This window comes from Phalacrocorax aristotelis, chromosome 1 (assembly GCF_949628215.1).
Source record: "Phalacrocorax aristotelis chromosome 1, bGulAri2.1, whole genome shotgun sequence".
NCBI lineage: Eukaryota > Metazoa > Chordata > Aves > Suliformes > Phalacrocoracidae > Phalacrocorax > Phalacrocorax aristotelis.
Genome location: NC_134276.1, coordinates 132,761,127 through 133,904,423, shown reverse-complemented (window position 1 = coordinate 133,904,423; position 1,143,297 = coordinate 132,761,127). Strand labels below are relative to the sequence as shown.

At 46.6% G+C, this 1,143,297-nt stretch overlaps 30 protein-coding genes, 4 long non-coding RNA genes, 1 other non-coding gene, 1 pseudogene and 1 gene segment (V, D, J or C); 17 read left to right on the top strand and 20 right to left on the bottom strand.

The window, feature by feature from the left end:
• The first annotated feature begins 225,603 nt into the window (after window positions 1-225,603).
• Window positions 225,604-227,466, top strand: LOC142064596 (uncharacterized). The gene is made up of 2 exons (XR_012663162.1): window positions 225,604-225,799; window positions 226,584-227,466. It is a non-coding gene; the product is annotated as an uncharacterized LOC142064596 (long non-coding RNA).
• Window positions 227,467-240,017: 12,551 nt separating this feature from the next.
• LOC142052164 (trypsin I-P1-like) lies at window positions 240,018-243,576 on the bottom strand. The gene is made up of 5 exons (XM_075081967.1): window positions 243,448-243,576; window positions 242,815-242,983; window positions 241,955-242,208; window positions 241,001-241,137; window positions 240,018-240,265 (listed from the first exon to the last, which is right to left on the bottom strand). Exons 1-5 carry the CDS (start codon window positions 243,485-243,487, stop codon window positions 240,116-240,118), a joined length of 750 nt encoding a protein of 249 aa, XP_074938068.1. The 5' UTR covers window positions 243,488-243,576; the 3' UTR covers window positions 240,018-240,115.
• Window positions 243,577-277,564: 33,988 nt separating this feature from the next.
• Window positions 277,565-281,123, bottom strand: LOC142064581 (trypsin I-P1-like). The gene is made up of 5 exons (XM_075109718.1): window positions 280,995-281,123; window positions 280,362-280,530; window positions 279,502-279,755; window positions 278,548-278,684; window positions 277,565-277,812 (listed from the first exon to the last, which is right to left on the bottom strand). The coding sequence occupies exons 1-5, from the start codon at window positions 281,032-281,034 to the stop codon at window positions 277,663-277,665; spliced, it is 750 nt and encodes a 249-aa protein (XP_074965819.1). The 5' UTR covers window positions 281,035-281,123; the 3' UTR covers window positions 277,565-277,662.
• Window positions 281,124-293,954: 12,831 nt separating this feature from the next.
• On the top strand, window positions 293,955-302,930 carry LOC142064590 (T cell receptor beta constant 2-like). The segment is given in 5 exon segments: window positions 293,955-294,021; window positions 298,572-298,907; window positions 299,285-299,302; window positions 300,331-300,437; window positions 302,557-302,930. Coding segments are annotated over 5 exon segments (492 nt in total).
• Window positions 302,931-314,136: 11,206 nt separating this feature from the next.
• LOC142054308 (T-cell receptor beta-2 chain C region-like) lies at window positions 314,137-319,846 on the top strand (annotated as a pseudogene).
• A 20,475-nt stretch (window positions 319,847-340,321) lies between these two features.
• LOC142064168 (ephrin type-B receptor 5) lies at window positions 340,322-655,955 on the top strand. Of its 7 annotated transcripts, XM_075108816.1 has the most exons (18): window positions 340,731-341,038; window positions 347,109-347,186; window positions 357,867-358,082; window positions 368,155-368,219; window positions 372,291-372,987; window positions 385,696-385,851; window positions 388,231-388,569; window positions 403,378-403,502; window positions 404,627-404,789; window positions 405,618-405,732; window positions 408,522-408,577; window positions 408,693-408,812; window positions 409,227-409,474; window positions 410,419-410,634; window positions 411,668-411,817; window positions 411,966-412,159; window positions 413,425-413,580; window positions 414,555-415,233. In XM_075108816.1, the coding sequence occupies exons 3-18, from the start codon at window positions 357,992-357,994 to the stop codon at window positions 414,661-414,663; spliced, it is 3,000 nt and encodes a 999-aa protein (XP_074964917.1). In that variant the 5' UTR covers window positions 340,731-341,038; window positions 347,109-347,186; window positions 357,867-357,991; the 3' UTR covers window positions 414,664-415,233. The 7 variants fall into 7 exon arrangements, with proteins under 7 accessions (XP_074964909.1, XP_074964902.1, XP_074964942.1 ...); XM_075108808.1 differs by lacking the exons at window positions 340,731-341,038; window positions 357,867-358,082 and adding an exon at window positions 340,322-340,539 and having other exon boundaries at window positions 410,422-410,634; XM_075108801.1 differs by lacking the exons at window positions 340,731-341,038; window positions 357,867-358,082 and adding an exon at window positions 340,322-340,539.
• Window positions 416,721-419,346, top strand: LOC142064577 (uncharacterized). Its single transcript, XR_012663160.1, has 3 exons — window positions 416,721-416,810; window positions 417,588-417,637; window positions 419,265-419,346. It is a non-coding gene; the product is annotated as an uncharacterized LOC142064577 (long non-coding RNA).
• Window positions 472,772-504,266, bottom strand: LOC142064139 (transient receptor potential cation channel subfamily V member 6-like). Its single transcript, XM_075108758.1, has 15 exons — window positions 503,399-504,266; window positions 493,017-493,114; window positions 492,347-492,469; window positions 491,258-491,398; window positions 490,737-490,835; window positions 490,342-490,517; window positions 489,325-489,471; window positions 483,307-483,519; window positions 482,888-482,974; window positions 481,663-481,739; window positions 481,192-481,357; window positions 480,840-480,906; window positions 479,988-480,256; window positions 478,820-478,926; window positions 472,772-477,352 (listed from the first exon to the last, which is right to left on the bottom strand). Exons 1-15 carry the CDS (start codon window positions 503,527-503,529, stop codon window positions 477,079-477,081), a joined length of 2,175 nt encoding a protein of 724 aa, XP_074964859.1. The 5' UTR covers window positions 503,530-504,266; the 3' UTR covers window positions 472,772-477,078.
• KEL (Kell metallo-endopeptidase (Kell blood group)) lies at window positions 529,549-555,859 on the bottom strand. 11 transcript variants are annotated; one of them, XR_012663001.1, is made up of 19 exons: window positions 555,461-555,859; window positions 552,506-552,658; window positions 548,216-548,354; window positions 546,540-546,743; window positions 545,824-545,948; window positions 544,766-544,912; window positions 543,568-543,630; window positions 542,412-542,600; window positions 541,866-542,011; window positions 540,478-540,601; window positions 539,856-539,966; window positions 538,691-538,789; window positions 538,068-538,145; window positions 537,522-537,625; window positions 536,367-536,553; window positions 534,327-534,394; window positions 533,933-534,090; window positions 532,993-533,085; window positions 529,549-531,705 (listed from the first exon to the last, which is right to left on the bottom strand). XR_012663001.1 is itself a non-coding variant. In XM_075108671.1 (19 exons), the coding sequence occupies exons 2-19, from the start codon at window positions 552,521-552,523 to the stop codon at window positions 531,529-531,531; spliced, it is 2,172 nt and encodes a 723-aa protein (XP_074964772.1). In that variant the 5' UTR covers window positions 552,524-552,658; window positions 555,461-555,859; the 3' UTR covers window positions 529,549-531,528. The 11 variants fall into 11 exon arrangements, 9 of the variants coding, with proteins under 9 accessions (XP_074964772.1, XP_074964780.1, XP_074964790.1 ...); XM_075108671.1 differs by having other exon boundaries at window positions 533,933-534,108; window positions 536,443-536,553; XM_075108679.1 differs by having other exon boundaries at window positions 536,443-536,553.
• LOC142051994 (taste receptor type 2 member 40-like) lies at window positions 564,989-565,913 on the top strand. The gene is given in 3 exon segments (XM_075081857.1): window positions 564,989-565,052; window positions 565,055-565,108; window positions 565,111-565,913. Coding segments are annotated over 3 exon segments (921 nt in total).
• Window positions 584,275-606,774, top strand: LOC142051993 (antigen WC1.1-like). Its single transcript, XM_075081856.1, has 15 exons — window positions 584,275-585,115; window positions 589,550-589,864; window positions 591,411-591,719; window positions 593,188-593,502; window positions 594,301-594,612; window positions 595,036-595,353; window positions 596,098-596,412; window positions 600,953-601,267; window positions 602,067-602,129; window positions 602,216-602,530; window positions 602,725-602,760; window positions 603,061-603,202; window positions 603,498-603,586; window positions 604,141-604,224; window positions 606,467-606,774. The coding sequence occupies exons 1-15, from the start codon at window positions 585,046-585,048 to the stop codon at window positions 606,772-606,774; spliced, it is 3,306 nt and encodes a 1,101-aa protein (XP_074937957.1). The 5' UTR covers window positions 584,275-585,045.
• LOC142064237 (rap1 GTPase-activating protein 1-like) lies at window positions 610,236-704,985 on the bottom strand. Of its 45 annotated transcripts, none has more exons than XM_075108915.1 (23): window positions 704,870-704,982; window positions 673,697-673,790; window positions 673,212-673,247; window positions 667,505-667,552; window positions 666,373-666,411; window positions 666,084-666,275; window positions 658,726-658,829; window positions 657,189-657,267; window positions 656,854-656,907; window positions 656,681-656,764; window positions 649,839-649,939; window positions 649,068-649,197; window positions 648,662-648,817; window positions 645,873-645,944; window positions 645,569-645,655; window positions 644,798-644,932; window positions 643,075-643,221; window positions 641,698-641,843; window positions 639,418-639,531; window positions 634,088-634,214; window positions 633,900-634,002; window positions 628,567-628,646; window positions 610,236-610,970 (listed from the first exon to the last, which is right to left on the bottom strand). In XM_075108915.1, exons 1-23 carry the CDS (start codon window positions 704,926-704,928, stop codon window positions 610,866-610,868), a joined length of 2,292 nt encoding a protein of 763 aa, XP_074965016.1. In that variant the 5' UTR covers window positions 704,929-704,982; the 3' UTR covers window positions 610,236-610,865. The 45 variants fall into 45 exon arrangements, 40 of the variants coding, with proteins under 40 accessions (XP_074965016.1, XP_074965030.1, XP_074965023.1 ...); XM_075108929.1 differs by having other exon boundaries at window positions 641,740-641,843; window positions 704,870-704,981; XM_075108922.1 differs by lacking the exon at window positions 704,870-704,982 and adding an exon at window positions 677,839-677,968.
• On the top strand, window positions 616,760-625,349 carry GSTK1 (glutathione S-transferase kappa 1). Its single transcript, XM_075109671.1, has 8 exons — window positions 616,760-616,981; window positions 617,650-617,731; window positions 618,494-618,622; window positions 618,967-619,067; window positions 619,487-619,522; window positions 622,246-622,362; window positions 623,599-623,692; window positions 625,004-625,349. The coding sequence occupies exons 1-8, from the start codon at window positions 616,916-616,918 to the stop codon at window positions 625,051-625,053; spliced, it is 675 nt and encodes a 224-aa protein (XP_074965772.1). The 5' UTR covers window positions 616,760-616,915; the 3' UTR covers window positions 625,054-625,349.
• TMEM139 (transmembrane protein 139) lies at window positions 696,077-704,061 on the top strand. The gene is made up of 5 exons (XM_075081854.1): window positions 696,077-696,183; window positions 699,032-699,122; window positions 699,384-699,534; window positions 700,818-700,935; window positions 702,191-704,061. The coding sequence occupies exons 1-5, from the start codon at window positions 696,077-696,079 to the stop codon at window positions 702,597-702,599; spliced, it is 876 nt and encodes a 291-aa protein (XP_074937955.1). The 3' UTR covers window positions 702,600-704,061.
• A 154-nt stretch (window positions 704,986-705,139) lies between the features above and the next one.
• Window positions 705,140-723,933, top strand: CASP2 (caspase 2). Of its 7 annotated transcripts, XR_012663102.1 has the most exons (12): window positions 705,140-705,259; window positions 705,529-705,679; window positions 710,845-711,012; window positions 712,748-712,823; window positions 713,715-713,809; window positions 715,303-715,479; window positions 716,698-716,826; window positions 717,279-717,369; window positions 717,474-717,535; window positions 720,932-721,081; window positions 721,177-721,286; window positions 721,906-723,933. XR_012663102.1 is itself a non-coding variant. In XM_075109459.1 (11 exons), exons 2-11 carry the CDS (start codon window positions 705,530-705,532, stop codon window positions 722,038-722,040), a joined length of 1,281 nt encoding a protein of 426 aa, XP_074965560.1. In that variant the 5' UTR covers window positions 705,150-705,259; window position 705,529; the 3' UTR covers window positions 722,041-723,933. The 7 variants fall into 7 exon arrangements, 4 of the variants coding, with proteins under 4 accessions (XP_074965560.1, XP_074965531.1, XP_074965521.1 ...); XM_075109459.1 differs by lacking the exon at window positions 717,474-717,535 and having other exon boundaries at window positions 705,150-705,259; XR_012663100.1 differs by lacking the exon at window positions 705,140-705,259 and having other exon boundaries at window positions 705,262-705,679.
• Window positions 723,934-726,297: 2,364 nt separating this feature from the next.
• Window positions 726,298-798,027, top strand: CLCN1 (chloride voltage-gated channel 1). The gene is made up of 24 exons (XM_075108880.1): window positions 726,298-726,469; window positions 732,108-732,282; window positions 759,185-759,338; window positions 759,844-759,975; window positions 761,537-761,665; window positions 761,767-761,900; window positions 762,186-762,263; window positions 763,034-763,112; window positions 771,451-771,576; window positions 778,753-778,837; window positions 781,370-781,471; window positions 783,212-783,296; window positions 783,727-783,876; window positions 786,550-786,619; window positions 788,237-788,347; window positions 788,455-788,668; window positions 789,399-789,532; window positions 790,050-790,276; window positions 790,398-790,503; window positions 792,160-792,242; window positions 792,996-793,034; window positions 793,682-793,786; window positions 795,698-795,784; window positions 796,261-798,027. Exons 2-24 carry the CDS (start codon window positions 732,232-732,234, stop codon window positions 796,657-796,659), a joined length of 2,880 nt encoding a protein of 959 aa, XP_074964981.1. The 5' UTR covers window positions 726,298-726,469; window positions 732,108-732,231; the 3' UTR covers window positions 796,660-798,027.
• Window positions 798,028-809,459: 11,432 nt separating this feature from the next.
• Window positions 809,460-841,090, bottom strand: FAM131B (family with sequence similarity 131 member B). 3 transcript variants are annotated; one of them, XR_012663115.1, is made up of 8 exons: window positions 840,741-841,084; window positions 817,610-817,719; window positions 816,671-816,706; window positions 814,018-814,111; window positions 813,216-813,413; window positions 812,747-812,890; window positions 811,517-812,315; window positions 809,460-809,872 (listed from the first exon to the last, which is right to left on the bottom strand). XR_012663115.1 is itself a non-coding variant. In XM_075109473.1 (7 exons), the coding sequence occupies exons 1-7, from the start codon at window positions 840,766-840,768 to the stop codon at window positions 811,777-811,779; spliced, it is 1,149 nt and encodes a 382-aa protein (XP_074965574.1). In that variant the 5' UTR covers window positions 840,769-841,090; the 3' UTR covers window positions 810,215-811,776. The 3 variants fall into 3 exon arrangements, 2 of the variants coding, with proteins under 2 accessions (XP_074965574.1, XP_074965585.1); XM_075109473.1 differs by lacking the exon at window positions 809,460-809,872 and having other exon boundaries at window positions 810,215-812,315; window positions 840,741-841,090; XM_075109484.1 differs by lacking the exons at window positions 809,460-809,872; window positions 813,216-813,413 and having other exon boundaries at window positions 810,221-812,315.
• Window positions 841,091-850,261: 9,171 nt separating this feature from the next.
• Window positions 850,262-859,016, bottom strand: LOC142064569 (uncharacterized). Its single transcript, XR_012663156.1, has 4 exons — window positions 858,854-859,016; window positions 858,360-858,517; window positions 855,085-855,259; window positions 850,262-850,342 (listed from the first exon to the last, which is right to left on the bottom strand). It is a non-coding gene; the product is annotated as an uncharacterized LOC142064569 (long non-coding RNA).
• Window positions 858,950-871,101, top strand: ZYX (zyxin). The gene is made up of 10 exons (XM_075109379.1): window positions 858,950-859,116; window positions 862,726-862,986; window positions 865,962-866,149; window positions 867,159-867,251; window positions 867,542-868,048; window positions 868,373-868,514; window positions 868,599-868,768; window positions 868,929-869,107; window positions 869,389-869,509; window positions 869,916-871,101. The coding sequence occupies exons 2-10, from the start codon at window positions 862,737-862,739 to the stop codon at window positions 870,024-870,026; spliced, it is 1,761 nt and encodes a 586-aa protein (XP_074965480.1). The 5' UTR covers window positions 858,950-859,116; window positions 862,726-862,736; the 3' UTR covers window positions 870,027-871,101.
• Window positions 871,102-874,786: 3,685 nt separating this feature from the next.
• Window positions 874,787-908,518, bottom strand: EPHA1 (EPH receptor A1). 2 transcript variants are annotated; one of them, XM_075108860.1, is made up of 18 exons: window positions 908,246-908,518; window positions 904,999-905,066; window positions 894,437-894,712; window positions 892,335-892,725; window positions 886,985-887,140; window positions 885,753-886,085; window positions 884,379-884,503; window positions 884,116-884,275; window positions 881,501-881,597; window positions 880,697-880,752; window positions 880,298-880,420; window positions 880,009-880,194; window positions 879,503-879,564; window positions 878,907-879,116; window positions 878,086-878,235; window positions 877,189-877,382; window positions 876,689-876,844; window positions 874,787-875,810 (listed from the first exon to the last, which is right to left on the bottom strand). In XM_075108860.1, exons 1-18 carry the CDS (start codon window positions 908,337-908,339, stop codon window positions 875,732-875,734), a joined length of 2,916 nt encoding a protein of 971 aa, XP_074964961.1. In that variant the 5' UTR covers window positions 908,340-908,518; the 3' UTR covers window positions 874,787-875,731. The 2 variants fall into 2 exon arrangements, with proteins under 2 accessions (XP_074964961.1, XP_074964967.1); XM_075108866.1 differs by lacking the exon at window positions 885,753-886,085 and having other exon boundaries at window positions 908,246-908,510.
• Window positions 908,519-918,323: 9,805 nt separating this feature from the next.
• LOC142054260 (olfactory receptor 10AC1-like) lies at window positions 918,324-919,318 on the bottom strand. Its single transcript, XM_075086616.1, is given in 2 exon segments — window positions 918,324-918,829; window positions 918,832-919,318. Coding segments are annotated over 2 exon segments (993 nt in total).
• Window positions 919,319-952,496: 33,178 nt separating this feature from the next.
• On the bottom strand, window positions 952,497-955,527 carry LOC142064571 (uncharacterized). The gene is made up of 2 exons (XR_012663157.1): window positions 954,804-955,527; window positions 952,497-953,334 (listed from the first exon to the last, which is right to left on the bottom strand). It is a non-coding gene; the product is annotated as an uncharacterized LOC142064571 (long non-coding RNA).
• Window positions 955,528-961,349: 5,822 nt separating this feature from the next.
• PEX5 (peroxisomal biogenesis factor 5) lies at window positions 961,350-973,165 on the bottom strand. 6 transcript variants are annotated; one of them, XM_075109324.1, is made up of 16 exons: window positions 972,900-973,165; window positions 972,129-972,328; window positions 971,605-971,640; window positions 971,296-971,428; window positions 970,492-970,626; window positions 969,267-969,372; window positions 967,959-968,049; window positions 967,524-967,640; window positions 967,046-967,138; window positions 966,750-966,869; window positions 966,052-966,195; window positions 963,837-963,907; window positions 963,454-963,669; window positions 963,148-963,313; window positions 962,795-962,952; window positions 961,350-962,424 (listed from the first exon to the last, which is right to left on the bottom strand). In XM_075109324.1, the coding sequence occupies exons 2-16, from the start codon at window positions 972,276-972,278 to the stop codon at window positions 962,223-962,225; spliced, it is 1,938 nt and encodes a 645-aa protein (XP_074965425.1). In that variant the 5' UTR covers window positions 972,279-972,328; window positions 972,900-973,165; the 3' UTR covers window positions 961,350-962,222. The 6 variants fall into 6 exon arrangements, with proteins under 6 accessions (XP_074965425.1, XP_074965441.1, XP_074965449.1 ...); XM_075109340.1 differs by having other exon boundaries at window positions 972,129-972,332; window positions 972,900-973,029; XM_075109348.1 differs by lacking the exon at window positions 972,900-973,165 and adding an exon at window positions 972,704-972,883.
• Window positions 973,166-978,055: 4,890 nt separating this feature from the next.
• LOC142064502 (solute carrier family 25 member 36-like) lies at window positions 978,056-987,289 on the top strand. Its single transcript, XM_075109570.1, has 7 exons — window positions 978,056-978,206; window positions 983,476-983,652; window positions 984,099-984,176; window positions 984,497-984,597; window positions 985,226-985,292; window positions 985,492-985,775; window positions 985,874-987,289. The coding sequence occupies exons 1-7, from the start codon at window positions 978,166-978,168 to the stop codon at window positions 986,071-986,073; spliced, it is 948 nt and encodes a 315-aa protein (XP_074965671.1). The 5' UTR covers window positions 978,056-978,165; the 3' UTR covers window positions 986,074-987,289.
• A 63-nt stretch (window positions 987,290-987,352) lies between these two features.
• CLSTN3 (calsyntenin 3) lies at window positions 987,353-1,002,967 on the bottom strand. The gene is given in 19 exon segments (XM_075108790.1): window positions 987,353-988,062; window positions 988,147-988,364; window positions 989,856-989,991; window positions 990,121-990,266; window positions 990,834-991,004; window positions 992,087-992,313; window positions 992,769-992,917; window positions 993,100-993,257; window positions 994,036-994,092; window positions 995,188-995,350; window positions 995,430-995,542; window positions 995,832-996,101; window positions 996,546-996,731; window positions 997,394-997,543; window positions 997,869-998,077; window positions 998,523-998,718; window positions 999,653-999,775; window positions 1,002,482-1,002,725; window positions 1,002,728-1,002,967. Coding segments are annotated over 19 exon segments (3,312 nt in total). The 5' UTR covers window positions 1,002,953-1,002,967; the 3' UTR covers window positions 987,353-987,891.
• A 405-nt stretch (window positions 1,002,968-1,003,372) lies between these two features.
• On the top strand, window positions 1,003,373-1,005,171 carry RBP5 (retinol binding protein 5). The gene is made up of 4 exons (XM_075109643.1): window positions 1,003,373-1,003,610; window positions 1,003,867-1,004,045; window positions 1,004,519-1,004,620; window positions 1,005,021-1,005,171. The coding sequence occupies exons 1-4, from the start codon at window positions 1,003,538-1,003,540 to the stop codon at window positions 1,005,072-1,005,074; spliced, it is 408 nt and encodes a 135-aa protein (XP_074965744.1). The 5' UTR covers window positions 1,003,373-1,003,537; the 3' UTR covers window positions 1,005,075-1,005,171.
• Window positions 1,005,172-1,009,809: 4,638 nt separating this feature from the next.
• C1R (complement C1r) lies at window positions 1,009,810-1,017,191 on the top strand. The gene is made up of 11 exons (XM_075109392.1): window positions 1,009,810-1,009,903; window positions 1,010,704-1,010,932; window positions 1,011,168-1,011,360; window positions 1,011,537-1,011,680; window positions 1,011,820-1,012,016; window positions 1,012,504-1,012,651; window positions 1,012,736-1,012,857; window positions 1,013,342-1,013,420; window positions 1,013,845-1,013,985; window positions 1,015,611-1,015,685; window positions 1,015,915-1,017,191. Exons 1-11 carry the CDS (start codon window positions 1,009,896-1,009,898, stop codon window positions 1,016,715-1,016,717), a joined length of 2,139 nt encoding a protein of 712 aa, XP_074965493.1. The 5' UTR covers window positions 1,009,810-1,009,895; the 3' UTR covers window positions 1,016,718-1,017,191.
• A 2,736-nt stretch (window positions 1,017,192-1,019,927) lies between these two features.
• C1S (complement C1s) lies at window positions 1,019,928-1,029,320 on the bottom strand. The gene is made up of 12 exons (XM_075109293.1): window positions 1,029,095-1,029,320; window positions 1,028,562-1,028,626; window positions 1,027,924-1,028,128; window positions 1,026,479-1,026,656; window positions 1,026,088-1,026,213; window positions 1,025,228-1,025,427; window positions 1,024,855-1,025,008; window positions 1,024,505-1,024,620; window positions 1,024,194-1,024,272; window positions 1,023,802-1,023,939; window positions 1,023,226-1,023,300; window positions 1,019,928-1,021,158 (listed from the first exon to the last, which is right to left on the bottom strand). The coding sequence occupies exons 2-12, from the start codon at window positions 1,028,564-1,028,566 to the stop codon at window positions 1,020,365-1,020,367; spliced, it is 2,070 nt and encodes a 689-aa protein (XP_074965394.1). The 5' UTR covers window positions 1,028,567-1,028,626; window positions 1,029,095-1,029,320; the 3' UTR covers window positions 1,019,928-1,020,364.
• Window positions 1,029,321-1,040,692: 11,372 nt separating this feature from the next.
• On the top strand, window positions 1,040,693-1,055,677 carry LPCAT3 (lysophosphatidylcholine acyltransferase 3). The gene is given in 14 exon segments (XM_075109407.1): window positions 1,040,693-1,040,734; window positions 1,040,736-1,040,889; window positions 1,049,771-1,049,878; window positions 1,049,997-1,050,103; window positions 1,050,258-1,050,351; window positions 1,050,473-1,050,510; window positions 1,051,591-1,051,769; window positions 1,052,175-1,052,283; window positions 1,052,976-1,053,062; window positions 1,053,380-1,053,546; window positions 1,054,172-1,054,319; window positions 1,054,839-1,054,997; window positions 1,055,092-1,055,218; window positions 1,055,335-1,055,677. Coding segments are annotated over 13 exon segments (1,509 nt in total). The 3' UTR covers window positions 1,055,209-1,055,218; window positions 1,055,335-1,055,677.
• Window positions 1,055,678-1,055,892: 215 nt separating this feature from the next.
• Window positions 1,055,893-1,058,206, bottom strand: EMG1 (EMG1 N1-specific pseudouridine methyltransferase). The gene is made up of 6 exons (XM_075109597.1): window positions 1,057,951-1,058,206; window positions 1,057,767-1,057,868; window positions 1,057,307-1,057,448; window positions 1,056,867-1,056,925; window positions 1,056,558-1,056,707; window positions 1,055,893-1,056,217 (listed from the first exon to the last, which is right to left on the bottom strand). Exons 1-6 carry the CDS (start codon window positions 1,058,083-1,058,085, stop codon window positions 1,056,104-1,056,106), a joined length of 702 nt encoding a protein of 233 aa, XP_074965698.1. The 5' UTR covers window positions 1,058,086-1,058,206; the 3' UTR covers window positions 1,055,893-1,056,103.
• Window positions 1,058,207-1,058,228: 22 nt separating this feature from the next.
• PHB2 (prohibitin 2) lies at window positions 1,058,229-1,062,831 on the top strand. Its single transcript, XM_075109496.1, has 8 exons — window positions 1,058,229-1,058,492; window positions 1,058,564-1,058,648; window positions 1,058,751-1,058,830; window positions 1,058,945-1,059,129; window positions 1,060,985-1,061,114; window positions 1,061,600-1,061,703; window positions 1,062,114-1,062,191; window positions 1,062,751-1,062,831. Exons 1-8 carry the CDS (start codon window positions 1,058,366-1,058,368, stop codon window positions 1,062,829-1,062,831), a joined length of 870 nt encoding a protein of 289 aa, XP_074965597.1. The 5' UTR covers window positions 1,058,229-1,058,365.
• Window positions 1,062,832-1,067,999: 5,168 nt separating this feature from the next.
• PTPN6 (protein tyrosine phosphatase non-receptor type 6) lies at window positions 1,068,000-1,088,605 on the bottom strand. Of its 2 annotated transcripts, XM_075109357.1 has the most exons (16): window positions 1,088,481-1,088,605; window positions 1,088,204-1,088,305; window positions 1,080,737-1,080,859; window positions 1,080,234-1,080,428; window positions 1,076,840-1,077,062; window positions 1,075,982-1,076,098; window positions 1,075,699-1,075,812; window positions 1,072,033-1,072,129; window positions 1,071,490-1,071,569; window positions 1,071,249-1,071,398; window positions 1,070,998-1,071,129; window positions 1,070,562-1,070,716; window positions 1,070,198-1,070,265; window positions 1,069,680-1,069,831; window positions 1,068,838-1,068,935; window positions 1,068,000-1,068,717 (listed from the first exon to the last, which is right to left on the bottom strand). In XM_075109357.1, exons 2-16 carry the CDS (start codon window positions 1,088,215-1,088,217, stop codon window positions 1,068,609-1,068,611), a joined length of 1,827 nt encoding a protein of 608 aa, XP_074965458.1. In that variant the 5' UTR covers window positions 1,088,218-1,088,305; window positions 1,088,481-1,088,605; the 3' UTR covers window positions 1,068,000-1,068,608. The 2 variants fall into 2 exon arrangements, with proteins under 2 accessions (XP_074965458.1, XP_074965467.1); XM_075109366.1 differs by lacking the exons at window positions 1,088,204-1,088,305; window positions 1,088,481-1,088,605 and adding an exon at window positions 1,081,146-1,081,409.
• A 939-nt stretch (window positions 1,088,606-1,089,544) lies between these two features.
• Window positions 1,089,545-1,090,579, bottom strand: C1H12orf57 (chromosome 1 C12orf57 homolog). Of its 2 annotated transcripts, none has more exons than XM_075109627.1 (3): window positions 1,090,193-1,090,579; window positions 1,089,942-1,090,118; window positions 1,089,545-1,089,850 (listed from the first exon to the last, which is right to left on the bottom strand). In XM_075109627.1, exons 1-3 carry the CDS (start codon window positions 1,090,239-1,090,241, stop codon window positions 1,089,702-1,089,704), a joined length of 375 nt encoding a protein of 124 aa, XP_074965728.1. In that variant the 5' UTR covers window positions 1,090,242-1,090,579; the 3' UTR covers window positions 1,089,545-1,089,701. The 2 variants fall into 2 exon arrangements, with proteins under 2 accessions (XP_074965728.1, XP_074965718.1); XM_075109617.1 differs by having other exon boundaries at window positions 1,089,545-1,089,839.
• On the bottom strand, window positions 1,090,327-1,090,386 carry LOC142052182 (U7 small nuclear RNA). Its single transcript, XR_012658753.1, has one exon. It is a non-coding gene; the product is annotated as a U7 small nuclear RNA (small nuclear RNA).
• A 411-nt stretch (window positions 1,090,580-1,090,990) lies between the features above and the next one.
• ATN1 (atrophin 1) lies at window positions 1,090,991-1,119,029 on the bottom strand. 2 transcript variants are annotated; one of them, XM_075108658.1, is made up of 10 exons: window positions 1,118,871-1,119,029; window positions 1,101,355-1,101,537; window positions 1,101,037-1,101,174; window positions 1,100,537-1,100,650; window positions 1,096,001-1,097,970; window positions 1,095,537-1,095,759; window positions 1,094,711-1,095,428; window positions 1,093,279-1,093,422; window positions 1,092,816-1,092,996; window positions 1,090,991-1,092,246 (listed from the first exon to the last, which is right to left on the bottom strand). In XM_075108658.1, exons 2-10 carry the CDS (start codon window positions 1,101,430-1,101,432, stop codon window positions 1,092,213-1,092,215), a joined length of 3,600 nt encoding a protein of 1,199 aa, XP_074964759.1. In that variant the 5' UTR covers window positions 1,101,433-1,101,537; window positions 1,118,871-1,119,029; the 3' UTR covers window positions 1,090,991-1,092,212. The 2 variants fall into 2 exon arrangements, with proteins under 2 accessions (XP_074964759.1, XP_074964752.1); XM_075108651.1 differs by lacking the exon at window positions 1,118,871-1,119,029 and adding an exon at window positions 1,118,392-1,118,662.
• A 7,432-nt stretch (window positions 1,119,030-1,126,461) lies between these two features.
• On the bottom strand, window positions 1,126,462-1,136,201 carry ENO2 (enolase 2). Of its 2 annotated transcripts, XM_075108636.1 has the most exons (12): window positions 1,136,040-1,136,201; window positions 1,132,866-1,132,957; window positions 1,131,832-1,131,927; window positions 1,131,526-1,131,584; window positions 1,130,425-1,130,494; window positions 1,130,118-1,130,251; window positions 1,129,211-1,129,433; window positions 1,128,556-1,128,753; window positions 1,128,226-1,128,427; window positions 1,127,929-1,128,037; window positions 1,127,733-1,127,791; window positions 1,126,462-1,127,401 (listed from the first exon to the last, which is right to left on the bottom strand). In XM_075108636.1, the coding sequence occupies exons 2-12, from the start codon at window positions 1,132,948-1,132,950 to the stop codon at window positions 1,127,332-1,127,334; spliced, it is 1,305 nt and encodes a 434-aa protein (XP_074964737.1). In that variant the 5' UTR covers window positions 1,132,951-1,132,957; window positions 1,136,040-1,136,201; the 3' UTR covers window positions 1,126,462-1,127,331. The 2 variants fall into 2 exon arrangements, with proteins under 2 accessions (XP_074964737.1, XP_074964727.1); XM_075108626.1 differs by lacking the exon at window positions 1,131,526-1,131,584 and having other exon boundaries at window positions 1,136,040-1,136,184.
• A 183-nt stretch (window positions 1,136,202-1,136,384) lies between these two features.
• On the bottom strand, window positions 1,136,385-1,142,774 carry LRRC23 (leucine rich repeat containing 23). Its single transcript, XM_075109557.1, has 7 exons — window positions 1,142,562-1,142,774; window positions 1,142,373-1,142,485; window positions 1,141,245-1,141,498; window positions 1,141,019-1,141,149; window positions 1,137,799-1,137,935; window positions 1,137,005-1,137,227; window positions 1,136,385-1,136,744 (listed from the first exon to the last, which is right to left on the bottom strand). Exons 1-7 carry the CDS (start codon window positions 1,142,676-1,142,678, stop codon window positions 1,136,706-1,136,708), a joined length of 1,014 nt encoding a protein of 337 aa, XP_074965658.1. The 5' UTR covers window positions 1,142,679-1,142,774; the 3' UTR covers window positions 1,136,385-1,136,705.
• Between the last annotated feature and the right edge of the window lie 523 nt (window positions 1,142,775-1,143,297).

The following is a 1,143,297-nucleotide window of genomic DNA, read 5'->3' as shown; positions in this document are numbered from 1 at the left end:
CCTGCCCTGGTTTTAGCCCCGGTGCATTCCCATGGTGGGCCCGGCCCGGGTTTTAGCCCTGGTGCATTCCCATGTCGGGCCCGGCTCGGGTTTTAGCCCCGGTGCATTCCCATGGCGGGCCCGGCCCTGGTTTTAGCCCCAGTCCCTTGCCGGAGAGGGCCCGGCTCGGGTTTTAGCCCCGGTGCATTCCCACGGCGGGCCCGGCCCCAGTTTTATCCCCAGTCCATTGCCGGGGTGGACTCGGTCCAGGTTTTAGCCCCACTCTATTTCCAGGGCGGATCCGGTCCGCGTTTTACCTCCGGTCCATTCCATGGCGGTCCCGGTCCCGGTTTTAGCCCCAGTCTGTTGCTGAGGCGGACCAGGTCCGGGTTTTAGCCCCAGTCCTTTGCCTTGGCGGACCTGGTCCGGTTTTTAGCCCCAGTCCCTTGCCGGGGCGGACACGGTCCTGGTTTTAGTCCCAGTCCATTCCCAGGTTCAACCTGGTCCGGGTTTTACCGTCAGTCCATTCCCAGGGCGGCTCTGGTCCGGGTTTTAGCCCCAGTCCTTTCCCAGGGTGGATCCAATCCCGGTTTTAGCCCCAGTCCCTTGCCAGCACGGACCCGGTCCGGGTTTTAGCCCCAGTCCCTTGCCGGCGCGGACCCGGTCCGCATTGTAGCCCCACTCTATTTCCAGGGCGGATCTGGTCCGGGTTTTAGCCCCAGTCTCTTGCCGGGGCGGACCCGGTCCGGGTTTTAGCCCCAGTCACTTGCCGGGGCGGACCCGGTCCGGGTTTTAGGTCCAGTCCCTTGCCGGCGTGGACCCGGTCCCGGTTTTAGTCCCAGTCCCTTGCCGGGGCGGACCCGGTCCGGGTTTTAGCCCCACTCTATTTCCGGGGCGGACCCGGTCCACATTTTAGCCCCACTCTATTTCCTGGGCGGACCCGGTCCGGGTTTTAGCCCCAGTCCATTCCCAGGCCCAACCTCGTCCAGGTTTTAGCCCCAGTCCATTCCCACGGCGGCTCCGGTCCTGGTTTCACCCCCAGTCCTTTCCCAAGGTGGATCCAATCCGGGTTTTAGCCCCAGGTCCTTGCCAGCAGGGACCCGGTCCGGGTTTTAGCCCCAGTCCCTTGCTGGGGCGGTCCCGGTCCTGGTTTTAGTCCCAGTCCCTTGCCGGCCCGGACCCGGTTCGAATTGTAGCCCCACTCTATTTCCAGGGCGGATCTGGTCTGGGTTTTAGCCCCAGTCCCTTGCCGGGGCAGACTTGGTCCGGGTTTTAGCCCCAGTCTGTTGCCGTTGCAGACCCGCTCCCGGTTTTAGCCCCGGTCCCTTGCTCGTGCAGACCCGGTCCAGGTTTTAGGCCCAGTCCCTTGCCGGCGCGGACCCGGTCCCGGTTTTAGTCCCAGTCCCTTGCCGGGGCGGATCCGGTCCTGGTTTTAGTCCCAGTCCCTTGCCGGGGCGGACCCGGTCCGGGTTTTAGCCCCACTCTATTTCCAGCGTGGATCCGGTCCGGGTTTTACCTCCGGTCCATTCCCATGGCGGACCCGGTCCTTGTTTTAGCCCCAGTCCATTCCCAGGGCGGCTCCGGTCTGGGTTTTACCCCCAGTCCTTTCCCAGGGTGGATCCAATCCGGGTTTTAGCCCCAGTCGCTTCCTGGGGTGGAACCGGTCCGGTTTTTAGCCCCAGTCCATTCCAGGGCGGACCCGGTCTGGGTTTTACCGCCAGTCCATTCCCAGGTCCAACCTGGTCCAGGTTTTACCGCCGGTCCATTCCCATGGCGTACCCGGTCCTGGTTTTAACCCCGGTTCATTCCTAGGGCGGATCCTGTACTGGTTTTACTGCCAGTCCATTCCTAGGTTGGATCAGGTCCAGGTTTTACCCCCAGTCCATCCCAGGCCCAACCTCGTCCGGGTTTTACCTCCAGTCCATTCCCAGAGCGGCTCCGGTCCGGGTTTTACCCCCAGTCCATTCCCAGGGTGTATCCAGTCCGGGTTATACCTCAGTCCATTCCCAGGGCGGATGCGGTCAGGGTTCTACCTCCGGTCCATTCCCAAGGCGGACCCGGTCCGGGTTTTAGCCCCAGTCCCTTGCAAGCGGTGACCCTGTCCCGGTTTTAGCCCCAGTCCCTTGCCGGGGCGGACCCAGACCCGGTTTTAGATCCTGTCCATTTCCGGCACGGACCTGGTCCGGGTTTTAGCTCCAGTCCCTTGCCAGCGCGGACCCGGTCCTGGTTTTAGCCCCAGTCCCTTGCCGGGGCGGACCCGGTCTGGGTTTTAGCCCCAGTCCCTTGCCGTTGCGGACCTGGTCTGGGTTTTAGACCTAGTCCCTTGCTGGGGCGGGTTTTAGCCCCAGTCCTTTGCCGGGGCAGAACTGGTCCGCATTTTAGCCCCACTCTATTTCCAGGGCGGACCCAGTCCGGGTTTTACCTCCGGTCCATTCCCATGGCGGTCCCGGTCCGGGTTTTATCCCCAGTCCTTTGCCGGTGCAGACCCGGTCCGCATTTTAGCCCCACTCTATTTCCAGGGCGGATCCGGTCCGGGTTTTGGCCTTAGTCCCTTGGCGGGGCGGGCCCGGTCCGGGTTTTAGCCCCACTCTATTTCCAGGGCGGATCCGGTCCCGGTTTTAGCCTTAGTCCCTTGGCCGGGCGGGCCCGGTCTGGGTTTTAGCCCCAGTCCCTTGCCGGTGCCGACCCGGTCCCGGTGTTAGCCCCAGTCTCTTGCTGCGGAGGATCCGGTCGGGTTTTAGCCTCACTTCCTTGCTGGCGAAGACCCGGTCCCGGTTTAGCCCCAGTCCGTTGCCGGCACGGACCTGGTCCTGGTTTTAGCCCTAGTCCCTTGCCGGGGCAGACCCGGTCCGGGTTTTAGCCCCAGTCCCTTGCAGGGATGGACCCGGTCCCGGTTTTAGCCTCAGTCCATTGCTGGGGTGGACGCGGTACGCATTTTTGCCCAACTCTATTTCCAGGACGGATCCGGTCCAGGTGTTACCTCCGGTCCATTCCCATGGCGGATCCAGTCCGGGTTTTAGCCCCATTCCCATGGCGGGGCCCGGTCCCGCTTTTAGCCCCGGTGCATTCCCATGGCGGGCCTGGTCCCGCTTTTAGCCCCGGTGCATTCCCATGGCGGGTCCGGTCTGGGTTTTAGCCTGACTCCATTGCTGGGGCCAACCCAGCTGGGTTTTAGCCCCGGTGCATTCCCATGGCAGACCCAGTCTGCATTTTATCCGCACTCTATTTCCGGTGCAGGCCCGGTTCAGGTTTTAGCCCCGGTCCCTTGCCGGCACGGACTCGGTCCGGGTTTTAGCCCCGGTCCGGGTTTTAGCCTCGGTGCATTCCCGTGGCAGGCCCGGCCCGGGTTTTAGCCCCATTTACTTGCCGGGGCGGGCCCGGCCCCGGATTTAGCCCCGGTGCATTCCTACGGCGGTCCCGGCCCGGGTTTTAGCCCCAGTCCATTGCCGGGGCGGACACGGTCCGGGTTTTATCCCCAGTCCATTACCAGGGTGGATCCGGTCCGGGTTTTACCTCCGGTCCATTCCCGTTGCAGACACGGTCTGGATTTTAGCCCCGGTGAATTGCTGGGGTGGGCCCGGTCCGGGTTTTAGTCACGGTGCATTCCTGGGGCGGGCCAGGGCCCGGTTTTAGCCCCGGTGCATTGCTGTTGCGGACACGGTTCATGTTTTAGCCCCACTCTGTTTCTAGGGCAGATCCGGTCCGGGATTTGGCCCCGGTCGCTTGCTGGGGTGGACCCAGTCTGCATTTTATCCCCACTCTATTTCTGGGGCGAGCCCGGTCCTGCTTTCAGCCCCTGCCACTTGCCGGCGCGGACCCGGTCCCGGTTTTAGCCCCAGTCCCTTGCCGGGGCAGATCCCGTCTGCATTTTATCCCCACTCTATTGCCGGTGCGGGCCCGGTCCGGGTTTTAGCCCTAGTCCCTTGCCGGGGCAGACATAGTCCGGGTTTTAGCACCAGTCCATTGCCGTGGCGGACCCCGTTCAGGTTTTAGCCCCACTCTATTTCCAGGGCGGATCCGGTCCGGGTTTTACCTCCGGTCCATTCCCATGTCGGGCCCGGCTCGGGTTTTAGCCCCGGTGCATTCCCATGGCGGGCCCGGCCCGGGTTGTAGCCCCAGTCCCTTGCCGGAGAGGGCCCGGCTCAGGTTTTAGCCCTGGTGCATTCCCACGGCGGGCCCGGCCCCAGTTTTATCCCCAGTCCATTGCCGGGGCGGACTCGGTCCAGGTTTTAGCCCCACTCTATTTCCAGGGCGGATCCGCTCCGTGTTTTACCTCCGGTCCATTCCCATGGCGGTCCCCGTCCCACTTGTAGCCCCAGTCCCTTGCTGGGGTGGACCCGGTCCCACTTGTAGCCCCAGTCCCTTGCAGGGATGGACTCGGTCCCGATTTTAGCCCCAGTCTCTTGCCGGGGAGCACCCGGTCCCGGTTTTAGCCTCAGTCCATTGCTGGGGTGGACGCGGTACGCATTTTTGCCCAACTCTATTTCCAGGGTGGATGTGGTCCATGTGTTACCTCCAGTGCATTCCCATGGCGGATCCGGTCCTGGTTTTAGCCCCATTCCCATGGCGGGCCCGGTCCCGCTTTTAGCCCCATTCCCATGGCGGGCCCGGTCCCGCTTTTAGCCCCGGTGCATTCCCATGGCAGGTCCGGTCTGGGTTTTAGCCCGAGTCCATTGCTGGGGCCGACCCAGCTGGGTTTTAGCCCCGGTGCATTCCCATGGCAGACCCAGGCTGCATTTTATCCGCACTCTGTTTCCGGTGCAGGCCCGGTCCGGGTTTTAGCCCCGGTGCCTTGCCGGCGCGGACGCGGTCCGGGTTTTAGCCCCGGTCCCTTGCCGGTGCGGACCCGGTCCGGGTTTTAGCCCCGGTCCGGGTTTTAGCCTCGGTGCATTCCCGTGGCAGGCCCGGCCTGGGTTTTAGCCTCATTTACTTGCCGGGGCGGGCCCGGCCCCGGCTTTAGCCCCGGTGCATTCCTATGGCGGTCCCGGCCCGGGTTTTAGCCCCAGTCCATTGCTGGGGCGGACTCGGTCCAGGTTTTATCCCGAGTCCATTACCAGGGCGGATCCGGTCCGGGTTTTACCTCCGGTCCATTCCCATTGCGGACACGGTCTGGGTTTTAGCCCTGGTGAATTGCCGGGGCGGGCCCGGCCCGGGTTTTAGTCACGGTGCATTCCTGGGGCGGGCCAGGCCCCGGTTATAGCCCTGGTGCATGGCCGTTGTGGACACAGTTCAGGTTTTAGCCCCACTCTGTTTCCAGGGCAGATCCGGTCCGGGATTTGGCCCCGGTCCCTTGCTGGGGTGGACCCAGTCTGCATTTTATCCCCACTCTATTTCCGGGGCGAGCCCGGTCCTGCTTTCAGCCCCTGCCTCTTGCCGGCGCGGACCCGGTCCCGGTTGTAGCCCCGGTCCCTTGCCGGGGCAGATCCCGTCTGCATTTTATCCCCACTCTATTGCCGGGGCGGGCCCGGTCCGGGTTTTAGCCCTAGTCCCTTGCCGGTGCGGGCCCGGCCCCGGTTTTAGCCCCGGTGCATTCCCATGGCGGGCCCTGCCCTGGTTTTAGCCCCGGTGCATTCCCATGGTGGGCCCGGCCCGGGTTTTAGCCCTGGTGCATTCCCATGTCGGGCCCGGCTCGGGTTTTAGCCCCGGTGCATTCCCATGGCGGGCCCGGCCCTGGTTTTAGCCCCAGTCCCTTGCCGGAGAGGGCCCGGCTCAGCTTTTAGCCCCGGTGCATTCCCACGGCGGGCCCGGCCCCAGTTTTATCCCCAGTCCATTGCCGGGGTGGACTCGGTCCAGGTTTTAGCCCCACTCTATTTCCAGGGCGGATCCGGTCCGCGTTTTACCTCCGGTCCATTCCATGGCGGTCCCGGTCCCGGTTTTAGCCCCAGTCTGTTGCTGAGGCGGACCAGGTCCGGGTTTTAGCCCCAGTCCTTTGCCTTGGCGGACCTGGTCCGGTTTTTAGCCCCAGTCCCTTGCCGGGGCGGACACGGTCCTGGTTTTAGTCCCAGTCCATTCCCAGGTTCAACCTGGTCCGGGTTTTACCGTCAGTCCATTCCCAGGGCGGCTCTGGTCCGGGTTTTAGCCCCAGTCCTTTCCCAGGGTGGATCCAATCCCGGTTTTAGCCCCAGTCCCTTGCCAGCACGGACCCGGTCCGGGTTTTAGCCCCAGTCCCTTGCCGGCGCGGACCCGGTCCGCATTGTAGCCCCACTCTATTTCCAGGGCGGATCTGGTCCGGGTTTTAGCCCCAGTCTCTTGCCGGGGCGGACCCGGTCCGGGTTTTAGCCCCAGTCACTTGCCGGGGCGGACCCGGTCCGGGTTTTAGGTCCAGTCCCTTGCCGGCGTGGACCCGGTCCCGGTTTTAGTCCCAGTCCCTTGCCGGGGCGGACCCGGTCCGGGTTTTAGCCCCACTCTATTTCCGGGGCGGACCCGGTCCACATTTTAGCCCCACTCTATTTCCTGGGCGGACCCGGTCCGGGTTTTAGCCCCAGTCCATTCCCAGGCCCAACCTCGTCCAGGTTTTAGCCCCAGTCCATTCCCACGGCGGCTCCGGTCCTGGTTTCACCCCCAGTCCTTTCCCAAGGTGGATCCAATCCGGGTTTTAGCCCCAGGTCCTTGCCAGCAGGGACCCGGTCCGGGTTTTAGCCCCAGTCCCTTGCTGGGGCGGTCCCGGTCCTGGTTTTAGTCCCAGTCCCTTGCCGGCGCGGACCCGGTTCGAATTGTAGCCCCACTCTATTTCCAGGGCGGATCTGGTCTGGGTTTTAGCCCCAGTCCCTTGCCGGGGCAGACTTGGTCCGGGTTTTAGCCCCAGTCTGTTGCCGTTGCAGACCCGCTCCCGGTTTTAGCCCCGGTCCCTTGCTCGTGCAGACCCGGTCCAGGTTTTAGGCCCAGTGACTTGCCGGCGCGGATCCGGTCCTGGTTTTAGTCCCAGTCCCTTGCCGGGGCGGATCCGGTCCTGGTTTTAGTCCCAGTCCCTTGCCGGGGCGGACCCGGTCCGGGTTTTAGCCCCACTCTATTTCCAGCGTGGATCCGGTCCGGGTTTTACCTCCGGTCCATTCCCATGGCGGACCCGGTCCTTGTTTTAGCCCCAGTCCATTCCCAGGGCGGCTCCGGTCTGGGTTTTACCCCCAGTCCTTTCCCAGGGTGGATCCAATCCGGGTTTTAGCCCCAGTCGCTTCCTGGGGTGGAACCGGTCCGGTTTTTAGCCCCAGTCCATTCCAGGGCGGACCCGGTCTGGGTTTTACCGCCAGTCCATTCCCAGGTCCAACCTGGTCCAGGTTTTACCGCCGGTCCATTCCCATGGCGTACCCGGTCCTGGTTTTAACCCCGGTTCATTCCTAGGGCGGATCCTGTACTGGTTTTACTGCCAGTCCATTCCTAGGTTGGATCCGGTCCAGGTTTTACCCCCAGTCCATTCCCAGGCCCAACCTCGTCCGGGTTTTACCTCCAGTCCATTCCCAGAGCGGCTCCGGTCCGGGTTTTACCCCCAGTCCATTCCCAGGGTGTATCCAGTCCGGGTTATACCTCAGTCCATTCCCAGGGCGGATGCGGTCAGGGTTCTACCTCCGGTCCATTCCCAAGGCGGACCCGGTCCGGGTTTTAGCCCCAGTCCCTTGCAAGCGGTGACCCTGTCCCGGTTTTAGCCCCAGTCCCTTGCCGGGGCGGACCCAGACCCGGTTTTAGATCCTGTCCATTTCCGGCACGGACCTGGTCCGGGTTTTAGCTCCAGTCCCTTGCCAGCGCGGACCCGGTCCTGGTTTTAGCCCCAGTCCCTTGCCGGGGCGGACCCGGTCTGGGTTTTAGCCCCAGTCCCTTGCCGTTGCGGACCTGGTCTGGGTTTTAGACCTAGTCCCTTGCTGGGGCGGGTTTTAGCCCCAGTCCTTTGCCGGGGCAGAACTGGTCCGCATTTTAGCCCCACTCTATTTCCAGGGCGGACCCAGTCCGGGTTTTACCTCCGGTCCATTCCCATGGCGGTCCCGGTCCGGGTTTTATCCCCAGTCCTTTGCCGGTGCAGACCCGGTCCGCATTTTAGCCCCACTCTATTTCCAGGGCGGATCCGGTCCGGGTTTTGGCCTTAGTCCCTTGGCGGGGCGGGCCCGGTCCGGGTTTTAGCCCCACTCTATTTCCAGGGCGGATCCGGTCCCGGTTTTAGCCTTAGTCCCTTGGCCGGGCGGGCCCGGTCTGGGTTTTAGCCCCAGTCCCTTGCCGGTGCCGACCCGGTCCCGGTGTTAGCCCCAGTCTCTTGCTGCGGAGGATCCGGTCGGGTTTTAGCCTCACTTCCTTGCTGGCGAAGACCCGGTCCCGGTTTAGCCCCAGTCCGTTGCCGGCACGGACCTGGTCCTGGTTTTAGCCCTAGTCCCTTGCCGGGGCAGACCCGGTCCGGGTTTTAGCCCCAGTCCCTTGCAGGGATGGACCCGGTCCCGGTTTTAGCCTCAGTCCATTGCTGGGGTGGACGCGGTACGCATTTTTGCCCAACTCTATTTCCAGGGCGGATCCGGTCCAGGTGTTACCTCCGGTCCATTCCCATGGCGGATCCAGTCCGGGTTTTAGCCCCATTCCCATGGCGGGGCCCGGTCCCGCTTTTAGCCCCGGTGCATTCCCATGGCGGGCCTGGTCCCGCTTTTAGCCCCGGTGCATTCCCATGGCGGGTCCGGTCTGGGTTTTAGCCTGACTCCATTGCTGGGGCCAACCCAGCTGGGTTTTAGCCCCGGTGCATTCCCATGGCAGACCCAGTCTGCATTTTATCCGCACTCTATTTCCGGTGCAGGCCCGGTTCAGGTTTTAGCCCCGGTCCCTTGCCGGCACGGACTCGGTCCGGGTTTTAGCCCCGGTCCGGGTTTTAGCCTCGGTGCATTCCCGTGGCAGGCCCGGCCCGGGTTTTAGCCCCATTTACTTGCCGGGGCGGGCCCGGCCCCGGATTTAGCCCCGGTGCATTCCTACGGCGGTCCCGGCCCGGGTTTTAGCCCCAGTCCATTGCCGGGGCGGACACGGTCCGGGTTTTATCCCCAGTCCATTACCAGGGTGGATCCGGTCCGGGTTTTACCTCCGGTCCATTCCCGTTGCAGACACGGTCTGGATTTTAGCCCCGGTGAATTGCTGGGGTGGGCCCGGTCCGGGTTTTAGTCACGGTGCATTCCTGGGGCGGGCCAGGGCCCGGTTTTAGCCCCGGTGCATTGCTGTTGCGGACACGGTTCATGTTTTAGCCCCACTCTGTTTCTAGGGCAGATCCGGTCCGGGATTTGGCCCCGGTCGCTTGCTGGGGTGGACCCAGTCTGCATTTTATCCCCACTCTATTTCTGGGGCGAGCCCGGTCCTGCTTTCAGCCCCTGCCACTTGCCGGCGCGGACCCGGTCCCGGTTTTAGCCCCAGTCCCTTGCCGGGGCAGATCCCGTCTGCATTTTATCCCCACTCTATTGCCGGTGCGGGCCCGGTCCGGGTTTTAGCCCTAGTCCCTTGCCGGGGCAGACATAGTCCGGGTTTTAGCACCAGTCCATTGCCGTGGCGGACCCCGTTCAGGTTTTAGCCCCACTCTATTTCCAGGGCGGATCCGGTCCGGGTTTTACCTCCGGTCCATTCCCATGTCGGGCCCGGCTCGGGTTTTAGCCCCGGTGCATTCCCATGGCGGGCCCGGCCCGGGTTGTAGCCCCAGTCCCTTGCCGGAGAGGGCCCGGCTCAGGTTTTAGCCCTGGTGCATTCCCACGGCGGGCCCGGCCCCAGTTTTATCCCCAGTCCATTGCCGGGGCGGACTCGGTCCAGGTTTTAGCCCCACTCTATTTCCAGGGCGGATCCGCTCCGTGTTTTACCTCCGGTCCATTCCCATGGCGGTCCCCGTCCCACTTGTAGCCCCAGTCCCTTGCTGGGGTGGACCCGGTCCCACTTGTAGCCCCAGTCCCTTGCAGGGATGGACTCGGTCCCGATTTTAGCCCCAGTCTCTTGCCGGGGAGCACCCGGTCCCGGTTTTAGCCTCAGTCCATTGCTGGGGTGGACGCGGTACGCATTTTTGCCCAACTCTATTTCCAGGGTGGATGTGGTCCATGTGTTACCTCCAGTGCATTCCCATGGCGGATCCGGTCCTGGTTTTAGCCCCATTCCCATGGCGGGCCCGGTCCCGCTTTTAGCCCCATTCCCATGGCGGGCCCGGTCCCGCTTTTAGCCCCGGTGCATTCCCATGGCAGGTCCGGTCTGGGTTTTAGCCCGAGTCCATTGCTGGGGCCGACCCAGCTGGGTTTTAGCCCCGGTGCATTCCCATGGCAGACCCAGGCTGCATTTTATCCGCACTCTGTTTCCGGTGCAGGCCCGGTCCGGGTTTTAGCCCCGGTGCCTTGCCGGCGCGGACGCGGTCCGGGTTTTAGCCCCGGTCCCTTGCCGGTGCGGACCCGGTCCGGGTTTTAGCCCCGGTCCGGGTTTTAGCCTCGGTGCATTCCCGTGGCAGGCCCGGCCTGGGTTTTAGCCTCATTTACTTGCCGGGGCGGGCCCGGCCCCGGCTTTAGCCCCGGTGCATTCCTATGGCGGTCCCGGCCCGGGTTTTAGCCCCAGTCCATTGCTGGGGCGGACTCGGTCCAGGTTTTATCCCGAGTCCATTACCAGGGCGGATCCGGTCCGGGTTTTACCTCCGGTCCATTCCCATTGCGGACACGGTCTGGGTTTTAGCCCTGGTGAATTGCCGGGGCGGGCCCGGCCCGGGTTTTAGTCACGGTGCATTCCTGGGGCGGGCCAGGCCCCGGTTATAGCCCTGGTGCATGGCCGTTGTGGACACAGTTCAGGTTTTAGCCCCACTCTGTTTCCAGGGCAGATCCGGTCCGGGATTTGGCCCCGGTCCCTTGCTGGGGTGGACCCAGTCTGCATTTTATCCCCACTCTATTTCCGGGGCGAGCCCGGTCCTGCTTTCAGCCCCTGCCTCTTGCCGGCGCGGACCCGGTCCCGGTTGTAGCCCCGGTCCCTTGCCGGGGCAGATCCCGTCTGCATTTTATCCCCACTCTATTGCCGGGGCGGGCCCGGTCCGGGTTTTAGCCCTAGTCCCTTGCCGGTGCGGGCCCGGCCCCGGTTTTAGCCCCGGTGCATTCCCATGGCGGGCCCTGCCCTGGTTTTAGCCCCGGTGCATTCCCATGGTGGGCCCGGCCCGGGTTTTAGCCCTGGTGCATTCCCATGTCGGGCCCGGCTCGGGTTTTAGCCCCGGTGCATTCCCATGGCGGGCCCGGCCCTGGTTTTAGCCCCAGTCCCTTGCCGGAGAGGGCCCGGCTCAGCTTTTAGCCCCGGTGCATTCCCACGGCGGGCCCGGCCCCAGTTTTATCCCCAGTCCATTGCCGGGGTGGACTCGGTCCAGGTTTTAGCCCCACTCTATTTCCAGGGCGGATCCGGTCCGCGTTTTACCTCCGGTCCATTCCATGGCGGTCCCGGTCCCGGTTTTAGCCCCAGTCTGTTGCTGAGGCGGACCAGGTCCGGGTTTTAGCCCCAGTCCTTTGCCTTGGCGGACCTGGTCCGGTTTTTAGCCCCAGTCCCTTGCCGGGGCGGACACGGTCCTGGTTTTAGTCCCAGTCCATTCCCAGGTTCAACCTGGTCCGGGTTTTACCGTCAGTCCATTCCCAGGGCGGCTCTGGTCCGGGTTTTAGCCCCAGTCCTTTCCCAGGGTGGATCCAATCCCGGTTTTAGCCCCAGTCCCTTGCCAGCACGGACCCGGTCCGGGTTTTAGCCCCAGTCCCTTGCCGGCGCGGACCCGGTCCGCATTGTAGCCCCACTCTATTTCCAGGGCGGATCTGGTCCGGGTTTTAGCCCCAGTCTCTTGCCGGGGCGGACCCGGTCCGGGTTTTAGCCCCAGTCACTTGCCGGGGCGGACCCGGTCCGGGTTTTAGGTCCAGTCCCTTGCCGGCGTGGACCCGGTCCCGGTTTTAGTCCCAGTCCCTTGCCGGGGCGGACCCGGTCCGGGTTTTAGCCCCACTCTATTTCCGGGGCGGACCCGGTCCACATTTTAGCCCCACTCTATTTCCTGGGCGGACCCGGTCCGGGTTTTAGCCCCAGTCCATTCCCAGGCCCAACCTCGTCCAGGTTTTAGCCCCAGTCCATTCCCACGGCGGCTCCGGTCCTGGTTTCACCCCCAGTCCTTTCCCAAGGTGGATCCAATCCGGGTTTTAGCCCCAGGTCCTTGCCAGCAGGGACCCGGTCCGGGTTTTAGCCCCAGTCCCTTGCTGGGGCGGTCCCGGTCCTGGTTTTAGTCCCAGTCCCTTGCCGGCGCGGACCCGGTTCGAATTGTAGCCCCACTCTATTTCCAGGGCGGATCTGGTCTGGGTTTTAGCCCCAGTCCCTTGCCGGGGCAGACTTGGTCCGGGTTTTAGCCCCAGTCTGTTGCCGTTGCAGACCCGCTCCCGGTTTTAGCCCCGGTCCCTTGCTCGTGCAGACCCGGTCCAGGTTTTAGGCCCAGTCCCTTGCCGGCGCGGACCCGGTCCCGGTTTTAGTCCCAGTCCCTTGCCGGGGCGGATCCGGTCCTGGTTTTAGTCCCAGTCCCTTGCCGGGGCGGACCCGGTCCGGATTTTAGCCCCACTCTATTTCCAGCGTGGATCCGGTCCGGGTTTTACCTCCGGTCCATTCCCATGGCGGACCCGGTCCTTGTTTTAGCCCCAGTCCATTCCCAGGGCGGCTCCGGTCTGGGTTTTACCCCCAGTCCTTTCCCAGGGTGGATCCAATCCGGGTTTTAGCCCCAGTCGCTTCCTGGGGTGGAACCGGTCCGGTTTTTAGCCCCAGTCCATTCCAGGGCGGACCCGGTCTGGGTTTTACCGCCAGTCCATTCCCAGGTCCAACCTGGTCCAGGTTTTACCGCCGGTCCATTCCCATGGCGTACCCGGTCCTGGTTTTAACCCCGGTTCATTCCTAGGGCGGATCCTGTACTGGTTTTACTGCCAGTCCATTCCTAGGTTGGATCAGGTCCAGGTTTTACCCCCAGTCCATCCCAGGCCCAACCTCGTCCGGGTTTTACCTCCAGTCCATTCCCAGGGTGTATCCAGTCCGGGTTATACCTCAGTCCATTCCCAGGGCGGATGCGGTCAGGGTTCTACCTCCGGTCCATTCCCAAGGCGGACCCGGTCCGGGTTTTAGCCCCAGTCCCTTGCAAGCGGTGACCCTGTCCCGGTTTTAGCCCCAGTCCCTTGCCGGGGCGGACCCAGACCCGGTTTTAGATCCTGTCCATTTCCGGCACGGACCTGGTCCGGGTTTTAGCTCCAGTCCCTTGCCAGCGCGGACCCGGTCCTGGTTTTAGCCCCAGTCCCTTGCCGGGGCGGACCCGGTCTGGGTTTTAGCCCCAGTCCCTTGCCGTTGCGGACCTGGTCTGGGTTTTAGACCTAGTCCCTTGCTGGGGCGGGTTTTAGCCCCAGTCCTTTGCCGGGGCAGAACTGGTCCGCATTTTAGCCCCACTCTATTTCCAGGGCGGACCCAGTCCGGGTTTTACCTCCGGTCCATTCCCATGGCGGTCCCGGTCCGGGTTTTATCCCCAGTCCTTTGCCGGTGCAGACCCGGTCCGCATTTTAGCCCCACTCTATTTCCAGGGCGGATCCGGTCCGGGTTTTGGCCTTAGTCCCTTGGCGGGGCGGGCCCGGTCCGGGTTTTAGCCCCACTCTATTTCCAGGGCGGATCCGGTCCCGGTTTTAGCCTTAGTCCCTTGGCCGGGCGGGCCCGGTCTGGGTTTTAGCCCCAGTCCCTTGCCGGTGCCGACCCGGTCCCGGTGTTAGCCCCAGTCTCTTGCTGCGGAGGATCCGGTCGGGTTTTAGCCTCACTTCCTTGCTGGCGAAGACCCGGTCCCGGTTTAGCCCCAGTCCGTTGCCGGCACGGACCTGGTCCTGGTTTTAGCCCTAGTCCCTTGCCGGGGCAGACCCGGTCCGGGTTTTAGCCCCAGTCCCTTGCAGGGATGGACCCGGTCCCGGTTTTAGCCTCAGTCCATTGCTGGGGTGGACGCGGTACGCATTTTTGCCCAACTCTATTTCCAGGGCGGATCCGGTCCAGGTGTTACCTCCGGTCCATTCCCATGGCGGATCCAGTCCGGGTTTTAGCCCCATTCCCATGGCGGGGCCCGGTCCCGCTTTTAGCCCCGGTGCATTCCCATGGCGGGCCTGGTCCCGCTTTTAGCCCTGGTGCATTCCCATGGCGGGTCCGGTCTGGGTTTTAGCCTGACTCCATTGCTGGGGCCAACCCAGCTGGGTTTTAGCCCCGGTGCATTCCCATTGCAGACCCAGTCTGCATTTTATCCGCACTCTATTTCCGGTGCAGGCCCGGTTCAGGTTTTAGCCCCGGTCCCTTGCCGGCACGGACTCGGTCCGGGTTTTAGCCCCGGTCCGGGTTTTAGCCTCGGTGCATTCCCGTGGCAGGCCCGGCCCGGGTTTTAGCCCCATTTACTTGCCGGGGCGGGCCCGGCCCCGGATTTAGCCCCGGTGCATTCCTACGGCGGTCCCGGCCCGGGTTTTAGCCCCAGTCCATTGCCGGGGCGGACACGGTCCGGGTTTTATCCCCAGTCCATTACCAGGGTGGATCCGGTCCGGGTTTTACCTCCGGTCCATTCCCGTTGCAGACACGGTCTGGATTTTAGCCCCGGTGAATTGCTGGGGTGGGCCCGGTCCGGGTTTTAGTCACGGTGCATTCCTGGGGCGGGCCAGGGCCCGGTTTTAGCCCCGGTGCATTGCTGTTGCGGACACGGTTCATGTTTTAGCCCCACTCTGTTTCTAGGGCAGATCCGGTCCGGGATTTGGCCCCGGTCGCTTGCTGGGGTGGACCCAGTCTGCATTTTATCCCCACTCTATTTCTGGGGCGAGCCCGGTCCTGCTTTCAGCCCCTGCCACTTGCCGGCGCGGACCCGGTCCCGGTTTTAGCCCCAGTCCCTTGCCGGGGCAGATCCCGTCTGCATTTTATCCCCACTCTATTGCCGGGGCGGGCCCGGTCCGGGTTTTAGCCCTAGTCCCTTGCCGGGGCGGACATAGTCCGGGTTTTAGCACCAGTCCATTGCCGTGGCGGACCCCGTTCAGGTTTTAGCCCCACTCTATTTCCAGGGCGGATCCGGTCCGGGTTTTACCTCCGGTCCATTCCCATGTCGGGCCCGGCTCGGGTTTTAGCCCCGGTGCATTCCCATGGCGGGCCCGGCCCGGGTTGTAGCCCCAGTCCCTTGCCGGAGAGGGCCCGGCTCAGGTTTTAGCCCTGGTGCATTCCCACGGCGGGCCCGGCCCCAGTTTTATCCCCAGTCCATTGCCGGGGCGGACTCGGTCCAGGTTTTAGCCCCACTCTATTTCCAGGGCGGATCCGCTCCGTGTTTTACCTCCGGTCCATTCCCATGGCGGTCCCCGTCCCACTTGTAGCCCCAGTCCCTTGCTGGGGTGGACCCGGTCCCACTTGTAGCCCCAGTCCCTTGCAGGGATGGACTCGGTCCCGATTTTAGCCCCAGTCTCTTGCCGGGGAGCACCCGGTCCCGGTTTTAGCCTCAGTCCATTGCTGGGGTGGACGCGGTACGCATTTTTGCCCAACTCTATTTCCAGGGTGGATGTGGTCCATGTGTTACCTCCAGTGCATTCCCATGGCGGATCCGGTCCTGGTTTTAGCCCCATTCCCATGGCGGGCCCGGTCCCGCTTTTAGCCCCATTCCCATGGCGGGCCCGGTCCCGCTTTTAGCCCCGGTGCATTCCCATGGCAGGTCCGGTCTGGGTTTTAGCCCGAGTCCATTGCTGGGGCCGACCCAGCTGGGTTTTAGCCCCGGTGCATTCCCATGGCAGACCCAGGCTGCATTTTATCCGCACTCTGTTTCCGGTGCAGGCCCGGTCCGGGTTTTAGCCCCGGTGCCTTGCCGGCGCGGACGCGGTCCGGGTTTTAGCCCCGGTCCCTTGCCGGTGCGGACCCGGTCCGGGTTTTAGCCCCGGTCCGGGTTTTAGCCTCGGTGCATTCCCGTGGCAGGCCCGGCCTGGGTTTTAGCCTCATTTACTTGCCGGGGCGGGCCCGGCCCCGGATTTAGCCCCGGTGCATTCCTATGGCGGTCCCGGCCCGGGTTTTAGCCCCAGTCCATTGCTGGGGCGGACTCGGTCCAGGTTTTATCCCGAGTCCATTACCAGGGCGGATCCGGTCCGGGTTTTACCTCCGGTCCATTCCCATTGCGGACACGGTCTGGGTTTTAGCCCTGGTGAATTGCCGGGGCGGGCCCGGCCCGGGTTTTAGTCACGGTGCATTCCTGGGGCGGGCCAGGCCCCGGTTATAGCCCTGGTGCATGGCCGTTGCGGACACAGTTCATGTTTTAGCCCCACTCTGTTTCCAGGGCAGATCCGGTCCGGGATTTGGCCCCGGTCGCTTGCTGGGCTGGACCCAGTCTGCAATTTATCCCCACTCTATTTCCGGGGCGAGCCCGGTCCTGCTTTCAGCCCCTGCCTCTTGCCGGCGCGGACCCGGTCCCGGTTGTAGCCCCGGTCCCTTGCCGGGGCAGATCCCGTCTGCATTTTATCCCCACTCTATTGCCGGGGCGGGCCCGGTCCGGGTTTTAGCCCTAGTCCCTTGCCGGTGCGGGCCCGGCCCCGGTTTTAGCCCCGGTGCATTCCCATGGCGGGCCCTGCCCTGGTTTTAGCCCCGGTGCATTCCCATGGTGGGCCCGGCCCGGGTTTTAGCCCTGGTGCATTCCCATGTCGGGCCCGGCTCGGGTTTTAGCCCCGGTGCATTCCCATGGCGGGCCCGGCCCTGGTTTTAGCCCCAGTCCCTTGCCGGAGAGGGCCCGGCTCGGGTTTTAGCCCCGGTGCATTCCCACGGCGGGCCCGGCCCCAGTTTTATCCCCAGTCCATTGCCGGGGTGGACTCGGTCCAGGTTTTAGCCCCACTCTATTTCCAGGGCGGATCCGGTCCGCGTTTTACCTCCGGTCCATTCCATGGCGGTCCCGGTCCCGGTTTTAGCCCCAGTCTGTTGCTGAGGCGGACCAGGTCCGGGTTTTAGCCCCAGTCCTTTGCCTTGGCGGACCTGGTCCGGTTTTTAGCCCCAGTCCCTTGCCGGGGCGGACACGGTCCTGGTTTTAGTCCCAGTCCATTCCCAGGTTCAACCTGGTCCGGGTTTTACCGTCAGTCCATTCCCAGGGCGGCTCTGGTCCGGGTTTTAGCCCCAGTCCTTTCCCAGGGTGGATCCAATCCCGGTTTTAGCCCCAGTCCCTTGCCAGCACGGACCCGGTCCGGGTTTTAGCCCCAGTCCCTTGCCGGCGCGGACCCGGTCCGCATTGTAGCCCCACTCTATTTCCAGGGCGGATCTGGTCCGGGTTTTAGCCCCAGTCTCTTGCCGGGGCGGACCCGGTCCGGGTTTTAGCCCCAGTCACTTGCCGGGGCGGACCCGGTCCGGGTTTTAGGTCCAGTCCCTTGCCGGCGTGGACCCGGTCCCGGTTTTAGTCCCAGTCCCTTGCCGGGGCGGACCCGGTCCGGGTTTTAGCCCCACTCTATTTCCGGGGCGGACCCGGTCCACATTTTAGCCCCACTCTATTTCCTGGGCGGACCCGGTCCGGGTTTTAGCCCCAGTCCATTCCCAGGCCCAACCTCGTCCAGGTTTTAGCCCCAGTCCATTCCCACGGCGGCTCCGGTCCTGGTTTCACCCCCAGTCCTTTCCCAAGGTGGATCCAATCCGGGTTTTAGCCCCAGGTCCTTGCCAGCAGGGACCCGGTCCGGGTTTTAGCCCCAGTCCCTTGCTGGGGCGGTCCCGGTCCTGGTTTTAGTCCCAGTCCCTTGCCGGCGCGGACCCGGTTCGAATTGTAGCCCCACTCTATTTCCAGGGCGGATCTGGTCTGGGTTTTAGCCCCAGTCCCTTGCCGGGGCAGACTTGGTCCGGGTTTTAGCCCCAGTCTGTTGCCGTTGCAGACCCGCTCCCGGTTTTAGCCCCGGTCCCTTGCTCGTGCAGACCCGGTCCAGGTTTTAGGCCCAGTCCCTTGCCGGCGCGGACCCGGTCCCGGTTTTAGTCCCAGTCCCTTGCCGGGGCGGATCCGGTCCTGGTTTTAGTCCCAGTCCCTTGCCGGGGCGGACCCGGTCCGGATTTTAGCCCCACTCTATTTCCAGCGTGGATCCGGTCCGGGTTTTACCTCCGGTCCATTCTCATGGCGGACCCGGTCCTTGTTTTAGCCCCAGTCCATTCCCAGGGCGGCTCCGGTCTGGGTTTTACCCCCAGTCCTTTCCCAGGTCCAACCTGGTCCAGGTTTTACCGCCGGTCCATTCCCATGGCGTACCCGGTCCTGGTTTTAACCCCGGTTCATTCCTAGGGCGGATCCTGTACTGGTTTTACTGCCAGTCCATTCCTAGGTTGGATCAGGTCCAGGTTTTACCCCCAGTCCATCCCAGGCCCAACCTCGTCCGGGTTTTACCTCCAGTCCATTCCCAGAGCGGCTCCGGTCCGGGTTTTACCCCCAGTCCATTCCCAGGGTGTATCCAGTCCGGGTTATACCTCAGTCCATTCCCAGGGCGGATGCGGTCAGGGTTCTACCTCCGGTCCATTCCCAAGGCGGACCCGGTCCGGGTTTTAGCCCCAGTCCCTTGCAAGCGGTGACCCTGTCCCGGTTTTAGCCCCAGTCCCTTGCCGGGGCGGACCCAGACCCGGTTTTAGATCCTGTCCATTTCCGGCACGGACCTGGTCCGGGTTTTAGCTCCAGTCCCTTGCCAGCGCGGACCCGGTCCTGGTTTTAGCCCCAGTCCCTTGCCGGGGCGGACCCGGTCTGGGTTTTAGCCCCAGTCCCTTGCCGTTGCGGACCTGGTCTGGGTTTTAGACCTAGTCCCTTGCTGGGGCGGGTTTTAGCCCCAGTCCTTTGCCGGGGCAGAACTGGTCCGCATTTTAGCCCCACTCTATTTCCAGGGCGGACCCAGTCCGGGTTTTACCTCCGGTCCATTCCCATGGCGGTCCCGGTCCGGGTTTTATCCCCAGTCCTTTGCCGGTGCAGACCCGGTCCGCATTTTAGCCCCACTCTATTTCCAGGGCGGATCCGGTCCGGGTTTTGGCCTTAGTCCCTTGGCGGGGCGGGCCCGGTCCGGGTTTTAGCCCCACTCTATTTCCAGGGCGGATCCGGTCCCGGTTTTAGCCTTAGTCCCTTGGCCGGGCGGGCCCGGTCTGGGTTTTAGCCCCAGTCCCTTGCCGGTGCCGACCCGGTCCCGGTGTTAGCCCCAGTCTCTTGCTGCGGAGGATCCGGTCGGGTTTTAGCCTCACTTCCTTGCTGGCGAAGACCCGGTCCCGGTTTAGCCCCAGTCCGTTGCCGGCACGGACCTGGTCCTGGTTTTAGCCCTAGTCCCTTGCCGGGGCAGACCCGGTCCGGGTTTTAGCCCCAGTCCCTTGCAGGGATGGACCCGGTCCCGGTTTTAGCCTCAGTCCATTGCTGGGGTGGACGCGGTACGCATTTTTGCCCAACTCTATTTCCAGGGCGGATCCGGTCCAGGTGTTACCTCCGGTCCATTCCCATGGCGGATCCAGTCCGGGTTTTAGCCCCATTCCCATGGCGGGGCCCGGTCCCGCTTTTAGCCCCGGTGCATTCCCATGGCGGGCCTGGTCCCGCTTTTAGCCCCGGTGCATTCCCATGGCGGGTCCGGTCTGGGTTTTAGCCTGACTCCATTGCTGGGGCCAACCCAGCTGGGTTTTAGCCCCGGTGCATTCCCATGGCAGACCCAGTCTGCATTTTATCCGCACTCTATTTCCGGTGCAGGCCCGGTTCAGGTTTTAGCCCCGGTCCCTTGCCGGCACGGACTCGGTCCGGGTTTTAGCCCCGGTCCGGGTTTTAGCCTCGGTGCATTCCCGTGGCAGGCCCGGCCCGGGTTTTAGCCCCATTTACTTGCCGGGGCGGGCCCGGCCCCGGATTTAGCCCCGGTGCATTCCTACGGCGGTCCCGGCCCGGGTTTTAGCCCCAGTCCATTGCCGGGGCGGACACGGTCCGGGTTTTATCCCCAGTCCATTACCAGGGTGGATCCGGTCCGGGTTTTACCTCCGGTCCATTCCCGTTGCAGACACGGTCTGGATTTTAGCCCCGGTGAATTGCTGGGGTGGGCCCGGTCCGGGTTTTAGTCACGGTGCATTCCTGGGGCGGGCCAGGGCCCGGTTTTAGCCCCGGTGCATTGCTGTTGCGGACACGGTTCATGTTTTAGCCCCACTCTGTTTCTAGGGCAGATCCGGTCCGGGATTTGGCCCCGGTCGCTTGCTGGGGTGGACCCAGTCTGCATTTTATCCCCACTCTATTTCTGGGGCGAGCCCGGTCCTGCTTTCAGCCCCTGCCACTTGCCGGCGCGGACCCGGTCCCGGTTTTAGCCCCAGTCCCTTGCCGGGGCAGATCCCGTCTGCATTTTATCCCCACTCTATTGCCGGGGCGGGCCCGGTCCGGGTTTTAGCCCTAGTCCCTTGCCGGGGCGGACATAGTCCGGGTTTTAGCACCAGTCCATTGCCGTGGCGGACCCCGTTCAGGTTTTAGCCCCACTCTATTTCCAGGGCGGATCCGGTCCGGGTTTTACCTCCGGTCCATTCCCATGTCGGGCCCGGCTCGGGTTTTAGCCCCGGTGCATTCCCATGGCGGGCCCGGCCCGGGTTGTAGCCCCAGTCCCTTGCCGGAGAGGGCCCGGCTCAGGTTTTAGCCCTGGTGCATTCCCACGGCGGGCCCGGCCCCAGTTTTATCCCCAGTCCATTGCCGGGGCGGACTCGGTCCAGGTTTTAGCCCCACTCTATTTCCAGGGCGGATCCGCTCCGTGTTTTACCTCCGGTCCATTCCCATGGCGGTCCCCGTCCCACTTGTAGCCCCAGTCCCTTGCTGGGGTGGACCCGGTCCCACTTGTAGCCCCAGTCCCTTGCAGGGATGGACTCGGTCCCGATTTTAGCCCCAGTCTCTTGCCGGGGAGCACCCGGTCCCGGTTTTAGCCTCAGTCCATTGCTGGGGTGGACGCGGTACGCATTTTTGCCCAACTCTATTTCCAGGGTGGATGTGGTCCATGTGTTACCTCCAGTGCATTCCCATGGCGGATCCGGTCCTGGTTTTAGCCCCATTCCCATGGCGGGCCCGGTCCCGCTTTTAGCCCCATTCCCATGGCGGGCCCGGTCCCGCTTTTAGCCCCGGTGCATTCCCATGGCAGGTCCGGTCTGGGTTTTAGCCCGAGTCCATTGCTGGGGCCGACCCAGCTGGGTTTTAGCCCCGGTGCATTCCCATGGCAGACCCAGGCTGCATTTTATCCGCACTCTGTTTCCGGTGCAGGCCCGGTCCGGGTTTTAGCCCCGGTGCCTTGCCGGCGCGGACGCGGTCCGGGTTTTAGCCCCGGTCCCTTGCCGGTGCGGACCCGGTCCGGGTTTTAGCCCCGGTCCGGGTTTTAGCCTCGGTGCATTCCCGTGGCAGGCCCGGCCTGGGTTTTAGCCTCATTTACTTGCCGGGGCGGGCCCGGCCCCGGATTTAGCCCCGGTGCATTCCTATGGCGGTCCCGGCCCGGGTTTTAGCCCCAGTCCATTGCTGGGGCGGACTCGGTCCAGGTTTTATCCCGAGTCCATTACCAGGGCGGATCCGGTCCGGGTTTTACCTCCGGTCCATTCCCATTGCGGACACGGTCTGGGTTTTAGCCCTGGTGAATTGCCGGGGCGGGCCCGGCCCGGGTTTTAGTCACGGTGCATTCCTGGGGCGGGCCAGGCCCCGGTTATAGCCCTGGTGCATGGCCGTTGCGGACACAGTTCAGGTTTTAGCCCCACTCTGTTTCCAGGGCAGATCCGGTCCGGGATTTGGCCCCGGTCGCTTGCTGGGCTGGACCCAGTCTGCAATTTATCCCCACTCTATTTCCGGGGCGAGCCCGGTCCTGCTTTCAGCCCCTGCCTCTTGCCGGCGCGGACCCGGTCCCGGTTGTAGCCCCGGTCCCTTGCCGGGGCAGATCCCGTCTGCATTTTATCCCCACTCTATTGCCGGGGCGGGCCCGGTCCGGGTTTTAGCCCTAGTCCCTTGCCGGTGCGGGCCCGGCCCCGGTTTTAGCCCCGGTGCATTCCCATGGCGGGCCCTGCCCTGGTTTTAGCCCCGGTGCATTCCCATGGTGGGCCCGGCCCGGGTTTTAGCCCTGGTGCATTCCCATGTCGGGCCCGGCTCGGGTTTTAGCCCCGGTGCATTCCCATGGCGGGCCCGGCCCTGGTTTTAGCCCCAGTCCCTTGCCGGAGAGGGCCCGGCTCGGGTTTTAGCCCCGGTGCATTCCCACGGCGGGCCCGGCCCCAGTTTTATCCCCAGTCCATTGCCGGGGTGGACTCGGTCCAGGTTTTAGCCCCACTCTATTTCCAGGGCGGATCCGGTCCGCGTTTTACCTCCGGTCCATTCCATGGCGGTCCCGGTCCCGGTTTTAGCCCCAGTCTGTTGCTGAGGCGGACCAGGTCCGGGTTTTAGCCCCAGTCCTTTGCCTTGGCGGACCTGGTCCGGTTTTTAGCCCCAGTCCCTTGCCGGGGCGGACACGGTCCTGGTTTTAGTCCCAGTCCATTCCCAGGTTCAACCTGGTCCGGGTTTTACCGTCAGTCCATTCCCAGGGCGGCTCTGGTCCGGGTTTTAGCCCCAGTCCTTTCCCAGGGTGGATCCAATCCCGGTTTTAGCCCCAGTCCCTTGCCAGCACGGACCCGGTCCGGGTTTTAGCCCCAGTCCCTTGCCGGCGCGGACCCGGTCCGCATTGTAGCCCCACTCTATTTCCAGGGCGGATCTGGTCCGGGTTTTAGCCCCAGTCTCTTGCCGGGGCGGACCCGGTCCGGGTTTTAGCCCCAGTCACTTGCCGGGGCGGACCCGGTCCGGGTTTTAGGTCCAGTCCCTTGCCGGCGTGGACCCGGTCCCGGTTTTAGTCCCAGTCCCTTGCCGGGGCGGACCCGGTCCGGGTTTTAGCCCCACTCTATTTCCGGGGCGGACCCGGTCCACATTTTAGCCCCACTCTATTTCCTGGGCGGACCCGGTCCGGGTTTTAGCCCCAGTCCATTCCCAGGCCCAACCTCGTCCAGGTTTTAGCCCCAGTCCATTCCCACGGCGGCTCCGGTCCTGGTTTCACCCCCAGTCCTTTCCCAAGGTGGATCCAATCCGGGTTTTAGCCCCAGGTCCTTGCCAGCAGGGACCCGGTCCGGGTTTTAGCCCCAGTCCCTTGCTGGGGCGGTCCCGGTCCTGGTTTTAGTCCCAGTCCCTTGCCGGCCCGGACCCGGTTCGAATTGTAGCCCCACTCTATTTCCAGGGCGGATCTGGTCTGGGTTTTAGCCCCAGTCCCTTGCCGGGGCAGACTTGGTCCGGGTTTTAGCCCCAGTCTGTTGCCGTTGCAGACCCGCTCCCGGTTTTAGCCCCGGTCCCTTGCTCGTGCAGACCCGGTCCAGGTTTTAGGCCCAGTCCCTTGCCGGCGCGGACCCGGTCCCGGTTTTAGTCCCAGTCCCTTGCCGGGGCGGATCCGGTCCTGGTTTTAGTCCCAGTCCCTTGCCGGGGCGGACCCGGTCCGGATTTTAGCCCCACTCTATTTCCAGCGTGGATCCGGTCCGGGTTTTACCTCCGGTCCATTCCCATGGCGGACCCGGTCCTTGTTTTAGCCCCAGTCCATTCCCAGGGCGGCTCCGGTCTGGGTTTTACCCCCAGTCCTTTCCCAGGGTGGATCCAATCCGGGTTTTAGCCCCAGTCGCTTCCTGGGGTGGAACCGGTCCGGTTTTTAGCCCCAGTCCATTCCAGGGCGGACCCGGTCTGGGTTTTACCGCCAGTCCATTCCCAGGTCCAACCTGGTCCAGGTTTTACCGCCGGTCCATTCCCATGGCGTACCCGGTCCTGGTTTTAACCCCGGTTCATTCCTAGGGCGGATCCTGTACTGGTTTTACTGCCAGTCCATTCCTAGGTTGGATCAGGTCCAGGTTTTACCCCCAGTCCATCCCAGGCCCAACCTCGTCCGGGTTTTACCTCCAGTCCATTCCCAGAGCGGCTCCGGTCCGGGTTTTACCCCCAGTCCATTCCCAGGGTGTATCCAGTCCGGGTTATACCTCAGTCCATTCCCAGGGCGGATGCGGTCAGGGTTCTACCTCCGGTCCATTCCCAAGGCGGACCCGGTCCGGGTTTTAGCCCCAGTCCCTTGCAAGCGGTGACCCTGTCCCGGTTTTAGCCCCAGTCCCTTGCCGGGGCGGACCCAGACCCGGTTTTAGATCCTGTCCATTTCCGGCACGGACCTGGTCCGGGTTTTAGCTCCAGTCCCTTGCCAGCGCGGACCCGGTCCTGGTTTTAGCCCCAGTCCCTTGCCGGGGCGGACCCGGTCTGGGTTTTAGCCCCAGTCCCTTGCCGTTGCGGACCTGGTCTGGGTTTTAGACCTAGTCCCTTGCTGGGGCGGGTTTTAGCCCCAGTCCTTTGCCGGGGCAGAACTGGTCCGCATTTTAGCCCCACTCTATTTCCAGGGCGGACCCAGTCCGGGTTTTACCTCCGGTCCATTCCCATGGCGGTCCCGGTCCGGGTTTTATCCCCAGTCCTTTGCCGGTGCAGACCCGGTCCGCATTTTAGCCCCACTCTATTTCCAGGGCGGATCCGGTCCGGGTTTTGGCCTTAGTCCCTTGGCGGGGCGGGCCCGGTCCGGGTTTTAGCCCCACTCTATTTCCAGGGCGGATCCGGTCCCGGTTTTAGCCTTAGTCCCTTGGCCGGGCGGGCCCGGTCTGGGTTTTAGCCCCAGTCCCTTGCCGGTGCCGACCCGGTCCCGGTGTTAGCCCCAGTCTCTTGCTGCGGAGGATCCGGTCGGGTTTTAGCCTCACTTCCTTGCTGGCGAAGACCCGGTCCCGGTTTAGCCCCAGTCCGTTGCCGGCACGGACCTGGTCCTGGTTTTAGCCCTAGTCCCTTGCCGGGGCAGACCCGGTCCGGGTTTTAGCCCCAGTCCCTTGCAGGGATGGACCCGGTCCCGGTTTTAGCCTCAGTCCATTGCTGGGGTGGACGCGGTACGCATTTTTGCCCAACTCTATTTCCAGGGCGGATCCGGTCCAGGTGTTACCTCCGGTCCATTCCCATGGCGGATCCAGTCCGGGTTTTAGCCCCATTCCCATGGCGGGGCCCGGTCCCGCTTTTAGCCCCGGTGCATTCCCATGGCGGGCCTGGTCCCGCTTTTAGCCCCGGTGCATTCCCATGGCGGGTCCGGTCTGGGTTTTAGCCTGACTCCATTGCTGGGGCCAACCCAGCTGGGTTTTAGCCCCGGTGCATTCCCATGGCAGACCCAGTCTGCATTTTATCCGCACTCTATTTCCGGTGCAGGCCCGGTTCAGGTTTTAGCCCCGGTCCCTTGCCGGCACGGACTCGGTCCGGGTTTTAGCCCCGGTCCGGGTTTTAGCCTCGGTGCATTCCCGTGGCAGGCCCGGCCCGGGTTTTAGCCCCATTTACTTGCCGGGGCGGGCCCGGCCCCGGATTTAGCCCCGGTGCATTCCTACGGCGGTCCCGGCCCGGGTTTTAGCCCCAGTCCATTGCCGGGGCGGACACGGTCCGGGTTTTATCCCCAGTCCATTACCAGGGTGGATCCGGTCCGGGTTTTACCTCCGGTCCATTCCCGTTGCAGACACGGTCTGGATTTTAGCCCCGGTGAATTGCTGGGGTGGGCCCGGTCCGGGTTTTAGTCACGGTGCATTCCTGGGGCGGGCCAGGGCCCGGTTTTAGCCCCGGTGCATTGCTGTTGCGGACACGGTTCATGTTTTAGCCCCACTCTGTTTCTAGGGCAGATCCGGTCCGGGATTTGGCCCCGGTCGCTTGCTGGGGTGGACCCAGTCTGCATTTTATCCCCACTCTATTTCTGGGGCGAGCCCGGTCCTGCTTTCAGCCCCTGCCACTTGCCGGCGCGGACCCGGTCCCGGTTTTAGCCCCAGTCCCTTGCCGGGGCAGATCCCGTCTGCATTTTATCCCCACTCTATTGCCGGTGCGGGCCCGGTCCGGGTTTTAGCCCTAGTCCCTTGCCGGGGCAGACATAGTCCGGGTTTTAGCACCAGTCCATTGCCATGGCGGACCCCGTTCAGGTTTTAGCCCCACTCTATTTCCAGGGCGGATCCGGTCCGGGTTTTACCTCCGGTCCATTCCCATGTCGGGCCCGGCTCGGGTTTTAGCCCCGGTGCATTCCCATGGCGGGCCCGGCCCGGGTTGTAGCCCCAGTCCCTTGCCGGAGAGGGCCCGGCTCAGGTTTTAGCCCTGGTGCATTCCCACGGCGGGCCCGGCCCCAGTTTTATCCCCAGTCCATTGCCGGGGCGGACTCGGTCCAGGTTTTAGCCCCACTCTATTTCCAGGGCGGATCCGCTCCGTGTTTTACCTCCGGTCCATTCCCATGGCGGTCCCCGTCCCACTTGTAGCCCCAGTCCCTTGCTGGGGTGGACCCGGTCCCACTTGTAGCCCCAGTCCCTTGCAGGGATGGACTCGGTCCCGATTTTAGCCCCAGTCTCTTGCCGGGGAGCACCCGGTCCCGGTTTTAGCCTCAGTCCATTGCTGGGGTGGACGCGGTACGCATTTTTGCCCAACTCTATTTCCAGGGTGGATGTGGTCCATGTGTTACCTCCAGTGCATTCCCATGGCGGATCCGGTCCTGGTTTTAGCCCCATTCCCATGGCGGGCCCGGTCCCGCTTTTAGCCCCATTCCCATGGCGGGCCCGGTCCCGCTTTTAGCCCCGGTGCATTCCCATGGCAGGTCCGGTCTGGGTTTTAGCCCGAGTCCATTGCTGGGGCCGACCCAGCTGGGTTTTAGCCCCGGTGCATTCCCATGGCAGACCCAGGCTGCATTTTATCCGCACTCTGTTTCCGGTGCAGGCCCGGTCCGGGTTTTAGCCCCGGTGCCTTGCCGGCGCGGACGCGGTCCGGGTTTTAGCCCCGGTCCCTTGCCGGTGCGGACCCGGTCCGGGTTTTAGCCCCGGTCCGGGTTTTAGCCTCGGTGCATTCCCGTGGCAGGCCCGGCCTGGGTTTTAGCCTCATTTACTTGCCGGGGCGGGCCCGGCCCCGGATTTAGCCCCGGTGCATTCCTATGGCGGTCCCGGCCCGGGTTTTAGCCCCAGTCCATTGCTGGGGCGGACTCGGTCCAGGTTTTATCCCGAGTCCATTACCAGGGCGGATCCGGTCCGGGTTTTACCTCCGGTCCATTCCCATTGCGGACACGGTCTGGGTTTTAGCCCTGGTGAATTGCCGGGGCGGGCCCGGCCCGGGTTTTAGTCACGGTGCATTCCTGGGGCGGGCCAGGCCCCGGTTATAGCCCTGGTGCATGGCCGTTGCGGACACAGTTCAGGTTTTAGCCCCACTCTGTTTCCAGGGCAGATCCGGTCCGGGATTTGGCCCCGGTCGCTTGCTGGGCTGGACCCAGTCTGCAATTTATCCCCACTCTATTTCCGGGGCGAGCCCGGTCCTGCTTTCAGCCCCTGCCTCTTGCCGGCGCGGACCCGGTCCCGGTTGTAGCCCCGGTCCCTTGCCGGGGCAGATCCCGTCTGCATTTTATCCCCACTCTATTGCCGGGGCGGGCCCGGTCCGGGTTTTAGCCCTAGTCCCTTGCCGGTGCGGGCCCGGCCCCGGTTTTAGCCCCGGTGCATTCCCATGGCGGGCCCTGCCCTGGTTTTAGCCCCGGTGCATTCCCATGGTGGGCCCGGCCCGGGTTTTAGCCCTGGTGCATTCCCATGTCGGGCCCGGCTCGGGTTTTAGCCCCGGTGCATTCCCATGGCGGGCCCGGCCCTGGTTTTAGCCCCAGTCCCTTGCCGGAGAGGGCCCGGCTCGGGTTTTAGCCCCGGTGCATTCCCACGGCGGGCCCGGCCCCAGTTTTATCCCCAGTCCATTGCCGGGGTGGACTCGGTCCAGGTTTTAGCCCCACTCTATTTCCAGGGCGGATCCGGTCCGCGTTTTACCTCCGGTCCATTCCATGGCGGTCCCGGTCCCGGTTTTAGCCCCAGTCTGTTGCTGAGGCGGACCAGGTCCGGGTTTTAGCCCCAGTCCTTTGCCTTGGCGGACCTGGTCCGGTTTTTAGCCCCAGTCCCTTGCCGGGGCGGACACGGTCCTGGTTTTAGTCCCAGTCCATTCCCAGGTTCAACCTGGTCCGGGTTTTACCGTCAGTCCATTCCCAGGGCGGCTCTGGTCCGGGTTTTAGCCCCAGTCCTTTCCCAGGGTGGATCCAATCCCGGTTTTAGCCCCAGTCCCTTGCCAGCACGGACCCGGTCCGGGTTTTAGCCCCAGTCCCTTGCCGGCGCGGACCCGGTCCGCATTGTAGCCCCACTCTATTTCCAGGGCGGATCTGGTCCGGGTTTTAGCCCCAGTCTCTTGCCGGGGCGGACCCGGTCCGGGTTTTAGCCCCAGTCACTTGCCGGGGCGGACCCGGTCCGGGTTTTAGGTCCAGTCCCTTGCCGGCGTGGACCCGGTCCCGGTTTTAGTCCCAGTCCCTTGCCGGGGCGGACCCGGTCCGGGTTTTAGCCCCACTCTATTTCCGGGGCGGACCCGGTCCACATTTTAGCCCCACTCTATTTCCTGGGCGGACCCGGTCCGGGTTTTAGCCCCAGTCCATTCCCAGGCCCAACCTCGTCCAGGTTTTAGCCCCAGTCCATTCCCACGGCGGCTCCGGTCCTGGTTTCACCCCCAGTCCTTTCCCAAGGTGGATCCAATCCGGGTTTTAGCCCCAGGTCCTTGCCAGCAGGGACCCGGTCCGGGTTTTAGCCCCAGTCCCTTGCTGGGGCGGTCCCGGTCCTGGTTTTAGTCCCAGTCCCTTGCCGGCCCGGACCCGGTTCGAATTGTAGCCCCACTCTATTTCCAGGGCGGATCTGGTCTGGGTTTTAGCCCCAGTCCCTTGCCGGGGCAGACTTGGTCCGGGTTTTAGCCCCAGTCTGTTGCCGTTGCAGACCCGCTCCCGGTTTTAGCCCCGGTCCCTTGCTCGTGCAGACCCGGTCCAGGTTTTAGGCCCAGTCCCTTGCCGGCGCGGACCCGGTCCCGGTTTTAGTCCCAGTCCCTTGCCGGGGCGGATCCGGTCCTGGTTTTAGTCCCAGTCCCTTGCCGGGGCGGACCCGGTCCGGGTTTTAGCCCCACTCTATTTCCAGCGTGGATCCGGTCCGGGTTTTACCTCCGGTCCATTCCCATGGCGGACCCGGTCCTTGTTTTAGCCCCAGTCCATTCCCAGGGCGGCTCCGGTCTGGGTTTTACCCCCAGTCCTTTCCCAGGGTGGATCCAATCCGGGTTTTAGCCCCAGTCGCTTCCTGGGGTGGAACCGGTCCGGTTTTTAGCCCCAGTCCATTCCAGGGCGGACCCGGTCTGGGTTTTACCGCCAGTCCATTCCCAGGTCCAACCTGGTCCAGGTTTTACCGCCGGTCCATTCCCATGGCGTACCCGGTCCTGGTTTTAACCCCGGTTCATTCCTAGGGCGGATCCTGTACTGGTTTTACTGCCAGTCCATTCCTAGGTTGGATCAGGTCCAGGTTTTACCCCCAGTCCATCCCAGGCCCAACCTCGTCCGGGTTTTACCTCCAGTCCATTCCCAGAGCGGCTCCGGTCCGGGTTTTACCCCCAGTCCATTCCCAGGGTGTATCCAGTCCGGGTTATACCTCAGTCCATTCCCAGGGCGGATGCGGTCAGGGTTCTACCTCCGGTCCATTCCCAAGGCGGACCCGGTCCGGGTTTTAGCCCCAGTCCCTTGCAAGCGGTGACCCTGTCCCGGTTTTAGCCCCAGTCCCTTGCCGGGGCGGACCCAGACCCGGTTTTAGATCCTGTCCATTTCCGGCACGGACCTGGTCCGGGTTTTAGCTCCAGTCCCTTGCCAGCGCGGACCCGGTCCTGGTTTTAGCCCCAGTCCCTTGCCGGGGCGGACCCGGTCTGGGTTTTAGCCCCAGTCCCTTGCCGTTGCGGACCTGGTCTGGGTTTTAGACCTAGTCCCTTGCTGGGGCGGGTTTTAGCCCCAGTCCTTTGCCGGGGCAGAACTGGTCCGCATTTTAGCCCCACTCTATTTCCAGGGCGGACCCAGTCCGGGTTTTACCTCCGGTCCATTCCCATGGCGGTCCCGGTCCGGGTTTTATCCCCAGTCCTTTGCCGGTGCAGACCCGGTACGCATTTTTGCCCAACTCTATTTCCAGGGCGGATCCGGTCCAGGTGTTACCTCCGGTCCATTCCCATGGCGGATCCAGTCCGGGTTTTAGCCCCATTCCCATGGCGGGGCCCGGTCCCGCTTTTAGCCCCGGTGCATTCCCATGGCGGGCCTGGTCCCGCTTTTAGCCCCGGTGCATTCCCATGGCGGGTCCGGTCTGGGTTTTAGCCTGACTCCATTGCTGGGGCCAACCCAGCTGGGTTTTAGCCCCGGTGCATTCCCATGGCAGACCCAGTCTGCATTTTATCCGCACTCTATTTCCGGTGCAGGCCCGGTTCAGGTTTTAGCCCCGGTCCCTTGCCGGCACGGACTCGGTCCGGGTTTTAGCCCCGGTCCGGGTTTTAGCCTCGGTGCATTCCCGTGGCAGGCCCGGCCCGGGTTTTAGCCCCATTTACTTGCCGGGGCGGGCCCGGCCCCGGATTTAGCCCCGGTGCATTCCTACGGCGGTCCCGGCCCGGGTTTTAGCCCCAGTCCATTGCCGGGGCGGACACGGTCCGGGTTTTATCCCCAGTCCATTACCAGGGTGGATCCGGTCCGGGTTTTACCTCCGGTCCATTCCCGTTGCAGACACGGTCTGGATTTTAGCCCCGGTGAATTGCTGGGGTGGGCCCGGTCCGGGTTTTAGTCACGGTGCATTCCTGGGGCGGGCCAGGGCCCGGTTTTAGCCCCGGTGCATTGCTGTTGCGGACACGGTTCATGTTTTAGCCCCACTCTGTTTCTAGGGCAGATCCGGTCCGGGATTTGGCCCCGGTCGCTTGCTGGGGTGGACCCAGTCTGCATTTTATCCCCACTCTATTTCTGGGGCGAGCCCGGTCCTGCTTTCAGCCCCTGCCACTTGCCGGCGCGGACCCGGTCCCGGTTTTAGCCCCAGTCCCTTGCCGGGGCAGATCCCGTCTGCATTTTATCCCCACTCTATTGCCGGTGCGGGCCCGGTCCGGGTTTTAGCCCTAGTCCCTTGCCGGGGCAGACATAGTCCGGGTTTTAGCACCAGTCCATTGCCGTGGCGGACCCCGTTCAGGTTTTAGCCCCACTCTATTTCCAGGGCGGATCCGGTCCGGGTTTTACCTCCGGTCCATTCCCATGTCGGGCCCGGCTCGGGTTTTAGCCCCGGTGCATTCCCATGGCGGGCCCGGCCCGGGTTGTAGCCCCAGTCCCTTGCCGGAGAGGGCCCGGCTCAGGTTTTAGCCCTGGTGCATTCCCACGGCGGGCCCGGCCCCAGTTTTATCCCCAGTCCATTGCCGGGGCGGACTCGGTCCAGGTTTTAGCCCCACTCTATTTCCAGGGCGGATCCGCTCCGTGTTTTACCTCCGGTCCATTCCCATGGCGGTCCCGGTCCCACTTGTAGCCCCAGTCCCTTGCTGGGGTGGACCCGGTCCCACTTGTAGCCCCAGTCCCTTGCAGGGATGGACTCGGTCCCGATTTTAGCCCCAGTCTCTTGCCGGGGAGCACCCGGTCCCGGTTTTAGCCTCAGTCCATTGCTGGGGTGGACGCGGTACGCATTTTTGCCCAACTCTATTTCCAGGGTGGATGTGGTCCATGTGTTACCTCCAGTGCATTCCCATGGCGGATCCGGTCCTGGTTTTAGCCCCATTCCCATGGCGGGCCCGGTCCCGCTTTTAGCCCCATTCCCATGGCGGGCCCGGTCCCGCTTTTAGCCCCGGTGCATTCCCATGGCAGGTCCGGTCTGGGTTTTAGCCCGAGTCCATTGCTGGGGCCGACCCAGCTGGGTTTTAGCCCCGGTGCATTCCCATGGCAGACCCAGGCTGCATTTTATCCGCACTCTGTTTCCGGTGCAGGCCCGGTCCGGGTTTTAGCCCCGGTGCCTTGCCGGCGCGGACGCGGTCCGGGTTTTAGCCCCGGTCCCTTGCCGGTGCGGACCCGGTCCGGGTTTTAGCCCCGGTCCGGGTTTTAGCCTCGGTGCATTCCCGTGGCAGGCCCGGCCTGGGTTTTAGCCTCATTTACTTGCCGGGGCGGGCCCGGCCCCGGCTTTAGCCCCGGTGCATTCCTATGGCGGTCCCGGCCCGGGTTTTAGCCCCAGTCCATTGCTGGGGCGGACTCGGTCCAGGTTTTATCCCGAGTCCATTACCAGGGCGGATCCGGTCCGGGTTTTACCTCCGGTCCATTCCCATTGCGGACACGGTCTGGGTTTTAGCCCTGGTGAATTGCCGGGGCGGGCCCGGCCCGGGTTTTAGTCACGGTGCATTCCTGGGGCGGGCCAGGCCCCGGTTATAGCCCTGGTGCATGGCCGTTGTGGACACAGTTCAGGTTTTAGCCCCACTCTGTTTCCAGGGCAGATCCGGTCCGGGATTTGGCCCCGGTCCCTTGCTGGGGTGGACCCAGTCTGCATTTTATCCCCACTCTATTTCCGGGGCGAGCCCGGTCCTGCTTTCAGCCCCTGCCTCTTGCCGGCGCGGACCCGGTCCCGGTTGTAGCCCCGGTCCCTTGCCGGGGCAGATCCCGTCTGCATTTTATCCCCACTCTATTGCCGGGGCGGGCCCGGTCCGGGTTTTAGCCCTAGTCCCTTGCCGGTGCGGGCCCGGCCCCGGTTTTAGCCCCGGTGCATTCCCATGGCGGGCCCTGCCCTGGTTTTAGCCCCGGTGCATTCCCATGGTGGGCCCGGCCCGGGTTTTAGCCCTGGTGCATTCCCATGTCGGGCCCGGCTCGGGTTTTAGCCCCGGTGCATTCCCATGGCGGGCCCGGCCCTGGTTTTAGCCCCAGTCCCTTGCCGGAGAGGGCCCGGCTCAGCTTTTAGCCCCGGTGCATTCCCACGGCGGGCCCGGCCCCAGTTTTATCCCCAGTCCATTGCCGGGGTGGACTCGGTCCAGGTTTTAGCCCCACTCTATTTCCAGGGCGGATCCGGTCCGCGTTTTACCTCCGGTCCATTCCATGGCGGTCCCGGTCCCGGTTTTAGCCCCAGTCTGTTGCTGAGGCGGACCAGGTCCGGGTTTTAGCCCCAGTCCTTTGCCTTGGCGGACCTGGTCCGGTTTTTAGCCCCAGTCCCTTGCCGGGGCGGACACGGTCCTGGTTTTAGTCCCAGTCCATTCCCAGGTTCAACCTGGTCCGGGTTTTACCGTCAGTCCATTCCCAGGGCGGCTCTGGTCCGGGTTTTAGCCCCAGTCCTTTCCCAGGGTGGATCCAATCCCGGTTTTAGCCCCAGTCCCTTGCCAGCACGGACCCGGTCCGGGTTTTAGCCCCAGTCCCTTGCCGGCGCGGACCCGGTCCGCATTGTAGCCCCACTCTATTTCCAGGGCGGATCTGGTCCGGGTTTTAGCCCCAGTCTCTTGCCGGGGCGGACCCGGTCCGGGTTTTAGCCCCAGTCACTTGCCGGGGCGGACCCGGTCCGGGTTTTAGGTCCAGTCCCTTGCCGGCGTGGACCCGGTCCCGGTTTTAGTCCCAGTCCCTTGCCGGGGCGGACCCGGTCCGGGTTTTAGCCCCACTCTATTTCCGGGGCGGACCCGGTCCACATTTTAGCCCCACTCTATTTCCTGGGCGGACCCGGTCCGGGTTTTAGCCCCAGTCCATTCCCAGGCCCAACCTCGTCCAGGTTTTAGCCCCAGTCCATTCCCACGGCGGCTCCGGTCCTGGTTTCACCCCCAGTCCTTTCCCAAGGTGGATCCAATCCGGGTTTTAGCCCCAGGTCCTTGCCAGCAGGGACCCGGTCCGGGTTTTAGCCCCAGTCCCTTGCTGGGGCGGTCCCGGTCCTGGTTTTAGTCCCAGTCCCTTGCCGGCGCGGACCCGGTTCGAATTGTAGCCCCACTCTATTTCCAGGGCGGATCTGGTCTGGGTTTTAGCCCCAGTCCCTTGCCGGGGCAGACTTGGTCCGGGTTTTAGCCCCAGTCTGTTGCCGTTGCAGACCCGCTCCCGGTTTTAGCCCCGGTCCCTTGCTCGTGCAGACCCGGTCCAGGTTTTAGGCCCAGTCCCTTGCCGGCGCGGACCCGGTCCCGGTTTTAGTCCCAGTCCCTTGCCGGGGCGGATCCGGTCCTGGTTTTAGTCCCAGTCCCTTGCCGGGGCGGACCCGGTCCGGATTTTAGCCCCACTCTATTTCCAGCGTGGATCCGGTCCGGGTTTTACCTCCGGTCCATTCCCATGGCGGACCCGGTCCTTGTTTTAGCCCCAGTCCATTCCCAGGGCGGCTCCGGTCTGGGTTTTACCCCCAGTCCTTTCCCAGGGTGGATCCAATCCGGGTTTTAGCCCCAGTCGCTTCCTGGGGTGGAACCGGTCCGGTTTTTAGCCCCAGTCCATTCCAGGGCGGACCCGGTCTGGGTTTTACCGCCAGTCCATTCCCAGGTCCAACCTGGTCCAGGTTTTACCGCCGGTCCATTCCCATGGCGTACCCGGTCCTGGTTTTAACCCCGGTTCATTCCTAGGGCGGATCCTGTACTGGTTTTACTGCCAGTCCATTCCTAGGTTGGATCAGGTCCAGGTTTTACCCCCAGTCCATCCCAGGCCCAACCTCGTCCGGGTTTTACCTCCAGTCCATTCCCAGGGTGTATCCAGTCCGGGTTATACCTCAGTCCATTCCCAGGGCGGATGCGGTCAGGGTTCTACCTCCGGTCCATTCCCAAGGCGGACCCGGTCCGGGTTTTAGCCCCAGTCCCTTGCAAGCGGTGACCCTGTCCCGGTTTTAGCCCCAGTCCCTTGCCGGGGCGGACCCAGACCCGGTTTTAGATCCTGTCCATTTCCGGCACGGACCTGGTCCGGGTTTTAGCTCCAGTCCCTTGCCAGCGCGGACCCGGTCCTGGTTTTAGCCCCAGTCCCTTGCCGGGGCGGACCCGGTCTGGGTTTTAGCCCCAGTCCCTTGCCGTTGCGGACCTGGTCTGGGTTTTAGACCTAGTCCCTTGCTGGGGCGGGTTTTAGCCCCAGTCCTTTGCCGGGGCAGAACTGGTCCGCATTTTAGCCCCACTCTATTTCCAGGGCGGACCCAGTCCGGGTTTTACCTCCGGTCCATTCCCATGGCGGTCCCGGTCCGGGTTTTATCCCCAGTCCTTTGCCGGTGCAGACCCGGTCCGCATTTTAGCCCCACTCTATTTCCAGGGCGGATCCGGTCCGGGTTTTGGCCTTAGTCCCTTGGCGGGGCGGGCCCGGTCCGGGTTTTAGCCCCACTCTATTTCCAGGGCGGATCCGGTCCCGGTTTTAGCCTTAGTCCCTTGGCCGGGCGGGCCCGGTCTGGGTTTTAGCCCCAGTCCCTTGCCGGTGCCGACCCGGTCCCGGTGTTAGCCCCAGTCTCTTGCTGCGGAGGATCCGGTCGGGTTTTAGCCTCACTTCCTTGCTGGCGAAGACCCGGTCCCGGTTTAGCCCCAGTCCGTTGCCGGCACGGACCTGGTCCTGGTTTTAGCCCTAGTCCCTTGCCGGGGCAGACCCGGTCCGGGTTTTAGCCCCAGTCCCTTGCAGGGATGGACCCGGTCCCGGTTTTAGCCTCAGTCCATTGCTGGGGTGGACGCGGTACGCATTTTTGCCCAACTCTATTTCCAGGGCGGATCCGGTCCAGGTGTTACCTCCGGTCCATTCCCATGGCGGATCCAGTCCGGGTTTTAGCCCCATTCCCATGGCGGGGCCCGGTCCCGCTTTTAGCCCCGGTGCATTCCCATGGCGGGCCTGGTCCCGCTTTTAGCCCTGGTGCATTCCCATGGCGGGTCCGGTCTGGGTTTTAGCCTGACTCCATTGCTGGGGCCAACCCAGCTGGGTTTTAGCCCCGGTGCATTCCCATTGCAGACCCAGTCTGCATTTTATCCGCACTCTATTTCCGGTGCAGGCCCGGTTCAGGTTTTAGCCCCGGTCCCTTGCCGGCACGGACTCGGTCCGGGTTTTAGCCCCGGTCCGGGTTTTAGCCTCGGTGCATTCCCGTGGCAGGCCCGGCCCGGGTTTTAGCCCCATTTACTTGCCGGGGCGGGCCCGGCCCCGGATTTAGCCCCGGTGCATTCCTACGGCGGTCCCGGCCCGGGTTTTAGCCCCAGTCCATTGCCGGGGCGGACACGGTCCGGGTTTTATCCCCAGTCCATTACCAGGGTGGATCCGGTCCGGGTTTTACCTCCGGTCCATTCCCGTTGCAGACACGGTCTGGATTTTAGCCCCGGTGAATTGCTGGGGTGGGCCCGGTCCGGGTTTTAGTCACGGTGCATTCCTGGGGCGGGCCAGGGCCCGGTTTTAGCCCCGGTGCATTGCTGTTGCGGACACGGTTCATGTTTTAGCCCCACTCTGTTTCTAGGGCAGATCCGGTCCGGGATTTGGCCCCGGTCGCTTGCTGGGGTGGACCCAGTCTGCATTTTATCCCCACTCTATTTCTGGGGCGAGCCCGGTCCTGCTTTCAGCCCCTGCCACTTGCCGGCGCGGACCCGGTCCCGGTTTTAGCCCCAGTCCCTTGCCGGGGCAGATCCCGTCTGCATTTTATCCCCACTCTATTGCCGGGGCGGGCCCGGTCCGGGTTTTAGCCCTAGTCCCTTGCCGGGGCGGACATAGTCCGGGTTTTAGCACCAGTCCATTGCCGTGGCGGACCCCGTTCAGGTTTTAGCCCCACTCTATTTCCAGGGCGGATCCGGTCCGGGTTTTACCTCCGGTCCATTCCCATGTCGGGCCCGGCTCGGGTTTTAGCCCCGGTGCATTCCCATGGCGGGCCCGGCCCGGGTTGTAGCCCCAGTCCCTTGCCGGAGAGGGCCCGGCTCAGGTTTTAGCCCTGGTGCATTCCCACGGCGGGCCCGGCCCCAGTTTTATCCCCAGTCCATTGCCGGGGCGGACTCGGTCCAGGTTTTAGCCCCACTCTATTTCCAGGGCGGATCCGCTCCGTGTTTTACCTCCGGTCCATTCCCATGGCGGTCCCCGTCCCACTTGTAGCCCCAGTCCCTTGCTGGGGTGGACCCGGTCCCACTTGTAGCCCCAGTCCCTTGCAGGGATGGACTCGGTCCCGATTTTAGCCCCAGTCTCTTGCCGGGGAGCACCCGGTCCCGGTTTTAGCCTCAGTCCATTGCTGGGGTGGACGCGGTACGCATTTTTGCCCAACTCTATTTCCAGGGTGGATGTGGTCCATGTGTTACCTCCAGTGCATTCCCATGGCGGATCCGGTCCTGGTTTTAGCCCCATTCCCATGGCGGGCCCGGTCCCGCTTTTAGCCCCATTCCCATGGCGGGCCCGGTCCCGCTTTTAGCCCCGGTGCATTCCCATGGCAGGTCCGGTCTGGGTTTTAGCCCGAGTCCATTGCTGGGGCCGACCCAGCTGGGTTTTAGCCCCGGTGCATTCCCATGGCAGACCCAGGCTGCATTTTATCCGCACTCTGTTTCCGGTGCAGGCCCGGTCCGGGTTTTAGCCCCGGTGCCTTGCCGGCGCGGACGCGGTCCGGGTTTTAGCCCCGGTCCCTTGCCGGTGCGGACCCGGTCCGGGTTTTAGCCCCGGTCCGGGTTTTAGCCTCGGTGCATTCCCGTGGCAGGCCCGGCCTGGGTTTTAGCCTCATTTACTTGCCGGGGCGGGCCCGGCCCCGGATTTAGCCCCGGTGCATTCCTATGGCGGTCCCGGCCCGGGTTTTAGCCCCAGTCCATTGCTGGGGCGGACTCGGTCCAGGTTTTATCCCGAGTCCATTACCAGGGCGGATCCGGTCCGGGTTTTACCTCCGGTCCATTCCCATTGCGGACACGGTCTGGGTTTTAGCCCTGGTGAATTGCCGGGGCGGGCCCGGCCCGGGTTTTAGTCACGGTGCATTCCTGGGGCGGGCCAGGCCCCGGTTATAGCCCTGGTGCATGGCCGTTGCGGACACAGTTCATGTTTTAGCCCCACTCTGTTTCCAGGGCAGATCCGGTCCGGGATTTGGCCCCGGTCGCTTGCTGGGCTGGACCCAGTCTGCAATTTATCCCCACTCTATTTCCGGGGCGAGCCCGGTCCTGCTTTCAGCCCCTGCCTCTTGCCGGCGCGGACCCGGTCCCGGTTGTAGCCCCGGTCCCTTGCCGGGGCAGATCCCGTCTGCATTTTATCCCCACTCTATTGCCGGGGCGGGCCCGGTCCGGGTTTTAGCCCTAGTCCCTTGCCGGTGCGGGCCCGGCCCCGGTTTTAGCCCCGGTGCATTCCCATGGCGGGCCCTGCCCTGGTTTTAGCCCCGGTGCATTCCCATGGTGGGCCCGGCCCGGGTTTTAGCCCTGGTGCATTCCCATGTCGGGCCCGGCTCGGGTTTTAGCCCCGGTGCATTCCCATGGCGGGCCCGGCCCTGGTTTTAGCCCCAGTCCCTTGCCGGAGAGGGCCCGGCTCGGGTTTTAGCCCCGGTGCATTCCCACGGCGGGCCCGGCCCCAGTTTTATCCCCAGTCCATTGCCGGGGTGGACTCGGTCCAGGTTTTAGCCCCACTCTATTTCCAGGGCGGATCCGGTCCGCGTTTTACCTCCGGTCCATTCCATGGCGGTCCCGGTCCCGGTTTTAGCCCCAGTCTGTTGCTGAGGCGGACCAGGTCCGGGTTTTAGCCCCAGTCCTTTGCCTTGGCGGACCTGGTCCGGTTTTTAGCCCCAGTCCCTTGCCGGGGCGGACACGGTCCTGGTTTTAGTCCCAGTCCATTCCCAGGTTCAACCTGGTCCGGGTTTTACCGTCAGTCCATTCCCAGGGCGGCTCTGGTCCGGGTTTTAGCCCCAGTCCTTTCCCAGGGTGGATCCAATCCCGGTTTTAGCCCCAGTCCCTTGCCAGCACGGACCCGGTCCGGGTTTTAGCCCCAGTCCCTTGCCGGCGCGGACCCGGTCCGCATTGTAGCCCCACTCTATTTCCAGGGCGGATCTGGTCCGGGTTTTAGCCCCAGTCTCTTGCCGGGGCGGACCCGGTCCGGGTTTTAGCCCCAGTCACTTGCCGGGGCGGACCCGGTCCGGGTTTTAGGTCCAGTCCCTTGCCGGCGTGGACCCGGTCCCGGTTTTAGTCCCAGTCCCTTGCCGGGGCGGACCCGGTCCGGGTTTTAGCCCCACTCTATTTCCGGGGCGGACCCGGTCCACATTTTAGCCCCACTCTATTTCCTGGGCGGACCCGGTCCGGGTTTTAGCCCCAGTCCATTCCCAGGCCCAACCTCGTCCAGGTTTTAGCCCCAGTCCATTCCCACGGCGGCTCCGGTCCTGGTTTCACCCCCAGTCCTTTCCCAAGGTGGATCCAATCCGGGTTTTAGCCCCAGGTCCTTGCCAGCAGGGACCCGGTCCGGGTTTTAGCCCCAGTCCCTTGCTGGGGCGGTCCCGGTCCTGGTTTTAGTCCCAGTCCCTTGCCGGCGCGGACCCGGTTCGAATTGTAGCCCCACTCTATTTCCAGGGCGGATCTGGTCTGGGTTTTAGCCCCAGTCCCTTGCCGGGGCAGACTTGGTCCGGGTTTTAGCCCCAGTCTGTTGCCGTTGCAGACCCGCTCCCGGTTTTAGCCCCGGTCCCTTGCTCGTGCAGACCCGGTCCAGGTTTTAGGCCCAGTCCCTTGCCGGCGCGGACCCGGTCCCGGTTTTAGTCCCAGTCCCTTGCCGGGGCGGATCCGGTCCTGGTTTTAGTCCCAGTCCCTTGCCGGGGCGGACCCGGTCCGGATTTTAGCCCCACTCTATTTCCAGCGTGGATCCGGTCCGGGTTTTACCTCCGGTCCATTCTCATGGCGGACCCGGTCCTTGTTTTAGCCCCAGTCCATTCCCAGGGCGGCTCCGGTCTGGGTTTTACCCCCAGTCCTTTCCCAGGTCCAACCTGGTCCAGGTTTTACCGCCGGTCCATTCCCATGGCGTACCCGGTCCTGGTTTTAACCCCGGTTCATTCCTAGGGCGGATCCTGTACTGGTTTTACTGCCAGTCCATTCCTAGGTTGGATCAGGTCCAGGTTTTACCCCCAGTCCATCCCAGGCCCAACCTCGTCCGGGTTTTACCTCCAGTCCATTCCCAGAGCGGCTCCGGTCCGGGTTTTACCCCCAGTCCATTCCCAGGGTGTATCCAGTCCGGGTTATACCTCAGTCCATTCCCAGGGCGGATGCGGTCAGGGTTCTACCTCCGGTCCATTCCCAAGGCGGACCCGGTCCGGGTTTTAGCCCCAGTCCCTTGCAAGCGGTGACCCTGTCCCGGTTTTAGCCCCAGTCCCTTGCCGGGGCGGACCCAGACCCGGTTTTAGATCCTGTCCATTTCCGGCACGGACCTGGTCCGGGTTTTAGCTCCAGTCCCTTGCCAGCGCGGACCCGGTCCTGGTTTTAGCCCCAGTCCCTTGCCGGGGCGGACCCGGTCTGGGTTTTAGCCCCAGTCCCTTGCCGTTGCGGACCTGGTCTGGGTTTTAGACCTAGTCCCTTGCTGGGGCGGGTTTTAGCCCCAGTCCTTTGCCGGGGCAGAACTGGTCCGCATTTTAGCCCCACTCTATTTCCAGGGCGGACCCAGTCCGGGTTTTACCTCCGGTCCATTCCCATGGCGGTCCCGGTCCGGGTTTTATCCCCAGTCCTTTGCCGGTGCAGACCCGGTCCGCATTTTAGCCCCACTCTATTTCCAGGGCGGATCCGGTCCGGGTTTTGGCCTTAGTCCCTTGGCGGGGCGGGCCCGGTCCGGGTTTTAGCCCCACTCTATTTCCAGGGCGGATCCGGTCCCGGTTTTAGCCTTAGTCCCTTGGCCGGGCGGGCCCGGTCTGGGTTTTAGCCCCAGTCCCTTGCCGGTGCCGACCCGGTCCCGGTGTTAGCCCCAGTCTCTTGCTGCGGAGGATCCGGTCGGGTTTTAGCCTCACTTCCTTGCTGGCGAAGACCCGGTCCCGGTTTAGCCCCAGTCCGTTGCCGGCACGGACCTGGTCCTGGTTTTAGCCCTAGTCCCTTGCCGGGGCAGACCCGGTCCGGGTTTTAGCCCCAGTCCCTTGCAGGGATGGACCCGGTCCCGGTTTTAGCCTCAGTCCATTGCTGGGGTGGACGCGGTACGCATTTTTGCCCAACTCTATTTCCAGGGCGGATCCGGTCCAGGTGTTACCTCCGGTCCATTCCCATGGCGGATCCAGTCCGGGTTTTAGCCCCATTCCCATGGCGGGGCCCGGTCCCGCTTTTAGCCCCGGTGCATTCCCATGGCGGGCCTGGTCCCGCTTTTAGCCCCGGTGCATTCCCATGGCGGGTCCGGTCTGGGTTTTAGCCTGACTCCATTGCTGGGGCCAACCCAGCTGGGTTTTAGCCCCGGTGCATTCCCATGGCAGACCCAGTCTGCATTTTATCCGCACTCTATTTCCGGTGCAGGCCCGGTTCAGGTTTTAGCCCCGGTCCCTTGCCGGCACGGACTCGGTCCGGGTTTTAGCCCCGGTCCGGGTTTTAGCCTCGGTGCATTCCCGTGGCAGGCCCGGCCCGGGTTTTAGCCCCATTTACTTGCCGGGGCGGGCCCGGCCCCGGATTTAGCCCCGGTGCATTCCTACGGCGGTCCCGGCCCGGGTTTTAGCCCCAGTCCATTGCCGGGGCGGACACGGTCCGGGTTTTATCCCCAGTCCATTACCAGGGTGGATCCGGTCCGGGTTTTACCTCCGGTCCATTCCCGTTGCAGACACGGTCTGGATTTTAGCCCCGGTGAATTGCTGGGGTGGGCCCGGTCCGGGTTTTAGTCACGGTGCATTCCTGGGGCGGGCCAGGGCCCGGTTTTAGCCCCGGTGCATTGCTGTTGCGGACACGGTTCATGTTTTAGCCCCACTCTGTTTCTAGGGCAGATCCGGTCCGGGATTTGGCCCCGGTCGCTTGCTGGGGTGGACCCAGTCTGCATTTTATCCCCACTCTATTTCTGGGGCGAGCCCGGTCCTGCTTTCAGCCCCTGCCACTTGCCGGCGCGGACCCGGTCCCGGTTTTAGCCCCAGTCCCTTGCCGGGGCAGATCCCGTCTGCATTTTATCCCCACTCTATTGCCGGGGCGGGCCCGGTCCGGGTTTTAGCCCTAGTCCCTTGCCGGGGCGGACATAGTCCGGGTTTTAGCACCAGTCCATTGCCGTGGCGGACCCCGTTCAGGTTTTAGCCCCACTCTATTTCCAGGGCGGATCCGGTCCGGGTTTTACCTCCGGTCCATTCCCATGTCGGGCCCGGCTCGGGTTTTAGCCCCGGTGCATTCCCATGGCGGGCCCGGCCCGGGTTGTAGCCCCAGTCCCTTGCCGGAGAGGGCCCGGCTCAGGTTTTAGCCCTGGTGCATTCCCACGGCGGGCCCGGCCCCAGTTTTATCCCCAGTCCATTGCCGGGGCGGACTCGGTCCAGGTTTTAGCCCCACTCTATTTCCAGGGCGGATCCGCTCCGTGTTTTACCTCCGGTCCATTCCCATGGCGGTCCCGGTCCCACTTGTAGCCCCAGTCCCTTGCTGGGGTGGACCCGGTCCCACTTGTAGCCCCAGTCCCTTGCAGGGATGGACTCGGTCCCGATTTTAGCCCCAGTCTCTTGCCGGGGAGCACCCGGTCCCGGTTTTAGCCTCAGTCCATTGCTGGGGTGGACGCGGTACGCATTTTTGCCCAACTCTATTTCCAGGGTGGATGTGGTCCATGTGTTACCTCCAGTGCATTCCCATGGCGGATCCGGTCCTGGTTTTAGCCCCATTCCCATGGCAGGCCCGGTCCCGCTTTTAGCCCCATTCCCATGGCGGGCCCGGTCCCGCTTTTAGCCCCGGTGCATTCCCATGGCAGGTCCGGTCTGGGTTTTAGCCCGAGTCCATTGCTGGGGCCGACCCAGCTGGGTTTTAGCCCCGGTGCATTCCCATGGCAGACCCAGTCTGCATTTTATCCGCACTCTGTTTCCGGTGCAGGCCCGGTCCGGGTTTTAGCCCCGGTGCCTTGCCGGCGCGGACGCGGTCCGGGTTTTAGCCCCGGTCCCTTGCCGGTGCGGACCCGGTCCGGGTTTTAGCCCCGGTCCGGGTTTTAGCCTCGGTGCATTCCCGTGGCAGGCCCGGCCTGGGTTTTAGCCTCATTTACTTGCCGGGGCGGGCCCGGCCCCGGATTTAGCCCCGGTGCATTCCTATGGCGGTCCCGGCCCGGGTTTTAGCCCCAGTCCATTGCTGGGGCGGACTCGGTCCAGGTTTTATCCCGAGTCCATTACCAGGGCGGATCCGGTCCGGGTTTTACCTCCGGTCCATTCCCATTGCGGACACGGTCTGGGTTTTAGCCCTGGTGAATTGCCGGGGCGGGCCCGGCCCGGGTTTTAGTCACGGTGCATTCCTGGGGCGGGCCAGGCCCCGGTTATAGCCCTGGTGCATGGCCGTTGCGGACACAGTTCAGGTTTTAGCCCCACTCTGTTTCTAGGGCAGATCCGGTCCGGGATTTGGCCCCGGTCGCTTGCTGGGGTGGACCCAGTCTGCATTTTATCCCCACTCTATTTCTGGGGCGAGCCCGGTCCTGCTTTCAGCCCCTGCCACTTGCCGGCGCGGACCCGGTCCCGGTTTTAGCCCCAGTCCCTTGCCGGGGCAGATCCCGTCTGCATTTTATCCCCACTCTATTGCCGGTGCGGGCCCGGTCCGGGTTTTAGCCCTAGTCCCTTGCCGGGGCAGACATAGTCCGGGTTTTAGCACCAGTCCATTGCCGTGGCGGACCCCGTTCAGGTTTTAGCCCCACTCTATTTCCAGGGCGGATCCGGTCCGGGTTTTACCTCCGGTCCATTCCCATGTCGGGCCCGGCTCGGGTTTTAGCCCCGGTGCATTCCCATGGCGGGCCCGGCCCGGGTTGTAGCCCCAGTCCCTTGCCGGAGAGGGCCCGGCTCAGGTTTTAGCCCTGGTGCATTCCCACGGCGGGCCCGGCCCCAGTTTTATCCCCAGTCCATTGCCGGGGCGGACTCGGTCCAGGTTTTAGCCCCACTCTATTTCCAGGGCGGATCCGCTCCGTGTTTTACCTCCGGTCCATTCCCATGGCGGTCCCGGTCCCACTTGTAGCCCCAGTCCCTTGCTGGGGTGGACCCGGTCCCACTTGTAGCCCCAGTCCCTTGCAGGGATGGACTCGGTCCCGATTTTAGCCCCAGTCTCTTGCCGGGGAGCACCCGGTCCCGGTTTTAGCCTCAGTCCATTGCTGGGGTGGACGCGGTACGCATTTTTGCCCAACTCTATTTCCAGGGTGGATGTGGTCCATGTGTTACCTCCAGTGCATTCCCATGGCGGATCCGGTCCTGGTTTTAGCCCCATTCCCATGGCAGGCCCGGTCCCGCTTTTAGCCCCATTCCCATGGCGGGCCCGGTCCCGCTTTTAGCCCCGGTGCATTCCCATGGCAGGTCCGGTCTGGGTTTTAGCCCGAGTCCATTGCTGGGGCCGACCCAGCTGGGTTTTAGCCCCGGTGCATTCCCATGGCAGACCCAGTCTGCATTTTATCCGCACTCTGTTTCCGGTGCAGGCCCGGTCCGGGTTTTAGCCCCGGTGCCTTGCCGGCGCGGACGCGGTCCGGGTTTTAGCCCCGGTCCCTTGCCGGTGCGGACCCGGTCTGGGTTTTAGCCCCGGTCCGGGTTTTAGCCTCGGTGCATTCCCGTGGCAGGCCCGGCCTGGGTTTTAGCCTCATTTACTTGCCGGGGCGGGCCCGGCCCCGGATTTAGCCCCGGTGCATTCCTATGGCGGTCCCGGCCCGGGTTTTAGCCCCAGTCCATTGCTGGGGCGGACTCGGTCCAGGTTTTATCCCGAGTCCATTACCAGGGCGGATCCGGTCCGGGTTTTACCTCCGGTCCATTCCCATTGCGGACACGGTCTGGGTTTTAGCCCTGGTGAATTGCCGGGGCGGGCCCGGCCCGGGTTTTAGTCACGGTGCATTCCTGGGGCGGGCCAGGCCCCGGTTATAGCCCTGGTGCATGGCCGTTGCGGACACAGTTCAGGTTTTAGCCCCACTCTGTTTCCAGGGCAGATCCGGTCCGGGATTTGGCCCCGGTCGCTTGCTGGGCTGGACCCAGTCTGCAATTTATCCTCACTCTATTTCCGGGGCGAGCCCGGTCCTGCTTTCAGCCCCTGCCTCTTGCCGGCGCGGACCCGGTCCCGGTTGTAGCCCCGGTCCCTTGCCGGGGCAGATCCCGTCTGCATTTTATCCCCACTCTATTGCCGGGGCGGGCCCGGTCCGGGTTTTAGCCCTAGTCCCTTGCCGGTGCGGGCCCGGCCCCGGTTTTAGCCCCGGTGCATTCCCATGGCGGGCCCTGCCCTGGTTTTAGCCCCGGTGCATTCCCATGGTGGGCCCGGCCCGGGTTTTAGCCCTGGTGCATTCCCATGTCGGGCCCGGCTCGGGTTTTAGCCCCGGTGCATTCCCATGGCGGGCCCGGCCCTGGTTTTAGCCCCAGTCCCTTGCCGGAGAAGGCCCGGCTCGGGTTTTAGCCCCGGTGCATTCCCACGGCGGGCCCGGCCCCAGTTTTATCCCCAGTCCATTGCCGGGGTGGACTCGGTCCAGGTTTTAGCCCCACTCTATTTCCAGGGCGGATCCGGTCCGCGTTTTACCTCCGGTCCATTCCATGGCGGTCCCGGTCCCGGTTTTAGCCCCAGTCTGTTGCTGAGGCGGACCAGGTCCGGGTTTTAGCCCCAGTCCTTTGCCTTGGCGGACCTGGTCCGGTTTTTAGCCCCAGTCCCTTGCCGGGGCGGACACGGTCCTGGTTTTAGTCCCAGTCCATTCCCAGGTTCAACCTGGTCCGGGTTTTACCGTCAGTCCATTCCCAGGGCAGCTCTGGTCCGGGTTTTAGCCCCAGTCCTTTCCCAGGGTGGATCCAATCCCGGTTTTAGCCCCAGTCCCTTGCCAGCACGGACCCGGTCCGGGTATTAGCCCCAGTCCCTTGCCGGCGCGGACGCAGTCCGCATTGTAGCCCCTTCTATCTCCAGGGTGGATCTGGTCCGGGTTTTAGCCCCAGTCTCTTGCCGGGGCGGACCCGGTCCGGGTTTTAGTCCCAGTCACTTGCCGGGGCGGACCCGGTCCCGGTTTTAGGCCCAGTCCCTTGCCGGCGTGGACCCGGTCCCGGTTTTAGTCCCAGTCCCTTGCCGGGGCGGACCCGGTCCGGGTTTTAGCCCCACTCTATTTCCGGGGCGGATCCGGTCCAGGTTTTAGCTCTGGTCCCTTGCTGGGGCGGGCCCGGTCCGGGTTTTAGCCCTAGTCCCTTGCCGGGGCGGACATAGTCCGGGTTTTAGCACCAGTCCATTGCCGTGGCGGACCCCGTTCAGGTTTTAGCCCCACTCTATTTCCAGGGCGGATCCGGTCCGGGTTTTACCTCTGGTCCATTCCCATGTCGGGCCCGGCTCGGGTTTTAGCCCCTGTGCATTCCCATGGCGGGCCCGGCCCGGGTTTTAGCCCCAGTCCCTTGCCGGAGAGGGCCCGGCTCAGGTTTTAGCCCTGGTGCATTCCCACGGCAGGCCCAGCCCCAGTTTTATCCCCAGTCCATTGCCGGGGTGGACTCGGTCCGGGTTTTAGCCCCACTCTATTTCCAGGGCAGATCCGCTCCGTGTTTTACCTCCGGTCCATTCCCATGGCGGACCCGGTCCCACTTGTATCCCCAGTCCCTTGCCGGGGTGGACCCGGTCCGGGTTTTAGCCCCAGTCCCTTGCAGGGATGGACCCGGTCCCGGTTTTAGCCTCAGTCCATTGCTGGGGTGGACGCGGTACGCATTTTTGCCCAACTCTATTTCCAGGGCGGATCCGGTCCAGGTGTTACCTCCGGTCCATTCCCATGGCGGATCCAGTCCGGGTTTTAGCCCCATTCCCATGGCGGGCCCGGTCCCGCTTTCAGCCCCGGTGCATTCCCATGGCGGGCCCGGTCCCGCTTTTAGCCCCGGTGCATTCCCATGGCAGGTCCGGTCTGGGTTTTAGCCCGACTCCATTGCTGGGGCCGACCCAGCTGGGTTTTAGCCCCGGTGCATTCCCATTGCAGACCCAGTCTGCATTTTATCCGCACTCTATTTCCGGTGCAGGCCCGGTTCAGGTTTTAGCCCCGGTCCCTTGCCGGCACGGACTCGGTCCGGGTTTTAGCCCCGGTCCGGGTTTTAGCCTCGGTGCATTCCCGTGGCAGGCCCGGCCTGGGTTTTAGCCCCATTTACTTCCCGGGGCGGGCCCGGCCCCGGATTTAGCCCCGGTGCATTCCTATGGCGGTCCCGGCCCGGGTTTTAGCCCCAGTCCATTGCTGGGGCGGACCCGGTCCGGGTTTTATCCCCAGTCCATTACCAGGGTGGATCCGGTCCAGGTTTTACCTCCGGTCCATTCCCGTTGCGGACACGGTCTGGATTTTAGCCCCGGTGAATTGCTGGGGCGGGCCCGGCCCGGGTTTTAGTCACGGTGCATTCCTGGGGCGGGCCAGGCCCCGGTTATAGCCCCGGTGCATTGCCGTTGCGGACACGGTTCATGTTTTAGCCCCACTCTGTTTCTAGGGCAGATCCGGTCCGGGATTTGGCCCCGGTCACTTGCTGGGGTGGACCCAGTCTGCATTTTATCCCCACTCTATTTCTGGGGCGAGCCCGGTCCTGCTTTCAGCCCCTGCCACTTGCCGGCGCGGACCCGGTCCCGGTTTTAGCCCCAGTCCCTTGCCGGGGCAGATCCCGTCTGCATTTTATCCCCACTCTATTGCCGGTGCGGGCCCGGTCCGGGTTTTAGCCCTAGTCCCTTGCCGGGGCAGACATAGTCCGGGTTTTAGCACCAGTCCATTGCCGTGGCGGACCCCGTTCAGGTTTTAGCCCCACTCTATTTCCAGGGCGGATCCGGTCCGCGTTTTACCTCCGGTCCATTCCATGGCGGTCCCGGTCCCGGTTTTAGCCCCAGTCTGTTGCTGAGGCGGACCAGGTCCGGGTTTTAGCCCCAGTCCTTTGCCTTGGCGGACCTGGTCCGGTTTTTAGCCCCAGTCCCTTGCCGGGGCGGACACGGTCCTGGTTTTAGTCCCAGTCCATTCCCAGGTTCAACCTGGTCCGGGTTTTACCGTCAGTCCATTCCCAGGGCGGCTCTGGTCCGGGTTTTAGCCCCAGTCCTTTCCCAGGGTGGATCCAATCCCGGTTTTAGCCCCAGTCCCTTGCCAGCACGGACCCGGTCCGGGTATTAGCCCCAGTCCCTTGCCGGCGCGGACGCAGTCCGCATTGTAGCCCCTTCTATCTCCAGGGTGGATCTGGTCCGGGTTTTAGCCCCAGTCTCTTGCCGGGGCGGACCCGGTCCGGGTTTTAGTCCCAGTCACTTGCCGGGGCGGACCCGGTCCCGGTTTTAGGCCCAGTCCCTTGCCGGCGTGGACCCGGTCCCGGTTTTAGTCCCAGTCCCTTGCCGGGGCGGACCCGGTCCGGGTTTTAGCCCCACTCTATTTCCGGGGCGGATCCGGTCCAGGTTTTAGCTCTGGTCCCTTGCCGGGGCGGGCCCGGTCCGGGTTTTAGCCCTAGTCCCTTGCCGGGGCGGACATAGTCCGGGTTTTAGCACCAGTCCATTGCCGTGGCGGACCCCGTTCAGGTTTTAGCCCCACTCTATTTCCAGGGCGGATCCGGTCCGGGTTTTACCTCTGGTCCATTCCCATGTCGGGCCCGGCTCGGGTTTTAGCCCCTGTGCATTCCCATGGCGGGCCCGGCCCGGGTTTTAGCCCCAGTCCCTTGCCGGAGAGGGCCCGGCTCAGGTTTTAGCCCTGGTGCATTCCCACGGCAGGCCCAGCCCCAGTTTTATCCCCAGTCCATTGCCGGGGTGGACTCGGTCCGGGTTTTAGCCCCACTCTATTTCCAGGGCAGATCCGCTCCGTGTTTTACCTCCGGTCCATTCCCATGGCGGACCCGGTCCCACTTGTATCCCCAGTCCCTTGCCGGGGTGGACCCGGTCCGGGTTTTAGCCCCAGTCCCTTGCAGGGATGGACCCGGTCCCGGTTTTAGCCTCAGTCCATTGCTGGGGTGGACGCGGTACGCATTTTTGCCCAACTCTATTTCCAGGGCGGATCCGGTCCAGGTGTTACCTCCGGTCCATTCCCATGGCGGATCCAGTCCGGGTTTTAGCCCCATTCCCATGGCGGGCCCGGTCCCGCTTTCAGCCCCGGTGCATTCCCATGGCGGGCCCGGTCCCGCTTTTAGCCCCGGTGCATTCCCATGGCGGGTCCGGTCTGGGTTTTAGCCCGACTCCATTGCTGGGGCCGACCCAGCTGGGTTTTAGCCCCGGTGCATTCCCATTGCAGACCCAGTCTGCATTTTATCCGCACTCTATTTCCGGTGCAGGCCCGGTTCAGGTTTTAGCCCCGGTCCCTTGCCGGCACGGACTCGGTCCGGGTTTTAGCCCCGGTCCGGGTTTTAGCCTCGGTGCATTCCCGTGGCAGGCCCGGCCTGGGTTTTAGCCCCATTTACTTGCCGGGGCGGGCCCGGCCCCGGATTTAGCCCCGGTGCATTCCTATGGCGGTCCCGGCCCGGGTTTTAGCCCCAGTCCATTGCTGGGGCGGACCCGGTCCGGGTTTTATCCCCAGTCCATTACCAGGGTGGATCCGGTCCAGGTTTTACCTCCGGTCCATTCCCGTTGCGGACACGGTCTGGATTTTAGCCCCGGTGAATTGCTGGGGCGGGCCCGGCCCGGGTTTTAGTCACGGTGCATTCCTGGGGCGGGCCAGGGCCCGGTTATAGCCCTGGTGCATTGCCGTTGCGGACACGGTTCATGTTTTAGCCCCACTCTGTTTCTAGGGCAGATCCGGTCCGGGATTTGGCCCCGGTCACTTGCTGGGGTGGACCCAGTCTGCATTTTATCCCCACTCTATTTCTGGGGCGAGCCCGGTCCTGCTTTCAGCCCCTGCCACTTGCCGGCGCGGACCCGGTCCCGGTTTTAGCCCCAGTCCCTTGCCGGGGCAGATCCCGTCTGCATTTTATCCCCACTCTATTGCCGGTGCGGGCCCGGTCCGGGTTTTAGCCCTAGTCCCTTGCCGGGGCGGACATAGTCCGGGTTTTAGCACCAGTCCATTGCCGTGGCGGACCCCGTTCAGGTTTTAGCCCCACTCTATTTCCAGGGCGGATCCGGTCCGGGTTTTACCTCTGGTCCATTCCCATGTCGGGCCCGGCTCGGGTTTTAGCCCCGGTGCATTCCCATGGCGGGCCCGGCCCGGGTTGTAGCCCCAGTCCCTTGCCGGAGAGGGCCTGGCTCAGGTTTTAGCCCTGGTGCATTCCCACGGCGGGCCCGGCCCCAGTTTTATCCCCAGTCCATTGCCGGGGCGGACTCGGTCCAGGTTTTAGCCCCACTCTATTTCCAGGGCGGATCCGCTCCGTGTTTTACCTCCGGTCCATTCCCATGGCGGACCCGGTCCCACTTGTAGCCCCAGTCCCTTGCTGGGGTGGACCCGGTCCCACTTGTAGCCCCAGTCCCTTGCAGGGATGGACTCGGTCCCGATTTTAGCCCCAGTCTCTTGCCGGGGAGCACCCGGTCCCGGTTTTAGCCTCAGTCCATTGCTGGGGTGGACGCGGTACGCATTTTTGCCCAACTCTATTTCCAGGGTGGATGTGGTCCATGTGTTACCTCCAGTGCATTCCCATGGCGGATCCGGTCCTGGTTTTAGCCCCATTCCCATGGCGGGCCCGGTCCCGCTTTTAGCCCCGGTGCATTCCCATGGCAGGTCCGGTCTGGGTTTTAGCCCGAGTCCATTGCTGGGGCCGACCCAGCTGGGTTTTAGCCCCAGTGCATTCCCATGGCAGACCCAGGCTGCATTTTATCCGCACTCTGTTTCCGGTGCAGGCCCGGTCCGGGTTTTAGCCCCGGTGCCTTGCCGGCACGGACGCGGTCCGGGTTTTAGCCCCGGTCCCTTGCCGGTGCGGACCCGGTCCGGGTTTTAGCCCCGGTCCGGGTTTTAGCCTCGGTGCATTCCCGTGGCAGGCCCGGCCTGGGTTTTAGCCTCATTTACTTGCCGGGGCGGGCCCGGCCCCGGCTTTAGCCCCGGTGCATTCCTATGGCGGTCCCGGCCCGGGTTTTAGCCCCAGTCCATTGCTGGGGCGGACTCGGTCCAGGTTTTATCCCGAGTCCATTACCAGGGCGGATCCGGTCCGGTTTTTACCTCCGGTCCATTCCCATTGCGGACACGGTCTGGGTTTTAGCCCTGGTGAATTGCCGGGGCGGGCCCGGCCCGGGTTTTAGTCACGGTGCATTCCTGGGGCGGGCCAGGCCCCGGTTATAGCCCTGGTGCATGGCCGTTGCGGACACAGTTCAGGTTTTAGCCCCACTCTGTTTCCAGAGCAGATCCGGTCCGGGATTTGGCCCCGGTCCCTTGCTGGGGTGGACCCAGTCTGCAATTTATCCCCACTCTATTTCCGGGGCGAGCCCGGTCCTGCTTTCAGCCCCTGCCTCTTGCCGGCGCGGACCCGGTCCCGGTTGTAGCCCCGGTCCCTTGCCGGGGCAGATCCCGTCTGCATTTTATCCCCACTCTATTGCCGGGGCGGGCCCGGTCCGGGTTTTAGCCCTAGTCCCTTGCCGGGGCGGACATAGTCCGGGTTTTAGCACCAGTCCATTGCCGTGGCGGACCCCGTTCAGGTTTTAGCCCCACTCTATTTCCAGGGCGGATCCGGTCCGGGTTTTACCTCTGGTCCATTCCCATGTCGGGCCCGGCTCGGGTTTTAGCCCCTGTGCATTCCCATGGCGGGCCTGGCCCGGGTTTTAGCCCCAGTCCCTTGCCGGAGAGGGCCCGGCTCAGGTTTTAGCCCTGGTGCATTCCCACGGCAGGCCCAGCCCCAGTTTTATCCCCAGTCCATTGCCGGGGTGGACTCGGTCCGGGTTTTAGCCCCACTCTATTTCCAGGGCAGATCCGCTCCGTGTTTTACCTCCGGTCCATTCCCATGGCGGACCCGGTCCCACTTGTATCCCCAGTCCCTTGCCGGGGTGGACCCGGTCCGGGTTTTAGCCCCAGTCCCTTGCAGGGATGGACCCGGTCCCGGTTTTAGCCTCAGTCCATTGCTGGGGTGGACGCGGTACGCATTTTTGCCCAACTCTATTTCCAGGACGGATCCGGTCCAGGTGTTACCTCCGGTCCATTCCCATGGCGGATCCAGTCCGGGTTTTAGCCCCATTCCCATGGCGGGCCCGGTCCCGCTTTCAGCCCCGGTGCATTCCCATGGCGGGCCCGGTCCCGCTTTTAGCCCCGGTGCATTCCCATGGCAGGTCCGGTCTGGGTTTTAGCCCGACTCCATTGCTGGGGCCGACCCAGCTGGGTTTTAGCCCCGGTGCATTCCCATTGCAGACCCAGTCTGCATTTTATCCGCACTCTATTTCCGGTGCAGGCCCGGTTCAGGTTTTAGCCCCGGTCCCTTGCCGGCACGGACTCGGTCCGGGTTTTAGCCCCGGTCCGGGTTTTAGCCTCGGTGCATTCCCGTGGCAGGCCCGGCCTGGGTTTTAGCCCCATTTACTTCCCGGGGCGGGCCCGGCCCCGGATTTAGCCCCGGTGCATTCCTATGGCGGTCCCGGCCCGGGTTTTAGCCCCAGTCCATTGCTGGGGCGGACCCGGTCCGGGTTTTATCCCCAGTCCATTACCAGGGTGGATCCGGTCCAGGTTTTACCTCCGGTCCATTCCCGTTGCGGACACGGTCTGGATTTTAGCCCCGGTGAATTGCTGGGGCGGGCCCGGCCCGGGTTTTAGTCACGGTGCATTCCTGGGGCGGGCCAGGCCCCGGTTTTAGCCCCGGTGCATTGCCGTTGCGGACACGGTTCATGTTTTAGCCCCACTCTGTTTCTAGGGCAGATTCGGTCCGGGATTTGGCCCCGGTCACTTGCTGGGGTGGACCCAGTCTGCATTTTATCACCACTCTATTTCTGGGGCGAGCCCGGTCCTGCTTTCAGCCCCTGCCACTTGCCGGCGCGGACCCGGTCCCGGTTTTAGCCCCAGTCCCTTGCCGGGGCAGATCCCGTCTGCATTTTAACCCCACTCTATTGCCGGTGCGGGCCCGGTCCGGGTTTTAGCCCTAGTCCCTTGCCGGGGCGGACATAGTCCGGGTTTTAGCACCAGTCCATTGCCGTGGCGGACCCCGTTCAGGTTTTAGCCCCACTCTATTTCCAGGGCGGATCCGGTCCGGGTTTTACCTCCGGTCCATTCCCATGTCGGGCCCGGCTCAGGTTTTAGCCCTGGTGCATTCCCACGGCGGGCCCGGCCCCAGTTTTATCCCCAGTCCATTGCCGGGGCGGACTCGGTCCAGGTTTTAGCCCCACTCTATTTCCAGGGCGGATCCGCTCCGTGTTTTACCTCCGGTCCATTCCCATGGCGGTCCCGGTCCCACTTGTAGCCCCAGTCCCTTGCTGGGGTGGACCCGGTCCCACTTGTAGCCCCAGTCCCTTGCAGGGATGGACTCGGTCCCGATTTTAGCCCCAGTCTCTTGCCGGGGAGCACCCGGTCCCGGTTTTAGCCTCAGTCCATTGCTGGGGTGGACGCGGTACGCATTTTTGCCCAACTCTATTTCCAGGGTGGATGTGGTCCATGTGTTACCTCCAGTGCATTCCCATGGCGGATCCGGTCCTGGTTTTAGCCCCATTCCCATGGCGGGCCCGGTCCCGCTTTTAGCCCCGGTGCATTCCCATGGCAGGTCCGGTCTGGGTTTAAGCCCGAGTCCATTGCTGGGGCCGACCCAGCTGGGTTTTAGCCCCGGTGCATTCCCATGGCAGACCCAGGCTGCATTTTATCCGCACTCTGTTTCCGGTGCAGGCCCGGTCCGGGTTTTAGCCCCGGTGCCTTGCCGGCACGGACGCGGTCCGGGTTTTAGCCCCGGTCCCTTGCCGGTGCGGACCCGGTCCGGGTTTTAGCCCCGGTCCGGGTTTTAGCCTCGGTGCATTCCCGTGGCAGGCCCGGCCTGGGTTTTAGCCTCATTTACTTGCCGGGGCGGGCCCGGCCCCGGATTTAGCCCCGGTGCATTCCTATGGCGGTCCCGGCCCGGGTTTTAGCCCCAGTCCATTGCTGGGGCGGACTCGGTCCAGGTTTTATCCCGAGTCCATTACCAGGGCGGATCCGGTCCGAGTTTTACCTCCGGTCCGTTCCCATTGCGGACACGGTCTGGGTTTTAGCCCTGGTGAATTGCCGGGGCGGGCCCGGCCCGGGTTTTAGTCATGGTGCATTCCTGGGGCGGGCCAGGCCCCGGTTATAGCCCTGGTGCATGGCCGTTGCGGACACAGTTCAGGTTTTAGCCCCACTCTGTTTCCAGGGCAGATCCGGTCCGGGATTTGGCCCCGGTCCCTTGCTGGGGTGGACCCAGTCTGCAATTTATCCCCACTCTATTTCCGGGGCGAGCCCGGTCCTGCTTTCAGCCCCTGCCTCTTGCCGGCGCGGACCCGGTCCCGGTTGTAGCCCCGGTGCCTTGCCGGGGCAGATCCCGTCTGCATTTTATCCCCACTCTATTGCCGGGGCGGGCCCGGTCCGGGTTTTAGCCCTAGTCCCTTGCCGGTGCGGGCCCGGCCCCGGTTTTAGCCCCGGTGCATTCCCATGGCGGGCCCTGCCCTGGTTTTACCTCCGGTGCATTCCCATGGTGGGCCCGGCCCGGGTTTTAGCCCTGGTGCATTCCCATGTCGGGCCCGGCTCAGGTTTTAGCCCCGGTGCATTCCCATGGCGGGCCCGGCCCTGGTTTTAGCCCCAGTCCCTTGCCAGAGAGGGCCCGGCTCGGGTTTTAGCCCCGGTGCATTCCCACGGCGGGCCCGGCCCCAGTTTTATCCCCAGTCCATTGCCGGGGTGGACTCGGTCCAGGTTTTAGCCCCACTCTATTTCCAGGGCGGATCCGGTCCGCGTTTTACCTCCGGTCCATTCCATGGCGGTCCCGGTCCCGGTTTTAGCCCCAGTCTGTTGCTGAGGCGGACCAGGTCCGGGTTTTAGCCCCAGTCCTTTGCCTTGGCGGACCTGGTCCGGTTTTTAGCCCCAGTCCCTTGCCGGGGCGGACACGGTCCTGGTTTTAGTCCCAGTCCATTCCCAGGTTCAACCTGGTCTGGGTTTTACCGTCAGTCCATTCCCAGGTCGGCTCTGGTCCGGGTTTTAGCCCCAGTCCTTTCCCAGGGTGGATCCAATCCCGGTTTTAGCCCCAGTCCCTTGCCAGCACGGACCCGGTCCGGGTTTTAGCCCCAGTCCCTTGCTGGCGCGGACCCGGTCCGCATTGTAGCCCCACTCTATTTCCAGGGCGGACCAGGTCCGGGTTTTAGCCCCAGTCCTTTGCCTTGGCGGACCTGGTCCGGTTTTTAGCCCCAGTCCCTTGCCGGGGCGGACACGGTCCTGGTTTTAGTCCCAGTCCATTCCCAGGTTCAACCTGGTCCGGGTTTTACCGTCAGTCCATTCCCAGGGCGGCTCTGGTCCGGGTTTTAGCCCCAGTCCTTTCCCAGGGTGGATCCAATCCCGGTTTTAGCCCCAGTCCCTTGCCAGCACGGACCCGGTCCGGGTTTTAGCCCCAGTCCCTTGCCGGCGCGGACGCAGTCCGCATTGTAGCCCCTTCTATCTCCAGGGTGGATCTGGTCCGGGTTTTAGCCCCAGTCTCTTGCCGGGGCGGACCCGGTCCGGGTTTTAGTCCCAGTCACTTGCCGGGGCGGACCCGGTCCCGGTTTTTGGCCCAGTCCCTTGCCGGCGTGGACCCGGTCCCGGTTTTAGTCCCAGTCCCTTGCCGGGGCGGACCCGGTCCGGGTTTTAGCCCCACTCTATTTCCGGGGCGGATCCGGTCCAGGTTTTAGCTCTGGTCCCTTGCCGGGGCGGGCCCAGTCCGGGTTTTAGCCCTAGTCCCTTGCCGGGGCGGACATAGTCCGGGTTTTAGCACCAGTCCATTGCCGTGGCGGACCCCGTTCAGGTTTTAGCCCCACTCTATTTCCAGGGCGGATCCGGTCCGGGTTTTACCTCTGGTCCATTCCCATGTCGGGCCCGGCTCGGGTTTTAGCCCCTGTGCATTCCCATGGCGGGCCCGGCCTGGGTTTTAGCCCCAGTCCCTTGCCGGAGAGGGCCCGGCTCAGGTTTTAGCCCTGGTGCATTCCCACGGCAGGCCCAGCCCCAGTTTTATCCCCAGTCCATTGCCGGGGTGGACTCGGTCCGGGTTTTAGCCCCACTCTATTTCCAGGGCAGATCCGCTCCGTGTTTTACCTCCGGTCCATTCCCATGGCGGACCCGGTCCCACTTGTAGCCCCAGTCCCTTGCCGGGGTGGACCCGGTCCGGGTTTTAGCCCCAGTCCCTTGCAGGGATGGACCCGGTCCCGGTTTTAGCCTCAGTCCATTGCTGGGGTGGACGCGGTACGCATTTTTGCCCAACTCTATTTCCAGGGCGGATCCGGTCCAGGTGTTACCTCCGGTCCATTCCCATGGCGGATCCAGTCCGGGTTTTAGCCCCATTCCCATGGCGGGCCCGGTCCCGCTTTCAGCCCCGGTGCATTCCCATGGCGGGCCTGGTCCCGCTTTTAGCCCCGGTGCATTCCCATGGCAGGTCCGGTCTGGGTTTTAGCCCGACTCCATTGCTGGGGCCGACCCAGCTGGGTTTTAGCCCCGGTGCATTCCCATTGCAGACCCAGTCTGCATTTTATCCGCACTCTATTTCCGGTGCAGGCCCGGTTCAGGTTTTAGCCCCGGTCCCTTGCCGGCACGGACTCGGTCCGGGTTTTAGCCCCGGTCCGGGTTTTAGCCTCGGTGCATTCCCGTGGCAGGCCCGGCCTGGGTTTTAGCCCCATTTACTTGCCGGGGCGGGCCCGGCCCCGGATTTAGCCCCGGTGCATTCCTATGGCGGTCCCGGCCCGGGTTTTAGCCCCAGTCCATTGCTGGGGCGGACCCGGTCCGGGTTTTATCCCCAGTCCATTACCAGGGTGGATCCGGTCCAGGTTTTACCTCCGGTCCATTCCCGTTGCGGACACGGTCTGGATTTTAGCCCCGGTGAATTGCTGGGGCGGGCCCGGCCCGGGTTTTAGTCACGGTGCATTCCTGGGGCGGGCCAGGGCCCGGTTATAGCCCCGGTGCATTGCCGTTGCGGACACGGTTCATGTTTTAGCCCCACTCTGTTTCTAGGGCAGATCCGGTCCGGGATTTGGCCCCGGTCACTTGCTGGGGTGGACCCAGTCTGCATTTTATCCCCACTCTATTTCTGGGGCGAGCCCGGTCCTGCTTTCAGCCCCTGCCACTTGCCGGCGCGGACCCGGTCCCGGTTTTAGCCCCAGTCCCTTGCCGGGGCAGATCCCGTCTGCATTTTATCCCCACTCTATTGCCGGTGCGGGCCCGGTCCGGGTTTTAGCCCTAGTCCCTTGCCGGGGCGGACATAGTCCGGGTTTTAGCACCAGTCCATTGCCGTGGCGGACCCCGTTCAGGTTTTAGCCCCACTCTATTTCCAGGGCGGATCCGGTCCGGGTTTTACCTCTAGTCCATTCCCATGTCGGGCCCGGCTCGGGTTTTAGCCCCGGTGCATTCCCATGGCGGGCCCGGCCCGGGTTGTAGCCCCAGTCCCTTGCCGGAGAGGGCCCGGCTCAGGTTTTAGCCCTGGTGCATTCCCACGGCGGACCCGGCCCCAGTTTTATCCCCAGTCCATTGCCGGGGTGGACTCGGTCCAGGTTTTAGCCCCACTCTATTTCCAGGGCGGATCCGCTCCGTGTTTTACCTCCGGTCCATTCCCATGGCGGTCCCGGTCCCACTTGTAGCCCCAGTCCCTTGCTGGGGTGGACCCGGTCCCACTTGTAGCCCCAGTCCCTTGCAGGGATGGACTCGGTCCCGATTTTAGCCCCAGTCTCTTGCCGGGGAGCACCCGGTCCCGGTTTTAGCCTCAGTCCATTGCTGGGGTGGACGCGGTACGCATTTTTGCCCAACTCTATTTCCAGGGTGGATGTGGTCCATGTGTTACCTCCAGTGCATTCCCATGGCGGATCCGGTCCTGGTTTTAGCCCCATTCCCATGGCGGGCCCGGTCCCGCTTTTAGCCCCGGTGCATTCCCATGGCAGGTCCGGTCTGGGTTTTAGCCCGAGTCCATTGCTGGGGCCGACCCAGCTGGGTTTTAGCCCCGGTGCATTCCCATGGCAGACCCAGGCTGCATTTTATCCGCACTCTGTTTCCGGTGCAGGCCCGGTCCGGGTTTTAGCCCCGGTGCCTTGCCGGCGCGGACGCGGTCCGGGTTTTAGCCCCGGTCCCTTGCCGGTGCGGACCCGGTCCGGGTTTTAGCCCCGGTCCGGGTTTTAGCCTCGGTGCATTCCCGTGGCAGGCCCGGCCTGGGTTTTAGCCTCATTTACTTGCCGGGGCGGGCCCGGCCCCGGCTTTAGCCCCGGTGCATTCCTATGGCGGTCCCGGCCCGGGTTTTAGCCCCAGTCCATTGCTGGGGCGGACTCGGTCCAGGTTTTATCCCGAGTCCATTACCAGGGCGGATCCGGTCCGGGTTTTACCTCCGGTCCATTCCCATTGCGGACACGGTCTGGGTTTTAGCCCTGGTGAATTGCTGGGGCGGGCCCGGCCCGGGTTTTAGTCACGGTGCATTCCTGGGGCGGGCCAGGCCCCGGTTATAGCCCTGGTGCATGGCCGTTGCGGACACAGTTCAGGTTTTAGCCCCACTCTGTTTCCAGGGCAGATCCGGTCCGGGATTTGGCCCCGGTCCCTTGCTGGGGTGGACCCAGTCTGCAATTTATCCCCACTCTATTTCCGGGGCGAGCCCGGTCCTGCTTTCAGCCCCTGCCTCTTGCCGGCGCGGACCCGGTCCCGGTTGTAGCCCCGGTCCCTTGCCGGGGCAGATCCCGTCTGCATTTTATCCCCACTCTATTGCCGGGGCGGGCCCGGTCCGGGTTTTAGCCCTAGTCCCTTGCCGGTGCGGGCCCGGCCCCGGTTTTAGCCCCGGTGCATTCCCATGGCGGGCCCTGCCCTGGTTTTAGCCCCGGTGCATTCCCATGGTGGGCCCGGCCCGGGTTTTAGCCCTGGTGCATTCCCATGTCGGGCCCGGCTCAGGTTTTAGCCCCGGTGCATTCCCATGGCGGGCCCGGCCCTGGTTTTAGCCCCAGTCCCTTGCCGGAGAGGGCCCGGCTCGGGTTTTAGCCCCGGTGCATTCCCACGGTGGGCCCGGCCCCAGTTTTATCCCCAGTCCATTGCCGGGGTGGACTCGGTCCAGGTTTTAGCCCCACTCTATTTCCAGGGCGGATCCGGTCCGCGTTTTACCTCCGGTCCATTCCATGGCGGTCCCGGTCCCGGTTTTAGCCCCAGTCTGTTGCTGAGGCGGACCAGGTCCGGGTTTTAGCCCCAGTCCTTTGCCTTGGCGGACCTGGTCCGGTTTTTAGCCCCAGTCCCTTGCCGGGGCGGACACGGTCCTGGTTTTAGTCCCAGTCCATTCCCAGGTTCAACCTGGTCCGGGTTTTACCGTCAGTCCATTCCCAGGTCGGCTCTGGTCCGGGTTTTAGCCCCAGTCCTTTCCCAGGGTGGATCCAATCCCGGTTTTAGCCCCAGTCCCTTGCCAGCACGGACCCGGTCCGGGTTTTAGCCCCAGTCCCTTGCTGGCGCGGACCCGGTCCGCATTGTAGCCCCACTCTATTTCCAGGGCGGATCTGGTCCGGGTTTTAGCCCCAGTCTCTTGCCGGGGCGGACCCGGTCCGGGTTTTAGCCCCAGTCACTTGCCGGGGCGGACCCGGTCCGGGTTTTAGGCCCAGTCCCTTGCCGGCGTGGACCCGGTCCCGGTTTTAGTCCCAGTCCCTTGCCGGGGCGGACCCGGTCCGGGTTTTAGCCCCACTCTATTTCCGGGGCGGACCCGGTCCACATTTTAGCCCCACTCTATTTCCTGGGCGGACCCGGTCCGGGTTTTAGCCCCAGTCCATTCCCAGGCCCAACCTCGTCCAGGTTTTAGCCCCAGTCCATTCCCACGGCGGCTCCGGTCCTGGTTTCACCCCCAGTCCTTTCCCAAGGTGGATCCAATCCGGGTTTTAGCCCCAGGTCCTTGCCAGCAGGGACCCGGTCCGGGTTTTAGCCCCAGTCCCTTGCTGGGGCGGTCCCGGTCCTGGTTTTAGTCCCAGTCCCTTGCCGGCGCGGACCCGGTTCGAATTGTAGCCCCACTCTATTTCCAGGGCGGATCTGGTCTGGGTTTTAGCCCCAGTCCCTTGCCGGGGCAGACTTGGTCCGGGTTTTAGCCCCAGTCTGTTGCCGTTGCAGACCCGCTCCCGGTTTTAGCCCCGGTCCCTTGCTCGTGCAGACCCGGTCCAGGTTTTAGGCCCAGTCCCTTGCCGGCGCGGACCCGGTCCCGGTTTTAGTCCCAGTCCCTTGCCGGGGCGGATCCGGTCCTGGTTTTAGTCCCAGTCCCTTGCCGGGGCGGACCCGGTCCGGGTTTTAGCCCCACTCTATTTCCAGCGTGGATCCGGTCCGGGTTTTACCTCCGGTCCATTCCCATGGCGGACCCGGTCCTTGTTTTAGCCCCAGTCCATTCCCAGGGCGGCTCCGGTCTGGGTTTTACCCCCAGTCCTTTCCCAGGGTGGATCCAATCCGGGTTTTAGCCCCAGTCGCTTCCTGGGGTGGAACCGGTCCGGTTTTTAGCCCCAGTCCATTCCAGGGCGGACCCGGTCTGGGTTTTACCGCCAGTCCATTCCCAGGTCCAACCTGGTCCAGGTTTTACCGCCGGTCCATTCCCATGGCGTACCCGGTCCTGGTTTTAACCCCGGTTCATTCCTAGGGCGGATCCTGTACTGGTTTTACTGCCAGTCCATTCCTAGGTTGGATCCGGTCCAGGTTTTACCCCCAGTCCATTCCCAGGCCCAACCTCGTCCGGGTTTTACCTCCAGTCCATTCCCAGAGCGGCTCCGGTCCGGGTTTTACCCCCAGTCCATTCCCAGGGTGTATCCAGTCCGGGTTATACCTCAGTCCATTCCCAGGGCAGATGCGGTCAGGGTTCTACCTCCGGTCCATTCCCAAGGCGGACCCGGTCCGGGTTTTAGCCCCAGTCCCTTGCAAGCGGTGACCCTGTCCCGGTTTTAGCCCCAGTCCCTTGCCGGGGCGGACCCAGACCCGGTTTTAGATCCTGTCCATTTCCGGCACGGACCTGGTCCGGGTTTTAGCTCCAGTCCCTTGCCAGCGCGGACCCGGTCCTGGTTTTAGCCCCAGTCCCTTGCCGGGGCGGACCCGGTCTGGGTTTTAGCCCCAGTCCCTTGCCGGGGCGGACCTGGTCTGGGTTTTAGACCTAGTCCCTTGCTGGGGCGGGTTTTAGCCCCAGTCCTTTGCCGGGGCAGAACTGGTCCGCATTTTAGCCCCACTCTATTTCCAGGGCGGACCCAGTCCGGGTTTTACCTCCGGTCCATTCCCATGGCGGTCCCGGTCCGGGTTTTATCCCCAGTCCTTTGCCGGTGCAGACCCGGTCCGCATTTTAGCCCCACTCTATTTCCAGGGCGGATCCGGTCCGGGTTTTGGCCTTAGTCCCTTGGCGGGGCGGGCCCGGTCCGGGTTTTAGCCCCACTCTATTTCCAGGGCGGATCCGGTCCCGGTTTTAGCCTTAGTCCCTTGGCCGGGCGGGCCCGGTCTGGGTTTTAGCCCCAGTCCCTTGCCGGTGCCGACCCGGTCCCGGTGTTAGCCCCAGTCTCTTGCTGCGGAGGATCCGGTCGGGTTTTAGCCTCACTTCCTTGCTGGCGAAGACCCGGTCCCGGTTTAGCCCCAGTCCGTTGCCGGCACGGACCTGGTCCTGGTTTTAGCCCTAGTCCCTTGCCGGGGCAGACCCGGTCCGGGTTTTAGCCCCAGTCCCTTGCAGGGATGGACCCGGTCCCGGTTTTAGCCTCAGTCCATTGCTGGGGTGGACGCGGTACGCATTTTTGCCCAACTCTATTTCCAGGGCGGATCCGGTCCAGGTGTTACCTCCGGTCCATTCCCATGGCGGATCCAGTCCGGGTTTTAGCCCCATTCCCATGGCGGGCCCGGTCCCGCTTTTAGCCCCGGTGCATTCCCATGGCGGGCCCGGTCCCGCTTTTAGCCCCGGTGCATTCCCATGGCGGGTCCGGTCTGGGTTTTAGCCCGACTCCATTGCTGGGGCCGACCCAGCTGGGTTTTAGCCCCGGTGCATTCCCATTGCAGACCCAGTCTGCATTTTATCCGCACTCTATTTCCGGTGCAGGCCCGGTTCAGGTTTTAGCCCCGGTCCCTTGCCGGCACGGACTCGGTCCGGGTTTTAGCCCCGGTCCGGGTTTTAGCCTCGGTGCATTCCCGTGGCAGGCCCGGCCTGGGTTTTAGCCCCATTTACTTGCCGGGGCGGGCCCGGCCCCGGATTTAGCCCCAGTCCATTGCTGGGGCGGACCCGGTCCGGGTTTTATCCCCAGTCCATTACCAGGGTGGATCCGGTCCGGGTTTTACCTCCGGTCCATTCCCGTTGCGGACACGGTCTGGATTTTAGCCCCGGTGAATTGCTGGGGCGGGACCGGCCCGGGTTTTAGTCACGGTGCATTCCTGGGGCGGGCCAGGCCCCGGTTATAGCCCCGGTGCATTGCCGTTGCGGACACGGTTCAGGTTTTAGCCCCACTCTGTTTCTAGGGCAGATCCGGTCCGGGATTTGGCCCCGGTCGCTTGCTGGGGTGGACCCAGTCTGCATTTTATCCCCACTCTATTTCCGGGGCGAGCCCGGTCCTGCTTTCAGCCCCTGCCACTTGCCGGCGCGGACCCGGTCCCGGTTTTAGCCTCAGTCCCTTGCCGGGGCAGATCCCGTCTGCATTTTATCCCCACTCTATTGCCGGTGCGGGCCCGGTCCGGGTTTTAGCCCTAGTCCCTTGCCGGGGCGGACATAGTCCGGGTTTTAGCACCAGTCCATTGCCGTGGCGGACCCCGTTCAGGTTTTAGCCCCACTCTATTTCCAGGGCGGATCCGGTCCGGGTTTTACCTCCGGTCCATTCCCATGTCGGGCCCGGCTCGGGTTTTAGCCCCGGTGCATTCCCATGGCGGGCCCGGCCCGGGTTTTAGCCCCAGTCCCTTGCCGGAGAGGGCCCGGCTCAGGTTTTAGCCCTGGTGCATTCCCACGGCGGGCCCGGCCCCAGTTTTATCCCCAGTCCATTGCCGGGGCGGACTCGGTCCAGGTTTTAGCCCCACTCTATTTCCAGGGCGGATCCGCTCCGTGTTTTACCTCCGGTCCATTCCCATGGCGGTCCCGGTCCCACTTGTATCCCCAGTCCCTTGCCGGGGTGGACCCGGTCCGGGTTGTAGCCCCAGTCCCTTGCAGGGATGGACTCGGTCCCGATTTTAGCCCCAGTCTCTTGCCGGGGAGCACCCGGTCCCGGTTTTAGCCTCAGTCCATTGCTGGGGTGGACGCGGTACGCATTTTTGCCCAACTCTATTTCCAGGGTGGATGTGGTCCATGTGTTACCTCCAGTGCATTCCCATGGCGGATCCGGTCCTGGTTTTAGCCCCATTCCCATGGCGGGCCCGGTCCCGCTTTTAGCCCCGGTGCATTCCCATGGCAGGTCCGGTCTGGGTTTTAGCCCGAGTCCATTGCTGGGGCCGACCCAGCTGGGTTTTAGCCCCGGTGCATTCCCATTGCAGACCCAGGCTGCATTTTATCCGCACTCTGTTTCCGGTGCAGGCCCGGTCCGGGTTTTAGCCCCGGTGCCTTGCCGGCGCGGACGCGGTCCGGGTTTTAGCCCCGGTCCCTTGCCGGTGCGGACCCGGTCCGGGTTTTAGCCCCGGTCCGGGTTTTAGCCTCGATGCATTCCCGTGGCAGGCCCGGCCTGGGTTTTAGCCTCATTTACTTGCCGGGGCGGGCCCGGCCCCGGATTTAGCCCCGGTGCATTCCTATGGCGGTCCCGGCCCGGGTTTTAGCCCCAGTCCATTGCTGGGGCGGACTCGGTCCAGGTTTTATCCCGAGTCCATTACCAGGGCGGATCCGGTCCGGGTTTTACCTCCGGTCCATTCCCGTTGTGGACACGGTCTGGATTTTAGTCACGGTGCATTCCTGGGGCGGGCCAGGCCCCGGTTATAGCCCTGGTGCATGGCCGTTGCGGACACAGTTCAGGTTTTAGCCCCACTCTGTTTCCAGGGCAGATCCGGTCCGGGATTTGGCCCCGGTCCCTTGCTGGGGTGGACCCAGTCTGCAATTTATCCCCACTCTATTTCCGGGGCGAGCCCGGTCCTGCTTTCAGCCCCTGCCTCTTGCCGGCGCGGACCCGGTCCCGGTTGTAGCCCCGGTCCCTTGCCGGGGCAGATCCCGTCTGCATTTTATCCCCACTCTATTGCCGGGGCGGGCCCGGTCCGGGTTTTAGCCCTAGTCCCTTGCCGGTGCGGGCCCGGCCCCGGTTTTAGCCCCGGTGCATTCCCATGGTGGGCCCGGCCCAGGTTTTAGCCCTGGTGCATTCCCATGTCGGGCCCGGCTCAGGTTTTAGCCCCGGTGCATTCCCATGGCGGGCCCGGCCCTGGTTTTAGCCCCAGTCCCTTGCCAGAGAGGGCCCGGCTCGGGTTTTAGCCCCGGTGCATTCCCACGGCGGGCCCGGCCCCAGTTTTATCCCCAGTCCATTGCCGGGGTGGACTCGGTCCAGGTTTTAGCCCCACTCTATTTCCAGGGCGGATCCGGTCCGCGTTTTACCTCCGGTCCATTCCATGGCGGTCCCGGTCCCGGTTTTAGCCCCAGTCTGTTGCTGAGGCGGACCAGGTCCGGGTTTTAGCCCCAGTCCTTTGCCTTGGCGGACCTGGTCCGGTTTTTAGCCCCAGTCCCTTGCCGGGGCGGACACGGTCCTGGTTTTAGTCCCAGTCCATTCCCAGGTTCAACCTGGTCCGGGTTTTACCGTCAGTCCATTCCCAGGTCGGCTCTGGTCCGGGTTTTAGCCCCAGTCCTTTCCCAGGGTGGATCCAATCCCGGTTTTAGCCCCAGTCCCTTGCCAGCACGGACCCGGTCCGGGTTTTAGCCCCAGTCCCTTGCCGGCGCGGACCCGGTCCGCATTGTAGCCCCACTCTATTTCCAGGGCGGATCTGGTCCGGGTTTTAGCCCCAGTCTCTTGCCGGGGCGGACCCGGTCCGGGTTTTAGCCCCAGTCACTTGCCGGGGCGGACCCGGTCCGGGTTTTAGGCCCAGTCCCTTGCCGGCGTGGACCCGGTCCCGGTTTTAGTCCCAGTCCCTTGCCGGGGCGGACCCGGTCCGGGTTTTAGCCCCACTCTATTTCCGGGGCGGACCCGGTCCACATTTTAGCCCCACTCTATTTCCTGGGCGGACCCGGTCCGGGTTTTAGCCCCAGTCCATTCCCAGGCCCAACCTCGTCCAGGTTTTAGCCCCAGTCCATTCCCACGGCGGCTCCGGTCCTGGTTTCACCCCCAGTCCTTTCCCAAGGTGGATCCAATCCGGGTTTTAGCCCCAGGTCCTTGCCAGCAGGGACCCGGTCCGGGTTTTAGCCCCAGTCCCTTGCTGGGGCGGTCCCGGTCCTGGTTTTAGTCCCAGTCCCTTGCCGGCGCGGACCCGGTTCGAATTGTAGCCCCACTCTATTTCCAGGTCGTCTCTGGTCCGGGTTTTAGCCCCAGTCCTTTCCCAGGGTGGATCCAATCCCGGTTTTAGCCCCAGTCCCTTGCCAGCACGGACCCGGTCCGGGTTTTAGCCCCAGTCCCTTGCCGGCGCGGACCCGGTCCGCATTGTAGCCCCACTCTATTTCCAGGGCGGATCTGGTCCGGGTTTTAGCCCCAGTCTCTTGCCGGGGCGGACCCGGTCCGGGTTTTAGCCCCAGTCACTTGCCGGGGCGGACCCGGTCCGGGTTTTAGGCCCAGTCCCTTGCCGGCGTGGACCCGGTCCCGGTTTTAGTCCCAGTCCCTTGCCGGGGCGGACCCGGTCCGGGTTTTAGCCCCACTCTATTTCCGGGGCGGACCCGGTCCACATTTTAGCCCCACTCTATTTCCTGGGCGGACCCGGTCCGGGTTTTAGCCCCAGTCCATTCCCAGGCCCAACCTCGTCCAGGTTTTAGCCCCAGTCCATTCCCACGGCGGCTCCGGTCCTGGTTTCACCCCCAGTCCTTTCCCAAGGTGGATCCAATCCGGGTTTTAGCCCCAGGTCCTTGCCAGCAGGGACCCGGTCCGGGTTTTAGCCCCAGTCCCTTGCTGGGGCGGTCCCGGTCCTGGTTTTAGTCCCAGTCCCTTGCCGGCGCGGACCCGGTTCGAATTGTAGCCCCACTCTATTTCCAGGGCGGATCTGGTCTGGGTTTTAGCCCCAGTCCCTTGCCGGCGCGGACCCGGTTGGAATTGTAGCCCCACTCTATTTCCAGGGCGGATCTGGTCTGGGTTTTAGCCCCAGTCCCTTTCCGGGGCAGACTTGGTCCGGGTTTTAGCCCCAGTCTGTTGCCGTTGCAGACCCGCTCCCGGTTTTAGCCCCGGTCCCTTGCTCGTGCAGACCCGGTCCAGGTTTTAGGCCCAGTCCCTTGCCGGCGCGGACCCGGTCCCGGTTTTAGCCCCGGTCCGGGTTTTAGCCTCGGTGCCTTGCCGGCGCGGACGCGGTCCGGGTTTTAGCCCCGGTCCCTTGCCGGTGCGGACCCGGCCCCGGTTTTAGCCCCGGTGCATTCCCATGGTGGGCCCGGCCCGGGTTTTAGCCCTGGAGCATTCCCATGTCGGGCCCGGCTCGGGTTTTAGCCCCGGTGCATTCCCATGGCGGGCCCGGCCCGGGTTGTAGCCCCAGTCCCTTGCCGGAGAGGGCCCGGCTCAGGTTTTAGCCCTGGTGCATTCCCACGGCGGGCCCGGCCCCAGTTTTATCCCCAGTCCATTGCCGGGGCGGACTCGGTCCAGGTTTTAGCCCCACTCTATTTCCAGGGCGGATCCGCTCCGTGTTTTACCTCCGGTCCATTCCCATGGCGGTCCCGGTCCCACTTGTAGCCCCAGTCCCTTGCTGGGGTGGACCCGGTCCCACTTGTAGCCCCAGTCCCTTGCAGGGATGGACTCGGTCCCGATTTTAGCCCCAGTCTCTTGCCGGGGAGCACCCGGTCCCGGTTTTAGCCTCAGTCCATTGCTGGGGTGGACGCGGTACGCATTTTTGCCCAACTCTATTTCCAGGGTGGATGTGGTCCATGTGTTACCTCCAGTGCATTCCCATGGCGGATCCGGTCCTGGTTTTAGCCCCATTCCCATGGCGGGCCCGGTCCCGCTTTTAGCCCCGGTGCATTCCCATGGCAGGTCCGGTCTGGGTTTTAGCCCGAGTCCATTGCTGGGGCCGACCCAGCTGGGTTTTAGCCCCGGTGCATTCCCATGGCAGACCCAGGCTGCATTTTATCCGCACTCTGTTTCCGGTGCAGGCCCGGTCCGGGTTTTAGCCCCGGTGCCTTGCCGGCGCGGACGCGGTCCGGGTTTTAGCCCCGGTCCCTTGCCGGTGCGGACCCGGTCCGGGTTTTAGCCTCGGTGCATTCCCGTGGCAGGCCCGGCCTGGGTTTTAGCCTCATTTACTTGCCGGGGCGGGCCCGGCCCCGGCTTTAGCCCCGGTGCATTCCTATGGCGGTCCCGGCCCGGGTTTTAGCCCCAGTCCATTGCTGGGGCGGACTCGGTCCAGGTTTTATCCCGAGTCCATTACCAGGGCGGATCCGGTCCGGGTTTTACCTCCGGTCCATTCCCATTGCGGACACGGTCTGGGTTTTAGCCCTGGTGAATTGCCGGGGCGGGCCCGGCCCGGGTTTTAGTCACGGTGCATTCCTGGGGCGGGCCAGGCCCCGGTTATAGCCCTGGTGCATGGCCGTTGCGGACACAGTTCAGGTTTTAGCCCCACTCTGTTTCCAGGGCAGATCCGGTCCGGGATTTGGCCCCGGTCCCTTGCTGGGGTGGACCCAGTCTGCAATTTATCCCCACTCTATTTCCGGGGCGAGCCCGGTCCTGCTTTCAGCCCCTGCCTCTTGCCGGCGCGGACCCGGTCCCGGTTGTAGCCCCGGTCCCTTGCCGGGGCAGATCCCGTCTGCATTTTATCCCCACTCTATTGCCGGGGCGGGCCCGGTCCGGGTTTTAGCCCTAGTCCCTTGCCGGTGCGGGCCCGGCCCCGGTTTTAGCCCCGGTGCATTCCCATGGCGGGCCCTGCCCTGGTTTTAGCCCCGGTGCATTCCCATGGTGGGCCCGGCCCGGGTTTTAGCCCCGGTGCATTCCCATGGCGGGCCCTGCCCTGGTTTTAGCCCCGGTGCATTCCCATGGTGGGCCCGGCCCGGGTTTTAGCCCCAGTGCATTCCCACGGCGGGCCCGGCCCCAGTTTTATCCCCAGTCCATTGCCGGGGTGGACTCGGTCCAGGTTTTAGCCCCACTCTATTTCCAGGGCGGATCCGGTCCGCGTTTTACCTCCGGTCCATTCCATGGCGGTCCCGGTCCCGGTTTTAGCCCCAGTCTGTTGCTGAGGCGGACCAGGTCCGGGTTTTAGCCCCAGTCCTTTGCCTTGGCGGACCTGGTCCGGTTTTTAGCCCCAGTCCCTTGCCGGGGCGGACACGGTCCTGGTTTTAGTCCCAGTCCATTCCCAGGTTCAACCTGGTCCGGGTTTTACCGTCAGTCCATTCCCAGGTCGGCTCTGGTCCGGGTTTTAGCCCCAGTCCTTTCCCAGGGTGGATCCAATCCCGGTTTTAGCCCCAGTCCCTTGCCAGCACGGACCCGGTCCGGGTTTTAGCCCCAGTCCCTTGCCGGCGCGGACCCGGTCCGCATTGTAGCCCCACTCTATTTCCAGGGCGGATCTGGTCCGGGTTTTAGCCCCAGTCTCTTGCCGGGGCGGACCCGGTCCGGGTTTTAGCCCCAGTCACTTGCCGGGGCGGACCCGGTCCGGGTTTTAGGCCCAGTCCCTTGCCGGCGTGGACCCGGTCCCGGTTTTAGTCCCAGTCCCTTGCCGGGGCGGACCCGGTCCGGGTTTTAGCCCCACTCTATTTCCGGGGCGGACCCGGTCCACATTTTAGCCCCACTCTATTTCCTGGGCGGACCCGGTCCGGGTTTTAGCCCCAGTCCATTCCCAGGCCCAACCTCGTCCAGGTTTTAGCCCCAGTCCATTCCCACGGCGGCTCCGGTCCTGGTTTCACCCCCAGTCCTTTCCCAAGGTGGATCCAATCCGGGTTTTAGCCCCAGGTCCTTGCCAGCAGGGACCCGGTCCGGGTTTTAGCCCCAGTCCCTTGCTGGGGCGGTCCCGGTCCTGGTTTTAGTCCCAGTCCCTTGCCGGCGCGGACCCGGTTCGAATTGTAGCCCCACTCTATTTCCAGGGCGGATCTGGTCTGGGTTTTAGCCCCAGTCCCTTGCCGGGGCAGACTTGGTCCGGGTTTTAGCCCCAGTCTGTTGCCGTTGCAGACCCGCTCCCGGTTTTAGCCCCGGTCCCTTGCTCGTGCAGACCCGGTCCAGGTTTTAGGCCCAGTCCCTTGCCGGCGCGGACCCGGTCCCGGTTTTAGTCCCAGTTCCTTGCCGGGGCGGATCCGGTCCTGGTTTTAGTCCCAGTCCCTTGCCGGGGCGGACCCGGTCCGGGTTTTAGCCCCACTCTATTTCCAGCGTGGATCCGGTCCGGGTTTTACCTCCGGTCCATTCCCATGGCGGACCCGGTCCTTGTTTTAGCCCCAGTCCATTCCCAGGGCGGCTCCGGTCTGGGTTTTACCCCCAGTCCTTTCCCAGGGTGGATCCAATCCGGGTTTTAGCCCCAGTCGCTTCCTGGGGTGGAACCGGTCCGGTTTTTAGCCCCAGTCCATTCCAGGGCGGACCCGGTCTGGGTTTTACCGCCAGTCCATTCCCAGGTCCAACCTGGTCCAGGTTTTACCGCCGGTCCATTCCCATGGCGTACCCGGTCCTGGTTTTAACCCCGGTTCATTCCTAGGGCGGATCCTGTACTGGTTTTACTGCCAGTCCATTCCTAGGTTGGATCCGGTCCAGGTTTTACCCCCAGTCCATTCCCAGGCCCAACCTCGTCCGGGTTTTACCTCCAGTCCATTCCCAGAGCGGCTCCGGTCCGGGTTTTACCCCCAGTCCATTCCCAGGGTGTATCCAGTCCGGGTTATACCTCAGTCCATTCCCAAGGCGGACCCGGTCCGGGTTTTAGCCCCAGTCCCTTGCAAGCGGTGACCCTGTCTCGGTTTTAGCCCCAGTCCCTTGCCGGGGCGGACCCAGACCCGGTTTTAGATCCTGTCCATTTCCGGCACGGACCTGGTCCGGGTTTTAGCTCCAGTCCCTTGCCAGCGCGGACCCGGTCCTGGTTTTAGCCCCAGTCCCTTGCCGGGGCGGACCCAGTCTGGGTTTTAGCCCCAGTCCCTTGCCGTTGCGGACCTGGTCTGGGTTTTAGACCTAGTCCCTTGCTGGGGCGGGTTTTAGCCCCAGTCCTTTGCCGGGGCAGAACTGGTCCGCATTTTAGCCCCACTCTATTTCCAGGGCGGACCCAGTCCGGGTTTTACCTCCGGTCCATTCCCATGGCGGTCCCGGTCCGGGTTTTATCCCCAGTCCTTTGCCGGTGCACACCCGGTCCGCATTTTAGCCCCACTCTATTTCCAGGGCGGATCCGGTCCGGGTTTTGGCCTTAGTCCCTTGGCGGGGCGGGCCCGGTCCGGGTTTTAGCCCCACTCTATTTCCAGGGCGGATCCGGTCCCGGTTTTAGCCTTAGTCCCTTGGCCGGGCGGGCCCGGTCTGGGTTTTAGCCCCAGTCCCTTGCCGGTGCCGACCCGGTCCCGGTGTTAGCCCCAGTCTCTTGCTGCGGAGGATCCGGTCGGGTTTTAGCCTCACTTCCTTGCTGGCGAAGACCCGGTCCCGGTTTAGCCCCAGTCCGTTGCCGGCACGGACCTGGTCCTGGTTTTAGCCCTAGTCCCTTGCCGGGGCAGACCCGGTCCGGGTTTTAGCCCCAGTCCCTTGCAGGGATGGACCCGGTCCCGGTTTTAGCCTCAGTCCATTGCTGGGGTGGACGCGGTACGCATTTTTGCCCAACTCTATTTCCAGGGCGGATCCGGTCCAGGTGTTACCTCCGGTCCATTCCCATGGCGGATCCAGTCCGGGTTTTAGCCCCATTCCCATGGCGGGGCCCGGTCCCGCTTTTAGCCCCAGTGCATTCCCATGGCGGGCCTGGTCCCGCTTTTAGCCCCGGTGCATTCCCATGGCGGGTCCGGTCTGGGTTTTAGCCCCGGTGCATTCCTATGGCGGTCCCGGCCCGGGTTTTAGCCCCAGTCCATTGCTGGGGCGGACTCGGTCCAGGTTTTATCCCGAGTCCATTACCAGGGCGGATCCGGTCCGGGTTTTACCTCCAGTCCATTCCCATTGCGGACACGGTCTGGGTTTTAGCCCTGGTGAATTGCCGGGGCGGGCCCGGCCCGGGTTTTAGTCACGGTGCATTCCTGGGGCGGGCCAGGCCCCGGTTATAGCCCTGGTGCATGGCCGTTGCGGACACAGTTCAGGTTTTAGCCCCACTCTGTTTCCAGGGCAGATCCGGTCCGGGATTTGGCCCCGGTCGCTTGCTGGGCTGGACCCAGTCTGCAATTTATCCCCACTCTATTTCCGGGGCGAGCCCGGTCCTGCTTTCAGCCCCTGCCTCTTGCCGGCGCGGACCCGGTCCCGGTTGTAGCCCCGGTCCCTTGCCGGGGCAGATCCCGTCTGCATTTTATCCCCACTCTATTGCCGGGGCGGGCCCGGTCCGGGTTTTAGCCCTAGTCCCTTGCCGGTGCGGGCCCGGCCCCGGTTTTAGCCCCGGTGCATTCCCATGGCGGGCCCTGCCCTGGTTTTAGCCCCGGTGCATTCCCATGGTGGGCCCGGCCCTGGTTTTAGCCCTGGTGCATTCCCATGTCGGGCCCGGCTCGGGTTTTAGCCCCAGTGCATTCCCACGGCGGGCCCGGCCCCAGTTTTATCCCCAGTCCATTGCCGGGGTGGACTCGGTCCAGGTTTTAGCCCCACTCTATTTCCAGGGCGGATCCGGTCCGCGTTTTACCTCCGGTCCATTCCATGGCGGTCCCGGTCCCGGTTTTAGCCCCAGTCTGTTGCTGAGGCGGACCAGGTCCGGGTTTTAGCCCCAGTCCTTTGCCTTGGCGGACCTGGTCCGGTTTTTAGCCCCAGTCCCTTGCCGGGGCGGACACGGTCCTGGTTTTAGTCCCAGTCCATTCCCAGGTTCAACCTGGTCCGGGTTTTACCGTCAGTCCATTCCCAGGTCGGCTCTGGTCCGGGTTTTAGCCCCAGTCCTTTCCCAGGGTGGATCCAATCCCGGTTTTAGCCCCAGTCCCTTGCCAGCACGGACCCGGTCCGGGTTTTAGCCCCAGTCCCTTGCCGGCGCGGACCCGGTCCGCATTGTAGCCCCACTCTATTTCCAGGGCGGATCTGGTCCGGGTTTTAGCCCCAGTCTCTTGCCGGGGCGGACCCGGTCCGGGTTTTAGCCCCAGTCACTTGCCGGGGCGGACCCGGTCCGGGTTTTAGGTCCAGTCCCTTGCCGGCGTGGACCCGGTCCCGGTTTTAGTCCCAGTCCCTTGCCGGGGCGGACCCGGTCCGGGTTTTAGCCCCACTCTATTTCCGGGGCGGACCCGGTCCACATTTTAGCCCCACTCTATTTCCTGGGCGGACCCGGTCCGGGTTTTAGCCCCAGTCCATTCCCAGGCCCAACCTCGTCCAGGTTTTAGCCCCAGTCCATTCCCACGGCGGCTCCGGTCCTGGTTTCACCCCCAGTCCTTTCCCAAGGTGGATCCAATCCGGGTTTTAGCCCCAGGTCCTTGCCAGCAGGGACCCGGTCCGGGTTTTAGCCCCAGTCCCTTGCTGGGGCGGTCCCGGTCCTGGTTTTAGTCCCAGTCCCTTGCCGGCGCGGACCCGGTTCGAATTGTAGCCCCACTCTATTTCCAGGGCGGATCTGGTCTGGGTTTTAGCCCCAGTCCCTTGCCGGGGCAGACTTGGTCCGGGTTTTAGCCCCAGTCTGTTGCCGTTGCAGACCCGCTCCCGGTTTTAGCCCCGGTCCCTTGCTCGTGCAGACCCGGTCCAGGTTTTAGGCCCAGTGACTTGCCGGCGCGGATCCGGTCCTGGTTTTAGTCCCAGTCCCTTGCCGGGGCGGATCCGGTCCTGGTTTTAGTCCCAGTCCCTTGCCGGGGCGGACCCGGTCCGGGTTTTAGCCCCACTCTATTTCCAGCGTGGATCCGGTCCGGGTTTTACCTCCGGTCCATTCCCATGGCGGACCCGGTCCTTGTTTTAGCCCCAGTCCATTCCCAGGGCGGCTCCGGTCTGGGTTTTACCCCCAGTCCTTTCCCAGGGTGGATCCAATCCGGGTTTTACCCCCAGTCCATTCCCAGGGTGGCTCCAGTTTGGGTTTTACCTCAGTCCATTCCCAAGACAGACCCGGTCCTGGTTTTAGCCCCAGTCCCTTGCCAGTGCAGACACGGTCCCGGTTTTAGCCCCAGTCCATCCCAGGGGCGGACCCGGTCCGCATTTTAGCCCCACTCTATTTCCACGGTGGATCCGGTCTGGATTTTACCTCCGGTCCTTTCCCATGGTGGTCCCGGTCCAGGTTTTAGCCCCAGTCCCTTGCCAGGGCGGACCCGGTCCCAGTTTTAGCCCCAGTCCATTGCTGGGGAGGACCCGGTCGGGTTTTAGCCTCAGTCCCTTGCTGGCGCGGACCCGGTCCAGGTTTTAGCCCCAGTCCCTTGCCGGCGCGTACCCGGTCCGGGTTTTATCCCCACTGCATTGCCGGGGCGGACCCGGTCCGGGTTTTAGCCCCACTCCATTGCCGGGGCGGACCTGGTCCGCATTTTAGCCCCACTCTATTTCCAGGGCAGACCCGGTCTGGGTTTTACCTCCGGTCCATTCCCATGGCGGTCCGTGTCCGGGTTTTAGCCCCAGTCCCTTGCCGGTGTGGACCCGGTCCGGGTTTTAGCCCCAGTCCCGTGCCGGGGCGGATCTGGTCCTGGTTTTACCCCCAGTACATTCCCAGGGTGGATCCAGTCCGGGTTTTAGCCCCAGTCCCGTGCCGGGGCAGACCCAGTCAGGGTTTTAGAGCCAGTCCCATGCCGGCGCAGACCCGGTCCGGGTTTTAGGCCCTGTTCCTTGCCGGTGCGGACCCAGTCCCGGTTTTAGCCCCAGTCCCCTGCCGGCGCAGACCCGGTCCGGGTTTTAGAGCCAGTCCCATGCCGGGGCAGACCCGGTCCGGGTTTTAGACCCAGTCCCTTGCCGGCGCAGACCCGGTCCGTTTTTCAGCCCCAATCCATTCCCAGGGTGGATCCTGTCCGGGTTTTACCTCCAGTCCATTCCCAGGGCAGACCTGGTCCAGATTTTACCCGCGGTCCATTCCTAGGGCGGATCCTGTACTGGTTTTACTGCCAGTCCATTCCTGGGGTGGATCCTGTCCGAGTTTTACCTCCGGTCCATTCCCAGGCCCAACCTGGTCCGGGTTTTACCGCCAGTCCATTCCCAGGGTGGCTCCGGTCTGGGTTTTACACCAAGTCCATTCCCAGAGTCGATCCAGTCCAGGTTTTACCTCAGTGCATTTTAGGGCGGATCCAGTCCGGGATTTACTGCTGGTCCATTCCCAAGGCGGACCCGGTCCAGGTTTTAGTCCCAGTCCCTTGCCGGCGCGGACCCGGTCCCGGTATTAGCCCCAGTCCCTTGCCGAGGCGGACCCGGTCTGGGATTTACTGCCAGTCCCTTGCCGGCGCGGACCCGGTCCCGGTTTTAGCCCCAGTCCCATGCTTGGGCGGACCTGGTCCGGGTTTTAGCCCCAGTCCCTTGCCGGGGCGGACCCGGTCCGGGTTTAAGCCACAGTCTATTTCCAGGGCGCGGACCAGTCCGGGTTTTAGCCCCAATCCGTTGCCGGCGCGGACCCGGTCGGGTTTTAGCCCCAGTCCCTTCACGGGGTGGACCCGGTCCGGGTTTTAGCCCCAGTCCTTTGCCGGGGCGGACCTGGTCCGCATTTTAGCGCCACTCTATTTCCACGGAGGATCCAGTCTGGGTTTTACCTCCGGTCCATTACCATGGCGGACCCAGTCCGGGTTTTAGCCCCAGTCCCTTGCCGGCGCAGACCCGGTCCGTTTTTTATCCCCAGTCCCTTGCTGGCGTGGACCTGTTCCGGGTTTTAGCCCCAGTCCCTTGCCGGCGCAGACCCGGTCCGGGTTTACCCCAGTCCATCCCAGGGACAGACCCGGTCCGCATTTAACCCCACTGTTTTTCCAGGGCGGATCCGGTCTGGGTTTTACCTCCGGTCCATAACCCATGGTGGTCCTGGCCCCGGTTTTTGTCCCAGCCCCTTGCCATCATGGACCCGGTCCGGGTTTTAGCCCCAGTCCCTTGCCGTTGCAGACCCGGTCCCGGTTTTAGCCCCAGTCCCTTGCCGGTGCGGACCCGGTCTCGATTTTAGCCCAGTCCCTTGCTGGGGACTACCCGGTCGGGTTTTAGCGTCAGTCCCTTGCTGGCGCAGACCCGGTCCCGGTTTACCCCAGTCCCTTGCCAGCGCAGACCCGGTCCGGGTTTTATCCTCAGTCCATCTCAGGGGCGGACCCGGTCCGCATTTTAGCCCCACTGTATTTCCAGGACGGATCCGGTCCGGGTTTTACCTCCGGTCTATTCCCATGGCGGTCCCGGTCCCGGTTTTAGCCCCAGTCCCTTGCTGGGGCGGACCCGGCCCGGGTTTTAGCCCCAGTCTGTTGCCAGGGCGGAACCGGTCCCGGTTTTAGCCCCAGACCCTTCCTGGGGCGGAACCGGTCCGGGTTTTAGCCCCAGTCCATTCCAGGGTGGATCCTGTCCGGGTTTTACCTCCGGTCCATTCCCAGGGCGGACCTGGTCCGGGTTTTACCGCCAGTCCATTCCCAGGTCCAACCCGGTCCAGGTTTTACCGCCGGTCCATTCCCATGGCGGACCCGGTCCTGGTTTTACCCCCAGTTCATTCCTAGGGCGGATCCTGTACTGGTTTTACTGCCAGTCCATTCCTAGGTTGGATCCGGTCCAGGTTTTACCCCCAGTCCATTCCCAGGCCCAACCTCGTCCGGGTTTTACCGCCAGTCCGTTCCCAGAGCGGCTCCGGTCCGGGTTTTACCCCCAGTCCATTCCCAGGGTGGCTCCAGTTTGGGTTTTACCTCAGTCCATTCCCAAGACGGACCCGGTCCTGGTTTTAGCCCCAGTCTGTTGCCGGGGCGGAACCGGTCCCGGTTTTAGCCCCAGACCCTTCCTTGGGCGGAACTGGTCCGGGTTTTAGCCCCAGTCCATTCCAGGGTGGATCCTGTCCGGGTTTTACCTCCGGTCCATTCCCAGGGCGGACCTGGTCCGGGTTTTACCGCCAGTCCATTCCCAGGTCCAACCCGGTCCAGGTTTTACCGCCGGTCCATTCCCATGGCGGACCCGGTCCTGGTTTTACCCCCAGTTCATTCCTAGGGCGGATCCTGTACTGGTTTTACTGCCAGTCCATTCCTAGGTTGGATCCGGTCCAGGTTTTACCCCCAGTCCATTCCCAGGCCCAACCTCATCCGGGTTTTACCCCCAGTCCATTCCCAGGGTGGCTCCAGTTTGGGTTTTACCTCAGTCCATTCCCAAGACGGACCCGGTCCTGGTTTTAGCCCCAGTCCCTTGCCAGTGCAGACACGGTCCCGGTTTTAGCCCCAGTCCATCCCAGGGGCGGACCCGGTCCGCATTTTAGCCCCACTCTATTTCCACGGTGGATCCGGTCTGGATTTTACCTCCGGTCCTTTCCCATGGTGGTCCCGGTCCAGGTTTTAGCCCCAGTCCCTTGCCAGGGCGGACCCGGTCCCAGTTTTAGCCCCAGTCCATTGCTGGGGAGGACCCGGTCGGGTTTTAGCCTCAGTCCCTTGCTGGCGCGGACCCGGTCCAGGTTTTAGCCCCAGTCCCTTGCCGGCGCGTACCCGGTCCGGGTTTTATCCCCACTGCATTGCCGGGGCGGACCCGGTCCGGGTTTTAGCCCCACTCCATTGCCGGGGCGGACCTGGTCCGCATTTTAGCCCCACTCTATTTCCTGGGCGGATCCGGTCCCGGATTTAGCCCCAGTCCCTTGCTTGGGCGGACCCGGTCCGGGTTTTAGCCCCAGTCCCTTTCTGTCACATAGCTGGTCCCGGTTTAGCCCCAGTTGGTTGCCGGGGCGGGCCCGGTCCTGGTTTTAGCCCCGGTCCATTCCAAGGGTGGATGAAGTCCGGGTTTTACCTCAGTCCATTCCCAGAGCGGACACGGTGCCAGGTTCTACCTCCGGTCCATTCCCAAGGCGGACCCGTTGCGGGTTTTAGCACCAGTCTGTTGCCGTTGCGGACCCGTTCCCAGGGTGGACCCGGTCCGGGTTTTAGCCCCAGTCCCGTGCCGGGGCAGACCCAGTCAGGGTTTTAGAGCCAGTCCCATGCCGGCGCAGACCCGGTCCGGGTTTTAGGCCCTGTTCCTTGCCGGTGCGGACCCAGTCCTGGTTTTAGCCCCTGTCCCTTGCCGGCGCAGACCCGGTCCGGGTTTTAGAGCCAGTCCCATGCCGGGGCAGACCCGGTCCGGGTTTTAGACCCAGTCCCTTGCCGGCGCAGACCCGGTCCGTTTTTCAGCCCCAATCCATTCCCAGGGTGGATCCTGTCCGGGTTTTACCTCCAGTCCATTCCCAGGGCAGACCTGGTCCAGATTTTACCCGCGGTCCATTCCTAGGGCGGATCCTGTACTGGTTTTACTGCCAGTCCATTCCTGGGGTGGATCCTGTCCGAGTTTTACCTCCGGTCCATTCCCAGGCCCAACCTGGTCCGGGTTTTACCGCCAGTCCATTCCCAGGGTGGCTCCGGTCTGGGTTTTACACCAAGTCCATTCCCAGGGTCGATCCAGTCCAGGTTTTACCTCAGTGCATTTTAGGGCAGATCCAGTCCGGGATTTACTGCTGGTCCATTCCCAAGGCGGACCCGGTCCAGGTTTTAGCCCCAGTCCCTTGCCGGCGCGGACCCGGTCCCGGTATTAGCCCCAGTCCCTTGCCGAGGCGGACCCGGTCCGGGATTTACTGCCAGTCCCTTGCCGGCGCGGACCCGGTCCCGGTTTTAGCCCCAGTCCCATGCTTGGGCGGACCTGGTCCGGGTTTTAGCCCCAGTCCTTTGCCTGGGCGGACTTGGTCCGCATTTTAGCCCCACTCTCTTTCCAGGGCAGACCCGGTCTGGGTTTTACCTCCAGTCCATTCCTACGGCGGATCCTGTCCGGGTTTTAGACCCAGTCCCTTGCAGGTGCGGACCCAGTCCCAGTTTCAGCCCCAGTACCGTGCCGGTGCGGACCCGGTCCGGGTTTTAACCCCAGTCCATTCCCAGGGTGGATCCGGTCCGGATTTTACCTCCAGTCCATTCCTACGTTGGATCCGGTCCAGGTTTTAGACCCAGTCCTTTGCCGGTGCGGACCCAGTCCCGGTTTTAGCCCCAGTCCCTTGCCGGGGCAGACCCGGTCCAGGTTTTAGTCCTAGTCTCTTGCTGGGGCGGACCCGGTCCGGGTTTTTAGCCCCAGTCCCTTGCCGGGGCGGACCCGGTCCGGGTTTCAGCCCCAATCCATTCCCAGGGTGGATCCTGTCCGTGTTTTACCGCCGGTCCATTCCCAGGGCAGACCTGGTCCAGATTTTACCACCGGTCCATTCCTAGGGCGGATCCTGTAGTGGTTTTACTGCCAGTCCATTCCTGGGGTGGATCCGGTCCGGGTTTTACCTCTGGTCCATTCCCAGGCCCAACCTGGTCCGGGTTTTACCGCCAGTCCATTCCCAGGGTGGCTCCGGTCTGGGTTTTACCACCAGTCCATTCCCAGGGTTGATCCTGTCTGGGTTTTACCTCAGTGCATTCCCAGGGCGGATCCAGTCCGGGAATTACTGCTGGTCCATTCCCAAGGCGGACCCGGACCAGGTTTTAGCCCCAGTCCCTTGCCGGCGCGGACCCGGTCCCGGTATTAGCCCCAGTCCCTTGCTGAGGCGGACCCGGTCCGGGATTTACTGCCAGTCCCTTGCCGGCGCGGACCCGGTGCCGGTTTTAGCCCCAGTCCCATGCTTGGGCAGACCTGGTCTGGGTTTTAGCCCCAGTCCTTTGCCTGGGCGGACTTGGTCCGCATTTTAACCCCACTCTCTTTCCAGGGCGGACCCGGTCTGGGTTTTACCTCCGTTCCATTCCCATGGCGGTCCCGGTCCGGGTTTTAGCCCCAGTCTTTTGCCGGGGCAGACTCGGTCCGCATTTTAGCTCCACTCTATTTCCAGGGGGGATCTGGTGCGGGTTTTAGCCCCAGTCCGTTGCCGTTGCAGTCCCGGTCCCGGTTTTAGCCCCAGTCCCTTGCCGGCGTGGACCCGGGCCCGGTTTAGCCCCAGTCCGTTGCCGGCGCGGACCTGGTCCTGGTTTTAGCCCCAGTCCCTTGCCAGCGCGGACACGGTCCCGGTTTTAGCCCCAGTCCTTTGCCGGTGCAGACCCGGTCCGCATTTCAGCCCCACTCTATTTCCAGGGCAGGTCCGGTCCGGGTTTTACCTCCGGTCCATTCCCATGGCGGTCCTTGTCCGGGTTTTAGCCCCAGTCCGTTGCCGGCGCGGACCCGGTGCCGGTTTTAGCCACAGTCCAGGGGTGGACCTGGTCCGGGTTTTAGCCCCAGTCCTTTGCCTGGGCGGACTTGGTCCGCATTTTAGCCCCACTCTCTTTCCAGGGCGGACCTGGTCTGGGTTTTACCTCCGGTCCATTCCCATGGCGGTCCTGGTCCGGGTTTTAGCCCCAGTCCTTTGCCGGGGCAGACCCGGTCCGCATTTTAGCCCCACTCTATTTCCAGGGGGGATCTGGTGCGGGTTTTAGCCCCAGTCCCTTGCTGGGGCGGACCCGGTCCGCATTTTAGCCCCAGTCCTTTGCCGGGGCGGACCTGGTCCGGGTTTTAGCCCCAGTCCCTTGCCGGAGCGGACCTGGTCTGGGTTTTAGCCCCAGTCCTTTGCCGGTGCGGACCCGGTCCGGGTTTTAGCCCATTCCGTTCCCGGGGCAGATCTGGTCCTGGTTTTACCCCCAGTCCGTTCCCAGGGCAGATTAGGCCCGGGTTTTAGCTCCAGTCCATTCCCAGGGTGGATACGGTACGGGTTTTACACCCAGGCGGTTATCAGGATGGATCAGGTGCAGGTTTTACCCCCAGTCCATTCCCAAGGTGGATACTGTTTTAATTCCAGTCCTTTCTCAGGGCGGACCTGGTACGGGTTTTAGCCCCAGTCCTTTGCCTGGGCGGACTTGGTCCGCATTTTAGCGCCACTCTCTTTCCAGGGCAGACCCGGTCTGGGTTTTACCTCCGGTCCATTCCCATGGCGGTCCTTGTCCGGGTTTTAGCCCCAGTCCTTTGCCGGGGCAGACCCGGTCCGCATTTTAGCCCCACTCTATTTCCAGGGGGGATCTGGTGCGGGTTTTAGCCCCAGTCCCTTGCCGGGGCAGACTTGGTCCGGGTTTTAGCCCCAGTCTGTTGCCGTTGCAGACCCGCTCCCGGTTTTAGCCCCGGTCCCTTGCTCGTGCAGACCCGGTCCGGGTTTTAGGCCCAGTCCCTTGCCGTTGCAGACCTGGTCCCGGTTTTAGCCCCAGTCCCTTGCCGGCGTGGACCCGGTCCCGGTTTAGCCCCAGTCCCTTGCCAAGGCGGACCCGGTCAGGGTTTTAGCCCCAGTCCTTTGCCAGGCGGACCCGGTCCGGGTTTTAGACCCAGTCCCTTGCCGGCGCAGACCTGTTCCGGGTTTTAGCCCCAGTCCCTTGCCGGGGCGGACCCGGTCCGGGTTTTTAGCCCCAGTCCCTTGCCGGGGCGGACCCGGTCCGGGTTTCAGCCCCAATCCATTCCCAGGGTGGATCCTGTCCGTGTTTTACCTCCGGTCCATTCCCAGGGCAGACCTGGTCCAGATTTTACCCCCGGTCCATTCCTAGGGCGGATCCTGTAGTGGTTTTACTGCCAGTCCATTCCTAGGGTGGATCCTGTCCGGGTTTTACCTCCGGTCCATTCCCAGGCCCAACCTGGTCCGGGTTTTACCGCCAGTCCATTCCCAGGGTGGCTCCGGTCTGGGTTTTACCACCAGTCCATTCCCAGGGTTGATCCTGTCTGGGTTTTACCTCAGTGCATTCCCAGGGCGGAACCAGTACGGGAATTACTGCTGGTCCATTCCCAAGGCGGACCCGGTCCCAGTTTTAGCCCCAGTCCCATGCTTGGGCAGACCTGGTCCGGGTTTTAGCCCCAGTCCTTTGCCTGGGCGGACTTGGTCCGCATTTTAGCCCCACTCTCTTTCCAGGGCGGTCCCGGTCCGGGTTTTAGCCCCAGTCCTTTGCCGGGGCAGACCCGGTCCGCATTTTAGCTCCACTCTATTTCCAGGGCGGATCTGGTGCGGGTTTTAGCCCCAGTCCCTTGCTGGGGCGGACCCGGTCCGCATTTTAGCCCCAGTCCCTTGCCGTTGCAGACCCGGTCCCGGTTTTAGCCCCACTCCGTTGCCGGCGTGGACCCGGGCCCGGTTTAGCCCCAGTCCGTTGCCGGCGCGGACCTGGTCCTGGTTTTAGCCCCAGTCCCTCGCCAGCGCGGACACGGTCCCGGTTTTAGCCCCAGTCCTTTGCCGGTGCAGACCCGGTCCCGGTATTAGCCCCACTCTATTTCCAGGGCAGGTCCGGTCCGGGTTTTACCTCCGGTCCATTCCCATGGCGGTCCTTGTCCGGGTTTTTGCCCCAGTCCCTTGCCGGAGCGGACCTGGTCCGGGTTTTAGCCCCAGTCCTTTGCCTTGGCAGACTTGGTCCGCATTTTAGCCCCACTCTATTTCCAGGGCAGACCCGGTCTGGGTTTTACCTCCGGTCCATTCCCATGGCGGTCCGGGTCCGGGTTTTACACCCAGTCCCTTGCCAGTGTGGAACCGGTCCGGGTTTTAGCCCCAGTCCCGTGCCGGGGCGGATCTGGTCCTGGTTTTAGCCCCAGTACATTCCCAGGGTGGATCCGGTCTGAGTTTTAGACCCAGTCCCTTGCCGGTGCGGACCCAGTGCCGGTTTTAGCCCCAGTCCCTTGCCGGCGCAGACCCGGTCCGGGTTTTAGAGCCAGTCCCATGCCGGGGCAGACCCGGTCTGGGTTTCAGCCCCAATCCATTCCCAAGGTGGATCCTGTCCGGGTTTTACCTCCGGTCCATTCCCAGGCCCAACCTGGTCCGGGTTTTACCCCCAGTCCATTCCCAGGGTCGATCCAGTCCATGTTTTACCTCAGTGCATTTTAGGGCAGATCCAGTCCGGGATTTACTGCTGGTCCATTCCCAAGGCGGACCCGGTCCAGGTTTTAGCCCCAGTCCCTTGCCGAGGCGGACCCGGTCCGGGATTTACTGCCAGTCCCTTGCCGGCGCGGACCTGGTCCCGGTTTTAGCCCCAGTCCCATGCTTGGGCGGACCTGGTCCGGGTTTTAGCCCCAGTCCTTTGCCTGGGCGGACTTGGTCCGCATTTTAGCCCCACTCTCTTTCCAGGGCAGACCCGGTCTGGGTTTTACCTCCAGTCCATTCCTACGGCGGATCCTGTCCGGGTTTTAGACCCAGTCCCTTGCAGGTGCGGACCCAGTCCCAGTTTCAGCCCCAGTACCGTGCCGGTGCGGACCCGGTCCGGGTTTTAACCCCAGTCCATTCCCAGGGTGGATCCGGTCCGGATTTTACCTCCAGTCCATTCCTACGTTGGATCCGGTCCAGGCTTTAGACCCAGTCCCTTGCCGGGGCGGACCCAGTCCCTGTTTTAGCCCCAGTCCCTTGCCGGGGCAGACCCGGTCCAGGTTTTATCCCGAGTCCATTACCAGGGCGGATCCGGTCCGGGTTTTACCTCCGGTCCATTCCCATTGCGGACACGGTCTGGGTTTTAGCCCTGGTGAATTGCCGGGGCGGGCCCGGCCCGGGTTTTAGTCACGGTGCATTCCTGGGGCGGGCCAGGCCCCGGTTATAGCCCTGGTGCATGGCCGTTGCGGACACAGTTCAGGTTTTAGCCCCACTCTGTTTCCAGGGCAGATCCGGTCCGGGATTTGGCCCCGGTCGCTTGCTGGGGTGGACCCAGTCTGCAATTTATCCCCACTCTATTTCCGGGGCGAGCCCGGTCCTGCTTTCAGCCCCTGCCTCTTGCCGGCGCGGACCCGGTCCCGGTTGTAGCCCCGGTCCCTTGCCGGGGCAGATCCCGTCTGCATTTTATCCCCACTCCATTGCCGGGGCGGGCCCGGTCCGGGTTTTAGCCCTAGTCCCTTGCCGGTGCGGGCCCGGCCCCGGTTTTAGCCCCGGTGCATTCCCATGGCGGGCCCTGCCCTGGTTTTAGCCCCGGTGCATTCCCATGGTGGGCCCGGCCCGGGTTTTAGCCCTGGTGCATTCCCATGGTGGGCCCGGCTCGGGTTTTAGCCCCAGTGCATTCCCATGGCGGGCCCGGCCCTGGTTTTAGCCCCAGTCCCTTGCCAGAGAGGGCCCGGCTCGGGTTTTAGCCCCGGTGCATTCCCACGGCGGGCCCGGCCCCAGTTTTATCCCCAGTCCATTGCCGGGGTGGACTCGGTCCAGGTTTTAGCCCCACTCTATTTCCAGGGCGGATCCGGTCCGCGTTTTACCTCCGGTCCATTCCATGGCGGTCCCGGTCCCGGTTTTAGCCCCAGTCTGTTGCTGAGGCGGACCAGGTCCGGGTTTTAGCCCCAGTCCTTTGCCTTGGCGGACCTGGTCCGGTTTTTAGCCCCAGTCCCTTGCCGGGGCGGACACGGTCCTGGTTTTAGTCCCAGTCCATTCCCAGGTTCAACCTGGTCCGGGTTTTACCGTCAGTCCATTCCCAGGTCGGCTCTGGTCCGGGTTTTAGCCCCAGTCCTTTCCCAGGGTGGATCCAATCCCGGTTTTAGCCCCAGTCCCTTGCCAGCACGGACCCGGTCCGGGTTTTAGCCCCAGTCCCTTGCCGGCGCGGACCCGGTCCGCATTGTAGCCCCACTCTATTTCCAGGGCGGATCTGGTCCGGGTTTTAGCCCCAGTCTCTTGCCGGGGCGGACCCGGTCCGGGTTTTAGCCCCAGTCACTTGCCGGGGCGGACCCGGTCCGGGTTTTAGGTCCAGTCCCTTGCCGGCGTGGACCCGGTCCCGGTTTTAGTCCCAGTCCCTTGCCGGGGCGGACCCGGTCCGGGTTTTAGCCCCACTCTATTTCCGGGGCGGACCCGGTCCACATTTTAGCCCCACTCTATTTCCTGGGCGGACCCGGTCCGGGTTTTAGCCCCAGTCCATTCCCAGGCCCAACCTCGTCCAGGTTTTAGCCCCAGTCCATTCCCACGGCGGCTCCGGTCCTGGTTTCACCCCCAGTCCTTTCCCAAGGTGGATCCAATCCGGGTTTTAGCCCCAGGTCCTTGCCAGCAGGGACCCGGTCCGGGTTTTAGCCCCAGTCCCTTGCCGGCGCGGACCCGGTTGGAATTGTAGCCCCACTCTATTTCCAGGGCGGATCTGGTCTGGGTTTTAGCCCCAGTCCCTTGCCGGGGCAGACTTGGTCCGGGTTTTAGCCCCAGTCTATTGCCGTTGCAGACCCGCTCCCGGTTTTAGCCCCGGTCCCTTGCTCGTGCAGACCCGGTCCAGGTTTTAGGCCCAGTCCCTTGCCGGCGCGGACCCGGTCCCGGTTTTAGTCCCAGTCCCTTGCCGGGGCGGATCCGGTCCTGGTTTTAGTCCCAGTCCCTTGCCGGCGTGGACCCGGTTCGAATTGTAGCCCCACTCTATTTCCAGGGCGGATCTGGTCTGGGTTTTAGCCCCAGTCCCTTGCCGGGGCAGACTTGGTCCGGGTTTTAGCCCCAGTCTGTTGCTCGTGCAGACCCGGTCCAGGTTTTAGGCACAGTCCCTTGCCGGCGCGGACCCGGTCCTGGTTTTAGTCCCAGTCCCTTGCCGGGGCGGATCCGGTCCTGGTTTTAGTCCCAGTCCCTTGCCGGGGCGGACCCGGTCCAGGTTTTAGCCCCACTCTATTTCCAGCGTGGATCCGGTCCGGGTTTTACCTCCGGTCCATTCCCATGGCGGACCCGGTCCTTGTTTTAGCCCCAGTCCATTCCCAGGGCGGCTCCGGTCTGGGTTTTACCCCCAGTCCTTTCCCAGGGTGGATCCAATCCGGGTTTTAGCCCCAGTCGCTTCCTGGGGTGGAACCGGTCCGGTTTTTAGCCCCAGTCCATTCCAGGGCGGACCCGGTCTGGGTTTTACCGCCAGTCCATTCCCAGGTCCAACCTGGTCCAGGTTTTACCGCCGGTCCATTCCCATGGCGTACCCGGTCCTGGTTTTAACCCCGGTTCATTCCTAGGGCGGATCCTGTACTGGTTTTACTGCCAGTCCATTCCTAGGTTGGATCCGGTCCAGGTTTTACCCCCAGTCCATTCCCAGGCCCAACCTCGTCCGGGTTTTACCTCCAGTCCATTCCCAGAGCGGCTCCGGTCCGGGTTTTACCCCCAGTCCATTCCCAGGGTGTATCCAGTCCGGGTTATACCTCAGTCCATTCCTAGGGCGGATGCAGTCAGGGTTCTACCTCCGGTCCATTCCCAAGGCGGACCCGGTCCGGGTTTTAGCCCCAGTCCCTTGCAAGCGGTGACCCTGTCCCGGTTTTAGCCCCAGTCCCTTGCCGGGGCGGACCCAGACCCGGTTTTAGATCCTGTCCATTTCCGGCACGGACCTGGTCCGGGTTTTAGCTCCAGTCCCTTGCCAGCGCGGACCCGGTCCTGGTTTTAGCCCCAGTCCCTTGCCGGGGCGGACCCGGTCTGGGTTTTAGCCCCAGTCCCTTGCCGGGGCGGACCTGGTCTGGGTTTTAGACCTAGTCCCTTGCTGGGGCGGGTTTTAGCCCCAGTCCTTTGCCGGGGCAGAACTGGTCCGCATTTTAGCCCCACTCTATTTCCAGGGCGGACCCAGTCCGGGTTTTACCTCCGGTCCATTCCCATGGCGGTCCCGGTCCGGGTTTTATCCCCAGTCCTTTGCCGGTGCAGACCCGGTCCGCATTTTAGCCCCACTCTATTTCCAGGGCGGATCCGGTCCGGGTTTTGGCCTTAGTCCCTTGGCGGGGCGGACCTGGTCTGGGTTTTAGACCTAGTCCCTTGCTGGGGCGGGTTTTAGCCCCAGTCCTTTGCCGGGGCAGAACTGGTCCGCATTTTAGCCCCACTCTATTTCCAGGGCGGACCCAGTCCGGGTTTTACCTCCGGTCCATTCCCATGGCGGTCCCGGTCCGGGTTTTATCCCCAGTCCTTTGCCGGTGCAGACCCGGTCCGCATTTTAGCCCCACTCTATTTCCAGGGCGGATCCGGTCCGGGTTTTGGCCTTAGTCCCTTGGCGGGGCGGGCCCGGTCCGGGTTTTAGCCCCACTCTATTTCCAGGGCGGATCTGGTCCCGGTTTTAGCCTTAGTCCCTTGGCCGGGCGGGCCCGGTCTGGGTTTTAGCCCCAGTCCCTTGCCGGTGCCGACCCGGTCCCGGTGTTAGCCCCAGTCTCTTGCTGCGGAGGATCCGGTCGGGTTTTAGCCTCACTTCCTTGCTGGCGAAGACCCGGTCCCGGTTTAGCCCCAGTCCGTTGCCGGCACGGACCTGGTCCTGGTTTTAGCCCTAGTCCCTTGCCGGGGCAGACCCGGTCCGGGTTTTAGCCCCAGTCCCTTGCAGGGATGGACCCGGTCCCGGTTTTAGCCTCAGTCCATTGCTGGGGTGGACGCGGTACGCATTTTTGCCCAACTCTATTTCCAGGGCGGATCCGGTCCAGGTGTTACCTCCGGTCCATTCCCATGGCGGATCCAGTCCGGGTTTTAGCCCCATTCCCATGGCGGGCCCGGTCCCGCTTTTAGCCCTGGTGCATTCCCATGGCGGGCCCGGTCCCGCTTTTAGCCCCGGTGCATTCCCATGGCGGGTCCGGTCTGGGTTTTAGCCTGACTCCATTGCTGGGGCCGACCCAGCTGGGTTTTAGCCCCGGTGCATTCCCATTGCAGACCCAGTCTGCATTTTATCCGCACTCTATTTCCGGTGCAGGCCCGGTTCAGGTTTTAGCCCCGGTCCCTTGCCGGCACGGACTCGGTCCGGGTTTTAGCCCCGGTCCGGGTTTTAGCCTCGGTGCATTCCCGTGGCAGGCCCGGTCCGGGTTTTAGCCCCATTTACTTGCCGGGGCGGGCCCGGCCCCGGATTTAGCCCCGGTGCATTCCTATGGCGGTCCCGGCCCGGGTTTTAGCCCCAGTCCATTGCCGGGGCGGACACGGTCCGGGTTTTATCCCCAGTCCATTACCAGGGTGGATCTGGTCCGGGTTTTACCTCCGGTCCATTCCTGTTGCGGGCCCGGCCCGGGTTTTAGCCCCGGTGAATTGCTGGGGCGGGCCCGGCCCGGGTTTTAGTCACGGTGCATTCCTGGGGCGGGCCAGGGCCCGGTTTTAGCCCCGGTGCATTGCTGTTGCGGACACGGTTCATGTTTTAGCCCCACTCTGTTTCTAGGGCAGATCCGGTCCGGGATTTGGCCCCGGTCGCTTGCTGGGGTGGACCCAGTCTGCATTTTATCCCCACTCTATTTCTGGGGCGAGCCCGGTCCTGCTTTCAGCCCCTGCCACTTGCCGGCGCGGACCCGGTCCCGGTTTTAGCCCCAGTCCCTTGCCGGGGCAGATCCCGTCTGCATTTTATCCCCACTCTATTGCCGGGGCGGGCCCGGTCCGGGTTTTAGCCCTAGTCCCTTGCCGGGGCGGACATAGTCCGGGTTTTAGCACCAGTCCATTGCCGTGGCGGACCCCGTTCAGGTTTTAGCCCCACTCTATTTCCAGGGCGGATCCGGTCCGGGTTTTACCTCCGGTCCATTCCCATGTCGGGCCCGGCTCGGGTTTTAGCCCCGGTGCATTCCCATGGCGGGCCCGGCCCGGGTTGTAGCCCCAGTCCCTTGCCGGAGAGGGCCCGGCTCAGGTTTTAGCCCTGGTGCATTCCCACGGCGGGCCCGGCCCCAGTTTTATCCCCAGTCCATTGCCGGGGCGGACTCGGTCCAGGTTTTAGCCCCACTCTATTTCCAGGGCAGATCCGCTCCGTGTTTTACCTCCGGTCCATTCCCATGGCGGTCCCGGTCCCACTTGTAGCCCCAGTCCCTTGCTGGGGTGGACCCGGTCCCACTTGTAGCCCCAGTCCCTTGCAGGGATGGACTCGGTCCCGATTTTAGCCCCAGTCTCTTGCCGGGGAGCACCCGGTCCCGGTTTTAGCCTCAGTCCATTGCTGGGGTGGACGCGGTACGCATTTTTGCCCAACTCTATTTCCAGGGTGGATGTGGTCCATGTGTTACCTCCAGTCCATTCCCAGGGCGGATGCGGTCAGGGTTCTACCTCCGGTCCATTCCCAAGGCGGACCCGGTCCGGGTTTTAGCCCCAGTCCTTGCAAGCGGTGACCCTGTCCCGGTTTTAGCCCCAGTCCCTTGCCGGGGCGGACCCAGACCCGGTTTTAGATCCTGTCCATTTCCGGCACGGACCTGGTCCGGGTTTTAGCTCCAGTCCCTTGCCAGCGCGGACCCGGTCCTGGTTTTAGCCCCAGTCCCTTGCCGGGGCGGACCCGGTCTGGGTTTTAGCCCCAGTCCCTTGCCGTTGCGGACCTGGTCTGGGTTTTAGACCTAGTCCCTTGCTGGGGCGGGTTTTAGCCCCAGTCCTTTGCCGGGGCAGAACTGGTCCGCATTTTAGCCCCACTCTATTTCCAGGGCGGACCCAGTCCGGGTTTTACCTCCGGTCCATTCCCATGGCGGTCCCGGTCCGGGTTTTATCCCCAGTCCTTTGCCGGTGCAGACCCGGTCCGCATTTTAGCCCCACTCTATTTCCAGGGCGGATCCGGTCCGGGTTTTGGCCTTAGTCCCTTGGCGGGGCGGGCCCGGTCCGGGTTTTAGCCCCACTCTATTTCCAGGGCGGATCCGGTCCCGGTTTTAGCCTTAGTCCCTTGGCCGGGCGGGCCCGGTCTGGGTTTTAGCCCCAGTCCCTTGCCGGTGCCGACCCGGTCCCGGTGTTAGCCCCAGTCTCTTGCTGCGGAGGATCCGGTCGGGTTTTAGCCTCACTTCCTTGCTGGCGAAGACCCGGTCCCGGTTTAGCCCCAGTCCGTTGCCGGCACGGACCTGGTCCTGGTTTTAGCCCTAGTCCCTTGCCGGGGCAGACCCGGTCCGGGTTTTAGCCCCAGTCCCTTGCAGGGATGGACCCGGTCCCGGTTTTAGCCTCAGTCCATTGCTGGGGTGGACGCGGTACGCATTTTTGCCCAACTCTATTTCCAGGGCGGATCCGGTCCAGGTGTTACCTCCGGTCCATTCCCATGGCGGATCCAGTCCGGGTTTTAGCCCCATTCCCATGGCGGGCCTGGTCCCGCTTTTAGCCCCGGTGCATTCCCATGGCGGGTCCGGTCTGGGTTTTAGCCTGACTCCATTGCTGGGGCCAACCCAGCTGGGTTTTAGCCCCGGTGCATTCCCATTGCAGACCCAGTCTGCATTTTATCCGCACTCTATTTCCGGTGCAGGCCCGGTTCAGGTTTTAGCCCCGGTCCCTTGCCGGCACGGACTCGGTCCGGGTTTTAGCCCCGGTCCGGGTTTTAGCCTCGGTGCATTCCCGTGGCAGGCCCGGCCCGGGTTTTAGCCTCATTTACTTGCCGGGGCGGGCCCGGCCCCGGATTTAGCCCCGGTGCATTCCTACGGCGGTCCCGGCCCGGGTTTTAGCCCCAGTCCATTGCCGGGGCGGACACGGTCCGGGTTTTATCCCCAGTCCATTACCAGGGTGGATCCGGTCCGGGTTTTACCTCCGGTCCATTCCCGTTGCAGACACGGTCTGGATTTTAGCCCCGGTGAATTGCTGGGGTGGGCCCGGTCCGGGTTTTAGTCACGGTGCATTCCTGGGGCGGGCCAGGGCCCGGTTTTAGCCCCGGTGCATTGCTGTTGCGGACACGGTTCATGTTTTAGCCCCACTCTGTTTCTAGGGCAGATCCGGTCCGGGATTTGGCCCCGGTCGCTTGCTGGGGTGGACCCAGTCTGCATTTTATCCCCACTCTATTTCTGGGGCGAGCCCGGTCCTGCTTTCAGCCCCTGCCACTTGCCGGCGCGGACCCGGTCCCGGTTTTAGCCCCAGTCCCTTGCCGGGGCAGATCCCGTCTGCATTTTATCCCCACTCTATTGCCGGGGCGGGCCCGGTCCGGGTTTTAGCCCTAGTCCCTTGCCGGGGCGGACATAGTCCGGGTTTTAGCACCAGTCCATTGCCGTGGCGGACCCCGTTCAGGTTTTAGCCCCACTCTATTTCCAGGGCGGATCCGGTCCGGGTTTTACCTCCGGTCCATTCCCATGTCGGGCCCGGCTCGGGTTTTAGCCCCGGTGCATTCCCATGGCGGGCCCGGCCCGGGTTGTAGCCCCAGTCCCTTGCCGGAGAGGGCCCGGCTCAGGTTTTAGCCCTGGTGCATTCCCACGGCGGGCCCGGCCCCAGTTTTATCCCCAGTCCATTGCCGGGGCGGACTCGGTCCAGGTTTTAGCCCCACTCTATTTCCAGGGCGGATCCGCTCCGTGTTTTACCTCCGGTCCATTCCCATGGCGGTCCCCGTCCCACTTGTAGCCCCAGTCCCTTGCTGGGGTGGACCCGGTCCCACTTGTAGCCCCAGTCCCTTGCAGGGATGGACTCGGTCCCGATTTTAGCCCCAGTCTCTTGCCGGGGAGCACCCGGTCCCGGTTTTAGCCTCAGTCCATTGCTGGGGTGGACGCGGTACGCATTTTTGCCCAACTCTATTTCCAGGGTGGATGTGGTCCATGTGTTACCTCCAGTGCATTCCCATGGCGGATCCGGTCCTGGTTTTAGCCCCATTCCCATGGCGGGCCCGGTCCCGCTTTTAGCCCCATTCCCATGGCGGGCCCGGTCCCGCTTTTAGCCCCGGTGCATTCCCATGGCAGGTCCGGTCTGGGTTTTAGCCCGAGTCCATTGCTGGGGCCGACCCAGCTGGGTTTTAGCCCCGGTGCATTCCCATGGCAGACCCAGGCTGCATTTTATCCGCACTCTGTTTCCGGTGCAGGCCCGGTCCGGGTTTTAGCCCCGGTGCCTTGCCGGCGCGGACGCGGTCCGGGTTTTAGCCCCGGTCCCTTGCCGGTGCGGACCCGGTCCGGGTTTTAGCCCCGGTCCGGGTTTTAGCCTCGGTGCATTCCCGTGGCAGGCCCGGCCTGGGTTTTAGCCTCATTTACTTGCCGGGGCGGGCCCGGCCCCGGATTTAGCCCCGGTGCATTCCTATGGCGGTCCCGGCCCGGGTTTTAGCCCCAGTCCATTGCTGGGGCGGACTCGGTCCAGGTTTTATCCCGAGTCCATTACCAGGGCGGATCCGGTCCGGGTTTTACCTCCGGTCCATTCCCATTGCGGACACGGTCTGGGTTTTAGCCCTGGTGAATTGCCGGGGCGGGCCCGGCCCGGGTTTTAGTCACGGTGCATTCCTGGGGCGGGCCAGGCCCCGGTTATAGCCCTGGTGCATGGCCGTTGCGGACACAGTTCAGGTTTTAGCCCCACTCTGTTTCCAGGGCAGATCCGGTCCGGGATTTGGCCCCGGTCGCTTGCTGGGCTGGACCCAGTCTGCAATTTATCCCCACTCTATTTCCGGGGCGAGCCCGGTCCTGCTTTCAGCCCCTGCCTCTTGCCGGCGCGGACCCGGTCCCGGTTGTAGCCCCGGTCCCTTGCCGGGGCAGATCCCGTCTGCATTTTATCCCCACTCTATTGCCGGGGCGGGCCCGGTCCGGGTTTTAGCCCTAGTCCCTTGCCGGTGCGGGCCCGGCCCCGGTTTTAGCCCCGGTGCATTCCCATGGCGGGCCCTGCCCTGGTTTTAGCCCCGGTGCATTCCCATGGTGGGCCCGGCCCGGGTTTTAGCCCTGGTGCATTCCCATGTCGGGCCCGGCTCGGGTTTTAGCCCCGGTGCATTCCCATGGCGGGCCCGGCCCTGGTTTTAGCCCCAGTCCCTTGCCGGAGAGGGCCCGGCTCGGGTTTTAGCCCCGGTGCATTCCCACGGCGGGCCCGGCCCCAGTTTTATCCCCAGTCCATTGCCGGGGTGGACTCGGTCCAGGTTTTAGCCCCACTCTATTTCCAGGGCGGATCCGGTCCGCGTTTTACCTCCGGTCCATTCCATGGCGGTCCCGGTCCCGGTTTTAGCCCCAGTCTGTTGCTGAGGCGGACCAGGTCCGGGTTTTAGCCCCAGTCCTTTGCCTTGGCGGACCTGGTCCGGTTTTTAGCCCCAGTCCCTTGCCGGGGCGGACACGGTCCTGGTTTTAGTCCCAGTCCATTCCCAGGTTCAACCTGGTCCGGGTTTTACCGTCAGTCCATTCCCAGGGCGGCTCTGGTCCGGGTTTTAGCCCCAGTCCTTTCCCAGGGTGGATCCAATCCCGGTTTTAGCCCCAGTCCCTTGCCAGCACGGACCCGGTCCGGGTTTTAGCCCCAGTCCCTTGCCGGCGCGGACCCGGTCCGCATTGTAGCCCCACTCTATTTCCAGGGCGGATCTGGTCCGGGTTTTAGCCCCAGTCTCTTGCCGGGGCGGACCCGGTCCGGGTTTTAGCCCCAGTCACTTGCCGGGGCGGACCCGGTCCGGGTTTTAGGTCCAGTCCCTTGCCGGCGTGGACCCGGTCCCGGTTTTAGTCCCAGTCCCTTGCCGGGGCGGACCCGGTCCGGGTTTTAGCCCCACTCTATTTCCGGGGCGGACCCGGTCCACATTTTAGCCCCACTCTATTTCCTGGGCGGACCCGGTCCGGGTTTTAGCCCCAGTCCATTCCCAGGCCCAACCTCGTCCAGGTTTTAGCCCCAGTCCATTCCCACGGCGGCTCCGGTCCTGGTTTCACCCCCAGTCCTTTCCCAAGGTGGATCCAATCCGGGTTTTAGCCCCAGGTCCTTGCCAGCAGGGACCCGGTCCGGGTTTTAGCCCCAGTCCCTTGCTGGGGCGGTCCCGGTCCTGGTTTTAGTCCCAGTCCCTTGCCGGCCCGGACCCGGTTCGAATTGTAGCCCCACTCTATTTCCAGGGCGGATCTGGTCTGGGTTTTAGCCCCAGTCCCTTGCCGGGGCAGACTTGGTCCGGGTTTTAGCCCCAGTCTGTTGCCGTTGCAGACCCGCTCCCGGTTTTAGCCCCGGTCCCTTGCTCGTGCAGACCCGGTCCAGGTTTTAGGCCCAGTCCCTTGCCGGCGCGGACCCGGTCCCGGTTTTAGTCCCAGTCCCTTGCCGGGGCGGATCCGGTCCTGGTTTTAGTCCCAGTCCCTTGCCGGGGCGGACCCGGTCCGGGTTTTAGCCCCACTCTATTTCCAGCGTGGATCCGGTCCGGGTTTTACCTCCGGTCCATTCCCATGGCGGACCCGGTCCTTGTTTTAGCCCCAGTCCATTCCCAGGGCGGCTCCGGTCTGGGTTTTACCCCCAGTCCTTTCCCAGGGTGGATCCAATCCGGGTTTTAGCCCCAGTCGCTTCCTGGGGTGGAACCGGTCCGGTTTTTAGCCCCAGTCCATTCCAGGGCGGACCCGGTCTGGGTTTTACCGCCAGTCCATTCCCAGGTCCAACCTGGTCCAGGTTTTACCGCCGGTCCATTCCCATGGCGTACCCGGTCCTGGTTTTAACCCCGGTTCATTCCTAGGGCGGATCCTGTACTGGTTTTACTGCCAGTCCATTCCTAGGTTGGATCAGGTCCAGGTTTTACCCCCAGTCCATCCCAGGCCCAACCTCGTCCGGGTTTTACCTCCAGTCCATTCCCAGAGCGGCTCCGGTCCGGGTTTTACCCCCAGTCCATTCCCAGGGTGTATCCAGTCCGGGTTATACCTCAGTCCATTCCCAGGGCGGATGCGGTCAGGGTTCTACCTCCGGTCCATTCCCAAGGCGGACCCGGTCCGGGTTTTAGCCCCAGTCCCTTGCAAGCGGTGACCCTGTCCCGGTTTTAGCCCCAGTCCCTTGCCGGGGCGGACCCAGACCCGGTTTTAGATCCTGTCCATTTCCGGCACGGACCTGGTCCGGGTTTTAGCTCCAGTCCCTTGCCAGCGCGGACCCGGTCCTGGTTTTAGCCCCAGTCCCTTGCCGGGGCGGACCCGGTCTGGGTTTTAGCCCCAGTCCCTTGCCGTTGCGGACCTGGTCTGGGTTTTAGACCTAGTCCCTTGCTGGGGCGGGTTTTAGCCCCAGTCCTTTGCCGGGGCAGAACTGGTCCGCATTTTAGCCCCACTCTATTTCCAGGGCGGACCCAGTCCGGGTTTTACCTCCGGTCCATTCCCATGGCGGTCCCGGTCCGGGTTTTATCCCCAGTCCTTTGCCGGTGCAGACCCGGTCCGCATTTTAGCCCCACTCTATTTCCAGGGCGGATCCGGTCCGGGTTTTGGCCTTAGTCCCTTGGCGGGGCGGGCCCGGTCCGGGTTTTAGCCCCACTCTATTTCCAGGGCGGATCCGGTCCCGGTTTTAGCCTTAGTCCCTTGGCCGGGCGGGCCCGGTCTGGGTTTTAGCCCCAGTCCCTTGCCGGTGCCGACCCGGTCCCGGTGTTAGCCCCAGTCTCTTGCTGCGGAGGATCCGGTCGGGTTTTAGCCTCACTTCCTTGCTGGCGAAGACCCGGTCCCGGTTTAGCCCCAGTCCGTTGCCGGCACGGACCTGGTCCTGGTTTTAGCCCTAGTCCCTTGCCGGGGCAGACCCGGTCCGGGTTTTAGCCCCAGTCCCTTGCAGGGATGGACCCGGTCCCGGTTTTAGCCTCAGTCCATTGCTGGGGTGGACGCGGTACGCATTTTTGCCCAACTCTATTTCCAGGGCGGATCCGGTCCAGGTGTTACCTCCGGTCCATTCCCATGGCGGATCCAGTCCGGGTTTTAGCCCCATTCCCATGGCGGGGCCCGGTCCCGCTTTTAGCCCCGGTGCATTCCCATGGCGGGCCTGGTCCCGCTTTTAGCCCCGGTGCATTCCCATGGCGGGTCCGGTCTGGGTTTTAGCCTGACTCCATTGCTGGGGCCAACCCAGCTGGGTTTTAGCCCCGGTGCATTCCCATGGCAGACCCAGTCTGCATTTTATCCGCACTCTATTTCCGGTGCAGGCCCGGTTCAGGTTTTAGCCCCGGTCCCTTGCCGGCACGGACTCGGTCCGGGTTTTAGCCCCGGTCCGGGTTTTAGCCTCGGTGCATTCCCGTGGCAGGCCCGGCCCGGGTTTTAGCCCCATTTACTTGCCGGGGCGGGCCCGGCCCCGGATTTAGCCCCGGTGCATTCCTACGGCGGTCCCGGCCCGGGTTTTAGCCCCAGTCCATTGCCGGGGCGGACACGGTCCGGGTTTTATCCCCAGTCCATTACCAGGGTGGATCCGGTCCGGGTTTTACCTCCGGTCCATTCCCGTTGCAGACACGGTCTGGATTTTAGCCCCGGTGAATTGCTGGGGTGGGCCCGGTCCGGGTTTTAGTCACGGTGCATTCCTGGGGCGGGCCAGGGCCCGGTTTTAGCCCCGGTGCATTGCTGTTGCGGACACGGTTCATGTTTTAGCCCCACTCTGTTTCTAGGGCAGATCCGGTCCGGGATTTGGCCCCGGTCGCTTGCTGGGGTGGACCCAGTCTGCATTTTATCCCCACTCTATTTCTGGGGCGAGCCCGGTCCTGCTTTCAGCCCCTGCCACTTGCCGGCGCGGACCCGGTCCCGGTTTTAGCCCCAGTCCCTTGCCGGGGCAGATCCCGTCTGCATTTTATCCCCACTCTATTGCCGGTGCGGGCCCGGTCCGGGTTTTAGCCCTAGTCCCTTGCCGGGGCAGACATAGTCCGGGTTTTAGCACCAGTCCATTGCCGTGGCGGACCCCGTTCAGGTTTTAGCCCCACTCTATTTCCAGGGCGGATCCGGTCCGGGTTTTACCTCCGGTCCATTCCCATGTCGGGCCCGGCTCGGGTTTTAGCCCCGGTGCATTCCCATGGCGGGCCCGGCCCGGGTTGTAGCCCCAGTCCCTTGCCGGAGAGGGCCCGGCTCAGGTTTTAGCCCTGGTGCATTCCCACGGCGGGCCCGGCCCCAGTTTTATCCCCAGTCCATTGCCGGGGCGGACTCGGTCCAGGTTTTAGCCCCACTCTATTTCCAGGGCGGATCCGCTCCGTGTTTTACCTCCGGTCCATTCCCATGGCGGTCCCCGTCCCACTTGTAGCCCCAGTCCCTTGCTGGGGTGGACCCGGTCCCACTTGTAGCCCCAGTCCCTTGCAGGGATGGACTCGGTCCCGATTTTAGCCCCAGTCTCTTGCCGGGGAGCACCCGGTCCCGGTTTTAGCCTCAGTCCATTGCTGGGGTGGACGCGGTACGCATTTTTGCCCAACTCTATTTCCAGGGTGGATGTGGTCCATGTGTTACCTCCAGTGCATTCCCATGGCGGATCCGGTCCTGGTTTTAGCCCCATTCCCATGGCGGGCCCGGTCCCGCTTTTAGCCCCATTCCCATGGCGGGCCCGGTCCCGCTTTTAGCCCCGGTGCATTCCCATGGCAGGTCCGGTCTGGGTTTTAGCCCGAGTCCATTGCTGGGGCCGACCCAGCTGGGTTTTAGCCCCGGTGCATTCCCATGGCAGACCCAGGCTGCATTTTATCCGCACTCTGTTTCCGGTGCAGGCCCGGTCCGGGTTTTAGCCCCGGTGCCTTGCCGGCGCGGACGCGGTCCGGGTTTTAGCCCCGGTCCCTTGCCGGTGCGGACCCGGTCCGGGTTTTAGCCCCGGTCCGGGTTTTAGCCTCGGTGCATTCCCGTGGCAGGCCCGGCCTGGGTTTTAGCCTCATTTACTTGCCGGGGCGGGCCCGGCCCCGGATTTAGCCCCGGTGCATTCCTATGGCGGTCCCGGCCCGGGTTTTAGCCCCAGTCCATTGCTGGGGCGGACTCGGTCCAGGTTTTATCCCGAGTCCATTACCAGGGCGGATCCGGTCCGGGTTTTACCTCCGGTCCATTCCCATTGCGGACACGGTCTGGGTTTTAGCCCTGGTGAATTGCCGGGGCGGGCCCGGCCCGGGTTTTAGTCACGGTGCATTCCTGGGGCGGGCCAGGCCCCGGTTATAGCCCTGGTGCATGGCCGTTGCGGACACAGTTCAGGTTTTAGCCCCACTCTGTTTCCAGGGCAGATCCGGTCCGGGATTTGGCCCCGGTCGCTTGCTGGGCTGGACCCAGTCTGCAATTTATCCCCACTCTATTTCCGGGGCGAGCCCGGTCCTGCTTTCAGCCCCTGCCTCTTGCCGGCGCGGACCCGGTCCCGGTTGTAGCCCCGGTCCCTTGCCGGGGCAGATCCCGTCTGCATTTTATCCCCACTCTATTGCCGGGGCGGGCCCGGTCCGGGTTTTAGCCCTAGTCCCTTGCCGGTGCGGGCCCGGCCCCGGTTTTAGCCCCGGTGCATTCCCATGGCGGGCCCTGCCCTGGTTTTAGCCCCGGTGCATTCCCATGGTGGGCCCGGCCCGGGTTTTAGCCCTGGTGCATTCCCATGTCGGGCCCGGCTCGGGTTTTAGCCCCGGTGCATTCCCATGGCGGGCCCGGCCCTGGTTTTAGCCCCAGTCCCTTGCCGGAGAGGGCCCGGCTCGGGTTTTAGCCCCGGTGCATTCCCACGGCGGGCCCGGCCCCAGTTTTATCCCCAGTCCATTGCCGGGGTGGACTCGGTCCAGGTTTTAGCCCCACTCTATTTCCAGGGCGGATCCGGTCCGCGTTTTACCTCCGGTCCATTCCATGGCGGTCCCGGTCCCGGTTTTAGCCCCAGTCTGTTGCTGAGGCGGACCAGGTCCGGGTTTTAGCCCCAGTCCTTTGCCTTGGCGGACCTGGTCCGGTTTTTAGCCCCAGTCCCTTGCCGGGGCGGACACGGTCCTGGTTTTAGTCCCAGTCCATTCCCAGGTTCAACCTGGTCCGGGTTTTACCGTCAGTCCATTCCCAGGGCGGCTCTGGTCCGGGTTTTAGCCCCAGTCCTTTCCCAGGGTGGATCCAATCCCGGTTTTAGCCCCAGTCCCTTGCCAGCACGGACCCGGTCCGGGTTTTAGCCCCAGTCCCTTGCCGGCGCGGACCCGGTCCGCATTGTAGCCCCACTCTATTTCCAGGGCGGATCTGGTCCGGGTTTTAGCCCCAGTCTCTTGCCGGGGCGGACCCGGTCCGGGTTTTAGCCCCAGTCACTTGCCGGGGCGGACCCGGTCCGGGTTTTAGGTCCAGTCCCTTGCCGGCGTGGACCCGGTCCCGGTTTTAGTCCCAGTCCCTTGCCGGGGCGGACCCGGTCCGGGTTTTAGCCCCACTCTATTTCCGGGGCGGACCCGGTCCACATTTTAGCCCCACTCTATTTCCTGGGCGGACCCGGTCCGGGTTTTAGCCCCAGTCCATTCCCAGGCCCAACCTCGTCCAGGTTTTAGCCCCAGTCCATTCCCACGGCGGCTCCGGTCCTGGTTTCACCCCCAGTCCTTTCCCAAGGTGGATCCAATCCGGGTTTTAGCCCCAGGTCCTTGCCAGCAGGGACCCGGTCCGGGTTTTAGCCCCAGTCCCTTGCTGGGGCGGTCCCGGTCCTGGTTTTAGTCCCAGTCCCTTGCCGGCCCGGACCCGGTTCGAATTGTAGCCCCACTCTATTTCCAGGGCGGATCTGGTCTGGGTTTTAGCCCCAGTCCCTTGCTCGTGCAGACCCGGTCCAGGTTTTAGGCCCAGTCCCTTGCCGGCGCGGACCCGGTCCCGGTTTTAGTCCCAGTCCCTTGCCGGGGCGGATCCGGTCCTGGTTTTAGTCCCAGTCCCTTGCCGGGGCGGACCCGGTCCGGGTTTTAGCCCCACTCTATTTCCAGCGTGGATCCGGTCCGGGTTTTACCTCCGGTCCATTCCCATGGCGGACCCGGTCCTTGTTTTAGCCCCAGTCCATTCCCAGGGCGGCTCCGGTCTGGGTTTTACCCCCAGTCCTTTCCCAGGGTGGATCCAATCCGGGTTTTAGCCCCAGTCGCTTCCTGGGGTGGAACCGGTCCGGTTTTTAGCCCCAGTCCATTCCAGGGCGGACCCGGTCTGGGTTTTACCGCCAGTCCATTCCCAGGTCCAACCTGGTCCAGGTTTTACCGCCGGTCCATTCCCATGGCGTACCCGGTCCTGGTTTTAACCCCGGTTCATTCCTAGGGCGGATCCTGTACTGGTTTTACTGCCAGTCCATTCCTAGGTTGGATCAGGTCCAGGTTTTACCCCCAGTCCATCCCAGGCCCAACCTCGTCCGGGTTTTACCTCCAGTCCATTCCCAGAGCGGCTCCGGTCCGGGTTTTACCCCCAGTCCATTCCCAGGGTGTATCCAGTCCGGGTTATACCTCAGTCCATTCCCAGGGCGGATGCGGTCAGGGTTCTACCTCCGGTCCATTCCCAAGGCGGACCCGGTCCGGGTTTTAGCCCCAGTCCCTTGCAAGCGGTGACCCTGTCCCGGTTTTAGCCCCAGTCCCTTGCCGGGGCGGACCCAGACCCGGTTTTAGATCCTGTCCATTTCCGGCACGGACCTGGTCCGGGTTTTAGCTCCAGTCCCTTGCCAGCGCGGACCCGGTCCTGGTTTTAGCCCCAGTCCCTTGCCGGGGCGGACCCGGTCTGGGTTTTAGCCCCAGTCCCTTGCCGTTGCGGACCTGGTCTGGGTTTTAGACCTAGTCCCTTGCTGGGGCGGGTTTTAGCCCCAGTCCTTTGCCGGGGCAGAACTGGTCCGCATTTTAGCCCCACTCTATTTCCAGGGCGGACCCAGTCCGGGTTTTACCTCCGGTCCATTCCCATGGCGGTCCCGGTCCGGGTTTTATCCCCAGTCCTTTGCCGGTGCAGACCCGGTCCGCATTTTAGCCCCACTCTATTTCCAGGGCGGATCCGGTCCGGGTTTTGGCCTTAGTCCCTTGGCGGGGCGGGCCCGGTCCGGGTTTTAGCCCCACTCTATTTCCAGGGCGGATCCGGTCCCGGTTTTAGCCTTAGTCCCTTGGCCGGGCGGGCCCGGTCTGGGTTTTAGCCCCAGTCCCTTGCCGGTGCCGACCCGGTCCCGGTGTTAGCCCCAGTCTCTTGCTGCGGAGGATCCGGTCGGGTTTTAGCCTCACTTCCTTGCTGGCGAAGACCCGGTCCCGGTTTAGCCCCAGTCCGTTGCCGGCACGGACCTGGTCCTGGTTTTAGCCCTAGTCCCTTGCCGGGGCAGACCCGGTCCGGGTTTTAGCCCCAGTCCCTTGCAGGGATGGACCCGGTCCCGGTTTTAGCCTCAGTCCATTGCTGGGGTGGACGCGGTACGCATTTTTGCCCAACTCTATTTCCAGGGCGGATCCGGTCCAGGTGTTACCTCCGGTCCATTCCCATGGCGGATCCAGTCCGGGTTTTAGCCCCATTCCCATGGCGGGGCCCGGTCCCGCTTTTAGCCCCGGTGCATTCCCATGGCGGGCCTGGTCCCGCTTTTAGCCCCGGTGCATTCCCATGGCGGGTCCGGTCTGGGTTTTAGCCTGACTCCATTGCTGGGGCCAACCCAGCTGGGTTTTAGCCCCGGTGCATTCCCATGGCAGACCCAGTCTGCATTTTATCCGCACTCTATTTCCGGTGCAGGCCCGGTTCAGGTTTTAGCCCCGGTCCCTTGCCGGCACGGACTCGGTCCGGGTTTTAGCCCCGGTCCGGGTTTTAGCCTCGGTGCATTCCCGTGGCAGGCCCGGCCCGGGTTTTAGCCCCATTTACTTGCCGGGGCGGGCCCGGCCCCGGATTTAGCCCCGGTGCATTCCTACGGCGGTCCCGGCCCGGGTTTTAGCCCCAGTCCATTGCCGGGGCGGACACGGTCCGGGTTTTATCCCCAGTCCATTACCAGGGTGGATCCGGTCCGGGTTTTACCTCCGGTCCATTCCCGTTGCAGACACGGTCTGGATTTTAGCCCCGGTGAATTGCTGGGGTGGGCCCGGTCCGGGTTTTAGTCACGGTGCATTCCTGGGGCGGGCCAGGGCCCGGTTTTAGCCCCGGTGCATTGCTGTTGCGGACACGGTTCATGTTTTAGCCCCACTCTGTTTCTAGGGCAGATCCGGTCCGGGATTTGGCCCCGGTCGCTTGCTGGGGTGGACCCAGTCTGCATTTTATCCCCACTCTATTTCTGGGGCGAGCCCGGTCCTGCTTTCAGCCCCTGCCACTTGCCGGCGCGGACCCGGTCCCGGTTTTAGCCCCAGTCCCTTGCCGGGGCAGATCCCGTCTGCATTTTATCCCCACTCTATTGCCGGTGCGGGCCCGGTCCGGGTTTTAGCCCTAGTCCCTTGCCGGGGCAGACATAGTCCGGGTTTTAGCACCAGTCCATTGCCGTGGCGGACCCCGTTCAGGTTTTAGCCCCACTCTATTTCCAGGGCGGATCCGGTCCGGGTTTTACCTCCGGTCCATTCCCATGTCGGGCCCGGCTCGGGTTTTAGCCCCGGTGCATTCCCATGGCGGGCCCGGCCCGGGTTGTAGCCCCAGTCCCTTGCCGGAGAGGGCCCGGCTCAGGTTTTAGCCCTGGTGCATTCCCACGGCGGGCCCGGCCCCAGTTTTATCCCCAGTCCATTGCCGGGGCGGACTCGGTCCAGGTTTTAGCCCCACTCTATTTCCAGGGCGGATCCGCTCCGTGTTTTACCTCCGGTCCATTCCCATGGCGGTCCCGGTCCCACTTGTAGCCCCAGTCCCTTGCTGGGGTGGACCCGGTCCCACTTGTAGCCCCAGTCCCTTGCAGGGATGGACTCGGTCCCGATTTTAGCCCCAGTCTCTTGCCGGGGAGCACCCGGTCCCGGTTTTAGCCTCAGTCCATTGCTGGGGTGGACGCGGTACGCATTTTTGCCCAACTCTATTTCCAGGGTGGATGTGGTCCATGTGTTACCTCCAGTGCATTCCCATGGCGGATCCGGTCCTGGTTTTAGCCCCATTCCCATGGCGGGCCCGGTCCCGCTTTTAGCCCCATTCCCATGGCGGGCCCGGTCCCGCTTTTAGCCCCGGTGCATTCCCATGGCAGGTCCGGTCTGGGTTTTAGCCCGAGTCCATTGCTGGGGCCGACCCAGCTGGGTTTTAGCCCCGGTGCATTCCCATGGCAGACCCAGGCTGCATTTTATCCGCACTCTGTTTCCGGTGCAGGCCCGGTCCGGGTTTTAGCCCCGGTGCCTTGCCGGCGCGGACGCGGTCCGGGTTTTAGCCCCGGTCCCTTGCCGGTGCGGACCCGGTCCGGGTTTTAGCCCCGGTCCGGGTTTTAGCCTCGGTGCATTCCCGTGGCAGGCCCGGCCTGGGTTTTAGCCTCATTTACTTGCCGGGGCGGGCCCGGCCCCGGCTTTAGCCCCGGTGCATTCCTATGGCGGTCCCGGCCCGGGTTTTAGCCCCAGTCCATTGCTGGGGCGGACTCGGTCCAGGTTTTATCCCGAGTCCATTACCAGGGCGGATCCGGTCCGGGTTTTACCTCCGGTCCATTCCCATTGCGGACACGGTCTGGGTTTTAGCCCTGGTGAATTGCCGGGGCGGGCCCGGCCCGGGTTTTAGTCACGGTGCATTCCTGGGGCGGGCCAGGCCCCGGTTATAGCCCTGGTGCATGGCCGTTGTGGACACAGTTCAGGTTTTAGCCCCACTCTGTTTCCAGGGCAGATCCGGTCCGGGATTTGGCCCCGGTCCCTTGCTGGGGTGGACCCAGTCTGCATTTTATCCCCACTCTATTTCCGGGGCGAGCCCGGTCCTGCTTTCAGCCCCTGCCTCTTGCCGGCGCGGACCCGGTCCCGGTTGTAGCCCCGGTCCCTTGCCGGGGCAGATCCCGTCTGCATTTTATCCCCACTCTATTGCCGGGGCGGGCCCGGTCCGGGTTTTAGCCCTAGTCCCTTGCCGGTGCGGGCCCGGCCCCGGTTTTAGCCCCGGTGCATTCCCATGGCGGGCCCTGCCCTGGTTTTAGCCCCGGTGCATTCCCATGGTGGGCCCGGCCCGGGTTTTAGCCCTGGTGCATTCCCATGTCGGGCCCGGCTCGGGTTTTAGCCCCGGTGCATTCCCATGGCGGGCCCGGCCCTGGTTTTAGCCCCAGTCCCTTGCCGGAGAGGGCCCGGCTCAGCTTTTAGCCCCGGTGCATTCCCACGGCGGGCCCGGCCCCAGTTTTATCCCCAGTCCATTGCCGGGGTGGACTCGGTCCAGGTTTTAGCCCCACTCTATTTCCAGGGCGGATCCGGTCCGCGTTTTACCTCCGGTCCATTCCATGGCGGTCCCGGTCCCGGTTTTAGCCCCAGTCTGTTGCTGAGGCGGACCAGGTCCGGGTTTTAGCCCCAGTCCTTTGCCTTGGCGGACCTGGTCCGGTTTTTAGCCCCAGTCCCTTGCCGGGGCGGACACGGTCCTGGTTTTAGTCCCAGTCCATTCCCAGGTTCAACCTGGTCCGGGTTTTACCGTCAGTCCATTCCCAGGGCGGCTCTGGTCCGGGTTTTAGCCCCAGTCCTTTCCCAGGGTGGATCCAATCCCGGTTTTAGCCCCAGTCCCTTGCCAGCACGGACCCGGTCCGGGTTTTAGCCCCAGTCCCTTGCCGGCGCGGACCCGGTCCGCATTGTAGCCCCACTCTATTTCCAGGGCGGATCTGGTCCGGGTTTTAGCCCCAGTCTCTTGCCGGGGCGGACCCGGTCCGGGTTTTAGCCCCAGTCACTTGCCGGGGCGGACCCGGTCCGGGTTTTAGGTCCAGTCCCTTGCCGGCGTGGACCCGGTCCCGGTTTTAGTCCCAGTCCCTTGCCGGGGCGGACCCGGTCCGGGTTTTAGCCCCACTCTATTTCCGGGGCGGACCCGGTCCACATTTTAGCCCCACTCTATTTCCTGGGCGGACCCGGTCCGGGTTTTAGCCCCAGTCCATTCCCAGGCCCAACCTCGTCCAGGTTTTAGCCCCAGTCCATTCCCACGGCGGCTCCGGTCCTGGTTTCACCCCCAGTCCTTTCCCAAGGTGGATCCAATCCGGGTTTTAGCCCCAGGTCCTTGCCAGCAGGGACCCGGTCCGGGTTTTAGCCCCAGTCCCTTGCTGGGGCGGTCCCGGTCCTGGTTTTAGTCCCAGTCCCTTGCCGGCGCGGACCCGGTTCGAATTGTAGCCCCACTCTATTTCCAGGGCGGATCTGGTCTGGGTTTTAGCCCCAGTCCCTTGCCGGGGCAGACTTGGTCCGGGTTTTAGCCCCAGTCTGTTGCCGTTGCAGACCCGCTCCCGGTTTTAGCCCCGGTCCCTTGCTCGTGCAGACCCGGTCCAGGTTTTAGGCCCAGTCCCTTGCCGGCGCGGACCCGGTCCCGGTTTTAGTCCCAGTCCCTTGCCGGGGCGGATCCGGTCCTGGTTTTAGTCCCAGTCCCTTGCCGGGGCGGACCCGGTCCGGATTTTAGCCCCACTCTATTTCCAGCGTGGATCCGGTCCGGGTTTTACCTCCGGTCCATTCCCATGGCGGACCCGGTCCTTGTTTTAGCCCCAGTCCATTCCCAGGGCGGCTCCGGTCTGGGTTTTACCCCCAGTCCTTTCCCAGGGTGGATCCAATCCGGGTTTTAGCCCCAGTCGCTTCCTGGGGTGGAACCGGTCCGGTTTTTAGCCCCAGTCCATTCCAGGGCGGACCCGGTCTGGGTTTTACCGCCAGTCCATTCCCAGGTCCAACCTGGTCCAGGTTTTACCGCCGGTCCATTCCCATGGCGTACCCGGTCCTGGTTTTAACCCCGGTTCATTCCTAGGGCGGATCCTGTACTGGTTTTACTGCCAGTCCATTCCTAGGTTGGATCAGGTCCAGGTTTTACCCCCAGTCCATCCCAGGCCCAACCTCGTCCGGGTTTTACCTCCAGTCCATTCCCAGGGTGTATCCAGTCCGGGTTATACCTCAGTCCATTCCCAGGGCGGATGCGGTCAGGGTTCTACCTCCGGTCCATTCCCAAGGCGGACCCGGTCCGGGTTTTAGCCCCAGTCCCTTGCAAGCGGTGACCCTGTCCCGGTTTTAGCCCCAGTCCCTTGCCGGGGCGGACCCAGACCCGGTTTTAGATCCTGTCCATTTCCGGCACGGACCTGGTCCGGGTTTTAGCTCCAGTCCCTTGCCAGCGCGGACCCGGTCCTGGTTTTAGCCCCAGTCCCTTGCCGGGGCGGACCCGGTCTGGGTTTTAGCCCCAGTCCCTTGCCGTTGCGGACCTGGTCTGGGTTTTAGACCTAGTCCCTTGCTGGGGCGGGTTTTAGCCCCAGTCCTTTGCCGGGGCAGAACTGGTCCGCATTTTAGCCCCACTCTATTTCCAGGGCGGACCCAGTCCGGGTTTTACCTCCGGTCCATTCCCATGGCGGTCCCGGTCCGGGTTTTATCCCCAGTCCTTTGCCGGTGCAGACCCGGTCCGCATTTTAGCCCCACTCTATTTCCAGGGCGGATCCGGTCCGGGTTTTGGCCTTAGTCCCTTGGCGGGGCGGGCCCGGTCCGGGTTTTAGCCCCACTCTATTTCCAGGGCGGATCCGGTCCCGGTTTTAGCCTTAGTCCCTTGGCCGGGCGGGCCCGGTCTGGGTTTTAGCCCCAGTCCCTTGCCGGTGCCGACCCGGTCCCGGTGTTAGCCCCAGTCTCTTGCTGCGGAGGATCCGGTCGGGTTTTAGCCTCACTTCCTTGCTGGCGAAGACCCGGTCCCGGTTTAGCCCCAGTCCGTTGCCGGCACGGACCTGGTCCTGGTTTTAGCCCTAGTCCCTTGCCGGGGCAGACCCGGTCCGGGTTTTAGCCCCAGTCCCTTGCAGGGATGGACCCGGTCCCGGTTTTAGCCTCAGTCCATTGCTGGGGTGGACGCGGTACGCATTTTTGCCCAACTCTATTTCCAGGGCGGATCCGGTCCAGGTGTTACCTCCGGTCCATTCCCATGGCGGATCCAGTCCGGGTTTTAGCCCCATTCCCATGGCGGGGCCCGGTCCCGCTTTTAGCCCCGGTGCATTCCCATGGCGGGCCTGGTCCCGCTTTTAGCCCTGGTGCATTCCCATGGCGGGTCCGGTCTGGGTTTTAGCCTGACTCCATTGCTGGGGCCAACCCAGCTGGGTTTTAGCCCCGGTGCATTCCCATTGCAGACCCAGTCTGCATTTTATCCGCACTCTATTTCCGGTGCAGGCCCGGTTCAGGTTTTAGCCCCGGTCCCTTGCCGGCACGGACTCGGTCCGGGTTTTAGCCCCGGTCCGGGTTTTAGCCTCGGTGCATTCCCGTGGCAGGCCCGGCCCGGGTTTTAGCCCCATTTACTTGCCGGGGCGGGCCCGGCCCCGGATTTAGCCCCGGTGCATTCCTACGGCGGTCCCGGCCCGGGTTTTAGCCCCAGTCCATTGCCGGGGCGGACACGGTCCGGGTTTTATCCCCAGTCCATTACCAGGGTGGATCCGGTCCGGGTTTTACCTCCGGTCCATTCCCGTTGCAGACACGGTCTGGATTTTAGCCCCGGTGAATTGCTGGGGTGGGCCCGGTCCGGGTTTTAGTCACGGTGCATTCCTGGGGCGGGCCAGGGCCCGGTTTTAGCCCCGGTGCATTGCTGTTGCGGACACGGTTCATGTTTTAGCCCCACTCTGTTTCTAGGGCAGATCCGGTCCGGGATTTGGCCCCGGTCGCTTGCTGGGGTGGACCCAGTCTGCATTTTATCCCCACTCTATTTCTGGGGCGAGCCCGGTCCTGCTTTCAGCCCCTGCCACTTGCCGGCGCGGACCCGGTCCCGGTTTTAGCCCCAGTCCCTTGCCGGGGCAGATCCCGTCTGCATTTTATCCCCACTCTATTGCCGGGGCGGGCCCGGTCCGGGTTTTAGCCCTAGTCCCTTGCCGGGGCGGACATAGTCCGGGTTTTAGCACCAGTCCATTGCCGTGGCGGACCCCGTTCAGGTTTTAGCCCCACTCTATTTCCAGGGCGGATCCGGTCCGGGTTTTACCTCCGGTCCATTCCCATGTCGGGCCCGGCTCGGGTTTTAGCCCCGGTGCATTCCCATGGCGGGCCCGGCCCGGGTTGTAGCCCCAGTCCCTTGCCGGAGAGGGCCCGGCTCAGGTTTTAGCCCTGGTGCATTCCCACGGCGGGCCCGGCCCCAGTTTTATCCCCAGTCCATTGCCGGGGCGGACTCGGTCCAGGTTTTAGCCCCACTCTATTTCCAGGGCGGATCCGCTCCGTGTTTTACCTCCGGTCCATTCCCATGGCGGTCCCCGTCCCACTTGTAGCCCCAGTCCCTTGCTGGGGTGGACCCGGTCCCACTTGTAGCCCCAGTCCCTTGCAGGGATGGACTCGGTCCCGATTTTAGCCCCAGTCTCTTGCCGGGGAGCACCCGGTCCCGGTTTTAGCCTCAGTCCATTGCTGGGGTGGACGCGGTACGCATTTTTGCCCAACTCTATTTCCAGGGTGGATGTGGTCCATGTGTTACCTCCAGTGCATTCCCATGGCGGATCCGGTCCTGGTTTTAGCCCCATTCCCATGGCGGGCCCGGTCCCGCTTTTAGCCCCATTCCCATGGCGGGCCCGGTCCCGCTTTTAGCCCCGGTGCATTCCCATGGCAGGTCCGGTCTGGGTTTTAGCCCGAGTCCATTGCTGGGGCCGACCCAGCTGGGTTTTAGCCCCGGTGCATTCCCATGGCAGACCCAGGCTGCATTTTATCCGCACTCTGTTTCCGGTGCAGGCCCGGTCCGGGTTTTAGCCCCGGTGCCTTGCCGGCGCGGACGCGGTCCGGGTTTTAGCCCCGGTCCCTTGCCGGTGCGGACCCGGTCCGGGTTTTAGCCCCGGTCCGGGTTTTAGCCTCGGTGCATTCCCGTGGCAGGCCCGGCCTGGGTTTTAGCCTCATTTACTTGCCGGGGCGGGCCCGGCCCCGGATTTAGCCCCGGTGCATTCCTATGGCGGTCCCGGCCCGGGTTTTAGCCCCAGTCCATTGCTGGGGCGGACTCGGTCCAGGTTTTATCCCGAGTCCATTACCAGGGCGGATCCGGTCCGGGTTTTACCTCCGGTCCATTCCCATTGCGGACACGGTCTGGGTTTTAGCCCTGGTGAATTGCCGGGGCGGGCCCGGCCCGGGTTTTAGTCACGGTGCATTCCTGGGGCGGGCCAGGCCCCGGTTATAGCCCTGGTGCATGGCCGTTGCGGACACAGTTCATGTTTTAGCCCCACTCTGTTTCCAGGGCAGATCCGGTCCGGGATTTGGCCCCGGTCGCTTGCTGGGCTGGACCCAGTCTGCAATTTATCCCCACTCTATTTCCGGGGCGAGCCCGGTCCTGCTTTCAGCCCCTGCCTCTTGCCGGCGCGGACCCGGTCCCGGTTGTAGCCCCGGTCCCTTGCCGGGGCAGATCCCGTCTGCATTTTATCCCCACTCTATTGCCGGGGCGGGCCCGGTCCGGGTTTTAGCCCTAGTCCCTTGCCGGTGCGGGCCCGGCCCCGGTTTTAGCCCCGGTGCATTCCCATGGCGGGCCCTGCCCTGGTTTTAGCCCCGGTGCATTCCCATGGTGGGCCCGGCCCGGGTTTTAGCCCTGGTGCATTCCCATGTCGGGCCCGGCTCGGGTTTTAGCCCCGGTGCATTCCCATGGCGGGCCCGGCCCTGGTTTTAGCCCCAGTCCCTTGCCGGAGAGGGCCCGGCTCGGGTTTTAGCCCCGGTGCATTCCCACGGCGGGCCCGGCCCCAGTTTTATCCCCAGTCCATTGCCGGGGTGGACTCGGTCCAGGTTTTAGCCCCACTCTATTTCCAGGGCGGATCCGGTCCGCGTTTTACCTCCGGTCCATTCCATGGCGGTCCCGGTCCCGGTTTTAGCCCCAGTCTGTTGCTGAGGCGGACCAGGTCCGGGTTTTAGCCCCAGTCCTTTGCCTTGGCGGACCTGGTCCGGTTTTTAGCCCCAGTCCCTTGCCGGGGCGGACACGGTCCTGGTTTTAGTCCCAGTCCATTCCCAGGTTCAACCTGGTCCGGGTTTTACCGTCAGTCCATTCCCAGGGCGGCTCTGGTCCGGGTTTTAGCCCCAGTCCTTTCCCAGGGTGGATCCAATCCCGGTTTTAGCCCCAGTCCCTTGCCAGCACGGACCCGGTCCGGGTTTTAGCCCCAGTCCCTTGCCGGCGCGGACCCGGTCCGCATTGTAGCCCCACTCTATTTCCAGGGCGGATCTGGTCCGGGTTTTAGCCCCAGTCTCTTGCCGGGGCGGACCCGGTCCGGGTTTTAGCCCCAGTCACTTGCCGGGGCGGACCCGGTCCGGGTTTTAGGTCCAGTCCCTTGCCGGCGTGGACCCGGTCCCGGTTTTAGTCCCAGTCCCTTGCCGGGGCGGACCCGGTCCGGGTTTTAGCCCCACTCTATTTCCGGGGCGGACCCGGTCCACATTTTAGCCCCACTCTATTTCCTGGGCGGACCCGGTCCGGGTTTTAGCCCCAGTCCATTCCCAGGCCCAACCTCGTCCAGGTTTTAGCCCCAGTCCATTCCCACGGCGGCTCCGGTCCTGGTTTCACCCCCAGTCCTTTCCCAAGGTGGATCCAATCCGGGTTTTAGCCCCAGGTCCTTGCCAGCAGGGACCCGGTCCGGGTTTTAGCCCCAGTCCCTTGCTGGGGCGGTCCCGGTCCTGGTTTTAGTCCCAGTCCCTTGCCGGCGCGGACCCGGTTCGAATTGTAGCCCCACTCTATTTCCAGGGCGGATCTGGTCTGGGTTTTAGCCCCAGTCCCTTGCCGGGGCAGACTTGGTCCGGGTTTTAGCCCCAGTCTGTTGCCGTTGCAGACCCGCTCCCGGTTTTAGCCCCGGTCCCTTGCTCGTGCAGACCCGGTCCAGGTTTTAGGCCCAGTCCCTTGCCGGCGCGGACCCGGTCCCGGTTTTAGTCCCAGTCCCTTGCCGGGGCGGATCCGGTCCTGGTTTTAGTCCCAGTCCCTTGCCGGGGCGGACCCGGTCCGGATTTTAGCCCCACTCTATTTCCAGCGTGGATCCGGTCCGGGTTTTACCTCCGGTCCATTCTCATGGCGGACCCGGTCCTTGTTTTAGCCCCAGTCCATTCCCAGGGCGGCTCCGGTCTGGGTTTTACCCCCAGTCCTTTCCCAGGTCCAACCTGGTCCAGGTTTTACCGCCGGTCCATTCCCATGGCGTACCCGGTCCTGGTTTTAACCCCGGTTCATTCCTAGGGCGGATCCTGTACTGGTTTTACTGCCAGTCCATTCCTAGGTTGGATCAGGTCCAGGTTTTACCCCCAGTCCATCCCAGGCCCAACCTCGTCCGGGTTTTACCTCCAGTCCATTCCCAGAGCGGCTCCGGTCCGGGTTTTACCCCCAGTCCATTCCCAGGGTGTATCCAGTCCGGGTTATACCTCAGTCCATTCCCAGGGCGGATGCGGTCAGGGTTCTACCTCCGGTCCATTCCCAAGGCGGACCCGGTCCGGGTTTTAGCCCCAGTCCCTTGCAAGCGGTGACCCTGTCCCGGTTTTAGCCCCAGTCCCTTGCCGGGGCGGACCCAGACCCGGTTTTAGATCCTGTCCATTTCCGGCACGGACCTGGTCCGGGTTTTAGCTCCAGTCCCTTGCCAGCGCGGACCCGGTCCTGGTTTTAGCCCCAGTCCCTTGCCGGGGCGGACCCGGTCTGGGTTTTAGCCCCAGTCCCTTGCCGTTGCGGACCTGGTCTGGGTTTTAGACCTAGTCCCTTGCTGGGGCGGGTTTTAGCCCCAGTCCTTTGCCGGGGCAGAACTGGTCCGCATTTTAGCCCCACTCTATTTCCAGGGCGGACCCAGTCCGGGTTTTACCTCCGGTCCATTCCCATGGCGGTCCCGGTCCGGGTTTTATCCCCAGTCCTTTGCCGGTGCAGACCCGGTCCGCATTTTAGCCCCACTCTATTTCCAGGGCGGATCCGGTCCGGGTTTTGGCCTTAGTCCCTTGGCGGGGCGGGCCCGGTCCGGGTTTTAGCCCCACTCTATTTCCAGGGCGGATCCGGTCCCGGTTTTAGCCTTAGTCCCTTGGCCGGGCGGGCCCGGTCTGGGTTTTAGCCCCAGTCCCTTGCCGGTGCCGACCCGGTCCCGGTGTTAGCCCCAGTCTCTTGCTGCGGAGGATCCGGTCGGGTTTTAGCCTCACTTCCTTGCTGGCGAAGACCCGGTCCCGGTTTAGCCCCAGTCCGTTGCCGGCACGGACCTGGTCCTGGTTTTAGCCCTAGTCCCTTGCCGGGGCAGACCCGGTCCGGGTTTTAGCCCCAGTCCCTTGCAGGGATGGACCCGGTCCCGGTTTTAGCCTCAGTCCATTGCTGGGGTGGACGCGGTACGCATTTTTGCCCAACTCTATTTCCAGGGCGGATCCGGTCCAGGTGTTACCTCCGGTCCATTCCCATGGCGGATCCAGTCCGGGTTTTAGCCCCATTCCCATGGCGGGGCCCGGTCCCGCTTTTAGCCCCGGTGCATTCCCATGGCGGGCCTGGTCCCGCTTTTAGCCCCGGTGCATTCCCATGGCGGGTCCGGTCTGGGTTTTAGCCTGACTCCATTGCTGGGGCCAACCCAGCTGGGTTTTAGCCCCGGTGCATTCCCATGGCAGACCCAGTCTGCATTTTATCCGCACTCTATTTCCGGTGCAGGCCCGGTTCAGGTTTTAGCCCCGGTCCCTTGCCGGCACGGACTCGGTCCGGGTTTTAGCCCCGGTCCGGGTTTTAGCCTCGGTGCATTCCCGTGGCAGGCCCGGCCCGGGTTTTAGCCCCATTTACTTGCCGGGGCGGGCCCGGCCCCGGATTTAGCCCCGGTGCATTCCTACGGCGGTCCCGGCCCGGGTTTTAGCCCCAGTCCATTGCCGGGGCGGACACGGTCCGGGTTTTATCCCCAGTCCATTACCAGGGTGGATCCGGTCCGGGTTTTACCTCCGGTCCATTCCCGTTGCAGACACGGTCTGGATTTTAGCCCCGGTGAATTGCTGGGGTGGGCCCGGTCCGGGTTTTAGTCACGGTGCATTCCTGGGGCGGGCCAGGGCCCGGTTTTAGCCCCGGTGCATTGCTGTTGCGGACACGGTTCATGTTTTAGCCCCACTCTGTTTCTAGGGCAGATCCGGTCCGGGATTTGGCCCCGGTCGCTTGCTGGGGTGGACCCAGTCTGCATTTTATCCCCACTCTATTTCTGGGGCGAGCCCGGTCCTGCTTTCAGCCCCTGCCACTTGCCGGCGCGGACCCGGTCCCGGTTTTAGCCCCAGTCCCTTGCCGGGGCAGATCCCGTCTGCATTTTATCCCCACTCTATTGCCGGGGCGGGCCCGGTCCGGGTTTTAGCCCTAGTCCCTTGCCGGGGCGGACATAGTCCGGGTTTTAGCACCAGTCCATTGCCGTGGCGGACCCCGTTCAGGTTTTAGCCCCACTCTATTTCCAGGGCGGATCCGGTCCGGGTTTTACCTCCGGTCCATTCCCATGTCGGGCCCGGCTCGGGTTTTAGCCCCGGTGCATTCCCATGGCGGGCCCGGCCCGGGTTGTAGCCCCAGTCCCTTGCCGGAGAGGGCCCGGCTCAGGTTTTAGCCCTGGTGCATTCCCACGGCGGGCCCGGCCCCAGTTTTATCCCCAGTCCATTGCCGGGGCGGACTCGGTCCAGGTTTTAGCCCCACTCTATTTCCAGGGCGGATCCGCTCCGTGTTTTACCTCCGGTCCATTCCCATGGCGGTCCCGGTCCCACTTGTAGCCCCAGTCCCTTGCTGGGGTGGACCCGGTCCCACTTGTAGCCCCAGTCCCTTGCAGGGATGGACTCGGTCCCGATTTTAGCCCCAGTCTCTTGCCGGGGAGCACCCGGTCCCGGTTTTAGCCTCAGTCCATTGCTGGGGTGGACGCGGTACGCATTTTTGCCCAACTCTATTTCCAGGGTGGATGTGGTCCATGTGTTACCTCCAGTGCATTCCCATGGCGGATCCGGTCCTGGTTTTAGCCCCATTCCCATGGCAGGCCCGGTCCCGCTTTTAGCCCCATTCCCATGGCGGGCCCGGTCCCGCTTTTAGCCCCGGTGCATTCCCATGGCAGGTCCGGTCTGGGTTTTAGCCCGAGTCCATTGCTGGGGCCGACCCAGCTGGGTTTTAGCCCCGGTGCATTCCCATGGCAGACCCAGTCTGCATTTTATCCGCACTCTGTTTCCGGTGCAGGCCCGGTCCGGGTTTTAGCCCCGGTGCCTTGCCGGCGCGGACGCGGTCCGGGTTTTAGCCCCGGTCCCTTGCCGGTGCGGACCCGGTCCGGGTTTTAGCCCCGGTCCGGGTTTTAGCCTCGGTGCATTCCCGTGGCAGGCCCGGCCTGGGTTTTAGCCTCATTTACTTGCCGGGGCGGGCCCGGCCCCGGATTTAGCCCCGGTGCATTCCTATGGCGGTCCCGGCCCGGGTTTTAGCCCCAGTCCATTGCTGGGGCGGACTCGGTCCAGGTTTTATCCCGAGTCCATTACCAGGGCGGATCCGGTCCGGGTTTTACCTCCGGTCCATTCCCATTGCGGACACGGTCTGGGTTTTAGCCCTGGTGAATTGCCGGGGCGGGCCCGGCCCGGGTTTTAGTCACGGTGCATTCCTGGGGCGGGCCAGGCCCCGGTTATAGCCCTGGTGCATGGCCGTTGCGGACACAGTTCATGTTTTAGCCCCACTCTGTTTCTAGGGCAGATCCGGTCCGGGATTTGGCCCCGGTCGCTTGCTGGGGTGGACCCAGTCTGCATTTTATCCCCACTCTATTTCTGGGGCGAGCCCGGTCCTGCTTTCAGCCCCTGCCACTTGCCGGCGCGGACCCGGTCCCGGTTTTAGCCCCAGTCCCTTGCCGGGGCAGATCCCGTCTGCATTTTATCCCCACTCTATTGCCGGTGCGGGCCCGGTCCGGGTTTTAGCCCTAGTCCCTTGCCGGGGCAGACATAGTCCGGGTTTTAGCACCAGTCCATTGCCGTGGCGGACCCCGTTCAGGTTTTAGCCCCACTCTATTTCCAGGGCGGATCCGGTCCGGGTTTTACCTCCGGTCCATTCCCATGTCGGGCCCGGCTCGGGTTTTAGCCCCGGTGCATTCCCATGGCGGGCCCGGCCCGGGTTGTAGCCCCAGTCCCTTGCCGGAGAGGGCCCGGCTCAGGTTTTAGCCCTGGTGCATTCCCACGGCGGGCCCGGCCCCAGTTTTATCCCCAGTCCATTGCCGGGGCGGACTCGGTCCAGGTTTTAGCCCCACTCTATTTCCAGGGCGGATCCGCTCCGTGTTTTACCTCCGGTCCATTCCCATGGCGGTCCCGGTCCCACTTGTAGCCCCAGTCCCTTGCTGGGGTGGACCCGGTCCCACTTGTAGCCCCAGTCCCTTGCAGGGATGGACTCGGTCCCGATTTTAGCCCCAGTCTCTTGCCGGGGAGCACCCGGTCCCGGTTTTAGCCTCAGTCCATTGCTGGGGTGGACGCGGTACGCATTTTTGCCCAACTCTATTTCCAGGGTGGATGTGGTCCATGTGTTACCTCCAGTGCATTCCCATGGCGGATCCGGTCCTGGTTTTAGCCCCATTCCCATGGCAGGCCCGGTCCCGCTTTTAGCCCCATTCCCATGGCGGGCCCGGTCCCGCTTTTAGCCCCGGTGCATTCCCATGGCAGGTCCGGTCTGGGTTTTAGCCCGAGTCCATTGCTGGGGCCGACCCAGCTGGGTTTTAGCCCCGGTGCATTCCCATGGCAGACCCAGTCTGCATTTTATCCGCACTCTGTTTCCGGTGCAGGCCCGGTCCGGGTTTTAGCCCCGGTGCCTTGCCGGCGCGGACGCGGTCCGGGTTTTAGCCCCGGTCCCTTGCCGGTGCGGACCCGGTCTGGGTTTTAGCCCCGGTCCGGGTTTTAGCCTCGGTGCATTCCCGTGGCAGGCCCGGCCTGGGTTTTAGCCTCATTTACTTGCCGGGGCGGGCCCGGCCCCGGATTTAGCCCCGGTGCATTCCTATGGCGGTCCCGGCCCGGGTTTTAGCCCCAGTCCATTGCTGGGGCGGACTCGGTCCAGGTTTTATCCCGAGTCCATTACCAGGGCGGATCCGGTCCGGGTTTTACCTCCGGTCCATTCCCATTGCGGACACGGTCTGGGTTTTAGCCCTGGTGAATTGCCGGGGCGGGCCCGGCCCGGGTTTTAGTCACGGTGCATTCCTGGGGCGGGCCAGGCCCCGGTTATAGCCCTGGTGCATGGCCGTTGCGGACACAGTTCAGGTTTTAGCCCCACTCTGTTTCCAGGGCAGATCCGGTCCGGGATTTGGCCCCGGTCGCTTGCTGGGCTGGACCCAGTCTGCAATTTATCCTCACTCTATTTCCGGGGCGAGCCCGGTCCTGCTTTCAGCCCCTGCCTCTTGCCGGCGCGGACCCGGTCCCGGTTGTAGCCCCGGTCCCTTGCCGGGGCAGATCCCGTCTGCATTTTATCCCCACTCTATTGCCGGGGCGGGCCCGGTCCGGGTTTTAGCCCTAGTCCCTTGCCGGTGCGGGCCCGGCCCCGGTTTTAGCCCCGGTGCATTCCCATGGCGGGCCCTGCCCTGGTTTTAGCCCCGGTGCATTCCCATGGTGGGCCCGGCCCGGGTTTTAGCCCTGGTGCATTCCCATGTCGGGCCCGGCTCGGGTTTTAGCCCCGGTGCATTCCCATGGCGGGCCCGGCCCTGGTTTTAGCCCCAGTCCCTTGCCGGAGAAGGCCCGGCTCGGGTTTTAGCCCCGGTGCATTCCCACGGCGGGCCCGGCCCCAGTTTTATCCCCAGTCCATTGCCGGGGTGGACTCGGTCCAGGTTTTAGCCCCACTCTATTTCCAGGGCGGATCCGGTCCGCGTTTTACCTCCGGTCCATTCCATGGCGGTCCCGGTCCCGGTTTTAGCCCCAGTCTGTTGCTGAGGCGGACCAGGTCCGGGTTTTAGCCCCAGTCCTTTGCCTTGGCGGACCTGGTCCGGTTTTTAGCCCCAGTCCCTTGCCGGGGCGGACACGGTCCTGGTTTTAGTCCCAGTCCATTCCCAGGTTCAACCTGGTCCGGGTTTTACCGTCAGTCCATTCCCAGGGCAGCTCTGGTCCGGGTTTTAGCCCCAGTCCTTTCCCAGGGTGGATCCAATCCCGGTTTTAGCCCCAGTCCCTTGCCAGCACGGACCCGGTCCGGGTTTTAGCCCCAGTCCCTTGCCGGCGCGGACCCGGTCCGCATTGTAGCCCCACTCTATTTCCAGGGCGGATCTGGTCCGGGTTTTAGCCCCAGTCTCTTGCCGGGGCGGACCCGGTCCGGGTTTTAGCCCCAGTCACTTGCCGGGGCGGACCCGGTCCGGGTTTTAGGTCCAGTCCCTTGCCGGCGTGGACCCGGTCCCGGTTTTAGTCCCAGTCCCTTGCCGGGGCGGACCCGGTCCGGGTTTTAGCCCCACTCTATTTCCGGGGCGGACCCGGTCCACATTTTAGCCCCACTCTATTTCCTGGGCGGACCCGGTCCGGGTTTTAGACCCAGTCCATTCCCAGGCCCAACCTCGTCCAGGTTTTAGCCCCAGTCCATTCCCACGGCGGCTCCGGTCCTGGTTTCACCCCCAGTCCTTTCCCAAGGTGGATCCAATCCGGGTTTTAGCCCCAGGTCCTTGCCAGCAGGGACCCGGTCCGGGTTTTAGCCCCAGTCCCTTGCCGGCGCGGACCCGGTTCGAATTGTAGCCCCACTCTATTTCCAGGGTGGATCTGGTCTGGGTTTTAGCCCCAGTCCCTTGCCGGGGCAGACTTGGTCCGGGTTTTAGCCCCAGTCTGTTGCCGTTGCAGACCCGCTCCCGGTTTTAGCCCCGGTCCCTTGCTCGTGCAGACCCGGTCCAGGTTTTAGGCCCAGTCCCTTGCCGGCGCGGACCCGGTCCCGGTTTTAGTCCCAGTTCCTTGCCGGGGCGGATCCGGTCCTGGTTTTAGTCCCAGTCCCTTGCCGGGGCGGACCCGGTCCGGGTTTTAGCCCCAGTCCTTTCCCAGGGTGGATCCAATCCGGGTTTTAGCCCCAGTCGCTTCCTGGGGTGGAACCGGTCCGGTTTTTAGCCCCAGTCCATTCCAGGGCGGACCCGGTCTGGGTTTTACCGCCAGTCCATTCCCAGGTCCAACCTGGTCCAGGTTTTACCGCCGGTCCATTCCCATGGCGTACCCGGTCCTGGTTTTAACCCCGGTTCATTCCTAGGGCGGATCCTGTACTGGTTTTACTGCCAGTCCATTCCTAGGTTGGATCCGGTCCAGGTTTTACCCCCAGTCCATTCCCAGGCCCAACCTCGTCCGGGTTTTACCTCCAGTCCATTCCCAGAGCGGCTCCGGTCCGGGTTTTACCTCCAGTCCATTCCCAGGGTGTATCCAGTCCGGGTTATACCTCAGTCCATTCCCAGGGCGGATGCGGTCAGGGTTCTACCTCCGGTCCATTCCCAAGGCGGACCCGGTCCGGGTTTTAGCCCCAGTCCCTTGCAAGCGGTGACCCTGTCCCGGTTTTAGCCCCAGTCCCTTGCCGGGGCGGACCCAGACCCGGTTTTAGATCCTGTCCATTTCCGGCACGGACCTGGTCCGGGTTTTAGCTCCAGTCCCTTGCCAGCGCGGACCCGGTCCTGGTTTTAGCCCCAGTCCCTTGCCGGGGCGGACCCGGTCTGGGTTTTAGCCCTTACTCTCCTGCATCGCAATTGCCAGGCTTCTCAAAGAAGTTTCCTTGTCACGCTTCAGCTTTAGGGCTGAGAAACAAAAACTGCGATTACGGCTTGTACGTCATGGACCACGGCTTCAATCTGGCGATTAGCGTAATGTCCTTTTCCAGCCCGTCCTCCGCATGGTTTTTCTTCTCTAAAGCGTCGGCACCCTCTCAGCATTAGCGGACTCACGGTCCCTGACGCTTTTCATCGCTCCCGCTAAATTAAGAAGCCACGGCTGAGGTGAGGACGGATCCAGTATATGTTTTACCACCAGTCCATTCCAAGGCCGGATCCGCACTGGGCATTCCCACCAGTCCATCTCCGAGTGGATCCGCTCTGCAGTTTACCCCCAGCACGGATCCCATCCGGGTTTTACCCCCAGTCCATTCCAAGGGTGGATGCAGACCGGGTGTAAACCCCAGTCCATCCCCAGAGGAGATCCAGTCCGGGATTTTAGCCCCAGTCCTATCCGAGGTCGGGGACAGTCCAAGATTTACTGCCAGTCCATTCCCAGGGCAGATCCGGTCCAGGTTGAACCTGCAGTCCATTCCCAGGTCAGATCCGTTCTGGGTTTTACCCCCAGTCCATTCCCAGGGCAGATCCGTTCCGGGTTTTACCCCCAGTCCAATCCCAGGGCAGATGCAGTCAAGGTTTTACCCCCAGTGAATTCCCCAGGTGGATCCCGCCCTGGTTTTACTCCCAGTCCACTAAACCCTGACAGGATCTGCCCTGGAAATGAAGCGGTGGTATATATTGGACAGGATCCACCCTGGAAATGGACTGGGGTAAAACCCGGACCGGATAACCGTTGAATTCCCTTTTCTTCTTCTGATTGGCCTCTAAGTCCCTTGGCAGGCCTTTATATCAGCCAACATCTAGCCTGCCTTGAAACGGGCCCAACAGGGTGTAGAACTGGTTGCCAAAACTGGCCCAGCCTTGAGGACAGGCAATTCTTTCATTCACAGAGGCCTTCTAAGGCAAACAGACAAGGCTTTGCCCTCAACGTCCTTTGCCAAGCCTTTTCCAGCAAAATTTGCTCTTCTGTCTCCGCGTTGCCTGGCTTCCTAGCAGTCTCAAACAGAGGCCATTAAATTTTTTATCACCCGCTCTGAAAGGAGCAAGAAGGCGAGGATGGCTAGCAGAGCTTTAAGCTACTGGTCGACCGCCGCGCTCCTGACAGAATGGCTGTCTCACACGGCCATTACGGCCCTCCTCTTCTCAGGTATCCTGCTATACCCAACGGTGCCGCAAACAGATGCGCTCACGTGCTAGACACGTCCCAGCCATGAAAAGTATTGGAAGTCCTCAACGTCCATCGCCACCGCTTCCTCCCTGCCCTTACTCTCCTGCATGGCAATTGCCAGGCTTCTCAAAGAAGTTTCCTTGTCACGCTTCAGCTTTAGTGCTGAGAAACAAAAACTGCGATTACGGCTTGTACGTCATGGACCACGGCTTCAATCTGGCAATTAGCGTAACGTTCTTTTCCAGCCCGTCCTCCGCATGCTTTTTCTTCTCTAAAGCGTCGGCACCCTCTCTAGCATTAGCGGACTCACGGTCCCTGACGCTTTTCATCGCTCCCACCAAATTAAGAAGCCACGGCTGAGGTGAGGGCGGACCCAGTATATGTTTTACCACCAGTCCATTCCAAGGCCCGATCCGCACTAGCCATTACCACCAGTCCACCTCCGAGTGGATCCGCTCTGCAGTTTACCCCTAGCACGGATCCCGTCCGGGTTTTACCCCCAATCCGTTCCCAGGGCAGATCCAGTCCAAGTTTTAACCCCAATCCATTCCCAGAGGCGATCCTGTCCGGGTTTTACCTGCAGTCTACTCCCAGGTCGGATCCAGCCCGGCTTTTACCCCAGTCCATTCCCAAGGTTGATCCGGTCTGCAGTTTACCCCCAGCACGGATCCCATCCGGGTTTTACCCCCAGTCCATTCCAAGGGTGGATGCAGACCGGGTGTAAACCCCAGTCCATCCCCAGAGGAGATCCAGTCCGGGATTTTAGCCCCAGTCCTATCCGAGGTCGGGGACAGTCCAAGATTTACTGCCAGTCCATTCCCAGGGCAGATCCGGTCCAGGTTGAACCTGCAGTCCATTCCCAGGTCAGATCCGTTCTGGGTTTTACCCCCAGTCCAATCCCAGGGCAGATGCAGTCAAGGTTTTAGCCCCAGTGAATTCCCCAGGTGGATCCCGCCCTGGTTTTACTCCCAGTCCACTAAACCCTGACAGGATCTGCCCTGGAAATGAAGCGGTGGTATATATTGGACAGGATCCACCCTGGAAATGGACTGGGGTAAAACCCGGACCGGATAACCATTAAATTTCCTTTTCTTCTTCTGATTGGCCTCTAAGTCCCTTGGCAGGCCTTTATATCAGCCAACATCTAGCCTGCCTTGAAACGGGCCCAACAGGGTGTAGAACTGGTTGCCAAAACTGGCCCAGCCTTGAGGACAGGCAATTCTTTCATTCACAGAGGCCTTCTAAGGCAAACAGACAAGGCTTTGCCCTCAACGTCCTTTGCCAAGCCTTTTCCAGCAAAATTTGCTCTTCTGTCTCCGCGTTGCCTGGCTTCCTAGCAGTCTCAAACAGAGGCCATTAAATTTTTTATCACCCGCTCTGAAAGGAGCAAGAAGGAGAGGATGGCTAGCAGAGCTTTAAGCTACTGGTCGACCGCCGCGCTCCTGACAGAATGGCTGTCTCACACGGCCATTACGGCCCTCCTCTTCTCAGGTATCCTGCTATACCCAACGGTGCTGCGAACAGATGCGCTCACGTGCTAGACACGTTCCAGCCATGAAAAGTATTGGAAGTCCTCAACGTCCATCGCCACCGCTTCCTCCCTGCCCTTACTCTCCTGCATCGCAATTGCCAGGCTTCTCAAAGAAGTTTCCTTGTCACGCTTCAGCTTTAGTGCTGAGAAACAAAAACTGCGATTACGGCTTGTACGTCATGGACCACGGCTTCAATCTGGCGATTAGCGTAATGTCCTCTTCCAGCCCGTCCTCCGCATGGTTTTTCTTCTCTAAAGCGTCGGCACCCTCTCAGCATTAGCGGACTCACGGTCCCTGACGCTTTTCATCGCTCCCGCTAAATTAAGAAGCCACGGCTGAGGTGAGGACGGATCCAGTATATGTTTTACCACCAGTCCATTCCAAGGCCGGATCCGCACTGGGCATTCCCACCAGTCCATCTCCGAGTGGATCCGGTCTGCAGTTTACCCCCAGCACGGATCCCATCCGGGTTTTACCCCCAGTCCATTCCAAGGGTGGATGCAGACCGGGTGTAAACCCCAGTCCATCCCCAGAGGAGATCCAGTCCGGGATTTTAGCCCCAGTCCTATCCGAGGTCGGGGACAGTCCAAGATTTACTGCCAGTCCATTCCCAGGGCAGATCCGGTCCAGGTTGAACCTGCAGTCCATTCCCAGGTCAGATCCGTTCTGGGTTTTACCCCCAGTCCATTCCCAGGGCAGATCCGGTCCGGGTTTTACCCCCAGTCCAATCCCAGGGCAGATGCAGTCAAGGTTTTACCCCCAGTGAATTCCCCAGGTGGATCCCGCCCTGGTTTTACTCCCAGTCCACTAAACCCTGACAGGATCTGCCCTGGAAATGAAGCGGTGGTATATATTGGACAGGATCCACCCTGGAAATGGACTGGGGTAAAACCCGGACCGGATAACCGTTGAATTCCCTTTTCTTCTTCTGATTGGCCTCTAAGTCCCTTGGCAGGCCTTTATATCAGCCAACATCTAGCCTGCCTTGAAACGGGCCCAACAGGGTGTAGAACTGGTTGCCAAAACTGGCCCAGCCTTGAGGACAGGCAATTCTTTCATTCACAGAGGCCTTCTAAGGCAAACAGACAAGGCTTTGCCCTCAACGTCCTTTGCCAAGCCTTTTCCAGCAAAATTTGCTCTTCTGTCTCCGCGTTGCCTGGCTTCCTAGCAGTCTCAAACAGAGGCCATTAAATTTTTTATCACCCGCTCTGAAAGGAGCAAGAAGGCGAGGATGGCTAGCAGAGCTTTAAGCTACTGGTCGACCGCCGCGCTCCTGACAGAATGGCTGTCTCACACGGCCATTACGGCCCTCCTCTTCTCAGGTATCCTGCTATACCCAACGGTGCCGCAAACAGATGCGCTCACGTGCTAGACACGTCCCAGCCATGAAAAGTATTGGAAGTCCTCAACGTCCATCGCCACCGCTTCCTCCCTGCCCTTACTCTCCTGCATGGCAATTGCCAGGCTTCTCAAAGAAGTTTCCTTGTCACGCTTCAGCTTTAGTGCTGAGAAACAAAAACTGCGATTACGGCTTGTACGTCATGGACCACGGCTTCAATCTGGCAATTAGCGTAACGTTCTTTTCCAGCCCGTCCTCCGCATGCTTTTTCTTCTCTAAAGCGTCGGCACCCTCTCTAGCATTAGCGGACTCACGGTCCCTGACGCTTTTCATCGCTCCCACCAAATTAAGAAGCCACGGCTGAGGTGAGGGCGGACCCAGTATATGTTTTACCACCAGTCCATTCCAAGGCCGGATCCGCACTAGCCATTCCCACCAGTCCACCTCCGAGTGGATCCGCTCTGCAGTTTACCCCTAGCACGGATCCCGTCCGGGTTTTACCCCCACTCCGTTCCCAGGGCAGATCCAGTCCAAGTTTTAACCCCAATCCATTCCCAGAGGAGATCCTGTCCGGGTTTTACCTGCAGTCTACTCCCAGGTCGGATCCAGCCCGGCTTTTACCCCAGTCCATTCCCAAGGTTGATCCGGTCTGCAGTTTACCCCCAGCACGGATCCCATCCGGGTTTTACCCCCAGTCCATTCCAAGGGTGGATGCAGACCGGGTGTAAACCCCAGTCCATCCCCAGAGGAGATCCAGTCCGGGATTTTAGCCCCAGTCCTATCCGAGGTCGGAGACAGTCCAAGATTTACTGCCAGTCCATTCCCAGGGCAGATCCGGTCCAGGTTGAACCTGCAGTCCATTCCCAGGTCAGATCCGTTCTGGGTTTTACCCCCAGTCCATTCCCAGGGCAGATCCGTTCCGGGTTTTACCCCCAGTCCAATCCCAGGGCAGATGCAGTCAAGGTTTTACCCCCAGTGAATTCCCCAGGTGGATCCCGCCCTGGTTTTACTCCCAGTCCACTAAACCCTGACAGGATCTGCCCTGGAAATGAAGTGGTGGTATATATTGGACAGGATCCACCCTGGAAATGGACTGGGGTAAAACCCGGACCGGATAACCATTAAATTTCCTTTTCTTCTTCTGATTGGCCTCTAAGTCCCTTGGCAGGCCTTTATATCAGCCAACATCTAGCCTGCCTTGAAACGGGCCCAACAGGGTGTAGAACTGGTTGCCAAAACTGGCCCAGCCTTGAGGACAGGCAATTCTTTCATTCACAGAGGCCTTCTAAGGCAAACAGACAAGGCTTTGCCCTCAACGTCCTTTGCCAAGCCTTTTCCAGCAAAATTTGCTCTTCTGTCTCCGCGTTGCCTGGCTTCCTAGCAGTCTCAAACAGAGGCCATTAAATTTTTTATCACCCGCTCTGAAAGGAGCAAGAAGGAGAGGATGGCTAGCAGAGCTTTAAGCTACTGGTCGACCGCCGCGCTCCTGACAGAATGGCTGTCTCACACGGCCATTACGGCCCTCCTCTTCTCAGGTATCCTGCTATACCCAACGGTGCTGCGAACAGATGCGCTCACGTGCTAGACACGTCCCAGCCATGAAAAGTATTGGAAGTCCTCAACGTCCATCGCCACCGCTTCCTCCCTGCCCTTACTCTCCTGCATCGCAATTGCCAGGCTTCTCAAAGAAGTTTCCTTGTCACGCTTCAGCTTTAGTGCTGAGAAACAAAAACTGCGATTACGGCTTGTACGTCATGGACCACGGCTTCAATCTGGCAATTAGCGTAACGTTCTTTTCCAGCCCGTCCTCCGCATGCTTTTTCTTCTCTAAAGCGTCGGCACCCTCTCTAGCATTAGCGGACTCACGGTCCCTGACGCTTTTCATCGCTCCCACCAAATTAAGAAGCCACGGCTGAGGTGAGGGCGGACCCAGTATATGTTTTACCACCAGTCCATTCCAAGGCCGGATCCGCACTAGCCATTCCCACCAGTCCACCTCCGAGTGGATCCGCTCTGCAGTTTACCCCTAGCACGGATCCCGTCCGGGTTTTACCCCCACTCCGTTCCCAGGGCAGATCCAGTCCAAGTTTTAACCCCAATCCATTCCCAGAGGAGATCCTGTCCGGGTTTTACCTGCAGTCTACTCCCAGGTCGGATCCAGCCCGGCTTTTACCCCAGTCCATTCCCAAGGTTGATCCGGTCTGCAGTTTACCCCCAGCACGGATCCCATCCGGGTTTTACCCCCAGTCCATTCCAAGGGTGGATGCAGACCGGGTGTAAACCCCAGTCCATCCCCAGAGGAGATCCAGTCCGGGATTTTAGCCCCAGTCCTATCCGAGGTCGGAGACAGTCCAAGATTTACTGCCAGTCCATTCCCAGGGCAGATCCGGTCCAGGTTGAACCTGCAGTCCATTCCCAGGTCAGATCCGTTCTGGGTTTTACCCCCAGTCCATTCCCAGGGCAGATCCGTTCCGGGTTTTACCCCCAGTCCAATCCCAGGGCAGATGCAGTCAAGGTTTTACCCCCAGTGAATTCCCCAGGTGGATCCCGCCCTGGTTTTACTCCCAGTCCACTAAACCCTGACAGGATCTGCCCTGGAAATGAAGTGGTGGTATATATTGGACAGGATCCACCCTGGAAATGGACTGGGGTAAAACCCGGACCGGATAACCATTAAATTTCCTTTTCTTCTTCTGATTGGCCTCTAAGTCCCTTGGCAGGCCTTTATATCAGCCAACATCTAGCCTGCCTTGAAACGGGCCCAACAGGGTGTAGAACTGGTTGCCAAAACTGGCCCAGCCTTGAGGACAGGCAATTCTTTCATTCACAGAGGCCTTCTAAGGCAAACAGACAAGGCTTTGCCCTCAACGTCCTTTGCCAAGCCTTTTCCAGCAAAATTTGCTCTTCTGTCTCCGCGTTGCCTGGCTTCCTAGCAGTCTCAAACAGAGGCCATTAAATTTTTTATCACCCGCTCTGAAAGGAGCAAGAAGGAGAGGATGGCTAGCAGAGCTTTAAGCTACTGGTCGACCGCCGCGCTCCTGACAGAATGGCTGTCTCACACGGCCATTACGGCCCTCCTCTTCTCAGGTATCCTGCTATACCCAACGGTGCTGCGAACAGATGCGCTCACGTGCTAGACACGTTCCAGCCATGAAAAGTATTGGAAGTCCTCAACGTCCATCGCCACCGCTTCCTCCCTGCCCTTACTCTCCTGCATCGCAATTGCCAGGCTTCTCAAAGAAGTTTCCTTGTCACGCTTCAGCTTTAGTGCTGAGAAACAAAAACTGCGATTACGGCTTGTACGTCATGGACCACGGCTTCAATCTGGCGATTAGCGTAATGTCCTTTTCCAGCCCGTCCTCCGCATGGTTTTTCTTCTCTAAAGCGTCGGCACCCTCTCAGCATTAGCGGACTCACGGTCCCTGACGCTTTTCATCGCTCCCGCTAAATTAAGAAGCCACGGCTGAGGTGAGGACGGATCCAGTATATGTTTTACCACCAGTCCATTCCAAGGCCGGATCCGCACTGGGCATTCCCACCAGTCCATCTCCGAGTGGATCCGGTCTGCAGTTTACCCCCAGCACGGATCCCATCCGGGTTTTACCCCCACTCCATTCCAAGGGTGGATGCAGACCGGGTGTAAACCCCAGTCCATCCCCAGAGGAGATCCAGTCCGGGATTTTAGCCCCAGTCCTATCCGAGGTCGGGGACAGTCCAAGATTTACTGCCAGTCCATTCCCAGGGCAGATCCGGTCCAGGTTGAACCTGCAGTCCATTCCCAGGTCAGATCCGTTCTGGGTTTTACCCCCAGTCCATTCCCAGGGCAGATCCGGTCCAGATTTTACCCCCAGTCCAATCCCAGGGCAGATGCAGTCAAGGTTTTACCCCCAGTGAATTCCCCAGGTGGATCCCGCCCTGGTTTTACTCCCAGTCCACTAAACCCTGACAGGATCTGCCCTGGAAATGGAGTGGTGGTATATATTGGACAGGATCCACCCTGGAAATGGACTGGGGTAAAACCTGGACCGGATAACCGTTGAATTCCCTTTTCTTCTTCTGATTGGCCTCTAAGTCCCTTGGCAGGCCTTTATATCAGCCAACATCTAGCCTGCCTTGAAACGGGCCCAACAGGGTGTAGAACTGGTTGCCAAAACTGGCCCAGCCTTGAGGACAGGCAATTCTTTCATTCACAGAGGCCTTCTAAGGCAAACAGACAAGGCTTTGCCCTCAACGTCCTTTGCCAAGCCTTTTCCAGCAAAATTTGCTCTTCTGTCTCCGCGTTGCCTGCCTTCCTAGCAGTCTCAAACAGAGGCCATTAAATTTTTTATCACCCGCTCTGAAAGGAGCAAGAAGGCGAGGATGGCTAGCAGAGCTTTAAGCTACTGGTCGACCGCCGCGCTCCTGACAGAATGGCTGTCTCACACGGCCATTACGGCCCTCCTCTTCTCAGGTATCCTGCTATACCCAACGGTGCCGCAAACAGATGCGCTCACGTGCTAGACACGTCCCAGCCATGAAAAGTATTGGAAGTCCTCAACGTCCATCGCCACCGCTTCCTCCCTGCCCTTACTCTCCTGCATCGCAATTGCCAGGCTTCTCAAAGAAGTTTCCTTGTCACGCTTCAGCTTTAGTGCTGAGAAACAAAAACTGCGATTACGGCTTGTACGTCATGGACCACGGCTTCAATCTGGCAATTAGCGTAACGTCCTTTTCCAGCCCGTCCTCCGCATGCTTTTTCTTCTCTAAAGCGTCGGCACCCTCTCTAGCATTAGCGGACTCACGGTCCCTGACGCTTTTCATCACTCCCACCAAATTAAGAAGCCACGGCTGAGGTGAGGGCGGACCCAGTATATGTTTTACCACCAGTCCATTCCAAGGCCGGATCCGCACTAGCCATTACCACCAGTCCACCTCCGAGTGGATCCGCTCTGCAGTTTACCCCTAGCACGGATCCCGTCCGGGTTTTACCCCCACTCCGTTCCCAGGGCAGATCCAGTCCAAGTTTTAACCCCAATCCATTCCCAGAGGAGATCCTGTCCGGGTTTTACCTGCAGTCTACTCCCAGGTCGGATCCAGCCCGGCTTTTACCCCAGTCCATTCCCAAGGTTGATCCGGTCTGCAGTTTACCCCCAGCACGGATCCCATCCGGGTTTTACCCCCAGTCCATTCCAAGGGTGGATGCAGACCGGGTGTAAACCCCAGTCCATTCCCAGAGGAAATCCAGTCCGGGATTTTAGCCCCAGTCCTATCCGAGGTCGGAGACAGTCCAAGATTTACTGCCAGTCCATTCCCAGGGCAGATCCGGTCCAGGTTGAACCTGCAGTCCATTCCCAGGTCAAATCCGTTCTGGGTTTTACCCCCAGTCCATTCCCAGGGCAGATCCGGTCCAGATTTTACCCCCAGTCCAATCCCAGGGCAGATGCAGTCCAGGTTTTACCCCCAGTGAATTCCCCAGGTGGATCCCGCCCTGGTTTTACTCCCAGTCCACTAAACCCTGACAGGATCTGCCCTGGAAATGGAGTGGTGGTATATATTGGACAGGATCCACCCTGGAAATGGACTGGGGTAAAACCCGGACCGGATAACCATTAAATTTCCTTTTCTTCTTCTGATTGGCCTCTAAGTCCCTTGGCAGGCCTTTATATCAGCCAACATCTAGCCTGCCTTGAAACGGGCCCAACAGGGTGTAGAACTGGTTGCCAAAACTGGCCCAGCCTTGAGGACAGGCAATTCTTTCATTCACAGAGGCCTTCTAAGGCAAACAGACAAGGCTTTGCCCTCAACGTCCTTTGCCAAGCCTTTTCCAGCAAAATTTGCTCTTCTGTCTCCGCGTTGCCTGGCTTCCTAGCAGTCTCAAACAGAGGCCATTAAATTTTTTATCACCCGCTCTGAAAGGAGCAAGAAGGAGAGGATGGCTAGCAGAGCTTTAAGCTACTGGTCGACCGCCGCGCTCCTGGCAAAATGGCTGTCTCACACGGCCATTACGGCCCTCCTCTTCTCAGGTATCCTGCTATACCCAACGGTGCTGCGAACAGATGCGCTCACGTGCTAGACACGTCCCAGCCATGAAAAGTATTGGAAGTCCTCAACGTCCATCGCCACCGCTTCCTCCCTGCCCTTACTCTCCTGCATCGCAATTGCCAGGCTTCTCAAAGAAGTTTCCTTGTCACGCTTCAGCTTTAGTGCTGAGAAACAAAAACTGCGATTACGGCTTGTACGTCATGGATCACGGCTTCAATCTGGCAATTAGCGTAACGTTCTTTTCCAGCCCGTCCTCCGCATGCTTTTTCTTCTCTAAAGCGTCGGCACCCTCTCTAGCATTAGCGGACTCACGGTCCCTGACGCTTTTCATCGCTCCCACCAAATTAAGAAGCCACGGCTGAGGTGAGGGCGGACCCAGTATATGTTTTACCACCAGTCCATTCCAAGGCCGGATCCGCACTAGCCATTCCCACCAGTCCACCTCCGAGTGGATCCGCTCTGCAGTTTACCCCTAGCACGGATCCCGTCCGGGTTTTACCCCCACTCCGTTCCCAGGGCAGATCCAGTCCAAGTTTTAACCCCAATCCATTCCCAGAGGAGATCCTGTCCGGGTTTTACCTGCAGTCTACTCCCAGGTCGGATCCAGCCCGGCTTTTACCCCAGTCCATTCCCAAGGTTGATCCGGTCTGCAGTTTACCCCCAGCACGGATCCCATCCGGGTTTTACCCCCAGTCCATTCCAAGGGTGGATGCAGACCGGGTGTAAACCCCAGTCCATCCCCAGAGGAGATCCAGTCCGGGATTTTAGCCCCAGTCCTATCCGAGGTCGGAGACAGTCCAAGATTTACTGCCAGTCCATTCCCAGGGCAGATCCGGTCCAGGTTGAACCTGCAGTCCATTCCCAGGTCAGATCCGTTCTGGGTTTTACCCCCAGTCCATTCCCAGGGCAGATCCGTTCCGGGTTTTACCCCCAGTCCAATCCCAGGGCAGATGCAGTCAAGGTTTTACCCCCAGTGAATTCCCCAGGTGGATCCCGCCCTGGTTTTACTCCCAGTCCACTAAACCCTGACAGGATCTGCCCTGGAAATGAAGTGGTGGTATATATTGGACAGGATCCACCCTGGAAATGGACTGGGGTAAAACCCGGACCGGATAACCATTAAATTTCCTTTTCTTCTTCTGATTGGCCTCTAAGTCCCTTGGCAGGCCTTTATATCAGCCAACATCTAGCCTGCCTTGAAACGGGCCCAACAGGGTGTAGAACTGGTTGCCAAAACTGGCCCAGCCTTGAGGACAGGCAATTCTTTCATTCACAGAGGCCTTCTAAGGCAAACAGACAAGGCTTTGCCCTCAACGTCCTTTGCCAAGCCTTTTCCAGCAAAATTTGCTCTTCTGTCTCCGCGTTGCCTGGCTTCCTAGCAGTCTCAAACAGAGGCCATTAAATTTTTTATCACCCGCTCTGAAAGGAGCAAGAAGGAGAGGATGGCTAGCAGAGCTTTAAGCTACTGGTCGACCGCCGCGCTCCTGACAGAATGGCTGTCTCACACGGCCATTACGGCCCTCCTCTTCTCAGGTATCCTGCTATACCCAACGGTGCTGCGAACAGATGCGCTCATGTGCTAGACACGTTCCAGCCATGAAAAGTATTGGAAGTCCTCAACGTCCATCGCCACCGCTTCCTCCCTGCCCTTACTCTCCTGCATCGCAATTGCCAGGCTTCTCAAAGAAGTTTCCTTGTCACGCTTCAGCTTTAGTGCTGAGAAACAAAAACTGCGATTACGGCTTGTACGTCATGGACCACGGCTTCAATCTGGCGATTAGCGTAATGTCCTTTTCCAGCCCGTCCTCCGCATGGTTTTTCTTCTCTAAAGCGTCGGCACCCTCTCAGCATTAGCGGACTCACGGTCCCTGACGCTTTTCATCGCTCCCGCTAAATTAAGAAGCCACGGCTGAGGTGAGGACGGATCCAGTATATGTTTTACCACCAGTCCATTCCAAGGCCGGATCCGCACTGGGCATTCCCACCAGTCCATCTCCGAGTGGATCCGGTCTGCAGTTTACCCCCAGCACGGATCCCATCCGGGTTTTACCCCCAGTCCATTCCAAGGGTGGATGCAGACCGGGTGTAAACCCCAGTCCATCCCCAGAGGAGATCCAGTCCGGGATTTTAGCCCCAGTCCTATCCGAGGTCGGGGACAGTCCAAGATTTACTGCCAGTCCATTCCCAGGGCAGATCCGGTCCAGGTTGAACCTGCAGTCCATTCCCAGGTCAGATCCGTTCTGGGTTTTACCCCCAGTCCATTCCCAGGGCAGATCCGTTCCGGGTTTTACCCCCAGTCCAATCCCAGGGCAGATGCAGTCAAGGTTTTACCCCCAGTGAATTCCCCAGGTGGATCCCGCCCTGGTTTTACTCCCAGTCCACTAAACCCTGACAGGATCTGCCCTGGAAATGAAGTGGTGGTATATATTGGACAGGATCCACCCTGGAAATGGACTGGGGTAAAACCCGGACCGGATAACCATTAAATTTCCTTTTCTTCTTCTGATTGGCCTCTAAGTCCCTTGGCAGGCCTTTATATCAGCCAACATCTAGCCTGCCTTGAAACGGGCCCAACAGGGTGTAGAACTGGTTGCCAAAACTGGCCCAGCCTTGAGGACAGGCAATTCTTTCATTCACAGAGGCCTTCTAAGGCAAACAGACAAGGCTTTGCCCTCAACGTCCTTTGCCAAGCCTTTTCCAGCAAAATTTGCTCTTCTGTCTCCGCGTTGCCTGGCTTCCTAGCAGTCTCAAACAGAGGCCATTAAATTTTTTATCACCCGCTCTGAAAGGAGCAAGAAGGAGAGGATGGCTAGCAGAGCTTTAAGCTACTGGTCGACCGCCGCGCTCCTGACAGAATGGCTGTCTCACACGGCCATTACGGCCCTCCTCTTCTCAGGTATCCTGCTATACCCAACGGTGCTGCGAACAGATGCGCTCACGTGCTAGACACGTTCCAGCCATGAAAAGTATTGGAAGTCCTCAACGTCCATCGCCACCGCTTCCTCCCTGCCCTTACTCTCCTGCATCGCAATTGCCAGGCTTCTCAAAGAAGTTTCCTTGTCACGCTTCAGCTTTAGTGCTGAGAAACAAAAACTGCGATTACGGCTTGTACGTCATGGACCACGGCTTCAATCTGGCGATTAGCGTAATGTCCTTTTCCAGCCCGTCCTCCGCATGGTTTTTCTTCTCTAAAGCGTCGGCACCCTCTCAGCATTAGCGGACTCACGGTCCCTGACGCTTTTCATCGCTCCCGCTAAATTAAGAAGCCACGGCTGAGGTGAGGACGGATCCAGTATATGTTTTACCACCAGTCCATTCCAAGGCCGGATCCGCACTGGGCATTCCCACCAGTCCATCTCCGAGTGGATCCGGTCTGCAGTTTACCCCCAGCACGGATCCCATCCGGGTTTTACCCCCACTCCATTCCAAGGGTGGATGCAGACCGGGTGTAAACCCCAGTCCATCCCCAGAGGAGATCCAGTCCGGGATTTTAGCCCCAGTCCTATCCGAGGTCGGGGACAGTCCAAGATTTACTGCCAGTCCATTCCCAGGGCAGATCCGGTCCAGGTTGAACCTGCAGTCCATTCCCAGGTCAGATCCGTTCTGGGTTTTACCCCCAGTCCATTCCCAGGGCAGATCCGGTCCAGATTTTACCCCCAGTCCAATCCCAGGGCAGATGCAGTCCAGGTTTTACCCCCAGTGAATTCCCCAGGTGGATCCCGCCCTGGTTTTACTCCCAGTCCACTAAACCCTGACAGGATCTGCCCTGGAAATGGAGTGGTGGTATATATTGGACAGGATCTACCCTGGAAATGGACTGGGGTAAAACCTGGACCGGATAACCGTTGAATTCCCTTTTCTTCTTCTGATTGGCCTCTAAGTCCCTTGGCAGGCCTTTATATCAGCCAACATCTAGCCTGCCTTGAAACGGGCCCAACAGGGTGTAGAACTGGTTGCCAAAACTGGCCCAGCCTTGAGGACAGGCAATTCTTTCATTCACAGAGGCCTTCTAAGGCAAACAGACAAGGCTTTGCCCTCAACGTCCTTTGCCAAGCCTTTTCCAGCAAAATTTGCTCTTCTGTCTCCGCGTTGCCTGCCTTCCTAGCAGTCTCAAACAGAGGCCATTAAATTTTTTATCACCCGCTCTGAAAGGAGCAAGAAGGCGAGGATGGCTAGCAGAGCTTTAAGCTACTGGTCGACCGCCGCGCTCCTGACAGAATGGCTGTCTCACACGGCCATTACGGCCCTCCTCTTCTCAGGTATCCTGCTATACCCAACGGTGCCGCAAACAGATGCGCTCACGTGCTAGACACGTCCCAGCCATGAAAAGTATTGGAAGTCCTCAACGTCCATCGCCACCGCTTCCTCCCTGCCCTTACTCTCCTGCATCGCAATTGCCAGGCTTCTCAAAGAAGTTTCCTTGTCACGCTTCAGCTTTAGTGCTGAGAAACAAAAACTGCGATTACGGCTTGTACGTCATGGACCACGGCTTCAATCTGGCAATTAGCGTAACGTTCTTTTCCAGCCCGTCCTCCGCATGCTTTTTCTTCTCTAAAGCGTCGGCACCCTCTCTAGCATTAGCGGACTCACGGTCCCTGACGCTTTTCATCACTCCCACCAAATTAAGAAGCCACGGCTGAGGTGAGGGCGGACCCAGTATATGTTTTACCACCAGTCCATTCCAAGGCCGGATCCGCACTAGCCATTACCACCAGTCCACCTCCGAGTGGATCCGCTCTGCAGTTTACCCCTAGCACGGATCCCGTCCGGGTTTTACCCCCACTCCGTTCCCAGGGCAGATCCAGTCCAAGTTTTAACCCCAATCCATTCCCAGAGGAGATCCTGTCCGGGTTTTACCTGCAGTCTACTCCCAGGTCGGATCCAGCCCGGCTTTTACCCCAGTCCATTCCCAAGGTTGATCCGGTCTGCAGTTTACCCCCAGCACGGATCCCATCCGGGTTTTACCCCCAGTCCATTCCAAGGGTGGATGCAGACCGGGTGTAAACCCCAGTCCATTCCCAGAGGAAATCCAGTCCGGGATTTTAGCCCCAGTCCTATCCGAGGTCGGAGACAGTCCAAGATTTACTGCCAGTCCATTCCCAGGGCAGATCCGGTCCAGGTTGAACCTGCAGTCCATTCCCAGGTCAAATCCGTTCTGGGTTTTACCCCCAGTCCATTCCCAGGGCAGATCCGGTCCAGATTTTACCCCCAGTCCAATCCCAGGGCAGATGCAGTCCAGGTTTTACCCCCAGTGAATTCCCCAGGTGGATCCCGCCCTGGTTTTACTCCCAGTCCACTAAACCCTGACAGGATCTGCCCTGGAAATGGAGTGGTGGTATATATTGGACAGGATCCACCCTGGAAATGGACTGGGGTAAAACCCGGACCGGATAACCATTAAATTTCCTTTTCTTCTTCTGATTGGCCTCTAAGTCCCTTGGCAGGCCTTTATATCAGCCAACATCTAGCCTGCCTTGAAACGGGCCCAACAGGGTGTAGAACTGGTTGCCAAAACTGGCCCAGCCTTGAGGACAGGCAATTCTTTCATTCACAGAGGCCTTCTAAGGCAAACAGACAAGGCTTTGCCCTCAACGTCCTTTGCCAAGCCTTTTCCAGCAAAATTTGCTCTTCTGTCTCCGCGTTGCCTGCCTTCCTAGCAGTCTCAAACAGAGGCCATTAAATTTTTTATCACCCGCTCTGAAAGGAGCAAGAAGGCGAGGATGGCTAGCAGAGCTTTAAGCTACTGGTCGACCACCGCGCTCCTGACAGAATGGCTGTCTCACACGGCCATTACGGCCCTCCTCTTCTCAGGTATCCTGCTATACCCAACGGTGCCGCAAACAGATGCGCTCACGTGCTAGACACGTCCCAGCCATGAAAAGTATTGGAAGTCCTCAACGTCCATCGCCACCGCTTCCTCCCTGCCCTTACTCTCCTGCATCGCAATTGCCAGGCTTCTCAAAGAAGTTTCCTTGTCACGCTTCAGCTTTAGTGCTGAGAAACAAAAACTGCGATTACGGCTTGTACGTCATGGACCACGGCTTCAATCTGGCAATTAGCGTAACGTTCTTTTCCAGCCCGTCCTCCGCATGCTTTTTCTTCTCTAAAGCGTCGGCACCCTCTCTAGCATTAGCGGACTCACGGTCCCTGACGCTTTTCATCGCTCCCACCAAATTAAGAAGCCACGGCTGAGGTGAGGGCGGACCCAGTATATGTTTTACCACCAGTCCATTCCAAGGCCGGATCCGCACTAGCCATTCCCACCAGTCCACCTCCGAGTGGATCCGCTCTGCAGTTTACCCCTAGCACGGATCCCGTCCGGGTTTTACCCCCACTCCGTTCCCAGGGCAGATCCAGTCCAAGTTTTAACCCCAATCCATTCCCAGAGGAGATCCTGTCCGGGTTTTACCTGCAGTCTACTCCCAGGTCGGATCCAGCCCGGCTTTTACCCCAGTCCATTCCCAAGGTTGATCCGGTCTGCAGTTTACCCCCAGCACGGATCCCATCCGGGTTTTACCCCCAGTCCATTCCAAGGGTGGATGCAGACCGGGTGTAAACCCCAGTCCATCCCCAGAGGAGATCCAGTCCGGGATTTTAGCCCCAGTCCTATCCGAGGTCGGGGACAGTCCAAGATTTACTGCCAGTCCATTCCCAGGGCAGATCCGGTCCAGGTTGAACCTGCAGTCCATTCCCAGGTCAGATCCGTTCTGGGTTTTACCCCCAGTCCATTCCCAGGGCAGATCCGTTCCGGGTTTTACCCCCAGTCCAATCCCAGGGCAGATGCAGTCAAGGTTTTACCCCCAGTGAATTCCCCAGGTGGATCCCGCCCTGGTTTTACTCCCAGTCCACTAAACCCTGACAGGATCTGCCCTGGAAATGAAGCGGTGGTATATATTGGACAGGATCCACCCTGGAAATGGACTGGGGTAAAACCCGGACCGGATAACCGTTGAATTCCCTTTTCTTCTTCTGATTGGCCTCTAAGTCCCTTGGCAGGCCTTTATATCAGCCAACATCTAGCCTGCCTTGAAACGGGCCCAACAGGGTGTAGAACTGGTTGCCAAAACTGGCCCAGCCTTGAGGACAGGCAATTCTTTCATTCACAGAGGCCTTCTAAGGCAAACAGACAAGGCTTTGCCCTCAACGTCCTTTGCCAAGCCTTTTCCAGCAAAATTTGCTCTTCTGTCTCCGCGTTGCCTGGCTTCCTAGCAGTCTCAAACAGAGGCCATTAAATTTTTTATCACCCGCTCTGAAAGGAGCAAGAAGGCGAGGATGGCTAGCAGAGCTTTAAGCTACTGGTCGACCGCCGCGCTCCTGACAGAATGGCTGTCTCACACGGCCATTACGGCCCTCCTCTTCTCAGGTATCCTGCTATACCCAACGGTGCCGCAAACAGATGCGCTCACGTGCTAGACACGTTCCAGCCATGAAAAGTATTGGAAGTCCTCAACGTCCATCGCCACCGCTTCCTCCCTGCCCTTACTCTCCTGCATCGCAATTGCCAGGCTTCTCAAAGAAGTTTCCTTGTCACGCTTCAGCTTTAGTGCTGAGAAACAAAAACTGCGATTACGGCTTGTACGTCATGGACCACGGCTTCAATCTGGCAATTAGCGTAACGTTCTTTTCCAGCCCGTCCTCCGCATGCTTTTTCTTCTCTAAAGCGTCGGCACCCTCTCTAGCATTAGCGGACTCACGGTCCCTGACGCTTTTCATCGCTCCCACCAAATTAAGAAGCCACGGCTGAGGTGAGGGCGGACCCAGTATATGTTTTACCACCAGTCCATTCCAAGGCCGGATCCGCACTAGCCATTACCACCAGTCCACCTCCGAGTGGATCCGCTCTGCAGTTTACCCCTAGCACGGATCCCGTCCGGGTTTTACCCCCACTCCGTTCCCAGGGCAGATCCAGTCCAAGTTTTAACCCCAATCCATTCCCAGAGGAGATCCTGTCCGGGTTTTACCTGCAGTCTACTCCCAGGTCGGATCCAGCCCGGCTTTTACCCCAGTCCATTCCCAAGGTTGATCCGGTCTGCAGTTTACCCCCAGCACGGATCCCATCCGGGTTTTACCCCCACTCCATTCCAAGGGTGGATGCAGACCGGGTGTAAACCCCAGTCCATCCCCAGAGGAGATCCAGTCCGGGATTTTAGCCCCAGTCCTATCCGAGGTCGGGGACAGTCCAAGATTTACTGCCAGTCCATTCCCAGGGCAGATCCGGTCCAGGTTGAACCTGCAGTCCATTCCCAGGTCAGATCCGTTCTGGGTTTTACCCCCAGTCCATTCCCAGGGCAGATCCGTTCCGGGTTTTACCCCCAGTCCAATCCCAGGGCAGATGCAGTCAAGGTTTTACCCCCAGTGAATTCCCCAGGTGGATCCCGCCCTGGTTTTACTCCCAGTCCACTAAACCCTGACAGGATCTGCCCTGGAAATGAAGCGGTGGTATATATTGGACAGGATCCACCCTGGAAATGGACTGGGGTAAAACCCGGACCGGATAACCGTTGAATTCCCTTTTCTTCTTCTGATTGGCCTCTAAGTCCCTTGGCAGGCCTTTATATCAGCCAACATCTAGCCTGCCTTGAAACGGGCCCAACAGGGTGTAGAACTGGTTGCCAAAACTGGCCCAGCCTTGAGGACAGGCAATTCTTTCATTCACAGAGGCCTTCTAAGGCAAACAGACAAGGCTTTGCCCTCAACGTCCTTTGCCAAGCCTTTTCCAGCAAAATTTGCTCTTCTGTCTCCGCGTTGCCTGGCTTCCTAGCAGTCTCAAACAGAGGCCATTAAATTTTTTATCACCCGCTCTGAAAGGAGCAAGAAGGCGAGGATGGCTAGCAGAGCTTTAAGCTACTGGTCGACCGCCGCGCTCCTGACAGAATGGCTGTCTCACACGGCCATTACGGCCCTCCTCTTCTCAGGTATCCTGCTATACCCAACGGTGCCGCAAACAGATGCGCTCACGTGCTAGACACGTCCCAGCCATGAAAAGTATTGGAAGTCCTCAACGTCCATCGCCACCGCTTCCTCCCTGCCCTTACTCTCCTGCATCGCAATTGCCAGGCTTCTCAAAGAAGTTTCCTTGTCACGCTTCAGCTTTAGTGCTGAGAAACAAAAACTGCGATTACGGCTTGTACGTCATGGACCACGGCTTCAATCTGGCAATTAGCGTAACGTTCTTTTCCAGCCCGTCCTCCGCATGCTTTTTCTTCTCTAAAGCGTCGGCACCCTCTCTAGCATTAGCGGACTCACGGTCCCTGACGCTTTTCATCGCTCCCACCAAATTAAGAAGCCACGGCTGAGGTGAGGGCGGACCCAGTATATGTTTTACCACCAGTCCATTCCAAGGCCGGATCCGCACTAGCCATTCCCACCAGTCCACCTCCGAGTGGATCCGCTCTGCAGTTTACCCCTAGCACGGATCCCGTCCGGGTTTTACCCCCACTCCGTTCCCAGGGCAGATCCAGTCCAAGTTTTAACCCCAATCCATTCCCAGAGGAGATCCTGTCCGGGTTTTACCTGCAGTCTACTCCCAGGTCGGATCCAGCCCGGCTTTTACCCCAGTCCATTCCCAAGGTTGATCCGGTCTGCAGTTTACCCCCAGCACGGATCCCATCCGGGTTTTACCCCCAGTCCATTCCAAGGGTGGATGCAGACCGGGTGTAAACCCCAGTCCATCCCCAGAGGAGATCCAGTCCGGGATTTTAGCCCCAGTCCTATCCGAGGTCGGAGACAGTCCAAGATTTACTGCCAGTCCATTCCCAGGGCAGATCCGGTCCAGGTTGAACCTGCAGTCCATTCCCAGGTCAGATCCGTTCTGGGTTTTACCCCCAGTCCATTCCCAGGGCAGATCCGTTCCGGGTTTTACCCCCAGTCCAATCCCAGGGCAGATGCAGTCAAGGTTTTACCCCCAGTGAATTCCCCAGGTGGATCCCGCCCTGGTTTTACTCCCAGTCCACTAAACCCTGACAGGATCTGCCCTGGAAATGAAGTGGTGGTATATATTGGACAGGATCCACCCTGGAAATGGACTGGGGTAAAACCCGGACCGGATAACCATTAAATTTCCTTTTCTTCTTCTGATTGGCCTCTAAGTCCCTTGGCAGGCCTTTATATCAGCCAACATCTAGCCTGCCTTGAAACGGGCCCAACAGGGTGTAGAACTGGTTGCCAAAACTGGCCCAGCCTTGAGGACAGGCAATTCTTTCATTCACAGAGGCCTTCTAAGGCAAACAGACAAGGCTTTGCCCTCAACGTCCTTTGCCAAGCCTTTTCCAGCAAAATTTGCTCTTCTGTCTCCGCGTTGCCTGGCTTCCTAGCAGTCTCAAACAGAGGCCATTAAATTTTTTATCACCCGCTCTGAAAGGAGCAAGAAGGAGAGGATGGCTAGCAGAGCTTTAAGCTACTGGTCGACCGCCGCGCTCCTGACAGAATGGCTGTCTCACACGGCCATTACGGCCCTCCTCTTCTCAGGTATCCTGCTATACCCAACGGTGCTGCGAACAGATGCGCTCACGTGCTAGACACGTTCCAGCCATGAAAAGTATTGGAAGTCCTCAACGTCCATCGCCACCGCTTCCTCCCTGCCCTTACTCTCCTGCATCGCAATTGCCAGGCTTCTCAAAGAAGTTTCCTTGTCACGCTTCAGCTTTAGTGCTGAGAAACAAAAACTGCGATTACGGCTTGTACGTCATGGACCACGGCTTCAATCTGGCGATTAGCGTAATGTCCTTTTCCAGCCCGTCCTCCGCATGGTTTTTCTTCTCTAAAGCGTCGGCACCCTCTCAGCATTAGCGGACTCACGGTCCCTGACGCTTTTCATCGCTCCCGCTAAATTAAGAAGCCACGGCTGAGGTGAGGACGGATCCAGTATATGTTTTACCACCAGTCCATTCCAAGGCCGGATCCGCACTGGGCATTCCCACCAGTCCATCTCCGAGTGGATCCGGTCTGCAGTTTACCCCCAGCACGGATCCCATCCGGGTTTTACCCCCACTCCATTCCAAGGGTGGATGCAGACCGGGTGTAAACCCCAGTCCATTCCCAGAGGAAATCCAGTCCGGGATTTTAGCCCCAGTCCTATCCGAGGTCGGAGACAGTCCAAGATTTACTGCCAGTCCATTCCCAGGGCAGATCCGGTCCAGGTTGAACCTGCAGTCCATTCCCAGGTCAGATCCGTTCTGGGTTTTACCCCCAGTCCATTCCCAGGGCAGATCCGGTCCAGATTTTACCCCCAGTCCAATCCCAGGGCAGATGCAGTCCAGGTTTTACCCCCAGTGAATTCCCCAGGTGGATCCCGCCCTGGTTTTACTCCCAGTCCACTAAACCCTGACAGGATCTGCCCTGGAAATGGAGTGGTGGTATATATTGGACAGGATCCACCCTGGAAATGGACTGGGGTAAAACCCGGACCGGATAACCATTAAATTTCCTTTTCTTCTTCTGATTGGCCTCTAAGTCCCTTGGCAGGCCTTTATATCAGCCAACATCTAGCCTGCCTTGAAACGGGCCCAACAGGGTGTAGAACTGGTTGCCAAAACTGGCCCAGCCTTGAGGACAGGCAATTCTTTCATTCACAGAGGCCTTCTAAGGCAAACAGACAAGGCTTTGCCCTCAACGTCCTTTGCCAAGCCTTTTCCAGCAAAATTTGCTCTTCTGTCTCCGCGTTGCCTGGCTTCCTAGCAGTCTCAAACAGAGGCCATTAAATTTTTTATCACCCGCTCTGAAAGGAGCAAGAAGGAGAGGATGGCTAGCAGAGCTTTAAGCTACTGGTCGACCGCCGCGCTCCTGACAGAATGGCTGTCTCACACGGCCATTACGGCCCTCCTCTTCTCAGGTATCCTGCTATACCCAACGGTGCTGCGAACAGATGCGCTCACGTGCTAGACACGTTCCAGCCATGAAAAGTATTGGAAGTCCTCAACGTCCATCGCCACCGCTTCCTCCCTGCCCTTACTCTCCTGCATCGCAATTGCCAGGCTTCTCAAAGAAGTTTCCTTGTCACGCTTCAGCTTTAGTGCTGAGAAACAAAAACTGCGATTACGGCTTGTACGTCATGGACCACGGCTTCAATCTGGCGATTAGCGTAATGTCCTTTTCCAGCCCGTCCTCCGCATGGTTTTTCTTCTCTAAAGCGTCGGCACCCTCTCAGCATTAGCGGACTCACGGTCCCTGACGCTTTTCATCGCTCCCGCTAAATTAAGAAGCCACGGCTGAGGTGAGGGCGGACCCAGTATATGTTTTACCACCAGTCCATTCCAAGGCCGGATCCGCACTGGGCATTCCCACCAGTCCATCTCCGAGTGGATCCGGTCTGCAGTTTACCCCCAGCACGGATCCCATCCGGGTTTTACCCCCAGTCCATTCCAAGGGTGGATGCAGACCGGGTGTAAACCCCAGTCCATCCCCAGAGGAGATCCAGTCCGGGATTTTAGCCCCAGTCCTATCCGAGGTCGGGGACAGTCCAAGATTTACTGCCAGTCCATTCCCAGGGCAGATCCGGTCCAGGTTGAACCTGCAGTCCATTCCCAGGTCAGATCCGTTCTGGGTTTTACCCCCAGTCCATTCCCAGGGCAGATCCGTTCCGGGTTTTACCCCCAGTCCAATCCCAGGGCAGATGCAGTCAAGGTTTTACCCCCAGTGAATTCCCCAGGTGGATCCCGCCCTGGTTTTACTCCCAGTCCACTAAACCCTGACAGGATCTGCCCTGGAAATGAAGCGGTGGTATATATTGGACAGGATCCACCCTGGAAATGGACTGGGGTAAAACCCGGACCGGATAACCGTTGAATTCCCTTTTCTTCTTCTGATTGGCCTCTAAGTCCCTTGGCAGGCCTTTATATCAGCCAACATCTAGCCTGCCTTGAAACGGGCCCAACAGGGTGTAGAACTGGTTGCCAAAACTGGCCCAGCCTTGAGGACAGGCAATTCTTTCATTCACAGAGGCCTTCTAAGGCAAACAGACAAGGCTTTGCCCTCAACGTCCTTTGCCAAGCCTTTTCCAGCAAAATTTGCTCTTCTGTCTCCGCGTTGCCTGGCTTCCTAGCAGTCTCAAACAGAGGCCATTAAATTTTTTATCACCCGCTCTGAAAGGAGCAAGAAGGCGAGGATGGCTAGCAGAGCTTTAAGCTACTGGTCGACCGCCGCGCTCCTGACAGAATGGCTGTCTCACACGGCCATTACGGCCCTCCTCTTCTCAGGTATCCTGCTATACCCAACGGTGCCGCAAACAGATGCGCTCACGTGCTAGACACGTCCCAGCCATGAAAAGTATTGGAAGTCCTCAACGTCCATCGCCACCGCTTCCTCCCTGCCCTTACTCTCCTGCATCGCAATTGCCAGGCTTCTCAAAGAAGTTTCCTTGTCACGCTTCAGCTTTAGTGCTGAGAAACAAAAACTGCGATTACGGCTTGTACGTCATGGACCACGGCTTCAATCTGGCAATTAGCGTAACGTTCTTTTCCAGCCCGTCCTCCGCATGCTTTTTCTTCTCTAAAGCATCGGCACCCTCTCTAGCATTAGCGGACTCACGGTCCCTGACGCTTTTCATCGCTCCCACCAAATTAAGAAGCCACGGCTGAGGTGAGGGCGGACCCAGTATATGTTTTACCACCAGTCCATTCCAAGGCCGGATCCGCACTAGCCATTCCCACCAGTCCACCTCCGAGTGGATCCGCTCTGCAGTTTACCCCTAGCACGGATCCCGTCCGGGTTTTACCCCCACTCCGTTCCCAGGGCAGATCCAGTCCAAGTTTTAACCCCAATCCATTCCCAGAGGAGATCCTGTCCGGGTTTTACCTGCAGTCTACTCCCAGGTCGGATCCAGCCCGGCTTTTACCCCAGTGTGCTGGTTTTGGCTGAGAAGGGGTTAATTCTCCTCACTGTGGGGGTCAGCTACCTTTCCAGCTTCCCGCGCTCTGCCGCGTGGCGTGGCAGGGGGGGCTGGGAGGGGCAGGGCCATGGTGGGGGCGGCTGACCCCGACTGGCCAATGGCAGGTTCATTCCATACCATGTGACACCATGACCAGTATATTGAGGGGGGGCAGTGGCAGCGCGCGGAGGCGGCGCGGCGTCGGGTCGGCGGGCGGCGAGCGGCTGCGGCGCGTGCGGTTTGTTCCGGCGGTTCGTTCCCCCTCTCCCCTCCCCTCCCTTCCCCCCTCCCCCGGGGCTTTGCGCCTCTCGTTGTTCTCCTTCACATTGCATTTCTACTGTTGTTTCTTTTAATTTTCATTATTAAACTGTTCTTATCCCAACCCACGAGCGTTACCCTTCTGATTCTCTCCCCCATCTACCGGTGGGGGAGTGAGCGAGCGACTGTGTGGGGCTGAGCTGCCGCTAAACCACGACAGTCTTTTTGGCGCCCAACGTGGGGCACGAGGGTTGGAGATAACAACAGCTGCTGGTCACAGCACCATGTTGTCCTTTTTGCAGTGGGTGTTAAAAATCGGTGTTGGTTGTTTGAGTCTGCTGTGTTCTGCTGTGATTAGTAATGTTTTGCCTACGAGATTTGTTATACAAACACTCGTTTTCAGCTTTACCTGGTATTTGGGGTTTTTGCTGAAACCGTTACTGTACTTCGGATACCACCTTGTTGAGGCAATTAGCAATTATACCTCCTCCTCTGAGAGATTTTATATGGAGGAAATACAGAATAATACCTTTGCAACTTTGTTCTATGATGTCTGTGCCTTTGTTACAACAACGTTTTTGTATCTTGAACATCCTTGGGTGGTTAAGGTGCAGTCATTGTTAGTTTTTGGGCATGTTGTTTTGGTTTTGACTAAGCAACTTAAGAATATCACCCAGAAATCTGCCCCGAGGCTTGATAGTTACGAGTGGCAGGGCATGTGGGATAGCATGGGCAAATACCTAGGGCAGTGGGCACCCCCAGTGTTTTGGAGTTTCACCCCCGAGCAAGTGCAGAATCCTAAAAAACTAGTAGAATATTTGGAGAAAGTATGTTGTTACGCTGGGAACTCCAGAGAGACACAGATAACTGCAACGTGCTGGGGTCTGGCCCATGCATACCGAGCCCTGCTCAACAGTATTCAGTGCCCCCAGGGGGAAGAGAATGTCTCTGGATTGAAATGCAAAGTGACTGGCACTGTAGGCAATCCAGCCCTGACAACAGGCACTGCAGCCACTCAAACCCCCACAACAAGTACCGGAGCTAGCTCAGAAAATAAACCCGTACCAGTATCAGTTGCCCCCATACACAAGACGAAATATTGGAAGCGGACATCAACTCGTTTAGAACGGGATGATGAAGAACCAGGGCCATCGCGGGGAGAGGAGGGAGAAGTAATAAATGAAATAGAGACCACCCGATCCCTGTCCTTAAGCGAGTTGCGAGATATGCGAAAAGATTATAGCCGTCGTTCAGGTGAGCACATTGCCACCTGGCTGCTCCGATGCTGGGATAATGGGGCCAGTAGCCTGGAACTAGAGGGAAAAGAAGCCAAACAATTGGGATCCCTTTCTGGGGAAGGGGGCGTTGACAAAGCAATTGGAAAAAAACCACAAGCCCTCAGCCTCTGGAGGCGACTCCTGTCTGGAGTGAAGGAAAGGTATCCCTTTAAAGAAGATGTTACATATCGCCCAGGAAAATGGACAACTATGGAGAAAGGCATCCAGTATCTCAGGGAATTAGCTGTGTTTGAGGTGATTTATGGTGACCTGGATGATCAACGGTCATCCAAAGATCCAGATGAAGCCGAGTGCACACGACCCATGTGGCGGAAGTTTGTACGGAGCGCACCATCTTCGCATGCAAACTCATTGGCAGTGATGTCCTGGAAAGATGACGAGACACCAACGGTGGCAGAGGTGATAGATAGGCTCCGGGATTATGACACAAATATCTCTTCCTCGCTTGTCTCTGCTGTGGAGAAACTATCCCAAGAGGTCCAGCAACTCAAAGAAGATCTGTCCTACTCCCCACCTCGACAGAGCAGTGTCTCAGCTGTTAGGAATAAGCGTCCTTTGGCTCAAAGAAGGGGATACACACCACGGGCCACCCTATGGTTCTACCTGCGTGACCACGGAGAGGACATGATGAGGTGGGATGGCAAGCCTACTTCGACCCTACAGGCACGAGTACATGAACTGCAAGGAAGAACAGTCACTCAGGGAGGCTCTTCCAGGAAAGCTGCTGCTCCAGTTTCCAGCGAGCAAGTCCCCAGACAGAGGAGTAGAAGCGCAGATTTTATTTCTAAGTGTAATAGAGGGACTCCTGATTCACATTTACAGGAAGTGAGTTGTGACTGCCATGATCAGGACTAGAGGGGCCCTGCCTCCAGCCGGGTGGAGGAAAGGGATAACCGGGCTTACTGGACTGTGTGGATCCGATGGCCTGGCACGTCCGACCCACAGGAGTATAAAGCTTTAGTGGACACCGGCGCACAGTGCACCTTAATGCCATCAAACTATATAGGGGCAGAACCCATCAGCATTGCTGGAGTGACAGGGGGATCCCAAGAGCTAACTGTATTGGAGGCCGAAGTGAGCCTAACTGGCAATGAGTGGCAGAAGCACCCCATTGTGACTGGCCCAGAGGCTCCGTGCATCCTTGGTATAGACTACCTCAGGAGAGGGTATTTCAAGGACCCAAAAGGTTACAAGTGGGCTTTTGGTGTAGCTGCCTTGGAGACGGAGGAAACTGAACAGCTGTCTACCTTGCCCGGTCTCTCAAAGGACCCTTCTGTGGTGGGGTTGCTGAAGGTCAAAGAACAACAGGTGCCAATCGCCACCACAACAGTGCACCGGCGGCAATATCGCACCAACAGAGACTCTCTGATCCCCATCCATAAACTCATTCACCAACTGAGGAGCCAAGGAGTCATCAGTAAGACCCACTCACCCTTTAACAGTCCCATATGGCCAGTCCGGAAGTCTAATGGAGAGTGGAGACTAACAGTAGACTATCGTGGCCTGAATGAAGTCACTCCACCGTTGAGTGCTGCTGTGCCAGACATGCTAGAACTTCAATACGAACTGGAGTCAAAGGCGGCCAAGTGGTATGCCACAATTGATATTGCTAATGCATTCTTCTCAATCCCTCTGGCAGCAGAGTGCAGGCCACAGTTTGCTTTCACATGGAGGGGCGTCCAGTACACCTGGAATCGACTGCCCCAGGGGTGGAAACACAGTCCTACCATTTGCCATGGACTGATTCAGACTGTACTGGAACAGGGAGAAGCTCCAGAACACCTTCAATACATTGATGACATCATTGTGTGGGGCAGCACAGCAGAAGAAGTTTTTGAGAAAGGTGAGAAAATAGTCCAAATCCTTCTGAAAGCTGGTTTTGCCATAAAACAAAGTAAGGTGAAGGGACCTGCACGAGAAATCCAGTTCTTAGGAATTAAATGGCAAGACGGTCGTCGTCAGATTCCAATGGATGTGATCAACAAAATAGCAGCCATGTCTCCACCAACTAGCAAAAAGGAAACACAAGCTTTCTTGGGCGTTGTGGGTTTTTGGAGAATGCATATTCCAAATTACAGTCTGATCGTGAGCCCTCTCTATCAAGTGACCCGGAAAAAGAATGATTTCAAATGGGGCCCTGAGCAACGACAAGCCTTTGAACAGATTAAACGAGAAATAGTCCATGCAGTAGCTCTTGGGCCAGTCCGGGCAGGACAAGATGTAAAAAATGTGCTCTACACTGCAGCCGGGGAGAATGGCCCTACCTGGAGTCTCTGGCAGAAAGCACCTGGGGAGACCCGGGGTCGACCCCTAGGGTTTTGGAGTCGGGGATACAGAGGGTCTGAAGCCCGCTATACTCCAACTGAAAAAGAGATATTGGCAGCATATGAAGGGGTTCGAGCTGCTTCAGAAGTGGTTGGTACTGAAGCACAGTTGCTCCTGGCACCCCGACTGCCAGTGCTGGGCTGGATGTTCAAAGGAAACATCCCCTCTACACACCATGCAACTGATGCTACGTGGAGTAAATGGGTTGCACTGATCACCCAGCGGGCTCGAGTAGGAAACCCCAGTCGCCCAGGAATCTTGGAAGTGATTATGGACTGGCCAGAAGGCAAAGATTTTGGATTATCACCAGAGGAGGAGGTGACACGTGCTGAAGAAGCCCCACTGTATAACAAACTGCCAGCAGATGAGAAGCAATATGCCCTGTTCACTGATGGGTCCTGTCGCCTTGTGGGAAAGCACCGGAGATGGAAGGCTGCTGTATGGAGTCCTACACGACAAGTAGCAGAAACTGCTGAAGGAGAAGGTGAATCGAGCCAGTTTGCAGAGGTAAAGGCCATCCAGCTGGCCTTAGACATCGCTGAACGGGAAAAGTGGCCAGTGCTCTATCTCTATACTGACTCCTGGATGGTGGCAAATGCCCTGTGGGGCTGGCTGCAGCAATGGAAGCAAAGCAACTGGCAGCGCAGAGGCAAACCCATCTGGGCTGCCACATTGTGGCAAGATATTGCTGCCCGGGTAGAGAAACTGGTTGTAAAGGTACGGCATGTGGATGCTCACGTCCCCAAGAGTCGGGCCACTGAAGAACATCGAAACAACCAGCAGGTAGATCGGGCTGCCAAGATTGAAGTGGCTGAGGTGGATCTGGACTGGCAGCATAAGGGTGAACTATTTCTAGCTCGGTGGGCCCATGACACCTCAGGCCATCAAGGGAGAGATGCAACATACAGGTGGGCTCGTGATCGAGGGGTGGACTTGACCATGGGTATTATTGCACAGGTTATCCACGAATGTGACACATGCGCTGCAATCAAGCAAGCGAAGCGGGTAAAGCCTCTGTGGTATGGGGGACGATGGCTGAAATATAAATATGGGGAGGCCTGGCAAATTGACTATATCACACTCCCACAGACCCGCCAAGGCAAGCGCCATGTGCTTACAATGGTAGAAACAACGACTGGCTGGCTGGAAACATATCCTGTCCCCCATGCCACTGCCCGGAACACTATCCTGGGTCTTGAGAAACAAGTCCTGTGGCGACATGGCACCCCAGAGAGGATTGAGTCAGACAATGGGACTCATTTCCGAAATAGCCTCATAGACACCTGGGCCAAAGAGCACGGCATTGAGTGGGTGTATCACATCCCCTATCACGCACCAGCCTCTGGGAAAATTGAAAGGTACAATGGACTGTTAAAAACCACACTGAGAGCAATGGGGGGTGGGACATTCAAGCACTGGGATACACATTTAGCAAAAGCCACGTGGTTAGTCAACACGAGGGGATCTGCCAACCGAGCTGGCCCTGCCCAGTCAGAAATCCTACATACTGTGGAAGGGGATAGAGTCCCTGTAGTGCACACAAAAAGTATGCTGGGCAAAACAGTCTGGGTTCTTCCTGCCTCTGGCAAAGGCAAACCCATTCGTGGGATTGTTTTTGCTCGAGGACCTGGGTGCACTTGGTGGGTGATGCGGGAGGATGGAGAAATCCGATGTGTGCCTCAAGGGGATTTGATTTTGGGTGAAAACAGTCAATGAACTGAATGGCACAATGTGAACTGCTATATAATATTGTGTGTCACCTCTGTGTTGTATCAATGATATCAGAGTACGAGCCTCCCAACCCACGGAAGATCAACTATGAAACAAGCCGTGCAGCAGTGATGGAACGATGACTGACTCGGTATGCAGCAACCCAACGCCACACACCATCTCTCCCACCCGGAAAGACTGATACAACAGATGGAGCCCAGAGTCATGGACTGCGTGAACTCAATGGACATTTTAATGGACATTTTACAGGGAAGATCCATGAACTAAGGGAATGATGTCTGTGTATTATGTTAAAGGATGGGAAGGGGAGGGGTGGTGGTTGGTACGGTTGTATTGCATCATATGGGACCTGGGCATGGTGTAAGTGGTATGGAATAAGGGGTGGAGAATGTGCTGGTTTTGGCTGAGAAGGGGTTAATTCTCCTCACTGTGGGGGTCAGCTACCTTTCCAGCTTCCCGCGCTCTGCCGCGTGGCGTGGCAGGGGGGGCTGGGAGGGGCAGGGCCATGGTGGGGGCGGCTGACCCCGACTGGCCAATGGCAGGTTCATTCCATACCATGTGACACCATGACCAGTATATTGAGGGGGGGCAGTGGCAGCGCGCGGAGGCGGCGCGGCGTCGGGTCGGCGGGCGGCGAGCGGCTGCGGCGCGTGCGGTTTGTTCCGGCGGTTCGTTCCCCCTCTCCCCTCCCCTCCCTTCCCCCCTCCCCCGGGGCTTTGCGCCTCTCGTTGTTCTCCTTCACATTGCATTTCTACTGTTGTTTCTTTTAATTTTCATTATTAAACTGTTCTTATCCCAACCCACGAGCGTTACCCTTCTGATTCTCTCCCCCATCTACCGGTGGGGGAGTGAGCGAGCGACTGTGTGGGGCTGAGCTGCCGCTAAACCACGACACCCAGTCCATTCCCAAGGTTGATCCGGTCTGCAGTTTACCCCCAGCACGGATCCCATCCGGGTTTTACCCCCAGTCCATTCCAAGGGTGGATGCAGACCGGGTGTAAACCCCAGTCCATCCCCAGAGGAGATCCAGTCCGGGATTTTAGCCCCAGTCCTATCCGAGGTCGGAGACAGTCCAAGATTTACTGCCAGTCCATTCCCAGGGCAGATCCGGTCCAGGTTGAACCTGCAGTCCATTCCCAGGTCAGATCCGTTCTGGGTTTTACCCCCAGTCCATTCCCAGGGCAGATCCGTTCCGGGTTTTACCCCCAGTCCAATCCCAGGGCAGATGCAGTCAAGGTTTTACCCCCAGTGAATTCCCCAGGTGGATCCCGCCCTGGTTTTACTCCCAGTCCACTAAACCCTGACAGGATCTGCCCTGGAAATGGAGTGGTGGTATATATTGGACAGGATCCACCCTGGAAATGGACTGGGGTAAAACCCGGACCGGATAACCATTAAATTTCCTTTTCTTCTTCTGATTGGCCTCTAAGTCCCTTGGCAGGCCTTTATATCAGCCAACATCTAGCCTGCCTTGAAAGGGGCCCAACAGGGTGTAGAACTGGTTGCCAAAACTGGCCCAGCCTTGAGGACAGGCAATTCTTTCATTCACAGAGGCCTTCTAAGGCAAACAGACAAGGCTTTGCCCTCAACGTCCTTTGCCAAGCCTTTTCCAGCAAAATTTGCTCTTCTGTCTCCGCGTTGCCTGGCTTCCTAGCAGTCTCGAACAGAGGCCATTAAATTTTTTATCACCCGCTCTGAAAGGAGCAAGAAGGAGAGGATGGCTAGCAGAGCTTTAAGCTACTGGTCGACCGCCACGCTCCTGGCAAAATGGCTGTCTCACACGGCCATTACGGCCCTCCTCTTCTCAGGTATCCTGCTATACCCAACGGTGCCGCAAACAGGTGCGCTCACGTGCTAGACACGTTCCAGCCATGAAAAGTATTTGAAGTCCTCAACGTCCATCGCCACCGCTTCCTCCCTGCCCTTACTCTCCTGCATCGCAATTGCCAGGCTTCTCAAAGACGTTTCCTTGTCACGCTTCAGCTTTAGTGCTGAGAAACAAAAACTGCGATTACGGCTTGTACGTCATGGACCACGGCTTCAATCTGGCAATTAGCGTAACGTTCTTTTCCAGCCCGTCCTCCGCATGCTTTTTCTTCTCTAAAGCGTCGGCACCCTCTCTAGCATTAGCGGACTCACGGTCCCTGACGCTTTTCATCGCTCCCACCAAATTAAGAAGCCACGGCTGAGGTGAGGGCGGACCCAGTATATGTTTTACCACCAGTCCATTCCAAGGCCGGATCCGCACTGGGCGTTCCCACCAGTCCATCTCCGAGTGGATCCGCTCTGCAGTTTACCCCCAGCACGGATCCCATCCGGGTTTTACCCCCAGTCCATTCCAAGGGTGGATGCAGACCGGGTGTAAACCCCAGTCCATTCCCAGAGGAAATCCAGTCCGGGATTTTAGCCCCAGTCCTATCCGAGGTCGGAGACAGTCCAAGATTTACTGCCAGTCCATTCCCAGGGCAGATCCGGTCCAGGTTGAACCTGCAGTCCATTCCCAGGTCAGATCCGTTCTGGGTTTTACCCCCAGTCCATTCCCAGGGCAGATCCGTTCCGGGTTTTACCCCCAGTCCAATCCCAGGGCAGATGCAGTCAAGGTTTTACCCCCAGTGAATTCCCCAGGTGGATCCCGCCCTGGTTTTACTCCCAGTCCACTAAACCCTGACAGGATCTGCCCTGGAAATGAAGCGGTGGTATATATTGGACAGGATCCACCCTGGAAATGGACTGGGGTAAAACCCGGACCGGATAACCGTTGAATTCCCTTTTCTTCTTCTGATTGGCCTCTAAGTCCCTTGGCAGGCCTTTATATCAGCCAACATCTAGCCTGCCTTGAAACGGGCCCAACAGGGTGTAGAACTGGTTGCCAAAACTGGCCCAGCCTTGAGGACAGGCAATTCTTTCATTCACAGAGGCCTTCTAAGGCAAACAGACAAGGCTTTGCCCTCAACGTCCTTTGCCAAGCCTTTTCCAGCAAAATTTGCTCTTCTGTCTCCGCGTTGCCTGGCTTCCTAGCAGTCTCAAACAGAGGCCATTAAATTTTTTATCACCCGCTCTGAAAGGAGCAAGAAGGAGAGGATGGCTAGCAGAGCTTTAAGCTACTGGTCGACCGCCGCGCTCCTGACAGAATGGCTGTCTCACACGGCCATTACGGCCCTCCTCTTCTCAGGTATCCTGCTATACCCAACGGTGCTGCGAACAGATGCGCTCACGTGCTAGACACGTTCCAGCCATGAAAAGTATTTGAAGTCCTCAACGTCCATCGCCACCGCTTCCTCCCTGCCCTTACTCTCCTGCATCGCAATTGCCAGGCTTCTCAAAGAAGTTTCCTTGTCACGCTTCAGCTTTAGTGCTGAGAAACAAAAACTGCGATTACGGCTTGTACGTCATGGACCACGGCTTCAATCTGGCGATTAGCGTAATGTCCTTTTCCAGCCCGTCCTCCGCATGGTTTTTCTTCTCTAAAGCGTCGGCACCCTCTCAGCATTAGCGGACTCACGGTCCCTGACGCTTTTCATCGCTCCCGCTAAATTAAGAAGCCACGGCTGAGGTGAGGACGGATCCAGTATATGTTTTACCACCAGTCCATTCCAAGGCCGGATCCGCACTGGGCATTCCCACCAGTCCATCTCCGAGTGGATCCGCTCTGCAGTTTACCCCTAGCACGGATCCCGTCCGGGTTTTACCCCCACTCCGTTCCCAGGGCAGATCCAGTCCAAGTTTTACCCACAGTCCATTCCTAGGGTGGATACGGTCCGGGTTTTACCCCCAATCCATTCCCAGAGGAGATCCGGTCCGGGTTTTACCCACAGTCCATTCCCAGAGGGGATCCTGTCCAGGTTTTACCGCCAGCCCATTGCCAAAGGAGTTCCTCTCCGGGTTTTACCCGCAGTCCACTCCCAGGTCGGATCCAGCCCGGCTTTTACCCCAGTCCATTCCCAAGGTTGATCCGGTCTGCAGTTTACCCCCAGCACGGATCCCATCCGGGTTTTACCCCCAGTCCATTCCAAGGGTGGATGCAGACCGGGTGTAAACCCCAGTCCATTCCCAGAGGAAATCCAGTCCGGGATTTTAGCCCCAGTCCTATCCGAGGTCGGAGACAGTCCAAGATTTACTGCCAGTCCATTCCCAGGGCAGATCCGGTCCAGGTTGAACCTGCAGTCCATTCCCAGGTCAGATCCGTTCTGGGTTTTACCCCCAGTCCATTCCCAGGGCAGATCCGGTCCAGATTTTACCCCCAGTCCAATCCCAGGGCAGATGCAGTCCAGGTTTTACCCCCAGTGAATTCCCCAGGTGGATCCCGCCCTGGTTTTACTCCCAGTCCACTAAACCCTGACAGGATCTGCCCTGGAAATGGAGTGGTGGTATATATTGGACAGGATCCACCCTGGAAATGGACTGGGGTAAAACCCGGACCGGATAACCATTAAATTTCCTTTTCTTCTTCTGATTGGCCTCTAAGTCCCTTGGCAGGCCTTTATATCAGCCAACATCTAGCCTGCCTTGAAACGGGCCCAACAGGGTGTAGAACTGGTTGCCAAAACTGGCCCAGCCTTGAGGACAGGCAATTCTTTCATTCACAGAGGCCTTCTAAGGCAAACAGACAAGGCTTTGCCCTCAACGTCCTTTGCCAAGCCTTTTCCAGCAAAATTTGCTCTTCTGTCTCCGCGTTGCCTGGCTTCCTAGCAGTCTCGAACAGAGGCCATTAAATTTTTTATCACCCGCTCTGAAAGGAGCAAGAAGGAGAGGATGGCTAGCAGAGCTTTAAGCTACTGGTCGACCGCCGCGCTCCTGTCAAAATGGCTGTCTCACACGGCCATTACGGCCCTCCTCTTCTCAGGTATCCTGCTATACCCAACGGTGCCGCAAACAGGTGCGCTCACGTGCTAGACACGTTCCAGCCATGAAAAGTATTTGAAGTCCTCAACGTCCATCGCCACCGCTTCCTCCCTGCCCTTACTCTCCTGCATCGCAATTGCCAGGCTTCTCAAAGACGTTTCCTTGTCACGCTTCAGCTTTAGTGCTGAGAAACAAAAACTGCGATTACGGCTTGTACGTCATGGACCACGGCTTCAATCTGGCAATTAGCGTAACGTTCTTTTCCAGCCCGTCCTCCGCATGCTTTTTCTTCTCTAAAGCGTCGGCACCCTCTCTAGCATTAGCGGACTCACGGTCCCTGACGCTTTTCATCGCTCCCACCAAATTAAGAAGCCACGGCTGAGGTGAGGGCGGACCCAGTATATGTTTTACCACCAGTCCATTCCAAGGCCGGATCCGCACTGGGCGTTCCCACCAGTCCATCTCCGAGTGGATCCGCTCTGCAGTTTACCCCTAGCACGGATCCCGTCCGGGTTTTACCCCCACTCCGTTCCCAGGGCAGATCCAGTCCAAGTTTTACCCACAGTCCATTCCTAGGGTGGATACGGTCCGGGTTTTACCCCCAATCCATTCCCAGAGGAGATCCGGTCCGGGTTTTACCCACAGTCCATTCCCAGAGGGGATCCTGTCCAGGTTTTACCGCCAGCCCATTGCCAAAGGAGTTCCTCTCCGGGTTTTACCCGCAGTCCACTCCCAGGTCGGATCCAGCCCGGCTTTTACCCCAGTCCATTCCCAAGGTTGATCCGGTCTGCAGTTTACCCCCAGCACGGATCCCATCCGGGTTTTACCCCCAGTCCATTCCAAGGGTGGATGCAGACCGGGTGTAAACCCCAGTCCATTCCCAGAGGAAATCCAGTCCGGGATTTTAGCCCCAGTCCTATCCGAGGTCGGAGACAGTCCAAGATTTACTGCCAGTCCATTCCCAGGGCAGATCCGGTCCAGGTTGAACCTGCAGTCCATTCCCAGGTCAGATCCGTTCTGGGTTTTACCCCCAGTCCATTCCCAGGGCAGATCCGGTCCAGATTTTACCCCCAGTCCAATCCCAGGGCAGATGCAGTCCAGGTTTTACCCCCAGTGAATTCCCCAGGTGGATCCCGCCCTGGTTTTACTCCCAGTCCACTAAACCCTGACAGGATCTGCCCTGGAAATGGAGTGGTGGTATATATTGGACAGGATCCACCCTGGAAATGGACTGGGGTAAAACCCGGACCGGATAACCATTAAATTTCCTTTTCTTCTTCTGATTGGCCTCTAAGTCCCTTGGCAGGCCTTTATATCAGCCAACATCTAGCCTGCCTTGAAACGGGCCCAACAGGGTGTAGAACTGGTTGCCAAAACTGGCCCAGCCTTGAGGACAGGCAATTCTTTCATTCACAGAGGCCTTCTAAGGCAAACAGACAAGGCTTTGCCCTCAACGTCCTTTGCCAAGCCTTTTCCAGCAAAATTTGCTCTTCTGTCTCCGCGTTGCCTGGCTTCCTAGCAGTCTCGAACAGAGGCCATTAAATTTTTTATCACCCGCTCTGAAAGGAGCAAGAAGGAGAGGATGGCTAGCAGAGCTTTAAGCTACTGGTCGACCGCCGCGCTCCTGGCAAAATGGCTGTCTCACACGGCCATTACGGCCCTCCTCTTCTCAGGTATCCTGCTATACCCAACGGTGCCGCAAACAGGTGCGCTCACGTGCTAGACACGTCCCAGCCATGAAAAGTATTTGAAGTCCTCAACGTCCATCGCCACCGCTTCCTCCCTGCCCTTACTCTCCTGCATGGCAATTGCCAGGCTTCTCAAAGAAGTTTCCTTGTCACGCTTCAGCTTTAGTGCTGAGAAACAAAAACTGCGATTACGGCTTGTACGTCATGGACCACGGCTTCAATCTGGCAATTAGCGTAACGTTCTTTTCCAGCCCGTCCTCCGCATGCTTTTTCTTCTCTAAAGCGTCGGCACCCTCTCTAGCATTAGCGGACTCACGGTCCCTGACGCTTTTCATCGCTCCCACCAAATTAAGAAGCCACGGCTGAGGTGAGGGCGGACCCAGTATATGTTTTACCACCAGTCCATTCCAAGGCCGGATCCGCACTGGGCATTCCCACCAGTCCACCTCCGAGTGGATCCGCTCTGCAGTTTACCCCTAGCACGGATCCCGTCCGGGTTTTACCCCCACTCCGTTCCCAGGGCAGATCCAGTCCAAGTTTTAACCCCAATCCATTCCCAGAGGAGATCCTGTCCGGGTTTTACCTGCAGTCTACTCCCAGGTCGGATCCAGCCCGGCTTTTACCCCAGTCCATTCCCAAGGTTGATCCGGTCTGCAGTTTACCCCCAGCACGGATCCCATCCGGGTTTTACCCCCAGTCCATTCCAAGGGTGGATGCAGACCGGGTGTAAACCCCAGTCCATCCCCAGAGGAGATCCAGTCCGGGATTTTAGCCCCAGTCCTATCCGAGGTCGGAGACAGTCCAAGATTTACTGCCAGTCCATTCCCAGGGCAGATCCGGTCCAGGTTGAACCTGCAGTCCATTCCCAGGTCAGATCCGTTCTGGGTTTTACCCCCAGTCCATTCCCAGGGCAGATCCGTTCCGGGTTTTACCCCCAGTCCAATCCCAGGGCAGATGCAGTCAAGGTTTTACCCCCAGTGAATTCCCCAGGTGGATCCCGCCCTGGTTTTACTCCCAGTCCACTAAACCCTGACAGGATCTGCCCTGGAAATGAAGTGGTGGTATATATTGGACAGGATCCACCCTGGAAATGGACTGGGGTAAAACCCGGACCGGATAACCATTAAATTTCCTTTTCTTCTTCTGATTGGCCTCTAAGTCCCTTGGCAGGCCTTTATATCAGCCAACATCTAGCCTGCCTTGAAACGGGCCCAACAGGGTGTAGAACTGGTTGCCAAAACTGGCCCAGCCTTGAGGACAGGCAATTCTTTCATTCACAGAGGCCTTCTAAGGCAAACAGACAAGGCTTTGCCCTCAACGTCCTTTGCCAAGCCTTTTCCAGCAAAATTTGCTCTTCTGTCTCCGCGTTGCCTGGCTTCCTAGCAGTCTCAAACAGAGGCCATTAAATTTTTTATCACCCGCTCTGAAAGGAGCAAGAAGGAGAGGATGGCTAGCAGAGCTTTAAGCTACTGGTCGACCGCCGCGCTCCTGACAGAATGGCTGTCTCACACGGCCATTACGGCCCTCCTCTTCTCAGGTATCCTGCTATACCCAACGGTGCTGCGAACAGATGCGCTCACGTGCTAGACACGTTCCAGCCATGAAAAGTATTGGAAGTCCTCAACGTCCATCGCCACCGCTTCCTCCCTGCCCTTACTCTCCTGCATCGCAATTGCCAGGCTTCTCAAAGAAGTTTCCTTGTCACGCTTCAGCTTTAGTGCTGAGAAACAAAAACTGCGATTACGGCTTGTACGTCATGGACCACGGCTTCAATCTGGCGATTAGCGTAATGTCCTTTTCCAGCCCGTCCTCCGCATGGTTTTTCTTCTCTAAAGCGTCGGCACCCTCTCAGCATTAGCGGACTCACGGTCCCTGACGCTTTTCATCGCTCCCGCTAAATTAAGAAGCCACGGCTGAGGTGAGGACGGATCCAGTATATGTTTTACCACCAGTCCATTCCAAGGCCGGATCCGCACTGGGCATTCCCACCAGTCCATCTCCGAGTGGATCCGGTCTGCAGTTTACCCCCAGCACGGATCCCATCCGGGTTTTACCCCCACTCCATTCCAAGGGTGGATGCAGACCGGGTGTAAACCCCAGTCCATTCCCAGAGGAAATCCAGTCCGGGATTTTAGCCCCAGTCCTATCCGAGGTCGGAGACAGTCCAAGATTTACTGCCAGTCCATTCCCAGGGCAGATCCGGTCCAGGTTGAACCTGCAGTCCATTCCCAGGTCAGATCCGTTCTGGGTTTTACCCCCAGTCCATTCCCAGGGCAGATCCGGTCCAGATTTTACCCCCAGTCCAATCCCAGGGCAGATGCAGTCCAGGTTTTACCCCCAGTGAATTCCCCAGGTGGATCCCGCCCTGGTTTTACTCCCAGTCCACTAAACCCTGACAGGATCTGCCCTGGAAATGGAGTGGTGGTATATATTGGACAGGATCCACCCTGGAAATGGACTGGGGTAAAACCCGGACCGGATAACCATTAAATTTCCTTTTCTTCTTCTGATTGGCCTCTAAGTCCCTTGGCAGGCCTTTATATCAGCCAACATCTAGCCTGCCTTGAAACGGGCCCAACAGGGTGTAGAACTGGTTGCCAAAACTGGCCCAGCCTTGAGGACAGGCAATTCTTTCATTCACAGAGGCCTTCTAAGGCAAACAGACAAGGCTTTGCCCTCAACGTCCTTTGCCAAGCCTTTTCCAGCAAAATTTGCTCTTCTGTCTCCGCGTTGCCTGGCTTCCTAGCAGTCTCAAACAGAGGCCATTAAATTTTTTATCACCCGCTCTGAAAGGAGCAAGAAGGAGAGGATGGCTAGCAGAGCTTTAAGCTACTGGTCGACCGCCGCGCTCCTGACAGAATGGCTGTCTCACACGGCCATTACGGCCCTCCTCTTCTCAGGTATCCTGCTATACCCAACGGTGCTGCGAACAGATGCGCTCACGTGCTAGACACGTTCCAGCCATGAAAAGTATTGGAAGTCCTCAACGTCCATCGCCACCGCTTCCTCCCTGCCCTTACTCTCCTGCATCGCAATTGCCAGGCTTCTCAAAGAAGTTTCCTTGTCACGCTTCAGCTTTAGTGCTGAGAAACAAAAACTGCGATTACGGCTTGTACGTCATGGACCACGGCTTCAATCTGGCGATTAGCGTAATGTCCTTTTCCAGCCCGTCCTCCGCATGGTTTTTCTTCTCTAAAGCGTCGGCACCCTCTCAGCATTAGCGGACTCACGGTCCCTGACGCTTTTCATCGCTCCCGCTAAATTAAGAAGCCACGGCTGAGGTGAGGGCGGACCCAGTATATGTTTTACCACCAGTCCATTCCAAGGCCGGATCCGCACTGGGCATTCCCACCAGTCCATCTCCGAGTGGATCCGGTCTGCAGTTTACCCCCAGCACGGATCCCATCCGTGTTTTACCCCCAGTCCATTCCAAGGGTGGATGCAGACCGGGTGTAAACCCCAGTCCATCCCCAGAGGAGATCCAGTCCGGGATTTTAGCCCCAGTCCTATCCGAGGTCGGGGACAGTCCAAGATTTACTGCCAGTCCATTCCCAGGGCAGATCCGGTCCAGGTTGAACCTGCAGTCCATTCCCAGGTCAGATCCGTTCTGGGTTTTACCCCCAGTCCATTCCCAGGGCAGATCCGTTCCGGGTTTTACCCCCAGTCCAATCCCAGGGCAGATGCAGTCAAGGTTTTACCCCCAGTGAATTCCCCAGGTGGATCCCGCCCTGGTTTTACTCCCAGTCCACTAAACCCTGACAGGATCTGCCCTGGAAATGAAGCGGTGGTATATATTGGACAGGATCCACCCTGGAAATGGACTGGGGTAAAACCCGGACCGGATAACCGTTGAATTCCCTTTTCTTCTTCTGATTGGCCTCTAAGTCCCTTGGCAGGCCTTTATATCAGCCAACATCTAGCCTGCCTTGAAACGGGCCCAACAGGGTGTAGAACTGGTTGCCAAAACTGGCCCAGCCTTGAGGACAGGCAATTCTTTCATTCACAGAGGCCTTCTAAGGCAAACAGACAAGGCTTTGCCCTCAACGTCCTTTGCCAAGCCTTTTCCAGCAAAATTTGCTCTTCTGTCTCCGCGTTGCCTGGCTTCCTAGCAGTCTCAAACAGAGGCCATTAAATTTTTTATCACCCGCTCTGAAAGGAGCAAGAAGGCGAGGATGGCTAGCAGAGCTTTAAGCTACTGGTCGACCGCCGCGCTCCTGACAGAATGGCTGTCTCACACGGCCATTACGGCCCTCCTCTTCTCAGGTATCCTGCTATACCCAACGGTGCCGCAAACAGATGCGCTCACGTGCTAGACACGTCCCAGCCATGAAAAGTATTGGAAGTCCTCAACGTCCATCGCCACCGCTTCCTCCCTGCCCTTACTCTCCTGCATCGCAATTGCCAGGCTTCTCAAAGAAGTTTCCTTGTCACGCTTCAGCTTTAGTGCTGAGAAACAAAAACTGCGATTACGGCTTGTACGTCATGGACCACGGCTTCAATCTGGCAATTAGCGTAACGTTCTTTTCCAGCCCGTCCTCCGCATGCTTTTTCTTCTCTAAAGCATCGGCACCCTCTCTAGCATTAGCGGACTCACGGTCCCTGACGCTTTTCATCGCTCCCACCAAATTAAGAAGCCACGGCTGAGGTGAGGGCGGACCCAGTATATGTTTTACCACCAGTCCATTCCAAGGCCGGATCCGCACTAGCCATTCCCACCAGTCCACCTCCGAGTGGATCCGCTCTGCAGTTTACCCCTAGCACGGATCCCGTCCGGGTTTTACCCCCACTCCGTTCCCAGGGCAGATCCAGTCCAAGTTTTAACCCCAATCCATTCCCAGAGGAGATCCTGTCCGGGTTTTACCTGCAGTCTACTCCCAGGTCGGATCCAGCCCGGCTTTTACCCCAGTGTGCTGGTTTTGGCTGAGAAGGGGTTAATTCTCCTCACTGTGGGGGTCAGCTACCTTTCCAGCTTCCCGCGCTCTGCCGCGTGGCGTGGCAGGGGGGGCTGGGAGGGGCAGGGCCATGGTGGGGGCGGCTGACCCCGACTGGCCAATGGCAGGTTCATTCCATACCATGTGACACCATGACCAGTATATTGAGGGGGGGCAGTGGCAGCGCGCGGAGGCGGCGCGGCGTCGGGTCGGCGGGCGGCGAGCGGCTGCGGCGCGTGCGGTTTGTTCCAGCGGTTCGTTCCCCCTCTCCCCTCCCCTCCCTTCCCCCCTCCCCCGGGGCTTTGCGCCTCTCGTTGTTCTCCTTCACATTGCATTTCTACTGTTGTTTCTTTTAATTTTCATTATTAAACTGTTCTTATCCCAACCCACGAGCGTTACCCTTCTGATTCTCTCCCCCATCTACCGGTGGGGGAGTGAGCGAGCGACTGTGTGGGGCTGAGCTGCCGCTAAACCACGACAGTCTTTTTGGCGCCCAACGTGGGGCACGAGGGTTGGAGATAACAACAGCTGCTGGTCACAGCACCATGTTGTCCTTTTTGCAGTGGGTGTTAAAAATCGGTGTTGGTTGTTTGAGTCTGCTGTGTTCTGCTGTGATTAGTAATGTTTTGCCTACGAGATTTGTTATACAAACACTCGTTTTCAGCTTTACCTGGTATTTGGGGTTTTTGCTGAAACCGTTACTGTACTTCGGATACCACCTTGTTGAGGCAATTAGCAATTATACCTCCTCCTCTGAGAGATTTTATATGGAGGAAATACAGAATAATACCTTTGCAACTTTGTTCTATGATGTCTGTGCCTTTGTTACAACAACGTTTTTGTATCTTGAACATCCTTGGGTGGTTAAGGTGCAGTCATTGTTAGTTTTTGGGCATGTTGTTTTGGTTTTGACTAAGCAACTTAAGAATATCACCCAGAAATCTGCCCCGAGGCTTGATAGTTACGAGTGGCAGGGCATGTGGGATAGCATGGGCAAATACCTAGGGCAGTGGGCACCCCCAGTGTTTTGGAGTTTCACCCCCGAGCAAGTGCAGAATCCTAAAAAACTAGTAGAATATTTGGAGAAAGTATGTTGTTACGCTGGGAACTCCAGAGAGACACAGATAACTGCAACGTGCTGGGGTCTGGCCCATGCATACCGAGCCCTGCTCAACAGTATTCAGTGCCCCCAGGGGGAAGAGAATGTCTCTGGATTGAAATGCAAAGTGACTGGCACTGTAGGCAATCCAGCCCTGACAACAGGCACTGCAGCCACTCAAACCCCCACAACAAGTACCGGAGCTAGCTCAGAAAATAAACCCGTACCAGTATCAGTTGCCCCCATACACAAGACGAAATATTGGAAGCGGACATCAACTCGTTTAGAACGGGATGATGAAGAACCAGGGCCATCGCGGGGAGAGGAGGGAGAAGTAATAAATGAAATAGAGACCACCCGATCCCTGTCCTTAAGCGAGTTGCGAGATATGCGAAAAGATTATAGCCGTCGTTCAGGTGAGCACATTGCCACCTGGCTGCTCCGATGCTGGGATAATGGGGCCAGTAGCCTGGAACTAGAGGGAAAAGAAGCCAAACAATTGGGATCCCTTTCTGGGGAAGGGGGCGTTGACAAAGCAATTGGAAAAAAACCACAAGCCCTCAGCCTCTGGAGGCGACTCCTGTCTGGAGTGAAGGAAAGGTATCCCTTTAAAGAAGATGTTACATATCGCCCAGGAAAATGGACAACTATGGAGAAAGGCATCCAGTATCTCAGGGAATTAGCTGTGTTTGAGGTGATTTATGGTGACCTGGATGATCAACGGTCATCCAAAGATCCAGATGAAGCCGAGTGCACACGACCCATGTGGCGGAAGTTTGTACGGAGCGCACCATCTTCGCATGCAAACTCATTGGCAGTGATGTCCTGGAAAGATGACGAGACACCAACGGTGGCAGAGGTGATAGATAGGCTCCGGGATTATGACACAAATATCTCTTCCTCGCTTGTCTCTGCTGTGGAGAAACTATCCCAAGAGGTCCAGCAACTCAAAGAAGATCTGTCCTACTCCCCACCTCGACAGAGCAGTGTCTCAGCTGTTAGGAATAAGCGTCCTTTGGCTCAAAGAAGGGGATACACACCACGGGCCACCCTATGGTTCTACCTGCGTGACCACGGAGAGGACATGATGAGGTGGGATGGCAAGCCTACTTCGACCCTACAGGCACGAGTACATGAACTGCAAGGAAGAACAGTCACTCAGGGAGGCTCTTCCAGGAAAGCTGCTGCTCCAGTTTCCAGCGAGCAAGTCCCCAGACAGAGGAGTAGAAGCGCAGATTTTATTTCTAAGTGTAATAGAGGGACTCCTGATTCACATTTACAGGAAGTGAGTTGTGACTGCCATGATCAGGACTAGAGGGGCCCTGCCTCCAGCCGGGTGGAGGAAAGGGATAACCGGGCTTACTGGACTGTGTGGATCCGATGGCCTGGCACGTCCGACCCACAGGAGTATAAAGCTTTAGTGGACACCGGCGCACAGTGCACCTTAATGCCATCAAACTATATAGGGGCAGAACCCATCAGCATTGCTGGAGTGACAGGGGGATCCCAAGAGCTAACTGTATTGGAGGCCGAAGTGAGCCTAACTGGCAATGAGTGGCAGAAGCACCCCATTGTGACTGGCCCAGAGGCTCCGTGCATCCTTGGTATAGACTACCTCAGGAGAGGGTATTTCAAGGACCCAAAAGGTTACAAGTGGGCTTTTGGTGTAGCTGCCTTGGAGACGGAGGAAACTGAACAGCTGTCTACCTTGCCCGGTCTCTCAAAGGACCCTTCTGTGGTGGGGTTGCTGAAGGTCAAAGAACAACAGGTGCCAATCGCCACCACAACAGTGCACCGGCGGCAATATCGCACCAACAGAGACTCTCTGATCCCCATCCATAAACTCATTCACCAACTGAGGAGCCAAGGAGTCATCAGTAAGACCCACTCACCCTTTAACAGTCCCATATGGCCAGTCCGGAAGTCTAATGGAGAGTGGAGACTAACAGTAGACTATCGTGGCCTGAATGAAGTCACTCCACCGTTGAGTGCTGCTGTGCCAGACATGCTAGAACTTCAATACGAACTGGAGTCAAAGGCGGCCAAGTGGTATGCCACAATTGATATTGCTAATGCATTCTTCTCAATCCCTCTGGCAGCAGAGTGCAGGCCACAGTTTGCTTTCACATGGAGGGGCGTCCAGTACACCTGGAATCGACTGCCCCAGGGGTGGAAACACAGTCCTACCATTTGCCATGGACTGATTCAGACTGTACTGGAACAGGGAGAAGCTCCAGAACACCTTCAATACATTGATGACATCATTGTGTGGGGCAGCACAGCAGAAGAAGTTTTTGAGAAAGGTGAGAAAATAGTCCAAATCCTTCTGAAAGCTGGTTTTGCCATAAAACAAAGTAAGGTGAAGGGACCTGCACGAGAAATCCAGTTCTTAGGAATTAAATGGCAAGACGGTCGTCGTCAGATTCCAATGGATGTGATCAACAAAATAGCAGCCATGTCTCCACCAACTAGCAAAAAGGAAACACAAGCTTTCTTGGGCGTTGTGGGTTTTTGGAGAATGCATATTCCAAATTACAGTCTGATCGTGAGCCCTCTCTATCAAGTGACCCGGAAAAAGAATGATTTCAAATGGGGCCCTGAGCAACGACAAGCCTTTGAACAGATTAAACGAGAAATAGTCCATGCAGTAGCTCTTGGGCCAGTCCGGGCAGGACAAGATGTAAAAAATGTGCTCTACACTGCAGCCGGGGAGAATGGCCCTACCTGGAGTCTCTGGCAGAAAGCACCTGGGGAGACCCGGGGTCGACCCCTAGGGTTTTGGAGTCGGGGATACAGAGGGTCTGAAGCCCGCTATACTCCAACTGAAAAAGAGATATTGGCAGCATATGAAGGGGTTCGAGCTGCTTCAGAAGTGGTTGGTACTGAAGCACAGTTGCTCCTGGCACCCCGACTGCCAGTGCTGGGCTGGATGTTCAAAGGAAACATCCCCTCTACACACCATGCAACTGATGCTACGTGGAGTAAATGGGTTGCACTGATCACCCAGCGGGCTCGAGTAGGAAACCCCAGTCGCCCAGGAATCTTGGAAGTGATTATGGACTGGCCAGAAGGCAAAGATTTTGGATTATCACCAGAGGAGGAGGTGACACGTGCTGAAGAAGCCCCACTGTATAACAAACTGCCAGCAGATGAGAAGCAATATGCCCTGTTCACTGATGGGTCCTGTCGCCTTGTGGGAAAGCACCGGAGATGGAAGGCTGCTGTATGGAGTCCTACACGACAAGTAGCAGAAACTGCTGAAGGAGAAGGTGAATCGAGCCAGTTTGCAGAGGTAAAGGCCATCCAGCTGGCCTTAGACATCGCTGAACGGGAAAAGTGGCCAGTGCTCTATCTCTATACTGACTCCTGGATGGTGGCAAATGCCCTGTGGGGCTGGCTGCAGCAATGGAAGCAAAGCAACTGGCAGCGCAGAGGCAAACCCATCTGGGCTGCCACATTGTGGCAAGATATTGCTGCCCGGGTAGAGAAACTGGTTGTAAAGGTACGGCATGTGGATGCTCACGTCCCCAAGAGTCGGGCCACTGAAGAACATCGAAACAACCAGCAGGTAGATCGGGCTGCCAAGATTGAAGTGGCTGAGGTGGATCTGGACTGGCAGCATAAGGGTGAACTATTTCTAGCTCGGTGGGCCCATGACACCTCAGGCCATCAAGGGAGAGATGCAACATACAGGTGGGCTCGTGATCGAGGGGTGGACTTGACCATGGGTATTATTGCACAGGTTATCCACGAATGTGACACATGCGCTGCAATCAAGCAAGCGAAGCGGGTAAAGCCTCTGTGGTATGGGGGACGATGGCTGAAATATAAATATGGGGAGGCCTGGCAAATTGACTATATCACACTCCCACAGACCCGCCAAGGCAAGCGCCATGTGCTTACAATGGTAGAAACAACGACTGGCTGGCTGGAAACATATCCTGTCCCCCATGCCACTGCCCGGAACACTATCCTGGGTCTTGAGAAACAAGTCCTGTGGCGACATGGCACCCCAGAGAGGATTGAGTCAGACAATGGGACTCATTTCCGAAATAGCCTCATAGACACCTGGGCCAAAGAGCACGGCATTGAGTGGGTGTATCACATCCCCTATCACGCACCAGCCTCTGGGAAAATTGAAAGGTACAATGGACTGTTAAAAACCACACTGAGAGCAATGGGGGGTGGGACATTCAAGCACTGGGATACACATTTAGCAAAAGCCACGTGGTTAGTCAACACGAGGGGATCTGCCAACCGAGCTGGCCCTGCCCAGTCAGAAATCCTACATACTGTGGAAGGGGATAGAGTCCCTGTAGTGCACACAAAAAGTATGCTGGGCAAAACAGTCTGGGTTCTTCCTGCCTCTGGCAAAGGCAAACCCATTCGTGGGATTGTTTTTGCTCGAGGACCTGGGTGCACTTGGTGGGTGATGCGGGAGGATGGAGAAATCCGATGTGTGCCTCAAGGGGATTTGATTTTGGGTGAAAACAGTCAATGAACTGAATGGCACAATGTGAACTGCTATATAATATTGTGTGTCACCTCTGTGTTGTATCAATGATGTCAGAGTACGAGCCTCCCAACCCATGGAAGATCAACTATGAAACAAGCCGTGCAGCAGTGATGGAACGATGACTGACTCGGTATGCAGCAACCCAACGCCACACACCATCTCTCCCACCCGGAAAGACTGATACAACAGATGGAGCCCAGAGTCATGGACTGCGTGAACTCAATGGACATTTTAATGGACATTTTACAGGGAAGATCCATGAACTAAGGGAATGATGTCTGTGTATTATGTTAAAGGATGGGAAGGGGAGGGGTGGTGGTTGGTACGGTTGTATTGCATCATATGGGACCTGGGCATGGTGTAAGTGGTATGGAATAAGGGGTGGAGAATGTGCTGGTTTTGGCTGAGAAGGGGTTAATTCTCCTCACTGTGGGGGTCAGCTACCTTTCCAGCTTCCCGCGCTCTGCCGCGTGGCGTGGCAGGGGGGGCTGGGAGGGGCAGGGCCATGGTGGGGGCGGCTGACCCCGACTGGCCAATGGCAGGTTCATTCCATACCATGTGACACCATGACCAGTATATTGAGGGGGGGCAGTGGCAGCGCGCGGAGGCGGCGCGGCGTCGGGTCGGCGGGCGGCGAGCGGCTGCGGCGCGTGCGGTTTGTTCCGGCGGTTCGTTCCCCCTCTCCCCTCCCCTCCCTTCCCCCCTCCCCCGGGGCTTTGCGCCTCTCGTTGTTCTCCTTCACATTGCATTTCTACTGTTGTTTCTTTTAATTTTCATTATTAAACTGTTCTTATCCCAACCCACGAGCGTTACCCTTCTGATTCTCTCCCCCATCTACCGGTGGGGGAGTGAGCGAGCGACTGTGTGGGGCTGAGCTGCCGCTAAACCACGACACCCAGTCCATTCCCAAGGTTGATCCGGTCTGCAGTTTACCCCCAGCACGGATCCCATCCGGGTTTTACCCCCAGTCCATTCCAAGGGTGGATGCAGACCGGGTGTAAACCCCAGTCCATCCCCAGAGGAGATCCAGTCCGGGATTTTAGCCCCAGTCCTATCCGAGGTCGGAGACAGTCCAAGATTTACTGCCAGTCCATTCCCAGGGCAGATCCGGTCCAGGTTGAACCTGCAGTCCATTCCCAGGTCAGATCCGTTCTGGGTTTTACCCCCAGTCCATTCCCAGGGCAGATCCGTTCCGGGTTTTACCCCCAGTCCAATCCCAGGGCAGATGCAGTCAAGGTTTTACCCCCAGTGAATTCCCCAGGTGGATCCCGCCCTGGTTTTACTCCCAGTCCACTAAACCCTGACAGGATCTGCCCTGGAAATGGAGTGGTGGTATATATTGGACAGGATCCACCCTGGAAATGGACTGGGGTAAAACCCGGACCGGATAACCATTAAATTTCCTTTTCTTCTTCTGATTGGCCTCTAAGTCCCTTGGCAGGCCTTTATATCAGCCAACATCTAGCCTGCCTTGAAACGGGCCCAACAGGGTGTAGAACTGGTTGCCAAAACTGGCCCAGCCTTGAGGACAGGCAATTCTTTCATTCACAGAGGCCTTCTAAGGCAAACAGACAAGGCTTTGCCCTCAACGTCCTTTGCCAAGCCTTTTCCAGCAAAATTTGCTCTTCTGTCTCCGCGTTGCCTGGCTTCCTAGCAGTCTCGAACAGAGGCCATTAAATTTTTTATCACCCGCTCTGAAAGGAGCAAGAAGGAGAGGATGGCTAGCAGAGCTTTAAGCTACTGGTCGACCGCCACGCTCCTGGCAAAATGGCTGTCTCACACGGCCATTACGGCCCTCCTCTTCTCAGGTATCCTGCTATACCCAACGGTGCCGCAAACAGGTGCGCTCACGTGCTAGACACGTTCCAGCCATGAAAAGTATTTGAAGTCCTCAACGTCCATCGCCACCGCTTCCTCCCTGCCCTTACTCTCCTGCATCGCAATTGCCAGGCTTCTCAAAGACGTTTCCTTGTCACGCTTCAGCTTTAGTGCTGAGAAACAAAAACTGCGATTACGGCTTGTACGTCATGGACCACGGCTTCAATCTGGCAATTAGCGTAACGTTCTTTTCCAGCCCGTCCTCCGCATGCTTTTTCTTCTCTAAAGCGTCGGCACCCTCTCTAGCATTAGCGGACTCACGGTCCCTGACGCTTTTCATCGCTCCCACCAAATTAAGAAGCCACGGCTGAGGTGAGGGCGGACCCAGTATATGTTTTACCACCAGTCCATTCCAAGGCCGGATCCGCACTGGGCGTTCCCACCAGTCCATCTCCGAGTGGATCCGCTCTGCAGTTTACCCCCAGCACGGATCCCATCCGGGTTTTACCCCCAGTCCATTCCAAGGGTGGATGCAGACCGGGTGTAAACCCCAGTCCATTCCCAGAGGAAATCCAGTCCGGGATTTTAGCCCCAGTCCTATCCGAGGTCGGAGACAGTCCAAGATTTACTGCCAGTCCATTCCCAGGGCAGATCCGGTCCAGGTTGAACCTGCAGTCCATTCCCAGGTCAGATCCGTTCTGGGTTTTACCCCCAGTCCATTCCCAGGGCAGATCCGTTCCGGGTTTTACCCCCAGTCCAATCCCAGGGCAGATGCAGTCAAGGTTTTACCCCCAGTGAATTCCCCAGGTGGATCCCGCCCTGGTTTTACTCCCAGTCCACTAAACCCTGACAGGATCTGCCCTGGAAATGAAGCGGTGGTATATATTGGACAGGATCCACCCTGGAAATGGACTGGGGTAAAACCCGGACCGGATAACCGTTGAATTCCCTTTTCTTCTTCTGATTGGCCTCTAAGTCCCTTGGCAGGCCTTTATATCAGCCAACATCTAGCCTGCCTTGAAACGGGCCCAACAGGGTGTAGAACTGGTTGCCAAAACTGGCCCAGCCTTGAGGACAGGCAATTCTTTCATTCACAGAGGCCTTCTAAGGCAAACAGACAAGGCTTTGCCCTCAACGTCCTTTGCCAAGCCTTTTCCAGCAAAATTTGCTCTTCTGTCTCCGCGTTGCCTGGCTTCCTAGCAGTCTCAAACAGAGGCCATTAAATTTTTTATCACCCGCTCTGAAAGGAGCAAGAAGGAGAGGATGGCTAGCAGAGCTTTAAGCTACTGGTCGACCGCCGCGCTCCTGACAGAATGGCTGTCTCACACGGCCATTACGGCCCTCCTCTTCTCAGGTATCCTGCTATACCCAACGGTGCTGCGAACAGATGCGCTCACGTGCTAGACACGTTCCAGCCATGAAAAGTATTTGAAGTCCTCAACGTCCATCGCCACCGCTTCCTCCCTGCCCTTACTCTCCTGCATCGCAATTGCCAGGCTTCTCAAAGAAGTTTCCTTGTCACGCTTCAGCTTTAGTGCTGAGAAACAAAAACTGCGATTACGGCTTGTACGTCATGGACCACGGCTTCAATCTGGCGATTAGCGTAATGTCCTTTTCCAGCCCGTCCTCCGCATGGTTTTTCTTCTCTAAAGCGTCGGCACCCTCTCAGCATTAGCGGACTCACGGTCCCTGACGCTTTTCATCGCTCCCGCTAAATTAAGAAGCCACGGCTGAGGTGAGGACGGATCCAGTATATGTTTTACCACCAGTCCATTCCAAGGCCGGATCCGCACTGGGCATTCCCACCAGTCCATCTCCGAGTGGATCCGCTCTGCAGTTTACCCCTAGCACGGATCCCGTCCGGGTTTTACCCCCACTCCGTTCCCAGGGCAGATCCAGTCCAAGTTTTACCCACAGTCCATTCCTAGGGTGGATACGGTCCGGGTTTTACCCCCAATCCATTCCCAGAGGAGATCCGGTCCGGGTTTTACCCACAGTCCATTCCCAGAGGGGATCCTGTCCAGGTTTTACCGCCAGCCCATTGCCAAAGGAGTTCCTCTCCGGGTTTTACCCGCAGTCCACTCCCAGGTCGGATCCAGCCCGGCTTTTACCCCAGTCCATTCCCAAGGTTGATCCGGTCTGCAGTTTACCCCCAGCACGGATCCCATCCGGGTTTTACCCCCAGTCCATTCCAAGGGTGGATGCAGACCGGGTGTAAACCCCAGTCCATTCCCAGAGGAAATCCAGTCCGGGATTTTAGCCCCAGTCCTATCCGAGGTCGGAGACAGTCCAAGATTTACTGCCAGTCCATTCCCAGGGCAGATCCGGTCCAGGTTGAACCTGCAGTCCATTCCCAGGTCAGATCCGTTCTGGGTTTTACCCCCAGTCCATTCCCAGGGCAGATCCGGTCCAGATTTTACCCCCAGTCCAATCCCAGGGCAGATGCAGTCCAGGTTTTACCCCCAGTGAATTCCCCAGGTGGATCCCGCCCTGGTTTTACTCCCAGTCCACTAAACCCTGACAGGATCTGCCCTGGAAATGGAGTGGTGGTATATATTGGACAGGATCCACCCTGGAAATGGACTGGGGTAAAACCCGGACCGGATAACCATTAAATTTCCTTTTCTTCTTCTGATTGGCCTCTAAGTCCCTTGGCAGGCCTTTATATCAGCCAACATCTAGCCTGCCTTGAAACGGGCCCAACAGGGTGTAGAACTGGTTGCCAAAACTGGCCCAGCCTTGAGGACAGGCAATTCTTTCATTCACAGAGGCCTTCTAAGGCAAACAGACAAGGCTTTGCCCTCAACGTCCTTTGCCAAGCCTTTTCCAGCAAAATTTGCTCTTCTGTCTCCGCGTTGCCTGGCTTCCTAGCAGTCTCGAACAGAGGCCATTAAATTTTTTATCACCCGCTCTGAAAGGAGCAAGAAGGAGAGGATGGCTAGCAGAGCTTTAAGCTACTGGTCGACCGCCGCGCTCCTGTCAAAATGGCTGTCTCACACGGCCATTACGGCCCTCCTCTTCTCAGGTATCCTGCTATACCCAACGGTGCCGCAAACAGGTGCGCTCACGTGCTAGACACGTTCCAGCCATGAAAAGTATTTGAAGTCCTCAACGTCCATCGCCACCGCTTCCTCCCTGCCCTTACTCTCCTGCATCGCAATTGCCAGGCTTCTCAAAGACGTTTCCTTGTCACGCTTCAGCTTTAGTGCTGAGAAACAAAAACTGCGATTACGGCTTGTACGTCATGGACCACGGCTTCAATCTGGCAATTAGCGTAACGTTCTTTTCCAGCCCGTCCTCCGCATGCTTTTTCTTCTCTAAAGCGTCGGCACCCTCTCTAGCATTAGCGGACTCACGGTCCCTGACGCTTTTCATCGCTCCCACCAAATTAAGAAGCCACGGCTGAGGTGAGGGCGGACCCAGTATATGTTTTACCACCAGTCCATTCCAAGGCCGGATCCGCACTGGGCGTTCCCACCAGTCCATCTCCGAGTGGATCCGCTCTGCAGTTTACCCCTAGCACGGATCCCGTCCGGGTTTTACCCCCACTCCGTTCCCAGGGCAGATCCAGTCCAAGTTTTACCCACAGTCCATTCCTAGGGTGGATACGGTCCGGGTTTTACCCCCAATCCATTCCCAGAGGAGATCCGGTCCGGGTTTTACCCACAGTCCATTCCCAGAGGGGATCCTGTCCAGGTTTTACCGCCAGCCCATTGCCAAAGGAGTTCCTCTCCGGGTTTTACCCGCAGTCCACTCCCAGGTCGGATCCAGCCCGGCTTTTACCCCAGTCCATTCCCAAGGTTGATCCGGTCTGCAGTTTACCCCCAGCACGGATCCCATCCGGGTTTTACCCCCAGTCCATTCCAAGGGTGGATGCAGACCGGGTGTAAACCCCAGTCCATTCCCAGAGGAAATCCAGTCCGGGATTTTAGCCCCAGTCCTATCCGAGGTCGGAGACAGTCCAAGATTTACTGCCAGTCCATTCCCAGGGCAGATCCGGTCCAGGTTGAACCTGCAGTCCATTCCCAGGTCAGATCCGTTCTGGGTTTTACCCCCAGTCCATTCCCAGGGCAGATCCGGTCCAGATTTTACCCCCAGTCCAATCCCAGGGCAGATGCAGTCCAGGTTTTACCCCCAGTGAATTCCCCAGGTGGATCCCGCCCTGGTTTTACTCCCAGTCCACTAAACCCTGACAGGATCTGCCCTGGAAATGGAGTGGTGGTATATATTGGACAGGATCCACCCTGGAAATGGACTGGGGTAAAACCCGGACCGGATAACCATTAAATTTCCTTTTCTTCTTCTGATTGGCCTCTAAGTCCCTTGGCAGGCCTTTATATCAGCCAACATCTAGCCTGCCTTGAAACGGGCCCAACAGGGTGTAGAACTGGTTGCCAAAACTGGCCCAGCCTTGAGGACAGGCAATTCTTTCATTCACAGAGGCCTTCTAAGGCAAACAGACAAGGCTTTGCCCTCAACGTCCTTTGCCAAGCCTTTTCCAGCAAAATTTGCTCTTCTGTCTCCGCGTTGCCTGGCTTCCTAGCAGTCTCGAACAGAGGCCATTAAATTTTTTATCACCCGCTCTGAAAGGAGCAAGAAGGAGAGGATGGCTAGCAGAGCTTTAAGCTACTGGTCGACCGCCGCGCTCCTGGCAAAATGGCTGTCTCACACGGCCATTACGGCCCTCCTCTTCTCAGGTATCCTGCTATACCCAACGGTGCCGCAAACAGGTGCGCTCACGTGCTAGACACGTTCCAGCCATGAAAAGTATTTGAAGTCCTCAACGTCCATCGCCACCGCTTCCTCCCTGCCCTTACTCTCCTGCATGGCAATTGCCAGGCTTCTCAAAGAAGTTTCCTTGTCACGCTTCAGCTTTAGTGCTGAGAAACAAAAACTGCGATTACGGCTTGTACGTCATGGACCACGGCTTCAATCTGGCAATTAGCGTAACGTTCTTTTCCAGCCCGTCCTCCGCATGCTTTTTCTTCTCTAAAGCGTCGGCACCCTCTCTAGCATTAGCGGACTCACGGTCCCTGACGCTTTTCATCGCTCCCACCAAATTAAGAAGCCACGGCTGAGGTGAGGGCGGACCCAGTATATGTTTTACCACCAGTCCATTCCAAGGCCGGATCCGCACTGGGCATTCCCACCAGTCCATCTCCGAGTGGATCCGGTCTGCAGTTTACCCCCAGCACGGATCCCATCCGGGTTTTACCCCCAGTCCATTCCAAGGGTGGATGCAGACCGGGTGTAAACCCCAGTCCATTCCCAGAGGAAATCCAGTCCGGGATTTTAGCCCCAGTCCTATCCGAGGTCGGAGACAGTCCAAGATTTACTGCCAGTCCATTCCCAGGGCAGATCCGGTCCAGGTTGAACCTGCAGTCCATTCCCAGGTCAGATCCGTTCCGGGTTTTACCCCCAGTCCATTCCCAGGGCAGATCCGGTCCAGATTTTACCCCCAGTCCAATCCCAGGGCAGATGCAGTCCAGGTTTTACCCCCAGTGAATTCCCCAGGTGGATCCCGCCCTGGTTTTACTCCCAGTCCACTAAACCCTGACAGGATCTGCCCTGGAAATGGAGTGGTGGTATATATTGGACAGGATCCACCCTGGAAATGGACTGGGGTAAAACCCGGACCGGATAACCATTAAATTTCCTTTTCTTCTTCTGATTGGCCTCTAAGTCCCTTGGCAGGCCTTTATATCAGCCAACATCTAGCCTGCCTTGAAACGGGCCCAACAGGGTGTAGAACTGGTTGCCAAAACTGGCCCAGCCTTGAGGACAGGCAATTCTTTCATTCACAGAGGCCTTCTAAGGCAAACAGACAAGGCTTTGCCCTCAACGTCCTTTGCCAAGCCTTTTCCAGCAAAATTTGCTCTTCTGTCTCCGCGTTGCCTGGCTTCCTAGCAGTCTCGAACAGAGGCCATTAAATTTTTTATCACCCGCTCTGAAAGGAGCAAGAAGGAGAGGATGGCTAGCAGAGCTTTAAGCTACTGGTCGACCGCCGCGCTCCTGGCAAAATGGCTGTCTCACACGGCCATTACGGCCCTCCTCTTCTCAGGTATCCTGCTATACCCAACGGTGCCGCAAACAGGTGCGCTCACGTGCTAGACACGTTCCAGCCATGAAAAGTATTTGAAGTCCTCAACGTCCATCGCCACCGCTTCCTCCCTGCCCTTACTCTCCTGCATCGCAATTGCCAGGCTTCTCAAAGACGTTTCCTTGTCACGCTTCAGCTTTAGTGCTGAGAAACAAAAACTGCGATTACGGCTTGTACGTCATGGACCACGGCTTCAATCTGGCAATTAGCGTAACGTTCTTTTCCAGCCCGTCCTCCGCATGCTTTTTCTTCTCTAAAGCGTCGGCACCCTCTCTAGCATTAGCGGACTCACGGTCCCTGACGCTTTTCATCGCTCCCACCAAATTAAGAAGCCACGGCTGAGGTGAGGGCGGACCCAGTATATGTTTTACCACCAGTCCATTCCAAGGCCGGATCCGCACTGGGCATTCCCACCAGTCCATCTCCGAGTGGATCCGGTCTGCAGTTTACCCCCAGCACGGATCCCATCCGGGTTTTACCCCCAGTCCATTCCAAGGGTGGATGCAGACCGGGTGTAAACCCCAGTCCATTCCCAGAGGAAATCCAGTCCGGGATTTTAGCCCCAGTCCTATCCGAGGTCGGAGACAGTCCAAGATTTACTGCCAGTCCATTCCCAGGGCAGATCCGGTCCAGGTTGAACCTGCAGTCCATTCCCAGGTCAGATCCGTTCTGGGTTTTACCCCCAGTCCATTCCCAGGGCAGATCCGTTCCGGGTTTTACCCCCAGTCCAATCCCAGGGCAGATGCAGTCAAGGTTTTACCCCCAGTGAATTCCCCAGGTGGATCCTGCCCTGGTTTTACTCCCAGTCCACTAAACCCTGACAGGATCTGCCCTGGAAATGAAGCGGTGGTATATATTGGACAGGATCCACCCTGGAAATGGACTGGGGTAAAACCCGGACCGGATAACCGTTGAATTCCCTTTTCTTCTTCTGATTGGCCTCTAAGTCCCTTGGCAGGCCTTTATATCAGCCAACATCTAGCCTGCCTTGAAACGGGCCCAACAGGGTGTAGAACTGGTTGCCAAAACTGGCCCAGCCTTGAGGACAGGCAATTCTTTCATTCACAGAGGCCTTCTAAGGCAAACAGACAAGGCTTTGCCCTCAACGTCCTTTGCCAAGCCTTTTCCAGCAAAATTTGCTCTTCTGTCTCCGCGTTGCCTGGCTTCCTAGCAGTCTCAAACAGAGGCCATTAAATTTTTTATCACCCGCTCTGAAAGGAGCAAGAAGGAGAGGATGGCTAGCAGAGCTTTAAGCTACTGGTCGACCGCCGCGCTCCTGACAGAATGGCTGTCTCACACGGCCATTACGGCCCTCCTCTTCTCAGGTATCCTGCTATACCCAACGGTGCTGCGAACAGATGCGCTCACGTGCTAGACACGTTCCAGCCATGAAAAGTATTTGAAGTCCTCAACGTCCATCGCCACCGCTTCCTCCCTGCCCTTACTCTCCTGCATCGCAATTGCCAGGCTTCTCAAAGAAGTTTCCTTGTCACGCTTCAGCTTTAGTGCTGAGAAACAAAAACTGCGATTACGGCTTGTACGTCATGGACCACGGCTTCAATCTGGCGATTAGCGTAATGTCCTTTTCCAGCCCGTCCTCCGCATGGTTTTTCTTCTCTAAAGCATCGGCACCCTCTCAGCATTAGCGGACTCACGGTCCCTGACGCTTTTCATCGCTCCCGCTAAATTAAGACGCCACGGCTGAGGTGAGGACGGATCCAGTATATGTTTTACCACCAGTCCATTCCAAGGCCGGATCCGCACTGGGCATTCCCACCAGTCCATCTCCGAGTGGATCCGGTCTGCAGTTTACCCCCAGCACGGATCCCATCCGGGTTTTACCCCCACTCCATTCCAAGGGTGGATGCAGACCGGGTGTAAACCCCAGTCCATCCCCAGAGGAGATCCAGTCCGGGATTTTAGCCCCAGTCCTATCCGACGTCGGAGACAGTCCAAGATTTACTGCCAGTCCATTCCCAGGGCAGATCCGGTCCAGGTTGAACCTGCAGTCCATTCCCAGGTCAGATCCGTTCCGGGTTTTAACCCCAGTCCATTCCCAGAGGAGATCCGGTCCAGATTTTACCCCCAGTGAATTCCCCAGGTGGATCCCGCCCTGGTTTTACTCCCAGTCCACTAAACCCTGACAGGATCTGCCCTGGAAATGAAGCGGTGGTATATATTGGACAGGATCCACCTGGAAATGGACTGGGGTAAAACCCGGACCGGATAACCGTTGAATTCCCTTTTCTTCTTCTGATTGGCCTCTAAGTCCCTTGGCAGGCCTTTATATCAGCCAACATCTAGCCTGCCTTGAAACGGGCCCAACAGGGTGTAGAACTGGTTGCCAAAACTGGCCCAGCCTTGAGGACAGGCAATTCTTTCATTCACAGAGGCCTTCTAAGGCAAACAGACAAGGCTTTGCCCTCAACGTCCTTTGCCAAGCCTTTTCCAGCAAAATTTGCTCTTCTGTCTCCGCGTTGCCTGGCTTCCTAGCAGTCTCAAACAGAGGCCATTAAACCTTTTATCACCCACTCTGAAAGGAGCAAGAAGGAGAGGATGGCTAGCAGAGCTTTAAGCTACTGGTTGACCGCCACACTCCTGGCAGAATGGCTGTCTCACACGGCCATTACGGCCCTCCTCTTCTCAGGTATCCTGCTATACCCAACGGTGCCGCAAACAGATGCGCTCACGTGCTAGACACGTCCCAGCCATGACAAGTATTCGAAGTCCTCAACGTCCATCGCCACCGCTTCCTCCCTGCCCTTACTCTCCTGCATCGCAATTGCCAGGCTTCTCAAAGAAGTTTCCTTGTCACGCTTCAGCTTTAGTGCTGAGAAACAAAAACTGCGATTACGGCTTGTACGTCATGGACCACGGCTTCAATCTGGCAATTAGCGTAACGTCCTTTTCCAGCCCGTCCTCCGCATGCTTTTTCTTCTCTAAAGCGTCGGCACCCTCTCAGCATTAGCGGACTCACGGTCCCTGATGCTTTTCATCATCCCACCAAATTAAGAAGCCACGGCTGAGGTGAGGGCGGACCCAGTATATGTTTTACCACCAGTCCATTCCAAGGCCGGATCCGCACTGGGCATTCCCACCAGTCCATCTCCGAGTGGATCCGCTCTGCAGTTTACCCCTAGCACGGATCCCGTCCGGGTTTTACCCCCAGTCCATTCCCAGGGCAGATCCAGTCCAAGTTTTACCCACAGTCGATTCCTAGGGTGGATACGGTCCGGGTTTTACCCCCAATCCATTCCCAGAGGAGATCCGGTCCGGGTTTTACCCACAGTCCATTCCCAGAGGGGATCCTGTCCGGGTTTTACCGCCAGCCCATTGCCAAAGGAGTTCCTGTCTGGGTTTTACCCGCAGTCCACTCCCAGGTCGGATCCAGCCCGGCTTTTACCCCAGTCCATTCCCAAGGTTGATCCGGTCTGCAGTTTACCCCCAGCACGGATCCCATCCGGGTTTTACCCCCAGTCCATTCCAAGGGTGGATGCAGACTGGGTGTAAACCCCAGTCCATTCCCAGAGGAGATCCAGTCCGGGAATTTAGCCCCAGTCCTATCCGAGGTCGGAGACAGTCCAAGATTTACTGCCAGTCCATTCCCAGGGCAGATCCGGTACAGGTTGAACCTGCAGTCCATTCCCAGGTCAGATCCGTTCTGGGTTTTACCCCCAGTCCATTCCCAGAGGAGATCCGGTCCAGATTTTACCCCCAGTGAATTCCCCAGGTGGATCCCGCCCTGGTTTTACTCCCAGTCCACTAAACCCTGACAGGATCTGCCCTGGAAATGAAGCGGTGGTATATATTGGACAGGATCCACCTGGAAATGGACTGGAGTAAAACCCGGACCGGATAACCGTTGAATTCCCTTTTCTTCTTCTGATTGGCCTCTAAGTCCCTTGGCAGGCCTTTATATCAGCCAACATCTAGCCTGCCTTGAAACGGGCCCAACAGGGTGTAGAACTGGTTGCCAAAACTGGCCCAGCCTTGAGGACAGGCAATTCTTTCATTCACAGAGGCCTTCTAAGGCAAACAGACAAGGCTTTGCCCTCAACGTCCTTTGCCAAGCCTTTTCCAGCAAAATTTGCTCTTCTGTCTCTGCGTTGCCTGGCTTCCTAGCAGTCTCAAACAGAGGCCATTAAACCTTTTCTCACCCGCTCTGAAAGGAGCAAGAAGGAGAGGATGGCTAGCAGAGCTTTAAGCTAGTGTTCGACCGCCGCGCTCCTGGCAGAATGGCTGTCTCACACGGCCATTACGGCCCTCCTCTTCTCAGGTATCCTGCCATACCCAACGGTGCTGCAAACAGATGCGCTCACGTGCTAGACACGTCCCAGCCATGACAAGTATTCGAAGTCCTCAACGTCCATCGCCACCGCTTCCTCCCTGCCCTTACTCTCCTGCATGGCAATTGCCAGGCTTCTCAAAGACGTTTCCTTGTCATGCTTCAGCTTTAGTGCTGAGAAACAAAAACTGCGATTACGGCTTGTACGTCATGGACCACGGCTTCAATCTGGCAATTAGCGTAACGTTCTTTTCCAGCCCTTCCTCCGCATGCTTTTTCTTCTCTAAAGCGTCGGCACCCTCTCAGCATTAGCGGACTCACGGTCCCTGACGCTTTTCACCGCTCCCGCCAAATTAAGAAGCCACGGCTGAGGTGAGGGAGGATCCAGTATATGTTTTACCACCAGTCCATTCCAAGGCCGGATCCGCACTGGGCATTCCCACCAGTCCACCTCCGAGTGGATCCGCTCTGCAGTTTACCCCTAGCACGGATCCCGTCCGGGTTTTACCCCCAGTCCATTCCCAGGGCAGATCCAGTTTAAGTTTTACCCACAGTCCATTCCCAGGGTGGATACGGTCCGGGTTTTACCCCCAATCCATTCCCAGAGGAGATCCAGTCCAAGTTTTAACCCCAATCCATTCCCAGAGGAGATCCAGTCCGGGATTTTAGCCCCAGTCCTATCCGACGTCGGAGACAGTCCAAGATTTACTGCCAGTCCATTCCCAGGGCAGATCCGTTCTGGGTTTTACCCCCAGTCCATTCCCAGGTCAGATCCGTTCTGGGTTTTACCCCCAGTCCATTCCCAGGGCAGATCCGGTCCGGGTTTTACCCCCAGTCCTACCCCAGGGCAGATGCAGTCAAGGGTTTACCCCCAGTGAATTCCCCAGGTGGATCCCGCCCTGGTTTTACTCCCAGTCCACTAAACCCTGACAGGATCTGCCCTGGAAATGAAGCGGTGGTATATATTGGACAGGATCCACCCTGGAAATGGACTGGGGTAAAACCCGGACCGGATAACCGTTGAATTCCCTTTTCTTCTTCTGATTGGCCTCTAAGTCCCTTGGCAGGCCTTTATATCAGCCAACATCTAGCCTGCCTTGAAACGGGCCCAACAGGGTGTAGAACTGGTTGCCAAAACTGGCCCAGCCTTGAGGACAGGCAATTCTTTCATTCACAGAGGCCTTCTAAGGCAAACAGACAAGGCTTTGCCCTCAACGTCCTTTGCCAAGCCTTTTCCAGCAAAATTTGCTCTTCTGTCTCCGCGTTGCCTGGCTTCCTAGCAGTCTCAAACAGAGGCCATTAAACCTTTTCTCACCCGCTCTGAAAGGAGCAAGAAGGAGAGGATGGCTAGCAGAGTTTTAAGCTACTGGTCGACCGCCGCGCTCCTGTCAAAATGGCTGTCTCACACGGCCATTACGGCCCTCCTCTTCTCAGGTATCCTGCTATACCCAACGGTGCTGCGAACAGATGCGCTCACGTGCTAGACACGTCCCAGCCATGAAAAGTATTGGAAGTCCTCAACGTCCATCGCCACCGCTTCCTCCCTGCCCTTACTCTCCTGCATGGCAATTGCCAGGCTTCTCAAAGAAGTTTCCTTGTCACGCTTCAGCTTTAGTGCTGAGAAACAAAAACTGCGATTACGGCTTGTACGTCATGGACCACGGCTTCAATCTGGTGATTAGCGTAACGTCCTTTTCCAGCCCGACCTCCGCATGCTTTTTCTCCTCTAAAGCGTCGGCACCCTCTCAGCATTAGCGGACTCACGGTCCCTGACGCTTTTCATCGCTCCCGCTAAATTAAGAAGCCACGGCTGAGGTGAGGGCGGACCCAGTATATGTTTTACCACCAGTCCATTCCAAGGCCGGATCCGCACTGGCCATTACCACCAGTCCACCTCCGAGTGGATCCGCTCTGCAGTTTACCCCTAGCACGGATCCCGTCCGGGTTTTACCCCCAGTCCATTCCCAGGGCAGATCCAGTCCAAGTTTTACCCACAGTCCATTCCCAGGGTGGATACGGTCCGGGTTTTACCCCCAATCCATTCCCAGAGGAGATCCGGTCCGGGTTTTACCCACAGTCCATTCCCAGAGGAGATCCTGTCCGGGTTTTACCGCCAGCCCATTGCCAAAGGAGATCCTGTCCGGGTTTTACCCGCAGTCCACTCCCAGGTCGCATCCAGCCCGGCTTTTACCCCAGTCCATTCCCAAGGTTGATCCGGTCTGCAGTTGAATTCCCTTTTCTTCTTCTGATTGGCCTCTAAGTCCCTTGGCAGGCCTTTATATCAGCCAACATCTAGCCTGCCTTGAAACGGGCCCAACAGGGTGTAGAACTGGTTGCCAAAACTGGCCCAGCCTTGAGGACAGGCAATTCTTTCATTCACAGAGGCCTTCTAAGGCAAACAGACAAGGCTTTGCCCTCAACGTCCTTTGCCAAGCCTTTTCCAGCAAAATTTGCTCTTCTGTCTCCGCGTTGCCTGGCTTCCTAGCAGTCTCAAACAGAGGCCATTAAACCTTTTCTCACCCGCTCTGAAAGGAGCAAGAAGGAGAGGATGGCTAGCAGAGTTTTAAGCTACTGCTCGACTGCCGCGCTCCTGGCAGAATGGCTGTCTCACACGGCCGTTACGGCCCTCCCCTTCTCAGGTATCCTGCTATACCCAACGGTGCCGCAAACAGATGCGCTCACGTGCTAGACACGTTCCAGCCATGAAAACTATTTGAAGTCCTCAACGTCCATCGCCACCGCTTCCTCCCTGCCCTTACTCTCCTGCATGGCAATTGCCAGGCTTCTCAAAGAAGTTTCCTTGTCACGCTTCAGCTTTAGTGCTGAGAAACAAAAACTGCGATTACGGCTTGTACGTCATGGACCACGGCTTCAATCTGGCGATTAGCGTAACGTCCTTTTCCAGCCCGTCTTCTGCATGGCTTTTCTTCTCTAAAGCGTCGGCACCCTCTCAGCATTAGCGGACTCACGGTCCCTGACGCTTTTCATCGCTCCCGCTAAATTAAGAAGGCACGGCTGAGGTGAGGGCGGATCCAGAATATGTTTTACCACCAGTCCATTCCAAGGCCGGGTCCGCACTGGGCATTCCCAGCAGTCCACCTCCGAGTGGATCCGCTCTGCAGTTTACCCCTAGCACGGATCCCGTCCGGGTTTTACCCCCAGTCCATTCCAAGGGCAGATCCAGTCCAAGTTTTACCCACAGTCCATTCCCAGGGTGGATACGGTCCGGGTTTTACCCCCAATCCATTCCCAGAGGAGATCCGGTCCGGGTTTTACCCCCAGTCCATTCCCAGAGGAGATCCTGTCTGGGTTTTACCCACAGTCCATTCCCAGAGGAGATCCTGTCCGGGTTTTACCCGCAGTCCAGTCCCAGGTCGGATGCAGCCCGGCTTTTACCCCAGTCCATTCCCAAGGTTGATCCGGTCTGCAGTTGAATTCCCTTTTCTTCTTCTGATTGGCCTCTAAGTCCCTTGGCAGGCCTTTATATCAGCCAACATCTAGCCTGCCTTGAAACGGGCCCAACAGGGTGTAGAACTGGTTGCCAAAACTGGCCCAGCCTTGAGGACAGGCAATTCTTTCATTCACAGAGGCCTTCTAAGGCAAACAGACAAGGCTTTGCCCTCAACGTCCTTTGCCAAGCCTTTTCCAGCAAAATTTGCTCTTCTGTCTCCGCGTTGCCTGGCTTCCTAGCAGTCTCAAACAGAGGCCATTAAACCTTTTCTCACCCGCTCTGAAAGGAGCAAGAAGGAGAGGATGGCTAGCAGAGCTTTAAGCTACTGCTCGACCGCCGCGCTCCTGGCAGAATGGCTGTCTCACACGGCCGTTACGGCCCTCCCCTTCTCAGGTATCCTGCTATACCCAACGGTGCCGCAAACAGATGCGCTCACGTGCTAGACACGTTCCAGCCATGGAAACTATTCAAAGTCCTCAACGTCCATCGCCACCGCTTCCTCCCTGCCCTTACTCTCCTGCATGGCAATTGCCAGGCTTCTCAAAGAAGTTTCCTTGTCACGCTTCAGCTTTAGTGCTGAGAAACAAAACCTGCGATTACGGCTTGTACGTCATGGACCACGGCTTCAATCTGGCGATTAGCGTAACGTCCTTTTCCAGCCCGTCCTCCGCATGGTTTTTCTTCTCTAAAGCGTCGGCACCCTCTCAGCATTAGCGGACTCACGGTCCCTGATGATTTTCATCGCTCCCGCTAAATTAAGGAGCCGAGGCTGAGGTGAGGGCGGATCCAGTATATGTTTTACCACCAGTCCATTCCAAGGCCGGGTCTGCACTGGGCATTACCACCAGCCCATAACCGAGTGGATCCGCTCTGCAGTTTACCCCTAGCACGGATCCTGTCCGGGTTTTACCCCCACTCCGTTCCCAGGGCAGACCCAGTCCAAGTTTTACCCACAGTCAATTCCCAGGGTGGATACGGTCCGGGTTTTACCTCCACTCCGTTCCCAGGGCAGATCCAATCCAAGTTTTACCCACAGTCCATTCCCAGGGTGGATACGGTCCAGGTTTTACCCCCAGTCCATTCCCAGAGGAGATCCGGTCCGGGTTTTACCAACAGTCCTTTCCCAAAGGAGATCCGGTCTGCAGTTTACCTCCAGCACGGATCCCATCCGGGTTTTACCCGCAGTCCATTCCAAGGGTGAATGCAGACCGGGTGTAAACCCCAGTCCATTCCCAGAGGAGATCCAGTCCGGGATTTTAGCCCCAGTCCTATCCGAAGTCGGAGACAGTCCAAGATTTACTGCCAGTCCATTCCCAGGGCAGATCCGGTCCAGGTTGAACCTGCAGTCCATTCCCAGGTCAGATATGTTCTGCGTTTTACCCCCAGTCCATTCCCAGGGGAGATCCATACCAGGTTTTACCCACAGGCCATTCCCAGGGTGGATACAGTCCGGGTTTTACCCCCAATCCATTCCCAGAGGAGACCCGGTCCGGGTTTTACCGCCAACCCATTCCCAAAGGAGATCCTGTCCGGGTTTTACCCGCAGTCCACTCCCAGGGCAGATCCTGTCCAAGTTTTACCCACAGCCCATTCCCAGAGGAGATCCGGTCCGGGTTTTACCCACAGTCCATTCCCAAAGGAGATCCGGTCCAGGTTTTACCTGCCGTCAATTCCCAGAGGAGATCCGGTCCGGCTTTTACCCACAGTCCATTCCCAAAGGAGATCCGGTCTGGGTTTTACCGGCAGTCCAATCACAGAGGAGTTCCTGTCCGGGTTTTACCTGCAGTCCACTCCCAGGTTGGATCCAGCCCGGCTTTTACCCCAGTCCATTCCCAAGGTTGATCCGGTCTGCAGTTGAATTCCCTTTTCTTCTTCTGATTGGCCTCTAAGTCCCTTGGCAGGCCTTTATATCAGCCAACATCTAGCCTGCCTTGAAACGGGCCCAACAGGGTGTAGAACTGGTTGCCAAAACTGGCCCAGCCTTGAGGACAGGCAATTCTTTCATTCACAGAGGCCTTCTAAGGCAAACAGACAAGGCTTTGCCCTCAACGTCCTTTGCCAAGCCTTTTCCAGCAAAATTTGCTCTTCTGTCTCCGCGTTGCCTGGCTTCCTAGCAGTCTCAAACAGAGGCCATTAAACCTTTTCTCACCCGCTCTGAAAGGAGCAAGAAGGAGAGGATGGCTAGCAGAGCTTTAAGCTACTGCTCGACCGCCGCGCTCCTGGCAGAATGGCTGTCTCACACGGCCGTTACGGCCCTCCCCTTCTCAGGTATCCTGCTATACCCAACGGTGCCGCAAACAGATGCGCTCACGTGCTAGACACGTTCCAGCCATGGAAACTATTCAAAGTCCTCAACGTCCATCGCCACCGCTTCCTCCCTGCCCTTACTCTCCTGCATGGCAATTGCCAGGCTTCTCAAAGAAGTTTCCTTGTCACGCTTCAGCTTTAGTGCTGAGAAACAAAAACTGCGATTACGGCTTGTACGTCATGGACCACGGCTTCAATCTGGCGATTAGCGTAACGTCCTTTTCCAGCCCGTCCTCCGCATGGTTTTTCTTCTCTAAAGCGTCGGCACCCTCTCAGCATTAGCGGACTCACGGTCCCTGATGATTTTCATCGCTCCCGCTAAATTAAGGAGCCGAGGCTGAGGTGAGGGCGGATCCAGTATATGTTTTACCACCAGTCCATTCCAAGGCCGGGTCTGCACTGGGCATTACCACCAGCCCATAACCGAGTGGATCCGCTCTGCAGTTTACCCCTAGCACGGATCCTGTCCGGGTTTTACCCCCACTCCGTTCCCAGGGCAGACCCAGTCCAAGTTTTACCCACAGTCAATTCCCAGGGTGGATACGGTCCGGGTTTTACCTCCACTCCGTTCCCAGGGCAGATCCAATCCAAGTTTTACCCACAGTCCATTCCCAGGGTGGATACGGTCCAGGTTTTACCCCCAGTCCATTCCCAGAGGAGATCCGGTCCGGGTTTTACCAACAGTCCTTTCCCAAAGGAGATCCGGTCTGCAGTTTACCTCCAGCACGGATCCCATCCGGGTTTTACCCGCAGTCCATTCCAAGGGTGAATGCAGACCGGGTGTAAACCCCAGTCCATTCCCAGAGGAGATCCAGTCCGGGATTTTAGCCCCAGTCCTATCCGAAGTCGGAGACAGTCCAAGATTTACTGCCAGTCCATTCCCAGGGCAGATCCGGTCCTGGTTGAACCTGCAGTCCATTCCCAGGTCAGATATGTTCTGCGTTTTACCCCCAGTCCATTCCCAGGGGAGATCCATACCAGGTTTTACCCACAGGCCATTCCCAGGGTGGATACAGTCCGGGTTTTACCCCCAATCCATTCCCAGAGGAGACCCGGTCCGGGTTTTACCGCCAACCCATTCCCAAAGGAGATCCTGTCCGGGTTTTACCCGCAGTCCACTCCCAGGGCAGATCCTGTCCAAGTTTTACCCACAGCCCATTCCCAGAGGAGATCCGGTCCGGGTTTTACCCACAGTCCATTCCCAAAGGAGATCCGGTCCAGGTTTTACCTGCCGTCAATTCCCAGAGGAGATCCGGTCCGGCTTTTACCCACAGTCCATTCCCAAAGGAGATCCGGTCTGGGTTTTACCGGCAGTCCAATCACAGAGGAGTTCCTGTCCGGGTTTTACCTGCAGTCCACTCCCAGGTTGGATCCAGCCCGGCTTTTACCCCAGTCCATTCCCAAGGTTGATCCGGTCTGCAGTTGAATTCCCTTTTCTTCTTCTGATTGGCCTCTAAGTCCCTTGGCAGGCCTTTATATCAGCCAACATCTAGCCTGCCTTGAAACGGGCCCAACAGGGTGTAGAACTGGTTGCCAAAACTGGCCCAGCCTTGAGGACAGGCAATTCTTTCATTCACAGAGGCCTTCTAAGGCAAACAGACAAGGCTTTGCCCTCAACGTCCTTTGCCAAGCCTTTTCCAGCAAAATTTGCTCTTCTGTCTCCGCGTTGCCTGGCTTCCTAGCAGTCTCAAACAGAGGCCATTAAACCTTTTCTCACCCGCTCTGAAAGGAGCAAGAAGGAGAGGATGGCTAGCAGAGCTTTAAGCTACTGCTCGACCGCCGCGCTCCTGGCAGAATGGCTGTCTCACACGGCCGTTACGGCCCTCCCCTTCTCAGGTATCCTGCTATACCCAACGGTGCCGCAAACAGATGCGCTCACGTGCTAGACACGTTCCAGCCATGGAAACTATTCAAAGTCCTCAACGTCCATCGCCACCGCTTCCTCCCTGCCCTTACTCTCCTGCATGGCAATTGCCAGGCTTCTCAAAGAAGTTTCCTTGTCACGCTTCAGCTTTAGTGCTGAGAAACAAAAACTGCGATTACGGCTTGTACGTCATGGACCACGGCTTCAATCTGGCGATTAGCGTAACGTCCTTTTCCAGCCCGTCCTCCGCATGGTTTTTCTTCTCTAAAGCGTCGGCACCCTCTCAGCATTAGCGGACTCACGGTCCCTGATGATTTTCATCGCTCCCGCTAAATTAAGGAGCCACGGCTGAGGTGAGGGCGGATCCAGTATATGTTTTACCACCAGTCCATTCCAAGGCCGGGTCTGCACTGGGCATTACCACCAGCCCATAACCGAGTGGATCCGCTCTGCAGTTTACCCCTAGCACGGATCCTGTCCGGGTTTTACCCCCACTCCGTTCCCAGGGCAGACCCAGTCCAAGTTTTACCCACAGTCAATTCCCAGGGTGGATACGGTCCGGGTTTTACCTCCACTCCGTTCCCAGGGCAGATCCAATCCAAGTTTTACCCACAGTCCATTCCCAGGGTGGATACGGTCCAGGTTTTACCCCCAGTCCATTCCCAGAGGAGATCCGGTCCGGGTTTTACCAACAGTCCTTTCCCAAAGGAGATCCGGTCTGCAGTTTACCTCCAGCACGGATCCCATCCGGGTTTTACCCGCAGTCCATTCCAAGGGTGAATGCAGACCGGGTGTAAACCCCAGTCCATTCCCAGAGGAGATCCAGTCCGGGATTTTAGCCCCAGTCCTATCCGAAGTCGGAGACAGTCCAAGATTTACTGCCAGTCCATTCCCAGGGCAGATCCGGTCCAGGTTGAACCTGCAGTCCATTCCCAGGTCAGATATGTTCTGCGTTTTACCCCCAGTCCATTCCCAGGGGAGATCCATACCAGGTTTTACCCACAGGCCATTCCCAGGGTGGATACAGTCCGGGTTTTACCCCCAATCCATTCCCAGAGGAGACCCGGTCCGGGTTTTACCGCCAACCCATTCCCAAAGGAGATCCTGTCCGGGTTTTACCCGCAGTCCACTCCCAGGGCAGATCCTGTCCAAGTTTTACCCACAGCCCATTCCCAGAGGAGATCCGGTCCGGGTTTTACCCACAGTCCATTCCCAAAGGAGATCCGGTCCAGGTTTTACCTGCCGTCAATTCCCAGAGGAGATCCGGTCCGGCTTTTACCCACAGTCCATTCCCAAAGGAGATCCGGTCTGGGTTTTACCGGCAGTCCAATCACAGAGGAGTTCCTGTCCGGGTTTTACCTGCAGTCCACTCCCAGGTTGGATCCAGCCCGGCTTTTACCCCAGTCCATTCCCAAGGTTGATCCGGTCTGCAGTTGAATTCCCTTTTCTTCTTCTGATTGGCCTCTAAGTCCCTTGGCAGGCCTTTATATCAGCCAACATCTAGCCTGCCTTGAAACGGGCCCAACAGGGTGTAGAACTGGTTGCCAAAACTGGCCCAGCCTTGAGGACAGGCAATTCTTTCATTCACAGAGGCCTTCTAAGGCAAACAGACAAGGCTTTGCCCTCAACGTCCTTTGCCAAGCCTTTTCCAGCAAAATTTGCTCTTCTGTCTCCGCGTTGCCTGGCTTCCTAGCAGTCTCAAACAGAGGCCATTAAACCTTTTCTCACCCGCTCTGAAAGGAGCAAGAAGGAGAGGATGGCTAGCAGAGCTTTAAGCTACTGCTCGACCGCCGCGCTCCTGGCAGAATGGCTGTCTCACACGGCCGTTACGGCCCTCCCCTTCTCAGGTATCCTGCTATACCCAACGGTGCCGCAAACAGATGCGCTCACGTGCTAGACACGTTCCAGCCATGGAAACTATTCAAAGTCCTCAACGTCCATCGCCACCGCTTCCTCCCTGCCCTTACTCTCCTGCATGGCAATTGCCAGGCTTCTCAAAGAAGTTTCCTTGTCACGCTTCAGCTTTAGTGCTGAGAAACAAAAACTGCGATTACGGCTTGTACGTCATGGACCACGGCTTCAATCTGGCGATTAGCGTAACGTCCTTTTCCAGCCCGTCCTCCGCATGGTTTTTCTTCTCTAAAGCGTCGGCACCCTCTCAGCATTAGCGGACTCACGGTCCCTGATGATTTTCATCGCTCCCGCTAAATTAAGAAGCCACGGCTGAGGTGAGGGCGGATCCAGTATATGTTTTACCACCAGTCCATTCCAAGGCCGGGTCTGCACTGGGCATTACCACCAGCCCATAACCGAGTGGATCCGCTCTGCAGTTTACCCCTAGCACGGATCCCGTCCGGGTTTTACCCCCACTCCGTTCCCAGGGCAGATCCAGTCCAAGTTTTACCCACAGTCAATTCCCAGGGTGGATACGGTCCGGGTTTTACCCCCAATCCATTCCCAGAGGAGATCCGGTCCGGGTTTTACCCACAGTCCATTCCCAGAGGGGATCCTGTCCGGGTTTTACCGCCAGCCCATTGCCAAAGGAGATCCTGTCCGGGTTTTACCCGCAGTCCACTCCCAGGTCGGATCCAGCCTGGCTTTTACCCCAGTCCATTCCCAAGGTTGATCCGGTCTGCAGTTTACCCCCAGCACGGATCCCATCCGGGTTTTACCCCCAGTCCATTCCAAGGGTGGATGCAGACTGGGTGTAAACCCCAGTCCATTCCCAGAGGAGATCCAGTCCGGGATTTTAGCCCCAGTCCTATCCGAGGTCGGAGACAGTCCAAGATTTACTGCCAGTCCATTCCCAGGGCAGATCCGGTACAGGTTGAACCTGCAGTCCATTCCCAGGTCAGATCCGTTCCGGGTTTTAACCCCAGTCCATTCCCAGAGGAGATCCGGTCCAGATTTTACCCCCAGTGAATTCCCCAGGTGGATCCCGCCCTGGTTTTACTCCCAGTCCACTAAACCCTGACAGGATCTGCCCTGGAAATGAAGCGGTGGTATATATTGGACAGGATCCACCTGGAAATGGACTGGAGTAAAACCCGGACCGGATAACCGTTGAATTCCCTTTTCTTCTTCTGATTGGCCTCTAAGTCCCTTGGCAGGCCTTTATATCAGCCAACATCTAGCCTGCCTTGAAACGGGCCCAACAGGGTGTAGAACTGGTTGCCAAAACTGGCCCAGCCTTGAGGACAGGCAATTCTTTCATTCACAGAGGCCTTCTAAGGCAAACAGACAAGGCTTTGCCCTCAACGTCCTTTGCCAAGCCTTTTCCAGCAAAATTTGCTCTTCTGTCTCCGCGTTGCCTGGCTTCCTAGCAGTCTCAAACAGAGGCCATTAAACCTTTTATCACCCGCTCTGAAAGGAGCAAGAAGGAGAGGATGGCTAGCAGAGCTTTAAGCTAGTGTTCGACCGCCGCGCTCCTGGCAGAATGGCTGTCTCACACGGCCATTACGGCCCTCCTCTTCTCAGGTATCCTGCTATACCCAACGGTGCTGCAAACAGATGCGCTCACGTGCTAGACACGTCCCAGCCATGACAAGTATTCGAAGTCCTCAACGTCCATTGCCACCGCTTCCTCCCTGCCCTTACTCTCCTGCATGGCAATTGCCAGGCTTCTCAAAGACGTTTCCTTGTCATGCTTCAGCTTTAGTGCTGAGAAACAAAAACTGCGATTACGGCTTGTACGTCATGGACCACGGCTTCAATCTGGCAATTAGCGTAACGTTCTTTTCCAGCCCTTCCTCCGCATGCTTTTTCTTCTCTAAAGCGTCGGCACCCTCTCAGCATTAGCGGACTCACGGTCCCTGACGCTTTTCACCGCTCCCGCCAAATTAAGAAGCCACGGCTGAGGTGAGGGAGGATCCAGTATATGTTTTACCACCAGTCCATTCCAAGGCCGGATCCGCACTGGGCATTCCCACCAGTCCACCTCCGAGTGGATCCGCTCTGCAGTTTACCCCTAGCACGGATCCCGTCCGGGTTTTACCCCCAGTCCATTCCCAGGGCAGATCCAGTTTAAGTTTTACCCACAGTCCATTCCCAGGGTGGATACGGTCCGGGTTTTACCCCCAATCCATTCCCAGAGGAGATCCGGTCCGGGTTTTACCCACAGTCCATTCCCAGAGGAGATCCAGTCCGGGATTTTAGCCCCAGTCCTATCCGAGGTCGGGGACAGTCCAAGATTTACTGCCAGTCCATTCCCAGGGCAGATCCGGTCCAGGTTGAACTTGCAGTCCATTCCCAGGTCAGATCCGTTCTGGGTTTTACCCCCAGTCCATTCCCAGGGCAGATCCGGTCCGGGTTTTACCCCCAGTCCTACCCCAGGGCAGATGCAGTCAAGGGTTTACCCCCAGTGAATTCCCCAGGTGGATCCCGCCCTGGTTTTACCTCCAGTCCACTAAACCCTGACAGGATCTGCCCTGGAAATGAAGCGGTGGTATATATTGGACAGGATCCACCCTGGAAATGGACTGGGGTAAAACCCAGACCGGATAACCGTTGAATTCCCTTTTCTTCTTCTGATTGGCCTCTAAGTCCCTTGGCAGGCCTTTATATCAGCCAACATCTAGCCTGCCTTGAAACGGGCCCAACAGGGTGTAGAACTGGTTGCCAAAACTGGCCCAGCCTTGAGGACAGGCAATTCTTTCATTCACAGAGGCCTTCTAAGGCAAACAGACAAGGCTTTGCCCTCAACGTCCTTTGCCAAGCCTTTTCCAGCAAAATTTGCTCTTCTGTCTCCGCGTTGCCTGGCTTCCTAGCAGTCTCAAACAGAGGCCATTAAATTTTTTATCACCCGCTCTGAAAGGAGCAAGAAGGAGAGGATGGCTAGCAGAGCTTTAAGCTACTGGTCGACCGCCGCGCTCCTGGCAAAATGGCTGTCTCACACGGCCATTACGGCCCTCCTCTTCTCAGGTATCCTGCTATACCCAACGGTGCTGCAAACAGATGCGCTCACGTGCTAGACACGTCCCAGCCATGAAAAGTATTGGAAGTCCTCAACGTCCATCGCCACCGCTTCCTCCCTGCCCTTACTCTCCTGCATGGCAATTGCCAGGCTTCTCAAAGAAGTTTCCTTGTCACGCTTCAGCTTTAGTGCTGAGAAACAAAAACTGCGATTACGGCTTGTACGTCATGGACCACGGCTTCAATCTGGCAATTAGCGTAACGTTCTTTTCCAGCCCGTCCTCCGCATGGTTTTTCTTCTCTAAAGCGTCGGCACCCTCTCTAGCATTAGCGGACTCACGGTCCCTGACGCTTTTCATCGCTCCCACCAAATTAAGAAGCCACGGCTGAGGTGAGGGCGGATCCAGTATATGCTTTACCACCAGTCCATTCCAAGGCCGGATCCGCACTGGCCATTACCACCAGTCCACCTCCGAGTGGATCCGCTCTGCAGTTTACCCCTAGCACGGATCCCGTCCGGGTTTTACCCCCACTCCGTTCCCAGGGCAGATCCAGTCCAAGTTTTAACCCCAATCCATTCCCAGAGGAGATCCTGTCCGGGTTTTACCTGCAGTCTACTCCCAGGTCGGATCCAGCCCGGCTTTTACCCCAGTCCATTCCCAAGGTTGATCCGGTCTGCAGTTTACCCCCAGCACGGATCCCATCCGGGTTTTACCCCCAGTCCATTCCAAGGGTGGATGCAGAGCGGGTGTAAACCCTAGTCCATCCCCAGAGGAGATCCAGTCCGGGATTTTAGCCCCAGTCCTATCCGACGTCGGAGACAGTCCAAGATTTACTGCCAGTCCATTCCCAGGGCAGATCCGTTCTGGGTTTTACCCCCAGTCCATTCCCAGGTCAGATCCGTTCCGGGTTTTACCCCCAGTCCATTCCCAGGGCAGATCCGGTCCGGGTTTTACCCCCAGTCCTACCCCAGGGCAGATGCAGTCAAGGGTTTACCCCCAGTGAATTCCCCAGGTGGATCCCGCCCTGGTTTTACTCCCAGTCCACTAAACCCTGACAGGATCTGCCCTGGAAATGAAGCGGTGGTATATATTGGACAGGATCCACCCTGGAAATGGACTGGGGTAAAACCCGGACCGGATAACCGTTGAATTCCCTTTTCTTCTTCTGATTGGCCTCTAAGTCCCTTGGCAGGCCTTTATATCAGCCAACATCTAGCCTGCCTTGAAACGGGCCCAACAGGGTGTAGAACTGGTTGCCAAAACTGGCCCAGCCTTGAGGACAGGCAATTCTTTCATTCACAGAGGCCTTCTAAGGCAAACAGACAAGGCTTTGCCCTCAACGTCCTTTGCCAAGCCTTTTCCAGCAAAATTTGCTCTTCTGTCTCCGCGTTGCCTGGCTTCCTAGCAGTCTCAAACAGAGGCCATTAAACCTTTTCTCACCCGCTCTGAAAGGAGCAAGAAGGAGAGGATGGCTAGCAGAGTTTTAAGCTACTGGTCGACCGCCGCGCTCCTGTCAAAATGGCTGTCTCACACGGCCATTACGGCCCTCCTCTTCTCAGGTATCCTGCTATACCCAACGGTGCTGCGAACAGATGCGCTCACGTGCTAGACACGTCCCAGCCATGAAAAGTATTGGAAGTCCTCAACGTCCATCGCCACCGCTTCCTCCCTGCCCTTACTCTCCTGCATCGCAATTGCCAGGCTTCTCAAAGAAGTTTCCTTGTCACGCTTCAGCTTTAGTGCTGAGAAACAAAAACTGCGATTACGGCTTGTACGTCATGGACCACGGCTTCAATCTGGTGATTAGCGTAACGTCCTTTTCCAGCCCGACCTCCGCATGCTTTTTCTCCTCTAAAGCGTCGGCACCCTCTCAGCATTAGCGGACTCACGGTCCCTGACGCTTTTCATCGCTCCCGCTAAATTAAGAAGCCACGGCTGAGGTGAGGGCGGACCCAGTATATGTTTTACCACCAGTCCATTCCAAGGCCGGATCCGCACTGGCCATTACCACCAGTCCACCTCCGAGTGGATCCGCTCTGCAGTTTACCCCTAGCACGGATCCCGTCCGGGTTTTACCCCCACTCCGTTCCCAGGGCAGATCCAGTCCAAGTTTTAACCCCAATCCATTCCCAGAGGAGATCCTGCCCGGGTTTTACCTGCAGTCTACTCCCAGGTCGGATCCAGCCCGGCTTTTACCCCAGTCCATTCCCAAGGTTGATCCGGTCTGCAGTTTACCCCCAGCACGGATCCCATCCGGGTTTTACCCCCAGTCCATTCCAAGGGTGGATGCAGACCGGGTGTAAACCCCAGTCCATCCCCAGAGGAGATCCAGTCCGGGATTTTAGCCCCAGTCCTATCCGAGGTCGGGGACAGTCCAAGATTTACTGCCAGTCCATTCCCAGGGCAGATCCGGTCCAGGTTGAACCTGCAGTCCATTCCCAGGTCAGATCCGTTCTGGGTTTTACCCCCAGTCCATTCCCAGGGCAGATCCGGTCCGGGTTTTACCCCCAGTCCAATCCCAGGGCAGATGCAGTCAAGGTTTTACCCCCAGTGAATTCCCCAGGTGGATACCGCCCTGGTTTTACTCCCAGTCCACTAAACCCTGACAGGATCTGCCCTGGAAATGAAGCGGTGGTATATATTGGACAGGATCCACCCTGGAAATGGACTGGGGTAAAACCCGGACCGGACAACCGTTGAATTCCCTTTTCTTCTTCTGATTGGCCTCTAAGTCCCTTGGCAGGCCTTTATATCAGCCAACATCTAGCCTGCCTTGAAACGGGCCCAACAGGGTGTAGAACTGGTTGCCAAAACTGGCCCAGCCTTGAGGACAGGCAATTCTTTCATTCACAGAGGCCTTCTAAGGCAAACAGACAAGGCTTTGCCCTCAACGTCCTTTGCCAAGCCTTTTCCAGCAAAATTTGCTCTTCTGTCTCCGCGTTGCCTGGCTTCCTAGCAGTCTCGAACAGAGGCCATTAAATTTTTTATCACCCGCTCTGAAAGGAGCAAGAAGGAGAGGATGGCTAGCAGAGCTTTAAGCTACTGGTCGACCGCCGCGCTCCTGGCAAAATGGCTGTCTCACACGGCCATTACGGCCCTCCTCTTCTCAGGTATCCTGCTATACCCAACGGTGCTGCGAACAGATGCGCTCACGTGCTAGACACGTTCCAGCCATGAAAAGTATTTGAAGTCCTCAACGTCCATCGCCACCGCTTCCTCCCTGCCCTTACTCTCCTGCATCGCAATTGCCAGGCTTCTCAAAGAAGTTTCCTTGTCACGCTTCAGCTTTAGTGCTGAGAAACAAAAACTGCGATTACGGCTTGTACGTCATGGACCACGGCTTCAATCTGGCGATTAGCGTAACGTCCTTTTCCAGCCCGTCCTCCGCAAGCTTTTTCTCCTCTAAAGCGTCGGCACCCTCTCAGCATTAGCAGACTCATGGTCCCTGACGCTTTTCATCGCTCCCACCAAATTAAGAAGCCACGGCTGAGGTGAGGGCGGACCCAGTATATGTTTTACCACCAGTCCATTCCAAGGCCGGATCCGCACTGGCCATTACCACCAGTCCACCTCCGAGTGGATCCGCTCTGCAGTTTACCCCTAGCACGGATCCCGTCCGGGTTTTACCCCCACTCCGTTCCCAGGGCAGATCCAGTCCAAGTTTTAACCCCAATCCATTCCCAGAGGAGATCCTGTCCGGGTTTTACCTGCAGTCTACTCCCAGGTCGGATCCAGCCCGGCTTTTACCCCAGTCCATTCCCAAGGTTGATCCGGTCTGCAGTTTACCCCCAGCACGGATCCCATCCGGGTTTTACCCCCAGTCCATTCCAAGGGTGGATGCAGACCGGGTGTAAACCCCAGTCCATCCCCAGAGGAGATCCAGTCCGGGATTTTAGCCCCAGTCCTATCCGACGTCGGAGACAGTTCAAGATTTACTGCCAGTCCATTCCCAGGGCAGATCCGGTCCAGGTTGAACCTGCAGTCCATTCCCAGGTCAGATCCGTTCTGGGTTTTACCCCCAGTCCATTCCCAGGGCAGATCCGTTCCGGGTTTTACCCCCAGTCCAATCCCAGGGCAGATGCAGTCAAGGTTTTACCCCCAGTGAATTCCCCAGGTGGATCCCGCCCTGGTTTTACTCCCAGTCCACTAAACCCTGACAGGATCTGCCCTGGAAATGAAGCGGTGGTATATATTGGACAGGATCCACCCTGGAAATGGACTGGGGTAAAACCCGGACCGGATAACCGTTGAATTCCCTTTTCTTCTTCTGATTGGCCTCTAAGTCCCTTGGCAGGCCTTTATATCAGCCAACATCTAGCCTGCCTTGAAACGGGCCCAACAGGGTGTAGAACTGGTTGCCAAAACTGGCCCAGCCTTGAGGACAGGCAATTCTTTCATTCACAGAGGCCTTCTAAGGCAAACAGACAAGGCTTTGCCCTCAACGTCCTTTGCCAAGCCTTTTCCAGCAAAATTTGCTCTTCTGTCTCCGCGTTGCCTGGCTTCCTAGCAGTCTCAAACAGAGGCCATTAAACCTTTTCTCACCCGCTCTGAAAGGAGCAAGAAGGAGAGGATGGCTAGCAGAGTTTTAAGCTACTGGTCGACCGCCGCGCTCCTGTCAAAATGGCTGTCTCACACGGCCATTACGGCCCTCCTCTTCTCAGGTATCCTGCTATACCCAACGGTGCTGCGAACAGATGCGCTCACGTGCTAGACACGTCCCAGCCATGAAAAGTATTGGAAGTCCTCAACGTCCATCGCCACCGCTTCCTCCCTGCCCTTACTCTCCTGCATGGCAATTGCCAGGCTTCTCAAAGAAGTTTCCTTGTCACGCTTCAGCTTTAGTGCTGAGAAACAAAAACTGCGATTACGGCTTGTACGTCATGGACCACGGCTTCAATCTGGTGATTAGCGTAACGTCCTTTTCCAGCCCGACCTCCGCATGCTTTTTCTCCTCTAAAGCATCGGCACCCTCTCAGCATTAGCGGACTCACGGTCCCTGACGCTTTTCATCGCTCCCGCTAAATTAAGAAGCCACGGCTGAGGTGAGGGCGGACCCAGTATATGTTTTACCACCAGTCCATTCCAAGGCCGGATCCGCACTGGCCATTACCACCAGTCCACCTCCGAGTGGATCCGCTCTGCAGTTTACCCCTAGCACGGATCCCGTCCGGGTTTTACCCCCACTCCGTTCCCAGGGCAGATCCAGTCCAAGTTTTACCCACAGTCCATTCCCAGGGTGGATACGGTCCGGGTTTTACCCCCAATCCATTCCCAGAGGAGATCCGGTCCGGGTTTTACCCACAGTCCATTCCCAGAGGAGATCCTGTCCGGGTTTTACCGCCAGCCCATTGCCAAAGGAGATCCTGTCCGGGTTTTACCCGCAGTCCACTCCCAGGTCGCATCCAGCCCGGCTTTTACCCCAGTCCATTCCCAAGGTTGATCCGGTCTGCAGTTGAATTCCCTTTTCTTCTTCTGATTGGCCTCTAAGTCCCTTGGCAGGCCTTTATATCAGCCAACATCTAGCCTGCCTTGAAACGGGCCCAACAGGGTGTAGAACTGGTTGCCAAAACTGGCCCAGCCTTGAGGACAGGCAATTCTTTCATTCACAGAGGCCTTCTAAGGCAAACAGACAAGGCTTTGCCCTCAACGTCCTTTGCCAAGCCTTTTCCAGCAAAATTTGCTCTTCTGTCTCCGCGTTGCCTGGCTTCCTAGCAGTCTCAAACAGAGGCCATTAAACCTTTTCTCACCCGCTCTGAAAGGAGCAAGAAGGAGAGGATGGCTAGCAGAGTTTTAAGCTACTGCTCGACTGCCGCGCTCCTGGCAGAATGGCTGTCTCACACGGCCGTTACGGCCCTCCCCTTCTCAGGTATCCTGCTATACCCAACGGTGCCGCAAACAGATGCGCTCACGTGCTAGACACGTTCCAGCCATGGAAAGTATTCGAAGTCCTCAACGTCCATCGCCACCGCTTCCTCCCTGCCCTTACTCTCCTGCATGGCAATTGCCAGGCTTCTCAAAGAAGTTTCCTTGTCACGCTTCAGCTTTAGTGCTGAGAAACAAAAACTGCGATTACGGCTTGTACGTCATGGACCACGGCTTCAATCTGGCGATTAGCGTAACGTCCTTTTCCAGCCCGTCCTCCGCATGGTTTTTCTTCTCTAAAGCGTCGGCACCCTCTCAGCATTAGCGGACTCACGGTCCCTGATGATTTTCATCGCTCCCGCTAAATTAAGAAGCCACGGCTGAGGTGAGGGTGGATCCAGTATATGTTTTACCACCAGTCCATTCCAAGGCCGGGTCCGCACTGGGCATTCCCAGCAGTCCATCTCTGAGTGGATCCGCTCTGCAGTTTACCCCTAGCACGGATCCCGTCCGGGTTTTACCCCCACTCCGTTCCCAGGGCAGATCCAGTCCAAGTTTTACCCACAGTCCATTCCCAGGGTGGATACGGTCCGGGTTTTACCCCCAATCCATTCCCAGAGGAGATCCGGTCCGGGTTTTACCCACAGTCCATTCCCAGAGGAGATCCTGTCCGGGTTTTACCGCCAGCCCATTGCCAAAGGAGATCCTGTCCGGGTTTTACCCGCAGTCCACTCCCAGGTCGCATCCAGCCTGGCTTTTACCCCAGTCCATTCCCAAGGTTGATCCGGTCTGCAGTTGAATTCCCTTTTCTTCTTCTGATTGGCCTCTAAGTCCCTTGGCAGGCCTTTATATCAGCCAACATCTAGCCTGCCTTGAAACGGGCCCAACAGGGTGTAGAACTGGTTGCCAAAACTGGCCCAGCCTTGAGGACAGGCAATTCTTTCATTCACAGAGGCCTTCTAAGGCAAACAGACAAGGCTTTGCCCTCAACGTCCTTTGCCAAGCCTTTTCCAGCAAAATTTGCTCTTCTGTCTCCGCGTTGCCTGGCTTCCTAGCAGTCTCAAACAGAGGCCATTAAACCTTTTCTCACCCGCTCTGAAAGGAGCAAGAAGGAGAGGATGGCTAGCAGAGTTTTAAGCTACTGCTCGACTGCCGCGCTCCTGGCAGAATGGCTGTCTCACATGGCCATTACGGCCCTCCCCTTCTCAGGTATCCTGCTATACCCAACGGCGCCGCAAACAGATGCGCTCACGTGCTAGACACGTTCCAGCCATGGAAAGTATTCAAAGTCCTCAACGTCCATCGCCACCGCTTCCTCCCTGCCCTTACTCTCCTGCATGGCAATTGCCAGGCTTCTCAAAGAAGTTTCCTTGTCACGCTTCAGCTTTAGTGCTGAGAAACAAAAACTGCGATTACGGCTTGTACGTCATGGACCACGGCTTCAATCTGGTGATTAGCGTAACGTCCTTTTCCAGCCCGTCCTCCGCATGGTTTTTCTTCTCTAAAGCGTCGGCACCCTCTCAGCATTAGCGGACTCACGGTCCCTGACGCTTTTCATCGCTCCCGCTAAATTAAGAAGCCACGGCTGAGGTGAGGGCGGATCCAGTGTATGTTTTACCACCAGTCCATTCCAAGGCCGGGTCCGCACTGGGCATTCCCACCAGTCCATCTCCGAGTGGATCCGCTCTGCAGTTTACCCCTAGCACGGATCCCGTCCGGGTTTTACCCCCAATCCATTCTCAGGGCAGACCCAGTCCAAGTTTTACCCACAGTCTATTCCCAGAGTGGATACGGTCCGGGTTTTACCCCCACTCCGTTGCCAGGGCAGATCCAATCCAAGTTTTACCCACAGTCCATTCCCAGGGTGGATACGGTCCGGGTTCTACCCCCAATCCATTCCCAGATGAGATCTGGTCTGGGTTTTACCCCCAGTCCATTCCCAGAGGAGATCCTGTCTGGGTTTTACCCACAGTCCATTCCCAGAGGAGATCCTGTCCGGGTTTTACCCGCAGTCCAGTCCCAGGTCGGATCCAGCCCGGCTTTTACCCCAGTCCATTCCCAAGGTTGATCCGGTCTGCAGTTGAATTCCCTTTTCTTCTTCTGATTGGCCTCTAAGTCCCTTGGCAGGCCTTTATATCAGCCAACATCTAGCCTGCCTTGAAACGGGCCCAACAGGGTGTAGAACTGGTTGCCAAAACTGGCCCAGCCTTGAGGACAGGCAATTCTTTCATTCACAGAGGCCTTCTAAGGCAAACAGACAAGGCTTTGCCCTCAACGTCCTTTGCCAAGCCTTTTCCAGCAAAATTTGCTCTTCTGTCTCCGCGTTGCCTGGCTTCCTAGCAGTCTCAAACAGAGGCCATTAAACCTTTTCTCACCCGCTCTGAAAGGAGCAAGAAGGAGAGGATGGCTAGCAGAGCTTTAAGCTACTGCTCGACCGCCGCGCTCCTGGCAGAATGGCTGTCTCACACGGCCGTTACGGCCCTCCCCTTCTCAGGTATCCTGATATACCCAACGGTGCCGCAAACAGATGCGCTCACGTGCTAGACACGTTCCAGCCATGGAAACTATTCAAAGTCCTCAACGTCCATCGCCACCGCTTCCTCCCTGCCCTTACTCTCCTGCATGGCAATTGCCAGGCTTCTCAAAGAAGTTTCTTTGTCACGCTTCAGCTTTAGTGCTGAGAAACAAAAACTGCGATTACGGCTTGTACGTCATGGACCACGGCTTCAATCTGGCGATTAGCGTAACGTCCTTTTCCAGCCCGTCCTCCGCATGGTTTTTCTTCTCTAAAGCGTCGGCACCCTCTCAGCATTAGCGGACTCACGGTCCCTGATGATTTTCATCGCTCCCGCTAAATTAAGGAGCCACGGCTGAGGTGAGGGCGGATCCAGTATATGTTTTACCACCAGTCCATTCCAAGGCCGGGTCTGCACTGGGCATTACCACCAGCCCATAACCGAGTGGATCCGCTCTGCAGTTTACCCCTAGCACGGATCCTGTCCGGGTTTTACCCCCACTCCGTTCCCAGGGCAGACCCAGTCCAAGTTTTACCCACAGTCAATTCCCAGGGTGGATACGGTCCGGGTTTTACCTCCACTCCGTTCCCAGGGCAGATCCAATCCAAGTTTTACCCACAGTCCATTCCCAGGGTGGATACGGTCCAGGTTTTACCCCCAGTCCATTCCCAGAGGAGATCCGGTCCGGGTTTTACCAACAGTCCTTTCCCAAAGGAGATCCGGTCTGCAGTTTACCTCCAGCACGGATCCCATCCGGGTTTTACCCGCAGTCCATTCCAAGGGTGAATGCAGACCGGGTGTAAACCCCAGTCCATTCCCAGAGGAGATCCAGTCCGGGATTTTAGCCCCAGTCCTATCCGAAGTCGGAGACAGTCCAAGATTTACTGCCAGTCCATTCCCAGGGCAGATCCGGTCCAGGTTGAACCTGCAGTCCATTCCCAGGTCAGATATGTTCTGCGTTTTACCCCCAGTCCATTCCCAGGGGAGATCCATACCAGGTTTTACCCACAGGCCATTCCCAGGGTGGATACAGTCCGGGTTTTACCCCCAATCCATTCCCAGAGGAGACCCGGTCCGGGTTTTACCGCCAACCCATTCCCAAAGGAGATCCTGTCCGGGTTTTACCCGCAGTCCACTCCCAGGGCAGATCCTGTCCAAGTTTTACCCACAGCCCATTCCCAGAGGAGATCCGGTCCGGGTTTTACCCACAGTCCATTCCCAAAGGAGATCCGGTCCAGGTTTTACCTGCCGTCAATTCCCAGAGGAGATCCGGTCCGGCTTTTACCCACAGTCCATTCCCAAAGGAGATCCGGTCTGGGTTTTACCGGCAGTCCAATCACAGAGGAGTTCCTGTCCGGGTTTTACCTGCAGTCCACTCCCAGGTTGGATCCAGCCCGGCTTTTACCCCAGTCCATTCCCAAGGTTGATCCGGTCTGCAGTTGAATTCCCTTTTCTTCTTCTGATTGGCCTCTAAGTCCCTTGGCAGGCCTTTATATCAGCCAACATCTAGCCTGCCTTGAAACGGGCCCAACAGGGTGTAGAACTGGTTGCCAAAACTGGCCCAGCCTTGAGGACAGGCAATTCTTTCATTCACAGAGGCCTTCTAAGGCAAACAGACAAGGCTTTGCCCTCAACGTCCTTTGCCAAGCCTTTTCCAGCAAAATTTGCTCTTCTGTCTCCGCGTTGCCTGGCTTCCTAGCAGTCTCAAACAGAGGCCATTAAACCTTTTCTCACCCGCTCTGAAAGGAGCAAGAAGGAGAGGATGGCTAGCAGAGCTTTAAGCTACTGCTCGACCGCCGCGCTCCTGGCAGAATGGCTGTCTCACACGGCCGTTACGGCCCTCCCCTTCTCAGGTATCCTGCTATACCCAACGGTGCCGCAAACAGATGCGCTCACGTGCTAGACACGTTCCAGCCATGGAAACTATTCAAAGTCCTCAACGTCCATCGCCACCGCTTCCTCCCTGCCCTTACTCTCCTGCATGGCAATTGCCAGGCTTCTCAAAGAAGTTTCCTTGTCACGCTTCAGCTTTAGTGCTGAGAAACAAAAACTGCGATTACGGCTTGTACGTCATGGACCACGGCTTCAATCTGGCGATTAGCGTAACGTCCTTTTCCAGCCCGTCCTCCGCATGGTTTTTCTTCTCTAAAGCGTCGGCACCCTCTCAGCATTAGCGGACTCACGGTCCCTGATGATTTTCATCGCTCCCGCTAAATTAAGAAGCCACGGCTGAGGTGAGGGCGGATCCAGTATATGTTTTACCACCAGTCCATTCCAAGGCCGGGTCTGCACTGGGCATTACCACCAGCCCATATCCGAGTGGATCCGGTCTGCAGTTTACCCCTAGCACGGATCCCGTCCGGGTTTTACCCCCACTCCGTTCCCAGGGCAGATCCAGTCCAAGTTTTACCCACAGTCAATTCCCAGGGTGGATACGGTCCGGGTTTTACCTCCACTCCGTTCCCAGGGCAGATCCAATCCAAGTTTTACCCACAGTCCATTCCCAGGGTGGATACGGTCCAGGTTTTACCCCCAGTCCATTCCCAGAGGAGATCCGGTCCGGGTTTTACCAACAGTCCATTCCAAGGGTGAATGCAGACCGGGTGTAAACCCCAGTCCATTCCCAGAGGAGATCCAGTCCGGGATTTTAGCCCCAGTCCTATCCGAAGTCGGAGACAGTCCAAGATTTACTGCCAGTCCATTCCCAGGGCAGATCCGGTCCAGGTTGAACCTGCAGTCCATTCCCAGGTCAGATATGTTCTGCGTTTTACCCCCAGTCCATTCCCAGGGGAGATCCATACCAGGTTTTACCCACAGGCCATTCCCAGGGTGGATACAGTCCGGGTTTTACCCCCAATCCATTCCCAGAGGAGATCCGGTCCGGGTTTTACCCCCAGTCCATTCCCAAAGGAGATCCGGTCCGGGTTTTACCCCCAGTCCATTTCCAGGGTGGATCCTGTCCAGGTTTTACCCCCAGTCCCTTCCTAGCGCAAATCCGGTCCAGGATTTACCCCCAGTCCATTCCCAGAGGAGCACCGGTCCAGGATTTACCCCAGTCCATTCCTAGGGTGGATGCAGTCTGCGGTGTACCCCCAGCACGGATGCGCTCCCGGTGTTACCCCCAATCCATTCCCAGGGCAGAGACGTTCCGGGTTTTACCCCAAGTCCATTCCCAGAGGAGAACCGGTCCAAGCTTTACCCCAGTCCATTCTTATGGAGGATACGGTCCGGGTTTTACCCCCTGTCTACTCTCAAGGGAGACCGGTCCGGGTTTTACCCCCAGACACTTCTCAGGGCGGATCCAGTCTCCTTTTTACCCTCAGGGTCAGTTTTACCCCCAGGGTCAGTTTTGCCCCCTTCCCGTCGCAGTCGGATCCAGGCCTGGTTTTACACCTAGGTTACTTTCACCCTGCTCCCTTCCTTCCTCGATGCATGCTCGATTTTATCGCTTGTCCATTCACAAGGCCCTTCTGGGCCAGTTTTACCATGTACGTTATGTGCCAGGCTCTTGCTTTTTATCCATGCTCCTTTTCTCACAGACAAAAATGAGATTTTAAGATAGTCCCAACAGCGCACCTGAGCATTATTCAGAGATTCCAGCTAATGCTGTGTTGCATATAACAGCCCAGGGAGGGCAGTGAGTGTGCCTTAGCAACAGGCCCCACCCCCGTGAAGGATTAGTGGTTCTGTTGTGTCACCCTGGCTCCACCCCTTTAATGACATTCCTGTGGCAACAACCTCAGGAATTTGGTGTTCGTCACCCACCTTATTGCCAGTCTCCCCTCCTTGGTGTGGGCAACCAACCTGGTGGTAGCCTAATGAGTGCCGTGCCACGTGCCGCCGGCCTCACTACTTTATGTCCTGGCTACAAACCTGCCGAGGGCCTGGGAGATGTGATGGTCTCCCCTGGCACCATCCCACTTAGCCACCCACACTGTCCCCTTGTGACAGCCAACGGAAGGCAGTGCCACGTGTTCGTGTCCTCACCCCTTAACACCAGGCCCCACCCACTGATGGTGGCGTGTGGGATGTTTCTATAGTCACCTGGCCCAAACCCACAACAGAAGTGTCTGCGCCTTTGTGACAGCCACAGGAAGCACTTGCTACTTGCGTCAACCCCTTAACTCTGTGCCCCACCCCATGAGTCTGTGGCAGCTGTGCTGGGCTCCCCTGGCTAAACCCCTCTTAGCTCAAGTAGTTGCTTCCCCTCTATTTTTCTCTATGCTGTGTGCTTCAGGTGACTGATAAGGGTGCATACTAGTTTTATACTCTTTGAGGGTTTATACTCTTTATACTAGTTTTTATACTAGTTTTATACTCTTTGAGGTCCCTCCTTGTCACTGTCCCGATCCTTCTGAACAGAGCTCAGAAAATGCGGTGCTTCTCTGGCCGCAGCAGCTCTGGGGACACAACGGTCAGGAAGATGAAATGGGAGGGATAGGAACCAAAAAAGCAGTGAGGCCTGGAGGCGGGGGGAAGAACCCCATAAACCACCACCAACCCCTCTGAGACCAAAGCCCAGGGAGCTCCACATTGGTCCACACTGAGGGTGGGAACACATGATGAAAAGCATGGTGAAAAAGACCAACACAGGCTGCAGCCATCCGGACCTGTAACTCTAGCCCCATCATGCCCCAGCAGGCGGTTGGACACCTCAAGCACCTCACATGTAGTATTCTGGGTTGTGGGGGGGTGTATGACAGACCAGGAGCAGTGTTGCACATCTGTGGCAATGCTTGGCATGTCACAGATGGGGCTTGGGGGAAGCCCTGGGCATCACAATTGTAAAGGCAGCGAGAATAGCAGCAGGGACTTCTATCGCCTCCCTCAAGTTTTGAGCATGGAAGAAAACTTGGGGTAAAAACAAGGAATATTTCAGGGTGTTGCTAGGTGCTGGGGGCTGTCACTAAGGGGGTGGGGCCAGGGGACACCAGCACTGCCTCCTGGACCACAGCCAGTGGGGACAGGGCCTGTCACTATAGGGGTGGGGTCAGGGGAGCCTGGAACCACCTCCTGGGCATTCACCAGGGGCACAGCAGCAGGGGAGCACTGCACAACACCCCAGGCCACTGCCAGGGAACTGGGCTTGCAGTTACGGCAGGTGTGCAAGAGGGACCCAGCACCACCCTCCCCACGCTGCTGCTAGGGGGTGGGGCTTGTCACTAACAGGGTGGGCCAGGGGAAACCAGCACCACCCCCCAGTCCATCACCAGGAGATGGAGCCTGTTGCTAAGGGGGTGGGGCCAGCGGAGCCTAGAAACACATCCCCAGCCTTAGCCAAGGGGTGGGGCCCGTCACTAAGGGGGTGGGAGGGCAGGGACCCTGGAACACGCCCTGTCCTCCTACTAGGGGTTGCTACCTGTCCCTAAGGGAGGGATGATCCAGCACAAGAACAAAATGACAGTCACATGGATAAATATCCAAGCTGGACTGATGGCGAACCCTGGACCGGATCCGCCCTGGGAATGGACTGGGGATAAAACCCAGACCAGATCTGCCTGGGAATCGACTATGGGTAAAACCCGGACCAGATCTCCTCTGGGAATGAACTGGGGGCAAAACCCAGACCGGATCCGTCCTGGGAATGGATTGGGGTAAAACCCGGACCAGATCTGCCCTGGGAATGGACTGGGAATAAAGCCGGGACCGGATCCACCCAGGTAAATGACTAGCGGTAAAACGAGGACTGGATCCATGGTGGGGAATGGACTGGGGGTAAAACCCAGACCAGATCCGGCCTTGGAATGGACTGGGGGTAAAATCCAGACTGGATCCGTCCTGGGAATGGACTGGAAGTAAAACCCGGACCAGATCCGGCCTTGGAATGGACTGGGAGTAAAACCTGGACCAGATATGTCCTGGGAATGGACTGGTGGTAAAACCCGGACCAGATACGTCCTGGGAATGCACTGGGGGTAAAACCGGGACAGGATCTGCCCTGGGTATGGACTGGGGGTAAAATCTAGACTGGGTCCGCCCTAGGAGTGGACTAAAGGTAAAACCCGGACCGGATCCGCCCTGGGAATAGACTGGGGGTAAAGCCGGGACCGGATCCGCCCGGGGAAATGACTAGCGGTAAAACAAGGACTGAATCCGTGGTGGGGAATGGACTTGGGGTACAATCCGGACCAGATCCGGCCTTGGAATGGACTGGGGGTAAAACCCGGACCGGATCCGCCCTGGGAATGGACTGGGGGTAAAACCCGGACTGGATCTGCCCTGGGAGTGGACTCGGGTTAAAACCCGGACCGTATCCTCCCTGGGAATGGACTGGGGGTAAAGCCAGGACATGATCCGCCCAGGTAAATGACTAGCGGTAAACCTAGGTCTGGATCCGTGCTGGGGAATGGACTGGGGGTAAATGCTGGACCAGAACCGCCCTGGGAATGGACTGGCGGTTAAACCCGGACCGGATCCACCCTGGGAATGGACTGGTGGTTAAACCCGGACCAGATCTGCCTTGGGAGTGGACTGGGGGGAATACCTGGGCCGGATCCACCCTGGTAATTGACTGGGGGTAAAACCCGCACCAGATCCGCCCTCGGAATGGACTGGGGGTTAATCCTGGACCGGTTCCTCCCTGGGAATTGACGGGGGGTAAATCCTCGACCAGATCTGTTCTGGATATGGACTGCAGGTAAAACCCGGACCGGATCTGGCCTGGGAATTGACTGGGGGTAAAACCCGGAGTCGATCAACCCAGGGAAATGACTAGCAGTAAAACTAGGACTGGATCCGTGGTGGGGAATGGACTGGGGGTAAAACCTGGACCAGATCCTCCCTGGGAAATGACTGGGGGTAAACCCTGGACAGGATCCGCCCTGTGAATGGACTGGGGGTAAAACCCAGACCGGATCCATCTTGGGAATGGAGTGGGGGTAAAACCTGGACAGGATGTGCCCTGGGAATGGACTGGGGGTAAAACCCGGAACGGATCCGCCTTGGGAATGGACTGGTGGTAAAACCTGGACCGGATCCGTCCTGGGAATGAACGGGGGTAAACTCGGACCAGATATGACCTGGGAAATGACTGGGGGTAAATCCCATAACGGAACCGTCCTGTGAATGAACTGGGGGTAAAGCCTGGACCGGATCTGCCCTGGGAATGGACTGGGGGTAAAACCTGTACCGAATCCGCCCTATGAAAGGACTGGGGGTAAAACCCGGACCGGATGAGCCCTGGGAATGATCTGGGGGTAAACCCGAACCAGATCTGCCAGGGGAATGCACTGGGGATAAAACCCGGACCAGATCCGCCTTGGGAATGCACTGGCAGTAAAGCCGGGACTGGATCCGCCCGGGTAAATGACTAGCGGTAAAACTAGGACTGGATCCGTGGTCGGGAATGGACTGAGGGTAAAACCCGGACCGGATCTGCCCTGGGAATGGACTTGGGGTAAAACCTGGACAAGATGCGCCCTGGGAATGAACTGGGGGTAAAGCCCGGACTGGATACGTCCTGGATATGGAATGGGGGTAAAACCCGGACCGGATCCATCCTGGGAATGGACTGGGGGTAAAGCCAGGACCGGATACGCCTGGGTAAATGACTAGCGGTAAAACTAGGACTGGATCCTTGCTGGGGTATGAACTGGGGGTAAATCCTGGACCAAAACCGCTCTGGGAATGGACTGGGGGTAAATCCCGGACCAGAACCGCCCTGGGAATGGACTGGCGGTTAAACCCAGACCGGATCCACCCTGTGAAAGAACTGGGGCTAAAACCTGGACCGGATCCGCCCTGGGAATGGACTTGGGGTAAAACCTGGACAAGGTGCGCCCTGGGAATGAACTGGGGGTAAACGCCGGACTGGATACGTCCTGGATATGGACTGGGGGTAAAACTCGGACCGGATCTGCCCTGGGAATGGACTGGGAGTAAAGCTGGGACCGGATCCGCCCGGGTAAATGACTAGCGGTAAAACTAGGACTGGACCCATGGTGGGGAACGGACTGGGGGTAAAAGCCAGACCAGATCATCCTGGGAGTAGACTGGGGGTAAAACCCAGATCGGATCCGGCCTGGGAATGGACTTGTGGTAAAACCCAGACCAGATCCGCCCTGGGAATAGACGGCGGGTAAAACACGGAGTCGATCCAGCCAGGGAATAGACTTGAGGTAAAACCTAGACAGGATCCGCCCTGGGAATAGACGGCGGGTAAAACACGGAGTCGATCCAGCCAGGGAATAGACTTGAGGTAAAACCTAGACAGGATCCTCCCTGGGAATGGACTGGTGGTAAAAACTGGACCGGATACATCCTGGGAATGAACTGGCGGTAACACCCGGACCGTATCCGCCCTGTGAAAGAACTGGCAGTAAAACCTGGACCGGATCCACCCTGGGAATGGACTGGGGGTAAAACCTGGATCTGACCCACCCTGGGAATAGACTGGGGGTAAAACCCGGACAGCATCCGCCCTGGGAGTGGACTGGGGGTTAAACTGGGATCAGATCCATCCTGGGAATGGACTGCAGGTAAAACCCGAAATGGATCGGTCCTGCGAATGGACTGGCGGTAATACGCGGACCGGATCCGCCTTCGGAATGGACTTCGGGTAAAACCCAGACCGTATCCTCCCTGGGAATGAACTGGGGGTAAATTCGGACCGAATCCACCCTGGGAATTGACTGCGGGTAAATTCTGGACCGGATCCTCCCTTTTAATTGACTGGGGGTAAATCCTGGACTGGATCCGCCCTGGGAAAGGACTGGGGTAAAACCCGGACTAGATCGGCGCTGAAAATGAACTGTGGGTAAAACCTGGACCGAATCTCTCCTGGGAATGGACTGGCAGTAAAACCTGGACCAGATCCACCCTGGGAATGGACTGGGGTAAAACCCGGACTGGATCGGTGCTGAAAATGAACTGTGGGTAAAACCTGGACCGAATCTCTCCTGGGAATGGACTGGCAGTAAAACCTGGACCAGATCCACCCTGGGAATGGACTGGGGTAAAACCCGGACCGGATCTGCCTGGGGAGTGGACTTGGGGTAAAACCCGGACACAATCAGCCCTGGGAATGGACTGGGGGTAAAACCCAGACCGGATTCGTGATGGGAATGGACTGGGGGTAAAACCCGGACCTAATCCTCCCTGCGAATGAACTGGGGGTAAAACCGGACCGAATCTGCCCTCAGAATGGACTGCGCGTAAACCCCGGACCAGATCCGCCCTGGGAAAGGGCGTGGGGTAAAACCAGGACCAGATCCGCCCTGGGAATTGACTGGCAGTAAAACCTGGACCAGATCTGCCCTGGGAATGGACTGGGGGTAAAACCCGAACCGGATCCGCCTGGGAATGGACTGGGGTAAAACCCAGAGTCGATCCGGCCTGGGAATGGACTTGCGGTAAAACCTAGACCGAATCCGCCCTGGGAATGGACTGAAGGTAAAACCCGGACCGCATCCACCCTGGGAAAATGACTAGCAGTAAAGCTAGGGCTGGATCCGTGGAGAGGAATGGACTGGGGTAAAACCCAGACCGGATCCAGCCTTGGAATGGACTGGGGGTAAAAGCCAGACCAGATACGTCCTGGGAATGAACTGGGGGTAAACTCGGACCGGATCTGCCCTGGGAATTGACTGGGGGTAATTCCAGACCGGAACCGCCCTGTGAATGAACTGGGGGTAAGAACCAGACCGGATCCGTCCTGGGAATGTACTGTGGGTAAAACCTGGACTGGATCCAACCTGTGAATGGACTGGGGGTAAAACCCGTACCGGATCCGGCCTTGCAATGGACGTGGAGTAAAAACCAAACCATATCCGCCCTGGCAGTGGACTCGGGGTAAAACCCGTAGTGGATCCTCCTGGGGAATGGACTGGGGGTAAAACCCGGACAGGATCCATCATGGGAATGGACTGGGGTAAAACCCAGACCGGATCCGCCCTGGGAATGGACTGGGGGATAAAACCCGGACCGGACACGCCCTGGGAATGGCCTGGGGGTAAAACCCGGAGTCGATCCGCCCGGGGAAATGACTAGCTGTAAAACTAGGACTGGATCCGTGGTGGGGAATGGACTGGGGGTAAAACCCGGTGTAGGGGAATAGACAGGGATTGGCGACCGGAAGATCACGGGATGTGACAAAAAGATAGACTCCTCCCCATAGGAGTGGCAGGAACAGGAAGCGCAAGAGCTATATAAGCGTGTGACGCAGCTAAATAAACAGACATTTTGTATCCATCATATTGATATCTGTGCATCACTGTCCCCAGGGTGGGTAGAGCCCTGTGTCCCGGAGATATGCGGCCCAAGATAAGTTCTCCCGTAGAAGCGTACAGCTACAAGTGGTGACCCCGACGTGATTGGCGGGGCGGCTTGGCAAGTTCGCCGGGGGGAAAAGATAGCTTGAGGCACGCAGGGGCAGGACGGGGAGCCGCAGGTCGGCGGGCATGCCATGGATTCAGTCGTAAAGGTACTGAAGGGATTGGGGAAGGAATATGGTACTTCGATATCGAAGGCGCCTACCTCAAAGGCCATCCAATGGATGATTACGCAGGGGCTCATACGAAGTCCCGCAGACATATTTAATAAGGATAAGTGGGTGAGAATTAAAGAGGAGTTAGCCGAAAGGGCTATGATGGGAAAAACCCAGTACATACAGCTCTGGGGAAAGATACACCGATTACTATTGAAAGCTCCGGATGATCAGGAGACGTGGCGGCAGGCGCGGCGGTGCCTGCACGGTGCTACAGGCGACAGTAGCCCGGAAAGAGACCCGGGGGGCAGTGGGGACGGGGGCAAGCATCGCGGGGGATGGGAAAGAAGGGGAGAGTTCGGACGGAGTAGCCTGGCCAGCGACTCAGTCTGAGGCTCCCAAAGAGGTGGATCGGGAAGCGGCGGTGTTCCCTGTTGAGCCAGCAGGACCCTTGGAATGCCCCCCCCGCATACCCCTGGGATGATTTGGCACAGGCGCGGGCGCCTGCGCGCGAGGAGGGTGACGTGGCAGTGGACGCAGCGGGAGTGACGGAGCGGAAGGAGAAAGATGACCAGCGCCGGAAGCAGCGCCGGCAGCGGCACCGCCCTCTGCCCGACCCTCGAGACTGGCTCCCGGGGCAACCCTTGAGATGGGAATCGGACGAGGAGGGGGGTTGGGGTGCCTGGAGGGGAGGACGGGGGGGTATAGGACAACCTCGAGTAGCAGCGAATCAGACATTGGGGGAGAAACCGATGCCTACATGTGGGAAGAGGGGGCAGCTTGCCTGCAGCGCGCAAAAAAGAGGCATAAGGCAGCAGAGACTCGGAGGACCAATCAGAAGGAGGGAGGAGAGGGACCGCCAAAAGGGGAGGTCCGGGGCGCTGCAGCTCCGGAGGGGTCCGTGGAAGACGTGCTGCGGCAGCTGCAGCAGGTTATGCGCGCACTCGGGGAAGTAACTCGGCGGCAGACAGACTCTTAACGAAGGGGGCGCCCCAGCGACAGTCAGTCGAGTTACCTAACTGGCGGCTGATAGCTAGAGATTGTAGCCTCGATGGAGTAAGGATAGAGATGCCCGGGATCTTCCCTGTCCGACTAGCTCCAGGAGGAGGGGTGGAGTGGACGCCGATAGATGCCAAGCTAGTGCGAAGTTTATGGCGAGAAATTAGAGAAAAGGGGCTGAAAGACGAAGGAGTAGGATTGCTGCTGGACGCTGCGCATGCAGCGCCGTTGACCCCCTCTGATGCTAAGCAGTTGGCGAAAGCAATATTGGCTCCCACAATGTACATACTTTGGAAGGAGGCAATGCACAGTGCCTGCCATGCCCTAGTACAACAAGCGGCGGCAGTTCCGGGCCACCCGCTGAGAGGGACCACCCTTGACCGGCTCACTGGCAGAAGTCAAGGACTGGAAACCCCGCAGTTGCAAGCAGCAGAATTAAGGGGCAGGGAGCTGCAAGCGGTAACGGAGAGTTCCCGCAGAGCGTATAGCGAAGTGGGCAGGTATGAGAAAAAAGCAGAACCTTGGCAAAAGATACAGCAAGGACTAGCAGAGCCATTTACAACGTTTTGTGACAGGTTGCAGAAGGCTATTATAGAATCAGAATTGCCACCAGCAGCCAAGGAGGTAGTCCTTAAGGATTGCCTCCGAAATCAAGCAAATCTGCAAACACAAGATATCCTCCGCACCCTGGTGGTAGGGGCGCCGTTGGGTCAAACCATTAGGCATGTCTTGCGCCAGGAGGCGTTGAATCAGCATGGCGGTGCGGGAGCGCACGTCTGCCAGAACCCTGACTGTGGAAGCGAAGAAAGGGTGATGGTGCAAGCGGCCGGGGTGGGGCTGAGATGTCACTTGCATGGGCGGCAAGGGCACTTTAAAGCTGGGTGCCCGCTAGCGGAAAGGGGAGGACGTAATGGAGGAGGAGCGCGCCCAGTAGGGAGGTGCTGGGTGTGTGGGAAGCCAGGACACCTGGCAAGAGATTGTCCAACTACGAAGCCGGGAAACGGCCAAAGGAGGGCGAAGCGTGGGGGATTCGTGCCTCCTGTGAGTCAAATGGCCCCCATCATGGTGCCAGCGCCAGGAGCTTGGCCCACCATAGCGGACCAAGGGGGAGTGAAACTTCAGGCAGGGGAGCAGAACCAGCAAGATTTGCAGGTTACAGCCCCCGCGTGGCCTTGGTCATAGGCTGTGACGAGAGACCCATGGCAGCAGTGATGATTACCCCGCAAGAGCCGAGTTGCCCGGCACGGATATGCCTGGGAATGTTAGTGGATACCGGGGCAGATGTCACAGTGATGCCACTCGAACGGTGGCCACCAACTTGGCCCCTTGCCATGGGAAAACGTACAATAGGGGTAGGAGGAGAACAACAGACGAGAACTAGTACTTGCCCTGTAAAACTCGAAGTCATGGACGAGGAGGCAGGGAAGCTCCTCATGGCCGTAGTGACCATACTAGTAGCAGATGGGGTAGCAAGCCCCTTGTTGGGGCGAGACGCCCTTGCCCAGATGGGGATCGGGTTGAAAAATTTAGCATAAGGGCCACTGCCTCAGAGGGATTTCGTCACCACAAGTTAGTGTGGAAAACCGAACAGCCCGTCTGGGTGGAGCAGTGGCCCCTGACAACAGAGAAAACAGAGGCTGTAAGAGCTATAGTAAAACGAGAGCACGAAGCAGGGCACCTAGAGCCCTCGATGAGCCTGTGGAACACCCCTATATTTGCTATAAAAAAGAAAGATAAAAACCAATGGAGGATGCTGCATGACCTTAGAGCAGTAAATCAGCAAATGGAGGACATGGGGCCTCTCCAACCTGGCCTACCAGACCTGAGTGCTGTCCCGAAAGGATGGCGAGTCATTGTTTTAGATATCAAAGACTGCTTCTTCAGCATTCCGCTACATCCAGATGATAGAAAGAGATTTGCCTTTACTCTGCCCGCGGTGAACCGCGCAGAACCAGGTAGTAGATGGCAGTGGACAGTACTTCCGCAGGGGATGAAAAATTCTCCAGCGATCTGCCAGAGGTATGTGGCTTCTGCATTGCAGCAAGTAAGGCAACAGTATCAGGACAGAATCTACATGATCCACTACATGGATGATGTCCTCATAGCTGCGCCCACCGAGGTGTTGTGTGAACAAGTCTTTTCAGACACCCAAAGGGGCCTTGCGGGACAGGGCCTCAAGGTAGCTGAGGCAAAGGTACAGCGAGGACCAGTGTGTGGATTTCTGGGTGCTAGAATAGAAGGGGATTCCATACAAGCTCAGCCTATTAAACTTACACCTAAGGTTAAAAATTTACACGATGTACAGAAGCTGGTAGGAGCACTGCAGTGGTTGCGGACATTCGTGCGCGTCACCGGTGAGGAGATGCAACCTTTCTATGCATTGCTGAAAGGGCCCGACCCATGGGAGCCCAGGACTTTAGACGCTGAGGCAGTCCAGCAGTTGCAGATGATAGAACGTCGAATGCAAAAGGAAGGAGTATGGCGGTGGGACCCTCAGGAGGAATTAATTGCAGGTTGGATTCTGACCGCCAGTGGAGGGTTAGGATTGCTATATCAAATACGGGCGGGGGAAGAAAAACCACTGCGATGGGTATATCAGAAGGTTCCCAAGGATGCGTTCTCCACAAAAGTCAAGGTAGCCGGGGGAACGATTTGGCGTCTGCGACGGGAAAGCAAGGGAATCTTTGGGAAGGAGCCAGATAAGCTGACAGTGCTGTGGAATGGGAAGAAATGGCGGAAGGTGGTAGAGAGTGAAGAGGATATACAATTGGCAGTATACTCATACCCAGGGAAAATCGTCACAGGCACGGTACAGAGGTGGGCCGAGACAGCCAAAGTGGTGGATTTGAGTGTGGATAGTAGAGTTTTGGATACCCCTCACCCAGGACCAACATATTTCGCAGACGCTTCCTCGAAGACGAACAGAGCGGCAGTAGTGTGGAAACAAGAGAATAGTTGGATGCGCCAGACGTATGAGGAGCAGGGTAAAAGTGTGCCGTGGCTGGAGGCGAAAGCGCTAGAGATGGCCCTGCGAAAGGATATAGATCAGCATATAAATGTGTGCACAGACTCCTTATACGTGTATAAATTAGTCATGTCCATGAAACGAGAGGGTGTACCACACACGGAAATTGCCTTGATGCTAGAGATTGCTTTATCGCAGCGAGGAGCAACTGTGACAGTAATTGACATTCGCAGTCATCAGACAGGGCCTGGACCACTGATTGAGGGGAATCGCATGGCTGATGGGGCAGCCGCGGGAGTCTGGACATTGGCGGAGGCAAAGAAACTGCATGAACAGCTGCACCTGGGTGCTAAAGCCTTGGCAAAGGAGTGTGGCATCTCAATAAGAGCAGCAAGAGAAGTAGTAGCCACCTGTCCTTACTGTCAGCACTCGCCATTGTGGGAAGCAGGAGTCAACCCTCGAGGACTGGAAGCAAATGCTATCTGGCAGACTGACTTTACTGAATGTCCACAGTTGGCCCCCGGACGGCACCTGGCAATTACAATTGATACATATAGTGGAGTCATCATGGCTACTCAACATCGGAAGCAGACCGCAATGCATTTGACTGCGCATTGGACCACGGTAATGGCGTGGCTTGGAAAGCCTACCGAGATAAAAACAGATAATGGACCATGCTTTCGGGCTTGCAGTACCGAAGAATGGTGTAAAGCTTGGAATATTGTATTAAAACACGGCATTGATTACAATAGCACAGGGCAGGCAATAGCTGAACGCGCTCATCGCACCTTGAAAGCAAAAATAATACAGCTTGGGGAGGGGAGGGGTATAAGGGAGCTATACCCATAGCAGCTCAGCAAACTATTTTAATGCATGCATTATATTCGCTTAATCATTTTATACGCGGGCAGGAGCAAGTTACAGCAGTGGAGAAGCACTTTGGCAAAGCTCAAGCAGGCGAGCGCTATCCACAGGTACGAGTAAGGTTCCCAGGCAGTGAGCAATGGGAGAGAGGATGGAAACTGAGATGCCTGGGGAGGGGCTACGCTGCAGTTGAGAATGAAGGGCGCATAGAGTGGGTGCCTGCAAAGTGTGTGAAAGCAGAACTGTGCAAGGATGTACAATGAATAATCCCTTTCTGAGTTGTCTCTTTGCAGGGTCTGCTGACATGGATCCTCATGCTAGCCGTACCATTGGGAAAAGAAATGAGCTCCTTGACAAGATCGCAAGCAATATTGCAGCGAGAGCGACACTGGGAAAGGGCGGCAAAAGAGAGATATGAACTGGGACTGGATAGTAATAATTGGGGGGATCTTGTTGTGTGTAGTAACCATGGTTACTTGTGGGCTGCCATTGTTATGCTGTGTTATAAGACAAATCAAAGAGCGCCTGCGAGAGTTACATGAATATAGACCTGACCACAATATGTATCCGCTTACGCAAGTAGCTTTGTAGAATTTTTAGTAGCATGGGGAGGGGGAGATGTAGGGGAATAGACAGGGATCGGTGACCGGAAGATCACGGGATGTGACGGAAAGATAGACTCCTCCCCATAGGAGTGGCAGGAACAGGAGGCACAAGAGCTATATAAGCGTGTGACGCAGCTAAATAAACGGACATTTTGTGTCCGTCATATTGATCTCTGGGCATCACTGTCCCCAGGGTGGGTAGAGCCCTGTGTCCCGGAGATACGCAGCCCAAGATAAGTTCTCCCGTAGAAGCGTACAGCTACACCCGGACCTGATCCGCCCTGAGAATGGACTGGGGGTAAAACCCGGATCAGACCCACCCTGGGAATAGACTGGGGGTAAAACCCGGACCGGATCCGCCCTGGGAGTGGACTGGGGGTAAAACTGGGATCTGATCCATCCTGGGAATGGACTGCAGGTAAAACCCGGAATGGATCGGGCCTGCAAATGGACTGGCGGTAATACACGGATCGGATCCGCCCTCGGAATGGACTTCGGGTAAAACCCAGAGTCGATACAGCCAGGGAAATGACTTGTGGTAAAACCTAGACCGGATCGTCCCTGGGAATGGACTGGTGGTAAAACCCAGAGCAGATCAGGCCTTGGAATGGACATGGAGTAAAAACCAAACCGGATCCGCCCTGGCAGTGGACTCGGAGTAAAACCCGAAATGGATCCTCCCTGGGAATGGACTGGGGGTAAAACCCAGACAGGATCCGTCCTCGGAATGGACTGGGGTAAAACCCAGACCGGATCCACCCTGGGAATGGACTGGGGATAAAACCCAGACCGGACCCGCTCTGGGAATGGACTGGGGGTAAAACCCGGACAGCATCCGCCCTGGGAATGGACTGGGGGTAAAACCCGGAGTCAGTCTACCCGGGGAAATGACTAACTGTAAAACTAGGACTGGATCCGTGGTGGGGAATGGACTGGGGATAAAACCCGGATCGGACCCACCCTGGGAATAGACTGGGGGTAAAACCTGGACCGGATCCGGCCTGGGAATGAACTGGGGGTAAAGTTGGACCAGATCCACCCTGGGAATTGACTGCGGGTAAATCCTGGACCGTATCCTCCCTTTTAATTGACTGGGGGTAAATCCTGGACCGGATCCTCCCTGGGAATGGACTGGTGATAAACCCCAGTCCAGACCCGTCCTGGGAATGGACTGGGGTAAAACCCGGACTGGATCGGCACTGAAAATGAACTTGGGATAAAACCTGGACCGAATCTCTCCTGGGAATGGACTGGCGGTAAAACCTGGACCAGATCCACCCTGGGAATGGACTGGGGGTAAAACCCGGACCGGATCTGCCTGGGGAATGTACTTGGGGTAAAACCCGGGCCTGATCCGCCCAGGAAATGGACTGGGGGTAAAACCCGGACCGGATCCGCCCTGAGAATGGACGGGGGGTAAAACCTGGACCGGACCAGCCCTGGGAATGGACTGGGGGTAAAACCCAGACCGGATTCGTGATGGGAATGGACTGGGGGCAAAACCCGGACCTAATCCTCCCTGCGAATGAACTGGGGGTAAAACCGGACTGAATCTGCCCTCGGAATGGACTGCGCGTAAACCCTGGACCAGATCCGCCCTGGGAAAGGGCGTGGGGTAAAACCAGGACCAGATCTGGCCTGGGAATGGACTGGGGATAAAACCCAGACGGGATCCGCCCTGGGAATGGACTGGCGGTAAAACCCGGACCGGATCCGCCGTGGGAATGGACTGGGGGTAAAACCCAGAGTCGATCCGGCCTGGAGAATGGACTGGGGGTAAACCCCAGAGTCGATCCGGCCTGGGAATGGACTTGCGGTAAAACCTGGACTGGGTCCGCCCTGGGAGTGGACTGGGGGAAAAACCCGGACCGCATCCACCCTGGGAAAATGATTAGCAGTAAAGCTAGGGCTGGATCCGTGGAGAGGAATGGACTGGGGTAAAACCCAGACCTGATCCAGCCTTGGAATGGACTGGGGGTAAAAGCCAGACTGGATCCGTCCTGGGAATGGACTGGAAGTAAAACCTGGACCGTACCCTCCCTGGGAATGGACTGGGGGTAAAACCTGGACCGGATGTGCCCGGAAAATGGACTGGTAGTAAAATCCGGACCGGATCCGCCCTGGGAGTGGACTCAGGGTAAAACACGGAACGGATCCACCCTGGGAATGAACTGGGGGAAAACCCGGACAGGATCCACCCTGGGAATGGGCTGGGGGTAAAACCTGGACCGGATCTTTCCTGGGAATGGAGTGGGGGTAAAACCCGGAGTCGATCCGCCTGAGTAAATGATTAGTGGTAAAACTAGGACTGGATCCGCCCAGGGAATGCACTGGGGGTAAAACCTGGACCAGATCCGCTCGGGGAATGGACTGGGGATAAAACCCAGATGGGATCCGCCCTGTGAATGATCTTGGGGTAAAACCTGGACCGTATCAGTCCTGGGAATGGACTGGGGGTAAAACCCGGACCGGATGCACCCTGGGAATGGACTGGCGGTAAACCCGGACAGGAACCACCCTGGGAATGGACTTGCTTTAAAACATAGACCCGATCCGCCCGGGGAATGGACTTGCGGTAAAACCTAGACCGGATCCGCCCTAGGAGTGGACTCGCGGTAAAACGCGGGCCGGATCCGCCTGTGGAATGTATTGGGAGTAAATACCGGACCGTATCCTCCCTGGGAATGGACAGGGCATAAACTCGGAAAGGATCCGCCTCGGGAATTCACTGCGGGTAAATGTCGGACCGCAACCGCCCTGGGAGTATACTGTGGGTTAAACCCGGACCGGATCCGCCCTGGGAATGGACTGGCAGCAAAACCCGGACCGGATGTGCCCTGGGAATGGACTGGGGGTAAAACCCGGAGAGCATCCGCCCTGGGAATGGACTGAAGGTAAAACCCAGAGTCGATCTGGTCGGGGAAATGACTAGCTGTAAAACTAGGACTGGATGCGTGGTGGGGAATGGACTGGGGGTAAAACTGGGATCAGATCCATCCTGGGAATGGACTGCGGGTAAAACCCGGAATGGATCGGGCCTGCGAATGGACTGGCGATAATACACGGACCGGATCCCCCCTCAGAATGGACTGGGGGTAAAACCCAGACCGGGTCTGCCAGGGGAACGGACTTGGGGTAAAACCTGGGCCTGATCCGCCCAGGAAATGGACTGGGGGTAAAACGTGGACCGGATACGCCCTGGGAATGGACGGGGGGTTAAACCCAGACCGGACCCGCCCTGGGAATGGACTGGGGGTAAAACCCATACCGGATTTATCCTGGGAATGGAGAGGGGGTAAAACCTGGACGGTATCCTACCTGGGAATGAACTAGGGGTAAAACTGGACCGGTTCTGCCCTGGGAATGGACTGCGGTTAAACCCCGGACCAGATCCGCCCTGGGAAAGGGCGTGGGGTAAAACATAGACCGGATCCGCCCTGGGAGTGGACTGTGGGTAAAACCAAGAGGGTATCCAACCTTGGAATGGACTGGGGGTAAATCCCAGACCGGAATAGCCCTGGGAATGGACTGCCGGTAAAACCCGGACCGGATCCACCCTGGGAATGGACTGGAGGTAAAACCCGGACCGGATCCACCCTGGGAATTGACTGGGGGTAAAACCCTGACCGGATCCGACCTTGCAATCTACTGGGTGTAAAACCCTGACCAGATCCGACCTTGCAATGGACTGGGGGTAAAACCCAGAGCGCATCCTCCTGGGGAATGGACTGGGGGTAAAATCAGAGTCGATCCGGCCTGGGAATAGACTTGAAGTAAAACTTAGACTGGGTCCGCCCTGGGAGTGGACTGGGGGTAACATCCGGACCAGATCCACCCTGGGAATGGACTGGGAGTAAACCCGGAACAGACCAGCCCTGGGAATGGACTGGGGGTAAAACCCAGACCGGATTTGTCCTGGGTATCGACTGGGGGTAAAACGGGGACCTAATCCTCCATCGGAATGAACTGGGGGTAAAACCGGACCGGATCTGCCCGGGGAATGGACTGGGGGTAAAACCAGAACCAGATCCGCCCTGGGAAAGGACCAGTGGTAAAACTAGGACCGGATCCGCCCTGGGAATGGACTGTGGGTAGAAACCAGACCTGATCCGCCCTGGGAAAGGTCTTGGGGTAAAACCCAGACCTGATCCACCCTGGGAATGGGCTAGGGGTAAAACCTCGACCGGATACACCCGGGGAATGGACTGGTGGTAAAATCAAGACCGGATCCGCTGTGGGAATAGACGAGGGTAAAACCCGGAATGGATCCGTCCTGAGAATGGACTGGAAGTAAAACCCGGACCGGATGCACCCTGGGAATGAACTGGGGGTAAAACCCAGACCGGATCCACCCTGGGAATGGACTGGGGATAAAACCCAGAGTCGATCCAACCGGGGAAATGACTAGCTGCAAAACTAGGACTGGATCCGTGGTGGGGAATGGACTGGGGGTAAAACCCGGACCGGATCCTCCCTGGGAATGGACTGGGGGTAAACTTGGACTGGATCCACCCTGGGAATTGACTGGGGGTAAATCCCAGACCGGAATCGCCCTGGGAATTGACTGGGGGTAAAACTTGGACCGGATCTGCCCTCGAAACAGACTGGCGGTAAACCCCAGAGTCGATCCGGCCTGGGAATAGACTTGCGGTAAAAGCTAGACTGGGTCCGCCCTGGGAGTGGACTCAGGGTTAAACTCGGACCGGATCTGCCCTGGGAATGGACTGGGGGTAAAACCCGGACAGGATGCTCCCTGGGAATGGACTGGGGGTAAAACCCGGACTGGATCCGTCCTGGATATGGACTGGGCGTAAAACCCGGACCGGATCCGTCCTGGGAATGTACTGTGGGTAAAACCCGGACCGGATCTCCGCTGGGAATGGACTGGCGGTAAACCTTAGACCAGATCCTCCCTGGGATTGGACTGGGGGTAAAACCCGGACCAGATATGTCCTGGAATGAACGGGGTGTAAACTCGGATGGGATCTGCCCTGGGAATTGACTGGGGGTAAATCCCAGACCGGAACCGCCCTGTGAATGGACTGGGGGTAAGACCCAGATCTGATCTGTCCTGGGAATGGACTGGCGGTAAAACCTGGACCAAATCCGCCCTGGGAATGGACAGGGCATAAATTCTGACCAGATCCGCCCTGGGACTTGAGTGGGGGTAAATCCCGGACCAGAACTGCCCTGGGAGTGGACTAGCGGTAAAACCCAGACCGGATCCACCCTGGGAAAGAACGTGGGGTAAAACCCAGACCAGATCCGTCCTGGGACTGGACTGGGGGTAAAACCCGGACCGGATCCGCCCTGGGAGTGGACTGGGAGTAAAACCCGGATCGGATCCGGCTTGGAAAAGGACTTGGGGTAAACCCAGACCAGATTCGCCAGGGGAATGGACTGGCGGTAAAACTTGGATCGGGTCTGTCCTGGGAATGGTCTCCCGGTAAAACACGGAACAGATCAGCCCTGGGAATGGACTGGCGGTAATACACGGACCGGATCCGCCCTTGGAATGGACTTGCGGTAAAACCCAGACCGGATCCGCCCTGGGAATGAACTGGGGGTAAAACCTGGACCAGATCCGGCCGTGGAATGGACTGAGGGTAAAACCCGGACCGGATCCGCCGTGGGAATGGACTGGTGGTAAAACCCAGAGCAGATCTGGCCTGGGAATGGACGTGGAGTAAAAACCAAACCGGAACCTCCCGGGAAATGGACTGGGGGTAAAACATGGACAGGATCCATCCTGGGAATGGACTGGGGGTAAAACCCAGACCGGATCCGCCCGGTGAATGGACTGGCAGTAAAACCCAGACCGGATACGCCCGGGGAATGGACTGGCAGTAAAGCCGGGACCGGATCCGCCCTGGGAATTGACTGGGGGTAAATCCCGGACCAGAACCGCCCTGGGATTGGACTGGTGGTTAAACCCAGACCGGATCCGCCCTGGGAATGAACTGGGGATAAAACCCGGACCGGATCAGTCCTGGGAATGGACTGGGGGTAAAACCCGGACCAGACTAGCCCTTGAATGGATTGGGGGTAAAATCTGGACCGGATCCGCCTTGGGAATGGACTGGGGGTAAAACCCGGAGTCGATATGACCGGGGAATGGACTTGTGGTAAAACCTAGACCGGATCCGCCCTGAGAGTGGACTTGGGGTAAAACCTGGGTCGGATCCGCCCAGGGAATGGACTGGGCGTAAAACCCAGACCGGATCCACCCTGGGAATGGACAGGGCATAAATTCTGACCGGATCCGCCCTGGGACTTGAGTGGGGGTAAATCCCGGACCGGAACCGCCCTGGGAATGGATGGCGGTTAAACCCGGACCAGATCCGCCCTGTGAATGAACTGGGGGTAAAACCTGGACCGGATCAGTCCTGGGAATGGACTGGGGATAAAACCCGTGCAGCATGCGCCCTGGGAATGGGCTGGGGGTAAAACCCGGACCGGATCCGCCCTGGGAATGCAGTAGGGGTAAAACCCGGAGTCGATCAAGCTGGGGAATGGATGGCGGTAAAACGCGGGTCGGATCTGCCTGGGGAATGGACTGGGGGTAAAGCCCGGACCGTATCCTCCCTGGGAACGGACTGGGGGTAAAACCTGGACAGGATCCTTCGTGGGAATGGACTGCGGGTAAAACCCAGACCGGATGCGCCCTGGGAACGGACTGGCAGTAAAACCCGGACCGGATACGCCCTGGGAATGGATTGGGGGTAAAGCCGGGACCGGATCTGCCCGGGTAAATGACTAGCGGTAAAACTAGGACTGGATCCGTGGTGGGGAATGCAGTGGGGGTAAAACCCGGAGTCGATCAAACTGGGGAATGGACTTGCGGTTAAAGCTAGACCGGACCCACACTGGGAATGCACTGGGGGTAAAACCCGGACTGGATCTGCCCTGGGAATGGACTGGCAGCAAAACCCGGACCGGATCCGCCCAGGGAATGGACTGGGGGTAAAGCCGGGACCGGATCCGCCCTGGCAATGGAGTGAGGGTAAAACCCGGAGTCGATCCGGTCGGGGAATGGACTTGCGGTAAAACCTAGACTGGGTCCGCCCTGGGAGTGGACTCAGGGTAAAACCTGCACCGGATGTGCCCGGGGAATGGACTGGGCGTAAAACCCAGGCCGGATACGCCCTGGGACTTGAGTGGGGGTAAAACCCGGACCAGATCCGCCCTGGGAATGGACTAGGGGTAAAACCTGGACCAGATCCGCCCTTGGAATGGACTGGTGGTAAAACCCATTCCGGGTCTGCCCTGGGAATGGACTGGCGGTAAAACCCAGACCGGATCCACTCTGGGAATGGACTGTGGGTAAAACCCGGACCGGACCCACCCTGGGAATGGACTTGCGATAAAACCCAGGCCAGATCTGCCCTTGGAATGGACTGGGTGTAAATCTGGCCTGGATCCGGCTGGGAAGGGAGCAGGGTTAAACTGACATTGGGGGTAAACCCTGTCCTGGATTCAGCTGGGAATGGACTGGTGTATCCATTCCTGCCCTGTACCTCATACCTGTACTAAGTACCAGGTGAGTCAAGTAGTGACTTCTACATGAGCTACTGGTGTTGCTTCCGAAGCTCCTTGTGTCCCTGGGCTTCTGTGGTGTTGGTGCTGTTTTGTCCCTCTGGGTGACGGGCACATTTGAGCTCTCTCATCTCCTTGGGTAAGTGTGTTTTGATGTTGAGAGAAGCAGAGTTGTTTGTCTGAGGTGACGGTTTGAGAACTTGGCAATGTTTGGCAGCCTGTATATCAGAAAGTGCACTTGTGTCCTACTGTTCCTTTTTTTCTTGTCTGGTGGTGGTTTGGGTGGTCAGGGGTTGTAAGATTGTTTAATAGTAGGGTGTGTTGTTTTGTTTGTTTTTTCATTGTAAGTGCATTTCTTTATTGCTGGCATTCCTAACTGTACTGAAGATGGAAGCTCGTGTCTTTTCACTAGTATTGCAGTTGTGATTCAGCCCCAGGCGTCAACTAAACACCACACAGCCGCTCGCTCACTCCCCCCCACCGTGGGACGGGGGAGAGAATCGGAAGAGGAAAAGCACAAAAAAAACCCCAAAACCCCAAACTTGCAGGTTGAGATAAGAACAGTTTAATACTTACAATAAAAATAATGATTATAATAATAATGATGATAATAAAAATAACGATAATATAATGAAAAGGGAAAGCATAAAAAAAGAAAAAAACAGAAACAAACAATACAACTGCTCACCACCCACTGACCGACCCTGCCCATCCCCGAGCTGCAATTGCTGCCTCCCTGCCCCGGTCAGCTCCTCCCAGTTAACATACTGGGGATGGCGTCACGTGATATGGAATATCCCTTTGGCCACTTGGAACCCTCTCTCTTAGCTGCACCCCTTCCCCTCCTGGCTTCTTGTGCACCCAGCGGAGCATGGGAAGCTAGAAAAGTCCTTGACTAGTACAAGCACTACCCAGCAAAAACCAAAGCATGGGTGTGTTATCAACATTGTTGTGATACTAAGTCCAAAGCACAGCACTATGCCAGCTGCAGTGAAGAAAATTAACTCTATCCCAGGTAAAACCATGACAGCTGTTTACTGTTGAAGTTGTTGCCACTGTCTCCTAATTGGGGTGATAGTGAGTAGCTGTGGTGTAGGGGTTAGGGGCTGTTGGGAAGGTGTGGGGTTCCTTCCCTGGCAGTTCAGGAGGAGAAGAGAAGGGGTCCTAAGGTTTTAGGGACCAGAGGATGGTTGGGAAAGGGAGGTGGGTTCATCAGCTTTTCTCAGATGGGTTTTGCCATTGGATTTGGGTGTCTATGAGGTCTGTTCTGTTTTGGTCTCTTGTTTTGGCGACGAGAGGTCGTGACAAAGTGACGAGAGACGCGGCGTAAACTGAGCGGGTCTCACATTGCACCATGCGGGGCTGTGTGTCGGACGAGTCTCATCTCAGGACGCGTGAGGCACGAAGAAGAAAGGTGCACTCTGCAACTCTGAGGCCTCCGCTCCTCCGTGCCATTTCAGTACTTCATTTCCTGACCTAATTTTTGCATCCATCCCTTCACAGTCCAATTGGATGTTGCAGTCATCGTTAGTTAGAGGTATCAACTGAGTAAGAGCCAGAGTAAGTACTAGGTACTGGTACCCAGCTGCTGCTAGGGGGTGGGGCTTGTCACTAACAGGGTGGGCCAGGGGAAACCAGCACCACTCCCCAGTCCATCACCAGGAGATGGAGCCTGTTGCTAAGGGGGTGGGGCCAGGGGAGCCTAGCACCACCTCCCCTACCTTAGCCATGGGGGTGGGGCCCGTCACTAAGGGGGTGGGAGACAGGGACCCCGCACCACGCCCCCGCCCTCCTACTAGGGGTTGGGGCCTGTCCCTAAGGGAGGGACCAGCCAGCACAAGAAGAAAATGCCACTCCCATGGACAACTCCCCCGCTGCAGTACCCAATTTTGGTCACTTGGTGGCAGCAGAGCATCAGATTCAACATCAACCAGGTGCTTTCAACTGCAGAGCTGGCCTCTGAAAACAGGGAGACACACTGTTGGGAACAGAAGCAAGCCTGGCAAGAGAACAGCAGGAATGTCTGTGTGGCTGTGAAAGGGCTGCCAAGAAAAGGCAAGTACAAGCAGTAACTCCTAGTCTTGGCACCTCTGGTGTGGGAGAAAGCACCGTGTGTTTGCAAAGTTGGAGATGGGCTCTGAAAACAGCGAGAGATGCTCTAGGGAACATTAGGAAGCCTGGCAAGAGCACAGCTGCACTGACACTGTTGCGAGAAAGGGCTGCCAATCAGCCTGCGGTCCTAAAACCTTAGAAACCCCTTCGCTTCTCCCGAACTGTCACGGAAGGGAACCCACCCCTTCCCGACAGATCCTGCCCTGCATTTGCAGTCCTAAAGCCCCGGGCTCTGACCCTACTCTTCCAAAGCCTGCCCTGCGTTCTGAGAGCACCTCCTCTCTTCCATCTTCTCACAGGCGCCGTGCTCTGCTACAGGCCCACAACAGAAGCGCAGTCCTGACGCTTAGAATCTACGAGGGCCTGCTGCAGCTGCTGCAGAGCTTCTAGGGACAGCAATGGATACAGGGGGTGGCGATAAAGAAAAGCAATGGACTGCTCCCTACCCTGAAAGGCACTAGGCCTTATATCCCAGCTGCTTTCTTGAGGGAGGCTAAAATTCCATACACAGATGCGTGCCATATACTCACTGTAACCTGAACTGCAGGAGCTCACTATAGGCCCTATTAAGAAATCATGTCAACTTAAATACTAAAATACAAAACAGTAAACCGCATACCCAAATGTGCAAACAAGTATTGGTTTCTCCCACACCAATGTTGCGGGGACTCAGAGTTACTGCTTGTACTTGCCTTTTCTTGGCAGCCCTTTCACAGCCACACAGACATTCCTGCTGTTCTCTTGCCAGGCTTGCTTCTGTTCCCAACAGTGTGTCTCCCTGTTTTCAGAGGCCAGCTCTGCAGTTGAAAGCACCTGGTTGATGTTGAATCTGATGCTCTGCTGCCACCAAGTGACCGACATTGGGTACTGCAGCGGGGGAGTTGTCCATGGGAGTGGCATTTTCTTCTTGTGATGGCAGGTCCTTTCATTAGTGATAGGCTGTACCAACTCGTAACAGCGGGGGATTGCTCTGGTGCCTGTCTCTCCCACCCCCTTAGCAAGAGTCCCCACCCCCCAGCTAAGGCCTGAGACGTGGTGCTAGGCTTACCTTTCGTTACCTTTTAGCAACAGTTGTCACCTCCTGCTGTTGTCCTGGTGTCTCTGTTGGGCTTCCCTTTTCACTCCCCTCTTAGCAATTGTCCCCATGTCCTGGTGATATCCTGGCGGGCAGTGCTGTGCTTCCAATGCCCCACCACCTTAGTGATAGGCCCTGCACCCTGGCAACAGAGTGGTGAGGGCTGTGCCATGTGCCCGTTTCCTGGCCCACCTTAATGCCAGTTCCCATCCTCTGATGATGGCCTGTGGGGGCGGAGCAGGTCTTCTCTGGCCCTGCCTTCTGGTGACAGCTTAGGGATGGTTGTGCTGAGTCCCCCTTGCCCCACCCCCATAGTAACCCCCCTGCCTGCTCATGAATGCCCAGGGGTTGTTTCCAGGCTGTCCTGACAGCACCCCTCTGGCTAAGGCCCAGGAGGTTGTCCTAGGCCCCCCTGGCTCCACACCTTAGCAATAGGCCCTACCTTCTGGTGAAGGCCTGGGCATGGTTCTTTGCTCCCCTGACCCCACCCTCTTAGCAACAGTGGCCACCTTCTTGTGATACCCTGGGGGGTAGTTCTACGCTCCCCCCTCCCCATCCCCTTAGTGATAGGCCCCGACCCACCTTGATAGCCCAGTGATGGTGGTGCTTTCTGCCCATGACCACATCAGCCTTAGTGATAGGCCGTGTGCCTTGGTGAATGCCCAGGTGGCAGTTTGAGGCCCCTCTGGCCCCTTCCTTTAGGTACAGGGCCTGCCCCCCTATCTAAGGATGAGGGGTGTGCTAGGCCACACTGGCCCCGTGCCTTAGGAAAAGGCCCTACCTCCTCATGATGGCCTGGGCAGAGGTGGTTGGCTCCCCTGGCCCACCCCCTTAGTCACAGGCTGCACCCCTATTAATGACCCAAGGGTAGTGCTGGGTCCACTTGGCCCCACCCCCTTAGCAACAGCCCCTGCCTCCTGATGACAGCTCAGGGAGCATGGTGCTGTGTCCCCCTGGTGCCATCGCCCTTAGTGATAGGACCTGCCCCCTGGTGAATGCCATGTGGGTGGTTCCAGGCTCCCCTGGCCCCACCCTTTTAGCAACAAGCTCTGCCTTCCTGGATAAGGCCCTAGGGCGGTGCATGGCTCCCTTTAGCATCAGGCTGCATCTCCTGGTGATCAGCTGGGGGGTGGTGTGGGGCTACCCTGGCCCCTCCCCCCACAGCACTTGGCTTGCATCCTGGTGATGGGGGTGGTGCTGGGTCCCTCTGGCCCCACCCCCTTAATGACAGGCTGTGCACCCTGTAAGTGCCCAGGGAGGGTGGTTCCAGGCTCCCCTGGCCACACCCCTTAGCAACAGGCTGCAACCTCAGCAATGGTCAAGGGTGATGCTGGGTCACTTGCCCCACCCCCTAAATGACAAGCCCCACCCCATGCCAACAGCCCAGGGAGGGCAGTCCCATACGCCCCTTGCCTCACTCACCTTAATGCCAGGCTCTACTCCATGGCAATGGCCTGTCAGGGTGGAGCAGGGCTCCCCTGGCCCTGCCTCCTGGTGACAGCTCAGGGAGGGTGGTGCTGTGTACCCCTGGCCCCACCCTTTAGTGACAGGCCCCACCCCAAGCTAATGCCTTGGAGGTGGTGCTAGGCTCCCATGGCCCAACCCCTTACTAATAGCCCTTATCTCCTGGTAATGGTCTGGGTGGGGATGCTGCTTCCCCTGTCAGTTAATGAATGGCAGGAAGTTTGATGCATTAGTGCCCCTTCCCTCCACCCCTCCTCCACCCCTCCCCCACCCCCTGGCACATTTTTGTTGTTGGCGTTTGGCAGGCATCCCCAATACCTGGGATGAGGAAACTGAGGTACAACAGGGTTGAGGGAGGGAAGGAGCCACCTTGCATGCTTGGCTTGGGGGGGGCAGGGCTAAGTGGGCAGGGCTAAGCAATGCAAGGGGTGTGGTTAGGTGAAGGGGCATGGTTAAGTGGTTAGGTGGGGCATGGCAAAGCATGGGGGCGGGGCCAGGTGGGATCCAGTGTGTCACATCCAGCCCGCACCATTATTGGCCACTGCACCTGTTCAATCAGGAGAGCTCTTCCCATTGGGAAAGGCCTCAGGCTTCCCCCTCCCTCAAGAGCCAGATTCTGGTGGGTGGGTAGGTGGGAAGCAAAACAGGAGGGGGAAGGAGGGATTTAGGGGATCAGGGCCACCACGTGGCACGCTGGAAGCAGAGTCCTCCCAGCTCGGTGGACTCTGCTTCCCAAGAGGCCTCGGGTGCCCAGCGGTACACTGGGAGTTGTAGGTCACAGGCGCTGCCGCCCTCGGGTAGGCTGCCCTGCAGCGGACTACAAATCCTGTCATGCTTTGCACAGGACTCTCCGTCCCAGTGTGCATCGCGTGGCACTGCTCCTCCCTCGACTCCCCCCCGCTGGTGCCAGGTAAGCAAATCCGGGCTGGCTTAACCACGCCCACAAACCGCTCCTATTGGCTACCGTACGCACCGCACCGCCCGCTGCCCTGCCGCTATTGGTCACTGTCAGCACTGCTTAGGAGGGGGACGGGGCGGGATGGCCAGCAAGTTTCTATTCTCTCCCCATTGGCCATCGAGCCGCCTGTCGCACAGTTGTGAGCACTGATTGGACAGCGCCGCCATTTGATCCGCGTTTATTCGCCATTTTGTTGGTCTTGGAGTAAAAGGAGCTTCCGGTGGGACCCACGCGGCTGCTGAGGGGCACAGGTAGGGGCACCCCCAAAGCGGGGGTTGGGGCTGGGGGCCACGCCTGGGGGCAGGGAGGGTGGGAGGTGCATCTGGGATGGGGGTTATGATGTGTCACCCCTGGGCCTCCCCTCCCCTTAAAGTGCTGCCTCCTCCTTTGGGGTGTCCCCCTCCCCCTTTGGGGTGCTCCCCCTGCCTTAGGGTGCCCCCATTTTATGATGTCCCCCGCAATTTAGCATGCTTTCCCCGCTCCCCCGGGGGTGCTAGTGGGAGGGTTGTCATGCTGCACTGGGACACATACCCCACCCCCAAAGTGTCAACCCTAACCCATGGGTGTTGGTCCCCCTCCACACCCCCCCAGTGTCCTGCCCTTCACCGATGTGGGTCCTGGACCACCCCTCTTGGGGGCCAGAACCCAGGATTTGGGGTGTCACATGCCCCCCACCTCCCCCAGCTGAGTGTCACCCCCACCCATGAGTGCTCTCCACTCTCCCCAGGGGTGCTGCCCCTCCCCCCAGCATCCTACGCCCCCACCCACTGGGGTCCTGAGCCCCCCATTTGGTTGCTGGACCCCAGGATTTGGGGTTTCACATCCCCCCCCCAAGTGTCACCCCCCACAGGGGTCCGACCCCCCCACCCCCCTAGGCATTGCACCTTGCCCAGGATCCCAACCATCCCCCTCTGGGGTCCCATGCCCTTCCCCACAGTGTCCTGCCCCCACCCATGGAGTTGTTTTTAGGTGGGGTGTGTCTCTGTCACCCCAGAATTGGGGGGAGCCGTCCCCTCACCCCCTTCCTCCCCACAGGACTCGCCATGGTGGTGCCTAGGCCATCAGGAGGATGATGAAGCTGGTGAGGAAGGCAAACGGCTCCTCATTCTTCTCATCTTCCTCTTCTTTCATCTCTTTGTGGGGGTCCTGCTGCTCTCCACCTCCCCCCCCCAGCTGCCCCAAAGCCCCTAAACGCCATGAAGGAGGCAGTGGTGGCAGTGGTGAGGAAGACTCTGGTGAGGGCGGCAGCAATGCTGAAGGCTCTGTCACCCCCCTCCCTTCATCCAGCCCCTACCAAGGCCCTTCTCTCCCCAAAGACCCTCCCCTGAGCTGCAAAACCACCACCTTCAAATCCCAAGTGCCCCAAAAACACCCATGATGGCTGCCGAAACCAGCACTGAAATCAGCACCGGCACCAGTGGCAGCGGCTGTTACAGCACTGACACGGTGAGTGACCACTGATAAGGACAGAAACTAATGATTAGCAAGGAGGCCCGGAATCTCCCAGAAAAGGACAAGTTCTTGATAAGGACAGAAACTTGTCTCAAGAACCAGCTTAAACCGACCTTGTGGTCTGGACAAGAACCCAGAGTAACTGGGTCTGCACAAAAACAAGGGGTTACTAGTGGTGATGAAGAGGAATTGTTAGCCTTCATCCCCACGACCCCTTGCAGCCACCACCAGGAGGTACTGCACAAGTGCAGTTGGGAAAGATTTATTGAAATGACTCCTTTAGGCTAATTTTGATACGAAGTCGGGAATGGTCATGCATATATATAGGCATATTGGGAAACCTCATGTATATGTAGTGCTTTACTGTATAAATCAAGACAAGCTACTATGCTGACGGGCATGACTTTGGTGGAACTAACCCCCATGCTGCCCACTGCTGAATAAACATACCTACTTTACAACCTTATAGATTGTGGAGTCTGTTTTCCACACGTCAGTGTCACAGTGGTGACAGCAGAGCTGTGTCATGGGTCTGCCGTGACCTGGCAGCCCACCCTTCACGGTAATGTTGGGGGTCACCTCCCTGAGGGGGGAGATTTTGGGGTTTATGAGGCAATTTGGGGGCTCATGAGATGGTGAGGTCTGTGAAGGGGTTTTGTGGGGAGATGTTGGGGGTTTGACAGGATTTGGGGGGTTTTGTAGGAGATGTTGGGGCTTGTGAGGGGGATTGGGGGGATCTGTGAGGGATTGGGGGGGTTGTGAGGGGCTCTGTGGGGGGATTTGAGGGTTTATGAGGGATTAGGGGGGGTTTGTGAGGGGATTTCAGGTCCGTGTGGCGGTTTGGGGGTGCCTGGATGCCTGGGTCCCCCTGGGGGTTTGGGGAGGGGAGTTGTGAGGGTGTTTGGGGGGTTATTGAGGGATATTTGGTGGGGTCTGAAGGGATTTAAGGGATTGGTTAGGAAACAGGGGGTTGGGGTGGGTCTGAGGGGATTCAGGAGTGCCTGGAAGCCTGGGTCCCCATGGGGGTCAGCTTGGGGAAGGGGTCTATGATTGGATGGTGGGGGGTGTTAGGAGGGGATGGGGGACCTGGAAGCCTGGGTACTTCCCCTGGGGGCCACAGGGCATGGCCATGAGTCTCAGTTTCATGTCCCCCCCCATGCCTCCTCCTCACCAAACTGCACTCCATGGGGTGGCTGGAGTGGAGGAAGCTGCAAATCCAGCACCTCTTGTCAAAGGCAGCACCACCCAGGGGTGACTGCACACGTGTGTCATGGCAAGTCACGTGGCTGCTGGGGATCCTACGTGTTCACACATGTGTGGCAGGTCACGGGGATTCTCTGCATGTCACACGGTGATTGTGTGCCACACCTGTGAGGTGCTGCTCCTGGCATGTTGCATGGTCCCAGGACACGGCTGTGCCAACATTTCATGTTTCACAGGCGTGTAACGATGCTCCTGGCCTGCAGCAGCCCCCTGGGACACATGTGGTGATGCTTCATGTGTTATAGACGAGTGAAGATGACACTGGCACGTTATGTGCTTGTAGTGTAGCAGTGCTCTTGGCATGTCATGCGGCTCTACTACAGGCAATGTTACACATGTGTAGTGACGCTTGGCCTTAACCACATGTGATGCTACTTTACTCATCAACCATGACTCGTGATGCCAGGGCCTGCCCCAAGCCCCACCAAATGTGTGTAACAGTGCTCCTGGCATGTCACACACACCCCCCCAAGAACACACATGTGAGGTTGCTTGCTTGGGGTGCCCAACCCCTCCCCCCCAGGGCATGATGGGGGTGGAGTCACGGGGGGGGGAGGGCTCGGGGATCTGTTGCTCTGTGTCACCATGCATGTCACCGCATGTTCCCACCCACCGTGTGGACCAATGTGGAGCCCTGCTTGGTGGCTGTCTTCCCCTGGCACCTGCTGGCCCTTCCTGGCCCCCAGCCAACGCACCGCCTCCCCATGAGGGCCACATGCCTGTCAATCACCCCCCCCACTGACAATCAGAGCAAAGGTAAGCCCTGCCCCAGCCCCTTTTAGGGGAGCTTGATTCACTTCCAAATTTATTGCAAACCCCCTGCTGAATCAGAAACCTTCTCCCCTGAACTAGCAGGGGGACCCAAACCGGGGCATTGCAGGGGGGCTATGAGATCTGCAAGCACCACCTGCCCCACCCACCCACCCTGTGAGCAGTGCCGGTCCCCTCCCGGTCCCCAGTGAGGAACCCCTGGGCCCGCTCTGGCTGGACAGACCAAGAGAGGCCACAACAACAACCAAGTTTGGCTTGGGGGTGGGGGGTGTTAAGGGGCACATGGAGGGGATTTTGAGGGGGGCATTGGGGAGTGTCAGGGAGTTTTGGGGGGGAATCCTGAGGGAGTTTGGGGGTGTCTGTGAGGAGATGGGGGGATCTGAGGGGAGTCCGGGGTTGCTCAAATGCCTGGGTATCCCCTGGGAGGGGTCAGCTTCAGGGAGGGGTCCATGAACGTATAGTGGAGGGTGTTAGGAGGCGATGGGGGACCCTGACACCTGGGTCCCCTCCAGGGACCACAGAGCGTGGCCGGGCCTGGCCATGAGCCTTCAGTTTCCTGCTCCACCCCCCGCCCTGTGGGAGCCCCCAACACGCCTCCCCCCAACCAAATCACGCTCTGTGGGATGGCCAGAGAGGAGGAAGCCACAGATCTGGCGATCTGTGGAGAGCCAGCACCACCCAAGGGCTGCTGGGAATCCTACGCGTGTCACATGTGTGGTGCGTCACAGGCATTCTCTGCATGTCACACGTGTGTGGTGGCACTCCTGGCAGGTCACGTACCTGCAGAGATGCTTGTGGTGTCGCACATGTGTTGTGATGCTCAGGGTGTGTTGCACAGCCTGAGGACAACATGTAGAGAATAGATGTAGAGGTGCTGCTTATGTGTTACATGCGTGTAGGGATGCTACTTATCTGTAACACGCATATAGGGGTGCTACTTGTGTGTTCCACACTTTAGGAGTGCTGCTTATGTGTTACATATGTGTAGGGGTGCTCTGTGTGTGTTACGTGTATGTTGCCATGCTCCTTACATGTTGCAAAGCACCCCTACACGCATGTAACTGTCACATGTGTGTGGGGGCGCTGATTGCATGTTACACATCTGTAAGAGTGTTGTGTGCTTGGTACACACGTGTAGGAATGCCCCAGAGTGCAGGACGCACATGTAAGGGAGCTCCAGGTACGTCATGTGGTTCCAGAACACTCGTGGACAGCTGGTTGATGCATCACATGTGTAACAACAGGCGCCATGCTCTGCTACAGGGCCACAACAGAAGTGCAGTCCCGACGCTTAGAATATACAAGGGCCTGCTGCAGCTGCTGCAAAGCTTCTACGGACAACAACGGGCTCTGTGGGGAATAAAGAAAAGCCATGAACTGCTCCCTACCATGAAAGGCCCTAGGCCTTATATCCCAGCTGCTTTCTTGAGGAAGGCTACAACTCCATACACAGATGCGCACCATATACTCACCTTAACCCCAACCACAGCAGCTCACTATAGGCCCTATATAAGAGATCCTGTCGACTTCAACAGTAAACCACAAAACTAGCGAAAAGACCCGAGCTTCCATCTTCAGTAAAGCCAGGAATTCTGGCACTAGAAAATGCACTGACAATGAAAAAAACCAAACAAAACACCCTACTATTAAACCATTGTACCACCCCTAAAGCCCTAGAACACCACCCGATGAGAAAAAAAGAAGAGCAGGACAAAAGTGAACCTTCCAGTATACATGCTGCCAAACCTTACCAAGCTCCCCAGTCCTGACCTCAAACTAACACCTCCACTTCTCCTAACGTCAAAACACACTTACCCCAAGAGCTGAGACAGCTCCAAAGCTGCCATCACTCAAAGAAACAAGAGAGAACCAACACCACAGAAGCCCAGGAGCAGAAGCAGCTTCCTAGGCCAAGCCTGAGGCTCACATACCACGGACCCTGCCCACCCACCTTCCCACAATCCCCTGAAAACGGGTGTGACAAAACCTGAAAGGCTCTAAAGGCAGCCAGAATAGCACCAGGGACTTTTATCACCTCCCTCAAGTTCAGAGCATGGATGAAAATGGGGAGGACCAAAAAAAAACCCAAAACAAAATAATAGCTTAGGCTGTTGCTAGGGGTTGGGGCCTGTCACTAAGGGGGTGGGGCTAGGGGACCCCTTCTCTGACCCTGCAGGCCATCACCAGGTGGTGGGGCCTGGAATTAAGAGGAGTGAGGGCAGGGACACATGGCACTGCCCTCCCTGGGCTGTCACCAGTGGGTGGGGACTGTTGCTAAGGTGTGGGGTCAGGTGAGCCTACAACTACCCACCATGAAGGGGCGTGTGGCCAGGGGAGCAGAGCACCACCCTCTCTGGGCTGACACCAGGAGGCAGGGGCTGTTGCTAAGGGGGCAGTGTCAGGGGAGCCCTGCACTGTCCCAGGGCCATCATCAGGGGATGGTGCCTGGCATTAAGATGGTTGTGCAAGTGGGACCCAGCAACACTGTCCCCAGGCTGTTGCCAGTGGTGCAGGGCCTGCCACTATGGGGTTGGGGCCAGGGGTCGCAGCATCACTCCTGGGCCATTGCCGGGTACGGGGCCTGTCACTAAGAGTCAGGCAGCCACAAGTCATGAGGCTTGTTGGCTTGGCCCCTAATCTTTACCCATAAGCTCCCAATCTGTTCATGTCTGGTTTTCAAAGCTAGCTCTGTGCAGTCAATACATTCTTTTACAGGGAGGGCAACGTTCCTCCCCCATCCCTCCTTTCTTGCCTGTACCTTCTGAATAATTTATAGCCAGTGGTTGCAGTGCTCCAGTCACATGGTTTGTCCCACCACATTCCAGTGACTTTGATTAGATCACAGCTGTCTAGTGGTGCAGTTGCTTCCCAACTCCTCCAGTTTGTTACTCGTGCTGTGTACATTGGTATAGAGGAACTTCAGCTGGGATACCACTTGTGTCACCTTTTAAAGGAACATGCCTCTGAGGCATTTCAGAAGCATCTCCCTGTTAATTCCTGATACATCAGCAGCCCCTGTCGCTTTTTTGTTGCTCGAAATGCTATGCCCTTCCCCCGTAAATCTATGTTAAAGCTCTCCGTGTAAGGCTGGCCAGCTTGTGTGCAAAGACGCTCTTGCCTCACTTGGCTAAGTGAATCCCATCAGGTCCCAAGAAAGCTGTCTTCTCAAAAGTAGATCCATAATCACAGAAGCCAAAACCTTGAGCACAACACCAGCCACAGAGCCAGGCGTTCAGCTCCTGTTCAATTCGTCACCTCCTTCCTAAATTCCCTCCCCTGTCAGGAAGGCTAGAGGAGAGTGCCACCTGACCCTTTTATATTGCTTCAAGACATATAAGGTGTCTTTTGATGGTTCTAACTTGCCTTATCATTAGACTCTACAAAAGTGTTCTCACACCTAAGCATCAGTGTCACCAGAGCCTAGCAAGAATAACAGCCAGCTAGGGCTCCCGCACAGGAGCTGTTCATGGTGCCCAGCTGCCCTTTGCAGCTCATTCACAGCCCCACCAACAGCAGCATTTTGTGCTTGTTCTCAGACCTAACGAATCCCTCTTCTACGTCTTCACCCTACCCAGAGCTCAGGTCCAAAAGAGCAAACCTCCAGTGAGGGCTCCCACAAAGAAACAGGCAGAACTGAAGGAAGACTTTTCCTTGAGCTCAATTTTCCTTGGCAGCTCCACCAAGACTGGGGCTCTGCATTTGCTCTGCCACATAACTCTCACCCTCACCTACACCCCCTGACCCTCCATCCCTGCCTCCCCCGCCCAAGATTAACATCATAGAGTGTGTTGTGTCTGCTTTCACCAAAGGCACCTGGAGCACAGCTGCAAGCCCTCTTCCAGCCTTGTGCAGCAATGAAATGTACACAGATGCCCATCCCACCCTTCAGATTTCTCAGGGTTTTGCCTGAACACACCAAAGGCACTTGTAAGATCATGGTGCATGTCAGAGAGCCATCATAGACCACTGGAGGTGGGTTATTTTAGGGTTAGGTTTATGTATGGGCATTCAGTCAGCTGGAGACCAGGACACTGTGAGGTCCTCAGAGAGAAAAAAAAGGCACTCAGATGTTGCAGGTAACAGTGGATTGAGGAGGGGTCACTTGGTATCAGTGAAACACTCTCAAGACAATGCTTTACTGAATGGCACTCAGAGATGGTGGAATGCCTGAAAGGTAGTTAGATGCCCTACCTTCCCTCAAAGGGCACTTGGTCTCTCTTGGGCTGTTACTTTTCCCAATAACAGCAACGAGTATCACCTGAAGCACCCTGGCAAGTACCGTAGGCACTGGAATGTCCCACTGACAGGCACACAGAGAAAGCTGAACCACCCTGGGGGACACTCATTGTACCCCAGACAGCATATGCTGGCACTCAGTGGCCCCTGGACTTCGGCAGAAAAAACTGGCATGTTCCCCAGCTCTCACAAGAAGGCATCTGGAGGATGCGAAACCAACCCAGAAACCACTCAGAGGAGCCTGGCTAGCACACAAAGGCACTGGGAGATATATCAGCAGCACAGAATGGGAGCCGGAAAGTAATTGATGGCCCACTGACACCAGTGAAATGCACTGGGGAGCTTGCATGCTACATGAAAAGGCTACCGTTGGACCCTGGATTGCTCCAAAAGGTTCCGAGGGAAACTGACCTGCACCGAAATGCACTCAGAGGGTGCTGAAATGGAGAGAAAGGCACTCAGAGGCCACAACCTACACTGAAATGTCTGCAGGGGCCACTGCATTGCACAGAAAAGGCATTCAGCAGCACTTTTTGAGAACCAACAAGTACTTCAGGCCCCTGGAACACACAGAAAGGCACCTGGAGATTACAGAGCTGCTCGGGAGAACGCTTGAAGACCCCAGCGGTACAGGATGACAATCAGCAGCTCTGCAAAGCCAGCAAAGAGCAATTGAAGAGCATTTGACACACACAAAATTCATTCAGATGCTGCTGGTTACTTGACAAGGCACCTGGGTTAACCTGTACTATTCCAAAAGGTACCTGGAGAGCCTGGATAGCCCTACCAAATAAGTGTTCTGCACTATCCTAGGCTCCCAAGGGACCCAACGCTCTCTCTCACTATTGCTGGACACCAGCGCCAAGATTGAAAACATCTAACAAATTGTCCCACACAAAGGTTGCCAGGATTAAAAGTTATTGTTGCCCTTCACCTTCACTTGACAGCTATTTCACAGCCACACCAGCTCTGTCTGGGTCTCTCTGCTTGCGTATCTTCCTAAGTGTCCAGCCATGGACTCACTCTTGCTGGAGCACATCTCTGAAATGGAAAACGTCCAGGGATTGCTCCCACATGAAAGGTGCCAGGACTCAAAGATATTGCTGCTCTTACCATCCCTTGGCCACGCTTTCACAGCCACACCAACACTGGGGGTCTGCACTTGCCTAGGCTCCCAGCGGTCCCAAGACTCTCTCTCACTTTCTCTCAGACTTGCTAGAGCCCAGCTCTGAAACTGAAAATGTCCAGCGACTTCTCCCACATAAATGGTGACATGAAGAAAAGTTATTGCTTGGCTTCACCATGACAAAGACTTATTTACCAAGGAACAAAGTTGTGGGTAGAAGGAGTCTCATGCATACCTTTTCCAACGCATGTAATCTGACTATGTGCCAACAACTTTGTTCCATAAACATGACAGCCTAAACAAGTCTTCTTTTAGCTCTCCCTGCTATCCAGTTGTCTGCATGGTGGTGACTTCCCCTTGAGATGGGACATCTCTCAAAGCTGCTCCTCGAGGCGGAGAGACATTTTACCAGTGGCAGATTTTTGGTAAGCAACTGATATCACACATAACCTTGTAGTATGGTAACTTCGATTTGTGTCTTGGTAATTTTGAATCATTTTTCAAATGATCATGCCATACAGTAATAGAATGAGCCTTACGATAGAACTTTAAGTCACACTTTCACAACATCATATTAAAGCCACTTTTGCTAATACCTTTGATGGTGATTCTTTAAGTGATCTAAATCACCCATGTGACAAACTGGCATAGTCAGCAGAATCCTAAATCAGGATTTGTGGTAAGAAGCTAGGCACTGCAGAGCAATGAAGGCCAGCTGCACTTCCTGGAACCATACAGAACCATTGGAAAAGCTAAGGATGTTTTGTGGAGGGAAAGGACAGATGCACGTGAGGCAGTGAAACAGCTGATGCTGGAGCGAAAGATGGTAATGCAGCCACAAACCACCTATTGTACTTGGTGCAAAAGGTGTGGAAGACAAAGTTCAGCATGTTGGCCATGCCACAAACCTCAGTTCATTGGCAGCACTGACACCTTGCAGGTTGCAGGGTCCTTCCCTCAGTGCAAGGGGGGGAAGGGTGCAGAAAAAGATCCACGCCTGTTAATTTTATGAGGGTTGTGGAACCCAGCTTCTTCCAGCACCTCACCTGCTCACTGGAGGAAAGAAACCAGACACACACACTTCGTGTCTCTTTGTATATCAGCACAGATGTGCTGATAGTGCTAGTACCTCATATGTACATCATAATGCTCTCTGTTTCCTTTTTTTTGTTAAGCACCACATGATTGAGGAAGCTGTTAGCAATCATTGAGAAAAAGATAACTATTCCCACTTTTCTGGATAAAGATAGGAGGAAAACTTCAACATTAAGCATATAAGAGACTCAAGAGAGACCAAAACATTCTATTCAGCTAGGGATCTCCTTCTCCCTAACCGTCTTATAGGGGTGGATCAGCCACATGTCCTGTTGCAGGGATTGGATTGGCCGCAGGGCCTGTTGTGGGGACTGGAATGGCCATGGTGCCTGTCGCTGGAGTTGGAGTGGCTGTGGTACATGTCGCAGGAGTTGGAGTGGCCACAGTATGTGTCACCCGAGTTGGAGTAGCCAGGGAGCCTGTCGCTGGAGTTGGAGTAGCCTCAGTGCCTGTTGTTTTCCTTTTCTTTGTCTTCCCAGGTTCACAGGCCTTCTCTTCCCCTTGGGAATACTGTTGAACAGGGCTTGGTAGGCATGGGCCAGGCCTCAGCACATTGCACTGATCTGTGTCTCCCTAGAGTTGCCAGGGTGACAACATACTTCCTCCAAATACTCTACTAGTTTTTCAGGATTCTGCACTTGTTCAGGGGTGAAGTTCTAGAACAGTGGACGTGCCCACCATCCTAGGTATTTGCCCATACTATCCCACACACCCTGCCACTCATAACTATCAAGCCTTAGGGCAGGTCTCTGGATGATATTCTTAAACTGCTTATTAACCTTAGACAAAACCAAAACAATCTGCCAAAGCAATACCAACAGATGCATCTTAACTCCCCAAGGATGTTCAAGATACTTAAAAGTTGTTGTAATGAGGGAGGAGGCACTATAAAAGGCAGTAGCTAAGGTGCAATTCTCTATTTCCTCCATAAAAAAACTCTCAGAGGAGGAGGAGGTATAATTGTTGATAGTATCCATGAGGTGGTACCTGAAGTACAGTAATGGCTTCAATATAAACTTCAAATACCTAATAAAGCTCAAGGCCAGTGTTTTAAAAACAACTCTCCCAAGCAAAACATCACTAATCACTGCAGAGCACAGCAGACCACAAAACCCAACACCAATCTTTAACTGGCACAGCAAATACAAGAGCACAGTGCAGATTGGATCAACTAATATTGAGAACAGAGTCTATGCTATGACCAGTAACTGTTATTATCTCAAACCCTTCATGCCTCATGTTGGGCACCAAAAAGGACTGCTGTGGTTTAGCCCCAGTTGGCAACTAAACACCATACAGTGCTTGCTCACTCCTCCCACCCCTGTGGGATAGAGGAGAGAACTGAAAGAGCAAAAGCAAGAAAACTCACGGGTTGAGATAAGAACACTTTAATAATTAAAATAAAATAGTAATAGTCATAATGGTAATTATAATAATTATGATAATATAATAAAAAGGAAAATAAAAAGACAGATAAATGAATCCCAGAAAAAAAGTAAAAAATAAAATAACCACAAGCAATGCAACTGCTCACCACCCACTGACCGATGTTGCTGGTCCCCAAGCCACGATTGCTGCCTGCCCCTGGCCAGCTCCCCCCGGCCAGCTCCCCCGAGTTAATATACAGGGTGTGATGTCATATGATATGGAATATCCCTTTGGTCAGTTTGGATCTGTTCTCTTAGCTGTGCCCCCTCCCCTCCTGCCTTCTTGTGCACCTGGCAGAGCATGGGAAACTAGAAAAGTCCTTGATTAAGCACTACCTAGCAACAACTAAAACATCAGTATGTTATCAACATTATTTTCATACTAAGTCCAAAGCACAGCACTATAACAGCTACGGTGAAGAAAACTAACCCTATCCCAGCAAAAACCAGGACAGTATATCATGCAGCCAAGTTATACCTGCATAGCTATAGCATGCAGCTAACAGCCTGTGCAGTGAAGCCCTTCTAGTAACACGGACTGCAGTCATCCAAGCACAAACCCAGGTGGCCCCAAGAATGAGGTGTCTCAGGAGTCTATTATATCAAAGCTATTTTATCAGGCTAAAGATTCCCAACTACAGACATATGCCCACAGAATATGGGGCATATGCTCTGACTCCACTGATCGGTTCACACTAGCTGTCTGGTTTGCACACTAATGACCTTATTGCTCCTTTAGCGGGTTTCATCTTTCTGTGTAACTTTTTTTTCCTTCTGTTTCTTCTTTTCCTTTTTTTATTTCTTTTATTCTTAAGATGGTTTGCTCCCTTCTTCTGCTATTTATTTTCTCTCAGTAATTCTCCCTACTCTTTGCTGTGGTGTTTAGATTTATCTAGGATAATTTGAGATCTCCTCAGAAATCTTGTTACCTCCTTTTCCAAATACATCAAAGAGCAGACATCTCAGCTGTGACCCACAGGTTTACAAAGGTGTTGCAATACCCGCTTCTTGAAAACTGTTAATTTTTCTCACTTTCTTTTTTTTTTTCCCCCTGTCGTTTTGTCCTCCTTATTCTAGGACAATGTCATTTTTAAGTCACAGGTCCTCCCCTCCAGCCTTCCCCAAGAGATATGTTCACTTTTACACAAACCAGCATAGTTTGCTGCCCAGTTCTATTCTTAAAACTTCTTCCAAGTGTTGTGCCTCTTTGGAGAAGCTGGACTGAGTTTTAATTAAGTGCTGCTGCCACTTTGGTACTTCCCTTCCTGCCATGTGAGATTGGTCAAGGTTTTCATGCCTTCATATGTGCATGCAAATATATTGAATTTCATTACACTGCAGTTTTTCCTGAGAAAAATAGAGAAAGTACAGGGCACTTTGTCCTGTTGACCCTCACCTCCAATCAAGGGCTCAGAGCTCTCTAATCCTTTCACGCCTGCTGTGCAGGGCTGGGTGATAAAAGCATTATGTGGAAATGCCAGCAGAGAGAGAGAGTGGAAAAAAAATAGTGTCCTCACATCTGCAGAGCACTGACCACAAAGGAGGGAACAATTTTGTCAGTGACCTCTCCATGGCACTGTCCACCACAGGCATTGTGGTGTACAGGCATGTAAGGAGAGATCCCATAAGGATATTCCAAAAATTTGAAAATCAAGTATGGTCGATAATTTGGAAAGTGGAATTTCTTCCTTCTCCCACCGGACCTACCTTAACGCATAGGGTGGATAGTGTCAGAAGCCTGGGAATGTTTCCAGACTACTCTTCTCAACATACCTGTCTGTCATAATTGAGAATGCACTCTGCCTGATGATAGACTTATTTCTTCCCCACCATTACCATCTTGTCAACTTTCATCGCATCCTCTCCTCTCTCATCCAACTTTTCTTCCCCTTTCCCCTAACATACCCAGGCAAAGATACCAACCACCCTCCACTCACAGTGGTCAGGCCGGGAGACAGGGTCAGGGATCTGTGAATTTCAAATGCTTCCAGATAAGAACGCTGTCTCCAGGTGAAAACAGGGTGAGGGAAGGGTCCCAGGCTACAGCTCAGGGATTTTCTGGAAAAGGGCAGATGCTGAGAAGGAATTCAGCAAATGCTTCCAGAGCAAGGATGCAAAAAGCGATGGTCTGACCCTATTCATATATTGTGCTTATAATAATGACTCATGCACCTATTACTCTCCCAAGAAATATATCCCTGACAAAGCATCTGAGAGAGCCAGGCACAAACCTGTCTGTAGGCAAATGGCACTTGTTCCTTCATGCCCTGCTCTTCTCCTCTCCGGTCCCTTCCCTTCCTCTGAAAGGAAATCCGAAAGTGTTGGATTTCTTTTAAATTTCTCCCCATTTCACCTATCCTCTGCTCTTTCTACCCTGTTATTTTACTCAAACCCTCTATTTCCCTTTTCTTTTCTAGGAGACAAGTGACACAGCCCATAGGCAACTTTGGCAGCTTTTTCATGGACTTTCAACTCCAGTGCCATTTGGGGTTAGGAAGAGTTAAAACTGGGACCCAGGAACATCTCTGTCCAAAAGGACAGAGTCAAAAGACTCTTCCAGGAAAACTAAGCAAGCCCAGCATGGCCACTTAACTGAGCAAAAAGGTACAGACAACAGCCCCACCCCCACCCCCCACCCACCCCCACCCACCCCCACCCCCGGCACTGGGACGTGGAGAGAACAAGCCGTACAAAGGGGTTATTTCATTCCCCAAGTAGAGCTTTCAAGGAGGGAAGAGTTCAGTCATATTGGTGGGTGCGGGAGTGGGGGCAGTGGGGAAGGTTTGTGTTGCTGCCTGCTGTTTTCTACAGTAGGGGTATGCTGCCTGTAGGATTCAGCGCACTCTCTCAGCTGCTTTAGGCAGTTTGGTAGCACCTGAGTACATGCTGATAAACAGAAAAGATGTTCTGCTCCAGAAACGGCTGCCTGTAACTGACTGAAAGACTGCCGAAGATGAGGCTGCAAAATGTTCCAAGATCCTGGTAGCTGAGAGGCACCACAAATACTAAATATTTTCCCCAGAGTGACATTCCTTGCCTCTGCCCTCCATATCACAGCCTGTGGAAGTACCCAGAGAAACGATGCACAAAGAAGGGGTGCCTGAAAGTCTTTATTTGTTGATAATTTTTGTATGCCCAGTCCCAAAACAGAAGAAAATGATGAGGAGAAAAAGCAGGTCACATAGAACGAGTGTGTCTCAGTTGGCAGACATAGTTGCTTTGATCCAGGAGACGTAGTTACAAACCTTAGTGTAAACCCCAGGGTAGCCTTTCTGCGCACATCCAATACCCCAGGAAACGATGCCCTGGAGCTGCGCATTGCAGACCACTGGACCACCGGAATCCCCCTGTGCACACAAAGGGTACGGATATTCAGCAAACGGTATCAGCGTAAGTGATGAGCCAGAGATCCCAGAAATCGCTGACATTCAAACAAGCTCCATTGTGCTTTTTCTACATAGAAGTTCTACAAAGGTAATTTCTGATCACCACTCTACACCTCATGCTACTGTGCCTTCCTTTAGCTCCAATGGCACCACAGCTAAGGGTAAGCTGCCTATTTTAGATGGACGCAGTCCTTGGCAGACACTTAGGATATGTGTGTCTTAGACATTATTCTGCCAAATATTTCCATGGAGCTAGGCATGTGTAAAATGCCAGGTGTGTTAATTTGCCAGACCACCTGGATCTTGGCATAGTGGCTATTTCATCTTTGGTGAGTCCAAAACTAACATTTGTGTCCTAAGCTCTAAAGTCACCGTGCTTACTATTGACTCTCTGGTGCAGCACTCCTCCATTTTAACCAGCCTAAGGTGCAGGAGGTAGCATAGTCTGCTTGTGGAGATTTAGGGGAGAGGTATTCGCTGTCTCAGAAAGGGGACAATGACTAACCAAGTGGGAAAAAGCCTAGCCTCGCTCAATAAGCAGCTTTCACTCTAAGCCTCCACTTTTGCTCAAACAAACAACATTCAGAAATGTCAGTGCAGTGAGTATAGCAGGTTCTCTGGAGCAATGGCCTCTTCTACTAGCAAACGGCAGGAAAGAAACATATGGGAAAGGAGGGGCAGATGTAGATGTTTTACCTGGCAGGAGTCTTTCCCTCCCTCCATGAATCCTACACATATCATGTTCTTGGTAATTTTCCCAGGGTAGGCTTTGGTGCACTCGCTTGAGGAGAGTACAGGTGCCTTCAGGCACTGCAAGTTATCTGGGTACGGATCTACAAGAAAATAGGGAGAGATGGCTGATGAAATTGCTGAGTTCATTTTGGAGCCCAGAGAAGATCTTTCTCAGCAGAAAAGTAATCACTGAACATCCTCCTTTAGCAGTCATCATTTTCCCTCTGAACAGTAATCGCAGCATGGATTCCTGCTGTTTAGGTGGAACAGATTCTACCCATGGGTCCACTGTTCTACGCTGCAGCCATGTTAATTTTTCTGATACCTAGAAAATCATCAACTGGCAAGCACGGAGCTCAGAGCTACTCTTGTAGCACATATGCTGGGGGAAACATGGGCCTCAGGAAAACGACCTTCTCCTCTGGTGCAGGTGTAGTTGTCATCAATGGATTAGACACCAGTCACCCCTGACCACTGGTGTAAGAGAAAGGAGCTCTCTTGTAGTAATTTTAGATTCACAATCACAGATTTTGATCTTGTTCTCAGCGAACCGACAACTCCATTGACATTAGTTAAATTGCTAGTGCTTGGCACTGCACGGCTGATAGCACCAGGCCACAAAATTTATGGCAGCGTGAGCATCCTGGTGAATGGCACGTGGATGAGATGATTTAAGTGCCGTTTCATAATACATGTAACACATACATGTGTTCATAACACAGAACAAGAGGAAGGCCCTTATAAAGGCTTACCTTTAAAGCAGTTAAATGGATACTGTCCTGCACAGACTGATCACTCAAAAAGGCCTGTCCCACAGCACTGCTCTGTGCTGTACCCCGCACAGTTTGGAGTTAATTGTGAGGTCTTAGAGTGTCTCCTGGGCCCTCGTGATGCTGTACATTCCCACAGAGTACTCACTGTCATTGCTGAGTGTGTTGCCCCAGCCAGAGATTAGGCATGTGGTGCCTGTGGCCACACAGCTGGTAGGCAGAGGAATTGTTTGGACAGCTCGGTTGAGCTGGGCTGGTTCAGCAAGCTTGATGAGCATAATGTCATTGTCCAGTGTTGCGGAGCTGTAGCCAGAGTGGCGGATGACTTTAGCTGAATTAATCAGCTGCTGTGTCGACTCTGTGAGTGCCAGGTTTTGTTTCCCAAGCTGCACTTGGATGCGACTGGAAAAGACAAGGAATGGCGTATACTTTACTGCTACTGACAGGTTGTGAGGAACCTCCCATCACCGTACACACTTGCTTCAACATGGCTATCGTAATAGCTGTTTTCATTCAGGTTATCTTTCTTGTCCTGCAATAAGTCCCAGGGACCCACACTGAGATCTTACCCACTCCCAGTGCAGGTGGTGAATTTCTGCAGGTTTATTTTGTTGGCCGGGACAAGTTGAATATATAACAGTGCTTTATACAAACATTCTGGGAAAAGGCAAACTGCTATCACCCTGACTTCATTCCTCTTCCTGTTCTCCAGTGACTAAGTTGTAGGAAGGTTAGTGCAATTTGCAAGAAATCACAGCCCATAACTCATGGCTAGATTGTCGCACTGCCATTTCAGAAAGTGCTCTGCATTCACAGAAACATTTGCAGAAGTGGAAAGCCCCTCATGATGCCTCGGCCCAGCTTCCTGAATGAGCCACCCATTCCTTGGTTGTCTCCTGTCAGAATGGAGTCACTTACATATTTGGATCTCACAGCTCAGAATTCCTGCTGGAAGTGAACTGGAAGAAAGAAGTAGGTTACGGAAGAATGTATTTTTTTTCCACTCACGACTTGTAGCAGTGAGCAGCTGACAGGACCCACTGGCTGTTGATGAGGGAACCTCCACAGAAGTGATACCCAGAATTCAGGGACACCTGATAGGGGACAGAGTTCGCCGCACAGGTGTAGCCTCCCACGATCTTGTCATCATCATCATCAGCATTGATGGGGAAGGCAACTGGGAGATACGAAGTGGCATATGTCAACATCTGGCATAAGGAATCTTGTGCCCCTGTGCCTGACTGAAGCATCTCTCTCGTAGGCTCTACTTCCATAAAAACTCATGGTTACAGTGGTGGGCAAGCACTCGCTTCTAGTCCAAAAACTTACAGCAGATTTAGGACCTTCTGGGCCAGAGGTGTTATCTTCATAGTGTTTAAGAGACAGACAGTCTTTTTTTGAAGCTATGGACACATTTCAGTATTCCTGGGTCAAGAACCCCCATGTAGGCATTCATCCCCCATTTTGTGACACAAGCAATTATGAATAGACAGCAGTCAAAAGAAGTTGCAGTGCTCTGCCTTAGAACTTTTGCAAGTTGAAACTGAACTTCACGTTCCCACGCTGGACTACCTTGCAAATTTGCTCAGAAAACAAGCTACCTTATAAATTACAAAAATAGAAGTAAAAAAATGTACTCACCAGCCACACCAACAAATGTGACAAATAGTATGTATTTCATGATCTTGACACTGCCCCAAGCCCAGACTGGTGGACTGGAAGCGTGAGCTGCTAGAAATACATTTTCTGAAATGACCTTATCTCTAGTCCAAGGTTTTCTCCAGGCAAAAGGTACACAGTGGAAAATTTGAAGATCCAGACGTGGGCATTAACAGGCACTGGTAGAAAGTACAAACAACACATCAGTTAATCATAAACCTTTCCTAAGACAGAGAGCTATTTTAAATAATTTCAGAGGGCAGCCTTCAATTTAGAAATACATTCGAGCTTGGGAAGATGCATGATTATTTGCCTGTCTCATTCTTATACGCGGCACCTGTTGAGAGCAACTCTCAAACCCCTTTGAGACTCCTCTGCGTTGATGGCGTCATTCTTTAAAAAGCATATTTTTTTTACCAGAAGCTGAATATTGTCCCCCTGTACTCAGCACCGGTGAGGCCACACCTTGAATACCATGTTCAGTTTTGGACCCCTCAGTACAAGAAGGACATTGAGGTGCTGGAGCGTGTCCAGAGAAGGGCAACAAAGCTGGTGAAGGGTCTGGAGAACAAGTCTTATGAGGAGTGGCTGAGGGAGCTGGGATTGTTTAGTCTGGAGAAGAGGAGGCTGAGGGGAGATCTTATCACCCTCTACAACGACCTGAAAGGAGGTTGTAGTGAGGTCGGTGTTGGGCTCTTCCCCCAAGTTACTAGTGATAGGACGAGAGGAAATGGCCTCAAGTTGCGTCAGGGGAGGTTCAGGCTGGGTATTAGGAAAAATTTCTTTACTGAAAGAGTGGTCAGGCACTGGAAAAGGCTGCTGGGAGGTGGTGGAGTCACCACCCTGGAGGTGTTCAAAAAACATGTAGATGTGGCACTACAAGGCGCTGTTTAGGAGGCATGGTAGTGTCGGACTTGATGATCTTAGAGGTCTTTTCCAACCTTAATGATTCTATTCTATTCTATTCTGTTCTATTCTATGCTATCCCAGAATGTTGCTGAGTTTGCTAAAGCTTAATATGTTTTATGAATAATCATTTTCCAAGCAGCTGCCAACTTCACCGTGTTAGCTCCTGAAAGACATAGGATAACCTTGTGACTTTAAACAGAAGTCATATGCTTTGAGATGCTGAAATGGAATGAGAGACTAAACAGGAATAATCATTCTACTCCATTTTTTGATCAAATTTTGAGGTCCCTGGAGGACTGGTACACACAATGGCACTGTCCAGATGGAAATTTTCCTTCATGTTAAAGGACAAGTCCAAGGCCAGGCACTCCTCCAAGGAGCTGCATGACTTGTCTTGGGCTTTAAACTGGTATCAGTGCACAGTTTTCTTACAAACATGTTTTATCCCGAGAAACAAATAAGGATTAGAAGCTTCTTGTGGAAAAGGGAAAGATCCATAATAGAACTAAGCATGGCAAAAATTACCAAAGCTATCTAATCCCATCGTAACTAAGCAGAGCAAGAACAACTCTTAAACTACAATAGTGTATAATTTGATGTCTCTGTGGATTTATAACTTCTTTCTCCAAAACATGCCATTGGCATAGAGACAGACTGTCATCAGATATTTTAAAACAATATTTTTCCTGAGCTACAGCTCTAATAACCTATTAGGTAACACTTAGGCTATGAAGGGAAGCTTCCTTGTCCTTCTCCTCACAAGGTTTAATATTTGGTTTAGTATCCACCCAGATTTCAGGGAAATCCAGTAATTCAGCATCTGAATTGGGAAGCTCAACCATACCTGCCTTTATCTTCATACTTTTTTTGCCCTCCCCTGTTACTTATGTAATCTTTAACTGGCCAGTTATTCTTAGCAGCAGGAAAGGCATCATATACCTCACTCAAGTCCCTCACGTTCTCCCGTCTGCCTCTCAGGGGTCCTTTCTAGAGGCTCCTGTGAATCACAGAATGCATGCCAGCAGGGCAGCTCATGGAGCAAACTGGTGTCACATGAAGGCAAACAGGGGTGTTTGTGATGCACACCTCAGAAGTCATCCAGCAGACAGACTGCTTCAGAACAGTCCTTCACTTCAGGTCTTTCAGTGAGAGCTGTGAAGGATGAACAGACTCCTTTGCATTCAGGTTGAAATTGGAACACCTCTTCCTGCGCCCCTTGTCCTTTCTTTAAGATGACAAATCCCTACCCGAAATGTTCAATGCCGCTGAATGTTCCACAGACCCCTTGTAAGATTTTTTTCGGGGTCTTTCAAAACATACACTCCGGGGTTACGTCTCCAGGTGCAGACAAATCTCTCATTTAATACAGTGGTTCTCAGCAGAATGCTGGCAGCCTTCCAGGGGCACAGGAAGGAGGAGGAGTGGAGAATGGAGGGCAGCTGTGTTACGTATTATCAATGGACAAGCAATGGCAGCTTGCATTTCTAGAAATCCATGTTCCTAGTTCAACTATTTCAGTCAATTGGACCCAGTCACTGGACTCAGATAAAGTAAATACTTTTATTAGTCCAGGCTGATGCAAGATCCTGGGAAAGGGACACCTGGCAAGACCATGGGCTGACAGACATAAAGCTTCCCAGGAGCATAGAGCAGAGGCGTTTCTGAGGCGAGTCCTTGTACATCTCACAGAGCTTGGCAGTGGAGGCACCATTGAGTCTCTCTTCCCAAGTCTCTCCTGCCTGGGAGGCGCTGGTTGAAAGACACCCCGTCATCTGACCTAGGAACATCAGGTCCCCAGTTGCTGGAAGCCAGGAGGGTGTGTGGGGAATGGTTTTGCATCTTCTGCTCTTTGCGTCTCTAATTGACAGAGACAGGCTCCTGGTTTACAATGTTCCAGTGCAGTGGTCTCCAAAGTGGGGTGCATGCACCCCTGGGGGTGCGCAAGACAATCCACTGGGGTGTGGGAAGAAAGCACTAGAACTTCAGCATTATATGTATATATTTATCAATTACTAAACATACACACACTGGGGGTGCATGCTCAAAAATATTTTACCGGTAGGGGTGCGCGATCAAAAATGTTTGGAGACTACTGTTCTAGTGGTTTCAACAAATACTTGACATGTTCTTTCTTACATTCTGCCGTAACATCGGCCTTCATGGTCTCTCAGATTTCTTCACTACCAGGGCTTCCTTCCTCTCTTGATCACCCCTGCCTTCCCCCCAGCAAATTAAAATTCTGCTGACACTCTCAGCTGCATTTGCCGTTTTCCATTTCTCAGCCTACACAAATGTGCACCATGTGCTTTCCACCATGACACAGCTGTTGCATCCTCTTCCAAAGGTGCCATGGAAGAGAAGGTGCCAGTGTGAAGGCTGCACACGTTTCATTTGTGAAGTTCTTTGTCAGCTTCTGTTCTCTTCCTGACTCAGGGTGGTAAAGGCAAAGCCTCGCATTTCAGAGTACCGCAGGAAGAACTCAGGAGGATATTTCAGGACTTGCTGTGAAGACTTCTGAACTCTTTTGGCTCCTGCTATTTTCTCTGTGGCTCATTGGCTTCTCCTGCAGTTTAAGAGTGGATTCAGACCTGGTGCTGTGAAACTCAATCCTCTTTCTGGGGAAAAGGAAAGTCCCCCGTGTCTTCTTCTTCAGTGCATCTGTTACATTCTCCAAAGCTTCTGATCCTCCAGCTCTGCACATCTGAGCAAACTTTCTGTCACAGCCTCTTCCCTTGTCTCTCTGCCTGTGTTTCTCTTTCCCCAAGAGCACAGCATTCTGATTGTCTTCTATTTCCACCTCTGTCAGTCTCAGATTCTCTGTCTCCTAGAGAGTCAGAGGAGGTAGGACGTGACAGGGGTGTGCAAAATTTTCAGTGGGCTGGGGAGACTGGAGAAGGATAGATTGCTTGCTCTCTTTTCCTGTACAAGAATTAGGGGGTAGCAAGCAAAGCTAGGCGGTTTGGTAGGTTCAAAACAAGCAAAGGACAAATCATTCTCTTTTAGGAAAGCTGTGAAGCCCTTTCCACAAATTTTTGTGGATATAAAAGGTTTGCACGACCTCAAAAAACAACGGGATACATTTATGGAAGAAATCTCCATTGAGAGCTATGAGGTTAAAATACACCCCATCTGACCTCCCTTGTCCCCAGAAAGCCAATATGTTAGACAGTTCCCTGCTCCTATATCCCATTAGGAGACCAAAGTGAAGCACATAGCCCACTGGACTCTCACCCATCTGCTAGGGTCTTTCCTATGACCCAGAGAAGGATAGTCAGGGCTGCCTAAGTCCTGCAAAAAAAGTTTGAAGAGTTACCCAAACTCATCCCTTCATTTGCTGGAGCATAGAGGAGGTCCTGGGGGCAGCTCAGCCGCTGTTGAGCAGGATGGGAAGGGTCAGGTCAGGGCTGATCTGAAAAACATGTGCTAGAAGGTGGGTTTATCTGACAGCACTGCTGTGTTGTTCTTGTTCAGGCTGAGATGGGAAGCGAGGATGGGGTTTAAATCATGGTAACATTTGCCCTAATGGTCCCTAGCTCTGGAAGGGGCTTGCTTGGGGAGTAAAATACCTAGCTTTCTTGGGCAACATAAAGACTTCTCAGAGCAACTGTTTCCAGATGACGCTTCTTGTGTTCAGAGACTAGGATGTCTCAGAAAGTATTCCCCAGGTAGAGATCCCCTCTGCCTTCCTTCCCCTATAGCTGGTTCCTGTATTGCTTGGATAAATCTTTAAATCTGATCCAGAGAGCAACTGACCGTGTGCACGTTTCTTCTCCAGCCTTTGAGTGAAATTTCCCTGGGTCCTGGAAACTTTCCAGTTGCCTTGACAGATTTTTTTTTCCTGCCCTCCTCTTTATTCCTTGTCCAACTCTCAAAACCCAGGCATCTAGAGAGGAGTGTGGTGCCTAAGATATATCATCCAGTTTTGGTGGAGAAGGGACTGGGGTACTAGGAGAGGGAAGGGCAGAGGGAAGGACAGAGGGAAGGAGTGAGGATTTGGGGTGTTTGAAGACACTCTCCAGGGAGAGTGGAGGGATCTGAGACGGGTCATTGTAGCTCAGAGGGTCCAAGAAGAGCCAGCATCAACTCAAGAGACACCAGAGCTGAGTTATTCTGAGTGATGCAGCGAAAGGCAGGAGGCAAAAATCAGATGCCAGGGGATAAGATTGAAAAAAAGATACAATGACCCTGCTCTGAGACTGGACCTGCCAAGTATCCATTCCCAGCTGCATCTCTGACCACTCAGCTCTTCCCCAGTTTCAGAAGTGGGGTCCCCCACCAACTCCAAGTATGATCGAGCTGGCTGAAATCAGAGGGACAGATGGTCTTCAATATTCATAGAAATCTGGGCTTCTCCATAGCCATTCTGGGTGACAGAAAGATGTGTTATTGCTCTGAGGCCATGGGACACAGGGAATGAAAAGTCATGGGGCTTTTTTTAGACCACTCTGTTGGAAATGGCATATCCTGTCCATAGATCCCATGTTCCCAGGCAATATACCCCTGAATCCCATGGTCCTGGGATTCACATGTTCCTGGGTCCCCTCTCCAAGAGGCCTATGTCTCAGGCCCCTAGGGTCCCCAGACTTCAAATATCATTATTTTCAGGTGTCCAGTTCTGTAGTCCCATGTCTTCAGTCCCCTTCCACAAGAAACTCAGCTTCTGCATGGAATAGCTTCTCCAGGAGCTTTTTCCCATCCCCCCAAGAGGTGTGGAGGACTCAGCTGTATTCTCCAATCATTTTCTGGAACATGCCCATTTAAGCAGGTTGGCGTGTTGGAGCTGACTTGATCCAGCTATTCTGCATTCTTCCCCACTGCTTGGACACCCCTGGGCTTTGTTCTGTTTGTGAGGACACAGGCTAATATTAACCCAAGCAGAAACTCTGTTTTCAACTTACATTACTGCTGTAGAAACTGCCAGATCCTCTGATGTTGCCATTAAGGCTACTGACAGTCTGCTGGGGAAAGAGTATAGGTTTGGAGGAGGGGAACTAAAATCTCCAGAAAACACATAATCTGATGTGGGAGATCTGCAATCCCCCACTCCCAGGAATGCCAATGCACTGATGCTATGAAAAGCTGAAATCAGGAGTCAATAGTCTGAATGACTATTAAGCAGGTATTCTTTATTGCAGTGCTGGATGCACAGGGGATCACTCCTCCTAACGTGTGTACCCGACAAAGTTAGTTGCATAACTTATACAAGCTTTTCATACATATCCATTAGTTTTCTGAGAAAAGACATACATATTCATTCATTTTCCAAGAACTCATTCTCATATACAAATGTCCTTTGCGCATGCCTGTTGGTGTCTCCGGATGGTTGTCAGGGGTCTCTGGCTGAAGGATATACTCTTCCTCACTGTGTCCACTAGTTAACCTTTGCTTTTGCACAAACTCAGTTAGGGGATCATGTATATTCTGTCCCTGAGGGACAGTCTGTTCTGGTTTAGTATTTGCTCTGCAGTTCCTTATCTTTGTGGTTCTGTACATCTGCTTCTCTAAGGTCAAATGTTGTCATCGTAGATTTTTTTTAAGGAGCTTCTTGTCTTGAAGTCTTTCTGACTCCCCCAAAGCAACAAGTTTTAGTCACAACAGTTCTAACTTTATCAGCACTGACTGGACCTACCCCATGCTCAGTGCTTCCCTAGGGCATGGAGGATCTTGACTTTTACCCAGAGAGCTTCAGTCTCCCCATTATCCTCTGCCCTATTACCAGAGTCTCTTAAAATAGTCTTTAATCTCTTCTGGCACATTTTCTGCTCGTGCCCCTCATTGCTGTGGAGCTGTGACATCTGCCTCCAACTATGGAAGTCCCATCCAGCAGTCCCATCTTAGCCGTAAAGCCTCCCGTTCCTGAAAATTGTTGCCTCCCATTTTTTCAGGGACCTCATTTCCCTTTGAGCCAAGGGTATTGGAGGTCATTGCCACACAGAGGCCCCCGCTACTCACCCCATTGCCCCTGAAGCTGTCATGGACTAATAAACTCCTAATCAGCCCTGAACTTGTGCAGGACTTGCTGCTCCAGCTAGATCCCTATAAGTTGATGGGGCCTGATGGGATTCATCCAAGGGTACTTAAAGAACTGGCTGATGTCATAGCAAGACCTCTCTCAATTATTTTTCAATGGTCTTGGGAATCTGGAGAGGTCCCTGTTGACTGGAAGCTGGCAAATGTGGTCCCAATCTTCAAGAAGGGCAACAGGGATGACCCTGGTAACTACAGGCCCGACAGTCTCACCTCTGTGCCTGGTGAAATTATGGAGACGATTATTCTGGGAGTTATTGAAAAACACCTGAAAGACAATGCACTCATTGATCCTAGCCAGCATGGGTTCACAAGGGGAAAGTCCTGCCTAACAAATTTGATTTCCTTCTATGACAATGTCACCCACCTTGTTGATAAAGGAAAGCCAGTCCATGTGATCTTTTTGGATTCCAATAAAGCTTTCAGTACTGTCTCTCACAGTATCCTCCTGGACAAAATGTCCAGCATACAGCTGGATAAACACATAATGCAGTGGGTAAACAATTGGCGGATGGGTCAGGCTCAAAGGGTCATAGTAAATGGTGTTACATCGGGCTGGTGGCCAGTCACTAGCAGGGTTCCACTTGGATCCATCTTGAGGCCGGGACTCTCTAATCTCTTTGTTAATGACTTGGATGCAGGACTTGAAAGAATACTAATTAAGTTTGCTGATGACACAAAACTGGGAGGAGCTGTTGATGCTCTCAAGGGCAGGGAGGCCCTGCAGAGGGATCTGGACAGACTGGAGAGCTGGGCAATCACCAATCATATGAAATTTAACAAGGGCAAGTGCCAGATTTCACACTTGGGGCACAGCAACCCTGGATGTACATATAGACTGTGGAATGAGAGCCCGGAAAGCAGCTCTGCAGAGAGGGACCTGGGGGTTCTGGTCAATGGCAAGTTGAACATGAGCCAACAGGGAGCACTGGCAGCCCAGAAGTCCGACCATGTCATGGGGTGCATCAAGCACTGTATTGCTAGGTGGTCAAGTGAGGCGATTGTCCCGCTCTACTCTGCGCTGGTGCAGCCTCACCTTGACTACTGTGTGCAGGCTTGAGTGCCACAGTACATTAAGGATATAAAGCTAGTAAAGAATGTCCAGAGAAGGGCCACAATGTTGGTGAAGGGTTTAGAGGAGAAACCATATGAGGAGCAGCTCAAGTCACTTGGTTTGTTCATCCTGGAGAAAAGGAGACTAGACTGAGGGGAGATCTCATTGCAGTCTACAGCTTCCTCACAAGGGGAGGAGGAGGGACAGGTGCTGATCTCTTCTTTCTGGTGACCAATGATAGGAGGATGTGCCAGGGGAGGTTTAGGCTGGATATTAGGAAAAGGTTCCAGTGGTGGAGCACTGGAACAGGCTCCCCAGGGAGTTGGTCACAGCACCAAGCCTGACACTATTCAAGAAGCACTTGGACAATGCCCTCAGATATATGGTGTAAATTTGGGGTTATCCTGTGCAGGGACAGAAGTTGGACTTTATGATCCTTGTGGGTCCCTTCCAGCTCAAGACATTCTATGATTCTATGATTCTATGATCACCTTTGCTGTTGTTATTGATGCTTATCTCTCTCTCTCACTCCCTTTTGCCTCAGCTTTGGGGTTTTTTTGTCCACATTCTCCAGTTTCTCAGGTATGCAAGATGCATGGAAGATGAGGCGCATGCTTGCAGGCATGCAAGATGCCTGAGAACGCTTTGAAACTTCAAGGCCATGCCAATGAATTGCCACAGTCCCCAGTCAGTGGCTCATAAGTGAGGCTTTTCCTGTTGTCCTGCTATGGATCCTCCAGGGAAGGATTTATCTCTGTGCCCTAGTGGGATTTCCACTGTTCCAAATTGTGCACATAGGGAAACTGAGACCAGAGTAGGATCTTCCTAATGCAAGGATGTAGGGCCTCATAGTGTTTACCATGATTCAGCCCTGCCAGGCATAGATAGAGCTGCTGCAACCCTAGACAAGGCAAAACCATGGTGCATGAGACCATGAAGGAAGGGTTTCCTATTCCACGGGGCTTACTGTCCCTTCCCAGAGCTGAACTGAAGTCCCCCAGACAGTGAGGCATGGGAGCAGGACAAGTGTGAGAGCACCAACTCCTACCCTGTTCCATCTCTTAAGCCTCAACTTCTGTCACTTTTCTTGAAGCTGGGGTAAGAACTGAGGATTCCAAGTCCCTAAACCCACATGGAGAGAGAACCCAGGCATTCTGCCACTCCCATGACAGCTGTAATGAGTGATTAGAGCCAGCCAGTAATTCACCCTGCTGGGAAGACATAAAGAACTTTAGCTTTATTGTGATGATTAATAATCTTTGATTCCCTTTGTGATTCCCTATTTCCCAATGGAGGAATTCCACTGCCCTGATTCTCAGTGGAGGGGCCATGGCTGAGCCAGGGTCACTGGGGATGGGGTGTAGTGGTGTGCTGGTTTTGGCTGAGAAGGGGTTAATTCTCCTCACCTTGGTGGGTCGGCTACCTTTCCAGCTTCCTGCGCTCTGCCACATGGAGGGGGCTGGGAGGGGCGGGGCCATGGTGGGGGCGGCTGACCCCGACTGGCCAATGGCATGTTCGTTCCATACCATGTGACACCATGACTAGTATATTAAGGGGGGGCAGTTTGCGGCTTGTGGGGGGCGCGTCATCGGGTTGGTGGGCAGTGAGCGGCTGCTTCGCGTGCGGTTTGTTTTGGTCGTTAATTCCCCTCTCCCCTCTCTTACCCCCCCGGGTGTTGCGCCTTTCATTGTTCTCCTTTACATTGCATTTCTGTTGTTGTTTCTTTTAATTTTAATTATTTAACTGTTCTTATCTCAACCCATGAGCGTTACCCTTCTGATTCTCTCCCCCATCTACCAGTGGGGGAGTGAGTGAGTGACTGTGTGGGGCTGAGCTGCCGGCTAAACTGCGACAGTCTTTTTGGCACCCAATGTGGGGGCTCAAGGGTTGGAGATAATAACAGCTGCTGGTCACAGCACCATGTTGTCCTTTTTGCTGTTGTGTTAAAGATTGGTGTTGGTTTGTTTAGTCTGCTGTGTTCTGCTGTGATTAGTACGAGATTTGTTTTGCAAACACTCATTTTCAGCTTTATCTGGTATTTGGGGTTTTTGCTGAAACCGTTACTGTACTTTGGCTACCAGCTTGTTGAGGCAATTAACAATTATACCTCCTCCTCAGAGAGATTTTATATGGAGGAAATACAGAATAGTATCTTTGCAACTTTGTTCTATGATGTCTCCGCCTCTATTACAACAACCTTTTTGTATCTTGAACATCCTTGGGTGGTTAAGGTGCACTTATTGTTAGTTTTTGGGCATGTTGTTTTGGTTTTGACTAAGCAACTTCAGAATATTTCCCAGAAATCTGCCCCAAGGCTTGATAGTTACGAGTGGCAGGGCATGTGGGATAGCATGGGCAAATACCTAGGGCAGTGGGCACCCCCAGTGTTTTGGAGTTTCACCCCTGACAAAGTGCAGAATCCTGAAAACCTAGTAGAATATTTGGAGGAAGTATGTTGTTACGCTGGGAACTCCAGAGAGACACAGATGACTGCAATGTGCTGGGGCCTGGCCCATGCCTACCGAGCCCTGATCAACAGTATTCAGTGCTCCCAAGGGGAAGAGAAAGTCTCTGGATTGAAAGGCAAAGTGACAGGCACTGCGGCCACTCAAACCCCCACGAAGAGTACTGGAGCTGGCTCAGAGAATCAACCCATGCCAGTATCAGTCACCCCCATACACAAGACGAAATCTTGGAAGCGAACGTCAACTCGTTTAGAACGGGATGATGAAAAAGCAGGGACGTCATGAGGAGAAGAGGAAGTCATAAATGAAATAGAGACCACCCGATCCCTGTCCTTGAGTGAGTTGCAAGATATGTGCAAATATTTCAGCCATTGTTCAGGTGAGCACATTGTCACCTTGCTACTCCGATGCTGGGATAATGGGGCCAGTAGCCTGGAACTAGAGGGAAAAGAAGCCAAACAACTGGGTTCCCTTTCTGGGGAAGGGGATGTTGACGAAGCAATTGGGAAAAAAACACAAGCCCTCAGCCTCTGGAGGTGACTCCTGTCCGGAGTGAAGGAAAAGTATCCCTTTAAAGAAGATGTTACATATCGCCCAGGAAAGTGGACAACCATGGAGAAAGGCATCCAGTACCTAAGGGAATTAGCTGTGCTTGAGGTGATTTATGGTGACTTGGACGATCAACGGTCATCCAAAGATCCAGATGAAGCCGAGTGCACACGACCCATGTGGCGGAAGTTTGTACGGAGCGCACCATCTTTGCGTGCAAACTCATTGGCAGTAATGTCCCGGAAAGATGACGAGACACCAACGGTGGCGGAGGTGATTGATAGACTCCGGGATTACAAAACAGATATATCTTCCTCGTTCGTCTCTGCTGTGGAGAAACTATCCCAAGAGGTCCAGCAACTCAAAGAAGGTATGTCCTGCTCCCCACCTCTACAGAGTAGTGTCTCAGCTGTTAGGAATAAGCGTCCTTTGGCTCAAAGGAGGGGATACACACCACGGGCCACCCTATGGTTCTACCAGAAGTGGGATGGCAAGCCTACCTCGACCCTACAGGCATGAGTACATGAACTGCAAGGAAGAACAATCACTCAGGGAGGCTCTTCCAGGAAAGCTGCTGCTCCAATTTCCAGTGAGCAAGTCCCCAGACAGAGGGGTAGAATGCTGATTTTATTTCTAAGCGTAATAGAGAGGCTCTTGATTCACATTTACAGGAAGTGAGTTGTGAATGCCATGATCAAGACTAGAGGGGCCCTGCCTCCAGCCAGGTGGAGGAAAGGGATAACCGGGCTTACTAGACTGTGTGGATCCGATGGCCTGGCACGTCCGACCCACAGGAGTATAAAGCTTTAGTGGACACCGGCGCACAGTGCACCTTAACACCATCAAACTATATAGGGGCAGAACCCATCAGCATTGCTGAGTGACAGGGGAATCCCAAGAGCTAACTGTATTGGAGGCCGAAGTGAGCCTAACCGGGAATGAGTGGCAAAAGCACCCCATTGTGACTGGCCCAGAGTCCCCGTGCGTCCTTGGCATAGACTATCTCAGGAGAGGGTATTTCAAGGACCCAAAAGGGTACAGGTGGGCTTTTAGACTAGCTGCCTTGGAGACGGAGGACACTAAACAGCTGTCTATCTTGCCCGGCCTCTCCAAGTACCCTTCTGTTGTGGGGTTGCCGAAGGTCAAAGAATAACAGGTGCCACTCGCCACCACAACAGTGCACCAGCGTCAACATCGCACCAACGGAGACTCTCTGATCCCCATCCGTGAGCTTATTCACCAACTGGAGATCCAAGGAGTCATCAGTAAGACCCACTCACCCTTTAACAGTCCCATACGGCCAGTGTGGAAGTCTAATGGAGAGCGGAGACTAACAGTAGACTATCGTGGCTTGAATGAAGTCACTCCACCGTTGAGTGCTGCTGTGCCAGACATGCTAGAACTTCAATACGAACTGGAGTCAAAGGCAGCTAAGTGGTATGCCACAATTGATATTGCTAATGCATTCTTCTCAATCCCTCTGGCAGCAGAGTGCAGGCCACAGTTTGCTTTCACATGGAGGGGCATCCAGTACACCTGGAATCGACTGCCCCAGGGGTGGAAACACAGTCCTACCATTTGCCATGGACTGATTCAGACTGTACTGGAACAGGGAGAAGCTCCAGAACACCTTCAATACATTGATGACATCATTGTGTGGGGCAACACAGCAGAAGTTTTTGAGAAAGGAGAGAAGATAGTCCAAATCCTTCTGAAAGCTGGTTTTGCCATAAAACAAAGTAAGGTGAAGGGACCTGCACGAGAAATCCAGTTCTTAGGAATCAAATGGCAAGATGGTCGTCGTCAGATTCTAATGGATGTGATCAACAAAATAGCAGCCATGTCTCCACCAACTAGCAAAAAGGAAACACAAGCTTTCTTGGGCATTGTGGGTTTTTGGCGAATGCATATTCCAAATTACAGTGTGATCATAAGCTCTCTCTATCAAGTGACCCGGAAAAAGAATGATTTCAAATGGAGCCCTGAGCAACGACAAGCCTTTGAACAGATTAAATGAGAAATAGTTCATGCAGTAGGCCTTGGGCCAGTCTGGGCAGGACAAGATGTAAAAAATGTGCTCTACACCGCATCAGGGGAGAATGGCCCTACCCGGAGCCTCTGGCAGAAAGCCCCAGGGGAGACCCGAGGTCGACCCCTAGGGTTTTGGAGTCGGGGATACAGAGGGTCCGAAGCCTGCTATACTCCAACTGAAAAAGAGATATTGGCAGCATATGAAGGGGTTCGAGCTGCTTCAGAAGTGGTTGGTACTGAAGCACAGTTGCTCCTGGCACCCCGACTGCCAGTGCTGGGCTGGATGTTCAAAGGAAACATCCCCTCTACACACCATGCAACTGATGCTACGTGGAATAAATGGGTTGCACTGATCACCCAGCGGCCTCGAGTAGGAAACCCCAGTCACCCAGGAATCTTGGAAGTGATTATGGCATGGCCAGAAGGCAAAGATTTTGGATTATCACCAGAGGAGGAGGTGACACGTGCTGAAGAAGCCCCACTGTATAAGGTGTGACAGGTGGTCAGAAGGGGAGCTGCAGTGGTCTTGGAAACAGCCACCTTTTTTTCAAAGCACAGCCTGCAGTCCCAGTGGTGTCTTTCACAGCAGAACTAGCAGGATCAACAGCTTCTCAGCCTCCTCCAGGCTCCCTGCAGGTGAAAGACAGACATTGGTGATCCTCCAAGGAGGGAAGAACAGAAGAGGGAGCTGGGATAGGCCTGGGTGCCAGTACACCTGTGCTCTCACGTCAGTGCCAGGTAGGTAGTAGGAAAGGACTAGAAGGCCAAATGCCCAAAGGGCTGTGATTTGATCTGCTGGGCAACAACCCGCAAGCCCATAGGATGGGACATAGACTTAACCTCATACATACTGTTATTCACAGGCGTTTCCATGTTCCCTTACCACATGGGAGAGGTGTGCCCTCTGACCAGAGAAACAGGAGGAAGAGGAGGAAGAAGAGGACGAGGAAGAGGAGACACAGGGCCAAGAGTCTCCCTTCCATGGCTGGCTCTGAGTAGGGCTGATGGGAACCGGAACTTTGGTCAGATGGCTGCACTGGGCCCCTCCTCTCGACCCACAGGGAACAGCCTAACCTGAGCAGGGCCCTTGCCTAATGTGCTAGGCACTTCACGTAGGCCCAGCAGGCATTGTACATGTAAGCCGTAAAATTTGTTCATCTCCCTGTGTGTGTGCATGCGCATGCATGCACAAAGTATGTGAGACCATGGGATTGTGTGGCTGTGTCTATGTTTGTGAGAAATGGTGTGTGTAATGCTGTGTGATCACAACAGGGTATGTGTTTACAGAGAGAGTGCTCAGTGTGGTTTTTGGGTGGACACATGGAATAAGTGTGTATGAAGCTGTGTGAGTATATAGGAGTATGTGTGCATGTGCGTGCCATGGTGTGTACCCAGTGTGCATGCGCAGTGATGTGTGTGCATACACATCCATGTGGGTGTGCGTGACCATTTGTCCATGTTCCCCCCTACCCCCAAACATGATTTCCCTGAAACTGTTTTCCTCTCACTGGCCTGCTGCATCAGGTAGTGATTGGCAACATGTCCAGGGCATGGACTGAGATATATTTATCTGGAAACCAGCAATTCCAGAGATCTCAGGTAACAGGCAGTGGAAGGATAGGGGGAGAGAATCATCATCACTGGGAATAGACTTAATAGAGGCAGGTTGGAGGAAAATCTGCCTAGCTCTAAACGACCACATATGATGCCAGGGGAGAGCAGTGTCTCATTTCTGGTACTCTCTGGGGCACAGTTCACACCCTACAGGCAGAGCGGGCCAGAGGGGACTGAGTGCCTGAATGCTTGGGTCCTCTTCCCATCTGGAATAGGGAGATTCCAGAATTTAGTAGAATAGAAGTAAGGGAATGGGGGAGCAGCCCAGGTGCCCAAGCTGTACTGGAGGGATTAAAGGCCCATGGATGAGGAATTAGAGGTCTTGCTTTTGTGATAATTGTGCCTGTCTTATAAGTGGGCAGGGTGTTTTTCTGATGTCCAAAGACATCCCCTGGGGCAGAGCCCCCTGCCATGGACATCACCCTCATCCTGCACCTGTCATATCAAGGACAATAGTGATTAACAGCCAGGAATTAAATCTCTCCACGTGAAAGCAGAGAATGATCAAGTTGTCTGACTTCTCAGTACCTTCTTCCCTTTCTCTATTGCTGTGGTTATCTGCTCTATGCCCAGAGCCAGAAGGAATCCAGATGTTGGAGCTACTGTTCCTTTTATGCCCAGCCCCATACTTCCTTCGTGTTGGAGAGGCGATGCACCTGATTTGAGGTGAAGTGCAGACAACCTTCCCATTTAATATGCCAAGCAGTTTATTTGTCCCATAAATAAACCCCAGAAAAGAGGATGCATGGTTGGATGGGTGCAGTTAAGGTTTTGACCACAAGGTGGCACTGGTAACTGCTGAAAGAGCGGTAATTGCCGCATTGTGACACAACTGCCCTCACATCCCCCATCGGCACCTAGCTCCTCTGTCACCCCACTGAGACGTTCCAAAAGCTGAGTCCTAGGTGCGCTGCCCCACTACCCAGCAGTTGTCCCTGATTAACCCCCAGGTTCCCCAAACCCTCTGTACTCCTCACCTGACAACTTCCCCTGGCCAAAATGGAGATGAATGCTCACCTGCCACTTCAACACCATGGGTTAATTGGAAACCACCCACCATGGTTTCCTTAAAAGTGACTGTGGGAGACTTTTCCTTCATCTAACTGTAATCCCCCTCCTCCTCAGGGAATACAACATCCTGACATGCCCTGCTGTAATTTTCAAAACCCACTGCCCTCCAAGGAAAACAAGGTGTTTGGGCTCCTACCCCACCTCTAATCTGCTGGCACACCTGGCTTCCCAGAAGTAGGCTGAGAAAGCCAGCATGGAGTCAGTCCTTTCCACTCCCAGAACCACAAAATCCTCAGAGAAAAGAAGAAAAATAACTACTTCATTGCAGCATGAAGTAAATATGCTTGGAGGGCACTGGAGGCCAGTTCTCCCAGGGTCGATAGAAAGGACAGGTGGATGCAATCATAGAATCATAGAATTGTTAAGGTTGAAAAAGACCCTTAAGATCATTTAGTCCAACCGCTAACCTATCACTGCCCAGTCCACCACTAAACCATATCCTCAAGCACCACGTCTACCCTTCTTTAAATACCTCCAGGGATGGAGACTCAACCACTTCCCTGGGGAGCTTATTCCAATGCTTGACAACCCTTTCGGTGAAGAATTTTTTTCTAATGTCCAACCTAAGCTTCCCCTGGCACAGCTTGAGGCCATTTCCTCTCATCCTATCGCTTGTTACTAGGGAGAAGAGATCGACCGCCACCTCGCTACAACCTCCTTTCAGGTAGTTGTAGAGAGAGAGAGAAAGTCTCCCCTCAGCCTCCTCTTCTCCAGACTAAACAACCCCAGTTCCCTCAGCCGCTCCTCATAAGACTTGTTCTCTAGACCCTTCACCAGCTTCATTGCCCTTGTTTGGACACGCTCCAGCACCTCAATGTCCTTCTTGTAGTGAGGGGCCCAAAACTGAACACAGTATTCAAGGTGTGGCCTCACCAGTGCCGAGTACAGGGGCACTATCACCTCCCCGGTGCTGCTCGCCATGCTATTCCTGATACAAGCCAGGATGCCATTGGCCTTCTTGGCTGCCTGAGCACACTGCTGGCTCATGTTCAGATGGCTGCCAACCAACACACCCAGGTCCTTTTCCTCCATGCAGCTCTCCAGCCACTCCTCCCCAAGCCTGTAGCGTTGCATGGGGTTGTTGTGACCCAAGTGCAGGACCCGGCACTTAGCCTTGTTGAATCTCATACCGTTGGCTCCGGCCCAACGATCCAGCCTGGCCAGGTCCCTCTGTAGGGCCTTCCTGCCCTCCAGCAGGCCAACACTTCCACCCAGCTTGGTGTCATCTGCAAACTTACTGAGGGTGCACTCAAACCCCTCACCCAGATATTCAATGAAGATATTGAACAGGACCGGCCCCAACACTGAGCCCTGGGGAACACCACTCATGACCAGCTGCCGACTGGATTTGACTCCATTCACCACCACTCTCTGGGCTCAGCCATCCAGCCAGGTTTTAACCCAGTGCAGAGTACACTCGTCTAAGCCGTGAGCAGCCAGCTTATCCAGGAGAATGCTGTGGGAGACAATGTCAGGGGCCTTACTCAAGTCCAAGTAGACAACGTCCACAGCCTTCCACTCATCCACTAAGCGGGTGACCTTATCATAGAAGGAGACCAGGTTAGCGAGGCAGGACCTCCCTTTCATAAACCCATGCTGGCTGAGCCTGATCCCCTGGTTGTCCTGCATGTGCTGCGTAATGGCATTCAAGGTGATCTGCTCCATGACCTTTCCCAGCACCTAGGTCAGGCTGACAGGCCTGTAGTTCCCCGGATCCTCCTTCCGACCCTTCTTGTAGAGGGGCATCACATTCACTAGTTTCCAGTCATCTGGGACCTCCCCGGTTGACCAGGACTGCTGATAAATGATGGAGAGTGGCTTGGCGAACTCCTCTGCCAGCTCCCTCAGTATCCTCAGGTCAATCCCATCCGCCCCCATGGACTTGTGAACATCCAGGTGAAGGAGCAGGTCAGTGACTGCCACCTCTTCAACAACTGGGACTTCATTCTGCATACTATCTCCATCTCCCAGCAGAGGGGCCTGACAACCCTGAGGATGACCAGTCTGACTATTAAAGACTGAGGCAAAGAAAGCATTAAGTACCTCAGCCTTATCCTCATCTTTCGTGGCAAAGTTACCTTCCGCATCCAACAAAGGAGGGAGATTCTCCCTGGCCCTCTTTTTGTCACTGATGTATTTATAAAAACATTTTTTGTTATCATTAAAGATAACGATAAAGATAAGGTAAAGATAATGTGGCGGCCAGTTTAAGTTCCAGCTGGGCCTTTGCCTTCCTAATCTTCTCCCTGTGTAACCTCACAACATCCTTGTAGTCCTCCTGAGTCGCCTGCCCCTTCTTCCAAAGGCGGTAAACTCTCCTTTTTTTCTTGAGTTCCAGCCAAAGCTCCCTACTCAGCCAAGCTGGTCTTCTCCCCCACCTGCTTGACTTATGGCACATGGGGACAGCCTGTTCCTGTGCCTTTGAGACTTCCTTCATTAATAACATCCAGCCTTCCAGGACTCCTTTGCCCTTCAGCACTGCCTCCCTAGGGACTCTGTTAACCAGACTCCTTAACAATCCAAAGTCTGCCCTTCTGAAGTTCAGGGTAGTGGTTTAGCTGTCCCCCTTCCTTACTTCTCCAAAAATTGAAAACTCTATCATGTCATGGTCGCTGAGCCCAAGACAGCCTCCGACCACCACATCACCCACCAGACCTTCTCTGTTTGTAAACAGCAGGTCCAGCGGGGCACCTCCCCTGGTTGGCTCGCTTACCAGCTGCATCAGGAAGTTATCTCCCACACACTCCAGGAACCTCAGAGACTGCTTTCTCTCTGATGTGTTGTATTTCCAGCAGAATCTGCTAAGTTGAAGTCTCCCACGAGAACTAGGGCTAGAGATTGTGAGACTTCAGCCAACTGCTTGTAGAGTACTTCATCTGTGTCCTCATCCTGGTTGGGTGGTCTATAACAGACTCCCACCAGGATGTCTCCCTTACTGGCCTTCCCCCTGACCCTTACCCATAAGCACTCAACCTTATCATTACCGTCATTGAGTTCTAGACAGTCAAAACACTCTCTAACATACAAGGCTACCCCTCCAACATACAAGGCTACCCTTCCACCTCGCCTTCCTTGCCTGTCCCTTCTAAAGAGCTTGTAGCCATGCATTGCAGTGCTCCAGTTGTGCGGGTCATCCCACCATGTTTCTGTGATGGCGCCCACATCATAGCTTCCCTGGAACACAGTGGCTTCCAGCTCCTTCTATTTATTGCCCATGCTGCATGCATTGGTATAAATGCACTTCAATTGATCTATTGATCTCTTCTCCAACACAGGCATGCTACCCCCAGGCTCATTCCTAGCAAGCCTGGTTTTATCCCCTTCCCCCTTCATATCTAGTTTAAAGCTCTCTCAACGAGGCCTGCTAACTCCTGAGCCAGAATCCTTTTCCCCCTTTGTGACAGGTGAACCCCAGCTGTCTCCAGCAGGCCTGGGGCCATGTAAACTGCCCCATGATCAAAAAAACCAAAATTCCACTGCTGGCACCAGCCTCTGGGCCACATGTTAATGAGATGGGACTTCCTGTTCCTTTCTGTGTGTCTCCCGGCTACCAATGGGATGGAGGAAAACACTACCTGAGCTCCTGATCCTTCAAGCAATACATCTGAGGATGCTGAAACAGCCATGGCTCAAACAAGGATGTATTCCATTTATGTCAGTTCCTCCCCCATTTCTCATCCTCAGAAGAAAAACTCAGGCCTCCACCTCCTCCATGTGGAGCTCTCCACTCCCTTCAGTGTGGAACCACGGGACTCTGGGTTTGTGGAGAACAATAGATGGGAAACCAAGGCTTCAAATGGTGACCATAGAGATCAGAGCAATTTGAAGGTGAGGAAGGTTGATGTGCAATGTCTATATTTGAATTTGTTGGGAGCCTTGTAAGAGTCACAAGCTTGCAAACCACAACACTAGCTATCTAGGACATGGGCTTATCAAAGTCAGAAACCTCCAGGAGGAGGCAATCCAGGAACTACCTGGAGCCAAATGCATGGGCTATCTCCTCACCTGTCCTGTATTGGCAGGTAGTGGGGTCTATGGCTTAAAGGGGTGAGGAAGGCAACAGGAGCTGACTTGTGAGTTGCCCCTGCCCACAGCAGTATACAACCTGGGTGAGCCATAACACGGCCCGGCCCTTGTGACCAGGACAATGACCAGGATGAGAAAGTCCTGGAGAAGGTTCAGAAGGCATTGCTGGAACTTCTGCTGTTTCCTAGCATCTGGTCTGGCCCACCCACTGCATCCCCTGCTGCTTGCCAAAAGACAAAAGGGCTTCCCTGACTTGCCTACTCTTCTTTATCTCCAGTGCTGCTGAATAGCCACAAGAGAGTGGAAGTCCCCAGGAGAAGCTGATGCTCAGGTATATTTTCATAGTCCATCAAGGACAGAAGCTGAGAAATCCTTCATGGAGTGTGAGGCATAAGCCTAGTCAGGGGTGGTCCAGCTCATGCTGTAGCTGTGGGCAGGGGGAGATGCTGTGTGGCACACAAGTGAACTGTGCAACACCATGGTCTCCACCTGTTGATCCAGTGTCTCCTGCTTAGCAAATGCAGACAGTATTCCCCATGCCTTTCACTGAACTTTCTTCCTCAGAGAAACACTGAGTTGGGTGACACCCCATTAGCTTCTCTTCTTAGCATCATGAGGTGGAAGTACCACCAGGGATCCTAGCTCATTTCCACTTGTTTCTCCTTCCCTGTCACCAAGCAGAGCTCCAGGCACAGGGTCTGAGAGTTCCTATGAGGACAGAAAGGTGCTGCCAGCAGGGCTCAGCATAGTAAAGACCTCTGTGATTTGTTGCCTGGGTTCCTTTCACCCTTGCCACTCTCCCAGCTGTTCATCCCTGTGCTCATTGGGTTCCCCAGCCAGCCTATGATGTGCTGAGCATGCCCCATTCAGGACAGGCCATGTGCAAGTCCCTCTGACCAGAAACACCTGAGGGCGCTGTGGAGAGGATGCCAGTGGTCTGAATCTCGTGAGCCTGTGAGCAGAGCAGCAGACGGGTGTCACTGGTAGAGCATGAGTGAATGAAATTGCATTGTACAGCTGCTTTCAAGACCCTAGAGGTCTTGCCAGCTGCATCCCAGCAGCATGGCCCACACAATTCTGGAGCACAAGCTCAGTGCTGCCAGAAAAAGAATCCACCTTGGACAGATTGATTCACTGGGCAGAGGAGGCAATGACACAGATGGTCTGAGTCCCTGAGCACTCCTTGAATTTGCCAAACAAAGTATGCTCCTGAAGCAGAGCTGCCAGAAGCCCTTGCCCCAGAGGCAGCACCAAGCTGAGGCACCCCGGGAGTCCCCAGCTAGGCCCCAGGGAGAAACCATCTCTGGAGGAACTTGGGCTACTGCCTGTCAGCAAGGAAGGTGGAGGGAGAGGCCACCCTGGCCCCAATCCTCAGCACCTCTTCTCCCTTATGCCTCCCCCTTTGGGCCACACTCGATTCTTTCTTTCTTCCCATGCCAGCGCATTGACTGTCCCTGTGCTCTTCACAGGCTGGAGGAAACGCCTCTTACCAGCTCTACTGGGCCAGGGCTGGAGGGAGCCCTGTACATGTGCACACACGCATGCACACATACACATACATGTGTGCACACACGGACCCCTCCCATCCCCGTTACAGTCATCACTGCACCAGCCTGGAGCACTTCCAATACTCAAAGATGTTTGACCAGCCTGGCTGGAGTGGGCAAAGGCTCAGGACACTGAGCATCTCCTGTCCCTGCAGCCCCTCTATAGAAGAAAGAGCGTTGGAGAAAGCATCCAGGAAAGTGAGTCATAGTCTGCTTTGTTCCCTACCCCTGACAGGTATTACGGGTAGGGATAGTGTGGCACAGCTGAGCCCCCGTCTTTCCTTTGTGATATTCAGGAACATTTCCAACTCTGCTGCAGAAAGTAAGAGAAACTAACTGCAGTGGGAGTCACAGTTCCCTGCAGAAGAGCAGCTGGAAACTGCAGACATTGTTTTGCTCTTCAGAGAAAAGGGTGGGGGAAGTGCTTCACTGCAAAGCCCATGAGAGCCCTCAGCAAACAGAATGCTTGGGCTGTTGTGGTGTCTTTCCTGGTCCTGCCTCTCAGCCTCTCACTGACGTTAATTGCTGTGCTCACAGGAAAAAAAAAAAAAAAAGAAAAAGAAACATCCATGGCTGGGGGGAAGAGAAAAAATACATGGGAAAATGCAAGGGACCTATGTGTGTTCTTCATACCTCATTTCTCCAGCTCTCAAGGACTTCAGACAGAGAAGGGGAACTCTCAGCATTCCTCTGCCTTGCACACACTGACTCCCATGTAACCTCAGCATAGTTCTGTCCATGCAACCCCCTTCTTCCCTCCCCATCCCCCCCACATCTCTGCAGGGTTTATACTTTCCTGTGATTGTGCGTCATTCACCAGGGTCCCCAGCCAGCCAATCCTTTCTTGCATTTCATGTCCTGCCCAGCCCCAAAATGTCTCATCCTCACTCAGTTCTTCCTCTTCATATATCTCTGGGTAGCTACAAAAGGCAGGTCCCTGAAAGGACAGGGGCTTTTTCTCATGGTTCCCTGCTGGTTCTTTATGGCCATGCTGGCCCTTATGGGTAGGTGAATTCAACTCACCACTGAGCACCTACATTGATTCTACTGCTGCTGTCCCAGCTGTGTACCCAGTTGCTGGCAGTGCTCCATTCCCCAAAGCTTCCTGTGCTGAGGATAGGCAATGCATGCATGCATGCAGGTGGGCAGGAATCCCTGCATCTTCTGCAATGGCTGTCTATTTTTTCTTCTGTGTGCACCCTCCAATTGATTCCTTTTTTGGACACAAACTGTCCAGGAATGTTTCTTGCCTATCGGAGAGAGACTGGAAACTCACCTGCTGATCTGAAGAACTTCCCCATCCCTTCTGCTGCTCCCTAGCCTGCCCTGTTCCTTCTCACCCTTTTCTCTACCAACTCACAGTGCCTAGTTCATGTCTTTCCATTTTTGACTCCTTCTCAATGCTCGTCCTTTTCCTTTCCAGCATTGGCTCTGGAACAGTCCCCAGACACAGTGATACAAGAAGGCCAGTCCGTGAATCTGCGCTGTTCCAAGAAGAAATCCACCAGCACAGTTATGTACTGGTACAAGCAGCCTTTGGGGAAGGACTCCAGGCTGATCCTAGTGGCTTTTGCATTAGAAGGTGGCACAGCAAATGTTGAGGAGGAGTTCCGAAGGCATTTCAAGACCAGTGAGATACAAGGAGATGGGATGACCCTTTTGATAGAGCAAGTCTTTCTCAACGACTCTGGCACGTATTATTGTGCTGAGAGTGAAACACAGTGGCTAGGCTGCTAAGGGAGCTGAGCACAAACCTTCCCCTGCACAAAAGGGACCTGCTTTCCTCTGTGTTGGTGCTGCACAAAGCAGGATGATCCCTTTCCACTCCTTACCTCCTCTGCTTCCTAGCTTTCCCTTCCTTCTCTTCTCAGATTCTGTGAGTTTATTTGTCCTGCTTTCTCTCCTTGCTACCCTCACTCCTCCTTGCTTTCCTTTTTGTTTAACTCTCATTCACATTATATTCACTTCCATCAGCACTTCGTCCCTTCTCTGCCTCCCTTTCCCTCCCCACCTTCTTCTTTTTGTCCCACTGCAGTCTGCACTCTACAGACTTCCTCTCATTTAACTCCAGCCACCCCTGCTCATCATTCTCACTGTCAAACAGAAAGGATGTTCACATGAGAAGTTCTTGGTGCACCTTTAGATAAAGGCAAGGCCAGGCAAGTGGCATAATAGCCAGTACTAAGTGGGAGCTGTCTACTTACTCCTCCATTACAATGACCTTTATGCGGTTATCCTGTGGCCAAGGGATATGTGCACGACAGCACAGGCCTGAAGGCCGCATTGCACATGCAGTGCAGCACAGCACAGGCCTACTCAGGTTAACTCTTATGTGGATCACTAACTCTATAAGGGAACAATGCCCTCTTGGAAAGAAGACGTATTGTCTATGTTTAATTAACATGAATCTGAACTCCTTTTTGAACAAGCATTGCTTATGTAGTGTTTGATGTTTTAATATTTAACCTAAGCTTAAAGACAGAGTATCTTGGCCATCAGTGTTATCCATTTAATCGAGGACAAACATTCCTTTTGGAAGAAAATAAAGGAGAGCTGGCAAAATAAAAGAGCCTTGAATTGTCCTTAAGTGACATGCAACCACATATATGGATAAAAGGGTTAGGGTACTTCATCCATGAAGACCACCTGAGACCACCTGAGACCACGAAGGACACCCGAAGAGAGGAAGACATGCACAGAAGTATCTGAAGTGGAGCCAAGAGGAGTGACTTAATGCCATTATGCAACATATGTATATTAGAACAAATATGTGTTGGATAGGCAGAATATGTATTAGTTTATTGTATAACAAAGGAGCTGGCTTTGGTGTGCTTCATTTGTGGAAAACCACCGAGCATCCAGGCTTGCGCCACCCTGAAATAAATAAGCAATTTCTCTCCTGAGTGTGTTTATTAACTCATTGCACACCAGGCAATGAATATGCTTTTCAGACAACTCCTCCAGGTACAGTGGTCTCCAGGTCAGGACCACTACCTTCCATTCCTTGATCCACATACAATTTACCTTTTGCAAAGATATTATATCAATTACAGATTATGTTAGCAAACTGTGCAGCTAACAATGTTTCCTGACAGGTGAATACTCTTTCCCACAGTGAATACTCTTCTCAGAAATCCCTCTGTGGTGTAGTCTCCCAAGAGGGAGTGCAGGATGCCAGCACAGAGCCAAAGGCAGCCTTTTCTCTCCTTGAGATCTCCCTTCGGAGGAAGAGAAGAACAGTTACAGAACTCTTCTCTGTCACACTACAACAGACACCAGGATGACAGGTGAGCAGCCTTTCCATCTCTGTAACAAGATGAAAAGCATTGGGATAAGCAGAGAAAATTCCATGCTGCAGCTTGCAGGGTTGGGAATCTGTGACTGTAAGGGTGTCTAGAGAGGAGACCCAGCTGGGGGGCAGAGACACAAACATATGTTCCTGAGCTCTCTTTCTCCTCCCTTCATTTGGTGCGTCTTTGTGCATCTCTGTGCTGTGCAGACACTCAGGCTGCCACACAGCCCCATCATGCTCCTGTGACAACGCTTATCTGCCACCTACACATACACACAGCAGGAAGTCAGTGGACCAGGGTACTTGCATCTCATGCCTATGCGCAGGTGTCTTTCCCCACTGTACCCAGCCAGCCAACTGCCTTCTCACATTTCAAGCTCTCTCTCACTGCCCTGCCCACCTGCATAGCAACATGTCTCTTCCTCTCTCAACCTTTCCTCTTCACACACCTCTGTGCCTGTGCTGCCATCACAGGCAGGTTGCTGGAAGGAGGAGGCCTTTCTCCATGGTTCTCCACTGGTTCCTTGTGGCCATCCTGGCCCCTGTGGGTAAGTGAGCCTCCCTTCTACTTGAACAGCTGCACTGAAGACACTGCTGCTGCCTCGGCTGTGTGCCCAGTTTCTGGCAGTGCCCCATTCCCCAAGGCTTCCAGGGGGAGGATGGGCAATGAACAAGGTGAGCTTTTCCTCAACCTCTTAACTCAGAGAACCTTACAGATCTACAAATTTGTTTTTTCTGTCCTGTTTTGATACTTCAGTTGATAATACTGAAGTTATTTTTTTCAAAACAGATTTGGTTTGTGGGTTTTTTTCCTCCTATGTGTCTCTCAGAAACAGGACACTGTCCCATAGCTTCCTGACATCCTTATGCCACCTTATCCCATGTCATACTTCAAGGATGTGTTTTTGTGTCCCCTTCAATGCATTTCACTCCTCACATTTCTTCCCTTCTCTTTCTAGGCCAGGCCCTTCAGCAATCACCAGACACAGTTGTCCGAGTGGGAGACTCCGTGACTCTGAATTGTTCCGGAAAGGGGAATGCATTCTCATCCATGTACTGGTACAAGTTGCCCATGGGGAAGGATGCTACTCTGCAGTTGGTTGTATTCTCAGTGGAAGGTGGCACAGCAGACGTGGAGGAGGAATTCAGAAACCACTTCCAGAGTAGTGGGACTAAGGGCAACCACTTATCTTTGGAGATAGTTCATGCCCGACTCAATGATTCGGGCACATACTTCTGTGCTGAGCAAGACCCACAGTGGCACAAAAGTTGGAACAGTATAGCACAAACCTTTCCATGCAAACAGGGATCTGCCCCCAGCACACACAGAGCCCTGTATTTGACAGTACCTAATTTTCTCCTCTTGCCCTCCAGCTCTGTCTACTTAAGGAAAGTGCTAGTGTCATCTGTCTTCTGCCTGTTCTCTAATTTCTTTCCCATTTCTGAGTCACTTTTCTTCTTGTACTTGCTGCCTTCCCTCATTTCTCTGCCGCCTATAGACTGCCTCTCATTTTCCTCCTCTACTCTTTCTCTCTGTCCCCTTCCCTTTTCTTCTCTGTCTTCTCACACCTGTCCTGCTCCTATTTCCCAAATTCTCTTGCATTTCTTCTCCCTTTCAGCCTGTTACACCAAGTCATGGGTAAGCAGGATGTGGAATAGTTCACACAGCCATTTCTTTCTCTGCCAGCTGGAAAGTCAAGGCCAGCCTGGAGTTGAATCTGGCAATGGACCCTGGAACTGAGCACTCCTATATGTATTAATGTGTCCACAAGATTCTCCTGGGATTGCTCATTCTTCAGTTTCCAAGAGTACACGTGCCTCCGTTAGTAACCTGGGGCTCAGCACACCTCTGTGTGTGAGAGGCTCTGAGTTCCAGAGCACTGGCAGGACGATGCCACTGAGCACTTCTATGTGTGCATTGGTTCCTTGGCTCCACCAGTCTCCAGGGAATGGGCACACTGCTGTGCACCATGGTCCCCAGGTTGCACCACTACCCTGTAATCAGAACTCTGATGTATGTGAGGTAGCCCAAGTCTCAACAGTATCTGGGGACAGAGCACGGTGCTGTAGTTGAGAAACCCAAAGCTGCAAGATGCTCTGTGACAATAACTCACCACACCTTTGGCTCTGCTAGTCAGAATGGAGCTGTCAGGGCAAGGAGGGGGATTATTCCCCCACTCTGCTCCACACTGGGGAGGCCACAGCTGTGGACTGGAACCATCTTTTGTCCTCAGGACAAAGGGAGATGTCCGGGGTGTTGGGTGAGCACTGGAACACAGGGCAGGTGGCGAGAAGTTGAGGTTTCTGGGTTTGTTTAGCCAGAATATGAGAAAGCAGGGGAGCATTAGTTGCAGCCTCTCATTCCCTGGAGGGAGCTGAGGACAGGTTAGAGACAGACTTTTCCTGGAGGTGTCCAGGAAAGCACTGAAAGATGATGGCACAATCTGGGATAGGGAAATTCTGCCTTAGCAAAATTTCCTTTGCTGGAGGAGTGATACTGCCTTGGAACAGGACCTGGTACTCAGAGGAGTGATTTGCATCTGGGAAACTTTCCAAACTGTCCTGGTCCAGGCCCTGAGAGACTAGCTCCTGTTCTAGAAACAACCCTTACCTGAGTGGAGGGCAGACTGGAAACCCTTGGATACCACCCCCAAGTACCTCTGTGAGCCTTTGGTGTATTCTTCAGTGTAGTACAGCTTTCAAGAATAGGGGAATATTTGGATGAGAGGGTCTTTGTGGTACTCACATAGACCGCTGGATCTCCATTAAAGTCCTGCCAAGAAAGACAACTGTGTGTTAATCCTGCCTGGTGATGGGAAGAAGGGGATAGATGGTTACTCTCTGTGGAAGGAACATGCCCTCTGTCCCTTTTCTCTATGCAGACCACTTCATGGTTCAGGTGTTACAGATGAACACCTTTGCTGAAACCAGTTCTAACATTCTTAAATAAACCCTGTGATTTCAAAGAGATTGTAATGGGGTCCCATCACACAAGATTCTAGTCTTAGATCAGGACCCCAGGATTTGTCCAATACAAGTGTCCCCAGGCCTTTACTTACATCCAGTGCTCCCTACTCCATCACACAGAAAAGCTGAGCTCCCTTTCAGCTATTGGGGCTGCACTCTACTCTACCTGGACCTCTCTGGACCACACCAGTCCAGCCTGGCTGCACCCACCCCCACTTCCCTTTCTCTCTTAGTCAGGATAGGATGGGTGCCCTCTCTGTGCCCCTCAGGGCAGGAGGTGGAACCAAGGCCTGGGGTCTTTCCCACATGCCATTTACGTCCTGGCCATTCAAAGCATTGTTGACCATGAGCTTGCCATTGAACCTGCCTTTGACCTGGAAAAAGAAATGAATGTCACCCTTTGCCTAGTGTGAAGTAGGGTCCACTCTATACCCCTCCCCAGGGCCAATGTTCAGCTGTCAGCCCAAACAGCTCCAGCCTAGGAACTAACTGCTCCACACTCATGCCACCAGGTTATAGGGAACAGATAGCTTCCCCAGAGAAGGAGAGGTCATAATCCACTTGGGAATTAATCCCATAATCCCCCTGGGAAGTAATCTCATAATTGTTTTGGGATTAATCCTATTAGCCCAAAGAAAATAATTCTGTAATGCCCACCCCCAATGTCATGCATCTCTTCTTTCCTCAGCATTTCCTCCTCACACATCTCTGTGCCTGTGCTGCCTGTGCTGCTACCAGGGGCAGATTTCCATCACTGAGTGTTTGGGAGAGTATGGGTTTTCCTCACACTGTCACAAGATGCAGTCTTCTCTCTTTTTCTGTAGAGATCAGAGCGGGGACTGATGAGACAGGGTTATTTCCAAAGATGAATGAGAGCCTGTTCGTCAGGGATCTGCACTAGGTGTTGTCGCTGTGGAGAAGTGTGATGGATGCACTCAACCCCTTAACCAAACTAGCAGTAGTTTGGTACAGGCTCCAAAGGAGACAAAGGTCTAAGCTGTGACCGGGCCAAGAACTCCTCTAGTTCCAATCTGTTCCCTGAAAACCCACAAAGGAGCAGAGCGACACAGTGAGCATGGATGGATATGACCGATTAACACATGAATAATGGGTTGCTGTACCAAGGAACAAAGTTGTGGGTAGAAGGAGTCTCATGCATACCTTTTCCAACGCATGTAATCTGACTATGTGCCAACAACTTTGTTCCATAAACATGACAGCCTAAACAAGTCTTCTTTTAGCTCTCCCTGCTATCCAGTTGTCTGCATGGTGGTGACTTCCCCTTGAGATGGGACATCTCTCAAAGCTGCTCCTCGAGGCGGAGAGACATTTTACCAGTGGCAGATTTTTGGTAAGCAACTGATATCACACATAACCTTGTAGTATGGTAACTTCGATTTGTGTCTTGGTAATTTTGAATCATTTTTCAAATGATCATGCCATACAGTAATAGAATGAGCCTTACGATAGAACTTTAAGTCACACTTTCACAACATCATATTAAAGCCACTTTTGCTAATACCTTTGATGGTGATTCTTTAAGTGATCTAAATCACCCATGTGACAAACTGGCATAGTCAGCAGAATCCTAAATCAGGATTTGTGGTAAGAAGCTAGGCACTGCAGAGCAATGAAGGCCAGCTGCACTTCCTGGAACCATACAGAACCATTGGAAAAGCTAAGGACGTTTTGTGGAGGGAAAGGACAGATGCACGTGAGGCAGTGAAACAGCTGATGCTGGAGCGAAAGATGGTAATGCAGCCACAAACCACCTATTGTACTTGGTGCAAAAGGTGTGGAAGACAAAGTTCAGCATGTTGGCCATGCCACAAACCTCAGTTCATTGGCAGCACTGACACCTTGCAGGTTGCAGGGTCCTTCCCTCAGTGCAAGGGGGGGAAGGGTGCAGAAAAAGATCCACGCCTGTTAATTTTATGAGGGTTGTGGAACCCAGCTTCTTCCAGCACCTCACCTGCTCACTGGAGGAAAGAAACCAGACACACACACTTCGTGTCTCTTTGTATATCAGCACAGATGTGCTGATAGTGCTAGTACCTCATATGTACATCATAATGCTCTCTGTTTCCTTTTTTTTGTTAAGCACCACATGATTGAGGAAGCTGTTAGCAATCATTGAGAAAAAGATAACTATTCCCACTTTTCTGGATAAAGATAGGAGGAAAACTTCAACATTAAGCATATAAGAGACTCAAGAGAGACCAAAACATTCTATTCAGCTAGGGATCTCCTTCTCCCTAACCGTCTTATAGGGGTGGATCAGCCACATGTCCTGTTGCAGGGATTGGATTGGCCGCAGGGCCTGTTGTGGGGACTGGAATGGCCATGGTGCCTGTCGCTGGAGTTGGAGTGGCTGTGGTACATGTCGCAGGAGTTGGAGTGGCCACAGTATGTGTCACCCGAGTTGGAGTAGCCAGGGAGCCTGTCGCTGGAGTTGGAGTAGCCTCAGTGCCTGTTGTTTTCCTTTTCTTTGTCTTCCCAGGTTCACAGGCCTTCTCTTCCCCTTGGGAATACTGTTGAACAGGGCTTGGTAGGCATGGGCCAGGCCTCAGCACATTGCACTGATCTGTGTCTCCCTAGAGTTGCCAGGGTGACAACATACTTCCTCCAAATACTCTACTAGTTTTTCAGGATTCTGCACTTGTTCAGGGGTGAAGTTCTAGAACAGTGGACGTGCCCACCATCCTAGGTATTTGCCCATACTATCCCACACACCCTGCCACTCATAACTATCAAGCCTTAGGGCAGGTCTCTGGATGATATTCTTAAACTGCTTATTAACCTTAGACAAAACCAAAACAATCTGCCAAAGCAATACCAACAGATGCATCTTAACTCCCCAAGGATGTTCAAGATACTTAAAAGTTGTTGTAATGAGGGAGGAGGCACTATAAAAGGCAGTAGCTAAGGTGCAATTCTCTATTTCCTCCATAAAAAAACTCTCAGAGGAGGAGGAGGTATAATTGTTGATAGTATCCATGAGGTGGTACCTGAAGTACAGTAATGGCTTCAATATAAACTTCAAATACCTAATAAAGCTCAAGGCCAGTGTTTTAAAAACAACTCTCCCAAGCAAAACATCACTAATCACTGCAGAGCACAGCAGACCACAAAACCCAACACCAATCTTTAACTGGCACAGCAAATACAAGAGCACAGTGCAGATTGGATCAACTAATATTGAGAACAGAGTCTATGCTATGACCAGTAACTGTTATTATCTCAAACCCTTCATGCCTCATGTTGGGCACCAAAAAGGACTGCTGTGGTTTAGCCCCAGTTGGCAACTAAACACCATACAGTGCTTGCTCACTCCTCCCACCCCTGTGGGATAGAGGAGAGAACTGAAAGAGCAAAAGCAAGAAAACTCACGGGTTGAGATAAGAACACTTTAATAATTAAAATAAAATAGTAATAGTCATAATGGTAATTATAATAATTATGATAATATAATAAAAAGGAAAATAAAAAGACAGATAAATGAATCCCAGAAAAAAAGTAAAAAATAAAATAACCACAAGCAATGCAACTGCTCACCACCCACTGACCGATGTTGCTGGTCCCCAAGCCACGATTGCTGCCTGCCCCTGGCCAGCTCCCCCCGGCCAGCTCCCCCGAGTTAATATACAGGGTGTGATGTCATATGATATGGAATATCCCTTTGGTCAGTTTGGATCTGTTCTCTTAGCTGTGCCCCCTCCCCTCCTGCCTTCTTGTGCACCTGGCAGAGCATGGGAAACTAGAAAAGTCCTTGATTAAGCACTACCTAGCAACAACTAAAACATCAGTATGTTATCAACATTATTTTCATACTAAGTCCAAAGCACAGCACTATAACAGCTACGGTGAAGAAAACTAACCCTATCCCAGCAAAAACCAGGACAGTATATCATGCAGCCAAGTTATACCTGCATAGCTATAGCATGCAGCTAACAGCCTGTGCAGTGAAGCCCTTCTAGTAACACGGACTGCAGTCATCCAAGCACAAACCCAGGTGGCCCCAAGAATGAGGTGTCTCAGGAGTCTATTATATCAAAGCTATTTTATCAGGCTAAAGATTCCCAACTACAGACATATGCCCACAGAATATGGGGCATATGCTCTGACTCCACTGATCGGTTCACACTAGCTGTCTGGTTTGCACACTAATGACCTTATTGCTCCTTTAGCGGGTTTCATCTTTCTGTGTAACTTTTTTTTCCTTCTGTTTCTTCTTTTCCTTTTTTTATTTCTTTTATTCTTAAGATGGTTTGCTCCCTTCTTCTGCTATTTATTTTCTCTCAGTAATTCTCCCTACTCTTTGCTGTGGTGTTTAGATTTATCTAGGATAATTTGAGATCTCCTCAGAAATCTTGTTACCTCCTTTTCCAAATACATCAAAGAGCAGACATCTCAGCTGTGACCCACAGGTTTACAAAGGTGTTGCAATACCCGCTTCTTGAAAACTGTTAATTTTTCTCACTTTCTTTTTTTTTTTCCCCCTGTCGTTTTGTCCTCCTTATTCTAGGACAATGTCATTTTTAAGTCACAGGTCCTCCCCTCCAGCCTTCCCCAAGAGATATGTTCACTTTTACACAAACCAGCATAGTTTGCTGCCCAGTTCTATTCTTAAAACTTCTTCCAAGTGTTGTGCCTCTTTGGAGAAGCTGGACTGAGTTTTAATTAAGTGCTGCTGCCACTTTGGTACTTCCCTTCCTGCCATGTGAGATTGGTCAAGGTTTTCATGCCTTCATATGTGCATGCAAATATATTGAATTTCATTACACTGCAGTTTTTCCTGAGAAAAATAGAGAAAGTACAGGGCACTTTGTCCTGTTGACCCTCACCTCCAATCAAGGGCTCAGAGCTCTCTAATCCTTTCACGCCTGCTGTGCAGGGCTGGGTGATAAAAGCATTATGTGGAAATGCCAGCAGAGAGAGAGAGTGGAAAAAAAATAGTGTCCTCACATCTGCAGAGCACTGACCACAAAGGAGGGAACAATTTTGTCAGTGACCTCTCCATGGCACTGTCCACCACAGGCATTGTGGTGTACAGGCATGTAAGGAGAGATCCCATAAGGATATTCCAAAAATTTGAAAATCAAGTATGGTCGATAATTTGGAAAGTGGAATTTCTTCCTTCTCCCACCGGACCTACCTTAACGCATAGGGTGGATAGTGTCAGAAGCCTGGGAATGTTTCCAGACTACTCTTCTCAACATACCTGTCTGTCATAATTGAGAATGCACTCTGCCTGATGATAGACTTATTTCTTCCCCACCATTACCATCTTGTCAACTTTCATCGCATCCTCTCCTCTCTCATCCAACTTTTCTTCCCCTTTCCCCTAACATACCCAGGCAAAGATACCAACCACCCTCCACTCACAGTGGTCAGGCCGGGAGACAGGGTCAGGGATCTGTGAATTTCAAATGCTTCCAGATAAGAACGCTGTCTCCAGGTGAAAACAGGGTGAGGGAAGGGTCCCAGGCTACAGCTCAGGGATTTTCTGGAAAAGGGCAGATGCTGAGAAGGAATTCAGCAAATGCTTCCAGAGCAAGGATGCAAAAAGCGATGGTCTGACCCTATTCATATATTGTGCTTATAATAATGACTCATGCACCTATTACTCTCCCAAGAAATATATCCCTGACAAAGCATCTGAGAGAGCCAGGCACAAACCTGTCTGTAGGCAAATGGCACTTGTTCCTTCATGCCCTGCTCTTCTCCTCTCCGGTCCCTTCCCTTCCTCTGAAAGGAAATCCGAAAGTGTTGGATTTCTTTTAAATTTCTCCCCATTTCACCTATCCTCTGCTCTTTCTACCCTGTTATTTTACTCAAACCCTCTATTTCCCTTTTCTTTTCTAGGAGACAAGTGACACAGCCCATAGGCAACTTTGGCAGCTTTTTCATGGACTTTCAACTCCAGTGCCATTTGGAGTTAGGAAGAGTTAAAACTGGGACCCAGGAACATCTCTGTCCAAAAGGACAGAGTCAAAAGACTCTTCCAGGAAAACTAAGCAAGCCCAGCATGGCCACTTAACTGAGCAAAAAGGTACAGACAACAGCCCCACCCCCACCCCCCACCCACCCCCACCCACCCCCACCCCCGGCACTGGGACGTGGAGAGAACAAGCCGTACAAAGGGGTTATTTCATTCCCCAAGTAGAGCTTTCAAGGAGGGAAGAGTTCAGTCATATTGGTGGGTGCGGGAGTGGGGGCAGTGGGGAAGGTTTGTGTTGCTGCCTGCTGTTTTCTACAGTAGGGGTATGCTGCCTGTAGGATTCAGCGCACTCTCTCAGCTGCTTTAGGCAGTTTGGTAGCACCTGAGTACATGCTGATAAACAGAAAAGATGTTCTGCTCCAGAAACGGCTGCCTGTAACTGACTGAAAGACTGCCGAAGATGAGGCTGCAAAATGTTCCAAGATCCTGGTAGCTGAGAGGCACCACAAATACTAAATATTTTCCCCAGAGTGACATTCCTTGCCTCTGCCCTCCATATCACAGCCTGTGGAAGTACCCAGAGAAACGATGCACAAAGAAGGGGTGCCTGAAAGTCTTTATTTGTTGATAATTTTTGTATGCCCAGTCCCAAAACAGAAGAAAATGATGAGGAGAAAAAGCAGGTCACATAGAACGAGTGTGTCTCAGTTGGCAGACATAGTTGCTTTGATCCAGGAGACGTAGTTACAAACCTTAGTGTAAACCCCAGGGTAGCCTTTCTGCGCACATCCAATACCCCAGGAAACGATGCCCTGGAGCTGCGCATTGCAGACCACTGGACCACCGGAATCCCCCTGTGCACACAAAGGGTACGGATATTCAGCAAACGGTATCAGCGTAAGTGATGAGCCAGAGATCCCAGAAATCGCTGACATTCAAACAAGCTCCATTGTGCTTTTTCTACATAGAAGTTCTACAAAGGTAATTTCTGATCACCACTCTACACCTCATGCTACTGTGCCTTCCTTTAGCTCCAATGGCACCACAGCTAAGGGTAAGCTGCCTATTTTAGATGGACGCAGTCCTTGGCAGACACTTAGGATATGTGTGTCTTAGACATTATTCTGCCAAATATTTCCATGGAGCTAGGCATGTGTAAAATGCCAGGTGTGTTAATTTGCCAGACCACCTGGATCTTGGCATAGTGGCTATTTCATCTTTGGTGAGTCCAAAACTAACATTTGTGTCCTAAGCTCTAAAGTCACCGTGCTTACTATTGACTCTCTGGTGCAGCACTCCTCCATTTTAACCAGCCTAAGGTGCAGGAGGTAGCATAGTCTGCTTGTGGAGATTTAGGGGAGAGGTATTCGCTGTCTCAGAAAGGGGACAATGACTAACCAAGTGGGAAAAAGCCTAGCCTCGCTCAATAAGCAGCTTTCACTCTAAGCCTCCACTTTTGCTCAAACAAACAACATTCAGAAATGTCAGTGCAGTGAGTATAGCAGGTTCTCTGGAGCAATGGCCTCTTCTACTAGCAAACGGCAGGAAAGAAACATATGGGAAAGGAGGGGCAGATGTAGATGTTTTACCTGGCAGGAGTCTTTCCCTCCCTCCATGAATCCTACACATATCATGTTCTTGGTAATTTTCCCAGGGTAGGCTTTGGTGCACTCGCTTGAGGAGAGTACAGGTGCCTTCAGGCACTGCAAGTTATCTGGGTACGGATCTACAAGAAAATAGGGAGAGATGGCTGATGAAATTTCTGAGTTCATTTTGGAGCCCAGAGAAGATCTTTCTCAGCAGAAAAGTAATCACTGAACATCCTCCTTTAGCAGTCATCATTTTCCCTCTGAACAGTAATCGCAGCATGGATTCCTGCTGTTTAGGTGGAACAGATTCTACCCATGGGTCCACTGTTCTACGCTGCAGCCATGTTAATTTTTCTGATACCTAGAAAATCATCAACTGGCAAGCACGGAGCTCAGAGCTACTCTTGTAGCACATATGCTGGGGGAAACATGGGCCTCAGGAAAACGACCTTCTCCTCTGGTGCAGGTGTAGTTGTCATCAATGGATTAGACACCAGTCACCCCTGACCACTGGTGTAAGAGAAAGGAGCTCTCTTGTAGTAATTTTAGATTCACAATCACAGATTTTGATCTTGTTCTCAGCGAACCGACAACTCCATTGACATTAGTTAAATTGCTAGTGCTTGGCACTGCACGGCTGATAGCACCAGGCCACAAAATTTATGGCAGCGTGAGCATCCTGGTGAATGGCACGTGGATGAGATGATTTAAGTGCCGTTTCATAATACATGTAACACATACATGTGTTCATAACACAGAACAAGAGGAAGGCCCTTATAAAGGCTTACCTTTAAAGCAGTTAAATGGATACTGTCCTGCACAGACTGATCACTCAAAAAGGCCTGTCCCACAGCACTGCTCTGTGCTGTACCCCGCACAGTTTGGAGTTAATTGTGAGGTCTTAGAGTGTCTCCTGGGCCCTCGTGATGCTGTACATTCCCACAGAGTACTCACTGTCATTGCTGAGTGTGTTGCCCCAGCCAGAGATTAGGCATGTGGTGCCTGTGGCCACACAGCTGGTAGGCAGAGGAATTGTTTGGACAGCTCGGTTGAGCTGGGCTGGTTCAGCAAGCTTGATGAGCATAATGTCATTGTCCAGTGTTGCGGAGCTGTAGCCAGAGTGGCGGATGACTTTAGCTGAATTAATCAGCTGCTGTGTCGACTCTGTGAGTGCCAGGTTTTGTTTCCCAAGCTGCACTTGGATGCGACTGGAAAAGACAAGGAATGGCGTATACTTTACTGCTACTGACAGGTTGTGAGGAACCTCCCATCACCGTACACACTTGCTTCAACATGGCTATCGTAATAGCTGTTTTCATTCAGGTTATCTTTCTTGTCCTGCAATAAGTCCCAGGGACCCACACTGAGATCTTACCCACTCCCAGTGCAGGTGGTGAATTTCTGCAGGTTTATTTTGTTGGCCGGGACAAGTTGAATATATAACAGTGCTTTATACAAACATTCTGGGAAAAGGCAAACTGCTATCACCCTGACTTCATTCCTCTTCCTGTTCTCCAGTGACTAAGTTGTAGGAAGGTTAGTGCAATTTGCAAGAAATCACAGCCCATAACTCATGGCTAGATTGTCGCACTGCCATTTCAGAAAGTGCTCTGCATTCACAGAAACATTTGCAGAAGTGGAAAGCCCCTCATGATGCCTCGGCCCAGCTTCCTGAATGAGCCACCCATTCCTTGGTTGTCTCCTGTCAGAATGGAGTCACTTACATATTTGGATCTCACAGCTCAGAATTCCTGCTGGAAGTGAACTGGAAGAAAGAAGTAGGTTACGGAAGAATGTATTTTTTTTCCACTCACGACTTGTAGCAGTGAGCAGCTGACAGGACCCACTGGCTGTTGATGAGGGAACCTCCACAGAAGTGATACCCAGAATTCAGGGACACCTGATAGGGGACAGAGTTCGCCGCACAGGTGTAGCCTCCCACGATCTTGTCATCATCATCATCAGCATTGATGGGGAAGGCAACTGGGAGATACGAAGTGGCATATGTCAACATCTGGCATAAGGAATCTTGTGCCCCTGTGCCTGACTGAAGCATCTCTCTCGTAGGCTCTACTTCCATAAAAACTCATGGTTACAGTGGTGGGCAAGCACTCGCTTCTAGTCCAAAAACTTACAGCAGATTTAGGACCTTCTGGGCCAGAGGTGTTATCTTCATAGTGTTTAAGAGACAGACAGTCTTTTTTTGAAGCTATGGACACATTTCAGTATTCCTGGGTCAAGAACCCCCATGTAGGCATTCATCCCCCATTTTGTGACACAAGCAATTATGAATAGACAGCAGTCAAAAGAAGTTGCAGTGCTCTGCCTTAGAACTTTTGCAAGTTGAAACTGAACTTCACGTTCCCACGCTGGACTACCTTGCAAATTTGCTCAGAAAACAAGCTACCTTATAAATTACAAAAATAGAAGTAAAAAAATGTACTCACCAGCCACACCAACAAATGTGACAAATAGTATGTATTTCATGATCTTGACACTGCCCCAAGCCCAGACTGGTGGACTGGAAGCGTGAGCTGCTAGAAATACATTTTCTGAAATGACCTTATCTCTAGTCCAAGGTTTTCTCCAGGCAAAAGGTACACAGTGGAAAATTTGAAGATCCAGACGTGGGCATTAACAGGCACTGGTAGAAAGTACAAACAACACATCAGTTAATCATAAACCTTTCCTAAGACAGAGAGCTATTTTAAATAATTTCAGAGGGCAGCCTTCAATTTAGAAATACATTCAAGCTTGGGAAGATGCATGATTATTTGCCTGTCTCATTCTTATACGCGGCACCTGTTGAGAGCAACTCTCAAACCCCTTTGAGACTCCTCTGCGTTGATGGCGTCATTCTTTAAAAAGCATATTTTTTTTACCAGAAGCTGAATATTGTCCCCCTGTACTCAGCACCGGTGAGGCCACACCTTGAATACCATGTTCAGTTTTGGACCCCTCAGTACAAGAAGGACATTGAGGTGCTGGAGCGTGTCCAGAGAAGGGCAACAAAGCTGGTGAAGGGTCTGGAGAACAAGTCTTATGAGGAGTGGCTGAGGGAGCTGGGATTGTTTAGTCTGGAGAAGAGGAGGCTGAGGGGAGATCTTATCACCCTCTACAACGACCTGAAAGGAGGTTGTAGTGAGGTCGGTGTTGGGCTCTTCCCCCAAGTTACTAGTGATAGGACGAGAGGAAATGGCCTCAAGTTGCGTCAGGGGAGGTTCAGGCTGGGTATTAGGAAAAATTTCTTTACTGAAAGAGTGGTCAGGCACTGGAAAAGGCTGCTGGGAGGTGGTGGAGTCACCACCCTGGAGGTGTTCAAAAAACATGTAGATGTGGCACTACAAGGCGCTGTTTAGGAGGCATGGTAGTGTCGGACTTGATGATCTTAGAGGTCTTTTCCAACCTTAATGATTCTATTCTATTCTATTCTGTTCTATTCTATGCTATCCCAGAATGTTGCTGAGTTTGCTAAAGCTTAATATGTTTTATGAATAATCATTTTCCAAGCAGCTGCCAACTTCACCGTGTTAGCTCCTGAAAGACATAGGATAACCTTGTGACTTTAAACAGAAGTCATATGCTTTGAGATGCTGAAATGGAATGAGAGACTAAACAGGAATAATCATTCTACTCCATTTTTTGATCAAATTTTGAGGTCCCTGGAGGACTGGTACACACAATGGCACTGTCCAGATGGAAATTTTCCTTCATGTTAAAGGACAAGTCCAAGGCCAGGCACTCCTCCAAGGAGCTGCATGACTTGTCTTGGGCTTTAAACTGGTATCAGTGCACAGTTTTCTTACAAACATGTTTTATCCCGAGAAACAAATAAGGATTAGAAGCTTCTTGTGGAAAAGGGAAAGATCCATAATAGAACTAAGCATGGCAAAAATTACCAAAGCTATCTAATCCCATCGTAACTAAGCAGAGCAAGAACAACTCTTAAACTACAATAGTGTATAATTTGATGTCTCTGTGGATTTATAACTTCTTTCTCCAAAACATGCCATTGGCATAGAGACAGACTGTCATCAGATATTTTAAAACAATATTTTTCCTGAGCTACAGCTCTAATAACCTATTAGGTAACACTTAGGCTATGAAGGGAAGCTTCCTTGTCCTTCTCCTCACAAGGTTTAATATTTGGTTTAGTATCCACCCAGATTTCAGGGAAATCCAGTAATTCAGCATCTGAATTGGGAAGCTCAACCATACCTGCCTTTATCTTCATACTTTTTTTGCCCTCCCCTGTTACTTATGTAATCTTTAACTGGCCAGTTATTCTTAGCAGCAGGAAAGGCATCATATACCTCACTCAAGTCCCTCACGTTCTCCCGTCTGCCTCTCAGGGGTCCTTTCTAGAGGCTCCTGTGAATCACAGAATGCATGCCAGCAGGGCAGCTCATGGAGCAAACTGGTGTCACATGAAGGCAAACAGGGGTGTTTGTGATGCACACCTCAGAAGTCATCCAGCAGACAGACTGCTTCAGAACAGTCCTTCACTTCAGGTCTTTCAGTGAGAGCTGTGAAGGATGAACAGACTCCTTTGCATTCAGGTTGAAATTGGAACACCTCTTCCTGCGCCCCTTGTCCTTTCTTTAAGATGACAAATCCCTACCCGAAATGTTCAATGCCGCTGAATGTTCCACAGACCCCTTGTAAGATTTTTTTCGGGGTCTTTCAAAACATACACTCCGGGGTTACGTCTCCAGGTGCAGACAAATCTCTCATTTAATACAGTGGTTCTCAGCAGAATGCTGGCAGCCTTCCAGGGGCACAGGAAGGAGGAGGAGTGGAGAATGGAGGGCAGCTGTGTTACGTATTATCAATGGACAAGCAATGGCAGCTTGCATTTCTAGAAATCCATGTTCCTAGTTCAACTATTTCAGTCAATTGGACCCAGTCACTGGACTCAGATAAAGTAAATACTTTTATTAGTCCAGGCTGATGCAAGATCCTGGGAAAGGGACACCTGGCAAGACCATGGGCTGACAGACATAAAGCTTCCCAGGAGCATAGAGCAGAGGCGTTTCTGAGGCGAGTCCTTGTACATCTCACAGAGCTTGGCAGTGGAGGCACCATTGAGTCTCTCTTCCCAAGTCTCTCCTGCCTGGGAGGCGCTGGTTGAAAGACACCCCGTCATCTGACCTAGGAACATCAGGTCCCCAGTTGCTGGAAGCCAGGAGGGTGTGTGGGGAATGGTTTTGCATCTTCTGCTCTTTGCGTCTCTAATTGACAGAGACAGGCTCCTGGTTTACAATGTTCCAGTGCAGTGGTCTCCAAAGTGGGGTGCATGCACCCCTGGGGGTGCGCAAGACAATCCACTGGGGTGTGGGAAGAAAGCACTAGAACTTCAGCATTATATGTATATATTTATCAATTACTAAACATACACACACTGGGGGTGCATGCTCAAAAATATTTTACCGGTAGGGGTGCGCGATCAAAAATGTTTGGAGACTACTGTTCTAGTGGTTTCAACAAATACTTGACATGTTCTTTCTTACATTCTGCCGTAACATCGGCCTTCATGGTCTCTCAGATTTCTTCACTACCAGGGCTTCCTTCCTCTCTTGATCACCCCTGCCTTCCCCCCAGCAAATTAAAATTCTGCTGACACTCTCAGCTGCATTTGCCGTTTTCCATTTCTCAGCCTACACAAATGTGCACCATGTGCTTTCCACCATGACACAGCTGTTGCATCCTCTTCCAAAGGTGCCATGGAAGAGAAGGTGCCAGTGTGAAGGCTGCACACGTTTCATTTGTGAAGTTCTTTGTCAGCTTCTGTTCTCTTCCTGACTCAGGGTGGTAAAGGCAAAGCCTCGCATTTCAGAGTACCGCAGGAAGAACTCAGGAGGATATTTCAGGACTTGCTGTGAAGATTTCTGAACTCTTTTGGCTCCTGCTATTTTCTCTGTGGCTCATTGGCTTCTCCTGCAGTTTAAGAGTGGATTCAGACCTGGTGCTGTGAAACTCAATCCTCTTTCTGGGGAAAAGGAAAGTCCCCCGTGTCTTCTTCTTCAGTGCATCTGTTACATTCTCCAAAGCTTCTGATCCTCCAGCTCTGCACATCTGAGCAAACTTTCTGTCACAGCCTCTTCCCTTGTCTCTCTGCCTGTGTTTCTCTTTCCCCAAGAGCACAGCATTCTGATTGTCTTCTATTTCCACCTCTGTCAGTCTTAGATTCTCTGTTCTCTTCCATGCAGGCAGGGTACCTCAGCCATTTCTTCATTGTCACATCTCTTCTACAGTCTCTTTTTCCATTAAGGGGGGGAATCTCACTGCTTTCCTGAGGCTCACTGTTAGGCTTGGCTAAATCTGGCAGCCTGACAGGGGGGAGGCTGCCACAGCTCCATGCTCCCTGACTCAGCAGGCTGTGGATATATTCCCAGTAGAAACACATACATACGATACATATAAGCATAGGTACACGGCCGACCATGAAGATCAACTCAGACAGATGCACTTACTAAATAGAAACAGCGCATCACAAACAGGAACAGCACCAATAGGCTCATCTTGTGTCCCTTTCTGTCTGAATTGGATGAGGGTTCAGTACTCAGAAATAAATATCTACATATACACAACATGCATCCTTTCCATAGCTGGGCTTAGACACTGAGTCTGGCCAGTAGCTGCCCCTGGATCCCAGTCACCACATTTGCTGGCGCCTGGACTGATGAGTCCTCAAGTCCTGCAGCCCTACTCCAATTACTGGTATGCTCACATACACACACCCTACACACACCCCTCCCCAATAGGTGTCTGGGGCTTCCTCTGGTTGCTGCCTCCCACTGGTCTTGCCAGTGGGAACACGGGTCACTTCACTTACTTGCCAGCTAGTCTGACTTCATGTTCACTAGTGATCACACACACTCACATACCCTCCCTTGCCCTGGCTGCTGGCATGATGAGCACACAACCACTCTTACCTGTGGCCTTACTCCAGTTTCTGGCACTTAAGTTCACTCACTCTTGTCTCTCTAGTTTCTGGTACCTGTGGTCTGACTCCAGTACCTAGCACTTAGACCTCCATATACAAAACACATGTGCACAGAATAGACAGTCCCTCCCTCAGGGAAATACCTAAAAATGGAATTTAGTAAGAAATGGATACACTGAGCTAAGGAGGCATAAGGCATAACCAGAGGAGCATACCCACAAGCAACCTGTTTACCTGTGACTGGCCTCTTTATAACTTTATTCCTCTATTTTTCTACATCTATTCTTCCCCAAATCCAGTAGTTCAGGGTCTGATTTGGGAAGCTTGACCATACCTGCCTTTATGTTGGTACATTTCTGTTTTCCCTTGTTTCTTTAATCTTAAAAGAAAACAGACTGAAAGAATCAGACGTTTTGAACTGAAAAAGAAAAGGGCTGTCAATCTAGCTACTTTTCAGAAGGCAGCAACATGTTATGCAATTACTGAGAGATACACTAGAGGTCCTGAGTATCTTCCAGATACTTCCTTCTTTCAGAGAGTGTGCAATCATTTTTGGTTTCTTGAGACAGAAAAGTTACTCTGAATCTTCATCCTGGAATGAGTAATAAATTCTAACGCATGTGACTAGAGAAGAATGTACAGCTTAGCTGCACTGAAATTATTTTACCTGGTCTCAGAGTTCTTTAACACCATAATCTTAGAATTAATTCCCTCATTCTGCAGAGTCTGTTTCATTTCCCATCAAGTCTCTGAAATCGTTTCTCCTTCCAGAATTTGAGGTTTGATTACCACTGGAAGAAAAACAGATCTGACACAACAGTCAATAATCAAACTGAAAATCCTGTAGTGACTCCATGCACAAGACATGTAGGCATCATTTTAGGACATTATTCAAAACAGCAGTTTCCCATGGAAGTGTCTCAGGGTGTCCCATCTTAGCAGTAAGGTAAAAGGGCAAAATGTCAATAAATTCAGATGGAGAACAAGCAAAATCAAGACAAGACTTCCATGAAAGATGAAAAAGAAGTACAGGTTGGGGGGACTAAATGCTGAAAATATGCATCAAAGGATAATCTGTATCAAAACCATAAAAGAATATAAAGGCATATTAAAGTTGGTGAAACTCATTTGGTAACTTCTGTATTGACTCTGAAAGCAGCAGGAAAAAGATTTAAGAAAAATGTAAAAGATATGGAAGGTAACCTAAAAAAAATGTTCTGTGTTGTCTACAATTCCTTGACAAGTCACTGAAACTGTAATACATCCAGCACAGGGTTCAACCTCGCTGAAGCACAGGTAAGGAATAATTTCTCCTGAGAAAACCTGCGCTGGCAAGAACTGGCAGGGACTAAACAGGAGCCATGGTCAAAACCCTACTTCTCATGCGCTAAGTGTCCATGACACGGGCGATTATACAAAATTTTTATACATCATACAGAATACATATTATTTCCTGTCTGGGAAGAAGCTATAGTTTCTCAAGTAATTTCTGTGAACTTCTTAAAAAAGCAGGATTAAAAAAGTAAGACCGGGAACATTCTCTACCAAAATTTATGAAAGTCACACTGCTCTGAATCCTGGTATGACCCTAGAAACTCTACCTTAGGCCCGAAGAAAGTACAATATTGCCAGGCTCACAGACAAAACATGCCTTTTCTGCAAATATATAAAGGTCAAGAGAAGATATTACTATCTCTAGAGCTTCAGGCAAATAAGGGAGGGGGCATATCAACAAAATGGGAGGAAAAAGAGAAAATTTCAGTAATATTGCTTAGTGTTTGGAAGAGGCAATATCAGGATTAGTGAAGATCATTGAAACTAAATATGTATGTTTCAAAGTACTAGCGAGAAAAGAATCAGCTACTATAGCATAACTTTTTTTGAATCTTATATATTCAGAAAAGAATAGACAGTGGTCTAGGTTAAGGCAAGGCTAACCAGGATGTACTTGGCAAATTAGAAAAAACAGACTGTTAATAATGCTAATGTCTAACCACAGTTTTTCCTTTCAGAAAAAAAGGCTGGCAGAGATGCCTTGCTTTTTCTAATTAGGAAGTGAGCTCCCAGGAAGATTAAACTGCAGGGAATATGCTTCCCTGACTGGAAAACTGAAGAAACTAAGATGTGATTAAACATTATTTTTGTGCCTCTGCTATCTTGGTCTATCTTCTTTGCTTTTGCCTAACATAAGTTCTAAGTTCTGAGGTATCGTCTTTCAAGTATTGAGAATGTCTCTCTAGAATGAAACAATATGTTTACATTTACTGGAATAAGCTTTTCTGGAAAGGTGGCCCAAGTTATATGAACAGGTGTAAACGAGTCAAAAAATCATTTTTGAGGCCAATATTCCCAAGTTCATGGCTGACATATCCAATACACAGACATGCACAATGACGGAATGACAGTACAACACTCAGCCAGCAACTTGCTGGTCTGCAAGGAATCATCTCATATGTTTGTACCAAACACATTCATTCTGTTGCTGTTTGGAATTATTACTGGTGATTCAAATGCCCTGTGAAAGTTTTAGGAAAAGTTGTTTATGCAGGAATCATTATGGAATATAAATACCATGTTGGTGACTTTGGGAGTGACTTTTGGGTGATTTTTTTTCTTTAGATTTTTTTTATTGTCATTTAATAAATTACCAGTTCCTGAAAATCATATTCTTACAGTCCTAGCTCAGACCTCTTACATAAACACTGAAAACCAGCTTTACCAGCTCTGGGAACATAAGAGAAGGAGGATCCCTTTCTATTTCTCAAATCTTGAGCATCTTTAGTTTAGAGCAGCAAATGCAATTTCAAGGCTCTGTGGAAAGAAGCTTATCAGTAGCCTTCAACATTCAGCAAATTAATGAGCTGGTCACAGCTGTGCAGTTTCCAGGTGGTAGTAGAAAAAGTGGTCATTGCCATCTTGAAGTTCTGCACTCCATTTTTTACTTCTTTTGCCAGCTTGAAGTGGCACTGCACAAAAAGCAGCTATTCTAAGTAGTTTCTCATGAAAGAGATACTCTCCTCCTTGTCACACTCCCTGTCCTCATATTTATTCTCCTTCAACTCCTCTTGTAGGAGGTGGCAGGGGAGCTGTAGCTACAGAAACCAGTCAAAGGTACTTGTTTTAGATGCTCAGCAGTGACATCTCAGGCACATCTGTGTAAACTTAATCAATAATCAATAGAATTTTGTCAATAATAGCCTACCTGCAGTCTAGAGGTTATACTGGCTACTCAAAAGATAAGATGATGGAAGGAGAGAGGGTGTGTAAAGTCACATCTCTATGCAGATAACGATGCTATACCATGTGATGTAGTCATCCTGCAACTACTGGGAGGGTTTAGCAGAATCATAGAATCACAGAATGGTTGAGGTTGGAAGGAGCCTCTGATGGTCATCTTGTCCAACCTCCCTGCTCAAGCAGGGCCACCTAAAGCCAGTGACTCAGGACTGTGTCTAGGCAGCTTTTGGATATGTTTAAGCATGGAGACTCAACAACCTCACTAGGCCATCTATTCCAGTGCTCAGTCACCCTCACAGTAAGTGTTTCCTTGTGTTTAGAGGAAACCTCCTGTCTTTCAGTTTGTGCTCATTGCCTCTGGGGCTGTCACTGGGCACCACTGAAAAGAGCCTGTCTCTGTCCTCTTTGCATTCCTTTTAAGCATTTGTGCACATTGAGGAGATCCCTGCAAGCCTTTTCTTCTCCAGGCTAAACAGTCCCAGCTTTTTCAGCCTCTCCTCATATGAGAGATGCTCCAGTCCCTTAATCATCTTTGTGGCCCTTTGGTGGATGCTCTCCAGGTTGTCCACATCTCTCTTGTAGCGAAGAGCCCAGAACTGGACACAATACTCCCGTTGAGGCCTTAACAGTGCTGAATAAAGTGGAATGATCACCTCCCTCAACCTGCTGGCAACACTCCTCCTAATGCAGTCCAGGATACCATTCACCTTCTTTGCAGCAAGGGCACATTGCTGGCTGATGTTCAGCTTGGTGTCCAACAGGTCCTTTTCTGCCAAGCTTCTTCCCAGCTGTGTCGCCCCCAGATATATCGGTTCATGGGATTATTCCTCTCCAGGTGTGGCACTTCGCACTTCCCCTTGTTGAACTTAATGAGTTGGCCCATTTTTCCAGCCTGTTGAGGTCCCTCTGGATGGCAGCATGACCCTGTGGTGTATCAGCCACTCTGTCCAGTTTGGTGGTGTCTGCAAAGTTGGTGAGGATATATTCTGCCCCATCATCCAGATCATTAATGAATATGTTAAACAGAAGATGCTTCCCACCACAACTGCTGTTTCTCAGGCTTCCTGTGAGATAAGAACCGAGTCAGAACAGAAATAACAAGATAGATAACCTTGTATTAATCATCTAATACAGGTACTGGATTGGGAGCAGAAGACGAACATTTGGGAAGAAATATTGTTCTTTAGTGGTACAACTTGAGCACAAATCAATGGCCTCTGACAAGAAGCTTCAGTAGACACAGGCTGGAAGAGAAGGGAAACAAGGCAAGGAAACAAAGGAAATATACATACATAGGATGGTATATCACTGCCATCTGCACAGGGATGTGTGTTGGGTCTGGCTGTGATGGAGTTCACTTTCCCAGTAGCAGCCCTCATAGTGCTGTGCTTTGTATTTGTAGCTAGAAAGATGTTGAGAACACACCAGCATCAAGGCTGTTTCTCTAAACTGCCCCTGCTCCAAAGGCCAGTAGGCTGGGTGTGGGCAAGGAGTTGAGAGGGCACATAGCCGGAACAGCTTACTCAATCTGATCAAAGGGATATCCCATACCATACAATGTCATGCTCAGCAATAAAAAGCTAAGAGAAAGCAGGAGGAGAGGGGATGTTTTTTATTACGGCATTTGTCTTCCGGAGTAACCACTACGTGTACTGAGGCCCCATTTCCAAGGAAGTGGCTGAACATCGGCTGTTGATGGGAAATAGAGAATAAATCCTTTTGTTTTCCTTTGCTTCTGCACACAGCCTTTGCTTCTTCTTTATTAAACTGCCTTTATCTCTATCCACAAGTTGTTTTTCATTTTATTTTCTCTCCCACCCTGTCCTACTGAGAAGGGGCAGTGATAGTGGGGCTTGGTGGGCACCTGGCAGCCAGCCAACATCAACCCACCACAGGATGTGATATTACACATCTTATCCTTCTATTATCATATCTTTTCAGTATACAGCTATGCCCCAAAAAGGAGCTGTTGCTTAATTTTAGGAGTTTGTGCTCAAAAGTACAGATTTGTTTATGAAAATATCTTCCCAGTGTCCCTAAAACAAATCTGTAAAGCTCAGGGCATCTCTGTAGTTCTGCCTGCTTCTTTATGGCTGCTGCTTCTGTAAATCTAAAGGAGAATCCAGGAGTAAAGTAAGTGATATGATCATTACTTTCCTGTGAAATTCCCCCACTAAAATGATACCATTGTTAGAAAATATGGCCCTAAATGTCTCTTGATTGCATAGTCTCGCCTTTCCATGTTGTCTGGAAGTTTTACACAGCCTGGCCCATGAAGCCTTCTATGAGAGACATGGAAATAAAAATCAAGGAACTGCCTTTCCTCTCTTTCCTTCCTCTCACTCATTTGAAGTCATGGCCTACAAGGACTTTCCTTTTGACAGGTTACAGATTAACATTAAAGTGGGACAAGACTGGTCTCTGCTGGCATGTCTTGGAAATTGCCTTATGAGCATGCCCTGAAGAGATGTTAGGACCACATAGAAACAATCCTTCTAAATTAATGCAGGGTGCTTTGCTTGTTTTTAAATGAAAGACACCATATGGGAGAGAGTCTGCTAGTGACAGTAAGGACACTAATGGAGCTGTAGACTGGAGGAGGAGACAGAATGATCTTAAATGAATTTTAGTAGAATGGTTTTAGACCCTGAATAAACAGTGCTGAGATCAGAGGCACTAAGACCAAGGCAGACAAATAATATCCCACTATTTGTGCTGGTTAGGCAGAGCCAGACAAATAAAATCCTAAATATATTTTTAAAAAGAATTTGATCTAAACAAATACAAATGTCTGTGGTCATTCCCATAATTAGTGACTTAAACACACCGTTTTGCTGTTGTGGAAATGATAATACCTGAAATGACCTGTCCATCTTGCCTTCTATACTCATATGTCTTGGTCCTAAATGTTTCAGCTTAGTTTGTTTCTCACTCCCTTCCCTGGGACACTAAGAGCTGTTCCCAGTTGAATAGCCTATATTAGAAATTATGGGTTCTTCTGTGATATCTGAAAACAAGAGAAAAGAATTTGTGTTTTTCCTAGTAGAATTACCTTGTTTCAAAGGATTGTGCATTGTACTTACAGTTTACTTTTTATATCAAGACAGACTGAAGTGAAACCGTTAAAGACCAATATGAATAACATGGTTATTGCAGGTACTTGGTCATGTGTCTGATTATGTGATGACCTTTATGTAAGAAGACTAGGCCAGGATTGGCTGCCTATGTCCCAAATCTAAACTGGTTTGTCCATGTGCCTGTCTTTCTCTGTATTGTCTCAGTGTGTGCTTGTACACACAGTCTCACTGGCACAGATCTTTCCCTCCTGGGAGTTAAATCAAACCTGGACAAACAGATGGGGGAAAAAAATACAGGTTCATGTCTCCATTTAGCTATGTGTAAGGGAGAGAGATAAAAGTATCCTGTCACTGCCAGTACCCACCTGCTTCAGACAGTCTCCAAAATGAAGGCACGCTCTTACTCCTAGATGAAGCCTTTTCCTAGTCAAGGTTACAGGCACCTGGGAGAAGCTTGTACTTCTACTTCCTGTAACAGGGCGGTTTGAGGAATACAAACTTAAGAGCTCAGCATCCTACTTCCCTCCCTTTCAGAGTAACTGTGACAAATTCAGCATAGACCAAAGAGGATATTCACAATCAAGCCAGGCTACAAACAGTAGCACCAGTCTGTAGTAAGCAAATTGCTCTCAATGCAAACCAGTTACTGTGGGCTTGAGGTGTTTATCATCCTGGGGCAGAAGAAAAAAAGAGTGGGAAGGACAGCAGTATTAACACTGTCATGAAGTTACCAAGTGAAAAATAACTGCACTTAAAACCAGCTAATAGAAGAAAAAAAGTATTACTTTTTGTCTATAGGAAAAAATGTTGGGATTACAAAGTCAGGGATAATAGATACACTAAGAGGTAATTGGAAGCAGCAGTGGCAGAGGAAGGATTGCGGCCTGTGGTTCCCATGGCAATCTTTCATGGTGACTGGGTGACAAAAATTGGAGGGCGGAGCCATGGGTGGGATTGTTTTTGTATGAGGTTGTATCATTGTGGGGACAGGGGATCCACAATGATACATTCCCCACAAAGCCTTTACAAAAACCCATATGTGCCTTGTGGGAGAGTGTAAGAAAGAGAGCTGCAGAGAAGTCTGTAGCACAGCAGGCAGGTTTTGTCTTGGTTTTTCTTGACAGACCTAGTATGCTGGGACTTACTTTCACCATCTGAGAACTGAGCCTGCCCTCTCTGGAAAACAAACCAAGAGATTCTGAGACATTGAAATAATTTTCAGCAAACCAGATTGACTGCAGATGCACCTAAAACCTATCAGAGTATATGAAGCAGAGAATTAGGGTTTTCTTTTCTGGTGTGATAGTGTTTGCAATAGACCACAAAATGGTTCTTTCTTGATGTGATAAAAGTGTTAAACAAAAAATTCTGATATGTAGCAGGTATCTCAGAAGCACTATATAAAATGTATTGGGGTTTTCTCTCTTAAATAAATCTCCAGTGTCCACTGACTGACTCATGCCTCTCAGGACAAAACTTTTCTCTAATCATCTCCATGCTGCCTCACTGCAGTTCTTCCTAATGGATACCAAGGGTTTGCCTGAGACCAGCCAACTGATTCTTCTGGACTCTCCTTGCATGGATTACTTTTAACCTATCAGAAATTTGAATGGGATCCTGAAAGACTATTCAAGATGACTGGCCTGCCATTGAAGTGAAAATGAATGGATTTGTTTTAGTTCAGTGCCACAAAGGCGAACACCTACATGAAAGGCAGGCGATTATGACAACCACAGATCAAGTATTATTTGATTATTAACTCCACAAGTTACAGAAAGGAAGGCTTCACAGTGCTTAGAGTACAAGACTGACAGCAAGGAAGCTGTAGTTGTAGAGGTATTCTATTTCTAGACAATTACTTTTTGGGTACATCTGCATGGTTTCTACATCTGCTATAAAAAGGAGATTAAAGTAAGGTTGTAAACCATCTTGAGGTGAAATGTAGACAATAAAAATAAGTATCGAAGAACTCTGGGAAATGCTTTTGTAAAAGCTACAGATACACAATAGGATTTCAAACTGGTTTTCTGCCAAATCCCTTCAGACAGAGATTGAAGGATCGTTGGAATTCCAGATACAGTAAACATGGCTTAAGCTTCTGCTTGCTAAAGTCAACTGAAGTGCATCCCTTTTCTTAGCTTATGATACAACACTTTGTCACTGTGACCACCAATAACCTGGTTTTCGGCGATGGCACAAAACTTACAGTAATGGGTAAGAAATTTCTGTTTTCTCTTTTAAATCAGTTTAAATCCCAGGTCTTCTCTTTATAGACAACTTCCCTTCAACCTTCTCCTCCCTTTAGTTTTTAAACTGGTGTTTTCCTGATGTGCTAGTAACCCAATCTACTTTGGAGAATAGACTAAGTTTAGTACTCCAGGTAAGGACACATGATTCACTTTGGAGAACTGAATTAATGCATTTTTAATGAATAAAAAGCTGTCCATAAAAACAATTAGGATGAGGAATGGGTTAAAGAATATGTGCATATCATAAATATATTATCTTAATAAATCAACATCTGCAAAAATCATTATTCCTCAAAAATATAACTATTCTCCATAATGAGAGTTCTCCTAGGGCTACAGGTGAATAAGAACAAGTCAATGAAAGGCTATCTGTCTGGAAAGAACTGAGTTACAGCTACACTTTGGACAGGTCTAGAAAACAAAATCAAGACTCTACTAACTTCAACTACTTTGGATCTTCTCAGGGTAAACTAAAGCATGTCTCATTTCAGATATCTGGGAAAGACAAATGAGCGTACTAGCATTTTTAGCTGACAAAATAGAAGCCACAAATAAATACTCAACTTCATCATAAGCAATACTAACAGCTTTCTGCAGGTGTAACAAGTTGTTACAGAAAACAACTCTCCATAGCACAGCATAGTTCTCTCCACAAAACAGGCTTATCAGGATGGTGACAAAAAGATATCTTAGGACAATGCTCTTACTCTTCAGAGTAGATACTAAAAGGCCACAGAAACAGAATATGTTGTTCATTTCAAATAACAGTATCTCTCAGGGAATGCTTCTGTCTGGCCACACGTCTGGATTTGGACTTTCTCCAAATCCAGGGGAAAACAAGGTTGCTTCTAAGACTTTGATAAACAATGATGTCTCTTCTTGCTGTTGTATTGCTCCTAGAGTCAGAGAATTGATGCCTCAGGCTTTGGTACTGCACTGTTCACTGCAGAGTAAAATGATTACAAGTGACAAAATTCAATCTCCATAGGAAAAAGTCAGTGATCAGCACGTTTTTTGAAATCCACTGTGAATGTGAGGTGTCTGAGCTGATGAAAAACAGTATGCTGATCCCTCATTGACATAGTCAACTATGCAGCTAACTTGAATAATAATAGCTAAGAGAACAGAGAGAATAAAAGCAGAGACTTCCTTTTAGGGAAGGAGAAAGGGAAAGATGTTTAGGGATTGCTGTGATGGGGATAATGGACCAGGGTCCTGTGTTATATATTACAAGTTATTTTGTAAATTAAAAAAAAAAAGACAGACATTTATTTTAGAAGAGAAGAATTTTCATGATGTTGAAAGGAAATGAGGAAATTAAGGAAAGGAAATGAGGCTGTTTAGTTGAAAATAAGGAAAGAAAATTACTCTCTCTACATATGGGAAATAGTTTCTAATAGTACACCTAGATAAACAGAAAAATGTCCTCTAAAGAAACTGTGGAAGTTGCAACAACTGATTCACCTAAGCCTGAAAGAGATATTTCTGATCTCACCTGGTCAGACACACAGGTGTGGCAGTGTTTCCTTACAGACATTTCTTTTTTTTAGGGGACCATAAATTAATGTACTTTGTGTTTCTTCTTTTGCTGGTACCACTTGAGGGGAGGGTTAGACCATAGGTTTGGCTCAGGGGACTGAGCAGAGGAGAGATTTTCCTGCAGCTGCAAAACTATGTGAATAATGGAAGACTGTACTTTGGTAGTGGGACAAAACTCACAGTCCTAGGTAAGACAGAAGTCAGATCTCCATGCTCTATGTGATACTGGTTTAGGGGACAAGAGCATTCTTAATTAGCAGCAGAACAATGATCTTAATTCTTAATAATGTTCATAAAGCCATGAGGACAGGATTAATGCTTTATTGGTTGCTTATTAAAATGAGATGTACTAATATGGAAGTGTAGGTTTTGCAGGCACAAATTTTTAGATGCTTGTGTCCATTGGCTCAGTCTTCCCTTCCTGGGAACTTCATGAAGAAAGAAAGGAAGAAATGATTCTGTTTCCTCCTATTTTCCATGAAAACATAGAGGTTGGGAATGAAAAATCCTTCTTTGGTCTGCAAGCTTTTGCAATTCATCTATGTAACTGTCAAAAGCAACATTTCAGATGTAGAGTCCGGATTCTTTTGTCTGCTGAATCAGGCAGGGAAAGTAGTCTTGCTGGTACTTTGCTCCCCTCCTCCATAGATGGTGGGCAGGCTGCCTAAAGTTCCTTTAGGACACTGGCTTCCTCTAACAGTCCTTTTCATGACTTCTAATTCTCAAAAAGGTCTGTATTTTCTCTCAGTGCACTTCTCCTCTATTCTTTCTCTTTTTCACTATTTGCTTTGCTTGCCTTCTCCCCTGCTAGGAAAGGATTTAACATCACCTATATCAAGGCATTTTGGAATCACAGGGAAAAATAACTTTTTCCATCTGCCGCTGCCACATCTGATAGCAAACTGTAGAAATGCACATTGGTGCTTGCTCCTTTAAATAGTACCATTTTAAGGAACTAAGTGGTGGGCAAGAGGAGCATAACAACACTGATAGTTATAGTCTGTGTACAGCTGTGCTTTTTAAATTTGCTACTTATCTTTGGAGTTGGCACTGTGCTCAGAGTTATAGGTAAGTAGCTGTGATTAACCCAAGTGCTCAATGTGGAGGACACTTGAAAATTTCACTTGCATTAATGATATGTAACATATACACAGATCATTTTAAAATGAGAGTAGGACTGAAAGATAACAAGAAATCATGAAACTGACCTTGCCATGGTGGGAATGGAAGAACTGTGATACTTTTAGGTGAGTGAAGAATGCGTGACAAGAATGCTTGAGTTTATGCATGGATGTGATTAAGCATTGTGCCAGTGTCTGCCATGAACACTGTGGAAGATCAGAACTGAATGGGCTGTTGATAACACTTTTTTCTGTTTGTCTCTGCTCTTGCTTGTACCAGTCTCCTTATTCATTTTCAAGCATGCTCATTCTCTAGCTTTGGCATTCCAGGAGTTTTATTATTCTTTCTGCCTGCCTTTTTCACCTGCCTTCTTCTTTGTCTTTTTTTTTTGTTTTAGTCTGTTAAGTGCCTCTTATTTTTCTTTTGTGTCCTCCCTATCTGTTTCCATGCCTTCAGTCATTAGCCATTTAGGCTATGAACCAATGAACTTAGGTCAGAGATACTTTTAGGATAGGGAAAAAAAATCATAAAACCATGTAGCAGTAAAAGTGATCATCCTCTCCTCGTGTCCACTGGAAGGAAAGCAGAGCAGTGCAAAACCTTCTATGGAGTTATCTCCATTACTATCTAGTTACCTCTAAAGTCTGTACAAGATCATGTTTTCACAGAAGCACCCCAGGGATTTTTGTAGAGTAAGAACTGACAATGCTGATTAACACTAACAGCTGAAAGCAAACACTAGGGATTAGGGATCAAGATCTATGCAAGATATGTTTCTGCTAATTCTAATTCTCTCCACTCTAGAAAGGAGGGAGTGATCAGGAAGAACATCTACCATTTATAGTGCTTCACACTGAAAAAAAGTAAAAGTTTTTTCTTTGGCTCCATAGTTCTCTGCATTTCTGTTTCTATGTGCATTCTGCAGACCTGGTGGTTTTGTGATACTAGATGAGTAAAAAAGGCACTCTAATAGAATATATGTATGTGGGGGGGAAAAAAAGGTGGCTTTTGGGGTCACTGGCTACCTTCTGAATAATGTCTCATTGTTGCCTTGTACACTGTTTTGAGTGTAGAAGTCTATTGTCTTTAGTCTTATATGTAGGTATTAAACACTTTAGCACAGGGGACATCTTTTGGTTTCTGAGTGTATAGAATCTTGCATCATTTTGGGAAGATGTGTAGTCTAGGATGAGGGCTTCTCATACCTGGGATAACCTAAATAATAAAAAATATAAAGAGATATTTTATAGTCTTAAAATGGATGGGAAGTTAAGACCTAAAGCAAAGCTTGTCCCAGGCAGATTCAGATTACTTACCTAAAGTGAGTAATCTCACTTTAAAAAACTTGAGGCAGTGAAAAAAATGAGCTCCTTCCTTAGATGGGGGTGGGCAGGAGCATCCAAGTAGGGTATTACATGGTAGTATAATTTTGAACACTGCAGTAACCATCATGTCTTACTACACCTCCAGGAATGTAAGAGAGTCAGTTGAAGATTCTTGTGCCTTATAACACAGACTTTTATCTGTTAGTACAATATTACAAATACAGGCCTTTTCCACCCACCTGTTTGCTCAGCTTCTTTCAGCTTTCCTATTCTTCTGACATGAGACAATACTAGAAATTCAAGCACTCATGAATTTCTATAGCCAGACCTTTTATGTTTCTGTGTAATGAGTGAAGACAAGTGCTTTCAGTTTCCTGGTGTCTGCTTATCTAATAGATATTGTTTAATAGACAGCTGTTAAAAGGCCAGATATATCAGGAGTCACACAGCATAAATACAGTACAATTTTAAGGGGTTTCTGCTTGGAGACAGTAATGAAGGCTCAGGGCAACATTACTTTCTGTTTCAGGGAAAAACAATGAAATCATACCTCCAGCTGTGGCCATCTTTTCCCCATCAAAGCAAGAGATCCAACAGAAAAGCAAGGCCACGCTGGTATGCCTGGCCTCTGGTTTCTACCCCGACCACCTGAATCTGGTCTGGAAGGTGAATGGTGCTAAGAGGACAGAAGGTGTGGGGACTGATGAGTTTTCCACGCAGAATGGGAGTACCTACTCCTTGACCAGCCGACTGAGGATCTCAGCCCAGGAATGGTTCAACCCTTTGAATCGTTTTGAGTGTGTTGCCAATTTTTTAAATAATGAAACAAAGGAATCGATACACAAATTCATCTATGGTGATGCTGGTGCGTATAAAATGTGTATCACCATGCTGTACAAACTAGAAATCACAAATCAAAAGGGTGTGGATTATGATCCGAAACACATCTATATACAACTTCTATACATACAGGGTGTTGTTATGGCACAAATATATATGTAAATAGGTAGGTATTTGCATATGTGTCTTCATATTCCTGGGCCTCTGTATCTGCATTATCATTATACATCTATAGTTTTTCAAAGGCTTCTTCAGACTTTCACTGACAAATCTTTGTAATGTAGTAAAATTTGTAGTTTAGTAAAATGAATCAGGCAGTATATTGTAAACTGAAACTTCTAAAATTTACGTTCTGTTTGCATTGAAGAGAAACATGACATTCAGTTCATTTTTGTCTTTCAGGTTGTGCATTCACAGAAGGTATGTGTGTCTTCTCACAGGCGAATATCTGTATGTATTTTAATTCCAGTTTTACTGGTACTAAGTACAAGGTGTGTGAGATTTCTACTGCAAGAATAAATAACTTGTACTTCCTCATCTAAGTGGTTTGTATTTAGATTTAAAAAAAAAAAATTGTGGAACCTTCCTATAGAGTGTAATTGGCTCTTTTTATCATATCCTCCAGTTTTTAACACTGCCTTCTGCTGGGAAGCTGCTTGCTCAGCCATGAAAGAGAAAAATGATACTTAGCCAAGTCATTATGACACCAAGATTCAAAATCCGGAATTCTGAATATTTCTTAGTAAAAAATTCAGATTACTTCTCATTACAAGTCACATTGCCCTCAAAACTGGAGGATACTCATATTAAAAATTATGTTTCATTCCTTTATGTATACATATTTATACTCTTGTTTTCCACCAACGTCTTTAATGCTTCAGGAATCTTTAGGCTGAACCAAAATCAGACTGGTGTCTTAATAGTACTGTAATTTCTTAGGAGTGAAAAATCTATAAGAATAAAAGTTCTAGCTACCATGTTATTCTGGGCTATGTAGAAGTTCCTTGCTATATCAGCAGCACTCACAAGATCACCGACAATAACAAGTGAAAAAAATCATATCTTGTGATTCAGCTTAACTTGAGTTCCTATGAGAGGATTCACATGAACAACTTGGATTTTCAGTAGGTGTGGCAACAGAATGGTTAAACATTCCCAAATAGGACCTAGTTTCTTAGAATAAAGCCAACCTCTGCCTTCCCTAGACTCACTTTCTCTTTTTGTTCTTTTGTGTATTTTGTGAACAGTGTATTCAGAGTGTAAACACTATGAATCAGTGTTCTTTCCCATCCCCTGTGATGTTGTGTCAACAGAGCCATTCATTTGGCTCTAGTTCCTTTGTGTCACTTAGATAAAGATTTCAAGTGTTCTTATTTGATTCAAGCTACATTAGATCTAGTTGCTCATGATGATGATAATTCAATACAAAAATGATGTTTGATTTGCAGAGTCCTACTTGCGGTATGGAAATTCTCTGAAGCTCACTTACCTCATCCTCTTTGGCAAAGCCTTGCTTTATGCAGTTTTGGTGAGCACTCTGGTGTGGACAGCCAAGGTAGGCTAGTATGCCACTTGAAGATTGAGCTTACTCACTATTACAAGGATGAGTGGATACAGGCTAAATCTATTCTCAGCTGTGGGGTTGTTCTCCATGTGCTCTGCCATGCTTTGTGCAGGCTAGTTTGAAAAATCACAAGTGATGAGTTTTCTATTATTGTTTTTCCAGAACTCAGATAAAATCAATGCTATCTAGCAGAGCAATTCCTTGTCAAAATACTCTTTAAACATACAGGAAAATATTAGAATTAAGGACAACTTCTCCAGAAAGTAAAGAAGGGAAGTATCAGATATGTCATACTTTCATGTAAGCATTGAAAAAGGACTCAGGACTGAAGTGAAAGTAATAAGCAGGGTTTTTGAGGAGATAAGTGGAATAACTCTGAACAAAGATTTACAAAGATTATAAAGAACAATGGGATAAATCTGAATAAATGGGAGACATTTAACTAACTACCAGGAAATACTTTTTATCAGTAAATTTCTCATATGGCTGAAAGATATACCCAGTAAGAGTAGTGGAAGCCTCAGCAGGACAGGGAGATATATTTGAAAAGTGACCTGGTAGAGTTGACAGTGAGTATGAACACAATCTCAATTATGTTGTTCTGTCCTTTTTTCAAGGATACTAGAGGGAGTAGGTTTGTACTTTGGTGGATCAAAATAACGGAATCACAGAATGGTTTGGGTCAGAAGGGACCTTTAAAATCATCTGGTCCAACACCCCTGCCATGAACAGGGAAATCTCTCACTGCATCAGCTTGCCCAAAGGCCTGTCCAACCTTCCAGTTGAATACTTCCAGTGATAGGGCAGGCATCCACAACTTCTCTGGGCTACTTGTTCCAGTGTCTCACCACCCTTATTGTAAAAAATTTCTTCCTTATAGCCAGTCTAAACCTACCCTTTTCCAATTTAAAACCATTGTCCCTAGTCCTGTCACTAGAGGCCTTGGTAAAAAGTCTCTATCTTTCTTATAAGCCCCCTTGTATACTGAAAGGCTGCAAGACAGTTGCCCCAGAGACTTCTCTTCTCCAGGCTGAACAACACCAACTCTCTCAGCCTTTCTTCATAGGAGAGGTGTTCCATCCCTCTGAGCATTTTTGTGGCCCTCTTCTGGACCCAGTCCATCATGTTCATGTCATTCTTGTACTGGGTGCCCCAGAGCTGGAAGCAGTACTCCAGGTGAAGTCTCACCAGAGCAGAGGGGCAGAATCACCTCCCTGGACCTGCTGGCCACTCTTCTTTTTATGCAACCCAGGATACAATTGGCTGTCTGGGCTGGAAGTACACATGGCCAGCTGACACACAATTTTTCATCCACCAGTATATCCAAATCCTTCTCCACAGGTCTGCTCTCAGGCTGTTCATCCCCCAGTCTGTACTGATCCTGGTGATTGCCCCAATCCAGGTGTAGGACCTAGCACTTGTTGAACTTTATGATGTTCACATGGGCCCACTCCTCAGATCTGTCCAGGTCCCATCAAGCATATCAACTCTACCACTCAGGTTGGTGTCATCCACAAAATTGATGAGGATGCACTCAATCCCACTATCAATAACGCATTGATGAAGGTATTAAATGGTATTGGTCCGAGTATGGACCCTTGTGGGAAACCACTTGTTACTGGTTTCCACTTGGACATTGAGCCATTTGGGCACAGTCATCCAGCCAATTCCTTATCCCTCTAACAGTCCATCCATCAAAACCATATCTCTCTAATTTAGTGGTAAGAATATTGTGGGGGACCATAAAAAAGGCCTTACAAAAATCCAGGTAGATGATGTCCGTAGCTCTTCCCTTGTCCACTGATGCAGTCACTGATGCAGGCCTTCCATTACAGAAGGCCACCAGATTAGTCATCTAATACAAAAAGCTGTGTGTAAAGACATTAGTTCAATATGAAAGTAAATAATTTGTACAGGTTAAGATACTTCCCTGGTACAAAAAGAGGAGAAAGCATGGAGATACATGGTAATTTCCATTAACACTCTCAGGAGACACAACACCTGGGACACTGATAAACATGGTCAATTATTTCCTAGATTTGTATTTGTATTTGTGCCTTTTGCCTGTTTTTTTTTTTTAATTTGTTTATTCTGGGTTTTTTCCAATTAGGCTGGTGGCAAGTTGTATAGAGAATAAATGAACAGCCCTCTTCACATCAGCAGGAGCACAGCAAATCATGGTTTCTAACTTTTCATAGCAGAGGATCTACACTTCTGTCCAAGAACTTCTGAGTATTATTTCTTGGTGGCTCTCTGTCCCTCTCCTGTTCCTCCACTTTGTTATAATCACTGCTGGGTTTTCTCTGTACTTCCATATCATATTGTTTCATATTGTATTGTACTATATCGTATCATATCTTCAAGTTAACCCCTTAATGCTCAAGCTGACGACCCAGCTCCTTGAATTAGGAATAAAGTTTTAGCTTCTTTTCCATCGAAGAAGTATGAATCGTTGTGTTTTGATTTGTTCTTTTGCAGCAATAACGTCCTACAACACAAATTCCAGTAATGTATAGTATTATGAGGAATTCACATTAAAGAACATTCATTGACAATGCTTTTAGGAGCATCTTATCAGTTATAAGTACAGTAGAAGGTTCATCCAGTACTTACACTGTGTACCAACAACTGGAGTGGGCCTTCAGGCTTCAGAGGCTTGCACACTCCAGTACCAGTGACTGGGAGAGTGAGCATCCAGGGCCAGCTAGCAAGCCGACTGCATGTCCAAGGCTAGTTTCTGGAATATCCATAATGCATAAGCGTGGGTCCCAGTGAGCATGTGAGTGTGTGAAGTAAATGGAGGACTGGGGAGTTCAGGGCCAGTTACTGGGATGCAGCCTCTCTGTGTGTGCACATGTGTGTGCAAAGGAGTGCATTAGAGTTTTATCTGTGAAAGAAGGGGTCTGTACCAGGAAGTGGTATGGGACTGCAGGACTCAGGGGCTCATACAGCCAGGTCTGTTAGCGCCATCTGTGTTTGCATGAGTGTTTCTGTCGTATTGATTTGTGTGGGTGGCTGTGTGTATACATATATTTGTATTGTGTATGAGTTTGTATGTCTATTGGGAATACACACTCAGCCTTGCTGAGTGGGTGGACCTAGGGAAAGGGAGCTGCAGAAGCCTCACCACTATTGGGTTATTGGATTCAGTAACCCCAAATAAAATAGAACTTACCATTCACTTCTAGCCATCTTAGAGTATTTAGGACATCAGCCAACCCACACTCACTGCACAGCGTTATTTAGATGGAGAGTGGTACATTTTGTCAGCATTAGGAAAAATAGGCTTCCTGTGTTTCATCCTGATCCTATCAGTAGTTTTTGTGCCACAGCAGTTCAGACTCTAGGAAGATGGATCCAATCTTAGACTAAATGAACAAAAGAAGAATGGGGGTGGAGGGCAGAAGGGGTCATCCTCTGGTTTTACAGTCATAAATTTACTGGGGGCAGAGGAAGGAAAAAACTATAAGTCTTTAGTCTTTTTTGATATTGGATGCAATATCATGCATGTTGGAAGCTGGGAAGTACGGAAGCAGCTACGCACCAGTACAGCTCCCCCATTCATTAGGAACTGTAGTCCCTACTGCTGTTATAGAAGGGCCTCACTGCTGCCTTTCTCATCAAAGAAACCAAGTACTAAATAGGCCATAAAGGCTGAATTGCTCATTTGCCTATAGTACAGAAGTTAAAATAAGGGTAAGCACAAATAGATGAAGTTTAGACACTTATTTGGACAAAAGAGAATTTATATATTTCAGAGCGGGAATAAAAGAAAAATAGCAAACATATTTTTAAACTCCTATACAAAAAGAAACACTGGTAAGACATGTGTGAACAGCATTCTGCCTGTTGCATAATCCAGTTTAACAGTCATAAGGCTCTCCAGAATGTCCTCCTGTACCTTTGCTCACACCCACTCTGATAATGTGGTTGGGGTGATGCTGGTGGTTTTGTATTGCTAGAAGATAAACAGACTGTTCTACTGCATCCAGCACTGGAGAAGGATTTGGGATGTTGGTATCATGTTAGAGATGCAGGAAGGCTGTGAAAAGGAAAGTTTGACTACTATCAAAAATGTAACCCTGGGAAAAAGACTGAAAGGAACAGACCAGAGCTATTGCCAAACGGAGCTCAAAAAGCAAGGGAGGAAGAAGTATTCACATTGCCGAAGTATTCACATTGTCCATTCCCATCTTGTGATATATTTATAGTGACAATAAGGTTGTCCAGACTGGTGGATCTGGCCTGAAAAGAATTGCTTCAGTCCCTAGGTCATGTCAGAAACACTCCTGAGAAGAAGAATGACCACGTGAAGACAGCTGCTGACCTTTGACTATACCCTACGTTAATTGCTGAGAATGACCTGTACATAATTTAGGTCAGTCTTTGCAGTGTTGAAGATGACCCAACCACTACAGATTAGAGAATAGCTACACATGTATGAAAGTGCATCACTCCTTCATTCTTTCTAACCAATGGAGTCTTGCAAAAGAATAAACTGGATGAATGCCCCCTTTTCTTGGAAAAGATAAACCATGAGCCAGATGTCAGGCTGCCAGCAGCTGGCATCAACAAGCCAAGGCCTATAACAAAACCAGTTTGGAAAGTTTAAAGATACAATTTTCTTGATTTCATGCATCCATCAAAAGGCCAGAAGGGACCATTAAATTATCATCTTGATATCTTGCATATTGCATACCAAAATTTTCATATAATTAATTTTACTTTGCATTGAGATAATAAGTATATAAAGTTTGTATGCACCTAAAGCACGCAGTAATGATGGGGAAACTTCAAGAAGTGAAGAAACCACCTCCTTTCTTGGTAATTTTTTGCAGTAGTTGAGCACCTTTACCCTTGAGTAATTCTGCCTTATTTCAGTCAGGAGATATTTGATTTCAGCTTCCAGACATTAGTTCATGTTATGCTCTTCCCAGCTAGGTTACTGTGCTCTTGCACTGTAAAAGAACTTTCCTTGACTTAACACTCTTTTGCTTGATTTTGCATCCAAGGCCTGCATAAATCATTCTTGCTATAGATAATGCTTGAAGCTTATACTGAGTCACTTCTCCAGCATGCCTGCTAAGTGATCCTGATGGACTCCATTCCCTGCTGAAGCCACTCATCATTCTGTAGGTTTGGCTTCTATTTCTTTCACCTGAAGACTGCTATGGGGAGACACTGTATGAATGTCTAGGCATTATTGGTTATATATATACTGCTGAGAAACATGACAAGAAGCAGCAAGGGTCAGTGGGGAAGGCAAACCAGGAACCAAGGGTGACCACAGCTCAAGTACATTCACTAACCGTGGCACAGTCCCATAGCACCTGGACACAGCAGAGTAGGGTGCATGGTCCATCAACAGTCCCAAGGCAAGCAAGCAGTGAACTAGGTCCAGGATACATTTAGGAAGTCCAGTCAGGAGCAAAAGAATACTGGACCGGACTGTAGTCCAGAGACAGGAGTGGAAAGAAGACTACAATGTGGATTCACAGAATCACAGAATAGTTGAGATGCAACAGATCTCTGGAGGTCCTCTTGTCCACCCAACCTGCTTAAGCAGGTCCACCCAGAGCCAATTGCCCAGGAACCAGGTGGTTTTAATTATTGTCCTGGTTTCAGCTGAGGTAGAGTTAATTTTCTTCATAGTAGCTACTAGGGGGGTATGTTAGGATTTGTGCTGGAAAGGGTGGTGATAATGTGGAGATGTTTTAGTTGTTGCTAAGTAGCACTTACACTGGTCAAGGACTTTTTCAGCTCCCCATGCTCTACCGGGTGCACAAGAAAATGGGAGGGGACACAGCCAGGACAGCTGACCTAAACTGACCAAAGGGATATTCCATAGCATGACATTGTGATCGGTATATAAAGCTGGGAGAAGAAGAAGGAAGGGGGGGGACGTTTGGAGTTATGGCAATTGTCTTCCCGAGTAACCGTTATGCATGATGGAGCCCTGCTTTCCTGGGGATGGCTGAACGCCAGCCTGCCCATGGGAAGTAGGATTGAATTCCTTGTTTTGCTTTGCTTCTGTGTGCAACTTTTGCTTTACCTATTAAACTGTCTTTATCTCAACCCATGAGTTTCCTCACTTTTCCTTTTCTGATTCTCTCCCCCATCCCACCAGGGCGGGAGTGAGCGAGCGGCTGCCTGGTGCTTAGTTGCTGACTGGTGCTAAACCATGACTACAAGGATAGAGACTTCACAAGCTCTCTGGGTAACCTGCTCCAGTCCTTAGTCACCCCCATAGCAAAAAAGTGTTCCCTTGTGTTCACAGGGAACCTCCTGTTGTGTCAGTTTGCACTCATTGCCCCTTGCCTTGGCGCTGGGCAACACTGAAAAGAGCCTGTCTCTGTCCTCTCTGCATCTCCCCTTCAAGTATTTGTGCACACTGAGGAGATCCCTGCAAGCCTTCTCTTCTCCAGGCTAAACAGTCCCAGCTCTTTCAGCCTCTCCTCATATGAGGGATGCTCCAGTCCGTTAATCATCTTTGTGGCCCTTTGCTGGATTCTCTCCAGTATGTCCATAACTGTCTTGTACTGGGAAGCCCAGAACTGGACACAGGAATCCAGGTGTGACCCCACCAAAGCTAAGGAGAAGGGAAGGATCACCTCTCTGACCTGCTGGCAACACTCCTTCTAATGCAGCCCTGGACACCATTAGCTTTCTTTGCCACAAGGAGACATTGCTGGCACATGGACTCATGGTTCAGAGTCTTTCCAAGCTACAGGAGGGAAAGCTACAATCTGCATATGAGGAGTCCATCCAGAAGACAAGCTACCTATAACATAGGTACAAGGTCCATTCAGGAGGAAATAACAGAGACAGGGCTGGATACAGGTACACCTACAACATAGATCAGGGAAGAATGGAGGGTCTAGGTCTAAGCTTAAATGGAGATTCTGGGCCCATGGGCAGAGGGTGGAGGTCCCTGATGAGGGTGGCACACTCAGGCCCTGACAGAAAGTATCACAGTGTGCTCATTGCCTGAAAGTGCCACTCAGAATGAGACTTTCACTTCATCTGTCCTGTTGCCACTCAATTAGGCTATTCCAGGATGTGCTGAGTAACAAAGCACAGATGACTGTTATTGGGGACGCCTACCTGAGACTTTCAGTCTACATCCACCAAACTTTACATCCTTATTACATGCATAGTGGTAGGCTAGAATGTGATTTTCACCCAGGTAATAAAATTTAATTGGCTTCAGATATGAAGAAAGTCAGAGATCAGCCTGGTGTGGCATGACTAGGAAGGCCAATGTTGACTTATGACAACCATCTAAGATAGAGAAATTTCTGAGACAAGAGCTCCTCCAGACAAACACATTAATGAATGCCCAATACTGTAGAAGACTGAACCTGAGGTCCACATTAAAATCCAGGTGACCAGCCTGGACTTAGGCACCTCAACCAGTTGGAGTGAGTGTCCTTTTCACCTGAGTTCAGGGTGCTGGCCACAGCTGCCCTGGGGGCTTTGATTGATGTGTTCGCTGTACAAAGTGTGTGTGTTTGTGTGCACATGCCACAAATCTTAGAACAGAAATTGCTACCCATCCACTATACCCAGCCCACTCAGAAAATATATTTTAAATTCTATGTCATTGAATGGTGTTTTCTTCTTGTGACTACCTCACCCCTAAATCAACCCATGACAAAAACTCTGCACTCTCCCTTATTAGTGCACCTGTACTGTTTAGCCTTCTACTGGTATTTAGCATCTGTATTATGTGCTCATACCCATGTCAGTGTCTCTTTAGTTTTCAGCCTATCACAGCCATCTCCCCTTCCTGTTTCTTATCAGATATAAATACAAGATTGTCTTGGTGAGTGGTAGTGGGTCACAGGAGACAACACAGCACAACTCTGCATATAGAGGTACAGTATAGGAGCCCTTCTATTTTTCCAGATGTCTCTGCAATACGGAGACATGCAACATAGCCAAGACCATCTGTTTTCTAAAGTTCATTGTGTATAAGCACAGACTTTTGCATTTCCAAAAGTTTGTCTTCAGCCACTGGTGGCAGAGCTGAAGGAAGCATTGGCTTTGCATCAAGCTCAACCATTGTGGGAACACTGGTGAAACAGTGATGCATTCCTTTGGGAGACCTTTACAAAAAAACTCTCTGAAAAGGGATAAACTCTAAAGCTTTCTCTGAGTTCATACTTCTGAGGAGTATGCCCAGCATGAACAGGTGGACAAAACATAGAGAATCCTTTCCCTCCCAATACCAAGAAGTCACCCACATAAAAAAATCTTTTTGTCTTGTAACAAAATCCTGGCAGCATTCTTGTTTGTCTTCATATCAAGGGTTTCTAGTCTAGATTTCATTGCAGATTGTGCGTGTAGAAAAAACTTTTTGCTTAGCCCATTACCATTCTATATATATTTCCACCATTATGGGACAGTCTCAAGCAGGACATCCTCTGAACAGAAATCAGCAGGTTTGTAGTCATTAATAAGCAGCCACATGCCAACCATATTGCTTCATGCAATGTTTTTCTTCTCGCACATGTGGCCTTGGAAGACTCTGTCTGGTTGAGGGATCATAAGAAAAAATAGTAATTTCAACACGTTTACACTCTTCTTGCTAGGAGAAAGCACCCATCAGGTAAGTGACTTCTAGGAAGGAGGCTACAGGAAAGTTTACTGTATCTACCCTCCCACCCCACATTATCCTTTTGACACCATACCCAATAGGATACTCCTTAGGATGTTGTCCAGGCTAGTTTCGAGTTTGCTCTAAAACAGCATTTACATCACTTCTTTTTGGGAAGAGGATTCTGTGGCCTACTTGTTAGCAATAGTAGCATTCCTGCAGTGTCTTCTGTGAGCATCAGTCGCTGGGAATGTCTCTCAAGATGACACATTTCTTTCCTGAATTTTTCACATGGAATGTTCATATTGCTCCCTCCCATTTTTGTTATGGGGAGGGGTATATTTTGAGATAGTCTCTGTAGTACTGTGATATATATTCTGCAGTTTGGTTCTGGGAACCAGGTAACAATATTAGGTAAGGAAAGGAAGCCTACATTTTTAACAAATACATGACACTGGAAATTTTTTAAAGAAAAAAAGAAACCCTTTGTATGAAAACTGAGCAAGAGGGAAGTCAGGGGAAATAGGTGCAGGATGGGTGAGTTCCAGAAATTCAACTCTTATTTAGCACTGCGTAGTGATGGCGGAAAGGGAGGAGAGATACTGTTTCTGCTTTTGTTTACAGATGGTGTGTCAGATTGAATTCTGAAACAATGACTCAGAACAGGACAGATAGAGATAGAAAGAGCTATTTCCTAGGTAGGCTGGATACACTACATACACTACCTCTTGGAGGAATATGCTATCTGTTTCAGCATATTCTTCTGCAAAAGCACAGTATTTTCTAACACAGATAAGAGCATAAATGTTCCCTCTGTTTGTGACCTCATGAAAGGTAAGATACAGTATGATATTGAACAGGCTTTATGTGCAGTTGTGAGCTTCTAGTGGCAGACATTCTGCTAGTTCTTCAAAATATTGTGCAAACTCACCACTGTACGTTGGACAGGGCACCTAGCTGACAATACTTGGTGTGTTTCCTTAGGCATTTCTGTTTCTTACTGTAGAATATTAATTCATTACAGAATAAAATGCTGACACAACCAGTAAAATGTGCTAAAGGGTTGATTTAGGAAACAGTGTTAAAATGACTTATTATCTTGACAAAAGGCAGATTAGAATAATTGTTAAATCCATGCCTACTGATGTAAAGGAGGAAAAGAAGTCTCTATTACTAAACACATTTCTAAACTAGATGTTTATCTGGATTCAATCTGAGATCAGAAAAGTAGGACAAAACTATAAAGGATTCTTCAGTTTTACTGTGATCCCTGAACTTAAATGCATTGGAGATAAATGAATATTTTAGGAAAGTAACCACTACATGCCTTCATCAGTCTTGCAGTCTTTGCTTGGCATTCACTCTTCATATTCTGTTACTCCAGCAGCACCTTTCAGTATGACCAACACAGCTATTCTAACAATTTTGCATTCCTATTTAAAGTAAGTATAGCAAAATCAGGAAATGGTAAAGCTTTAGAACATATTCCATTATATTTACATGTGTGACTGATGAGAACAGCTCTCTTTCATTTCTGGTACCTGTCATCTAAGAAAATCCTCACATACCGACTAATAAAAAGTAGGCCAATTTCTAGCCAAAATAGATGCTGAGTTCAAGGGTGGTAGAGAAGGGAACAGAACACTAGCCAGATGAGAAGTTACACCCTTTCAGGAGTGGCATGGTAGCTGCTTTTTCCTCTCACTGTGTTCTTACCAAGATTAGCTTGGTGATGGCACCAGGCTCATAGTGGTAGTAAAGAAAAATTCAGTGAATAGATTAAGAGTCACCTGTCAGTTCATATATTTGTTTGTTTGAAAAGGATCTGGTGATAGATTTGACGGGAACCAGGCATTTAATTTTTAATGTTATTGTCAGAAAAAAGTATATCATAGTGCTAGAGGACAAATGGGTATAATCCCATAAAACTGAGTCATTTTTTCTTCTCTGTGCTTGTCACTTCTTTAATCTCCTCAAAACACTTCAGAACAGGATAAAATATCATATTGAACAAAGAGATTACAACTATTACTTATGTAGTCTCATGGCTGTTTCAAACAAAAAGAACTGTCTTCTGAAAGACTACTTTTTACAAAAATGCGGTTATGGTTCTCAAATTCACAAGGCATGAACACAGAAGGAGCACTTTTTGATATCCTTAACTAAACAGTGTAATGTCCCTCAATAATTTACATAAAGTCTTAGCATTTTCTTCCCCACTAAGGGAGGAAAGTTGAGTGGATTTCTCCTTTACCCAAACTCAGACATCCCAGAGTAACAGTCTTAGCCATTTGGACTTCTATCAGCAATATTTTGGTAATCTTAGCAATAATTTTTAGCTGAGCTTACAAAGAGCCACTACAGTTTGGAGGAGGAACCAAGATGACTGTTACAATTTAGAAAACGTTGTTTACAAAGTATGTTTGAAATAAAACAAAGGAAACCCAGAAAGAATTTTGTCTTTCAATTATTTCTTTTTATACCTATATTTTCTATTTTAGTCAAGTCATGTTTAAGCTACTCTGTGTATCAGTGAGAGACGTGATCTGTCCTACAGTTGTAATTGTTATTTTCATAAATAACTTTTGTCACATTTGCCCTGATCGTTGCAAAAGACCCTCTAGGTCATTTTCACTTTTGAAAGGTTCAAGGAATTAGACAAAGATACAGAAGGAGGAAAAAAAAAAACAAAAGAAACAAACAACAAAGAGAAACACAGAAAGTGCATGAGTAGGGGAGCTCCTAGAAGGAAGAAGATGATGTTTTGATTCTTGAAGTAGAACTCATAAGCTGAAGATAACTTGCAGCTCAAGGCACAAACACTGTTCAGAAATTGAAAGATAAGTTAAAAGGCAAACTAGAGCTCTAATTATGTATTTTAGGAGGAGGAGGAGGATTGATGACAAAGGACTGCTGGCTGAAAATCCAAGCAAAGGGCTAATATACTTGAGAAACAGCATTTGAAACAGAAAGCCAGGAGGACATAATCTGAAATGGAGGAAGCACAGAAGTCTGGTGAGCAGGTTCTGTCCAAAGTTGACATGGAATAGGGGACTATTATCTGTTGGCACAAGCCAGGGTCCCAGGGTCCTGAGAACAGAAAATAAACAGCTTCCCACTCCTCCCATTTGGTGATCTCCTGTGTCCAAAATTTCCTAGATCACAGGAGGTGGGGAGGGGACAGAGAGAAAACAGGAGTTGATGGAGGCTTCTTTGTCCTCGACTCTTCAAAACCGTAACACTGTTACAACAGATATGTACTGTTTTCTTACGGTTTTCCTCTCAAGTTCAGACAACAGACCTCAGTGACTACACTGAGTGACAAGTAGAGGCTGACAGCAAAACTGAGTGCATTTGTCAATTCTCTTTCACCCTCCTTGACAAGCGTTTGTGTTAGCACATGCCAGAGGTACTGACCTTCCTGTGGGAGCCAGCATTTTTATACCTGAAGCAATATCTCCCAAGAAATGTGTATAGTAGGGATTCTTTCTGGTGGTTATGATAAAACTTTACCTTGAAAAGGACATCTGGTTTTGGGTCTCTCATCACTTGAAGCAGGCAGAACATTAATTATGGGAGAGGAGAAAACAGATTTTGTGGGTTAAGCACCTTACCATTGTATGAATTACAGGAAGGATGGTACATGAGTAAGGGATTTCCAATTAGGTGATTCAGAATTCTGCAGAATTAAGTAAGGGGTAAGGGCAAATGTCAGGCTGTGTGATTACACTTCAGTCTGCTGGGCTGTGAAATGGTAGGATATATGACAACGAGTGGCCTGAAAAACAGTCATTGTCTGAGACACTTAACAGTCAGGATGCATGCCTGAAAGCAGTATTTGTAAGTTCATGGGCAAGAAGATGTTTAACGTCAAAACAGATTAAATGAAAATATTTTTTATTAAGCTTGAAAGGGAAGTAAAAAGAGTGTGGGACAGCAAGGGAAGGATAAATAGGATCTTCCCTGTGGTCCTGTTATTTCAATGCAGTAGACATTGCTTATGTAAAGAAGCATACTGCATCTCCAGGGGCTAGTACAGCTCTTTTAGCAGTGGAGAATCTTTCAGGAGTGGCTTTTTTGGGTATGGTAGATTAGGAAATAGAAATTTTGTGGCAATAAGGAAGAGGAAGAGAGAACAAACTCCTCAGAGAATTTTTATATGAAGTCAGCAGTAATACTGTATTTTTAAAAAGGAATGTGGCTCAATGTTCTAGGCAAGAAAAAAAAGGGCAGTGGAAGGGTCTGAGTCAGCTAAGCTTCACTAAGGCTAAAGACTGTGTTTCAGGAAAGACAGGTCAAAACAAAGGGAGATAGTAGGGACTGTGAAGAAGGGGACAAATTAACCAATTGAATTATTGTTATTAAATTTGCCCTGTGAATACAACAGTTTGGTGTTAATTTGTCAAATTAATAAAACTGTGGAGAAAGCTAATAAGCAAGCAAGCTTAATGGAATAAACTGAAGGGAGTGAGAAGGATGAGACAAGACCAAAGAAGAAGAGACCTCAAGTCAGATAAATGTATTGTGGAAGAATATATATGACCTCTACAGTGCAGAATTTCCAGAGACTCTACTCAGTGTTCGCTGATCTACTCGTTCTATTCTACCAGAAATTAACTGTGTGACTGACCAAGTCTTTTCCCCAGAATTAAGTTGCCTACAGAATGAACTAATTGTTATGATTCCCTCTTATTCACACTATATGCCACTGTCATATTCAAATGGAATGTGAGTCCATGAAAAAGAAAAAGGGAGAAGAAGTAGGACTGGGAAGGATGTACAGGTATTCATAAGGAATGGGCAAAAGATTTGGAAGCTGGAGGGAAAGAAAGCGAGAGTGTGTGCAAATGAAAGAGACTGGATCTTACAATATATATCATGACTCCTATATTGATGTCAAACTACGGCACCAGGCAATAAAGTGCTTTACTAACGACAGAGAAATGAAGTCTTTTTGCTGTGATCCAAATCATCATTAGAAAACAATGCAGATTATTTAATAACAAATTACCACTTAGATAAATTGATATACCTTCTTTTCAGCACACCTTTGGCTACTCTCTGCAAAAAAAAGGTATTTGAATGTTTAACATGGTTATCACTAGACAGCAGCCCAGGACAGGTGTGATAGTTTTGATTTTACACTCTGAGCTGTGCTCTGCCAATATCCAGTATTTTGGAGAAGGAACAAAAGTAGCGGTTCTGGGCAAGTGGGAATCATGAGAAGTGTATTAGGTTGTGCAAGGGGTGAGATTCTGGGAGTGTGACTAGGGTAAACATAGAGGGAAGTCTTTGGATTCAGGTGATGCGTTCTTTTCCCAAAATACCTCATTATTCATGCTCTATAGTAGACTAGACCACAGCAGAATGGAATATAAAAAATAATTCCAGATCTTTCTGGAGCACATTAAAATGAATATAATCTATAAGGATATTTGGTAAAAATGGCTGCATTTATCAAGCCTATCAAAAAAAATCCTGATCAGTCGTCTTCTCACACATAGCCTTTCAGAGTGGTTATGGCAGAGCTTGGTTAAAGTGAATGGGGGAGAGACTTTAGGATAGGTGTTTTGGAGGAGACAAACTACATTTTGGAGGAGTGACAAAACTAAACAGTTCTATGTAAGAAAGAAATACAGCAAATACCAGTGAGTTCCTTTAAGATTCTAGAATAAAAAGAAAGGGATTTTTTGATGGCACCTAAATCAGTAGAATCTGGTGATCCTCACTGGGATTCTCTAGGAGAAGATAGAGAGAAAAGTGGTAGGCACCACAGCATGATTAAAAACAGGTAAGTAAATGGAAATTGTAGTGCCAAAGTGCATTTGTGCATGAGTGAACAAACCTACTGTGATCCGGCTCTGGTGAAAACTGATATATTGCTGAAGAAAATCAGTTTGCAGTTGTAGATAGTGTAATATCATCTATGCATTTCCTAACTGACAGCATTTATGCTTTCAGAAGATAGGATCCAGATACCATTTTAAGAGAAAGAGAAACGACCTGCATGTCCAGCTACATGAAAACTGGGAAAACATAATTTTTCTCAAGTTAGGTGCAGACAACCTAGTGCTGACCCTGAACTAAAACACTGGATCCAGGATACAAAAATAGAAAACCAAATGTTAAAATGCTACTTTCATTGAAATGATTGATAAAGCTTCCACTAATTTCATTAGAGAGAAAATTTCACCCTACATTTTTAGTTTCAGTCTGGTTTCTTATGCAACTATTTAGAGTCATTAAGATTATTTTTACCATGACATCTCTAAGTTGTTTACCACACATTCAGATTTCAGGTGTATACACTGGATTCTTAGCAGACAGCTAGGGAAAAAGTGGAGAAGGAGATGGTCAAATGAGTCTGAGAAAGAAAATCAGGAAGAACTATAAATGCTGATATGGGAGATAATTCTGTAAAGTCATCCAATGAGGATGTAAGAAAAGCTAAATGGGAAGAATCTGAATTAAAGAGGATGTATCACAGAACATTTCTGTAGCAGGGGAAATAGTCATACATAATGCACACACAGAACCACAAAACTCAAGCATTCATATCTTTAGACACAGACAGACTTTTGGCAAGAGCAACTAGTGTCTAGCATTTAACTCTGTTTTTTTTCTAATCTCAATCCTTTCTGCATTGCTGTGAGTTTATGCAAGGAAAAAATAGGAGATAGTTTTAATAAAAATGATGGAGCTGACAAGTCCTGTGACACTGACATGAGAAACACTGTTGCAGTACCAGTTGCTTCTTTTCATAGTCTGATAAACTTGTACTTTGTGTCCTTTTTGGCACCAGGAGAAGACACCAAGGATCTAGTGTGCTTATTTTTCCTGAAGCAGAGTGGAAATGGTATTAGCAGTGCAGAATCAAACCTTCACAATTTAAATCCTTGTTTTGCTCAATAGATGTGTGGGGTGTGGGATTTATCACTCGATTAGCTCTTTGTGCCCTGGATATGAGCAATATTTTGTGACAGGAACTAAGTTTACTGACTTAGGTAAGAAAACAAGGCCTACTATTTCTTTGCTAAATAACAAAACTCATTCCCTCTTGGTTGTTTTAGGAAACTTTGTAGGTTAAAAAAATTTGCAGGTTACAGGTTGGGGGGGTCAATTAATTTGCTTGTTTATTTTTATCTCTAAAACTGTAAGATAAGGAGAAGGAGAGATTGAGGTGAAAAAAGCCAAGAAATTTCAGAAAAATCTTGACTCAGGTCCTGAGGAGACTGACATACAGAGAAAGAGATAAAGAAAATGGCGAATGAATGCAGAGGATCAGTTTGCCCTCTGCTCACTGTAGAGCTTAGCACAACAAACCAGAGAATTAAATTCTTTTCAGTTAGTATCTTAGCTTTAGTAAGCTCAGGTATTTGGTCAGTATCCAGAGAAAAAGTTTTGTACTTGCTCTGCACCTTTATATTTTAAATCCTGGAGCTACATTCTGTCCAAATAACCTATTTATTTTTATTTAAATGGCATAGACAGCACGGCATATTTAACACATACTATGTTGGAAAGACAATTAAAATTTAGTGTAAATATAATTGTCTCTTAGACTGAAGATTGTGATCCTGCATGCTCAGCAATATAGATCACACTAGATTTTGAATTCAGCATGCAGTCTACAACACACATATTTCTACAAAAAAAAGGCATGATCTGATATTTAGATGTATGAGTGTGAAGGCTCTAGGCCATATTGCTTTCTGTTTCAGGGAAAAACAATTAAATCATACCTCCAGCTGTGGCCATCTTTTCCCCATCAAAGCAAGAGATCCAACAGAAAAGCAAGGCCACGCTGGTATGCCTGGCCTCTGGTTTCTACCCCGACCACCTGAATCTGGTCTGGAAGGTGAATGGTGCTAAGAGGACAGAAGGTGTGGGGACTGATGAGTTTTCCACGCAGAATGGGAGTACCTACTCCTTGACCAGCTGACTGAGGATCTCAGCCCAGGAATGGTTCAACCCTTTGAATTGTTTTGAGTATGTTGCCAATTTTTAAAGAATGGAACCCTGGAATTGATACACAAATTCATCTACAGTGTTGCTGGTGAGCAAAATATATGTGGGTATGGGGGTCATCCTCTGTAGGCTCCTATATCTAGAATAAGCAGTCATTACTGTAGGCATGCTTCGTGCCAGTCTACTACACTTAACTCAGATCTGTCAGTACCCAGGAAATTGAGACCAAGCACAGGAATCCAATCCTGTTCTCCAAACATGCTACAAGCCATGTAATTCTCATTCCCACATCCACCCTCTATTATACAAGTGATTGCGCAAACAGAGCACTTTACAAGAGATGCTGGTTCGTATCTGGGCTCAAATATTATCCGTTTCTTTTCTTCTGTTTTTAGACTGTAGTATCTTTGAAGGTAACTTAAATCATTAATTTTCTCCTCACTTGACAGTAAGTTTATAAATAAAGATACATAGATATATCTAGACAGTAAGTCTATCTATACATACACCTGTGTATGCAAAAAAAAGATGTCTTGTGTGTATGTGTCTCAACATGTCCTGGGTTTCCACTTGTTGGCAGGCACAGCCATTCATGCCTCTATGCATGGGTGCAAGATCGTACATGTGCAGACACGCGCATTCATCTTCCTGTTGAATACACATGTATGGATGTGAACATCCAAATTCTGTCTACTGTCATGAAAACTTTCATGAGACTGGCTGCTAGAACGCAATATTTCATGATAAAAATACCACTTAAAGCAGCAGACCTAGCTGTAGCATAAAGACGTATGTTGATATTCTAGCAAGCAGTTAGTCACTGACTCCACATACTATAGTACATTACCTCCTTAATTATACTGCGGAATTAGAATAAATTATATTCCCATAAGAAAGACTCCAAATCCAGTTTCATGTGATGCCCCAACTTCTCATTCTTCAGCCCAATTCCTAATCAGTCATACCAATGTGAATGTGAAAAGTCTAATACAATTACTAGTTAACATATTCCAGCTAAGGGCAGCCAAGTTATAATTCATACAAATGAGCACTGAACACGTTCTCCTAATCAGCAGAATTAAAAAAAGCCCTTGTCTAGGAAAGTTTTCTAAAGAAATGTTTGGTTTTTTCTGTTGGTTTTTATCAATTGCTTTCTCCCTTACCATAGGTAACACCATCAGAGAAGTGCTACAGCTGGGAAGTTTGTATGCATCATGCTCATTTTCAAGAGCATTTTGTATGGGATATTTGTGATGGGGCTGGTCCAAGAAGAGGGAGAGAGTTCTATTCTATACACATTTGTCCTAGGTCATTCTATCTGTACAGGAGACCACTTTGCACAAAATTATGTTTTAAATGTCATATTTATAGAAATCCACTTCTCTACAGTTATATTGTGTCTTTCATAACTTTCAAGACAACAAGCTAGTGAGAATGAAGGGGAGGGTTTTAGACAAAAAAAGAGGGTAAGAACTCCAAGGAGATATTGCTCAAGACAATGAATGAAATATATTCAAAATGTGTGGTCTTTTTAAGGAAAAGAGTAAAAAGGAAAATTAGGAAGAATAAGAAAATAAGACAAAGAAAAGCGAAGGAAGAAAAAAAGGATGCAACTCAGAAAAAAGGAAAATAATCTAATCTGTGGGGGAGGAGTAAGGGGAATCAGGTAGTGGTTCTTTAAAGCTGTGTTTCTGGGCACCATTTCTGTGCAGCATAAACTGTAAAACTAAGCGGTTACTAATCCTGGAGAGTGTTTCTGGAGATCTTTTATCTACTTTGCATCTCATAACTTTTATGTATAGATGGTAAATAGAAGTAGGAGTAGCACAGGTCAAGACAGAGGAGTGCTGTGGCGTTTTGGAAGCAGAACATCTGGGAATGCAATAGCAAGGCAGAAGGAGTAGGAGGCATGGGGTGGAGAACCTGAAGGGAGCTTCTGTCTGCCATAACCAGAGCCTTCAACAGAAGCAGGAAATGGTACCTCAGAATCAGCGCAGATGATGTGCCAAAATGTGCTTGAAAATATGTCTTTAAGGGAACAGCAGTTGAATTTTAGCCAAAACAGGATGCGGTTTGACATTTACTCAAAAAACCCCTTTTGATAATGCATCAGCCTCTTACCACAACACCACCCCAGCCTCTCAGAATGAGGCACAGGGTGCAGCTCTCTGTTCACCATATTACAGTTGGACAGAAATAGTCACACATACAGGCCTTATGAAAGCTGGTGGGTTTTTTGCCTCATGTTATCACACGATCTTCTTGTTACTGAAGTCTGCAGATGGGTTTTACATGTACAGCTGCTGTTTCTGTTGTGCAACATACAAAAACCGAAAGACTTGTGGGTTTGGGGGAGATGTTGACCTGCTTTTACAAATTAAAAAACCCCCATGCTTTTTCTAGGTATTTAAAAACAGCAAAACAAGATGATAAAAATCATATACTGGTAGAAATATTTTGATGGGAGGGGACTTCTGGAGATCTCTCAACCCAAATTCCTGTTCAAAACAAGGCTAACTCCAAAGCTAGATCATGTTGGTCATCATTCTGAATATCATCAAGGACAGAGATTTTACAAGCTGTCTGAGAAATCTGTTCCAGTGCTGAAGCACCCTCAAGAGGAAGCATTTTTTTGTTACATCTAATCAGCATTTATCTTACTGCAGCTTGTTCCCACTGGCTTCCACTGTGCCACTCTGAGACTCCGACTCTGTTTAGGCGGTTGGAGTCATGCAAATAGCCATCCTTTAGCCTGCTCCTTTCCAAGAGGAACAAAATCAGTTCCCTCAGCCTCTCCTCTTATGTTCTTGTTCCAGTCTCCTGGTCATCTTAGCGACCCTCTGCTGGACTCTCTACAATTTGTTGATATCTCTGTTGTACTGACTCTGGGGCCTGGTGGAGGAATGTGTGGACAATAGAGGTAGTATTCCAAATATAGCCTCACAAGTGCTTCACCATGCTAACTGCATTCTTGCTAATGCAACCAAAAACGTAATTAGCCTTCACTGCTGAAAGGACTTGCTGCTTACTCATATTCAAATTGCTTTTCTGCAAAGCTGCTCCCTAGCCAGTCAGTTGATACTTAAATGACTCAGATAAAGGTTCTTTCACTTATTCCCCAGGATATGTGCCTCTAATCCAGTAACTGCTTTTCCAATGAAGAAGTGCTGCATAATAACTACAAACTGAATTTTTCCCTATAAATTCAGTATGCTTATCCTGCATATATGGTAATATGAATACTATTTTGCCCTACAGCATTTACAATATAATTTGACATAATTCAGATTGGGATAAGAATTATCTCAGAATGTGGGTGCAGTGTCTATAATTATGGAATGGTCCCATTCTACATGCTTTCTTTAAACCTTTCCGAAACTGTTTGGAAACAGATTATTATTCTTATTTATTTCAGAAGTAGAAAATTTTGCAGGTCACTTCTAGACATCACTAGACATCCTTAGTGCTTTCCTGCTGTAGGACAATTTAGGACAATTTGTTATGTTTGTCACAAATGCAGGTTTGTGGATATGGCTGACTACACCAAACTGTCACAAATACAACCTTGTGTATCCTGCCAGCTACACCAAATTGTCAGGAATATGATTTGTTACACAGCTTCAGTTAGCAATCTAAGATTTATTAATATTTTTGAGGTAGATCACAGATTTAGATTGTATAATTCTTAACAACATCAGCCAATTTTAAACAGCAATTTGATGGAAGGCTTTACAATCAACAGCGACTTAGTTAAAGATTTGAGAATGGCAAGGTTCACTCTATTACTTACAGAGAATAAGTGCACAAAGGAAAATTGATGTATACTCGAGTTAGAATGATTCAGAGGGATTGTGGATGCAGGGGATAAGGACGACCCTCCTGTTGAGTCACGAGGTTCAGAATAGACTCCCTTGCTTTCTAAACTTCTTTCAGAGAGAAGTCTAGGTGCAGCTAGGTCCGATCTTAGTCTCAGACTTGGCCAACGGTTTATGTGAATAGGAATAATATATATATAGAGAGATAAAATAGTCAAATTGCACACACACACCAAGGTTAAACCGTGAATAAAATTTCCTTTTTCGTGAGTTTCATAAATTACTCACTTTTTTGTGCTGGCCTTCGTCAGCGCACGGCCGGCAAACCTTGCAAAATCAGGCCTTTGAGTCATCGCGAAATCGTCAGCACATGATCTTTCAATCCTCGTGAAATCCATGCTGAGAGGCGTCCCAGCCCAGGGGGAGATACAGAGTCACACAGCCCGCTGCAGTCCTGGAGAGCTCAAAGGGTCCTCTTGGATCACTATTTATAGAATCGAGATGATTGGTTTTGGTCAATATTTTACATTTTCGCCACAATTCTGGTACACAAATCAGGGAGCAGATGGCCATGGGGTGGACAGAGGTTGCCTGGCACCCAAGTCGTTATAACCAAGATAACAGCAAGATAGGGCATATCCCGAGATCTCAGGGTGGTCCTGATATACCATTCAGGCAGCAGATGGCTCAAGTGTGGACAGAGACTGCCTGGCGCCCAAGTCCTGACTAAGATAACAACACAATAGGGCTCATTCTGGGACCCCGAGTGGCCTGGGGCAGGAGGCTGCACCACCACAATGTTATCATCATGAATGCTTACACCAAAGACTACCTCATGCTATGACTAATTCCACTGCATCAGTGACACTGCCTGAGAGAATGGTGGTGCTGGAAAGACCCTGGTAGGTCTTTGTGTGTGAGACGCAAGACTCTTCATGCCAAGTCTGAAATATTCCATCAGGGAGAGATTATATAGTAAATAAAATTACAGTCACATCCTGCTTGTTCATCCCTCTACATTTTTGTCTTCAAAATATGGATGGTCTCTGGAGCAGTGTTCATATTAGGGCTTAGCTCAAAGTCAGAGAGAACTACAATATTTTGAATGAGGAACATTATGAAGTTGCCTGGGAGAATAAAAAAAAACAAAAAAACAAACAAACTCAGAGCTCATCCACAGAAAGAAGGGATAAACCAGATTTATATAGACCGTGTTGCTGCTTATTAGGCTGTGAGAGAGGTGTGTGACACACATAGTGGCATTGAAAGGACTAAACCCCTGACAGTCCCTGACTCAGACCTAATTGTAAGCATCCTTGTTGTCTTGTGGTTTCCTCCCTTGCAAAGACAGTGTTAGGTATTTGAAGAATGCCACTTGGTGCCTGATAGGATTGAAAAGATCTTGAATAAGCTCGTAAATTCATTGTTAACATAGACTCGGGACATCAGCGCTGAGATAAGCATCAGCCTCTTGTGATAGTCCAAGGCCAAAGGACTGATGAGCTAATTCAATGACTATATATAGGCAAAGGAAACCCAAAATTCAACCATCGGACAGGTGAGGAAGACCATCGGAGACCACTGGAGGACCCCCGAAGACCACTAAAAAGGCAACTATGCATGCAGATTGAACTTTTACATATGTTAATGAATCCTCGGGAACCTTATGACTATGTATGACTTCATAGCATATAATCTTTGGAAGTTTACCGAATCACTGGAGCACTCATGGTGGAGCAATCCCCAGTGCCACCCGGCGCTGCAATAAAGAATGACTGCTTAATAGTGACTTTGTTGCTATTGAGTTTTATTTCAGGAACTTTCTGGATACTCTGCTTCCTCTTACGGGGAGGTTCGGACTTTGAAGGATAGTATCCGCGAATTTTTGTATCAGCATGTGCTTCGCTATGTAGCCAGAAGTAAACTGAATAGTCAGAACAATTTCTGAATAAATGGAATTCTACATGTTATTTTTCTTGAACGTTATTGAGATGCATACTACATTGTACTATCTCCCTTTTTTCTTTATATCCTCATACACATGTAACTTTTCAGGACTGTGTCTATATATTTGCAGACCATGGTAATGGCTGCTCTTTTTTCATTTTAATCCAGTCTGTGGCATGTTAGTTCTGTTTAGCTTCTATTATTATATCATCTTCTGTTCAGGCTCCTTATTTCTTTTGACAATCTTAGCTCTACAGATTTCTTGTGATTAGGGTAACCTTCCCAAGCACAGTGAAAAGCACTGGGGTTTTCACTGCTTGATAATATTCATAGAGGAATGAGAGTACACATACAGTTCACTATCTCTAAAGTATTTCAAACTTAAACATACGTATATTTCAAATAACTGTTCTGTGTCAGGTAAGAAAATGGCTTAGGGGACAGTAACTTGTGGCTGTGTGGACTGCAGTTTCCATTTCCTTTATTTTATGTCTGCATTTGATTAACAATCTTTACTGATTGTTCTGATGAGATAGAAAATAAATAGCTGATCAGGAAAGAGGAGTTCAGCAATTAACTTGCACTTCAAAGACCTCTTCTGTCTCTCTTTTTCCAACTCCTCAGCAACATCTGGTTTGTCAATAGGCCTACGTACCCTTTTCCTGTGCTGAGAGTGGCTCCCTTCTGAGGGAAGGTGCTGGAAAGGAGAGAAATTTATGTAAAGAAAGCAAGTGACTTTGAAGTGTTTTGTCCAAACTGCTGGCAAAGAAATAGACAGATGAATCATTCATCTTCACAGATAAAATATCCAAATAGAAGTCTTCCAGCTTTAACTGTTTAGCTTTGTATCGACTGCAAATGTCACCCGCTTGCTCCTGATTTTCACCAAAGGAATAATAAAGCAATTGCAGCCCCTTCCCTGGATGCTGCAGATACCAGAAGATAGAGTTTGATTATCATTTTGACTGCATGTCAGAGAAGCTTTCTTATCTTCTTTCAGTACAAGACTTGAGATTTGGATGATTTTAGCTCCTATAAGACAAACAAAACAAAAACACAGTAAAACAAGTAAGCTACATTGTCCCAGAACAGAGCAGGTATCATGGCTCTGCTGATGCCTTACTTGCTCCAAAGAAGTACATGGCCACACACCAAGCAGTTCACATCCTCATTTCTGCCTCAGTAGTCAGTGAACATGCTCTTATAGGGACTTATATAAGTCTGTTTCACGTGTTCCTCTTAAACCAATAGCAGAGATCTCTGTTACAGCTAAATCTATGTTGAAAACCAAGCTCTTTCCTGCAAGAAATTTCAAGCAAACACTTTTTTTGAGTGTACCTGTTGAAAATACATAGAAAGTTTCAAAATTATTCAGGTGGAAGTTTTTCAGATTTTATCAGACATGATACTGACATATATGACAATTGTCTTTTTATTTACCCTTGTATCTTTTCTTTTACCTCTTGATATTTTGTTTCCAGACTACAACAGAAAATGTTTAGTGTAACCAAGCAAAGTGGGGTGGGTTTGTATCTGTGACTGCTGGAATTTTTCTTTCTGGAAAAAATGCAAATATAATACATATGCTCAGACCTTAACTATTTTTCTTTCTTCACCTGTCAGAGCCAGCATTCATGATCTTGTTTTGGGAAAAGCTTTATATGGGACTCTGTTGTAGCCTTAGCACACACCAAAAGTGAAGGAAATGGGTTGTTCCTGAAGCAAACGTCTAACCACTTATTTTTCCCTTAGTTGTCCTAGTAGCACCTGTACTAATTATAAACCCAGCTTCCAGGATTCAGAGTGATATCACTGTCTCTGACACAGCCTTTTAACCTGTGTTAAGAAGACTGGTCACTGTCCTACCATGGTATTTTGGATGCATAGTGGGAACCATCACAGCAGTCATATTTGCCATTTATAGCTTTGAAATGAGGCCCCGGAGACCAACTTCAAAATCAAACAACCTAATTTGTGCTACTGAAACTATTCTTTCTTATTTAAGTGAAAGGGTACCATCTGGGCGAATCAATCAGTGTTTACAGTGATCCTTAGGGGCTGTATTTCCCACAGCTGTCTATTTTTGCATTGGCAGAACTGCATGGAAAGGGGACTGGAACTAATGCACCAGAGATATGTATGTCAGTCATTAAACTGGTGACTGTGGAAAACTGAATTGGAAGTGTTGACTCAGAAATACAAAAATTCTTCATGTTTAGGAGAAAGATCTCAGAGCTGATATTAAGAATGGGATTTCAGAAAGCCAACAAAATGCAGGTAAGGGAAGGAACTAATGTGTGAAGTAGCTGACAAGGTACCTAACTAGTGACATAGATATGCTGTAAAAGTTGTCCTAAGGTCCAGGTAAATGGCGTGGAAAGAGAAACCTGCTTTCACACAGAACACAGAGTTTTCCTCTGTAAACACATGGGATGGGGACAGAGGAGTGCTCAACAGCAATATAATAGGTAAACATTCAAGGGCAATATCTAGATTCAAATCCTTTGTTGTCATTGTTTCAAGCCAGTGTCTGAATCTAGGCAAACCAACTCTCTATTGTACTGTGTCGTAAGGTATCTCAAAGTGATTAATGTTCTTCGGCTGTATAAAAAAATACAAATTTATAGCCTAGACCTTTCACATGGGACAGATTCTGTCTGACCAATAAATATTTAATACAAAGCAAAATAATTTCAAGAGGAAAGAAAATCTGACCCACAACATCCTTTTATACACAAGTGGTTAAGTCAAGGCCAAAGCAAGCAAGTAGAGGGATAAAATCTAGTCTGCTAATTTCCAGCTGAGTATTTTACTTCTAGGACTTCTAAGTGTGGGAAGTTGGAGGGAGAGACTTCACCACCTAATCCTGGCAGTGGGTTTATTGGGAGGTTGGACTTCCTATGCACACCTGAGAAATTTGACTGGTAAACACCTACAGAACAAATCTAGTCAAGACTTTAGGCACCAAGCTGCTTATCATTCTTAAGGTTTAGACTATTCTGAACATGGATATTAGCAGAAACATATTTGTCAGGATCATCTTACCAGTAATAATGTGAAAGCACAAAGTTCTAAGCATCTTAATGATTGCTCAAATTTGCCTTGGGTACTTGAAAAATCAATTAAGCATTTATATCCCTTTGTGAATCTACCTCCTGTGAATCCACTCAGAAGCTATGACACCCAGTTTATTGTCTCTTCTTGACCTTACCTGGAGTGGAGATCTAGAAAGGGGATATCAAATGGAGACAAATATACTGATGTCACAGAAAAAGAAATATAAGATCCATGAGGGTGTATTGAGTCAGAAGGATCCTGATGAAGTTGTAAAAATAAAGGTATCAAAATGTCCTGCTGAGGCTTTGAGCATAATATGACCCAGGCAATCATCAGTTCACTGCTGTGATAGGCTTACTTTCTTCTCGGTGGGAATGATTATCTGTGACATGGGCTTCATGAGTTTGGTATCCAGGAACATATGAAAGCTACATCTGAGGGCGTATAAGGCAATTTTTTTGAAAAAATGCAGTACTACTATCTGTGAGACCAGACCATGGAGCATTGCTACATCCTAACAGGCTATTATACAAAGCTGGACCAGCATATTCAGATATTGTATGCCCTATGTACGTAGGAGACATACGAACACATTTACAGCCATATCCCATAACTGCACCATTCCCCACAAATGACATGAATATCCTTTTAGACAGCTATTTTGGGATTTGTGTTACTCTGAAATTGCAAAATGTGGAAAAAATATTATTAGCTAGGTTAATATTTACAATAACAAAACATGCTGAGAATTGCTTCAGTAAATACAAATATGTTTTTAAAGAAAAAAAAAGACAGTATTACACCTACAATAAAAAATGTTCAGCAAAAATATTGCTTTTTGTGAAAAAAAGTAAATTTGTTTGAATCCCCTAACTATCATCCTGTCAGGAAAAAAAGCCATGATGAAATGTAGAAAACATGACCTTTTTTTTGTCTAGATTTCTCCAATTTATTTAAAAATTAGTGACACATTTGCCAGCTTCCAGTCATAGGTATCAAGGACATTTTACATGAGAAGTTACATACTCTTGTCTGTAAGCCAGCTGTTACAGACTTGTGTTGTCATAGAATTTTTATTTGAAAAAGATCTGATAATGGCAGAGTATAGGATGCTGATACCCTGAACTGACTAGGTAGAGTTGTAGAGTTGTAGCTTCTTTAATAGTCAGCCATGAACCTCTTTGCATAAGGCAACTACCTCTCCTCTGAAAGGATTTGCTCAAAACAATTATTGATTTGGTGGTCTTGCTCAGGCAGTAACTCAAAGCCCAGGAAAATTTGGAATTTCAGCAGTTCACTGCTCACTAAAAGGCACTTTCAGATCAAGGGGATGACAGAAAGTCAGTAAATAGAATATTAGACTATCATAGACTTAATATCACTGTAAGGTCAGCAGATCGACACAGGCTGCCTTCTAGGATAAAGGTGAGGGCGAGAGAAGAAATGGATTTGTAGAAAGCAAAAGAAAGATAATTTGGGATTGAGGCCTGTCCCTAGGACACTGAGGTAGAAGGCAAGACATAAGACTCATTTATTTAGGGGGAAAAAAGCAAACCCACTTTACTGTGGACAAAATAGCTTTACTTTCCTTATACAGGCCACTGTCAAACAACCTTCATAGCTAGGACACAGAGATCAGTGCTCCCAGAGCCTCAATGCCCTGTAGTGATCCAGAAGCCACACAAGCCGGCAGGGAATAATCTTAGCCCACCTGGGAATAATCTGAAACTGAACACCCAATGGGAATAAAACCTAGGCTGCCAGGGTCTCAAAGAAAAGGCTCCAGAGGGGACAAAAATGTCAAGAGAAGCCTCCCTTCCTAGCCTCCTTTAGCCTTCCTAAGGTCAGACTCCTTAAGAGAAGCCACTGTACTCTGTTCCAGATGAAAAATATTAAAAAATAACCTGATAAGCAAGAATCTGGAGAAGTCAGTTCTTCACCAGAAGAGCAGGGAGCAAGGACACTTAATATAGAATAGAATTACCAAGGGAATTTATTCTCTCATATTAGCTGTCTGGTGCCTGCGTAAAGGACTTTTGATAGTCAGGAAAGCAGGGTTTATATATCTTACAATACAGTTGTTTAGAACAATCAAATTGCTCATGTTAAGGGGCAGGCAAATTGGTTACTATTGCTTGCATAATCAGTATGTGCTTGTCCCATGCAGGATCGATATGTGCTTGTCTAATGCAGGTGGTGTAGACATATGGTCAGTGGTGTGTGTTAATCTTCACTGTTCTAAACCAATGTTCCTGTGCAGGTAGAGTGGTTTTACACTGGATTCTGGTCAGTTTCTGTTCTGGCCATGGTTATATGCCTGGTTTCTTAGTAAAATCTACTATTTTATTGTTGGTATGGCATGTTCTTAGCTGGTAGGAGCTGGCTTGGGTTGGTTCTTCAGGTCATGTCAACACTGAAGTAAAAGCTCATAGTACCAGGTAGTGTTCATTCTTCTAAGCAAGTCATATTGTAGTTAGTGCCTTGCCTTTCACAAACCCCACCAAAGATCACAGTCTTTCCAGCCTGCCAGCTCCTCTCTCAAGGGCTGTCTGCTAAGATATACAAGGAACTGGCCTGGAGGGAAGCAACGCAGGGCAAGCTTGGCCTATAGCGGAAACAGCCAAGCACGCTCAAACACTTCTCTGGACTGATAGGCCTGTCACTGGTGACCAGGCCAGCAAGGTCTTCCCAAGATTCTGGTTTGCAGCCTAACTGGACTGCAAGGAAGGCTGGACTTTGGAGGAGCTAGCTTTGGAGATGGTCCAGGCAGGATCTGCAAAGACCATGTTCTCAGACTTAGAACATGCTGAGCATAAGGAACAGTGATTTCAGTTGTTACCAGACTCTCTGAACTCCAACACAAACCATAGACATGTAGAGTATTGCTGAGAACCACCACACTTAGTCCCAGCCTCTGGTTTCCTGTGCAAGTTTGGATTGCCTGGCGCACCATCCAACAAGAAAGGGAAGACTGCTGGTCCATCAGACTGACTCTCTGCTCATAACTGTGTGCATGATCATCCAGAATAGCTGTAGGAGAGCACTAGACAATGATGCAAAGGCCAGACCATGATGAAGTTTCTCCCAAGCACTCCTGGTAAGGGTTCACATAGCATAGCATCCCAAAGTGTGCTGATGAGCAGTCATCTGGCTCAGAGCCCACCACCAGGTAACATGGTAATGCAGACACAATATGTCTGAGGTAGAATGGACCACAGCAGAGACAAGGAGGCCAGGGCTGCCTGCAACATAGAGTTCCTATCAAGGCAGATTGCACAGAGTGACTGCCTATTAGCCTATCAGGCTAGGGACCATATATTAATCCGTTAGTTTGCATTGGTTGTGGAAAATGGTTTTGGAATTCTCACCTTTCTCTTTTGCTCCTGAGCTTGAAAACTCCCCAACAAGATAGAATTTTTCCCTCCATCATGGTATGTTTAATGAATTCATGTGCCATTCTTGCAGAAAGACCATTAAAATTGTCTCTGAGCATTCCATTATTATCACAAAAGCTTCATAGCTAGCCATGAGCACAACAAACACCTGTTCTGCTTACCATTGAGTGAGGTCTGAAAACCAACACCACTCCCTAGCCCAGAACCCAGCTTACTGCCTGCCTACAGAGGCCTTGGACTGTTCCTTAAAGAGGATTTATCTTGTTCTGGAACTCCTGTTTAGATACTCAAGACAGTTGCTAAGCTGTTCCACTACATAGTTAAATAGATCAAAGGTGCCATGTCAGCTTGGTCCTTGACCTCACCACAAGGTTTCTAAACTTTCACATTTGTCTCAAGAACAGTCTTGTGTTTATCTGAAGTTGCAGTTGAAGGTAGTTTTTCCTCTGAGCCAGAGAATACTCAGTCAAGGATGCAAACTGTTGCAGTTGCAGACAGAAATCTTTCAACCACATCCATGTTCATATTGTTGATTGTGAAACCAGAAAACACCTCACTGCAAGCAGGCTACATTAGCTACTGTAGGAGATGTATCCTTTCCCTCATCTGTATTTTGTGCACAGACAAGTGTCTGCTATGTCCTTCTCTCCAAGCAGCCACAAAATCAACTCTAAGGGTGCAACAGCTGTACCGTGTATTTTGCATGAACAAGTCATATACATATATAGACACACACATATATATTTGAGTGCCCTGTACAATCTTGCTGAGAAGTACAGGAACAAGTTCACCATTTTTGCTTCCTTTTCTACAGCTGTTTATTGTTCACTTAATTATACTTTGTGAAAACTGTTACTCCTTTTATGCAGGAAGTGAGCTGCAGTGCATGATTCTGTATCAGCAGCATTAGAGTTTCTTTCTTTGCTTTGCTGAGGTGTAAATAGAAGCTTAAACATAGTATTTTTATTAATAGATCAATGGCATTTTCAGAAGTAAATTAAATGAAAGTTGAAGACGGCATTAAAAGCTAGATTACAGCCATGCCAGTTGTTCTCTCTGCCTGGCACGTTGGAACCTAATGAACAGATGCAGGTGAGATCCAACTATGTACGGTCCTTAGAGGCATGCAAAGTCTATACCTTGCAGAAGTAGCTCAATGACATTTCCCATAAAATCTACTGTATTTCTAGGATGACATCTCCCTGCTCTTCTCTGTACAAGGACTGAATTATTGTCTTAGTAATGCTAATGGGATCTGAGAGGGGGTCCAATCAATGTCTGTATTTTGGCAAAGTAAGGTAGCCTTGTGTGATTGGCAAAGACCTTGAGCTGGCCTTTCCTGAATGACACTCTGCCTTTAAAATGCTCCCAAAAGCCTTTTTGCACCAATCCAGTACTCACTAAGTAGGAGAGAAAGCCTTTAGATGAGCTAGCAGGAGACTGTTGAAATGAGAACAATCAATTTGTAAATATGTTCCATGAAATATCACTAGCACTTTTTCTAACAACAAATGCAAAGCAGAATCTGCAGAGCAGTAGTGCATCTCACCCAGCAACACAACAAAAAGTACCTCCCAGGCAAGCAACTTGCACTGCCTCCCTAGTAACTGAATGAACACTGTCACTGCAAGGAGACTGCAATGTTGCCGATACAGACCTGTGCACTACAACTCACTCGAATAAAAATGCCTCACTCATTAATGCCTAGACTGAGCCGCATTTCACCCTAGTTTTGCTTCGGAATTCAGCATCGCCTTCCTTTTGCACACGTCATTATTATTTTTTTTTTAAAGGTGCCTCTCCTAACTAACTACTGGCTCTGGATGTGGAATCCCTGCTGCCCTCTGCTGCCCGTTTCGGCTTTTTTATTATCTGCAAAAAGACAATGTTACTAGCTGAAGGGTCTGTCTATCATGTGGCAGAGGCACATAACTTTGAATAGATTTCTAGTCCTATATCCCTTGTTTTTTAAAGTGCTTAGTCTAGGGTTCTCCACATCTTCCTGTATGCATTTGTACACCAGTTAGTTAGCACAAAAGGCAAAAAACTTATAGTATCATGTTGTTACATTTGTTTTCACCTGAAGTCGAATTCTCAAAATGAGCTTTGAGATTATTCTTTTCTATGGTTCTGACCGGCTGATCAAAACAAACTACATATTAATCAATAAAAGTCTTCTAAAAGGTTGGGGGTTGTTGCTCTGGTGGCATTTATGCAAGACCACCCTGACTTAGTCTAAACTCACCTTAGATAGTCCAGATGAAATTGATCAGGATGACATTTCTTTACAGCAACTTCATTCACTAAAGAAAAACTGGCTGTTGTGTTTTAATGTTCCGAGATTATTATTTGACCAGTTGCAGCCACAATTTTCCAGTGTGTAAAACCCACAGAGCTGTCCTAGGAAAGGAATTGCACTTACAGACAAAAATGTAGTTATTGTACCAGAATTTACCACCAATATTAGCTTTAAGAAAAAATATGACAACAACTTTAGAAACCTAGTGATAAGGACATTAATGTTGAGTTTTTCAGGGAGAAATAAGAGCAAGGGAGGAAGGCCATTTCTTCCCACATGAAAAGCAAAGTTAGTCCAAAAGACAGGCAGAATCCTCACTAATGAGGCCACAGTCCCACAGTACCCAAGCAGGGTTGGTGACAATGAGAGGTTCCATCAACTGATCATCAGATAAATAGAGTGACAAGTCAAGTCCATATTCCATCCATGAACCAAATCAACAAGCCAGAAACAACAGAGGTAAAGACTAGGCACTACCTACGAAATAGCTTAGACAGAGAATATGTGCCTAGGTTTGAGCTCAAATTTGAGCTTTAAAGCTCCTTGGGGCAATGGACAGGGACTGTGTTGTTGGAGTGTGCAGGTGAGGGTGTTCAGGGAAATTAAGGCTTACTGGTGCACTCAGGACCCTGACTGTCTTGGTGAAAAGAGTACAGCTTCAACAACCATCACAGAGGAAATCATAGACTCATAGAAAAAAAAGACTTTTTTGAAAACTAGCTTAATTTTTCACAGTGCAGCATCACACTGCATCACCAGGATAATGCTGACTTTAAACAGAGCGCACCATTGCTTCAAGATACATTCTGTAGCACAGAGAAGACCAGCAGGGTAGTAGTTAATGACTAATCACAGTCGCTTAGAATTCATGACTATCCCTGTAATGCTAGTGACATGAAAGGTAGTTTCAAAATCCTTTCTTTACTGAGTTCAGTTGGTTGAAGTAAATAAACCTACTCTGAACTGTGCAGTGCTACTAAGTACCCTTAATGAGAGAGGGTCAGTACTTTCCAAGCTTTTTTTTCTCCTAGACCTTCTACAATTTTTATACACAATGCTTTTATACCTAGTCTTCTAGTAAATGGTATTCATGTGAAGCATCAGCTGGGGGTCAGCGGTGGCTGACTCCCATACCGGCATGTTTGTGCTTTGGGATGCTTGGATGTTAAGCAGCATCCTGTTCTGTTAGTTAACAATACCACTTCTGTCTGCTGGGTGGTACTGTTCAATTACAGAAATGTAAAGTGGTGTCCTCTGGCCCCAGCATGTGTTTTTTGAAAGAGGCACTCCTAAATCACATGCTTTATGTGATTTTACACCCACAGCGAACTAAAATTCCGTGCTCTCTTGAAAGAAGTAGAGAAACGCTAGACCATCCACATGTTATCTTCAGCCTCTGAACCTGTAGGCAGGTTTCAGCTCAAATAAAATTTTATTACTCAAACACCTCTCTATTCTCTTGAGATCCAGTTCAAAAGTACACTCCCTTCTCCAAGTTCTTTTTCCTATCTTTTTCATAGATCTTATCCTCTCTGTTCACATCCTGGACTCTAAAACATACAAACTGGGGGACGAGAGGCTGGAGGACATCCCTGCAGAAAGAGATCTGTGGGTTCGGGCTGATGGAAAGTTGATTATGAGTCAACAGTGTGCCCTGGCAGGCAAAAGGCACAACTTTGTCCTGGGGTACCTCAAGCACAGCACACCTAGCCAGCTGAGGGAGGTGATTGTCCCAGTCTACACTGCACTGGTGTGGCCCCACCTCGAGTATTGTGTGCTGTTTTGGGTGCCTTTCTATAACATCAAACTCTTAGAGTGTGTCCAGAGAATGGCAACCAAGGTGGTGAAAGGTCTTGAGAACAAGAGGTCACTTGGTTTGTTCAGCTTAGAGAAGAGGCGGCTGAGGGGTGACCTCATTGAAGTTTATAACTTCCTTAAGGCGGGCAGTGGAGGGGGAAGTGCTGATCTCCTCTCTCTGGTGACCAGCAACAGGACATGAGGAAATGGAATGAAGCTGCATCAGCGGACATTCAGATTGGACATTTGGAAAAGGTTCTTCACTGAGAGGGTGGTCATTCACTGGAACAGGCTCCCCAGGGAAGTGGTCACGGCACCAAGCCTGTCAGCATTCAAGGAGCATCTGGGCAACACTCTTAGTCATATGATTTAGTTTCAGGTGGTCCTGCAAGAAGCACAGAGTTGGACTCAGTGACACTTACGGGTTCCTTCCAACTTGAGACATTCTATGATTCTATGATTCTAATAAACACTCAGGAAGATAAGCAAAAAAGCTGAGATGATTACAATAGATCATCCCCCAACATGACAAACAGAAGCCGTTGTTCATTGCTACTGTTACCTTCAAGGTGCTTACGCACCTTCCGCAGGAGTGCTGTCTAATACGTAGGAGTTATATGATTTTTGTGTTACGCTGTGGTTAAATCTGGGTGATTTCCCACCCCACACCCCCAGTGTCTAGCAGATTTACTGAACAACTGCATTTCAACAATTTCTGGAGGCATTTTCAAGTTTAGCTTTAGTTTCCTGCATAGTTTCTGAAGGATTTTCTTTCTTTTTCCACCTTTATGCTTGGTGAGAGAACAGCTTCAGTCACAGACTGCAAGAGCAAGGGTAGCAAAAACCCATCCCTACTATGGGATACTCATTGTTAAAGGCCTCATACTCTGGGGAATGGCATATGTCCACTTTTAACATACATCAGTTGGGTTGCTGCTAAAAGGGGAAGTCTTTCCTGTCCCTCCCCAGCCTGCACATCCTCTCCCTTCCCATCCGTCTTCCAGCTGTAGCATTTATACAGCTCCATAAAGTCCATAAAGTCTCTTACATGTACTCCAAAATTTTACATATAATTTTTGCTGAATTAGTTTTCAGCCCGATCAGTTCCTTGATCCAGGTCACTGCACAAATCTTTGTTGCCACTACAGGAAAGGTGATGAGGACATAAAACTCTGGGCAGAGAAAAAAGAGAGTAAAATTATCGATCCTGGTAGAGGTTTGTATCCCTGTGGGGTTCAAATGTTTGTGGCACCACAGCCTTAGAAACAGTTCCTATGTTGCACTACAGTGATTTTGAACTGTTTTCTACGACAAATATATTGTTACCACCAGGTTCCTCAGCATGCCAGTCTGTGCATGGGAGATGGAATGATTGAAAGGAGAAATAATGTTTCCTGTTGAGATGTCTTACAAGTAATTAAGCATTCCCTGGGGAAGAAACTGGCACCCAGGCTATAGACTGGGACCCAGGAACTACCAGGCTATAGACCTGTTCTGTTCATGAAACACTTCTTCTGCTACCAGCTTTATGTATCTAGCCATTCATTTCCTTCTCTGAAGAGCACATGAAATAATTAAGTGGAGTGTTTCACACTAAAAAAAATTGTTTTAACATTTCCCACGTTCTTCTTCTCTCAGAAAGAAAATAAGTAATTTTATTCTAATTCAAACTAAATTTGTAGGTTTCCTTTTCTACTCATTTTTCAGCTAAACTGAAACTTCAGTCATTTCTATAACCTCGAGCTCAGAGATACTGTACTTTGACATAAGGTGGCGCAAGCTGCCCAGTTTGGGAGCCAAAGAGAAACAGTCTTTTGGTACCCTACATTCTTCTACGGAATCTCAGCTCTATTCCCTTTCAGCTTCTTGAGGGTATTTAACCTTCACAGCTCTGCCTTTCAACTCGAGTCTTACTGTCCTTATTTTTCTGCTGGACTTTCTACTGGACAAGTTGTAGGTGTTGGGATCTTTTTAGCAGGGTAATTTTGCTTAAAACCCAGGGCACTTAGGAAATGTAACTTCTGCTCCCATATACATAACTATTGGCCTCTTTGCTCCGCCTGAGCGTAAGCATGCAACAGAAAATAAAGCTTTTTGAAATCTTATGCAGCTTTCTGGAGTCATTCTTCAGATGAGCACGCCACCTGAATATAGCACAGATCTGATCTAAGCATGGAATACTTCCACACACTCTTATTGAAGCAACAAAACACTGGGATAATTGCAGTTTATTGGAGGCCCTCTTCCTTCCAAGTCAAACAGACAATAGAGAAAAAAGTACAATAGCACTTTTCCTATATTGTTCCAACAAGAGTTTGCAGTTCCTGTTGTTCACAAATCCAGCAGAAGTTAGAAATCTCATGACATTCATACTTTCTAGGAAGTTCATAGGACTTTAGTAACAACATGCACAAGATAAATATACATCTCTCTCACTTATGGCTGTACACTTCTCTTCCTACGCCATGTCTGTGGGGCTCATGAATTTTATTTTCCATCTTTGGAACTTCAGAAACCCTATAGTGTCTCATGATCCAGTAAGCTTCAAATTAATTTACTAGTTCTGGGCATTCAGGCAAAAAGCTAGCAGCCAGTATTGAGCATAACCCAGCTGGACTACAGGTCTAAGCAGAATTGACTAAATATACCCAAAGTGCCCAGTCCTAGCATGGAACTAGGCTTATTGTAAAACCAGTCAAATTCCCAGACAGCACTTCTCCTTTCAAATATTTGCCAAATCCTGATCGACAGCACAAATGGCTGGTTTTCCTTCTGGGTGTTAACGTTATGAACACCAGAACTCAGTCTGTGTGATGAGTGTGTCAAAATGCTTGATTACATAGGTAGACTGCTAGCAAATGGATAGACAAACAGAGATTTAGATTGTAGCTCCAGTGAACTGGCACCAGCCTAGCTGTTTCTTCACCTTTGAGGCTGTCATGAAAATTTGCCCCTGGCCCATGCCAACTGAGCAGAGATGTTAGGATGCAAAGTATAGAATTACAAGGGTAAATATTTATTCATGTGCATGAGGTGTCACAGCCAAATTGGGGCAACCCGAATGTGGTTTTACACACAGTTCTTATACCCTTCAAACCTTCAGGTACTATACAATTTGACTAATCATAGTAAATCTCTGCAAAGCAACTATATTTTTTGCAGCATTCTTGCTGCTTGTCTATTGATCCAGACATCCCTGGAATCAGTCTTGCTCTAGTTACTTATCTATGATACCAGATGATGCTGGGAGAGTTTCAAAGACATGGGTTAGGATGCTGGATTTATCTTGGCTGTCCAGGTGTATCCTTTATGCTTCATGGACAGCTCTAAGCTCTCAAGAAGCAAAGTCTTTATTTCCAGGGCTGGGCTGTCCTTCAGTTTCTTTTACTTGAGCAGGAACAATACTAATGTTTCCAGTAAAATTTCACGATCTCATGACAATACAGTGTATAATGTGAACTAATATATATATTAAAGTTAATACAGTGTCATAATATAAAGACTGATAAGGAAGGGAATTTTCATAACAACTGATACACATACTTAACAATAATAGTCATTAGAAATACAGGTGGGTGCATATCCATCTAATGTAGATGGGGGTTTTCTCCTCTCTGGTTTAGATTTATTTCCATTAAAGCTCAGGGAACAAAGCTCTAAGCAGAAGTGAGTGATGGCAGAAAAGGAACATAGCAGAGAAGTCTGCTCTGTAAGCAGAAGCACACTGCTTATTTCAAGGGACAACTGACACCTCTAAGAAGCCCCCTTGCTTGTAGAAAAATCTCATTATTTGTAATAAAGATTAAAAAATAATAAAAAAATGCATGACTCTATACTAATGGCTGCCAAGAGCCAGTGTAGAGACTATGAAGCTGCAGGGTCTGGTATTTCACACTCCATCTTGGGCTGCCCCTCAGTCCTTTTGCACTTCTGAGCTTCCCTAAATTCTCTTCAGTTAACTCTTAGTAATTTTCTCTAAGCTTCTCCTCTTTCTATGCTGGGCTTTCTTAGGGAGAAAATACCTTTGTACTTCACTAAACACATCAACAAACAAAACAAGACCATACTATATGGTATCTAGAAGGTTATTATAAGGTTTTAATTCATTGATTTGTATGATTATTTTTCAGAAATCTGGGAAGGAAAAAGTGCTATTTTAGACTTTGAAAAGATAAATCTGCCCTTGAAAATTTTATTCACTGAAAATAGTTCTGCTTCAAAACTGCTTGTCAAACATGTTCTCTCACGTATAAATAGCACCCTTCTTACTCTTTCCTCTGCCTGCCATTCCATTTACTATTCCCAGCTCCTCCTTTTCTTCTTCGCTTCCCTTTCTTTCCTTTTCTGTCCTTTATAGTTGCTCTGTGTGTATCTTGCTTTCTCTACCTCTGTCTCCCACCTCACTCACTCTCACCCTTCTTTTTGTCTCTTTTCCTTTGAAACTATTCCCCTTGCCTTAGCCTCATCCCTCCTTTTTATTCTCCTCAGCTATTCTCTCATGGGTGGTTTTCTTCTCTTTGGTTTTTGTGGTCTGCCCTGCACATTCCAACTCTTTTTTTTCTTCAAGACCTAACATGTTTCACACAGTGAGGCGATTATTTATGAAAAGATTTACACTTTGCTATTCTGAACATTGTCTGCACCTTCTTCTTTAGCTTTAAATATTATGGGATTTGTTTGTATGTCTGGATATTTGCAACTCACTATTATATGGAATTCTGCGTCTACAAAATGAATGTCTATGTAAGTTGGAGCACATGACTGTATTTCAGTGGTCTCCAAACTTTTTTGATCATGCACCCCATCAGTAAAAAATTTTAGCATATACCCTGAATATATGTATATTTACTTTTTAATAAATTATATAAATATACTACTGAAGTTCTAATATTTTCTTCCTGCACCCCAATGGGTCATCTTGCACACCCCTTGGAGTGCATACACCCTACTTTGAAGATCACTGATCTATATCATGCAGCCACACTGTTGCATAAGGGATGCTGGCTTTGTCACATTTAAGATTGACCTGAGAATCTGATCCATTCATGGTAGTTAGGGATGGAGAGCTTTTGTTTCTCTGTTTCTGTCATGTCTGGGCTTTGATTGTTTACATTTTGAGAGAGGTGAGTTTTTCTGGTATGATGTGATAATCTGCCTAGTAAAGGCAGGTTTCAGAACGTGGAAAAGTTTTTTAAGACATAAATGCATGCATTGCAAAGTGCTGCAGCATTGAAGAAATAACATTTAAGCATTGTCTTAAAATAAATCCCTAGTAAAGGATTGACTGTTGCCTTGCCTTCCACCAAGGGAGACTATAAACAGGGTTTGGATGTTGCATGTCCAATTCAGAGAAGCAGCTCGCTCATGCTTGGCTTTCATTCCACAAGGAGGAGGGGGAAGAGGTTTTGGGGGGAATATTCCATTACTATAAAAGGGAGGAAGTGTTTCTGCAGCTGTTGAACAAAGCAGCTAGTTAACCTCTTTCCCAAACCCGGTGCAATGGTACAGTCCCACTGCTCCTTTCTAAGGGGCAGATGCTCCTCATAGTACTAAAACGACGAAGAAAGGAAAACAAATGTACAAAAATTTACCACCGAACTGAGTAAGGACCAGATTTGAAGAGGACCTGCGTACTTGCAGTTTCTCCTAAAGTCAATTTCTTTTGGAATCAGGCCGGCGGGAGGTGGGTGGGGAGTGGGGGGGGAAGGGCAGGAGGGAGTTGGAAGGAAAGACGTCTGTTGTAATTGCTGTCTAGAAACCCCCACAGAGAGGATTAAGAAAGAAACTATGTTGTCTGGGAAGATGCAGGTATTTGTGTTTTTCTGCATATATACAGAACTGCTAGAAAAGGCTGTGCTGTGTGGAAACTAGCCCTAGCTTTTTGAACTCTGAGATATGGCACTATCTGCTGGTACTACTTCTTTTAAGCAGAAGTTTATACATTTTATCATGCAGTGAGGTGTCTAATGTGCATTTGTGCTTTCAATGTAAACCACCGGTATGCATACCAGTGGTTTACATTGAAGGGAATCACAGTCACTTTATATTGTATGTAATGTGAAGCTCATACTTCAAACCAAAGGAAGTTTGGCAGCAGAAGCCCAGAATTCTGCTCTGTGTTATCACAGAAGTATTTGTGAATTGTAAGCCCTTGAATTTCTGTTCAGTCCTAAAGGGCACACTCTGCTTGCACCATAGCTCACAGCACCCTCATTTTCAGCCACTTGACTGTGTAACTCACTGAACGGTAGGTACAATCAGAGGGTTATGCAGCATGTTTCATCCTCCAGCATTTCTCTACGCTCAGCCCAGTGATGTTTGCAGATTGAGTAGGTAGCCTCTTGTTCTTGCACTAGCAGGAGACAGGAGCAACCCAGGAAGATGTTTCCAATCCTTTGTTTCTACACTGGAAGCTGAGGTTCTCCTTTGGGAGAACTGAGGAACCCCGGCTGATTCATCCACACCATTGCCAGTTGAGGTGAGCTTTTTTAGTACCTAGAATCAAGGGAGCACCCAGACTCTGTGACATTCGATCTTGAGCATTTGGGAGTGGAGTGCAAGTAAGCACATACATGCTAAGTTTAAGCTAGGTTGCCACAGAACAACAGCAGATGCCATACAGCAGCATGGATTTCAGCAACGTCAAGAGAGACTGACTATGGGAGTACTGTTACTCCTGTACTGCCACACTGTACCTTCTGGCATGGGGCACACACAGCTGCAGTCACACTAGGGCATCCCCACAGAAAGCCTGGCTGCAGCGAGACAGAGTGGCGGAAAAGACACAGGCCAGGCCCGCAGTTCTGATGCTGTGGCGAGGGAAGATACACTCGGAAAATCCCCTTCTGGAACACGCTGGGTAGGGGAAGTGGGAGAGAGCCTGAACACCAAAGACCTGAGTCGAGGACGGAAGCCGGTGCCTCCCAGTAGCCCGCCCAGTGGAGCAGCTATGAGGGGAGGAGGCGGCTCCGCGCCCCGCACCATGCCTGCCCCCCCCCTCGGCTGCGGCAGCCGGTAGAGCTGTCCGTGTCCGCGGCGGCGGGGGCCGAGGGAGCCGGCGCGGGGTGGTGGATGGAGGCGAGGGAGGATGGTGACCACCACGGAAGTGACAGGAGTGGCTGCCGCCGCCTCAGAGTGTGGGATCTCGCAGCGCCCCCATTCCCATTTGCCGTCGCGTTTCGCTGCGCTAGGCTGAGCCCTCTGTATAGGAAATCAGGTCGGGGGGGAGGGGGAGAAGGGGGGGGCTAGAGAGAGGAGGAGGGGCACAGCAAGGAGAGGAGGGAGGAGGGAGAGAGCGGGCGAAAGAGAAGAGCCCAGAGAAAGGGACAAGGCACATCCTAGGAAGCGGGTAGAAGAGAGACTCCTGTAGGAGAGGAACCGTGGGCGGGGAGAGGAGAGGAAGCGTTCGCAGAGAAGGGCCTGGAGAAAGAGCGCAGGGATCGAGACTGCTTCCAAGCATCCGACTTGTTGAAGAGATCGATCGAGGGCCCAAGGCTGTTCCCAGGTCTGGGGGACAAAGCGGCAGTGGGCACAGAGCGAGAGGGACCCGGCGCCAGCCCATCGAGATGGTGTAACTTAGAGCGTGAAAATGGTCTTTGTCCAACTTTTCTGATGCCGGGAAGCAGGTCGGCACGGCTCTAGCGGGAAGAGCTCCTGCGAAAGCTGCTTGAGTAATGCTGGGAAGTGAAGGGGCTGTTGCTGGAGTCCTAAAAAAGGTATTGTGGCGGGCGAGCGGGGGCCGGCGGGTAACGGCATTGTGAGCCTGGCCGAAGAGATCTGAGGAAGAGAGCCATGGTTGAGGCTATCCTCGGGTCTCTGCCATCCGGAGCAGGGGGAGGGGGAATGGGGGGTGAGGGTGTGAGACGGGGAGACACAGAACACACGAATACTACTTCTGAAAGGCATTAAAACTCCTAAGGTTGTGGGGTTTTTCTCCTTTCCTGCTGTCTGCTGTTTAAAGGCTGTTACTGGGACTCCGAGTGCCCGGAAAGACCCTCCCCTAAGCGCCCATCTCCTGTCAGATGCCGCATGGAGAGAAAAGCTGTATGAAATCGGGTCATGGTTTCTTTGCTCACAGAAATTACTATCAAAACTAGATATCTTCCAAACATGCATGGTGTGTTTGGCCTGCTCCTATGCGTGTTGTTTTTCTTTCTCTAGCTCATTGAAGCCGTAGTTAGATGCTGCTTTTGGAAGTCTCTGAAGCAGGAAGGCCGGGGTAAATATATGCTCGTATAGGTCCCTGAGCCTCGAGGAAGGATACAAGGAAGACTTTGTGGCCTTCTCTGTGGGTAGCGTTGTTTAATGCTCTTGTGGGGGGACACATGGCTGTATGAGTGCTTGTGGCAGAGAAGAGCCATGTTAACCTATTTTTCAAGGAGATGATGCAAGTTACTACTACTCATGCTAAATAAATACGTGATTGTGGGAGGGACTGTTGTGATGTGTAATTTTAAATTTGCCTTTCATGGATCCACTGAGATGATTTCACTTACTCTGAAGTTTCTCTTGCTATTACCACATTAATTTGGTTCGGGAGAAGAGTGAATATCACCTGCCTCCCCCACAAGTTCTGGATATAAGAGTAAAGATGGGAAAGCAAATCTTCCAGGGGACATCCTTCATTAGCAGTGATATAAAGTGGTGCAGACGGATGAAGAAGGAGAGAGGGCAAATGGAAACAACAAATTGAAGACAGTGGGAAAAGTAGCTGCTACCAGACACACCTGTTACAGAGACAGATCTGCAGCTTCATCTGGGATGAGCAAGGGAGGCTGCCACCTTCTTTATTATGTAGGTTCTAATCAGAAACATGGAAACTGGATGTGGGTGCACCTCTTGTTTAGTCACAGCTGATCTACCTGACCCGAGCCAGTAATACAAGATTTAGTGACTATTTTTGGGTCTTTCTTCATTCCCAGTTTGAAATAATTGCAATGCTGAGGTTCCTTTGGGAGCAGGAAAGGAAGAGATAATCCACAATCTAATCGTCCTTTTTCTTTGATGTTATCCCATCTATGTGCTTCTATGTACATCTATGTTCCTTTACTGCCTTTTGCATGTATGTCCTCTTAGCCAAATAGCACGTGCAATTTTTAATTCCTTGAAATGTATGTGTGCCCCTGTAGTCACTGAATGTTTTTTCTTGTCTTTTGAGTTCTCTCCTATCTGACTTTATTGCACTTACACTGAGGTGCATGGAATTGTTTGTATGACCATGTGTTTTGGTACTTGGCAATACCATTACTTTGGGGCATTGGAGCTTGTGTGAAGCAGGACTGTATCCTTTCTAATCACTGAAACCCTGCAGAAAGGTGTTTCTTGCTTTGTTCTGAAGTTCTCCTCTCTTCCAAGCTATTTATTTGTGGCAAGAACAGCTAGGGTTTTATAGAAACTGATTTTGGAGGGGGTTGGGGGAGAGATATCTCCTCTCTTTTCTTTTGCCCAAGGCTGCTACTGTCTTCACCGTCCGTATTTGACTTGCAGGCCGACCAATGACATGGTGTAAATGATTTTTGGGGGAAAGGCAGCTGGTGGCTCCAAGGAGACAGCTGCTTATTCTCCAGCATGCTCCCATAGGCTGTCAGCAGATGTGTCTGACAAGAGAGCTGATGCCTCAATCCATGAGAATTGTCTTCTTTATTCCTATACAAATTCACTGTGTACATTCTTCTTTGTGACCAGGTACAGATGGCTTCTCCTTCTCCCCTTTGATACTGCATGTGCTATATGCAGAGAATCATGTAAGAGATCAGTATAGTTTCTCACCCCTTACTTTTGTGCCTCCATTCAGATAGAGTTGCTTTGTGGTCAATTCTTTTTCCTTGGATACCTGTACTGTTATGAGATTTATGCATGCTTTTCCTCTTCAGGAATGCTTCCCTCTATAGGTCTGTTCCCCCTAAAACCTGCTTTTCCTCGTTATCCATATTATCCCTCAGCAGCCCCTGTGCAGAAGGTTCTACTAAAGTCCCTACAGGTGAGTGCATCTAAGTACTTTTAGAGCATATTTAAGGTTACAGGGTTTATTTCTCATTTCTGTGGCCATATTGTGTGCTTACTGCACACACTAACAGTAGAAGATGGAAGAAGTAGAAACTCATATGTATAGTCAAGCTAGATCTTTATGAAGTGGTTTAGCCACCAAAACAGGATGGCAGTGTCACCCAAAAAGAGCACTGTTGTGAAAAAGTCTTTGTTAAGAATATTCCAGATCGGCTGTTCTTGGACATAAACATATAATGATTTTTTTCAAAAAAGGTAAAAGACTGATTTCTGTGAAGAGAAAAGTTGATTAAAGCTTTAGGAGGAAACTGATGAGCCTCCTATAATTTTGTCATTATTTTCTCATATTTTTTCTTAAACCTCTTTTAATATTATATCACTATTATATTTTACTGTTTAAAAAAAACCAAAAAATTTGTATTTTGTTAGGAAGTTTTATATCATCTTACAGAAATACATTCAACATACTTCTTCCAGCTACTGACTCCACAAATCCATCAGTTTTCCAACTCTTTGCAACCATATAATTTAGCTTCTACCTGTTAAGTCTTGGGCTGGACATCCCTCTTCTCTCTATATTTGCTCTCTTTGGCAACCATGCAGTGTCATAGACTTCAGGGGGTGTTCACAAGTATAATTTAAGTGGATTTTGTAAATTTTTGGGATGTTGTACAGCAGCAAGCTAGCTCTCTGTCTCGAGTGGTGCCAACTGTGCTATGTAAACAGACCCCAAAAAGGATAAAAACTCCTTAATTACTCATGTCAATCACATTACTCTGACGTGTGAGCAGCAAATCTGCTCAGTAAGAAAATGCCATTTTGTGTTGTCACTCTTGCGTTTGATTTATACAAGGAGTTTTAAATGTAAAAAAGAGAAGAGCTACACTAGTATTTTCTACTCAGAAGCATGTGTTGTACTTTCAAGAAATATTCCTCTGCCACCGGGAGTAGTATTTCAAGTGTGCTATTAATATATGTGGTGTTTAAAAAAAATTTAAAAGTGCGTACTTTATGGAGGTACTGGCACAATGCTGTATACGGAAGGCACTATGTTGTCTCTTAAATGTCGCCGTGGAGCAGGCTGATGCTCGTGTCGCTGAAGTGCTACTTAAAGATCATTCTTGAGACTACTTCTGAGAAAAGCACCAACTTTGGAAGTCAAGCTCTTCTAGTCACTAGTTTCAAGTTTCCATGCCTTCAGAGGCCCCTGTGTATTCTGCTACTCAGGGCTTGCTTGTCAATGAAATTTTTGTTCAAATGTTTTACATACACACACACCCGCCCATATGCATGCATACATGCACACAACAACCGTTAAAGAGGAGAAAAAATGTGCTATCCTGGGAGTAGAGAAGGTGCTGTACACTATGAGAACACAGCCTATCCAGCCTGCAAACTACAGCCTTACAAATAAAGGCTGGATCCTTAAGGTCTTGGCTCACCTTAGGATGGAAATTGTTACCAGCCCAGACCTGCATATTGAAACATACATGACTTCATTTTCAGACAGGTTTGTTGTTTTTTTTTTTTTCTTCCCAAGCTTGCCAAGTAAACGATTCTTATGCTGATTCTGCAGTTTCCAAGTGCTTTTTTTTCCTCTGTGCCATGTCTGGAAAATATCCGATGTGTCTAAATCATGTAATTAAAACCTAGAAGCTAGAGACTGAGGACTACTGACTCTTTGTAACTTATTTCTGTTTTAGCGTACTGATGTTCCTCTAAGTTACTGTAAAGCTTTCAAAGCTCCCTAAATGACCTAATCTCTCTCCCACTTACTGTAAAACACTCACATGATACAAATCTATTTGGCAGAGCTGACCACTTCAGAGGCAGTGTGTAGGATACAGATGCCTGTGTGGAGGCCTTTAATATCAGGCTTACCACAGGTTCTCTCAGATCCTGAGGATGTCTACAAATTGGAGCAGGGTTCCTCAGCAGAAATCTCTTATCTTCCTAACTGTTCTTTAAGAAGAGGGTGGGATGTCACAAGAGGGATATTGTTGCAGAGATTTCTAGGCAGGTTTTGAATAATTTTGATTTGGAAATTCAAATTGGATTGTTTATAAACCGTTTGAATTTCTAAGTAGTAAGTTTCATTCACATTCATTTTGAGCCAGGAAGAAGCTGCTGGAAGCACAGCTGGACTGGGATGCTTGCCTGCAGTTGTCTCCCTGATGGTTCCTTCCCTTGCTGACGTCAGCAGGCTTTGAGCTGGTGCCAACAGCAATAGGAATGCAAATATGTACTGGCATTTTCACTTTTCAGTGAGTCTGCTAATCCCATTTGATGTGTGTGTTGTTCATAAAGGGGACACCATATCAGCAGTTATCACTGCCATCATATGGTATCAGGAATGGAATAGTTCTGTTGAGGGAAGTTCATTTAATTATTAGTGCAGAGTATGATCTCATTGGCCTTCTCCAGTATCTAAGCATGTTAGAAATTGGTAAACGTGCAAGACAACATGATTTGAGAACAGATTGCACTGACCTGAGTATAAATGTTAAAATCTAGAAGGAAGATAGAGGCTCACTGTAGCACCTTTTTGCTCAGGGCTCCAGGCTAAGCACCAGAAGGACATTTTGTGAAGTAATGTAATGCAAATGATGCATGACTTGTGCTCCTTGTTTCAGTCAAAGCCCTCCCAACACTGACTGGAAGAATTGCATGTTTCTCATGGATAATTTTACCTGTCTTGAATTAGAAGTGGCTCTGGATGGTCTCAGAGCTGCATGTTCCTGCAGCTAAGGAAATCAAATTAGTGACTAGATCACTAATAGAATGGCTTTAAAAGTTGTTTCCTAAATAGATTATTTTGATTCTGTCTAATGAATTGCTCCAAAACAGTGTGTATGTTGACAAGGTGTAAAGAAAAAAAATCAGTCTTTGGAAACAGAGTAAAAATAAAAATGTTCAATACTTTAAAAGAATTAAGCTAAAGCAAGTTTTACTCTCTTTGGTAAATAACACCTACTGGACAACTCTTTAATTGAAAGGATCAGAATAGGTTCATTAAATCGTTGTGCCTGTCTTGCTTCTCTTGACTGATAGTCTGTACCAGTCTACTATGTCTGTGTTACAAAAAGTTGTGTGGATAGAAGTCAGAGTGGGAAGGGAGAACTTGCCTTAAAACCTCAGAAAATTCTTTGAAAATTATTTTTAGATTATTCTTTTCAAAAAGGCTCTGCTTTCTTTTCCCCCCAGATCATAGCAGATCAGCCCAGTGTTTTCTACTGTATTTTCTCTTGTGCCTCTTGAACCTGTGGTGTTGAAATTGGACAGCCCCTGACTTCATGGCTCTAATGCAAATGCACATGGGCCATTTGTATTTGACTGTGTGAACTTCTCTGCCATGGCACTGGTGGTCTGGGAGCTCAGTGAAGAGCAACAGAAGTGATTAGGAGACTTTACAGAATTTTTTACATGCTATTAAAAAGAACTAGCTTAATGATGACTGAAAAAGCATTGCTCTGTAGTGTCTATAGTACCAGGAAGACTGTTGACAGGATCCTAGACAGTGTGGCTAAGGTAAAAGGGCTGGCTCAGACTGCTGAAAGTAGATGATTTCAGGTTCAGTATTAAGGCATGTTTTTTACCAGCAAGGGTCTAAGTAGTTTGTAGGAAGTCATAGAAGCCCCATTGCTTATGTAATGTAATAACATAACTAGGAAAGCTTAAAGGAATATATAGACAAAACTTCTGCAGTTGACTGGGAACTGTAGGCCAGATGTTGTCTAAATAAAGATGCCCATCCCCCTCTTTTCATTTCTATTATTACAGTCTCATCTGCAGCTGGGGGAGCGACTGCCTTCCTGACAGAAAATGCACCTTGGATCTGCTGTGTTAGAACGAAGACAGGTTGGTATCCAAGGAAAGGGTGTGTTGTACTTGCTCCATTTTAGGTGTAATCCTTTGGTTTTGAAGTTGGACATAGCAGTAACAAGAGCAGTGTGCCCCAGGATCTACGCTAAAACAAATGTAAATAAGCCTTTGAGACGCAGAGGAGGCGGGGTGAGCTCTGAGATTTATATGTTATTGCATTAATCTCTGCCACAAAAAACAATGCAAACATGCATTAGAAAGAGATGCTGTGAGCCTGAAATATCTTTCTCCTGTAACCTGCTTGGCCTTCCTTTTTCATCTTAAGACTTCTCTACTGCGGAAGTATTAGTGGCACATAATGTTCCTACTTCCTGAGGGTGGAAATAGCAAACTGGAAATGCAGGGTGGAGGAGGAGGAGGGAAGGACCTCAGAATGGAATTGGCTGCTCTGCAGGCTCTGCCAGTGGCAAATTAAAATTTTTGGTGGGGCTCTAACCGGCTTTCACTACACATAGCTCTCTATGATGCTTCACTGAACTCAGCTAATTGTTCCACCCAGTCATTCCCTTTCAGGTCATCTCTCTTCTTTGCAGCCTTGATCTCACATCTCTTCTTCAAGTTGCCATTTCTGCCTCATTGCTCCCTCAAATGTCTCCTAGACGAGCCAATTTTGGGCAGCCTGATTCCCAAAATCCAAGTGAGAACCTGGTCTAAACCTTGAACCAGCATGAATTATTAATGTTGTCCTAAATAAATATTTATATATCACTGACAAAAGGTAAAAGAAAATTAGCATTAAAGACCATGTCAGCTGTTTCTGAAGTTGAATAGGACCCTTATATTCTCTGTTCTTGTTGCTCTGTCCTGTCATTTTAACAATGAGACCAAGGTACTGTGAAGGAAGGAGGCTGATTCTGAATGAAGATTATGGATTTGGAGACTGGAACTTAAGAGGCAAAACTGGAGATATCATCTATTTTCTTAAAGTTTTCCCAGAATAAATTATAGGTGTCATAGTTCCTGTCTCTGTGTTCTTACTGTGCTGTGAGAGATTGCTACCAAGTGCAGTAACACCTCCTGCAAAAATGGTTATAGACAGACTGTAGTTAGTGTTGGTGTGCAGTTCTGTGGAGTATGATCAGTGCAGTGCAGGATTATTTTGTAGTGTTTTAGTGCCCAATGAGAATGTGATGTTCAAACTAATGGTGGAACAGACAGAATTCCCATCTAGGCAAATAGTGGTCATGTAAGGATGAAAACTGTGTGGTAGAACTCTTCTCTGAGCCATTTTCTCTCTCCCTCATAGCTTCCTAGTTTTGTGCATGTATTTCCACATCAAACACACTAATTTACATGCTGGATCTAAAGCTTGTGTATTGTATAGCCTGTTGGTGCAGTCAGCAAAATTTAAGGGAATTAACTTGACTGAAGATAATTTCTTATTCCCACTTCCATTCAGGGAATATGTTATGTTACAGGACTCTGTTAGGGCAACATTATGATTCTGAAATCTGATATTTGCAGTAGATGTGGTGGGTGTAATTGGATGGAAGCTAGTTGGTAATCAGCTGCATGGAGTGGGGCTGGGGAAGGAGGCTTGGGCAGCAAGATCAAGGCAATTAACAAGTCAGTAATGTGATTATGCTTCAGTGCTTTTCTGCCTTGTTTTACAAAGAAGCATTCTTTCCTTGCTTCTCTTAACAGGAATAAAACCAGATATTATAAATAATGCTAATAATTAATTTTAAAAATAAAAGTAGCCTCTATCTGCAAATGCATGCAGCCAGCAATTTGAGAACGAAACTCTATGACAGCCCAAGGCTGTGAAACTGATTAAAATGGAAAAAAGTAGTTATAATTAAAGCTTAAATAATGAAGCGCATTCTCTGAAAACCCAAGTTGCCTTCTTGAAGCCAGAAAGGAGGTTAATAAAAAAAGGAGCACTTAAATGAAGATGTTTTAATATTATTAGTTCTGTCTGTAGTCTGTTTCGAAATGTTAGTTTTTCTCATGGAATGAAAGGCAATTTCAAAATGCAGGGAATTCCCATAGAAGAGGAGCATTATCTTTTAACTGTCAGTGCTGCCACTGTCTCCTAATGGACAGCATAGGTTTGGGTACTGTGAATATGAATAGCATGCATTTTCTGCTTATGCTAAATATTCCTTACTGTAAAACCCTCATAAAGCAAAAGCAAAATCAGAGATGAAGACAGTAAGTATATTTTTACAAAAAAAATTAGCATTCTTCACTGCAGCTGAAGAAAATCTTGATCCTTACTAAAGGGCTTTGCAAACTTTTGTCCACAAAGAACATTTTAAGAAAAGTTTGGGGTTTGCCCTCCACTGTATCTTTTGAGTGTTTGTGCATAGATATCCATACATGTATTCCTAGACATGCCATGTAAGGCTACATTCTTCATTTGAAATGGGAAACGGCTTTAGTATAAAATATCCATTTTCTTAGGCTTATCCATATCTTACTTCTATAAGACACACTCACTTCCACCCCCCTCCCAACCCGTCAGGCCCTTGATTTCTTTTATAGTGTCTTAAGAGTGCCTTTAAGGCCCTTTTGCAGCTCTGTGATTGGTTTGTCCGTGCAGGTTTGCAGATGCTCTCACAGACTTGGTCAGCAAATGTTAAGGTTATTTGTCTGATTAATGGCATTGCTTGTCCAGCTGTTGCTAACACTGTGCTTGGCCTCTTTATCATTTCCCATCTATCAGCAATAAGAACTTGATATATAATAAAACTTTTATTTCAGATGAAAAAGAAGCAAGATCAGCATTGCTGAGTAGACAAGAACGTGATTTGAGGGAGATACCCTTTGTGTCCCACGTCCTTTGTTTAAATACTGTTTGTGAAAAAGTTTTATTTCTTTTCCCTTTTTTAATGCCAAAATAGTATGCATCTTTTTTCTCGTTGTTTTCAAACTTGTTCTATCATAAAATTACTGTGAAGTTTGAAGTGTTTACTTAAACTTAGCTATAGCCAGTTGTACTGGAGGAGGAAATATCAGTTTTCAAACGACTTTTACTACCACAGAATTTTTTCACCTGAAAGTTAAGAAAATGGCCAATTTAGGGGTACTTAAGTGGAATCTCCTAAACATAAAATTCTGTACTTAGTATTTTAGAAATACAACCTTTTACACAGTGCATGAGAAAGGTTTGCTGCTGTGCCCTAGAGCTTGTAAAGTACCTATTTTTTTCCTCTCTGAAGCCTTATGTCCTCCTTTTGTACAGATAAAAGTATACTTTTTAAAGGTAAATCACACCTGAAGTTGAAAATGTAATGTATATTTCCACATAGATAAAAGTGCATTGCAAGGATCTGTGCACAGTTGTAGTGAGAGAAGTTTCCTGAGAAATTAGAGTAAAATTGATAAGAGCACAGTGAAACCATACCCAATAGGTACAGCTGTTGTGTTCTCTTTCCATAAAAGGAGATAAATATTATAGGCAGCTGCTGATTCTTTTTCTTCCTCTTTCTTCTGCAGTCTCTTTTATTTACTGTATGAAAATTCAAAGGGAGTAATTTATATATCACTCCAATTCGTATTATTTTTTAGGAGAGTTTCTATCAGGCAAGTGATGGATAACGTATAGAACAATACATTTCTTAACATTTTTTCTTTCTATAAGGTTACTAATATTTTAGAGCTGAGTTTTTGCTTCCGGGTGTTAGTGTTAGAAACCTGAGTATAATTACCAATGTTTCTTTGAAAAGTACACAAACCACTATAAAAATTGTCAACTAAGTCAAATCTTGAGAGGTGGAGAGAGATTTTATTCAGGAGCTTTGTTGTACTTAATATGCATGTAATTCAAATACCTAATAAGCAAGTGGAAGAAAGAATCTGTCTCTCTAATTTAAAGAAAAAAATAATTGCATTAATTTCAAGACATCAGTGTCCATCTTCTTAGGCATAGCAGAAACATAATGAGGAAGCATCGAGAGAGTCTGTGGAAACACAGGGCAGCAATGACTGAATTTTGGCTAGGAAGATAAACTAGGGTCACAAGCAAAGCCAAGTATATGTGTCATGGCAGAGAACAGAGATTTAAAGGAAAGCACTGCGGTTATCTAAAGAAATGCTAACATGGCCACCTGTATGGGTTGGAACACAGGACAGAGGCTCAGAATCTCCCCAGATACCTTTAGGTTGCACCTAAAGAGTCATCTGGAGGGGGCTGTTCAGCTGTCCATAGCTCCCTTTTTAATCAGTGAAGATGTTAGGTAACTAATGAAGATAACTGAGCTCAATCTACTGACTGTAGAGGTTATTTGGGTGATTATGCTTTTAATTTGGGCACTCTATTCAAGCCTCAAGGGCTTAATAAAAATTCATGAAAATAAGCATCTCTTCCCTTTAAGGGCTATGGAAGTTCTTAACTTGGATCCCATTAGGAAGCGTATGAATAGAGTGTGGAAGATCAGCTTCAGGACTCCTGGTGTTTCCATGGTAAACAAGGAAATAAATCCCTTTGTTTGGATAGCATTCAGAATCATCCTTTGGATTGTTATTGTAAACTTAAAGAATTCCAGAAGACATGGCCACAACCCCATTTAGATCATCTGTAAGAAGCAAATGACAAAGCCAGCTAGAGGAAATCTTTCATGAAGTATGTTGTTGAGGAAGAATTTTTTTAAGCTTAGTTTTGCATTAGCACCTACACCCTTTCTCTGAAAATTAAATTAATAAACTGAACAGACTACAGAAAATCCACAGGGCTTTGTTACAAATTCCACTCTCCTCTCAGATTTATTTAAAGTATTTTGGAGTCATTCAAAATAATCTCAAATAGTAACAGAGGATAAAAGTATGTACAGTAACTATTGAAATGATGTATATATTTAACTAAACATGTCTCTATGCTGCTATATGTGCCCCAGTGTTAATTTTTTTGAAGAAAAATGTATTAATTTCACAATATTAAAAACTTGAGCCATAAATTATATGTTGCTCTCCCCCATTCACTTCCTGTTTGGCATGTAGAAAGATTTCTGTGAATAGCAGTTATTGTAATTATTGTCTAGAAAGAAGGTAGGCAGTATTATGTCATACTCAGTGTTGCACAAGCGACAGCTTTTTGTGACAGCATTGTGAGATTTATTGCAGTGAGATGCGTGACCATAGCTGAAAGGGCATGTCAGTGGCAAAAGAGCAATTATAGTAGGAGAGAAATGGTGGGAGAGAGGGGGGGAAGGCCTCTTGCTCGATTTATAACACTATCATGGCTCCCTATTTATCATGAATAAGAAGAAGTATTAATTCCACTTTTTGTACCCTGCCTAAATTTGATGGATCAGTGTGCAGCACAAATTAATTGGAACAGTAGTTTATTGGCTCTCCCAGATGTTGTGCTTATTTATCTCCTTAACACGTCTCACTGAGAGAAAATATTAAGCTGTTATAAGTCATAGTGCAAAACGTGCAAGAGGGAAGACTGCCTGCAAAGGTACAGCATTTTCTCTGCCCTGAAGAATTTTGAGGCGCATTTATTTTGCATCTACATGCTTTGTGTGAGGAAGAAGTATGATGAATATGAGGGAAATCTGTTGAATCAAGTGTAGCAGAGGGAAGCTATACCATTATAATGATTTCTACTGTGAAATAGGCTTAGAGGAGTCAGTTAACAATGAAGAAGGAAGAAATGTTTCTCCAGTGGGAGGAAACAAGATGATTTAGAAAAGTTCTTGAGACAGTTTAGAAGAATAGAAAGAGTAAAAATCTGGCATTGTTACAATTTCAGCTTCTATTACTAGAACAATTTAAAATACATGAAAGTACTTTGTTGCACAGGGATAGATATCTTTTCAAATCTGTTGCAAGTTCAAAACAGGGATTAGAAAAATTCATAAAGAGATACTAAAGAGAATGGATGGGGGTACACTCTTTAGCATCCCAAGTCTTGTGTTTGTGGATGCTGTCTCCAAATAGCACCTCTTCCTGGCACTAGAGACACAGAGAAAACTTGGATTAGATGGACATTGGTCTGCTTCAGTGTTCTTTATTGTGTTTTGAAATGTAGCTTGCACTAAAGCATGAAGAATTGTTATTCTCTTGACAGCACATTCAAAAACACAGGTGTTCTTCCAATAAGGAAGGCTGTCAAGAACTCTTGATTAAGAACTGACAGCTTTTATATTGGGTTGAAGCCCCATTGTTTCCATTTGCCTCTATGCATCCTGGGAATGAGATACTTTGACCAATATTAGAGTAGTGCAGTATGGAGCATCCTCTCTGCAGTGGATCAAGCTTCTGTCAGCTTTTAGGGAATAGAATATGGCAACTGATGTTAGATCTCATGTAGGAATTGGGGGCTATGGGACTAGCAGTTCTTCCTGCTGCCTCTGGTTTGCTCTAATTTCACAGGACTCAAAGAAGCATCTACATTCCATTCATGGAGAGGAAGAACCTGTCAGGCCCTCATTTCTCCAGGAGGCTTGTGCAGTGCCTGAACAATCCTAGTTTTTTTCTTAATCCTAAAGGCATGCCTAAATTACTCCTGCAGAACTCAGACAGACGCATGGTTGAGATGAATGCTTAACTGCTATTTGATACCAGGTTCTGCAAGTGATATTTGTCAGAGGGGAACAGGGTCAATGTGCATTACTTCCTGATCTGTGGCTACATATTGTCTGCATACTAAGCTAGAACATGCTTGAGCAAAGGTCTGTCTAAAGATTTATGGGTCTAATCAAAAGGTTTAGAAAGCAAGGGATTTTCTTTAAAGCTTAGGTCCAGCAGAACCTGTGGCCAGTGGAGAGTTAATACAGTTTATCTAGCTGTCATTGTTCTTGATCAGTCTCTGAGTGCCAGAAGAAAAAAAGCAGTCCATTCTAAGGAGATACCTCTTAGGTTTGTCATGTGTGTGACCACCTCCATCAAGACTCAAGATATATGCCATTGGAGTACTCTAAAATAAGTGACTACACAAACCTAGGAGCAAATCTGCTTGCCTTCTGATAAAAACACATGCACTGATAGAAGAGAATTTTGAATCAATGCTGGCTTGTTTAGTAACATTAGTGCCCTGTGGCTCTTCAGGTTTTGTCATTGACAATGCTTGAACTTTGAGGGAATCCTTTATTTGCATAAGGAAACTGATGCAGAGACACTGGCTGCATTTATTATTTCATGTTTGGCACAGTTTAGGTACAGGATGGGCACACAGCAGTCCCCGTTGGAGATCATTCCACTAGCCAAGGAAACGTATGCCCCAAAATGGTTTACAATCCTTTATGGAAGGGTTAGCATAAGGAGGATTGACAGCCGGTACTTGCGTGGCAAGTTCTATGTAGCTGGAAGAGAGAGAGGATGGGAAGGAGTATTTAAGGAGGTTTGTTGAAGGATCCTGTGCAGGGAAGTTGTATTACTTTGCAGTTGGATTTGGAGGAGAATGGAGGATAGTGTATTCTGTAGCAAGGAGAGGTAATCTGTCTGAAAGTGGTTTTGGAAGAAGTAACAAACTGAGAAGGCCATGGAAAAGTGCTTGTGTGGACAAGAGGAAAGGATGGTTTAAAAGTTGGGATGGTTTGAGGTTGCTGTTTAAGTAGTTTGGTGTAGGGAAGAAATAGTAGGAGAACTGAAGAATGAAAGATGAGTGCCTTTGGGTATAGTCAAATTCTGTGCGCATCAAGTGCTAGGGGAAAGGGCAGGGCAGTGGTTGGCAATTTAGGGGCTTGGTACTCTTTAATTCAGAGAGGCTAGTACTTCCCTCCTACTGTCACTCAAATGCTTCCATAATGTCCTCTACCCTTCATTGTGGAGTAGGCAATTTTCATTGAGGTGTGGAAGAGGCAGAATAAAATTAAAAAAAAAATCAGACTGACCTTTTTTTAACAGCTAAATCAAAATCAGCTTTTTGGTTTAGCCACAGTTTATTTCAGGGAAAAATAATTTTCCAGTCTAACCCAGACAAAGGCTGTATGATGCCTTATGAAGAGCAGTGCAACATTGCTGGGATACAGGGTCTACCAGGGTAAGCTGAACTAATGTTGTAAGAGAGATATGCAGGTAGGGTTGGTTGTCCTCCCTAGGGAAGGAGAGCAACTGGTTTCGTTCGAGCCAGAAATTATTTTGTGTCTGCTTCTTGGTAGCAGAGGTTTTTTTAGGTATAACTCTTTTGTAGGCAGCAAACTGATTTCCTCCTTACATATTACCTAGTAATTGCAAGGCTTTGGCCTGGGATCCAGCAGCATGAGATGCCAGAGCATATTTGGGCTCTCTTTCCTTCTCTGCCACTTGTAAGTTATGTGACATTGAGAAAGTCTGAATTGTGGGCTGTTTTCAAACATTCTGTAAATGAATGCAGTCCCATTGACTGAAATGAAAGTTTTCTTCAGTTTATTTGATGTCTGTTTCTGCATTTATTTGCCTTCAAAATGAATGTTTAAAAGTCCCCATCTCTCAGGAGTTGGCTGGCCTAAAAAAATGGCTTTTAGATGTTATAATGTTATAGATTGACTGGCAGTGCAAATGCTTAGTATTTATGTCTCCACGTAGCGCAGTCATGCAGGCTTGGTTCTGGTGTACCCAGTCTTGTTTTTGGTGGCTCAGGCTGTAGTCTTCAACTCTGTTCCTGGCAAACAGGGCTATGTGCTTGGATAGTTCTTTCTGTAAAGAAGGGTTTTCTGATCATTCAGCCTGGAATTGTCTCCTTTTTAGTTTCATCCAGTGATGTTTTTCTTCTGTGGTGTATGCATGCTTCATAAACTAATATGCAGTATTTGTGTTACATCCATCTTCCCAATTCATCTTCATTTTCTTCAGTTATACTTAAGTGATTTATTTTTCTCTTTCCTCATAAATAATGAATCAAAGTTTTTGCTTCTTCTTGAGGTCCCTTTAGTTTCCTTATGTTTTAGTGATGCCCTGGGTGCCTTTGGTTCATCTGTGTTTGGTACTTTATGTATTTTTATAATAAATAATATATTATATATAATATAATAGTATTTTATTTATTCATTATGTATAATATCTTATACATGAACATATTACTACACTTATAACATATTATATATAATATATTTATATTTATAACAATATATTTTATTAATTTTCAAATATATATAGATAAACATTATATAATATTGTATTGTATTATATATCTATACATTATTAGTAAAATGCTATTTATTTAAAATAAAATTTAATTTAAATTAACTTAATATACATTTAATTTAAAACAATATTTATATTTATATTATTTACATTTTAAAATACAAATTAATTTATATAAAAGAATATATTAAATACATACAAATTATATTTTAAGCATGCAAAATATATGTATATATTGAATTTTATAAACAAAATTTGTTTATTATTTTCATAAAAATACAATAAATATAACAATAATATATTAATTTATATATTCTATGTTGTATAAATATATATTTATTATGTATATATTATTATATATATTAATACACAGAACCAAACCTGTATTTGCTTCTTATCAGAGGCAGTGTGAGAGAGAACTATTCCATCCTATCTAGTAATTTCCTCCCTTCTTTAGTAAAGCAAATCAGATTGTACTACATTGCCTTTTCTCATACTCCCCAGGCTGCTTTTTTCTGTGCTATGCTGAACTTGCTCAAATCTCCCATTGCTAGGTTTCAGATAATTGAAGTGAGGCTGCCCCTTTTAATTACAACTTTTCTCTTCCCTATTTCAGCCAAGTTATTGAGCCATTTCTCTATATTGCCTGAGACATCTTTTCTCTCTTCTTAGCTACGCTTCACTGTCTCACTAAAGACATTGAAGTGTTTTCAATGTTCTGTGCAAAGAGCACTTAAAGAAACAAAACATACTGGCTTTTTCATGTAACCTACATATTACCATGACATTTCTCTGGTGGGCTGAGAATTGGGCAGGTGGAGCCAGAAATACCTTTTTTCGCAAAATTATTGTGCCGGATTAACTTAATGTAGTGCTGGATTAGGCTACATGCTGCTCTGTGACTGTGAGATAAGCCTTTATGTCAGATTCTTAATGGTGGTGGTGAAGTTCTGTTTGGGTTTGTTTGGATTTTTTCCCACTTAAAATAAATTTGGACTTGTGTGCTTTTCTTGGCTGTAACAAAGGGTCCCTATTTGAACTTAAATATCACAACGTTTCCATCCTCGCCTATGACATATTAATGGGAAAAATACTGTCCAGCTTCAGTAGTGTTATACAGTCATAGGCTTAAAGGGAAAAATGCCTGCATCTGAAATGCAGTTAAAAGTGTGTCAGCAGTGTAGATTTGTATTGTCATAAATGGCAAAAACTGTCCTGTCATGGCTACTGTCCTGCAAAGTCCTAAAAAGTCGAAGTGTAATTATAAGAGACAGAATTTGGAAAGCACACAGCAGAAATGGGATGGAGACCGTCCCAGGGACATTGTCAAAGATGCAGAGGGTCGGGACTTAAGTAAGCAGTATACAGCCTATATTGTGGGACAGATTAGCATTGACCTGGGAATCCCACTCTCACTGATGCCATGGATTTCTCAAAATCTATGTGTACTGTCAGTGCACAAAACAACCGGGACTGAAGTCTTGAGGAGTGGGAGGTATGAATATATGGTAAATACTGAGTCTTCTACTCTTTTTCACCTGTATCTCAGAAGCAGTAAATGATGCAGTGGGTGTATAAAAACTGCCAATTCTGTATTATTGTGACCTGATTTCTGTTTTCACCTTCTGTTTTTTTCTTAACCAGTACTTCTGTGTGAAGCCCTCTGTGCTTTGATTTGGGAAGATATTAAAACACTCCAAGAAATCCCTGACTAGTTCAAGGGAGTGGTGTGTGTTTTTTGAAGATGGTGGTATCTACAGAGAGTCTTAATGGATTCTAATGCTGGCATCAGTGCAAGAGTGGTGGGAATGGGTTGGCTCTGGATGGTCTGGTCCTTTCATCTAGTCACCTCGCTAGAAGGTAAGAACAGATTTTATATAATGCAACAACTTAACAAAGTTTTCTCTAGAGAAAAAGTGTGCTCTCCAGTATGCTTATCCTAGTCTGGATAAGCACTGAGCACATCTTTCTGTTTGATGGTTGATCACTATCTCATGAGTTGTAAAATGATATAGTATTGTTTCTAGTGGGACAGGCAAACCCTCTTATGAAGGACCATTAATGAATATTTCTACTAGCTATCTCAGAAGTGACAGTCTCAAAGAATATTTTTTTTTTTTGCCCTGGGAATAAGCTCCTTGTTTATGCTTTGCAGGTATTTGATTCTTGTGTTTCTGTTCTTGCACTGTGTTTGTTTTGTGAAACACTCTCTCCATGTTTATGCTGTTCTACAAGGCAGCATCCAGTGAGCTGAAATCAGGAATTTTAGTCTCTGCCATCTGAACAGCTTGCCTCATATAATAAACATGGAGAAAAATTAACAAGAAGAGGCAGTGTCTGTTGAGCTAGCAGAGTAGAGGAGGGAGAGAGCAGTGAAGACAGATAGAGAAAAGGTGGGAAGAGGAAAAGAGGTCAAGAAAGTGGAAGAAAGAACAGCTAATAGGAGGAAGAGTGATAAGAGCTATGGGAACGAGTTAGAGAAGGGCAGTGGTATTGTAAACAATCATCTTGTTTGTTCCAAGAAATACCTTTGTAGCTACATTTGGTCAATGAACTGAACTGCTTTATGCTGAATGTTCACCTCTTGCATATGTGAAAGCCTCTGATAAAGAAGAGGAGGGAGAGGGGGAATCAAAGGGAGATAAGGAAGGAAAGACCTAGAGTAAAGGAAAGGAGAATAGTGCAAGATGTAAGAAAAAGAGGATGCAGATTTAGAAGAAAAAAATATTGGGTTTTTTTCTTATTAATAATGAAGAGGAAAGCTTGTTAAAGCATCCCTTGTCTTAATAGGAGGGGAATGGATTGGGAGGGCATTCAGAGGGGAAATAATTAATTTAAGGTTATAATACAAATTCTTAAATCTCTGCAACTCTGTTAATTGCTGATTTAAAAATTATATTATTCCTTAGTGTAACTGGTAGAGGAACTGAGACAGAAAAGGGAGAGAAAATGTCCATCCTCTGCAAATAGGAAGTAATGCAGTGATGCCTGTAGGAGCTGACATTTTTGGAATTCAGTGATCACTCCTGTAAGTTTGTAGAGATAAAAGAATTTGCAAAACACTGCAAGATATGGGTTCACAGATCATGTGGTTGAATTGCCTGGATTAAAACAGAACAGTAAAATTCTGCCGGTGGAGGTGAAGTAGTAAAGGTGCCCTTGAGCTCAATTTCAACTCTCAATTCAGAGTCGGGGGGGTCAGCACCTTGCATTGTGACTATACTACACTAGGATTGCACTCCAAAGCTAATTTGCATCTCAGAGGTAAGTATTTTTTGTTGTGGTCAAAAGGCAAAGAATTATGCATTAGGGGAAGGAAGGTCAGATGGTAACTATGTAGAAAGATTTGCTTTACTACAGTTATCCATAAGGAAGAAAAAAGGCCCATGGCCATTTTGTTGACTCATTATTATATATAGTAGAAACTTGAATGTCAGGTTTCAGATTTAAGTTGAAAAATACAGGGAATATCTAGTTTGGTCTTTAGATTTTGTTATGTTTCTTAGAAGTTTTAGATGGTGTCTAAAATCTGTCTTACCTCTAACCGAAGAGGATTGACTGAGTGGGAAAATCAATCAAGATAGTTTTTCTTCGAAGTATTTCCCAGGCATTTGAGTTAGATTTAAACAGTCTGAAAGTAAATAAATTTTTGTCTCAAACTAAGCTTTGTTTGAAATTTTCTAATGGGGGAAAACCAATATTGATAAAACCTTAATGTAAATGGTTAAGAAAAGAAGGAGAAGCGGTAGAGAGGGCAAGAAAGTATTCAAACCATCTTTCTATGCATTATGAAGAGAGGAAATACTTTTCATGCAGAATGCTTTTCAGATATAAGGAAGGCAGTATCTTTTTATAGGACCTAATGGGCCTTTAAACCCCTTCATGATTCAGAAGTAAATAAGTTCTTGTAAACAATTGAAAGTGTTTTTGTGGTTATTATTGTTTTTAATGCATAAAAAGGAATCATTAGCTACATACATACAGATCTAGTTTTTGGACGCACTGGTTTCACTAGGAATGAGCATGTCTGTCCAAAATGTTCCAGACATGATTTTTAGACAGGAAAAAAACCTTTATGGGAAGCATGCGGGAAAACTCCTTTGGAAACAGAAGACATTTGTAAACTTATTATTTCAGCTTTATAATAAGAAACAAGATTGCACAAAAATTTTCATCAAGATTGGATTTCCCAATGTTTATGGCTCTGCAAGTGTTTTTGAGGTTTTAGTTTGAGGAACATTATTTTTGAGCTTCATGCTGAGTGAAAATAATATATTTTTTTTCCTTTTTCTCAGTAATACATAAGAAATACACAGAAATTTTATTCTATGAGTATCTATGTATGTAATTACTGCCTACAATTTATCATTTAACATTTTTATAGGTTAATCCTTCTGATTGTAAAAGTTAGTGAAGCGTATAATTTAAGAATGTCTGACGGGCTACAGTCAAAATAGCTGAGAGCAAGTGATAACTTGCTAATGAAACAGCTCTTACTAGGGCACAGAGTTGAATTTTCTGTAGAATTTTGGGTTTGGTTTGACTGAGTTATAAATGTTTACAGCCGTAAACACAAGCAGAGTTCATTTTGCAGAACTCATTAAATATGTTCCAAATGTGTTCTGCATGTGAGTGACTGCATTTATTTGACAATAAATTCTCCAGCCTGCAGAATCACTGGACAGCCTTTCTAAATATCTTCCAGAAGTTCAAGATAATTCTTCTTCTTTGGTAGAAACTATCTGCATTAAAAGTGTTGTCTTGACAAAAGGGAATATGCAAGAAAAAGGTTATGAGGTCAGGCATAATTATTGCATTTTTCCCCCTATCTTTTTTATTAACTGGTTGTCATCTTGGGTTATTGAAAATAATGTATTGATTGCTCAAATTGGCTTGACTTTGAAGTGGAGGAAAACTATACTTTCCTCAAAGGTAATCTTCAGAGTAAAAATACCATTGCCTTTTGTTTTATTATATACAAAGAAAGGTTTAAATAATGTTATTTGACTTCAGGACAAAAAAAAAAAAGTAAATTTAACTTTTTACTTCAGTTGCTTGTGATTCACATGAATTATTAAAATCCTAGCAAAGATTTTCTACTATGTTCTTCCCAGATCTTTACTGACATTTCCCTGCATGCCAAAATCTTTGCCACATGCTTAGAAAGCCCAAGGCAGACGAATCTCCTCTTGTAGACATTCAGAAGGTTAATGGGACTGGGCAATGTGCAGCTTGTTTGTAAGGGGAGGGCTGTTTGGGTTACCCCATTGGTCACTCTCAGCAGCTCCACTTGATTTGTTTTCTCCCATAGTAGATTACTCTGTAGTCCTTGTGCTAGGACATCCCCATTCCCAGGTATGTACCATAGCCCTGTGTTGAAACAGTTCACAAGGAGCAGGCTATCTCTTGCTGCTTGGAGGCCAGTAGGACAGTATAGGCTATTCATGCTGCAGTTAATACTGTCCATATTCAAAGCTAGTTAAAGCTTCAAAGAAAAGTGACAGCAGTCTTGTATTATGTGGTATCTAGGACTTTCAGTATATGCTTCAGTGACACTGTGGAAGACTCAAGCTGACTTTTTAATGATTATGAAACAAAAAATAAGCAGGAAAACATAGGTAAATTTTAAAAATCACACTGCACTGACGTCAAAAGTAGCCAGTTTGATGGCAGATGGATAAATTCTAGACTCAATAGCGGGTGTTTGCAGAATGAATCTCTTAAGCTGTGGAAGAATACTTATTATGTTGCATTACTAGGAAAGTTGTAGATAATTTATTTTGATTGCATTTGCAAACTTGAAACAAAGAATTTAATGTAATTTAAAAATTTTATTTCCTGATGTCTGCATTTCCTGACATCAGCAGAGGAATTAGTGCAACATGCTAATCCTGGCAGTTTCCCTAGAGCTTTAACAAAAGAATAGGGCAAGTAAAGAGAAAAATACACAGTCATTCATAAAGCATAAAAGTTGTGCTACCTTGCAAATAGCTGTGTATTTCCATATCCTAGACCATTTGGCTGTACCAGATGGTACATAACTCCTGATTGGGGTGTGATAATTTTTCCATGTGGATGACAACTTTGATGTTCTGATGGTGCCAGCATCTTCTCTGACATAGCAAGTAGTTAAAAAATATACTTCATGGAACTCATTAAATACATATCCCATTAGCTCCAAACAGCTTTTCTTATTAATTGCGTATGAATACAGAAGTAATACATGAACATTCATTGCAGGAATGATTTCACATTACAGATTTATCCAAGAAAAAGTGTAATTAATTTGTCTCATATAGATTGGTTTTGTATATATTCTCTTACATAAGGTGGCATATTTCATAACTCTATAGCTTGTTTTGTCTCAGCTGAACTGTAAAAAGGACATTGTTTAAAAAATAACAGCAATCTTTGTATTGAGTAGTCAGGAATAAGTGGGATTTTTGGGCTGTTTTTTGTTTGTTTCTTTACATGTTTCATCAACTCATTCTTGAAAAAGAAAATACTTGTTACAGTTGCATATGTCACTAGTCATAGATACATTATTTACTTCACCACAATAGCTGTTTAGTTTTGGAAGAAGGTCTAGTATATTTAAGGCTTCCCAAAGGTTTCACTGTATTCTGTCTCCAAGTGATAGCCCACTTTATATAAATGTATTTGTTCAGTTGGATGATCAAAGGGTCATCTCCCCACACTTAGAGGAGCACAGAAGAACAATGGAAGGCAGGGCAACCCAGATAACCTAATAGAGAGATAAGCACCTGGACCCAGCTTCTCCCAGGGCTATCACAGGAGTGTGATCAGCCCATTGAGCAAGAATGGAACATATTAAGATAGTGGAAGTGGTCTCTGGAATGCCTTGCAGATTGATGGGGGTTACTGCCAACAGGGGCATGGGACTTATTATGGTATGTAGGGAAGATCATGTGGGGCTTCTGCAAAACTTACTTTGGGTTGTTTAGGTGCAGAATGGGAGAGATCAAGGTTGTTTTGGGGAGGATCAAGTGTGAGAAAATAGAGAGATAAGGGGACGGTAAACAGGCTGCTGGTGATAACACCTGTCAGGCCTTGACCTCATCACCACAGTCTATCCTAGCTTCTTATTCAATTCAATTTTTCATTAGTTAGCTGAGTGAGGGTGCTTTATTTTGCGTGTATATGGATGTTTAAATGCCAGCAACTGGAGTTGGTCCACAGATCATAGGGGCCCATCTGTCAGTGCTGCCAGCAACTGGAGCATCTGGAATGGTTGAAAATTAAGTGCCAGGAACTCAAGTTGGACTACAGGTCGTAGGATCTGTGGATCTGTGATGCCAGATGGAGTGAGCAAGCTTATATGAGTGAGTCTGTGATCTTTAGTAAATACCAAGGCAGACTGGCTGGCTAGTATAGTAAGTGGGTTGAGAAGCCATGGAGAGACCAGAGAGCCTGCGGGACGGAGAAGACACCTGTTCATATGTATGTGTCTCTGTAAGTGAGCCAGCTGGGGGAGCTATCTGTTGAGGGGATCAGGAGGTCCAGGCCAGCTATTGGGGAGGTCATAAGTTCTGGGGTTTTTTTGAGTCCTGTCTGCATACTGTGTATTGCTGTGCAACTGGAGACAAGATAATCCAGTGGCCAGCTCCTGGGTAGGATGAGTGTCTAAGGACAGTTACTAGAGGAATCCACAGTGTGCATGCCTGCGCATGTGTTTATAGGTGTAAGTGAGGTTCTGTGGAGTGGTGCAGCACTACAGCAATGGGCTGTGGGCCTTGGGGGCTCACATATCTGGCTGCCAACAACCTAGGAGAACAACAATCCAGGGCCAGCTACTGGGTAGACTGCATTTCTAAGGCCAGTTAGTAGAGGATCCACAATGTGCCTCTGTGTATGTGTGAAGGGATGTATCAGTGGGTGAGGGTGTCTAAATACTAGGAACAGGGGTGGGGCTGCAAGCTTCAGGTACTTATGTGTGCAGGTGCCAGTAAATAGGGAGACCACAGATCCAGAGGTCACCTACTGGAGACTGAATGTTTAAGGGCAGTTATTGCAGGGATCCATATTGTATATAAATGCATATATATTTCCCACTAACAGATGTTCATCCTGACCAGCCAGAAAGGGGAACGGGATGAGGCCCGTTGGTGGTGCTGTTTCTGTTTGCATGACTGGTGAGTGTTTCTGTCTGCGTTGATCTTCGTGGCTGGCCGTGTGTATGTGCAGTGCCTACATGTGTTTGTGTGTGTGCCTATTGGGAATACCTGCTCAACCTGGCTATTGGTTGGATGTGGGGGACATGGAGCTGCAGCAGCCTTGCTTATATGAGGTTACTGGATTTGACAACCCCTAACAGTATTTTTGCGCAAGCCCAGAGAGTGCTTTCTTTTTCCACTCTCTTAGAGAGCATTTGCATTCTTCCTACTTGTTCATGTTCAAGGCATGATAATACAAGACAGAATAAGCCCGGTAACATTTCAGTTCTTTTCAAGAAGTCTGTTAAGCCAGAGGGCTTTGCTGCTTGGGGTGTTCAGCTACATAGCAAAGCAAATTTTCTGAATGTTACCTTTTACCCTAGTGCCCTTTGCCTTATCTACCAATGTACAGGTACATTTGGATATATTCCAAATTCAACTGGATAAGGCCTTGAGCAACCTACTGTAATTTAGCCTGGCCTTGAGAGGGATGTTTATCAAGAAGACCTCTATACTTCCCTTCCAGCTTGTTTCATTCTGTGATTCTACGATATGGTCATTCTTAGCACCAGCTTCTAATCCCACAGGTAAAGGGATTCTTTTGCTGTCTTCTCAGGATCAACTTTCTTCTCAGTGGCTATAGTTTGCCTAGACTTGCGTTGTGTAACTCCCTCTTGCACCACTCCACTGTTAAGACACCAAGGACAAGTGTTCTTTGATCCAGAAAGCTGTTAGGCCATCTCTGCCTTCATGAAGGTTGTCTAAGGGTCAAACATCCTTGGGTGAATTGTCATCTTCTTGCATAAGGGGAATGTTTTGCCTGTAACACAAGCTCTAAAGTGTTTTGCTTCAAAGTGTAGGCTAACCAAAATCTGAAAATCATTAACATGCCTATTCTGAACAGCCTCCTCTGTAAGAGCAACTTCCAACCTCTGCCCAACTGATCCTGATGTTGACGTAATATAGTGCAGCCCAAGAGATTGGTTTGTGGTGTGAGTATAGACTGGTACTAGAATAAGTCTCTGGATTGTTTTTTTACCATTTCTGGCCTGTAAGAACAGAGGACACTGAAATGAGAGTGTAGTTAATTCTGAATTTTGTTTTACAAAGACCGTAAAGAATCCATTTGACTCTGCTATGAAAGATGATGGGTTTTTTTAGTTTAGGGAAGAAAAATACAGGAGAATGTTTCATCAACTATTTTTCTCTTCTTTGAACTAAAATGACAGTCTTAAGAAATTGGAATCTTGTTCTTCCAAAACGTAAGATTAAAGCAGGAGTCAAAGAGGGAGGTATTGTCATAATTTCATGTGTTTAAAAGCCTCCAGATTGTTCAGATACCTTGATTATTCCTCATTTTTAATCCAGAGTGGAATATTGTTCTGTTGATACTCTGGGGTCACCTCCATAAGTGTTGTCTCTAGCAGCATCGTGGACCATTGGGGCCTGGGTCTGATCTGATGTTGCAAGACCCTTGATTTTGACACACATATGCAGCTAGTGTGACTGGGGATCTGATTCAAGGGGTACAGCCAGTAGGAGAGGGAGAAAAAGAAGAAAAACAGTGAGGGACTTCTGACCATAGGTCACCAAATGAGATTTGTGTACACAACATTTTCATGTACTTTTCATATTTTTCTAATGCTACCTGTGAGAGGGACAGTTCTGTCTGCATCAGTCTGCCTGTATCTGTCCACCTGTGAAATATCGATGTGCTTGGTAAAGACTACCTTGCTCACTGGTGAGAAACTGGAGAATGTGTTTCCTGATAACCATTTTTATCTGGCTTTCCATGCCATTAACTTTTCTCTATTTTATTTTCTCCTAGAGTTTCCACGGGGTAGTTGCATTATACTTCGGTAAATGGAAGACTCAGACCAGATTAGAAAAAGTTCTTTCTGTTTTTGAAAAATGATCTTGTATATTATTCCAGCATGTCAAAGCCATGTTTGGGAACCCAATGGCAAAGTACTGACACAACAGAGTGCAGCCCCTGTGCCAGACTGTGCAATTCAGACAGTAAAGTGCACGGGGGAATGCCAAGTCCCTCTGCTGCCAGGACAGCCTAGGGGAAGACTATTCCTCAAGGAGGCTTTGGCCTTTCACAGGTGTTTTGCTGCTCACAGGAGCCATCTGAGCTGTGTTATCCTTGAGTACTGAGCTGCTCAGCATTTCCTGAGGTCTTTTAGGTAATTTTAGTGGGGTTGTGCTTTAGCTGTAACCAGTAGCTCTTGCCAGTTCTGGCAAGCCAGCCCAGGTAGTTTTGCACTGCTTTTGAAACAAGGAACTGCATTGGCTCCTCAGGAAGATCTGAGAAATATATGATCTCCTTTAGGAATATTGGGAACATCGGTTTGGGGACATCAGTGAAGCCTGAGGTCTGGATGATCTTGCTCACTTGGTCATGTCTGCTTTAGGATGTCTAGTCTTTCCTTTCTGCTGATTAATGTGGAGTGAATCCCTGGGAGCACTGATAGGGATAGTGAAATCAGCAATCCATAATTTGGACATAGAAACTATTGAGGATCTCTCCTGTGTAAAATATGGTACGACCTTATCATTAAACCTTTGCAAAGGGAATAATAAATCCTGTTTGTAAACAAGCTGGATGTTGCTGTTGGGTTTGGTTTTTTGTTTATTTTGTTTTTTTTTTTTTAAACAAAGCAACAAGATAGAAAAATGAAAATTTGCTTATTTTAAGCAAACAGAAGAGATTGACTTTCCAGAATTTAAGAAAAAGCAGTTAGTTTGTACAGTATGTATGTTTACAGATGTAAATACCTATTTGACAGAGTCTTTTTCTTCCCCTATGTCCTCAGTATAAATGCACACAGAAGAGCACACATGCTTGCATAGTGGTAACTTCCAGGGGGGTCTCAGACCTTGACATTGACTCCTGGAGAATACTATGTGTATGGCTTGCACCATCACGATCTCTTCTGTATTTCTTTGTACCTGAACAGAGAATAACATCTCCAAGAGCAGTCAAGTCTTGTACCTGTCTCCAGTCATAGATTCAGCAACAATGGAAATGCAGGCTAGTTGTGGGCATACGCTAGGCCTGTGAAGTTCTGCATGTACCCTACTCCTGAGCAGTATAATGCAAAAGACTATTTAATACTGATTTTCTGATAAAACTGGGAGTCATACACAGGCTTGCAGCCTAATGCCCACCTCCAGAACAAAGTGAATCCATTACAGGATCAACTGGGTCATTATCCTAAACTCCCTCAGAAATTTGGTTCCAGAGCTGGAAACAAAAACGTCTTGGCCTTGTGTCCACATTTACACCTGCAAATAAAATGGGCAACTGTGGTCCTGAGGAGACTGGCATACATTTGTATAACTCATCTCTCTGTCCTTCCCTTTCCTTTCCAAAAAGAGGGTGGCTTCATCTGTACCGCTCATTATTGTAACTCTGCTCCATGCTGTCATTGTGCTTATAATTTGCCTGGCAAATTTTTCGTCTGACCAGAATATTGTCAAGCAACCTGCTAACCATGAGTTAGCATGATTATGTGCCTAGTGCCTCTGCCTCTGTCTTGGCCCTGCTTAATTTATTAGTACGTACATAGCCTGTCATATTTAATCTCAAAACATGAATGTATATTCTGGGTGTGTGGAAGCCCTCTACAAGACATGGTTTTGGTTTTTTTTTTCCCAGAGACGAACTTGTAAGGGAGAGATAAGATTTAGCCTGACTTGGAAAAGCACAAAATGCCTTTTTTTTTTTAATTTAATCTTTTAAAATAAAACAGAAATACTTCTGGATACAACTGGAGAGACCTCAGAGATTGGCTGGATCACCCACCCTTCTGATGGGGTAAGAATTTCCCTTGTCCTCTTCTTGACTGCACCTCTGCTGGGAAGGTATGCATGCAGCTGATGAAAAAGGGGAAACTGGAACCAATGAGATTTGTTTTATGAATTTTGTACATATGAATAATTTGAACCTGTCACAGGATACTGGGGAGAAGAGATCAGCACCTCCCTCTCCACTTCCCCTCTTCAGGAAGCTGTAGAGAGCAATGAGGTCGTCCCTCAGCCTCCTTTTCTCCAAACTAGACAGACCCAGGGTCCTTGGCCACTCCTCATGGGACATGCCTTCCAGCCCTTTCATCAGCATTGTTGCTGATGTTGCTGATGCAGGAGGCATTCCAGTACCTTAACACCCTTCTTAAATTGTGGGGCCCAGAACTGTACACGGTACTCAAGGGGAGGCCCCACCAATGCTCTATATAGTGGGATAATCACCTCTTTTGACCGGCTGGTTATGCTGTGTTTGATGCACCTCAGGATGCGGTTTGCCCTCTTGGCTGCTAGGGTACACTGCTAAGTCACATTAAGCTTACTGTCAACCAGCATCCCCAGATGCCTTTCTGCAGGGCTGCTCTCCAGCCACTCCTCTCCTAGTTTATACTTGTGTCCTGCATTCCTCTGTCCCAGATGCAGAATCCAGCATTTGCTTTTGTTAAATTTAAGTAGTTGATGATCTCCCCATGCTCCAGTCTATCTGGAGCCTTCTGGAAGGCCTCTTGTCCCTCAAGAGAGTCAATGGCACCTCCCGGTTTGGTATCAATAGCAAACTTGCTAATGGCGTATTCAACACCTTCATCTAGATCATTGATAAATGTATCAAACAGAACTGGCCCTAGAATTGAACCCTGAGGAGCACTGCTGATGATCATTTGCCAGCCAGATGTAGCCCCATTCACTACAGCCCTTTGAGTCCTGCCCTTTCTTCACCCAGCACAGCATGTACCTGCTCATCCCACAGTTAGACAACTTGTCCAGAAAGATACTGTGAGCAACAGTACTGAAAGCCTTACTAAAATCCAGAAATATTACATCTATTGCCTTCCCTTCAGCCACTAGGTGGGTGACCTTATCATAGAAGGATATCAAATTACCTAGACAGAACTTTCCTTTTGTGAACCCATGTTGGCTGTGCCTGATGATTGCATTGTCCTTTAAATGCCTTTCAGTAGCACACCTAGTATTATTTTCCCCACAATTTTTCCAGGAACTGAGGTTACACTAACAGGTCTGCATTTTCCTGGGTCTTCCTTCCCTCATGCCCTTCTTGTAAATGGGAATAACATTGGCTAGCTTCCAGTGAGTAGGGACCTCCCCAGACTCCCAAGACCTTTGGTACATGATCAAGATGGGTGCTGCCATAACATCCACTAGCTCCTTCAGTACTCTGGGATGAATCTCATCAGACCCCATGGTCTTTAGAACACAAAGAACAACTGGTCACTTACAATTTCAGTGTCCACAGATGGAAAGTCACTGTTCCTGCATTTCTGGTCCTCCAGCTCAGGAGATTGGGCAGCCCAAGGTCTATCAGTATCATTAAAGACTGAGGCAAAAAAAAAATATTGAATGCCTCCACTTTTTCGTCATCCTTATTAGTCAGATGGCCATCTTAAACAAGTATCTGCCAGTGTTTTCTTTAGAGCTCTTCGTGCTGTTAACGTACTTTAAAAAGCCTTTCTTATCTGACACAACACTGGCCAGTTTCAACTCTAAGTGAGCTTTGGCCTTTCATGTCTTTTGCCTGCATATACGAACCACAGTCCTGTACTCTTCCTGCAAAGCCTGACCTTGCTTCCAGAGATCATACAATTTCTTTTTTTCCTTTTGAGCTCCCCGAGGAGTTCCCTGTTCCACAAAGATGGTCTTCTGCCCCACTTCATTGACTTCTAACATGCAGGAATTGCCTGCTCCTGTGCTTCTAAAAGGTAGTTCTTAAAAACTGACCAGCACTCATGGACTTCTAAGCCCTTAAAAGCATATTCCCAGGGGACACTTCTCAGTAGCTCCCTGAATAGCTTAATAGTTGCACTCTTGAAGTCCAGGGTAGAAACTCTGCTGTCCCTTTTTCTCATTACACCAAAAACTTTAAATTCAACCATTTTGTGATCACTGTGGCCAAGACAGCCACCTACCATTACATCTTCCACAAGTCTTTCTCTATTTATAAATAGCAAGTCTAGGAGGGCATTTTTCCTAGTTGGCTTACTGAGTACTTGTGACAAGAATGTTTCTTCCCCGGACTTCAGGAATTTCCCAGACTTGCTCATCACAGTGGTATGGTATTCCCAGCTGATGTCTGGGAAGTTAAATTCTCCCATAAGGACAAGGGTTATCAGTCCAGAGATTTCTCCTAACTGCCTGTAACTCATCAGTGCTAACATCCTGGCTGAGCGATCAGTAGTAGACACCTACTAAAACATCTTTGTTTTTTATCTCCCTAATCCTCACACAGAGGATCTCAGCCACATCATCACTAACTGTAAGGGCTGTACAATCAAACCTCTCCCTTACATACAGTGCAACATCTCTACCTCCCCTGCCCTGCCTGTCCCTCCTGAACAGCCTGTAGCCCTCCTTCCTGGCACTCCAATTGTGGGTCTCATTCTACCAAGTCTCACTAATATCAATAATATCATAGCTCTGGGAACTGACCAACACTTCTAGTTCATCCTGTTTGTTTCTCATACTGTGTGCATCATTGTACAAGCATTTCAGATGTGCTCTTGAGCCCTGCACGCTCCTATGGGCAGCATAAATGCTCCCACTAGGATTGCCACCCTCAGCTAATGCAATGTCAACCCTTGGCTTACCTTCAGCTCTCCTGTTGGTATCCCCTTCCCCCACTGTTTTTAGATTAAAGCCGTCTCAATCAGTCCCACCAGCTTATGAGCAAAGATGCATTTCCCCCATTCAGACAGGTAGATCCCATCAGGCCCTAGCATATATTGTGCCTCAAAAACTCCCATGGATATAAACCCAAATGTTTTGGCAGAGACATCAGTCCTGAAGCCAGGTGTTGTTACCTTGGGATTGCCTGTTTCTTCCAAAGTCTCTACACATTAGTGGGGGATTGAGGAAAACGCTACCTGTGCTCCTGAATTTTTTAATATTCTTCCCAGGGTCCTTTGAAATCTCTCTTCATTGACCTTAGAGTTTTTGTTGCAACATCATTAGTACCCACATGAAAGAGCAGGAGTGGATAATAGTCTGAAGGCTGTACTAAGCTCTTCCATCTTCTGGTGACATCCCTAAACTGGGCCCCAGGGAGGCAGCAAACCTCCCTGAAAAGAGGGTGCAGCCTGCACATGGGTGCTTTCATTTCACACTGGAAGGAGTCACCAATGACCATAACTTGCTTTTATTTCTTCTTGGCACTGGTCTTAACACAGGTCTTCTTGTGAGGAGTTGGTCGATCTGACCTTGGCAAGAGTGCTTGCACACGTTCCTTCTCTCTCATTATGCACTTTGTCTGTTATACCCAGGGCCTCGTACGTAATCTGTAAAGCTAGTTGAGAGGGTAAGGAGGGGTTTCTCTTACATCTCCGTGCAGTAACCTGCTTACACACACACTCCTTCCCCCATGCCTCCCTTATGTCATTTTCCTGGCACAAAACAGATCCTGGACCTGTCCCCGTAGTGGCCATGCTGAGTTGGTTTGTGTGCACTGGGGGTGGCAGAGCACAGCTCCAGCCGTGATAAGGCAGAAGGGACTTCTGCTTTAATGTTTTCTCCAAAGAACACTGTCTTGTTTCTCTGTCTCATTTGTTTGTATTGTGAGTCTTGTCTCTGGAGATGAGAGATGGGGAAATAGGCGAGAAGAAAGTGTGACTCTGATTTTAAGATTCTCAATGCCATGTGACAGGTCTGCATGAATTTTGTTTTCTGTCACAACAGTTCTGACTTGCAGGCTTTAACAGCTCTCTTTACAGTGTCATACTTTCTCTCGTAATAGACACGGCAAGGAGAAGGGGAGAGGAAGAAGAAGGCTTGTCGTCTATTTTTGGTGCAGTTGAACACTGAATCAATAATTTTTTACTATTTCTTCTTCTTTTTCTTTCCCATATATCCATTATAGTGGGATGAGGTAAGTGTCCTGGATGACAAGAAACGCCTGATCCGAACCTTTGAAGTCTGTAATGTGGCTGAACCAGGTCAGAATAACTGGTTGCGTACTCACTTCATAGAGCGACGTGGAGCCCACCGAGTCCATGTCCGCCTCCGTTTCTCAGTGAGAGACTGTGCCAGCATGCGCACTGTGGCTTCTTCTTGCAAGGAGACTTTCACACTCTACTACCACCAGTCGGAGGCTGACATAGCGTCTCAGGAACTGCCAGAGTGGCGTGAGGGCCCCTGGACCAAAGTGGATACTATTGCAGCTGATGAGAGCTTTTCCCAGGTGGACAGCACTGGGAAGGTGGTAAAGATGAATGTTAAAGTACGTAGCTTTGGGCCACTCACCAAGACTGGCTTCTACCTGGCCTTCCAGGACTCAGGAGCCTGCATGTCCCTGGTGGCAGTCCAAGTGTTTTTCTACAAGTGCCCAGCTGTGGTGAAAGGATTTGCCTCCTTCCCTGAAACTTTTGCTGGAGGGGAGAGGACCTCACTGGTGGAGTCACCAGGGATATGTGTACCAAATGCTGAAGAGATAAGCATGACTGGGTCTTCAGGTGTTCGGTTGCACTGCAATGGAGAAGGGGAGTGGATGGTGGCCATTGGACGATGCACCTGCAAGGCTGGCTACCAGTCTGTTGATGGTGAACGAGCCTGCCAAGGTGAGAGATGCTTTTTCCCCACCCCTTAGGTAGCCACTTCTTTGTTGGATCTCTGCATTAGTAGTATTTGGCATTTGCCAAAAGTTCACAGAGCTAGGTGATTAAATAATTTCTCACAGAGAATGCTTACTAGCAGTCTCTTCTGACACTTCTAGCACCTCAGACTGAGGTTGGAGCGACCCCTTCTTGGTGCTAAGAACATGGTTGGAAACTCCACTCAGGCCTTAGTTTGAGCTGCCACCAGAGACAGCCTGTTAGGCTATGTATACAAAATTAGCAGGAGTTGTAACTGGCCAGCTCTAACACAGTTCCACTTCTTTACCAACAGCCAACAGTGTTAGAAGAGAGACACACATGGAGCAAAGCTGATCCCAGAACTAATACCCTCTACCATCCTAACTAGTTTGGGCCCTTTTGCTATTGCTGTTGGAACTAGTGATAAAAAAAAGAAAGGGGAAATGGCCGCAGCTTGGTCATGGGACAGGGAACATGCAGCAGGGATCTATGAACCTGGCTTGGTAAGAAAAAACAGGCTTAATGGTATTATAGTTACCTGTAATGTGCTCTCCGCCCTGGGGCCCATGGTATTTTCTGTGAAATGCTTGTAGGAGGAAGTAGAATAAATTATGCATCACCCAGTAATGGTATTGGGCCAAAATCTGGCCAAACCTGAACACCCAGTCTAATGTCATGACTGACTTCCTATCTCAAGCTTAAGGCAGGCCATTAGACCAAACTGCTTGTGTTGGTTATATAATTTTGTGTATAATGTTCTTCTGGTGCTGCCTTGGTCTTAATATGCATGTACTCAAGGTCTCTCAGTGATGTAGAATGTTGCTGCACCACACTTAGTACTCTAAAAAAATTAAATGTAATGTGGAACCCAGTTTTGGTTGCACACATAATTTTAAAGTTGGATTGTAATTTACTCAAATAAGAGTTCGACTGGGACATTGAGAGCCCAAATATTCTGGTTAACACCAAGTGCAAATGCAATGGATAGTTAATGGTTGTCAGTGTGCTGCCTTAGATTCCTGTTTCATGAAGTGATTGGGATCATGTAAAATAACTTTATTAAAACACAGTTCATTGTGCCGGGGACTTATAAAGCAATTGATATTGTTAAGTGCTTTTTATTTGTTTAAGCTTCGAGAGTGATTAAAATGTACACGCCTTTTTATCCTGCACATCCTGAAAGAAATGTAACTACATTCATATAGTGAGAAGGAAACCTCAGACAGACATAGAGCAGCTCTATATGGCACTAGCTTTTTTGTCTGCATCAGTAGCATGACTAGTTCACGATCCAGGTAAAGTGCCAGCCAATAATTTAGTATCAGGTAGTAGTCTTAAGCGCTCAGAAAATATGGAAATTAGACTTGGCAAATAGAAATAAGGATCTTTTAAAAATCTATCTTCCCTGTTTTGTAGTGCTCAATGAAAGCTGATACTCCCTTGCATCCCCATTACCACAGAAGCTGGAGATAGATAGATGAAAATGGTAAAAATGTTAAGGAATAACTGAAATAATTGCAGTCTATCCAACTACAAAATACTGTTCCCATCATTTACTTCCTGAGATTCCATGAGCAGCTTAGAAAAGCCAGAGACAACCAAATAATGAACCTTAATGTTAGAAGGTATTTTTTCTCCTCGTGTTTCTCGTAAACTCCTCTGGCTTGATCTCCATTCCTGATCTCTTCTGCTAATAATATGTTGCTGTCCTGTCTGAATGGAGCCACGTTCAGTTAGCGTAGTTTGTCCCCTTGCTTGGTGTTTCTTTGTGTGGAGTGCTTTCCAGGACTTCTCTGTGTTCTCCCTTCTTCCTAAGAAGAGTAGTACACTGTGATACAGAGTTGCTACAGTGTTCTGTGTGAAATACAGAACAAAAGCATAGCCCAAAGGCAGATTTCTACTGATAATCCTGCAGAGAGCTCTTCTTAATATGACTGAAGAATGAACCAGGGATAGGAAGGAGAAGTAAGTTTCCTTCTTATGTTAGTAGAAGAGTGTGTGGGTATTACCTTCCCTCTCACCATATGGAAGCCTGTGGAGTCCTTCCTGGGCCAGCTGTTACCTCTTTATTTAGAATAAAGAATCTGACAAGAACCATTCTGAGCAGATAGAATGTCCATTTTTTTTCCCCTGCCCTCTACCATAAGTTAAGATACTTTCTTCCATTAGTTTCATAAGACTGCCTGCTTTTTCTTACTATATGGCCAATTCCTCCAGCTAAATAAGAGTGGAACAATCCTTTAGTAAGCCCTTTTGACTTCATCCAAGTAGACTTCTTCTCATGCTGAACACTCAGAAAGGAGAAAGGCAGTTTACAGAGGAAAAAGGAAAGTTGTGACCTTAGCTGCTTTTCTTTCTGTAGATGTACACACACAGGGTGTCTTGCCTTGCAAGGCTTGCTGCAGCTCTAAGTGTTTTGCCACATAGAAGCCCAGCAATGGAAAATTCTGGGTGATCAGGCCATCCTAGGCTACTGGTTCCCAAAATTCTGGACTGACTGGCTGTTGTCCCATGTCTTCCCTCAGATCAACAGATTCATTACTGAAAACAGTTGTTCCGGGATTCTATCCCCACAAACCATTTTAAAATATAATTTGTTTCATGGGATTCACTGTCCATTCCTTATCATCACCTTTTAGCTAAAAGTCACATAGGGTTTAAGTTGCCAGATGCTTTTGAAAAGAATACTTAGAATTCATGACTGAGACATTTTAAAAAATATTTCAAAAATGGCAATGTGGAGAAAAAAGAGAAATGACTACTTGATAAAGTGCTAAGCTGACTTCCAAATGAAGAAGTAAGATGAGCTCTTAGCTTGAAAAATCACTCAAATAGAACTATTAATTTAATAAGGAGTTTATATTTTTTCTTTCAAGTCCAAATACAAATTAATTACAGATCAATTCTGCCAGTCAAGCTCCATGTCTATTTTTCTACTCAGTCCCGTAGCAGTATCCAATATGCTGTTCGTCCTACATCACTGAAAATGTGCTATTAGTGTATCATTATACCCCTACATCTGCAGTTACCCTCCAGCTACCCACCTGCTATTTCTGTAGCTCAGAACACTGACTTTTCTCCCTTTATCCAGCTTGGATGTCTGAGGGAGAAAAGATCATGGGACTACAGGAGAAAAACATAGATAGAACCATATTTAGAAAGCGATAGAGTGGGGGGATCTATTTCAGTCATGAGACTGGGGGCAGGTCTTCACATCCTTGTTGAAGTCCCCTTGTTAGACTTGGACTGCTGATCCCCTTGTTGGGTATCATAGTGTATTGAATTTAGGTGGCAAGGTTCTGGTAGTGGTGGGTGCTGACAGGGTGGCCCCTGTGGAGAGAGGGCAGGGGCTGTCCTGTGCCAGACATAGCTGTTTCCAGACAGCTCTGCAATGGACCCACCTCAAGACAGACCATTAGCCACATGTGTGGCACCTCTGTACAGACATATTTAAGAAGGGGCAGAAAACACCAACCAGAGAGAGGAGGAGGGAACAAAAAGAGTGAGAAACAGCAGAGGGAACACCAAGGACAGAGAAGGAGGAGGGGATGTACTCCAGGCACTGGAGCAGATATTCTCTGCAGCTTGTGGAGGATCCCACACTGGAGCAGATGGATATTTCCTGAAGGAACTGTGGCTCATGGAGAGCCCACACTGGGGCAGAGGAAAAGTGTGAATGCGAAGGAGTGACAGAGAGAAACTGCACACCCCATATCCTCCTACCCTGTGATGCTTGGGTGGAATAGAAGAGTTTGGAGTGAAAATAGAGTTAAGTTGAGCTTGGGAGAGGTAGGAGGACAGGTGTTTTAATGTTTGGGTTTTGTTTTCTCATTACCGATATCTATTTTGCTCAGCAGTAAATAAATTAATTTTCCCCAAGCCAAGCCTGTTTTGCCTGTGATAGTAATTGGTAAATCATCTCCCTGTCTTTATACCCACAAGCATTCTCATTGTATTTTCTCCCTATGTCTTGCTGAGGAAGGGGAGTGAGAGAGTGTCTGGGTGGGTATTTGGCTGTTTGCCAAGGTTAATCCATCACTTTCTCCTCTCCTGGGATGTTTCTGAGAGTATTGAGGAAGCAAAAGGTCTGCCTGTCTTCTGTAGTAATTGTAATTGACTCTCTGTAGGATGCAAGAATGTATGATGATGAAGTCAGACGGAGAAGAGGATTCCATAAAATTTCCCATGTCCTGTGACCATATGTAGTCCCTTTTGCAGAAGGAATCACATCTGTATTACTGATAACAGCAGGAGCTAGTAACTGTGCATACAGCTGTTTGAGGGCTCACCTGGGAAGAATAATTGCATTATTTTTGTGTTACTAAATGATGCCTTTCCTCACCAGCCTGGATAAGCTTTTTTCAGTGTGTGAGGCTAGGGAAATGTTAACACATAAGCTTCAGTAGTCTGCTAAAAATATGCGTACCCTATTCACAAAAAACCCCAAACCCACAATAAGCTCTTCTTAAATTTTAATCACTTAAAAGATGATTTAAAACCGTAGAACAATTTACATTGCAGAGACCTGTGGAACTCATCTGCTCCAATCCCATGCTCAAAGTAGGACCAAATTGGGTTAGGTCACTTGAGGCCAATTCTAGTCTGGTTTTCATTATTCCTAAAGGTGAAGATTCCACAGTGTCCTTGGGCAACTGTTTCAATGTTTGATGACACCCATGGTGAATTTTTTTTTCCTACATAAAAGGAGATTGTAATAAGATGTAATAAGAGATTATTATGACTTGTGCCTTTTGTCTCCTGTTCTACCACCTTGTGCCTACACCTCCTTTATATTCTCCCCTTAGGTGGCTGATACCAGCCATTAAGTTCCTCCCTACACCAGCCTTCTCTTCTTTAAAATGAACAAACCCAGTGTCTTCACCTCTCCTGAGTAAGAGCTTTAGCTTCAAGGTAAACTCACAGGTGATAATAATGTTTAGTGCCTTGTGCTAATTACCTGTTTATGATTTTTTTCTGCTTGTGTATTGTTCCTTTCATTAGCTTCTCCAGCCTTATTCTGCTACATGCACATGCATTTTGGTGCTTTTCCAGTAGTTTGCTACTTTTCCTATATACAACAGTTGCTCTCTACTTATATTCCATTCTTCCCCTCCCCAAATCTTTCTTCTCTTGTTTTGCCTTTTTTTCTTCACCCAGCCCATTCTCTGGCAGTCCTCCCAAAATATAAGTAGCTAATAATTGCTTCAGCTCCAACTCTTTTTACCTAAAAATCACTTACTCATCTGATATCCTCTTAACAGTTCAGCGGGAAACAGTTCTTAGTCACTTAATTTATCCAGTTGATTTGGTACTCTCCTTTTCTGTTTAAAAAAAAAACAAACCCAAAGCCACACTCTTCTCTCCTTATGCTTCTTTCATTTTCCACTATCTCTTCCCCACCTAAACAGTTGTAGCGACTCTGAAACTCTAGATCAATTTAGGGCCCTATTGCTTCAGCATGCCTTGCTTCTAACTCTGGCTGATTGCACCCTGTACAGAACAAAATGCAAGATACACAGTAACAGTCACTGTAGAATAGCCTGCCCCAGTGGGAAATCACTTCCTGTCACCATAAGCTAGTCATAGGCTTATTTCTAGGGAAAAAAAGGGTGGTTTATCTAAAAGTTGCTTAGATTTTTCATTTCTAGTGTGTCTTCTGCATGCTAATTATGCCATCTTTCTTGCATTATAAGAAAGTTATATCTAAATTGTATTTCTACAATTTTATCAATTATTAAATAATTTCCATCAGTTACAGCCTTCTGTAACTGCCAGACTCCTTCCCTCTTTCCAACTGATTCAGTTGACGGCTTATTCTAACAGTGCCTCCCATTATCTAGTTAAGTGGCATGGCCCATACCAGTTATCTTTTTTAAACTCCATGCTGATTCTGCTTTGCTCAGAGTCATTCTCATTTGAGGCCCTCTGTAGCTCTGCACATCCAGTTTTCCTTAGGCCTGAAATTCAGCTATGTCCATTCATCCCTCCCAGTTCAACTCCAGTGCCAGCTTTGACACTGTTCATTTTCAATACTTTCACGTCTAGTATTCATTCTTGCTGCCTCACAGTACACCTTGGAGCAGAACTCCCATATAAGAAACAGATCACTTGTCTCAATCAAGAAGAGAGCAATTCTGTGCCCTTCTAAATGTCTTCCTGTGTCCCAGCTCAGTTCCAAGTCTTATCTAGGTACAAAAAGACAGTGTCACCTGTATCACATTCCCTAAAAACACTGCTGGGGGTACAAAAAGTTCTGCTGAAGTTTCTGACTGCCTTCTTGGTCTTTCTCCCCTTGCTGTATTTCATTTTGCTCTTGGAGTATTTTCTCTCTGCCCTTATTGTCTAAGTGAGCTTTTCAGCGCCTCTTCCTTAACCTCTTTGGTTCTTGGTCTGTCCCCTCACCATTTTAATTTTCTTCATTCCCCTCCCCCCCACACTGCATGATTCCTGCACTTTTCTCTGCTGGTTTTGATACTACTTGTTCTTAGAAGTCTGTCAGAAGCTGCTTCTCTGACCTTCCAGGTGGTACTTGTTTCCAGCGAGGAGTCAGGCAAATACAGGGAACACAGGGGTGAGTATTGTAGGATAGAGCTGAGGAAAATTCGGTCAATGTCTCTGAGATGAGCTGTGCCCAGCTGAACTGTTATGGCATTCTGACACTGTGCCAAGATATGAAAAATGACTGAGACAAGCTGAGAGAAAAGTGCTTGTGCACTCTGAACTCTGCCATCTCCTCAACTTGATGGGAAGTGGCAGATTGCTCTGCCCCTGAGATGCTAGCTCTGCAACTCTCTGTCCTTGCATTGGATATTGTGAAGAAATGACAGCTAAATCTGTGTTTTCTTGGAAAGTACTGGTGCCTGGGGGATGATCAAGTCATACTATCTCCAGTGACAAGGCCTGTGGCTTAACTGCTGTTGGTGTTTTGTGTGAAGTTGTTCTCCAGGCACACAGTAGAGGTGTTTCAGGAGAAGCTGCTGTTGTTCAGGCTTTCTCTGTGATGGCCCTGAAATGGTAATGTTCACTAAAGCAAAACATGTTTGTCCTGGTGATGGTGGGTGTGCTTCTGCTTGGGCATTTGTTATGACTGTCTCCAGTGAGCACAGTAGTCATCTGCAGAGATTGTACGACCACGGCAAGTGGACATGATGCCATGATCTGCATTAAGAAGTGTAACGTACATGAAAACTGAAAAATCTCATGGTGTGAAAAAAGGAATCCTTCAAAAACAAATGAGAGGTGGATTCTGTCTGTGTGTGGAAAGACAGTCCTAGGCTCACTGTAACTGTTGGGATAGAAGGAAGTGGCTTTTCCCTATTTAGATTGCCTGGCGATTTTTCTTCTTTTTCCTCCCAGCTTGACCTTTGATATACTATTTATAGAGTGACTGGACTGAGGCAATGCCAGGAAAAGCTCCATGTCATGGGAAAAATTATTTTTGCCATCTGTGGGCCAAAGTCCTGAGTGCAGTGAGCTAGCATATCTTAGGCAATTTTGGAAAGGGATAAAGGTGCTGGTGAATGAAGACAGCTCTCTGACTGGATGCAGAGGTAGGGATCAAGGTTTAGGTGGAAGCAGGTGTGTGATAGCTGCAGTCACTGCCTGTGGAGGCCATTCTTTAGCTACATGGAGGCAAGTTAGTATCTACTGTAGTCAGTCCAGCCTTATTGGCCAAAATTGCAAATGTAAAATATGAGTAACTACAAATTTTAGGTTATAGTATTTTTTTCCAATTGTCTTTTCATTAGCAAGGCGGAGAAGATGTGAATCATGTTTAATCACTGCAAATCATCTTTGCTTGCAATATGCTGTATGAGTTCATTTTGCTCTTTTTCTTCTGGAAGTAGAAGTAGCATGGAGCAGAATGAGAGTTTCAAAGCATGATCCTTTCTCTGTATCTGCTGTCCCTCCTGGAAGTAACAGCATGAGATTATAGGTTTGTGTAGTCTTTAGTTTTTTCCATTAAACAATATAAAAATAATCATTGCAGAGAGATCTTTCCTCCTAAGTTACTATGGATTCCACTCCATAGTTCTTCGGCTGCCTTTTCTGTCATGTGAGTTGAACTGGGCAGGTGAGTCTCTTCCTTACTGGTTCTCATTACACTTTTCTCTGTCTCCTTTAAACTCTTTTCTCAGGTTTCTTCCTCAGAGGAAACCTGCCTATTCTCATTTCACTTCTGAACATCTCAAACAAGACATAGTCTAGTGTCAAGAACTTTCCATTCATTGTTCTCTGTATACCCACAATCCTGTATGTGGCAAAAGGTCTGGCAGTGGGGCAGCCAAAAACACAGGGATCGATCCAGATATTTTAATTTGCATATGTTTAAGGGAAATCACAGAATGGCTGAACTTGGAAGAGATCTCTGGAGGACATCTTCTCAAACACTCCCTGCTTAAGCAGGGTCACCTCCAGCAGGACTACATCCAGACCACTTTTTAATTTCTTCAAGGAGGGAGACTCCATAAGCCCTCTGGGTAAGCTGCTCCAGTGCTTGCTCGCCCCATGGTAAAAAGTGTTGTTTCCTTGTGTTCAGAGGGAATCTCCTGTGTTTCAATTTGTGCCCGTAGCCTCTGGGCCTGTCACTGGGCACCACTGAAAAGAGCCTGTCTCTGTCCTCTCTGCATCTCCCCTTCAAGTATTTGTGCACACTGAGGAGATCCCTGCAAGCCTTCTCTTCTCCAGGCTGAACAGTCCTAGCTCTTTCAGCCTCTCCTCCTATGAGATATGCTCCAGTGCCTTCATCATTTTTGTGGCCCTTTGCTGGATTCTCTCCAGTATGTCCATGACTCTCTTATACTGGGTAGCCCAGAACTGGACACAGGACTCCAGGTGTGACCTCACAGAGCTGAGTAATGGTGGGAAATGATATATCTCAATGGAGATTTTAACTTGCTGTTTGTACTGCTCTTTCATCTGTTTCTTTTGGTTACTGAGGAGGAACATTGATAGCCAAAATGAAAGAAATTCCACCTCTTCTGCCAGAAGGGAATGAACATGTGAGGACTGAAATCTGTTTTGTTGGTGGAACAGCTGCAGTGGAATTTTATTTGCCAGATCACTCAGCTTTAGTGGAGTGCTTATAAATGAGCCTATGTGGCTGCTTCACGCTCTGCTTATGTTAAATACAGGACAAGGGAGTATTGGACCTGGAGACATTTGGAAGGGGAGATATGTTTACATTAAGTCTGTTACTTCCCTCTCAACGGCAACTGTATCACAAAATCACTTCAGAAGCAGGCCAGGTTCCTTCTTAATTGTGGTAGGTTTTTTTTTTTGTCTGCTGCTTGTATTGGAAGTTTTTCTCAGAAGCCTACTGCTTTAGTTGGTGGAAGCATTCTTATTTAGTCCTGTAATTTAGCATGAAGTCACTTGTTTTCATGCTGACATTGCTCTTCAGCATAAATAAACAATTCTTCATTCACTGACTTTTACAGTTCTGGGATGACATTCAAGAATAGATGCTGCCTCAATGAGTGAGAGAGAGAATAGATAGCAAGAAAGCACCTAAATGTGACGGCACAAAAAGTGTAGCACACTGGGCAGTGCTAGGTGAGACAGCAGTAACCTGCCTTTGCATATGGTGCAGGCTGTTATGGCAGGCACAGTGCGGGGATGAAGAAATTAGATTTTGTGAGGCAAATACGAAAGAACAGCTGTAAGTATTTGATCTCTAGTATTTGTTATGAGTACCTTTTCCAAAGTGTTGTTTCTGTAGTACTGTACTATATCTGTGGTATGAGTAGATAACATTGTTATCCATCAGCAGACACCATGTCTCTATAAAATGATTTGTATTCTTGCTGTGTTGATTGGTTGGCTGGTTTTTGTAAGCAGCTCTTGAATGATTCTGGTCACTTGGAGTGACTGTCCACAGCATTAATGAAACCTTGCATGGCCTTTTAAGCAATAGACTTGCTTTGCCTTATAGAAACTGGCATTCTTTACTGAGGTGGCAGTGCTACTCGCATGTTCATTCCATTACATAAAACCTACAACACTGCACTTTTGCTTAATACCTTTGTCTAACTCATCAACAGTGTGCCATCCCTGCAGTTCTCATCCCTGCATCTCCAGGCTCAACAGCAAGCTGCCAATAGACCTCAAAGCACCATGTTAAAAATAAACGTTTATTTTTAACACAACCATGTTTATTTTAAAATAAATTCTATTTACTAAATAGCAGACAAATTCTTCTTCCCTCACAGCTTTGTCTAGCTTTCCATATGATTTGCAATTGGGCTAGAGATTAATCTACCTGAATTCTAATAACACTACCCTTGTAGGGTAAATATGTTCTTGCACTGCATGGGAAAAGTCTGTATCCTGTACAGATTTCCTTTAGCATCACATTGACTGCAGGCATTATCATTATCTGTTCATTTTCACTATTGTGACTAGCAGCAAGGTCAATGTCCCCCTTGATTTCAGGCCCTAGTACTAAATGAAGAAAAAGAACCATTCTCCAGTGTCTACTTTAACAAGTGGAATGAATGTCCATTAGTTCTAAGCCTTGACAAAAGCTTGAGAAGGGGTTTGATGCAAGAAAAAGTGGTTGAGATAAAATAACTTGTAAGAAAACAAAGATGTTCACATTTAGTCCAACCTTCTCGAATTTGAAACAAATAAAGGAAGATCCCTGAAAGTGGTAAATTTTGGTTGAATGACTATGCAGTGAGTTGGATTAGAACTTCTAATTCATAATACTTATAGTTTCAGTATAGGTGCATTTGCAAAGAAATGTGAAAATTATATTCTACATCTGTGGCTCTTAGCAGAGCCTTAAACTGAATGAAAGGGATATAATTCATAAAATGGACAAAATCTTACCTACTTTTTTGTCCAGGAGAACTTAGGGACAGATCTTTCCATATGAGTATAATTTGACTTTCTGCTGGATAAAGGCCTGAAGGCAAAGGCAGTTGCTCTTTTATTACCATCATCCATCATATGCAAAATTACAATCTCTTATTCCCCTTTCCTTTCCATATGGCAATGTATCACACACTGAATGTTGTAATTTTCTGAATGCTAGGAAGAATCGGTGTTCTCCTATCTAATAGATGTCATTCAGAGTTATTGAAGTCCCTTTTACGGTCTGACCTGTCCCAGGACTTACCACTCTTACCACAGTGCATTTGGAGGTTACTCTGCAGCCAGGACAGAGTAGATGAAGTAATGTAACAAGTTGAAAGCTGATGGGATTCCACAGATGTTATTGGCTGTTATGTCTGGACTGCAGCTATAACCTTTTCAGCTTTGTTAAGATGTGCATACCTGCAGTCCCACAGTATACATCAAAAATTCTACAAACTGGGTTCTGAAAACCCAAAGCAAAGCAAATTGAACACACATGAGAAGTAGATAAGCAAGCTACTCTGTTCTTCTGAAGTTATTTGTTGCATCATTTGATGCATCAGTGGCTACTCAGCACGCATTTGGGTTAAAAACATTTCCAAGTAATTGCTATTGGAGGTGGAAACCTGTAAGTGCAGTAAGTAATAACGAGATGGGCTAATTCTGCAGCTTCTGGTGTGGTGTTCCATTTTGGAACATTCATTAGATACCCTAATTAACAACTGTATACAATATGCTCATAAACATTTTTCTTTTTTTTTATATAACTTCTTGCTATCCACAATCCTTTGGATTGTTCTGCTTATGGTAATCACTAGGACAGTTCTTCTCTTGAGTGTGTCCCTTGTGCCTTTTGACATTCATCTGGGGTCTATCTGATAGTTTCCCATTCCCTGTAAATGTTCTTTATTGTGAAGTTAACTAACTAAATGTCAGTCCACAAATGAACTTTCATCTGAGCTTGTTAGTCCATAAAATCTAAAAGAGCTGTATCTATTTATGTAGAAAATTAGCTTTAGAAAACTTACATAAAGCTTACCTAAAGATTGTAAAAGCTTTATTCTAGCACTTCAATGTAAGATCCAAGCACCTTCTGTTAGGTAATTCAGCATAGCATCTTTGCCAAACCTAGAATGTGCTATACACCCATATTGTTAAGTTATTATCTTTTTATTTTCTTTCCCTTTAGGGTGGATTTCCATCCTTGTTTCAGTTTTCTGCCTAGGCGTGTTCCTATGCATTTGCAGATTAAATTTTACTAAATTAAGAGGCTTTTATCCATTATTGAGAAGTTTCCAGACCTACAGGAAAACAATAGGGCTGCCAATCTGAGTGCCGCCTTCTAATTTTGATGCAAAATCAGCCATGGTAGCTTATATTACTTTAAGCAATGAAACTGTTGAAAGCAACAGAAAAAAATCCATTTTTGTGGCTGTGTTGAGTGGGGAGAAGGAGGTGTGGATAATACCTGTAACTGTTATGGCTATTCCCAGTCAGATCACATGACAATGCTTTTTGGCTTTTCTAATGCTAAAGCTCTTTGAGTGAGAAATGAGAAGACAATTATTTCAGATGGCCAAAGCTGTCTCTGGACGGGTTTTCTTTCATTTGCCAGTGAATCAGTTTAAAAACCTATTGTATATAATAAACTGTTTTGAAATTGTAACTTTAACAATGCATGCTCCATAAAGCAACAAAACCAGTGGTAGTTACTCTATGTAATAACTTCTCCCTACAGCAGCAGCATGAGCTAATGTAAATAGCATTGCATTGTTTCTGGAATCTGAATTAATGAGTTTTCTGCTTTTGCCTCTCTCATTTTCCTCCTCTTAGCCTGTCCCCTTGGTTTCTTTAAAGTATCTGTGGGAGATGACCCCTGCCATCTATGCCCTGCCCACAGCCACGCTCCACTGCCAGGTTCCAGTGAATGTGCATGTCAGAACCACTACTATCGATCTGCTTTGGACAGTTCTGATGCTCCCTGCACTGGTAAGTATTCGGATGGAGTGTTTGAAAGCAAAAAGTGCAGTTAATGAGTCTGAATGATTCAGGGGAGTTGCAGTTCACCTCTTCTCATGCCTTCTGAAATAACTCAACACTTCCCTTTGCTCCTCCAGTTGGCTACAGGATATATTCCCTCACTGAATGTAGATGAGAAGGCAGAAGTGTTCCCACATGCTTTTTACAATGTTGATACATTGGTGAAACTGAGTTTTGAGAATACTGGAGTGTTGCAATACTAGATGCTCAGAAATGAAATTGTAAAATTTTAGATGACTCATGGAGCCTTAAATAAGTCCATTGCATGTATGCATAAGGTGCAATTTTTAATGAGAGAATAATATACTAATTTCCTGTGAAATGCTAAAGTCATTTCATACACAGGTAAACATTGTTCATTGAAGGAGTTAACCAATATTTTCTTCCCTTTATTACTGGAAGTGTGAAGACCATATTCACTGCACAGAATTAAAATTCTGCAAATTTTATGTATGGGAAAATAATTAATTTTTTCATTGGCTTATCTGTTGTTCTCATCGGTTATGACTTCTTAGAGTGATTGATTATGAACATTAATAGGTCAAGAAAAAATCATTAGAGGCAGAAAATGAAGTAGGGTTAGTGATTAGCATTAAAAAATTTAGTTTAAATAATATATGAAACATCACCCTTGAATTTTGTGGAAGCGACAGGGAAAAAAATTAACTTCCTAAAGTATCTTGGAAACACTTTATGGCTCTGAAGTTAAACACTCAGAAATTAGGAAATGTGATTGTGGTTTTTTTCTGTAATCCCTTGCTTCCTATACTGCACAGAGCCCATCTTCAGCAGCATCAAGCAATCTTTACTTCACAGGGATTATTTTTCCTGAGCAGTTGCCTATCCTTTGCATTGACTGTGATAACAGTCCTTAGGGGAAACTAGTATGTGGTCATGCAGTTAAATACTATACTACAATGCAAATGCTGAGTGGCCCAGTTAAGATCACAAAAGAAAATTCAATTCTGACGTTTCCTGATGTACAAATGCTTCATCTTGTCAGTAATACATTTTTGAACAGTCTTCTGTGTGCAATTTTTCAGCATAATTTATTTTTTTTAACAACACTGGAAATGTGAGTCCCCAAGGAAATAGAGCTATTGGAAATACTGAGATGGTCCAGCAACGAACTAGACTGCAGCCGGAGAGATCTCCCACAAAAACCTCATCCACCTGTACTAATAGAGGGTGTCATCCTTTATATTAAGCAGCATTAGACAGAGGCTAAGGCTTGCCCATAGTTTTCATCAATATTTGTTGACTATACAGTAATCATGAGAATGAGGATTCCTGGATTTCATTAAAGTCTTCAGAGGGAAATGTTCTGTAAGTCATGTTTCCCTTGCCCCTTCCTGTTACTAAGCTTAGCCTCTCTGTCCCTGCCCTTCCAGCCTTGCTTTGTGGCTATGCCTAGGTTTAGCAGTGCAACACTGCTACTTATTTTTCCCTGCCTGAGCTTTTCAGTGAGCTCCAGTGTCTTGTCCCATTCTCATTCCCATGCCATCTTCTCGCCCTCTGCATTTTCCTCCTTTTCTTCACTGTCTCTGTTCCAGCAGGGAAAGTGTTGGATGTATAGAATGAGCAATTTTTTCAGCTGTGAGAGTTTACTCCTGATGCCATTCAGGAATCTGGCTGGCAGCAGGAATAATCATAGGGAAAGTGGTGTTCAGTTCCTGCAATAGATGGAACAGGCTAACTGAAGACAGTTCAGAGATATGAGGTGCCAAAGGAGGGAATTAGAGGTCTCGGTAGAGACAAATCTTAATCTAAAAAGTTAAAATTTAATTTAGTTAATTTTTAAAAATATAACAATATTTCAATTATAAAATATATATAAGTAAATATTTTATATAATTATATGCAAATATAAATATACAGTTAATATAGTAAATAATATTTGTAGGAAATATATTAAAATAGATAATTTTTAAAAGTTAAAATAAAAAAGTTAAATCTAAAAAAACTTTAAAAAATATCTAAGCTGGTGCAAAATCTAAATTTCAAAGGCTTGGATTTTCCCTAAACACTGGCTGCTTTTTATGGAAAAGTAAAAGTCACACCCTTGAAACAAAGATCCTTCTTGTTAATTCTTGTTCATTTTCTTTCTCTAGAATGTGGTAGTACAGTTGCTCCTTCGTGTATATAAGTCTATGTTTGATGTGGCAAAGAATGTGTTTTTCTCTAGCCTTTTTCAGACAAAGAACCAGGGAAGAGTGAGAAGAAAAGGCAACTTGTTCTTCTGTTCTTTTCCCCCTGCTTTGTCTTCTCTCCTCTGCCACCTCTCTCCCATTCTTTCATGAGATTTTGATCTCTCATTATGTCTTCTAGGCATCCCCTCTGCTCCCCGTGACCTTAGCTATGAAATTGTTGGCTCCAATGTGCTCCTGACCTGGCGCCTCCCCAAGGACCTGGGTGGCCGCAAGGATGTTTTCTTCAACGTCATCTGCAAAGTATGCCCATCAGGGTCCTCAGGGCCATGTGTGCGCTGTGGGGACAGCATACAATTTGAACCACGCCAAGTAGGCCTGACAGAAAGCCGCGTGCAAGTCTCCAACCTCTTGACTCGTGTGCAGTACACCTTTGAGATCCAGGCTGTCAACTTGGTGACTGAATTGAGTTCAGAAACACCCCACTATGCCACCATCAATGTTAGCACCAGCCAGTCAGGTGAGGAGACCCCTGCATCTGAGTCTGAAAATTTACATTTATGTCTCTCATTTGATTTGCTTTCATCTTTTGAATCCTGGAGTTTCCTCTTCTTACTTGTGTGTTGTGCCTTTTTTTGTCTTGCCCTGCTAGTTCCATGATTTCACTTCTGCCCTTCTCATTCCTGCTTTGTCTGAATATGCTTTCCTTCATTCCCTCTTTGAAGAAAAACTGAGTTTAGCAGCTGATGTGGTTCTATATGGAGAAGTGTTGCTGGGGCAGAAGGTGCCCTGGAGATGGCAATGGGAGATACAGTTCTGTGGGTCAGACAAAGCATGTTGGTTCATTGAGCAAGACAGGGGACACAGTCAGGGTTTGATAGGGATTTTGTGAGCATCAGCTTGCCACAGCAGCTCTTAGAGAACATTTCTTCATTTCCTCTTCAACTTATCTCCTACTCTTCTGTTCATCTTCTTATACTTCAATCACTTTCTAGCATTTTTTACCTGTTCACTTTTCTTTTTTGTCTTTCTGTGTTTTGAGATACTCTGTTTTTCCATCCTTTCTTGTTCCTATACACCACCTCATTTCAGTTCATACTGCAGTGCACTTTAACAAGTGGTATTGAGTGTTTCATCAAATCTGTCCACCTTTGCCTTGCTGCATAGCAAACTAAGGAAGTGGAAAATAGAGAGACAGATACGCACTGTCTAAAGATGAAGATACGATTAAAGACACAGATAGGCGCTGTATGACAAGAAAGAATGTATACAATGATATTTACTCATCACCTAAATATACATGACCCTGGGATAGCATGTGTTAATCCTGTGCAGTCCTGTGTGTCATGAAAGTATATGAAAACTACAGTTTTTTACAATTCCGGGACAGGTATAAAACGGAATTTTGACAAAGGATCCAGAAGCAGAATCACCATTCCTATTTTACTGAAATTACTGTGGGTTCTTTCACATGCCATGTATTTTCTTCTGCCTTGTTCTTGCCTTTTCAACCTTGCTGTTCTGAAAAGTGGGCTTGGAATATTATTCTCCTGTCAATGGCAAGCAAAGATTATTTATTTTTGCCTTTTACATGGTGGAAATATTAAAATGTGTTGTACAGATGTATCAAAGGTGTTGTGGTCCTTGTAACTAAGAACTAAACCGCAGGGATGACTAAACTAAAGTACTAATGGCTTGCGTGGGCAGTCAAAGGAAAGAAGAGATTAAAGTGTTGAAGAGTGGTCAGACTGATGGATAGCATATGGAAGGCATATATACATGGAGGAAAATAGAGAGCAGCACCAAGCAAATTTTGATTTTCTGTAAATCACAGACTCACAGAATCACAGGTTAGAAGGGACCTCAGGGGTCATCTAGTCCAACCTTTCTAGGAAGAGCACAGTCCAGACAAGATGGCCCAGCACCCTGTCCAGACAACTCTAAAATATCATACACAAGAACTGGAGCTGGAGAGAGCCACATGCGTACAGACATACAGTTCTGCTAAATGTCAACAATAAGAGACTAGGCATATGTTGTTCTTTACAAGCATGTATAAGCTGGTATGGAGAGGAATTGTACTTGGCTTGTTTAAGAGGATAAAGTGAGGAGTAATGTGATGAAGAGGAGAAAGAGGGGGAACAATTTGAACTGAGTGACAGAAAATGTCTGTAAACATTCAGAGATGTGTAAATGGCAGACTCTAAGAAATCCCTAATGAGATTCCATAGTGTAGTTGTGGCAATCCCTGCAGAAACAGACTTTGGTAAAGCTCAAGACAAATGCCACAAAACCAGATGTGGCATCATGATCTTGGTTCAATCACATAATTTCTGCTTCTATTATGTGGAAAGAAAGGTAATATATATGCACCCCAAGCAATTTCCTGCTGTTAGCAGATGCCAGGGATTTGACAATGTCTGTTTCTTCCCTTTGAAACATTTTCTGACAGGCACTGAGTAGCAGAACGTGTATAGAATACCTGGTCCCCTTAAAAGGCTGGCTCCAAGTGGGTGATCAGTTTTTATTTACAGTAAAAGATAGTGCTGGGTAATTTGTGTGGTAATTCCAGGCAGCTCCTTTGGCTTCTGCTGGAGACAGGTGGCTGTTCTACTGACAAGAGAACTGAAGAGTTCTCTTTCTTTATGCTTCTCATCCTAGCCTTCTTCATCTATATCTGAGGTAATTTGAGTAGCTGCTTCCTTCTCCTGCCTGGAATCACCAAATCTATCCTCTTCTTTTGCTTATGTTTGACTTTTCTGACCATTCCTATTCCTCTAGGTGCCTTGATGTCTCTGAGTGTGTTGGCTATCTCGTATGTCTCTATCTGTGCCTCTTGTGCACTGAAGCAGTTTCAGGGGAGGCCAACTTTCTTAAACAGCAATGCATACTGAATGGCTTCTTTTTGTGTTTGGTTTTTTTTCCCTTGCTCTTCTTCAAGATCATTAGGAGTGAGCTTGAGATGAGCTGCCCTCGATTCATAGTGACAGCTCATACTAACAAGGCCCTGCTTCCTCCACCACGTGACCTGCCTCATCCATACCCCCTCCCTTTGATCCCTTCAGCAGCTTTTCACTTTAGCATGGCTTATTGTTGTTGTGTTATTGTAATGATTATATTATTACTATTACTATTATTATACAAGCAGAGATGGACAGTTCAGGATCTTATCCTCTGATAGAGACAAGGAAGGGACAGGAAGGCATGAAGGGTATTAAAAAAGCAAAGTGGAGAATGATTAGCTTTCAGAATAAATGGCCATAGCAAAAATTTTCTCTCCATTGAATTAAAGGTGAACAAAGAAAGACTCCAGCCCTGGCAGTTTCTGAATATTCTGCTTAGTCATACATCAGTCAGAGGTCCCTCGCTTCTTCCAGTTGCTGATCCAGAAAAATCCTCTTCCCCACCCTCTACTCCTTTGTCAGATGTATTTAGGCAATATTCTGTGCTAGTACAGCTCTACTTTTCTTTTTCTTTTTCCCCTGATGCCTATTTGCTCTTCATCTTTGCCTCCAGAACACTGTTCATCTGAGAGTTTGCTTATCCCTAACAGTCTGCTAGCCCTTCTTCAAAGTATGATAGGATCCTTTGGTTACACAGTCACATTTTTCTGTGGTAGCCTGATTATGATCCTACTCTTCATTGATTATGTGTTTGAAGACAGAATAAGAAGAGCCGACACTGAAAAACTTACTTTAATATACTAAGACTTCTATAGCAAAAAGCATCTGAAACCTTTTTGGATAGTAATAGTGTGACATGCAAATATGATATGCAAATTACCAGAAGGAAGAACTATTCAGAGATGAGACAGGAGAGAAGGGAGTTGCTTTCAGCTCAGGTTTGAAGCACTGAGGGTGCCTAAATACCTAGTGTCAAGATATATAGAAAGGTGTTGGGAGGCTCTTCCAGATAGCATTAACCGCATGAGGAAAGGCTGTTATGTAATTGTAGCAGAGTTATGCTTCTTTACAGAATCTGACACAAAGAAAGCAAAGAACTTAAATTCCAGCTATATTATTAAAAAAATTTAATCTGACTAAAGTTTTAATTATTATTTTAACACCTTCAGATGTACTTATCAGGGTAAACAAATATCTCTTCTCATGTCTCAGAACAGAAGTCAGGTTTTCATTTAAAGGATTGTAAAAAAAAATTTCTCTGTGCACATCTGTAACTACCTGTCCTTTTTTCCCCCCTGTACCTTCCATTGAAGCATGTAGTAATGTCTGTTGCCAGAGACACGCTACTGAACTTATTTATTCAGGCAGTTGTTACATTCCTGGAAAGAAGAGGAAGGGATAAAGAGAGCAGAGCCTCAAATGTTGGAGCAAATCTATGCAGACTTTTCAAAGCAATTAGATTTTTTTTAACTGAATCCAGACATTATGAGAGCTAATGGAGATATGTGACGGTAAAGGTTATGTGACCAGGTTGACTTGTACCTGTGAAAATATTTGTAGCAACCTTCTACATCAGTTGAATTTGGAGCAGTGGGACCTGGCAATACCAAAACTCTTGTAGAACTGCAGAAATGAAAGCTAGACAGTCTGAAGGCTTGTGTAAGAGGCTGAGTGGGGACAAGGACAGTTATGGGTAGTGCCAGGAAACTTAAGAGGACCTGACAGAAGATTTTCAGGTGAAATGATGTGAGAAGAGGAAAAGAATTAAATGCCAAGTATGATTATGAGATTATGAAGGGAAATGGATGAGTTGCTTGGAGTTGTTTGCTTTTCCAAAGAGAGGCAAAGGAGTCCAGTAGAGTTAGTTGGCAAGAGCAGGGATACAGGCAAGGCATTTTCTTGATCAAAACAGCAAAGGAATAAAAAGAGAGCTGTCAAAAGCTACATACTACTGTGTTTATCCAGCCTAAAACCAGCAGGTAAAGCAAGTGGAGTGTGAGCTCTGTGTTCATTGTCCTCTGAATGGACTACATTCATTTTCAAAGTAACAAGCCATTTGTTTGTTTATTTATGATATAATTGCCAACCCTGAGCACTCACCAAAGGTCCCTAAGAATTTAAATATATTGTTTTCTTCTTACATAAGACCAATTAAAATACTCTTAAGATTTAATTTTGCCCTTAGTGACATTTGTGAACTTGCTCTCTTCAGCAGATTGGCCCAGTTATGACTGGGACTTAATAAAAATTTCTATGGCTACTCCATAAAAAGAAACTATTTCAGTTTCTCTCTTTACTGTGCCCTATCTCTGCAGCATGAGCAGAGAATAAATGTGCTTGTTTTCACATTTCAGGTTTCAGCAACTGTTTAAATGAAGACAGCAACTTTTTGAGCAAGTAGAAATAGGAGGTGCATAGTAAAACATGGCACCTTGCGGCATAAAGGATTTTTTTCTGTTTATTACACATGACTGGAACCCATACACAAAAAGTAGTAATAATAGAGGAAGGGAAGTGAAAATAACAACTAATTTTCCTTTCTAAAGCATTCTTCATCACAGGAAGTAAAGTACAAGGTTATGACAGAAGACAACCCAATATACTTTTAAAGGATTTTCAGGTATTTAGAGAAAGGGTCAGAACAAAATTGAAGTCTATGAAAAAGACATAGGACATTTTCAAGCTAAAGGTATTAAACACAGTAAGAAGGGAAATTCTACACTGTATGCAGATTGATCTTCCATGAAGGTGATATGTGAGAAGATATGTGGAAAATTCTAGGGTCTTCATGACATTTGTCTAGAGTTTGAGGATAATAGGATACCTGAAGAGGTAACAAAGGAGAAACAAGAATGTGAGAGTGGTAGATTTGCGGCTAGCATTAGAGAATATAGAAGCATATTAGTGAACGTTAGAGGCATAGCTGAGGTTGATCAGACCATGTGAAATATAATGAGAGACACTGGATGCTTTCAGAAACTTTTGGGGTGAGACAGAAGTGGAAGAAAACCCAGAAATAACTAGAAAGAACACACAGGCCCTGGCAGGGTTTAATTTGAATCCCAGTTAAGTGATGACCTATGAGCAAGTTGTCTGAACACCAGTTGTAGTCCACAGATGTCTAGTCAGTACTGCTGAGTGATTCAACTGTCTGGTCAGAATCAGAAAATGGCTAACCTTAGAAGAGACTTCTGGTGGACATCTTCTCAAACCCCGTTGCTCGAGCAGGGTCACCTCGAGCAAGTTGCCTACTACCATGTCTAGACCACTTTTGAGTATCTCCAAGGGGGAGACTCAACAAGCCCTCTGGGTAAGCTGCTCCAGTGCTTGCTCGCCCTGATAGTAAAAAGTGTTGTTTCCTCGTGTTCAGAGGGAATCTCCTGTGTTTCAATTTGTGCCCATAGCTTCTGGGCCTGTCACTGGGCACCACTGAAAAGAGCCTGTCTCTGTCCTCTCTGCATCCCCCCTTCAAGTATTTGTGCACATTGAGAAGATCCCTGCAAGCCTTCTCTTCTCCAGGCTGAACAGTCCTAGCTATCTCAGGTACCCCTCCTATGAGAGTATGACTCTCTTGTACTGGGGAGCCCAGAACTGAACACAGGACTCCAAGTGTGGCCTCACAAGAGCTGAGTAATGGGGAAAGATCACCTCCCTCACCCTGCCGGCATAATTTCCTCCTAATGCAGCCAAGCATACCATTGGTCTTTGCTCCAAGGGCACATTGCGGGCTCCTGTTCAACTTGCATCCATCAGGACCCCAAAGACACTTCCTGCAATGTTCCTTTCCAGGTGGTCAGCTCCCAGCATATACTGTTTCATGGGATTATTCCTCCCCAGGTGCAGGGCTCTGCACTTCCCCTTGCTGAACTTCATGAGGCTCCTGTCTGCCTGTTTCTCTAGCCTGTTGAGGCACCTCTGGATGGCAGCAAAACCCACCGGTGTATTAGTGTCTCCTCCCAATTTTCTATCATCAGCAAACTTGCTGAGGGTACACTCTGACCCATCATCTATGTCACTAGTGAAGATGTTGAACAGTATTGGACCCAGTATTGACCCCTGGGGTACATCACTAGGTGCTGGCCTCTGTCTAGGCTTCATTCAACCGGTCACCACCCTCTGGGCTCAGTTGTTCAGGCAGTTTTCAATTAACCTCACTGTCTGCTCATCTGGCCTATACTTCATCAGGTTGTCTATGCAGATATTATGGGAGACAGCTGTTCTCCATGAGGATATTATGGGAGATGGTGTTGAAAGCCTTACTGAAGTCAAGGTGTTCAATATCCACTGCTCTCCCCTCATCCACCAAGCCAGTAATTTCATCATAGAAGGTTGGTCAAGCCTGAGTTCCCCTTTGAGAATCCATGCTGGCTACTCACAATTACCTTCTTGTCTTCCATGTGCATTGAAAAGGTTTCCAAGATTAGTTGTTACGCCATCTCCCAGGGATCAAGGTGAGGCTGAGCTGCCTGCATTTCCCTGGGTCCTTTTTCTTGCCCTTCATGAAGATGAGTGACATTTGGTTTCCTGTAGTCCTGAGGCACCTCTCTCAGTCACCACAATCATTCAAAGATTATCAAGAGTGGCATCAAAATGACATCAGTCAGCTCCCTCATGGGTGCATCCCATCAGGGCCCATGGAATTATGTAGGTCCAGTTTGCTTAAATATTCTCTCACCTGATCTTCTACCAGGAAGATCTTCCTTACTCCATAATTTCCCCCAGTCTCTGGGACCTGGAGTACCTAAAGGTCAGTCCTGGTAGTAAAGACTGATGTGAAGAAAATATTCAGTACCTCAGCCTTTTCCATGTCCTGTGTCACCAGGTCCCCTGTGCCACCCAGCAGTGGGCCCACATTTCCTCTAGTCTTTCATTAGCCACTTAGGTACTTAGAGAAGCCCTTCTTGCTTTTGACATCCCTTGCCAGATGTGATTCCAGGTAGACTTTGGCTTTCCTAACCTTGTCTCTGCATGATCGGACAGTGCCTCTATGTTCCTCCCACGTTACCTGTCCTTCTTTCCACCTTCTGTATACTTCCTTTTTATAGAATCATAGAATCATGAAGGTTGGAAAGGACTGCCAGGATCAAGTCCAGCCGTCAACCCAACATACACCATGCCCTGACATGCCACGTCTACATGTTTTTTGAACGCCTCCAGGATGGTGACTCCACCACCTCTCAGCAGACCTTTTCCAATGCTTGACCACTCTTTCAGTAAAGAAATTTTTCCTAATACCCAGCCTGAACCTCCCCTGACGCAACTTGAGGCCATTTCCTCTCGTCCTATCACTAGTAACTTGGGGGAAGAGCCCAACACCCACCTCACTACAACCTCCTTTCAGGTAGTTGTACAGAGAGATAAGGTCTCCCCTCAGCCTCCTCTTCTCCAGACTGAACAACCCCAGCTCCCTCAGCCACTCCTCATAAGACTTGTTCTCCAGACCCTTCACCAGCTTTGTTGCCCTTCTCTCCAGCACCTCAATGTCCTTCTTGTACTGAGGGGTCCAAAACTGAACACGGTATTCAAAGTGTGGCCTCACCAGTGCTGAGTGTGGGCACACAATCACTTCCCTACTCCTGCTGGCCACACTGTTCCTGATACAAGCCAGGATGCTGTTGGCCTTCTTGGTCACCTGGGCACACTGCCAGCTCATGTTCAGCTGTCTCAGCCAGCACCCTCACATCCTTCGCCGCTGCTCTTGGCATTATTTGCCTGAATTCCTGCTTCTTGGTATGGACCACTTTTGCATCTGGATGAGGTAATCTTTGCTCATTAACTAGTTTTTGGGGGGCCACTCTTCCCTCCAGGGCCTTATCCCATGGGGCTTCTCCAAGCAGATCCCCAAAAGGGATTCACATCTGCTCTCCTGAAGTCCGGTGTTGTGAGCTTGATTTTTGCCCTGCTCACTCCTCTCAGGATCTTAAACTCCACCATTTGCTGGTCACTGCAGCCAAGACTGCCTTCAGCCTTCACATCACCAGTGAACCCTTCCTTGTTTGTGAGCATGAGGTCCAGCAGGGCACCTCCCCTCATTGCCTTATCCATTGCTTGGGTCAGGAAGTAGTCACTGATGCTTTCCAGGAACTTCCTGGATTGCTTATGCCCTGCTGTGTTGCTCCTCAGCAAATACTAGGGTGGTTGAAGTCCCCCTTGAGGATCAGTGCCTCCAAACATGAGGCTACTTAGATCTGTCAGCTCTCAGCTCCATTCAGTTTTTCACATATAAGCATCTAAGGCCATCTGAGACAGCCTGGTGTAGCCAAGATGTCTACTCAGGGCTAACTGATATGACATTGGAACAGTAGAAGACCTAGCACCTACTGGAATGCCATCTGGAGAGAACGGATACCACGGGCTGCTCAAACATATGGGCAACTGAATTTCTTCTTGGATCTATGCTTTAGAGTGAGCCAAATTGCTCATTAGGTTCCACTGATTGTATTCACTGGGGATGGGTTTCAGCTGCCTATCATTGGTATCTGCACTGAATATGGGCTTAATGTCACATGCCGAAGGTGTTCATGTGAGAATGGCACTTGCCTGTGCTCTGCACAAGTGGGGCTCACCGTCTACTGTTAAACTAGTCTCTCTTGATATTTTTTATTTACAGGGAGTCTTCTTAGCTCCTTTCTGTCTGTGATGTGGTAACTTAACATTTTAGGGTCGTTTTTTTGCATAGAATACTAATCAGCCATCACAGTCGGTGGCTTTTTTTTTTTTTTGTACTTGAATCATCTTGTAAAAATGATACATCTTGGTCTAAGCAGATACTACAGTCAAGGACATCAGCTTTATTACAAAACAGCAGAAACCTACCAAACACTAGTAACTCAGAGAATGTAGCATTTTCAAGGTACTCAAAATATCTTAAATCCACCCATGTGCTACCAGAAAAAAAATTTTCCCACCATGTAGAAGAGTTGCAACTGACAGCCCACAAAAACTAGAATCCAGGAGCTTATTTGAACTGGTACTTGGACTGCTTTACAGTTTTAATTAGGTTTTATATGTGCAAGAATTTTCCATACATTTACTATTTTATAAATAGTATACTAAAAATACTAAAAGCAGTCCTTTTTCAGTCTTTCTTAGAGATCTGATCTCACAACACGTTGTTTGCACGCAGTGAATAATTAGAATAGGAATAGGAATAGGAGAGGAGAAGAAGAGAAGAGAAGAGAAGAGAAGAGAAGAGAAGAGAAGAGAAGAGAAGAGAAGAGAAGAGAAGAGAAGAGAAGAGAAGAGAAGAGAAGAGAAGAGAGTTCAGTTGGAAGGGACCTACAACTATCACCCAGTCCAGCTGCCCACATTGAATTGAACCAGACCGTATGATTTCAGCTGTCATTAGACATAGACCTAGCATGTCTCCATTTATAAACTCCATGTGAAAAGAGCAAAATGAATAAAAATGACAAAACAACATAGAACTGGACACTTGTATACATAAAATCTTTGAAAGCAATGTTCTGTTATAAACATTTTTAATAGTCAGCATGCATACAAAGGAAAATACTCATCTAGCACTTCTGTGGCAACAGAGGTAGGGTAGTTTGGGTGTAGTCTCAAGGCATAAAACCTTGAACTTTATATTTCCCAATTTATTAACACTGGGAGAGTGACTTTGTCATATGCTTCTGACAGGAAATATGTACTTATTCCACCCACAAATACGTTCACATTTCATATCACCTTAGTATGAAAATTTTCAAAGGAGAAATCTAGATATCTCTTTTACTTGAAGTAGTTGGAAAGCTCCCTGGCCAGTGTTTCCTAAGATTTGTCCTTAAAAGAGAGGCAAACACATGTATCAGAATCTGAACTCTGTCTCAGAGAGGTAGATTAAAGATAACCTGTCTTTTCTTGATTCATAGCTTTTTTATTACTGAGCATTTTTACTGGTTTAGGTTTTTGCATTAAGTAGTATCTGCTTATTAGGTACATATCACTGAAATGACTATTTTTAATACAGCAGACTGCATTATCCTGGGCACACCCCCCCCGCCGCCACCATCTGGTTACCCTGAGTGATAGACATATCTGGATAATAGGGACTTTCTAGAATGCTGTAGTGCATGGTCAAGAGATACCCACAGTGTAACTCTGGGTAAAGCCACTCCAGTGATTTTTTTTCTTATCTTTCCCAGTATTTCTAATTCCACTTGTAACTTGCTTATGCAAACTGCCCATCTGAGTAGAGTACCATTTATCATCATTGTTCTCATGCAGATTTTGCTGTGCCTAAATGCATTATGCACAGCGCGAGCTGAGGTCTTTGTACTGTTGGCAAAAGGTAACCCGTTGATGGGTAGCTGAAAATTGATAGTATATATTAACATTAGAATAGATAAGTTTTAACTAAAATACACATCGAATGTTGCTATTTGACTTTTAGTATTCCTTCCAGTTAGGGGAAAAATTGTGAATTGGAAAGAAAGGAAAAATGTGGGAAGAGTAACTATTGGGGTGGAAAGGAGAGGAATGAAAAGAGGTGGGGAATGGAGGGCCGATTTAACTCTGATCACTCTGAAAAATCTTCCAAACTAAAAGGAAGTGGACTCTTCCTGGCAGTGTAGCTTTGCATTTAGGTCTGTGCCTCTCCCTGTTTGTGCTTTATGTGCCATCAGAAGGAAGTTAACCTTTCACAACATCAAAATATAGTGGAATCTGTCTTGATCAAATGTTAACTGACCAGTTACCCCATAGTCCTCACGTTATCATTTGAATAGTGTTCTTCATTTGTGTCTGGAATGCTAAATATGGTCTTTCTTCATTGCTGCTGTCTTCCATCCTTGTCGCAATATAGTCATTAGCAGGTGAATTAGTTGTGCAGTCTTGTTTGAACGACAAACAATCGTAAGAAATTAATAAGGATGAGAGAAAAAAATGTTATTGTTTACATTTTTAAGTAGTTCCCTCTGGCCTGAGCTGTTCGGGGCCCATTTGAATTGTGTCTTTCAGAATAATTGTAACTTGTTCTTAAAAACAATCTTTTTATCTTTTTCACAATTATGAAGGAAGAAAATGGTATTCTGCAGTTTTTGATCATTTGCCTGATGTCTCTGTTCATTCCTCACATCAAGGAAATTTATATCTATTGTGTAAAACCAGTGGAGTTAGGTGGCAAATTTTCATTGATGTACTTTTTCTGGAAAATTTAAATGTGCTGAAAATGTTGCTTTCATTGGGTAAATGAGGGTTCCTTAGCTGCCTACCTTGAGGTTTCTTGGCATTCTGCTTGAAGAGAGAAAGCAAAACTTGAGAAGAGCTTTGTGGATAGACAGCTGGCAGGCTGGCTGAAAGATCATCCTCCTATTGAAGGAAAGGAAAACTATCCTGAAATTTTTGCCTGGAGTCTCTTCCTAAGAAGAAATGCATATTCTTTGAGCTTTTGCCTGAACTTGGAGTGTGTGTGTGTATTTGTGTACATGTTTGTAAATTCATTGATTTTGTTTGTAGAAGTCGATTTTCATTCTCCAGGAAGTTTCATGTGCAAGTGGCTTTAGCAACCATTCATCTCCCTTCATTCTCTGGGAACATTTTTAAGAACAAACTGGTTCAGGAAAGGGTCTGCTGTTAAAGAAGTTCTCTACTTCTGTTGTCTGCAGAACATGTGAATGGTGTCTCTAGGAGAACAAAAAATCAAAAGCAAAACTACCCCAAATAATAGCTTGGATCATTTCTCTTTGCAATCTAATTTTAGTTCAGTGAAGTGTTTGAAATCATTCATCATATTATCTTCAAGATAATATTTTGTTTCCTTGCTACTGATTTAATGAGTTGCAGGTTAGTGCGAAGCAATGGCAGTGACACAAGTCTCAAAGTCTTGAACTGAACTTCAGACTTTTAGAATAGCCCATGAAAAGATTTCTAAAATTGGTAGACACAAGTTCTTGCTTGATTTCTGGTTGAGATTCATGCACCCAAAGCCCTCCTTCATGTTTGATGTCCCGATCCTTGCTTTGTACATAAAGGGAAGTTGACATTTTCTCACAGTAATTAATATCTGACACAGACTATAAGTACTTAATACCATAATGGAATCAAGAGAGCTAACAGCTCTGCCAGGCTGGCCTGTTCACCAAAAGACAGAAATTTAGCAAGCCATGTAAGAACAAACAGAAAAACTGCATGTGAAGCTTCCAGACATACACACTTAATAGTGACCTTGAGGTGGTTGTTCCAGGCAGTAGTACTGGTTAGAAGCCCATTCAGACTGCTCTTCTATGGTTCAGTGGCCCACAGAGGGCCTGAGAGTCTCAAATACAGTGGTAGATTTGACATCTAGGCAACAGTCCTGATAGGAATTGGCCTGAGATCCAGGAGCTAGTCTGAACACCAGGCTGCTTTACAGAGGGATCTGGACAGGCTGGAGGCTGGATTGATGGGCTGAGCCCAGCTGCATGGGGTTCAACAAGGCTAAGTGACAGGTCACAACAACCCCATGCAATGCTAAAGGCCTGGGGAAGAGTGGCTGGAAAGCTGCCTGTCAGGAAAGGACCTGGGCGTCCTGGTTGACAGACAGCTGAATATGAGCCAGCAGTGTGCCCAGGTGGCCAAGAAGGCCAACAGCATCCTGGCTTGTATCAGAAATAGTGAGGCCAACACAACTAGGGAAGTGATTGTCCCTTTGTACTCAGCACTGGTGTGAGGCCGCACCTCTAGTGCTATGTTCAGTTTTGGGTCCCTCACTATGTTTTCCCAAAAAGCGGGTTCATTTGCCTGGTGTGCAAAATGCCAAACTACACACAGAGCAGAGGTATTTTGTTAATTTCATTTTTGCGCAAAGACAGGTGCTAGGTGGTAACTCCACAAATTTAGCACACTGCACCAAGAAACTACACGACACTTATCCAGTTAAATGTGTCAGTCACAGCTAATGTTCATGACTCCATTCTAATAATTGGATAATTTCTTTCTCATTTCAACTTAAAGGTACAGCTCTCTTTAAATATACCACACATGCTCACAGAGTAAGGGCCTTATTTGGGGGCAGGAGGGATATGTTCGTGGCCTATGGGCATGATTTTTAGTATTGTAATGAGGATAGGTAAGTTAAAAAACACTTATTTTAAGTTCTTATCAACATCCTGATTAGTTGTTCTCTTTGACTATATACTTTATCACCCTGTTCTCAGTGTCTTCTGAGGTGGGATGTTCCCTTCTATCAGTCTCTCAGCTCTCTTCAAGTTTATAGTTGGAAAACAAATACTTCCCTATCTCTCAGTTCTCCTCTCTGGCCGCCAAATTCTGTTTTGCAAGGGTCACATGGTTCATTGTTTTTACTTACAAGAAAATTCTATTTTCTTTGGGGTATCAACTACATGAAAGACATTGAAGTGCTGAAGTGTGTCCAAAGAAGGGTAACAAAGCTGGCGAAGTGTCTAGAGCACAAGTCTTCGGAGTAGCTGAGGGAACTGGAGTTATTTAGCCTGGAGAAGAGAAGGCTCAGGGGAGACCTTATCGCTCCCTACAACTACCTGAAAGGAGGTTGTAGCGAGGTGGGTGTTGGTCTCAAGTAGCAAGCAATAGGACAAGAGGAAATGGCCTCAAGTTGCACCAGGGGAGATTTAGGTTGGATATTAGGAAAAATTTCTTCACCAAAAGGATTGTCAAGCATTGGAACAGGATGCCCAGGAAAGTGGTTGAGTCACCATCCCTGGAGGTGTTTAGAAGACATTTAGATGTGGTACTTTGGGACATGGTTTAGTGGTGGTTTTGGCAGTGCTATGTTAATGGTTGGACTTGATGATCTTAAAGGTCTTTTCCAACTCAAACGATTCTATGATTCTATATCAGGCTATGAAAACGAGATACTTTCTATGATCTGCAACTGTACTGGGACCACTGAACTGAGGAATGCTTCAAAGTCTGTTCCGTAATGCATCAGTGTTCTCATCTGCCTCCATCTTCTGGTTTGCAACAGTGATCTGGTAGTGAAAGGCCTCGATTACGCTGATAGCCCGCGCTTGATTATTTTTGCCAGGCAAATAATTATAATCTGTGGGAGAAGCAGAAGAGAGGTAGTGTGCGCTGTTTTTGCTCTGACCACTATCACATATTTTGTCCAACTGTGATCCTTGAACAAGGCAGTGGCACTGAAAACCTTGTCATCTTGCATGTGAAAATTGCAAATTTGAAGATCAGAATAATGTTCCAGCTACAATGTGTATCATTTCATAATTCCTGTGCATGATCAGTTGGATGTGACTTTTTAAAGTTTCTTTCTGTCCAAGTCATCAGTGACTGTATCTCCTAGTATAGTAGAATTGTGCCTGGATTTATTCTGGTTATTTTATACAGTATTTCATAATGCAAATTAAAGGAAGAGTTGTCCTAACTTATTAATTCATCATAATGAATATTCAATTATAGTTAATTGTTAAGCTTATCTCTTTGCAATCTCTCCTTCTTCTCTTTTATTCCAGTCCCCTCTGCTGTCCCTATGATGCATCAGGTGAGTCGTACTACCAGTAGCATCACACTATCATGGCCTCAGCCAGATCAGCCCAATGGGATCATAATGGATTATCAGTTACGCTACTTTGACAAGGTGAGCAGAAAGTGATACAGTGGTGATTGTTGTATAGCTGTTACGCAAAAGAGAACAGGGAGATCTGCCTGAGAGATGCACCACTGGGTCAGGATGTATAAGGTGGAGAAAATGATTCAATTATGAGGGAAGAACAAACTGTAGCAAAACCAGAGGTTCATAATATACACTTCATCTAACATGAGTTCAACTGCATTTCCCAACTTGGAACCATCTAGGGATGATGCAGGCAAAAAAAGAGAAGACGCAGCTAAGGTAAAAAGTTATGGCTAACAACCTAATAAGTTTAGCACCAGCTGACACAGGTAACAGTGGAAGGAGCTAAAGTTTTCAAATGTGTATATGGGAATCGGGCTCACTGCAACATTCTGTCATGTGTTTGTGGAGGGAAGTCCTGTGTCCCTATTTATGCCTGGATGGACATCTCTAAGAAATTTTGGGAGGAGGAATGCACTCTTTCATTCACTAAGTGGCAGATATCAGTTACTATTTATGTGCTGGAATTATAGGGTGGCAAATATAAAGTTGTTGTCCGTTCACATCCTTCATGACTCCCAATCAAACTGATTTGAAGGGAAGAGGTACGCAGGGCTGTTCAGACAAGCTCCCATTCCATATTCTTGAGCTTTCACATAAATACTTTTCCAGGATCATGCAGGGCTACTGTTTTTCTAGCAGTAAAGGGGCCTGCTGTTTGTAATAACGTGTCTAGCAGCTCCCTGAATAAAGCATTTCAGGTGTTCTTGCTCTAATTCTCCTAGGAGAATACATGAGTTTGGACCTTGTAGAAAGCAAAATTTCAGGACAGGTTAGGGCTTTTTTTTATGGATGTGCTTAGCAAGAAACCACAGGGCAAAGTAGTTTTGTCTCTCACTTTTGTTTAGGTCAGGACTGAGGGTCTTTGGCAGAGCTTTGTGGGAAACCCAAGTGTAAGGGAATGAAAAGCAGCAATGAGCAGCAACAAGTAGTGTGCAAGGAAGTCAGATCTGGACTATCAGCCATGTTTGGGAGGCTCTGTAACAGAGTCAAAGAATATTGGGCTGACATGGAACTAGCATTCCTTGAGGAGAGCCAGTGGTGTGGGCAGAAGTCTCACATTCCTTTTTGGTCACTGACATTCACAGGCAGAAGATGAGGATAATTCATTTACCTTAACTAGTGAAACCAACATGGCCACTGTATCAAATCTGAGCCCAGGCAAGATCTATGCCTTCCAAGTACGAGCTAGAACAGCAGTGGGCTATGGCCCATACAGTGGAAAGATGTATTTCCAGGCTTTAATGGAAGGTAAGTGCTACCATTTTGTACTGAGATCCGCACGTGACCATCTTTCACCTGTGTGTATCCCTGAGTGTATTAGCTTATCCTCTGAGGACGCTATCCAACACTCCTACACAACTTGTATTTCTGTATATCATAATTTGCATATGCAGATTTGTTCACTCAAAGATGCTTCATGCTGTCAGAGTGTATTGTTTATACTCCCTTAGCCTTTGCTACTGCCATATTCCCCAGTCCCACTCCTTGTTGCCTCTGACCAGCAGGATAACATAACCAGCTCTTAAAATACATAACACTATACGCTGCTGTAGTTTGGTCTCCAGCTGTCACAGGATATCTTACAGTTGAATACTCTATGAAAGTTTTAAAGACAGGTGGGACAAGGGCATATACACAGAAGCTTGCCTTCCAGCAGTATCACCATCCATTCATGCAGAGTAACATATTATCATGTGATACTCTTTGGTCTGGATCAAAGAGTATATGTCATCTACAGTCTAAATTAATAGGGACAATGGGATCAAAGCCCAGATATAGAGCTAGCCTATACTTAAGTGGCTAGTCAGGTGTCAGTGGACCAGGGGAAGGAAAAGTGGATTCAGAGGGAGCACTGGCTTTTCAAAAGTAGGAAGGCAGGCACTGGAGGAGCACAGTGACTGAAGGGGTAAAGGGATAACCAAGTCAAGCATTTGTTGAACTGTCAGGACTAGCCTGGGAAGCAAAGGGCTGGTAGGAATGGAATTATGGGTGACACCTAGTTGAGTAGAAAGGAAACCCTTAACAGTTCCTGTCCTCTGCATTTGTGTGTGTGTATGCATGTGTCTTCCTTGCTAGGGGAGCGCTCGGAGATGGTGCAGGACCGACTGCCGCTTATCGTGGGCTCAGCGCTTGGTGGTCTAGCCTTCTTGGTAATTGCTGCCATTGCCATCCTTGCCATCATCTTCAAGAGGTGAATTCCTTGACCTGCTCATGTGCCAGTGCCTGCACTGCAGACAGTGGAACTTTCTTACCCCTGCTACATAACCCCATCCCAAGGGAAACAGCCTGATCTACATGTATCCACATGTCCTTGAGATGCCATTTTCTAATTAAGGAAAGATCTTGCCTCAGTGCTCCTACCTAAGAAGCCTCTCCTTTGGTAAACTGCTCAGATACTTAGCTGATATTTGGCTAGTTGGCAAGAAGAACACAAGAGAAGCATTTTAAAGCTGGTGCACAAAAGGTATTTAAATGCATCACTGTAAAGAAGGGACTGTAATTTGCATTTTAGGCAAGCAAGTGGAGTATTAAACAATGAGGTGAAGAAGGACTGGTGGAATAAATGTTTAGATCCACTGACTTAGAAGGTGCTAAATACCCTTTAATCAAGAACCAAAATACAATAGCTCATTTGCTGAAGAATAGAAGCTGTACAACCCCAATGGTTCCATGGAACATTGATTCATAAAATATAGGTTAAAGAAGGCAAATACCACTTCCCATTTTGGGAAGAAAAAAGGGCAGATAAGTCAATATAGAGATAATCTGTTATGGCAAAAAAGAAGGGCAGAAATTTTAAAAAGAAGAAGAGAGGAGTAAGGGTTGCTAGCAGAGCTGTGTAGAGGTACAAAAGTAAACAATGGGGGTTTGTTATTTGAGGAAAAGACACAGTCATTACCCACTTCTTGAATTTACTGGGGTCTGAAATTAATCCCTTAGATTGTCAGTAATGGTTTTCTGTATCTTTGCTCTACTCTGCCTCTGCACAAAAGGGACTTTTTAGCTTTTTCTGCAGATCTAAAAAATTGTATAAACTACTTAACTTGAAAAAGTGACATCTAGTTTTAGTTATTTCTTTTTTGTTCTCTTCTCTTTTCTACATTTGTGTTTTCCTTCTGTGTATATTCTCTTTTAATATTTTTCTTTCTGGAAAGAAAAGAATTATCAAACATTGTTACCTTTGCATTGTTCCTTCCTTTTGTAGCTTTGAACTGTTAAAAATAGAATTTCTTGTTACAGCTGGAAATGTGATATGATATGCACAACTGAATAAAGCGTATATTTTTCTAAAAAAATAAACCAAACCCAGAATAAATTAATATTACCAAAACTGTGTTGGGGAAAGACATTAATAGGTTTCTGTAAATGTATCTACATAAAAGGAAATGTCATAAGAAATAGATTAATTTATGCTTGAAGGCTCATGTGCAATTAATAGAGAGTGGTTCAGAAAAAGTGGAGGTACAAAATTTGTGTTTTAAATTTGTCCTTGGTAAGAAAAATAAGTTTGAAGATGTAGGAAATGAGGAACACTACATGAAATGAGGAGTTCTTTAAAGGGTTGAATATATGTTGAGTCAAATGCTATAATTTTGACTTGTTTTTGTACATTTTTGGTACACATTGTCCAGGCAGTATACGATGTGAAACACTTACCTATTTTAGCTAGTTGGTTTTTTTAATTATGGAAAACAGTTAGTATGTCAGATAACCTATAAAAAACATGAATGTAGACCTGACTTTCAGATGCAGTAGCAGAGTTAGAGAGAGCTCTTAGGTACAGATCCCCAGTAAAGCCAATTTCTTTCCACAGCAGAAAGAACAGATTTTGAAGGTAGAAATATCCATGATTTTGCAATCTTAGCAGAATTTAAAGAGATAAGCCTGACAGGTAAGAGTAATACACAAAGTTTCCCGTTAGAATGACAGAATTAGTCCTGTTAGTAAACAAAATTAATATAATGTTCCATGATACTCTGTCTTCAGATGCTAATTGAATCAGCAGCTAGAAGGTCTTGTGCTGAAATAGCAAAGCATATGAGTTGACACTAATCCATGCATAGAGCAGGAATACTACAGGATACCATAGGGTTTGATTTACAATCTGGTCTAATTAATATGATTTAGAAAAGATTGTAAACTATCATGAATTGTACGTTTTTGGAAAAAAGATGTGAACACTGTTGGGAGCAAAGGAAGTGGCTTGAAAATGGAATATAGAGCAAAACAAGAATAACAACTAGATCATGTGGGAAAAAAATTGCTTGAATCACACATATTTAAGGGGAGAATGAAATCTGAGAAACACCTATGCTCAGAAGGACCTAAGCTTACTGGAAATTAGATGCATATATGCAATTAATATTACAGTAATAAAGACCATACTTGTTTTGATCTGCACATGCAAAAATCACACCATGGAACAGATTTCTGTCCATCTGGTTCTGTGTGGGTTTTTCTGGGTGCCATACTTATGAAAAGAATAGTTGAAGTAAATGCTTTTAAGAGACCAGGAGGAATAAGAAAGAAAAATTAATCTTTGGGGGAAATTTATACAAATTAAGCATTAGAGTAAATGGCTCTTAGAATGATTTTGAAGAACTTTAAAGGCATCACAGTAGATGGCTTAGATTAGCATTGAAAAGAATAATTTGTAGTAATTAAATGAAATTAAAATGCAAATTTAGCCTGAAGAGCAAGAAAACTTCAAAGACAGTAATGTTAAACTGTAATTTTTTTTTCAGGATAGTGCTAGAGGCCTTATTTTTTGTCATATCTAAAGTGGGAATTCAAACACTGGTGTAAAAACTACCACACAGAAAACAAGCATGCACTGGTTACCAAGAGATGGGCAGGATCTTAACACCCATCTTCTATCTCTAAATTCAAGGATTCTCTGAGTCTGGCATTGATCTACACCAACATCCTATGAGAGACTCTTGTGTGTGTTTTGACTTTCCTTTCCTTTATGTCCTGCAGTAAAAGGCGAGAGACTCCATACACAGACCGCCTGCAGCAATATATCAGTGCACGAGGTAAGTATTCTTGAGCAATGGATGGCAAAGGCCTGTCTCTTTTCAGGACTCATTAACACCCATGTCTATCAGGATTTGATTCTCGTGATGTTCTGGGCTGTCTCTTCCACTGCAGGACTTGGAGTGAAGTATTACATTGATCCATCGACCTATGAAGATCCCAATGAAGCTATTCGAGAATTTGCCAAGGAGATTGATGTGTCCTTCATCAAGATTGAGGAGGTCATTGGATCAGGTAGTTTGAGAACCTGCAGATTTTAAAGTGTCTTCTTGATCACCTTGACACCTGACACACTACTGGCCTGAAATGGACCCAACCATTGTACCTCAAGTGTCTCAGGATAGCTAACCTTCATTTTTACCAAAATTTATCTTAACCTACTTATCCTTAGATGCTGGCGCCAAACAAGTTTAAAACACCCTTTGAAGACTCAGAGCTCCTCATTTGAACCCTGAAGATGTAGCCTCCAACATGACTGAATACAGAACCTTCATCAAGAACTTTACCTTAATCCAAACAGTCCTAGTAGCCCTACTTCCAAGCAGCACCTGGAGTCTTCCATAGTAGAATGTTGTAGAATGTAGAATGTTGAATAAAATTATTTGCTGTGTTTCCTTACTTGAGGTGTGTTTCTTCCCTCCCTGACAGGAGAGTTTGGAGAGGTGTGCTTTGGGCGCCTGAAACACCCAGGGAAGCGTGAGTACACAGTAGCTATTAAGACCCTGAAGTCAGGTTACACAGATGAGCAGCGGCGGGAGTTCCTGAGCGAGGCCAGCATCATGGGGCAATTCGAGCATCCCAATGTCATCCATCTGGAGGGTGTGGTGACCAAGAGCCGACCAGTCATGATTGTCACAGAGTTCATGGAGAATGGATCACTGGATTCCTTCCTCAGGGTACCACAACCACAGTTTCCCACAACCGTTACCTTTTCATCTTGCTGTGTGCCACTCTCAGATCTGATAATTTTGCCAGTCCTTCCTCTTCACCCCTGTCTCTATAAGTCCTCGGTTGCCCTCTTCAGGGGCAATAGAAATAATAGCAAATTACCAGAGTAAGTGGTTTTGGGCCAACATAATGAAAATATTCCAAAAACTTACCCATCGTATAAAATTTCTTCATTATTTTAGACATCTCTAGCTCAAATAATTGATGGTAAACAATACTAAATTGTTTATCTTTATACACAGCCTTCTAGTTCCTTATGTGCATGCTCCAAAGTTTGCCTTTCTAATAATGTTTTTTGGACTTTATTCCACTGAATATTTTCAAGCTTCAACATTGTAATGAAGTAATGAAACTTGTAGTCATTTTTGGACTCAGGTTTCCCAGTGTTTTTTCTAGTAATGAAACATAAATACAGACATTTTTGTAGTATAGATGCTTCACTTCTTTATTTACTGATTCAGATGCTAATTCAACCACAAATACTTTTGCAGGTATATTTTTGAAAAGCACATGAACACATTGTGTAGAACTGCATAGAACCCATTGTAAATATCTTAAAACAGTAAGAGCAGGTTTGTCTACTCCCATTCATTTAGCCATCTTAGTACGAATTGACGCTAGGCTTAGGATGCTAAAGGCCACAAGATGAGATTTGTCTTCAAAAAAAGATTACCAGTGTCTGACTTCATTTGAGATTCATTGCCGTAAGCCCACCCTCCTTTTTTATTTGCTTTTTTATTTGCTATCCCTGAACCTTCAGATTTTCCTGAATTTATGATATATATTCTCTAACTTCATAAATCAACCTTGTTACCTTTGCTCTTTGTTAGTCTTCCCTGTTGGCTTTATGCTCTGTGGCCACAAAAGTCTATGTTTGCCTCCTCACTTGCAGCAGAAGGAGGGACAGTTCAGTATGTTACAGCTGGTGGGGATGCTACGGGGGATAGCAGCTGGCATGCGCTACCTTTCAGACATGAACTATGTGCATCGTGACCTGGCAGCACGTAACATCTTAGTCAACAGTAACCTTGTGTGCAAGGTGTCAGACTTTGGTTTATCCCGTTTTCTGGAGGATGATGCTTCAAATCCCACCTATACTGGAGCTCTGGTGAGTTACCACTATGGAGTGAGTTACTGTAGTGCTGCCATCTATAATTTTTTTCTATGATCCTCCTTGATTTGATGTACCCTTTTTAGTCCATCCTGAGACCAGTGGGGTAGAGCCTTCTATCTTGTGGGCTATCTGTTCCAAGCCAGCAAAAAGACAAAAGTAGCTGAATACCTGATCCACTCTGCCCTGAGAAATGGAGTCTCAGTGCTGTTCTTTGTGGAATGATGGTGAATAGGACAAACCTCATAACCTGATGTAGGTGGTATATTTCTCCTTTCATTAGCTTCTTACAGGGAGTATAAAGGACTGAAGGAGAGATTGAAGTCCTGTACTACCACCCTTTGAAGAAAAAGTTGGTTTTTTCCTGCAAAAAAAGATAACTGGCATAAGTATATGGGCTTACAACCAACCATCAAATGAACTTATTGCCTACGAAGCTCTGACACCTGTTATATATACCACAAAAGGCATGCGAGTATAATAGGCAGGTTAAAATTTGCATTTGGTATGCAGGGGATAAAGGAGAATTCAGTCACTGAAAACTGAAACAAATTTTAGATGTATGTGTTTTGAAAAACCAGCACCTGAATGATATTTCATCTGGCAGGTCAAGATAGAAGGAGGAGTTAATGCTAGCCACTCAGTGTACCTGTCCTTGGTGTTGCAGGTTGGGATTGTTTAAATGGCTTCAGATTTCCAAATGGTTGTAACTTTCAGGGGGATTTGAGTATCTGTCACCTCTCAAATGCTGCAAAGAAGAGCTTTAAAAGTTAAAATCATCATGGGTTTTGTAGGGGCAAGGGTGCATGATTCTGTTTTTTCATCTATATTTGTTAGTAGAACAAGGTGAAAACCTTCAGCATAGTTTGAATTTAAACCAACAATGTCTACAAGACAGTATCAACTGGGCTGGCACTCCATATTCATAGTTGTGTCGTGTGCTGCCAGCATCTGATCAGTTCAGTGACATAATTTTCACAAGTAGTCCCTATCTCACTAACATTCTGGTTGCTCTCTGACTGCTTTCTAGGGCTGCAAAATCCCAATCCGTTGGACTGCCCCTGAAGCTGTCCAGTATCGCAAGTTCACCTCCTCCAGTGATGTCTGGAGCTATGGCATTGTCATGTGGGAGGTGATGTCCTATGGTGAGAGGCCTTACTGGGACATGTCCAATCAGGATGTAAGTTTTAGAAGTCATGAAAATCTATATCTGCCTGTCTGTCCTATATCAGTCAAGTAGAAGAAAGTCATACACCACCAAGTGACTGAAGCTTGGTTGTCTTTTATTTTCCCAGCTGTGATAAAACTTTGTTCTTCTTTTCCTGCAGGTAATTAACGCCATTGACCAGGACTATCGCTTACCACCACCACCAGACTGCCCAACTATTTTGCACCTGCTGATGCTTGACTGCTGGCAGAAGGAGCGGGTCCAGAGACCCAAATTCGAGCAAATAGTCAGTGCCCTAGATAAAATGATCCGCAAGCCATCGGCCCTCAAAGCTACTGGCACTGGAAGTAGCAGGTGAGATGAGGATTTAGTGCAAAATAATAGGGCTTGTCTCTGGGTAGGCATCATGAGGAAAAGAAAGCAGTAAATCAGGCTATACAGTATTCTTTTCCAACCCTCTCATCTAAGACTGGGACCAAATAGGAAGGGGAAATAAACATGGGGGAGAGGGTTAGAAGAACTGTATATTCTGATTCACTTAATGGGTGATGAGGAGTTCTGAGCGCCAAATGTGAGGAAACATAAATCATGTGGTGAGGAGCACTAAGGATGAACATGAGTTAGGGATCTTAGGGAATGAAGGGGGGATCACATTTGGGTGCAGCTACACAAGATACTCTCTGATCACGCAGTATTGTTACACAAGAGGTGGTGAAGAAAAGAGCTTAGCTTATGGAGGGAAGGAAATCTGTAGCTAAAATAGAGAACTGCAGCTTGCAACCCATATTTTCCCAACTGCATTTTGCAGCCTGATGGAACCAGAGGCAGGAGGTCAGGAAAAGAGAAGTCTTGGGGGGTGGTGGGGTGTAAATGGTGCCAAGATTAGATGGCTGTTGGGCTGATGATGGAATTGCATCCTGCTGACCTGGAGGGTTTTTCCGTGTGGTTATAGACCTTGTCTCATTGCAAGGTACTCCACAGCTAGGGAAGAGGAAAAGTACCTAGTCATGCCCAGATTACTGAAGAACAGCACATAAAGACAGTTATAGCTTTGGGACCAAATCAGGTGACAGGGAAAAGAGGAAATGCCATGTATATACAGTCATTTCTCTGGCCTTTTACTGCTATGCTTTTATCTGATGAGTGTCGGAACTGAAACAACACACTCATTTTCTCATAGGTTACTTTCTGATCCAAGGAGTGCATCTAGGAGAGGGAGAGCTAGTCATAAAGGTAAAAAGTTATAAGGTCTCATCTCTGTGCCTCAGAAACCTTGTCACTGCAACTCTTTGCCCAGCTAATAGGGCTAGAACCAGAAAGTGTGGAAAGATCTGGGGTAACAAGAAGAGAATGTGCGTGAGAGAGTATAAAATTGGAAGGAAGGATCAATTTTGTGTCGTGGGTTGATTGTTGTCAGGCAGAAAAGGGAACACAGGTAGTCTAGAAACAGGGCATCAAGGTGGGACTTTAGGAATCAGGTTGTGAAGAACAAATATCACTGTTCTGCTCCATTCTGTTCTCTTCAGAGGTTGCATTCTCTCCCTCTCATAACTTCAACCTTATTAATGCGGTCAGCTGATGTTGATAACTTGGGTTTTTAGAGCCTGCCTCTTTTGCAGACCAACTCAGCCCCTACTGAGCAACTGTCGTCCAGATTTCCCGTCTCTCAACAATGCCCATGAGTGGTTGGATGCAATCAAGATGGGCCATTACAAGGAGAATTTTGACCAGGCTGGTCTGATTACATTTGATGTCATATCACGCATGACTCTGGAGTAAGTAGAGGGGCAGAGAGCAGAGAAAGTGAACGCCATCTCAGAAATATTTAGTAAGGGCTATATGGAGCATATGTACTCATGAAAAAGGAGAGGGAAGCTAGAGCAAAGTAGCTACTGTTTCTTACATCTTATTAGGGCCTCTGGACACCCTCATTGCCACTGTACATTTGTAACCTGTTTCTGTAAGCACTAATACTGATCCCATGTACACTACCAAACATACTGTCAGTGTTGCAGAGACTGTTACATCAAAATGTTGATGACAGCTACCACAGGTAATAACCATTTTTAAGGAGATCTGCAGAACCAGCCATTCCATATACTGAGTTGAAGTGTTATGTAGAACACAGAATCCAAAAAGGAACATTCTTAGAATCATAGAATGGTTTGGCTTGGAAGGGACATGAGCAGGGACATCTTTCAGAAGCTCAGGTTACTCAAAGCCCTGTCCAGTCTGACCTTGAACACTTCCAGAGATGGGGCATCCACAAGTTCTCTGGGCAGCCCGCTCCAGTGTCTCACCATACTTCCTTATATCAAATCTAAACCTATTCTGTTTCAGTTTAAAACTATTGTCCCTTGTCCTTTCACTACAGGCCCTGGTAAAAAGTACTTATCCATCTTTCTTGTAAGCCCCCTTTATATATTGAAAGGCTGCAATAACATCTTCCTGAAGCCTTCTCTTTTCCAGGCTGAACTCTCAGCCTTTCTTCATAGGAGAGGTGTTTCAGCCCTCTGATCGTTTACATGGCCCCCTTCCACTGCTTCTTTTTGTATCAAGTTCTGCGGACACCCCCTCCACCCACCAACATTTGCCAAGCAAAAGCAGAAGGCTCGTCAACTGTTTCTCAGACAGATACACATACATGTATATCCATACACATTAATTTGGATCTACAGGGAAATGGACTGGGACCGTTCAGAACAAGAATCACATTTTGATACCTTCCACATCCTCTATTCTCTTGCAGAGATATCCAGCGTATTGGCATCACCCCTGTTGGTCACCAGAAAAGGATTCTAAACAGCATCCAGCTCATGCGAGTCCATTTGAATCAGCTTGAACCAGTTGAAGTGTGATGTTTGCACCATCCTTATTCCACTAGTCTCAAACTCTGGAAAGGTTCTGGGAGAATTCAGAGAGATTTCCACTGTAAGAAAAAGAGGTGTCAGTATGCTGAAGACTTAATACACCCAGAGAGTGCACACTACATGTCCTGTTCCATGAACAAAAACAAAGCTTTGCAGTGATTTGGAAGCAGAGCTAAATAACTGGTGGCATTTAAATGCGGCTGACATCATACACTAGGATTGGGTTGGGGGAGGGAGAAGTTATAACATGGGGAGGAAACAAAATAATAGCTTGGACAGATCACGAGCACCTTTTGCTTCTCTGCCAACAAAAGGTATCAGACAACTTTACAAAGCCATCAGCAGGCTTTATTGGTGGCTGGGAGCCCAGCAAAGCTACAAAGACATCATAAAGGCAACAAAAAATTACCTTTTTTTCCCCAAAGAATGCCATCATGGTGTGAGAGATTATTTTTTAGATGGAGATGAGCATCCTGGTGGTATGCCAGGCTGTTCCAGAACTCAAGCAATAAAACATGTCACCTTGTAAAGAAGTTGAGAGTAAAGGGCTCAAAATTCTATGCTATTTCATGTGTAGTTCTTGGGTCTGTTCCGTGATCCAGGAGGGAAACTTACTAATCCTTGTGCTGACACAAGGAACACCAAGTCCTTGGTGCTACACAACTCTATTTGTGGGACTGCAACAGAATAGAACAACAAGGTTTCCTAGAATCCATCCTGCTGGATCTGCAAGTGGAGAGGGAAACAAATAGCTCTGGTCCTCAAAGTCCCTTCTTGAGAGGAAAGGCATAATATTCTGATATTCTAAAATCCTAAGCACCCAGAATTTGGGGTTTGTTCTCTTCTGACCCCACTACAGATATTTAAGAGCATGACAGAAAAAATCTGAAGTCCTTTGCTTTTGAAAAATATTTGTGTTTTTTTTTCTCACCCTAACCAGCTACATCGGTGGGCACAGCTGGTTGAATACTGTTTCTAAAGAAAAAGCAGACCTGCAGTAGCCAAACTCCAAATAAACAATTGGAACAAGGGAGGGGAAAATCTTTCACAAGTTCTTGTCAAGAGTGATCAAGGAAGGATACCAGTCCCACAGGTGACTTCAATCCTTAAAAAAGAAATAACAATGTCCTTGGGATCAACGGTTAGAGGTGCATGAGAGTGCGTGAGAGTGACCAGAATGACAGGTCTTATATCTCCCTTCAAACAGACTAGTATCTGCTTGAGGAAAGATCTGCTTTGAGGAGGAGCAGAGCTTCAGGACTGTATCTTTGTAGCTACTCCTGTGCAGGAGTATGAAAACATGAAGCTGAGCTTGAGAGGAAAACTCATTAACTATACACTTGTCCACCTCACCAACACATTGGAAGAGAAATGGAAATAGCCTTGTTAAGCAAGACCCCAGTGAAGACATTCCATAAAAAGATCTGTTCTTTGTGTCTAGAGAGAAAATAACCCTAGCTGTTTTGATCTGTGCCCATCTGTTGGCTAACTGTGAACTAGTGTCATGGTTCATGAACTTACTGTATTTCTCCAGCTGTCAAGGTTAGAATAGCATGACTTCTGCAGATACTACTGCTGTACAGATTTAAGGATTCCCCCAGTCAAACCAGCAACTGAAGACCTAGAAGCCACATTTAATAGTTACTGAAGAGTCCCATAATATGGTAGGAGATGCTCCAGAATAGTTTTACTAGAATAGCCAACACAGTTCAAACTCTTTATTACACAATTAGAGCAACATTGCTGTTAAATTTTTTCAGTTGAAGAGGGAGAATAGCAGTGGAATTTTCAAGATATAAAAAAGTCAATACAAAAACAATACAAGGAAACAAGAATAAAACATTCACAGCTGTACAAAGTGTGAAAATTAAAAAAAAAGAACACAAAAAACACATCAGACTACAGTGAGTCCTACCCTTGAAAATTTGAGTCTGTTGCTTTTTAAGGGGTTTCTACAAACTTGTAATATTCACAAATTCAGCTACATGTATGCTGACAACTGTCAGTTCCACCTACAGCATCTGAGACTGAACAAGTGCTGTCCTCTTCAGAAAGCATATTGAGCACGAGATGTTGAGGGGAATCTCTGGTGTCTAGCACATTCCACATACAGCCACCAGAGGACAACAATGCAGGTATGCATATCCATATATGAGTGTATTCTAGAAGTTCTGCGGGTGATTTGGGGAAAACACAGCAGGCTATATTTTCCATGCCTTGGGTGGTCAAGATTAGTGGAGAAATTAGTGATCTAGTTCAAATCCTATGGCCTCTTTTCAGCCTAGTCGAAACTTATATGCAGAAAATGCATTCCCTCCATGCAGTGGGAGACAAAATGGGAACCTTGTCTGAATCTCATACTGATGACAGTGAGGTTTAATAGAGCTGCAGTGAAATGAACTGCTTGGTGGCAGGTCAGGCAGTAGCACATTTACTTTTGCAAATGAAGTCTATGGCAAAGTTGTTTTCACAGTCAGAGTAAAGGGATTTACAATACCAAGGCAGGCAAGTAGTGATTGGACATCATAGATCTCTTCTTCCTCCTGTTCTAAGGTAAGGCTGAAATGTCCCTATGTTGGCTGCAAGGGGTCAAGTGTCAAGATATCCTGGCTGTGGCTAGGCTACACAGGGACAGGCTTGGGGTCACAGATGGAGTGTGAAAGGGTAACTTCTCTGTCTCCTCATTCTCTTTATTCCCAGGGTGTTCCCTATTTTCAGGGAACTTGCCTTCTTCCATAATTTGGGATGCAAAGGCTCTTGTGTTACAATGCATCTTGTTATTTGTCATCATGTCAGTCCTCAATTCTACAAGTATGGAGGAAAGGCAGTCATGGCAAAAGTGTTAGACATATCCTGATTTCACTTTTCTCAGCCTTATGTGAAAGGAGAAATCCTACATTCTGTTCCCACAGATAGAACTGGTCATCTGGGATGTCCTGCAGTATATAAGCACCCTCAACAGGTAGGGATGAGAATCAGGAGAGAAAGGAGTGGAGCTTGCTCAGGCACCTGATAATCTCTCCTTCTCCTGAAGAGTGAGAAACAATGCAAAAAAGACTTACAGAGCCATATTCTTTGCCAGAGAAGCAATAGGAGATTATTATGGTTTTGCCCACATTTACTTCATGTGATATATATAATATGCAGTGCATAGGAAGACTGAGTAAATTAAATGCACAGGTATCAATGTGTAGACCTTCATGAAGGCATTGGGCATTTGAAAACTCAGAAGTACCTACAGGTGGAAATAACATATTGCAAAGACTAATAGCTCTTCTGCTTGAACACCAACTTTCCACTATCTGGAAACAGGAAGAAACTTTACCTTAAGGCAAGCTGTTTTGTAATTATTCCCCATGAGGTTCCTTGGACCGGTCTTTTTGGTGTCTGTTACTGGATAGTCTCCCAGAGAGACAATTGGGTCTGCACCGGTGTGTCAGTTAAGAGCACATCAGGCAAGCAAGTTCACATCTATGCTGCTTCAGCAGCCAAGTGGCATTCTCAGCTGGGAGCTACATGTCTGTGTAGCCCCTGCATCACTAAGGCATGGTGTGTTTATATCAAAAGCAGGCCCTGCTACCCAGAGTGTTCAAAGACAAGCACATAAGCTAAGATTTTTGCATCTGTGCCTGAAATGATGTTGAGGAAAGGCTCAATGACTGTATGACTTACACAGTGATTTCTATGTTTGGCACCCAAGTATCCCCAGCGTATGTGCAGATGATATGGCTTGCAGTCCCTATTTTTTTGTTTTGTTGGTTTTTTAAAATTCAAGGATGTAATCTTAGTGCATACTTTGACAGCACTATATTAGGGCTAGTTGAGGGAGCACAAGCTGCTTAATGCCACTGAAGGAGAGATTAAAGAATCTCTCTCTTTAGTACAAAAATATTCAGCACCTGGGACTATCTAGAAAGAAGGAGGCTGCTGTATCTTCCCTAGTCCAAGACAATTCACATGTTATTAAGCTGTATGAAATCTTTGGGTGTGGTGGGAAATTATGAGCAACACGAAGGAACTTACATGTAATAAACAAAGGTAGAGCTGTCCCTACCACTGGATCTTCTTTGGTCAGGGACTCCAGCCAACAAATCTACCTTCGAGCTAGTTTAAGTGAAGGTAACCAGCTTGAATCTATTCTGCCTTTGGCACGCTTTCTCAGCAGTCAGCTACACAGTTCTTATGCATACAGGTGCAGCTAAGCAGTAGATTTGGGTTCAGGACAAAACCAGTTCTTCCCTGAAACCAGCTGATGCTAGAGAGGGTAATGCAGTGGGATGTTCACATGTATTCCATGCGAGCAACTATTCATGAGTATCAAGCATCCTAGGGATTGTGGATCATATGTAAATTTGTATCTCTGGATATCATTAAAAGACAGTGTGGAAGAGCAAACCTCATCTCCTACTAAAAAGCTAGTTTAATCCTTCACTTTTCAAACCTAAATGGAAAAATGGTGCCTCCCTCAGAATTTACTTTTTTTTTTTGTGTGGCATTCAAGACCATCATGCTCTGTGTATGAATCTGTTCCACTTCTGTGTTACTGAAAGGGCTGCACTGAGCTAATGAAAAATAACTGTGTCTTCTAGAACTTGCTGGTTTGTAACTCGGACCTGTTCAAAGAGGAATTTCTCCCCTTGATGTTCTGCTACCTGAATTACAGAAGAGAAGGTCTAAATGCCCTCAAAAAGCCTTGTAGCTTATATATCTTATCTTCCTTTTCTGGGTGATGAGAAAACTGTCTTCCTGAAATAGTCTCAGTTGAAACATGCACATTCATGAAGACATATCAAGATTTCTTTCTAGTTTCTGGCATGACCTTTGTTCCTTGAACAAAGAGAGTAATGTTTTCTTTTAGTCAACTGATGTAACAGCAGGTTGCTGGTATGAGTACAGTGAGTTGGCATCTAGGCATCTATGCCTCAACTAGTTAATAGAGTTTGGTCTGTTATTTATGTCTCTTATACAAGACCAAGAGTGCTTAGCTAACACTAACAAGTGTGCTGTTTGCTTCTGAAAATTATTCCCTTGAAATGAGGCCATGCTAAGTAAGGTTGGATTTTTTTCTAGTTTACAATGGCACTGGAAATTATACACACTGCTGGCTAAAACTAGAATTTTAGTTACATCTATGCAACTCTCATTGCATCTTGGTAACTTTTATACAAACTTACTACTGACCATGCATTTGGACAGCTGTAACAGATTGATCATTTACAAGCAACTCTGTTAAAAAGGACAGTAATTATAAGGTACTCTAATGTCTCTACTATAAGTTGCAAAACTGTTGCTATTTTAACCTGTCATCTCTGCAGACTTATAGGAAGAACAAACAACAACAATAACAATGATCACGATAAACAAATGTGGTTTTCCCCAATGAAGAGAACTACAGTAAAAGTAGCAATAGTCCAACAGCTGGGTTGCCTGCAATTTGTATTGAGAAGCAATGTATTTTTTTGACAGGTGAAATATTGTTCCAAACTGAAAGATCAGTCTATCAAACCTATCAGTTAGGAAACTAAATGTCAGTTTAGGGATCATGTTAACAGCTGCTTAACTGCATGCACATAGAACTTAGTGAGGAGGTAATGTTTATTCTTAGGACTGCTTGACTGTTTTCATTCAAATCTGGGATGCTTTTTAGACTTCTTGAGAAAATAATGCTAAGTTATTAAGCTAACACTGAGGGTCTTAGGTTGAGTAGCTTCACACAAATATATATCATAAAACAATGAACTGTTCTTGAGACTTCTCTTATCCAGCAGCAGTCAGAATGCAGCACAACTAGCAAGCTGAACTGTAAGTTCAGCTTTCAGTACCACAGACCTAGGTGTGGTCCATTTTCTTACGGCTGTGAGATGATGTCTTCTCTTCAGAAAGCAAATTTCTATGCTTTGCCCCTCTTTATGGACCCAAGTCTGCACGTGAGATCTCCAAATACCGTGCAGGTTAAGCACAGTACTAGCAATAAGACCAAGTCTTCTCACAAAGAACCATGAGCATATTGCCATGAAAATTAAGGCAGAAGAGGAAACACTGATCATCTAGTCTGATCTCCTTTAGCTTCCAGGACATTATATTTCACCTCTTTACCCACTACTGAGTTTAACTTAAACTTGGCTGAAGAATCTTTGCTAGAAAGGCATCTAATCTTGATTAATTCAGGAATAATGAATCTACCAGACACCTTGGACTGGTTTTCCCCATGGCTACTCAATCTTACGCTTACGGTAATTTTTAATTGCAGTTTGCCTGGCACTTTTTGTGCACTACCCAATTAGGATAAAGAGGTATGTGTAATCAGGTATTTCTTCGTTTTCCACCATCATGTATTCACCACTTTATACTCTAAAAAATTGAAATACTTAAATGTCTCCCTGTCACATGTCCCATTTGGCCCTCACATCATTGTTATGGTTCTTTCCTTCATCACATTTTTAGGCATCCTTCTTACGAGGAAAATATCAAGAATAGACAAAATCAGACTCACTAATACCATACATGGACAGAAAATCAGCCTCTCACACTGACTGTGCGCTGCTTTTTCACCCACAAACCACAGTAAGCCTTTCACAACTGAGTTCTTTGGCTGCTAGGACACCAGATCCTTCTGCAGAAAAGTTTTTTAGGAAATCCATTCTATGTAGCTCAAATGTGCATTCTTTCTTTCCCAGCTGTCAAGAACTAGCCTTAGATGAGAGTTTCCAAAAATGGATCTTTATATTGGTATTTTACAATACTAAGCAGTCTTTCATCAGTATTATCAATCTATTCTACGAAAGAAAAGACCATGAAATGGTCCACAGGTCAAGTTTGGACCACATACAGTCCATTTTATCAGAGCTTTGCTATCCAAATCTCAAACCAAATAGTCGCAAGAACCACCTGAATTGAGGAAAATGTATCAGTGTCTGCCACTTCTTCCATAGCCACAGTTTTCCTTTGCTTATATGGGGCCTCTTTGTCAGAAGAGCTAGTCCTGCATTGTAAGCCCTTCTTAAACACAGTGAGGACTGAACTTCACAATTTTCTGATATGCCAGTGCAAAGGAGTCCCAAATCCTGGGCCATACTGCTACTGCATTTTTTTCCATTACAGTTAAGGATTTACAAAGATAAAACATCTAAACAAGGAAAGGCTTTTTGTCTCCATCACCTAAAAAGGTAATGGCCTTATCACAAGTAGGCCTTACCACCTGCCAAATATTTGTTCATGACTGCTGTTTTGTATTCTATCATTTTTTTCCATTCCTGCTTTGATTTGCTAGGTATATTCAGAGAACACCTATCATAGAATCATAGAATCATAGAATCATAGAATCATAGAATCATAGAATTGTTAAGGTTGAAAAAGACCCTTAAGATCATTTAGTCCAACCGCTAACCTATCACTGCCCAGTCCACCACTAAACCATATCCTCAAGCACCATGTCTACCCTTCTTTAAATACCTCCAGGGATGGAGATTCAACCACTTCCCTGGGGAGCTTATTCCAATGCTTGACAACCCTTTCGGTGAAGAATTTTTTTCTAATGTCCAACCTAAGCTTCCCCTGGCACAGCTTGAGGCCGTTTCCTCTCATCCTATCGCTTGTTACTAGGGAGAAGAGATCGACCCCCACCTCGCTACAACCTCCTTTCAGGTAGTTGTAGAGAGAGAGATAAAGTCTCCCCTCAGCCTCCTCTTCTCCAGACTAAACAACCCCAGTTCCCTCAGCCGCTCCTCATAAGACTTGTTCTCTAGACCCTTCACCAGCTTCATTGCCCTTGTTTGGACACGCTCCAGCACCTCAATGTCCTTCTTGTAGTGAGGGGCCCAAAACTGAACACAGTATTTGAGGCATGGCCTCACCAGTGCCGAGTACAGGGGCACTATCACCTCCCTGCTGCTGCTCGCCATGCTATTCCTGATACAAGCCAGGATGCCATTGGCCTTCTTGGCTGCCTGAGCACACTGCTGGCTCATGTTCAGATGGCTGCCAACCAACACACCCAGGTCCTTTTCCTCCATGCAGCTCTCCAGCCACTCCTCCCCAAGCCTGTAGCGTTGCATGGGGTTGTTGTGACCCAAGTGCAGGACCCGGCACTTAGCCTTGTTGAATCTCATACCGTTGGCTCCGGCCCAACGATCCAGCCTGGCCAGGTCCCTCTGTAGGGCCTTCCTGCCCTCCAGCAGGCCAACACTTCCACCCAGCTTGGTGTCATCTGCAAACTTACTGAGGGTGCACTCAAACCCCTCACCCAGATATTCAATGAAGATATTGAACAGGACCGGCCCCAACACTGAGCCCTGGGGAACACCACTCATGACCAGCTGCCGACTGGATTTGACTCCATTCACCACCACTCTCTGGGCTCAGCCATCCAGCCAGGTTTTAACCCAGTGCAGAGTACACTCGTCTAAGCCGTGAGCAGCCAGCTTATCCAGGAGAATGCTGTGGGAGACAATGTCAGGGGCCTTACTCAAGTCCAAGTAGACAACGTCCACAGCCTTCCACTCATCCACTAAGCGGGTGACCTTATCATAGAAGGAGACCAGGTTAGCGAGGCAGGACCTCCCTTTCATAAACCCATGCTGGCTGAGCCTGATCCCCTGGTTGCCCCCTTGGACCTGCTGTTTACAAACAGAAGGCCTGGTGGGTGACCAGGTGACCATGACATGATAGAATATTCAATTCTTGGAGACGTAAGGAAGGGGGACAGCTAAACCACTACCCTGAACTTTAGAAGGGCAGACTTTGGATTGTTAAGGAGTCTGGTTAACAGAGTCCCTAGGGAGGCAGTGCTGAAAGGCAATGGACTCCAGGAAGACTGGATGTTATTAATGAAGGAAGTCTCAAAGGCACAGGAACAGGCCGTCCCCATGTGCCGTAAGTCGAGCAGGTGGGGGAGAACACCAGCTTGGCTGAATAGTGAGCCTTGGCTAGAACTCAAGAAAATAAGGAGAGCTTATCGCCTTTGGAAGAATGGGCAGGTGACTCAGGAGGTCTACAAGGATGTTGTGAGGTTATGCAGGGAGAAGATTAGGAAGGCAAAGGCCCAGCTGGAACTTAAACTGGCCGCCACTGTTAAGGATAACAAAAAATGTTTTTATAAATACATCAGTGACAAAAGGAGGGCCAGGGAGAATCTCCCTCCTTTGTTGGATGCGGAAGGTAACTTTGCCACGAAAGATGAGGAGAAGGCTGAGGTACTTAATGTTTTCTTTGCCTCAGTCTTTAATAGTCAGACTGGTCATCCTCAGGGTTGTCAGGCCCCTCTGCTGGGAGACAGAGATAGTATGCAGAATGAAGTCCCAGTTGTTGAAGAGGTGGCAGTCACTGACCTGCTCCTTCACCTGGATGTTCACAAGTCCATGGGGGCGGATGGGATTGACCTGAGGATACTGAGGGAGCTGGCAGAGGAGCTCGCCAAGCCACTCTCCATCATTTATCAGCAGTCCTGGTCAACCAGGGAGGTCCCAGATGACTGGAAACTAGTGAATGTGATGCCCCTCTACAAGAAGGGTCGGAAGGAGGATCCGGGGAACTACAGGCCTGTCAGCCTGACCTGGGTGCCAGGAAAGGTCATGGAGCGGAACATCTTGAATGCCAGTCACCTGTCCCTTCTTCCAAAGGCGGTAAGTTCTTTTTTTCTTGAGTTCTCGAATGTTTCTCAGTCCCATGGAAATCTTTGAAAATCCTGTATATTCCCAACCATCTCTCAGTTTTTCATTAATAAAATATCTGTGGTTGTGCTCTAGATTTCTTATTGTTGAAGTGCTTCTGGCACCTTTGATATGGTGTGATAGACAACAAGGAAATTGTGTGTTGCAGGGGAGATTACTCTTCACATTGGTGTGGTGAAAGAAACTATCAGTTTGGTGAAGGCAATAATGGAAAAGGGAGCTCATGTCAGGAATCCTTGAACCACAGGATAAGTTTTCAGACACAAGGTTACAATCTCATCTACTTTGGTATTTACCTTTGGGATAAACTGCTATGATGTCTTTATTTCTGACATGCTATCTGTGTGTCTTTGCATCTGTCCTCCTTTTCTTCCTCTTCGTACAATCTGTGACATCAGTGGCATGTCCATGTGTCTTCCATAAAGACTGACTTCAGAATATCCAAGGAAGGCAAATCTTGTCAGTGAACTTTGCTCCAGAAGTTTGGTTTTCATTAAAAAAGAAAAAGGAAGTAGTCTTTAGTCCACGTACCAAAGTGGAACTCTTATCCATGGGGAAATGCCTGACTGAGCCTGCAGGCAGCCAGATACAGTTAAAAGCACCAAATTTTAATCCTGGGTGTTAACTCTGTAATATAATTATACATACAGTAGCTGTTAATGACTTCACTATCACCCATTCCAGCACTAATACAACTAATCTGAAACTTCATATCATGTTTTGTTTTGTGTCCAAGAGCATCAGCTCTTCCATACCCAACTATGAAAAAATTTAGCAACCTCAACTGTGCAATATGAAATTCTGATGTGTGTGGAAAGTAATACCAAAGCAAAGTCAGCATAAAAATTATCTGAAGAACAAAAGGGCACATTGTGCAAATGTATCCATATTGTTGAATAATATTTTCTTCTCAAATAGGACTATTGTTCTGTAGGTCCACATATGTTGTAAGGAAATATTTTATATCAGCCATGGCTTCACAGTTTGCCCCTTAAAGTAAGACAGATGGTTTGTGTCAATGATATTCAAAATGTAGCTGTCTGGAAGTGTGTATATATATATATATAAAATAGTCACAGAATTTCTTATTTACCATTTTGAAATGAAAGATCATTGCCTCAGAGTGCACAGAGACTTGTGATTTAGTCATCTGTCTCTCCTATTTCTTTCTCATGTGAATGCATTTTTTTCACCAGTTCTGTCCTGTAGCCTTCATTTCACATCGCATCACGTCACATCACATCACGTCATGTCACGTCATCTCATCTCACCTCATCTTATGCTTCAAAGAAGCATGTAACAGCCATGGAGAGCAATTTTTCAAAAAGGTCTCAGAAAATATAACAAAAAGCAAAGGACTGAAATCTGATAAGCAGAAGTGTAGGCTGAGTATCAGGAAATATTTGTGATAGTACAGAACTTGGGATACAAAATATTAGGTAATTAGTAGACATGTCAAAGAACTGGTCACTTAAAACTGGAGCAGAAAAAGTAAAGAATTATATGTTAACAGTCAGCAAGGCTCTCTCTTGACACAAAACATTAATCTCTCTATCATAAAAAATTCTCTCGGAAATGTTGGAACACTTGCTGCCAGGATTTCACAAGGTAGAGAAGACGTGAGATCAGCATAGTGCCTTATTGCAGGACAGAATCGTCTTTTCATTGTATTGTTAATCTGAATTACCCTTGAAGAGCAGAAAATTTCTGCAGGACACATGGAAAAGAATGCAAAACCAGAACTGTTTTCATCTCCAAATTTAATTTATGTTTCCATTTCTCTAAATTCCATAACCTGCTTGTCACATTTCTTCTCTCTATAAAGTTGGGTCATTCCCTTAAGCTATTACGGGCTGAATTATCATTTAATAAAAACCGGAATAGTGCAATTAATATAATTAGTTGATTTATGTTAGGCAACAATCTGGCCACTGTATTTAGTAACTGTCAGTGTCACAATCTATGAGTGTAAGCAAGTAAGTTTAGAGAGAAAATTTCTACTACTTTTTGTACTGTCCCTTCTTTTTCAGTCAGACATCTGTGTTGCCTATATATGTATACACCTGTGGTGTCCATATATATATAAATTGTGTTTAAATATGCATGTATATATGTGTATTTACACTTCTGTTTCCATTTCTTTCCTGATGACATTAAAATGTACTCCTACTGAAATTAGCATCACAGATCTTTCCTCCCCATTGAGTTTTCAACATTCTCCTCTAAAACTGCTACTGGGCTATTGTCTAATATCAGATTGAGAAAGCATGAAAGCTTCCAAAAGAGGGTCACGTATCTCTCCATGTACATGCTTAATAAAAGCAACTTTTCAGACAGACATTTTTCAGATAAAATCTGCTACAGATGATGGTCTAATCTTACTCTTTTTTACTTCACTGTAAATATAGTGACATTTCATTGAAGCAAAGGCATTTTAAGTGAACTACATTTATGAGGAAAAAAAGTAATCTTTGAAATAGAGCCATTATGAGACTGATGAACTCCTTTACATCCTACTCATACTTTATAATAAGACTGAAGTGGGATGTAGGCCTTGCACTGCTTCTCTGTACATGATGAACTTCTCTTGCATGAATGCTGAGTAGGTACATCCACTCAGGTTATGTTCTACCCTGTTAATAGAAATTGTAAGTAGGAGCTAAGTTTATAAACAGCAGTTAAGATTAATGTAAGCTATTCCTTTCCCTTCTTGTTTGTCCTTTCTGATGTTTGTACATAATTAAATCTTTTCTTTGTTATGCCTCCACTTGTATTTCATTATATGCATGGTTCTTTCTCCTCATCCCATAAGGTGAAGCGGGGATTGCTTCTTTCACTCCTGCACCAAAATGAAAGCCTGAAAAAAAACCCTGTCTCTGAAACAAAAAATGAAAAAAATTATGCCTCTGGCTGTGTAGCTTTGCAGAAAAGGACCTGGGGCTCCTGGTGGATAGCAGGTTGAATGAGCCAGCAATGTGCCCTTGCCACAAAGAAGGCTAATTGTATCCTGGGCAGCATTAGGAGGACCGTTGCCAGCAGATCGAGGTAGGTGATCCTTCCCCTCTACTCAGCTCTGGTGAGGACACACCTGGATTCCTGTGTCCAGTTCTGGGTTCCTTAATACAAAAGAGAGATGGAGCTGCTGCACAGAGTCCAACGAAAGGCCACTAAGATGATTAAAGGACTGGAGCTTCTCTCCTATGAGGTGAGGCTGATAAAGTTGGGACTGTTCAACATGTACAAAAATCTGAAGGGAAGGTTTAGAGACAGCAGAGTGAGGCTCTGTTCAGTGGTGCCCCGTGACAGGACAAAAACAAAAAATCAGCACAAACTAATACACAGGAGGTTCTGGCTGAACACCAGAAAACACCTTTTTACTGTGAGGGTGACTATGCACTGGAGCAGGTTGCCCAGAGAGGTTGTGGGATCTAGTTAGCCCTGTTGTTGACACATTTGCTCCATTTTCAGTAATTTTGAACCTGTAGGTTCAAAGCAGTTTCTTATTTTTAAAATTCTTCATGGATTTGCTTGTTGTTTGTTTCTTATGTTCTTCTTGCCCAGTCTGAAAGGTCTTCTTACTCCCTCGACCTTCCCCTCTAAAGAACATACATCTCCCATTTGCTCTGCCTTTACCCTTTGCTATGACTTGATTCTTGTCAAAATAATTTTCTCTCTTTCTCAAGCAAAACATCTACATTCCTCTGCTGCTTTCATCTTCAGCAAGTCATTTTGGAATGTTGTTGTGGGAATTTCAAATTAAGTCATGGTGTGTAAATGGGGACATATTTTGAAAAACAGTTTTTTCTGACTTTTTCATTGGTCTTGTTTAACTTCATGTCATTTCCTGCATTTCTTTTAACTACTCTTCAGGGGTACATATTTTATGTTTTGCTGCCTCTGCTGGGAGTGAGGAAATTGTATGTTTACTCATTGAAAAGGGAGCTGATATAAGAGCACAAGGCTTCTTGGGTAAGAACTGCTCAATAACCTCTCTCAGCTTTGCTTAAATAATGTGCTATCAGTGTATTGCATTTTCCCAAACTGTTTCTGACTGCCGTGACTTCATATATGAATATGAAATATGAAGCATATTTTAATCAAAATATGTTCAATGTTTCTTTACTGGAAATATAATTTTTTAACTGTTCTCAAAATCAGGCTTTTGTTAAGTGGAAAAATAATTGTTTTAGAGACAAGATTCAAAGGGGAAAAAGAGGTAATTTAATCTAGTTGCAATTATACAAATATTTAGGTGGGAAGGGACCTCCGGTGGTTCCTGCTTTGGGATTTTCTACTCCAAACCCTTGCTTACAGCAGGATTATCTCCAAAGCCAGATCAGGCCATTCAGGTGAATTCTGAACATCTCAAAGAATTCCCTAGGCTCTCTGGGTACCATTTCTAGCGCTGAGCCCGAACCACCCTCAGGAGGAGAATTTTTCCTTATGTCTTGTCAGAACTTCCCCTAACACAACAGGTTCCCGTTGCCTCTCTCTTTCACTGTGTTGTTCTGAGAAGAGTTTTACTCCTTTTTCCCTTCCCCATGGGTATGGGAAGATAGAAATTATATCTACCCTAGGCTTTTCGAAGCTGAACAGATTAGCCATCCTCAGCCTTCCTTCATATACCGTGTGTCCCAGCACACTAAGTATCATAGTGGTTGTTAACTGTACTCACTCCATTTCATCATCATCTCTGCAGAGCTCAACCTAGGACTTTTTTCTAGATGCAACCTCATATGTGCTGAGGCAAATAATCACTTCTCTTGCCCTGATGGCTATGCTTTTCCTAATACATCACAGCAAGTAGTTAAACGGCATTGTCACGAATGCACACTACACTGCTGATGCACATTCAACTTGCAAGTCTTGTTGCAGAGATGTCCCCTGGTCGGTCAGTCCCTGGGCCTGAACTAATCATAGGTTAGTTCCATTCCAGATGTGGTACTTAGCCTTGAATTCCAGAATGGCAGATTTTTAGTTTCCCTTCTGTTTTTTTCCCAAACCATTATTCAGACATGTAACAATATGTAGGAAGAAAGAGTTCTCACTTAAAATGCTTCAAAATTGTTCACTTCACTGAGCACATGATTGTTTCTATGTAGTTATCTAGATGAGAAAAGATAATATTTGATTCAAGCTTGTCTTTTTGTTTGTATTTGAAAATTACCTCAACAAGTACAGTTGTATTTAGGGCTGTTAGGCTACTTGGCCTAACTGGAAAAGGTAGACCACCATGGCAAAGGGAAAGAAAACTGTGAAAATGGACTATTCAGCATGTAAGTAATAATCAGGCCACTTGCTTTCATAACATACGTATTTCTCAGAGGAGGAAGCAGCAAGAAATCCTGACATCAGCCAAACGACTTTTCTGAACAGTTGCATGTGTAAAGATTGATCAAGTCATTTTCCTCGCTCACGAAAGGACAAAAATTCTCACCAGCCTTTCTGCTGCTTCTAAAATGACTGTGGGAGTAGAAACACTGAAGAACCCTAGCTTATGTGGTTTTACCTTTTCCTGTGAATAGAAGAATCCCTTGGAGAAAAATTTTGCATGCTAAAAATAAGTTTCCATAATAAAAGAAAGTAACTTCTTCATTCCTGGACACTTTACAGGTAGTACGTCAACACACGCAGTCTTCCAGAGTCCTGTTAGACAAGTTCATCAGACCTGTATAACTATCAAGCCTTATGTGTATATATCGAATGAGGTGACGAGCACCTGCTTTAAAAATTATTCCAAATAATATAGAATATATTTTACAGAAGTTTAATTAATATTTTAATTAAGGGATGTTACATTTACTTCATCTTTACAAATTTTTAATGGTAGGCTTTAAAAATTCATGTTAGGCATTTTAGCATCTAGAACAAGCTGCTGAGAATAAAGGAGAGCACATTAGGCACAGGTACAAATGATACTAAGACAAAGATAGAGTTATATAGACAGTGATAACTGCAGCCTGAAGGTTGGTCACTAATTGAGATCTCAGGCTGATTGTCAAATAGCCTTTCCAGATTTTGAGGCTAGCATTCCATGTATATTTGTTTAAATACTGTAACAATATCACAGTATTTAAACAATGGCAGAACTTCAGGCCTCAAAAGTTGCTCAGCCCGGCCTTGCTTTTACTTGAACAAACAGGATCTATTCCTTTTGGTAGAAAAGTCACGTCGTTCAACACAGCACTTCAGTGGTGGTTTCAGAAGTGGTGCCACTTCATTCACCTATCTCTTATAGCTGTCTCATGATATCGACCTGGCTATCTGCCTGGGACTGGGTTGTTGATAGTGTAGGTGTGAGCAGTTCTGACAGGTGGGTTACTGGCCTGCAAAAGATAAATATACAATTTTGTCCAAGACACAGGGCTGACCTGAATCAATTTTTCTGGAAGAAGAGAAGCTAGATACTTATATTGAGCAGCCTATTATTGCAGTGCTTCAATTTGTTTGGGGTTTTCTGTTTGTTTCTTTCTTTTTTTTTCCCGCAAAAATGTAATGATACTGTCCCTGAGAAAACAAGCACAAAATTGAAATGACAGCAAATCTGATGCCAGGTGGAAAAAGTACCAGATATAGACAGACGGATGTGAACTTCTCAGAACTGCAAAATTTTAGCTTGGGTGTTTCACAGAAGTACACTTATTTTGCACAAAACTTGTATTTCTTTGTTCCCACTGTGTTGGGAAGACTTTATGGATGAGGTTGCCTCCATGCTAAATAGGCAGAAAAAAAATCCAGGGCAACATATGTGGGCAAATTCAATGGTTTGTTGCCCTGAATGGAAAACCTGTCTACACAAATTTCTACAAATGCAGACAGATGCAAAAAATAGGATGATTGAGAATTTTCCTAATACTACTAAATCTACATACATTTGCTAACCATCCAGAAAGGAATCCTGCATATCAGTTTCCATGCAAAGGATCGAGATTTAGGTTTTGGAGTGATTATTTTTGAAAGTAAATGTAATTAATTTGGTCTGAGACAGGAACAATATTCTAGTGTATTTTTTAACACTAAAATCTGCAAAGAATTTGCTGAGCCAAGAAATGTCTAGCATGAATCAGCACAAAAAGGCCTACTTCAGGTGACTACCTCTCAAATGCTTCTCTAAACTTGAAACTCTCAGTCTTGATTTTTACCCTAAGATCCTAGGACAGTTTTGTGGTGAGAATATAATAGCCATTCTACGAGTGATGCGAAATGACCACAAGGTAGCAGCAGAGATCTGAGTGGAAAACAGGAAGGGCACAAGGAAATTCATATCTGTCTGAACTCGAGTTAGGAAGACTTACTCAGTATATGACTATAAATAATGTTGTTAAGAACTGCTAATTTCCATACAGTTGTCCTGTAAAATGGATCTAAAAGCTAATTTTTAACCACAAAAAAAAGCAGCAGGGATCTCGGGTTCACTCAGAGTACAGGCCAAGCATATCAGGATGGCACTTCGGATAGGCTGGATTTTATTTGTAAATAGAAATTGTGATGTTGAATCATTGAGAACAACACTGATTTTTACAGTGACTTTTGGGTACTTAGGCTAACAGTTTCTTGGATACCCTGAAACATTTGTGCACACACTCCTTTTTGGCTTAATGCTGTTTCTAGAAATTTAGCTTGCCTTTAGCAGGGATAACATTGTATTATCCACATGTATTTGCACTGGCTTAATAAAGCTAGCACACTACACTTAAAGTGTAACTGCATATTTCTGCTTAGAGGAGACATGTATGTGGCAACCTCAATTAAATAAAAACCATTAGAACTAGGTTTTAGTTCAAATGGCTACAAACATCAACCTAACCCCATCCAAAGTCTCATCTTTAGCTAAGCTATTGACATCTGGGTGTAAATCAGACCCTAAGCATAAAATTTGCACAGGGTTTATGAGGCCAGTTTTACAACCTTGGAATGCAGCTGCTACCTCTAAATGTCAGGGAGTTTGTCCATAAAACAATATAACTGTTATCATTCCCAGGCATGACTCCACCCTGGCTCAGACAATGAGTCTCACTCGTTTCATTTGAAGATGCTACTTTATCAGCTAACAGAGCTCTTGTAATAGAACAAAAAATGCATCCTTCTTTCTCTGCCTGATTTTGTTACATTTTCCTTAACTGTGTCATATCTTTGGGTCCTGAACCCCACAATACAAACTCCTTCCCTGAGTATTACAAACATCATATCCAGGTAATTATGTATTGAGCCCTCCAGAACCAATGTGTTCTTTGAAACAGAGTTCTGCTTCAAAGCAATAACAGCACAACACAAATGTGTTTGGTTTTTTTTTTCCTCAATCTGAGATTGTTACATGTTAGTGAATATAAAACTTTGCTGATTTATTAGACACTTTCTTTAAAAATTGTGTGGCAATTTATTCTGAACACATTTACAACAACTAGAAAAATTCCAGCAATTCTGAAATTAGAACTCCTGTGTTCAAATCAGAGGTCTGAGACCCCCATGAGAGAGTGTACATTTATTTCACCAGAGTCATGTTTCTGGCAGAGAGTTAAGAAATTTGATTCTACCCAAAAGAAAACTGATCTAGGCCAATTTCTCAGAGATCCTGGGGTGCAGTTACACTCATTTGTGTCAGAATCCTACTTACCTGTTTATCCATGCTGAATATATGTTAGTTCACAACCAGCTGTGATTCAGGTGAGACACTTCAGCTTTTGTAGTCCTTTACTGAAAGAGAGTGTGGACCTGTCCAAGATGCCAAATGTGAGGAATTAATGTGTTTGGCAATTTGCTGAAGGGAACTGATGCATGAGCATCACAGAAGTATTCAAATCAGTGCCAGGAGCTTGAAACTGACTGCATTCTGTCTTTCAGTGAGGACATAAAACAATCTTCAAAATGCATCATGGCACTGAATACAGGCTGCATAGTCCTAAGACTTCAACATCTCTGCTCTATGTGTACTGCACTTCCAAACAGCTGAACTATTAATCTGACAGCAAATACAGCTGTTTTTCTCTCTGAGTAACTGAAAATGTTATCCTACTAGATATACTAGAGCATTTTAAACTGATGTCACTGCTGTGTCTTTCAGCTTATTTACCTGAGCTAGATTTAAATGCAACCAAGGCAACACAGACATCACTACAGGTATGAAAACCTATTCAAAAAGCTGAGTAAACACTAACCTACTACAAACATTCCTACATTAAATGTTTCCCACAGGGAATTTCTTCACTATATCTTGTTCTATTGTCTTCCTTGTTTTTGATCTACACATCAAGGCTGATGCAGCATCTAGTCCTTTGTTTAAAAGAAAAAATGAAACTGTTATCTACTCCAAAAGGCAGCGCAATTTGACTAAGTTACACCTCAAAATACAAGGAGGGAAACATGGGATTTTACCTTTACAGATGAGAAAATGTTTTGAAGTATTTTGGAATACTGAGAAAAATAAGCTGATTGAGAAATTCTACAGCAACACGATCCAATCAAAATTTGGGCTGTCTTGAGTCCATCTTTCTCCCTTATACCAGTGCTGGTATTCATATATTTGCGCAAAGAACTGATCTCAGGAAAGAGTGATTCGTGACTAGCTCAATACATGGTTCTATGGGCTCCAGCAGAAAAGAGGGCACAGGGCTCGCACTACAGAGCCTTCTTTTGGTTTGTGCTCTGCAGGTGTGAAACCCCATCCACAGTCACAGCAGAAAAGGGAAAATCATCAAATAATATGGATCAAAAATTACAGATCTTATCTAAAATTAGCTTCCACTTAATCCTGAATAACAGTTATTTCAATGGGTGGGTCCTGCAGTAGCGAATCCACTCTCTGAGAAAACATAGGACATTAGCTCTCTGTCATATGCAGAGTTGTGCCTAGAATCCTAAATTCTATGACTTTCAAGGCAAATACCTTTAACATGTGAGGTAAAGGAGCATATAAGAGTTATGAGGCAGCAGACACTAATTGTCTTAGCCCCAGCCACTAAAACTCAAGATGGTATTATAATCCACTAACTAATATCCAGAAATAGTCATGACAGGCCTGTGATGGCATGTATTTCAACGACTTGTGTACTGTGCAACCAGTTTTTGCACAATATGCTACCTGAACAGAGACAAGAATTTCTTCACTTTATTTTTTCTCTTTTTAATATGTAGATTATCACTGTTTGGTGCCATCTTATAGGAGGTAACTTGACATGTGATTATCAAGCTAGCAAAGTGCAATGTAAGTAGTTCAAAGAATCAAAGTATAAGCAGAACACCTCATATGACTGACAATCTATGGTCATACCAGATAAGAAACTAAACCTTGGTTTCATCTGAACTAATGTTTGATGTCTTCTATAGAGTTGTAGAACAGGTGTAGATAAGCTAGGTTTCGAGAGTATCCTTAACCTTTGTCACTTCAGCAAACGGACATCAAGGTATGATTCTTCTGTCCACATATAGATGTCTAATTTAGAGTTAAATGAACTGATCTCCATTTTATAAAACAAGGAAGGATATGCTGCAGTGGTACCACAAAGACCAAAACAGTTTCAGCTGCAACATACAAAGAACTTTTTAATGAGGCACAGTCTTTTTTCCTACTGACTTAATAGCTCTCCAGCTGACTAGCATAGCATGGACACCCTACTCAGAATAAAGGTTGTTCTCCATCTCTGGCTTTAGCCATGGTAGAAGGACAAGGACAAGGATAAAGATAAAGACAAAAAGACAAAATGGGCTTTATCTCTTTGTTACCATTTCAGCAGAAGGGGGTGCTCTTATATGATAAGTTGTGATCTTAGGTGTTCCTGCCTTCCTTTTTTTCTCCCTACCCTTCTCTTCCACCCCTGTTCTCACCTATATTGAGTTTGTGTTCACTGCTTTTTTGAAATAGAGGGAATTATTAGAATTTAAGGCCAGAAGCAACCCTAAAGTCATCTAGTCTGACCTTCCATATATCTTAGATGTTTACAATTCTCCACATATCAGGGATTTGGTTAAATATGTCTAGATAGAGTTTGTTCTGGAAATTACTGAAGATGAAAAATTTACCATTTCCTGAGGAAATTTATTCCCTAGTTCATCAATATCACTGTTACAGAAAATATCAATTCTTGTGTTTAAAATTAACACTGACTCAAGCTTCCAGCCACTGCTTCTTGTCATGTCACTATCAGTTATTTTACAGAGCTGTTGCAAACCTGGCATTTTTCCTTATGAAGGTACTTTTATAAGGTGGCACTTCTAATTTTTTTTTTTAATAAAAACTTGTATATATACTTGTACAGACTGTACTTTTAAAGCTTCTCAGTGTCAGGCATGTCAGGCATGATTCATTTTTAGGGTTCCCTTCAGCAAGTTTTTAAACTTTTCAGATGCTTTAACAATTTACATATTAATTAATAATTTACATTCTCTCTCCTGCATAATGCTTTCAATATGCATGTGAAAAGATTGCAGTAGTGTTTTTTACAGTTTCACATTGACTGTCACGTTGATTTCTTTGTCCTCTACTACCCCAAAATGGTTTTCAATGGGAATGATTGCCCCCACACCCGGTCTGTTGCTATAGATAGCTTTCTTCTTTAATAGCTGTAAAATAGCTGTAAAGCTGTATTTAAAAACAAACAAACAAACAAACAAAACACCCAAGACTGACATCTCTATGTATGCAGCCAGGTTGCCAAAAAAATCCCAGTGTCTTGTAAACTTGCTGTATTTTAATCTTTTTTTATTATTATTATTGCATCACTGATGACATATTGAACAGCAGTAATATGCTTCTTGTCTCTTTCTGCTAATCTCTGTGTCACCCAGTTACATGCTAGGCTTGCACTGAGATCTGAAAGAGAACCCTGGAGCAAAAGAATATAGTCATATTTCCCATTCGCCCATCTTCCCAGCAGACTGACTAAACAATAATGGGAGCAATGCCGTGGTCCTAAAGGGTTCATCTACAGATCCTATCTGCTGCCTTCTTGCATTACCTCCTGTTATGTGGAAGCACTGCCCTAGAATTTTCTATTTCCTACATCACCCATTCACCACTCCCCATTGTATGAAGACAGACTAGAAATGGTTCTTTGCCCCTCTGGAATAGTCATTCACTCTGAAGAACAGCAGTTAGTGCCTGCTCTTAATTAATCTGTAATCTGTATGCATATGTGGTCAGTTATTGTATCAATACATAGGATTAATTCCTTTCTCTTTAGGTAGGTCACTATAGAGACTAAAATGAATTTTAAGCCTTTTTCTTACCCCTTTATAGAGATTTTGCAACAGACTCTGGAAAGGTTTAAACAAACACAAAAACAGTGGCATTTCTTGAGCTTGAACAATTTCAGTTATTTAATTACACCCAAGGCAAAGAGGGCAACCAATATGTCTGAAGTTCTGTTTGTTGATGCCCTTTTGTTTAGCCAATAGAAAAATATTTCCATGGGCCTGAGCAAAACTTAAGAAAAAGAAAGGAAGAAAGAAGTATGGAAGACAGAGAGGAAAGCCAGAGGAAAAAAAGCCTTGAAACATGATCCTTAGAAGAGACACTGCTTTGGTGGTATGTTTGTTAAATAATTCTGACAAAGTTGAATATATATCCCTTCTACACACCATCATATCTTCAGACAGGGAAGCTCATACATACAGAGCCATATGATTTGCCTAAAGCTATAAACATATCCATTGCATGTATTAGAACTTCACCATTTCTAAATATCAACATAGTGCTGCTCCCAGTCAATAGTGCCCAGGTTATGCCTCTCCAACCCCAAGGGCATTCAGAATCAGAACTTGCATGATAAAAATATGACAGATTCTTTTTGACATTAGTTCAAAATCAGTTCAGGAATGTTTTCTTTTAGACTTGATTCTTAGGAAGCAAATCAGATAAACAGTTTGAAGAGCTGTGGATGGAAGAGGAGCTTGGCATAGATCTTCTTTCTGGAGCAATTCCCTACTTTCACTTCTGTATCTATGACTCAGACCAGGAATACAGCAATTCTAGAATGATAAAACAGCAGACTGATGGGTGTTTTAATTTGTTCCAATTCCCTATCACTGCCCCTTGCTATAGATCATCTCTCAGCACAGAACTGAAGCTATCATATTTTATATCTATGACATGCTCTTGCTACAGTGCCGTTCAGCAACACTCTGGGTGTACATGGGTCATAAAAAAAGGCATTTTGTGACTTCACAATGATGTATATCTGGTTCAGATATTCTGAATAATAGAGTGTGTCTGAACTCAGTGGATTCGCTGATGGCAATCCAGAATTTGTTGCTCTTCTAGAATTTTTGCCCTACACTTTCTTCTCTGACGTAGCACAATCCTGCTGTTGTTCCATCTAAAAGGACAATCACTAGTGAATGATAATGAAGTCTACAAATGACTAGGTAGCCTGGAATGGACTGAGTCACATCATGTACCAACTCTCAGTCACCTTCATCCTCTCACACTACACTCAGAAAGGTCCTCGAACAGGACTTGGTACTTTCCACAACCCAGTGGATTTGGACAAGACCTGAGCCAATGACAGGAATCTGTATCTCTGAGCAGAACATTTCCTTTTATGTCTCAGATACTCAGGTAACCCTTGAAAAGCACCCTGGGAATTTGACATGAAAAACTGTGTGAAAATAATGTGTTCTCTTTTCAAGTAAGCTTGTATTTCTGCCAGTAATCTTGTTGCCCCACAAATAGAATGATGCAACAAAAAGCACCAGCTTCTAGTTTGTGTCTGGTCTTGGACACAGAAAGGAATGCAGGCCCGCTTGTTTCATTCCTACTGTGTTGCAGGTGCACCTGCTGTGCTCCTCATGGTCACCAGGCCAGTCATAGGGTTCAAGAGCAATTTAACAGGATCATGTGACTCTTACCTCAGAGGACTTACTAGATATCTTAAAGATTCCAGTAGCACCACATTATCAGCTGTTTCTGCTGCTAGGGAATGTTCTGTGCTCTACTGAGATCATTGGTGACTCCATGACTTCTTATACAGTGATTCTCCAGAACATCAGGGGTTTTAGCAGAGAATCCTTGGATCCATCCTAGCTGAGATTCAGATGGAATTTCTGTGAAAACTTTTAAGCATTCAGAGAATAGGTTTCTCATAGATGTCACCCTAGTTGCAACTGTCCTGGAATTTACAGACTTCCATATGGATAATCCATTTGACTGAACATCAAAATAAAACAAAAATAATAATAGGAAGACTGTTGTCTGCATTACAGGCAATTTAATATTTATGCTTCCTTTCAGAGAACAGAAGTTTTTAAAACTCCCAAAGTTCCTGATATAATCTACAATAGTATGCAGATAAAATACATTTTATTTCAGATAGTTTAAATATATATCTAAAGTATCTTTTTAATAAAATTAAGATCTCCGTCAAAATTTGTTCTGTTGGTCTAGAGGAATAAAAAAACCTGCTTATAGTTTTTTAATCACAATGACATTCACAATTTTCATGACAAAAAAAGACTAGAAGTGATTCTTTAACGCTGGCATTATTTGCAATAGCAGCTGTTCTCTGGAAAGTGGTCCTGCAAAGTCCATACAGTTTCTAATCAGGAAACATTTGAACATATATATGTTGACAGCTGAAGATATATCTTGCACCAGATGTCAACACTAACAATCCTTTCAAGTAATTTCAGCACATTTCTGATCAAAACTCATAATATCTTGATGTATTAATACTTCCTGTTAGTCTTTCTGTTTCTTACTCTCAATATGTTATGGTGACTCTGTTGGCATGAAATAAACAAATCGAACTACAGTCTTTCCCCTCTTGCTCCTTTCCTTGTCTTGCTCCTCCAAACATACCTACATGTAATTTAGGAATTATCCATACAAAGCACTTGATTAGAATTACTGTCTTAGTAAAGTCTTATGTAACAGCTATTCTGCAAGAATCCAAATAAACACTCTATTCCAGAACAACACAGATCTTTTTCCAGCATAAATAAATATTGTGCTTTGGAAGTATGCACTGTTTTGTAGGAAAAAGTAACAATAAATCACCAGGAGCATTTCAGGAATAAGTCCCAGCAGATTATCCATTAGTGGCTATTTTAACCAAATTTGCTGCATGGACAAGATGTTACTTCATCCTTCAAGGTCCTAAGGAACAAAGTAACAAGAGAGATAGTATCTAACTAACTACTAAAAACTATGAATCATTTATGGGATTTGGATTGAGGCACAAATAAACAGAAGTATCATACATAAAATTTAAAAGAAGAGGAAAACTACCTTATTGTGTCTTTCAATTCAGTCACCTACCCTGTGGCAGCATTGAATTTAAAACCATATAACATATGATTCAGAGCAGGATTTGAATCAAAATCTCAGGAAATGGCTCTTACCAGATTCCTACAGGTATTCTATATTAAGCTGCTCTCAGTATCTCCAGGTGGAAGATAGTTTCTCTCTTTTTGGACTAATTATAAGGAAATGGTTAAAAGATGGAGAACTGTTAATTCTGGACAGATCCTATAGTCCAGTAATGTCAGCAGTGTCCTGCAAGGAAAGACTCATCCCTACTTTGAATCAAGGATAATGACTATTAAAACCTGAGTTTCTCACATCACTGTGGCAGGCCATCTCCATGGTGCTTATAAAGCTGTCCGTCAGCTTTTGTTAAAAAAGGTAAACCTGCCAAAAGCACATTTTTGTGGAGTAGAGCACAAAACCGTGTTTAAGTAGACTTTTCCCCACATTTCTTTCAGTTCACTGAACTGATTATTATGCATGTCCATTTACCTGATGAAATCATCTACCAAAGGCCTTGGGAGTCTGGGGAGGTCATTGCTGACTGGAAGCTAGAAGCTAGCCAACATTACTCCAATTTACAAGAAGGGCATGAGGGAAGGAAGACCCAGGAAAATGCAGACCTGTTAGTGTAACCTCAGTTCCTGGAAAAATTGTGGGGAAAATAATACTAGGTGTGCTACTGAAAGGCATTTAAAGGACAATGCAATCATCAGACACAGTCAACATGGGTTCACAAAAGGAAAGTTCTGTCTAGGTAATTTGATATCCTTCTATGATAAGGTCACCCACCTAGTGGCTGAAGGGAAGGCAATAGATGTAATATTTCTGGATTTTAGTAAGGCTTTCAGTACTGTTGCTCACAGTATCTTTCTGGACAAGTTGTCTAACTGTGGGATGAGCAGGTACATGCTGTGCTGGGTGAAGAAAGGGCAGGACTCAAAGGGCTGTAGTGAATGGGGCTACATCTGGCTGGCAAATGATCATCAGCAGTGCTCCTCAGGGTTCAATTCTAGGGCCAGTTCTGTTTGATACATTTATCAATGATCTAGATGAAGGTGTTGAATACGCCATTAGCAAGTTTGCTATTGATACCAAACCGGGAGGTGCCATTGACTCTCTTGAGGGACAAGAGGCCTTCCAGAAGGCTCCAGATAGACTGGAGCATGGGGAGATCATCAACTACTTAAATTTAACAAAAGCAAATGCTGGATTCTGCATCTGGGACAGAGGAATGCAGGACACAAGTATAAACTAGGAGAGGAGTGGCTGGAGAGCAGCCCTGCAGAAAGGCATCTGGGGATGCTGGTTGACAGTAAGCTTAATGTGACTTAGCAGTGTACCCTAGCAGCCAAGAGGGCAAACCGCATCCTGAGGTGCATCAAACACAGCATAACCAGCCGGTCAAAAGAGGTGATTATCCCACTATATAGAGCATTGGTGGGGCCTCTCCTTGAGTACCGTGTACAGTTCTGGGCCCCACAATTTAAGAAGGGTGTTAAGGTACTGGAATGCCTCCTGCATCAGCAACATCAGCAACAATGCTGATGAAAGGGCTGGAAGGCATGTCCCATGAGGAGTGGCCAAGGACCCTGGGTCTGTCTAGTTTGGAGAAAAGGAGGCTGAGGGACGACCTCATTGCTCTCTACAGCTTCCTGAAGAGGGGAAGTGGAGAGGGAGGTGCTGATCTCTTCACCCTGGCATCCATTGATAAGATGCCTGAGAATAGTTCAAAGCTGCATCAGAGGAGATTCAGAACTGACATTAGGAAACATTTCTTTGCCAAGAGGGTAGTCAAACATTTGAACAGGCTTCCTAGAGGGGTGGTCGATGTCCCATGCCTGTCACTGTTTAAGAGACATTTGGACAATGCCCTTAATAACATGCTTTAACTTTTGGTCAGCCCTGAAGTGGTCAGGCAGTTGGGCAAGATTATTGTTATAGGTTCCTTCCAACTAGAACTGTACTTTCTTATTCTATTATATTTTAATTTAAAAAGAAAATTAAACTGGATTTCAAACATGAAAAAACCTTCAAGTATTTGTGTAGCCTCATGCGACAACAGAGGAGGAGGTGAATACTGGTCAATACGTCATCTGTTCTTGAACCCACTTGAACAGGCTAACTGAGGTCAATGGGTTTGGACAGTGTCACTGAGAGTAGGACTTAGCTCATAAAAATGTAACAGCTGTGGGTTGTGTTACATAATAAACTTTTAGATAAACCTGTTAGAAAAAGTCGCTCTTAAAAATACAGTCATCTATGGTAATGACTACTTTCCTAATACTCTATTAGCAGCACTGCATTCCTCAGCATGTTATCTATGTAATCATCTAAAAGAATGTCCCAGACAGTTCTACATGAAATTCCAGTTCCTGCTAGGTAGTGGGGTGTTTTTTAGATAGCTGAATAAACAATGCTGGTGTAACATGAAACATGAACACACCACTGATAGCACTTGGCCGTACCTACACCAGGAATGCATGTATTGTTGAAAAATGTTCTGCATTTTCTAATGATACATGCATAATTTAATTATATATAATAATTTTAAAATGCATAACCAGAAGATATATAATAATGTAAAGAAATAAAACCTTTGGAAGATCAGCTAAGTCCTATTTCTAATGCAACAAAGAACTACAATATACTACGCCTTATGATATAGTAAAAATTTTTAATCAACATTGACCTACTGGGAGACATGAATGAACCAAAAGGGAAGCTCTACCCTGCAGATTGTAAGGTTGAAAATGGGGATAGGTAATAGAAGTTATCCAAGGCCATGCTCCACAATTAAAATTCAGGGTTACATGATGCTTGTAATGATTTCCCTTTTTACTGTGTGAAATTAGGGTAACATGCCTTGGCCATACTGTGATACAATGGCAGCTCACTAACTCATTGTTCTGTCAGAGAACATGGCCACTCACACATATGATGCAGAAAGATGCAAGAAGTTTTTAAAATGATAATATCAGGGTCAGATTCACTCATGAAGTAGATAAGGCAGTTAAGTGTGCCTATTGTGGGGGTGAGGGGTAGGGGGATGGTGTGTATCATATAAACTAGCATAGCAGCATTGATGATAAAAGAATCAGCAGTACAGTTAACTGTCCCTTTCCTGGTAGAGCTTTTCCTTGAGAATTCCATTAAACAAGCCCCTTGCATCTCTGTGTACAGTAGATTTATGCTACTAGTCATGCTATTAATGTAATCTACCTTAAAAAAAAACCAACAAACAAACAAAAAACCCACAGCTCTTGATTCTCTACACTTTTTTTATTGTGCTGTGCTTTTTATCTTACTATAGTAAACTACACTTTTGGTAAAAAGCACTTTTTTTTTAAGTTGGCAACATCTCTTATTTCGTCCATTATATTAAGGATAGGATCATCTTCTTCTTTCTCACTTATTATTTTAGGAAATATTCACTCTACCACACACCTTCCCCCTTGCTAATCTTTCTAAACGAAACAATTTCTATTCTGTCTCACATCATATTCTCTTCATGCTTTAAGTAAGTTTTTGTGCCCATTCTTCCATTCCAGGCTGAACACATGACTCCAGCAGAACGTTGTCCCATTCATTTACAGATTGGAACAGGAACAAGTTTTCTGAAGGATGTTGGCTCTGTGACTGTTCACTTCTCTCATTCAGCTTGTGGATGCTTCTAGCCCTAAGCATTACAGTATTCTCATTGTTATTCTCTTCCTACTTTTAAATAGGCTAAAATTTAAAAAAAGGAAGTCAGTAACAATGAAAATATTCTAATATCTCATCCCTTTCCTGTTTTCAGGCACATTCCATTAATTTCATTATTTTCTTTAAACAGTTCATTAAGTCAGTGGTAATGAACATTGGTAATAGACCAGGAGGGCTGAGAGGAAAGGTTTCCAGTTCTCAAGCCATATTTTACTGCCTTCATGTTCATGAATTCCTCAGGTGCAAGCTATCATGATTAAGCCAAATAGAATTACTGTATGCACACCCTAAGACTTAATAGAATAAATAACTGATCGAGCCAGTCCTGTGATTCACCTATTTGGCCACCCACAGGAAATAATCATCCACATTGCAGTACTCAGTTTCCCCAAGTACCTTGCAAGAGCAGAGTCCACAGCAGCTACTATGTTAGCATTGTGAAAATTGTTTACCCCAACAAAAGTTTTTTTCTCTTGCTGTATTCTGACCAGCTATAGAGCAGCAGTTCACCTTGATCATCCCTTCTCTCTCCTAAATATCATTTAAGTAGCACTGATGTTATGGGTCCTATGCCATGAATCCTGAAAGTTAGTAACAATGATGATTGTTATATGTAGCTGCCTGCAAGTAAGGATGAGATGCTTCTCACATAGCTAAAACTAGAGGAACTAGTTTGCTACCCACTCAGCAAGCACACTTCAGTGTTGAAGTGGTAGTCCCTTTTCCAGCCTAGTTTCAGACTGTTTGGCTATCCCCCATCTCAGTAGACATCACTGTCAGAAGAGGAGGATATCAAAAGCATGGCAGCAGAGCAAGGTGGATCAACAGTCGGTATGTCATGTCTTGGGTTGCAGCTGCACAACCATTTTGGGGAGGGCCTTAACCCCACCCTTGTCTCTGGCCCAGGTATGCATTCTGCTGTACCTCCTTATGCTGGGGTTAATTCTTGTTCAGTTCACAATGCACCAAGAAGCCTTCCAGCTGAAAACAAGCCTTTTTGTCAAGTTTCTAGTCTGCAACAAGCTCACAGCACAGCCACATTAGCATTAGTGCTTGTACAAGGAAGGTGATAGAGTAGATGTAGAATATTTTGGATGCAGGGAGAAGACTTCTGCTTTCAGCAGCAGCCAAAGCACATAACATCAGGTTACTGTAACCATGTAAATTCAGCCTTACTGAAGAGGCTATACAACTTCTTATTGGAAGACTTTCTTCCACTAGGACTTTGCATGTGGATGATGGAAGATTCCTGTAATCCCTGTTTTACTCTCCTCCACAGTCACATAATTTAAAAATGCTCTAAAAATTTGTCCCTCTTCACAAAAATTTCAGCAGAGAAGAGACATAGCAGAGAGGATATGTAATAAACATGGGTGTGACACATCAAATTTCTGGTTGCAATTGGGCCAAAGGTCAGAGTATGGCTCCCTCAAGACCAGAAACATTTAACGACAGAAAAGATTCCTATGACCTCTGTTGTACTTACCTGAGAATTTGAAGCTGCTGAATTGTTAGTTGTCAAATCAGCTATGCCATTGTGTCATAATGTCCTTTAGCTTGTCCTTAGCATCTTTGGAATGCCCATTTCTTAACACCCACTGATATAGAAAGGAAGAACTGTTTCCAAGCTGCCTGGAGACAGCAATTATTCTCTGCATCCAAGTCTAGAGCAGACAACAGGTAAACACCAGGTGGGGACAGCAGACAAGGAAAACACTTGAAGCAAAAGACAGAAAGGAACAGCAAGTCTTGGACATACCTTTTTTGCTCCAGTAGGTTGATTTCATCCAGACAGCTAGTCTGAGCTCTTTCACCCTCTAAGAGGTGCAAAAAGAGCTCCAGAGCCAGAGGCGCAACCCATTATCCTCAGACAGGACCATCCCCATGGCTCTGAGCCCTCAGCTGAACTCAAACCACCACCTCCATCTCATTCTCCCTTTAATATGTGTCTGTAAATTGCACTTTCTCCCCCTGTTCCACCTGCAGTAACGTATCTAAGTGGGAAACAGGTGCTTCTGCAGAAAAGGTCAGTGCAGAAGAGTGGCAGAGTTGCAACATTTAAGGCAGGCAACTTGGCTGAGTTCCAGAGACTGACAGCCTGCTGGAGAGCTGCTAAATGAAAGAGAGCAAGCATGCACCTCTCTTCCAAACTACTTCCTGGTTTTAAGAGAGGCAGCTTTCTTCAGAAGCTGTAAGAAGTCTACTGTGTTCCCAAAATAGTCTTGTTATACTCTACACAGGACTTCCAGCACATATTTAAAAGAATAAATTTTTAAGAGAAACAGTAGAGTTACAAGAGACGTGCCAAAGGTTGTCAGGGGCTACATTTGCCTCCTGACCTTTTCACTTGCATTCTCTTTCAGTTGTTTTTTTAATTTGCCCCTGTCTGCAAGAGAGGGAACAATGATAGTGCAGGAGACCATGGGAAGGTTTGCTTGAAGCTTTTCTGCTTTGAGTTCCAGGCAAACATTTTTCTTGTGTCTCTTTCCACCACAAGCAAAGTCCACATGCATATGCTCAAAACCCATCCCTGGGTAACAGCTGCCCGTGCTCTTCAGATATACTAAGATGTTCTTTTCCCCGTGTGAGTCATTTAACCAAAAGTATATCAGCAAATGGACTGAAAAGGAGTCCTCTTTAATGCAGTCCTCTGTTGCACCTACAGAAATACCCCTGCAGGTACTTGCTACCCCTGAATGAAAATTTCATCATGCTACTTTGGCAATAAAAAAATGTGTGGGCCCAGGAATCAGGCTGTCATTTCTTCTGTCTCATTCTATACAACTGAATGAGCATGAAAATCACACCAACCCAAAACTGATATGTGAGGCTGAGTTAAGTCACAGGTGTCTTGTTAAACAGACATAACAAAGATACAGTATCATCTACCTGTCACTATAAACCAAGGATGGCAGCCTCATTCTCTAATTATGATCAGAAATCAAAGAAAACTTGTTTTGATCTGTAATGCATGAGTTGGAATGATTATAATCTGGTGCAGGTTTGGCAGGCTGGCTTGAGCCAGACCTCTGGGTACAGTCCGTCTGCTGATCTGCATGAGGATAAACCCTGTGAAACCAGAATCTCACCACCCTGATGGATGTAAGAACACTGCTTTCCTTTCAAAGGGATTAGAGGGTAGGGGATGGGAGAACAGGGGAATTTGCATGGACAAGTGTGAAAACCTTAGTGACTGGGAACATAAACCTCTATTTCCTCCTAGCATCAGGGACAGTCAGGATGAGAGAACTGTCTTTGTGCAAACAGATATGTGGCTTTAAAAGGGGGGGGGGGGGTACATATCCAAATCAGTCGATATAGCTCCCTATCATCTTTCTCACATGAAGGTCTTTGTAAGCCAGTTCAGGTTGCATAGGAACACGGGTTCACATGAAGAAACTCACTTTACCTATCTCTACACAATGATCTATCTCTACACAATACTGTAACTGCTCTGCTGATGGTTGTGACCAGCCTCTCCTTTAAGGACCAGCAGTAATGCTTGTGTTCTCAGGAACACTTATCAAAAATATCAGACAAACAGCATTTGTTCTAGTTCTCTTACCTGGAGAATAGTCTCTTTAAAAGTGGTTAAATATCAAGGGCCTGACTTTTGACAAGGAAAAGAACTAGAACGGGTAAAAGCCTGCACTGTCCTTTCATACTAATCTCTCACTCCCTATAAACCATTTAGGTGCTTTGAAAGAGCTGGCCCATTATCTTTACTCAGAAAAGTAAAATCAGACACAGCAGATAGACAGGACTTGTTTTCCTCACAGTTCAGCAGCCACCAAAACAAGGTACAGCTTATCTACAAGAGGTCACAGACAAGTTTGGATGCCACAGCATTCACATTGGTGCATATACCAAGGGTGAATTCCTACAGACCAGTGATGGGGCTGAAGTACATTACAAGCATAGCAGTCAAATTGAGAATTACTGTTTAAAATAAGGTTACTCCAATACACACAAAGGAAAATGGAAAATTATCAACAAAAAGATTATGTAACAAAGGCTCTTGCTCAAGAGACTGTCTGATTGACTGATTTTCCTACAGTTTGTGAGGAAAATATTCCGGAATATCAAAACATTTTTCTAGTGGTTTCAAAGAACATTTCAATTATTTGAGTGCAGATGGACTTTTGCCCTTATAATCCAAACTTGATCCTTTCCCTTCAAATTTTACGCTGTTTTTATTTGTTTTGTGTGGTACTTGTATTTCTGACAGCCATTTCTCATCCTAGAAAACTCAGCTTTGTAGCAGCCTGATGAATTGATTTGACTGAGTAAGAAGGCATTCTTTTTATCAAGAATTTCAGTGCTTGGAGTGAGAGGGAAGAACTAACAGGAATGAAATCAGGCCACAGAATGCTCATGAAACGAAATGCCCTATCTCTATGCAATACTATTGCTGGTCACCTAAAATATGTCACAGAATCACAAAATGGTAGGGATTGGAAGGGACCTCTGAAGATCATCTTGTCCAACACCCCTGCTTGAGCAGGGACACCTACAGCAAGGGGCACAGGAACGCATCCAGGCAGGTTTTGAATGTCTCCAGGGAAGGAGACTCCACAACCTCCCCAGGCAGCCTGTTCCACTGCTCTGTCACCCTCACAGTAAAGCAGTTTTTTCCATATTGAGGTGGAGCTTCCTGTGTTCCAACTTATACCCATTGCCCCTTGTCCTGTCATTGGGAACTATTGAAAAGAGCCCAGTCCCATTGCCCTGACACCCACCCTTTAGATATTTATAGGTATTTATTAAATCCCCCCTCAGTCTTCTCTTCTCCAGGCCAAACAAACCCCAGTCTCTCAGCCTTTTGTCATAAGGAAAGATGCTCCAGTCCCCAGTCATCTTCGTAGCTCTCCGCTGGACTTGGTTGAGCAGTTCCACGTCCTTCTTAAACTGGGGGGCCCAAAACTGGACACAGTACTCCAAATGTGGTCTCATTAGGTCAGAGTAGAGGAGAAGGATAACCTCTTTCACTCTGCCGGCCACACTCCTTTTAATGCATCCCAGGATACCATTGGCCTTCTTGGCTCATGGTCAACTCGTTGTCCACCAGCACTCCCAGGACCTGCTCAACAGAGCCACTTTCCAGTAGTTCAGCCCCCAGCCTGTACTGGTGCATGGGGTTGTTCCTCCCCAGGTACAGGCCTTGCACTTGCTCTTGTTGAATTTCATCAGGTTCCCCTCAGCCCAGCTCTCCAGGTCTTGTTGGATGGCAGCACAGCCTTCTAGTGTATCAGCCACTCATCCCAGTGTAGTAAACATCCCCCCTTACACTTGTGGGTCTTAAAAGTATAGATAACTGAACTAGACTTCTGATTGATATCAGAGTTTGGATTTGTGGGTTCAAATTTTTTGTGTGTCTTTAGTACCAATCCAGTCAGTGCTACTGAAAAATATAAAAATACATCAGAATCAAAGAATGGTTGAGGTAGGAAGGGACCTCCAAAGGTTATTTGGTCCAACCCCCCCGCTGCTCAAGGAGGGTCACCTGGGTTACCTAGAGCAGGCTGTCCAGGACCATGTCCAGATCGCTTTAGAGTATCTCCAAGGATGGAGACACTGCAATCTCCCTGGGCAACCGGCTCCAGTGCTTGGTCACCCTCATGGCAAAAAGTGTTTCCTGAAACTCAGACAGAGCCTCCTGTGTTTCAGTTTGTGCCCATTGACTCTGTCTTGTTACTGGGGACCACTGTAAAGAGCCTGTCTCTGTCTTCTCTCCTTCGTCCCTTCAAGTATTTGTGCACATTTGTGCAAGCCTTCTCTTCTCCAGGCTGAGCAGTTAGCCTCTCCTCACAGGGGATATGCTCCAGTGCCTTAATAATTTTTGTGGCCCTTTGCTGGATCCTCTCCAGTATGTCCATGACTCTCTTATACTGGGGAGCCCAGAACTGGACACAGGACTCCAGATGTGGTCACACAAGAGCTGAGTAGAGGGGAAAGATCACATCCCTCAACCCTGTGTTAATACTTGGTCTAATGCACCCCAGAATACCATTAGCCTTCTTTGTGGCAAGCGAACATTGCTGGCTCGTGGTAAACTTTGTGTCCAACAGGATCTTGAGGTCCTTTTCTGCCAAGCTGCTTTCCAGGTAGGTGCCCCCCAGCATATACTGGTGTGCTGGTTTCGGCTGCAATCAAGTTAATTTTCTTGATAGTAGCTAGTATATGGCTATATTTTGGATTTGTGCTGAAAACAGTGTTGATAATACAGGGATGTTTTTATTACTGCTGAGCAGTGCTTGCATAGAGTCAAGGCCTTTTCTGCTTCCCACACCACCACATCAGCGAGTAGGCCAGGGGTGCACAAGAAGCTGGGAGAGGACACAGCTGGGGCAGATGACCCCAGCTGATCAAAGGGATATTCCATACCGTACAATGTCATGCTCAGCATATAAAGCTGGGGGAAGAAGAAGGAAAGGGGTCATGTTCAGAGTCATGGCATTTGTCTTCCCAAGTAACCATTACATGTGATGGAGCCCTGCTTTCCTGGAGATGGCTGAACACCTGCCTGCCCATGGGAAGTAGTGAATGAATTCCTTGTTTTGCTTTGCTTCTGCACGCAGCTTTTGCTGAGATAAACTTTCTTTATCTCAAACCATGAGTTGCCTCACTTTTCCGATTCTCTCCCCCATCCCACCACAGGGGAGTGAGCGAGTGGCTGCGTGGTGCTTGGTTGCTGACTGGGGCTAAACCATGACACCTGGGGACTGAGAGGCAAGCAGTCTTGTTTTCTTGTTCCCCAAGTGTAGTCATCTTATAAAATAAAATGTTGCAAAGCACACTAGGTATCAAAACAGTACCAGATCAGCAGTGCAGGATCACAACTCTCACATATTTATACAATGATTTTACATGTAGCAAATAAAACAAATATATTCAATTGTGATTGTTTCAAAATCAGATAGTAATGGCTCTGCTCCCTGACTGGATTACTGAAATTTTTAAAGCATGGAAATAATAAATACCTCAAATAAGAAAACCCTTTTTGATGCAGCTTTTCAGATCCCAATAATCAGACAAATTTAAGGACTGATAGATATTTATGAATATGAAAATCTTCTCAACTGAAAAAAGTATTCCAGGCATTGCAATGGAGCGAGGGGTGTGGTGTTCCCAAATTCTTCTCTAGAGAATTCAACATCTCTAGATACCATATTCAACAGTTCAATAACGTCACTGAGTGTTATATGGTCAGGTTCCCAAAAGGTATGAAGTGCTAGCCATATTGATAATTCCAGCTATGTTTGCAAGGATTTGCAAGGATGGGGAGACCTAGCTAAAGTAACATCTCATAGTGAGTTGAGGATGAAGAGAGCAAGCTGAGCCAATTAAAAATACATGGGAAATGGAAGGATTTTGATGGGTGGAAAGGAAGCAAAACCCCTTCAGAATGAGGAAAATATGTAGTGAGTAAGCAGAACTGATTCTGTGTTACAATGTTCCTTTATTTGATATGTGTTGCCTTTTCAAACCAGTTGGTGACTCTGAGATAAAAGCACTATACAGACATAAAACCAGAGCTGCTATGACAAATAAATTTTTTGGATGGTTACCTTATTTTGACTACTGAATTTTGCATAAGCTCCTCTGTTATGATGCTGATAGGTCCTGAAAAAGTGTTTATGCTCTGTGGTAAACTTGGAGGGAATTTTATTAGTAGAGAGCATTGTCTATTGAGAAATTTTTACAGTGTAAGTAAGAAGACAAAAGTAAGATATACTATTAGTTTAAAGAAGGACATATGAAGAGCTTATTCCTGGGGAGCAAAAACAGAGACAATACTGTTCAAAAAAAGTAGAGAGGGAAGTTATATGCTGGTGAGAAGAAAGACTGTCTATCTTATTAGGCACATGGACACTCAAGTCCAGTCAAAAAATGAAACAAAATATTTGGAGCCGAGCATGACTTGCTTAATTCCATGTAAACAGAATTCTGAGTTTTGGTCATTTTTTTTCAAAAAAAGAGACGAGACAATCTGTATATAAGGTTCATGCACACAAACAACAGCTGCAGGTTTTCTAAACATTTATTTATGATTTTATTTTCCAGTGACCATTTCTTTTAAGAAAATGAAAATCTGTTTTTACTTTTTAATTTTTGTCATTGTCTTAATTAGAGCAGTCAACAGACTCCAACATATACACACATTCATAAATTATATTCTTTCTTTCTTCCCATACTTACTTTCAGAGTTGACTTTGCAGTTCTAACTGCTAATTTATTGGACTTAGCAAATGCATTTAATTTTTTTTCAGTTCCACTTACCCATTATAATTTTGCAGCATTCATATTTTCCGTAAAGGTTTGACTCATACATTGTTGTTTCTCTTTGAAGCATGGAGGTCTGAATACTAACATGACCCAACATGAACAGATACTGAAACTGTCAACTGTAATTTAACAGTTTATTAAGTGAATTAGGTAGCTGTTATGAGAAAGAGCTTTTGATATGACACCATTCAGCTGAAAGCATCACCAAGATATAAATGTATCCCTAACAGACTGCCACCAGACTGCCATCCACCTTCCACAGGTTCTGAAAGAAAAAAATTATCCCGGAAGCTGTAAGCAAATTCATACACGAGTGTACACACAGGAATATTCACAAAGTGACAGGTACACAAATATGAATGAGGCCAAAGATCAAAGTCTTATATTTGTTTATCTGAATTATAACATTTTTTGTTTTAATCTTCTGTAATGAAATCGCCATCCCTCGTAAGCACTGTGGGAACATCCAGGCAGCCAGGAGTCAGTGGCCCTCTGAACAGTCAACAGTTTTTCTGGTTTGCTTTTCTCTCTTTCATTCCATGTCCTCATAGCCACTCCTCTGTCTGTAATAAGAAATCAGAGCTATTTTCTACTTCTACCTCCTTCTGTCTACACAGGATTTTTCACCTCTACGTTCTTTGGAGTCACAGAGTTCATAGGGAAGAACATAAATAGTCTATCTGCCTTAATCCCTCTGATCCTCTGTTATCTTAGAATCATAGAATCATTAAGGCTGGAAAAGACCTCTAAGTCCAACCGTCAGCCCAACACCACCATGCCTCCTAAATTGTGCCCTGAAGTGCCACGTCTACACATCTTTTAAATACCTCCAGGGATGGTGACTCCACCATCTCTCTGGGCAGCCTGTTCCAATGCCTGACCATTCTTTCAGTAAAGAAATTTTTCCTAATATCCTATCTAAACCTCCCCTGGCGCAGCTTGAGGCCATTTCGTCTCGTCCTATCACTAGTGACTTAGGAGAAGACACCACCCCCCACCTCACTACGATGTTCTTTCAGGTAATTGTAGAGAGCGATAAGGTCTCCCCTCAGCCTCTTCTTCTCTAGACTGAACAATCCCAGCTCCCTCAGCTGTTCCTCATAAGACTTGTTCTCCAAACCCTTCACCAGCTTCTTCTTTTATCTTTAAGATTTTTAATGTTAAGACAAAACAATACCTCATACTATGTCTGGCAGAGCAATTACTGAGGACTGTTGTCTTCCATGTATGCCTTAAGCAGAAAACATAAAGAAGACCTGACATAATCTGGTGAGTGCACTGCATTGGATCCATCCTCATATCACAGGGTCTCCTGTTGCATTTGCTCCGTGTCCCTGGGAAATATCTCTCTTTCACATATGTACTGTCAGTCTAAGCTGGGGAAACAACTTTCATGAGATTCAGCTTCCATTGCTCATTTTAGCCATGGGTTGGCCAAGGCTGCTGATCAGGAAACTCTCAGCTGCAAATGGAAATTTCAGAATATCTTTTAATGCTGATTCACCTGGACCTCTGCTGTGCCAGGATTTCAATATTTGTTAAAGAAGATAAATTGCACTCCTAGCAAATCTGGGCAATGTTTGTCCTAGCAAATAATTGATCCCTTTCTTTTCCACCTATGCTTTTAGAGATGTAGTTTGAGAGAGTAATTAGTGCCTTTATTTTCTAAGTACTGTGTATGTATGATAATGCTTAAAAGTCTTAAAAAAGCCCCCCCAAATTGTTCTATGAGACAATAAACATTGTGAAACAATGCCTATTGTCTTGACAAACAGAAGAAGAAACAAATTACTGGAAAGGAAAATTGACCTGGCAAAGAGGATACTACATAGCAGTGGAGGAACAGGAATAATTGAATGCACATCTCCAGATGGAATTGTTCATGTATTTTCTCAAATAAAAAAATAAATCATACACACAGCTCTGGACAAGCTTAAGAGACACTAAAATAGATTCCTCCAAGCTGTTCTTTCATAAAGACAATACTTCAGATGTTCCTTATTGCTTTGATGAGAAAAGATGAATGCTGGGAATTAGCAGTGCTTTGCTGCCTGTAGCAGGAGCACATCCTCATTCTCTTGGCATGTCTACAGATGATGTTTCCCTTTTTGTGATCTTCAGCTCAAGGCTGAATGAACTGAAGTCCTTTACCACCATTCCAATGACAGTTCAAGCACTGATGTAGTGCAGAACTTGACTTGCTTATGCATAAACATCCTATGAAAATCATGCGTCCTCCAAGACTAATATAACTTTATGTCCATGATACCCTCCACTTGCTTCAAGGCTATATTCCCCTTGGTCCCAGGAGTAATGTAAAATGGACCATGAGCCATGGGGGCCTTTCTTTTTTTCTGTCTCAGACTGTTATGTTTTACTAGTTGTAGTTATATTTTACTAAATTCCTATGCCCCAAGCTTACAAAATGAAAGAAGGAAACCTGAGGCAATATTTTTATTTTTTCTGTTTTCTCTCTGAAGTTGTAACTGCAGATCACAGTATCATTGGGTAGAAATCCCACCCCTTAATCTTCAGTGGAAACACTCATCACTACTCCTTGCAGATCTGTGATCACGTGGGTGGTATGTAAACAGGGTTCAAGCTGTGTTTTAGAGGGGTCATTCACCTCCTGTGATAATCTCATGCATCTGATCTAAACCTCTCTGGGAATCACTTAACTCTTGCCTTTTCCCCTTTTTTTCTCTCTCTTATTTCTATCTGTCCTCTATTCCTTCATTTCTGGTCCTATTGTTTTTCCTTTTTCCTTCCCCTCATCTTCTCCCAGATGAAGAAACATGTTTATTAGAAATGTGTAATGTAAGAAAGTTGAAAGACAGAATGGAGAAGGTCTGATTGTTCTAGTCAGACAGTACTCTGAATCCACAATTGTCCTCTTACATCTAAAAATTGCATTTCTGCTATCTTACACCTAACCCTACAATTTTAAGCCCAGTTTCTAGACTGGAGGACTGGAGAACAATTGCCAGACCTCCTGTATGATACCAAAATTCTCAGCCAAAGTGACTTACCTTAAGGTATTCAGGAGTCTACTTTCAAGGGAGGTTTCTTTGGGGATCTGCCTGGGCTATGGGCATTATTCATCTCACAGAAAGTCAAGAGGGCAAGTGTGCTAAAACATCTGAGCTCCTCAGATAATATGGTAATACAGTCTTAAAAACACTCAACAAGGTGAACGTTTCATTATAGATTTTAGAAAAGGATAAGATTAAAATATTTACTTAGGTTTAACTTTAACTCCATAAAATAATCTTGATGAAATGCACTGAAATGAACTAGATTAAAAAATAATTTCAAGATTGTCTCAGTTTTGTCTTCTCAAAAGTAGGTCTGAGCTTAGCAGAAAATTTTCCTTTACAATCAAAATTATTATATGTCCAGTGCCACAATCAAAAAGCCTTCTGAAAATGCCCAGGTTTTTTATATATGTGCAGAGAACAAGATTGTTCTCAAGTATAGCAGTTCCTGAATGAAGCAATTACAGCATTGGGCCTAATTTTAAACCACATTTTTACTAAATGAACGAAAGTTAAATGAATCCACAAATGGAGAAGTCTCTGACAACTTCATGATGTTTTGAAGATAAAAAACTTCCCTCATTTACTTGTGAAAAGTTATTTTCAACTGCTTTCTCCTCATAATTCTGTTTTATTCTCAGACACATTTCTAGTTAGTCAGTAGAAATGTAAAAATGTAATAAAATTATGAGACTTGTCAAATAACATTTTACGTATGTTAATTTCTAGAGGCAAGTGTCTTGACTTACTGATCTGGCATAAATTGAATAGCAATGTCAGAGGCCCACAGTCTATCCTTCTGTATGTTACTATTAGGGAAGTAACTTTAGTTAAATAAGCAATTAGAAAGATGTTATGGAAAATACTCACAAAACTGACAGAAAGAAAACTTATACAAGCATATTTGTATGGCTGCTCTCCATACCAGTCAACAAGCAGCAGCTTGAAGCAGTTCATCAGCAAGTAAAGATCAAATTATTAGGAAGATGCTCTCCACTTCATAGAAATGATCCACCTCAGTGCAAAGTGGGACAGTACAACCCTACCACCAGGGATGTCTGACTGCAGAGGATCTCCAGGGATGTCTGGGACCCAGCCTGACCTGACACAGTTAACAACCTCTTCCTCCCAGCTACTGATAGTTGTCACTGTGATTATTCAAGAAGCTGGAAAACAGAGCCTGGATAAGCCCTAACAAGTAGGTGTTAGCATCAATATTTAAAGTCTGACATCAATATTAAGACTTTCACAGGTGGGAACTTCATTCAGCCTTGTGAAATACTTGGGGCTGGTATTCATGGATTATTTACCTTCTTTCTCACTCACCTTCAAAACAAGCTCTTCATCATAATGTTTTTAGAGAGATCCACAAAGGGATTTTTTAAGCTGAAAAGCTTTAAAGAATTGAGAGCTGCCAAAGAGTCTTGTGCCAGTCTGGAAAACATAAGTTCAAATTCAAACAGGATATGGGATGTAACAGCTGTAGCACTGCGTCCCCCCAAGGTGCAAGCTAAACTTTGCCATTAGCACAGTCTGAGAATGCGCCTAGAAGATCACGCTGTGCACATGAGGTTTCCAGGGGAGTCTGAGAATTCCTCCAGGGTTTAAATACTTTATAAATTACTGTTGCCAGGATCTGTGTAGTTGCATGCATGCCTTGTCAAAGAAATGTTGGCAATGAGGGTACCTCATGGGCAGAAACATGGGGCCAAGAGTATTTAGGAGTCTTCAGTATTACACTGCACCTGTGCAAAGGACTCTGTCAGAGGAATGGGTGATTTCTTTATTACCATTTTCAGATCCCCAAAAATCACTGTCTCCATATTATTTCACTTGTAATTTTTGGATGCCTTTGTTTCTTTTTTTCCTATGGTGATGCTTAGGACCTGATCTGACAAGAATTAATGTTGATTAAATGCAATTACACTGTAACTTTGATGTTATACTTGGAGATTTTCCCAGTGTGAATAAAGCCAAAAGTGTTCTGTTCCCAACATGGCAGGTCACCAAAGTTTACTTTGCTCCATACATAAACTGCCATATACTACTTCTTTTTAAATTCACCAGCAGAGCTATGTAAGAATAGTTCCATGTTCTTCCTCAGCCTCAAGTGTAAAAGGACCTGTACATCTTCCTGTTCATTGTTAAAACGTATTTATAATACAACAACACATGGTGTTTCCACCCTGTAAAACCACCTAATTAATAATATCTGAACACATCATGGGCTCTATGCCAGCTACTGTGTAAAATTGAATTACCAGGAAATCACAGTCGTTCACTGCATTGCCTGTGATTGTTTTCTGCACTCATTAATATGCAGAAACCCCCTCATTTTCAAGTCATCTGGAAAACATTTATTTTCAATGAAGTTCTCATTGCTTTAATTTGCCTATTCATGGTCAGCACAGCGTTACACCTGCAGACAATCTAGTATGAGATTTCTCCACTTTTGGCCAAGGAATCTCTTTCTGCTGTAATGCAGATGGTGTATATCTCCTCTTAGGATCTGCAATTCCCTATGACTACATAAGGGCTTTTGAATCATCTGGATCTTACTGAAATAGACTGACTTAAAATTTTTTTTTAACTTTGAAATCTAGCCCTGGACCTAAAACATTACAGCTAGCCACACTTCTTTATGCTAATCACTTCAACTCAAGTAGCTGTTGTAATTAGTGAAGCGTGACTAGAGTCTTATGACTGTAAACTCTGTAACAAAGCCCTGCCTGTGCCACAGTCTGAATGGTAAGTACAATACTCTCATCTAGTAACTATACTAAACCTCATTTTGTCCATGAACAGCTTGGCACCTTTCCTCTCTACAGCTTTAACAGAACAGATCCTCAGTCAGCTGTTTTTATTTCTAGGATTTTACAAGCAGATGTTCAGTCATGGAAATATATTGCCATGATACTATGCTAAAGTTCACTCTGAAGCAGACTTCAAGCTCTTCAAGATCATATAGCACGCTGATGAAAAGCTGAGTTTCATCTTTCCTCATTTGCTTATGCTTCTATCATCCACGGTAACATGACTTAAATTAAGATGTGTGCTTCCATTAGATAAGCAGAAAGTAAGAACACATTTATGCGCTGAAGGAAGATGAAATGTTTACTCATCCATTAGTGACCAAGCAGAACAAAGTTACACATACTTGTACCATGATGAAATTACAGTTGCTGAAGGACCATCTTTCAGATTTTGCTTTGTCAGTCAGCCATGTGTTTTCTGTGGATAGATTAATGTAGGATTTAAGAAAGAGAGGAACATCATCCTATTTATCCCCATTTCCAGAGAATGTGTCTCAGATAAACACCAGTAACAGATGCATCTGACTTACCTTCAGAGCATAAGCCTACCCGTACTCAGACACAGATTTCCTTCATGTGCATTTAGGTTGTTTGCATAAAATACCATGCACCAAGAAGGATTTGGGCAAGCGGATAAGGACAGACAACATAGACCCAAACATGGAATTGTTTAGAGTATGGACGGGTCAGACACATTCATTTCTCTTTAGTTGAAGTCTAGCACCAAGTATACCTCATAATAGTTTGTCCTTGCTCAGCACTGGGTGATAAATAGGGAATGGCTGTTGTGGATGCTCCCTCCTAGTTGCTGTATGCAACAACGAATTAGGAGATAAACAGGACAGACTGAAATTAGCAAGGGCATGCTGAACTTCAGCACAGGTACATTGGCTTAGCTGCCTTTCCAAGGGACAAGCTCCTCTTTAGGTCATCACACACAGCCAAGATGACCTATCAAAATGAACTTAAGAAACCCTCAGCACCAATAAAATACACCATTTTTCTTGACACTTTGCTTCTGTTGGTACCTCTAGTAAATCTGATGGATACATTTGGTACATTTTCATCATTTTTGTGGTACAGTGCCTGAACATAGGTGGATAAGAAATTTCTTCTGAGAACACTACCACATCATTCCTCTACTCTGACATGGGTGGATTTGGGAGAGCGGAAGAATACTGTCTGGAGGCAGAAGAGAGAGATTACTGTCAGGATGGCTTGGCTCATGTCAGCAACTTGTGTTGATTAATTTTGCTTGATATATCAAACCTCCGAATCACTTAGCTAACTAAGCAAGCAATGTGTTACATATATTGTAGGATTTCAGCACAAAATATTTCACTCTTTTTGCCACTGTAGTGAAATGTTATGAAATAGAGAGTACCAAGTACCTATGAAAGGATTTTCAAGGCTTCAAACATCTCCATGTGCCCTAAGGAACACAGATCCTATTTATTATATAGATCAGTATGGGAATTTACATAAAGCCTGGCCCCACAGACTAACTGAGCAAAACCACATCTAGGAGCACAGAAAACTTGGAAGTGGAAGGGCTGACTAAGCCCAGGGCTGCCCTCATGAAAAGAAAAAAAAAAAGTGCTATTGTTTTGTCATACTAAATCAGTGAATCTTCAGTTAAACTCTTGATGAATTACTATGCAGCTACAATGAAAATATTCTCAGAAGATCCTGATAAGGAGGAAGAACTGGTTGCAGATGTGATAATCAGTGGCATCCTTGAATAGGAGAGTTCAAGATACTGAAGGGTGTGAGAGGAGCAGAGTACGGACCCTGGATTTCAGGTGAGCAGGTTTCAATTTCTCCAGGAAACTGGTGGGTGGGATTTCACAGGAGGAAGCTCTAAAGTGAACTCTAAAGGAGCTCAGAAAACCTGTAGGTCTTTAAGGACGGCATCCTCCAAGTGCAAGAAGAGTCCATCCCAGTACTGAGGAACACAAATAGATGTCTCAGGAGATAGGTTTGGCTAAGCAGGGATTTCATGATGGAGTGCCAATGCAAAAAGGCAGTACCAGAAGTGGAAGGTAGATCAGGTTACAATGGAGAAATATAGCATAAACAGGTAGGAATGGTGTTAGGAAAGCTAAAGCTCAACTGGAGTTGACACTTGCAAGGCCATCAACATCAACAAAAGGAATTTCTATTGCTATGTTGGTAGTAAAAACCGGAACAAAGAAAATTATGGCCTAATGTTGAATGGGTGGGTAATTTAATCAGTGAACATAGAAAAGGCTGAGGTACACAATGCCTTCTTTGCTCAGCCTTCATCAACAAACTCTCCTAGGCCTCTGTGCTTGGCCAGGCGAGTTCAGTGAGAAGGAGAACTACTGGTGGAACCTTGAGTCAATCACCACAGGCTGGGGAACTTCAAGCTGAATAGCTACACTTTAGTCACTGGACAAAATCATGGAGCAAGTTCTCTGGGAACATGAGGAGAAGGTGGAAGAGTCAGCATGGATTTGCCAAGGTTAAATCATGCCTGACCGATTTGATTGCTTTCTGTGACAAAATTATTTGATTTGTGGATAAAGGAAAAAGCAACAGATGTTTTTTACATTAAATTTAGCAAAGCACTCAATGCTTTCTTGCTCAGTATTCTTGTATTTGGAATGTCTAGATGGGTGGACAGCCACATACTTAAAACTGATTGAATAGTCAGTATCAGAGGGGACTGGTTAATGGATCAGTAGACTGACTGGCGATCAGTAACCAGTGGGTTATGGCAGGGGTTATTACTGCAGCCTGTCTTGTTCAACATCTCTATCAATGACCTGGAGGAGGTGACAGAGTGCTTGCTCATCAACTTTACAGATGATGCCAAATTGAGAGCACAGGTTGATACATGTGGGAGCAGGACTGCCATCCAAAGAGACCTATACAGGCTGGAAGAATGGTGTAAAGGACTGGAAGAATTAATGACTCAAACATTGTTGTAAAGTGGGATGCAGTGAACCACAGGTGGGAAATTGATGGACACAGGGCGTGAGGGGTACTTTGGAGGATGCACCGTCCCAGGTTCTGCTGTGCCTCACGTAGCAACTTGCTGAGGGCAAACAAAGTTTATTTGAGGAAGGGGTTTATGACTGCCAGAAAGACTTTTCATGATCACCCCTCACAATGGCACCTGTGCAGAAGATCACAAAACTTCTGGAACAAGAGCCATATAAGTTCACAGGAGGCGTACCTGGAGGCAGGGCTTAGATGATGAAAGACACCACAACAAAAAGGCTGGTGTGCACCCACCACCAGAGGATTGTCACGTCTGTCGTCATCAGTGCTGGATCCAAGGGTGGCGATATCTGCCTGTATTTCCCTCTCTCTCTTTTCCTCTCTCTCTCCCCCTTACGTTCTTTTCCTTTTCTTTTAAAAATATGCTTAATAAGAACCTCCACCAACAATGCTTTTCCATGTTTTCAAGTTCAAGTTGACTTTTCAAGTTCAAGTTACTTCTGCATTGAAATAAAATGTTTAACTAATTGTTTGGTGTGGTTTCACCTTAACTTAGTCCGAGGGGATCATTAGAACCTTGGTTGCTCTCCTCCTCCTCTCAGGTTGGGAGGCGACAAATGGACCAAAAGGAAACTTCTGAAATTCAGTGCAGGCTGTGAACTCATTGGCTGGGGAACAACTCTGGTTTTCAGCAGATCTGTGGAGTCTTGGTAAACAGCAAACTGTATATGAACCAGCAGTTTACCCTGACAGAAAAAGAGGTAAACAATATCCTGGGCTGTATTCAAGGGCACATAACAAGTAGATTGGGAGAAGTGATTATTTCCCTCTACACAGTGATTCTTAGACCATATCTAGAGTACTGCATCCAGTTTTTGTTCCCCAATACAAGGAAGACAAACCGAATGAGATGAGAGTAAGGCCACAAAGATAGAGGTAATAGAACATCTGCCCTGTGAGCAGATGCTGGAGGAACTGAGCTTGTTCTGCCCAGGCAAGTGAAGGCTTCAAGCAGACCTAACAGTAGCCTTCAAGTGCATATGAAGAAGTCATTGAGAAGATGGAGCCAGATTCTTCACAGCAGTGGTATGGTGGGAGGACAAGAGGCAAAAGGGAGGTTCCAACTTGATATAAGGAAAAAGCTTTTCACTATGAAGACAGTTCAACATTAGAACAAGTTTCTCAGAGGGTTTGTGCAGTTTCTTTCCTCTGAGGCATTCAAGATCAGATTGGGAAAGGCCTGAGCAACCTTGTCAGGCCTCATAGATGACCCTGCAGAAGTATGGACAAAAGAACCTCCCCATGTCCCTTCCCACCTGAATTGTTTCATGATCTTATGATCCTAGTTCTCAAATGATATGAACTTGCCCTAACAGAGACTATGTCAATCAAAATAGATTGTACCCTGATCTATCCATGTTCTGTATCACCCCCTGAAAATACAGAATAAGATTGTTACAGAGAAGATTGTCAGTTCTAACTGTAGGTTTCCCTGGCTAACTCTTTTTGAGCTCATACAACAACAAGGACCTAAGCTTGAAATCTCAAAATCTCATTTGAAAACTAAGTTATCTCTTCTCTTGTAGCTTTATGATCCATATCATGAAATGGGGAGCTATTTCATACTAAACAGCTCTACCTGGTTAGGTTTCTTTTCTTTTGACTTTTCAGTGCCAAGACAATGGATGAAACATCACCCACAGAAAGGTTAAATAGTGGTTAATTGCTTTTGGTTTTGTTTTATGCATTTGCTTTCCTTCAACCGACTTTTTAAAAACTCTCCTGTCCTTAACGGATTTTGTTTTATTTAGTGACATGTATAAGTAGTCAAACAGGACTCTCACCATTGCTGACTTTACTTTTTTATACATGACAGGGCTTTCCCAGTCCTAAAGGTGAAATATACAAGTGGCAAATACAAACAGGAAAGGGTTACTATAGGCATACTGAAGTTTCTAAGTGAAGAAAATGGTCAATGGTTACAAACATGCAATTCCCACTTGTGTGTGTGTTTGATGTGATCAAAATTAATAGAAATAGACTAACCAAGTGCCTCCAAAGGTTCATATGTCATATTTAAAAAGGATGCAACTCATAAAATAAATATACTAATTTGAAAATGAAAGAGGTAGAAATTGAAGATCAGCTGCAGATAATAGAAAAGGATTGAAACAGTATAACTAAGAAGTGCCCTGAAAAGATACAGAGCTTAACTAATGGAGACTGTGAAGGTAAATGGCTACAAGGAACTCATAACAATGAGCTATCTGGAATACTCAGGAGGAAAAAAAAAAAAAAAGCAGTCATTCAAATACCATTACTCAAGAGAGCAAAAACTACTGGGCTTCTTACTTGCTTACTTACTACTTACACTTCTCTTTACTAGATCTCACAGTACTGTATAAATAAAGATGAATATAATAACATAAAATCAGATCAGAGCACAAGTAAAACCAGTAGATTCACTCTGTAGTTTAGATTTTTAAGACACTCACTTGGTGTTCAGAAGGTCAAAGCCACACCTTTTTTTCAATGACTAATTACAAAAATGTTTAGTATCTTCATGAGGATGGGCTGAAAGAGCCACAGCCTAGGCATGTAATGGCTGTATATTCTGGTTTTGTATCTTGAAAATAAGTTGAACCAGTTTTAGACCCCTAAGTTCAAGGAAGTTCTGAGAGCTCCTGAGATATTTCTCTTTGCTTTGACATTATCTGCCAAGAACATGCAGGACTGTCTGGTCATCTCCCTTAAGCATTTCTTATTTGCTGACTCAGATGGTTTCTCAACCAAATTTCTGTGTAGTATGAATTTTTCTTTTTGGTGTTCACAGTCGTGAGTTAATGCCAGTAGGCAGTTAAGTCCCACACAGATTCCTGCTCAGTCTCCCCTTAGTGGGATGGAGGAGAGAACTGGAAGTGTAGAAGTGAGAAAACTTGTGGCCTGAGATAAAGACAGATTAATAGGTAAGGAAAAAGCTAAATACACAAACAGAGCAAAATAAAGAATTAATTCACTACTTCCCATTGGCAGCCAAGTGTTCAGCCATTTCCAGGAAAGCAGGCGTTCATCACATGTAACAGTTTCTTGGGAATACAAACATCCCCCCATTCCTCCTTCTTTCCCCAGATTTTATTTCTGATCACAACATCATATGGTATGGGCAGACTATCCCTTTGCTCAGTTGGGGTAAGCTGTCCCAGCTGTGTCTCCTCCCAACTTCTTGTGCACCCCCAGCCTACTTGCTGGTGGGGCAGTGTGAGAAACAGAAAAGGCCTTGGTGCTGTGCAAGCACTGATCAGCAACAACTAGCTCATCCCTGTGTTATCAGCACTGTTTTAATCACAAATCAAAAACACAGCACCATACAGCTACTGTGAAGAAAATTAACTCTGCTAGCAAAACAAGTACATTCAATTAATTTTCTCTGTATATTGTGCAGGAAGCCTAGAATGCTAAATGACAGCAGAAGATACCAGTGTGGGAGAAAACCCAAAATTAGTCAGTACGATAATTATGTAAGACAAGACCCCAGCCCCCAAACTGAGCCCAGATATCTAATGAAGTAATGTGCATCCCCAGGAAAATGACATAAGGCAACCTGCATTAAGTATCCGGCTACCTTATGTGCTTCTATATCCTATTTGTATACCCTTCAAGTATGCCTACAAAAGAGGAAATATTACGGAAATTGCCTGAACTTTTCTGTAAGTCCTATGTTACTCTGTAGTTCTGAAAATGCTTTTGAAGCTGCTATGCCGTTACCATTAAAAATAAAGATTCTAATAACCATGTAGTATTTGTGTCTGACCATAAAGACAAGTTCAAGTGTAAAACTGCAGTTCCTGAGAAGAAAATAAATATGCTTCATATTAACAGAGGAGAACTTAGGTATAGGTGTCTTGCAAAAGTGATGGCATGTATAGAATCAATAGAATTGTTAAAGTTGAAAAAGACCCTTAAGATCATTGGGTCCAACCTCTAACCTATCACTGCCCAGTCCACCACTAAACCATATCCTCAAGCACCACGTCTACCCTTCTTTTAAGTACCTCCTGGGATGAAGACTCAACCACTTCCCTGGGCAGCCTATTCCAATGCTTGACAACCCTTTCGGTGGAGAATTTTTTTCTAATGTCCAACCTAAGCTTCCCCTGGCACAGCTTGAGGCCATTTCCTCTCATCCTATCGCTTGTTACTAGGGAGAAGAGATCGACCCCCACCTCGCTACAACCTCCTTTCAGGTAGTTGTAGAGAGAGAGATAAAGTCTCCCCTCAGCCTCCTCTTCTCCAGACTAAACAACCCCAGTTCCCTCAGCCGCTCCTCATAAGACTTGTTCTCTAGACCCTTCACCAGCTTCATTGCCCTTGTTTGGACACGCTCCAGCACCTCAATGTCCTTCTTGTAGTGAGGGGCCCAAAACTGAACACAGTATTTGAGGCATGGCCTCACCAGTGCCGAGTACAGGGGCACTATCACCTCCCTGCTGCTGCTCGCCATGCTATTCCTGATACAAGCCAGGATGCCATTGGCCTTCTTGGCTGCCTGAGCACACTGCTGGCTCATGTTCAGATGGCTGCCAACCAACACACCCAGGTCCTTTTCCTCCATGCAGCTCTCCAGCCACTCCTCCCCAAGCCTGTAGCGTTGCATGGGGTTGTTGTGACCCAAGTGCAAGACCCGGCACTTAGCCTTGTTGAATCTCATACCGTTGGCTCCGGCCCAACGATCCAGCCTGGCCAGGTCCCTCTGTAGGGCCTTCCTGCCCTCCAGCAGGCCAACACTTCCACCCAGCTTGGTGTCATCTGCAAACTTACTGAGGGTGCACTCAAACCCCTCACCCAGATATTCAATGAAGATATTGAACAGGACCGGCCCCAACACTGAGCCCTGGGGAACACCACTCATGACCAGCTGCCGACTGGATTTGACTCCATTCACCACCACTCTCTGGGCTCAGCCATCCAGCCAGGTTTTAACCCAGTGCAGAGTACACTCGTCTAAGCCGTGAGCAGCCAGCTTATCCAGGAGAATGCTGTGGGAGACAATGTCAGGGGCCTTACTCAAGTCCAAGTAGACAACGTCCACAGCCTTCCACTCATCCACTAAGCGGGTGACCTTATCATAGAAGGAGACCAGGTTAGCAAGGCAGGACCTCCCTTTCATAAACCCATGCTGGCTGAGCCTGATCCCCTGGTTGTCCTGCATGTGCTGCGTAATAGCATTCAAGATGTTCTGCTCCATGACCTTTCCCGGCACCTAGGTCAGGCTGACAGGCCTGTAGTTCCCTGGATCCTCCTTCCGACCCTTCTTGTAGAGGGGCATCACATTCACTAGTTTCCAGTCATCTGGGACCTCCCCGGTTGACCAGGACTTCTGATAAATGATGGAGAGTGGCTTGGCGAGCTCCTCTGCCAGCTCCCTCAGTATCCTCAGGTCAATCCCATCCGCCCCCATGGGCTTGTGAACATCCAGGTGAAGGAGCAGGTCAGTGACTCCCACCTTTTCAACAACTGGGACTTCATTCTGCATACTATCTCCGTCTCCCAGCCCCTCTGCCCAAAAACCCCGAGGATGACCAGTCTGACTATTAAAGACTGAGGCAAAGGAAAGCATTAAGTACCTCAGCCTTCTCCTCATCTTTCGTGGCAAAGTTACCTTCCGCATCCAACAAAGGAGGGAGATTCTCCCTGGCCCTCCTTTTGTCACTGATGTATTTATAAAAACATTTTTTGTTATCCTTAACAGTGGCGGCCAGTTTAAGTTCCAGCTGGGCCTTTGCCTTCCTAATCTTCTCCCTGCATAACCTCACAACATCCTTGTAGACCTCCTGAGTCACCTGCCCATTCTTCCAAAGGCGATAAGCTCTCCTTTTTTTCTTGAGTTCCAGACTCAAAAGGTATACTTTTTAATGGATTTCAGCAATTAGGATTCTGCAAAGGGAATAATGAAAGACTGATTTGTAAATTGATAAGTTATCTCATTTCTGACCTTTGGCAGTGTTACTTTGAATGGCAAATCTGTTGTGAGGACAGGCACGGTAGCTTTTTCCATACTACTGTGGAAAATAAATGGTTATAACTTTGTTTTCATGGGCCCCATTTTAATACGCAGTCAGCACTGTAACAGGTGCAGTTTTGTTTCTCTTTATTTCAGTTTTTTGAATTAGATTCCTTTGCTTTTTATTATGAGCCTATACTGAATGTACTAGTTCACATATCTTTTGCACAGGGCTCACTGCATAAATGGAGGTGCCCCACAGACAAATACGATTCTAGGCTTCCTTGAATTGTATGGTACTCCAGAAGAAACTTGTGTCTGAAGATGAAATTGATGTAATTAAGAGGTAGACAGAAGATTAGGAGAAGAAGCAGGGGAAAGTATATACGTGAGGAATATGTCAGAAGGTGGAGATTTTTTCTGTATTTTAATCCTGGGTAAGACCTTCCTATAAAGTCTCATTTTCTAACAGGCTATGCACATTTGTTTTAATATCAGGTTGTATGTGATATTAAAAAGGGTGCTTTCATTTGTCACAGAGATGCAAAACCCTCTACAGCAGCTTGTAAGTCTATCAAGTAATAAAACTAGAGAAAGTCTTGATCATATCTTTTCCTGTCAGGGAGTCACCCTAGTGCTGCTGATTGACAAAAAGGATTTGGGAAAAAAATAGAGAGTTTTAAAAGGCAAGCTGGCATATCATTCCATACTTGAGGAATTATATGGAAGTATATAGGGGAGGAGCTCCTGGAGCACTGAAAAAAGACAAGGACAGAAACAGAAAAATACTTCTTCCTTCCTACTGAAGAAAATCCAGACATAGAGGAGGTTAAAATATGAATACAAACACACACGTAGAGGAAGTATTTCTTAGAGTAGATCATCAAAAGGGGTGTCAGAACCACTTATCCCCAACAATACAGACAAGATTGTTGTGAATTAAAGGATTTATTTAATTAGCTATTAGCTGACCAGTCAATAGGAGAGCTAGTCTCACATAGGCAGACACACTTAAATATAAAGGTTTTATTACTTTAGCATTCAATCATATGCCTGAGTCTTTCAACTTAGGTCTTTGGAAAGCATTGGTGATGTAAGGTTTTAGCAAAGATCTTACTGAGAAAATACAGAGTTCCTGACTATATCACTTTACCCTTTTGCTTTTAAAAGTGAAGATTTGTGCTGTAGTTAGAAAGTGCTCTTACTTTTCAGCATTCATATATATTTGAGTTTAAATAGGTCACCTATTTTGTATTGTGAGGAGGTAGTTCTGACACTAGATCATTTGGTTTGTATTGATTGTTCTGCCAATAAGAGAAGTACCACTGTGGCTGCATTTGGATTTTTCTAAGGGAGTGCACCCTCAGGCTCTCCTAGCACCCAGTTCACCAACTACTGATATTGGAAAGCCCTCTTAAAAACACTGAAAAATCAATTCTAATGATGCTTGCTTTACCTGAGCAGTGTTCAAGGCTATAGATCAAACATTCATGAAGGAGAAATGTTGAACAAAGCCATAAATCACAACTACTGTTATTGTTCCCCCTCCTGAGGGGGAAATACTTTGCTACCATATGTAAAAAGCATTTCTAAATACCCTATCTTTGCCCTTCATAGGGAATAGAAGAACATCAAGGCTTGTTGTGAAAAGGTGGTGGCTAAAGATCTTAGCACAACCAAATAACCTAGACTAACCACATGCCTTCTCTCAGCACGGATTCCAGCAGACCATGACTCTGATGAAACTGTTATGCTTTTAGTCCAGCCAGGATCATCACCTGCAAGCTGATGAGCCACTCCTATCAGCGCCTCCTTGGTGAGATTAATATTTGTTAAAGGTCACTTGCTTTAGAATTATGATTGACACCCAGATATGTGTGTGCAGGCTGTCCAGAGCCAGTGCCAACTGTTGACACAATGCCATAAAGGTGACCTTTTGCACAATGACATTTATGACCCATTCCTGATTATTTCATATGTGGAATATCATGTGGTCTTACCAATGGGAGTTGGTGAGGCCCATCCCAAACATTGAGACATAGGGGAAGTAAGCATGCCAGTGTTCTCAAGCATCTCAGCTACATCCCAGTTTATCACATTAGAGTGAGACAGTCTCTATTGCTTCAACAGTCCAGGGCACTGCCCCCAGGAGACCAATCAAGCTAACAGTACCATGAGAATAGCCTGAATAAAGAACTGACACTTATCAGAATCCATTAGATTCTGTTTCATGTCCGTCATAAAGGATAGCATGTGGAAGCAGTGCGTACATCTATGTGCAGAAGCAGCATAGATGGAGTTCTGGGAAAATTATAAGTAGCTGTGATCTCATTGCTTTGTGAAAAAAAAGGACACTTAGGACCATAGTTCAAATTCTTCTGCTTGCATCTGCCTTGTATCTCCTTAAAACCTATTCTTGTCATTTTATTATCTTTCAGTTCGAGTGCAAGAAAATTAATTGTATCCCATTTAGTCTTTTCATCTTTGAAATATTTGGATTTGTCACATTTAGTTCAAGTTATAGCATTTGCTATGTAAGTCATGATCACTTACAGTCAAAAGTTTATAGCAGGTTTCTTCAGAAACCTAGTCTGAACTCACAGTTTATAACCAGTTTAAACAAACAGATGAAGGGAAAACTTTCAGCCTATAATGCACATTTCTCATTGATTTACTGTAAAAATTGCTTCAGGAATTGGATTCCTGTAATTCTTCTCTCCTTTTCTGGCTATGAAACTCTTTCTTTAATGACAGAGGAAAAAAGCCTTTAAGGAGATGTGGACATTTTTTGTAGAGGCAAAATGCCTCTTTGAGCATTAGAGTAAAAAATGCTCTACTGTCATTTATTAAGAATGGATTTTGCCTTGGCCAGGTTACAGTATGTCAACTCAATTTCAGCACTTCAGATTAATAAGTCCTATAGACCTCACTCCTCCCCTTTCCTCCCTTCTTCCCTCCCTTCCTCTCTTCTTTCCTCCCTCTCTCCCTCCCTCCTCCTTCTCCCCTTCCCTAATTCCTTCCTTTCTTCCACCTTTTCCCTCTTTCATCCCTTCTTCTGTCCTCCCGTATGATTTGATCATATCACAAACATCCTGATATCTAAACACCCATGTCTGTTCCTTGTTAATCACCAAATATCTGCTTCAGCACTCAATAAATTTTTATGATCACTTACTTCCAGTCTTATTTCTGCCAAATAAGTGTTTCTGTTTCTTGGAATCTATCAGCTCAAAGATATTAAAAATGTACCACAACATAGCACTATTATAAAGATCTATTCCTCCTGTAAAGCAAAGTTTTAAAATGGTGAGCAGCTTCCTCTAAAGTTGTGAGATAGTCATTCTTCAGTGTTTACCCATTTTATTGTCTCCAAGTCTGGAAACAATGTTTATAAAAATAAACTTTCCTGATTTATTCACAGGGACGCTGCTCTGAAAACTGTATGACAGTATGACACAGCAACCAGTTTCTTCTCCAGCATGTACAGACCTAATCAACAGTATTGATACCTTTTCATTAATCTGAGCCCAGCCATGCCCAGCAAGTTTGAGTAGACCCTGGGATGGTCTTTTAAATGTTACCTGTATGTGCTGTAAGCTTGGTGAAACCACGGAAAGCCTGAATCATGAAAAACTGCACATGAACTACAGTTTAAGAAAAAGGTGCCAAGCTAAGGTGGGGTGCAGATTCAGTGACTTAGGAGGAAACCCTCATATTTTAATGACAGGCCAAACTATTTAGATCTTATCTTCTGTAGCACATAAAATTCGAACTTTGCAAAATATGGTGAGCTTAGCACTTCAGAAAGTCTTCTTCAAGGTTATGAAGCAAAACCAACCTTCTGTTTTCTTGTTGATGTGCTTTAAACAGGAGTCTCAGTGAGCACAGTTTTCAAAATTCTTGTTTTTAACCTAATTATCAATGTACAATGTTTTGTGAGAAGCCTACTAGGAACATTATGAAGACCCATACCCTCCAAATTACTTCCAGAGGCCTTTCAATATGCTTTGGCTGATGTCTCTTCAGCAGGTAAGGGTTTCACATCTTAATAGTTTGTAAGATGACCCATAAGGCTATCTGAAAGGCACTATCAAGTACCTCCTTAACCCCAGGGGATACAAGGTTATTGTTCACACTGCGGATCACAAAACACCAAGACAAATGTACAGCTTTGTACTATTTGCTCAGTGGCATTAAATAAATTTTTTTAGTTTAAAGTTTTTGCCTGTAAATATAAAACATCTCTCTTCAGTACCACAGTAATTAATGCAATTTGTATACATATATCTCTAAGCCTATTCAAATTCATATTGAGCTCTGAAATGCTGGTGGAGGACAAAATACAGGCATGAGACCAGATGGGAGAGGGGAAATTACAGGAGACAGTAAAGATGGGCTTTCAATTTAATTTTATTTTAAATCTTCATTTTCGGGGGGGATGAGAATGCAAACAAAGGTGGCTATTAATGTCTGAATAACAAGGGACAATGATCAATTTTGACTTGAGAGTCAGGTTGGACATTAGGAAAATAGTCTCACCACAAGGGTGGTGCAGCACAGAAACAGGTACACAGAGGAGTTTTGGATCTCTAAGATTTTCAAGACTCTGGAAGACAAGGTCATGGCAGACAAGGTCTGATGCTGGATGATCTCAGATATCCTTTACAACCAATTCTTCTATGAGCCAATGGATAAATCTTACCAGAAATCCACTAACCTCAAAAGTTTAATTGATTTTTTAATCACTTGCTTTTCTTATAGTGTTAAACCCAAACTGACTTGTAAAAGACTCCCATAGATAATGACACTGATGCATGATCAGAATCAGTGGTATTTGGTTTTGGGAAGAATTAGTCCAGTCTATTTCACCCCTAGGTGAAACTCTAGAGGTTTATTTGTCAAGCACTGAACACTAAGAGAAAGGGTGAAGGGTGAATGAGTCAAATTTCCTCCCAGAAGAGTTTTTCTGGGCAAGCTAGTGAATTTTCTATTATTTATGAGAAGCGCAATGGGAGAAGCAAGAGTATAGTTTACAGTATAAATGAAAATAGTAACGAGGAAGCACTTTTTGTAACTGACTCTTATTTCCTGAAAGACAGGACTGTTTATTGGGCTCTATAGAATTTGTCATAAACTCTTTTGATGCAGAATCAGATCTCATCTTTTCCTATTTTAAAAGTTTTCCTAATGAGGACAATCTGAAACAGTGAGGGGACAGTAACTAATACTTTAACATCTGGTCAGGTCTGTGGGAAGCCTGAAACCAGATCTACAAGAGGTGTAAAGTGCCTCACTCATCTCAGTCAAACCTTTAGATGTTCTGTACTTAAGCAGCTGGGCAGTTTGAAAACTTCTTTCTCAAGATGCTACAGAAATCAGCACATCTGACAAGGAATCTGCAATTTTTTCCCATCTGGTTGCTGATATTTTGTTTGCCCAGCTAACCCCGTGGGAATTCTAGGAGCTAGAATCTATGCACAGCATAGTTTTGCCAAGTGGCTGTCAGTCCAGTTTGGCTATAGCAATAATATCATTGATTAGTATATGTTGCATATATTGTCCCCCTAGAAACTTTAATTTATTGATATTTTATACTGAAATTCCTAGATCAACTTAGAACTTCTCAGAGGTTTTTAAAAATCATTCATTCTGATACTATAGGCTGGTTGATCTTAGGGAACACGGTAGTATTTTCTTTCCCAGTTCTGCTTCTTTCTGAGATACAATCTCAATTAATTCATTGTAGCAAAAAGACAACTTCAGCCAACCAATGCTTAGATTAAGGAGTAGGAAGGTCTTCTAAGGACAAGGTTTTCATGTATGCAGAGGAATGATGGTAAAGTCTGCTTCTGCTGGAGCAGCTGAGGGATAAATATAGAAGCATATCTTACATACTTTGCAATTATCAACCCAGCATAAAACAGTAGCAAGGCCAGAGGCTTATCACATGGCCCATCTCAGAGATGCTTGCTTACATCTTCACTCGTTTCTTGTCTTGGATTGTAGATTTCTCAGGGCAGGCCCCAAACTCTTGTCAAAGCGGTCTCTGTGCACAGTTGAGAGCTTGACTAAAATGCTATGATTTCAGAAATAAAAACAACCTTATTCTTGAAATCAATAGTTAAACGCTTTAAATATTTCCCTAATCTTCTGTGAACCAAGTATTTGTTGGATTTGTTTATTCCCATTTAGAAAGCTTGTAAAATCAACTTTAAATGTTGTATTAACTTGTTTACTTCCATAAAAGAGATAGATAAGGATGGATTTGTTATTGTATTTATTACAGAAATCTGAAAAAATAGCACATATTACATGTTATTAGATATTGCAAACAAAAAAAAGAACCAAGTGCAAATACAAAGCCCAATTAAACTATTGTTTCAGTATATTAGCAATTTTATTGATATCTAATAAACAAGCAAGCCTGTTTACAGACGAGTTTCTCAAGAGTGCAGAAGGCACTTCGACACAGTTTATGGAAATTCATTAATCAACATTCACCCCATTAGTCTGACTTGCCATTTCTTTGCCTTGTTTGATTTCACAGAGTCACAGAATCACAGGTTGGAAGGGACCTCAGGGATCATCTAGTCCAACCTTTCTAGGAAGAGCGCAGTCTAGACAAGATGGCCCAGCACCCTGTCCAGATGACTCTTGAAAGCATCCAACGTGGCCAAGTCAACCACTTCCCTGGGGAGACTATTCCAATGGTCAACTGTCCCCACTGTGAAAAATTTCCCTCTCATGTCCAATCGGAATTGCCGCACGAGCAACTTGTGTCCATTCCCCCTTGTCCTCTCCACATGACTCCTTGTAAAAAGGGAGTCTCCATCTTCTTTGTAGCTACCCCTTAAGTACTGGTATGATTTAATGCATAATACAAGATGAAGCCCCTAACCAAGCTAGAAAATAAATCACAGTTATCATTTAAGAAATGGTGTAAACATCAAATTCAGCAAACTGTAATTATACATGCCAAACTGGGCCATCTGTATCATATTTTACAAGTATATTACTGAGAAAACTTTCTGTACTTATGTGTATTTTATTGCAAGCAGCTATAGCAAGGACTATTGCCTCACCATCCAAAATAGGTCATTCCACCAAGATGAAAAGAATTTTTTCCTCCAAAAAGCTTGTACTGTAGTTTAAACAGTCAATGACTTTAAAAAATAAGGGCTTTGATAGTTCTTATTTTGAACTGGAAATCAGTAGTTGAAACTCTATACAAATCTTGTATAAAGAAATTTCTGAAGTGGATTCCTGTGGAAAAACAGCTTTAATCCAAGAAATTTAACATGGACCCAAACATGACAATCCAAACAATTTGTCAGGTAATGTCCATGATTGCTACTAGAGAAACAAACAGAAAATTTGGCCCGTTGTACTTATTTCAGACACAAAGAAGCAGACAAGATACTCCACGTATTTAATATTTTTATTTTCAACAAAATACTTCTCATCTTACTACAAGCAACTGGATCAAAACATTCATTCTTATCACGTTACCATAAACTCATAAGTTGGTTCAGCAACATAAAAGGTAATTTGAAGTTAGCAATTTCAAGGAGGAAAGGAATGTTTGCTTTGAAATTATTGCAAAATTGTCAGGAGGGAGAAGAAAGACACCTTGCAACAGCAAGGAGGAGCAACACTGTCTCAGAATTTTAGGATATAACTCCAAATGCAAAAAATTTAAGCAAATCCTGAAGCAGCACATTCATGCAGAATAATAAGGCAAAAGTGCTTTGCCCTTGTGTGACCGTAGTCTTTGCTGTTTCCGAGTTTGAGCCAGATTGCATTGAACCAGCTCAAATGTTAGTCTAGTGCCTCCTATTACCACATCATCTTAGGTTCACATGGGCACAGCTCATGAGTATATGTCTTAATGGAAGAGGGTAGGCATTCCACATTTGCGTATTAAATTTAGTATTTCCAGCTTCTGGTGTGCCCATTATATCTGCTGACTTTTCCCACCTCAAATTTTCTTCTATAGCTGTTTATCCTCCAGATCAAACAAATTATGCTAAAAATGGTCTGCACCACTCATCATCAACAAAAAGACTGGGAAATCATTTATTCTTGGTGAAATATTCTGCCCCCTTTTCTCTAAGGTCTTTTTCCAGGAATTTTTTTTTTTTAATATGCAAGTCACCTCAGGAAACTAGAAGCCAAATTCCAACAGCAGTCAGGATTAAATTTTTTACAATGAGGTTGGTGAAACACTGGAACAGGTTGCCCGGAGAGGTGGTAGATGCCCTATCCCTGGAAACACTCAAGGTCAGGTTGGACGGGACTCTGAGCAACCTGATCTAGTTAAAGATGCCCCTGCTTATTGCAGGGAGGTTGGACTAGGTGACCTTTAAAGGTCCCTTCTAATCCCCAAAATTGTATGATTTTATGATTCTCTACCGTATTTGCATTAAGCAACTCCAAAGAGAGGAAACAAAACACATAGTTCTGCTGCTGTTCTGTGCATGTGTTCAGTGCAAGGAGTTTGAAAGCTATTACAGAATGTAATTTAACAAGAGAAGGCACTTCTTTTCTTTTTATGGAGAGCAGATACAGAAATCTGTAAAGGCCTAGCACTGTTAACTGAGTTCTATTCTGCCTCCTGCAATGTCAATAGGTTTTTTTGAGTTCCAATATCAAAATTCTCATTACTGTTCAGTTTGTGATGAAGAAGGTCACAAAATCAGAACCAGGACTTACACAGCTTATACTTCAAACTATCTTTTAAAATATGATGATGATGATGATGATGATAATGTCACAAAGAGGAGCCCTTTTGTAGAAACGGCCATATGGACCTCCATCTTAACTGTATTTCAGCAGGTTTTCAATCAGTGAAAAGACTACTATACTGGGGCCAGAGGGAGGAGGGGAGAACTGATAGCTTCTTCTACAGTTACAGCAGCAACTCACAGTTCTGGTTAATGTGCCACATTGTTCCTATCTCCATAGACCACCAGTACAAATCCCAAAGGTTTTGGGGAAAGACTGACAATACTTAAGTGAGAGAAACCAGGTGACACTTTCAATTCAACAAAATAAGTGAAATCAAAAGCATGCAGCTGAATTCCAGAGAGACAGTCTTCTGTCAGTGTTCTATTGGAGCATAAATATGCATTCAAGTAAGAGAAGGAGGGCATTTAACTAAACATACATAACTGCAAAGATCATGATGGTCATTACAGCACCTGCAAGACAGGAGATATGTTTGCTGTGATATTTCAATACAATCAGAAATCCAATGGATTCAGCTTTTTCATTAGCTGCTCTGATTATCACAGGGTGATTTGGCTCAAAATCTAGTGCTAGATAATAATCTTTTGTTTCTTAAAAAACAAAGTTTCTGTCCCTAATCCTGTTGAAAGGAAATGTTAAGACCATGGATTGCATTCCACTTCTGCTATAGGAATGAAACTCCACACTCCTGAGAATACAAAAAAACCTGAAATGACAGTCCATTTCTCTGAACATTTCTCCATTTTTCTTAAAGTGGCCTTAGGCAGATGACAAACTGACAGACTGGCACAACATCATGCCTGGAGGAGAACTGTGTGGATGACTCTTGTTCTTTGGATGGTTTTAGACTTTCAGAGACAGAGAGAGAGTGTGCACCAGTTTCTGAACTGCATCTGCAACTGCTCTTTATTCATCTATCCAACATTTCTTCTCCATTTTTTCAGTGCTATATTGTAGCTCACTACCCAACCTTGATGGCTCATTAACAAGTCAGATAACTATGGTTCAGAATCCTAATCTTCCACAGAAAACAAAAGACCAGCTTCAGCTCACTTGGGACATTAATAGCTCTGCTGAAATTCCACACTGCTGAAAGTCACCTAATGAGGTCATACATGCTCTCATCAGGAAAAAACGTTCCCACTTCAGAGCCTTGAGAATCCTCTCAGGAATAGCAACCACTTCTTTTCAAAAGCTTAAAGTGCATTCATGTGACAATATAATAAAACAAACAAACAAAAAACCACACCCATCACCAAAAAACCCCACCACCAAAAAACTTCAAACAATCAAACCAAAACCAGTCCAAACCAAAACCAAAACAGTCCTGCCAGGATAGCAATGTTGAAATGCAGCTAATAGAGACTGCCTTTCTTCAGAGGGCTAAATCTCTCAGGCTCTGAATGCTAGCTGAGTAGTTACAGTCCTTTTAATCATAAAAGTGTCAGCAACTACCTTAATTCCTGAGCTTAGTTACAGGGTGGTTTTTATTTCGTTCATAAACCAAGAGCTTCACTGTCTTCTCTTTGCTATGAGAGCATTGGGATTTTGTGGAACTGGAGGGAGAGATTATATTGTATGTACAGTCTGGGAGAGGGCTTACTGCTCACTTCTTTGTAAATGGATGAAATTCCATTGCTGTCTTTTGCTCATTTCTGTAGGACATTACAAAGCATAACAAACCACCACAGGCCTTAGATCAACAAGCCCACCAACTTGGTGCAAGTATTAGTGCAACAGCAGGGACACTTAAAAGTAGGAGAGAAAAGACTGCATTCATCTATCATAGCATAGATGCCATGAACTGTTCATGAACTGTTCGTCATCAGAGTTCTTCAAGGCTGACGAATGTGTGTAGCATGCTGCAGTGCGTATGAACAGTTGGAAAAGACAACCGCTGTGGCAAAAGCACTCCATGCTGTGGAGTAAAAACACAGGCTTCTTAGACATCATAGACCTCCTCTTCCAGGGCATGACCAACCTCTCCACGAAGTTGGTGGAAGGTGTTGCGCCTCAGGATCTCCCAGCCATGGTGAGAACTAGTCCTCGATATGCTCCGTGACAACGACAGAGCAGATGGTTTCTTGTTGTCCAGGATGTTCCTATTGATTTCCAGCTTTTCTAGACCTTTGCCATAGTTATCCCTGTCCTGAGCCTTAAAAGCTTCTGTGTATCGCATCATCTTGTGTTTGTTGGGATCAACCCTGTCTTCAACTCTGTAAGAGGATTAAAAAGCATAAACTGAATTAAGTAGAAACTTACTGGTTTATCAGCAAAACCAAGCAGCCACAAGCAGCGAGCCCCTCCCAAAAATATGCCTGTTGTCTGGAATGCCCAGACATGCCAGAAAATCTATACAGAAACAGGAAACTGATTATAGGCATGGTGCTAGCAGCTGATAGCACACAATTATCTCCTAGACCTTAATCCCTGTCATTGACTTCAGTACATTTACCTGCCCATGGTTTCCTGTCCTCTAACTCATTTCCCAGTCATGATTTGCCCTTTCCACTTTGCCAGCTGTAAGCTATTGGCAGACCTACTCCACCTCACTCTAGCTCCAGATCCTTTGTATATATGTGTATATTAATCCATTTCCTTTGTTCTTGTCTTTCCTCCTCTGATACTCCATGGTTGCTAGCCTCAGGATGTCACTTACCTTTTGCTGAACTTTTATTCACTTCTACCAACCCTTCTTTATGTTACTTATAACTTCTTTTCTGAAATACTATCCCACAATACATGCAATGAACATACATGTAATTTGATAGAACTGGATCACACCAACACTCTTTTCTCATACATCCAATGAAGAATTGTTGCTGGGATATTGCTCTTGCAAAGTTATACTCTGCACCTTGGACTGAAGGTGTTGCATATTGGTACCACTTTAGGTCTGCTTGTTCTGCCCAGCAAATGTGAACATCCAGAAGGTGCATTTCTCTGCTAAAACCTGCAGAAAGTCCTGTTTCATACAGCCACCACTCCCCCTTCTGGATTTATCAGCAAAAGATGACACAGTTAGGAAAGACATGCCCAAACAAAGTTTAATCTTTTCTCATCCTGTTATAAATAAAGCCAGAAATAATGAGGAATCTAGTGTTATCTAGACTACAGATTGTTATTTCAGTGCCTAAACTGAAATCCTAGACCTAACACTTTGCCACCTGATGCAGTCTTTGCAAAGTATAATATAGTTACTAGGTTCATGCAAGAAAGAAATCTTGCCTTTAATTATTCCTTTTCTGTTTTTTAATCAACCGTAGTGCAGTTCATTGCTTCTAAATGCCTAATTGATTGATTCTGCCTCTGCCATTTCATGCATCTTACAGGGACAAGTAGGGCAGCCAACCAAGCACAGCAATGAAGCCTTGTGATACTTGCTATGAAAGTTTGAAAGAAAAATTCAGGCCTTATAATCCATGCAATTTCTGGTGTCTATCTCCTGTGACTACTGGATAAGAAAACATCAGCAGATTTCGCAAGGAATTGCACAGCAGAGCTTTCTGAGGGGAACAGTGCTTGTCTATCAGTCACAGGCAGAAAACGGATTGGTGTCTGTATTCGGGAAGGAAGGACTCCAAACACTCCTCCCCAGGACACTGGCAAGGCTCTTTATTAACATCCATATACTGGATTCTTCTTCTGGGATCCTTATGTGCACACACTAGAAGAGAACTCACCTGAGATACCATCGGTCCCCTAGCCCATACTCCCGCCCACAAATTCCAGAGCGAGGCCAAAGACACCGTGGCAGTTTCCGCTCCAGCATGACAGTAGTAGCGACAACCTTTAGAGTCAAAAACAAGAAAGAACTCAGATGAATTAGAAACTTATCAGACTCTCTTTCAAAATAATCAGTTTCATGAGTACTGACCCATCACCATACTTCATTACAGCTCCATATGTAATGAGGAAAAATCATAAAGTCAATATTCTGTTTATCATAGTTCTAATAATTCACTATAGTTCAAATAAATTCACTATTTTAGTCCTAACTGTGCCATGTTTTGAGGAAGCAATGGTGCTTTTAAAACACTGTTAAATTTCCTTCCTTTTATACCTGATGGCAACAAGTAGGGTAATTAATTTGCAAGCTAGAGGACAGTATTTATCTCTTTGACTTCTGATTGACTATCATCAGAACTTACCAACGTGGCTGCACAACTACGTTTAACCATTTGACTTATCGCTTTCTCACAGAAAAATACTAGGAAATGGATTACTTGTTGAGCAGCTATATAACTAATCTGATTGAATTTTTTTGCCTTTTGAGCTAAAGAGTCATGCCAAGTTCTCTTAATGGATATAAAGATATTACTGGCCTACTTGTAATCATTGCCTTGCATTCTATCTCCCCTCAAGTCAATCCCTATAATTATAATTTAACTCTCAGTTACACAGAAATGTGGCTTGTAGAAAAAGATGCAACTTTAATTCTATTTAACCAGAGATACCATGTGTAAGGAGCAAACAGCTAGGGAGACATAGGATGGACAAGAAAGTCTGGATGGGCTTCTAGCTGCTATTTGAAAATCGGTAGGAATACCCACATAGCAAAAGTACACTGGAAGACAGTTTCACATGGGAAGATGTGCAGAAGAGTAGTCTTGCACTTAGAGACTTCAGGCTCATAGAAAGGATGAAAGAAATTTAGTGGCTCATATACAGAAACTGTAAAACAGAATTAAAAGTACATGGCTTATTGTATTAACCCCTGAGAAAAGTGAAAGCCAGGGAAACCTTTTAAAGCACCTTCTTTAGAGCACAGATGGCAGAGTAAGTAATTGCACTGTCTAGCACATTTTCCGTGGACTTTTAGCAAACCCCCTGGCACCTAAATTAGATTACCTGGGCTCTCCAGAGCTCATCCCGTTCATGAGCCACTCTCCAGTGAGTGTCACCCATCATGGCAATTAACAAGTTGAGCATAAGAAGGGTGGCAATGATGGCGAAGGCAAAATATACCACACTGTACATAAAGGGCAGGTCCACATCATAGTTTGCAGGGCCGTCAATGATAGTGAGGAACAGTTCAAAGGTGGTGAACAAGGACATGGGATAGTTGTAGAACTGCCCGAGGTTTTCAGGGTTCTCTGTCTGGAAGATGATGTAAAAAGCTAGAGGAAAATAATGGGGGAAAAAAGAGAGAGAGTAATTAGCAACGAGAATCACATTCCAAGAGCAACAACAGGGTCCTATGAGAAATGCTGACAATACAAAGTGGTCTGGGAAGGAGCTGCATGTGCAATACCAGCATAACAAAGACAACTCCCTGACTAGAATCACAGGTATCCATTATAAAATGACTCAGAATTACTCTGATTATTTATTTGCTCTCAAAATAATGATATTTTCTTCCTCAAGGATATAATATAGCTATGTATGTTCACCTAATTTTCCAGAGACAAATATGATAAGTGCAGTATGTTTTTAAACCTTGACTTTCATATATGTGGAATTATCTGGATTGTTCTAATTTCTATTATCCTAGAAACACCAAGAATTGAAAACCAAATTAATGAGAACAGATATCAGTACTGTAAAGTGACCATGCTCAAAGAAATAGAAGCTATACATCATCACTACCTTTGCCAGCTAACTCAAAGGGCAACCTGAGAATAAAACAAAACCCACACACTTAATTCATACTAAAGAAGTTGACAGGGCTAACATAATGCTGTTTCCCTTTTGGAGACTCACCTGATGCAAAGCCTAGTATCACCACAGCCATGAGCCAGCAAAAGCGCATAAGATCTCCAAATATCATCTGTAGAGCAAAGACGGAGCTGCCATAAGGCCCAACTGTCCCACCAAGCCACAGTACAACCCTATGTAAACCATTTTCCAGATTTGAAGACTATGAGTGGACTAAAGGGAACTTCTGCCCTAAAGAGAGAATGTTAAAGTTCCAAACCTTCTGTGCAGAAAAGTACTTGTCCATTTGCCTCTAATGCTAGTTGTGAGGAAGGAAAATGTATTCTTTCAATTCTCCCTATCTGCAAAGGGGTGTCAGGATGTGTGCAACAAACCCATATTTTGTTGTGTCTTATACCTTCTGGATCATGATGGTAAAGGGTCCGAGCATCTGGAAGCCTCGTGCAAAGTACATGACGTTGCACCATCCTAGCACCAGGGCAAAGGACATGGGCACCACCTCACCAGTTGTGCTAGTGAGACGCATCACCATGGTTACTAGAATCATGCAAGCATATGTGATGCTGCAAAACAAAAGACAGTGAAAAAAAGCGCATTAAAGTAATATTACCATAATTTTTCTTTTCTTTTCAAAAATTCCAAGACAGACACATATAGCCACCAGTCCCATAGGCGGAGACCTCTCAGCACTATGAACTCTACCTGTCTACTCGCCTGGCTTCCTACACACCAGCTAAGCCAGTAAGAGAAGTAAATCAAGAGAAGGAATACTCTAAAAGAATTAATAAATTTAATCATCTGGCAAAAGTCAGCAGTGGGGAAAATGAGGAACAATGTATTTATTAGACTTTAAAAGTGGTGTACTTACACAATTATGTGAAAAGGCCCTCCTAGGATGGTCTGTCCAAAGTATTTTGCTGCTCCAACTCTAAGGATATCTGGGATCTAAGAAAGACATCCTTTAGGAGTCCTGACTTTAGGACTTAGATGGATTCCATTATACTGTTAAATGTCATGGTAACCACCAATATTCACAGGATCTTGGAGCCAGCTGCATCTGCTTTGTTTGCTGGTTCACAGTTTGATTCCTACATTACTTTAAAAACTGAATGATTGAGTCAGGTGGCCCCCTCTCTGGATGTGGCAGAGATTGCTGGAAAATCTAAGAACACTTGGGTAGATTGAGAGACGTTGGTATGTGGCACAGAGATGTTGCAGCAGAGCGCTGTGAACCTGAAGTTCATATACATTACTAATAGGAGACCAGACAAACAGCTGAATCTCAGAAGTGAAGACAACAAAGGCCTTCTTGGGGAATCAAAGGAGTTTGTTATAATTCAGACTCACTGTGTTAGTTGTAGTGTAGCCCCAGATTCCTGACCAAACACAGGAAAAAGGACCTGTCCTTCTGGAACATATATGAGCAAAGAGAAAACTGTTTACAAGCCCCATTTTACTTCACCCTGGCATGGTCATTTGAACTTTCTCATATAAAAATTTCAGTCTTCTATTCTATTTCATATTATAATAAAGTGGGGGATGTATTTGTTTTAATTTAAAGAACTTCTGAGGTTTTTTGGAGACTTCATGGCAAGGAGAACACCAGAACACGTCCACCTCAGAACTCTGGTTGCATAAGGCTCCTGTTATAAGCTCATACAGTCACTGATCTCAAATGAAATATAAACTTTTCTGTGTATGCACAGAAATCACTTCAGCCAGCACCCCTAAACACATGAGTATTTAGGGGTGCTAGGTGAAGAATCTCTAAGACTCTCACGCAGCAGCTGGGATTCAGCTGGACCCACAGATGGTGCTAATGGGAACTGTGGCATTACCCTGCAGATAGTATTTGATAGCATGGCCAGTCCTTCTAGTTGCTTCTCCCACACCTGGAGTTTTACTAGAATGTTGTCGCAATCTCTGTTTCATCCAATAGATACTGTTGACAGTGTTATTGCCTAGGCATATATCAAAGCACTTAGACTAAGCAAATAACCCCTACCAAGTTGTGAGCACAAAGTCATGTTTGTATAGTAAGTAAAATCTGTCTTGATTAAACTCAAGACTATATAGCTCACTGTTTCTCTTACCTCAAGTATCAAAATCACTACAGCTCCAATGATTGTGATCAGCTCCCCCACCAGCCTCAGCTCATCCTCATATGTCATATACGATTCCTGAAAAAAAAAAAAGAGTGAAAGGAAATTAAAATTAAATTTTAAAGGGAGTGAAAGGAAATTAAAGAAAAAGATGGGGGAAAAGAAGGCCCACTACTAGTGTAATAAACATGACTCGGCCTGACAAGGCCACAGGAACCAGCCCAGCCCCAGCAACAGAGAACAAAGCATACTCCATGTTCTTCACTGACAAAGGTCTGCTGGCAGAAAGAAAGAAGGAGGACAGCTGCAATAGCTGGCAACTGGGAAAGACTTGGGCTTTCCAGTTAAGCAGATTAGATTAGAACTGCCCGATGCTGTCTATGCAGCCCTGACTCCTATAGACACAGTACCTGCAGCATTTTCTGGACATAGATTGTATTGTCTCTGCTGCTTGTTTTGTTGCCTGTTCGCAGTTTCAGTGGTCGGTAGACACAGCACATAGTGAAGCAGACCATGTAGAGTATATAGAATAAAGCCAGGAAACAGAAATAGGGACGACCATACATATTCCACTTCAGGCTCACCAGCTCCTTCACAGGTGTTAGGTCCAAGATCTGGCGTGCCTGAGAAAGATAAGAAGGAAGGAGTTTATTGCCATAAGGACATTGTTTATAAGCATCATTCACACTGTTCCTGGGAGACTGTTAACAAACTATTCTCTCCTATTCTATTCAGCATTATGAAACTGAATTTATTTTGCAAAAATGGAATGCTCATGTGGGTTTGGATTTGTTCAGTTTGCCAGTCAAGAGCTTTGAAAATGAGTAGAAAATATATCCTGCAGAGAACAGCTTTTAGGTACCAATGGGAAGTGCAAGAGAAGCATGTTATTGTTCTCTGTGTAGGACTGAATGCATACAAACGTTTGAGACAGACCTCAGGCCTATGATCTAGGTCCATGAATGAAAATATATGAGGATACATTGCAGAAAATAAAATGTATTCTTCCTATTATTAGTAGTAATAATAATAAACTATATTAAGATATATACATATTAAAGGTGGGCTAACTTTACAGTATCAGAAATAAATAAATCCTGTGAACTCTAAGGATTCAAATACATACAAAACTACCTCAGTGAATGAATTGTCTTTTGCTATAACTGGAATAAATTTTGAAGACTATTTTGTGTTAAGCAAGGCAGCACAGTGTACTTCACAGCAGGCAGATACTCTTCTCTGTGCAAAATATACATCATTATTAGAACATACAATCATGTGCTGGTTTCAGCTGGGATAGAGTTAATTTTCTTCATAGTAGCTAGTATAAGGCTATATTTGGGATTTGTGCTGAAAACAGTGTTGATAATACAGGGATGTTTCCATTACTGCTGAGCAGTGCTTGCATAGAGTCAAGGCCTTTTCTGCTTCCCACACCAGCAAGTAGGCTGGGGGTGCACAAGAAGCTGGGAGAGGACACAGCTGGGGCAGATGACCCCAACTGACCAAAGGGATATTCCATACCATACAATGTCATGCTCAGCATACAAAGCTGAGGGAAGAAGAAGGAAAGGGGTCATGTTCAGAGTCATGGCATTTGTCTTCCCAAGTATCCATTACATGTGATGGAGCCCTGCTTTCCTGGAGATGGCTGAACACCTGCCTGCCCATGGGAAGTAGTGAAATAACTCCTTTTTTAGTTGGCTTGCATGCATGGCTTTTGCTTTGCCTATTAAACTTTCTTTATCTGCACCCATGAATTTTCTCACTTTTACCCTTCTGATTCTCTCCCCCATCCCACCACAGGGGAGTGAGCAAGCAGCTCTGTGGTGCTTAGGTGCCAGTTGGGGTTAAACCATGACAAATTGAAAATATGATCGTTTGGATTCTATTTTCAGCTACAGAAAAAAACAAAAAGCAACCTTGTGAAATTCACTCTATGTTTTTTGTCCAAATGGGAGTTCTGCATTTATACATGTGAGTTAACATTGGTTTCAGCAGCCAATTCTGTCAACTTCACTAGCATTTGTGGAAACTTAATCTCTAGGAAACGTATCAAAAGGTCCTTTAGAACATTAGCTCTTTTTGAAAAACTGACACTGATATTACCTTGATTTAGCAGGCAACTAAGAGGACTTTGGAAAGATTTCCAAAGTTCCTTTATTTTGGTCTAAATGCAGCCTGTTAATGGACTGGATTTTCAAAAGTTTTCACCATTCAGCTATAGTGATAAAAACTGCAGTATACCCGCAGTGAGATATATTGGGGGGGAAGGCTCTTTCAACTTAATTCCCCTAGATTATTTATATTATATTCAAAGTTTGAGTTGTCTTTTTAAAATCTCAGTGGTGCAGCTCAAATATATCTAGAAGGCCACATATGTTTCCAGGAATAAACAGAAGCTTCAGAGAGCATCTTGCATGATATGAAAAGTAGCACTGCTCTGTAAGCTGGGGCTCTGTTTCTGACAAAGATCTGCATGTATCCATACATACTGTGTAGCTGAGGAATTCTATAGAAAGAGAAAGCTTCATCAAAAGAAGTTAAGACCAAAGTTTTAGAAGTGACAAAGAGGGTCTATAAAAAGTAAGAGCAATGGAGTTATGAGCAATGGAGGGAAGAATCCTCTCCTATCATAGAGTTCCATTAAAAAAAACCAAGAAGAATTCAGAAATTTTCTTAAGTGTCTTCATGGTCTATCTGTTTGATTTGTACACATGTGTACAAAGGACAAAGAAAATACAGTGACATGATACGGGGAAAAAGAATTCAACATCTTTTCCTATGTTGAATGTTGCTAATCTATGCCTCTGAGTGAATCTACTGATTTGCTGCTGGGATAACTATAAAACTTGGAAAATCAATGTCACTCCACTCTTTTAAACTGTTTTCCTAGGGCAAGATGAAATTGTAGCTACATGAACTACCTAATAAATGCCATTACTTCTTCCTACAAACTTTGCTTCATCTATATCCTTAAGAGTATGCCTACTACAAGTAACCCCATAACATGACTTCAGGCACCTAAAGGAGGTGTGTTCACTAGTGATGTGGTATCCTAAGAGTTCTCTCCTTGTAGGCAATAGGGTCCTACAGACTGCCATACAGCTCACCTAAGATCTAAATTACCCTCTGGAGTTACTAAGTTACTTGCATTTCTCTGTCAACCACATGTAAAACTTAGTGAATCTGTATTCCTTAATTAAATACCTGGATGACAAAAATCAGATGGGACGAACCTAGGCCTAGTGCACTTCTTTAGCTTAATTTGTCCAATATGAGCACACGATATTTTGTGCAAAAAAGTAATCACTCTCGACCCACCCAAAACTAGATGCTTTGCTTAATAAACTAGTCTGTGAAGAAAAAATGAACCACATGGGAGAGATGTTAATTTTAGTATGTAATGCACTATTGGGATGTATTCAACACCGTAGTGACAGGAGCACTCTGTTGATATGAATTAAATGGAATAGAGACTATTAGGGTCTTTTCATACTGAGTTCTTCTGAAAAATTTGGCTGTGATTCCCTTGTGGTAATAAACTACAGAGTCCCACTGCAAAGTATGTCCACAGAAATAACAGGTGTTATTTTCAAAGTGGATGGATGATACTGACTTAGGTTGTCATAGCCTCCAAGATCTGCAGTAGTTGAAGAGCTAGAACTCTACTTTGGAATCAAATGGATTGCCTTGAAGTATTTTCAAAACAAAATTTTGTTTTTCATGCAGTTATAAGCCAGATTCTGTTAAAGTGAATGTAAAACGAAGATATTTTGTTTATTGCTGCCTGCAAGCCCAGAAAATCAGCATGGACCCTTTTTGTGTTTTTCTGTCATCTCATTATAACTGTTTAGGGTCCATTCCCAGTCTGGAAGAAATCAGTATAGCTGAACTGAAGCTGAAATTGTAATGGTTTCCTACAATTAAAGCATGAGCCTGTAGTCCTTTGTTTGTCTTCCCTATGTGGAAGAGTAATTTATATTGATGTAAGTAGAACATGTAAATACTCAAAGTCTAGAAACAATACTATGGCTGGTATATTTATGGAGGATCAAAGTTTGCTTCGTAGGTCAAGGGGCTTGATCTACTCCAGAGGTAGTCAAAAGCAGCTGGATTCATCGACTTTAAGACAGTCAGTGTTATATTATTTGCAGTTTCTCCACTTATAGAAAAGGGAATAATTTATTTGGCCATTCTCACAGAACATATGCAGAGTTCCCATGAGCAATAAGCTACTTTTCCAAGAATCCTTTCTCAGGTTGCCAACCCAGCGCCAAAACATTAACGAGGCCTTTTCTGGGAAATAAAGGCATATATACAATTGATTGGAAATTAGCCTTAGTTCTGATGGCATCTTGAGGGTAAAACAAAAGACTAGCAACTAAAACTTATCTGATAAACCTTTGAAATGTTTTTGTTGTGTGTGGGAACATAAAACTGAGGATGACAGAACATTCCTGTTAATACAGCAATACACATATTTTGTATCAGATAATTAGGATAAGAAAACTGGAACATTTTTCCAAATGAGATTAACACTTGTCTAAAGCTCCATGGCTTATGTAAAAATATTACATTTTAAGTTTCTGTGTTATTACCTGGGTGAAACTTAATTGAATCATCTATATCAAGCCTTCAGCTCTGCTAGAAGACTGATGCTTAGAGCAAAAGTAGGACAAACAGGGTGTACTTTACACCTTGCTTATGAAATTGATTCACACATTTTATTAAATACTTCTAGACCTACTCCCTATTGTAATGTTTAGGGGACCACTGCAATAAGCAAGAAGGAGATGTAAGTCAAAGTGGGTTACTTTAAAGGAAAACTTCTTATTACACACTAGATGCTTTCCTTCTTTTGCTTCTTTTGCTACACTGCCCGGTTTCCTCTAAGTCAGCCAAAGACAGGTTGCATGAAGTGCAAGGAATATGTATGTTTCAGTAAATGGGCATGACTCTTGAATGGCCTAAGAAATATCCTAAAGGATCAAAAGGAAGTGAGAGATAATGAACCTAGCTAGGTACCCTTAGGTGTTCTGTATTGTGTAGAATATGGAATTCTTTGCATAGGACAGTAAATTTCATTTTCAAAAGGATTATATATTTTTAGAAGCTTACTATAATCTTCCTGTAGCTTAGTTCCCTTCTATTTTGCCACTTTTCATCCACTTAAGGGTCAGAAAATATATCTTAGTACCTATTTGCATGTATCCTTAATACAAGAAGAACCTGCTTCTGACTGGGGCCTAAAGAGGCTACTCTAGTCCAATACTGGACTGGGAGGGTATGATAGGATGGGGTGACACACTGCATCCTTCTAGAGGAGACAGCAAACATTTTTGACCAAATATAACCAAATACAAAAAAGAATTTCTATTTATGCATACAAAAATTGCAATTACTCATATTTAAGAGCATTCTGGAAAATAAAAAAATCATTATATCTCATGGTCTTTGGGGACATATCCTCTGAAATTAGGAATCTAGGATCTGCATGCACTATGTGTTTTGGGAGAAGGCAGAGGCACAATATTCTTCTTTCTTTTAAGATTATGGTTTTGTCTGCTGGACAACTTCTAAAGTTGTTTTATTTTTTTGACATAGACTTCTTTTCCCTGAATTTCCATACGCAATGCCACACATAGAAATTTAGAGGATTTTAAATAAAAGCAAATGGAAGTTTCATAGACATCCTCCACATTATGGAAAGCTCTCCAGTAGCTGAAACTTTTGTAAGAGAAGTTTGACTAAAATATTGATAGATGGAAATAATACAAGATGGGTAGAATTACGCTAGTTAAAGTGTCTTCTTCTGATTCATTTCCTGTCCTGTTAAGATCATTTAAGGAGATGACAACTGATAAGGCCTTGAAAGTCTTAAGCAGATATGTCTAAGTTTATTCTACTATTTTTATCTTAGTGACCCCTTTACAAGTTTTTGAGCCTACAGCAGAGATAATTTGCCTACTTTGTTTTGAGTCATAACCTGGACAAGGAATGTCATTAAATGAAGGGAAGAATAATAATGAGTGGTTTTAAAATGCATTCTGGTTTAGGATTTTTGGACATAGTCACAGTCATGTCTTACAGGGACATTGTGAGAGTTAGTCTCACAGTTATAGAAAGCTGGTAAAGGAGAGAGAATCATTTACTGAATCACACAATGTAATTTCCTGTAGCTTGCCTATACTAAGTTCTTTCAATTTCAAGTCTGCAAGTTTTACACTTCAAAAGAAACTGTGTGTAAAGCATCAGACATAGCCAGATCATTGAAAAGCTGCTACGTTTCATGTATTCCCTGCAGCATATGGTACAAAGCCCACGCTCTACAAATAACATAAAAGAGCTTGAACCTTCAAACTTATTATTCTTCTTTTATAATTGACATGGTCTGCACATTAAAAAAACTGTGGTGCCCACAGTACCTCTCTCTTCTTGGTTGAGACAATGAGCTCAAGGAACGACTGATCTTCAGCCCAGGAGTCAATCTCTGTGAGATCATAGAGCACAGTGGTCAAGGGGCCAAAGGTCCAGAGACTGTGCTTCCGCTTCTGCATAAGGTACTGAAACATCTGAGGAGAAAAGGAAGGGGTGGAGGATATCAGAAGTTTTCCAGTATATAGTGTATTTGGAATGAAAATAAATAAGGTTGTTAAAACCCCTTAATTACAATGTATTTTCCTTGAACTTGGTAGTTGTTGTAGTTCTCCTATCTCTCGGGAACAATTATAGCAGGTTAAGAAGTGGAAGACCTTTTTCTGACTCCTATTTAATTATTAGCTCATGCTTGATGATGAGTGATTTTTATTCAAAATTCTAATCAAACTGCTAAAGTTGACACAGTTATACATTTTGACAATATATTTCATATGGAGTTGCATGTTGATTGGAAAAAAAATTCTTTTACACTATCCTACAATTTATATGGAAAGAGATGTGTCAAGGGAAATGATCCTGTCCTTTGTGGATCTACAGAAGAAACACTAACCATCTTCGTGTTTTTGTTAAGAGGAAGGATGAGAGTTTACATTAAATATTGAGTTCTTCACTATGAATAAATGTCTGTGGATACCCAAAGAAGTTTCCTGTGTGCCACCTTAGGGTAACAAAATCTAGACAACAAAGACAATAATTTCAGACAGATTTTTAAAAAATTACTTGTGGTGGCTCTTCCGTTAATACTTGTTTAACTCAGATGCTTCAAAAATTGGGTCAAAAGATCTGTTCTTTAAACACTCATTTCTTTCATTAGGATAAAGAGATTTCTTTTACAGGTTTTCTGGTCCTACATGAGACTTCTGGCAAAAAAAAAAGAAGGACGTGTTATGTATCTTCTACCCACTAAGAACATCCACAGACTCACTTGGTCTGGATGTTATTTCAAGTTCTCCATTTCTGAATAACTTCTTTTATATGGTGGCAACTGTGTCATTTAAACTCACCACAGTGTTGCCCTCAACTCCAGCCAGTTTGAACGGAGTAAGCCCCGCATTGTTAGGAATCAATTCAAGTGATCCTGGTCCCTCTTTGTTCCTGTCATAGGAAAGTATCAGGCTGTACATGTGGCAGGCAAACGTTTTATTAGGTTGGAGAACCAGGATGTGAAGAACAGTGTTACCTATGAAAGAAGCAGACCAGATAAAGTATATGGAATAGCCCAGCCCTGTGCAAAGACTGGCAATTGACTGATGTCATTAACTGGCTTTAATTCTCCTCATGTCCCTCATCCCACAGCTGTTTGTAATGAGTGAAAAATATGTGCATTGACAGATGACAGAGTCTGATTTAAAGTGTCCACATCCACTGTATGCAATTCACTAGGTCCCACAGCACATACCCAGATAATCTTGAGCTCTAATGTCAGCTCCATTTTCAATGAGCAACTGTACAATTTCCTCATTTCCCACACAGGCAGCAAATGATAAAACATGCTCTCCTGAAAAAAAAAGGAATGGGGAGAAACAACATTAAGACCACAGGAGGCAGGAGAGGCTGAAGCACACTGAGGGAAAGCTATCCATGCTATGGAGCCAGAGGTTATGAAAGGAAGAATTACTTCAGTTAACCTGTAAATTTCCTGCCCCACTTCTCATCCTACTCAGAAAGGAAAAGAAGACCTGCCAAACACAACACTAAAAGGAAGAGGTATTCTTTTCAGATTATCTTCATAAGAAGGTTGACAAGTAGGTTGCAGTATATGCTGCTAGGAAGAAATTAAATTATAATTCTTATGCAAGAATTATACAGGAGTCTCTGTTTATCTGGTTTAGATGAGGACTAAAGCAAGCCACCCTTATATTCCCCCAACACTCTGCTGGTTCCCTCCCATAGCAGCAATGGAAGAAGTTAAAGCTGTACCAAAATAGAGAAGATTCTGGGAGCTGCGCCTGAAGAAGTGCCCTGTGGCCTGTGCTGTGCAAGCATTGGCCCCTCTCTTGAGTAAAGCCTTCACCAAAGGGATGTTCTGGTTCACTGCTGCAATGTGGAGAGCTGTCTGCCCTGTAAGACACAGAAAGAAAAACTTTGCCTTCCAGGAAAGCAACTTCAGGCTGATTAGTAGCCTGCAGCTCACATTTCACTCATGGTAAATCTAAGTTTTTTAGAACTGCTTCCATACTGGCTATACAATTTAGCTTTGAACCTATCCCTGCTGTGTACAGAAGGCTGGACTACAGATTTTCCAGAGGTCTCATTCTATTTAAACCTTTTATGAATTCATGAAAACTAACTTTACAACCTGCCAAAAAACCCCAACAGGATGCACTTTCTAAATTTGTTCTGTGGGAAAACAAGACATGCCACACTCTTCCAGGAAGCACGCTGAAAGTTCTTGTCTCTCAGAAAGGACCATGCTTTCCTTCATGGGACATGAAGGCCAGGTCAAGACAAAGCTCCCAAAGAAGACTTGCTTTAATTCATCAAACTAGGTATCAGAGTTTTTAAACTCCCATCATTATTATTTTAGCTGTTTCAGGATCCTCTCTGGCATTTCTGTGCAGTCAGTCAGAACCATTCTTTGAAAACCTGGCTCGGAGTCTAGACTCAAAAGCAGTGGCCACATTTGTTTTTAATCCCTATTCTTTGTCAACCAAGGACCATTTTTTCTCCTTTCAGAGGAAATCAGGTAGGTATCCTCTTTGTTACACATGACTATGGCAGAAAGCAAACTGTGCATATCCTTGCAACCCCACTATAGCCAACAGGCCCACCTGTGTTAAGGGGTTGTCAATTACGCATTTGCATTTTTGCACATGTATATGCTTGGGTTTAATATAACTCCACCTTGCACAAATGGTCAGGAGCCATTTGTATGTTGGTTTTGCTATGTAACGGTTTAGCAATATATTGAACCAGAAGCAGTATAAATCACTTTCCTAAATGCACAGGTAGTACTTCCTCCCTTCCCCTGCAGAGAATCCTGCCCATCCTCATTCCCTGAGATGTTACCTTCATAGAGCTCTGATGTCACTGTCTCATTGACAAGCTCAGGAGCTGCTTCCATCAGAGTCACTGCGGCCTCTACGTTATCATACAAGGCAGCAACATGAAGGGCGGTCTCCCCCACTGCACCTAAAAACAGTAGGAGAAGCATGTGAGTCATCTAGACATTCAGCTACATGGGCCAAAAGCAGAAATGGATTTATCTGGGTGGAGAATTATCGCCGTGCTAGGTTCTCCCTTGAGTACTGCCAGGTGCCACCTCACCATATGACATGGTAACAGTCACATTACCGCACAGTGTCTGCCTTTCACCCCATCAAAATCTGAAAGCTGAACAGAGACTTCAGGTGTTTGTAAGTGACAGCAGACTTAGGCATAAAGTGAATGAGCACATAGCCCTTCCACCGACCACCTTCCACAGTAAACCACCTCCCTTGGTGCCTTTAGAAAAAAAATCCCATTCAAGCTGTAAACCTCTGATCTTCACCATTCCTTTAGGGTTTGATGAGTTCTCCAACTTAGAAAGCTCACTTTGTTACAAAGCTGCTGACATACAGTTAAGTAGTTAAGTTTGCTATCACAAATGTTTTAGCAAATTAACAAACATACTACTCTACTCACTGGAGCAGTCTCTTGCCTTCCACAGAAAACCATTTGTCACAAATAATCAAGTTACCTCTCTGATAGATATCACATGATCCATCAGTGAGAAGTTTCCTAATGGCTGGGAGGTTGTTCTCTTTGGCAGCCTGGAGGAGTGGGGATTCCCATATCCTGTAGTCAAGAAAAGTGGTTGATAAGAAACACAAACACATAGTACCTCTCTCCAGAGCTAGCATGGTCTTTGCTTGAGACAGTATGTATCTTCAACATTTTCTCTGAAAGATCAATAATGCACACCTACCACCTGAGGTATTTTTTGAATGCAAAAAAAAAAACAAACCGAAGAACCGTCAAAACCAGACAAATGCAGTGCTAAAAACCCAGGTAGTTCACCGCCTCTTGACTTACTGATGCTTAAACATATGGTAGCAGCAAAGGGAAGGATAGGAGAAATGAATAACCAAAATGTTTCTGCTTTACATAGCCCACATTTTGAGGCACAAAAGATAGCAAATGGTGGGTCACTTGATAACCCTCCTGCCAGTAGATTAGTTATCTCAGGAGCCAGAAATAAGCCAGCAATTTTTTTACACAGCACAATAAATTAAAAAAGGGTCAGCATCTGAATTACTTCTATAATGGATGGAAAAGAAAAAATGCAAGCAAGAATTCCCCTGTGTCATAGCAATACTTTCCATGTCATAAAAGAATGAGCTCTGAAATGTAGTTCCTTATCATACAAAGTTATGTGGAAAAATTTGAAAGCTATACTACTTCTTCTTCTGATGCAGAGAAAATTGAGGAAATTGTTGAGAACTGAAATGTATGCCTGTCCTGAGAGGGAGCATGCCATCGAACATGTTCCAGACTGAATGGTTCACTTATAGTTGAAGAATGCCCTTGGGTCTTCCATGAGACTCTGGGTTATTTCAGTAGATCCTTTGGGGCTGATGAAGAATTTACAAGTACGGTCACCAAACTTCACGACAGCAAGGTACTTTGATGCAAACAGCAGGTCAAGGGAGGTGATACACACACACACTCAGCTCTGATAAGGCCATATCAGGAGTCCTAGGATCCTCAGTACAAAAGACACATGGACCTACGCGCGAGAGGTCAGCAAAGGGCAACAAAGATAATTATGGGACTGGAGCATCTGTCATATGAGGAAAGGCTGAGAGAGCTGGAACTGTTGAGCCTGGAGAAGAGAAGGTTCAGGTAGGGTTCTTATCAATGTGTATAAGTACCTGAAGGGAGGGTGCAGAGCTACCTGCAATGCCTGTTTGCTCAGCACCCAAATAAGCTTTGCCAATATTAAAAATAATGAGTTGGCCAAAAATCACAAAAAAATAGAACAAAATATACTAATTTGGGGTAAAAAATTCTGTTATCCTTGAATATTTTAATATTATTCTTATAATTCATAAAAAGTTTTTGGGGTGGGGTTGTTTGATTCTCGGTTTTATACAGATAAAGAATTCTAAGTAGCCCAAGTTCAGGAGCTAAAGATTTAAGGGGAAGAAAGACCCTCAAACCCAAAGAAATAGCCTACATCTCATGAATTTCCAGTATGAAATAGAATGAGATTCCTCTCTCCAAATAAGATAAGTTCAGTTTTAGATCTCTGTTTAGAGCCAAATTTTGCATTTTTATCTCACATGTGCTTTTGTGTAGTACAGACATTTAATTTGTTCTCAGTTATCTAGCGTGGCTCTGGTCAAGCTGTAATGTGTGGTGTGGAATAAATCTAAGGAACACAGTAGAACAAGGACAAATTCAAGCTAATATTAACAAGGAGAATGTCAGCCCTCATTTTCCTATCAACACTAGTCTGTCCTTTTACTACAATCCAACAACTACCAATAGACTGAATGACTGGATGACTGGATTTGTGAGACTAACCTCACACACACACAAAAAAAAAAAAAAACATGTGAGGCAAATATATTAGTCTTACCATATACCTGGAGATATATTGAATGCTTTCTCCTTGTGATGTCCCTGATTTATTCCTTGTATTCTGGTATTATTTAGTTACAAGATTTTGCAGATTCAGTTTATAGGACAAATACTATATAAAGTAGTAGGTGTTTTGCATTAAGTGATGACACTGATGTTAGAACACAATATCTATGAATATAACTCTATTATAAGCCACAAGAAATCCCACATCACAGAAAGAGAGTATAAATGGCTCATTACACAAAATGTTTTCTAAGAACTTGTGCTTATTATGTATAGGATAATTTAACAATGAAACCATAGGAAAATAGGTAACAAATTCTGTGCCTTACAGAAATATATATTTCTTGCTTTAAAATATTCTTTTATGAACAATAGAATCTTGAAGAAAAAAAAAATTTTTTTTGATATGCCATTATCTCTGGATTTAATCCACCTGAAATGTGTGAGTTCTGCACACCTTTACAGCAGAAAGACACTGACACACTTGAGAGAACTTGGGGGATAATGCAAAACAAAGAGAAGTATCAGAATTACACAGATAAATAGGAATCCTTTTAATAAGTGTAAATTAATGGGCATTGGCTACAAGTAATAAAAGCATAACTGAAGATTGTATTAATTATCCCATAAAAGGAGCATTTCCTGACACTAACAGCACCCCATCATCTAAGTCACTAGAAACTAGACTAGGAAGATGCTGGAGAACAGAGGAGAAATAAAAACATAAAGAATACAAAGAACCATCCTGAACAAACCAGGGAGCTAATCTCAGATATTGTTATGTGTCCTTCAAGCTCCTAGCCTTGCTGCTTTGAGAAGTACTTCTTCTTTAGCTTACTCATTCATCAATTGTATTAGTTGCTAATAACAAGATGATTTTATGTGAATATTGCATCTAGGTTCAGACAAATAGGAACAAAATAAAGAGGCACTCTGAGCAAAAGTTGTAAGACTCAATACCAGTGAAGCAAGCTTGCCACCTCTGCCATTACTTTGGCTGGAAAAGGCTCTGTTCATAGAGAATATAAGTTTCAGAGGCAGGAAGTGGGAAGGAGGTGGAGTTTCAATGTTATAAACAATGCTACAATTAGTATGTTGATCCTTTACTGAGTAGGCCTTTATCACTCAAATGACCTCAGAGAGGAGGAAGGATTGGGCAAGAGACAATGTGGGAGGACACAAACACAATACCTTTCTCACAAAATTCTCTAAAGCCCTTGTAAACAACTAATTAAATTACAAGCCTGCTAAGAGGGAGACACCTAATAACTACTCTACTCAGCTTTCAGAAATTTAGGGCAAAATTGTCAAACCTTTCTACTTATTGTAGGAACCTCCAACTGGGCTTAAAGAATCAGACATCCCAGGCCAAACAGCAAGCTGGTGAAGAACCCAGAAGTGTTGGCAAATGTAATGGCACACTGCCTCTGATGCCTCAAAGAGCCATGGCTTACATGTTTATACCATATGCTTTTACTCTCATATAATTTTCTGTCCCATAATTGGGAAACATTTCACTCTCATTTAAAACATATCACTATAATTATCATTTTAATACATTATAGCAATATGCTGAGTATACAATGTCAAGTGCTAGGTGAGCCATATTTAGTAAGATAAAAAAATAATGTCACCTGAACCTAGAACCTTGAAAACTTTTTAGTTTCTTTTTCTGTGTATTTAACCAATTTTCTTCCTAACCAAAGATAGCATGAAATCTACATTTTACAACTCTAGTTCCTGTGTGTCAAAGCAGCAGCAGGTAAAATCTGTAACTTAGTCTCTTAACAGAGCTGCCTACAGTAGATGCTCAGTTTCTGTAAAGTATCAATATGTCACTGGATGGAGAGGATGGCTTTCAGTGAATGATTCAGCAGAGACCTATTTAGACACTCTGAGAAGACACTTCAGCATATCTTAGTTAAGCTCCTGTTCTAAATCATTCTCTTCATTGGCTATGGAATCAAGGGACACTAAGCTCCTAGTTTAGACAGCTAGGTTAGGTCTGTAACACCAGGCAGTACTGATATTGCCTTATAGGATCAGTTTAGGGCAAGCACAGCTACACAGCTAACTAGTAGTTCTGATGGGCAATGAAACCTCAACAGTATCCACCTGGAAGTGCTCCTGGGTTCTTCTTACTGAGCTAAGGAATGTAGCTGTGTTGAGGCACTTAGTAAGCTTTGATCATGCATTACTATCAGTCAGTTTTCTTAGCAGATGATTCAATATGCTCAGGAAGCTGTGAGTTTTTTTCAATATAGGTGAGGGCAAAATCAGGAACACCTGAAAATCCATTGTAAATAAAAGAGAAGATAGAATGTAGGTCAGATTCTGACTGAGGGAGTAATATAAAATAGTTTTAAACAAGGTTAAGGATTTCACAAGCACTTTCTGCTTGTAATAGGTACTCTTTTGGATTTACAGCTACTTAAGCATTTCTTTTGGAGTGCACCTGCACATTACACTTACGAAGACATAAAAAATGCAATGCAAAGTCCATAAGTCTTAAATATGTTATAAAAAGAAGCATTTGGATATATAGGGTTATTATTTTAAAACAATATTTTAAATATATGAACTGGCTGGACAACAACAATTCTGAAGCTTCTTTTTCAAGACTGAGTTCACCAGAGGTGCAATGGAGCATCTCGTTCTCCTCTTTCCTTCCCTTCTGACATTCTACTACAAGAGTCATTCACGGAACAGAACTTTCCTATCGTTTGCTCTAGTTTAAGCTAGGCATCTGCTGGCTCCATGCTTTATCCACATAGCTATGTCAGTGAATGAGGGTCTAAAACAATTCTTTTTAACCAAACTGTAAATTCATCAGCAGGATATTATTTCAGCTTTCTTTCTTTCCCTGCTGTGCTGCTCAGAATATCCATGCTCAACAGTCCATCATGAAATTGCCAAAGGAGATTCATCTCCCTTCTTTCTGCTAGTATGTTTATGTAAATTTGTGCAAGACTTCAGGAAAACATTAAAAGGATTAAAAGAAGTGTGCATTAAAAGGAGTGTGGCCAGCAAATTGAAAGAGGTTATCCTTCTCCTCTACTCTGACCTAGTGAGACCACATTTGGAGTACTGTGTCCAGTTTTGGGCCCCCCAGTTTAAGAAGGACGTGGAACTGCTCAACCAAGTCCAGCGGAGAGCTACGAAGATGACTGGGGACTGGAGCATCTTTCCTTATGACGAAAGGCTGAGAGACTGGGGTTTGTTTGGCCTGGAGAAGAGAAGACTGAGGGGGGATTTAATAAATACCTATAAATATCTAAAGGGTGGGTGTCAGGGCAATGGGACTGGGCTCTTTTCAATAGTTCCCAATAACAGGACAAGGGGCAATGGGTATAAGTTGGAACACAGGAAGCTCCACCTCAATATGGAAAAAACTGCTTTACTGTGAGGGTGACAGAGCAGTGGAACAGGCTGCCTGGGGAGGTTGTGGAGTCTCCTTCCCTGGAGACATTCAAAACCTGCCTGGATGCGTTCCTGTGCCCCTTGCTGTAGGTGTCCCTGCTCAAGCAGGGGTGTTGGACAAGATGATCTTCAGAGGTCCCTTCCAACCCCTACCATTTTGTGATTCAGTGATTCTGTGAAAGCAGAAGAGTGCTCAGAGGAAACTAGCCAGCCAGAAAGAGAATCAATGCAATCATCTAACAGGATGATGAAGAATGACTTAGGAAGCAATATCACAAAGTGAAAAGCAGGCAGATAACAGGGGCTTGGACAATCAACACAGGGACAGGGTTAGAAAATTTCTTCAGCAAATTAACTGGAACCTCTTGTGCATGTATGTCAAAGCCCCCTCAGCTGACAGTAAACAGCATTTCTCTGGAAATAAATAGGTTACTAATTGCCAATGCTACTATGCGAGAAACTGACAGGGAAGATTTAACCCTTCAGATGTTTAGCTGTCTACCACATTAAGCAATAGAAATCTTGCTCCATCACCTCCAGCAGGGCGATCTCCTTGCATTAATCTCCTTTTTAAAATTCTGCATCTGGGACTATCCTAAGAATAATCTTATACTAGAACTGGATTAACAGTTCAGCAGATGTTAATTATTATTTATTATCACTGAGCTATTAATAAAACTATTTTTTTCTGTCTGAAGCATAACCTCATCCTGCATAAACCTTACAACCCTCTTCAATACAGATTTTCTTGCAGTATTATTCTAGGTTGTGTTCCTCACCCTGTGTCTACTTAGTTTTCTTTAACAACTTTTTAATTTGAGGTGATTTTTTTCAGATGACAAATTTTATGTTTACTTCTTCACAAGAAAACTTTTAGCCAAGTTTAAGGAAAATAGCTTCCTAAATCTGTGAGCCTAAGCCACATCTTAGGTACTGATGTCAGATGTGTGTATGTCTGTGAATTGTTGGGAAAATGTGAGTTCTGGAGGACCTTTACACTTGTGAAATTAAGGAGGCTTGTCCTCCATTATTAGAGTCAAAATTTTTGTAGGATGAAGGTGTAACAGCATAAGAAAAGACCAGAAATCCTGCCAATGATGCCTTTGACTTTATTTTACATGCAGCAGCAGAGTTTCCTACAGGCTGTTCTTTGCATCTTGACCACTCAGAAGTACTGTTATTGAAACATATTACAAGTGAAGTGGTGGAACTGGGAGCTGGCATCTTTATTTCACTGCCACTGTTGGGAGCAAAGGAACTAATTAATACTGACAGGCATTGTGGATTTTAAAACAGGATAGTCCTACATTAATTTGTGCACTAAAAACTCAGTAATGTTGTTTAGACAAATGAACAGCAAAACTACAGTGACATCTCTCATTCATTACCAGCTTGAGAAAGATTAGTCTAGAAGCTGAAGGCTCTCTGTGTCCCTGTACAGCTCTTCAGGAACTCAGTTTAATAGCATTAGGCTAAGATACTGTTTATTTTTGCCATGTTTGTTTTCAGGGTAAGCAAAGCACTGCACTAATATATCTGTGAGACTAAAGAGCCACAAAAAATTTAGAAACTAAAGGGGATATAAAGTTTTTATTGCAACAAGTTTTAAATTACCATAGCTCTGTGTAAGTTATGCAAATTGTCCCAAGAACCTCTAATGCATTATTTCTCATAGCACAGATTTCTCTAGTTAATTAATGTATAAAAAAGCTTTGGTTTGTTCTTGTGTTGTTTTTTTTTTAATGTACCACACAAGTTAAATGTTTTACTGTCATTAGACCATCCCACAAAGGCCAGGGGATACCACTAATCCCTAAGCAGCAATTGAGAAAAAGAAGAGACACATAGAAGATAATTCATCAATCAAAGTTATAGAGGCAGTCAATAGCAGAAAGAAAAATATAACATAATTGTCCTGGATCCATGTACTCGTTTGCTGTAATTTATTTTAGTTATTTTTTATGAACAGTGCAATTCTTATATGGTGGAATTTCTGAAATTACATGCTTGAAAGATTTGTTTCACATTTCCTTAGAACCTCTTACACTGAAAGCCAGGCTAAAATAAAACAAGCAGTGGCTGTCATAATTTCTGGAAGATCTATTAGACTGTGACAGGCATGTGATTCCTCTTCACCTCTATCAGGCCTGAGTTTTCATAAGTATTTATCTCCATGTTTCCCATGATTATGAACTATGTTGGGTTTTTATGTTCATAAGCTCCAGGCTATGTAGATCACAGACTTTACTTCCAAAGATAATGCTAGAAAGGACATATGAGATGTGACCACTGTCCCTGGCACTCCACACTGAGCTACAGGCTGTTTAGAAGGAGAGTCTTGAACAGAAAGCAAGCAGCAGAGCAAGGCAAAACAAACTCAAAGTCCCCTTTAATATTAGGAGATTGTATCACATTTCCTGAACTTGGATGTCCCTTTAGGAAATGTTTTACAGTGCAGGATTAAGCCAAAGAAAACCCTCACTGGATAATGCTGAGATCAACTGCCAATAAGATTCAAGAAACACATGAAGAAAGAGAATGGACAGCAATTCTGGTGAAGGTGAGAACTACCAAAAGTTAGCTTTCAGGTACTATCATCATCAGTTTTAGGACAGTAAAAACCATTGTTCTCTTGCAGACTTTCTGTGTGCAGTCAGAGCATACTAGTTAAATAGTAACATATTTACCACCAGCTTTCAATAAGATAATAGTAGGATTTAATAGCTGCTTATTACTGTATGTATTCTAGCACCATTAACACTAAGAAGAACTCAAGCTGAAGCCACAACACTACAATTCCACATAATAAAATTACAGGCTGAGGTAAAACCCCTCTTGGCTTACAACAGTTTTTCCACAAAATCAAATGATTTATAAGAATAGTCCCCATACACAAGTCACCACAGAAAGTTTTCCTATCATTTTTTTCTATCTGTACATAATTAAGAATATGAAAGCAATAAAACTGATTCCAGTAATCTGGAAAATGATAATTTTTTTCTCCTCAAACTCTGAGCATCTCTGGGGACAAGAAAGGAAAGGAAAGAGTAGGGTAATAAGAGGGAGAAATGGTCCTGTTCCTCTTTAGGAAAAGACTATGCACATATTTGCACCATGTTATTCCTGACGAAATAGCAGAAGGTTAATTTATGTTAGTCAAAAGCTGTGGGAAACATATAGACCTAAAATGGAAGGGAACAATTGCATCCCCATGCAACTGTGATTTCACAGACAATGATATCATATGCACTACCTGTGTTATGCAGAGTTTTATAAAGAAACACAGAAATGTTACTTTTGGGGACTACTGAGCTTGCACTACAGTGGTATAAGAGAAGTTTAGGAAGTAGAGTTTATATACCCAACAGTTTTTCTGTTTTTCTCTATCAGTAGCAACACACAAGGTGTTCACAGGCCTGCAGCACATGACTAATGAGGATTGTCAAGCAAAGAGATGGTTGAATGGCAGTCTAACAGCATTTAGGGAGCAACTCAAAGGGACCCAACACTCCTTGGTAACAGCAGATGGTAAAACAAGGGGCTACAGCATCCAGTGATGATTTTGGAGGTTCAGGTTTAACATTAGGAAAGAAATCTTTTTCACTAAGAGGTTACTACAGCACTGTAACAGGTACCTAAAGACATGGTGGAATCTCTGTCCTGGGAGCCTTTCAAGACTGAGGTAGACAAAGACAAAACATTGTGAACTACTGCTGGCAATAGTACAGCTTCAAGTGGGAGGTTAGATAGAGACCTCCACAGGTCCCTTCCACATATCTATGACTTTAAAAAATGAATATAATGTTATAATTATAAAATTATTAATATATTTAGACTTCTTTTGCACACATTCATTTGGATATTACAGAATCTGCTAAGAATTTATTTTTCAATTACCTGTGATGATTTCATGAACATACCAAAATGTAAACACTTCAGCGCTCTGTGGAGACACTATTGTTCCCACTGTCCCTCCCATTTTATGTGTATTTAAGTCCCACTGATCTGAAGTAAAACAGAACAGGCTTTTGTTATTTGGTCAGAAGTTAAATGATGATATACATGTGTTCTTTCCCTGAAGACAGATATGTACATGTGTCTCTCTTAAGGGACAAAATTTCTATACATATATGTATAGAAATACATACATATATATATGTATACATATGTACGTACATACATACATATATAAAAATTTCTATACATATATGTGTGTTTACATACATACATAATTACAGAGAGAGATATTTTGTCCCACAGAGCCATCTTTTTATCCCCTGAGATGTTCAGAGCTTTGTGAGGAAAAAGAAAAACCCAAATTTTACAAGAGACCAGAAGAAATTTGTTATTTGAGTACTGCAGTTTAGTGCATGCAAAAATGACAAGAACCAATGAAAAACAGATTCATCTGGATTTCCATTAATAGTCTTGCATTCCTGTGTGTGGAAAGAGCAACCCTGCACAGCAGTAATAAACAGCCTTGATTTAGTATTTACACATGAAGACACAGGCAATCTTCTTGATACTGTAAGGTCTAAGAGGAGTCACTGTACATGTTGACACCCTGGCCATGGGTGTGGGAAACAGCAGTCTGACCCAGGAAGTGACTGTCCAACAGAATGTAGAACAACATTAATTCCACTCTATCCCACAGGCAACCTTCAGAGAGACAGAAAGCAGAACCCTTGCAAAAACCTTATCATTTCAGCTGGCTGCAGCATATATGCCACAAACACTCTTAATAATAATTTAAAAACCCAAACAAACCCTCATGCATTTTCTTGAGAGCTTTACCAATGAAGCAGTAAAGACAAAAGTATGTTATTAATTTGTGACTGAAGCCCTGCACTCAGAGTAATTCAATTGCAACCTAGTAGACCCACCTGTGAAAGCAGATAAGATTGGAACTCCAGAAGCATTCCACCTTGAAAGAAGAAATCTGATATAGAAAAGTGCTCCAGGGTGGTTTAAAGTTTATCTACTGGCAGAAAAGCCTAAGGAAAAGAGTGAGAATCAGCTACAGGGAGAGAGCAGAAGAAGAAAGGAAGACAAGGCTGAAATGCACTGTACCTTTTCTGCTGGAGTAAGTAGATTTCATCCAGATGTTTATCCCAGGATTTTTTGCCTTGCAACTTCTGACTTAGTCCATTCCAGATCCGGAAATAGAAGGGCTTGCTATCCCCAAATAAAGGTACCCCCATGGCGCGTCCTTTTTCGCTTTTGCCTAGCTGCCTGAAAGCCAGCAATCCCCACTTTGAAAAAAGTAAGGGAAGGCTCACTACAGGTCACCACTCCTCCACCTCCAGTCTGTTACTTACAGAGCAGAGTGTCTGTCAGCTGCATTAGTTGATCAAAGCACATATAAAACCACAAAACAAAACCACTTGCCCCTAGCAGACCATACCCTTAGCCTCATTAAGTACTTAGTTTCCAAAATAGTCCAACCCAAAGATGTGTCTGATTTAGAAGTAGCTCACCAGCAACCTTACCCCTCACAAAGACCCTGTACAGCATTGAAGAATTCATACAGCATCTACGTCCTAGGCTTCTAGTATTTAGTTTCTGAAGTCTAGAATTTAGAAGTATTCATCCTCCTTATGTATCTCTGAATTCCTCTGGAAAGCAACATATAAGCAATTTTGAAATAGACAGCTGAACAAGTCAGGCAAAACACCTTTTAGGTGAGTGAACATGTGGGAATGTGCCCTAAAAGACACTGCACTCTGGGAAGGTAGTACAGAGGAGGACACACCTCCCACCCCAACTGTCTGCAAATCCCATTAAAGAAATTATTATTATAGACTCCACCTTCTCTGTGTCAAACACAGTCACTTTACTTCACAGGTTGGAAGAAGAGTTAATGTAGATTAATGTGTAAACTTTGCATACTTCATTTTCCTTCAGTGTTCTACAATGTCTCATTGCTTCTTCACATTTCTTTCAGAAAAGCTTATTTAGGAAAGGGATGAAAATTTCTATTTATCAAAAAATAGGGTTTGGTATAGAAAAACATCATCAAGGTCATGGGGGGGTGTCTGCAAAGCTGTAGGCAAAATATCAAAATGAAGAGAGGAGACATTCTTCTTGTGAAGAAGCTGGAATCAGCAAGGGTGGGGTGGGGGAAGCTCCTAGTTTCTCATCTTCTTTCCCTAAAGACTTGTCCCAGTATCCTTGCATCTTGAATCAAGAGAAATGTGCCTTCATTCTTAGTCCTGCTGTAGAGGCAAGGGATTCTGTTCAGGGTGCCTGGACCTAGGCAGAATCAGTAGGTAAGGGAGAAAAGTGTGTGAAGCAATAGGACTGAGTCATCTCTTTGAAACTCCTGGTTTATTTAGAGGTTACTTAGACTTACAAACACAAGATTCGTATCCAAACTTCTGTAAACTCTTGGTGTATCCTATCCTATAAAAACGTAAATCACCACACAGAAAAAACAGTGCTTTAAAGTAAACTTGAGGAGTCATATCCTAAAATGTAAGATTCACTGCATTCTCCCATTCTAGGAGGAAGCATCAAGTTAAACTGTCATAATTGGAAAAATTTATTACTTGTTACATTGAGAGGTTAGAGCATAACACCAGCCAGATATTATGAGCAAAACATAAGGGTTTTTTTTAACAATATCAATAATGTATCCCTCCTAATATTCTTGAGGGGTGGAAGCAACTCCACTCAAAGTTGAGAAAGATATTTAACATTGACGTGTTAAGTGCCTATGATAGACAAACACAATCCCTATTTTGCTGGGCTGTTCTCCCAAACAGAGAATACTTTCTACTGTCTCTCTGAGGAGTAAAGCCCTAGAAGACTGGTATCAGCGGGATAAGAAAGCAGTGACACATTCCTCCCTCTTCCGGCCAGCAGTGCTACTGCCACCTGACAGCAGCATTAAGGTACAAGAAGTGAATAACAGTCAGACAGCAGGTTGAGGACAGAGTTCTCAGCTAGCCATGGAGGCAACAGCTACAGAAGCCAGGGCAGTTCAAACTGCAAACCAGTATCTCAGGTGAACTCCCCATATTGTCGTGGGGGACTCATTACAGCTCTCATTATAGCTTCAGACTGCAGTAAATCTGACTCAATAGTTCTCCTTTACCCACTTGTATAGATATAAGTCTTAATCCTGCAAAAGAATATTTTCTTGTAACTCACGATAGAGGTAATTTTCAAAGTTAATAGGATACAGAGATGAAAGATGGATGAAATATGTAAGAATGTTGCATGGATCAAAGTCTCTTCAGTAGGTCATGGTCATACCTCTTAAAAACTGCTGGACTTTCAGTCTAGCAGGAGGCTGTAAACAGTTTTTCAAAAACTAAGAACCTGATAAGGCCTAGTAGTTGAGGGATGGATTATAAGACTGGACAGTTTTGGTGTATGTGGTTTCCTACGTACCTGATATCTGCTTTTAGCCCTTTGTATCCCTTTCCACTGGCTTCCAAGTCATACTGTGACTCTGGCTCCTAGCCCTCATTCTCTAAGCCTGTCTTTAGATCCTGTCATTATTCTAGCTCTACTTGTTCCCTGTTCCAGGCTCCTACTGCAAATAGTGTCTTCATCCTGGCTGCCAGTGATGCCCTTTCCTTGTGTGTGTCTTGACTTCTATTGTTTCTGACTGACCTGATTCCTGGAATCTCTTTATTCTGGCTTGGCCCTACCTAACAAATATGACAGCTGATATCAGAATCTCTTCACACACAATTTCCCTCCAATGTCCGTAGGCCATGAGTAGCAATGTAAACATGGAGAAATACAAAGCATGACCTGGCCAAATGTGTTCCTCACACCACAGTGTCTAGCAACACAATATTAGGAGCAGACTACCAACGATGGGACAATGTTTTTTCTGTACAGTTCAGTCACCCCATGTTTCTAGGGCATCTGTCTATATTGCAGATGGCACAGTTAGAATGTGCTGCCCTTTGTAGTGCTATAGAAACTGTCTAAGTAAGCCATTATGTGGAAATACTTCAACAACCTGCTACAAATACAAGAGAACAAGAAAGCCACTTTTGCCACTGGGGATTGTGATCTTGCCAGAGACACTACTCTCACTTTTTTATAGTGCATTGCATTTCTTTTATGTCAGCCTAGATTGGAAAAAAAAAAAGCATAAATCTGAATAGCTGAATATGAATGAACCAACTTCTGGTGACCCTGGAACTTAAGTTAGCCTTTTCCAGCAACATGCCTGAAAAGGAAAAATTATTACAGAAATATTATAGAAAAGGACTACAGGAAAATTTTCTACACTGTCGCTTCTCTTCACCTCTTCCGTTCCTTCTGTCTTTCAAACATAAATTCAATTTGTTATTATCTGGCCTATTATAAAAATAATTTCAGTGCTAATGTAGAGACAGACATAATTTGCACAATACATGGCATGGATTCCTTTCCTTCTGAATGGCCCTGACCCTTACATTCCATGTTCCCACAAAAACTCCTGTTAACCTTCCTCGAAATTTTGAGTGCTGAAGGCATGTAGGATTGAATCCAATGTACTTAACTAGTGACAAATCAAGGTGGGAGAGCATGTTCTTTTTTTCTCTTTGTTCTTCTCTTACAGTTTAGGAGTGCATGTTCTTTTTTTCTCTTTGTTTTTCTCTTACAGTTTAGAGGGGGGAAAATGCCAGAGCTGGGTGATATTTTGAAGTTACTACAAAGATATAAGAGTATTCCTAGTCTTTCACAAAATCTGTGAGAACTTCAACTGTGATTAGCAGGAAACAGAGAAAATAAAAGGCACTGTAAAAGTAAAGAAGCCTGTTTAACCTAAAGGAGAAACAGTATTAGCTGCACATGGTGAAAGTTCCACATTTTTATATTCTGAAAAAGTTTTAAAGGTTTCTGTTAAGCACGGGAAAGTATGTAATGAATGGTATCAGGAAAACTTACACAAGAGTTCAAAAGCTCACAAAAGTGGCTTTTGAAGAGAAAGGAAAGAAGGGAATTCAACGTATTAATTACGATTAATTGAAATTGTCTTCTACATTTGCATACCAAATTGGTCCCCCAGATCCATGTTAAGCATCTGGTAGACAAAGTAGCATAACTAGATGCTTAACACATCTTCAGAGCATTGCACAGCCACTGAGTAACCAAGTTGTCTTGGCTAGTCTATAGCCAACCCAAGTTGTCTATGTCAGAGATAAGTATTGCCCCAACCCTTCTGCTTGGGCAGATTTCAGCACAAAGATTTGCCTGTTTTGCTGTCTTAGGGACAGCATCAAAGCCACAGGCTGCCAGGCCTTTTCAGAAGCTCTTATTCTTCCACTGCATATTTCTCCCTGTCTTGTTCCACATATTCTTTCTGAATCACATGTATATTCAAACCTTAAAAGTAAAATAATATTTTCTATTTTTTGCTCCAATTCACAAAAATCTTTCACCTTACCTCTCATAAAAACTTGCTTTTAAAAAATTCCCACTTCAGAAATCACAAAAGAATATCTGTCATTTCAGCAATGGCAAAAACAAAGTGCATGGATTCCATATCCAAGTTTAGGCTACCATCTTAAGAGCAAGAGTGGAAGTGCAGCCTACAACCACACTTCAGTCTTTCAATATTACCCCTGTACATTTCTGGTTGCACTGCCATTCTTTGTCTAAAATCACAGCATCTAATAAAAGCTCTAAAGATGTGAGCTGTGAAAGAAAAGACTAAGAGAAACAGAAGTACAGGAAAAAGCAATGAAAAATAACAGTTGCTGAGTACAGACAGAACACAGAACAGAAAGTTAAGAACTCACCAAGTGAGCAGTAAGCAATGATGTAGTTTCTTCATGTGTATAATGGATAATCTTCCATCTGATAAGGTTGTAATAATGACTAGCCAAGAACTGCTTGATGTATTACAGATATGTTAGGGAATCCTGTTGGACTGTGATATTTCCAGTCCTTCAAGTTATAGTCTCTTACTTGAGTAGCATAGGAAAACAAAGTTGTGGATGATTGTATGCAAACGCACAGTATTATGTACAGTTTCGTATCACAAAACTGAGTGGTGATATATATAAAAAACCAAAACAAAGTAATAACTAAGATATTCCGGAAGAAGCATACTAGTAGTGTTACCTCCACCAGTCTTGAGAAACTCTTATCTTCACAAGAGGAGGGCCACAAAGATGATCAGAGGGCTTGAGCACCTCTCCTATGAAGACAGGCTGAGAGAGTTGGGATTGTTCAGCCTCAATAAGTGAAGGCTCTGGGGAGACCTTATAGCAGCCTTCCAGTACCTGAAGGGGGTCTACAAGAAAGCTGGAGAGGGACTTTTTACAAGGGCATTTAGTAGTAGGACAAGGGGCAATGGCTTTAAGCTGAAAGAGGGTAGATTTAGATTAGATATAAGGAAGAAATTCTTCACTATGAGGGTGGTGAGGCACAGGAACAGGTTTCCCAGAGAAGTTGTGGATGCCCTATCCCTGGAAGTATTCAAGACCAGGTTGGATGGGGCTTTGAACAACCTCATCTAGTGGAAGGTGTCCCTCCCTATGGCAGGGGTGTTGGAACTAGATGATCTTTAAGGTCCCTTCCAACCCAAACCATTCTATGATTCTATGATTCTGTGATCTCATCTACTGTGTAAATAGGAATTACTTAGCCACCAGTAAATCACAGATAACTCAGAAATAGAAGTAACTTAATGCATTATAAGCTCTATCAGGGCATAGGTGTCCTTTAAGGATCTACTATATATTATGCAAGTAATCCTGATGTGTAATTCTGTGAATCCGTCTCCTGGCCTGAAGGCATGCAAAAGGCTGGAGGCAAGCTTGTTTTAAATAAAACATTACTCTGAATTATCCTAATTAATAGTGTGTGTTTGTTGTGTGTGAACTTGTGTGTAGTAAGCCTGGTTAAGAAGAAACTTAAAGTGGAGTGGGTCTCCACTTCTTGACTTGGAGTAGCAGGAGCAAGGCCAACTACTTGTGATGGAGAATGGCAGCAAGAGGCACAGACTCCCTTGAAATATGCATTCCCAAGGTCCTGGTGAGCTGGATGAGGGATCAGCAATAGTTCCATTGGCTACAGAAAACCCTGGTGCAGCAGCACAAAGATCACTAGACTTCATAAAACTGACCCCCCCAACATTTGCAGCAGACTTTGAAGCATTTCCAAGAAAAGCCAAAAGAGACAACAGCAAGAACTGAAGATCTCTGGTGAGTACAGCTATACTGGCAACTTAAAGGAGAGTTCTTAGTGAAATAGGATCACCAAGAAAATTCTTAATTCATAAGCAACCTTGAATGAGTGGGTCAGTAGGCTTCTACCTCACTGGGGAAGCCCGGGCAAGTGTCCTGGATGTTTTCCTACTGTTGTGATGTGAGCTATTAGCTTAAGTTAGAAAGCTTTCTGTTGATGAGTTGGGAAGCTTACCATTGGTTTAGGTAAGAGACCAATCCCACAGACTCTTGTTGAGGGAGTGATTCATTTACTCAATAAAAGCAGAAGCTTATTCCTTTGGAAAAGATGGAATGAGTGAATGTGAAGAGATATTCTAGTCCTGCACATAGGGAACTGGTAGTGGTTCCTAACATAAAAATAGGTAATGTAGAAAAAGTAGAAAAGGGCCTGGAACCTCATCTGGACTGTAGACTAACATAAAAATTGTGACAGTAGGATTTGAAGGACAGAAGGATACTGAAATCAAGCCAAGAGAACCTTCTTATTTGGATTTTCTCAAAGGAAATCTGGGATTTTAAGATAGCCCAAGGGTGTTACTAGGAATCTCTAAACCAACCTGTAACACAGTGGGAGAAAGCACTAGCAAAAAAGAGCGCCTCGTTAATTAGCCTTACCTTGTGGTCAGGTGTGCCATAAGAATAACTAAGTTTTTATTTCAGTAACTGTAAAGTTCTGTGTGTAACTCTTGGAATTGGTAGATCCTGGTTTTTCAGTAGAAAAACCTTGCCTCTAAAGATACACAAAAGAGTGAAAGTATACATGAGAGATGCATACACGGGAATGTTAACAGCCAAATCTGTGGCTAGCAACATTTTTGCAGTTTGTAAAAAGGAAGAATTTAGTGTGACATCTGCTTGGTGTTCATGCCTTATGGTGTTGAATTAAGACTGGGTGTGAGTACGCTGACTCCCAATTCCGTAGCTGGCATCAGGCTTTAAAGATTCTGACAAACTTCTGAAAATTTAATCCATCCTGATTTGACTTAGTTTTTTGAATCTTAGCTTGTACTAATTATGCTATTATATCAAGATAGCAGACAGGAAATCAAACTTGGATTGTGACTGCTTTATTTGTGCAACAAGTGACACCACTTAATACTTGGAACACACAACTCTGAGATATGCTGTTGTCCAAAGCATCATTAGGGATCTCCTGAATATACGTCTTGGCAGAAAGGGGAAAATTTTGAAGGTAACTTCTTCAAACTGCAAGTTGAACTGCTTCAAACTGTTCAACTGCTGAACAAGGGTTCAGCTTTGGTCGTGGTTAACATGGGAAATATGGACACTGTTAAATGTTTGTCTTTAAGAACATAGCTTGCTGATGGCTTGGTAGAGCCATTCAACTACATATCACAGATTACAGGGCATGCTACAAACATCTGTAACCTGTGAAATCCCAGAGCAGAGTAAAAATATTTTACTACTTTTTATTCCCCTTTTCCACCCTGGTTAGGTCCCTGAGTGTACTAAAAGGCTTTAATGGCCCTGACCAGCCTCACCTGGGGTCTCCATCCACACACTCATCACCTCAAAGCCTATCCAGCCTCTCAGATTTCCTAGGGATAGTTTGGACCCTTTCCCCTGTCCTGCTCTGCCCTGCCTCACCCTCAAAGATAGATAGAGTGAATTTCTGGCTCCCCTCATCCCCCATTGCCCCTCAAGCCCACCCAACCTTTAGGGACCCCATAGGAAGCCTGAGGTCTACTACCCAGCCCCAAGTCTCCCATGCCATCTCTCTTTATCAGTACCCTGTCCTTGGCTCTGTGTCCCCTGAAATAGTCCTATGAAAACCCACAACAATCCCTCTACAAACAGTCCTTTCTGACCCAAGATCTCTGTACGGTGTGAGGACACATGTTTCTGGGAAGGGACACTATTGTTATGTTCCTGAGAGCACTAATGGGCTTTGACCAGTCTAACCCAGGACCTTCACAAAAAACCACACACACACAGATAAACATATGCCCTGTCCATAAGCATAGGAGCCCCATTTAAGATCTCTCTTGGGCCTTCAGTTCCTGCCTGATTTATTTTGTAAGAGCATAGATTTTTAGCTCAACTACAGCTGGTTTGTGTTTGGTCATGAGTTCCAGCGATCTGGACCCTGACCTGCTGACTGACTTCTTGCTTGACTTCAGACTTGCCTTGTCAACATGGACCTACCTAGTAAGTGGACCTTGGTTACCATCACTGGAAATCATTCTCATCAATGGATTAACTTCTAGCTTGATCTGAGACCTGACTGATTACCACAAAATTGCCTGACAATCTAGGCTTTCACTTGAACCTGGCTATCATCTTCACATCTGTCTATTCATCTTGTGTACAAAGTGTGGGGCTGTACCCTACCTGATGAGGCCCCTGTACTGTCTGGTCTGAAGTAATGCTCAGCTTCCTATCCTTTTGGGTGCAGCCAGCCCTTGCTGCTTACTAACATTTCCCTCACAACTTAAGAGGTCTTATAAATATCTCTGCATTTATTATGAAATTGCAATATTGAAGATTGTCCCAGTGAAGTCTTGACCTGTTCTGAAAGTTTTGGCAGTAGCAATAGGTCATGGGAAGAGGGCAGATCTGACTGGTTGTTCTGAAAAATTAACTTCATCAACCCACTGTTGCTAGAAGTAGTATTAAAGTAGAAACTAATATCTCTGCTTATGTGAACTTGCTGCTTTTAACAACAGAAAAAAATAATCCCTGAAAAATGGTAGAGTCCACTTACGGTATCTGAAGAGCAGCTTACAGAATGTTCCTGGTAGAGAAGTGACAAAGGAGCCACCGTTTTCTTGCATTAACTGTTGGAAGGCATTTGATTAGGTGAGTATATCAGAGCTTGATCCCAAGCAGACAGAGTTTAAAAAGGTCCCTCCTGTAAAACAGCAGAGAAGCTAGAAATATTTCTCTCAGGCAGGTTATCCTGAAGAAGGATATTTATCAAAGGACTTGCCCACAGACGGAGGAAGTATTTGTCTATTAATCATCTTTGGTTAGCTAACCCAGGGAAGGTTCATGTTACTGTGTTGCTGTGTGAGCTATCCTGTTCTTTCTGTGGAGGTATGGTATTACAATAGTTAAGAAAGGCTGTAGCATTCATTGTCCTGAGCTTCTGGGAAACGGACTGTTATACACCTTATGGAAAATTTTATGGGAGAAACTGAAGAATTCTGAATGCAAAGTGGAACTGATTCAGGGAGAAGGCAGTGAACTAAACTTTAAATGAAATTTTAACAGTACTGAGAAAGGAAATGACAAATCTCCTGTAAAATGGAACTGGTTGTTTTCTATTTAATGGATTTATTAAAGTAACTACTAAAACTAAAATAATTTATCTGTAAATTTAGTTACTTATTAGCAATTAGTTATTTTCCCCTTTTTTTCTGCTGGAAATGTTAGCAGTTGAGATTTTTCTGGTTTTTGGATTTTTGTTTTCCCCCTATTTAATAAAGCAGAATTCTTCTTTTGTGCCTGCCGTAACACTGTGCTGGATAAGAGAATTTAATTTCATTATCAGTTTTCTGCATTTTTTTGTAATATGTTGATGTTATATGTAATATGCAATTGTAATTACATGTAATATGTTCGTGTAATCTGATTAGATTTCATCAGCCAACGAATTTTGAGCCTGATATACCATGACACCCAAAGAGCTACAAGAGCTGTATATGCATTTGTGCATCCAATTGATGCATCACCCCATCCAAGCCAAGAAGTTGAGAGATTTACTCCATAGCAGAAACAGGTTTGTCATTACTACCACATAATTATGAACATGATGAATGATCAAAATTAAACATTACCCACTTTTCCCCCTGACAATGTTGAATATACCAGAAAGCTGTTCCCTAGAACAGACCTGCACTGATTAAAAACTGTACAGAACAAAAGTTATTCTGAAAAATCAGGTCTTCAGGCATTTGTTTGTACTCCAGGCACTGCCTGGCCTGAGCTAAAGTAGTGAACCTGTTGTCTCTGTTTTTTTGTTTTGGTTTGGTTGGTTGGTTGGGGTTTTTTGTTTGTTTGTTTGTTTGTTTGTTTGGGTTTTGGGTTGTGGTGGGGTTTTTGTTTGGGTTTTGTTTGGGGTTTTTTTTGTCAGGAAGCATTGAACTTTTCTATTATGAAGAGTCTACTGAAGCATATGAAACAGAGGTTTGCAATGACTACTAACTAGGTTCTTAAGGAGAAAGTTCCATTGATGTACATAACTCTGAATAGGACAGACATTTAGAAAACAAACTATTAGAGCAAACATTCTATCTTTCTGAGGGTTTCTGAGACTAGAACTTGAAATAAAAAGTTATGTTTCCCTTTGCAAGTGTAAATCATGACATTTTCCAGGCAGAGGCTCATTTATAGCCTCCCTGAAGTCTCTTACTGTCAGTGACCATGGACCAAACAATTAAATATGTAAAAATCTTCCTTAAACTACATCTTAACCAAGGATTTCTTTCTTTGTTCTTTAGATGATCCAAAAGGACACTTTTTCCTCGAGTGAGCAACAAAAATATCACTCCTGCTGCTGAAGGGAGTATAGGTAACGTGACAAAAAATCACAAGTTAACAAAGCACCACAGATTAGGTAACATAAAATGGCATTAGGAAATTACTCAGTAGTAACCTCACTTCTCCCTGATTCAGTCCTTATGTCCTTATGTCCCAATATGGAGGTACAGTCACTGTACAGAATCACAGAATGGTAGGGGCTGGAAGGGACCTCTGGAGATCATCTTGTCCAACTGCCCTGTTTGAGCAGATACACCTAGAGCAGTACTGTGTCCAGTACATCCACTATTACTAAACACAAGCTCAACGCAATGCACAACAATTAAATAACAAACATAAATGCATATTTTAGTTCAGTTTTTCCCAATGCTGTCCATACTGGGTGTCCTACTTTTTAACCTACTTATCTGTGAAACACAACAAGAGCTGGGGTAGGGATGGTATGTATGTTTTGAAATTTTTCTGTGCCCTGGGTGTTGATTAGCAGAGATTGACTGCCCTCTGTTGGAGTGATGAAAATTCATTCACATCGTTAATAGTATCCCAAATACACTCAAAGTACAAAGGACACCTTTGATAAGTTTTCAGATGACACCAAAATGTGGGGAGTGGTTGCTATGCTGGAGGGCAGGGCTACCATTCAGAGACTACTTGATAAAATGAAGTAACAGGCCAACAGGAAGCTCACAGAGTTCAGCAAAGACAAATATCCAGTCCTTGGTCTGGCATAGAAAAACCACTTTATGTCAGAACACACTAGCGAAAGATTGGCTGTGGAGCAACTCTGCAGAAAAAAGTCTGCAAGTTGAACATAAGTCAGCAGTGTGCCCTTGCAGTAATGAAGGCCAGCCACATGCTAGACTGCATTAGTCACAGTGTAGGCAGTACGTCAAGAGAAATTATTATTCCCTTCCATTTCAGAGGGGTTATGCTGCATATAAGAGACTGCCTCCAGTGCACTATCCAGTGCAGGAGAGATACTGGCAAGCTGCAGCATGTCAAACAGAGGGCCACTAAGATGAACAACACTGTTGGAGGAGAGGCTGAGGGAGCTGAGTTTGTTATTGCAGAGATAGCTAAGGGGGAGGGTGAGGCGAGGGGAAGGCACAGGTCTAATTGCAGTGTCTAATTACCTTAAACAGGGTCATAGAGAAGATAGAGCCAGACTCTTTTCAGAGGTACTAAGGGCAAAAGGCAACAAATTTCAAACACTGCAGTGAGGGTGGTTTAGCAGTGGAATAGGTTGTCAAGAGAGGCTCTGAAATCCTCATTCTTTGAGCTTTTCAAAACTCAGTTGAACAAGATTCTGAGCAAACTGATCTGGTTTTGATGTTGGCACTGCTTTGAGCAAGAAGAGAGTACAGCCTTTTTAATGGCTATGAATCTATAGAAGTGCTTTTAAGAACTAAAAATCTGACAATTCTTTAAAACTTACATTTTGTTAGTTAACACATGAACTTCCTGTATCTGATCATTACCTGTTCGCTGATGTTAGTGGATGCTAGAGCTGTACAGCCATCAAAATTACATCGCTGTCATCTTCCTCAAGCATTAGCCAAAGCAGATACTGGAGATAAACAACTATCCAATAAGTGTGACTCTGTTATCCTTCAGGGTTTTTTGTGTGAACCAGCTCTATTTGTATTTTCAGCACTTGCTGAGACCTAAATACTGCTTACAAACACACTTCAATTTGTGATATAGTCATGAGTTGTTATAACTAAACAAAAAAATCGTACTTAAAAGTACCAAAGAGCTAAAGATGTATCCCTTACTTCTGCTGAAAAAAATAATTTTTAAGGCTGACCTTAAGAAACAAGAGAAAATTCACTTTCTAGTATTAATTTTTAAATTATTTTCTGCACTGAAATGTATGAGGTTTGGAGGATTTGAGTTTTGCTAAAATAAACTTGCAAGATCTCAATTTGCAGGGACAAAAGAAGATTTTGCCTTTCATAACACCTGGAAAACAGCTGTCTTCCAAGGATGTACCCTCTACCAAATAATTTTAACCTTGACCTATTGGGAATATGTACACAACAAGGGTATAACCATGCTGTAGTCACCATGTTATCTCTGTGTATTAGCTAAAGGGTTTTGGATGAAAACCTGCCACCAAACAGCCAGAGCAGCTCAGAATTCAGTGTAAACTGATATTGTTGCCACTAACCAAGCTAGCTGATTTAGAGCTAGCTCCGGTATCTCAGTCCTACAAACTTCAGGGTAAACCTGCTTCAACAAAGACCCTTTTAGCTTTCTCTGCACACAAGAGTCCCCTATGAACCATTCTGCTTCTTAATCTGGTACCTCTTGAATCATATACAATCTTTCCATTTATAGTTAGAAGGAAGAAACTTCTCTTCTGCTCCTCATGATTTCAGAGTCAAGTTGCTGGAGGTTCAAGGCCACCATTCTTCAAAAAAATAAAATGACAGCATCACATTTTTTGGGAAGAGACCTCTTGAGGTATGCAGTGTAACCCCTCACTTAGAGTGGGGCCTTCAAAAACACTAAATCAGATCAGCTAAAGCTTTCCCATTTATACAGCAGAGCAACCAGCATTAGGGTCCAAGCCTTTACCCATCTTCTGATTTTAAGCCTGTAAGATCAGAGGTCATGTCTCTAGAACTGCTGTAAGAACACCGTATCTGGGTGACCTTCATCCAAACCCTGGGGAAAAGACCACAAAGTATTTTTCCACCTGAACATCCCCTGTGCACCCACGGCATTTTTCCATAATTTGCCCTTTGGAGTCACCAAGTTTACTGAAAAAGAAACACTAACTGAATACATTTATTCCATTTGGCTTCTCCTGTATGTGGGATTTCCAAGGAAAATTGTTAGGTATTAAAGCCATCTCTACCTCTGAAATTCCTTCTGAAGTCAACTATAAATATTGACTCCCAATATGTTTTCACATGATGCCATATACAAACTTTATTTGAAAACTGGTTATTTCTATTACAGACCAGATCATTGGTTTATTGTTTTGGTTTCAGTCCTTAAAAAGTGTATTGTTACCTCTTGCTCTTTACTTCTTGAGGCTGTGTAGTGTTTTTAATCTTTCCTCATTTGGAAATTTCCTTTTCCCAACAGTCTGAGACATTTTCGTTTCCACCATCCAGTAAGAAAACTCTGATAACTGTTTCTTTTTCAGAAAGAATATAATCCGAACTTCAAGTATGGGAAGCATGTACATATAATCAATATCGTAATGATTATAAAACCTGTAGGAATTATTTTGACAGCTCATTTCCACACTTCACAAAACACTGCTGATTTGCAGACCCATGAGTGCTTTGCAGCTCTGCAACTATTTCATGGACACTTTTAGCTCCATAACATTTTCAGTTAAAAGTGCCTTTGAAAAATGTATATTATTGTCAAGGAAAAGTTGAGGACTAATAGTTACTTATTCTAAAAAAAATTGGAAGGAACAATACTGACAATATAAATTTAAACTGTATTATTAAACTTCTTAACTGAACTGGCAGTTCCTTCAGCTACTGCAGATATGTCTGAAACTACTTAAATTGATTTCTTTGCCATGGTACGATCAACACAAACTCTTAGGTGCATTTTTAGTTCACGTGCTGCCATACAGTGAGTGTTTCAAAAAGGTATATCGGTGATGACTCTATGAATTGGAGCAGTTGTTCAGCTACTGTTGCCTTTTTACATTACCTGTGGGAGATATATTTTTTAATAATAAATAGAGAAATTATAATCTCATAATAAATTATAAGATAATTTAACACTAATTAATTCAAATGGTCAGTTTTTCCACAGCAGAGGAGTGATATACATTGAAACCTTGAACAAATGTCTTTAAAAACCAAGAGTAACTTAGCATAGGGCTAATAAAAGATCATTTTGCAATTTTAAGAATACTTCTCACTATCAGGAAGCAAATATAATTTCTACCATTTAATCTTTTGTGTCAGTTAATATTGCCTATGCTCTATGTAATATTATCCTTTCCTATGAAACTATATAAAATATTTTATATTAATAACATATTATGTTATGTAGAAATAGCAAACATTCCAAGCCATTACTAGGAAGTCATGGGGAGAAAACCCTAAGAATATACCTTTTATCTATGTCATTTCACGTGAAAAGAAACTCAGAAGGCAGTCACATAAGTTACTAAACATACGGCATTTGAACTTCCCCACCTTTGGGGTTAATCTTCACAAAAACACTTGTGAATCTGCTATCTTTGGAAAGAAGGAACAACAACAACAACAAAAATCTTCAAAACAACTTCTGCTATTTGTTTCCCAGGGCTAGACTGCAAGACACACACAGAAACTCAATAGGAAGCTGAGCTCAGGTGCTGCGGTCGTGGGCACAGTCCACATTCCAAAACATAGAGATCAGATTACAGATTGGGCATCACATTATTGAGAATATTATGGGAAGGGTGTACATTCCAGCAGCTTCTGCCCTCTGTTGCAATTCTACAAAGCATGACAGTATTATGGTACTAGGGAGTACTTCTGCCACAACTACACTTTCAGAACACGTTCGCTTGCATTGTAAACAGGAAATGTCTGTTGTTGGTAGTATGAATGTATTCCCATTTTGGAAGTAATACCTGTAAAAGGAAAGTCCCTAGGTTTAAAAGAGCTTTATCCAGTAGGAAAAGAGAAGGTCAAGCACATTACAGGAGATGTAGATAATGCAAATGTATCTTTGCAGCTGCAGCCATTACTTGCCCAGTGTGTTCTGTGACACAGTCCTCTCAGTCCAAATGCTTCACAGTGGGACACAAACACTTCTCTCTCCCTCTCCAGAAAACCCTGGTTACACAACTCAAATAATTTACCAATATATAACATTGAAACATTCAATTTTGGGTTGACTGGTTTTGTTTCAGCAAGCTGAAAGCAAAGAAAAGAAAGCACTCTAAAACTTCTAGAGTACTGTATTGTGCAACTACAGTACTACGTCAGACACCTTGAAGACTATTTGTAATACTCCCACTTAGCTAATACACATGCAGATACTACTTAAGCAAGATCTTGGCTTCAAATGAAGCCATTGCTATTTTACAACTGACTTCTTTTCAAAATCCGTATACAGTTACATTTAAAGGGGCAGCGCAATCTCTTACAAGTGCCTATTCCGTTATAGCAAGTCAGTATTGCAAACCCAGGCTGAAGAAGGAACAGTGCGATTGGAAGAATTAAACTTCTCTGAACAAAGAGAAGCTGGAATGATGTCTATCCCCTGGGAAATTAAGAAGTGAAAGCCACTGAGCTTAGCGTACAGCGTTCCATGGCTACTTAGCAAACATAATTAGTATAGTAAGCATGAAATAATACTAATTTTCTTAGTAATAATTTAATTGTTTAAACACAGAATTATGTATTTAGTTATTTTAATATTAAATGTTCTTCCTTGCTAACAAGAGTGACTGAAATATATTTCATGACACAGATTATGCAGCTTCAGGGGCAGTTCATAGTAACACCTCTGACAGCAGTGAACTACCACAGTCTTTCTTACAAACTACCTAATTATCTTGGATCTCCATCTTATCACTGAATTGCCCTCATTTACCCCAAATCAAATTACAGCCTGGAAGGAGACTGCAGCAGTGATTTGTGTACCTTACCTACTGAATACTTACATCATGTGGTCAACTCTGGAACAGGTTCAAGAGAAATTAAGACAGAACACTGTATAATTGCCCATTCATAAAGAAAGCATGTCAGAACAATGTCACTGATGTTTTGCCTAGGGAGAAAGGAATTCAAGGCCCTGACAATGCACCTAATGACTTTTGCATTCCCACGGTAGGTATACCATTCCTCTTTGTACTTTTGATAAGCACAGGGAGAATTGCCTTACATTCTGATTTGTAAGAACCCCGGGCATTTTTAGCCTCCACCCATTTGAGGACCTCATTCTATTACCATAATAATATGTATTAATTTATTAAACAGTAATGACTAATTGTACTTATTGTTTTAATTAAATAATAACGAAATTGCATCTTTTCCTTCATGGCCTTAGATCACTTCACAAATGCAGAAAAATATTAATATCTACATTATGAAAACTGAATAAAAAACAGAGGGATGGCTATATGCAGATTCCATGGGAAAAGAACATAACATGCATTGCACAAGCACTACAATGCCTTCTGCAGAAAGACCTTTGAAGCCTACAGTGCATACTAGACTGAGTCCCTGAATTTTGCCAGCTTTTTAAAAAGTTACTTCCTATGTTTCATTACTAAAAAAAGAATCCTGAAAATATTAACCAAGCATCTTCAGAAAGCAGAAGGCAAACAAAATTTCCCATATGTTTCTTATAATCTTAAAGATAGTTTATTAATTTTCTTAAGAACTTGCTTAACAACTGTGACTTTCTGAACTAATAATTAGAAGAAGCTGAAACTCTTTTGAAGTCATTTATATTTTATCTTGTGTCTAAATTTGGCCAGGGTAGCCTGAATTAAATTAGAGAAAAACATAAGAATGCTTTAAAACAACATAGTAAGACTGTTGTAAAGGAGATTCCAATATTTACTGAATGCATAGGGAAGTGGTTGATGATTGCCATAAAGATATTTGGATAAATAATGTGAGGCTTGACAGGCCAGAGAGAAAAGTACTTCAACAGTTAAAGCTGCTTCTCCCTAGGCTACCCTGACTCCTCTGCTGCTGCTGAAGGCATCAAGTTCTTCAGGCATTTAAAAGAAGGGGCCTGGCAGTGAAGTAGTTTGATTTAGGAGCTCCCATTTGTGAACATACTTTTTTATCTGAATTAACTTTCTTCAAAATTAAAAGCAGGGGTGCTTATCTCACTTAAATCTAGATATTTAAAAATTAATTAAGTCTGAGTTAGTGTATGAGATAACTTATCTTGTCCTAGTACAGCTGTTTGAGCTGGTTGGGAAGGATTGTCTCCTGGAGGTGACTCTTTCTCTTGCTATGGTTTAATACAAGTTTGAACAACTAACAATTAAATATGTAAATTTCAGTGAGATGACTTAGGGCCCTACAGCCCACCATTTGCCTTAAGCATTTAAAATCCTAAGTCCAAATATCTGAATATCTTTTTAACACATTTCTAAGTCCCCAAGTCACTTTTGACTTAGCATCTTCTATAATCTCCAGACAACTTTTCTTCAGTATGTATTATAAATGCTATATAACTTTCAAAGTTGTTACCACTATAAGAGGCAGACCCAAGTCTGAAGCTGTGTAGACAGTCTGATTTCCTTTTCCAAAATTCACACTATGTAACTTGAGTATGATTACAATGTTATTATTTTAAATAATTAATAGCAATCAAGACAAGATCAGATGAAAACAGAAGGGGCACAAGCAAGGAATGAGAAGAGAATGTGGCAATACAGCCCATGCTTCAGTGGAAATCCAATTCACTCTGGTTTTTTAACCATCAGCCACTGTCACCAACATTCCCAGCTCAGGAGCTTTTCATTTCTTGTTACTGTGTCATGGTGAGATAGATGAAACCTCTGGGATAAGGATGTTATCTTCATCTTCTGCATGGGGTGATACCACCTAATTGCTGGTACCTGCTGTTAGAAGAACCATTTTTAGGTTCCAATATTAGCGGTGAAAAATGGCCACATTTTGAAACTCCAGACAGGTCTCTGCTTTTTTTCACCCCCCTAAGTTTTCTAAGTACTGATTACCTTAGAAGCTGTGAATTCTGCATGAGAAAGCAAAGAGGGAGAGTGCCTTGCTGTGTAATGCATTTGACAGTCATGAAAAAGATATTCCAGCAGACTACTTACCATTCTGATGATAAGCATGACAGAAAAATGAAAAGAACTGTCTGCCAGAGAGTAAATAGTTTCTCAGAATTTGCAGTGTGCTTTTTGACTCCTTGCAATAACATATCAGTAGATACAATATAGAACTGTCTGCACTCACTTCACCACATACCTCCACTCACAACTGTGTGTGATCTGATCTGCAGCAGTTCACTCATCTCAGACCCAGAACTTCCAAAATCCATCATTGCTGTCTTGCAGCTGCCCAGTAACTTTCACCCTATGGTCTCAAAAACCTCTGTCAATTCCCTCTGCTCTGCTCTGCATCTCTCCCATTATTTCTCTCCTGGTATCTTCACACAATTCAGTTTGTGCCATTCATCTCTACCCTATTCCCTGGCTTTCGTAGTTCTGGACACTCCCAAGGGGATCTGCTCTCATTCATGTTCTGGAGTCCCCCATTACAGACTGGAGTATCACCAAGTTCTCGATCTCTATCTGTGTTCTGATCATGGCATCAAAATCAGCCAGTGGATGTGCTTTTAGTTGCCCAGCACTATCCTGTTCTCTGAGGAATACAGCCTTGGGGTAGGATGCAGAAATTCACTGATTATAATCTTTAGGCCTATTTCCTTTCTTCCCTTCATTGGCTTCTTTTTGCCTCAAGGCCCTCACTGCTCCATCTTGGGAATGACTTTACAGCCTCCTCCACCTCCTCATTACAAATCCAGTAGGGTTTTGACCTCACATAGGAGAGTCATTTGATGCAGACAGTGATAACCTTCATGGTGCTGCCAATTGTCCTGTGCTTCACTGGACCGGAGAGCTGCTTTACTAGATTTAATGCATCAGCTCTTTCAACCTGAGATGGGAGAAAGCATACATTAACTAGTTTGTCTTATCGCCCTCCCCCACCCCAGTCTGACAGCAGTGGCCAGTGTGCTGTACTGGTTTGGATATTCTGATTGTCTTTGCACCTCACACTGGGTCATGTTACAGAATTAGCTAGGAGAGGAAAACATGAAATACTGAGTCAAAATCCCTAGAAAGATAAATTATTGCTATGACCCTGGTTCATCCAATTGTTTCAGTTTATTCATCTCTCTCATAGCTGCTTGTTCCCCACCACTCTGGATCCACTGTATGGACAGAGGAATACACATCCACTGTTCTTTTCTACCTTGGAGCCTCTGCTTCAGAGAAGTCCAAAGACTGTCCTTTGGACTAGACTAAGAATCCATTCCATTGGCTACAGAAATGAACCTATATCTCTTGGTCTGGTTAGAAAAGCAAAGCCTTAGGCAGGAATCTGTTGTCCAGTGCAGTCAGTGTGACAATAAACAGAAATGACCATGAGGATTTCAGGAAAGGGCAGAGCCATGTGGAGTGAGATTTTTGAATGGAAGTCAGTCCTCTTCAGAAACAGGAAATTATGTTAACCTACTAGTGTACAGCCCTGAGAGTCCAAGCACAAAAAGACTCAGCTCAAAATATGTTCAACTTAGGCACAATATCCAACAACTTCTTAAACAAATCAGTTTAATTAATCTATTGAAGATAGATTTGTATAATGTAGAGCTATCTTTGCCTCCACATGGGGTGACGGGGCTGAGAAAGTACGATTTCATTCTGGGAATAGACATGAGGTGTGGGGAAAATGTCAATATTACTTTAATTCTTTCAACCTTATTTTGCTCTTTCTTGTACTGAGTGCATACAAATTGAAATTTTGATACATACTTGCACCCACACATGCAAAATAGTAACAGGGAACTTCCAGAGGAAAATGCATACAAGGTCTGAGATGGACAGCTGAATATCCTACTGCTGTGAGCCACACTGAGTAAACACCCATTTGCTAGACAGTCTGGTTCTGTTGTCCATTTTTTTCTTTTTTTAAAAAAGAATTTTGCATTTTGATTTTATGAACTCTTCAAACATGGAACTGTGTTTAAGGAGCACTGCTATTAGCTTAAATCTTCTCATTTCACATTTCATCTTAGTACATCCCTTTCCTATTTTCATTACACATACTCTTTGCTGGTGAACATACATAACCACAAATGAAGGAAAAGAAGAGTCAGAACTCTCTAAACTCAAACAAGGATTGCATAGTCACTCTGTCTCTTTTTAGGGACATGGCTTCTATTGAATTTGACTCAGCGTTTCCGCTGCCTAGCCACAGACTAACATTTGTGTGACTGCACAGTTAACTGGATCCAAAACTCACCCATTAGAAAAGTGACCTAATAAAACCTGTATTTAAAATATTTTTGTCACCTAATATGCCTCCTTAACTGAGTCACTCACACCAACAATAATGTCAGTACAGGAAAAGATGTAGGATCAAGCATCCTATGGCAGGATCCCTTGCTGAGGCAGGATCCTGGACTTATGCCAGAATGAATATGTCACCATGACCTCAGTAGTAATATGAGTTTCCACATCTGGCATGTATTTACTTACCCACTTTGGTTAACTAAAGAGTTTCGGAGGTGTGGGTGAGGACTTGAAAGTATTCCACATTCCCTGAGAGGAATGCAGAATACCTTCGATATACAATCTTACACTCAATTGGGTACAGATTGCTTTAGATCCAGAGATCTCTGTAGGGAACATGCCCCTTGAAGTTGCTTTACTAGTAGCGCTGCAGGACTGAAAATGTCACATTCGAGTCCCACTCCCTCTTACTCCATCTGATGCACTCTTTCTTGAGATCTGTTGAAGCTTCTGTCCTTCTCCTGTGTTAGAGTATATAGCATATTGATCTCACTTCTTATTACATGCCATTCAGTAGCAGACAGTATATAAGAAATTCATGCAGCCATGTAATAGTCAACTATTCAACTTAATGAATATTTCTGAAAAATTTATCTTCAAAGTTCCTGAAACGTGGTTCTAACCAGCACTTTCTGGACTGAGTGTCAAATCTTTTGAAGGCTAGCTGGAAAAAAATCCTTTAATGTTTTGGACATCAAGCTGAAGATGACCCAAGACTACCAACTGGTGTGGAAATCCTGGTGTCTATAAATCAAAGTGTATGTATCCTTGCATGTGCTTACTTCTGTATGACTTTCATAGGCCTGGGATAATTATTGTCTTGATTTGACATGCTAAATTCCTGACTTGCCTAAATTCCAGACAGATTTTCGGGTATCTCTGAAAAAACATGAAGATCTTGACTAAAAAGACCATTAAAATAGTAAAAAATAAAAGGAAAAAAAAAAACCACAAAGGAAAAGGGAAAGGCAGTATTAACATAAAACTTTATGTAAATTCAGGAAGTGTGGAAGATACTTGGTGCAGGAAATGATAGCTGGAGTTAAATGTGAGTTCAAAAATTATTAGAAAATTGTCTCCCAGGCTACATCGTGGAAAGTCATCATCAGAGTCCTAAAATGTAGTCTGGACAGAGACTCAGAGTGGGCAATTTGGTCTGGCAAAGTGAATGGCAAGGGTTAATAAGGCATGAGATTTTTTATCCCTGTAGAATAGGCACTTTGTAAGATGAGCTGTTTCTACATGGCTGTTGTTAGATCACCATCTAGAGGACATTTAAAAATACATGCTTGTCATTCTACTGATTTTTTTTTTTAATTTATTTCTATTCACAGAGGCTGTGACCCAAACAACACAAAATGCTAATAATTGTTTAAGCACTGAAATGGGAAAGTAATTACATTTTCCTTACCCCTCCACTTGCACCAGTCTTATAACACATTTTTTTGTCCGGTTTCAATCAGTTACTTGTGAGCACCAGTTGTAAGTAGGAGCTATGGAAATATTCGGGATTAAGTGTGATTTTTCACATCAGGTGGTGTCCTATTGTTATGATGCTAACCCTTTTGTTCTAACTCTTTTTAACTTTGAGCAGAGACATACTTTTATTGATTCTCAAAAGCTTTCACATCTTATCATGCTTTAGGGTGTTGTTAGCTACTCATGATGCAAAGTCGACAGTGTTTCTGCCTAACAGCTTATGACACCTCTGTACGTCAGAAGAGCCCAGTGACGTCACAATGTGCCCCAAGTAAGACTGTGGTGTTAGGGAAATCCTGAATCCATTAACTGAAAAGGGGTGAGGAACAAAAGTCTCTTGTGCTGGACAGGAGAATTGAATGGGGGGTAACCCAACCCTGATAGTTTCCCTGGGATTTACCATCTATCTGGTTGCTATGTTCCTGGCCACTTACTGCCTAGTCGTCTCTAATGCCTTCACACCACTGAAAAGCCAGACCATGATTCACACAGCCAAGAACGGACAGCAAGCGGGAAACAGTCCATCAGCAGGTGAAAAGATGGGTTGAAGTGAGAGGATGAGAAGGAAGAGGCTTGCAGAGCAAATAAAGGCAGAAAATGAGATGGAGTATAGGTACAGAAGCTTAGTGTTGCAAAGCCAAAAGCAGAAGAGGAATGAAAAGATATGTGTGAAGGGTCAGTGGGGGTCAGACAGTCCCTAAGGGAGTCAGCAACTGAGTGTGATAACAAGGCCAGCAGGCCAGGGGCCTCACCTGCCAGGGCCCAGTCACCACAGCCCCGAGCAGGACAAGCAGGACAGGCCTGAGGATGGTAGTCAGGGTCAGACAAGAGATCACCAGGGAAGTCCATGATGATAAGACAGGTTCAAGTTCAAAGAGTAATGCCAGTCAGTGTCAGGATTAGACGCAGTGATGGTAACCAGGGTCAGACAACCTAGGGGGCTGCCTAGGTTAAATGAGGCAGAGGATGTAGGAGGAAGCACAAGTTCAGTCTGGTCAGGACCATTAAGGCCTCTTAGTTCACTTATGGTCCTGACTGCAGCCTCCCCTCTCAGCAGGTCCTCCTCACACCCTGTGGAGGTCTGATTTCAGAAGGGACATGCTGTAGAGTGATTTAATTACTATGGGATGCCACAGCACAATTTCCAAGGGTAACAAGCCAGGAAAGGGATGAGAAACTGGGAAATGGGCATGGCACATAGGGGGCTTAAAGCCTGGGAAATGGGGGCAGAGTGTGGATCAGGTTGCCCATGAAGAGCTTTGGAGACTCAGTGAGCTTGAAAAGAAAGGTCCACATTGCCCTTGAGGAACACCAGAAGCTGGGCAGCCAGGAGATCAGAGGCTTAACTCAAAATCCTTGGGGCAGCACCCAGGTTCAGGCTGGGTGGGATCATAAGCCTGGATCATCCCATCCTCAGAAGGGATCATAAGCCTTGCTCAGTTGTAGGCCCAGGTCCATAGTGTTCACCCCAGTGCTCAAGAAAGCCAAAGCTAACTTTCAAGGAGCAGTGAGATCCAGCTGTTTTCTAAGGGACAGGAAGCCAGCACACAATTACTTGCTCAGCAAGGCTGGAAGGGCAGGGGCCTCACCAGCCAGGGCCCAGTCCCCATGACCCCTGAGCAAGGTAAGAAAGGCAGGCCTGGGAATGACTGTTAGGTAGTTATAGTTAGGGATAGTTATTCTGTCAATAATACATACCATCTAATAAGTTCATAATCATGGGGCAGGCTCAAAGTCAAGCCAGGAGTAAGTCAGCAAGCTTGGGTCAGGATCACATCCAGTGAAAGAAACCAGGGTCAGACACAGTCCTGTGACTACCAGGCTTATAGTGATAAGCCATATTCAAGATCAAACCAGGAGGAAAATTTGTAGGTCAGATCCAGAATAACAGGGTCCATGGCCAGGCAGAGCTGTGATGGAGATAGAAATGATGGGTACACATAAAACAGACCACAAAGAGAGGCTAGAGACCCAGGCTGAGCTTAAATGAAGCTCCTGGACCAATGGGCAGAGGATGGATGTGAAGGCTCCAGGTGAGGCTGATAAAGGCCATTAAGGCCTATTACTACAATCATGGCCCTGAAAAGATAAATTAATGCATCTGGGATGACACTTATGAGAGAAATATACAAGAAAGGAGAAAAGGAAGAAGATGTAAAGGAAGGAGAGTGAAGAGAAAGTGATTTCTGAAGTAAAAGATTTCAGAAAGCCTTTTTCAGGCAGGAACTCTCTTATTTGTATAAGCAATGAACTTATATGAATATTTTATTGCACTCTGTACTTGCCTTGTACAATGTTCTGTTATTCATTTTGGAAGACAGTCACATTTGCTGCTGTGGATGCAGCCTTTCTTATGCCACCTCTCCTACTATTACTCAATGGGATGTATTATAATAGATTTCTTTGCCCAGAAACTCATGGTTTCTTAAAATAGAACCATAGGGAAGCAGGCACTTTGGTCCAAGCAAAGCTTCCTCAGAATGCAGAACCAGGAAGCCAGAAGTCTTGTAAGAATCTTAGAGGCAAGAGTTAAAACTTTCTAAGGAGAATATAAACTATTAGAAGATCCTACCTGCAATAAGAATCAAGTGTTCCTAACACACAACTCACTCTAAAAATGAGACTACTGCTTGAGAGAGCAATATCTAAACCACCTTAAATTGTCCTGTGGCAAGTCAGTATTCACTCCCCCTAACTCCTGAAAAAAACCTGACTGGCTGTGCACTGCAAAAGGCAATGTCTTCTGACCCTGATCTGCTATCTTTGGAGTTGTGGCTTACTTTAAGATCTGGCACCTTTTCTGAAGTGATCAGTTCCTCTCAACCTGACACTAGGTCCCTCTTGAAAAAAAAACAAACCAAAGCTTGTGACAGGCTGACCATTGAAGTACTGTTTCCTGGAGAGTGTCTGAGCCATGCTTCTCTTTCCTCTTCCCTCCTTCTGTCTCTTTGCTCTACTGGACACTTTTTTCCTGTCTGTCATGCAACAATTAAATTGAGGAAGAAAAATGAGACATTGTCACAGCACCCAGGAAACAAACAAAGTGCAGCAATTCAGGGAAAACAAATCTGAGAAGCAGGACCAGCATGGGAAGAGAGGAAGCAAGACAGGCAACAGTCAGTGAAGAAGTGTGTTGAGATATAAGTGGGAAAACTGGCCATATAAATGAGTAAGAAAATGAGGGAGGAGAAAAACAATGGAAGAAAGATACACTTGTAATAAGGGAGCGGGAAAGACTGTGTTGAAAAAAAGAAGGGAAAACAAAAGAATCCTACAAGTGTCAAACCAGAGGAGTCCAGACTCCAGTCCCCAGTTATTGCAATGCGTTGCTTCTCTGTATCTCAGTTCCCCTTGTAAAATAACACTAATGATGGTCTTCCCTTCCTGGATGACCACTTACTACCCTGCTGCAATTGCATGCACTTAGCAGGGCAAAATGAGAGAAATTTAGGCCAAGTTTGCACACTCACATCCATACACATGAAGAAACCACACCTGGGAATTATGAGAATGCTATGGGGAGGGTGAGCATATAGGAATATATACTGAATGAGGAAGAACAGACACAGAAAAGGACAAGAGAAGCAGAGAGTGGGAAGGGGTATGAACGAAAAGCTGCTTCACAGTAAGGGTGAAATTGAGTTGAAAGTTTAGAAAGCAGGGAGAGAAAAGGAGGGAAGCAGAGGTGAAAAGGATCCAAGTATGAAAGAAGAGAACAAAAAGAAAGCTTTTGTTTTTCTCACCCACCACCAGTTACAGGTTGGGAGCAAATGGAGGAAACATTCGTGGCCTCATCAACAGGGGAAGGAATGGAGGTGATCAACATGGTGCAGCACAAGGACTCACAGAGACTGAGAAATTCAGCAGTGAAGGATCTGCTCTTGGATCTGGCTCTTTCCCTGAATGCCGGCAGCATTGTTCTCTTTTTTTTGTGTGTGACATGAAGCATGAAATAATTTCTATGGTGTAAAAACATCATAGTTAGTAATAAACAAGAATTGATACAACTCACCAACTTAAAGGCTGATCCTGTCTTTTAAATAGAATATTCATAAATTCATCATACATTGTAAGAAAAAGAAAAAATTTGCATATTCCAAGGAACTGTCCCCCCCATACACTTAACAAGATAGATACAAGAATAGTTGTACTCCTCAAAATGCAGACTGTCAATAGCTTTTGCTTTTTCTATACATTACAAACAAAGAAACTAAGTAGTCTCACTACATGAAATAACTTCTATATTACACACAAGGTCTGGTACAATGTTAATTGCTACTAGCATCTAAAAGAAAGACAGTCTGATCATGCTGCTAGGTTAAAATTGATTAAACAAGTGGAAGAGTATACAATGTTTAAATAGTAAAGATAAACACAAGCTGAATTTTGTTATTTTTTATGATGGGTAAATAAATCGAATTATTTTGAGGTATTATTATTTATTACTTGTGAAGTTCAGCTAAGAACTCCACTCATGCTGGGAACAGTATAAGTACAGAACAAAGAAACAAGCCTCGTCATAAAGGGTTTGCAATCAAAGTATTTTTTTCCTCTGAAGCAAGTACTTCATTAATATTTTAGTGAATTAATGAAAACAAAATCTCTAAACAGCCTTTTCTTGGAAAATATTTTTTGCATTGATCAGTACTTGGAAAGCATTAAAACAGTTATTAGGAATTTCACAATTTTTACAATGCTTACATCGATAAGGGATGTTTCCACTTGCCATTACCTGTTCCACAAACAATCCCCAGGCAGCCAATATAATAAGTAAAACAAAAAATTGTGCCCATAATTAAGAACAGTTTGAAGAGTATGCAAAAGGGAGGAGTATTTTGTGTACTTATTATCTTAGGTAAATTTTAGAGCATTGGTATAAATTTTGTAATTATCAGAACCTGAAACTGATGTAATTATGTTGGTCTTGAGAATATGCTTTAAGCACTTATCCTGCTACCTTAGAGGATAACACTTCTTACTCTCTTTTTCCTCTAAAGTAAATTAATATCTAAAATTCAATTTCAAATAGAAAGTAAAATCCTACAGCAGATCTACTCTTCTGTTCAGATGATAAATATTTACAAATGTACAGATGAGAGAACTTTTAGGGATGAGAGGACCAGGTTCAGAATCCAGAGAAGTTCTTGGAATTCTAATTGTTAGGTCTTCAGACAATTCTGGAAACCCTTGTGACTGTCCCATACTCCACCCTCAACCTTAAACAGAGACTAAAAAAGGAGAATCTTGATGGAAAAGAAAGAAAGAAGAAACAGTTCCCAATCCCCCTCCCACCAATGGGGATGCTTTCCTCTTTTGTCTCTAAGGAGTTTTGCTGATGCAACAGGAAAACTTCCCTGTTCGAAACTTCTGTTTTGAACAGGGAAGGTCTTCAATAACCTTCATTATTAAGTTACTGTCTTTCAGCCTAGAAAGATGGAGCCACTGAGTCTTTCCTACTACCTACCTTCATTTACTGTCAGAAAAGAGGATTTCTCCCTCTCTGGTAGTTACATGTGTGGTTTGTATAGTAGCCTATAGGATTTCCCTAACAACCAATCTTATATGAACACTCTTGGAGCTCCAGCTTATTGCCCTGTCCATTCAACATGACTGTGAGGCTACTGAAATATACAGGGAAATGCACTGAACAGAGGGACAAATAATACAACAGTCCTTCTGTTCACAGCTCTTCAGAAGTTGTTGCCTACTAGCAACTGTCTAGTCACCTTGCTACCTTGGGACTTGCTAAATTCCAGACTTGTCACATCTGGGACAGAACACTGACAGCAATAAGAGGAGACCCTCTTCCTTTATGAGCTCAGTTTAAGAATTTTGCTACCATCAACTGCTGAGGAAAGGGTAACAAGAAAAGGAAGGTAGAGGACTGAATAAGACCACCATGTCACCCTAGTGGCCTGGAGGAGATGGTCATAATTTAGTGGGTCAGGCCTTCCTCTCCCTGGGATCATAGCTCTCTTCTTCCTTTTCCATGCAGATTACCAGATCTGACACTTGTTGTCTGGGTTCATAGGGGATCCACTGGAACAGTGGAAGTGCTTGGCAAAGTCCTGGTTATTGCTGACAGGCCCACAGACACGAAGTGGCAAGGGACTGTGTGGGTCTGTGTTCAGGGAAGACTGTAGTTTCTCAGGATTCTGGTGTCCACACATTGCCTGAAAGGAAGCAAAATAAGAAAAGTCAGTTTGGCTGAAAGTCTTCACGTGAACAAGACTTAAGGCTCCTCATGCCTCTGCATGTGTGACTGAGGCTGCTGGAGTAAACAAGGAAACACACTTACATGGGTGCCAACAATATTCAGATCTTACCCTTTACCACCACAATTTCTGACTGTTTTCCTTTTCCCTAAACTTCTCTGTCCCAGTTTCCCTATCTGACAAGCCACCTCCTCTCTTTCTATACTGCATAGTCCAGAACACAGCGAATGTAGACCACCTTGGAATTTAGGCTCATGCAACCTTGGACTTCATCTGAAATAATGGTACAGCCGTAGTGTCAGTGTCTAGATTCAGCTTCATAAGCAAAAGCAATGAGTACTCATCAAGAAAGGAGAGCACTTACACAGCATCCCATTACTACTTCAGAGAGAGGGGCTAAGGTTATGAGACTTTCTGGTGTTAAACTGGCAAACCAAGTCTTCATTCATCTGATTTCACTCTTTATTCATTGACAAATGATACAGTAGCTGCCAGATAGCCTCTGAAAAGCAAACCTTGCCTCCAAGAACTGCTTTTCTACACACTGCTCTGACCTAATGATGACACATGCACAAAACTTCCCTTTGTACAATTACAGTGACTTATAAGTGTGTGACTTTTCTGAGTACAGAAATCCAATGATCTATCATGAGGAAGTCAACTGCACAACTATGCACCAACTACCCAACTTTGCACAAATCCTTAAACCAGGTTCCCACAGAAATCTCTAACTGTGTGTGCATGTACTTCTAGTTCTTTAAATAACATTCTAAACTCTTTTTTTCACTATCAGTCTCTCAGAATGATATGACATCTAGTTATTCACCATGACAGAGAGGTGGATGAAGGAAGGGATGGAGAGAGATGTGCCTTTTCGGTAAAATTTCACTTTCCATGTGTAAGATTGCTCACAACAGCAAAGAAAGTACTCAGCAGCTGGCAATGAAGTATGCTTTCCCTGACACAACTTGTCTGTTACAACTTAATTTTGGTAGATTTCAGAGCTTTGTAAAAGATATATTTGTAGACAAGCCTTTTGTTAGCTTTGAGACCCATAGCAAGATAGGGGCCCTATATGTGTATTTTAGCTTTCTAAATAAGATTCTGGATCTCCCAGAAACATTGGTCATTCCCATTTCAGTGAAGAGGGGGAAAAGTGATTGAACAGTGAGAAAGACAAACTGTAATAATTGTGGAAGACAATGAAGAGTGAGAGAGACACATGACTAGTCTAGAATTCATTACATGAGCAAAACTGAGGTAGAAAAGCTGGTCATGTGAGAGTCCAATCTTAGGTAAATCCTTTTCTTTGTGCTTTTTCAGCCAATTCTTATAGGCCTGTGGAGAGAGAAAATTAATAATAATAAATCCCCCTTCAGACAGTGTCCCAAAACCATGTCTTCTGTCAATTACATATTGATATAATTATCGATGTAATATATATTTAATAAATTAGCAAGTTTGTATCTCTTCTCACTCTGGTGGGTCCCTGCTGCTGGCCATGCCCCCAATAACTCTACAATGGGAGAATAACAACACAGCTCCTTTGCTTCCCATTTCAGACACTACCACATGAACATCATCATAAGATGTACTGACTGTGCTATGAAAGAATCGAAATTACTTTCAAAGAAACTTACAAATATTTGAATAAAAATTAAAAGACTTTCTACCTCCCAACATTCTTTGTGCAAGGATGTAACAAGTACCATCTGAGACCTAGAGATCTCAGTCAGTAATTAATTAAACTGCTGAACTACTGCATAAGGAAACAAAAAATTCCCTCTAGACTCAAGTATTGCTGAAAACATTATAGAGTAATTTTACCACCACACAGAACTCTGGTTCATGTCTCAGCTTAGTTCCTCAGGTATAACATAAACATATAAACAATAACATGCTTTTTGTATGTATGACATAGATGGGGAAGTAATGAAAGACCAACCCCAGAATTGGTGAAGGGGTGAAGTAGTCTTACATGGAAGTACTGATGTTATGAGCAAAGCTTTGCGAGGAACCTATGTCTGGAATGGCAGAGGACATGCAGGGCACATGCTGCACTGGCACAGGCATGTAAGAAATCTGGAACTGGAGCAGCAATGTATGAGAGTGATGCAGCAGAGCAATCTTGTGATATGGTGGTTGAATTATATGCAAGATTAGAGAAGTAAGTAGACTACAATACCTGGTAAGCAATGGTGAGCCCTCCAGTGTCAGCTGTGTTCTCCAACAGTGTAAAAGTACCATTGACCTTAAAACCATAGCTTTCATACTGTTCAACCAAGCAGTCTATAGATTTCTGTAGTGCACTCCTGTTGCATGTAGAACAGCCCTCGGGCAGCACTGTGGGGAAAAAAAATCCTAGAAAGTAAAGGTATTTCTGGCATTCACCTTATTCTTCACATTAATCACTGACTCTTTTTAGTAGTCAGCATGGCCTTTAATGGGTTTTCCTTAGCTTCATCTACCTTCATAATACATGTATACATTCATATAGGTACCAGGATTTAAGATCCCCTGAGTGAAAGTACCAGTGGGGACCTAGAAGGATAAACAAAGACACCACAGCCAGTACCCACCATAACCATAGAATGTGTGAAGAAGTTCATGCGCCATGAATACCCCGATTGCTCCAAAGTTCACAGCACTGAAAAATAAACATGAGAATAATGCTTTTGAAAAGCAAAAGAGCACAGGTGAGCATTCTTTATAGCCACTGAGCACAAACTGTGGGCTGCACAGGAGAGTTCTCTGAGAACACACAGAAGCACTTTCTATTTATTGTCTCTCAGATGTGGCACACACTGTAAAAATGGAAATACAAGTATAAATTACTCTACCAATGCTTAGAATTGTACTATGGGCTTGCTTTAAAGTATTTGTAGCTAATAAGCCATCATAATAATGAAGAGTCTGTGTCTCTAATTACATGCATTGTTGTTGAGCTACGTCCTCATTTACCCACTAGTGGCTGAACTGCTGCACAAACAGTAACTGCAATGGTGATCATACCAAAGCAGGATGGTTGGAGAAACAATCTTGCAACTGCTGTCTAGTGAAAAATGATACACAAAATTGGAAGGCAAATTAACATAATGAAGGTTTGACTACAGTTACTCTGGTCTAGGATTGGTGATCTCATTACAAACAAAAGGTTGAACTAGACACCTCCAGCAGTTCTTTCCAAACAGAATTTCTATTATTTTATGCAATGAATTTACAAATAGTCACAAAAGTAAGAGTGCACTCAAAATGCATTTTTTATAATATGAAATGTTGGGCTCCTTCTCTCTTTACATGCACTGATTAATGCTGCTGAAGCATGAAACGGTTGTAGTAGATCATTATTACATCCCTGGGAACTCAGGAGGAAGTGACAGGAACAGAACAATTCATCTCTTAGAACTGCTCTTTCAGAAGCTCTGTAGCTGATAGCTTATAATTGTTGCCCAGAGAAGTTGTGGATGCCTCATCATTGGAAGTGGTCAAGGTCAGGTCGGATGGGGCTTTGAGCAACCTGATATAGCGAAAGATGTCCCTGCCTGTGGCAGGGCAGTTGGACTAGATATCTTTGAAGGTCCCTTCCAACCAAAACCATTCTATGATTCTGTGGTTCTATAGTAATTGTACTGCTTTGATGACTTCTTATTTTAAAAATTGTCCTCACAGTCATCTGAATTAGCTTTTGTCTGTAAAGTTTAAACTTTGGAGCATCATCTGAGAAAACATTATTGTGCCAACTCACCAAAAGCTGATCAAGTTGGCCTTATCAGTTTATTCAACTAGGATGACAGTGAGAAAAATATACTTTACTAACACTGAATACAAAACGACTAAGAAGCTGTAGGCACTTTTTCAGAGAGTAAGATTATGGTAAGTGACAGCCCATACCATTGGAAAAACATTTTTTTCTATTATTCTTTTGAGGTGTCCTGTTCTTCACACTATAATGCATTAATCAAATACTGCAAGCCCTGGAAGAAAGACATAGAACTAGTGGGGGAAGATTACCATGATAAAAATAATTACTTTTAACTGACACATGTTTCTTTCAAACTTCACCCTCTTACCACAGTGTAAGCTTATCTTTCAGTAAAATGGGATTAGGAGAAGTATCTATCCATTATCATGCAAAAAGGACATAAAATAATATTTACAGCCAACTGTTTTAAGTGCTTTCAATATGAGACAAATATTGCTTAAATGATCTATACCATATGATGAAAGAACCCAACTCTAAGAGTATGGTCTACAGAAGTGTCATTGTTGCAGGAGAAGACTCAGAATTAAAAATGTATTTGCTTATTAAAGAAGGTTTATTTAAAAAAGGAAGAGAAGAACTGTGCTTCATCCACCTGAAAAAGACTTCTGACAAAAGTTGCTCTGTGAAGCTCCTGTTTTCTCTGGGTTAGATTTCTATGAGGCTTCTGCTTTTTCGTTCTGGAGTAATATACTTGGCTTAGCTTAGTTTCACCTAGATTCTGATTTTGTTCCAGCAGAGTCAATGATCACAGTCTTTCAGAATTCATAAGGCAGTAGCCATCTGCCCTTAGAAAAAGCTATTTTTTCCCCATTTACTGTATCCTTCTGGGATGCAGTAAAAAAGTTTCAAGACACACCTGTTAAGATTCTTCTTGGAAACATGGTGCAGCCAAAAGACTGCATTCAGCTTCCACCTTTGCAGCTCCTCCATACCTGGGAAACTCCATGTGGAAAAAAGGGCTGCGGAACATTCCAGCAGGAAAAACCACCATGTGATGACTTATTGAGTAGTATGAACGCACAGTCCAGGGGGACACATGCCAGCTAGAAGCAAAAAAAGAGAATTGAGAGAACTACTTAGCTCATACCTTGCTCCTTTCCTCCACTGAGCTTGCAAAAATGTTCTGCTTAGTGCAACTGTTCATACAGCAGCAGCAAATTATGAAATTCACATTATCTAGAGTTAAAGGTGTTTGAAATAAACTTTAATTTGTTTACAGATGGTCAGAGCTAGTAGTTTAGCTTTCATACACATTAAGGAATGCACCCTCACAACTTCCCTGTCAAGTAAGTCAGGATTAGTAACCTCCTGTAAAGTCCTGCTCAGAATACTCTTCAAGTGGTGCAAGGTCCCAAGCATGCCTGTCAATATTTCCTGTCTTCTGAAGCATCCTGTCTCCTGCCCTTGAGGTGACCCTGACAGCATTCACATCATCACAGTGTTTTGCTGCTTGCTTTGGTGCTAAGTCCAGGAGAAGCAGCTATCCCCCTTACTCAAAGGTTCATCAGCAAAAAAGGGTCTTTTTTCAGGGCTCTGGGACTCCCTCAACAACAGTGGGGTTTTTTGGTAGCATGACCTCAGGTTGAATACAAGACAGGCTGCCAGATTCAAGGCTTTTTTAAGGAGGATGCAGCAATGCAGCCTTGCAGCAAAGGAGGACAACAGCATCTTGTCTTCTAGCAGAAGTGTCACTGGCAGGTCAAGAGAGGTGATTATGTCCATCTATTAAGGACTGGTGAAACCACATCTGGAAGCATTGTGTCCAGTTCTGCCCCACCCCCTGCCTGCCTTCCCCCTCCTTCCCCAGTAAAAGAGAGCTATAGGTGTACAACTAGAGAGTCCTGAGTGACCTGCTCCAGCTGATCCTGCTTTGAACTGGAGGGTTGGACTAGGTGATCTCCACAAGTTCCTTCCAACTTCAGTTAGTCCACGAGTGTGTGATTTTGTTATATTTTTCAGATCAGTATTATTTTAATGTATGTTTAATATAATATAATTTTGTAAGACTTACTTATCCTGTGAGTCATGCTGAAGGAGTTTCAAGTAGGAATTTTCCCTCAGTATCTTCAAGCAAGCCACCACATTGAGGAAAAAAGTGTCTTCATGTATCTCCAACTGATGGAAAAGACAGGTAAAGTGACTGTCACAGGGCATGAGTGAGGAACGAATTGGACAGTATGAGAGAGATAAAAGTCCAACAGGTCAAAAAAGGGTTCATCAAAAGACAAACCCATGGAATACTTGTGGTTTTTCTCTCCCAATTCTAGAGACCTTCAATTTTAGATAAGACAGGAATATTATCTGCAAGCCAAGCAGAATATACAAGCAAGTCACAAAGAATTTTGTCAGGCCAGCGACTCTAAATAGGAGACAGCATAGCCAATAATATAGAAGCAATAGAAAAAGGGTCTCTGGGCCTGAATGTTCTCAGAAAATGAACAATAGGAAATATGCATTGCTCCAGATGTCATAGCCTCTTTTAGCATCAGGCAAGACAGCAGATGGTACAGGCAAACCACAAATAATGAGGCAGGCATGTTTACATTATATAGCTCACATTCTGGTATTCCAGGTTCACTTTGGCAGTCTGGAGCATGTGAGCTGGACATCCAATCTCCACTTGTAATTTGGAAACCTAAAATCATAATAAACAAACAAACAAACAAAAAGAAACATGACCAATAGGATGCTTTAGATTCTGGAAGTCCTTTTTAAACTCCATTACTAAACAACCTAAATACAATCTGTGAATCACCCCTTCAAAATGACAGCTACTCTGTTTCAACAAGACATCTTCTTTTGCTACCCTGCTTTCTCAACTCAATGACCTGAGGTCTAATGTTGTTCTACTTTTCTTTTTCTTTATAGCATTGTGTCCTGGCATTCACTTTTATAGTTCTTAACCCATGTGTTAAAAATGGAATTATATCTCAGTACAGTTCATTCAGAGTATCCATAGACGAACACTTAGCCTCTCTATGCCTACAAATCAATGTATGATCACACATGTGTGATAGCACTTATAAAACCACCTACAATTTTCAGTGTGTATGACATCTATTTAAGATTGTGTGCCTGTAAAAGCAGGTAGGAATATATGGAGGTGCAAGGACCTTCCATTCCTTCTCCAAAGGCTTCAGGGAAAGGAAGGTCTCAGTAACTTCTGCCTTCTGCACGCACCAAGACTTTAGCCTCTTGGCGAGTCTGTTCATCCATCCAGTCCAGCTGATCCAGTTGGCCATAGAGAGCATCTTGGATCTCAGAGAACATCTGCTGAGCCTGCCATGGAGCAAAGAAGGCATGGTCAGAACTGCAGAAAAACATTGTTCAGGCTTAGCTATCATCTATGTTCCAGCAATTCAACCACAGAATAACTGGGGGGAAATTCCTCTTTTTGTGATGAAAGAAGATATTTCAGTTTCTACAATGATTTAGGCTTAAGTTATTTGGCATCCAGTGGTTCCTCACAGGGCTCACCATTCTCTCCCACACACTTTTTTATCTTGCCTCTCATGGTAACTAAGAGGGAAACAATTCTTTTTTATTCAATCCCTCTTGGGATAGGAATGGACCAAATGATTGCCCCATTTCCTGAGTGAAATGAAAATTCAGTATCCACAAGTTTTTCATGCTGGAGTATCCCTTTCTAAAGTTATGGAAATCTCAGTCTCTCCTTCACAAATTTATGTTTTGTGCATTCAGCTTTGTGGTTCACTACACTTAGTCTTAGTTTTCCCATCAACTTTTCTTGGGGTTATTTACTTTTGTCACTTTATACACTGCAAACTCTATAAAACCTGATGCCTACCCTAACTGTCCTCAAAAGGAAAAGGAACTCTGATCACCAAAGAAAAAAAAATATTTTCCACACCGCAGGCATGTGTTCATTTTACTTTGGATCCACTCAGAATGTTTTGGCATTGATTTGTTTCTGTACAACTGGTCATAGAACAGCTTAATGGCTTTGCAATTTAAAATCTTATTTAAATGTCAGATTGGTGATGAATACTGTTAATACTAACTGTCATGCCAGGAAGCACACTGAGGTTGCATGCATTTGTAGGGCTATCATAGGTATTAGTGCTGCACACATGACTATGCTAACAGTGGAGATAAACATAATAACTGGTATTTTAGCATTGTTTGTTTTAGCAATGATGGCAATGTCCTGTTCTGATGTCTTTCATTCAAAAAAAATGTGGGGAAGTGCATAAGTACAGGAATATATAAAAAGGTATAAAACCTACACGTTATTTTTCTGCCTTGGTATGGTCTGAAGTTGGCATATAAAAGAAGAAAGAGAGGAAGCTGAGCTCTGCTTGGGGTTAGGAAGATGGATACCTACAAGTTTCTTGGTCTGCTGGGGGAAAATTTCTTGCACAATCATCTGCCCTAGAACTGGCTCAAAGAAAGAGCTGGTATCAGTCAAGCACTTCTTCCAGCGCTCAGCTGGGATCTGTAAGAACAGAGAAAGAAATAGAGACACATAAGACTGAGAACAAAGAGATAGAAAGACAGCAAAAAGATATGTAAATGTGCAGTCAGTAGCATATACAATGCTATCTAAAAATGACAGCAGTGAACAATAAGTAATGTAGTCCCATTTAAGCTAATGCAGAAAACTTTAATAAAGTAAAACATTTATTTTCTTATGATTTACTCTGCTTACTTTCACATAAGATGAAGATTCATATGCTAGCTGAGACAAATACATAAAAGAAAGGTGATGATCTATTATTCCCTACCCCATGATACAGTGCACTTAGCTCTCTAAAGTTTTGTGTGTCATGTCTACTCCCACATTTCTTTGAGAAAAGGGAAGCATATAATGGCTTTGTGAGAGTAGTTTTCCACCCCAAATCTAAGAAACTCCATCCAGGCAAGGCATCAAGAGAACATCCAGAAGGTGTGTCCTAGGGTGTTCAGCTTCTGAGGAAGCTGAAGAGGATGGTTAAAGGCTAACTCACCATTCTAGATCCCATTTTTCCATAAAGAATCTCAGATAGCTCCAGGCGTGCCTCTTGGAATCGACTGTCAAGGGCTGGGGAGAGATTCCCAACCAGACAAACAATCATATAAATGTGAAGGACCCTGTAGGAAAATGACATTTTAAAGGACTGAAGATTGAAGCCTGGCCAGAGGTGTGGCAAGTGTCAGAGGAATAATTTGAGGCAGAGGAACCCCAGTAACCTGAACAATAACAACAAAGCACTCTGAATGGGCTACACCTGGGTCTATCAAAGGAAGATGTCTTGACACGAGTCATCCAGAGAACTGTCTCCCCAGAACACCATGAAGACTCAAGGGGTAATTGCCTGCTGGGGCACAGGATTCTTTATGGGAAGCAGGAGAAAGAGCATTTTTAGGACTGGGTGAGACTTCTTATAGAATATTTTGAGGGGTCTGTGGGATTCTGTAAGACTTATTATGGAACGTTTATGGGAAGGACCAAAGGCAGGGAAAGGGAAGGATCGTGGTAGACTGCGGGGAAACACGCATGGGAAAATGGAGAGGAAAGGTGGTAAGAAGAAATGGCTGAGCATAAACTTGTGGCTTGCCAGAATGTCTGTCTGACTGAACCCTGCACATGGTCACCAGAATCTGTCCTATCGTATTAAATGCTATTCTCAAATAACATTCTGCTCTCTGTGTGGAGAGATGGGGCTGGATACTGGAGAGACAAGGAGTCTGAGAGTTGACTACTGGAGGGACTTTGGTTCAAGCTAGCTGCTGGAGAGAGTAGGGGTCTGAGAGTTGGCTATTGGAGGCACTAGCAGTTTGGACCAGCTACTGGAGGATTCTGCTTGTATATACAGGAAGAGACCAGAGTACCAACAACCAAAGTAGCACTGCAAGACTCAGGAGTTCATATATCCAGGTGCCAGCAGCTGTGGACACAAGGGGATCTGGGACCAGCTTCTGGACAGACTGAATATCTAAGACCAGTTTTTGGAGTGATCAATATTCTGTGTGTACATATATATATTTCACTAGTATAGACCAATTCTGACCAGCTGGAGAGGAAGAATAGGGTCAGGCTGCCTAAGCTGTTTATGTTTGTAGGAGTGCTATGGGTGGGTGGGTGCCAGTAAAGGCACTATGTTCCATCTCTGTTGATATGTGTGGCACATATGTATGTATATTTACATGGGTACACACATACAGTGCTTGCATCCTGGGACTATGTGCTAAGTCTTAGTACTGGCTAAACCTGTAGATACAGAGCCACAGCAGCCTTGCAATTGTTAGGCTACTGGATTCAGCAGCCTCTAACACAGACCTCTTTAATTTATTGTATCTGAAGTTAATATTTCTTGAGGCATGAACAACTACAACCATAGGTATTGACTCCTACCTTTCCTTGTGCCATTGTTCAATGAGCTGTGACATGCCTCTTAAGTAATCCATGTCATGCACTACAATTGGCTGAGAGAGGTTCATTGGCATAGGATGGAAGACAGCCTGAAGGCAGGACAGCCAGTCAATAGCAGGTGCCTTTTCCTAGAAATAAAACAAAGCTTACATGCTGAACTATGAATCTAAATTGAATTACAAGAAATAATAGGGAAACTGGGATAGTGTCTCTAATATTGCTAAGAGATACATTCAACAAGTTTAACTGTTTTTATGATGTGGGTTTTGATTACAGTAGAAAAGGAGAATTGACTTTTTTTTTTAAATGACTTATCACTGGGGATGGGAGAGAGTTGTGGGCCTGAAAAATCCAAATGCTGTCAATAAGAGATGGTAGGTTAATAGAATATTTAAAGCTCAACAGACTTCAAGTGTAATTTCAAGGGAATGGCATCTAAACAGAGTGTCCCATGTCTCTTTTGATCCAGATCTTCAGAATGTGAATGTCAAATGTAATTGTGTTGCTTAAGTTCTAAGACATAGATACCTGTAGCTCCCTAATGGTAGTGTGAAAGAACAGCATCCCCCTCTGCCGTCTTTCCTGCAGTGGGGTGACAACTCGCTGGAGGTTAGAGATGAAGGACAGGGTAAGGGAAAAGGAATCAGGGGGACCATCCTGTGGCCCTCCAAGTAGGCCCCCCAATTTCTTCAAATATGAGAGATACACACGGAGAAACTGCAATAAGAGCATACAGTGAGAGAAGCACTACTGAAAATTAGTCACCCCATCCATACATCCATACATCCATCCAACCATCAATCTTGACCATAAAGCTTCAATCTTTCCAAACCACTGCAGCCCCATGGTCTTCTTCACTTAAACATCCTTATGTAATTCTTCATGTGGAATACAGTTTGCCAAGTACATCTCCTCTCTCACTGAAGAACATTGAATTCCCAAAAGGTTATTTTTGTCCCAGCTTATAACCACATTAAATAACAAATCATTTTAGAGATGTAGGCCTGCTATCTCTGGAGTCAAAGGAGAGAGATGTAGTGATATAATGAGCCAGTATTTTTGAAGGACAGAAATGCCAGCTTCTTTTTTCTATGTTCATGAGGTATCAAAGGAATGCTTATGATGGGTAGACAGGCTTACATTTTGAGGACTCTTCTGAAAGAGTCAGACTGAGAAACTGAAATCAACTCAGTTTTTTTAAAGTTCAGAAAAATGACAGAGCTGTGTTGAAATTAACTTAGTTGCAATAACTCCTAGGACAAAGAGCTTGTTTCCCCAGCATAGGTTAAAGCATTTTAAAATAATGACAGAAATGCTAGCTACCCCTTCCCCAGTACAGAGATTTTGAGCTATAAAGCCTAACTTTAGACAAGAACATTTTTTTCATTCAAGGTGAAACCTAGACAGAAGCCCAGGTTCATATTACTTAGCAAATACAAATTAAAATTATAACATTCTGTTTCTCCACTAGAAGTTTTAAACCTGGTATCTAAAAATGAGTTACATCTTACAAACTATCTTTTTGGAAAAGTAGAGAGTTTTGTAAAGAATTCCTTCTGGAGACATTTTCAGAGGTCACTGACCGTAACCCATGGAAATAGACCACTCTCAACCAGGAGGCAATTCAAGGAGATCCCTACACCAAATAGTTATTTTTACCTTTCTTCAGCCTCTGATATGTTACCTCAAGATAATTTTTCTCTTTGAATTTGCTCTCAGGTGGCATTTCAAACTCAGGATGGTCAATCTGAAAAATAGGAGTAAAGGAAAAACATCTCACTATTTCCAGAAACACTGGAAATGTGAGGATATGCTCAACAGGCTTTGTTAATTTCTGTGTCACAGAATTTGACAAGTTAATAAACTGCTTTTACTTTTGGAAAATGTTTGCTAAGCAATTTTTGTTGATCTATCATATTCTGCAGCTCATTTATAAGCTCATAAAAACCTGCAGTGACTGATATTCAAATGTAAACCATGTTATTAAATATTTCTACATGGTGCACTGGTTTTGGCTGGGATAGAGTTAAATCTCTTCGTAGTAGCTTGTACGGGGCTATGTTTTAGATTTATCCTGAAAACAGTGTCGATAACACAGGGATGTTTTAGTTATTGCTGAGCAGTACGTCCACAGCATCAAGGCCTTTCTGTTCCTCATGCGCCCCACCAGTGAGCAGGCAGGGGGTGCACAAGAAGTTGGGAGGGGACACAGCTGGGACAGCTGACCGCAACTAACCAAAGGGATATTCCATGCCATATGACATCATACTCAACAATAAAAGTGGGGGTGAAAGAAGTTGGCTAGGGCTGCCATTGCTTGGGAACTGGCTGGGCAGTGGTCAGTTGGTGGCGGGCAATTGAGGGTTTTTGCATCACTTCTTTTCTTTCTTTCTTTTTTATTTTTATTTTGTAAACTGTCTTTTTCTCAACGCATGAGTTTTCACACTTTTACCCTTCTGATTTTCTCCCCCATCCCACTGGACAGGGGAGTGAATGAGCGTCTGCCTACCAAGTTTAAACCACAACAGCAAGCTGCAAAATTTGCAGATTCATAGTACACTATGTATATTAGACACTTAGCACTTAGAGTCTGTTATGTACTAGTCATACCTGTGAACACAAGAAGAACCACACCCTTCTGCAATGAAGTACAATCTACTCTAACAGGCAGGAGATGAGAGAAAATAAGCAATTTATTTTTCCTCATCTGCTCACAGAAATCAGTGCTTTTTGTGTAATAAAATAAAGAAGTTTATTGAAATACACGAAAAATTTCTTCAGAGAAATAGGCTTAATTTGAGCAAGCCTGGGTCTCATGGGCTGTGTAACTGACTCTTTATTTCCAGTGCTTCTTAATAATTATCTTTCTTTAGTACGCTTACCTGAATAATATTGGTCTTGAGGCCAAAAGGACTAGGTCCCACACGGACACTGAAAAAGGGAAAGGTGTTGTATCTGCCCATAAGAGTCTGAAGAGTTTCATTAAAATCTTTTGCTTTCCCCACACCTGTGATATTCCATCCACCAACCTATAGAGGGAGAAAGATGGCATGACAACAGGTCACTTTTTTACCCCATATTTACAAAATCTTTTTTTTACTCCTATGAGCTCAGTCATTACGACAACTGAGAAACAACAAAGCAAATAGCAACAGGGAAAACTCATGAAGACTTCTACACACCCTGTTGGCTTTAAAATGACCCGTCACTTTCACTTAGGCAAAGCAACAAACTGCAAAATGACACAGGGAAAAGGAATTATAATTATCAGCAGAACAAGTTGTACAGGAAAAAAGCAAGATAAGAAAGAGCCATCCAGAAGGACAACCAGGGATCAGGAATTATAGGTCCCACTTCCCTGACAAGCAGGGTCACAGGTAGGCTGCAGCGACTGTTCCTTCTGCTGGATGGGTCTGCAGCCTCCTTGGAGACCGGGAATAAATGCCCTCTGCTGGCAGGATGATGTACAACCCTCCCTGGCACTGAGAGGAGTCTCCCAAATGGAGAGAAGCATTTTCCTCTTTATACAAGCTCTCCTGAAGCCTGGAGTAGCGGATGGCCATCAGATCAGATCTTAGACACAAAAATTTCACCCATTTTGCAAGATGTTCCCTGATCTGTATGTTGGATCCTTTTGAACTAAGCTTCTGAGATTAAAAGTGATCCCCTCTTTGCAGTCTTGGTTGTTGTACAGTCCTAAAGTAATATGTAAGGTCATGAACAAAGATTAGGTACCTGATGTCAGAAAATCAAATCTTGAAATGGTATTTAAAGCTAGAATACTTATCACTTAGAAGTTTTGCTGTGAACCATGAGCTTATTTCAGGGCCAGATGCTAGCAAAATTCCATCATGTAGGATCATATGACCCTTTCTTCACACTTTCCTTTTCCCTGCAGGAATTGTCTTCTGGAGGGAGAGGAAATGGCACAAACATTCACCTGAGTTAGGAGGTTTTTCAATGGCTGAGTTCCTTGGGATTCTATCTTTTGGGTATCCATGCAGGAGTGATAGAACTGGATTGCTTTTTCCTTAGCTGAGCCTCTTATTGCAAACTGTGGGCCCTCTGAGGGAAAAAAAAAAAGATTAAAAACTACAAAAGTGGTAAAAATTTGGGGCACTATGAGAGCAGAAAAAGATTGTAAGAAAACATTACACTGCACTTTGATTCAGAACAATTTAGTAAATACATCCATACTTCCCACAGACACTCAGAGCAAGAGACCTTCTAGTTCCATGACTCTTCCTGAGGCCAAATATGTGAGTTCCTTTGCATGTAAACAGGAGCACAACAGGAAGGTGATGCATATCTAGGCTTCAGTCCCACACAGAATCAGGACACATGAGCAGGGTGCACATTCAGACAAGCACAGCAAAAAAGGTCTACTTTTACAAGGCAACAGGAAGATGGTTTGGGTTGCTGTCAGAATTTTAAAGTGTGAGTTTCATCTGTTACACTTAGCAAGGGGAACTAAAATGTTTAAAATGCAGCTATTGTAATATGACATGCTCACGAAGAAATCTGTACCTGTAACGATAGAAGAATTGGGAGACTGGACTCAGTCCCTGTCAGGAATGATTGTGTTCTCAGTTATTAGTATTCTCAGCTCTGACTGAAGAACGTGCTGAAGACAACATACCAATCACCTGTCCCTACCTAAAAGCCTTTTCAGGATCATCTGGTTTTCTTCCAACAACGCATCAAATACATTTAGTGATTCTTCTGTGGTTCTGTTTGACTGTTTGCCTTCCCAGCTGCCACAGGCGTATTTGTAGAAATCCTCACAAGGGTCTACAGTGTCATTCCTAGAATTCAGGAGCTTGGCCAACAATGTAAGACCCAGTTCGGCACCACTGGATCCTGGGCAGGAAGTAAATACGAGACAACTGAGCAATGATAGTGAAGAATGAGAACAACTTCAAACAAAAACAAACAAACAAATGAACAAACAAACTAACACACAAAAAGGAGGAGTTATTTGTGGGACATTTCACCTGGAAGATTTAGTTTTTATACAAACTCCTTTGCATGCAGAGTGATGAATTCCTTCTAAATTTTTGCTAAATATGGAACAAAGTGTGTCCTGTCTTTCACTTCACAGGAAGATTACCTTTGCACTTTATAAGGGAGATTCTTTAAATAGAAGTACAGGTAATCAGTCCACAGGTGATGTCCTCTGTTCGTACTATCTAGGCAGGCACAGTTGGGATTATTCTGCCTTCTCAGTGCATTTTCTATGAATCAGTCAAATTTGACCAAATGATAAACAAGAAGCAACTGATGGTGTCAACACATGAAACAGAAGAAGGACATAGCACAGAGAAAGTAAGGGAATAAGTTTAAAATGTGGAGGGAAGTGTTCAAGCATAGGGAACATTTTTCAGCAATGACATTTGTTAAAACAGGACTTTCTAGTACATCTTGTTGTGATCTAAAACTCCCTTTATCTAAACAGCTGCGAATCACTGGGTATGTGTTCCCATTTTGGTTCAGCATCTTGTATGAACATCAGATCAAATCAATTATTTGCTGAAATAAGCCACTCATAAATAAAAGTAAGACTTTCCATACTCTGGTTTCAACAGCTGACATGGGAGGAGGCAGGCAAAGTGGAAATTGACAAAATCTAAACTAACAGTTTTTCCTTGGTCTCTGTAGCGAATGGTATCTAACACATAACATGGCTAAAGAAAAATGCTAGGTGAAGAGTCAATAATGTTTATTTTGGAGCAGGGAATGTCAGTATTCACAAATATAAATGCACCTTCAGGGCTGATCATTCAAAACGCCTAAAAATTTACATGGACCATTCTGCATATAGCTGTTTAGCAAATTTAAAAGGCAAATTAATATTTCTGGTCTATGCTTATAGCTCAGGCATTAGCAAGAGACTATGACTTTTCTATCTACACTATGACTGCACTGGTCTGTGCTAGAAAACTAGGACTAGACTTACTAAGTCAGAGCTGGAAATGTGGAGAAGTAGCTCCAAATCAGATTCAGTCCAGTTTCCTGGAGGTGACCACAGGCAGAGCATGACATGATGGTGAGATGCAAGACAATATAAGTACACTCTCCCTCAAAATTGGACCCAGGCATATTAAAGGGCAGGCAGAGGAGGAGGACAGCTGTGAGGATCTCTCCCCAGTATGACCTAAGGAACAGAAGACTGTACCTTTTCTACAACTGGTGTTATGATTCTTTGAGATTCTGAAAGTCTAATTCTTAACACAGATTTTAAGCCTGATACACAATGGAGGCAGATAGGAGAGAAAGGGGTCTTACAAATGTGGTTGACGAGGAAGCAGGGAAAAGGGTATCCCATATTATACCTAGACCACAAGTCATCATGATGTAGGTGATAAGCAATGCAAAGCCAAGGATAATACTGAGAAGTGTACACAGAAGTAGGCTCTTCCCCTGAAGGCATCGTTCTTTCTTTGCAGCTGTTCTCAGCTCCTGGTCACAGGTCTGAAGAAAGAAAAATCAGACAAACAGAGAAAAAATAAGAAAGAAAATTTTATGTTAAAGTTAGCACTGGTCATATACTCTGTCTTCCGCTTAATCTACTAGAAAATCACTCACAGGACTAGTGCCAGAATACCAACAATCATCCAACTCACCTAGGCTACAGCTGTTGTGCAGTGTTACAAATTATGCATTGAAAAGTCATCTTGCCATGAGGAGGTCTGTCCCTCCATAGTTCCTTCTGGCTTATGGAATCAGCTTGCATATACCTCCAGAAGATATCAAAGCCTTTTTGAGCCCATAAAGTTAATAGCAGGGTGGTTAAGCCTTTGGGTTCTTTATTCTGTTAACAGTCTGGCAATCTGAGCATTAATTTCAGATGTCTCCTCAAGAAAAAAACTCTTGCATCCTAAGACCTCAAGCCCAGTTCAAGTGGGAGAAAAGGTTTGCCCTGTTCTAAAAACTGCAGTAAGCTGTAAGTCACAGAGAAGCCTTTATATACAGACAGGTTTTATCTCACTTAAATTTAGCTGTGTCCATAATCTATGTATGTCTTTTTAGTCAGTGGGGAAGGCTGAGCACCTTATGAGTACAGCTTCTATTTTAGACAGCTGTCGTAGGATGAGCTGAAGCATCCTCTGGAGTTACCTGTCTTTTTCTCCATTGACTGCAAAAGAAGCTAGATGATTATGTTAGGATACACCCCTAACATCTATCTGGATGAAGTTGGATGAAATGACATTTACTCTGTGTGTCCACTGCTTCTACCTACTCTGATGTACATAAGACCGGAGAACAGATTGCAAGAGACCAAACATGGGAGTGGATGCTGGTAATATAAGGAAAGGGAAAGAACTGAAAAAATGAAAAGTGGAATAACTGAATAAGAATATACAGTGAGGGAGGAGGCAGAAGGGAAAAAAAGGCAGAAGATAATGGCAAATGTGGGAGGAAGAGGGACAGAGGACAAACAGTGTAGCAAGCAAGGAGTATATCTCGTAGGTGTGAAAGCTGGTGGAAGTGCTATTTTGAGAGTCTTAAATGCCAGTGTCAGTGCCTGGCCTGTACTGTCCCCACAGCCTCAAGTTTAGTTCCCTCAAGCCTGGTTTTGTGATAAAAGCAAGCTGTTTGAGAAACCTTGACAGGCCTTGGAGCTCTTTGAGAAAAAGCAAGAGGCAGCCTTGATGGAGATGTCCACTTCTCTTGGCAGCTGCTTTTTGCAGCTGTCATGCCTGATCGCCATCTGAGCTATGCTGCAGCAGCCATTGTGCAATGGCTGGCCAGGTACTCCATTGATATGGATCCTGTCCTTAACCTACAGACTTGATTCTGCAGGTTTGACCTTGGACCTGCCTCCTCACAATGGACTTGCCTGGCAATGTACAGTCTTGGTTGACCCTGGCTATTGTCACCAGACCTGCCTTACCCCCCTTATTCCTGTACTGTGGGGGTGCACCCCTTGCTGGTAAAGACATTGTTTCTTGCCTGCCTTGTCATGACTTTCAGGTTCTAGATTGTCTTCCCTTGTCTGCCCTTGCTGCTTCCTTACTTGCAGCAGCTAAACTGCCTTTGTCATCATACTCGGTATCTATCTCCTTTGCCACAAAAACAGAAAACATAGATCTTTAAAAAAATCAAAAGAAGAAATTAAGCAAAACCCAACAAGAATTAAGTACAATTCCTGTACAAAAACATTAACAGAAAAGAAAACACATAAAGAAATAGAAAAAGAGACCTCATCATTTTATATCTTTCAAATGTGCATTTTATTCAATCATTAACAGAAGGCTCTCAAAAGCATATGTCAGCTTACTTGACTCATGGAAACTGCTGACAAGGGTTAAATACCTAATTGCTTTTCTCCCTTTAAAGTCCTATTCTCCTGAGTTCTTTAGGCAGGAAGCAGAATAACTAAGTGGAGAGCAAGTACATACAAGTGAATCCTGGCGTTAAAAGGTGTTAGATACAGAACATGACCATACTGGCAAGGTACAGTGTAGGAAATATAAAGGAGGAAATCCAAATTTCTTTCATATGTCCCTGTAGTAAAACACTTCAGCTTTTACTCCTCAAGTAGTGAGAAGGTGTCATGACCTTACAGTATGGCAGGGAAGTGAGTGAAAAATAACTTGCTTGGCTGAAAAGCAAGAAAAGAAAATAGTCTTCAATGTGCAAGCCCTTATCTCTCATCATTTAGGAGAAAGTGAATGATTTACATTCACAATGCTCCTGACTTCTCTGCTGCAACAAACTTCTTGGTTTTTTTCACACTGAAAATCTGGCCTATTCCTACTATGAAATATTTCTAATTTTTCGATTCTTTGGTCTCATGTTATCAGAGGACATCTATTTCTCTTTTTTTGAGTAGTAAATGGCATGGCTGTGGCGATACCAGCAAGAAATTGGTATTTCAAGATCGTCATTGCAATTTCTGCCAAACTTCTGGTTAGCAGTAGGTCTATATTGGGCCTACACATTATGTTCCTTTTGAAATGGAAAATACATCAAATAATAGATTTTTTAAAATCTGTAAGAGAACCAGGCTGTCTCCCTGAAGACGCTACTGTGAAACTAGAGAAGTAGCTGGCTGAGAGCAGCATACTCCAGAAGAATAGCTTATCCCAAAAGAAGAGACATGGGAGCGGAAATTGGTTGTGTACCTCTACTAAAATACTGGATTAAAGTATGTGTTAGGTAAGCTATAGGGATAAAAAGTGTTCTTCAAAAATTTCACCTTCCTTAAGGAATGATTTTCTAATCTTGCCTCTGTTACAGGGGCTGGATTTGAGGGAATTTGTGGACCTACATAAACAGAGCAAAAAGAGGAGGGCAGTCATACTTAGTTGTTGCTTTTATCTTTTTTATGACAACAGCTTAAATCTGTACAGACAAATACCTGCTCTTTCAGTACTTATAAAGATACTGACCTGGGCAATATCCCTGTCAGATACTTTATCTAGTATGAACTTCACTTTTATGCCACAAATGGACTAAGTGGTTCACAGAACATGGCACAGTGCCCATCCTAGTTCAGGTGAAAGAAAAGGTGGGGCTTGATTCAGGGAATAAATAGTTAAACATTACTAATGCGATCTAGTGTAGCTCAGCAAATGTTAGGGCCCGGATAAAGAGGTAGCCTTGGGCTGTAAGATAACAGGAACATCCTGCGCAATGACTAAAACTTATTGTTTTGGGGGGGTCAGAAAGGATTAAAGACAAGAAGTGCCTAAACAAAGTTACGATGACATTTGATCTTAAGAAAAGCAGATGTACAGAACAGTAAAGATAAGGAACTGCAGAGCAAACACTAAACCAGAACAGACCATCTCTCAAGGACAGTATATACGTGATCTCAGAACTGAGTTTGCGCAAAAGCAAAGGTTAACTAGCAGACACAGTGAGGAAGAGTATATCCTTCATCCAGAGACCCCTGATGACCACCCAGAGACACCAACAGACACGCGCAGAGGACATTTGCATATGATAGTGAATATGTATATCTTTCCTCAGAAAACTAATGAATATGTATATAGAACATGTACTTAACCCACACAATTAGATCTGATGGCGTACACGTTAGGAGGAGCGATCCCCCTTGCACCCAGCGCTGTAATAAACATACCTGCTTTATAACTCTCTGTGAGTTGTAGAGTTTGTTTCCGCGCCTCAATATAAGACATCAAATCAGGAAAAGGACACCGCACTACACGGGGAGTAATTAGGCTCTCACATTCAGAAAACTATGCCATGTTTACCCACAGTTATTTGTGGGGGAAAATTTTTCATGTGTCTGCATAGATCCTTTCTTAATTTCTTGAAAAAACAGGGATACAATAAAAGATGCAAATAATCAGATGATGATGATGATTGTTATTATTATTACCTATTGGTCAGTGCTTCAAACAGATCTGAATACTCAGAATGGCCATTAGGTTGACTAACAGGAAGGGCAAGAACCCCTAAATCCTCTCACACCACATCTTACATCATTAATTCTGAGACCTGGACAAGCCCCTTCCTGATACAAACTGTAAAGAACTCAATTGGTCAAGTCCCCTAGATCAATAAGCAATGTAGCTGTGACAGGGGAAGAAATTGGGGGGGTCTGCAACAAAGGTAACTCAGCAGAGTGCAAGACAGACCCATTTCCTTACCTCTGGAAAAGTCCTCATTCTTGTCACTGAGCAGGCTTTGCTCCGGTGGTTACCACAGTTGTCAACTCTGTTTACTTGTTTACTATCAGTCTTCTGTGCCAAGACACACTACTAAGTTCAGAGACAATCTCTTCTTCCCAGCTTGGCTGATAGCTGAGGGGAGGAGAAGAGAGGAAAAGCTCTAAGAAAAACGCCCTTAAAGAAAATGAGAGGGAGGGACACAGAGACATTTCTGCAACTCTCCACCCACCTTCTCTTCATAATACCTCTACTTCTCATAAAACTTTTTTTTGTTCCTTTCTTTTTTGTGCCTCTCCCTGTGACCCATGTGTCTTTCTGTCTGTTGGAGCTGCACTGAAATATTTTTGAACAGAAGTATACAATCCTCTATCTCCCCTAGCCTCTTCTCTACTATTTGCTGCTTCTTTTCTCTCCAACAGCCTTAACTATCCTGCCCACCCAAGAAGCCTGTTTTGGTCTACTGCTTGAAACTGCAACTAGCCTGTTTCAACCTGCTGCTTTGGGGCCTGGAGGCCTCTGGTTATTGCAGGATAGTGTGGGTTATGGATCCTACTGCTCCTCCTCCACAAAAGAAAGGCCAATGTGCTGACTTTTTTTGCTCACTCTCAGTTGCATCCAAAAGTCCACTCAAGGGGTGAACACAAATCCACTTCTGATTCTTTTTCTTTTGCATTAAGAGGCATGAAAGAAATAATTCATTACTGATTCTCTTCATAGTTGTTCGTTACTTCTCAGGTGACTGCCAGCCTATGTGTCTTTGCTTCCTTAAGGATGCATATTGGAAAGATTTGGGAGGGAACTTCTTCTGCTTTGAGGACTGGGAACCAGGATCACTTCCCTGAGACAATAAAAACTGAGTGGTTGACATTGGGAGTTGAGACCTCCTCAAATGGCAGCTGGGAGTTGAGAGAGGTGGTTGGGAACAGTTTGGTGTCAGCTTCCAAAACGACTGAAACAAGCAGAATACTAGGACAGAACTGTTTACCTCCCCACCTTGCTAGTCTCTCAAGGGAATATGATGTCTTTGGTCACTAAACTGAAGATAATTAGCTATCTGTTCAGTTGTTCAGAGCTTCCCAAATCTTTGGTCTCTCTCCTAAAGTCCAAATCTTCTCCCCACTTTCATCAATCTGATTTTTCCCTATTCCTGTAGTGCTTGCACAATTTCTTAACATCCTTGATTATACTGTGACAACAGACTTATTATGAAACCAGTTACTTACTCCCAGTTCTTCCTCCCTCTCAGGTCACTGGTAGCTATGTATTTCTACATTTACCAAACAGCTCCAAACACTGTAAAAAAGGTCCTTGACGTCCTTTCTTTCCTTGCAATAGGGCACTTCCCTTCAGCTTAACATGAGAATCCAATTTGCAAATACTTCTTGAATAAATGATTGAGATTTGACTTAGTGGAAGTAAAAAGACACTCTTTTGGTACTCACAACTCCTGCATCATTGAGAGGAGCATTACTGTGATCCATAGAGTACAACAGATAGAGAGTTGCTTTGTTAATTGCAGTTTAAATTAATTTACAGCTACTCAAATCCCAAATCTTTGTGCAAACTGAGAAATGGGAATATGTAACAAAATTCAGCCCATATAATCCTTTGTTTCAACATAGCTTTAAGGCTTCCATGTGTTTCTGCGACATTTGTCTTTGAGCCTTTTCCACTCTTCCCTACTTCACATCTTTTCTTACAATAGCTACTGTTCTAGTACCGTCTCACAAATGCCTTTCAGTAGTTGCACTGATAGTGTAGACAAAGAAATGGTATGCAAATATGTTGTAGCAACTTGACTAGGTTTAACTAAAAGTGATCTTACAGTGGGGTTATCTTTGTAAACTGACTGGACAAATTTGTTCATGACAATATGCAGTTTATTTATCTGTCTTATTTATGTGCCTGAACTCTTCCATCTTCATAATTATAGCATCTAACAGCTTCAAAGCTTTAAGTAATGAAGTTAATTTTACTTGTTTTCTCTAATGAACACTATCTAGGCTTTAAAATGTCTCTGGGCAAGGAATTTATTGCCTTTTTAATTATAAAATGGCTATGATAATTTTCAACATAATGTTATTTAAATAAAAGCAAGTAATAAAACCTTGGCTGAAATATTCAGTTCTAAAAAGAAACTTGAGAAGACAAAAAAAGCCTTTTGGTCAATATGCTGATGGGATATGATTGGCATTAACATGGTTTCATGAGCCATTATCTTTTAAACAGGTCTTCTACCTCCTTTGGATTAAATGTCATTTTACCACATAATGTGACAAAATGTTACATTGATATTACCACAGCATATGCATTGTCACACACACACTGTCTAGAAATACTCTGAATGTGTATAAATGGACAATTTTTTCCAGACCTTGTAAACTAATCTGGACACATCTTGAAAAGTAGTTGGATCACATCCTTCTTATAAGTATGCACAGGATGTTTCAGGAAATGAAATACATATCACCTTCTCAGTGAAGAACATGGGTCTGAATTAGTACATGTTTCAGTGGCACTGTGATGCTGAGAAAGCAGTCTTGCAAGATCTGGCATTGAAGTGATGTTCTCTCTCCTAAGTCATCACAGACCATAACATTATCTACTGGATCTAATACACACTACTATTGGTTTCCATTGGAAAAGTCTGCTCCTGAGAAGCATTCTGCTGCAACAGAGTTTGTTAAACAATTCAGAGGAAAGTTGAACTGTTATGGAGAGAATCAAGTTGTTAAAACTTTTATTTATTCCAAAATTCATGTCTCTCTTTGGAGACAATGTGCATTTATTTCACATAGATGCTCTTCCTGTGCTCTAAGATATCCAGGTATAAGACATATTTTATCCAAAATTATATGACACGTACTTCAGAAAAATCTGTTTTACTGTGGTCATTACCTGAAGCTGAGTAATTCAGACACTGTATTTACGTACCTTTTCAAGAAGAGTTTCTTGCATCTATCAAAGTAAGGACAGAGCACATTTGCATCTGGCAGCAATAAGCCAGGGAGACATATCTTGCATTTCCCACACTACCAATTGGATATGAACATCTTCTTCAGGTTAAGTGCCACAGAATAGTGTAATAAATATATATACGCCTAAAGGTCTACCTTGGAGGGCAGTGTGCAGTCTGACCTCTTTATTGAATATGCAGCCTGTAGAGTTTTGGGGATCTTGTGAGCTGAATACATGAAGTACTTGTATATATAAGAATATGGTGCTGTATATGTGCAGTTGTTTTTTCCTGCTAGCACCCAGGTTTCTTTGAAGATGCCTTTATCAACTACCAAAAGTGAAGACAAAAAGTTTCCCTGTAAACTTTTTCTAACTACAGAAACAGGAAGAGGGGTTGGGGGGTGTGGGGGGGTGATGTCACAAGTACTCCTTATCAACTGATTTCCCTCTTATCTTTAAGACACAGATGACAGCTCTGCTCTCTTGAGTTCACAAATTAGTGAGAGGACCTCTCATGTTTTTCTCTGTGACAGATTCTTCTCTATACAGTGCATTAGCTTTTCCAAACGTAACGCGGATCAGCACATTGAAAAGAATAGAGTTTTGGACACACCTTCCAGCTATCACACATATAAATGTTTAATGGCAATTATCTTTTAGATAGCACTTAGATTTAAATAGATGTGTGATTCAAATAAATTTGTAATTATTAAGTGCATTGATGTGAGTTTGACAGATGTTGTTGCAAGCATTTCTTATACATTCAAGATGGTTAGAAATCTAGGCAAATTTCAGAAAATCATTTTCCTAATATCTGTTCTGAAGTCGAATTGAATTAGGACTTTGATCTTCTACATTGTGTGAATAGTAAATTCCCCTGAAACAGTTTGGTAGGGTGAAGTTTTGCATCATAGTTTGATATTCCAACTTCAACCTTTGAAAAACATGTATGTATCATAGGCTGCACAAATAGTTGCCAGCTTTATGTCATTAAATGAAAAAAAGAGCACTAGAAAAATACGATGCAGCAATGTTAATGTCACTGACCATCCTGAAACCTCATGATGAAAGGTTATGTCTTACAAAAAGATTGTACTTAGTTTTGAAAATAAATTTGTCTAACTCAAGCTTTTCTACCTCAAATCGTCACTGATGGTATTATCAGTGACCAGTGTGATTTGTGGATTGAAGCAACATGAAAGAAATTCTCATTTATATGAAAGACTGTCTGCCAAATGTTAGTAAGAGTTTTGGTAACCACCAAAAGCACAAAATTGTTTTGAGAACATCAGAACACTGTAGCACTGAGAGAGCTTGTTGCTTCAGTAGAGAAGTTCAGAAAACTGGAGGCAGGATAACCTAAGAGCCATAATGTTTTCCATTGTGGATGGGAGGACTGACATCAGGATACATTAATTTTAAACAGCCCAGAGTTGGAGCTGCCAGTCAGGGATCTAGCAGAGTGTTCTAACTGCCCCATGGGTGACACAGAGAGATCCCTTCTGGGGCAAAAATGCTCTCAGAGACCTTAATCACATATGCAGATGGGAACTTTTCACTACCTTTTCTTCCACCAAATACTTGCTTTCTCATCTACATTCAGTCCATCAGGTACATAGAATCATAGAGTCACAGAATGGTTAGGGTTGGAAGGGATTTTTAAAGATCATCTAGTCCAACCCCTCTGCCATGGTCAGGGGCATCTTTCACTAGATCAAGTTCCTTAAAGCTCCATCCAACCTGAACTTGACCACTTCCAGTGATGGGGGATCCATAGCTTCATGGGCAACCCATTCTTCCAACTTCTCTGGGCCACTTGTTCAACATCTTTATTCAGGAAAAAGGACAGAAAAGTTGCTGATACTTCTAACCACTAACATCAGTGAAAAGACTTTAGGTTCAGAGGAGGCAGGAGAAAGGGAAAAGACCAAAGGTTGTAATCATGGACTAGCTCAATGTGTAGTATTTCAGTTACCTGTTAAAGATGATGAGAAAAAAGGTGGGATAGCCTGACCGACGTGGGTCCTTCAAACTGAAGATTCACCAATCCATCCAAAAGGAAGAGTATACTCAGACCTGGAAGCCAACTTGATAGAATGGATGCAAGGTATGTGAATCAGGAAGTAGACAGGATGGGTAGCCTTGATGACAGAAAAGAAAAGGGGTTGGTTTCAGCTACTAGAGAAGGGAAGTCTGAGAATGAAGATAGGAGGGTAGAGAAGATCTGGCAAGAAAGCCAGGAAAAGGGGACAGAATTGAAAGTAAGAATGGCAGGATAAGACATTGAAGATGAAACTTCAAAACACCCACCTTATTGCTTTGAGTTTCCCTTGGCATAATCCTGCCCTACATGAATGTCTTTTATTCTTTTCTATATCACTTCAGGCTACTATTAATGATTTTGTAGTTTGTTGCAGGTACTGTACTAGTGAGAACTTCAATTTTTTTCTGTGCAACAGGTTAAAGATTTATAGTATAAATTTTTTTTGTAGCTGTGTATCTTTTTATACATTCAGACATTAACTGTGAAACCATCCCAAACACCCACGAGGCATTGTTTTCCATTCAGAAAAGCAAGCCCTAGCCTCTGAAACTTTTATTTAAAATGAAGGAGAGCAAGAAAGAATAAAAACATAATCCCTGAATAAGCAGACACACTTAACATGCCTCCTCAATAGCGGGCTCTGTGGCTGCTCTAAGGACAAAATAGATGCTTGCCCCTATAAAGTTTTTAGAAAGCTGAAAATGCAGTAGATAAAAATAAAAAATATTGTGGTTCAAGCTATAAACAGAGAAACTAAATGAAGAAACAAGCAAATTAAATGTCTGGGCCCAGCAGACTGCCAGGGAGACTCTGTTAGAATTGAGTGTGTACCAAGTCTATTGTTGCCTCTTCACAGTGTACACCTTCCAAAATACATCCTAGAAGACCGATTTCAATAGTTCTTTAAAGACTGGCTTACTACTTTATCTTTTACAATTCCTTACAGGCTGTTTTAAAAGGATAGTTGCTTTAAAATTCAGTTCTGGTTCTGAAAAATCAGTAGAAAAAAAAATCTCCCTTGATATTCAACATAATCAAAAGCAGTGAATTTAATATTGCAAAAGCTATGTCCTGTGCATTAGCCGTAGAGATCCAACTGAGATGAGAGATAACCTTCTGTGAGATGTGGAGTTGTTCACTAATATCTAACCATGGCAAGCTCAAACTAAGTTCTGTGCTTGGTGACAGTAATATAGAACTAAGCCTTATAACCTAAATGTTGGGTGCTAATATGTGCAGTTAAAAGGACCTTGAATTTCAGAGATTATGGGGCTAACAAGCAGGACCAATTATATTTCACATATATATAAAGTCCTTCTGATGTGGAATCACTTGAGTTATGAATCACAGAATCATAGAATCACAGAATCACAGGTTGGAAGGGACCTCAGGGATCATCTAGTCCAACCTTTCTAGGAAGAGCACAGTCTAGACAAGATGGCCCAGCACCCTGTCCAGCCAAATCTTAAAGTGTCCAATGTGGTTGAGTCAACCACTTCCCTGGGGAGACTGTTCCCATGGTTGACTGTTCTCACTGTGAAAAATTTTCCTCTTGTGTCCAGTCGGAATCTCCCCAAGAGCAACTTGTGTCCATTCCCCCTTGTCCTCCCCATGGGACTCCTTGTAAAAAGGGAGTCTCCATCCTCTTTGTAGGTACCCCTTAAGTACTGGTACATTGTCATGAGATCCCCTCTAAGCCTCCTTTTCTCAAGGCTGAACAAGCCCAGTTCTCCTAGCCTATCCTCATATGGCAGGCTTCCCAGTCCTTTGATCATCTTGGTGGCCATTCTCTGGACCCCTTCCAGCCTGTCCACATCCTTTTTGTATAGTGGGGACCAGAACTGTACACAGTACTCCAGGTGTGGCCTGACAAGCGCTGAGTAGAGTGGGATAATGACTTCTCTGTCTCTGCTGGCGATGCCCTTTTTGATGCAACCCAGCATCCTATTGGCCTTCTTGGCCACAGCAGCACACTGTTCACTCATATTGAGGTTTCTGTCCACCAGGACCCCCAGGTCCTTTTCCACAGAGCTGCTCTCCAGCCAGGTGGATTCCAGTCTGTACTGCACTCCTGGATTATGTTTTCCCAGATGCATGACCTTACACTTGTCCTTGCTGAACTTCATAAGGTTCTTGCTGGCCCACTCTTCCAGCCTATCCAGATCTTCCTGCAAAGCAGCTCTCCCTTCTGGAGTGTTTACTTCCCCACTCCATTTGGTATCATCCGCAAACTTCATCAGGCTACACTTGATGCCGTTATCCAGATCACTTATAAAGATGTTGAATAACATTGGGCCCAATATCGATCCCAAGGGACTCCACTTGTGACAGGTTGCCACTTGGAGAAAGAGCTATTTACCACCACCCTTTGGGTGCAGCCTGTCAGCCAGTTTCCCACCCACTGCACAGACCACTTGTCTAGGTCATGACTGTTACAATGCAATAGCTGCTCGACAAAAACTCAGAGACTTGCATCTCAACATGTATATTTGAACTGTAATGCCACAACAAGAAAGTATGCAGAAGCATAGTGTTTACTTCTAAATAAGAAACTATAGAAATTCCATGGCTATCGTCAGTGCTTCTAATCTGCTGTTCAGCACAGCAAGAACACTGTTTTTCAATGGTTTTTTGCATAGAAATACCTCCATATTATTTACCTTTAGTTATAGCTGTGGACCAGATATTGATATCAGCCATAAAAATTCTTCTGTTCGGTCCCCAAATCTGCTGTCCCCATTTGTGTTTTAGATCATACTTGATACTAAAGCTATTCATATACTTTGCAATATCACAAATAATGCTTGTGAAATACAGAGAGGCCTGACATTTTTTTTGTTAAAAAAAGGACAAATGACCTCATATCTCCTGTACAGAACCCTCAATTTCCTTGCTCTGTATTTCCACTAAGTTCTCATTTTATGTCTTCCCTCCTTACCCTTTTCATCCTGTTCAGTATCTCCAGCTATTGCACTGTGTTTCAGTAGTTAAGGACTAAACTCAGGATTCTGGAGATTTAAAGTTCCACTCCTGTCTTTGATCCTGACGTAATGTGTGGTTTTGAGTCATCTGCTAACTTATCAGTGATTCTGTAAAATGGAGTTGTTTGTATCTGTCCAGCTATGTGGCATATTTTGAAATTGACTAAATAATTTCCTGTGTGACTATGAGGTATTATTAAGTCCCAAAGACTCCAGTATACAAAGTCAAAAGACAAACTGAACAACCTAATTATGAGGGAAAGATTTTCTCACAGACTGATGAAATGCATTTTTAGTAGACTGCTATGTAGCTAAATGAATAAGCTGTGCTTTCATTCACTTCTCTTGCCAAAGCAGGATCAACTTTCCCTGCGACATTCCTGTAGCTTCTTTTTCAAACTCTTCTAAAAAGTTTGCAGTGAGACTTTTTTCTCTGAGTTTTAACACTATAATCGTAAAAAGCATCCAACTTTGTAATTATGAAGCCTGACACTCCTTGCCCTCCCCATAATGTACATGGAGAAAAGCTTAATCCTGTATATTCAGAGGGTTTTTTTTGCATGTGTAAGCCCTTTTGTAGATTTCTTCTCCTAAACTAAACAAGGCTGGTGCTTTCAATTTTTGCTTTTCTTTTTCCTTCATTTTTGCAGTTCTGCAACACAACCTTAATAGAGCTACATAGACCAGTAAAATGCCTTAATTTGAACAACGAAAAGGGCTATTTGCATATCCCAGCATGCCATTCATCTTTTTTACAAGTCTCTTCACAACTGTTGCTATACCCACCATATCCTTCTCTGCAGTTCTGCCGACAGCTTCTTCCCATTCAGTATTTATGCATATGTTTATTCATATCTATAAGCATTTGCCCATATTTTTTCAGTCTGCATCTCCAGTTTGTCAAAATGATTTTGCATTCTGAATCTGTCTTCCAAAAACTTTGCGGCTAGTCCAAGCCTAGTGCTGTCTGCAGACTTAATAGTCTCTAGTCACTAGAAAAATAAAATTACCCCTGAATATTGGATTAGTATTCCAGATACTGTCTTTAAAAATGCTGAGGGAGAGAGTCACTTCCCTTAATCTACTGACTATACTGCTGTTAAAATAGCCCAGAATACTGTACACTGTATTCTTATTCTCTATACGTCTACTGAACTACTTTATGTACCTAACTACCCATCTACTGTGGTAGTTAAATTTGTTTAAACAAACTGTTTTCTTAGTCAAACCCTTGGAGTTTACTTGTGTTGAATAGCACTGATATTACCCATTTACCACCAGATGGTGGCGTGCATAACTTACAAAAGAATTCATATATGTGCACTTACCGAATTTGGAAACAGAACGTTCTAACCTGTTTTAAAATATTCCAAAGGAAGAGTTTCAGTGGGTTTTGAACCCATTTGTTAAAGATATAAATATGCAACACCTCTGATTCGTTTGCAAGAACAACTGATTGAAATCAGGGAAGATGGAAATTTACTAGATGAATTTCAATAAAAACCTTTTCATAAGTGGTGGATGGGTTTGAAAAATGAGTATCATTATTTAATAAGTGCAGCCAACAATATACTTCTTCCATTCAGATTTATTATCCTTGTGAGATCTTTTTCAGCTGTGATAGCCATCAAGACCAAGTATTGAAATAAACTGAACATAGAACCAGATCTTTGAATCACTGTATCACAAAGTGTTAAACCAAGTTTTAAAAAATAATGAAGCATATCCTATCACATTATTACTAATATTTTTAATGAGAACAAAAAATGGTTTGTACCATTAATAAAATAAAATTAAAATATTTAAAAATATTGCTTGTTTAAATTTAATCTTTTTTACTTTTTATTTTTGTGTCTGTTTTATGATGTACAAAATAAAAACATGTACACAATATGTACATAATATGTACAGTGGTACACATATATAATTTATAAATAAATATACATATACCAAGGGTGCACACTCCAAAATTTTTTATTCACAGGAGGCTGTGATCAAAAAAGTTTGATCACTGTCCTAGATAACCATAGATTACATTAAAGCATTTGTGAATGCAAACTACACAAAGAAACAGCATTGAAAAAATATTTCAAAATTTCTCCCTTGATAACTGCCCACACCTTCTACTGTAGCACCGACAGCAATTTGTATCGCTTCCTTTCTAAAAAGTCATTGTGTTCTTTCTTCAGTGGTCCATCCTAAATATAAAACATCCTTCCCAAACCTTCTCACTAAACCCAGACCTGTCACTTAGAAGACCTTTAGATCTTTTCTTCCTATATGTTGAATGTGTTTGACTTGACTCCTTTTAGCAAGTACAATATAATTTTAAAAGTATGCACATTCCATATGGGAGCAAGACTCTGTCTCTGTTAACACTTGTGCCATTTGTCCTGTATTTAATGTTGTATATTTCCAGATCTTAAATTCTTCCGGTGAACTTCGTAGTTTTTCATGAGACTAGAGCAAAATGGAGTGGTGAAGTACTTTGGTAAAATAATTCTCTGTTCCTATGTTCATGCTAATTTATTCTAGTTTGGGACACTCAGAACAATCATGTGATGAAAATTATAATGTTTAGAAATCTCCACACACATAAGAAAAACTTGATAATCCTCTTTCTAACAACCATTTTAATATATCGGATAAAGATAAGGAGCTGACCTGAGGCACCAGAATAAGGACATCCATTTTACTTCTTAATGTAGAAGGGGCCATGGTAAGTATTTCTCATAAACTCAGAGGTGATAAATGTGCAATTCAGGGAGAGGTTTAGGCATCAGACATAAAATACAAATATAGGCATGTAAAGTGGGACATCAGACACTAGAGTTCAAAACTGTAGTTGTAAAAACTCCTGTTCAGGTGTTGGATAACCCTAGACATGTCTGTATTTCATAGCATTAGGATGTCAGTATGTCTGGTCTCTCACTTCTTCCTCTGCCAGTGCTAAGGAAAGCATCTGGTTTCCCAGTGACCATTGAACAGGCCCAAAGGAAGAAAAGGAAAAAAAATGCCCAAATCTCTCTCAGTGGAGTGAAAGAGGTGTAGGTACTTTCCCATCCAAAGTACTTTCCCATCCAGAGTACTATTCACCTTGAAGTACCTTTCAAGGTAGAGAGGTTACAGTTCTTCTTGGTAATGGCACCTTCAAATAATTTCTGAGGTTAAAATACCTTTTTGTCATGGGAGATGAGGCAGGGTCGCAATATCTTTTTCCTCCACTATATAGCAGTTAGGACATTTAACTGAAAGTTGGAAGGCTTGTCCAGATTTTCTTCTGGCCAGGGTGAGCAATCTGTCCTCCAGACCACTACGGTCCAGTATTGTGAGTGAATAAGAACAGGGACAAGCAGTGTGTTGGCAGCACTCTAAGAAAAGAAACAAGGCAGTAGAACAGATCTGCTCATGGTATGATGGTCAGCAAGAGCAAATTGTGTGCTTGCTTCACCCAATTAGCTCATAGGAATGAGCTGCCAATCAGTGTAAACCATACCTTTCTCTTCAGTTGACTTTGGTGTGATTGGTCCTTAATGGTCTAGTTAGGCTGCTGGCTGCAGAACTTTAATGCTTAGGGGCTAGCACTTCTGACTGGTCAATACATAGACAAAACATCATAGATCCAGGGAGAAAAAAAAAGTTTGTAAAACAAGTGTACGAAAGCATCTAGTTCCCTCATGGATGGGATGCCTTCCTTAGACAACATTCTCTATTCCATTACAAGTCTGTAAGCGGAGTTGAACCAAGGTCTGAATCCTTTGTTTTGTTAGGAAAACTCAAGCATATAGTAGCCAAGATGTTAATGTCTTTTCTGCAAAACTAGGACCCACAGTGAGAATGCTTCCCAAACAGTTGCAGGAGCCAGGGAAGAGAAAGAATGTTAATTGCATGATGGCCAGACATAGCATTTAGATCAGGCTCCTCAAAGAGGTTTAAGAGACTAAAGGCATTTGTGTACGAAACATAGTTCATTGTATATTTTCTGAAAATGTCTTCTATTTCTTGCACTTTCTGATATTGAAATGATCTTTCTCTCCCCCTAGATAGGGGTATGGGGCCCGACCCTAGCATGAGAGAGAATACACACATTTGAAACTCTTCTCCACATTTGAAACTCTTCCTCATCTTTACATACATAAATTCAGAGGGTTCTGGATTCTGTAACTGGATTACAACACAGTTTTAAAAATACATCTGCACCCTTTAAATGCAAATAGCCTTTCTTTTAATTGAAAAAAATGTACTTGAATCTTTATCCAATTTGCACAATTAGAGAAAGCAGCTAAGCTATTAATCATCAAAAAATATAAAACAACATAAATAGTAAATGACTTATTATGATACTTCTTCCTTTGAGATAAATAGGTGACCATGTGCTGATGACAGCTAGTTGAGCTTGGCATTGCCCTGCAAACCTAAGGCTCTCAGGAGCCCATGAAAAGCTGAGTAAAAAATGTGAGTTCCTGAGTTGCTATGTTCATGGTATTTTTTCTCCTTTTTCTAACAATTGCTATAATTGAATCCATGGCAGGACTTCTAGGACATAGAATATCTTGGCTATCCATTCAACTAGCTGCATCAGGACCAAAATATTGTCCTCATAATCATCATCTTTCTGAGTTTATCCAGATTCTTGCTGTAGTCCTGGATGATGCTGGATTTGTTTCAAAGTCTGTTTTGTGAAACCTATTATGAAGAAAATTTGTTTATCATTTTCAAGACAGTTTTTATGTTTCTGAAGTACTCCAGCCTCTGGATTGCTGTCTGGCTTATTGTCTTCTATTGTACCAAGGTTGCTAGTTTTACTCAGTCTTTCTTCATCTGGCTGAAGCAAAGAATTTCCAGTCTCATACCCTGGATGCTGATAACATCATCTCTTGTCTCCTTTGCAACCTCTCTTCCTTTCACCAGGGATATCTACAATGTGCACGACAACTTCACTGCTCTTTTAACCATGACAAACTTTTCAGAAGGGAGAGTCACAATGAAAGCTAGTTTGTTTTTATTGATTCTTCTCTGTAACACTGGTCTAGCTTTGCCTTTAATAGTATTTGTTGTTTCAAGTATCCTGCTTAATAGGTCTCTCTGGATACATACCAGACAGATGCAAAATAATGAAACTGGCTTCAGGGATCCCAGTTATATTGGTGCCATCAAGCCAGTCTTTTCCTTCCTTATCCTCTATGTTACACATTTTATTTCTTTGCCTCTCATTTTATCCAACTTTTTTTTACCTCTAAGCATTGGGGAAGCCATAGGTATAACTGTAATGGCTGCTTGTCCTGCAGGACTCTCTGCGGTCTTCATCTGGAGCAGCCCCAAACTTCGAGAGCTGCCAGTTAGGATTTTGCACCATGCATACTGTTATGTCAGAACTGGGCCTTCTATTTTAGATCCAAATTAATTAAATTGAAGTCACCAGAGGTATGAAATAATAGAAGCATGAATGAGTGCATTATGGCCCTGATAGAGTCATGAAGAAGCTGGGAATTTGTTTTACTTGGGTGTAATCCTTGTAATGAAGAATTCTGTAAGATCTCTCCTGTTTTAAAAGATGATTGCCAGCAGAATGTAAGTACTGTACTTGCTGTAGTTTCTTTGGAAATCACCACTGTTTCTCTAAGACAGCAGAAAAACAAGACCAAGATAAAAACAATAATGTAATCACTTGAAATGGTTTAAGTTACAAATCAGGCCTCATGATACTAACAGAACAGACCTTCTTAAGCACAGGCATGCTCAGATTTTATATGTGAATATGAAACTTGAAGGCTGTTTCTGGTTAATACAAGCACATAACGAGGATGCTAAGGAATTCCCATGTATTCAGGAAATTCTTACTGATTGATTCTACAAGTAGAAAAATATTTAATGGTTTAAAAGCATCTTTAAGATTCCAGTATGATTCAGTAAAGAATTACACAGCCTTCTGCACTTCCTGCTATTGCTGAACTAGTAATCAGTGTCTGTGTTCCCAACAAAAAGATACCTTGGAAGGCTCACCAAAACCCTGCGATTAGAGCTAATAGGGAAAAGAATTTCCTTAATAACAGACGTTTCTGAGGATTTAATCAAAATTTTGGGTTTTGTTATGGAGAATAGATTCCTCAAATTGGAAGTATGGATGTGTCATTTAAATATTGTCAAATATCATTAAACGACTAAAATATTAAAATTAATTAATTAGTATTATTGATAAGATAGTTCACCAATGTTTAAATATATAGCTCGAAATTCTCTTTAAAAGTTTCTAGAAATTGCACATCTCCATGAAGTGTCTCAATTTTGACAAGTTACCTCCTGCGATTTTTTTCTACACAGGAATTCCTTCAGCTTTAGAAATAAATTAGAATTTCCTGGACAATCACATATTTTGGCAGAGTCCAAAACTCAACACCTTATTGTTACATTAGGACTGGAACTTTATGGTCCTTTTCAGTTGCAATAGGAGTTTACAATCTTTTAAAGTGATCATCACTGAAAAATATATGTCTTAAGCTTTGTATTGACTAAGACCATTCTGATTTAAAATGTCTGGTTTTGATGTCATGATCTGTTTGAAGCACTGTATCTGTATTTAAACTGAGTTTGTGCCAGTTCTGCTGTTTTAAAAAGATTTTAAAACACCAAGTTAAAGAACTATTTCTGTTGGAGTCTTTCATCCCCTTATGACATAAACTGTTCCACAGGTGACAGCAATGGCTTGCAGAAGAACTTTGTATGGCATTTAACAGAGCTGGTGACAATTCAGGACCTCACAATGACACCATGATGTGTCATTTTCGCCATCTGTGAAAAATGGTGATTCCCAGCTTAGCACCATGAAACACGTTGGGAGGTTTGGTCTGTCCTCTGCCCCTCCATGATGTCCCTTTACTGGCCTTAGGGAAAAAAACTCAGATCTCTTTGACCACAGGAACAAGCAAGATACATGGAGTATGGTCAACCCATAAAACCCATGTTTTGCCTGCTCCAGGCTGAGTTATAAGGTATGTGGTTGCCTAGCAGGGATACTCCGAACAGCCCCTATCACATAATTTGGTTTACATTTCATTATTTCTTTTTCATTTCCCCTCTCATGCATAAATAACCTAACCATGTTCCTCAGTGGACATGAGATTTGAAAGACATTCCTGTGTTATTTTTCAGGCTCTTTAAGTAGGTCTTCCCTCCAAAGCTTTCTTTACATGGAGTTAAATGAAAAAGTTACCTGTGCATCAACATGCATTTTGGAACCTAAGAGGAAAAGTAGAAATACTGGAAGGCACCTTACAGGGTCAATCTTCTGGCAGACCTTTCTTTCTGCAATTGACCAGCTAAGTAACTTGTCATATTAATGAAAATATCTTTAAAATGCATTTTATAAACAGTCTACTAAATCCTTGTTTTCCTATTTGATAAATTTTTTAATAAGATTGATAAACATTTGGTCTAGGAAAAAAACCAACCCATGTACTAGTAGGGAAGTATTAGAGTTATGAGTATTTGATGTCATGCATCTTATCTGATAGTAGCCATTTTTTTCTCTTTTTTCTGTTTTGTTTGTGAACTGGAAGTTGGTTTGATTCCCCACCTTAAACTTACCAGTTTGCAACCTGAAGAAAGTTGGAAATTCGTCCTATCAGACCCTTCTAAAACATCCCAGCTATTTCCACACACACCAATGCTACTCAGAGGGACAGGCAACTCTATCTAAAATCTGGTGTGGTAAATCAAATCAGGAAACAAGCAAAGTTCAAAGCACGAAGCTAGTGTTCTAACACTAGCAGAAGGAGATGATACAAATTACGTTGTCCTGTAGCTCCTTTCATTGAGGATCTAAGAAAAAAAAAACAACAACAAACAACAAAACAAAACAAAAAACCCCAAGATTTTTCTGGGAAACAGCTCAAATGTAGCATGAAACGAAGTTACCAGCATTTGAAACAAAGCTCTTTTCCACTAAAGAGACTTTTCTGGATTTCTGCAATTTACTAGTTTAATCAGAAGCCTTTCTTTTTGCCTGAGGACCAAACTCCTTGTGAACTACTCTGTGATGTGATTTCTGTTCCCTGAAGCAGAAGTATTATAAAATTGCAACATTATGACTATATTTTAACAAGGTACATGGCCTTTAGATTTATTTGTAATGGACAGAGAGAAAATTAATTCTGTTATACTGCATGGGACTGTGGACTATTGGATGCTGATGAAGCCATACACAGAAAAGGCCCTGAACAAAATGGTTAAGAAAAGGGGTCACAGTCAGAACTTCAGTTTTGTGGTAATATCAATATATTGTACTAAAGTAGCCTATAGATGCCTGGTAAACCATAAAAATCATTCATAATGATTAAAAAAAAAATCAATGAGTAATTAAGAGAAAAAAGGACAACAGCCCTCTTTTGTTTTCTAAATCATAGTCTGGCCTCTTTTCCAAGTAATGACAGTAATTTGATTTTAGTCATTAGCTCAAGGCAACAAACGCAAAGATGTGGTGTGTAATTGACAGCCCGCTCCAGGATCCTTCTCTCATTTGCATACCCATAAGCACAGCTGGAATTTTCATAACTGAAATTCTGGAAAACATGCTATGGGATCTATTTTCAACACCCATAAGAACATGATTTTAAGAAATACGAAATCCTATCAATAGTACACAGATACAGTTCATTCCTCACACATCTTTCTGAAATGAAAACTACATGTACACACCAACATATACGTGCACATTACATATTGGCAACCAGGCATCGGGTGTGATGGTTCTTTATACCTCTGCATGTGCATATAAGAATGGAAAGCAGGACTATACAACTTTTAAAAGGGCATAACTTCATTATACTTAATTTTCTTTCATCATCATGTGGCTTAATTTGCGGAGATACAGAATACAGCTATTCTATGAAATGAAATTATTTTCTTTCTTTTTTGACACTGGAATGCTACGCTAAGCTCAGAGAAGAAAAATGGGCTTTCTGTTATCTTCAAGTTGTTGCAAAGATGTGTTGAATGAACCTAAAATACAGCATGGACAGAAATTCAAGTTCATTGTGATAGTATATATGTGTTTGTGAAAGCCCAGGAGCTTCATTCCAAAAATGAAGGAAATTTCTGCTAAAAGGAGTTGTCATCATAATACAGTTTGTTGAAACACAATCACAGTAAGGGTGTAGGCAAAAGTATATCTTACATTCATATAGATTCCTTCACCACTTATTTTAAAGGCCAGAACAAGACACCTGAATAGAAAACCTTATCTTTCCCAAGGAAAACGTTCGTTTTAACAAATCCAGGCATTGTTTTTGAATTTAAACTTCTTCATTGAGACATAGACACTCAGGTTTCAAAAGCTGAAGTGACAGACATCAGCCTTAATGGTATAAGAGGAATTAGCTACCAAATTTTTTCCCAGCATTGTCTGAACAAAGCCCACTGCATAAGAACAAGGCATGAAGTTATTCGCATTCTCTAAAGTGGGTTGAAAGGGAAGACAAACATGGCACATACTAAGTGCAGGACAGAGAGAGCAAAAGAGTCAGATAAAAAAAACTGAAGGAAAAAGCAGATTATTATATAACTGGCTATGCGTACAAAAGACCACCCATACAAAGGGAATTAATTAATTAATTGGTGGATCTTCTGTAATCATCTGCAGTTTTTCTCAACATCTGAGTACATGTTTCTTCACCATTTATGTTGGAGGTAACCACATTTTTCAACTCCTGGAGAGGCAGGATCATCAAAGTCTTCACTGTTTGACACTTTCCCTCCAACAAGAGGCAGAAGCATAAGGACACATTCTACAAATAGCCTATATTATTTCTCAGTGGGTTGTGTCTTTCATGGTAAAACTGGGTCATCTTCTGGAAGAGAATCACAGGGGGCAGCATGTTCACACATATTCCTGTTGCTAGAAGAACAATATAGCATTTCTCAGGAAGGAAAAAAGTAAGAGAAGGATGTTGAATTATAGAAAAATTTCATGTACAAATGGATTTCCCTGCATATTTGAAAACAAGACTGGATTTTTGAGGAAGTCACAGTTTTTGTGTCTAACATTTTTAGCAGAGTAACTTAGTCTTATAGTGACATCATAAATGAGGCAGAATTTTTTATATTCCTGTGCTCATTAAACACAAATGAGTCTCAAGGATTAAGTGGATAACTTGAAACTCCATACATACTTTTTATGTACCCAATATTTCAATGAATAACTGAATGTAAGGTAACGTTCCAAATTGTTTTGAAACTCCTTTGTAGTTATCATATAATTGTATAATTATTTGGTTTGCATGCAAGTTCTTGCTGTAAATGGTATTATAGTTTCACTCTGTATTTAGATACAGTTGCAGACATTTTATAGATCATTTCCTAAGTTTGAATTTTAGCTTTTGCATTTATAATGAAAACTTTTTATTATTAAATAAAAGTAAACTGTGCTTAATCCCTTAATTATTTTCATCAAATAACACTATGTTACGGATTAAAGTGTTCTGCATCTCATATCCAAATTTACAGGCATATGGTATCTGTGTGGATTTTTCACAGACCATATTTTTAAGGTTTCCTGACAACAGTGACTTTGGGAATTTTGAAAATAAGATGACTGTTATAACTGCTGTTATCTGGTGTAGTTCATCTTTACTAATGGGTTAATTGAAACACCTATGAACCATGGTATGTGCCTGCTCTCTGACCACAGTAAGAACTCAGAGATACCAAGGCTACAGATACTACAGATAGCTACATGTTTAGAAGATTACAGAGGAATTAACTTGAGAAACAGTATTACCTGTCTAATGTATGGGCATCATTATGCAAGCAGGTTTGATATTTTTGAGAAGTAACTTCTCTCTGTTGTACTCCTTCACATTTCTGTGACTTGACAGCAATAACATCCTAAACAACAGTATTGTCAAATATAAGTCATTGTCACTCTGCTAGGAGCAACAACCATGCTATGTCTGCAAGACAGAAGAGGACTTAACCCTTGTTATTTCCTTTATATAACATGTTGTAAGGAAGCCAGATTCGAAATGTAAGCCCAAAAAACATTGGAAGAAATTCCTAAACTTTTCTAGATCTCTCATTGCTTGTCTTTGAAGTTTAGTTGTGCTTAGAATTTCAGTTCTGCAAGCACCAGGAAGTACACTATACTATTTCTGATTTGAATTCTCATGGAATAAAAAAAAAACACCCTAGGTAAAGCAGCCACATACATTGCCATGCATTATGTTTGCCCTGCCTACATTAAGTAAAAATCAATAGAGCTGAGCAGCTTCAAAGACCTAATCAGAGATGCCTTATCTGTTATAACTGTTAGTGGGAGAGGAATGTGGTTCTCCCATTCCCTGTCTATTATTTAGAATACTTCTTCAAGGAAGAGAGGCTGGATTTAGTGTCTTGTGCAACCTGATAACATGCAAACAAACATACCAGCAAGACATTACTAGACTGTAAGCCTGAAGGGGGTTGGGCAAGTAGGAGGTTCTCTCTGCTTGCTTGAGGAAGATGCTTCCTAGTAAAATAGTAATTGGACAAAACTGAGAAAGTGACCACCACTTAAAATATTAAGTGTCCTGAGCTAAGAGAGGCGAGTCCTTGTTTCCAGTTCCTTTTCTATCCATCGATTATTAGGTTTACTTGAAACATTTATTGGACAAAAATCCAGTAGAATTGGCCAGGGGAGGGGGGGGGGTTGGGGGGTGGAACAGGACACGACCAGATCAAACCTACACATAGGAGCTGAATCATCTTCCTGGGAATCTGATGTCATGGTCATGTTTGGGCTATATACCCTTGAACTATGTTTTTCTATAGAACCATCCTAGGTGTTCTTTATTTGTACACAGGTTATAATTTTCTTTGGGGATCCTATCAGTTTGCCTTACCAAATAAATTGCATACAACCTCCAGAGCTTTTGTTATTGATATTAGCTAGGTCAGCTCTATTTTAAGTGTATGATACTTAATTTTACTTTTGTAGACTGTTCAGGCAGCAGTTACAAAGCAGATGCAATTTAACTGGCACAGCTTGCAATGAATTCCGAATTTTTTTATTTTCTCTTCTTTCTGGACACAGAATTTAATTCTACAGAAAGATGATACACAGGTTAGACATAGTAAGAGTTAAACGATTGAAGCAGGGCATGCAAACAGCCATTCACTGTTGTTTGAATCCTTGTGATTACTGATTGGGCTTTTACAATCAAAGCATTCTTTCCTGAGCTAAGAGAAATGGAAAATCCTATTGCATCTTTGAGGTTTTCCCAGAGATCCACAACTTTGTCTTTACCTAGGTACGTATCTTAAGAGTAGTACTATCATCCTGATTTTAGTTTGGTTAATGCCTATACACAGATGGTGCTTATGAAAGGTGATAAAAAATTTTAAGACAGCGTCTTGAAAATATGCCTAATATGTGTTGCATATAATATACAAATATAAAAACTGCAAAAGATTAGTCAAAAGGCACTAATCATACTTGATGCTCAAATTTTGAGCACTGAAATTATTTCCTTGAAAAGATATAGGCATTCTTCCATTCTCCAAACTTGAAAATTTAAGGAATCAATCAGCTATGCATAATAGGAGCATTTAAAACTTTTGAACATATTTTCTCCATATGTATATCAACACATGTGACATTAGAGGTATTGCAAATTCCACTTTCCTTGACAGAAGATTATGCCATGAAGAAACCCAGACCACAAACAATATTTACTTTAATGTCTTTTATTAATTAAGCTGCATTTTATTAGAATACATTTTTCATTAGTAGGTAGATATTAACATAGCACATACACTTACCTCCTTACACAGGTCCCTCTCTCTTTCTGTGTCACATACACACACATAGGCATGCCTGTATACATACTCCCTCAAAGTAACCTTGTCAGAATAATGGCTGAGAGACCAACCCCAGCTGTTTATTCAACAGCTGTGCAACAGTATGTTTTAGGTCAATGTTCAGAAATTTCCTAAAGGAATCCTTTTTCTCATCAAATATACATATATATGTATCTGTGTACATACATATGTAATCTTCTAGTCTTTGTATACAACAGCTATTGCTTCTTTGGCTCTGCTCTGAGCTGTTCAACCTGCTGATGACACCAGTGTGTGCTGGTGACTGCATCCATTCAGCAGTCTTCTTGTGTTTTGCATTTATCAGTCCCAGTGGATTCAATAGTACCACTGGTCTCTGGAGTGTATCAGTTGTTGGAATACTTTCTTATGATACCTCTAAACATGCAGTTCTCCGTTCTTCCACCTGCTGTTTTCTGGTAACTATTTCTCTACCTACACCCTACACAAACTCACAGAGAACAATTGTATGGTGTAGTGATGATAATTTTTGCAAGAAGATCTTGTGCTAGAACAGTAAGCATGAAAGGATGATCAGATCTTTTTTGTAATCTTCCTTCTCACAGCTTTGACTTCCTTAAAATGTATTTTCTTTCCTACAGTACCAAACATAATTTTATTTTTTCCGTGTTTCTCCTGTATGAGTAGGATTCACTCACACACTCCTAATGTAAGGAAAACAGACTTAAAATATTAGCAGTCATCAATCACCAGCACTGAAGGAAAAAAATACGCAAACGTTGTGAGCAGCAGTAGAAAGTTGATTATTGACTGATTTGCATCTCGAGGATCATCATCTGAAATAACTTTCTTAATCTACAAATGAGTTATTTTCAATCTCACTCTTTCTGAATCTTTCTTTGATAGTTAGGGAAAAAAGTCCTGAAAAACAGGTGTACAATCATGGGCTAGTAAAACTTTTCACCCCAGAATAATTCCTGCTGGAACTTTAGCCTATGGAGTTTATCTTGGAAAAGGTTTCCTCCAGTTTCTGAAAAGCACTTCAAAATTACCTCTGCAAAGTAATTTGCTGTCATTCCTAACACATCCTGAATGTTTACTTGAATCAGGTAGAAACCTAAACACTGTGACTCTTTTAACACTTTTGTTTAAGTGACACTTAAGTGACTGTTTAAGACACTGTGATTATGTTAGCAATGCTACTTACTTCAGGCTAGATTCTCCTTTTGTGTGATTTTAGCTGTGACTGGGAAGATGTTCTAGTATGGACTGTGACTTGTAACAAATGTCATAAAACATTTCCTTGTTAATTATTACCACAGAACTCCAAAGGCACACTATTATACCTTTATGGGAAGTCAACCTTGAAAAACAGTTGTTCTTAATTTTTCCATTCATGTTCATTGGCTTTATTTCTATTTCAGAATTTTTAAGACTCTTATCAGTCATTGTCAATTAACTCGGGTCCCAGCGTGTTTTAAGGACAACTTGGAAGCATGGTTCCTTTTTTCCCCAGTGAATTTCTGCGTCTCACTTTCTCCATGTATGGTGTAAAGACAGCATAGCCTCCAACACTACAGAGGCTAGTGGTCTCCTTCCTTGACACTACAGAAGGCTGTTGCAAGTCAATATAAACATGCAAGAACATGTCTTTGACCCAATCTCCAGCATAGCCAGCATCAGCAGCCCCATGTGCATGTCTATGCTGGTTTTCTGCGTATGTGTGGGGAGTGGGGCAACAGAAAGATATGCATGAACTTTCTGGTGAAATTAAGGCCTTGGGTTCAGAACTATGAAGAACTTATGGGAGGTTCATGTCTTCCCATTCAAAGATCCTGCCACATGATCCACACAGCTCACCAAAAATGGAGGCTACAGTCTACAAATAGCAGTGTGGTCAACTCATCCATTGCCCGCAAACTGGAAGGACAAGTACATCCTGAGGAGGATTTCCTTTTGTATTGTATTCAAGAATGCTGGCAGCTGTGGTAGGCATTGGTCATATTAATGCTCTTACCTGTCCCCACTTAATATTCAGCAAGACAGGTGTCTGGCAAGCTTCTTCAAGGGATTTGGTGTATTTTATGGGAATTTCCTGGTGTTTTCTGGCATGCGTATACTACAGCAGCATGTAGGTATCTGAAGGAGAGGTCAGAGCATTTTGGGGCACAGCTATTTCCACAATGGCCTTCAGGAGACACAGAAATGTTGTCCAGGATCACCAGCCAGCTGGCAATGGTTTTGTGCACTTGTTGGCCTGTACTGCAGTTCACATTCATGTGGAAATGCTTCTGTATACTGAACCAGCCTATGGATGGTCAAATGTGAGATGCCAAGGTCTTCTTTCAGCACACTCCTTCACGTATCTTTGAAAAACTTTAAGGATTTTATGGTGTTTCATGGCTTAGCCACTGTAATGGGTTTGTGTGGCAAGGTTTTGGTAGCAGGGGGGCTACAGGGGTGGCTTCTGTGAGAAGCTGCTAGAAGCTTCCCCGATGTCTGATAGAGCCTGTGCCAGCTGGTCCAGGATGGACCCACCACTGACCAAGGCCAAGCCAATCAGGGCCAGCAGTAGCACCTCTGTGATAACATATTTAAGAAGGGGGAACAAAAAAAAACCCTGCACAATTGCAGCAGAAAAGAGGAGTGAGAATGTATGTGAGAGGAACAACTATGTAGACATTAAGGAAGGAGGGGGAGGATGTGCTCCAGACGCCAGAGCAGAGAATCCCCTGCAGCCCATGGTGAAGACCATGGTGAGGCAGGCTGTCCCCTGCAGCCCATGGAGGTTAACAGTGGAGCAGATATCCATCCACCTGCAGCCCATGGAGGACCCCATGCTGGACCAGGTGGATGTGCTCAAAGAAGGCTGTGACCCCATGGGAAGCCTGCACTGGAGCAGGCTCCTGGAAGGACCTGTGGACCCATGGAAAGAGAGGATCCCACAATGGAGCAGGTTTGCTGGCAGGACTTGTGACCCCATGGGGGACCCGCACTGGAGTAGCTTGTGCCTGAAGGATTCCACCCTGTGGAAAGGACCCACGCTGGAACAGTTCACGAAGAACTGAAGCCCTGGGAAGGACTCATGTTGAAGTTCATGGAATACTGTCTCTCTGGTGAGGGACTTCATGCTGGAGCAGGGGAAGAGTGTGATGAATCCTCCCCCTGAGGAGGAAGGAGCGGCAGAAACAACCTGTGCTGAACTGACCACAACTCACATTCCCCGCCCCCTGCACTGCTGGGGGAAGGAGGCAGAGAAAATCATGAGTGAATTTAAGCCTGGGAAGAAGTGAGGAGTGGGGGGAAGGTGTTTTTTTGACTTTGTGTTATTTCTCATTACCCTAATATGATTTGATTGTTAATAAATTAAGCTAATTTCCCCAAGTCAAGTCTGTTTTGCCCATGATGGTAACTGCTGAGTGATCTCTCCCTATCCTTATCTCAACTCATAAGCCTTTAATTATATTTTCTCTCCCCTGTCCAGTTAAGGAGGGGGAGCAACAGAGTGCTTTTGGTGGGCACCTGGCATCCAGCCAGGGTCAACCCACGACAGCCATCCTTAATGGCTTTGGGGTAGCAGAAGAGAGGAATCTGGAACCCCTGTTGTCAAGTGTTAGCTGGAATTTTCCAATGTTTGGGGGTATGTTACACCACAGCCTGGCACTTTTGGGTACTGCTAGCTTCTCCACCATACCCAGGTAGCTCAGGAGTAGAGCCCAATGCCACTGGCTACCTCATGATTACTGGCTTTTTGGAGCCCATCTGTCCGTGGGCCAGTATACTTGTTCCTTTAGACAGAAGTTTGCATCCATGGGGTGCCACCCCTGCCCTGGCATTTTTGCGCACAGCTGCTTCCACTGCATCCCCAGGAGGTCCACAGCAGCGGTTTTTGTTTCATAAGATGGCTGACAAGAATTTTTGTGCTTTTATTGATTTTCTTACGTGTAGGCATGTTTTGTAACCTGATTTGGAATTTTTTTAGCGTGGCACCACACAGATGTAGATGGAGATGGTCATGGTTTCTTTCTCCGTTCAAGCCTCTCTGCCCCTTTATAGAGGGTCATAAATCAGATCTGAGCTCTACTGAAGGAGTGAATGTTTCAAGTTTTTTCAAGTTTCTTTTGTGACATGTTTCCTAACAATAACGTTCTAGAAGTTCAAGTGTGTGCTAATTCAGAGTTTCCATATCTTAAGTAGTAAATGTCAGAACTATATTTTTAACCTTTTTAAGGATCAAGATTCCTGAGACACAGGAAGTTCATAAGATACATATACTTCTGGATTAATAAGTAAAAATCTGTTAAGGATATCTGGCTAACGGCTATACAAATACACAGAAAGCAATCAGAACAGTGACAAATTAAGAACTCAGACAACCTAATCCCTCTGAATCAGTTGCTCCTAAAACCATTGAAGATGACTAATTTGGTATTTGCCCATGTTGTACAACATTCAATGGTGATTCAATTCTCTTTGGAATGCAATACAAATGAAGGCAGACTACTGCATAAAGGAATACAGAAGTTAAAATGGTGACCTTGGGGGAAGAGAAGCATTTGAGGATTGAACAATGGAATTTTGGGAATGTAGAGGATGAATTATGGGATGTTTTAAGGGAACAGGAAGGATCAGGATCATGTTATGGAAGGGGAATATAAAAGATGCCACTGCACATAAGCAGTAAACTTGTCTGGCCAGTTCTTGAACATGATCACTACAGGCTGTCCTGTCTTCTTATTAAATTCTAACTGCTCTTATGTGAGCTCTCTACTTCTCTGTGTGAAACTTCAAGCTGGACTCGCTGATACGTAGCATGAGAAGCATAGGAGTTAGGTGCTAGAAAATCTGAGGGTCTGGAGGCCAGCTACCAGAGAGCCCTGATCCACTGTTTTTTAGCTATGCCTTCAAATTCACAGATGAAAGGTTTAAATATTTAGGGAAAAATTTTAGAAAACTTGTCTTACAAAAGGGGACAAACACAGATATGCACACATCACCTCCTTCCTGTTGAAACTTGAAAGAATCATGTTGATCTTCAGAATTGAGATCCTGGAATTTAATTAAAAACTAGAATTGACCTCACAATTCTCTGAAGCAAAGGTCATAGCATAATGCACCATCATTAATGCAACTTTTCAGAAGCCATTGGACCAGTTATTCTGTCATTAGTCGATTGTACCCTTGTCATGAAATCCTGGACAGTTACCTCAAGTTAATTTTACCATACATGGCTTTACTAAATAATGATTTCATGACTACTTGGAATTAATAAAAACTGGAGGGGTAAAAAGTAGAAGAAAATTATATTAAAAGATTTTTTTAAGGAAAAATAATACAGAAAGAAATAGTAGACACAAAAAGAAACCACCAAAATTTCCATGCATAAATTAAAATGGCTCAGAGAAAGTGCACAAAAAAATCTGCCTTAGACCACAATTCAAAGAAGAAGTCACTAAAACTTTACTTTCCATTTGTTTAAGTCTTGGGGACAGAGACATTCAATGGATCAAAATATAGTTTATTCTGAAACTGAATGATATCTTAACTTTTATTGCAATGTAAATCATAATGTCTTGCACTTGAACCCTCCCTAAAACCAAATTTTGTCAAAAGTAAATATTTCTTTAAGGTATGCCTTCTCTAAGTCATACTTCTGCTGGAAAACTTCTGACTGCCACTTCTCCAAAAGCATTTGGGTCCATGAGAGAGTAATAAAATGTATGACTAGATTTTGGAAGCTTTTGAAAAATACATTCATAAAGATTCACAAAGATAAATAGCGCTCCAGATTACTTCATTTGAGATGTTTGTTTAAACCATTGTCAGTTTGAGATACAGAGATTAATCCTACTCAAAGCTTGCGTTTAACTTAACCACAGGATGCATCTCATTTCTCTGAAACTCAAAATCCCTCCAGCACAGCCCGAGTAAGGAAGAAAGTGGTTTCCTTCCTAACTGCTTGTTTTCCTTCAGAGACCCCATCTTTACCTTAGCACTAAGTGTATTAGCTCTACCTCTTAGCTCCATCTATGTTTTATTTCAAGATAACATCAGTTCAAAGACATATGTACTTAGCCCCAAAACAAGTTTTTAAGCAGCCTGTATTAACATTGGAGCACACAATGTGTGTGTGTTAATCTTCCTCACCCACTTTCATAGACATATGGGACTGAAGGTCTTAAGACCTGGAGGAGGCTTTTAGAAATGTGTACAGCTTTCTGTACAAAAGGGTTCATATACTGATTAAATACATTTAATAGCACTATAGGACAAATATCTAAGAATTTGGTTTTACCTGTAAGCCTAATTTTAAGTTTGAAAGCTTACCAGAAGCTTTTCTTGATGGCACTGTCTGGTAAGCAGAGAGTACAGCAGCTCTTCCTGAACACTGTAGAGTAAGAGTTGCCACAGTGCTGGGGCAGTAGCTCTTTCACCTGCCTACCTTTAGCATGGAAGAGAGGCTGGCAGAAATAAGCAGCCAAAGGGCAGCAAAAGCAGCTGCAGGATGACATGATTCTAGATGACAGTTAGAAGTCCCTGGCATGACAACCCTTTGCTTCTGGGACAGTCTTCCCAGCTTATGCTCCAAACAGGTAACTGTCAGTGAGTATCTGAGTGTGAGGCAATAATTGAGCATACTGTGTGAATAGTTATCTACTATTAATAACAACAGCTTGATTCTATTAACAGTTTAACTAGTAAAGGGTGATCTAAGAAGGATCCATTGTGATCCTTTTCTCCCCTGACTTGAACACCTATCAGGAAAATTTGAAATTCTACTTATGAAACCATCCTGTCCTTGCTTGACTCCTTAGGATTCGCACAGGCTCATCAGTGGTTGTCGGCCTAAGTCACAACCTCGCTTGACCAATAAATATTCCATTATTACTGCTCATTCCCCCTTCACTGACCTGCCTCCCTTGCATTTTGTTGGTCACAGTGTAGGAAAATCTGAGCTTTTGCATGTCCACAAGGGAGAGTCCATTGTTAAATACCAGGTCAAAATGCTATGTGGTCGCTGTGGAGTAAGGTCTTTTTGTTTACTCTACAGCAATCTTTTCTTGTTAAACCTCACACAACTGGCCTCAGCCCATCAATCCAGCCTGTCCAAATCCTTCTGAAGAGCCTTCCTGCCCTCCAGCAGATCAACACTCCTGCCCAACTTGGGTTATATGAAAACTTACGATCCCCTTGCCCAGATCATTGATAAAGATATTAAACAGAACTGGCCATAATGCTGAGCCCTGGGGAACACCACTTGTGACCAGCCACCAACTGGATTTAACTCCATTCACCACAACTCCTTGGGCCTGGCCATCTAGCCAGTTTTTTACCCAGCAAAAAGTATTCCCGTCCAAGTCACGAGCAGCCAGTTTCTCCAGGACAGTGCTGTGGGAAATAGTGTCAAAGGCTTTACTAAAGTAAACAACATCCACAGCCTTCCCCTCATCCACTAAGGAGGTCACCTTGTCATAGAAGGAGATCAGGTTAGCCAAGCAGGACCTGCCTTTCATAAACCCATGCTGACTGGGCCTGATCACCTGGTTGTCCTGTACACACCATGTGATGACACTCAAAATGATCTGCTCCATAAAACGTAACATCATTTTACATGCAAGAAAACATGCATGCATTTTACAAGTAGTGTCCTAACCTGCTTTGGCAACCTTCACATATATCTGAGAAGGGGGTACTTCTGCTGTATTGCAGCAGTGGATAAAACCTTCAAGGAAATTAATGTGCATCTGTCTTTCATACTGTCCTGTCTCTGCAGTGCTGCCATACCACTTCTTTTGTCAGCCTGTTATTGCATTGGCCCTTTCCATCAATCCCTGAATTGGTCTCACTTACTATTTCCTTCAGTGGACATCAGATTGGTTCTGATGAGGCTGCAGGTTGGTACAGGCACAAAAGATGGCAACCCTGCCTTCTTTTCATCATGTCCCCTCTTATCTTCTAAATACCAATGGCCTAATCCACTATCTGGAGGAGCAGCTTTTCTCTCAACCCGCTGCAATCCACCAAATGTGTGGATCTCAGTGAGGCAGCTGACATGACTTCAGGTGCTGAAAAAGAGACCTGGCAATCTGGCAGATAAGAGACAGACTCACTTCCAGGAAGATTATGCCTGTCTGTGCTCCCTTGTCACCACTTGCTGCCATCCCTGTGCCTTGAGCCACCCTCAGACTATCCTTTGGCTAGGGCAAGGATGGCAAGACCTAAGTGGTCCCCTGCAGCAATAGTTAGGAAATAGCAAATGGCAGGCCTAGCAGCTCACCTTTGCTTTTCTGAATTTCTGCTGAGGCTGGCACTGGGTCTGCTGTTTGAAACATACAGCAAGGTCTAGTACTGATGTGTCTAGAGCTGAGGAAGATGATGGCATCACTGTTTCTCCCTCACTACCAAAGCCTCAGAAATTGTGTACATCAACATCTCTGTTTTAGCCCTCTTAAAAGCCCTGAGGTAGATCTTGAAGCAGTTTGTGAGAGGAGGCTTCTTGGTATGCAGAGATCAAACCTGCCAGTGCTGATGATGGAGACATGAAGCTTTTTGTGACCTGCAGATCTGCTGATGTCCTGGATCTCCTGTCCCCAGAGATTCCCTGTGTCTACCTGCTGGACAGTAGTACCACAGTCCTGTGTCAGTGCAGCTGAGGTACCCATTCCCATTCTCTCCCATCCCTCTAACTGTGACTTTCTCTGCTTCACCTGTTTCTCAGAAGATGATCTCTAACAAATGTTTTCTGTGTTTCCTTTCCCATGCTCTAAAAGGGGCTGTAGTTCCTCCTTTGTTGCTTACCCTGAACCAATGTGCATGCCTGGAATTCTGTAAAGGCTCCTTTGTAGTACAGATGATACAGCACAAAGCTTGCTAATGGGTCTTCTTAGCCATCTCCACTACAACTGCTTCCTAAGAAATCTCCCACTAGACAGCTCTATACTGCCAGGTTGTGAAAACTCTTTCATAAAGAAAGTTTATTATAGACTACAAGGAAGGACTTTTCTTGCTGACTTCCTACTCTATGTAACTCATCTTAATGGTGTCAAGATGATCAGGGAGTTCTTCAGCTGTGGGAGAGAGAGATGGGAGGGACCCTGTGGATACGCCTACACTGCAAATAAGCAAGCAAACTCAAGCATTTAACCTCTGTCCGTGGCTCAGGTGCTGGTTCAGTCTCTAGCTTTGCTTTGGTGCACTTCAAGGGAAATATGATATAGAGGGAATTAATCCTATGCAGTGCAGATGCATGTCAGTCTGTGTCACTTAACACTGGACCCAGAAATCAGTCCCTGACCAACTTTTACTTAGACAATGCTTGTGCTGACTGCTTCAAAAATGAGATGAGCCTCTAACCACATCCTTCGTTGTTTGCTCCAGGAGATGAAAGCCCCAGTGTCTCCATGGTACTTGTGTCTTAGGCGAGTCTGTGTGAAAACAGTCCTTACAAACCTCTCAGCTGTGGGGTCCTGCCACATGAGTCTTCCAACTGCTCTCACTGCACAACCTATTGGTGGTACCCACATAGTCTGCTTCAAAGCCATGCTGCAAGAACATCCTTATGTGTGTCAGTTCCCTATGATACATTTCTCTGCAAATGCAAAATGGCAGAACTGAGGAGCATCAGAAGAGAAGAGAGAACCCTCTCTTCTACCCTACTAATTTCTTATTATACCTATGATATAAACTGGAGATTTCCTTATGAAACTGTGGGATATTTACTGGGCTGTTCCCACCATGTATGCCCATTTTGCAGGAAGGTAAGTATCTCCTGTATATGGACAGATCCTGAGAACTACAAATCTTCACTCTGTGCTCCAACCAGATTGGAGCCCTGCCCCATATTTACTTTTCTTCTTCCTTCCTTTCAAGCTGGAAAGCAGTGGGTTCTGCCCAGCTCTTAATTTTTGCTCATCCCAGTAAGGAAAACTGAATCAACACCAGAATTTTCATGCAAAAGAACTGAGAAGTGATCCTTAGCTAGAAGGTACCGCTACAGCAGACAGCAGGAGCCCCTGGAAGAAAGTGCTCCTTGGGAAGCAGTATGCCTTGAAGTACCTACTTGGCAAACACAGAAACAGCTGTCAACCATATCCTTAGACCCCATTTTAATTTCTGTGAAGAAATATACTTCATTCTGCCTACAGAATGTATAATAGGGAAGACAGGCAATTCATACTAGTATGATGTTTCTCATACAGCTCAGGAAATTCTTTATTTTATTCCTGCATTCTCATGCAATCTAACTTTGGCTGCAAAATTTCACAGCTTATTAGGGCTCATGTCAGTGAGAATTCTGTTGATGGCTACTAATCAGCAAGGAAAAGAGCGCTGAGTGAAACCACTGAATCTCAGTTCAGGAACAGATGTTATAAGGATACCTTGTCTATTGCTCATTAACACATCTGTAGTGTTTTTTTCCTCACCCTGGCCAGATTTCCAATGGAGTGGCAGTGACTTTCTGTTTTTCAGAGGTCTGTATCAGAGAGCAGAAGCAGGCTTTTCTGCAAGGGAAGGTCAGCCAGGAACTGCAGTTGACAGCAAGACAGGCATGAGGCAGGATCCTCAACAAGGGATATGGTACCATAGCACCTGAACAAGAAGAACAGAATAGGTCCAGTGACTGCAGCCAGGTTAATTCAGCAGTCCAGGCAATCCAAACAAGGTGATAGTGAAGGGTTATACTGCTGCAAGGTAATACAGACCTTAAACAGGCAGTCAAAGCCCAGTGAGAAGGGGAAGAAGTTGCAGAGCTTGTTGGTGTACTAAGAACCTAAAGGTCTGGACATCACTGAATTTAGGATTCCGGATAAACACCAGATAGATGACATCTGACAAAAAGAGCATATGTGTCAGTGTCATAAAGAGGATTGTGTGTTCAGACTGGTGTAAACAGGTAGCGCTCTGCAACTTGTTCCAGTTGCCAAGAATGACTCAGTTAACCACAGTTTGATTAACAGCAGCTTTTATTTCCCTAAATTCATCATTCTGGAGTGAATGAGAGAGTGGGCAGAACTACCGGCAATGGTCATACATAACCTGAAACAAAAAGACACTCAGCAGAGGAAACAGGAAGTCCTGTAATTCGCATCCTAAGGAAGATGGTCTTTCAAGATGGTCTTACAGTTCTCAAGCTTTGAATGAATAAGGAAACCCTGAGCAACACTTGCCTCAAAGACAGAGTGGGTATAAATTTTTACTCACAGAACTACCACTAGTCATAAACACCACTTCTGTTGATTTTACAGTGAGAGTACAATTGCTCCCAAGGAGATGGATGAGCTACAAATTTAAGGATTTTGTTTGCCTTTTTCTCTTCCAAAGTGAATCATAAAATGACCAATATTCTGCACTTTCACATCACTTTGTCAGGTGAGAAATAACCATTTTGCTTACTGTTCCGTCTGTACCACTGATGTCGGTCCCATAGTAAAACAAGACAATACCGATGATGACATCAGATGCGCAATCATCCTTCATATATGGTCACAGGCACAATTTTCAAATTTTATTGGAGGTTTTGGTTCTTTCAGATTTGAGATTAATCTGTTGATAATGTCTAAAAAGGTGAACACTATTGCTATTGGTTCCTTCACATAGATCATGCTAGCATGTGAACCTATATATTTCCTCCTTTGTAGTCATTTGTGAGACACAGAGAAGCCCATGCAGCGTTTGGTCTAAGCAGTGCCTAGCAGAAAGTGAAGTTTCATCTGTCCACAATCAGGATGGCAGCAAAAGGGCATCTTTCTACTCCAGTAGTGTGGCTGCTTTTCCTCTCCATCCAGGTCTCCCTTGGTAAGTACGTACTTTATTTCACATAAGGCAGTGAGACAGGAAAAGAATGTAAATTCAAAATAAATACATTGATATTTCATCAACCTGTAAGGCAAAGTGTCAAGAAGGTGCTTAAATATATTTGTGTCTTTGATGCAATCTCCTTGATGGTCCTGAGAGAAAGAAGGGTAAGCCATGTCTAATAGTTTTGTATTTTACTCAGACATCAGTGACTGGCCATTCTCATAGGAATTCAAGTCCAAGTTTAGTAAGCAGCTAAGCTGTAATGGAAACCAGCTGGGTATTCTTACTACTTTCTTGCCTCCCTTGTTGAGCTCTGTGTAGACAGAATGAATAACTCCAGATCTTTATTCAACACCTGTCAAAACGATGTTGCTGTGCTGTGTGTCCAGCAGAGTTTTGCTGGGGGACATACCGTCCCCCCAGTTGTTCTTGTATATCTGAAGTTTGTAGCTATTTGTCTCTCTGCTCTTCTAGAGCTGCATGTACATGTTTGAAGCTGATGATGACAGCCAGATTTTGGAATTCCCATTTTAGTCTCAATATACATGGAGGTGGCACTACGGCATTGTGACTGGTGGTCACATCCCCATATGATGAGAACAAGACTTCATGGTTGATAATTTGATGTAGCGTGGCCCTAGTCTTAATGGGTATCACCAGTTGTGTGGATGCAGTCACAGTTCAAGTGGATGGGAAGAGGAGGCACAGGCCTTTCTGTGCAAAGGAGCGTGAAGAATAATATTAAACAGCTGCATTTAGATATATTTGTAGCAATGTTTGAGTGTCAGCTAAGCAGTACTGTAGGAATGAGAGTGAGTTTTCTGGCAACTTCTTTTAATAACAGGGAATAGTACCAGAGTGACTCACTGGCCGATGCAGATAAGAGTAGCTTTACCCTGACACCATCATCAGCACCTACGATCCACGTCTCTGCTTTGGCAGTACTTGCACTCTCCGCGCTGCCACAGCCCCCTGCTGGTCCCCAGGGAGGGTGCAGCGTGCAGGCAGTGCGGGAGACACGGCCATCAGGGAGGGAGTGCGCAACCTGCAACAGAGGCAGCACGCTTGTGCTGAAAACCTCCACTTAGGCTCTGGGTACAGGGGTGCACGGCACATTCTCATCCTTGGCCTACGAGGGGAACCAGGTCTTCAGCTGGAGCAAGCCAAAATCTAACGCCTTCTTATCGAAGCATAACCTCACTCTGCAACTAGTAGCACTGAATCACTTGCAATCACAAACTGACATGCGGTGGCCCTCACTCCCTCCAGTTGCTGGCATCTGTTGTGGTTTAACACAAGTAGGCAGTGAAGCACCACACAGCCACATGCTCACTCCCCCCTGGTGGGATGGGTGTCACAGTCTGTTTGGATCTCTCAAATTTACAGGACAAAGTATTCCATGAATTAAACTTTATTTTAGGAGCTCATTAAGAAATACATTAAACAAACACAGGGCTCATTTCCCCTTTGCCCAGACTAGTCTGTCATGTGAATTCACTGATTCAGGTCATCAGGTTTCATAGCTTAATAGCCCATTATAATAACTCTTAATTTGTGCACTTATGAGAAAAAAAAAAATTAGTTACCTAACCAATGGTGAGAGTGCTCATCCTTCCACCTCCATCACGGTGTGGCAGTCCCTTGTATCACACCAGGAAGCACGAAAGCCTCAGCAGTCCAGCTGCTGTTGAATCTGCTTCAAAGTTTTTTTTGAGTAAGCTGATGTTTTTATATGTTCCAGCTTGGAAGTTTGGTCTATACCATTTCCATAAGTTAGCAGATTCTGAAGAAACTTCCAGACAAAGATGATAAGTGCAGAAGCAAGTACTCTGCAGGTGATAATGGCTGCATAATGGTCCTCTAGATCTTTCTGGCCACCTGTCCCACCTACGTGGTGCTCTCTCTTTGACCTAATGGCGCTGCCCCTAGCATACATCAGGCCTTAGCATGAGCTGGGTTAGCCAAAATCTGAGCAGGAGTTGAGTGAACAGATGAGAGAGAGATTTGGCAGGATAAAAGTAAGAAAACCCATGGTTTGATATAAAGATGGTTGAGTAGGTAAAGCAAAATCTGTTGCACAGAAGCAAAGCAAAATAAGGAATTCATTCACTACTTCCCATCGGCAAGCAGATATTCAGCCATCTCCAGGACAGCAGAGCTCCACCACACATAATGTTCACTTAGGAAGACAAATGTCGTAACTCCAAACATCCCCCTTTTTTCCTTTTTCCCTCAGCTTTTATTGCTAAGCACGATGCCATATAGTAAGGACTATCCCTTTGGTAAGTTGGGGTCAACTGTCCCAGCTGTGTTCCCTCCCAATTTTCTGTGCACTCCCAGACTACTCACTGGTGAGGCAGTGTGAGAAGCCAAAAAGGCCTTGACTCTGTGTAAGCACTGCTCAGGAATAACGAAAACAACCCTGTGTTATCAACGTTGTTTTCGGCACAAATCCAAAACATAGCCCCGTACAATCTATCATAAAGAAATTTAACTCTATCCCAGCCAAAAACAGGTACAGCACCAAAGACATGCTTCTGTGACCTGTGGTCCAGCTCCAGCTGCTGGCACTTGAAACTCCATACACACACATGCACACTGAATAGAGTCACCTCACCCCAGAAGACAGTTAGAAATAGATTTTAATAAGACACAAAAGACAGTGCTGATCGAGTGCAGGGCATAGCCAGACAAGCATATTGACCAACAGCCTGCTTACTCACCACTTTTCACAGAATCGCAGAATGGTTGAGGTTGGAAGGGACCTCTGGAGGTCATCTGGTCCAATCCCCCTGCTCAAGCAGGGCCACCTAGAGACAGTTGTTAGAACCATGTCCAGATGTCTTTTGAATATCTCCAAGGAAGCCAGCTCCACAACGTCCCTGGGTAACATGTTCCAGCGCTCAGTCATCCTCATGGTAAAAAAGTGTTTCCTGATGTTCAGATGGAAACTCCTGTGTTTCGGTTTGTGCCCCTTGACTCTGATCCTTTTATCCAATTACCCTTCTATTTTCCCACACTTACTCCTACCCAAACACCCTGCTGGGAGAGCCCTAGAAGGGGTTTTTAATTAAAACAGTGACTGGTTTTGATGGAATTTGGCAGAAGGTTTGGTGGGGTTTTTGTTTCAATGTTTGTTTTCACAAACAGCTACAGAAAATCATTGCCTACGTCAGTCCAGAATATTAACTCAATGTTCCATAATTCTGTGATTTTGTGTATGCGTTTTACTAAAGCAGATATGCACCTTCCTGCAAGTAAAGAATCTTTTCTATAAAAAGATATTCTAAAACTCTTGCCTTAAAGTTCCTGACTGGGACAAAAAACTTAAGACAATTCCTAAACCAGTCCACTTCTTTCATTTCATTTCATCTTAGGCTACATGCTTCAGTTTTTCCAGTGTTTACTGCATCTGTGTAAGATGCAGACTCAGACCTGTTCCCCTGTGTTTCTTGGGTCCTAGCAGGCCGTTGTGTAGCTTGGCTTCCTAAGAACTGCTTCAGTGTCCCACCATCATTCCTGCATTTGAATGTAATAAGTTTCTCCCTGTGTTTTCTAGCCATTAAGTCACTAAGCTACTGTATAATATTTGAAGCATCTATAGTAGCAGTCCAACACTGTAAAGCAAGAAACCAAGATGTGCATCTTACCTCTTCTGTCAGGCTTTTTATCAAGTACTCTATGATGACTGTAATGTTATTTTGTGAGTCCACAGGTAAAAGGACTGGGAAATGCATATCCATATTAAGGAAAGAGGCAGACCTCTGAGAATAGATGGAAAAGTGGGTTCTTTGGCATCAGCCCCACCCCAAGAGATGGTGGGGCATGAGGAACAACATGAAAACCTGTCTTCTGCTTATGCTGTTGCATCTCCTGAGATAGCTTGCCACCTCTAAGTGGTGATTCATTTCTCTCGTCACTAATAAGTGATTCACTTCTCTCGTCAGATACCCCTGACTAGGATGCCCTGTGGCTAGGGCAAGAGAGAAGGGGAAGAATAAAGAGTATTGGGACACTGAGTTGTAAGTAACAGTGCATCTGAGAGGAAGAAATTGAGTCAGACAAGAAATTGGTGCCCAGTGAACATTTTCAGCTGGACATCATCATGGCAGAGCAACAAAGAGAAAGGAGGAGTTTCTGTTAAAGCCTTTGTCAACCACAGAGCAGAAACATTATTCAGCCCTGATATGTCAGAAGATGAGAAAGCTCAGCTGCCATTAGAAATAACTTACACTTTATCTGTGCAGTTAGCTCAAAATAACACAACTCCCTGCAAACAAACTTTAAGTTAGACTATTTAGAAAGGTGAACCAAATAAGTCTGATTTAAGAGTATATTAAGAGCGATTAGAATCTCATTAACCATCTTCAACAGACAATCATGGTAAAGCACTGTCCGTTCCATAACCTTGCTCTGTCTCTGTGTATGAAGGTGCTGATGAATTGAGGCTGTCAAATGGAACTGGTCCCTGCTCTGGGAGAGTGGAAGTAAAACATGAGGAGCAGTGGGGAACTGTGTGTGATGGTGACTGGACCATAGAAGATGCTGAGGTTGTTTGTAAGCAATTACGATGCGGATCTGCTGTTCAGGCCCTTAATAGAGCTCCTTTTGGAGAAGGATCTGGACCAACATGGTTATATCGAGTTGATTGCCATGGTGATGAATCCACCCTCTGGAACTGCTCACATACAGGATGGGGTGTTTTTACCTGCCCTCATTACTTTGATACTGGCGTAATCTGCTCAGGTAAGAAGTAATCTAACCTTGTGTAATGGAAAAATTCTTTGAGGCTGATACCAAACTTTGTCCTAGCTGCATAAAGCCAAGTACTGCACAGAGGTAACACTCTCTTCGTGGCTTCCACTCAGTCAAAGCAAGTTGCACCAGCATTAAGTCTTCTGCTGACTACATGTGTATTTCTCCTTTGCCTGGGCACTGAAATGACATAGAATGGAAGTAGTCATAGTAAATTACATAGAACAGAAAAAGAAACAGTATTTCCTTCTGCCACAGCTCTCCCAGGCAACAGAAGAGCAGTATTAAACTCGTCTTTGACCAGGAATGGGGGCTAAAAAGGCAGGTGTAGATGGAGAAGCAAAAAAATGCTGTGTTATGCCATACAACTGCCCTTCTTTTCCAGACCTTCATGTAAGCTAAGACAGGACAGTCTGCAACAGCAAACAAATCCAATGTCTGTTTGTCTGCCTTCCTCTGTAAGACATGCTTGGTTTTGCTCTTTGGATAAAGTACCATCACAAGAGGTTTTTCCTTCCCAGCTTCAGGACTTTACATTTGTCCTTTTTGATTTTTATAAGGTTCTTCTCTCCTCATTAATCCTACCTGTTCAGGTCCCTCCAAATGGCAGGTCTGACCTTGGGTTATCTCCCCTCACCCCTCAAATTTATAAGAGTGCACTCCATCACCTCCTCCAGGTTGTTGGTAAAGATGCTGAACAGAACAGGTCCCAGACAAGACCCAACAAGAGGTATTCCACTTGTTGCCAGCCTCAAGGTAGAGTGCAACCCACTAACCACTACTCTCTGAGTCTGACCATCCAATCAGCTTTTTAACCATGTAGTTGTCCACCCACTCAGACTGTAACATCCTAAACTGGACACAATAATACTGTGCAAGACAGTGTCAAAGGCCTTGCTAAATGTGAGGTAAGTACAGGCACTGGTGTCCCCTCATCCACAAATCCAGTCACTTTTATCAGAGAAAGTAATAGGGTCACACAGGCATGATTCACCCTTGGTAAATCCATGCTGACTCTTCCCGTTCACTTTCTTGTGCCCAGCAATGTGTTCCAGGCAGACTCACTCCATGTTTTTCCCACACACCAAAGTGAGGCTGAAAATCCTGTAGATCTCCAGACTGTCTCTTTAGCCTTTTCTGAAGATGGGTGCAACACTTCCTCCTTCCTCTTTCCAAGGCATTTCAGCATCCTATTCATTTGAATAATGAAGTCTCAAGGACACACACTAGTAAACGGCTATTTATTTATTTATTTATTTGGGGATTGCTACTTCTCAAGCATTTGGCAAATGTTCAAATCTTCCTGCCTTCTGTAGCTTCCCAAGGATTTAGTATTTTCACATACTAAGAAATAAGAATTCCCACACACCATTTTCTCTCTTGTCAGTGGCATACAGGAATTGCTACAATGGTTATTTAAAAGTGTCAGTGGTCCTCAGAGAAGTGACATGTGTCTTGCCCATAAAGGTATGGGAGTTATTAAATTACATCAGTACAACCAACCCTTGATGCTGGATTTCTTGGCGTGTTCTTCCAGGTTTCTCTGGGCTGCGTCTGACTGGAGGGGACACTGCCTGCTCAGGAGATCTGAAAGTAAAGCAAGACGAAACTTGGGCTACAGTCTGTTTTTCACACATTGATTTCAAAACTGCCTCTGTTATATGTAATGAGTTAGGCTGTGGCCAGGCTGTGGATATCTTGAGAGGAACTCACTTTGGAGACAGACATGAACTGATCTGGCAAGAAGAGTTTCGCTGTGTAGGGAATGAGACTCACCTTGCACACTGTCCCAGGATGCTGCACCATAGTAAGACATGCTCTCATGATGCCACTGTTGTATGTTCAGGTGAGACTTTGGACAGATGGATGTAATTAACATGTGTCCTATATGTCTTCTTTCCGTCAGCCCACAGTTCAGACCCTCTGTATATTTCTGTGGTCCTCAGGGTTCTTGGGTGCTTCCCCTCTCAGGCCTTGAGCCATCCAGGGAAAGCCAGGAAATAATAGAGAGCAGCCCCACAATCTCTCATTCACTCTACTGAGAGTCTGCATTTAACATAGGCTGTTCTAACCACTTCATTTCTGCACCAGGGATGCAGATCTCAAAATTTCTTTTATGTAATTTCTGTATGTAATCTCTGTAATTTCTTTTATGCTACTAGAGGTATGCACTCAATAATGCTGAGGATTCCTTCCATGTCTTTCCCATATACATAAAAGGATACAAATTTAAGTTATTTAAGAAAATAAAAAGTTGTCAGAGACCTAGATGACTTTAGTTGTGACTGTCAAGTAACATTATTTAAGAACTGCATACAGTCATGGCTGCTGAGGGCTCTAAATACAGCTGATTTATGGCAATCCACTGGATTAGACCTAGCAAACACAACTTTTTTCCCTAGGGCACAAATCAAAAGGGGTAAACTAAACATGGGGCAGAGCTGCTGGCAATACCCTGTCACAAAACAAGCCTGAAAAGGGCTGCAGTTCATGTCCACTTCCCAAAGGGCTGCAGGCTGTTTCAAGACTGCCTTGGACACTGTCCCACTGGCCATGGCGATGTGGAGTGCTGGCTGGGGAGCTATGGCAGCCAAACAGCCTAGTTTGTATCAGTAACTGACAGGTCTTGGCTCTTGCCACCATCTTCCAAGAGTCACAGCTCAGACTGGAAATCCAGGTCTCATTAAGGGAAGTATGATGCAAGGACCAGGCAAGGGTAAGAAGTAACAGTGTGAGAAGAAAGAAGGACTGCTTGGGGCTGGCAGGAGGACACCACAGTGCTACCCATGCTGCCCTTAAATTATTGCAAATATGCTGATGGTCATGGCCTGTTGTGTTCAGAGCCTTACGCTGTGGCATGGATGAAAGTTAAGAATTACACACTGCAGTTGCTGCTTACTAGGTAATGTGAGATGACCAGCAACTGAGAGAGTGCTACTAGTAGCTCCTACTCTGAGTTTCTCACAGGCTCCAAATGCAAGGCAACGCTGGAACTGCCTCTGCAAGAAAACATGTTGCAAGGTAGCAGCAGTACTGTGGAGGGAGGAGAGAGCAGAGCAGAGGAGAGACTGAACTTAAAGAGTCAAAAGACTTTTAGTCACATAGTGCAGGCTACAGCATGGACAATACAGACTTTTTTTTTTCAGAGCTGGCCTATTAGCATCCTGATCTAACATGCTTCCCAGTAACAGGAGACATAGTGAGTGCTAGTTCCTTGCAGCTAATTCCTCACAGCTAGATCTCTCTTAAAATTTTCAATGCAATAGCACAAAAAAAACCCACAAAACTGCTAAGTTTCTTTATTCTTCCTGCAGGGTATGGTGGGTACAGACTAGCAAATGGCAGTACCACATGTTCAGGGAGAGTAGAGCTTCTTCATGGAGGCACATGGGGAACCCTGTGTGACTACCTGTGGGATTTACCAGCTGCCAATGCCCTCTGCCAGCAGCTGGACTGTGGAGTTGCCCTACTGATACCAGATGGACTGTCCTTCGGGAAAGGAAATGGATCTGTCTGGAACGGTACATTCAGCTGCAAGAACAATGGCTCAAGCCTGAGAGACTGTCCTGTGAGTGTGCTAGGTCATGATAAATGCCCTGCTGGAAAAGACGCTCGTGTGGTATGTTCAGGTGAGAAGCAGAAACGTCTAGGAGGAGAACTCAAAAACTCCTTTGAGAAAAAATATAGACCCAAAATCCAGAGGGTGTCTATGGAGCCAAGTTCTGTCTTTTGTCTGCTGCTACAGGCATTTCCAGGAGCTGAGGCTGCACTTCACCACAACGCTGCTCTCTGCAAAATGCTACTAGTGTCAGGGAACAGCAAGAACAGGGCTGCTCCACAAGGTAGGATGACCTGTGGGCAGAGGGTGAGGACAACACAAGCAGTGTCCTTACCCACCAGGGTACAATTCAAAGCATCTGCACAGAGGCCAGAGGGAGGTACTGATAAGAAGGTCTGTGGACAGTCGCAGACAAGGCAAAGTAATCAATCAGATGTAGGGTCCAACTGGAGAGTAGCCAGGAGTAGCAGGAGACAAGACTGGAGACAGTTACACCAGTCACATAGTTGCGACAAGGACTGAAGGACTGAGGCCTTGGACCAGTAGCCCGAGGGCGCATAACTGGAGGCCGTAGGTGAGGCTGGTCAGAACAATTAAGGTCTATTGGTTCACTCAGAGCCTGGAACCTAGTGCCCTGAGTTTAAAAATTGCATAGGGGACCAGATCCTGATTTCTAGTAATTTTTTTCTCAGTGAAATAGGGTGGAATGAATTCTAGTTATGCATATGGAAGCTCCAGTGGCCCAGTGGAGTTGTTTTTACTACTGAATGCTAAGGAAAACTCTTTCCCATTTCCCAGTCACTTTCATGTCATGCCCATGAGCAGTTACAAACATAACATCTCAGGACTCATTTTCTCTTATATTCAGGGTGCCCAGGAAGCAGGTTGGTGAATGGCACCACATGCTCTGGCAGAGTAGAGATCCGCCATGGAGACACATGGGGAAGACTCTGCCGCTCCCACTGGAGTTTGCAAGCCGCCAGTGTTCTCTGTCATCAGCTGAACTGTGGCTATGCAAAGTCAATCCAGACAGGAGACCGTTTTGTGGACGGGAATGGGCCTGTATGGAGAGATGCTTTTCACTGCGAAGGGACAGAGTCCTGCCTGTGGGATTGTGCTCAAGTGACTTTGGGCAATCCAGCCTGTTCAGCCAGAGAAGCAGCCACTGTTATTTGCTCAGGTAAGTCAGGAGTGGCCTTTTATGGGCCCTGCAACTTCAGACCAATGCTGTGTTGGTGATCCCACTCTGCCAAGCAAGTCTGGTATGTCAGCCTGTCTTTAATGCCCTTTCCTTTCCCCACCCCTCCAACCTTGCTTTCAGCATAGAAACTTCATTTAGTAGAGGGATTCACTTTGTTTAGATGTGGCCAACTCCTCACAGGATCTAGCCTTTGAGCTGGGGAAGCCTTTCTCGCTTCAAATTGGAGACCATGGTGCATGAAAGCAAACAAAGCCTTAACAGAGGCTGTCTCCTTAACCAGTGGTGGGAGTTATTTTTTTTACAGCATAGAAAATTGTCTTCCATCTCTGTCCTGCATGTTATTTCTACCACAGTTAGACAGTAGATGTTATTCAATACATTTTCCAACTCTCTTGAGCCCAGGTCTTGCTGAATCACTCAGACTGTCAGGTGGTGAGAGCCGCTGTGATGGGCGAGTTGAGATCTCACTCCATGGCATGTGGAGCAGAGTCCTGGATGATGATTGGGACATTAAGGATGCTCACGTGGTATGCAGACAGCTCCAGTGTGGAATTGCCAAGAAAGCCTATTACCTTCCAAGGTCTGAGCGAGGCATAGGTGTTATTGGCTTAAGAAGTGTCCAGTGTACTGGAAATGAGACTCAGCTGATGCTCTGTAAGACTTGCCATTCTCAGACAGTACCAAATGAAGTTGCTGAAGACGTTGGTGTGATTTGCTCAGGTGAGTTACTGTGCAAAAGGTACAGAATGCTTCCTAGGTTGCCTCTAGCCCACCTTGTGCTGTGGTCTCACCAGATCTTAAAGAGGCATGGGTCTGAGCTTGTGATAAGCACTTGTTTCTATACTCTAAGGGACAAATTATAGTTAAGGAAGCAAGTGTAATTTAGGTAATGCTTTCTTCATCTGAATTTTTAAAAAGAATTTATCTCACAGAATCAAAAAGAAAGAATAGAATACAGAGCCATAAGAACACTAATTTGGCCATGACTGCCACACATTCTGACTATCACTTGGGAATTAAATAGGTTTCATTTTGTGACATTTCTATATTTATAGATACCTGCTGCCTTTCTAAAGTAAATTAGAACTGTTTCTACTCTTATTTTGTAACTCATCTGTAACAGAAACTGTCTCTTGTCTCTATCTAACGAAATGAGTTTAGACAGAAAACAGCTTCTCTGGCTTTCTAAGATAAGGTGATCTCTGCATAGACTTAGTATGAATAGACACTCCTTCTTGTTTGCAACATCTCACAAGAATTATTCAAACATTTACCTGATGCAGGAGTAGGCCTTTCCCCTTTTGTGGTTTTAGCATCACAGAAGTTCTGCCCAAGAAATCATAACAGAAGAACTGGAATATAACAAGACATGATGTCTTAGAAGTGTTTTAAGCATATAGCCATTACGCTGACCTGTGCATTATCATTATATTGCATGTTGACAGCTGGATTTTCTTCCTGCAGGTAGCAGACAGATCAGGCTGGTGAATGGATCAAGGCGCTGTGCTGGGAGAGTAGAGCTTTATCATGATGGCATTTGGGGCACCATCTGTGATGATAACTGGGATCTATCAGACGCTAATATTGTTTGCAAACAGCTGGGATGTGGACATGCCATCAGGGCATTTGTCTCTGCTCATTATGGTGAAGGCTCAGGACAGATCTGGCTGGATGATGTGAACTGCACTGGGGCTGAACCTGATCTCTGGACATGTCCCTCTAGGGCATGGGGCCAGCACAACTGCCAACATAAAGAAGATGCTGGAGTGCTGTGCTCAGGTGTGTTTGGAAAATCCTTTTTTGAGCCTGTGGGTTGAAGGGGGAGGGTTACATGAAAGGGAAGCAGAGAATAGTGGAGACTTGCTTGGACAGCCTCTTGCTCTCTTGACTACAAGCGTAGTTTGTCAGCACATCCCCTTGGTCCCACCAAGATGCAAAGAGTCTACAAAAGTCCTAATTTTGTAATTTGTAGTTTGGGTAAATTGGAGGGTTTCTGTAAAGATTTCCACAGCCAGGGGCTGTGGGTGTTCCTTGTGTGGGAGGAGGTCATCAACGTGCCTGTTATAGTCAGTTACAACTAGCTCTGAAACCAATGGAAACAACTCACTGTGCACCAAAGCATCAACCAATCAGAGGAGCATATGGTGGCTCTGCTCATGCATATTTAAGACAGAGTGGCAGCTGCAAGCGAGAGGAGAAATGAAGAAGTGGGAAAAGACACTGATGGGGACATAGCTGGAGACCAGTTTCCATGCCAGAGGGGGTATGCCTCTGAGAGGGTTGTGGCCTGTGGATAAGCTACAGTGGAACAGATACACTTCTGAAGGGACTGCAGCCTGTGGACGGCAGTTGGTCAGCCACATTGGACCAAGTACAAACCCTGCAGCATTTGGAGAGCCCACAATGGAGCAAATACAACCCCTGAAGGGACTGCAGCCTGTGGAGCATCCATGCTAGAGTAGAGGAAGATTAATAAGAAGCAAGGAGCAGCAGAAAAAGCCACAACGTCCTGCACTGCTACCCTCACTGAAGTAACTGGGAGGGAAAACAAAGTAGGTTAGGACTAATAGAGTGGATCAAAGGTGTTTCCCTACGTGTTTGTTTAATTGTTAGTGGTTTGGTTTTTTTTCCTCATTACCCAAAGCACTAAGTAAGATTATGTTAAATGCAAAAAATAAAAGTAAGTTAAATTTCCCAAGTGGAAACAGTTTTGCCTGTGATAGCAGGCAGTAGATGTGGGACACGCTTTGGCAACACTAGTACCTGGCATGCCTTGGGACTGGAACAATTGTAGTGACTTTGAAGTTCCACAGAAACTTTGATTCTGATATTGGAAATTTGTCTTGTGGCATCGTGTAAAAGGTACACCCATTGTCGGGGGGAAGGGAGGGCACAGGGAATGGTACAAACTCTGTGTAAGAGGTGGGAAATGGAGAGTGTGAAGGACCTTGTTGGAGGGGAAGGTGACTGGGAGGAACTCCAGTGGCCTGGATCCTGGATATTTTTGTGTAAGAATATCAGCCCAGGAGATGCAAAGGGGTTATGTTGCCTATGAAACCCCAAGAGAGTGATGTGTTGCTTTGCTGTGGGGTATACCAGAGCCTACCATGTGCTCACAGCAAGGCTTCAAGAGGCACTGGGACAGCTTAGCAGAGCTGGGGAATCTGGTTGATGATATCTGTCAGAGTAATGGTCTGGTAAAGTGGTGTTACGTAGTGCTCAGCGCAAAAGGAAGGATTCTGCTCAGAAGTCAGCAGCTAGTAGCACTGAAATGGTCAAATTGCAAGCTTCGGGCTGCTTGTGGGAGCATCTACAGCTTAGATTGACTGACCTGGAAGGGGACTTGGGAGGGGAAACTAGAAGCTTATGATGAATTAAAAAATTAGTCCTTTCAGGCAGCCCTAGTTACAGTAATTAAGAAGCTCTACACAAAAATGTATGCTGCTCCCCAGACCGTGACCGCTCAATGGGTCTTTACTCTGAGTGTAAATGAATGAAGAAATGTGGAGAAACTTACAGTCACTGCTCCAGGTAGAGGCCTCCACAGTGGCTATGGCATTGCTGGAACACCAGAGCAGAAGAGATACATCTGAAAGCTTCGGACATCAGGACTTCGGGGATTTTGGAGCACAAGCCACTTGTAAAAACTGTACTGCAATTGTGCAGTACAGGAGGGCTTTGGGATCAGTTCATGGAGAGGTATGTTGAGCAGTGTCTAATCATACTGATGCTACAAACAAAATTACCCTCTTAAAGGACTGGGAAGAAGGGGGTAATCAACTGCTGGAGTGTGGTTACAGGCAAAGGGAGAGGGACCCTTGAAAAGCTTGTGATCACTAATGGCAGGGCTTGAAATCTCCAACGGCTAGACACAGTTACTAATGCCCCTCTGGTACCACCTGGTGGGATGCCCTGTTGATCAAGGGGTGACCTTTGTATACCATTCTGCCAGAAGAAGAGTGCAAGCTTAGCAGCGCAGATGAGGGTAGTACTGAGGATCCAGCAGTATGGTCAACCTCAGGAAAACATAAGAAGAAAGAATGAGAATCCTGCAAGTCCTCCTCCTACGCACTGAGACTTAAGGATGTATCTGAAAGAAAAGGGAGACAATATGAGACACTGGGAGGAAAAGCCCTTCATAGACCTAGCATTATGAGCCCAGGAGAGAGGTGAGAGCTTATTTAAGCCATACCCTTCTGCTAACCCCATTTCTGGACAACATACTGCTCTGACAACTGTTTTGAACTTACTGTATCAGGGAGTCTCTCCCCTGGCCTGGCAGTGGAAGTTAACCAAAGTTATTAGACTGTCCAGGTAAGGCAGCCAGGCAGCCTTGCCTCAGCAATGTCGTGCACTAATGATAGCAGTACTCAGTGCACCTTATTGTCCTCCCTGTGTAGCAGTGATAAGCAAATAGTTCTTGGAGTAACTGGAGGAGAAAAATGCCCAGCTCTGGAGGAAGGGAACCTACGCTTGAATAGGCAAGTTTAGTACACCTTAGTTGCTGCCACTGGCCCTACTGCCCCTGTCATCCTTGACATTGACTTTCTTGACCACCGGAGATGGATGGATGAGACAGAAAGGCTTTGGATTTTTTTGAATAGGCAGTGTGGATTGCACAGGTGAGAAGCAGCTACGGAATTCAGCAGGACTCTCTCCAAACATTCCTGAATTTGCTTAAATAGACCCAGGTGTCAGTCCCTTGGCAATCCAAGTGATTTGCTGAAAGCAGTATCAAACTGACCAAGGGCCCACCGATAAAATCCCCAAAATATTTGTTTCCCTGGAAAAACAAGGGATGGTCTTAGACACAGTCACCTTACAACAGTCCTGTTTGACGTGTATGAAGGTCTGCTGGCGAATGATGGTTTACAATAGACTTCAGAGCTATGAACAAAGTCACACCCCCATTAGCTGTTATAGTTCCAGACATGTTGCAACTCTTGTATGAGCTAGAACCTAAAGAATATACCTGGTATGCTATAACTGATACTGCAGACGCTTTTTTTCCAATCCCACTGGTCAGAGAAGCAAGACCTCCGTTTGCCTTCACCTGGAGTAGTGTGCAGTACATGTGGAAACAGCTGTCCCAAAGGTGGAAATAGATAGCCCTTGCTACCTGCCATGGCATTATCCACCAAAATTTAAAGTAACACAATTCCAAAGAACTTTCATCTACCTTGATGATGTGTTAATTGGAGGAACAACTCCAGAAGTACTAAGTAAAGGGCTATAAGTGATCATTACCTTTCTCAGTGCTGGATTTGCTATTAAGCACTCCAAAGTAAAAAGGCTCCCTCAAGATATACAGGTTTTAGGCATGCAAAATGGATGCAGATACATGCCAGCTGATCAAATTGCTTGGATAAGCACCATGGACCTCCACATATTGTGGAGAACCTGGGCTTTCTTGGGCATTACTGGATTTTGATGTATGAACATCCCTGGTGACAGCCAATTGACCAAACCCACTTATCAAGTGACCTGAAATAAGCCTCATTTTGAGTAAGAAGAGGAACAGCAGCAAGCTTTGGAGCTGATCAGCAGGATACAGTAAATGCCATGGCATTCGGACCAATATGGGTTCGTAGCAATGTAAAAAACTTGTTATATACACCTGCAGGAAAGAAAAGCATCATATAGCGTTTGTGGCAATGAGCATCTCAAGAGATGAGAGACACCGTTGGTGCTTTGGTGTCAGGGCCACAAAGGAGCAGAAAATAACTACTCCCCTCTAGAGCAAGACGTCCCTAGCTGCATATGTAGAGGGTGTCTGAGTGCCACTGAAGTGAGTGCAGAGCAGTCACTGTGGCTATGCCCTAGACTAGCTGTCCTGAATTTTACATTCAAGGATTCAAAACCACTGAGGGAAAAGCAACTACAACTACATGGCTACTGGCCCTTTGTCAATCTGCACATATTGGTTCAAGCTCCAGGCCAGGATTAGTTGAATTTACTAAGTCAATGGCCAGCAATCAATAGAATGAGGAAGACCAAACACCTTTGGCTGTTGAAGCCTTAGCGTATGAGTAATTAAGTACTGAAAATAAACAACAGTTTGTCTACTGATGGATCCTGTAAAAGCACAGAAGAAAACAGGAGGTGGGAATCCTTGGAACACAGAGGTGTATGGCTTTTGTCATACCAAAAGTATGACTTCTGGTTTAAGTGTTTGTCACTTTTAGAGTGGCTTCCTCTGGCACTTTCATATTCAAAGTGATGGATAGGATTATTAGCAGGTTCTGGATTTCACTCATCACAGCCAAGTTCCTAGCAAAATCAGGCCCCTCTAATTCCATTTTTATGTCTTCACTTCTAGAGTTCCTGGATCTGAAGCTGGTGGATGGCAATGACTGTGCTGGGCGGCTAGAAGTTTTCTACAATGGGACATGGGGGAGCATTTGCTCCAATCGTATGTCTCAGCTTGCTGCAATAACCGTATGCAAACACCTGAACTGCGGGGATGGTGGGGAAATTGGAAGACACTTCAAATATGGCAGAGGTTCTGGGCCCACATGGCTGGACCACATTGAGTGCACTGAGCAGCATAGCTCTCTCTGGCAATGTCAGTCAGACCCCTGGAATCCTCAGTCATGTGACAACCGAGCAGAGGAGACCCATATTTCTTGCACAGGTAATTAGAAATGCATCTTTACAGGACTGTCCAGACATATACAGAAACCTATGCATGCATACTTGGACACTGTAGTGTTCATGTTCTTTTGTTATCTGTATCTATATTATTATTATCTATATTACATATAGATAATATGATTATATATACTATTTTATATATTACATATATAATATATTCTTTCTAGTTTCAAGCAAATGGCACAAGCATTCTTCTTTGTCTATATCCTTGAGTGAATTAAAATTACATGAGTGTCACCAAGTGCAGTTACCCAGTGGAAATCCCAGGGAAGTCCCTGATAGGATGGTGCCATCGCATATTTTTTTTAAAAAATCTATGATACACAGTCAGTCTGTGAGATCAGACCTCTCAAGAAGTCTAGAGGCATGTATGTGTTTCTGCATATATGGAGGTATATCAGCACATATCTGCATGTACACAGGTGCATGCACATAGCCACGGATAAGTATGAATTAGTTAATTTCTAAAGGTCCATTTCTAATGCCTGTTCTTATGACAGTATTTCATACCTGTGAGTTCCCACTGTAATATAAATTAATTCTCGGTGACATTCAGATCTCCTGAAAGGGATTGCAGCAGCCTCACACAAGAAGAAAGCACATTCATCAGGAAGATTATTTAATTCACAGCAATAGCCAGTGATCCACCGAGTACTAAACAGGCCATATATATATTACAGCAAAAAATTAACCTGATTATTAATTTTCAGGCGTTTTATACTCCTTCACTCTTTTCAGATAATACTCAAATTATTTACTTCAGTATTTAAATTCTGCAGGAAGAAAAGAGGCAACATCTCCAGCCACATACGCTGAGTGTCCAAATTCTACAAGTTGTTCAGGTACCTCTGCCTCTTTGTTTCTCCTTATTGGTCCCTACGGACCTTCCTGCTATTTCAGCAATAAAGAAGGTTTCTGTGTTTTGCAGACAGGGAGAAGTTACGAGTCATAGGAGGAGAGGATGAATGTTCAGGCAGAGTGGAGATTTGGCACCAAGGTTCTTGGGGAACAGTCTGTGATGATTCCTGGGACATGGCAGATGCTAATGTTGTATGCAGGCAGCTGGGTTGTGGATCTGCTGTGTCTGCTCTGAGTGAAGCTGCCTTCGGGGAAGGGACTGGTCCAATCTGGTTGGAGAAGGTGCACTGTAAAGGAACAGAGCTGTCTCTTTGGGACTGTCCTGCCAAGCCCTTGTTTGGCAAAAACTGTGATCATAAGGAAGATGCTGCTGTGCATTGCTCAGGTTAGTGACTGATCCTTTGGTTATTACACAGATCTGGGAAGGAGGTGGATAGAGGAACATTACGTTGGCTGTACATGCCAGTGACTAGCCCCTTCATAATTTTGACTGCAAGAACCTCACACATGATGTGAAGATGTTACCCCTATTTTTCACACTTGCCTCTTCCTTAATCTGGAATCACCTTCCTTTTGCAGGTGTGACAGAAACAACAGCATCACCCACTAGAGCAGGTAAAACATTCCTTCTTCCCCCTTTCTTTCTCCCATCAAATGAGGATTTAATGTCCCTGACACTGCATAGCAGGTAAATCAGCAGTATATTCCAGCTCATCAGAAAGCATCTCCTGCAGCTTTTTGTAAAGGAGAGCCAAGTGGTACTATCCCCTGCTGCTGAATTCTAGCTGCTTGAGTACAACTGGGCAGCAAGGTGACTTGCCTCACCCTGACAGCATGGGCACAGCAGGAGGCTAAAGAGGGGCAGCCCTTTGGGTCGTTTGATTCTCCACCTGTTGCTTCTTCATTTCCATTCAGATCCTCCCCGCCACCCTGTACCAGACACTATGAGAATTTCAACACCTGTCATCCTCTGCATTATCCTGGGGGCCCTTCTATGCCTGGTCCTTGCCATTCTTGCTGGACAGATACGAAGGGCCAGGGCACAGCAGAGAGGTGGGTCCTTCAGGACTGGTATGAAATTCCTCCTTGACATGGCTGGCAAGTGTTTAGTTGGCTGAGGAGGCTGGGTGACTGAGATGAATGGCATGTGCTGCCACAATGAGATTTTCACTTACCATCTAGCAGTGAAAGAGCTCAGCAGTGCTTATCCTCAGTCAGCACCTCTCAGTGACTTTCTGGGTACCAACCAGGCGATGTAGTCTCCTTTAGGTCACTTCTCCTTTTCATGACCCCAGCCTGGGTATGAGCAGAGACTATTTGAGTGATCACTGCCTTTCACTTTCAGGCTCCAGACTATCCTATGACCCCTCCTCTGAGGCTGTCTATGAAGAGATCGACTATAACCTGATGAGGGAAAAGCAGGATATGGCTGGCCTCTCAGGTTTGTGTGTCTTGCTCTTGTCAAAGGAAAATTCCTCCTAGTGGCCCAGATCCCAGTCTGATACTTTGCAGATCCCAAATCTACTGGGAAACTGAAAATTCCTAGATTCCTAGATGAAGAGTGGAGTTTCCAGCCCATTGGACTCTGCCAATTCCTCTCCTTTGGACAATTCGTTTTGTATTGGTCAAACAAACAAACAAACATACAAACAAACAAAAGAAGGCTGTCACTGCAATTATTTAAAGCAGGAACAAATACAGGAATAATTTTTATCTCCCTCCCAGTAACTATGTGTCTCTGTAGGCTGCCTCTTGTCAACTGCTCATCTCCCTTTGTGGCTTGCCTCCATCATGAGCCATGAGAGGTGTTATGGGGCCCCTGAGGGATTCTTGGTTATTCCTCTGTAAGCCCTTTACCTTGCAGAAATAATACTGACCGCCCAAGAATCTGCTTAATTTGGGTGTTATTACAGTAGCCTACTCTTTTCCACATGATGCAGTCTTAGCAGCTAAGGAGAGTTTAATCTGATATCACACTGTTTCACATTTGCCTAGGTTCTTATACAGAGAGTTCAAAAACAAAGGCACAGTTTTATAGCGGGGACGGTGATGAAGAAAATGGTCCTGGAGATACTCAAGGTAATGGAAGCTGGGGATCCTACAAAGAAAGAGACCCAAAATCAGGGTAGCTTTTAATTTCCTAAGCATTATTGGTGATTAAAAATTTTTTCTTGCTGCACTTCATGTCCACTAACAATGTTTTGATGTGAACCAAAAACTTCTGTTTGACTCTTGTGGCGGAAGAACGTCATACAATCTAGTATACAAATGCTAGTCTTTTCTCCTATATGAGAAGCCGATAGTAAATGTTTGCTGGTAGTGTTGCACACTGCACAAAAAATGACAACTGCTTCTCCCAGAAATTGCAACCATAACAGCATGTAAGCTGTTGCTTCATTTCTGAGATAAATGGGGGAAACTAAGACAGAGGAAGAACATACTCCAAATAAGGACACTGGCATACCATTGGAGTTGATTAGGGAATTTTAATCTGAGTGACCTGAAGAAAATGCAGTTTGCCAGATGTGGAGGTTTTTTTATTTGAAAAAGCTGAGGGAGAGCAAGTGTTTGCAGGAGAGTTGCATTTTCCTGGAGCTGATCAAAAAGCCCTCTTAGCTATTGCCTGGCCTCAGAGAAATCAACTGCCAAAGGTACAAGCAGGTTTGGACCTCAGCTGCCCATACCCTTGACTCTCTGCTGTGCTATGTCTTCAATTCTATTTTCTATTGTTTTTTTTTTATTTTAAGGGGGTTTTGTTATTTAAAATTAAACTAAAATATTTTCTTTTCCTTACTTGCTTTGAAATGCTTATCAAGAAGGCAATTAATCCAAATAAGCACTCTTCTTATTCAGTTTGGATATTGAGTGGAAAGTGAAATAGCAGTGCTTTGATAGGCTTTTAATTTTATATATGCATTATTTTCATGTATATATGTATATATATATGTATGTGTATATATATATGTATATATATATATGTATATGTATGTATATACTATAAACTAATATCCTCTGAGGGATGGCTTCCAGTTAAGTACAGACTACAGAGCTAGCTGCCCCTCAGTAATCAGAGAGCTGGCTACTCACAGAACCAAGTTTGATGGATGGACTATTCAGTGAATAAGGAATTGGCTGCATGGCTACATCCAAAGAGTGGCAGTCAATGGCTCAATGTCCAAATAGAGATCAGTAACAAGTCGTCTCCCTCAGGGGTCCATACTGGGGCTGGTACTGTTCAATATCTTTATTAATGACATAGCTAGTGGGATCAAGTGCACCCTCAGCAAGTTTGCAGACAATACCAAGCTGAGTGTTGCTCTTGATAGCTTGAGGGAAGGGATGCCATTCAGAGGGATCTTGAGAGGATTGAGAAATGGGCAAATATGAACCTCACTTCATGAAGTTCAAGGTCCTGCACCTGGTTTGGGGCAATCACCAGGATCAGTACAGGCTGGAGCATGCATAGATTGAGAGCAGCCCTGTGGAGAAGGACGTGGGGATACTGGTGGGTGACAAATTGGACATGAGCTAGCAATGTGTGCTCACATCCCAGAAAGACAACTGTATCGTGGGCTGCATAAAAAGAAACATGGCTGGCAGGTCAAGGAGGTGATTCTGCCCCTCTGCTCCATGCTGGTGATACCCCACCTGGAGTACTGCATCCAGCTCTGGGGTCCTTAGTACAGGAAAGACATGGACCTGTTAGAGTGGGTCCAGAGAAGGGACACAGAAATTATTAGAGGGATAGAACACCTCTCCTATGAAGAAAGGCTGAGAGAGTTGGAGTTGTTCAGCTTAGAGAAGAGAAGCAGAACTGCAGATATTTTTCTCCAAAGGTTTGGCCTAAGTACATAAGCCACGTGTCCATAGGCAAATGGCCAAGCGTGGCTATTTAGCAAGACCATTTTAAATAAATTTAACAGAAAGTGATTAAAGCAAAGAAAAGACAAGGAAGCAAGTGCTAGACAGAGATAAACAGGGAGTAATTTGTAATTGCGCAATTATGAAATGCAACAGGGAGGCTTACTCTGAAATAAACCCTGTCACTAACTGCATCCTTCTCCAGATCTTCTTCCCCCTCCTGTCCCTCATCCATGTTGATTTATGCTTTCTACTTGTTACAGCAATGTATAACAATTATTGGAGCTATATCATTGCTGTCTGGAATACCTTGCTGTCCTCAGGAACATTCTTGGTTTCTTATCATTCATTATCATCATGATAATGTCAGTATTACAGGGCCTTATCGCTGGATCATCAGCTACTTCTCTCTCAAGTGGAAGATCTCTCCCTGTTATAGTTAATAACTGTACTGTTCCAGAGGTCTCTCCACTGCCTGGAAATACCCTGGAAGATGGTTATGATGATGTGACAGAAGCTCCTGGACCTAAAGATGCTTCTCTTTCTGAGCAGAATGAACAGGAAATCATTGGAATCCCTGAAGAAAGTGACAGAAACAAGGATTCACTGACAGGTGAGGCCAGAAGAGCAGTGCTGTTAGTTTTCATAATTTATGAACTGAGTACTGAACTCAGGGAAAATCAAGGTGGAGGGTACCTCAAGAGACCAGCTAGATTCTACCTAACCACTGTCAGGAAGGCACACTACCTGCCTACACACAGAGTGTAGGTTAGATGTTTGTTATTCTGTTCTTACAGCCACTCAGTAGCAGTTTTTCCATAACCTCTGCAGGTAATCTATACCCATGCTGTGTTTTCCTTAGAGCTATAAATTTTTGCCTGTGGCCTAAGTCTTCATGCATGTAAATTAAAATTGTTATTTCTTACTATAATGACTGTAGGGCTAGAGGAGTTGCATTCGCCTTTTTAACAGCCTTTTAAGTACTTGAAGTCTGTTAACATATCTCCTCTCAGTTCTGTTTTGTATTTTGTTTCTCTAGACTGCAGTAACCTAAATTAGTCAATTTTCTACTGAGGTCTTGTTGACTAGACCTCTGCTTATTATGTATGTCTCCACACAGGCTGTAGGTCCGTATCTTCCAAACAGTGTTTCAAAATCAAAATTTTGCAGTATTTCTGTACAGCATGATACTAAGACCTTACTAGTGTTAGATAGAGCAGAAGGACCACTTCATATGTCTTACAGGATATCCTTCTTTTTATGCATGCCAGTGTGACGTCTCCCTTTTTTGCAACAGCATGACACTCCTGACAGTTTTCAATGTCTGGCCTGATGCAACTCCAAATCCTGCTCTGTAAAAGACCACATACCACTAGACACTGATCTTTCTAGTTATGCAGTTGATTGTTTCTCCCTTCATCTGTAGTCTTGTAAGTGTCCTTATTAGATTTCATTCTATTTTCATCAAAACTTTGCCAAGACCATTTGAATTCTAATATAGTATGGTATAATCTGGAAAATGTAATAAGAACATAATAAAAACTTAATAAAAATACTTAGTTGTATGTAGGGCTGTCAAAGAATCTCACCTGGTCCAGTGAGCTACACTAAGAATACCACTTTTGACTGAATTTGTACCCAGTCTACAAAGGTTTGAGTTAGACCATATTTCTGTAGTTTACTTATAAAAATATCATATGAAGTAAGGGACAATTTGCTCTACTCCTTTATAAAAGCACTTTTAGATAATCAAAAAGATAAATCACATTTATCTGGTGTGATTTATTTTTGATAAATCCATGTTGCCTGTTATCTACCTGGTTTTTTTCCTATTTACAAGTAGTTTGTTTGTTCTCATATTTTTGTGAAGTTGAACTTCCTGTACCTCTTAGTCTTGTTTCTTCTCCCACACACCCCATATTAAAAATAAGCATATGTTGTTCATGTTTTCCCCGTCCTTCAGAGCCTGTTCCCTGTTTCTCTCTCTGTTCTCTCTTCTAAGTGTTTCTCACTTAAAGACAGCAGATGGTGGCTGGAGGATGGATTCAGTTAGGTTTTTATCCTAGGACTAAATTTTGTCAGGCCCATCCAATTCAAAAAGAATTAACAAAAATATTTAAGACAGAATTCTCTTTTTCCATGCACTTAATATAACTGTGGAACATAATCTGATCAGTGGCTGAACTCCACCTTTTGGGATAGTGAGAAATATAATTGACAGACTGAAGGCATGAAAAAATCAAAATATATTATGTATAAAGTTGTCTACATTTCTACCTTACTTAAATGAATGTTCAGTGTCTTTGTGAACCTCGCTTGCTCTCGACTTCATACAAAGCTGCTCAGTTGTATTGGCAACCTTCGCTGTTTGCCAAAACTGAGTATAGTTAAGGCACATTCATCTGTCTCATCGTTTGTTTGTCTTCTAAAAATCAGAAGATAGTAGGGGTTGCTAAATGCGGTCATCTGATGGAGGTTCCATGTGCCTAGGTCCAGCCAGTAGTGAGGCTGAGCATATGTAGGCATGCACACACATGCACGCACATATAATACATACATGCAGATACACAAGGCTGGCTTATAAAGCCAACAGAGAAAATACAGCACTCAAACACAAGCAGCACCAATGGCCTCATCCTGTTCCCCTCTCTGGCTGACCAGGATGAAAGCCTATTGTTAGAAAATGTGGATGTACACACACAATATGGATCCCACTAGTAGCTGGCTTTAGACAAGTCTATCCAGTAGCTGCCCCTGGATCCTAGGTCTCTCAAGTGCTCTCCCTGCACATGCTAACCCTGGATGCCCACAGACCCACTCCAGTTTCTGGTAATCAGACCTACACACACCCACACCCACACATATGCACATGAATACTATACTTCCACCAGTAACTGGCCTTAGACATTCAGCCTAGCTAGTAACTGGTCCTCAAACCCCCTAGCTTTCCAGTTACTTCACACACCCATATGCACACTAACACCCACACATATGCACATCCCCCAGTAAGTGGGCTTAGACATGCAGTCTACCAAATTACTAGCCCTTGGATCCCCTGATCTCCCCCAGTTGCTGGTGTCTGGGCATGTAAGCCCCCGAGTCCCACCCCAGTTGGTGGTACTTAGAGCTCTAGCCACTCCAGTCTCTCCAGCTGCTGGCACCACAAATGCACAGACCTCTCTGACCCATGGTCCAGCTCTGGCTGCTGGCATTTAGACCCCCATACACACACATACACACAGAATGGAGACCCCCCCCTTACTCAGGAAAACAGTTAGAAATGGAGTTTCATAAGACAGAACAGATGCCACTGATCAGATGCAGAGCATGGCCAAACATGCATACTGGCCAGCAGCCTGTTTACATGCCACCAACCCCTTTTATCCCCTTATCATTCTATTTTCTCATGTTTGTTCCTCCCCAAATGACAACAATCTCTCCTTCTTTGTGCTTTTGTTTCCTCCCCTAAGTAGCCCATAGTAAGTTTTCTATGATCCCAAGATGCTCTTCCCCTTTTTCACAATAAGTCTCATACCTATGTGGGAAACAACACCCCTCAGTCAGTAAGGTGGGTTACACCCTCTTAAGGGTTTCAAACACAGACAATGGGCTGAGCACACTACTGTGATAGCTCTGGGAAGCGCCAGATCAGGGCACGCTTGTGGGATGGAAAGGACAGATCTACTAAATTTGCAGTGTGTCAAATAACACCTGAGGCAGTAAAACAGAGTTGCGTTATTTAGGGATATTGAATAATTGCCTTTATTAGAACTGTTTAAAGCTAGATCAGCAACCTGTTTTCTGGGAACAGTAAGCTTGATCCTTGGATATGTGTACAGGTAGCAGGAGGCAGGATGAGACAAGCATTTCTCAGGTCTTTCACAGCCACACATATCTATGGTTCTAATTTCTGGAGAAGACAACGGACAGCCCACGTTGCCAGTGGTACAACTATGTCTACGTAATATGTACAAGATGGGCATTTATCCCAGTATTCTTCCCTTCATGTTTTCAGACTGGAGTACTAATGTGTCAGGAAACAGGACATCTGAGGCTGACAGAGATTCATCCCTTGCTCTTGAAGATACAGGCTATGATGACATTGAAGAGCTGGGACACTGACAGAGAGTGCTGAGCTGTACTGACCACTTTTGGAAATACACCTCTGTTCATAAAATGCTAATCGGGTACCAGTAGAATCAGAACAAACTGCACTTAGGATTAGTTTACCTAAGTTTGGTTTATTTGCAGAGAAGTGATTACATACTTAGAAGAAATACAAGCATGACTGTTAAGAAAAACTTTCTAATTTCCCTTATCATTTCTTGTTGCCAACACTGCCTGGACAGGTTTTGCTTTTTATTTCTAAATATTTTCATTGTAATTTTTTTTCTACTGAGTTAATTTTTCAGCTTATTATATTTTCTTATTACAAGCTGTTTAAAGCTTTTCTCAAATTTATGCTTCTCCTCACAGATACATGGGGCAGCTTCCTGGAGATTATTAGAAATGGAGACTGAACTGCAAGAAAATCATAAAAGTTCTGTTCTGTCTTTTGGATATTCTTGCTTGTCACACAGAATGTGAGGACTAGAATTAATTTTCTAGATAGTACTTTGTGAGACAAGAAACTCAGCAAGAGGTTATTTTTATCGTCACTTTAGATACAGGTCTGTCACCTGAATTATGTACAAGTGAATCACGCATTTGATTGGAGGGAAAAGTTTCTCTTCTCTTTTCTTCTTCTATACCATCATGACTTATTGTCTCCCAAAATCATATCGATGATACAGTAAGAGGAAGTTTAATTTCTTTCCACAAATGGCAAGTGGTGGTCATACCTATAGGTGTCTGTCATGTCATTTCTTATAATCATATGAAGGCAAACTGAAAAGGTCCACATGTTGATGGAACAGAAGATGAAGTCTTGTTGTCTTGGCTCCTAATGAAATTTCTTTCAGGTCCTGAAAGATAAATCCTCCTTTGCATTCTGTCATCTCTCTTGGCCTCCATTTATCCCTCAAAACCTGAGCCCCACCCTTCTAGTAGGCACTCCCCCTCTCCCCGAGACAGCTGCTAATTTATTGAAGAACCTTATTCAGATCAACTAATTTGCCTAGAGCATGCCAGTGTAATGATGTGTCTAGAAGAAATACCTGTGAGAGTCACCACGCTCTAGATGAGACTCTCATTTGTACATAGAAACAACAGTTTTTCTAGTCATCATGATATATAAAGAAATATGAGTTCGTCCCAGACAGCTGAGAAGACACACAGACAAGCAAATCCTTTCCCAAACAATCTCACTAACCTCATTCGCCCAACATCACGACATCCTACAACCCTATGCCAAGGACTGAGGCAGGGAGTGGTTGCACTGAGATGAACCAAATACTTCTTTGTATTCAGTGAGTATCCTGGCAAATCTGTGCTTCCCTGGATGTCTCCCTCTCAGCACTGAATGGAGCTTCCCGTGGAATATTGTGAGAGCACAGGAGTGCTCTTACTGCTATGATTCTGTGATGCATAGGATGTTTCTCTCTGTGTAACTTTATCCTTGAGCTAGACAGGAAGTAGTGAAGAAGAAATTCAAAAGGAATGAGAAGTCTGGCAAAGACAAGGCACTTGTTAAAAGAGGGAAAGCAGCCACCTTGACATCTAGCTCCTGGCAGAGTGGTTTACTTCCTTGGTTAAACCTAGGATCACAGGAGGACATAAAGCCATTGCAGCAGCCAAGCCTTTGAGAAAGGAATTCTTGCTGATTGCTTCTCCAGCAGCATCAGCAAGACCTGACAGGCATGCTGCAGACATGCTGTGAGACACAGAAGGAGGGAAACACATACATCCATGTAATTTAACGGCATCATGCTATCTGCTTTTCCTGGCTCACTAGCAGAAAAACTAGGAAAGCAGAAATAGTTGGTGTTTGCAAGGAATAGGAAAAGGCAGCAGAAACTGACCGGGGCAACCAATTCTATCCTAGAAATAGGCGTAGCAGACTATTTATCCCCATCGGAATTATCTACACAGGACTTCCCCTCTCTGGGTGGACCAGGTGACGAGGAAGGAGGATTCCCCTGGCCCTCAGAAATGGCAACACTGATGTCATCGGCATGATCCAGTTGAGCAGAGTACTCCCAGGTGATAGTATGTAAGGGCATATAATCCTCAATGTGGTAAGTGGACAAATCTTGGAATGCCCCCACAGTGTTAAAATTTGTAACCAAACTTCTATAGTACTATGAGTCCACCTGAATGGGACCTGCCCGAGGAAATTTTTAAGATAATGGGAGTAATTGCATTGAAATCATATTAATGGAACACAAGAATAATAAGAGGGGTAAAGTGGCTTAACTGTGGGATCTATCAGGCAAAATTTCTTCTCTGAGGGACAAAACCAGATGCTTACAGAAGTATGTATAAGACCTCCTATAAGTAACAGATCACTTCAAATTATGAGATCAGAAACAATATTGGCTAATGAGCAGGATGAAAACTAAAAGAATCAGGCTAAGGCTGAGCTCATTACAAATCCACCTTTAAAATTTGTGAAAAAAACAAAAGCAAAATAAACAGTTGCAAAGGTATAGCCTCAATTTTCAGAGAGGTTTAAACCTCATGCTGTCTGGATAGCAGAACTCTTGAGTATTGCACACAAATTTCAACCTCACCTAGTTTTACTCGGTTCGATCCCTCTAATCCTCCCATACCTATTTTTCTGTATACTGCCTTGAATCCTTTCTCTGAACCAACACTGCTCAAAAAATAATGTAAATAAGGTACATAGTGGAAATACACATTTCCTGTTATTAGATAAACACCTAGATATCCTGCTAGGAATCAAGAAGTGGCTGGACAGCACAACCCAGGGTCAGCCAGTATTATTTTAGCAGCACAAAGTCCTGTGTTTCTGAGGATGCTTGGGTAAAGATCCTGACCCAAGGGAAAATACACAATTTCTAAAGTGCTTGGACCCATCTAGGCAACCTTAAAGAATTTGCCCTTGACAAAAAAAAAATAACATGGACACACAGGATGGGTCAGGTTACGGTTTATATGTCACACTGGTGGCATCCCACCTATCAATACCCCCCCATTCCCGATAATTTAAGTGCTAAAAATAACAGCATTTAAAAGAGGTCACTGTGGGGGAAGAGGGTTGAAATAGCATTCAGAGACCAGCACCACCCCACCCTAGAGTACCAAAGTTCATTCACCAGAGCAGAAGGATTATGTTTTACTTTGTATTGAATTTACTTTAAATTAACTACTGAACCACCACAGACTGAGATGAGATACTGGAGTGGGAGACTGAAGGATGGAGATGCTGGGGTTAATCAGTTGGAAATGAGGCATGCCCGTCTGATAGATCTTTATGGTCTTATGCATACAGAGTCACAAACATAACTGAGAAATGATGAGAGACAGTAAGACTAAAAATCCTCAACAACCACTTGATGGGCCATCAAGAACCTACAGGAATAGCTTTGAAGAGTTGATTTGGACTTTGTAACCGGTAAGAAGGGGGAAACAAAAGAACATGAATATTATAGATATTTTATACCATATCTGGGCAGGGTAAGCAAAACAGGGAAAGAGTCAAAGGTAGGGAAACAGGGGAACCAGGGAGGAACAAAATGTGGGGAACAGAGGGGAAGAATAAGAGAGTCCATTTGTGTATAAGCAGCTGCTGGTCAGAACACTTGTCTGAAGGAGCCCTGTGCCTGATCACAGGCCATCCTACCTTACTAGTATTTATTAAATATCCTTCTGTTTAATTTCACCCCCTACCCCATGCAAGACTGTTCAAAGGCATAGGTGAAAGCAACTAGAAAGACCAGACTAACTGAATCAAATGTCAGCAACTCAAGTTAGATCACGGGTGATAGTGGCCTGTGTATTTGTGGTGCCAGCAGCTGGAGCGACCATGGGTCATAGGCCACATGTACCTGGGATGCCAGCTACTTGAAGGACCTGTCCATTTATATTTTCCCCTACCCTGATGTGCATGGGTGCGTAAGTGTAATTTGCTAGAAATCCTCTGGTAGGGATGAGGGAAATCTGGTGGCTTGTCAGAAGCAAGGCTGCCACAGCTCCATGACCAGTACAACCAGTAGCAAGACTGAGAATGTATCCCCAGTAGACACAAACAAGAACATACATATACAACACAAATCAACACAGTCAGACACACTCAGCATTCACACAAACACAAACAGAACCAACGAACCAACAGCCTCATTCTATCCTTGCTCTGGCTGATGATCCACTAGGTACCACGTGGATTCCCCCCCGAAGCTAGGATAAGACACTCAGTCTACGGAGTAGATGGCTGCTGGATCCTAGCCTCTCCAGTTGCTGGCACTTGGTCATAGAAGCCCAAGGCCACAGCCTCACTCTGGTTGCTGTTACAGGCCTCCTAACTCACTCACACAGAAGCATGGCCACACAAGTATACTGACCACCAAATTGTTTACATGCAAGTGGCCCTTTTATCCCCTTACCCTCTATTTTCCCACACTTGTTCCTCCTCCAGTCACCTAAACCCTTCCCTTTTCCTACCTTTGCTTCCTCCCCAAGAAGACTCCACAAGAAGGCCTGTGCAATCCCACCTCAGAAGATGCCAAAAGCTGGGTGATAAAGTGTAAAGTCAAGGAGGACAACTAATTGGGAAGTTTATGCATGTTGATAAGATCTAAAACTAAGTGTCCTTTAGGTCAACTATCCTCATTATAGTATTAAAAATCACATCCATATGCCAGAAAACCCCATACTCAAATAAGCCACTTACTCTCTGAGCATGTGCGGTAATTTTAAAGGGAGCTGTACCTTTAAGATGAAATGAGAAAGAAACTAACCAATGATTAGCTGGGATTCATGAATATTAGCTGTTACTGACACATTTAATTGTATAAATACATTGTAGTTTGTTGGTGCGGTGTGCTAGCTTTGTGGAGTTACCATCTAGCAACCATCTTTGTGTAAAAATGAAATTAATAAAATACCTCCACCCTGTATGTAGTTTGGCGTTTTGCACACCAGGCAAACGAATCTGCTTTTTCAGTAAAACAACAGGACCACACTACCTATACTTACATTTGTTTGAGTTCTGGAAGTGTTATATCTGAGTGTTGTTAAAGGCAGCGCTCTTCCTGTTGCATTCTGTGTAACTGGCCGTGTTAGCGTCCCCTCTGTGTGTGTGCGTGTGTGTGCGCGCACATGTATGCGTGGCTTGGATAATCTTAGAGACCTGAGTCAAACTCCTTTAACAGAAAGAGGAACAACTTATGCTCCACTCAAAGTAGCCAGTCTGACTCTCTCAGCCAATCCCTCTCTCTCTGTTTATATACATACATATAGCATGTAATATAAGCAGTAATTCTGAGCCAGCTTGGTTTCTCCAAGGGAAAAGTGAAACTCTTGATTGTCCATAGTATCAGTGAATGAAGTATTTAACAGCAAGTCAAGTGGATGAAATTCTCTGAAGTACTGAAAATCATTTAGAAAATATGTATAGCTGTTAATGTTAGCCCATGCTTACCATGTCATTTCACAACATGTGAAACAGCACATTTCCTTTCCAAGGGTAGAAATATAATGATCAATCAACATGGTTTCATAGATTAAACATGCTAAATATAAAGACAAACAGTTCTACTATAATGAACATCTTATTTAAATAAAACAAGTTTGTAAGCAACCACAGTTAGACACATTCATGTTTTAACTTCTGAAGAGGAATGGGCCTGCTTTCAGAGCTTTTGAGTGCTTGGAAGCCTATAAAACCCAGTGGGAGATGTCTATCCAAGAGCTGAATTTAGCCCAGCATGTTCAGTGTTGTTCATTCATATAAGGGACAAAGGAAAGACCAAAAGCTGAGACTGTTGATATACATCAGTTACTTCAAAGAGCAAATACTCAATGGTAGAAGAAGGTGGTAAGCAAATATACTGCATTTCCAGATCAGGCAGCATGAAAGATGAAATCCACTTCACTATGGCCTGATTGTCTCTGAACATGAGGAGTGACCTGAGGAAAGAGATGATGGGATTAGCAGAGGCTGTATGGTTTTGGAAGAGTTGACTTTGTGCTGTTACTCATGTACATCAGCCACGTTTAAAACAGTGAAATGAACTCACTGAATATATTAAGGGGATGGGAAGTAGCAAGATAATATTTTGCCACCACGTGCTATATGCTTCAATGTGATATTGAAATATACTTGACAAGATTTTTAAGTATCATTAAAGGAGACAGAAAGAGACTTGCAGATTATTTGACTGGTGTGTCTAACATAATACAAAGAAAAGGATAATACAAAAAAGGAAGGACAGTAATTGTTTCTGTGCTTTAATTGTAACATATGAATAATCTTAAAATGCCAGTGTACTTAGAAAAAATGGTTCATGAGTATGAATTTCCCAGCTAGTAAGAACTTCAATTTGTTACACCAACTGATTAGCTTTCTGGGGAAATTTTTTGCTTTTTTCAGTTTTACCTACCCTCCGCAGACTCCGGCAGGGAAGCCGTGCTCCCGGGAAAGCATGCCGGCCTGCTCCGCTGAGTCAGCTCCCGGCTTCCCTCCTCGGGTGCCTTCTCTCCTCCTGCCTCGCCATGGCCAAGGGCACAGGCTCCCTCCCGGCTCCCGCGCTCACCCCTCCTCTTCCTCCCGAGCTGAGCTTCAAAGGAGAGACAGCAAAGGACACCTCACAGCTGGGACCAGGCCCCGGTCACGCCAGGGCACGCACGGGCATGGGGAAGGACACAGAGAAGGGGCGAGACCGGACGAGCGGGGACTACGGCGACAGAGGCGGGAACGCGCACCGCCACCGCCCCCTGCCCGCCCCGGGGTGGTGCCGCTGCTGCTGGGGCGCACTGGGTAACGGCTGCGGGACGTGACGGGTCTAGAATGGGACGGACACTGGTGGAGCTCTTCTACGATGTGGTGTCCCCGTACTCCTGGCTGGGGTTTGAGGTGAGGAAGAGGGGAGATGGAGGGAGGCCGTTCCCGGGGCGCCCCGCCGTTCGCCCGCGGCCCAGGCCTCTCTGCCCGCGGCCCGCTGCGGCTGCTGGCACGGGATCGGCCGGTCCCGGGCGGTCGCTCCCGCCGCGGCCTTTTCTGCAGAAGGCGGGTGAAGGGCAGCTCGTCCGGCCGAGTCACGTGCCTTCCCACCCTGGTGTAGGCAGCACCCTTCCCACCTTACGTTTTGGTTTTATTTTTATCTCGCTTGTGAGGGTTATTTCGATTTCCTCCTCACGTGTTGAAACCCAGGGACGCTGAGGAAGCGTGTCTCAGCCAAATGGCAGCATGGCCTATGCATATTTGAGAGTTACTGCTGAACATTTTGCTTTAGGGATAGTTTCGATATTTAACAAGTGCAAGTGTCCACTCATGAGCTAGATCTTTTCCTTATTTACCCCTGCTTATACTAATATAGTCATAATACAAATGCAGTCCTTTTATATTTTCTGAGATCAGAGTTCTCTGGCAGCATCCAGAAAAGGCTTTTAGGACTATATCTAATATAATAGAAAAGGATTTATCTGCAGTGTCTATGTAATGCCATAGCTTATTTCCTAGCTACACTAAGCTCTATAGATATCTCCTGACTGTTAATCCATCAGTACTTTTTTATGTTGCAGGTGCTGTGCCGGTACCAGCACATCTGGAATATTGATCTACGCTTTCGTCCAGCTTTCCTTGGTGGCATAATGCAAGCAACTGGTAGGCAATATGGGGAGATTAGCTCTGTAGGGAAATACCTTCTTTACTAGTAGGATACTAGTGGGAAAGCACTTAGTGAGTGCAGACCCACAGAGCCAGCTTTAGACTAAGTCTTGGTATCAATAACAAATTAATTATAGGATTATGGAGCTCAGTAGTGACTACAAAATCAGCCACAAGAAATTTCATGCTGTGCAACTACACAGACACTGTTTGTGGCATATACAGTCTGCCAAAGTTCGTCAGTTCTATAACAGGATAATAATAACTTGATACGGAACGTTTTCCTAGAAGTTTTCTGTTGAATTCAAACTAGAATTCATTTGTGGAACACTTGCAGTTTGTAATATGCGTGAAGGATCCAAATATGCCACAAAACAGTACTTGTGGCCTTACTGGAACAAGTTAATCACTGAGACTTTTAATTCATAAATCATGAGATTAACAAGTCTCTACATTTGTTTACCCATGCATTAGCTTTAAAGTCATCTGTGTGAATCAATATAAATCCCTGCTAGGACATTTGTACCTTGGTTTACAACTGCTTCTGCTAACTTAAAGGGTTGATCTGTGCAAAACCAAAATAAATCATGTTTCAATCCTAGCGTTATCTTTGGAAAAGCTGTGTATGTTTCAGTAAGCCAATATGAAATTATACGCTTCCTTAGGCACATGTATGGATGAGGTCTAATTTGTCCAGTTTTGTTTTGTCCAGTGTTATTATAATACATTTGAAAATCTCAGCAGAACTTTTTCTGTAAGGTAACAAGCCCCCAGCAATGTTGCCAAAGCGTGCAGAATACATGCTGAAGGATGTAAAAAGGATGGCAAAATACTACCAAGTGCCTGTACAAATTTCAGAAGATGACTTCCCACGTATCCTTAGTACAAGTAAGTACAAGACTTAGCTTAGCTGATATCTTTCAACTCTACCGCTCCTGGTTCAAGTTCTCCCCAACAGTAAAGGTGAAGATTCATTCTATGTTCACAGCCTCTTCCTGTATCTGTGAGCAATATAAAGTATGTGTGTTTTTAAACATTAAAGGAACTTTCAGAGAAATATGCTTGTGAATGATACTGGCATGGAAGGTACTGTGAATCAACATAAGCTTTACTGTTTGCGAACTGTTACAGAGGAGATCATACTGTTCTTAGGTAGCATTTATGCAGGCCATACCTGTTCCTAATCCTGTGCCTTGTTTCAATATGTTTCTCTGTCTCCCCACTAATCCCAGGCAGTCTTGGGGCCATGCGCTTTATCACAGCCATTGATATGACACAACCACGATACTTGGAACCCTTATCTAGGGAGTTCTGGATACGTTTTTGGTCACAGGTCAGTATTTTATGAAGCCAACTTCTTGATCCCTTTCTCTGTCACCATTCCTGTCCCACTTCGTTCATATGTGCAATTCAAGCAAGAGAAAGGAAGTATCTTCTAATGAAAGGTTATAGCAGGAAACTTAAGGTCATAGTGGTTCAGGAGCCATTACAAGAAAAGAACGAGCTTATAGTCAGCTTAATTTGCCTTCTTTTAGGTATGTATGGTGAGTCTTATGGGCTGAGTGGATCAGTAGTTCATATCAGAAAGCACTTAATACATTCCTAGATTAGGTGACTTAAAACTTTTCCTGAGGAAATTTCTCCAGCAACTAGTACTGCTTTTACTTCTGTTTTCTTAGAAAACTTGCTTTCAAAACCAGAGCTCAGCTTTTGTTCTTAAGTACTGAATCACTTATTTTATTCTTTTGCCAGCATGAAGATATCAGTCAGCCGGAGAATATATTGGCTGTAAGTGTCTCCTTTTTGTTGGTGCTTCTGCATTTCTGATACAGATTCTTATTGATGGCTCAGATCAGTAATAGACATGAACACAGCTTATTCAAAAGTTCTGAAAATTTTCAGATAGAAAAAAGTGGATTTAATTTCCCTAGCAGCTTGTTTGGAATGCTTCGAATGACAATCAGAACCTGAATCTCCTTCTTGGTTAATTCATTTGGCGAGATACCCAGCATGGACAATGAATTATCTGTTAATACTGTTTTATTAACAGTAGTGAAAGTGTGAACAGTATCTCCAGAATGTATTGAGGTTTTGCTGCTATATGAAATCTTCAGGTGAAATGCAACACTTTGGGGAAGTTGACTTTCCTTGGAGTGATGGAGCCAGGCTTTACTATTAAGTTCAGTGCTGTACTGCCCTTTTACATGCTTAGAAATACATCCTTTGATGTATTTTCTTCTGCTGTTTAGATTTTGTTTATTACAGTAAAAGCTGTAATGGCAGCTGGGATAGTATACCATGAGATCCTCTTTAAGGGCTCTAATTTCTACATTATTTTTTTTAAGTTCTTGGAATATGAAGAGAGGAATTGTCCATCACTAGTCTCTCCTATCCAACATCCCTATCTGAAGCCTGAAACTTGCAGTCTTTCTGTTTCCCCGAAGTCTAGTCCTTGCACTTCAGCTTCATCTTAGTGTACCTTTTTTACCAGAATTTCAGCAAAGGTTTCCATTTTGCCTTTTCAAGAGGCAAGATTTGAAGGATATAATTCAACTGTGGTCCATTAACCCTGGTAGGCAGCTAAGCACTAACAGGCGCTTGCTCACTTCCACCCACTGCCCAGTGGAACAGGGGAAGAGGAGAAGAATAAAAGCAAGAAAACGTGTGGGTCGAGATAAAATTGCTTAATAAGCAAAGGAGAATTGGAAGGAGAAACAAAACAAAGGCAATCACTCACCATCTCCCACAGGTGGACTAATGCCCAGCCAGTTCCCAAGCAAAAGGCAGCTAACCTCCCTAAACCCTCTCGTCACTTCTTATTGCTGAGCATGATGTCATATGACATGGTATATCTCTTTGGTTAGTTTGGGTCATCTGCCTTGTTGTGTCCTCTCTCAACCTCTTGTGCACCCCCAATCTATTCACCTGGGTGGGGGGCAGGGAAACAGAGAAGGCCTTGACACTGTGCAAACACCCTTTAACAACAGCTAAAACATTAGTGTTTTGTTACAATTTAGCATTATTTTGGTCACAGATATAAAACACAGAACCATAGGAGCTGCTGTGAAAATTAACTCCATCCCAGCCAGAACCAGTACATAAATATATACAGAAAGTCCTCACATAGTCTCTGAATCCATCATTATTTAAATAAAGCAAGGACATGCAAAACTTCATACTCAAAAAGATCTCTGTAATTTAGTCACTGTTTGGCAGTCTATGAGTATACCCCTATGTTCAGCAAGGCAGAGAATAAGGCATCTCCCGGTCTGCTTGTGACTGTCTTCATTCACCCCTACAGTAAGTACTAGACTTTCTTCTCTTCTGGAAATACACCATCCAAAGGTTGGTGAGGGGTCATGGCCCTTTCATCTGAGTCCTTGTAGGTGAATTTGCTTTACACCTCAGTTAGTTAGAAAAATGGAATGTTGTTTACTTGATACAGTTCCTTAGTATTTTTTTTACTTCTTTTAGTCAGCAGTAACATCACATAAATTACTATAGAAGCAATGTATATAGTCTTTGAACCATGCCCCAGTCCACTTAAATACTTCTTCTGCCTTAACATGGGGAGGACCAGATACTACGTCTCTGTAAATATTGCAGTCTAAACATTGTGGCTACTGAGCATACACAGCATTTTGTTTTACTCCAGTGCTACACTTATCTCCTGTTCAGAGTGAATGGGAGCTCCTAATCTCCCTGATGTGGAAGTAGGAGAAGGTACAAGAAAATATGGATGCCAAATGAAAAAGTGATTGAAAGAAAGAAAAAGTCATTAACACCTGCATGTGCAGGATTACTGGTCCATGTGCAATACTGTAAGCATTTATTTTTTTTTAAAGAAAAAAAGGGCATGTCTTTCAGGTAGATGGCATGGAAGTTAATTTTTTTTTTTTAAGTGTTTTATTAAAATAGGTACTTGTAACTTCAACGTTACTCAATAAACATTGGACCTTTACCTTTGGCCACTTTATCTCATTCCTGTGTGGCGGAGGCACAGAGGAGGTAAAAACACTAAGCACTAACACTAGCAACTGTCTAACCTCTGTGACTTAGTCTTTTCCATGCAGTATCACTTACAGATCCCATGTGGCCACATTTGTCATACAAACTGTTTTTATCTTGACAGGTTTGTACAGTAAGATTTTCAGAACAACATTTTTTTTTTCTTGGCAATTTATCAGATAAGTGATTGGATCAGAGGTTAAATTTAGTATTTCTCTGTTTTTTCCTGGTTTTTTTTTCTGTTTAGGAACTCCTGGAAAAATGTGCAGATATGGGGCTTGGAAATTTAAAATATCCCTTCTACTCTGTATCTGAGAGTTGATAAATGATGAATGGGTTGGGAATACAGCAAGACAGTTGTGCAAGAAGTGCTTCAAGGGTATTTTGCAGTTTTTTTGGCGATAGACCTTGGGTGATAGTACTGAATATTAAATCAGTTTAACCATAGTAGGAATTAGAATATTTAGTATTAGAGTACTCTTAACTATATCATCTTTTCTCAGGTTGCTGGACAGGCTGGGCTATCGTCAGAGCTCGCCCAGAAGCTACTTGAAATGATTTCATCCCCTGCAGTGAAGAATCGACTGAAAGAGACAACAGAGGAAGCAATAAAATATGGGGTGAGATACTTCCTATGCCATTTGGCATCATAGAATCACAGGTTGGAAGGGACCTCAGGGATCATCTAGTCCAACCTTTCTAGGAAGAGCACAGTCTAGACAAGATGGCCCAGCACCCTGTCCAGCCGAATCTTAAAGTGTCCAATGTGGTTGAGTCAACCACTTCCCTGGGGAGACTGTTCCAATGGTTGACTATTCTCACTGTGAAAAATTTTCCTCTTGTGTCCAATCGGAATCTCCCCAAGAGCAACTTGTGTCCATTCCCCCTTGTCCTCTCCATGGGACTCCTTGTAAAAAGGGAGTCTCCATCTTCTTTGTAGCTACCCCTTAAGTACTGGTACATTGTCATGAGATCTCCTCTAAGCCTCCTTTTCTCAAGGCTGAACAAGCCCAGTTCTCCCAGCCTATCCTCATATGGCAGGCTTCCCAGTCCTTTGATCGTCTTGGTGGCCATTCTCTGGACCCCTTCCAGCCTGTCCACATCCTTTTTGTATAGTGGGGACCAGAACTGTACACAGTACTCCAGGTGTGGCCTGACAAGCGCTGAGTAGAGTGGGATAATGACTTCTTTGTCTCTGCTGGCGATGCCGTTATTGATGCAACCCAGCATCCTATTGGCCTTCTTGGCTGCAGCAGCACACTGTTCACTCATCTTGAGGTTTCTGTCCACCAGGACCCCCAGGTCCCTTTCCACAGAGCTGCTCTCCAGCCTGGTGGATCCTAGTCTGTGATTCTTGTGGATCACAGCTATGCATTCTTTCCCTATTAAGAATACTGGGAAGCAAGGAACAGTGAGGGTGATGATTAGAAAGCACTAGATAGACCATCTCTCTTAGGTGGCCTTTGCTTTTTGAACATGTGAAAGCCCACTGTTGTTGGCAGTTTATCTCATTGTCATCTGGGAGACCAAGGTTGACCTATTCAGCTCATTCCAGCTGGACAGTAAGGATGGGGAGCTACAGGACCAGTACTAAGAGATACCATTTATCACTACTTGACATAAAACTGTAGATTTATCAGGTGGTTTTTTTTGCTCCTTCAAAAGGGGCATACAGGCTCTGGAGAGTCCCCTACTTTCTCATGGCTCCATTAGACTCATCTTTAAGAATGAAGAAGGTAAAAAGAAGGGGAGGAAAAAGTCTAAGTTTTTGCTTTTTATTCCTGAAGATTGATCATGCATCTACAAAAATTTCTATCGTTATAACATTCTCTGTTTCATCTCCACGGTGTCAATAGGCATTTGGGATGCCTGCTGTTGTGGCACACTGTAATGGGGAACCTCATCTCTTTTTTGGCTCTGATCGTTTAGAGCTGCTAGGCAGCATTATAGGTGAGTGTACCTAATAACACTGCTTTTGGTTTTGTGCCTTCACCCTCTTTTAATGAAATATGTAACACAGCTAAATAAAACACTCTTAAGACCTTTCAGGTGTTGAATGATGTTGGGTATCATTCTCATTGGATGAAACTGCTGACTGGAATATATTTCAGTAGAGTTAGTGTGACCAAAGATGTAGTCCTTTTCCAAACTAGAAGTAACTTGTGTTCTCCATCCTCTCTTAGTATGTTCCAAGGCTTTGTGCTCCATGTGCCATTCTCAAATTACTACTGAAACTCTTTAGTTTTCAAAATGTTCATATTTAACCTTTTGGTCCTGGGCATTAAGTCTTGGCTAAGATTAAGACTATGGCTGATACTACTTTGTTTTTTTGTAGTTTTAACATTTTCATTTCATATCTGTTCCTTCTTAATAAAAAGCACATTATCACAGCTCCGCAATCCATAACTTGTAATTGCCTAACTACACTTTTAACAGAAATTCATATATTAACCATCGTTCTTTTCCTTTTTCTATTAATAGAATATGAACTTTAAATTTTTAAAGAGAGTTGGAATAGGTTGTGCTAACTAATAAAACTCAGTCACTTGCTTTTACGTGAGTTAGAGGGCATTTGACTATTGATCTCCAGATTTGGCACCTGTGAGAGTTTGTCACTAGAAAGAATTATGCACATAATTAGCTCTGATGCATCTGTTAAAGAATTTCAGCAGAAAATCTTAATGAAATTAAAATTAGTCATAGGCTTAAACAGATGGGAATTTTGGGGGGTTTACTTTCTTTTTTTTTCTGCATGGGTTTCTGATTCTATAAAAATATTCTTGATGAAAGTAAGTGAGGAAGATGAATACCCAACACCCACTATGATAGTCACTAATCCTAATAGGAGTGTTATGGTCTGGTTTCTAGTCTCAACTCCAAGGACTTCAACAGATTTTCCTTTTGTTTCTCTGACTCCCCAGCCTTCCATCCTCTTTTCCTTCCTTACCCTCAGCCCCGCAAAAAAGGAGTCCTAAAAAGAACTGGCTTCACCCTCATGGGAAGTGCCACAGACCTGCAGAATCTCTCATCTGTGACAGAGGGAAATAATTCTTCTGTATAGCTTCAGTTGTGACTAGAAGAGTGAAGGATTTATGGAGCTGGCTAAAGCATGCCAAGCAAGATATAAATCTGTATTCCATCACAAGTAGTTACCCTTGAAAAGAGGAGTAGGAACAGTCATCCTACTGCAGAAATGTGACTGCCCAATCACTTCTATGTATTAAATTTTAACTTTCTCTTTTGTGCTGCTTTGTCTTGCAGGTGAAAAATGGCTGGGACCAGTTCCATCAGTTCCAAGCCCCAGGATGTGAAAAGTCCTGGAGAAATATATGAGAGTGAAAATATGTATGTATGTGTTCAGTCCTCAGTGATTATCTGAATGTATCCAATTTTATGGAGAGATGGCTTTCTCATCCCTAACAGCTAACTTTACAGCTCAGTCTCATCTGTAATTACGAAGAAGTTCAAGGTTTGTCAGTATTACCAGTCTGGTGAGGTCTTTACCAATACAAATGTGCTTTTTTTCTTTCAACAAATTAATGATTAACATTAAAGATTAAACATTAAATATTTAACTCCTTGCAAATTAAACATTCTTATTTCCTGATTAGTTGTCTTTCTCTTACCCTAAAAGCATGAGGATTGAATTGTTGTTATGGGACCGCAGTCTCTGGATTTCTCGTATCTTCCTGCTTGTCCTTTAGAAACACACACATACACAGCCTAAGAGAAGCTGGCCACATTCTCCAAGATACTACATAGACACTAGAAGCACAGGACAAGGTATTCATGCTTCCTTTACTCTGCAGCATGGCAATTGGAGGGGACATGAGAGAGAAGAGCAAAGACAGAGACACAATTCAAGCCCATAGGAAAATCTGGGGAACGAATCAAGTATTTCAAAAGGAACTGCCCACCTCCTGGACAGTATTTTATACACCTTGCTCTGCAATGGCTGACATTTGAGGAGACCACCACACCCATGATTTCTCAGGCACCAACTCCAGACCTTGCAGGGGTTTTTTATTAATGCCAGTTTTACAGTAATGTCTTTGGAGAACAATGGTGAATACCAGAGTAACTTGAGTTGGTAACTGAACCAGACGGTGTTTTGCTTCCTCAAGGATGGCCTAATTGCTGCCTATCCAAAGGTGATTTGGATATGGCTATGAGGGACTTCCCATCATATAGCCTGCAGAGGGGAAGGTACACAAACAATAAAATCAAAACCAAAACACTTCATTTTTCACTCTCATCTTGGATTACAGCAGTTAGAAATTTCACACTGAAATAGTTTGAACCTGGCCCTGTGTTGGCTGAATTGGAATAACACACTCAAATTAATTTGATCTGTGTGAGGCTTGATTTCTCAACGATTCCTGGCTGTCTCTGACACATCACCGAAGGAAGCAGAAGAACTAGCAGCAGCTGGAATTCTGTTTTGTCTCTTTCTGAACTTTAAGGTAAAGCATATTCATGTTTGTTCATTTGAACAGCAAATCCTGGAACAAATCAGAAAAAAATCTGTACCCTTCATGTTCTTACAGCTGTCAGTGTTGTGGGAGTATCATTTGTTCCCCCCATCGGCAATTTTTATTTCTTGCACCTCTTTCAGCTCTTCAGGAAATATCCTATAATTTGAGAACTCCTTCCTCCTTTCCACCAGTGCACCCATTAGTCTTTGGGCAAATCCAGCCTGGAATTTAAGGAAATCTTCCTGAGATGTAAGTGGCTGCATTCATTTAGGGGTTAGAATGACAGTGAAGTTACGTATGTGCACGCCATAGGTTTTCTGAGTCCCCTGAAGACACGTTAAATTTTTTACCGCTTCCCCCTGAAATTTGCTATTCTCCAATTTGTGCTATCAAACTGATTGTGAGGTTGTGATAAAAATTGAAGGACTGAAACATCACTTTAAGCCAGATCACCCCAGCAACCTGGAGCCACTGACATAGACAGTGCTGTCTCAACTGGGTAAAATAGGAGGTAATGAACTCTGGTGGGAAGGTGGGGAGAATGCAAGGAACATCTTGAAATAATCTCATGGTGAAAGCCAGGTCTCATGAAACTCTCCCTTTGAACCAGCTTGACTTAAAAAAAACAGCCTTGTGACATAACATTGTTGATTTGGCAGATGGACCAAATGAGATGGGATCTTACAGGCTGCTATGTATTTCCCTAAATTACCTGAAAGGCCCTTAGATCTACTTGAAAGCAGTGGAAATGAAATGCTCAAAGCTTTAGGTACTATAATAGTACTTAAACACTACTGAGATAAGGAAAATCTAAACTCAGCATTTTCCTTACATTGCTTATTGCCTGTGCTAACGGCTAGTAAGCGGCTACCGCCTTTGCATTTATCTCTGAGTACACATACTGTTGCAATTCTGACTATATCTACTTCAAGCAAAAGTTGCCTGTTTGGGAGCTGAGCTTTGAGGAAGTTCTGCCTCTTGCTTAGGCAACCTTACTCCTGCATTAGAGACCTGATTGTAAGCACAAGCTCTTGGCAGACACTCTGGTGATTACCCCAGTAAATACTGGCTGGCAGCTATGCTGTCATTCTCAGTACTTATCTTTGGCATAGGGTGCATTTAAGTAGTCTCAGTGCTGATTATCAGCTTTTTTTACCTAACTTCCCTTTCTGATCTTCTGTCTGTCAGTCTGCTGCAACACCAATGGCCACCACCACGTGGAGTTGAACTGTTTATCTGACTGCTCTGAATACCACCAGTGGCAGCGCAGCTAAAAGTTGAGCATTACATGAAAAAACATTGATGATATAAACTGTTGTGTCTTTTTACCAGGCATGGGGGTAGATGCTAAGCAGTAACAAGAACAGCCAGCTATTTAGGAATAGCTGAAATAATTTCCTTCCATAAAGATGAGACTACTACTCCTTATCAGACTAGTTTTGAGCACCTCACATCCACATCACTTTCAAGGTAGCATGCTGTTTAACTGTCAAGCCAGAGAAGATACTGGGGCAAGGAAATGGACTTTGAGCTGAAAGAGAGACACTCAGCAACACAGGCAAAACTGGACTATGAACTCTAGGGAACAAACTCAGAGTAGTGTTCCCCTTTGCTCTATTACAGACCTCACCAGGACATCCAGTCCTACTTCCTCTGCCTGGAAAAGCTGTGAAACTGGCATGGAAAAGTACATCCTACCAATGCTAGGCTGAAAGCAAACAAGCAAGTATAGAGATAGGCACAAAGTCACAAAACAAGCAAAAGTGGTTCAGTAAAACAACAAAACCATAGGAAGCAGAGGATAGGTGCAGAGAAAGCTAGGTGGCTGAGCAAAGGAAATGGAACAATGAAAGAAAAAGAATAAAACTGAGCATAGATTAGGGCAGAGCATTTCAATGGGAAATGTTGTTCCCTGAGAGGGAGCAGGCAACCAAGGCAGAGCCTAAGTAGATTAAACAGGCCAGAGTTAGCTGGCCATGGAAGGGGAAGAAAGTATAGAATTAGCTCTATTTACTGTGGAGCCATGCAGTACTTGCTACACTCTTTCAGTGAGGCCAGGGATGGCCCAGGGGTGTACCTCCGCCCTGAACCACCAGCCTGCGGTGGTGCTCCATGCCCGTCACCTGTGCTCCTCACCTCGTGTGCACCAAGGCAGTCCTCCAATGGTGACCTCACACGCAGCCCAAAATGGAGGCCTACAGAACAAGGCAGTTCTTTAACCTTCCCCTGCAAGCACCTACTTATTGTCCTTTCAACCCTTAGCAAGCAAAGCCTCCTAAATTAATTCTTTTTTTCTCCCATCCTTATCTCCATGCAAGTGAAAATGAAACATTTTATTAAAGCACTTACTGGATTATGGTGCTGAGCATCTGCTTTGCTGCCTTTTCCAGTGGAGCCAGCAACACTGCTGGAAGGAAGCAACCTGCTTCCTAGAATGGAACCAAGCACAGAACAATAAAGAAATCAAGAGGGTATCCCAGGAGCTGCACACATAGCTGGTTTTACCCCAAACTTTTCACAGACCTGTGGCTCATCCACAGGTAAGAGTGAAAGGAATGTATCTACACCCAACTTGACTAATGTCATCTTGACCTACTTCTCATTCCAGCTTGGGAAGTGTCTACTTGGCTTTCATTTAAATTATTAACGATGTATTCTTAGTTCAACCTCCATCCTGGGCGCTTAGAATAGTTTAAAATTATTAAATATAATTTCATAAATAGCATAGTTTCTGGGAGTTTATACATAGCTGTATTACAACAGTAAATCTGTATTATACCTCTTTGAATCAGAGGAAAATAAAGAGTTTGAATTAAAGAGTTGGTGTCAGTGTGGAATGTGCTAAGGGGGCAGAAGGAGGAGATGATAGACTATGATATTATACCTATCCACCATTCAATCAGGAAAGTTAAGAAAGCTGTAAAATTCAGCTAATGAGGGATTCCTGCAATAAGATGGTATGTCAAGATGTTCTTTGCAGGAACATTTTTTCCTTCTTGAACTACAGATGATCATCCAGTATTTTCTAGGGAACAGATGAGATGCAACTGTGTTTCAGCAGTTTAAAGCAAACTACCCCCTTTCCCAGTTTCATGATGTAATTTAAAACTGAGGTTTAAAAACAAAACTGGTAAGTCACTGCCATTTGTCTAAACTGGCTTTAAACAACAGAAATTTGCAGTACCAGAATCCTTATCCGTTTTGTATATATCCCAGCTCCAGTACTTTGAAATTTAATTATGATGTATGTTTGTAGCTAGGGACTCATAGACCAAGTAGCTGAATAAAAACACATCTAAAACAACTATGCATATTAACTAACCTAGAAGCGTTAGGGAGGGTTATAGCTGGATTTACATCCTGACCTTTGAGGCTAGGGGGGAAGTCACCTCTGCCTCATGTGATACACACTGCATGAGAGACATGTTGGTGCTTTAAAGCCAACTCAGAAAATATCAGTCTTGGCAAAGGCAGTTCTCTATGTCTTTATCTAGCTCTGGTAGCATAATGACCACAGACTACTGTCATTTTTTTTTTTCTTTTCTGTAAATTTGCTCTCTCAATCTGAATGGCAAATTGGAGAATCCAACAATGTGTACATGGGTTAGGAATTCTAGAGTCATTCAGCACAAGAACAAGAATTACAGTGGGCATCCAAAATGTCTTCGGTTTCATCATTAAAAAACATCAGTTCAGTCTGATTTTGCACAGTACATTAACTGTGACTGAACCGTTATTGTATAGCTCACTAAAGGGCAAAACTAAAACACCTGGATGCCCCTCTGTGTCCCAAGGTGTTTTCTTTGCTTTCAGTTTAGCATAACTCTAGCATTTCTCCAGTTTGTTATGCTTGGTTATGGATAATTACAGTTCTTCCCCACTGCATCGATTAACCCAAATTACCAATGCTCATTTAAATGTAATTCTGTCTAGGAATATTAACATGTATTGCCACACTTGATCTTTTGGTAATTAGTCTTCTTTTTGGATTGGTGTACTACATAACCAGAAGACTTTTTAGTGTTTGCAAAAATGAAAATAAATATATCATCCCTGTGGTTTTTTCCTAATTTTTTCAGCACAACAAATTGCTCTTAATCCTGTCCTTTTCTAGCTCAAGAACTGTCAGAATTTCTAGAAAGTAAAATTTCAGTCTCTGAAATTCCTAAGTGTAAGATTTCACTTTGTGCTTAGAAAATGCAGGCTCAGCTCTGCTACCTCATGTACCTCACATACACACGTAACCTTTTATTTCCTTCTTCCCTGCTCCCTCATCTATTACCCCAAACACATTCTAAATGGTGTGGATTGTCACATCATCAGGCTTTCTTACTGCAATCAGCAATGGCACTCAAGACATCTCTACAGTCTCCTGATTGGGTGAGTTGATTTCAACTAGTCAGAAAAGTATCCACTATGTCTATCCCTTTTAACCATAGCTCTCCTGGCATAAATCTCTATACACACCTGCACGTTTATTGGTGTGCCTTTATATACTGCTTTGGTTTTTTTAAAAATTTCTGCACTGAAGATATAGGAGTAGATATGGTACAGCAAAAAAAACCCACCACTCCTGCAGGATGCAGCTGTCTTACCACACCAAGGTACTGAGAAACCACAGTGAAAGTTTTGCAGTGACAGTGTCAGATTACTGCCATTGAAAATGGAGTGTATAAAACCTAAAAATTATGTTGAACTTCACATCACATCCTCTGTAATGATTATTCTCAGTGATGTATATTAATGATGTATGTACCTGCGGGACAACAAGGAGTCAGCAGATAGAGAAACTATCTAGGAAGAGCAGCAGAGGCCACTGGAAAGCATCCCTACTTCTAATATCCATAACAAAAGGAGAACAACTAGTCTAAATAACCTAGCACTCTTCTAGTGGAAAGTATATTGAGTCAGCAGTTTTTCCCCAAGCTTCTCCTCTGAGCTGGGAGCTCAGAGCAAGTTGGGCCTGTACTATCAACCTAGCACTTGGATCTGAACTTCCATAGCTCAGCTACAGCTCTACGATCCAGTGGGATTTTCTGGCAAGAAAAAGAACACAGGAAAGAAAATGTTGCTCAAGTGAGTAAAGGGATAAAAGGAGAGAGAACCCAAGGCAATATAATAAATGTTTATAGTGCACCACTTCCACTGGGCTTTACATAACACAGGTAGATGGGCATCATAAGTGGATTTGTGGAAAGATCACGCTTGGATTAAACTATGGGCTGTGGCAGGGGAGTCATAAGAGCACTGTTAAAAACAGCACTGCACTATCACAGAATGACAGATTGGAGGGGACCTCAGGGATCAACTAGTCCAACATTTCTAGGAAGAGCACAGTCTAGACAAGATGGCCCAGCACCCTGTCCAGACTACTCTTAAAGGTGTCCAACGTGGCCAAGTCAGCCACTTCCCTGGGGAGACTGTTCCAATGGTCGACTGTCCTCACTGTGAAAAATTTTCCTCTTGTGTCCAGTCGGAATCTCCTCAAGAGCAACTTGTGTCCATTCACCCTTACCCTCTCCATGTGACACCTTGTAAAAAGGGAGTCTCCATCTTCTTTGTAGCTACCCCTTAAGTACTGGTACATTTTCATGAGATCCCCTCTAAGCCTTCTTTTCTCAAGGCTATGTCTGTGCCTGAGAGTGTTCTTGGATAAATGGAGGGCAAGGGGAGCTGCAGTTACCCACAAGGTCAAAAGGAATGTGAAATCTTTTTCTTGATGACAATAGACAATTTCTAACACTCAAGCAAAGCAAACTAGTTTGCATTTACACTAATTTTCTGCCCCCATTAGTATTTCTCATCACAAGTAAACACAAGCTGTTCATTTTTGACACGGAACCATCTTTCACACCTGCTTGGCTTCAGTGCAGTGCCTCAAAGGCAACAGGAGTGAATAAAGCTCAGATATTTTCTGAGGGGAGCTGTGGCCTGCTCAGAATAATCCCCGACCTGTGGAAACAGTAGCTTGACAATGCTATGGTGATACAGTGAAAACCCTCACACCACCAGGCACAAAGCAGCTGTTGCGTTTATGATGTAATTTCCAGATTCCTTCAAAAAGACACAATTTCATGGTTTTGGACCTCCTGGCCTTATAGTATTTATCACTCTTATTCTGAGCTGATGACACTGCACTCTTTCTTCCTAGCCTTCACCACAAGGATCTACAGCAGCTTATTCCCAACTTCTGCTTCTTAATAGCAGCTCATTAGCTATCTTCTGGTATGAAGGTTCCTGACATGTTGCTTTTCAATATCACCACATTTAACACCTTTATGTCTCTCCTTCAGGACAGACAGGCTCAGTATATAGCACCCCACTTCCTAATTATAGCACACAGCATGGCTCTTTTCTTCCTCTGCATGATCAATAACTCCACTTGTTTTCCCTCTTCTTCCAGAGTTTCAGTACCAGCCCCTTGGGTTCTCTTGTGCCTCTAAGTGTACAAGCACTCATGCTGTCAGTTGTTCTACAGAAGTGGAGAAATCTTCCAGAACATCTCACAGAACAGAGATCTCTGCAGAACATCTCACAGTATGCCATCTTCATTGCTGTTGCTAAGATACAGACAATTTTAAGCAGGGATCCGAAGGCCACTCTTGATGGGCTGCTGCAGAGATTGAGACTCTCTCTTCAGAGTAAATTGGCTCCACTTTCTGATCCTTGTAATCTTTTTCAACAATCCTGTTTCACACAGTTCCTGTAAAGGTTTCACTGTTCCTTCCAACCAATTCTCTTTCTTGCTATCCAAATAATCCCTAGTATCTCCTACCATCTCAACCGGCTCCTATTCCAGAATCTTTTAGCAACAAATGTTGAGTTTTGCCTTCCACTGCTCCTAATGACTTCCCAATCTCAAAAGCTTAGTCTTTTCAATCATTAGTCTTTTCCCAAAATTTTATACAGTCCCTTCAGCCTCATTCTCAAAAACAGACTGAAACTGATTTAAATTTTTCATAATTTTAGCTTTTGTTTGATGTTCAACAAGAAACTCTTCAATACAAAATGGTTCATTTTAACAGTGAAACACAACTGCAAAGAGGATCTGAGATCGGGTCAGCCGATACAACCTCAACAACAGATACTGAAAAAGTTCTGCCTACTATGGGACTAAAGCAAACTTATAATGACTGTAATAATCTTTGCACCATGAATGGATCCAAGCTGCCTTTAGTACTTGATTAAAGTTGAAGTGGTTGATTACACTAAGAGACCAGCCTTAGCAGTCAAAAAGTTCAGTGCAGGTTAGCTACCTGATTACCCATCTCCTCAGGAGCATACTGCTTTGTTCACGAAGCATTGTTCCTGTAATTTCCATATCCAAACTCTAGTTTATAAAGGGGCACTGCATTCAGAAAAGCAACCATTGAGATACATCCTCTCCACAGAAACACATAAACACATTCATTCTTTGCTATCTACTGTAACTTCTTCTGCAGTGCGTAGAGCTAGAGCACTATTTATTTATGCTACTGAAACACACTCCCCCTTCCCATTTTCTCGCCATTACAGTTTGCATGCTAGCTTGTCTCCATATTTTTCTGAGCCTATCATCTACCTATGCTTCTCAAATTTTAAGTATAGTATACAAAAGATTTTGCCAAACAAATGTGGCTCAACCTGACATACACTTCTAGAAGGATAAGATGAGATTTTTTATGGTTTTCTTTCTTTTTTACCTGGTGAGCTGGAAGTACTGGGTGTGCAGTCACTGTCATCCAGCCACATACTCTGAACCATTGAGTCCTGTTTTGGAGGGCCCTCAAGAGAGCACATCAGCTCCTGGGGAGGGCAAAGAAGACATGTTTTAATAATGCACTTGGTAAAATCAGGAAGGTATCCTGGTTGCTAGAGATCATACACCCACCCTGTCATTCTCCTCTTCCTTTGATGTTTCATTTTCCCTCAAACCACTGCAACAACTGCTTACACTGGATGAAGAACATGAGAATGGCTGCATCACACAGTATCCTGAAGCCTGACTCCTGAGCATTCTGTGAAATGCAAGTATTCAACATCATCATGCTTATTGTTACACACAGGCTTGCACTTTTTGTGACGCAGCTTTATTATATAGCAGTCAAACAGTAAAAAGAAATTATTCATTCACAGGAACTTTTTCCACATAGGAACAAAATTTAGGTGAACTGGCTTGCATTCCTTAATTTCTAGTTGCTACTTCATTTAGTTGAAACACAACTTCTTGTTTCTGTTCTGAACAACTGTATGAAAGGACAAGACTAACTGAATTTTTAAGTCACAGACGGGAGTGTCTTAAAGCAGAATGAGTCAAACCACCTGCATTTAAGCAGTGTTTACCTCTAGACATTCATTAAAATCAGGATGCCTTTATTTTGGAGATCACAGATTTTAGGATCCTAAACACAACATGACGAGGTGTTAAACTAAGGGAAGTCACTACCCAGCCTAGGCCACCCATTCCCACAGCCACTCTCAGCCTATTGTGTTTGGTCTTATTTGAAATGCCAGGGGACTATAAAAGCGTATTTTTTTTAATGTCATAGAGCTTATAAACTGTCACTGCAGTGTTTCTGGACAGTTGTAACAGAAGGAGTCAGGAAAGCATATAAACATTAACCTGTATTACAGAATGGTTAACTAAGAAAGTTTAAGGAAGCAATGGGGAGGCAGAAATGAATTACTGAGATCTGCATTAGTTTAGGATGTCTCAGTGCCAAACTATTAGGATCAAGTGCCAAGTTCTTACACAGACAGGTCAGAACCCTCCTCCTGCTTACATATAGGAACATACCTAGGTCAGGATGTCCATCCTGGTGATTTTGCATGTGCCAAGTTGCCAGTAGACTGGCTCCTGTAGGTTCATCCTACTAGACTTTTAGCTCCCACAGGGTCATTACACAGGGTTCATTCAAAGTAAACTGTATTGTGTCACTTGACCGCCACTCTCTCAAATGTCATGGACATTGAGGTAGTCTGATGCATGTTTTGTATCTATCAAGAAAAACCCTTAAGGGCAGCTTCTTGCAGCTTAGAATTTGAGATCCACTGCTTGCAGTCATTTAGGAGAAAGAGCAGTCCATGAGGCTGATATGCTTGCATGGTAGAAGGTGCACTGTGCATGTAAGCATAACATTTATGGTGAAATACTCACTACCTGCACAAAAGACCGGCCAATGAGAGAGAGACGAAGTGCTTAAAATTCTTAAGAAACCCAAAAAAGCTAAGAGAGCCAAGAAAGATAAGACACCTTTAACATACTAAATATATTTATTCCTTCAGAAACACTGCAAAATGTGGCCAGTCTTGACCTACAAGCAGCAATGAAACCTGAAGTCCCAGGCATATCACATGCCAGCATGCAACAGGGAGAACAGTAATGATAAGGCCAATATAGGCCAAAGATATTTCCTCAGGAGATTAGGAAATATATTTTGGAGAAAATGAAGGCCAACATGCTTCTCCCTTGACAGAGCAAATCAATAACATTAATTTAAGTGAGCTGGGACCTAGATTTCCACACAGTATCTCCTTCTCAGCATCCTTCCTCAGCAGGTTTCTCCATCCTCATTCTCTGCACTGCACTTCCTGACCTATGTCATCCAAAGGCACTAGAGGCAGAGATGGAAACATGTTCTTCTGCTCTTGCCTTCTGTAGGCCAAGCTGTTCTCTTCTCTCTCATCTGAGGGCAGGGGAAGAGAAGGGGAGGCACTCAAGGTAGCCTCCTTCCCCAATCGTTAGTAGAGGTTGGTTCAGTGGCTGCTGATCAGGCAATGGGAAGGGCATAGAACCAAAATTCTCCAATAGGAGCTATATGTCCATCTCCCTTTCCCAGGATTCCTGCCCCAGGAACTGCCAGTGGAGCATTACTTGGTGCCACTTGTCTCTCCACAGTCCTTGAGGTCCTCTAAGTAAGTTCATGCTCCTCTTAGCCAGGACTCTCATTTCACCCCAAAAGTCTTGCCAGTATCTTCAGTGAGGTAACCAATGACTGAGTAGCATCCGGTCCACTCCTGATTGGCTTGATGTTCCCACTCAGATGTGTCTGAGGAGGGAAAACACACACACAAAAAACCCATGTACTTTTCCTAGGATTTGGACATATACAGTACAGTGCTTGATTTTTCAGATGCAACCCAGAAAGCCATCTGATCCTGAGGAGTTTTGCTACCGGGTTACTTAGGCTGGGTTCATTCCTTGAGTCTGTCCCTTGGGAAGAAGCATTATTTGGAAGGCTATATGGATGGCGGAGCAGAAAAACTAAGGACAATTGTCCCTGCATGTGGGTGAGAGGACACTGGTAGCCCAAGTGAAAAATGCAGTTTCATAGACTGCAGGCTGATCACTGTAGAAGGTTGTGTTGGAAATCAGCATGCGAGGGCAGAAAGTAAGTGCTGATTTGAACACATATTATTTATGTGTTCCCTTTGCATTTATTTCCAGGTTGGGTTTAGTAGAACATAGATGAAGAGTTTGATCATTCAAGTCTGAAATCCAAAATGATGAAAGACAAGCAGCAACATGCTGGACATTTTTGTGATAGAGAAATTTCCTGTGATGCTACTCCCTGGCAAGAACCAGGAGTGGATTGATGACATACTACCATGGATAACATTTTTGATATGGGCTGCGTAAATTACTCTAGAAGCAGCTGGAACTCTTTTCGCATTAGAAATATGCCTATATCATGATCCTGATTTGTGGTTCCACAATTAGTGAACAATAAATAGATTATTGCAGTAGAACTGTCCCTGAGACAGACTGTTAGAATTACACTCCTGGCCTGTTCCTGCAATTCTGTCCTCATACTGTCTTGGTGAAAATGCTGTGCTTTACACGGTAGAATTATGTATCCTTGATGCCCTGTTCCAGATGTGATGCAGAAGGGATGACTGCACATGGGCTGGTCTCTAACTCTGAAATCACAACTCTACCTCTGGCTAATCACCAACTGTGCAAAACTCCATGCCACATCCCACCTCGTAAACAAACTGTCCAGGAATGGGCTAAACCACCACAGCTGTGAAAAGACTTTTTCTGGTTATCTTACAAGTGGTTTTGAGTCCGTGACTAGAAAAAGATGCATAGAGAGCATTATGGGGACAGAAGTAAACAGACTGCCAAATCATACAGGTCATGCCTCATATGCATAAACAATATTCATGCAGGTATCGTTAGTGAAATCCCATGCTGTGTTTGTTCTCTGAAAGCATGTGATATCAATTTGAAACAGCCATTGCAGCTGGCTCAACTCCTCAGGTGGAGAATGGGGGAAGCTCGCAATCAAATGTAGAAGTCAGGAAGAGATGTTAAGAAAGCTCCCTCATTTTTTTCCAGGACACGCACACATTCTACAGTAGGGTAACCAGGACTAGCTGAGCTATGAGATGCTTTCTTACTAGGCAGAATTCTTGCTCATTATGCAAGTTTACTTCAGCTACCTAATCAGAGCAAGAGTCCCTCACATGTGCCTAGCCAGGAACTTGTAATTCACTAACAGGTTTCCAGGCAGGATGAGGAAGGGGAGGTGGAATAATGTGGTAATACTGGAAGATGGGGGTTGCTGACCAATCAGCAGTTCCATGTCCTGCGTCCTCTCTTGTCCTTGGCTGCCAGAGCTAGCATCTTAAGTGGTCTGTACCTCTTAACTGTGCTCCCACCCTCCTCCCCACCAAAATTTTGGACACACACTCAAGGCAAAAGCTAGCACTGTTGTAAGGAGCCTCATGCAAGACTCAAAGACATAATTTTTGCAAGTGTGATCAGCACATCCCGGAGGGATGCAAACAACCTAGCAGCAGATGCCAGATGAGACCAAGATAAAGGGAACTAAGGACATCTGCACCTAGATGAGAGTCAGAGCACCAGTGGAAACTGACACATCTTGCAACACACTGTGAATGAATAGGTATAACTATTCCAGGAAATCTAATGCATATGTATATAACTGAGCAATATAAGCTATGTCTGTCGCGACTTGCAGCACGCACACTAGGAGGAATTATCCCCTGTGCATCCGGCACCGTAATAAAGAATGCCTGCTTCTTAATACTACATTGGTGTTAAGGAGTTTTATTCCTGATTTCGGTGACAGTATCACAAAAACATACTTACCAGAACTCCGCACATTGGCTGTGACAAAATTCTGGGCAGCCCTAATGCATACAATTGGTTCGCTGAATTACTGCAGATAGTCACCAGTCTGTAATTCTTAACAAGCATTGGGTCTAGTTAGAAGGAAGGCACTTTCTTGTCAGACTTGGCACCTGCAGCAACTACAACCATACAGGCCTGGCTCTAGGGCACCTCCTGAAACTTCCTTACAGCAGCCCCAGTTCTGAGAAACGGACATGTCCTACTACAAAGTACTCAGTGCCCTTTTTGCTAGAGGTCTCATCCAAGTTCTCATGAAAAAAAATCAGGTGTGGCAAGCTGTTCCAGGAAGGCAGCTGACTTCCTGGATTTAGAGACAGGCTACTCTGGAGTCTTGGAAATGTAAATGTGTGGTTTCCATGAAGTCCTGAAGTATCCTAGATAGGATCACACCCCAGCACAATACAGTTCAGCAACAGCAAAGCTGCATTACCAGGAAAGTGCATTTTTCCAGGTTTTGACCACCAGAAACTGGAGAATCATTTTGCAGACTACTGCATGAAGTGTTTTGCAGGAGAACACTGGGTGTGGTATGATGTGCTTTAGCAACAAAACAGGTGCAACACAAGACCCTGCTGTAAAACTTTGGGAGTCCTGAAGACAAGCTACTTCACGCTGGCTGGGAACAGTGGCATGAATCCTGCTTAAAAGGGGAAGAACTTGAGTACAGCCCAACATACCCTTGTCCAAGCTTCTCCATGAAGCTCCAAAATCACTCCAGAGCAAACTACACAGGAAACATATAGATAAGTAAGCATGGATAACTGGACAGCAAGGGCTTTGTGTATCCTGTTGGATGCAAGCTAACATTACAGTAAAGATTTAGCCAAAAATCACCTTTAGGTGGTCCATTCTTTCTTCGCTGGCTGTTTAAGAAAGCCGAGTTCCTTACTCACATGCTATGAATACTGTGCCACGGCCAGACATCTAACTTGTAAGATGCTGCAATGCCTGATGTGGACAGTCTCAGTAAAGCCTCCAACAGAGCAAGACATGCACCACACTTAAGCCAATACCAGACACAAGTGAGCATCTTTCAAATATTAAAATTATTTTAAACTCACTTGCTCTTCCTGCTGGGGAACTCTGGGGAGCTGGGACTGGATGATCCATCAGACTTCAGGTCAAAGAAGGTTCCTGGACTGTCCAGCACCTTCTGTATCCTCTCTGTAGTATCTCTGCTGGGACAAAAGAGAAACCAGCTATACCCCAGGGCCAGATCTATTGTAACACTTCCTTACAAGCCACAGTATAAAGCTGGATCTCTCATATACACATGAAAGGGAAGTAAATGCAGTAGTGTTGAAAGGGGCAGATGCCTTAGATGTGACCTGTTGAGGGCAATCTATCAGAAATGGCCAACCTTAAGCTCATTTTGAATTTATATAAAAGCCTAAATTAATTTCAGTGTTCTTTAAGTCTAACTTTTTCTTCTACCCTCACCATTTCATTGGTCTTAAGAAGCTTTAGGATTGATAAGAGAGCTTATATATTTTTTGCATAAAGAAAAAGGATTCAGCAAATTTCCCTATTTCAGGATGGTTACAATAGTTTTATTGCTACTAGTACTTGTCAAGATATTTCTGAAGAAAGCTGTCTGTGTTAGTAACCAAGAAGTGGGGTATGTTTAATTAAGGATTGGAAACCTGAGGTTTTTGTTGGTGGGGTTTTTTCTGTGGCTTCAGTGATGAGTTCACAAAGTTCCTCCTCTGCTCTCTTGGTCAGTTGATCCTACCTGTACCCCTCACATCATGGTTCCTCATGCCCTCATTTGGGCTAATACAACTGTTTGTGAGACTGAAAATTATCCTGACAAAAAAGAATCCTGAAACTAAAACAACCCTGAAACTTCTATGACACATGAACAAGTGGGATGGACTGGGGCAGCTCTGTCAAAGCCTGCATATCATTAAACTACAGGTTCAGGGTCAAGTCACACATGACATGTTGAGCTCACTGTTGCCAGATGGAGAGCCTGCTCCAGCCTCCGCCACTCTTGCTAAGTGTACTTTCCAGGAGGCATGGTACCCATCAGACTTCTCCATGAGCCAGTTCATAGCAGAACCTGGCAGACAATCCAACAAAAGAAAGTTGACACTTCTTCTGTCAGATTAATAGGCTGAATCAGTTCCATGAAGGGTCCACTTAAGCATGAGCTATCACAAGGAATGGGACAGGACTGGGCAGTTGAAAGACACAGTGGGAGAGGGAAAGTATGTATATCATCTGCTTTTCAGTAGCAATGAACTGTTAGAACAGACCAGTGGCTAGTGAATCTGCACCCTCAAGAATCATCCAAAGAGTCTTTCACAACACAAGATAAGGCTTGATGTACTGTTCCTCATGTCTAAGAATACAAATAAGCAAAAGGAAAGCTAAATAAACCCAACCACTTACCAATTCCTTCCTATCAGAAAAAAAAATCCAGCAGAAAAAAAAATCCAGGGTTTTTCCTTGTTGTAGAAAACTTTTACAGATCTTTCAAGGGACAGTGAAGGACGTTGTACACAAAGTAATGGATTGAGGGGTACAGCTGCCTAAGGTACAAAACTATTTCAAGTAGTGAGGAGCTGTGGCTACTGTGTTGGCTTAGACTGTTACAGGGAAGTTGTCTCAGAAGATTTTACTTTTCTCAAGGAAAGTTCTCTATTTTCATTCAGATTAGGTCACAGGCACCCCATTAAGGAAAGGTCCAAAAGAATAACTGGAAAGAAGGGAAAATGTAGTAATTCTTCCTGTTGTAAAATTACTAGTTTCCACATTAAGAAGGCTTTTCCCCTTTTACACTGAGCCTTTAAGCTGTTCCCTGGAATTCTTGCAACTGGGAAAACTGTATAGTAGATGCAGAGCTTTTGACACTTTTATAACTTTGTATAATTTTGACACTTTGTAACTTTTGACACTCTAATTCTACAGAGGTGCCTCAGCTAAGGCTGAGACAAATTTATTGAGTTAACTAATCTCTCTTGACCCATAGACAACTTTTGAATGGCTATAATTCTGTCAAATATGCTAAATCACTCCTTAAACCTGTATGTTACCCCTTAATTATAATTATTTCTCAGAACATCTAACTTACACACTAGTCCTGGATCATACTGCACAATGTTTAAGAGCAATCCTAGTATGGTCCTCCAGCCATCTCCTCCCTTCTTCCTCAAATATTAATTCTCCCCATTTCCAAATATCCTTTTTTATTTTGTTTGTTTCTGTCATTTGTCCATTTCTCTATTAGCCGATAATCAGGCTCTTCTTCCCAATCCAACCATTTCCATTTCAGCCCTTATCCCTATCAGTTCCCTTTCTGTCCTCGTACATGCCTTTCTATCTCCCTTTTCTCATACCTTCCTGGATTTTTCTCTGTCTCATCTTCCCATGGCTCATACCTCTTTTCCTCCCGTATGTTCTCAATGCCAATGGCACTGCTCCGTCGCCCATGGAAGCGGCTGGCTCGAGTACGTGATGGGCTCCTACCAGGTAAGGCAAAAGACTAGAAAAAAAGGAAAGTGTGACAGAAAGGAGGGAGGGGAACAAGACAGGAAAAACTGGAGAACTGGAAGCATGGGAGAGAGAGTTTGCAATGTGGATCCAGATCCTTTCCTTTACTCTGCAATACAATAGCATGGCCCAGCTCCACCAGTGCAAGAACGAGTACTTTCTGTCAGTGAGAAAGAGAAGCTAGGGCTTACATAGGTGGTATGAGAAAGAGACGGAGAGATATAGAAACAAAGGCAGAACAAGATACACAGCCAGTTTACAGAGAAAGAGGCTCAGGAAGGGATGTATCCCAATATGATGAAAAAAAGAGAGGCAGATTCAGAAAGTTAGAAAAAACTAGAAATTAAAGGAGAGAAGGAGGTAGGAAACCCAAGTCATTACTATTCTGTGACTTTGTTGTGCTGACATAAAGAATGCATGCAACTGAGTAAACCATCACCAAGAAATTTCCACATTGAAAGGCACCTTCTTGGCTTACTCAGAGATGGTTTTTTGTAGCTTACCTGTATGCAGAGACCACAATAAGCTGGATACATTTTGGCCAAGGTAACCATATTTCCAGTATCAGAAATATGGATCCTTCTCTGGAAGCATTTGTCATGGATTTATTATGCTCACACTGGTCACGTATGTTTAGTATCTCTATCAAATAAGAAAGGCTTTGATAGTGACTAGAACTATTCACCCCAAACTTTATTAATTTTCCTGTTTGTTCCCAACATGTAAATTCTATTTACAGCAAAACAGCACCTTGAATAAACATTGTGCACCTGTTTATATTACAGAAAAGAATCTGATTAGTGAAATTGAAGAATATGGATCAGATCTAGTGTCTTTATGTTTTCAGCTCTTGCCATATGACAATACAGTACCACTCTGGTCAAACTACAGTGCATGCATTTTTTTTTTTTTTAAAGGTATGGCAATGTACAGGATCTAATCCAGGATAGCAGAAATAGATGTCTGATGTAGAATCATGTTTGGCTTTCTTCTCCCAGTCTGCATCAATCTCAGCTCTAGTTTACAGATGAACTGGGGCCAGAGATAAGCACAGACAAAACAGACTGCAACTCATGCTGTCACCACTTCTGAAATGGGATGATACAACAAAAAGATTCAGAGAAGGACAAGAGGACAAATTAATAGGGAAAGAGAAATAAAATGTATGGGTGTGTCACAAAGGTATGCCCATTTTTTTCTTACAGCTCACCCAAATACCTTACCGCAGCAATGGCCTTAGGGCCCTCGGCGACACTCTGGCTGAGGGCAAGGCCAGCTGTAGTTGGGCGGCTGGGCAGGGTAGCGGGCTGCTGTTTTCTCATGGATATCCCCATGGTATCCAGGCTCTGGCTGCGGCCTCTGATGACCCGCTGAACAGAAGGGAGGCAGGGAAACAGACAAACACAGGTACACATATAGACATGCACATGGTAGGGCAGCATGAAAAGCACCACAGGTTGGGTGGAACGTTGTGACAGACCAACACCAGAACCACAGAAATCCTAACTCCTAGAAGGCAGCATCTTAGATATCACCCATTTTTTGTCCTAGCTAATTCATGGAGCTCACTGCCAGGGAAGAAATCTTCCTCAAGTCAATTCTCTACTTTCACCTCCCTTGTCATGTTGCAATAAATAGAGATTCCTTACTAGTATCCCAGCATACCGGATAAGATGGCATCATCTGGAGCAGTCCTACCCAGTACAGGCTACAAAACACAAAAATCAAACTCCTGTTCAAGACTGTAAGGTTCAGTCTTGCATGAACTTTCATGTTGGTTCCAAGTGGAAACCAGCCATATCAAATTCTGCATCATTTGAAAAAGTTATTTTCTGAGTTTACTCAGCCTTTTCCAGCCTTTTAATACAGGTCATCTGTGTACATGACATGCAAATCACAGCATCTGCTAGGAGTCACAAGCAGACATTTTGGGATAATTAGTGTAAGACACGGATGGGTATGAAATTCCTGGTTAGCAGCAAAGGCAGGGTAGACCAATTGTATGCAAAAATACACCTCACCAAGTCACCCCAGTTCTAACCAAAGCTATGCATATAGCTACCAAACCTATATGTGAATGGATTAGTTTCACAGCCCTTACTGACTCTAACCAGCCCACCATACAAAGCAGAGGGAGGTCATCTGAAGAAATGCTTTTTATAATATGTCTCTCTATCCAGACAGATAACTTACGTATAATAAGAAGTGTTGAGGCACTTTCCACAGAAATGGGAAAGGGGAAGTAGGTAGGAAAATTATAGAAGATTATATATAATCAGTTCAAAACTCAGTTGGCCTGTTCACACAAAAACTTCACTTTCTCATATCATTTGATCACTTTTTAAAGTAAGTTCTGTCACCCAATTGTGATTTATTAAAAAAAAGTGTCATCTACACTGAAAAAAGGTAAATTAACTCTGGCTTTTAAAGGGTAAGTAAAGAATCACAGTTTTTCTAGCCGGTACACTCACAGATATGTTAGAAACTCTCTTGCAGTGGTTCTTGCAACTCATTCAGTTACAATGAAAATTAATTGGAAGAGATCTGCTGTCGGAACTGAAAGCTGCTTGCTAGTAGTAATTAAAACTTCTCTTGCAAACACTCACTCCTTTTTCTGTAAGTCATGGAATGGAACCCTATCCAACACTAGACACCAGCATGAAGAATAAAGAGTTTGACTTCTCAGGGACAGTATGGAATTCCACCTCAGACCATGCTGTAGCTCTGTAGAAAGGAGCACAGGAAGGGGAAAAATGTCTTTTTTGGGGGAAATATGGTAAAGCACAGTTGAAGATGCTCTAAAGAAAAGCTGCTGGATGGTAAGACTTTTTTCTGTCTCAGTCTAAGCACAGCTGATCAGGAGGGTCAGTAGTGCTTGGATGGACACACAATGAGCTTGAGGGAAGTGTAAGCAAGTGGGTAAGGAATCAATCCACTATAGCTCACCTTGAAATTCTCGAGGAAGCCCCCACTACCATTCTCTATCTTGTCATTGTCTCCTATGGGCAATCCCATCATACTGCGGCTGCGAAGCTGGAGCTCCTCAAAAAGGCTCTCCAAGAGGGCACTCCGAGTCCTTTCCTGCATCAACATTGGGAGTGAAAACACAGCTGTTATTGGGGATGGAGGGATTTTCTTTCTTCCCTGTTTTTACAATGCCTCACATACTTCTTTAAAAAATCACCATTAAAATTAATTTAAATAGTATGAAGTGGTTTTAGCTGTATAGTTATGGAATGTATTACAGTAATACCCAGCCCTTTTAAACTCTTTCTAAAGCAAGTCATAAAGGACATCAGGTTTTTTCGGTTTGGTTTTTTGTTTGTTTGTTTTTGGATTGAGGGTAGGTTTTTTTGGATCAGCCAAGCAGCAGAGTCTGGAACAGAATTTTGGTACCTTGAACCAAAATCAGTGATACCAGCATGCATTCTGTAGCACATTACTGAGATTCAGCTAATACAGAATTTCCACCAGCAAAATGTATACATCATTCGCATTCTTACTTGAGGATTAGAACTTTACTTTAGAATGTACCTGTTCATATTCTGTCATGCCTGTTGTGAAATACAAAGGAATCATCACATAGCTGAGTATAATCACATTTCATCTTTTTTAAACAACACAAAATTAGAAATAAAAAATTATACTGTATTTTCTTAATCTGGCAGTAACATAGCTTTGTAATTTTTAATGGAAGCAACCAGGTAATAGACCAACCTCTAATTTAGCAAATTTCTCAGCTCGATAACAGCTGTACTCGGCATTGATGAGCTTGACCAGGAGGAATTCACGAAACTCTGCACTCTACAAGACAAGATGAAGAGTAGACTTAAGATGAAAACAGTAATAAGTATCACATATCCAATAAATATCAAACAGTAAAAAATATCACAGGCAAAAAGCGCTCTCTCACTACTTCTTAGACCTCCAAAGTCATCTAGCCAGACTGACAATACTGACTCAGACACAAGGGTGTGTATCATATCTCCTTGTCATCTAACACTGGACCAGAGAAACAAACCTTTCTAAATATGGCTGGATTTGGCAGAGGTGGCCCAAAGAATGGGACATCATCTCGGGCTGTGACTGAAACCTGAAACAATATGAGAGAAAGAAAATAAGTATCAAACACAAGTGAGACTATCAAAGCCTTCGAACTACTATGGTACATCTGATCCCTCCTGAATCATTTATATATCCAGAAGAGATCTAATATGCTGTCCTGTGCATCCATCTGTTTCTGTACTCAGTAAATGGATGTGCTGTTTTATCTCCCTGAAATTCAGTCAGCTAGATGTGCACACAGTCAGAGCAACAAAAACCAATTAAACCAATTACTTTTTTTAAAAATTATTTTAAATAAATGTTTTTAATAATGACCAGTGTATTAAGGACAAAAAAATAAGATGCTTTTATTCAGCCTGCAAGATTTACCTCTACTAGAAGAGCCTTTGTCAATATGATTGTACTGACCTTTTTTTTTTTTTGACAGAGAATCCTCAGTGGAGATACTCCCCTCCATGTGCAGCGTATCTCAGTGACGTCGCCTGAGTCACATGTAGTAAGCATGCAAAACCACTTTCCCAGTAACAGATAAGGGAATCCATACTTTTTTTTTTTTTTAACATGCTCCTACCTGACATACCAATGCCAAAAAAACTGTTAATGCAATTCAGTTTTGTCACTTGGCCCTTCACAGCACTTACCTATAATTACATGCAGCTACCTTACCAGATACATACAGCACTTAATATTTCACTGGTTTGGTTTTCTTTTTTTTGTGATGTCTAAGATGGATATGACATTATTTGCCATTTCACGCACCAGGGAACAATGTCAAAACAACTTAACAGCAACTGCCTCAAAATAACACTCCAGTGTAAGTGTCACAGAGCCAATGAGAAGCATGAGTTTAATGACAGAAAGAAGGAAAGAGGCCCTCTAATTCAGATTTCTCATATTGTAGGCCAGCCCCCTAATTACAAAGGCCTCCCTCTCCCTCCCATTAGATATCTACCTGTTAAAATCCTGCTTTGCATTTTTAATTTTCTGGCTGCAAAAATCAATTCAAAGAAGCAAATGCCATTAGCATTCCAATTTAACCACTAGGCACTAAAGTAGATGGAACAAGGGGGGGGGCGGAACCTTCCCAAACTGTAGTCTCTTAGGTACTAGAATGCTCTCAAGGCAGAATGAGTTAAAATCCCTTTGGCAAAGCCTTTACAGAAAACTCTGCATTGGCCCTAGGGTCCTGACTGGTACTATTTCTTTTCATTAAATGATACAGGCAACCCTATTACACTGGCAAAAACAATGCCATTGCAGACAGGCAAAGACGAAAACAATAGTAGGACGAGAAAAGACAACATGGCAAGCTTCCCCAGCTCTTTCCCTTGTCATTAGAAAAACAAACAAAAAATAAACAAACAAACAAAAAACCCAAACCAAAAAACAGTGAGCTTCTGTGCCCTACAAAACAGAAAGCGAGAGGAGAACTGGAACCCTATGCCCCTGATCAACATGAGGCTATCATGTCACTACAGACCTGGCTGCCCATAGCATAGGGAACAATGGAAGGTGGCTGTTCCACCCCCAGCATGGTCTTTGGTAGGAGAGGACATGGGGATGCTGTCCTGACTTTAATAATCTTGGTGTTCTTTTAGACCTCCAAGGCATAAGGACTCATCATTACCCAATCAGACATAACGCTTAGATTAAGATGTTTCTACAGTGGAAAATCCATCACAGAATGCAGGCTTCTATATATTTTCTGCTCTCTCAGCATGACTGAAAGTTGAACATAAAGTTATACAGACATCATACAGCGTCATGTGACAGAGAAAGAGCTGTGCCCAAAGGCTGCAGATAGGGAATTCATGTTCTAGCAGGGCTTCTTTCGACTAGAGGAGTCAAACAGGTAGCGCTTTCCTGCTAGATGGGCATTATTTTTGGGATTCTCCCAAAGCAGATGTAGCTGGTTCGTATTCCATTGATTAGGCCAACCACCCATATCTGACCTGCAGTCTCAGGCAGTGCAAGCTCTCAGCACTGTGCTCTGCAGCATGAGCAATACAGACACAGCTGACAGACAGGTGAATGAATTTTACCTGGCTTACATAATGCAAGCAAGACATCTCCCAGAATGGCATCAATTGCTCCTCGTGCTCTTTGATGTAAACATTTTCAATCTGAATTAATCCTGCTTTAATTCCCAAGCTTTAAGCTTCAGAAATTCGTCAGCTACTTTGAAAGAGTCATTTTCTAGTACATTCTAGTTTCATGTGTAGATACTTAAACTGATCAAATTATTCTTTAACCTTCTATTTGCTAGGTAGAGGCAGCAAGCAGTCCTGGACTCCTTTCAGTAAAATATTTGTGTTCCAGAATTTTAATCACTCTCAGCCCCACCTAGCCCTGTCCAGCATATCAACGTCTTTATAAAATCTGAATACTCAACAAACATGATCACAAATTGCTAAAGAGCAGCAATCACACCAAACAGAAAGGACCTTTGCAAACCTATACAATAGAGAACAACATAGCAAGAAGGAGAGTTCTGGTCAGAGATCAAAGAGTGGGTGAAGGGGAAGGAGAGCTGGTAGCAGCTACTGGATTTCTAGGTTTACTGGTAATAGGTATAATGATCGCCTTTCACTGAAAACATTGATTAAGTTTACTAACAGAGCAAGCAAAGCTGTTAGGATGACAGCTTGCTGAACCTGTACCTCTCCTAGAGGTCCAGAAACAGGTTTCCACTTAAAGAATCAACATCAGTAAATCCGTACAGAGAAATCTATTGGCTCTGTTTACCTTGTAGAGAGTGTCCCCACTGGTGCCATGAGTGAGCTGAACTACCACATAAGCATGTAGGAAATTAGAAGCAATCATATCAGGGACAAAAGGCGTGCTTTCATCCTGGAAGATGATGGCCACAATGTCATTCCCAATGTGACGCTTCCGCTGAAGCTGGAAAGGAAAAAAAATAATAATGCAAGAGGGCAGGTGAAAAATAGGAGAACAGTACGATGGGGCATCAAACACCAGTCTGTCTAGCATCTCCAACCCATCTGTTTCAACCAAACCCCTCATCACTACTTTTACCATTACTCCCAGCCATAATTCCCAACATTACAGAGTTAGGCATTCTCCCCTCTAACTAGCCCCTCATCAAATACCCTAGCCACACCGCTGAATTCCTTAGTTGCCCTTCCAATACCTGCTGGGAATCTCCCTCTGTGAAGGGAAGCTTTGTAGACACATGAAACATGATCTCGTTGCCCCGGAAGTTTGTATAGACGGACTCGGTGCCCGTTTGACCTCTAGTGACATCCAAGCCTCCCCGGAACCTGAGCAAATCCATACCATGCCATCGGTTAGGCAGGACAAAGATGAGAAAGCGGAGAGAAGAAAGAAGAGATCAGTAACATAGTTTGGCACATCAATATTATCAAAGGTGATTTTTAAGAAATCAGTGACAGTGGGGCACTAAATCTTCCGAAAACAAATGCATTGACTGAAGCTGTACAATGTTTCTGCTGAAGAATATACTTGCTTGTTAAAAGCTATGAAGCTAAACCAGGGATCCTCAAAGGATCCTCAAAGGACTTCTTTGGCATTCTTCTGAGAAACACAATCCATATTTTAGCACTACAGGAAGGTCAGACTGCCCCACAGAAACTAAAACAATACTGACCCCTACCATTGGGAAACAAACTTACATTCGCACAGTCAAATAAAATTATTCTTTACTAATACTGTGGGTCAGATTGAGATACCAGGAGACCTTTAAATGAAAATGAGAAGATACCTAAGCTCCAACTGGCTCCCAGACAGGATGGTTGACAAAAGCATTCTGGGCTTCTCCACCTGCACTGGGATTCAGAGGACACAGCACTACTCTGAAAGCAGGGCTCTAACAAAGTTGGAGCTTCTGAGCACGTAGTTTTCCCTAACTCAGTCCGGCTTTCCAACAGCACTGGGTACGCACCCACGGAAATCCTGCAGCTGGATCTTGTCACCAAGGAAATCCAGGAACTCCAAGAAACCCAGACTCTCTTCTGTGTTACTGAAGACTTCTTCTTCAGTTGTCTTCAAAAGGAAGGGAGAAGTCGTAAGAAGCACAAGAAGTACAAAGAACAAGCTGTAATTTCTATACACATTTCAAGCAGCGTTGAGGACCTGCACAAACAAATCAATCCACTTAAGGCAAGCTTCTATCCTTTCTCTTTACAGTGTACAAGATAGTACGGACCTTGTTATTACATTTAAGCTAAGAGAACTGAATCTTTGTGTTTTGCCTCAAGTACTGTGGGATCTGAGGGAGTGTGCTGGTTTTGGCTGAGAAGGGGTTAATTCTCCTCACTGTGGGGGTCAGCTACCTGTCCAGCTTCCCGCGCTCTGCCGCGTGGCGGGGGGGGGCTGGGAGGGGCAGGGCCATGGTGGGGGCGGCTGACCCCGACTGGCCCATGGCAGGTTCACTCCATACCATGTGACACCATGACCAGTATATTGAGGGAGGCAGTGGCAGCGCGGCGTCGGGTCGGCGGGCGGTGAGCGGCTGCGGCGCGTGCGGTTTGTTTCGGCGGTTCATTCCCCCTCTCCCCTCCCTTCCCCCCTCCCCCGGGGCTTTGCGCCTCTCGTTGTTCTCCTTTACATTGCATTTCTGTTGTTGTTTCTTTTCATTTTCATTATTAAACTGTTCTTATCCCAACCCACGAGCGTTACCCTTCTGATTCTCTCCCCCATCTACCGGTGGGGGAGTGAGCGAGCGACTGTGTGGGGCTGAGCTGCCGCTAAACCACGACAGTCTTTTTGGCGCCCAACGTGGGGCTCAAGGGTTGGAGATAACAACAGCTGCTGGTCACAGCACCATGTTGTCCTTTTTGCAGTTGGTGTTAAAAATCGGTGTTGGTTTGTTGAGTCTGCTGTGTTCTGCTGTGATTAGTAATGTTTTGCCTACAAGATTTGTTATACAAACACTCATTTTCAGCTTTATCTGGTATTTGGGGTTTTTGCTGAAACCGTTACTGTACTTCGGATACCACCTTGTTGAGGCAATTAGCAATTATACCTCCTCCTCTGAGAGATTTTATATGGAGGAAATACAGAATAGTACCTTTGCAACTTTGTTCTATGATGTCTGTGCCTTTGTTAAAACAACGTTTTTGTATCTTGAACATCTTTGGGTGGTTAAGGTGCACTTATTGTTAGTTTTTGGGCATGTTGTTTTGGTTTGGACTAAGCAACTTAAGAATATCACCCAGAAATCTGCCCCGAGGCTTGATAGTTACGAGTGGCAGGGCATGTGGGGTAGCATGGGCAAATACCTAGGGCAGTGGGCACCCCCAGTATTTTGGAGTTTCACCCCCGAACAAGTGCAGAATCCTAAAAAACTAGTAGAATATTTGGAGAAAGTATGTTGTTACGCTGGGAACTCCAGAGAGACACAGATCACTGCAACATGCTGGGGTCTGGCCCATGCATACTGAGCCCTGCTCAACAGTATTCAGTGCCCCCAGGGGGAAGAGAATGTCTCTGGATTGAAATGCAAAGTGACTGGCACTGTAGACAATCCAGCCCTGACAACAGGCACTGCAGCCACTCAAACCCCCACAACAAGTACCGGAGCTAGCTCAGAAAATAAACCCGTACCAGTATCAGTTGCCCCCATACACAAGACGAAATATTGGAAGCGGACATCAACTCGTTTAGAACGGGATGATGAAGAACCAGGGCCATCGCGGGGAGAGGAGGGAGAAGTAATAAATGAAATAGAGACCACCCGATCCCTGTCCTTAAGCGAGTTGCGAGATATGCGAAAAGATTATAGCCGTCGTTCAGGTGAGCACATTGCCCCCTGGCTGCTCCGATGCTGGGATAATGGGGCCAGTAGCCTGGAACTAGAGGGAAAAGAAGCCAAACAATTGGCATCCCTTTCTGGGGAAGGGGGCGTTGACAAAGCAATTGGAAAAAAACCACAAACCCTCAGCCTCTGGAGGCGACTCCTGTCTGGAGTGAAGGAAAGGTATCCCTTTAAAGAAGATGTTACATATCGCCCAGGAAAATGGACAACTATGGAGAAAGGCATCCAGTATCTAAGGGAATTAGCTGTGTTTGAGGTGATTTATGGTGACCTGGACGATCAACGTTCATCCAAAGATCCAGATGAAGCCGAGTGCACACAACCCATGTGGCGGAAGTTTGTACGGAGCGCACCATCTTCGCATGCAAACTCATTGGCAGTGATGTCCTGGAAAGATGACGAGACACCAACGGTGGCAGAGGTGATAGATAGACTCCGGGATTACAACACAAATATCTCTTCCTCGCTGGTCTCTGCTGTGGAGAAACTATCCCAAGAGGTCCAGCAACTCAAAGAAGATCTGTCCTACTCCCCACCTCGACAGAGCAGTGTCTCAGCTGTCAGGAATAAGCGTCCTTTGGCTCAAAGAAGGGGATACACACCACGGGCCACCCTATGGTTCTACCTGCATGACCACGGAGAGGACATGATGAGGTGGGATGGCAAGCCTACTTTGACCCTACAGGCACGAGTACATGAACTGCAAGGAAGAACAGTCACTCAGGGAGGCTCTTCCAGTAAAGCTGCTGCTCCAGTTTCCAGCGAGCAGGTCCCCAGACAGAGGAGTAGAAGCGCAGATTTTATTTCTAAGTGTAATAGAGGGACTCCTAAATCACATTTACAGGAAGTGAGTTGTGACTGCCATGATCAGGACTAGAGGGGTCCTGCCTCCAGCCGGGTGGAGGAAAGGGATAACCGGGCTTACTGGACTGTGTGGATCCGATGGCCTGGCACATCCGACCCACAGGAGTATAAAGCTTTAGTGGACACCGGCGCACAGTGCACCTTAATGCCATCAAACTATATAGGGGCAGAACCCATCAGCATTGCTGGAGTGACAGGGGGATCCCAAGAGCTAACTGTATTGGAGGCCGAAGTGAGCCTAACTGGCAATGAGTGGCAGAAGCACCCCATTGTGACTGGCCCAGAGGCTCTGTGCGTCCTTGGCATAGACTACCTCAGGAGAGGGTATTTCAAGGACCCAAAAGGTTACAAGTGGGCTTTTGGTGTAGCTGCCTTGGAGACGGAGGAAACTGAACAGCTGTCTACCTTGCCCGGTCTCTCAAAGAACCCTTCTGTGGTGGGGTTGCTGAAGGTTGAATAACAACAGGTGCCAATCGCCACCACAACAGTGCACCGGCGGCAATATCGCACCAACAGAGACTCTCTGATCCCCATCCTTAAACTCATTCACCAACTGAGGAGCCAAGGAGTCATCAGTAAGACCCACTCACCCTTTAACAGTCCCATATGGCCAGTCCGGAAGTCTAATGGAGAGTGGAGACTAACAGTAGACTATCATGGCCTGAATGAAGTCACTCCACTGTTGAGTGCTGCTGTGCCAGACATGCTAGAACTTCAATACGAACTGGAGTCAAAGGCGGCCAAGTGGTATGCCACAATTGATATTGCTAATGCATTCTTCTCAATCCCTCTGGCAGCAGAGTGCAGGCCACAGTTTGCTTTCACACGGAGGGGCGTCCAGTACACCTGGAATCGACTGCCCCAGGGGTGGAAATACAGTCCTACCATTTGCCATGGACTGATTCAGACTGTACTGGAACAGGGAGAAGCTCCAGAACACCTTCAATACATTGATGACATCATTGTGTGGGGCAACACAGCGGAAGAAGTTTTTGAGAAAGGAGAGAAAATAGTCCAAATCCTTCTGAAAGCTGGTTTTGCCATAAAACAAAGGATGTGAAGGGACCTGTACAAGAAGTCCAGTTCTTAGGAATCAAATGGCAAGATGGTCGTCGTCAGATTCCAATGGATGTGATCAACAAAATAGCAGCCATGTCTCCACCAACTAGCAAAAAGGAAACACAAGCTCTCTTGGGCGTTGTCGGTTTTTGGAGAATGCATATTCCAAATTACAGTCTGATCGTAAGCCCTCTCTATCAAGTGACCCGGAAAAAGAATGATTTCAAATGGGGCCCTGAGCAACGACAAGCCTTTGAACAGATTAAACGAGAAATAGTCCATGCAGTAGGCCTTGGGCCAGTCCGGGCAGGACAAGATGTAAAAAATGTGCTCTACACTGCAGCCGGGGAGAATGGCCCTACCTGGAGCCTCTGGCAGAAAGCACATGGGGAAACCCGGGGTCGACCCCTAGGGTTTTGGAGTCGGGGATACAGAGGGTCCGAAGCCCGCTATACTCCAACTGAAAAAGAGATATTGGCAGCATATGAAGGGGTTCGAGCTGCTTCAGAAGTGGCTGGTACTGAAGCACAGTTGCTCCTGGCACCCCGACTGCCAGTGCTGGGCTGGATGTTCAAAGGAAACATCCCCTCTACACACCATGCAACTGATGCTACGTGGAATAAATGGGTTGCACTGATCACCCAGCGGGCTCGAGTAGGAAACCCCAGTCGCCCAGGAATCTTGGAAGTGATTATGGCCTGAAGGCTTTGCCAGAAGGCAAAGATTTTGGATTATCACCAGAGGAGGAGGTGACACGTGCTGAAGAAGCCCCACTGTATAACAAATTGCCAGAAGATGAGAAGCAATATGCCCTGTTCACTCATGGGTCCTGTCGCCTTGTGGGAAAGCACCGGAGATGGAAGGCTGCTGTATGGAGTCCTACACGACAAGTAGCAGAAACTGCGGAAGGAGAAGGTGAATCGAGCCAGTTTGCAGAGGTAAAGGCCATCCAGCTGGCCTTAGACATCGCTGAACGGGAAAAGTGGCCAGTGCTCTATCTCTCTACTGACTCCTGGATGGTGGCAAATACCCTGTGGGGCTGGCTGCAGCAGTGGAAGCAAAGCAACTGGCAGCGCAGAGGCAAACCCATCTGGGCTGCCACATTGTGGCAAGATATTGCTGCCCGGGTAGAGAAACTGGTTGTAAAGGTACGGCATGTGGATGCTCACGTCCCCAAGAGTCGGGCCACTGAAGAAGATTGAAACAACCAACAGGTAGATCAGGCTGCCAAGATTGAAGTGGCTGAGGTGGATCTGGACTGGCAGCATAAGGGTGAACTATTTCTAGCTCGGTGGGCCCATGACACCTCAGGCCATCAAGGGAGAGATGCAACATACAGGTGGGCTCGTGATCGAGGGGTGGACTTGACCATGGATATTATTGCACAGGTTATCCACGAATGTGACACATGCACTGCAATCAAGCAAGCAAAGCGGGTAAAGCCTCTGTGGTATGGGGGACGATGGCTGAAATATAAATACGGGGAGGCCTGGCAAATTGACTATATCACACTCCCACAGACCCGCCAAGGCAAGCGCCATGTGCTTACAATGGTAGAAACAACGACTGGCTGGCTGGAAACATATTCTGTCCCCCATGCCACTGCCCGGAACACTATCCTGGGCCTTGAGAAACAAGTCCTGTGGCGACATGGCACCCCAGAGAGGATTGAGTCAGACAATGGGACTCATTTCCAAAATAGCCTCGTAGACACCTGGGCCAAAGAGCACGGCATTGAGTGGGTGTATCACATCCCCTATCACGCACCAGCCTCTGGGAAAATTGAACGGTACAATGGACTGTTAAAAACTACACTGAGAGCAATGGGGGGTGGAACATTCAAGCACTGGGATACACATTTAGCAAAAGCCACGTGGTTAGTCAACACGAGGGGATCTGCCAACTGAGCTGGCCCTGCCCAGTCAGAAATCCTACAAACTGTGGAAGGGGATAGAGTCCCTGTAGTGCACACAAAAAGTATGCTGGGCAAAACAGTCTGGGTTCTTCCTGCCTCCGGCAAAGGCAAACCCATTCGTGGGATTGCTTTTGCTCGAGGACCTGGGTGTACTTGGTGGGTGATGCAGGAGGATGGAGAAATCCGATGTGTGCCTCAAGAGGATTTGATTTTGGGTGAAAACAGTCAATGAACTGAATGGCACAATGTGAACTGCTATATAATACTGTGTGTCACCTCTGTGTTGTATCAATGATATCAGAGTACGAGCCTCCCAACCCATGGAAGATCAACTACGAAACAAGCCGTGCAGCAGTGAGGGAATGATGACTGACTCGGTATTCAGCAACCCAACGCCACACACCATCTCTCCCACCCTGAAAGACTGATACAACAGATGGAGCCCAGAGTCATGGACTGGGTGAACTCAATGGACATTTTAATGGACATTTTACAGGGAAGGTCCACGAACTAAGGGAATGATGTCTGTGTATTATGTTAAAGGATGGGAAGGGGAGGGGTGGTGGTTGGTACGGTTGTATTGCATCATATGGGACCTGGGCATGGTGTAAATGGTATGGAATAAGGGGTGGAGAATGTGCTGGTTTTGGCTGAGAAGGGGTTAATTCTCCTCACTGTGGGGGTCGGCTACCTTTCCAGCTTCCCGCGCTCTGCTGCATGGCGGGGGGGGGGGTGGGAGGGGCAGGGCCATGGTGGGGGCGGCTGACCCTGACTGGCCAATGGCAGGTTCATTCCATACCATGTGACACCATGGCTAGTATATTGGGGGGGAGGCCAGTGGCAGCGCGGCGTCGGGTCGGCGGGCGGTGAGCGGCTGCGGCGCGTGCGGTTTGTTTCGGCGGTTCATTCCCCCTCTCCCCTCCCTTCCCCCCTCCCCCGGGGCTTTGCGCCTCTCATTGTTCTCCTTTACATTGCATTTCTACTGTTTCTTTTCAATTTAATTATTAAACTGTTCTTATCCCAACCCACGAGCGTTACCCTTCTGATTCTCTCCCCCATCTACCAGTGGGGGAGTGAGCGAGCAACTGTGTGGGGCTGAGCTGCCGCTAAACCACGACAGGGAGCTTACCTGTCCAGGTTTCTGGTAGATGACCCCAAATTTGAAGTTACTGCTTATGACATGTTCATCAAACGCAACAATAAGCTGCGAAGCCTGAAGTAATGAAAATACAAATTATCAGTTGGGCATCATTAGCCAGACCTTGGTGGAAAGGGACATACAGACATATCAGAACATTATACCTTGGGGTAGAGGACAGGAAAGAAGCGTTCAACATTCACATCCTCACACAGTAGCTGTCAAGTGAGAGAGAGGGAAACAGAAATGTGATTATCATGTGCCCTAGCTTGCTGCAGGCATGAGAGTGTAGGCACTGTTTATAATTATCTGACAGGAATCCCTTCAGGCAAAAATTCTGAGGTAAAATTGGAAGAGAGAGAAAAGCTAAGTGTTAGTGTAAAAGGGAAGTATATAACAGTGCTATTGGGGAATAGCAGAAAACGGAAATGGCAGGACAGATGTGAAAATAACTTGAAGAATGAGGCTTTAAGAGTGAACAGGCAAGCAAGAATCTCACCTTTGCCATCTGGACAGCACTGGGAAACTCATTCAGACAGGAAATGGGGATCAGGTCATGTCTGGTGCCAGTCCGAGTCCTGGCACAAAACAAAAAGGACATTAGAGCAAAAGCCAAAAGGGAGACATAAGCAACACTGGCTCTCTAAAGAAAGAGTAGCCATTCCTTCAGATTATCCTTAAAGCAGTTTATTCCAGAGGATTCATTTTAAGCCTGGTGCATAAAATCACTTCTTGTTGCTCATCACTTGTTGTGGAGAGCAGAGGAAGACAAAACAGGGATGAGTAGCCTCTTGCTCTTTTGAGTTCTTTTCGTGCTTGAAGAAATATTTTGCTCTTCCCAGCCCACCCTGCCATTTTCTTTCACAGATACCTAAATGTTGACATATAATTCATGGAAACAGTATTATAATGGATTTGTAAGATCATACAATGAGGGTTTGAAAGACTTAAAAGGTCTGTTAGAGACAGCCTAGGAAAGCAGATCTATGCAAAGTATAGAAACCAGTGTAACATTGTTCCAGAAAGCTGATGGACAAAAACTTCCTTTCTCTCTCTCTATAAAAGGAGAGATGCCTTTCTAGGGGAGAAGAAATATTGGGCTGTCAGAGTCCTCTTCAGACGATTATAAACAAGCTATTGAGCAAAAGGTGCTGCATATAATATGGTATCTTAATAGAATAATTACTACCCTTTTGTTCTTCACCAGTCTCTTCCATGTAGGAAGGTTTTTGGGCTCAGATAAACATTCCCTGGCACATCTCACAAATACGCTCTCTTACCCCCCTTCCCCCTGAGATTATTGCTCCACCTGGTACTTTGAAGTGTTCTCCTCCTGCAATGGAGGAAACCCACCAGTGATTCTCTTGTAGCTGACTCCTGTGCAAACAGTATTTTCCCTCAGTCCTGGATAAGACTTTGTCAGCAGCAACTGTATGTCAGTTGCTTCCAGTAGCACACTGCCTAGTGGAAGTGCACCCAGTCCATAGTGTGGTAATAAGCTTTTCTGCAGCATGCCTCTCACCTATGCAAGATCCCTCTCTCTTCTTCCTCTAGTTCGTTCAGCAGCTCTCTCGGGGTAATGGCTCTCTGTGGAAGCCCTAAAGGTTATGGCACTTCATAGGCTGCCCTGGGAAGCTAAGGAGTGTTCTAGCTCACCTTCAAGGGAGCCTTACTCTAAAGTACAAAGTACAAAGACAGGCCTGGGCGAGGCTGCCCTCCATCGGGGAATCCATATGTTCCTAGAGAATACTCACATGTCTTTAAGTAAACAGAATAAACAGAAAAACCTTTTTGAGGGAAGAACAGATGTTTTCCACACAGGAACTATAAAGATGTGCCTGCAAACAGAACTTCAGCTTCCTGAAGGAAACTGCTCAGAGAAACTCAGAGGAGAAGGCAAGAAAAGGCTAAGAAGGTTCTTTTGCAGTCCTCTCCAGGAGAATGACATGACATTCACACCCATATCTGTGCAGTGGAAGCTCAACGTAAGAGAGACACAGCACAGTAACAAACACTTCAACAACAGGCACTATTACCTCAGCAACAGACGCAGATTTTCCTGTTTCTCAATCTGTTCATACTTCACAGAAAGTACCAGATAGCCCAAGGACATGTCAGTAGAATAAAAGTTCTGGTGCTCCTGAAAACAGGAAGCCAAAATGCATTATTCCAAACACACTTCCTCGAGTTCACCAGATTTTTTGCATACAACCTGTCACTCAAGATTAGCTAATTTTTTTTTTTTTTTAACTAGCAATGACATGCTTGAAGACATGTATATGCTGTCTCCCAGCTCCCTTGGTGATCAATGCATGAGCATATCAGTCAAATTTCATCCACTGTAATTTCAGTTCTCCTTGGCTGTCCATCATCAGAAGGACTCCTGAGAAGCATTAGGATGAGAACATTCAGCAACACATTTTGAAAAAATCCAAGTTTCTTGTAAATAAATTAATATCTTTCATGGACTTTCCCAGTATCCTTCAGACTCTGCATGACTAAGCAGTGGCCTCCAGCACATTCAACTGGATGTAGTCATGGGAATTTTCTATACAAACAGTAATGGCAGGATCATTACACCAAATGGTTGATCTCTAAGAGGACTCACATCTCAGGAAGGATGTAGTCATAGCTCCACGTAACTACTTTGCAGACGAAAACTGTACTCAGCAATGCCACTAGCACTGCCTGAGCTTTAGCGAAATGTGCCTCAAACAGAGAAAGCCATTCAGTCAAACAATGAACAATAATGCAAACATTTTCATAAGCTCTATATATAAGTGGCTGTGGCCACACATTTCTCCCGGGTATACAGCCATGTTCCAATGGCCTGGGTATATCTATACTTATTTTATATATTGAGATATATATAGATACATAACCTCTAACATCAAAAGGTTAAAGTCTTTTGAAAGGGATGTCAACGGAAACAGAAACCTCTAGCACAATGAGACTATTATATAGGTGGAATCATCCAGAAATGCTTAGCGTGCTCCCATCTTCCTAGTGGAAAACCACTTTATGGCCAGTTTTTGGAGCTGGCTGCTACATAAACTCTGACCAAACAAAGAGTTGAGACTGAACTCATGCTTTCAGCAACAGGCCAAAATTGTTGGGTTTGAGGTATAACCAGGACAGAGAGACCAATCATAATGTCCTGCAAGGGATCCAGTGATCTTTGGATTAGATTTTATTAGATTAATATTTTAATATCTTGCTGCTAATGACAACGTCTGTTGAAAGGGGCAGTAGTACATCCCAGTATTTAGCCTCCAGCCTAGGAGAACATGGCGAGATTGGTATGGTGCTTCTGAGCTATCAATGATGGTAGTTGGGGTAAGACTTCTTCTCAGCAAAGCAAAATAATAATAAATAAAACAAAATAAAGAATCCTAACCCAAAATCATCTTAGCTACCCTACTGCAGGCAGAATTATCCTTATGCCTTGGGACCATGAAAATCAGGAGAAAGTCATATAGCAATCTGCTGACAGTGGAATCAGGAATGTGTCCACAGGGATCTTCAGTGCAGAACAGGCAACAGGGAAGGAAAAAAAAAAAAAAAAAAAAAAATCATTGTTTGCAGACAAATCTTGGGATTTTCCAAATCCCAGATGATGTACCTCAAGATATCCAACTGCATTTCCCATTTGTGATTCTGTAGGAAAAAGAAGCTCTGTCCACTCACTGAGATAAAATGCACATACCTTAATTGGAGCTTGGTTCCCAAATTCTACTTGTCAACTGTTTCAGAGGAGAGGTACCAACTGCTATCTTGTTTGTTGATATATTTTCTAATGATAGTGTTGCCCAACACCAACTTACTTGAAAGATATAATCAAAGTACTCCGCATACGTTTTAGTGTGCACAGATTCTGTTCTAATGTACAGCAATGGTTTTATGCTGTTAGGTTGTAGAAATTATCTCCTCAGCCTAAATGCAAAGCATTTGTCGTCGTCAAATAAATGGAGAAGAGAAATAAAATGCCATTCCCCTGCAAATAATGAATGGGCTGTTCTACCACCAGAATAGCAGTCATCTCAAATCAAAGACAGTCACTTACAACCTGAGAAGACAGTCAGGGAGCATGAAGTCAGTAACCAGTATTGCAAGACTCCGAGGGAGCATCACAGGAAGCACTGTATAAATGCATCCTTGTGCATGACAAAAAAGTGTTATGCAATAGCACACTAAGTGTACAGTTGTACAGTCAGAACTTGCAACATTTGGAATGTGTTCTGTGAAAGGAGTACTCTAGACACAATTAATTAATAATAATGAGTCAATGGGAACACAGTATGTAATTTGATAAAAAAAGAGTTGAGTCTGAGAATTGCTTCCTCAGCCTTTTGCCTAGAAAATACAGAAGGTCTTTTCTGTCTCTGGTGGATTGCAACCTCTCTCAACACACCGGTGAGAATGCCTTTTGCTGGGGAAAAAAATCTAAACAACTTTTTGTATTAGTCATAGTTCTGACTCAATATGAAATAAAGGTTCATCTAGTGAAATACTGATATCTAGGTGGACATACACATCTTGAGGTCAGCAGACATAAGCCATCCCCCCCTTTGAAAAGAAAAAAAAAAAGTAGTAGTAATAACTAAGACTACAGTCACTACCCTGAACCTGGATGTGACTCAGTCGGTGAGGAGCACAGCTGCGGCAAGGTCGTCCTGTGGCTCAGCGCTAGATCGGGACAGGCAAGGCAGTTCCTCAAACCCGAGAAGCCCGAGGGCTTCATAGCTCCTGGTGCTACCATAGTCTACCTTCTGCTGAATCAGACCGAACAAGGGGGTCCTGAAAAAGATACGGTATAAGTAAAGAGCAGCAAACAAGCAAACAGAATAACGTGGCCTCTCGCTGCAGTGTTCAAATCACAGAAGTCTAGTGTGATCTGTCACACAAGTCAATGGTAGCAACTGAACTTATCTGTACATGGGAAGAAAAACTGAAATCAAAGGAAGCCACAAAGGCTGACAGGACAGTTTATTGCTTCTGACCATGACTTTCAGGATACTAACAGATTTTTGGAATGTGAAAAAGATTAAGGTGCAGTAGTCATTGGGACCAAGGGCAGAAAGACAGAGCAGCTGAGGAATAGACAGATTCAAGGAGCAAAACAAGAGCATGCTCAATGGTCAGCTGAAGTCTAGAATCAAGGAAGTCCATAAACCAAATAAGTCATATGCTAGGGTGGATGCCCAAGATAGGCTGTTAAGGAAAAAGATGGCACAATGCCAACAAAAGTCTGGACTAGAAGGCTGGGATAGAAGGAATAGGAGCCAAAGCATGAGGTTAGCTGCAGCCAAAAGTAACATTGAGCTGTAAAGATGGGACAACAGGATGCCTTTTGATAAAACTTCTAAGCCAGACTCAAGCAGGTGTGACACAATGGGATCTCAGCTGCTTTGGAGACTGGGCTATCAGCTCTGCAGCCGGCATAACCAGGCAGAGCTGCACAAAGGGGTGCAATCTTCACAGGGGAACAGGCACCAGAATTAGCAGAGGTCTTAAGAGCATTGAATTTTTGTCAAAGCTACTCTGCCTTGATCCTGAATGTAATCCTGAGTTTTAAACTGGGACCTGAGTAATAGTTTTGTTCATACATACAATTTCTTCGTTATGACTTTTTTTTTTTCCTCTGTGATTGTCTTTCCTTGTAAAAACACATAGGCAACAGAAGGCAGACTGAGTGTCCTTCAATGTAAAACAGCATTTATCATTAGCTGTCCTGATGTTACAGATAACCATAAAGCCTTTTGATGCTTTAATACAGAAGGTTACAACCTGGTGGTGACAAGATACCCTGGAACTGAGATGACCTGTATATAGGTACAAATTTGTTCAGCCATAGAAGCTATTTTTGTAACATTTAAGGCAGTCTGAAAGGAAATTCTGGATTTCAGACAGACATCTCTAAAAGCAATTAAGTATCTTCCATGGGGCCAAAGGAAAGACTAACAGAATACACAAGAAGTGCTGACAGTTTGCCTGAGAAATTATACGGCTATTAAGACACTTGGCATGTTCTTAGTTGCTTGGGTTCTTTTTCATGAAAGAGAATTATTTTTCACTACTCAGTAGCAGCAACTGCACCACACATGAACAAGTCAGACAAAAGTAAAAGATGCCTTCCCCATGGGACCTGGTATGTTTCATCAGTTCTTTTAGCAACAGGAGCATAGGAAGCCAGAGAGCACTAAAAGATCTTTATAGGATTCAAAATGGGTTCATTAGCCCATTACCTTTCTTCAAGAGAAGTGAAAATTTTAAAAAACAAAAAAAACCCAAGCCACACCCCACACACAAACAACCACTCCACCAAAACAAAAAAAAAAAACCTGGCAAAACTTGGCAACCTCTGATCACCTGGTAAAATACTGGGATGATTTCATCACTAAAGAAGGAAGAAAAGCAGCTTTGGTGGCCAAATGATTATGTGACGACCTACAGGAAAATAACAACACCTGAACATCCAAACCTATCAACAGTGATAGATAACTAATAAACTTACAGTACTGAGTAGGAAGCATCGTTATTCCAGCAAGCCTTCATTTCATAGAAGTGTAAGGTGGTGTTTGCCAGTCAGATGGCAACAAGGACCTAGAAGCTACTGCCATTGTTAGCAACTGCAGAACACAGAACTACTAAGGCTGGGCTGGTACTGAAATAACACAATAAGGTTGTCTCCTTGCCAGCCCTCCCTGCATCTCTGCTTGGAGACAACTAAAAATCTTGACTGATATCAGCTTGTTGTGGCAGGAAAACAGTGACAAGCTCCAAAACACATGTATTTGCATGCCAGGGAAAATAATCCTGAATATGAGAAGACAGCAGTCTCAGCAAGTCAGAGAACACATTTACTAAAATCATAGCCTTGTAGTAATGAAATAAAATTAGAGAGACTTTAAAATAGCAAGAGAGATAATTACAAATATACATAATAATAAAAATGTCCTTTGACTGCTTCAAATAGTTTGCACTTCTTTGTCCTAGGTTAAGCTAGAATTTCACACAAATAACTTAAGACATAGTTCTTTCTGCTGAGAGGACTCCACTGAGTCAATTCCCCAACAGTTCACAGCACTGCAGCAGCAATACTTTAACCAGCACAAAGAAAGGAGAGCATAATGGAGAAATACATGACCATATATGAATGCATGGCAAGAATGCTTCTCTCATCAGCACTGTCAGCTTCAAGTGCTTGTGAAATTGCACCCTAAGATTCTTTGGCATTTCCAATGTATACCTTTCTTAAATCCTTCCTGACTTCAGGCTACTTCTCTTTATTATAGTTTTGAAAAACAACATAGACATTGAGTAATTCCCACAGTATAAGACATACTGTTTTGCAGCCTTCTTCCTACAGGCAAAATGAATCTTACTGTGTAATCATCATATAAAATATAGACCATGAAACAAAGAAAAGGAACTGAGCTGTGGCTTGTATGCCCTAGCACTTTTTGTTGTTGTTGTTGTGGTTGTTTTAAAGGATCTGCTATAAGGTGTTCTGCAAAAAGCGTCAAAACAATTGTCCAAGTTTGACTGACCTGGTATATGCACACCCACAACACAGTCATGCATATTAAGTTCATAATACCGCACATACTCTAATCTCCCATCTTGCTTAAAGGATATTCCCTAAACCACTGGCTATGCCTCTCCCATCAGACAATACTTATGGACTCTTCTTCAGTTAAGAATTGTTTGCAATTATTCAAAGCATACAAGAGACCTCTCTTTACCTTTCTGAAACAACATTCCCAATGTTATCAGCAAGAAAAGGACCCAATCCACACAGCATCAAAATCACTGGTCTCTCTTAACTTTGAACTGAAGAAGTACTCTGTGGGATAACTCTGGGGTCTTTCCTTACCTAAGCCTTTAAGCCATCAGTAAAGACATGGGTAAAGTTTTCTGTGACAAGAGTCCTGTTCACCTTGTTCTTTTCTGACACTGGCTTGCCCAAAAATTTGCATGGAACACAGACACACATTCATGGCAATGAAGACAAAGAATAAAACACTGGACACTGTAGAAAAAAAAGAATATAGGCGAGACGAGTTTTTCTGTAGTACTGAAGCAGAGATGGTTGGGCACTTTGCAAATGTATGAAGCCCAATGGAATGGAAATTCCTGGATCTCACTTGGAAGGAACCAAAGGTCCTGCTTCAGAAGGGGCATGGACAAGATGAGCTCTGGACATCCCTTCCAACCTCAACCATTCGGTGATATCAGGTCAGCAGGGAACCCTACAATTTGACTGAAAAAAATCATATCCCAATTTGCCTCTCATCCTAGCTGGCTCTGGAAACTTTGAAGCACAACCCTAAATTTACCATGACAGAAAAATAATAACAATTGGCATGCTGAAGGCTTCCAGAATGTCACAGGATAAATGCCATTAACAGATTGTACAGCAGATCTGTCAGTCTAGAGAGGAAGCGTCCAGGAAGGGTACTTTACATATAGATTATATTAATATTGGTTTCTAGTGTTGCATACTACACAAGATCATTCAGACAAGTCCAGCTACTGCAGAACAAGTCCCCAGCACTGCCCAAAGCTCCACCTCATTCTGGTTTTGAACTTATTATGCAGTCACAGAGGGAGACAACAGAATAAGATGCAGTATGAGTATACCTGTCAAGCTTTCTTACCTCCTTATGCCATGAACTGAATCTCAGAAAATACCACAGGTTTGTTCTCTCTTGTTCTTCATGTTTAGTATCATCTATAATCCAGTTTAGGAATCAATCAATTCCCTAAACAGGCCAACCCAGATGGACCTTAATGGCCAGCCAACAAATATCCACTTAATGAGGCCAAGCTCTGTCCCCCTGTCAGACTGATTTTTTTCAAGTCAGGCAACGCTTAGCACCAAACTTACTTAAAACAAACAACTATAAAACACATTGTCTGGTTTCTTCATAGACTTTCTCTGGTGACCATATTTGCTACTTATCCACACCAAGAAAAATGGACCATTTTTCTTACTACTGAGGGGCTTGCACTGTCAATGCTGAAGTCCGCTCTAAAAATAATACCATCTCCATTTCCAGTATTATTACACTTTTTCCCCCATGTCATCCCAAGATTGGTATCTGTCCAGGAGCCCCTCAAAAGAGCTTCTTAATCAAATATAAGCATTCCCTGTACAAACACCTTCTTCTGTTAATGCACAGAATGATACACATATCACAAGGGGACAGGACCAACCTAACACACTGCTAGCCATATGATAGCATGTACCTTATTTACATTAGTTCAAGGCATCATGAGGAATTGAAATGGAGTGGCTGTGTATTTATTTCTAAGTTCATCAGGAAAAGCCTGAGACACATTTCAGCCTTGAGGCTGTGTGGGCAGAGAAGGCCCTGAAGATGACCCTTACCTTCCCCAGAAAATGTTTGCGGTACAGCTTGGCTGTAGGGTCACTCTCCAGTTTCACTTTACCACTCCAGGGAAAGGGTATGTCAGACAGAGTTGGACTCAAGCTGGAGAGGTTGTGGCTGGTCCCTTCAATCCAGTAGCCCCCAAACTGAGGTAAGATAATGAGAGGATATGGCCACCCTTTCTGTAAAACCTATTCAGAAGGACACAGAACATGAAAGCTGAAAGGCCAATAAGCTGAAAGGCCAGTAAAGTCCAAGGAAAAAGAGAGGAGAGCAGTACTAACTCACCTCATGGATGCTGGGGTAAGGAATATACTCCTCTTCTGTCTGAAATCAGAAGAGACCATTAGCAAAAATGCATGACTGTTTGAAGGATCATGCTCTCATCATGGCACAAACTGTGCCCTCAGCATCCACTCTGCCCTAGTCCATTTTTAGAATTTTACTGTAGGATTTAAGGTTAGACTCCATTTCCTAGGTCTCAGCATTACAATATAGAACTTTGAGAACAAGAAATTTAGGAGTCAGATTTCACCCACCTTCCTCCTTGAAACTACACAGAATACAGGCATGCAAAATGAGGAGGTAGTCAAACTAAAGGCAAGTCGGATGAGGTTAGGAGAGAGAACCTTTCTGCTTTCCTTCCACACAGTGTTAGGCAGCTGCAGACAGAGTTGACAGTAGGGATGGTAGAAGCAGTACTCTATTTACAATAAGATCAAGGTTGTGTCATCCCATAGCTAGACCTGTGGTATACAACTGAGCAGTGCTGAGGCACAACTGCAACAATAGGAGTATCTGAGCCTCTTCATGCCAGCTGGATGCACTTCCATCACCACAAAGAGCATGGACTATCTCTGTCAGAATTGAGCTATATCAATTCTCAAGGAGAGGTGGGCGGGAGGGTTTAAGGTCTTTCCAAGATGGAATTCAAGGTCAAGGTTGATCTTAAGGTTACTCTGCCTGAGCTATGACTGAAAGAATGGAGAGGAAGAGTTTAGAATTTAAAGATGGGAATCTGTTCTTATTGGCCCAATATTAAGGGAAACAGACTGTCTTTCTAGCAGCACCTATGAGTTATAAAGCAGACTACCAAAATAAATGCAATATGGTTTCATAAATATTATTATAGCTCTTAAACTGAATAAAATTTAAGAAATTTAGTCAAAACTAAGATTTTAGTAATATTAAACGCTTATTGGTACCACTTAAATTTGAAAGAGGGAAGTATTGATTGTTTCAGCTACATAGTTTCACCCTTTTGTGCAGCAACTTCAAAAAAAAAAAAAAAAACAACCAAGCATATCTTGGCCTGTTTGTAGGCTCCCAGTTCAGTCCAAGATGAAAATACACTGCAAGCCAGGTCAGTTATTATCTGCCATTCTTAGCAACTTAGGAGGCAACAATGACTTGACCTGACCTTGAGAGGAGCTGGAAGGGAACATCTTTGTTCATCCAGACGACTCCCCTGGAAATAGAAAGTCACAGACAGTGAATCCTACATTTCAACATGTCTGTTCCACTTACCCTCTGTGTCCTTCTCCATATCCCAAATATGCATATTTTGTCTGCCTCTGTATAATCTTCTATTTTATGCAAGTTTGGAATAATCAGAAGGAGTAAAGCTAGAACTTGGCCAGTCCCCTAGTTTGGCATTAGAACTGAAAAGCCCCCCACTTTACTTCTCTTAAAAAGCAGAAAGCTGGAAGAAATCAAAAGCAATCTCCCAAACTTATTTTCTTACTTAATTCTCTAATCTATTCTCGCTACTTTACTTCCCATCCCAATCAATAAAAAAAGGAAGAGGTAAAGAGAGAACGTGGAAGAACAGTATTTCAGACCATTCATTCCTGTTCTACTCTTCCCTCTCCCTTCAAGATACTGTCAGGCAGAGCATTGAGAACCTCAGAGTAGGGTTAAGAGAAGTAACAAACACTTGTTTTGAGGATTAGGGCTGGGTAAGAAGACTTAAGCAGCTTATGTGGCTTGCTTCCATCCACATAAGCAAACAAATCTGTCTCCTAGAGGTAAGACAGAAAATCAGAGCCTCTCTCCATCCAGACATCTGACTAATGCAACAGACTCCTGCAGGCAGTAACGAGCCACATAGCAAAGCCCTGCACATCTGCTTTCCTAGGCACCATTACTGTGAGATGGGTTGGAATGGCAGGGCAAAGCACTACTGGATGCCTAGTTTCTTCCTGAATCAGCAGCTGGCATCCAGACTTGATTATTTTTCTTAAGGCTATTCCACCCTCTGTCTTCTCACCATGGCAAGACTAGCCCATTTCCACCACACTTCTGTAGCAGAAGCACACAGCAGCAGGAAAATTTTAGTGAGGACAGCCCCAACATAAACTGAGCAGAGGCCCAGAACAAAAGAAGCCAAAAAGATATGGCAGCCAACAGGCTCCCATAAAATGATGGCCATTGTCCAAGTGGGCACCAATACAGAAAAAAGAGTAAGAGGCAAAATTTGCCTTGTCAGATAGGAATCTGAATACCAGGATTTAAGTTGCAGCTCTCTCTTATACACAGTACATGAGTATTCAAATACTGCCACCTAAATCTTGTAACTCTCATACCAGAACACAATGCTGAGACTACATTTTTATACACCATCAGTGACTGCTTAATGGAGCAGCTAATCAGGGATTCCACATAGGATAAGCAGCTCTTGACTTTGTTCTGAAAATAAGCAGGATCTAATTTATAACAGCTATGTCTATGCAAGTATTCTATAGTGAAACTAGCTTGTAAACTGGTCTCTGGTAGATACATGTATATCTGAGTGGAGGTGTACAGCAGATATTTAAAAGGCTCATGAGCAAATGTTTGGGGCCAATGCTCCAACCACATAGGGTGAAAAAGTGCTAGAATAGCACCAACATTAACAGTGGGCAATAGCAACACTAAATGGAGGACTAATAATGATCAGGATGCTCCTTGCAGGGGCAAGAAAAGAAAAAGAGAAAAAAGACATCCATTACACATAAAAATAAGGTTATAGAAAAATGAGAAAGCTCATTAAAAGAACCTAAAAATGAGCCATAAAAAAAAGCTAAACCTTCGTGAAATGATGAGGAGCCAGACCTTGAGCTCATGACAAAGGCATAAACCTTCAAAAAACTCTTAAGAAACACCAGAAGTAAACCAGAGTGGCTAAACTCCAGGGTAAGGGAGACTAGCAGTAGATGCATTCTTCATAAGTCTGAAGTTGAGTTCAAACTCAAAGAACAGAAATAACAACAAATTTTAGTTGGTTAATCATAGAAACATAGTAAAGCAAGTAAGGAACAATCTGCAGATAACACAATTAAGAGCAAAGAAATTATTTTCCTTAACTATATTAGGAGAAAGAAGCTTGTCAAAAGGTCTACAGGATGACATAGGATCAAACTATAAAAGCTGAGCTTAAAGAGAGTTACACACACAGCCCCCGCCCCCCCCCCCCCCCCCAAAAAAAAAAATTTTTCTTTACTTGTATTTTCAACAGAGGAGCCTGAACAAATAGCAGCTTAGAAGTATTCTTCATAGAGAAATGTCAGAAGATCTGTTTCAAATTGCAATGTCAGTAGGCAGCAATGACAAAATGAACAACAAATTACCAGGACATGGTAGGTTGTGAAACTGAGATGAAACAGAGGCTGACAAGTGATCTTTGCCTTTTGCAGAGATAGTACTAGCCATTTTGCATTTGGGGAAGTCATAAAGCTGAGAAAGTGGAGTGCATGAAATATAAATGCAAATGGATGTTTTGTTGATGTGATCTGGTCACTTGTAAACCTAGTGTGCTGGAGTTCATAAGGAAGGCTACGTTCTGCAACAGGGGTCTCAGGAACAGTTCTTTGCAGCAAGAAAGTTCTATGCTCTATCTGAATAGGACTGAGACAGGAGACATTCAGGTACAAAGCATCCCCAGCCTTCGGTACAAACCGTGGAAAGTAGCAGCATAAATTTGCTATGCACTGGGAGATTTCTGCACACAGAAATCAAGGTTGGGAAACTGCAATTTTGTAAGTTCTGTCTTCACTTCCTTGGCGTTTCTGGCAGATCTGACAACTGCAACAAGTTTCCAGTTTCAAAGGAGGACCTGGTAGAAGACCAGTATCTCAGACAGGCCTAAAGGAAAACTTCTTGGGCTGCTATAAAGGAGGTGCTGTTTGTGTCAGAGCCTTTTCAGAGAGCAGAGGAACATGCCAGCACGTTCCATGACTCTGCACTGTAAAGGAGGCTGGAAGCAGAACTCATAGGCCTAAATCCACCAACCTCTCCTCTAGAGTGAGGCTTAAGATACTTTTAAAGATCTAATGCAGCCCTGGCCCATAAAGTCCAAAGCTTTATTTTAGAGGGTAAGCAGGACCACAGGGAACTTAGAGCAGAAGCTGCTGAAGTGTCAGAGCATGGGCAGAGCAACTGGTTGATGAGCACTGCCATTCCTCAAAAGGGAGAGACACAAACTACAGCAGTCTCAACCACCTACTAAGACACCCTTCTGGTTTGGCCCAGTTTGGCTTGCAGCACTGCCTTTAAGCAAAGGCTTTCCTTCACTGTCTCCCTGGGTAGCTTAGTGGAGTTAGTATCAATCTGGGAATCTGATATTCCCAGGGAAACACCTGGCCTCAGCAGGATGAAAGAACAGACAGCACAGGAAAAAGCTGTCCAGACCCACAGCTGGGTCCAACATAGTTTAACAATGCTAGGATAACACATGTTTTTTATGGGGAAAGAGCAGTGCCTTGAGGGGACTAATTCAAAATGGACTACTTAGATATAAAATGGGGCACAGGAAAAAAAAAAATACAGAGGTAGTTGTGAGAAAATAAGACTGAAGGATAGGTTGAAACTGTACAAATGCAGAACAGAGGTAGTGAACATCACACCATAAAAAACAAAGGCAGGTAAGTGAAGAGGGGTTGGTTATGCAAGTATGTAAGACCTAAAATATCTGGGTTCATTGGCTGAAATTCAATTTGCTTGCTTTTCAACTGCTTGCACTGCAGAGCTATCTAGGAACAATGTATTCCTAAATGTCCTTAACAAAGTATTTACTGTGACTTCACTAGGTCTGTATGCATAGAACAAAGCAGCCAGTAACCCATTCACTTCAAGTAATTATTAATAAGAGTAAAAAAAAAAAAAGAAAAAGGCAAACTTCATTCCCAGATCTCAGGGACAGGTTTCAGTTTAAAAAGAGAGCACAACTTTACCTGTTAATTGATCACACATAACGGGAAATGGCTATGTTAAGTTTCAGTCAAACAATTATACTCCAATCCAATCACTAAAGTACTCAAAAACTAATTCTGTCCTATAGCTTTGTTGTTGTTATTTTACAGGAAAAATGTCCAAGCCTCCTATTTTGGCTTTTACTCGCTTGATTGCTAATGAAAATCCTATATTTCATTTTCAAGAATAATTCAATAAATCTAAACGATAGCCAGAGACAAATGGAAGGAAAGGGAAAGCAAAAACAAACAAAGAAAGAATAAAGAATTAGTAAAAATATGAAGAAAGATAACAAATAATAGAAACAACTATTCGGGGGGAGTTCTTTTCGAAAACAACTCTCTTCCCTTCTTTCAGAAAATTGCTGTCATACTTAAGCAGCAGTTATTAATCCTCCTAGTGCAAGTGAGATGACAAAACAAGCTAGATTAAAAAAAAAAAAAAAAGAAAAACACAAAAAAAACCAAACCCACCGCTATACAATCTTAACAATGGGCAGCCAAGAAACCAATATAGTTGCAAAATTAGGTGGTCTGTATATGATGGAAATTCTCATCAGCTCCTTCTGCTATATATGTAACTAAAGAGGTCCAAATCCAGTGAGAGCCAGTTTTCATATGGTAAACTGGGAGCTGAGAAACACTGAGAATCTTAAGCAACACAGCCTTCAGTAAGGGACATCTGCTAGTGATTCTTCCTTATACAGACTTCAGAAGGCCTGGAAAGGATTGTCATACCTTTTAACATGTTCTTGAACTGAACAAGAAGCTCTGCACGCTCAAGCTTACTTTGTAGCACAGAGCTAAGGGAGCTAGGCACATTTACAGAGCCTGTTACTCTAAAGCACTGAGCATATACCCCAAACATAGTCTGGGTGTCAGTACAGTGGTTTCAGGGTCTGTGTCTATCTACACATGAATATATAGAAGATATACCTTTACCCCCTCTTTCCCCCACTTCTCCCTTCTAGTCTGCCAAATAGTACTTCAGCCTCATAACTCTGTACTCAGCATTTTGCTGCTACCTTCCACCTCCTCACATTTACAGTCCCACCAAAGTCCTGCACTTCCCTCACATCCAAAATCTGATCACCCAAATTCTAAAAAAAGTAGTTAATTGCTTCTTATAAGTTTAATTCCTGCACATAATAAAAAGCAGGCATTGCGTGCCATGTACATGTTATGTTAGCTCAAAGTTAACCATAGCATTTTTAAGAAAGTGTATTACTCAGAGAAAATATTGGTAGTCTGTAAGGATGCTCTGAGACCAGATAATCTGAAAAATTTAGTTTTAAAGATTTTGGTGTTAGATATATAACATATTATTATACTACTATAGCTTTATTTGGTAGGGCAGGGTTGGTTTTTTTCCCCGTTTTACTTTATTTTAATTTTATAATGTAATAATGCATGTATTTCCATATGAGAATTGAGCCAGGGTCCTCCTTTCTTGTGCAAGTTAAAGACAGTGCCTACAATAGTTATTTATTAAACTGTTTGACCTTGCTGAATGCAGTTATGTTAACATCCCATTAACCACCTGTCATTAGCAGCCGCTACCTAGTGGAAACATAGTTTCGTGAAGAAGATGCCAGAGATACCTAAATGCAGTTTTGATTTTCTCTCAGAATCACACTTCTGCAAAGAACAGACAGGATTACAGCAAATTGTGTCTACTCCTTCCATCATGCTTGTTGGAAAAACACACACAGGAAAATGCTTTTGAAACTGCATTTAAGAGTAGGTATAGCAACTTGGGCCTAGGAGAGCTAAATATTCTGCAAGCCCAAATTAAAGGGTATTGGGAGTAAAGTGACAAGACAAATAGCAGCTGATTATCTGTTTGGCTATGAAAAAAATCAAGAGATCCCAAAGTCTGACAGAATAACTTCTCCTTACCTGCATTTTTTCAATCATCTCAAACAAGTCCACAGTCTGTGAAAAAGAAAAGACAATAGGGAAAAGAATTTAACATTTGCAGATGCTAACGTTATCTTCTGTGGTAACATAGATATTGAAGGAGCCAACAACTCCTTCCATGTTTTGGCACAGAAACTGCTTGCTCACTGAAGACAAGATGGAATCATTCTTCCTTAACTGACAATTCAACTGGGCAAATTGTCTTCAGCTTGCGCTGCAAAATCTTGACCTGGAACCTGATCAGACAGGTATCAGGAATTTCTCTCTTTCAATGGGTCAGACTACTGACTTGATACAGTATAGCATAAGAAATGGTTAAATGAACAAGTTTAGGATTCTCATGGAAGTGGGCAACTATAGGTATAACACAAACATGCACATGAGCATGCTTTCAGTCATTTCTTCTGCTCAGTGTTTCATGGCACATTCCAACCCTGAGCCAGAGGAATGTGGACTGCCTTTACCTTGTTGGGGACAGCAGGAGTGAGAGCACATGGAAAGCCTTGGGTGGGATAGTCTATAACATCACTGAAGCAGCACACCCCCTCCTCAGACTTCCTGCAAGAGACAGGGGCAGCAAGGGGCAGGGGAAGGAAAAAGAAAAACTTCTAACTCTTGAAGAGCGCAAGATGCCAGTACTTCCTTGCAGTGCCTGCTTTGCCTTCTGCTTACTCTTCCTTTCCCCAGACCAATTCTTGCCCACAAGGAACCTGTCATTCCTTATGAGATTCCTTGAGCTGTCTTAGCTTACCACTCACTACCTACAAACATCCTGGATGTAACAGCAAAAAATGTTCTGGCCCCAACTGCTCTGTCTGTGTTCAAACACACTATTTTCCTCAAAACTGTCATGTAAGTGCTGAACAATCTTTTTTGCCAAGTTCATCCTCTATCATAGACTGCAGCAGAATAAAGATGGGTGTCATAGAAAGCTTTGGGATCAGATCCCAAAACTGAACCATATTAAAAGATCTGAAAGTTCTGAAATATCACTGAAATCAGCACATGCAAAGCACAGCCCTAGTTTCCCTAGCCTGGGTATTAGTCTCCAAGACAGGAGCATAACAGTGATGGTGCCAGAACTGAACTGATACACACTACAGGAGAGATGCAGCCATAGTTCTGTGTTGGCACTGCTGGTAAAGCCAGTGTGTGCATTAGATGGGCTTTTGTCTGCATGTCTTCTATTGGAATTATTATTATTACCCCTGCTGGAGCAACAATGTATATAAACAGCAGCAGCACTTGATTTCATAGAGAGAAAACACAAAAACAACACAAAAAATACACTGTAGTTTAAAAGACTTGCCCATTGCATTACGGACAGTCTCACTGCTAGCTGCAGCTCTCCTACTGTTAGCTAATAAACTTTCCATGTCATTCACTGATTTTACTAGCAGTCACAACTGGGGTTTAAGTCATGGTCAATGTCACATAGGTGGAGCTGGGAACAAAGCCCAAGTTTATAATACAACAGACAAGGTTCATCCACTTTGTAACCCAATCATTAATTGTTTGTCATGCGAGGACATAATGCAATCATGAATTGTTATGCTCTAGCTATTAAATGTGTGACTCCTACTGCTTCTATGCTAAGAGATCAGTACCTGTAAGTCACACAGACTCTTGCTTTGAACCCAGCATCTACATTCCCTGTTGTATAGAAGTATAACATATTTCTGTAATCATGAAGCTACACTCTGTTACAAGCTCCAAGAATCTCTATGCCCACCAATTCTCTGACAACTCACAATTTATTTGAGTAGCCCAATGGCATCATGTAACTTCCACGTAGGCTAATCTACTCGAAGTAACATAATGCTTCCATCCCACAGAATCCAAATGAGAGAGATCTGTGTAACATATCTAAAGATTAAATCCATAATATGGATAATAAAATGGGAGGAAAGATGTAGGAGTAAGCCTTGACATCCTCACGTAAGTATCAGAATAGTTAGATGGCAAATGTATTTTAAATTAATATTAATATTATACCAACACATGCTTTACTTCTCATTTTATTCATTTACTTGAAGCATGTTTGGGACCAACAAAATCTATGTCCAAGGAAGTACATGAAAGATTTTCATTGTTTCTTTTAGAAAGCTGAAGATTCAGTTCTGTGAGCTCTAAAAAGGTAATACCTTAATTTGTTCAGAAACTAGCCATCTCCAGAGAAGTGTAACAGTAGAACTTTTGTGCAACTGGATGCCCTAGGGCCTTGTTGCATACTACAGTGTATTCCTTTGGCTGTCACTGGTTTGAATCCTGAAGCATTCCATGAAGAGTAAAATACACACCTGCATCATGAAAATCTGGCAGTTCCTACATAAGGTCAGTGTGGCCAGTCCTGCCCCTATCCTCTCACCATAAATTCATTTCTACGCTTTGGACTGAGCCGAGTGCTCTATGCAGCAACTGCTCTGTAACATTCGCTCTTAGTATAGTTTTATTGTCAAAATGTCTCCAGCAGATGCCAAAATCACCAGTCTTCTACATTTAGAGATGTTCTCAGTTCTGTAAGTATCCCAGATTAAGAATGTGCTGAAGGACTTCAAAAAGAAGAACGCCATAATGACTTAGATTTTGTTAACTTTTACAAAATATCACAAAAATTTGGGGTTATTGTAACTACTGCTTGAAAGTCCATTTGTGAATTTTGAACTTCTGAAATGAAAAGCGCTAAGCTTTCTCTACAGAAAGAGAACATACTTCTTTTCAAATTGGAACTTCAAACTCTTTGACCACAAAAAAGCAGAATATCAGCCTGAAAAACAAAAGCAATTCTGCAGACCTGGAGAGGAATATGTAATACTTGCTGAAGCTTTATTTTTAGGAAATGGCAACAAGGGGAAGCAAAGTGCCTAGACAATGCTAAAGACTAAACTAGGATTTTACTAGTGACAGTCACCAGTGCATTAATTTCAAGCAGGTAGCCAAACTAAAAGTAGGCACTGCTGATACACTGCTAAAGACTCCACTCTTAATTCTGAAACAGTGCAACAAGCACCTGTTTGCAGACCTCTAAGCCACCATCTCCACACACATGACTCTCCTCATGCCCTGTATTCCCATCTGGCAGCATCCTCTGCTATTTCAGTCCTGGGACCTCTCTATACAGCTCTCTCAAAATCATTCCCATCTGCTATAGCTGAGACAGTCAAATAACCAAGTCAATGCAAGTATTTGTTCTGAGAAAAACACAAATTAGCCTTGACATATTTCATATAGCCTTTCATCCACCTTTTGTAAGTATTCCAGAGGCAAAGGGGATTTGTTGTGCTCTGAAGAGACAAGTGCCCCAAATCCTCCAGTAACGATTTTCCTGAAAGCTCACAGGGAAGCAGGTGTACAGCTATTGTAAAAACCTCTGCTAATCTGGAAGCCTTCTAGTAGGAGAAACAATAAGGCACAATTTGCAGCTGATTATGGAACAACAGTACAATAACTGGCATCCCAGCCTAATGAGTGTATTCTTGCAACGAGACACCAATATGCCCTTGAAATCACTCACTAGAAGGGACAGGCAATTTAGAAGAACTGAAGATAATCTGAAACAAGAACAGGCCTGAAACGTTCATAAGGAAAATTCTGGGCACCACTTCCCCGAGCAACAACTTCTGCTCTTTCACTCCCTTGTTTCTCCCTTAGAGAGGCATATTTGCTCTACCAAATAAGATTTTTAGGTGTTCAGTGGAGACAGCTGAAAACATGACATGAAAAGCCTTACTCTGCTAATACCAGCATGCATAGAAACTACAGCTTTGAATTTTGCTAAAACACAGATTCCTAAAATTCACGGAAAGGAATTACCAAAAGAGAACTAGGAAAAGGAAGCAACTACTACAAATGAGATGCAGTTTGCTGTCAGCTGGTCACAAACTTTTCTGCCCATAGACCCCAACTCCTAGTTAGGAACCTGACTTCCAGCTGCACTCCCCGTTCTGGCTGCTGGGGAGCTCCTGCCCCTCCCGTGGGAGGCACTGCTCCAACATGTGGGCAATGCCTGCTCCCTGCTCAGGGCTTCCTCTGTCTCTTCTTGCACCAACAAAAAGGGTGGGCAGGGTACCGAAAAGGCCCGGAGAACCCAGCCAGCTCTTACTCCTCACCTTTCTCCTATCCTGCAGGAGAAAGGAGAACTACCGAGGGAAAATAATCTCGCCACGCATCCGCACTCCCACCTCCTCAAAAGTCCAAACTGGAGAACTCATCCACCCCGAACGGCAGGAAAAAAGCAAGCAGGAGTCACTCGCGCCCTCTCTTTCCCCTCAGCCGGAGAAGGACCCGCCAGCCTCACTTGGCCGCCTCCTCCAGACCAGAACCAGGCCCGGGGACGGAGGAAGGGACGGAAGGACCGCAGCCACTCGGCTGCGCGCCGCTCCACTGCAGCGGGGCCGGCCCCAAGCCGGACCTACCGGGCTGGGGCACAACCACCGCTTATCACCGCCTCCCCGGTCTTTCAGACAACCCCCGAGGGATCATCCTCCTGCTCCCACGACGCGACCGCCGCCGGGGGCGGGAAGTGACCGCCTCCAGCCGGCCCCTGGCCCATCCCCAGGCTGCTGGGGGAACGGCGAGGCTGCCCGGCACCGGTACCACTAAATACCCTCCGCAGACTCCGGCAGGGAAGCCGTGCTCCCGGGAAAGCATGCCGGCCTGCTCCGCTGAGTCAGCTCCCGGCTTCCCTCCTCGGGTGCCTTCTCTCCTCCTGCCTCGCCATGGCCAAGGGCACAGGCTCCCTCCCGGCTCCCGCACTCACCCCTCCTCTTCCTCCCGAGCTGAGCTTCAAAGGAGAGACAGCAAAGGACACCTCACAGCTGGGACCAGGCCCCGGTCACGCCACGCCGGGGCGGGCACGGGGAAGGACAGGAGGAGAAGAAGGAGAGGTGGAGGAAGATGAGACAACGGGGGATGGGGTGATGACTTCTGTCCCTTCTCTGCTGTAGAAGATCAGTTTCCCTTAGATTCCCCCTTTCTGGGGATCCATAGATGGTGCACAGCCTGCAGGAGCACTCTGCTGGGACAGCTGAGCTGGGGAAGCTGTACTGAGTGTTGTCAGTGATGGTAAGACAAGCAGCATTGGACAAGAACAGCAGAGAGGTGCCTCATTCAACTCTGCTGCAGAGTAAGATTTCCCCAAGCTCTCAGTATTCAGTGCAAAAGTGAGCATAAAGGTAATCCTCCGCAGCTTCCCATTTTCTTTAAGGGAAGATCTTAGTCTTAGATGCCAAACCCGCTAGCCTTTTGTATTTGGAACTGATGTATACCAAGTACTACAGAGATTTGGCTCTATGTCTCCCATATGAAATAGCTCACTGACCTGGCATGTAAGCTATTCTCTAGGGAAGCTAAAATTTTGAGTGGTCAGAAATCCCTTAACCACATGTATTTGCATTCACTCATCAATGGGTCAGCACTCCTGCTAAAAACTGAGGATGTGAACATTGCAAGAGTATGCATGTATTTGTGTTTAAGTAAGAACACAGAGCTTTCCTGGACACTTTTATTTTTCCCTGTGATTCCCAATTTCATTCCACAGGATGATGTAGTGTTTTCTCTTTACATCAGGACCTACAAAGTCAGCAGCTTATGCCAAGCATCAGCCTCAAAATGGGTTTGTTCTAACTCATGAAAGGGACAGTAGGAAACACAGAATGAGAGACAGAACTTGGCAGAGGAACCAGAGAGCTAGGAAAAGGTGCAAAGGAAGAGTGAATGCAGAATTCAGCGAGACCAGGCAGAAATTATTAGCTAGCTGATATAGATGGGCAAAAAGAAAAATAGAGGAAGCAAGCAGCTACATCAAAGTTGTAGGGATAAGAGTGCAGTAATTTCATCCTAATGCTTCCTATAAATTCTTCTCATGAAAAGCCTGTATAGAAATTATGGGGGTTCAAGGGTCTGTGGGTGTAAGGGTGAAAAGAGGTGTAAGGAGTAAGGAATCAATGAAGGTAAGTGACGACTTTGAATGGATGAAGAGAGGATCCACTTGCTGTTTTTAGGAACTTGCATGGAGGCCAGGAATTTCCATTTCCTCTTGTCTGTCTCTTTTTTTTTTTTCCTAGCAGATCTGGTGCTGGAGTATGGGCTAACTCATACTGCCCGCTTCCTCACTCCAACCCAAATGCCTCTCAGACATGTCCAGGGCACTGAATACAGCAGCTGTTCTCTGCACAAGCAGTTCCCACTCATTCACCTGAATCTCTGAGCGGAGATGTGACTGGGCCAAGGCAAAGAGCCAAGTTTGCCACTTCTGCTGCATCCAGGAAGGAGGAAGAGACATTATTCTCTGCTGCTAGAGAAGGCTGCCAGCAGTAACTACTGCCCTCCCCCATCCCAGGGTCATTATCAGCAGCAATAGCAAGCCTGGCCGTGGTGAAAGCAGAATATACAGAGAGGCCCAGGTCTTTCTGCCATTCTTCAGCAGCTTGCCACTGCAGACAAGAGCCAACTTTGTTCACAAACAAAACCACACTGGGCTCAGCTTTCATTTAACTGTCTCAGAGCTTTACTTAACCTCCTATGCAACTCCAGTTGTGTACAAGACCCTCAAGACCCACCAGCAAACAATTATTAAATACCACAATTACTGTTCTAAGTAGCCACCTTTAGCAATAATCATATGAATAAATCCCTAAATCCCTTCCACATGTAAGCAAATCACAGGCCTCCTTTCCCCTGACTATTCCTCAACTTATATTCAGGCTAACAATTGTTACTATTTACACAGCTGATGCAACAATATCACCTCATATAAGCCTTTAGTTGTATTCAGTAGATTCAGTTCCTTCTGACATGCCCATTCTCATATGACTGATTCTATGTACTTATAGTCTCACATTGTAATCTATATATTTGTCTATATTTGCATAGATCATTGTGCATTTTATAGTTACTGTGTGTTTTAGGGACTGGTACACAAGTTTCTGTTCTTTCAGGTATCCTTGTAGGTATGTTAATATATGTGTTATATTGATGTCTATACCTTTTGCTATGTATTCTCCCAGTTTTTGTTAACAGAATTTTCTCATTCATATTACTGCATTAGCATTTTATCTTACTCACATAGGAAAAGCCTGTTAGCTGTAACACAGAAACTGATGCCTGCAATTTCATTATTTGAGTCATTGTAAGAACATCAGAAGCTCCACAGAAGCTGCGCAGTACCACATAAACACAGCAGCATATCCTTCAACAGTAAACTCTTCAGGGCAGAAACTGTATTTTTTAATGTATTACTACAATATTACAGTCAGTCATCACAAACTCATAGATGCACCCACAGAAACATACATGTTTTCACATCAGCTGTTTCCACAGATCTATGTACTCAGCTTTTAAATATAGTACTGAGTGTGCACAGACCGCACCTCCCACTGCCCACTTGGCCTCATCACGTTATGCCAAAGGTTGACAGAATCAGGGTGGGATTCCTTTGAGTCTGGACAGACCCTCTTTCATGCCCCTCAGTTTGTCTTATTTCCTACACAGATATCTGCTCTCCCCACGTCCACTGTGTCTCTTTCTCCCTTGCCAACTGCTTCTCTACACAATGCAGAATAGCACAGTCTTTTAAAAAGCATACAGCCACTTTCCCTGCTGAGGCTGAAACTGCCCCAAGGTCCATCCATTACACAATGCCACACAAGCAGCAGAGAAGATCTGGATCAACCCTCCCCCGGCTGCCTTTGCTCCCATTCCTTCTAGATGCAAAATATATTTAATTGGCATTGCAGGCAAGATGTGAATAAAAACAGCTAAGCTGTTCATCCCCTACCTGAGCAAGGATCTCTCATCCCCAGCTAGTGAGCGGATGGAGACAGGAACCCAGCTGCTCTCCTTTCCTTGCACTATCAATTATTCACGTAGGTTGCCTCGTCCTCCCTCCCACCCTCTCTCCCTCCCACCCTCTCTCTCTCCCCCCCTCTTTCCCTCTTCCGCTGCCCCCACCTGCAGATGAATGGAGAGCAAGCAGGTTGCTGCTGTTATACTTGAAACTAGAGATCATTGTCGATGGAACAGCCAGCCTGTGGAGCAGCTGGGCTCTTATGTAGAGAAGCTTGGTCCTAGGGGAAGGGGTCAGACAGGCAGCTCCATAGGTGGAGCATAAACAGCTCTGTACCCCCATGTCTTGCTCGCAGCACTTCTAATCCCAGACCTGCAGGGATGACCTTTAAAAATGAGAGGGTTTTTTTTCCCACAGAAAAGCACATATTTTTAGTCCTCCCAAGTGTAATGATGGTTATTTGGTGACAGTGAACTGGGTTATGTGGATTCATGTGTATAGATCAGCGTAGGAAGTGAAAGTAGCAGACTGGAAAAATATGAACTGACTTAGTCCCATAGCAAAGGCACTAAAAGAGGATAATCTGAGGGGTCAGGATGACATGGTATCTTCTCGAAATGCTTTTGGTAATCACAAGTTATGAGACTGACCCGTGGATTGGAATGATTGTTTGGTCACAATTTTTGTAGCTAATTAAAAAATTTCCTATGCAGTACCAGTCTTAGGCAATGGTAAATGAGTTCTGGCAGACCTAGGTGAAGGCCTTTAAAGCATTTTGCCTTTGTAGAGGGCTACTATGTACAACTGGGTGAGTGCTTTAAATCTGTCTCAGTGTAAAATTAGGTTTAATCCTCAGGCCGAATTAACCATTCCATTTTGCACTGGAGTAACTCAGCCTGACTCATTCTGGTCCCATCAGTCTGCTGGGGTAACCTCCTACTAGGTCATCTCTATCATCACAGTAATTTCTTCTGTTAATTCTTGCCATGACCATAGCCATGGCAGGGGTACCACAAAGACAAAAAAAAAAAAAAAAAAAGCATCCTAGTTTGCTCAAACAGTAGGTCATAATTGGATTTTCTGCCCTATTTAACTTTTCCCATATTTTGAAAAAATATCTGCAGGAATTTTACCAGAAGTAGTAAAGAGTTTCCTGAAATTAGATTAAAAACGAAGTACCTAATAAAATATTTTTGGTATTGCAACCTCAGTTGTGAGTAAGACTCCTGAAAATCAGCAACTGTTTTTAAGAGGATACTGTGGTTGTTTGTATCTACAATTTTTAAAATTATGTTCTTGTTTTCAAAACTTCATAGATCAAGGTTTGTCAAGCTTTTTTCCACAATTATGCAGGCTGGAAATGCTTATTTAAAAAAATGCCAGCACTTTTGTTTTCACATGAGCATGGGAACCAACAAGTTCTATAGATGGAACAGCAACCAATTTCCTATGGATTTGGCTTGTGTAGTTTTTCCAGGTCTAAGAATACTGACTGATTCTGCTGGAGCACTTACAAGACCCTTCTCTTGTGCTCAATCTTTCATGAGGTTCACTTTGCAACCTCTCCCCATTTTGGGACATTTAGGGGAATTTTTTTCCTGGCTGACCTTTTTAATTAAGTTTATAGGAACCTTTTACCTGAGATAAGAAAACAAATTCTTTTTGAGGTAATTCAAAGACAGATCAAAGAGATAATCATCAAATTATCAAAACATAATTTTGAGAAAATTATCAAATGAACAAATTATCCTTGAGACCTCGATCCCCTAATTTTGGTAGAACATAATCAACTATTCCAGAGGTTACTAAGGGTAATGGTGTACAGACACACCCACACGGACTGTCTAGAATATGTTTTGTTTCCAGAAAAGTAGTCTAAGAACAAAGTATGGTAAAGCTCATTAAAAGTACGAAAACTGGCATTGTAAATATTAGAAAAGCGGTCATTTTTGGCTTTTCAGTAAAGAGCAGATAGTGATATCTTTATATCTGTTTATAGATATAGGAGCATAAGTTCATGCATTTTATTCTGAATAGTAGGCTCATACTGGACTTATTGTGTCACTGTTCTGGTATCTTACAATTTTAAATTAGTATTATTTATAAACTGATTAATAAAATTATAACAGCCTGCCATTTCTACAAGCCTTTAAATCACCCTCAGATTTTAAACTGACTGGGTCTTCACATTTATCTATAAAGAATCTAGAATAAATTTTTACAATATATGTACTAATACTTCACACTTCCTTGCCACCTTTATCTGAAGATCTCACAATAAGTTACTGATATCGGTTCCCATTATTACTACTATTCCACATATGGATAAACAGACACAAAGAGACTAACCCTCACTGTTACCCAGGGGCAGGAAAAGGAAACAGAGCGTGGAGTCTGTCAGCACAGTTGCATAAACAGCTTGAGACACCTGCATACCACACTGACACCACGACAGTCCCTCTTGGAACAGCCAGCTGATCTGGGGAACATCCTGAATTGCTGGTGCAATGAAGGGGACTGGAATAAGTGGCATGAGATAGAAATAAGATAGGGCAAGACTTTTTTTTTGCAAGCAACGGTATTTTAAACCGGCCCATGAAACTGCATCATCAGTCTCCTGGCAGAGCCCCTAGATAACAACTCACTTTATTTTCAAGCTTTGAGCAAAGTTGCCTGCTAGTAGAACTTAATGAGAAATATATACTAATTTATCTGACTGTCAGTACTGTATGAACTGGGGACGCTTTTGGCAGTATAACTCTGGATTCCTCTCATCCTCTGGAGGATCCTCTGGATCCCTGTCAACAGGGAAAATTGATACGGACAGAAATGATGGAATTACTTGCTAATTTTAGGGATGACTGGGATGGCCATGATTCAGAAAAGAGGAAGCAGCTCCTCCACAGAAGTGACTTCTAGGTTCTCACATATGTGCACAGCAGAAGGACAAGAGGTAACATACAGGTTGCAACAAGGAAAATTTCAGCTATATGTAAGGAAAAATAGGTTCCTTCTATGAAGGTACTGGGAAGAAGTGCCAAGAGAGCCTGAGTAGCTCCATTCTTGGAGATCTTCAGAAGATGTATGGACAAGGCCCTGAGCAACTGGTTCTAGCTCTGAAGTTGTCCATTTTGTGCAGGGTAGTTGACCTAAATGAGACTTTTCCGTCCTGACTTATCTGTGATTTTACTCACTGCATGTTAGAAGACCTGTAACATGAAATGTTCAGAAGCTCAAAGTTCATAGTTTCAGTATGAAATGTAACAGCTTCAAGCTCTGCAGTATCAGAACATAACCAAGTTGAAACACTTCAACACCAGTTTCCACCCAGAAGTTACCAAGTTCTCTAATAATTTAGCAGGTAAATATTTTCTTCGCATATGTGAGAGCACTCTGAAAATCAGAGAGAGTTTGAAGCATCCAGCAAGTCTTTCCCAAAAGTATATCTCAGGTGCTCAACAAGAGGATAACTCAGGCAGACAGAAAACATGAGATGCGAGGACAGGTCTAGTAGAGGAAGGCACTCTAATAAGGCTGTATTTTGCAAACAGTGGTGCATTATCTATATAATAATAATGCCTAAGAGAAAGGACTTAGTTCCTGGGCTTCATAATTGGCTTTAACTGATAATTTTTAAAAAGAAAAACTTTATTTATACTCTCAATCAGCTCAGTCCCTCAAAAGCAATAACATATGGATATACAAAGCCAGTTCATGTCCATGAATTACATGTGAAATCACAGCAGAGAAGTAAAAGGATTTCCAGGGTCATTATAAACAGGAGGATGGACAGACTTTTTTGACAGCAGAGAGGCAAGTCATTAGAGTAAGGAAAGGCTGAAGAACACATAGGTGAAGATACAGGCCTTGCCTGGGTTGGGTCAACAAGTTTAACAGTTTGCAGCAATGAAATGGGATTCAAACAAGGGAAATAATGATGGTCTAATCCAAACAGAAGGACAGGGTGCACACACAAAGTTTTTGTGCTGTGTATGTACCCACAAGTTTCCAAACTGGCACTGGGACTGCTAGAAAGATACACAGGATGGGGAAGAAGGGAGGTCAGACCTGGGGGGATATAGTGTGTGTGAGGACAACAGGGAATGCCTGTATGGAAAGGTAATCAGATTAGTTTCTTTTTCAGAATTAGGGATAAAGTTGCTCTTAATTACTGTGAACCAGCTGGGATTATTCTCCACAAATTTGTCCTGTCGGTCTGAAACTCTGAAGGGAGCAGAAGGGGTTAAAGCAGCCTGCCGTACAAGATGCCAGGCCACCTCAGGCTGGGGAATCCCTGACTGTAGGATACCATCAGCCCAGAGCCCCCGCCTCTGCCTGGGGTCCCCTCCTTTTGGTGGGTCCCTGGGAAATGAGAAAGATGCTGCGGTGCCTTTAAGAGCAGGAGCAGCTGCTTATTAGTGTGGACAGCACGATCTACTGCGGTGCAGAGCAGAGAGCATCTGCAAACCGCTGTGCCCTAAAAATGTTAGCGAAACCCAACAGGACATATACCCCGAGGTACGAAAGTTCACTTATAAATAAATGACATGGAGGGGGGTGAAGGTCGTGCTGCTAATTTCTTAGACATCATTAACACCTGAAATGTTGTGAAATTATGTATTTCAGTGATGTATTTCTGTTCTTTTTTTCATCCAAGGGGCCTGCAAGATACCTCAGCAAGATCTCATCCCTTTTTGCAAGGCACAAATAAGAGTCAGTCCCCATTCTAAAAAAACTCACTCTCCAAGAGACCTGTGATGAGCCAAGCAATTTGCTTAAAGTCACAGCTGAAAGATTTGTAGCAACTGGAAATTTAACTGAGATTACCTGAATCAGAGTTCAGTTCCTCAGTTACAAGAACAGTCTGCTTGCTTCCCCTATCCTTGCTATTACTCCTCAATAGAAGAAAAGCATGAGATAGTGTATTTCTTTAATTATGGGAAGGGGAGGACATTGTTACTTACTTGAATCAGGACAGTAAACAAACAATATGCAGGCTGTTCACAAGTACTACCTCAGGAGAATTTCATCAAAAAGCACCTACCAATAATACCACAATGACAGGCCACCAGGAAAGTGGCAAAGATGCAGGGCATTAGGAGACAAAATCATGGATCATTTATTTGTTAACTGATAAGTACACATAAAGAATAAGGAGTTTAAGGAGGTGGTAGAGTCTCCATCCCTGGAGGTATTTAAAAGAAGGGTAGATGTGGTGCTTGAGGATATGGTTTAGTGGTGGACTCGGCAGTGATAGGTTAGCCGTTGGACTCGATGATCTTAAGGGTCTTTTCCAACCTTAAAATTCTATGATTCTATGACAGCAGGGAACAGCCAATACTACCTTTGACAAATACTTAGGATATATAATATCTTAAAAAGAATGATTTCATGATATTCAGTAAGAAAATGTCTACCACTTAGGAACCATAGACTAACTCTAAATACCCAGAAACCCTATTAATAAAGAATGTGGGGGACATTTTGCATGTGTGAATGTATTTACATATCCTACTGTGTTTGTACAGTATATATCACAATAGGACACAGTTCCATTTGGCATGTGTGGGCTGTTCAGCATAGGTGTCCATATATTTATAAAATACATAATATATTCTGTCTACCAGCCCTGCAGTAAAAACTGAATCTATGGCTTAAAGTTTACTTATTACAGAGAAGTCCTCCCTAAACCTTTTGGAGTACTGTCAGACAACATGTCACAAAATAGTGTTTCTATATCAAACTTAAATGACAGAATAACTAAGGAAAAATGATTCTGTGGACAATTTTGTTAAGCACCTCACTGGCCTGGATAGCATAAAGAGGACAAACAACTGAGCACCAGTGGAAAATAAGCCTACATAGAGCACTATGGGTAGTAAGAATCCAGTAAAAGTCCTAGACTGCAGGGAGCTGAACTGCTACAACAACAACAAAAAAATCCTAGTAGATTGCAGTGAAATCAGCATGGGATAAAAAGCATCCAGCCATTCTTTGACAGCAAGTGACCACTTGGCTGCAATATGAAACATTCAGCAATTTCTAAACTGCTATAAATTGTAGACTTGAAAGAAAGAACGCCAGCAATGCTTCAGTGACACATAAAACTGACAACAGGAAAAACCCAGCAATCTTCTAACAGCAAGTAGAGCTACACAAACTAAAATATAATGAAAGGAGGGCAAGATGCTTACTTTCTCCTGAAAGAATATTAAGAATTGATAAATATACTAATATAACTGATGTAAATATATTTGTGGAATGAAAGGCAGAACTATAATCAATAGTGGGACTCTACCAAAATGAGGAAAGTTAGATTTGTTAGGCTTAGGAAGTAAATTTTTATACTGTGTTAGTGCTCAAACGCCAGCTAGCTCGGTGTGAATGCTATGGAAAGAACTCAGAAGGGTCAACAGCTAAACCAGAGACACTAAGAACAGCAACAACCACCAATTACTCTCTCATCCTGAAGAGTTTTGCACAGGCATGTCAAACATGAGGAATCAGCTAACCACAGTCTCTTTGTTTATAACACCAGTATTTCATCTATCACCCCAAAACAGTAATATTTTTTTGCTTGATTCATCCAAAGACATACCCAGTGTTGATCTGGAGAATATCAGTTTTTATTTTTCACCTTTTTCTGTATGTTCTTCAAGCTGTTCCGCTTCAATTCTCTTTTATTGACCAACCTCTTACTATGGCAATTTCTAGCCAAAACCTCTCCACTTAGAGAACAACAATTCCCAAGAAGCCTTGCTTTTGTCTTTGTTTTGTTTGGAAATCGCAGAATCACAGAATCTTAGGTTGGAAGGGACCTCAGGGATCATCTAGTCCAACCTTTCTAGGAAGAGCACAGTCTAGACAAGATGTCCTAGCACCCTGTCCAGCCGAATCTTAAAGGTGCCCAACGTGGTGGAGTCAACCACTTCCCTGGGGAGATTATTCCAATGGTTGACTGTCCTCAGTGTGAAAAATTTCCCTCTGATGTCCAATCGGAATCTCCCCAAGAGCAACTTGTGTCCATTCCCCCTTGTCCTCTCCATGCGACTCCTTGTAAAAAGGGAGTCTCCATCCTCTTTGTAGGTACCCCTTAAGTACTGGTACATTGTCATGAGATCCCCTCTAAGCCTCCTTTTCTCAAGGCTGAACAAACCCAGTTCTCCCAGCCTATCCTCATATGGCAGGCTTCCCAGTCCTTTGATCGTCTTGGTGGCCATTCTCTGGACCCCTTCCAGCCTGTCCACATCCTTTTTGTATAGTGGGGACCAGAACTGTACACAGTACTCCAGGTGTGGCCTGACAAGCGCTGAGTAGAGTGGGATAATGACTTCTTTGTCTCTGCTGGCAATGCCCTTTTTGATGCAACCCAGCATCCTATTGGCCTTCTTGGCCACAGCAGCACACTGTTCACTCATCTTGAGGTTTCTGTCCACCAGGACCCCCAGGTCCCTTTCCACAGAGCTGTTCTCCAGCCAGGTGGATCCTAGTCTGTACTGCACTCCTGGATTATGTTTTCCCAGGTGCATGATCTTACACTTCTGCTTGTTGAACTTCATAAGGTTCTTGCTGGCCCACTCTTCCAGCCAATCCAGATCTTCCTGCAAAGCAGCTCTCCCTTCTGGAGTGCCTACTTCCCCACTCAACTTAGTGTCATCCACAAACTTCATCAGGCTACACTTGATGCTGTTATCCAGATCACTTATAAAGATATTGAATAACATTGGGCCCAATATCGGTCCCTGGGGGACTCGACTAGTGACAGGTTGCCACTTGGAGAAAGAGCTATTTACCACCACCGTTTGGGTACGGCCTGTCAGCCAGTTCCTCACCCACTGCACAGACCACTTGTCTAGGCCATAACGCATCAATTTCTCCAGGAGGAGACTGTGGGGGACCATATCAAAGGCCTTGGAGAAGTCCAGGTAGACAATGTCCATCGCCCGCCCCATGTCAACCAGGCAAGTCACTTTGTCATAGAAGGCCACCAGGTTTGTCAAGAATGATCTGCCTTTAGTGAAGCCACGTTGCCTTTTCCCAATCACGTGCTTCATTTGACTTGTGATGGCCCCCATGAGGATTTGTTCCATAACTTTCCCAGGGATTGAAGTAAGGCTGATGGGCCGATAGTTACCCGGATCCTCCCTCAAGCCCTTCTTGTAGATAGGGGTAACATTTGCCTTCCTCCAGTCCTCTGGGACATCCCCCGTTCTCCACGACGTCTCAAAGATTATGGAGAGTGGCCTTGCAATGATGTCAGCCAGCTCTCTCAACACCCTCGGGTGGATGGCATCAGGGCCCATTGATTTGTGGGGGTCAAGCTCCTGTAGTAATTCATATACTAACTCTTCCTTCACTGATGGTGGGTCGGTGTTTGGTTCAATCGGCAATTTTGTTCCCAAAGCCTGGGACCCCAGAGTGCTGGTAAAGACAGAGGTAAAGAAGGTGTTGAGGACCTCTGCCTTTTCTGCATCATTGGTGATTGATTTTCCTTTTCCGTTTAACAGTGGGCCTATGTTTTCCTTCTTTTTCTCCTCATGGTTGACATGTCTGAAGAACCCTTTCTTGTTATTTTTTATGTCTACAGACAGTGTCAATTCAAATTGGGCTTTTGCTTTTCTAACTGTGTCTCTGCACACTCTGGCTATGCCCTTGTAGTTCTCGGTGATAATCCTCCATTTCTCCATTTCTGGTGTGCTTCCCTTTTGGATTTGAGTAGACCCAGGAGGTCATGGTTGAGCCATGGGGGCCTCTTGCTCCGCTCACTTCCCTTTCCTTTGTAGGGGATAAATTGGCTTTGTGCTTCCAATAGAGAGTTCTTGAAGAATTCCCAGCACTCACTAGCTCCTTTGTACTCCATGGAAGCTTGCCATTGAATCCCTCCCAGTTGAGCCCTGAGTGCACTGAATTTTGCTCTTCTAAAATCCAGAATCCTTGTCTTAGAGGTGACCTTCAGCACACTCAGCAGGATCCAGAACTCCACAATATTGTGGTCACTGCAGCCAAGGCTATCACTAATCGAGATATTACAAAGCAGGCTTGCTTGGTTTGTGAATAGCAAGTCCAGCAGCGCCTCCTTCCTGGTTGGCACATCTAAAATTTGTATCAGGAAACAGTCCTCTATACATTCCAGGAACTTGGTGGATGACATGCGAGCTGCTGTATTGTTCTTCCAGCAGATGTCTGGGTAGTTGAAGTCACCCATCAGGACCAGGTTCTGTTGGCCAGAAGCTTGCTTTAGTGCCCCAAATATCACTTCATCGGCTTCATCACCATGGTTAGGAGGTCGATAGCAGATGCCCACTGTGAGGTCCTGCTTGGAGATGACCCCTTTGATTTTAACCCAGAGGTTTTCAATAGAGCAGTCGCAATCACCATAGTTGACTTCGATACATTCAAGGTGTTCCTTGATGTAGAGTGCAACTCCTCCACCTCCTCTACCTTGGCTGTCTTTACGAAAGAGCTTGTAACCATCCATTGCTGACCAACCTCTTACTATGTCAATTTCTAGCCAAAACCTCTCCACTTAGAGAACCTCTCCACTTAGAGAACCTCTCCACTTAGAGAACCACAATTCCCAAGAAGCCTTGCTTTTGTCTTTGTTTTGTTTGGAAATATGTTTACAGTCTTATTCTACACATCTTGTCTGACCTAACAGTTTCAACACAACCTGTAAGAAAAACATTCAGCTGCAAATTAACAAAGTATAAAATAGGAACATTAAAAAATCACCTCTGGAAAGATCTCTAGAAATGTTTTAATGACTCATATTTTGGTCTTAATTAAATAAGCCATACATCATTTTCAGGGAAATGAACACATTTCTGCCTTCTCCAGCCCCATGACAAAGTGTGTTGATCTGCTGGAAACTCATGTTCATGTTCAGTGTCAGTACTTGAGGTTTGGAATTTCAGAAACTGTAAGACAGGCTTAACAAATTTCACTGTAGCTGGGCTGTCATGCAAGGACACTCCAGGGCAGGGTTGCAAGGAGAAAGCAGCAAGCAGAAGCAAGAGATGCAGAAAGCTGTAGTATTCAACAGTACTCAAGACCTTTACAGTACTCATAGGAAATTGAACAAATCACCTAAAGGCTACAATTCTTCTTCACCTCCATACATTCTTCATTCTGCCCTATCCCCCACTTTGCAAACATCATTTCAATAACAGCAGGTAAATATGATTTTTGCCAAGAAGAGGAGTCAGCTCTCATCGTGAAGGCCCTTTATATTCTCTTCTGATGGCCAAATGTACATCCCTTAGTAGTGGCTGAAGCAGAAATTTAGGAAGTCTTGACGACAAAGTTGTTGCTGAGTAGCTTGATGAGTGGCAGAATCAGGGTAAAAGTAGCACCATGTATCAAAGCTTAGAAACTTCATCAATATCAATGGAGACTTGGAGACTTTGTCAATATCAATGGATCTACAACCAGGTGTAGACTGGAAACTTGTGAGAGATCTGGGTGTCACACACTGCCACACTTTCAAGTGTGATAAGTAAAGGGTCATATAACAGTTATTTTGACAAGAGATTATAATCCCTTTTTTGTTAATCAAGCGAGACAGAATTTGGAGGAAGCAGGGAGGAACAGAGGAGGCAGTGGACAAGAATATACACCTCATCAGTAGTTCCAATATATTCAAAGAAGTCTCTTCAGCCAAAGCTACAATCTCCCATGCACCAGGTGTCAATAAGAGCTTTTCAAATAATTAGAACACTGTCTCCTGAATCACTCTGACATCTTTCACCTGCAAGGGATTTCACAGAACAGTCTTATCAATCAGAGGTTACCAGTAGCCAGTAGGCTTGACAACTCTTCTCAAGACATAGTGGCACCATCACATGGATCATCTTTACCATCACATATGACTTCAGTCCAAAACAAACGTCCATGAACTCTGACCACTCTGTCCTGAACTTCTCCCTTCTTGGGCAATCTTCTCATATTCATGGAAAGACCCTTTTCAGCCAGTCGTCATTCTTGTCATGAGCACAGAGATGATGTGGAACAAGCAGATAGTTATCGCCATTAATAAATTCTGCCAAAGCCATCAGTTCAGTCAGATATACACCGAATGATATTGGTTTGGTTGGTTGTCATTAATTCCACATATTGCGTGTCCTGTTTGTCACCTACAGTGAACAGGAAACCTATCTCTCAGCAACAGAAGCCTTGATAAAACAGAGTTCCCCTTTACAGACAATAGGAATTGCAGTATGACTACTGCTGCTGCCTCAGGAGAAAGTAAAAGTGGTGTATTGTTTTCACAGAGCTGATTTACAAACAGCAGCTTGGTCTGGCAGTGATGTACTCTTTATGAGACCGCTCCTGCAGCTGATGACTGACCTTGGAAACAGTAGTTCACCCCACAGGAAAAAACATCCAAAACATCTTCACAATGCTACGCTAGAATGTACCAGAATAACAATTCAGATGCCATACAAACTGCAATACTACAGGGCATGATCATGGCACATACCAGAAATGCATTATGATGTGCTCTTGCTAATTTGGCAGTCTCCATTAGAAATGCAAATCCATGTCAGAACTGGACAAAACCTGTACCTATCACTAAATAAACTGACAGCGCACATATTGAAGAACTATGCCAAGATAAAAGCTACATTCTTTCCAGCTCATGTGTCTATTTGCTTTCATAAAGTAATAAAGAAAATGCTCTTCCACTGACCCCTGTGAATGCCTTTTTGCACAGATGTAACTGAAATTTAACACCCATTTTTCCTGCGGAATAAAAAGGAACCACATTGAGCTTCCTCTCTCTGAGGTGTGCTGCCTTTATGGCACATGGCTGGAGCAAAATGCAGTGAAAACTAGTGCTAAAACTAGCACTGAAACAAACAGTGTTGCCTTTGAATGGAGAATAACTAATGAAGCAAAAAAATTATCACTGTTATAGATCTAGTTTTTAAACAAAACCAGTCTTTAGTAAAACAGATTTTACCAATTTTTTTTCTTTCTTATTTATTTTCTTAACAAGTTATCCCTCTCTGGTCTTCCATACTTGCATTGTTGCTCTGTGGCTTTGTCACACTTGCTTTAGACTATGAACACCCTAGGCCGAAAACAGGTGCCAAGAAGCAATGGGATTCTGTGCTGCATTTGCTATAAAGCACAATGCTCGAAGAGTGACCAGTACCAATAACAGCAGTGTACTCTTTCTCCAAAGCACAGGTCACCAATAAAATAAAGTGGGTTCTTTGTCTGGGAACACCTCCCCCGTTCTCCCACCCCACTATCTACCAGCAGAATTTGAAGAAAGTGCAACATGTACTATAGGAACACACGAGCACCTCAAGGAGAGACACTGTGGGTCCCATCAGTGACAGCGAAAAATGCCAAATTTGTGCTCAAGAAGCTACATTCTGCAGCAGCAATTTCAACCTTTCTCTTCCTCTCATGCCTATTACTTTTCAGTCCACAGTTACTTAGTATTACAGTGAGTTGCATAGGCACTGAATTCCAACCCAAGGAGGACATATTTTAATGTTGGGTGGTAATTCTGAAATATTTCAGGTGTAGCAGAACCATCTAATGCTGTTGAAAGGAAAAGGGCATCCCCTAGCTTCAACACAGAAATAGGCCATGAGGTCCCTTCTCCTCTCTTGTGGCCATACTGGCACTTCCTGCATGTTTTTGTGACTATTAGTTTACTAACCCAACAGAAGATAGCACTTTTTTCCTTTTTACTTGGTTAATTTTATGCCTTGTTAGCAATCCAGAACATGTCAGGGAGAACTCCAGTGCATAACAGGTTTGGCAACATCAGCAGCAAGAATATGTGGCTAGGACCAGGGAGGAAGATAGGGAACAGGAACTCTGGTTAACTTTTCTCACTGCATCTCATGTCCTTTGGCTGAAAACTTTCCCATTTTGGAATGGTGAAATTACGTCTGGAGAAAAGGAATGCAAACACTGTTCAACAGTAAAGCAGCTCAGCCTATACAGGTCTTATTTTTCTCTTATTTCCAAAGACACGTAGTAGTCTAGAATGACAGCAAATGATCTTCCTGTGTTCTTTTAACTGTTCTCAATTGATTCCTTAATTTTATCTTGAAACTATTTCTTTATGCTCACTTGCTCTTTCCACGTGAGGTATTGAACGTGATTCTTTCACCATGTTCTAGCAGTAGGATCTTAACTGCCCTCCTTCTTCTTGATCTTTAGTCACAGTCAAGTTCTCTCCCTCTCTGTCTGATACACATTAGGAGCTCTAAACTAGCACAAAAGGAGAAGTCATTCTAGTATTCCATTTAGTAGCATTACACTCACCAGGGTGAATTCCTTCAAAAGAGTGCATACAGCCAATTTACATTCTATGTACAGTGATGTCTGATTTTTCATCAGTGGTACCACACTGTGCAGAGATTCTGCACAAGTATAGAAAGTCCTCCAACAAAAAGTAAATAATATAGACCCATCATTAAACTAAACCACCTGCAGAAAGTTTTACTAATGCTAATGAAATCTCACAGTTTTAAGGCTCCTGCCCTAAGGAGAATTCAGATTAAAAAGATGAGGAAGTTTCTAGCCTTCACTTTCTTTTTTACGGAGAAAAAATGAAACATGTGACATAAGTGAATTTGAAAGGCTCTAAGCGGAGATAAAAACCTCATATATCACAGTCTTGGTAAATGCTTGTTACTTTTCTGTCATTCTCATGGCAGGAAAGGCAGTGCCACTTTGTTAATTTTAAATACTTGCGAACTTTAGGTGTGCAGGCAGCCGTGGAAAAACTTCTCACATTAAATGTGACTCCCCACTGTCAGAAAACAGAAATCCATTATTTCTGCACAACATAACAAGTGTCTCTGACTCAATCTCTGTAGATTTATGCTTTTCAGGTATCCCTGAGACAGGTGAAGAACTAGTAATAGCCTTGCAATATCAGTCCTTCTGCAACCACATCTCAACCCTGATCTACAGAGAAAAGCCACCGCAGGTAGAAGACAGCCATGCCAAAAAAAACACCATACACACAAAAAAAACCACCAAACAATACAATGACTACACATATGATAACTTTCAATCATTGTCCTGTAAGAACTGGAATAAACTGGAAGACAAAAAGACATTGCTATCTCACAAGAAATGGAGGAACATTCAGCTATGGCAGGTTAAGCACAACTGGATTTCTCAGTTACGCATACTTTTTGAACATCTGAGCACAGGCTCTTCCTTGGGGTTTTGCTTTCTCCTACTCAAGACATTATAGTGACCAGAACCATATTAGCTATAGGTCATGGGTGCCCATGACCTCTGTAGATAGAACAGAGGTTCGTGCTCCTGAACAGAAAAATCAGTCATATTTCACAAAGGTAAGCAGAACTTGGGAGACAAAAGGAGAGGTAGACAAAACAGGAAACGGTGGTTCAGTAGCACTTTGTCTTCAGTACTTGCTCAGGCTCTCAGAAATTGCTTCAGGACAAGGTTATAGGGAAGAATAGACTTAGTGATTACAGAGAGATTAATTGTGCCGTGGTATGTACGTCAGAAGCCCTTGGGAATAAAGCAAGCTTCTCTGCATACCGACCTGATAAGCGAGCTTACTGTAGGTACTAAGTTAATTAGTAGCAGTCTGGGCAGGAGGTAGAGTAGATAGTGAGATGAAACAGGGGAAAGGTGAAATGCCTCCTAGAAACTGAATGAAGAACAAAGATCAACAATGAGACACTGGAAGAAAGAAAGAATGAAAAAAGGAAATCTGTGGTCTTAACTAAAGAAATCTGCTGTTAAATGAAGTCTGGTCCCGACAGCATGATTGAACAACAAAGAACTGAAAGCTTTCTATAAAAAACATCTCTACTGCACATGAAAGGAAGACAGTTTAGGACGGCAGTATATATGTTGCTCTTCACTCTCTCTGACTTCTACCCATTTAACAAACACTGCATATTGATACCTCTCAGGCTTTTCCCAAGCCCCTCTGTGTTTTCTGAATCTTGCCATCACCCACAACTTCTTGATGCAGCTATGTGATTAATTTTTTCTTTGTTATGGACCCACACACACTGTAACCAATGACAGTCTGAACCAGACTATGGAGACAATGGAAATGGCAGACAGATACAAATTTCAGAAGTCCTTCAGAAATGCCAAAAATGCCTCGAGTAGAAGCAATGTGTTGCTAAAAATCAGATTGCAAAGGTTAGTTCATAGAAGTTCATCCTGCTTTGTATCCTTAGATCCACAAAGCAGTCAGTATCATGTTCATAAACATGGTCAACTAATGCATTCACAGCTGCATGGCAAGGTATCATTCTTGTAAATGCATAAAAATCATTCCAAAAGATTCAGCCCACTCATCCATGCAACTCCATGGGTATAATATACAGGAGATACCGAACTCTGAACTTCAACTGAAATAAATGGAATTAATACAAGCAACAACTAATGCAGCAGATATATCTACAATTTTTAGCCTTTTTCATCCTGATATTTCATAACTATGTCTATAAATATTTTTAAAAATGGTGCACCAATCAAAACTACTATACAAATTTTCAGCAAGACCTGTATCTTTCTATCTATCCACAAATCAAATACAGCCTTTCCAATCACAAAGGTAGTTTTCCACTAAATAACTAAGATTTTTTTTCTGACTTCCTCCTAACTTAGCAAAAAGGTCTAGCCCCAAAGCAGTTTTTACGTGCCTACTCCCCACAGCAGAATGTGCAGAGAGCGAAGTGCCTCACCTCCCTCTACACAGCCTACAGAAGGATAAGTACCTTCTGTAGGTACTTACAAGGGGGAATTCAACAATAGTCAGATTGTTGGAGGGATTTGACAACAGCCAGTGTACTTACCAGAGCTGGGAGTTGCCTACAATCTGAGCTGGAAATCCCTGGTATTATTAATAGGATTTGCTGAGGACGAGATAGGTCTTAGATTCTACACCTTTCTGCAGGGCTTACTTAGGCCAACAAGGAAGAACTTCCCCCTACTGCAATGGTTTGGGCTGAGCTGATCAAATGACACTCACTGCAGCCCTTGAAGTTATTCCCACTCTTCCTCCCTTCCCCTCCACATCTATAGTTATGCATTCCCATTGCTTTCTTTGAATGGGAATCTAGTGGTTAGACAATACTTTCGTGACTAGATTCAGCCCATTAAATTAATTCTGGAAAAAGGTAAATACTTTCCCACTAGCCAAGACAACTGAAGTAGCTCAGCAAGAGATTGGCTGAGCACTAGAATCACTGCAAGGAGGACAGGTGGGAGATGGAGAAGAGGCAGGAAGAAGGAAGGGCTACCATATTACACAGCAATTAGTTATTAGGTTTGTTTGGCTTTCTCGTCAAACCAGACTTTCACTTGCAACTTTAAAAAGTAGAATCATCTTCTTTAAAAATAATTCTTACACAGTGATGCTCTTTTATTACAATAGCTCAGTAAACAGAACACTTAGCTAGGGTCTGTAGTATATTTGAATTCCTCGACTGCCCCAGTTAGAAGGAAGTACCAAGGTGTTCAGATTCCACCACAAGTCAGTCATGCTTTGCAGGCAGAGAGGCTGTGAAAACAGTTTTGTCAAATCTTCCTTAGCACTTAAAGTGTTCTCAACACTAGGCAACCCCCAAATGGAAAGAGCTGTAAGGAACAAATCAGTTTTCCCATTTAAATTATCGTCTTGCAAAATGACATGCTACATACAGACCAGAAGCCTGACTTCCTCCTCTTTACATGGATGTTAAGCTTGCCATCTTCAAAGGAAATCTCTTGAAAGCAAAGAACGGATAACAATCAGACCTGAAAGTCTTTTATCTGTTAGCAGCCAAAAAGGTAGGTATAAGGGAAAAGTATTAGAAACATAGAAACGTTGACAAGTCTAGACTGGAGGGGGAGATCATCTGGTCCAACCTCCTACTGAAAGCACAGCTTTAGACTCAGCTGAGTCTTGAATATTTGCAGCCAATATGATTCCTCCACTTCTCTAGGCAAGTAATTGCAACATTTTGCTGTTTTCACATTGAAGACTTTTTTTTCTTATATCCAGAGTCCTCTTTCCTATTTCCTTTTGCCCTCTTTCCTACTGCCTCTTGTCCTGTCACCATATACCCCCATGAAGAGTACCTCCATCCTCTCTGTAACTACCTACTGACTCCGGAAAACAGCAGCCACTCTGGTGAGCACTCACCACCTGCCCAAGCCTTCTCTACGCTGTAAAACCCAGTTCCTTAAGTTGTCAAAATTCTCCAACCCTCAAATCATCTTTGTGGCAATTCACCAGACCATATCCAATTTTTCAATTTCTCGCTTGAACTGGGGGGACCAAAAATGTACACAGTATTCCAGGTGTGTCCTCACAAGTGCGAGTAGAGTGGAATAATCACACCCCTTGATCTGTTGACTACACTCTTACTGATGCAGCCCAGGACACAGTTTGCCTTCATTGCTACAAGGGCACACTGTTGACTCCTGTTGAGCTTGCCATTCACCATGACCACCAAGTCTATTTCAGCAGCCTATATTGCTGCTTGGGATTATTCCATCCATGCATGACTTTACATTTATCTTTGTTAAACCCCATGCAATTATTGTTGGCCCAATCTTCTAACATGAATACTATTAACATTTAGCTGTAGGACATCTTCCTATTACAGACAAACATGAGCTGCAGCCAGCTCCTGGACATAATTCATGCTATAGTATTTGAGAACTTCCACTGATTTTCAGACACATGCTAAAAGTTCAGATGATGACAGACTTCAGGAAGTAATTCAGTACCTGTTCTGTTGATTATCAGTACTCCTAATTCCCAGATATATCAGGCAGTAAGAAGGATTTTAACGCAGCCCTCTGTGAAATAATAACTTATTGCCTCCTTCTTTCCTTTTGTTTGTAAAATCAAAATGGGCATAAAACATCTGACGAACAGCACCCCATCAGGATAGGAAAATGTATGGATTTACATTTTGCAGAACTCAAAAACAGATTTATGTGTGGGCCATGTGATGTGGGCTGGGCCAGCAGTCCTTCCTGCTTTGTGAGGCAGAGATCAAGATTCCTCTGCTACGCGGAGGGGAGAACATAATGAAAATCGTTTCTCTCATCAGAGTAAAGCAGACCAAACAGATCCGACACAGGTAAGCACTCCCCCACTGCTCACTCCGCCCTCTTTCCTAACGAGTTTCCTGCTTTTGTGGGACAGACCTAGAAGAGCTGCAAAAGAGTAGAAGGTATGTGATTGTCTACAAAATGCTTCGGATTTGAAACCTGGAAAAATGAGGTTCTGGTTTCCCCACGCAAAACTCTTTCAACAGGATCTTCCCATCATGTGGTACCTTCCTATATTCAGTATTACAGGCTTTTAGTTTCAAAGGAAATCTTCCTTGTCTCCCTACAAGAAAACTCAAAAGGAGAAAGGGAGAGTTGTTACTGGAATCCCATGCTCAGATGAGAAGGCAAATGAGCAAGGACAGAAGAGCTTGCACATTTTTCCTTGTGATGAAGAGAAGCTAAAACATGACTGTTCCTACCTACCAAAACCTCCCTCTGGTAAGTATATGCTGAAAGCTGACAGTAAAAATGGTAACAAGAAGGTAATCTGTTCAGAAAGGATGTATTTCTTTTTCTGGTATTTGTATGTATACATTTATCTACTTTTGCTGTAACAAGGGAACACAATTAGTGTGCAAAAGCACACAACACAACATGGAACTATGTAGACCTGTATATTTGTTTGGATATGCATACTCATAAAAAATATGCATACTCATAAAAAATATGCCCACTGTGTCATGCTCTCTTCCTTCAAAGGGGTCTTCATCAAAACAGTGGGATACATGTAAGTTAGTATAACATGTGCAAGATGACTCCTTAATTACAGTGTTCTTGAATACCACAGATCCCTGGTATTCATTCCATGTTGACTGCGCACAGTGACAACTGCTGTCTCTTTCATAGAGATGGGGTTTGGAATGGGGGACAGGAGGGGCTCTTGTGTTTGAGAAAGATGCAGAAAAGTACATCAACAGAAAAAGAACTGAGGACATAGGAAAATATTCAAACACATGTCTACATTTTGCAAAAACAGACATACCCTAGCTATATCAAGAACCTAAAGTAATGTTATTGCTATAATACTATGCTAAGTTAGAAGCTCAATTTACTGGGGCAGACAGCCCCATTAATAAGGCTACTTTTCTTCTGTAATTTGAACTAGTATTTGAACCTTCATTATGCAATGTACAAATGTCCTACAATTAACCTTTAAAGTTATTCTTTGTTTCACTTTTGTATTAACCTCGAATCTGCATCCTAGACTGCTCTAAGTTCTATTAAGAAGCTAGACCTTTTTAGATAAGCCTGGCAATAAGCGCTGATGGTGTATTTATGCATTTTATGTCTTGCAACTGTGTGTCCAGGCATTCCCATTATTCGATATGCATTCACAGAGGAAATTCTAGTACATTTACATTGGCATGTATTTATGCACAGATTTCCCAAGCTTATTATGTATCTGCATAGATGCACGTTCTCATGATGGCATGTACTCAAGTATGTTTGTTCTTATTTTGGTCGTGATACTGATAATGTGTTTGTATGCTCATGTTTCATGTTGAAAAAAAACTATTCCATCTTCCACAGATGTCTGTCCCCTTAACTGCTCATCTGTTCTCAACTGTCTGCTACCACCATCTACATTACCATGTGGTTAGAGACACACTGGAAGAACATCCGCCAAGCCTTGTTGCTTCTTTTCACTGCTGCTCTTCTCATTGGGGTCACCATGCTGGCCATTTCATCTAACATCAATCCAGTAGGCTATTTCTTCCTAGGGGTAGGAGGAGTGTGCCTGATCGGCTATTTGCTGAGTGTGTTTGTTGAGTGTTACCTGAGGAATCAGCACCGACATGACACAAATGAGATACCTCCAAGCAGACAAAGCCAAGCAGGGTAAGCAGCAACCTGGTTATTCCTCTTACTTTAACTCTCTCTCTGCAGATATGGCCATTTTACATGCTGTTTTACTGCCCTTCCCCTAGGGCACCAAACAGAGACTCCATTCCAGGAGACAAAATTTCTTTTTAGGTTGTTTTCCTTCATTCTTCAGGTGGAGGTTGCAAATGTCTATGCCACGCATGTTCTGTATCTTGTCCAATATATATTTTCTTCCCCCTGGGAACTGATCCACTACAATTTCCAAGGTTAAACAGATCCAGGCCCCGCTTTATTTTTCTTTGAGTAATTGAGTCTTGCCAAACAATGAGTCAGACAAGGAAAAAGAAAAAATGCTGAGGCAATACTGAATCTTAGCTGGGTTTAACTCTATAAACCTTATCTCCAGAGCAACTATTCCTCAGCAAACTTTTAAAAAGGAACCTGTAACTGGGTGTGTTTCCAGTCTTAAAAATCCAGCTTGACACTAAGAAGTCCTGATCTTGAGAGGCTCTGAATACTCCCACATCTTTTTGGCTTCATGTATCTTTGCAGGTTCTCAGCATTACCTAATTTAACCCCAATTTGCCTGCTGTGGTTGAAGAGTTTAACTTTATTTTTCCTTGCCTGTATAATTCAGATAATCATTATCCACATCTATAAATGATTTGACATTCTCAAATACAGGGTGTTGTAGGAGGGTAAAAATGTTATAATGTGTTTATTTTTAGAAAGAGTACATAAAAAGAAGTCTAGCTGGGGGGCATACAAGAAGAAAAGTAGTATATATTTATTTAAAAATATGACCTAAAAAGGAAAATGTTTCTAAAGTAACATTTGTCTCTGCAGACATTCTTTTTAACACAGAATAGTTAGTCCTTGTTTAAACTAAATGAAAATACTTAATTTTCTCTGCTTCTTGAAACTAGATGAAAGTTCAGCTATGTGTTTAAAAAGCAAGTTCCTGTTTTGTTCTGAGGAATAATTAGTAGTTAGTAATTCTTAGTAATATATTTTAACTGGTAGGAGATTTTAAATGAGGGACATCATCTTTATGGGTCCCTTCCAACCTGAGATATTCTATGATTCTATGATCAAGCTAAGCCTAGGACACTGAAACCCAGTGTGGGTTTTTTAAATTATTCTGGGGAATGTGGGAAAACAGTCGCATGAGCCATTCCTAGACCAGGAAGCAAGACATTGAGTTGGCTGGACAAGTGAGCTGATCCAGTGGCAGAGTATCACGTACAATAATATCACATGCTGTCCACAGGGTGAACACTGCCTATGAAGCACCCACCTACGAGGAGGTGATGAGGATGTCAGTTCCCACAATATGGACAATTGCATCCAATCCAGGCTTAGTGCCCTCACCACTGAATGAGCCTCCTCCTTACAATGTAGTTATTGAATCATCTGCCCAAGAAGAGATTATGGTGGATGCTCTCAGGATGCCAGTGGCATCAGACACAAGGCACACCTCTGAGACAGACACAGGCTCCAGAATGCAGTTGCAGCTGGTGCTGCCCCCAAGACTGCAGCGGTTTGTTTCAGACATCCATGAAGTGAAAGGTATTGAAGATAGGTTTGAGCCACTGGAGCCACTCACGCCACCACCTGCTTATGAGAGTGCCATCAATGATGAAGTCTTTGAAGATGCTTTCCAGGCCTCCATATTATGATTAATTTCACCTTCTCTGAATGCAGAACCAAACCCTCACCCCAATACAGGGTGCTCCTGGAGGGAAGGTGGAAGTGCTGAGATTTTTCACACCCAAAACTGTAAAAGTTTTTCTCACCATTCTTTGAACCAGAGCTCAGCTACCAACACAGCTTCTGATCTCAGTAGAATCTTTTTGCACAAAACATAATTCAATGCTATCACAATGCTTTGTATTGGCAGATATGTAAAACCACTGTCAGGAAAGTTGTGTTACATACAGCAACAATTCTCAAACTGGAGATACACCTTTATAGGGGAGAAGAGTGAATCATGAGAAGAGACAAGCTTGCCAAAGGACCTCTGAAGCAGGACTGTAGGATGCAGCCAGGAGAAACTGCCTTGAAAAGGGAGGGAATAGAAACAGTACTAAGTAGGTTATGCCTCTGCATTACAAATAGCAGTACTGCTGAGAGCTCTGTGACTATCCGCCACCCTAAAATCCCTACTGAGAGACTGAGACTTCAGTTCCCTGAGTTGCTGTTTTGCAGCAACACAAATTTATGGTCTGCGCTGTTTGTTGCTACACCTCTGCTGCATTTGCTCCATGTCCTCAGCTCTGCTGAACTGGAGCATGACTGAGGGGAGGGTGGTTGTCTTCACCCAGAAGCTGGCACCACGTAGGGTTGAAAAGCTGACAGCAAACATGGCACCATGGAATTACTTTTGTTGTTCACACGGTTCTCATCCCACACAGCCTCCAGGTGGTAGACAAGAGGGAGGTAAGAGCAGTTTTTCTCCTGTAAGAGAGGCCAGCAGGGCAATACACACACATATACGTATCCTCCGCCCGGACCACCAGCCTTCACAGCTCTACAGGAGGGTGTATTTCTCTGCTGTACTACAGCCCCAAACACATCGCTTGAGATACTTAACTGTCATCATGGCAACCATTTGCACAGAAAGGTCAATGGTCCTCCAGTTCCCTGTAACAACACTGTGCACAGAGGCTTCTCTCTGGACTCTGGAAAGGGCACGGCTTTTAGCCCAGGCCAGGCCACGGCTACAGCAGAGAGCACCTGAAAATAGCAGGCACAAGGCACAGGCCCTCTTCATTGTGATGGCTCTAGGTTGGGAGCCAGGTTCTCTCTCTCACTGATCAGTGATGCTGTGCGGTCTTTTTAAATGGCTGAATTAAACTGATGGGCTCTGCAGCACTAAAGTGTCTGCACTATGCAAAAAGATATTAATGTCTGGTTAATGCCCAAATAATAAAAGAAGAATATGGTGGCCTGAATCTCCTATGAAGGTCAGCAGCAATCATCACAGCCTTGTCTAGTACGACAGCATCATTTTTAATTCATATGAGGAAACGTCAAACCATAGGCTAGAAACAAATAAATTATTTCTTACTATTTGATTCTTTACAATTAAAAAAAAAGACTTTTTATGTTGTTTATAAATAAATGGGACTGCGCTAAAAATACCTGGTGGCATCATTAATTTTTCCCCCCAAAAGGAACACTCTGCAAAGCATGCTTTTGCTTGCATTTTGCTTATTTGATAATCTTGGCTTAGATAAAAGGAGAGGAGTTCCATTTCTAAATCAAGAGCTGAATTACCTTAATATCATTAACAATGAAGCAGCCATGATACCTCTATCATAAAAGTATTATGTGACACAAATTTGCCAATAGAGGCAATATGATTTTTTTTAAAGCCAATCATTTCTTGCACCTCCCTCCTGTAGCTGCTAACACAGAAGAAAAAACCACAGTAAAAACCAGTACAGGTGTACCATTCAGGAATAGAAACTTAAGGTCTAAGCTAGGCAACCCAGGACCTTTCTGAGGGCACCAAACTTCCAGGAGTCAGGAAGAAATTTAGGTGACCAGCACAGATAAAAACTGGCCAATGCAAAGACAAAAAAATGTGAACAGCTACGATCACTAGGATTTTGTTTTCAGCATCTGTAAGGGTTATTCAAGCCTTGGGACTTGTATTAAGTTTTACCATGTGAAACTCCTGTGCGCTTTACATGACAACAACTGTAAATTTGCTTCTGCTAAAAGGATGCTCACTTGCTTTTCCTTCATATTTCACATGTATTCTGCATGTCCTGTGTGCTCCCTTTCTTCCTTTTCAATTACTGAACATTACTTGAGCCCTTTTTTGATTTCAGCTGATTTCAGCTGAAACGTATGTCAACAAAACAAGTGTAACAAAAAACCTCTTGAAAGTAATTAAAAAATAATTCCTAGAACCGGTATGTTTGCAAGGAAAGCTGCGTACCTGTTAATTATAGCTACACGCAGAATCCCCGCCATAACTCTGATGTGCAAGACCTGCATCCATCACCCTGCCCTCTACGCTGCTATACTGCACAGCGGGATCCCGGCGGGGCGGGGCGGGGCCGGCACGCGCTGACAGGCCCCAGGAGAAGCCCCGCCCCCCGCGGCCGAGTCCAGGCAGGAAGAGGCGCGAAACCGCTTCCGCACCGCGACCCCTCCGGGGAAGGTGCGGCTGCGCACGCGCACAGCAGGTGTCGGCTGATGCTTGTTTAGGGAGGGGTTGGGGCGCGGGCTCCTCTCTCGGCCACGTGACTGGAGGGAGCGGGTCTTGCGGTTTGAATTGCTGGGGCTGCCGGGAAGGAAGGCGCACGCGCGCGAGGCGGAGCGAGGGGTGAGTGGCGGGAGCGGTGCGGGCCATTTTGGCGGGCGCTAGCCCTGGGGGAGTCTTCGGGTTCCCGCCGCCTGGCCCCTGCGGCCTCGGGAGCCGGCGGGGGTGCCGAGCGCGCCCTTCCCCGCTGAGCCCCGGTGGAGCGGGCGGCGGAGGCCTCTTCCGCCCGTTCTCAGGCGGCGGCTGCCCGCGGAGACGGTCGTCTTCCTGAGCAGAAAGTTGGGAGGGGTAAGGGTGGCTTAGTTTGGCTTTGGTCTCCCCTCTCCTGCCAGGATGCTGGTCGCATGCGGCATGCAGCGATGTCACCAGGAAGCGCTAAAGAAGAACCGGGTGATGCTGGCAAAGCAGCTGGTTTTAAAAGAATTGATGGAGCATATGATAGAGAAAGACATCATCACCACGGAGATGATGGAAATGATACAGGTATGTACGTTATACTCGACTGCGCTATGAGCTTTATTTCTAGGTAAGCTTGGTGTCATTCTTGGCAATGGCAGCACAGTGAAACTCATCTGTGTGTTACATGCATATTTTAATGTGATTACGTTTGGAGAACGTGCAAAGCAATACGGGGTTTGTTTGCAACACAAAGGAGAACTGTAGGCTGCTTTTGGCAATAGGGATTTTGTCTAAGACTTACTAAATTGTTGGCTTGCATGCTGGTAAGTTGTTGTGGCAGGCTGCACTTCTTGAGTCAGGTGGTATCTTCCAGTGCTTTGTTGTCATTTTGTGCCTTTTTTTCCCCCCTCATTTGTAAAGATAGGAATAATGCTTATTTCTAAAAGAATACTGTGAAAGTAAGTAAATTAATAAATTATAAACTATCTTGTGGCACTTGTGACCTTTCACTTGAAGAATTTATATTTCATATATATTTTTAGAAATTGCGTGAAGAACCTCCCATGATCCGAGACTCCTTCTCAGACAAATGCTGTTCATGGGCTTTTGCTAGTTATCCTGAGCAGTGGATGCTATGAAGAGAAGTCATTGGAAGTAGCTTAGGATTGCTCCCAGAGGTATGGTAATGCACTGAAGACTGTGCAGGATGAAGACACAGGTTTTCAAAGAGAAAGCAAGCTGGAAAAGAAGTGACTGAAGGTGCACATCAAGTGCATCTCAAGGCTCAAGTGAGCAACTGAGGGATGACTTAGTTCTTTAGTAAGGTTCATGGTCCTGTCATAAGAACAGATGCTGAAAAACAGAATTATGAGCTATTTGCTGGGCACAAGTGCAGGAGGTATAAACCTGAGACTGATAAGGTTTTGAAAGCAACAAGGAACTAACTTCCTGATGAATTTTAGCTGAGTGTGTGTCAAAGTTAATGTCAAATTCCTCATGGGACTTGCCAAGGGTACCTGTGCTAAGCTGTGGGAGATGCAGGCAGTCTTACCTGATATAGCTCCAATCCCTAGTGAAAGAGGGCAAAGATACAGGAAGATAGTGAAAGTCAGAGAATGAATCAAGAACTGAGTGTACTGGTTTTGGCTGGGATAGAATTAATCTCTTCATAGTAGCTTGTATGGGGCTGTGTTTTGGATTTGTGCTGAAAACAGTGTTGGTAACACAGGGGTGTCTTCATTACTGCTGAGCAGTGCTTACACAGGGTCAAGGCCTTTCCTGCAACTCACCCCATCCCACCAGTGAGTAGGCTGTGGGTGCACAGGGGGTTGGGAGGGGACATGGCCAGGACAGCTGACCCCAACTGACCAAAAAGATATTCCATACCACATGACATCTTGCCCAGCAATAAAAGCTGGGCGAAGAAGGAGGAAAGGGGGAATGTTCAGAGTGGTGGCATTTGTCTTCCCAAGTAACCATTACACGTGATGGAGCCCTGCTTTCCTGGAGATGGCTGAGCATCTGCCTGCCAGTGGGAAGCAGGGAATGAATTCCTTGTTTTGCTTTGCTTGCACATGCAGATTTTGCTTTGCTGGTTAAATTGTCTCTATCTCAACACACAAGTTGTTACCATTCTGATTCTCCCTACCATCCTGCTGGGGAAGGAGCAGCTAAGCATCTGTGTGGCGTTTAGCAGCCTGTGCAAGAGAACAAAGTGACTTGAACTACTGTTGCAGGGTATGAATCTGGAGATCGCAGCAAAAATAGACCTATGGCAGGGATAGGAGGAAAGCATTCACAACTGGAACAGTACTACTGCAAAAAACGCATTGCACTATAAGGATTGAAGTGAAGGGAATGTTTGCAGGATAGTACTAATCGAACAGTGCTGTAGGTAAACAAAAAGTAATGTGCATAAAAAAGTCACTTGGGTCGAGCCTGCTTTGTCTTACCTTTCCTGTTTCTATAGTAGGTCTGTGAATTTATAATAGTCTTTCACTCTGGCTCAATTGTGAACAAGGTCTTAGGAGTGCTATTAGGTAGCCTATTCCTGAAAGCGTATTGTGATGCTAATCATCAGGTACCTTAGTGGAAAAAGGAGGAGGCAAATGCCACTGTCTGTGACGACAGAGCACAGATTTTCCTTGATACTGTAACTGACTGGTTCTATATATCCCCCTCCTCCCCCCAAAAGTCAGGGAATCAAGAAGATCTGGATAAATAGTTATACTTTAAATCATCGTGTCTTAAAAACACAACAATTACACTGGTCCTGTTGGTTTGATTTAAACTAAACAGGAGAATAAACAAATTCATTCTGGAAACAGGGCATTTCACTTAAACTTTTGTAATCTAAGGAAAGGGAAATAAACCGAGGAGCTCAGGGGGATGAAGGAAGGATGGTATTTTTTCAAGTGTGAGTTGCTAAACCAGTACTGAAACTTGACCACAAGTAAGAAAAAGGTGGGAGGGGAGGATGTTGCAGGAGGAGTGACAGAAGACAAAGGTGGTTGGGCTGGATGAAGTGCTCACAAGGAATATGAAGAGTAAGGAGTTTATAGGTGCTTACTGGAGAAGAATTGATAAATAGGAGCAGCTTCCTTTGTCCAAAATGGGGAGGGTGGGGGAGTCCCATCCCGTCCCCGCCCTGAAATGGGGGAACTGGCAGGAATGAATTTAAATTGGGTCATTCAGAAATATACTAAACAATTTGAGGGTTTTTTTTTCAATTATGTACACTTTAAAGAAAGAATAAACAAAAGAAATTGTGTTTGCTCTGTAGCAAAGATGATGTAAATATCTTCTTTAAATAAAATCAGTTATCTAGATGAAGGCCCAGAAGAGAGGGATTTCAATCACAGAGCAAAACTCATAGCGGATATAAAGTAGGACAGTGGAAACAGCTGTTCTTAAGATGAAGTAAAAAATCCACTTCGTTACTGCCTTCTTGTCAGAGCATCAGATGTTCTTCTAGTGCTCTGGGATGGACCTTCAAAATTACAGATATGATAGTAAGAGCTTACTCTTGGTTTTTAAAGAAGTTTAATACTCTGTACTGTAATTGAAGACTATCAGATTGTGTAGATCTAGAGATTTAAATGCTCTGTTTTGGCCACTAGACAGTAATGAAAGGATCACTGGCTTTGGAGAAGTGACATAAATTTGATTAGGATGTTTGTCAAGTATATACACTCTTTCCATGGATTCTGCATGTATATTCAGGCTTAATAAGACCACCAATACTATGGGACTGATACCTTAGCCAGCAACTAAGCACTACGCAGCTGCTTTCTCACTCCCTCCTCAGTGGGATGGGGAACAGAATGAAAAAAGTAAAAGTTAGAAAACTTGTGGGTTTAGATAAGAACAGTTTCATAACAAATAAAGTAAAATAGTAGCAGTAGTAATAACAGTAATATACAAAGCAAGTGATGCACGAGGCAATTGTTCACCACCTATTGACTGATGCCCAGCCTGTTCCCAAGCAGCAATTGCTGCTGCCAGGCCAACTCCCCTTAGCTTATATACTGAGCATGACATTATATGGTATGGAAAATCCCATTGGCCAGCTGTCCTGGCTATACTCCCCCTCAGTTGCTGCACACCTGGCAGAGCATGAGCTGAGAAGTCCTTGACTTGTGTAAAAATTACTTAGCAACAACTGAAAACATCAGTGTGTTATCAGTATTATTCACATAATAAATCCAAAACACAGGACAATACCACCTACTGGGAGGAAAATTAACTTTATCTCAGCTGAAACTAGGACAGGGTACAAAAATACATTAAGAAAGTATTAGAAAATAAAATGAAAGAAGTCTGTCTTATGAAAGTTTTGCTTCTGAAAGTTTGCTAACATTATTTAGTGTAACCGAAATGTGGTGTTGATGTGGAAGTTATATGAGGAGGTACAGAAGTGTTACCAGGAGAAAGGGGCAGGTATTTTTATACTTCTGGAAAGGCGTAGGTGAGATGACTGTATGCACTTCTAGTCAACGGTACTCTGAAAGTTGAGGTTTCTGTGGGAACAGGAAAGGGTACCTGCACTGTCAAGGGGAAGGGGCCATTTATGAGGAGGCTGAAAGAAAGTGGCTTGTTTACTGTAGCAAATGGAGACCTGTTTATAGAAAGAAGTTTGGTGAATAAGGGAAAGGACATGAGAAACTGAAGTCAAGGGACATTGTTGACACACAAAAAAAATGCTGTTAGTCAGTCATGAATGAACACAGGTCTGAAATTTTGGAATAGGTTCATAAGCCTTTGATCATCATGATTTTGCAGTATCCTTCCAAACAATGCAGTGGGACAAAAGCCAAGCTACTTTTAACACCAGGCTTGATAAATTTTGTGAAAGAAATCAGATGACGTGCGGCCTTGTGTAGCAGAGGATTTACATGTGTGACTAGAGGCTTTTTTCTGTGATTGCAAACATAGTGTTAGGCCTTGATTCTGTGTAACTCGCTAACGATTTCTTATGATCTACCAAAAGAAGAGACCTTGGATCTAAGTGGAAATTCAAAAAATATAGGATGAACTCCATGGAACTGATAAAATTTGGTTTTGGTACCCAGTATTTTAGTACGTGATGTTTTGGTATGTTTTAAAAGATTTCACAGGGAAGGCTATCATTGTATAAGCTGTAGAGTTTGCTGGCAAATGTCCTGTTAGTATTCTAGCAGCCAGAACTTCCTGGGACTGTTTTACAGATAAGTACATTTAATTTTTTATTGTTACTTTTTCTCATATACTGCTAGATATTGCTTCATTGGTCTAAATGTTACCGTCTGTATGTATGTCCTATCCTTTCTGAATTGACTGTGTAAAATAAATCTTTTACTCAACACTTTCTGAGGGATTAGTGCTAGTGGTGCATGAGATCATAAACCACTGGGCAGTAGTGCAAACATGCTCTGGGGTTCATATATTCAATGAGAGGAAATAGATACTATTCCAACAGTAAGTGGAGGTGAAAATTCAGAGAGAAGAGGGTGTATTACCGTGTGTGGTACCGTATGAATTGTTGGCTTGCTGTGTTGTTGTATAGTCTCCCCCTTGAGCTGATAGGAACAGAGGAGTGGGAGCAAAATCGGCTAGGAAAAGCTGTAAAAATGGGTCTAGCACAGCTAAGCATAGTGACAAAACACTTATATGAAGGGAAAAGAACGTTGAGTTGTTCTGAAGCTTCATTCAAAATGAATTGTGGTGGGGTGTTACTTTGAGTGTGGATTTTGTTTTTCCTCTGGATCTAGGCCAAGGCTGGGAGCTTCAGCCAAAACGTGGAATTCCTCAATTTGCTGCCCAAGAGAGGACCTAATGCCTTCTCAGCCTTCTGTGAAGCTCTACGAGAAACCAAGCAGCAGCATCTGGAGGCAATGATCTTGAAGACAACATCCAACCTGACCCATGAGGTTGCAAGGGTATAACAGTTTTTTTAAAAAAATCAAGTGATTGCACTGCATTTCCGACTGGGTTCGGGCACATAGTGGTCTTTTACAAATGGGAAAAAAACCCAATTGCTTACAAACGACAGGATGGGGTTTTGTTGCAAATTGAAACGTGTAGTAGCCTTAGTAAAAGCAGAGGGGAAGAAATTTGGGAAGAGAATTGTCATGCAGAATCAATCACAGGATGGTAGAGGTTGGAAGGGATCTCCGGAGGTCATCTGGTCCAACTCCCCTGCTCAAGCAGGGTCACCTTGAGCAGGTTGCCCAGGACTACATCCATATGGCTTTCGAGTGTCACCAAGAATGGAGACTCCACAACCTCTCTGGGCAACCTCTTCCAGTGCTCAGTCACCCTCACGGTAAAAAAGCGTTTCCTGATGTTCAGAGGGAGCCAACCGTGTTTCAGTTGCACCCGTTGCCTCTTGTCTTGTCACCAGGCACCACTGAAAAGAGCCTGTCTCTGTCCTCTTTGCACCCTTTCCTCAGGTGTTTATATACACTGCTAAGATCCCCCTGAGCCTTCTCTTCTCCAGACTGAACAGTGCCAGCTCTCTCAGCCTTTCCTCAGATGTGAGGTGCTCTGGTCCCCTTCATCATCTTTGTGGCCCGCTGTTGGACTCTCTCCACTATGTCCCTATCTTCTTTGTACAGAGGAGCCCAGAACTGGACATAGGACTGCAGGTGCAGCCTTGCCAGAGCTGAGTAGAGGGGAAGGATCATCTCCCTTGATGGGATCTGCTGGCAACGTTCCTCCTAATGCAGCCCAGCATACCATTAGCCTTGCTTGTGGCAAGGTTGCATTGCTGGCTCATGTTCAACTTGGTGTCCACCAGGTCCCCCAGGAACTTGTCTGCTAAGCTGCTTTCCAGCTGGTGGCCCCCAGCATATATTGGTGCATGGGGTCGTTCCTCCCCACGTGCAGGACTTTGTGCACTTCTCTTCCTTGAACTGCCCAAGGCTACTGGATGCTCTTGCATCCAACGTGTTCTTAAGTATATGTATCATCAAGGACCCAAAATCTGTGAATATGATATTTTCTCTGAAATATTTTAGTTTTCAGTCATTCTCTGAATAGAAAGCTATTAAAAGCTAGTCTTGTCTGTACAGGAGACTTTATTGGTTTGGGGGTTTGTTTTTTATTTTCCACCTTTCCACTATCTGCAGTTGTCAGCATTGTACTAAAAGAAGAGTTTAATAAAAATTAAATATTCTTAGTGCTTTGAGAAGCATGCTGTCCCACAGGAAACGTATTTTATATGAAGGAAGGAAGACCAGATATTTTGAGCAGACATGTTTCCTTAATAAAATGTAGGATTCATTAGACTACCCTTTCTGTTTTTTGTTTTCAATTGTGCTTTGCTATATGAACAGTGAAATCTTGGAAGCGAACAAAAAAGCTAGGAATCACTGCACAAATCAAGTTTTGTCAAAAACGGGTAGGATATGGCCTCAGTCTAAGATTTCCAGACTGGGGATTTGTGTAGAAGTAGAGATGTGGGAAGGCGGGAAGGAATTTTGCATTGACAGAAAATGCTGCTGCTATCTTGTAATGTTTCGTTTGCATGTGAACCATAATATTTTTTAAAGTCATATATATGCGTATGTAAATATATGTATCTTTGTTCCATAATACCTACAGGCTTGTACTGTAGATAAAAAAAATAGCTGTTTTATACTATTTTTCTTGGATTTATTGGATGTCTTGTAGCTTGAACACTGTTGTGGATCAAATCTTCCATTCCCTATGGGTGAATCGTGTAATTCAAAGAGACCGCGATGGATTGGTGAGTCACACATGACATCATGAATACTTGACTGGCTGTCTGATTGGTTGCTTCTAATTTCTTAATACTCTCTTAATTCAGTTCTAGAAATAAGCTTGCCATGACTTCGCATTCAAGGAATACAAATCTGACAGTGAATTGACTGTATTATGATCAGATGGACGAGGCAGAATTAGGGTAGAAAATGAAAGTGAAATAACATGTTAGAAGAGAGAACCCAATCAGTTTCTAGTCAGCTTCATTTATTCTTACAGGAAATTTTGTTGTTTAAACAGTACCTGTCAGTAAAATTTTAGATTTTTCAAATATTTTCTTCTTTGTTTAAAATTTGTATAGAGTTTAATTGAAGTAGGGCTGTGAAAGATAGTGATTTTGGGCAGTGTTCTTTAGCATAGACTTCCTCCTTAGCAAACAAGTTTAAGTACAACTTACTGTGTCCAGTGAGCACGGGAGGCCTTTTATGAGAGGAAAAGCACTATTCCATTTGAATATTTCTAGCAATGGTTTGTCAGCCTAACTGAAAAGAATAACATATTGCACCAAAAACACAGAAAGCACACGGCTCTAATTTTAGATGAGAATTCTGTTCTTATACCGTCTAGAATCAAATTTACTTAGCTTTAGATAAGGCTAACCCGCATACAAAAAAAAAAAAAGTTGCCAATTAAAATTATAAAAAAATAAGTATACTGTTCCAATACTTTTGTTTCTTCTGCTGTGTTTCATTGTGTTCTTGTAGTCCCTGATCAAGCAAAATTTTTGGAGGTATGAATAGTGTAATAAAGGAATATGCCGAAGACCACATACTTCAGAATTTGCAAGTTACTACCTTAATGCAAAGGCTTTGTAGTTGGAATTTTTTATTGTTACTGATATGTTTGCTTGGCACAGAACCAATGGAACATTCCTTGGATAATGGAGATGGTCCCTCGATTCCTCCAGTGAAGTCCTGTACTCCTGAATTTTATCATGATCATCGGCACTTGGTAAGTAGTTGACAGAGAAAAATCTCCTTAAGGTGTGAGGTGTTTGGATATATTAACTGGACACGTGCTACTGAGTCGAAACTCATGCTTCATTGGGGTGGAGATCAGTGTGCTATTTGTGTAACTGAAAGATTTACCAGTCATGTTTGATTTGATGTAGTTCTCATTTACAAGTGTCAAGAAATTCTGAGAAGTTCTGTAACTCTATACAAAACTCTGCCTCTGGGCTTTGTTCATGAAGAGCTTTGTGAAATGCCTTCTGTTCTGTTGCTCTGTGTAAGCTGTCAGTATCATTGCCTCATATTTATTTGTCTGCATCCTCATCTCCTATGTGATGATACACTCTGCAAATGACTGTAAGATACTAGAACTGTGTTTCAACTAGTAGGCACGGTCTTGGCTGTTCTAATTGCCAGCTTGTACACTGAAGAGTTTCTCCTTAGGCTCAAGAACCATATCAGGATTTGTGCTGGGTAGTATTGGGTAGAACAACCTGAATTTCTATTCTTCTGCAGCATTAGAAGTTATGTAGGTAGTCTAATTACTTCTTGTTTATCCTGTTTGTAAAGCATAGGCTGTGGTGGGGTGGGCTTAAGGAAAAAAAATCATTTTGTGTAATGGGGCAGACACTTTACTAAGGTTACACAATGTGCTAACACTTAACACTTCTGTCACAAGCTCTGCGTAGAGCAAAACAGTGTGGTTTTTTTTAACCATCTGTTGGGGAGACCTAATTAGGCAGTGTCAGTGTGAGCTTGACTTGCCTCCTTTTACATCTGTTCATGGATACACCCTTTTTGATGTGCTCCTTTGGTACTAAATTTCATATCAAATTTACAGGAGTGTTAGTAACTGATTTACTATTGATTTGTTGTTGTTAAAGTGGGAGGGGTAGAAAGGGAACTTATTTTGAAGACACCCCTCTTAAATTAGGTCTTTCCCTGTTAACCTTTTTTGCCAGCCCCATAACTTTCAGGATCAGTGACTTGACAGTCCCTTGATATTAAAATTCCACTCACATGCTATTTTACATTTCTGTCTGCTCTCAACAGCAGTTAACAAATGTTAGCTAAATTTTACATAGTGTTGTCCTGTGGCCTTTTGGGATGATGGAAATATGTGGGGCCATGCTGGGATGAGGGTGGGGAAAGGGAAAAATTTAGCAAGACCTAATTCACCGTTTGAAATATATAGGCTGTTGCTTTTAAAACAAGAAATAAGGCAAGCTAGTATATCTTAATAGTATTGTAGGATCATCAGTTGCGGAGACTTGCAAATTCAGTTGTCTTTGGGACCCTTTGCAATACAAATCTTTGTTTTATTAATAAAAAAACCCCCACAACACTTCAAAAATTTGACCTGTGCTGTTTTTGTGCCTTCTCAATCAAGAAATCCTGCATGTCATATCAAGCTGTTATGTAGGGATTGCTGTCCTACTCTAACACTATTTCCTTATGTAGTCTAAATTTACCAATTTTAAATCTTCTTCTCAGGCATATAAAATGATATCAGAGCCCCGAGGCTTAGCACTTATTCTCAGCAATGTCCATTTCAACAGTGAGAAGGACTTGGAGTATCGTGCAGGGGGAGATGTGGACTGTACTTCCCTGGATATGCTTTTCAAGCATCTGGGGTATCAAGTGACTGTCTTTCATGATCGAACTGCACAGGTAAGGGGGATGGATCCCAGTCCTTTGCAACCAGCGTGGATGAGAGTTTGTAATTGTTACATAAACCTCCTAAGAGGCTCCTTTTGGTATAACTAAGCTTGAACAGAAGGATGTGAGTGGTCACTTAGGCTAAATGGGATAATGTCTGCTACCATACTGACAAAAATGAAGCTTGGAAGGCAGAGGACTTCACAATGGAAAGCAGGATCACAAAGGGACCACAAAAGGTACTACTATAGTCTGACGCCTTGTAGTGCAAGGGGCAAGAATTTCTAGACCACACCTTCCATATGTGTTAAAACCACAAATTAATAGTGTCTCCAGTTAACTCTAAATAGGATAGCAGATCACTGGAAAAGTCTAAAAGTTAAACTGAGCAAATATTTGACCTAGTGTTTGCAAGTGTAAGAGATGTTTTCATGTCCTTTCACTGATAAATTGCCATCCTATTTTTCAGTCTTCCAGGATCTATGCAGTTAAGTTCTACTCTTTCAGTCTTTGCTTTGCTAGAGAAGTGGCTGTGCTTCGCTTAGGAAAATTGGCAGTGTTCCATGACTGAATCGAACCACTCTCTTTCCCCAGGAATGCAATTGCTGCCTTCTCCAGTCTCATTTGTCCTTATTCCTTTTAGATCCCTATGAAACCAAGTGGTACAGAACCTGTTAGTGTTTTATTCAAGAAGGCAGCTTCATTACAATTACAATTAAAAGGCAGCAACTTTACAATAAGACTTTTACGCTTGCCATGTTGTCGGAGTTCCTAAAGTTTTCTGCTTTAAATTGTTGTCGTGTTTTAGTCGCTAGTGTTAGAATGCCTGAAGTACCAGAGTATGTGTCTGTTAAGTTGCTCCAACATCCCAGCCAGACTCAAGTGTCAATGTAAAACCTCTGTAAGATATCAGCTGACATCTCCTGTGTTGCATCTGTGTGTGCCAGCTCCGATACTTGCTGCATCCCCTTGTTGGCCGTGTAGAAATGTAGATGCCCTAAGTAATTCCTACCTCATGATGTTATACTTAAGACTGAATATTACATAAAGGAACAAGAACATTTCGCTTTTTTTATGGAACACATCTTTTGTCCTGTAAATTTGATGTATGTAGGATTTATTTTGTAACAGGAGGACCACTTGTTTTTTTCCTCTACAATTGTGTTTTTCCCTGTACATTGACCAACTTCCCTGTGCACATCTAGAAAGCATTTTTTTCCTCTTTTCCAGGAGATGCAGAATGCCTTGGAGAGATTCTCCAAGCTACCTGATCATCGGGATGTGGATTCCTGTATTGTAGCTTTACTTTCCCATGGTGTGGAGGGTGCAGTTTATGGCAGTGATGGCAAGCTATTACAGGTATATTCCTGTGTCCTGATGTGATGTGTTGTTGTAGGTTGTATCTTCGAAAGTAACACTGGAAGGAGGAAAAAAGTAAAAAAAAAAAGTGAGAAGGAAAGTGAAGTGATGGGAGACTGAGGACTTACTGTATTTTAAAAAGGAAAAAATAAGGGCTTGTGGGAAGAAAAGGGCAAGAGTCTGTCTGAGAGGTCTGTAAGATAAAATATGGCATAGAAATAGGGTAGGTAGAAGTTATTTCATTCTTTCTGTATGAGTACTAGGTGGAGTGCAGGAACTCAAACTAGCTGGAGCTGGGGGTCAAGGGAGGGAAGGTATGTGTCACACAGTGAGTTTGGAGACAAAGGAGAAAATATCAAGACTGGCAAGGTAATAACAGGGAAGCAAGGTGAGAGTGGGTCTGGCTTACAGAACACTGCAGTGAACAATATTTATCTTCTTTCTTCTCTCAGTTGCAGGAGGCTTTCCGGCTCTTTGATAATGCAAACTGTCCAAATCTCCAGAATAAGCCCAAAATGTTCTTTATTCAGGCCTGCCGGGGAGGTGAGTGCCCAAATACTAAAAGCCATGTATTTGGCATGCCATTTTACACACATACACACCCTCACATCCAACTTCCTGTCAACTCTCCTCTTTGCTTCTCTCAGGTGTAAGTGGGACCCATATTCACCTCCCTCTGCCCTGCTGCTGCCACTGCATCTGTTGCTCTGTAAGTGTCTTTTGCTCTGCATGAGGTGTGTGCATTGACTTGCAGAGCCCAGACCACCTTAGTGATAAAAAACTCTATCATATCCCTGCCATTGAGGCTTTCTCTTGCTATGCCTGCAGTAGGGGAGTGGGGCATATGGTGCATCAAATTGCAGCACAACATGGAGTGGTACACTAGCACTGGAGTCTTGTCTGAGATCCTGTCTTTCTCTTGATCCAGGATGTGTTGTGTCTCTGGTGGTGTTGCTTCTTGAGCTATCAGGCTCCAAGTCAGTGGTTTGTTGTTTTTTTTTTGTTCCCCCTTAACCCTATTCTGCTTTCAACCTCCAAATCACCCTTCTTTACAGCTTTTTCCACATACTGTTGTAGGTACATAACTCTCTTGTTGATTCTCATAGGCTTGTTCTTTTTCCACTCCTTCTGTTCCTATTTTTTATTATTCTGCTATTCATTTTCCCTCCTTTTGTAACTAAACACACGTCTGTAACTATTCAGATCTGCTAATGACCAAATTTTTCACTAAAGTGTTTGGACATTTTGAGATCACTGTGAAACTGCAGATATTCCAAAGAGAAGTTCTGTCTTGGAAAGCTTCTAGAGAAGTCTTTCTAGTGTGTATGCTTTTTCTTCTTTCCCTTGTTCCTTGAGATCGTCTCCCTTCTTTTTAATTTTAGCTCAGCTTTGTATTTTGTAGTAGCCAAGAGAATGTTTCCTTCACCTGTTACCTACTTATATTTAATCCCAATACAGAGAAAAAGCTAAAGTCTACATGAATTATTTTGGTATCAAAAAGTTTTGATCCTTTAAGCCTTTGAAAATATTGAAATGTGCATGTTTACAATATGAATTGAATGTGATTGCTTTCCTTATGTTATTGAACCCTTAGATGCTATTGAATATGCAAAGTCATAGTGGTGTGGAAATAAGTATAGTAAGCCAGAAGTGGCAGCTGACCTAATTAGGTTTATTTGGCTGTAATGTTACCATAACAGGTCTGTTCACATCAATAAATAGGGCTTGGCGTTCCTTTTCCCAAAAAGGTTTCAGTTAAGAAAGCTATACAGAATGCTGCAGAACTGGGTTACTGAAATAGGCAGGCAAAGGATTGAGATTTGAGCAACTGAAAGGGAAAAATCTTTCTGAATTAAAAAAACACACTGCCTTTTTAACCTCTTTTAAACCTTGATTAATAGTTGGAGGGGAAAGCTAGTTATAAAATTGAGCTGTCAATAAAACTATTCCTTTTCATGTAGACATTCAAAAGTTAGACTAGCCAATATAATTTTTTTAAAGTAGCATTTAAGAGACTATAGATAGTGTGGGCAACTTTTGATTGGTAGTAAGTCTGTCTATGCCATGTAAGTTAACTGGAACCAATTGAAACAAAATGAGAAATGCATAGGTTGTTCTTTTTCCCTAAGTTTATGTAATAGGCCTTATCTGTCTTCTATTAATGACACATTAAAAATGTAGGCAAAGAAAAAATGGTACAATCCACTTAGTTTCCAAAGGGCGCCTGTCAGGGGTCCACTGAAGAATTGAAGTAATCCACCTACAGTCATGGGTCAAAACCTGGTGGCAACAGGAAGCAATGGGAAAAGACAAATAGTTAGATTTCACTATGACAAAAAATGAGACACTGAAGCTGCTTAACATCTGTCTTTAATACAGTAATTGATCCAGAAAAGTGAAAGAACTGTGGTAAATAACAAATACATAGTTAGCAGTTATTTAAATCAATTGGGAAAACAGCGATCTGGGAGCTTCAGTAAAATATAGACAGACTGGATCAATCTGGGTGGCACTTATTGGTGACATAGAGGTTAAGTATGCAGAGGAATATCCTAGTAGGGTTAGTGCTTTACACATTTTAGTTCTTCATAAGTTGACTGGAATGGTGTTTGAAGACAAATGCATGAGAAAGACATCTAATTCTGAACCTTTAATCAAAAATGTTTTGACTTTATACATTATGGGATGATGACAGTTTGAATAATGTAGCTTGACTGTAAAATTAGCTGAGCCTTATCTGAAATAACATATACTGTGAACAGTACACTACATTTTTAAGAAGATACAGAGCTAAAAGGTTTGGGGAAGTGTGATAAAAGACATGAACAAAGTGTGGTTAAAAATGGAAAAATTTGCATTGCTACCTTAAAGAGATGATGAAGGAACTTGGTGGAAGTAATAATGAAATTTTGAGCTATGGAGCCTTAATTATAGGCTATATCTAGCCTATCATACCATCCCACTGTTGCTTTCATTTTGGAGAACAACAATGTTGCTGACTTATTAACTGACCATTTCCTGCATATAATTATGAGATTGCCACCAGTGCCACTGCCTCTAAAAGGGTTAGAAATCCAAATGCATCTTAGGCACGATCTGGCAACAAAATCCTAGAGCCATCATAACAGGAAGGCCTCTGAAGTGGATGTTTATACCCCCGAAGACTAGAATCTGACCCATGCATTTAGGAAGTTAAGTAGAATAGTAGATTTTTACAAACAAAGAACAAAAGGGCAAAATTATATAGAAAACCTGTAAAATGTAGTTTTATGGTTTTTTACAGCATAGCTGGACTATTAAAGTTATTGCCACTAAGCAGTTAGTCTAGGTGACAATGGAAACTCTGCATCATGTAAACAACCAATTAAGAATATCTGTGCTTGTCATAATATAATACTAATTTGTCCTGGAAAGGATGTTAAATGTTCTCCAGGTTTTAAACTAATCTCCATATGCTGGAGTTCTCTCTTGTGTTTGGGGTCAAATTATTTTGCATTTTACTATTGAATGATTTATGTTTTTGATTGAAACAAGTGATATTATAGTCAGGATTTAGAACTTGGTGAGATATTTCGTCCATGTTTTTTTGATGTCTTGGAGGTAGACCTTAGCAACTAATATTATAGCTCTTATTTGAGTTCTGCAATAAGTAGGTAGTTAGCATTGCAAACTAGACTGACATTTTTGGACATTTCTAAGGTGGGTAAAAGTGGAAAATAGTTCTTCACCATATATGGAAGGATTTGATGCCTAGCCCTAAAAGTTGCTATCAGAAACTTCTTTGCTTTTCGGTTACCCCATGGTCTGCATAGGAAGGGAGAGGGGAAAAAAAATCAGTCAGCATGTGGACTAACAGTCACATTAGGTTGAGCAGGTTCAGCACTTGGTATCTGCAGTAGTTTGTGCAGAAGAGCTTTCAGAAGAGTTTTAAAAACAGCTGAAAAAGCTTAAATGTCATGCAAAAGCTTTGTTTGACAGCAGTGTGGCATAGCTGACCAGAGCCCAAAACTAAGGAAGTACCAGAAAACTACATGCAGGAATTCAGGATAATTTATTTTCTTTTTTTTTTTTTCCTTCTACCCCTCCTTGTTTATTGCCCCCCTAGATGAGACAGACCAGGGAGTGGATCAAAGAGATGGGAAAGAATGGTCAGATTCCCCAGGCTGTGAGGAAAGTGATGCAAACAAGGAAGAAAATCTCAAGCTGCGCCTGCCTACATGCTCTGATATGATCTGTGGATATGCCTGTCTGAAAGGTACTGGGGAAAGGCCCTAATTGTTAGGGCATAATTGTTAGGGCTTAATGTGTCTGTGTTCCCCAGAAACTTCATCATACACGCTTTCTTCTCAGGCACTGCGGCCATGCGAAACACCAAGCGTGGATCCTGGTATATCGAGGCTCTCACCTCTGTATTTGCAGAGGACTCCAGAGACACTCACGTAGCTGATATGTTGGTGAAGGTGAGCTGGAGTGTCTTTCCTCTCCCACACTTACCTGGTTTCTGAAGAGCCTTCCAGTGCTTCAGATTGCTAGGATTAATCTACTATTAAAGCAATGTTCTTGCCTTGTTTGTAGCAAAATTATTCTTTCCCTATATATATATAGATAGATATTAGTTTTTATATTTATATACAGTTCCACAGCAATTTAACAAAAGTAAAAATACTATTTCTTTGACTTCTTATATTTCACTTGTGTGGTCATATGATGCACTTATGAGAAGAATTAATCTGGCTTGCCAAGAATTATTTTTCTTTCTATAGAAATAGCTTTTTCCAGGTGGATTCATTCCCTGATCTGGCTCACCAGCGCTGCACAAGCACTTGCACTCACATAAGAGAAAGACAAAGAAAATGGGGGAAGAGGGAGTAAAGACAGCAGCATGACCGTGACAACTTGAGCTGCTGTGGAACCACATCCTAGTTCTTTATCCTTCTTATAATTTAGAAAGACAATACATAGGGGAGTACTTAATAAGTTAAAGAGAATAATCTATGAGTACAGAAAGCAATGACATTTTTCTTATTTCTGTCTTCTTAATCCTTCCAGTCATTTTATTTTTTTTAATCTCACATGTAGGTGAATAGGCAAATCAAGCAACGGGAAGGTTATGCCCCAGGCACAGAATTTCACCGCTGCAAGGAAATGTCAGAATATTGTAGCACACTCTGTCGGGACCTTTACCTGTTTCCTGGCTATCTGCCAGGAAAATAACCCTGTCAGCTCTGTTGGAAGAGAGATACTGCCATAGCTGAACTTTGAGTATGGACATCTACATTTTCATTCTTATGGACTGTGACATCAGATGCACAAGCAAGAAATACTTGTTTATATCTGGCCAGGCCAATTCTCGGTGTTCTTTTTCCTGAAATAATCTGGCAACTCTCTTTGTAATCTGATTCCATTCAGGGTTTAAAATTCTAATATTCTGACTTATTCCATATGTATAGAAATCGATGGAAAGAGGATCAGCACTGGAACTGGGAAGAAGTGGGACCATCCTTTGGAAGGAGGCATAAGGACATTTGTAAGCAAAGTAAATGTGAAAAGGGAAACAGACTATTCACACATTATTTTTTTTAAGTTAAGCCTTTCTGAAAGGAAAATTATTCATAAAATGCTACTTATTTTATGCTTGTATTTTAAAATTTTTAAATACTTTCTGCCTAGTTCTTCTTGTGGGTCAGGCAGCTCCTGTGCACATTAGAAAAGGGCTTCCTTGTGAAGAGAATCTTTCCCCTCTCTAAAATGGAAGGTTATTGTATTCAGTACCTGACATTTTCCTATCCATCTTGATCACTTAAAACTCTATTTTTGTACATTCCTTCTGTAGCCAAGTTGTCAAGAGAACTACAAGACATCCCACGTTATCAGCAAAACAAGTAGATTCAGGATTTCTCATACAGACAAATAAGCTTCCATAAACTGCCCCCAAACTAGTTTTGAATCTAGAGATTCTAGATTAGCTTCCCTTAATCACAAGGGTGAACAACTGCATGGAATATTACTTTTGAGGAATTTGTTTGCCATAGTGCCTGTGTGTCACAACAGGCATAGCATTCAATCCATCAGCTTCTCAGGAGTCTGTAAATTGCACTGTACAACTGAATCCCTGAAACCCTACAGCCTTGTACAAAAAGATCTTTTGCCTTTTGTTTAATTAAACAAAAGTATTCCAGGCCATTCTTTACAGTCGAAGCGTGTTGCTTGGGTTTTTATCACTGCAGTTTGTTTCCCTTTTAAATGAAAGGGAACAGTTTCATGTTATGACCCTGTTATGTGAGTTTTCTTTCTTCAGCCATGATCATTTAAAGCTGTTTGTTTAGCTAATATTGTTTGCGAAGTGTCATTTCAGCTGGTCAATAAGAAATGTTGTGGCATGGTCCATCATTTCTTTAGGAAGTTTCCTACACAGTCTCTTCACGCTGTAATTTGTCTCTTGCTTGTGTCCAGTTGCAGTTGCTCCCATTTGATGTAACATGGGAGATGGGCATTGTTCTCTTGCGGTGGAGCCTAAATCCTGGTGTACTGGGTTGCATATGGACTACAGTCTGTTCACTTGAGTCTCAATCCTCTCCATTTTGTAGCAGTAAGTTGGCATAGTTCCTGTCTTACTCTTTTTATGTAAGTGTGGCTTTTAAAATATTTCTTCAGGATACAATTATGAATAAGAAGCACAAAGGGATATGGAGGAAAGCTGGAAAACTAGGCATGTGCTCTTTTATTGTTCTGCCTAGGGAAATGAAGACTGTGTTACCTCCAGATGGCAAAGATGCAGCATTAACATGCATCTTGAACTTATCTTGTACATGTGATAAACAGAACAAGGATCATACTTGCCAATTGGTGCCTTACTCTGAAGCTAAAGATACCAGTTTAGGGGCTGTTGTACCTCCCCGGATTATAAACAATTTCTTCCTGAGTGCTCCCTCTTTGAAATGGTGCAATATTTTACAGATGTGTATATTGATGAAGCAGTCCACTCTGGATTAGATTTCTGTAGAATTGCATCAAATTGCATTACCACTGCCACTTTCGTATATACTTTTTGTATACTTGTATTTTACTGCATTGAGGTGTCAAAATAAAGAATTCTTGTTTAAGTAATCCGTGCAGGATCTTCCATTTGGAGAGTTATACCTCTGTGCAGAAATGGAGCTTCTATATAAAAAAGAATTTTGAATAATTTTTTGAGATAGTACCCCCTAGAGGCACTTTTGAACTTTCAGGCACAAGCCTGCTACTTGCTAGCTGTAACCAGGATGGGCTGCTTGTGAATTTTGATAATACTGCGACTAAATTAAAGTTAATACATTTTTAATAAAGAGATACGAGACAAAACCACCAATTAGGAGGCGGATGTTGTGCTTCAGCACATAAAATATTTAGACAGGGAAAACGTGGGGTTGGTGTTCTCAGAAGAAGAGTTGGTGCCAAAAAGAAAGGCTTCCTGAGGAAAAAAAAAAGGAATCTTGGTAGGAGGAAGGGCCCAGAAAGAAGGTGAAGGAACCACTGGAGGAAAGATCTTGGAAAAGGGGGAAGATCCAGGGGATCAGAGAGCTGCATGGAAATAAATCCAGGGGCTGCCTAGGGTCCTTGACCTGTAATGCCCAAGACTGGTAACTGCAAGCAGCTGCACAGCACAGAACCAACACAGCTTTCTGCTCCACCTTCACAGACCAGCTGTGATCTCACTGCTGGGAAGGGAAGCTGAGACATAGGTAATGCATCTGGAAGAAAACCAGTGAGTGAGTGTGAAAGAAGAATGTAAAAACTCTGTTCTCATTAGTTCTAAAATAAACCCCGGTATCCAGATCCACTAGAGGTTGCCACTTACTCTCTCATCCATGTCACCTAGAAGGGTGCTTCCTGTCTTCTAAGGTTTTTTTTTTTATGGAAGGAGTACATAGTTTTTTCAATAATACCACATTCAGATAGGAAATGTAGTAGTAACATTAGTGGAATTACCAGCATCCGCCTGTGCAGAAAGTGTTTCCAGTAATACAGAAGATAAAATAAACAAGATATATGTATTTTCACAGAAATAAGTTTTGAGCTACTAGCGTAGTTTAAGGAATTACTTTAATAGCTGGGATAGCAGGCAAGTGTTGACCAGTTCACATTTTGGCTCAAAACCAAAAGAATAAAAAGGTCAAAAGTTCTGTTTTGTGGCACAGGGAGTAAAAACAGCAAACAGATTTTACAAAATTAAAATTATTGTATTTAGTAGAACAGTAAATGAATCCAATTCTAGTAATTCTAAACGGGTTTTGTTTCCATTTGCCATTATGAAAAGTAATAGATACTCAGGATTTGACTTTGTAAAAACAGTCATTGATCTTAAAAACTAGGATGTACAGAATGGTATTGAAAGAGGGCATGTTTCCAAAATGTCAAAAGATTTGGCTGAACATCTATAAATAAAACATCTTGTTAAATAAAATTCATGCCAAACTGAGATTCCTAACATACACTGTACCTGTGTTGTTCGACATGTTCTTACCCTTGAATTCCAGCTATGGGAATTCTTCACTATATCGCAACACTAAATTATTAAGTTAGGAGAAGGGAAATGCAAAAAAAAAAAGATATTGTTATGTAATAGATCTTCATTACACAGTGATGACATCTTTAGTGTATACATACAAAGAACAGTTTCTTTTAAAGGAAAGGAATGGAACAAGAATCTCTAGAGAAGTTATAATCAGCCGTTGTCACAGGGTCAGCAGTCTTGGTTGAGGCTTTTTCACTAGGCATGAGTGCTAAGTCCTACTCAATGCAATTTGGCCTAGTGTTGCTGCTTTTGCCAGTCCTACTTGTAGAATTCTCTCGTGAAGGTTTTGTATTCTTTGTTTCTATCATCTGCATTTGGTACTTTGTTTATGGTTGCTGTTATGTATTACTTATTCTCTAGACTGTAGCTGTAATTTTGCATAAACTGTTACACCTGCATGCTCAAATGCTTAAGGTGTCTTTTGTGTAATTCACTACATCTTTCAAAGAGCTCAGATTTGTATTCAGACTTTTCCAACTTAAGAAAAATAACTGGAATTGCTGGTTTAGGCTGTTGATTTTTTTTACTTTTTTTTATTTGTCAATCCTAAAAGTTCTAATTTTCAGCTGCAAAATAAGGAGAAACAGTAACACCTCTTATAGAAACCACACTTGGACAAAGGTAAGCATCGTGCTGCATTAAAAAAATACTTAAGTTTGGATCTGTTGTGTTAGGTTGTCAAGAAAAACAAACTAGCTAGCTGTTAGTATTCAGTCATTTGTAAAGTGACTTAAAGGGTGACACAAAAAGGTCACACTGAGCATAGGCTTAACTTTTCTAAACTGATTTTACAGAAATAAACAGTGAAGGGGTGTTATAAACTGCCAATGCCTCTAGCAGCTCCATGGCTTGGGTATTCTTCCTGCCCCGTGCAGACACCCCAGGCTTTTCATCTCAGGCTGATTTTCTATTTGCAGGTTCAAACAGTAGCAAGGCTGAGTGTGCATCAGACAGACATGTGGAGGACACTGATGTGGCTGGCTACACAAACTGCAACAGATAAGGCACTGCCTTTACCAGCACCTAGCTTCAGTGCTACCAGGACTTAAAGCATATAGACTGCTACCTCCCCTTTCTCTTCTTTGGCTGGTAAGGATTGAGGTTCAGAATTGAAAGCACTCATTCCCACTCTAGAGGTTCACAAGCACGTTCATTGAGTACCCAGAATGCATGGCCCCTCTGTCTCTCCCATACTTCTGCCCAAACCTTGGGCCTTATCTTCTCCATGGGCCTGCTACCTGCTTGCTAGTCCAGTTTGATGCTTGTTAGCAACAGGTGCACTCACATGCTTATCCCACAGGCACCCCACATTCATGGCTCCCACTGAATATCAACGTGGCCCCTCTGCCTACCAGACCCCTGACTAGACCCACGGCCTCCTACTTGCTCCAGACTGAAGTTTGTCGCCAAATTATATGCATGCATCCCAGGTTTGGGGAAGATACAGACACCCCCCTGCAGCTGGCACCTGGCACAAGGGCTATGACCCACAGTCCTGCTGCTGGTGCTGAGCCCCTGCCTCACCTTGCTCATGCTGGTCCCCTCAGCAGCTGCTCCCAGGGCACATGCTGGTCCCATCCAAGAGACTGAAGCAAACACCTGCTCCTGTTGCTGACAGCACAGGTCTGGGGTGCCTACGCCCCTAGTCTGACTTCAGTTACTGGCACCAAGTCTCCACACAGGTCTCACCTGTAGCTAGCACACCGGGCACCCAATGAGATGATCTGGAATGCTATGGCTGCTCCAGTTACTGATGCTGAGACTCCACTTGCTTCAGTTGCTGGCACCACAGTCCCAGAGACCCTAGTCCCCAGTCTGATGGCAATTGCTGACCCCAAATTCACTCACACCAATCTCACCGGTTGCTGACACCTCATCCTTACAGTATTTATGTACATGGGATAGTGAGGTTACACAGAAAGATAGTTAAGAAAGGATTTAATATGAAGATAGGACAGGCTGGTGATCAGAAGCAGCGCTCAGTCATGCAAGCACACTGACCAGCCCTGGTTTTCACAAAACGGGCCTCTTTCTGTACGTTCCCCACTTTGTTCTGCCCAGCCCTTTTCCTTAACACGTTTTGCATAGTCCTACAGACCCAGTTCAAATAGCACAAATTCTTATGTTCCTCTGCCTTCCCCCTTTTTAGTTAGAAAGTCCAAGCTGGTCCTCCCAAAGCTGTACCTGTAGTTTCTTAATGGCCCATCAAATAGTGACTGGAGATATTTGGTCTTTTGCATCATCTCTTATCCCTTGTCTCTCAGGCCTGAGTCTCTGCATGGTTTTATCTGTGGCTTCCCCCTTTCTTTATTATCTTCTGTACCTTCTAAGGTCCTTGACTGGATCACTTTAGTAAAGTGATCACCTTTCACGTACCCTTACATAATCCATCTTTATTTCGTATGAGAAATGGCTTAGGAAGTAATGATGTTGCCTTAAGTAACTGTCTACCTTGCCTTGATATAAATAGAATTTATCAATTTCCCTGCCTGAAATGCTTTACAGATAACAGAGGAAAAAACCAGCAGGTGTCTGTGCAAAAATCTGTGGCCTGTGTTAGCTGCTGAATCTGCCACAGACCGCTGAGCTTGCTGCTGCCTCAGGATACAGCAGACAGTAGCTATGACTGAGCTGACATGACAGTTACCATGGCTGCTCAGTGCTCTGTTTCTCAAGGGAGTAGCCCAGAGTAGCTCTCTGATTTTGCCCTATTAGTTCCCCCTTGCTTTTCTTGTGGCAGAGGCCCTGGACACAAAGAAGAGCAGGAGGCAGGACCTCCCTATTTGCAACCCTACTGATGATCCTCAAGATCCCTAAAACCCTTTGTGACTGTGCTGTTGAGCAGCTTTGAGTGGTAAAACAAATTGATTTAAGCATAGCTTTTTTGTTGTTTTCTATATTCCCATGTCATTACTAGTCAGAGATTAAGAAAAAAAAACCCAACATTAACACCAGAGGAAAATATGAGATCTTTTCAAGGTCTTTCTCAGGATGAAATGACATATATTTAGATGTTAGAATATTCATTCTTTTGGTATAGCCATCTATCACAAACTGTTTTAAAACTTGAAATTCACTTTTGAGGATGATGAGAAAAAATTAGAAAACAGAAAAAAAAAGAATAGGAGTCAAATCCTCATAAAGTCAACTTGTGAAGTAGAGCAAGAAGTGCATTGTCCTGCATGTGGGGAGGAACGACCCCATGCACCAATATATGCTGGGGGCCACCAGCTGGAAAGCAGCTTAGCAGACAAGTTCCTGGGGGACCTGGTGGACACCAAGTTGAACATGAGCCAGCAATGCAACCTTGCCACAAGCAAGGCTAATGGTATGCTGGGCTGCATTAGGAGGAACGTTGCCAGCAGATCCCATCAAGGGAGATGATCCTTCCCCTCTACTCAGCTCTGGCAAGGCTGCACCTGCAGTCCTATGTCCAGTTCTGGGCTCCTCTGTACAAAGAAGATAGGGACATAGTGGAGAGAGTCCAACAGCGGGCCACAAAGATGATGAAGGGGACCAGAGCACCTCACATCTGAGGAAAGGCTGAGAGAGCTGGCACTGTTCAGCCTGGAGAAGAGAAGGCTCAGGGGGATCTTAGCAGTGTATATAAACACCTGAGGAAAGGGTGCAAAGAGGACAGAGACAGGCTCTTTTCAGTGGTGCCTGGTGACAAGACAAGAGGCAACAGGTGCAACTGAAACACGGTTGGCTCCCTCTGAACATCAGGAAACGCTTTTTTACCGTGAGGGTGACTGAGCACTGGAAGAGGTTGTGGAGTCTCCATTCTTGGTGACACTCGAAAGCCATATGGATGTAGTCCTGGGCAACCTGCTCAAGGTGACCCTGCTTGAGCAGGGGAGTTGGACCAGATGACCTCCGGAGATCCCTTCCAACCTCTACCATCCTGTGATTGATTCTGCATGACAATTCTCTTCCCAAATTTCTTCCCCTCTGCTTTTACTAAGGCTACTACACGTTTCAATTTGCAACAAAACCCCATCCTGTCGTTTGTAAGCAATTGGGGTTTTTTCCCATTTGTAAAAGACCACTATGTGCCCGAACCCAGTCGGAAATGCAGTGCAATCACTTGATTTTTTTAAAAAAACTGTTATACCCTTGCAACCCCATGGGTCAGGTTGGATGTTGTCTTCAAGATCATTGCCTCCAGATGCCGCTGCTTGGTTTCTCGTAGAGCTTCACAGAAGGCTGAGAAGGCATTAGGTCCTCTCTTGGGCAGCAAATTGAGGAATTCCACGTTTTGGCTGAAGCTCCCAGCCTTGGCCTAGATCCAGAGGAAAAACAAAATCCACACTCAAAGTAACACCCCACCACAATTCATTTTGAATGAAGCTTCAGAACAACTCAACGTTCTTTTCCCTTCATATAAGTGTTTTGTCACTATGCTTAGCTGTGCTAGACCCATTTTTACAGCTTTTCCTAGCCAATTTTGCTCCCACTCCTCTGTTCCTATCAGCTCAAGGGGGAGACTATACAACAACACAGCAAGCCAACAATTCATACGGTACCACACACGGTAATACACCCTCTTCTCTCTGAATTTTCACCTCCACTTACTGTTGGAATAGTATCTATTTCCTCTCATTGAATATATGAACCCCAGAGCATGTTTGCACTACTGCCCAGTGGTTTATGATCTCATGCACCACTAGCACTAATCCCTCAGAAAGTGTTGAGTAAAAGATTTATTTTACACAGTCAATTCAGAAAGGATAGGACATACATACAGACGGTAACATTTAGACCAATGAAGCAATATCTAGCAGTATATGAGAAAAAGTAACAATAAAAAATTAAATGTACTTATCTGTAAAACAGTCCCAGGAAGTTCTGGCTGCTAGAATACTAACAGGACATTTGCCAGCAAACTCTACAGCTTATACAATGATAGCCTTCCCTGTGAAATCTTTTAAAACATACCAAAACATCACGTACTAAAATACTGGGTACCAAAACCAAATTTTATCAGTTCCATGGAGTTCATCCTATATTTTTTGAATTTCCACTTAGATCCAAGGTCTCTTCTTTTGGTAGATCATAAGAAATCGTTAGCGAGTTACACAGAATCAAGGCCTAACACTATGTTTGCAATCACAGAAAAAAGCCTCTAGTCACACATGTAAATCCTCTGCTACACAAGGCCGCACGTCATCTGATTTCTTTCACAAAATTTATCAAGCCTGGTGTTAAAAGTAGCTTGGCTTTTGTCCCACTGCATTGTTTGGAAGGATACTGCAAAATCATGATGATCAAAGGCTTATGAACCTATTCCAAAATTTCAGACCTGTGTTCATTCATGACTGACTAACAGCATTTTTTTTGTGTGTCAACAATGTCCCTTGACTTCAGTTTCTCATGTCCTTTCCCTTATTCACCAAACTTCTTTCTATAAACAGGTCTCCATTTGCTACAGTAAACAAGCCACTTTCTTTCAGCCTCCTCATAAATGGCCCCTTCCCCTTGACAATGCAGGTACCCTTTCCTGTTCCCACAGAAACCTCAACTTTCAGAGTACCGTTGACTAGAAGTGCATACAGTCATCTCACCTACGCCTTTCCAGAAGTATAAAAATACCTGCCCCTTTCTCCTGGTAACACTTCTCCATTAGTCAGTAGAAGGTAGCCAGCTCTATATACCTGTACCTTGCTGTAAGCCCACTGAATTTTATTTTACATCAAAAGTAAATTCACAGCTGATATTCTAAAGTACCTATTATTTGTTTCCTCCTTTCTAGTAGACCTGCAGTGTTTATCACAAGCTTAGGATCATTAATCTTTACTTTATATGTCTTTATAGAATCGGACTCTCAGCCATAAATCATAACTGAGAATACAAGCAGACCTTACGCATTTGATCTTAAATTTTATTGAAACTTTAAGAAATTTCCATAATGTTCATATTCTGCATTTTCTACAGTAGTTGGCTTTTGGCAGACTTTTTCCTTAATGATTTGTTAAACACCCAAAGTGCTGTATCTCCTCATGTAACTTCCACATCCACTGGTCTCAGGCAGCTGGTTCTATGTAGCCCTGCTTCAGCACGGGAGTTGGACCAGATGACCTCCAGACATCCCTTCCAACCTCAACCATTCTGTGATTCTCTATGAAAAAGATACTGAGTGTTGCTTATGCCAGTGGGTGAAGGTTTGTGAAGGTACAAGGACTGTGAGGAAGGCTGTTCTATTGTGGTGACGTATTCTGGCCAGGCAATAAGCAATAATGGGTGTGCTTTCAGAAAAATGATGTTAAATGTGAGGACACTGTGTAATTTATATAAGGAATAGTATTCCAAAGTCTGCTAGGAGACCTTGCCCTCTCAGTTGCTGACACTTCACAAAGTTGTCCCTGAAGCAGGTTGTAGGAATAATCATGCCCAAGTTGCAGGATGGTTGTCTTGTGTCTAATTTTGGTAATTTTTTATTTCCATCATTTTCTTCTGTACTCTTGCTCCATCATCAACCCCATTCTTTCAGTGGTCCCACTGTTGACCCCTTTCAAATGCAGTGAAGAATGATACTGCCTGAGAGAGGAGAGGGGAAACCTTACCTCCTGTTAATTTACTGAGCTGTCCTGGTGCCAGGGCAGCAGACAGATATTAAAGCAGGGAAGCGGCTGCTGTGTCCAAGCACAGACTAAACAGGAGGGGGCAGGGAGTCTCTGGTTACAGTCTCCCTCTCTGTCTTTCCCTCACCAGTAACCTTCTCTCTCAGGGTGCTCTGTGGGATTTTAGCTGAAGCCTTGCGTCTGTTTCACTCCATGATTTTGCCGTGGAGAGCAGACAGGAAGACGTTGCCCTGAACAACCCCTACTCCACAGGACGTTAGCTCTGGGGATATGACTGGGGATGCCTCTCCAACAAAAACATTCAGATACCAACAAACTCTGGTGAGTACAATACCTGCAGGAGGACTGAATGTTTCCTACACTATAGCTGTTCCCTTCTCTGCTTAAGGGGCTAAACACTTTCTTTGCCTACAAATATCCTTCCCTGTTTGTGTTAGGAAGAATCTGTGAGAGTTCTGCCAGAGCACATGCCCCGGTAGTGTCTTCCTCCAGGAGGGAATGAGGCCATACTCTCAATATGAACATGGGAATTGTTCCTAAACCCCATGGGTGAAAAATCTGTTTCACCAAATACACCAGACAAGGAAAAAGTGCTGGAGAGACTCAGGGCTGAGTCTGTAGGGATGCCTAGTCTGCAGAGCTATATAGAAATGCAACTGCTGGTCATGAATGGGTTTCCTTTTTCCAGACAACTATGGATAAGGCACTGAAACTTTTACCTGCCCTTTGCTACAGCTCCCAGAAGATGTGATCAGGATTCTGGGTATCAACGGGTGCTGTGAGAGAAAGCATCTTGCTCTATGGCATCTTTTGGGCACATCCCAGTGGGGGTCTTGCACTGCTTTGTTTTATAGGTATTTTGATGGAGGCTGTTGCCCCACTTTCTGCTTTAAGTACTTCTCTGAGAGATGAGACAGCAGTGTGTACTGTATCTAAAAAGCCACTTCCTTTAGTAATTGAAGTGAGAATTGGCATCATACACTCCATATTGCCTAAGGAACAGCATGAATGGAATTCAGGCCTATGAAAATGAATGGTGGCCTGTTTGTACCGGAGCATGCAAAGTTTTGGTAGCAGTGTTTGGAGACAAGTAGGACTGTTGGGGCTAAGGAAAACATGAAATCTCATCTTCTTTGAGCTACTGTAAAAAAAGATGGAGAGAGTCTTTACAGAAGCCAGAACACCTGGGTTACTAAGAGGAATGTATGATTGCCTTTGGGAACAGAAAGCTGAGGTGAAGACCAGGACAGCAGCTTTCAGTCCAACATTTTCTGCTGCTAAGCCCTGCTCTTGTGTGTGTGGTAGTGCCTTACAGATGAACGAAGAATTGTATGATCTTCAGTGTGACCATATAGCTCTGATGACTGAAAGCTTGATTTCAAACCCAGACTTATGTAATTAATGTAAATTTCTTAGTGCTCCACATAGGCTCATCACAAGCACTCACCCTCAGCTCAACAGTGTTTTACTAAGAACACTGTTTATCACTTCTCAAGTATTAACATTGTTGAAGGAGCCAATCATTACAATGGAAAGGCTGGATTATGAAATATTTCATCTCTGCTGGCCTGGCTTTCTGTAGTCCAATACAAAAATGTAGCATCCTCAGTGTCAGGATTGAGTAGCACCGACAGTAGAGCATGGAGACTGGGCCTAATATATGACATAATGGGATTGCAGTGGCCTATTTGTACAGTATACAAACAAGTAAGGTTTATGGAGGGAGAACAAGAGTTGGGTTCTTAGATAAGAAATTCAAACTGAGCTGGTTTCTGAATTGATCATATTGCATGAGGTACTGACCTGTAGGGAAATACTACAAAACTGAACAAAAGCAGTGGTAAAGAAGACAGCATGAGACAGCAAAAGATGCAGAAATAAAAAGTCTGCTACTTAGGGAGAAAGGCTGTACTTCTGTAACTGTAAAAAACTAATGAATCTAGAATTTTCAGTTTTAGATTCTTTAGTTTAGAACTAGACTAGTCAGAGTATTTAGAGACAGTTTTCCTGAATGACTGTGGGAAGACACAACTGGCATTAGGTTTCTTGAGTTTAAAGAGTATAATATGTATAACTTGAGCTAAGACAAGTCTTTGGCAAAACACTTGTACATTACTAAATAGCTATTTGGGAGAGAAAGCAAGGCAATGTACTGCATAATCTTCATTTATTCATAAATTCATCCCAAATATTTGCCACTGAATGCTTTTTTGGCTTCTGGACAGGACAGGTTTGTGTAATAAATTGTAGCTGTTTGATCCTTCAAGTGTCTGCATGGATAACCCCAAAACACATAGTTATTTAATTTAATTCAAGTCACCCACACCCCAGATAAACTTTATAATAAGAAGGCAACCATGTTACAACCTATTTCATTAAAGAGGTGGCTATAAATTTAGGAATTCTTTGAGAATGACCATATACTTGAGTCCTTAGGGATCACAGGCAGAGTAGTAGGTAGTTACTAAGAGCAGCTAATTGCTGGATCTAATCTAGGCATTAGTGCTAAGTAGATGCTGAATCACTAACCTTGATGATGGATGAGTTATTTCTCAAAACATTAAAAATGAAGAACAGTTACGAGGATTAGGTAGCAAGTGAACAAGGAACTGTAATTCTGGATGTTTGTGTCTAAAGTGGACCCCAGCCACTTTTGGGACTTGAGTGTATTAGCAAGTTATGCCTTAAAATGCTATCTTTATGAGCATACTTCTATCAAGTATCATCATTACTGCTAACCACTCTATGTAGTCGGTCATATTCTTTCTTTTTGAGTGAGTGAACAGTAGCAGAAAGCACTTTGAAACTAATGCTGTATACATCGGTTTTCACACATAAAGCTGTCACTGGTCTCTGGGCATGCTGGTCCGTAATAAAAGAGAGATGATAGGTCATCATCTGGCTTCAAAGACTGTAAGAATGACTGCTATTTTCCTTTGATGTAGAAAATCTATTGCAGTATCTCAATCTAAACCCTAAGTCACTTATGAAGTCCTTATACCTTGGGATGAGGAGAGACAGTAGACTGTGTAGTTGCTGGTTGGCCTTCAAGGTCACAAATCATCTACATGAGAGTGCTGATTAAAGTATCTCTGCTTATTTATATAACATGGCCACTTTATTAAATTTTTCTCCTCCTGGCTCAGTCTTTTGCCATTTCTCTCCCATATTCTCTTTTAGCCATTTCTGTCCCAGGTGTTCATTGCCTCTTTGTCACTTACTCTTTTACTATTCACTTGTTATCCTTACATACCTTTTTTTCATTCTTGTCTTCTGCTGCGTCTCCTTGGTTTGTTTCTCTGCTGTTCCTGCTCTCAGTATATATGAAGCCAAGTGTTAGGTTTCACAGCTGTGTTTTCCTCTGTGCCTTCCTCACATCACTGCCATTGGATTCTGTTCTAAAAATATCTTGTGTGACCCTTTCCCTGTGCTGTCCCAAGGCAGTGGGAGGATTCTCCACAGCCCCTCTCTCCTCTTTTTCTGTTTGAAGATGTTGTCAGTCGTACAGAGAGTACTGTTAGAAGGCAGAAGAGACCTGGAGAACTGAGATCATGAGAAAGATCGCTTGTGCAGATTTCAATTGCTAATTCTAAAGCTGGAGAGGACAAAAGATGCAGATGAATACAGGGCCAAGCTCTACAGGGCAAGATGTAGGCTGCTGACAATGACAACAGAAAAGAAAGAAAGGAATTCTTCAGTTTCTTGCTGTCTGATTAGAAGTGCAGGCATTTAGGACCATCACCTACTGCTATTAGGGAACAATTTTTAGCTTCTCATATTCAGTCTTTGGGGGGAGAGAGTCACCTCTTTTATACTGGCAGTATTTGTTGGTTCACAGGCTGGCCTCTGCTGAAATTAACAGAGGCAAAAAGAAGAGGTCCATTGCCCATATTCCCTTAAGTCAGACTGAAATTTAATATCTACTGCAGCTAAAGGCTTCCTATTCACTTATCCACCACATCCACCTTGCCATCTACTTCCCCTTGCTTTGGCATCTAGTGACTCAGTTCTATATGCCTATTTGAAGATCTGCGTTTATTTCTCTCCCCACTTCCCATTAGTGGGATCACAGAACTAATGCCTTGCCTTGTCAGAAATTTGCTGCAGAAATCAGTGATAGCGTCTTGTCCTGGCTACATGGCACAAATGTCTGGGGAGTTGAAAGGCTTCCCTGCAATGTACACATAGTAGTGCTCCTTTTCTGTAACTATCAGCCAGTCACTGGGCAGACCGACCACCTGCTTTTGTGCTGTGGGGTTGTGCTGAGACCTTTCCTGTCTGAGGGATGTACCAATTTCAGAATCCCAGTGTGTTTCCAGTGCCACCAGGCATGCCAGAAGGAAGGCTGAGGAAAAGAAAAATGAGAACAGGCCTACTAACTTTTTCTTAAAGTAACACGGATTTAATTTTTAAGATTTTAGTAAGGTGGAATATGCATGGCATTCATTGATAAGGACCAAGTTAAAGGGTGGTTTGAGTATAGATTTACTTCTCCAGAGTGCCAGCCCTAGAGACAAATCATGAGTTTCTAGCTGTCCTATCTACTCTGTTTGCAAATAATTTATGTAAGAACCTCTTCCCCAAACAACAGAGTAGTGCTCTGTACTTCCTTGTGTGGGAGAGATATTCAGAGCTACCTTGCCTTTTTAAAACATGGAGATACGAAATTGTCATATATTTTGCTCTGGACATACACTCCTTGTGGCAACTTCTTGAAGAAAATCTCTCATTTCCAGTGTGTATTGCTATCAGACCTGGTCTTCATAGTTCTATTAATAATCTAAGTTTGGATGCTGGTATTTTGGTTTTGTCTCTAACAAAGTGAAATAAAGACAGTCACAGAAAGATTTAGAAGGGAAGGGACCTCTGGCAGTATCCAGTCCAACCCCCTGCTCAGGCATGACTTTCTCTTGTTGTAAGTCATGGCTGTTGCCTCTTGCGCTTTCCTTGTGCCTCTTTGAGAAGAGCCTGGCTCCATCTCATCTATATCCTCCCTCTAGGTAGTGGCAGAGAGCAAATAGACCCCCTCAGCCTCCTCTTCTCCACAATGAATAAAACCACCTCCTTCAGCCTCTCCAGTCAACAACCCAGGCAATACTTCCCAAGGTGACACCCACAGCTCCATACAAGTGCTGTTACTGACCTTAATGCTTTTCCCATGGAGAAAGTTTAACAGTAACATTTGCAGCAGAAACAGCACCAAAGACTTTGCCTCCCACTTGGCACTAACCTTGCCTGGCTGTTGCCCATGTTGTCCTTGTACTGAACTGCTCCTCACAGGTGGAGGTTGCCTGCAGGTACCTTAGCCTAGATGGCATGGTCCTAGCAGGGTGCTGCAAGCGGCTTTTTCTGCTACTGGCTGAAAAACATTTTTTTCACCCATTTCCAGCATCATTCAGGTACTGTGTTCTGTCCCTAAGGTGTCCGGAATTGAATGTTTTAAGACGTTACTTCCAAACAATCCAAGGTGTCCAGGTACAAAGTGGAGATCTCACATACCAGGAGCTAGCTGACTAGTAGCGGTGTTGTCTGTCAGCACTACAGTTGTCTATTCCTGAGAAAGCTGTCGCAACTATAGCACAGTAGCAGTAAGAATATCTTGATACTTCAGTGAGATTGCCCAGCTACATGTCCCTTACTTATAATGCTATAAAATTTAAGCTTTTCTACAAATTATACAGACCTCCTGTCCAAGCAAATAAATGCCATGGGCTGGCAGCATGCTGATCAATCTAACCCTTGCCATTGATCTTGTGCTGTAGAAAGTAAAAAAACCTGCTTGTGTGTAAATGGCATAAGGGGGCGTCCCACATCTGTTTGAAACCTAATAGGGTAGCTGCATGCAATCAGCTTTTTTTATGTGGACAAAGGAAGTACATAATTGTTTTGACAGCTCATACTTGCATGCTAATTTGGCAGATTAGCAGATTAAATTATTTCAGACAAGTTTGGGACAGGAGGGATGGAAATAGCATGTACTAGCGTTCCTGGTATTTCAAGAAGTTAGACCTGTTGCTAGCAAAATTGTCAACAACAGTAGTAAAGGGGCAACTGGAATACAGAGGTTACTGCCCAGGCTGTACAGCAGGTGGCATTCAAAGTATGTACATGAGAAATAATGCATCAATACAGAAACATACAGCAAATACAAATTCTCAAGGTAAACTCAGCTACAGTTGTGAGTGTCCACAAAATCATTACAAAGAAACCGGGCATGCTGGAGAGAAGCTGGTGGTAAACACTATATAAAAAGCTATTTTGTCAATGTTTGTGTTAGTGAAGTAGCAGCTGAAGTTGCTGCTGTTAGTATTGATAGAAGAGCTTCCACATACCTGTGTGATACAATGATAACTCTGTTAGCTCATCATCTTAACACAGAGGGAGGACAGACATAGGCTATTAATGTTAGAGACTACCTTATCAGAACCTGCTTATTTAAAGTGTTTTCGTTTACTATTAATTGACTTAGAACTACTTGAGGAACCAGATTTCATTGCTGTTTATCTGCATGTGAAGGCTTTCTATGCTTTTGTATTTGATAATGGTACAAGTCTCCACACTGATAATAGGAGTAGCAAAGACATCCTCCACAAGTTGTTACTGCAACAGACACTTCAGTCTGGGCATTGCTAAGGATATAGGCAGGATTAAAAGACTTGCTCACATTGTTAAAACTGAGCTATATATCTCTACCACAAATTCCTGCCTTCTGGTGAAGTAATAGATTCTTATGTGTCCTTAAAGGAACCAAGTGACAGTTGGGGTTGAGTTATCCATTTCCACAAAATATTTATAAAAGGTCATGGGTGAGGAATGTTTGCCTTTCAACTACTGGCATTGAGAACAGATTCTAAAAGTACATTAGAATACAAAGCAGCTTCACCGTATTTACTGCACAGTGTTAATGCAAATGTGAGCAGCACCTACACCTTTTCAACGAAAGCAGCTCTAAAAACTCTGACAAATTATATGCAGTATGTTCTTTTCTGATTTGATGATGTGAGGAAACAGTGTTTAAGTACTTTACCCTGTGGACCCTCAAGTTTGTTTCAGATTGAAGTTAGGCCAATTAGTCTTAACTGTGCGTAGCCTAGGATACACATTCTTTTATCCTGTGTAAACTACCATAGTAACTATGGATGTCTATAACCTGAAACTCAGAACTACCCAAAACTCTACTGGGATACTGAAGAGAACAGAATTTGCCTGAAGATCATTTGCAGAAGCTGCAAAATATTTCACGGTTAAAAAGAAACTACTGCTTTTTACAGCTACAGAAAAATAACTACTTTTGAGTATGTAGTCAGCCTCAGTATAGACCACAGTCCAGTAGAGAGATTTAAGAATTAAATTCTGAATTCTTCAGAAAACTGAAAAGCCTCATGTTCACTGTCCCTGGAAGCAATCTACTGGAGCAACAACGCAGCAGAGCACAAACAATCCAGGAAGTTTCTGGAGTGCATTGACTGCAAGGGGAGGTGCTCTGCTGGACCTGATACTTACAAACAAGGAAGGACTGTTGGGAGTGTGAAGGTCCAGGATAGCCTCAGGAACTGAGGAGGGAGAAGGACTAAAAACAAGATCACAATCCTTGAGTTCAGGAGAGCAGTCTTTGTCTTTTCAGGGATTTGCTTGGAAGAATCCTGTTGGATATGGCCCTGAAGAGGGGTCCAAGAGAGCTGTTCGATGTACAGAAATCATCTCCTCCAAGCTCAGGAACAATCCATCTTGTTGAACAGGAAATCAAGCAAAGGCAGCAGGAGGCCTGTATGAATGAACAAGGAGCTCCTGTCTAAACTCAGACATAAAAAGGTATAAGCAGGGTTGTATGACCTGAGAGGAATACAGAAGCACCATCCAAGTGTGCAAGAATGAGGTTAAGAAAGCCAAAGCTCATCTGATGGGAGTCTGAAGATGATGAAGTCAGACTTTTCTCAGTGGTGCCCAGTGACAAGACAAGATGGAATGGGCACCATCTGAAACACAGGAAATTCTGTCTGAACATAAGGAAAGAAGTTTTTTTTCTGTGACTGAGCACTGGCGTGGGTTGCATTAAGAGGTTGTAGAATTTGCGTCCTTGGAGGTATTCAAAAGCTGTCCAGATATAGTCCAGGGCAACCTGCTCCACTTGACACTGCTTGAGCATGGTATTGGACAAGACAGCAACTGTCCCATGGAAAGCTCAAATATTCTGTGATTCTGTAATTAATTAAAGTACTCAGAGGAACAGCAGTGCAAGTGACCTACTGGTCAATAAGATTATTGTCTTCTAAATATGACACAGAATGTATTTTTAATTCCTCATGTGCAATGAACTCTCTTATCTACCCTTATTTTTAAAGGGCTCACAAAAAAAAAAAAGAAGCACTTACTTCTATTACAGAAAAGCAAATAAAAACTGTTTGCCTGCATCTAAGTTCCAAGAAATCGTGACTTCGTGACTTTAATAGAACCAGGTGTATGTTTTCTGACCACCAACTTCTTTTCGTTCTGAACCCACTGCCTACCTCCTAAGATATAGCAAAAGAAACCTTCTCAGTTCACTTTCTCCATATCACCTCATGTTTTTATTCATGTCCAGCCCTCACTGCCCTTTCCAGCCTGGGAGGTTCAAGACTGCTTAGCTGTTCCTCATACAGAAGCTATTCTATAATTTTGACCATCCTCTGAAACTTTTCCAGCTCTACTATATTCTTTTCAAGATTGGGGGAAACAGAAATGCAACTATTACTCAAGATGTAGTTGCACATTGCATTTTATCTAGTCTTATTTTCCTTCTTCTTAACTCATGGTTCTAAAAAAATACTGAGGGAGTCATTATTATTATTACCATTTTATTTAGCCCCGAGACCTTATTCTTAAATAGTAGAAGTCAGATTAAATAGTAACAGTTGGATGATTCTCATGTATGCAAAGCTAGAACACCTGTTCCTTCTCCCAGTCATCACTTTACATTTATTGTGACTGTTTCTTCTGTCATTCTATTGTTCAGTTATCCTATTAAGGTCCTTAAACAATTCTTCAGTCAGCCTTTGTTTTTATTCCTCTGAATTACTTACCAACAAAACTGTGAGCCCTTTTTCAGACCAGAGAGGTGTTTAATATTACACTACTTGGCATCAAGTTTATTATCAGCAGTAGAGGACAATTCACTGAATGTATGCTGCTTTTAGTTCCAATTCCATATAGAAATAGGAAATGTTGGAAATCTCATTTCCATTAATTGGAAGTCCATAATGCTCCAGGCCCACAGGGTAAAAGAACTGCAGGTTCACCTAAGCTTTCCAGGAATGGTAAAGGCAAATGCAAGATTAAACAGGTCACAGATGTGCAACATAGTAGTGACAGAAGAAACAGCCAGTGTGGTGTAGGAACTATATTCAAGAGGTATATGAAAATCTTTCTGTTGGGAAGCAAGGACTAAGTAAAGTTCTTCTCTTGCCTAAATGTATGTTTCAGTGCTTCAAGTGAGGGTGTACATTGTAGCTGACATGATCAATTGACTGCCATATATAACAGCTTCTTACTTAAATGCTGCTTCCCTGATCTATGGCGAATGCATTCAGAGCATGACACTGAGCAGCTAACTGCATAAAGGCATGAAGGACACCATATTGGTATCTAAAGAGAACATGGGTCCACATAGAGAGACCTGAGTCCTTCTTTCTTCTGCTTCAGATCCTTAAGAGTCTTCTCCTCTGCCATGATGCAGATGATATGCCTCCTAGAACCCTCTTTTTCTCCAAGGTGTAGAGGGAATATGTGGTATGACCCATCTACCAAAGGAGCTACAGGAATGACCAGAAAAAAAACCACACCAGGACAAGCCAACTTCTAAACCCTTATGCCACTTCTCCCAACATTCATTGTAGTAAGATGTATCACAAGACAGGCAAACACCCATCCAGTTCTAAAACCTCCTGTTACAACTGCCTTGTTGTCACACCCTTTTTCTGGCAGCCATCTCTATGTATAGCTGTGGCAAGGTAGCCAGGTTCACACCATTTCCAAAAGCCTTTGGCCTTCTCTTCCCACAGGTCCTACAACGTCCATACTAAAATGGCCAGTAGGCCAGCAAGAAGTGACAGCAGCACTCACAGAGAACAGATGGTTGTCTGAGAAGGATGACAGCTCAGTATCAGAGGCTGTCTTGTGAGATGTTCCAGTGCAAGAGGCACTGAGTAGCTCAGCCTGATCTCTTCCACTTGGCCACAGCTGAAAAAAGTACTGTTATCTGGTTGGAGGTGGTACCAGGTGTTCTTTAGGGAGTGCTGACCTCTTGGTTTCCTGATGTCTGCCTCTTATTTCCAATGCAGTTCTGTGAGCAGGGCAGAAACAAAATTCACAGCCAGGGCCAGACACTCCTGTGGACTGATACTGTTGAGGAAGGCGTTATGGTAAAAATGACATTACAGACCTGGTATCAGAACATAGATATTAAAGACATTAATGCACTTTCAAGCAGATCTACATGTGCAGCAGCTGATTTGGTAAAATAATCATGTTCCCCAGCATTCAAGACTATAGGTCAAGAGAAGATGGGGCTGTAGTGATCAGTGTGGCAAAATTCAGTAGGAAATTGTATAGACAGACATGTCTGTCCAAGTGGTCTTGCCAGAAAGTACAATTAGACTGCCACGGTGAAGGTCTCCTGCAAGAACACAATGGAGAACGCTCCTGCTCAAAGCAAGGTGAGTACACCGCCCCTACAGAGACCTTCCCTCCATCTTAAGGGGTTTACTGATAGGACTTCGAACTGTTTCTCTTGGAGGGGGGGAGAAGAGGGGTGAGGAACCTGCTGGCCAGCAGTGGTGGTGCCAGTGGTACCAGCAGTGCTGTATACCAGCAAGTTCTGTAGCCAGAGCTGTGGTCCCCATGGTACAGGGAAGCACTCTACCCCCTGGGTCCCCTTCCCTCCTTGAATAGGACCCTCTGTGATGAAGACGAGCCTGTAATCTGCCATGGCAAGGGTCAGCTGCATCTTCTTCTCAGAACAATTAGTCTTTAGCAGGTGGCAGAGTTTGTCCCTCAGCATGATGGGGGTCTGAGGAGCCTGCAGACTTCTGTGAGCCTATGGTCCGTGTAGTACTCAAAAGCCTGTGGTCTGGGACATTTTTGTCCCTCTCCTGCTAAATAAAGGTCAATCAGCCCAGCCAGTGCACCTGGCAGAGAGCAACAGCTTTCCCCCTGGTGCAAGGACAAGGAGCAGAGGGAGTGGGATCTGAGGAATCTCACAAGGACCACATCTGCTTTTTGTTTTTTCTTTCTGATTGATCCCTATCAAAATAATATATAGACATAACACTATTTGTGGAATAGAATATGACTCTGATACAAACAGGCAAAAATTGAGTTACGTTCCAGACCAAGGGCAGTGTCTGAACAAGATACCACAAGTAATCTCAGTGATTTTTGCTGACTCTGAACACCAAATAATGCACATAAGCAAGACAGTGAGCGATGTTATTAAACACACAAACACAGCATGCAAAAATCAGTAACTTCTGATAAACTGAGTTACCAGCTTCTAGAGCTTATTTCAGTTCTCAGGTTAAATGAAAGTTAGAATAGTTCCTGTCATTTATCCTCTGTGCCTTCTTTTTCTATTTACCCATTATTCTTCTACCACTCCTGACTTTGGTCAATAGCTTCTAATGTCAATCTACAGCCACTCCCTGGACTCCTGTTCTGGGTTTAACATTTTTAGATGGCATGGACATTAAATGTCATCCCTGGGACACATTTGTGCCACTTGTAGGGTACTTCCTTCACTTTCTTCTGCTGGCTTATCTTGTTCTGGGCTTGAAATACTAGGCTACCTGTTTCTGACATCTGGAGACTGTTGCTTCCTCATGGCCCTTGGGTACTTTTTGCACCCTCTTCCTTCAGTGACAGTCAAAATTGGCTCTTGCTGGTAAGTATACGGATGTTTTAGTTTAATGAGTTCCACAGAGAAGTCTTTCTGCAGCCTTCATGCCAAAGTGTGACCCAGTACTTCAACCTGGGTGCATTTGCTCAGTGCAGTTCTTCCCTTCCCCCAGTGCTTTCCTACAAGTCAAAGCAGGGGGCTGATAAAAGGCAGAGGAAGTCCAGTGAATGTCGTGCTGACTCTCATTATCATCCCTGTATCAGCGGCCAGTGATAACAGGAAAGATTATTGCCAGAGGGGAATTGCTTTGCCCTTGTTTGTGATAGATTTATTATTCTGGCTGCCAAGAGAACTACTGTCTTCCCTCTGTTTACCTTCATCTTTATCTCATATTACTACAGGGGATTGTTTTATGGGAAAAAGGCAAGACCCCTGCTGTGCAGGAGGGTTAGGTGTTTTCGTATGGGTATCTGCATTTGGATGGGGGAAGGAGAAGGAAAACAGGAAGAGCTTAGTCAAAACTGTACAAGATTTACTAGTATAACTTTGATAGTAAATAAGGTATTTAAAAAATCTTTAATGGTAGTGATAACATGTCTGTGCTACAACTTTTATATTGACATCGTTTATCTCAGCTGAGACAGGAGGGGACACGCTAGTACAGTCAGCAACTAGAACTTGGCAACTATGGAGTTCATATAAGTAGTTTATAGTGTTTGCTCTAACAATGATGAAAGTCTGAAATGTAAGCAAGACCCAAGTGTTACTGAGAAAAGGTTTGTGGTTACTTATGTCTCTGCTGCAATAAGAAAAGACAGTCCCTTTCCTCTTTTCTGGGTGTGTTCCTGACCCCTTCTTTTCTAACGTTCATGTGGCCATTCATCAGCTGGAATGAGAGCTGAGATGGCTGAAATCTAATTTTTATTGCATCAAGCCTCTTGATCAGTAGTTCTAATATCTAGATTAGGACTATCCTTTTCAACCTTTAAATCCCCTAAACCAGTAGTGTGATCACCCTCTCAGAGAGATCAGTAGATTCTAGAACCTCAAAGATGTGACTTTTCAAGCATTTGAAAGTCGAACATGTATTATGAAAATGAAATAAATTATTTCTTTCCTTGCATACCTCTAATCCTAGCCATGGCCTCCTGGAGATATCTGTCCATATTCAGGGTCCCTTCTTCTTGCCTAACCCCAGCTCAAGCATACCCCTACCATGTCCTTGAAACCTTCTCTTTTCATCTCAGTCCAAATAATTTTGCTTCATAAGCCAGTCATCCTCCTAAACTTTTCAGCTATGGCCACATTTTTTCTTAGTTGGCCATGGCTTATATAAGAGGCCAGAGTCTTCTCTTGAAATTAGCCAAGTCCAATACAAAACCAGGAGCCCTAGCACAGCCTGTGCTAGCCCAGTCCTACACAGCTCATCACTGCATTTTTCTTTCCACTCTTATGATGTCAGTCATGCTGCTGTGTAATTGCATGATTGACAGATTGAATATGCAATTATTAACTTTACCAGTGCAACAAGCAACCTACAGGGAGGAAGGGAAGAAAGGCACAAACTGTCTACCATGCACTGCCTACCACCTCTCAAGGATGGTTTTAGCTGGCAACAAAATACAGGTCATAGTGCAGATGACTTATCAGGGAACATTCACCATTTGGAATCAGAGCTCATTATCTAGATACACAGGTAAAGAGCAATTTCCCAGGCAGTCTGTAGGATTATTGTATGGATTATTACTGTGAGAATTCTCTGTCCTGGAATAATAAGAAATTCACAAGCTTAGAAGCATCCCTTATATGTTTTGATCACTAGGGTTGAATCTGTATTTCCTAGATGTTCTTTAGTCTCTCCTGCTAAAAATGTCTTCAAGCTGATTACTTCAGAGAATGTTTGTGATTCAATGTTATTCTCCTAGAAAATAAGAAATCCACTGAACCCACTTCAATCAGTTCATTGAGTGTTTGCTAGTTCTTATTGACTTTAGCTGCTTTTGGATGCATACTGCAGTTACAAAAAGTTTTCTGTCTCTCAGCAGTCTAATTTTACTTTTTACCCCCTTTTTTTTTCCTTTAACTTTTTGATACTTGTATACACACTGTGCCTACTTGATTTGTTCTTGGTTTATACTAAGACAAGACAATTGGATCTCTACCCCACCAGTAAGACACCTCTTCCTTTGGAAAGCCATTGAGCATACACAAGGAAGAAATTACTTAATAGAAGCTGCAAGGTGCTGTAGGTTAGACAGTCACTGTGGGAACTGAGGGTTGCAATTTAAGAAGAGGGGCAGCTGTAGGGGAGGAGCAATCCAAGCTGTGGAGGTGCGGACACAGTCTCCTAGGCAATGGAGTGTAAGCACAAAATTTTAGCAGCTCAGAAGGTCACTGAGTTAATTGCAACCAAGGTTGCAGTGGGTGGGGAGAGTTGTGTATAAACTATCTATTTATTTCTGTGCTTCCTGACTTATGCACTTGAAGATTTCTCTATTAAAAAAAAATCAAAGCATCTTATTTTTACTCTAGTAAAGACTGTTCTATTTTGAGTTTTGAAGCCTACTGGTCTTGACCAGAGAGCTCACCAGGACATCTAGTCAGATCCACCTTAAAGTTCTGGTTGAGTTTTGACCCATTTATAAAAGCTAATGTTCCTATCTTCTCTTTCATCTGATTTTCTGTGTCTTGCTTTTGCTGCTGGGTTTTTTTAAGTTCTCTCTACTTGTTCTTTTTGCTCTCAGTTCCAGACTGACCACACTGTGATCTAACATAAGACAACCTGAAATTAACGAGTAATTTACTTTAGGTATCAACATAGATATGGCTTTGTTTAACTTGATTTTGGGGTGAATTTGCAAGGTACTCTGTGCAGACTGTCACAGTTGGGTTGTTTCTGGAACTGGAACGTAACTGTGCCACTTTAAAGCTTATTTGTTTTTTGCCAAGTGATAGCATATCATGTCATACCACAATGTCATCATGTCATGTCATGATCTGTTCAAACTTCCTTCCAAGTTAATCTATTCCAACATCTACTTCAATGGCTCCTTCATGTCCCTCTGTTCCTATAAGTATTTATCTGCTTTCACTTGTGAGATATATTTCTTTTTCCATTCTGCCTCTCCTCTGGTAACATCATAATCTCCCTGCCTGAGTAATGTCTTTCCATGTGTTGTCTCTTATTACCTCTGTTACTGTTAAGCAGCCCTCCTTGTCACCTTTCTCTCTTCCTCCTTCAAAACTCCCTTTTTTCCTTTCACTTTTACAGTTTCTTTTGTCTCATAGCCTATCTTTTATATTATCTCCTTCACAGCCTTATAGACCTCTTGGACAGAGTTCTCTTAAGCACAGAATATTATTTTTTACTTTATTCTTAAGTGACTGTTCTTCTATTCTGCATGCATGGTTCTGGATAACAATAACTCTGCCTCCACAAATTCATCTCCTTTCAGTCTGGGGTGGTAGAGGGCTCTGCATCACCATCTGCTATAATGTTTGTTTATGCAGTATTGGTGGCAGCTGAAAAATAGACGTTATGTTTAATTCCAGAGGAGGCTGCAGTCTGGTGGTGGACCATAAGGTTTGTATACAGTGACGTTATGATGTGGTCTAGATCTTTCAGGATGAATCTGTTAGAGAAAGAACAACAATAAAAAAAGCCCTAGTATAAGCAGAAGGCTCAGAAGTTAGTATGATGTCTGGTAATTGTGTGGGCAGGGCACAGGGAAAAACATGTTGATTAATAGCACTGGGATTTCAGGTGATAAATCTCCTGGGTCAGGACCATGAGAGAAGTGTGAGTCTTCAATCATCCCTCCCCCCATACTATCAGAGCTTCCACTATAAAGGCAGTAGGGTGGGAAGGCTATGAATTATATTTCTGTATCCTGAAAATCATTCAGGAGAAAAAAAAGAAAAGCAAAGAAAGGGAGACCTGAGAGAAAACTGGGAACAGGAGGGAGACAGATAGATGGCTGACTGGAGAAGAGACCTGTCTTGGGTGAGAGTTGTTCTAACTTCTATTCCTTTTTTTTTCCCTCACCTAAAACCCTAACTGGGGCTATAGCTGAAGCTTCATCTGTCATGAAGGTGTCCTGCTTGAAGGAAGTATCACTGAAACACACTTTGGAGTCCCTCTAGGGCCTGTAATATGCAAAGAAAAAACTGGTATATGAGCAGGTTGTATACTGTGTATACTCTTGTGTGCTGTGGGCAGCTAGAAACTTTTGTGAGCCCTTTCAGAAGGCTTAGGGGCACCTGAGGAGTAAAGCCATACGTATGGGTCATCTGTGCTGGTGACTAGTGCCAGATAGTTATTACATGTTCTTCTCTTTTGGCATCTTCCTCCACTTCTGTGCTAGTCCTGAGTCTGTTGGTAACCTCTCAAGCAATAGCAGTACTACATTGCTGTGTCCTGGCAGAAGAGCAGAGCTAGGCTTTAGTAGTAGAAAATAGGACATATGAGCAATAAAGAAAAAATATAAAGAAGAACTGTAGCAAGAAATTACAGGAAAAATTAGAGGGGAGATTTGACAGCAGTTGCTGGGCAGCAGCAGTACAGAAAGGCACGTCTTTTCAGGGTGTGCTCAGAGTCTGTACTTTTGGGACTCTGCAGATCTGAAAACATAGACAAGGCAATGGGTAGAGCTAGAACAATACCTTTCATTATGTCAGCTGTGCCAGCTGGAAAAAGTGGACAAGCTGTTGGGTCTACAAGTTCTTCTTTGAGTCTGAAATAGAAGCAGCAGATCTCAAAGCAAATATAAGCTGAGAGTAGCTGCTTTGAATTTAACTAGACTAGTGTCAGTGAGGCTGTGACAAAAGATTATTGGTACCTTGTGGAATAGAGAGGGTGTTAATAGTGCCCAGAGAGCTGACAAAGTGCTTTCCTCCTAGGGGAAAGTGGGAGAGTGGTAATTTATAAGATGTGGAGCATGATAAGATTAGTGTTCAGGATAAAGGAAACAATGTGACATAAACCCAGTATCTCTACAAATGGCATATATTTTGGCATGCACTGGAATGGTGAATTTCAGTTCTGAGTCTTTTCTTTGGTAGACACTATCTGGGTACAAAGATCAGAGGTAGAAAGATTGATGAGAAATGCTCTCCCACTGGGAATTAGATAAATGCTAGGTCCTTAGCTGCAGATGTCCTTAGAGCTAGGTCCTTAGAGTGTACACATGTACCACTGTGTGCATAATGATTGTTCAGTTTCATCTGTGTATTTATCAGTCTACTAATTGGTGCACTGGATGAGGTGTATTAATTTCCACATTTTCACACTGTGGAAAGTACAAGTGAGGGTCTTCCTCATGAGGATAGTAAAGGTTTCTTGTTCAAGTAGCACAAAGAGCCCTCTGGTGAATGTTGTCCTTGGGGTCCTTCATGCTTTTATTGATAAGGTGAGTGAGGCTGGGGCCAATTTGGAGGCTGAGAGGGACAATTCCTGGAAAATACCTTTCAGGGTAGGCTGAATCTTATTTTAGGTTATGTAATTATATTATTGTTTTCCATGGAAATTCCACAACAATATCATACAAGACAGACAGTAGAGTTTGATGAGCTGGCAGTAGTGTTTTCTTTTTTATACTGAAGCAATTTCTGATGTGCTATTCTTGTACCTCTTGAAAAATAAGAGCTGGAAGAGTGCACCTTTGGGTAAAGGTTCCCATTAATTTTCTCTGGTGGCTATGATGAGTGGTCTCCTCCAGTAAATATAAGAGTGACTGAAGATCTGGTGCTGTATTACAACGTTGATGTTTGCTGGGGCTTACTGTGGTTGGTCTTTAGATTTTCTATATATGATATACACTTACATTCTATACACTTTTTTGTACTTTATACACTATATAGTATATGCTATGCATCTATTTTTATGTAAGCCATAATGACTTTGGTCGTCCAAAAGCATCTCAGTAGAATCATAGAATCACAGAATGGGTTGGGTTGGGTTGGAAGGGATCGTTTGAGGTCATCTAGTCTAACCCCCCTGCAGTGAGCAGGGGCATCTTCAAATAGATCAGGTTGCTCAGAGCCCTGTCCAGCCTGACCTTGAATGTTTCTAGGGATGGGGCCTCTACAACCTCTCTGGGCAACCCATTCCGGCATTTCAGCACCCTCATTGTAAAAAATTTCTTCCTTATATCCAGTCTAAAAATACGTGCCTTTAGTTTAAAACCATTACCCCTTGTCCTGTCACAACAGGTCTTGCTAAAGAGATTGTCCCCATCCTTCCTATAGCCCCCCTTTAAGTACTGAAAGGCCGCAATAAGGTCTCCCCACAGCCTTCTCTTCTCCAGGCTGAACAACCTCAACTCTCTCAGCCTGTCCTCATAGGAGAGGTGCTCCAGCCCTCAGATAATTTTTGTGGCCCTCCTCTGGATCCGCTCCAACAGTTCTGTGTCCTTCTTGTGCTGAGGGCTCCAGAGCTGGACACAGTACTCCAGGTGGGGTCTCACCAGAGTGGAGTAGAGCGGCATCATCACCTTCATTGACCTACTGGCCATGCTTCTTTTGATGTGGCCCAGGATATGGTAGGCCTTCTGGGCTGCAAGAACACACTGTTGGCTCATGTCCAGCTTTTTGCCCACCAGTACCCCCAAGTCCTTCTCCACAGGGCTGCTTTCAACCCCTTCGTCCCCCAGCCTGTATTGATATTAGATGTTGCCCCGACCCAGGTGCAGGACCTTGCACTTGGCCTTGTTGAACCTCATGAGGTTCTCACAGGCCCACCTGTGAGGACTGAGAACAATTAATGCCTTTAAAATGGAAACCTATGAGGATATCCAAACGTTGTTCTCTGTATGGTCACTTCTCATGTATGACATGGTCACTTAGATACTCTTCTTTAAGGTGGTTCATTGCAAGTTTTGCCCTGCTGATGCCTTCCTCCAGGGAACATTACTTATTGACAGTGAAGTGAGTGCTGGTGAGAAACAGATGAGCCTATATGTTTTGAGGCAACACTGATTTTGCTTTATTAAATATTCAGAGCTTGCCTGACATGCCACCTGGTGTGGACTGTACAGACTAACAATATCCATACGGATATTATTCCTAATGGATAGCCATATGGATATTGTTAGCAGAGACATTGGAGGAGGTGGGGAAGTGGTTTATGGAGGAAATCAAGTGTGTCTTCCTCTTGGAGACTTTCTTTGTACCCCACTCTGGAGAACTGGGCAGACTGAGAAAAAGCAAAATGAGCCTCCAGGAGAAATAATTTGCACAGGTCTGCAAAATAAAATTATGAGACTACTGTTCTGGACCAAAAAGAAGGTGTTTTGCCTCTCTCTCTCTCCCACTCGCATCCTGCCTGCAGATCTCATAAGCCAGAATGTGAGAAGTTTGGAAACCATTATTCTGGAGACCTGATAGTGTGCAAGAGGAGGAATGAGGAGTTAATACCAGCTCTTTAGCAACTGTGTTTGAGGCATATGGGGTCTTCTTTTCTTGTGCACGGTTTCTAGGATCTTGAACTCACTGTTTTTCATTGATTAGCCATCAAAAGACATATGATTACACGCAGCACACTGAGAGCACTGGGAGGTGTCTCTAGACCATGTTGCTGGAACATGCTTCTCATTCCTGTCACTGTCTGGTAGCTTACTGGTGTTGGCTGAGCTCATTGCTTTTTCACCTGGCTGAGAATCAAGAGGTAAAGTGTAGAGGAGAAGATGTTGAATGATCTAGCCTGTGGAAAAGTGGAGCATCAGGAGGAATAAATTTCTGCATATACCCATAACTAAATACCAACAGAGAAGTTTGGTGACACACTTCAAAAGTGTAAAGTGTTCCCCGTAAGGGCACATGGAAAGGCTGAAATTAAGCTGTAATGCTCAGCAGTTTACAGGGATGCCCGACTTCTCCATTAGGGCTTGCTGCTTCTGTTGTGGACCATGGACTTAGAAAAATTACTTTGGGACAGTGAGAGTGCACCCATCTTGTTCTATCTCGCCATAGCTGCTGGCATCTTTATGACTGTCACTCAGTCTTTTGGACACCTGTATCTGGGGAGGGAAGGAGGAAGCCCACTGAATTTTGTTCTCCGTGAAAATATAGCTTGGTCAGAATGGGGAGGTGTGAAAGAAGAGATCTCCTGGATCATCATTTCTGCTTTCTCCTAGATGTCTCTGTCTCCTAGAATGTCTCTGTCATTCTAGCTCTGTCTCTCTTATCGCCCTCTTTCCTTATCCCTGCCCCCCCTTCCCTCTCCTTCAGGAGTTCCCCTATTGCCCACACCTGATATTCAATCCTGGTAGAGTTAGTGCCTTTTGCTGAGATCAGACGCAGCACTGGGGAATCACGTGGTGGAGGAAGGTTGCTATAAATATAGTTATACTTTGCAACCACTGCCTTTATGCAGGAAGGGGAGAAAGTGAGAGAGGCACGAGGAGGAGGAGGAGGAGGGGCAGAGAGAAAGTGAGTGCAAGAACAGGACAAGTCAAAGTGGTCAGAGGAGAGAAAGAAAAGGAGGGAGCAGAGGAAAGTGCAGAGGCCATGTCCTCAGCCAGAACATGAGGTGGTTCTAGGCAAGGCCCAGAGCAGCAGCTCTGATACAACTGAGTGTGAGGAAGAGTAGAGGCATGGAGAGCTCAGAGATCTTAATACAGGAACCCAGATCGAAGTCAGCTTTGTGGGGGGGCACACCACAATATGACTATGTCTGCTTTGAGAAACGCACACATTACGGGATACCTTTGGAGGCAGGACGCGAGGCCGGGGGGACAGGGGACGACCTGCACTACCTGGAGAACTCCCTCAGCTACCCACAGGTAGGGCTGGGCAACTGGGATGTTTGTGGCAGCACAGGTCTCCCTGGGGTCACGTAGGCTCTTGGGGCTCCTGGAACAGTGCTGTAGAGCCCACATCCCTCTCCATTCCAAATGCTACCAACTCTGCCTTTCACTTGTTGACTCCCAAGTCAGGCATTGACTTTCATGTTTGTACTTATATCTGGGAGTGCTACCAGCATTTCCAATCAAGGGTCATTTTCCCCTGCCGTGGACACAAAGAGAATTAGAATGGGCAAGTTGGGATGGGGAAAATCAACCAGACCATTAATGTGCATGTGGCAGCAAAGAGAAACTGCAGCTGCCTTCAGCTGCATAGTGATATTAAGTAGAACAGAAGAATGAATAAAACCAAAGAGAAAAGTGATGTATATAGATGGGTAATCTAACTACACAGCTGTATAGACAAAGTCATGCAAAGCTCTGTTCTGACTTTAATCAAAAAGCAGTTCATGGTCATAGAGCCGTACATGTATATTGGTAGTTTTGGTGGGTCTTAGGGAAGCTGTAAGTGAGGGATTTTCTAACTTTTAAACTTGACCTGACTGTTGCTCTGGTTCATACAAGCAGTGGTTCACAAAGATAACCGTGACATAGACGTACTCTGGTTATGGCTTCTTGTTCCATACCCTCTGTAGCTCCTCTGCCTCTCCTTTTGGGCTAGCCTCCTGCAAAGGGGAGATTTTACAGCAGAGTCCTGGTGTCTTATTTCCTACCACTGTGCTTAGTCTAAGCTGGCGTAAGAGGGCTTTGGAGCAATGAAGGATCCAGTCAAATGATGAGGGAGAGAGCATGTGAATGTGAAATTCATGCAGGGTGGGTGTTTTTCCTTACATGAATGCAAATCCCCTTATATGAATACTTAGGTGAATGATCAGGGAGGTGATACATTCAGCATCTCCTGAAGACTTTTGTGATTTACTGTTAGGGGAAAAAGCCACATTTGCCACCAAGCAAATCTCTTCCTGTAGAGAAGCATCCCAATGAGGATTATACGTGTCACATTGCAAAAGACTAGAGATTCAGTTCTATGGCCATATTCAGGAATTTCTCTTCTGAAACTGTCTAAAACATGAGACAGCAAATGTCTCCTACACTAAACTCTTCCAAAACCATTCCTTGATTGATTTGGAAGCAGCAGCCCAAATGGGAAGGTGACTGGACAGAAGTCTGACTGGAACGGCTTATGCTTTATTTAGACTAACACAAGGAAATGGTTTGTCTGCAGCAGACATGCTAACAGGGTGAGCACAGGCTGGGGTGGGATGGAGGGGTGTGTGGGCCCAGCTGGACCTGAGCTTTGCTGGGGTTCAGCCTTTGAATCACCGCCCTGTGCTGAGCACCAGCCCAGCAGCTAGGGCCGGGGTGTGACGGGCAGCGCCTGAGGGAGGGACCACTGGTGGGAAAGAGGCATCCTGCCTCATCAGCCATGACTGAGTCCCTGGCTGACCCTGGGTGGGGATCACGGCTTTGCTGGGACGATGGCACACACCTGTGAGGGGAGCAACACGTAGGCCTGGAGAGCTGAGGTGGGCTAAGGAAATGCACCTCATGAGTTGGGGGTGGGGGGTGCTGTGGTATGCAAGCTGTTTCTCCAGCAAAGCACATCCATGCACCGAAACATCCCAGTTCACATGTATCCACCCACTATGCTGTTTCCACATGCCTAACACCACTGTTACAAGCAGGCACAGATGACACAGTGAGGCAATACAACCTACCTCAGTGTTCTCACTACCTGGCACTGGAGCGTCTTTGTTCTCAGCTCCAGAGACATGCTGGTCAGTGCATGTGGATAGACAACCTCAATGCACAAACAAGCATGCCATCAAATGCATTCCCATCCATATCTTCAGGCAGTAACATTCCCAAGCAAGCATGCATTTCTGAACAGAATTTTCAGTCTTAAAACAGACAGCCATGTTTATAGATCTACTGAAAAACATGCCCTAAAAATGCTTTTATGTAAACAATCATCTACACATATATGCATATACGTTTATGTATGAAACTTTGCAGATTTATTCTGGCAAAACCAGGCTTGCTGTGCATATGTATATTTTGCTAGCTATTCATGCATATGCAGCTAAAGTATAAATATGCATGCTAATGTACACATCTTGTACGAACATGCATACTTATGTTATTAGCATGAAAAACAACCTACTGCATACATTTTCATCCATTTCCTGCAAAGTAACCATTAAGATTTCTTTCCCCACTGTCATGGGAAAAAACGAGTTGGCAGAGATTTTGATTCTACTGCACCCTTTTCTTTTGCTAGCTGTTACCCTCTGTTTTAGACGTATTCTGGAAGCCATTTCAGACTGGCTCCGTGATTTGGTTGGGTTTACACAGGCCCCAGAACAGTGGAATCTTGGTCTTTGGCCTGGGGCTTTGAGGTAATTGATAGTTAAAAAACATATAGTGCTTCATAGATAATAATAACAAAGGTAGTAAGATAATAATAGTAATGTATACATAATTTTGGACAATTAAGGTAACAGTAGATATATGATGGTGTAATATGCATTGATAAGAATATATATACATTCTCATACATTGTAAGATTTTTTTATTGTTTTCTTTGTGCATCAGAAAGCAGCTCTAGCTGGTGAGGTATTTAGAAACTGTTATTTGTGATTATAGAAACAGTGTTCATGGCAGAGAGCTCCCTCAGCAACAGACAGATGGGTGTAGTGGGAGGGATGTGTAATGAGTAATCAGCAGTGCAGTAATATAGAATAACACACTCACAGAAAGATATAGGTAGGAGGGGACCTCTGGAGGTCTCTAGCCCAAGTCCCTGCTCACAGCTCCAAAGCTCCAAAGCTACGTCATGTTGTCCAGGGTCTTCTCCAGGCAAGTTCTGAACATCTCCAAGACTGAAGATTCCCCAGACCCTCTGGGCACCTGTTCCTGTGCTGAACCACCCTCAGGAGGGCATGGATGGGGACAAGTTTTCCTTCTGCACAGACTTTCCTTTCTTGCAAGTTACACATTTTTCCTTTCATCCTTCACTGTGTCCCTCCAAGACGTCTCCCTCTGACATTTCTCTGCAACCCCCCGTCTCCCTTCAGGAAGTGAGACTGCTGTTGCCCTTTGCCTTCTGTTCTTCAGGAAGAACTATTATTTTGTTGCTGCCCCTGATCCCTCACATGTGCCTTACTGGTTCTATGTCCAAGAAGTTGAGCCTAGACTTTTTACTGATGTTTAAATTTACTTATGAAGTGAGTTTCAGGAGGTTTTACCTTTGAGCCCAAATATCACTACTCTTTTGTGATCCATTGGGAAAAAAAAGCTAAGGAAGATAATCTCAGGAATAGAAGGATGGCTACAAGGTGGTAGTGAGAGGGATGAGCAGTAGAACCCAAGGCTGTCTCAGTGGCCAGGAGCACCAGATGAAAAACAATATGCGCTTGCAGTGCTGGGAGAAGGGATTTCAGGACTGGAGTACGCTGTGGAGAACATATTGTTCAGTCTGAATGGCATGGGAAATAGCTTAGGCTTTGGACTCTGAGAGGAGAGCAGTTTTATGCAGGTGCTGAGCTCTCAGAAAATAGTTCCAAGAAAAGTCTTGAGATTGTGGTCCTGTACGTATTTTTCCCCTGAGATTCTGTGCAGTTTCTCCTCCATTACTCAAGCAATGAAACTTCCCCATCTTTTTTGGAAAGACAAATCCTGCTGGTTTACATTTAAACATTAATAAATGCTTCCTTCCTGAAAAGGATCTTTACACTGGTTGTGCTTTCTCTTTGGATGTTTTTATCTTGGGGGGAGAGGGGTGTGTGTGTCCCCTTAGTGGTATTTATTCCTTCAGCTGTTTTTTTTCACCATTATCATGTCCTCACTCAGCATTAGCCAAGATAGGCAATTCTTTAGGTGGTAATTGAGATCTTTTAAAATTCTCTCCAGTTTTTCTGGTGCTCAGAAACCCTGTGTTCCTTGTGTTAGAGTGGGAGCATCAGAAGAAGGAACAGTCTAAGACCTACTGTGTTATATTCTTAGTTTTATATGTTTTCTAATGGAATGGATATTTCTTGCCTAACCTAATTTTCTTTAAGGTCATTCTGATTTCCAGATTCTTTCTCTGTCCCACAATCTCCTACAAATTTGAATAGTGCCAAAGTCCTGGAGAAGAAAAGTACGTGTATGGAATGTTCTTTAAGTGAATTGAGATTAACTTGTTTTCCAGGACAGAACCTTCATTTTTGTGTCCGGAGACTAACTCATTTTTTTCCACATCCTGAGTGCCCCGTTTTCCAGCCAGATAGAAACAGTGAACTAGGATGCTGTGTGAGGACTTTTACCATTCATACTATTATACTGTCAAGCTATTCCATCTGGGCAGATGGAAGACTCTAATCTGAACGTCATACTTGGCATGGGTTTGAGTTCATAGTTTGGATTAAGCTGTGTTTGATATAAACCCATCCCTCATGACCACGTAAAGGCAATGAAACATTAGCTGAGGTGATGTGAAGATGCATTTGTCTAAAACGTGCTAGTACTTGGCATTTCTGGCTGAAATAGACACAAAGAAAAAAGGAGCAGTCTGCTATTTAGGACTGGATTCTCTATGTTACAGCTTACGTTGTATATGAAGTCTGGCAAGTCCTTCAGCATGATGTTTCACTGTCCTGTCTGTATTATGCGTGTCAGAGCACGGCCGTTCCTCACTGCAAAGAGTCTGCATGGCTTAATTTGCCTAGATCATGTTGATAATCATGGAGTTAATAATTGCATGAAATTAGTCAGCTTCCAATGCAGTGATGAATGGAAGAATACTTTCAGATGTTCAAATAAAATCAATGTGTTTAAGAGACAGCAGTTAAGCCATCTTAAGAACAGGATGATTTTAAAAAGCCTAGATGTGTGTTCTGTGAAAAAACCACTAGGGATTTTGAAGGGAGCTGTTGCACATGGTTCAAGTGTCTCTTGAGGAATATATGCAAATAAATAAACTACTTAGGACCTTCAGTCGTGTTTTTTATGTGGAAATAGGAATTGGTAGAGCACTGAAACAGGTGCTCAGAGAAGATGGGGAATTTCCACCCCTGGAGATGTTTAGGAGTTACCTGGACAAGGTCTTAAGCAGCCTGATCTGGCTTTGGAGCTTGCGTGCTGTAAGAAGAGACTTGGACTAGAAACCTCCAGAGGTGCCTTCCAATGTAAATATTTCTGTGAGTCTCTGAATATGTTTGATCTCAAATTCTTTTACAAATAGATCAGCTGCATTATCCCCATTGTACAGCTGATGGTTCAGTTCATGGAGATCCCCAGGGAACAAAAGCAACATCTCCTGTGTCACTTTGGAAGGAGGACATGTGAAGCTGTCAAATAGAAATTTCTCATAAGTGTGTGGTAGTGCTTTATATCTCTCCCATGTCTTGTCATTCTACAGCTGAAGTGTCTGATTTTGCTGATCAAAGCATTGTTCACTCTTCTCCTGCCACTCAGAAAATCTTAGAGAAGCAGATGTTGAGCTGGGGAGGAAACAAAGGGTCACATTCTTGCAGGTGGGAAGTGCCAAGATCACAGGCCATGCATCAAGTGGTAACCTGACCTCAAATAAAGTCAAAGATGGTTCATTGAAGGTCATGTGATGAGGAGAGTCTTATTCTCTGCTTCTCAAATGCACACCTTCCCCACCTATACTCTGAAAGACTGAGGTAGGATAGCTGCCCTTGAGGGAATCTGATAAACAAACAAGGGGGCACAGTCAGGCTCCTTCAAGCTCCCTTGAGATCTCGTTGTTGACAAGACGGCACAACTGCCAAGTTTACTACAGATCCATGTGTGAAATGTCACTGGTAAGCACATGTAGCTACTTCGAATTGCATATAACCAACTCCATTTCAAGATTAGTATCTGAAGACAAAGACTAGATAAGGTAGGTAGGAAATTCAGAGGAGGTGGAGATATGTGAGTACTTAGCATGATGATTTGGGTTAATAATGGGAGGAGGTGTGCAGTACCTTGTGGTATTTCTGAGCTGATGCGGCTTCTTTTCCTCCACAGGCACCATCAGTGGCTGTGTGCCCCGTTAAGCATTCCTTGGCAGCGGGGGGAACAGATGCAGGACATTCCTGCAGCCTGTTTGGTAGTGTAATATCTCTTAAAACCTTCAGAGATGTTTCACAGTGCTGCTGAAGTGTATGAGACAGCCCTGAGGGTGGCAGCCTCATGTGAACTATTTTGACCTTCTTTTGTACCTCCAGAAAGCCTGCTCAGTCTCTTCAGACCAAAGCCAGCTCTTTCTCAGGATGTTAGAAAGCAATTAATATTCTGTGATGATATCTTGTACCCCCAAAAAGGAGATGGAGGATTTCTGAGAGCTTGGGAAGAGGGAACCAGAAAGGGAAAAGAAAAAAAAAAAAAAAAAGTAGCGAGCTGCATCTGTCTAAGAGTTTGTGTCTCTGTCTCTGTGCTTGGGTACATTTAGGTCTGCACCTCTGACTGTTATTAGATCTGCTTTTTCATCTTTAATGCTGTTTGTGAAGAAGCATTTTCCTTATCTTTTCCTTTTGATCTCTCTTGCTTTCTGCTCCTCTAGCTTTATGGCCAATACACAGACCAGATAACCGACTTTGCAGAGAAGGAAGCAGCAAAACTACTGAATAAGAAGCAGGCCCAAAAGAACAATGAAAGACCCCTGAAGCGTGAGAGTCAAGTAGAGATCAAAGAAGAGCACTATTCCAAATGTCAAGGTAGGGACAATGCATCTTTCATTACCCTATGACAAGATATTGGGTAGGCCAGCCAGAGACAGAATTTAAGCAAGGCAAAAAGGCAAGAAAGTTGTGACTGGAGAGAAGCAGAAAATGAAGGAAAAGGAATCACACTGGGTCCAAAAGATTTTTTTAATGCCAACTTTCATCCTAGGAAGAGCCAAGATCTGTTTGGAAAAAAGACCAAGTTAATAATTTTTTCCACAACAGATCTCTGTAACAGGAGGAGAAGGACTTTACTGTGTCAGAGTTTTGCTGCTAGTGCACAAGATGTTAAATTCCCCCCTCCGTTTTTTTTTCTTTTTTTTCTTTTTTTTTTTTTTGAAACTGCATCAGATTTTGCAGGACCGTGTAGGAGAGGGATGGGTACCAGTCCTTCGACACTAAGCCTTATTGTAGTCAGTTCTCAGCAGAGGAGAGGAGAGACAGACACAAGCTTCATCTATGTTCCCTCAGTTTTTCTGGTTCACTCTTCCCTCCACAGACTGTGCTAGACGCATCCAGAAATATGTTACCAAGAAGCTTGGAGAGGACTGGATTTTCTTGGTTCTGTTGGGTCTGGTCATGGCGTTGGTGAGCTGGGGAATGGATTATGCCAGTGCGAAGAGCCTACAGGGTGGGTCCCATTCAGGTGCTGCAAAAGCACACTGTAAATTATATGAATGTTTTACAAAGCCCAGTGACCAATGTTCCTCCTCCTTTAACACCAGTGTCCCAGCCTCACCCCTCACTGCCTGGGAAGTTTGAAGTACTTGCAACATAGTAGAGAAAAGGTTTACTTGGGAGAGGTTCTTTAAAAGGGATGGCAGGGAAAAGTTTGGAAGTAAGCAGGCAGAAACAAGGGATATGTGTATGAGTCAAAGACAAACCATTATTTTGACTCTCTTTCCCTCCTGCTCCCTTGAATGTGTAGAGGCACAGAGAAGTGGTACTGTGGTCCTCCCTATTATACTGGTTCCCATCCTCCCCGTGTCTACTGAGCACATGGAGGGTGGGGAGGGGAAGGGGCTCTTAGATTCCCTTCTGACACTGTTTCTGCTTTTTACCTCATTGTTCTTGCCAATTTTTTTTATACAGTGTTCTGCAGTTTCCTGCTACCTGGCCACATAGTGCTCTCTCCTCTGGCTCTTTTCACAAATATCTCCTAATCACTGTCTTATTTCATAGAATCATAGAATAGTTTGGGTTGGAAGAGACCTTTAAAGATCATCTAGTCCAAGCCTCCTGCAATGAGCGGGGACATCTTCCCTATATATAGCTATAACAGCTATAACAATTACAATATCTTTCAGTCCCCCTGGCCCCCATCTCGGTGCACACACGCACACACAACATTGCCCATATCCTGTTAACTACACTGTTCCTTTGTCCTTACCCTCAGTATCCCAATCCTGACCCGCACACACACACCAGTCCTTTCCTCTCAGTGCCCTTGGCTGCTGATGTCCGTCAGGCACTGCAGTTCCCCAAAGCTCCCAATATTCCTTCAGCTCAGTGTTCCTCCCTCTTAGAGCTTCCCCATCTACCAGGCTTACCCTACCAGTCTCAGAGGGCCCCTGTCCTTCATACTGCCTGCAGCTGTGTTCTTCAGGATTTTTTTCTTTCCATCCACCAAGTCTCAGCCTCCTGCTCTGTTGGGAGCCAGCTCAGGCAAAGAAGATGGACTGCACAGGAACTGCAGTTCAGTTTGGCTTCTCAGCATCTCATGCGGCTGTACCTGGCTGAGCAATGCTACCACGTTTTAACGGTTGGCACAGCTCCCTTCATGCTGCTGCTCTAAAAAGCATATCATAAGCAGAGCTTTTAAGCTAGTTTTTAAGATTTTTGCCCTTCAGGGCCCCCACAAGGCACTCAGGCTGTCAAATGAAAAGACCCCATACAGTAATTCATCCTCACAACTGCATATAACACACCTCTTCTTACACCACATTTGAGAACAGGTATTAATAGTGTCTAAGAAGAGAGCCACTTCTGTCCATTCCTGCAGAATGCCTGTTTTATTTGGGAACTCGTACTCAAAATGTAACAACGCTTGTCTTAGAAAATGAGGACTTTAGGGTAGCATTTCTGGAGAGATATAGTACGGGCAGGTTTAGCAATATGTGATTCTTTGATATCTACCAACCTGTTTGGAGCAGCTGTGGTTACTGACAACTTCTTTGTTTGTCTGTCTACAGCCTACAAGTGGATGTACAGAGAGCTGCACCCGAATGTTCCTATGCAGTATCTGGCGTGGGTCACATACCCACTTGTTCTTATTCTGTTTGCGGCCATTTTCTGCCACCTCGTCTCTCCACAGGCTGTTGGTGAGGGCAGAAGGCATGGCAAGATCTGTTTCTGTCTGTCTCTTTTTCTTATTCCATTTGCCTGCAGGTTTTTTCATCCCCTGCTCTGCTGTTGTTTTCAGGGTCTGGGATCCCAGAGCTCAAGACCATTATGAGGGGAGTGGTCCTCAAGGAATATCTTACTCTCAAAGCTTTTGTGGCCAAAGTTGTGGGCCTCACAGCTGGGCTTGGAAGTGGCATGCCTGTAGGGAAAGAGGTAAATATTGCTGTTTTCACTGTTTCCATGTGCAGTAGTGCCCAGGGTCTGGGAGGTGAGAGGAGTTGTCTGTGGGAGAAGAGTCTATAAATGTTTTCTTTCTTTTGCCACCATACTCTGCTCTTTCCAGCAACACTTATCTTCCATTGGCTATTAAAAAAAGAAAAAAAAGATTGGAGGACTGGCTGAGATGGCCAAAGAGAAATTGAGATCTGCAATGGCTAAGTGTTTGTCCATAACAAGAGGGTAACTCTCTCTGATTTTTCTCCTTCTCTTCTCTTGCAGGGTCCTTTTGTGCATATTGCCAGTATCTGTGCTGCAGTACTCAGCAAGTTCATGTCAATCTTCTGTGGTGTGTATGAGGTAAGGCACATGTGTCTGCATACAGTCCTTCCACAGGCTGAACTCCTAAGACACACAGGATAGTATTGGCAGGCCACAAAACACAGAGGAAACATGGATTGAAGTTCACTGTACTGCTATAGAGCGGTAAAATATAAGCCAAAGAAAATGGTAGTGGGAGGCCAGATATACAGTCAAATAACTGTGCAGGACCACCAATGTTACCTGTGAATTACAATGAAGCTGGTTAGGAATATGAATTTGGCAAGTTTTCAATCTCATGATGTTAACACCTTTGCACTGTGATCATTGTCTGTATAAAAAAGTAGCTGCAGACAAAGATCAATTTGTCTTTAAGACAAATTTATCCAGCACTGCTAATTATAGGCACTGACACTGTCTCTAGGCTCTTGCTGTTGCAGAACAGCCTCTGCAGGCCAATCACTGTATTAACTAGTTGTATAAAAAAATCTGTTAACTGCATATATAGGTAAATGTAGGAACTGCTTTACATACAGGCTTCTAGCAGAAACTGGCTGTGTAATAAAACAAAGGGAAGTGCTCTTCTACTTGAGTAGATCCTGTCTGTGCATAAGGATCAGATATCACTGCTGAAGACCAGCTGACAGTACTAAAGACTGCACTAAAGTGTGTAGAGCCTGCTATTTGCAATAGCAATGGCTGAATCTGCTGCTGGCTGTTGCTTTGTTTCATTGTTATGGATCCTAACCCCTTAGCTTTGCTCCCTCTAACCTCAGCATGCCCTTCTCTGGCTGCAATCTCTGTTCCAGAATGTGCATAGGCAGTTCGACCTCCTGGTGGCGGCTTGCGCAGTTGGAGTTGGATGTTGCTTCGGGGCTCCTCTTGGAGGCAAGTGTCTTCCTATATGTGACATTTAAGATACAACTCATTTAGCCTCTTGCTGTGAGATCTCCTGCTCTCAGGCAGGTGCTCCAGAGATACCTGTCTACTCTAGCAACATGAGTTCTTTCTTTTCTCATGTAACTGATGTCAGTGAAAGAAAGGGAAGGTCATAGGAAAAGTTACACCCATTAATGTGCTGATTTCTAATGATGCAGCTTGTTCAGTCCCTGCCAGCCATGGACATTGTTCAACCTGGAGAACACCAAGGTCTGTCCAGAAAATCACTAAGGATTGAATAGCAAACAGAAGGTTTTTTTTTAAAAAAACAAAACAAAACAAAACCAACCAACCAAAAAACTTAATGTAAGGCATAATCAGCTAAGGGCAGGAGATGATGGCAAGTATGACAGGAAGTGATAAAGTGAAGAGGAAACTACTACATGAATACTTAATCAGTAGATTGGAGAACAGAAATATCAGCATGTAAAGTTTTGGGGTCTCCATATAAGAGATGCGAAGGGCCATCAAGGTGGTTGGGAGGTTGGAGTAATGGTATATGAAGAGAGGTTGAGGAGGCTGGGTTTGCTCAGCTTAAGGGAGAAAAGGCTGAAGAGGGATGGTCTAACTGATGTTATCAACCATCTAAAGGGAGATTTTAGCAAACAATGATCCAGGCTCTTTTCAGAGGGGCACAGTGCAAGAGGGAATGGGCACAACTTGCAACGAGGGAAATTCTGACTGTGTATAAGAAAAATATGTTCCCCTCCCCCAAGGGTGATTCAGTACTGGCCCAGAGGGTCCGGGGAATTTCCATTCTTGGAGATGTCAGGACTGCCTTGGACAAGAACCTGATCTAGCCTTAGAATTACCACAACTCTGAGCAGGGAGTTGGAGAAGACACACCCAGTGGTCCCCTCCCACTTTTCTATAATCCTTCTGTGAGGAGAAATGTGGAAATTTATGTCTGTCCTCTTGCATTTGTACTAGTCTTCTGATTCTTAGAATTTCCTTAAACAGCACATGTGCCAGAGGCACATGGTAACTTCTTCCTAAGACAGTGGAAATGTATTCATAAATCACTTGTCTTGAAAAGCTCTCCATTCTTTGTTGTGCCTTCATTTCACTTTCTTTCCATGCACTGCCCCAAACCTCTCTCCATGGTTATTGTGCCCAGAAGCTTAAGGAGTTTTTGAAATGTGATGGTTTTTTCTAAGCTGGCTTTATTTCTTCCATGTATTACTTTCCTGTTAGTCTTCAAATGGATGAGTTAGGTGACAAATACTGCATGGTCTTTCGTCAACAATAATAATGATCTTTACTTTGGTTTGCTATAGTTTGTCAGCTACAAATTAGAGGTTCTTCACTTGATAACCTGAGAAAAGATGTGCTAGGAAGAAAATCAGGCCCAGCAAGAGAGAGGCTTGTATATGGGCAATATAGCAAGTTGGAGACAGTCTGAGCTAAAGCCTGAGGCTTCAAGGCAAAACTTGTAAGTCTGCCAAAAATCTTGAGAGAAAGCAGGTTCAGAACCAAAGATTAGACCGCAGTCAGGGGTAACCATCAGTAGTATGCAGAAGACAGAGTATCTCTCTTACTGGTTAAAAAAAATTAAAAATGCAAAAAACCAAAGCTGAAAAACCTTTCATAAACCTGTACAGTTCTTGTTTCATTCTCTGTACCTGGAATTAATATAGTCTTAAAGACTGCAGTACATATTATACATAGGTCATTAGGAGAGGCTAGACAAGAAAAGAGAAGGCTAAAGGGGGAGTGGTCTAATTGCTGTCTTCTGTAGCTAACGGAGATGTTAGAGAGACAAAATAGCCAAACTCTTCTCAGAGAACAGTGAAAGGATAAGAGACAACAGGCACAACTTGGAATAAGGGAAATTCTACATAGGCATTAAAAAAAAAAATTCCCCCCTTGCCCTAAAGGTGATTCAGGGTGGCACAGGTGACAAGAAAGGCTGGGGAATCTCCATCCTTGGAGGTGTTCAGGGCTCACCTAGACAAGATCCTGAGCACCCGGATCTAGTTAGCCCAACTCTGAGCAGAGAGTTGGAGAAGAAGCCTCCAGAGGTACCTTCCAGACTGAAAGTTGCTGTGAGTCTGTGATAAAATTGTGGTATGGGAATGAACTGAAAGTTATCATAGCTTTTGTAGTCCTAGTTGGGTTCCTCTTATAGATTCACACCAAATTGCCGAATGTGATTTCCATTACCTGGGAGTCATGTAATCTTTAGCTGATCTTTTTCCAGGATATAGTTTGCAACTTGAGATCATATTGCCCATGGTGTATAACTTCTGGGTGTTGATGCTGGTGAACACCACCACCTCCCCATATTAATAAGGAGCCCTCAAAATGGATTTGAAAAGCCAATTTAGCCCATGACAAGCAAAAGGTGCCCAGCCTACTTTTTCTAAGTGCATTCTGGTACTCTTTGTTTGTCTATTTGTTTGTCTATCTGGCTACACCTGTGCTGTACACAGCACTAATACTCTGACACAATGCTGGGTCCTGGGAGACGCCATATGCCACAAGCTGTTCTCAGTGGTTGCTGTAGGTCTCTCTATCTCGTACTATTCTTCAACACTGTCCCATCAGGCTTTGCACCTTCAAACAACTCTAATTATGTCTCGCTATACTGCAGGCCATGTCGCGTATACCCTCAGTTTCAAGCTGTTAATCACCATGCTGGTGGGCTATAACACAACCCTCCCACTATTCCAGATACTTTGAACTGAAACATAGTGACAAAAGATGAGGAAAAGGCTGAGCTACTTAATGTCGTCTTTGCCTCAGTCTTCAACAGCAAGATCAGTTTCTCTGCATATCCAGCCCCCTGAGCTGGAAGACAGGGATGGGGAGCAGAATGAAGCCCCCACAATCCAGGGGGAAATGGTTAGTGATCTGCTACACCACTTAGACAAACACAAGTCTATAGGGTCAGACAGGATCCACCCAAGGGTACTGAGGGAGCTAGCGGAAGTGCTCACTGAGCTACTCTCCATCATTTATCATCAGTCCTGGCTAACCAGGGAGGTCCCAGTGGACTGGAGGTTAGCAACTGTGATGCCCATCTACAAGAAGGGCCGGAAGGAGGATCCAGGCAACTACAGGCCTGACCTCGGTGCCAGGGAAGGTTGTGGAGCAGATCATCTTGAGTGCTGTCACACAGCACATACAAGACAACCAGGTGATGAGGCCCAGTCACCATGGGTTTATGAAAGGCAAGTCCTGCTTGACTAACCTGATCTTCTATGACAAGGTGACCTCCTTAGTGGATGAGGGAAAGGCTGTGGATGTTGTCTACCTAGACTTTAGTAAAGACTTTGACACTGTTTCCCCCACCATTTTGCTGGAGAAGCTGGCTTCTCATGGCTTGGATGGGCATACTCTCCACTGGATAAAAAACTGGCTAGATGACCGGGCCCAAGGAGTTGTGGTGAATGAAGATAAATCCAGTTGGTGGCTGGTCACAAGTGGTGTTCCCCAGGGCTCAATATTGGGGCCAGTTCTGTTTAATATTTAATATCTTTATCAGTGATCTGGACAAGGGGATCAAGTGCACCTCAGTAAGTTTACAGATGGGCAGGAGTGTTGATCTGCTGGAGGGTAGGAAGGCTCTTCAGAAGGATCTGGACAGGCTTGTTTGATTGTTCAAGGCCAGTCGTATGAGGTTCAACAAGGCTAAGTGCTGGGTCCTGCACTTGAGTCACAACAATGCCATGCAACACTACAGGCTTGGAGAAGAGTGGCTGGAGAGCTGCCTGGTGGAAAAGGACCTGGGAGTGTTGGTCAACAGCTGGCTGAATATGAGCCAGCAGTGTGCCCAGGTAGCCAAGAAGGCCAACAGTATCCTGGCTTGTATCAGAAATACTGTGGCCAGCAGGACTAGGAAAGTGATTGTTCCTTTGTACTTGGCACTGTTGAGGCCTCACCTTGAATACTGTGTTCAGTTTTGGGCCCCTCTACTACAAGAAGGATGTAGAAGTGCTGAAGCACATCCAAAGAAAAGCAACGAAGCTGGTGAAGGGTCTAGAGCACAAGTCTTCTGAGGAGTAGCTGAGGAAACTGGGGTTGTTTAGCCTGGAGAAAAGGAGGCTGAGGGGACACCTTATTGATCTCTACAACTACCTGAAAGGAGGTTGTAGCAAGGTGGGTGTCAGTCTCTTTTCCCAAGTAACAAGCTATAGGACAAGAGGAAATGGCCTTGACTTGCACCAGGGGAATTTTAGACTGGATATTGGGAAAAATTTCTTCACCAAAAGGGTTGTCAAGAATTGGAACAGGCTGCCCAGGGAAGTGGTTGAGTCACCATCCCTGGAGGTATTTAAAAGACATTTAGATGTGGTGCTTAGGGACATGGTTTAGTGGTGGTGTTGGCAGTGCTAGGTTAAGGGTTGGACTCAATGATCTTAAAGGTCTTTTCCAACATAAACAATTCTATGAATCCCATCCCCATTCTGGACATGATTACATCTTAAGGCCACAGGGGCACTAATAGGACCCAGAAGTTATGTAAGACAAAGCTGAGGATAAGGACACATTGTTCTGGGTCAGGGAATGGTCCATGGCACTTTTTTGTTGGACTGTGCAGAGATAGCCTTGAGACACCTCTTGGTTGAGGCTCTATCAAACGCCTGCTAGGGTAAAGAGGAATTAATGGCCTTCTGGCCTTAGAATTCAGCCTGGCCACTCAGATTCCCACCATAACACAAGACAACCCTTTCTCAAAACTCTCATGGAAGATGTAACAGGCTACTTTGGGAACACATGATAATAGAAAGTATCAAATACAAAGGCTTTTAACACTGCTGTATTTTATACCACCTAGGATTTAGGCAAAAGAAAAGAAAAGAAAACCAACCTGCTCAACTTTCACCATTCTCAGGCATTGCAGGGCCAAATCTTGGAGAAAGCGTGGGAGAGCATTTTCTCTCTTTCAACAGCTCTGTATCTTCCAAAACTGTCTCAGGAGAGATACTACCTTTTATACCTTCCATTTCCCTTTATTATAATGATTTTTTTCACCAGGACAGCACAATCCTTTATTAGGTGATCTGTTACCCACTCACCTACCCAGGGTGACCAGGCCTTCAGCATCTGTCCACACTCAGTTCAAGATATGCATGTGCCTTATGCACACAGACTTAGAGGGTGGATTTTTTGAGGCACTGTCTGGCACATGTGCATCCTGAGGTTCCCTGCCAAAGTAAAAGAGGTGGAGTGTGCCCTTCACCCTCTGGAGGATTTTCCATGAGACATTTCTTCTATGGAATGGAAATGTCAATGTTTCAGTAAAACATGAGGTGCTGCCTTCTCCATGTGTCTTGAAGATGTGACTCCAGGTATGCTGCCTGTCTTGTGCCAGGTCTTGTCTTTTGAATATTTTGAAGCCATCCGGAAGGAAGAAGTAAGATAAATATAGATGTAACTCTAAGACTGTTGACAGAACTGGGTGACAGCATGTGGTCATACCTGCCAAATCTGTTACTCACTCTCTGCTTTCTTTCCTTCTTTCTTCTGTTTGTCTGTCTGTCTTTGTCTCTTTCACCAGTAGCAGCCATATTATTACACGGATGTCCTGACTGTGGGTTGCGCTGTCGGGGTCGGCTGCTGTTTTGGGACACCACTTGGAGGCAAGTGGCTGTTCTGTTTCCTTTTTCTCAGGTACCTAAATCCTCCCCTGCCTAGTCCTCTTCTCCTCTCCCCCTTTTCCGCATTGTATTCTTGATCTGTCATCTACCATGAACAAAGAAGCTTACCTTTAATGTTACCAACTTCACCAGCATCCCTGACAGTCTTTCTTCCACATGTTGTCAGCCTTCTGGAGGCAAGAGGGGAAGGCTTTCTAGAACAGTGGTCTCCAAACTGGGGTGAGCATAACCCAGGGGGTGGGCAAGATGATCTATTGGGATGTGGGAAGAAAATATTGGAATTTCTATTTTTTTCATTAAAAAAAAAATCATTAAGATTTACTAATATTCAGCATACGTATTGGCACTGGTGCCCTTACTCAGTCTGTATGTCAGATGGCCATTTGTCGCACATAATGCATGACATACCCTGGGTGTAGTTGTTCACAACGCGGAAGATTGACAGTGGTACCCTGACTCATTTGCTTGCTTTCAGCATATTGCAATGTATTGCAATCGATGTGTGCCCACTTAAGTGGTTTTGTGGATTATATTATCCAGTGTTAGCTAAACTAACCCTCACAAAATGGACAAGTGGCTCGAAAAGATTCCTGTGTGGGCACAGGCGAATGACAAGAAAATGGGAGAGCTGATGCTGCCCCTACTCCTAGTACAAACTCTTAATCAGCCACATTACAAAGTAAAAACAATGACCAACTAACCAGGTCAAAGTTGGCCAAAAAAATAAAAATTATCAAAGACTATTTGAAGTATGGATTTATGTCTGCTATGTAAAGTTAGCTAATGATGGTATGAAGCCATCAGAATGAGCAAGACCTTTAAAAACTAAGCATCCAGAACATGAAGACAGACCTCTACATTTTTTCAGCAATGTTTCAAGCTATGCAATATTCAATCCAGTACTTTACAAAATTTCACTGAACTTAATGATATACACTTAGAAGCCTCCTTTGAGGTTTCCTACTTCATAACAAAAGACAAAAAGCCACATACCACTGGGGAAACACTAGTTCTTCCTGCCACAGTAAAAATGGCTGAAATAATACACAGGAAGCAATATGGTGGCAAACTAAAATGCATTCCTTTGTCAGCAAACACTGTTGGAAGATGCACAGAAAACACTGCTGAAGATTTGAAGGAACAAGTATCTACCAATTACATGGTGTGAGAGGCTTCCTATGCAGCTAGATGAAAGTACAGATGTTTCAGCTTATCATATTTGCTAGATTCTGTTTCAGTAGTGAAATACATGAAGAACCACTTTCTGTGAGCCACTAGAGCAAAGACCTACCGGATAAGTTATATTCTCAACAGTAAATTACTTCTTTAATAAAAATGTTTTATGGAAAAGATGTGCAAGTGTAACAACCAGCGCAGCGGCTGCTTCGACTGAAAAGGATTGCGTGGTAAGGTTACATAGATAGCACCACACCTAATAATTCATTCACTGCATTGTTCATAGGCAGGCAAGCCTTTGCAGCAAAGAAATGGGAGTCAGACATGCACAAAGTGCTACAGGATGCCACTGACATGGTTAACTTCATAAAAACAAGACCTTGAAACAGTACAATATTTACAATACTTCATAATAAGATGGGGAGTGACCATAAAAATCCTTTGTGCCATACAGACATTTTCTGGTTATCTTGTGGCAATGAGCTTTTAAAAGAGTTGTTGAATTTAAAGACCAGTTACACATTTTCCTTTTACAAAGAAACAAGTGTTCTGAATTTGGTGATCTTTTCTGTGATGACAAGTGTCAGTAGCATGCTACCTAAAAGTTATTTTTAGAAAAATAAACACACTTCATGTATTCCTTCAAGGTAAAATTGATGTTCTATCAGCAGGTGAGAAAGTAACTTTTTCAAAAGAAACCTGTGGAGGTTTTGTAAATTTGTTGCCAAATACAATGTGTGTCACCTACAAAAATTCTCATGTGTACGCTTAAAAAACTTGGAAACAGAAACTTATAACCCAATTAAAATCTTTCCAATTAAGAGTTTCAGTGGGTTTTGAACCCATTTGTTAAAGCTATAAAAATTCAACACCTTCTCATTAGTTTGCAAGAACAACTGATTGACATCAGGGAAGATGGAAATTTACTATCCAAATTTCAACAAAAATCTTTGCATAAGTGGTGGATGGGATTGAAAAAATAGTATCATCATCTAGCAAGCACAGTCAATGATGCGTTTCTTGCATTTGGATTTATGTATCTTTGCGAGATATCTTTTTCAGCTATTACAGCCATTAAAACTGAGAATAGAAATAAACTGAACATAGAAGCAGACATTTGAATCACTGTATCACAAATTGTTATACCAGGATTAAAAAAAATAAAGACTATCAATACTTTTACTGTGAACAAAAATTTATTGTTCCATTAATAAAAAATTTTTTTTACAATTGTGTTTATTTCATCTTCATCTCATCCTTTTTTAATTTCTATTTTTTGTGTATGTTTTATATTGTACATAATATATTAGTATAGTAGTACATGCATATTATTTTTAAATAAATACACATAAATTGGGGAATATGTACTCAAAATTTTTTTATTGATACGTGTGAGTGATCAAAGTAGTTTGGAGATCACTGCTCTAGAAGATCATTTAGAAGCCTCTCTTATGCTTCTAACATTACACTTGTAATTTTAACTTTGTTCCCTTTCCTACTCTTTCTAGGAGTCCTTTTCAGCATTGAGGTCACTTCTACATACTTCGCTGTGCGCAATTATTGGAGAGGTTTCTTTGCAGCTACCTTTAGTGCCTTCATTTTCCGAGTCCTTGCTGTTTGGAACAAGGATGCAGGTAAGCTAAGAACCATTCCTACTCTTTTTGTACAAAAGTTGCTCTATTAATTTATTACTTTCCATCTTCCTCAAAACCACAAACTTCTGCTATAACGTGTGATTTCCAGCAGTACAGAAGGAAAGAGAAAGGGAAGCATATTAGGTCATCAATTGTACAACCCAATCTATTCTGGGGATATGACTGAAAAATGACTGAATATGAGTCCTTGCAACTAAGAGGGCCCCTGAGGTGGGATTTTTGCCTCTACTCAGCATAATGTCAAGGCTGAAAACACAGAAGTATCCCATCACGGAGGTTGTAATACATACTACAGTGTATGCTGCTGCAGTCTGCTGGAAATGTCATGGTCTGCTTTGGTTATCTCTTGACTAGAAGCATAAAACCCAAATAGTCCAGAAAATTGAGATGATAAAATGATTAGGAGGCTGCAGGATTGGTAGGGTGTGATTGAAGGTCCTGAAAAAATCATGGTCTCAAGTAACTGAAAAGCATGAGTGCAACATTTGGGCAGGCAGAAACAGCACAGAACAAGCTTGTTCATGAGAGCATTAGCCGCACTACAAAGGTAGGAACAGTGACTTTCCATTTGTGGACACTGAAATTATAAGGGACCAGCTGTATCAGCTGAATGTTCACAAGTTCTAGCGACCTGATGAGATTCATCCCAGAGTACTGAAGGAGCTAGCAGATGTTATGGCAGAACCCCTCTGGATCATCTACCAAAGGTCATGGGAGTCTAGGGAAGTCCCTGCAGGCTGGATGCTAGCCAATGTTATTCCAATCTACAAAAAGGGCATGAGGGAAGACCCAGGGAACTACAGACCTGTTAGTCTAACCCCAGTTCCTGGAAAAATTATGTAGAAGGTTTTACTGAATACTACTGCAAGGCATTTAAAGAATAATGCAATCATCAGGCACAGTCAACATGGTTTCACAAAGGGAAAGACCTGTCTAGCTGGTTTAATATTCTTCGATGATAAAATCACCTATGTAGTAGATGAAGGGAAGGTGGTGGATGTAGTTCTTCTGGATTTTAGTAAGGCTTTTGATACTGTTCTTCACAGCATCCTTCTGGACAAGTTGTCCAACTGTGGGATGAGCAGGTTCAAGGGGCACTGGATGAAGAACCGGCTGAAGGGCAGAGCTCAAAGGGTTGTATTGAATGGGACTACATCTGGCTGGTGACTGGTCACCAGCGGTGTTCCTCAAGGTTCAATTCTAGTGCTGGTCCTGTCCAATACATTTATCACTGAGCTGGATGCAGAATTTGAATGCACCATTAGCAAGTTTGCTGGTGATACCAAGCTGGGAGGTGCTGTTGACTCTCTTGAGGGACAAAAGGCCTTGCAGAGGGATCTAGATAGATCCCTCTGGTCTATAATTGGGCTATGATTAATGGGATGAAATTTAACAAGTCCAAATGCTGGATTCTGCACCTGGGACAGAGTAATGCTGGGCACAAATGTAAATTGGGAGAGGAGTGGCTGGAGAGCAGCCCTGCAGAAAAGGATTGGGGGGTGCTGGTTGACAGTAGCCTCAACATGAGTCATCAGTGAGCCCCAACAGCCAAGAGGGCAAACCGCATCCTTGGGGTGGATCAAACACAACAAAACCAGCCAGTCAAAAGAGGTGATTATTCCACCATATTCAGCGTTGGTGCAGCCCCACCTTGATTACTGTCTGCAGTTCTGGGCCCCACAATTTAAGAAGGATGTAAAGGTCCTTGAATGCCTCCAGAGGATGTCAACAAAGCTGGTGAAAGGGTGGGAAAGAGTGTCCTATAAGGAACAGGTAAGGGCTTTGAGCTTGTCTAGTTTGGCAAAAAGAAGGCTGAAGGGTGACCTCCTTCTGCTCTACAGCTTCCTGAGGAGGGGAAGTGGAGGAGGAGGTGCTGATCTCTTCTCCCTGGTATCCAGTGATAGGATGCATGGGAATGGTTGAAAGCTGCGTTAGGGGAGGTTTAAACTGGACATTAGGAAGTATTTGTTTACTGAGAGGGTGGTCAAACAGTGGAACAGACTTCCTAGAGAGGTGGTCGGTGCCCCAAGCCTGTCAGTGTTTAAGAGGCATTTGGACAATGCCCTTAATAATATGCTTTACCTTGATCAGCCCTGAATTAGTCAGGCAGTTGAACTAGATGGTCATTATAGGTCCCTTCGAACTGAAATAGTACATTCTATTCTATTCTATTCTATTCTATTCTATTCTATTCTATTCTATTCTATTCTATTCTATTCTATTCTATTCTAATACTGTGGGAATGGCAGAAGTCTGTCATTTCTTTGTAAACTTCTTGCTCATAATGTCTTTATCTTTTATTCTTGGGTTATTTATTTTATTGTTCTGAGCTGCATGTGAGCTGTTACCTTACTTAAAACTGCTCCAAGTTCTGTCTCGCTTGACTTCACATGGGTGGATTTTATTGTGCTAAAACATTATTTCACTTGAATATTCTCTTGAAGAAGAGAAATGACTGCACTTTCTACTTGAATGTACCAAGTGACTACATCTTTGCTGTGAAACACTACCTCATATTGAGGGGTATTCAACCATCAGATCTGTCACAAAACCCACATCTTTCTGTTCTTTCCAGAGGAAAATATAAGAAATTCAAAGACAGATGACAGGAGATAATCTCCTATCCTTCACTTTATCTCTTAGCTCCCTTGCTGATTTCTCAAATAATTAGAAATTAGCTTAATCCTGAAACATCTTAATTGCTGTCTCTTCTTCAAAATCATCCAGATGGCTTTAATACCCATATTAATGGCTCCTTACATTCTGCTTCATTGTCTGCCTGGGTTAAAAAGTTCCATGATCAAATTGTCTATGAAAAATAGTTCCTTTTCATAGTTCTGAATTTTCTTTGTCTGTGTTGTCAGTCTCCTTATCCTTCCATTAAGGAACTAGAAACTTTTGTCTAGCTAACTTATTCATTATTTTATGATCCTTTATCATGCCTGCTCAAACTTATTTTTCATGTCTTTTCTTGCTCATTTCATTCTGAAAATTACAAGCCCGGTCTTTTCAGTCTTTGTTCAATCAAGGGTTTTTCTTAGGCTCCCTCTCTCATGTCTTCACAATCTCTAAAGTCTTGTCTACTCCTAGAAGTTATGCAATTGGTAGATAAGCAGACGTCTTTGTGCTAGTTTCCTGTATGGCTATGATTATCACCCAGCAAGAAAGCCTTTGTACGAGGTGGATTAATGTACTTGAAAGTGGAAGAAACTGCTTCCCTTAATGTGCACTATGCACATCTACCTGTAATGTTCATGTAGAACATATAAACTATTACAAATTCATACATAATATGTGAACTAACTTTTCTGCTTAGGCAAGCATTTGCCATCTTCTTCAAGAATATGTTTTTAACCTAAAATGATCAGAGTTCCAAGCCGATGTGACTATCAGATGGATTTATTGGGAGGCATTACAATACTACAATCAATATTGTGCATTATGACACCATTTTTATACAGCTCTAACACATTTCTAGCAGCCACAGTTAGGAAAAAGGTAAAAAGGCCATTTTCTTAGAGCTGTCTACACTGATCCAACTCTCTTGAAATACTGTTGTTAAATTAGATTTCTTTCCAATGTATCAATAATCTTCCCCCTCTGTATTACTTTGCATTCATCAAGACAGAAAGTTGCCTTTCTCATGCAGTCCTCTCTGCTCCCAGCCAGGTTAAACTGATTCAGTATCACATGCAGATTTTGCTGTTTTCCTCAGAAATTTCATAATCATAGAAAGATTTAGTTCAGAAGAGACCCCTGGAGCTCTCTACTCCAAACTCATGCTTACAGCACGGACAACTTTCTGCTGCCTCTCTGGGCAACTGTTCCAGTGCTGAACCACCCCTCCAAAAAGAAGCATTTGCTCTTTATATGAAGACAAAATTCCCTTATTGGAAGTTGTGCTTATTGCCTCTCTTTCACTGTGTCTTTACAACTTCTCCATGAGGTAGGGAGGACTGCTGTTAGAACCATATTGGGCTGTCTCAATTCCAGGCTGAGTAGTTCCTGCAGCCTCTCCGTGTGCCCATGCCCTGGACCATCATGGGGCTGGCCACTGGACTGTCTACAGTTTTGTAACATTTCATTTGTACTGGGTTTTCTCAATGTGGCTTCTTCAGTGCCATATAAAAGTAAATAATCACCACCATCAACTGTATGGTTGTGCTTTTGCTGATGCGGCCCAGTATGTGGTCAGCTTTCATTGTCACAAGGACACATATTAAGCATCGTATCCACCAGGATCCACTGGCATGAGAGCAGAGCTTTTCCTGTTCACTAGGCCACCAGACTGAACAGACACGTGCCATTCCACTTGCAGGAATAAATATTTGCCTTTGTTGACTTTATGTCAGCTCCTCCAGTTTGTGGAGGCTGCTCTGAATGAAGCCATCCAGGTGACAAACCACCCCCTTCTCTCCCTCCCCAGTTCAGAATGGTCACTGACGAGTGAGTTCCATCCTGTCATCCAGGACATTGATGCAGATGTTAAACACAATCAGCTCCAACACTGACCTCTGAAAAAATCCATTCAATACCACAGGGCCCTAAGACAGCAATTAGCAACTCCTGCTACGTGCATACTATGACATGTATCATTACATGTCTGACATGATAAACTCACTTTTTTTCTCTCTTTGGGCTAGCTTCTGATCCATGACAATATTTTTCCTTTTGCTGTTTGAGCAGTGGTCCTCTACATGAGGCTCTACAGCTTCATGTGGGACCTTTATAATCTAAATAAATAGCATTCCCCTTAATCTCGTTTTACTGTTTTGTTAAAAAACTCCACGTCACTAAATTTTTATTCATTTGAATTATCCTTCTGAGTTTTTTCCCTTGGCTTTGGGGTTCAAAACAGGTATTTCCAGGGTTGTGTCCTTTTAAAATCTAATGTATTTAACCAATTTGTCAGGTGCTAATGCACGGCTTTCTTTGTACTTTATCACACTGCTGTACAACCTTCTTAAACACATAAGCTACCCATCGGACCCTCCCCAGACCCTGGAAGCCCTGCTGCTCATTAGGTAAAGTGATTTATTTTTTTTTTTAATAGGTCATCCACCTCTTCCCTAATCTTCCTCAGATCTTAATGCCTTTTAAGTCCACAGCTTGTTTAACACCTCTTTTACTGTAATTTTTTACATCCAGGATGCATCATTGCTACTATGAAGTAGCAGGTAGGGAAGCAATCACATCAGGGTAGACAGGTGCAAGCAAGTTGTGTAGCATCTCACTAAAATTCTTTTCTTTCTTAGACCCCCAAAATCTTTGCTGGTTTCTGGATACCAGTGGCTTTGTTGCCTGGCTTTAGACCATTATCTGTACTTTCCAAATAACATCTGGCCCATTAAGGTTGACTGCTGCGACTTAGGCCCCTGTTTGCTAATCATGGAAGGCTGGAGTTCTGCAGTCTGCAGGGTTTCTGCTTTAGCATTTCCTGAGCCTTCATCTGATTTGCCATAGTGTTTTACACCTTGCTTTCCTCCTGCTCTTTCTGATCACTTCTACAAATGGTTCTGTGTTATTTTTAAGTTCAAAGCTTTTTCAAGTAGACTTTCCCATTAACTAGACTTTCTCATTTCTTTTTATTTCTCTTAACTTTCACCTTGTAAGAGCTGGACAACTACTCTAAACTAGCAGAGTTTGTAGCCAATGGAGAGAAAAGGGCTTAGCCACGCAGCTTCAGGATGGCTTACTCAGGAAAGAGGATGATGATAGGTGGGATGAATCTTTCTGTAGAATCTCTGCCTTGTGGAAGTAGAGAGGGAACCTAGAAGGAGTTTGACTAAGTGCTGTGGCTGTTTCCTTTCACCCTGGTCATCTTTGCCACCCTGTGGCAAAACTCTTTGAAAGTAAGCCCTACTATACATTTAATGCACTCTCATTTAGTCACCTAGACTATCTTTTCTAAAACTAAATTGAGATGATTCCTTTCTTGGGCTAATTAACAAAAAGAGGACATCCTGTGTTTCACCATCTTCCTTCCCTGACTGTTCTTCCACCCCTCTCTTGTACAACCTCTGTGTTAGTTGGACCTTTCCATTCAACTCACTTCCCTGGCAGAGGACTAATCCAGGAAAAAAGCAGATGGGTTTCCTGGTAGGTTTAATGAGGTGAAAGAACTCAGTGAAGGCTTTGACATGTGTCAGAGTGGGCCTGATGGGAGGGAAGAATAGTGCAGCCAGGAGGGAAGGAATGGGGTGAAGAAACAGGGAGTAAGATCTTCCCATTTTAGATATTAGCATGCTCTTAGACAGGCTTAGCTGTCTTAGGTAATGTAACCCACACAGATCTGATTAAATTATTGCTCTAAACCTGGTCCTATCTGACCAGTTAACAAGTAAATAATGCATACTGGAATTATCATGTAATGTTGGATTTTCACTGCTTATTTTCTTTCCTCATTGTGCTCATTCATGTCCTCATTCATCTAGGGCAAGTTGGGATTTACATCTATCCTCATTCAGCTGCATTTCCATGCTGCACTAGACTGGTAATTTGTATTTCACCTATTAGCATATAGATACTGTTTCCACACAGTTAGGTACCTCCAGGTAAAATCAGGGCAGGTTTCAACATCTGAGTCATTTTAGCAATGCAACACTACCAGGAGAGGAGAGCTGGAGAAGATGGGGCTTAGCTGATCTTTTTAATCTCTGATCTCTAAGACTTTAATTCTTTTGGTAGCAGTCAAAAATTTTGCAGATATAACTTTGAGAGGATCTGAGTTTTGTTTCTAGAAGGCAATCACAACTGTGTGACATGGCTTCTCCAGATATGTAAGCACTGCCTGCCTTGGCAGAGACTTTTGAGAGACAGTGAGTATAGTGGGAAGAGTTTTTATTTCTATAAGAACGGATGGTAGAAGAAAAGAAAGAAAGAAGAAAAAGCTTTAAAAATCTGGTATTGTAGCTTAAAAAATACATATACATTCTCTGAAAACAAACGTGTGCCTTCTAGAATGCTACGGTTGCAAGTGCTCAAAAATGGGCACTACTAAAATCAGAGCAGTCTGCCAATCTGTAATATTGCATATAATGTCATAAAACCACACAGGAGCATGCATATAACTAGTTCCCCTGTTCCTACCCCTAGCATTTACAGCATTTAACTTCTCACTTCATTATTCCCTTTCCTCCTTTATCTCTTCTTCAGTTACCATCACAGCCCTGTTCAGAACAAACTTCCGCATGGATTTCCCCTTTGATCTGCAAGAGCTGCCAGCATTTGCTGTAATAGGGTAAGTTTCCAGGAGCCTGCCTCCTTGCTCTACAAAGGTTATCATGTGAGTTCTGTTAGGAATTCTTTTGCAAAACAGTTGATGCTCTTTTAAACAGCTTGATTGTCACAATTAAGGCCTCTGCCTGTTAGGATTCCTCCTTCAGAAACGGTGCCCATGTAACAGGTAAGGAAGGAAATGTGGGTATTATCACGCTGTTTGTTATTTCTTTTCCATATATCTTTTTTAGAAATTAAGTTCTGGGGGGGGGGGAAAAGTAAGTCTAACTTGGTCTAGGTTCTGGGTATAGATTTACTGAATGGACCTTTAACTATGTTGATGGCATCCCCAAATGAATAGACCCAACAAGTATTGGCTTTTCACTTGACAAAAATGGGCCAAAAGATTTAACCAGGAATTTTCCCTTTTACAAGGTCAGAATGGTTATCCTTTCAAGAGAGGTTGGTACACTCGATATCATGGCAAGGTAATGATCTGAACTGTAATTGGATCCAGTGAGAAAAACGGTTAATTTATTGAGTACCAGTTTTATTTTATTTGTGGAGATATCTGAGTTGGTTTCATTTGTGGAGGAAATTTTGGGAAAAGAAAGAATGAACTTCAGAAAAATGAGAAGATAACTGGGAGATACTAGAGAAAAACTGAGTTTGGAATTGCTGTGAGGAAAAGTCTTGGGTTAGAGCTTCAGAAGAGCTCCAGGGAAATCACTACAGAGCAGTAGTGAAGGGAATACACTGTAGAAACAAATACCTGTGCTAGCACTGTGAATATATTCTGTGGCAAGACCTGGATCCAAGACCAAAAACATAGGTGAGGTTTTCCATCTCCTTTTAGTAGGCTGCTCTCATATTTGTTTACTTGAATATGAACTCAAGTGGGATTTCTGAAGGCATCAAATATGTTGAAAATCTATGAATATACAGGACCTTTTGCTAGTAATATGTATCCACTTCATTCTTGTCCTTAAATAGACTTACATGCTGAACTCAGGGGAATCTGTTTGTTTAGACTGGTGGAGACAAAGGTAATCCTTATGGTTTACAGCTGATAGAATGCAAAACTTTTTGTCATTCCATTTTGAACAGAGATGGCAGAGCTGCTTTTTTGCAGTACTGTACATAGGCTAGGAAATTAGTATATGACAACTGTGAAATTCTTTCAAATGCCTGGGTGTCCAATGTGGTAGTTTAGAAAAAAAAAAGCTAAAGACTTGGATAGTCTTGGATAAAGTCCTGATGCCAGCTTGGAAGGCTCCAAACTCTCTTAACATTAAGTCTCAAAGATGAACTCTCTTTCTATCCAATATATTTCTTCACTTTCAGGTAGGACAAAAAAACTGAGCCAGCCCAACCACTATCAACAGGTAGATCTTGTTCTTCTGTGTCAGCAAATGTTGTTAATTTGCAAAATGTATACAGGAGGAACACTTCTGTTTTGTTGACAAATTGATAGGCAGGAATGGAGGGATATATTTTTTAATATAAAGTAGTATAAAGAAATTCAGGTTACTGTGCAGCCCTTAGGCTTATAGTGCCTAAGGGACTGGTCTATTTCAACAGTAGTGCTAAACAGTGCTGGCTTAAAATATTTAAGAGAAGCTTATTGGACATGTTTTTCTGTGAATAGCTTTATTTTTAGTTTAAACTTGTTTCTATGCAATTTTTAAATGAACAAGCAGGATTTTTTCAACATACAACTTTTTAAACAAGGTAAATTCATCTTTGAATGAGATTTGGCAAAGGTCTGCATAACATATAACAAAGGAAGATTCCATTATTTTTAAAAATTAATAGAATGAAAATGTTATTTATTTATCCTCAGTATTTTGTGGGTTAATTGCCACATTAACTAATACTTTCCATTACCAATTCTAAATGCACTCTTTTTTCACTCTTTTTCTTTTTCACTTGGCCTTTGAGTATTAAGCCCTATTTATCCAGGTCTCCTTAAGCTAGAGAGCACAACGATCAAGGCCAGTCCTTAGACAACTATACTTTTTTGGCTTTATTAGTATCAGGAACATAGACCAAAGTGATTAGGATCATGGAGATTACATACTCTGCTTTAGGCACAAGAGTTGCTATTACTTTTAATATTTGGTGTAGGTGTATAATTTTGCTGAATCAGAGTTAAACTCCCTTCATTTTTACTATTTCCTGTTCCAATCTGATGTCTAAGTTCTGATGATATTGGTCTTTGCCCAGTTGCTCTTCTCCAGTCCCCACTGAGATATTAGTCCTTTTTTACAGATTATTTTCTATGTTTTTATAGATGAGATTCCCCCCTCTAAGCAAGAGAAAATTTAAGTGGTAAAATGGCAGTGTGTGTGACAAAGAGTCCAAAATAATCTCTCCCCTTTCATCAGGTAGTCAGTGTTTTCAAGTGAGTTGCTGTAGGAGTAACCCTCTAGGTGACATTTAAAAGACTTCATAAACAGCTGAAGATTAAAAACACTTAAACTCAGTTTCTTGGTTGATGGTGTGTGTATTATCTGTTGTTTGGTATAATTTTATTTCATTTTCTCCACTTTAGGATATGTTCTGGATTCCTTGGAGCATTTTTCGTTTATCTCAATCGCCAAGTGGTCCTATGCATCCGGCGTCATATGGCTCTGAGCCAGTTCCTCACCAAATAGTGAGTGCCTTTGAAGATATTCTCTTTAGGGACCAGATTTTTTATACCCCACTGGTACTGGATAGTAACAAATTCTTTCTGGAAGCTAGTAGGACTATTTCAAATGTAAGATAGTAAAAATACGAGAAACTGATATTATATGAGAATATCTGCAAAGATCAAGAGAATTTGTTCTGAGCTGGATTTTCTTTGTGACCAGCCCAAATAGTTTCAAACAGCTTCTCGATTTAGAAGGGAGATTCTGTAATATTCATTAAGAGGACAAGGGAAACTACTGCTTGGACAGAACTTGTTTTTTATTAGAAAATCAATGATCATGCTTCTTAAGATCATGCTGCTTCTGCTTATTTTTTCTTAGAATCTTTAAAAAAATCAATTAAATATAATTTATATTTAAGAAAATTAAATACACCTGAAATCTAATGTCTTTAAAATCTAAAATTTTTTAATCAAAATGTAAAGAATGTGCTGTAGTATTGCAATTACTGCATACTTACAAACCAAAAGCTGAAACTGAGAGTAACCAAATGGTGTGAATTGCAGTATGGAAGAGAAATGCAAAACAAAATAAAAATCTTAGCAATAAAGGTTTTACAGGGCACTTGAAGATACTTTTCCCCCCTCTAATAAAGTTACAAACTCCAAAGTTATAACCTGAAGGAATAAAGGTGTCTAACTGTAAATATCTTCAGTCTCTTTACAGAAGAAATCAGATGCTATGAGAATTTTTTAAGTCGAGAGGTGTGGATGACCTGCATTTCTTAGCAAGTTGCAGATCTGAGCAGAAGAAAACAACTACTTAAAGAGAAGTTCAGACTAATTTAATTTATTATGTGGAAGAAAAACAGTCTTTCTTCATTATGTAGCATAATAACAGGCACCAGCAGCACCATCAAAGAAAGTTAATAGACAAGTGGAGCAAAGCCTGAGAAGTGGGAATTTACTTTAAACTTTTGACTAATTTCTCTGAATTCTGTAGGTTCTTAGACTGAAAGAAATCAAAGGTTATGTTATGTTTTCCTGACTACCACAGCATCTCAGCTAGAACTTGCTGTATGGAACACAGTAATTTGTCAGGGGAGGCCTGACAGGATTAGTCCAGCCCATGGAGGCAGCTTAGACTCATTGTCTTAGTGCCTGTGAAGTGTACCCAGAAACTCATCCTGGGACTGGACACAGCAGTATGAAAGCACAGATGTCTTCAGCCTGCTGTTCAACTATGCCCCACTGGCCCAGCACAGCTAGACCCACTAATCACCAAGGACACCTTCCCAAAAATTGTAACAGTCAGCAATTCAAAAAGCAGTTATTCTCATAAGAATTAATGCAATGGGGGATGCATGCAGAAATGTATGAAAAAACCTTACATTTAAATACACTAGGACAGGATGCATTGCATGGGGGATGAGGAGGCAAGATTGGCATAATCAGGACAAATGGAGGTGGTCCTGATTTTTGACAATAGGTGAAGTCTGTGCATTTTGTACATCACTCTCTCCCTCCATCCCTCCCAGTACCTTAATTCTGATAGGAAAAATGGCTTTGCTGACAGCTGAACTCTCTAGGAATGATGGTGATCAGTGGAGCAGGGCATTAAATTGCTGGTAAGACAACTCCAAAGCAATGGATACAGATGTGGCAATGCTCTTTCACAGAAATAGCATTCATAGTCCTGCAGTTGATAGTGCTACAAGAAAAGAATGTGAGGTTATATTTCAATAAACTTTTCTTTCTTTTCAGCCGCCTCATATACCCTGGGGTTATAACCTTCCTTATAGCAACTGTGACCTTTCCTCCAGGATTTGGGCAGTTCATGGCAGGAGAGGTGAGAGTGGGATGTGTATTTGCAATTCTGTGCAGTTCTGCAGAACAGTCTTCCCTTACCCTGTGCCCCAATAAACCATAAGGTTTTATGTCATGGAAAGAGGAAGAAAGATTTGGGGGGAGTTTGGACTGAGGAGGGACTATAACCTGAGACTTACGATCTCTGCTATCTCCTTCATATAAAACTTGAAAAAGATCCACTCTCCTAAGCAAGTAATAAGGAAGATGTTACCCCATGTGTGAAAGTTATCCTTTCACCAGTTCAGGTAAAGTCCCATCTATCTCTCTTCCTGAAGACTAAAAATGTGAATTAAGTCTCATAATCATCAATTACTGAAGTAAAAATCTCCTCTGCTTTCTTGGAACAGAGGTAGAATATTTGCTCCATCTAATCTCATGGCTCATGCCTGGTTTTCTTTTTTGCTGTTTAGTTGATGCCACGGGAAGCCATCAGCTCTCTCTTTGATAACTATACCTGGGCAAAATACACAGGGGACCCTCAGATCCTAGGGAAATCTGCTGCCTGGATCCATCCCAAAGTCAGTGTCTTCATCATCATCCTGCTTTTCTTTCTCATGAAGGTAGGAAACCCAGTTCACCATAACCCTTCTCCACTCAGAGTGAATGTTCTTGATCCTTTCTAGAATAGCTTGTGAACTGCCAATGATGACTTGCTGGGTATTGAATGAAGCACTACAACTGAAATGGGGTCTTACATCTTTCAAAGTTATTTTTGTCCCCCTTGAATACAAGATTACCAAAATTATTAGGGAATAGTTTTCTGGCTTTAATATAGTGACCTCCTTCACTGCTCCCTAGGTCATCTTCCTCATGCATCCTGCTGAATGACCCTTGGTACCCACCGTGTAGTAATTCATAGGGAAGACTATATCAGGAAAGATTTCTCAAGTTCCAGAAAAATAAGTAATAGCGTAAAAAGTTCTTGGATAATTTACATTTGGTCTAAATAAAACCTGATATAGTCTACTTAATACTTCCGACCACAGATAGGAGACAAATAAGAATATGCAAGCACAATCCACAATGATGTGAGACTCAGGGATTTGTTAGCAGTACTGTAACTTGATGGAGAAATGCAGCTGAAAACAGTTTTGCTCACTTCTCAGAAAGCAACAGTGGAGTATATGTTCTGAGCTGACATGGTCTATGGAAGTTGCAACTGTTCAGCCTCTGAAAGAATCAGCTGCATAACTGACACATGACAGAGCAAGAGAAGAGATTTGAAAGAATAAAACATTATATTCCAGTATTCAAAATACAAGTAGCAAGAAAGAAATTTTCGGTGGGGGGAGGTAAGAGGGTAACAATATCATAGAAATGGTGGATTTTTTCATTGCAAAGGAGCAAAAGAGCTGAGGCCACCTTGCAATCTTGCAATATCAGTTGAACATTTCAGTAGATTAGGAATGGACATCAATGATTGATTGACACAGCTGATTCCACCGAAAGTAAAACTGTATTAAATTTCTGATGGGCAGTTAGGGTTCTGCTTCTGTGACAATTCTGATTACAGTGTACCAAGCAGATAAGGTCTCATTTACTTGAATAGAAGAGGGATGGACTACATCTATATCTATCCTGAGTACATCTGTTCTCCTTTGGAAGCCTTGTATCCTAAAACACTATATTCATTGGCCTTGTCCCATTAACTAAAGGCTTCTTCAACTCACTAAATAACTGCTTCAAGCAGTTTATTTTCTTCTGGATATATTCAGAGTTAGGATAGACCATATAAAAAAGAAACTGCTGTTTCAGCTCTGGGCAAAGATTTGGCCTGATTCTCCAATGCACTATAGTCCCAATTCTCAGCTATATTTGGCCTGGGTTCAGTACTGCAAAGACAGAGCTTAGTTAGCAGTACTCCACTTCCACAGCTTGCTGGCCTCTGTAGCCAGCCAGGAACTTCTCCTCTGGAATATTTAAATGGCTTATGGAAGGAGGAGCAACAACCAGTATCAAACTGATGGTCCAACCCATCCTCTCAGCATGTTCCTCTACCATGGGCCAAAAGATGCTGTTCTGCTGGGTCACTGTTACCTTTGTAGAGTGCTTTCCTAAATGGAAGGCTACATCCTGGCTTCTTTTTCCCTTTTACGCCAACCATCCTATGAGAGTTAGAGTGGAAAAGCTGTCTTGGGCAGATTTCCTCTCACAAAACTGATGGTCTACAGCTCAGTATCTTGTCTACAGCTACAACAATGTCTACAGAGGCATCACTTCCTCAAAGGTGGACCCTGAACAGGAAAGATTTGCCCGCTCTGTGGAGAATATGGTCCTGAAATACCTGAAAGTATTGCTCTTGATGTGCTGGACCATGGTTGGCTCTCTCCTATGGATGATACTGCTGCAGCAAGGGACATCTTGCCAGTACACTTCTTTGTACAAGCTTTTGAAACAGCAGCATCCTCTGTGTTTCCCTCAACTATGGGAATCTCTTGTCATTGCCTGAGAAGGTCTGAGTGTATTGGCCTTTGAGGTGTTTGTTAGATGTTTGTTAGGTGTTCGTTAGTCTGTTGCCTCCAGAAGAAGTCTATATCTGCTGGGCTAAGTCAGCATTTGAACTGGTCTTAGCAGTACCAGGACAGATTTAATCATTTTGCCCAACACAGTGATAGGACAAGAAGCAACAGACATAAGCTATAATAAAGAAAACTTAGGACAGTTGGACTTCAGGGAAAAAAAAATCTCCCTGGACTGTGGGTCAGCAGTGGCACAAATGCCCAGAAAAGCTGGGGAATCTCCACCCTTCAAGATGTTCAAAACTCACCTGGACAAGGCCCTGAGCAACCTGATCTAACTTAGTAAGTAGCCCTTCTGGGAGAAGGAAGTTGGAGGAAAGACCTCCAGAGTTTGCTTCATACTGAAATCTTTCAGAGTCTGAAATTTTGATAACCTTGTTTTATGAAAACCTAAGCTGTTTGGAGCAGTATGAAATCTCAAATTCTGAGGTCCAAGGCAAAGAAGCTGTCACGTTCATCCATCCCTGTGGTGACTCAGCTTTCCTGCCACCACAGCAGTTGCCCAGAGGTCCTCTGCATCAATCTTGGTGTATGGCCAGAGTTCCTCCAGCTCCCCTTCACACCCCACAGGCCTTTTACCCTTCACTTTCTGGCTGAACTGCCAGATCCCTCAGAACATGGCTCTTCATGGATTCACAGGCTGGGCAGCAGAGTGGGGCTGCAGGAAATGCTGTTGCTGCTCAGTAACAATCACACCCTCTGCCTCTGTTCTAGTTCTGGATGTCTGTCATTGCTACCACGATGCCAATCCCCTGTGGAGGCTTCATGCCTGTTTTTGTTCTAGGTGAGTTTCAATTGTGTTTTGCAGCATATAGGTCTGACAGGTGGAGAGGATAAGAAAGGCATTGCATACGTACCCGAGAGGTTTCTTCTAGTCGATGAGGAGTCACCACTTGATGTCTGTGACAAGCTTGGTTAACAGTCCATATACCAGCTTCTGAGTCTCTGATTTTGTCATTTTCCTATCCCCAAATCCAAATGCTGAGAAGGAAATCCCTGTCCTTTTACATAAAGGAAGCCACACTGTGGGGAAGCATGCTGAGCCATGGCCTTCTGATTTCTCTGCCTCTTCACCTACAGAGAAACTCTTATCCTACAATTAGTAGTAGTTGCTCCTTTCAACCCTGAGGGCCAACTAGAAGAGAAAACCTCAAAACTAGTACCTGCAATGTAATCCACCGCTTACTGATTTCTTCTGACTGAAATATGGTAACATATGGGAATTTATTGGTTTTTAACTCCAACTTGGTTTTAATTCCAAGACCAAAAAATTAAAAAGAATATGATGCTAGTGTTAAGAAAGAGAAGCTATGTTAGACTAAAGTATACAAGATCATGAAGTTCAGCATTAAGTATCCACAGCTCTTAAATGAAATGGTATGTGCTAAGGACCTCTGGGTTCTGGCAGGCTGCAACTAAACATGAGTCAGTAGCATTCCCTTGCAGTGACTAAGGCTAACCACAAACAAGGCTGTATTAGGAAAAGCCTAGCCAGCAAGGTAAATAAATTGGTTATTTCCCTGCATTCACCATTTTGGACACAATTCTGGAATATTGTGCCATTCTGTGTACACCGATACAAGAGACGGTGACAAAGTGCAATGAATGCCAGTGGAGGCCACTGAGATTGTTGGGGTGCTAGAGCACAAAAACAAACAAGGAGAATCTAAGGAAGCTGGGTTTGTTCAGCCTGCAGAAGAGAAGGCCAAGAGGGATCTACTGCGGCCTTCACCACCTAATGCAGCAGGGGATAGAAGATAAAAAGACTCCTCTTAGAGACACACAATAAATAGGAGGTAAAGGCACAAGTTGCAACAGGGGAAATTCTGATGGGACATAAGGAAAAAATGGTTTCCTTGGTTAAGGTGCTCAGAAAGGCTGGAGAATCTCCATCCTTGCAGATTTTGAAAGCTTGGCTGGACAAGGCCCTGAGCGACTTATTCTCACTTTGAAATTAGCCCTGTTGTGAGCAGGGGTCAGAACAAGGCCTCCAAAAATCCCTTCCCAACTAAACTCTTCTTTAAGTTGTGATTCTAGTGTTTGGACATTTGTAGAATGAGTGTGTGAAGGGCTCTAACTGAGAGCTGGACTGACACTGTACGTATTCTGAAAATATTTCCTCCTACCTGGGAATCACAAATACCACTGTGCCTGGTGTGCCTAAGTGGAATAATGAGGGGGTCAAGTGTATTTACATATCTTAGTACCTTTTTGTCCCATTGGAGTCTAACTTCTATATTTTGTAACTGAGAACTACTCTTTAGTCCCCAGTATAATTTTAACGTAAGTTTTAATTTTGTTTCTGTTAGAAAATACTCGGGTGACTGCCCAGCATAGTTGCACAGCACAGACTGAGCATTCCTTAGATGTTAATTCCATAATTATCAGTGGTATTTTCCAGGTGCTGCATTTGGGCGTCTTATCGGGGAAATCATGGCATCACTTTTTCCCAATGGGATCGTCTTTGATGGTATTGTTTATCAAATCTTACCTGGAGGGTATGCTGTCATTGGTGAGTCTCCATGTCTTTCTTTTTCATGACTTTCCTGTTTGACACGACATGCTCGTCCTATATGACAGTCTTCTCTCCCTATTCCTTTTCCACCTTACCTGCGAAAGGTGCAGCAGCTCTGACAGGAGCAGTGAGCCACACTGTCTCCACTGCTGTGATCTGCTTCGAGCTGACAGGCCAGATCTCTCACATCCTCCCCATGATGGTGGCTGTCATTCTTGCCAACATGGTGGCCCAGAGTCTGCAGCCCAGCCTCTATGACAGCATCATCCAGGTGAAGAAGTTGCCCTACCTGCCAGACCTGGGCTGGAATCACATAAGGTATAGTAGTACAGCAGAGGTGCAGGCAGGGAGTGGCAAAGAAATAAAGCAGAAGAAGATGAGATCATGGGAGAATAAAAGGTCATGAAAAGCGGGTAGTATTACAAAGAAAATAAAAAGGCAGAATAGCCTGGAGCAAGAAAAACAAGTGGTGGAGTAGAATTAGGGTTCACACATGGAAATGGAGAAAAATCACCATCTTTTTTTCACTGAAAGCACCAGTTTGAATAATCTGCAGTGTTAATGAATTTGTATTAATATTACCAAATTGCTTCACTTTAAAAATTTGAGAGTCACGTGTCTCATTTTCATTCTTTTCTGAATTCAGAGCTGTTTGGGTTTTTTTCTCCAGAAAATGTTTGAAATATCATTTTATTTGGATAATTTGCTTAAAACAAAATTCAGGTATTCATATACATTTCTTCCTTTTTCTAGTATATATAATATACACAGGTATGTATATATAAAATATCTATACATGTATGTATTTGTATGTGTGTATTTTTATGGTGAGGGGTAATGGAGTAGAATACAACTGTAGTGAAAATCCAGTTAATCTGTGTTGAGCCTGTTGGAAAGTCCTCTTTGGTTACTCCCACAGAAGATTATTTAGGAACTGTGTTGAGAACACTATTTAAAGAAGTGATCATTTATATATTTTTGTAAGGAATTCACCTGCTAGATGTTTTTAATATACTAACTCTTGCCCTTATTGTCCATAAATTCACAGCAAATACAATATCTTTGTTGAGGATATTATGGTCCAAGATGTGAAATTTGTCTCCTCCAACTGTAAATACCGAGACTTGCAAACTCTACTCCAAAGCACCACTGTTAAGACTTTGCCTTTGGTGGACTCACCAGGTAAGCAATGTGCAAGAAACTGGTACTTCTGAAGACTTTCTCAGCTTAAAGAGCCAAAGAAACTAGCTTTCAAATTACATGCTGTGAAGGAGTGTGACACACTACATAAAAAATCATCCTAAAAATCTTCTGCTATGGATGATGTATGACAGAAGGCTGTTTCAGCTGGTCAGACAGGTAAGCTGGAGTGTGGGCGGTGAAGCAGATACAGCAGGTAAGGGAGGTGTGTGAGAAGTTTGTGGACTGAACTCTGACAACAGGGAGGGATCTCGTGTACGTAAAGAGCCTGCTTCTGGTGTGGTGCTAAGGAGTGGCACAAGTCAGGGATGGTAAGATTCCCACAGCCCCACAGTGTATTAGCAGCAACTAGCAAGGCTGGCCAATGACTCTTGTATAGCTCTAGATAGTATGAGTCTGAGCACTTTGAAGAGGTTGGAGGAAGGAAGGGGCAGTGCGTGGCAAGGGACATTCAAAACCTTGAAGTGGCTCAATGGCCTCTCTGCTCTGTGTTACGCAGAGACCATGATCCTTCTGGGGTCTGTAGAGCGATCTGAACTGCAGGCTCTCCTCCAGAGACATATAAGCCCAGAACGACGACGGCTCCTCAACAGAGAAATGCAGCAGAAGCTGTCTGAGGCACCCTATGATGGGCACCGCAAGGGACCGTGGCCAACCCTGCCAAAGCTGAAGCATGAATCTTTTGCTTATGTTGATGAGGATGAGGATACAGATGAGAAGGGAGAGGTGAGGGACAGAAGTGGAGACACTACAACACAGAGACTGCTTAAGAAGCAGTAAGGCATTTGGAGAGGCTGAGAATGAATAGACACAGGGTTGACTTCATTTTCTCTCCTTTCCGTAACAGCTGCCTCGGCCTCCAAGTCCCACTCCCAGCTACCCAGAGGAGCCCAATGGCCCAACAAGTCCTCTTAAACAAATGCCTGAAACTTTGGAGCCACAGCAACTCCCAGGTATGGTAACTTCTGGCATGCCTCAGCCACATCCTAGCTAGCTTGTGGAAGTTTTCATGCTAACTGTGTGTACGTGCCTCTGCTGTTCCTGTATTAAAGGTACTTTTTTAATGCACCTCAACATCAGTGTAATGTAGCTGAAAATGTCTTCTGATTGTGAACATTCAGAGAGCACGGCAAAAGTCGGCCCACTCAGGCTGGTCTCTCTCTGTCAGTACTCCCCATTCCGTCCTTTGCAATAACATCTCATTGGACTTTTTCTGGAGAGTGTGCATGGAAGGGTCCCATCTCTTGCCTCCATCCTGTGAATGAATTTCCCTGAGAAAAGCAGCCTGAGAGCTAAACACCTCTACTTGTTTCTTGAGTAGCTTAGGCTGTTGCTCAGCCATCTCCAAAACTAAACAGCTCCTCCTTGGACACACATCTCTCTGATACAGCTACGTTAATATGATTGGCAAATACTGATGTATTGGATTCTTTGTGTGCCACCCCATCCTATATTCACTTTGCTTCCAAGACTGTACTCTTAGCTCATTTCTGATTCGTATATCATGTATATTTGATGCAAGATGGTGGCTTTTTTTCCTTCGTGTGTGTTGAAATATGCAGAGAGTGAGCAAGCACAGATGTGTAGCCCAATCACGAGAAAGAATACAGGAGGTACGGCTCTGGCTCATGCTTTTAGGCACCCAAAGGTTAGCATGTAACATAGCATATAGCACATTCTAGTTCCTTAACACCACTTATGTATGACTAAACCTCTAAGGCATAGGAAAATCCACTTTATGCTTCCAGGGCAGTAGAGTGATGGGACAACCATCCACCTCCCTTACCAAATCGGAAAAAGAATCACATCAAAACAAAGACAGTGTGTGGGATGTTTTATGTGAACCTAGTACTGAGTGATCCAGGAGTGACAAGAGGAAGTGGAGCAGGGGTGACTTCACGAGGCTTTCCCTGACATAATCTTTAGTTTGGCTCATAGCTGTCATTGTTTCAGACTAACCTTCCTCCACAGCCTTGTTCACAACAGCACCAAACAGTATCTCCTCCTTATTACTAATTTCTGACTGTCCCGCCTGGGAGAATAATTCTGCAGTCTTCTTTCATTCCCACCATTACACTGCTGGCACAACCCATGGACTCCTCACCCCTTTGTACCTGTCACATCCAGGCTGTTGGTATGTTTTGTCTTTGAAGTAATTTCCAAATTCTCACCTTCCCTTTCCATACTCATCCTCCAAACAACATTTTCTTTGTGGGCTGCAGAAACCTCTAGTTATATCAGTTTATGCCTTGTACCAGATTGTTTGCTGTGTTCATAGTTTTGCTTCTGGTTTGTTGCTTTTTTGTTGTTTTTTTTTTTCTTCAGGGACCCTGATCCATGAATATTACCTGTTCTCTGCAAGGGCTACTTTGTAATCCTCTTCTTGAAGAAAAGATATTGCATGGGAATATTTATTCCGGCATGTCCCAGGCACCATCTTACAAATTGAATGCTAGACTGTGACTAGTTCAGCCCTGTCATACACCATCTATTATGTCCTTCATATTATTTTCCAGCCTGCCTTGGGCAAGGAGATGGGCATGGGACTTTGTATTTTTGTCTCTCACTTGTTCTTCTCTCTTATCCATGTATTTGTTTTCATCCTTCAGGCAATTTCAGGAGTCTGAGGCAACTGATCCAGCAGCTCTTGTGCCATTACAACCGTCCACTCGAAACAGAGAGTGCCATCCAGGTTAGGGATACAGAGAGCCAAGTAGTACCTTGAAGAGGAAAGGGAATGCAATAGAAATAGAACCTACTACTCATAATCATTCAGCATTTGGCCAAAGTGTGGGCATGCTTATGGTCCTGAACTCTCACAGCATCAGTGGGGAAGTCTTTCCAAGGAGAAAGGGTGTGATTACTGTAAAGGAGTGTGCATCTTCCTAAAGAGCCATCTATGCTCAGGTGTCAAGGCTACCATCATGACTGAGTGTGGGCATGTATTTCTCAGTGAATAACTTAATGCTATTTTGGCTAACCTGGAATAAAATGCAATTCTATGCCATTTGGCAAACAGTTTTCCCCCAAAAAAAAAAAGAAAAAAATGCTTTTGCCTTGTACTATGTTAGACGTCCTTGGGTATCTGACATATCTGGGGGGTGATGGATATCATACAGAGTCTATGGGAGACCATCCATTCGAGGGCAGTGGTTGGACCCCATATGGGATATCCAAGAGCATCTAAATCAGTACTAGATGACCATGTTTAGGGACCTAAATTGCTCCACTAACAATCCACAGTCAATCTTCATTGTCAAGGGAAGCACAGCAAGTGCAGAGTACACCTTATAATGTATGAGTATAAAGAAAATCTAAACACTCAATAAAATACTATTTGGAACAAAAAGGAGACCACATGGGGTGAGGAGGCTGTGCAAATTTTTCCTTTCTGTGTGCTGTGAAACTCTGGGTTCTTTGTCCTGAACAGTGTTTTCTCCTACAGGAGCCAGTGGAAGTTGTTGACACAATGAGGCCAGAAGAGGTAAGACTGGGTGCAAAAAGGGAGTGAGGTTAATTGAGTGCTTCTTTTGCCCATTTCCTATTACTTGCAATACTCTGACAACCTCAGTGATTGCCACGTAAAGCCATAGCTAAAGCCATTTTCTTCTTAGAGTTGCAAAGTGGGCAAGTTTCACCCAATAAGAGAAGAGATGGTCCTGCTAGATGTGCTGAGTAAGGCTCTGACTAACCTGATCTAGCTTTGAAGTCAACCCTGCTGTGAGCAGGGTTTTGGACTAGAGACCTCCGCAGGTACCTCCTCATGTAAATAGTTTTGTGCGTCCATATTGTTCCCTCAGTCTTTACACAAAGGAACTATTATCTTGCAATGACAAGGGGAAGATGCACTCAGAAAGGAAAGCTAAAATGTTCACTCCCTCTTTAAGCAGGAAGGGGCAAAACCTCACCTTCTCAGAAAACCTCTGAAGTACTAGAATTGCTGTTTCCATAGGGACTTTACATCTGGCAAGGAAGGGATGAGAAACCCTGAGGGGTGTGATATAATGGGCAAGATGAATGATCTACATAGGAAGGAAAAATCATTAACAGGAGAATGGGACTAGTCTGGGTACACAAAACAGCAACACTGCTGATTACTGTAACAGTGATTCTTCTCCTTCCCTGTGTCAGATACATGCTTGGGAACAGGAGGAGCTGAACAAGAATGTGTGCTTTGACAGCTGCCGCATAGACCCTTCACCTTTCCAATTGGTGGAGAGAACTTCCCTGCACAAGGTGGGTACAGATGTCTCTCTGGGGCATACACTGTTTTCCTCCACCCTATCTATCATCGCAAGTCTAGTCTATGACTTATTTCTTCTCCTTGTCTTTACCTACAACTACTGTCACCAGCTACTTCCACATCCAGCTACAGAAGTCAGTTTGTTCCTATAACCTTCTGCATGTACATCCAATCTCCTGCAAAATGAAAGGATACATGATAAGAAGTCTGAATGCATTTATTAAAATATCTTTTGGACACCACATACGATTTCCCAGCCACTGCATTAACAGAAGCATTGTATGCCTTGCTGCTGGGGGCATTACACTGAGATTTACACTCTGCTTTGTCAGTGTGCCACACTGCAATGAGTAGTACTGGATTTCTCAGGGTGTTTCTGTGAGGGTGTGGAATCTGCCTCACTGCATGAGAAGAGTTGTTTGAAACCACCTTATATCATAGGCTTTTCACTGAACTGAAGCACAAGGAAAGAGGAAGCTGGATCATACAACTTCTAGAGTTAGCATGGGATGGCTGGGGATAAAAGCAATCATTTTATTTTAGGAGTAAGAGAGGACTGGGCTTTCATTCAGTGGAAAGGGAAAGTAGTCTACTGAAGCAAAAGTGCACAGTGCATGTTTTCATCAATATTCATCTAATGTGAACATTCAGCATATGCCCTGCACGAAATTAATTAATTACTGTTATCAGAGGGGTAAGATCTCAGCCTTGAGCAAAATAAGAACAGGTTAGCATATACTTAAGATGAGTTTGACATTTTCTAAAGGGCTGGCTAAAGTAGTCTGAAAACCATTAGCGTTTATCTTTGAGAATATAGGGGTTACAAGGAATTATACCTGAATACTGCAAACAGGGAAAGTTTCATATCTCTCATAAAAAGGAGCAAATGAGGAACTCTGAAATAACAGACAAGTCAACTTGGATGCAGAAAAAATGCAGGAATAAATAACCAAACTATGAGATATGCATAGTTAGAGCTAAATGTGAGACTACTGACAATGGCAAGAAAATCACAGCTCATCGTGATCAAGTTGTGTTTAACCAGTCTGATTTTCTTTTACATTAGGGTAAAAATGTCTTGTTCCTGAGAAATGAGATTTCTCCCTAGTTTACACTTGAACATGACATTCAATATCTCATGTGATGTTAAAAAGAAAGGCAAACACCAGCTGTGAAAGAATGACGTCATGTAAGGCCACAGGTAAAGTCCAGTTAGAGCTCAGCTTAAAGAACCTGAAGGTTCGAAATACCCCACAGATGAGCACTGAGAATGCTGAAAGCTTTAGAAAGCCTGATCTATGAAGAACAGCAAAATAATGAGGTATATTTAGGCTGAAGAAAAGAAGATTGATAGCAGTCTGATAGCTGTCCTTTTAAGAAGGCTTTGTAAGAGAAAAGGAGTAACTTGTTCTCCATGTTCCCATTGCACTAGATAAGCTGCAACAAGCTTAAGTTTTGGCACGAAATATTCTGGAACAGGAAAAAAGAAATCTTCTAGTGTTAAGGAAAGCACTGGAATCAACAACCTAAGCAGGTTCTGACTTTGCATATTACTACATGACAGCTTAATTTCCAGCACCAAAATGAAATAGGATCTGCATAAGCCCCCAAATACACAGGGTGTTGCATGTGAATCTCTGTTTGCCAGATGCAGGACAGGAGTGACCTTGAGAACGTGCTCTCCATCATCAACACTCTCCCAATTATGGCTCCACTGCAGAATGACCAAAGTATTTGCTAGCTACAAAAGGAGAAGGGAAGAGGTAGTTTCTCACTGGGATGACTGCAGACTTGTACACTTTTGTGATTCTCATTTCTATATCCCAAGTCCCAGTTCTAACAGCAAGTATCATGTTACTAGTTTCCAAAGTCCCTGACATGGTCTTTTGTGGTTTTGCTCCTAGACGCATACATTGTTCTCATTACTGGGACTCAGCCATGCTTATGTAACCAGTATGGGGAAACTGAGGGGAGTATTGGCTTTGGAAGAGGTAAGTACGGATCCTTTAATCTCCTCCTAATCAACTACTAATGCCCTGTGGATCATTCCAATAACTTACAGGTGCTGGAGAATCCAGCTGGGAATATATATAACTCTGCTACATTTTTAATCCAGTGTTGAATTCTGAGTCAACCCTTTGGAAGCCATGTAGAGGAACGGATGACTATTTCAGAGGAGGCAGCAGGTGTGGTTTACAGGGATGTTAGATGGTTCGCCCTATTCATGAATGTAGGGCTCTTAACTGAGCGGCTACTGCTGTCTCTGAAAGTGGTGTGGAATTTGTTATTTACCGTGGAATGAAAAGTTACACCATTGTAAAAGATGATCTCCACTGGCCCCGGAGGTAGAGATGTGACTCTCTCTATTCGTGATCCCTTACTCTGGAGAGTAGATGAACTTCTGCTGGGTAGGGCCGGTCACCTTCCCTTTCATCCATTTTTTTCTGAACTTTTTCTCTTCTCATAGCTTCAGAAGGCAATAGAGGGCTCCACACGCTCTGGGGTTCGCCTCCGCCCGCCCCTTGCCAGTTTCCGCGATACCAACAGGAATTCCATCAGCAGTAAGAACATCAGCCAGGACACTCAGGTGTGGAGCCGGCAGGACAACTGCATGGTGGCAGCACAGCAAGCAGCAGACTTGGGCACAGAGAGCCCACTGCCTCCCTGTTCGCACCCATCACAGCCCTCGCACTTGCATGAAGATGGGGAAGTCCTGTGCTCCACTTATGCCACTGATACTGAGTTGGAAGAGATGGAGCTAACAGGGCCAGTTGCTGAAAACATCTCAGACATCCTCAAGGACATCTGCCTACACTCCACTGACCTGGAGGAGGATGAAGATGAGGATGAGGATGTCCCCTTATAGCTGGTGTGGGGGGAATAGTCCATTACACTCTTCAGTTGAGCCAGTCTTCTTGTGTTTGCTCCTCAAAGAGAAGCTTTTAGTTGTTCTTTGCAATCCCCACAGAGGATTGATTCAGCTGGGAGAAGGGGCATGGGAATGACCCTTTCTACTGCTGCTTTCTTTCTGTGCAAAGACTTTTAGGCTGTTGGACTATATGGGTGTATGCAAGAGTCAGACGTGGACTGCGAGGTGGCTAAGAGCGGGCTTATAGTGCTTAGGCTTCTGCCATGTCTCTATAACATGGCAAAAGTGTTTGTAACAGGACATGAATACTGCTCGACACAGTCAGTATGCCACATGGCCAGCCTGCCATGTAGAAAGTGGAGAAGGAACAGCTTTTCTCATTTTCCATTGGTGTCATCAGTCACACCTGGCCTGCATGCACCAGTGTAAACACAGCCAGACCTCCAGCCTAGAAGCATATTGCTGCTTCTGACTACAATCCTGTCCATGTTGCTGCAGCTCCTTTTCATTAGCTCTTATCTTGCAACCCCCCGCCCCCCCCCAAACATTCCCATGTAGAACATTTTTCCTCTTTCTCAGTTTTTACTCTGAGATTTTCCTGGATGGGGGTGCAGTTAGGAGCTTCTTCTCTGTTCTTTAGCTGAGCTGTGCCCTACAAACAGGTGGGAGGAAAATATTCGGCCTGTATCTCATGTCTTCAATTCAGCCAGGGCTCTAAGAAAAGTGCTGGAAGGGAGGAAAGCCTCTTTGGTTTCCTACCATCTAGGGAATTTTTAAATAGAATGGGAAAATCTTAAGTGGGGTATCCTCAGTGTTGGAGGGAGGGGAGTAAAACAGCATGTATGCACCTATATTTCAAGTACTTGTGTTTGTCTCTGAATCACTTTTCACAATTTTTACAAAGTTATAGTCTTAAAATATAACAACTCAAAAAAAATTATGGAGTGTTAGCAGACTGCCGAGAAATACAGCAGAGGGAAGCCACATTTTCCACATTTTAACAACAGGTTTCGCTCTGAAAACTCCTGCTCTCTTTCCTGATAATTCTACCCTGCCTACTTTCCACATATTTCTGCATACCTCAGATCTGAGAATTCCAGCTCTCACTTTTGCCAGCTTGTCTCCATTGTGACTAACAGCAGAGACCTCAACCCTTGACTGCAGCATCTCTCTCTATTCCAGTTCTAAATCTGGAGCAGATCTTGATCTGTATCTTGCAAAAAGATGTCTTGTCAGTTTGTGTCATGCATGCAAAACCTTAGCATCCAAAGATAAGATGCTGCATTGTTTAACTCACTGTCCTTGTGAGATTTTCTCAGTAAACAGGCAGAATCAAATTCAGTGTATTCTGCAGCTTTCCTCTAACATTCTACATTTCTTTCTATCATATTTTTGATCCTAGCAGCCCATTGGATGTTTCCACTTACCAGCAACAGAGAAGAAATCCAGGCTCTAACAATATGTTCTTGGGGGTATTCTCCCAGAAGTTGGGCCACACAGCCCTTTCTGATATTAGTAAACCATTATCTAAGAGTGACCAGCTTCACCTTAAGAGGTGCTTTTCTATAAGGCAAGTCCAAAATATGGTTACCTCTAACATAGTGTCCCTAGGAAAATTCCCTCCTGGCTTTAATTCCAAGGATTGACCTTGCATCATCAATTCCTCTCTGATGCTGCTCATGGGTGGGGGAGTCTGTGACAAGCCTATAGTAGAGGGAAATCTCCCCAGCTAGTCTCTTGAAGAGGAAGAGATTTACTTTTGTTGTCTGGAATTCAGAGCCCACCAGCTCTGTATTGTCTTTGACACATGATCCCCCTCTGTACACTAACTGGGGACAGCCCTTCCCTGCTGAAGTGATCTTCAGCCCTGGGAGGGCCACCCTGTCCATGTGAGAAGACAGTGGTGATCTGAGGGCAAGTGTCTTGCGCACACCAGCTGGTTGCCTCCACCAGAGGGTGTGGCACATTTCTGGCTGCCAGACACCAGCACACAGCCTCTCTGCTACCTTTGTGTCACCCTCCCCTGTCCGCAGAGAAGAGGCAAAACAACTGCTATTTTTTGTCAAGGAATTGTGATAGTCCTTTAAATAAGCAGGGGAGAAAGGACATTCCTTTCAAAAACCCATAAATGTGCAGTGAGCGGCAACACTCTGAGACCAAATCTGATCTGAGGGCCCACACACCCAAGTCAGCACTAGCCTTATTGCTGGCAAGTACGTGTTTACATTTTGCAGCTTAGCCAAACACTTGCACTGAGACAGATGAGACAAGGAGAAACTTTGAGGCTGGAGTCAGTACACCTCCCCCTCCTCTCTCCTGAATACAGATACATGTTCTGCTCCAGTCCCACACCTCTCCTACAGTGTGTTACAGAAGAATAGGGATCTGACTGGCTGAGAAAGCAGATGGAGTCTAAATCAAAGCCAGAGTGTGTGAGTCATGATAGACAGATTGTGAGCTTGAGGAGATGAAGCTGGAACAAAAATTATGCACATGGATAGGCTTGGGGAGCTCAAAGTAAGACACACGCTAACGGAGAGAGTTTCTTGAGGTTTGTCACCTGAGGGTACAAGAGCACACAGATGTGTCCACACATGCACATATATCTTTCCATTCCTATTGCCTTTAGATGTCCTAGAATTACCATGAGGAGCTGGACTGTGCTCTGTGGCAAAGCAGAAAGGTGGGTGTAACCTGTTCTTTGGAGGCATTACTCAAGACCCATTCCAGGTATGCCCCCACCCTTCAAGCAGAAGCAGCATTCATCTGCGCCACTTTCTCAGCTGGGAAAAGTTACGGATACATGAATGTGTACAGGGAGCCAGGAGGGGCCAAAAAAAAAAAATACTGCAAAGATGGTTTGCAATAGCTGAAGATGTTTCCATCTCCAATTCACCAATGAAATCTTCACTGAGCTGATGCCAAGTACTTTAGTAGGTGTGAAATGTGGAGTAAGCTGACACTGAACCTTTGTCAAGAGAACTCTAAGCTTGCACCCTCTTTGGCAATCCCAGTATGCCCCTTCAAAGTTTAAACTTGAAACCTTTGTCCAGCAAACAAAGTCACATTGAGCTGTCACTCTAAAACCTGCATCTCTTATCCTATCCAAGTAGCACAGACTTGGCTACCTACACACAAAAATAATTTTTTCCCCATCCCAAAATAGCCCCAGAATTTGTATCAGCACTGATGCCTTCCTATTGAGCTAGAAAGTAAAATCTCAGATCTGCCCCCAAAAATCAAAGCACAAGCCTTGAGGAACAAGAAGCTCTGAGGCTGTTTTGAACCACAGAAGCTTGTTTTTCTCCTAAACAGCATGTGCAGTTGCTTAGAATCATGGTTTTGGGCAGAGATTCATGTCACACCAAGCTTGTCACTACCACTCAAAGTACTAAAATAGAGCTGATCTTGTTCAGCATTTTCAACTCCAAGCACCTGCTGAACTACATTTGGTACCCAACGTATAAGAAAATACTCTGAGAAGAACATGATAGTGAAAAATCTCCGTCACAGCAGAAAACTCTGGGAAACCACCACCACCACCACCACCACAAATATTAAAAAAATCCTTTGACCTTTTATCATCAAGATAAATATAGTCTTAATCTCAACTAATTGCCAGTTTACTGACATTCAGTTAATGAAGTTACCTATTCAATTTTAATCTAGCAAAAAATTGAACTTTTCCTTTACACAGCATTTAAAGGTGAAAGCAGAAGTCTTGTTTTTAAACTCACCAATATAAAGAACTGGAAAAAAAAGGAAGAATTCAGATTGACAAGACAACAGATAGGGTTTTGGGTAGTTATGACAAGGCTAAGAGACTTGGTCATGATTCAGATGAAGGAGAAACACATGGAGTTGGACTACTGGACAACCAGAAAAATTTGCCTGGAAAGTGTAACCTTTTTTGGTTGGCAAATTATTTCAGACAAAACAAAACATACAGTTTGCTAACCCTATGGACAAAACCAGCTAGTACAGGCAGGAATAGGGAGACAGACAGAATCAAGAGTTCATAAAAAATAACTTCCCCCCCTCTCCCCAGGTATGTTAACGCTGTATAGAAGTATGTGTTTTGTGGCCAAAGAGTACAAGACAGGGCAATACTCAGCTGAGCAAGTAAAGATCTCTTTGCCAAATTAATCCAACCCCAGGAAGGATATAATTAAAAACACACTATTAAAAATACTGTCACAACAAGCACCAAGTTGTTCGTGGCCACATAAGCAAGGATCTGAGCACAGCTCCCATTATAATTTAATCAACACTGAAGACCCATAACTAATATTTCCACCAAATACAAAAGCCAAGCCTGACCGTTAGTTTTCTCAAATCGAGAAAAACTTTTTTTTTTTATCTTAAGCCATGTGATACAAAACTATATGGCTTTATTTGTGGGAGGCAAGCTTAAACTGGTTCTAATCATAAACTGCAGGCTCTCAATTGTGCCCCCCCACCCCCCTTACTGGACAGACAACGCTGTGCACATGTATTCACACACACATATCACCTTTTCAAATCTCGGGTGTGCAATAGTAAATAGCTCTGCAGTTGGGTTGCCTATGCTTTGAGCCATATCTCCTCCTCCCTCAGCTTGCCGGAAGTCAGTAAGCCCTGATGCAGCCTCACAGTGCTAAAGACACTACTGTGGATGCTGTTGGGATTAGTCCGCTAGCTAAATGAAGCCAGTCTCAGCCAAACCTGTTACTAGTTCAAGCATTGGCCTTTCAAATCAGCATTTGCTCACACCCAGCTGCTTGTGCAAACATCTTGTGCTTTGTAGTAAAACCAATTGCTGAAACATAGCTAGCTAACTTGAAGATTGCACCTGATACGAAAGACAAAGTATGTTGAGGAAAAGTCCAGTAGCAAATTTATAAAGAAAATAGAATGTGGAGAAATGAAAACATGAATTGCCTGCTTTATATGAACAACAATCTAAAAGCTGCTAATATCTGGCTATTTACTGAATACCTACTTACTTAGTTTGAAGAGCAGAAGGTAAAAATACAAGACTACTAAGATATATTCAGAATTAAAGTCACACAAACTTGCGTTAGAAGCTTTTTCAATTTTTCCACACAGAAACAAGTGCAAAAGAGAGTAATGGAAGGTTATGAGGAAACATTTGCCAAAAACTATTAATCTGCCTTTTTTTCCTTCCCAAATTTCCATAGTGCACTTAAGCAAATGGGCTGTGAAAAGAAATGGGAGTTGAGAGATGTTTGGATTACGACCAAACATGTCACAAAACCTTATGCTTAAATGAAATTTGAAGTTTCTCTGGCACAGAAGATACAAACTGTCTGAGGGACTGTGTAGAAAATACCCTTGCAGCTGTCAAAGTGCAGAGCCAGTGAGGTGTGCAGCAAGAATGGTCTTATGCCCTTTTTTTTTACTATTTTCATTAATGACTTGAAACAGGAAGTAACGTGTGAGAGCTTGTAAGACAGTAACATGAGAGAAACATGGTAGATTTGCCATGTAGTCTAAACAGAGAAATAAGCAGGAAGTGGAGATCAGAGACTGAGCAGATACCACAGAATGAGGTTCATGTTGAGGCTAAGCAGCTAAATCCAGAGAAGATGTATTTAACTGAGGCCTAAATGTAGGCTAGTATGATGGTAAAAGAGTTCTGTTAGGTGAAGCACTCAGCAGCTGCGTACCACCTTTGTAGCATAATGTAGAATTAAGTAAAAGAAATTTTTCCTATGCAGAGGTATGACTTCCAGGCTCAGAGACATGTAATTTCCCGTGGACTCAGGTCTTAAGCACATGTGAAATAACTGATTTCATTTGGCACACTACATTTAAAAAAAAACAAAACAGTGACAATTTAGAGGCCATTTGGGGGAAAAAAAAGAAAACTAGGAATGAGTACCTGGGGACTTACAGGATTGACAAAAAACCCTGAAAACCTAAAGAAGTTAAATATGTGTATCTTCTGTAAGTCACAATTAATTATATGAACATAATTAAGTAGACCTGCATACCAAGGGGTGGGTGGGACTCTATTCAGAAGCAAAGGCAGGTAAACTGGAAGGAAGTAGGTTAACTTCAAATAGAACACAGAAAGCAAAGACCAGCTAAATAGCCCTGATTGACTGTGAAATATACTATGCCTTAAGCAGGGCAAGTGACACTGCTTAGCCCCTGTAAGAACCAGTGTAAAAGTGCAAGTATCTTCACAACGAAATAGATATCTTTTATATCTAGAGCTTAGAATTCCTATATGGTGAACAAAGCACTACTGGATCTGGCCTAATGTCCTAAATCAGAAGCAGATGATACCATGGTGTTGGAAGTGCAGAGATGCTCCTTTCCCTCTGGGTCAACCGGTTCCCCAATCTGCTATGAGGACCGAGAAGCACCGATTTAAAATTGAGATGTGAAACCAGAGTCTTGCTACCCAGTGTCAGTGCCTTTTACAACCCCAGCATCAGACTTCTCTTTCTCTCCTAATCTGCTGTTGTGAAACTTCTGTCCAACTCCGTACCAGATCTGTCTGCATGTCACCAATATCAGGAAAAGGCTTGTATGTATCATCCAGGAAATGCTGTTTCAGCAGAACTGGAAAACTCACTCTACGCTAAACTAGAGGGTCCCGTCAATGTGATGCTGTTTATCATCAAACCTGCCACAATGGCCTGGGATTTGTGTCATGGCAGGACAAGTATACACAAGATTTTAGCCCTGTATAGTCAATATGTGATGTTCTTATAATCTTAATGAAAAACAGTGTATCATTTATTTCCTACTCTGGGATGCTTCCGCAAGCCACCGTGGATCTTTTTCAATGTCCTCCATCCAACTACCTCATTGAGAGTCACCCCCTCTCCCTAGGATCCACCTTCCTCAGACGCAACTCCCCTGGAACCAGTCCCACAGAAATAAAACACTTCCACCAGCCAGGACAGCAAGACCACATTCTGTTTAATAACAACTCCATAAAGGACTGTACATGCTATTTTGAGCTACCTCCCCTCCTTTACTGTGGTAGCTGCCACATACAGGCATGGAGGTGTATAGTGCCATTCCTAAGTCTATATGTAGTGTGTGTACGTGTATGTATGTGGTTGTACATGTATGTATTTATATATATATATATATCTTTGTAGAAGTGTTATCTCATAAGTCACATTATCAAAACATGCGAAGTATATCCAACAAAAATTTTCAGGCAAACGTGTTTTGGAGCTGGAAGACCAAAGGCAAATCAGACTCATTTTAGTTATTAAGGGCTATGTGGGACAAGGTAAGGATGAAAGCTTTCAATAGTGGGTCCCTTTCCCTTTTTGTTTTACTTCCATTCAGTACTTTCCCCCCAAACATCAATGCACCCCTGTAAACACTAGCTTGAAAGAATACATATAATCACCATGCAGCCTGCCCCTACGGAAAATGTGTACAGGCTTAGGGAAGCTCTTTAAAATTGCTTTGTAGCAACCTCTGTTATCCCATGCACTTATGCCAAAGCAGTTTCAGACACTGAGAATACAACATTTGAAGACCCAAGCCTTTAGTTACTTTTCAACATGCTTCATGAATCCATTCCACATGCCACCCATAAGACTCCCATCCACCACCCTAGTACCTCCCAAATCCTCAGTCTGTACCCTCCCATATCTGAAAAGAGTTTAAACAAGAGAAATCCTATTCCCTGTAAAACTACTTTTGTGTCCCAATTTTATAGCGTAGGGAATCTCAGAGACCTCCAATCATGCACAATATCCACAAAGCAGAGAAGAAAAACTGAAGCCAAACAAGAATATATACCTGCAAAGGAGCTTTTAGCTTGCTACATGGCTCACACATGCAGTATCTGAAAAGAAGGGAAGTCTACCTGTATGTGCCTCTTCAGAGCTTGGCAGAGCTCTGGAAGAGGGTTCTGAACCTTTTGACCTCCAACTTATTACCGGATTCCCATGCCCAATGAAAATTAATCCAGAAGGCCAGTGAATTTGAACTAGATGCCTTTATCTTATTAGAAGAAAATCTTGTGCACGATCTTGTCTCCATAATGGAGAAAAGCCTTTTTAGATGTTTTTGTCTTGCTAAGCAAGGACATTTGATCCCTTATGGGAAAGCAAAAACAAGACTAGGTGTCAGAAAGCATTTAAAATGTCCCCAGTCAAAGGAGATGATGAAGATCCTCAGTAGCATTCTTTCCACAGAACACTGCAACCCCTCTCTTCCTAGAAGACAGCAGCTCCTACTCATCAGTAGGTAAAACCTGCCCATGGCAGGGGGGTGGAACTAGATGATCTTTAAGGTCCCTTCCAACCAAAAGCATTCTATGATTCTATGATATCTGCATTGAGAACATTCTTGAACAAGTCTCTACAGTCTTAGTAAACATACTCTTTCTCAGAGAGTCCTGCCCTACTAAATCTTTCCTCTTTCCAACAATGTGCCTCTACACTGGAAAAATATATCACATATTTTCTTTTGTGCAGACCAACACTGACAATCTTAGAGCTGCTCTTGATTTCTGAGGAAAATATAACACTTCGTTCTGCCTATGCTGGGAAAAAATGTCAATGAAAGGATGCAAATAGACCCTAATGTTCTAAGTGCAGGTCTTCCATGTCCATTTGTCAACATAACAATTTGTCTTCTTCTATACCCCAGTCAATTCATGAAGCTGGCTGTGCTGCTGAGAGAGTGCAGTGTCCCTAACAGTCTTGCCTAGGCTCTATGACCTATTCTAAGACAAAGAGAGACATTGGTCTGGCACCAATGTCCAGCTGTTCTTTTCTGCTCCTGTGCACATTCACTACTACTTAGCCTGGGAAAAGCCTATGACACAAAAGAGGCACCTGCTGTTGACTTTATTTATAGCTTGCATTCATATTTGAGATTGTTTTAATGACTGTAGGCTGTGCTACACATACATTTAATTCTAATAGGCACTGCTTTAGTCACATTTTCCCTGTTTATTTTTCCTTTCCCTGAGCCATGGCATAGAAATCTTTCCCTGTCAGATTGCTACAGGAGAGGGGAATCAAAGATTAAACTGTTACCTATTTATATTTTTCTAGATGTAAGGGCACCAGCTGCTGATAATCTCTGTATTATAATGCTTTTTTATTTTCTTTTCCTTTTTCTTTTAGAAAAAGTCAAACAGTCAGTTTAATGGAAATGCCAGATTGTTTAGGGCTGTTTAAACAAGGAACACAGGAAGTTCCATCCGGGAGAAATTAGAAGGAAGAGCTTAGACTATGCCAGTGTTGCTCTGCTGTCCACAACATTTAGAGGTGGATTTATTTTAGTCTGTTTCTCTTTCTAGGCAATTACCAATCCAACAGTGAAGGCAAACTGAGCTAAATTTAGATATTTGGGGTTTCCAATGACAACAGAACTCACATTAACTTCATTGGGGCAATGACTAAGTTCTTATTTGGTGTATTTCTTATATGATTCCCCAGCAGAATTAAGCATATTGTGAACTGATTTTTAAAGATTATTAAAAAGAAGCCAGTAGGTACCCAAATTCAGGGATGTCTCTTTCCTATCACTCTGTCTTACAGGAAGATGTGTGGCTTCGACTAAGGAGTACCATAAGCTGCACCAGTCCTGGTGCTACAGCTTGTGTAGCAGTTCTATACCTGAGCCCATTCTGCCTGGAGTCTGCCATGAAGCTTCCTACCTGTGTTGTGTAAACATAAGACTTCCAGATTTTATTGATCTTTTTCCAAAGCCTTTCAATGTCTTTCCCTTTCTGGCTAGACTTCTCCTTGCTATTGCACAGAGCGCACATAGCTGTCCACAAGACTGTATTGTTGCACACTACCTTGCCTCACCACCGTATCTCATACTTCTGTCAAAAGAAGAGAACAGTTTCCTTTTCTCCAGTTCTATTCTCTGGGCCTACAACTAGTATTTTTCAGTTGTAGTTGTACACAGTATATCATACACAGATTCTGCCTAGGTCCGAAATGCCATTCTGGCTCTCACACTAGATTGGAACTGGCTTAAAGATATGGATACACCTCACATCCAACAGCTGTGCTTTACTCCTGCACAAGGCTCTGCCCCTTGCAATTTCAGGAGAATTACCACCATTATCCTTAGCTGCCATGGGGTGTAATCACTGAGTGCATATGAGATTTGTGCAGGTTAATTTTATTAATTCCATGCCAAGTTACTCATCTCCTCCTGCCCAATTGGAAGGTATTACCTCAAAGCAGCCTGTCAAAGGGGATGTAATCGTGAGGGAAATAACAGGGCTTTAAATAACAAAAACCAAATCACATAAGAGCATACTAGAAATTCTATGGAAAACACTAGGGAAGGAAGGGGGGAATATATCCTCCCTGGTACCCCAGCTGGTTTTATTCTTCTCAGACAGATATTTCACTATCAGCTTAAGCCAATTTAAGTTGCATCTGAACTAAAAAAATATTCTTCAACATGACCGTCTGCGCATTTCACCAGCCCGCAGCAATGCTTGCCTCACCAAGTGAAACAATACAAGGAGCTGATCCAAATGAAACCATTTTTTTGATAGGGGATTGGGTTAGTTTTCAATGGGGTCAGTTCCCAAGCAGCCAAATGAGTGTTAGCACTGGTGCTTCTTAGGCAGTAGACATACACAGCTGGTGGTGACGGAAGAAAAGAGGTATGACAGCTCCTTTTAGGAGCTTAGACTGACCAGAAAGATCCCATTTCAAAGTGCACTTTCACAGTTTCCCTAGCCTGATATAAAGGCCAGCTGTTGAGAATAGTGCTTTCTCTCCCTCTGTTCACAGCTGTTCCCTCTTCACTTTTATAGTAGGGTAGAAGTGCATTGGCTTGCTGTGGGGTCAGCTGTGCATCAGCATCTGCACAAGGATTGTGGGAGGTGAGCACAGTGAGGGCAGAGGGCTGCCTTCTTCACAGCAGCTCATTATTTGATCAGCTTAGAGGTATGGTTAAACTCTGTTCTCTGCTGCAAGCCTATCATGAAAGGTGATGTTAAAGTTTTAAGGGGGTAAAGCAAGTGGGTGACTAGTCAACAGCTTCCCAGAAAAAAATGAATTAGAAGCAGAGAAACTGAAAGAAGCAGACTGACTTCTCCATCCCAGAGCCTGAGGTAATGGAGTTGAAGAGAACTCACAAGGCTTGTAAAGAAAGATTTATATAAAAGAAAAACTTTTAAAATAGTGTAACTGATCAGATATGAGCAATCATGGGAAAAGACCCAAGAGAGAAATTTTTTTGCAGTGTAATCTGTGATCTTTTTCAATTTGGGTCACTTGTGTTTAAGCTTTCATGTTCAGCACAATAACTTCAACAAAATCCTGCTGAAGACAAAGGCTGTGGGCTGGGGGAGAGGCAGGGAGAGATGGAAATCTTCTACCTGCACTGGTTCAAGAAAATCCAAAATGTTTACATAGTGCAGCTGTGCTCTACAAAGGGTTTGTGTAAATTAATAGAAGGGCTTAGTTACTTAGTAACTGTAGGTCAGGGATACTGAGCTTACCTTTCCTTCTTATTTTCAGCCTCACAAATTCAATTTGGGCTCTGAGTATTTGGCTGGACTGTCTCCAACTCATCCCTCCTCACTAGGATAAAGGAACTGCAGGCCAAATTTTGCTCACAGAGCACCTGTGCCATCTGTATGCTTGAATAGGTGTAGCTATGTAATAACAGCTTTTCTGGGAAATGTACATTAGGTTCCAGGTCCCTCTCTCTGATATTGGATACACGCAAGCAGCAGGCCTGTTACGCAGGAAAAGGCCAGGTTATACAAACCATTTCCCACTTTCAATGAGATTCAAACTGCCTTTTCCAGTTGAGCTCAGGTTGTTCTCTCATGTTGCAAGTGTTGATGGGCAGACCTGTTCTCTGCAGTCAAAATCCTGGCAACTGTAGAGGCAAATACTCTTTTGGATTCTGGAGATGTAATGGAAAATAGCCTTTTTCTTTTTTTCAGAAAAAGGCTGAAATTTTGTTATTCACAGAAAGTCAAGACCATTATGAAAAAAATTTTCTAGAATTTAGTAAACTTGGTAGCTTATGTAGTCTTCAAACCAGTCAGAATTCACAGAGAATGAGAGTCTATTTACAGGTTTCTAGAGGTCAGGTTATGGAATTATATAGCCGGGTATAATTCTCTATCCCATTCCACAGAGGTTACAAAATTCTACAGATAGGTTTTCTTTTCCTATTGAACTCCATAGAATTTTCTATAAGGTCAATTTTTCTTTTCACACTTTTTCTCACGTAGAAAATTCCCTGCACCACTTACATGGAGATAATGTACATCTTTTAGACATCAATCAGACATCTTAGTAAATGTATCCCATGTTCACATGAAAAGAAAAAGAAGCCCTGGACAAGCTGACCCACTTGTCCCAATTCTGTAAACCACACAGAGGCATCATTCGAAGCTACTCTGAAAGTTACTGTAAACATCCAGATTGGTCTAGGAGAGGCACATGGGAACAAAATGGTTTGGAGAGAAAAAAAGCAACAAGCCACCCAGATCTTCTCCCACAAAGGAACAAAATCAACTATTTTTGTTTCCCTGAAGGCTGTTTTAAAAAATAAATAAGAAAAGGTTAACACTTACCTATTAGTCATCTGCTGAGGTGCTCTTGGCACTTGCCCTGTCTCCCTGTTCTGGCTACTGTGATTTCCTAGGCCTTGCTCCATGGCTATACCCAAACCAGTTCAGGACAATGAGCTAGCACCGGCCCTGCAAGAACTGTAGGAGATCATCTCTATCAAGCTCTCCTGCCCAGGGGAGGCTAGAACCTGAATGTGTAAACATCTTTAAAGAGATATTGCAAGGTCATCATTCAGGAGAAGTGCCACCTCTTTAGGGAGATGTAAGCAAGCCCAAGCAAATGGGTAAAAAAGGTGGACACAAAAACTTTTATCTCTTACCTACACCAAATTACCAGTCTTATTTAAATATCCCAAAGGTTTTTCCTTTAAACGTGCAATGGAGAGGGAAGACAGATCTGCTTGAAGTGGACTTGGCTGGAAAGACTTGGGCATTCACAGAGGAGACCCTCTTCCTGCAGCTGCCTGTGTAAGTGAGAGAAAGCTGAGTGGGGTAAAGTTCTACCTGAGAGTCCCATTCGTACTTTTCATAATTGCTGGACATCGTCTGCTTTGCTTGCCAGGAACTGTGTGAACTCTGACATTTGATGATATTACTTCAGTCACATTTTATTCTCCTCAGACATTCTTCCCTGCAAATATGCTGGATCTCAACCTGAATCAGGAAAGAAGCATGTATCACTCCCCTGTCATCCAAAAAATACACCAAGCCTTAAGAGGAGGCAAAGAAGAGACAAATGTACCATGAACAGAGTAGATATGAGACAGAGTAAGTGAGAAAGAATTGCCCCTGGGACAGTATGGCAGTTCCCAGGCAAATTCCTTTCTCTAGCTCATCAGATCTAGCATCTGATCTAAACACATACTTTGCTGATGCTTTCTTGCAAGAGGTATTGCAATTAAAACTCAGCACTTGGGTAATCTCTGCTGGTTCTGTTCAGTCCTCTAGCAAAATTGACAGCCTTGTACAATTTTTTCTTTTGCTCTCTTTTATTTTCTGGTGAGAGCTTGAGAGGAGACAGCTTGTTCAATTTCCTTTCAAAACCACTCCCTGCCAAAAGGAGGTCTGTAGAAATATGGTGAGGAATTGCAAGAGTCCAAATTCCCCCTGGTCAATGAACCATATTTAAAAAAAAAAAATATTGAACCCGTACAAATAGGGAAAACTCCTGAAATCAGCTTTCTCCACTCCTAGAAAAGAGATGGGAGGGAAAAGAAACAGACCAAGTACTGAGCATCATTTACATTGCTTGGGGGTAGGAAAACAAAATAAGAAAATATAGGCAGGAAGAAGAAATAAACAGGAGGAGAACCCTTCCTCCCACCCCTTTTCCTCCAGCTACATTTGGCACTGCAGAAGAAGTGGCAGAAATGGGAAAGGTGCAGTATTTCTGTTAAGTGATGACTGGTGTACAGGCCTTTCCCACTATTAACTGCTTTGTTAGGAACACTTACCCAGCAATACAAAAAGGTTAAAAAAAAAAAAGGGGGGCAAAACCTGAAAACTCCAATGTAAACTGGATATCTGTGATCTCATAGCTGTACACATTGTTCCTGGATCTGCTACCTGCTCTCCCGGTCTCCCCATACTGCTGGCAAGGGAAAAGACAGAAGAATACAGCAGCAGCACCAAGATGGACGTGTTCTCAAGCCCCCTGCAAAAGTCAGCTTTTTATGACCGTCTCTGTAGCTGAAAATGTCCTCTCCGCTGGCATTCAGTGCCCAATGCCAAAAGGACACACTACTCTTGCCAGCTACTGGGCAGGTAGAAATGTCAGAGAGAAACAAATAAATGAAAGATTAGAAAGAGACCAAAGCATGAATATCTGAGAGCAGGGTTAGATTCATATCTGCATCCATTCTTCATGCCACAGTAGAGCCATGCCCACAGAGCCACACCATCTGTCCTGCAGCACAGCCCATGCCCATGGAGTGCAGTTTGTATCCATCAAGCCTACAATTTCATATCAAGGTGCAATTGAGGATCTGGTTACACAGCGAATCTTTCATCTCAGTACAGTCTGTATTGAATACAGCCTTATCCTCTATATAAGCCAAAATCACAATACTAGTGCAATCTATATTTGTAAAGCCGTATCTTCATTTTAAACCAGTTTATATTCATATATTCTATCAAAGGGGACCATGTCCACAGAGCAATATCCATTCTGCCAAGATGGATTCTAGTCACATGGCTGCTCCCTATACCAAGCCTGTCTTATGAGCCACATCCCCAGTACCAGAAGAGTTTGTATCCACAGCCAAGACTTTGCATTAAAAAGATTTAGAAATGATTTACCAATCCAGATCTCTCCAAGCACCTCACGTCTTGCCCAGAGCAATGAAAATCAAAAATACGTGTCCATGGTGGAGGGGAAAAAGAGGTCTTCATGTGTCAATCACTTTGAGATTTCCTTTCATTTAAAAAAATAATTAAATGTCAGGAACGGAAGGTTTGTCTGCTTGGAAGTACGGGGAGCTGGAGAGAAAAATCCCTGTTATGTCATGCCTTGCCACCCCTTTCTTTGTTCAGCAGTGGTGAGAACTTCACAGAAAGCATCAGTTGTTTGTTTCTCCCTCTTCCTCATCAAAGGACTGCACCCCAGAGGAGGTGACATCTGAGACTTTGCGGCTCAGTGCAGCATGTTCCATCTCCTCTCGAGGAGACAGTGATTCCAGGTCCCGGCACACTGCATCATCCTCCTCTGGAGAGGGCTTCTTGTTTAGGAGAGGAGCCTTCTCCAGCCGTGGGTTCCCCTCATCCTCAATGTGGTCCTCCATGTATGTGCTGGACTCAGCCCCACCCTGAGCAGTCTGCAGGGGCCACACATGGACCAGGCCTGTGCTCTGGATGAAGTTCTGCTCCTGCCGCTGTTGCTGCAGCTGTTGCTGCTGGAGAAAGCTGCTCTGAAACAAAATGCTTTCTTGAAGGTTCGTCTGGGACTCATCAAAATTCTGGCCTAAGTAGGAGCCAGTTGCAGGGGAAGCAATGAGGGACTGGTCACTGGTCTCCCAGGCATCGGACGAACCTAAGCAATACATGCCCTGTGAGACGTAGGAATGAGGCCAGCTGTCATACTGCGTCTGGGCCATATGCTCTGCAAGTGAAGGAGGGAAACAACACACAGTTAGACACACTCTCAAGGCCAATCTGGTTCATTCAGATAGCTTGTGTGCCTGTGCATGACACCGTACGGTACAGGGTAAATAAACCCTTTAGAGGGGAGGAGGGTGATGAAAAAAGGCAGTTCTAGGCAGTAGGCAGATTAACTTGATTATACCCACAACTGACTGCAAGGGCTGGTAGCTTTCCACAGTTGTGACTAAAAAAGGCAAAGGAACCGGGCTTTGGAGCCTCCCTGTTAAGGTTAGATTCCTTGGACAGCTCCAGAAATAGGTGATGCCTCTGCTAGATCCCAACCCCAAAAATTGAGGCTACAGAATAAAACAGAGTAGATGGAAAGAGAGCAACATGTCAACAAGAGCAGCACAGGTGTGTTTCAAGATTAGCAAGAGGCATTCTGCTCACCTTGGCTCTCCATTAGCTCCTGATAGTTCTCAGAGTAGTTGCCTGCTGGGTTCTCTTGATTTGAGTTTACACTCACATCCTCACCATCCATGGAGGACCAGGCCATGAGAGTTGCCTCAGAGATAGCAAATTGCTCCATCACTCCTGTGCCAAAGGAGAGAGGGAGGAGAAGCAGGGCTGTGTGAAAGTCTCCACTTCTTACCACCCTCTTTAACCTCATCTCTTGGTCACACTGTCCTACTCTTCTTCTATCTCAGCAACACCCATCACCCACAGTTGGCCCTCACCCTCTCCACTTTGCATTCCATTGGCAATACTCCCACCACAGCCTCTCATCTTCTTTGGCCATCTGAACCACTCACAGGCTCTCCTGAGTGTGTTTTTCAGGTTCCTGCACTTTGGTCTCTCAGAGATTCTGCTCTAGGACATCCCAACCAATTCAATCCACATGCCAAAAAGTTGGTGCTACCTGCAAGGAACCGGGCCTCCTTTTCACCATCACTCAGGTCTGAGTAGGCATCAGCATCTTTGCGTGCTGTCTCATGTGTGTGCTGCTGCTGCTGGCTGTTACCTTTGCTCCAGCCTTGCCATTCAATCATGTGAGCCACACGGCCTTGGCCCATAGCCGTTGGCTTTGTGACATGGTCCTTCATGCTGCGAGATATCCCTAAGGGGCCAGACATTAGAAAACAAGGAGGGGCTATTACACAGCTCCAGAGTTGTCTGTCATGCTGTTTACCTCTCTTAGAAGTGGAGCTTCTCCCCTCCTTTCCTGACAGGGTTCAGGCCTTGGGTTGGATGTCTCCCACCTTTCACTATATCACCCTCCAGGAGAGTTTCTCCATCTTTCCTTGGACTGGCTCTCAGAAGGGGGGAAAAAGGGAAACCCCAAATATGAAAGACCATTTCCTTCCTTTTCTAGAATTCATTTAGGACAGAGTTGGACATAAAGGATGAAACCTGGAAGTGAACAAACTAAGAAATAGAAAATGGGGTTAAACCCAAGACTGTTTGGGGGAAAGCAATTGAAGACGTCTGAGCTGGGGTGCATGGTGAGAAGCCAACAGCAGTAAGACAAATCTATTTATTGAAAGGGCAACAGCTAAGCGATTTCTGTATCTAGAACCATGGTGGTAGAGACTCCTTCTAAGGCCTCAAAAAGGCAAGAGTCAAAAAGGAGCAGTTGGGAGAGCACAGGGAGATATGGGAAGAGGCACAATGGCCTGTGGGGAGAAGCTGTGAAAGATAAACACAAATTTTGAGGACCTCACCAGAGAAAGATGATTTAGCCAAAGCCCCAATCCCATAAGCATTGGAGTTGCGTTTCAGCTTGGGGAGGATGGAGGTCGTATCTTCCATGGAGAGCTGAAAAGAGAGAGAACATGAAGAAATGATATACAGGAAGGAGGAAAGGAAATTAAGTGAAGTGAGAAACCAGTATAAGGATTCCAGAAGGTAGGGGGAAGATGAGGAGCAGAAGCAAGCAACAAGAAAAAGAACAAAAGAAGGGAAGGAAAAATTAGAGTCTATTTAACCAGGATTGGATATTGCATAGCGTTGGGACTGAGTGAGGCAAGGTCAGTGGGAAAGGCAGAAGCAGGCTGTGAGAAGCCTCCCTTTGGCTGCTGCCAGTCCTTCATAGACATGCTGCACTGTTCTCAATTCTTTGTTAGAGACGCAAGACATGGCTTATGGACAATTCAGAGACCTTACGATGAGGAGCTGACAATGTGATAGGCAAGACACAGTAATGCATCATATATGTATCATACTATAGATATTATTTTTATATGTTCTTTTGGTTTTCATTTCTTCTCATATGGTCTCAACAGAGTAAACATGACTGTATCAGTGATGCATCATCTTTTAAGCACCTACAACCACCTGTAGAGAAATGAGGTCTACAGTTCTGCTTAATTCCCTTTTCTCTATGTTCATCCTCAGGCTCTGAACAACAAGGACAGGAAATTATTGGGAGAGTCAGCAGTCACAAACATCATCATAAAACACAATCCCTCAAGAAGAATTAATCAGATTTCTTCAGGGATGCCAGGCATTTCATAGAAGGCTTAATTTTCACAAGGGCTAAACAAGCATTGCTTCTGCTTTTCATTTCAACCTCTGTGAAAGTCAAGTCCAGCTGTTTCAAACACAAAGGTAGTCAAAAGTAGTGACCATGACACTGGACATTTTAAATCCTGACATGAAGCAAGCATTTGGTCATAGGCACAAACCTCACAAAAGTTGAGGAGAGCAATAACTAGGCAGTCAAACAGTTGGAGCCAAAGGAAGGAATTGAAAAGATGTTGAACTGCATATAATCCCAGTCAACTGCCAAAATATGAGAGGTGAGTTTCTCTGGAAACTGAGTGTATATGCAGCAGCTAAGGTATCCTGTAACTTGAGAGCCAGGAAAGTCTGTGTGTAACATGTGAGGTGAAGAAATCAGAAAGCAGGGGAAAACCAGTAAAAATTGAAAGGTGTAGCTGAGATCACAGCCCTTGTTCCATAATGTATTTCCTTTGGTGAAGAAGCTGGTTGAAGAATGTCTAGCCATGCCCCACTGGTCATTCCTGTCTGTGAACTGCTTTGCAGTATCCACCCGTTTGTTTCAAGACAGTCTGGGGGCTGTGCTATGAGCCTCCTCATGTAAAAAGGTGCCAAAAAGAAAGTAAGCTGCAGAAGGTCTCTACCACTATGAGGCTGGAGAGCTATGATGTGAAGGCAGGAATGAATTGGAAGGGAAGGGAATTCATGAGCCAGCTTTGATACCAAAGATCTATGGAATTACACTGAGAAAGAGACACCTACATTATGAAAGAGCTCCATGGATTCAGAATGGGCTGGAAAACGGGAAGCTGCAAGTAAGGAAATTGTCTTCTATTGTCTTTAAGGAAACATGATTTTGTGTTCCTTGCTTTAGGCTAGACAGAAGTGCAGTAAGGAAAAACCTGATGTGTTGCTTCTAGACAGTTGCTGCATGTACCATATTTTTCCTTCACAATTTGTTTCTCTGAGTCTAGGCAAAAGATCCTAAGCCATAAGTGACACAATGAAAGGTATGTCAGTAGGGCAAGCGTTAGTTAAAAATATAAGTCCCCTTGATATTCAGTGGCCCAAGTGGTTTCAAACCACAGAAAACCAGAAAATAACAACCATGTAAATATTTCGAAAGTATCTGAAATTTGGAAATGCTTATACTATCAAAAATGCACAAGAATGCAGAAATTCGTATCCTGCCTTTCCAAGTGTAAAAACCATCAAAGCTAACTTATATGAGCATATTTTTAAGTCTCCAGAATAGAAAAAAGTAGTTTGGTAGCACTAACATGCATTATTCCCTTTTCAGGATGTTGTTTTTGCATCAGTGAAAAAGGAAAAAAAAATCATAATTTTTTCATGGCATAGGTATTAAGAGCAACAAGGAACCTGTGTTATTAAAATGTTTACTTGCTTCTTCTTCCACTTGTTAACTGAAGTTAACTGGTGCTGACCATCTCCCCCAGGGGACATCAAGAATTCTTTTACTTCTGTATGCAACAGAACACATTCTCCCAAACTCCTGGAGAAGATTCAATGATGCTCTAATCAAAGACTACTGATTTTCTAAACATGCTGGGCACCTTTTTTATCTAGCAGTGCCCAAAAATCTCAAAAGACAACATACGAAATGATACACATTTGTCCCAAAGAGGACAAAGGAATTTAATAGCCACCTGCAGATCTAAATACATGCCAGACTGCAGACCCAGAGGCAAACAAAAATTCATCACCATCCTCTGAATCTTAGATAATTCCCAAAATTTCAGTGGCACTAAAGACTTTCAGTCATGTTTCCATTATGGTCTCTGCTGTAACCAATGGCTCACAAATCCTGGTCTTCCTATGACTAGAAATTTGAACAGTGGTGTGGCTCATACTCACATTGATACCATCCCAGGAGAAATCTGTCCGTGTTTGCTAAAGAAAGCAAAGGACAACATTGTGTTAGTGTAACAAACAAGTTGCAAACAGCCATGAATCTCTCTAGTAGTTTGCCATAATCCACAGCCACTACTTCATCTGATGTATTAAAAAAACTTGTGTCTTTCAAGCCGGTTTCATTCCTTGCTGTTGATTGTGGTGCCTATAGGTATCACGGTCTTTTGAAGGTACAATAGCAAATAGGATGATATAGAGAGTAAGAGAGAAAAAAGCAAACACCTTTCTATAAGGCTCCCCTTCTAACAGCTCTGCTAAATATTGCAATGCTGGTACCACTGCGTGAGAGTTGCACCGCTTTGAGACTAATACAAGGAGGAGCAACACCACCTACGTATTTTGAGTATAATACCGCAAGTTATAGAATTGTTTTCTGCTGAAATTATTTTCTTCTGACTTTCAGTTTCTCCATTCCAACCTATTCTCCCCTTGCAAATCAGATCTGTTTCTCACATGAGCCTTTAGAATACCAATTCATAGTGTATTTCCTTCAGCTGGGAGGACTCACCTTTCAACATCTTGGTTTTGGGATGTGGACACTCAGGAAAATTTAGATTAATCAATTACACCAATAGTATACATATACCTACAGGCTTGTCAGAACTGCCACAGTTTTTTTGATGTTCTGTTCCACTCCAGTCATGACTGATCACTTTCATTTGCAAATTCTTACTCACTATGGATATTCTGAAGGGAGTGACTCAACTTTATTCAATGCAAGCCAAACTGCACAGGTATGAAAGTCTGATCGTTGGGTACACACTGACATTCTGGTCCTCTCCCAGATGATGCCCCAGTGAAGCACAACACCCATTTCTGAACTCAGAAAGAATTTAAACTTTCTAATCCCCGTGGGTAAGTGGGTCTGGGACAGGCACTCACCTCAGTGGAAGGTCGATGGAAGCTGCTGCCATGGAGTGAACTGGTGCTGTCCATATTGATTTGGTCTACATCTTTCAGTCCCTTCCAGTCTACTGCAATCACCTCATTCCCTGTGGGAACACATCTAGTCAGGCTTCTGAATGCCACTACAATTTGTTCTAGAAGTCTTAAGCCAAGTCAGCTCAGCATACAAGAGAATCACTGAGTTTAAGGCCACAGTAGCCTTAAATCAGACTTTCCCATTTTCATCAGACCACCTGTACATCATCAACCAATACATTTCACAAAGTGATCTCCATATGAAAATTGGTAATTTGTGTTCTTCTCAAGGATAATGTATGCTTGGCTAAAGCACAGCTCCCCAGGAAAAAAAAAAAAAGAGCACCTAGTCATGATGTGTGACTGAGAAACAATGAATTCTTTTCATATCTTGTTCCAATATTAAACCATCATCACTTAAAAAGGCACTTTATAATTTGAATTGGTCTGACGAACTTAGAGCTGCTGGTGCCCTTGCACTGCTATTCTCAGCAAGATTAAAGACCTTTTTAATACCTGCCTTTAAATTTCAGGAAAGTTATTCATACACTTGCTTTTCTTATTGACAACTAAACAGGCTGAGATCTTGAGATTTCTTACTGTAGAGAGTTTTTCCAGCCCCCTTAATAAATCTGTGTCTCTTTTTAAAAGACTTCTCAAATTTGTCAGTTCTTCCAAACATGGACATAAAAGCACACACAGTAACACAGGACTGCTCTCACCCTTCCTGCTAATAGAGTTAAAACTCACTGGCTGCTCCTCTTCACATTAATCCATTGTACCATAATCTCTAAATGCGAAGTACGACACTATAACTAGTCAGCCAAATAACCAGGACTGCTCTATCCAGACAGCTATTTACTGTGCCTTCAGCCTTTGTGCCATCCTCAAACTCTCTTAAAAGTTATTTGCTTCCATGTCATGGAGGAAAAGGTTGCAGTGTTTTAAACTGAGCCTTTTGGAACCTGGCAAGAAATATAGTTCCCAAAATGATCATCTATTCCTGGGATCAATTCCGCAATCTCTAATCTATTTGAAATACATGCTATTGGATGTGAATGATTCTAGTTCCATTAGCTTTTAGCTTTTTATTTACTCTTCATAGCAAATTTCTTCTCCACAGACATCTGCAAATCCCCTTGCTCGTTCTAGCAGATCTGGCATATTTACACTAGTTCATCATTGCACTTCCCAGGTAGAAATGAGATGTGGCTCTCCACCCTACACAGGTCTGCAGGAGGCATGCAGGCACTTATGGATGAGAAGCCTGAGGCACCATCAGCTAGAAATCAAAATGAAAAAAAAATAACTTAGTCCCTTAAAAGGGCTAAAAATTCTGAAATGAAAACCAGCAGAAAGCAAATGCTATTTAAGTTGGTGTCCACCACACCTTCGCACCTCATCGTTTCTGCTGTGCAAGATGATCTCTCTTTCTGAAAGAACCAAGGCATATTTACCCCTTCACACTCGAAGTATGTCCCTGTTCATCAGGATAATTAGAACCAAGTGCTTTAATAGCATCCCCCATATGCCTCTGACTAGGCTGAGTAAAGTTGCAGGGAACTTAAAAGGAGGTTCCTGTACTGTATGCTACAAAGAGGAGCATAGAGGTCAGACAGAGACATACTTCAGGAGGAGGCAGTGCATGACTATGATGAGCATGACAGAGACCACCTTTCAAGATTGTGATCCTCTTGACTGATTTTCTTGAAAAGTACGTGCATGTGTTTGGCCCTACTGAGCTCAATTATTTATTTCTAATTGTGATTGATATTAACCACAATCAATTAATGAGTTATACCTCTAGAGCTTAACTTGTGCTAAAGTCTGATCAGATCATTTGGCTACCATTTGCAGGCATCCCCCTTCACAGGGCATAACGTTGGGTTGTGTGATAAAAGCTCATCTGCACACCCACAAAGGAGATTAGAGAGACAACAGCATGAGGGTGAGCCCAAACAGCACCCTGCCAGGCTTCTCTCAGTCCTGTCACAGGAGCAGTCAAAGGTCCATCTCCACAGGCTCAGAGATGCATAGAGGAACAACAGCAGGTGGGAACCCTGTCCAGGCCCCTCCCAGGACTGTGCCAGGAGGTCCTTAGCCCCAGGGTCCAGGGGAAAACCCATCAAGATGAGTCAGGGTGAGAGGCTTTCAGAAGAAGCTTCTTAACTGAGTGGAGCAGTTACTGCCCAGGAGCATGGGATGCAAGAGAAAAGCATTTGGGAATTTGATTAGATTTATGTGATGTTTAGGGGAAGAACCAACAGCAGGGAAAGGGGAAGATCTAGGTGGTTTGGGGATGAACAAATGTGAAAAAATAAAGGGGCTGGTAGTATGTAGACAGGTTGCTGATCAGTATTATTGTCTGGCCATTCCCTGTGCTTGTTCTGTGCAGTCTGACATGTCTTCTTGTTAGATTCCATATCTACCTATTTTCTTGCATGAAGGACATTATGTTCTGGGTGCATGTGTTTTGTGATGGAGGTCTAAGTGCCAGGAACTAGAGAGACCGGAGTGAGTGAAATCAACTGGAGTGAGTGAGGGTGTGCAAATGAATGCAGGATCACCAGCTAAAATGAAGATGAAGTGATCTGGGTGCCAGATGTGTGCCCCTGAGGGTGAGACCCACAGGATGAGTTGGCTGCCAGAGGGATCAGGAGTCCCAGCCGCCTGTCACTACACTCTGTCCTATACTCTTAGCTGTTTCTGAGCATAGTGCCATGGCCCTTCTGTAAGTCTGGATAGACATCCTGGCACACAGTGCAGAACAGGCTGTGAATGCACTGAAGAACCCCCCCCCAGCCAAAGAGAGAGAGACCAACCTCAGGGAGTCTGGTGCTCAGCACATGCAACCTGACAGCCCCCAAGCCTGGCAAATGACACTCAACCTTTGTTTTCAGTTCTGCTAGCCCACTGACAGTTTCCATGAAGCATTAGACTGTGGAAAATACTAATATAATTCTTGCAGATGGTGGCATCACATAGTTGAAGAACATTAACATCAAATAATTATTTGTCTCAAAGTCCACACCTGTTCTGTAATAGTAGAACTAAAGGCCTATAAAATTTATTACTGTTTTTTTCCAGCTGATGTATCTTATCTACCTAGACAAGGGAAGAGAATGAGTAATATGTGATCTTGCATGCACTATAGTCATAAAGACTGAATAATTATTGAAAATTCTTGGTCTAAACAGTTTCACAGGTACTAAGAAAAAAATAAATATATTGGGAGAAAATAACTTTTTAGTATCTGTTAAATGTTTTTAAATGCAATAATATCTGCTGAAGAGTTACAACATCACACACTGGTTGAAAAGGAAATCTCTGGGTTCTAATTGGCATTGGGCCCGGGGCAATCTTACCTCCTCTTATTGAAACTTGGATAAAACTTAGTGGGTTTTTTTCTTTTCTGCAAGAAATAGCAAGAGCAGCATTATTCCACAGACATGAAAGATCAAGCTCTGCTCTTACAGATGGAAGGAAAGAAACATGGAAAATCAGAAAGAAGTATAGAGAGTGAAGTGGGAAAAGAGAAACTGAAAGCATTACATTATATTTTAGTATTGTTTTTATCCAACCTCTTGTTAATCTCTGGGGGTTTTTTCTTTCATAATGGTACTTTTCTTCTCCAATATAATTTCTTTTCTCTTATCTATCTTCCATTCCAGCTTCTGCTAATCATCATGACTATTCCATTTGTAATTCTATCATCAATCACCTCTTACAGAACAGTATTTGCTCCTCTCCATATACAGCTGATAAGCATTTTAAAACATGAGTGGGTCATGAAGCTAATTTTAAAGTGGGATTTGTACAAACACAGGTTGCTGAATTTCTCATTGAAATGTTCTGAAATGAGAAGATGAAAGTTAAAAGATAACTGTGTTTCTGATTTCCCTGACATGGTTTCTGTATGGTGTGTATAAAAAGGACATAGAGGGCTTTCATTTTCATTTAACTTTTTAAAGATTTCTTGATTTTTTTAAAAAAAGTAATATTTGTTTTGGTTTTTTTAACATCATAAATTCCATCCTTGCTCTGGAAGACTCAGTAGATGACTGAAGAACAAGTAGGAAGGTAATTACATGAAGTAGTGAGATAAAACCAAGGCAGTTGAAATACACAAATACATTAAGCCAGACTGTTTGCTTTGTATTTGTATTTGTATTTGCCAGACATGGTTGCTTTGTATTCGTAACACTAATTTGATTTTAAAACTCTGACAAACACTCATTAGGAAAAGATGTCTCCATCACAACTGAAGTAATGTTCCAACTCAAGTCCTCTAAGCCTTTGGGGAAAAAATATCAGTCCTCTTTCTGTTACAGTACTGTTAAAAATAAATCTTTATTTTTACTTTAAGTCAGGCCTTTCTAAAAAAGATGAAAAACATTTAAAAAGGAAAAAATATGGGGGAAAGAGAATATCCTTTTCCTACTTTTTTTCTTTCTTTTCAGTATCATAACTTTGGACTCTCAGAAATCAGAACACATGGACTAAGCATTCCCAAGCAATATGAAAAAATGCACATTTTGATGCACGCAGGAAAGATCCAAGAAGCCAACTGGATGACTGTATCCCACCTTGCCGATCTAATATTACTACTTTTTTCAGTAGCTCATTTTGCCACATACTTTAATTTATCATGAAAACACCGAACTTCTTAGTTAGACATATTTTCTGTTTCTTTGTATTTCTGTGATCATAGGAAATTTGCCTTGTATTGAATTATTTATTACTTAATCTAAACACGTCCACTCTCCTTGCACTTCCTCTTGAAATTTTCTCAATTCCTATTACCACTGTGTATTCATTGATACTATATTTGGTATTTGTGCCTGTATTTTGTTCATTTAACAAGACACATGCTTGAATCAGGCATCTGTATCTATGCAGAAGCTTTTAATAGTCTGTTTTGTTATAACTTCTGTGCTGGATGCTAAACATCATCTCTAATTTCTGTGTTTATTTTGTTCCATACTAAATAAACTAATGCAATTTTAGAGTCTTAAATTCTGATGTTAACTTCCTGACATGATGGTGGTGAAGATGTACAACATATACCAAGCATGTATTAGTGTCAATCGCTTTTGATGTGTCATGCCAATTAGCATAAGAAACATTAATTAAACAGTGAATTTCCAGTGCCACTATTATCCACTGTCAGCAAACTTTCTTCTGTTTCTCAAGTTATACTTTCCAGCAGAATACTATCATATTGGTGGCCAATGTTAATGTTGGCAAAGACCAATATTTAGAGTAAATGGTTCAATTATTCTTTTCCATTCCCTTCTTTTTCCTGAACAACTAAGAAAACAACAAATGTAATTGCAGTAATTATGATCAGTCTTTAAATTGTTCTTTCCCTGCTATCAATTTTCATGATACTCGTGGGAGTGTAGTATCTTTGTCAAACACAACATCATCACATCCTGTCAAATGTGGTTGAAATAAAAGCAGTTAAAGCTACTGGGAAGGACTGACGGATGGATAGCATAATCACAGAAACCTTTTCCTTCCCCGCATGCTTTACAGAGAGCCATTCAAAGCTAGCCAAAAGGTCAATACCAAGGAAAGGAATAAACCTCTGTCAGGTGAACTGTCCCTGAGGTGAACCTCAGATGGAAGCATCAAATTCTCTGAGGTAAAGCTGAGAAATTAATCAATCTGAGTTATTCATGTAACTGTGGAATTATTGTAGCTTGTACTGCATGTGGAAATATAGAAATTAGCTGCTTTTGGCACCTACCAACAGAATAACTTCTGGAAGAGGAACAGAAAAAAGTCTGCTTTCATGGATGAGATATAATATGGCTGAACAGTTTGATGTTCATCAAGGCAGAGAAATATATTGGTCTCCACAAAACAGGTGTCTGAAATTTTTCAACAGAAATAACACCTACAGCTTTGAGATTTCTGTAAGATTATGAATCAGATGGGCAGTTCTCAAGATCATTGCTTGGGATTTGGGTAATCTAAATTCTTTTCCAGACCATTCTGCCTCTTTCTGCAGGTAGGTCCTTTTTTAGAGCTGTTTAGGAAATAAAATCAATGAACAAAGCTCCAACACCAACGTTTTTCTTCTTGACTGGAAACACCTTCAAACCAATAATAAAGGCTTCTGCATACTGTGCCTCACAATTAAAAGGAGATGAACAGAGAGCCTGATGTTAGACACAGGCAGTCTGTTCTGAGAAGCAGGCATGTCATTTAAGCTAAGGAGGTACTGCAAAATGAAACACATCCAATTAACACAATTTCAAAAAAAAATCTCAAAGCCCTGTCTCATTTGCAGAACAAGTATCAGCCAGCATGAACAGTGTCAATGGGTTTATCCTCATTCTTCACTGCATCTCTGAAGTGCAGAGAATGTGTCCCCAGGGGCCTCATTCAGCACAGTAAGTATGAAAACGTCAATATGAACCAAGGTAGCAGCCCTTTTTTGCTGGCCTATAGCCAACATTACAGAAGCAATATGCAGCAGGCAATTTCATATATTGCTTTCCATATGTGTTTCAATTTTAATCTCTGTGGCCAGTATGTCCCATGGGCACTGTCCTAGAGCATAAGAATACCTTTAGTTAGGACATCTATGTCCTGTAGTAGCATCTCTACCAGTGGGGAAGAACCATGCCAAATACTACCCAGAAGCCAACCAGCATATCACAATGCGCCTTTCTCCCTGAACTCCTTTCCCTGCCCCCTGGAGCAGAAAGAAACTGGTGTCACTACTACTCTTGCCTCCAGAACTACTGCCACCACAGCTGCCGCTGACACCTCCATCCTCCTTGCAGCTGGAGTGTAACCCTGCACAAAGCAGAAGCCCAAGGGCACTGAGGGCCCTGCCTGTACCCCATGTCCACCTGGTGAATCGGGGCCACACTTCCATCAGCTCCTGCTGTCCTCAGGTTCTGCAACATGTCAAAGGACTTGGGAAGGGAACAGCATGGAGCCTTACCCACCCTCTTCACCCTTTTCCTCCCCCTCCCTGATGTCACTGTACATATGAAAAGCATACAGATAGTCCCTCGCCCTTCCTTTTCCCCAGGCTCTCCCATTCATGCCACAGCTCTCCCAGGATCTCTCTTCTTCCTCAGCACCTCCACACATTTTTCATCTTCTGTTTTCCTGCCCCTGCCTGTTCCTGGGCCAGCCTTGCTCCATGCCCTGCCCCATGCAGCCTGGGACTCTTCCCCTCTTCCAGCCCCCCTGCACCCTCCTGGACCATCTCCCAAGCATTATTGTAGACAAACATCCAGAAAACATCCCAGATGCCCATCCCCATTGCCTTGCCTGTGTGGAAACACTGGGATGGATGGAGGAATGGGGGTCCCTCACCCCAGGAATGCTCTCAGTCCCTCTCTGTGGGGTGGGCAGCACCAATGCCAAGGTGATGTCAACACGCCAAGGCAGAGCTCCACCGCTGCACCTCTGGGCCCACTACCACTCCCCAGCCAGCAGGATGAAGTGGAGGAAGAAGCAGAACAAGAGCCTGCTCAAAACACCAGCACATGGGGGGCAGCAGCAGTCTGTCAGTTCCAGGCTCCACTCTTGTTACCTGTCCTCCCCCTCAGCTGTGGGGTATCACTCTGGCAGCCCCAGAGTAGACAGCCAGGTGGCTACATCCTTCTCCACCACACCTATCGCACGTGTGGCCACAGTCCCCATCAAGCATCTGGTTTTGGAACAGAGCCAGCCAGGAGGCACTGAGACTGCTGCCTCCCTCTCATCACCCTCCCCAAAAAACAAACTGTGGGATTTTCCAGAGGCAGTGATGCCCTAGGCCATGAGAATGGCCTCCAAGCCATAGTAGGTTTTCTTCCTGGCAACACAAATGACTCCTTGGGAGGCAATGGGTAAAGGCTCATGGTGCAGGGCTCCTCATTCTCCTCAAGCCCCGCCAGGTGCTGGGTGTAGAGGTGACACTAACTTCTGTCTCACCCCTCTTCTCAATGCTACTCTCCTCATTATAGTTCCCTTGTTTGCCATGAAGAAGCTGGTATTTCCCATCAGCCCTCTCCTGCAGGGCTGCAAAGGACATCTCCCTCTGTCAGAGACTCCCCATCCAGACAGTTGGGGCAGGTACATGGAGTAGAGAGCTGTAGAGTCCTTCATCATTCACCATCAGGAATCTTCTTGTACATCCAGAGCTCCTCAAGGGATATTCATGGCTTTCCTTGCTGAGCCTGGGACACTTCTGAATTGACTGCTTTCTGGCCCAGGAAAAGGTCATGAGCCCTCCAAGCAGTGAAGGATGGAAGTGGTCACAACGTAAGCAGATACCCTGTCCACGTGGGGGAATCCCACACAGGGAAGAAGAGGCCTGTTACAAGGAAAAACTGTTACCTCTCATGCCTCCTTCCTCTGTGCATTACTGCCTGGAGACCCAAACCCCCTCCACTGATAGCCCTCGTGTTGTGAACAGATATGGAGAGCATACCTATGCACCCAACATTTCCCGTCCCTTGAGAGAAGACAGACCTCCTCCACATCCCCAGAGGAGGCCACTTCAGGCCATGGCTGGACCCTCAAATACAGCCAAGAGGGCAGGGCTGGCCACAGTTAGCTGGGAAGAACGGGCCATCTATGAATGCTGTCATTTCTCTGTGAAAGTCCAATGGTTCACCCATCTTTGCATCTTTGCTTGCTCCAGGCAGCACTGAATTTTAGGTCCATGGCTGGGGGGTGGGGGACGACACAGGCCACTATCTTTGATGAGACGTTCCCTGTCTGAGGGACTACTTCCTTACCAATCCATTCTTTTCCATGTCAGTGACCCAGTGCAGCTGCCAAGAATGTCTTGGCTTCCTTCAGATGTACAGGGCAATGAGGGAGAAACTGTTCCCAATCCTAGAAAGCCACCAGCAGGGCTTTAGATGCCCTCACCAGACAGAGCACCACAGCTCCCTAAGCAACTGGGGAAAATGACAAAGACCTGCTGGCAACGGAGACTGCAGGGGCTGAGCTCACCAGATAGAGCTGCTGCCACTGAGTGCCCAGCCCTGCCCCAGATTTCCCACCCCTGTACCTGTCAGAGTGAAGCCACAGCTCACCATCACAACCACCAACACCTCCACCTCTAACTCTGCCCCATGATTTCCCTGACTGCCCCTGAGGACATTTGCACCTACATGCAGCAACCTTCAGGAGGTGCTTGATGTTCATGAGGCCCCTCTGATCCCCAAAGGTCTATCCCACCCCCTCTGCTGTCAGGGGGAGAGCTCTTGCTCTCTGCCAGGTGCACTGGCTGGGCTGGGCTGATTGACCTTTATTTAGCAGGAGAGGGACAAAAATGTCCCAGGCCACAGGCTTTTGAGTACTACACGGACCATAGGCTCACAGAAGTCTGCAGGCTCCTCAGACCCCCATCATGCTGAGGGACAAACTCTGCCACCTGCTAAAGGCTAATTGTTCTGAGAAGAAGATGCAGCTGACCCTTGCCATGGCAGATTACAGGCTCGTCTTCATCACAGAGGGTCCTATTCAAGGAGGGAAGGGGACCCAGGGGGTAGAGTGCTTCCCTGTACCATGGGGACCACAGCTCTGACTACAGAACTTGCTGGTATACAGCACTGCTGGTACCACTGGCACCACCACTGCTGGCCAGCAGAGTCCTCATCCCCATTCTCCCTCCCTGCAAGTGAAACATCTCAAAATCCCATCAGTAAAGCCCTTAAGATGGAGGGAAGGTCTCTGCAGGGGCTGGGTATTCTCCTTGCTTTGGGCAGGGGGGCTCTTCACTGTGTTCCTGCAGATCTTCAACAATCTAACTGCCAAGCCTAGTTGCTGCAGTGGTAGAAAAACCCAGTCTGCTTTACCTGCCTCATTGATAAAGTCTCATGCCACTACCTGTGGTGGAACAGCAACACTGTTCACCTTAGAAATGCAACCCAAGGTGCTAGAAGTCACTGAGGACACACCTGTCACCTGATGTGCCTTTCACTCTATATAGAATGGGGGTCAATAATCCAGTTGATGTCTGTATCCTAAAACCACGCTAGAACATTTGTAATTCTTCTAGCCAGTATTTGCCGCCTTTGTTGGTCTGGTTCCTCCCAAGTGCTATTCCCAGACAAGAACTTTAAAACGTCCCACTGAACTGCACTGGCAGGGATAAATATCAGGCCACAGCATGTGTCCATCAGAAGATCACACCCTGGTGTAAACTACATACAGAATCACAGAATCGTAGGTGTTGGAAGGGATCTCTGAAGATCATCTTGTCCAACCCCCCCCTGCTTGAGCAGGTACACCTAGAGCAGGGGGCACAGGACTGCGTCCAGGTGGGTTTTGAATGTCTCCAGGGATGGAGACACCACAAGCTCTCTGGGCCCCCTGTTCCACTGCTCTGTCACCCTCACCGTAAAGAAGTTTTTCCTCATGTTTAGGTGGAACTTCCTGTGTTCCCACTTGTGCCCATTGCCCCTTGTCCTGTCATTGGGCACCACTGAAAAGAGCCCAGTCCCATCCTCTTGACAGCCACGCTTCAGGTATTTATAAGTATTGATAAGATCCCCCCTCAGTCTTCTCTCGTCCAGGCTGAACAAACCCAGGTCTCAGCCTTTCCTCATAAGGGAGATGCTCCAGTCCCCTGACCATCTTGGAAGCTCTCTGCTGGACTTCCTCAAGCAGTTCCCTGTCATTCTTAAACTGGGGGGCCCAGAACTGGACGCAGTGCTCCAAATGTGGTCTCACTAGGGCAGAGTAGAGGGGGAGAATAACCTCCCTCGACCTGCTGGCCACACTCCTTTCAATGCACCCCAGGATACTGTTGACTATGTACATGACTATACTTCCTCCATCTGAATCTGAGTAGCAGAGCGTAAGCCACCCCTGGCTGAATGGCACCTGTTTCACACAACAACATGTTGTAAGCTTATTTTTCTCACATCACCATCCATGGTGCTCACTGCTCCCTCCTCTAGGATGAGGCTGGCCTACCAATAATTTAACAACCTGTTAAAAATATAAGCTTTATAGCAGCTTCCCAGGACCTCTGCATCAACACATGAAAGAACAGCCATCGTCTCCCTTGTCCCAAAGGTGCTAGAAGGTAGAGTAGGAAGTTGTGGGCCAAGTCCTTCTCCTCCAACTATATGATGGCACCAAGGCTGTGGAGGAATGTGACAGAACAAACAGGATATTCTCAGGCTGAAGAGGCTGGCTGCCCTCAGGAATTCAGTGGGTGCCACATGCAGCAGGGTGTGGAAGAAGTTCAGGTCCAGCACACCATTGCCTGGTTGCAGACCCAGCTCCTTTGGGAGACAGATCATAGCATTTGCATCTTCCAGAAGTGAGATGATAAAAACATATTGCTTGCATCCTTGCAAAGGGTACTGCTTCTCATATTGGTCCACAGCAGAGACAAGAAGGAGGAAGGACTATGTGAAGCACACTTCTGTTTGGATAACATTGATTTCTGCATTTGCCATGCTCTGAACAAAAGCACCCAATGACTGACCAGGACTCACTGCAGCTCCTTCCTACTGTGGCTGAGATCTCAAAAACTCTCCATCACATGCCCAGTAACAAAAGTCCAGGCTCTCCAAGACTGCCAGGCTGAGCGTCTCAGGAGTGAAGAGCTTTGCTTCTCACGAAAGGCATGACAGTTCTTCTGCTAAAAAAATTGGGACCTCTGCAAAGGGAGGGACTGCTGCACAGTATTTCTCCTCAGCACAGATTACAGCAAAAGCTATAATGTAGCTGAAGTCTGTCCCGGTATATGTGGTCCTCTCAGGCCAGAGCCACATGATTCCAGTCCAGAGCATGAAACTGTGTATGATCTATGACCACAGAGAGACAGGCTGTCTTTAGCTCTCCTCCTCCTGGTCCTTCAACCAGGAGAAAGTGTTTAACAGAGTAGGTAATGGCTATTTTATGGGGACCCCGAGGCATTCAGTTTTAACTCCTTCATGGGGTTTCTCCACCAGATTTGTACAACTGGAAAGTGCTTGTTCAAGCTCAACAAGGTCCTTCTTGGCTTCAGAAAGGGAGTGAGTCAGAGCTGCCCTATTCCAGCCATTGCCACTCCATCACCATCAAATCCTTTCTCTGTATTGTCTGTTAGGTCATGATGAGCCTGGTGCTCACAGCACTAAAGTTATGTGTGGTTATGTGGGTTCAACCCTGCTGACATGCCTCCTCACAGTCTGGTATCCAGGAGACCTGGCACACATGGGTCAACCGAGTCACATATATAGCATCTTCTCCTGCCCAAGTCAACTGGGTCAAGAGGTTTCACTATGTGTTTGGAAACAGATGCTAAGCAGGCAGCTAGCAACACTCCACAAGCTGCACTCCACACCAGTAACACACATGCCTTTTGTTCTGAGAGCCTACCTCTGTGCTACCAGCCACTTTCTGGCTACTAACTGAGATAAGAGGGAAGTTAAGAGATCTGAGTAGCTGCAGAGCTGGAGAGAACTGATGCAGCAACTTCTCCTTCAGGGAGGGTTCTAGTCATCAAACTATGAGTGCTGGCCATGCTTCAATACTGGGTCAACGCCCTGTGCCCTATCCCTGCAACACTGACCAGCCTCCAAGAGAAAGTATTGTCCTTCTGGATGGTCTTTCATAGTTCAGGCAGTCCAGCCTGGATTGTACAGGAATGCGTCTTCCCCCACCACCTCCAAGACGTCTGTCATTCTACAACACTGATCCAAGAGGCCTCTTGCAAGACCTTCTTGAACTACTGGTCTTTTACAAGGCTCTCCTCAGAACCCAGAAGCTCTATGGAGTGCTAAGTCCATCACAATCACCAGCAAGGGAGAATCTCCCTATGGAGCTCCAGCTGAACAAAATTCACCTCCATGTGCAGGCAGAAACTTCATCACTGCATGGAAGGATCGTCCCTGCAGCATCATTAAAACTGGGGACCACTAGGTGTATGAGTCTGGGTCAATCTCACACTGCTTGTCTGGTGTACAGTGTAGAACAGCCAGATTATACCACCGTCTCTTACCTCAGGCAAGCCTCCTCCAACACCCAGCCCCATGGAGATACCTCTGAGGTCTTGCCCTGTGACTCCCTGTCCAACTCATACATTACTTCAGTAAACTTTGAACAACCAGATGACCTCCCTTGAGAACACCTCTACACATTCATGCATCAATTGCTCAACTTCCTCACGCTTACATACAGTCATGACACATGGTTATAGGACCACTCATTGTCAGGAGAGGATGAGGAACCTGATGGCCAGTTTCTACTCTGAGCTAATTCCATAGACCACTGGGAACATCGGCTGGAAAAATCCTCCATCAAGCAGAAGGCACAAGTTTGTTCACAGGATCCCCTGACCCATGTCTCTTCTGCAATGAGAGGGAGACTGACACCTCTGTACATCAAGCATGCTAGTCTTCTGACTCCTCCAGAACTTGTTATTGAGATAATGGCTGCACTTCTTACATCTTGTACAGTTCCCATCCCAAGACCTACTAAATTCTGGGCCCTCTTTATGAACTTCCCTCTTTCTCATCAAGCTGGCTAGCTCCAGCTCCAGGAGGAGAAAAACCCAAGACACCAGCAACTAGCAGTACTATTTCTATTCCCTTGTTCTGGGCAGGGCATCACTAGGCAGCATCCACCAGTCCCTGGATACCATGGAAATACAAGGGTGCTCTGCTCAGTGTTACTGCCTGGTTCCCTGTCTTTCTGGTTTCAGCCTGTCAGTCTTTACCCTGTACTCTTTTCTTATTTTTCCTTCTTCCCCTCCCCTCCACCCACCATCCCAGTGATTGTCTTTTTTTCTCGCTGGTTTCTTTTCTTAGCTTACTTCTTTTCTGGGAGCAGTGGGAAAGTAGACGTTTAGTATTTGTTTGGGATGGATATCAGCTTGTCCCTAAAGTCCCTAAAGTGGGAGTCCTTGTCCCTAAAGTGGGAGTGCCACAAGAAAAACAGTAGTGATATTTTCCCAGAATACTTGTCCTAGCCTCCCGGAATTTACACCTCAAGCAGTTCCTGAGACAGAGATGTTACCTCTGTATTTAGTCATCTTTAAAGGAGTTTTCTTCTATTCATCTGTTCACTTTTTAAACCAAAGAAAACTTTTAGTACCCAGAGTATCCTATGCCAAGGAGTTCCACAATTTAACACTGCATTATATGAAGTAGTGCTGGCTTTTGTTTGTTTGAAACTTGCCGCTTGCTAGTTTCATTTGATGTCTAGATTCTGTTTTGAAAGAGATAATGAAATACTCTTTCCTCTTTATTTTTTCCATGCTGCTCATACCACAGAGAAAATTCAGGATTTTATAGATATCTGTTGTAACTTCCCCTCATCATCTCTTTTCCATCTTTATCTATTTAAATGGCTCCTCACATATAAGCCACACTATACCTTTAACTATCTTTGCTGCCCTTTGCTGAATCTTTTCTATTTTGATTATGTCCTTTCTGAAATGGGAATGGACAACCAAGCATAACACAGGATATTCAAAATATGGGCATAGCATGTATTTATGTATAGCATAATGATGCTTCTCATTTTATTCTCTATTCTTTCGCTAATTACTAACATTTGATTGGCATTTTCACTGGTACTGAGAATTCAGCTATGCATTATAACCTCAAGATCTCATTCTTTCATGAACAGAGTAAACTCAGAACCTCCATCATTGCAAATGTGCATCACTTTACATTTATCTACATAAAGTTTCACCCATAATTTTAACATCTAAGTCATTCAATACTGTGAAATCCTTTTGCAAATCCCTGCATACAGCTTTTTGTTTGCTCCCCCAAAGTATTATTGTCATTACCATACTTTATTACCTTGCTATTTATCCCCCCTTTTCATATCATTGATGGATATGCACAAACCTGGAAAAATATCCTGGTGAAAACTGACAATTTCATGCTAATCCTTGTTTCCTGTTTTTACCCAGATACTTAATAATTTCAGAAACTTCCCTTTCATCCAACAGCAGATTCATGATTCATGTCTTTAACAGCCTGGGGTGAGTCACCTTTACAAATTTGCAAAGCAAATCCAAGTAGACTATAGCCATTGGAGCTCCTCTTTGTCCATATGCTCGTTGACCCCTTCTAAGACTTGTAAGGTATGATATCCCTTAACAACAGCAGTGTTAACTCTTCCTCAGTATAACTTATTTGTCCATGCATGAGCTAATTCTGTTCTTTAAAGTAACGTTTATTAGTTTGCCTGCTAGGCTTATCTTGTTTACTAGCCTACAGTTTCCCAGATGTCAAAATCATTTTTAAAACTGGCATCACGTGAGGTACCTTCCAATCTTCTTGTACCAAAGCAACTGGAAGTCGTTACAAATCAAGATCAGTAGTTCAGGTCTTTCAGACTCAAGTTTCTCCAAAAGTCTTGTATGAATACCATCTGATGAATTGTTATTCCTTTGTCTATCTGCTCTACAACCTCATTTACTGAGGCTTTAATTTGAAGCTGATCTTCTGATGCATCCCCAACAAAGAAAAGTTCCACAGGATGAAGTTCCACAACTTCCTCCACAATAAACTGATACAAAATTGTTTTTTGTTTTTTTGAGTTTGGGGGATGGTGGGGTGGTGGTGGTGCTCTGCTATGGTCTTAATCTCTCTGAGTCACCTGAAGCCTCTTTAGTAGTAACATCATGCACTAAGTCCTAACCATCATGCAAGGCAAGGTACTCATCTTTTACAGGCTCTTTGAGTGGCTCCTGAAGTAAACATTTAATTTGCCAGCCTACACATAGGGTTAACTGAAGTCCCTGTTACTACTGAGTTTCCTGCCTTCACAGCTTCTTTGATCTTCTTCTGGCTGTCACGGTTTCCCATCACCATCCTGGCCAGTGATCGTAAATGGTCAGTAATATAATCCCTAAAACTATTTTTTCCACGTGGAATGTCAATGAACATGCTAGCCATTTAGATCCCCAAACTATTTTCTCCAACTGAGTGAAGAAATTTTGCACTGAAACTTTCCCCACAAGCCATGTCTGATCAGCATCTGTGGATACAACCACATCTCCCCAGAATACAGAAAGTACGTTTCCTTTAAAAGTCTAGCATACTCCTGGACTTGAGATCTTGGGGCTTAAACTCACAGAGAAACATACTGATCATCTAATCTGAACTCTTTAAAATAAGAGAGGCTAAAGGTATTCCATTTGTTAATTATAGTTTATGTTGCTGTGCTTGAACTAGAGCATTATTTTTTTTTAATCTTTATTTTTATGTGTTTGGGTGACAGAGGACTCAGTACAACTCTTAGTAAATTATTCCAATAGTTAAGTATTTTTATCATTTGATATTTTGCCTCATTTCCAATCTGAATGTATCTGCCATCTTTCCATCACATCTTAACTGTTTTCTGCTAGGTTGAAGAGTCAGATAGTTTTGAGGGTTTTTTTCTTCACTCAAACACTTAGAGAGTCACTTCTGTAAGTTTTTATTCATAGTTCCATGTTTATTTTCTGTCCATTCTTCAGAATTACAGTACTTTTCAAAATTATAATAATAGAATTAGACAAAGTAGATTAAAAAGAATTTTTTCACAAGTGCCAAATGGAGAGAAAATATAACCTTTCCTCCTCCTGTTCAATATTCAGCTCTTAATAGATCAAACAATCACATTAGCTTCTTTGGCTGCAGCATCACAATAGTAGCTGTTGATCTACTGATTATCTGTTCAGATATCTATAATCTTTTTCAGTGTGACTGTTTTCTAACATAGAGCTCTGGTCCTGTAAATACTGTTCACAATCTGTCATTAGAGATATGAACTCATATTTGGTTAGACTGAAACACAGAGTCTGTCAAGATTCAGTACTCCAGATGAATCAAACTGTTCCATATCAGTGATTTACCCTTTTAATTTGTATTTTCATTTTTAGCAGTTCTTCCAGTCTTCGTAGATTCTACCACCTTTATCAGTATTTTAGGTTTCCCTCGGGATTTTGAGCAATATGTTAAAATCACATGGTACTGACAACTATATTGAGAATTGTATGATCACGTAAGGAACATAAGCTTTTCAACAATGATTCTTTGTTACTATTTTGCTATCTGTTGAATTTTGATGCACTTAAAATGTATTGTATTCATATATTATCAGTCAAAGAATCACGTGGTACTAAGTCTGTTGCTAACTGATCAGTAGTTTTATATCTTACCAATTTGGTATTTTAAATCTATTACCTTGATTGTAGGTAAAGGTACTTCTATCACAGAAGTACTTGTCTGCAAGGAGTCTCATAAAAGTCATGAAATGAAGTTAGCTTGACAGGATCTGTTTTGCTTAAACCCATTCTGACTGGCATATCGTCCTTCTAGTATTTCATTGGGAATTATATCAGATTGACTAAATTCAGTACCTAGGTCATCTCACAGAAGTTTTGAAGTTGTGATAAAACCCCCGTTTTTCAACTCCAGATCTTTCTCACTACTTGAAGACTTATTGAAAAACAAAGCTTTGACTTTTTATGCAACTGCTTAAAAACACTTGAATGCAAGCTATCTTGAATTGACTGTTATAAGTATCACTGTAAAATCATGGTTGTTTGCTGTTGGAGAGTATATCCTTATTAAATGAGCTAAAAACTATTTTTCTCCTACTTCCCCCTAGAAAACAGCCCTAAAATATTTATTATTTAGTTCACTTTTTCTGCTTCACATAAGTCTATAAAAGTCAGACTCCCTATTTTATCATGTCAATGAAATACTACTCATTACTTCCATTTTTCCATCAGCTCCTTTGTAATTTCTGTCATAATTCTCTCATATTACTGCCCATAAGAGTTCCCAAAGTCAGTATGTCGTCCCTCAGTTCTGTTCCTCAAAATCAGCTTCGTTGCGTTTGCCACAAAAAAAAGAAAAATACAGTCTTAGGTCAATCAGCAACATGCCAAAGACTGGTTTCTTATACTAATGACCATTGCTCATACACTCACCTTGCACATGTTTTTTAGTTTGGTTTCCTCAAAAAGCTAGGCTTATGCAATAATGCTACTTGTTAGCCCTCTCCCCACAACAACTGCGAAACCACTAGCCCTTCTCAGTAACCCTGACACGCTCCATGACAACTGGCTGCTAGGTCTGGGAGACAGCCTCTGCTCAGATCCTTCCTGCAGAAATAAGTTCTTATCTCAGAGTTCTCTTTAGTTGAGTTTTTAAAGCAATCAGACTGAGAACTGGTTGAAAGAAGAAAGACCGGGCTGGGAAGAAGCAGGAGTAATGAAGTGAGACCAAGTACAAAGCAGCCTGATCTGGACAGGAAGGTGTCCCTTCATCCCCCTGTTCTGCTTGTCTCTCCCCCAGGTAAGAGAGGAGCAAGATACCTGGATGCCCTACTTCATGTATTCTCACTATTTTACCCACATTGTCTATAAAGTGGAGGTTTCTCTGTGCTCCTTCCTCTTCCACCTGTGTGCATGCAAGTAAATAAATATCTCCCTAATGCCATGACTCAACTTCCTTCTGGATTACCATTTCCTCTCCTAGGCTTCTCCATCTCTTTCTTTCTTTTCACTCACTCACATGTTGAAAGTGAAGGAGGGAGGAACTGGACACTGGGCCCGCTTGATATGATGTATGTATGCAGACTGGATGTCTCACTTTTTCACACTCCAAGTGCATAGACTACAGTTGCCATACCAGACCTCACCACACTCCTTCAGGTCTGTGGGGGGATGAGTAAGGAGAACAAGGGGATGTTCACTGATCCCTCCTAGCTGCTTACCCCCTCTCCTGTCAGTCTCCTATACTCTGCTGAATCTAAAGTGGCTGGATTAGAAGTGGGCGGTTGTCAGCTCCATTTCTCCTACTGTGGATGCTATGAGCCATTCATTTACACTTAGTATAGCACATCCAGGGAGAAAGCAACATAGAAAGTATGTACTCCTCCCTGTGACAGTACACTGACCATTCCCTGTAGAGGGGAGTTCAGCAAACCAGCTAGCTGCCTTTAGCAGGTCAGATTTGACCCAGAGACTGATAAATGAAAAGCACTGTCTTTTCCATTCTGCATGGCCTACCCAGTGACTGATACTCTGTGTAGGAGCATAAACCAGCTATCACTCGAACAGTTTCTTGCAAAATTGCCAGACCAAGCAAACACGAGGAGGACTTCGGCTGACTGCTGGGGTTATTATAGTGAGGAAGTTTGTAGCACACAGTACTCTCAGTAGTTAAAGGAAAGCTGTGATGGGGGCAAGGTATAGTAGGAGTGAACTAATGACATGTAGAAGACCTGGGGTCCTCTGGCAGAACATGACTAAAGCACCAGGTCAAACCTGACTCAGAAAGTCAACCACTCCAGGCTTTAGATCCTAAGCATAGGATCACAGGATAATTCAGGTTGGAAGGCACCTCTTGAGGTCCAAACTCCACCTGAAAACAGAATCAGCTATGAGGTTAGACCAGGTTACTTAGGGCTTTATCCAGTCTGCTCTTGAAAACCTCAAAGAATGGACACCACACAACCCCTCTGGGAAACCTCTTCCAATGCTTGACACTCCTCATGGTCAAAAAGTTTTTCCTGATATCCGGTGTGATATTAGTTTCTCTTCCCCCATACTCCAAAATTACTATTAGTTTTTAATTTCTTTGAATATTTTTCCACCATTTTATGTCACTTCACAAAACAGGACTGCTGCAGGCTTCTGTGCAAAGACACAAGAGAAATCAGAGACACCACTGGGAAAAAAAGAGAGCAATCTTGAGCTTAATAGGCTTGAGCTTTCTATTCATTTAAATCCATTCAAGGAATTAAGAGAGATCTTGTCACACTAGTCAGAACAGCCAGCATTAGGAGATGTATAAGCTGTGGTCAAAGGTACAGTTGCAATGCATTCAGATATCTATGTAGGCCTGAAATCTTAAATTTGGCTAATTCAGTCACTGACGATAATCAAGCTGATCTTTGCATTTAGTTGGCACTCAAGTTTCTACAAGTTCCCAGCTGGATTTTGCAGCCTTAACTGTGCAGCAACCCCAGTGAAAACCTCCTTTACATTAACTGAAATTGAGTCCCAGCTATCACGAGTATCCCTAGGCAGCTCTCTGGGAACTATGATGGGGTAATTATCACCAATATACAAACCTGACTTGTAGCTATTATCAGGGGTAGAAGCTAGCTGCAGTAGTGTAACTGCTATCATGCCATGTAACACAAAGCACATGTATGACATTGAGGTGTGAGTGGTGCATCTGTGGAGAAGGTGACTGGGTATCAGTTTAGCCTTTTAAGATCACTTTTCAGCTTTTTTCATGCCCTAGGAAATCCTAATCTGATCATTGCCATTTGATTTCTGGTGTCCTCTATAAGACTGGAAGATGTTATATGACTCCATTTCAAGTTCACGCATATGGAGCTGCTCTGTTATGACTCTGTCAATTACTTTGCCCCAGGGAGAAATAACCAGAAAACTCATATTTAGGAAGACAATGTAAAGTTGCACACTACTAAACATGTGCAAACTATGACATCTAAGTAGATCATAGTAAAATGTCCCTGTGGGAGATGGAGAAATCATGTGGCTTGCTTAAAACTAGAATGGAAAAAGGCCCAGACCAAGCTCAGGGCACAATCCTGCACTGGCCCTTGTGTGGTGAATAAACTAAATGCGACTGATTACAAGCTTTCTATCACTAATGCACTCCCAACCTGTTCAAAACCTGCTACATGCAAATTCCAAGGTAAAATCAATACAAGCGTACCACCCTTACTCTATCTCTAGGACCTACCTGGTCTTGGAAAGGCAATATGGAGCCTGTATATTGAACTAATTCTGCAAAAATCTAACTAGATACATTATACGGCAAGAACACAAAGCTCTGCTCACACTAGAGTGTTAGTTTCTAACCACATCCAAGAGCTCAGATGTAGCACTTAAAAGCACTGGTTTCCCAAAATAAGTCTGAAGAATCCTCTCAATAACTCCAGTAAGGCTGGAGTGAAAAATCTAGACTTCCAAATAAGAACTGTTCTGAACCAAGCTCCTTAGGTGGAGGAGTCCAAGTAAAACTCAAGGATCCCCCCTGCACTCAGTCCAGACTCTTGGACTATAAACAGATGAAGCCCCTACTGAAGCAAAACAATGTAAAAGTTGCACATGAAGCAGGCATCAGGCACTATTACTACATTCATATCGGGCTCCCATAGAGATTAGAATCACGGTTGTGCAATGCCCCTTAACACACACCTCCATAAGGTGGAAAATTCAAGGAAACTCAAAGAAAATTCCTCAGTTAACTGTATAAATAGGTCCTTAATGTCCACTGTGCTCTCACCATCTAGAATGAGCACATATTGAATAAACCAAAAGTCACGCTAATATGGGAAGTCCAATATCTGTACCACAAAGGTCTATATTTAAGGAGTGCAATTTGCAGACAAAGTGAATTTTCAATTGTCATTACCCCACCATTTTAATGCATAGATGCTCTTTTATATTTTCATCTATGCCCACATATCCATATGACATTTATAAATATATATATAAAAATATATATATTCTCATACATATATATGAGAATGATACTTGCAATAGCTCAGTTATACACGGCTTTTTTTGTAACACAGATTTCAAGTCACAGATGATAAAAATGCTACTATGCATAGGAACAAATACCTGTGTGGTTAAGTATGACAGCTTAACCACATTTTGGAGTGGAGAATAGATGTTACTAAACGAGTGTTTGTTCTTCATTTGAACAGTGTTGTGGGGAAAGGAACCAAGAATTAATGCTGCTAGTTCAGACACACAGTGATAAAAGGAGTATAGATAATTTGCCAGCTAACACAATAATAATGCCCTTGGCAGTGTGTATGCACAGAGGATATAGGAAAGGCAGGAGAGGGAGACAATACATGTTTTGATATGCTATAGCGACACAGATCCAGGTGAGCTTGAACAATCTGAAGGGAAATATTGCAGTGATCTTTGACATGTGGACATTACAAAAGACATATGAGGTTTCTTTAGGTCGTGAGGACATTTGAGACTGGTAAGGGACATGGCTAGATGTGGCAATTAAATCCCAAAGAAGTGACTGGAGTTTGTAGTTTAAAGTTTGCTGCTGCAGGAGTAGATGGTTCCCTGGAAGTGCTTACAAAGGGTCTTCCCACTGAGACAAGTGTCACAGTCCAGACTTTGGCACAGTCCCTCAAATTTATTCTGGGGAGGTGGTTCAACTCCCTTTCTCTCAGAGGTTTCCTTTTCCCACAGATGTCACAGTGCCTGTGTGGAAAGGCTTGAGAGACATGAACTACAAAATGAGCAGCGTTTTTCTCTCAGATATCATTTTGGTGGCTAGAATGACATGTCCCCACACAACTGATGTCTGTACATGTGGTTTGCACAGAAAGAAATTTTCCTGCAGGAAGGAAAGTGTGCCACAGGATGCTGTTTTTTACCTGTAGAGACCTGCTCTTAGGGATCAAGGGATCTTTTAGTATCTGCATGTGTGCAGGAGGGGATACCTAGGTTACATAGCCAAAAGGCTTGGGATCCTCTGCTGTAAAACATGTGTGGCCCAGTGAAAAGATGCGATTCCTCCCACTGTGTCCCCTCGCAATGGCTCTGCGAGAGGGAAGGGATTCAGTTTTGCTTGCTGTTCTCCATTGAAGTCTACGTAGGGGGAAGGTTGAGAGAAGAAGACGTGCAGATCATGCAACGCTATGTATACTCAGATAACAATAAACCTCTACCGAGCAAAGGAGGCAGCCGCCGGCCGCCTGATCCCGCCTGGGGAGGCACGCCCCGCACCCACCCGATTCTCCAGAGGCACCGCACTGACCCACATGTTCTGCGACCTTCCGCCACGGGTGACACGGGGAGACGTACCCCCAGCCCCGGGCACACCCCGCAGCCCCGCTCCCCCCGTCCCCGCTGCCAGCACCTAGGCCAGCGGCCGGGACTCCGCGGCGCCCCGCCACGCCGCGCCGCGGGGGACCGGGGCAGGGGGAGGTCGGGAACGGTCGTGCTCAGCTAATGGCGCTGGACGGGCCCTGGGCAGCCGGGAGGGGGTCTGCGACGGGCGACCCGCCACCCGCCGTGCCAGGGGCCGTCGTGCCGTTGCCCGGGCGGGGGCCGCCACTTCCCTAGCATCCTCTAGCGCCGTCCCCGCCAACGTCTTACCCACAGTGCGGGATCCGATGCAGCCCATCCCTTCGGCAGGGCTCCGGGGAGAGGCGGCAGCCTCAGCAGCGAGGAGGCGGAGGAGGAAGGGACCGAGGGAGGTCGGAAAGGAGCCGGTCCCTTCAGCGGGAAACGCCGGGGTGGCCGAGCCGGGACCGGCGCGGGGTCATGGTCAGGTACGAGCGCGGGGTGTCCCCGCCCGGGTGACACAGGCGGGAGGAGAGCCCCCGGGCCAGGCTGTCATCTGCCTCCGCCGCGCCTTCGCGCTTTGTTCCGCTCCCCTTGCAGCTGCCTCGCCGCGGCCGCGTCCCTGCCGCCGCCGTGCCCCCTCCACCCGCTCCCCCCTCGCCGCCTTCCCGACGGGGAGGCGGGCTGAGATTGGGTAAACAGCTCCGGCCCGGCAGCGCCGCTCCGATTGGCTGCCGGCCTGCGCGGCCCGGGGAGGCAGGGCAGGGCCGGGCCGGGCCGCGCCGTCTGTCCGCCCGGTCGCCCTCGGGGAGCGCGGGACGGGGCCGGCGGCTGGGCGGAGTCGAGGGCCCGCCCAGCGGGCGGACAGGTGCGGGCGCCGCGGGGCCGCTCCCGCCCGCACGGGGAACGGAGCAGGGCAGGGGCCGGCACAGGTGAGCGGCGGGCGGTGCCGCAGGGCGGGGGGGTGAGCAGGTGGGGGCGGGGGGGTAGTGGGAGCGTCCCCGGAAGAAGAAGCGAGGGGCGCTGGCTGGTGCGGGTTGCCGGTAACTACACTTGCCGACCCGACTCAATTACCGGCAGCCCCCTAGCGGCCGCCTCCCCCGGGGCGGGCCCAGCCCGGTGCTCTCCCTCACTCGCTGCCGGCTGAGCCGCAGCGGCCCGGCCCGGCCCCGGGGGAGCGGCCCCGGTACAGCCCTGCGAAGACTGCGGGAGCCGCCGAGGGGCGGACGGCTGCGGCCTGCGGAGCAGCCCTGGCCACGGGCTAGGGCGGGAGGACGGTGGTCTCCCCTCTGATCCGTCCCTGCCGGACCCCCGGGGAGCTGGGTCTGGCCGCAGGGCTCCGGACACGCAGGGTGCAGACGTGTGGCCCTGCCCTCTCCCCATCGCCCTGCAAAACGGTGAAAGAAGCAAGCTCAACACCATGTGGAAGACCGTTGAGGCCTTTCCCACATCCTCCCCGCTAACATGGCAGTGAGGAAGGATCTCTGCAGATGGGAAAGATGCTGTTAGGTTTGCTCCGTTCACAGCCCAAAGTCTACCTCACCTGATAGCAGCAACAGGCAGCATCCGCCTGGTCCTCTCCCCCAGCACCACAAACTCTTCCCAGGCTGCTCCTTCCACCTTTGCTCTCTGAAGTGCTCATGATTTCCTCCCTGTCCCTTTGTACTTCCTTCACCCCAAAAGCTTCACTGCTTTCTTCCACCAATCTCCAGTAACAGCAAATTGATATTTGCTGATCCCAAGTGAGCCATTTTGTTCTCATCCTTTGGCCTGGAAAATTCAGTTTTTGTTTGCATTGCTGAGAATTCACTCGAGACCGCTGAACAGCTGTGATAAACAGCAGTAATGGGGAATAGGTAAGTTCATTTGTTTTCCTATTTACAACTTACAGTCAGCCTAAGGAAGCAAGAAAAACATTTTTTTAAAAAAGGCCTTCACGTAGAACATATTTTGCCTGAACCTCTGAAACAATAAGTGGGGAGTTACTCGCACAAAGTCAGTTTACAAACTAAAATTTACGTAGGAAGGACATGTAGAAATAAAGATAGCAATGTCTGAATATAACCAGCTATTACATCTTTTCCCTTCTTCATGGTATTGAAGATTTACTAACTGTGGTGAACAAGACACTGCTGAAGCGTGACAGATCATAGTCTGCTCCTGTCTGGGTGCCTGAGGCCACTGAGAGTCTGCTCTGGTGGTATAATGCCTACCACGGGGTACAGCACATCAAATATCTGCTGAAGATGAGGTTTTTCCACAGCTAGAATTCTTTCCCTATTTCACTCCTCCTTCCACCTCCCCCATATATTTCCAAGCCTATCAGTTTTCATCTAGTCTTACTGAATGTCTCACTACAGATATTCTTCCAATGTAGCTGCACTCTTGAAACTTAAGTTGTAAAATGCTTGGAAAGCATATATCTGGAGGAACTTCATGTTAACCAGTGGTGTTTCAGCATCAAAGTGGATCCATATTGACTTCCAGGGCTAAATGCAAGGAAAGGGGAAACAAAAGCAAATTGGAATGGGAAGAGTGGTATATTAAGACACAAGGCCTGTCTCAGATAAATGTTTTGTACCTTAGTGGCTGCCCAGCCAACTGTTGTCATTCACAGTCTCGTGTAGCCAGATTGATCAGGACAGCTGTCCTCAGGAGTTTCACCACAAACTCCACCAAACACCATTTGCAGCTCATCCTAGCCTGAGAGGATGTCTTACTGACACAGCTGTGGGAAATTTCTTTGCCTCTGTTCAGAGAGATTCTGGTTTCATTTTAATCCCCTTCTCCTGCTCACCCACCCATCCAATCTAAAACTGTTCCCCTGTGAACCTCCTTTCTGCACTGTGAGTGATCTCTGCTGTGGTTTCCTTTTCAGTGAAGATTTCAGGTAAGTCACACTGACTCTTTTACTTTATTCCCCCTGCGTGATGCTTTAGATTGTCTATCACTTTGTCTCAAGCTCGAAGTCATACCCCAGGTCCTAGCAAGTGCATATTTCGTCTTCCTTTATTAAATATCATCTACATCAGTCTGTTCTGACTTATGCTTCAGGGTGTGAATCCACAGCACTCACCCTGCCTGAAAAGCAGCTTTCCAGTTCATGATGAGTTTGTATTCTGCTGTTTTAGTGAGCTGGTAGTTTACACAGGGATCTGACATATACCTCTTCTGCTGCAATGGAAGGGTCAGGCATGCAGAGCAGGGAAAGAGAGCTGCAAAGGAGGAGGATTATGCCCAAGTGTCCATTCATTCACAGAACTACTGGCCTGTCTCATATCCTGATGCCACAAACTCTTTCCTTTTTTTTATTTGGAACTAGTATCACTAAGCTACTGGAAGCACTACCTGTTTTGGCACCTACAGCCATGATTTGTCTGCCATTTTTAATACACTTAAACTAATCAAAGGATAGACTCTTTACCATCTTTTTGTTCTTACTCATACATTTATTCATTATGGACCTTGTGTACATAAATCTACATATTTTACGTAAATTTCATTCTCATTAGAAGTTGGGAAGACTTTGTTAGACTATCATCTGTCAGTTTTGACACAGCTGCTTGGCTCTTCCATACAGCAGGTTCCATGCAACAGGTAGCTCATCATCAGCAAAGATTTTCTAGTTTTCAATAAGCCAATACCTAAGTTTTACTTCCTAAATTAGGTTAAAATAGTTTATCATACAGTAGCATAAGAAAACAGTAGCTATTTTACATTCTGAAGAAAGATATGATTTCTTGAGAATTATCATGTAGGAGGGAAGTGACAGGACTGAATCTTTGAACATGGGACTAAAACAGAGTATAAATCTATCTGACCCCCACAGTCCTTGCTTCTGCTGAGCAACAATATTCCCACTGCTGCTGCAAGGAACAGGAGGTAAATGGCAAAACATAAATTGTTTTGTTTTATTTGGAATATACTTTCTGATGGGCTCTGAATATTTTCTCTAAGCATTGCAGGTACTTTCTTAAACAACGAAGCTATCATTTCATGTAGGAAATTGTGTCCAAAATACGTTTTGTATAGTGCTGATTTAAATGCTGATCCGAAAGATCTTTGTAAATGTAAGTTTTCATACAGGGTTAGTAGATGGAGACATTTAGGTATCTAGAGAGAGAAACATGGATAGATTCTTTACATAGCTGGGTATCCCGGAAGGAGCAGTAGGAGACAGATGCCTGCTGCCTCCTAAATTATTTGTATGGTGGGTTAAATTATGTGCCCTTCTGTTGATTGTAGAACTGAAGACCTTCCCCTGCACAGACCCTGTTGTGAGAGGCATGCTGGGCAAGAGAGAAGGAAGAGCATGGCTGTGTTTGAGGTGTCATGGGCTGTAGGTCACTGCCATTAGGAAATTCTGTTTGCAGAGCATAGCTTCAGGACTGCCCTAACTAGGTCAAGAATGCTACTGGTGGAAGGGCAACATAAAGTTCCCCTGACCTTTTTCCTCCCCCACTCCTGCACTTTTGCCATGAAAGCAACAGAGAAATTGATGGAGATGCCATAATCAACTCATTAAGGGCATGCTCCTAGGTGAGTACTACCTGGTTTTGGGGTTGAATGCCAAGGTGAGCTGGGAACAAGAATCCGTGCCTCCAGCAGTCTCTTCCCCCACCCCCTGCACAGGGGCAGATTGGTCACCTTGGGTCTGGGCAGGGGTGGCTTGGGGAGGAAAACATACTTCCAGCAAAGCTAAATATAGTGACATCATGCCCAGTAGAGGGGCTGGTAATAGCATAGAGCAAAGCAGTTGGAAAACAAGTTCTGATTTTTTAACAACTTACTCCAAATCCACACTGAGGCACCTCCATCTCAACCCTGAAGGCAGGCTTGTGCTGTAAAGTGTTAACTGTTTGTGCTTTTTAAGAGGTGCCCGTTCAGCATTGCTTGTCTTTTTTATAAGCCACTGATGGATCTATTAAACCTGTTTTTCCAGAGTGTCCCTATAGCTCTTTATAAGTATAAAGATCTTAGAAATACTGGAACAGCTTCTTCCTAAGAAACACTGCTTATAAAATACAGACCTATTGTCACTGTCACACCTGCTTAGTAAATTTATTCTTTTCATCAATTAATTATCAGGGATGCAGGTTATATCACAGTAGGTAATGTGCCCTGTTGTCTCCCTTAGCTGCCATTTAAACCAGTTAAAAAGGAAAAAAATTCCAGTATAAATCTTGCCACCTAATGTTTCACTTGCAAGTAAACATTGCCAACCCCCAAATAATTTAAAATGTCTTCCTTCTGTCTATCATTCATCCTAACATTAGTTGCTGTCCCCAGAGGTCTCTTTGGCAACCATTTCTATGCTGCCATGAAAAGGCTCTGAAAAATGACTGTTCACCTTCTTCTCTAATCCTTTTTAAAATACTTATTTAAAATCCTGTGGCCTGACCAACTACTATCATAGAAAGACATGGAAAAACTGCCTACATACTTCCTGCAAGATGTGTCTTCAGCTGTGGAAAACATACAGAGGCTTATGAAGTTCATGAGTAGGAGATGTTTACAAAAATAGTATCTGTATCAGATCTATAGAGGCAGGAATTGTCCTCTGGGGACTGTTGCTCCAATATGCTTCTCTGCTGGCGTCCTGCCACTGGCAGTATGGATTCCCCAGTAAATGCTGCTTCTGGCAGAGATCTCTGTAATTGCTCCATGGAAGTAATGGAGTAGATGCCACAAGAGTTAATTCTACATCAAGCTGTATTAGCTACTGATAGGATTTTTATGTGGACTGAAAAGGAAATGAGATAGCAAAATGAGTCATACAGTTCGTTCTTGTTCAGAGCTCCTTCAGTGCAGGAGACAAACAGAAAGGCTTTTTATGAGGTTCAAAGAATGAAAAAAATCAGTGCCAATGTAGTTCAGATCCTGAAAGTGGTGTAACTTACCTGACATAAGTAGAAAGCTGGGTCCTTTCAAGCTGGGAAAATATTTGAGGCTATCAACTGAAGATTAGAAGGGACAATAGATGGAGGTATAGACGTAGGATATGTTTGCATTACACGTTGTGATACAAGGTCATGCTTACCTATGCTCATATCTGAGCAAATGTGATCTTGTTCTGCCTGCACCCAGAGGTCATAAAAAAATTTATGAGAGCATATTAATTCAACATGGAGACAGAACTAATCAATCCACCCTCTCAATAGTGTATTTATCAAAAAATCCTCATGGGTATTTTGTCCCATATTGCTGAAGAGAGGTAATTATTTTTCCTCTTCCCCTGCATGGTGAGTTCTCAAATTGGCCTATGCTGCCAAAGTCGAGGCACATGCTTTGGAGATCCTGGCATCATCTATTGGAAACTGTCCTTAATTTGGGACACTCCATTAGTTTTCAAGCACAGTCAGAGGTATGAAATACCTTGATGTTAGCCAGGCACCTTAAAAACACACTCTTTGCAATGCAGGTTGAATTTTTAAAAAATATGTATTTCTGAAACAAATTTTAGGAATTTCTACAGTAGAGAGGTATGTCATCCCAACACATAAAGAGCAGGCAAGCAGGGGGCTGGCTGTAATCTAACAACAGACAGCATTCCCATATCTGCTTTTCTGCATGATCCACCCTATGTGACCTCGCTTAAAATACAATCACCTTTCTTTTAAAACACATAGGTTTGGCATAGTGGTACACACTTACATAAATGTTCAATGATCAGTGTTCATCATTCTTTTCTCACCTTATCTTGATATTTGCTCTCCATTAGTTTTTCTTAAGGATTTGTAGCTTCCTGGTTTTCAGAACAACATTGCTGTTTTGCAGATTTCTAGCAAGTTCAATATTCTCTCAGCATCTTCATCCATGTTTGATTTTTATCCAGAGCCATGCAGAAGTGTCACTGTCTATTCTATACAGATAAGTAAGATCTCATCTTTCACACAGTTCCCATTTCTAGATATTACAGGAGGGAAATAACCATCTGGAACTGTGGTGGTGCAGTTTGTTCCATTAGCATTTCACTGATGCCTTTGTAGCACACTGACCTACTGCATGTGATCAGGCATCACCTTCCATTTGAGCATGGAAAACCATCACTCTCTGGAACTGCAGTTCAGTATCGAAGATTTATCAAGTCTAGCCTACTCCATCTGCTACAAACTTAACCCACTCAGCAACACCATTCTGGCAAGTACCTTTCATAAATCTGTTCTGCATCCTTGTGTTTCCTTACCTTGTGTCTGAACCAGCTAAATGCTTGCTCGCACAGAATGACACTGGAGGTAGACCGGGCCATGCTCTGAAATTCCAGTTTCTTCTGCCATGGCCTGGGGCTTTTCCAGTGGCACGTGAAATGGGAAGATGAGTGACTTCATAGATAAGGGACTCTCCCACTCCCTCCATGCCAGGAAGGGCTCAGCAGATGCTAACAGATGAGGAGGAAAAAAGAGGAAATTCCAGGAATGTAGGAGAGAGGGAACTTGGTGAATCTCTGGCAGTCAAACTGACAGTGCAGTTTCCTCACCATCAGGTGGGTAGTGCCACGAGGGGAGCTCTGAGGTCACTTTGGAGGGTCAAAAAGGGTACATGGCATGCACTTGGATGACAGACACTCCCAATGATATAAATGTGAGTTGTATATTAGGGTGCAGTCATCTTTGATGCAGCCTGAGTCTTATTTTGCCTTTTTTAAAACATTTACTTCATTTTCTCATTAATGTCTCATTTCCAAACAGTGAAACATACAGCAGCTCCTTCTCCTAAATGTCAGTTGAATCTATACTAGTGATGCTGCTCAAACTGCATTTTTAAAAATAATCCGCAAGCAGCTAATGTGCTTTTTAAATTCCCAGTGTTATGTAAAAAGCCACAATATTTTTAGCCTTACAAAATATCAGTTGTCATCTCCTCACTCTCTCCCTTTGATATATTGGAGATAGAAGCTCACAGAAACTGTAGATATTAACTCTTTTAAAAAAGGGGTTTTTTTTCTGCAGTATGGTTTTGGAGTTATACAAATCTTAATAAAAACATATTAAAATACCCAAAAGCGTAAAATCAAGTCTGAACAAAGGAAGTACTTCTTAATTTAAAAGCTAGTGATTCTGTCCTGACTGCCAAATTCTTATGTCTGGAATAATGACAGTAAAATGTATCCAGAAGCAAAATATCGACTTAAACTGTTCACTCATGCACTGACAGAATGGCCTTCATATTAAAAAAATCTCCAGAAAGTACCCTCTTCCATATAACATAAAGCACACAGCTGCTGTGAGTAAGCTCTGGCAAATCAACATTGACTCAAACTATTTTTGGAATCGAGTCAGGCCTGCTGCTGCTTCTGGAAGATCTGAATAAACCTACCTGCTACACTCCATAAGGAATATGGTGGGATCCAGAATGCTTGCCTCTGCTTATTTGGAGGTGACCTTTCCATTCCCATCTGTGTTTACAAGTCTTCTGAGGTAAAATGTTTTCACAAGCTGACAACCTCCTTAATCATGTTTGGGCCTTGCTTCTTTCTGTGTTTTCTACTGAAATTTGAGGAACAGGATCTCAGAATAGGCTGCCTTGCTACCTTTTCTTCTTATTGTCTTGCAACCTTTGACAATCCTGATGATACCTTCAGGTGCTTCTGGCCAGGAGGCACTCCATACCAGAAACCAGGAAAGGAGAGCATCCTGGCCTCAAGCCTGATGTGGTCGTAGCTGATCTTTGAAAGAAATCCCCTGACTTCCTGGATTTTGTGGCACCAATGCAATTCAAGAGATGGCCACTAGAAACTCCTGGAATAATAATGTTTATGGTTGCACCACACAGTATATGGAGGCATATGTATTCGTACTGGGCTAAGGCAAAGGCCCTCAAGTCCATGTACAGGAAAGTCAATAGCCACCAGTCTAGGCAGCATTATGCCCAGCAACTGGTAACCTTGTCACTTCCCACACATATGAAGGAGTGCTACTGCCTTGGAACAAAGCAATCACTGGGTGAGAGTGCCTGCTGGGCACTGCTGAGGAAGGCCTTAACACCATTGTTGCCTTTGTGCTGGTAGATGACTGCTGTTTTTTCTTAAGCCTGGCTAAGTTTGTGACTGGCCAGCAACTGCAGTTGAGTAACCCTGCCATGAATCACTAGTGTTTTTAATGCTTGCAAGTACTCTTTCATATAATTGTTTGGGTTGGAAGGAACCTTTAAAGTTCACCTGGTCCAGCACCCCCCTGCCATGGGCAGGGACTGATCTTTCACTAGGTTGCTCAAAGCCCTTGTCCAACCTGATGGGCAGTGGCTTGTCCTTACCCAGCGCCTTTAATCTTCAGCCAACCCTGTTCTGTCCACATTTTTGACAGAAAAGCAATTTTAAATGGAATCAAGTCATACATTGATTCAATATATGAGGTTTTTTTCCATATGATTAGCCATCATGACGTTTCAAAAAGTTTCCCACATCTTGCACTCTCACGTGTAGTTAGGCCCAGTCTTATATAGTAAGGCCCTGAAACATAAGGTGCACTTAATGCAAGAGCATGTCTTCTGCATTTTGGGAGCTCTTAACTTTTCTCTGCTTTTACAGAAGGTTGCTCTTCCTTTCTGTCTCCACAAGGCTGGTTTTAATCTGCAGTAGGTAAGAGAACATTTGCCATACTTCCATATTTACTACTTCTTCCTCAGTTTACTGTGAGCTGGAAAAAAGAGTTGGAACAATTGCAGATGAGAAGAGTTCTTGTCTCATGGCCTCTCAAATCAGATAAATAATTGGTATGTTTAGGAGAGCGGAATTTTTCAGGCACAGAGCACCAACCATAACTTGAAATTCCATTCCTTGCTTGGAGGTGCAGGGATTCAGAGAACAATTTTTGAGTCAAGAGCAAACACAAATGGAGACTCTAGGACTCTGGTATGATCTGGTAAGAGAGCAAAGCAGATTGGATGCAGTACCGTAGGCTCCTCATCAGTGTAAGCTGAAAGACAAAATTAATTCTTAGTCTAACAAGGCAGGTCATTCCAGCCTCAAAACCAAGCCAGAGCCTGAGAATATGGGGCATGGAAGAGTCAAAAAGAGTCTATGGTTTAGTGTCTCTTTAATCTTAATCATAAGCTAAGGTCATTAAGTCGAATTTAGGCTTTTGGCACCCAAGGGCTGATATCTGTCTGCAGTGATATCAAGTCTTGAGGAGCTAAAGGCAATGAACAGCATCAACCAGACCAGACCTTCATCCGTATTCTTCAAAGCATTCCTCTCAGTACTGACCTGTACCCTTCTCTGTCCCGTTCCTCAAGACAACTCATTTGCAGCATATAGTCTAGCCCCTGTGGAATGCCTCCTTTTGAAACTTAGGAGGGTGTGCTGGTTTTGGCTGAGAAGGGGTTAATTCTCTTCACTGTGGGGGTCAGCTACCTTTCCAGCTTCCCGCGCTCTGCCGCGTGGCGGGGGGGGGTGGGAGGGGCAGGGCCATGGTGGGGGCGGCTGACCCTGACTGGCCAATGGCAGGTTCATTCCGTACCATGTGACACCATGACCAGTATATTGGGGGGGGGGGGGGGGGGGCAGTGGCAGCGCGGAGGCGGCGCGGCGTCGGGTCGGCGGGCGCGGTTCCTTTTGGCGGTTCGTTCCCCCTCTCCCCTCCCTTCCCCCCTCCCCCGGAGCTTTGCGCCTCTCGTTGTTCTCCTTTACATTGCATTTCTACTGTTGTTTCTTTTAATTTTAATTATTAAACTGTTCTTATCCCAACCCACGAGCGTTACCCTTCTGATTCTCTCCCCCATCTACCGGTGGGGCAGCGAGCGAGCGACTGTGTGGAGCTGAGCTGCCGGCTAAACCACGACAGAGGGAATGGATACAAGCAGTATTTGGACCTCTATGCAGACTTCCTCTGTCTTGGATCAGGAGAAAATTGGAACCATTTTACAGCATTGGAGAAATGCGGGCTGTCTGGTGAGTCCCAAAGCAAGTGGACATCTGGAACTGACTGAGGCGGCCCTTTCCCTTTCAGGGATGCTGTGGTTATGTCACCATACACTGCCTGCCTGTGCATTGTTTGGATGTAATATGTGGCTCTTGCACTGTTTTAAATTTACCACACCCACAAATCCACAATCTTTTCTGTTTTACTTCAAAAACATGTTTGCAATACAAACATATCCTTTCTTTGTTATCAGTCTCATTTTTGTTTTATATCCTTAAGATAGAGGCTTGATGACGGCTTTGGGAGGACACAGTTTTGGAGACTGTCGCCATAAAGGCCAAACAAACAGGAAGCAAAAGGATTACTGCTGGTAGGACACAGCAATTCTTTTCATGACATTGCATGCTGTGTACCAAGGTGCTGGGAAGAAAGCTGTTGGTGGGAGGCCCAGAAAAAGCAACACTGATCTAGAGAAATAGCTTTGTAAATATCCCATTTATTTCTTTTGGCAGCAGCAAGTCTAACACTGTCTCTGTAACCATCAGTCACTCTGCAGAAAATGGTTTGATTGGGTTTTCTTCATAACCTAACCCACCCTATTTTCATTAGCAGCCTGACGGTTGGCTTAGTTTCCAGGCATCTTTAACTACCTGCTGCTCCCAACTTTTAGCCAGCACTGTCACAGACATCACTTGGGACTCAGGAATCGCAGGCAAGAAGTATATTTCCATATGAAGCCTGAACACAGATGATCTTCACTGGGATTTCAACTGGCCAAATGCATACCTAAAGTTGTTTACATGAAAACTAAGTGTTTTGGGTAAGGGTAAAGGTTCCAAGTAACTTTTTTCATGAGCCATGGGAGCCAAGGGTCAGGAGGTTTCCCAAGTACCTAGGAGACATAGTCATTGTACTGGCCTTCATCAAGGCAACTGGAGAATGCCTTGGTTGAAGGAAGTGCATCTCCAGAAATGTACATCCACAGCCAAGTTCTTTAATGCAACATCTTGAGCTGTTGCCCAAGCATGTACTACTGACAGGCAGCGATTGTTCACAGTTAATACAGGAAAAGCCCTTTGCATTGTCATAAAGTTGTGGTAATCAACAGATCCAGAATTTAGGCTATGCCTCTGTCATCCCAGCATACCTCTGGAGAACCCAATGTGCAAATTGTCAGTGACTTGGTAATACAAGATCCACTTTCTGAGGACCTCTCCTGCATTTTTAATAATAGCTGTGGCCACTGATCTCTCAGTATCACTATAAAGCTCTGGCAATGGTGGTCTGTAACTGCTACTACCCCATTCTCCACAGTCAGTGGCTTTCACACAGTACTCGATCACATTGCTAGGTATAGAATGAATTTAGCACAAATCTTCACTAAGGCCTGTCACACCCTTACATTTTCAACCTACTGAAAATCATACTCAGCTTGAAAACCAGCTCTCTCCCGTAAGTTGTCACTTGTCACAGACCCCTAGCTGCCACTGAAAGGACAGTGGCTCTGCTGCAAGGCCCTGCTAATTATCCTGACAACCCCATGAAACCGTCAAAGATTTTTGTCTAGTCTGTAATCATCCTCTTATTCATACTGGCAGTAAGTTAAACTAGCAAACATACCAGTAGCTACATGTACTAAACCTAGGAACTGCAGAAAACTTAATATAGCTACACAACCCTTGCTTTTAGAAAGCAAGGGCTTGAGGGGCTACACCTCTTAAAGCTGTACTTACATTGTGTTTTACTGTGCAGCCTGTAGATAACATTTGGCCAAATATTTTTTCAAGCAGACTGTTGGACCATATGCATACTTGGTTTGTTTGTTGCTTTGCTGTAGGGCCTTGGTTCCTTGAACAACCACAGTGTACATGCCAGGTTTTGCTAGGACTCCAGCCTGGAGTTAACCAATTATTTGGCTTTGTGAGGCTCAGAAGAGAGGGTAGTTTGTTTCAGGATCCACACCCTATAGATAATGCAGGTGTGGACTATAGCAGGCTTTATTCTTCCTGACCAGAACAATCTTATTATGTATTCCTAATATACTTGCAAGTCCAACATGGCCTGGCATATGCATTGCACATCTTTACAGGCACACCACAAAATAGAGAATTAGCAGTCTGCAAAGCCTGCCCCTGCTAATTTGGCTATCTCACTTCTTATGCAAAAAAATAGCACTGGGGTAGAAAGGGGCCACATGGGGACCAGAGTGACCAGGATCCTGTCCCAGGTTAATGTTACTGGGAGCGTGGCTCAGCATCTGTGTCCCTCCAGTACTGAGCAGCTGTGCTAGATACTTCTCTGGGAAGCCACCACAGAGCTTCTCTTAAGATGTAGGAGGGGGCTCAGTATGAGACCAAAGCTGCTGAGAACCTGCTTTTTGCCTCTTAGCTTTGTCACAGGGAGGATATGGAAGGAAGAACTCTTTTCCAAGGACACAACACCCTCCCCCTGACACATATACACACTCAAATTAGTCCTGGAACTTTTTGCCAAAATCCCCCAGGACACAACAAGATATGCCCCCAGCTCTGTTGAGTATATACATCTATTTGATTATGCTTATTTACAGAAAGGAGCATGGCTTGTTTGTGCCATGCTTACAAGACTACATTACATAACAAAGAAAGGAGATTTCTACCACAGAAGCATGGTACTTAGGGGTGGAAAGAGCTTGCACCACACATAGGAAATCTTTTAATTAGCAGGCTGAAAGATCTGTTTCTTTGACAGTCAGTTGTGAAGCAATATTTGCACAGAACAGCCAAATATGTCACCGCTTGCCTTGCTGGTGGCAAGGGGTGGGACATATGGTTGAGGAAATGGCAAGGGTACCTTGGAATGTGGAAATGGCTGCTTTCCAAGCCGAATGGGCTCTGATGGCCATCCATACTCAGCCACATACACGGGCATGCCCCAACCACCCATCTGTGCTTCAGCTGCATCCCACTGCCTTTGCCAGGCTCAGCTGACTGCTCAGAGTTTTCCAGAGTTGCAGAACAGCTCATACTCCACCTGGGGGAAGAGATATCCACCAGGACAGCCTGCTTGCTTCCCTCATCCCTCAGGCACAGAGCCCAGCAGCAGTGAGCAGGAGGTGCGGGAAAGCAGTGAGGGGGAGGAAGACTGCCAGTGAGCAAGCCCCAGGAGCCATGGAGCTGCAGGCTAGCCGCACTGCTGAGAAGCAGAGGCAGCAGCTCAGCAGGAAATCTTGGTGGCAGGAGACAAGGAAACAGCAGTGAGGCTGGTAACCCATCTGAGACCTACATCTCCTGTCCAGGAGCCCCTACCATGGCTCTATCTAGGAAAGACCTGCCAGCCCTGCTTGAAATGGAGCTTCTTCACCGGACAGGTAACACCCCAAGCCCCTGCTCCCCTGGCTGCCTGGCCACTCTGATGGCCTGTGACACACTGTCATAACCATGGTCATACCACAGAGATACTTTGCTCCCTCTTATTTGTATGTCACTGAATTGCCTCGCTAAAAAGCATTTCCTGGCACAGCAAGGTTTGGGATTTTTTTTTTTTGTTTACAGCTTATGGTCTATTCTAGTGTTCTAGTCAGGGCAATCTAATTGTATGTGTATGGCTAGAATGGCCTTCTGAAGTATGTGCATATGCATGTGTATCGTGGAATACATTCATAATGGTATTTGAAGACTTGCAATGACACTTTTCAGAGACTGATGAGGTTCCCTGTAGCTGCTATACAGCTCCCCTTCTGGGGAGGGACACTACTGAAGTGTGCTTTGCACAGCAGGCTCAGTTTTGAAAGCAAGCAGCAGAGACACACTAGTTACCTGTCCTGGGTAGTTGGTTGTTCAGGGACTTCTCCAAGAGAATTCATGACCTTTGCAAATAGCATTCCTGACTGCATGCCAGTTTCACAGATCCAGGAGGATGACGAAGCTTGTAAGGGCTGGAGGCTCTGCTGTCCCCAGTACTGTGTTTGGCAACCAGCTGTCAACACACATCCTACAATGGGAATGAGGCATTCCAACTTGAAGCTGCCTTTTGGTCAGGAGAAAGACAGCTCTGCATACATCACGGCATCCACAAAGAGTGGGAGCAGCAGCCATGGCAGGTGTCAACTTATGTCTGACGTAGCACAGAGCACAGCAATTCCTAGGAGAGCCCTTCCAGGGTGCATTACATTCATTGGTCTGTACAGATAAAGACAATTTGCTGCAGGTGGCCCTACCCTGGACAGTACGGGCCTAACCTCATCTGTACCTCTTCGCCAGAGGACCAAAGTGGACCCATTATATATTCCCAACTCTTCCAGTAGGCCCAGACACAGCATTTAATACAGCACAGGGTAAGCTTATGAGTAGCAGCTTAGCATTAATCAATAAAATGTGGTTGGACTACACAGAGGTTATATCATTAAAGAAGTATCACAGATGCAACACAGGTATGACTCAGAACCTTTCATTGGTTAGGAAAACCATGTACTTCTATGCAGTATCACTAATTATTAACTAACTTACGCTGAGATAAAATGGCACTAACTGATCTGCTGATATGGATGGAAATCACAGAATGGTAGGGGTTGGAAGGGACCTCTAGAGATCCCTTCTGTCCAACCCCCCCTGCTTGAGCAGGTACACCTAGAGCAGGGGAATTTCAGGGAAAAATTAGAGATGCAGATGTTTTACAATTTTAACACAACTAAATCATCCTATCCATCATCCAGATTGCTTTCCTCTGACCTTAAACCCATTGTTAACACAAAGATTCCCGTCTGCAACTACCTGAACCCTCTCAAATATAGGTAAGATTTTCTGCCTGACAAGTTTAATGCCCTGTTAGCATCCTGGCAAATAATCCTTCCTTTTGCATTCAAGGACTTTTGTCTTCTCTTACATCTATTTTTATTTTCATTTTATAGGCACTTAACCACTGCTAGCATACACCTCATCTCAGTGCAGTGCATGAATTCGCCACATCACTTCTGTATCACATTGTTCCTTATTTACTCATTGCATTACACAGCTGAATTACCAGTGGAGATTCTTTACATCTGTCTCCATGAAAACTTAGTCTCTCTGAGGTGGGTTCCTTGAACTCTAAGAATTTCTAAGCTTTGATTTGACAGCCAGGCTTGCTTCCTGACACTACTCTTAAAGAAACCCAGCTAGAACTGCATTTTCCAAATCCCTCCAACATCTGCTTTGTAGTCAGCTGTCATTTCACCCATGGTGCAGAATAGCATTCACACCACAATATACTCCAAGATACCAGATTTTTTCATGGCATGGGACAGCCAAAATGATTTATGCAGAGGACTGCTGCTAATTCCAGAAATGGCAAGGTCAAACATGTGTCATCTGGCACAATAAGCTGAGTATATGTGCTGATCCATCACTGTACACAGATAGCTAAACGCCTATTCAGGACTAATGTTTTGCTTCAGCTACTGAGATTGTCTACGGCTGTGTACACCTCAAGGCACTAATTTCAATTTGCAGCAGAAAAAGGTCTACTTTTCCAAGCAAAGAGTTGCATAAAGGAAGGTTGCTAGCATAAGGAGATTCTTATTTTCTTTCCGGAGGAATCAGAACTAACACAGGGAAGTTAGTTCATTGTCATCGCCAGTTACAAAAGCACAAACTTTAAATCCATTATATGTCAAGTATGAAATCAGATTAAAGTTTCCCCCGTGTATTCTAATGTATTTTGGTTTGAGAATTCTAGCTTTCACATGTCCAACCTGCTAAACACTTCTCTGTTTCATATGTGTTTCCTGAAATGAGGAGTTAATCCAAAATATCTAAGAGGGTCTGCTTTTTATATTCCCACTTTGTTTGACCTGCCTTCGTGAACTTTTAACATCACCATATTGGTGAGACAAACATACAAGCATCTGAATTTATGGGGATGTGACCAGAAAGTATGAGAGAGCAGATTTTTTTCATATTCTCTCAGCACTTTTTTAATCTCAGTCTGAGACATTCTTTGTTTTCTCTGGAATCAGGTCTAGCCCAGGGAACAGTGGCAAAGTACTCTGAGGTCAGGCTCACTGTAAGGTGTGCTGTGATATTCCAGAATTTGGTTAGTGATTCCACAGTGAAATCTTCTTAGCTCTGCACCAACATCTCTACCTGTACAAGAGGGAAAAAGATTGTCTGCACTAGAAAAGCAACAGTGTTAGAAGACCCAGCACAGAGATACCTTCCTATATAATTACGTCGTGCATTAGTCAAGGGAGCTAACGGGGCTAATGCTATGCCTACAGAAGCAGCAGTAACTTTGGGATTATTTAGCACCCATAGAAGAGCAACATATCCTAAGCAATTCACAGCTACGGATCAATCGGATCAATAGTTCATCAGTTGCAGCTATGTCAGTAATGGGATGCTCAGTGCTACACATTGCTATGGGTGACATTTTCACATCGTACGTGAAAATGGAAAAACCTTGCAGAGGGCCCAGTTTTTCCAACTGTATCAGCTGGTTAAATAAGAGATGTTACCTCTTTGTACAAACCTTCTTGTAAAATTAAAGATTTGTTTATACTGGATTTCTTAAACCTTGATGAACCTCTTTGCATAGCTCTAATGTGAATGTTTTGCAACTGTGCACACTGGGAGTCTAACTGGTGGTGTTTGCATCTTACTTGCCCACCTGTGAGTAAGTTACCAGTACTAAAAGGTACCTATGTTGATAGGCAAGTCTTAGGAGCAGACAAGCCCCAGATTTCCTGAGCATTGCCAAATACAGTAAATTCCCTGGAGAATTACAACAGTAGGGATATTAACCCCAATATTAAGGCCAAATTCCCAAGTACAATGATTGCACAAAGCACAGGAATTCTGCCTTTATTGGTATCCCCTTTCCCTAAGAGGCTTAGAAGCAAGGAGAAGAAGATAAGATTGGGGTTGAAAATTACATGTTCCATTGTGCCGGGTCAGGCTGTCCCTAGTCTGAACCCCGAGTCAGCACTGGGATAAAAATAACACCCATGTGCAGCACAAGCAAACCAACAAAGCAGTTCAAGTGGCTAAAGAGGGTAGTGTTTGATACAAAACAGTTTAGCGTTTGCCTTGCAGTCAGTACAAGGAGAACAACTCACTTTCTGCACGGTGGAGTCATCTGATGTTTGGTTTAGTTTCCGGAAGACTAGGGAGCGCGAGTCAGATGCTCTCGCAGCTAGTTCGTGCGAGGATGAGGCCAGCAGAGACCCTGACTCACCAGAGCCGCTGAATTTCTTCCTAACGTCCAGCTCAGCGACTAGAAGTGAAATCATGGGCTGAGGGCAGCTCTGGAGTTGAGGGAGATGGCAGGAGCTGGTCTCTGCGGGAGCGGGAGGCAACGAGCGCCCAAGGGGGCCGGACCGGGCGAGGGGCCGCGCTGCGAAGCCCCGCCAAGGCGATAGGAGGGGGCCGGGGGACAACCTCAGCACACGCTTCCTGCTTCGTGACCGCGGGCAGGTAGAGAAGCAACCCCCTCCCCCCGCCCCCTTTGCCCTCCCCGCAAAGCCAGAGGGGGCGCGCACACGACACCAGCCCAGGGCCCCGCCGCCCCAGCGCGCCCCGTCCCCCGGCGGCGCGCGCCTTCCTCTCTTACCTCATTGCCACATTCCCCAGCGAGTGAGCTCAGCTGTTCGCGCAGCCTCTCTCCTTTTATGGTCAAACAACTTTGCCTGGGCGAGGCTTTTTTCGCGAGTTCGTAGGAAGCGCTTAGGGCTCAGCAGCTCCCCCACCTTTCGTTACTGCTGCCTTTCCCGGCTGGCGGGCGGGCGTGCCGGGGCACAGGAGGCCAGCCCCAGCCCCGCGATCGCCAGCCCCAGGGGCGGCATTTCCCCGCTCTCCCGAGCCCTGTCCCCAGAGGTGAGTCTCTTCTTTTTGGCTTAGCGACAACGCTTTTTGCCTGCAGCGCCGGGGCTGGCGCTGAGCGAGGAGGGGTGTGCGCCTGTGCCGGGGGTTGCGGGTTTCCTGCCGCTCCCGGGGGGAGAGTTGCTCGCCTCGTACAAAGCCTCGGTCTCTTTCGGGTGGACTTACGGTTGTGGCTCCTGGGTTTTTTTGCCCTTTGGCCGAAGAGGGGTTGGCGTGTGTGTGAATCTGGTGAATTTTCTTCCCTCACGGTGGAATGGAGGCAGCTAAACGCTCCTGTGTAGTTCCAGCAGTGGGGAAGAAGGAGGGGGTGCTGGCTGGTTTTACTTGGGACAAGCTCTCTTTTGTGTGCGTACGGATGAGTGAGACACCTATGGAGCCTTTTTCCAGATGTGCTTGAGAGAGAGGAATCTGGGACTCTTTGTGCCTGAAATTTGTTTAATTTATGAGTTTCTGTCTCTCTGGGAGTACCCTGAGAAAGTGAAGACGCAAGTCTTGCAAAGTAGTAGAACTTCCTTACGTTTTAAATACTTTTGCATAGCTTTTTGGAGTTTTTCTCCCCCACCCCCTCCCGCACAGGAAGGAGGAGGCAAGCCCGGCATATGTGGGAGAAGTTTGTAGCTCTGAATGCCCCCCTCCCCCAGCCAGGTTTTTTTAAGGCTCTACCTTGCATAGCTGATGGGACTTTGCTCTCTTCGAAGCTTTGTAACTTCGGGCCGGGCTGGGAGAACTTTCTGGAATTAGTCTGTATGAGAGGATGAAAATAGGCATAACTCCTAGTTCTGTTTAATCTGTTCACCTCGTATTCTGTATTTTTGTTGTAGTTCTCCTTCTGACCCCTCTCAGTTGGGGGGATGTTGGCGAATAGGGGAAGTGCAGATGTGGTGTGTCAGACCACAGTGCTGGGCTAGCTTTTACGGGGGCTCCCTTGAATCTGGAGACAGACTGCTTTGTACCGGGAGAGGTGAAATATACTCAGCTCTCTGCTTCCTCAGGTTCCTCCTCCTTTTGCTACCCCAGGAAAGGAGCTGAGATTCTGAAAGGGATGTCTTGGGGTCAAAGAACTGAAAGCTGTCTTGGTGCATAAGAGGTGGCAGACCCACCATGGGACCTTCTGGGAGGTGATCCTGCTGCTGAGGGAGGCATCGCTTGGTTCTGTCCTGCTTCTTGCTCTCTGTTAGAGGGAAACAATGCATGAGGCAACTAAGTATCCTAGCTGTGTCCTTTGGGGCCATCTTTCTTCATAGCTCCACTTGAGTCATCTTAAATGCTGTTACAGCAGGCAGAAAAATCTCTTCCCTCAGGAAAAATGTGAGGACGAGAAGGATTTGAGATTAGGTCTGCTGGTGTGACACTCCCTCTCCAATAGCTTTTACAAACAGCGCCACAGGACTCGCATATGCTTCATATTTCTGGTAAGGCTTAGATGGTATTGGCAATGCTGCAGGGCTGGGGGGTGACTCTCTGCAAGGCCAGCCTTTCTCAGCCTGTTTGGTCTGTGTGGGTGTGGACTGATACACGGAAGTGAGGATGAGCAGGGGCAGCTGCTGGACAGAGACAGCTCTCAGCAGGAAGGGCCTTAAGTGTGACATAGCATACTGGGAAATGGGATGCTTTGGGTTAAGGGAGATGGAAGCTGCTGGTAGCAAAGCCAGCACTTTTTTGTGAAGCGGCTGATGTCCTAAGACTGCCTCTGTGTTGAGTAACTCTGGTAATGATCATGATCACAAGGGATGTTGTCACTGGTGTTCTGCTTATAATGCTGTCAATTCTGGTAAAACTACTACCAAGTGGTTCATTACATCATAGTGAAACAGTGGAGCACAAAGCAGAAATCTCTAGAGAAGGCTGGAGGTCTTTTTAATAGCTTCTGTAGCACAGTGGGAAGCTGCAGACTGGAGGGAGTTCATCAGTCCCTTCTGACTTCCAAGTCTGTTGACCCCTAGAAGTCTGAGGGATTGAGGACAGACCTTGCTAATTACTCTTCTGCCTTGGCCTTTTTGCATGCTGGATCATGTGGGAGATGCTCAGCACAGCTTTTTTGGCTGCCACATACTGTTGCAGCCCCTTCTTCATTCTGAAAAGCCCAGAAGAGTTTGTCAAAGTGCATACAACTCATCAGCCCTGCACCAAGGGAACAAAAAATGCAGCAGAATGGACTTAACGTTTGTCTATGTTGTCACACGCTTGTGACCTAGGGAACCTGTTACAGCTTACTATGTCGTGCCATACTGCACTGAATCGTGGGAGCACTTAGAAAGGGGCACGTGGGTCTTATCAGCAGTTATGGGTGAATTAGTTGTGGGTGGATGTTTGTGGCACCAGGGCTGTCTGTTCCAGCAGCTGTTATTGTCCATGTGAGAGAGGCCAGCAGTGTGGAAGGACACTGATTTGAACATGCCAACTTGAAATGCTGGCACAGAGCCCCTGTGCTGGCAGAAACACTATTGTGCTGGGGTGTTAGGAGGTCTACAGGCATGCCAGGCTTCGCAACAAAGCATCTGGCTTCATGGAGGTTTCTAGCACGGACAAGATTTCTGGCCTGGATTGCAGGACTGAGGGAGTCCTAGAAATGCGGCTCTCATGACACCTGCGTTCCTGAAACAGCCGTCTTGGCGGGGCTGTTCGAGTCTGGTGGTGGAAAGGAGTGAGGGGAGAGAGAGGGTTCGTATGCCCGCGTGCTGCAAGCGGGGTGCTTGCCCCCCTCCCACGCCACAGGCTGTCCTTGCGCAGGGCAGGACCGCGGCTGCGCTGCCCGGAGGCCGGGAGCCCCGGCTGAGCTGCAGCGGTGCTGACAGCTCCCCTGGCAGCCCGAAGGGGCGGTGAGGGGCGGCGGGGGGCGTCCGAGGAGCGCTTCCTGGCGGGGGCGGAGCGGGCGCCGGCGCAGCGGCGAGGGGCGGCGGGAGCCGCTGTCACCCTCGCCGGGGACAGGAAGGAGAGAAAGCGGAGGCGAGATCCGGAGAGCAGGGGGCTCCGCCCGGCTATGTGACACCTGGGAGCTCCGCACCCGCCCTCTTGTTCTGCCTCTGCAGCAGCTGCCCTGCGCTCCTCCGGCATGCAGGGGTCTGGAGGTAAAGGATGGGAGATGCAGGGGATGTGCCAGGTTTGAGGGAGTGAAGCTGGACATTACTGGGGCTGTCATAGGCTGAGGTCAGGAGGAACCGGCTAGCATTATCGGGTAAGTTGGGGAGAGGAAATGCTAATTCCAGTTCTGGGAAAGAATGTATGGGGGGGCATCCTCCATAGTGTCTGGGGGGCTGGGTGTGCTCAGTGGATAATGCTCGTTCTGGTGTCCTCTCCAGCGTTCGTGCATGCAGGGTTCTCGTGCAGCAGAGAGCTGGGTTTTCTCTGTGGCAGGAACCCCTTGGCAGTTAATGCCATACTGAGTTGAGATGGTGAAGCGTGCATATTTGAGCTGCCTGCATTTTCTGTTCCTCCTTTTTCCTGTGCTGATCCTGGAAGTGCTCTGCGCTCTACTCAGGCACCTCAGCTGCTGGCCGGACTTAAACTCCTGTATCCCTCAGTTTCACATGTTTCTCTCGATTAATTTCCACTCTGGCCCAAGGCTGACTTCATACAGGTTTCCTCCCTCTTCTGTCCTGCCAGGTGCTGAGAAGATGGCCTCCCCAGGTGCCCCAGGGACCCGCATGACATCCACAGTCAGTATCAACATTTCTACCCCTTCCTTCTACAACCCGCAGAAGAAGTTTGCACCTGTGGTCGCCCCTAAACCCAAGGTGAACCCCTTCAAGGCTGGGGGTGTGTCAGAGTCGTCGCTGCCCCCACCTCCTGGAGCTGGAGCCCAGCGTGCTCAGATGGGGAAGGTGGGGGAGATTCCATCAGCATCTATGTCCCTGTTGGCAGACGGTAGGTGAGGGCTGGTGTCAAATGTGAATACGCATTTCTAAATTCTCGGGGTGGGACATCTGTAATGGGTGCTTGCATGAGAACAAGGCCATAACTGCTATAAGTGAAGGATACTTTTGCTGTAGAGGCTGGCAGGTTCCAGAATGAAATACTACATATTTTGAGATCCCTTTATTATTGTTTTATCTCTGTTAGGAAAGGAGACAGGAAGGCAATCCTGCATGGCACTGATGCTGGAGGAATGCAATGGATTTTTCATAGTATTCCCTGAATGCGTGATTGTGTAACTGCAGTCAGTTTCTGGCCAGCATGTCTGAGAGCAAGTATGTTGCAGGGAAGTTGACTGTGATGGTGATGAATCATGCAGTTCTTGTTGCTTCATCTCAGCTCAACTTGGTAGTTTCTCACTGTGGAGATCGTTTTTGTGGACTCTGCAATTGCCATCTTTGCTGCTGGAGATGGGGAGAAAGAAATAATTGCGTTAAAAAATGGTGGAAGAAACAGGAAGTGAGACTTAGAGTTTGTATGGCTTGTAGAGTTTTATACTTTTTCCTAGTGGTTTGGGTTGGGTGTGTTTTCCTGTGTAGAGTGACTTGCTTTAGTGTGGTTTTCTCTTTTTTTTTTTTTTTTAATTTTATTTCCTGTGGTGATGGGGTGGTTTTTTGTTTTGTTTTTGGTTGGTTGGATTTGTGTCCTCTAAGGAGCAGAAGGTTCCTGGTTGTGTGGCTCCCTAGTTGGAATTGATCAGCATGGGGCCACTGGAAATTTCCCTAGGGACCTCTTGCTAATGTTTGATGCTGCATATTACCCCAAGACTCTATAAGGGTGCACCTCAGTCAGGACACGTGTTCAGATAATTCTAGCTTCTGTTTTAAACTCCTTTCCTTTCACTGTCTAGCATAGACTGTGCAACACTGTTTTCTAGGTTAGCGTGCTAAATTAGTGGGCAGCTGACCTGATGGTAGAAAGGCTGGTCCTATGCTCAGAGGAAAGAAATTATTAAGCCATTTTTTCCATTTCTCAAGTCACAAGGCCCTCGGCATGTTGGTGCTTCTGTCTGCTAGAATTGTACCAGTTAACTCTGGTGACCTTTTTCTAACACGTTGTTGGCCGGAATCTTGTGCCTGTTACGATTTTCTGTTATAGTTGTGTGGATTGGGATATGTCTGTCAGAAGGTCTCAGACTGGCACAAATACATTACCTGAAGTACAAAAATAGACAGATGTATGTTAAAAATTCTTTCTCGATACACTGTGTAAGTGGAGGATTGGGTGTTATTTGCTCCACTTTTACCCCCCTTATAAAGCTTATTATGGAGGAAATAACTTGACAGAAAGATTAGCAAAAGAACCATTAGGCTTAAGATGCTGTGTCACCATTGGGTGAGGGCTGCTAGTAAGACTTCTGAAGTACAGATGAACACCAAAACTCAGTCATGAGAGAAATGCATCTGATTAGATCCTTCTCTGATGCATCTCTTCAAACCTTCTCTCCCTTTCCTATACAGTCTCCAAACAAATAGTAGTGTAACATAAAGCCATAGCAATTGGTCTCTTTGTCTTAAATGACAGGATGGCTAAGTTAGTATTGCTGTGGGAATGTTATATTTAGTATTGATTATTCTACAAATCCAATATAGTAACCTTGTGGGGAGCTTTTTTGTTTGTATGAATAATTCATAAAGCAGGCTTCAATGCATCTGAAACAATGTGACAGGGCTTTGTTTCTGTAATATTCTTTATCATTTCAGTAAATCAAAAAGCAAGCATATACAAACTTGATCCCAAACTGTAGTTTCAAAGAAAAAATACTAGTCTAATATTAATTCCCTCCTCAAGCAGAATTTCTGTGGTACAAGAAGTCTTGAAAGAGGTGCTGCATACCAGTGCAGTTTATGCATTCCACTGGCTAATAAGATTTCACCTTTATTTTCTGAAAGGGAAGTATCATCTCCCTTAGGTTACAGATGAGAGGTCCTTATAAAGTCTGTCAACAACAGCTGGATATAATGATGACACAATTCGATTACTGCTGTGAAGTAGCACATGGTGTCTACTTTCACCCTACTGCTGGGTGGGGCTAGGCAGGAAGACAGGTGGGTGTCCAGAAGAAGAGATGTGGAAGTTAAGTCTCCTTGTCTTCAGTGTTCTTTGCTGTTTGGATGACAAGAGGATAACATCTCCCATACACGGTGAAGGGAGAAGGATTCTCATTTATTTGACTGCATTGTAGTAGAAAACGTCTCCTTTTGTCTGTTCCACATCTTTGGCAAATATGAATAGGTGGAAGCAATGGGGTTTTACTCTAGGAAATCGAGGCACTCTGGTGCTTTTCAGCCTGCTTTATAAGGGTTCTAGAAAATTTCTCGTGTCCTAATCTGTATCGGGTATGGGGAAATTTTAGCCTCAAAAAAGAAAGCAGTTTTCATTTCCCAGAAAAAGAAAGCCATTTCAGAGATTCCTCATATGCATAAGAGATAGTTGGTCTGACTTGCCTTTTTTACCCCCCCTACTTGTTTATTGTAGTGCTTGCTAGCAAGCTGTGAGGTGCCAGCTTATTTTCCTGTAATTATGTAGGCTCTTCAGGATCCTGGGTTGTCTGCTGGCATTCCTTCTAATGCTGCTCTGTATTCAGCGATCTGAGCCAATTAATGGCGAGAGGAGCATGTGCTAGGGACTAAAGAATGAGAGAAGGAGTGGGGAAAAGGGCATAGTAAGACATGTTTCCCAATTATGCAATAACTGTTCCCAGTGACTAATTACAGTAGCTACTGAGGGAAGTTTATATGATGGCAAAAACCTTTGGACAAGGTGAAAGCCAGCCTGTGGAGTTCAGCTGTCCTTGATGGGTGCTGGGGTCCCCTGGGTACTGGGGAACTACTTGCTGTAATACCTTCAAGACCCTCCTTGGAGTTTGTACTGGCTAAGAGTAAGAAATGATCCTTGCATGCTTTTATTCTCATTCTTCCCCATAGAGCTGCCACTTCCACCTCCTCCCCCACCTGGAGAGGAAGCAAGTTTCTCCTCAAACTGTGCTTTTCCCCCACCCCCACCACCTTTTGAAGAGCCTTTTCCACCAGCCCCAGAAGAAGTCTTTCCTTCTCCTCCTCCTCCTCCACCATTGTTTGACGAAGGACCTGTGAGCAAGGTGCCTGCCCCACAGGTGAGTGAGGTCAAGGGAAGCATAGTTTCTTGTGATGCTTTGTGAGTTGGGACAGCTTCTTGTTACTCTCTGAACTCAGCAGCAGGAAGCCCTGAGACCTCAGAAAGCAGAAAATGCTGCCACCCCGTGGACCAACATAGGTTAGGGTCAACTGGCCAGGCTACAGCTCAGCAGACGAAAGACTTGGGGTTTCTGGTGGACAGTGAGTTGAATGTGAGCCAGCAACAAAGGCCAACCACGTGCTGGGCTGCATTCATGAGAGTGTAGTCAGCAGGAGAAGGACAGTGATTATTTGTGTCTCTTCAGTGCTAGTGAGGCTGCATCTTGGAGGACTGTTTCGAGTTGGACTCCCCAATTCAGTAACCCCAGAGGAATACTGAAATAGATGCAGTTCAGCAAAGGGTTATAGTGATCACCAGGGGTCAGTGCATGTGATGCGAGAGCTAGGTTTGCTCAGCCTGCAGAAGAGAAGGCCAAGGCAGGGATCTAAAGCAGTCTGCAATACCTAAAGGAGGGCTGGAGAGAAGACAGATTCTTCTTACTGGGGCACAATAAGAGACAATGGACACAGGTTTCAGCAAGGCAAATTACTGTCGGACAGAAGAAAAAGCTGTTTCCCTCCAAGAGTGACTCAACACTGGCATAGGTGCTGTGTAATCTGCATCTCTGGGCATGTTCAGGAATCACCTGGACAAGGCCCTGAACAACCTGGTCTAGCTTGGGAGTTAGCCCTACTGTGAGCAGGGTGTTGGACTAGAGACCTCCAGATGTCTTTTCCCACCTAAATCTGTCTGTGAGTTTCCTTGGGCTGTGCATTTTCCCACTGTTTGTAGACCTTGGAGATTGTGCCCTATTCATCCACGCCAACTTGCTGTCCACTCAAAGCAAGGCGTGGATCTGTACCCCAGTCCAAAGTGTCAAAATCTGCTATTGTAAGGGGATACGCCTTGTTCTCTGGCTATTCCTGTAATGTTCTCTGCTCCCTCTTTCTTCATGGATGGTGGTATAGGTACGTGGCAAGATGAGCAGCATTGATCTTGAGATTGACTCACTGTCTGTAATGATGGATGACATGGAGAAGAATGACCCCTTCAAATCCCGGGTGAGCTCTCCAGAATGTCACAGGTGGAAGGAGAGATGACTGGTTTGCTGAACAGAGGTAGTGAGAAGGGCGGTACTGAAGATTAACATGTCTGGATAAACCATAGTGAGAAAGTGTATGTGAAGGACCAGAAAGAATAGATCTTGCAACTTGTCAGGACTGCTAAATACGTAACAGTGTGGGAACTCAGCATTGTGGGTCTGGGGTAGCTGCTGACTGCTATAGACAGCGTATTTTCTTTTCCACCTTGCTGATAACTGCCTGTTTCTCTCTGTTGCTTCCCTTTACAGATATCTGTGAAATCTACAGGTTCTTTGGAGAAGCCATTGACGCCAAAAGCCCATGTGGAAATACCATCTGCACCCAGAGATACTCCTTATTCCTTTCCTTCCAAGTTCACTCCAAAGCCAAGTGGAAGCTTAGCTTTCAAGCCCCCTGGAGTGGATTTGGCCCCTGCCCCAACCCCATGGGCAGCCCCACAGCAACACAAGGATCCTGTAGCACCAGTCCCTCCACCCCCCTCTCTCCCTGCTCCTCAGACTACCCCTAAATTCACCCCACCCCCTGTTGCTGGCTCTCCTAAGTCTGGGTCCAAATCGGGTCCCAGCATTCCTATGGCTCCCTCAAACTCTACAAGATATCCTACCTCCCTTCAGACACAGTTCACAGCCCCTTCACCTTCAGGTCCCTCCTCTCGTCCACAACCTCCCAATTTTACCTATGCGCAGCAGAGGGAAAGACCCCAAGTGCAGGAGAAGCCACATCCCACAGAACAACCTGCTGCTGCAAAAGACACGGTAAGGGATAGAACCATGGGATCACTACCTCTGGATAGGCACAGCATCACTAGGACTAAAGCTGGAAGAGGAGGAGGGAGGGTCTGTCCCAGGCTAGGGGAAGCGTTACCCATCTGAAAGAGAGATGTAACTAGAGACAGTGGTGGAGAGGGATGGGACTTCCTGTAAAGGTTGAAAGAAGCAAGCACAGTGGATGGCAGATTGTTCCCTAGAGGGAGACAGAGAGGAGAAGTAAAGGTGAGAGAAGTAAGTTTATTAGAGACAGGGTGGGAGGGAGTCTGTCTATATGTGTCCTTTGGGATTGAATGTTTCCTCTTCCTGCAGCATAGACCCGCAGGCTCCAGTGCAGATCAGCCTAGGGGAAATTCCTCTCTCACCATGAAGGAGGTCGAAGAGCTGGAGAAGTTGACCCAGAAACTAATGAAGGATATGGAGTGTCCGCCCCCAGCAGAGGCTGCTACTTCTGGTGCGTTCCTTCAGTGGACAGCAGTAGGATAAAGCCTGTGGTGGGTTTTCCTCTCCCCTAATCCCTTTCTTCTTCCACTGACAGAGCTCTGTGGCTTCTGCCGGAAGCCCCTATCACGAACCCAGCCAGCTGTGAGGGCCCTGGACTGCCTTTTCCATGTGGAATGCTTCACCTGCTTCAAATGTGAGAAGCAGCTGCAGGGGCAGCAGTTCTACAATGTGGATGAGAAGCCCTTCTGTGAGGACTGTTATGCTGTGAGTCACTGGGATGAAAGCTGCTGGAGAGATCTGAGCTTGCTGTGGTTGCTGCTCTCTCTTGCTTTGCCTTCCTCCTTCCATCTTGTATGTCTCTGGTGTAGCCTCCCAGGGGTGATGGATTGGATTAATATGTCCTACTTGTTCCCTTTGGGCTCAGGGCACCTTGGAAAAGTGCAGTGTCTGCAAACAGACCATCACAGACCGGATGCTGAAGGCCACTGGTAACTCATACCATCCCCAGTGCTTCACCTGCGTGATGTGCCATACTGCTCTTGAGGGTGTCTCTTTTATTGTGGACCAGGCCAACCAGCCTCACTGTGTGGATGACTACCACAGGTAGGGAGAGAACAGAGGGTGTGCATGTGGTGTCTGAAAGAAGGCAGATTCCCTCATGCCTGTTTAATTTTGCTGCAAGGTGGGGTTGGGTTGCCCATGTGATCTGTTGGACATGAAGTTAAAAATGAATCAGCAATGTTCTTTGTAGCAATTAAGGTCTTTTCCCACCTAAATTTCTTTGATTATTATTCATCTGCTACTAATACTATTATACATCAGTGAGAAACCTGCACTGAATGCCACTATGGTGGTCATGGCCTCCATATTTTTGTGGGTTGCAGGAAGTATGCGCCACGCTGCTCAGTCTGTAGCGAGCCTATCATGCCAGAGCCTGGAAAGGATGAGACAGTGCGTGTGGTGGCATTGGAGAAAAATTTCCACATGAAATGTTACAAGTGTGAGGTAAGCCTGGTGACCCCGCTCCTCCCATCTTTCCCATTCCCATCACCAGCAACCGGGCACCTTTTGTTGTCTATGCTGACCAAACACTAAGATTGTTTTGAATTAACCTGGAGCATTTTGAAGCAGGTTGAGAAAAAGACTAGGTATTCACGGACCACTGGTCCATGAACAAGGACTTGGGCAGGGCTGTAATACAGCAGCTGTGTATACTGGAGGAACATGCTGGGATCACAGAGGGTCTTGCTCTTCCCTCAAAATAGTATCTCCTGTTAGCACCATCAGAGACAGAGCAGTGGGCTGTGAGCCATTATCCTGATCCAGTGAGGCATTTTTTTATATGCTTCAATGCATTTGCCCTGCTGTAGGCTGTCATTGAACTCCCTCCCTCTTTTCTTTCCCTGTTTAGGACTGTGGGAAGCCCTTGTCCATTGAAGCAGATGAGAATGGGTGCTTTCCACTGGATGGGCACGTGCTGTGTATGAAGTGTCACACTGTTCGTGCCAAAACAGCACGCTGAGGAGCTTGGAGTGGGCATACCCTTGAGACCCCTGCACTCAATACTCTCTCCCTTCCCACCATTGTCCTCTCCTTCTGCCTGACAAGGCAGATTGCTACCAACGGAGACTATGCCAGCACAGTTCTTTACTCATGTAGGACTCACTGCTCCTAGACTTCACTCTGCACACCCACCAAGAAAGGACGACTTCTGTTGCCACTTCCTGGCCACAGCGGCCAATGCAAAATCTCTGTTCCCTTATGACTCTGGAGGAGAAAGATGAGACCTTCACCACCACCTGGTGGAAGTAGCAAGAACGACTGGGTGGCAGGGCTTGGAAGGGCTGAGCATTCTTCTGTTCTATAGAGCCAAGAACAATAATTTGACCTTAGAAGGTGGAAGCCTCCATCTTGGCACCACTTCTGTCTTTGATTTTTTTTTTTTCTGTCTTTTTTCCTTGTGCCACATCATTATCAGGATGTCTTCCTCTGCCTCCTTCCTTGCCCTGAGTTAGAGTGGGTTAGGTAGGACATATTGGGAATCTCGGTTATTGTTGCTGGAAAAAGCTAACCTACTGTAGCTTGTCTGTCTCTAATGGATTTTACTGGCTAACTGCCTTGTCGCTTTTTTTCCTTAGCCAGATTAAACTGGCAATGTTTGGAATCCTACTCTGTTCCTGAGTTTGGAAACTTTTTTATTTTAATCTTTTTTCCCCTCCCCAGAATTATTCATTTCCCAGTGTGGGTTCTGGAAGGCCAGGCTGGGCACCAGAGTAGCAAAGCAGTCCAAAGAATGCATGTTTACAAATAAAGACTGTCATAAAGATGGGCAGCATAAGCACATAGTGAGGAGGTGTCTTTGTGTGTGGATGAGGATTCAGCAGACTCAGGAACATCCCCCTGTCCAGTAGGGATTCTTCCACTGCTGCCAGTGAAAGCTGCAGTGTAATTGCAATGTACTGTCTGGCTTTAAGTGTTAGTGCACTGAGCCCCATTTCCTGGACTAGAAAGTCTCAAACTGAACAAAGATTTTTTTTGAATAAGTACACTGTCCAACCACTGTCTGCATTCAATAAAATGTGGGTTTTTTCCATTAACGTGTCTGCTGTATCTGTTCAACTACCCATGAGAATTGCTGTCTTAAGCAGTGGAGAATGTATGTGTAGTTGCTATTCCACCTAGCCTCCAGAGACTATGGATCTGAAAATAGCCTTTCTTTCTCCACCTCTTGGTCTGCTTTTCAAACTGTCTAGTTTTCTACTTGCCTGTGACTGAAGAGTAGCCCTCATTTAAAGCAGTGGAAGACTGCATTGCAGCACAGCAAGATTGTAGTCTCCTTAATGGTATGACTGGGAGGCAAGTTATTAAAATCCACTTGCGTCAGACTGGAATAAAGTGGTCAATTTGCTTGCTTTGCCTTAACTATCGCTACTCAGGAGGTATTTGTGCTCGATGTTTACAGTTTTAAGCAGGGCACTGTCTTGGTCACTGCAGGTGAAACTCCTGTTTGTGGTAAGCATCAATGATTCCACACTTCAAAGGCATGAACCCTACTCTTGCTCTCTTGCCAATTTTGGGGAAATTAATGACTGACTCTTTGCAAATTGATCCAGTAAATGCTTTGAGCTTTCCTATAGGATGAGCAAAGAAGAAACAAATGGTACATTTGCTTTCTTTTTCTTATCTGAGTTCTTTCTGGTTTGCAGGCATTGTTTTCAGTGATTGTTTCTAGATTATGTGATTAAAAGCTTATGCCCACAAACACCAAGGAGCACAGAGGAGAGAAATAATGAGGGTGGGGGGGAGAAGCACTTTAACCTACCTCTTCCCAGAGCAATCAGAGGGCTATAGCCCTGGTGTCTGGGTATGAAACCTGTCCAACAGAGTCAATGGAAAGGGCTCCCTGGATCACCTTGCTCATTAAGAGTAGGGTAGTCCCTCTGACAGCCTTGGGGTGCAGGGAAAGAGCAGTTGGGGACTGCACTTGTTATGGGATGTGTAGGTGGAGGATCAAAGGCAGGAGAAGGGAGTGATCAAGGAGGGGAAGCAGCATGGGAAAATGGGGGAAAAGGGGCTGGCTGCATGTACACAGTACGCTTGTCTGGCCATGCCCTGTGTGTCAGTGCAGTCTGTCCTGTCTCCTTACTAATCTCTTTTTTTTTCTTTATTTTATTTTTGTTTTCCTGTGTGAAGGGATTCTGTTCAGTGCATGTGGAGGTCTAAGTGCCAGCAACTGGAAATACCTGAGTGTTTGCATATTATATGGGTGTGTATGTCTATATGTAATCACTAGCAAAAATCAAGTCAGAGTAGCTGGTGAGTGGGTAGGGTAAGAGGCTTGAGATCCATGAGTTAGCATTGCTGCAAATCTGGCCAGATGCTGGAAAGACCAGGCTGAGAGCTGGCTGTTGGAGCTCCCAGGAGGTCCAAGCCAACTAGTCTTTGGTCTAGAAGTCAGCTACTGATAAGCCTAGACCAGCTACCAGAGAACAGTTTGCATCTGTGTGTGAGGTGACTGTGAGACCAGGAAATCCTGTGGCCAGCTGCTGGGTAGAGCCAATGCTTAAGGCTAACTACTGGAGGGCTCCCTTGTGTGTGTGTGTGTGCGTGCACAAGGGGGTCTGAGTGCCCTCCACTGGAGTGGGGCTGAAGGTCTCATGTCCTGGTGCCAGTAACAGACCAGCTGAGGCTCCAGATCATGCAGCCAACTACCAGACAGCCAGTCTTAAGACACCAGAGGGATCCATAGTGTATATATATATATATTTCCTGCTAACAGGTTCATCCTGATCAGGCTGTTTGTGCTGTGCTTGCATGACTGCTGTGTTTTCTGCCTCAGGCCAGTCATGTACAGTGTGTGTGTATACATGCATCTATTATATACATGTATATTTTGTGTGCATGAGTGCCTGTTCGGAATACGTGCTCAGGCTTGCTACTGTCTGTACCTGAGGACATGGAACTGAGCAGCTGCTTCTATCAGGACAGCTGATTCAGCACATCATCACAATTGAAGCTGGAAGGGACCTCCCTGCTCAGAGCAGGGCCAACCAGAGCAGGTTACTCAGGAATGTACCCCATCAGTGTTTAATATCTCCAAGGACTAGAACTCCACAACCTCCCTGGGTAGCCAGTTCCAGCGTTTAACAACTGTCACAGTAAGTTTTTTCTTACCTTCAAAGGGATTTTATTATATTTTGATGTGTTCCCACTGCTTCTTCTCCTTTCACTGGCTACCACTGAAGATAATCTGGTTCCCTCTTCTTCACTCCTTCCCATCAGGTGTTTATACACAATGATAAGGGCCGCCCAAACCTTGTCATCTCAAGCCTGAACAGTCCCAGCTGTCGCAGCCTCTCCTCATACGTCAGATACTATAATCCCTTCAAAATCATAGTGGCCTTTCACTGGACTTGCTCCAGTAAGTCCATGTCCTTCATGCTGGGGAGCCCAAAATTGGACACAATGCTTCAGATCTCTGACCAATGCTGAATAGAGAAGAATCAGCTCCCTCCAGCTACTGGCGATGCATTTGCTAATGCAACCTAAATACTGTTGGCCTCCTTTGCTACAAGGGCACATTACTGGCCCAAGCGCTACTTGCTGATCACTGTGACCTGCAAGTCCATTCCTGCAAATCTGCTTTCCAGCCAGTCAGCACCCAGCACATACTGGTGCATGGAGCTATTCCCAGTTGCAGGGCTCTGCCTTTCCCTTTGTTCGCCTTAATGAGTCTCCTCTCTTCCCATCTCTTCTATCCATTAAGGTCCCTCTGAATGGCAGCACAACTGCCTGATGTGTCAACCACTCCCAATTTTCTACCATCTGCAAGGATAGGCTAAAGTTTACATATGTATGACACAAGCTCATAATCTTGTGACAGCCTCACCAGGGCTTATCTTCTAGACGGGCTCTCTGCCATGTAGCAACTTTATTATCTATACTTCACGTTAAAGACACCTATTACTAAGATTGAACTTACTGATACACTAAAAAGACTCACAGTAAGGGCTTATCTTGTCAGCCGTATCTCTTACTACAGTTGCAGTGACCTGAGTAGCCGAGGTGCATGTATACTATGGTTCCTTGTGTACATTCTGCTGCTTCTGATGTTGACTAGAAACCAGCCTTCTTGCTTTAAGTTGCAGTTATTTAGATCTCTGCTTCTTAACCCTTCTGTCATTTATGGTTAAGCAAGACCTTCCCAGGAGCAGGAGTGCTAATTCATAGCCTTAAGAATTTTGAGCATTATACAATTGTGGAAACACTGATAGCCATCTACAGCAAGTAACTGACTGCTGAATGGCTAACACTGACCTTCTTCACCTACCTAGACTTAAGCACTGAAAAATAAATCTTGAGGTGGCTACTCTTCCCAGGTAGAATAAAGTCAGGATTATCAGCGTGAGACTTCCTGCCCCCCCACTCCCACAGAACAGGACAGCCTATTCTGCAGAAGGTGGTACTACTTATATATATTTCATCAAACTACAGCAGTAGCTTCTAATGCTTCTCATGGTTTAGGAGTAAAGATGGACTTGGCTAATGGATGGATACAGCTGTAAATGGGTTTAGAGAAAAAAGTCTGAAGTGACCAGCTGCATATGTAGTCTTTAATCCTAATGCATCTGCATTTCCACATTGAAACTGCAATTAAATGGACAAAGGCCATTGGCTGAAACAACTAAACATGTATGTAAGGACCTTGCTAGAACTTATAATATATGCTACAGTAAAGGTCCTAATCATATTTGAAATAAGCCAAAGAACTCCAACACAGCCTGCTCTGCTACAGGTTTATTTACAAAATATTATTTACAGTCTATAATTGTCTTGAGCTCTTATAAATAATATTTCCTCCACAGAGAAGGAATAAGACAGACCACCTACACAATTTTCTGTTACAAATACCCTATCCAGCCAAACAAGACTATTCTCTCTTTTAAAAAGGGGCAGAGAAAAATGGTTATCTAGAGGGTTTTGTGCCCATGGCACAAGTAAAGGTATTAAGCAGGTTGGAGAGAGGTAAGTCTCCCCACTGATGTGTGCATGTGCAAAACAGCAACATGCTGAGATTACATGATCACACAAGTTACAACCGGGTGTGCTGCTACTCGCAACTTCTCCAAAGAAAGAAGTACACCATGAGCTGGTGTTTAAGGCAAGAATAGCTGAATTTTAAAAAATATATCCCTTACCAGCAGTCTTGTGAAAGACTGAATAGTTTGTTCCTGTTGTAATATAAGGAAGTCAGAAGGCTGCTGAAATGAGAAGGGATGTATGCCGGGATCTCTACATGTCTGTGTCCTTGTGCATGTTCCCTGAAGGTCCTAATCTATCTGAAATCTCATCTCCAATCTTAAAACATTATCAACCGTCCCCAGCCTGCTTTGTACATATCCTTATGTTTCCATGTGATATACTGAGTGTCTGAAACTCCAGTATGCGGACAACAGTGATTACTTAGTGCTGCACAGAATGGACTACAGAAGACAGGGATGACAACAGTTTCTAAGACCAGTGCTCTGAAACCTATTGATGGCTGCTGCAGAGCTAAGGCAAGGGGGAACAGAAATGAGAGCAGGTGGTGTTGCCTCATGAGCCTTTTCAGTTCTGGTTTGTTTTGCTTGTCCCAGTCACTCATTTGGAAACAATTGCCATAGGAATGATTCCAAGTGATATCTGGTAAGAATGGGCATTTGACAAGCTTAAGAGACCAACGACTGATCACTCCTTAAAGCCTTGGATGCTACACAGTATCCTCTTCTGGTGGCCTGGAAGTGACACTCCCATCTGTTTCAAGTCCCTGAAGGAAACGGGAAAAGAAAGGAAAAAATTAGTCGCTGTTCTTGTTCCTTGGGGACTGGGATGTGGGTAGGGGCAGAAACAATTACCAAGCATTAGTTCAGAAAGCTTCCTTTCCCTCAGTGCCACCTACTACACCCACCCTCCTCTAGAGGGAAGAAACTTCTAGATGTTCCTGCCCTTCCCTGGCTACCTCTGCCCACCCAGTCAACTAGCTTCTTCCACCTTGTGACTAGGCCTATGCTCCCATTAAATCAGGACTGTGGCCACATCAGCTTGTGATATGGGCCATGTCTCAAGTCCTTAGCAGGTCTGTCCCTGCACTGTGCCTGCTCATTTGTTTTATGTAACTGCTCTGGAACTGGCTATACAACCCCAACCCTACAACAGAACATGCCTGTGTTGGTAAAGCATCTGACCCGAGTCTTTCTATGGAGCCCAGGACTTTGCTTTATGACAGAACAGTGCCTGGTTGATGCAGGAGGAATATCACTAGCCCACCTGGAGTTCAAGGCAAGAAAATTCTCCTATAAAGTCCTTCAAGGGTGGGGAGGGGGGCAGGTTAGAGAGCTGTCTGCTACCTATTGTTTCCCCTTGCTATTTGTGTCTGGTGTGAGTTCAGAGCAGCTCAGGCCCCTGAAGAGCCTCAAGCATAGACAGTCAGGGAATTATTAGCACAGTTTTCACAGATCCTAGTTCTTCTGAGCTGATTCTTCCCTTTTAGGGAAAGAAGCCAGGCCACTTCCACTTAACTATGTAGAGAAGGATGGAGAGAAGCCTTCGAAGTAAATATCAGTGCCTCTTCAGATAGCACAGGGACAGACACGGCTATTTGTAGCATTGCCTGGGGTGCCTTGTGGGAGCTTAGCCTGCCCTTACTCAGCAGTGAGCTCCAGAATGGACTCCATGGTGTCCAGGCCAGCAGTGCGAAAGTTGGAGATGTAGCGCTTCATGCGAATGGATTCCAGCCACTCAGGGATAGATCGATAGGGGATCCCATCAGATCCACTGCAGCTGGGGAGCCGGAGCGTTACCCTAAGGACAGATAAAACCCTTATTAGCCAGGCAGCTACCTTAAATGGCCAGTACAATGAGACAGTAGCTAAAGGGCAAGCACCTTCTGCCAGATCTAGGCCAACTTATCTGCTCTCTGCACAGTGAGGTCAGACTGCCCAGGCCAATGGCTATGGCCTCTGTCACCATGAGAGAGAGATAATTACTAACTTCTGCACACAGAGTATTTGAGGTGACTCATGCCAGCCTGCACTGCACAGGGGAAGAACGGGGAAAGAAAAGGGAAAGAACCTCTCTTCCTGCTGGAGACAGGGAGGTGAAAATCTCCCAGTTAGCCTCTCCTCCTCCAGTGATAGCCTGTTTACCTGGGATCAAAGTCTGCAACAGGCCAGAGTAGCTGGGGACTTGAGACAAAATGTTGCAGCTGTGCACGGATTTCCTGAAAATGAGGCCTCCTCATCCGATCATGTGACCAACAGCTCTTCATGAGCTCGTAGAGGATAGATGGACAGTCCACAGGTGGGGGGAGCCGGTACCCATCCTCTAAGCTTTTCATCACCTGTGCAGAAGACAGAAATCTGGCCAAGAGCAGAGAATGCGGAAGAGGAGCAGAGACCTCTGTGGGGCTGGGAGCAGGCAGTTCGCCATTTTGCACAGTGTGCAGTCAGGGAGGGGTTGAAGCAGACTACATGTGTATAAAGTAGGGTTCGGGCAGCATAGCAGAGGATCAGGACACCAAAGGGATGTCAAAAAGTGACCTGGCATATGCAGCTACTTTCAATCCTTTATTAGCCTAGCTCCCATTTGCCATTCAGGGCACATGTTCATGAAAAGTGAGGACTAAATGATCCTGGCACAGGCCCGATGAGAAAAGGGAAACCAGACTCAGGAAAAATCTCAACAGCATGTGCTAACCTCACAGGTGTGCTGAACCCAGAATGAGTATAAGACCAGACATAATACTCCAGAGCCAGAGGAAGGAGAGAAAGAAACCAACAAAGAACATCTCCAGACCAAAAGACCATGGCTGATTTAACCGGTCTTTACTTTGGCTCATGGCTGTTGACAACTGAACATGTTTCAGAAGCCCAAACGCTTATTGCCCTTAACTTGGTTGCATTGATTTTCAGTAGGGAGGCAGACATAGTAGTTATGTGGTCAAAAGAATGTCAAGACCACAGGCCGAGGGAGATATACAAAATTTGGGCCTACATGCCTTGTTTATTTTTTTTAATTTGGCATTTGATCTCAGTGTCTGTTACCTCTTGATTGGTCATTCCCCCATATGGCTTGTCGCCAAATGACAGCACCTCCCACATGACAATTCCAAAGCTCCAGACATCACTGGCTGAGGTGAAGATCCGATGAGCAATGGCCTCTGGGGCTGTCCATCGGATGGGAATCTTACCACCCTGTGAAAGACCAGAGACATAGTGTATCAGGCATGTATCGAGCTGTGTTTCTCCCCTGCTTTCATGCAAAGAGCTTACACAGTGCTTCAAGGCCTGGGCCCACTTCACTTGAAGTGATGTGTAACCACCCCCAGGGGAACTCCTCTAAAGCACAGAAACATTCTTGCAAAGTGGATGAGTTTAAGCCCTCTGTTCAGTTGAATGCTACACAAAACCACTACTGTAGGACCAAGAGCCTGAGACCAGCCACAGCCCTACTTTGAATTACACCAGACATTAGAATCACTGGAACTTTCATTGAAGGGGACTTGTAGATGTCTCTAGTCCAAAACCCTGATCACAGGAGGGCTAACTTCAAAGCCAGATTTAGTTCACTGAGTCCAGAAGATCAGACCTCTTATTTTGCTTCTCAATTCAAAACCAGAGTCCCTCTGAATCTCTTAGCAAGCAAAATCAACATGGACTCCAGACAAAAAAGCACCACCTTCTGAATCATCCACACTGTGACTTGCAGTTTTATTATGGGTTGTCCTCAGAGATTTTCCATCCAAAACTTCTCCTGGCCTGGTGTTCCCTATTTTGAAGAAATTCTGCCATACTTACCTGGCAGAATCCCAATCCCCCTGAGACTACAGTTCATTTACAAGACAGAGAGATTGCTTTTGCATTACCTTGGTTTCATAGGTTCCCTCTGCATCATTCTCCAATACTCGGGAGAGGCCAAAGTCGGACACCTTGCACTGAAGACTGCGTGTTACCAGGATGTTGCGAGCGGCCAAATCCCGGTGGACATAGTTGTGTTCTGAAAGGTAGGTCATGCCAGAGGCTATTCCCTGCAGCATGCTCACAAGCTGCACAGGGCTAAATTTTTCCTCATTCTCCTGCATGGAAAAAGAAGTGAAAGAAGATCCTGGTCAATCTGCCTGGTTTCTAGTTACTGGCCTTATCAACTTGCAAAAGTGGGCATTGGTGAACAAGCAAAAAAGGCAATGCTGCAGCCCAAAGGACCCAACAGGTTCTCACTAAGGGACTGGTGGTGGTCTTCAGAGTTATCATTAGGCACCTGCACTTCAACTACCAAAGGCAGCACTCTGGACACTGAGCAAACTGGATGGCAAAAGCTTCAACTGGTGAGATTGGAAATTTTAGTAAGCAGAAAGTAAGTGGATGTCTGGATCTTTGTTCTAGTCTTCCTTTAGGGTCCTAAATCCAGTTCAAGTGCAAGTTCCAGCAGTACACAAATCTATTACAGACTGGAGTCTCTCACCCGGAGAAAAGTATCCAGCGCTCCATTCTCCATATACTCGGTGATGATCATCATTGGCCTCCCTTGAGGAAGACAAGAAGGTGTCAGCCTTTTTGCAATTCTCCTAATCTTGCCTTTCAGTATGCTCCATACTGCCCCAACACAGAGAACCATATCGAACCCCAGCCAACACCCCACTGCACTGGCACGGTTGGCTGACTGTTTCTCCTTTGACCTCCCCCAACACCTTTGTATTCCTCCTTGTGTCACATATACAACCTTACAGCATCTCTTACATTATCCCAACCTCTCATCCACTCACCAACCCAAGACCTCTCCTAACATTGCCTCATGACTCTGTTGGAAATCCATACCTCTCCTCCCTTCTTCATTCTCTGCCATAGGCTAACAAGACAATGCCTGTCTTCTGTCAGCACAGCCTCTCTGACAGCATCCTCTCTAAGAAAAGCCTAAGAAATGTGCCAGTTTTTGCTTTCATTCCAGAACTCTCTCCCACACGTGCTTACTTTTGGTGACAACTCCTTCCAGACGCACAATGTTCGGGTGATTGAATTGCCCCATAATTGTTGCTTCACGCAGAAAGTTCCACCACTGTGAGTCTGAATATGTTGGCTTCAGGGTCTTGATGGCCACCACAATACGTTCTTTCCCTGGGAGCCGCAGGGACCCACGATAGACCTCCCCAAACTCCCCTGAGTACAACCAGAGGCAAAAGGTCACAGATGAACTCAGGAACAGGTAGCAAAATAACGGTGGGGGGGAACTGAAAGATAGGAAAAGCAACAAGTAACTCACCCTCTCCAATCACATTCTCCATAGTGACAGAAGAGACATCCAGTTCCTTAGTGAATTCCAGCACCCCTCTGCTGGGGTCATCATACGGTTGAAGGTCTACATAGGGCTTCAACCAGACTTTCTCTATGGTAAAGGGAAACAAAAGAGCAAATCATTCTGCCAACATTTTGGACAAGCTTTGCAGGGCAAAGCTACAGAAGCAGAGGTGAATCTATGGGATTCTGTCAATGGCAGTAAACAAACCTATCAAACATTCGTTGAAGACTAGAGTTATTATGGGAAGAGACAAATTACATCAGAAAATACATGCCAGCGTCTGGTTTGAAACTACTGTTTCTTTTCATTCCTTCCAACCCATCCCAGGCTTCTCCCTTGTTCTACTACCCCTTTGAAGCTCACCTCGATCAAAGCCTGAAGTATTGTAATCTGGCCGTGCTTGTCTCTGACGAGCCTGCCTGGAACATAAGAAGCAGTCATGAGAATAAAATGGTCAGCAGATAGCAAAGATAAAAGCAAGACTTCCAGGGTGTCTGCCCTAGTTGGTCAGGGACAGAGTTCAGGGTAACACAGAAAAAGAGAAACCAGACACTGCACCTACTCAGTAGAGTACAGCTAGCAAGAAAATGTGACGCTTCACTTACTTGATGCTTGTAAATTATAGATTAATTTCTATTTATTTTGTTTTCTGTACACTTCCAGTACTGAACCTGATCTTGTTAAAACCAAACAATAGCAGCCTTATAGACATTTAGAAAGAAAGTAAAATTTTGTATCTGGGTAGAGGACTACTAAAGTAATGGTATATGGAAAATGGTTTGAAATGACTGGAGATGCGTACTGCCCACTTAACTGATCAGCAGCTATAGAAATGATTGTACCATAACATTTTTATTCATCTGTCATGATAACAGTATGATAGTGCTGGATTATAACAAAACTGATGAATCACCACATTTTCCTCTGTCCTCAGCAGCAAACATTATCCTACAGACATATCAATCCCTCCAATCCTGCTAATCGAAATTACTTACTGAGACTCATTCCATCTTACCGCAGCACACTGGTCTTACTCTTTCCTCTCTAACTAACCTCTACCTATCCAATATCCTTTGAGGAATCAGGGCCTCCCTCCCTTTCTCAAGCTCCCGTAGCTCAGCTATTCCTACATGTCTATCTTTTTCAATACCAAAAATCAACACTCACTTTCGCCGGAAGATGAGAAGTCCCACAAGCAGCCCAACAAATAGTAGAACTCCAAAGATAATAGAGACTATGACTCCACCAGACAGAGCTCCCGTGTCTGCAGAAACAAAGAGAAAGGCCATATCATTTAAAAGACCAAGAACTGTTTGTCTGGAATGTAGCAACCAGCTTCTACCAGCCAATGGTATTAGGTAAGCTATGGCCATTTGTCTTCCAGGCAGCAGAGCCCAGAATTGAGTCCTATTGCATTGTTATTCATGTGCATAGAGCACCTTCTGGTGGGTATCTTCTTGATTCTTATCTACAATCTTAGTCTTCTAGTTGAGTAATTTATCCCTATGCCTGATTTATTCTGACAACATATTCTGATATAACTCCCAATAAATTCCATGACACTTTCAGAAATGAAGGAGCTGTTCCTTCCCTCCCAATCCTCTCCAGCTACTCTTTCAGATCAGACCTTTCTTCCTGTTCAGTAGCTGATTTAGACTATGGCACAGCAAAGACATGCTTTTTCTCAGCAGTCTAACTTGACTCTCTTCTTGTTCATGAAATTAATTTCTTCCTCCCCTTCCATCAATATTCCTTCAAATTCCTTTGCCTAATTACCTTGACAGAAACCACTATCTGCTTAGGACTTTTGAAACTAGCACATACTGATTTATGAACTTGCAATCCAAGATCATATTCCTGCTTTCTCAAAACTAAGCATCATGTGGTTTCATTTTGTGATTGGCTACCATTCAGGCAGCATTCACATAATACAAGCTGTCTTCTTCCTTCTAGATTCTCCAACTAAAGCCATCCATTTCCATACAGTGTATTCGAATACATCAGAGGAAATGCTAAATGATCTCTGTTGGTGAAGTATGTGTTTTTAAACTTTATTTCCCATAACTTAAAAAACTATTTAAAAAATAAAAGTACATTAATATTTTCCCTAAAAACATCCAGAAGAAAGAAATTCCTAAAAAAATTGTTTCAATAAATTAGCAGATTTTAAAGTAAGGAATAGCTTGTGTGACACAGACAACTGTGTCTGGAGGTGTTTTCTAACATCCAGTCCAATGGTCAGCATCTGTAAAGCCTAACTAACATTTGTAATTCTTGCTCAATTTGATGAAGACTCATCCCACTAAAATTATTAAAAATCACCAGCTCAGTTAAGCAGAAATAAAGAGGCAGAGCTAATGTTCTTTATTGTTAAAACCAAAAAGGCAAGATTTGGAAGGTGAAATAATACCTTTTATCAATAAAATGGACAAGCTTTTAGGTACATAGTACTTTTGCAGGAAATTAAGGGATCTACATTCTGAAATTCAGATTTTAAAAAATTGCCTCTCCCTGCAAAGCTTGTTCCACTAATATCCCTGGGCCATTACAGCTAAACAATGCTTCTAGTATTATCAAAGAAGAACTCTCACCAAACAAAACCTTGCTGGCACTTCTTTTTAATCCCTTTAATATTAAAAATACCTTAGTCTTGGCATGATGAGGTGATCAACTTTTATATTAAAAAAAAGCATAATCTTGAAAGTATTTTCTAACATGCCCTTTTATAATTAAAACAATCTAAGGTACATGTTAGCTTACTTATTTTCTACAGAACCTTTGTTGTACATTATTCTATTGGTTAAAGATCATTTATGTCATCATTCGGCACTGCGAATTCATGAAAATTTTACCAAAAGCTCCTGGTGCCAAAAAAGGCCCAATCTTTAAATGACATTCTAATCGTGGTATCACAACTCCGTATCAGCTTTTGCACAATTAACTTAACTACTTAGTTACATTAAGCTATGCCTTTGCTTTCTTCTCTGTCCTTATTTAATTACAATAAAACTAGCCTTTCAAAGGCACCATTTCAACAGATGTATTTCTAAAATTATCCATAGGGTCAATAGGAGGATCTGTGAATGGGTGGAATGAAAAGAAAGCAAACTCCCTTACAGAAAAATTTTTATAAAGGGGAAGTCTCTGGATAACCCAGGGAAAGATGACGTTGGTTGTGAGGCCTGTATGAAATGTTCTTTGACGTAGGAGAAAGGTCTTCCTTGTAGCCTCAATAGCTTGGCCTTCTACACTTCATGCCTTGGTGGAGAACTTTTCTCAGTGGCACATACCATCTTTTTGGGCAGAGTTACATTCAGGGGCTAGACTACATACAGTGGAAATTATAAGCTGGGAAAAAATAGTGGTGAGGCCCTTTAAGTTCTCCTTTTCACTAGTAAATTTCACACAAAAGGAGGCATATGGTAATTATTTTGCTAACATTCAAACTTAGAAACATTAGCAAGAATCAAAATGTCCTTCAGGAGAACTTGATGAAGAGCTGGTAAGCAATTTGCCAGCACAACACACAAACCCGAGACTGATCAGTTCTGAACAGGAAAGTACAAGTGGATTTTATATGTATGCAAAGAAACAATAAATGCCTCCTTGTTCTACATTTTTACAAAGCAACAGGCTTGGCCCTGGTGACAAGAAACTCAGGAGTGTTGTGTCTGTGCCTTACAGCTAGTAGAACACGCACAGAGATCCATGTACCATGTGAATATACAATCTGATGGAGAAGTGAGTTTCTCCCAAATGAGATACCAGTGGTTGTCCTTTACCTGGTGGAAGGGTGCGGAATTCCTGCTCTGGGGAATAGGGTCCAGGCCCCAGTGGTGTGATGGATCTAACACGAAGCAGGTAGGCTGTGTCTGGCTGCAGGTCTGTCAGAGTGACATTTGGCTCAATAAGGTGCTTCACTGTATAACGTGCCTCTTCTCCCTGCAGAAATCAAACAGAGCCAAGTAACAAATACACACTGCACAATGAGGACACTTCCACCCCTTTGGATAAAAGGAGGAAGAACAAATAAGGCAGGCCTCACCTTCTCAAAGAACATGACCTCATACTCCACTGAGGTCCGGCTGCGCTGCCGTGGGGCAAGCCAAGAAACAGAAAGACTACTGTCATCTCTTTGTGTCAGAATAAACTGGGATACTGTCACTGGAGCTGCAGGGGAGAGAACAGAGGACATCAAGAAGAAATACGAACATAATGCAAACCAAGCCCTCTTTCTACCAGAAGCTCTGTCCTTCCCTCTCTAGTCATACCACGCAACTGGAACTGAGTCTCGTTGCCACTGCCACTCCTTCATCTTTCACTTCTGTGGTGAAAGGGAAATGAGTTCTCCAGTTGTAATTAATTGCTTTCCATGAATAGTATGTTTCTACCCCAACAATGAAAGCATAACTTTTATTGGCCCTCAAAACAAAATCAGTGTTCCGGGAAGTTACATTTAATCCAGAACTGCACTGAAAGTGTTCAGTTTGAAATAAAAATGTTAGGACTTTATGCTCTTACAGCAGCATTAACACAACTATCCTATGTGATTTATGAATACAGTTCCATTTCATAAGGATACAGTGAAATTCAATGCTCAAAATCTGTCAGCTGACTGCAAATACATGCTGTTCATGAATAAAACGGTAATTCTCAACACTCTGCAAGGACTGAAGAATCAAACCTGTTCTCTCCATATCGTTCATCATCACCAGGAAGTGATGAGATGAGCCAAAAGTAGCTCTGCTTTTCTAAATCAGAGTGTACTGCCCCTGCGTAGCATCAGGAAGAAAGGTAATATTTTTTCACTGAATCAGAACTCGGGGAAAGCACCAAGAGCTGTTGAGCACTGCGATGTCACTTTTCAATAATCACATTTCACAGCACTCTGGAAAGCATTCACAGGACAGCCAAACTAGCCAGCTTGAAGCTAAGCTACGGAAATATGTCAAGAACTTGCATGTTTTTAACGTCCTAATTTCTCCATGCTTTCAAAGCGTTTGTTTTTTTTTTCTTCCCCAGTTACAGCAGGGTTTCTGTTGTGTTTGGTCAGATTTTTTGCAATATCCAAGTCACGGGAAATATTTCATACCACAGTCCCTGTTCTTCCTGTCACACAGGTAACAATACTTAGGCTGGACTACACTAGTGTATGACAGGGAGGGCTTTATCCTCCTCACCTCTGATAAGTCCTTGGTGGATTCATAGCTCTTGGTGGGTACTGATTACTGATGCTTTGACTTGCAAGGAATTTGACTGACGGACTTTACATGCCAGAGGCAGAGGTACCTTAGAGTCCTCATCACACCATACCAACACATGTGGCAGACAGGAGAAGATGGAGAAAGCTTAAATAGTCACAGAGATTTCTCTTCCTTTTCCTGATGAGCAGGAAGACCTTCTCTCTGCTTTTGCTAACCTGCATGTCCAACTGCAACCCAGAGAGCTGGAGCAGTTCTCTGTGGAGCAGGTCCCATTCCTGAGACACCATTTTGGGCTTCCACAGCAAATGTGTAGTTGGTATAAGCTTCTAGGCCGTCCACATCCACAGCAGGTTTAGTGAGACCAGAAGCACTGGGGGAGAATACAACACCAGCCTCACATGGCTCACATGACAGGAAATGGCAGCGCTGACAGAAGACTGTGTAAGTGAGGTCCTTTCGCCCACCGTGGTCGCTGGGTGGCTGCCACCACAGACTCAGCTGCGTGCCAATAAGGGAGAAGCTGACATTGCGGGGAGCTGAGGGGGGGCCTACAAGAAGCATGAAAGAAAGTATTAGATCCAGCTGTTAATACCCAAAGTACTGTGGCAGTTTCCCATCTGATGCACCTCGAATGGAACCTTCTGTCCCCCCAGCTTCTCCCTCTCTGATCTCTCGTCCTCATTTCCCAACGATGTGTCTCCTCTCATCTCCTTGTTCATAGGATCACAGAATGATTTGGGCTGGAAGGGACCTTCAGAGATCTACTAGTCCAAGCCCCTTGCCATGGGCAGGAACATCTTTCACTAGAACAGCTTGCTCAGAGCTCCGTCCAACCTGACCTCGAACATGTCCAAACCTGAGGCATCCACAGTGTCTCACCACCCTCATTGTAAAACACATCGTCCATTATGTCCCATCTAAATCTACACTCTTTCAGTCTAAAACCATTGCCTTTGTCCTGTCACTACAGGCCCTGGTAAGAAGTCTTTCTCCATCTTTCTTACATGCCCTCTTTAAGTACTGAAAGGCTGCAGTACAATCGATCTCCCTGAAGCCTTCTCTTCTCCAGCTGAACAGCCCCAATTCTCTCAGCCTTTCTTCATTTGGAGAGCTGTTCCAGCTCTCTGATCATTTTTGTGGCCCTCTTCTGGACTCACTTTAACAGGTCCATGTATTTTGTGTACTGGGGACCCCAGAGCTGGATGCAGTACTCCAGGTGGGGTCTCACGAGAGCAGAAGGAAATAATCCCCTCCCTTGACCTGCTGCCCATGCTTCTTTTTATGCAGTCTGGTACAATTGGCTTTCTGAGCTGCAAGCGCACGTGGCCAGCTCATGTCTGATTTTTCACCCACCAGTATCGCTAAATTCTTCTGTGTAGGGCTGCTCTCAATAAGTTAATCCCCCAGTCTGTATGGATATTGCTCTTTCTTTCTATCTGCAACTCACGGGTGCAAGCAATGTTCTGGCCCTCCGAAGGTGCTCGGTAGAAGCCTGCATTGCAGGAACAAGACGTAGCCCCTGACTCATTGGACAAGCTGTTGGGGGGGCACTTCAGGCAGCGTTTAGTCTCCAGGGAGTGACGGTAGAATCCTCGCTGGCAGGCTGTGAAGAGACAAACAAGTCAATATAAGATCAACAATAAACCAAGACCAAGAAACCAACTGCCAGTTTTGTTCTGCTTCTTGAACACTCCTTTATGGCCTTGCTTTTCTTCCATCTTCTTAGCTCACAGAAATATTTCATTTGGAAGTGACCCCTGGAGGTCACCTAGAGCAAGCATCTTCTCAGAGAAGATAGAGAGGAGATGCAAACTCAAACAGGATCAACATTATAATAGGACTTGTAGACTGAAGGAGCAGGATCTCATTTCTCAAGGATGCTGTATGAAAACAGAAGCTGGTCAACCTCAGAGACTTCTTTCAACATAAACCCAGACCAGTTTGCCCTTCAAGCTTTCCACACCATAAAGAAGAGCTGTAAATACTAGCTCCAAGTTCTTGTACTCCTCAGAGTCCTCTGATTGCTGACTTCAAATGGGAAAGCCAGTGGGCTTTTTAGCAGAAGCATCTTTTCTGATTTCAAGCACTAGAGCATCACATAGCAGGGCCCTGGGGAATATTTAGACAACTATCAGTTCACCCAACAGCACTGAGTGGAACTGGTTATACAGTCAGCACAGACTGCAAGAGAATAGGTGCCACATGGTTTCTATTTCCAGTCCTACAAAAATAAGCAGCCACACCTTTCTCTAAGTGTAACATCTGACACACTGTTTTTGCTGCATTACGATTAGCTTGACCTACAGGAGCACTGGTCTGTCTACCAGTTATCACAAGGTCAGTGCTTCACCTCTATAGGTGTGTAGCAGGGAGAAAATGAGTGAGAGAGGATGAAGTAAACTGTGTGTTTAATGGTTTACCAGCCTGTGCTAAATGAATCTACCAAATGTTCTTAAACTAAAGAAACAAACAACGTAACACTAATCAGATGGTTGAGGAACACATACACTGATTTTCTGCAACAGGTACCGCCTTGCATTTAACTTGAGCATTGAGGGAATGACCCTTTTTGTATTGCACTATAAAAGCAACAATGTCCTCTGTAATCCCTCAGGAGATCCCAACAGAGAACACCCCAAAGCCGTCTGCTCAGGAGCCTGACACAAACGGCTTACTGTGGTGCAGCACAACATAGGAAATTATCCTTTATCCAGAAGACAAAAAAGCAATCCAGCCATTCCTACTCTGTCACACAGAGGAACACCTGAGGGACCTAAAAAATTTCCACTAACAAAGGCCAAACAAGACTCGTCACCATCAGTTCCAGGAATAGTCATTATCCTCACTGTACGTTGAGGATATCCTCGCTGTACTCTCTAGATTGTCATTGGACTGTCCCATTAACATTGGATGATGTCAACTGGCCTATCAGTTGCATAGTAATACCATCACAAAACCATTTTGAGATACTATGACAGTACACAGGCCAAAAGGATTTGCAGCAGTTAAGCCTGAAGAGCACAAAAAGGAGAAATAATCACAAGAAGCATGAGCAACCAGCACCTTCCAGTTTTGGGAAATAACAGAACCACTCAGGAATGAGTCTGTCATTCTGAGCTACAATCATACAAATATGCAGTCAATGACAGCAAAGGCTACTGAAAGAATTACAAGGTTCAAGCATTGATTGTCACCAGCCCAAAGAGATTCCATTTACATTCAACATCAAATCACCTCCTCCAGAAACTGGCAAGAAAGGTTACTTTGATCTCTAGGCTGCTCATGACTGAGAGTACTCCTATATGCCAGACTGAGGATGAAAGCTTTGTGGCCCCCTGCCACTTTGCTCCAGCAAAATATTTCAAAATTCCTGACACTGGATCAGTTTGGGTCAGGAAAGCCTTGACAGCAACATGAAAAACAAAGTGCAGGGCCACAGACTTCTGTGACACAGAGGTTCTGATGTGCCCTGGACAATACTACCCACCATAAATATGGGATGACGTACGCACCCTCTTACTATCAGGCTGAGACAAGTCAGAAAATAAATGAGGGAAATTTGTGTTTGGGGACCTTCACAAGAACAGCTAGCTCCGACCCTAAGACAGCCTCTGTTAGGCCTCTGTTCTCCCAGGCCTAAGCTCCAGTGCCACTCCAGGTCACAGTCCACATCTGCTGTCTAGTCCCCAGCCTCCACTTCACTCGGCACCGGTGATGCTGAGATCCTTCAAGAAGGATCACTGCCTTGCAGGGAGACAGCACGCCACACAGGGAGTCAGAGTGCTGGGAGAGAACTGCACAGGGGACATCTGGGGGAAGGGACAAACCCAGGAAGTAACCGGGCAGGCACCAGCTGGCCAGGCCAGGCCAGATCACCTGAGGCCACGTCTAGACCACTAAAGTGGGGCAGGAGGTGCAGGCAGGAACAGTGACACCCAGCTGCCTGCACGACCCGGACGCCAGCACGACCCCAGCCCCGGGCCCGGTGGGAGGGACGGGGCGCAGCGCGGGGCCAGTCACCGCGGGCAGCAGGCATGAGGACATCCAGCCTCGGCCCGGCGGCCCACGCAAGCCCAGACCAGCCCCGACCGGCGCCCTGGGAGCGGCGCTCACAGCACAACCCCGCAGCAAGGGAGAGCCCCCGGGGCCCGAGAGGGAGCGGCCCCGGCGCCTCAGGGCGAAGCCCCCGGCCCCGGCCGCCACGACCCGCCCCGCCGCCGCCGCCTGACCGAAGCGTTGCGGTGGTGGCGCCCCGCCCCTCGGCTCCCCCGCTGCGGCAACCAGTGCCCACGCACCTGCCGTGCCGGCACCGGCCGGCAGGTGGCTGCACAGCACCGACGAGGCGCCCCGCGGCCCACCGCCGCGGTGCCTGGGCCCTCTCCGGGGGCGGTGCGAAGCCTCCCCCGGAGCTCCCGGCTGGTCTGGGGGTGGGGGCGGCAAGCCTCCGGCGGGGGGCGGCCCGGGCCTGCCGCATGAAGGGGATGCGGAGGCGCTGCCCGGCGGGCTGCAGGCCGGGGAGCCCGGTTCCCATTGCTGCGTGCTTGCCTCCCTCCCCTGGAGGCCTTGGGCTCTCCGGGCAGAAGCAGATGAGCGGCTGCCATCGGTTTCCCCAGGAGTGCACCCGGCGGGCGAGATGCACAGCCCGCAGTCTCAGCTTCTGCTCAGCCCCTCTTGCCCCCGGCACCCGGTTTCCCCGCCCTTGGGCACTCACTCCAGGCAACAGGATGGGGAAAAACAGGCCTGGGAAAGGGTCTGCTCAGCACTGCTCGCCAGGCACCAGAGGGTAGAGAGGATGGCTGGGGCCCTCCCTTGATTTGTTATTCCTACAGGTGCTCATGTGGAGGTTGCCAGCAAGCACTGGGCTGCCTGCAGACACCAGACTTGAGCTGACAGGGAGCTCAGCTACCTGCTACCCTGCAGAGCCCATCAAGGAACCAGAACACAGGCCAGGGGCACAGCCAGCCTTTGTGTTCATGGAAAATTACATACTTGAGGATGTTAATCACGGAGCTCTGGGTTTATCAGCAGCAAAGTCTGCAACACTATGAGAGGCTGAGATGTAATGGTCTGGGCAGGCACAGTTTTTCTGGGGTCAGGGGATGGCTGACCCATTATGTACCTAGCAGAGCTTTATAGGGATGGGTATTCACTGAGAGGGTGAGTGAGCCAGTTCAGAACCTCAGCCTCTGGCTTTCTATTGCCTCCTGTCCTGTAGCAGAGGTCAGGCTCTCTTCCTTTCTGTTATGAGACAAGGGTCATAGTTCAGCTTTCCTTTTTTCTTTGGTTCCTACTTAAGGCAAAACTCAACCAGAAGACACTGCCAGAAGGTCTTCATCCTGTCCCCCTTTACATGTTTGAAGCAGAAGTCCTTCATCTTCTGAGGACAAAGTAGAAGCTGTGAACTGAGTCTTTACTTGGATTGTTCCCAGTTGTTTGCACAATGTCTGGTCCTCTCCACTGAGGGAGAGGACCCCAAGATATCCCCCAGCAGGTAACCTATATTCACCTTCTCTTCTGATCCTCCAATAAGATACTGGTCTGAACATGAAGTACCTCTCTCTACCCCTGCTAGGTTTTCCCCTCTTCCCTTCTTCTCCTGGGAGACCTCCCCAGTCCCTACTAATCCTACAAAAGACACTTCTGGCTGCAGCTGTACTTGGGCGGAGTGGGATAAAAGCACAGATGTAGAATGAACCTGTGCTGTGATAGCAGTCAGGGCTTGTCCAGGCATGACAGCTTCCCTGTCCCTTCCCAGGGGAGTGCTCTCAGGAGGGCGGGGAGAGCTCTGTAGCACCTAAGTGGAAAAACTGGCTGAGCTGTGCAAGGAGAGGACATTGCTGGAGAAGGGAAAGGCTTGTGTGCTTCAACATTCACCAGCTCCCCAGGCGAAGGGAGCAGCAAGCAGTGGGGATTCATAGAGGCACCAGATACTTGTAGTGGAGCAAAGGCAGAACAAAGCAGAGAGACAGGGAACCCCCTGACCCTGAAAGCAGTGCATGGATTCCCTTTTCTATATGCCTTAGCCTTGTGCCATATGGCTCTGACAACAAGAACAGAGATGTGCTTTTATCTTCCTCCCTGCAGTAACAGATATCCTCCAAAACATGTATCCTCTCCCCTGACAAACAAAGTTGCTCTAAGAAGCTGGATCTTGTCCCTTCTGTGGCAAAGGGAGAGCCTGTACTGCTTTCTCCAACAACCGTGGCTCACTCTGTGGCTTCAGTCCTCTGGTGACTCGTATGCCTGCTAATTGCTCTTCCTCAGAAATGAGCTGGACACCAACAGTGTTGTGCAATGTGCTTTACATGGTTTCCCATGGCAGAAGAGCCATCCCAGCCCAAGCAGAAGGGGATACAGAGGAGAAACCTGCCCCCCTCCGGCTCTCAGCTTTCTAGTCACAGGACAAATGCACTGTTCCATGCGTCCAACCCATGCCCTGGGAGAACAAGGCTGCCATTTAAGGGTTGGGAACCAGTTGTTGGGTGAGTCAGTGTCAATCACACAGTTGCAGCTCGCAGAAACTAGCTCCAGAGCTGAAGGCTTCTGGATGAAGCCCAAGAGGGAGTGGAGAGGTGTGTGCCGGTCTTACACCTGACACAAGGAGAAAAATCACAATTGAAAAATAGAAGCTAAGGAGAGGAAGAAAGGTATAAAGTACGTCTGGCAGCCACAGAGGGCAGGCAAGAGAGAGGCAGACCACACTAACTCCCCTAATCCCACTTTATGCGTAGAGGTGCTCTGATCTCTAGCTCCCTGGAACCTCTCCCATGGCCTACAGCCAGTGTCTGCATACTCACCTACGCAGCTCCCATCGACTTCCTCAAACCCCACAGCGCAAAGGCATCGGCCCATTGGTACCAGCCACTTCCCATCAGTGCTGCAGTGCATCCTAGGGGGAGACCCCACTTCTTCAGCTGCATACTCCACGCAGACCCCGGATACTTCTGTCAGCCCCTCTGAACCTGCTAACGTCTCTGGAAAGCGGGCCAGGCCCTGCACTGTCTCCGGGCAAGTCTTGTAGTACACTCGGACAGACACCATCGCCACGCAAGCCCCAGAGTTCTGGAAAGCCAAGTAGAAGCCCCGGCGAGATAGCTTCCCAATGGGGCACACTTCTGTATTCAGCTGCATGGCACCCGATTCGATGTCTCTGCTTGTGAAACTTCGATCTGCTGCCACAGTGTTGAGCTAAGCAAAAAAGACAACAGCGTTAACATCCAAGCAGGCAGCAGCAGCTGAGATACCCATGCCTCTCCAAATTCTTTTACACTAAGGCCTTTTAGAGGCTGTATGGTCAACTGTTTCTAATGCCAGTACACTGCATGCTTTCTTTGCACGTGGAGGAAGTGTTAACAACAGGATCCACATCCTTTCATGCCTCCATACTTTCTAGCATCTCCTTGCCAGTCATTCGCTGGTCTTATATAGTAACACTGTTCTGGGTCTCTGATCTTAGAGGTCTTTAGGAACTAAAGGAGCAAATCTCTCTTCTGTTATATCATTCTTTGCGAATTGTATGCGGTAAAATCACAACAGCACTTAGAGTTGTGTTTTTAAATTGACCACTGAATTACAGCCACCTGTTTCTAGGCTGTACTTGATGCAGATCAGATCATTTACTGCAAGGTGCTTCTCATGCAGCACTCAACATATTTCAGCACTGTAGATACTCAGGTGAAAAATGCTCCCATGCTCTTGCAATCCCACTGCATCAGCAAACAAGGGATGAAAGAGAGAGAGAGATACGCTTTCAATGCTTGGGCAAATGGGAAAAGGTTCCATGATATCACGTGACATGGAAAAGCTGGCCTACAGGTGGGGTGGCCTTTCTTCTCAGAGAAAGAGCATTACAACTGGTTCTTTCCACCGCAGACCCCTCCCCATTACATGACACTACACTCCGTGTAGCTGGACAGCAGGTGAAAGGATCTATACAGCAACTGCATCTGGCAGTTTTAGGCAGCTCTAGACAGCTTTAGGACTTGTGGAGTGCAGACTTGTGTGACTCAGGAATCGCACAAATTCACCTGGTAGGTCCTGGCTGCAGGGAATATGGAGGAGAACTGGGGAGGGAGGGGAATCTGTTACCAGAGTCCTGCTCTGCCCATGGTGGCCTTTACTGTTCTTTATTTTCATCACATGCCATTTAAACTGCAGAGGAGAGGGCAGTCAGATAATTCATGGCTGTGGCTTCTTTTAGGACAGAACTGGGTTATAGAATTTCCTTTACAAAAAATCTGAGGTTCCCTGATCTGCAATTCAAATATTTCCATGGCAAGAGGGCACTATGTTGGGGGAAACAGCAGTTAAAATATAGTGATGCTAAATACTTTCACACAAGGGAGAATTTCATACTAGATGACCTCTAAAGATCCCTTCCAATCCAAACCATTCTATGATTATAGCAGTCTACCACCTCCAGTTTTTGGGAAAAAAAAAAAAGACCATGTGTCTCGTAACAGTCTGAATAAGTGATCAGGAGCACAGAGACCTGAATTGGATTCTTCACTTGGTCTGATCTTGCTTTGTTGCCTAAGGCAAGTCAAATTCCTTTGACCTCTACTTTACTATTTCTAAAAATTGGTGTAACCATCTAACACTAATGAGTCCTTTAGAATCCTTACCTACATGGTGTCCAGTTAAATAAGCGTTTATGAGAATGGAGGGCTGATCTCATTTGAAAACTCCTGTGCCACCTGTGGCAAAGACTGCTCTGAGCATCACAGAGGGCACTGGGGGCAAAGTTTATTCTAAGGACAAGCTTACTATCCATGCCCCTCCCCAGATGATGGTTCTCCTGGTCTCTGTCAGACAACAAGACACACCTAGTTCAAGCTGAAAGATATGACTAGTTTAAGCAGAAAGACATGACTCAGTCTTCACCCCCAGCACTACAGACCTTGATGAACAGCGGGCGGCGGAACTGGATCCCAACATCTTGTTCAGACTCCATGTAATAGAGATTGAAGGTCTCTTTGCAGGTCACCACTTCACCTTTGAAGCTCTTGCAATCCCTTACAGTAAACTTCAGCTCCACATAAACGCGGGAGGCTGCCTCACCCCGGTAAATCCAGTTGGTGCGAAGCCAGTGATCAGTGTCACCCTCGGAAAGCACACTGCAGTCCTGGTACATATAGACCGGGGTACCATTTATCATTTGCTGCACTTCACTCCACTGCTCCCAGGGTAGAAGAAAACACACATTGTTAGACAGATGTGAGAAGCAGGTTTCACTTCAAATATGGCAAAATCTAGCCTAAAAGATCTCTTCACATAGAGGAATGGATGACCTCTGCTCAAAGCCTGGCTAGCTAAAATGTCTCTTACACTGAACAAAAGCTGCATCTGGTCTAGAGCCCCATATCTGCCTAAACTCTTCACATAGGGAGCAAAGAGGATACTGTGGTTAGGATCTAACTTATGACAAATTGAAGGGAACAACAGTGCATGGACCCTTAGATATTCCCTTTATCCTACCTCAGTTCCAATCTATTTCTTTCATACACTGTCTTATCCTAGACTGAGAAAAAGACCCACTGCTCCCATGTATTGGCCACTACTCTCTGCCACCATTTACATTCAAAGCAGTATGTACAGCAGGACACACCAGACGAGGATTATCTGCCCCTGAAAATAATGCACAGTACTTTGTGGTAAGAGAAAAGATGGGAAGGTCAGTTGCAGAAGAACTGTGCTAGAGCAAGCACTCATTCATTTGGAGTTCATGCTTCTTTAAGTGTGATATTTTGCAAACCCTCATTTAACTATTAAAACTCAGTTGATTTTCCTGACTTCATACTAGGTTCTGCATCTTCCCCAGGCAAATAATGGCTGAGAGGAGGACGTGGGCCCAGCTGGTTATATGACCTCACTGATACTATTTGTATGAATCTAGTAGAGTCTGATATGAATTTTAACACATGCTTTCACTGAATTTTAGGTGGTTCTCGTTTTGTTTCCTCACCACAGGTCAGATACTCAAAAGTGAATATTCTTTGCGTTTTGTAAGTCACACATGAGAACTGAAAACTTGGAAAGCAAGGATTTGTCCACAGGGAAAATAACTTAGATCCGTTTTCACCCATGCTAAGAGTATCTTTCTCATTATGCTTTAAATGTTTAATCAAATTAAATTTAAACAAGTGCCCACATAGGTATTGGCATCTTGGTTTTAATCCCAGGTTAAGATGCAATTTAAACAAGGCCTCAGTCTCTATATTACTCTAGGCTTGTCAAGTCTCATGGGCTGAGCATGAGACATTTCTCCAGCACCACCACCTCCTGTCCTCACAGTACAATGCTGCAGCCTCTCTCCTAGCTTCTGATCCCGCAGACCAGGTCACTCTGCCAGTGGAATATAAGATATGAACCCACAGAGTGCCAAAGGAGGCTCCGCTTTTACGCCATGATTTAGATCATACCTCCTATGCAGCTCCACGCTGAAAACTACCAGAGTGCTTTCTCCACTAGCAAGCCCTGCTGATAGCACAAGCTCATATCTGGCTGATTTCAGCCATTTGCCTAAGTGCATACTAGCATTCTCCTCCCAGGAAGTTCTGCTGAGGGTATCTATGTGTCCCTTCTTGTTTCCTTTCTTTCTCCAAGTAATTAATCTCCAGTGTTACCCCACCCTCTTAATCTGATCCAGCTGGCATATACCTGCACCACACAGGATTTACACTTATTTCACTTACTGCTGGTCAAACTTCTTAGGATAGCAAGAGAGAGAAACAGACTGATCAGTCTCAGTTGATCAACCAGAAGGGGCAATCACTTAATTGCCCCTTGTACTATGTCATTGAAAAACTTTTGGAAAATACTGCAGAACTGAATTTACAACACATCCTGAAACATACTGAAATAGAAGAAATGAAGTTAGAAAGGAGAATAAGAGCAAAGTAGCTTCCATAAGAAACTGCCAATGATAGGACTGGCTTTTAGAAGCATTTTTCCATGAGTGTCTGCCTCTACCAAGCTGATTGGAAATGCATAATTGCATTTGAAGGCTGTGAGTTAGACAAGTTTTCATCACCAGTTTATCCTAAAGCAATGCCACAGAGATGTCTCACCAAAAGACATGAGCTGTTGTGATGCGTGTCCTGAATACACCATTTTCAAAACTTAAGTGATACAGGACCAAAATTTCACTTTCAGTAGTGACAACTCTAGCAGAAAAATTTCCTTTAAACTCTACTGCTGGAAAAAATCCAGCTGCTAACTCCTATATTTCTTAGTTCATCTCAGTCCAGCTTCTTCCAGACTGAGCTCTTCAGGGCAAAGGTGCTTAGCACTGACTATTGCACAGTTTCATATGCAGAGCGGCGCAAAAAAAATGACAAGGGAGTCTGACTTGGTTTTTCTACACTCTACTGATGATGGGTAAAGGAAGTAAAATGAGGATATTTATGCTAACAATACAGAACTATTGTTAAATATGCTTGTGAATTCTTTTCATTATTCAGTGAAGCTTTTAAATTCAAAGTAGTAGAGGAAAACTGTTACATACAACACTTAATGAAAGAGTGAAGAGTCCAGAAGTTGCTAGGCAACTATCACACATCCTCAAAGAATCTGCTGCAAAATCAAAATGTACACATCAGATTTTTAATGTAGTGTTCTTAATGAACATGTGTGGTAAAGTCTGGCTCAATCATTATGAATTAGTTGGCTCTCCAGTTTGACTGCTAATGACATTGAATCCACCTCCTTTGATAATATAACTTGCTACCCATTTCATTCCAGAACTGTATCCTTACTTCAGTTGTCAGTTTGGCCATAGGATGGGAAACATTCTTCTAGGAGAAGTGGGGGTCAGTGGGAGTCAGATTTCCTCATTTTAGCAGTGAGCGAACTGTGTTTTTATGATGTTACAGAAAACTCTCTCATGAGATTCAGAATCACAGAAAGACTTAGGTTGGAAAGGACCTTTGGAGAGGTACTTCCCCTGCTCCAAGCAAGCTAAAGTTCTTAAATTCTTTAAATTTCAGTCTTTAAAACTCCTTTTAAACTAGTCTTTTAAAATTAAATCCTTTTTTTAAGTTTAAGTTTAAACTGTCTTTAAACTAGTCTTCAAACTTTTAAAACCTTTTAGAATTCTTAAAAAGTTGCTAAGAAAACAAAAGCCAATGCATTCAGGAGAGGGCCATAAATTAGTAACTTGTCTTTCTAAAATTCTAAGGATGTAGCCACTGGATTTGAGAACAAAAAGGTGTTCTGTACTTCTCAGGAACCCATATAGTAACACAGGCACTTAGTTCCAGACATTTGTTCTTGAAAGTCTTGGTCTGGTGGTATAATACAGAGCAAAATAATTCCAGCACAGCACATTAGTGTTAAGTGAACGAAAACCTCAGAGCAAAAGTCCTATCTCAATAACTTCAGAACACTGCAAGTTTAGGAAAAAGGAAGGCAACTTTCCTCCCACTGCAAAGTTGAATTCAATATAAAGAAAGCAGTGGCAGAGACGAGCTGTCTTTATGGAGACCGTTCTGAATTACTGGAATAACAATTTGGAAGGGTGCCGGTAGATACTTGTAGCAAACAGTATTGGTTTGGTCTGCCTTGCCTAGACCAAAGATAAGATAGGGTACGTGCCTTTAATATCTGCCTTGATTGACTCTGAATAGATTATACAGTTTGAAGGCTTACTAAGGAAGGCTTACTCTGCTTTTTGTATACATGAACCTTCTTTAGGTTAGGTCTGTGCCAAGGAACCTATCTAGGACAACCTGTGATTCCTCCATCCATCTGTTCTTCCTAGGATCTTCCATAAGGTATAAAATGGAAACAAACTGAGACAGTTCATGTGTCTTTTTGGAGCTACTGTAGGCATCAATAAAGCGGTCTCCTGTTTTTAGTCAACCCAACAAACTTTTTATGATGATGAATGCAAATTTCATCCTTGCTAATAAAGAGGTAGGCTACCAGTGACAGAGGCAGCAGACTGTGACAGTATTGCAAATCCTTAGGCTCAGACTTGAATCAAAAGAGCTCGTGGCTTGCAATAGTAATGCTAAAATACATCTGACAAAAATCTGTCAGTAGGTAAAGCTAGACCAGCCAGTCAAAAATAGCAGCACCACAATGGTGTTCTGACAGTATTCCAGAATGAAGTCTCTGTGACCCTTCACTGAAAGTTTCTCAATACTCTTGCAAGTTCTTTTGCTGGTGTGGAAGACAATTTAGATGATGATGATGAAAGAAGTGTGGTGACATCTAGACACTTAACTTCATGAGTCCTATAACTTTTGATCTAAGAACAGCAAAGTGTCTGCTTTTATTTCTTTGATCTTTGGCAATGGTCAGGGAAGTTTGATTTCATCACATCATCATGGAGTCTTTGACACAACTGAACATAGAAGTGATGTTTACTTGTCTATAATATCTTTCTGGGTGGGATGATACATTTTTTCCCCACAACGATCCATTGATTATTTTCAGGGAGGAGCAACTGCATTATGTAATTACTTGTCCTTTAGGGCACTAGCACACAGGTCTCCATCCCACCCATCTCCTTCCAATTTAACTTGTATTCCAGTTCTTATGGGAAGATAAGGTGTTCATAATGAGCCACAGAGCACCAGCATATTGATTACAGAACCTGTTTATCAAAGCCAGGTTTTGCTGTCAGCTCATTCTCTGAGCTGTCTGGCCACATTAAGGTATTGCATGAAAACAGTTCTGGTCACAACAGGTGCTACTACATGAGGGATAATGATACTCTAGTCCAACATTTCACCTAGGCATTTTGGAAAATTTGTTTCATATATACATATCAATATAACAATATTAACAATATCAATAACTACAAAAAGGACAGGAGTGGAAAATCAGATGGTGCATCTTAAGAGTTCAGAGTTCATGGCTAACATCATATTACTAAAAAAGCAAATGTTAGCTCTCATTTTTGCACTACACTGCACATGGCATAGGATCCATTGTAAATGGAAGTGACTTTTTTTTTCAAGGCAAAAGGTTTTATATGGTGTGAGTTATGGTTTTGTATGGTGCGTCATGTATGCTTCCGGTATTTACAGAGAACCTGGGAAATTAGTCTGATGGCAATGGACAATATTTGCTCTGTTTGCATAGATTCCTTTTAAAAGTGACAGATCAGGAGGAATCCCTCACAGGGACAGGGTAATTGTGCCTTTTCGTAGAGATGATCAAACCTGCCTGGAGAAAAGAAGCTGCAGGATGTGGTAGCATGAAAGTCACAGTGAGGAGTTTGCAGGCTCCAGGTCAAGCACAGGGAAGCCAGCAACTAGGCCTCAGAAGCAATGGAAATAACCTTCCAAGAAATCAGGAGGGATGGGCACAACTTTCTACAACTCTCCCTCTGAGGTGGTAAGAACAATTCAAAGCACAGGACCATCTGGCAAAGACACAGCAGGCAACAATAATGTATAGCCTTTACTTTCTAACTTTCCTGCTTGCAAACTCACCAGTATTTTAGTTGGTATTATAATAAAAGCTGGGTTTTGTTTTTTACTTTAAATAGCCTGTGAGTCTTCTTTGAGGACCTTGCTACAGGCAGACTCATCTCAAAGCTGCAGCTGACTTGTGCTGCTTTTGTTTTGACGTGAAGAAGTTCACTGAACCTTGTCCACTCTCATTCAACTGCTATAAAAGGATGAATCAGCTTCCTGAAGCTACTAGGCGACAGTGCTGTCATCACTGTAGTCCATGAGCAGCCATGGTGATGCATGTCATAGTTGTACAGCATCTTTGCTTTGGCTTAGAACTCTGTCTATTCTGCCCTTCAGGTCACAGCACTGCATGCAGTAGCTCAGATTTCTGCTTGGGTTTGTGGCAGTGACTTCATCCTAGGTTGGTGGTTCCTGCAATCTGGCCTACGGTACAGGTATTAATTTACACTTCCTCTCATCTCACTTCTTTTACTCCCCCCCTCCCACGTCTCTGAGTAAAGTATATCTTGATATGCATAACAATTTTTTCCTTCTCTCCCAAATCCACACAAAATAACTAATTTTCACTTAACAGAATATTATCAACAAGTATCTCCACCAGTCTGCATATCAACAGCAGCAGGGCATGTCAAGATATGATCCTGAAGCCAGAGCTGTTCCCATTTCCAGTTAGTTGTTGACTTTACTAGGCATTTGTCCCTTACTTCTATACAGATCCTGTTCAATTGGAAGAGCTAATCTTCTACGTCTGATACTTATACTGAGAGCAGGCTGAGTACTGCTACTCGATTCCAGGTTCAGAGGTGATTACATCCCTTTGAGTTGTATCTTAAAGGACATGCGTTGTCAACAACTGTGGGAAGAGATGCACACAATTGCATTTCTGATGGTTATTTTTCACACCACCGTTGGATGCTACAAAAAGCTGACTGGTTGAGAGTCTCCAGAGTTACTCATTCCAAGTAAGACTATCTAAGTAAGATACTAAGAAGTCTAATTAGAAGTGAACTGCCCTGGTTTAATGAAATAGGAGTGCTGTGCTGCAATAACTTGCAGGTTGAAGGCTGTGTGGCCCACAACACTATTTCCTTCATGACCAGGCCTATCTGTCTGAGTGAAAGTGGTGGAAATAGCAACCAGCCACCAGCTGTTACTAACATCTGGGCAGAACACAACCTCGCCTTGCTAGAACCTGAAGGCATGTAAACATTATCATGTGGTCAATGATACAAAAGTTGCTGACAGATCACAGGTACTTGACCTAGTCTAAAGAAAATAATTGAGCTGCGTAGAATTTGTACTATGCCTGGGATTTAATAGGAAAATAATGGTGTCCGAAAATAAAATATCTGAGCACTGGCTTACTCATATTGCATTCACATAGCTTTGGCAGCTGCTGTGTTCATAATCAGACTCCTGTGAAACATGAGGTGCAGAACTGCACAGGAATTACATAATTTCCAAAGTTTTTCAAATGTTTTTGAAGCCACGATAGTTGAAGTTAGTGGCTATTTGTGAATAGCCCCTGGGATACATTAGGTCACTGGGACTAAATGAACATCCTTAGTCCTGTGTGAAGGTAGACTTTGTAAAAGTTGAGCAGATCAGGTGCCATGCACATTGGGAGTCCTGGTAGAAAGTTTGAAACTCATAGAAACTCTTTTCATAGCAACACTTTGAAGCATGTGTGGATGCAAGCAAGAGTATGGAATTGGATGAAAAAAAGGTCTTCCACCTTACCATGCATAGCAGACTGAGAACAACGGCAGCCTAGAAAGGAGACTAAGAAAATAATCTGAAAACTTTAATGATATTATGATCCATGCAGGAATATCATTTGGGAAAAATAAGCTCCATAAACCAGACACCAGCTGAGAACTTTGGGTCTCTACTCCAATCCCCTGCTTACAGCAAGGCTAACTTGAAAGCCAGGTTGGGTTGCTCAGGGCCTTGTCTATTAAAAGCAAAATGCAAGAGGATAGCATGACTCCTCATCACCATCTGTTCAAAGCTGATGCAATTATACTTGAAAGCAAAATAGAGATAAATAACTTTTTATACTGTTATTTTACAACCTGCCAAGAAGCAGTGCTATGATGTCCAGTAACTGAATTTGTTCATTATAGGATTTGAGAAGTCCTTTTTGGACAGTTTCAGTGATTTTTTAAAAATCAGTTCAAGTAGCCAGGCTGTTTTTGCAGCATGGGGGGCCTTAAAGAAATGTCAGAGTAAGTAAATTCTGCATCCTCACACCTTCAAAGGGATTGTCATTAGCTCTGTAATATATGTTGAAAGACGGGAATCTACCACTAGTACTGTAATACACCTCCCCATGCCCAACTGGTATTGCTATCTCAAAAGTTCAGAGACAAAATATTTATCAAAGAATTTGTTAAATGGTGGGGGGTAGTGCAGAAGATAAGAAAGTTATTACAGGAACTACAATCTGCCTTTTTAAGGGCCTAGTTTCCAACAGTAGCCTAAAATGAATGAAACCCTTTCTAAATAGCTGTTACAAAGCAAACTAGCACAAACCTTTTAGCAAACAAACTTCTACAGACACTTTACTTAAAGTACAGACAATTTCACTTAAAGACTACCTTTAAGCTTAGACAAGATTTCACTGCCAGTTAGTGTGCTCTAAGAGTCCAGAAAAATGACCCATGCTGTCCAAAACTGCCTGGTATACAGCTAGATGTTCTTAGGTTGAGCATGTGTTAACAGAAGCATTGTCTATACTGGATACAGACCACGTTTGATCATGAAACTATCACACATGGCAAGCCACCTCATCCATTGTCAGTGGCTAAAAGTGAGGAGAAAACAAACGTGTAATTCTGCCTCCACAGAATTATCCAACCTCTTCTATGCCTTGGAGACCTATATAAAGCATAAAAATTCCTTGCAGCAAATTCCTTCTCTGTGTGATAAGCATATTGCCACAAATCCGGCTCACAGAAGGGAGATCTCTGGCATCTGAGGTTAGGTAGAAGTAGCAGTGTTACATGAGATACACCCTTCAACTCTATGCAATACAGCTCATATGTTTCCAGCATGTTACTAATCAAGCTAGTAAGACTATCCAGTGTTAATCTTAGCTTTTTTTGTGTCAAAAAGGTTCTGAACTAATCTCAGTTCTCTTTCAAACATAATTATTTCTTCATTTTGGAAGAATGGTTTCAGAAACAGTTGTTCAAAGTTCTGATTCCAAGAGAATTGCCCATTGTTCCCTTTTTGCTTGTGGCAATTTGTCAGCTTTCCACCTAGCAGTTATTGGGAAATGACGTAATTAGACAAATGCCTGCAAAAGAGTTGCTCATCAGAAGTCAATGAATCTATTCTTCATCCTCTGTTAGTTTACCAGTCATCAGTATCCCGATCTATTAGTTTAGATTGCTGTCAGGCCATGTTTTCCAGCATCATCTACAATTCCCAGCTACAACTACTATATTTTAAATATACATATTTTAAAAAGCAAATGTGGCACAAGAAGAAGGGTATGCCAAATTCTAGCACTGCTGTGAACCTACTGTGCAAAAATCAGATATTCTGTAACAAAGATTTTATCTTCTTTCTACCATTATTTTCAGAATGCACTCTGCAGTGTTTTTTTCCCAGTCTCTTCAAGAAACAGACTTCATCAGGAACATGCCTGGAGCCTAGTGTTGGGTTAAAATTACCACAGAGACAGTTGATGGGGACAACAAAGGGAACAATGGGGAAAGCATGATCTACATGTATGTCTTACCAGGGCACCTGTTTTGAGTAGGGTATAATAATAATAATAGTAATAATAATAATAACCAAATCAGCTGTACTAATGAAACAAATGCTGTTATGCCAGTACAGGAGAACTTCACTGTCTGGCTCCAGTTCACCCAGCAAGACTACCAGGAGTAGGAGAAGGCTGGGGTGAATTTAAACAAGTCACAGCGCATTACAGGGGAAAGTTATGAAAATGAATTAGGAACAGGCTGAACCCAGGACTACTTTATAAGCAGCAAGGGTAAAGACTCTTTCTCTATAGGAGAGTTTGGGGGCTTGCGAGAAAGATGAGAGCATGGATGAGGAACTGGAACTATGTATTAACATACATCCTTCTAACCACAGCAGCATAGTCCCTGAATTCCCTTTCCTTTGTGCCTTCCTTGCACCACTCCCACAGTCCTGCTGTTACAAAGGAAACCATCTTCAATAACCTGGGTTGTGATGTTAGAAGGACTGCTGAACTGTACTTGATGCAAAATAGCTGTACTTGTACAAAAATGGCTGAGAGTTCAGCAGTCCGTTTGGGTTCAATTTTGCAGTGGTTTCAGGAGTATATTTTGAAGCACTTCCATCAACTCAATTTTACAGCCATGAAACAAATGGAAATGTCTCTCTCATTATCAGCTGTGTGGGCCAAACACAGCATTAGAGCTGGGTGTAAAGTCCTAGGACCTTGCAGCCCACCCAGTACACCAGACTGCTGCCCCATGAGTTAACAGTTATTTCTTCAGTCAGCTGCTGATTTAAATTTGTAACTGATTCATTCAGCTCAGTATTCAAGAGAAAAAAAAGACAGAACAACCTTAAACAGGCAGAGATTCTAAATTCTTAAGAGACTTGGAGACAGAAATATTTCTGCTATGGTTATTTGCCCAGAAAAGGGTAAATATTTGCAACATGTTAGGATGAAAAACTGGGTGATGGTTTCATTTTTAACTTTTTCTCTAGTAAGTTTTATTACTTCATGGAAACAATATATTTCAAGGACAAGTTCAACCACTGAGAGCTACTGGAAGTCAATAGTCATCAGAAGAGCTCCTGGAAGTCAGTGAGGCATCAGTCCTCGAACAGCTGGCTAGTGGGCAAGGCTGCAGATGTGAAGGGCCTACCAAGGGAGAGACACTTAGAAAGCATACAATGTCCAGGAGATGGTGGAGATGCAGAAGTCCAATTTTGGGAGGCAGGATGAAATTACAACTTGGATTATGCTTTTCCATTATTTAGTACTCCCAGTGGCTCCCCTTCCTTGAATGTGTGTACTCACCCCTACTTCTGGAGGGTCTGGAAGCCAGCCCAGTTCACCCTGCGCAGTACTTGTGTCGAGTAGATTCACTGAAGACCAGAAGGAGAAAAAAAAAGAAATCAGTGACCCAACTCATATAGCCTGTGGACTGGCTTCATTCTCCTTTTGTCACAGAAGGCAAAACCTGCACTTCCCTTCTCAGTCCTACATCCTTTGTGACCTTTTGCCTTCAAAAAACACAGCTAGAGGAAGGATGGAAAGATACAGGACAGTGCAGCTAGTCAGGAGTGAAAAGATTTTCCTCATATATGAGACCCCCTCCCCTTCCACCCTCCTCTCAAGTAATACCTGCACACATCCAAAAAATGCAACACTGACAAATTTTCCGCCTCCTAAAGCTGCCCCAAAATGGAAGCAGAAAGCTGAAGCCTATTGAAATAGGAATCCATGATTAGCAGCTGAACACATCTTTGCTTTGAATAGGCAGCAGACAAATGGATGAAGAGGCAGGCAACCAAATAAATTACCAACACAAAAGATCAACCAGTGTCCCCTAGAGGTACTATTCAGTGCTTGAAACACTGTGGGAAAGTACAGAGTCAATGTAAAAGGGACTTTCCACCACCACAGTACCCAAAAACCATGAGATGCATCAGATGCTTAAACTGCTGAGCCCTTGACCTCTGACCTAGGCTGTCCACCCTCTGATGATGGCCTAGAACACGTTTCACTCTCTCCCTCAACGACTGTTTTAGCCATGACAGGCTAAAAACAGCTCCCAGGCATAGCATTGCCACCTCTTGCAGAATTGCACTGCATGGCTGTGTTGTTAAGCCTTGGTTTCTGGAGTCACGTGACAAAGGAGAAATTCAGCAGTATGTTCATTGTTAGCCCTCAAAGAAATTTTAAAAAGGTGATCAGAGTTTGCCCTCAAGTCTTGATCTGAAGAGAAATTAAAAGTGTATCACTTCATAGGCAAACAGAAAGAAGGGAGAGGAGCCTAGAGTATTTGTATTGCTGGATGTGCAGCTTCTCGCCTGCCTTTGGGTCTGCTGGTGCTGCCAGAACAGACTACTAGTTTTGAAGCACCTATCGCCACCCCAGCTTGGGAACATAGGAAACAGGAGAAATTCCTTGGATTCCCTTTTAGATTCCTGTGGCTGTATTCAGAGAGGTCATTTCTAAACATCTCAGAAGAGAATTTGGGGGTGAAAGGTAGGAGGGGGAAAATATTTAAATGGCATTTAAATAACCAGATTTTCTCCCCCTCATCTGACCACTTTACAAATACTGCCTGCCAACTACAAGTAATAGAGTGTAAAGTGCAGATCAGCTAGAGTCCTGTGGAATGAGGAAGCAGGCTGTGGGCCCAGAATGAGAGATAAGAGGGATTGCACTGCTGTTCTCACCTGTGAAACACCCTTTCGGGATTGGGAGGAGGGAGAAGCAGGAATCCAGGTTTTACAAGTTCGCAGCATTCACAGCATGGTCATATGGCAAAACCTTCCTGGCCACAGACTCCCTGTCCAAACAAGGCTACTCACTCGCTTTTCTTCTACTCTCACTCTCTCTATTTGAGATACTGTTCTTGTGTTGTTGGCTCCAAAAACTCTCAGGGTAAGGTAACCTGTCCTTCCAGAACCATCACCCAGATAGATAATATCTATCCCACGCACTTCAGGCCTAAAGCAGTGATGTGGAAGTGAGAGGGGCTGCATGGCAAGTTCTAGCAGAGCAAGAGAAGAGAGGAACTCAGAAGTGGCTGGGACGGGAATCTGGCACAGCCCATGTACCACGCTGATGCACCGCCCGCAGCGGCTCCTTCAACTGCTGAGTGCCCACTGGAGGGGGTGAAGTCCATTCTCAAGAAGTTCCTCTCAAAGTGAAACCCACAACAGGGATTCTCCCAGGAAAGGAGGAATGAGTCAGCAAGACTACAAGAGCACAGGGAACACGAGTACTCTGGGTCTACTAGCTCACTGGTCCACAGTTTCACTGCTAGGAACCCCTGGTGGCATTCCAGCCATACGGGAGGAGGTCTCCCCAAAAAGAGTAAAGTCTTGTGGTAAGAGAGGGCACCAGGGAAATGCGGTATTCCCAGACAGACACGTTAAGGGAGAGTGGATCACAGACAGCCCAAATGAGTTGGTTCAGATAGGGGAGAAGCTGGCAGAGAAGTCCCTGAGCATTACTGCCAACTACTGGTCACACACTTACAGAAACCAGAGCCTTCATGGTGCTACCTTATATTACTTCTCACCTAGGCTGGCCTCTCCACAATGTCTGCTAGCTGCATCCATGTAGCTGGATCCTTAACACACATGTGCTTGTCAAGAATGCTTTAAAAGAGCACTCGGCCCTCACAGAGTCTGAGATGAGCCCATGGATGAACTGCCAGTTATGACTAAGTCCTCTCAATCGAGACCCTGGAGCAGCAAAGGAGAGGGCTGTCCTTGGGATGGAAAAGCCCCAACACCTCTCACTATGCGAAACAGAGACTAGAAGTCTCTGGCAGGAATTAACTACAGGAGGAGGTAGGGAATATAACAGAGATTTAGTCTACCTCAGCGCTCTATTAAAATTCTCATTCCCCAGATGTTTCATAACCACTGTGCAACTGCCAAGATGGAAGAAAAAAGATCACTATATCTAATAAAAGGGACTAAGTGGAACAGAGGAAGGAAGCAAGGGAGTCTTAAGAGAAGAGGTGGAAGAGGAAATTGTAAAGCCCAGCTCTACCTTCCAACACTGGGGTAGGTGCAAGAGACTACCTCATCTTCCAAGTCTCCAAAAAAATGACTGTCCTTTTGCTCACAAGGGTTAACTCCCAAGAGGGCTTCCTGAGGAAACTGCAGGGGCGTTGGTAGGGAAGGGGGGAGAAACTTTCTGAGTTTGTGTTTAAACTTGTTATCTGCAATGCTTGTGTTTAAGGCAAACAGAGGCGGAATTCTCTTGGGTCACTGGATATGCAGAGGCATTTGTGCTTCAACTGGAAGGGGATAGAGAGGGAAGGGGGAACATACCTGGGTCAGTTCACTGAGCCACCAAGAGTTGGCTCGGGTTTGATTCTGGCCTTTGTCCCTTCACACCCACCTGCCCTCCCTAGACACCCCAGTCCACCTCCAGTCCCTTCGTGTGGGCTGTGGTGTCCCTGAGGCCCCACTCCTGTTGGTCAGGCCTTGTTCCCTGCCCCTTAGAGAAGTCCCTTTCTGCCTGCCCGCCCAAGCCCAGCCCTCCAGGCAGAAGGACCAGCAGGTCCCACGCTTACCTTCTTTCCCAGGTACCTCAGGAGGAAGGAGAGCCCAGAAGAGAAGGAGCCAAAGGGAGAGCTTGATCCCACTGCTCCAGGTCCTCAGCTCCATGCTGGCTTTAGAGGGGCGCTGGCTCCCAGCCCCTGCCTGCTCTCCTGGCTCAGGCCTCCGAGCCTTGGCTCCTGCTCGCAGTACATGAACCTCTCACGCAGCCTCCTGACTGGAGCGCACACATTGCACAACCTCCCTGCCTGGCCCACAGTTATGATGAAAGATCAAGGCAAGTGGGTGGAGAAGCCTTACTGCCTTTACCTGTTTTAAAGGGGCTGGTCACAGACTTCCCATCTGGCAGGCAAATGATCCCACCTTAAAGGCAGCCACCTTTTTCCTGGGAGCCTCCCTCCACCTTTGCTCCAGTCTCGTAAAAGGCTCACGATTGCCACCTTCTGGGCAGCCCTCGCCACCGTCCCGGCTCCGGCTCCGGCTCCGGCTCCTGCTCCGGCGCCGCCGTGCCCGGGCGGCCCTGCGGGGGCGGCCGCTCGGCGGGGCGCCCGGCCGGGGCTGGCCCCCGCCTCTGCCCCCGGGCCCCCCGAGCTGCGCTGGTAACCAGACGTTCTTTTAGAGATGAAAACATCCCAGGCACTGTGTTAGAGACTGCTCGGTCCATTTCTTTCTGTGATAATGTGGCTAAAACCACTGAGCCTTCCTGGCAGTAGATATTTAGGGAAATCCATCTGAATGCAGCAGCCCAGTTTGTTCCCCAAGCTGCGACAGCATGTCAGAGTGATAACCATGCCACTTAATCTGGCAGGATTACTGTTTTTCTTTTAGTAAGCTCCTCAGCATCGATGGAAGAAGGTGCCTGCTTTTCAATAAAAAAATCATGGGAGAGGAACTGAGCCAGAAGGACTCTCTCTCTGTCTCTCTCTCTATGTAGGAAGACCTCATAGGACTTTTAGTTTCCTTCCTGGGGAACATATGTATAAAAGAACTTGCTTTTTTTTGTATCTCTTCTGCCAGTCATCAAGGATGTTACTCCCACCCCTACACAGCTATTATACCCCTCCCTGTAAAATACAGGTGGCATTATTCCTCCACTTGCTGTAAGGCTGCATTCCTCCTCCTCTCTTCCTCCTCCTCCCCAAGGAAGGCTAACGAAAAGACTTTGTCAGGTTGCCTAGAGAAGCTGGGGGATCTCCACCCTTGGACATGTTCCAGAGTCGCCAGGACACAGCCATGAGCAACTTACCTACCACTGGAGTCAGCCCTCCTGTGGGCAGGGTTGGGACTATGGGCCTCCTGAGGTCCCTTGCATCTAAATCTTTCAGTGAGTTCTGTGATTCTCTAACCATACATCTTGGAAAACCAAAATCTATCCCAAGAAGTTTGAACACAGGCAAGAGAAATTTGAGAACAAATGATTAAAATACTAAGCTTTACATTTTACATAGCACATGAAGTAAAATATCAGTACAAATAATTCAAATGTTAATGTCATTCAGAATACTTATATCTTAAATTTATTCCAGTTTAATCCTGTTTAAAGTGTGCTTTCTCAGTCTACAGTGCTAAGTCTCAAATTTTTATGCCCACCTTCCCCTCATATTTGAATGACTCCTATTGCAGCACCAGTATAAGGTTTCCTTGTTTACATCCCATACCTTGAGTTTGCACTAGTGGAATGTACCCATTTCAGTCTTCATTTGTACAATACTGTGCCTTCTTCAGCCTGTGATGTAGCAGTTGGTCAGACGGACCCACAGCTAACTTTGTGACAAGACAAAAGAGGCAAAGCCTACGTAAACATAAAATAGGAAAGAACCATTTACAACTAGAGGGTAAGGCTCTAGGGCAGCTCAGGAGCTTATATCCTTCCTAAGGCAAAAAAAAAAAAAATCAGTGTCGCAGCGTTACATTCAGTTCCTCAGGGCTACCCAAGTTTGCATCTGTAGAATCTCAGAAGTGCCAAAGCTCTGGGGTGAGGAAACTAGGGATGCTGTCTCTGTTTCATTAGTGGTCAGATTCTCAGGACATTTGATCTAAGCTATTTGGAATAGGCAAGAAGATGGCCTAAAAAAGATTTACTTTCTTCTTCTCCCCCTTTTTAGTGTTGGCTGATGGGTGTCAGAAATCGGGGTATTCCAGATGATGGTGGTCAGAAGCTGTATGTACTGCTTTGTTATTTTGTAGATTAGAGTTCACCTACTGTAGCTCCCAGTCAGAATGTGTACAATGGTAGTCAAACAAGATATGATCTAATATTACAGCAAGATCAAGATCTGCAGCAAATCTATAAACAAGTGGAAGCATAAAAAAGTAGAAACCCCAAATGCCTGGAACTTTACTAATATCTGTAAAAGCTCTGCTGCATTGTTTTGCCATGTGTCCTTTTCACAAAAATGCAGATCCAAAGGGAAAAATAGGGAATCTACACTGAGGCTGTACCCAGTACAGTGGAGTACTACATGCTAATTATTCATGCAACTCTACTATTTCATTGATAGGATCCTTTTGCTTGTACATCAGAAGGTTTGATTTTGTCTTTGTAAACTGTTGGACAAAATTAATTCCCTGAGTGTCTAGTGAAAAAAAATCTGAACTTAATTAAAAAAAAACTTTATCTTTACAATCATATTCTGTAGTTATGTGATTTACACCTCCGCAACCTTTTCACTGTCATGGCTTCTCAGTGAGCTTCCCATCTCTGGCATGCTTTTTGATGCTAAGAAGATAACTGCGTCTTTTAAACTCACTCTCAGCATGTCTTTGTATTCAATCTCATCCAGTGTTTCTAGTCCCTCTGAGAATTTCTGAATCGCAAAGTATATTTTTTCCTTCTGTTTCCCAGTATCCTCTTTTGTGTATCACTGAGATTAGGTATCTAGCTAGAAAATGTCACTACACAACACACCTGGGCTTTCCTCCTACAGATATGTGGGCTTGTGGTGAGGGAAGTGAGGAGGAATGGTATGCACCACGTCTTGTCTTGAGATACTGTTGGGACAGTCAAAGGACGCTCCCAAGACTGAGTTGGGACGTGCTTCTTTTGAACTGCAGTTCAGACAGAACTCTTTCATATGTTTCTTACAAATTGTTTACTGTGTTTACTCTCCTCACATTTTAGAAAGAGCTACAAGTCTCACCATTTTGCTGTTAAATGTTCATCTAGATGATGAATGAAACTGAACCTAGAAACAATCTCTGGAGTCCCTCACTTGATAGTACTTCCCAAACTATCAAAGCATCCCTTTGATCACAAAGTGGTCACCCCTAGCTTAGGGACTTGCAGACTTGACTGCACAAGTAGTCAAGCCAGTTGTCTTCTCTGAGAAGAATAACAAGGGCAAGGGAACTAATGAAGCTGTTAGAGACAGGACATAGATCTGGGGTTTCATTTCTATTGCTCATCCCAGTAGAAGCAGGGGTCACTCCCTCACTCTTTCCCACATGTCTGAGAGGACCAGCCTTGGACATGTACAGGGTTTGCCTGAACAAGGCCCTGAGCAACCTGACACAGCTTTGGCATTAACCCTGCTATGAGTAGATATTTGGGCTCAAGATGTCCAGTAGTCCCTTCCCACCTTAATCTTTTTCTGGTTCTGTTCATCACTACTAGATGAACAATCATTTCTACTTGCCGCCAGGAATGTAGACAGCTGCTTACGTGGGCTCCAGTCAGAATGGGAGGACAGCTTCCCATATGTATTCTCCACCTAACAGAGACAACATACCAATGGGAAGAACTAAACATGGGCTAGAACTCCAGTATACCTGCATAAAACTCCACTTACGTGTTCATCAGCAATGTACTCATAGGTGTTTCTGTATCTACTGATGCCCTGGCTGGATACCTAATTAGGCACAGAAATGTATTTCCACTGTTGGCTGAACTGCAGGCTTTCTGGCTTTTGCCTTATGATAAGCTATCCTGCAGATGGTCTGCCATGCTCTTACTGGGCTTGCAAAGCAGTAGTAAATTAAATTATTGTACTATCCTGAAAATGAGGAGGACCTTTCTTTTCCCCAGAAATTACCCGAGAAAATTCTCTTGCCTTCATATCCCAGTTCTGCTCCCCCTGGTGGTCCAGGGGATGTGGAGCCCGAGAGGTCCAGGCTGCCTGAAATGCTGTGACAGGAGCAGAGAGCAGCCCACCTCACCCATCAGGACCACGAGTAGTATACGGGTGATGCAACGAGTTTTGTCTGGTGATGGCTGGGATTTTGTTTTTTTTTTTTCCAAGTTAACACTTTTGGTCAACAGTGAAGCCATGAGAGACTGAGGGACCTATTGCAAAAAAAGAAAAAACAATCTAAGAAAAACAGGGCTTCACTTATGTTAAGATGCAACATTTTGGATAGACAAGTGGAAAGCAATGCAAAGCCAGCCATAGTATAATCTGATTCATATTCCCATTCCCTAGGCAGTACAATTCTGGGTTACAAGAGTTAGTTACTTTCTAATAGATGTTATAGCACATTATATACTTACAAATCCAAAAAGTGCAGTTCTACACTTACCATTCCTCTCTGAGAGTGCAGGCTTCTTGGGCACGTTTGAAGATATTTATTTATCTTGGTGGCATTAAGTTTTCACTTTTTTATTACTTCTATTACAGACCTCGGGGGGAAAAAAAAAAAAGAAGAAAAGCAGAATTCAATTTCTCCTTGAGCATTACACCACACAACAGCATATGTACAATAAACAAAATCTAACCCAGAGAAATTTGATTTTTTGTAGAGATGCTTGTGACTTCTTCAACTAAGTTATAGAAAAATAGGATTATAATATTTTTAGAAACTGAAACACAGCACAAAATATAGCAATAGTAGTCTCCGCATGACATGTACATACCTCTCTGTAATTTGTTTATATTTTTGAGCTGTTTTTTCACTCTCTTGGATTAATTATGCTTATGTATGAAAATACCAACATTGGAAAAAATCATTAGCATTAATAACATACAGTAAGCATGTCACTTTGATAGTGTGACTTAAAATTTCTTTTTTTCTACACTGACTGATGAATGTGTAAGTTAATAAGTCTTTTAATTTCTGGGGGTTTTAATAGAAATTTTAAAGCTTTTATATCTGTTTCAGATCTGCAGTTATTTTTATGGTCCTCTTAGACTTGCCTCCACAATCTAAACACAATAAGCTTGCCCTTATTGCTTACTGTTGTAGCTTAACCTTGTTGTTGTAGTGTTGCTATCCTGTGCAGAAATGAAATAGTTGCCACTTCATTAACTACCTATGTTCATCCTGAGTGGTTTCAAAGTTGACATCAAGAGAAGATATTTGAAACAGACACCTTGCTGTCTTATAGGTGGAAAGAGGGCTTTGATTGTGGTAACATCTTCCCAACTCACTGTCAACTCTATTCCCAGTTCAGCTTCCCACTTGATTTTTGAAACTTGAACTCTTAATTAAATCAAAACTTGAAAACTAAAATGAATGCTGAGAGCAACTGTAGACCAAAACCACAATAAAATGAGACACAGATTTTAGAAGACCTGATTTTCAGCAGTGACTAGGCTAGAGGCCATATGCTCCTGAACCATCTGGTCTTCCCTTCAGCTTCACATACCAATTTGTAGAAACAGACGGTCTTACATCTTTGCACTTACACAGGTAAAGCCAAGGATACATGCTGGGTGGATACTGACCTTGCCATTCTCACATTTTCCTGGACTTGTCTAGAAGATAACTGAGCACAGCAGGACCTTTAGAGGCAAGAGCTTTAGTTAGGGATACAATGTTGGAATTATTAATAACACCTTCAGTCAGCTTTTTGATGTGGAGATGATTGCAGGGCAAAGTGAAACTGACTCTGAAACCAACCAGCTGACATGGAGCTTCACCTCATTCCTCAACTCCACTTTTTCTCCTGATTATTTCTTGTCCTACGGTCCTTGTTGCTTCCTGAGGTGGCCCATTAAAGGGGACTTAAGACCTGCAAAACAACCCCATTGGAAAATAAAAAGCTTTTAGAGTCTAGAAATTTTTTATTCTGGAGGGGAAGGGCAGAATATTTAAGCATATTTGTTCCCCATAAGCCTGTTTATAGGGGTGTGGACTTTATTTTTTTATATCATATAGGATCCTATCAGATTTTATGTGCTGGGTAAGTAATTTCATATAATCGCACAAAACAATCTCAGGGAGAGCTCATTTCCCTTCTGTAAATCTTCTGACTGTAAATACCTGCAGGAGAAACTCCTATAGCATTCTAGTTTTTATCACAGTGAACGCATTATGGCTATTGCTCTTGGCATGCTGAATAATAAACATATGGAAAACAGGGACCTTTTCTCAATAAAGGGAATCACCATCTTTGACAGCTTTTCACCCTCATGATATTAAAGTCTGCTTTCTAGGTTTGATACTATCCTCACATCCCTTTTCACTGGCTACAACTCCATTGTTGTAAATAGCTGTATTAATTTCATCTTGATGCTTTCCTTCTGCTTAAGATCAAAGGAAAAAGAAGCTATTTGGGCAAATATGGGGTTATATGCAGGTTTTCTAAGCTTTTAAATAATCCAAAAAAGGGAGGCTGGTGGACTTACTTTCCATGTAAGCCAAAATGGATAGGCTGTGATAAGATGCCTTTGTCAAGGGGAGTTGAATACATTGAAATTTCTTCCATGTTCTTAAAATTGGACTTCTGTCAGAATTTCAACCTCCCTAACCCCTAACCAAAACACATCCCTGTAGTAAACTTTTTGTACTTAGACTCCTAGAAAAGTAAGGAAATATATTTAATGTGAGTCCATTTCATTCTTTTAGGAGATTGATTATTTATAGGAACAATTTTTAGGAAATGTCTTACCTGGATTGCCAGCAAAACATGACAGTGTGCAAAGGAAAAGGAGCTTTCACTGGTTTCTCTACACTGAAAAGGAGATTTCAATGGTACCCTACCAGTATCAGTGGTACTGGTAGGTAGCACTCAGGATGCCTCCTTGAAATACCACCTTGAGTGAAGGTACCTCTTTGAATGGTATGTACCACTCAAGGTACTGGACCTTGAGTACCCTGAATGTTACTCAATGTCTCTGCCATCATCCTCCAAACCCTCTTAATTTTTGAGCAAATGGACAGCACTGATGAGATCTTACAGGCCTTACAGATTAGGCTTTTAGAGGTTGAGCTCTGGTGCTCAACCACTGATGAGATCTGTGTTCTTATCCAGTGCCTTGCTCAGGGCAGCCTTGACAAAATTAATTGCAAGGATTGCACTCTGGTTTTATGGCTGTGTAAACCATGAAGGGAGTCTTAGAGATGTCTTAGCTGGTTTATTGGAAAACCAGGAAAGGACAGGACCGTTTGTGGAATGCAGGTCCCCAACCTTACTCATACACTGAGGGATCCTGAGACCCTACAGTTATGATGCCCATGGAAAGATCTTTGCCTTAACTGTCTTTCGTTAGAGGTGGAATACAGAGTTGTCTAGCTCTGTACTGCCTGGCTGCATCCTGCTGTTCCCTGTGAAGTTCTGAAAAGGACTTAGAAATTCCTGTATTTTTTCTGTGCTCATACCCTACATCAGGGATGTTGCTGTCTTACTTCACTTGGGCATCCTCCAGCTCTCAACATACTGCATACTGGGTCAACAGGACCAAAACAGGCACTTGTAAAAGGAGGTGGTAGAAAAGGGACTTCAGGCAGCTCCTGGCAATTGAAAGGTAACATTTAAAAAGAAAGTGGTTCTGACATCTCATATACATTGTTGCTGCTCCTACATCATAAGTTTCCCCTTCCAACTCTCATCCCTGAGTCCTCTCTACAGATCTATAGAGCAAAGCCTTGCACTTAACACAGCTGGGCATAGGAGAGGGGCTGTGGGTGCTGTGAATGCATGTGGGAACACTGATGGGGATAGGATGGGGGATAATATTGGGCTCTGGGATATCTCCTCAATCCATTCATCTGCTGGACATTGGGTGGAGACAGTGTCTTCACAGAAAGCCTCTATTGCTTGTTGTGCTTCCCACATGTATTTTGGAACTAAAGAGCTGGGAGTCTAGCCTGGCTGCTGTTTCAGTCATGTCATTCCTCCCAAAGGCATCACCCATATCTTTGCAGTGAGAAGAGGTCTGCTGAGGTGCCCCCAATCAGCAGCTGTTCATGAGGAACATCTCTGGTTCAGGATACAGCCCTGCTGTCTTCTCACAGCTAGCAGCAGATGATAGTTATATCTCTGTTATGCCATGCCTACAGCTGCCAGAAACACATGAGGGCCTCTACCAAGGTTCTGATTAGTATTATAAACCTCTGTGTCTTTCTGTCCCTTAGCTTTGTTGCCAGATATTTGAGCATATCAACAGCTCCTAGAAACCTAGAAACCTCTGCTCTACTAATCTCAGAAGGGACCTCTGGAGGTCTCTAATCCAGCCTACTACCTGCAGCAGGATTAACTTCAAAGTTTGATTTGACTTGACAGGATTTTGAATTGATGCCTCAGTTTTGTCCTGTGCTCATTACAGTTACTTACAGTCTTTAAATCCTTTAATAGTGTTTGATTCAAAGTACTTCTCTACTAGTAAATAATGTGCTTTTATTGAGACCCTCCCCTTCTCATTTTTGGGAGATCTGGTAGGTGATTAAAATGTTGACTACAACTTTGATCATTTTAAATAATGCAGCTAAACCTTTGCTCACAGCAATAATTAGGTATTCATTGAAATGAGAGCCAATATTGTGTGTTAATGTTTTAGCCTGGCTAGACTATCAACCTGAAGACAGCTTTTAATGTGAGTTTTAAATTCCATATCTCTCTTTTGTGAGATGGCTCCAAGTTAACTTCCTTATTTACGGTGCCAATTTTTTACATAAGTCAAATCCACTTACCTTAATTTTTAATGATTGTAGCCCAGAGAAAGCAAATATCACTCTGCTTTCTCAATCTGCCAAGGGAGAGAGCTGAGGGCAGCTGAGGTGCTGAAATTCCTTTGGATTAGACAGAGAAACAGAAGTAAGCCTTTTAATTTTTTTTCTCAACAATTTGATATGTGAGAGATGAGTTCGGAGTCATAGGATCTGTTTGGGGCTTTAAAGAGGCATGGGGGAGGGAAGTACTAAATAAAATAATGAAGTTGCTTCTTTCCCCCCGTTCCTGTCCAAAACTGATATTCCCTAATTTGTGTGAATCATCCTGTTTCACCTACATGTAGGAAACACACAAAATAACACTGCTTTGCACCTTTCAGACTCTTATGTCTGTTGCAGTCCAGCACGTCCTGTAACTCTCAATGGTTTTGCTAAAGAAATTACAATAACTGTAGCAGTGGTATTATTAAATTTATGATGATAGATTTCAACATTCATCAGGCATCCTTATTTATATCATAGTATTTCCGGATAAAAGTCACATAAGTATCTTAGTCTTTATGTTGCCATAGGAACAATCCAAACCTAAAGCATCTTCCTATAAAAGGAAAGATTGTTTCCTGCAGAACAGGCCTAGGAAAGTCATACTCTTGCCAAATCAATGGCACTTTCATTTTAATTATCTATAATAATTGAAAGTAAAATGAGTTTACACTAATGATCTTTCCACTTGTGATGGCATGCAGTGCTTTAGCCTTCTGCTAAATTTGGAGAAAACCGCAGTTTAATTTCCATTTCTTTCTAGGTACAGGCTCTCTTTTTCTAACCTTCTAATAACCCTCTTAGGTTTTTTTGTGCTGAAAAACTTACCAGTCTAAAATTTTTATTGAATTCACAGTTTCTACTTTCATCTTGATAGAAAAATAATGAAACAAATACAGTGTCTTTAAATAATTTTGTGTTGGTCTTTTGACTCTGCTGAGATGACCATGAATCTAAGCATGAGTATGTATGTGATCACAGAAGTTAGACCACAAACTGATCAAAGGCCTTCTTCCTCATAGGTCATTAAAGCATATTCCTTTAGGAAAAGTGTGATGTTAAAGACTTTTTTTTTTCCCTAGTAGAGATATCATTTTGTCATAAATGTATGGATGCACGTTGTATTCTGCCTGGTTATTTGCTGTAGTGAAGTCTATGGAGAATCTGGTCCTAACGTGGTTATGGGGCTGTTTTCCAACAAGCACACATTTGTTCTGCTAAAATTTACCTCACACACAGAGATCTGATAGTATCCGTGTTCAGCTGAGCTATTTTCTTCCTCCTCAACATTTTCCTGAGGACCCCTCTGATTTCCTTGTTCCTCAGGCTATAAATGAGAGGATACAGTAATGGTGTAATGTTGGTGTAGACCAGAGACACCATCTTGTCTCAAACTGGCAGGTAACTGGACTTAGGACAAATGTACATGAAGGTGGCACATCCATAGGGTAGCAAGGTCATGGCCAAGTGTGAAATGCAGATGGAAAAGGCCTTGCCCCTTCCCATGGAACAGGTAGCATGTAACAAAGCAGCAGCAATGCAAATATACGAGGTCAGGATTAGGAGGAAGGGGAACAGCAGGAAGAGCACAGAGGCAGCCAGCAAGGGCAGCACGGGAGTGTAACTCTGTGTACAGGCCAGGTGCAGCACAGCAGGGACATCTCAGAAGTGGTTGATACGATGCAACTGGCAGAAAGGTAAGCAGAAAACAGCCACCATCAACCCAAGGCAACAGCAAAGCCTCCCAGATAGCATGCCACAGCCAGGCTGAGGCAGAACCCCCCACTCATCACAGCTACAAAGTGAAGTGGCTAACAGATGGCAACATAACAGTCGTACAACATGGCTACCAGGAGGAAGCATTCAGCCCCATTAAGTGCCACAAAAAGGTGCATCTGTGGAGCACAGCCTGTGAAAGAAATGGTGCTGCTGTCCACCCCTATCAGGCTGAGGAGTGCCTTAGGGACGATGACTAAGGTATAGCAGAGCTCGATGCCAGAGAGCTGACAGAGGAAGAAAAGCATGTGAGGACAGGAAGACTCCATAACTGCTGCCATGAGGATCATCGCGTTCCCAGACAACATGACCAAATGGATAATGAGAAAGATAAGGATGTGGAAGACCCTCAGACAGAGCAGCTCAGAGAAGCTGAGCAGGACGAACTCCATGGTTGCATCAGTGCTCTTATTGTCCTTTTCCTTGCAGCCTTCACATGGCATCTACAGGGAGACAACCAGAAGGGAGACAGCTGAATTTGACCTGATGCCTGGCAATCAATTCTACGTAAGAAATAATGTTGCAATACTGTAGAACCAGTGTAGTAAAGCTCACTGTGTGAGGAGGAAGGTAATTTCATTTAAAAAAAAAAAAATTATTTCAGCCAATCACATTCAACATACTCTCAGACCTATATTCTCACAACCACCAAGGTTCTTGTGCCCAAATGATCTGCCTAAGATTCTTTGCCATGACATTGATGACAAGGAATGTCAGCTGTTGGATCTTCATCACTCTTTTGATTTGTTCTTAGGTTGCTGACCATGTGCAGGTTTTGAACATGCATTAGGAACCCTTTAGGAGTTGATACTGTCTCTCCATCCTGTCCAGCTTTTGAAAGTCACCATTGGACTCTCTCTCTTGATCTGAGTGTCCTTAGAAGCTGCAGATGGATGTGTTGGGATTTTGATGACCATCAATATCTATGTCTTGCAGACATTCTGCTACTGCTTCTTCTGGTGCCTCCACTCCCAGGCAGACCCATTCATTCTCTGTTCACACCAATTCTCCAATACTACAGTTTTCTACATCTGTGCAAGAGACATACAAGGACAACTAGACAGCAATCTTCTGCTCTACAATCTGACTCCAATTAATGGGAATTTGAGGTGTTTGCTGACTAGCTTCTCCCTTCCCCACAATGGATCTGCCTCAAAGTTCATATGGAAACAGGGTTTCAAAGAGAAGGGATCAGTGATTAGGCATGAAGGCTCCAAAATTAAAGCTGACATTTTGGCTGCTTACATCTTTATGCTTGTCTCAGCCCTAGGGCACCAGAGTTAAAGTAAACAAACTTCCAAACTCAAAACCAAAGCTGTCCATGGCAATGTACTCTGTATATCAATTTTTTAAAGAAAATACACAGCTAATATCTTGGACTTAGAATGAGATCTTGCTTGTCACAGGAAGAATGGAAAGTTCCTAGGAATGTGAAGTGATGCAAAGCTGTTTAAGTTGTAAAGATCTAGAAAAGATAAGGACATAGAGAACTGTATATTAATAAATTACATATACTGGTCACAGGTGAACAGTGCTCATTGCTCAAGTGTTCATCATGTAATGCAATATTTACTACAATGAATAATTTCAACCCTTTCTACACATAACTGTAAATGAGGAATAAAAGCAGAGATTACTTGAAGACTTCTGCTCACATCAAAAACCCAACAATATTTAAGTATGAAAGAAGCAGGAAAATTACATTAAATATTCCAATGCCATCAAGTGCAAATAGAAGGAATGGGAAAATTATTAGTAGAGACAGGGATTTTCCTGGAAAAAAAAATATCCAAAAAACTCCAGAAAGAAATAATAAAGCTGAAGTGGTGAACCTGATAAGCTTACCTGCCTTTGCCTTTATTTTGCTACTCAAGCCTCTGGAACTTGCTGCCCCAAGGTTTCCTTTTGATCCAGTATTCTAGCGGGATTCAAAACATCTGGGGACTCAGGTGAATAGTGAAAACATTCACAATTATATTACCTCAGATACAAAACCAGGAATTAAATCTCTGTGCTTCAGAGCATAAATCAGCAAAATGACTAAGATAGGAAGAAACTTTACCAGAAGCTCCAAGACAAAAAAAATGGACAGTCAGTGAAAGACCAAGAAGGAGCTCTTTAGGGAATGTAGAGGGACTACAGAGCCTGCAAAAGCAGGTAACTCAATAAGGACTACTGCTAGACATAGTTCCCAGTAATTCTAAAGCCATGGCCTACTCCTATATCTACCTTTTGCTGCTCCAGGTCCTCCCCAACAGCTATTCTAAACACCCACTATATAGCTTTCTTGACATTGCGTGCAAGTAGTAGGTCTTCACAGAAAACAAGAGTAATGGGTTCATACATGATCTGAAGACTGCAGACTCAGTCACTGGAGATCAGCTTGGGGTCCCATCACTCCAAGTACTGAGACTTTAAAAGGTTTCTACTAAACACAACAAAGCTGAAAAGTGGGGAAGAAACAGGGGTTTCCCTTTCTTTCATTTGGAGCTGATCACTTCAGTGACAACATACCGCCTCTGGGTTAGAAGAGAAGGAAATAGAGACTTCTTCCTCTTGCTGATATGCATGGTTCAGTCTGGGCTGAGACTCTGTTTCTTGACCAGTCTGGGGTCGCTCTGGCTGTGAGTGTCCCTAGAGCCGAAGTTTTCTTTCAGCATTTCATAATCATCCTTTCTTCTCTTCTGCAGGACCCAGTTCCTTATATACAATATGACACAGAGGTCTTTCCTCTTCCCTGCTGCCTCTGCTCTCCCTGAGTGAATGACAGGCAATTCCATTCCTCCCCAAAAAAGGGTGCTTGCAGTTTTTCTGTAAATCAAGCAACACTATTTAACTGCACCTTCAGAGGAAGGCAGTGTTGTAACACCCTCCTAGAGGGCTCTTGCTCCTTTCACTGAAGTAATTGAAAGGACTTGATTATTCATTGGGCTCATTTGTACCAGAGATGGTAACCATTTAATTAACAGAATATGTTGCTGCTCTTCTTAAATAAAAATAAATCTGTGGGTCTTTAAGTAAGTTTGAAGCAAACTCACACTTAAAGGTAAAGCAAAACATACACAAAAACTTCAAATCCATCTATAGAAGTGTGTGCGGAGTTTTCACCTGTTCAGATAATTGATTATTTCTTACTGACTCAGATGAAATCACTGTTCAGTAGTGGATAGGACTGAGATTATTCAGGCCCAATTTATTTTTATTACTATTGTTACATTCATTCCTGCCCACTTACACTGAAATCATTAAAGAGATCTGTAGGCTTATGTAAGTAGAACAGAGAGGCAAAGTCAAGATTTTAGACTGCTAAAATGGAACGGCTTTCTGTTAACTCAGTTCGGCAGAAATATATAAATATGGTACCTTAAGATATTTCCCAGGACACGGTTTAGAGGAAGTCTACCTTTCAAAATACTCTTCTGTAATATTTTATGTGTATGGTGTAGTCATTCTGGGACAAAACTACCCCATGCACCAGTACAGCCTGGGAACTAATTGTGTTGGTAGCAGCTCTGCAGAAAAGAACCTGGGCTTCCAGTGGACAGCAAGATGAACATGAGCAAGGAAGAGACAATGAAGACCAACAACACACTGGGCTGCAATAGCAAGAATGTGGCCAGCAGATGAAGGGAAGTGATTATTCCACTTTATCTGGCACACAGGAAGCCATATCTGGAACAGTGTCCACTGTTGCAGTACCCGCTATGAGAGATGACAACAAACTCAAGAGGAGCACATGATGTACAAGGAGAGAATGAGAGAATTAGGTTTTTCAGCCTGGCAAAGAGGCAGCCAAAGGGGGATCTAACTGATTACTTCAGCTAGCTATTGGGGGGCTACAGAGACAACAGAGCCAGAGACTTCTCAGAGGGGCACAGTGAAACAGTCACAACATTTGCATCAAAGAAAATTCTGATTTGCCATAAAGAAAAAAAAGGTTTCTTCTCACCAAGGGTGGTTCAGCACTGGAACAGGTGTCCTGAGAGGCTAGGAGGTCGTCTTCCATGGAAATGTTCACATGTTGCCTGATCGAGGCCATAAGCAGCCTGATCTAGCTCTGGAGCTAGCTGTGCCAGGAGCAGGCTGTTGGACTAGAGACTTTCAGAGGTCCCCTCCCATCTAAATTTTTCTTTTACTCTATGATTCTGTTCAGGCTTCGTCAGATTTCCAGTATGGACAAGAGCAGAACTGTGTGTGTACCTGAGGAGCTTTGCTGTCATGAACCAAAATACATGGTGGAGTTGTGGCTCCTCCAAAGCCACTACCTGGGATTCTGTAGTGTCACAATTTTTTAATTAAACAGAACTTAAGTGCCAAAGTTTTATTTAAGTGTTTTTACTCTTTTTTAAGCCTTGTCATGTAAGTCTTGGAACTAAAGCTATGACAGTGGGGTCAATCCTCTTTAGTCTCTCAATTAACTTCTTTAACTTTCAACTTCTAAAACTCTTTTTCTTTTAATTTCAACCTTTTTCCCCTATACTTTTTTTTTTGTTTAAGGTGCTACAAACAATTCAGGACACAGAATGCCCTTAAAGTGTTTACAAAACTAAATACTGAATCTGGCTGGAATTCCTAGATGCTGTTGTATAATAATGAATAAAAGAACCCTGAAGCCTCTCTCTGCGGCATGTTGTCTCTGCAGCTGTAACAAGAGCAAAATCAAGGAGCTAGTTATTTTGTCATTCCATCTAGCAAATTGGGTGGACTATGAGGGGAAGTAAATCTTTACAGTGAGGAGTCTGTTTTAGTCAAATGTTTTGCAGAGTAAGATTGCTTCCTCTAGCAAATTCTGGAATAATTTCAGAACACCAGCTGATTAACTCATGTATAGTTTCTCTTTGTGTTATAAAATAAAATTCAGGGGTTTAGATGCCATTTCTTCCTTTAATTTATATTTATTCTCGTCTCTAACCCTGAACCACAGGAGAAAATCTGCTACTTCAGTAACAATGCAAAAATAATTACAAGGAACTATTTTGACAAGTCTGTTCCAACTCTCTCATCTTCACATGGCCCATTTCTGCTGCTGGACTGAAAGTGAACCTAGGTGAGTCAGCATGTACCCAGTAACCAATACCACACAGTCAGCAGTAATGTGCACTGTTTTTTTTTACCATAGTGCCCAGCCTTACACTGAAATAAGTAAGGCAAATTATTGTTTCAGTTTGTGCGCGTGTAGATAAACTGTCATTTATTAACATGCAACTTACTCCTCCCCGCAACATTTCAACACACACCTACACATTACCTCCAAAACATGGCTCATCAAACAGGGGTGCGTTCACTGGGGTGAGGTATGCATACCAGTGCCAGAACGCACAGCAACAAGACAAACAAGGAGCAGGAGAGGATGAGAATATGCATGTCAAAGTGACTCTGTACTTCCTCCTCTAGCCCACACCTTTCAGGTTCCCAGCATTTTCACTGCATCAGCTTGCAGCCAAATTCATAATAGATTCATAAAAGCTGCACATTAGCAGCAGTGTTTGCATGTCTTGGGTCTGCAGCACGTTAGAGAGATGTACTTCCTTCCTTGCTGCACAGTTCAGCCCTGCTGTCCTCCCCCCAACCCTATCTGTGATTTTTTTTTTTCGGTACACACCTGCAAGGCTTTGAGACCGGCCTGCCTTAGCCCAAATTTGTATAAAGAGTTTCCTGAAATCCAGCTATGGTTAATGAATCACATCATATCAGTTTCTATCAACAATTGCAACATATTTCAGAAGATGTCCCCCTCAGTCTTCAGAAAAAGGACCAGTGCTGGGCTTGCCCATCCACACTCTTAAATCACCAGCCTGCTCCAGAAAGGCAAGAGAAACAATAAAACTGCCCAGGAAGCATTACTGGGAAGCTCAGCGTAATCTGGAGCAATATGGACAAAAAACAGGAAGCCTGGTGGAGGGGGATGACCAGTCCCAGAGACAGATGAGGAAACAGTATCATCAGCCTAGACAGCCCTGTGGCTCCGACAAGATGGAGAGACACAAAACTTTTCAGCAGGCCGAAAATAATGTTTGAGCAACACAAAGTAACTAGCCAGTGGTAAAAGAGAATAAAGAGGATAAGAAAGATTGTGGAACTTCATTGCATTCAAAAGCATGCCAATATTGATCCTCAGGGGTTATCATACTGTTGTAGAAAGCAAAGATTTTGGCTTTAGCAGCTTCACCGATGTTCTGCTGCATGTTTGTTCACAAGCAGAAGCTACTTTGTTGTTCAGAAATGTTATGGTGACTTACCTGACTGGAGAAAATACGGCAGTTTTAAGGTAGATTGCTTGAATTCTATTTGGCAATTAATGAAATATAAGATTCACTCTAATGAAAATGTAACAGTGGCAATGTGACTCCAGTCAGGCTGATTATGATCAGTATGTAGCTGGGCCAGGGGCTGGAAATAGCAACATCTCGAAAAAGACTTTTTAACAGCTACTGAAGTCAACAGGAGCCAAGAAATGCTGCCTCCCACCGACGCAAGACACTGACACAATTGTGCCTTTAGGAGAAGCAGTGCTTCCTTATTCTTGTAATGTTCAGACCTTTCTGAGAACTGGGAACTGAAACTGGCCAAGGTGGTAACAGCAGGATGTCTGGCATCAATTTGCCTTGGTGTGAAAAAACATTGCCCTGCTCTCATTGAGTTTCTGTTGTTTGGCTTGATAAACACTGACTGGGAACTCACTCTGGAAAAGATGCTGAACTATAAACTAACAAAAACAGAGTTTTGTAAAAAAGGGTAGGCAGCCTGGCAACTGACTCCTCCTCATGGTTTGTTAAAGGTGGGATGTTTCTTTCACCTCATTGCACTTACACTCTAACCTAGCCAAAGGCATTGTCTTGCATCTCTGCTAAGAAAATGGTTGCATATATCAGTTAATACCATCACAAACATGGAAGCTTTTCCTAGTCAGAAAAAAATAAAGTTACTGAAGGAAAACTGGTTTAGAACTAGAGAAAGGGCAAATCTGAAAAGAGAAGTCATGAAATAGAGGGTGGAAAGGTTTAAACTGAAAATGAAAAAGACAAAACTGAAAATTAAGCTGCAGGCCCTGGAAAAGATTAACTTGAACTCCAGTAGAAAGAAGGTGAAGGTAATATGGGAGGCTGACATCCTGCAGACAGATCTAAGTTTTCTTATCTGATTGAGAATTTGCTTCATGGTTATTCTGGGATTTCAGCTTTCCTGGGCTTTTGGTTGTTTCTGTGAAGTAATCAGTACAGATGTCCTCAGCCCTTCACAGCCCTTAAGGGCATCACCCTTCACTAATTCTGAAAAACTTGAGGTGCCTTTTTGTTAGCTGCCCTTTTCAACTCTTCATCTCACCATGTGACAGCTTGTCACATTACATCTCCCATTGTGACTACTCCACCTCATCTACAACATTGGTCAAGTTCTCAACAAGATAATCCCATGAGACTAAAATGGCAGGACTCAATGACACAAAATGAGATGGCATCATATTGCTGTAGGGCAAGAGAACAAGCATGACAGTCACATATCAGTAACTAAAACCACACAAGAGTGAAAAAAATGCCAGTGCAATAACAAGGACCTTAGAAACATTGGGATGGTGAAGAAGGAGGTGGAGCTGGACCACTGTGAGACCAAAAACTGAGAAAGTCCGCCCCAGCCATGTGAAAGGAGTACATACATGACACCAAGTGATGTTAATGGGGGCTGCAATCCCCTTAATCTCTACCCTGGAACCCTTTCCCTGTTCAAAATGAGCTGTTGACCAGAGGAAATAATTGGAGAGTGCAACTCTTAATGTTACTGGAAGTTAGTTTCAGATTCATTTGGACCACTTTGTGGATGTCTCTGTAGATCTAATTAAAAGTTTTCTTTTCAACAACCATCTTATAACTTGCAGCCAGGGGGCCTCATCTGGAAAGGTACAGAGTTGCTGCATCTCTCATAGTCCTTGAAGGAGCTAAGCAGTGCTCAGCCCCTTTTGGGACTGGATCACAGCACCCTGGGGCCTTGCTGAGAACCACTGGTGCTGACATCTGAAAAATCATGTATTTATTGCATCCTTTTGTTCCCTGTGCAATGGTAAATGAGGCATTGTCCCACCTGAGCTCTTCCTTAGGGTGGCAGTGGCTGTGATACTCCGTATTTTATTTTTGCTTTATTCAATCTCATTCTGCCATACCTGGGAGGAATGGCAGAAAAGCTCATTCTTTTATGAAGTTTTCCACAGGAGACATCATCCCAAGCTGATGCTGCACAAACTCCATCCCAAACATACCTTGGCTACCGCTCATTTCCTCCTCCTCCCAGCTCATGTTTGGCCACCCAGGATAGCATTTTGCACCTATGGCACTTAAGAACCCAAGGGTCTTTTTCAAGGTAGTGAGGCAAGTAACTATTAGACCAACATGTTTTTCCAAAGAAGCTTATTGCAGAAAGTAAACTCTGGCAACCAGCATCCCAGACTGAAGAACAAATTCCAGATGAACTGGAGCTCATTTAGACAGAGGAACTGTGGTAGACAATCAATGTATGTGTGGTCAGAGAAAGCACTTGGGCTGCAAAATTTATTCTAGCACTGAACGCTTGAGTTTTTTTCAAGCTATGTTTCAAGGAAGTTAGATGAGAAAGTGAAGGAGAGGAGCAGTCTGTCATTAATGGTGGACAAAACCTATGTTTTAGAAACCATGTGTAGCTGCTTGATGGACTGAATAGCTAGGAGGCATATGCTCAATCAAAGAGACATCCAGCTCTTGCCTTCAGCATTCTTTCACATTATTTCTACTTGTTGCCTCACACAATGATGTATGCATTATCTACCTCTATTATTCTGGTTCATGTGTTCACAGCATATCTATATATTTATCTAGCATAAAAGGAAAAATGAAAACATCTCAGTGAGAATTCAGCAAACTCTCCTTTACATAAAGCAAAGCAGTGCAGCACTACAGCAGAATAAAGGGTGAGTTGCAGTAAAATGATACTAGGCAGGTGTCAATGAACACAGATTTACAGAAAATAGTTTAAAGATAAGTGGATGCAAGAACGACAGACTTCTAATAGCTTTTCTGCATGAGGAGCTGTTAGAGATAGGAGACAGAAATACAAGCCTGCAGGGATCCTTGTCTACAGGTGTGTCATATATTTAATTTCTTGACTGTGCTCCATGGGTGACCTTATCTGAAAGGAGACATCACATGGCATAACAAAGTTATGAGTTGACTGGGGAAACAGAAGGAAGAAAGGGACAGTAGCTGTTATTCTTCTGCTGAGCAGGCAAACTAGGCCAGTCAGCTTCACCGCCCATTTCCATCCAGTTTTGTTATTGGTAGTCCCCTAGCACAAAAAAATTCGCAGGTGAGGTGACATTAAACCTTCACTGTAAACACAGGATGAAAAGATTAGGCCCTAACCAGATTCTGGGATTCTCAGTGAAGATGTGGTAATAACAGAAGACTTGTGCTTGGCTGGGCTCTCTGGAACCTTGTGTGGGACCTTGCATTACAGCACTAACAAACACCCTTCAGCTCTCAGAGTTCTGAGCCCTGTCCTCGGGAGGGGACCTGTAGGCACACTTACATTTAGCGGGAGACCACACTCATGTTTACATGATTGCTGACCAATACAGCAGAGCTAAGCCTTGGATGGGCGACCTAAAGCCCAATACCAATGTTTCCCAAGTGTTATTTTCATGGATCTATTTGGTGCAGACTTGTATTTAGGAATAAACTGCTTGTTAGGGCACATGCTATCTGTGAAGTATATGGATGCCTATTCCTTTATATTCAAGCACTGAGAAGAGCTTTCTCCATATTCAGTTTTAGCAATTTTCTTATATTAGCAAAATCTAATTTTCCCTAATTAGGGAACATAGGCTCAAGATCTTGCAACACCCTGAGCAACAAACTAGGATAAATACTCAGATGTTCTTTCAGGCTGATGAATGGGAAATGTAATGAAACTGCATCAAGCAGATGTGATACCAAAACATTCTGCAGCCCTACAGCAGCTCTTCACTGAATCACAGATACATAAGAAACTAGGCTAGAAGATCCAGCCTCCCGCTCAGAGCTGGAGTATCACTAATACCACATCACAGCCTCATGGCCTTCTCTGAGTCTTGAAAGCCTCCAAGATTGGACACTCCTTCACCACTCTGGATACCAGTTGCAGTGCTGTTCCACCTCTTGGTGAAAAAGTTTTTCCTAATGTCCAACCAGAACCTTCCAAGCTGTGAATTACAGCCATTGACCATTACTGTTCATTTAATGGAGCTGCCACAAATCTCTGCTATTTGGGACTGGAAGGTGGGGGGAAGAGAGGGACCGGACAGAAAGGAGGAAAAGCAAGATCAGTACATCAAGACCATGTTGGAAAACTATTAGAAAAGCATAAAGAAGCAGTAGCCTTCTTTGCTCTTTTTTTTGTATGAAGTCACAAGGTGAAAGTGTTGAAGAGGCAGAGAGGCAGTGAAGTCTAGATCTTTGCAGAAAGCACCATGTAAATGCAATGCCTTCCTTTGAACTGCCGTGCTCATTAGTCAGCAGTCTTTCTGTGCTGAGCAACTGCATTTGAACTCTCACTGAAATGAAAAGCAGGAAATCAGCTGTCTTCTGTGGTATGGGGCAACAGCTTGGAGGGCAGAGACTGTTGGCTACTGCATTGGTAATGGCTTGAGATGAGCTGACTGTAGGTAGCTGTGTGGTGAAACTGAGTTCAACCTCCAATATATCCCCACTTCCATTTTGGTTCCCGTACAGATGGATGAAGAACCTACGGCAACCGAGTCTGTGCATGACAGATATCTTGTACTCCTGGGAGACAGTGACAGCAAAGGTTTGTTTATAATTTTTCTTTCATGTTTGCTTTTTCCCTCCCCCCATAAGCTCATCAATCATCATCTCTCTCACTACTTTCAGTTCACAGTGGGTAGGTCTTCAAAATAACAGAGCAGTCAGTTCAAAGGGGCTGCAGATATGAAGGTTTGTCCATTAAATAAATGAAAGAAAAGTTAGGAATCCCTTTTTTTTTCCTGTCACCAGAATTGCACTAATGTAAACTCTTTTCTTTCTGCTGAGGAACTGGACAAATGAAGATCATCCTACAACAGCTTTTACAGTCTCAAGAGGTGAGTAGTCAGCTGGGAAAGATAATCCTAATTTATACTATAACATATACAGCCATATTCACCACCCTCACACCCCTGAATAGAACCTTAGCTCTGATGAGGATGGGCCACTGTTGTAGTGTAGCCTCAGCCAGCAACTCAGCCTCCCACACGTCCACTCACTCACTCACTCCCCCACTGGTGGGATAGGGGAGAGAACCAGAAGGGGAAAAGTGAGAAAACTCATGGGCCGAGATAAGAACAGTTTAATAATTAAAATAAAACAATAACAACAATAACAATGTAATGAAAAAGGAAAATAATGAGAGAGAGGTGAAACCTGTGGCAGGGAAGGGAGAACAAACCACCAAAACCAATAGCACATGACACAGCCATTCACCACCTGCCAACCCAACACAAACAGCCCCCAAGCCACAAGCACACCAACTGCCCCAGTTAATATACTGGTCATGGTGTCACGTGGTATGGAATACCCCATTGGCCAGTTTGGGTCAGCTGACTTGGCTGTGGCCCCGCCCCTTCCAGCCTCTTGCCTACATGGCAGAGCATGGGAAGCTGGAAAGGTCCCTGACTACTCTAGGTGCTAATGAGCAACACTGACCTGCTACTTAACAACTAAAGCATCAATGTGCCATTGGCACTTTACCAGCTACAGTGAAGAGAATTAACTCTAACCCAGACAAAACCAGCACAGCCACCTGTGGCTCTGTAGGATATGAAATTACAGAAATCTGTTAAATGCCAGCTGATAATACAAGAGATTAAACTCTGCAAAGTTTGCATGTTATTAAAAACTGATTTTGTTTGCTCTGGGCTTTGATGGATAGAGCAGCCTTTTGTTGTCTGAAATTAAGAATAGGGTTAATGTTGTGTAAGTTAGGTCACAGAGATAGGAGTCTTAATATGTGTCTCTCAACACTTCTGCTGGACACTAAAATCAGAAGATCAGCTTCATTAGAATTCAGTAATGCATATAATTGTATCCAAAAATTAAACAATTTTTTTTCAAGATGCTCCAAACCAAGGTTTTAACTTTTACCCAAGATGGAACAACAATATCCATACTTTCTCAAATTACTACTTGCCCTGTCTGATTTTGGAAGCTTGATGATTATTCCCAGAAGCACCATTGCTTTTCCAGTGAACAGCCTTCCTACAAATTTTGCATTTCAGGAGATGTTGTTCATATTAGACTTAACACTATCCATTTTGTGTCAGAAGTTGAGGACTGTGGAGCAATGGAAGTGCTGCATGGTGGGCAGAACACGAGGTGCAAATTATGGCTCTACTTGTCAATTAGCTACACATGCCATGGAAGGTAAAAAGGGCACAAGGCCACCCCTAAAACAGTGAAGTCACTGGGGATAGAGATTTGTAAATGACTCACAACATCAGGCCCTAGTCAAAACAAGAGTGATAAAACTCGGAGCAGACCAAGCCTGAGCACTGCTACTGGTCTTATGGGATATTGCTTTAAAGAAGAAAAACTGGGGGAAAATGTGAGTTTTGAAAACTCTGTTGCAGAGGAAGGTGAACAGTCAGAATAGTGTGCTGACATCTAGGCAGATAAGTGGACAAATGTCTTTTTTCCACTACAGTGAGGAAGAAAAACCCACAGCCTGAAAAATCAGGTAGTAAGCCAGAAGGGGAAATCTTTCCCTGTAGTCAGTTGAGTCTCTGATGTTTGATGTGTTGGCAGAATTAGGCAGGGATTCACATCTCTACCTAGAAAAAATCTCCTCCTTAGGATGAAATTTTTTTTAATTCACCTCAGTCCAGGAACAGCTTAGAAAGAATGTTACACAAAAACGTAAACAAAAGTTTTTCTTTCCAATAAAACATAAAACCGGAGAATGACCACAATAGAACTGTTAAGTAACACAGCCACCACTGTAGAAAATAAATAGGATGTTTTTGATGTCACGACTTGCAGTGTTACAACTAGCACTGCATTTTGATGGAGGAAGGGCACTTGGCTGTCTACATTTAGATTTTATGTGAGTCCTGGTAGGGTTATATGTTCTAGTTCTGCTGTGTTGAAAGCAATAAAACAGCATCCTGAAAAGTTAGTTTCACAAAAAAAAAAGAAATTAAAAAAAAAAAAAAAGCGTAAAACATCAAATGGAGGCCTAAGGCCAGAATCACAGGTTTACGGAAGATGGGAAGGAATTACTGGAGGCCTCTAGTCCAATCTCCTGCTGACAACAGGGCTGACTCCAAAGTTGGGTGAGGTTCTTCAAGACCTTGTCCAAGTGAGTTCTGAACATAGAATTACAGAATCACAGAATGGTTTGTGTTGGAACAGACCTTTAAAAACCATCTAGTCCATACCCCACCCCGTCATGTGCAGGAACATCTTTCACTAGATCAGCGTGCTCAAAGCCCTGTCCAACCTGACCTTGAACACTTCCAAACCCAGGGCATCCACAACTTCTGTAGGCAACCTGCTCCAGTGTCTCACCACACTCCTTGTAAAAAACGTTAGCCAGTTCCCTCCAAACCCTGGGATGCATCTCATTGCATCCCATGGACTTGTGTATGTTGAGGTTCCTTAGGTGGTCTTTGCCCCAATCCTCTATGATGGGAGGGACTTCAATCCCCCAGTCCCTGTCTTGAGTTTCAGGGGCTCGAGAGATCTGCGAAGAGACAATTGAGGCAAAAAAACCTGTTGAGTACCTCAGCCTTCTCCATGTCAGCTGTCACCAGTTCTTTTGTGCTATTTATTGGGGTGTGGGGGTGTGGGGGGTGTGGTGTGTGTATATTTTCTTTAATCTTCCTTTTCTGGACAACATCCCTGTAAAAAACCCTTCTTGTTATTCTTGCCAAATTCCACTCCTGCTATGTCTTGGCTTTCCTGATCCCATCCTCTTGTGTTTGGAGCATAGTTACAACAGTTAGGAACATGAAACAACTCCCTCTGGCCCGGCTCAGCAGAGTTGTACCTCATATAGGGAAGGACTTCTGTCTGCCTGAGTTGCTATGGGAGACATTTTTGGTACGGTCCTCATATCATACTCTGTACTTCTCCTTGGGGGAGAGGAAAAGCCACATCTACCCTGTCTTTAGCAGCGTAGGAAAGTCCTTGAATAAATTAATGCAGTGCTGTGGTGGACAACCCTCATGAAATGTCAGTGTTTAGACATGGGCTTCCACTGACTGTGCTAACCATAATCTCAGGATGTGTCACTCAACAATTGTACCCTTCTGGTGTTTGCACAAGTCTTCATCTGCTCATAATTATAATTGCCCTGACACAAGCTGTGATTTGGGAGGTTTGGTCTAGACATTAAGAAAAACTTTTTCACTGGGAGTCAGTGCAGCACTGGACCAGGTACGAGATAGTGGACTTCATCAATATTTTCAACACTTGACTAGATAAAGTCACAGCGACCTGACATGGTGTTGGGGATAGTCCCACCTGAAGCAGAATTTCTGAAAAATGTTCCACTGGTTTGATGACATGGAAAGCCATGAACAACTGATAAATAGCAAATAACAAATGAATTCTTAGTTGTGCTTACAGCTCCAGCTTTTCACGCAGAGGGTTTCTTAATGTGCTTCCCTTTCCAGCTGCTGCTGTTGACTGGGAGCTGTTTCTATCACCGATCCTTTATATTCCTGTGATATTCATTCACCATCAGGTGACAGCTTAATCCAACAGTATATTGAAGTTCAGACCATGTCATCTTTGCTTAACAGCAATCCTTGACATTGTGTTAATCATAATGACAGTGCAATAGAGAAGTCTGCACAAATTCTGGGCAAGTACAGCAGAGTTTTCTTCAAATACTGTGCAGTTGGATGAATTAAAAATACGGATAAAGAGCCAACAATTAACTCTCCTCTCCATTCTTTTTCTGCTGCCCAGGAGCACAGTAAAAAAAAAAAAAACAAACCACAAACCAAAAACCCAAAACTAACCAACATAGGGGAAGCGAGTACTATTATTTATTTTTTTGGGGAAGCAGATATTCAGGTTATAGTCACCACAATCATCTGATACTGGCTACTGTAGTCTGCAATGAATAGTCCGGCTGAGGATTAATTATGTCAACTATGCAAATAAGGATATTCCTAAATGTTTGGTTTACATTTTAACTTCTCTAACAAAGACTATGAGAGAGCAGTAAAAAGGAGTTTCTTTCATTAAGTCTTTCCCCTTTCTCTAAACCCGTTTGCAGCTGGCAGGCTGCTGGCCCCAGGGCCAAAGGTACAAGGTTGTTCTCATGATGACAACCAGTTCATCAGAGCACACTGGTCCCGGCTTCATTGGCCACCTTTTTCCGATCAGGGTCGTCATAGCAAAGTTCCACCCCCTACTCCCCCGTCCAAATGAAAGCCAGGCTTTGTTACTGGCAGTGACTCCTCGCAAACCATATAAAGGAAGCCCGTGTAAGGTCAGCTCACTGCAGCTACATCCTTTCTCTCTCTCCCCAGAGGATGGCAGCAGAGCTGAAGCAACCCTGAAGAACCCTTCTCCCCTCCCTGGTTCAGACCACACTGAGCTCCTTACTATTTCCAGGCTTGAGCTCAGCTAATTTTCCAAGGACAGGATTAAAGTAGCACTCTGTAGCAACAAAATCTGGACAGTAGTCCCAGATAATACCGAGAGCAAATACCATGAGGGGTGCAAGAGGAGCAGAACCAGCCCCTGGCCACAAGGCCCCCTCCTGCCTTGCCCAGCGCTGCCACCCCTGCTTGGTGCAGAGGCCGGGCAACGTACGCTATTTTCCCATTTTCCTTAGGAAAACCTGGGATTTCAAGGGTTGTGAAAGTCTACCTACCATACCATAGCTTTGGCTGTTGAAAATAAAATATATTTATTTTGGCAAACAATGGAAAATGTGTTTCGTATGATTTAGCTAGCATGCAACAAGGACTGCACAAATTCTGAGGTAAGGAACTTTCAGTGTTGAATAATGGTGAACATACCTTGTACTAGCTGTAGATTATTTTTCTTAAAGTTCTCTCTTTCATGGTGAGGTATTTCCAGAGTAAAATGAAAATTCTCTGTGTATAAGTAAATATGTCTATATCTATATAGGTAATCATATATATGTTTAGTAATAGATGTAGAAGGTACTATCGTAGGTGATAACCAAAAGCACCAATATTATTGTGTTTAGAACAGAAAGGAAGATCACAGTGTAGAACCCAGAAAGAGGGTGTAAATAGAGACCTATTAGTGCAGTGTAAAAAACAGATCAAATGTCAAAATTTTAAAGCAGAAGCATGGGATCACAAACATTCATCTTTGCAGACATTTTAATTTGCTGTAACTACCAAATATTGTAAATGGTGCTTTATACTGTCTGTTTTGAAATTAAATAATTGAATTTGGTTAGAGATGGTGTTTCACACAATAGACAAGCAACAATATTATTGTACTAAACATGACTCCAGAGATTTTTCCCATTCATTCTGATGTAATTACTTAATATAATATATCTTTTTAGTATTTTTCCTGTATCAACTGTTTCCATTTCTGTCCATGGAACATGAATGCAGAAATTATCCTTCCCCACCATATTTTTCTGTCTTTTTAAATTCCTGAACCACAGATCTTGTTGCTCCTCATTTCCTCATCCTCCCTTATTTTCTTCTCTACTTGGATACAAATTATCTCCTGTGTCAAGTTATTGGTTGGCCCAAATGCCAGACTTTGCTCTAAACAAAAAAGAGCGATTAGAAGTGCACTGAGGGATCTTTTTCAAAGATCTCATGATGATAGGATTCAAATTCATACTGACACAGAGATCCTGAAGCAAAGTATTTCTTCCACAGTCACAAAAGTGACAGCACATTATGTGTGCTCTTGAGAACTCAGTCTGTACGTGATCTCTGTAATCTGTGACTGTGAAACAAGCGCACTCTTCTGTGAATGCTGTCTTCAAAGGTGCTTCTCCAGAAAACTACTGGACATGGTGAACAACGTACCATTAACACCAAGGGAAAACAGGTGTTTCCCTAAGGTATGATGAGTGTCATTACTTGATCACATGGTTTGAGTCATACTTGAACTCTTCTTTCCAGAAAACAGCATCCCATAAACTCTGCTGGAGTTTCTCTGTAGTATGGGTGCTCAGGACTCAGACCATCATCTGCCTGGTCACCATCTTTCAAGGGGCTTTGGCTTCACTCATTCTGCTCTGGTGTACCTGACCAACTACCAAGCACCAGAAAGATCATCTAATAAATTATTGAATTGATTTCATCACACAATGAATTGCAGAATTAGCTATGTAAACATTGGGTTTCCTCATAAGTATTATTTAACTGTCTTATCATTTATCACTGGGCACCTGTTTTACAGGATCATGCAACTAGATGTTCTTCCTCTCTGTTGGTTTTGAAATTAACAGGCATTTTAGATAATATTACAAAACCTTCACTAAAACAATCCCCAGAGTCAGCTTCCAGCCTTCTTTGCTTATCAACTGTTTAAAATCTTTCTGATTTATGTTTTCACAAAATGTTTTATGTTATCACATAAAACTTTCTGGAAAATCTGCATTATCATAAAATGAATTTTCAGCACAAAAGCAACAAGAACCGATAGTGGGGTTTTTTAGTTTCTGCCTGCCTTTTTGTTGAAAGAATGTGAGACACTACCAGTGTCCACTCAGAGGAAACTGTCTGCACTAGCCCAACCACTGTCAGATAGGGAAAAGTTAGAAAGACATATAAGACCTATGTCACTAGGAGGTCATGATGGGTCTAAGACTGTCTTCATCAAGTGTTCAATACTGTGCGGGAGAGAGCAGTGTGTGGTGCTTTGACAGGGAAGCCATGGCTGGACTTGCATTAAAACTTCAGATATAACAGAGGCAGTAGCATGTGATAGTTGTTGTTGACCTGTAGCTGCTACAGGGCATGGTGTCTGCTAGACCATATTTAAGAGGCATGGTTCCTGCACAGGTCTAAACCTAACTGAATTATTCTGTTGAGCTTTGTTGTCTTTTCTCCTTCAGCCACCAGCTCTACAAGTGTCTCCTTCTGTCCTGCTAAGACCCATCTTGCTCTTTGTGTCTGTAGGCTTGTAGCGCTTCTAAACTTTAAAGTATGGGAAGTCATATAGGTAAGGGTATGTGGAATATGAGAGCATCTGCTTCATTACGTTTACCAAGCCAAGACCTTTTTGGTTCAAAATGAGTCATAATAGTGTAATTTGCTAGCAAACTTCAAGCTGGACTAGCTCACAAGTAGGAGGTCCAGGATCTGGGCAGAGATATTAGACAGGGCAGAGGACTCATGCTGATATTCAATGCATCCCCAAGTGTGAGGATGACTATGAGACAAGTGTGTGAGTGTGTTCACCAGTTGGCAAGCAAGCATTAAGCTGGACTAGTCAATAAGTATCTCTGACACATATCTCTCTGTCAGAGAGCCAAGGCACAGGCATGATATTGGACAGGCTGAGGGCTCATACTGATATTTGAAGGACCTGTGAATGTCTTTGTGGATATAGAGACTGGGGGTGTGTATGTTTTCGTTTAGTGGAGTTCAATCTTGATCATCTGCAGAAGAGGAAGGGCACTTGGCTGTCTACATTTAGATTTTATGTGAGTCCTGGTAGGGTTATATGTGGCGTTGTTGAGGTAGAACCTTGTCTGTGGCAGGCTGTGCAGTTGGCCATGTCTGTGTCTTTTGCGTGCATCTCTGGGTTACACGCCCAACCTCACTACTGGCCGAACCTGCAATCTGGGAAGCAGCAGCCCTGTCCACCAGCCTTCAACGGAGAGACCCCAGCTGAGCTCCAGCAGCCAAGCAGGAGGAGATACCAGGGCTGAAGGCCGCCATACATACCCTAACTATACTTACATGCTAAACTTGAAAAGTGAGTTGACCAAAAAGAAACTCTGGAACTGGTGTTTTTCCAGAGAAAAACTAGCTTGTGCATCTTTATCGTTCATTACTTTTACATTATGTCTTTATTCTGTGATACTTTTTCACCCTTTGGTTCATTATTGCTGATGAATTGCTTACAGGAACCGTCATGGGCTTTCTTGAAAGAGCACCTTGCATGTTGAAATCCTACAGATCAGCAGCCTGAGTTCCTTTTTCTTGCAGTTGCTTTAGGATGTTCTAGTTCTGCTGTGTTGAAAGCAATAAAACAGCATCCTGAAAAGTTAGTTTCACAAAAAAAAAAAAATCACCAAAACCAGCATAAAACACGAAACTGAAGAGAGACAAATTGCAGGGGCAAATTAATTGCTGAGTGCCAGGACAAAGCAAAGAAGCTCATTAGACCCACTTGAGTCAATGTCAGTGTGTGTGTATATATATATATATATATATATATATATATATATATATATAAACCCAGATCAGGACATCAGACTGACAAGGCTGAATAGGAGGAATGGGCAAGGGACATGGATCATCTTTATTTATAGCAAGATTGTTGAGGAATATCATGGGACTGGACATATTAGGATTTTCCAGTCTTGAGTCTTAAGTAATGAACTTGAATGATCCTGCTAGCCAGGAGGATCATGGGGTCATAGGATAACTGAGGTTGGAATTGACTTCTGGATGTCATCTTGTCCAATCTGATGCTCAAAAGAGGGACAACTGTGAGTTCAGATATGGTTGCTCAGGGCTTTATCCAGTCAGGTGTTGAAAACCCCCTGAGTATGGACACTACCCGGCTTCTCTGAGTAATGTGATCTAAACTATTACTGACCTCATTATGAAAAAGTTTGTCATTATATCAGTTGGAAAATTCTCTATTTTTGCCTGCCAATTTCTCATCCTCCCACGATGCACCACTCCAAAAAGCCTAGCTCCATCTCCTCAATAACCTCTTTGTAGATATTGGAAAGCCACTATTAGGTCCCACCAAATAATTTTCTCCAGCTGGACAAGCCCAGCTCCCCACCTTCTCCTCACAGAGGAAGTGCTGCAGTCCCCTGACATTGTCCATGGCCCTCTATTGAACTCACCCCAGTTTAGCAACATCTTTTTATACTAGGTGACCTAAAACTGGATGCACTGTTCTAGATGAGTAGAGGGGGATAATTACTTCCCACAATCTGGCTAGGCTCCTGGTAATGCAGCCCAGGATGCTCTTGACCTTCTTTGCTGCCAGGGCAGACTCTGTTCATGTTCAGCTTGCTGCCTACATAGACCACCAGGTCTTTTTCAGCAGAGCAGCTCCCCAGACAGTCAGTCCCCAGTATGTGTCATTGCAAGGGGTTCTCCCTTCCCAGATGCAGGACTTTATATTTATTCATGGCAAGTTCATAAGAATCCTGTCAGCCCATTCCACCAGCCTGTCTAGATCCCTTTGGGTGGCAGCCCTGTTGTCAAGTGGTTTTGTAGGTGAACTTGTTTAACAAACACTCCATCACCTCCTCCAGGCTATGTCTTTCAGTTGTATATATGTGGGGGCTGCAAGTCTCCATCTGAGGGGCACAAGGAGAATTGTCCTAATGAATAAGCAACCAAAAATGTGATATTCATGGAGCTGGGAAAGGGCATGCCAAAAAGGGTAATGTTCCTGATCGCCAAGAGAAGGGGGAGAATCTGCAAGAAACAGTGTCAGCGCTCTATTGTTCTGGCCCATCGGTGACCTATCCTTTTTATGCTAAAAAATCATTAATTACAATGTCTGAGCTATTTTAGCAGCAGGTGAGATCCTGCTGATGTATGGAGTAACAAACATGAAGATCCAGGTGGCAATACACTAGCCTGGTAGAAGAGCACCTCTTTATACTCTTCAAAACTGTCATTCATCCATAGTTACGAGCAACTTGTAAGGAGTTCCTCAAACTCCTTAGTTTAGAATCGTTAGTAAAAAGCCACCAGGGGAAAGATACCTCAGTCAAATTAAAAAAGAGGGTGTTTTCCCAGATGTCTTCTCTCAACAGCTTCTTCTTCTAGGATAAATGTTCCCTCTCTTATACAGCATATGTGCAAAACTTCTGAAGATTTTAACACTAAAGCTAATGAAAAATAAGATTTACTAAGACTAGCATTTGAAAAATCCAACTGTTGAGAAGTGACAGCATTGTGTGGATAAGATCCCATATCACTTAGGTCTACATCCAAATGGGGTTAAGAGGCCTAATGCAAGATTTAGGTGCAGAGTAACTGTCCAAGGAACAGTTCACACACCAGTTACCCTGTTCACCTGCCCACTCAAAGGCCAGTCTCTGTGCACACTGTTGTGTTCATCTGACAAGGGGCCATCATCAGCTTCTGTGTCTAAAGATGCACAGCACTGTGCTAAAGAAAGATAGAAGCTTGGGTGCCAGAGTTGTGTATAAGTGTTAGTACGGTACAGTTGCTGTGCTAGGAGGGGCTGATTTACAACAGGGCTAATTAACTCAAGTGCAGCCTTACGCTGGCACATTACATCAATATAGGGTCCGGAGCAGTTTTTTTATGCCACATTGCACTGCCATGTAGAAGCAAACTCATCAGCACCACTGAGGACAGATTCCCAAATTGTGTATGCTCACTAGCCCACAAGGCTCTTGGGTGAGTTGTAAAGAGCTCTCTTAGCAGGGGAACTTTTGAACATGTCTGGCTTGTAAAGCACCCTGCAAATAACCTGTCCTCAGAAAGGTGGTAAAAAGAAATAATATTTCACAGGTAGAACCAACCACAGAACAAGATCAGTCTGATTTAGCTCACCACCAAATGTAAAAATTAGGCTCAAGGTCAGATCTTGTCTGCCAGGAAACCAGATGACAAGTAGGCATACCTGCTTACCTTATTTTGTAATATATATACCTTTGTAATATATGTGCAGAATGCTAATAATATACTATTACTACTATCCTATAACTAAAATATAGGATTTATCAAAAGCAATGCTCCTTTGCTCCGGACCTGGTTTTCATGCCAATGTTCCACCTATAGGCATAACAAGGTCTCACACACCATTTAATGATTAAAGCATGGGCAGAACACAGCACTGTAACAGCTGGTCACCTGTTACTGTTTCCTAGCACCTTAAAATTTAATTTTAGCATTTAGCTTATTTTCTTCTTGTTAAGCTGAAAAATTCATTTGTGAAGTATTTGTACCACTTTGTTTTGATTCATTTGCTGAACAAATTATATTTTCAGAAAGCCTTTTCGAAACCCAGTTCTTGGTAATAGTTTGTTTCCTGGATCCCATTCCTCAGACAATATTGGTTTCCAGCTCAAAGGGTGAATACATGATGCACGATAACTGAAGCAATAGTACCTCCAATACATGTTTGGCAACAAGGTCAGATGTGACAACTTGAATGATCCCATCAGTTGTGAGACAGTGTTACAAAGGTGGAATAAACTCCATTTTTCCACAGCGTATTTGGACAAATACTGATAAACTAGAGGGGTCTCAAGACAGAGGAGGTGGTCTTGAGAGAAGCAACATTCACACCCAAGCTTCTTGTCTGTCTTAAAAGAACTCAGGTTTCCCAAGCATCCTGCTCTTGAAGGAAGAAAGATAGCAGAGGACTGGGATCATAAGGTATTATAGTATATGATATTATATTATATATACTTTACATTTGTATATTGCATACTATATAGTATATTGTATCTACAATATATGATGATATATGTTATATAGTATATGTTATACTATTCTACCCTTCACAGCAGGGTGCACTGCCTGTTATGAACTGTGGTAATGAGACCTCTGAAATATTGGTATTTGGTATGAATATCACAGCAGAACTGACCCATTGGCTTAGGAATGGGTAGAGAGTGAGGCTTTGGCTGGCTCCCTTTCCCCAGCCTCTCCCCACACATTGTGGGGAAACTAAGCAGGCTGAAAGTTTGACTGAAGTGTGGTATTTCTACAGGGTGACATGTGGCCCATAGTTTCACAAGGTGCACAAGCTTGTTTTTGCTCAAGTTGCTAGAAGATGATGGTGAAGCCGAATGGCACACGTGGCATTTCTGGCCTCTTCTGTGGGTAGTGTCAACACACCAGTGGTGCTCAGGAGGCCTGAGAAGGCTTGTAGTGTGTGTACAGAATACACCATAGCCTGGGACACAGTACGGAATCTAAAAATTGCAGTCTAAATATACAAAGACAGAAATAAATGCATAACTATCTGTATACCAAGTGGAGAGGGGCACAAATATAATGGTACAGAAGGCCACCACAACATCCTGCCCTGTTTGTGTCCAGCAACCTGGCCAAATGATATCCTAGTAATTGAATCCTTCTACACAGGCAGAAATACACACACCTGTGCACTGACTTCTCCTGCAAAACCCTTCTCTACCCCAGCTTTTTTTCAGGACACCTCTGATCTCATTCTCCAAGGTGTTAATACCACAGGCAGCACAGCAGCTATTCTCTTGATTTGCAGGCAAGTGTCCCTGTCAAGGTCAACTGATAGAAAAAATGGGGAAAAAATTTGAAGATCATCCATACTGAGATTAAATCAAATGCTAATGAAATTATCTGTCTTCTGAAGAAAATTATGTCCTTTTGCTGAAAACATGGGAAGGGGTGGCCAGAGCTTGAAAAATATTCAGTCCTGCTGGTATGCCCATGGTTCTGCTAAGATGGAGCCAGTGGTAACCAAAACATGTCTCTCATTAAGTACCATAACCTGAAATGTCTTTGGTATTTATATTATAATACAGTTAAGCAAGAAGAGAGCCTGTAGTTAGGACAAAAGAGTTAATCTGAAGCAAGTGGGGGTGGTTGTTCACCAACAGCTACTGCCACTTGGCTCCACAGGTCCCCACAGGCATGCTGAAAAATGTCTTTTCTCCCACAAAGGGAAGACATGTCCTTCTTTAAGCAAAAGGGTGAGAATACAACATGCCTCATTTTCTTTGAACAACTGGAATAGTAAATGAGAAATGTAGACTAATGTTTTATACACACCTGTCTTGTCTCCTTCCCAAAACAATCGTTGACCTTTCCTTAGAGCTTTTGTTTTCCTCTCAATCTCAACTCAACTGCAGTTCCTTTCATATGGAGTCCTGTAATGACACCTAGGTGACATGAGAGGTGATTGGATTCAATTTTTTCCATGTTTGTACAGATCTTCAGGCAGTCAGATTTTTCAACATTGAATTACAGTGAATTACATTGTAAATTACAGTTCCTGGTTTTTGACAAAGAAACTAGAACCCTTTCGTAAAACCCTTCACTGTCTCTGTAGGCTGACATGTAGAAATATAAAGTTTAGATAAATGAAAAGCTTATGCAATGGATTGTAAAGGTACATTTGATCACCTGGAACTAGACTTTATTATATAGAAATTAGAGGTTCAAAATAAATCCTCCTTTCTCTTCTTCTATTATCTTTTTAACTCTTTCCTCTCAATTCAGAGTTTTGCACAGCACTCTTGTAGTGACATCAAAACAAACCTCAGATGAGCTCGCTTTACTCTCAGTAGAAGTCTAACCACACAGCAGCAGAAGCCCTATGTGAATGAGACCATATGGAATTTTGTGGCCACTATCTGCTAGCTAAAGAAATACCATTGTGTAAACCTTCATACTATACTCCATATATGATAAATCCTCAGTGTGTTCTGATTTCTTAATATTAACAAAAAAATTATTATTCTGATAAATTTTGTATTTCATGTGTGGTAAGACTACATGCCTGTAGTTTTATATAGTACTCAAACTTATTGAGATAAACAGATTGGAGAACATTTGTGCTTTGTTATTAAATGGTTATTTTTACAAAAGTTGTTTTATAGAAGCTGGTTTTACAGATATTATCAAGAAGAAAGTCTGAAATGGCTCCTCTGCTAATTCAAGATTTTCTTCTAAACACATAACTTTTCACACCTTTCAAGATTTTTCCAATCAATTTTGCTTAGCAATTGCTAGGTTTTCCTCAGTTTTTCCAAAAGTAGTCTCCTTTTTATGTAATTAACCTGTAGTTCTGAATTTGGAAATTCAAGGAATGTAGTTATCAACAAATAGCTACCTCTGTACTGTATGGTCATGTTACCACATCCTCGGGAGGAAGGTTGTACAACGGTCTGCAAGGGAAGGAACAAAGAAAGCAAACAAAGAAGGGTTTAAATCAGCAGTTGGCATGTGGTTTAATCTTTTTTATAGCTGAGGTTTCTCAAAGTTTTGCTGCCCTAGGAAAGTTAATCTGAATGATCCTCAGGGTGTGCAAAAGATACTCCAGCTCAAACAATTCTTTTGTTTAACAGGTTTTTGTAAGATGAACCATAGAGGACCGTATCATAGCATCATTTGAGCAAACAGGGAATGATCTTGCCCCCTCCTTGAGGAGATTGCAGATCACATATGGACTATAAAGACTTGCCCCATCATTTGTCCCTAACAATGTTAATTTTGTTAAGGATGAGGTATAGGGGCTATACTGGTATAAAGTGGTATCTTGCAGGAAAAATACCTGTGGTGCCCCTCTTCTGTGAACACCTGAAGTCTGGACCATCTAGGGGGGTAGAAGTCTTGCATGAGATGCATTTGATGGTTGTTGCTGTTTCCTGATCCAAAATTCTTGTAAAGCACTGTAGCTTGCATGTGATGTGGATTGACATTACAGCACAAGGGTCCCATTACTGATATACATAAGCCATGGAAGTGGTTGCATAACAAACTTGAGTGGGAGCCACAGCTTTAGAAAGCAAAGACTTTGAGGGAAGTATGTGAGTGAAGCCCAGTACTTTGTAAAAGACTTGTATCAGACTGCAAGTTGCAGCCATGGTGACCTGGTTAATGTACTGGACAGTGGGGCACCCAAAATGTATATGACAGAAACTTTCTAAGCTTGAGGATTTCTGCAGTTAAGGGAACTGACAGGGTTACTCAGAAGCCAAGGCAATTTTGTGGGATGCTGCTGGCCTAGGTGAAAACTCCCTAGATTGCTTTTTGTAGTAATTTTTTCCTTAGAGAGGGAGCACCATCTGAAGCTAAAACTACCAAAGGAGGAACAGCTAAAAGGCAGCTGATTACATGGAAAACTTAACATGCAATAGGTCAGAGGCAAATGTAGAAGACACTGGTTGCTCCAAATGACCTTAACTTGATGATATTAAATGTGAGCATATTCCTGGGGTTAAGAGAGGAGGCTAGGATAGGAACTGATTGCATACCACACTGTCCAGGAAAACCCTCCCTTGGGGAAGCACATACTTGATTGCAAACCCACGATTGCCTATACCTCATTGGGAGAAGCTGAACATTTGATTCACACTTGTGTACTTGAACCTGACTCAGGCAAACCAGGGTCTCAGCTGACTATCTCATGTTATAGATATGCATGCTTACAGCAGATTTATTGGCTAGTCTGTTATGGAAATATCTATCTCTCTCCCTCCCACATCCTTCATAGTTTCTCAGGAAAAACATCCAAGTGGCACCTGTCCCCAAATGTCTTCTGAATTTCTGACCCATTTAGGGTAAGAAATACATCTGGGACATATCACAGGTGCTAGCCACAATTTAATTCCTGGTCAAGCTCTACTTTCAGAATTTCTGCAAAGTTGTGTATCAGGGAAAGAAAATGTACCGAGTGTTGTGAAAGGATCAGAGACAATAGTGGTTGCATCAGCTCATAACAAATTTCTCTGCCTCCCCTGAAAAGTTGCCACATTTCTATTTGCATGCAGTAGCTTTATTATTTGACTGCATGGAACGATTAATTGTTCAAAGCATTTGAGATCTAACAGGTGCGCACTGTTTCTTGCCTTTCTTTGTCCCTTTCCTTCTCATCAATGACTGGAACTTCTAAGCAGAATTTCACTGTAGGGTCAACAGTTAGGAGAACAGGTTGCTGCTAAGCCAAGAAAAGCATAACAAGATTGCAGAATGATTCTGTTAGGAGGTGAAATTGCAGGATGGATCTAGCGTTTCATTGATCATTCACCCAACTTAATCCTTTTTTTATACTCATTTTGAAGAGTAGCTGTTGCACTCGCTATTGCTGTAAAGGTTTTACCCTACCCCAAGCTTAATGGTGTTTAGTATATGCATCCACAGAGAAATTAAAGAATTTTAGTTGTCTCTGAGCTGTCTCTTTCTCACTCCACCCTGTTGGTGGACAAGAAGTTGAACATGAGCTAGCCAGGCAATTGTATGTTAGAGAAGGCCAGCTGCATGCTGCACAGCATGAGGAGAGGAGTAGCCTGAAGAGTAAGGGGAGAGTTTATTCCCATCTTCTCTGCACTGATGGGGCCACATCTGGAATACTGCATCCATTTCAGATGCCCCATTACAATTATAATTATGTCTAAATGGGATTGGGAGAAGTCATGATCCTTCTTAATTCACAAGATTTGATATACAGAAGTTAGTCCTAAACAGGAAAAGAAAAAAATTTGGGTAGGAGTTTTCAGAAAGCTAGAGAATAGAAAGATTGTACAAGTGCTGGTTATAAAGCTAGGGGAAAGGAAGCAGTGTTGAAAAGAAAGGTTTGTTACCATGTAACTACAAAAATGTTTTCTGCAAGGGGCTGAGGTAACTGGAAGTGTTGGGAAAGCGGCCACGATTGTATCAACTGTATCAGTGGGTGAGAAAAAGAGAACAATAGTTGCAGGTAGCCACAGGGAGCTGATAGAGGCAGCAAGCCTCAATGCAGATAACACAGCTTCAGCTGGGCATCACAGCCACAGACAGACCAGTCCTCAGCTATGTGAAGTGTTACTGCAAGAGAGGAAGGGCAACCAGGTGGCCTAGTAACTGCATCGCTAGGGGGAGAGACTGTAAGACAGTCACAGGTATTTGGGAATTAAGTATTGCAGTATTGTGTGTTACCTTATTTCTCTACCATTTTGGACTTCTCTTTTCTTCCTTTGATAATAACACAGTTTTCTATGCCAAGTGTTTCATGCCTGCAAGCACAGGAAATTAGCTACCTGACTACAAGAAAGTTTTGTTGACTTTTCCCAAGTTTCCAGATAAGACCTCGTGCTCATACTAACCCCTTCAAAATCTTACCTGGACACTTCTTGTCTTGGCAGAATGGTAACATTTACAAGTGGCATGGGAAGGAAACAAAACATGTAAAAGAGCTAATGTAGATTACAGGAGGCAGCTGAAGCTATGCATAACAAGCTGTTTTATTCCAGGTAGGTCCTATTGCTCTGGGAGGGTGTCTTACAGCAGCCACTTAGTAGTTTTAACTGTTTGAGTGCATCTGCCTAAGGGGCCTAGACATCATACACATGCCAGGGGTTTGGGGGATTCAGGATGAGTCTGTGCTAAGGTCCAGGGCTGACTGTGTTTAGCTGGATGAACTGCACCCCAGATATGTCTCATTGTGTGAACAGGAATAGGGCTTTATGGCTATACAAAAGACAAAGACAAGTTTGTTCCAAGAAGGGGAATTCCTTTTAGGAATAACCTGCTGCAGCTGTGCTTATTTCACTGTCGCAATTATTTTCCTGGTGATCTGTACGGATCTCTGAAGGAAGGTCTCTCATTACTGCTTAACATTTTTTGAGATTTGATTTACAAGGATGGAGAATCTCATTTAAGTTTTGCCATAGTATTGCTATGATTAAACCAAAGTCAAATAAGGCACTGCCAAGAAACCACAACAGCAGTAGTGGGAGGAATATTCTGACAAAGAAGAATTTAAAGGAAAGAATCAGCAACCAAACTGAAGGTGGGATGGCCGTGTTGCTGGGTAAAGGGAAGACCTGTTTGAAGATGCCTGTGAAAAAAAAAAGAAGTTGCTGCAGCCTGCTTCCTACAATGGATTTTCAGTGTTGGATACATAGATTAAAAGCTGCTGTAATGTCAAGCCGGGGGAGTACCAGCACTGGATTGAATGAGCAGAACAGAAAGCAACACTGAAAGCTTGCAAGTTTGCAAACAGCAAGTTTGAGAGTTCTGTATTTGAAAAACAGCTTGAGTTTCCCCAAGTGAATGTTTAATCATTCAGCCAAAAAAAAGAGATTAAGATCTGTGCAACAGAATATACTGTCTTGTCGTTTTCCTCTGCTCCTCTGATTCTGGGCTGCCTGGGCAATGGAGCTCCCACTATAGGTTGAGTTAGAGCAGCTCATTTGCACAGCTGATCCAAAGGAGCTTCGTCAGAGCCCTGAAAGACTGAAATAAATGGGCCTGGTGTTGATCATCTGCCTGGATTTATGGCCCCATAGTTTCTTCCACCCTGAGACACAGGCTATGGGTTACTCTCTCCTTATATTAACATTTGTGTGACTCCAAAGCGGTTAACCAGGATTTTGAAAGCTGCTCTCTGCCCTCATTCAATGGCTACATTCTCCATTCAAATGTGAAATAAAAACTGCCTGCATGTTAATATGTGTAAAAGTATTTACACTATCCTGATGTACTTCCTTTGCAGTAAGAGTTTCAAAACTTGTTCATAGGTTCCCCTCTGAACCAAGGTGTAGTGCCAAACCAGTGTTAACAAGGATGCATTCTTTAACCTATAATTGAAGTCCTTCAGCAGGATCTTTCTCCTCTGGACAATGGGGCAGCCAAAAATTGTGATGTTGTATATGCAGCTGGCTGAACCTCTGTGGAGCTTCTCCTCAGAGTGCCTCCAAACTTGTGGAAATTAATATTTGTGCTGCCTTAAGCTCTGTACATTTTCACTTCTGAGAGCAAATTACTCCTGTGGGGTCACCTGAGTATAGGTTGCTGCATGAGCAGTGCTCATATGCGCAACAGTAACTGCAGGTGTAAGTAAGGGGGAAAAAAACAGGAAGTAAGCAGTGATGTGATGTGTGTGTTACATAGTTTTGAAGAGAGGAGGAATGTACTTTTTAGTTAATGATTGTACACAGGGATTTAAAGATTTTATCTTTTATGCAATATTTTCTGGATGAAACTTGGATCTAGAGTCTATAAGTCATTGACCTGGTTTCAGCTGGGATAGAGTTAATTTTCTTTGCAGTAGCTAGTATGGAGCTATGTTTTGGATTTGTGCTGAAAACATATGTTTTAGTTGTTGCTAAGTAGCGCTCACACTAGTCAAGGACATTTTCAGCTTCCCATGCTCTCCTGGTGTACAAGGAGTTGGGAGGGGACACAGCTGGGACAGCTGACCCCAACTGACCAAAGGGATATCCCACACCATATGAATTATGCTCAGTATATAAAGCTGGGGGAAGAAGAAAGAAGGGGGGACATTTGGAGTGATGGCATTTGTCTTCCCGAGTAACTGTTACACGTGATGGAGCCCTGCTTTCCTGGAGATGGCTGAACACCTGCCTGCCCATGGCAGGTAGTGAATGAATGCCTTGGTTTGCTTTGCTTGCACACACGGCTTTTGCTTTGCCTATTAAACTGCCTTTATCTCAATGCACACGTTCCCACACTTTTACTCTTCTGATTCTCTCCCCATCCCACCAGGGGAGAGTGAGCGAGCAGCTGTGGGGTGCTTGGTTGCTGACTAGGGCTAAACCACAGCAGTCATGCCAAATGTATTTCTTACTTTAAACACCACAGATGGAAGGGAAGTTACTTGGTGTACTGTCAGGCAAGAGTCACTATCCATCACTGCACCAAGCCCAGCCATGAGCTGAGAGCAGAATCAGCGTGAGGAATCAGCTCCAGGAAAGTTTTCCAAACAACCTGTTATCTAATCAGCAATGCAACACGGCATTCATATAAAATAAGTGGTTAATGAGTAATCATCACCCTATTTCTAGGAAGACAAGATCTGACCTTAAGCCCAAATTTTATATTCTGTGGTTATGCAAACATGCCTGAACTTGTTCTGCAGACATTTCTAACCAAGCAGAGAAAAGTTCAGTCTGTTTATGTATCACCTCTTAGTTACACCCATGGTGTTCGAGCCTTCTTCTCTAGACATCTCCTTTTAGTATAACACAGGTTACAAGCCTTCCTTACTCAGCATTCTGTTCAAATGTCCATTTGCACTTCAGTGTGGATTAGTAGTAATCCCCTCTGTGAAAGTTTTTTACTGATTTTTTATTTTGGAAGCAGTCTTTTTACTCTGTATCATGCCTAGTTTAACAGGGTCCTAGTTTAACAGGTCCTCCAGATACTGTTTATCCCTGTGTTGAAGGCAGATTGGATACCAGTGCTCTAGTCTTTCCTGAGCAAGAGTGTCATACAGTACTTTTTTATAGGGATGCACATTACGTGAGAAATACAGTACGGAATGCCAGGGAGCATGTAATGTCCTTCTGAGATGCCTCTTAAAGCCTCCCGCAAGGGTGAGGGGCGAGGATGATTAGAGAATATGATTTCAAGGGCACTGCTATCTAAGCAGTGTAGAAATTGCCTGCACCCTAACAAGTGCACTGCACCCTAAGAGCAACTAGCCCCTCCACCCACAAAATAAAGAAAAGCCCCTCTCTGGTGGCCAGGAGAACCAAAGACAGTCAGGAATATGAACAGGCTAAAATCACAGAGTAACAGCAACTTTGGGAGGTAATGTAGTCTTTTCTTTGCCCAAAAGAAACAGAGGGAAAACTCAGAGGTAATAATTATCTGATTCAGAGCTGTAAATAAACTTCCAATTATATATGCCAAGAAAATAAGATAATACCTTCTTTCTTCTTTAGGAAATGGCATTTTTCACAAAGGAACTATCATTGGGGGTATTTCCTAGGAAAGATAATGAGAGACATCCTAAGTAATCTTTCTCCTATTAACAGTGCCCATTTAACATCACTACTATGCTGAGATGCTGAAGGGGCTCCCTCAGACCTGACCAAGGCAATTCAATAAGACTTCCAAAATCATTTGTTCCTCAAATTGGTTTGGGTGGAACATGACATTTGCATCTTGATTTGCCACTCCAAAAGGTATTAATATTGGAGAGTTGCATTAATACAGGGGAAAAAAACATAAAGTGCATTGGTGTTTTGCAGCTTTGTTATATACTGCCCAAAGTCTGTGCCTGGGCCCTCTCAAAGAAGTCTAGCGGTAACAAAGCAGAGCTCTGCACAGTCTAATTTACCTTACTGAGAAGGCTGAAACACTGCATACTAGCACCAATACCATTGCTACAGCCCACATTTGAACATACCAGTGCTTGCTTTCTCCTTCCCAATACACTATCGCCTTTCTTTGGGCACACCTGGCTTTGTCTGGAGAGTGGTCAGTGTTTCCGAATTATTTTTGCCTAGAGTAGGGAGAATGCTCCATGTTCTTTAAAATTAAGTTTTAAATCCCATTAAAAGATGATGTTTGGTGAATAGAACAAGGAAACCTGAAAGTGGCTGCAAAGCAGTAAGAAGTGTCCCAAAACACATGGAGACTGAGCTATCACCAATGCATCTGTCCACATGAGCCTAGCAGAGGAACACAAGTGGTTGATATGTGAGCACAGCCTGCCGTGTTTGTTTCAAAATAGGAACAAAGCCCAGCAGATGATAGTGCAGCATGTTCTGGGCTTCTTTTTTAGCTATAAATACAAGAAAAACATAGCAAACATGAGCTCAGCACACAGCTATATAAACATTGCAATGTGGAGCTGCGTGACAACTGTCATAATACATGGCTCAGAGAGTACAGCTGCTGTTAGACAGTAATGACACAGAACTGCAACTGTGTGCTCTGGAGGTAAACTTGTACATGGCAAAACAGGTCTTGAAGTAGCTAGTGATCCCATGTTTGCAAGAAGGCCTTGTATTTTGAAGTTGACTCTGTCATATAGCTTTTAATGCACTGCTTTGGAGGTTCAGAGGAAACATACAGAGTCACAATCCTACAAGAACACTGAACAGTTCAGTAGGTTGTTCTCCAGGCTGCTCTGGGGCTTGCAAAACACTGAACTACAGATGCTTAAGCAACCCTTTTCCTGTGGCTTGCCACTTCTTGCAGCTTGCATCTTCATCCTCCATTTGCCTCTTTGACCTATGAAAGATCCAGTTTGTGTCCTGTGATGCCCATGGAATCAGTAAAGGACAAAGAAGGGTCTGCTGGGATTCCTCGTGTGCTTGTAGCACCAATAACCCCTGGCACTGCTTTGTGTGTTGGGAGGGCCCTGAGCTACCTGATATAGCATTTAAGTCTGGCCTGTGGTAGAACACACCAAGTAGTGACTCTCGAGTTAGTTACAATGGTAAAACACCTTTACAATGAAGAAGAAAGGGAATTTCCTTTAGAATAAAAGGAATTTCCTCTAGAAGAAAGGGAATTTCCTGTTCTGGTTGAAACACAGTGATTTCAAAATGATACCTCATCTCATATCAAGATAAAAAAGGTTTAAAAAAATCAGACAGGTTTTCCTATTGTAATCAACAAATCAATCAATTCAAATTTATCAAAACTTTCTGTTTGATTACATAATTGAGAGCAGTAGTAGACTTTATCATTAGTATGATCAATGCCTTGAGATACAATCAATCTTGTGATAAATAAGTAAAGTCTGCAGGTGAGAGTTTGGCTGGGATCACAGCAATACTCACCAAGACTTTAAGTCTGGTTGAGTCAAGCCTGAACCCATTGTTACTGACAAGTGAGAATGGAATGAGGTAAAATCTTTCAGGAGGTCCATGAAGAATGTTTACCAATGATGGTGTGAACCGTTCTCTGAACACATAGAGATATCTCATCATGAAAGGTCAATATTCACCTATATTAAACCACGAACAATACATAAAATAGACCCATTGTTGCTTTCAATAGCTTCTTTAATGGCAACAACACTAAATGAAATACACAAAATGGCAGAGGCCATGGTAAAGCAGGAGTGTTGTAAAACAAATTACAAAGTGAGTGATGCTGGTTATATGCTCACATTTTGTTTATGCATCTAGCAGCAGAAGCAACATGCAATGCTATTTTACATTACATAGTACAGGACATTGGAATGCTAGCTGCAGGTGCAACGTTCCCTCAGGATTGCAGGGTTTGCAGTCTAACAACCACAATCCCTGCCAGGAAGAAGGGGACGCAGAAATGAAAGCTTGTCATTGAAATTGATTGCATTGTAATCTGGAAGGTGTTCATGTTCTCGCGCAATGTAACAAAAACCACTGCCATCACTGTGTTCACACAATAGCCAGGCACCTCTCTGGACTTTGTGAGAAGATATGGTGTCATTGTCATGTCCCCTACCCAGATTGGTTGGTTCTTTTATCACCCTGCTCTTCCCTTGATAATGGGCGTGTTCATAGAGAGTGATTTGGGGATTGTGCAGATTTTCAGTGATGACCTTCAGAGAAGTGATCTTGTCATTCATCTGCTGACCAACAAAGCCATGTTCTCCCTCCTCAAATACCAGTAACTGGCCTGTGTAGTTGTGGTGCTCATAAGCCACCCAAGGCTGGCCAATTACTTTTACTGAGGAGACACAATCATTCCAATCTACATCTTTTAGATTGGCAATGTCACCAGTGAATTCTTTGGAGTAACCCTGGAAGTTGGCATGCTCATAAACAATTATTTTTCCCATCTCAGTAGGACTTCTGTAGTTCGGATTTCTTGCTGTAGGAGCTGGGTGACAACCTGCAGAAAAGGAAACCAGAAAATAAGCAATGCTTGTAACAAGCCTTTTCGCACCAGACACAAAATGCTGGAGAGAGGGGGGAAAGGAAAAAAGGAAGAGTAAAACATTTTTAGCAGAGGATAAATATAGAAGCAGCTGGAAAAGAGTGAGGGCATAATATAGAAATTTTAATTTGGAAGAAAAAAGTAAAATGAGATATGTACACCAAAACTGTCCAGTTTTATTTAGGGGTGTGTGTTGGTTTATGTATATGTGCAAGGGACACCTGAGCATTTAGTTTAACATATTATTGGTATATCCTAAATAATAATGAAATAAAATATATAACTGGTGATAAATCTTTCAGTTGATAATTGACACTGCATTTGAGAATTATTTTAGAAATTGGCATTTGTTGTTTGGCTAGATTCCATGATCCACATAATATTACAAGTAAAGAAGTAGTGAGACATTAAATTATTTTCTAAATGAAAGGGCATTTTGTACTGTAAATAGGGAAAAAATCTATTCTGTTAAGGCCAGAACTGAACTTTTAGACTCACCGAAATACTTCCTTTCTCTTTTTATATTAAATTCTATTGAAATCAAGAGATTCCTTCTCTTATAAGCTGAGAAGCAATCAAGTTCAAAGCATCAGCTCTTTGAGTCAGACTAAATTTCAGGTTGTGAATGTCCTTTTGTAGCACTGTAACAAATACTAATTCCACACAAAGTCATCTGGAATCAGACAAAGAACCACAGTATTTATTAGTAACAGCTGCAGGAACAGAAATGAGCAGCCAATTAAGATAACAGCTCCCTTTCTAAATCACGCAACAGTCATCAAAGCAAAGTTTTAGATTTCAGGGCAAATATATTTGAGGGAAAGAAGCAGTTACTCTGGTTGATTCTGTGAAGGAATGGCAGAAGATCAGTAAGTAAGATTAAAAGTCAGACTAAAATTGCAAGACCTGAGCAACATAATCATCATTAAAAAAACCCCTCACTTAAATCTCACTTTAAAAAAAAGTCTCACTACGTGATCAAAAACATTTAAGCATTTTTTCAGAGTTATAATTGTATTTATGGAGGCTGTGGCTACCCAAACTTTAATTTATTGACTGAGCACTACTATAATGACCTTCTGCCTACAGAAAAAGTAATAATAATAACAAGCCAGTTAATTTTGCTGACACAACATAAAGATCCTATGCCCAAGATTAATTTGTAAAATATTCTCACTTTCACCCCTTGGAATTTTGTAGCAATGACTCTTTCCACCCTCTCCTTTTGTAAGGCATGTTTATCCTGCAGCTGCCTTCTCATCACCTGAAAGATGTGTTAAGTTTCTGCAAATACAGACATCAGACCCTCACATACATGTTGCAGCTCTCATCCCAACACTTAAACCTCTTTCTCTCCAACTGCAATTCACAGTAGCTGCCCAAGAAGACACTGAAAGTTTGCATGTAAGAAGCGTGCAACTCACCTTGATATTAGCTTCTTGGATGGGGAGAATTGATGGCACTTCCTTCAGTCCAGTGCTGCTGTGTGTGAGAGGCAGCTCAATTGCCTATATTTATAGCTTGCACAGAAGTCTTGTGAAACACCCCAGTTAACAGAACTGAGAAATGGCCCATATTACCCTCAGGGGTCAAAAATCACTAACTACTTCATTTTGGTTTTAATCTTCCTACAACCAGTCATCTTGTTGCTCTGGTTCAAAAGTCCATTGACGAGCGAGCATCTTGATAAATGTTAGAGCTTTGATTCTTATTTGTCTTTCTTCTCCAGAAGCCAGCTTAATCACAGTAATAAAAACATATCAAAGTATTTTGTAATGCGTGGGCTGTAGAATTTTTTTGCTTGCTGCAGTTTACGTTTTTGCTTACCTGGGAAGCACATATAATACACAAGGTCAGTTTTCTAAAGGGTTTCTGTGTGAGATATTCAGGTGACAGAGGTGGCCTTCAAGTAGTTTTTTTTAAATTCACTTTACCCCTTCTCACCTAAATAGCCATTTGAGCAGCCTCAGGGATGCAGAGTTGGTAAAGCTGGGCAAGGAGGCTCTGGCAGAGCTACAGTGGCAGTATTTTTGCTTGTTTTCATATTGCAGGTTTACTCTGTAATATATTTTCAGACACATTAATCGGCTGGCATGCTGTACTACAGTGGGAGGAAACAATGGAATCTTCATTAGTTCAAGAGCAATCTACATCCTCCAAATACCCACAGCAGTAAAAAGAAGAGACCTCCTTTAAAGGCTTATTTTGCCTTAGCCGTGTCTGAATTTTGAAATCAAGCAACAGTCTGATGAATGATAACAGTGTAAAAGAATGAACAAGCTGCCCTGCCAGGGAAAGCAAATGATTAGCTGTTTAGCTTCACAGAAAGATATAGGTGGGAAGGGACCTCTGGAGGTCTTGAGTACAACTCCCCTCCTCATAGCTGGGCTGAATCTAAACTTACCTGGGGCTGCTCAGCCCTTTGCCCAGGTGACTCCTGAACATCTCCAAGCCTTTCCAGGTGCTGATCCACCCTCAGAGGAAAGCATTCCCTCCCTTACCACCAGATGTGAGAAAGCTCGTAACAAGGACTCCGATGAGATTTAGTAGTTATTGGAGCAAGAAAATCAATTACCCACAGGCTTGGTAGCAGTAGGTCTTAAATATACCTTGGGTATGGGCAGACTGGCCAGGCACTGTGAGCAGTCCTCTGAGGCAAACCAAGGAGATAGAAGCTACGAGCCAGTTCTTCATACACCAGAACTCCCAAGAAAGAAATACATAGCTGTGCTTACAGCTACAGAGCAGCTACTGCTCTAGGCTGTCATTAAATATAATGACCTCAAATGTCAACCTTTGACCAGCAAAGCTTCTTTCAGAGTCACTGTTACAATGAACCCTGCTGTAGGATACTTCAGGGACCCCTGCTTGGGGTCTCTGTATAAACATTCCTAAGCTCACAGAAAGAAATGAGCTCCTGGCTCTAATGACCACCTTTACTAGTGTTACTGGGATTGAAAACTAAATGGATTTCAGTGTTGCTCGTCTCACGTATATGGAAAGCATACGCACAAGGAAGTAAGCCACTGAACAAAGCAGAATACCACAGGGCAAGGCTAGGAGTTTGAGATTGGTAATATTTATGGCTTGGGGGGGCGGTTTTTTGTGTTTCAGTTTTGTGAGAGTTTTTTCTTACAGGAAATTATGTTTCCCACACCGGGTTCCTACTGATAGAGCAGTATCTCAAGATCTCAAAAAGACAGTGTGAGAGTCTTTGAAAAATGTGCAGAAATACATTATGCAAAAAACATTTGAACAAATTAAGACTTAGTAATTTTTGCTCCCAATCAGAATAAAATATTTTTATCTTTTTCATAAAACTGGTTTTCTTTTTTTTTTTTGAGACTTAAAAGTGAGGGATTTTTTTTGTTATTGTTCTCCCATAGAATCATTTCCAAATACATCAAGAGTCTTATGTATTTATTTACTTTTATTTCCTCTGTGGTTGGCTTCATCATCATTGCGCTGTTGGAGTATATTTTCCACTAGATTGCAGGGCGATAAAACAGTTTCACTTAAAGCTGTGGATGTCACGTATGCACCCACTTCACAATGCTGGAAAACTTAAAATAGTAGAAAAATCAAATTAACAAACTCCATCCCCCTGCATGTCTTCTTGTGTTCCCACCCTCTCCACCACAGTGGATACCTTAGTTTGTATCTCAGTAATTACTCATCTTTTTATTCCTTTTTTTTTTTAAACCCCTTATTCTAAAGTAACAAACATCACACGAACAAACTGCACCTCCCCAGTTTCTGACTGCTATTTTGTCTAGTAGTTTTGACCTCAAGGCAGCAGGACACTGATTTCTTTGTTCTGGAGGGGTTTTTGTGTTTTGTTTTGGTTTTGTTTTTTAATTTCTACTCTCTTAGTAGGTGTTAGGACTGGTAAAGTAATTCTTCATCACAAAGAGTCTCTTTCTCACTTTTGGCTCTAAGACTTCCATTTCTCAAATAAAACAGCCCCAAAAATGCAACACAGGAACATGCAACTAGACCACAGAAGCCCAAGCTATGAACAGCCCACCCACCAATTAATGCAATCACTGCCAAAACCTTGAGGGGAAAAAAAAAGATGCCTCCTGTATCTCACACAAACTCCCCTTCTTTTCCCTCTTTGTTTGCCACTCCCCAATTGCAAGTGCTCAATGAAGTGGACTGAACAACACTACATTTTCAGCAAAGACTAGAAGTGGGATGATGGCATCCTAGTGGATGAGTGCTGCATATCCACTCACAGCACTGGGAGGGAGGTCCACAAAAGATGTGCTGGAAAGAGAGGCATAGCAAATACAGACTGACAAAAACCTTCTCAGTCTCACTTGACAAGACACAGAAGCCAGAAAGGAAAGGGAAGAGCTTTTCTAACTATTATTTCCTTCCCAAAGTCTCCCCTTCCCAGACAAAGGAAAAGGCAACAGACTATCCATTAATAATTGTTTTAGTTCAAAATGTCAGAAACTCAACTGGGTTGCTTTCTGTCCCCATGTTTAACAAGTGTGCAAATGGGTTTCCATGGCATGGTTGCTAAGCTGGACTCCACAAACACAAAGGCCCAGTCTAATTAGGCGCTTACTACCAGGGGAAGAAAAAAAACCCCAAAAACAAAAAAAACCCCAACCAAACAAAAAAAAAGTCAAGGATCCTCAAAAGGTCCTGGCTTCACAGCATCACATTTGGCTGGGAAAACCTCTCCAGCTCACAAGTGTCACACGTTCAGAAAAATGCATCCAGCATTTTGTTCCTCTCATGTTTTATTAGCAGGTTGTGCTCCTAAACCCTTTAGTTGCCTGGTCCAATTAAGAGTGTGACAGACTGACCTGCCCTCGACTCAACACCAGGTGTCACCTTCTGCCCAAGAAACGCAACAGAGAAATTGGAAAAGTTTCAAGAAACCCTACCCATCCAGCACTGATTTTCAGAGGATCTCTATGCCCTACAACTCTTCCTAAAGTCATAGACAGTTACAGAGTTTTAAGGTTTCACATCAGGCATCCAAAAGCATCAGAAAATACCAGACAATGCTTTGTCATACTAAGTATAATGCTGACCAGCAAAAGGTTTCTCATCTTTTGTGAGAGGAAGGAAACATGCCTACGCAGAAAGGAACTACCCTATGGAGAAGTTGCCAGAGTCTGCTCTGACAAAGTGGTCTGTCTTGCTGGCCTGTTTCTGTTTCTTCTTTGCCGCTGCAGGTAGAAGAGCTGCTGTGATGCTTTCAGTCCTTCCTCAGTAGCAGACTGGCCTACCAAAAGATTTCTGAGATTCAAGGACCAACTAACGAGGAGGAAAAAGAGGCAGGCTAGGGCATGAAGGAAATATGGGCAATAATACAGTAAAAGTAGAAGAGATACAGAAGCATGGGGTACAGAAGTAGGGAAAGGGCTCCCCCTGGGAGGCACGGACCATATTAGAAGCATATTATTTGCTATGTCCTACAGTACCAGAAGTAGGAGATCACAAAAGATGATGTACCAGGCTTAAAAGACAACACTTTAGATATCTAAACGCAATTCTTCTGTGTGTCCACAAGACATTTTAGAGGCCAAATGCACCACCTGGTTTAAAAATCGTAAAGACCAAATTTACCAAAGGCTATTAAACAAGCATACTGATGCAACTTCTGGGTCAGGCAGCCTTTAAAGCAGCAGATTCCTAGAGAATACAAGAGTACTCACTATATGCTTGCCCTTACACTCTTCCCATGAACACCCACTTCAGGTCACTACCCCCAGAGCACTCCTCTAGAGAAGGACTGGTCTGAAGCCCCTGCCAGACTAGAAAGACTTCAGTTCACACAGGCAAAAGAGGAAGGAGCCTGGGACCCAAAACAAGAGATCAGGGAGTTGTAACTCAAGAAAATCCAGGATCATAATGAAGCTCAACAGCTCAAGATGAGGAAACTGCAGTGGTAGAGTATACAGTGGCAGCACACTCACTTCATTGACGAGTATGGAAGCTAATGAGGAACACTGTGGCTACAGGTATAAGAATCTCAAAGCACAAATTTTCATTTGCTGGTATCTCCCAGCCAGGTGTTGAGTAAGGCCAACACCAAGAGACAAGAGATTCTAAGACTTCTTGGGGCCTTAAACAGCAAATAAATATAACACTGAAGGAATAAATATAGCAGAAACATAGCAAGAACTATGAGTGGAAGAATATGTACTGAACCACCCCCTTTGACCACATGCTTAGGGCCTGATGAAAGATCTAGTTTGTGTCCTGTAACGCCCATGGATTTGGTAAAGAACAAAGAAGGGCCTGCTGGGATCCATCACATACTTTTACTGGTGATAGGCCCTGCCACTATTCTGTATCCTGGGGAAAGTACATTAAGTACAACGATTGCAGAGCACTATCATTTATAAGGTCCTCAGCTAAGATCTAGCATTCAAGTCAGGACTCTTGTGAGCAGGGGTTGGATTAGAGACCTCCAAACATCCTGCACTGCCTTACCTAAAATGCTCAGCACCTATTACCTACCCCTCGCTGCACAACAGAGCTTGGAAACAGATGTGGATGTGGCTGGAAAGGCAAACTAGGATCAAGATACTTAAAGAGCCCCAGTGCAAGCCTGGTTCAGAGGAGGCCAGAGACAGGGTTGCAGAGGGCAGGCAAAAGGTGTGAACTGGAACCAGAATGCAGATACAATTGGACAGCTGCTGTTCCCCACACCAACAATTTGTTTCCAAAGACAGTTCTTAACAGGACAAGGTTAGACATGGTCTGGACAGAGGCAGCTCAATCTTCACTCAGCCCTGGAAAAAAAAAAATAGGGCCTAGTGTCTAGGTGAAGACCTGGCCTCAGCAAAGGTAGCACAGATGCTATGAGATAATTTAAGGTGGGAGGGAGGGAGGGAAGAAAGCAAGAATGATTTACAGGGAAAGAGAACAAATGGTGACAGCCTACTCTAGCTGCAGGGACAGGAAGGGATGTGTGATAGGGAAGGACACCAAGTGCAAAGTCAAAGACATTAAGCCAAATGGCAAGGGAAATTGAGACAACTAGGAAGCCAAGGAGAAGCATTAATGGTGCTTGAGGATGAGTAAAAGGAAAGGCCAAGCACTGATAATGGGAGTGTGAACAGAGAAGAACATGGTGCAGCAAACATGCAGTGGCGAGATGGACAGCAGAGAATTGGGGAAGGTGGAACACCTGGACAGCAAGTGAGGAACAGCATACACAATCATATTTTCTTCTGCTGAGCAGAGAAGAATCTGACAGAAGGATTGAGATCAGTAAAAACCAAAAGGCACAACTTCTGACCAAGAGCTCTGTGTGTGAGCAGGATGCAGAACCAGTGTTTGTCTTCCTTTTAGACAGCACACGCATCAAGTTGTTTTGCATGCATTACAGCAATTTCAGAACAGTGCACCTAGGTTTCAGTACCACAGGAGTGGATGGGAGACACAGGGGAAACTAAAGATCAGAAAACATACAGCAGAGCTATTCTTTGCACACACTTTCTGCTCCTGATTGTTACAGTAGCAAGAGAAAAACAGGTGTAGAGGTATGAAGAAACAGGTGCCTTGTGGAAGAGTTGAAGGGTAAGTGCTCCCTGCCTAAGCTCCTGGTCTTGACTACTGCAGCAGTCAGGTTCCTCAAAGAGGTGATAAAATGTGACACAGCTTCCCTCACTGCAGATAGAAAGAAAATGAAAAAAGTGCTTCACTGACCCCTAAACCTAAGCAAGGAAAAAGAGCACTTTTGGCACAGGGAGGCTCTTCTGCTGGCTCACAGAACTGAAGTCTGAAGATATGGCAAAATTAGGTCCTTTAAGCTTCATTTGCATATGAGCTATCAATAAAACAAAACCTGGGTCAAAAGGGAGACAGAAACAGAGAGACTCTGATCTATCTTTAGAAAACCAGTAGGCTTATACCTCCCCCCACCCCACCCCCACCCCCCTGCCCGAGATCTATACTACCCCCTGCATGCAGCTCCAACAGAGGTACAGAGAAAGATGTTGTTTTGGCAATTTTAATTCACCCCCCCCTTATTATACAAAATACTTTACAATTAAAAAACATTTTCCCCAATAAAATCATATACAGATATTTATAATTAACAAGATTCAGTTACACACAAGATGGGGAACTTCTGCACATATGAAAACAGTGACAGATGATCAAGTGAATATTAAGACTTAACCCTTCCCTCACCATATTCTGGGAGGGGAGGTTATATTTTAGACTTTCATTCCTATCACATTCCCTCAAGCCTGAACTCTAGGATCTCCTCTTACCCTGACAGGCTAAGGGGCTCCACCTGTCTCGCTAGCACAAGTACTCCATTTTTAAAAGCTTCATTAGGAGGCTGTACTATGAAGTTACCAGTACCCAGAAAAGGGGACTGCTGCCCCCAGTCTTCCCTAGCAACCCATATACACACATGCAAGCACATACATGGGGGAAGCATGTTCAAAACCCAGAATTTTTCACCCTTTCACCAAATGGCAATCCCACCTCACCAAAGCAACCTGCATCCAGGTTGCATTCAGCAGGTAGCCTCTGCAGAATGGCTGTCATAAGGTCTCATAGCCAAGCTGGGCATTGGGCAAGAGGGCTGGATGTTGCTGTCCTCCCCACTTTGATCATCTGCCTACCAGGAGAGTGTCACTCAGCCATGGAGGTGATAACATGAACCACTCAGATGCTCAGGCCACAACAGACAGGTAGGGGAAGTTGCACACTTCAGCAGGAGGTCCTTGAAGAGAGTTGCCAATGATCTGCCCTACCAGAGCAAAGATACATGTGAACCCTAGTGAACATTTTCTCTCTAAGGAAGGTCACTGCTGGGCTGGGCCAACCCTGCACTCGCAGGGGAGCCCATCCCAGAGTCACTGCTGGAGGCCAAATGCCTGAAGCAGTGTGGGAAGATCATGGGCATCAGCTGCCCCATACAGGTCACTCTGCCCCAGCATGGAGAGGGCCATGCGGAGGGTGCTCCAGATGTTGTCAGACATAGCGCCTTGCTGCCCCCGCGGACCACGGCTCTTCTGCTGCATGTGCAAAGCCTCTAAGAAGTGCTCCACAGCCTCACTGTCAACATGAGAACATACACATGCTTATTGGAGAAGACTGTACATCTCATACTCCCTTCCCCCATTTACTTCTAAAGTACTTCCCCTCCAAAACAGTTTCACCTCTTCACCAGATCCTGCCCTGCTCCAGAATCACTAGAGATTCCCCCTTTTCCCCCTTAACAGTAACTGAATTCCAGATGTCCCCTACTCCAACTGTATCTGCATGACACTCTGATCTCAGGGCAGAGTCCACACTCTTGCTTGGCCTTCCTATGCCAAGGGAAGGCTGCAGGCAGTGTGGCACTGCCCTAGTAACCTACCACAGTCTCTCCCACAAACACATGCACATTCATGGGTCACAGCAGATCTGCCCATCCTGTGCTCACCGGTGGGCACCTAAGTTGATGCAACTGATGCCCAAGTTATAGCGAGAGCGGATGTATCCTGGCTGGAGCTCCAGTGCCCGACGATATGCAGCCACAGCTTCCTCACTCCGATTCCCATTGGCCAGGGTGGCACCAAGCTTGTTCCACAGAAGATGGTCCTAGAGGAGGGGACAGAGAGAAAGGGTTGAGATAAACTAGACCTTTTTAAGCTCCAAGCCAACGATCCCTTCCCCATATGTCTATCTTATTCCTCCAGTCCAAAAATGTACCTCTCCTACAAGCAGCACCTCCACCCAAACCTTCACCCCTAAACTTCCAGGTACCTCCAGCATCCACAGTCTTCCCTTTCTTACATTGGGGCGCACACTGAGCGCGGCACTGAAGCAATCCACAGCCTTTTCATACTCGCCACTAAGGTTGAAAAGGACACCCAGGCCACACTGAACATCTGGATCCACAGTTGAGGGGTTGCTGCGCACAGCTGCTAAGAACAGCTCTTTCACCTCCATGAACAGCGAGCTGGAAAAGCACAGAACAAGGATATTGGTGTACTGTGGAGAGAGCTGGCCTTGGGTTTCTCCCCCTGCTCCTGCCTGGAACATTCCCAACCCTCCAAGAAGCCTTTCAGGTGAAGGCTGAAATTTGTAACCCTAACTTACTCAGACAGCAGGGAACCTAGGACATGCTTAGAAGGCCCCAGGTTTGTCCCCGAGACACTCTCCTGCAGTTCCTTCTCCAGCAGGTGGGCGTAGTCCGGTTTATGGCGTAGCCAGTCCCGCAGGGTCTCACATGCCTGCTTCTGCAAGGACTCGTTGGTGAAGCTGACCGCTAAAGCCATAAGTGCTGTGAGGTTCCCAGGCTGCAGTTCCAAGCACCTTCAGGTCAAAGAAAGAAAAGTGAATACAGTATTAAATCAGTCTGGGATACACCCAGGTACAGGAGGTAACACAATCAAGACAGAGCACACCATGGTGGCCATATGACCCTTGTGGCACTATGCACTAGACAGAGTCATGCTCTGCAGCTCTTCCACAACACTCACTGTCTGAGGGCGCTGATTGCCAAAAGCTCCTGTTCATTCTCTGCTTGGGTGGTTCCCAGATATTGCCAGGCCTGGAGAAGATAAAGATGCACAAAGTCAGACTCCTTCACATCCATAGAAAGAGATCAGCCGACAAACCACAGGCACAGAGATTAAATCCATGGTATTATCCCACACATGTTTTTAGAGTGAGGCCAAATATATGCAAGTATACACATTAGCTACAGAGATAAGTATCTTTTGTAAGACATATAGACTTTGTGGCACATAGGTCTTCAAGGCCAATAAAACTGATGTTCTTACAGTGAAAAGAATAGTTAATATCTACCTGGAGATCTATCACAAAGCAACTGTTGGCAGTTTTACACTTTTAATTCACAGAATCCCCACTTTACACTTCTAACTGTTGTCAAACTGCAGAGGAAGGAGGGAAAGCAGATCTCATTTCTTAAGAACAAAACGGCATAGTAGCATCACTAATAATGAGACCCCAAGGTAGGCAGCTGTATAAGCTTGTGCAGTGGTCCACTAGCAACTGATAATCTTGGGAGTTGACTGTCAGACCTGACTGTAGAAGAACTGTTATTTTACTGAATCTTCAATCATCATGACATCAGTACACAAAAACCACTTCCATCTCCAGGCTGCTGACATAGGGAATAATTAATTAAGGCACTAAATCCAAAGTACCTGTTCACTTTATGTTGACAACCATGCCCATTGCTCAAAGACAGGCCACATAGTCAGCAGGATTGTCAGCATGAAGTACCCACTTTTTGAATAGTATCCACTATCTTAAGGAAAGAAATTGTTTCATTAGCAAAGACCCAGACACACTGCACAAGCCACCACAAGCAAGAGGCAATCTACTGTCTTAAATCTCTAATGCCTCACCATATAGCTAACTGCAACTCAAGAAGAGCTGACCAGTGGTAAACTGCATGGTGTTCTGCAGGCAGAAGAGCTGAGATTCAAGGTAAAGTTGTGATTTGGACCAAAGCAACCATGACATTTCCTTCAGAGCAACTGTTCAAGTCTATTTGATAACTGTACCATTTGCAAAGTCTTGACTTCTGTACTTTCTGCAGAGTCACAACAGAAGAGTTCAGAATGTTTTCAATACAGCTAGCCAGAATTGACCCAAGGTTTTTTCCCCTAAGGTTTTAACTACCTCTCCATTATGCTCAGCATGCAGCCCACACTGCCTAAGAGAAGAGTGCCGATTCTAAAAGAATACTAGCAAAACCTTTTGACCACTTTAAAGCTAAAGTAGATCTCCAAAACCTCTGCTTACTTTTCACCTATTCGCAGTACTCTAGAAAGTTAGATACCTGTATTCCCAAAAGCCAAGAACCTTTGTTCTGAGAGATCACTCTCATCTAAGCCTCAGGATAAACAAATTACTTATTTCTGATCATATACAGTTAGCAGGGCTTGAATCAGACACACTGAGAATGCATCATCTCTGGGTCCTTGAGGCAGGCACTCCAGAAACGGACAACATGGATGTACTTGCATTCTTCCTCTTCCTCCTGAGGATATCCAGGTCCTTTACCTCTGGAGAAAGGTGCACAGATTATCCCATTTCTCAATCCATCCTGCAGAAGCTGAAGTGCTTTATGGAAATAAGTATTCAATGAATTAGGAACTAGAAACTTGTCTTCAGTATAACAATCATTCTCTGGCCCACAGCATCAAATGAAGACTGTGATGACACCCAAGCCATCTCTCTCAACCCTTTTGGGTTACATATTCTCCTGGCATCTAGACGGAAGACCTAACCAGGACCCCTAGTCTAACAAGCTGCTCAGAATTAGTCTTTAGTACAGATATTGAAAGCAGTTACCTGCCATAAGCATCTCCAAACTTGCAAATGTCTTTATGACTTCCACAGAAGCAACTTAAGAGATGAGAACTCCTTGTCAGCTCCACGCAGTCTCCTGTACTCCAAAGATTTTACAACACAGCTCTGGGCCAGAGCCTTTACACTTTTTGTAACTGACCTTAGTCATAAACCTCCTTGCCCACAGCTCTCCTGGGGATTCATATACATTAGCTACATACCCAGAGCCACAGAAAAATGAGATGTTTTCATACAACCTGCACAGCTCCTAACACTAAAGCGAGTTTTCTACACACACCCTTACACATCACAAAGTAAGAATCCAAGTAGCAGGACACCTGGCCAAGGCCTATTATCTCTGCTCTCACTCACCTCCATATGATCTGGCTTCTGTTGCACTGCAGCCTCAAAAAGCAAGACAGCATTTGGGAGGTCACCTTCCTCCAAGCGCTTCCGCCCCTCTTCAAATGCATCCGGGTGGTCTCTCATGGGATTATCTTCCTCAAACTGGTAACCCTAGCAGGGAAGACAGGCAGGGGCTAATGCTAGGAGAGGCTTAGGGAGAAAAGCACTCTCTACAGTACAGCACAGTCTAGTCTTGCTGCATCAGAAACACTCAAACTGCAGACCAGAAAGCACTGCATCCTCTGTTAATTCACAGCAGATCAGAGGACAATGGCTTTTCTGCCTGCCTGCTCTGTGCTGTAAAATTCCCCTAAACCAGACCTGGAAGAAGTTGCAACAGAAACTAAACATCTGACATGAATCCTATCAGCTTGGGGGGTGGGCAACAACACTTGCACTCATTGCAAAGAACCCCAGCACTAACTGGCATTTGGTGTTGGGCAAGAACTAGACAGCACCAGTAGACAAGCACAAGTGAAAACAGTATTTGTTTAACCTCTAGATAATCTGGGATGAGGGTGCAAGTGACAGCAGAAGATCAGTGTGAGAAGGAATGCTAGCAGCATTTGGGGTCTGTGGAGCTCACCTGCAAGGCAGATGTACTGCCAGTCTCCTCAAGGCAGTCCATCACAGTGCTAGGGCTGAGAGACCCTATTCTGTATTACCTTGTCATATGATGAGGAGCTGAGGTCTTCATAGTCAGAGAGCCAAGGGTGAGCTTCTGCATCTCTCTTAGCCATCTCCTCCCATTCTGCCTGGAGTTTGTCCCAGAAATCCACATCTGACTGAAGGGAGAACAGAATGTGACTAGAGTACCTCAACTATTAACTGAGCTCTATAGACAACCCAGAGAGCACCCTCTTAAATGTTTCTCGCCCTTCTCACAGCATGCAAAGGAGAGAGGTAACCCTACCATGGGCTCTCAGGTGGTACTCCAGCCCTCCTCCTCCATCAGTTTTACCTCCACAGCAGTCTTTGCCTGCTCAAATTCCGTATCAAGAGCTGACATGTTCCCAGATTGTGCAAACTGATCCACCCAGGCATCGGATGCCCCCTGGGAGATTGGAAACAGAAACACACCTTTCTTTTTAGAATCTGGCAACCTCAGGGCACATCCCAAAACAGCAGGAGGGTCTGTGATGACCCCTCCTTCCCATCAGCAAGAACTGATGGCCTGTAAAGCAGAAGAGAGTTCATTTGGGTACCCCCTTCCTCCCAGGTGCTACAGGAGATGAGGAAACTCACACTGCCCAAATACCTTCCCAGCTTCTAGCTAGACTCTGCTAAGAAGAGCCCAACAGCCCCTCCCTTGCCTCCCCCAGCCTAGTTATTAGTAGAGTATTGCTGAGAGTTGGACTTGCCATTCTCCCTCTCCCCCAGACTGTGCACTGTGGCAAAAAGTCTTCCTCCTTCAGAGCACATAGGGCTGGGGCTCCTACCTGCTGCTGTATAAACTCAGCTGCCCATTGCTCTGCCTGATCTTGGTCTCTGTGGGTCACCTGATTAGCTTCGATCGATACCCTCCCATCTCCGATCTGGCGGACAAACTTTAGGAACTGTGGCAGAGAAATGAAACAAGGGTGGAGCTGGGCAGATGCTTTGCCAACAAGCCCTCTACTCATTCCCACCCCCCTTCAATAAAAGGGCTTCTCTCTGCAAAGTCAGCACGGAAAGTCTGAAAAGGTGGAGAGTAATGTGGTAGAGATGGATAGTATCTACAGTGGACTGTAGGGTTCAACTTATACGAATGAGGGAAGAAATGGGAACATGGGACAGCAGGAAGCTTTATTCTGTCACTGTCTTTCCCCTTCCCAAATCCCCACAGCCCTTATTCACACTAGATATCTGTCAGCCCCAGTCAGGGAATTTCTTACCTCAGAGTTCTTGAGTTTTGGATCATCCACTTTTGAGAGGAAATCACTAACAGTTTTCTTAAGATCATCCTCAGGCTGATATTCCTCATACCTGTGTTCAGAGGAAGTAAAAGGGAAAAAGGTAGCCTGATACCAGGGAACAGCAAACTCTTTCACTATCAACAGTCTACACAATGGGCCAGACAACAGTACTGAGGGATACAATGCCTCATCAAAGATGCTGGGGTTCTAAGTGATTCAGTACCTTTATCCATCTGTAAAATTTCAAAATTGATACTAGGTTAACTGTGCAAGTGACTGACACAAACAGTAGCAGAATTAATCAACTACAATGACAGCACAGTTCCGCAGAACTGTCCGGATTCTTTGGTAAGCTTACATGCTATCAGACATTGCAAGTTTTAGCACTACCAAAAACAAGGCCATATATCTAGGAACAAAGAAAGTAGGTCATGCTCATGGAAGAGGAACAGTATCTTGGAAAAGCATCAACTCCGCAGAGGATTGAGGGCTCATAGCAAGCACACAACTCAGTATGTTGTCTGGCTTACAGCAGGATAGGACCAGTTGCAGGTGTTACCACTACATTCAGTCTTGGTGAAGTCTTTAGAACTGGCAGTGATAACTCAGGGATGTCCACATTTGCAGAAAGGTATCAGAAAAGGAAGGAGAATCCAAATATTGATAATCTCTTTTAGGGAAAGATCTAAGAAGCCTGAATTGTTTGCTTGTGTTTTGCTTCTTTAATTGAAAAACTTGAATGCAGTCAACAGGTACCTACCTATTCAGAGAACATCTGTAGTAATAGACTGTTCTTTAATCTACTACAAAAAAACACATTAGAGTAAGGTCTGGAAGGCTGAATCTAGAAACATACAGAGGAAAGGCTGGATGTGGCTTGTCTGATAGGGAGAACAAAAGGATGAAAGTTCACAACTAGTAGAGCCTAGTATTTGAGATTTTCAAAACTAAAAAGCATCTGCGGTGGAAAAAAGTTCTGCTTGATTAGAAGTTCCAGAACTCACTCCTAAAATCACTTTAAGGAGCTCTGCATTAGGCATGAGATTAAGTTAGCCTACATGATCACAATATCTTCCTGGAACTAGAAAATAGAAAAGCTAGGACCTCTTAAACGTCAGCCTCCAAGCGTTTTCTCCTCTCTTCTCTGAAACCAAAGGCCTGAGAACATCAATTCAGGTTAAATGACTCAAAAGCATTCAGGCCCTAGCAGATTTCTATTGCCTATCCAAAAACTTCACCCACCCAAGTGCCTAGCAGCAATAACTAGTCTTGAGAAGACAGACTCACCATTTATCTGCCAAAGACTGGTCTTCTGATTCCCCAAGCCACAGTTTCTCCTCTGACTGCTCTAGGTACTCTTCTGCCCACTTGGCAGGAGACACAGACAGTGGATCTACACAAGACATCAGGAAGAATGGGGAGAAGAGTAATACAGGCAGACCATCAGTCAGATTAACTACAGATTTTGCTCTCTCCACTTTACACACAGCTAACACACAGAGAAAAGTCTTGAAAATTTGTTTACACTTGTTTCTTCTAATTTTGTTTATTCTGATGTAAAAATCAAGCCTTAGGTTCAGACTGTGTATTAATACAGATGCCATTGTGGTGACATTAACCTCAGGATTTTCTACTTTATTTTCACAACCTATTCATCTGCTGCATGTGGGATACTATGTAGGTCAAGAAAAATAGCAACACACTACAAGTCTCTGTCAAAAGCACAGCCTACAAAGCACCAGGTTTTCCTCAGAACTTTCTCAGAGACTTTTGTAAATGCTGATTTATATTTCCAGAAGCATTAAGAGTAAAGGTCAAAAAATGGGACTACCTGGCTCTCTACAGTGGCCTCTCCTGGAGAAGAGAATAGCATCCATTTAAATCTTACTCATAACTTCCAGATTAGGTCATGGATGGTAACAGGACCCTATTCCAGCCCCAGCTCTATACACAACGCAGGATGGCTTTTCAGATAAACTACTGGCTTCCTTGAAACTGAAAACTTAACCTTTGGGTCAGAAACATTCACTTTGCACATTTCCAAGGTGCAACATCCCTCTATCCCCATGAAACTGACAAAAAGTATTTGGCTGAAGCACATTAAACAATATTTACCTTTATACCAAAGGCAAATTTAGCCTTAAGAGAGGGAGTTAGAGAATATGTAAGCAAGAAGCAGTACCAGACCATCTCCAGAATTTGCATCAGTACATCATAATTTTTATAAAAGCAGCTTGAATAGCCTGCTTCTAAGTTCTCCAAATAACCTAAGCTGAAAACAAGAGACCCTTACACCTGAATAAAAGCTTCCACACCACACTGCTCACAATTTGGCTAAGCCATCGCAAAGCACCTTTCCCCACTCCCCCACCCTCCCCGTTAAAGCTGCTACAGTAAACACCGACTGCTGGGCCCAAAGCATTACTCCCATTTCATATTCAGTAACTCTCCACTACACACAGGCATATGACTGGGCAACATCTTGACGGTAATTCCTAAAGGGACCCTTCACCTGTCACTTCAGCAATAAACTCCTGTGACCAGTCAGCTTCATTGTAATCTGAAGAGACTTCACCAGCACTATCTGCTGCAGCCAAGAACTCCTGAGTCCAGTTTTCAGACAGTGCCAGGGCTGCCACACCTGGAGCTACAAGAAGAAAAAAACAGAAGTGACAACTGGAGGACTCAAAGGAGTCATTTAAGTGTTCCAGGCTAGCCCTAATCACCTCTGATCTTTCCCTTTCTCTTTGTTAGAGTAAGATCACAGAAAGATTCCACTTGGAAGGAATCTCTAGAGGTTGCTAGTGTTCCGATAGCAGGTTAACACTACACATTAGGTTGCTCAGGGCATTCATCAGGTAACGTCTGAACTTGTCTAAGGCCAGCAATTCCCCAGCCTCCCTAGGCACCTGTTCCAGTACTGAACCACCCTCCAAGGGAAGAAATGTCTCCTTACATCTAGTCAGTTCCCCTTTCCTCAACTTGTGTCCATTGCTCCTTGACCTTTTGCTGGGTATTGCTGTGAAGATCCTGACTGTGGCTGCTGAAGATAGCAACTAGACACTCTACTCCCCCAGGCTGAACAAACACAGTTGCCTCAGCCTTTCCTCTTACACCACGTATTACAGTCCCTGAATACCTTACTGATCTCCACTGGACTTGTTGCAGTATGTCAGGGTACTGGGAAGCCCAAATCTGGAAACAATACTCCAGATAAAATCTCACAAGTGCTGAACAGATGGGAATCAGCCTGCTAGGAGGTTAACAAAAACCCCAGGACCCTTTCCAGCTCTCTACCAACTCTAACTCTCCTCACCTCGCTGAGGTGCCTGTCGGAAGCTTGACTGTTCAATCTCTTGCATCTCAGCCAACAAGTCATCCATCTTAAAGGTCTGGGGTGCACGGGACAGTAAAGGGGCATTCTGCTCTTGCAGGAACTCTCCAACCAGCTGCCAAAGACAGAGGTGGATTACAAACATAGCATAGAAGATGAACAGGCAGAGCCATGGAGCATGAGAGAAAGAAATGGGCTTGTCAGAAGGAAATATTAATATCAGGTAAAGGGAAAAATAGAAAACAGTGTTGATGAGAAAAGCAGTAAGGACATGCATCAATCTGTCCTTACCTCATCTTCGGTGGCCACTCCCAATGGTTTGGATACCTACAGGGAATAGTGGGCAATTATCCCAACAGCTTTGACCCCATACCCCTCTCCAGTGACCCGATTAGGTTACATCTTCCACTTGCTTAAACTTAGGCTATCAGCATTTTCTTGCATTAGCTGCCTGCTTACGTGGAAGCAAAAGGAGCAGGAATACCTTGAGTGACACTGTCCAACACGCCTCCCACCACTTTCTAGGTTAGGGCCTGTGACAGTAAGGCGTTCAGCTTACCGCTGCCACCAACATCCTCTGAGCACCCATAAACGCTGCTTCCACAAACAGGCCCTCACCCCACAACACTGTAGGACAAACTGGGTGACCCCGTGGCCTCTTTCCCCAGGAAAAAAAAGCAACACCACAACTATCTACGCTAACAGTGCCCCCGTACTGTTCACCCTATGCCCCCCTTCAACCAGCACACATCCCCCCATCCCGTGCTGACTGACCCAGCCCCGGGTCAGCAAGCAGAGCAACCAGCAACACTCACGGCTGCAGATCCGGGAACCCCAGGCGGCCAGGCCAGCGGGCCCTGAAGCCCTTCCTGCCGCAATGCTTTGTCCTGGGTGAAGTGGCCGGCCAGCTTCATGAGGGGGTTGGAGCCCCCACACTCTGGTTCCACCAGCTCCCTCATGGCCATGGCGCCAGGCGGGGACGGACGGTCGGCGTCAAACCCCACCGGGCCTGCACCTGGCTCCGGGGCAGCACAGACACCGGGTAAACACCACGCAGAGCGACCGGCTGCCGGGGCGCCCAGCGCTGGGCCCCGACCCGGCTGCCACCCGCCAGCCCCCAGTTCCCTGCGGGCCCGGGAGCCTGCCGTCTACCCAGGCCGGGAGGCCCTGAGCTCAGGCCAGAGCCCGCAGGGGCGGGGGCCGGGCTCCGAGGCACGGCGCCAAGGTACCAACTCCCCCGCCGGCTCCGCCAGGCGGAGCGCAGCCCGGGCGGGCACGGCTGCCATGGCCAGGAAGGGCCTCCACCCGCCGGCCCCGGCCACCCCGGGGAGCGGGACCCCCTCCGCGACTCCCTCCGCTCTGACCCCGCCGCCGGACCGGGACAGGATACCCGCTCGCCAGGACGGCAAGGCCGCGGCCTCCTCTATGAGCGCCGCGCCCCCGCCCCCCGCCAGCCGCCCGGGCGGCGGGACCCCCGCCCCACCCGGGCGGGCGGAGGGGACGGGAGGGGAGGGGAGAGAAGGGGAGAGGAGGGGACGGCGCGACACACCGCGGCGCGGCACGGCTCCCCCCGCCCCGTACCGTACCTGGGGCTGCCGGGGCTCGCAGGGCTCACGGGGCGGGAGGGCGGGGCCAGCTCTTAAAGGGCCAGGCACCCCGCGAGCGCCGCAGTAGAGCGCCTTAAAGGGCCAGAGGCCGTGGGCCTGGCCACTCGGGTCCCTCCCGCTACCCGCCCACCCCACAGCAGGCGACATGTCGGTGCAGCTGGAGCTGCGCCCGGGCGGCTTCAACTCTTCACGTGCAGCCGCGGGGGCGGCGCTGGCTCATCTCCGTGTCACTGCCGGGCGCCGTCACCCGGGTCACTGCGCGGCTGCCGGCTTCGCCCCGCCCTGCCCTTCTCCCGCAGCTCCTGGGCCCCTTCCCGAGCCTAGCGCTCCCTCCCTGGCGTGCCACCGGTGGCGGAGGGGGCGGGCATGCCAGCACGGGCTTTGGTACGTGCATATACTGCACAAGTATGTCTAATGTTATAATCTACCATTAAAACTATGTCACAGAGTCAACAAATACGTTGCATAGACTTAGATCAGCAGTTCTGCTGCGGTGTTGGTGTCCTGTTCACCGTTCATCTCGTTGAACTGCAGACAGGGTAAGCGATTTCAGCACTAACAACAGCTGCAGCCCACCCTGCAGCAGACTACGGGTCTCTGGCCCGAGAGGAGAGTCGTTGTGAAGGCACGTGGAGAACAGGAGGTTCTTGTAGTATTCGTGAATAGCACGCGTTCATCTGGCTGACAGACTGCTATTTTATTACTTGCTTTGGGATCACTAAAACGTTGCAGCTGGCGGTAACAGGTTAAAAGTGCCTGCATTCAGCTGAAAAGTATGTGATGGCTGCAGATAAGCCATAGAAATGTCAACTCCACAGTTTTCAGGGTTCTATATGTGATTCCAAAGGAAGAGCAAACCACCTGGAAAATTAGAGCTCATTCGTGAATAGGCTCTAAAAGAATGGGAAAAGCACAAAGAGGGGTTTGCATGATGTGTACTGCCTCCTGTGACATTAGGGTGCTAGAAATAAATTATTTTCAGAATCAAATCCCATCTTCTCCTTTTCAAAAGGAATACACTCCTCTGCAGGATCTTCTCTGGACTTCCCAGATACAGTTCATCTGTCCAAAACCTGATGTCTGGTGCTGTTTTAGACACTATTCTTTGGCAGCAAGTCTTCTTGACTGCTCTCCTTACAGCTTGGAAATGCATATAACATCTACAGCCAGTTCTGTGCTAGCAAGTAGTATGGCTCAACAGGAGCAAATCTTTAAAGTGATAAGAGTTGGGGCTGGAAATCCAACATCCACACCAAACACATTTGGGGAGCTTTGGATTATGTCTTCCCTGGTCCCACGGACTGCACCCCAATTAGTGGTTGAAATGCATGAGATGTGCTCCTATGTACAGCCCACCTACTAGCTTAGCACCACCTGAAACTAATCTAGTTTGCACACCAACTCTGTTCTGCAGTACCAACCAAAGCCCAGCAAGCAGGGATTGCTGCTTGCAATTACTGCAAGATACACTTTGAAAGCACACTTCAGACGTCCATGCCGGCACTGATGTGGAAGCACCCTACATCTGGCAGGCAGCTGCATTAAGATGGCGACACTTGAAAAGGTATTTACATAACCACTCCTACACATGGAGACCGAGGTGGCACACACTATGTAACACTGGCACAATACATTCTACTCTTCCAGATGGCTGCTTTATGACATTGCTCCCTACTTGCCGGTAAGTTGTTGTCACCTTAGGACTATGAATGTGCTAACCCAACCCTTCCAAAATGAAGCCCCTGGAATGACAAACAAGACTGACCCACTATTACCAAACACCAATCCTGCATACGCTCAGTGTAATCAAGGGTTAGCAGGAGCACCTGAAGAGAGACAGAGAGAGGAGGCTTTTGGGAAGAATCCTGAATTACTTTCAAGAAGAACAGACTGACAGTGCTGCTCCTAGGAAAAAAAAAAGACTGCACAAAGACAGGGAGAAGAGGAGCATAAACATTGAGATAAGGCATAGACAGAAATCCAAAAGCCACCAGAGACTGAGCAGTGAAGAAGCCGTGATGAAGGAGTTTTGATTTACAAACATTTGTATCAGGGTCTTGGGGTCTGCTCATGACAACAAGCCTGTGATACCAGTCCAGCCTGGTCTACTAGTTCAGGACAGGGACTCTGAAAGACTGCTCTGTAAAAAAGTCCCCACAGCCTCCCTTCTTCAGTTTGAGCAGCAAGAACGGGCCCCATAGGGAAGGCACCCAGGGTCATCACTGCTGCCTGCACACTAAAGGAAAATGTATCATCTCTTCTCTTCCCTTCTTCTCCTTGAAAGAGTTTCTTTTCCCTGGCTCTTGGCTGCCTTCAGGCTCACCAAGACTCTTGCAAAGCAGTGCTCATTACTGACAGTTCCAACATTAAGCAATCCTTTGATCTACTGAAAATGTCATGGTATCATTTGCACCAGTCAGAAGACAGCCTGTAGGAGGGCTTCAGGAAGCATCTTCCATGGCTCAGTCACAGTTCACCATTGCCTAAGGGTGAGGCACAGGTGCCACTCCACCTGAAGGGACAGAAAGAAACCTTGCAGAGTGAGACTTTCTAGGTCTTAGACCCAGAGCAAAGGGACAGAAGGAAAAGTTGGATGGCCCCATTTATCCCTCATGGTCCCAAAAGACTGTGATGCAACTAAAAGAATCAGAAGTGGCAGTGGTGGCAGAGGACAATCACAGCTATAGCTGTTGGTGGATAAGTATCCTGCTGAAGCCACAAATATTTCTGTTTGCAGGTAGAAAGCAAAGGGTCTGATCTAAGGTCAGCAGGAAAAGGAGCAAAGTCAATGATCCTTGCATGCAAAGTGTAAACATTTCAGCAGTAAGAATGGAAATATCAGGGGGCCTCAATAACTCTAGGAGAGGTGAGACAAGTCAGTTGTACAGTTCCTGAAAAAGGTATTCTGGGTTCTGCATCCTTCAGCCAGTCTGAGTTTGGTGGTAGCCAGTACTCTGCTGAAGGTCCTGGGCCTGATAGGGACCAGTGGAAAAATGGAGGTCTCTGCCTAGCTATTCCCCATCCTAACTTTGAAACTCATTGTTTCTTTCCAAGTGCAGAACTTTGCACATGCTTTTATTAAATGGTGCAAATTATGTTCTACTCTTTCAAGCCATTCTCCCATTGATCAAGATCACCTGAATACTAATTTTGTCTTCCAAATACATTGCAACCCCTCTCAGGTTAGTGTTGTATGGAGACGTAATAGGCACACTTTCTAGTCCACTGTATAAACCACTGAAGAAACTATTGACACCACACTGAGGACAGATCTCTGCAGGACTCCTTCTTGATACTTTTCTCCAGATAGAAAAGGTACCACTGAAAACCAGTCTTAATGTTTTCTAACCAGCATCAGGCTCTCTTTACAGTGATTTCAGTAGATCCAGTTTCCCATGTTTCCTAGCTTGTTTGTAAGACTGTCAGATGAAACATTAAAAATCCTTACTGAAGTCAGAATATATAACACCTATTGTTAGTTCCTTATCCACAAGGCCTATCAGTCTACCGTGAAAGATTGGTTTGACTTGATTTCTTTTTTTGGCAAATGGAAAATGTGAGTAATCTGCTTAATCTTTATTTGTTCCAGTATCACAGGGGGAGGAAGTAAAGTAACGCTGGCTGGCCAGTAATTCCTCAGATCCATTTTGTTTGTTTTTGAATAGCCAATATATTTGGCCTTTTCCAGTCTTCTGAACCTCTGCATTCTCTAGAGATCTCAAAGAAAACTGCCAGTGGCCTGACATTGCTTCAGCCAATTCTCCAACCATCACAGCATGAATTTCATCAAGCCTAACTGGTCTGAAAGCATTGATTTTGCCTAAGCGATTAGAAATCTAGAATTACTTTTTACCCACTTGTTATTGGCGCTATTTAAGATATTCACCTAGCCACCATCACAGTGAAGACAAGTGAAAAATACTTTCAACTTCTTGGTATCTTTGGTCAATTCTCCATTCCAGGGACCAGAAGGCCAAGCCTTTTACTGAGGGTCTTCCCCTCACTGCCCATGTAGTGACAGGCACTATTGATAGGATAGTAGTCCTTTTCTTCACCAAGAAGTAATATACTAAGAGGTAATTATTCATTTCCTCTTTGAAGAACGTACGTCTTTGTCTGTACTTGAAGTCAGTTGCCATGTCTCTCTCAATTCCTTCTTCTCGAGATGACACACTGCAATTTTTTCAATCCTCCTGCTTGAATGGCCCAGGTGAGTTGGTCCCCTCAGTGAGTTCACTCCCCCACATTTGCCTGTTTTGTAGCAGCGTGGTACCCAAACAGGACACTCAGTCCTGCGCCACTTGGTGCTGTGAGCACTGAAGTCACAGTCGTACAGAGTTGATCTGACAGCTTATTTCATCTGACCTACAGGCTATCCTTCTAGCCATACAAACTGATATGATGTGTGCCTTTTTGGCAACAGCATGATGTTTTGCTTTCCAACGAAGATGATATCCAGTGAACTCTGACACTATCTGAAACTTCACATTTGCAAAAGCAACAGAGGATCTTTTGGCCCTGAATATTCCCCATCTTTGACATACTGACCCTTCGAACTTCAAAATCATGGATCTAATTTGTTCTGAGGGTTTTTTTGAAATACATCAGCCTGTTTTCATGTAAACTCAAACACCTGAGGAAGCATCTATGGTCCCACTGAGTGAGAATGAGAGTCAGGAATGACTAGGCTTTGCTCTTGGACCCATCACTTCCCTGTGGTCTGACCTCAACTAAATTATTTTGCCGTCTCTGCCTTGGTTCCCCTGCTTGCAAAACAAAGACGAGGTTTCTCTGATTGCTTTTGTTTGTTTGTTTTTTCTTTTTAATGAAAGAGCTTGAGTGGCTGGTCAAAAGGAGCTGCGTGAATTAGCACCCAAAATTCTGCAAGGAGGGATTAAATGAGCGGAAACAAAAGCACGAGCGGGGACTCCAGCCTGGTGGGGGCGAGGCTCGGGTTCAGCTCTGAGAACACACGGGAGGGAGGCATCGTCCCCGAGGCTGCACACGCTGGGGCGCCGGGCCTCGACACTCACGTGCAGAGGCTCGGGAGCGGCAGCTTTGCAGGGCCGCCCCCCGCAGCCCCTCCCGGTTCGCGGCGCCCCGGCCCGCCCCTCCCGCCACCGGTGTCGGCGGGCCCAGCCCCGCTCCGGCTGGCCGGGGGCGAACGCGCGGGGCGGGGCGGCGCGGCGGGCGGGCCAGGCGGCGGCCCGCGAGCTGGCGGGGCAGCAGAGCGCCAGGCCGTGCCATGCCGCAGCACAGCACTTTGCTCCACCTGCTCGCCGGAGGGTGAGTGGGTCTGTGCGGGGCAACTGGGGGCCGCCGGTCTCTGCCCCGGGACGCGCGGCCGGGGCGGGCTCGCGTCCCGTGCTCTTCCCCCGGGTCGGCCCGGGCCCCGCGGCTACGGCGCCCGCTCCCCGAGGAGCTCCGGGCCCGTCCTCTGCTCCCGCCTACTGTCAGGCCTGGGTCCCCCTCCGGCTGCCGGCCTGGCCGGGCCTCGCCGCGGCCTCCCAGCGGTCCGCTCGCCCGCCCCTGAGGAGCGAGGCCTGCGGCGGCGGCCCGCACCACCCTTCCCCGCCGGCCGGCCTCGGGCGGCGGCTGCACTTCTCGCGGGGACCGTGGGGCCGCACGTCCAGCAGCGGCCGGGGAAGAGGACAACCGGCTTTGCCCCACGCCAGACACTGCCTGTGCCCCGTAATCCTCACCCGTGCTTTCTGTGCTGTGCCGGGTTCAGCTGTAGGCGCGTTGGCATGGCCCAGCCGCGAAGCGCCGGGGTGAGGGCATGGCTCCGTGGTGTGGGAAGAAGCGGAGCCTCCCTGTGAGTGACGGGTGCCTTCACAAGTCAGGTGTTTGGAGCATGGATCCTAGCAGTGCCTCGGAGCTTGCAGCGTGCCCTTCAGCATGTCCGTTCTTATGTGGCATTTCACCCTACCTCTCTTTAAGAAACATTTAAGTCTCAAAACAATGAGCTTTAAGCTTATGATGTCCTAAAGCCGAAGGTATTGTGGTTCTCTGGACTTTGCTGAGGAACTGTATAACTCCCTTTCCAAATTTCACCAGCCTGTGGAGTCTGTGTGACAGCAAGGTCCCCAGCATAGCATGTGCAGTAAAGCACGTCATTTAATTGCTTTTAATTAGGAAATTTCCAGGTTTTTGTAGTTAATGCAGTTCCTGTGCTATGTTGATCTTTGCTAATATGTGCTTGCCCTTTCTCTTCCTAGAGTTATTTTGTATGTGTTGTTCTCTTTTATTAATTTATCATTTGAACGATACAGTCACTGCATCTTAGCCTTTCTTAAAATATTTTTTTCAGATTTCTTATAGCTTTCTTAAGCTTTTCCTCATCCTCATTTTCCACTTTGGTTCCTGAAAAACTATGAGAGTTTGGCTGGTGACAGGAGCATGACTAGTGGGAGTTCTGTCAGTCTGTATCCAGTCCTCACCCATTAAGCAATAATCCTTGAATTATAATTAAGTAAAACGCAAGAGGTGAATAAGATGAGTAAGAGATGAAAAATAAGTTCAGGTTATTGTTGCAGTATATAGTTAATATTACTGTTTTACCTAATGAAACATCTCATAGATGAAGGAACAGATGTTCACTTTATCTTCTAGTATGAGAACTGGGGACCATCAAATGAAACTTGTGAGAGGTTTGTTCAAAACATAGCTCTTAACCCAGTGTGTAGTTAAACTGTGGGACTCCTGGCCACAGGATGTTAGAGGGTAAAAGCTTTTTATGTGTCCAGAAAGCATTTTTAAAAGATTAATGAAAAAGAATGTGTTGAAGGTTATTAAATGCAATGCAGCATTTCTGGCTGAGGAAAACCCTGAGCGGAAAATTGTGGGAAGCTGGGAGAGTATTATGGATATGAATATTTCTCCTATTCTTCCATAGCTAATCTTTATTCATCTCTGTCCTAGGCAGAATCCTGATTTAACTGCAAATTTCTCTGACCTAGCATTGCTATTCTTAAATGAAGATCTTCAAGCCATCTCAATTTTTGGCTAGCCTAAGAGATAAAATGTGAATTACCAGTAAACCTTGTCACTCTGTGCATGTTCTCATATCCTTTTCAGATAATTGAAAAAATGTTAACGGTGGGTTTTTCTTATTTCCCCCAACTAATCTTTTTTCTGCCACCTTAAACTTTCCAGTTTTCCTTTTAAAATGTGAAAGCAAGACCTAGAGGCAAGTACTGTTTTCTAAGGTAAAATTACCAGCCTTCTCAATTAGCTCTTTTTGCTACTGCTTCACTCCGGGAGTACATGTTGTACTGGTTGTCAATTGCTGCTCTTCATCATATTTTACAAGAATTTATTTTGTTCCTGCTTTTAGAGTAATGACTTAAGGGTTTTGGTTTTATTAAACCAGTCTGTTTAAGCCCTGCATGAGAACCCTTGATGACTGCACAGTTCCATATATTTTTTCATTATTTGCTAGTCATTGCAGCTTTGCTCAGTACTGTGACAATCTCTTGTTCTATCAAAGGCTTTATCAAGAGTAAAATATTACCACCAGTCTGTTCGTGGAAAAACTGAAAATTGTTAGGTCTAGGCTAGAAGTGATTTTCCTAGACTCTTGCTGGACCACTGCTTTTTGATTCTTTACTGACAGCTGGTTTCAGAGCAGGGAGAGTGTGGGGCTGATTTTTGTTTTTTAATCTTTCTGAGGTTTTGTGGTCTGATTTTAATCCATTTAGCATCTATGTGGAGTGCTAAGGCTCTAAGTGTGCTTTTGTGAGATATCAAGCTCACTTTTTGCAAAACTGAATTACGTTACATCTTTGTAGTTGCTTTTGTGAATTCAGCTTTTGTTTGGTAAGTTCCATTAAAAAAAAAACACCCAAAACCTCAAAAAACCAATATAGCGCCCCCCCCCCCCGATGAGTACAAAATGTCTTTTAAGTCTATAGAGATCTGATTGCATAATTCTCTTCTGACATGAATCTTGGGTCATATAAGTATTACCTTAGCAGCATCAATTATTACAATATACTTATTTTTTTTAGTCCTGGTAGGCATTAGAGCTCTTCCAGGCTAGTATATTTCCCCAGTCCCCTAATATTTCTTAAGCATTTAAATCTGTAAGTGTGAAGTCTCCTCAATCAGCTATTTTTAATATCCATGGCCATGGGGTTTTTGTGCCTGCTGATTTTAAAATGTTTGTTCTGATGAGGGTTTGTTCAATTTTGTCTTCATTAGTATTGGACTGAAAATAGTTCATCTCTTTGTGATAAGAGTACCTAATTTTCCATTTCGTCTGAAACAGAAGAGTTTTGGAGACCTATGCCTTTCATACATTGTGAGGAGCTGTATCATCATGCAGTGCCTGATAAGACATCATAGCTGACGTTTCTTCTGGTTTTGAACAACTGGTACACCTTATTTCCTTAGCTTTGTTTAGTCAGTGTTCTTTGTTCCCTGAAAAATCCTCTGTAGTCTTGCCATTGAGCCATAGTAGCTCAGAGGTCCCCTTTCACCTTGAACTCCCTTACTGCTGATTAAATGGCCACCATGCTAAGGAGTAACAATTTCTTTAACTCTTATTGCTTTTAAAATTCTTCTCTATTATCTATACATATGAATAGCTTGAAGAAATTGAACTCAGGAAACTTTTATATATACTGGAGGCATGGGTTCAAATTCATATCCTACCACTTCCATGTAGGAAATTCTCAAAGAAAAGAGATATTATGAAAACATTACATAAAGTTATGCCTCCTTATGCACTGTTAGAGAGAAAAATCTTTAGGATACTGAGCAATTGCTTCCCTAAATATTGTCCTGTTGTAGCGTTTGCTCAGCTTTTAAATAAGAAGTTGAAACTGCTCTATTCAGACTTCTTAGACATCTTGATCTGTCACCACTGCACTCAATCTTCTTGTGAACTGGAAACTATACTTCTAGTCAAGAAAACAGTAGGCCTGCATATCTGGAGCCTGTGTCAGGCAAATTAGTAGAACCTATGGTAGAGAACAGGACTGTTGGGCTCCTGAATGGTCTCCATGGGAAGACTTGACAGGGCCCTGCCTCATGCAATTCCTGGATTGCTGTGTAGGCTGTCTTGGTGTCCATGCTTGATCAGCTTGTTCATCCAGAGAACCTGAGCCAGGATGTTTACTGCTTTGCTTTGTGTTGTCTTCTGAGCCCAAGCTAAGTTCTTTGGTCACGTTCCACCTGATCCCAGACTCCCACCACTCATCATATCTCTTGCGAGAAATTGCTGCTGATCGGCTGCTCTGCAAGGCGTCAGTACTGCATAGATCTGCAAAGGGCTTGAAAAATCAGCATGAGTGCAATGGAGTAGCATAGCTAGTTGCTGGCATCATTAGCTGCATAACCTGCTAGCTGCCAGATCTTTAACTCTTGGACTTCGTTGTAATAGGCATCCAGGCATCTTTCTTTTTTTTTCTCCACCCCCCCCTCCCCCCAACCTGCAGGCAATAATAAATGAAGCCTTAGGAGCAAAGGCTGTGAGAGCAATTTATGTGTGCACTGAGCTGTACAGAGTTTTTCAAAATAATTTTTCAGAACTCTAGCCACTGTGCTGTCCTGTACCATCATATGCAATTCTGTTGATATACTTGATTCTTCCCTGATACCTTGTAGTTATTTAGTTGGCTTTTATTTCTTTGGAGCAGAATGAGATTTATTTTTTTTTAGCCTCCATCTCTTGTGAAACAAAGTGAGTTTAGCTGTAGCAGATATGAACATCTGTCTGCTTGTCAAAGCCTCTTGCATGGCTGTTCCATGAAAATTCATGTCAAAATGATCTTTCAGGTACTGAGCATCCTCTAGAAGAACAGAGTTGCCAGTCAAAGGATCTGAAGGGGCAGAAGCTGAGAACGAAACACATTGGTTCTCTGGTTCTGACTTGTGGCTGGGTAGCAGAAAGGGAAAAAGGGGATACGTGTCCTTTCAGTGTTACTGAGGTACAACTAGACTGCTGGATGGTGATGGTTCGTGGTTCCAAAAATAGCTTCTGTCTGCTGAAGGTCAGGGTCCTCTTTCATTAAGCAAGTCAGGCTGGGGGTGAGCCTGGCTGTTTGCAGAAAATACAGTTCTTGGTTACAGGGCCTTGCAAATGTGGGGCTGAATGAGTTATGGCTGGAGGACACAGGCTGAGGGGTGGGAGAGTTTTGTGCTGCCCCTCTCTGAGCCAGTGGTGCTGTGGGGAGGTATGAGGCATTGTGCCCGGTGATCTCAGCAGAAGGTATTACAGTGAGGTTGGGCAGCAGAAATGTTTGCTCTGGGCAATTCTGAATGCAAAGATCAGCAGCTTTGAGCTGAGGGACTGCTGAGTCCCTATGGACTTGGGACTGTTTGTCTCAAATACTGAGTGAGGTTTCAGAGTGAGGCTGCCAGGAGATGTTCCAAACTAAGTGTTATTATGTTAATCAGTGTCAGAGCAGGAGGTCATGTGTGACGCAGGCTGGGGGGCCTAACTTCCTTTCCTAGAGGGGAGAGGTTGTGGACAAGCAGGGTCAGAATTATTGCCCTGTTCCTGCACAAGGGTCATTCTTACGTGTGCTGTTATGTCCTTTTTATGCCCTAGATGTGGTGGCACAGCTGGAGCCATCCTGACCTGTCCCTTGGAAGTGGTGAAGACACGTCTGCAGTCATCCCAGCTGACACTGAGGCCTCTATGCCTCTCAGAAATACAGCTGCCAGGGATGAGTGTGAGGCTGGTGAACCCCACCCCACCATCTCCTGGAGTGCTCAAGTTGCTGAGGTGAGTAGGGTAGGGCAGTGTGCATGTTAGCACCAGGGAGGTGAAGGTTTGGCCATCAGGTGGAGAGAGAAGGGGGGAGAGAGAGGTGGAAGTAGGATTTGAGCTGAGGCTCTGGAAACCACAAGTGCAGTAGGAAGTTTCATGATAGCACAGGTACATCTACTTCTCACAGTTGATCTGTGCTTTGAACTCTTGAGTTTGCAAGGCAGCTTTTGGGACTGAGAAATTTCTCAGCTAGTAGTTTGATCAGACCTAGAGTGATGGTGTCAGCAAGAAATGACTGAAGGAGAGAGGAGAAGTGGTTGGAGAGAAAATGAGTAGGGCAAAAAAAGAATAACACGGGAGGGGAGGAGAGGATGCTACTCGAAGTACTGAAGAATGAAGAAGAACAGGAAATCCCCCAGCTTAGTTATTCTGCTGCTTTCTCTGTTCATTTCCTTCTGCAGGGCCATCCTTGAGAAGGAAGGCATGCGATCCCTCTTCCGAGGTCTGGGTCCAAACCTTGTTGGGGTTGCCCCTTCCCGGTGAGTACTACACCCTGAGGATAGCTCATGCCGTACATGTTTTAAAGGACATCCATAACAGCTATTGCTCCACATTCTGAAAGCAGTCTGGGCCTTGTGCTCATTGTGCTACAGGACCCCTTCACATAGACATTTTCTGGACCTTCTGATCATAGTTGTAAGATAAGATGATTGCTGTGGGCCTAGTATAAATGGTATCTGATGTCACATTAGACAAACCTGTGCTGGGAGTGAGAAAAGTTGGAGTGAGACACCACAGCAGTGCTGTCTCTGCTCCTCATAGGTGAGCTGTAACCTCTTCTGTATTTCTTTCCAACCAGAGCTGTATATTTTGCTGCCTATTCTGGAGTTAAGGAGAGGCTCAATGTTGTCCTTGTACCAGAGTCCAAGAAAGTACACATGCTATCAGCAGCCTGTGCAGGTGAGCACCTTCTGTCTCAAATCAGAGCCAAGGGGTCCTTCTGTCTGTAAGTATAAACAGGTTTCATTCCTTCCTCATTGCTGCTCCCATCAGTCCTGCTCTCTCTCTGAAGTTTTCTCCCTTCATACCTGGAGCAGTGAGTTCCTTGGGTAACCAAAACGTTTGCTCACTCTTCATTCTTAGACTTATCTCTTCAAAGTCACAGACCTAGTCTTTACCCCTTCAACTGCTATCAGGAAAAGGGCTCCATTCAGCTGTGAGAGGGAAAAGGCAGTGTGTAATTTAGACCACTCACAGAATCATTTCTCTTGATATATCCCAATTCTCTAACAAAATCTTCCACTCTTGCAAGTTTAGTCCATTCTTTCTTGCCTGTTCACAACACCAGGGCCAGTAGTAGGGTTATGTTGGAGGCAGTACCACCAGACAAAGGGTGGAATGGGGGAGGAGGAGAATCAAATAGTCTGCCCTACATGCCTCTTCCTCCACGGGAGCTCAAGGTCATTTTCAAATTGCAAATGCCTGCAGCTTGCCAAGCAGAATTCAGAGAGCTGATAGATCAGCACCTCCTCATAAACTGTCAAAGTGATCCTGGTGCTCATGCCTGTCTTCCTCTTCTGTTCTCCAGGCATTACCTCTGCTACACTCACCAACCCTATCTGGTTAGTGAAAACCAGGATGCAGCTGGAAGCCAGGTAAGGCAGGCTAGCAATACAGAGCCACTCCATGTCAAATCAGGACTGGTTTGGAGGTGGGGTTGTGTAGGGGTCTGTGACTTGCCATCAGAACACAGATCTTCAAGGCATGCTGGGAAAGAGTCATACGGTTGTGTTCACAACAGCATTTTAGGTCAGTGGAGCAGTAGGCTATTCTAAGCCTCCCTTGTCTTTACAGGGTGAAGGGGGAGATGGCCAGCAATGCTCTCCAATGTGCCATGCGTGTGTACCGCACTGAGGGCCTTCGTGGATTTTACCGTGGTATTACTGCCTCCTATGCTGGAGTGTCAGAGACCATCATACACTTTGTCATCTATGAAGCACTGAAACAGCAGCTGAGAAACAGCCATCATTCCCTTTCCCCACCACTCACACTTTCACCGAACAGCCATGATTTCTTTGGACTAATGGGAGCTGCTGCTGTCTCCAAAACATGTGCTTCATGCATTGCATATCCACATGGTGAGTGGGTCCACTCTCCCTGCTTCTGTTCCCCTGATGGGAGATGCCATGCCTGTAGGATCAATATCCTAATATCACTTCTCTTTTTGTCTCTCCAGAGGTCATTCGGACACGGTTGCGAGAAGAAGGGTCACGATACCGTTCCTTTATACAGACTCTACAGCTTGTCGTCCATGAAGAGGGACCCTTGGCTTTATACCGAGGGCTCCTGGCTCACTTGATCCGCCAGATCCCAAACACAGCTATCATGATGGCTACCTATGAACTCATCGTACATTTGGCCTCTTCCACCTTGTAAGCATGCCGTAGCACCTGGCTGAGGCTGCTGTAGAGATACAGGGACCTCGTGGTCCTGAGACTTGGTCTTTTTCCATGCTCTGAGAGGTGGTGCTTTTCATTGCATATCAGAATTGGGTCAGGCATAGCATTCTCAGGACATAAGGCTATTTTGCGCAAAGGTTTTGCGTCTGATGTGCACAACGTAGCCTTTCTTCTTTCTGGAGACTTGAATTATTCTAGTGCTTCGGGATGTCGGACCCCTGGTTTGACAGTGCCTGCTGTAAGCTCCCTGTATGAAACAAGGGTGTGGAACTTGCTGGGAAGCAGACAAAGGAGAAAGCATAAGAGTATCTTAGATAGCCTCAGCATGTTCATTTCTTTAGGACCCAGTAACAACCATACGTGGGCACAGTTGGACATGAAGACAGGCTAGAGCCAAGACATCTAAGAGACCTGCAGCAAACAGAGATCTGCTGAGACCTTTCATGCCCTCAGAGGTGCTCATCCACTCTCACCTACTGGGCTACCTTCCTACCCCTAAGGAGGATTTCTCAACCTTGGCTGCCAGCAGATATCTTATTGCAGAATCTTCCTTTGGGCCCTTAACATGCTGCAGCCATTGCCCCGAGACATGTCAGGCAGCTGACAGTCTCTTTTAATCTTGCAGGGTCTGAATAATCAGACCAAGTAGATCAAGGGAAGAAGCACAACCTGCTATGAAGCACTCATGCTATTGGGCTCATAGCCATGCTTTGCATCTGTTGTGTTTCCATCCCTTCTATTCCTGAGGAGGACATCTCCTTCCCACAGAAGTACTGGAGCTGTTCTGCTAGAAGCTGGAACTCTGGTGTGAAAAATGCACTTATGCTGGTTAAAAAGTAGATCAGGTAAAAAGAGGAAGCTGAGGGTTTGGTCTCTTTCTATGGATGATACACTAAGTATGTGGAAAGAGCCTTAATTATTTTTTATTTTGTAATCAAGAACTCTGTTTGCTGTATGTGTTGAACTGGTCTGACAGCCTGGGATGCCGTCTGTTCCTCTGTGGGTTCCTGGCCCCCTGTCCTGGGGAAGGCTACATTGTGTTTACAAAGAGAATTTTGACTCAAAAAAGCGGGAGGTGGGATCAGGTGTGATGTGTTTTTCTTGTTCCAACTCATACACTAAGATGTAACCTTTCCACGAGATAAGGCAGTAGTTTCAGTAAATACATGCTCTGGACAATCTCCAGTCTCACATTAGAGGCTGTACTGACTGTTTCTTTCCCTGCTTCTAGAAAAAAACTGCAGAAGCACTGAATATTTTATTTGAAATCCATTTATTTTAAAATCCACTTTGTTTCCTCATCCTTCTTGCCTTCATTCATTTAGTTTAGGAGTATTGACAATTTTACAAAGCGACACAAGCTGCAGTGTGGGTGTTTTTTTGCATGAAACGAGAATAAACCTCAAACGACAACATTGAAAAAATATACAATATATATATATATAATATCTGGGCAGGGGTTGTGAAAGTCCCCACTCTGAGCCCTGTGGCTGGCTCCTCCTTCTGAATTTCTGTTCTTTCCAAGCCCCTCCTTCCTCATCATAATTTGAACTGTGCCACTGTCATGTGCAGGTGCCCTAACACATGTTTCTAGAGAGCCAGATGGGGGGGTCAATAATGTGGGGAATGTCCACAATGAGAATGGCAGAAGATGAAGAAACATGGGAGGCAGAATGACAAATGAAGGAGGAGAGCATGTGTACACGGTGGGGGAAGGAAGAAGTTAAAAGTAAGACACCTCTTCCTTCCAGCAACATGTTTTGGAGGAATCCATTGGACTGGTGTTTTAAAGCTCCTAGTAGCAGTGAGAGCTGTCACTTTTGCCAGTGATGTGTCGCTCATCCACGTCATTGCTGTCCGGGGAGTCAGGTGTCTCCGAGTCGGTGCTCTCATCTTCATCCTCCAGGCCCTCCCTAGCTCTGCCCTTGCTGCTTTCTGCTGCCATCTCCTGGCAGTTCTGGTAGGACTGGGGAGGTGAGACATGGGGTAAGGGGAAAGGTCTGGCAACCCAGCTGCCCACCCAGCCCCAGCCACTGTGGCTGCTCCTTACCTCCATGGGGTTGACTATGATAGTGAGGGCTGAGTCGTCCCAGAACATGTCATTCTCTTTGCCTCCAGTGCTTGTGTGCCCTCCTTCAGCAGCCCCAGGGGTCTCTTGCCCCACTCCTCGCCGGTGCAGGGAGTGGATGCGCAGGATGCCAAGGATCACCATGAGTGCCAGGAAGCCCACACACACCACAATGATGACAGTGGCAGCACCGGGGACCACTTCGGAGAAAAAAATGAGAATGCATTGTTAGAGTTGTCACTGAAACACGCATTTCCAACCTGACCTGCAGGAACTGGGATTTGTGGGCAGAGCTTGGGTCTAGACAGCAACGTGTTCTTTTCTGCTCCCCTGGGCACAGGCAGTTCCTGCCTTCAGCTGCTGTATCTTTGCTTGAGGCCTGCACAGTTTGCCAGGATGCCTAGCTCCAGGCATCCTCTGATGTTGGCCAGGCCTGTAGACCGCACATCTTCATCTACACAAGTCACCAGAATACGTTGCACAGCAGCCATTTGTATCCTTCCCTTGGGAGGGAGAAATGTGTGCTGGGGAGAGCCTCTAAGGGCATGAGGATTTTTAGAGGTGTGATTTCTGTGCACGCTGTAGAGAAGGAAGCCAAAAGAAGTCTGCCTTGCAAATGGGGCAGAGGTGAGGGCTACGATGGCCTTCTAATTAGTGCCATGGTCAAAGCCCAGTTTCTCCACAGAAGAAAACTTGAAATTTATCTAAGACCCTTAGCCCATCTCCCACCCCTTTGTTCTAGACCTGTAGGCTGAGCCTTGACTCCCCAGATAACCCCCTTCCCTGCAAAATCTATCCAGGCCCTCTGTGGATTTGGTCTGTATTGTTCTGTACCACAGCGTCAATTTTTCTCTCTGCTGCCATCAGGCAGAGCTGGGGAAGGGAGTGGCAAAGCCTGGGTTTTGGTGCTCTCCCAGCATGTATGTAGGCTGTTCCTGCAGTGGCTCAGTGCCAGCTGCACGACTGCACCAGCTTGGGATCAGCTGCTGCAGGAAGCTGCAGCAAATCCTAGCACCAAAGATGCTCTCCATGTTCTGTATGATGGGGGCCAAAACTAATGCAAGGTCCTCTGTAACAGTCCCGGAGCTTTCACAGCCTAGGAGGAGCCAATTAGGCTGCAGTCATGCCTGTGGCACAGGGCTGCCAGGGCAAAACAACAAATCTAATCTCTAGTCTAGTTTTCAGGCTTCTCTCTCTCTCCTCTGTTTTGGGGGCAAGGATCCTCTGGTCTGCGTAGTGCTGTCTCGCATATTTTTCTGCCTTGCTGATTGCCACCTAGTCCCATCTCTTTTTTTAGGGCAGTGGCAGTCTTGATTCTCTTGTTTCTCTCCTGCTGTTGAAACTTCTTTCTGAAATTACATTACCCAAGCCTGCATAGCGCCTTTGCAAGATGCACGAATGAAATCGTACCAGCTTACAGTTCTTTTTATACCTTCTCAGGTGTAGATTTCAGACCGCTTCTACATCAAGAAAACAACACGCAGAAAGAGGAGGATTGTTGCTCTAAAACACAATTTGACGCAGACTGCCGTCCATTTGCTAATGAAGAGTGGGACAGGACAGTATAATGAGAACTTGATATCATGGGTATGGGCAGCCTAAAAGGAGTCCTCTGCTATAGGCTCTAACAGGATATCAGAAAATCAGCATCCTGACCTGAAGGAATAAAACCAAAAGACAGTGTTACATACTTGGGTTGTTATGGGTGCTTGCCAAGCTGTGCCCAGACAGCTCTGCGGGTAAATGATGGCCTCGGTGCATGAACTGCTGGGAACTCAGAATATGGTTAGGATGAGCAGCTTGGTTCATGTTGTGGAGGACATTCATCTACAGAAAGACCAGAGTGAGAGAGACTCAGGCCTGTGTTCAATACATTCTATATTGTGTGCATTCCTGTCCACCATGTCCTCTGCACGCATGCATGAGCACCTATATGTGCATGTATTGCTCTTGTACCTCAACAGTAAACTCATTGCTGGAGTAGCGGCCATTCATCTCAGTGCAGGACAGGTGAAACTTCCTTTCATAAAGGGCAGCACCATGGTTGATGTGGTATGAGACCTGGCGTAGTATTTCCTCATAAACTGCAATGCTCTCCACACCTGAGACAAGAGAGAATTGGTGTGGAGTGAGGAAGCGCCTGCTTCAAAGTCATCTGGCATCAAAACACTGTAGCAAACCAGGAGATACAGAAGAATCCAAGGCAATGCTGCGTTGATTAATTTTGGGAAGGGAGCAGAGCTGGAGCTGGCTGCAAAGGACCTGATGAAATCCCTGCTTGCATTGCTAAAACACGTGGAAGGGAAGAAATAATCAAGAGCAACAGCCCTGTTAAGTTCTGGACAGTGCAATAGTGTTGTACCAATCCACAACGTGTGGGATGTGCTGCCCCTCAGTCATGTTATGCAAAACGCTTGGCATCTGAGAACAACAAACCCCAAGGGCAATGGGGTAAGTCAGGAGGAGTGATGGAAGCCTGGGTCAGAGCTCAGACACCATGCTGTGTGCTGGAGCACGAGCCACCTCCCCAAGGAGATGGCCTGGGACTTCCAAAAGCCAAGAGTTCAACAAATGGTTACATCTCAAGAGTCTCACAAAGTACACCAACACATCTCTAACATCAGTGAGAATGGAGTAATTAGATGGCTCTGGCAGAGGAGAGGACATACCTGTGATGGTCACGTAGGCAGAGGTGTTAACAAGCTCCAGGCCCCGCTGCTGCAGCAGTGCCCCATCCAGGAGCAGGTACTCCCTCTCTGGGTCCAAGTCATCTCCTACCAGTGAGATCTCGCAGCCGTCCAGGTTGTGCACAATCTCATCTGACATTCGTGTGTCTGTCACTGAGATGCAAACGGAAAGAACACAGGGCCAGAAAGTCAGCCAGCCATCAGTGAAGGCAGGAGTTAGAGTGGTATCCACTTACTTAAAAGTGCTCACATCATACGTAATGACTTCTCTTTCTCTGGCTAGTACTGACCTTGGGTAAAATCACTGTCAGACTCTTATTACTTGTTGGAGGAGTCCTCCTGGTTCTAATGACATTATTTATGCACATAATAAAGTCACTTTATTTTGGAGCAACATACTATTATTGGACTGGTTCACGATAACACATCTTGGCTGTAAGAACTCTGTTGACACTGGCAATGTGCAAATTAGGAACAACTCTATCACACATTCCCAGACCCTGAGTGCTTTGAAAGGCTTCCCCGTCTCATGACTGTTGGTTATTATGGTTGAGATCTTATCTTCTTTAAAATGGCAACCACATTCAATGACTAACTGCTTTCAGCAGGGCTAAGACCAGCCTGCTCTAAGTCAAGAAACTCATCATTGTATGAGGAAAAACAAAGCTGCTAAACACAAAACTATGAGCAAAAAATCCTATTACTAGAAAAAATATTAATTAAGTGAAAGGACATGTGGAGCACAGAGTGCAGAGAAGTAATGTGAGGATGATGGAGAGAAATTGAGGGACGAGATATATTACAGTGTGAGGAAACTGGGGAATTCACAGGAATAAGTGATGCAGGCAGAGATGGGAGAGGGCAAGAAATAAGAAAGCAGGAGAAAAGGAAGCAGGAGTAAGTGCAGGAATGGAGAGGGTGACAGGCAGGATATCCGTCCAGTGCTGGATTCAATAAAGGGAAATGTAGGTAAAATGTGAAAGGGATTAGGAATGAGCAGCCTGGGAAAGAAAGAGGAGAGAGTGAGCCAAAGAAACTGGGTGGATAGAAAATGTACAGGGAGGAGCAGAAAGGGATAAGAACCGATTAGCCTACATATTGACAGACAATGTGCCTGGCTTCTGTATTTGTAAACTCTCTCCTATTTCCAGTGTAATGAGGGGCTCTACTTCCTCTGCAGGATAGCAACACTTGCTCCAGTTTGTCTCATATACCTTGCCATGTACTCTACTCACCAGTACCATGCCAATTCTCATCCTTCTTGGCTTCCACTTGGTGAGAAATAGAGCAGGTGATCTGGAGGTTGGGGAACAGGGGCACCCCATCAGGACCCTCAAAGTCTGATGCAGGATGAGCAAAGTGGGCATTGCCACTCAACAGGATTTGGGGGGCATCAGGCTGTAGCACCACAACATAACCTTCCACATCAGGAATGGAGACACATGACTCTTCACTGAAACACCTCAAGGGGAGAAGTAGAAAGCACCAGTTGGCCCAAACTTCCACCAGTAACATTGTAAAAGAACACCTCCTGACCATTACTGCCAGTGAAGGGAATACCCTTTTTCTGGTAGTCTTTCTAAAGCTCCCCTTGCCTGCTGTGCAAGACAGAGAGGTGCAGTAGGAATGACATCCCTGGTGATGTTGTCACATCCACACACCACAGAGAAAATTAAAACCAGCCAGCATGCCTAGAACACCATCAGTGAAGGCAGAAGTTCTGCTGCCTGCACAGACCCCAGTATTACAGTATCCATTTGGATACTGGATACTTTAATATTTATTTTCAGGAATACTCCTACCCATTTTGAGACCATCAATTAGAATTAAAATATAAGGTGAGGGAGTGTGATTTTAGTCAAAAGAGAGGTAATCCTCTCACTGAACTTGGCTGGAGGTGCTGCTTTGTCCACTCACTTGACAGTAGTGGTGAGCCTGAGTGGCCGGACTCCAGGGGTAGCAAAGCGCAGGGAATTCATGTAAGCCACATGCTGGATTGCACGGTTGAAGGTTTCCACATCATCACCCTCCAAGGTAAGCAGGGACTGAGAGGGGTTCACATGAACCTACAGGTGGAAGAGAAGAACATACTCGGGGTTCCCTGGCAAATGCCAAGAGTCCAGGCTAAGAGAGACACAAAGGAGAAAGGTAGGGAGTTGTCTGAAGTGGGAAAGCAGGCAAAGTCCTGGGAGGCAAGGCTGGGGAGGAGAGTGGAGGAGACCCATGCAAGCTAGGCAGATGGGCATACCTTCATCCCTTTGCCCAGACTGTCGAAGTCACTGTAATCAAGCCCCTCACGGCAGGCATACAGACATTCAATAACCTCCCGGCTCTCCAAGCTACCAGGGCGCACAGTGAAGCCAGCCAAGTAACCATGGAAGTAGTGGTGTATTGACAGAGGATCTCCTGAGGGAAACATGGGAGGTGGAGGGTGTGAGAGACATGGCGAGGAAGAGAGCAAAGACAACAAAAGCAACAGTGTGAGGGACATACAGATGTTAAGGGAGGTAGAGAGAGACAGAGAGGGGTGCACGGGGCATGGAAAAGCAAAGACAACAAAAGCAACAGTGTGAGGGACATACAGATGTTAAGGGAGGTAGAGAGAGACAGAGGGGTGCACAGGACATGGAAATGCAAAGACAACAACAAGACAGGGGATGCTGAAGTAAAGAGATGACAATTTTTTGAATTCCGGATGGGGAAAGTGAGAAAAACAGACCAACAGAAATACTAGGGCAGTGAACATTGGGTAGCATAGAGAAGTTTCTGCCAAACCAGTGAATGCCAGATAGAAACAATTTCTTGTCCCCTTCTCACTCTGCTTCCTGTGAGGGCTTTTAAAAGAAACTATACATTCCATAGATAGTTAGGGATGAGGTGACATCTCCTGATGTCTCTAATGGCTACTATGTTCTTCAGAGACCAACTTTAATGATCAGGCATGAGGACTCTTTCTCCACATGAAAAGCATACTCCATCTCTCAAAGCAGGCTGTAGTCCCTCATCAGCCTTTTCATGCTCCACAGATATCAAGGACGAATCTGCCAAATAAGGGGTTTCCTCCCAAGATGGTGGGAGGTGGCAGGACAGGACTGGGGGAGCTGTATGAGGAAGGCACCATGCAAGAAGTGATAGTCATGCATGGTGAAGAAGGGAAGAGAACCATCTTCTTTCTTTTCCCTACCTTGTGCAGTATCAGTGGAGTTCTCATTTCCTTTGATTTTCTCTTTGTTTTTCTCCTCTGCAAAAGGAGATCATTCAGACAAGCAATAAGGGATTGGAAGAGGGTAGTCACAGGGTCTGTATAATTGTTATAATACAAGTGCCTGTATTGGCCAATCCAAAAAAACAGCTCTGGAGTCTCGTACCAAGCAGTGCACCCTTCAACCCTAGAGACAGCACATCACAGACGAAGGAGGGCAGAGTCCCTCTTATGAAGCGGATGGTGAGACCATAGGATAAGTAACAGATACAAGAGAGAAAGTATAGAGGTTTTTTCCTCCTTTCCCAATGATATCTATTTTGATTCCCATTTATGGAACATGGTCCCAGCCATATTTGCAACAAGCCATGTTCTCAACATCCATTTGAAACTCATATGGTTCCAGGAGCATGTCCCAAGCTGATTAATATTTGTTGGTTGCAAAAGGCCAATTGAGAGCACAGAGCTGTGGGAAGATCCCTGACCTGGGATAAGCAGTACTACAGTAAAGATTTTATTTTGCTAGAAATTTCCGCTGGAGTGAGTGAAGCCAAGCAGCAGGCAAATTCCTTTTGTTCTGTCCTGCTTCAGACTTGCAGGAGAACTGAAAGACCTGGGAAATGCAGCCTTACATCTCCACAGAATGGGTTTTAAGTTGGTAGTGGCTTAACTGTATTCCTAACCTGATCTTTGTCCACCAACCCAATTCCTTTACAGAATGATTTATGACTTCTTCATATAGGCCCTCAAGACACAGAAATACCCATCAATACAACCAGCAGCATAAATAGTACAGCCTGCTCTTTGGTGAAAAGTTTTGATAAAAACGTCAACATCTGAATAAGGTAAAAAGTTTTACCTCTCCTCTCCCTGAAAGCTGGTTATCCATTCTACTGCTGTTGTCCATGAAGCTGCCTATGACACTTGTCCCTGAGCTATTATTACCATGGCCTGCTGGCTTGGTCCGTAAGGAAGGAAGGAGCCACATTAACTTTGGTGTCAAGGAGGCAAGACGGCTGCAATGTGGTCTGCATCATTCAGTATTGGGTGGTGTTTCTTTCACCTCTTCTGGCTCTCCCTCCAGTCCTTTGTTTCCCATATGGGAAGATCATGGTTCAGGGAGTGGGCACTCACCGGTCCAGCAGGCTCCAATCATGAGCGAGGGTTCCTGCCGTGGGGGGTGAATGAGGCCGTTGTCATGGATGAGGGCAGGGTCATAAGAGACGCCATCCACGTAGAGCGTGACAGTGGGGAACTCCAAGTTGAGGGCATAATGGTGCCATTCGTCATCACAGACCTATGGCAGACAGCAGAGGAAGGGATCAGCAAAGGGCAGAAAGAGAAGGGACATGGGGAAGAGGCAAACGCTTCCTCACCTGCTCAAGCTTCCAGAGGAATTTCACAGGCCTTGCACTTTCCAGCAACGGCCAGTAGAGGAAAGCAATCCTGCAGCCGTGCACAGCCAGAGAGTAATGCGAGTAGCCATCCTCTGCCAGGGACAAACACAGGGCATTACGTATCACACCTCAGAGCAGTCTCACTAGCCAGAGCCCAGAAGCACATGCTAGCCTGCACTACTGGCACTCAGCACCACATGCTCACAGCAGGCTTGACTGCTTTTAGAAAAAGTGACACCTGAAGAAGCTGAGCTACTAAGGAGAAACCCCTGGCCAGGTCCCGCTGTGGAACACAACAGATTTCCCCATGCAGGGACATTCCCTTCTAACAAGTTAGAGGCAGTGGGCAGAAGTGTCACCACCCCAGAAAAAGTGTCTCACCGCTCTGCACTGTGCTGCAGATCACTGTCTCCTCTTCCCGCCTGCCTTTGCCAGGCACCACAGCATGCTTCATCCATACAGACAGGGTGAAGTGGTCACTCAGCCCCTCATGGGCATTCGGACCATTCACCACAGGCACCTGGGCAGCCTGGCTGCCATTGAACCAGTAGATGAGGCTGCTGTCCTGGCTGTAGTGCACCGAGAGCCGTGCAGTCCAGTTCGCTGTGGGGCTAGGCACTGGCAGCAGGTCAATCTCTCCTGAGGCAGCACCTACCAAGAAAGGAAGGAGTCAGGAATGTCAGCATGGGAGAATAAGAAGCCTGACAACGGGGGAACAGACAAGGGTGCTAAAGGGCTTGTTGTAATGTCCCAGAGCACAGGGAGAGGAGGAGTTGCCTATAGGCCTTATTCTATCTGGAGAAGGATGGTGACTTTTCCATCTGTGCTGAGGGAAGTCGCACAGACTGTGTACTGAGGCAAGGCACAGAAACCTCTGGCTTCCCAGCGAGGAAAGCGTGGGGAGCCCCTTGTCAATACAGGCAGGGAACGGAAGCTAGGTGTCCTCCCAGCCCCGCTGACCACAGCAGATGTTGGGAATGTGTCCCCCAGCATCTCTGCTGTGTGAGGCACAGAGCTACCACTGTGAACCCCTCAAGGGGAAGGGGCAGGGTGCTACACCACAGCTGCCCTCAGCCCAGGAAAGAATCGATTCACCACAGAGTTTGCGTAGTGACTTCTCAGAGTAGTTATCCCGGTCACAGCCCTTGGCCACATGGTTTGTCTGCAGCTCCACCGTGGCCTGGATGTTCCACAGGGGCTCATCGCAGGTCTCCAGGTGAATGCTGGGGAAGAGCGCGAGGCTGCCTGCACCTGGGGTGTACTCAATCCTCTTGTTCCAGCCTAATGAAGAAGAGTGAAAGAGAGGGGTTAGGTCCTGCCAAGGACCCAAGGCCGGAACATTTGGCACACACACAAGTGTCATTTATGAACTAGCCCAGAAACAAGACATTGTTGGCCCCTTCCACACTGAAAAGACAACTTTATGCAGCTGGCATCAGTGCAAGGGAAGAGTTCCTAGAAGCACAGAGTCCAAATTCTCATCTTCTACAGCTAGTACCAGCGTAGCATCATTCTTTGGATTGTCAGCCACTGTTACCAGGCAGAGCAGATACTTAGCTGTGTTGATTTCTCCTTAATTCTATTGACTAAGGTGAGCCCGTAGGCACACAACAGCTCTGGAAAAGCCAAATATCCTCAGGATAAGAAGCCCCCAAAACAATCTAAATTGAATACAGTCTATGAGCCTTATGAAAGACATTGTAGTTCACAGTAATCCAAGGAATGATTTTCCAATGTTAGAATTGCCTTTCAGTGGCTCTGCAACAGACTTAAATGTCTGCTGCATCCCCTTAGATGGGACTGATGGGTTAGTGCCAGAATTGAACCATATATATGGGCATAAAAATTTATACATGTATATACAAACATTTGCAACGAGTAGGACTGAGTAGCAGTTCAGCAAAAGTAAAGGGAAGACATAACTGTGTTTGGAGGTTTCATACCCTGCCAGCTGGGCTTGCAGGTGGGTTTCACCTGGATTTCCACTTCAGCATCATCAGAAGCCCGCTTCTTTCCACAGTCATAGGCTGTCACTGTGAATTTGTAGAGACGATCTCCACTGTACTGCAGCTTCTCTGTGTTCTCAATGTTCCCTGGTTAGCAAAACACAGAGATCAAGGGAGAGGAAAGACAGTCTCCTCAAAGATGTTCCTTCTAGAAATCACTCTTATTTTTGATCAACTACAAAAGCAACCAAAAAGGGTCAAAAAAATCAACCAAAGCCCCCCCTCCCTAGTGCCACTCTATAACAAGCTATAGCATCCCATAAAATGGCTGCTGCATCTCTGCAGCAGGAGAGATAGATTAGCAGTGCTAGAAAATTCACATAGCACAGCTCTGCCAGCAAATGGGACTGGCAGAGAGGGAGCAAAGCAGGAAAGGGGGAGTGACATGCTCATGGTAGATGCGGATTCTTACCGTCATTGTCAATCAGAAAGGGAATATTGGGAGTCAGGATCTCATAGTAGCAGATCTGGCTGTACTGTGGCGAGCAGTCTCCGTCAATGGCCTCCACACGCAAGATGCGGTCATACAGCTTTCCCTCAGTCACTGCCACACGATACAACTTTTCCACAAAAACAGGAGCAAACTCATTCACATCGTTTACTCGAACATGCACTGTGGCCCTGATGCAGAGAGACATCAGTAAGAACTGATCAGCTGATTAGGAGCTATACACTACCTAAATTTCAGTGTAAGTCACTCCCCTAAAGTGCACCAGTCTGATTTCCAGACATCAAAAGCAAGAACAAGGAGAGAGAGCTCGATTTCAATGCAGCAATGATGGCACACACCAGAGAAAAAGGAATGACAATGTAATCTGGACCTCCTGCCTATACGCAGCAACCACCCTTAGACACAGCTGTCAAGCAGCCCTCATTTCTAGTGTATTCACTCCTGTGACTCAGTCAGTGAACATTTCTCTTTGGGACTTACTAACATGTTGAGTTATAGTATCAAGGCTAGAGAAAAATACTTCTGGCTAAACAAAGCATTCCCACAGAAATTCTCATTTGTGTTTCTGTGACAGATTGCATTTTGTAACATGCAGCAACAACTGCATGAACTTACTTGTGTGATTTCTTGGTATTTGCTCCATCAGGTCCCTCTCCACAGTCATAAGCCTGGATGGTGAATGTGTGCTCCTTATGTGCTTCACAGTCCACTGGTTCCTTGGCCCGGATCAGACCCTCACCTGTAGCTTTGTCCAGGATCACAGCTTCAAAAGGTACCCCTGCCCCATGGATCCTGAAGCCACAGATTTCACCTGGTACCCACAAAGGAAGAAAGGAATGGGAGAAAAAAAGGAATGAGGAGAGTGCATTATGCCCCCTTGCTTCCCTCTCCCATATTTTCTTCCTTTCTAACTTACTCCTTTCTCCCTCATTACCACCTCTCATTTTGAGCAATTTTTGGTCCCCTTAGGAGTTCCTCCTGCCATCTCTTACAGCCATTAATGGTGTAGATTGCCCTCTACTGGAGACTACTCCCATGGCAAGGAGTCTTGACAAGCATCAAGGTTAGAGGTTACAAGGCTCAAGCTAGATTCATTAGTGCTACACAGCCACAGTACTGAGGAAGAACCTTATTTCTCCTCTGCATCCCTCAGGGAGGCAAAACAGGACATATATTGCAGGTAGAGAGCCAGAGCATGAAGTTCCATGATATCTCATCCACCCCCCAGCAGGATGTGCACAGCACCACAGAGAACTGCAGACAGGATCGCCTAAATCCTAAAGTTCAGATCACAGGGACCACTTTTCCTCTCCCAAAGCGGTGGGAGGATGCATGAGGAAGCTCCAGGCATGACCAAAGCAAACACCAGGAATACAACCCTCGCAAAGTCTCATCTGTAGTTTCAGGGATTTGTGCTTACAGTGAGGGGATGTAGCACTGCCAGTGAAGTGTGCCCTACCAGCTTTCTCCAGTGCTCAAAGACACAGAGCTATGCATGTGATCTTTGGAAATAGCAGAACTGCGTCAAAAAGTAGCTGGCTCCACCCTCAATTCCTCTCCCTAAGGGAAACAGCTCACGGCATCCTAAATCAAGCTGTGTGCAAAGTGCCTGGGGAACAAGGTTTGGAGGTGATTGTTTCCTGAAAAGAGCTAGAATCCAGCACCGGGATGAATGTCACCCTGTCTCTGCCTCTTCATAAGTCTCTCCCTGCCTCCCACCCTTCCCAGAGCTGTTACCCACCTACCTGCATAGCGCAGTGGAGCATCTTTGTCCAGTGCAAACAGCGGTGGGTTGAGCAGGACTGTGTTGTCATTCTCCATGATGATGCCCTGATACTCAGCTTCAATCCAGGGTTTGTGCTTGTTTGCTGAGGTGGATTTGGGGTAAGGGATGGACCACAGGAATGTATTAGCCACCAATGACAGATTCAGTAGGAAAAGAGCAGAATATCATCCAGTGGCAGGTAACAACCACCCCTCCCCACCTTCTTCTCTGGAAATAAAGAAGTCTAAAATAGGCTGGGAGGAAGAAGTTATCTTTCTGTCATTCTACTCTGCATGGCTCTTGGGAAACCTCATCAGAAACAATGTGTTCCTTCTGGCCTCCTCATTACTATCTTATTAGAAATATGAGGAGAGGCATCTGGGTGCCCATGAAAGCTGGAGGCAGAAGTAGCCTTATTCTGGAGATAGATTCCAAATGCTAAGTCCTTTAGCTCACTGAAACCATAATTAAAGGATCCAGGATACATCTTCCCTTGGGGTGACCCCAGGGGATGAGTCAAGACTCATGCAACCATTATCACTTCTGCCTCGCATCCTCTGGACTAAGGCCTGGGACCTACACGCATGTACTCTTTCAGTCAGTCATCCTACGCGCATAATAACCTACTCTGAGAGTCCTTTGCTCCTTCCTTCCCCACTCCATGGTGAGCACCATATTCTTTTGGCCCCTCCTTGTTAATCCCGTTGGCTGGAGCCCAGCCAGGCTTGGCATGGAGGCAGCAGCCAGCAGGAGGCTCTGAAAAATGTCACAGGCCCAGAAATAGCAAATTAATCTTTATTACACAGGCTCCAGGGCAGGGAAATGGAGAAATAAAGGGTTGGAGGGGAGGGAAAGGGAGGGAAGAGTAGGGGAGAGAGAAGAAAAATCATTACAAATTAAACTGCCCTCCCCCATGCCCACTCCCTGCCAAATGGGCCTCAGAGATTATATTACGTGGCCTAGTTACAACCCCCATTTCCAGATAATCCCCCAGTCTCCCACCCCCTAGAGACCAAGATTTATTACAGCCCAGCAATACTTTGAGCACAGCATGGCTCAGAGCTGGTGGGGGGTAGGATAAAGAGCCTTTCCCTCAAGGACACCACTTCCAATATGTGAATTCATCCTCTGCAGCACAGTATCCTCTGAAACCACACTGGCATTGAGCAATGTGTTGACTCAAAAGGGACAGCATCCCTTACAACCAAGCACTTTTGCAAATCGGGGCCAGGCGGTGCTGCCGGAGCCAGGTAGCAGGCCAGCAGACAGTGCGACAGGTCAGAGTGGGGAGGCACCAGCAGGGCAGAGCGGGCAGACCCAGCCTGGTGTAGTAGTGAAGAGCGTGGGTTGGCATTTCACCCTCACCGTACTGATTAAGGTTATAAAGCATTGCGTAGGAAATCCGGAGCAACATCCAGCCTGCTCAGTATGCAAGTGGAATCCTTGCTGTGTGCAAGTGCCCACGTTTCACCCCACCCCTCCATTGCCCCCACCAGATTCCACTCCATGACGGCTCTAGTCCATGCGCCACACCACCAAGGTGGGACTCCATAGCTACAATTGCCAAATATGCCCTGTTGCTGGGGTAACAAGCTGGTGGTAGAGAGATAAAGCCTTTGCTGCATCTACCTGCAACTTGGGAATCACCAATCCAATTCCTCGGTAAATATGTTACTGGAGATTATAAAAAGATTTTGGGAATATTTTTAGGATACAGACTGCTGCCAGCTCCAAGAAAGCTCGTGTAAATCTAAAATAATTTGCAGAAGGTGGAGAGATGTCTCAGAGTGTAAATTCACAAAGGAGAGAGAAAATCCAGAGCCTAAGGGGCTTTGCCTCATCACTGGGCCCCTTGGCACCAGAGCAGTACAAATAAATGCCCCTGCCAATGTCAGCACACACAGAGCTCTGCGTTGCACCCACCCTGTAGCCGTACCTCTTCCAAAGCACAGAAGCACCCTAAGGTGTCATCTTCCCTGATGACCCTTGAGTCCCTCACATGTTTTCAGATTCTCCCACCCTGTCAGATTATTGGTGCACTGACTCCCCGGAATGAATTTCTCATGCCTGTGTCTACAGCCACAGATCTAGAAACCTACATCTTTCTCCATCGTTCTACATGTTCAAAGAACATCTGCATTCAGAACGTCACAGCTGTAGCGTTAGGGTTTTTTCATGTATTTAGCACGTAAAATACTGTCTTATATTAGCAACCTTGATAGATAACACATAACTGTACAGTAATTCCTACTGACAGATTGTAGATGGATGAACTAGAATCAGAAGATGGAGATAGGGGATGTGTTTCGGAGACCACAGGGGTCTGTGTAGAAGCAACACATTTTCCCTCAGCACACTAAGGAAGGGAAGGAAAGCTAAATCCACAGAGCAAGAATTGAAACAAAAGCAAGACAAGTGGGTGGAAAAGGGGAAAACGCGAGGGGAATGCTAGGAGAGGAAAGAATTGAGGGAAAAAAAAAAAAAGCGGTGGTAGGAGACAGATGGAGAAAGTAGCGAGAGGGGATGGGATGAGGGCGCCCGAAGGGGCAAAGAAAGCCGGAGCCGCGGGGACCGCGAAGATCCCCCGACAAAAACGTGCCAGACGAAGGCGACGGGCAGCACGGAGCCGCACCGCCACAGCGGGGGGGGGGGGGGGCGGGGGGGGGGGGGGGGGACGGATAGACGGACGAGCGGCGGCCGGCGTGCCCCTCAGCCCCGCCGCGGGGGGCAGCCGGAGGGTCCCAGCGGAGCGCCCCGCCGCCGGCGCCGCCGCCACCCGGGACCGTGCCCGGGGCGCTCCGCCGCTCACCTTTGTTGGAGGCGCCGCCGGGCAGCACGGCGCAGAGGCAGAGGAGAGGGAGGAGGACGGCGGCGGCGCGGGGCCGAGGGTCGCCCATGGCGGCGGCGACGGCGGGTCCCATCCCGCCCGGGGCTGCTGGACAGCGGCGGGCGCGGCCCTGCCCTGCCCTGCCCACGCCCTCGCTCCCGCGGCGGCGGCGGCGGCGCGCAGGGACGGCGCGGCACCTCGGCGAGCCCCGCTCCGCTCCTCTCCACGCCCGGCCCCGCCCCGCCACTGCAGCATGACGTCACGGGCGCGGCGGGGGCCGGTGGGGGTCGGCAGCCAATGCGAGGGGCCGCCACGCCAGGTGCTGCGGGGAGACCCGCTGTGTTCCTGCTGCTCGCTGCAACCCGGACAGGGCGCGGAGAGGGGCGAGGACTGGGGGCGCCTGCACGGGGCGGGAGGGAGGCTTATAAACCGGCGCTTCGCCCCAGGAAGCATCCTCGCGGCTGCGGAGGGACGCGGGAGGATCAGGGTGGGGAGGGTGTGAAGATCATGAGGGTGGGGGGTGGGTGCATGGGCGGGGGGCTGCAGACTGCAGCCGGAGCCCGCCGCCCACCCGCCCCGGGCTCGGCAGGGCGGAGCTGCCAGCCTGCCGCCGCGTCTCCTCGACGGGATGGCCGGAGCGGAGGGAGCGTGGGCTGGGGCACTGCTCTGGGGAATCTCGCGGCCACCGGCATTACGGTGTGAGAAGAGGGGGGCGGGGGGGCCTTGCCGCTGGTTGGCAGCCAGGAGTTTAACGCAAGCAGCCCCCGAGGAGGGCGGAGGGCGAGGCGGTGACCTGCCGCTCTCACGTTCCCCCCCAGCCGAGGCGGGGATGCTGGAAGTCCCGGCCCTTTCCGGGCCCCCCGGCGCAGGGACTCTTACTGCAGCGAGGGGCCCGGGAGCCCGGCTGCCCCGCAGGCCGCGCAGCGCCGCGGGGGAGGCACCGGCCCGCCCGGCCAGCGAGCTCCATCCCGGCTCGCTGCCTCCCCCGCTCCTCGCCCTCTCCCCTCCTCGCCGTCGGCCCCGTCCGTCTGTTCCGGGATGCCTCCCAACCTCACCGGCTATTACCGCTTCGTCTCCCAGGAGAACATGGACAATTACCTGCGCGCTTTAGGTAACGCCACCCTCCTCATCCTGCTCTTTCTCCTGCTTTGCTCGCTTCTGTCTCCAACAATGTCAGAAATCGGGAAGGGGAGGAAGGGGTTTGGGAACCCTCTGGTCCTTCTGTCTGCGGCCATCACTTTTGTGGGAGCGGGGAGGAGGTATCATGGCTGGGCTCCCTGGCTAAAGGACTGGAGGAGCCCTGCGAGGATGCTGCCAGAGGAAGGGCCCAGGTCGTCCACAGATCCCCTCTCCCTCTCATCCTCCAGATATCAATGTGGTCCTGCGGAAACTGGTTTGCCTCCTGAAGCCCGATAAAGAGATCATCCATACAGGAGATCACATGGTCATCCGCACGATCACCTCCCTGCGGGACTATGTGATGGATTTTGACCTGGGAGTGCAGTTTGAGGAAGACCTGGGACCCGTGGATGGACGCAAGTGCCAGGTGAGAAGCCCAAGTAGTGCAGTTTGCCAACGGACTGGGGTGTGCCATAAGTTCAGGGACTTGCTCAGCTTTTGATTCACAAGCCAGGTAAGAGCCCAGCCCAGAGCTGGCATGCCCCTGCAGGTCCAGGAATAAGTGGTTCTATGAGTAGATCGCTCACAGCAAAGGGGTTGAGCACCAAAGAGCCAGAAGCGCAGTACTTTGGGACCCAGAGGGTATTATCCTCTGGAGCAAAGCCCTGAAAAGACAGAACATCAGCCTGCTTGGCAGTACTCTGTTGCACTCGGAAGCCAGGGGGTCATTCACCTCCCACGAAGAGCGTCAGTCCCAAGGAGCCACGAAAGAGACACTAAATCAGGGACTCCATTTGAAAATGTGTCTGAGAGGAACAGTCAGCATCATCGCTGGAAACCTGTATTGCCAGGAACTGCTTGTCTTGGGACCACGTCTTCCCCTCTCCTCCTTTTTTTCAGACAACCGTCTCCTGGGAGGGGGATCAGCTGGTGTGTGAGCAGCTAGGAGAGAAGAGGAACCGAGGCTGGAGGCACTGGCTGGAGGGGGACAAGCTGCATCTGGTGAGAAAGGGTCCAGCACAGCTTGCTAAATCCCAATTGCAGTGGGGGGGGGGACAGACACAGAGTGTGGGTACTGCAGTGTCTGAGCCAGCTGTGCAGCCTTCTTCCAGCTCCTCTCAGACTTCAGCCCAAGCTCCTGGGTGGCAGCCACCACTTCACACAAACTTCTACCTCCAGGATTTAAAAATTAATGCAGCTCAATGAAGGCAATGGCTCTTCCCTCCCCTGCAGCCTGACCCGCTGGGGCTTTGGGAGGGTCGGGTAGGGCATGCAGCAGCATATGGCCTGCACAACTCCAGCCAGCACCGGGAAGGCAGGCAGGGTTGCAGTGGTGGCATACGGGGAGGGAGAGAAGTAGGGGATCCAGCCTAAACTCCTCTTTCGGCCCCCCTTTCCCCAGCGCATGACTGCCGAAGACGAGGTCTGTATCCAGGTTTTCCAGAAAGTGAAGTGAGTGCTCCCCCAGACGGATGCCCAGATGGGATCCTCGCTCCAGAGTGCAAACTGCCTCGGATTGAAAAAGAAACAAGACCCGAGAGATCCGAACCCCCCTCCGTAGCAGCGTGTTTTCTTCTGCCTCACCTCTCGTCCAGCAGCGGCCGGGACGGGTGGGACGGGACGGGACCGGACCTCCCGCGGCCGGGGTTCACGGCGGGGCCAGGCCTGGAGGGAGGGGGAGGCGGGGAGAGGAGGCGGCCAGGGTGGGCCGGGGCGGGGAGGGCGATGGGCCGCCGGCTGCACGGAGGCTTCTTTCAGAATAAGAGCTGGTCAGGGAGGAGCGGGGTGGAGGCTGCCCCAGGCCCGGCCCGGCCCCCCACAGCTCCCGCGCCCTTCCTGCGGCCCCCACCGACGCCGGAGCCCGCGCTGCCCTCGGCTCCCCCTGGGACGCAGGAGTTGATGCCCGAGTGGGCAAGGGGTGGCAGGGGCTGCCCTGTCTTCTGCAGCCACTGACACCAGCCCCTGAGGATGCCACATTTTTCTTAGGATCCAGGGATCCTCGAGCAGGATGGGGAGAAAACACAACTTGTTCTTTAGAGTCAAGGATTTTTATGTAATGTGAATCTGAGGGCTGGGGCACGGGAACTAGCCCCATGTTCACTGCGGTCCTGAGAAGGTCCCAAGAGTGAGGAAGGCTCAGGCTCTTCTGATGTAAGAAACCATGGCCACCCCTTCTAGCCCCAGCACTCCTGGCATTCCTGGCAGCGTCTGCCCATGCCCATCATAGCTCCCCTGGCTTACAGCTCTTCTCAACTATCAGAGACCAAGGGACAGAACCAAAGGAGCTGAGGTCCCCTAAAAAGCCAGACCAGTGCCAAACACGGATGTCCTTTAATGAAGACACCTGATGGGACATGCATGAGCACATGGGCAGTTATTTCTGAAGGACACTTGTTGTTGCCCCCCAACAAAAGGTCGAAGGGGAGGGTACACAGAAATGTGGTGTAGCTACTGACATCACAGAGAACCAAGAGGTAGGCAGGTTTTGAAAATGCAGGCCCTCTGCAAGCTAAGAAAATGTAATTTTTTCCTCCAGCAGCTCACCTATAAAGTAGTATTTTCCAAAGAGCTTTTCAGGGAACTGCAAAGACGAGTGCCATGAGAAAAGCATTACTTCAGAACTTGTGATAAGCAAGGGGTCAGGGAGCTGCAGCTGTACCTATAATGTTGACCTCTGGCTCTTCAAGATTGTCTCTGAAGACGTCCCAGGCTGCAGTGCCCTGTCAATATCCATAGTGCAAGAGTATCACTGGGTGGCACACAATCAAACCCAACGAGCAATCACAGCCATGCCATCCAGCATGTCATTTATCTGCTCTATGCAGACCTCCACAACCCATCATTCCTCTATTAGAAGGAGCCTCTACATTATCTTTGTTGTATCACAAGGTTGCAAAAGGCAGAACTTTGACTGACAGTAGCTGAAGCTGGTTCAACTGTTGTCCTCTTTGTACTCCTCCATACAATGAGACACCTTCTGAGCTGCTTTTAATCCCCGACGCCAAGCTCACATCACCATGTCCAGGCTGATAATTTCCAGACTCAACAACTGTGATCGACAACTAATCAACTCATTTCAGGCCCTGCACCAAAAGCTGGTACCAACTTTCATTTTCTGAGCCTACATTCTGGTTTGATGGTAGACAGCTATTGCCTTCAGGTGGTTAGTCAGACTCTTCCACTGGCATGCCAGCCATCCACATAATTGTCACGTAAGCCTGTGAGGTGGTATGCTGAATGGATTGCTTCTGACTGTTTGCCAGATATCATAAATCAATGACAGCCTCTTGCCTTCAGAAAGCATCCGGTTGTGCCAGAACCATGGATACAAATCATACCCACTTGATGTGGTCCACACTCATAATAATCATAAGGGGTAGTATTCCATCCTATTCTAGGGTGGCAGTTAGTAACTACCAGCACTAACAATTCACTGTTTTTTCTTTTGTAATCACGCTATAGGTGCAATGCCTAAGTTGGGTGGTGACTTTGTACAACACTACTTTATTGCTGAGACACAAGCCTGTGGGAGGTGAGGATGCTAGTGTAAGGCAGATGATAAGGTGTGATATTGGGAGGACACTGTCTTTGTTCTTTCCCCTTCCTGAGTGGCTAGTGCTGCAGAACTACATCCCTTCAGGGGTACTACACTTGCTTTGGTCCTTGATTTAGAAGACACAGAAACAGACTACCAAGATGATGATGATGCTCACCATCTCATACCAGGGGGAAGACCCACTCTTAGAGTCCTGAGCTGCCTTTTGGTATAAGTCATCTTCTCCGTATCAGCCAGAGCTGCAGTAGTGGCATGATTTGTCTGAAAAAGTGGTAAGCCATTGGATAGCACAGGCCTGGTTCTGTGAAGCCCATGCCCTACAGCTAGTGGCAGAGTGTCCCCAAAAGGCTGCAATGGGTAGTCAAACTAAGGGTTGAAGGTAGAGTGCCGTGGGAAAGCAGCTCAGTGTTTGCAGATGAGCAACTGTGTCCAGAGATGAGTACACTGTGGCCCTGGTGTACTGCAGCGTTGGTGGTGTAGCTGTAGGAAGCCCAAGAGGCATATTTCTCTGTCCTCCTTGCTTCAGGTTTGAGGAAAAAGTAGCCAACTCATCTTCTCCTTCTCAGTGGATAAGAGGGTCTGTACATTGGAGGATGATCTCATGGTTTCTGAGGCTGTAAAGCAGGCTTCTTTCCACTGGCCTCCTGCAACACACTGTATTCAAAGCAGGAGTATCCCTCCATGAGAGGATGTTGGCATCTTTGACCGTGCTGAAGATCTAAAGTTTCCTTACTTCGCTCTGATATTGTCTGGATTTATTGTCTAGGCCTCTTATGACCTAGCTGAGACAAGCAGGCAGCAAACAGGTGCTAGTTTTGGCATTCTGTGATCCTACATGTATTCTGTGGTCCTACATGTATTCTGCCCTTAAGCAAAAAAGGCACAGATACCCTCCCGAGGGAAAAATTGTAGCAGATATTTCCTGGCTTCTACCCAACGTAAAGAGGATTGCACAGAGCATGTGCAGGGGAACGCCACCAGTGGGAGCACTGGAGCAGGACTAAGGGCATAGCAGTACTGTCCAAATCTGGTGGTTTTATGGACATGCCAGGTATCTAAATACATGGGATATGTCTTAGAGGTGGGATGCTCCAATTAGGCATCTCCCCAGCTAACCACCCTTGCTTTACCAGCTGAAGTACTCTCCTAATAGCCCAGATGTGTTATTGGGGCCGGGGGAGGAAATGAAGACATGAGAGAGAAATGTGCCTTGAAAGAGCCACGGGGAACCCCCAGTAGTGCTCCCTGGATAGAAGATTCCTTGTCAAGAACACACTGAAATGATCAGCTTCCTTGCAAATGATACTCGAGCACCTCTGTCTACCTGTGCTTTGCCAGGGAACACTCTTCCCACCGGTGATCTTTTCCTAACAGATTTCTTGGAGAGTAGTTACCAGTGCTTGCCAGCTGCTTTCCAGATATGGTTTCTGAGTAAAAGCTTCCCTTCCGGTGGGACAATAAGCCAGCAGAACCTGCTCCGGCATGGCACAGCACCGCAGGGAGTCTGCCCAACTATGTTCATCATGCAGAGGAGGTATCTGGACATCAGGAAGTACTGAGGTAATGTCCCCTGCTTAATCTTAGTTCTGGTGTGTGGGGCCATATGGTGTTATTCAGAGGCACTAATTACATGTTTAGGTGATCTTTTTCAGATAATAATTCAAAGACATTTGATGAACAGGTTCTCCAGTACACTTCCATAAATATCCCAAAGACGCTTTCTTCCTTCAACACTATTTTCATCTTCATTGAACATGTTTTTGTAGCTGTGAATTATTTCCTATGATTTCAATGCAAGAAACTTGCTAATTTTGCTGAAGCCACTGAGGGAAACCACTAAAAGGGTGTTTTACTTCCTACACCAAAGTCTGCAAGCCAGGAAATTTTAAACCTCATGAAGTTGGTGGCACACAATAGAAGTCTGGAGGGCTATGTTGATAAAAAGCCTGAATGAAGATAGGTTGCTATCTTTTCTCATTTTCCCATTAAACACTGAAGGCCTTATCTATCTACCTCATTTCTCCTAAAACGTTTGCAGAACAAACAGCAAGAAGGGTCTTTGAAAAGGGACTTGTTCTCAGAATGCTTTTAATTCTACAGGTTTGTTCATTTTTCTTAATATCTATTTAACTCAGATGTCTGAGGTTTCTTGCTTTCCCTGAAGAAGCTCCCAGTTCCCATCCCAAAAAAACTCTGAAGTGCTCTTCAGCAAGCCAGAACAGAGAAGATTTTACTTTTTTGACGGTTTGGGTTTTTTTAGTTTAAATTACTTGGTTAAGACTAAAATTTCTGGTCTGCTTCCTACGCGAGAAAACTGCCCAGAAGGACTGGGGGACACTTTCTAGGAGGGCATCTTTGCGGGGGAACTAACTCGGAGCAGCTGCTGGATTGCAGATCAAACCCTGGGAAAGGTCGCTAGCAATGGTTTTCCTGCATTCTCATCTAGAAGAGACAGCCCCCCAAAAGCACTCCCCGGCGCCTGCGTTTGCATGGCCGGGGGACCGGCAGCTCGGCGGCAGCTCGGCAGCAGAGGGCAGCAGGCGGCGGGCTGCGGGAGCCTGGTGCGGTGCCAGGCTCTTTGCAGCTGGGCTCTCTCTTCCCTCCCTCCGCCTCTCTCCACCTACCTGACCGGCCCCCGGGGTTCCCGCTGAGCGCCGCTGCAGAGCTCCGGCCGGGGCAGCGGGCAGGACGGGCAGGGCTGCCCGCACGGCGGCCGAGCGCATGGACATGTGAGTGTTGGGGACAGCTGGGGAGCGGGGACGCACAGCCACAGCTTTGGGGGGGGGGGGGAAGGGAACGCGGGGTTAGACCCTTCCAGGAAGGAGAGGAGGTCCAAGGGAATAAGCTCATGCTCACTGCCCCTCCATTAAAGCTTTGCTAGCACGTAGGGTTGAGGAAGAAGGCTCTTCTTGGACGGTGTTTCCATGAGATCTGGGCAGTGAGCGTGGTTTGGAGGAACACTGATAGTCCTGTTCCCCAGAGGGGAAGAGGAGCGATCTGCAGAATGAGAAAAAAAAATGAGGGCCAACTCTTGGAGGAGAGGGATTGAGGCATGACTGGGTAGAGGGCTGCCCAGGAAGCGCTGCAGGATTGCTCCTCAGCAAAGTGGACTTGAGCTCTTCGGACCCTCACCAAATGAACTGGGCAGGCATCATAAACCAGCAAAAACCAGAAATGGCCCACTGGCCGAGAGCCAAACTTCCCCTACTTTTAAGGGACCCAGCCCCATGACTGCTGGGAACAAGCAGACGTTGCTCAGGGAGTTCACCCGTGCTCCTTCAAACTGTTTCCTGGGTTAATGAATCTCTTTGTCTGGGTCACGATGCCTTGCTGGAACCTGGGTAGTGCTGGTATCTTCATTTCAGCTGTCTTCCTTGTTCCCGAGTGATCCAAGCCAGAAGTTGCACATGCAGCTAGGCCTCCCATGTTTGAATTCCATTAGGCAGTGCACAAGTCACTTGCGAAGTCTCCCCTGATTTTGGATGACATAATTTTGTGCAATATTGTCATTTACTTGCCATGTTCACAGGCACGTTCCATTTCTCCTGTGGGCCTTTGTCTTTTTTGGAGTAATCAGTTCCAGTCCAGCCCCAAGAAAGCTTTTTGGGGAGATCACATCCCCCGGTTATCCCAAGCCATATCCCAACAATAACATCAGCATCTGGGATATCCACATCCCGAAAGGCTACGTAGTAAAGCTGACCTTCAGATATTTTGACCTGGAGCCATCTGAGTCCTGCTTCTATGACTATGTTAAGGTATGTGCATAGATACCTTGGCCAAGGGGTGGCTGGAGATGGCAATCTAGTGTGTGCCACATGTGATGGCTCTTCATTTACCAGGCCTCCTCTCATGCTTCCCAGAAAGGAAAGGGAAGGAGTTACAGATAGAAATGGGTGGAGGAGGTACTGGCAACTCAGCGCTCAGTAATAGTGATGCATGGAACAGACTGAATCTCATAAGGCTACAGTGATTTCCCCTTAATGTTGACAGATCAAAGCAGACAAGAAGAACTTGGGCCGATACTGTGGCCAGCTTGGGTCAACCACAGGCAATCACCCAGGAAGAAAGGAGTTTGTATCTAAGGGGAACAGGATGCACCTGGCATTTCACTCTGATTTCTCCAATGAAGACAATGGCACAGTGATTCCCTACAGGGGCTTCCTGGCATATTACCAAGCCTTGGGTGAGTAGGCAATACCTTCAGCATACAGAATGAGCCTGTGTGCCTCCAACCAATTTTCCTCCTTCTCAGGCAAATAAAGAGAAGCTGTAAGCAAGGATATGGATCTCTGTACTTTCAGTGTACACCAGAGAGATTTAACACTTTCTTTTCCTTGTGCCTGCATCTTCTGTCTTCAGATCTTGATGAATGTGATCCTAACAACGCTGCTGAGGAAGATGAAAGGCCTCGGTGCCAGCACTTCTGCCACAACTATGTGGGTGGTTACTTCTGTTCTTGCCGGACTGGCTACCAGCTTCAGAGTGACCACCACTCCTGCAAAGGTAAATTGAAATTTTGAAAGAGCTGAGGGTTCCAGGGAAGGAGCCCATCAGCCAGGAAGGGTGGAAGAAGTGACTTAGAGAGCAGTTGACAGGGCTGCAGATGACACAGTTCCATAACTACCTTCTTCCTCTATACCAGCTGAGTGCAGCAGTGAGTTGTTCACAGAGGCATCTGGGTACATGAGCAGCCCTGAGTACCCCGAGCCCTATCCTGAAGACCTCCAGTGTAACTACAGCATCCGTCTGCAAAAGGGCCTGTCTATCATCCTCAAGTTCCTGGAACCCTTTGAGATTGATGACCACCAGCAAGTCCACTGTCCTTATGACCAGCTCAAGGTACTGGAGATTAGCAAACTCTACTTTCAGCCCTGCTACCAGACCTGGAAAGGAATTGCAGGGACACCACTATTGGGATGAGAAATATGGATCAGTACAAGGAGAATGCCCCAGGATGAAGGACTGAGCACTTCTCTTGTCCCTCCCTCAATGCACTTAATTACCATTGTCCTGAGGTCAGAGGCTCTGAGTCACAGGCTTCTGTGAGTGGGGCCAAAAAAATTGTCCTTCTTCCAGTTTTGATTTAATCTCAAGATTTGAAGGGGTCGATAGCTCTGATTCCCATGACAAGGGAGAAGCAGAGCTTGTAGTACGTCAGCCCTTTGTTCTGATCTGTCCGTGCAGATATCAGCAAAGATGGGTCAGACAACCAGCCCATTTCACTATCATAGGCACTGTGGCAAACCTGGTCTGGACTGAAATAGGGATACTGGTGCCGAGAGGTATGTGTGTTTCTGTCCCTGTGATAACATGTTTTCATCATCAGATCCAAGCACGAGGGAGGGAGATTGGTGAATTCTGTGGGAAGGAGTCACCTGGCAGCATTGAAACCAACAGCAATGAGGTGGACATACTCTTCTTCACAGATGAGTCAGGGTTCAGCCGTGGCTGGAAGATCCGCTATACCTCAGAGAGTAAGACATTTCTTCCCCAGAGGCTACTACAGCCTATCTACACAATTTGTGAATAACAACTTATATTGTCCCATTCTCTAACAGAAATACGGTGTCCACAGCCTGTCCCACGGGATCAGTTTACCATCATCAGAGACCTGCAGCCTGTGTATCAATTTCAGGACTACTTTGTTGTCAGCTGCAAGACTGGGTATAACCTCATGGAGGTAAGATCCCTTCTCCACTCCCTTTGGCCATATTCTGGCTTCTCTTCAGTTTGTGTAAGTCTTTCACCTTTCAGTAAAACTTTGGAGATTTCACTCATGGCAACCTCTTGCAATTTCTGTTTCTTCCTTGCTTCTATAGGCTTTCTTCCAGTGGTTTCTCCTTTCCTAGCTCCATTCCTTATACAGTCACTGTTTCACAAAACCCTTGTAGAAGATGAGAGACAAAGATCCCAGGAAGCATTGGTAAACAAGAATATCTCTTTGGAAAGATGTGAAATCAGACTTGAAGCAGGTGTTACCTGCCTCCCTTGCCATCCTATTGCCAGGATTGGGTAGCACCCCAGACTTGTCATGGCTTTATGCTTGCTGGCTGCTGCTACCTTGGCCTGCTATGAAGAATTTGCAGCCTGTGGCAAACACAGCACACAGGGAAGGCAGCAAAGGCTCCGTACAACCAACAGAGATATTTTTCTCTCCCATGCAGGGCAACCGAAAGCTGCTGTCCTTCACGGCTGTCTGCCAGGCTGATGGGACATGGCATCAATCCATGCCCCGATGTGAAAGTGAGTGACCTGAGAACGGAGATTATGCTCCCTGCTGTGGCTTTCCCCCCTCCCAAGAACACAGGGAGTTCAGCCTCTATGACTCAATTTGTCTGTGGCTATAGACTCATTTATATTCTTGTTAGAAGGACCTGCGGAGGTCCACTGTTGACTTTCATTATATTTTCTCACTTGCAAAAACTTAAGTGTTTTTCCTCCCTTACAAAAATGCATAAAATATCACTTAAAAAAAGGCTATAATGTTGTAACATCTAAAAGCAAAAGATCCCAGTCTGGGATCCATTTTGGAAAAACCTCTCTTCCCACTGTACTAACTGATCATTCATATCATGGCCTCAATCCAAGTCGAGCCGAGCCTAAACGTACAGGCAGTAAGGCTGTCTTTGATTCATCTCTTGTTTTTTCTTTTTTTTCTTCTTTGTAGTTGTGAACTGTGGCAGCCCTACAGAGCTGACCAATGGGGCATTCAGCTATGTTAACAAACCTGCAAACAACAACTACCAGTCAGTGATCACATACCGATGCAATGAGCCATATTACCACATTGTCACCGGAACAGGCGGTGGTGAGTCCTAATCCCACACAGACATTGAAATCTGTGCATGAAAAGCCCTGTCAGGTTTCCAGTTAGAATTGTCTCTGCTCCCCAGGCTTAGGGCTCACGCTTTCCTCCTGTGAAGGATCTCCAGTCTTTTATTGGCTCTGCAGCATAGCTCCTGAGGCTTGTTATCTCAGCCTATTCCCACCCTCCTTCATTCCCAGAGTCCATCACATCCCTCCTCCATGCTCTCCTTAACTTTTGCAGAAAGTCTTATTCTCTTATCTGTAGCTGTCATTTATTCTTCTCTAGTGGATTTCATTCTTCCACTGAAATTTGAGGCATAGACCCTGGGAATCACCAAAATTCTGAAACCTCACCACACCAGTCCAAGTTGCTACAGATGCAAATAAATAAACTCACACTCCACTCCACTGTAACACTGTTGGGAATATACCTCTCTGGAATATTGTTCAGCAGCGGAGACATCTGAGGGCTAAATAACATACATTCAGAAAAATCTATTTTTATGCAGCAGCTCAGAAAAATTAAGGCAACATTCAAAACCATTCACATGCCTTCTTTTTGCACCTGAGGCATTAGATGACACAGGAGCTTTGGTTGAAAGAACAGTATAAGGAGTCCATGATTTCCTTGCCTTGGCTGCTCATTTAGCCTCCACAAAAAAATGCAGGTTTTTAATCTGAATCAGTTCCTGGATATGGTTGCCAGTATGGACACACAGTTATGCAGCATGCCTGAGGGAGGTGACACGCTAGCACTGGGGCCAGGAGCAAGCAGCTAAGAAGTTCTTTAAGTTGGTCCTAATGTTGAATTTGATTATTCTTGCATCTGAGTTTAACTCCTTCATAAGGAGTTAGAGCTCCATCTCATCAGAAGGAAAAGCAGGAGCAAGTAAATATCAGCACCAGCCAAATTCTGATGAGGAGTCATCGTGATTTAGTCATTTCTGAAAGATAACAGCAAACACTTTCTTGGAATCATTTACTACAGTGTAAGATAAATTGTATATAAATTATTTTCAGTTACTGGCACAAACTCTTTAAGAAAAGCAAGAATGTTGGAGATAGTGGAGTTTGTGTTGAGAGGTGACATGCGAGTTAGCTGACCTGCGATACAGCCTCAGAAATAGATACTGAGAATGTACAGTAAATGACTCACCTTTTCCCTGTTTCTGGAACAAACCACCTTTTCCTACTCTTTGCAAACTACAGAGACCAGAAACTAAATCTATGTCTTTACTTCTTCCCTCCTTTCTTTGGGCTAAATAAGGTCAAACAGTGCTCTTGTAAGCACATGGACTAAGTTAAGACTTCACTCAGATGGCTCTTCAGGCTTTTCTTCTGCAGAAGCAGTGCCTGAGATTTACTGGTCCCCTGGAACTGAGGTGCTTCAAGATGTACATGCTATCCTGGATGGAGACATTCCAGACTATGCCACAGGCAGCTCTTCCTGGGAAAGGGTGCCTTTGGGATGGAAGGGCTGAGTGCAGCATGTGGGACATGTTGGAGAGAGGAACCCCTTGAAAATATTCTAATTCTATTCTTATTCTATTCTATTCTATTCTATTCTATTCTTCCCACCCCATGCCTACAGACCTGGGTCTCATCCACTTCCCTCTTATCCTACAGACACATTTACCTGCTCTCCTGAGGGAACCTGGGAGGATCGAGATGGCCAGGTGAGGATTCCTGCCTGCTTGCCAGGTCAGTAAAAAACTCTGACTTGTCTGGTGTTTACCAATTCATTCTTACATTCAGTACAAAACTGGGACAGCATGCAGGGAGGGGAGTGAGGATAATTGTATCAGTGAGGGAGGACAGAGAAATCTATCCAGGAAGGCAAAAATAAGGTGAAATGAAACAGTGATGGTGTAGGAAAGAGAGAGACAAGCCAGGACAACAAAGGGTGTTATGATCTCGCATTTTTCCACAGTGTGTGGGAAGCCGGTCCATCCTGTTACTGAAGTCCAGCGGATCTTGGGTGGCAAGGTAGCAAGGACAGGCAGTTTCCCTTGGCAGGCTCTGACTGGCATCCATGGACGAGGAGGTGGTGCGCTCCTGAGCGATCGCTGGATCCTGACCGCTGCCCACACCATCTTACCCAAAGGGGCAGGAGGGAACAATGTAAGCCTGGACCAGCTAGCAGAGGAGGCTAACGTCTTCCTTGGCCACATCCAGGTAGAAGAGCTCTACAAGATGGGTAACCACCCTGTACGTAGGATCTTTATCCATCCAGATTACAACCCTGTGGATGAGCACAACTTCAATGGGGACATAGCCCTGCTGGAGCTGAAACACCCAGTAACCCTGGGCCCTGCAGTACTGCCCATCTGCCTCCCAGATACTACCAACACCACGTTCTACATGGATGGGCACATGGGCTATGTGAGCGGCTTTGGTGTGGAGAAAAACTTTATTTCAAATAATTTGAAGTATGTGAGCCTACCAGCAGTTGCTCGAGAGAAGTGTCAGAATTGGCTGGACGGGAAGAAGAGAGATGTACCTATGGTTTTCTCTGAGAACATGTTCTGTGCTGGCTTCCTCACAGTCAAACAGGATACCTGCCAGGGGGATAGTGGGAGTGTCTTCACAGTGTTAGACACAGGAAGTGGTCGCTGGGTGGCTACCGGTATTGTTTCTTGGGGTATCGGCTGTGCCGAAGGTTATGGCTTCTACACCAAGATCCTCAACTATTTGGACTGGATCAAAGGGATAGTGAGGGAGGATAAGCTCTAAATGTTGCTGTCCTACTAGGTGAAGAATCACTGATAGCATATAAATTTCCAGACACAGCAAATCATATCTAAAGCTTTTGATTATGTCCCAAAGGCTCTTCAAACACACAGACCTTGTAACCTTCATCATAAGCACTTCTGAAAGCCCCCATACTGTTTGATGAATTATTGGTAGTACCATCATAACTTACTAAAGCTGGTGTACCATTGGCAGCTTGTGGGATGCTTTTGTGGGCTTTTCCAGATATTACTGGATGAAGCCTTAACAGTATCAGGAAACCTCATGACAGCAAACGTGTTATTGTTTGAAGTGCTGCTGATATCACCAGACTACTGCAGTCTACTTTTGTGTGGGAAGGTTGCAAGGCAGCAGACTTTCTTGAAGGATGTGGTACTTTGTTCTGAGTATAGCGTGCATATGCCCATTGGCATCAGTGAGATTCTATTAATAGTAAAATAATTGCTGGAGAAACCAGGTGTGTTATGTTCTTCTGTCTTTGTTTTTAACAACTGCTAAATATTCCCTATCGCTGAAAGCAACTTATGGGCTTTATATAGGGATTGCTTTACCTACCACTAAAGTGTTTCCAGTTCTGCAACGGTATGTGGCAGCCGTTCACCTGTCACAAAACTACCATTTTTTTACCCAGTCTGAAACTCTGGATGGCTTCAAGGGAGGCAAAAATAAGTTGTCTGTGTGACACCACATTCAAAGAACAGGGAAGACAACAACCAATCTCGTGGAGAAAAAAGCTCAGGAACCTTCACCGATCAGAATTTGAGGATGGATTTTTTTAATACTATATGAAATAAAGCTTTGACTGCAGGACAGCAGCTCTAAAATGGTGCTGACTCAGAGAAAAGATGACCCCTCTTGAGTTGGTATTCTCTGGAGTTGTCTCTTGACTAGTTTTGCTACTGCAGAACAACCTAGCTTTTTCTTGTGAGTCACTGAGGGAACTGAAGTCTGCAAGAGCTTGACAGGGGAACTCTGGAGCTAAGGTCATAGTTGCCTTCTTGCACTGTTTTCTGTGAGATCCAGCTCCAGATCTTCTCAGGTGTCAGTATCTCTCATTTGCTTTTGAGATAATATACCCTGGGGAGTGATCTATGAAATTGCACATCTGATATAAGTTCATCCATGATCTCCAGGGGTCAGAATTCTTTTGATTTTTCCCATTTGTATAGGCAAGAAAGGAGTATGAGAGGAAACAAAAGCACAGAAAAAGCCAAGATCTTGAGTTGTGCTGGAGCAACGGATAAACCCTAGTCTGCAGGAGGGAAGGGAGAATGAGGCATATGCAACTGGGAGGTATTCCAGGTGAAGAACAAGGAATTTCTGGGATGCTTAGTGAGTACAGGTGACAAGAACAACAAAATACCCAACTCTTCAGTCCTTGTAAAAATTGGGAAAAATTACTGAGAAGCCATCTTAAAGAATCTCCTGCTTTGCAGGAGACTAGGAGACTTTGGGAAGCTGAGGCATTGAGAATAGATGATTTGCCCAAAACCCCTATAGGAATCTGTGACCCTCCTATGAATAGCAATCCTAGCTAAGTAACTATCTTTCCTGTCTCCTATTCCTGGACAGTTCAGTCACATTTCTGTTTTCTTCTCTGCTGTCCTGAATTGATTTCAGCAGTTTGTCTTCCTGTCCTTTTCCAGAAGGATTGGAGTTAATCAGTGAGCTAGTGAGTAATCATGCAACACTGCTTGTCTGAGTGGCTTTGTGGTCATAGAAGCTAAGGAAATGCCTTACCTTAGTCTGAAGGTCACTTTCAGAACCTAAAATTGATTAATTTTCCCCAAATTGTACTTTCTTGAGCTAGTTCTGCTGCTGAAGTATCTATCACGTACCAAAACAGAAGGTTCCTAATAGCCAGACATAGCACTCTGTAAGATTTCCAGTGGTTTTGCTCAGATTACCCCAGATGTTTGGGCGTGTCTGTATGATTTATGAAATTCTAATACATTGTTACAGTGGCACAACTGCATCATTATTGTTTCTTTGCCCATGAATAGTCACCTCTTTGCACAAGAGGGACATGAGCTAAGATTGCAGCCTGGACTAGTTACCAGGGATGGCCACTTCCCTTTTGCACTCCAAAAGGTGAAATCTGAGATGAGTTCACATACTTAGCAACAAGAAGGAATGGCTATAAAACTACCTACTAGATTAAAGTTGGCACACAGATACAAAAGTAAGAAGCATTCAACATCCTGTGGGTCACAGTAAGATCCTTGGTTACTAGACCAACAATAAAATCACCTTTTGCTTGTTACACAAAATTGAAGGTGCTTGAGCTGAATCCAGGAATCTATATGAAACCTCCCAAAGGCTGCACACATCTTCCTCACCATTTACTAGAATCTCAGAGAAACTTAGGCTGGAAGAGGATGTCTCTAGTCCAATCCTGTGCTGACAGCAGGACTAACTTTGGAGCTTCAGGGCCTTGCCTGGGCAAGTTATGAAGATGTCCAGGGGCAGAATTCCCCAGTCTTTTATGGCACTTGTTCCAGTGCTGACCCACACCCTGAGAAAAAGCCCAACTGGAAATTCCCATATTGCGATTTGTGTCTATTGTCTCTTGTCCTGCCACTGTTCACCTTTCTGATGAGTTTTGCTCTGTGTACTCTCTAGCCCTCCTTTAGGTGTCTGAATACAGCAGTTATAACCCCCTCTTAGCTTCCTCCTTTTCAAGCTGAACAAATCCAGCTTCCTCCTTCTTTCATCATATGCCATCTGCACCAGTTCCCTGACTACTTCAGTGGAAGGATATCTGTGAGCAGTTCTGGAGCAGAAGACACCCCTAATACACATCAGGTGAACTTCTCCCACAACACTACCTTCCCGAAATCAAGCAAGATTTATTTCTTATCTAGCACAATAAAGTTGGAAAATAAAGACCTGAGGAGAGGTGAATGAAAGGATTTTGAAGATATCTCTTCTGCTCAGCTTGATTCAGAAGTCTGAAGTCCTCATTGCTGCTAGTGGTTGGCCAATGAGATCCAACCACCTCAGAAGAACTTCATAAAGACTCTTAGGTAGAGAGGTGAGGTAGCACAAGTTGCAGCTTGACAAAAGCTGGCAGCGTAGTGGGGCAAAATGTGACTAGACACTTACTTAATTTAGGGAGAATCAAGGAGAACTAAGTCTAGACTGAGAAGAAGAAAGACAATACACACACACATTGTGCACATTGCACAAAAAAACATTTTGGACATTCTTTAATGCTGTTAGATATTATGAACATACAGGAAATTCATAAATCAGAAACCAGGCTCTGAGCCTATGCTAGGAACCAACAGTTATTCTCTCTTATCTTCATTGAAATCTCCCTGTCAGGTCAGGCACAGCTAGGTCATCTCCAAGGGGGAAAAAATGGGATAGAAAAAAATATGAGGAAGCAGAAGAAGCCTTTTTACGCAGAATAGCATTTTCTCTTATGCTACTACGAGTGGAAGAAAGAGACTTTCCTTTCCCAGACATAATGACAGTGGGAGGAAGAGATACATATTCCTGACTCTCCACTCAGCACAGACACAATGAGTAGGCCCGTTACATACACAGAGTGAACAGGATCACAGCCAGCCTGAACACGTAACCATCCCATTCAGAAAGGGTGACTGTGCTGAAAAGAGAAAGATCTAATCCTGCCAAACTTCTGCATCCTCATGCTTGCTCATGGTCTCTGTAATCCAGTCCAAATAACGCACTACCTTTGTGTAAAGACCAAAGGTACCACATTTTGGTCCCCAGGAGATCAGCCCAGCCACATAGTACCGTCTCTCATCAAGAGGGTCTTGGATGGCATAGGCTCCACCACTATCCCCCTTACAGCTGTCCTTGTCACCACCAGCACAGATCATATTGTCAGTGAATCTGTAAGCACTGGAATCAGCAGAGCCCTCTGGTTTTACAGATCGGCACTTATCCATGTCCACCACGGGAATCTGTGCCTTCCAAAGATAAATAGGCAGTCTTCCTCTCTCTCTCTGGCCCCAGCCAGCAATGTAGCCGAGAGTCCCTTCTTGCAGCTCATACTCAGGTGATTTACCAGGAAGACAGAGCGGTGAAATATTTGGGCCCATCTTCACAGGATCCCTCAGCTTCAGTAGTGCGATATCATTATCAAAATCAGTCCTGCTTTCTATGGGCTGCTGCTTCCAATCAGGATGGATGAATGAAGCCTCTGGGATCAGTCGCTTGGCCTCCCGGTTCAGAGATTCTATACCAACATTGATCGTCCCAACAAACATGCTGGGCTTGTCGTACCCCTCCAGCACGTGAGCTGCAGTCATTACCCATCTGTCAGAGATGAGTACTCCACCTCCTCTTGGATAATCAAAATACACCTGCCAGGGAAAGTTGCCCTTTTCTGCACGGGTGCCTCCAAAAATCTTTGCTTTCTCTTGGATGGGATTACTAGGCACCCCACAGACTGGAAAGGAAAACAAAAAAGAGGAAACAGATGGGAGAATTAGCAGTTACAAATACGGGGTTCTTTAGTACTGCTAAAAAGCCCATAGTCCCCTCCTTCCTGTGTCCCCTAAATCATTCTTGATTCTGAGTAACTGATGTTTATATTCTATGTCATAGAATTTTCAACTAGTATTTAAATTCAAGCTTGAATTTTCAAGCGAAGCTCCTATCAACATTCAATTTAGGCTGAAAATACTCATCCTCAAATTCTTGTTCTGGAAAGCAGTTGTCACCCCACCAGTGTTGAGTATGTCAAAGCTCACAATTTAATTGCATTCTAGTTAGCATTTTTCCTTTGCTGAATTATGTCCTGTAGGCAAAGGGATTGTCTTTGAAAAAATACTTGCTTAAGTTCTGAGAAATATGACATTGCTCTTTAAAAATATATCTTTTTGTGAACTCCAGATAGTCTCAGGTTAAGTGTTCAGGTTTGTCAGTGAATTTTTACCATTTTTCCTCACCATTCTTTTAGTATGTAAAATCTTAAGCAGTGGATTAATGGAGATCTTATCTGTAGGACTTATGGGTGCAGAGATACTCCATGCTCTTTGAGTAAAATGTTCTGTAAGGTTTTGCAGAATATGAACACTAAGGGCATAAATAAGGATGGTCATTCTGACATAGCTTATCACATTGCCTTATTTACATTGAACCTTTAGTCATATAGTCAGAGATTAAGGAACTATAGCCAGTAGGTAGCTTCCAATTTAAATGAAGCAGAGTTTGTTAAAGAATGTCATGTAATCATAAAAATATTCAGGTTGAAAGGTACTTCTCGATGTCTCTAGTTCAACCTGTAGAACCCTAACTGCCCTTCCCCTGCCCTCCTAACGGCAAAGCCAGGTTGTTCAGGGGCTTTGACAGGTGACTTCTGATCATCTCCAAGTGTGGTGATTAGCCAGCCTCTCTGGACAACAGTTCCAGTGCTCTGGGGGAGCATTTTTCCTTAAATACAGTCAGAATTTCCTTTGTTGCAACTTGTGCCTGTCATTGTCTTTTATTGCTGTGTCTCACTGAGAAGACCCTGGCTTCATACTCTTTGTAATCTGCTCCTGGCTAGTAAATTCCCTGAGCTTTATCTTAGAATTTGCCTTTTGCACTGTGCACTTGTACAGTCCAAGTCACTGGCTGAGCTGGCCCTAAAGAGGGTTGAATCTTCTTCAGCTGGATCTTGTACTTTTCCAATGAGGATTTGGGTGTTTGGAGTAGTGAACAGGCATCTACAACTAGCCCTAGGCATGCTGCCTCCTCTGAAATGGTAAGCTGAACAGCATGCAGAATACATAGGATTTAAAATTCTCCCTGTCAGCTGCAAGTTAAGACCCAGCCATAACTATCAGCAGACAGGAGTACGGGTAGTACCCATGCACTCCCCTCCTCATTATCTCCCAAGTACACAAAGGGAGGACGAGAAGATCCTTGACAGGGATCTTGCTTGAGCTTTCAGACACAGTAAATGTAGCTGAATACTGAAGGACACATTAAAACTTAAGGGTTTAGGCTATGACTTCCAGTGAGAGTAGCAAAAGACCTATAGCGCTACATCTGTAGTGCCCAGTAGACAGCTGGGCACTGCAGCCAGGAGAGGTTTGAAGAGAAGCTACAGATCTCAGTGTAGGTTGGGAGGGAACAAAGACAGAAAGGTCCAGCATTGTTGGACATCTCTTTTGACCTGTCAGTCTTTTTGTTACCTGCAATGCAGACAGAGATTTAAAGCACTGAACAACTTGAAAATGTGCACATTTGAAGGTGGTGAAACTGGTGGAGAAACACACACTGATACTTGAAGAGGTCCTGTTATACCAGATGTCCTATTATGTTGCCCACTTTTGTTTCCAGTTTCTTTCTGCTGCCTCATCTGACCTTTCATTGGTACCCACAGCTTTCAAAAATACCCTGTCCAATGTGATTCAAACAACATAGAAAGGATCAACTCTACCTTCAGGCTTAACAATTTAAAAATGGAGAAATGGAACAAGCAGTGGTCTTCATATGCCACATGTACCTACACAATTTTTGGTAGTACCTGGGACACATTTTGGTAGCTTTGTTCCCATCTCTTCGTTGACCCATTCTCCACTGGCTGAGCACTGATACACCGCTTGGAAAACACAAGAAAAAAAAGTGCCATAGGATACAATCAAGATGAAGAGAGGGTAAGTAGCATTACTGTATAAGATGATGTATTAACCTTCTCATTTCCAAAGTAAGCACAGCTTGGTAAGCATTGCTGAGATCTCCCTAGAAGTATCCCACCAGGGTGCTTCTGCTCCTATTTTGGAGCGACCTCATCTAATAGATTTCTTGAGTCCTTTACTTCTCCACCAGAAACGTGTGTGAGCTGTGACAAAAATCTCCATGGTTCACACACCAGGCAAATGGAGAGAGGACTTGCTAATGTATTTGAGGCCAAGTACAGACATTATTAGGGTGCATTAAACACAAAGGCAACACACAGCTACTGCCTGCAACCCCACACCAATAAGAACTTTTTCCCATTCTTGAGCTGATGGGATATAATCCCAGCCCCATTATGATGCCAGTACTGTTTCTTAGGCCTTTGATCAAAGAAATATATTTGTGTAGCAGAGGTAATGCTTACCATCCCTTTTGTTTTCTAGGGTATAGTAAGGTGCATCACACTGATACCGGAAAGCAGCTTTGTACAGAGGCTCATGAAGTTCAGAGACATATACGGCCTGGGCATTGTCAATAGGAATGGGATCACCACAGTTCACAGCTGTAGAGAATAAACAAAACCGATCAAATATAATCAAAGGGGCATCCTCACCTAACAATATGATTATTCTGTGTAATGGGGAGCCATTCAGCTCCTCTGGTCCCTGTACAGTCATCAGTGCTCACCTCCTCTATCCCTTCAGCATGCTCACAACCCAGTCCTTCAGCATTCTCCTAATCTAGGGATATAGTGGATCTAGAGCCTAAAGACTCCATTCCAGTCTGCTTCCTACAATACACAGATGGGTCACTTACGAGCACAGCTGAAATGGGAGTTGCTCCATTCACCGTTGTCCTGACAGCTGGAGTGAAAAGTCATGATGCTGTCTCGTTGCTAGGGAAAAGAACACATCATCCATGTAAGTCACTGGCCATAAAATATATCTGACACAGGCACTCCAGTGGAGGGTCCTCAAAATGCTGCAGTGGCTGGAAGAAGTTTCCACTTACTGCAGCTGTGGTGACAACTTTGAATCCCCAAAGGTGATCAGGACATGTGATGGGAAATAGCATCATGAAGCTGCTGAGAGGGCCAGAAGGGATATATGTTTTTTTATGTAACTTACCCTCACAATTTCGTAGCCTTCCACACAGGTCACCTTCACATTGTCCTTGAAGATATACCTATCCTTCTTTGGGTCAAGAACAGAGTTGGGGATGACACTCGGAGGACAGGTTATAGCTTTGAAAAGATAAGTGGAAATCTGTGATTAACTGGTTCAAGATTTACTCTGCATCTAGCTCCCAACTTCTTTCTCCCCAGTGATTATTCTCCCTAGTAAACAGGCATCATCTGTTTACTCAATAGCAGCAGCTGTGAACATGTTAATATGCTGTTCTGCCATAATTCTGACCTGGGACAAATTCTCTCCCTAACTTAGCAGCAGAGGGAACACTTTTCCAAGCATTTACTCACGATCCCCATAGTAGCGTATTTTCCAGCCTTTGTGCTGTACTGCATGGTCTGTCTGGAAGATTATGTCAAGAATGTTGTTCCTAGTTTTGATTTCAGGAGGACCTGGGAATTTGCTGCCACAGTAGGGACCAAAATGCTGCTTTCCAGAGACAAGCTGGGAAAATCACAAACAAGAAGAAATGAGAAATACCAAACACATTCAGCGATATATTCAAATATCTATTCAGTATATACATCTCCAAATGTATTCCCCAGAAGTTCAAAAGGCAACATAGCTGACAATAAAGTTAAGCAGTCAGAGGGTCTTCTGAATATGAGGATTTTGAGGGGAGATTCAGACCATCCTGACTCCCTCCCTAAGCCCCACACCTACTGTTAAGCTGTCGTGGCAACTTCCTTTTGAGTCAGCTGGTTCCACATCGAAGTCGCCACTGCGTATGGTCAATGCCACAAAGTAGCCTCGCCTCAGAGCCACTCGGTACTCACACCGTGAGTTCTCTGAGTAGTGGTTGGGATAGTTGGGGCTGGTAATCTCCCCTGATGGTTCAGTGAAGACATTTCCACTGCAGTTCACTAGGATTAAGGAAGGAACACCGGTAGGATTCAGAAAACAAATGGTCCATGTATGAAGCTGACAAGCTTTCCCTCTTCCACTATATCTCCAGTCTCCCCAGTCACTTGCATTAACCATGTCACAGTATTACATCTTTCCAAGAAACTGAAACCAGGGCCATTCTCTACCCAAATAACCAGGGACTTCAAATTCTAGTGGCCTTTCTTTTTACCTTCCACCTGCAGTTTAGGCCCCCTTCCCTCATGCTCAAATCCTCCTATTATACTCCTTTCAACATGCACCATTTGTGACTTTGCAATTTTTTGATTCAAGCCAAGCAGCCTCTTGGCCATTTTTGTGTCTCTATTGAACTGCCCTGCTTTGTCAGAGATTAAAAGATTCACAGATAGCAGTATGCTAAGAAGGGTCTCCATCAGAGTCTTTAAAGAATGTAATTTAGTAGTTTCATCATTCTCTTGACACAAAAAAAGAAGAATGTTAAGAACATGTTAATAGAAATTCCCAAAATCATGGTCTACTGCCAGTTCAGATGTGCACTGGGATGGTTCTTTCCCCAAAATATACCTGTCACACCTGGTAGAGAAGGTCTTCCATGTACAATACCTCACTTGGCCTAAATTAACTCTTGCTGTTGACCATAGCTCATGTAGATCTCTTACCTCCACACGTTCTTTTATCCTCATAGAGGAAATAATCTGGTGGACAGGTACAGAAGTAACCTCCAATATAATTATTACAGTAATGACTGCAAGGTTCCTCCACAAAATCCGTGCACTCATCCAAGTCTGCAAGTGTGAAAAGATGAATCAGCCAAGATTAGGAGAGGGCCCTAAGGGCAGAAGGAAGATGAGAAAGTGAAGCAAACACTGGTGGACAACAAGGAAAAGGTATCTCTAAGACAGCATTTTTAGTGGCCATATTGGAAAGCAGCCCTGTCTGCTGGGGTCTCTTTAAAATAAGGCGTTCTTGTAAGGAAAACCCTTCTGTCAGCTTTCCTCCCCTGCTAGCCTGGACACTACAGAGATTCAGAGGAGGATGTTTTAACCTTACCTACTGCAACATAGTAGGCCGCAAAACCAGTGAAATGCTCTTCATTGGAAAAGTCTGATTGGAAGTTCATAGTGAGGGTGTTATAAGGGACATGAAATTCCTCCACAATTGACGAGCCAGGGGCTTGAGGTTTCTTCCGTCCACAAAGCACACCTTCAACATGACCACCAGCCAGGATCTGCAGAAGAATGCAGAATGGTCTCATCTCATTACTGTAATATGTGTAATTACCAACTCTTGAGCCTTTCAGCTTATAGGTGGCTAACCAAAGGCTCCTAAATTGCAGGCATTTATCACAACATTCAGGTAGATCTCCAAAGGCACAGCTATGTCACATAGCTAGCAGGAGGGACCAAGGCTGCTGTGTCATTCACCGAGCTGGCCAAGGGCGGAAGACAGCCAGACAAGGTACAGCTGAAGAGAGACCCTAGAAAACCAGTTTCATGCCATTTGTAAGACGCTTGAGGAGTGTTCCCTCCTACTGACTTCCCAGCTGTGAAATACCTGTCTTATTTTCTCAGATACAAATTAATCCAGAAAGTTCTCTGTTAACATCCTTTCCTCAGACCCACTTGTACAAAAAATCAACACTGTGGTTCAAAATGCCAAAACCAATCACCAATGGTCTGCAGAGCAGTCTAACAGGTTCATTGGTTTGTTGCAAAAGGACACATGCTTTTACAGCTCCCAGCAGAGCACATCCCTCCTACTGTCCCACATTGGTTCTTTTCCAAGGTCTCCTTCTGGTGCTGCATCTGATCTTATTGCCCCTTTTCACACATAACTTTGCCAGATAGGATGGTCTTGTTTCTCTCTGTTTGTGTGGAAATGTTTGATCTTTTGTGCCTTGTGGGTCAACATGGAGCAGAGCTAGTGGGTCTCTAAGTTTTAAGAAATCTGTGGTGCATTGATCATAGAAAACTGTGGTGCAATGGACCCCAGCACTTTATCTGAGTGCCCACTATCCACACAAAGATCTCTTGATTGTTTTTAACCTCCATCATTTCCAACCAATTTCTGATTGCATTAAATCATCTATGTCCAGTCATGGATTAATTCTGAATCATTTCAGGGACAGAAAAGCAATGCCCTGAGAAAATGGTCCTTTTATACCTATGGTGCACTGGCTAAGAATATGCCTTGCAATAGGGAGGTGTCACTGATGGCTAAGAAGGCTTTTCCTATGATTTTAGGAGAAACGTGGGAATGGGGGGGCATTCATGGAACAATCAGTTGGCAGGCAATGTTTATGTGGTTATGAGGCAAACTCAAATCAACTCAGTGACTGCTAGTGCCAATACATTCAGTCATTTGGCCTTCTTGGAGCTCAGAACAGGAAAGATGTGTCTATCTCCTCTTCCAGCCCTGATCTTTGTACACAGCTTTGCTGCTCTGTGCTCTACTCACTTTCTTGCCTTTTTCTCTCTTGAGGATGGGGACAGTACCTTCACAAAGTCATATTCGCAGTTCTGTGATGGTTCAAGATCCATATGTGTGAAATAAAGGCGAATGCCATATCCTGAAGGGACCTGGATTTCCCAAGATTTCTGCACATCGTTGGGATACACCTGGGGATAATTGGGTGATAAGATCTCACCATACATGGAGGCTGCATCAGCCCAGACAGGGAGACAGAAGAAGATTAGGTACCTATGGAAAGAGTAAGGAAGATGACATTGCAGTAGTCTTCTCTGTGCAGATATGCAGATATACAGTCCCCAGTGAAAAAGCTAGTCTTTGGCTGTACATAGCATGCAGCATACCTCCTGGCTTTGGAGTTTTAATGATCAACACTGTGGCTGTGTGGGTCTTGTCTTTCTCCTTTTGCTTTTCACACAGAAGGAGTATGACCTCAGTCATGTTATATGCTCCTTTCCAGCTCTGTAAGAGCTGGTAATGCTGCAGGAGTTGAACACAAGGGACTTAAGTGCTATTCCCTACTTCACTGCCTTATTCTGGAGGCTACCTGGGCTATAAACACATTCGGATTTGTGAATCTGTACAGTACTACAGGAAAAACACCTAATTTATAAAATGAAATTATTATTAAACCTGAGTTCCCCTTGGAGATTCAATAACTCACCACATCTGGAAAAAGCAGATCTTCCTTTCTGAAAACTTTCAGGACTTGGACTTTGGAGTTATGGTCTGGGACAAAAAACAATGTGATTGATTAATGTTGCCTGTGCTTCCGCATGTCTGCTAGGCAGGTCAAAGACCCTAAAACCCCAGCTTGTGGAGAATACGTCAACTTTTTGCCTCAAAATCAAGTTAATATCTGTGTTCCTTCCTGCATACAGCAACCCCAAGCATCAAGAAGGGATGTTAGGCTCTGTACTGACAAAATGGAGAGATTCTCTCTATCTTGGTGCTCACTGATACTCACGTCCTCCCCTTATGACCATCAGCATCTCCAAACACCATGTTGGTGTACAGCAAATTAAGAGAGAAAGCACCTCCCCCCACCCCAGGGTACCAAACCCATTCTTCCCAGCAACCCAAAAATTATGCTAAGACCCTGGGAGTGGGGAGCAACTTGTCCTGACTCTTCTAGCCATCAGACAGTGACACTCAGGAATATTTTCCTTTCCTATTGCTAATGCTTGCAATATTTACCTTCTCTCCCTAGTTCGTGTCTGGTTTTCTTCTCTCTTCCCTTCTCTTTTCTCTCTTTTTCTTTTTTCTTCCTGTTCACACCCTCCTCCAAACGTACCCAAGGCTGGGGGCTGGGGAAGAGTCCTCTAACTCGCAATATCGCAGCACCCTCTACCTGTGGGATGCGGCTTCCCAGCCTCCCCACTGGGGTGAGATGCTCGGCTTGCCGGCTGTCGGCAGGAAGGGGAATTTCCAGAACAAGTTGCACAATCCTGTTGGCTCTGGCTGCGCGGGAAAGCACACAGATTCTGGTCTCTATTAGGCATTTTCGGGAAATCAGATGACTTTCGGGAAAAGGGAACAGAGTTATCGGCTGCCTCCCCTCTCCCCCTCTCTTTTAAAAGCTAGGAACAAAATCCAAAGGGTGGAGAAAAGGGAGAGTCCACGTGAGAACTGGTCCACTTCTTTTGCATGGAAAAAAAATGTTTGACCATCCTGTCCAAAGACCACTTTGCCAGACTCCAGTCTGTTACTGCAACCTGGTGGCCACAGGGCTGCTGCCACTGCTCCTCATCTGATGCTTGAGAGACCCTTTTTTAGGGGGAAAAAAGGAAAAGATAGTGGCGTATTCAATATTGTGTTTCTCTGAGGCTACCAGCAGGAGTGCATTATTTTGCTGGTTTTTTGTTATGGGAACAGTCCTGTAAACAAGAACTTGACCAAAAACTCATAACTACCTCTTTATTTACTGAATGACCTTCATGTAAGAACAACTGTTCATCAGACTTAGCTCTGGAGCAAATTAGATCTAAAACCCTTACAGAAAGGAGTTTCAAGGCTTATGCCAGGTAGGACCCTTAATCCAGCCAGTGCCCACAAGCCAAGACCAAAATACCACTGTACAAGCTAAAAGACCTGTCACTAATTCTCTAGAAAACCCCTCCTCTTCCCAAACCAGCTACACCAGGACTGGACTATAAACAAAAACATAAAACGCTATTACAACCTCCACCTTTTACAATCAGCACAACGTGCTCTATAACTTGTTTTGGCCAGGAAAAAAATAATGCAAGTTTCAACAGGTCATAGGCACAGTGTGTTAGCAAAGGCCAACTGGAAGACTCGTTTATGTTGCCAAGGGAAACACCTACAGATGAATCATAACTTACTTCATTTAGTCAAGATAAAGGCTTTACCTGAAGAACATGCCTAGTCTGTTTTCTTTGTCAAACTGAGAATGGATAAAGAAAACAGCATGTCACTTCTGATGTCTCTGGGAGAACAGCATAATGTTTCTAACTGGAATTTTGAGAAGCAGGAAAACAGTGATGAAAGATACACAACAAATCATGGAGAGATGTGTTCTTCTCCGAACTGGGCAAAGTAAAGACCCTGCCAGTGACTCTTTAAGTCACAATTATATTTTAAAATGGGCATGGCAGAAGTCAAGCAAGTGTGGGCTGATATATTATACATGTCATTTCATGGCAAGGGAATTGTGTATTTTCATATAAACCTGACTCAACTTGTCTGTAGCAGTGGTAAATTAATATTTGTGTGAATATTAATAATTCTTCAGAAGACATAACTATTAATCAAAAAAAAAGATTGCTGAAGATAAATAAAAAGGTAGCTACATTTTATATGGCACATATCTGCATAATGCTAACTATTTATGCAGAAGACCAGTGATATTGATGTATATATTTACATTGAATACACATACAGCATTTGAATGCATTTGCCTAGATCTGTATTGTTTTTACAATTCATAAGATGAAACAGCTAGGTAATATATTTTACAATTCACTGAAACTATGCCAGAGATTATATTAAAATAATAATTTAAAAGTGGCAAAATCATACTATTAATGTTAATAAATGACAACATTAACTTTGTCAATGCAATATAATTCTGCTCAGAGGCACACGCATTCTCTTAAATTCCTAAATTACATGACCAGACACTACTTTTCCCAAATTACATAAGACAAAACTTTTCTTAAGATGACTCAGAGCTGCGTAGGGGTAACCTTTCTGCCAGATGTTATGAAGAGCAGTAGTGTTCCGGTTTTCATAAAATTGCCATCCAAAACAGGCTTGACTGGCTTGTCTTCCTCCAGGAAGTTGGGGGAAAAAAAGCTTTTCCTAAGTTCTTAAGGAAAGCCACACTTGCCCATTTGGAAACACTGAGTCAGTGCATAAAACAAAGGGAGTAAATATTAAAAGAGAAAACATAACATTAACTAGGTGAAATCTATTAGCAGGGAACCAAGGATACATAAGTAATAAATAAAATATCCTTGATCCACCAAGACCTCGGCAGTAATTTGTCTGTTTCCCATTCTGCCAATAAGAGGAGTCAGTGGATTTCTTGCATGCCATACTTCCCCACCTAGCTCTTGTGACCCAGACTGGTTTTGTTGCCACTGAGTAAATTCAGAGCCCTGGGTAAGCCCCAGGAAAGCCTGCGCTGGCTCAGAACTGATCGGTATAACCCACTAATTTCTACCTCTGCATACTGTACCAAGGGACTTTCACCAGAGCCTGTCCACCTCTTTTACTCCCTCCAGCACCAAGTCTGAATGCAAAGCTCCCACAGCCTCCCAGTAAATCCTGGGACTTGGGGCCATGCTGCTCCATGCACTGTACCACACTGCGATGCCTCTTCCCTTCTGGATTCCCTTCCTCTACACCCCTGGATGTAGCTTCAAGTGCCTGTAATTGTGAAGTACAGATGATGCCTGCACAGGTGATGTATCAACTTTCCTACAAAACAGAAGCCCTGTAGCCTTATTTGCACCCAAGGGCTTTTCCCTGTGGGTGAGGGGCTCTGATTCACAGCTGGAGATATCCTACCATGGGATAACTGGTGTGGGTTCTACCATGACCTTCCTAGGGTTTTCTATCCTCACTGCATGCATGGCTTCACCAGCGGTGAACCAGTGGCTGCACAGGAACAGTTTAGAGTTTTGTCTATCAGAGTAAAATGCTCCTAAATACTTACTTTAAACCACAAGGCTGTAAAGTGCAGTGGTGCAACAGCTGCCGTGAGAGGAAATGTGACATTTCTGCGGCAGGACCAGTAACTTCCAGGAGACAGCTAGCTTGGGCCAGTGGGAGTGACAAGATATTCCAGCATTCTCAGACACACCAGTCACTCCTGTCAGCCAGGGCAGAGCTGCCACACCACTACTGATGAGTGACGCAGGTACAGGTGAGGGACTCCCACATGTTTTCCCCAGCCTGAAGATAACGGCAGAGGCCCAGGCCACTGCCGAGGGCTGTCCACTGCAGCTCATCCTGGCAGCACAGAGAGGTGGCAGTGGAGCCAGCAAGGGTGGGAAGGCCTGGCCCTGGGGCAAAGCTCCACCTGGCCCTCCCAGCAACAGAATGGATGTCACTGGGGTGGTATGCCTGATGCTGCGCTCCCTGAGCCTCCCTAGGCAACCCCAGCATGTGTCAGTTATGTTGTGTCCAAGTTCACCCACCCTAAACAGCAGACAAGAACTGCAACTCCCTAATTTCGTGGAGGGGGACCAGGGAGTGGAGCCAGCAATGGCTGAAAAACAGGCTCTGACATCACATTTATTTGTGCAGTAATTTCCACACTGAAAGGGTGAACTGTTTTCAAGCATACCGTTCCCTCCCTATCTCAAACATCCACCAAGTCCCAGCTTCCTCCAACTCTCTCTGGTCTGTCACTCACCCACTATTCCACTTCTATGTCCATACTGGCCCCAAGGCCTCCTACCCACACTTCTGATGAAAAATTATTTTCATGTCTTCCCCTGCCTGCTTTTCCAAGCAGTCACCCTTCTCCCTCCATACTCCATCTCTTGGTAGTGGTGTTTCTTTCCCCACCCTCTCTGTGATCTTGGGAATCACACAGTGATTCCTAGCTGCAGACTTCAGTCAGATTTCATTTTATTCTGACTCATGCTTTTCTAGTATCTTCCCCCTTGCCATCAGTGTTCAACCCTAAACTGTAGTCCCACCCACTCCCCAGATAGACACCCTGCCCCCTAGTAGCCTGCTCCTCTCCCGTGGCCTTTTGAACCAGGATAAGCTCCTATGCCTGACTGGGAGAAGAGGCACTGGCAAGGCAGGGCGCAAGATTACTGTTTCATTTCATCAATGCAGGAAGAAATGGTCCTGCAAGGAAGGTCCTGCAAGAGCTCTTGAAGAACCATCTGGGGTTTTGTGCAGCTGTGGTCTGTGGGAAAGCTGCATGAATCACTGGAAGACAGTCAATAAAAATTAATTTGCAGAAGCTTTAGCATCTACATTCCCTTATTGCCACACTGAGCTCATATTAACTTTTAAGTTTCACACTAATACCGATGTAATGTGATGAAACCACAGTGTATCTTCAGGACAGTAAAGAAAGATTTTTGGTTACCCCCCACCCCAAGCATAGCACTACCCTGATTATTAAAAAAATAATAATAATGAAGAATAATGGTATGCATCATGATCAGAGTTTCAAAAGCAGCTACTATGCTCTGACCCGAAGTGGCTCTCTAGCATTTAATCTAAACAGGTCAAACATGGTAAACATTTCAAACACCCGAAAACAGAATCACAGGTTGGAAGGGACCTCAGGGATCATCTAGTCCAACCTTTCTAGGAAGAGCGCAGTCTAGACAAGATGGCCCAGCACCCTGTCCAGATGACTCTTGAAACTGTCCAATGTGGCCGAGTCAACCACTCCCCTGGGGAGACTGTTCCAATGGTTGACTGTTCTCATGTGAAAAATTTTCCTCTTGCGTCCAATTGGAATCTCCCCAAGAGCAACTTGTGTCCATTCCCCCTTGTCCTCTCCATGGGATTCCCTGTAAAATGGGAGTCTCCATCTTTTTTGTAGCTACCCCTTAAGTACTGGTACATTGTCATGAGATCCCCTCTAAGCATCCTTTTCTCAAGGCTGAACAAACCCAGTTCTCCCAGCCTATCCTCATATGGCAGACTTCCCAGTCCTTTGATCGTCTTGGTGGCCATTCTCTGGACCCCTTCCAGCCTGTCCACATCCTTTTTGTATAGCGGGGACCAGAACTGTACACAGTACTCCAGGTGTGGCCTGAAAAGCGCTGAGTAGAGTGGGATAATGACTTCTTTGTCTCTGCCAGTGATGCCCTTTTTGATGCAACCCAGTATCCTATTGGCCTTCTTGGCCGCAGCAGCACACTGTTCGCTCATGTTGAGCTTTCTGTCCACCAGGACACCCAGGTCCCTTTCCACAGAGCTGCTCTCCAGCCAGGTGGATCCCAGTCTGTGCTGCACTCCCGGATTATGTTTTCCCAGGCGCATGACCTTACACTTGTCCTTGTTGAACTTCATAAGGTTCTTGCTGGCCCACTCTTCCAGCCTATTCAGATCTTCCTGCAAAGCAGCTCTCCCTTCTGGAGTGTCTACTTCCCCACTCAATTTGGTGTCATCTGCAAATTTCATCAGGCTACACTTGATCCTGCAATGGAAACTGTTAAGCAATCTGAGGTGCAGATACTACTTCTGAAACCCTTCTCTGACAATAGGAAATTACAAAAGAAATAAATCTAAAAGTTAACATGCATTCTGTTTCACTATACATGTAGCTAACTGACCACAAGGGTATTTAAATACTACAGTATTTTCCTAAATTATTGTACAAATAGTGGACATTTCAAATAAGCTACTCTGTGCACAAAAAGAGTGTTTCATGGATTTGTTTCCTGAGCTATTCCAGAACACAAAGGACCTAGACAGAAGCTTGCCCAACCCAGCATACAGCCTCTAACTCTCACTTTTTCTGAAATCTCAGGTCAGTTTTGGATGGTCTGCTGGAGATCTGTGGGAGGACACCACCTGAGAAAGACTATTGTCCAAAGTCATTTTTGCTGCTACAGATGATGCCTCCAAAACCATATGGAGTACTTTGCATGAAACCCATGCCCACCAAGGCCTGTTCCCAGCAGGGGAGCCCACCCCACAGCCACACCATAACTTCATGGTCAAAGCTGCACGTAAGGTGGAGTAATCCTATGGGCCAGCACCAGCTAGGAGACCACAGGCTAAGGAGCAGCTCAGCAGAAGACATCCTGGGGACCCTGACACACCAGCCCATGATGCAGCCTTGTAGCACTGAAAGCAAAGAGCACACTGGGTGGCACAAACAACAGCATAGTCAAGAAGTGGAGAGGAGTGATTATTTCCCTCTGTATAGCACAGATAAAGTTGTATTTGGAATGCTGTGTTCATTATGGGCTCCCCAGCGCAAGAGAGCTGTGAACAAACTGGAAAGAGGCCAGTAGAAGACCACTGGATAGGTGACTAGTGCATTGATACTGAGGAATCTAGATTTGTTTAGCCTGGAAAAAGAGAAGGGCAAGGGGAGGCAATATTTTAGACTCGTTTTCTAAGTAAATGAGGTCTATGTGCGCATGTTGCCTGTCAGTCCCTCTCCCAGTGAGATTTGACGAGGAATGCGATCTAATAGGTGCTACTGCCTGAAGGGTGGTTGTAAACAACATGGAGTCAGACCCTCCCCAGGACAAGAAGCAATGGGCATAGCTTACAACAGAGGCAATTCAGAGTAAGGCATTGGCTTCCTAAGCCAGCGATTGTGGGTCCAACAGGAGAACCAGTGTGGGTTAAAGTACCCTCCTCAGTAGCAGACATGGAAGGAACATGATTCCAAAACCAAAAAACTTGTCAAAATTATATCAGGTGGTACAAGGGAAAGATAAAACTCTGTCAGCTTTCTTTGAACAACTATGTGAGGTGGCTAGGAAGTGGACAGATTTGGATCTGGAGAGAGAGATTGATGCACTAATGCTTGTGATATTGTCAGTGGGGCAGTTGATTCCCGATATTAGGAGAAAACTGCAAAAGCTAGAAGGAGCAGAGGCAAGATCTATGGAGAAGATGTTAGAGGTGACGTGGAAGGTGTATATTAATAGGGAGGAGAACGAGAAGAAGCGACAGGAAAAGGAGCAAATTAAGAAAGAGAATCACAGGGCTCAATTGCTGGCTGTAGCAGTAGCAGAAGGCAACCATAATAGTAAAAGGCGAAATGATGGGTATAGGTTAGATCGCCCTCCTGTGGGAAGAAGTATGAGGACCCCTGCTTTAGACCTGGGGAGAGCAAACCTTTGAATAACGATCAGTGCATTTTTTTGTAAACAAGAGAGGCAGTGGGAGAGGGAATACCCTTAGAAGCATTTTCAGATACATTTTCCAAGAAAACAGAAAAATCCCAAGATGGAAGAGCTCCTTACTTTGGGTCAAGATTCAGATTGACGGGGATCAGCGGATGAATCAAAAGTCTCTCCAACAGAACCCCTGGCTACCTTGAAGTTGGGGAATCATAAGACAGATTTTTTCAATAGATACAGGAGCAGCATGTTCAGTGTTAAATACCTGTATGGGTATTCTGAGTAAACAAAACATATCTATTATTGGGGCCACAGGCAAAAAGGAGGTAAGGCCTTTCTTCCAACCAATTAAGTGTGGAATTGGAAATGTAGTTTTTACTCACAAATTTTTATACGTATCTGAATGCCCGGTGCCCTTGATGGGAAGAGATTTATTGAGCAAATTAGATACGCAGATAACTTTTAAGAATGGAGAAGTGCAAGTATTAACACCTGAATCAAAAGCTGTGGAAGTAAGAATTTTTATGTTACAGAACGCACAAAGGCCAGAGGAAGAAATTCCTGCAGAAGTAGAGGATGCAGTAACACCCTTGGTATGGGCTGATGGAATCCTACTTCAGTCTAAATTGGTGGAACTAGTAAAAGTTGTCTTAAAATCTGGAACAAAGCTGGTAAGGCAAAAACAGTACCATATCAAGTGGAAGGCTAGGAAGGGGTTGGAAGGATTAATAATTAAATTTTTGGATTATGGATTATTGGTAGAGTGTGAATCAGAATATAACATTCTGATATTGCCAGTAAAAAAAAATGGCAAGGAATATAGATTCATTCAAGATTTAAGAGCTGTGAATTAAATTGTTAAAGATATTCACCAAGTAGTGGCTAATCCATATACCTTGCTGACAACCTTGAAGGAAAAGCATAAGTGGTTTACTGTACTTGGTCTCAAAGATGCCTTCTTCTGCATACCTCTAGACAAAGATAGCCAGGCGATATTTGCCTCTAAATGGGAAAGCCCCACCACTGCATGCGAAGCACAACTCACCTGGATGGTGCTACTTCAAGGGTTTAAGAATAGTCCTACAATATTTGACAATCAGCTGTCAAATGAGCTGGAACTATGGAAGAAGGAAAACCCAGAGAGAACAATACTGCAATATGCAAGTGACATTTTGTTGGCTGCAGAGTCTCGGAGAGAATGTCTACAAATGACTATAAGTCTGTTGAATTTCTTAGGAATAGCGTGTATCAAAGAGCAAAGCTCAGGTGCGAAAATAGACTGTGATTTATTTAGGTTTTGAGATTCCACAAGGACAACAGAGACTGGGAGCTGATAGAAAAGAAGTAATCTGCCAAAATCCAGAAACAAGAACTGTATGAGAGCTGAGGGCATTTCTGGGTATGTCTGGATGGTGCAGGCTGTGGATCCTCAATTATGGACTATTGGTAAAGCCCCTTTATGAAACCTTGAAGGGGTCAACAGAGAACTGCCTACTACGGACCCCTGAATGCCAAGTAGCTTTTAAGGACTTCAGAAAGGCTTTGATGTCAGCACCTGCATTGGGACTGCCTGATTTGTCTAAACCTTTTGAGTTATTTTTACATGAAAGACATCATCTTGCTTTGGGTGTGTTGACTCAAAGACTGGGAACCTGGAGAAGAGCTGTAGGGTATTTCTCTAAACAATTGGATAATGTGAGTAAAGGATGGCCAGGATGTTTGCATGCTGTAGCTGCAACTGTTCTTCTAATCCAAGAAGCTAGAAAATTAACAATAGGACAAAGAATGATGGTGTGTGTTCTGCATATGGTGGTTTCCATCTTAGAGCAAAAGGGGGGACATGGTTGACTCCAAGCCATATGCTCAAATATCAAGTTATCTTGTTGGAACAGGGTGACATGGAACTTAAAATCACCACAGCAATCAACCCAGCAATGTTTTTGAATTCAGAAGTAAGGGACTCTGAACCCTTGCACCATGACTGTCTGCAAACCATTGAACACGTATATTCCAGCAGGCAGGATTTAAGAGATGAACTCTTAACTAATCCTGATTTGGAGCTGTTTACAGATGGTAGCAGCTTCATACAAAATGGGAAATGGATGGCTGGATATGCAGTGGTTACAACTACACAGATAACAGAAGTTGGGGCCCTACCTATCAATGCGTCGGCCCAGAAGGTGGAACTAGTGGCATTAAGACAAGCCTTGAAGGTAGATGAAGGGAAAAAGGTAAATATATGGACTGACTCAAAATATGCATTTGGGATAGTCCATGTACATGAGGCTATCTGGAAAGAAAGAGGATTGCTGTCAACTCAAGGATCGCCTATTAAATACAAGGAAGAAATTCTCTAACTTCTACAGGATATTCAAAAACCTAAGGAAGTGGTGATAATACATTGCAAAGCACATCAGTTCAGACAAACTGCTGTAAATGTGGGTAATCAACTGGCTAACAAAACTGCTGAAGAGGTTGCTGAACAAGGCATCCTTGCATTGGTAACAGTAAAACAGGCGAAGCTCCCAAGTTTGAAACCTAACTATAGTGAGGCAGACCAAAAACTGGCATCATTGCTGAAAGCAACCACAGAGGGGGTTGGCTGATAACTGCCACAGGACGAGTCATTGTTACACCACAGGTAATGACTGAAATTATAAAGAAGGGACATGAGGAAACACACTGGGGTAGTGAGGCTATGATTTCTAGCCTTCAAAATTTATTATATGTGCGGGGTTGACTGGAATAGTAAAGTCTGTAATAGCAAAATGCCCCATTTGTCTAAAAAATAATTCCATGAACAGGAAAAGAACCCTGACCCCAGGGATCACTAAGCAAGGAAATTCCTCCAGAGAGTATTGGAAAATTGATTTTTCTGAGTTACCAAAACAAAAAGGTTATAGATATTTCCTGGTATTGATTGATACCTTCTCAGAATGGCCAGAAGCTTTTCCCTGTTGCACCAACAAAGCTATGGAAGTAACTAAGTTATTACTTAACTTGTTATTATAATAATCTTGGTAACTTGTATATTAATGCAATGTATTCCTATGATTAGAAACCTGTGTGAGTCAAAATACATAAAGTATTGAGATCTAATGAGACAGAGAAATCTCAAAAGGGGGGAATTGTTATAAGGGGCCTCAGGCAAGAATGCACACAAGGACATAATTTTCGCAAGTGTGATCAGCACATCCCGAAGGGGTACAAACCTAGCAGCAGATGCCAGTTGAGACCAAGATAAAGGAAACTAAGAACATCTGCACCTAGATAAGAGTCAGAGCACCATTTGAAACCGACACCTCTTGCAACACACTGCGAATGAATATGTATAACTATTCCAGGAAATCTAATGCATATGTATATAACTGAGCAGTATAAGCTTTGTCTGTCATGACTTGTGGCATGAACACTAGGAGGAATTATCCCCCGTGCAGCCGGCGCTGTAATAAAGAATGCCTGCTTCTCAATGCTACACTGATGTTAATGAGTTTTATTCCCGCTTTTGGTGACAATATGGATAAAAATACTTCCCCCAAAGCATGATTCAGGTGCCCAGGGAGTCTGGGAGCTCTCCACTCATGAAAATGTACAGCAGTTGCTCGGACAAAGCCCTGAGTAATGTGATCCAGCTTTGGAGTCCTGCTTGTAACCAGGGATTTGGATCAGAGACCTCCAGAGGACCATTCTCATATACACCTTTGTATGAGTCTCTGCCCCTCCAGTGAAGTCTGGGCAATACCACCCACCTGAATGACACAGCAGGAAAATGATAACAAAAACAAAGGGAAGAGGATCACATCCATTGCACCTGAAGCTTTTGCTGGGAAGAAGGTCACGTGCAGTCATGGATCTCTGCATGAAGGGACACACCTAAGAGATGGTCCTCCAATGGATGAGTTACGAGGAGGCTGTGTAGGCAGAGCTGCTCAGTGAGTACTAAGAGCTGGGTGCAACAGGGACAGGAGCTGCCGTAACATCTGGTATGGGAAGCGGGTCCCTCTGGGACAAAAAGCCAAGGACCAGGAGCCACTGGGGTGGCAGGACCCAGCAACACTAGGGAGGCTCAGTAGCACAACTAGTCCCCAGCCAGCATAGCAGCACCACAAGTCAAGACCAAGGGCCAGGGCAAGGGCCAGGGCCTGCCCTTAACTCACTCGCACGACCGTTGCTTCCGCGCGCCTCGTGCCCGCGAATAACCCCCGCCCTGCCCCATCCTCTACCCCTCCCTACCCGGCTCTCGCGTGTCCCGCCACAGCCAATGGGGAGGCGGGCTCCGCCTCCCCTGCCTGGCCCCGCCCCACCACCGCCCAGACCGAGCCCCGCCTCGGAAGCGCTTTCTCCAATCATTGGCCAGCGGGGACTGCCCGCCGGCACCGCCCACTCGCGGGGTAACCTTTGCCTCAGTGAGCGCAGGGCCCTGCCCCGCTGCCACGGGCTGTCCAATCGGAGGCGCTGTGGGGGCGTGGCCGGCCCGGTGCAGCCAATGGGCGCGGAGGGGGCCGCGAGCGGTGCGGGGGCCGCGGTGGCTGGTGCCGCTGCCGGGTTCGAGGAGCGACCGGCCGGCGGGGCGGCCGGGGGAGAAGATGGCGGTGGCGGGGTCCGGCTGGGGCCTGGCCCAGCTGGCGGAGGCCCTGGGTTCGTCGGAGCAGGCACTGCGCCTCATCGTGTCCATCCTGATGGGTAAGGGAGGGCAGAGGGCGCGGCGGTCGGGGGTGACGGCTCTGGCGCCGCCGTGGGGCCGGGCGACCCCGCCACTCCGCCGCCGTGCCGTGCCGCGCGGGGGCTGTGGCCGCGTCCGGGTCCGGGCAGCGCCGTGTCGCCTCGGAGCCGCACCTGTGTCAGCACCGCCGTGTCAGGCCACGTGTGCGCGCGGAGCCGGCGGGCGGGCGGGGGAGTGGGGGAACCCCTCGCCGCCACCCGCCCCGCCCCGCCACGGCCCGACCCGGCGGCCGGAGGGTAACCTGTGTCTGGCTTGTGCCGCGGGGCGGCGGCGGGTTCGGGACGTGCCTCGCAGCAGCTGCGGGGTTGGGAGCCCCGGGCGCCCCCCCGGCTCTCGCCGGGGACAGGGGGAGCCCGCTGGGAAGCGGGGCTGGCGAGGCGGGCGGTGTCCCCGCAGCGGGGGGGAAGGGGGAGCGGCGCCAGCAGGCTGCCTGTGAGCGGGGTGCAGGCACCCCGCGTCCTGGGGCGAAGCGGGGAGCCGGGCTGCGGGACCTGCGGAGCCAGCCGCTGCGGTGCTGGCGCCCGGCGTGCTGCTGCCAGGCGGGTCCGGCTTGGGTCTGCGTCGTGAGCGCTGCTTTGGGCGCAAGAACTTTGTTTGCAGTTGTCCCTCTGTCTTTGCGCGAGTGCCAGGTGCTGCATGTGCATCAGATTCCCCGTGTGCGTGTGTCGGGAGGGGTGTACACTTAGGAATCTCCACAACCCTTCTGAGATGCCGCCCCCTCCGAGTGCAGGGGAGCTCCCTGCCAAGAGACATTATTAGTATCTGCACCAATCGTGGAGCTATGCGGGAGTGGCATGCCATCAGGGGGACTGCCAGGTAGGGTGAGCAAAACCTGCTAGCTGAGTGGCTACAAGGCGTGGGATGTTGTGCTGCGCTCCACCTGCAACTTGAAGCATGTTGCAGAACACATGCTGTTTATGCTTATCTAAACATGAGATCGTTAAGTCGCGTGTAAAATGGTTAGGGCAGGGCTATAGAGTTACAATGTGGGCTAACAATTGAGCAGGAGGTTATAGCCCCCAAAACATTAATTCAAGTATATGTATACATGCTGTCTACATAAACCTCTGCGGATGCCTGATGAAACTTTGGGTTTTGAAAGCTTTTGGTAGTGCAGTCACCTAGCAGGTAGGAAATACAAACTTTTCTCTGAACTTAAAAGTATATTTGAAGTACAGCTGCTACAGTGCGATCTGTCCAAATAAAGTTCCTTTGGCTGTCTAAAAGTATAATTTTTAAAAAAGGATGCAAGAAAAGTTCTGTCACTTCATAACTCTGGTCTGGACCAGACTTATTTCTGCCTGATTTAATCTATGATATATAAAGTCAAACTGAACCAAAACATTCTTCACCTCAAGAGTAGATATAGAGGATTAAACTGACTATAATTTTGAACTTAACTTACAAGTTAGTTAATCTAAACTTCTTCTATAAAGAAAAAAGTAATAAGAAACATACAGGACACGCATATAAGTCAGCATGAATTAATCTAGCAGGTCCTCACAGGTGAATGGGAAAAGTCCTGCTTTCCTTTCTCCCACATCTATCTCTGGTACTATAATTACGGTCTGGTTGAATTTACTTGCCTGACAGAAACTTAAACCAGAAAAAGCAGATAGTTTACTGCTAGGTTAGTCAACTGAACCAACCATGGGACTAGTCAAACAAGTACTGATGCAGAAAAGGTGTTAGAAAGTGTGTGTGGAGGCAGATGCATACAGTAGAGTGATGCCTTTGCAGAATGCACCTTCAACATACTCTGAGTTTCTTCTTCCTTCTTACTAGCAGTAAGGTAGAACAGGACATTAGAAAGCTGTTTACTGCTTGGTGTCCTAAGGGTGAGCATACCACTTACTTAAAATGAACAACAGATACTCATATCTTAATGGTAAGAAGAGATGCTCACTGCAGTCTCATTAAGGACTCATTAAGTCCAAGACTTGTGTGTGTTGTTAGAAACATTCAATGTATTGTGTCGATGCCAAGCCACCAAGACGGCAGTGACTCTTCCTGAGGTAGGCCACCATCTATTTTGCATAAAGTCTTAATGGATCTTTATTATTTGTATTAAAAGTCTGGGGATCGGGGACTGGGAATCCACTCACGTCTTTCCCCTGCATACCTGAAATGTTTACCAAACCAGGAGGCTAGAGCTGCACGTTTCCTTGTCCTTTCTCCCTTGCTCAGTATCTCTTAATTACATAGAATTGAAGCATAACTCCAGACAGAAGGCTTAAAGGCATGCAAAACAGCCTTGCCTCCAGTTTGGTACTCTTGCAGGTCATGTGGATTGAACCACTCAGGCAGAGGGTATTGACTCCAGCTTTCCTGCTTAATGAATGGGTAGTAAAGCATTATACCATTACATTAAAAGGAAGTACCAAGCACCACTCCAGAGGAGAGTGAGAAGAGTTCCTTAACCCAGCACTAGCATGAAAAGAAGTGTTCATTTAATTGCAGCTTAGCTTGCAATCCTTTTTATGTGACTGAAAGCCTTAAGCCTGTTGGTAATGCAACTAGCGCTGATGGCCATTTCATAGGATGGCATGCAGTATAAATGAAAGGTGTTTCTAAAAGCTGGAAATGGCATTAGGACAGGCAAGGTATGGCTTTTCCTTCACTTCCTCCATTTTAGGTGTTTGCCTAGATTCAGGAAGAAAATAATTTTTATTGGCTGCAGCTAATACTGCTGAATTATTTCAGAACAAGACCGTGTGGATGAAGCACGGTACTCTGTTCCAAAGATGGATTGAAAAGTTGTTGCTTATTTCTCCCTCTCTGATGCAGTTTACTGTCTACACTGTGCAGCTCTACTGCGACAACTGTTTCTAAGGTTTCGCTGTTCAGGAGATCACCAGAAACTGGTAAAAATAGACTTCTGCAAAAGAGGAAGAATCACAAAGGATTTTGCAACTTCTTACATTAATTTCCGGAGAAAGCTGAATTACTGTTGAAAAAATAGTCTGAATGGACTCTCTTGGTTCAGAATAAGTGTGTTCACTTAGTCATGATCTGAAATAACCAAAAGAGATCATTTAAAACTGTTAACATTCTGCCACTAATGAAAAAAAAATTAAATACAGGGGAGAACAAGAGAAGGACAAAGGAGGAAGAGCAACTAAGAACAAAATTTGGAATAGTCCTAAAGGGCGCCGTGTTTTCTCAGTGAACAAATTAAGATTGTAACAGCACACTGCTGAGTATATTATGGGGATTTTAGTCACAGCTTTGTATTTAAATCAGAGACACCTTTTATACATCCTGCAATTTTGAAGCAAAACATACAGCTGGCATAGAGTCCATTACTCAGATTGTACAAGATTAAAACTTACTTCAGACTTCCTGTCTGTGAAAATTTGCATAAATGACTTTTGAGGAAATTAGGCTGCAATTTGGTGATATTATCAACAGCAGCAATACTTGAAGTATAGTTCTGGACCCTGTCATTTTAAAAAATGTGGTATGTCCAGTACATGAATGTCTGTCAGTCATAGGAAAATGTCTTTTTAGAGATGTACTCTACCTTGCGTTTTTCAGTAGGTCCAGGGCCCAGTGATCTCCCAGGAGAAACTCTGTCTTTAGGTCAACATGGAAGACACCAACGGTCTTGGCTCCATACCTAAAGAGTTACTTTCTGGTTGGCCGGACTAAGCAGTCTGAACCAATGCTGTCCTGGCCTCCTGGAAGAGAAAGGGAGGGAGCCCCTCCAGTAGTGCAGAGGAGAGAGAAGCGTTTATGTGCTGCTGCTCTCGTCCTCCCATGAGAGGAGACATTTTTTTCCTGCTGTCACTGCTCAAAGTGTAAGCCAGGATACAGAATGCCTTGTGGCGCTGTGTATTTAAGACTTTAGGTTGTTCTTATTTCTTGTATGGCTGTGTAATCCCAAAGAATTAAGGATGTTTGTCTGACCGTGCTATTACACAGTGTCTTGCAAGCTGCCTGGCATGTTCTGCTGCATAATATGGAGGGGGGCCAACATACTGTTCACAGCCCTGAGCCAGAACTGACCCTGCTGATCTGCCCAGACCTGCCAGGGAAAGCACTGGGGAACTGTTCCCTCATCTACAGCCATAGCAGTGACAGGCAGAAAGTAACACGTTCCTACTGAATAGGTGCCAGAAACTAGCTGCTTTGCTTGCAAGTGGCCTTATCTCCTCCTCTTCTACCTCTCACCGATTGTTTTTTACATCCTCTGCTTATTCCTGTTCTCTGCCTCCTGGATTTTTAGGGTCAGGGAAATTCTTCCTCTGGTCACCCATAGCTGATGACTTATCCCAAAGCAAGACCCCAGCTAGCCAGCCAAGCAAGAACCTTACTGAAGGGGAGGCAAACAACTGGTTTTAATGGGGAAGAGATGGGAGAAGTTATAAGAGTCAGCACCATCCTCTCACAGGTGCTAAAACCAGCCCTGTCTCAAGTGCTGCCTTTTTTAAACTCTTAACTTCAAATACATCTTATTCCTTAAATAATTAAAAAAAAAAAGAATGCTGCGTAAGGCTACACACTGACTGTGTCTACATTAGCAAGTGAAATGGAGTAGATCTGTAGAACAGACTAGTTTGTATGCAGTACCTGATGTCCTCGCTTCATGGGTTTTGGGCATTTACTTTGGATTTGCTTCAGTCTGGTCATACAGACTGAGCACCCATTGGTATGCATTTTCAGTTCAGTTTCATCTGACCTGAGTCACGTGCTTTGAGATGGTTCTGCTATGCAAACTAAAGCACCGTAGGTGGACTTCAAAAGTACACTCCTGAACTGAATTAATATACTCATGTATAGGTACTCAGTGTTAAACAAGGTGTGGGACTTTTGTGGTGTTACAGACAGAAAAAGAGAATACCTTTGAAGTCAAAATATTAGGTAAGGCTTTTATATTATAATATGACTTGCCTGTTCCCCTTCCTTTTACTTTTAGCATTCTCATAAGAAAATGGAGACAATTGATCTACTGGGTGTTAGCAAAGGTAGAGTTAACTGATCAGCAAAAGGGAGAAGAAGAAAAATAGTCTGATCTGCTTTCTTGAAGGTGAAACAAAGCTAACGCATATAAAAGGGAAAATAAAGGGATCAGAGGTTAAAAGAATGTTTCTGGTGTTCTTATTTGCAGCCTTATCTCCAGAAAAAGACAGGCATCTTAATCACCCATTCCAGAAGATGGCAAACTTGACTGCGCTATTTTTGCTTGGAATTAGTAGAACTTTCCTCCTGCCTAATCCAGCTTCTTGATCGTTTACTTCTTTTGCTCAGTTAGACTCTTTTACCTGTGGATGACCTGGGCATTGTGCAGTGGCCCATCACTCTCCCAGATGGCTGTGGTGAAGAAGCTGACATCCTTTCCTTCCAGTGCCAGGGTTCCCTTAGCCAGAGGTCATCCTCTTTTTCCTGTGAAGTTAAAAAAATAAAAAGGAGGAATTTACCATCAGCAGCTAATTTGTCTCTTTTATCAGTTGCTAATTACCTTCTATAGAAAGTCTATCTAGAGGCAAAAATCAGCTCTGCATGCAGACTGCTTTTCGACTCCATGGTGCATAGAGAAGAATTACCTCGGATCAGGAGGTCATCTTCTGTTTTCTCCAAGAGTATTTCAGCTGATTGCCCGCCTTGGTCCACTCCGCCTGAGGGATCATTCAAAGAGGAGTTTGGCACACTGGTGAGCTGCTGTGCAGGGTCCCTCGGCAGCAAGAAGCAGGGACTCCAGTCCTCTTGCTTCTGAATGGCAAAAGCAAAGCAGCGTGGCATCCTGCCGCTGACATATCCAAATGTGACAGCAAGCTTGCCAGGTGACAACGGTAACTTCAAAAACTGCTCTCCTGCTTTTGCTGTGCTAATTCAGGCTGCTTCAAGAACACCGTAGTGGAGTTATTGGTAGGAATAGCTCATTATTTAATAGATAATTTACAAGTGTTCAGAAATGCAGAGGCCGTTTGAGAGTTAAAGTTTATATCTGCAGTGTGGAACTGGCCCAGTTGTAAAACTGAGAAAATTACCTTGTGAGCAGCAAAACTGTAACTAAATTGCAGTCCAGAGTACTAGCAAGTTGCTCTGGATATCAGAAGAATTTAGGCTGACCTTGTGACTTTTGAACTGGAGCAGCACCCGTGTAGTACAAAACCAGGATTTACATTTGTGCTTTCTAAAAACATATATGCTGTGCATACTAGTAGCTTTCTATTTGCAAGGGCTCATGATTCCTTCTCCTTCAGAGCAGCATTACCCAAACCACAATATGATCTCCTGTGTAGAACTAGAAAGGGGTACGGGTGACAAGTGAGACAGGCCTTTTAAAGAGTAGGAACACTAGTTGGGGGTGGGAGAAAATAGGTAATATTTCTGACTTTTAGAAACTTGAGGTACTTCATAGTATTCAGTCATAATTTAATTCTGTCTAAAGCAATGGCTGGAGCCAAAAAACTGTTTGGGTTTTTTATTATGAATATGGAATGTTTTGCAAGATTGTACTTATTTTTGAGAGTGGGAAATCCTTGAAAGTGCAGTTTTAAAACTGTGTCGACAAACAGCAATGAATTTTGCTTTGCCTATGTTTCTGATCTGATCTTTCTGCCCCTTTCTCAAAAGGGGGAAAGATTTCTCCACAGTAAACCTCAGTATTTTAACTTTAAATCTAAATTGATGGTAACACTTTATATTTTTTTTACCACTTTCCATTTCACAAATCTGTTGTCAGTTGTTAATATGTTTATTAAACTTTAGCAGGAAAATTGACATGTGAAAAAAGAATCCCCCTCTATGTTTGTGTGTATAAGGCTGATAGGCAATACTACTTACCTTTTTTAACTTTTTTAAAATCATGTGAATGTGCTCTAATTCTTTGAATTACTCCTGTATCCCCAGAGAATCCATGTGGTGAACTCTGCCAATTTTCTCTTTCCCCCTCAGCTGGCATTCGGGGACGGCAGAGGCACATACCTCTGATTCTGGTGTTGGAACAGGAAGGGAAAGGGACAGCTTGGGTAAGGCATTTTGTAGGGGGATTTGGAGCCACTGCTGTGGAAGGGAAGAGCAAGCTGGATGAGTGTGCAGGGGTGAGGTTGCCAGGCTCGGCGGGTGAGGGGCTGTGGTATGTGGGGCTGGCTGGCTGCTCAGACTGAGAAGGCAGCCCATGGTGTGGAAAGCGGCACAGGACACAAAAGGAGGAAGGAACAGGAACGGCGAGGCAGGGAAGACTGAAAGAGGGGTGGCAAGAGGCTGAGGAAATGGGGAGCAGCAACTCAGTTTCAGGAAGCAGCAGGTACACACCTCGGCTCAGTAGAGCCTGCCACCTTCCGGGATCTAGAAGGGAGCCCAAAAGTCCCAAACTCCGGGGCTCCCTCCCAAGGGATTTGCAGGGGACAGGAAAGACCTTGAAATGGCTCGTTACGCCTCAGCCCAGTAGCACTGACTGCAATATGTGTATTTTATGTAATATGACAGAGTTTTTCCTTTCCTGTCACAGTAGTGACTAGGTTTGGCCTTGCTTATTGGAAACCTTTCATCTGTCAAACACTCTCGGCAAACTATGCATCTCATCACCTTTTATTATTGCTTCATATAAAACGTGACTACCCACTGCTACTATTACTCCATTAGTGCAAGTAGCAGAGATCTATCCACTGCTACAGATTTCTGCTAGGCTAATAAGTGGCATGGATGCCAGTGTTGTGGTGTGTGATGAATTTTTTATTTTTTTTTTTGGTTTTTAATCAGGATAAAAGAGCACAAGCGTGCAAAGTAAAGTAATAAGTTATAAAATGACAGAATTAGAGTTGCTTCTGCTATCCCAATTCAGCTCGTTGTGCACGTGCTTTAGAAACACTAATTGTGTGAACAGACTTCACATACTCATGAGATGGACAATGCTTCCTGTGTTAATATGTATTAAAACATAATATATTTATTGTCTAATATGTGGCAATGTTTATTGCATGCTATGTGAACCTCACCTAAACGGCAATTTAATTTACTCATGGATTTCTGTATGGCACTTCTCACCATACTTACTACCAGAGTGTTTCACAAATGTTTGCTTCTCAGTAGAGCCACAGATTATTCATCTGGAGGCATTCTTAAATTAGACTGGGAGCTAACATACAGAAAATGCAAGGAAAAAAACTCATTCCACTTATCTTAGCTGTTCCATATGAAATGCTTCTGACTTTGATTTTTTTTTTCTAAACTACTACATGTGTATTCCCTGTGGATTTAGTTGCAGCTTTGTATGCCCAGTACTTCACCAATCAGCTGCAAATCTGAAGTTAGAGAGTTAGAAAAGAAGGGGTATATTACTGGAGGTCACTTGGGGAAATCTGGGGTTAAAGTAGGTCAGCATCATGTAAGAACTCATTGAGGTGGGAGCAGGGATTGAATATTACAGGATAATGTAATGGTATTAACCATAAAATTCTTTCCCCCCCTTTTTTATTTTTAAATCTAGCTTCTTGCCACATACACTGTAATTGTCACAGAATTTGGAAATTAATTAGAGACTAAAGTCTGATTCATGTATTTCAGCATTATCCATCTCACGTATTGAATGAGGCCAGAAAACTGTAAGCCTGGAATTTCTTGCACTTCAATGTCAACTTTGATATAAGTTCCTGTCAAAGTATTTTCTTCTGTATAATACAAAGAGTAAATCATCTGGCATCTATCCCCGGCAGGTGGAAATACAATAACAGGAATGTATACCGTGACCTGTGTTGATGATGTATCTATGTAAAGTACACGTTCCTAATAACATGTTCAAGAAAGCTATAATCTGGACCATTACAGATGCTTGTCTACACTAATTTACAACTCTTCCTTTTTTTTTTTTTTTTTTTTCTTTCTCCCTCTACTCAGGATATCCTTTTGCCTTGTTCCAGCGTTATTTCCTCTTCCAGAAGGAGGCCTACCTCATTCATCTCTACAATGTGTTCACAGGACTTTCAATTGCTTACTTCAATTTTGGTAAGATGAGTTTGGGAAGAGAGAGCTGCCTGGCCCAGGGCATGCTGTGGTTTGGGAGGACCTGTAATGGGAAAAATGTCATTTCTACTTCATATATCTCTCTCTCCCCCCTCCACAGGGATGCAGTTCTTTCATTCTCTGCTATGTGTCCTAATCCAGTTCCTCATACTGAGACTTATGGGTCGCACAATCACTGCTGTCTTCACCACGTTCTTCTTTCAGATGGTAAAACTCTTCTTTCTTACTACATTAGTTTGTAGAAAGGAGCATTCTGTTCAGTTTTGTACTTCCCAGTAGCAACTGTGGGTGGAAAAGTGGAGACAGATCAAAACCAGCTGGAGGAATTAGTTTGAATAACCCAAACAATGGTTTCTTTCAGACATACCTTATGGCTGGATATTACTTCACAGCCACAGAGCATTATGACATCAAGTGGACAATGCCACATTGTGTATTGACGCTCAAGTTGATTGGTGAGTGACACCTCCTTCATGTCTCTTGCACTCTGCAAGCCATGCCTCAGGGAAGAGAGGACTGCTTGTTCAGCCCAACTAGCCCATCCCAGGGCCTCAAATAATTGTTTCTCACCTCTAGGTCTGGCCATTGATTACTATGATGGAGGAAAAGATCTGGTGAGTAAGACACCATTTCTCCTTCATTCCTCCTCACCTCTTCCCTGCTATTCCAGTGAACTAGAGGTCAGAAAACCAAGTTCAAAGGATGTGAGTTAGCAAGCTGCATTCATTGTTTGGTAAAAGCCATAGCTGAGAGGGGAGCATCTCTGAGTGGCTGAGGGCACTGAATTCTTGAGTGGGAAAAAAAAATTTGGAAGAGACAGTAGTGATTAGAGATGTACAAAAGTTGTTTCAGTCATGTCAGAATATTATTCTACCCCTTTCCAAATTCCCCACCATCTCCTTTGCCCAAATCTGTTGCTTTAGATTCCTGATCTCCAATGCTCTGTGTCTTGTGGGTAGCATACCTTTAACTTGCAGACCATCAGCACTGGATCTCAGTTTCCATTTTAGTTTCCTTTGTTTAGTCTTACCACATACTTATGAACAGTTGCCCTTCACCATTTGTGAGAGCCCTGTTTTTAGGGCAGAAGAAACAGTGAGAGAAGTTGCACAGCACAATGTGTGGGAGAGGGCAAAACACTTGCTATAGTCTCTTAACCCTACTTCAAATATTTGCATTCCCCATGTCCTGTTTGGGGCCTGACCCAGTCTTTAGCATCCATGGAATCACTGCTGACTGCAAGAAAACAAGGTTGAGCTGAAATTTCCTAAGCTGAAGTTTCAAGTATTTAAAGATAATGAACTCTTGCATCAAGAAATAGGAATTGTGGGACGATAAGGTCTTGGGAGAGAACATGTGATTGCAGTCAGTGACTGGAATAGGTCAGGTACAGTGCTTTTACTATGGCTGCTGTGCTGGCAGGGGTGCATGTCAATAGATCCCTTCCATGTTTTGAGCTTATTTGGGAATAGAGATCTGTGCAACTGGTCTCAACCATTGGATCTTGTTGCTTTTTAGAGGGGGTGGGGATAGAGAGGGCTGGGGAGAGGAAAGGGCATGAAGCACAAAGTGGAAAGTTCCATATACATGGCGAGCAAGAGCTGAGACAATTAAGGAGGTAAGCTGAGAACATAACATCCAGAGCTAGTATGAGATCCCCTAGGATGATGTTAATACCACTCCCTTTGGTGCAGGAGTTCCTGACCCCTGAGCAGCGGCGATTTGCTGTCCGGGGAGTTCCTACCTTGCTGGAGGTCTCAGGATTCTCCTATTTCTATGGTGCCTTCATGGTGGGGCCTCAGTTCTCCATGACAGACTATCAGAAACTGGCAAGGGGTGAGATGACTGACGTTCAAGGCCAGAGACCCAATAGGTAATAAAAAGCCACATAGCTCCTCGCCTTCCTAAGATCCTAGAATGCTGAATCCTCCACATGTTCCCTGCAGCAGAGTGCCTTCTTACCTGGACACTGAAGTACTGTGACCAAAAGTGATTTACAAGACAAAACAGCCATTCAAAAGTTACTCATAACTAATGTGCTAGCACTGTTCCCGGGCATGAATGTCAACAACCATTTAAACCTTTAGTACAGACTCGGTCACAACCTGGTAGTGTTAGCATCCCAGATTCCAAACGGAGGCATCTGCTACAGTGGAACGTGGTGACTCCCTATCGCTATCTCCCCTTACCTCCTCTTCTCCACTTCTGTTTTCAAATTTATGAGTTTGAAGGTCTCTTTCCAAGGCTTTTCTATGACCTTCATATTTTTCTTTCTCAGTTTTGTGCCTGCTCTCAAGCGCCTGAGTTTGGGTCTCTTGTTTCTAGTGACCTATACCTTGTCAAGCCTGTACATCCCTGATGAATACCTCATATCAGATGACTATATGGTATGTATTCATTTGGCGGTTCTGAGGTGGGGAAGAACTCCACTTCTCTGGTGGGCACTGGATCTACAAGAGAGTATTTTTTTTAAAGTTTTGCCTCAGTTTAAAAATAGGATAAGTCAGGAACTAGTGATAAGCCTTTCCACAACTGATTTGGTTTTACTGCCTGTCCTGTAGATTCCATTTGATGCAGAACAGGAATGTGTTAAGCTGAACAAAATGAAAACTTTTACAAATAGAGAATTTATCTTAGATGCTACTGTTGTTTTTTGGAAACCTAAAATATGTATTTTGTGACCTTTTAATGACCTTCCATTTAACCATTACATGCAAAGAACTTCACTAGAGTAACTTGCAAGGCTTACCAGAATCTTTGAGATTCTTAGAAAACCCTTAGTAAGTAATTCCTACCTGCAGATTATCAGTGTTTCTGTGTCAGTATGAATAAATGAGGGTGTAAATTCTGCAGTGATTATGCCAATCCCAGAGTCTTCCCAAAGTCAGACAAATATTACCAAAGGAAGGAGAATGATTTGTAAATTTACATAAGCCAATAGCCTGGCAGTCCAGTCCATGTAGCAGTCTCAACACATATATTAAAATGAAAACAGTGATGAGATCTCATCTGCCTTGTCTCATTATTGCCACTGAACTCCATTTTTAATTTCTATTCTATTTCACTCTTATCTCTGCAGGGGAAGCCTTTCTGGTTCCGTTGTGGTTACATATTGATCTGGGGCAAAATTATACTCTACAAATACGTAACCTGCTGGCTTGTTACGGTAAGTCTAGATGTCATTCCAGAAACAAAAGAGAAACGAACACAGGTAGCACCTTTGCAGGTACTTGATATGCTCTTGGACTTTGCACTAAATGGAAGTAATCCAAATATCTGGAGATCAGTGCAGGTCAGTTTATCTTGCTTTAAGTTAGCAAAGGCTAGTTAACTAAAAATCAGGCAGTTTTTAAGCCATTTGGTCCATTTGCAGTGGTGTCTCTCCACTCAACAGTGAGAGTCAGAGCTTCCCTAGCTCTGCCTTTCCAAAAATAAAAAGGGCAATGTTTTCCTCTCATCTTTCTTGTGAATCTTGTTCCATAGGAAGGTGTCTGCATCCTTGTTGGTTTGGGGTATAATGGGAAGGACCAGAATGGAAAGCCTTTGTGGAATGCCTGTGCCAACATGAAGGTCTGGCTGTATGAGACAACACCTTTGTTCACAGGGACTATTGCTTCTTTCAACATCAACACCAATGCTTGGGTGGCCCGGTGAGCAGGACAAAATTCCCCTTCTGTAATGTGTCAGTAACATCTGTCAACACAACCAAGATCCAAGGCTGAGAGGGGGTACTAGAGGAAGAATCTGCCAGTTTTCAGGTCTTTCTTACACTCTTTCTTCTACATTTTGCTGCTGTCCCATTTGAACCAGGTTACTGGGTTAGATCTATTCATTCAATCTGAAAGGACAGTTCATTAATATAGGCAAGCAGTTGATGGCAGCAGGAGGGCAGAGCTTATAATGGGACTACAGCAAGCCCTTCAGCCTGCCTGGTAGAACAGCCACAGAACTGCTCTAAGAGCTGGTTCCTATATCATGCCCTTTGATGCTCCCTATGCAGTGACTCAACTGGGTTTTGATTCAGCACTTGCTGGGGGAAACAGATGAATTGTAAAATACCTTCATTTCTGTGTGCATTGTCAGATGACCCACTTCTCCACATTAGCTGGGATTTCTTTTAAGACAAGGGCTGAGGTACATTTTGCCCTGGTCCGGAGAGCTGTCGTGCTTTCTGTCACCACAGGGTGTGCAAAGGCATACAGTCCCCTGGGCTCTGACATGGAAAGGGGAGGACAGAGACTAAACTAGAGGCACTTTGTTTCTTTTCTGCTCTAGCTACATCTTCAAGCGTCTGAAGTTCCTGGGTAACAAACTGCTGTCACAGGCACTGGCCCTGTTCTTCCTGGCCATTTGGCACGGGCTGCACTCTGGCTACCTGGTGTGCTTTCAAATGGAGTTCCTTATAGTCATCGTTGAAAGACAGGTGCGCTTTGTCTGACTTACCAGAATGGGGTGGCCTGCATTAGCCTTTCCCCAAGCATCTGGAAAGTACATGCTGAAGGCTTTACTTGGATTAAATATGAAAAATAGCTGCTCACTTTGGAATTGGTGTTCAAAGATGATACAGTTGTGCTGTCCAGTTGAGTAGGTTGCTGGCTTCTGCACAGGCAAGCCATAAATTTATTAGAGAAGCTGACAGGAGGTAGAGAACTTGGCATATGAGTAGAGGGCAGCTGAAGTGCTTGGCAGCTGGAAAGGTTGGAGGACAAGCACATGAACTGAATGCCTCTCCTAAACTTGCCAGTACCAAGAGAACAATATTCCATATTTGAACTTTTTTAATTAAAACTTCAAGGACCCCATCTGGCTTAGCTACTTTTTTTTGACTAACTGCTTACCAAAATTTATTTTACACAGTTGGATATATACTTTGGTCCCAGAACCTGTGTATATAGCCATAGGATATCCAACTAAGGACAATTCTGTTTTTTCTTTAAATTAGGTCATAAACCTTGTTCGGGACAGTCCTCCCTTAAACACTTTGGCCTCCATCACTGCCTTGCAGCCCATCTTCTACGTGCTAATGCAGGCTAACCACTGGATGTTTATGGGTTACTCTCTGGTGCCATTTTGCCTTTTCACCTGGGACAAATGGATGAAGGTATTTAGTAGCCATGAACAGACAACCCACACAATCAGTCCTTTTCCCTCCATGCCCACTTGCTGATCCTTAACCCTGCCCTTTCTCTTTACAGGTGTACAGGTCTATTTATTTCCTTGGCCATGTGTTGGTCTTCACCTTATTATTAGTGTTGCCTTACATTCGCAGGTTACTTGTGCCACAAAAAGAAAAGCTAAAAAAAGCAGAATAACAGCCAAAAGGTAAGGCTATACTATGTGGAGAGAACTCCATGCTTGGACTAGGAACATTACACCCCAAGGTGAAAGGCAAACATAAAATCAACCAAAACAAATCTAGCACTTTTCTTTTTTTTCAGATTGTACCACCTGTGCATTTGTAGGAGTTGGTTTAACACTCCAGAAGCAACGCATCACCTGCCAAGTTTGCTGTGTTGAAGTATGACTTTTCAACGTGAGGGGGAAAGAGAAAGCACAGGGTCAGAGACCCAAAAGGAGGGGAATGGAGTAAGCCTCCTTCCAGATCCTCCACCTTCTGTATGTTGCCTTATCTCTCTGCCGCCCTCCAGTGGACACTCGTGTCTCCCTGCTGATATCAGATGATTGTAAAACGCTCAACGCAGGCACTGTATTGGATTGGAGCCACCTTCTGACTTTTCTACGTTTGTCATCCAAGATAAAAATTGCTCCTGGTCTTTTTCATACTGGCTTCAGCTCCTTTCCTCTTGGGTGCCTCTGCGGGAGTGCACACACCACAGAGCAAGGTGATTCTACAGGACTGAGAAACTTCAGCTGCAGGGCGAGCAGGACACAGTTAAGAATTTCAGTTCCATGACAAACTTGGGCTGTGTCCCTGCTATAAAGTAATCAAGGCCGCCCACATATTAAACATGAGAAAGTAAAATACAAAACCACTCTTACCAAAAGCAACCTTTAATAAGAAGAAAAAAGGTCAAGGGGGCAGTCCATTTAAAGTCTCATTATGTCAGAAGCTACAAGGATGAAAATCAAAGCCTTTCCCTTCCAGGAGCCTGAAGTTGCACCAGATCCACATCTAAGTAAAAAATCCTCTCCAGAACGTGGAGTCATGGTATAGAGTCCACCATGAGAGTTAACAGCAGCAGAAGCTCATACTACTCCCCAAACTTCCTCAAAGGCAGTAGTAATTTTAGCACATGTCAGGGCAGCAGAGAGGGGATAGTTGCTGATGGAGACCATCTTTTCTGTGTAGTCAACATTGACCTAGAGGAAGAGAGGGGGGGGGGGAGAAAACAAGCTGCAAATTTTCACTTAGTCCCATCTATCCCCAGCATGGTATTTCTTCAAGGTTGAGCACAGCCACAATAAAACACAGCAAGCCAACTGCTAGCCCTCACTACTGCCCTCTCTGGGGAGGTAGAAAAGTCTCAAGTGTTGCAGTGTCAGACCTTTTTTTGACAAGCCTGCCTGGGGAAAAAGCGGGAGGTGGGACAGGGGGTCCAAGGAAAAAAAGAGCAGAAGAAAAAAACCATACTCAGAACAAGACTGAACTCTATCCTGATAAAGATTTTTACGACTCCAGGTAAGGGATACATGCACTTACCGAACCGTGGGCAAAAGCTCCCACAACAATGGCAACTGGCTCTGCTCTAGGAACCAGCTCACGCAGATCCGACACCTTTGGAACTGCAAAAGAGGTACCTATCTTCATACAGCCCACAGGGAGATGATCACTGACTGGATTTTTAATCACCTACAAAGAGCAGAAAGTTAATAGGGGCACACAGGTAAGAGACCCTGCCATATAGCCAAGTCCATGGTTTGAACAACAACAAAAAAATTAACTCCTACATTACTAGCTGTAAAGGAACAATGTTGCGACATTACCCATGAACAGTCAAACAATGTTTACCTTCAACAATTTCTGAGGCCCATCAGCTGCTCGAACACTGAGCTTATGCAGCAACTGAACTGACAAAAAAAGAGAATTAGTTAAGCTGTCTGTTCTTTTGCCAGAGGAATCCTATCCTCTACTTAGGAGTTAGAGCTAAAGTAGGCAAAAAGCCTATCTTTAGAATTTCCAGCATCTTCTAAAATGGTCCTAAGAAATACTGATCAGCAAATTATTTTGCTGCTAGCCCAGTCTCATGCAGACACTCCCCCTTGTGCTAAGGAACACATAGTTGGACTATGCATCCTGGAACTCACAAAAAGACACTTTAATTTCTCTGTTTTTTTCTCACTTTCACATTTTTAAAGTTGGTGCACCTTTTTGACTCTTCCCAGCATTCTTCTACTCCTAATCGCTTTCCTGTATTGTTTTGTGGCTGGTATAAAGTTTGAATCACTTACCCATAAGACCACAGAATCGATCAAAAGTTCTTGGGATTCTGGTTTGGGGATTGACTTCAATTAGAACATTCTTCTGTGTATGGATATAAACCTGCAGGAGACCAGCCCGATTCAGAGGGCTGTCCATGAGCATCAGCAGACTCTGAAATAAGAAAACACGCAGTAGAAGAGGTGCTGGAGAGAGGGCTCTTGGAAAACTTGAGGGTTAGGCCCCATGAATGCAGAAGGGACTGATGCTGAGGCAGAAAGGAGTTCATCCAGCCACACGAGCTCTACTGTAATGCTGAAAGCAATCCCATATCCAAGTAAAGATAATTGCTACAGTTAAAAACCACGAGCATGGCGGGTAATCCCGAACTCACACCCGTTCCGGGAGCACAGCAGACCCCCGGACGGAAGGGCAACTCCCCTCCGGCCGGCTACCCGCCAGCCCGCGCCGCTGCCCGGGTCCAGCGGGTACCTGGTGGGTGATGTCGGGCCGCACCTCCCCGGGGTCCCGGCCGTTCCGCAGCAGCAGCGCCTTGTGCTTGTCGCAGTTGAGGAGCTCGAACGTCTTCCCCACCTAAGATCCAAGCATGGAGAAGTGGACGAGGGCGCCCACGGCCGCCTCCGGTCCGGCCCGGCTCAGCCCCCCGCCCCCGCACCTTCACGGTCTCCAGACTCGCCCCCTCCAGCACCACCAAGAGCCGCCGCGGTCCACGGAGCCGCTTCGCCTGTAGCGAAGCATCTTCAACCTCTTCTGCCGCCTCCTCCTCACGAGGCCGCCTGGGCGCCGCCATTTTCTTACCGCCGCACCGCGCGGCGCCGGACGCGCGGCACCGGGAGCCCCACCCCCAGGCCGCTCAGCGGCCGCTGCGCCCACCCAAGATGGCGCTTAGGGTGCACCCGTTATCTCGCTCCGGCCGGACCCACTTCCGGAGGACAGTGAGGCTACACCGGAAGGCGGCGGCGGTGGCGGGAAGGGGGGGTGGTGCCTCCCGCGCCGCGGTTTCCCGCCGGAGCGCCTTACCGGTGGCAGTAGCTTCCGGTGTCCTTCCCGTCGGGGCGCGCGGCGGGGCCATGGCGCAGAACCTGAAGGACCTGGCGGGGCGGCTGCCGGCAGGGCCGCGCGGCGTCGGTACCGCCCTCAAGCTGCTGCTGGGCGCCGGCGCCCTGGCCTACGGTGTGCGCGAGTCTGTCTTCATCGGTGAGTGCCCACCGCCCCCCCGCGCCTGGCCCCTCCGCCGCCCGCCCTGACCATGCCCCTTCTCCCCGCAGTGGAAGGTGGGCAGCGGGCCATCTTCTTCAACCGCATCGGCGGCGTCCAGCAGGACACCATCCTTGCCGAGGGGCTGCACTTCAGGTAGGGACTAACTTTCCCGCCCCGAGCCTGGCCATGCTGGCCCGGCCCTGGCCGCTGCGGCTGCCCCGGCCGCCCCGCCTGACGGGCCTTCCCCCCGGGCAGGATCCCCTGGTTCCAGTACCCCATCATCTACGACATTCGAGCCCGGCCGCGGAAGATCTCCTCTCCCACCGGCTCTAAAGGTGAGAGCGACCCCACGGGCCGGAGCGCCAGGCCCAGGCAGCATCCGTGGGGTGGGAGGGGGCAGGAGCCCGGCCGCGGCCCTGGCCCAGCTCATATATTATTCTTCTGTTCAGATTTGCAGATGGTGAACATTTCCCTGCGTGTTCTCACACGCCCCAATGCTGCAGAGCTGCCCAGCATGTACCAGCGCCTGGGCCTGGACTACGAGGAGCGAGTCCTGCCTTCCATCGTTAACGAAGTGCTTAAGAGTGTGGTAGCCAAGTTTAACGCTTCGCAGCTCATCACTCAGAGAGCCCAGGTGAACTTTTCTGGAGGAGACTTACAGTTAGATTGCAGAGAAACGACTAAACTCTGGATATGGTGAATGTTATAACAGATGGAGGATAAATATATTAGGCTGGTAGATGGTGCATCCAAATGGAAAGGACGTGGAACCTTATCCTGCTTAGAGTTTGATTCTAATTCATATACAAACACTAAGGCTGTACCACTAGCTTCTCAGAAGAAAATTGGGTTCGTTGGTATATAGAGTGCAAAACTGTACCATAATGTAATGATGGGGGAGAAGGAGCTGATTTACATTGTAGTCTATGGGTAATGAGAGAACTGGCTTTAAAAAAATGATTAGCTGGTGCTTCATGGGTCTCAGAGGGTCTGTCAGAGCAAAGTAAACAGTTTTAAAGGATGTGGATCAGCAGTTAAGAAAGCAGTAACTTTCAGTAACAGGTGCTACAGAAGGATAGCAAATATTTCTGTTTAGAAAAAGACTAGAAAGTAATCTGGGTAGGTTACAAAATAATAGAAATACTGAGCTTATAAAAGCCCATACCTGAAAGATTGTGTTCTGATAATTTGCCAGGGATTCTGAGAATATCTGTTGCCTATTACACCTGAGAGAGAGAAGTTGCTGATCTTTTAAAAGGTTTTAGAGGAGATCCTGCATGGGACTGCTAAAGAGGATAAGTTGTCAGAAAGATTAAATACAAAGCATCTCTTAACTATTTGCTGATCCATGATGAAAAAGCAGAGTAGAACTAATCGTCCAGGTATTCTTGTGAGAACTGATTAAAGCAGGGACTTCAGGGTGTTGTGCTAGGCCACATGCTGTGCACTGAAGGGATTTGTTAATGATCTGTATAAAGAGAACGAGTGTAAAGGGAGGATGTGACAGCAAAGAAACAATGTCTGCAAGGGATTTAGGTTTATTGGAAGCAAAGAAGACTTAGGTATCTCTGAAATTTCTGAACAAACTGACCTGAATTTGCCTTCTTGTCATATATTTATCTAGTGTTTGTTACTGTGGAGTGATGCACATTGAAGCAGTTGATAATCAGAAGAAAATGAAGTGACTTATGTAGTTAGGCGCTTGCAGTTCACTCAGTAAAGGATTCTGGCGTCATTTTAGAATTCTGCTCAGAAGCAGCTGCAATAAAAGTAAAACCAAACACTAGGCTGGTCAAGGATGTGATACTGTTCTATTTCTATTTAAATTTCTATTTAAATCAATATTTGGTGCAGGACTTGTCAGCCTGCCTGAGAAAGATACTGGCAAGTTAAAGGTAACTCAGAAATGAGTAGAATAAGTTAAAAGATCTACCAACAACTCTCATCCAAAGAGACTAAAAAAAGTGGAGTAGCCACACTGGATGAGTAGCTCCAGTAATTAAGAGATGTGATGCGTCTACAATGTGTAGCAGTGTGGAGTGGTAATTTTTACTTTCTTAATCTGAATACAAGCACGAGGAGAAGGTCAAACTGCAAACAATGGCAAATTGAAGGTGGAGAGAGAAATAATTCTTGCCAAAACGTGTAGGAACTGCCTAGATGTGATAGGATATGAACACAAAAACAACTTTCAATAGATTTTTTTTTTTTGCACTATTAATTACATAGTATAGTTAAGTAATAACTATAAATAGGCTGTAACAGACTTTTGAAAATGCGGTACATAGCTATGGATATGCAGTGTTACTTAGAGGCAACAGATTCAGAGATGGTATTCATGTCCATCGTTCAGCGTTTGGTTTAGGTAACGTCTCTCTTGGGCCCAATGTGAACAGACTGCAAAGAGCAGTTGTGCTTTGCTTTTGGAATGCACAGAAAGCGAGAAGTAGCCTGTGTTTGGTACTCTTTTTGCTATATTTGTGTTTCAGGTGTCTCTGCTCATCAGGCGAGAACTGACAGAGAGAGCCAAGGATTTCAGCCTCATCCTGGATGATGTGGCTATCACAGAGCTTAGTTTCAGTCGTGAATACACAGCAGCTGTGGAGGCTAAGCAAGTGGGTGAGTTCAATTTATGCCTGGAAAGAGTGGATCGCCTTTGCCTTTTTGTTGAGTTATTAAACAAGGAAGCAGAATTTGGGGTAGCGCGTCATTACTTTTGCATTGATACAGCTACAGAGTTATAAATCTCAGTCTCCTTAGTAATGGAGCTAGACAGGTTACTTCACAAGTATTATAAGAAAACTTTGGGTCATGGTAAATGGGATAGACTGTCAGTGGGACTGAGTTCCCAAGACTGTAGGGTTCCTCTTCAGACTGGGACTCTATCACTTGCTATGGGAGGTATGTTTAGAGGGTCTGGATGCTGTTGATTTTATATAAGGAAAAGTAAAGTACACTTAGATACATTTCTTAGTTGTGGATATCGTTCCAGGGTGCTATTGTTTCTTTTGGAAGCAGAGTCCCCAGGCCTTAGCTGTAGTGTTCTGGTGGAGGGCTCAGAAAATGGGACCTGCTTTGAATTATTTTGGCCATTCACTCTGCAGCCCAGCAGGAGGCACAGCGCGCACAGTTCCTGGTGGAGAAGGCCAAGCAGGAGCAGAAGCAGAAGATTGTTCAGGCTGAAGGGGAAGCTACAGCTGCCAAGATGATATCCTGCCTTGGGAAATTTTGTGTGATGTGGCTTGTGAGCTTGACAGTCCTGAGAATCTGTCACAGTGGGCTCACGCTTAGGAGACTGTTATCAGATGACAGCTTCAAGTAGGTCACTTGTCAGCGGGTTCCCCCTCCTGACAGTTGGCTGGAGTGAGGTTACAGGTCAGAGCAGAGAAGGCCATGAGCCTTTGCCCCCTGTTGTAAAGTTTAACTTTTATTGGTTCTGTGTGTCTGTAATCCATAACCTTGTTTTTGATTTGGGGAAGTAAAAATATGCCTGCCCAAAGGCCCAACTTCTAGGGATAGAGATTACTAAGATATTTGGTAATATGGCTTAGGAAGAAATTCCTTGAGGGTAAGCAGCTTCTCTTAGCAGGTTTTTCCTTAACTTTTGCTCTCCTGTACCTTGGTGAAGCTCTCAGCAGGAATCCAGGCTATATCAAGCTACGTAAGATCCGAGCTGCTCAAAACATCTCAAAAACGGTGAGCAATGAGGCACAGAACTTCCTTTGTCCTTCTGCAGTCCTTGTGTTGTCCTCCCCACCCAGTGGCCACATGATGAATTTAAGGCGAATGTGACCTGTCCTGTCTTGATCTTTGTTCCTGCCCAGCCCTCCTTTGCTCAAGTGGGGCTTAAGATTTAGCTTGTAGTGATCGGCAATTAGATGTGAGGCTAGGAGTTCATGCTCTCCATGTGACAAGGCCAGATCCACAGCAGATTCCATCACCCACACTCAGCTGCAGCCACCAAAAGCTCCTGGTTTCCTGCAGGCTGACAAAAGGGAACAGATAAGTGTGGGATCAAAGGTCTGTCTGGCAGGGAGACAGAATGAGCACTTCTTTTAGAAAGTCTGATGGCACTGGGTTGGCAAGTAAAGAAGTTACAGGATTGTTTTGGGAATTGCATTGATTTAACCAAGATCTTAAGTGAATAAAACAAGACTGCTGTATCTGGAGGGGGAAGATGGGTCTTTATTAGTGCTATTCCTCCATGTGCGTTTATATTTTGTCATGCCATCTCTGTAATGGATTTCTTTTTCAGATTGCCAGCTCACAAAACCGTGTGTATCTCACAGCAGATAACTTGGTACTGAACCTGCAGGATGAGGGCTTCACCAGGTAAAGGGGCCAGAGGGCTGGATTTAACTGCACCCTACCTGTGAAGCTGATCCCCTTTCTGGAACTCTCTCAGGATCTTTTATCTGAGAGGAGCCTGATGCCAGAGGACACAGGCCAAGTAGGGAGCAGTCTTATTTACTGTGGAAATTGAGATTTTTGTTATATCTAATCAATTCACTCTTGTTTTTCTTCTTCCTCCCCCCACCCCCGACACTGCATCTCCTGACACACAGAGGAAGGTAAGGCACTGTTTATTTTGATCCTTTTGTTAGTACTTGGAACAAGGGTGTTGATGTTTGCCTGGTGCCTGGGATGTTTCTGGCCACAGGAAGTTTACTCCATCTCTACCTCAGTTCCCATTTGTGATGTGAAGCTTGAAGCCTTCCTTGCCAGGGCTACACAAACATCTACACCAAGCAGGAGATACTCAGTAGTTAGAGCTCTGTGTGTGTACTGTAAAGGAACCTTGTGTGGGGAAGGCAGGAGTAACTGAGGAGTGTCCTCTGATCTGTCCTATGTATACAGGACGTCCTGCATCTACGGCAAAGAGGCAGTTAGATGATCATAGGGATTTGTGTTGGTTTGGGGTAATAATCTCTAGGACAGATGCTCTTGTTACTTTCCAAAAGCTTTCCAGCCCATACTAGAAACCCCCATTCCCTGCTTTCAGAGCTGGCAGGAGTTTGGTGGCTTTGCATCGTCTGTCCAGTGTTCACTGGATCAGGCAGTGCCAGCTGAGCTAATAGCATGCAGCTTAAGCTTCATAGAATGCATAGAATGCATAGAATGAAGAAAGGAAGCCAGAGCTGGCTTTTCTGTGGGATTTTTGATTGCAAGATCCTTTGTCCTTACCTCTGACCAGATTCTGCCTTATTCATTGCAGAAGGCTTAAGTACCTAGTAGGAAGGGCTTGAAGTCCAGATCCTTGGGTGACATCCCACCTCCCCCCCCCAAGTCTGCAGTGAGGGTCTACTTCAGCTTTGCTTGTGCTTTCTGGACTAATGAATCCCTTCTGTATGCCTTTCAGTGACAGTCTTCTACTCAAACAAGGGAAGAAATGAAAGAAACTTAAAGCATCCTAGAACCACCGGCGCTGACCAGCAGAAGATAGGAGCAAGGAGCTTTGAACTCCCTCCACTAGCATTGTTCACCCTCAGTTTGAAGTTGTTAATCCAGTAGCCAGATTTGGTTTTCATGCCCCTGCCCTGTCTGTGGTGATCCATTCACCACATTCATGGTGACCCATGGTGATCCATGGGATTGGGCTCTGCCACTAGGCAGCTGTAATCCCCCCACCAGTTAAATCTGGGGAGGGGGCAAGGGTGCTTACTGGTATTAACCTATGTGGATATAATAATTCACCTCTAATCATCATTAATTTTTAGATTTCTATAGCATAAAATCAGAAATTTTTTTTTTTTTTGGCCAAGTGAGGGAGTTCTGCTGCCATCAGCACCAGGCTTTTTTTCTAGTAAATCTTGTTTCACTCTTGATCCCAAGAGAACCTGGGACTGAATTCAGGAAAATGTCATTCATTGGGTGCCTGTCACTGCTCAAATATCTATTCATGTCACTGTCTGCTCAGTGATTCTTTCAAACATTTGTAAAAATTAAAACCCCGAAAATTTATACTGTGTCTAAGTGTGCTTAGTGCCAGAAAAAGGTTATTTTGCATAGGAGGAGGTGGAGCAGTGCTTTTATTTGGCCAAAGGCAGAATCAGGATGTTGTGGGGAAGGGAGCAAGGGAAATATCCTCCTCTTCACTGAGAAATCACAGGGTGGGGAGAGAATGAGCAGGTGGGGATGCTCATATAGCTGCATGGGTGACCAGAGCCAGCTTCTTAGCTGCCTGGAGGTGCTAGAGGTGAGTGCAGGTTTACTTGCTTTTCCGTGTCACAGCAGCATGTATGTACTGTGTCCTGACCTACATTGTTGCACCGTGGGCTTTTTCTTCTCTGCTTACCTGGCCAAAAGTATAGGAGAAAACTTCCTCCACTGACTAAACTGTCCTGTGTGCTTGAGTTTCCAAGGCAAAATTCTGTATGCTTTAGGGGCTGGCTTTTGCCCTGTCTCATTGGGCTGCCTTATACTAGATTTAGAATGAGGTAAGAATCAAAATATCCTGAGTGGGAAAGGACCCTCAAGGATTGAGTCCAACTCCTCACTGCCCACAGGGCAACCTAGAAGTTAAACCATGTATAAGAGCATTGTCTAAATGTATCTTGAACACAGTCAGGCTTGGGGCCATGACCACTTCCCTGGGGAGCCTGACCACCCTCTCATTGAAGAACTGTGCTCCACCCTAGTTGCTGGTCTATGTGTACATCCAGTGTTACACCATTCCACATGTGGAATCTGGCTTTTGTTCTTGTTAAATTCCGTATGGTTAGTGATTGCTCAGTGTGCTAGTCTATCAAGATCTCTGTAAGACCTCTGTCCCCTCGAGGGAATCAACAGCTCCTAATTTAGTATTGTCAGCAAGCTTAGTGTGTCCTCAGCTACTGCATCAAGGTCATTGATAAAAGCTTTGAAGAGAACTGGCCCTAAAATTGAGCCCTGGGGAACAGACTAGTGACTAGCCATGAGCTAGGTGTTACCCCAAATACAGCAAGTCTTTGAGCCCAACCCATCAGCCAGTTGTTCACCCATAGTTGTGTGCATACCTAGGTGTGTGCTGGATGTTGTCCAGAAGGATACTGTGAGACAGCATCAAAAGCTTTGCTAAAATAAAGCTCCATATCTGCTGTCTTCTCTTTGTACGCTAGGTGGGTAACCTTGTCATAAAAGATACTAAGTTAGTAAAGCATGACTCCCTTAATGAAGCCATGCTGGCTTTGATGGATGACTGCCTTTCAAGGCAAGTCAATGTTGCCTCATGGTTGTCCCAAACTATCCTGGGAGTTACTGAAAAAGACTTGAAAGACAATCATTGCAAAGTGGTGATTGTCTTTCAAATCTTTTTCAATAATTCCGAGAATAATCTCCACAATTTTACCAGGCACCAGAGTGAAACTGACAGGTCTGTGATTACCAGGGTCGTCTTTCTTGCCCTCCTTGAAAACTGGGATGACATTTGCCAGCTTGCCATCAACGGGGAGCTCTCCAGATTCCCAAGACTGTTGCTAAATATTAGTGAGACGTCTTGCAACAACACTGGCCAAGTGTTCAGTACCCTGGGATGAATCCTGTTGGGCCCCATAGTCTTGTGGGCATTCAGTTCCAGCAGCAAATCCCATAAAAGTTGAAAGTCAACTGGGAGCTTGTCATTCCCCCAGCTGCCATCCTCCAACCCAAGGCTCTGGGCAGCCCAGGACCCACTGTCAGTGTTAAAGACAGAGGTGAAGAAAAGCATTAAATGTCATTGCTTTATCTTCATCCCTATTTGGGGATGAGGTGACCAACCTTATCAAGTAGCGGACCAATGTTTTCTTTAGTGTTCCTTTTGCTGTTAGCATACTTTAAAAAGTCCTTTTTGTTCTCCACCACAATACCGGTCAGCTTCAACTCCAACTGAGCTTGGGCCATACGAATTTTCTCCCTATAGTGGCAAATAGCATGTCTGTAGCTCTCCTGTCCATACACTTTCTGCCGAAGTTGCAGGAGACCCCTATTCAGCCAAGCCAGCCTTCTGCCTCGCTTGACTTCAGACACACTGGAATTGCCTGCTCCTGTGCTCTTGAAAGCAGGCTTTTAAAAAGTGACCAGCATTTATGGACCCTAATATCCTCAAAAGCAGATTTTCAGGGGACCTAACTAGTTCCTTGAACAGTCTAAAGTCTGCTCTCCCAAAATCCAGGGTAGTAGCTTTACTGACAGTTTTTCTCATATCACCAAAGATTTTAAATTCAACTATTTCATGACCACAATAGCCAAGACAGCCCTCCACGAGACCATCTGTATTTACAACCAACCATCTCTATGTACAAACAACTCCAACTTAAGCTCTCCAATGAAGAAGAGAGGCCTTTAGGGACTCTTAGGCAGGTGAATCAGAGTACAAGAAGTTTAAAGGAACAGATACAGTCTATGGATTCCTGGTTTTACAACTCTTACTGGAAATCGGAGCCATAACTAATACCCGTACATCTTGACTTGCAGCATCAAGGAAGCACCGATTTTGCTTTGAAAATACATTCTCAACTAGCCACCCAAAAGCAATCTGTATGTAACAGTGCCTAAGCATAAAGCAGACTAGAGTGCTTATTTCAGGGCTGCATTTCTTGACATACATCCATGAAAGTTCTTGTTCAGGCTATGGTCTTTGGAGAGGGTGGATATTATGGCCACATTAAGCTGCGGAATTTAAACACAAATGCAGTTCTCCATGTAACCCAAGTTTGCTCCACACCATGTCTTCATTTTTGTGCTTTGGGTAGAGTTTAAGCTAACCATTGGTATGCCTTGCTTTAGGCTGTGGCAGCTTTTAAAGAAGGCAGTGGATTGAGGTCTAAAGCAAAAGCAGGTGTTTCCTGAGAGTAGGTCTTTCGGCCCATGGGTTAGAAGAGGGTATCTGGCATCATTCAGCAGTGAAACACAGTATACCTCCACTCACCTTTCAGCTTTACTTCTCTGTCCCTTTCCTGCCTTTTCCTCTAGCGGCAGCAGAGTTGCAAAGCCAGCCAGTAAATGCATGAGCCTGTTGGCTCACAAGCTAAGGGAAGCTGAAGTCCAGCGTATGGGGAAGAGGGGCTGCTCACGAAGTACCTTCCAATCGCGTCTGACCAAGTTTCTTGCCATGTCAAATGACAGCAAGCAATGTCCTTCCTCCCAATATATTGTGTCTCAGGTACGTGTCTTTATCCAAGGCAGCTTTCCTGGCCATGTGCTCCAGAACCAGCTGCTGAACTCAAAAAGGATGGGATTGTTTCTGCCTTTGCTTGCTTGAGGCAGTTTGCAGCTAAGAAGGGGCAGCATACCCCCTACTATGCACAGGATGGCATATGGCACTCATCCTTGGTGCTGCAATTTATCCCTCATAATGTTGCCTGTTGCCTAGACATAGAGTGAAGTTGTTTTATCTAATAGGATGAATTCTTCCACCTTGGAAGTGTGTTATTGCTGTACCTGTGCCTTGCGGCATTGGCTTGGGGCATGCTATTCTCTGTATTATCATGGCTGAAATCGCTACAGCATCCACAGAGCTTATCCAGACCTTTCCACACTGACTCAGCATTCAAGCAAATACATGTTTATTTACAAAAATAGGAGAAAAGGTGGCCATCAGATCAAATTCTGGCATATTTACAGCATCCAATCAAAGGGTCAAGTAGAAAAGGGATCACAGGGCAGAGGGTTGGTATTAAGGCAGGAGGAAGTTTCCTGTTGAATTACAGAGGAACTAAGCTGAAACGGGCCAAAAACTCCAGACTTTAGAAGAGGAGGCTTCAGGGAACACTAAGAAGCTAAACTCTAACTCACAGCAGTGAGCAGAGGTGTAGCTCCTGTAAAGAGCTTCCTTAGTTCTCCCTCAGGAAGTCTGCTGAAGCTGACACAGCAGAAGTGAGTTTGGGCTCCCAGTGCTCAGAAAGCAAGGGAAAGAAGGGGTGTGATTTTTTTTCCTGTTAATGAATGATAAAGGGGCAGCACAGGCAAGGGACAATGAACTTGGTCAGCTGAGCTGGAAAGCAGTCTGGTTCAGGGCACTGAAACATGGCGTGGAAAAGAAGGGGAAGGCCTAGTTGCAATCCAGGAGCGAGGAATGTGAGACAGGCCAGCCTGGATGTGAGGTCCAGTCCTACATCCCAGGTTCAAACCCCTCATGGGGCTACCTGCAATGTGTGCTTATTTTTTCTTCAGTGAGCCTTTCAGCTTCTTCTCTGAGGACCGCTGTTTCCGCACCTTCTCCTCCTTTTTCCCTAAGTTCTCATAAACTGTTGCCTCCTCTTTCTGCCTGTAAGACCAGGGAAAAACAAAGTGAAAAGTGATCAAGAGGAAAAAGCCAGCCAAGCCAGCAGGGAGACTGTTGCCAGAGACAGGCATAGATGGGCCTCTGGTTTAGATGAGCTCTTACTTGGAGGATTTTCGTGAAGCCTTGGCGTGCACATTCCTCACTGCAGGGGGGTAGGAGATGTTCCCATACTCAGACTCGTTTGGCTTGCCTTTCTGTGACTACAGGAGAGAAAAGCCAAGCTGAGAAGAGTGTGGCCTGGGAAAAGCATGCGAGGCATCATGGAAGAGTTCTGGCTGTTTGACCATGCTTTGTGATAGGATCTCAGTAGAGGTTGGTGGATTGCTGAAGTTCTCAGGCTCAGTGCACTCTGCCTGCTGCTGTCACAGAGGTGAGCAGCAGGGATGCAAATGCATCCTTGTACAGCAGTGAACAGTGTGGCAACAAATTTCTGGAGGCACTAGAATGCCTGAGAGTGCCATGTGTCAGCTAAAGAATATTAAACAGATAGCAGCAGCTAGTGGATGCTGCCAGAGGCTACAAAGATACATAAAAGATGCCACTTCTCAGCTAGTAGGAGAAAATCCTTTCCACAAGGGCTTGGGAGGCAACTGCAGAACCAGGATGGGAAAGACAAAGAGGAAAGGAGAAGGAAAAATCTTTGCCTGTCTTAGATTCAACTTGTAACAAAACAGCACTTGGTGGAGACATTATATGGAATGTAGTTGAAATATCTGCCTTAAGACTTAGGAATTCAGGTTTAGAAATTCAGAAGGGGTTGGTACTTGAGCTGCCAATGTTGTCCCTGAATTTTAAAGAGAGGGACTCAAATCTTGGCACACCATTGTAGTCTATGTAGGTTCCAATGCTAGCTTAAAGCTTGGGAAACACAGTGCTTGGGCTCAGAGCCAGCATCATGCAGGGCCTAGACCGACAGGACAGGAAAGTAGAGTCCCCTTTCTCACCTGGATAACTTCCAGCTTTCTCTTGGTTGTCTCTATGAACTGGCAGATGGCCATGTAGATGAACTTATACTGGGCCTCCGTCTGCACCATCCCTGAGCGTTGGGCCCTCACCATCTGGATGGTCTTCTGGATGTCAATGTCACAGTCCAGCCCTAGCAAGGGGCACCAGAAAAGCTTATGGACCACCCCCTTCCCAATTCTCCACCAAAAGCAGTCACAGTGGAGGTCAGTCAAGAAGTTTCTGCCTCCCTCCATATTCTTTACTCTGTATGGCCCTCCTATCCCTCTTTCCTGCTCAGCATCTTCCAAGTCTGGCCCTGGAGGAAGAGCCCAAGCTCAGGGTAAGCGGACACGGTGCAGAGATCCAGCAGCTGCCACACAGCAAGGACAGCACAACCTTCTGTGGCAGAATGTCTCCCACTGATACCTGATAGTTTTCATCTCTTTGCAGCTGGACTTAAGGGCACAGCCCTACTGGGTAAGCCAATTCACGTCAAGACACTTTGGGGTCCTCTTACCCTTGGTGGAGATTGTTTCCACTATCATATCAATGACGATGATAGTCCCAGTGCGGCCAATCCCAGCACTGCAAGGAGAAGACAAGCAGAGGTCAAAGCAGTACCGCTCCTGAAACAAAATGCAGATGCTTCTGGGGAAGGATGTGGCACACATAGCAGCTGTTCAGCAATGCCACAAAAGAGTTGAGGATTCAACAGGCAGCAGAGTTTGGTTTGGGGGCATCAGAGGAAAAAGCAAATAGTGGGGCTGGCATAAGCTTCACTTGCAAGTCCTGGAGAGGAGCTGGTGCAGCAGGACAGACTTTCTACACATCACCCTATATAAAGGATGGAGAATGCTTCAAACCCCAACCTCTGTACCAACCTGCAATGCACCAGAATAGGCCCTGCATGTGGGATGCTCTCCTGCTTCTGGTTTATTTGGTCAAGGAAGCTGAGCACTCCTCCTGGCTCGCTGGGTACACCATGGTCAGGCCAGCTCAGGTACTGGTAGTGCCAGATCTCACGCACAGCCTTACCCTGATAATAACAAAACACCCTACTGGTAAAACTGGAACCCAGTCCTATCCCTGACCTCTGTCCCAGGGATAGGTGGGTCTGAAGCCAAAGGGAATCTCTGTCTCCAGCGCACTTCTTGGTGATTCCAACAGTGCAATTCCAGCCCAAAACAGGTGGGAACAGCAACCCGAAGAACAATACAATAGCGGTATCACCACAGCACCCAGCAGTTCCCAGCCTTAGACATACAGTGACTGTTAGATCCATGGGCTCCATGACAGCCCTCAACCAGGCACACTCACGTTATCCATCGGACACACACAGAGGTGCCGGAGTTTGTACTCCAATGCATCATGCTCCCCAGCATTCTCCACAAGGTAGGGACCGTATTCCTTCGTGCTGCCCACCTCTGGCCAGTAAGGCACACATTTGTTCTGTGTGGGCAGAGAAGACAGGGTGAGGACGGGCAGAAGGCAGGAAAGAGAGAAAGAGCAGCACAGTGGTTGAAGGGGAATAGGAGGCAGCTCCGAGACACATACAAACTGCTACTTACCCGCCCTTTCTCTACCTCCCTTGTGGTCATCACAATAATGCGTGTGTTCTCCTGCCACACCATTTGCCAGAAATCATTGACTGTGGCATCCAGGCAACCCTGGCTAGCGATGTAGGTCTTGGTGCACTCATCTGGGCTGATCAGTTTGTTCTGAGTGTGGACAGGGGAAGATCAGGAGGGCTGCAGGAGTAAGCAAGCCCTCCCCCATTTTGGGCATACAGCCATCTTTCAAGACTCTCACCTTGACATAGTTGGCATTGATATAGTCAGATCCAGGGATATTTGGGTCCCTTCCCTGGAGGATGACTCTGGAGTGATCAACTGGGGATGCAGTGAAAGAATAAACAGAACAATGAGATACTTTGTACCCTGGCACATGAAGCTTTTTGCTGCCCCATACCACCTCATTCAGGTTACCCTGTACATGCAGCATGCCCCATGTTTTCACCTCTCCTTCTCTGGGGTCAGACCAATCTCACCCTGTCCTCCCATCTCTCTACACCTATGATGGACCATCAGAAACTAATGAGTCTGATGCAACCCTCACTCTTTTCTTCAAGAACATGAGAAGGCTGTGACCTCTCTCATCAGCTCTTAAATCCTCAATGCCACACACCTTGTAACCCATTCTGGAGGATATAGTGGGCTGAGACAGAGCCAGGGATGACTTGGACAGCTCTTCACTGCCTGCCTATTTGTTGGTTGGCTGGTTGGTTTGGTTTTTTTTGGGGGGGGTGTGGGTTTTTGTTTTGTTTTGTTTTTATAGTGGAGAAGCAAGACTCACAGGGCAAGATGTTCTTGTATCGGTTCTTGCTCTTGTTTTCAGGTCTCTGACCCTCATGACGGTCAAACAGGTGCTTGGCTTCCTGTTTTTGCAGGCTCTGAGAGCAGAAGAGAGAATAATCATGGCAAGGTCACAATGTATGACATGGGACATGGGCACTCAGAACAGTGACTCTGGGGACACATGGGCATGCTTGTGGGGGAACAGAGAAGTGAAAAGCAAACCTTTCCAGTTTTATGACAATGGGACTTTCCCCAGCAACCATAGCCTGTTAGGGAATCTACCTGTCTAGAAGGGGCAAAGGAATCTTTGGCAGCAGGCTGGCCAACTTGGTGAGGCAGACTGTAAACTGAAGGATTCGGGGCGCAGTGTCCAAAGTGGCAATGCTAATGCCATCATATCCGACGGGGGAATAAGCCAGGCCAACCAGAGCAGCAACAAAGATGCCTTAGCTGCCTCATGAGATTACAATCAGAAGACCAACCACCTCAAGGGTGTGCATGGCTATAGCGGGTCCTCGTTCACCCCTCCAAGGAAACCTGCCTGCTCAGTTACCTCTCTGAAATGCCTGAACACCAAACGCACACAGCATGGGGATTAAACAGGAGGAACTAGAGATCTGCATGCAGTCGCAGGGCCATGATATCATTGCAATTACAGAGATGTGGTGGGCTAGCTCAGATGACTGGAATGCTGTCATGCATGGCTACATACTTTTTAGGAAAGACAAGCCAGCAAGGTGAGGTGGTGGAGTTGCTCTTTATGTGAAGGATCAACTGGAATCTATCGAGCTCTGCATAGGGGTAGAGGCAGAACCAAGTCGAGAGCTTATGGGTAAAAATTGAGGGGCAGGCAAATATTGGTGACACCATTGTGGGCACCTGATGAGGAAGAGGAAGCAGGCAAGATGAGAATTTTACAGACAGCTGGAAGTAACCTCACAATCACAAGCCCTGATTCTCATGGGGGACGTCAACCACCCTGATATTTGCTGGAAAAGCAACACGGCAAGGTGCACACAATCCAGGAGGTTCCTGCAGAGCATTAAGGATAAATTTTTTGACACAGGTGGTGGAGGAGCCAATGAGGCGAGATGTGCTGCTGGACCTTATACTAACAAACAAAGATGGTCTGGTTGAGGATGTGTTGGTTGGGGGGTAGGCTTGGCTGCAGTGACCATGAGATGGTAGAGTTCAGGATCCTGCATGGTAGAAGCAGGGCAAAAAATAGGATTACAACCCTGGACTTCAGGAGAGCTAACTTTGGCCTCTTCAAAGACCTGCTTGGAGGAATCCCATGGGTTAGGGCTCTAGAGGGTAGGGGGGCTCCAAGAGAGCTGGTCAGTATTTAAGTACCACTTCCTCCAAGCTCAAGATTGGTGCATTCCTCTGAGGAATAAGTCAAGCAAAACAGCCAGGAGACCTGCATGGATGAGCAAAGAGCTTCTAGAAAAACTCAAGTGGAAGAAGGAGGTTTACAGTATGTGGAAAAAGGGACTGGCCACTTGGGAGGAATGTAGGAACGTTGTCAGGGTATGCAGAGATGCAACAAGGAAGGTCAGGGCCCACTTGGAACTAAATTTGACAAAGGATGGCAAGGATAACAAGAAGGGCTTCTTCAAATACATCAGTAGTAAAAGAAAGACTGGGGAAACTGTGGGCCCCCTGCTGAACGAGGTGGGTGCCCTGGTGACACAGGTTGCAGACAAGGCAGAATTACTGAATGCCTTCTTTGCTTGAGTCTTTACTGCTAAGGCTGGCCCTCAGGCATCCTGGCCCCCAGAGGTGAGAGAGATTTCCCCTTGGTTGAGGTGGATTGGATTAGAGATCACTGAGGCAAACTGGATCCTCACAAATCCATGAGCCCCAATGGGATGCACCCACGAGTGCTGAGGGAGCTGGCAGATGCTGTTGCTAAGCCTCTCTCCATCATCTTTGAAAGGTCATGGAGGACAGGAGAAGTGCCCAAGGACTGGAGGGTAGACAATGTCACTCCAATCTTCAAAAAGGGGAAGAAGAAAGACCTGGAAAACTATAGACCACTCAGCCTCACCTCCATCCCCAGAAAGGTGATGGAACAGTTCATTCTGGAGGACACCTCCAGGCATGTAGAGGAAAAGAAGGTTATCAGAAGTAGTCACCATGGATTCACCAGGGGTGAGATCATGCTTGACCATCCCGATAGCCTTCTGTGATGGCATGACTAGCTGGGTAGATGATGGGAGAGCAGTGGATGTTGTTTACCTCAACTTCAGCAAGGTTTTTGACACTGTTTCCCATAGCAGCCTCATAGGTAAGTTTAGGAAGTGTGGGTTCGATGAGTGGACAGTGAGGTGGATTGAGAACTGGCTCAACAACAGAAATAAGAGGGTCATGATCAATGGGGCTGAGTCTGGTTGGAGGCTTGTAACTAGCTCTGTAACTAGTGTACAGACCCCAGGAGTCTGTACTGCGTCCAGTCCTGTTCAACATACTCATCAATGACCTGGACGAAGGGACAGAGCATACCCTCAACAAGTTTGCTGATGATACCAAGCTGGGAGGAGTGGCTGATACACCAGAAGGCTGTGCTGCCATTCAGTGAGACCTGGACAGGCTGGAGAGCTGGGCCAAGGGGAACCTCATGAAATTTAACAAGAGTAAGTGCAAGGTCGTGCACCTGGGGAGGAACAACCCCATGCACCAGTACAGGTTGGGGACTGAACTACTGGAAAGCAGCTCTGTTGAGAAGGACCTGGGAGTGCTGGTGTACAGCAAGCTGACCCTGAGCCAGCAATGTGCTCTTGTGGTCAAGAAGGACGATGGTATCCCGGGGTGCATTAAAAGGAATGTGGCCAGCAGGTTGAGGGAGGTTTATCCTCTCCCTCCACTCTGCCCTAGTGAGGCCACATTTGGAGTACTGCATCCAGTTTTGGGCTCCACAGGTCAAGAAACAGGGAACTACTGGAGAGGGTCCAGCAGAGAGCTACAAAAAGATGATCAGGGGACTGGAGCATCTGTCTTATGAGGAAAGGCTGAGAGGCCTGGGTTTGTTTAGCCTGGAGAAGGGAAGACTGAGGGGGGATTTCATCAATACCTATAAATATCTAAAGGGTGGGTGTCAGGATGATGGGACTAGGCTCTTTTCAGTGGTGCCCAATGACAGGACAAGGGGCAATGGGCACAAGCTGGAACACAGGAAGTTCCACCTCAATATGAGAAAAAACTTCTTTACTGTGAGAGTGACAGAGCAGTGGAACAGGCTGCCCAGGGAGGTTGTGGAGTCTCCTTCCCTGGAGACATTCAAAACCTGCCTGGATGCAGTCCTGGGCACCCTGCTCTAGGTGTACCTGCTTCAAGGAGTGGGGTTGAACAAGATGATCTCCAGAGGTCCCTTCCAACCCCTACCATTTTAAAAAAAAAAATCCAAGGTCCATGCCTCTACCATATTGATGATTCATTCTCCCAACCATGAAAAAGCACATTCCTACCTCACTGGGTTCACTTAAAGATGACACTCACTCCCCAGAGGAACAGGTTCCAAACAGAGATCTTTCAGAGCTAAACCAACAAGAATTTACAAGAGACCTGAGAAGTTCGTGTCCAGGAAGACATCAGGGATGGAGAATGAGTTGGCGCACAGGGACTTCCCAAAAAGACAGAATAATGACCCCCAGCAGTTTCTTACATCAAATTCCTCCCAGAATCCAGCTTTGGACGTCTCCTCAGATAGACTCTTCTTGTTCAGCTCCTGCACTCTATTCTCAATGTCAGCAGCATTCACCCTCGTAGCATAGTAGGGCTGGGGATGGGAAAACACAGTTGATTGGTATAAAAGAGAGAGAGACACACGCTGCTGGAGAGCAAAGTCTCCTCTTGTGCTGTGGAGAAAAAGAGAGGGATACAAAACAGAAACAAACAGCAGGTGTGTCGCTCCAAAGGATCCCTAAGAAACAGGAAACAGGATTTACCTGCTTCAGGTACACAAAGGAGCCAGACACCTCCTCAATTCCAGTCTTCTTGAAGTGTTCCACCAGATCTGCCAAGCTGTCAAACTTTTCAGCACCTCCAACTGTGTAGCGTCCATTCTAAATGGAGGAAGAATATGTAACATCCCACTTATAATATTCCTATAGACAAAGCTGATAATGCTCAGAGAAAAGGTAACACTGGGCTGTACAGCTATAGGCACTAGGCACCACCCCGTGCCATCTAGAAAAGCATTTCCTCTGGCAGCGAGGTCAAATGGTATTTTCCCCTGAGAATGCTAAGTTCACGGAGAATGCTAAAGCATGGTGAACGGACTCCTGGTCTCAGTGGATGGAAGCCCAGAGAAGGTATATTGCCCTCAGCTCTCATTTAAGGTCAGTTGCTTTCAGTCCTTGAAATTTCCCTCACTCTTTGCATCATCCCACATGAAAGAAATAGGAGAACTTGTGACAGCAAGGTTGGTAACATTCTCCAGACTAAGTGTGGAGGTCTTGCAGATAACCTTCGCCCTCCTCCTCCAAGAGCTTTTAACTCTTCAGATGAACTTGTAATTAGATTGTGAATCCTCCTCTGTCTTTCACCACAAGCTGCCTGTACTGGAGCTCTTGGTCACACTGAGCCCTACTTCTTCCCATGTCTGAGCACCCAGCACTGCCAATTGTCACCCAGGCTGGGGCGAGGACATAAGGAACCTGCAAGGTGATGGCACTTTGATCCAAATTCAGAAACACTGCTGGTAATAATCAAGCTGACAGGGCCCATGCTTTTGAGGACATGATCAGTAGAAATGGGCAGAGACTTTTTCCTCTCCCTTTCCGTTTGCTCTCCCAAATGCTCACCTCGCACATGATCTTGATGTGTGTGACTTTGAGCCGGGCCCCAGAGGCACTGGTTGCCCCTGCTGGTGAAGCATCAGACCCAGGTTTAAGCTGGTCAGTGAGGACAGACAAGACAAAATCCCCAGGCTTGCTGAGGCTCTCCCGCACCAAGAAGGTCCAAGGGGTGGCTTTGGCCTGGAGAAGTGACTCAGCTTCAGAGCCTGGCAGATGCCCATGGTACCACCTAGGAAAAAACAAGAGAGGGTCAGAAGAGAGGTGGAGATGCAGGTAAGTGGATGCCTTTGAGCTGATGAGTGAAGGACAGTAACAGTGGGAAGCATGAGGAAGGAAGAAAGGAAGGGGAAGACAGAGGGGAGGGAAAGAGAGAGGGAAGGAAATCAAGAGAGGAGTAGGATCTTGTGAAAAACAGACGAGACAGAAAGAAGTAGAGAGTTAGCAAGAAAAGGAAAGGGCAAGGGATGAGGTGGAGGTAGAAGGGACCTGGGGAGCAGAATGCTGGTAGCAGAGGACACAGTAGGAAAGCACCAAGTGTGATCCAGTTGGGTGATACACACACGCACAAGTAAGCAATGCTTTCTGCCTTGAAGACCGGTTGGGGGAGGTTAAGTCCATGGGTTTCAGCACCTCCCAGTATTATTGGGATTCTAGCCTTACTGCTGCAGCATGCTTTGGGGACTCAAACACCAGGGAAACAAAAATAAACCCCCAGTGAGTCAGAAACTCTCCCATTGGATTTAGCAGCACCCAGACGGCTGTGTTGAGATCAGACCCATTAAAGAACCAGCTCAGTAACCCCTTCCTGAAACACAGTCACCTCTTCAATCAAAGGATAATTCCCATTCTCTGTGCACATCACACTGTAGCAACCAGCCTAGCCAAGGGAGTGAACACTGAGAGCCACCTGGAGCCCATATGCTGCTCCTGGTACCTATCACTGTTATTGATCCATGTGCATAGCCCTGTCCTCAATGCAAACACCCGGTCAGCAGCTCCTTCTCTCCTCTCAGCACAGGGTGAGGAGCATCCCCATTTGACCAAGGTGCTCTCTGTCTTGCAGGACTGGACCCAGGGTGCAGAGGGGCACAAGTTGGTACAAGTGGCACAGCTGCTGCCAAGCACCTTCCCACCTACAAAGGTCTCTGGGGTAGGTGTGTGCCTGCCTGGTCGGATCTCACTGCACTGTTTGGTGTGGGTGCAAGTGACAGACACCAGAAGCAGGCTGGGAGATGGGACAACCCTGGCCTCTCCTCCTACTGCAGAGCTCTTGGCCCTGCAGAAACTCCAGATGCAACTCAGGTTGTCTCTGTGCAGATCCTGTAGTTCCTATTGCCTGTCCCAAGCTCCACAGTTTCTTTGGACCACAGCAGAAGGTCTTGGGGGGCACTGCTGAGCTGCCAATAGAGATGCAGAAGGCCACGTTCACTGCAGCTCTGTCCTGCTTCCACAAAACTCGCTTGGAAGCTGGAGCTAGAGATCCAAATCATAGAAAGTTGAAAGCTGTGAAGTACTCTGGACACTTGATCTGGAAAATTAGCCAAATCATCCTATTCCTCCCAGTAGCCATTTTCTGGTGGAGCCTCTACTGGGTCTGAACCCATCTCAGCCCAGGGGCCCCTACAGCCCTGGTGCTCCTGCCCCGGCCCTTTCTTCCTTCCCAGCTTGGTGTCAGGGAGGGGATTTGGGCCCTTCTCCTCCTCCAGCAGGGATGGGCCTGGTTCAAGCAGGCCCCTCTGGTCCTGGGACATCCCTGTCTCCAGCTGGAGCCATGTGCTGGGCTTTATGTTCAGGGCCCTTTGCAGCAGAGCTGCTGTGCCAGCCAAAGGCCGTGCTCACTGCAGCTCTGTCCTGCTTCCACAGAGCTGCCTCAGCAGCTGGAGATGCAGTCATTTTGGACATCTTCCCCGGTGAACAGCATTTCAAAAGTAGGTAGCTGTTGCATCAGACTGACTTGCAACGCCTCTCCAGCTCCTGCTTGTTGCAGGTACCATAACAAGCACCAGACTCGCTCCATACATCACTGTGCACACTGCCAGCAAGGCCAGGCTGATGCTTAGTAGACGAGCCAGGGTGGGTAGATCTCTGGGAGCAGGTTCGCTGCCCACAGGGCATCTAACAGTGGAGGCGGGAGTGGTACTGGTGACTATGGTGAACTTCACATTGTTAGGGCTGTTCCCAAGAATTGACATGGAGTTTGGGAGGATGTGCCCCAGTCACAGAAGCGGCCAGGACATTCATTCACCCCTATATCCAGCCAGACCAACGCATTCCTCTACACAACGTCTAAGAACCATTTTGACAGCAAAACATGGCAGGCAGCTGTTTTGCCTTGGCAAGTAATTTCTGTTGATCCTCACCTCACGCACTGCAAGAAATAGCTGGTGACTTCCACCGCACCGCAGTCATTAATTTCTGGTCATCCTCCCAAAGAAGGATTCAGCCACCATGTGCCAGTGCTCAGATGCCCCCCAGGGAATGGTTGACACCTCCTGCTCATCAAAGAGGTCTCCAGGCCTCCCCTCCACAGGTAGGAAGGGGTTAATGGGTCCCGTTCCCCCCTCCCTTCCCCCAGTAGAGCCCAGCTCTTCAAAGCCACGTGATGGAAAATCACTTGGGGAGAGAGTGAGAGGAGCTTTCGTAAGAGCCTGGAGGGGGAGGGGGGAGAAGTTTCCAACCGCAGGGAGGAAGGGAGGAAACTGCAGGGCTGCAACCCAGCGGCCTTGAGTGGAGAGGACAGCCGGCATGCAAGCACTGGCCCCTCTGCAGCTGGACCCCAGAGTAAGCGGGGGGGACCCAGGCACTTCACCCAGGGCATCTTTGCTCCCTGTCTCCATGAGCGCAAGGAGGACCTGTCCGCCCCAGAGCACGGCGCAACTGCTCTCCAAGCTGCATCAAAGAGCCTGAAAGCACAACGCAAGGGCAAAACCACCTGATTTGATTTAGGAACTTGGTGTCAGAGACATATGCAAAGCGGGGACAGGAAGGAGACTAAGCAGGCTAGGAATAGCAGGGGAACATGGTCCTGCTCTCGGCTACGTGAGTCACCCAGGCCCGGAAAAAACAAGGAGGTTTGAGGCAAGGCTGAGGGCTTCCACCTAACATGTCACTCTATAGATCACTGCAGAACCATAACTAACATCACAACCTTTGCTTTTAGGGACAGTATATAAATAGCAAAGGCAACAGGAAACCAGAAGTAAAAATAGAGCCCTATTAGGTCTGCTGTGATGGGTCAAGCTATGTCCAGCTTGGGGATGCTGCCCCCATAGAAGGTATGGGAAGCAAAAGACACTTTTTGCAGGGTTTGCCCTGGGGGTGCAGGCAGGGCAGAAAGAAGACCATGACACACAGAGGAGATCTCATCACAGACACACCAGCTGCTTTGCTTTCTCTGTACCTCTCTGTAGTGGGGTCGGAACAGTTGAGTGGGTATCGCAAGTCGATGATGGTTCCATCTTTGTCCTGCAGTGAGCCCTGTTGTTGCGTGTAGTACTCCACCAGTTCTGACAAGGTAGCAAACTTCTCTCCTCCATACAGGTCATAGAAATCCCCAGTATTCTGGATGCGGATGTGGGTTACCTGGTCACCAACCCTGTGGGATGATGCACAGAGCAGTCCAGTGAGGTGGTTGGAAAAGAGGCATAAAATGTTCTGCATTATCTTCTGCCATGGAACCAGAGCAAACCATCCCATTGAAAGGAGATGACTGCAAAGGGAAGCTCCTGGGGCAACGTGAGGGAGGGTCTAGAAGATGCTGGGAAGCTCAGGTCCTTTTACAGCTTGGAAAGAACTCAAAAGGAATAAGGACAGGATGAAGAAGATGCCACAGGACGTGTGAAGATCTAAGCATTCTGCGTATGTAACCCTGGAAAGACAGACGTTGGGGTCCAAGTTACTTACCGAACTGAAAGAGAAAAATCCCCCTGATTCTTCCGACTGGGTCTGGCCAGAAAGCTTCCATGGACACCTCGCCCCTTCAGTAAGGCTTCAGCTTCGAGCCCACTCAAGTCACGGTGAAACCACCTAGCAGAGCAGATAAAAACAAGACCAGGTGAATAAAAAAAAGGCCAGGCACTCTTGTGGAGACTTGTACAATGAAAAATGGACCCCAGTCAGTATCCCTAGATATATGCATAGAGGTGACAGCCAGCAGCAGCATGCCTTCCTACCTGATACCTACCCCAGCCTATGAAAGGTTTCCATTGAGATACAGCTTCCAGAATGATCCCACCTCTGATCTGTCCTACTTTCCTGGTCCCCCGCCCTACACACACACACACACACACACACATTTCTTAGCCCCTCTTACCTCACCATCGTGGAGGGTGAAAGAAGAGGGGACCAAGTGGCTACCACCAAAACAACTCAAAAAACACAGAGGAAAAATCAGTTTGTGCTGGCGAGAAAAGGGAAGCCGGAGATCTGTGCTGGAGCACCCAATGCCAAGCTCTTTCTGTGCCTCTTGGGAGCTGGCCATGTATTATCTCTTCTGGCATCTACCATCAGTCCATTCAGACCCTCTCCATCCACCCGTTTTGGGATGCGTGCCTTGTTCTCTAGCCCTCTGCACAGTGCTGTTGGGCACAGGCAGGCGCAAGCCCGTGCGCAGCTGGGCACGCACGGCTCCAGGAACAGGAAGCGCTCTGAGCCATCAACTCCCCAGCCCCAAGCTGCTTTGCACACACACTTCTGCTTCTCCTTTTGTGTCTTTTCTCCCCATCCCCCCGTTATTCTTGGGTCCCCGTCTTCTTTCACACCAGGGTTGACTCTATGACCACACCTTGGGTCCTTGCTGTGCTCGTAAAATTCAGTCCTGCATGTCTTCTCTTCCCCTTCTTCTCCAAAAGGCCAGTGAAAGACATAGGTGCTCCCCACTCCCAAACCCTTGCCATGGTGCCAAGGGGTCCACAGCTGCCTGGGGTCACCCACACACCTGCAAGGCTGAAGCAGGCAGCACGTGTGAGAGTACATTGAGCAATGAAGCACCCTACTACAGGATATAACCACCCAGCCACACAGTTTGGCTGTACTGGTCTGCCCTCAGGTACCCAGCTGAAACCTCCATACGCTGCTTGCTGATGAATCCTCTGGGCAGGTAAATGTACTCTGTACAGCCACAGGGGGAATCTGTGCGAACGCAGAGCTGCAGACTTTGTGGTCCAGGCTAGCACTCTAAGCGCAGCACAGCCTTCCTGAAAACAGCCTGCTAGAGAATGCAGCTGACATGAGTACCAGTAGCTCAAAAGGGATGGGGTAGGAGGTAGTGTTGAAGCTGCCCAGAAAAGCAAACAGAGAGCAGGGCAGACAGCTGCTACCTGCAGTGGGCCCACCTAGCACCATAAGGCCTTAACTATTTCCTTCAAGATCCCAGTACAGCATACTGAGGCCAAAGCTGTGAACCTGGACAACTAGACACAAAGAAGGAAAACTAACCATTTCCAGTTCCCTAGCCATAGAATCCTTAAGGCTGGAAAAGACATCTAAGATCATCAAGTCCAACCGTCAACCCAACACCACCATGCCTCCTAAACCATGTCCCAAAGTGGCACATCTACACAGTTTTTGAACACCTCTAGGCATGGAGACTCCACCACCTCCCTGGGCAGCCTGTTCCAATGCCTGACAACTCTTGCAGTAAAGACATTTTTCCTAATATCCAATCTAAACCTCCCCTGATACAGCTTGAGGCCATTTCTTCTTGACCTATCACTAGTAACTTGGGAGAAGAGACCAACACCCACCTCACTACAACCCCCTTTCAGGTAGGTGTAGAGAGCAATAAGGCCTCCCCTCAGCCTCCTCTTCTCCACACTAAACCACCCCAGCTCCCTCAGCCACTCCTCATCAGACTTGTTCTTCAGAACATTCACCAGCTTTGCTGTCCTTCTCTGGACACGCTCCAGCAACTCAACGTCCTTCTTGTAAAGAGGGGCCCAAAACTGAACACGGTATTCAAGGCACGGCCTCACCAGTGCCAAGTACAGGGGCACAATCACTTCCCTACTCCTGCTGTCCATGCTATTCCTGATACAAGCCAGGATGCTCTTGGCCTTCGTGCCTGCCTGAGCACACTGCTGGCTCATGTTCAGCCGGCTGCCAGCTAGCACCCCCAGGTCTTTCTCTGCCAGACAGCTTTCCAGCCACTCTTCCCCAAGCCTGTAGTGTTGCATGGGGTTGTTGTGAACCAAGCGCAGGGCCTGGCACTTGGCCTTGTTAAACCTCATACAATTGGCCTCAGCCCATCAGTCCAGCCTGTCCAGGTTCCTCTGCAAAGCCTTCCTACCCTCAAGCAGATTGACACTTCCAACCAATTTGGTGTCATCTGCAAACTTACTGAGGGTGCACTCAGTCCCCTCATCCAGATCATTGATAAAGATATTAAACAAGACTGGACCCAAAACTGAGCCCTGGGGAACCCTGCTCGTGACTGGCTGCCAACTGGATTTAGCTCCATTCACCACAACTCTCTGGGCTTGGCCATCCAGCCAGTTTTTTACCCAGTGAAGAATGTGCCCATCCAAGCCATGAGCCTCCAGCTTCTCTAGGAGAATGCTGTGGGAGACAGTGTCAAAGGCTTTACTAAAGTCCAGGTAGATAATATCCACAGCCAACATCCACTAGGTGGGTCACCTGGTCATAGAAAGAGATCAGGTTGGTAAGGCAGGACCTGCCTTTTGTGAACCCATGTTGGCTGGGCCTGATCCCCTGGTTGTCCTGCACTTGCGTGGTGAGCTCACTCAAGATGTATCGCTCCATAATCTTCCCTGGAACCAAGGTCAGGCTGACAGGCCTGTAGTTCCCCAGATCCTCCTTCCACCCTCCTTGTATATGGGTGTCACATTGGCAAGCCTCCAGTGATCTGGGTCCTCCCCTGTTAACCAGGACTGCTGATAAATGATGGAGAGTGGCTTGGCAAGTTCCTCTGTCAGCTCCCTCAGTACTCTTGGGTGGATCCCATCTGGCCCCATAGACTGTGAGTGTCCAGGTGGCTCAGCAGGTCATAAACTGCTTCCTCCTGGATTATGTAGGATTTATTCTGTGATCCATCCCTGCCTTCTAGCTCAGGGGATACCCTGGGGATAACTGGTCTGAGTATTAAAGGCTGAGGCAAAGAAGGCATTAAGTACCTCAGCCTCCTCCTCATCCTCAGTAGCAATGTTCCCCCCCATCCAATAGAGGATGGAGATTCTCCTTGGCTCTCTTTTGTTGTTAATGTATTTGTAAAAACATTTTGTGTTATCCCTTACAGCAGTGGCCAGATTAAGTTCTAGTCTGGCTTTTGCCTTTCCCATTTTCTCTCTGCAAGTCCTAATGACATCCCTGTACTCTTCTTGTCTTGCCTGCCCCTTCTTCCAAAAGTGATAAACTCTCCTTTTTTTGCTGAGTGCCAGAAAAAGCTCCCTATTCAGCCAGGCTGGTCATCTTCCACGCCAGTTCTTCTTATAGCACATGGGGACAGCCTGCTCCTGTGCCATTAACACTTCCTTCTTGAAGAATGCCCAGCCTTCCTGGACCCCTTTGCCCTTCAGGACCAGCTGCCAAGGAACTTTCCCAACCAGTGTCCTGAACATTTGCAGCTATGGCCCATGACTGCCCTCTTCCATAGCACTGGTTTTAAGGTCTGCAGGTCTCACGAAAGAATGGGATATAAGTAGTGGCCAAAAAGGGCACTCCAGCTAGCAAAGGAGCCTGACTCTTCCTTGGGGCCATCTCAGGTACCATGTATGGTGGTGTGGACAGGAGGAATAGCAAGAGACTTGCCCATTTCAAGTATCAGCAGCTGCAGACTTGCCTACACACCACCAAACTGAGAAATCATGCGAAAAGCTGAACAGGCTGCTAGCAATGACCGAAACAAAACTCATGTCCAGGACAGAAACTAACAGCAAAGGGAAGTACAGGAGAGATGAGTGGGAAGCTAAACTTCATTGCTAGAAAGGCAGCACAGGCACTTATAACAGCTTCCTTTGAAATACTTCTAGTTTCACACACATGATGAGCTGGGATGTGGTCTGCAGAGATCCAGCTGTACTGACTTAAAACTGATCTTAAAAAAAGGGGGACTTTAAAGGCACAGAGACCTGTGGCTCAAGGGAACAATTTCTACACAGAGAGATGTGCAGTTTTAGGTGCACCCACCTAAAAGACTGCACTTAAATCTGAGCCAGTCTAGCACTTGCACAGGAAAGAAATACCGTTTAGTGGTAGGACAGAAATTACAGGAACTTCTGGGAAGAAGTCCCAAAGATGAATTCCTCATATCAAACGAATATTAGATTTGGTAGGGCTGATATGAACCCATAGCAGACAAAAATAAAACCTAGGCATCCTTACACCTTATGAACTGGCTGAACCAGAAAATCTGTCTGAGGAAGAGAACATTAGTGGGACACAGGGGAACAGGGAAAAAACAAGGTAGCAAAGAATCCAGACCAGTTACACAAAGGGTGAGTTAGCACTAAACCCGCATAACTCAGTATCCTCCAGTAGGACAAACAACGGGGTACAGTGTAACCCACATGTCAGTATTTGTGTGCATACAAATCCCAGATCACATAATTTATGCAATGAATTTATACTTCTGGTTGCTTTCAGCTCAGGAAGGGACTGGATGCACACAGCTGCCTTGGTGACTTTGATCTGGGCCATCTAATTAAGAAGTACCAACGAGGGCTCCTGCTGGTAAGGGAGGGAAATATCACAGTACAGAAGCAATTCATTGGTATCTTTGAGATTGCTCTCTTGAATGGCTGCAGCATGAGGCAGCAGACTACAACTGAGGCGCTAAAACTCTTTCTTAATATAATTAACAGGTCAAGAGATTTCAGCAAAGAGACTATTCTTATGCTGTTGTTTGGCTTTCAGCATAACACAGATGGTAGAACCTCACCTTGTAAATGCTTTGTGAGCCAAGCCACAGCTAGCACAGGAAAAATGTAAAGATAAATGAAATAACTAATTAAAAGACACCCAGAGCTGGGCTGCTGTAAAAAAAGACACTGAGAAACTGGACAGAATCCAGCATAAGGCCACAAAGTGGGGGTGAAGAGCCTGGAACACAGCAGGGGCGGAGGAAGCTGGGTTTGTTCAGTTTGAAGATGCTTTAGGGATTTCACAGCTGTCTGAGACTACCTGGAAGGAGACTGGGGGTTTTAGAGCCACATTCTTTTTTGTGGGACACAACAAAGGACAGAGGCAGCAGGCATAACTTGCAACGAGGGAAATTCTGATGAGGTATGAGGAAAAAATGCACACACACTCCCCCCCAAGGGCGGTTCAGCAATTGCCACAGGTCCCCAGAGAGGATGGGGAGTCTCTGCTCTTGGAGATGCTCAGGACTCACCTGATCTAACTTTGGGGGTAGCTCTACTGTGAGCAGGGTGTTGGACTAGGTGATCCAGAGATCAAAATGGTAGTTGAAGGGAAGGGTAGAGGAAGAGGTTATGCGTGGAGCCTCTTTTCCCCCTGTACTCCCTAAGCCTCTATGTGCAGCTACTTCCAGAGTGAACCGCCAAATACATAACAAATTTAGCATCCTTTGGCAAGGAGTTCCACTGCTCAGCTACAGAAATGCTCTGTCCTTTGGCTTGCTTATAACCTGCTCCCTGCCTTGTTTTTAATAACATCTGATTGTTGTAAAAAAAGAAAAATCAGTGACTGATTCCTGTTCACGCCCCACTCAAGCTGCTGCTGCTTCAGACCCATAACACCCATATCCTTCCTCAGCTCTTTGCCAGGCTGAAGTCTCCAACCCTATTTAGGTGTTCTTCATACAGAGATTTTCTACACCTCTGATTGCATTCACTGTCCTTCTCTGAGATGCTTCCGACGCTGGTATATTGTTTTGGAGATAAGGGTGAAGGGTGGCACAGAACTGCAGTGTTCAAGATGCTGGTGAGACATGGACATATATGTATACACACACAGAGAGATTATTTCTGCTATTTGTTCACCACAGCCCAGCATTAAGCTAAAAATTGCATGGACTTACATATGATCACTGTCCTACTCCAGAGAGGTTACGATTCATTCACAGTTCATTGTTTCATATGTAAATTTTTAATTCTTTTTCTCCATGAACATTGTTCTACATAGGCCTATATTTATGTTTCATCTGCTGTTCTGTTGCCCACTCACTATCGTAAAGTCCTTCTGCAATTGTTCACAGTCAGCTCCCACCCTGTTATCCTGAATAACTTTCCACCATCAGTCAATTTTCTCACCTCACTGTACCAGCTGTATTTCCAGGTCATTTGGAAATATACTAAACAGCGTTTATTTCAGGTTAGGCCTTCATGATCTCATCACTGATAACTTCCCTTTGGGCAAAAGCTGGATGTTCATTCCCACCTTCCATTTCCTATTTGCTACTAATTCTTTACCCAAGAAAAACACCATCTTCTTTCTTATGACTTTAGCTTTATTTAAAGACTTTGATGAGAAAATAATGTAAAATAATTTCTTAGAAGTCCAAAGAAACTGTATCAGCCAGACCTGCCTTATACACAAGCTTGCTGAGACCCTCAAAAAAACTCATTTTACCGGACAGGATTTGCCTTTACAAAAGCAAATGCTGACTCTTTCTTTAATATCACGCTCATTGCTTTCTACCCTCTTGCCAGATATCAGCTTCATTGTTCTGTGCTTCCCTCCTCATCACATTTGGGGATCACATTTGGAGCCTTTTCTGAGAATCAGCATTTGCACTTGTTACTTCTAATTCTCAGCACTGAGATGACTTTAGGCAGGAGGCTTTGCCGTTTTGCACAGAACTGCACCATAGCTCCGTTGTTAGTGCAGACTGAAGGCCACCTGCACTTGGAGGATAGGACTGTCTTCTTGCGGCTCACCCAAGCCAGATGTTCTTTGTCAGGCCACAGGGTCCCCAGACAGCGCTGGGCCATCACAGTGGCCCAGATACTCACCATAGAGCTTCCTTACACCACGCCACTGCTGCTCCCAGAGCAGAGCACCCGTTTGGACTGACCGCAAGGGTTTTATGTCCTGCTGTTCCATAAAGGGCTAGAAAGACTGTAGCAAATCAAGAAATATCCAGGATTTAAAAGGTCAGCCACGTGACCTCTTTTTGTACACAACCATCTGGAGATGCTGCAGCTGCGGCACTGGCAGAGTGACTGTAGCAGACTGGGCATCACAAACCCTGCTTGCTTGTTATGAAAGGGAGAAGGAGCAGCAGGAAGAGCAGTAATAATGCAAAACACTGTGAGCTCCAGCCCTACAGCTGCCCTATAGCTCCTATTAGAAGGTGGGTTTTTTCCCCTTCTGTGTCCGATTCCTACTGCCAATATTATTTTCTTCACCACCAGTGCTTGTTTTCTTCCCCTAACTAGCATTCACAGCACTCACCCACAGGATGGCATCAGGATCTTGACTCTCAGATCCCCACTGATGAGGGACTGACAGCAGCTGGTGGAGGAAGCACCACAGCCCTTAACCAGGGGGGTCCTACTAAAGAAAATAAAGCAATATTGGAATTATCAAGGCAGTATCTTGTGACAGACTTGGGGGAGTGATCACAAATCTCGACAGAGGAGGGGTGGGCTCGCACCCTCCCGATAGGGCTGGGCGCTCACGGCAGCAAGTGCCAGGGCTCCAGAGGATTGCGGCACCTCCCGTGACTCACCTGTGTCTGATTCACACAGGCAGTCCCGAACTCCGCCTGCTCCTAGGCGGACTAAGCAGAAGGTAGCTCCAGGTCAGGAACCGCAGGCCTCAAGCACAGGGCTTAACTTTCACCATTTGCAAAGCACTTCCTGGGCTGTAGTTAATGAATAATTAGAGGGGTGGGGTAAGGCCAAGGCCAAGCTGGAAGAGGTGGGTGAAGACGGAAGGGACTGACTGCTCTTCCTGCCTCCTATCCGCTAAGCTCACGCCCTCGCTGGCTGCATTCCTGCCTGATTTGTAAGCAAACAACACCGAAGGCAAAACCAGACATGACATTCTCCCACCCGGATCCCGGCTCTCCCCAGCCTGGCTTCTTCACCCCCGGGCCCCACCACTCATCGCCCTCCCCAAAGACCTCAGCACTCCCAAGAGCAGTGGGCATGCCAGCTGGGCCGCTACAGACATACCTGCCACCCCTTGGCCTGGAGCAAGCCAGAAACACAAAAAGTCACACTGGAGCAAGGGTGCTCCACCAGGTTTGTCTCCCTTTGGTCCCAGAAGGCACAAGATATGTTGTTCTAATCCAGGCTGCAGCCAAATGGGGTGAGCCCAGCCCTCCCTCACTGCACCCCTCCCTGTTGCATCTCTCTGGGGCTGTTTTCATTGGGGCCGACACATCTAATGGCATGTTCAGCTGGAAGGCACAGCAGCCACAGGCGAGTGACCCTGATGGGGACAAGGGTCTCAGAGGCGTTTATGGCTCTTGCCACTAGGGTTACGTTTAGGGAAACATCACCTACCATGTTTCACATCACGTTTGTAAACGCTCGCTCTTAGGCGGGGCTTAACACCTCTGAAACGTTAAAAAAAAAAGGCTGCTTTAGTATCAAGCCCTAGGGCTCCACACCAAGGCTTGTATAACCAATTCCCTTTTTGCAAAACTTGGTAGGTACTGGGCCCCTCAAAACACAAGCACAGGTTTCATCAACAATGAGATGGGCGCTGCTGTACCGTCCTCTGCCTGGGAGAAGTGAGGGTGCCTGAGGAGCACCACCGGGCTCAGGTTCATCCATAAAACACGGGCACGTTCAAGACTTTTTTTTATTCACAAGCAGACCCATACGCATGCACAAAGCACCCAGTTCCTTTCAGGTCAGCGTTTCCCTTGTTCAAGCACCCCACTCCCGGGGCTGGCAGGACCCGCGCCTCGAGAGGGCAGCCCTGGGGGAGCTCCGCCGTCTCAGGAGGCTGCTACTCCGCCGGTCCCGGCTCCGTGCGGCGGCAGCGTCATGGGCGGCAGGAACATGGCCTTGAGCTTGCCCGACATGCTGGCGATCTCCGGATCCTGCGACTCGTAGGACTTTATCAGCCGGGCGAACTTCAGGACCCCTGCAATAAAAGGGGCGGGAGGAGGCACACGCCCGCCGCCGCCATCCCCCTGGGGGGCCCAGGGCTCCCCGCCCGGCGGGGGACAACCCACCTTCGCCGTCGTTGCTGAAGCCGTAGGCTTTGATCACGTCCTGCTGGATCTGGGTGGCCACGGGCAGGAGGAACTGCAGCATCTTCCCCATGTCGTTGCAGGCGTTATCCCGGGCCTCCTCCATGCGCTGCGCGTTCTCGGGCGCGCCGAATGCCTTGATTACCTCGGCCAGCACGGCTGCAGGAGAGGGGCGCACAGTTGCCACGCCGCCCGCCGGGGCGCCAGGCAGCTCACCTGCCCTACGACCTCACCCTTAGCCTGCTCCGCGCTCAGCGCCGCCGCCTGCGCTGAGGCCGCCATCGGGCCCGGCGGTACCGCCACCGCTCTGCGACCTCAGCCACCGCGCACGCACCGCACCGCCCTTCCCTGCCATTGGACCGTTGGGTGAGGCTTCCCGCGCGGCGGGAAACCTACTGGACAAATACTAAAAGAGCTGAAATCACTGCAGAAAAAAAAGCCCGCGCCGGGCGCCGCCCGGGCCGCCCCGCCCTGAGGTGAGGGCGAGGACGGCCGGGGGGCTACTCCCGCCTCAGCCCGCCTCCCGCGTGGGTTCCCAACTCGGCGCCGCCGGCTGGCCCATCTCGAGCTGGCCGCGGCGACAGCAGCCACCGCAATGCCTGGCCATGCCCGCGCCGTTCGGGTGGTATGCAGATATAAAGCTTCCCATTGGTGCCGCGGCGCGCGCGCCCCGCCCCGCGGGGGGGCGGGCTCTCCGCTGCTGCCGGCCCTGGGGCGCGAGCCGCCAGCGCTGCGGCTGCCGGGATCGGGACCCCGTCTCGTCGCCGCCGCCCCCCAGCCCCGGGCAGGGCCCTCCTTGGCCGCTTCCCTCGCCGGCCTTACGGGCCTGCCCACCGCCGCTTCCGCGGCGTTCGCTGAGGCGCTGCCCGCTCCCAGCGGCCGGGCACCGGCTCCCCAGCCCTTCTTAGCGTTGCCGGTTTTCATCCCCCTGCCCGGGGCTGGGGAGTGCGCGTCTGTACCCGCTCCCAAGGCGAGCAGCTGGCGCAGCCCTGCGCGGCCGGGTCTCCTCCTGGCCCGGGTGAAAAGAAATGAACACAACGGAGTCTGTTTCTGGAAGGGTTTTTTTGTTTGGGTTTTTTTTTTTTCTTAAGAGCTTTATATATATATTTATATATATAAGTTATTAGAATGTGTCTTGGGGCTTGGGAGTGCGTGGGGAACTTTGTTTGGGTGTTTTTCCATAGCTGGGTTGTTGGTTGGTTTTCTTTTCCTTTTAATGGTTAAGTAAATATATATATGGGGACCAATCGAGAGATACAACTGTGAAATCAGACACGCACGCAGGGGCAAGGGAGTCACAAGTTGCTACATAAAACTGCCACGTCTAATAGTATGTGCATGAGTTAAAAGTACATCAATTAGAATGGGTGAGGGGAAAGGGGCAGCCGCCATCTTAAAGAGAGTCCCAGTATGCTTGGCCACATCAGCTTTCCCCGTGGGGCTCAAAGGGGTCAGGATGGTGACTGCAGTCTTGAAAACAGACTCCTGGTGCTTTGCACCTCGTGGCCGTGCCCATTCCCGTCAGCCGTGGGAAAGCACAACCACCATCTTGCAAAGAGTCTTGTGGTGCTTTGCACCCCGATGGCTGGGACAGGGCCCTCTGCAGGCAGGAGCAGCTGCTTTTGAAGGGCTCCTGTAAATGCTTTGTTTGCATTTGAAGGGATGCTGGAGAATGGGAAACCACTCTGACTAATCTGAAAAAGTTCCATGTTGCTTTTCTGTATCTAAGCAGTATCTTACACCTAAAGGGGGGTGGAGCAGTGAGGAGGCATCTTGAAAAAAGGCTCTGTTGGGTTTTGAGTTACTTCTTTGCCACACCTCCTCCTTGCAGAAGCAGAAAAGGCGGCAGCAGCATCACATACATGAAGTCCTGTAATGCTCTGCACTTTTTGTTTAATGCAACTGTTCCCCCAAAATAAAGGATGGAGCTGCTTCCATCCTGAATTCACATCAGTCTTTGTCTCTTTGAGCTCTGTGCAATGCTGATTCTGTTTTCTTCAGAGCTCTGCTGAGATCACGTACCGATCGTTTCATGTCCATTAGTGGTGTTTCAGTCCCTCCCAATTTCCTCTCCTCCACCTTCTGCTCCCAGGATGCCATCCTGTACTTTTTGTCCCATCCTCTCTTGCACTCTACTGCATGGTAGGATCAGGATGTGTCACTCTGCAGCTTCCCCTCCCCCAGCATTTGGTTGATTGATTGCTCCTCTTGAGAGAAAGACATGATGATGTCATGTTGACAGCGGAAGTCCATTTAAAGGGGCTTGTCACTTTCTTTCTTCAGGTGGCTAGGAAAAACAAGAGGAACAAGGTGATTGTGTGAGAGAAAAAAGCAATTTTTTATCTCCCACTGCCTTTTGTTAGTCTAGATCTGCACAACGCTGCTGGCTTGGAAAGTTTTGCAAATCCTTGAGATGCTGTTGAAAAGGTACAACAGTGCAGCTCTTTCCCAGGGTGGTTGCCCATTCACTTTTGAAAGCCTCATCTTAGCAAAAGCATTCAACCCTTGTGAATGTTTGGTATTTTGGCAGGGCATCATAACTGTATGAGCATGTGTGAAACATGCAAGTTCACCTGTCCCCCCGAGGAGAGGAGCTGAGACCCCACATGAGATCAGCCACTGAACAGCCCCTTGCCAAGAGTGACCTTCCTGGTTGGCCAACCCACAGCCATGATGCAGTGGCAAGGCATATCTGCTCCCAGGTGTGTGCTCAGGCTGAGCCCCCCACTTCAGGGGCAACACCTCCCTGTCCCCATCACCTCTGCCACCCCCAGGCCAGGGCTGGGCCTGGAGGTGTATTTGTGAAGACAGAGCAGTCTGCTCGCCCTGCACCACGGAGAGAGCAGGTCCATGCACCTGTAGTAATCCTCCTGCGTTGGGAGCGGCACGCCGTGCAGAGGGTGATGAGCATGAAGCCACTGCTGCTGTTCCAGAGCCAGGCGCTGCAGCTCAGCTGACTGTGCATGCATGGCCTGGAGCTGATGTGCTGCTGACATGGGCGCAGAAAGAGAGCCCGGCAGGTCCCTGTAGGGTGCAGCTGCAGCCAAAGACAAAACAGAGAATAAACAAGTTAACATAACTGCTCCATCCTCTCCCACAGCCCCACAGCTCAGTCAAGACTCTCCTGCACTTCTTTTCCGAGCCCTGCCTGTGTGCAGGACTTGCTCATCCCCTGATAGCACCGGCCTGTCCTATGCCATGCCAGACCTCTGTTTAATAGACCACAGCTTGGTCCTGTGACCCCTCATGACCACCCTGCCCCTTGGAGCTCTGCTGATGCTCTTTAGAGGAGACTAGCAGTCCCCATGAACACCCTTACCAAAAAGCTGGTGGCGCAGCACTTCATTCTCATGTAGAGGGTGAGGCAGGAGAGGGTTAGGAATGGTTCCAGCTGGGTATGGTATCCGGGTGAGGTGTGATCCTGAGGCAAGTGGATCGATAAGAGGGTGAACAGAGGCTGAGGCTGGAAAGAAAGAGGTATCACAAGATAATTGTCCCATGCTTTATAAGAGGTAACACAGAGAAAGGTGCAAGGCACAACAAAACAGATATGGAGAGGGTGGGTGTGCATTAGGGATGGAATGATTTCAAGGCTAGACAATGCTGTACCGTGTCGTTCTGAGTGTTACTCTTCTTGCCTGCATTGAATTTCACATGAAGCAGTCTGACATAGCTCTGTCCCTACACTCCTCAGGGAGCACTGCTCCTTAAAGTCAATTTTTGCAAGGACCTGCTCTACAATCACATCTGTACCCAGTATCGTGCCTATCTGTCACCGAGGCTGTCATTCATGTACATACTCATATTGGGTGCTTCCATTTCCAGGTCTCATCCAGCACAGATGTTCAGTGCCAGGCACTCAACTTTGCAAGTACTATCTAAGGCTGAAATGCAAGGTACTATTTGTATGAAAACTGTTCTTTCCAGTGTTCTGGACTCGCTGCCGAATGCTGGCAGGAGCTGCCCAGCTACAGAGCACGGGGGAATGGACATTCATTTGTGCCTGATACCATCCCTGAATAGTTGCAGCTGCTCAGAATGGGTGTGTCTGTGACTCTGCCAGCAGATTACACTGACCGCTCACAGTACCAGAGCAGGCACAGCACTTTTTCCTAACGTATTGTAGTTCGGGCTTTGCTTCCCCAAGATTTTTATCCCTAAACTTCTTTTCACTTTGATTTCCTGTAGGATGTTGAAATGGAAGGAACCACCACTCAGTTCTGAAGGACAGCAGCTTCCAGTTCCTTTCAATTAAGCCACCTTCTCTGCCATCCCATTATCTGCAGCAAGAGCCATAGGGGCAAACTAGAGATCCAACATTTCATTAGTGCTAAGGATACTGTTGAAACTCTTGCTAGCAGGGGTCCCACTCCCTCTGCAGACCACAGTGTGAGGGGATGGAGTCTGCAGCACCACCACCCTGGTAGCCAGTGGGACCCCAGCACTCATGTTGCAATCCCAGAGATCCAGAACTAACATGATACAAACAACTCTGCTTGCCACTAAGAAGCAAACTGACAGACACTCCCATACTGGCAACAGATGTCAGTGTCTTTGGTGGGGTGGAAGCGAGGGCAAGGCTGAACAACCACAATGTTGACCTCTTCTGGCTGAAGAGGTGGATCTGGGGCCTCAAAAATCTAGTCTCAGCAGCTTTCAGGCTTCCCCAGGGCCAGAGGGAGGGTGCGCAAGGAGGGCACAGTAGGAGGGAGAGCAGAGCTTTGTGCAGGGTACCACCACCTGGTCCTTACCTGCATGTATGGCATCCTGCTGGTGGAGATGGAGGTGGGAGTGGATGTGGGAATGCTGATGATGATGAGGGGTCACATTGAGCATCTGCAGGCGGGCCAGAGGATCATTGCTGAGAGCAGCCACCCGCTCAGCATGCTGGCGCTCAGCTGCCAAGCGCTCAGCATAGGACATATCAGGACGAAGGGTTGGGCCGGCTGCCAGCGCCAGCCTCTCCCGCTCCAAGTGGCCCAGCCCTGGGTGGAAGGGAAAAGCAGGGTGAAGGCCAGGGGCCGTCTGCAGACTCAGCCCGCCATGGCGTGGGAATGGATCCATGGCAGCAGCTGGCACGGCATGGAGCTGCTCCAACTCGGCTGGCTTGACTTCAAAGCCGGGCTTGAGACGTTCACGCAGGTCCCGGTCCCTCAGGTCTCGTTCACGGGCTTCCCGCTCTCTCAGCTCTCGTTCCCGTGTCGCTGGATCACTGCTGTAGATGGCTGGCACATTGTACCCCAGCAAGCCTGGGTCAACAGCACCCAGCGGCACGTAGAAAGGGTGATTGCGGTTGCTGGGTGACATGACGTGGGGCCGTGCATATTCACTGAGAGTGCGCAGAGCTGGGGTGTCAGGGCCCAGGTATGGGGGAACAGTTGCTACAGCACTGCCCTGCTCGAAGGAGGGGCGGTGGGGAACCGGCCCAAGGGACGAGCACTCAACCGGCCGTCCCTCCTGGGCCATCTTCTGCAAGAGAGCAGAGAGACCAGTGTCAGGGTCCCAGCAGGGAGCGGCCGAGGGGGTCCTCAAGCATCCATCCCAGCTACGCTGCGGCAGTGGGAACCCCAGACCTACCACGCTCCTCTCCAGCTCCCGCTCCTTCTCCCGCTCTCGCTCCTTCTCCCTCTCCCGCTCACGTTCCCGCTCCTTCTCTTCCCGTGCCTTCTGCTCAGCCTCTCGACGCACTTTCTCCACCAAGTCTGCCCTTTTCTTGGCCAGTTTGGAGCCATCAAGGGGCACGAAGTACAGGTCCGTGCGGGAGCAAGAGTTGAAGCCGCGGTCCAGGTGTTTGTTGAATCTGGGGGCAAGAGGCAAAGCCTGTCAGGACAGAAGAGGACGGAGAGCAGGGATGGGGATGGGGACAGGGAGCGCAGCAGGCAAAGCCAAGGCCAGCACTGTGGGAAACGGAAGAGCATTATGGAAGGCATGAAAGGGCGCAGCTGCACCCCATGCCTGGGGTGACCCCCCCTTGCCTGTCCCATACGTCCCACCTCAGCCTAGGGACACCCCTGGACCCCTCCCCACCAGCCACCCCTCACCTGGCTGACTGGCTGGCATGGCTCGGCACATCTACCACCTTGGGGGGTGGCGAGGGGCTGCGAGCAGGTGGCACAGGACTCTCAGGGGGCTCGTAGTCCTCCGATGGCTCCTGTTTGATCTGCGTGGCACTGAGGGGGAGCGGGGGTGGCGGTGGGGCCGGGGCAGCCATGCTCCCCGGCAGTGGTGGTGGGGCAGAGGGGGCAGGTGAGGGGGCTTTGTAGCCCCCTGCCACAGGGGAGGAGGCTACCCGGTAGCCAGGAGGGGTGGCTGCCCGGAAGGGGGCTGCTGAGGAAGCAGGGGGCGAGCCTGGCTTGTAGGGAGCTGGAGGCTGGAAGGTGGGGATGGGGGAGGCTGCCCTCTTCCCGTAGGGGGCCGCAGCTGAGGGGGGTACCGGGGGTGAGACGGTCTTGTAGGGGGCTGCAGAGGGGGAGGCCATGGTGGCAATGACAGTGGAGAGGGTGGTGGCAGCGGAGGTGACCGGAGGGCCGGCCCCATGGGCAGGGGAAGGGGGTGGCGGTGGGGGAAAGGTGTAAGTGGCAGGACTCTGCCCCGGGGGGTGAGCGCACATGCCAGGGTAGCTTCCCTGGGAAGAGGCAGCAGAGGAGGACGAGGAGGAAGAAGAGGATGAGGAGGAGGAAGAGGGGGCTGCAGCAGCAGCTGAAGGAGCCTGGCTGTAAGCAGCCTGGCTGTGGGGAGGGTAGAGACGCAGCCCGTAGGTGGCATGGGAGGTGTGATGGCTGTTTGAGTCCAGGCCATGGGGGTAACCCCCAGGGGGCTGGGGGGGAGCTGCAGCAGCTGGGGAGACCCCCCCACCGCTCCCATGGCCGTGGTGGTGCTGCTGGGGTGGCTGCTGGTGATGGGGGGGCTGGCTAGGGAAGGGGGCAGCCGGGTGGGAGCTGGCATTGCCCAGGGGGCGGCTGTAGGGGGGTGGCCCCTGGCTCCAGACAGGCTGGGAGGGCAGGGAGGGCTGGGTGTACTTGGGGGGCTGGCTGGACACCGAGAGGCCGCTGGGTGGGGGGAAGGAGTGGCCGTAGGAGGCACTGTAACTGGGCAGGGGCTGGGCTGGGGAGGGCTGGTTGTACTGGGCCGAGGAGCTGGAGGGTGGCAGTGGTGGTGGGGCATAGGGGTAGCGGGAGGGGGCCAGGGCCGCTGCCTTGTCCTGCCCCATCCCATGGGGTGAGGGAAGGTGGCCGCTCAGGGCCTGCCCCACCATCCCCGGGGAGCTGGAGGCGGCCACCGCATTGTTGAGCGGGCGCAGGGCCGGGGGGGGAGGCAGGTTGGCAGAGACATGCGGGAAGGAAGGGGCCGAAGCCGGGGGGGCAGCCGGAGGGTTGCCTGGGGGTGTCTTTTGAGGGGGGAGACCACCAACCACCGATGCCAGCGAGATGGGGGTGGTGGGTGGCGGATTGTGCTTGGCGCTGAGAGTTTGCTCGCGACCCCCTGGTGCTGGGAGCCCCCCCACTCCACTGGCAATTTTGGCCCCAACCTGGACCACATTTGCCGTAGGGTAAAGAGAAGCATGGGCGGAGGAGGAAGAGGAGGAAGAGGGAGCAGAAGGGGCAGCAACAGCAGAGGAGGAGGAGGCGGGTGTCTGCGGGGCTTGAGCCTGGAAAATGCGGGAGGCCTGGCCCTCCAGCTGGGAGTGGTAGCTGCCTGCTGGGGGTCCCTGGGGGTGCACCTCGCCTGGGAGCCCAAAGCTGGGCTCAGGTGGACGGGCCAGGCTGTCGGTAGGGGTAGCTACTGGCGGGCTCTGGGGGAAGAGTGGAGGGTGGTGGTAGGAGTGCGGCGGCCCCTGAGACAGCACAGAGGAGGAGTCGGAGTCATTTTCCACGCTGCCAGGGCTGTAGACGCTGGGTGAAGTGCTCCTGTTATCCTGGTCAATGTCCCGTGGGTCACTGCTCATCTCATCGTTGAAGCTGTGGCCATCAAGGCTGTCAACGTCAGATGGGGATGGAGGGCAGGGCAACTCCTGAGCAGGGAGAAGGAGAGATGTTATTTGGCCTCCCTGACCATGCACAATACTTTTCAAGTCCCCAGAGAACTTGCTTTCTGACATTTCTCTGCCAGCACTAGAAAACCCCACATTGGTTAGGAGACATCATCTGGCAAGGTATAAATAACACCTGCCTCCCCTTGGAGCAACTTCCGTGCTCTCAGGTCCTTCATGAGCACCACATGCTCAGGGAGGAGGTAATGATGGGCACCTTGTGAACACAGGCAGCAGGGAGGGCAGGGAACAGCTACAGACAAGGTTGAGGGCAAATAGATAGAAAAGGTCCCAGCACCACCACCACCTGTGATGGGCTGTTGGCCAGGGCATGATTCAATGCTACCACCAGGTGGCATGGAGCAGCGTGCACCACAGTGCGCCCAGCACAGCCCAGCACAGCCCCCAGACCCAGAATCCCTCTTCTTGTCGCTGCAGGGCTCTCCCTCGATGAGGAAACCCGCTCCCCTCTAGCCCCCTGCCCAAGCGTCTCCTCCTCTGGCTGCCCCACTCCTTACCTCCTGGTGTCCCCCCTGCGCTTCCCAATCCCTGATCCTCCCCACCACCTCTCGCCTCAGGTAATGAAGCATCAGTGATTCGACAGTTAGCATGAAAAATTGAACAATTAACAATGGCCACTTCAGCCTCAGGGCTTACAAGAGATGCTAAATGGAAAAAAGATCACTCTTGAGCTGAACGGAGTATCCACATGGAGAAATTACATAGATGTAACCACAGTGGTTTAATTACAATGACCTCGTAACATGAGCAAATAACTCCACGTTTACAGACCTTTAAGGTTGGTTCCCTGAACAGGCTAACAGGGAACTGAGAAACACAAAAGCTGAGCCCTCCTCCAACCATCTGACCACTGATCCAGCCTGGTGCTGTTGGCATTTCAGAAAGCCCTGCCGCAACTATGCAGAGTGCATGCGTGAGCAGGTTTTGCACAACCATCACCCAGACCCCACCATGACTTAAGTACCTCCATTTTGAGGTCCGATGCTCTCTATCTGGACTTCACTAAGGCATTCGACACTGTCTCCCATAGCATCCTCACAGGTAAGTTTAGGAAGTGTGGGTTCGATGAGTGGACAGTGAGGTGGATTGAGAACTGGCTCAACAACAGAAATAAGAGGGTCATGATCAATGGGGCTGAGTCTGGTTGGAGGCTTGTAACTAGCTCTGTAACTAGTGTACAGACCCCAGGAGTCTGTACTGCATCCAGTCCTGTTCAACATACTCATCAATGACCTGGACGAAGGGACAGAGCATACCCTCAACAAGTTTGCTGATGATACCAAGCTGGGAGGAGTGGCTGATACACCAGAAGGCTGTGCTGCCATTCAGTGAGACCTGGACAGGCTGGAGAGCTGGGCCAAGGGGAACCTCATGAAATTTAACAAGAGTAAGTGCAAGGTCGTGCACCTGGGGAGGAACAACCCCATGCACCAGTACAGGTTGGGGACTGAACTACTGGAAAGCAGCTCTGTTGAGAAGGACCTGGGAGTGCTGGTGTACAGCAAGCTGACCCTGAGCCAGCAATGTGCTCTTGTGGTCAAGAAGGACGATGGTATCCCGGGGTGCATTAAAAGGAATGTGGCCAGCAGGTTGAGGGAGGTTTATCCTCTCCCTCCACTCTGCCCTAGTGAGGCCACATTTGGAGTACTGCATCCAGTTTTGGGCTCCACAGGTCAAGAAACAGGGAACTACTGGAGAGGGTCCAGCAGAGAGCTACAAAAAGATGATCAGGGGACTGGAGCATCTGTCTTATGAGGAAAGGCTGAGAGGCCTGGGTTTGTTTAGCCTGGAGAAGGGAAGACTGAGGGGGGATTTCATCAATACCTATAAATATCTAAAGGGTGGGTGTCAGGATGATGGGACTAGGCTCTTTTCAGTGGTGCCCAATGACAGGACAAGGGGCAATGGGCACAAGCTGGAACACAGGAAGTTCCACCTCAATATGAGAAAAAACTTCTTTACTGTGAGAGTGACAGAGCAGTGGAACAGGCTGCCCAGGGAGGTTGTGGAGTCTCCTTCCCTGGAGACATTCAAAACCTGCCTGGATGCAGTCCTGGGCACCCTGCTCTAGGTGTACCTGCTTCAAGGAGTGGGGTTGAACAAGATGATCTCCAGAGGTCCCTTCCAACCCCTACCATTCTGTGATTCTGTGATTCTGTTTCACACTGCTCTGGGGGAGCAAAGGAGGCTGAGTCTAACCTAACCAGCATCTGCACAAGACACCAGGCTCTTGCCACTGAGCCAGGAAAGGCAGGGCACGGGCCCAGCTCAGAGTGCAGCAGTTGCCTGCAGACAAGGCAAAAGAGACAGAGAGCCTCCATCTGCTCAGTCGTCACTCCTGGTGGTGTTTTTGTAGCCAGGCAGATGCCATTTAGGTTGGAAGAGCTGCGTATGAAACCCAAGGCACCAGGGCTCCTGAGCAGCAGGAACCTCAAGCTCGCCAGGTGTGAGCAGAACAGGTAGGGAATAGGAGACTCCTTTGCTCTGGACCCAGGACATGCCAGCAATCACAGCAGGGATATCTCACCTCAGTTTTGGTTTTTTTGGAAGCATTGGTGTCCTCCCCTTCACTCTCTGAGATCTCTTCCGTTCGTCCCTGCTTGCTGCCCTTGGGGGTGCAGGATTCCTCCACTCGGCCTTTCTGCAAGGAAGAGAAGGAGAACAGGGAGGTAGGAGGGTCATGGGGAAGCTTCCCACCCTGCCAGACTTTCACAGACTGCAGCAGCTGAGATGCAGCCACCACGGCATGTGTGTTGAAGAGCTCAGCATTGCAACACTGAGCCTGAATATAGCAAAAATTAGCACTAAAAAGGGCTGGTGAGTCTGAGGACTGGTTCTTGGGAGATGATGGGAAGCGCAAGATGCTGAGGATGAGAGGAAAGAAGGATCCCACCCATTCCAGAGAGCTAACCCAGCATGGATTCCTCAGTGAATCCCTTCTGGTCTGCATCGCTGGGTCCCCAAACAGATCCTACCCGGTCTGGGCTGTCCTTGGGCACCCCACACTCGCATACTAGCTTATACTACCTTTGTCGCTTGTCGGGATTTCTCAGCTTTGCCATCGCTGCTGGAGGTGCTGACGCCCCCAGGGGAAGCTCGACCCCGTGACCTGAGCTCCTCTCGGGGCCCTGGAGTCTCTTTCTTCCGTCCACTCCGCATTGACATCTAAGAGAGGGATCACTGGATCAGCATCTTCCTCTGCTCCTACCCTGCCTCCAGCCTCCCAAAGCTCTGGAACCTCTGGCACTCAAACTCATGTCCACGAGCTTTACTGTAAGCCTCAGTCCCAACCCATAGCTCCAGCTTGGCTCCGGTGTCCCACCCTCCCTCTCCCATCTCACGTACTGAGTCCTTGTTCTGTCGTGTCTTCATTCTTTTGGGTGTGGGACCCCCATTCTCCTTGGTCCGGTTTGATGAAAACATAAATTTTTATCACTCTGCACCCCCCTTCGGCTGTTCCCGGGGAGGTGGAGATGGGCAAGAACAGTTCTTCTGGACACCAGCAATGTGATAAGATCCCAGTGAATCCTGAAAGGCAGACAAGGAGATGAGAGGGGAGAAAGAGTAAGTGGACTGCGGGACATCTTTTTGTGGTCTGCTACAGAAATATGACAAAATTATTACTTTTTCCTTAATTATTATTCACAGATGCAAGACTCTTTACCACAAATGCAATAAACTTCCCCATCAAAAGGGGAAAAGATTTGGCCACTGTCACATCTGATTTCCAATTTCCAGGAGTGATACCCACATAATGCGAGGCAGGCAGTCCTCCAGTTTTTTGGAGGAAATAGGGAGGAATGGTTATCAGTATGTTGATTGTATTCTGAAATCATTTTAGTATTTCCATTTCCTTGTTTATTTGATCTTCAGAGAGAGAGAGCGGGGAAAAAAAATAATGGGAAAGTGCTTTAAAGTGTTCCTAATGACAATTTTTCTGACTTCATAAGTTCCTCTTTGCACTTCTTGTCAGTGCAGCGAAGTTACACTATCCTTAACTGGCCATGTGCTGTCATTAGCTAGCTCTGCATAATGAGCCCCCAGTGGCCTCTGCTAAAGGGGTATTATACAGCCCTGCCCTCTCCAGAGCATACGCACATGAATACACGCACCAGCACAAAATGCAGAAAATGTGACAAGTCTTGCTTATGTTGTTTGGTGTCCAAGATACACAAATAGGTTCAAGAAAATGCATTTAGCTTTGTTTTTGCATGACACAAACAGAATCAACTCTGTTTAGCTTGGAGTGCCTGCCTAGGTCTCCATCTTCTGCATACGCTAGACTGCTTCTCACTGTTCCACATAAGAGTCATGCCCAGAGATGCAGAGTACTTCCTTACACTTTGCAGCAGCGGGAAGATTTCTGAGCTCCCTCTGAATAAATTTACAGCTTTGTGCTACGTCCAAAAGCACCAGAGATATTTAACACCCTGTTACACCACACAGTTCCTAATTTAGGGTATGAAAGCATCATGACTGTTAGACTGGGAACTGGACTGAAGCTACTTTGCTTGGCTCCATCCAGCTCAAGATCTTCTGCACTGCACTGTACTGAGCAGGTGTAACCAAAAAGAGACTGTCCTTCCCAGCCTGTCATTTGAGCTCCTATACTCGGTCCCTGGAATGGACAATCTGCAAGACAAGGAAATCTGTCCTCAGGATCAGACATCAGGAGAAAATATCCACATCTCCTGCATTATATTCTGTGATCTGGAAGCATGGGGAAGTTTTGTGAATAAGAGGACTTGAGATCTGGGGCTCCTAAAGGCCATCCCAGACCTGGAAAGATCAGCTTCCAGCCAGCCAGTGCAGGAGCAGTCTGGATGCACTTTCATTTCTCTGAGAAGGGAGCTGACATAAGGGGTCAGAGCAAAGGCACCAGACAGGGGAACTCCTGGCCCTCCTGTGCAGCCCTGCTGCTGAACTGTGTGTATGCGGTCCTGGGTCACTGCTTTCCACCGCGTCCATCTCCCTACCTGTGAAAAGGGAGTAATGACACTTGCCTGTCTCTTGTGGGGCTCCACATCTTCCCTGACGAATGCTTAGAGAAACCCATCCGGAAGGTACTTGGGAAAAGCAGGGGACTGTTTGTTTTAATTTCATTAATATTTTATTCGACCCTCATCATGAAAGCCACAGGGGACACATCCAGCATTAATTCCCACACACAACAATTCATTAACTGAGACCTCTTCTTTAACAGGAAAAAAAGCTCACTCTGGTTTATAACTGACCTAATGGAGGCAAAGCACTCTCCTAATCCCTGCCAGCTGACATGCTTTACAGCCTTACGTTTCTGTCATACTTTGGCCTTTGGTTGCTAATTCAGTCAGTTACACTGATGCTATTCTAGAAAAGCATCTAGAATTAACATTTCTTACATGAAACAAACACTGTAAGTAAGGCAATCCTAATTTAACTCAAATTCAATACATGCCATGCTGGCAACCTTCAAGTATTAGGTCAGCTCTGAACACACAGAAGCAACATCAGCACATTACCAATAGGTCACTGCACTTTACATTCAACAGGGGTGCCACCCACACCACACCTCCCACACCAAAGAACCGAACATCATAATGAAGCACACAGGTCTCACTTCAGCTTTCCAGTAACCCTGTAATGACAATTATGGTCTTCTTTCCAGAGAAGTCAGTCAGAGAAATAACATGCAGCCAACCACATACTGAAACTTCCCTTTTTAAAAGAAATACCAACACAGTGCTTATGTCAGCCACTGAATATGCAGTACCAAACAAAGCCAGAAACAAATAGGTATGTTTCAGTAGACATAATTGATCACTGGGGCAGAAGTTTCTATCACTTAGAGAGCAAAGACCTTTCTAAAATATGTAACAGAATTGACGTACACATTATTAGGCTCAGTATAGCAACTGTAATGTCAGAGGCCAGATATGAGGATCACAACACCACCTTCTAATTTTAACCTCTATGAAATAAAGGCTTGCAATGTGAGCCTTAACAATTAACAAAGTTAACCTAACCCTTCCCATCACTGAAGACCCCTGTAAATGCCTCTGAAGAGTTCTCAGGGCTCTGTGGTTTTGGAAAGGAAACGAGACATTTGGCAGGGCTGCTGTCGAAAGGATAACCTTTTCCTGGCCCTGTGAAGCCCCTTACAGGTTTGAGTTACGAGGCACTGCAAATTGCTATTTTCTGTCTGCATTTCATACAGCCCAGCCTGGTTTGGCTTACTGCCCAAACCCCTCCATATTCTCATATAAGCCCTGGTACAGTCTCCTTTGAGCAATGCACATACAACAGGCATCCCCACATGGGATCCAAAATGGATCCCACTCCTCCTCCTCCCCAGCTTCAAGTAATTCTCCTTGCCAAAGGTGGACTGTCCTGCACAGGCAGCCAGGAGATCACAGGCTCCACTTCCTCTTCTGTTAAAGGATGCAGATAAGCTCTCTCCTTCCCAGGCTGTAGTATGGAGCAACTCTTCACAGGTGACAAAACTGGAATCAAGTCCATCTCAAATGAGATACACTTGAGTTTTATGTACTCAAGTATATACCCTTGGTCTCTTAGAAAGTTGGCTGAATGTTTGTCCTTGGCTCAGGATAGCATTTACATATCAGATTGAGGGTCTGAGGAAATAAACTTTTCTAGACAGCAACGGAAGCAGAGGAAGCAGGAACAGCACCAAGTTGTCTGGGATGGTGTTTGGGGGCTTCACCTGGACTGTAAATGACAACTGAGTCATGCGCCCCATGGGCTTGCACATGCCAGGGCTGCACACACAGGTACACCCAGCACATGAACCTACAGCAGGGAGGCAATTTCCAGTGACACAGGGAAGTCTGGGAGGTGCCTCCAAATCCACAGAGGGCTGAAAGGTTTTGTCACTTCTGCTGGTCCTCAACAGCAGAGCAAGCAAGCTACTTGGTTTTATTATCTACTATTCCTGATCTCCAACTGTAATGCCCCAGTAACCTCAGGCAGATTCAGACCTGGACCAAGCAGGAAGGGAGGTGCATCAAGCAGAATGTGACTATGGTACGTGACACAGGAGGTCCCCCTGAGCTAGCCAGTGATGATTTGGGGGTGGAGGGGAACAGCACTGATGTAGCCTCCTCTCTCCACGGAGGCTCTGCCTAGGCATTGCCTGGTAGACCACATACCTAGTTGGAGGCAGTGAGTGCAAAGATGTCAAGATGCACGGCTGGATCATTCAGTCTCAAAGAAGAAATTAATTAAAAACTCTGCCACCCATCAGGACCACAAATGCTGCAAGAAGGGGCAATTTGACAGCATCTGTACTTTTAAATAAAATGGGACAGTGCCTGTTCTCTCTTCCTGGAGGTGACTGGCTTTACACAGCTTGCAGACGGATGGCAAAATCCTCCTACCCTCCAAAAGGGGACAGACACACCTAACCTGGCCACTGGCAATCGACATGGTCCTACACTAACTTCTAAACCACGTTCAGGGCATCATCTGGGAGAGCACTCGCTGGCACAGACCAAAGACTCTACAAAGGAACGCCATGGTAATGGACAGCCAGTGCTGTGCACTGTTGTTGTTACTACAGACGTAGCCAGCGTTATCTTCCACTAGATGCCAGTCCATGGAAAATAAGTTTGGAGTGAGCAGCCAGTTTGTCCTTTAGTCTAAGTACAGATGTTCTGAAGTTCAAACCTCTTGTTTTCTGCAGTTGAGAACTGTTGAAAGTACACAGTGACTATTCCTTAGGTCATTTTTTGAAATGTAGGAACTACATCCAAAATCCTACGTGAAATCAAAGGCATTTGGATTGCAAAGGCAGGGATTTAGAAGTCAGAAGATGTGAGAATTAAACTGAATCTGTTTCTCTGTAGTTCATTAGCTCTGTGTTCCCATCCTGGTTTTTCTCTTCCCCCTTCTGCAAAGGGACAGGTTAGCACTAGAGGGAGGAACCAGGGTGGCAAAACAAACACAGCTGCTTTCTAACACATTGCAGATGCTGGAAAGTGTCCTGAAAGTAAGATGGGATGATAACCAGTGGATCCCTCTTGACAGGTGAAGATCACTCAGATGTGAGTGCCCACTGGAGCAGTATAGCCAGGGGACATGCACCATGGGTGGGAAGCCAGAAGTTGGTGTATTTATATATACTACCTAGTGAACAATGGTCCCAGGCAATAAATTTTTAATTCCTGTCTTCATTTCCCTCATTTATAAAACGAAAGGAAAATTCCCAGAAATTTAATCAGGGTAAACAACTGTGTAGTATCTTGAAAACACTAAGTTTCATCCAAAACACTGCAAGCAGACAACCTGAAGTGCAAGATCTCCCAGTGGCTAAGTACCTGACTTCATGTCTGAACCCTGGTGTCTTTCTATAGGGCCCACTGGAGACAGGGAGAGAAGGAAGGGGAAGGGTGCTGTGTTTAGTGTTAGATAAATTAATATATCAGGGCTCAGGCTGCATGTCATAGTCTTATTGTCAGTCTTTTGATTGAGTGTGACATTACTGTTAAAAGGGAAAATGATTGAAGTGAGCAAAGGGATTAGGATGCCAAAATGGTTGAATACCAAGATGGCAGTGGGCAAACACTTGCGGCTAATATTACCTTGGGTGCAACTATTCCCATAACTTCCAAATTTTTTTTACTCAGTAAATTCTTTCAAGAAGAAATTCATTTATGAGACACCAAATGAAAGATAGTTTTGAAACTCAGTTTTCTGTCTCCTACAAAATAATTACAACACTGGGTGGATGCAGGGGCTGTGAACTCAAGCTGGAAGGTGGATTAATCAAGGAATAAGACTGTAGACTTGGACAAAAAATCATACTCCAGATAAAGCTCTTGCCTACCCAGTGGATAAAGTTTAACTACATCCCTCCCCCAATATGATGTGAAGCTAGAGGGTCCCAGGGGATCCTGAAACACTCATGAGCCCAGGCTGAAGGCAGTGAGCGTTAGCTAAAGCTTTCTCCACCTCCTCGCCCTGCTCCCGTGGGCCACTCCTGCACCCATACAGCCCGCAATCAGAGCGCACACCTCCCTGTCCTCTGCCGCCCTGCAGCACTGCGCACCCAACAGGAACATCTGACCACCAGCAGCCATCAGACACAGCCGGGCAGGGCTGAGGCCTGCCCTGCTAGGGAGGCTTGGCAGCACAGTGTTACATGGCAAACTTAGACAGAAATAACACAAAACAACCATATGCAACTGAAGCGAAAACTTCTGTTACTGCTCAGAAAGCAAAATATAGGAGTTCAGTATAAAACCAGTGACAGTTGTCAACTTTTGTAATTTTCTATGAGTAAATTGATTTTATGTTGGCAATGTACTGGAATTCCATTGGATTCTTCTATCTTCAAAATACTGCGCAAAATTAGTCACTATGAGATGTTTATGTATGCTTTCAGAAACTTCATTCTGTATTGAAGGGCAAATTACACACACTTTAATAGACAAGCTGAACGAACCCTCTTGATTTGCATCTACCCATGTATGTAAGAGAAGATGAGGTTTGAGACCACCTGAGGAACCTGAACATACACAAGTCAGGGGACTCAACAAGATGCACCCCCAGGGTCTGGAGGGATAGGCTGATGTAATTGTCAAACCACTCTCCATCATATTTGAAATGTCATGGCAGTCAGATGAAGTCTGCAGTGACTGAAGAAAAGACTGAAGAAAAATTGCACCGATTTTTAAAAAGGGTAGAAAGGAGGACCCTGGGAACCACCAACCACTCAGCCTCACCTCAGTGCCTGATCTTCCTGGAAGTTAAGTAGAAGCATATGGAAGACAGGGAAATGATTAGAGACAGCCAACATAGCTTCACCAAGGGCAAATCGTGCCTGACTAATCCAGTGGCCTTCTACGATGGAGTGACTACATCAATGGACAAGGGAAGGGCTACAAATATCACCTACCTAGACTTCTGTAAGGCCTTTGACATGGTCCCCCACAACATTCTTGCCACTAAATTGGAGAAATACGGGTTTGATGGATAAGGAATTGGCTGGATGGCCACATCCAATGAGTTACAGTCAACAAGCTCAATGTCCAAGTGGAAACCAGAAGTGGGTCAATATTGGGACCGATACTATTTAATACCTTCATCAATAACATAGATAGTGGGACCGAGAGCACTTAGCAAGCTTGCAGATGACACCAAGTTGAGTGGTGCAACTGACATGCTTGAGGGAGGGATGCCATCCAGAGGGACCTTAAGAAGTTTGACAAGTGGGCCAATAAGAACCTCACCTCATGAAGTTCAACAGGGCCAAGTGCAAGGTCCTGCACCTGAGTCATCAGGGCAATCACCAGGATTAGTACAGGCTGGGGGATGAAAGGATTGAGAGCAGTCCTGTGAAGAAGGACTTGGGGATACTGGAAGAAAAACTGGATATGAGCTGGTAACACGTGCTTGCAGCCCAGAAGGCCAACCGTATCCTGGACTGCATCAAAAGAAGCGTGGCCAACAGGTCGAGGGAGGTGAGACCCCACCTGGAGTACTGCATCCAGCTCTGTGGTCCCCAGCACAAGACAGATGTGGACCTCTTAGAGCAGGTCCAGAGGAGGGCCACAAAAATGATCAGAGGGCTGGAACACCTCTCCTGTAAAGAAAGACTAAGAGAGTTGGGGTTGTTCAGCCTGGAAAAAAGAAGGCTCCAGGGAGATCTTATTGCGGCCTTTCAATATATAAAGGGGGTTTATAAGAAAGACACAGACAGACTTTTTTACCATAGCCTGTAGTGACAGGACAAAGGGCAATGGTTTTAAACTGAAAGAGGGTGCGTTTAGATGGGACATATGGAATAAATTTTTTTACTATGAGGGTGGTGAGACACTGGAGCAGGTTGCCCAGAGAAGTTAGGGATGTCCCATCCCTCTAAGTGTTCATGGTCAGGTTGGATGGGGCTTTGAGCAACCTGATCTAGTGAAAGCTGTCCCTGCCCATGGACACGTCCCCTATCCATTTCCCTTCCAGCTCCAACCATTCTATGCCTAAAATAATACCTCCCAGACTCAGTCTGAGCCAACAGCTTTAATCCTTTTCTTATATGTACCTGTTGACTTCTTTGTCAACAGTACTTGTTCACAAATTCACTTATGCTACCCAAGCACTCCTCCTCCCCTTCTCCTTTATGATAAATAAAAATTAAAATGCTCACATTTCAGGAAAGGATGCCAAATAAGAGTACTAAAAATAAACTTGCAGAGTATTGGCACTCTCAGGAGATAAATCCAGTTTACATTTTATTAAGTCTATATTAATGTTTCATTTTCTTAATTCTGCACAACCATGAGGAGTAAGAATGTTATTTTAAGTATGAAAGCTGTAATTCTGGAACCTCCACCATTCAATGAAAAAAACTATCTGATAAAAAGAAAGATTTTCTGATGAGCAGAGTGAAATAAAAACAATTAGAGCTAAAGCAAGGTAATAACTAATAGAAACATTCATGCATTTAACAATAGCTTAATTTACAGCATAGAAGAAGATATTCATTTTTGCAGGAGCAACTGAAAATAAAGTTTGATTCACTAAATGAAGGTTAGATGTACTAAAGAAAGTTATATTAATCGTAAAATGATTCCTGAGGGCACACTAAAATGACTGTAGGTATGTAACAGATTTACTTAAAAATCTCAGAAGAATAATTCAGTCTCCCCAGAGGAAGGCCTCTGGTTCTCATGGAGACACAGGCTGGCAGAGCCCAGTGGAGGATCACAAAACACAACACACTGGGCTCTTCCCTCTGCGAGTGGGATGGAGGCCTACGGATGCGTGATGCAGAGGAAGGACACATCACACTCTCCATACTCGCTATTTTAAGGAAAGGGACCTCTGCAGGTCTCTGCTCCAGACTCCTGCTCACAGCTGGGCTGACCCCAAATGTAGATGGGGCATTCAAGGGCCTCATCTGGGCAAGTCCTGAACATCTCCAGGAGCGAAGCTTCCCCAGCTGACCTTGGACACCCATTCCAGTGCTGAAACACCCATTACCAGTCAAAATTTCCTTGTTGCAACTTGTGACCATGACTCCGTGTACCATAGCTCCTCACTGTTGATATATGGAAGTTATCCACCTGCCAAACCATCACAGTTCCAGACTTCTGCTGCAAGTCTTTACTGGGGAGAATTGCTGGTAACTTTGCAGCTGCAGGACATATGTAAGAATACAGGAAACCAGAAGCTGAATCCAAAGTCAGGGCAGCCACAGCATCCATCCCTCCCTTCAATAACAGACCAGTGAAAAGCATGCTCACCGCTTCTGCCAAGGCCTGTATCATTCTGAAGCTGGCAGAGGGAGGTCCAGGCAAGGATATGAGTCTGCTCAGAGCCCTCAGTCCCATGCAAACTAGTCAGAGTGTAGAGAAGAATCTAGAAGGATCAAAGTGTGCAAATGCACTTGAATGAATTAATGAAGCGCTGAAAGTGCTAGGTGGAAGAAAGCCTGCTGGATCCTCACAAGGATCCATGTCCTACCTCCCAAAAGCATTAAGTTAGGAGAGACTGTCAGTATCCCAGATTATCCTGATTTAAGAGAGAACTAAAGAGAACAAAACACAGAAGAAGGAACACCAGGATGGATATAGAAGAAGGGAAGCCGATACAGCTGATGACAGTAAATTAATGAGGGTAATAATGAGGATGAGAACTAACTGAGGAGAACTGTAAAAGGACTTTCCAAGCGAAGGGATTAGGCAATTAAATGGCACATGAACTTCAGTCTAGATAAACATTGAGCAATGCACACAGACTAAAAAAAAAAAATCCATCTCCACATATAAAATCATGGACTCTAACCTGACCAGTGCCACTCAAGAGTGATACGCTTGTGTTATGAGAGGCAGATCCATGAAAATATCACCTTGGCATTCAGCAGCCATCAAGAAAGCAAGCCACATGCTAAAAATTCCTGAGAAAGAAACATAAAACAAAACAGAGAATGTCATTATGCCCTTGCACAAACCCATGGTTTTCCCACACCTTAAAATGCTTGTGCAGTTCTGCTTCTTCCACAGGAACTAGAAAGAGCAATGAAGAGGCATGAGTGAGTCGGTTAGACATCTTTGTCCAGAGAAAAGGGTTACTAAGTGAGGATGTGATCAAGGACTGTAAAACCATACATGAAATGTAGAGGTTGCATTGGAAGTAATTTTTTACTGTCTTTTCCAGTACAAGAACTGAGGCCCATCAAATAATGCCACAAAGAAACAAGTTAAAAACAAACAAAAAGAGATGGTTCTTCTTGAAATGGGTGGCAGCAGAATTTCCAATCAAAGGACACTATGAGTGCTAGAAGTTTGCATGGACTTGAGGGGAGACTAGAGAGCTTCACACAAGAGAGAATATCTGGTGCTTATTGACTAGCAAGAAACCACATCCAGCTATGGCAGTCCCTCCACTGAAAACAGCTGGAAGCTGTAGGAATATCAGAGGAAAACCTCATGTAAGCTTGCCTTAATTCACACTCCTTCCTAGGGATCTCATAGCAACCGCTGCTGGAGCGGCAGACTCTGGACTAGATGGACCTAGTAGGGTCATTGCTATGCTTTTAACAGGTTTAATAGTACAAAGTGTGGAGTGATATACTGAAGTGACAGGCACACCTGCCCTAAGAACCTCTGCTCATCAGCAGGGAGCACTGAGGAAAGGGAGGGATTTATTAATCACAGGACAGCTATTGTTATTTTGAAGGCATCAGGCAAAGTATTATCAAGCAATGAGAAAAAGTATTAATGCCACTGGACATTGCACCTGTCAGACATCCTCTGGTAGACCATGTAATGCTTCAGTCACCCAATATCAAGGAAGATGAAAGTGGATTGGAGAAGGTGCAGAAAGCAATTTCCAGAATGCTGAGAGACACAGAGCATAACAAGGGTGAAAAAAAAAATCATTAAGATAGAATTCATTAACTCTGCAAAATAAAGTAGCTGGCATGGTGCCCAAAGGGACCCAAGGACACCCTTTTGATTCTGTTTCTAGGGATTCATGACTGACAGCGAAGCCAATGCAAGAGCCATTTGTGCAAAGGGCAAGCATCTGAACAGGAAGATTGACAGACAGATCAAGAAGGAAAGGAGTGATTTGGAGGCAGGGAATTGGGCACAGGAACAATCCATACAGCAGGCCTGAGACACTGATAAGCTTTGAGTCACTCTCTTGCTTGGGATCCCACAGCTTTTCCTTGCTCTACAGAACTGGCCAGTGGGATGATCTTGCCCTCACCTGCAGGGTTGAGGGAAGGGAAACTCAATGGTGCATCACAGGATAATTTACACGGGAAGAGGTCGCTGGAGGGGGGTTCCTAGTAAACTGCAAATCTGGATGAAGTTTACACGAACACCTCAGAGAGCAGTTTCCCCAGCCTCTCTGGGAACTTGTGCCAGTTCTGAACCACCCTTGGGAGGAAGGAGAGGTTGTGTCTTACATACTTCACCAAGTTCACAGTGAAATGTGATTCTAGTTGTTATGATTTTATGATACCAGAAAACATCATGTTTATGGCTAAATCATTATCTTCCTGGTCACAATACAATAAAGGATTAGAAGTCACAAGCATCTAAAATTCTACCCAATCCCAAGAGAATTCAAAGCAAGCAATTCATGCCAAAGTGCTACCACCTACAGGTACATATCTACCTCATAGACCACAGACACAGCCCTCAACCTCTCAAGCAGGCACCTGAGCCCAGAGACTGATCCCAAATTAGGCAGAGACTGGACTGCCAAGAGAAAAAGCATGATGACAAGTGAAACCACTGCCTGAGGTATTTTTAATGCCTTGGGTAATCTCTGTAAAGCAGCACATGAGAGCCTGTGGGCTGAAGCCCAGTGCACAGCTATGGCACAAGTGTGACCTGTCACAGCAAAAAGACCTCATGCATGGATCCGCTGTCAAAATCCAAGTCCCCCAAAGCTCGCTGTTGAGAGGCCACAGTGGCCCATCACAGAATTTGTTGGTAGCTGGCAAAGGCACCCACTGAACAAAGTTTTCAGAAACATGGGTGAAGTTTGCAGGTGGTGCTGAGGCAGGTGAGACAGTAAGTGATTAAATGGAAACCTGGCACAGACCAGTGGGCATTACTGCTGCAACAGGGGTGCACAGAAAACCAAGCATTTTAATTATGGAAGATTTTTACATCAAGAACAGAAGAATGTAGTAAGCTTCCAAGAATGAAGATCCAAGGATAAACAGAAGCTCTGAAAAGGACTTGTAATTAATGGCTGAGAGCAAACTGCACATAAGTTCCCAGCATGAGACTTTTAAGGGGGCTATTACTGAATGAATGAAAACTACCAGTGCACAAAGAGAGGAATACTCTTTGGAAATAGGAATAGAGAGATGATTTTTACCTGACCATTTACAGGATTGGTGGGACCATTATGGGAGGAATATGTGCAGTTTTTACCTGCATACTCCAAAAAGGATGCTGACAAATTGAAAACTTAAAAATAAAAAGAACAAGAATGAAGTCTGGTAACTCCTTTCCCCTACAGTAAGAGCCTTAAGAAGCTCAATATATTCAGTTAACCAGAGAAAAGGTTAAAAGGCAACTTGACCATGGCCTATGAGTACTACAAAGGGAGAAGATTTCTGACAGCAGGGGGCTCTTTAACCTCCAATGGATCTAGCTGAAACTCGACAAATTCCACATAGAAATAGTGCAAAATCTGAGAAGTGGGAAAAATCAGTCACTTGAAAAACTTGCACAGGGATCTAGCACATCACTGGAAATCTTTCAGATGTTTCTTTATTTATATTCTAAAATAAATACTCTAATATTTTCTGCAAAGACCATCAGGTGAAATTCTTTGCCATGTGCTCTGCAGGAGAGAGGACCAGCCAGTTGATCAGAACAGGTTTTTCAATACTAAAGTCATCAGACAGGTTGGCCAACAGGTGATTGAGTCTAGCTCTGCGTGAAAATATACTTTGAAAGCAATGGTCTAGCAATGTATGAGGAAAGCTTAATGGATAATCATGATGGGATAAACCAATCTTCATAGAGGGTGGACCCTCTTCACGCGTCTGGCAAACTCTGAGGAAAATCACTTCACCTATTGCACTGCCTGAAAGAAAAGCAGTAGTATATCCAAAATACTATGCCATAGATATAATTTATATCCAATACACTAAGCTGTATCAATATAAAATTTAATATAAAATGTAACATTATGTATTATGTAAGATATATTATGTTATACAGACTATTATATATATTGTGATATATATATACACACACATAAATATATATATATGCACACAGTATATCCAATCTACCATCCAAAGAGATGAAGGTTGCTCAAATGCAACCTTCACTTAAGTGATCTATAACACAGAGAGACCTTGTGGAAGAAACAGGGTATCACCAAGTGCCTTGTAAGGCTGGGAGGTACAAGACTAAAATTTTCCAGCTAAACTGGTCTATGAACAACATCACTAGGGCAGGAAACATGAAGGAAGATTGAAAGCAACCAGCTACCGTTCTTCAGCAAAGCTCAGACAGACCATCATTGGCTAAAATTGCTTGGAGAAGATACTGCAGTTACCCTTTGGTTTGCAGGTGAAAATGTTGCCACAACAATCAATCAACTATTGATATTTTAATAGAAGACAATAACAAAACAGTGTTTGCTGCCACAACAAACAGAAAACAGACTGCCTGAGTTTTCTGCAGGAGCATTATCAGAACTGGAAGCAAGGCAATGATTCTGAAGGGATCACTTCCTCACAAAGTTGACTTGTGTTAAAACTTTTAACACATGCCAAATCCTCACCCCCAAATGCTCAAAGTCCAAATTGGCGAGTCAGACTAAGGTAGAGAGGTAAAGCTAAAACCACTTGAACGGGAAAGATCCCCTTCTGTCTCATCATTCTCTATACACATCTCTCACTGAGGGCATGGGTTGCAGGCCCACAGTTGCCCACCACATGACTGGAAGGACAGAAAGATTCTCTGGTGTTCAGCTCAGCATGACACAAAGAGCAATGGGACATGTACCTGGCCAACATGGTAACACAGGTCTTGGGCATCACTGCAGCTTTGGTAACTCAGGCAAGTCACTGAGATGCAGCATCTCATGTTCATGTTAAACCATCCGCTGTGACCAGACTTGGGCAGTGATCACATGAATTAGTTCTGCAGAGAACACATACCCTAGGTGTAGCTCACTTGGTTAAGAGCACGACTTTTTCAGAAACGCCTCCACTTTTAAACACACTCAGAACTTGTGTTGCCTTCTCCTTTGGCCTTTAAGAAAGTCATAAAGCATTACTATTTTGTACTTCACTAGGAACAGTCCTCAAGAAGTACAGATGGAAAAGAGGAAGTGATAAATGCAGGAAATATACTTCATACTTCCATAGCATCTCTAATGGAGGAAGAAAGAGATCAGAAAAATCCACTAGAGGCAAGAATATTTTTTTTTTTGTCCAAAAGAGAATGAGAGAAAGAAAAAACAGAACTGTGGAAGATACAGCCTGACAGAGGAGAAAGCCAGGTTCTCAGAAGAAAAGGCAGGCACCCCAAGGAAAAATATAAGATTGGGTAAACATTCATGTAGATATTTGAGGAGGGACACAGCTGAAGAAATGCTCAGACCAGTTCCAGAGACTGCATTTGCAAAGGTATTACACCCCAGATGCGGCAAATGAGTGTCCTTCCCAACACAGCTCTGTATTCTGCAGCAACTGCTCCCCTCAACTCCACCTCCATCCCCCAGAAAAACACTGATGAACGTGAGGGAGCTCCAGGAGGAATCAGGAAGGTATATAAGGGGTGACAGAGGCTGAACTTGGAATGAATCAGGCAGGTTTTGCTCTTCCCAGTTACAAATAAAGGCTCCCCCTCTTGAAGAAAAATACAGATCAGGTTGCTTTCAGTGCAGTGATCCCACTATGCTATAGAATCATAGCTTACTGCATGCCCAGTATTATTTTGGAATACAAGTATGCCCACAAGAAACCTGACTGTAATTCTTTGTGCAGACAAACCTAAAGGTGAGAACACCAGAACCTTTCAGAGGTACCCAAGGGGTACAAAATCTGGGGGAGGAGGTAAATGCAGGCCATCGTAGCAGGTTAAACCTGTTATTCTTCATTAGGATTCACTGCACATTTAATTTTCAATTGTTTAGAGAGTTTTTTATTGTTTCCAGCATGAACCGTGGTGCTATACGTTCACTTCTTAATGGCCATACTTGAAAAGCTCCGTCATGAATCCCAGTTGGAAAAGTTTGGTTTGAAAGACCAGATCGTGTCCAAGAAGTTGGAGAAATACTCAAAATGATTGGTTGCATAGTCACCAATAACATAATAACAACTTGGCCAAGAAACAAAGGGAAAAAGCATGAAGTTCATTCCAACAAACAATTTGACCATTCACATTTACAAGTGTCCCATCCATGAGTGATGATCTTGGAGCTCCAGCCCCTCAGGGATGCATGTGCAGTGCAGCACAATGATGCACAATACCCTCAGGCCTAGAAGAAGGGCAGGTCTAGCTTTCAACTCAAACAACTGTCGGATTTGGGTTACAAAACTGAGGTAACCAGGCATGGATTTGGCTGATGCACTGACACCACCACTTTGATTCTGGTGGGAAGTCAGGGCTGAACTCTGAAGCTTTAGGCATAAGCATACCTGCAGGGTGTGTAACCATGCTCCACCATTCAGCTGGACACAAAATGAATGGCATTTGCAACTCCTTCTCCTCTGCTCTCCTGCCGCACACCTTAGGATAACGACCCACTACTTTCTCCTCACTTTTTCAATGCTGGAAAGCATAGTGGCTCCCATGCAACCCACCCAATACAATGAGGGATAAAGAAAACAGATTTGAGTGGTGAGCTGGGTAAGGACATGCTGCTCCCCAAGATCCACAGCACTGCAGAATAGACCCTGCAGACAAAAGCCGTAGAAATTCTTATAGTAGCCATCCTGGCAACTAAGTAACTGGCTGCAGAAGTCAAGGCAGCCACAGCTCTGAGCCAAATGCAAAGAAAGACACTGCCCATCTTGTAAGCAACTTCAGGAACATACAATAGCTATCAAGGCAGAACTCAACGGCAAGCAAAGGCAGTGTGTAAAGTAATGCCACGGTGACCAAATGGCTGCCACTTCAACAGCACAGCGGCCACTCTGCAAAATACAACTGGCAGTTCGCTGGGCAACAACAGCCGAGGCAGCCACAGGCCAGCAGCCTGCAGAAGGCAGTGGGGCAGGACCGCCACCGGTTGGATGGCACAGCCGGAAGGACAGCGTGGGAAATACAGATGCCACTTCTCAAAAAAACCTGAAGAGCAAATGGACAACCAGCCCAACACACGGAGGCATCTCGGATGCTTCAAAGGGAGCACCAACACCATCCTGATGCCGCCCAACCGTACAGGTCTCACCCACTCCCTGGTCCCCCAGTAGCAACCTGGCGTTTCAGGGGAGGGGGCAGCAGATCCCACGTTGAGGGTGGCACCGGGAGGGACTGAATTCCACCCGTGCCCGGCACAGAAATGGAGTGGGGGCGAGCAAGCACACTTCTCAGCAGCCAGACCCCGGCTGAAACATCTCCAAATATTCCTGCTCGCTCCGCAGCCGCACCTGGGAAAGCGGGGACAATACACGGCACCCCGGTAGGAGGGGACCGGCCGGAGGCAGCCTCGGGGCCCGGCAGGGCGGGAGCTAGCCCGGCAGGCAGCGTATGGGCCGGTTGTGTGTCCGTCCGTTCCGCCCCCCCGCGGCATTGTTGTGCGCCCCTCCCCACCGGGCCTCAAACTCGGAACTCCCGCCTCGCCTCGGCCCCCCGCTGCTCACCCCCCTGCCCCCGCCGAACTTTCTGCTGCAGGGAAGGGGGGCTCCGCGGGCGGTGACGTCACGCCGGTCGCGCGGCGGGGGGTGTCCCCGCCCCGGGACCCCCGCGGAGCCCCCTGCCCGCCCCCCTCCACACACACACACCCCTTTCCGGAGGGAAGGCGCTCCGCCGTCGTCCAAGGCAAACAAGCCCCGGGCGGGCGGGCAGGCGGGCAGCGCCCCCCGGTGATTTACGAGCGCTCCCAGTCGCGGCTGGGACCCGACTCCGCGGGGAGCGAGATGGGACCGATGGGGCCCCCGCCCCGCCGATCCGAACCGAGCCTCCGTGACCCGCTGCGCCCCGGCACCCTCCCGCCCCCTCGCCGCATCCACGCCGGGGCAGGCACCGCCGGCAGCCCTTCCCCAGCGCCGCGGGGGTTAACCGCCATCCCGTGTGTGTGTCCATCCCCCCACCCCCCCCGCCGCTTCGCCCCCCTCCCGACAGACGGACCGGAGGGGGAAAAAAAAAAACCAAAACACCCGCGGAAGAATGCAGCGAGTGGGCGAAAATGACAAGCGGGGCGGGAGCGGCTGTGAGCGGGCGAGGGACTCACCGGCGGCTCCGGAGGGGAGGTCGAATGAAGGGAGGAATGGAGGCGGCGAGGAGCGGGGGGAAGGGATTTAAACGCTGTTTCCCCCCCCCCTCTTTTTTTTTTCCCCTTTCCTCCCTCCTCCTTTTCCGCGCTCCCTCGTTTCCTCTCGCGTCTCCGGAATAACCGGTTGGTGCCGGGGGCAGCGGCTCGGGGGGTGCGGCGGGGAGCTGCCCCCCCCGCCCCGCGGCTCTCTCGCCCCCTCTCCCGCCGCGCACCCCGCGCTCAGCCGCCGCCGCCTCTGCCCCGCCGCCCTCCCATCGCTCCGACCGCTGCCCGCCTTAGCCACCTCCCATTTCCGAAGAGCCCAGAACAAGCCCCCCTCCCCCGCCTCTCCGCTCTGTCACCCCCCCAGCCGCGCTCGCCGCCGCCGCCCCTCCCAGCCTCCCTTCCCCGCGGGGGCCCCGCGAAACAGCCCCACACACACACTCCCCACAACCCACCCGCAAGGGGCGGGATCAGGCCCGCGGGGAGCGTGGGACGCAGCAGGAGACCCGGGCGCGGGGCGAACAGCCAGCCCGAGCCCGGCCCCCACCCCGGCCGCGCCCCACGCCGTGCAACCGGGCCCCGCTCCTCCGGCTTTCGCCTCCCCGCTCCGGCACAAAGGCCCGGGGGAAGGGAGGGGGGAGGGAGGGAAGCCCGGAGAAGCCTTTTTGGCAGGACGGGCCGGGGGGGAACGGGGACGGGGGAACACGACGACGCCCGGGACCGCGGGCCGGGCTCCCCGTGTCTGCGGGAGGTGACTCGGCCGGCGGGCGGGGAGGGGCGCGGGGAGGCCGGCAGCAGGCCCTACGGCCAGCGGGGGAGGCGGGGAGCGGGGACGGGGCCTGCGGCGAGGCCCCCCGGGGGGCGGGGGCGGCGGCTGCCTGCCTGGCGCTCATCAGCATGCAGTGCGGGGCGGGCGCGCGCCAGGGCCGCGCGCGTTCTCCCCCCCTCCCCGCGCCCCCGCCCCCGCCGCCTCCCATCCCCCGCCCGGTTACCAGGCGACGGCACAAAGGGAGAGCCCGGCGCGCGGAGGCCGCCCCGCCCGCGCCGTGCGGCGGGGCCGCGCCGCGTCGGGGGCTGGCGGGGGGTACCGCGTGCGGGGGTCCCGGTGTCGTGTCAGTCCGTTCCCCCCCCCCCGGCCCCCCGTAAAGCGCGGTCACGACAGCGACAGGGCTGCGGAGAGGCGGCGGGCGTGGTCCCCGCCCTCGAACGGCGCCACATCGCCCCCCCCCCCCCCGCCGCTAGAAAGGCCTTAGGGTGGCGGGGAGCGGTGGGGAGCTCCGATTCACCCAGGTGTTAAAGGTGAGACATCCTCCCCCGTGTGCTAGGAAAACGGGGCTGGCAGCGGCCGCCTCCCCTCGCTGGCGAAGCACAGCCCCGCCGAGGGCCTGCGTGGCCATTTTGGAAAAGTTGCCGTCAAAGGAGGACTTTGGGGAAGGTGGCAGCGGGGACCCTTCTGGTTTTGTTACCTGGGAGGTCACTGAAGGGTCTAAACCACATGTAGCCACTGCCACTGACTTCTTTGGGGGCACGGCCAGCCGGAGCTGGGAAGGAAGGGCCAGAGAGAAGCTACAAGTGACCAAATGCTGCCCTTACTAACCATTTTAGATGTAGGAACTAAGGCTGGTCGTATAAGCAAAACCTAGGCTGCATCGTACAGACACATCTGCCTGCACGTTTAAGCAGGAGAGACTTTGCATGAGTATGGGCAAGCCCTTGCACTCCGATAACAGCCTTTACATATCACCACAAAATACTTCCTTGGCAGGACCTTTCAGTGAGCAGGCTGGATGGTGTGCGCGCTTTCCTTGGGTTTTTACTCAGTAATTCTTATTGTCCGTTACATGCCTCCAAGCACTATTTACTGTACAGCATCCAAACTCGGCACTGCATACAGATGCATTCATCTCCTTGTGTTTTTTTTTCCTGTAGTGCTAACCACCCGAACTCTTTAAAAACATCAACAATATCCCTGCAACACCCTTGTAAGCCCATGGCTCCCAGCGCGTTTGTTCCACACCCTCTTCCCAGGAGTACTGTACCATTGCAGGGCCTCCCTATTTATCCTGGATGCAGCATTGCTCTTGGTGCCTCTCGCTCCAGAGCCAGCCCCCATGGCAACGCAGCACCACATTGCACAATATAATCATGCCTCATGTCTCCAGCCCTCACTAATTCTTTCATCCACCCTTCTCCCCAACCTACCTCTTTGTCTGGACCCCTTGCTGAGGGCCTCCGCCCTGTCAGCAGTAATCCCGGGGTGCTATTGTTCCCTAGTACTTTGTGGTTTCCACACGTGGAGTGGGGGATCGAAAAAGCCATGGCTAACATTTGCAAAAATGCCCGCTGATTTCAGGTGGTCAGTCCAAAGCATTTCAGAATATTATTCTGCAGTGGTGCTATGTTGAAGAGACTGTCCCGTTGATCCCAAGCACAGAGGTAAGTATCATCTCCTTCACAAAGTGTCTCACCAAGCTGAGCCCCAGAAAACAAGAAAGAATATTATTATTGCTATTGAGGTAGTAGTGTTTGCAGTTGTCACGGCTGCTTCAAACTCTTACCTTAGGAGCTGACAGCCTTGTGTCCCAAGCTCATAATGAGTGTGGCTTTTAGAGGCTAAAGTAATGATTCATGAAGGAGGAAGAGCTTGTCAAAATCCCTGTCTTCTGGATGCTGAACAAAATACCCATACCCCTAAGGTTTGTGATTTGGGGAAAAGCTGCTGTGAAAGCTACAGTGGTAGGTGTTGCTTCAGTCCCAGGGTCTTCTGGATCAGTAACATGTGACACCAAGTTTGTTCAACCACAGAGTCAAGCCTTGAATGGTTTTTATGTCATCATCTCCCATAATCAGGTCAGTTGCTTGAGGTCAAAAATTTTACTTAAATGTTAAATTTATTATCAAGATTTTAGTGTCATTTATTATTTCCATAAGAGAAGAGGCAGACGCCCCAATGCCTTATGAAAATCTTACTAGGTTTAGCATTATTTCAAGAAGCCAGCCAAAGGTGGCCTGTCTCCTCTAAAGCCTGCAGTCTTAAGTTTATGAGAAGACATGGGAGGTGACTCAAAAGAGAAGCAGGACCAGGGGGACAGGGTAATGATTTGCATTTGTGTGATCCTGACTTCTGAGGGCTTACTTGTGGACAAAAAGCAGCATCTCCACCAATAAGGCTGAAGTTTTTGGCCAGCGGGATGAAAAACGATGAGTGATTGAAGACAAGTGCAGCTGGTCAGGACCTTTTCTGGGTCTGCAGCTGGCTGAGGATGGGAGGATGTGACCAGGAAGCTCCCAGAGGGCTGTTAGAAAGGTTGATACAGGCGCTGTGAACCTTCCCAAAGGTGACAAACTGTTTCCACTTCCCTGCTTAGAAATCCTCGTAGCCAAATTGCTGCTAGGTAAAGCCACACTTTTTACTCCAATTCAAGACGGTCAATATAAGCAGAAAATAAACAAGAGAAACACAAGACGTCGTGTGTGATCGTGCAGAGAGACCAAGGTGGACTGTCTGCAGAGCACAGGAAGTAAAATGGTCTCACCTTTGAAATCAACAGATTGAAGACCTTGGGCAAATCAAGAGCATTATTAGCTGTATCTTTTCAGGATGGATAAATGACTTGGGGAGTCTGTGAGCCAGCTAGGAGGATTGGCAAGCAGGTACCAAGCTTGCTAGGGTGCAGCTGGTCCTCCCTCGGAGCAGGGAGATGGGCCATGCCATTTCTCGGGGTCTCTTCAGCCACACTATCCCACTGCTTTCCAGTTCTACCAGGGACAAACGGTAGCCTGCAAAACAAGAGGCCTTGGCTGGGATGTGGCTTTCTTACAGAAAGCACAAGAGAGATGCAGATAAACCAGAGTCCTGTGGGGGCAATGAGATAGTTAAGGTGCTGGAGCCCATGGCATACAAGGGAAGGCTGCAGGAGCCAGTTCCTTCAGCCTGGAGAAGGCGAAGGCTAAGGGGGAACTAATTACTCTCCTCAGCTTTTTTTTTTGGGTGGGTGGGGGGTAGGGGATTATAGAGAAATCAGAGACAAGCTCTTCTGACGGATGCGTAGTGAAATAGTTATGACATTTACAACAAGGGAAATTCTGACTAGATAAAGGGTAAACCTCTTCCCTGAGGATGTTTCAGCACTGGCACAGGTGCCCAGAGGGTCTGGGGAATCTCCCCCTTGGAGATGTTCAGGAACTGCCTGGCCAAGGCCCTGAGCAGCCTGATCTAGCTCTGGGGCTCATCCTCCAGTGAGCAGGAGTTTGGAGCGGAGACATCTAGAAGTCCCTTCTCATCTCAGTCTTCCTATGAAACTCTGATTCCGAAAATACACAGAGCCCATTTCCCTTTTCAACAGTGCAGACACACAGCACATAGTAGTTTTCTTGATGAAAAGAATCACCAAGCAAGCCCTTTAGGCTGCACTGGGCCTGGGGAAAGGCTTTCTTCAAGCCAGAACCCAGCCAGGGCCACCCAGGATGGCTTCTCCTGACTTGCTCTCTCAAATTCACACAAGTAATAGCTGTGAACTGGGATTGTTGATAAATGAAAGTTTTATATATATATACTGGGAAGGTTATAAACCTCCTTGCCCAGTCTCACCAGTCTCCCAGCAATGGCTGCCCCCATGGGCGAGATGGCTCAGTGACTGGTAATAAAATAATGAGCTGCCTCAGTTTACCATTTAATCAAGCTGGTTGGGCCTGGGCTACAGCTCAGAGAAGTGTTAATTGCGGTGGTTCATTCATGTGCACTCTGGCATCCTCTAGAAGTGAGGGGTAAGGTTACCACCCTAAGGTTACCCACCAGCTAAGTTGTCCACTAGATGTGCCAGTATGTCATGGCTGCACAGCTGATTGCTGAGGCACAGCAGGATGTGCACTGCGCTAGCAGAGACCCCTAAGATGCACACAGTTTATCCAAAACTGTGGCACCTGCATCATTCACAGAGGTGGTTTATCTCCCCCTTACATGGCATAAACACAGACTTACAGCTTCTTCCACACCGAGACAAGCTGATCTTTGTCTAGAGAGCAAGCTTTGTATTAACCCTCCTGGCACCCTGTCCAAGCTGTCCACATTCAGTCTCCCAGTAACAGAGCCAAATACTCTTCGAGTAAGGTGCCCAGCACTTCATAGGAATTACCTAGCACCCAAATTTTTGGACCTCTTGTCAGATGTTCAGCAGAATAGTGTCTGTGACAGCCTCCTATGTTAAAGATGTTGGTTTCCCAAGACTGGACACCACCCCATCGTTCTTGAAAGAGGCAAAAAGATACCAGAGAAATTCAGTAGCTCTTTGTCATTAAGGCTTCACTGTGTACTGTACAACAAGCCTAATTCAATGGCATCTCCCCTTCCAGCTCCTTCATGGACACACACCTATTTATAAATGAAAGAGCAATTCTGCAGGCTTTGGGGGAGTGGGGAAGGCTAGTGTTAAATTACCTCTTTAACAGCTTGGCATTGCTCTGAAAATGTCATCTAAACAGACTATGATTTGAGAGTTAAAAGAAAACCAATCCAGCAAATGTTTCCCTTCGCAGTTATTGTCACATCTCCAGCCCATCTCTGTGCTGTTCCTCACATTCTGATTGAATGCACAGTACAGCATGACAACCTGATGGAGACATCAGCTTATACAACAGGAGTCCTCAGGTGCAGGAATAGCAAAGCGTTTGGACATTTCTGTCACAAAGAAACTGTAACCAAATCTCTGCCACTGAGGCAAAGATAAAAAAGCATTATGATGCATTGGCTAAGTATTTGCAGTGACCTAGCAAACATACCAGGGTCATATATTCCTTATATACATTGTGCCATCAGTGACAAACTCTTTTTTCCTTTATAAAACACACTGAGGTGAGGCACCACTACAGCACAACGCATTCTCATCACCTCAGTGCGTTCACGCGTCTTCTCTGACACAGGGACGTGACAATACGTCACTGGCGATAACTCTTCACTAAAAAATTCTTACCACAATGTATACCGGTTCCCTGCTGTTGCAGCATTGCTGCATTTGAATGGGCAACACAGGCTACCTTGGGTACTTATTTCCTTCCTCGCACAAAAAAAAGCCAAATGGGGATTGGGGAGGAAGACGGGAGGTGCTCTTGGGAATATGAAAGCTAAGAAACTTTATTTCCAAAAAAAACCCTGCCCTGCTTCCTTAGCATCAGCCAGACCGTTTGAAAAATCCCAGCATCTAAAACAAAGGGAGAGAACAGCTGGGTGCACAACTGGAAAAAACGGCACGCTCCCTCTACCTCACGCGCGCACCCAAAACGCGCTTTCCTCCACAAAAACAGCGCTGTCGCGCACGAACGCTCTCGCGGGAGCCGTGACTGCGGGGGACACGGCAGGGGACGCCACGGGGCCCGCCCGGAACGCAGGACGCCCCCTCCTGCCCCCCACCACCGCCCCCCGGCCGGGCGCGGTGCTCCTGCTCCCCCGCCCCCCCCCGGGGGGCCGCGTTCTGCGGGACGGCGGGGCTCCGGCGCGGGAAAATGGAGCGTTCCCCGAGCGGCGGCCGGACTACAGCTCCCAGAAGGCAGCTGCGGCCGCCGTGCGGGGTTGGCAGCCGCCCGTGGGCCCCCGTGGCCCCCCGCCCCGTCCCCAGCCCCGTCCCCTTGCCCGTGCTGGTGGCGGGAGTCCCCCGCTGCCTCCCCCGGGATGGACGTCCTGCGACGAGCCCCGCCGCCCGGCCGCGGGGGGTTTCCTCCTTTGTTGCCGGTGACACGGACTCCGTGTGCCTCCCAGCGTCTTGGGGTTTGCTTGGGTTTGTTCACCCGTGGGCATGAGGTGTGGAGCCGGACACGTAGTCTTTTAGGTGCAGCCTTTGAGTTTGGGGTGAGTTTTACTCCGCAGCTACGCTGCTGCTTGGAGAGGCCGAGGAGGGTACTTCACAGAGACCGTGGGCGAGAGGGATGGCCTGCAGCTAGGACACAAGCTGAGATTTGTTCTGTATTCACTAGTGATCACCTAGAAACCAATCCTGTCTCTACCCTCACATTCTCCTTCCCACCCCCTTTTCTGTTCTGGGCATGTATGCCACAGCCTTTGTCTTCCCTTCTTGAACTTTATCCCTTTTCTATTGCTATTTAGTGAAGAATCAGCAGTGAAATGCCAGTGTTTTCAAGTGTTGTCTTTTGATCTTAAAGTCTGCGTCAGGACACGGTCGTGGGGGCGTAGGACTTGCTGAGCAACCTCAGTCTTTACCCTTATCCTTGCTCATCATGACAGACAAGGCAGTGTGGCTTAAGTGAGGGTCTGGAAGCCTTCTGTAGTGAAGTGAGGCAAGAGGTTTGCAGGACCTGAGTGTGCCCCAGTGAATAGAGGGGCTACTGACATGAACTGGTAACAGTGGGCAGGGTGTTGTTATCAATTTATTCTCTGTCATAGCTTGGGTTGGATTTCTCACAGTAGCACCCCCAGCCTCCCACTTTGATTGGAGCCTGTCCAGAATAATGCTGTTGAGCAGGCGCTGGGGCTTGCTGGCACTCAGCCTCCTGGGGCACCAGCTGGAGCTGGAATATTTCACAAAGTACTGCTGTGTTGCCCCTGTGAAACAAGATGAAGCTGAGAGAGGCTGACATCCCACCTACCCCTCCGCTCTCTGCAAGCCCCTTTTTGGGGAGGGGGATCAGCTTTTTCTCTCCCAAAAACTTGCAGTTCCAGTGTGCCATCACTTGATGTCAAGTGGGCAGCCGGCCTGTGGCCAGTCCTGAGGTCCTTACATCAGTGGAGGGCACGATTAAAATCCCTGCAAGCAGATCTTCATGTGATGTCATTTGGTGGAGATGGTGGGGGCAATTCCCACCCTCCCACCTGCCTTCCCCATGGCATTCCCCAGCTGGGTGGCCGACGGAGCAGTCTGGCTGTGGGACAAGGCTGTGGAAGGAGGTGGGGGTACTTGGGCCTTTTCTTTCTCTTGCCAGTCCCCTCTGCTTGTTTTGATTACCTTTCTGCATAAGCCTTTCCTCCTTTGATGGCAAAATGTCCCCACTTCCCAAACACTGGCACGTAGAGAGAAACATCAGGCCAAGCCAGGCAACTCAGGTGTGAAATACATTTTAATTGATTTAAGGGATCTCTAGTTTGTCTGTTGCTCAGCTGAGCATGGGCTGTCCAGAAGGTGAAGCAGACATTATGGGAAGAGAGAGGGTGAAGGAGTGCAAGAGGGAAGGAAACAGAGAAAAATGTCACGAGAAGCAAATGAGAGCATGGGTTTGTTTACGGATGTGTTTTAATACATCACCCCACAGTACTACGTGCTGACCCAGAGACTGACAGCACACACACATGCACACCCAGTGAGGAACAGCAGTGCACTTCAATGCTAAGCTGCTGGCAAGCACAGCCCAACACAGCACAGCACTCAGGGTGGAAGGAGGGGACACTCGGGTCCCACCAGGGCTCAGCGCAAACACCCACCTGGGGCACAAGGACACCGTAGGCCAGTACACATACACCTACACACATGCACAACAAGAGCGAGCCACTGGCAACACTCATCCAAACACAGCTACAGGTGTGACACTTGTCCAAACACACCAGCCGACGCACATATGTTCACCGCACATGCTTCGGCGTACAAGGGAAACACACTGAGCAGCATGCTCCTGTAGTCTAACACGTGAACAGAGTGGCTCAGATGTGGCCCTGCACAAAAAACAAAAGACACAATGCCTAGATCCAGAAATGCTTATGACCCCAAAGCAAGGGACAGGGTGTAGGCCTCTCTCTCATCCTTCACCTGGGTACCTCTAGCCAGGGACACCTGAACTTGAGTGGGTTTGAGGTGAGAGGGAACTGGGTTGTAGAGGGGGGAGAAAGAGCAAAAAAGGGAGCAATGGAGGGAAGGGGGCTTCAGAGTCTGTGAGGTGGGAAAGAGCAGCAGGGTAGCTGTGCCCTGGGGACAATGTTCAAAGAACACTTGGATTGCGAAAGTTGTGTCCGGCAAAGCGTGCTTCATCGCCAAGCTCTTCCTCAATCCTGCAGGAGAGAGAGAGACAACACGTCAGGCCCTTGTGTGAGGGAGCATCAGAGGCGCCAGAGTGGCAGTGCATCAGCCAGGAAGCTGACATGGGCTGGAGGAGCTCAGCTCCTGGCAGATGCTGCATCTGTGGGTCTGCACTCTCATGCCAAGGGGGATGGAAGGAGTCTGCTCCAGAGATCTCCCTGGGATCCTACTGTCATCTCTGTGCCTTGTCTTCATAACATTTCCCCCACAAGCCCCATCTACCCTTAGACTTTCAGCTTCTCCCACCCCAATTAGTCACTCCCCCGCTCTCTCTTCTGCATTACCATCTCTGGAGCCCCTTACCTCATAAGCTGGTTGTATTTAGCCAGGCGTTCAGACCTGCAGGGAGCACCCGTCTTTATCTGTAAAGCATTCCCCAAAACAAATACTGTAAGATGATGTTAAGACTTGCACCAGTTTCCCATGGCGGGGCAGGGGATTCTGTCTTCGCAACCCTTTGCTTTCCTTCAGGCCTGGGCATGGCCTGAGTCTCACCTACCTGCCCAGTGCACAGTCCTACAACCAGATCAGCAATGAAGGTGTCTTCAGTCTCCCCAGATCGGTGGCTCACCATCACCCCCCAGCCATTCTCCTGGGCCAACTTGCAGCTGCAAGGAGTGAGAAATGCAGTCAGTAGCTCCCACTCCTATAATCACCACCTGCACAGAGTGAGATCCAAGCACTCGCTCCTCCCACCCTCAGCATTCTATACTCTGGTAGAGCCCCTGCTGTGGTTCATCATCAATCCTGCAAAAGGGTTGTCCTGCAAAAGACAAAGGCAGCAGGCTGGACTTACGCTTGGATGGCCTCCGTGACGGATCCAATCTGGTTGACTTTGAGCAGGAGACAGTTGCAGGCCTTCTCTTCAACAGCTCGCTCGATGCGCTTGGGGTTTGTCACTGTCAGGTCGTCTCCCACAATCTGAATCCCCACATTGGCTGTAAACTTGGACCAGGCCTCCCAGTCATCTTGGTCAAAGGGATCCTCAATGGAGACCACTGAAGGGACAACAGAAGAGATGTGAGTCAAAGATGCCACCCTTCCCAACCCAAAAACACAGAGGGGATGCACCTGTTAAGTATGCAACACCAGTGCCAGTTCCCTACTGCCAGGCACAGCAGCTCACCTGGATAATCACGTACAAAGCTTTGGTAGAGGTCGCCCAGCTCATCAGCAGAAATGTAGCGGCTTGGGTCATCTGGGGACTTGAAGTCCAGGTCATATTTGCCATCACGGTAGAACTCGGAGGCTGCCACATCCATACCGATGACAATCTTGTCCGTGTAGCCCGCCTTGTCGATAGCTTCCTTGAGGAGCTCCAGAGCTGGGAGGAGGAAAATTGCAGTCATGAGAGTCAGCCTGTGCAGAAAGCTCCGACTTTCAGTGGGAACCTCCCCTGGGAGGGTCCTGAGAGCCACTGAGAGCCTGATGGTGTGGTGGGAGAGGTAGAAGGGAGCCCAGAGCACAACAGAAACATACCAAGGAGCTGTGGAGGCCATATCCAAAAGGACAAGGAGGAATTAAAATACAATCCACAGCTCAGCAACAAGCTGGGGGAAGGTCTTGGAAAAGTCTGTGCACACATGAAAGGTTTGTTTGGAGAGGTTGTGACAGACAGAGGCAACCCCCAGGAGAAGGAGCCTAGAAACCATTCCTTAACACAGGAGGCCAATGACACTTAGACATAATATTTTCGACCAGCATTTGGGGAATGCTGTGAGCTGGGTGTGGGAAGCCACAACATTGCAGGCAGAGGTACCCCATCTCTGCAGGACTCTCACCTTCACTATTTTCCAGGATGTTGGGGGCAAAGCCTCCCTCATCACCCACATTGGTAGCATCTTTGCCATACTTCTCCTTGATGACACTCTTGAGGTTGTGATAGACTTCAGCCCCGATGCGCATGGCGTCGCGGAAGCTTTCAGCTCCCACAGGCAGGATCATGAACTCCTGCATGGCCAGTTTGTTGCCTGCGTGGGAACCTCCATTGATCACGTTGAAAGCCTGGAAGAGACCATGAGAATCAGAGCTGAAGGAATTGGTCTTGGCACCACCTAGAGGAGACTTGCAGATGAGTCACCATGCTCATTCATGCCACATCCCACAGGGTAATGTAACACATCGGCTACAATGCATCACACCAAAGGCACATACAGCCCAGTGACTTCCTTCCAACAGTGGCTGAAAGCAAATGGTTGTAGAGGACTTTCCCAACTGTTTCCCTCTCAGAGATCTCCTGAGCTATATGTGTTTATCTGTGCTGTGTTTATCTGTATGTGTTTACCAGCAATGCTACACCAATTTCTCTTCCAAGATCTTTCTCCTTGACCCCGAGAAAATGTTAGCACCCACAATACCGTTTGTGAAGGAGTTTCACAGGGCAGCTACCCCTGGTGCGAAGACCCACATTCCCTTGTTTTGAACTGTGTCCCAGAGGATTCACATGATGCCCTCTGGTTCTTGTGCTAAGAGTGAGATTCTCAGTCAAACCACACCACAACCTCTGCCGTATCTTCCTCATCCCCCTCTTTTCCATATTGAAACCTGATAAATCTCAGGCCTTGGTTTTATTCCTTGAGAAGTGCAGTGCACTCAGCTGATGTTTCAGTCCTATATCCTTCCCAACACACCCTACAAACTTTCTTTTGAAGTTTCTGAAGGTAGGTATCGAAGACAAGAGAGTCTTACTGGCACAGGGAGGATGAGATCAGAGTTGCCAGCCAGGTCAGCAATGTGCCGGTACAGGGGGACATCTTTCTCTGCAGCTCCCGCCTTGCACACAGCCAGCGAAACTCCCAGGATAGCATTGGCACCAAACTTGGCTGTGGGCAAAACCAAGGTGAAGTTAGGCTTCACAGACAGCAACCTCCTGCCCAGCGGGTTCCCTTACCAGCCCAGCCTTGGGCTCACCACAGCTATGATAGTGTCCCCCTGCTCTAGCCCTGCAGCCTCCCATGCTCTTTACTTCCCAGGCCAAATGAAAGGAATTAGTTACATTTGTTCTCTGTGCCATCCATCTCAAGCATCAGGTTGTCTATCTTCTCTTGATCCACAACAGAGAGGCCCTGCAAGAAAGAAACAACTCCTGAGAAGGGGAGGCTGAGAAGAGCTGTTGGCTCTGGTGTGTGAGGAACAAGGTGTTGATGGAGAGCTGGGGGTACAGGGACCTTTTTAGCTTGTGGGAGAACATATACGCACAAAGCTCTGGAAATTAGTGTCTCAGGATATAGTCGTTAGGTAACCACAATGATGTTGCTGCAGTGCAGTGTAGAGGTACCCACGCTGGAGAGGGGATCAGCAGCAGCTCAGCCAAGGCCATGCATTGCTGGGGACACAGGACTCCCTTGGGGATTTACCCAGCCTTTTGGCAGCTTCCAGGGAGCTTTGTGGTGCTGTGGCCACACAGAAGCTAGGCAGAACAACAGTACATGCTCGACCCCAAGCAAGCGAATGTAGACTGGATGGAGCCATCCCCGGGGGCGAGGTAGAGAGCAGGATTAGGCCCAACACAGGCAGCCCTCCACCAGACTGGGTATTTTTCAGGGGTGGAGTGAGCTGGGCTCTCAGCCAGACCCCGCCACGGGCTGCATGGGGTGTAACGTGTGGCTTCAGCCCAGCTCTCCTCAGAGCAGGCTCCAGGTCTTCAGGTGTAAACAGGCTGCAGATGTGACACCACCACACCACAAGGCTGTGCTTGGGGGCCTGCCAGACCTTGCATGGCACTGTCACTGCTCATCACAACATGAATGCTGGGCAGGGTGAACAGGTGTGAGGCCACAGACATGTGGATGAAGTTTAAGGCTTGAGGAGGAGCACATCTGAAAGAGGGAGAGAGCTCTACAGGGAGCATCAAGGGGACTAGTTAGGGGGTACAGATGCTGCAGTGGACCAGATAGTGTTAAATCCTTTCTGCCCAGAGAAAAGATCACTGTGGACACATACAGGCATGGAGGGCAGGAGGGGTGTGCCCAGGTTCACAGAAAGCATCACTATGTCTGTTAACCCAGTGAGATGAAGAGAGTCAGAAACAGAGATCAAGGGACAGAGACAGACCAGAGTAAGCGCTGGATAAGGGAAAGCAAAGAGAAATCCTTACAGAGCCCACGAGAGCTGGGGCGACAGTGCTGTTGATATGATCCACGGCCTGCAGGACCCCTAAAGAAGGGAAGAGACAGATAAAGAGAGAAAGAGAGAGAGAGAGGGTGAGGCAAAGAGGAGAGCGCAAAGAGGGAGGGAGAGGACTGATAGAGAGACTGAGAGAGGGAGACAGTGAGGGAAGATCTAGGCCTGATCTTCACACTAGGTCTGTGCCTCTGTGGTCTCTCTGATGAATGGTACCCTCCAGCAGAGCCCCACGCACAGGCAGCCCCAGGGACAGGGTGCAGAGCAGGCATCTCCCCACCTTTTCCAAGGAAACGTGACTTGTCATTGTCTCGCAGCTCCAGTGCCTCATAGATACCCGTGGATGCGCCGCTGGGGACCGCTGCCCGAAACATGCCTGGGAAACGGCAAAACACAGGTGTGAGACAATCAGGGTATGAAAAGGAGGCAAACCCCTCATGTACCTGCTTCTGTCCTGCTTTTGTGGGAAAGGATGTGGTAACTGCTTGTGCAAATCGGTGGACCTGCTGGCTGGCGGCTCATGCTGGTCTTCTCAGAGATGGAGCACCAGGGTGGCAGAAATAAATGCACACAGGGCTTCCAGACTGAGAAATCTGGATCTCGGGCACACAGAGGTCAACACTGATCCCAGAACTATGGATGAAGGGTGGAAGTCTGGCTCCTCAGCCCTCCTCCTGGTTCCAGAGGCAGCCTAACCCACAGCCGCCAGTGGCTTCCTCCCCCTCAGAGTGGGGCTGGGTTTCTGCCTCTGTAAAGAAGGAAGAGACTGGTTGGATGCCTGCTCTGGCCCCTCACTGCTCCACACCCCTCAGCCCACCTATCTTTGGGCTTAGCGCAGATGCAACTTGTCCAGTTGAGACACATGTGCATTTACATGCCTGCCTGCACAGACATCTCAGGGACAAACCTCCCCCTGCCTCATGAGCTTGGCCATGGATGTGTTTCCAAACTTGTACTGTGTCCCACAAAAAGCATAACTGCAGCAGGGCATTGCGGGGATACAACAAGAAAGTAAGTATATTTATGTTAATGAAACCTTCTGTCACTGCTACTAGCAGGCACATGGCCCAAGTCAGATACACGGCAGCCAGCTGTCTCATCGTGATTTGCCCAGCATGTGTGTGGAGCTGCTGAGCACACGCACAAGCAGAGCTGCAAGCAGAGGTCTTTGCCTCTTCCCCTGGCTTGCTGTCTTTCAGGGGTTCACCGGAGAAGACCCTCCAAGCTCAGTGGAATGTGGCAGGCTGCCATGCAGCACCAGCTCCACTGTGATGGGCAGGACTTCCCCTCCATCTCTTGTCACCGCCCACGTACCTTTGTGTGTGTACAGGTCCACCTCAACAGTGGGATTGCCACGGGAGTCCAGGATCTCACGGGCATGGATCCTCTCGACTGCCATGGTAAGTCTGTGGAGAGGAGAGGACATATTCAGCTCTCAGGGGTCCCAGGCTGTGGTGCTCACCCTTCTAATGTCTAGACAAGACACCGACAGAGAGAAGGGAGCTCAAGAAAGAGTGACTTTATAAGCTGGAGGTAAAACTCAAGCTCAAAGTAATTTGGAAATTGCTATTAAAACCCACATTGTGGGAATCTACCCATGTTTTGTCCAGGTTATCTATTTGAATTTATTCTGTCCCTTTGCTGAAGATGACAAACTGGGAGCTCTCTCTCCCTCTCTTCCTGTGCCACAGCTGAGCACTTCCCCTTCTCAGGGCTCCTGATCCAATCCCGGGTGGCAGAGATGGGGAGGGTGCCACAGCATCCACGGGTGGCAGAGAGGGAGGGATCAGCTGGTGCAGCCGGGAGGTGCCCCTGTCCACAGCTCCAAGGACAGGGCACTAGCTCCCGGTGCCTCCCTTCCCCTTGCCGGGAGGCAAGAACAGCCTGGGCCAGGGCCAGGCAGCAAGCAGCAGCTGCATCCATGCACGGTGGGCAGGGAGCCAGCTGAGCGCGGCAGCTGCCTGGGGCAGAGCCAGGCAGGGCGGGGGGCCAGCCAGCCGGCAGGGACTCTCAGCCCCTCTCCAGCCTGCAGCGGGGGGAGCTGCCCCAGCCTGGCTCTCACAGGCCCGCAGCAGTGTCCCCCCAGCTGAGCGCCTGGCTCAGCCTTCCCGTCTCTCCCATAAGCCACCAGGTCAGGCTGTGCTGAAGCGACCAGAGCGTGGAGGAGGCCAGCAGCCCGAGGAGCCATCTTGCTGAAGGCCACAGTGCCTCAGATGTGGGAGAGAGGGCTCTGAAGGGAGGGGGAATCTGGCCTGGCCTGAACAGAGGGTCTGGGCCCAACTCCTGATTCTTTGCTCCACTCCTGTAATAGGGAAACAGATAAGACTGGGAGGCATCTCTGTTGGAAGAGGAGGGTGAGAAAACCTGGCGTTTTGGGGCGCCTGGTTAAACCTGAAGTGGAAAACAGGCTGGTGGGTGAGGACAGCTGGTTGAAGGAGCATCTCTTGCTGAAGTTTGCTCATTAGGGGGTCCAAAACATCTCGTTCCTCCACATCCCACCTTCTTACTTCCCCAGCCGTGGGGCCGTGCAATGCCAGGTAGCTGCATGCCCCCAGAGAGGGAGCAGCAGCGAGGTACATGTCAACCCACAGCCCCAGCCCTACCAAGTTTTCCTCCTCCAGCTCCCACAGATGATTCACTCAGCCCTGAGCAGGACCAGTCCCACACAAAACTCAGTGCAGAGGCTGAGCCTGGGGTAACCACAGGGCCCCAGTCAGTACCACGCCATGGTGCATGTAAGCATCTGGCAGGGGTATGGCCAGCACAGGGAGGGGGAGGGCGGTGCAGTGGGGGGGTGGGGGTGCTGCAGATATAGCACATCACAGCACCAAGGCGAGCTAAGAAGCAGGCTGGGGAAAGCCAGAGTTGGCTCTCGACCCCATTGCCTTGGGTTGGTGGAAATCACACGGGCATGAGGACAACGCAGTGCTCTGAAGTTTCAGCAAGAGCTTCCCGTACTGGGGAGTATCAGTCAGCAACACCAGGGCTCTCTGAAGCCTGCGCAGGGCCCTCCACCATGTCCATCTGGGCTGGGATCCCCCATCAGCCGCTTTGGCGGCGCTCCTCACGCCATCTGGCACACACCGCGGGAACTTCCTCCAGAGCCATGCCCGTGCAGCTGCGAACTTCCTTTGCAGCAGTGTCCTGGCCATACCCCAACAGCCTCCACACAGGAGAGAGGAACAGGACCCCTTAAAGTGATCTTTGACAGCAAGACCCATGCCAGATGCAGTGCCTCTCTGCTTACGTGGTCATGTTGCCTGTGGTCACATCCCTCTCCCTGCATCCACCTGCCCCTGTTTGGGCCAGCTCCAAGGAAGCCAAATGACAAGCCCAAATCCAGTCTTGCCTGCCCCACCCCATCACTCACTTGATCTCTTCTCCTCTCCAGTCCTTCGCACCCCTTTCTCCACTTGTGTGGCTGCCCCGTGTCCCCCTGTGTTTGCCCTCCTTTGAACAGCGCAAAGAACCACCCTGAAATCCCTGGCATCAGCTGCACTGTCCTGAAAGGAGGTCAGAGGCGGATAAGCAGGGATAAGGGATTGGGACGGAGCCATAGCCAGGAGCCCATAGACCAGAGTGAGGCGGAAAGAGGTGCCAGGCTGGAGGCTGGGCAGCCTCCCTTGAACAGGGGCTGGGGAGGGCACCCTGAGAGACTGGCACTGCTGCAGTGCCTTCCTCTGGACACTGCTTCGTGGCACTGCGTGTCGCCAGGGCATCGTCTCCCCGGAGTTCTTGCTGCAGCAATTTCCCCTCCCCACCAGGCAGGCCAGCATGGCAAAGACCTTCCCCCCAAGCCACCGCCACCAGTACCGTGTGCTGCTGCGATTCCCCCGGGCTGGGCACTGCTCCCAGGAAGCCCGCACTGCTGCAGTGTCGTGGCTGATGCAGCTATTGCTTGCTTGACTGTCACCTCCTCTCCCTGCTGCCCCCCCTCTCCTGTGTGATGTGGGGCTGTGCAGATAAAAATACACCCCCTCTACTCCCTCCCTCTCCCCGGGACCCGGCTGAGCGCCCGTGTTTATGCCAGCACCTCGGGAGACCGGGGGACTGGTCTGCTCCGAGGCTGGGTCCCTTCCCCAGCAGCGCCCAAACTGAGCTTTGCCTCCTCCCCAGTACCACCCCCCTCCCCCATGTAAAGCTCCATCCTGCAGCACCTCCCGGCAATGCCCTTGGGAGCACCGCCTATCCTTGGTTGCCTCCCTCCTGCAATTCCCTAGGTTCACATCTGAAACGATGCTTGCCGCGGGTAGGGAAGGAGGGAGTACCTGGAATTAAAATATGAAAGAAAAGTGAGAAGGGCGGGGGTGAGGAGAAAGAGGTGGGAGGAGCAGGGGGAGGAAGTGAGGGGAGTTTAGTTGTTAATGCCGCTCACCGCCGTCCTACTCCGCAGGGACCCCAAAGTGCGTGTGGGGTTTGGAGGGCACAGGGTGGGGAGCAGAAACCTGCATGCGATGAGAGAGGTGCTGGCCGTAAGGAGACACTTACCTTCCTAGGGCAGGGGTGAAGGTGAGACTGAGAAAGTGCTGGTAGAAAGGATAGAGGACGGAGCTGAGGATGTAGGACCTCAAGGGGAGATGATGTGTCCTCTGAGCCGGCGGCGGCGGCGGCAGCAGCAGGATGGAGACGCCCCTGATGGGGCCGGGCCGGCAGCATGTGACCCAGAGCTGCGATGAGTCAGGATTTAGCGAAGCTTTGCAAACAGCACGTAGAGGATGGAGAGCGAGCGACCGAGCGAGCGCGAGACTGACAGACAGAGACAGACACAGACAGACGAGGGTGGGAGAGCCAGGGAATAGGAGGGGATGTGCAGGATTAACAATTCCAGTCACTCCAGGCTCATTAATTATTTTTATTCAAATCAGAAAATCTTGTAGGATTTTTGGGAGCCATAGATCGAGCCATAGAACATGTAACTCTCTCCTTTTCACTCTTGGGCCTGCTGAGAGTAGAGCATATGAGAACAGTGACTGCAAAACACGCTGCAGTACCTCAGGGTAGTTTCCAAGACCAGGGTGGGTAGCCCTCCTCTTTTCTCCAGGAGCAAAATGAAGTGAAGGTAGCTCTGCTGCCTGCAGCGCTCACTTTCATAGCCACACATGTAGGGGAAAGCAAATCTTGACTGGCTCTGGGAACAGGTGTTAGAACCAGGGGTCACTCATTCACATCACCCTGGAGAGATCCCTCAATTTCCTGAAGAAGGAAAGAGGGAGATGTTAAATGACTCCATGCCTGACTTCTTTTCCCCTTTCACTTCTCAGTTCTGCTAGTGGGGTTGGGAGTGGCACTAGGGTTGTGAAGCCTGGTCTCCATTTCAGGCTCCTCTGCCCTTGGGACTGACTTCCCTCAGCCTTCTCCTCATGTAAGCTAGAGGAGGAGAGGCTTGATCAGCATGTTTGACCCTCTCTTTTTCCCTTCACTTCCTTCTCCTCCCCATACCATGCTGCTCTCACCTTTCCTTCTTCCTGTCTCTTCTGACAGATTTTGTTCGCCTCTGCCCGCTCATCTTGCTCAAATAATTCCTTGTCAAGGCGTTGCAGGTGCGGCAGCAGGACCAGGACCTCCAGCCGGTAATTGGGTTCATCAGAGCATGGATTGTCCAACAGCACCAGTGCCTGCAGCATGGGGAGGACCTGCAGTTTTGCCACCTCCTGAAAGCTACTGATCCCATTGTTCCTGAAGAAGAGGAAACACAGAAGGCAGGGGAAAGAGACACATGCAAGTAGTGAGGTCCCTTGGAAACAGTAAGGTGACAAGACACAAAGCAAAACTTAGCAGCATGACAGACCATAGACCTTAGATCACAGACCTGTGATCTAAGATTCAGATCTGTCTGCAGCTCCCCAGCCTGAGGGACAAAAGGGACACCTCTGGACTTCTCTGTGCTTAAACAGTCCACTGAATTGTCTGATATTGCCATCGGCCTGTATGGCAAATGCTGAAAAGTAAAGGGCACTTGCAGTCATGTCCAGGACACAGAGAACACACAGAGAGGGCTCCAGAGGAGTTATGGCAAGGTGCGGTCCAAGAGTGACTGAAGAGATTGTTTTCTGAGAAGCCCAGGAATGGTCTTGGCTGTTATACTCCTAGACAGCTGAGCACTGAACTCCAGTTAAGGATGGTAAAGATCAACCCGTTCCCGTCAGGTCTTCAACTTCCAGAGGGGCCAGAATATCTGAAAGACCTAAATGGGAATACAGCCTGATGGAGGAGTCTTTAGTACTGGCAGAAAGCAGGCAGGACCTACCGTAGATTGAGGTACTGCAGGCACTTCATGCTACTACAGAATCCGTCCAGGGTCTCAAGCTGGTTGTCACGCAGGTGCAGCTTTGTCAGCTGCTCAAGCTGCTCAAGGCCTTCAAGGCTCTGAATGGCATTCTGGGCCTGAGCACCAGGGAGGCAGGAAGACAGAAGGAAAAAGGAGACACATGGGAGAGGGAACAGCAGTTATTTCTGACCTTTAAAGCTCTTTCTACCCTTCAGACCCCCTACCACACATAACACAGCCTTCTCTGAAACTAGATAAGGTTACTCAGGGTCTTGCCCAAACAGGTTCTAAGTATTCAGATTCAAGGACCGAAAGTTTGCTGAAGAAGTGTTTCCTGTAACATCACTTAGTGACTGAGATCAAACCACCCCAGATGAATATTCCACTGCCAGCACAGCACCCCCTTCTATGGCAGTGCCAAATCTGAGTTCCTAAGGCCTCAGAGAGCAACAGCTCGGAGGGGAAAGAATAGACCTGAGCCAGAAACAAGTGTATTTAATGGATGCATAACCAGCTCCTCTCAGTCACATAGTCCATGTAGTCCAGGGATCTTCCAGTGTCAGCGCTTCTCTTATGGGAGAAATCTACTACCAAGAAGTCTTCCCTTCTACTCCTCTAGGAGCAGAAGCAGGCTGAGTGTTCCTGAGAGAGGTTGCAGAGGGGTGGGGGTTGTTGGTTGGTTGAATTTTAAGCGTTTCCTAGTATAATTGTTGCTATCCATCCATAAGGGCAACTTCTTGCAACAAATCTGACAATCTTATGGTGAGAAGAATGTGTCCTATCTGTTTGAAATTCCCCATCATCGAATTTCATTCACTTCACTGTGATGTGAGTTACGAGATGGAGAAATACGAATCTCTGAATGACAGCAAGTTTCACGGGAGGATTTTGGCTGGAAAAGACCACTAGAGGTCTCCTGCCCAACGCTGGCCTTACCGCAGTGCTAGCATCAACGCTAGGTCAGACGGCTCACCGCCTTGTGCAGCCAAGTTTGGATCATCCCCGGTAACTACAACCACTGCGCCACGTTCTCCAGCGTGGAGCTGAGCAGGGCTTCACTTGCGACTGTGGCTCAGGGCTGCAGTCTCTAAGGGTGCAGATACCTCCATGGGAAATGGGGAGCAAGGTGCCATTCTGCTCTGTGTTCCTTTTTGGTACCCAGGAAGTGACATGGCCAATGCCTGAGACTAATGAAAGGGGCACAGGCTGAACTGGTGGGATAAGAGAACAGTTTAGGACTGGGTCACTCAAGAAAAGGGCATTTCATAGAAAAGGAGGACTCTAATGGAGACTGGACAAGGAAAAGTCTGGACCAGCTGGGCCAAGTAAAGAGGGTAACACATAAGGACAAAAAGGGGAAATGGAGCAAAGATGTAGCGAAGGTCATCTGAACAGATTTAACAACCAGGAAGGGTCAGTAAATTGTACCTCAGAGGAGATCAGGAGCTGGCGTGGGAAATGGGGTGAGTAGCTCACAAACCACTGGTTTGTAAAATGAATAGTAACCTCCCATCACTCTCACTTTCTTCATGACTTCAGTGTGAATAGTTTTAACAGTTCTGGCCCTGCAAGCACTAACAGGGCAAATGCAGAATGGATTTTTTTCAGAGGGTTGTTTTTTCCTCCTAAACCGAAGAACATTCCATATGACTCCTTTAATGAAACGCTCACATCATCACCTTACCTTAGAAACCAGTTCTTCACATAGAGGTGATGCCACCATTTCTTACAGAAACTACTATGATAAGTTCCTCATAATTCTCGCTCCCCTTCCTGCCTACCTGACCTTGCTCTAGCTAGCCTTTGTCACCACTGCTGCACAATGACCAGGAACCAACGCAGCCCTGCTGACAGCAGTGATCCTCAAACTGACACCAGTGCCACATGGTAAGCAGCCAGCTCGTAGTCTTCCTGCTAGTAGGTATAACTTTTTTTAATGCTAAATTTAATCTGTGACTATGTCACACATTAACCAAATTTGGTTCAGGTTCTTTAAATTGAACCCTTTGTCTTGAACCTTGTCCTCGAGGCATCAGCTTCATATACCCACAGCTCAAGTAGTACCAAAATCTTTATACAGAAAGCAAAGCTGTACTGGGAGAGACCCCACCTCTAAAATGACTTAGTGAGCAGGCGGACATGGGAGACAAATTCAAGCCCCAAAGATTCCTGAGAAATGAGTCAGTTGTTCTAGTTTTAATAATCACATCTTGCAATTTGCCCACTTCATATGTGCAGCTCAGAAATTTCTCAGTCATGCCAGGAACCTTCTTTAAATATAGGTGCAGTGTTTGCTTCCCTCCAATCATTCACTAAAGTGACTGGTTTTACTTTGCAATTCTGTATTGTGTCTAGTGACTTATCCACTTCATCCCTTCCTCCAGCACCTCTAGCCCTAAAATCTCAGTTTTCTACCAGAAAATTGCAGACAATCTGAGCAAGCGGTCTCCTCAGTGTTTTCTGCCAGGGAGTCTTTTGATGCAAAAGAAACCATATAGCTTTTCAAAGCTTTTTTCATCTTTAACTGTTTTTTAAGAGGTAGTGACTCAGAACACCTATCCAGTCTTCGCAAGCTGTAGCACTGTGTGATGCATGGGGCTAAGCCATACATACTTTCTTCTGTTGCATCTCTAGGAGTAAATGTTCCCTGAAGCAATTGTTTATGGTATTAGGAAATTGCTTCTCCTATCTTAATTTCGCTGCAATGTTCAATCAGTGTCTTTTTGGCAGCCGAAGGTGTGAATCATATAATTGTGCTGTTTTTAAACCAGTATTTGATTAGGCCTGTCAGAGAGGGGAAGGAGGCATCACCTCCCCCTGCCACTCAGAGCAAACCTGTTGCTTTCTCCACTGGCCTCCATGGGTCCTGGGACCCACAGAATACAGGCTTGCTAACACTGCCAGAAGAGAATACCACTCTCCCTCATGGAAGGCCAGGAGGGAAGAACCCAATGCACTGAACATTGCCTACTCCTCCGCTCTCTGCAGAGGAATCACTGCTCAGTGGCTAGTCCCTTTGCACTATCTGGGCAGACAGTGTAGAAATAGCTACCTGAAATTCGAGAATATTGAACTGAATGGGCTAGCACAAAAATTATGCTGCTTTGAAGGGGACAGCCTCCTCCCTTCCTCCCACTGACTGGAGGTTCCAGGCTTTGCAGAAGCTCTGCCCCACTCCCCTGCCTGGCTGATCCCTTACCAGATAGAGGTTCTTGAGCTTGGGAAGATCAAGCCCCGCTGTGCTCTTTAGCATGTTTCCTCGCAGCTCCAGGATTTGCAGGTTGAACAACTGACCATGACTTAGGCCCAGCGCTGTCTGGATTTTATTTCCTGAGTGCCAGAGGAAGAAGAAACAAGAAGAGAGTTAATCCCACCCAAAGAGAGCACCTATGTGCTCAAGAATGAGCAGAGGTAGTCTGTATCACCTTTCAGGCTGAGGTTGGCTAAGCTGGGGTGAGTAATGCCCTCCATATCCTTGATGCGGTTGTGAGCAAAGCTGATGATCTGGAGGTAGGGGAGCTCCTGCATGCAGGCACTGGTAAGCAGATTCCCATCCACCTTCAGCCAAAGCAGGTGGGTTAGGATGCTCAGTGGAGACAAATCTTGCAGTTTATTCTCTGACAAATCCACATACCGCAGATGAATGAAGCATTCCAGGAGGCTGATGTCTGTCAAGTCCCTGTGGGAGTGAGGATGTAAATAAAACATTGCTCATATTTCTCCCTGCCACCACCTTTCAGTTTGCTCCTCGCCACTACTGGAGGGAGGGCATCCTCCTCTCCCACTTCCCTGCTGCCCCAGGAAGCCTTGCTGGAGAGAAGGAGGAAAAAGGCAGGTGATAGGGACAGGTCAGATTGTGTGTCAACAAGGCTGAATGGTAAGATTGGACGTGCTTTCCTGGCACAGGGGTACTTATTCCCATTGAACTGTAGCTGTCAAGAGAGGGCAGAACAAGAGCAGAAAAGAAGGTAAGATTGGAGGATGGGTCTGTTAGACAGTAGTGGTAATACCAAGGATTGCACGGAAGGACTTTCCTAGTGGGAAAATGCTGGTTGAGATACCTATGAGGCTGCTGAAAGACATAGTCTTACTGAAACCTGTTAGTTACGTCTAGGGTTATGTGGGTGTACTGACAGGGGCTGGGGTTCCAAACTATCCCCAGGCAATTGTTGCACTGTATTTACAAGTGCATGCCTTAAAGGTTAGCAGTTAACAGAAGAGATGCTTAATGGATATTTCTTAAAGTGACTGTGGGGAGGTCACCCTGTTCAGGTCCTCCTAGGAGACCACAGTCCAGAGGGATGGACAGGCTCCCCTCAGCCTAGGGGGACCTTCGTGTTCCCACCAGTCTGTCTGGCTATGGCGGAGGCAGACCCCAGCTCAGGGCTGAGGATGGACAAGCTGCACTGAGGCACAGACTGGAAGCCAGACAGCTGGAGAACATGGCCTGGAAACACTCCTGCCCCACACAGCCGGTCACCAGTGGCATCAGTGGCCATGTAGATGCCCAGGGAGGAGGATGCCTTCTCCTGGGGCAGGTGTTGCACACTCACTTGTATTTGGCTTCAAATTTCACATAGGCGTGGGACAGGCCGTTGCTGGTCTTGCAGAGGAGAGACAGGCCCTCCTTCAGGACCTCCTCCGTCAGGGGACAGGGGCCTGGCACCTGGGGGAGAAGGAGAGAGCACAAAGCCAGGGCTGGCCTAATCACAGCCAGAGGGTGCTGAGGCCCCCTCCCTCACCTCTTCCTCCTCTTGCTCCGACAGCGCCTCGTCCTTCTCTTTCTCCTCGTCCTCCTCCTCCTCTCCCCCCTCCTCCTGAAGGCTGTACTCGTCCCCCTCCAGCTCCTCGTCCTCCATCCCCACAAGTCCCGCTTCCCGCCCGGCTGAGGGAGCTCACTCAGGCCCGGCGGCCGCCGCCGCTCAGGGCTGTGCGGGCCGTGGCGACCCGCTGCCATGGAAACTGGGGAGGCGGAGCCCGGCGCCACTGCCATGGCCACCGCGCTGGAGTGACAGCGTCGGGGTTTGGGGGCGGGGCTTGTTGCTTCCTGCGCCGGCGCAGAGCGGGCGGCGCTGCAGGGCGCTGTAGCCTTCCTCTGCCTCATCCCCACAGGCGTCGTCCTCTGGGCTCTCTCAGAGACATCCCTTCTCTCACCAGCCTTACCCCTGCCCCCCCTAATCCGGGCCTCTCTGCTGCCTCAGACAGGTCAAATGTGAAATCCAACGTCAGCTCTGAGTAACCCCCCCAAAAAAAGAGACTTATTGTATTTCATAGGCACTGTTCCTGTTAGTGCATCCCACAGCTAACGCTCCATTTCCTGCAGCAATGTGGGTGCTGCTGATTTGCTGCTCATCGGCCACCCGAGCTCCCCGTGGTTTCTTTTTTCATCATCCTGCTGGCAATACTCCTCCCCACTGACCACTTGTGTTAGTTTGCTGCTCTGACTGCAGTAGCTTCCCATTTTTGGTATTAAATTCC

Bases quoted from the DNA above. Each gene is read 5' to 3' on its own strand.
- LOC142052164 (XM_075081967.1), bottom strand. From the start codon at position 243,487: ATGAAATACATACTATTTGTCACATTTGTTGGTGTGGCTG. The intron at 242,984-243,447 runs GTGAGTACATTT...CGTATCTCCCAG, and splicing joins CACATTTGTTGGTGTGGCTG to TTGCCTTCCCCATCAATGCT. The intron at 240,266-241,000 runs GTAAAACATCTA...TTGTGTGCACAG, and splicing joins GAGGGAAAGACTCCTGCCAG to GGGGATTCCGGTGGTCCAGT.
- LOC142064581 (XM_075109718.1), bottom strand. From the start codon at position 281,034: ATGAAATACATACTATTTGTCACATTTGTTGGTGTGGCTG. The intron at 280,531-280,994 runs GTGAGTACATTT...CGTATCTCCCAG, and splicing joins CACATTTGTTGGTGTGGCTG to TTGCCTTCCCCATCAATGCT. The intron at 277,813-278,547 runs GTAAAACATCTA...TTGTGTGCACAG, and splicing joins GAGGGAAAGACTCCTGCCAG to GGGGATTCCGGTGGTCCAGT.
- LOC142064168 (XM_075108801.1), top strand. From the start codon at position 340,395: ATGGAGGCGAGGGAGGATGGTGACCACCACGGAAGTGACAGGAGTGGC. The intron at 385,852-388,230 runs GTAAGTATTCGG...TATGTCTTCTAG, and splicing joins TTCTGATGCTCCCTGCACTG to GCATCCCCTCTGCTCCCCGT. The intron at 405,733-408,521 runs GTGAATTCCTTG...TATGTCCTGCAG, and splicing joins CTTGCCATCATCTTCAAGAG to TAAAAGGCGAGAGACTCCAT.
- LOC142064139 (XM_075108758.1), bottom strand. From the start codon at position 503,529: ATGGGGGTACCTTTATTTGGGGATAGCAAGCCCTTCTATTTCCGGATC. The intron at 490,836-491,257 runs GTACAGCTTTAA...TTTTTTTTTCAG, and splicing joins CCAGAATCTTCTCTATTTTG to GAGAGCATGTTTTATCATTT. The intron at 477,353-478,819 runs GTGAGTTCTCTT...ATCCTCTTACAG, and splicing joins GGGGACCGATGGTATCTCAG to AGTTGAAGACAGGGTTGATC.
- KEL (XM_075108671.1), bottom strand. The intron at 546,744-548,215 runs GTATAATATGGG...CTTCCTGCCCAG, and splicing joins CATGATGACTTGTGGTCTAG to GATCCAGTGGTGCCGAACTG. The intron at 542,012-542,411 runs GTATCTATGTCT...TTTTATTTCTAG, and splicing joins CTACCATTAGGGAGCTACAG to GAAAAGGCACCTGCTATTGA.
- LOC142051993 (XM_075081856.1), top strand. From the start codon at position 585,046: ATGGCAGCAAAAGGGCATCTTTCTACTCCAGTAGTGTGGCTGCTTTTC. The intron at 602,531-602,724 runs GTTAGTGACTGA...TTCCTTTTGCAG, and splicing joins TGCTGCTGTGCATTGCTCAG to GTGTGACAGAAACAACAGCA. The intron at 604,225-606,466 runs GTAATGGAAGCT...GTACTGTTCCAG, and splicing joins TGGTCCTGGAGATACTCAAG to AGGTCTCTCCACTGCCTGGA.
- GSTK1 (XM_075109671.1), top strand. From the start codon at position 616,916: ATGGGACGGACACTGGTGGAGCTCTTCTACGATGTGGTGTCCCCGTAC. The intron at 617,732-618,493 runs GTAGGCAATATG...TTTTTCTGTAAG, and splicing joins TGGCATAATGCAAGCAACTG to GTAACAAGCCCCCAGCAATG. The intron at 623,693-625,003 runs GTGAGTGTACCT...TTTGTCTTGCAG, and splicing joins GCTGCTAGGCAGCATTATAG to GTGAAAAATGGCTGGGACCA.
- TMEM139 (XM_075081854.1), top strand. From the start codon at position 696,077: ATGGAGACAATGGAAATGGCAGACAGATACAAATTTCAGAAGTCCTTC. The intron at 696,184-699,031 runs GTTAGTTCATAG...TTTGTGAGGCAG, and splicing joins CTAAAAATCAGATTGCAAAG to AGATCAAGATTCCTCTGCTA. The intron at 699,123-699,383 runs GTAAGCACTCCC...TCTCCCTACAAG, and splicing joins ACCAAACAGATCCGACACAG to AAAACTCAAAAGGAGAAAGG.
- LOC142064237 (XM_075108915.1), bottom strand. From the start codon at position 704,928: ATGCAGGTCTTGCACATCAGAGTTATGGCGGGGATTCTGCGTGTAGCT. The intron at 657,268-658,725 runs GTAATAGTGCCT...GTTTTGTGCCAG, and splicing joins AATCTGCGTCTGTTGCTGAG to GACTCGGACTGGCACCAGAC. The intron at 648,818-649,067 runs GTATTGGAAGGG...TTTCCTTTCCAG, and splicing joins CAGAGGGAGATTCCCAGCAG to CTTCAGCGGAAGCGTCACAT.
- CASP2 (XM_075109459.1), top strand. From the start codon at position 705,530: ATGCTGGTCGCATGCGGCATGCAGCGATGTCACCAGGAAGCGCTAAAG. The intron at 705,680-710,844 runs GTATGTACGTTA...CTCTGGATCTAG, and splicing joins AGATGATGGAAATGATACAG to GCCAAGGCTGGGAGCTTCAG. The intron at 721,287-721,905 runs GTGAGCTGGAGT...TCTCACATGTAG, and splicing joins TAGCTGATATGTTGGTGAAG to GTGAATAGGCAAATCAAGCA.
- CLCN1 (XM_075108880.1), top strand. From the start codon at position 732,232: ATGACTGGGGATGCCTCTCCAACAAAAACATTCAGATACCAACAAACT. The intron at 762,264-763,033 runs GTAAGGCACATG...TCTCTGTTCCAG, and splicing joins TCTTCTGTGGTGTGTATGAG to AATGTGCATAGGCAGTTCGA. The intron at 790,277-790,397 runs GTGAGGGACAGA...TTTCCGTAACAG, and splicing joins ATACAGATGAGAAGGGAGAG to CTGCCTCGGCCTCCAAGTCC.
- FAM131B (XM_075109473.1), bottom strand. From the start codon at position 840,768: ATGGGCTGCATCGGATCCCGCACTGTGG. The intron at 816,707-817,609 runs GTGAGTGCCTGT...TGCTTTCTTTAG, and splicing joins TCCATCGACCTTCCACTGAG to CAAACACGGACAGATTTCTC. The intron at 813,414-814,017 runs GTGAGGTCCTCA...CTGGCCCCTTAG, and splicing joins GGCTAAATCATCTTTCTCTG to GGATATCTCGCAGCATGAAG.
- ZYX (XM_075109379.1), top strand. From the start codon at position 862,737: ATGGCCTCCCCAGGTGCCCCAGGGACCCGCATGACATCCACAGTCAGT. The intron at 862,987-865,961 runs GTAGGTGAGGGC...TCTTCCCCATAG, and splicing joins TATGTCCCTGTTGGCAGACG to AGCTGCCACTTCCACCTCCT. The intron at 869,510-869,915 runs GTAAGCCTGGTG...TTCCCTGTTTAG, and splicing joins TGAAATGTTACAAGTGTGAG to GACTGTGGGAAGCCCTTGTC.
- EPHA1 (XM_075108860.1), bottom strand. From the start codon at position 908,339: ATGGAGCTGAGGACCTGGAGCAGTGGGATCAAGCTCTCCCTTTGGCTC. The intron at 877,383-878,085 runs GTAACAGACACT...TCTTCTGCACAG, and splicing joins GGGGAATGACCAATCAAGAG to GTGATGAAAAGCTTAGAGGA. The intron at 876,845-877,188 runs GTAAACAGGCTA...ATCTGTCCTTAG, and splicing joins GTTGCAGACTTTGATCCCAG to GGTAACGCTCCGGCTCCCCA.
- PEX5 (XM_075109324.1), bottom strand. From the start codon at position 972,278: ATGGCCATGAGGGAGCTGGTGGAACCAGAGTGTGGGGGCTCCAACCCC. The intron at 966,870-967,045 runs GTAAAACTGATG...TTCTCCCTTCAG, and splicing joins AGGCAAAGACTGCTGTGGAG to TCAGATGTGGATTTCTGGGA. The intron at 966,196-966,749 runs GTAATACAGAAT...CTTCCCTGCTAG, and splicing joins GCTCCTCATCATATGACAAG to GGTTACCAGTTTGAGGAAGA.
- LOC142064502 (XM_075109570.1), top strand. From the start codon at position 978,166: ATGCCGCAGCACAGCACTTTGCTCCACCTGCTCGCCGGAGG. The intron at 984,598-985,225 runs GTGAGCACCTTC...TCTGTTCTCCAG, and splicing joins GCTATCAGCAGCCTGTGCAG to GCATTACCTCTGCTACACTC. The intron at 985,776-985,873 runs GTGAGTGGGTCC...TTGTCTCTCCAG, and splicing joins ATGCATTGCATATCCACATG to AGGTCATTCGGACACGGTTG.
- RBP5 (XM_075109643.1), top strand. From the start codon at position 1,003,538: ATGCCTCCCAACCTCACCGGCTATTACCGCTTCGTCTCCCAGGAGAAC. The intron at 1,003,611-1,003,866 runs GTAACGCCACCC...CTCATCCTCCAG, and splicing joins CAATTACCTGCGCGCTTTAG to ATATCAATGTGGTCCTGCGG. The intron at 1,004,046-1,004,518 runs GTGAGAAGCCCA...CCTTTTTTTCAG, and splicing joins TGGATGGACGCAAGTGCCAG to ACAACCGTCTCCTGGGAGGG.
- C1R (XM_075109392.1), top strand. The intron at 1,012,652-1,012,735 runs GTAAGACATTTC...ATTCTCTAACAG, and splicing joins GATCCGCTATACCTCAGAGA to AAATACGGTGTCCACAGCCT. The intron at 1,015,686-1,015,914 runs GTCAGTAAAAAA...ATTTTTCCACAG, and splicing joins GATTCCTGCCTGCTTGCCAG to TGTGTGGGAAGCCGGTCCAT.
- C1S (XM_075109293.1), bottom strand. The intron at 1,025,009-1,025,227 runs GTAGGTGTGGGG...TGATTTTCCCAG, and splicing joins GTTGCCACGACAGCTTAACA to CTTGTCTCTGGAAAGCAGCA. The intron at 1,024,621-1,024,854 runs GTGAGTAAATGC...ATCTTTTCAAAG, and splicing joins AATACGCTACTATGGGGATC to CTATAACCTGTCCTCCGAGT.
- EMG1 (XM_075109597.1), bottom strand. From the start codon at position 1,058,085: ATGGCGGCGCCCAGGCGGCCTCGTGAGGAGGAGGCGGCAGAAGAGGTT. The intron at 1,056,708-1,056,866 runs GTAAACATTGTT...TGCTCTTTGTAG, and splicing joins GGCCTCAGAAATTGTTGAAG to GTGATTAAAAATCCAGTCAG. The intron at 1,056,218-1,056,557 runs GTAAGTGCATGT...CTCTTCCTCTAG, and splicing joins GAGCTTTTGCCCACGGTTCG to GTCAATGTTGACTACACAGA.
- PHB2 (XM_075109496.1), top strand. From the start codon at position 1,058,366: ATGGCGCAGAACCTGAAGGACCTGGCGGGGCGGCTGCCGGCAGGGCCG. The intron at 1,058,493-1,058,563 runs GTGAGTGCCCAC...TTCTCCCCGCAG, and splicing joins GCGCGAGTCTGTCTTCATCG to TGGAAGGTGGGCAGCGGGCC. The intron at 1,061,704-1,062,113 runs ATATCCTGCCTT...GCTCTCCTGTAC, and splicing joins AAGCTACAGCTGCCAAGATG to CTTGGTGAAGCTCTCAGCAG.
- PTPN6 (XM_075109357.1), bottom strand. The intron at 1,072,130-1,075,698 runs GTAAGAAACTGC...TTCTGCTCTCAG, and splicing joins GATTCTGGGAGGAATTTGAT to AGCCTGCAAAAACAGGAAGC. The intron at 1,068,936-1,069,679 runs GTGAGAAAGGGG...TCTCTCCTGTAG, and splicing joins GAAAGCTGGAAGTTATCCAG to TCACAGAAAGGCAAGCCAAA.
- C1H12orf57 (XM_075109617.1), bottom strand. From the start codon at position 1,090,241: ATGGCGGCCTCAGCGCAGGCGGCGGCGCTGAGCGCGGAGCAGGCTAAG. The intron at 1,090,119-1,090,192 runs GTGAGGTCGTAG...CCTCTCCTGCAG, and splicing joins GAGCGCGGAGCAGGCTAAGG to CCGTGCTGGCCGAGGTAATC. The intron at 1,089,840-1,089,941 runs GTGGGTTGTCCC...GGGGTCCTGAAG, and splicing joins CTTCAGCAACGACGGCGAAG to TTCGCCCGGCTGATAAAGTC.
- ATN1 (XM_075108658.1), bottom strand. From the start codon at position 1,101,432: ATGTTTTCATCAAACCGGACCAAGGAGAATGGGGGTCCCACACCCAAA. The intron at 1,100,651-1,101,036 runs GTAGTATAAGCT...TCTTCCTTGCAG, and splicing joins AATCCCGACAAGCGACAAAG to AAAGGCCGAGTGGAGGAATC. The intron at 1,095,429-1,095,536 runs GTAGGTCTGGGG...GCTCTCTTGCAG, and splicing joins GGGAGCTGGAGAGGAGCGTG to AAGATGGCCCAGGAGGGACG.
- ENO2 (XM_075108636.1), bottom strand. From the start codon at position 1,132,950: ATGGCAGTCGAGAGGATCCATGCCCGTGAGATCCTGGACTCCCGTGGC. The intron at 1,129,434-1,130,117 runs GTAAGACTCTCT...GGTCTCTTCCAG, and splicing joins ATCTCATCCTCCCTGTGCCA to GCTTTCAACGTGATCAATGG. The intron at 1,128,038-1,128,225 runs GTAAGTCCAGCC...CACTCCTTGCAG, and splicing joins GTCACGGAGGCCATCCAAGC to CTGCAAGTTGGCCCAGGAGA.
- LRRC23 (XM_075109557.1), bottom strand. From the start codon at position 1,142,678: ATGGAGGACGAGGAGCTGGAGGGGGACGAGTACAGCCTTCAGGAGGAG. The intron at 1,142,486-1,142,561 runs GTGAGGGAGGGG...CTTCTCCCCCAG, and splicing joins CGGAGCAAGAGGAGGAAGAG to GTGCCAGGCCCCTGTCCCCT. The intron at 1,137,936-1,141,018 runs GTAAGGGATCAG...CCTGGTGCTCAG, and splicing joins AGCTCAAGAACCTCTATCTG to GCCCAGAATGCCATTCAGAG.